Source organism: Lepidochelys kempii, chromosome 2, assembly GCF_965140285.1.
Source record: "Lepidochelys kempii isolate rLepKem1 chromosome 2, rLepKem1.hap1, whole genome shotgun sequence".
Lineage (NCBI taxonomy): Eukaryota > Metazoa > Chordata > Testudines > Cheloniidae > Lepidochelys > Lepidochelys kempii.
In genome coordinates, this window is record NC_136381.1 from 15,957,188 (window position 1) to 16,843,379 (window position 886,192).

At 43.4% G+C, this 886,192-nt stretch overlaps 7 protein-coding genes and 1 long non-coding RNA gene across 34 annotated transcripts; 4 read left to right on the forward strand and 4 right to left on the reverse strand.

The window, feature by feature from the left end:
* Nucleotides 1-584: 584 nt before the first annotated feature.
* On the reverse strand, nucleotides 585-52,859 carry CCN4 (cellular communication network factor 4). Of its 2 annotated transcripts, XM_073329337.1 has the most exons (5): nucleotides 52,684-52,859; nucleotides 10,016-10,295; nucleotides 5,042-5,299; nucleotides 2,865-3,058; nucleotides 585-1,023 (listed from the first exon to the last, which is right to left on the reverse strand). In XM_073329337.1, the coding sequence occupies exons 1-5, from the start codon at nucleotides 52,729-52,731 to the stop codon at nucleotides 724-726; spliced, it is 1,080 nt and encodes a 359-aa protein (XP_073185438.1). In that variant the 5' UTR covers nucleotides 52,732-52,859; the 3' UTR covers nucleotides 585-723. The 2 variants fall into 2 exon arrangements, with proteins under 2 accessions (XP_073185438.1, XP_073185439.1); XM_073329338.1 differs by lacking the exon at nucleotides 52,684-52,859 and having other exon boundaries at nucleotides 10,039-10,237.
* A 65,628-nt stretch (nucleotides 52,860-118,487) lies between these two features.
* Nucleotides 118,488-322,613, reverse strand: TG (thyroglobulin). Its single transcript, XM_073335054.2, has 48 exons — nucleotides 322,550-322,613; nucleotides 321,285-321,393; nucleotides 319,958-320,055; nucleotides 318,492-318,695; nucleotides 316,294-316,453; nucleotides 311,712-311,818; nucleotides 310,142-310,285; nucleotides 308,771-308,956; nucleotides 303,897-304,961; nucleotides 301,482-302,069; nucleotides 298,978-299,220; nucleotides 298,413-298,550; nucleotides 296,978-297,055; nucleotides 293,962-294,074; nucleotides 290,734-290,845; nucleotides 288,475-288,675; nucleotides 284,931-285,140; nucleotides 283,642-283,796; nucleotides 281,647-281,803; nucleotides 276,258-276,482; nucleotides 266,661-266,810; nucleotides 264,625-264,795; nucleotides 258,907-259,029; nucleotides 256,916-257,031; nucleotides 255,776-255,884; nucleotides 253,487-253,684; nucleotides 249,914-250,075; nucleotides 247,295-247,360; nucleotides 246,101-246,181; nucleotides 243,564-243,701; nucleotides 241,573-241,749; nucleotides 240,497-240,608; nucleotides 238,978-239,057; nucleotides 238,388-238,525; nucleotides 233,948-234,013; nucleotides 223,802-223,936; nucleotides 222,023-222,187; nucleotides 221,232-221,454; nucleotides 217,569-217,662; nucleotides 208,052-208,211; nucleotides 200,427-200,626; nucleotides 160,644-160,808; nucleotides 159,563-159,730; nucleotides 145,813-145,994; nucleotides 140,699-140,806; nucleotides 126,053-126,193; nucleotides 125,036-125,226; nucleotides 118,488-118,863 (listed from the first exon to the last, which is right to left on the reverse strand). Exons 1-48 carry the CDS (start codon nucleotides 322,611-322,613, stop codon nucleotides 118,742-118,744), a joined length of 8,298 nt encoding a protein of 2,765 aa, XP_073191155.2. The 3' UTR covers nucleotides 118,488-118,741.
* SLA (Src like adaptor) lies at nucleotides 171,815-198,467 on the forward strand. Of its 2 annotated transcripts, XM_073330073.2 has the most exons (8): nucleotides 171,815-171,992; nucleotides 177,426-177,519; nucleotides 184,041-184,140; nucleotides 188,085-188,171; nucleotides 189,514-189,617; nucleotides 191,373-191,504; nucleotides 194,716-194,848; nucleotides 196,106-198,467. In XM_073330073.2, exons 2-8 carry the CDS (start codon nucleotides 177,441-177,443, stop codon nucleotides 196,323-196,325), a joined length of 855 nt encoding a protein of 284 aa, XP_073186174.1. In that variant the 5' UTR covers nucleotides 171,815-171,992; nucleotides 177,426-177,440; the 3' UTR covers nucleotides 196,326-198,467. The 2 variants fall into 2 exon arrangements, with proteins under 2 accessions (XP_073186174.1, XP_073186175.1); XM_073330074.2 differs by lacking the exons at nucleotides 171,815-171,992; nucleotides 184,041-184,140 and having other exon boundaries at nucleotides 177,441-177,519.
* A 10,321-nt stretch (nucleotides 322,614-332,934) lies between the features above and the next one.
* Nucleotides 332,935-415,589, reverse strand: PHF20L1 (PHD finger protein 20 like 1). Of its 16 annotated transcripts, none has more exons than XM_073330084.2 (22): nucleotides 415,357-415,589; nucleotides 412,809-412,918; nucleotides 391,836-392,007; nucleotides 390,515-390,599; nucleotides 389,229-389,317; nucleotides 386,053-386,115; nucleotides 381,803-382,010; nucleotides 381,026-381,154; nucleotides 376,151-376,233; nucleotides 372,245-372,497; nucleotides 370,151-370,336; nucleotides 369,741-369,947; nucleotides 358,847-359,065; nucleotides 358,593-358,649; nucleotides 356,432-356,536; nucleotides 353,183-353,347; nucleotides 352,571-352,752; nucleotides 350,436-350,535; nucleotides 343,801-343,996; nucleotides 342,187-342,559; nucleotides 337,321-337,486; nucleotides 332,935-334,874 (listed from the first exon to the last, which is right to left on the reverse strand). In XM_073330084.2, exons 2-22 carry the CDS (start codon nucleotides 412,889-412,891, stop codon nucleotides 334,732-334,734), a joined length of 3,264 nt encoding a protein of 1,087 aa, XP_073186185.1. In that variant the 5' UTR covers nucleotides 412,892-412,918; nucleotides 415,357-415,589; the 3' UTR covers nucleotides 332,935-334,731. The 16 variants fall into 16 exon arrangements, with proteins under 16 accessions (XP_073186185.1, XP_073186186.1, XP_073186187.1 ...); XM_073330085.2 differs by having other exon boundaries at nucleotides 381,026-381,151; nucleotides 412,809-412,921; XM_073330086.2 differs by having other exon boundaries at nucleotides 337,321-337,483; nucleotides 412,809-412,921.
* Nucleotides 415,590-417,008: 1,419 nt separating this feature from the next.
* On the forward strand, nucleotides 417,009-449,151 carry TMEM71 (transmembrane protein 71). Of its 7 annotated transcripts, XM_073330078.2 has the most exons (13): nucleotides 417,009-417,528; nucleotides 417,816-417,842; nucleotides 418,614-419,204; nucleotides 432,327-432,417; nucleotides 433,086-433,146; nucleotides 435,075-435,287; nucleotides 437,185-437,357; nucleotides 438,742-438,843; nucleotides 439,916-439,991; nucleotides 442,267-442,328; nucleotides 442,531-442,588; nucleotides 446,909-446,931; nucleotides 448,288-449,151. In XM_073330078.2, exons 4-12 carry the CDS (start codon nucleotides 432,378-432,380, stop codon nucleotides 446,913-446,915), a joined length of 792 nt encoding a protein of 263 aa, XP_073186179.1. In that variant the 5' UTR covers nucleotides 417,009-417,528; nucleotides 417,816-417,842; nucleotides 418,614-419,204; nucleotides 432,327-432,377; the 3' UTR covers nucleotides 446,916-446,931; nucleotides 448,288-449,151. The 7 variants fall into 7 exon arrangements, with proteins under 7 accessions (XP_073186179.1, XP_073186176.1, XP_073186177.1 ...); XM_073330075.2 differs by having other exon boundaries at nucleotides 417,009-417,842; XM_073330076.2 differs by lacking the exon at nucleotides 417,816-417,842.
* Nucleotides 449,152-456,962: 7,811 nt separating this feature from the next.
* DNAAF11 (dynein axonemal assembly factor 11) lies at nucleotides 456,963-508,559 on the forward strand. 4 transcript variants are annotated; one of them, XM_073330108.2, is made up of 12 exons: nucleotides 456,963-457,183; nucleotides 466,729-466,896; nucleotides 475,111-475,188; nucleotides 475,743-475,915; nucleotides 477,123-477,358; nucleotides 479,715-479,906; nucleotides 482,775-482,852; nucleotides 485,447-485,512; nucleotides 489,822-489,891; nucleotides 491,082-491,177; nucleotides 500,260-500,345; nucleotides 502,022-502,404. In XM_073330108.2, exons 1-12 carry the CDS (start codon nucleotides 457,174-457,176, stop codon nucleotides 502,029-502,031), a joined length of 1,263 nt encoding a protein of 420 aa, XP_073186209.2. In that variant the 5' UTR covers nucleotides 456,963-457,173; the 3' UTR covers nucleotides 502,032-502,404. The 4 variants fall into 4 exon arrangements, with proteins under 4 accessions (XP_073186209.2, XP_073186208.2, XP_073186211.1 ...); XM_073330107.2 differs by lacking the exon at nucleotides 502,022-502,404 and adding an exon at nucleotides 507,732-508,131 and having other exon boundaries at nucleotides 456,967-457,183; XM_073330110.2 differs by lacking the exons at nucleotides 456,963-457,183; nucleotides 502,022-502,404 and adding exons at nucleotides 507,732-507,849; nucleotides 508,356-508,559 and having other exon boundaries at nucleotides 466,710-466,896; nucleotides 477,126-477,358.
* Nucleotides 506,145-588,127, reverse strand: LOC140906351 (uncharacterized). The gene is made up of 4 exons (XR_012157076.2): nucleotides 587,946-588,127; nucleotides 585,490-585,624; nucleotides 551,244-551,306; nucleotides 506,145-506,433 (listed from the first exon to the last, which is right to left on the reverse strand). It is a non-coding gene; the product is annotated as an uncharacterized LOC140906351 (long non-coding RNA).
* KCNQ3 (potassium voltage-gated channel subfamily Q member 3) lies at nucleotides 587,903-867,882 on the forward strand. Its single transcript, XM_073330106.1, has 15 exons — nucleotides 587,903-588,307; nucleotides 818,002-818,092; nucleotides 820,635-820,761; nucleotides 823,581-823,753; nucleotides 826,757-826,912; nucleotides 830,465-830,575; nucleotides 831,652-831,747; nucleotides 833,691-833,785; nucleotides 843,506-843,532; nucleotides 855,295-855,482; nucleotides 857,690-857,792; nucleotides 862,683-862,814; nucleotides 864,755-864,853; nucleotides 865,497-865,581; nucleotides 866,524-867,882. Exons 1-15 carry the CDS (start codon nucleotides 587,979-587,981, stop codon nucleotides 867,259-867,261), a joined length of 2,550 nt encoding a protein of 849 aa, XP_073186207.1. The 5' UTR covers nucleotides 587,903-587,978; the 3' UTR covers nucleotides 867,262-867,882.
* The last annotated feature ends 18,310 nt before the right edge of the window (nucleotides 867,883-886,192 follow it).

Sequence of the window (886,192 nt, forward strand, 5' to 3'; positions counted from 1 at the left end):
ACAAACACTGCCTATGCTGCCGGGAGGGGTTGTCCCATCGGCACAGCGAATCCAACTCCCCGACAGGTGAAGTCTGGAGGAATGGACAAATTCTACACTGGGGGGTTAGGTCAGCATAACGCCGCTCGGGGGGGTGGATTTTTCACACCCCTGAGCAACACAGTTAAGCCAACAATTTTCTAGTGTAGACCAGGCCTCAGTGAAACCTCAGAAAGAACTAATAGAGGGGTCTATAAATTAAAGAATGATTGACTGCTAAGGAAAACAGAGATTGGGGCTAATCCTCACCTCCTGATACAAATGTATGGACCAAATCCTTAACTCTTTACCCTGGCAGAATGCCTATTGCAGGCCAATGAGAGTTTTCCAGAATATTGGTTAAGTAAAAGGAAGTGCATCAGGATTTAGCCCAGTGGTAAGTGAAAAGCCAGCAGCAGCAAGTCAGCTGGTGTAGCTTGTTATAGCTCCATCCATCGAGCTGCAGGATCTGCCCCAACAGCTCTGGTTGGGATTTGCAGTGGGTTGGGGGCCAGATTTTGTTTAAAGGTATTTTGCTGCCTAGCTCCCATTATTTAAAAGCCTCTCAATATAGTGGGATAAACAAAGGAGACTTAACTCTGACTTTGAGAAACAAATGTTACATTGGCACTGGATGGAAGATTCTCCTTTATTTTAAAACCTCTGTAAAATCAGAGCAGTGGTTCATTCCAGCATTCGGCCAATTTAATTCGCTATTTCAGAGTAATCGTGGTAATGTGCCAAGTCAGCAAAGATGTCATTGGGGTTCTTGCAACTCAGGTTGCAAAAGCAGGCGTTGATCCACAAGATTTTCCGGAAAAATCCAGTTCCATCCGGGCACTCAAACCTCACTTCAATAGTCTTCGACTTGTACGGAGAGCAGCACCTGTTGTCTGTGCAGACGCCACAGTATTTTGGCCGGTATGTACTTTTGCTCACACAGCCCGATATGGTGTAGTTCATTGGTTCATCTGCCCTATACACGGCCAAGCATTTCTTCCCAGGCTAGATTGAGAGAGAGGACAGAAAGAGAGGCAAAGGTTAATTTTCATTGCTGGGTGCTCCCAGATGCTACTTTGTCCCACGTACGCAGCACTTCCCTGAGGGTGGCAGTAAAGATGGTCAAAAACGGAAAACAATTAGTGAAAAATGTTGATATTTCCAAATGGTTTCAAATTCACAGGATTGAAAACAAGTTTGCATTTCAAATATGTTTTTAAAAAAATTCCATTTTTTAAAATTTATTTTTCTCACCCATTCCCCCAGAGAGTGATTAAAATGAATAATGCCTATGGTCCATTTCTTTTAGTTTTTTCATTTTTCCCCCTTCCTTTTTCCACTCTAATTTTTCCAAACTTCTCCTACTTTGGAAAAGTGACCATTTTTTGTTTTTGTTGTTTTTGTTTCTCAGACACTTTTCCAAAGTTGGAGACATTTTGAGAAGGAAAAGGAAAACACGAAGAGACAAAAAACACCTCAATGCTCCTCATTTTGAAAATTTTTCTGCTTTTGAAAAAGCAAATTTTGAGTCAAAGCTAAACAAGCATTTGTTTCATTTCAGATTTTCCCACAGAAAACAATTGAAAAATTTAGTCAAATGATCTTTTCTCATGAAAAAACTAGCTTTTGATAAAAAGCAATGGGAAAATTTCTTGTACTGATAAATTTCTACAAACTCTAATTAGAAGTCCTTGCCTGCCATGTGAGGTTAGCATTACCACACCAAATACCACCCTATGCAGAGAGCCAACAGCCTTTAAGTGCTGCATAAACCCTTATTTCAGCATATGACATAGGTACTTGCCGATGGTTACATGTTTTTTGCAACATTTCTCAAGGAAAAAAAAATACATATTTTGTTTCAAGCCGTTTTAAGGCCCCAAAATCTAGCTGCTCAAAAGTTGTTCACAAAATGGCAATTTTTGCCTTGGAGCATAAAAATCTTTTCATGTGTTATTGCAAAGACAAATCTTCAATGATGAAATGCTGACCTTTTCTGCTGAAAACTAGGGCCATACCTCTCGTGTGTGGAAAAAAATATTCACTGCTCGTTTTGATTTTCACAACACAGAAAAATCAAAGTAAAATGTAAAATCCCCTCTAATTTCAAGGATTTTTAACTCCATCGCCACCCCCCCACACACACACACACTTTCTCACAGAATATTCCACACACCTGTCTCCTGTAGGTGCTGCAGATTTACATGCATGGACTTGCAAACTCACTCGTGGCAGGCTGGTTGCTTCCAAACAGCAGAGTTTACACCAGTGGTTCTCAACCTATTTACTATTGTGGGCCACACGTGTAGATGTCTTTGTTCTTTGTGGGCTGCACCCACACAATATATATACTACTTGTATGGCCCCGAGGATGTCACATGGGCCTCAGCTGGGTGCTGATTGGGCCGCAAGTCGCCCATGGGCTGTGGGTTGAGAACCACTGTTTTACACCTACAGAGAGCACTGCTTCATCACTTTCCGGCTAGCCCAGTCATGGGCACATCTGAACGAGTGGCTGGTATGCTGCTGTCATCTGTAGGGAGCTCCTGGCGGGAAGTAAAGCAATCTTCCCACAGTGGGAGTTATTTCCATCCTGCAATGGAAGAATAGGGTCCCTACTGGTCCAGGGAGGAGAAATTACACCTATCTGCACTGGCCAGACTTTATTTAGGCCACAGGCTGCAATTGCTAATCAGCAGGTCAGTGTTTTCTTATTTCCCATCCCATTCATTGTCAGAAGATCCACCTTATTACACTCTCCAACACGTAGCTCTCAGTGCCCTGCACCTGGGCAGAGAGGGGCAACCAATCAGCAAACTAAAAGGCGAGCTGTGAAATGGGCCCACCTTAATGTGTTTGTTTATATCCACCTCACAGGGCCGCATGTTGCAGAGGCGACTCTCTTTCATGAGCTGGCACTGGTCGTTGTCATTGGAAATTCTCATTGATATCCCCAGCCCGCAGGTTTTCGAGCAGGGGCTCCAGGATGAGGTGTGAATAATGCAGTTCTTCTGCCAGGATTCATTCTCTCCTTCGTAAGCTATAGACCAAAGTCATATGACATCATTTTACCCCACAAACATAATTTCTAAGGCTCATTCTAACTGCCAGGCCAATACACTGAATGACAATTAAATCAAATGGAAAGGGCTCCATTTTCCTGCTTAGCTCTGTTCGTTCATCCCATGCGACCTCCTAGATTGTGACCTCTTTGGGACAGGGGTTGCCTCCTTTATTTGTCTGTATAGTACCTAGCACAATGGGGCCCTGGTCTTAGACTGGGGCTCCCATATTCTACCACAATATGAACAATTAACAATGGAAACATGTACCAGTCACTGTAGGAGTGAGATGAAATTTGAGTTTATTGTGAAAGTTTATTTCTGTACTGATTCAGCTGACTCAGGGAATGGTCCACAGTCCTTGTGGAGGGCTGGAGTAGCCCAGAGCCTTTCATTTGTAGATAGGGATGAGGGAATAGTCCACAGAGAACTCAGAAGGCACTCAGATTGACGGTGGGGTCAGGGTTTAATGTATTCACAACCCTTAGCTCAGGTTTCCACGCAGTTTGCAGAACTTGGGCTGGTCTTACCTGTAATTCAGTACAGCCTCCAGGTCCCAACAGAGAGAGAAGCCCCATTGTGCTAGGTGTTATACAAACATAAAGTAAGAGACAGTCCCTGCCCTGATGAATGTATATTCTAGATAGACAAGACAGACAAAGGCTGTATTAGGAGAACTAAGTGACTTGCCCAAGGCCACACAATGAGTCGGACAGAGGCAGGATTTGAACCCAGATCTGGAGACCCATCCAGAACCTAAGTTACACTTTTTTGGGGTTCAAGGTTGTTTGATGAAGAGGAAAGATTTCCCAGTGTTTAGGACACTAGTCTAATCCATAGGAAACCTGGACTCAAGTCCTTGCTGCACCACAGACTTCCTGTGTGACCTTCAGCAAGTCCCTTAGCTTCTCTGTGCCTCAGTTCTCCATCCGTACAATGGGGATAATAGCACTATGCTACCTCACCAGGTGTTATAAGGATAAATACACTACTAAAGACTGTGAAGCATCCAGCTGCCATGGTAACAGGGATTATCAGTACCTAAAGTAGCTTTGGGCAGTCACCTCTCTGCCTGTTTTCTCAGCTACCATGCTTTAGCTAGGGCTCATACAATCCAACCTTTTATGGCAGGATGTTCCATACACTCCAGAGAGGAGGTTAGTCAGACATGTTGATGTTGCAGTGCAGTGGGATTGCGTCACAGCTACCCTGCTGCATGCGTCAGGGTCAATCGGAGGGGGGAGCCCCGTGTTGTAGTTTAGACCCACGCTGTCCCGAAGTCTGGGGGAGGAGTTCAGATTATGGGGGGTAGGCCACTATAGTGATAGGCACCAATCCCCACCCAGACTGTCTCAAAATTCAGGGCTGCATGGCTGCGGAATGGGCCTGTTTCTGGGTATGTCTACACTGGCGTGGGAGGCGTAATTTCTGATCCAGCTAGTGTGCTAAGAATCAGCGTGCAGCCATGGCAGCGCGAGCGGCAGGAGGGGCTAGTCGCATATGTACGATTCTGTCTGAGACCCGACGCCCCTGTGTTGATAAACTCTTGCATGCTAACTCTAAGCCTGAATGTGACATGGGCAGAGCTAAATGAGGAAGCAGCCCATGGCACTTTCCCAGTGCTAGAAGTCTTAGCTTCAGTGACAGCTCCCCCCTTCTCCTCCCTCCTCTTTTGCTGTGGTTAATGCAATTGTCAGGAGCACTTGGGCATTTTGCAGAAACCTGTCCAGCAGCTGTGCTACACAGCAGTGGCCTGCATGTAACCCACTCTGCAGGGTGAGTTACACAGCGCTCTCTCTGCTGCCTGATTCACAGGGGATTGGAGTCTGCTGCAGCTGCCAGCTAGGGGGACTTAATTTTTTAGCTCAAGCTGCAGAGGCTGACACTTTAGCTCTGGCAGTCCCGGGTTCAATTCCCCGTGACGATCAAGGCGATGCCCATTACCCACACACACACTCTACCTGCAGAGGAGATATGTCGTGGAGATGTCTTCCTGATCTTCTTTGAGTCATCACAGATCCACTGCTCGCAGCACTTGCCTGCTATCTTAACTTGCTTTGGGTTCGGGCACCAGACGAGTGGGGGGCGTGAGTTGGTGCACAATGGCAGACAGCCCACAGCCCCATTAATGCATGTGCAATTGTACTTGCAATTGGGCTGGAAGGTCTCTCCGTTCTTATACCGGATTCCGTTAAGGACACAGCCCACGCCCATAATTTCTAAAACGGGAAGAGCAAGAGAGAGATCGAGAGAGAGACAACACCACAAAAATCATGAACGGTATTCAGAATAGCTAGTTTCTTTAATGGGGAACTCCCCAGACTGACAGGGCCAAAATTTAAGTGCCAGCACCATTCTGCTGCAGAACAAAGCAGGTCCATATAATTTTAGGCCTTATCATCACTAATAGGGTAGCTCCCCCTTATGAAGCACAGCTGTGGCAGTTTCCTTCTTAGAGGTCTGAAGAATATATTTTATTCCTTGTTGGATCTGCCAGGAGTCACACATGCATCCACGGAGCTTTTCATTGAGTTTCAAGTTCCCCTTACAAACAAGCAAACAGACACAAAAGGACTGTAATAATGATCCAGGGAATTGCAGCTTATGACTGCAAAGCTTATGACTGTTGATTGCTCGATTATTTTATACGACTTGAAGGAATTCCCAGCCTGAGAGCCAGGAACAATAGAACTACTGAGTTTTACCTGGCCTCATGAATGCTCCACGCAACTCTTACACAAACAAATCAACACGGGTGCTCTTGGAAACAGGGCTTGTGAGCCTTTGGGGCAAAGTTCTGAGTTCGCAATGAAAAGCAGACTTAGGCACGTTATGGGAGCTCTCATTCTGTAATGAAGGCTAGCTCTACAAGGCTCTGATTGGAATCAATTGGCAGTCAGGGGCTTGTAATATAGTAGCAAGTTAAAGCTGCAATTTCATAATTAGTCACAGGGAAGCAGTGTGCTACATAAAGCATTGCCATCCCCCTTCTATTCTCTTCATTAATGAAGATGTTCTTGCACTGGAACGATCACAAAGTTTTAAGGTTGGTTAAAGAGGGGCCTGAACCAAACCTCACTTCAACTGCCAGGTGATTTGAAACTTTAGATTCACATTTTGCAAAAGCCTCTTATTTTTAGAATGGATTGAACAAAATCCCTGAATCCAACTCCCGCCCCAATTTGAGTTGTTTGAAATCCAAATGCAGATTCAAGATGCTGGGTCCTGTGCCCACCTGCAGTTGTGAAGAGGGTGTTTCTGAGTGAGGGCACAGAGGCAAAACTCAGCCAGAGAATTCCAGTGATACGCTGCAATCCTTGCATACACACTATCGGGAAGCAAGTCCGTGGTTTCAATTTGCTGGGGGGATTTGTTGCAAACATTTCCCCCGCATGATTTATGCAGGCTCACACTGCCTTGTACCCCTCACACGGAGAGTTTCATTTGGAGTTATCCCAAAGCTCAAACAGAAAAACCCATCCAAACCCTCAGAAGCTTGAAGGTTTTGACTTGAAACCACATGCAGTCACTGCGTTTTCCATAGGTTTCACCCCAAACCTCAAACTCATCCCAACACCTGTATATCTCCTTCAGGTGTTATATTATTAGAAGATTATACTATATACATTGGATGGACAGGACCAGATGCATAATACTCTCAATGAGCAGGGACAGATGCTGCTGCTGAATAAGGAGCTCTGCATGACCTTTACATATAAGGGCCAGTTCCTGGAACGTGCTGAGTGCGTTCAGTCCCCGAGGCCCCAAGTCCTCTGCAGGATCGGTCCCGAAGTGTATTCGCTGAAATGCATGGAGAATGGGTAGACAATCCCAAATAAGGAAGCAAGTGCCTTGAGAGCAGGGAAGGAGCCTGAAAGGAGTGTGAAGGTGAAAGGGGTGTGAAGTGTCACATGAGAAACTGCTGTGTCCTAATTGACTTGGTCAGCAGGACACCCCTAACCTCCCTCTACCTGGCCAGCCTCAGGGTTTTCAGGGTCCCTTGCGAGACTTGAGCTGGGACCTCAAGCTGCTGAGGGTGAGGAATCAGGCCAAGAGATGACTGCCTCTCTGATCCTCTTGGCAGGGCAGCAGGCTGCATTCTCCTTTGGGCCCCCGTGGCAGGGATGAGTGGTGGGTCTCCCTATGGCCCACCGTCCCAAGCATGCGCCTGTATTGCTTTGGTCTGAAGCCAGCCATGTGTATCTGCCAGCCAGTCAAGACATCTTCCCTGCCTACTCAACACACTGAGCGTCACCTACTGTTCCAGGGAATGGAGGAGCATACAGCTGTAAATCGGAGGGTAGGACTGGGCCTCCAACTGCGGTGTCCTTCTTACTCCTGGCCACAGCCAACTCAAAGAGCAAGACCCCTACAGTCACCTCTCAACTGACTAACAGGCTGGAGAACCAGCAGATCTTTTTCAGGGGCAGGGGGAATGGAAGGTTTACAGTCAAGTATATCTTGACTTTAGTAAGTCTTTTGATACTGTCTCGCGTGACCTGCTCATAACAAACTAGGCAGCATTGATGGAGCTACTATAAGGTGGGTGCATAACTGGTTGGAAAACCATTCCCAGAGAGTAGTTATCAAGCTGGAAGGCCATATCGAGTGGGGTCCTGCAGGGGTTGGTCCTGAGTCTGGTTCTGTTCATAGAATCATAGAATATCAGGGTTGGTACCTCAGGAGGTCATCTAGTCCAACCCCCTGCTCAAAGCAGGACCGATCCCCAATTAAATCATCCCAGCCAGGGCTTTGTCAAGCCTGACCTTAAAAACTTCTAGGGAAGGAGATTCCACACCTCCCTAGGTAACGCATTCCAGTGTTTCATCACCCTCCTAGTGAAAAAGTTTTTCCTAATATCCAACCTAAATCTCCCCCACTGCAACTTGAGATCATTACTCCTTGTTCTGTCATCTGCTACCACTGAGAACAGTCTAGAGCCATCCTCTTTGGAACCCCCCTTTCAGGTAGTTGAAAGCAGCTATCAAATCCCCCCTCATTCTTCTCTTCGGAGACTAAACATCCCCAGTTCCCTCAGCCTCTCCTCATAACTCATGTGTTCCAGTCCCCTACTCATTTTTGTTGCCCTCTGCTGGACTCTTTCCAATTTTTCCACATCCTTCTTGTAGCGTGGGGCCCAAAACCGGACACAGTACTCCACGTGAGGCCTCACCAGTGTCGAATAGAGGGGAACGATCACGTCCCTTGATCTGCTGGCAATGCCCCTACTTATACATCCCAAAATGCCATTGGCCTTCTTGGCAACAAGGGCACACTGTTGACTCATATCCAGCTTCTTGTCCACTGTAACCCCTAGGTCCTTTTCTGCAGAACTGCTGCCGAGCCATTCGGTCCGTAGTCTGTAGCGGTGCATGGGATTCTTCCATCCTAAGTGCAGGACTCTGCACTCGTCCTTTTTGAATCTCATAAGATTGCTTTTGGCCCAATCCTCCAATTTGTCTAGGTCCCTCTGTATCCTATCCCTACCCTCCAGTGTATCTACCTCTCCTCCCAGTTTAGTGTCATTTGCAAACTTGATGAGGGTGCAATCCACACCATCCTCCAGATCAGATCATTTATGAAGATATTGAACAAAACCGGCCCCAGGACCAACCCTTGGGGCACTCCACTTGATACCGGCTGTCAACTAGACATGGAGCCATTGATCACTACCCGTTGAGCCCAACAATCTAGCCAGCTTTCTATCCACCTTATAGTCCATTCATCCAACCCATACTTCTTTAACTTGCTGGCAAGAATACTGTGGGAGACCGTGTCAAAAGCTTTGCTAAAGTCAGGGAACAACACGTCCGCTGCTTTCCCTTCATCCACAGAGCCAGTTGTCTCGTCATAGAAGGCAATTAGAGTAGTCAAGCATGACTTGCCCTTGGTGAATCCATGCTGACAGTTCCTGATCACTTTCCTCTCCTCTAAGTGCTTCAGCATTGATTCCTTGAGGACCTACTCCATGATTTTTCCAGGGACTGAGGTGAGGCTGACTGGTCTGTAGTTCCCAGGATCCTCCTTCTTCCCTTTTTTAAAGATGGGCACTACATTAGCCTTTTTCCAGTCATCCGGGACCTCCCCCGATCGCATGAGTTTTCAAAGATAATGGCCAATGGCTCTGCAATCACATCCGCCAACTCCTTTAGCACTCTCAGATGCAACGCATCCGGCCCCATGGACTTGTGCACGTCCAGCTTTTCTAAATAGTCCCGAACCACTTCTTTCTCCACAGAGGACTGGTCACCTCCTCCCCATGCTGTGCTGCCCAGTGCAATAGTCTGGGAGATGACCTTTTTCGTGAAGACAGAGGCAAAAAAAGCATTGAGTACATTAGCTTTGTTCAATATCTTCATCAATAATTTAGAGAATGGCATAGAGAGTACACCTATAAAGTTTGTGGACAATACCAAGGTGGGAGGGGTTGCAAGTGCTTTAGAGGATAGGATTAAAATTCAAAATGATCTGGACAAACTGGAGAAATGGTCTCTTGGGGGAAGGAGGGATGCAGACAAAGGCAAGGGTGGAGGGAGGGCGCAAGGTAAAAAGTCTGGGGACCACTGTGTTAACCTCTGAGGATAGGACAAGAAGCAATGGGCTTAACTTACAGCAAGTGAAGTTTAGGTTGGACATTAGGAAAAACTTCCGAACTGTCAGGGTTGTTGAGCACCTGGACAAATTGCCTAGGGAGGTTGTGGAATCTCTGTCATTGGAGGGTTTTAAGAACAGGTTAGATAAACACCTGTCAGGAATGGTCTAGTTATTATGTAGTCCTGCCTTGAGTGCAGGGGACTGGACTAAATGAACTAAGGAGGCACCTTCCAGTCCTACAAGTCTATGATTCTGTTAATAGACAAGTCTTGGGTACATTCAGAGCAATAGGAGGTGTCAGAGCTGTGTATCTAAGCCAAAAATATACATACATCACTTACGTGCACATACTCCTATTTCGTACCTAGGTCTGTCTCCACTGTAGTCACAGTACAAGCCCCTATGGAAGTCACAGGTATCAGCCTCCGTGCAATTCTCTCCAATCTGTTTGGCACACGTCTTGCAGCACTCGCAGCCATCGGTGATCAGGCTGACCCCTGCCGGGCACCGAGGGGGCCACTTGGGACACTCGCATGGCCACTTACAGTACTGAGCCCGTGTGTAGCCCTCAGTCACGACGGTGACGGTAGGGGGCATGGTCGTGGAGTCCTGGGACACGGCCTACAAATGAACAAACAAGGCTCACAGTCCTTTCGGGAAGGGCTTTGAAAGGTTTATCCACTAATTAACCCATGTCAAGTTCAAAGGGACCGAGAAGGAATGAAGGGGTCACAGCAAAGAGCTATGGAGGTGGACCTCATTTGGAGAGCAGCCACCTCCCTCTTGTTGTGTAATCTCCATTACCAGCCTTTGGTAGAGGGTCAGGAGTTTGGAGAAGCACCCAGCTTGGATGGTCTTATCTGAGTGATACTCAGCCTTTTTCACATGGAGACCCATCTCCTTCCCAGCTGGGATGTCTCTCCATTTAGCAATTGGGCGAGGGCAAAGAGGTTGTGACTCCCTGACACCTCTTCATGATCTGAAGGCCCAAGAGCCCTAGCTTATCTGAAACTCCTGGGCCTGCTCCTGAGCTGGGGCTCCTGTGAGGACAGGCTGGTCTCCTGAGATCCCTGCCACTTCTCATTTACAGTCAGGCTACAAATTGCCTCTTGTACAGTATTTCAAGACTTCAGCCTCAAATACGGACCCGCCATAGGAAGTGCATTAGCTAGCGAGGGGGAAAGATATGTTCATTCCTTCTCTGTTACCCAAACATTTGGTTCTTGTTTTACCAAGCTGGTTCACCCATGCCAGTCCATGAATTCTTAGCTCCCCCGCATGTCCCAGTTGTAGAACAAGTCACAGACAATCAAATTCCTTGGCAGCGTCCCACATCTATGTGGCTTTGATTTACGCTAGCTCTAACATTTACTTTAAGTCCTATGGGTGGGGTCCATGAAGGTACTTAGGCACGTAAGTCCCATTGATAGATACCACTGTGATTCACAAAACTCTGCTTCTGCTTCTACTTGGCACCCACGTTTTTCCTCTGGGCATGCCTGGGTGCCTATCTCCTGCCTGAGCATGTGCACTGCTTCCTCTCTCCAGGCATCCAGACCTATCTCCCACCTGGAAAAATGGGTGTTTGGCCAGTGCAGTAACATGCAGAGGCCCAGCCTGGCAGGCAGCCAGCCCCCATTAGAGCCGTTAGCCCAGTGGGTAGGGTATTCAGCCAGGATGTAGGAGATCCCCCCTCCTACTCCAGTTCAAGTCTCCTCTCTTCCAGAGGGGGAGAACTGGGCTCTGCCACACCTCAGGTGAGTGTCCTAGCCATGGGGACTATAGGATATTATGGTGTAGGGCTCCCTCAGTCTTTCCTATTGAAGCTGTTCCACTTTAGCTAAACAAGTCAACAATTACATATTATTTGGGCTAGTGAAAATGACTATGTAGGCCAGTGGTTAGAGCACTAACCCGAGAGGTGGTAGATCCTTGTTCAACTCCCTTTGTCCCCAGAGAAAGAAGGACTAGAACTGGGAGACTCCCGAATCCTAGGTGAGCACCTTACCACTGGGCTAACAGCTATACAGAATGCTGTTCACCACCCCCACTGTTTTGTTTTGGGTCCCTCACACAACTTGGGTGGCCAAGAGCCTGTCTTCCCCTGGTTCAGGGGAGGCACCTCCCTGCAGCCTGGGCTTAGGCGCCTATCTGCATGAGAGGGGTGGGGCTTAGTACACGTAATGGCTTTGTGGAGCGCAGGCTGAGATGCCTGTCTCTCCCCATTCCTTGCATTGGGAGCCTACCTGCCTAACTCAGGCTTTGTGGATTACACGGGTTTCCTGTGATTTTCTAGACACCTAAAAATTAGGCGCTGTGATGCCTGATTCCTTTTGTGGAGCTGGGCCTGTGTGACTTAAACCCTTATTCATCCATGTCAATGTCAAAAATACCATAGGTGTATTGCAGCCATCTCTGCCTAATTGTGATTCATACTGGCATCAGGTTGCTGTCACAATTGCATATTCCTCTTTGATGGGCTCTTGAGGCACTCACACTGATGGTGCCTTGTTTTCTCTTTTTCTTTTTTCCCTAAGGCTCCACAAACAGCCGTTGGGACATTAAAGCGACAAGCTTCAGCCCTTGCCACTCGGCACATGGCTGAAATGCCCTGCACATCGAAAGAGACAAGGATCATTGTTTGCAGAGCTCCCCAAGTTACTGGCATACACAGACCTCCCAGAATGGGGCATGCTGAGGCAACAGATCGTGCAGTGAAAGTGCTGCCAGGGTCCCATTTCCCAACCCCGCCTGTCTTACAGGTAAGAGTTGAACCAATATCCTGTAAGTGTGTAAAACTGAGAGACCGTAAGCCTCCCCACAGCCAAGAAGAGGAGGGTGACATCACTGTCCTCAAGCAGGAGAGAGGATGGGGTATGGAAAAGACGGGTGTAAATCTTGACACTGCCCTATTATATATTGATAATATATAATATATCACTGCAGTCATGTAACATCACATTGCAATGCGACATCTGGTTGTCCTGAGAGTATGGAGGGGCCCTCTGCTACTACAGTAGTTGAATGTTTCCTCAGCTGGTACAAGGTGGGAGATCACTGTACTGAGGTACTCGAGACAGAATCAGAACAGGAGACAGTCAATGTAGAGATTATGAAAAAGTGTTTGTGCTGCAAAGTTAAGCCATGAGAGACGGCCGCAGGGTGCATTAAGGGCCGCTATCCCATAGAACTTTAGTGACAAGTATCTAATATATCCCAGCCAGCTGTACTTTCCATTTGAAAAGACATATTAATTACCACTATTGCCAACACTGGCAACTACAGGAGTTCCAAATCCCAGTCAACCCTTTGGGAAGGAAATTCTGCACGGCTGTCTGTGGGCTACAGATTGCTCCCTTCCGTGCTCTGCACATGGTGGCTTTGTAAAAACATCTCCCATCAATCAGAAATGGACAACCTCCACTGGGCCTGGCTGTCAATGGCCTCTAAACCCAGCCTCCGTTTGTGCACATATCAATTTGCAAATGCTTTCCGAGTAGCTCGACACACAAATGTGCTGGTGGAAAAGTGCATGCCTGGGCACAGAACGTCACTGGCCCAAGGGAAGGGCAGGGTAAGGAAACCAGGCCCTTGTGCTCACCTAGCCTAAGGAGAGAAAATACTTTCAAACGAGTTGCATTGTGGTTAATCATTAGAACAGTTAATGATCAAATCCAGATATAAAAAGAAACTCTACAGCAATGTAATGAGCGCATAATCACAGCACAACCCTATAAGTAAATGCATTTGCAGTGACCGCTGCCAAGCTATTGCTGGTTTAGACAAGAGTGAGCCAGTAGATTGGCTGGCAAAGGTTGCATCCTTTACAGCTATGAAACTACGGCTCAATCAACATAGATAGCAAAGGCGAAAACAAACGAAAACCCTCAAACCATAGTTCTTCTGGTTTTAGTTCAGAGAAGATCATGTTTATGTTATAATTTGTGCATGCCCCCCGCCCCTCTGTCCCAAACAGTGAGCTATTAAAAATGTCCACCTCTGACAATACATATCACACTGGGGCATCATAGTTTCTGGCCATCCTTTGGATAAGAAATAACTGGGGTGGCTCCTGGCATCAGGTGTGAAGCTGAAGCATATGTAATTGTTTGCTCAGATGTCATCAGTAAAATACAGATTATGCTGGAATTCCTTCAGAGCTCTAAGAACTCCTTGTTGCATTAGTGTGCTGGAAGATATGCATTAGTGGTGGGTCTGAGCACAGGCTCCAGTTCCTGGGATCTGGAGAGGCTATGCCAGATTCAGGAGAATTTATCCACAAGGTACGTAGATACAGTAGAACCTCAGAGTTATGAACACCTCGGGAATGGAGATCGTTTGTCACTCAGAAATGTTTGGTTTCAGAGTAGCAGCCGTGTCAGTCTGTATTCGCAAAAAGAAAAGGAGGACTTGTGGCACCTTAGAGACTAACAAATTTATCTGAGCATGAGTTTTCGTGAGCTACAGCTCACTTCATCAGATGCATTCAGTGGAAAATACAGTGTGGAGATTTATATACATAAAGAACATGAAACAATGGATGTTACCATACACACTGTAACCAGAGTGATCACTTAAGGTGAGCCATTACCAGCAGGAGAGTGCGGGGGGGGAGCCTTTTGTAGTGATAATCAAGGTGGGCTATTTCCAGCATTTGACAAGAACGTCTGAGGAACAGTGGGAGGTGGGGGTGGGGATAAACATGGCGAAATACTTTTACTTTGTGTAATGACCCATCCACTCTCAGTCTCTATTCAAGCCTAAGTTAATTGTATCCAGTTTGCAAAATAATTCCAATTCTGCAGTCTCTCATTGGAGTCTGTTTCTGAAGTTTTTTTGTTGAAGTATTACGACTTTTAGGTCTGTAATTGAGTGACCAGAGAGATTGAAGTGTTCTCCGACTGGTTTTTGAATGTTATAATTCTTGACGTCTGATTTGTGTCCATTTATTCTTTTACGTAGAGACTGTCCAGTTTGACCAATGTACATGGCAGAAGGGCATTACTGGCACATGATGACATATATCACATTGGTAGATATGAAAGTAGAATGAATTATATTGAAATTATAATTCATTAAAGAAATGCTACTTGAAGGGTTTGTTGAAATATAGTTGTCAGGAAGAGAAACATTAAGGAGTGTGAGACAATGGGTCCCCAAACTAATTAACTTAGAGCTTCTACTGAGCTAGGAGATTGGTAAACGTTAGTATGCAAATAAGATATGTATGTATATTTGTCAGTTTCTGCTTCCTTTTGTTATGTTATGTTAAATTGGCTTTGGCTTGTCTGTATAAATAAATTAGCTTGAGCTCTTGCAGGGACTCACAGATCTGGGTGCATTGGCAAAGCACTTTGCTAATAAACAGAGTGGTCTAACAGATTATGTGAGTCCTGAATCTGACTTTGACAATGTGCAGGTGAACGAGCCTCTGATAGTGTGGCTGATGTGATTAGGCCCTGTGATGGTGTCCCCTGAATAGATATGTGGACACAGTTGGCAACGGGCTTTGTTGCAAGGATAGGTTCCTGGGTTAGTGGTTCTGTTGTGTGGTGTGTTGTTGCTGGTGAGTATTTGCTTCAGGTTGGGGGGCTGGATGTAAGCAAGGACTGGCCAGGTTCCCCTCTCCCCCCCTACGCCTGCTCTCCTGCTGGTAATAGCTCACCTTAAGTGATCACTCTGGTTACAGTGTGTATGGTAACACCCATTGTTTCATGTTTTCTATGTATATAAATCTCCCCACTGTATTTTCCACTGAATGCATCCGATGAAGTGATCTGTAGCTCACGAAAGCTTATGCTCAAATAAATTGGTTAGTCTCTAAGGCGCCACAAGTACTCCTTTTCTTTTTGCGGATACAGACTAACATGGCTACTACTCTGAAACCTGATGGTTGTTCTTGTAAAAGTTTACAACTGAACACTGACTTAATACAGCTTTGAAACTTTACTGCGCAGATGGAAAATGCTGCTTGTAAACACCTTAATTTAAATGAAAGAAGCACAGAAACAATTTCTTTACCTTGTCCAATTTTTTTTTAAACTTTCCCTTAATTTTTTAATAGTTTGCATTTAACACTGTACTGTATTGGCTTTTTCCCCCTCCTGCTGCTGTTGCCTGACTGCATACTTCCAATTCCAAATGCTGTGTGTGGTTGACTGGTCAGTTCGTAACTCTGAGGTTCTATTGTAATTCCTCACAGGAAGTATAACTGTAGTCCCAGAGCAGTGCTCCAGTCCTAAAAAACAGAAGCGTCAGAACACACTTTCAGGAAGTGAAAGTACCGGACATACTGGAAGGCCATTATGGCTCCCCCGAAAAGTGTCAGAATGGTGTTCTGGAGTGTTCCATCACTGCTTGAGCCCTGAATCAGAGCGTAGCCCACACTAACACAACGTAGTTCTGTCCCCTATAATGGCTAGCCTGCCAAGTGAAGTTTAAAAGTCTGCTACTGGCTTTAAGTTAATGGCTCTAGTCATGCTTTCACATTCACAGGTCCCAGGTTTGAGTCCTGTAAACAACCTGGTGACTGGGTGAAATTCTGTGGCCAGTCTTACACAGCTGGTCAGATTAGATAACCTAATAGTTCCCTCTGGCCTAAAATGCTAGGAATCTACGACCTGACCAGGGGAGTTGTGTCTTATATGGAGAATTGAACTGCTGTGAATCTCTGTCACTCGGGACAACACTTCAGAGACATTAGCAGACTCAAAACTTTATCTGTGGTCTAGCCAGAGCCACCTTGCGTTAGCATGGGTTGCATCACCACCCCACATACATTAGTGGATTTATCTTCACAACATCTTTGAAAGGTACTGGAGCATTATTAACACCCCCATTTTACAGAGAGGGAGCCGAGGCAGAGAGATTGAAGTGATTGCTCAAGATCAGGCAGAAAGCTGGCAGCCTCTCTTTTGTCAGCACCTTCACCACATGATTGTCTTTGGAGTCTGATTTACTGAACACAACCTTGTATTTACAGTAGAACATCAGAGTTATGGATAACAGAGTTACAAACTGACCAGTCAACTGCACACCTCATTTGGAACTGGAAGTACACAATCAGGCAACAGCAGAGACCAAAAAAAAAAAAAAAAAAAAACCCAAAAAACCCAAACCCACAAATACAGTACAGTACGGTGTTAAATGTAAACAACTAAAGGAAAGCAGCATTTTTCTTCTGCATAGTAAAGTTTCAAAGCTGTATTAAGTCAATGTTCAGTTGTAAACTTTTGAAAGAACCACCATAACATTTTGTTCAGCGTTAACGGACATTTCAGAGTTATGGACAACCTCCATTCCTGAGGTGTTCGTAACGCTGAGGTTCTACTGTCGCTGTGATTACCTGATTACCTGATTACACGGATTACCTTTCCCAACCTCAAGAAGAGCTCTGTGTAGAAGAGCTCTGTGTTCTCACCAGCAGAAGTTGGTCTAATAAAAGATATTCTCTCACCCACTTTGTCTCTCTGGAGACTGATGTTAAACAACAGAACAGGTATCTTCCTCCTATTGCCCCAAAACACACCTCAACCTTTACCATGGAAGAACCAGCTCTGGGGATCAGAGAGGAACTCAGCCTCCAGCTCGTTCAGTCAGCTGCTGCAGCAAATTATCTATAATGCATTTAAGCATCTATTCAAATACACATCCCTGTAGCAGTTGAGAAATCTAAAGGATGCCATTCAATCCTCACAGTGATTGTGATGCAGACAGTGACCCACTAATAATGGCTGTGGCTAAATACTGTGGGTAGTGACACTTTATGAACACCTCGACAGACAGAACTTCTTTCACATACGCCACCCAACAGGCATCATGATGGTTCTGACTTTCATTCTTTGCCATCTTTTGATTTAAAAAAAACAAAACACAATTTCAGATGCCAGTTGAGCTTTTAGAAATCCCTTCATGAGAACATCAGTACATACGGAGTCCACAAGATTGGGTTACAGAGCGATTCAAAAAGGCAGGCTAGGGGATGATGTTGACTCCAAAGTCCCAAAGGGCTGAGTTCTTTGTCATCTATACTCTGGAACCCCCAGAATGCCAAAATCAATTTCTCTTTTCAGCTTTCAGTAATTAATTTTGCATGATTACACTCCAATCCTGTAGTCTGGGAATACGCCATCTTCGATGTACAGGAGAAAATATTTCAACACGAGTTATTTATGATGACTTCTGATTTTATTTCTTCCAAGTTACCAGCCTGTGCTCATGTAAGGAAAACACAGGGCGCCTCACACTCTGTTATGGCTGATAGGTCTCTGTTAAGGTCACTTGTTACTTCTATTTGGCAGGCTCCAATCTGAACTGCCTTTTGCACCTGCATAGAATAACACATCTCCAGCCAACGGCAGCTAGCTATTTAATATGTACCCATTCTGGGAGGGAAGAAAGAGAAGATGATAAGTGATAGCATAATGTGGCCACAATCTCAGTGTTTATAATGGCCAAGCATTTTTTGTACAAATCTTATTTAAAGGAATCAAGTAGATGGCAACCATTCAGTGGTATGTCTTACATGATGGCATTGCTTTTTACCAGTTCTCTAGGAAGCACGGTTATTGAAAGTTAGTTTTGTTTTTGAAACCTTGATGGTCTGGGTTATTGTGCTGAAACTGCTGTTTAGCTTGGCTTTCAAGCCAGTCACAGCAATAACAGATGGCTTTTACACCAAGCGTAAGGGAATCTCCAGCCTTCTTTCTTCAGTAGCCAAGTCCCAGGTTTACTGCTGTGTCATCATTTTGCTTTCAGTTGTTATGGCCTTTCATAGAATCATAGAATCATAGAATCATAGAATATCAGGGTTGGAAGGGACCCCAGAAGGTCATCTAGTCCAACCCCCTGCTCAAAGCAGGACCAATTCCCAGTTAAATCATCCCAGCCAGGGCTTTTCAAACAAGAAAAGGAGTACTTGTGGCACCTTAGAAACTAACCAATTTATTTAGTCTCTAAGGTGCCACAAGTACTCCTTTTCTTTTTGCGAATACAGACTAACATGGCTGCTACTCTGAAACTTTTCAAACAAGTTTATTCACTCAATTGCCTCCGTGTCGCTTGAGGTGTTCTTCTTTTATGTTGTTTTTTCTAAAGATAAGCCTAGACCAAACCCTGAGTCACATGGGAGACCAATGAGATATAACAATCTGCAGTGCCTCTCGATCACGTTAACAAGGGAAGGCTGTTTACCTAAAGAACATTAATATGTGGCACTTACTGGGCAAAATCCTCAGCTAGTGTAAAGTGGGGGAACTCCAAAGTTTTCTCCCTGTATATGTAGCCCCTTTCATGGGAAGATCTCTAAACACTTTAACTACATTAATTCAGCCTTGTAATATCACTGTGCGGAAAGCAAGTCTTTTTATCTCCATTTTACAGATGGGGAAATGGAGGCATAGAAAGGTTAGCATGCCTTGCCCTATATTATATTCACCATATCATTGACAGAGCTGAGACTAGGATCCAGGAGTCTGGATAGAGCTTGCCAGTGCCCTGCTCAAATCATGTCCTCATACCCCACTCCTGTTTCGGTCCTTGGGATGTAAATATTAATAACCATTCAGAAGTTACTGACACTCCCTTCAAGGTGCAGTTTGTTGCTCTAACAGGAGTATGTTGCCAGAGCTACCTGTGAATTTTGTAAAGACTAGTTAGAGGTTCCCAAACTGGTCTGTGGAGAGCTGGCTATGCATGCATTTCCTGCTGCAGCCAGGTAATATTTATAGTAGGAATTAGTAGATAAAGGGTAAGGAACCAATAGCAGGAACTCAAGAGACCTGCAGACCTAGACCTATAAGAATAGTTTACACAGTTAGCATAAGGCCTTATAGCCTGAGTAGCAATAAATTAGCATGAGTAAGTAAACCAACGATGACCTTAAGTCACAAGATGGCACAAGAGTTTGTTTATTGTATTGTAATAATCACAAATGCTGCAAACTGCTGGTAGGTACCCGCAAGAAGGCAGTTTCAACCAGTTTAGAGTATTTTTGGAGAGAAATATAAGCAGATGATGCTCAGCTGTAGGTAACCACAGTCATCCAATTGACATCTATGTTAATAAGCATAAGCTAATTAATATACTAACCTATAGATTAAGGATTCCCCAACACTATAAGGGTGAGGAAGGTCAGGGATATGGTAAAGGATGGAACAGCTGTACATACATATGTATGGGGGACAACAAGGCCTATAGAACATCTGGTCTCCAATGCAGCCATTGGAGTTCCTCACAGACATGCCAGAGTCGGACTAGGATCTGTCTCAACCTTTAGCACTCTCCCAAAGGATAGAGTAGGCATATACATGTAATGGTGCCGGTCACTCTTACAGTGTTATATTATCTCACTTTACGTGTTTGGATTGTTTAACTTATTGGACTAATCATTGTCATAATAAAACTTTGACAGATACAAAAGGTCTGCTGCGAGTGTTGTTGTCATTGCTGTGCCAATGGGACTGCCAAAGCAATAACTCTGATAATACTGGGCCTGATCTTGGGACAAGACCTACCAAATTTACAGTGTGCTACTTGGGCAAACTAAATCAATAACCTAATCAATAAATAACCAATAGATCAGGCAACTGAGCTCATAAAACACGGTTGCTACTCTGAAACATTTCTACTATTCATTTTCTATGTAAACACTTGCTATAGTTGATAGAGGGCTGCTAGGGGATCAGAGAGGAGGTGGTCCAGACAATCACAAGTTGAAGTGGTAAACAGTGGGGTCTCTAATAAAACTGTGGTCCCCACTATAAAGGAGTTTGAGACCCCCAACAGAGACTATTCCTTTAATTGGACTGATTTGGGGTTGGATCCTACAAGTCCTTTGACCTACAGAACTCCTAATGGGAGGAGCATTTGTCAAGGGCTTGCAGAATCAGGCCTGTTATTAGTTAAGACATTATTCTGTATTCTTCCAAATTTGCTGTCCTTAGTAATTACGAAGCAAATAAGCCTGGGATTTCAAACCATTCAAGACAGCAAGGCAAGTGAAACCTCAAAAAAGGTCCATGTTTTTATGCTCTATATCCACTAGTCACCACATACAGTAGAACCGCAGAGTTACAAACACCTCAGGAATGGAGGCTGTTTGTAACTCTGAACAAAACATTATGGCTGTTTTTTCAAAAGAGTGCAGCCAAATGTTGATTGAATACAGCTTTGAAACTTTACTATGAAGAAGAAAAATGCTGCTTTCCCTTTATTTTTTTAGTAGTTTACATTTAAACACAGTACTGTACTGTATTTGGCTTTTTGGGGGGCAGGGGTTGTCTCTGCTGCTGCCTGACTGTGTATTTCCAGTTCCAAATGCTGTGTGTGGTTGACTGGTCAGTTCGTAACTCTGGTGTTTGTAACTACAAGCTACTATTGTATCCCTTTTCTATTGGTTCCACCTAGTGGAATGAAATATCCTAAAATATATGTGCAGAAAGTTTAGTTGAACCAGCTGTAACGTGATGCAGCAGCTGCAAGCCAGGTCTTCAGTGATTTAGAATTGTTGAAAAAGCACCACGTCCCTTCTGTACTCATGACATTGCATGTTTCCTAAAGCTGCCCTGACTTGGCCCCTCTGGAACAGGGTTGGTCCTTGGAGTATTAAAATAGACAGACTGGTCAAGCTACTTGATGACATAATACGTCTGCAATTCACCAAGCTATTACCGTGACTAGAGTCTCAACCTCTCTGCTCAGGCAACAAGGTGGCCACAAGAGAGCTAATTTTGGTGGTGGTTTGGTGATGTGAAGGCTTATCTCTTCAATCCATCTGCTCCAAAGCAAGTACAATCGTTTAAACCCTGCTAGGAAAGGAGTAACTGCCCAAACACAGTCCTAACGTACACTGCTGTGATTCAAAACTTCTGTCTCTACCAACCGCCTTGTGGCTGTCTGACAGCATCAGGAGGCAGCTGTCCCAGATTCCCCAGTAACGCTTGGTGGATCTCAGGAACATTGCATCTATACATATACACCCAACTACCAAAAGTATGTTGGAGTTTGCACTGAGTATGAGGAGGGCTTTGATCATGACACACCACACCTGTTACACAGTTAGGAACTTAACAGAAAAGCAATACAAATAATAAAATAAATACTAAGAAACTTGTAAAAGCTAATGAATGAAGGATGTTTCAGTAGGACTATACAGCTTACAGAATGTCTGAGCACCCTACTGTCCCAGAATCAGTGGCAATCTGGCTTGATCTAAACCAAGAACTGAAACTGCACACAGACAAAAAGAAAAAGAAACAAAGCAACTGGAGCTCTCCATTACTTAGCCAGCATGACTGGTCTCAATATACGAAGGTTGCAGGTTCAGCCCAGAACAGGAGGAAAAGCCTGGCAGCACATAACACTGAGTCCCTTCCTTCCCTACTAACATTTAAAATTAAAGATCTAGATTTCCACTTCCAGTCTATATTTGCAAAGGAGTTTGTGTCATTATTCAAAACAGGGAAAGTGACAGATGTCATAGAAAACAAGACAGCAAAGTCACAACTTAATCACTTTCTAAAATATGTACACTTGTATCTGGCACTGATCGATGCTATTTTTTGCACATTTGTATTGATTTGGGTGAAACTTCAGGAAAGTCTGTGCTAGGTAGGGAAAAATAATTTAGTATAAGTGTATTGCTATCTAAGGGCCTCTCTAGTTGATATAGCGAGGACTCAATCATTGTTATCATGTTTTACTCATAGACTAGTAATATTTGCATTCACTCCTACAGTCAAGGAGCAGAAGAAATAACATGTGACTTAGCTGATCAATAACACAGCATGAATAGTGAATTAAAAATAGTGACCACTCTAATCAATAATCATAGCAAATTGGCTGCAAACCACTAGAACCTGAAATATGTTTGTATAAACCTAATCATGTAAAATAATAAATATGTTTGGAGCAGTTAAAATCTGACCAAGGATGATTTGAAAACAGAAAATGGGGTTGAATGTGTCAAAAACAAAACAAAAATAACCCCATCAGTCCCCCACCCCAACCCAAGTTGTTAACTAGGAAGAACTCATCAGCTTCACCCGTGATTAAGGGTGAGACTGAAGGCACGAATATAACATACCCACAGATGACCCGCTGCATCAGTATTTACAGCAAACTTAAACAGACCTTTTCCACACTTGGTGCCAAAGACACTGAGTAGTGTTCCATGAATCAAGTATCCCGTGGCCAGCTTACATCAACTGTGCATAAACGTAAGAGCTCACTTCACATTCACATCTGAATGGCTCAGGGCAGCTTGGTGGTTCAAAAGAGTGAAAGATAAAACAGAGAACACATCATCGAGGATACTCCTACTTGAAGAGGTGGCAAAGAGTCCTGTGGCACCTTATAGACTAACAGACTTATTGGCGCATAAGCTTTCGTGGGTGAATACCCACTTTGTCGGATGCATGTAGTGGAAATTTCCAGAGGCAGGTATAAACATGCAAGCAAGAATCAGGCTAGGGATAACGAGGTTAGTTCAATCAAGGAGTATGAGGCCCTCTTCTAGCAGTTGAGGTGTGAACACCAAGGGAAGAGAAACTGCTTTTGTAGTTGGCCAGCCATTCAGTCTTTATTTAATCCTGAGCTGATGGTGTCAAATTTGCAAATGAATTGAAGCTCAGCAGTTTCTCTTTGAAGTCTGGTCCTGACGTTTTTTTGCTGCAGGATGGCTACCTTTAAATCTGCTATTGTGTGTCCAGGGAGGTTGAGGTGTTCTCCTACAGGTTTTTGAATATTGCCATTCCAAATATCTGATTTGTGTCCATTTATCCTTTTACGTAGGGACTGTCCAGTTTGGCCGATGTACATAGCAGAGGGGCATTGCTGGCACATGATGGCATATATTGCATTGGTGGACGTGCAGGCGAATGAACCGGTGATGGTGTGGCTGAACTGGTTAGGTCCTGTGATGGTGTTGCTGATGTAGATATGTGGCAGAGTTGGCATCGAGGTTTGTTGCATGGATTGGTTCCTGAGTTAGAGTTACTATGGTGCGGTGTGTAGTTGCTGATGAGAATATGCTTCAGGTTGGCGGGTTGTCTGTGAGCAAGGACTGGCCTGCCTCCCAAGGCCTGTGAAAGTGAGGGATCATTGTCCAGGATGGGTTGTAGATCACCAATGATGCGTTGGAGAGGTTTTAGCTTAGGACTATGTGATGGCCAGTGGAGTTCTGTTGGTTTCTTTCTTGGGCTTGTCTTGCAGCAGGAGGCTTCTGGGTACACGTCTGGCTCTGTTGATCTGTTTCCAGAGCCAGATGTGTACCCAGAAGCCTCCTCAATGAGTGAAGGGCTCCCAGGGCACCATGTAGGGTGACCAGATGTCCCGATTTTATAGGGACAGTCCTGATATTCAGGGCTTTTTCTTATATAGGCACCTATTACCCCCTCCCCCGTCCCAATTTTTCACAGTTGCTATTTGGTCACCCTAGCAAGGTCTGAGTGAGGGAGTCTCTCTACTGTGGTGGTAGGGGGAAATGGGGTAGGGTCTGTGGGGGAGAGGGGTAGGCAGGAGCCATGTGAGGGAGTCTCCCCCACAGCAAGGGGGGAGGGGCAGAGTCTCAGGGATTATCCCCAGGAAGGAGTGGGAGACCGCACTCATTGAAAGACCGCGGTGCCCGTGAGGTGCTGGTTCCCGCAGGGCTTGGGAGGAGGTGGCTGAGATGCCATCTCCTCTGCTCCGGCTCCGCTGTGTGCGCCCAGCCAAGCCACCCCAACCCAGCCCAGCCTTCTCCTTCCCCACCTGACTCTGGGCCAGGCTGTGCCTGCAGATTGACATCACTGGCTGCCGCTGCTCAGGCCTCCCTCAGCTAGGTGGGTTTGCCGTCTTCTGTCTGGACACTGTGCCCCCATCTTAGGGCTGAGGGCCGCCGGCAGGATCATGTAGTATGAAGAGCGTGGAATGGATTTTATTATGATTTTGTGACTATACACATTGGTGACTTCATTCTCTGAATATCACTAATCAGCAGTGGAAGTCGCTAGATTTGTCGCAGGTCATTTTGGCATTATTTCCTTGCTAGGGAAACCAAAAAGTCTCTAAGTCTAGCAACAAAATCATTAAGTTAGCAACATCGTTTACTGCATCTGGTACACAAGGCTGGTTACTTTTTGTTACGCCGTTGAAGAACAGACTGTCAGGTCTCGGTGTGTCCTAACCCTGCAGCCTTTTCATGGCAAGTGTGGTTCTGTTACTCTGACAGCAACACAAGGCCAAAACCACTCAGGCCTAGAGCCTCCAAAGGAATTTAGGAACCTAATTCCTAGTGATTTCAATGGCAGTTAAGCACCAAACTAAATACTGTGCAGGATCTGGGCCTCATCGGCTATGTGGAAGTCCATGGTGATCTTATAATGGAAAATTAACCCTTAGCGTCCCCCAGTTTCCAGGCAAATGACTCTGGGTGCTTTCAGAGGGCTGGGAATATGTACAGAAGGGTGGGGACATGTCTGTATTCTGTGATTATATACAGGAAACTGGGTGCCAGGTAGGACAGGAAAAGGAACATTTCTGTGGTTAGCAAGGTTTTTTGGGAGGGTTGGGGGGGGCGGGGTAGACCCTGAGAGCTAAGCAGTGAGGTGGGTTGACCTGTATTTCAGAGGGGAAGCGGATGGATGCTGCAGCTAGGAGAAAAGGCATGTCAGTGTGTTTCTGTGGGTGTAGTGGAAGAGGTTCTAGCACTGGGTAGTCCAGGTGAGCTGCAGTGCATTTCTAGGTTTGTATTGGGAGCTTTGCTATTGACCTCAAAGGAAGTAGGACCTGGCCCATTTCAGTGGGCGTTGGAGCTGGCTCTTAATGCACAATGTTGCCTGCTGACCTGGCTCCAATTTGGACCCAGGACCTAGAGCTGAATGTCATTTATTATTTGTATCACCAAGGAGCCCCCGTCGTGGACAAGGACTCCACTGTGGTAGCTGCTGCTTTAACACAGAACAAAAGAATGGTCCCTGCCCCACAGAGCTTACAGTCTAAGTAAAAAAGACATTGGGTGGTTATAGACAGACGGATGGGGAGCATAAGGCAACAATGAGGCAATATTTGTCAATATGACAGGCAGTGGCATCAGCACAACTGCTGCCAAGCTGTCGTTAACCACAGGAATAACGCTAATTACTAACCTGCTGAGCTATTTGACACTCTTAAACTGTAGGCAATGCTGAATGCAGGACAGCTTGCTTGCTGCACATGTATGAGCATCAGAAACAACAAACTATCAAGAGATCTGGATGAAATACAAAGATACGGAACTGTAAAAGGCCAATATCGCTATAGGGATTTCATTCTCCTCAAGACACATGTTCCACCAGTCTGAGATGCTGAGGACCTTATAGAAAGGGATCCAGACATGAAACTCCAGAACCCTCAACAGTGTGTAAATTGGCAGATTCCAAAGCCAGTCACCCAGTAGGTTAAGGGGCAGTCGTATAGAGTCATCTGACTTCAGATGGCAACGGGATTCATCCTAGCTCTGCACTGTACACTGTGCTAAGTAGAAGGGATGGGGAGGGGAGAGAAGAAACAGGGTCTGTCTTTACTGAAATGAAATGCTCACTAGGCTGAGAAAATAAAATCACTTATCAACCCAGTCATTAATATTTCCATGGATTTGATAGCAATGCGCAATTGATTTCCAGTAGCATGAGCTGGGAAAGATATCTGTGTGAAAAACGCAAGCAAATGCTGGAAAGTATTCATCCCTACTGGAACTCATCTATTTAAAATGTAAGGATTACAAATGTTCAGCTGTTTGCCAAAAATATTGCTTATGCTGCCACAAGCACTGGGGCCTCAGAATTCTTTCACATTTCCCCAGAAAAGCATCCTTGCGTATTTTTCTAATTGTTTAGACAGAAAGAACTTGGCCATTAAAAAGGAGACTAGATGCCTCCTGCAGGTTTTCCTAATAAAGACCAGCATTTTATTAGACCAGGGTCACCTAAAATTCTGCGGTGTCACTGGTGAATTGACAGCCACACAAAGGTCACACCCAGTGTGCATATGAGATGGAATATTTTATGTGCTATAAGAACATGTACGTTTCTATCTCTGGATTTGTTTGCTTTATGAGCTCATCTGGCAAAATCAACAGAGATTATAAGATATGTGCTTTGCACAGTTTATTTATTCAGTAACAGGATGACTTTGACAGATACAAGTCAATTGGGAAAGTCTGAGAAGCTGCAAAGAAAAGTCTCCAGTAGGGATGGGTGAATCACACACTAAATGTGGAGAGCAGCACAAACTTTGGTGCTATTTGGCAATTCAAGTATTATGAATAGGTTACAAATGCCCACCTTAAAGCTGCCAAGAACAAGAGGTTGATGAATGAGTCAGTGGCAGATGTTGGGTTTCCCTCCCAATTCCAGCTCCAGAACGAGGCCACACGGCTAGTTTATTGGTGCCTGGGGATCCTTTGCACAGTATCTATGTGCTGCATTTACTTCTCCCTTTGTATTGCAATCATTGCCCCTCTCCAGTTTCAACAAGCCAGAAGAATTATTCTTCCAGATTACCCCGCCAGGTAGTAAATCATCAAGGCACCATCTAGTAGGACTTTTAATCTCTCTCCATGTTCCCACCACTGTTCAGTTTATTTCAACTTTGGTTTCCTGATTTTCCCCCATGTTGCTTTTCTTTGTCTATATATCTTCCTTGCAGATGGCTATTCACAAAGCAGGGAACTTGCTCTCAGTTTGCAAGTGGCTTAATAATCCAGGCACTGATGGGCACAGCCTCAGAGTCTTTCCATCCCCAGTCTTTGAATAGACTGTCAAGTTACAGACGGCAAAAACACACCCATGAGGAGACTGGTTAAAGAGGCCTATGGAGTGCATCTGTTGCTGTGATGTGTAGCCCAAAGCAACCGACAAAATATCATCAGCCATTTAGCCTTGAATGACATCATCTGCAAGGTGGGTCTTGCAGAGAACAGTAAAACAATCCTTTCTGTTAAATTGCACAATAGACTTAATTCAAAAGATAAGACAAAGTGCAGCCTCTGCATTAGGTCTTTCTTGAGCGAACTGATGTTCCAAGAAAAAAAAAAACTATTGTAAAAGCAAAGGATTTTTAAAAGTACATTCTTTAATGCGGACAGAGAAACACATCTCTGACCTCCCCATCTCTCCCCTCATGCAAATCACCCTATAAAGTTGTCTAGTATCTACCTATTATCTTATTCAACAGCAGAAAAACTACTGGAAGGATGCTCTTATAGCTAAAACACGTGACAGGGAGTCACGAGATCGAGTTTTCATTTGAATCTTTGCCGCTGATTGGCTATGTGACCTCAGACAAGTCACTTAAACTTCTTGTGCCTTTGTTTTTCCATCTGTAAAATGAAATAATACATGTCTACCTCCCAGGACTAGGGCTTATTTTGGTTACATCTTCCATTTGCTTTGAGATCATTAATGGAAGTGCTATACTAAACTAGTGCAAAAGTTATTATTGTTCAGCTACTCAGGCACTGCACTAAGAGCAGAGGGGGGAAAGGATGATCCTGTGGTTAAGACACTGGACTGGGACTCAGGAGATCTGGGTTGACCTCCATCATAGTCTTCTTGTGAGACCTTGGACAAGTCAATCTCTCTGTGTGCTTCAGTTTCCCAGCTGTAAAATGGAGATAATACTTCCCTATTTCATAGCGGTGCAGGATAAATCAATGTAAGTTTGTGAGATATTAGATATTACAATGACAGGTGCCATCTAAGCACCTATCTAGACAGATATTTCTGGGGGACTGACTGACTGAGGATATTACACATTATCCTGGCAAGAATCTGGCATAACCACAGCTGCAGTTCCTGGTTTTATAGACAGCATACAGTACGTCTACACTGCGTTTCAAAACCCGCAGCAATGAGTCTCAGAGCCTGGGTTTACAGATTCAGGCTTGCACTCTGGTGCTAAAAACAGCTGTGTAGCCAGTTGGACTTGGCCTGGAGCCCTCCCCAGGCTTCAGAGCCCAAACTCCAGGCTGAGCCGCAATGGCTATGCAGCAGTTTTTAGCGCCGTAGTCAGAGCCCTGCATGCTCAAGTCTGTAGACCCCGGCTCTGAGACTCGCTGCTTCAGGTTTTAAAGCCATACAGAACCAGGCTCATGCTTGAATATTATGCCAGTGCATGCATGCACCAATGCTCCACAGCTGGACTGTAAGCTGCGTGGGGCCGGGATAGTCTTTGTTTTCTAGGTGTGTAGTACAATGGGGTCGTGGTCCATGACTGGGGCTCTCAGGCACTCTGATAATACAAATAATAAATAGCTTGCCATTTAAGAGAGCTACACAAAGAGGAATGTCTGCCTGGCACAGGCTGTGCACAGATTCTGCCTGGCTCCCTGAGAATAGCTGCTGTCTTTGGGTCACCGACAGTCTCGCTCGAATCCCGGCTGAGGCAGTACTCAGAACACAGAGAGTTCTGCCACCAGCAGATGGAAACCTGCCGCCTGGTTAAATCTGCTCCAGTGGGTGTGGTCAAATACACAAAATTGTAAAGGTCTGGCCTCAGATTTTTTTTAAAAAGCTTGAAAATACAGACTGAGCTGGCCCCTACTAGGAGTTGAATTTGTATTTTTTAGGGACTGGAGAGATGCTTAAACCCCTTTACTATCCTCAACAGCTTACGCACAGATACATTCAGTCTCTCTCCCCAGGGCACTCATTGCTAGTTGCAAACATGTGGAATGCCTGATTCAGGGTATCATTTCTATGCAGAATGGGAGATACAGCAACTGGCCAAACGTATACTTACCACAAAGGCCCTGAAATTCTCTGCTTTAAGCAAACAGCAGAAAGGCAGAAGGTGGAAAACATGCCTTAAAAACCAGCAGTGGCAACTTTTGTAAGTCAGACGGTAATGGGAAAGAACACAAGAAGCCCGCTGGGCTAATAAAGAGAAACAAAACTATTTCAGTGTTAAGCTATTACTAATTGTAGATCCCCTTTGGAATGGGGGGGGGGCATGTGTGTGTTCTTCCATAAAGCACAATTGCAATTCAATAGACTGCCCGCCTTATCCCCATGACATCTCAAGGTCCTTTGGCAAAAGATACACAGGGAGTAGAAACCAAAAGGAGTCTGCAACTCCTAACTCAAAAGCAGCAGCAACTTTGGGATGGGAGCTCCAGAGGGAGACCTGCTCTGTGGGACAGATATGACAATATTCTGGACAAACCTTATGGGATTACATTAAGTCTTTGTGGATTAAGTATTTTAGGAGTCCATTGTATTGTTTGTGTGCTATTGTGGAGTTTGTCAAGCTGTCTGGAGTAGCTCATGACCGTGAGTGCCAACCTCAGGGCAGACTGTTAAGAAGCAGGGCAGAAACCCCAAACTGATTGTGTGTACTATAATTAGATTTCACCTACCAAGTATCACGTGTGAACTCCTCAAGCACCATAACAGCCTTATCATGGAGTCACAGACAGCCCCCTGGGGTACTCTGGTCTACCTTGCGACCTAGGCAAGCCTGCTTTTGTGATAGATGGTCTCTTACCCCAAAAATCATGTCAATATTCAGGTTACTCCCAATCTCTAAGGGCCAGTCACTTATCCCAGGTCAAGTGCAGCCCAGATCTCTCACCAAAGACAATGCTTGTAGCCAATCCAATAATAAACTAACTAAAGATTTATTAACTAGGAAAAAGAAATAAGACTTACAAGCTTAAAGCAGAGAAACACACACACACAAATGAGTTACACTGTTAGGTTTCAAAAAGTAACAGACGCTGCTATAACATGCCAGCTCAGCATGTCCTTTAGGGTTAATCCAAACTAAACAGCTAAGGGTCCCTAGCTTATGCTTAGAAGTCTTGTCCTCTCCCTGACATCCATGCAGCATAAGGATAACAATTTCTTCTTTACAGGGATTTTTATTCCCTTCCCCCAGCCTTCAAGCTGTGATGAAACAAGTGTTTCTGCATGTCACCCCTTTGTGGGTATGGGGGTAGCAATCAACAACAGATTTTCTTCATTGATGTTCCACATGGGTTTGTCTGGCCTCTATAGGCCTTCTTTTGTTGGGCTTGAGATGACACCTCCTGTGGTAATCTAGTATTTCATACTTGGTAATGCTTCTCTCCTGAGTGTGGGGGATGCATTTTTAGAGCAAACACTTTATAGTTACAGAGCAAACTCTTAAATATTACCTTATAACATGGGGTACACATGTTATTATAAGAAAGATTTAATACATTGGGCATCTTACAAGCATTTCATAAAATCTATGAAAATCTGAACACATTCTTATAACTCTAATATCTATGTTGACAATACCGATACACATAAGGGAGACCGGTTTTCAGTTGTGCATTTGTCAGTGTTCAGTGAGGTCTGGGGGACTTGGCATGATCTGACACCTGGTCTGCCAGCATCACATGTTGCTTCTCTAGGAGATGCAATTAATGAAATCTCTGGGAAGTGTTAGGAAGTTCAAAGGTCTTTTGGGGACAATACATGTGAAGTGGATTTCCTACCCAGGCAATACTTGGAGTGAAGGGAATGCAAGTGAATGAAATCTCTTTGAAGCTTCACCTTCAAACCATCGTCTGGCTGCTTACCCATTCATGGCGTCTTCAAAGGCCCAAACTGGATAAATGAGTGACTCAGAGTCATGAGTGTGCTCGTTCTGAGCTGAAGCTGTGGTGAACTTGTGAGCACAGGAAAAACCCCTGTGTGGGGTTTGAAAGATTCACCACCACCCAGAGCCCATGCTGGGGTTGAGATGATTTCTGCTAAGTTTATTAGCATGCATGTAGATTCTTGTATTGTTTTAATATTATTTTTCTGTATTGCCGTTACCGTCAGAATAAAATGTGCTTGCTTAGAAATAACTGGGTTGCTTAACTATGGCGATTACACTGTGTACCATCTCTGAAGAGAAGGCAAAACAGACAGTCTTTTGCTGGGATATCACAGTTCAGTCTCGGGGCTACGCAGCCTGGAAATATGTTGGTCAGAAGGGAGAGAGATGTGTGACTGCACCCAAGAGAAGCTACAGCTGGGGAGCCAGGAGCCTAGAGTGGGAGCCTTTGGTGGACCACAGAGGAAGAACATAGGTGTAAGTGCCCTGAACTGTGATATTCAGTTGCATTAAATGTGGCATTTTTTGTACCTGTAACTCAAGCATCAGTCAAGCTCAGGTACTATTTTATAGCTGGAGGAAGTGAGGAGGAGGATGAAAGGGACGTGCAGGTCAGCAAAATATCTGGAACCAAGATAAGATTGGTTTCAGAGTAGCAGCCGTGTTAGTCTGTATTTGCAGAAAGAACAGGAGGACTTGTGGCACCTTAGAGACTAACCAATGTATTTGAGCATAAGCTTTCGTGAGCTATAGCTCACTTCATTGGTTAGTCTCTAAGGTGCCACAAGTACTCCTTTTCTTTTTGCAAGATAAGATTGTACATCAAGAGGCCCTGAAACTAACCCAGAATCTGAGCCTGCAAGACCCAACTTGAAATTCCATGGCTCATTCCATCCTTCACCACGCAGAGCTGTGGCAGCAGTCTCTCAAAGCAGCTGACTTCTATTAACTATGAGTGCAGAGAGATCTGTAAAACAGCATTAACATGTCTGAAACAAGACAAACCACAGGCATCCACAGGGACTGCTACACCAACTCGAACATCTGACCTTGGTGTAGTCTGGCCATATTCCTGAGATGAAAGCAGTTTTCATCAAAGAAACATGGAAGCCAAATGTTAAACCAGCATCCAACTGACACCTTAGGCTACTAGCTAGAAAGCAGCATAAGCGATCCAATGAAACAGAGGAGGAGATGAGTGATTTCAGATTGTGTCTAGAGCCCATAAAAGGGTTAGCCAGGCAAATGTCCAGAGACTATGGGCTCAATTCTCCATTGCCTTGCACTTTCTGTAGCCATATACACCAGTGCAAAGACACTGTAACATGCTACCAAATCCAAAATTGTTCACCACTCCCAGGTAGAAGTGACAATACAAGGTGGAGGACAGTGGAGAAGCAAGCCTGTATTGCTGCAGCCAGTATTGATAATGCATTACATGTGGTCAGCCTGCATGCTTTTGCAAAGAGATACGGTCTGATTCTCATTTACACTGCTCTGGCAATGTAAAGTGCTCTCAAATTGCATGTCAATAGGGTATAGGGGCCTTACTGTGAAATCAGGTCCGCTGACAAACGGGAAGGAGTTCAGTGAAAACCAGTTCAAGCAATTGATTGGCTGGAGGGATAAATTGATGAGGAAGATTAAAAGTTATGTATACATCCCTTGGCTCAGCAATGACCATGCAGTCCCATCTACCGAAACATGGAAGGAGAAAGCTTAAGGAGGGAGAGGAAGTATGTAGGGTGTTAAAAGGCTGTATTACGAGGAGTGATGGGATTACATTAAGCAAAGGAAGAATGTAATCTGAAAAGCATGAAATACTTCCAGGCATTGAGAATATTAGGCTGTGGAATAGTCTCCCAAGGGAAGCAATAGAAGCTGCAATGCCTGGAAACACTTAGAACTAGACTAGTCTAAGATACTAAAATATGTGGTTAGGGGATGGATGAGATGACCAAATTAGATGTTTCAAGAAGGAAAAAGATGCATATAATTCTATGTCATTAAAAATCCCTTCACAGATACAGATGCCTGGTAACAGGAGAGAAAAAAGATCCTTCCAAAGGACTTTTAGGGTTTGCATCAAGTCCCAAGAGAACAAAATGACTGTGTTGCTACGGGCAGAATGATCATTCTGGACGAACAAGGAGGTTCATTTATATGTTGGGGCAGAAAGGGTGCAGTCTACATCTACTGTACTTTCTGCTCAGGTTCCATAAGGCTCCATGTCCTAAATTCCTTCTGACTGCACGTTTCTAACTCAGCTCCACAGGTAACTTTTCCCTACAGCTTTCAGAGCCTTGCTGAGTATTTCTAGCCCATTTCCCAATTTCTGTAAATCCCTGTGCATCTGCTACATTAGAAGAAACCCGCTGAAGATTCAGTGATCTGTAAGACAGAATAGAGAAGGTATGGCATGAAGTGGATGCTGCTTTTACCACTTCCTTGAAAACATGTGTTGTTTGATTTCCTAGAGATGTATCTTCCCAATCTGCTGTGTTGCTAGATCGCATAACAAGCTTTCTGTTGTCCTACAAGGATACTGATGTCGAACCCCTGCCTCTTAAAGCCTCTGCTGCTGGATTTAATTAATTTTTTTGTCACTGTGTTTTAGCACAGGCCAAAATAAAGAGTTAAAAAGGAAATATGAAACCTCACGTGACACCGCTCTTTGATATTACAGGGGAGCAGCAAGCTGCAGAATGTGAAGCATACAATCTGCTGAGTTCTTTGCCTTTTGACTCATGACAACATAAAAGAGGACAAGTCAGTGGAATCTGGGAGAGATTTTTTGATTTGAGATTCCACTGAAAATGTTGGTGCAAGCACTGGGTGACGTAAGACGTCCTCTGCCCCTATCTTTTTGCAACTGCTTATTCCTTCCACAGTGCAGTTGTGGAATTAATTAACTTTGACATCTGGTGTCCCAGTTATTACTCAAAACCAGATTGTACCAGATTCTGCTCTCACTTTCACCAGGTACATCGGAAATCAAATCAACCTAAATATTCCTCCGACCCACACTGGCAAGACAACTATGGAAACACTGAATCGTTGCTGGAACAAGTTAGAAATTAAAATGAGATCCAAACATAGTTGATTGTGAAACTAACCCACTAACTTTAATGTGGTTGTCATGACTAACTGAAAACCACCTCCCTCGTGATTCTACTTCCCTCCACAGAGCTTATCTGGTCCTAGTTTTTTAAACTAAAATGGCCTAAGAGAGGCTGTTATCTAACAGTGTTGAGATTTATGCATCTCCTGCTGTGAAGTCTGCATGAGGCATGTCCATACATATTATGGTGGAAGTCACGTGGGTTAAAGCCATATGGACAGTGATTTTTTTTCCTGAGAACTGTGCTATCTAAAGTCTACTCTGTAGCATGCAGAAAGCTGTTTACAGAACAGTTTTGTAACCACAAGGGGGTAATTGTGAGGGATGCTTGGAGGCCAACCAAACTCAGCATCCCATTGTGCTAGGCATTGTGCTAGGCATGCACAGGTAGTAAGAGACAGGCCCTGGCCCAAAGAGTTACAGTCTAATAGGCAAGACAGACAAAGGGAGGTAGAGGGAAGTGTTATCCCTGTTGTACAGGTGGGGAACTAAGGCACAGACACACTAAATGACTTGCCCACAGTGACAGGAAGTCCATGGTAGACCCAGGCCTCTTTATCCAGACCTCTCAAATACCAATCCAATGTCTTAACCATAGGAGCCTCCTGATGTAATGTAGGACTGGAAGGGATCTTGTGGGCCAGTAAGTCTAGCCTCCTGCTAATACAGGCAGCCAAGCTGTATAATCCTGTCCTTAAACTGATCAGACTCCATTTTAAAACTAGCTAGCTTTTTTTGCCCCCACTACTCCTTTTGGAAGGCTGCTCCATGACTGATCCCTCATTAAAGCCTCTGACTTATCTGGATAGTTAGAGCATGAAGAAAAATACTCCTGCTCCTTTTCCTAGGCCTTGTGGGGACATCATTTTGCAAAAAGGAAACATGGAGAGAACAACTGTCAAGACACAGCTCTGACAGCAGGGAAAGAACATTGAGCTCCATTTTCTCTATGAAACTTCTGAATGTCATTATTAGCAGTCTCTCAGTTAAAGAAGAAACTCCACCAAATCTCAGCTGGGAAAGGGCACTTGGTTACAAGGGGAGCATTTGGAAGGGCAAAGCCTTTGGGTCACAAAACATTCTGCAGTGCAATTTGTTTCATCATTCAAAGTGACATTTGTCTTGAATGACATTTTTTTGGTTTTTCATTTTGGCGAGAAAGCCTAAAAAAAAAACCCAGTTCACTTTTGGTTAAAATCTAACTGATATTTTGGGGCTGAGGTGGAGGGGTCAGGCACTGAACTGAAAAAAAGCCAGTTATTCCCTCAGCTTTACTAACTAAAGTTGTATACAGAGGAAATGCCACCTCTCTGCTCCTACTTGATAATACAAGTCCCCCCTTGATAATACATCCTAGGGTCACATTTGCTCTCTTAGCTGAGCATCGCACTAGACGAGCATGTTCAGATGTTAGCTACCATTCCACTCAAAGGAGGGAGCGGAACAGAGGTTCCGGCAGCCTGGTGCTGTTGATGAAGAGCCATGCTGGGGAAGAGCCTTCTCATGTGTGGGTCTAGTCCCACCATCCTCAACTGTCTCCCTTTCCCTACCAGTGCAGTTCTTGGCAGGTTCACCTTCATTTAGCCCTTCACATAGGCGAGCCAATGGGAGCCTCTGCTTCCCCTTAGCAGAAAGAGTGAGGAAGAGATTTCTCTTCCAGTCTGCTCTGAGCATCATGCCCATGACTTTACCAGAGCAACAGCCCCCACTCCTGTCTTTGCAGAGGCTGGAAAAGGGAATACACAGTCTCACATGGAAGAGTGTTAAAGAGCCACCCATACAACTGGGGCTCAGTACACAGCTTCTAATCTGTACAGTTGTGAGGGGTGAACCCTCTCCTACTGTGTGCTATTAGTGACAGAGGCACAGGATTTTGGGTCATCTTAAATATTATTTATGGCAGAAGTGACCCTCTAATTTGAAAGAAAGCACCACAATAATCCACAAGAATAAAGACCCAACTGGGGAGCAGAAGCAAAAAAAGTCATTCATGTATTCGAAGAAAAAGGACACCAACACTTTCACCAGTGGCCGTAAAGAGGCTAAGCATTCATCACATAAATACTATTTTAATTGTTCCTTTGCTGTCTCAGGCAGAGAGGAAGGATGGGAGCTAGCTGGGGATTCAGGAAACCCAGGTTCGTGTCCTGGCCTCACCACAGACTTCCTGTGTGACCTTGAGCAGGTCAGTCTCTCTTAGCCTCAGTGCCCCGTCTGTACAATGGGGATAATAGCACTGCCCTACTCACAAAGGAGTTGGGAGGACAAATTCTTTGAAGACTGTGAGGTGCTTAGATATTATGGTGATGGGGGTCATTAATGTTGCCGAATAGACGGATCGGCACAGGAACACTATGCAACAACCCATGTGAGAGGAGGCGACTCCTGCTACCGTGACTAGGAAGGGAGGTGCCTACAGCACCTCTATTAATACCGGTAATATCTAGCTATTATACGGTACCTTTCATGAGCAGATCTGAAGCTCAGATTATAAAAAAAGTCAGAATCCCTGAGCTATTTAAAAAGAAATAAAAAGAAAAAAAAGCTTTGTATCTGTAGCTACGTTGGCCACATGCCGAACAAGTAAACCCCTCTGTCTCAGTTTATACACGGACACCACTATTACACCCAGCATTCAGTTTTCTGCAAGCTAACCTGTGCAGGGTGTGATTTGCAGGGTGCTCAGTTGACTTGAACTGAAGCAGACAGACCCAGGGTAAACACTTTGGAACCTTTCAGCTCTAGGTAAGAAGACAGGTCTCCCATCTCCTATCCAGAATTCCAACATTTCGTGTAGTAGCAACGCGTGTCCAGGGTAGGAAACATGATGTTCCCGCCTGGCCACCGCAGCCACTCACAGCTCCACAGAAATAGCAGAGTGCGACTGGTAGGTTCTAGTAAGATGCTCAGGCTGACCATGGCGGGTCTGCTCACAAAACGTGTGTGGATACCGCAATGGCAGCAGGATCATCCATGGAACCAGGCTCAGCCATCCACAGGTCTAATTTTTTAGGCTGGAACCAGACCCAAGTCCACCAAACCTGACCCAACCCCAGCCCTTTCCTCCCTGAACGAAAGCCAGGGCTGGCACCACTTCCTGCCCACGGGGCTGGCATGGCAGTGGGCGCATGCCCTGCTTCTAGCAGCCGCTGCCCCCTGCTGAGCTGCGTGTGGTGCTGAGCGAGAGGCTTCTTGGAACACTCATTCCACAACGCAGCAAGATGGCGGTGGTGGCCGACAGTAGTAGGACATGCAGACACTGCTCTACTGAACCCACAGGCAGGAGGAGGAGAACCGACCCCACCTGAACCCAAGAGGGTCCAATTTTCTTCCCACACGACTCATACCCAACAGCTGTAGTCAGATCCCAGGGCTCTCCAGCCATAATTATGTTCATTTTGGTATGACGAAGGTCTATGAAGTACCTAGCCCCCCCCTAGAGACTCAAGTCCTCAAAATATGGCCTAAACCCTCACATGGCTTCAGATCAACTTTAATAGCTCATAGGCCTCTTGCTGCCCCCGTCATATGACTGAATTGTTTAAAGAACAAATGTGAAGTGATTTAATTTAATTACATTTTTCCTCCAGGAACAGGACACCAAAGAACAAGAGTTGCAGCTATTTTCATCAAAGGACTGAAGCATTTTCATCGACTGCAAGAGAAAATCCTGTAAATTTTGATCAGGCTTTACTCAAACTGAGCTGCAGCATGATGTAACAGGTGTGGGGATGTGCAAGAAGGGAAAGAGGGATGGGGGCGGGGAAGGGGAGAGGAGGGACAGAGAAAGAAGAAATCATTATAATGAGAGAGTCCCAGAATAGTGAAGTAGCAAAAAAAAAAAAAAAAAAAAGAGGAATTAAGAGCTAAACTCCCTTTCTCCGATCTGTTGTATGTTTGCTAAGACATTAAGTGGCACTCATACAGCTGTATCAACAGGAAGATGGATTCTGGAGTCAAAACCACATTTTTAAAATTGCCCTTTTCTTTCCCCCCTTAAAAAAATTAACAATGGAAATTTAAAACACAGATATTCAACAGGAAACGCAACAGCAATACTGCTGTGCCGGAGCTGCCCTGAGGGGGTGGAGGCCAAGGTTGAGCGTTGTGGCTTTTGGACCGTACTCGCCAGCACTGGATTCTGTTTTCTAGATTTTAACTCAGAAAGAAATCTTTGTAACAGTCAGGCAATCCCACTATGGGCATTTACTGGCCTGGCGACTGGCTCAGAACTAGGAGAGGCAGGAGACCAGTACTTCTCCGTTGGCTCCCCATCAAATTGTGCGGGGAGCCATTTGAACATTTCCCATTTGCCAGGAAGGAGAAGGGAAAAGTTCTCTCGGATCCTTACAGAATGAATGCTGGTTTGGTGCCATATGGAAGATTTGGATTAGTATCAGACATGCCAATTCGATGCCAGTAGTAGTGTTTGCAAGGCTCAGCATCATTGCCCAGAACAGACACATAATGAACAAGTAGGTTAAAACCAAGTGAGATGATATTTTGTCCTGTCCATACCAAAGAATAAACCTTCCATGATCCACTATGCTAGGCCTCTTAGAGTACATCTACACAACAGCTGATAGTGAGGCTCCCAGCACGGGTAGACAGATTCATGGGGCTTGAGTTAGTGCCCTAAAAATAGAAGTGTAGATGTTGTGGGTCTGGCAGCAGCTCAGGCTCTCAAGCCCACCCAACTCCCTGAGTCTCTGCCCAAGCCACAACATCCACACTGCTATTTTTAGCACACCAGCTCAAGCCCCACTAGCGAGAGCCTGTCTGCCCAGACTCAGAGATTGGATCCCAGCTGCAGTGCAGACATACCCTTAGTGCATCACTGCTCCCCAGTTCTACTAATGATGACAGCTTCAATGGCCCATTTGTCCATTTCTTCCATAGCCACCTCTGGACCTTTCCCCCAAAGCGTGGCATGCCATTATTGAAGGGACCTGCCAAGACACGACCTTTCACTCATTAAGATCCACTTCCCCCCATAACTCCTGCAATACGCAAGTCAAACAAGAATTTTATTCAGAATAAAAATGACCTACCTACCCACCCACCCACCTACACCCTTTGCCGAGTCCCCTTATAATCTCAGGACTGAGATTTCTGTTCCTCCCTGCCCACCTCCATCCAACGTTTTGTTATGATAGTTACTCCTTGCACTAAGCTTCCATTAACTACCCAAAAAGATGGTCTAAATTCAGTTTATCCTTATTAGTAATTAACCAGCTTCTAGGGTACAAAAGTCTTTTTCTGCTTTTCTACTGGAAATTACTTGTTGGTCCAATAATAGGCAATGTTCTTTGTATACTTGTAAGGAGGGTAATTATTCACTGTTCCTTTAAAACCTATACATCTGTGGAAAATTTTAGTGAAAGGCAAGAGATGCACTTGGCTGTTGTTGGATTTATCATGAAGGCAGTATCGAATATGCATTCGCTCACTCAATTGCATGGCACTTTGAATCTATTTCCCACCTAGCCTCTCCAGGAGAAGAAATGTTTTTACAATGGGATCAATATTACAGTGAGATGAATCTTAACACGTTAAAATATATTACTGTGCCTCTCTCTCTTTTGTTCACGGTTCATGATTTCAAAGCAGTTACAAATCAAGGGGAGTTCTGAGCTTGACTTCAAGGGGAGCAGGATCACACCCCACATTAGCAAAGTGCACAGCCACTGTGCATAAGAACAGAAAACAACAGCTCTTGGTATCTGAATGAGGAGAGACAGGGAGTCAGCTCTCCTGGACCCTATTCCCACTCTGTAGTGTGTCCTTGGACAAAGCAAGCTCTCCTTACCTCAGTTTATGCATCTTTAAGAGAGATTTCGGGCCATACCCGGTGTGCCTTACACAGGCAAGTAGTAGTGTTGCCAATTTTGGTTGGACGTATTCCTGGAGGTTTCATCCCATGACAATCTTTAATTCCTGGAGATGCCAGGACAATCCTGGAGGCTTGGCAACCCTGGCAGGTAACCTCACTGAATCTAATTCCCTGAGTAAAACAAGCAGGATTTGGCCCCTAATAAAACCTAATTCTACGTTTGCCATGAAGCTTAAGCAATGTTTGTTAAGCTCCTGTGTAAGTACAGATTATTACCCTGCTAGCAAAGAGCAGACACGCTCTCCCAGGAAGCACTTGTGGCATTTAAAGGTCTGGGCTCCCCTATCACTTCTGGGACAGAAGCGTCATCTCCAAGTCTAGGCCATTCATACAGCTCTCGCAAAACGCCCAGTGGAAGTGTTAAAACGATACTGTTCCCCCTGCATCTTAGAACTGGAGAGACAAGGCTTTAGAGTAAGCACCATTGTGGGGCAACAATCATCAGTCTGGTGGTTGCAGACAGCATGGATTTGTGTAATAAATTTAAAAAAAAAAGGTAGGTGAAGAATCAATGGGGGAGACAGAACAGACTGTTCCTGAATAGCTGGCCCAGAAACAGCAAAGGAACAAACTCAGACACTGGGAAGGAGGGGACTAAGAAGAGGCCACGTTAGGCTGTCAAACCATCCTTCACTTTCAAATCCAAAGGCTCAGGACAAATGCTATTCCAGAGCTGTTTTGAACTTGGATCTTATTTCTGTGTGCAACAGAGAAACCAAATATTTATTTTATATATATATATAAAAACCATCCAAACAAATGAAAGTTGACACACTGGGAAAAATATAACTGTAGATTCGCCTTTGGCTTGTATGTGGCTTTTGGGACAAAACAGTTGCTTTTTGATGAAATAAAATGGAAACTAGAATACCACCTGGAATAAATTCACAAAAAAGGAGCAAAGTTGGAAAGTTACAAACAGCACTGGAGACCCCCTCCCACTTCCAGTGAAGTCAGTGGAAACAGAACTGAAATGTGGCATTTAACTAAAATACTGCCTGAAATAAAAGGTGATAACACCAAAATGAAGTTCAAGCTAGACAAAGAGGATATCTGCCTTTCAGAGAGGCCTGTGCATGGATTATCTGAAAGGGTGACTAACGTACATCAAAATGCTTCACATTTTATTAGTGCCTTGTCACTGGAGGAATTCAAATCAGTTCATAAACATTTTCCAGGCATGTCACTCTTAACTTTGAGGGAAGAAGTATTAAATACCCCTATTTTATCGGGGGGAAACTGAGGCACGGAGCGGTGAAATCAGACAAGATGTCTGTGGCAGAACCTAGATTTCTCACTCTCATGCCTTACCCACAATACCAGCCTTCCTCCCACACATATTTAACAAACTAAGTTGTTGAGTTCTACAAGTTGCAGAAAATAGATTCACTCAGTTGAGCCTCACAAATTTTGTGTAGAACAATGAGGAAATTGCTTTATTTTTGCATCTTGTAAACAAATGGCATAGGAGGGTCTGAATGATGAAGGGATTAGAGCCATTCAGCACCACAACACTGGTTCAAATCCAACACAAACTGGCAACAACAAAAAAGTTTACACACTGATGGCTGTGCGAAATGGGAGGAGAGGGGGGTGCTTAGTCCATTGCCTGTTAGACATGCATCCACCACAATCTGCACAGGTCAGTAATGTCAGAAGGGGCCCTGGGTTAAATGGACCTGGAGATTAATTCCCCTCCCAGCACAAGAGATACTCTGATGCCATGGTGACAAGCATGGCATAAAAACCAAGGGCCAGGTCCTCAGGGGAGTTCCAACAAGTTGTGCCAATTTATAGCAGCTGAGGACCTGGCCTCCAGAGTAAGTGGTCCCTCCAGGTCAGAACTGAAGCACACTGGTGGATCACATGGATCAGTTGTGCTATGAACAGAGGTCTTCAGACTGTTAAACTGGGACATCTAAAAAGCACTACATTCACAATTGCTATCATTTCTCACTGCCCTATATAGCCACGTTCCAAGTGAATGGAAGTATCTCAGTATTTAAATGGTTAATGTACTCACAAACTTTCCCAAGGGACAGACAAGCACAGCTGGCCACTTGTGTTTTTGTCCTAGCCTCGTAAAGAAAACTTCAATCACACGAGCACTGAGACTTTTCTTTTTTAACATAGAATTTTATTGTAAAATTGGCTATTGCTGGCTGCCAGTAGCTCACAGCATTTCATGTTGCAGTCACAATTATAAACAGAGAGCCTATGCATCGACACCTTTGGTTGTACCAGTAAGTCTGTTTCTTAATTGCACAACACCTAAACACAAGGGGGCAGTATTGAGGTAGGAATGACAGAATGCTGAATGCCGTGTTAGTCTGTATCAGCATAAACAAGGAGCAGTGCTTGTGGCACCTGAGAGACTAACATGTTTCTTCCCAGCTAATAGTTTACAGCCTAAGGTGGGAGTAGTCAATTATTTTTTTGTCAAAGTCCAAATTTCTTGGTCAAGGTATAAGCAAGATCCAGATTTCAGATTAAAATATTTAAAAAAGAATAACAATAAAGATAATGACAGGTTTCAGAGTAACAGCCGTGTTAGTCTGTATTCGCAAAAAGAAAAGGAGTACTTGTGGCACCTTAGAGACTAACCAATTTATTAGAGCATGAGCTTTCGTGAGCTACAGCTCACTTCATCGGATGCATACCGTGGAAACTGCAGCAGACTTTATATATACACAGAGAATATGAAACAATACCTCCTCCCACCCCACTGTCCTGCTGGTAATAGCTTATCTAAAGTGATCATCAGGTTGGGCCATCTCCAGCACAAATCCAGGTTTTCTCACCCTCCACCCCCCCACACAAATTCATAGATAGATAGATAGGTGATAGATAGGATAGATCACCAGCAGGAGAGTGAATTTGTGTGGGGGGGTGGAGGGTGAGAAAACCTGGATTTGTGCTGGAAATGGCCCAACCTGATGATCACTTTAGATAAGCTATTACCAGCAGGACAGTGGGGTGGGAGGAGGTATTGTTTCATATTCTCTGTGTATATATAAAGTCTGCTGCAGTTTCCACGGTATGCATCCGATGAAGTGAGCTGTAGCTCACGAAAGCTTATGCTCAGATAAATTGGTTAGTCTCTAAGGTGCCACAAGTACTCCTTTTCTTTTTGCGAATAAAGATAATAATAAGTAAATAAAAAGATTCTGGGGTCCGTTCAAAAGTGTCTGGTGGTCCAGATTTGGCCTGTGGTCCACCTATTTACTACCCCTAGACTAAGGCCTGGGCTACACTTAAAAATTGTACAAGTATAACCATGTTGGTTAGGAGTGTGATCAGCTATTGCAGTATTTATACCAACAACCCCTAATGAGGATGTGGTTATGCCTGTATATCTTATTGCTCTTTCCATATGGGAATAAGATACACCAACATAAACACCTTTCAACTGGTATAACTGAGTCCATGGTGTAGGTGAGGGATTGTATTGCTTTAACTATACCTGGAGAGATAAAGTGGTACAACTTTCTAGCACAGACAAGGTTCTAGATTAAAAACAAGAGAGGTTTTGGCTGTGCAGCCTGCATGTTCCTTTCATTCATCTAATTAGCTGCTGCAGCTTCACTCCCTTAATCAAGAACACAGAGCGTTGCATGTCAGGATGGCATCACTGAAAGGATTTTGATCTACCTCAACACACACACAACCAAAAATAAGTCATGAATAGTGACATTGTTGAAAAGCTATTGGCTCTATTTTAGGTTTACATAAGCGGCCTTTTAAATATATATCTGCTCATTAAGCATCTCATCTGTGAGAAGCAGAAGATTTCATAGCTGAATCTGAAAGCAGATGTGTATCACATACACATTACAAACTCGGACGTCAGCCTAAGTTCAGTGAAGTCCTCGAACTTAGAGATGGCCAAGAATTCAACAGCCTGATGGTGCACCTTGGAACTTCCCTTCTCAGGGAATCCCCAGGGTAGAAGGGGCACTGCTGAAAGAATTAACTACAGACTCTGGGTTATGTTTCAGTTGGGTGAGGCACGGAGAGACATGCACCCCTTCATCTCCTGCACACCAGTTTCTCATGCCCCCAGATCCACAGAGAGGCTTCCCTTATAGAAAAGCCCTGTAGAATTTAATAGGGATTAAACATACCGGGTATTACTCTAAAAGCCAATGACAGGGGTGCTGGAACAATTTGTGTAGTGGGGCTGCTGAGAGCCACTGAACCAAACTGTAAACCCTATGATGGAAACCACTTCAAGGCAGGGGGTGCTGCCACACCCCCAGCATCCCTAGTTCCAGAACCTCTGGTATGATCTGGCCTTGGGTGACTATCCAAATCCTCAGTAACAAGCTAGTCAATTTCCAGGAGGTTTGCTGGCGAAGCCTATATCTCATTTGTTAATGGCCAGCTCTGATTAATGGAATAGGGATATTCTCCAAGCTGATTTTCCACCACTTAACTCATCATAGTGGAACCCAAAAGGTTTATAGTGTAATACATTTGAGGACTCTAGGCATTGTAGCACTGGCTACAAGTTTTGTGCTATACTCCTTCCTTGCAGCCGCTAAAATTCCACAGCTGTTACTTTGTCAAACCTGGACCTCTTTTTCCCCCCACAGCCAGCCAAGCACATGTACCTGCTTTCTTGAACAGCATTTATTTTTTCCCATATGAATTTGGATTTCTCTGCCTGCTCATCAAACCGGAAATTCAGCCTAGCACGTGCAGAAAACGCCTTAGTGTGGTAGCAGAATCTGCTTTTGCCAATTACAATACAAACTCAAGATAACAATTAATTAGTTCTGATTTACAGCCAGCAGGATCTTGGAAGATTTAAAAACCCTCTGGCAGTACAGACAGGCATTTGCCATCTCACTTAAAATAACCAGCTAATATTCTAATATATTTGTGGCAACCTAGTATATCATGGTTGTCAAGATGCTGAATACAAAGACCTCTTGGAACATTACAGTGACATTGATATTAGAATTCTGATTCTCCTGCTATAACTGTAGACTCCTCTTCCATTTAAAGTGAAGGAAACTCTCTCCCCGCAGTTAGCTGTATAAGGCCATGGCATACAGTTCTGATTTGAGACAGTGGTACACAACACTAGCCAGCTGGCTACAACATAATTTTCGTGTAAAGCAAATAGGAATTTTGTTCTATTAGTTCCATGTGAAAGGTATCGTATTTTCCCTGGAATCATCTAGGCCTAGAGCTGGGCAAATGTTTTCAGATTTTGAAGAAATGTTCATCAGTCCCCTCCCCCTAGCCCAACCTAGGCTTTTACTCAAAAAGAAGTTTCAGTGTGGAAACATGAAATAAACAGGAGCATTTGTAATCTAAGAAAGTGTACAGTACATAAAGGAATCAAGACTTTAAGCAAAGCAGAAAATAGCGTTGGATTTGGTGGTGCAATTCCTAGAGAGGGGGAAAAGGGCTGTCTCTCACACACAGCTCATTTAAAAGTTGCTTTCTTTTAGTCTAGCTCATCCCTCTCTGAGTTATTCAGCGCAGTTTGTGTCAAAATTGTTTAGTCTACTTAGATTGTAACAGTCCTGGTAGCAAGGAACATATTTTCTGAGGGGTTTTCTACAGATCTAAGCACAATGTTGCTCAACTAAGTAATGTATTAAATTCAGTAACTACTGTAGGCAGTAGTCTTGTACATCTAACTCTAACTGAATACCTGGGTAAATTTGGTTAGATCATTATATATTTGGGTGTGTGGGGAATAAAGTCAATACTTCATGTCCAGTCTGGTTTCTTAGTCTGGGATGAATGGCTCATAAACCGAGAAAATAAAGACACACCCCACCTAAAATATTTGTGATCATTCAGTGACCAGCAGGAGCAGACCTTTGCCATGCATATGAGCCATTCACAGCATTCCAAGTGCTGTAAACTTTGTCCACTTGAATATAAATGGCGCTGGATTACTCTGCCATACATCCCCATCACTGAATATGTGTAAGTCATTTTCTCTTATGACTTTTCCAAAACAATAAGCTCTTAGATTCCAAACCAGGCGGACGGACCCCTGTGCCTGCACAGAGCTTGGTGCAGAAGGCGAGACTTCCTGTGCTGAGCTGACTCAGTCCCTGATGCGCTCAAGATCTTTCAGAGTTTCTTTGCACAAACCCCTAAAGTCTTTCTTTGGCCTTGCCACAAGACATCCCACAGGACATGAACCATAGGATTCCTTGCCCACTCGTCTCCCATCTTCATTCTCCTTCTAGGCTAAGTATAATGACAGACCCAGACTAATAGAAGAGACGCTGTCTTGTAGACTAACCCGGGGAGCTATTGAGAGAGGGCAAACCGATGTATAGATGACCGCACAGGGCTGGAATGTGCTCGCAACCTGAGTATTAGAAATTCGTTATTCGGGTTTTGTTGCAAAACATATCCTTAATGTCACTTTTCTCCTGCAGCTGTTTCAGCCTGAGCACTCCCCTCCCCTTTCTACTCATACGGACAGTTAACGCACACAAGCCTTCTCTCCCTCCCCCACATCTGGGACAGAAGTGAGGCTCAGAACTAGTAACAGGCCAATATAGGTCTATTAAAAATAATACAGGGCACAAGAGGTTCAGAGATCCCTGGAAACACTGCCCTCACATCAGGAATAAGCAGCACCTCACACATCTAAGAAGGAGACCCCTAGGGCTTCTGGATAGAAGCAGTAGAAGGAGAAGGCAGCAATGGGGAGAAGGCTTTTCAACAGCTTTGGGGCAAGGAGGGTAGGTAAGAATCAGGACTTCCAACCCAGAACTAGCAAGGAGATCAATTACCTTTGGGTATTGCAACATAAATCCCACCCTAGAAGGGTATCCTTATCAATCAACCCATGTTGGGCTACTCCTGATTCGGAACCTCCGTTTTTGCTTTTAAATTAAACACCCAGAAAGTGGGGATCAGGGAGCCAGCCATACCCTAAGGAAGCAGGGAGTGTGTCTCAGGAGACTTGCATTCTATTCCAAGCCCCATCACTGCCTCATTGTGTGATCTGGGGCAAGTCACTTACAGACACCTTTTTTTTAAGAGCCCTGATTTTGAGCGTCCAGCACGAGTTACCCGATTCTCAGAAGGGCTGAACATCCCTTGTCTTTAACTGAAGTTGTGACTGCTCAGTTTTACTGGAAAAAAAATTCAGATACAGGGGACAGATTTTCAAGTGCTCAATACCAATTTTTGCAAAGAAGTGCAGCTCCCCTTCAGGTGTCTAAAGCTACGTCTACACTACAGACCGTACAGCAGCACAGCTGCGCCGCTGTAAGGTCTCCCGTGTAGCTGCTCTACACCTGCCGGCATAATTAAACCACCCTCAATGAGCGGGGATAGCTATGTGGACGGGAGAACGTCTCCCGCTGACGTAGCACTTTTGTCATGAAACTTATGTCAGTCGCGGGAGGGGGAGATGCGTGTTTTTCATACCCCGACTGACAAAAGCGTTACCAACAAAAGTGCTAGGGTAGACAAAGCCTAAGCAAGAGACGGGCAGACAAGTGGGCTCAGGACCCAGCAGTTCCCATTGTGATACATAGAGCCAGATTCTTCAATAAGGTCAGCACTCAAAATGCTGAGGGGTGTTTTTGTTTTTTGCTATTTTTTTTTTTAAATCTGAGCCAGTGTTTATTAAAAAAAAAAAAAATCAGACCCCAGCTGTGTGGTCCGGACCCTTTTGAAAACTCTGTCCCAGGTTGCCCACTTCGGGTTCCCAAAAATGGAGACTCCCAAAACCACGATGTCATTGAGATCTTTCCATGAACATGCTATGTAAGTGAAAGCAGGCTTATTAAAACCAATCACTCTTAGCACGTTTCCTCAGAGAATCTCAAGACCCCTGGAAGGAGTTCCCCAAAGAGGCACAGGTAGTCAGAGGCAAAGCTGGAAAGAGAACCCAGGAGTCCTGGCTCCCAGGCCTACCCTGCACTCTTTGCAGAAATCCAGCTGCTACAGAATGAAGCTGAAGGCAATCGGCACAATCCCTAGTTTAGGGATGGAAGACAGACGTTATGAAAAGTACAAAGAAGCCCTACTACTTCTGAAGTCAATGAGGGTTTTGTGAATGGTTTCAGTAGGAACAGGACTGAGTCCTAAATGAACTTCAAGGAACCATCTTAACCTTCAGGCAGTGACATGTCCCGGACTTTGCATTTGAAAGGGCAATTATTTGCTTGTGCATGCGTGTGGGCAAAAGGGGAGTTTCTAAGGCTATGACTACGCTCGAGAGCTTACAGTGGTGCGGCTACTCTAAATGTAGCTGCTCTAAGCTGACGGCTCCCATTGGCCTAACTTCTGCAGCCCCTGAGAATGTCAGTAGCTATGTCGGCGGGAGAAGTTCTCTCACTGACATAGCGCTGTCCACACTGGCTCTTATGTCGATGTAACTTCCATCGCTCATTGGGGTGGGATTTATTCACCCCCTGAGTGACAAATTATGCTAACATAGGCTGTAGTGTAGACACAGCCTAAATCAAAAGCTTTTTAATCCAAAGCAATAAACACGGTGCATTTAGCAGGTGCACTTTAGCGGAGCCATTTACCAGGTTTCCACTACAGCATATACATTTTCAAGGTAGCCGAATAAATTAAACCTGATTCTCGGCTGGTGTGACTCAGTGTAGCTCCCAATGGCACTTTGTCAATTCATAGAATCATAGAATATCAGGGTTGGAAGGGACCTCAGGAGGTCGTCTAGTCCAACCCCCTGCTCAAAGCAGGACCAATCCCCAACTAAATCATCCCAGCCAGGGCTCTGTCAAGCCTGACCTTAAAAACCTCTAAGGAAGGAGATTCCACCACCTCCCTAGGTAACGCATTCCAGTGTTTCACCACCCTCCTAGTGAAAAAGTTTTTCCTAATATCCAACCTAAACCTCCCCCACTGCAACTTGAGACCGTTACTCCTTGTCCTGTCCTCTTCTACCACTGAGAATAGTCTAGAACCATCCTCTTTGGAACTACCTCTCAGGTAGTTGAAAGCAGCTATCAAATCCCCCCTCATTCTTCTCTTCGGCAGACTAAACAATCCCAGTTCCCTCAGCCTCTCCTCATAAGTCATGTGTTCCAGACCCCTAATCATTTTTGTTGCCCTTCGCTGGACTCTCTCCAATTTATCCACATCCTTCTTGTAGTAACTGATACCAGCTGAGGATAAGACCCGTTGTCAAGAATGGAAGCATGACTGCTGTATGTACGGGGGGAGCAAGTCACTACTGAAGTATTATTATTTGCATTGCAGCGATGCCTAGCAGACCATTGTGCTAGGTGCTGTACAAACACAGAACAAAAGGATGGCCCCCGACAGAATAGCAGTGGCAGTGGAGATGCTCTGGGGTGAACGTGACAAGTCAAGCTCTTCTCACTTTGAACACACACTGCACGAAATTATCCATGTCCCAGGCTGTAAGCTCCAAATACAAAATTGATGACCAAACCTGAGTTTACCTCCTTCTAACATCTATGTATTGCCAGGTCCCTGGAACTCATGAAATGATTAAACACCAGACAAGCTGCCAGTGAAAAAAATAAAATCAAATCCAGGCTGTTTTTTTGGTTCAAGATTGATCAAAATGTGGGTTTTTTTTGGAGAAGGAGTCCAAGAAATCACAATCAGTTTTTCCTGCCATCAGTTCCAAATATTTTACAAATGAAAACTTCTTGGACCCAAACCCATGGCGGTAAATCCGAAAAAAAGGAGAAGGCAAAGCTACACATTACTATTCTCAAAGCATCCTACCCATAGGTCTAGGGCAACCCATAGCTCAGATCAGTGGCAATGATTATGAAGATCTAGGGATGTAAAGGGAGGTTGGCACATACACCCCTGCTCCCCACAAACAAAAACCACAAAGTTAGTGTTTGGTTGGTGCTCTTTCTGCTGTTCACACCAGATATAAGTGATGATGTCCCCAAATAAACTATTATCTTTCCTGCTGCTTGCATAAGTGCCTGCTTATTTAGGGGGGCAATAGCACCATTTACTCTTTGCCCGTGGGACCTGTTTACCAATGTGATTTGAGGAAAAAAAATCTCAAGCACACCCCCTCCCTCCTTACATGGTGGTGATATCCACACAACCAACTGCATGGATCACACACCATTGCACTCCGACTGCTAACCGTCTCCAACAAGACCACTTCTAACATTCCAAACCTCTGAGCAACCTCAAAGAGTTTCCTATCCCCCCCTCCCCTTAAATTTTGATTGCTTTATTTCTCCTTATGAGTGGAATTTCCCCCTCCACAAAATCATCCTGCTCTGAGGCCCAAGACAGGAAATATTCAGTCCTGTGGAAATGACAAGATTCAAATCTCATGACCCATCAGGGCTAGAATCAGAAGAAAGGGAAGATTCTTGGTCTCCCAGTAAGAAGCACAGCACTTGCGGGTCATGTTATCAAACTCCCAAGTCCTGCCATTATAAGTCCCACTTTCAAAAGTGACAGACACTTTGAAGAATCAGTTTTGTTGCAAGTCAATGGGAGTTGGGAGGCTAAGTAGCTAAGGTGCTTTTAAAAGTTTTACCCTATGTCTAGAACAATCTATTTTAGGAAATATTTAGAAGTTTTATAGGCAGTAGAGTGTTGTAGTTTTTTTCTCTCTCTCCCTGTACAATTGCACTCCTAGTACTAGGAGAGGTTGGTCTTAGAAGTGGAAGGGGAAAAGATAATCCCAATAAAATGTGTAAGAACTCACTAAAACGTTAATAAGATGGAGCAGAATGTGACACATTTACAGAATACATCCACTGTGCTTTACTGCAACCCCACATCCTCATGTGCTCTCTCATATGCTGACATACCAGCCTTGGTGTTCCACTATGCTCCCGGCATTTTACCACGCTACTCCCTACCCAGGGAATATCTTCCCTGCCACAGTCTGCCAAACCCCCTTCCTTTTTCATTCAAGACGCCCTCTGTAGAGGAGGCCCACGAGAAGCAAATTCATTATGAAAGAAGTAGTTATTAAAAGGAAGTCTTCCCCACCTCTGGATTTCCACATACAGCCTGTCTTTGATGGGTCTGCCTTTTAGGGCCTGATCCTGCAATCTGATCCACACAATCAGACCCACCTAGAGCCCCAAAGATTTCAGTGGGACTCCCCACAGGCACAGGGGTCCAGCTGCCTGGATCTGATTGAAGGATCAGGACCTTGAACTGGAAGGTCTCCTGGCCAGGGACTGGCTTTACTTTTGTGGGCTAATCAAACGCAAACACATTGCCAGAAGTAAACAAATAACATTTACACATTCACCACCAGCCTGCCCCCCAGACTCATGTTGTGTCTGGTTTTTAAATACAGAGCCTTTCAACATCAAGAAAGTGGATTACAACAGGTATAAAACCTATAGTCTTCACCCACACCTACCATGAGAACGGAGAGGGGAAATATGCACTCATGCTATGTTACTTGCTCATCAAAACAAGTTACTTGCCTTAGATGAACAGGCAAGCAGAATTTTTTTCCTAGGGTGGACCTTATATCTGTCTATCTATTGATTTATATCATGCTTATCACCTTGGTATCTGGTCTCACACAGGCACATTAGATACACTAGATGAGTGATACTCAGACCTCAGTGGTTCAGGAGCCAAATTAGCAATCAATATTACCCCAAAGAGCCAGATCTGGAGAGATCAGAGCCAGAAATACACAGAGAGTTTGATCGAGGCCAACTCCCTGCACAGCTGTCCCGCTCCCTCAATCATTGGCCATCTCTCTCGTTGCCAGCCAGGTGGCTTCTGCATGATGCACAGGCCAGACCCTGTGCCTTTAACCATTTTACACTGCTCTGCAAACTCGTTTGATCTCAGCTAGCTGCTTTCCTCTCCTCCCCACACCCCTCCAGCAGGGCTTGCAGTCTGGGCCTGCCCCCCCTTGATCAGTATCTCTTCTGCTCTCTTGTGTACTGGGAGCTGCTGCCACGTGTGGTGTGTTCTGACCTGTTGATTCACTCAGCAGGCTGTTCCTCCCCACCCCCTTAAACGTTGCTGCTGGACCTTTCCTAAGATACACATCGTTTGTTCTTGATTCCCTCAGACTCTTTCTTAGTTCCCAAGTGGCTTCTAATCCAATTCCCACAATGATGTTCCACTGACACATTTAAGCTGTCAAACAGGAATTTATTCACTCTGTGCAAAAGGATTGAACAACTTGCAATTGTTGCTGCTTTTCTGTCCTCAAAAACTGGTCCCAATTTTGAGGTGGTGAAAGATTAGGGTCAGAGGGGCAGCTCTGTTCTTCTCTAGATATGTCCCCTCCTGCCTCATCTCATCTTTACCCTTGACACTCTCAGATCTGATCTACCCAATCCTTATCAGGCAGCTCTTGCATTTTCCGGCATGCACCAATTTATGAACACTAAAATCCTACCAATAATAGTTTGCAGAAAACATTTCTCTCCTCCACTTTGCCAACTCACCTGCAAAATGCTGCTTGTTGCTAGAAGCCAGGGCAGAAGCCACCTCATCACTGGAAGCCAGGATTAAATACATTGATTGAACCCAGATTTAGAGCCGTTTTGTACAAAAACACCACGTTGGAAATGCAGAGCAATCCTCAACTGGCAGCCTAGCGAGTCAGGCAGATCTGCATTTTTCTCCTGGCTCTTCGGGGATTTTATTAAAGACAGATCTGACGTCAGGGCAAAGGACAAACCCTGCATTTTTCCTCTGAAGAAACTTTCCCTGCCTTCACGTCTTCTTCTTCTTTTTTTTTTTTTTTTTTTTTTTGTCCCCACCTCCTGCATTTCACTATATTGCCTTTAGCCAGAGGAGTCTTAAAGGGAAAGTTACAATGCAGTGGTGCATCAACCTATAATTTTAACAGGGGGTTTAAATACTCAGAGTTTACCCATCATTATGTTTATGGCTGTCCCAGGCTTGCAGACTAGGTGGCATGGACATAAGCATCTGCAATAGTCTCACTGTTTGCCGTAAATTACCCCCCACCCCCAACTGAAAATGGTCTTTTAAAAATTCTGGTAATTTTTTTATTTGCGAGACAGGGAGAAGGTCTGGTCTTCCATCCTGCAGACACACATGGGAGGAGACCTGCCAAGTCCAATGGAACTATTGGCTGCATAGTTACCCACATGTGAATACACAGGGAGGGTCAAAGTCTGATCCTCCACATGGCTATATGCTGGTGTCACTTCATTGATTTCAAGTAGAGATCTGGGCCCTGTTTTATACCTGTCATTTCATTGCTCTGCTGTTTCAGTTCAGTGAGATTTTTATCAGCATGACGAGCTGTACTAGGGGTTGCCAAAGTATCCATGAGACAGGCAGGCCTTTGGGATCTCTGTTAGGTACAAACCTCCCCAGGTAGGACTGACCACCCTGCCTGGGATTCGGTCCCCTGGGTCCATTTGTTGTTACTGTCTGCTCCTTGTCTGGTGGCTCCCTAGTGTGATGCCATCCCTGTCGTCTTGCTCTTTTCCTCCGGGCAGAAGTGTCATTTCAGAAAAGTTCAGGGGTGGGGAGGCAAAGTTGTGTCAGCATCCCTAGTTCCCTCTCCCCACAATGGCCATTACTGCTCAGGAGATGAGCAGGCTGGTCCCATCCCAGAGAGGGGCAGGGAGGTGGTGGGCAAGACCAGAGGAAGGATAGCTTAGTGGGTTGAGCATTGGTCTGCTAAACCCAGGGTTTTGAGTTCAATCCTTGAGGGGGCCATTCTGTGTGACAGTTGTTTTGGGGGGAGGGATAGCTCAGTGGTTTGAGCATTGGCCTGCTAAACCGAGGGTTGTGAGTTCAATCCTTGAGGGGGCCATTTAGGGAGCTGGGGCAAAAATTGGGGACTGGCCCTGCTTTGAGCAGGGGGTTGGACTAGATGATCTCCTGAGGTCCCTTCCAACCCTGATATTCTATGATTATTTCTAAGTCCTGTCATGAGGAGTAGGGGGCATGGTGGGCCAGGGTGGTTGTCCCAACAATGGCAGGCCATGGCTGCTTCCTGCCAGGTTGGTGGGAGTTGAAGGTGGGGCTGACAATGCAATGATTAGGAGGCATGGCCCACCCCACAGCAGCCTCGGCAGGACCAGAAAAGACACTACAGCACCAGCTGGTGAGGAGCCAGGAAAAGCCTTGGCAGGGGGTTGGGGGGGGGGCAATGATGCCCCTGCACCAAGGTCAGGCACAATATTCCCTCACGCCTCTAAATTTGTGCCTGTGTGAATTCAGACTCTGTCTCTTCCTTAAAGTGAGGAAGAACAGAACGTGGTCAATTCATTCCCCCAAAGATGAATCAGGTTAAAATAGCTTTTACTGATCCAGCTTAAACTGACTAAAGTCAGGGGAGTTACAATCCAGATAGCAACTCTGAGCCAGATCCTGCAGTCTTACAATTAGCACCTTCCTCCACAGGCCGTGCCATTCTTTTCAATGCAGCTGCAAAAGATCCGGCTTTAATGCGAGTATTGGTGCAGCGTTTGGCCCCCTGGCGGGGGAGGACAGGTGTGTGTCTCAGAACATGGGGCCTAACGCCACTCATCTGCACCAGTGTAAGGCCATGGACTTCAAAGGTTTGCACCAGCGTATGTGAGAAGAGAACGAGGCCCAGCATCTCCATTGCTGCAGGAGTGGCCTAATCTGGGCACTGCAGGAAGAGATGGAATCCTCGGTGCACTTAAGTGTGTTGTAAAAGGTGTTTTGTGCTCATGAAAGGTGCAGGATGGCCAACATGGGGCCAGGACAGGTAGAGCATGGGGACCAGGAACAGTTGTTAGCTTCCCTCCATATGGGGAACAGATTTTCCTTGTGAAATACTAGGACACCTTGATACGCTGGGGGAGAGCTCAGCCGTCTATGGGTTTGCAGCTGGCCTGGGGGAAATAGCTGTCCTCTTCACTCTCCCTTTCCTCAGCCAACTACACTCCTTCCCCCTTCCACAATGAGAGTCAGGCACACCATAGTGAAGAGTGGGGTGGGAGAAGCGGCTCGTTGTGACTGTATTAGCTACCTCCTTTGAAATGGCTATTTGTCTCCTCTGCTACCAGTTTCTAGATACAGAGTCTTATCCACCTGCGTTTTTTTCCTGTTCTCCATTTTCTATATTCTTCTCCTCCCGTTCCTCATTTCAACTTCTTCTCATCTGTCTTCTCTCCCCCTCTCAGTATTTACTTGTCTCTGCTGCCAGCCCCACTCTCTCACCTACCCACATTCCCTCTCATCCACCAGCAACACTCCCTCTTTTCTTCTCAGCCACCCCCATTCCCTTCATTTGTCTTGCTGCATTTTCACTTCCACCTGCCTACCTGACCCAAGCCCTTGTCATCATAGAATCATAAGAATCTCAGGGTTGGAAGGGACCTCGGGAGGTCATCTAGTCCAACCCCCTGCTCAAAGCAGGGCCAATCCTCAACTGAATCAAGAGATAAGATCTGGAGAGGAGTCCAGAATGTCACATCTCAGAAGGAGCCCACATTCTTTGCACCTCCTCATACCTCTGAACCCTCAGCAGCAGTGCCTCTCTTCTGCTCCCAGATATGGAGGCCAAGCAATGCCAACAGCATTCAGCAGGAATGTCCTGAGTAGATGCAGGAAACGCAGCAACACTGAGCCCCCGACCCCATCCTGCATTACAAAATCAGGATGAAGAACCATTTTTGTGAATGTAACCAGTTGGTTAGGACAGGCCCCAGACATTGGGCCCATGGGTTTTCCAGGGCATTTGGTCATTCTATTAACCTCTGACCATTCATCCTGAGTGTTTCATTCTCCAGGTTCCTTCATTAATTTGCATCTCTCCTGAGGCTGCCAGTGGTAATGGCAGCTTTTGGGATGTGGACACCTGTCCACTGGGAACTCAACAGCTCAGCACACACAGACCAGTTGATGGTCATCACATGGTAACCATACTTCAGTCAGAGCTTTCAGACGCTATTGATTTGGCTAGGATTAGGGCCAGTGTAACCCCATTACAAATCCCCTGGGGCATCCAGCCCCCTTACCAATATATTCAGTGTGTGTGTGTGTGAATGCTTTAGTCAGCATAAGCACTAACCGGTTATGTTTATCCATTAAAACAGACACTGACTAGGAAATTCAGGTTCTCATTTAACACAGACTGCAGCAGTTCATAGTTTGCCAAACTGCTGCCAAGAGCCATTTAGAGTTTTCATAGCTCTTCAGGCCAGTAGGGACCATTATGAGCAACTCATCTGACCTCAAATAGGCCATAGCATTTCACCCAGTGAATCCTGCCTTGAGCTGAAAAACTGGTGGTCAAACTAGAGCTATGGTTTGTAGAAAAACATTTAATCTTGATTTAAAGTCCTCAAATCATGGAGAATTCACCACATGCCTATCTAAGGTTATTTCCCGCCCTCCTCCTCTGAAGCTTCAAAGATTGGCCACAGTTAGAGACAGGACACTGTTTGGGGGTGGACCAGTGCTCTGAGCTGGTCCAGAAAATCCTATTTTTAAGTGCTTGGCTGGTGTGTTTTGTTAAAATGCTCAGGGTCATACTGATCACCAGATTTGGGGTCAGGAAGGAATTTTCCTCCATGGCAGATTAGCAAGAGCCCTGGGGCAGGGGGCTTTGCCTTCCTCCGCAGCATGGAGCACGGATCACCTGATGGGATTTTCTGGGCATATCCCACCTAATCAATTTCCTGCCATTGAAGGGGCCTTGGGCACTTGTGGCACCTTGATATTAATTGTTCTGTGCCTGTGGCACACGCCCCTTTAGTGTCCTGAAAACTAAAATGCTTTAGTCTAACCCACATTAGCGGGCGTTAACCCAGTGTGTAATGGGCTGAAATTGAATGGCCTGTGAAATGCAGGAGATCAGACTAGAACAGTGTTTCTCAGACTTTTGTACTGGTGACCCCTTTCGCATAGCAAGCTTCTGAGTGCGACTCCGCCACCCCCTATAAATTAAAAACATTTTTTAATATTTAACACCATTATAAATGCTGGATGCAAAGCAGGGTTTGGGGTGGAGGCTGACAGCTCACGATCCCCCGTGTAATAAACTCGCATCCCCCTGAGGGGTCCCAACCCCCAGTCTGAGAACCCCTGACTAGAAGACCTAATGGTCCCATCTGGCCTTAAATGCTATGAAATCAAAGTTGTTCCAATTGTTAATTATCTTCACTGTAAAAAAGGTGCACTTCACTTCCAGTCTGAGTCTATCTAGCTTCAACTTCCAGCGACTGGGTCTCGTGATGTCCATATCTGCTAGCTGAGAGAGCATCAAATACCTTCATCCTGTGTATGTACTTGCAAAGCTTGATCAAGTTACCTGTTAACCTTTTTTTAAATAAAATGAGTGCACTGAGCTCCTTAACTCTCACTGTTACGTCCTGTAGTTTAAAGACTTCCACTCCTCACTTCTCTCCCTGCATGAGCCGTACAACTTTGAACTCAGTTATCCATTATTCTAGATGTGTCTCACAATGAAATGGAACAAAGTGGTTAGCAAGCGGTAAATCACAATGTACCTCAGATTCTATCTAGGCTCCAAGGCAGGGGTGGGCAAACTACGGCCCGGGGGCCACACCTGGCCTTTCAGACATGTTAATCTGTCCCTCGAGCTCCTGTCGAGGACCGGCGTCTGGGGCTTGCCCAACTCCATGTGTGCCATGGCTCCGCGTGGCTCCCGGAAGCAGCAGCATGTCCTCCCTCCAGCTCCTATGTAGGGGCAGCCAGGGGGCTCTGCACACTGCCCCCGCCCCAAGCGCCGCCCCACGCAGCATGTAGAGCCACCTGGCTGCGCCTCCGCATAGGAGCCAGAGGGCGGACATGCTGCTGCTTCCGGGGGCTGCTTGAGGTAAGCACCACCCTGAACCTGCACCTCTGACCCGTTCCAGTGACCCAATCCCCTGCCCCAGCCCTCACCCCCTCCGAACCCGTTGGTCCCACTCTCCTTCATCTCAGAGCCTGCACCCCCAGCGGGAGCCCTCACCCCCCCATCCACACCCCAATCCCCAGTTTCGTGAGCATTCATGGCCCACCATACAATTTCCATACTCAGATGTGGCCCTTGGCCAAAAAGTTTGCCTACCCCTGCTCCAAAGCAATGATATTAACATCCGGCTCCTCCTTAAATAAGGTTTCAAATTCTGCTGGACACATAACAGGTAAGTATTTTCTTGATTTTTAATCCATTTTACAAGGTTGTCTTATTTTCCTAACAAGGTAGAAAAGTAGATGATGTTCTACTGATAGTCAAATGCAAGTTGATCAGTGCTCCACAGCTGGTAAAAGAAAGATAGGATCCATTAAGAACAGAGATGGAGCTCATGGAAGCCAGATTCTGATTTCAGTAATTTTTGAATTGTAGAAGGGTAGGTCTGGAAGGTACCTCGTTAGTTCATTTAGTCCATGGCTCATGGCAGGACTAGGTATTATCTAGACCATTCCTGGCAGTTGTTTGTCTAACCTGCTCTTAAAAATCTCTGATGATGGAGATTCCACAACCTCCGTAGGCAATTTATTCCAGTGCTTAACCACCCTGACAGTTTGGAAGTTTTTCCTAATGTCCAACCTAAACCTCCCTTGCTGCAATTTAAGCCCATTGCTTCTTGGTCCTATCCTCAGAGCTTAACAAGACAAATTTTTCTCCTTCCTCCTTCTAACATTTTATGTACTTGAAAACTGTTATCATGTCCTCTCTCAGTCTTCTCTTTTCCAGACTAAACAAACCCAATTTTTTCAATCTTCCCTCATAGGTCATGTTTTCTAGACCTTTAATCATTTTTGTTGCTCTTCTCTAGACTTTCTCCAATTTGTCCACATCTTTCCTGAACTATGACACCCAGAACTAGACACAGTACTCCAGTTGAGACCTAATCAGCATGGAGTAGAGTGGAAGAATTACTTCTTGTGTCTTGCTTACAACACTCCTGCTAATACATCCCAGCATGATGTTTGTTTTTTTTGCAACTGTTAACTCATATTTAGCTTGTGGTCCACTATGACCCCCAGATCCCTTTCCGCAGTGCTCCTTCCTAGGCTGTCATTTCCCATTTTGCATGTGTGCGACTGATTGTTCCTTCCTAAGTGGAGTACTTTGCATTTGTCCTTATTGAATTTCATCCAATTTACTTCAGACCATTTCTCCAGTTTATCCAGATCATTTTGAATTTTAATCCTATCCTCCAAAGCACTTGCAATCTCTCCCAGCTTTGTATCATTCGCAGTCTTTATAAGTGTACTCTCTATGCCATTATCTAAATCATTGAAGAAGATATTGAACAAATCCAGACCCAGGACCGACCCCTGCAGGACCCCCACTTGATATGGCTTTCCAGCTTGACTGTGAACCACTGATAACTACTCTCTGGAACGGTTTTCCAACCAGTTATGCACCCGTCATATAGTAGCTCCATCTAGGCTGTGTTTCGCTAGTTTATTTATGAGAAGGTCATGTGAGACAGTATCAAAAGCCTTATTTTCAAGATATACCATATCTACTGCTTTTCCCCATCCACAAGGCTTGTTGCCCTTTCAAAGAAAGCTATTAGGTTGGTTTGACATGATTTGTACTTGAGAAATCCATGTTGACTGTTACTTATCACCCTCTTATATTCTAGGTGTTTGATTGATTGTATGATTATTTGCTCCATTATCTTTCTGGGTACTGAAGTTAAGGTGACTGGTCTGTAATTCCTTGAGTTTTTCTTATTCCCCTTTTTATAGCTGGGCACTATATTTGCCCTCTTCCAGTCCTCTGGAATCTTTCTTGTCTTCCATGAGTTTTCAAAGAGAATCTCTAATTGCTCAGATATCACCTCAGTCAGCTCCTTGAGTATTCTAGGATGTATTTCATCAGGCCCTGGCAATTTGAAGCCAACTAACTTGTCTAAACAACGAGAAGTCCTTGTGGCACCTTTGAGACTAACAAATGTATTTATTTAGTCTCTAAGGTGCCACAAGGATGGCCTTGTTGTTTTTGCTGATACAGACTAACACGGCTGCTACTCTGAAACCTGTCACTTGTCCAAGTAATTTTTAACTTGTTCTTCCCCTATTTTAGCCTCAGATCCTACCACGTTTTCACTGGCGTTTGCTATGTTACATGTTCAATAGCTATTAACCTTTTTGGTGAAAACTGAAACATAATTATTCAGCACTTCTGCCATTTCCTGTCATTGTCTTTCCCCCCTCATTGAGTAATGGGCCTACCCTGTCCTTGGACCCTCTTTCTTCTCATTGCCTTTAGTGGAGTTACTCTGCTCTTACAGATCAGAATGAGATCAGAACGTGGTTCTGTATATCTGGGGGAAAGAGGCCGTCTCTGAGTTTATTGTCTCATAGAAGGTAAAAGCTGAGAGCCATTCTCTGGCTTTAAAAGAAGCCAGACAGGTAGCAGAGCTGCTCTTGCAACTGGGTTCCTCCAGCTGTCGTTGCCTTTTTGCTGCAGCCAGTCTGAGGGAGGAGGCTTCCTTCTTATTTAGCGTTTGGCTGCTTAATAGAGGAAACAGTGTAGTGCTTGCAACTGGCACTCAGTGCTGGGGCCCCTCCTCCTGCACCAGTTCCAATGAGCACAGAACTGAATGGAAAGGGGGAAATTAAACCATTAATAAAAACATCAGGTAATGGCAAACAGGGGAACATGAGTCCTCGCCCTTAGAGATACCAAAAGGGCCTCACAGACAAGAAAATATCACCCCCACCCCAATATTGTCAAGCCTGTGAGCATTCGGACAGCACCGCTCCAGCACATGCCAACATTGCATTTCAGCTTCTCAGGGATAGTAGTTATCTCTGCCGATAAGAATGTGTCCCACCGAAGGCAAGGAGATAAAATATAGCAGGAGGGTTCTCTCAGTTGCCTGTTAAGCAGCTATTTCTCAAGGAAAAAGTGGTGCCAAGATGGCTATATGGGCTGGTAGCCATGAACTCCTGCATTCCTGGCTACCACATGAGTTCTCTCAATGGCCTGGGCCAACTTACTTAAAAGCTGAACTTTAAAGCAATATAGATGTTGAAATCGTGACCCTATTGAAGTCAGTGGGAGTTTTGCCAAGGGCTCCAAGGGGGGACTGGATGTCAACCATTGCCCTTTACTACTTTGTTATGTCTAACGATGGCCTCAAAGCTCATTTTTGTTTATAAAATGCTCCACTTGTTTTTTCCACATCGAATTCTCGCTTCCCTCCCTTTTCTGGAAGGCCACCATTGGTCCTGTGGGAGACTTGAGCAGTGCCGCCACTCGACGGTCAACTGAGCTGCCGCCTGCCCTCCCCACAACTGGGGGCTGAAAGGATGCAGAGCCTTAAAGTCAGTGATCCTACTCACTCAGGACCTGATTCTCTTCTCACAGATGCTGGTGAGAATCAGGAGTGACTCCAGTGACATTAGGAGAGTTGCACATGTATGAATCCAGAACATTGGGCCCTCACTACTTAATTAGTTCATGCAGGCAAAAACTGACATATTCCAATTAAATTGCCAAATATTTACTAACCAAAAACAGAGACTAGACAGTGGTTAGACTACATGACCCTTGCATGGTCCCTTCATGGTCCCTTCTCATTCTATGGTTTTCACCCTATATTGATTCAGATCCCCAGCTGGTATACAGGGGCATAACCCAACCGAAGTCAATGGAGTGTCACTGATTTACACCATCTAAAGATCGGGCCCACTATTAATCACAAATAATTCAACTCCCAAGACAGACATGTGGGATGTGGGGGGAAGGGAATTTAACTTTGTGTTTGTCTCCTGTGAAACTGTTTCTCTTTTCAGATGAAAGGGTAGGAGAAAAATGTTGACTAATCCAATGTGTTCAGCTGGAAGCCTGAAGAATGAGTGCACACACGGACACATATTCCCAAAGCTGGGCCTGTGCACTCCTCAGTGATGCTATCCCACTGCAGAATCCTACTGTCCTTGAGAAAGAAATTCTAAGATGCCCAGTGTGGGTGAGGTCATCTTTTGGAATGTATAACACACATCTCTGGTATTAGCCATTTTGTAGAGCGGCGACCACAGAATCTGTTAGTTCATCTGGTACTTTTCCCAGCCTCTAACGCAGGAATGTTCTTTAGGCTGGATTCTGATCCCACACTATGGCGATCTCGTCCATGCTGGCAGAACTCTATAGGCTTCAGCGCAGTTGCTCCTGGCTTACCTCAGATGCGATCAGCCTCAGGCACTGGTTTCAAGTGCCTCACAGTATTACATGCGGGGTTTGTCACGGATGCATATTTGACCAAATGAGAGTTGCCGGCATTGTAGGTATGTCAGTGTAGCTACAAGGGTAATTTTATATCCCACATAGTTTTATTGAAAAATGCCTTCAAAATAGCATAAAGAATATGTGAAGGGGTCCCCTCACTACAGGTGGACTTTCTTGAGGCTAGGTCTGGGCATTAGCTCTCACCCCATCTGGTGCCACCTTCTGTCAGTTGCTCATGCTGTAGTCCCTCTCTTTCTGTGAATCAGGGTTCTGCCTCATCATGACTCAGCCCTCTGGCCAGGTCACTATGCAGTGCCCTCCCCCGGCTTCTGGGGTAAAAAGGTCCACCAGAGAACCTGTCCAGATGCTACCTCAGATGGCCTTCCATTCCACATCTCCAGGTCCTATGCCACTTCCCAGTGGCTGGTAGGGGACCTGGGCCCACCTGCTACGTTAGATTTTAACCTGTGACTAGCAAGCCAGCTTTGCTCAGTCTCAGACCCTGTTGCTGCTTCTCTGAGCTCCTTCATACCCCACCTCTCTATCTCCGCTGCTCTCTGTGGCTACTTCACCCCTCAAGGCCTTTTCTAAGACTCCCCAGACCAATCCAGTCCAGGACAGGGCAGGGCAGGGCAGGGCCAGGCTGGGCTGGGCCCCAGGGCTCACTCTCCTCCCTGGATCTCCTCCTTGTCTCTGGCCAACTCCCTTTCCCTCCAGGGAGTGACTACAGACCTCTCTGCAGTCCCTTCCTGCTCTCATTTCCTGTCTTATATGCCTATCCCAGCTCCTCCCCAGCTGAGTTTCAGCAGCCATTAGGCCCTGTCAGTCCCTGGTTCCCCTCCTGATGCAGCATATAAGGTTAATTGGCCCCTCCTAGCCCACATTATCCCACTCAGGGCTTGTGTGGGGTGGACACCCCATTACAGACTAGAAGAACTGGGGTTGGAAGAAATAGCAAAAGCCATCTCTGATCTCACTGAGCTTCCTGGGAGGCAACGTGACCTAGTGGATTAAGCCCTGGACTGGGACTCTATTTCTGTCAGTGACCTTGGGCAAATCACTTTGCCTCTTTGTGCCTCAGTTTCCCTATATGGAAAATGAGGATAATGATATTTTGTAAAGCGCTTGGAGGTCTACTGGGGAAAAGCACTATGTAAGAGCTGGGTATTATTATTACTAGTGTTATGATTTTCCATTCAAAGAGCATTCACATCCTTTAATCTAAAATGACTTGTTTTATTATGTATATTATTTATATTAAGGAAGATAAGTAAGGACATGATGGGGCAGAAATAGACTAACTGGAATTGTGCCATGAGCAGAGTCACTCAGGAGGAAGGTCAGCTAATGGTCACAAGCAGATTTCTACTTGTATGCAAGAGCTGGCTACGGTCAGCTACACAGAGGCTGGAAGGGACTTCTCCAACCCCAGCTGGTCAAACATATAAATGCTTTTACTCTTAAGGGAAGAAAAAACACTGGGTCTCTGGGTCTGACAGCAATTCTCCTGTTTGACTGAAGGAAACATGGCCTCAATCCACCTCCCTTTAATCATTTCTAAAGTCATGAGTATCCCCTGGCAGCTGGTAATCAACATCCGTAACCCAGCACAAGATTCAGCACAACTGGAATTGTGATCAAGGAGACGGAATTCCGAGGGCATCGCAGGTGGGACTCAGGTACAACACATGCACAGAGGACGGCTGTGAAAGGCACCTGCTCACACTATGTTTGCCTCTTGCCAATGTTTTCACTATCTCCTGTTCTCAAGCACCAAACTCACGGGGAAGGGAAATTCCTGCATCACTCACAACCTTCAAAAATTGCAGACCCAGAGGTCCATTTCCCCATTTCTGAGAAAACAGCCTTCTATTGCTACTGTACGGGGAGACTTTGGCAAACCAGTAAAGTGCCTGAAACCACTATGACTTATTACTAAAAGCAGCCAAGTCAGCAGGCTGTAAATTAGCCAAGTCAGCAGGCTTAGCTTAATCAAGGCAGGAGGGGAAGGGTGTTTTTGGGTGCCACAGAGAGGGCAGCTTGACCCCCACATCCTTCCTGATAAGAATTGCGTTGAAGTTGCTGATACATGCATCTTAGAAGAGCAGGATGTGCCCCAGAAATGTCTATTGGGGCCTCAAGACTGCAAACTCTTCAAAAACTCACACCTGGTTAATCGATAATCAGGAGCCTCTTGCTTGCCCATTGGAACCGCTTGCTTAACAAGTTTTCTTTAAGAGATATGTCATTCTATTACTCATGTATAAATAAGGGGGAAAAGTTTGAGGTATGGGGACTCTTCAGGACCGGACTCTCTCTCTCTGGATGCATCTTGTGTTTCCCAGTGACTGCCGCTGTGCCACTCAAAAGCCACGCTCAGCTTTGGTAATTATCAAGGAGTGGGGGTGTTTTACTAACCTCTTGCGGATGTGTGTATAAGTGCTTGAGACTAAGTAAAGTTTAGCTTAAAGTGAAAGCACTCTTGTGTTGTCCTGTTTCTGCCAGCCATCTATCAGTAGGACGGCCGTGTCTCCCCTGATTTATTTCCTGACACCACCTCGCACTGAGTAAAAGTTACCAAGAGCTTTGGGTTGAAAGAAGCCCGGGTAACACCACTATCTAATCTTCTTCTTCTTCGGCTATCCCTCAGTGAGAGGATGATGTCTGCCAATGGGGTTCATTGGCGAGTTTTTAAGTGGCTGAGGAACCCAATTTATGCCCTGCAGATTTTCCCACAGAAGTGACAGGTGTAATCTTGGAGGAGACATAGTTGTTGGCTGGACTGTTGTGCCCTTTCTTTCCTCCTTTGTCGCTTCTCTGTCTCATGAGCACCCTGTAGCTCAAGTGTTACAAAACTGAAAATTCAGGGTTCAAGCTCTGAAAATGATGCATGATGGTGGGAGCATTACAGTTGCAATTTGTCCTTATCTTTTTTCCTTTAAAAGTTAATAAAAAGGGGATAAAAAGTAAATCAGTTTATGTAGGTGCTCAATGTTCTGAATTTAGAAACCCCTTTTGTGTTAATAAAATAGCTGCAAAGAAGCCAGAAGTGACTCCTTTACTATAATACCCAGGGAGGAAGGAATCAAACACTGCTCTCTAAAAAATCTGCAAAGCCGTTACCTCACCCCCTGTCAAATCTCTGCTTAAAACGCACCTTTGCCATGACACCCACCATTCACCCCACAATGGCTAGGCAGTGCGTGCTGACACCAACTTCTTATTCCGTTAATTTGGATTGTGTCCCCATTTACCGGGTCCTCCCCACCTTTGTTTTCTCCACCTCCCAGCTTTTTGTGCCAGGAACTGGTATTTGTTTGTATAGGACGTAGCACACAGGGACCCCAATTCTTTATCAGGGCCTTTAGCCACTTCTGCAATAGAAATAACAGCTGTACTGAAACAGGCCCCTCTGTTGACTTAGATTCCGGGAGGCTTTTTTTCTTTTTCTTTTTTACTCCCACGCATTCTCATTCACGGTATTCCATTCAGTCCGTTACAATGTGTTGCTTGTATATCCAGCTGCCAGTCAGGAGCTCCATGAGCATACCTGTCAGATCCAACTGCACACACTCCAAATTTAAAGGAGGAAATTGGAATGGCTAATTCAGTTTAGTGCATGTGAAAGCTGCCGCATTTCGTCCCTGAGGAATCTCAGCCTTCTATTCACGCAGTGCTACCATTCCCACACTGCGCTGCCAATGGGCCTTAGTCCTGCTCTGAAGCACCTCTATGACTACAGCTACACTGCAGCGGGAGGTACAATTTCCAGCTCGGGCAGACATACTTGCACTAGCTTTGATCTAGCCAGTGTGCTAAAAATAGCAGTGTAGCCGTAGCTGCATGGGCCCCCCACCTGTGTACCCAGCCTCACAGATGGGATTGTCCTTGGAGCAGCTAGCCTATGCTGCTGCCTGCACGTCTCAGCTACGCTGCCATTTGTATCATGTTAGTTTGGTCAAAGTTGGCGCATGCATATCTCCACAAGCTGCAAATTACAGCTCCAGCTGTCATGTGGCCATACCCTAAGAGAACAGAACAGTCTCCAAGCCTTGCAGCTGAGACTACCAACAAGGTGGCCAGTTCTGATGGTGGCTTTCACATACTGGATCCTTGTCCATCAGCAACTGAATAGAATCCGCTTGCTCATTTCTCGTGGACCAACAAAGAGCTGTCAGACAGGAACAACTTCCAGCCGTGACCAGCCCACGCTGGATTTTCACCTCTAGCTTGCAGGTTCAAGGATCTCTGACCCATTATCAATTCCTCTTCTCCATAACGAGGTTTCTGAGAAGAAAATATTGCAAGGCCCCTGCTTCTCCAGATAAGTCAAAGGGCAAAATTATGCCTCGAGCATCACACAGTGGTCTGCTGGGGTGGTGAAGGCGTGTTACTCCTACTGTATATCGTGCCAGGGTCAATCCTGGTGCATACCTCTTCTGTTGCATATTTTCTAGGCTAGGGGTTCTCAGACTTCATTGTACCATGACCCCCTTCTGAAAACAAAAATTAGTGACTCCAAGAGGCAGGACCGAAACCTGAGCCCACCCAAGCCCTACCACCCTGGGCAGGGGAGGGAGGGGCAAAGCCTGAAGCCCGAGCCCCACCACCCAAGGCTGAAGATCTTGGCTTTGGCCCTTTGGAGTCATGACCCACAGTTTGAGAACCACTGTTCTAGCCCACTGAAGAGGAAACAGGACACTCTCCTCAATGGACACCAGGAGGATGAGGCTTGGGGAATAATCTTCTCTAGCAGTGCAGTTGAAGGAAGGATTTAGCCCTAACTAATTACTGTTGCAAGGAATTTTTTTCACCCATTTTAAATGATGCTGCCAGTCGAGCTCTAGTTTGTACATATAATTACACGCTCCAATTCTGCTATACACATTTTCCAAGAACCTCAGCTCAGGGGCCATGTGTGCCCAAACAAGGCTGCAGGTGCAAATCATTTGCATACTTTATTTTTATGCAGTTTATGCCAAAAATAGTATTTACTGGCCAGATTCATCAGGGTATTCTAGTCTAGCTACTTTGTGCTGCCCTGATGATACAAAGCAATTGCAAGTCCAGCTTAACGGGCCACTTGAATGAGGGCTACAACTTCTCTGTGTCACCAGAGCAGTGCGGTGTAGCTGGTACATAGAGCTGATCATTGGCTTGCATGCCTCAAACTCTCACAAATGGATTTTGTGAGTGTAAATACTACCAACAGTGCACACAGATGATTGAAAACACAAAGCTACCAATACTCCAGTCCTGCGTGTTTTAAAAATGTGGCCCTTGATAGCCATGAAATGACTCAACTGTGCAGGAATTTATTTTTGACTTGTAAATTTTCCAAATAATTTGCCAAATGTCTCACTTTTGACTAAAGATGGGTAAATAAATGCTGTGGGACATGCAGAGATTAATATATGTGCAGTTTAAGGGATAAGCCCTGGAACAAATTATGTCATCAGGGCTAGCTTTTGGGCCTATATGACCATTACAACTTCTTGTTCCATCTGGTATTTGGATCTTACATTTCGTAGCCAGACCAAAGCTCAGGATCATGAAAAATTCATGCAAGCAAAACATCTATTACATCCTTCATTGTAATAGCTCACAATAGGTAATATACTCAGGCTCAACCCTTGCTGCTCTTAGGAGCAGGAAAATATACTGGAATAGACTTTCCCTGTAATATGCCGTAATATCACATGAGCACTGATGGGAATTATGGATGTACAGCAGAAGTGCAGACTTTTGAACACATTCACAGTGTGCTCCCCATTTCGATTTGTCACTTGTAGTGCCCGTCAGGGCAGGATTTGGCCAATAGGGTTTTAAAGCCATTGACATGTCTCTTTTAGTTTTGGCAACTGCAGTTGTCTGTGCAAGTCTTATTTCTAAAATTCTTGGGCTTTGTCCTAATCCTGTGTCAGGCCTTGTCCTATCAGCAAGTCACACTGGACCATGTGGGAGAAAGGCTGTGGATTGGAAAGAATGTTCACTGGGGTTTCGCTACACCCCAGAACAGGGAAAAGCTAAAGTTGTATAAGCTATAAAGCTGAAATACATCATAATTCCTAGATCTTGTAAAGTGTTTTACACTCATAGATCTCAAAACCCTTTGCAAAGGAGGGGAAGTATCATTATTTCAATTTTACAGATTGGGACATTGAGGCACAGAGCAGTGAAGTAACTTGCCCAAGGCCACCCCACAGATCAGTGGCAGAACCTGGGAATAGAACCATGAAAGGTTAGAAGGGGTGAACATTCTCCTGTGTAGGGCCTCAATTCTGTTCTAAATTACACCAATGTAAATCCAGGGTAATTCCATTAATTTGCAACAGTAAATGCGAGCTGAATTCCAGTGTAGGATTGGGATTTAAGTCTCAATTGGCATTACACAACAAGATATGTACATATCACAGATGTAATTGTGACTAAAGATGCGCACACTATTTCACAGAATAAGTCCATGCTTTGATCTGTTTATCTCTACCAGTACATTTTCACTCAGTATGGATTTTGCAGTTTTGCAAGTTAAGTTAATGAAGGTAATAAAATCATCCATTTCAGGACCCTTGCTGATTGGCTGCAAAAGGCTAAAGAAGGAATTTTCCTTCATTAACACTCATTTCCTTCATTGCCCAATGGAGCTGATCTTCTTTGGGGAAGATTGATCTTCTGCTGGAGTGTAATATATTAGCCACAGTCAGAGGTAAGAAACCACACTAGACAAACTAATGATCTGATCTAGTGAAGCAAATCCTGTATTTGAGTGGCAATTCAAATTTCACTTCTAGATCTACTTTACATTCAGTTTGGTTGCCACATTTCCTCACTTGAACAGGGTATGTTTTGTTATTAGTGACTATAAACCCTAATCATTCTTTGCAGCAGTTCCTCTAGAATAGCCTAGTAATCATGAGGTTAGAGAAACACTGTTTTAAAGATGTAGTAAGAACTTGGACGTCAGCACAAGCAGTAAAACACTTCTAGCATCGGAAGGATTAATGTATAGTCATTCTCCCACAAAAATGGCATGACTGCATAGCATACGCATTAGCACATTAAAACCACAGAATAGAAATTGTAATACATCATCACATTGCCATGTTACTAGCATGAACTTTGGGCGTCATTCCCTATGCTAAGTAGTCATCCAGATTAAAAGAGGAGTGGGGAAGAAATAGCTGGCATGCAGAAATCTACTTCGCTAAAAGTTTCTTTTTTAACTTTTCTTCTGAAAACAAAGGCAACATTGTGGAAACTTTGTAAAATGTATGGCCCCATCCAGCAAGGTGCTCCAGCACGAGTTTGTGTCTTCAGTGGGAATTATGCATGTGCACAAGTGATTTGCTGAACTGCAACCTAAATGAGCATGGGCTTTTCGTGTTGCTTATGCAAGCATACGAAATAATGGCAAGTGAAACATTCTTTATGGCAATGTTCTCTCAAAGGCCTTTCCTACTCTGAGGAGTGTTCTCACTAAGGCCCTGACCAGCAGCTTGAGGGAGGAGCCCTTTGACCGACAGAATCTTATCATTTTCCATGGGTTACACATGGGTGCAGGCATCTGTCCACAGGACTCACTGTAGAATCTGACCGTATGGCCACATGTAACTTGGATTTTTTCTGATAACAAAAGTGGGAAATTTTATCACTGGATGAACTTCGGCCATGGTAGCAATGGTGGGAGCGCTAGTGTAGGCAGGGATCAAGGTGGCTGTTGCCATTTTCTGTGCATGGCTGCCAGGGTCAAAGTAAGGGAGAGTGGGAAGGGAGAATGGGTAGGGAGAGCAGAGAGACAGCTCCCCTTCTTCTTTGGCTGGTGTGTTGAGAACTCTCCCTTCCTGTCTCAAACTTTGTTATTAACCAATGTGTGTCATCTAATTGCTCAGAGCACAACTACATTCATAGATTTTAAGGTCACAAGGAACCATTAGATCATCTAGTCTGACCTCCTATATAACTTGTGGTTGGCTAAAGAAGATCTTGCAGACAGTCATCCAAGTGATGGAGAAGCCACCCCTTCCCTTGGGTTGTTTGTTCCAATGGTTAAGTACCCTCACTGTTAAAAATGTGTGCCTTATTTCTAATTTGAATTTGTCTGGTTTTAACTTCCAGCCATTGTTTTTTGTTATACCTTTCCTCACTAGGGTAAGGAGCCCTTTAGAACATGGTATTTTCTTCCAAAAAGATATTTTTACACTGTAATCAAGCCACCTTTCTGCTAAGGTAAACAGATTTTGCTCCTTACATCTCTCACTATAAGGCATTTTTTCCAGTCTATGAATCATATTTATGGCTCTTCTCTGCACCCTCTCAAGTTTTTCAGAAGCCTTTTTAAAATGTGGTCACCAGATCTGGACACAGTATTCTACTGTCCAGCTTTCCAATGCATTATATAGAGTTTAAAAATTCACAGCCCTATTTCTACTTACTACTCCCTTCTTTATACATTTAAGTATCACATTAGCCCATTTTGCCACCACATTATACTGGGCGCTCATGTTCAGTTGTTTGGCCATAATGACCCCTAAATCCTTTTCAGAGTTAGCGCTTTCCAGGATACAGTCCCACATTCTGTAGGTATGGCCTGATATTCTTTGAACCTAGATGTATGACCATGCATCTGACTGTATTAAAATGCATGTTATTTGAGTGGGTCCAGTTTAGCAAGTGACCTGCCCTCACCATTTTTTAACTCTGCCAATTTTGATGTCATCCTCAAATTTTGATAAGCAGTGATTGTATATTTACTTCCAGGTCATGGATGAAAATATTGAACAGAATGGGCCTACTTTCCATCTCTAGAACTCCGCTGGAAACACCCCCATTAGACAACTGCTTTCTGACTTCTGTCATGTAGCCAGTTTTTAATCCATTTAATGTGTGCATCGTTAATAGTATACAGTGCCAAATTTTTAATCAGAGTGTCGGAGGTACTAAGTCAAACACCGTACAAAAGTCTAAGTATATCTATGACGTTATCTTTATCAACCGAACCTTTTATCACAGCAAAACAAAACAAAAACAAAAAAACCTCAGGCTTCTTTGACAAGATCTATTTTCCACATAATGATGCTGGCTGGCAATTATATTCCCGTTCTTTAGTGATTGAATCCCAAATCAGCTTTTCCATTATTTTACCCAGGATTGATATTAAACTAACTGGCTTATAGTTACCTGGGTCATTTTGCATGCCTGTTTGATTACTGGCATAATATTAGCATTCTTTCAGTCCCCTGAAATTTCCTCGGTATTCCAAGATTTAATAAAAAATAACATCAGCTGGACAGAGAACTCCTCAGCCAGATCTTTTTGGACTCTGGGTTCAAGTTATCCAGGTCCACTGATTTAAATATGGTATTTAACATCCTCCTTAGTTACAAACAGACTGGAAAGTAGTTCATCATCCTCGTGAATGTCCCACGATACCCATATATCATCCTACTTCTTTCCAAATATGGAAAAGAAATAGTCTTTTAACATTTCTGCCTTTTCTGTATCATTAATCATGTTACCATCTTTTCTGCAACATTATTAATAATGTTACATCTCCATCTAGTAGTGGGCCTACAAAATCTTTGGAATAAAAGAAATCCTAAAAATATGTAAAAAAACTCCTTATTGATCCTCCAACCCAGGGTCTTCCCTGATGTCTAGCTTCTCTTATCAATTTTCTACTCCTCATAACTTCTAATTTATATTGATTGCTACCTACTTTCCCTTTTGTGCCATTTGTTTATATATATAATTTCTAATTGTTGCTTTCACTTTCCTACTTAATTAGCATGGGCTTTTAACCAAAGAGGTCTTGTTTCAGAATTGTGAAATCATGGCTTTTTGGCCACCTAATAAACTCTTCTTAAACAACTCCCCATTTTCATTCACATTTTTTTGTCTTAATTTTTATGGGACACAGTATTTCCCAGGCACGTGGTTGCCAGCAGCCAGTATGCATTTACACTATCACCATTACTACTACTGAGAGAGCTAAGCTGGTGGCAGCAACAGTGAGAAACATAAGCAAGAGTTTCTTAATGTAGAGAAGACCTATCACAGTAGGAGCCAATGTCATTTCCATTAATTTATCTGTGCAATTTCCAAAGGAGACAGAGAGGGAAAAAGCAGCCACCTAAAGGTCTCAGGATTACACTGGCCAGTGCATAGGGCACTATACTGGTTGTCAGGAGACCTGAGTTCTGTTCACACTGACTTGCTGTGTAACCTTCAGCAAGTCATTTCACTTCTGTTTCCCCACCCACCTTTACCTGTTTCTGTTGACAGCTTTGTGGGCCAGGGGCTGCCTCTCACCGTGTGTCTATGCAGTGCCTAGTATTATGGGGCCTCAAGGTGCTACTGTTGTACAAATAATACTTATATGCAAATAACAATGCTAAAAGAAATCTAGGAATGTCAGTTTTGCCCTTGCCCATTCAAGTTTAATTCTGCCTCCTTGTGCATCCATCCTTGGCACTGAATGAAGCAGGAATCCAGAGGGAAAAAACTATGTAATCATGTGTAATTGAAAAAAAATGGTATCATAATGCATATGCACAAGGGCCAAACTCAGAGACAACCATAAATCTAGCATTTTCACCTATCTCATGCTTCATTTGCAACCTAAATAACCCTCTTTTAATATAGGCTTTTTATATGCAATTTCCTTGGGTTATTTTCAAGGGGAAAAAAATCTGATATGTACAACAATCCTCTGCCCCCCACCATGCATCAGCATGGTCTGAAGCCTGAAGCTCCCCTGCCACAGGACAGACTGGGGGGAGGGATAGCTCAGTGGTTTGAGCATTGGCCTGCTAAACCCAGGGTTGTGAGTTCAATCCTTGAAGGGGCCATTTAGGGATCTGAGGCAAAAATTGGGGATTGGCCCTGCTTTGAACAGGGGGTTGGACTAGATGACCTCCTGAGGTCCCTTCCAACCCTGATATTCTATGATTCTATGACTGCTACCACTTGAGCTATAGGACTAAGGTTAGCTGACTGCAGGAAATGGCTGTTATCCAGGTGGAAAATGAACCATCAGGTGCATGGGAATTTACTGGGAGAGCCAGCCTGGCCTAGCTCTTCCACCCCCCCTCTACAACTTCAACTGCTTCTGTGGCTCCCAATCATTTCCAGTGTGCTGCTGCTCCTGAGGCAGTAGGGTGGGCCCAGTTTGTTAGAACATTCATGTTCAGATTGCCAGCATTTCTCTGAGGAACACAAATGAGAAAAGGGAAATGGTGATTTTCAACAGCTTATGACTCAGCTAAACTTGAATGGAATTTCAAGCATAAAGAAAAGGTACTTCTCTGGCCCCAGGGCTTTCTCCATATTTCAAAGTCCTGCAGCAAACAATAGATGTGTTAGAGCTTCTAAATACAGGAGACGCTACAATTCCCCTAAAATAATAATAGCTGCCGGTCCAGGTAAATATCTCTATTTACTTACTTTCTTATGTTGAACGCCCATCACCATAGTATCTGAGCACACTGTATTTAGCAGGTGTAAATGCAATGTAGATAGCTTCGGAGAAGAGAAGAGAAGAGGGAAAATGTAATTCCCTGGCTGAGAGGTTGTTGAACATTGAGGCCCAGGAACAGCAAGTTTAGAGACGAGAGGATTATTTCTTGGCTACTCACCCACCTCTTCCATAAATCAATCACTAGTTGATTCTTTGAAAGCCAAGTGTCCCCAGAAGCCCTGTGATGTGTTGGAGCGCTCTTTAGGAAACTATTAGACACTCTGGTTCCACAGTCATTCAAAGGAATTATAGATAGAGCTTTTGTATAGGAAATCTAAACTCATGGATACATTTTGACCACACTCAGTGTTTCTGTAAACAGGACTTGGCCTGAAGTCATTGGAACAAACTATCTCTTGGAAGTTCTGTCCAGCAACTGTAAACAGCATATCATCTCCTGAGGATATCTTGATCCTGTTTAAGCTTTGCTCACAGGCCACTTCATATGTTATACATTACTCCTGGGAATCTCCCACTATTACTTTGATGAGGTGATATTGTTGCATGTGGCTGGATGGATGGAACACATCTTTGTTAACTGCCCCATTTAGCAGGGGTAGTCCCTATTTGAGTATTATACTTGCCCTCTCCACCCTCCTCATTACAGAATCACACCATGACTGAACTGGCATCTAGGGTCACGGTGATCCCAACAGTGATGAGTGTAGTAAAGTCTTCCCATAAGATCTACTGCCTTGTTGGTGTCCAGGGCTATGGCCTTGAGAGGAGGATTTTGTCTTTATTCTCTGCTTCTCTCAAAGCATTCAGGGCCAATATTTTCAGGTTTGGGTGCTGCAAATGAGACAACTAAATCCATGTTTAACATATCTAAATAACTTGGTTGGTTTTGCACTGAGCAGTCACATCTTGCATCAAGAATATACGTCCATAAAAGGTAATAGTACCTTAGAAATCCCTGAAAACCTCCAAGGGTAAAAAAATCCAAATGTTATTATCACTAAACACAATGTGAATATTATCTGAGATACATTTCTTCCCTCTTATGGTCTGCAAGAAGCACCCAGTGCTGTTTGAGTACTACCACTTCTCTTGGAACAAGATCATGGGATGAAACCACAAATCCTATGTTCAAATAATATTGAGAGACTGGCTGTAACCAGTGACACTAAGGAAAAAATCAGAACTAAGGCTTCCAATTCACTCTACATTGCTTAGGTATTGCAGCATATGGTATGTACCACATTTACAATGTAATCCCACTAGGTTTGCAGAGCCCCTCGATACACAGGCATTCTAGGCAAGTTAAAAACAGATTTAATCTTAACTCTTGAGTTTTATTATTCCTGTGGGTTTAAACCAAATCCTTCATGCTATTTGAATACTGCATTTTATGTGGTTTAAGCTGGGTTTCTTTTTATAGCAATGTTAAAAAGATCAAAGGAGAAGGGATAAAGAGGGGAAGTTATTGAGCAAATTTATTTGGACCCTTTTTGGTTTTTTGTCTCAGATAATCTGAGGAAAGATGATGGTCTTTTGATTAAGGCATTGGATGGGGACTCAGATTCCATGGATTCACTATGCAGTTCTGCCACGTGCCCTCAGGCTAGTTGCCCAAGTACATACCCAGGAGGTCTGGGCAGGTTGTACCTCAAGTGGCTAGCCCGAGATGCTGCCCATATTATCCCAGCTACCCTGCTGTTTTGGGGGAGCTAGTGCTTCTGTCTGCCCAACCTGGGAAGTCTTCTCCCAGCTTCTGTGTAGATGTACCCACAGTCTCCCTGAGTTCCCAAAAACGGGAGTGGTGATGCTTCTCTGCCTATAGGGGTGTTGTGAGCATAAACTCAATAGTGATCATGAGATGGTGATAGTAGGAACAGTATAAGTACCTAGATAGTGGTTTCCTCAATATGATATTCATATGGTCCCTGACCCAGCAGCAATGGGAATCTTTTCATTTCCTCCAGTGGGTATCAGATCATGCTGATAAAAGAATGACACATCTTACCTTTGTTTGCAAGCTCTTTGGCACAGGGATCATCGTTTTGTTCTGTGTTTGTACAGCCCCTAGTGCAACGGGGTCCTCACCCATAACTCGGGTTGTAGACATTACCACAATGCAAATAATAACAACAACAGGAGCACGCTCTCTCCGTTATCCCAAGTGGAGTGTTCAAAAGGTAGTGTTATATTTTGAAGTCATGTTGCTGAAGGAGAACACCTTAGTTTGGCAGCCTGCTTCTGGCAGGAGTACGGATTTTCTATTATTTCCAATGTACTTTTGGGTGAGGCAGGTTCTTCTCGGCTAACAGCCCTATCTTTGTATGGGAGTTTCTAGGACATCACTCACTACACAGAGAGTGAAGAGAGAAGCTTGAATGGTTAACTGGACAAACTGCCTTGCTTTAGTAAACGCACTGGAGAAGATACTGTAGGGACCATCCAACACTAGCCCCAGGAAATGAGGTCTATGACTTTCTAAGAAGTCCCTGCCATGTCTAAGTTTTGTTCGTCTCTAATTTCTTATTCAAGATCCATATAGTATCCTACTAATAAAGTGATGAGTATACAACAAAGGTTGGCCCATGCCTCTGTGGTCTCCCGACAGAGGTCTTCTGACAAATGGGGGCCGTATCTCCTTAGTAGCCAAAACCAACAAATTGCCCCAAGAAGCACTGCTCCCAGACCCCGCTCCCAAGCAGAATTTTAAGCATCCCTGTTATGTCTAAGGTCTATCTACTCTCTCTGTGGGTGGCTTTGCCTTGCATATTTTCCTCCGAGCCTTGACTCAAAAGGGTCAAGTTCAGAGGGAGCTTTAGACTCACAGGAATCCAGGAAGCTCAGAGTTTGTCAGAAACCAAATGTCATTCCATAGTAATCTGAGGGTTTACAAGATGTACAGTAAAGTGAAGGCAGTGGCCAACAGCAGATGCATTCATTTAACCCAGCATTTTGTCACTCAGGAAATCCCACTGAGGAGACGACGTTGCAGCTCAGCAGCAGAATGGGTAATTCAGGTTTTTCCTCCACAGCTACCAACCCTGGCATAATTGCAAAGCATTTTCTTCTCTTTCCTCCTTCATCCTTCAGAAAAGGGTATTGGATACTATTCTCGGAGGGAGGATGGAATATCTGTTGTGTCAAAAGAGGGGCCTGTGCATTGACTCAGAGTTGGTCTTTGGAGTGTAACTTTATGTAACTGTCATCTTGAAACATTTTACAGCCATTCCTCAAACAGGACAGTCTCGGTTTATACAATGAAGCTTGTGGTGCTGAAATATTTTGCATTGTGGGATTTACAACCTCTCTTCTTTCAGGGAAAGATTTAATAAAAGTCCTTGGCTCATAAGGGCCCACACAACCTTGGGGGGGAGCCATGCAGAGTTTTGTACTGAATGAGGCCTTTACTATATAATGTTGACTGAGATTTCTGAAGGTCTTCCCAGTGAACTGGGTTTAGGTGACTGAATAGGGGCTTCAGCTTCAAACCTAGGATCTGGAGGTGGGGTCCATTTTAAAGATTAGGGCTATTTGCAAGATTCAAATCTGGACCTGGGTTTTTGAACACCTCTAATGTACTGTCATGTCTCTAGCTTTAGGATCATATTTCTGTTCTCCTGTAGCTAACGGGCAGAGTTATCAGAAAACCTGCCTCTGCAGGCAGGGATCTCAACGTATGTATTATGAACAAAAGATACATTGGTGTTTGTAATGGAGCTCTTAGCTCTCTGGTGTTGTTTCCTCAGTTTCCTCACTGGCCCTCCGTTTCTCTTCCAGGTCCTACTCTCCCCATGTGGTCACTTGGCTCTCCAGCCATTGCAAAAGGCCACCCCTTCTGGGGTACAACCAACCTCCTAACACAAACAATGTCCTTAATCATTCCCAGCCTTAATAGCCCTCCCCAGTCTCAACAGCCCTTCCTTGGTCTACCCCAAGCTACAGTCTTCACCCCGTTGAGTCCGGGCTGCCGCAGGACTCATTTTATCTCCCCAGGCTAAGCAGTCCTGCAATCCTTCCCTCTGCCCATAGGGTTTTTCATCACAACCACTTAGTGACATAATAGGGGAACCTAGCTCCTGCCCTAAATGCAAGGCTTCCCTGCTTGACAATTGCTAGGGCCACTTCCCGCTACTGCATATCAAAATCCTCCCTCTTCTCCAGGGCTCACCAAAGAGGCCTCTCTCTATAGCCACTCTCACCCATCCATAGGGTTCCCTCTTCTCACCCTGACCTCCTCACAGACCCTTTTCAGCCTTTTTCTGACCTCCCTCCCCTACCCCACTAAGCCAGGTCTTGCTTTTTCCATGGTCTTTGTCAACATGAGCGTTATATCGTCCTGAACTCAGTCATGTGTTCCCTATGCCTTACAAATAATCAAGATATTTAATCTTACTCTACTGACATTTTATGGTGAGGTTTCATTCCCCTTTCTGGACTAAAAGAAGTCAAACTGAATCATACTTGTGAAACCAACAACCTCACAGCAGCTGGAGGAGCCCTGGCCGAACCGCCCCAAGTACTGGCCTGCCCACCCCAGCCACCCCCAGCTGCCAGCCAGCTGTGTGGGCTGGCCTGAGCCACCCCAAGCCACCCGTTGCCCCGGGCTACTATCTGACCACTGGCCGGCCCGAGCCACCAGCTGGCTGAGCTCCAAGCTTCAGGCCACCAGCCCGAGCTGAGCCCCCGCCAGCTTCTGGGGAGCAGGGAGCAAGGGTGGGACCTCAGGGCAGAGCATGGGCAGGGCCACGGCCTGAGTTAGGGGAGATTTAGCCTCTCCTGGACTATCATACCTGCCGCCCACAGGGATTGTGTTAGTTCCTCTTAGTCGCCTATGCCCAACAGTGGGCTGGAATGTGTCACAACCAACCAAAAGGAAGAAGAAAAACATTATATTAATGCAGAAAATGTAAATTTCAGTGAGATTCTTTCCATTAGTGTAAATAACTCTTCTGATAACCTCAGCCTCTGGAATCGACATTTCTGACATTTACACTAAAAGTGAGGGGACATAGTAACTTTGGGACTAAACTGAGCAATGCCCTTCAAAATAAGTAACATTTGAGAGGCATAACTGCATGTGGATTTATACCCAAAGTGCACAAGTGGCACCTCTAAGAGTAGCCGCCAGGAACAATGGATACTAACTCCTGCCAGGTGGGAGGAGCCAAGGAAGTATCATGCCAGCGCTCCTTCACATTGCAGCTTTAGCACAATGTTCAGACAAATTAAGGATCAGCTCTGTTTTCTTTATTTTTTTACATTGTGAAGTTATTGTTTGGTGGGAGTGGGATGCAGACCATTTTATTGCTCCCATTCTTGGATTTTTTTGGGCAAGGTACTGATCTTGTTGTTTGGTATTGGCATCCTTTCAGGGAACAGCTTTTTCAGACCAAAGCAGGACTCTGTTTTCTTTCTGGTCTTCAGATTATAAATTCCTCCTTCCAGTCCCCACTGAGAATTCCTTTTGCTCAGTTATTATTATTAATTATTATTTGTGTTGTGCTAGCATGCCTAGAAGCTTCAGTCACGGACCAGGACCCGATTATGCTAGGCACTGTACAGACACAGATCAAAAAGATGGCCACCTTTGCAAAGAGCTAAACAAGTAATCATTCCATCATTGCTCTGCACCACAGGCCTCATTCACATTTTAATATTCCATTATTTGTTTCAAAAATCCCCTGAGGAGCTATCAATATGTATACTTCACAATAAGCACACCTCGGGACCTTTCACTGATGGTCCTCTTGTTCCCCTGTGACATCCTCAGAATTGCCAGTCCTACATACTCAAAATCATGAGTCAGGCCCAAACACATCATGAGATTGGTTTAAAATTTATGAGATTTAAAAAAAATAAACAAGCCCTCTCCTCATCCCCAGCATTTCAAGTTTTTTTCATTTGCCTTCTGGTTTGGGGGGGTCTAAGGTTCATGTTTTGAAGTTTCTCTTCACAGACATGAGGGCTAGAAATGTATGTTTATTTTCAAAGAAAGCACAGAACCTCACAGTTACCTGACTCCAGGAGCTGGGGTTTTTAAGAAAAACTCCAAATATCAAGATGTTTGCAATGACATGGTGGGAGCTAAAAATACTTCACCCTTTCCCCTAACATTTGTAGAGTCATCCATTGCAATATTAAGTCTAACAGATGATCCATCCTGTCCAGGTGCTAAGCCCTTTTTGTGAACTGCGAAGTGCCCTCAACCAGCATCACATGGAAGTCACTGAGCTCCTTGCAGTATAGAGTCCTCAGGGTGAAATTCACCTATGTGCAAAGTGTCAGCACTAGGAAAGGTCTCAAAATAGGGCCACATTGAGATGTAAACAATGCATAGATTTAGGACTGGCCCTCCATCACAGGGCTGAATTTCACTCTTGTATAGCAGTCTGTATGGGCCTATAAAAATTGTGAGTGGGACTGTATAATGGGGTTGCTTGTGATGGTGGGGGGCAGGGATTGGCAGCCCAGGTGCGGGGGTCCTTTCTGGTTTATGTCTTATGTTCCTAAAATCTCATGCTTCAGGGCTCCAGCCAGTCACCTGCAGGGGTCAGGAATTTAGATGGGATTGGTCCTGCTCTGGGCAGGGGTTTGGACTAGATGGCCTCCAGCGGTCCCTTCCAACTCTGTTATTCTATGATTCTTTTTTTTGTTTCGTTCCTCTGAAGCACCAGAGATGGCCACAGCTGGAGATGGGATACTGGTCAGGGTGGGCCAGTGCACTGAGGTGGCACCAAACAGTCTTTTAGGTGTTTGGATGGCTAGTTCTTGCTCACATGCTCAGGCTCTAACTGATGTGGGGTAGGGAAGAAACTTCCCCTCAGGTCAGATTTGGCAGTGATTTTTGGGTGCTTTTCACCTTCCTCTGCAGCATGGGGTACAGGTCACATGTTGCGATCTTCTGAGGATTTGTCTCATAGTTATTTCCCTACGATTGTAGGGGCCTCGGGTATCGGTGCACCTCAGTCTCTCCTATTCTCTGTGTAACCACGACTCTCACCTCCAGAGTGCCTCCTAGTGTCTGAGTGCAATGTTGCAGGGGTTCTCACTTTAGAGACCCCTTTAGTTGTTCTGGTGCCACAACAATCTGTCATTGTATATGGCCTAGCCCTCCAGCCAGATAACAGCTAAGTCCCTTCCCCTTCCAAGGATCAAAAGAAAAGTCCCCACTAGGAAACTTCAAAGTCTAATGGCTTTTGAGCCCAGTCCTCAACCTCCATCAGGGGCCCTGTGATATTTGGCCTTTTCTCCTTCTGAGGCCCGTACCTTCCCTCTTGGTCTTTTTTTTTTTTTTTTTTTTTTTGTGTTGGTGAGTATCTGAGTGTCTGTTGTGGGGGCAGTTTGACCATGGGCTTGATTGGTTGTTTGTTTGAAAAGTGTGAATTAGGAGTGCTTTGTTCCAGGTGAGCCTTGAGTGGGCCTGACTGTTATAAAAAGCCAGTCAGCTGTGAACCAGCTGAGCGGTGAACAGCAGAGAGGCTAACAGAGGGAGTTTGCCTGGGGAGAGCCTACTGAGGCTTACATCTTGCCGGCTTCTCTGAGTAGTTACAACAACTCCTGAGGAAGCTCGTAGAAGGAAGGTAATATGGATGGGGAGCGTTCAGCTGTTGTGACCTGCACTGGATGTGCCATGTTTGTCTTTCTTCCACAGGACAGAAGTGACTTTGTCTGTACAAAGTGCAAGCTGGTCTCCATATTGGAAGAGAAGGTTCAAGGTCTGGAGAAACAAGTATCGACCCTGTGTTGCATAAGAGAAACTGACAATTTCGTGGACAGACATCAGGATATGCTTCTACAGGCACAATGTTCTGAAGATTCAGAGCAGGCTGCACTGCGGGGACAGGAGGACGGTGAAGAAATTTGGCAGCATGTGACCTCCAGAAGAAGAAAGGGGAGTGTCCATGTACCAGCAGCGCAGATACAGGTAAGCAACCGTTTTCATGTTCTCTCCACAGGTACTAATGCAGAGAGTGGACTAGATGATACATCTGAGGGAAGGGAACAGAAGGAGACTCCGCCGTTGGGAAGGCATGAGATGCACTGTCCTAGGGATGGGGGTTCCACGACCACCGCTCCCAAGAGAAGGAGGTGGGTGGTGGTGGTCGGGGACTATCTCCTCAGGGGGACTCAGTCATCTATCTGCCGCCCCAACTGAGAAAACAGAGAAGTCTGCTGCTTGCCAGGAGCTAGGATTCACGATGTGATGGAGAGACTGCCGAGACTCATCAAGCCCTTGGATCGCTACCCCTTCCTGCTTCTCCACGTGGGCACCAATGATACTGCCAAGACTGACCTTGAGCAGATCACTGCGGACTACGTGGCTCTGAGAAGAAGGATAAAGGAGTTTGAGGCGCAAGTGGTGTTCTTGTCCATCCTCCCTGTGGAAGGAAAAGGCCCGGCTAGAGACCATCAAATCGTGGAAGTCAACAAATGGCTACGTAGGTGATGTCGGAGAGAAGGCTTTGGATTCTTTGACCATGGGATGGTGTTCCAAGAAGGAGGAGTGCTAGGCAGAGACAGGCTCCACCTAACGAAGAGAGGTAAGAGCATCTTCGCAAGCAGGCTGGCTAATCTAGTGAGGAGGGCTTTAAACTAGGTTCACTGGGGGAAGGAGACCAAAGCCCTGAGGTAAGTGGGAACATGGGATACCGGGAGGAAGTACGAGCAGGAGAACGCGAAAGGGGAGGGCTCCTGCCTCATACTAAGAAAGCAGGACAAACAGCAAGTTATCTCAAGTGCCTATACACAAATGGAAGAAGCCTGGGAAACAAGCAGGGAGAACTGGAAGTCCTGGCACAGTCAAGGAATTATGATGTGATTGGAATAACAGAGACTTGGTGGGAAAACTCACATGACTGGAGTACTGTCATGGATGGATATAAACTGTTCAGGAAGGACAGGCGGGGCAGAAAAGGTGGGGGAGTTGCATTGTACGTAAGGGAGCAGTATGACTGCTCAGAGCTCAAAGTATGAAACTGCAGAAAAACCTGAGTGTCTCTGGATTAAGTTTAGAAGTGTGAGCAACAAGGATGATGTCGTGGTGGGAGTCTGCTATAGACCACCAGATCAGGGGGATGAGGCTTTCTTCCGGTAACTCACGGAAGTTACTAGATCGCAGACCCTGGTTCTCCTGGGAGACCTCAATCACCCTGATATCTGCTGGGAAAGCAATACGGCGGTGCACAGAAAATCCAGGAAGTTTTTGGAAAGGGTAGGGGACAATTTCCTGATGCAAGTGCTGGAGGAACCAACTAGGGGCAGAGCTCTTCTTGACCTGCTACTCACAGCCCAGGAAGAATTAGTAGGGGAAGCAAAAGTGGATAGGAACCTGGGAGGCAGTGACCATGAGATGGTAGAGTTCAGGATCCTGACACAAGAAGAAAGGAGAGCAGCAGAATACGGACACTGGACTTCAGAAGAGCAGACTTTGACAACCTCAGGGAACTGATGGGCAGGATCCCCTGGGAGAATAACATGAGGGGGAAAGGAGTCCAGGAGAGCTGGCTGCATTTTAAAGAATCCTTATTGAGGTTACAGGGAAAAACCATCCCAATGTGTAGAAAGAATAGTAAATATGGCAGGCGACCAACTTGGCTTAACATTGAAATCCTTGCTGATCTTCAACACAAAAAAGAAGCTTACAAGAAGTGGAAGATTGGACAAATGACCAGGGATGAATATAAAAATATTGCTCGGGCATGCGGGAGTGAAATCAGAAAGGCCAAATCACACCTGAATGTGCAGCGAGCAAGAGATGTTAAGAGTAACAAGAAGGGTTTCTTCAGGCATGTTAGCAACAAGAAGAAAGTCAAGGAAAGTGTGGGCCCCTCACTGAATGAGGGAGGCAACCTAGTGACAGAGGATGTGGAAAAAGCTAATGTACTCAATGCTTCTTTTGCCTCTGTCTTCACGAACAAGGTCAGCTCCCAGACTGCTGCACTGGGCAGCACAGCATGGGGAGGAGGTGACCAGCCCTCTGTGGAGATAGAAGTGGTTCGGGACTATTTAGAAAAGCTGGACGAGCACAAGTCCATGGGGCCGGATGCATTGCATCCGAGAGTGCTAAAGGAGTTGGCGGATGTGATTGCAGAGCCATTGGCCATTATCTTTGAAAACTCATGGCGATCGGGGGAGGTCCAGGATGACTGGAAAAAGGCTAATGTAGTGCCCATCTTTAAAAAAGGGAAGGAGGAGGATTCTGGAAACTACAGGACAGTCAGCCTCACCTCAGTCCCTGGAAAAATCATGGAGCAGGTCCTCAAGGAATCAATTCTGAAGCACTTACAGGAGAGGAAAGTGATCAGGAACAGTCAGCATGGATTCACCAAGGACAAGTCATGTCTGACTAATCTAATTGCCTTCTGTGACGAGATAACTGGCTCTGTGGATGAGGGGAAAGCGGTGGACGTGTTGTTCCTTGACTTTAGCAAAGCTTTTGACACGATCTCCCACAGTATTCTTGCCAGTAAGTTAAAGAAGTATGGGCTGGATGAATGGACGATAAGGTGGATAGAAAGCTGGCTAGATTGTCGGGCTCAATGGATAGTGATCAGTGGCTCCACGTCTAGTTGGCAGTCGGTATCAAGTGGAGTACCCCAAGGGTCGGTCCTTGGGCCTGTTTGGTTCAATATCTTCATTAATGATCTGGAGGATGGTGTGGATTACACCCTCAGCAAGTTTGCAGATGACTCTAAACTGGGAGGAGAGGTAGATACGGTGGAGGGTAGGGATAGGATACTGAGGGCCCTAGACAAATTAGAGGATTGGGCCAAAAGAAATCTGATGAGGTTCAACAAGGACAAGTGCAGAGTCCTGCACTTAGGACAGAAGAATCCCATGCACCGCTACAGACTAGGGACCGAATGGCTCAGCAGCAGTTCTGCAGAAAAGGACCTAGGGGCTACAGTGGATGAGAAGCTGGATATGAGTCAGTGTGCCCTTGTTGCCAAGAAGGCCAATGGCATTTTGGGCTGTATAAGTAGGGGCATTGCCAGCAGATCGAGGGATGTGATCATTCCCCTCTATTCGACATTGGTGAGGCCTCATCTGGAGTACTGTGTCCAGTTTTGGGCGCTACACTACAAGAAGGATGTGGAAAAATTGGAAAACGTCCAGCGGAGGGCAACAAAAGTGATTAGGGGACTGGAATGCATGACTTATGAGGAGAGGCTGAGGGAACTGGGATTGTTTAGTCTGCGGAAGAGAAGAATGAGGGGGGATTTGATAGCAACTTTCAACTACCTGAAAGGGGGTTCCAAAGAGGATGGCTCTAGACTGTTCTCAGTGGTAGCGGATGACAGAACGAGGAGTAATGGTCTCAAGTTGCAGTGGAGGAGGTTTAGGTTGAATATTAGGAAACACTTTTTCACTAGGAGGGTGGTGAAACACTGGAATGCGTTACCTAGGGAGGTGGTGGAATCTCCTTCCTTAGAAGTTTTTAAGGTCAGGCTTGACAAAGCCCTGGCTGGGATGATTTAGTTGGGGATTGGTCCTGCTTTGAGCAGAGGGTTGGACTAGATGACCTCTTGAGGTCCCTTCCAACCCTGATATTCTATCATTCTATGATTCTAAGGGGAGGGGAACTCAGGCCCACCCTCTTCACTGGGTTCCAGCTCAGGGCCCTGTTAGCAAATTAGGACTATTCCTTCAATCCCTCTGCCATTTTCCCTGAACTGCTCCTACCTGTGCCCTGCTTGTTGAGGTTTTTCCCCCAGGTCCCTGGATTCTATTATTCCTGCCTGACGTTACTGTGACCCCTGGAGTCCCTCAGTGACAAGTGGCAAAAGGCACCATGTAACATAACTCACATCAGGCCTGACACCCTCACTGTTGTCACAATCTGTATAGAAAGGGTGTCCTTGAGGTATCATATGCAAACTGGTAACATGCTGGTCATTAATATTATTGCCTGAGGTATATATGGGCAGTGTATAAAGCATGATAGATGTGTGATGGAAATTGTACTTAAAAGATGTTTTGCAAGCAGTGCGTAAGTCCAGACTACCGGAGAGAAAGGAATGATATTTTACCTGTTTTCTCTGTCTCCCTGTAAACAGAAAGCCAGATAACTCCTCAGAGGATAATGATAAATACATCCATGTAGATGGTAAACAAAGCCATCAAGCTTAACAAGTGCGGGGGCGGAGGGTTGGGGAGCATGAGGGAGGCTGCTTAATGATCACAGTGGGGGATGGAGGCTACAATCCCAGGTAGCCTTTCTGGCCCTTGAAACAGAGACAACAGATTTTGGAAAATACAAGCTGAAGGGGAAAGCCATTTTGGCACCCATCACTAGGAGGACCAAAGAGACCAAAGCTCTTGTAATCCTTCAAAGTTAGATCTTTCTGCAAAGCGGGTGAAGTCTCTGAGAACTAACTATAGGTGAAAATCCTGCTTAGGCAAAGATTGTAACTTGCTGAAGTTACTTTTTAGTCACTAGGAAGCGTGTTTTGTGTTGTTTTACTTGTAACCACATTTGTGTCTTCTGTTCTTACTTGTAATCACATAAGCCTGTTCTTTGGGAATACATTTATTCCTGTTTTATTGCAAAACCCCCATCTCCGTGCTGCACATTAAACAGAACTGCAGGTCTTCAGCTAAACAACCAGGCTGGTGGATGCTCTATCTCTTTGGAGGCAGTGAATTTAATAACTTCTGTGCGTATCCAGTGAGAGGGACTGGACGCTTCAGGGGAGAGGGTTTTGGGGAGACTTAGGACAGGAAGGGCTGTTGGTGTCACCCTGCAAGGAGTAACCAGGCTGGGGAACCCAGGGTGAGGCCACTGTGCTGTGAACAGGCTGCTGGTGTCAGGGCTCTGAGCCAAAGCTGCACAGCACAGAAGCACCCAGGGTTACAGGGCAGGCAGTGACAGACCCCCTTACCAGTCGGGGTAAACCCCCAAGCATTGCAGTTATGACTAACTGTACTTTATTTGTCTCTAAAGCAGCATGCCTGTCACCAGGCTGTGCTTCACCCTAGCTCCAAAACATGCACTGCCATGCCCAGTCTCAGTCAAGGAGGTTTATTTCTTGAACAAAGGTTATCAAATACACAGATAACAGTCTTAACTCAGTCCTTGGCCCCAGGCTTCAGTGCCACCCCTCACAGGGCTTTCTGGCTCTCCAGCTTCCGGCAACTTCCGAGCCTCTATTGGCTCTGCTCCCTTACTGGAGCAACAGCCGCAGGGCTGCTTCTCTGAGCCACAGGGACCCACCACAGGAACTAGCTCCTTCCCAGAGTGGCTTTCTCTCTGCAGAGCTCCTCCTACCTCAGTCCTTCCTCCACCAACTGCCTTCTAGCCGCCTTTTATAAGCCCAGCTGTAGCCCAGCCCTCTTTAATTGGCTGGATTGGGCTCACCTGCTCCAGTCCAGCGGTGCTGGGTGCAGTCTAGCCACAGGGACCAGCTGACAATGATAGCCTAAGTGCTGTACACTTTCATTAACACACAATAATAGTTCTCAGAGTCCTCTGGTTTATATATATATATATACACACACACACACACACACACACACACACACAATAGTTCTATGTTCTGAAACTCAGCAGAGAAAAAAAAAAAATCTCGGCTGGGATTCCCCACCCAGTTCATCATGGAGTTTGACTATTTCTCTTGTGTATTTCTGAGGTCATCCATCAAATGGGAATGTCTCGCTTAGGGACCAGCTTGAGACCTCTCCTAGGTAACTTCAAGAGAGTAAGACGCCCCTCGCTCCCCTGTGCTGGTTCCGGCATTGCCAGTAGCCACGCAGAGAGAGGACCAGCCCCTGTTTCTCCCACACTCATAATGGTAGGGAGTGGGCAGAGTCTTAGCTCCTTCCCCCCTCCCAAGTCAGTGCTGCTGGCACAGGGTGTGGTCGCTATTGGGACTCAGGGAAACCAGGAGATAAACTGTGCTCCCTACACCATAGCCTGCTGCCTGGTGTGTTTCTGGGGCACTGCAGCTAAGCACTGCTCCACACACAACTACAGCTGACCCCTAATGCACGATGCGTGGTCTTAGTAATGTCTCAGGTCCATTCCTGATGTACTCTGGGTCAGTCAGGTAACCAGTTGTCAAATAGTCATCATGAATGAATGTCTCCTGGCAAAAGACCTCTTTTATATCTACTCTCTCTAATGCAGTTGTTCTAGAAAATCATTATTGGACGCTGAAATGGTACCAGGGCCTTTTATTAGTGGATAACTTGGACTCTTGTAACCTTCCAGTCGACCTAGTGTAGGCTAAACATGGGCTATACAAAAACCCACCTCATCTGTGAGGGTTTCAGGCTACAGTGCCCTTATATTCAATCCCAGGCTCTGACACAGACTTCCTGTATGATCACGGGCAAGTCACTTAGTCTCTCTGTGCCTCAGCTCCTCCTTTGTAAAATGGAGAGAATAATACTTCCTTTGTTTGTTTTAGCTGTTAAGACTGTGAGCTCTTCCAGGGAGAGGTTGTCTCTTACTCTGTATTTGCACAGTTCCTGACAAAATGGGGCTCTGATTTCAATGGGGGCCACTAAGCACTACTGCAGCTAAAATAATCCTCTACTCCAGCTTCCTCCTTACAGAGCAGGGGACAGGTGGGTATTTATGTTCCTCAGATTATGCTTTTAAACGGCAGGTGACGTCAGCACCCCCTGAGAAAGGAGCAAGGAGAATTCCCTCTCTTGACAATGGTCTGGGGAAGTCTCCTTGCTCCTTTCTCCTGGGTCTGCTTCCCAGACTGAGTTCCCTGTTCTGTTTAAGCAGTCCCCTCTGCAGCTAGGATCAGTCATTATAACCGTCTCCCTCACGCTCAGCTGGGGGCTTGCAGTCTGGTCACAGGCAAGGCTGAGCCCAGCTTTCCTTAAAGGACCAGCCAACCTGTGACACCACCTATCAGCCTAGATGTAAAAGACAAACCAAAACTACTCAAACAAGGGCACACGTGAGTCTGCCCTTGGGTGACCAGACAGCAAATGTGAAAAATTGGGATGGAGAGTGGGGGGGGTAATAGGAGCCTATATAAGAAAAAGACCCAATAATAGGGACTGTCCCTAGAAAATCGGGACATCTGGTCACCTAGTCTGCCCAGGAATTAGAACTATGCGGGCAGAGGGTTTTGTTCAGTGGACATGTATGGGGGCCTGGGAAGAGAGAAACAAAAGAGAGGCAGGGAAGGATCAGAAAGAAGGCTGAGGGGAGATATGATTGCTCTCTCTAAATATATCAGAGGGATACATACCAGAGAGGGAGAGGAATTATTTAAGCTCAGTACCAATGTGGACACAAGAACAAATAGATATAAACTGGCCACCAAGAAGTTTAGACTTGAAATTAGATGAAGGTTTCTAACCATCAGAGGAGTGAAGTTCTGGTACAGCCTTCCAAGGGAAGCAGTGGGGGCAAAAGACCTATCTGGCTTCAAGATTAAACTCGATAAGTTTATGGAGGAGATGGTATGATGGGATAACATGATTTTGGCAGTTAATTGATCTTTAACTATTCATGGTAAATAGGCCCAATGGCCTGTGATAGAATGTTAGATGGGGTGGGATATGAGTTACTACAGAGAATTCCTTCCTAGGTATCTGGCTGGTGAATTTGCCCACATGCTCAGGGTTCAGCTGATTGCCATATTGGGGTCAGGAAGGAATTTTCCTCCAGGGCAGATTGGAAGAGGCCCTAGGGGTTTTTTCGCCTTCCTCTGCAGCATGGGGCACAGGTCACTTGCTGGAGGATTCTCTGCACCTTGAAGTCTTTAAATCATGATTTGAGGACTTCAATAGCTCAGACATAGGTGAGAGGTTTATTGCAGGAGTGGGTGGGTGAGATTCAGTGGCCTGCATTGTGCAGGAGGTCAGACTACATTATCATAATGGTCCCTTCTGACCTTAGTATCTATGAGAAAGCCAGACACAACTTAATAACCAGCAAGAGCATCTCACCCCCCCCCACCCCAAGCACTCCCTAAAAAAGATGAGAAAGAGCACTTGAGCTGAGTGCCAGCTGAAAGGGGCTTTGAGCTGTGAGCAAAGAAACTGTCCTTTGTTGTGTGATTCCTCCTATGTTCAGGGAAATCGGAGACTGTACATTGTAAACAAACAGGGATTGCACAAAGGTACCTGACTCCATTGTCAATTTCTCCTCCTAATGGAAACAACCTGTAGTATCCCGAACTTCGGCTACCTGCTTGGGTCAAGAGGTAATTTACATTATTTTGTATTTTTCATCCTGCAAATCCAGGCTGCCTCAGCACCAAGGGTCCTATTCGATAGGGCTCAAAAGTAAAGAGAAAATGAAATTAATGCTTTTTAGAACATATTACATTGCTGTCTTATGCACAGAAATGTGGCAGTTTTGAAAGGCCAATTTCTTGGGACTTTCCAGGGCTGACAATATGAACTGAGTCCTGTTAGGATATCCCATTTAAAGTAATAAAAACGCTCGCATTTCTAACCCCAAAGGGTCATAAGATACCAGACCTCAAATGTATGAATATTGTCCATTCCTAAGCCCCTTTGTTTTCAGTTTAAACTGATTTTTACAAAAAAAAAAAATCCTGAGTTTTACAAAAAGTATTATTCAGTTTTTTCTGATTTTCACTCTATCTTTGTATTATTCAAATATATAAAAAAAACTTGTTTTATTAGGAAAATACAGTACATTGCATGAGCTATGTGTATTATGATAATACATTAGTCTGGGCGGATATGCAAAGCTGCCTGTTGAAATAAGGCTGTGTATTAGTCTAGATTAAGATACACACACTAAACAAACAGGCATGCACACAAGCTCTGAAGTGCGTGCACATCTGAACGTACTGATGAAACTCACGCCCACCACATACACATTTCAAGCTGTTAGCAGATAACAGCTTAAAGATCTGACATGCTCAAATGGGAAGAAAACGAAAATCTGTCTCAAAATACATTTCAGAACACAATGAAGTGAGCTGTAGCTCACGAAAGCTCATGCTCAAATAAATTGGTTAGTCTCTAAGGTGCCACAAGTACTCCTTTTCTTTAAGGAAGTATTCGAAAGTTTTAAAAAAACAAAAACAGGAGAAAAGGATAAAGTTGAATGTATCCGCTGCAAATGGTGTGGCCCGATTATTAAATGTAAATATTTATAGGCTAATAGTTCTAAGTCCACAGCAGTGAACTGTTTATTCAAATGAAAAGTTTTATTCGGGGATTAGAGCTTGTCAAGGTTCCTTCCCCACTCTGAACTCTAGGGTACACATGTGGGGACCTGCATGAAAACCTCCTAAGCTTACTTTTACCAGCTTAGGTTAAAACTTCCCCAAGGTACAAATTAATTTTACCCTTTGCCCTTGGAATTTCCACTGCCACCACCAAACTTTAACTGGGTTTACTGGGAAACGTAGTTTGGACACATTGCACCCCACTTCCTGGGGAAGGTTTGGTAAAAATCCTCACCAATTTGCAGAGGTGACCACAGACCCAAACCCTTGGATCTGAGAACAATGAAAAAGCATTCAGTTTTCTTACAAGAAGACTTTTAATAGAAGTAAAGGAATCACCTCTGCAAAATCAGGATGGTAGATACCAAAACATAGAGAATCCCTCAAGGCAAAACCTTAAGTTACAAAAAAGACACACAGACTGGAATAGTCATTCTATTCAGCACAGTTCTTTTCTCAGCCATTTAAAGAAATCATAATCTAACACATACCTAGCTAGATTACTTACTAAAAGTTCTAAGACTCCATTCCTGTTCTGTCCCTGGCAAAAACAGCATACAGAGAGCCACAGACCCTTTGTTTCTCTCCCTCCTCCCAGCTTTTGAAAGTATCTTGTCTCCTCATTGGTCATTTTGGTCAGGTGCCAGCGAGGTTACCTTTAGCTTCTTAACCCTTTACAGGTGAAAGGATTTTTCCCCTGGCCAGGAGAGATTTTAAAGGGGTTTACCCTTCCCTTTATATTTATGACAGAGCTGTATTGTTTTCTTAAACTCAGAGGTGGCATTGTGTTTTCAGTTCTGTTTTAGTTCTGCAGCAAACCACATTGATGAACAGAATTCAAAGCATTAATCTACTGAATACTTCCCCCCCATCTTTCCATCCACCAAAATAAACCCCGATATTAACCCAGAAAAATTAATAGTTTTTGCACTGATGTTCACCTGTTTTTGTTGTTGTGGTAAACACTGACAAATTCCCAGGAAAAAATTAAAGAAATAAAACCTGAAAATGAAGGGCCCTATCCATCCCACACCCAGACCTGTGTATTTTTATGTTGGATTCCGTATTTGGAGGGTGATGTGATGAGGATAACTTTTCTATGATTTTTGGCATCTGTTTGAAGCCACATCTGGAATATGAGAACAATATTCTAGTGGAGATGGGAAAATGGGCATCATGCAGGTTAGATGCTCCAAAGTTCATGAGAAGTGCGATTTATCACTTAGATCTCCAGTGATGCTCAAAGACTTCATAGTACCATACAAATAAAATTAACTATATATAATATATATGTAGGAAACAGCTGTTTAATTAGTCTTCTGATCTTTACTGGAATTTGCTCATAATTTAAATCCACTCATGTCAAATAAGCCCTCAGTGGCAATGTGTTGGTGTGATTTATGATAATGCTGAATTGTCTGTAGTAGTAAACAGTTCACAGCTAATCCACAAAAATAATCCTATGTTTAACTAAGAATTTGGAACAAAACCTGATCCAGCAGTGAGAGGCTGCTGTCGGCATTCTGAAATGAGCAGACAGACAGACCTGTCCACCTTGACCAAAATAATTTTTTAAAAGTATTTCTCACTTTGGCCTGCAAAGTTGTTCACAGGTTTCTAAGCTTCAGCCTTTAAACTAGTATAGTCAAACAGCCCATGCCAACAGTTTCTTCCATGCTAAAGAGTGTGTGTATTAGGATTGCGAGGCATCCGGTTTTCGACTGGAAAGCCCGGTTGAAAAGGGACCTTGGTGGCTCTGGCTGTTAAAAGTCCGTTCAGTGGCACAGTGGGGTAAGGCAGGCTCCCTGCCTGCCCTGGCTCTGCACAGCTCCCAGAAGTGGCCAGCATCTTTCTGCGGCCCCTAGGCTCAGGTGCAATCAGGGAAGCTCCTCACACTGCCCCTGCCCTGAGCACCGGCTCCACAGCTCATATTGGTTGGGACCCACGGCCAATAAGAGCTGCAGGGGCAGCACCTGCAGGCATAGGAAGCGCGCATCAGGCAGAGCTGCCTGGCCACGCCAAGGAGCTGGACATGCCGGCTGCTTCTGGGAGCAGAATGGAGCCAAGGCAGGCAGGGAGCCTGCCTTAGCCCCACTGCACTGCCGCCTGGGAGCCGCCTGAGATAAGTGCCGTCCAGCTGGAGCCCACACCCCCACCCACACCCCAACCCTCTGCCCCAGACCAGAACCCCCTCCTGTAGCCTGCACACCCTACCATTCCCCAACCCCCTACCCCAGTCCTGCTGCCCACCCCATACCCAAATCCCCTCCAGGATCCTGCACCCCCTTCTGCACCCCAACCCCCTGCCCCAGCCCTGAGCCCTCTCCCGCACCAAAAATCCCTCCCAGAGTCTGCACCCCAAGCCCCTCCCGCACCCCAATCCTCTGTCCCAGCTCTGAGCCCCCTCCTCCACCCCAAACTCTTCATCCCTAGCCCCACCCCAGAGCCCACACTCCCAGCTGGAGCCCGCACCCCTTTCTGCACCCTAACTCCCTGCCCCAGCCCGGAACCCCCTCCCACACCCTAAACCCCTCATTTCTGGCCCCACCCTGGAGCCCACACCCCCAGATGGAGCCCACAGTCCCTCCCACACCCCAACCCCCTGCCCCAGCCCAGTGAAAGTGAGTGAGAGTGGGAGAGAGCAAGCAATGGAGGGAAGGGGGCTGGAGTGAGTAGGAAGCAGGGAGGGGGGTCCTCAGGGAAGGGTCAGAACAGGGGTTGGGGCACGGATGTTTTATTTTGTGCAGTTAGAATGTTGGCAACCCTAGCATGTATGTGTGTTGTGGATATACTCTGTGCTGTTCCAGCTGGTACTTTTATTGATATTAATCCATTGACAGCTAAATCCTATTCCTCACTGAAGTCAATTTGCCTGGTAACTGCAATTATTTAAGGAAGTGGGTGTGATTGCAGAGATCAAAGGTTATCTTCCATTTTGGAGGGCAGGGATCTGCCCTTCAGGAAGCTATAGGCTGAAGTCAACCCTGGGTTCTGGCTGCTACTGTGTTTAAATACAAATACCAAAGTATTAAATACAGGTTCTCCATGGACATCATAGTCTATGGGAGTTCTTTCCATTAACTTCGATAAGAGAAGGACTTGCATTTGATCTATAACTAGAGCCCCACTGTGACATTATCTGATTAAGGTATGACCATGCAAACCATTGTTGCTACCACAGCTATATAATTGCAGAGAATCTTATACAAAGTATGACACATGGCCAGAAAGAGTTAAGCAGCATGCAGGCTAAATAACCCAAAGCCAACCTCTAGAGACATGTTAGAAGAGTATGTGAATGGTAATTAGGGCCATTCCATGGTAGATAGGCTAGAACTTTGAAATGCAAACCTATATTATTAGAAATTAGGGTTGATAATAATTGTATGTGTGTACTCATATCTTGTTAAGATGTTAGCCATGTAAACAGACAGTTTCTGTCTGTCACTATAGCTATTGATTCAGAGATCAAAAGGAAATATTAACATTTAGATTAATCTTGGGTGCAATAATGTCATTGTCTATATGTCTCTTTGACATTTGTGATAGACTGCCTAATGGATAAATTGCCTTGTGTTAATTTGGACAATTAATTACAGGCAATGGTTAGGAAATAAGTCTCCATTATTGTCTATTGGTCACCGAAGGACTCCAACCTGACAAAGAAGGCCTGAAACGATATAAAAAAGGGCTTGATCCTTTTTATCTCAGATCTGCTTAATGCTTCATGCAGGGGAAGCTTAAACCCAAGATTGAGATCTCCAGTCCTAACCAGGAATCATCCTGAATATACACATTGGATTATAACCTATGAACTAATTCTGAAAGAACTCTTTGCAACTACAAAGCTCATCATCTCTGCTATGAATCTGAATGTCAAGAATTGTACTTATGACTGTATGTATACTTATCTTTTAACCACTGCTCTCTCTCTTTTCTTTTTAAATAAATTTTAGTTTAGTTAATCAGAATTGACTGTAAGCATTTATTTGGGTAAGATCTGGAATATGCATTAATGTGTCCGGTCCTTTGGCATTGGTAGAACTTTTTTATATGATGAATAAGATTTTCAGTAATCCTCCTCATATTTGACTTGGGTGTCTGGGTGGAGGCCTGAGGCTGGGTTACTTCAAGGGAACTGTGTTGTTGGCTTCTGGGTAACCAGTAAGCTATTGTAGAAGCTGTTTTATGCTGGCTTGGGAAATCTAAGTGTTGGAATATCCACCAGCTTCGGGGATTGTCCGCCCCATTCTTTGCAGTTCACCCAGGATACACAACTCAGTGGGCCAATGGACTGATCTAGTGTGGCATTCATATGCTTCTCTTCATGGGCACCTGTGTCTGATGGTTATGTTCATTGCATACACACAGAGGAGTTTGATAAAACATAGATCCTCTTGCCGGAAGTCTGCAGCATAACACAACTTTATTTCTTAGAATTTAGAACGATAACACACAAGAACCCCAAAACAGAAGGTAAATGCGGCTGCCTCAGGTAGTGAGGCACAACCCACCACACCTTGCTGTAAGCTGGCTCATTCCATACTGGCTCTGATCACATGCTTTCCTACAGCGCTCCCTAGGCTGCAAGCAGGACCAGGAAAAACTTCAGTGCTCTTAAAGTTGTAGCTTGTAATTCAAACACAGTCCTCAATATACCACACTGGTTTGGATCCAACTCTGTTGGCTTACTGGTTTGGCCACCCTGTCGGTTACTATTTAGCTAACAGAAAGATGGAGTCAAAGAATGGCTCCAGCAATCCAGACTCTTGTTTGTCTCACACTGTACTGAAAGCCCCTTGATTTCTTTAAATGCACTGTTAATGACTGGACATTTTGGTCCTTCCCCTCCCTCCACAAGTTGTTGTAATTTCCATTTTGATCAGCCTTTGTCCTGTCTACTTTGAAACTAGAGGTTGAGATGACCCTGCTGTGACATTGGCAGGCCAGATGCCAGCTCCTGCCCAGGCTGCAGGCATTCGCTAAGAACTGACAAACTCATAACTGGAGACGAGACCAGTTCACCTGTACATTAGTTTTGCTCAAAATAGCTATTAGTCTTATAAGAATGCATTTAGAGCTTAGACTCTATGAAATGCTTATAAATTGCAGCAAGCACTAATCTCACTTGCAATCTCTGTATTCTGTGCTATAAGAAAATATGTCAGTTTTGCCTTACAACTTTGAAAATGTTTGCTCTGAACTTGTGAACCCAGGCATGGGAATCACCCTCCCCCACCCCCACCATCCAGATGGACTATCAGAATCAGGTTTCAGAGGAACAGCCGTGTTAGTCTGTATTCGCAAAAAGAAAAGGAGTATTGGTTAGTCTCTAAGGTGCCACAAGTACTCCTTTTCTTTTATCAGAATCAGATGAGCCATCAAGGAACACCGCAATACAAAGGACTCGTTAATGGCCCTATCACACCTTGGCAATGCTACGTGCAAGAAAGCTTGTCCTGGGGACTTGGAAGCTGAATGAAGAAAATAAAACAAAGTCATAGGAAAATTTTCCATTTCTTTACTGTTTGAACTCTGATGGGGCTACAGACACCAAACCAAAGTCAAAATAACAGGAGGACTTGTGGCACCTTAGAGACTAACAAATTTATTTGAGCATAAGCTTTCGTGAGCTACAGCTCACTTCACTGGATGCATTCAGTGGAAAATACAGTGGGGAGATTTATATACACAGAGAACATGAAACAATGGGTGTTACCATACACACTGTAACCAGAGTGATCAGGTAAGGTGAGCTATTACCAGGAGGAGACGGGGGGGGGGGGCACCTTTTGTAGTGATAATCAAGGTGGGCCATTTCCAACAGTGGACAAGAACGGGTGAGGAACAGTGGGGGGGGGGGGGAAATAAACATGGGAAAATAGTTTTACTTTGTGTAATGACCCATCCGCTCCCAGTCTTTATTCAAGCCTAAGTTAATTGTATCCAGTTTGCAAATTAATTCCAATTCAGCAGTCTCTCGCTAGAGTCTGTTTTTGAAGTTTTTTTTGTTGAAGAATTGCCACTTTTAGGTCTGTAATTGACCAAAGAGATTGAAGTGTTCTCCGACTGGTTTTTGAATGTTATAATTCTTGACATCTGATTTGGGTCCATTTATTCTTTTATATAGAGACTGTCCAGTCTGACCAATGTACATGGCAGAGGGGCATTGCTGGCACATGATGGCATATATCACATTGGTGGATGTGCAGGTGAACGAGTCTCTGATAGTGTGGCTGTTGTGATTAGTCCCTATGATGGTATCCCCTGAATAGATATGTGGACACAGTTGGCAATGGGCTTTGTTGCAAGGATAGGTTCTTGGGTTAGTGTTTTTGTTGTGTGGTGTATGGTTGCTGGTGAGTATTTGCTTCAGGTTGGGGGACTGTCTGTAAGCAAGGACCAGCCTGTCTCCCAAGATCTGTGAGAGTGATGGGTCATCCTTCAGGATAGGTTGTAGATCCTTGATGATGCATTGGAGAGGTTTTAGTTGGGAGCTGAAGGTGATGGCTAGTGGTGTTCTATTATTTTCTTTGTTAGGCCTGTCCTGTGGTAGGTGACTTCTGGGTACTCTTCTGGCTCTGTCAATCTGTTTCTTCACTTCAGGAGGTGGGTATTGTAGTTGTAAGAATGCTTGATAGAGATCTTGTAAGTGTTTGTCTCTGTCTGAGGGGTTGGAGCAAATGCGGTTGTATCGTAGAGCTTGGCTGTAGACAATGGATCTTGTGGTGTGGTCTGGATGAAAGCTGGAGGCATGTAGGTAGGAATAGCGGTCAGTAGGTTTCCAGTATAGGATGGTGTTTATGTGACCATCGCTTATTAGCATCGTAGTGTCCAGGAAGTGGATCTCTTGTGTGGACTGGTCCAGGCTGAGGTTGATGGTGGGATGGAAACTATTGAAATCATGGTGGAATTCCTCAAGGGCTTCTTTTCCATAGGTCCAGATGATGAAGATGTCATCAGTGTAGCTCAAGTAGAGTAGGGGCATTAGGGGACGAGAGCTGAGGAAGCGTTGTTCTAAGTCAGCCATAAAAATGTTGGCATACTGTGGGGCGATGCGGGTACCCATAGCAGTGCCGCTGATTTGAAGGTATACATTGTCCCCAAATATGAAATAGTTATGGGTGAGGACAAAGTCACAGAGGCTGTCTCCAGGGGCTGCCCTGAAAGACACTTTGAATTGACAGATCACTTCAACTCTGTCACGCTTAAGATTTAGATGGTAACTCATTTGAGTGTATGTGTTTGCTTGCTTTAACCTGTAGATAACTCTCTTCTATTTCTTTTTTCCTAGTTAATAAGCCTTTGGATAGTTTATTATAAGACTGGCTACAGGTGTTATCTTTGGCGTAAGATCGAGGGTACCAATTGATCTGGGGTAAGTGACTGGTCTCTTGGGACTGGAAGCAACCTGGATTTGGTGTGATTGTTGGTGTAAGGGATGATTTTTTACTCAGTCCAGTTTGTCTGGGTGGCAAGATAGAGTGGAGAGTCTATGAGGGATTTTCAGTAACTTCATTGTAAGGCTGTTATAGTGATCCACAAGTTCACATTTGTTACTGGCATGGTGACATTTAATTATAGAACACACCACCCGTTTGGGGGGGTCTGCCCCTAGTTTTGACCGTCTGCCCTGAGGCAGGCACTCTCCATCGTGAGCCACTTCAAACAGCCCATCACCTGCATGAGCTCAGATTCTGGTGCGGTGGTCGAACACGACTCCCTTCATCGGCATATTCAGACAAAACGCCTGATCATTTCCTTAGTCACTTAGCTCCAGTTGAGTAACAGTGTCAGAAATTTGCACTTTTGAATGGTTCTCCCTCCCCTGGACACGTCTGCCCAGTGAAACTTCCTGCCCAATCCTGCTGCCACTCAAGCCACCGGCCAAACTCCCTCGCTGTTCCGTGGCAGCAGGATGGGGCTGTTTGTGGGTCTATAAACATAGCGGACCCTTTCAGAGGCTTTTCTTGACAGTACAGGGGAAGCCTGGCTGGTTAAACCAGGCACTTCCAGATGTATCTGTCCCAGCCAATGATGAGCTGAGTATTTTCTTTGTTCGGGTTGGATCTTTTGTAGGACAGGGTGGGCATACTCCCACAGTATGGGAGTCTAGCGAGTTAGGAAGGAGAGAAGGATGCTGCAGGGGAAAGGGGGGGGATGAGTAGATATTTTCTGCTACTTTCCATGTGTAAAAAATGCATCAAATACGTAGCACCCATATAAGACCAATGGAAGGTTTGGGTGGGATTTTCAAAAGTATCCACTTCCTGGAGTTGGGTGTCTAACCCCCTTACTCACATCTCAAAATCCCACCTGTGACAGGGCAGGCTCCTCTCTTTGCCCTGGGGTCCTTCACAAACAGTCTTGGATGCCTCTTGCTTGTCCATCCCTTCTGCCTCCCCTCCCCACACCCCAAAATCACACCTTGAAGGTGGGGTCACCCACACAATTCGATCTCAGCCCACAGGTCTTCACAGCAAGGGCAACTCTCACTCTGGGGTTCCTCCCAGTCTTGGACCCCACTTACTTATCAACACCTCAGAGTTTTCTGAATGTTACCACCACCAAGTCCCTGTCCCATTCCCTATGCAGCACGTCTAATTGCAGTGTCCTTCAACACTTTCTTCAGGGAGAGGGAGCAATCTCACCAGCCAGAAACCTGCCTTCCCATGGTCTCTGCTAGCCCCTTTTTCTTTGCACTGCCTTCCTGTCCTTTTAATGAGCCTTCCCAGCTGGTGGGATAATTAGCTCATCAACCACCAGTCTGCTTAGGCAATTAACTCCTCCACCATCAGGCCTTTCCTGGTGGAGCTAATTAATCCTTAATTGATGAGAATGCTGGGTCAGCAACTGTCTCTCTGCACTCTGTCACACCACTTTATGTGGAATTATACATTGCTGATTAGTGAGATTCTAACTACTTAAGAGTTCCCTGGAGTTTTCAAAGGTACTAATTTAACTTGAAGTCCTTGCAGCCTTCAAAATTCACCCAAGACATTTTGCCAGCGAATCCATTGGGGTGTCTGTGATTTGATAGGCCCTACAGGACCTTAAGGACTCCAGCATTGTAGGTGACCGATCTGTGCCTGAAGACAAAACACTGATAGTATGGGAAAATGGGGCATTTGCTAGCTCAGCACGTTTATTTGTTTCTTTACATTAAATGTATTTAACAGTGGCACAGAATGAAGACCATGTCCTATTACTTGTGTCACATAGTGAAGCCCTGTAACTGACGTAGGGAAGGTGTGAAGAACGGGAGGGGTAGTGTCTATGAGAAGATCACTGTCCTAAGATGTGGTCCACTGAACTTGGCAGTGTAACATTTGGAGGAAAGAGAAGGCGCGGCTCCCAGATTCCAGGTTATGCTAGTCACATTGAAACGAACAACATTCAAAAACAAAACACCTTTGTGCAAAAATATGAATTTATCCTAGGTCAAGGTCTAAACATTTGTATCCAGGCGGGTGCCAGCTATAGCCACAATAAATCTGCTCCATCCGGTGTGTGCCACACGCGAAGCAGTCAAGGTGCACATAGTCTCTAGTATCTGTACTTGCTGTATCCAAGAATGAAAGGACCATATTGCCATGAGTTCAGCGGAATTTCCAGTGTCGCAGACCAGCAGCTCATGTTTTCTCATCGTAAAGAGAAAAAGCGATCATATGGCTTGGAGTTGTGAAATTCTGTGTTTCCAAGAAGGCTTAACGGCTGCAGCTGCAGCTCAGCCAAATGCCTCAAGCCAGGAATCCTGGTGTGTGCAGATTAGAACAGAGGGCGTCTGGCATGTTCGTGGCAAAGTGCATCTCCAGGTGGACGGAGAGGACAGAGGAGCTACTCAAACAGCTGGAAACACTGCGTCATGTCATCTCTGTGAAACAGTATGCCGATGAATGCCCTGCACAAGGAACTCCTGGCAAGGCCACGTTGAGTGAGCCCCTTACACTTTTTATTTTTTATTTTACCTCCATTAACTACTTGCTTAAGTCACACATTCAGGACTGATTGATACGAATTAAGCTGTCCCTACTACAGGATAGTCAAGCAGACCCTTGGTCTTGAAAGGTGGATAAAGCTTGAGTCCTAAGGAAAAAGCCCCTAAGGGAGGAGTGATCTCTGTGGAATGAAAATTGCCCTGTGAGAGAGACTGGGACCTTATATTCTGTTCCCTAGATTGATCTCTCTCTCTCTTTCTCTCATATATGTGTCAATTTACTTTTCACCATGAAAAATTCAAAGAGTGCTCAGAGTTTGAAGTCTGTGTTTTGCCATTACAATGAGATTTTTACAAAATAAAAGCTTAAAGGTTATGTTAAACAGAAATCTTCTGATTCAACCAGTTGCAACTAGCACCTCCATCATAAAAATTCTGCACGCTGCCAAGAGACTATCTCTGCCTCTCCTTCTTCCTCTTATTTCTCTGTCTTTCATGAACCATTCATTTAAACCAACACTTCATTTTTCTTCACTGATAGACATAGCATTAATCTTCAAGGACTAGAGTGCTGCGGCTTGAGAGTTTGCAGATATTTGAACGTCTGGATTCCGTATGCAAAGAAACAACAAAAAGAAAACTTTATTCCCAGCTCTTCCTTTAAGGATCTGATTCACCAGCTACTGGTGAATAGTGCAAACTATTCGCAGCGGGGCCCTGAGAATCACGGCCTTTTGGAGGAGTCAGTCAGAGACATGAAATCAACGGGTAGGAGTAAAAATGGTGGTGGGGGGGGCATAGTCATGGTCTGTTCTTCACACTGGTCACCAAGACCTCCATATCCTCTGTGGTGACAGTATTCAGGAAAGTTCTGCCCTCAAACTATAGATTCCTGCTGTAACATGCAGGCTTTGCATACCTGAGAAAGTGGAATGTTGGTCTCTAGTGGAATGGATAAGAGACCTAATACTACTGGTAACAACTACAGGAGCGCTCCATTAGCTAGCACAGTGGAAACCTGTGGTTTTGGGATCCAAAAGGTAAAAGTTTTAGCCCTAGCTTTTGTGGTTACAAGTGATTTACACAGTAATTGGGTTTGCCGTCTGCAGGCATGAATTTCTCGCATAGCTGCCGTAGAAATCATGGTTCCTACCTACTACTAAACCACTACTGTTTAAATCATATCTAAAGAAATACTAGCCACTATAGGGTGACATGCTGTCATATTCTTGAACAGTTCTGATTCCCTCCAATAGAGGGCAGTGGGGCACATCTAGATGAAGCTGCGTGTTACACTGCGTAAAGGCTACAAAATGTTATTTGAAAAAAGCATGCCACACTTCCAAAAGCAATGCAAAAAAGGGCACAGTGTCCCATTAGTCACTCCCCTATAAAGAAAAGGGTAAAAAAAATTAAAATAACGTTTTACAGTATCACAGCTCTTCCCAGGATAAGAATAAGGGGGTGGTGGGGGAGGGGGTTGGTGTCTCTGGGCGTGTAAGGATATAAAGATAATTAAGCACTGGAATAGGCTTCCAATGGAAGTTGTGGCATCTCCATCATCGGAGGTTTTTAAGAACAGGATACACAAACACCTGTCAAGGATGGTCTAGGTATGCTTGGTCCTTTCTCAGCACAGGGGGCTGGACTAGACGACCCCTCACGGTCCTTTCCAGCCCTATGTTTCTATGGTTTGAGATAGCTATAAATATATGTTTAAAATTGCTTTCTTATTACAAAGAATAATGACTTTATTCCTGGCTATGATTTTCCAGAAGTGCTGTGTCTTGGACTCTGGGTTAAATTATCCTAGCAAATGGCAGGAAACAGCCATTCAAGCCAAGTGTAGCATTTGAAGAGACACTGCAAATAGCAGCTAATCATTTATATCTCTCCCCGCGATCGTAACAGCTTCGGTTCAAAACCATCATTCAATTCCATCACGTCATAGGGCTTGACTGCATGACATGCAGTTTTGGAGGCTGCTCTAGGGGATTTCTCACTGCCAGGGGCATAATCAGTCTGGATTGATGGCTCAGGTTAACTATTGGAAGGCTGGGGCGGCGGGGGGGGGGGTGTTCAGTATACTCCCAATTATCCGAATAGCAGGGGGACACCAATTTTATTCAGATAATCAGGAGTTCAGATAATTGAGAGGGCAGGAGCCATTCAGCAGCAAGTGGTCTCTCCCGCAGCCATGGGCTTGTCCTCCTCCTCCTTCTCCTCACAGTCCTGGGTGGGGGGATCTCTTCTCTGTGCCACTAGGACCGCAGCCTCCCTGCCCCCTGCCCCCCCATACCCTGCGCTGCAGTGACTGGACGTCACCGGCCCTACAGCAGTGCAGGGAGCCTTCGGCAGCCCGCTGTCCTGGCCTTGCTCACACAGTCCCATGACAAGGGGCTGCAGAGGGTTCCCTGCACTGCCGCAGGTGCCATTCAGCAGCGGGCTCGTCCTTCTCCCAGTCCTGACCAGGTGTCTCCACTCTATTATCCGAAACGCCATATTATCCGAAGCCCTTCCTCGTCTCCCTCCATGCCGCAGCGCCTCACGTGGTTCCTGCACGGGGACAAAGAAGGGATTCGGATAATATGGCGTTTCGGCTAATAGAGCAGACACGCCCGGCCAGGACTGGGAGGAGAAGGATGAAGGTGCAGCTAAAAGGGTTTTCTTTAAAGGGGAGTATACTGTACAGATACATACACCTCGCACAACTCTTTGTCACCACTCATTTGGCAGGCAATCCGGAAAAAGCCGGGTTAATAATGCCGCTGGTTTCAAGAAGCGATGACACATGTCCCTCTCTCTTCTGCAAGCTAGGGTCTGTGCCTGACTCGCTGCTGCTACCGATCTCAGCGCCCTCCTCTCTGCCGCTTGGCTCACTCGCTCCCCTGAGAGCCCTCAGACCTGCACACACAACCCTCCCCAGATTCAGTGAGTGCAGGAGGTACGTAAGCCAAAGCAGGGCTTTGCCGAGATGCCCTCTCGCATTGACTTTTATGCTCTTTCTCGGTAGCCCACCGTGTCTCTCTCTTAGCTCCTTTTGCTTCTCCCTCCCTCCCGGTCCCACACTTATTCTCCGCCTTCCTGCTCAAGGACCCAATCTTGCTCCCAGCTGATATCAAAGGGAGAATCGCCATTGATTGTGATGGGAGCAGGCCCAAGTTCCTTCAGACTAGCTATTTACTTTGACATCTTGCAAAAAATAATAAGCTGCATGAATTCAAGCTGATCCCAGCATAAGACACTCGCTTGGCCAATTACAAGAAGCTTTCCTGAGCTGGCTGGATTACAGTAGTCATAATTTCACTGGGATGAACTATTCACAAACAGGTTTCAGAGTAACAGCCGTGTTAGTCTGTATTTGCAAAAAGAAAAGGAGGACTTGTGGCACCTTAGAGACTAACCAATTTATTTGAGCATGAGCTTTCCTGAGCAAGTGAGCTGTAGCTCACGAAAGCTTATACTCAAATAAATTGGTTAGTCTCTAAGGTACCACAAGTACTCCTTTTCTATTCGCAAACAGTGTCTCCCATGTATTAGGCTCAAACAGGCTTTTCTGTCCAATATCAGCTGCGACAAAGGGTTCATAGCTCAGCACTGTTTTCTCTCACAAACATATTTTCTGTGGTTATTGTGGGAAAAAGATCAGTGGAGCAACAGCCCTTTAGCCTCTCGGGCAGTTTTACAAAGATAAAAATCCACATTGTGCAGTGTTTATGGTAGCACAGACAGGTTTCATTTTCCACCCTGAAATACAGGATGTCACTCTCCAGGGCTGAGAGGCAAGCACCTTTTACCAGCTCTAAATTCACTTTTTTACTAGCACCAAATTCACTTTCCCCCTCGCTGTTGGGTCAGCACCTTTCAGCAGCGCTTCAGGGGTTTCTCCCCCACCCGCCATGTTCTTGTGTATTCAAAGTCATCATAACATGTGGGTGAACTTTCATGACAAATGAAACAGCCGCAAAACTCAGTCGCTCCCCACAGCAGAAGCCCAGAGTAAAATTGCAAATTGTTGCCAAAGATTTTGTAGCAGAATCCTGACGGGACAGCTGTGGCCATTCAGTCTTGGCCCCGGAGTGTCACTAAACGCCAGCTCCACTAAATAGGCTGCACCGTCTGGTCGCCGCATCCCTGACAAGTGTCAGTGGTCTGAAGCGGCGGGCGCATGTTTGCCTCTGCTATCGCTCTATCACACGCCCCAGCTGAAGCATCGCTCACAAGCAGGGCCTGCTGCACGTGAAACCGGTCCCCAAACCAGCTGACAGGCAGTCGAGCTACCACCTCCTCCCCCATTTACTGCACCTCTGGCTGGGTCAGTTGTCCCCTTTGTGCCTCGTGGGGCAGCACAGGTAGAGGGCAAGTGGAGTCGTGCAGGCGGTCCCTAGCTGCCTTGTGCCTGCCACCCAACCTGGAGCAGCAGCAGCTGGGGGAGGAGGGTAGCACATGTATTTGCGGGAGGGGAGGGGAGGGAAGGGGAATAACACTGGGGGAGAGACATGACCTGGGGAGCAGGAGGAAAACCAGATCCGAGTGAGGGCAAGTTGGGGCTAGGAAGGATTGCGAGGGAGGAGCGGAAGAGGATGGCATGGGGAAGATTTTGTGCTATAAGGGGTTACTCTTCAGCAGGAAAGCTAAAGCAGACGGGACAGCCATCCAGCAGGGTTGGCTGCAGTGCTGCACTTCCTGTTGACCCACATAGACAGGAACCCACTGCGGGGACTGAGGCCAGGTCTACAGTAGAAACTTTGGCTGGCATAGCAATGTGGGCTGCGGGTGAGTGTTTTAGCCTGGTAAAAGCCCTAGTGGACAGAGTTAGACTGGCATAAAAGGGCTTTTCCCCAGGGCTTAGTCTCAGGGAACTGGCATAAACTATACTGGCAAAAGCACTTTTTTGCTGGTATAAACTGCATCTACATTAGCAGGGTTTGTAGTTATAGCGCCCTAGCAAACCTTTTCTAGGGTACACTTGGCCTGAGACAGAGAACACAGCATCAGTGCTGTGGTTACTAGTTATTGCTTCTGATTACTTAAATAGGTAAGTTGCTATCTGGGGTTGTCAATAAATTATGTAACACTTTTTTGGTGATTTTCAAGACCCACCTACCCTTTGTAACACTGAAACAAACACACATAATTAAGGCCCCGCCTTTCCCCTCTGCATTATGTAATGCATGGACAGCCACTATCCTAAAGCCTGCCTCTGTCACCAATGAAATACTAGATGTGACCCAATGTGGTGAGGAAAAGAGCAGGTCATGGACCAGGTGGAAGGGGGAGAGAGAGAGAATGTTGGGGGAAAACACAGATGGAGCTGAGGGAGGGAAAGCTTGTATGGCTGCCTCCATCTTGGCCAACACCAGGATTGAACTGGTGACCTCCAAAGCTATAAGAATAAAGGCATGTCTACACTTAAATGCAACAGCAAACCAGCTGCAGCTGGGCTGTTGTAGCTCTTCAGTGTAGACACTCACTACAGCGATGGGAGGGGTTCTCCCATCAGTGTAGTTAATCCACCTCCCTGAGAGGTGGTACAGGTCAACAGATGAAGTCTTCTGACAGCCTAAACTCTGTCTAGACCAGGGATTAGGTTGGCATAGCTACAGCTCTCAGGGGTGTGGCTTTTTCATGCCCCCAAGAGATGTGCTATGCTGAAGTAAATTCCCAGTGTAGACCAGCTCTAAGTTGCTGCAGCTTGAGCTAAGGTAACACACACACCTCCTGGGTGTGGTGTTCTGTCCCCTCTAGTGGCCCTGAGACCACTTAGAGATTAATGAGTCTGCTCTACAGCCTTAGCTAAGAAGCATGTGGCTTTTAGCTCCTGCAGTAGAAGCGCATACATTAAACTCCAGAAGTCTCAGGTTCAATCCTGCCTGCCGACGACTGCGGTCGTAGGTTGTTACACTAAGAACCAGACACTCACTGGGGGTGGAGCAGGGTGGGAAAGGATCGGTAAAAGACCCTTGTCTTCTCTAGATTGGGCACAATAGGGAACATGAAACACACACTGACCAATGGGTTATACTTGTCTATCTGTAAAATGGGGATAGTAAAAACTATACCTCACAGGCAGGAAAAAGCATCATAAAGCCATGATTTTTAAAAAAATAATTAATGATTTTGGGGGCCCCTCTTAAAAACCCTTAAAGGGGCCTGATTGTCAGGAAGCTTTGAGTTTCTGCTCTCATCTTGGCCTTGAGACCCTCTAGATGGAAGGTGTTATGTATGCACCATGTATTAGCATTCATTACTATTAGATAGGAGAGCCAGGCCAAGTCAGGAAAAGCTCCCACACACCTGAGAGATCTCAGCCAAGGTGCTGCTTAGAACTTGGCAGCTCCTGGGGTGTAACTGAGAGTGGTGAGGGAGGTGTGTCAGGTTGCCTACTGCAGCAGAGACCCCTGGGTAAGTTCTGGGTAGCTGACAATTTGGGCCGTGCTGCTCTTGCAAAAAGGGAACTTCAGGCACTCTGTCTGCCAAAAAACATTTTGTCATACTCTGGGGAGCAAAAACTCCTACAAAGCCAAATATAACATGAAGGAAAAGCTGGTAAATTAAAAAGAACTAGGTACTATAATAGATTAAATTTGCCTGCTCCAACCCCTGCTGAAATCCATGGCAAAACTGACCGATGTCAGAGAGAGTCAGGTTCTAAATATAGCCTTCCATGGAGACCGGTGCAGTTCTATGGACTTCCAGGAGATGTAAGGGAGAGAATTTAGACCAGTGAGTCCTAGTCTATGTAATACAGAGCCCCATTGAGAGCTAAATATAGCCTGTGAGCTCTATTTTTAATCTTACTAAAATATTTATAAAGGGAAAAATGAGGTTTAAACAGGGAACTGGATTCCAAGGGGAGGTTTTCGTGAAAAAGACCTTCTCAAAGGGATGCCTGCTGTGGGAGAGAGGGTGCTGATGACGCATCAGCATAGTCATAATTCCTAGTTCACAAATACAATCGATACCATGCTATGATAAAGCTCCAAAGCTAATCTATTGATGGAAAAACAGATGATGAGTTTTCAAAGGCTTTGTGTAAGAACCAGCAGGGCTAGAAAGACCATGTGGGTTCTAGACCACTGACATCTCCCAAGGCGCTTAAGGCTAAGCTTTCATGAGAGCACCCTGTGAGGCTGGGCCCAGCAGGAAATACCACCCAGCAGGACCTGAATGGCAGCTCCTCACAGCCCACTGGTTGGCTGACACCAATACTTAAGCCAGGAAGCCATGACAGGGACTGCCTGCCTGTCTTGCTTGCTTCAGACCCTGTGAGTGAGAGATTCCCAGACTTCGGCTTCTGACCCTCCTGATTTACTCTCTGGCTTATCTTGGACTCTGACCTCCTGGTAATTGGACACTGCCTGCCTACTGCTGCCCGGACTCCTGTGTAGCCTTTTATTTTATTTAACGTGAATTTTGTAATGTGGTATTACGCCACTGTGGGTTCAGCTCTGGTCGATACAGTTTCAAGCTTAACAGAGTGAAAGTCACCTCTGCTACTTGCTGTAGAGATTTAGAGTCTCTATGAACACATAAAGGCCCAGGGTAATGACCACACAGACATTCACCAGTACATGTCCCTTTTACAAGTTTTATTAAAGTTACAATCAAAGTTATGATTATCCAAGCATATAGAAATTCTATACAGACCCATACACAAGTTACAAATATAGTTATACTCACATCCTTAACAACATTGTTACGGTCTGATGTCTCTCTCATGGATTGATCATCAGTAGAGGGGTGGTTCCTGCTGGAGTTTCCCATAGGGAGCTCAATTTTCTAATCAAGGCACCCTCTTTTATAATGTAATTCTGACTATACCTCATTAGCATTTCTGCACACAATGCACGCTGCGGTTAGGGCATGTGTTAGAATAATGTGATTACCGGGTATCTTGTAAGCAAAGATTACTCTTACTGTTAGTTTTTCACAATATCACCCATTGGTGCATTTTTTCCCATAATCTTAGGGCATGAGGTTATTCTTTGGTCACTTACTTATATCAGCATGTCTTATCTCCAAGGCCTAAAATAGCTAAGCTAAAATCTTGCAGGTCTCAGTCTACAGGCCTTGTGTTTCAGTTACTTACTTAGGTATCTAATACATGATTATTCCCTCTACATACTGATGGATCTTATACTTCTATAATCCTAGACCTTAACTCTATTTAACATACAATGATTATATATGACATATGTTGGTTAATCATAACCACACAATAAATGAACAATAAACTAAAATCATTGGCTACATCTGGCCTGTCTTGGCCTCTGACTCTCTGGTACCCGACTCGGACTGACTCGCACTCTGATCACTAGGTCTGACTGCCCAGGACTCGGTCATTACACTTGGTCCCTCATTTATTCACTTTTACTTGCAACAACTGAGTGCAAAGTGGTATTGAGGAGATTTGGGGAAAACAGGCCATGCCACTATTAGTTTTGCATCACCATAGTATGCCCTGAATGAGGAAATCCTGCCTCTGCAGGCACAGGGGTGTGCATGTACATTTGAGGGCAGAGTTTAGCAGGTGATGAAAGAGTTAAGGGTTTTAAAAACTTCAGAGCATTCAGTCTTCTGAGATTATTTCTGGTGTAGTTTCTCCCCAACGTGCACTTCTGATTTGACATAGGAGATGTATTCGATACTGGGCTTATTGAGAAAGTGAAGCACTTCCTACGCTTGCTGCTGCAGCAAAAACGGGGTTATAAAGCTGCACAGATGATCTCAATCAGAGAATTTGCATAGCCCTGCGAGTGCTGCATCATAACAGCCTCTTACCGTTCTGGAAGACCTTTCATCCCAAAGGTGCGATACAGTTTATACAAGGACTCAGCCACCCACCTATGGGGGAAAAAAAGGTGTCAGGACCCTCTTCTTATCTCAGGCACTCAGTAGTCCTTTAAAGAGCAAGGAAGGAGCTGATTGTCCCCCCTTCCCCCCATTCTGGAGTTCTTGCTCCACCACTTCCTACATGTTCCCTCCCTTAGCCAGTGGTAGATGTGGTAGAATTCAACTTCCCATGGGGTAAGGTGACTGTGTAAGGTGCTCTCCTGCAATCTCTGTACTCAAGCAAAGCTGGTCAACACCACAAGCTGCTGCTAAGGAATCCTGGAGGTGCTGAAATGGACTGTAAATTATATGTGGAGATCTAACATGGGGAACTGCCCCAGTGTACTTAACTCACCTGAGCTATGAGGTAGAGATGGTCTTGAATTGAAAATGCCAGATCTGAAATTTATTAATGCCTGCTGCAATGGTGTTTTTCAGTGTCACCACTTGCCAAGGAAGAACTGGAGTGACACCCTCCAATTCACTTTACATAGGCCACTGCACAGCTGTAGGGTGAGATTTTTAAAGCCACCAGGGGATTAGGAGGCCCAGGTCTCTCTTAATTTTACATGGATTGAATGTACAAATTCCTTAATCACTCCCATAGCTTTTAGGTACATCTAAACTTCGCTGGATTAGAGCCACTAACCTAGAGGACACAGGGTCATGACTTTGTTGTTTTGTCCTTTACTAGAGAGTGCTGAGTGATGGCCTATGAAACAGCTGGAACAGTTCCTAAAAGATACCATCTCTTAGCGTGAGAGAATGCATGAGATACAGCATCCATAAGAGAGGGGGGATATGCTTAAAACAATAACACATACCAGCTTTCATAATGAGTCAAGCTGTGCTGTGGAGCGTGGTATTTTCCACACCCAACCATACGGCTAGGCTGCTAAACTTCTGAGTAAGCCATTTGGCAGGGACTCTGATGAAAAACTTAAACCATCTTTAACTCTCCGTAGCAGCACATCGGATCTCATCTGAGGTTTGCTGAGTTCTTGCACTGCTAGGGTAGAAAGGTCTTTTCCCAGAAATTCCCTGAAAGCCTGGACTGAGGCAGCTAGAAAACAGGGAGGTGGCGCTCACATCAGCATGACTGGGTGTCGCTAAAGAGGAACCAAACGTGCATGTTCAGGGAGTCAGATCATCTGGGGTTTGGATGAAATCAGTGCCGTGGGAAAAAAAAAAGTTAAAGTTGTTGGTTAATCTCTAACTCTTTTAAAAACTGGCTTCTCTCTCTGCCCGAATCGTAAATCTTTTTTAGGATCCCTGCTCTGACATGCTCTCTGCTCAAAAGAACAGATCAGAACCAGGAAGGAGATCTATGGCTTTGCAGGTTCTCTGTGGTGATGTTGCCTGTGGGGAGGAGCAGGGCTGGTGAGAGAGCAGTGGCACATACCTCCACAGTTACTACTGCATAAGTCTCTGCTGTGCAAGTTACAAAGGATACCGAGGCTATGTCTTTAATACAGCACAATTGCTGGAGAGCAGCTACAATGAAAGCCATTACAGCTGCCATTTGGCCCAGGGAAAGAAATCAGCACCTTCGCTGGCTTTCCATAATGGAATCTTTCCCAATATGCTTTACCGTTGCCTAGCATCTTCCATACAAATGTATCACAGGATGCGCCACGCCCTAACAGTCAAAAACATAAAATGCAGGTACAACCCAGCCTCATGTACCCAAAGCCTGGATAACTTGTCTGTCAAATATGCTCTTCAGATGAAATTTCTCATAGTTGGGGGGTAAGTTTCAAGGCAGGTTTCACTTTTGATAAGTTGTAGATGTTTTTTCTTTTCTGGTCATGTTATGTCTGTGGGGTGTTTTAGTCTCTGATCAATTTCAAATTGAAATCTGATGATCTGTACTACTCAGGGAAGCAATATCTTATGCTGCACACTCTGCTACTGATCTCACTAGGGCTACTGTGGAGTTAATTACTGTTCCTCCTATGTAGGGGGGGCAAAATCAGGCCTACCACTACAGTAATGAGCTACACTGTACTATCCATGGGTACATTTATATAGCAAAACCATCCATCCCCCACCCCCCACGGCAGAGAGTCTACAGACTTGGCTCACACTATGGCACTAAAAATAGCTGTGTGGACATTCTGGCTCGGGATGGAGCAGGGTTTCAGAGCCCAAGCTCCAGCCTGAGTTGGAATGTCTACACTGCCGTAGCACAAGCCTGATTCTGGAGACGTGCACGCTGAGATGTGCTACTGTGGGGGTTTGGGTTTTTTTTTTTTTGCCAAGTAGACATACTCTTAAAGACTGGAAACCATAGAACCAATTCTGCTGCCATATCAGTCAATGGTAATGCTCATCCTGACTTCAACGGTGTTTGGGGTCAAAAGTCCAGGCGGGAATGGAAAAGGGGACATGGAGAGGTGGGGTAGAGGGCTGGGAGGGAAATGCAGTGGGTGGTGTATTTGGTGAACTGGTATGAAACGGCACTCTCCACTGTCTGGGAAGGGACCAGAGGGCAAAAGAAAGGCATGGAGGATGGAAAGGACTGGGGACATGGCGGGTGGTATGAAGGGGCACAGGTGGGTGGCATAGTAGTGGGACATGGAAAGGAGAAGCAGACATAGAAGGGGAGTGTGGGGACCAAAAGAAGTTTGGAGTGTGATAGGACTGATTCATTTAATCCAGTGCATGTAGAGTATTTTTTGGGCACTCAGCCACTAATGATGTCGAGAAGCTTTACAAAATCTGATACATACAAATGGTCTTTCTACCAAATAGAAGGTCGAGCCTGTTACATCAGGAGGCATGGCCTAGAAATCAGATCGTGTGTATGGATCAAACACGCAGGGTAGATAAGACTGATTGGGAGGGTTGGAGCTCAAGCTGTGGCATTTGCATCTAAATCAAAACTTCCCCCAAAGAGCAGAGGGGAGTTGGATCCAGGATTTTGGCTCATGCTAGTGTTCAGCAAATAGTGGGGGGAGATGATTTACTTATTCACAAAACAAATTCATTATGGATCCTGTCATGTTTGTTGTCTGAGGCAAGGTAGGTCAGCTAATATATTTTATTGGACCAACTTCTATTGGTGGACGGGCCAAGCTTCTGAGCTACACAAAGCTCTTCTTCAGGTTGTTATCTGGTAACTAGCTATAAATGAAGCTGATTAGTGGTTCTGTTGCTGGGTGTGATTGTGAAGTTTTATAAAGAATAGTCAACTTTTGTACACTGTAGCTGTATTTATGATGTTGTGGTGCTGAATACAGTGGGTTTACTGTGTTACAAAGTGCACATGAGCAGAACTAGGATGAGCGTTGTATGACATTTTTCTTTCTGGAATTTATTGGGTATGTATTTTGAGATGTTTTATTAGTTGATTTGGGTTTTAAAAAGAAATTGAGGTTACTTAAGTTTAGGAGAATTCTTCGTTCCAAAATGAGACTATGAAATAAGCCAACATATACAATAGATAAAGAACATTACTGGCTTGCATTTAGAATATATATGAGATTTTATAGATTTGCATATTAAGCATTTTTCTCACTACTGTGATGTCCATGCATTATCCTTCTCATTTTTGAATCCTTCTTCATTTAGCAGGAGTTATGGAATGTTGGCTTAGCTGTCAAATGTGTTTTGTTTCATTCCCAAGAGCCATTATTCTCCAAAGTGATGATTTGAGTCTGGAGGTGGCACTACATGATCTGCATTCAGCAGAAGTTCTCAAACAACAGTCCCTAGGTCACCATTGCTCCACAGGCATCTCCCCAGTGGTCTGCAGAATTTAAACATTTTAAGAACCAGACAGCGGGTGGCTGGGCTGAGAGTTGGCCTGGGAGAAGGTGTCTCATATCTCTGGAATGAGAAGTTGGAGAATCACCATACAAAGTGAAACTTAGGCTGAATAAGTTTCAGACAAGTCACTGCGTATTTGTTTAGTGGAAAAAGAATAGAATAGAAATTTTGTTGGCTGCTATTGTCCAATAACAAGACTGTCACTCGCAATAAGAGTTCTTTAAATCTTTGATATTTAGAGTCTTGTCATGCAAAAACAAAGAAGGTCACAGTAATGGAAATCTAGTGAGGGAGCTGGAAGGACCTGCTTTCATTTAAACTCACCTCTTGTTATAATGAACTACTGAAGCTTAGCTCTGGATGAACCCCACACTGCTGACGAGTAGATAATATAAATATGGATCAGATCTTTCCACTCACACCAACTATAATATGGAATTACTTGAGATTATGTGGACAGTTTTGAACAATTAAATCTTTACGTGATACATTTCCAAGATCACACTTTATGTGAAAAATTAAATATAATCAGAACCATCGAGTCACTATTGATGTCTCCATAATCACTGTTAACAGAGCATGCTTGGCTGAGTCAAAAATATGAAACCCCAGATCTTAATTTGATAAATTTTCTAATCTTTTTTCATTCTGACATGATTTAGCCACACACTATAAAATAAGACAGAGAAATGATAACCTCATTTCCCTCGCTCTGTATCTTTTTCTTTTATCATTAGGCAATACATCTTTTGATTCTTCTGTTATTGTTTTGATTGCTTATTGAGCAGGATGTTAATCTCGAATCCAGGAATGCTATATAGCGAATTGCTGTCCTCAGTAAAATCTTTGGAAACCTAGATCCATGCAGATGGCTCTAATTGCTCATTCACTGGCTAAAGTCCCAGCCAGCAAACAAAACCTCATGGATAATTTTATTATTAATGCATTTCAACGCCACTGGTGAAACTTGGGCCTTTTTGGAATCAATGGGAGTTTTGCCATTGACTTCAATAAGGCCAGGATTTTACCCAATTTTCAATAAGACAGGTTTCAGAATAACAGCCGTGTTAGTCTGTATTCGCAAAAAGAAAAGGAGTACTTGTGGCACCTTAGAGACTAACCAATTTATTTGAGCATGAGCTTTCGTGAGCTACAGCTCACTTCATCGGATGCATGCCATGGAAACTGCAGCAGACTTTATTTATACACAGAGAATATGAAAAAATACCTCCTCCCACCCCACTGTCCTGCTGGTAATAGCTTATCTAAAGTGATCATCAGGTGGGCCATTTCCAGCACAAATCCAGGTTTTCTCACCCTCCACCCCCCCACACAAATTCACTCTCCTGCTGGTGATAGCCCATCCAAAGTGACAACTCTTTACACAATGTGCATGATAATAAAGTTGGGCCATTTCCTGCACAAATCCAGGTTCTCTCACCCCCTCACCCCCCTCCCAAAAACCACACACACAAACTCACTATCCTGCTGGTAATAGCTCATCCAAAGTGACCATTCTCCCTACAATGTGCATAATTAAGGTGGGCCATTTCCAGCACAAATCCAGGTTTTCTCACATCCCCCCCACCCCCATACACACACAAACTCACTCTCCTGCTGGTAATAGCTCATCCAAACTGACCACTCTCCAAGTTTAAATCCAAGTTAAACCAGAACATCGGGGGGGGGGGGGAGAAAAAACAAGAGGAAATAAGCTACCTTGCATAATGACTTAGCCACTCCCAGTCTCTATTTAAGCCTAAATTAATAGTATCCAATTTGCAAATGAATTCCAATTCAGCAGTTTCTCGCTGGAGTCTGGATTTGAAGTTTTTTTGTTTTAAGATAGCGACCTTCATGTCTGTGATTGCGTGACCAGACAGATTGAAGTGTTCTCCAGATTTAAACTTGGAGAGTGGTCAGTTTGGATGAGCTATTACCAGCAGGAGAGTGAGTTTGTGTGTGTATGGGGGTGGGGGGGATGTGAGAAAACCTGGATTTGTGCTGGAAATGGCCCACCTTAATTATGCACATTGTAGGGAGAATGGTCACTTTGGATGAGCTATTACCAGCAGGATGACATGTACAATTCCCTGGGCTACTTTCCCCACAGCAGCCCTCACTTCCTCAAGCTCCACTTCACCCTTACCTCAGGGCCTCCTTCCTTGTGCCTGATATGGTGTGTACTACTCAGCCTCTCCAACGGCGCAACTTCCTCCCACAGCTCCTGACATGCACACCCACCTGACTGACTGACTGGGAGGCTTTTAACTAGTTTCAGCCAGCTCCTGATTGGCTTCAGGTGTCCCAATCAACCTAGCATTCTCCCTACCTTCTGGAAAGTTCTTAATTGGCCCCACGTGTCTTAATTGACCTGGAGCAGCTTCCATTTCACTTAACCTGGTACCAGGGATTTGTTTAGCCTGGAGCTAATATATCTATCTCCCACTACTTTTCTATAGCCAGCTGGCCTTGCACCGCCACAGTAGATACATATTCACATATTCTATAGATATCTACATGGGGATCAAATATTTAATAATGGGCTCTTCAATCTTGCAGAGAAAGAGGTAATGTGATCGAATAACTGGAAGTTGAAGTTATTCAAATTCAGACTAGCAATAAGGCACACATTTTTTAACAGTGAGAGTAATTAGCTTTTGAAACATCTTACTGTGGGTCATGGTGGATTTTCCATCATTGAAAATTTTTAAAATCACAATTGGATCTTTTAGGAAATGATCTGCTTGAGGAATTCTTTGGGGGAAGGTCTACAGCCTGTGTTATACAGTGGGTGAGACTAAATTGTCACAATTGTGTCTTCTGCCCTTAGAATCTATGAATCTCTGCGCATACCTCTCGATTCCCACACACAACACACCCTGGCAGTGCTTATATCACTTCATTATTCTTGGACCTCCATTTTTTTGTATAAACTTGCTGTTTGCAAGTTTCCTGCTTCTCTACAATGTGCCACATCAGGATCACATTCCTACTGGCGGCTTGTAATGGGATGAGTAAGAAAAAAGAAAACAAAATCAGATGTGAAACTGTGGCCCAAGCATCCCGTGGTGGCAACAGATGGGCAGTACCAAGTTACGAGTCTATGCTCAGGGATTTGCCTAGCCATGCCCAGACAGGCGTGTTTCTCCTGTGATCACCATCTTCACGGGATTTCACTGAAGGGAACCCTGTGTGGTCTTTGCCTAAAGCTGAGAACTCACTGGTTGCTATGGTTACTGTCAGATGTATGTACAGAAATCCTTTTACAAGTTAAGTAACATGTAGAACATGGTGTTCCAAAGCTCCCGGAAGTGAAACTGATCTCCAAGGGCATGGTGGTTCTCAGAGCTAGCGCAGGCCAGAGTTAGAACAACTGACATCTTTCGACCCGGCCTAGCTGAGGGTTGACAGCCTAGACAAAGGACAGGCTTGGACCTTTACAAAGCACAAAAGAGCCCAAGACAAAGATCTTAGATAGGGCGACCACAGGGGTGAACTGAAGTTAACACAACACCCAGGTTATGAAGAGAGACAAAAAGGCTTGAACTGTATAATAGGAGTAAGGGCACAAGACAGCACCCATTATGGTGGCAACACTCTTCCAGCGGGAATGTCTCAAAGAAAGTGGATCTCAGCTCTCTCTGCTGGACAAGTGATGTATGGACTGACCACTGGGCGAGAAATACCTTATCAGACAGGAAAGAGATTTGTTCATATGTGTAAGCTCTAGACTGTGTTTGATATTTCTTACATCTATAAGCATATGTTTCCAATCCTTCTACTTGCTTCTATTTTTGAATCTTTGTCAATGGCATGTGGCCCATCTGTGACTGCTAGCAACAAATATCCCCAATGGCCAGTGATGGGACACTAGAAGAGGAGGGCTCTGAGTTACTACAGAGAATTCTGTCCCAGGTGTCTGGCTGGTGGGTCTTGCCCACATGCTCAGGGTCCAACTGACTGCCATATTTGGGGTCAGGAAGGAATTTTGCCCCAGGTCAGATTGGTGAGACCCTGGGGATTTTTCACCTTCCTCTGCAGCATGAGGCACGGTGTCACTTACAGGTTTAAATTAGAGTAAATGGTGGATTCTCTGACTTGAAGTCTTTAAATCATGATCTGAGGACTTCAGTAACTCAACCAGCAATTAGGGGTCTATTACAGGAGTGGGTGGGTGAGGTTCTGTGACCTGCAATGTGCAGCAGGTCAGACTAGATGATTATGATGGTCCCTTCTGATCTTAACAAGAGATAAATTTCTATGTGTTTTTTCTAAAGGAACAACAAAGTGCTGTGTGAACTGAGGTGAACCTCGTGAACTGGGAGGCATGGCTTCCATGGAGGCAGGAAATGTGTATGCACTATGAAGTCAAGGGACCAGTCACTTGAGCATACAAAGTGGGATGTACAGACAGGTTGGGACTTGTAACCTGCGGCCAGAGCGTAACTCTGGGAGCTAACTCTCTCCATAGATTTAGCAACAGGTTACCTCTGCTCTGCCCCAAGGAATTACTTAGGCAGCCTAAGGGTTGGGGTGTGCAAATTGCTGGCCTGTAGAGGGAAAGGGCAGGGCTGGCTGAGACCAGAGTGAGCTGCTCATGTTGCCAGCAGCCAGTGGCTTTGGGCGAGTTTCCCCCGGTGAGCATTGATAAGGCTCCTTCGCACTGTAAGAGGTGGTAGCAATTCACCCTGTACCCCTTGGTGACCCCAAAGGGACACAGATACCTGGTCGGTTTGTCTATTTTGCAGAGACTTCTTGGTGCTTCAGTATAAATGCTGACCTTGTACACGGCACTGCTACCAGCATTGCATCCTCCATTAGGTTTCCTTTCATTGACTAAGTGACTTTTTTAGGGTTGCAAGTAACAAATTCTGACTTTTAGGGTTTGGGTTTTGTTTTTTTTTTTGCAGTTTTATTGCACACTTACATCATAAAATACAGTTTCTTTTGGCCTAACATTATTGCTGACAGACTACTTTGCTGTGTGTCACTTAATAACGCACATACATTTACACTGAACATTGCTGTATCTAACTTACGCTTTCATGCTCGGAAAGATATTGCAGAAATGGAAGCAACTGTGCCTGTGTGCTGTGATACTGTTACACAGATGTACAATGACATGATTAACCAATCTAAAATGTAGTGTGACATTCTATTTGCTGTAAGCCGCCTTGTCTTCCACTGACTGGCTCTGTGGGTCTTCAGAATTAAGCGCTGCACCTGGTTCTTCACTGGGACTGCTTTCCATGGATTGCGCGCCAATAGCTGTTCTGCCTGAAACCACAATATAAATAGGATTAAAATAAATGGAATATTTTTTCATCGAGGCAGCATTTAAACACAGCGGGCTAAGAGCAATATGCTTCGTCGACGACATTTTAATAACATTTTTATACAGATGTAAACCTCTCAGTCAGCTAATTTGCATTTAGCAGCCCACACACAGACTGCATTGCAGAAATTACAGATTCTTTAATGATAAAATTAATTATCAAAGTGTTAACATGCTTTAAGTAACTGTCACTGGAACAAGAAAAGGAGGACTTGTGGCACCTTAGAGACTAACCAATTTATTTGAGCATGAGCTTTCGTGAGCTACAGCTCACTTCATCGGATGTGAGCTGTAGCTCACGAAAGCTCATGCTCAAATAAATTGGTTAGTCTCTAAGGTGCCACAAGTCCTCCTTTTCTTTTTGCAAAGACAGACTAACACGGCTGTTACTCTGAAACCTGTCACTGGAACGTAAACCTTCATTTGCAGTAATTCCGTGGTGCAGTCTTGACCCTCCTGCGTCGGAAGTGGAGGTTGCCACAAGAAGATTATAAAAAGTTGTTTTTGCTTCCTGCTATTGATGTTTAAACCAATTGATTCTACACACTAATCATCCCGGTGAAAAAACAAGTTCCTCCTAAAGCTCCTTTGAGCCTGGCCTACCAAACTGTAAATTCATTTCCCTTACCTTCCAGAATCTCACACATCTCAAAACATTCTGGGGCATCTATAGTCTTCCCATTATACCTTTTAGATACAGTAGAATCATAGAATATCAGGGTTGGAAGGGACCTCAGGAGGTCATCTAGTCCAACCCCCTGCTCAAAAGCAGGACCCATCCCCAATTAAATCATCCCAGCCAGGGCTTTGTCAAGCCTGACCTTAAAAACTTCTAAGGAAGGAGATTCCACCACCTCCCTAGGCAATGCATTCCAGTGTTTCACCACCCTCCTAGTGAAAAAGTTTTTCCTAATATCCAACCTAAACCTCCCCCACTGCAACTTGAGACCATGTTTCATTCATGTCCTATACTAAGTAAGCTTCTGTCGCAGTTTTCCTTTTTTTTTTTTGGGGGGGGGGGGGGGAGGGAGAGGAGGAAAGTCCACGCTTGAATTTCATACGGGGCGACTGCATGATTGGACCTGCAATTTCCTGAATTGTAATAAATACCCAGTACTAGTTTTTCTAGCTTCCATTCACTGTAGTCTTAGAGCCCCAAAATCTACCTGTTGTGCAGGAGGGAGAGAAGGATCATAGTGTTATTCAATGGAATGGACCCTGTCATGCAGATGGAATTTGAAGCCCTTGCAACTATCTCTGGATACCCACAAACATTCCATGGCTTTTGTTCGCGGTTAATTTCAAGTCGGTAACATGGACACTGGAAAAAGCCATCTAGCACTTTCCATTACACGTCTCAATTTTGGTTTTGGTGAACCCCAGGCAAACCCATGGGAGCAATCACGAACCCGAACACAAAATATATGTGTGGGCTCACTATGAAATTCAATATGAAAACTCCATTGGTTGAAATTCAAATTCTGTGATCTGCCTGACCCCATTTGAACTGTTCCCTACATACACAGTTTGCAAACCAGTTTCAAACCAAACTTGGAAGCATTCATACAGCTTTGGTTACAAGTCATTTATAATGAAACAGACCCAGACTTTTCTCAATACGCTGCCAATGGCAATGCTAGTAATGAAATAATCCTTTGCACTATTTATAGAAGGAGTGTCAAAAAATTATCTTCAAGTAAAGATAATAAGACATTTATTCCAAATATATGCTAACTACAAACAGTATGTTTCATTGCCCAGTGCTATGGTCTGGGTCACATAATGAAACACCTATTTCAAGGTGGAGAACTTTTTATATTATTTCAGATTTATTTCATGGAAGTAAAATTACAGAGAGCAGCTCAGCAGTGTGTATGTTCAGCCATTTCTAATCCAGTCATGAATAACTTTAAATACATGCAACTACAAAGCTTCAACTGATTCTATATGCTGGAGGCTTGATTCTAGAAGGTGCTGAGCACTGACTTCAATGGGAGATGGGAACACCTGACAGGAGCACGTAGTGTCTTGCAGGATCAAGCTCTAGATATTGCTGAAGAAACACTGATTACTGCTAATTTGATATTTCTAGGATACACCATTTTGGGGGAGCTGTAAAAGTAGCAAAGCAGCATGAAAAGTGTTCTACAAGCTAACTACACCCTATTTTTTGGTTTATGGCCGCCAATGGCCAATGACTTGGCCAATTCACCTCCAGTTTGGCCAAAAACCAGTGTTCTCTCCCTCTAGATCACACAAGTGAAATCTGAAGGAGAAAGGACTCTGATTTGAAGATTTTGGAAGGAGTTAGGCAGCCAAAATTGGATTTAGAATGGAAGCCTGGTTACAACCTTAACTACAGAGAGGTTATCCCACACTCCTACCTTCCCCCACCTATCTATGCATCCACCCACATATATGACCCTCATCACTGTAGTATCTGAACATCTCCCATTAGTTAAAAGATGGGGATATTCCATACCTGGGCATCACTAGCTTTCACGTTTCACTTTCACAACGCACCCAGCAATGGTTGCACAGAGGGCTATGTTTTCCCTGATCAATGTGGACAAGAAATTTTTTTCTTGTAACCATTATAATAAACCTTTATTGTAGACTACATAGAATCATAGAATATCAGGGTTGGAAGGGACCTCAGGAGGTCATCTAGTCCAACCCCCTGCTCAAAAGCAGGACCCATACCCAATTAAATCATCCCAGCCAGGGCTTTGTCAAGCCTGACCTTAAAAACTTCTAAGGAAGGATATTCTGGGATATTCTATCTACTACCCAAGATCCATAAACCTGGAAATCCTGGGCGCCCCATCATCTCAGGCATTGGCACCCTGACAGCAGGATTGTCTGGCTATGTAGACTCCCTCCTCAGGCCCTACGCTACCAGCACTCCCAGCTACCTTCGAGACACCACTGACTTCCTGAGGAAACTTCAATCCATCGGTGATCTTCCTGATAACACCATCCTGGCTACTATGGATGTAGAAGCCCTCTACACCAACATTCCACACAAAGATGGACTACAAGCCGTCAAGAACACTATCCCCGATAATGTCACGGCTAACCTGGTGGCTGAACTTTGTGACTTTGTCCTTACCCATAACTATTTCACATTTGGTGACAATGTATACCTTCAGATCAGCGGCACTGCTATGGGTACCCGCATGGCCCCACAGTATGCCAACATTTTTATGGCTGATTTAGAACAACGCTTCCTCAGCTCTCGTCCCCTAAAGCCCCTACTCTACTTGCGCTATATTGATGACATCTTCATCATCTGGACCCATGGAAAAGAAGCCCTTGAGGAATTCCACCATGATTTCAACAATTTCCATCCCACCACCAACCTCAGCCTGGTCCAGTCCACACAAGAGATCCACTTCCTGGACACTACAGTGCTAATAAACAATGGCCACATAAACACCACCCTATACCGTAAACCTACTGACCGCTATTCCTACCTGCATGCCTCCAGCTTTCACCCTGACCACACCACACGATCCATCGTCTACAGCCAAGCTCTGCGATACAACCGCATTTGCTCCAACCCCTCAGACAGAGACAAACACCTACAAGATCTCTGTCAAGCTTTCTTACAACTACAATACCCACCTGCAGAAGTAAAGAAACAGATTGATAGAGCCAGAAGAGTTCCCAGAAGTTACCTACTACAGGACAGGCCTAACAAAGAAAATAACAGAACGCCACTAGCCGTCACCTTCAGCCCCCAACTAAAACCCCTCCAACGCATTATTAAGGATCTACAACCTATCCTAAAGGATGACCCAACACTCTCACAAGTCTTGGGAGACAGGCCAGTCCTTGCCTACAGACAGCCCCGCAACCTGAAGCAAATACTCACCAACAACCACATACCACACAACAGAACCACTAACCCAGGAACTTATCCTTGCAACAAAGCCCGTTGCCAATTGTGCCCACATATCTATTCAGGGGACACCATCACAGGGCCTAATAACATCAGCCACACTATCAGAGGCTCGTTCACCTGCACATCCACCAATGTGATCTATGCCATCATGTGCCAGCAATGCCCCTCTGCCATGTACATTGGTCAAACTGGACAGTCTCTACGTAAAAGAATAAATGGACACAAATCAGATGTCAAGAATTATAACATTCATAAACCAGTCGGAGAACACTTCAATCTCTCTGGTCACGCAATCACAGACATGAAGGTCGCTATCTTAAAACAAAAAAACTTCAAATCCAGACTCCAGCGAGAAACTGCTGAATTGGAATTCATTTGCAAATTGGATACTATTAATTTAGGCTTAAATAGAGACTGGGAGTGGCTAAGTCATTATGCAAGGTAGCCTGTTTCCTCTTGTTTTTTCCTACCCCCCCCCCCCCCCCCAGATGTTCTGGTTTAACTTGGATTTAAACCTGGAGAATGGTCAGTTTAGATGAGCTATTACCAGCAGGAGAGTGAGTTTGTGTGTGTATGGGGGTGGGGGGGATGTGAGAAAACCTTGATCTATGCAGGAAATAGCCCGACTTGATTATGTAAAGAGTTGTCACTTTGGATGGGCTAGCACCAGCAGGAGAGTGAATTTGTGTGGGGGGGTGGAGGGTGAGAAAACCTGGATTTGTGCTGGAAATGGCCCACCTGTTGATCACTTTAGATAAGCTATTACCAGCAGGACAGTGGGGTGGGAGGAGGTATTGTTTCATGATTTCTGTGTGTATATAAAGTCTGCTGCAGTTTCCACGGTAAACATCTGATGAAGTGAGCTGTAGCTCACGAAAGCTCATGCTCAAATAAATTGGTTAGTCTCTAAGGTGCCACAAGTACTCCTTTTCTTTTTAAGGAAGGAGATTCCACCACCTCCCTAGGTAACGCATTCCAGTGTTTCACCACCCTCCTAGTGAAAAAGTTTTTCCTAATATCCAACCTGAACCTCCCCTACTGCAACTTGAGACCATTACTCCTTGTCCTGTCCTCTTCCACCACTGAGAATAGTCTAGAACCATCCTCTCTGGAACTACCTCTCAGGTAGTTGAAAGCAGCTATCAAATCCCCCCTCATTCTTCTCTTCTGCAGACTAAACAATCCCAGTTCCCTCAGCCTCTCCTCATAACTCATGTGTTCCAGACCCCTAATCATTTTTGTTGCCCTTCGCTGGACTCTCTCCAATTTATCCACATCCTTCTTGTAGTGTGGGGCCCAAAACTGGACACAGTACTCCAGATGAGGCCTCACCAATGTCGAATAGAGGGGGACGATCACGTCCCTCGATCTGCTCGCTATGCCCCTACTTATACATCCCAAAATGCCATTGGCCTTCTTGGCAACAAGGGCACACTGCTGGCTCATATCCAGCTTCTCGTCCACTGTCACCCCTAGGTCCTTTTCCGCAGAACTGCTGCCTAGCCATTCGGTCCCTAGTCTGTAGCTGTGCATTGGGTTCTTCCGTCCTAAGTGCAGGACCCTGCACTTATCCTTATTGAACCTCATCAGATTTCTTTTGGCCCAATCCTCCAATTTGTCTAGGTCCCTCTGTATCCTATCCCTGCCCTCCAGCGTATCTACCACTCCTCCCAGTTTAGTATCATCCGCAAATTTGCTGAGAGTGCAATCCACACCATCCTCCAGATCATTTATGAAGATATTGAACAAAACCGGCCCCAGGTCCGACCCCTGGGGCACTCCACTTGACACCGGCTGCCAACTAGACATGGAGCCTTTGATCACTACCCGTTGAGCCCGACAATCTAGCCAACTTTCTACCCACCTTATGGTGCATTCATCCAGCCCATACTTCCTTAACTTGCTGACAAGAATACTGTGGGAATACATGACAGGAGACGGGGGACAACGTGCTTAATGCAGTTGTTGTTGACATGGTTTCAACTTTAGTCCCTATTCCGCAGTCTCAAGAAAAGTTTTAAAAATCAGTTTAAAGAAAGAAATTATCCCATTACCACATCTATCAGCACAACCACGTTAGCAGAGGCCATCTGTGAAAACTATATGCTAGCACAAAGGGAATTATGGTGTAGATAGGGCCATAGCAAGGACAGGACTTTAAACAGAAGCTCCAAGCCCTATTAAGTGACAGAATATTATCTACTTACTTGTAGAAACTTTGAGAGTTTTGATATAATCAGACCAGAAGGAACATTCTGCTCTTTTCAGTCCTTTATGATTTGGCAAGGAAACAGTGAATTCCTTATAGTTATCACCATTAGCGTGTGACAGGAACACGGGCCATAGGGACACAGCTCCAGTTAATTTTCTTGAGAAGTTATGAGGATAGTTTGGATTCCTGAATGAAGAAATAGAAAAGATTATTAGAAAACAATGGCATAAACATCACCAGTTTATAATCTGGACAGTGTATAATGGGGATTGGCTGGCTCAATGGACTGGAGCTTTTCACCTCTGGGACACTGAGTCAAATTCAAGCCTGGTTAGCAAAAATGTTAGGCATGATCATCTGGTGATCTCTGATCAATTTGTACTAGACAAGCCATTCATCACACAAACACCATCACGGCTAGCATGTTCACTGGCCACCTCAGCAGGCTTCAGATTCAAGACAATCCTCTGAAACTCTCAAAAGGGGCACAGGAAGTTGCAGTTTCCAAGTGGAGACCCCACACAAGCATCTCACTAATATTTCTCACTCCCAGAAATGGGCCCACCTGACTAGTGCAGAGAAATATTCACAGGGCAGTGTGACAAAGCTTGCACAGCTACTTCCTGTGCTTCTGAAAAAGGACTCCAGGCCAAAATGACCCTTGTGGTCCCTTCTAACCCTATGGTGCTATAGTCAGACGTAGCTGCCTAAAGTTAAACTCCTAAAACTGGATTTAGTCACCAGTTGCTCCTATTTATTTCAATGGAATTTGTGCGTGCTCAGCACAGCTAAAAGTTAGGCTATTTTTATGTAGGTGACTGACTATTTTAGGCATCCAGGTTTGGCCACAGCCTTCTAACACTACTGGCCAAAGTCTTACACATCTATATAGATCCTACTCCTGTGACTGGAGACTCTTTGAATAAGGGCAGAATTCGACCCTAAATTTGCTTTTTAATATATACCCCCACCCCACAAGATAGTAGATAATACTTTAAAGTCACTCACTTACCCAGATTTTATGAAGTTGCCTATATACTGCATTATTTTTAAGGAAAGGCTCTTTTCTTCCAGAGTAAAGTGTTCTTCATACTGTGGGTGGAATGGCAGCCCAAAGGCATACTGAACATCAGGCAAGAGCTCCAGGCCTGAACTGAAAAATACACATACAAAAAAAGTAATGACCCACCCCACATCCATTTACTTGGGGGGTGGGGGTGGGAGGCAGAATAAAAAAATTAAAATTAAACATCATATTAAATATTTCAATCATTTAAGAAAAAATTAAGCTAGAGCGTTCAACTCTTCTGCTCCCCCCCCAGCTATGCTACCCCACCTCTAGGAGCCAGAGGGACCTGCTGGATGCTTCCCAGGAGCCGCCACGGGTAAGCACCGCCGGGACTCCCCACCTCACCCCCCCGGCAGGTCCCTCTAGCTCTTAGGGGCTGGGTGGGGTGGGCACGCACTACAGTGGCCCACAAGACCCTCCTGCCCGGTTCTGGGGGCAGTCAGAGGACAGGGGTGGATCAGCACGGGTCCCGGGGGGGGGCCTCAAGGAACACGGGGGGTTGGATGGGGCAGGAGTCCCAGGAGGCAGGGCAGGAGTCCCGGGGGACGGGGGTTGGCCACGATCCCCTCGTGGGGGGAAGAGGGAACCGGTTGTTAAGATTTTGGCAGCTCATCATTGGTGACATGGATTGTGGCATTAATGATGGAAGAATAAATCTCCATTTATTTCAGAGACATGGGATGAAATCCTGGTCCTACTGAAGTCAATGGGAGTTTTGCTTTTGATTTCAGTAGAGCCAGGATTCCACCCGTTAATCTTTGGATTCCAATACAGTTTCTTTGTGGGGAACCTGGGGTGTAAATCTACCTTGCACTAGCCTGCCTGCCGCACAGTAACTAGAGCTTGATGCCGCGCACTAAACAGTTCCCTAGTACACTTTGATCTACTTCCATCTCAAAGCGGGGTCAAAGTGCCCTACTAGGGAACTGTTAGTGCTGGAAGCAGGGTCCACATGTCCAGTTAACATGCAGCAGGCTAGTGTGAGGTAGCTGTGCATCCCAGATTGCTGTGCACTGTTTGTGTAGACAAGCCTGGAGATGTTTATGCAAATTTCTTTTAAACATAGTTTTATTCTAGTTTCTTAGGGGGAAGGGGGAGAAGTTGGTCCCTGCAGCCAACTTCTCCTTGAATTCTGAGTGGTAGCCCAGCAAACATGCCGTAGATTCCATTGTCAGTCAGATTAGGCTTCTGCAACTCTCTTTTACTGCAGTGGAATGATTCCTGCATGCAACCCGGAGTGTTCCAGGAGGGACAGAACTCTGGGTAGGCAGGAAGATGCCAGACTTCCAGGACCTAATAGTTTGGGATATGTTTACTAGTATATCAGGACACCAACCAAAATAGGTTGCTCAGCAGAAGTAATCTTCTAGTAAAGAGGTAACAGAACTGTGCTCAACACAGAACTGTGGGTCACAAATCAGAGATGTCGTTTTCCGTACCCCTTACTCTGTCTTGGTCAAATATTGATAACATCAAGGCAGTCTGCAGCAATGGGCTTTGGAACAAGGCTGGGATGAATAGAGCCACTCAGCAAGATTCTGTCTGTGAGTGGCTGCACAAGGTTGCTATCAAAAGCAGTAGCTGGGTACACAACTGAAACTATTTATGGACATAAAGTGCTGCAGTATTGATAAATCCCAGATGCTGCCTCCCCTGGAACAAGGCTTGCATTTCAAAACACCCTAGGCAGGCAGACTGAATGGAAGATGACTCTTTTATATGTCAGGGTCAGAGGGAAGGTGGTGCTCCTCTGTCTCCAAATTCTCTATTTCAGAAAACATCCACACATCCTATTAAATGAAACACATCTTTGCTCTTATTTTCCTAAGTCCTATCATAAAACCGCAGTAATACTTTGCATCTGGAAATGGAATATTTTACAGATTTTTCACCAGAAAAGTAGGTCCGATACTGGAGTAAAGCATATTTTTCTTCTCCAAATGTTTATAAAGGATTAAGCAAGAGGAGAGTTTAATAATTCTGCTTTAAGAATAACTTGCTTGGCCTTCTACATTTATAGCAATTTTTGGCATCAGTGCTGTGGTCAAAGTAGCAGGTACTTAAAGGAGCCATTATGTTTAAGAAAAAGAGTCGGTCTGGAATATAATGGCGTGATGAGGTAGTTAAGGGACAAATTCATCCATTTAATGGAGTTACTCCAGGGATGAAATTGTCTCTCAACAGAAAACAGGCGGGTTGTTAGCCAAGGCCTCTCGCACAATGAGATCATGTTCTCTGCACTAGTAGTCACACATATGGAGTTAGGTTCGTAGCAGTATGTTTAGCAAACTCTTAAACTGAGATCGAAGTAGGATTTTGTTTATTGTTCTTGTCTGACAGTAATGCACGTTGGCCAGTGGATGTCCGTAGTAAGAGGACAGGGAAGAAAAGACAATGTTGACGGGGAGGGAAGGAGGGAGTGTGTGTCCCCCAGATGACCAGACAGCAAATATCTGGGGAACTTTTCTCTTCCATGGGTAAAAATCTTCCCAAAGCGTTTGTATTGCCACTCATCACCACTGTATCTGAGTGCAGAGCACTAGAGATTGCTAGGAGCAGTAAAGCGCTTGGAGATTGTGGTTGACCTGGGGCCAGCAGGAGCTCTGAACAGACAGGAAACTAGCAGCTAAGGGAAGTCAGCTGAAGCAGCCACTGACTCTATTTGCAGTACAAGTGAAGTGGGAAGCTGAGGGTTCAGAGCTGAGTGACTGTAATAACCTGTTCGTAGTCTCCCTGTAATAAATTCATTAGTTCTTTCAGGAAGTATTTCTTTGCTGTCACTTCTCTTGCAACATTCCCTCTTTTCCAGAGGGCTCCCCACATTAGCTCTTAACTGGCCCGCTTCCATCCTGATTCTAAGTGGGGAGGTTCAGAGCCCAGTGGAGGGTGATTTAGCGTGTGTTTTTATAGGACATTTTGATGAAAGGACACACTGTAAAGAGCGGTAGCTGTGTTAGTCTGTATCAGCAAAAACAATGAGGACTCCTTGTTGTTTCTACTGTAAAGAGCAACAGCAACTGAGACTTTTAAACAATATTTTTTTAGATGCAGACATTCAAATAAAAATATATCCCCCTCCAAACTACTGTTTATAAAACAGCACTATCTAAAGAAACCTCTTTTAAAGCAATAAATCAGTTATATGAATAAACCTCTGATGAAGAGAGTCAATTGTAACAATATATGTAATGAGTGAAATCCTGGTTCTATTGAAGTCATGGGAGCTTTGCCAATGGGAACAGGCCCAGGATTTCACCCAATAATATTACTATAGCACTTTACATTCAAGGATCTCAAAGCATTTTCCAAACATTAATCGACTCAGCCTGATAACTCTCTTATGAGAAAGCGTATCCGCTTTACAGATTGCTAAACTGAGCCACAGAGAAGCTAAGGGCTGTATTGTACTACCTGTATTGAACTGTACCTTGCTCAGTACTTGATTTCAATGGGAGAACTCACAGAGTAGGCCACTACTCAATATACGTAAAGCCAGGTGGCACAGTCTGGCACTAAGAGACTTTCCCAAGGTCAACCAGTAATTCAGGAGTGGAACTGGTTGGGGATTTTTCAGTTAAATATTTTTAATTTGAAAATGCCCATTGACTCCGAAATGTATAGTCATTGACAAAACTGTCCTTGAATCCAGAATGGAATTTCTGGAGAGAGAGAGAGAGCGCCCCCCAGAATAGGCTGGGGGTAAGGACTTGAACAGGGCCGTCGCTAGCTATTCTGGGGCCCTAGGCAGCCATCCCGTGGGGTGGGGTGGGGAATGGGTCCCCAGGCCTCCGCAGGGGCAGGTGGGGGCAGGGCTGGCTTGGGAGACAGAGGGGAACTGCTCCCCAGCACTCACCAGTGACACAGCTGGGGCCGGGCCACTGCACTTCCTGCTGCCGGTGAGTGCAGGCCCAGCCCTGGGGCAGTCCTCAGGGGAGTGGGGGTGGGGCTGTGGCGGAGCAGGGCAGGGGTTTTGGGGAAGGGGCAGAGTGGGGGTGGGGCTGGGGCAGAGCAGGGGTGGGGCTGAGGCAGAGCAGGGGTGGGGGCCATGGGCAAGAGGCAGGGCAGGGGCTGGAGCAGCACGCAGCTGCGCAGGGCACCAAGAAAATTGGTGCCCCACATTTCTTGGTGCCCTACGCAGCTGCGTACTTTGCGTATGGGTAGGGATGGCCCTGGACTTGAAGCTAGATCTCTCACATCACAGGTGAGTGTACTAATCACTGCATTAGGGCGTATTCAGGGATGGGGATCTCAGTCTCTCGCAAATGCTGAAAAGTCTAATTTTCATTCTCCCGTGTGGAACAAAAACAAATGTCAAAACTTCAGAACTATTCATGAAGTAGAGTTCTTGTTTTCTGTCCAGCCCTACTCAGGGCACACAATTAGAACAGGAGAGTGTGATGCGACAGACCACAATAGTTTCCTTGAGCAGGATCTTAGCTACACATACAGCTGTTGTTGCCCATTCAAATTCTGACTCATTCTGTATTATTTCCCCTTAGCAGATATGCAGATAATTCTGAACTTTATCCATGTCCTGTATCTAGTTCATTATTTCACCCTAGAAATTCATTTTTGTATTGTACAGTGGTTTGAATTTTAGATGAATGATGGACTCTGAAATGGAACCCTTCTCTTTTGTTCCTCTCTATCAAATGTTCCTTAACCCCATGATCTAACAATTTGAACTAATCTTACATCATTCGGAGTCACATATTCTTCTACTTTTCAGTTGGTTTTGTGAATTTTTTTTGGTTTCTCCATCAGACAAAGATATAATCCAACATAAATCAATGTTGCAATTCAAAGGCAATAAATTGTAAACTATTTTGCAATCATGCTAAAGTTGAAAATAACAAGATAACCATAATTCTTTAATGAGAACTACTGACAAAACCATGGAAATAACCAGATGAACTAAACCTAGGTCAGCAGCAAACTCACCAAAAGGATGTTTATTTGCAAAATGTCTTTCTGACTGCATTGAACAAGGATGATTAATATCGTCCTCCTTGAAAGGCAGAGATAACTATTAACAGGACAGACTTAGAATTGTCTAAGCTGTATGACTCAGAACAGGACAGACATGTCTAGCCATATGTTTCCATTCTGTTTTGTGCTATTAAATTCTTATTGATAACTACACAACGGGAACAAATATATGGGGATTTAAACCGGGGGCGAGGATGGGGAGTGCCACAGCTCAGATAACGTGTGGGTGGAATTTAGTTGATATCCTCTCCCCAAAATTCATGCCATCTTAATCCATGTGAAGAGCTTTACTCAAATTTCCTGATATGGTACTAAGTAACTTATAGGCAACAAAAGTCCCCTGCTTCCCAAGCTATATTGTTTTGAACCTTGCTCTTTTGGGTAGTGAGCATGGTAGGACCTGGGTGGGGGAAATGCAAAGCAATGACAGAGTCTGATGAGATGTTTGAGGCAAACATGGAATAGCAGCTGATTTGGAGAAGCTTAGACCTTCAACCCTGCCTTGGTTTTGGTTGCAGACATTGAGCAAAATCCTGCAATGCCATGTGGTACCAAGCCAGACCTATGCATATCCCAGTGGGCAGTACCACCATGACAACTACTAAACGAGGTGACGGACTGTGAAGGCTGGCCTCTCTTGGTAAATTAGATCAACTCATCTGTGTCGCTCCGGGCTGGGAAAAATTCACACCCCTGAGCCACATAGTTAAGCCAACCTAACCCACAGTGTAGACAGCATTAGGTCGATGGAAGAATTTTTTCATTGTCCTAGGTACCGCCTCTTGGGGGGATAGATTAACTACAGCGATGGGAGAACCCCTCTGGTCCGCGTGTCTACAAAGAGGCACCACCGCACTGCAGCTGCAGCCCTAGAGCGTGCCCCTGTCGCGTTCTACGTTTGCTTTCCACAACCAAATCTCTGTACAGTTTTTCATGAGTGATTTTATCCGAGTACTCGGATTCTAAGATCTAAACTGGATTGTTAAATCTATTCACCTACATTTGGGTTATTGCTGATTTTGTATGCTATGTATCATATGCCTTTTAGAAAACTAACTTTGTATTTGTGGATAATCTAAGCACTGTACCCAGATGTACAGACACTCTTTTCCCAACCTGTGTATTGTATAACTTTTTTTTAACGTTAGCTTTAATAACATATAGCATTAGCCTCAGTGGATTTACCTGCCAGCCTTGCAATCTTAGCTGGGGATCTGAGCAACAAGCTATGTTCTTTTCTCCTCTTGGATCATCACCAGTCATGAACGTTCTGCAGGCCAAATTATTCCCTACATGGCATGTGTGCAGACTTATTTGCAGAGGTGCAACTGGACCTCTAACTGGAATGTAGTAAACAACCCTGTTGATGCACAAGAAGAAATAGAACCCTGCACTGTTTCTTGGCTGTGGTGGGGCTAACAGGAGTAAAGCAATGTACTAAGATTTATACTAGTCATTAGATGTGGATCTGCAGTAGATCTGGGGATTGAAAAAGTATCATTTTTCGATAGTCCTTTGTAACAGAAGAACTGAATTTTAAGTGACTTTGCAACAGGCTACAGAGGGAGTCAGCATCAGTGTCAGAGCTGAGACCAGAATTCAGAGTTCCTGGTGCCCAGCTTCATGCTCAAGGCACTAGATTCTATGTGATTAGAAAAGAATCACGAGTTATTTATGGTTAGAAGGTAACATTTTCAGACTGATTTGACAGAACAACATGGGTGAAATCTAGGCCTCGATGAGATCAACAACAAAACTCCCAGTGACTTTAATGAAGCCAGCTGTATAGCTGAAGAATATGATTCCAAATTTCATTTATACATAATGGATCACACATTTGCACAATCTTTTGGCCACTTTGAAAATCAGATGAAATGGTACAAATGCAGAATTCTTTTCTCAAGTATCGGAAATGATAAATTCACTTCTTTGTACAGACTTCTAAATTCCCTTTAAATGAATAATGATAGATTTACAGAGAAAGAATCAGTGTCTGGTGATGACCCTGGCAGCAGCAATCTAAATCAATCTTCTAGAAAAGGAGCAATCTTCCAGCACTTTAAGCATTTTGCTTGTATTTCTATGTTCATCCTTATGACTAGCAAAAAAATAAAACCAAACCACCTAGTGAAGAAGATACTAGTTGGCTGTAGACAAAGAAGAAAAAAAAAGCTAAACATTTATAGCAGCGTAGTGGGCCAAATTAATCCCAGGTGTGATCTCATAGCCTCCAGGGATACATTTGGCTCCTTGTGTCTCCACATATTACATAATCCTTTCAGACAAGTGGTAGAATATATAAAAGAGAAAAACATTTCTCTTGGTTTCTTTAAGGAAAATCGGAACATATGGAAAAAACTTACAGGAATGACCATTCCTACTGGCATAAAACTGTCACCCTTGTATTAAACAGGCCCACGTGAATACATTTGAATTGCAAGAATATCCTGACCTTTCTTGTGTATTTTCCTATGATTCAATCACTATATACTATTTACTTCTAATATATAAAGTTTTCAACTATACAGTAGGGATGTACAAATTGAATCAAACAGATGTTAGCTAATGGAAACAGTGATCCAAGTCAAGAATGTGAATGTTTACGTTATTAGCTTTTTAATTCCAGAATGGGTCATTGTGATCATCTAGTCTAAACTGCTGCATAACATAGGCCATGGAATTTTATCCAGTAATTCCTGCATTAAACCCAGTAAAACGTGGTTCATCTAGAGAATGTATTTAAAAAGACATCCATTCAGGTCAAGCATGCTCATGACAACTGACAGAGACTCTGAGGGCCAGAGCTCCAATAAGGGGCTAGGAAGATGGATGCATTTTATGCAATCCAAAATGTGGATTCCAAATGCCAGACTGCACATATGGAAACTGAATGCTTGAAGACTTGGGACTTTGGTTGATGTGTGCAGTTTCAAAGGATACTTTTGCATTTTTTGGTCCCCCAAGACTTTTAGCTTGGTGTTGCTGTGACACTAGATTGCTGCTGTTTTCCCTGTCCATCAGTATGGCCCTACCAAATTCATGGCTGTGAAAAATGCACCACAGACTGTGAAATCTGGTCTCCCCCATGAAATCTGGCTCTTGGGGGGAAGAGGGAGTTGTGGGATTGCAACCCTTACTTCAGTGCTGGTGCTGCCTTCTGAGCTGGGCAGTTGGAGAGCAGCGGCTGCTGGCCGGGAGCCCAGCTCTGAAGGCAGACCTGCCGCCAGCAGCAGCGCAGAAGTGAGGGTGTCATGGTATGATATTGCCACCCTTCTGCGCCACTGTCAGCAGCAGCTTGCTGGAGCCAGGGGAGGTTCCCAAAGGTGGGACCGTGGAGCCTGGCGTATGGTAGAAGCCCAACACATGGTAGGAGCCCTCGGCTGGGGTGCCCTGAGCCCTGCCCCTCCCCGGCTCCAGGCCCAGCACTCGTGGGGTTAAAGGTTGTTAAAGGGGCTAAAGGGGCCTTGGGCTGGCTGTGTGTGTGCTGGGGGACCACAGCACCACCCTTACCACAGCACCATGGGTGGGTGCCCACCCGTAAGGCTGGCCCTGCTGCCTCAAAGTGACGACCCCCCCGTACCATGCCACTCTCACTTCTGTGCTGCTGCTGGCAGCGGTGCTGCCTTCAGAGCTGGGATCCCAGTCATCAGCCACAGAGCTTCCTGCAGCCGGGGGAGGTTCCCAGAGGTGGGTCTGACCCAGCCCCAGGAGTGGCCCATGCAGGGAAAGAGGAAGTCCTGCCCCTCCCCAGCCTGGCTGGGATTAGGAACTGGATCTGCTGAGTAATGAGGCCCCCAAATCTGAATATGACCACCCTAAAGGAAGAAATTTTAGAAAAAAGATTATATTTGGACCTGTAGACCAGATGTCAGAGAATCAGCAAAGGGACTTGAGGAGATGTGACATAGTTAGATTAGTGGGAAAGGAGGATTATTTTAGTGGAAGCATATGGGATGGATAGAAGAGAAGTGCAGTTTGAGCAGAGTAGATAATAATAGTCCAAGGGGAAGAAAACCAAGTTTTAGCAGAAGCGATGGAGAGAAAAAAGCTGATTTTAGAAGGGTTTTAGAGGGAAAAGTGACAAGACCTTGGCAAGTGTAAACGTATACTCTTATTACTGATTCTGATTGGCTAAGATCTCCACACATCCTCCAGTGTTTGTTACCATGTCCACCTGCCCACCATCTTAATCCACCTGTTTGTCTCATCTACCTGTTAGGCTTTGTCTTGTAGATAAGAAGTTCTTAGAAGCAATTTCCTTGTACAGCGCCTAACAAAATGGGCCTCAACATGGTAGGCTGCTGACTGCACCTGGGCCTGTTATGCAGAAGGTCGGATTAGATCATCATAATCGTCCCATCGGTGATCATTAATTAATGAAGTAAGTAAATAAATTTCTTAAAACATATATTTTAAGAAATTTATATATTCTGTTAAATACAGAATGTCTGCTTTTATTCTGCCATATTATTGGTAAGTTTTACAGCCATTTGTATTATTGTTATTAATCAGAAAACCAATATACTTCGCAGTTGAGAAGATTCACATCTAAACTGAATCTGAATGAAGAACTCTTCCCATACCTTTTATTTATGAGTATCCTATCTACTGCTACTGAAATGCAGACAACCCTGAGTATGTAGCAGCTGTTCAATAGCACACAGCAACCCCACACCACAGTACAGAAGTGAAGAATACAGTATCCCAACTAAAGTTACAGAAAGTAAGCAGAATGCAATTCCTGGTACAGGAATTTGGGCAGGACGTCAAGGTTAACAACAATTACTCTTGTAAGAACTATTATGGAATTTTTACTGACTGTGGGACAGCTCCTCAATTAGCGTAAACCAATGTAGCTCCACTGACTTTGATGGAATTACATTGATTAACACCAGCTCATTATCTGGCCCTTTAAGTGAGAAGGACCTTGATTTTTATATATCATCTGAAAGACAGCCCTCCAGCTGCACAGTGGGCCTGAAAACCATGTTGGGGCTTTGCTATAGTAATAATTCAATGACAGCAGCGCCACTTAATGAATCATCAACAAGCCAGATCGCATCTGGGATTATATAGAAACAGCCTAAAGGGTTAATGAATAGCTTCTTTGTTGTTATCGGTACTATTTACAAAACCAAACAGACAGAATCATTGTGGTCATGATGTACTTATCCTGTCTCCTTTTTCCTATAACTAAAATTATATCCTGAATTTCTACACTCTAAACACAAACAGCACTGCGCAGCTACATTCTTGCTGCTTTGTTTAGAACCAATGTTTACTCTAAGGCCTTACGTCTTCTGCAAATGGTAAAAGAAAAAAAAAAGACATCTGGGTTATATATTTTTGCTGCAGATCATTAATGCAGGAGTTGGCTATGCATTATGTTCCTTACTCAAATAGAAACTGAAGACTAAAACAGACACAGTGTCATGCCAAGCTGAGAGAATTTTACCATATGGATAATGATATTAGTTCACTCTCTGTAAGTTCCACTTCGTTACTTGAGAACCCCCAGTTAATGGTTTCCTGTAATTCTGCACATATATAATAAACAGAAGTGTCGACTGTTCTTTCCATCTAGATCCATGTGTTTGTATACGTATAAAATAATATAGCACACACTATGTGTGCATATATTCATATCAAAAACATTCTAATGCAAGACAACATTCTCTTTTTACCATCATCTCTATACTGTAATGCCTCTAGCCTTCTGCAGTTATTTATTAATTAACTATAAAAAGTTTTGGGAACCCTAATGACTTACAGTGGACTAGGTAGTGCCTTTTAGTGGACCAATAAAATATATTATCTCACCAGCAGGAGAGTGAATTTGTGTGGGGGGGTGGAGGGTGAGAAAACCTGGATTTGTGCTGGAAATGGCCCACCTGATGATCACTTTAGATAAGCTATTACCAGCAGGACAGTGGGGTGGGAGGAGGTATTGTTTCATATTCTCTGTGTATATATAAAGTCTGCTGCAGTTTCCACGGTATGCATCCGATGAAGTGAGCTGTAGCTCACGAAAGCTCATGCTCAAATAAATTGGTTAGTCTCTAAGGTGCCACAAGTACTCCTTTTCTTTTTGCGAATACAGACTAACACGGCTGTTACTCTGAAATCTGTCACCCACCTTGTCTCTCTAATATCCTGGGACTGACATGGATACAATTACGCTGCATATTACGGTGGCACACACACACAGGACTTGCAACATGTTAGACTGTGTGATTTATGCACAAGGTATGTGTAAAGTATCAAGCCATATATAGCAGGACACTGAGTTTTGACTCCAGGGTAGAGTAGGAACTAGAAGACATGCAGGGATCATTGTATTGTGCAACAACCTGTTTGGGAACAGCCATCTTCACAGTATAATGATTACTGCTATCTATGAAACTTGGGTACTTATATGGTCCCCAGTATTGTCGTACTTGATCACATGACAATGTTTAATGTATTTATCCTTACAATACCTCTGTGAAGTAGGGAAGTGCTGTTGTCTACATTTGACAGATGGAGAACTGAACTGCAACACAGAGAGGCTAAATGACTTTGCCCAATGTCACACACAAAGTCTATAGCAGATCAGGGAATCAAACCTGTCTCTCTCAAGTCCCAGGGTAGCTCCTAACCACTGGGCTGTCCTTCCTCTCTTCCATGTGAAATTATTACAGCTTGTACAAAACACTCTGCAAGTCAATAAAGTTGAGTCGTATCTTGCAGCTTCCCTGTCTCAAACATTTCCATATACTAGAGTTAGGCTCAAGATGTAAAAACTAGACACAGGTGCAAATCTGAACTTCTCATGGCTTGAAGGAAAGCTGCGGAAATAGTGAAAAATATACCTGTAAAAATGTATTCAGAGATTTATGGAAAAATTTCCAATTGCCTGGGAAATCTATAGAGGTAGCTAAATTATGAGAAACTGTGTTTATGAATAGTGTATTCAAATGAATATTCCAAAATGTGTCATCTGAATTACTCACATTCAATCATTCAACTGGCTCTAAATTCTGGTATTTCCTAACTTTTAAGGGTTTGACTTTGCAACCTAAATAAAACTCTTTTAACATCATTTTTGTTTCTTTTCTTTTTTTTTTAAATTAAAGCATAAGTAAAGTTGTGCCTGGATCATGAAGTTTACCTCCAACCTGAACCTGACACTTGGAAGACTCAGATCTAACATTCCAGTTTGGGCCCAGTTCTCATTATAAGTGACTTAGCTCCAGGCTACTCAGAGAGCCTGAGATTCTAACTGAGGAGTTCCTGGCTCCCTGCCTTGTGTTTTCACCACTAGACTACACCTTTCTACCTCCTTAGTGTCAGGCACCAGATTTTTTGTAAGTGGCTATGGGAAAGTGAACTAATAATCTTTGCTCCAACTAATTTTCTTGTACAATCTGTTCTGAACTGACCAAAAGGGCGGCACAAAGAATGTAATACGTTTGGCTGGAAAGCATGAAACAAGACTGAAAGAGCTGGCTTAGATGAAGACTGGCTAACATATAAATATTTCAAGAATGTGTACTCAAGCCAGGAAAAGCTATATAAACGCTTACTGATATGGGGAGTTTGAGAAGTAGTAAATCTTGCGGATACAAACAAGATCTCTAATGGGACAAGATGAGGGGGAAAGTTTGCTGAATCCTCCTTGATTTCTGTGGTTCTAAAACACTTCTTATGGGATCCACAAACACTATCATGTCTACCCCCCCATATAGCCAATGAGTGAGCGACTTCCATTCTCCCGCAAGATGAAACTTGCTGGCTAAATTGAGAACACACCTTCCTTTTTCTCCTGCTGGATTTTGGTGGAGTGCATCTCTGTTCCATTTGGCGTCTTGTAAAAGTCACTTATCTAAGTACATTGGTAACCAGACAGAACATTGTGTGACTGTTCCTGTAAGAGTTCCTGATGAAATGACGGCTCCCCAGGAAGTCAGCTCTTCTCTGCTTTAAATAAAGTCACTGTATCTGCTACAACACCACAGTGGCCATCATCTGTAGCCCAGATCTCAGTTGGTTTTAAAATGCTCTCTGCCATGCAATCAGAAACAAATGTATTCTCAGCTTGTAGCCTAACTTCAGCTACAATGCCCTCCCGACCCACCAAAACAAAACCTCTACCCACTCAGCCATCCCGTCTCCTCAGGGAGACACTGGGAAAAGAGAGAGCTCTAGCCACAGTGCCATATATCTTAAAAGACACTATTGGACCAGGTGAATGGAGGACATGGAGAGAGAAAATTGCTGTAGAAACACCATGGCCCCAATTCAAGAACACACTCTAAGAATGTGCTTAAGGGTAAGTATCTGCTTAGTGCTTTGCTCATTCGAGGTCTTTAGCAGCAATGATGTGAGAAGTTGCCTTTACTGACTCTCTGACACTTCTGGCCTCGAAAGAAAGGAACCAGGAGCAGAAACCAATGCAGCGGGGTGCTTCTCGTGGTAGTGAAAAGCCCCAACCACTAGCTGAAAACTAGGCTGCCCAGCCTTCACTTCTCTGGAGGGACATTTTTAAACAAGTTTGAAAATCTTCAGATAAAACAAGTAAAAGCTGATTAACCTTCATAATGTGCAGTTATCCACTATGGAAGAGGATACTTGCAGCCCAGTAGAATTGGGGGGTTGGGCTTCAGTACTTATCAAAACCATTAAAAAAATTGTTTGAGAAGTTGTTTCTAGTTGGAGTTTTAACCTTTTCTTTTAAAACTTGATGCTGCTTCTCCACATAATGTGAGTAATCCCCTAGAGTCACAAAAAGGAACCCCCTCATGCTAAGGTCAGACATGCTTGGCTTAGGCCCCAATCTTGCAAACACTCACGTATGTGAGTAACTTTCCCAGTGAACTCTCAGAAGGTGCAGCCAAGGCGCAGAGGAGAGAGAAAGATGGCTTTAAGTGACCGTCACCCCCCCCCCCAGGTTCAGCTTGCTCTGGAAACTAATGCAAACCCTGGTTAAATTATAGCATCCCAGAAGGTTGCTCTAAGATATGACAGTCTTGCCACAGCTGCCATGGGGCTGCTCTGCAACCAAGAATGGCCGCAGCACAAAGTGCTCCTGCACTGGGGAAGTTTTCCAGGGACCATTGGAATTCCTTTGTGGCCTGTTAGTGCCACCAGAGAGGTGGACAGGGACTAGTTCAGGGCCCAGAGTCTGGTGCAGTGACCTGCCCAAGGTCACACAGGTTATCTGTGGCACAGCTGGAAAATGAAGCTAGATCTCCTGAGTCTCAGTCCACTGCTTTAACCTGGTCATCCATCCTCTCTAGTCGGAAGGTCATCATTAAGCTCCCCATCGTTGGGCAAACAATCAATGGTAAAGCTCCATTGACTTCCTCAGGAGTGGGCTTAAACCAATGCTTAGCGCATCTCAAAATTCCACCCCTTTCCCTTTTGGGCTTTATCAAGAATCATCACCCTTAAAAAAGCAAGCCTAGTGACCATGGATGACTTATGCCCATCACCATGCAAAGAAGAGAAAGCTGGTCCAGTGACTTGTCCAATGTAGAGCACAGACAAAACCAGACCAGACTACCCTGGTTTTGGTTTCACAAACTCCACATCCAAACAACAAGGTAAGACAGATCTTACCTGCTCTGAGAGGAGCTCACAGGCACATGGTACATGAAGACATTCCCTCTGGAGTTATCAGCCCAGTGCTTGGCCATGCTGATAATGGGACAGGTGATAAAGTGGTCACTGAAAAGAGGCAAAGAAGAGAATATTCTCATATGGAAACAATTATTAACTAGAAAAGACTTTAAATAATCGTTCTATTTTTGACAACAGGCTTCCTCGGGTCTCCCAGAATGGCTTCTGCCTTCCTTCCCAGTGGGATCAATGAGATCCTCTGCGCTCCCATGCTCCACTGGGAGAAGGAGAGGGCAGTTGTAGCCAATGTTGTTTAGAAAGCTCTAAAAAATATGCCCTAAAATTATGCTTTTCCATGCTTAATAATGTTGCATATTTAAAATCTGATATTTCAGGAGCTTGCATGCCTAGGAAGCATTTTCTCATTGATTCTTGGCTTTCTAATGGTATAGATCTCCTACTTCTTGCTCCAGTGATTTGCAAAATATGTATTCAGTGACATTTTGTGAAAGCACTTAAATAGCTCATTGACTAAAGCTGAGTATCGCCCATTCTGGATCTCGGTTCTGTGTAATTTTGAAGGGAACTTCTGCGTTTGGGAGAAGGAAAGGAACATTTATTTGGCATGTTTTAAAAGACATCCATTTGACACTGCTTGGGGATACAGAATAGGATAAGCAGCTGTCTGGGAGAGATGGTTTTGTGGGCAGAGTAAAGCGTAAAGTGATTCCAGTTGCATGACAACTCTAATTTACCACATGGCTCAGAAATGTATCACATAGAAATCACCACCACACACTTGCATTATATGCACAAAGATTTCACACAAGACAGTATGTGTATGTGTACATCCAGATCTACATAGATATATACGCATACATGGTATGAAAGTCAGAGATTTCAATCCTTGTTCATTGCAGTGAATATGCTACCCTTGCTGCTACATAGAGACAGGTTTCAGAGTAACAGCCGTGTTAGTCTGTATTCGCAAAAAGAAAAGGAGTGCTTGTGGCACCTTAGAGACTAACCAATTTATTTGAGCATAAGCTTTCGTGAGCTACAGCTCACTTCATCTGATGCATACTGTGGAAAGTGTAGAAGATCTTTTTATACACGCAAAGCATGAAAAAATACCTCCCCCCACCCCACTCTCCTGCTGGTAATAGCTTATCTAAAGTGATCACTCTCCTTTGATTATCATGCACGTTGTAAGGAGAGCGATCACTTTAGATAAGCTATTACCAGTAGGAGAGTGGGGTGGGAGGAGGTATTTTTTCATGCTTTGCGTGTTTAAAAAGATCTTCTACACTTTCCACAGTATGCATCCGATGAAGTGAGCTGTAGCTCACGAAAGCTTATGCTCAAATAAATTGATTAGTCTCTAAGGTGCCACAAGTCCTCCTTTTTGCTACATAGAGCTTTTCTAGGAACTGCCATGAGCAAGCGGTGAGGGGAAAGAATAATGTAAGAGGAACACAACAATTCATTTCTTTATTTAAGCATTTCAACTACATGGCCCCTCCCTAGGGCAGCTATTTTAGTTCACCAGAATTTATTTTAAGTTCACAGAACCTCAGCTCAGAGACCACAAAGACACGGGCTGACTGATCACAACTCTCTGTAGGAGTAACGGCAGGCAACACCCATTAAAAACTAAAGCTGCTATTCTTCATAAACCTGTAAGCATGAGGTTTTGAAATATCAGAAGCTACATCACTTAGAGACCATTAGTTCTGGAGGAGGATTCTGAAATCAACGGACCGTTAAAAACTAAATTCTATGCAGGTGGAGCAGGGAAAGGAGTCAAATATTCTCGGAAAATTTTAAACAACAAAAATGAGACACAACAACACTTTAAACCCCGTGTATCTCTGCAAACACCTGTTAGGATTCTAGGTGCAGAAGAAGCTTGGATAATTGAAAAAAAAAAGTTTCCTTGTGTATTTTAAGAATAGAGACAAATAGCATGGAGAGTATGTGTGGGTTTGTGTACCTTCTTATAGCTTAGAAAATACTGTATAGAAAAAAATGATGAAACAATTTAAAGCTGGAAAAGAGATCTAAGAACACTCCCAAAGCAAATTAAAATCAAAACCAAACCCCAGCAATACTCCTACATCGTAATACATAGGGCATGTGGGTTACAGCTTAACCACTTAGGCTTCTTTCTCATGGTTTGTGACCCCACTAGAACTTGACAGAAAAATTATAGCCCCGTAACATGAAACTGGTCTGGGTTTATATATTTACCCAATTATTTTTTAAACATTTCTTCCTCCCTATCTAGCTGTCTCTTCAGTATTTATAAGGTACGTATAACCACCTTCTCCTCTCTGAAATGTCTGGCATAGCCTGGAGTAAACACTTCCACCCTAGTGGTTAGAACAAGGGACTAGAATTTTGGTGACCTGGGTTCTGTTACGGGACCTTCTACTTACTCACTGTATGAGTTTCCGCAACTCACTTATCTCTGTGAATCAATTTACTCATCTGATAAATGTGGGTAATAATATCCCCTCCCGCCCCGGACGGTGGGTGCTCTGGGGCTTCTTTAGTGTTTATAGCTAGGGCCCTACCAAATTCACGGTCCATTTTAGTCAATTTCACAGTCACAGGATTTTTTAAATCGCAAATTTCATGATTTCAGCTATTTAAATCTGAAATGTCATGGTGTTGTAATTGTAGGGATCCTGACTCAAAATGGAAGTGTGAGGGGAGGGGGGCCACAAGGTTATTGTAGGGGGGTTGTGGTACTGCTACCCTTATTTCTGTGCTGCTGCTGGCCGGGATCCCAGCTCTGAAAGGAGAGCCGCTTCCAGCAGCAGCGCAGAAGTAAGGATGGCATGGTATGGTTTTGCCACCCCTACTTCTACGCTGCTGTCTGCAGCACTGGGCCCTCAGTCAGCAGCCGCCGCTCCCTGGCGACAGCACTGCCTTCAGAGCTGGGCTCCCGGCCAACAGCCATCAGTCTCCAGCTGCGAAGCTTTGACGGCAGCGCAGAAGTAAGGGTGGCAATACTGCAACCTCCCTAAAATCACCCTGAGGCCCCCTGTAACTCCCTTTTGGGTCAAGACTGACAATTTGAGGAACGCTGGTCTCCCTGTGACATCTGTATAGTATAGTGTAAAAGCACCCAAAAGACCAGATTTCACAGGGGGAGACCAGATTTCATGGTCCATGATGCATTTTTCATGGCCATGAATTTGGTGGGGCCCTATATATAGCACATTTTGAGGCAGGCCTCGGATGAAAGATGTGACAGAAAGGAAGTTCCAGGTTTGATTATTATAATGGCTCCTTGCTGAGGTAGCCATCACACGGGCTGAGAGGTGGTGCTTCTTATGAGTGACCGATTTACCTATACCGGAATTTCCATGCTGCATTCCCACAAGTTATCATAATTCTCCCCAAGCTTTTTAGCATGTTTAGTACTAAGATCCATACTGGAATAAGTTGTACGTAGACACTACAGTGATTGGCACCCCATAAATATGACAGATGGATGGACATGGCAGGAAAACCCAGTACAGTGGTATTCTTGATAAAAAAACTCCAAATATCATTTCAAGAAGCAAACTGCAGCCTGCCATCTGCTTCTTGCTTGTTTTCCCCTGGGCCACAATGCACAGGCACACCAGGCCCACCCAGAGGCCTTTCCCAAACACATTCATTCATTGGATTCTTGGATCAGATTTTCTAAATTAACCTTGGCTCACTTTCAGCTCCCTCTCCCGAGGCAGTGGCCTGCAATGCAAATGAAGGCTGACAGGCTACTGAAAAGGAAAGCATGCGTCCGGTGGTATGCAGAGTGACACAAGTGGAGTACCATACTATGTAGCACAGACACTGGAAATCAAAACACTGCAGGGGCAAGGGCTCCTGTAAAAGCAAGTGTGAAACAGACGGGTCCTCACATTGACAATGACATAGCTCAGCATGTTAAACTAACCCACCGCTAAATACATCTACTTGGGAATAAGGAGAAATCTTCACAACAAATCTGTATGCTAACCAAAGATAGCAAAGAGTAGATTTTGCAAAGAGGAGCGTTTTCTAATCTATTCCAAATAACACGAAAGGGCCAGATTTTAGCCACCTTTGCATGGGTGCAGTGGAGGAGAAGGTACATGGAGGGAGCCAGGAAGTAGTTAGTGCACTAATTTAGGAGACTGGCATTTTACAGTCAATGTGCACTGGTGTAAATGACTACACAAGGTGCCAGGAAATGAAGCATCAAGCTCAAAGGCTTTCTCTGCCTTAGTTTAGCTGTCTGTGAAATGGGATCAATAATACACAGAGGTGGTGTGATAATTAGTTAATGCCCAAACCTGCAAGTCTTCTGTGTATGCAGATCTCATTGTTTTCCATAGGAGAGCCATTTGTGGAGAGCTTGCCAGAAAGGATAAGCTATATTTTTATACTTTGATAACATACATATGAGTGCAAAGGCCAACATTTTGAAGTCTGACTCTCTGAATGTGGTAGGCATTTAAATCCACACTCAGCCACCTAAATAAAAGTTACTGGTTTTCAAAGTTTTTGGACTTGTCTAGTTCCTTCAAGAGCTGCTGTAAGGTGCTCAGAACCCCTGAAAATCAGGCCAGTTATTTAGATATCTAATTGTGCATGCTGGTGGCTAACGTCAGTAACCTATCTTTGAAAAATATGGCCCAGGAACTGTCATACTCTGATGAGGATCACCTGGGTGAGAAAATCCCTTCTTGCAACCAAATCATCTTTAATAGCAAAGGGTACCCTAGAGAAACACTGTCCAGTAACCTTTTTGGTCTTAATATTTTTTTTACTCCAAAATGCACCTGATGTGGAAAACCTATTTTCAAAAGGGCACCAAAACCATTTAATCTCCCTCCTTTTACTAACAGCACATGGCTATTAGAAGATTTAAAATAAACAGAAAGAAAAAGAAAAAAGAACCCCAAACAGCCACCCTACTCTGAAATCCAGATCCTAAAGCCTCCCTTTTCCCATCTCTCTATGCAGGTGCTTGTAAGGTCCTCACCATCATAGTATCTAAGTGTGTATCTGACAATGATGAAAACCCAAACCTGTTTAACCCCAAATCACACCACAGAATCCTAAAATGAATTTCTTACCGTGTGGCATTCTCCAAAGCCCGGGAAAATGATGCATAATCGGCAGTCGAGTGCTGGAAGGAATAGTACCAGGCAGCTGCATCTTCAATGAAGGAATTAGAGTCCTCTCCTCCAAGGGAATTCTGCAGAGCCTGATAAAAGGCTGTTTTGCTATTGGCTCTTCCTTGACTTTCTTCAAATTTCTAAGAGCAAAATCAGGGTTTTTTTAATAAACAAAAGTTAAACATTTCACAGAATGTCCTGTACATAGGCTCAAACCACCCCCTGCAGAATCACACAGGGAGACAGCACTCTTCATGCTGACCTCTGAACTCCCATGGGAAGGCAGAGTGCTGTCTCCAACCCCTGCTGTTGTCACGCAAAGATGCCCCTCTCCGGGGTCTCTGTAGGGGTTTATGGGAAGGATGCAGTAGGGAGATGCTGCTTTCTGCTGCATAGTCCTTCGATCTGCATCTGGACATCAAAGCAGGAGGTAATTCAGCTTGGAGCTGCATTACCTCCCTCCGAGTCCTCTTCATGGCTACTACATTAGCAGTGCAGCTGCACTTGTGGCTATACTGCCAAGGTGAGGGGCACTTCCAGGACAGAGAGGAAATCCCTTCCCCACAGATGCCACGGATCTACAAGGGTGCAAGAGGGTGCAACCTTCACAATCCTCCAAGCCCTCCCCCTCATGCTGGGAAGCTCCCTGCCGGGAAGCCCTCTCATGGTTTCCTCCAGGGTGAGTCAATATAGCCCAAAGAAAATGGGGGATCAAACTTCAGTTATACTAAAGAGACCACAGGTCAGATCCTCAGCTGGTGTAAAGTCAGAGGGTGCACACATGTGACCACAGAAGTAAGGAGGGGTGGAGGAGACAGGGCCAAGGCAAAAAGACTCCTGTTTCCATGGGAATCCAGAGATCGGCATGCAGAGAGCTGTCTCATGCCATGCCCAGTTTCCCACCCCTGTTCTTGATGGAGCCGACAAGTCCTGGAGGCTTTTTATATCTCTGTTATTTCGGGATGTTATCTGTTATCCTTTTAGATCTTTCACATTCTGTTTTTAAATGGCAGAATTGATTCCAGGTTTGGAAACAAAGCGACTTCTTGAAAAGCTTGAATCGAGATTTCCTTTCTGCAGGAGACACTTGCACAGGTGCATGGGGGCTGAAATTTGGTAAGATATTTTAAAAACATTCCAGACAGAAACATCTAATAAGCTGTCTTTGTCATCATGGCTGGCCCTCCTGAAACAAAACGGATCTAAATCTTCCCAGTCAAATTACTATGGATACTTATACTGAATATTTTATTTTGTTGACCTGCATCTGGTTTTCATCAAACACCACAAAAAAATCTTTCCACCACCCTGCATAGAATGTACCAAAAGCTACAGAAGGAATAATTGCTTTTCCAATAGATTCACAGAAATTAGAGATGGGAAAAAAAGTCTCAAGTCACAAAATCCATCCCGTTGCCATCATAGGATGGTCTTTACTACTCATTCTAGTGTTCTTTCCAGTCCAGTTTTCAATGACCGTTATCATGGGATCTGAAAGGCCCTTAGATAATGGCTAGGTGATGGGATAAAACACAAAGAAAAGTGACAGAGTGGTAATGTGCCCTGTTAGTTGCACAATTTCAGTGCAGCTTGGTTTCTTTCCCTTTTTTTTCCTCTTATTTTTAGGAGATCTGTCATCTAATTTGTTTCCATTTCACTGAGTGAGAATTAATGGTGTACATAAGTGCACATTTTTCGCAAGAAACTGAAACATTATCACTAAGGAACTGATTCAAAGCCCACTGAAATCAGTAGCTGTCTTTCTATTCACTTCCATGGAAGATCAGGTCTTTAGGGGCTGGCTGCATCACTACATTTCTAATGAACTGGTGGCATCTTTCACTGAAGAATTGGTGCTGATGGATTTGAGCAATTTAGAAAGGGAGGAGTGGGGTAAAGAGGATAATCTTTTATGGAGAGTGCTCAGTCCTGCTAATTGCTGAACACCTTGCATGATCCAGCCCTTATTCCATGTTTTAATTTTCTATTTAGTGATGGACACATTATATTATTCAACAACTGCCACAGATGCTAAGGGAACAATGAAACATCAGGCTCATTCGCTTAGAAGAACACTTTATAGTGCTTGGCTTACAATTTTTGTCACCACAAAAATGTCCTAAGAATTTTGGTGCCCTTGCTCAGCAGTCAGATCGTAAAATTGAGTCACTAGGGTCTTGTGAGTCAGCTGTCAACATGGGAACAGAGCTGGCTGAAAAATGGAATTTCTGTCTCCTTTGAAATTCTGAGATTTTGAAATTTGGTTTTGTCCTGATTTGAAAAGTTGAATTTTCCACAAAACCAAATATTCCAAAATATTTTATTTTGACTATATATTAATTATATTATATTATATATTATATATTATATATTATAAAGAATTGGAATGATAAAGTCAAAATCAAATGTTTGGCCTTATTGAAATGAAACTTTTAAATAATTTCTCAGTGAAAATTTCAATGAAGTTGATACATTCCCACAAAATATTTCGATTTCATCAGCTCAGTATATTCCAGCGAACAATTTTCCACTTGAAAATTTTCAGTCAGCTCTAATAGGAAATATTTTCCGAAGAGGGCTTAACATAATAGACAGTAGGAGATAGATAGAAAGAACTGCAGCCTATGTCAAATAATCTACATTCTACAAACTCTTTCAGAGCTAAGGTTTACCAAGCTCAGGAATTATAGCCTTATGGGCCTTTCTTCAGTATTATAAAAAAACCAGGTAAGAAAATCATTAAAAACAATGGGCCAGATTCAGTGGTGTGTTGCTTTGCACTGTTCTGGTGACAAGAAGCAGTCATAAACATGGCTTAACTGACTGTTACCCTGAGTTTACAGTTTCTTTCATTGTGGAAGCAAAATTCTAGTATGCCAGTGAATTTGGCCCAGTATATTATAAAGCACCTAGCTGAGTAGCATATGTAGAGACAAACCTTCACATCTTCTGTAAGGCTAAATGGTACCTCTCCAACATGTTAGAATAGCGTTAAGAGTTAACTTTCAAACAGTGGATAAGGGGAAACAGTGTATATAGTGATTTTACTTTTTCAAATGGCTTTTGACTAAGTCCCTCACAGGAGACTATTAAGAAAACTTGCTAGCCAAAAGGTGAGAGTCTCAGCACAACCCTGTCATGGATTCAAGCTAGTTAAGAGACAAAATAAAGAGTTGGAATTAAAGAGTCAATTCTCATCATAGATGGAGCTTAATAGCAGGTTTTTCCTCTGAGGTCATTACAGTGACTAACTCCTGCAATGGGTTCCATGCAGGTGGGGTCCTGTGCTCTTGAGAAGCCCCACTGACTGCAGATGCTGTGGGTGTACGGGACTGCCTGCACAGCTCAGACTGCATATATGGGATAAATGCATAATATCGCTAACTTTCCATCCACCCACCCCCTGTTTCCTGGCTGTGCATGGCAGCCTGGGTCTGTACTAGGGTGGGTGTACCAGCAGAGAAAAAGACAGAAAAAGCCAAAACCTTAGTCCACCAACTAAACAGAATCCCAACTCTCACAATGGCTACGCATCCCTCCTTGCAATACATGTACTGTCTACTGTGTACTAAAGACACTGTGCGTGTGTACACACACACACACACGTCTTTAAGACCAGAAAGGATCTTAGGTCATCTCGTCTGAGGGTATGTCTACACTACAGGGACTATACTGGCATAGCTACATTTGCAGTAGCTATGATGGCATAACCCTGAAGCATAGAGACAGTTTACACTTCCGCATGTGACAGCGGCTACATTGATGGAAGCTTTCTTTCATCGATGTAGCTGCATCGACACTAGGGGTCGGGTCAGCACAGCTATTTCAGTCAGGGATGTGGTTTTTTTCACACCACTGACAGACGTAGGTATGAGGAGCTAACTTCTGTGTATCACAGGCTGTAGATTTTCACCCACTTTCCCCTTTATTGAGCTCAATAACTTACGTTTGACTAAAGCATATCATCCAAAAGGCATCCGAGTCTTGATCTGAAGACTTCAATAGATGTGGAATCCACCACTTCCCTTGGTAGTCTGTTCCAATGGTTATTCACCCCCCACTGTTAAAAATGTGTGCCTTATTTCTAATCTGAATTTGTCTGGCTTTAACTTCCAGCCATTGGATCTTGTTCTGACTTTCTCTGCTTGAGGGAGATATTAGGTTACTTCAACCCACCCTCTGGCCAGTGCCTGGGGGGATGGAGCCATGGCTCCACCTCGTCTCCACCATTTCCTCAACAACTTAGTAAAAAGGAGGGGAAGGAAATATCAGGTGCACAGCCTCTCCCACCAAATACCCCAACCTTGATCGAGGTATCCCTGACAGGGCTGAACCAGTGCACTGGGGGGAGACCTTATTTTTGTATATTGCTCTGTGCAGCCTTGCTAGGACTAGTCAAAATCTAGCCCTTACATTGTGAGCTCTTCAGAGTAAGGACCATGCCTCCTTTTATGATTGGAAAGCATTGTGGGCACTAGTGGAAAGAAATTACAAATACCACCCCCACCACCAGATTCTGTAGATCTACACCAGTGGTTCTCAACCCGTGACCCAGTCAGCACTCCGCTGCGGCCTATGTGACAAGGCCACACAGGTAGTATATGTACTGTGTAGATGCAGCCCACGTAACACACAGAGAGCTGCGTAAGTGGCTCAGTGGTAAACAGGTTGAGAACCATGACCTACACATTCTCAGTCTGTCTGGGGTACAGAACTCTGTGATAAATATTTCCCAAGGGCTGACATGTACAAATATCCTATGTTACAACACCTGCTATAAGGGAAGCACTGTGGTTTACCCCTTTTTTTTTTTTTTTGCACTGTCTCATAATGGGTGAAATTCACAAACAGCAAAGGCCTTGTTCCACTTAAGCCCTATTTTGAGGTCTCATCTATTTTAGGGCTTGTCTATACTTGAAATGCTACAGTGGCACAGCGTAAACACTACCTACCTACGCTGACAGGAGAGTTGTTTCCGTCAGCGTAGGGAATCCATTTCCCCAAGATGCGGTAGCTAGGTTGACAGAGAAATTCTTCCATTGACCTAGTGCTGTCCACACTGGGGTAAGGTCGGCTTAACTATGCTGCTCAGAGCTGTGGGTTTTCCACATCCCTGAGCAACGTAGGTAAACCAACGTAATTTCTAGTGCAGATCAGGCCTCGGGTATTTATATGGCCCCCATTACCACAGTATCTGAGTGCCTTACAAATCTGTGGAGTAACTATGCTAAAGGGAGCAGCTCTAGTAGTATCTTCACTGAAGCGCTGAAGTGGTACAGTTTCACTGTATGTGAAGACACGCTCCGGATTAAGAAATATCTGAAGTCCCAAGGATACATGGGAGGGATGGGGACAGTGCAGTTATGTGCTGTCAAGGTTCCTTCCCCACTCTGAACTCTAGGGTACAGATGTGGGGACCTGCATGAAAACCCCCCTAAGCTGATTCTTACCAGCTTAGGTTAAAAACTTCCTCAAGGTACAAACTTTGCCTTGTCCTTGAACCCTATGCTGCCACCACCAAGCACGTGAAACAAAGAACAGGGAAAGAGCCCACTTGGAGACGTCTTTCCCCCAAAATATCCCCCCAAGCCACCCCCTTTCCTGGGAAGGCTTGATAAAAATCCTCACCAATTTGCATAGGTGAACACAAACACAAACCCTTGGATCTTAAGAACAATGAAAAAACAGTCAGGATCTTAAAAGAAGAATTTTAATTAAAGAAAAAGTAAAAGAATCACCTCTGTAAAATAAGGACGGTAAATACCTTACAGGGTAATCAGATTCAAAACAGAGAGAATCCCTTTAGGCAAAACCTTAAGTTACAAAAAGACACAAAAACAGGAATATACATTCCATTCAGCACAACTTATTTACCAGCCATTTAAACAAAAGGAAATCTAACGCATTTCTAGCTAGATTACTTACTAACAAGTTCTAATACTCCATTCTTGTTCTGTTCCCTGCAAAAGCATCACACAGACAGACAGACCCTTTGTTTCCCCTCCCACTCCAGCTTTGAAAGTAACTTGTCTCCGCAGTGGTCATTTTGGTCAGATGCCAGCAAGGTTCTCTTAGCTTCTTAACCCTTTACAGGTGAAGGGGTGTTGCCTCTGGCCAGGAGGGATTTTATAGTTCTGTATACAGAAAGGTGGTTCCCCTTCCCTTTATATTTATGACACGTGCCCACAGAAAGCACTGCTAGTTCTAAACGTACCAGAACTCACAACGCAGGAAATGTGTGCAGTGTTGATGCAGCTGTGTCCATCCCAGGACATCAGAGAGACAAGGTAGATGAGGTAATCACCAACAGAAGTTGGTCCAATAAAAGATATTATCTCACCCACCTTGTCTCTAACCCAGAAAATGGGGAGATAAACACGGCTTGGTTCACATGCAGAAAAACAAAACATAATTCAAGTAACAACAGAGGCATCAGTGATTAAACAGCTCTCCCCCGTCCCGCCCCCCGCCGCAAATCCTTGACGAGTTTCAACCTTACTAGTGATTATCCATAATAGCCTTTCAGTGCAGTTAGCAGTGCTGACAAAACGTGGATAAAAATGAATGAGCACACGCACACTCCTGCAAAACAAATGTAGGTGTAAGATTCTTAGAGATTGAGTGCACTTGGTAACAGGTTTGTAGAGAAGTGTGAACAGTTAGGGCAAAAGCATTGCACAATGTCCACATGACAACTCGGCTACCCCCCTGGCAGCACAAATCTAACCCAAAAGGTGTTAACCCAGGGGAGGTGCCTTGTTAGAATTATCTGTAATGTGTGAGTAGTCACAGGAAGGAATAGCTAACAACCTTCAGCTACAGGGGAACGAAACCCTCACAAAGCTGTGTAACCCCCACAAGAGCCTGCCCATGTCCCCTCACGCTCTTCAGCAGTTGCACAGGGTGAGAAGCAGGGGCGCTGGAACAATTTTTATAGGGGAGGTGCTGAGGGCCATTGAGTCAAACGGCAAACCCTAGATATGATGGAAACCACTTCAAGCCAGGGGGTGCATCAGCTTCTTCTGCACCCCTAGTTCAAGCACCTATGGTGTGAAGGTGTCTAGAGTTCTGCCTGAATACAAAATTTGTATCCACATCCGATCAGCAAAAATGAGCCTCGGATATAAGGTGGATATCTGTGGATTAGCTAATGACCTTCAGCTACAGGGAAACTAAACCCTCACAAAGTACCCCCCTCTGCCCCTGTGCTGTTCTGAGAAGTGTGCACATTTGGAATCCCTGATTTCCCTTGCCTGTGTACATGATTTCCCTCCCAGGTGGACGGGATCCAGCTGCCTGTACAGGGTTTGTAAACCAGACTTATGCTGGGCCCACTCGGGATGGAAGCACTCCCCTTTACCCTCCCAAATGTTAGAGAGAGTGCAGCAGACAATGATTATATGAACAGCATTTGTCACGTTGGCATCCAGACGGGGGCACAGGCACGGCGAACGAGAGTTCAGCCTGCCAAACACACACTCCATGACCATTCTACAGCTACTGATTCTGTAAGTGAATTCCCGTGGATGCTGGGGTATGGTTTCATGAGCCAACTTAGGAGCGGTAATGCCAAAACAAAACCTGGCACAGACACACTGTAGAGAACCATATAGTTTCTGGGGAATAATGGGCCTTCTTTCCCCCTTCAAGAACAATCCCAATCTTCTCAGCACCATAGTGTCACGAACCTTTCCCGTGTTGGTATTAATGAATCTGCCTCAGTGGTCCACTAAGCCTTGCAGAATGCGTGAATAATAAACTTTTTGGTTCACAACCACTTGGCCCCTTTTGGTGGGCAAAGTATTGGGCTATGAGTGCCATCAATGGCCCCTGCACAGTTTGGAAGCCCCATCTTCTCAAATTCAGCTATTATTTCTGGAACTTTTCTTATGGCAGCCACCTGTGGGTAGATCAGTGTTAACAGCATTACAGACCTGCATGAACACGACCCCGACAATGGATTTTCCAACCCTGAAATGGTTTGCAGTGGACCTACAGCTGGTGCTGCCAGCTTCCACAGGGCAATAATCACCCAGTTTCCTGAGTCGAATGTTCTGGCAGTGGAGGTTTGGTGCAAGCTCCCTCACACAGCTCCATGAGGTGCGATTTCCTCGTTTGGAAGTTCTGAAGTCACTGCTCATCACCCCGGGTTTCCAAAACAATGCATGTTCTCTTGCACCACAAGCAACAGTCCAACCATGGGCAACTGTGGCAACACCAGCATTATCATCTCTCTACCATGGGAGTGAATGAACTGTCATTCACCCTCCAGGTCAGCCATCTTTGACGTGTCAGAAAGTTCTTCCCAAATCCCATCCAGCATCTTGTGATCACCTACTCCACTGCATAAATGTCTGTCCTGTGATAAGGAACAGGAGCAGAACCACATCATCATCCCATCATTCCATGTCTTCCACCCAATTAGGTGGGGGCAGGCATGATCAGGAACTGCCACTGGGAAAGATATGGGACAGTACCAACAACACACAACAAAGTGGTTCTTAGAGCAGTGGTGGGCAACCTGTGGCCTGCGGGCCGCATACGGCTCATCAGGGTAATCTGATTGCGGTGGACGTGCTGGCTGCCGCTTCCCACAGCTCCCATTGGCCGGGAACCGAGAACTGTGGCCAGTGGGAGCTGCCTGCGGACAGTCAGTGTCAGTAAAATGTCTAGCGGCCCACAATCAGATTACCTTGATGGGCCGCAGGTTGCCCACCACTGCCCTAGAGCGTTCCCCTGTGATGCACAGAACCCTGGGATACCACCTCTGAAATAGCAGCGCTAACGTTCTGTAGCGACAGCAGCCACGTGGAGGTGGGGATGCACATGTACACAGCATTATATGTATGTCCAGCACAGCGTATGGGGACATTCGGCCTGGATACAGGGAACACGCATGAGCGTATATATTGCGGTGGACAAACTTACCAAGCCACCTACGACAATCTTCAGAAGTTCGAGAGCTGGGGTGTGCCTGCTGGGGCTTGGGACTTCTGCCCCGTGGGAGGCACCTGCGGGAGCTCAGGGCTTCAGCCCCGCTCCTGCTGAAGCCCTGAGCCCTGGCAGGTGTGCCCCATGGGGCTGAAGCCCCTAGATCCACCTCCCCACTGGGCAGAAGCCCCTACCCCACACCTGCTGCAAGGCAGAGATCCCAAGCTCCCCACTGCCGAAGTCTGGTAGGTGGCGAATGGGAGGGTGTCGTGGGGGGCTCTGCAAGCTGCACTTTAGCTACAAAAGAGCCGCATGTGGCTCACAAGCCACAGTTTGGCCACCCCGGTATATACAGTCAAGTAACCGAATATGTGCGCCAGCATAGACATAGCCTCTGACAACTGCCCTGGGGAGAAGTTTAAAGCATTCCAATCAGTAATACATCTGCTTCAGCTCATGCAAATAAATATCTTTGTTAATGTCAGCAGACAGTCAGATTCATGAGGTCGAACTCAGCATCCGCTGGGCAAGAATTTTCATGTTCAGTTGCTACTATAAATGACCATCTGAAAGGAACACAGCTCTTAAAGAGATGTTAATCAAACAAATGTTTAGCCGGTATGTAACTAACTGGTCTCTCTCGTGGCTTCTGACACTAGATTTTACTGTGATCCATAACAGTCCCAACAGCTGGAAGACCCAGCCCACAGGGCATATATTTTTATGCACCCCCTGTCTGCAGCTGGCTATGATGGAAGCAGTTATTCTGTAGTAAATGGAAGAGCAAGCTCTTACCAGCTTCATTCTTTCCAGCATCCTCTGACACAGCTATTTATCTCTAGGTACTTCGCATACTGTCTGAGCACCTCACAAGCACTGATGGATTTTCTCCTTTCAACACTCCTGTGAGGAAGGGAAGTATTAACCCCATTTTACAGGTAGGGGACTAAGGCACAGGATAGATGAAGTGACTTGCCCAAGGTCAGAAAGAAGGTCTGAGGCAGAACCATACTCATTACATCACTTTCCCAACCCGGTTAGAATATGAAGGCAGCAGGACACAATGATAACCCCCTTCCATCCATTACAAAGAGTGCAGGCCACTTCCAGTTCTCATCCTCCATCTGATACAGGAGAAGGGGGGAAGTGGGAAGGGCTCTATCAGACCCCTCTGATGCAGGAGGAGGAAGAGGGAAGCAGGACAGCATGACAAGGCCTCCTCATGACATACTCCAGAAGGAAGGGAACAGGCTGACACTGGTCACCCTCAACACACAGACACACGTAGGGTGACCAGATGTCCCGATTTTATAGGGACAGTCCCAATTTTGGGGTCTTTTTCTTATATAGGCTCCTATTATCCCCCTACCCCCATCCCAATTTTTCACATTTGCTGTCTGGTCACCCTAGACACACGCTACTGATCTAGGGGTCTACTGATGCCACTAGATGATTTTGTTGCCTGTGCTGGATTTTGTCACCAGGTTTTGATTCCATGCAGGTGATCATGGCTGTGAGGCAGCATAGCACTTTGGGCGCTGGTTGTAAGAAACAGTATGAACAGTTTGTCCTCTGTTCCGAGATAGAGGACATGCTATGATTTTGCAGCAGTGAACGCATTAGAGCTGAGATATTGAGTGTGAAATTAGAAAGCTTTGCAGCAGCTCTTCAATAAGGTATCCTGATGCCTGCAAGATAGGCTGGAATCTAGAGCATTTGAAAGAAACTAAGGACATGAGAAGGCAGAAACAGAGCCAGAGCAAATGAGAATAAATCAGCAGTTATTAAGAGGCAAAGGAGATGAAAGGGAAGGACTGAAATGCAGCCTGTCTAACATGGAGAATGTGAGTTCACGGGGGCAGAACTGTCTTTGTTACATACCTGTACAGTGATTAGCACACTGAGGCCCTGGTCCTTGGTTGGGCTTCCTTGGCACTACTGGAATTATTACTACTACTAGCAATGAGGAATTACAAGGACTTTCCAAATTCTCATCTCAGAAGTCCAAGTTCTGTGTAAGTACTTAACAGGAAAGAGAAGAATTCTGAACCTCAGAAAAATCTGGCAGCTTCCAGCTGTCTCCCTTATTAACACTCTGGTTTGCAGCATAATCTTCTGTTAGACAACACAGTAGGATTTCACTCACTGTTTATAATTAAGGCATGATGCACAAAAGGGGTGGTAACACACAGGGGACTTCATTTCCTGGCCCCACCCACATGACCTGGGCCAAGGTTACCAAGGTCCATTCCCCTGTCATAACACAGGGATCATTATGGGCTGACTCCAGTGGTTGCTGTTACATCCTTGACCCTGGCCTTTTTAAAGTCATTTTTAAAGGATTCAAAAGGGAAACATGATGTCAAAGCAAAAGCAAAAATATCCTGAAGGGAACCAACGCAGTCACTTTGTCTCTGTTCAGAATTGTCGTAACACACTCTTTCAGGAGATTCCTGTCAAATCCTTTGTTGTTATTTCTGAACGTACAAATGTCTTATGTTACACAACCAGCTATTGGGCAGCACTGGGGTTTACCCTTTTCTTGCACTGTTTCACAATGGGTGAAATTCACCGCTTTGCAGACAGACAGCAACAGGCCTTGTTCCACTTAAAGCCCTATTTTGTGGTCTGTCTTTTGGAGCTAGTCTACACTTGAAATGCTACAGTGGCACAGCTGTGCCGCAGGAGCATGTCAGTATAAACACTATCTACACCAACGAAAGGGGTTCTTCTGTCAACGTAGGGAATCCACTTCCCCAGGAAGCGGTAACCAGGTCGACGAAAGAATTCTTCCGTCAACCTAGTGCTGTCTATGGTGGAGGTAAGGTCAGCTTAACTATGCCGCTCAGAGCTGTGGGTTTTTCACATCTCTGAGCAACGTTGGTAAACCAACTTAATTTCTAGTGCAGACCAGGCTTCAGGTACTTATATGGCCCCTCAGTACCACAGTATCGAAGCACCTCATAATCTTTCCTGTGTTTATTCTCACCACACCTCTGTGAGGTAGGGCAGTGCTATTATCCCCATTTTACAGATCGGGGCTAAGGCACAGAGTAAGATTAAATGACATGCCATAGGTCATGCAGGAAGTTTGTGGCAAAGTAGTTACTTGAACCCAGGTCTCCAAAGCTCTAACCTAGTGACCTAACCACTGGACTAGCCTTTTTCTTCAAAGTGGAAATTAAGTAGTGTCTGGCTCTCTGCACAAGTGTGAAGTTTAATCCTTTGTGTCTCAAGAGCCCTTCCTCCCATTCCTGCTTTCTTTAAATCTCACATGAAAACTTTCCTACTGTTTTAGATTCCTTACTAAAAATATGTTGGTATCCAGCATTAATGGCCAGAATGGACTTTATCTCTGGGCCCCATGGTAGCAAGCGTCAGTGTTTTGGATCATTATGGTCGAGCACTGTGGCAATGTTAGTAAGAGTTACATTGACTGTTTGAAGTTCTGTTGCCTTGGGTAACACAGGAGGTCAGAGCAGATATTCGAAAGACTCCCAGCCAGTAGCACTGCTGAGCCCATTTCTCCATTTCGTACACAACCCAAACTCCCATTAACTCAGTGGTTATGCTCCACTATTGAGCCCACTGTACGTTTTTGCTTGTTGTTCTGGACAATTAATGAAGAATACTCCAGTCCTTCTGTATATACTGCTCTGCACCGATACTCTTGCATAAATGGTCACTGAAGTAAATATGGAGAGAGAGAAACAGACAATGAGCAAGGGAGAGAATGTCTCCAGGAAGTCTGCTCACTTGTAAACAAAAATCACTAGTTTAAAGGGAGTTTGGCATTACGGAGCACGAATGTATCTCGCTCTTGAATGCATGTGTTAATTACATAGCAGGGTATTGAAGAGAAAGCTGAAAGGGACAGGCTGGATGGTTTGTTCTATCATTTCAACAGGCTATAAGAACAGAGGAATTTCCATTAGATAAAGGAACTATTTAACCACTGGGTCCAGTATTCTGTCTCCAAAGCGGCCAATGCCAGATGCTGCAGAGGAAGTAGAACACCCCACAGTAGGACTATTTGTGTAATGCTAGATAATTGTCCCCAGTGGATGATCAGTTTGTGCCTTGATGCTTGAGAATTGATAACCCTTTTCATTTTTATCCTAGCTCATGTATCCTCAGATGCTATTCCTATTCATGGGCAGTTCTAATTTGGAAGCATCCTTATAAGGGGAGGATTCACAAAACAGAAAAGCACAAGCAATAATGTAGGAAATAAACCAGTGCAACAATCCATGAGCAAAAACATAAGATAGGAGTTGGAGAGGGGAATAACCTATGAATTTTGGACCCATATCTGGGTTTAGATTCTGAATCCTCCATAAAGTTCAGCAGGGTCTAAATGCAGGAGTTTGACTTGGGCCCATCCCTACTCTAGAGAAACCCAACAGCCATATTAATATTAAAGTATCAGCTACATAATAACATACAACAGGAGAAATGAATACTACGTGCTTTTCAGAGAGACCCACAATACATGCAAACACATGCAAAATACAAGCTAAAGCAACCTTGTCTCCCAACTTTTTGCCCCTTCCCTGAACTATAGTATTATTGCATAAATAGGATATACATTTCCATTGGCTAGTCAAAACAGGACTTCTTTATGAAGGACAATGCTTTGGTGTATTTGCATGGAGTCCAATTCAAGAATTATGAAAGCCAAAAAGTCTCTCTCCTGCCAGCACAGACCCTCTTTGTTAATATTTGCTTAAGTGCTTTAAGAGTTGATAGTTCTTTTGCACAGTAAATCTATGTCTACCTTAATTGCCTTAGCTCTGCTGATCAGCCCGTCTTGTTGAGCACTTCCAATGAGCAGATCCACCTTCCTAAGTCGAGAACGCTGCACGGTTGCAGCTAGAGGTTCCCGAAGGTAGATTCCATCAACCACTGGGCCCCAGTACTGAAAAGGCCCACTTATGGCTAGGAGCTGTGTTGAAAGGGAACAAAGAATAGTACAGTACAATCATGATCAGGATTTTCAGAAGTGTTCAGCATTAGCTTGACTCTGGGGCTATTGAAGTCAATGGTAAAACTCCCATTACATGGGAAATGTGCACTTCTAGAGACCAAGGGATTGGTAAAGAGATACTGGGCCTTACAGTGGTGAGCAGCTGGACCAGATTAGGAAGGGCTTTCCATCATTCCCACCTGACCACAGCTTGTTTGCCTGTCTGTCTGAAATGATGATTTGATCTGATGGCCTCATAAGGGGTAAGTGTCCACGTAACACAGTCCAAAATCACAACTGGAAGGAACCGGTGCCCTTGCTGATAGCCTCAGCAGAGGAGCCAAGAGAATAAACAACTCTGTTGTTCCTAGCGTGGTTACTTCTAGGTTGGGGTGAGGCCCAACGCTATGGTGTGATTGGGAATTGCTGATGTCTCTTCTTTACCTGGGTGTGAAGGATTTCACCCTCCAGGACTGTCAGCTTGGCTTCTTTCATAAGAATTACATTTTGTTAAGTTAAATGCAAAGCACAGTCATCTTTTCACGCCGCCTTTTCTGCAGAGAACTCTCGTGGAAACTAGGGGTCTAATTCCCATTTACGGTTCGGTCAGGCATTCCCCACCCTGACATGGATCACTGAAACTCAGTTCCAGAAACGTTTACACTGCCAAAGCGATGCAAAGGAGCCTTAGTTTAAATGAGAATCAGGCCATAAGTATCAAGGGGCCAAAGCCTCAGTTGGTGGATATCAGTGTAACTCCACCGAAGTCAATGTCAGTTTACACCAGCTAAGGATCTGGCCCAACATTTAAAAAAATTCTTCCTGCAAGTTGCTGTACATGCAGCCTACATTTCAGTTATAATACAAAGTCACATATATTGCTATGGCTTACCCTAGTCTGTGCATCGTTGAGAGCATTGGCAGGCAACTGGCGGAGGCAGGATACAATTTCCTCACTGCTGGATGAAGGGCACCCAAGTTCATTAGCCAGAACTGCCACTTGGTCCTGAGCTTTCTTCTCACTAATCACCGACACCGGGGAAAAAACAGATCCTCCCTAGAAGAGAAAACAGACTATGAGTCAATTGATCCTGTCAACATGTGCTTCCCTGGTGCATGATGGGAAGATGACAGAAAAAAAAATCTGCTCAGTCACTGACTGGAAAATGGAATGTGCAAGAACTGCAGCATGGTCTAGCGATTAAAGCAAAGGATGTGGAGAGAGCAGGGCTGGGTGCTATTCACAACTCTGTCACTGATTTTTTGTGAGACCTTGGGCAAGTCACTTAATTTCTTTGTGCTTCAGTTCCCCCATCTGTAAAATGGGGACAATAATCCACCTCATGGCATTTTGAAACCTTTAGATGGAAAGTGGTATACATTATTACTGTGGTCTCACAAATCTCAGAGTTAGTGGAGTTTAGCTCAATGAAAGTAGTAGCCATTGCTTAATGTCACTTATTAATTATTACTTATTTGTGCTATGCAAGCAACCAAAGGTTGCAAACCAAGATCAGTGCTCCCTTGTGCTAGGCACTGTGCGAACACACAGGTGGGCATGAGCCCCCACAAAGATCTTACAATCTATCATACGCTGTTAGCCTCTTATATCTGTAAGCATTGCAATTCCAAAAATGCTAGGGGAGCATGATATGGATTCTTCACTAGGGATGATAAAGCATGAGCAGGAAAGAAGCCAGCTTTGACTTTCAAAACTCATGGTGAGTTTGCAGGACTAACACTTGCAGAGGTGGGGAATCTCCTTTGTACTTTAAAGCTTGATGTGGAAGTTTTTGAGATACAGAGAATATAGAACATCACAGTGCTCTTCAGAGTAGGATCAATATTTAAATCATGAGTCAAAGCCACAGAGCCCAGACGAGAACTCAGGAGTTCCTGGCTTCCAATTCCATGTTCAGACCACTTCCCCAGACCTGTCACAGCTGGGTTGTGTTTGGAAAAGAGCTCACTGGGAAAGGATGTCATAATGTCGTTGAGTAACCACAAAAGCCACTTATTCAAAATGCAGGTATGTTAGCATAGCCTGATAGCATCTGACCTACAACATCAGGGCTGGAATAAGCAGTGACATGGTTAAAAATGACTCAGTTCTAATTTCCAAACGTTTAGATCAGTTTACTATAATAATTGCTCAGATGCACTTCCGTCTTTAAAAAAAACCCAGAGAAGCTGATTGCCTCGGCTGATTAGCTTTTTTCACTATAAAACAAGTTAAATACAAAACTATATACCCAGCAAAACAGAAAAACAGAGGCAAAGAAAAAAAAGTAAATGTATTTTTAATATTTGGTCTCTAAGAAATGCATAGCAGTTAAAAACATTCACGTCCATTTCATTGTTTCTAGCAAGCATATACATTGACTGTAGTCGTGAAGCATCCTGTCTGATTCCTGAAGTAATCTGTTTTCAGATATACTCAGAAGGGACTATTGTTTAGATGCTGAGACAGTCCTGCAAGCTCGCCACTTGGATAGCTCCCGCAGGTCCATTATTACTATACTCCTTAATGATTTTTCTCTTTCGTTAAGTTAAAATAAAAAACTTCAAGGATCTAGAAAGACACTATAATTATTTATTCATTAGTTTAGTGGTAGACTACAGGAGGGCTGCAGCTAAGTAAAGAAAATGTCAAAATATCAAGAATGTAGCTTTTCTTTTTCTTTTTCGAAGAAGTTACTGTAGAAAGGGATCTATGAGTTGACACAGGCCGGGGGAGTAAAGAGGCATGGATTCTATTCCCAGTTGTGCCACTGATCTGCCAGGAGTTCTTAGACAAATAATTACATGTGTAATAACCGCAGCCTTACATGGATATTGTGAGGATAATTCATTAATGATTGCAAAGCACTTTGAGATCAGTGGAGGAAAGGTGCCAGGTAGGCCAGATTCTCTAGCTTGCAGCATTGCCTGAGTGGGGCAAAGGGAGAAGAAACGGTCCAAAACTTCCCTGACTGAGAAACCTGTGCTTTTAGTAGGGGTAGAACCAATATAACAGGTTCCTATGCCCTCTGCACAGGGGATATGATAGAGCTGAGGAGAAGCATCGTGGAGGTGTGGAGGATGAATATCACACTTCAGCTATTCCCAGGTAACAGATGGCCCTTTAGGGACAGTTGCCAGCAGGTGCAAGTTAGAGCAGTCCCCTGGTTGCTCTAGCTGAAGCAGAGAATCAGGCAACTAGCTAAAAGCAGCTGAGAATCTGGCCTTGTGACTGCACAGTACTATTATCACTTAAAATTGCCACCTCTTCTGCCCACCCCTAGAAGTGGAGGGTGCACTTTTCAAGTAGTGCTCAGCATCCACTGGATGGCACCCTCTGTGATGCTGGACAAGTTATGTAACCTCTCTGAGCCTCAGTTTCCCAGTCTGGGAAGTGGGGCTGATGTCAAATAGCTCTTTACAAAGGTGGGTGTTTCAATGGAGGGGGTGGATAAAGAGATACAGGCTATAATAATTAATAATTTGACTGACAGCCAGGACTGCAGTTTTGGTGCACCATGTCTAGCTCGCTGTTTAATGCACTTCAGGATTTTGTTTTGAAGCAGTTCAAGGAATCGTAGTGACTACTTTTTCCCAGCAAGCTATTCCCTCAGTTAATCAGGACTATTGTGTCCCTCTGTCATGTTGCTGTGGTGTGGATTCCATTGTATTAGATGTGCAACACAGACTAACTGTGGAACAGAAGCCTTCACACTGACCTCCTGCATTTGTACTTGTTCAGGTGTGTTACATATAACAATAGACTGAACCACAACCTAGACCCCACAACTTCTCTCCTTCCCCCTCCCTCCCTCCCTCTCATGCATGAGTATCCCTTGATCTTAGGGAAACAAGGTGGGTGAGTGTAGTGGAGTGATCACTCCGCTCCTGCCCGGAGGGGTTAAACGCAGCCCCGGGGGAGTACTGTGGCTGGGGAAGGCTGAATGGAGAAGCAGCCTCAGCTGTGGCCACGCCCCAATCAGGGCCCAGCTGGCCCTTATAAGAGGGCAGTGGGCCAGGAGCATGGAGTCTCTCTCTCTCGCCTTTTGAGAGGGAGGGACCTGGCTGTTGCGAGCTGAGTAGGGTACCTAAACTGGAGCAGGGCTAGGGGAAGGCCAGAAGAGCTGGGGAGCCCTGGCCTGGAAACCCCCCATGCTGCAGGCCTAGTGTAAGGCCAAATAGGTACTGGGGTTGCAGGGGCAGCCCAAGGGTAGGCGGCGGCAGCAGGTCCAAACCCTCCTTGGCGGTGATGAGTGGCAATTATACTGCAGTCCGCCCCAGGGAATGGAGGCTACATGGTGACTGGCAGTAGCCATATACTGAAGCAAGGTGGGGATAGGGGGTTGGGGGTTCCCTGGGGAGGGGAGACCCAGAGAAACTGTGGAGCACTGCTAGGGGGCAGAACCCTGAGGAAAGGGGTACTGGGGTCTGGGAGGGACACAGGCGGCGGTGGTGGTGACGGCACCGGCCTGCAGAGGGTGCTCCGGAGCTGGAAAAAGAGCTAATTCCCAGACATCCAGCAGGAGGCGCCGCAGGGGTGAGTCTCACCACGTTACAGCGGGGTAATATCTTTTATTGGACCAACCTCTATTGGTGAGAGAGACAAACTTTGGAGCTCTTCTTCAGGTCTGGGAAAGGTATTAAGAGTGTCAGAGCTAAATACAAAATCGAACAGATACTTTCGCATAAGTAAGCATATTCTAAGGAACCATTCAAGGTGAAGTGGCCTGTCAACACTGATTTTAAAGCCATGATATTTAGTGTCTAGCAAAGTTATGAATTTAATAAAGACACTAGATTTATGGCTTATTATAACAATCTGTAACCCACTGGTCCCCTTCCCCCAGCTCCTTTTTGTCCTGTGACTACAGGGGTGCTAATGGGCTACTTCACCTTGCATGATCCCTTAAAATATGTGCTAACTACTTATGCTAAACTATTTGTTCGGCCTTGTCTTTAGCTATGACACTCTTAGCCCAGGTCTACACTGCAGAATTACTTTGGTATAACTACGTGGCTCAGGGGTGTGAAATTCTCCGCTCAGCAACATACTTATACAGACTGAAGCTCTGGTGTAGACAGCGCTATGTTGGCGGGAGAGCTCGTCCCACTGACATAGCTATCATCACCCACAGAGATGGAGTTATTAAGCCAACAGGAGAGCTCTCTCCTCTTGGCTTGGAGCATTTTCACCAGAACCACTACAGCTGTACAGATGCAAGTTTCTAGTGTGGACAAGCCCATAATACCTTTCCCCAGACCCGAAGAAGAGCTCTGCATAGCTCAAAAGTTTGTCTCTCTCACCAGTAGAAGTTAGTCCAATAAAAGATGATATCCCACTAACCTTGTCTCGCTAATATCCTGGGATCAATACAGCTACAACCACACAGCATATATCCCTTGATCTCTCATTTAAACTGAATGGCTTTCTAGGTGCCCACCTTTACTGCATTTTCATATGGCTATTTTCAGACTGGCCAATTTTTGAGGAGGACTGGAATGAAAACAATTAACTGAGAAAGCAACTGACCAGATCTTCCTCTTGGGTAAATCATCAGAACCCCCTTGACTTCAACATCTGAATAAGGGCTGAGTTTGCTCTTACTCCTACAGGAGCCCAAACCTTTGTTTGTTCCCAGAGCTCAGGCAATAGCTGTTATGACTATTTAACAGGGTTATTATTATGGTAGCGCTTAAAGGCCAGTAAGAATAGGGCCCTGTTATGCTGGCGCTGCACAAACACAGAGTAGTAGACAATCCTTACCAGCTTCAGCATTAGTTGCGGCCCAGCAAAGCACTTGTGTGTATGTTCAGTGTGAAGAATGGGAATAATCCCATTGACTGACTTCAGAGCCCTGGCTAAAGTTCTGTTCTGGAGTGGGACTATATGAGCAGGAGCATTATGTGGGGTATTGAGTCAAGATGTGTGAAACGTTCGCAGTGAGATCAGAAATGACACACAACTCACCACTAACTTGAAATTCAGTTCACAAACCTTCCCTGGGAACCCGGTCCAGTTTTGAGAGTTCTGGGCCACTACATGGCTTGGCATGAAAATATGACCTCTCCCCCAGCCTCTGTCTTTGCCTATTTGCATTGCAACTCTTTAGGGTCAGGGACCGCTTACTACTTTATGTTTGTACAGCACCTAGCACAATGGGGCTCCTGAGGCACTACTGTAACAAACATAATTATTAATCATCATCATGTGAAATCCAGGGAAAGCCAGACAAGCAGACCCATACATGGCCTGCGCCTGTGTTGATGAGCTCAGCTTCCCCCTTGGCACTGCAGAACTACACACTGGGTTTTCAGAGGAATCCCTGGACATATGGCTCCTCTGGGAGCTGTGCTCTCTATGGGCCAACAGGAACTAGTGGCCGCTGAAGAGCAGAGCAGAAGCAAGAAAATCCCTTGCATTCCCTCCTGATCTCTGGGTATTTACATGCTCTGCAAGTGGGATCTCCAGCTTCTTCCACAAGGAAAACCCCTGCTCTCCCCATCCCAGCCAAACATGAAAGTTCACAGCCAATTCCGCAAGCTGAAACTCCCCATAGGTTATTCCTGCAGAGGAAATAATGAGGGCCAGAACCTCAGCAGGAGTAAACTGGCATCACTCCATTATATAATAGCTGTTCCCAAATCGCAAAATTCAAATGAAGATTCAAACTTCCCAGAAGTTTGAGGGGGTTGCAAAGGTCAGGACCATTTCAGGGGTTTTACTCTGGAACCCATGTCTAGGAGCGATCTCTTTTTTCTTCCTCTAACAGCAGCAGTTTTGCAATAGGCTCAGCCACAGAGTTTGTTCTGCTGTTTTCCATGGTGGTGACCATTTCCTCAGTCTGCTTTTTTTGATAACATTTGTATTCAGGAAGTAAGTCTTGCACTTTGGCGTTAAACCAAATATAGATCCAATGCTATGCCTCATGGTTAATCACTTTTTTTTTTGGAGGGGGACCAGAATTCAGTAATATTTGAAAGTGATAGACTTATCTTCCTTATTGGAGAGCTCCTTCTGAAATTTGCTTGAAGGTCAAGGGATGGGGGAGATTCCTGTTAACAAAAGAGTTAGGCAAGCAAAATTCAAATTCACAAACAACATTTGTTTCCTCATCATTTCTTCATCCGCATCTGCAGACCTCAGGAGCAAATGTGAGAGCAGAAGCTGGAGACTACCCACAAAGAAGGCTTCAACTTTGAGCAAATAATTTTCATATTTAACAGAAATATACTATATACACCAGCACAGGCCTATGATTTAAAGAGAGACGCATGAAAAAACAAACATATGTGAAGGGTCCTACTTTTCTCTTAATCACGTTCACCATAGAAAACACTGTCTCTGTATGATTAATAATAATAACCAGGGATAAATTGGACATGAGCTTAAAAAAAGAGAGCCTGTTTAGAGAGATGCAGAAACTTTGAATGTAGTGTTCACTCACACTGGTTGAAATTCCCAGTATCGCCAACTCCAAACATTCAAACATCATGAATCAGGCACCAAAAGATCATGAGATTGGCTTAAAAATAATAAATGTGGGGTTCTTTTATTTTCCTTCTGATTTTCAAGTCTTTTTCTGGACACACATGGGGGCTAGAAAGTTACTTTTAAATGAAAGCTGAGATTCCCACATAATCATATGATTACAGGAGCTGAGGCTTTAAGAAAAAAGTGTCTCACATATCATGCAACTCACAACAAAATCATGAGAGTTAGCAACACTGCCCCTGTGCAGACGGTCAATATGAGACCAATTCACTGTATAAATCCCACTCAAAATTGGGCTTAAATGGAATTTAAGTCACATACTGTTCTTGCTCTGGCTATCTACACTGGGGTGTCTCACTGTGTCCTGTGGAAAGTTATCTGACCTCTTTGTCAACCCCTTTGAAGAAACAGGAACTATTACCTCACTGAAAATGAATTGCTGCATTCGAGTTAAGCAATCCTAGCTAATATCATTGCACCCCCCGCGGCCCCAGCCCCATTTACAGGAATAGTAGGAAGTATTATACTGAATGTTGTGCAATTGTACAAAGGGTAATGAATGGCTGTTTCAGTGACAAGATGGTATTATGCTAGCCACCTTAGCCTGCAGTGTCTCTGCACAATAATACTATGTGCCTCATGTACGCCTGGAACTGGCAACTTCCTCAGACTGCAAACAATTACACCTCTCTTCATTCACATGGACTCTGAAAATCACTTCTGCAAAGTCTTTCAGCGGTGACTCATCAGTGAGCTTTCGCCAAAAGCCTGCACTGAAAATGGCTTTTACCACCTGCACTGCAATAGAAACTGTGCTCCCAGGGAGCAGTATCCCTCCATCACTGTCCTCCGCACAGCCTCTCATGCACCATGGCCTCTTTGTTCTTTTCTTGTGCTTCTGGACTAACTGTACTTCCTTCTTGGGCTGCCTTCTGCCCTGAGATACTCACCTTGCCACAGAAGTTAACGGAATTACTCTGGACAGGTATGATGGAGCAGAAGCCAATTCATGCGGTCTTGACCTCTGCCTGAAAGCGCACCATACACATGAATGAAGATATAACAACATCAACAATAAGAATCCCAAAGGGCAAGACTGGGATCTGTCTAACAAATACTCCAGTGCTCAAGCTAATGAAGCTGTCCATGCTTGTATCTGGCCAATGTCAAATATAAAGCTGTATTTATTGCTATTAGAATCATAGAATATTAGGGTTGGAAGAGCCCTCACAAGGTCATCTTGTCCAATCCCCTGCTCAAAGCAGGACCAATCCCCAACTAAATCATCCCAGCCACGGCTTTGTCATGCCGGGCCTTAAAAACCTCTAAGGATGGAGATTCCACCACCTCCCTAGGTAACCCATTCCAGTGCTTCACCACCCTCCTAGTGAAATAGTGTTTCCTAATATCCAACCTAGACCTCCCACACTGCAACTTGAGACCATTGCTTCTTGTTCTGTCATCTGCCATCACTGAGAACAGCCGAGCTCCATCCTCTTTGGAACCCCCCCTTCAGGTAGTTGAAGGCTACTATCAAATTCCCCCTCACTCTTCTCTTCTGCAGACTAAACAAGCCCAGTTCCCTCAGCCTCTCCTCGTAAGTCATGTGCCCCAGCCCCCTAATCATTTTCACTGCCCTCTACTGGACTCTCTCCAATTTGTCCACGTCCCTTCTGTAGCGGGGGGACCAAAACTGGACACAATACTCCAGGTGTGGCCTCACCAGTGCCCAATAGAGGGGAATAATCACTTCCGTTGATCTGCTGGAAATGCTCCTACTAATGCAGCCCAATATACTGTTGGCCTTCTTGGCAACAAGGGCCCACTGCTGACTCATATCCAGCTTCTGGTCCACTGTAATCCTCAGGTCCTTTTCTGCAGAACTGCTGCCTAGCCAGTTGGTCCCCAGCCTGTAGCAGTGCATGGGATTCTTCCGTCCTAAATGCAGGAAGTGTTATTGGTTAACAGTGCCCATAGAGTGCTCGGTGTTATACAAAGAGGCAAGAAGGCGCAGCCCATGAGTCATGAAGCTTACACGCACGCATAAGTGAGGGGAGGTAGTACAGCATGTTATACAGCATTAAATGGCATTTGGTCATGCCCTGAAAAAAGAATGTTAAGGTCTTCCACATTCCCAGCACAGCAGAAGTGGGTCTCCAAGAGGGACTTAAATGTGGGAAGGGTCTATTGGATGAACTCAGGAAGATCACACCAAACACAGGGGGCTGCAGTGAAGAAAGCACAAAGGTGATCAAGAAAGATGCTAATGAACAGACGAGGCTGGGAGCGTTGGCAGATGGGTGGGACGATGCTGGGGAAATATGGTGGGTCAGAGGTAGGGATGGTTTTGCTGCGCAAGCATCTGCCTGAGATTTCTGAAAATGGAAAAAAAAAGACTTTTTTCCATCAATTCTGACATTTTGCAGGTGGTAAGGTTTTTTTTCTTTTTTTTATTTCCTGCACAGCTCTCGACAGATGCCATTTTGCTAGTAACAGAGGAGATTCTGCAAAGCACAGTGTTCCTGTATCTCAAATGACTCACTTGTTGCTTGCCTGATTGTTACTCTATCAAGCCAGTAACTTTCAGTAACAAGATATGAACGCCTTTAACACAATTTACAAGCCCCCCCCACTGAATTCAACAGCAAAACTCTTTGATTTAGAAGGGAGCACAGCCACGCCGGTATCAAATCTAATTGTTTACCATATTTATAAATATGTGATTAGCCTACAGTGCTGGTATTATGCATTGCACAGATGCAAGATGCAGTGCAGAATCCATGAGCCCAACCTTAGCAATCAAAAGTGGGTACATGGAGAGTAGGGATTTTCATTTAACTCCCTCCAGCAAGAATTGATCTACTTCTCTTTAAACATGTTACCCTTGTAAGCTGCCTGCTTTTGGATCAGACTGTGCCCTGTTTTGGCAAGGACAGGTGTGTTTCAATCCAGCTTTGTGAATGCCATCTGTTGCTCAGTGCCATATTCCTTACACAATATGCTCCCCTGGCCCTCTCCAATAGAAAAATGTTCGTTTCATGTTCAGAGTCCTCATCAGCCTTCAAACTGCTACACTCTGTACTAGATTCTGACTAACCCAGTGCAAATATACATGGGGAGGAGCGGGGATGATAGCCCCCCACAGTTGCATCCCCGCACACAATCCCAGTCCTTGCACTTCCTTGACACAAGAACTGCACCAGGCTTGGGCTGCCGTTGGATATGGAGTAGAAGGGTGAAGGCAAGACATAGCCCTGCCCCTCCTCACACAGTCTGATACAGAACCTGACCTGGGCTCCTCTGACGATCCCAGTCTGGGATCTGGAAAATCTGTCTGGAAAATTCTAGCAGGGGAGGTGCACCTTCTGCCGTAGAACTGTGGCTTCCAGAAACAGTCAGATCCTACAGTCAGACTTTAACTGGCAGTGATAATGACGCAATGCTAAAGTAGCAATTTGGCTGCCGTCAAAACCTCCCTCTAAGAGCACTAGATGTGAGAGCTCACCCTTGCAAACCCACTTCCATTGCAAACCTTCCACTCCTTTACCCTCTGTTCAAGGTAACAACCACTAGCATAGCACATAAAAATAAGGAAACTCTCCTCTAATTACTGTGGTTCACAGTTTTGGCACAACCTGCTACCAGGGAAACTTAACCACTCTCTCTTGGTTGCAATATATCCTATCGAACAGCTTCTAAGGCTGTTGAGCTTTTCCATCTCATTAAGTGTCATGGCTCGACAATTAACTTCTAACCTGCAGCAATTCTAAGGCTGAAACATTAATCAACAGCTGAACTCTAGCATGGTTTTTTTAATCCTGCCACATGACGTTAACATTTCAGAACCCACGCTGGTCATAAAAACAATGGGTATATTAAGCTACCTTGAATAACCTACAGACTTTTATGTATAAGCCTTTACTATGGGTTCGCTGAGTGATCTTGAGCAGGTCATTTGATAGCTTTGTGCCTCAGTTTCTCCCTCTGAGACATAGGGATAAAACTGAGCACAACAGAGGTGTTCTGAGGTTTAGTTAATTACTTGGTATAATGCAGTCTGAGACATTGAAATGAGAAGGTGCTCTATGTACAGGCTTTTGTTCATCCTTGTTTATGTGTTGTAGTCTGCTCAAAAACATTAAATATTTTGCAATAGGAGTGGGCTAGTGTTTGGACCAAAAGGCTGAGAATAAAGGAGGGTCTTGGGATATAGTCTGGCTGGAGCGAGACTCAGCATCTGATCTTGGGCAGAGCTTTGTGTTTCAGCCTCCCAAACTGCAGATCAAGAAAAGGCAGAACCTTACAGAAAACAAGCTATAGGCTTTGGAGGTTGAACTGTATTGGATAAATGCATTAAGAAAACAAGAACAGCACTTTATGTATAACTAGCATAAAAAACAGATTATTTTGATCATTTTCATTATGTGATCAAACAGACCCTCGTGTTAAATACTCAAAACCTCCCTGTTTTCCACAGCCCACAGAAAAAGTGTCACTGACACCTTGAAAGCAACAGGAACCACATCTGTTGCAAACACTTCATGCCTTCCTTATTTCTCTCAGAGGAAGTATGTGGCCTGTTTGGCAAGTGCCGTTCTACATGATAGGGTGAAGTTCACAACACTCTCATTAGGCTGGCTGCTTCTCGACCTGATCAGTTAGATACTGCAAGCAACATGAAAACTCCATCATGCCTGCTCCTTTCGTGAAACATCCTGCAAAGTGGAATACCATGCTCAGCATTTAAAGGTAATCATTCCTCTGATGCTTTCAGGATAGCATTCTCTACGTACTGGGCCAAACCTTCCAGTCCTTATTCAAGCTAAAGGCAGTTTTGTCCCAGTAACCAGTGCAGGATTTGGACTTTAAATATAAAAAGCCATCAAAGAGAGAGATGCAAAAGGTCCATTGGATCATCTAGTCCCTCTCCTTGCTGGTGTTTGTAAACATGAACTGAGCAAAAAGAAAAGGAGTACTTGTGGCACCTTAGAGACTAACCAATTTATTTGAGCATAAGCTTTCGTGAGCTACAGCTCACTTCATCAGATGCATAAAGTTGCATCCGATGAAGTGAGCTGTAGCTCATGAAAGCTTATGCTCAAATAAATTGGTTAGTCTCTACGGTGCCACAAGTACTCCTTTTCTTTTTGCGAATACAGACTAACATGGCTGTTACTCTGAAACATGAAATGAGCGTAAATTATATATTTCTATGAAAAAATCTTAAAATAAAATGAGAGAGGCAGACAGATGGCCAATGGTGAAGCAAACGTTTGCATGCGATAACCTATGAGAAACACCACAGATATAACAGCAGGTTCATTTCTTAAACTCAAATTGTCAGGGATTCACAAATGAGGTTTCTCTGTGTTTTGCATGGTACTTGGATTTCACCATTTGTGCAAACTAGTAAAATGTGTTGTTTCAAATGTATTTGTTATGGAATGAGTGTGCTGAATAAAAGTGACACACTCCCCTATGTTTCCCAAAGATGTGTGGGATTTAGCAATACACTTTCCATGATTACTTCTTTGCAGATGCAGGGGTTTAATAAGCAGTTAATGGAGAAAAAACACCCAGCATATTATAAATGATGAACCATGGAATTCTTCATTTGAAATGTGCTCGTTGTAAGCAACTTCCTTGGAGAACTGGGATTAGTCATGTTCTTGCTTTGGGCAATATCTCTTGGGCATTCTGAATATATCTTTGAAAAATCTCTGGGAAAAAGCAGACTACTTTCAGATATGCAACACTAATTGAAGTACCCCAACATGACATTGTCTTAAAAATAGATACTGTTTGTGAAAAAAACCGAATGGTACATATATTTTGAGCCAAATTTAGATCCATTTCTGCAGTTGCAAATATTTGGTACAAAACTGTGCTCACAATTATTTGGGCCCACAATTTAGGTTGTGAAGTCCCGAGTCCTTCAATGAGCTCGATATGGCCTGACCCCTGTGCCTGTACAGAGCCCTGCTGAAGTCAAAGGTGCTCTGTTTGGCACCATACGGAGAGCTAACTGCAGGATCGGGGTCGTAGGTCTTTAAATACCTGAGCTGTGGGTGCAATCAAGAAGCAAAATGCCAAAGCAACCTGAATTGCGCTTTCAGAAAATTGTGGCCACAATTATTTGCAGATGTAAGGAATGCTATGGGACTGAAAATGCAGCTCTTATGGTGAAATTCAAACTTTCCCATTAGAGCCTGAGTAATTGGTCTCTGTGTGGGGAAAGCCACTCCTAGACCTGCAGACAGACTAAGTGGCATCAGTGCAGCACCTCAGTGGCTACCATGCCTATGGGTTGAAATGAGATTAATACAAGAGTTTGAACAGGTTATGAACAGGACCATCTGACAGGGTTGCCTACAATAGCAGGGGACAACTTGATGACCCAGGAGGTCCTCCCAGTCCTGTTCCTAAATAGCAGCTCCAGCAACTCCACTTCCCTATGGAGGATATTGGCCCATTGGAGCCATGTAAGCATAGCTTCTATAATCGCGCCTTACCCTACATCCAGTAGGCCTCTCTGTGCCATCCTTTTTGAGACGGGCATAGAAACCTGCCAACATAGCACATAGGGGATGGAACCCTGTGTGTTTGCTCTGCCCATGTACCAAGCTTACACAGGGTTTACATGGTACAAAATGTCTGAAGTAGACTCTCCACTCTCGGGTGAATTTCAGCTAAACAATTACAGTTTCATAGGCATTTAGTTAGATGACAGAGAATCTGCTCATCCATAAGGCCACAATATGTGCTGCTATGCAATTTTCTGCCTGTCTTCTAGTGGTGTATGTTATATGCAAAATTCAGGAAAAATAGCTTAGCTTATTATATCTTGATGCAGCGCACTGTTTGTAAGTACATACTATTTATCTGCACAATCCATTTATGTACTGAAGAACCATGTCTACCACCCTTTATTTAGATCACTGGTTCCCAAACTTGTTCCGCCGCTTGTGCAGGGAAAGCCCCTGGCAGGCCGGGCCGGTTTGTTTACCTGCCGTGTCCGCAGGTTCGGCCGATCGTGGCTCCCAGTGGCCACGGTTCACTGCTCCAGGCCAATGGGAGCTGCTGGAAGTGGTGACCAGTACGTCCCTCAGCCCGCGCCACTTCCAGCAGCTCCCATTGGCCTGGAGAAGCGAACCGCAGCCACTGGGAGCCACGATCGGCCGAACCTGCGGACACAGCAGGTAAACAAACTGGCCCGGCCCGCCAGGGGCTTTCCCTGCACAAGTGGCAGAACAAGTTTGGGAACCACTGATTTAGATGAATGAAATACTACATAAGGCTGCTACCCATATACTCTGGACTCCCTTGAACTTACTTAAAAATACAACTTGGGAGCTGCGGTACAATCCAGGAGCAATTTGAAAACACAAACACGTCCCCTCTGAACAGCTCCCTTCCCATTTTCAAATGCCTAGGAGGAAAGAGGAGCTTTGGAACATGCCCCGAAGTGCACAAAATGTGCCGTTACTCTGGATAAGTGCATAACGGCAAACTATATTGTGTGCCAAATGAACTGAAATCCAAGGGCTGCACTTTGCACTTTGGATAAGTGAATTGTGGGAAAGAGTCATAACTTTTCACTCACTTCCCAAATTATTTATTTATTTTAAAACAACTGTCATTAGTGGCAGTGAAATTTAACATGGAAAATGTCACTGAGATATATTGTAAAAAGTTGCTGTAGTGACATAAAAACCTAGCTCTAATTGCATGAATGCACAAAACTTTACGTTCAGAACTTCTTAGTTTTCTAAATGCCAGGTTCTGCCAACTTTAGCCTCACTGAGCAGTTACCTGAATAGGTGAGTAGTCCCACTGATCTCAGAAGGGCTACTCGTGGAATAATTTGAAAACTAGGAGGAATAATCAATTGCACAAATACAAAATGGGAAATGACTGCCTAGGAAGAAGTACTGCACAAAAGGATCTGGAAGTTATAGTGGATGACAAACTAAATGAGAGTCAACAATGTAATACTGCTGCAAAAAAACCAAACATCATTCTGGACTGTATTAGCAGGACTTTTGTTAGCAAGACATGAGAAGTAATTCTTTCATTCTACTCAGCACTGATAAGGCCTCAACTGAGCATCACATCTCAGGAAAAATGGGGACAAATTGGAGAGAGTCCAGAGGAGAGCAATAAAAATGATTAAGGGTCTAGAAAACATGACTGATGAGGAAAGATTGAGAAAATTGGGTTTGTTTAGTCTGGAGAAGAGAAGACCGAGGGAGGATATGATAAGTCTTCAAATACGTAACAGGTTGTTATAAAACAGAGGTTGATAAATTGTTCTCCTTACCCACTGAGTACAGGACATGAAGTAATGGGCTTAAACTGAAGTAAGGGAGATTTAGGTTAGACATTAGGAAAAAAATTATGACTGTAAGGGTAGTTAAGCCCTGGTAGTTAATTATCTAGGGAGGCTGTGAAATCTCCATCTTCGGAGGTTTTTAAGACCAGATTAAATAAACCCCTGTCAGGAATGGTCTACAGAGTACTTAGTCTTGCCTCAGTGCAGGGGACTGGACTAGAGGACCTAGCAATGTCTCTTCCAGTCCTACATTTCTGAGATTCTAAGAAGGATGCAGAAACTGGCCATATGTTCTTAGTTTCAGCAGAATATACAGTTGCCTAATGTGCACATTATATTCAAGAGGTATATTCGTCGCTATGCACAAAAGTCTTACATACAGCTCAAGTGAACAGTTTTCATTTCCAAAATTTGTAAACCTGAACATTCAAGAACACTCTACATATCTTAATGTGGGGTTTAAGCAACATAACTCCCACTGAAGTGAATGAGAGTCATGAGACTAAAAAGTTTTCATATGTTTAAAGATGTAGGGTAAAATTTTCATTAGGGTCTAAGTGATTTAGGAGTAGAGCTTGCCGGGAATTTTTTGACGTCTTTTGTTGGAAAATGTTGATGTGTCAAAACTGAAACTTTTAGTGGAAACATATCAATTTCAATGAAACTTTCACTGAGAAGGACTCTCAGGAGCAGAATGGAATTTCTGGTCAAAATCTGAGAGGGAGAACGGAATTTCTGGTCAAAATGAGAGATTATCTAAATCTAGCCGATTGTGAGTATGGTCAGCAGACTGTGGCCCCAAGATTTAAGGTGTCTTTGAAATACCTAATGTAGATAAGATCAATGAAATCAGCTTTTTCTGCACAGTTCACAGACTGTTTGGTAAATACAGTAGGCACTGTGCTTAGGATTTTGTTAGGGCCAATCCTGTCAGTTTCTCAGATTAACAGCCGGAAAGAGATAAAAATCATCTGATTTTAGGTAATGGTGTCAGGACATTTTGTTTTGTTCTATTTTAAACAAGGCATTACTTAACGATTCTGACTGTGAAACTAGGCTGTAACATAAGCCAACGTCTGACTAATGGTGGTTCTATTCTATTCAGTTCTAGGTAGGTTCTTATAACAGGTCACAAAGGAACTTTCTATATAGGGGTTAGAAGGAACTTTTTCTACAGCCAAGTTCCATAACTGCTCACTGCAGTGTTTCATGCATCTTCCTCTTAAGCATTTTGTACTGACAAGACAAGATACTGGACTAGATGGATCCTGGTTTCGTCCAGTTTGGCAATTCCTATGTTACTATGGGACCTTTCAGAATCAGAAAATTTTTGAGCCATTCTTTTTTTCTTTTCTTTTTTTTTTTTAAATTTCTTTGAGCACCTACAGCAAGACCAGAATTGCGTCAAAAGGAAACTGCAAAACAATTCTTCCTGTACTTGGCAATGAAACATCAAAGCCAGCTTTGACAACAGATACGTCAATCTAATCAATTGCTTCATCACTTCAGAACTCCAAATGTTGAGAAGTACATACAAACAGAAAATACATGAGTATATATTCACCGTTTAGCTCTGACTTCCTATTATGCTAAGGTAGTGGTAATGGAAACTTTTGCTTTGTACAGTACTTCTTAGCAACTTCCCTAGTTGTGGTTTTCTGCTATTCCCCTGATAAAAGCACCGAAGTGGTGAGAGTTTTGCAAATAGATGCATGTAAAACATGCATGTAAAACATCAGCTTTCAAAAGCCAACTATATAAAAACTTGAGAGTCTGAAATTGGGTCATTTTTATGCATTGGCACAGTGGGTGCTATCCTGAATCCCCTTTTTATGTCTCCTTTGTTTTAGTTCTGAAGTGCATTGATGAAAATAAAGAGAGCAATGGGAAATACTATGAAAACAACAAGAGCCTCGGCAGAAATAAATGTGCCACCCCAAACTGGTAAGCACTTTTTAATTTCTTTGAGGAAAAAAGTTACTGGAAGCCCATGGTACATTCATATATGCATTTTTATTCACTGGTCTGACATATGAAAAAGTATGCTTGAGTGTGCTATGCAAGACCGGAGGTGTACAGTATAAGGTGTTTACTTTTAGGTGAGTTAGAACTCATTCTCTAGGAGTAATTTTTTAAAAAATTAATTTTTAAAAACAATTGCCCTTTAGTAGCACTCTTTGTGATGAGCTTCCCACAATTCAGGAGGCCCGGATCTTCTCCATAAACAAGAAATTGCACATTTCGGGTATTTCCTGTGCATGTTTTACAAAACCTATTCCCACATTTTGCTTTGCTCAGGTTTTGTTGGTTTTAATCCCAATCTGGGAATCCTAATAATAATAATTCTGCACTCACACTGATCATTTCAAACATTTGCACCAAAATTAATATGCAGCCAACTTTCCATGCTGCTAAAAGTTATATGAAGCAATGACACATTTCAAGGACGGCAGCTACCAAAGGGGGTGGGGTGGGGGTTAGGTTGTCAACTGGCCCTACGTAGACCCACAGGGAAAAAAATGTATAAGGCCTCCCACTATGCAGCCTGGATTGTGAGTCCAGGTGGGAGGGGGAAGAGACTCGTGGCATTGCTACTCCACACCACAGGCAAGTAGGTGAGGAATGGGCAGAGCTAACATGCCACAATGTGCCGGCCAGCTGGCACAAGGGGGAAGTAAGCTAGTCTTATAGAGGGATGCAGAAAATTACACCCCCCTCAGGTGCAAAAAGAGAGTAGGGGAAACAAATATGACTCTGAGTCATACTCCTTTCCCAGGGCTTCTCCGAGGATGGCCCAACTATGTGCCAGTTCTTCCTCGGGGCAAGGGATCAATCTGGCCAAGAGGGGCAGAAGCTCCAGCACTATTTTTAGCACAAGCCAAGAACCAGCACGTCTAAAGTATCGACGTTTTGGGAAGCTGAGCAGCTCGGGGATTGGTAATGGCATAAGGAGGAAGGTCCCCAGTTCAAATCCAGTTTAGACTGATACTTACTGAAAGTTGTTACTGTCAGATGACTGGGTTCGTGGTCTGTGTGAAATGAGGTGACAGTCCCAGTCCAGTTCTTTGCAGAGGTGTCCAACTTCCATTCAGTGCCCTTGTTGGTCTTCCCAACAGAAAGCAAGAACTGAATGGCCTTGAAAAATGACCTATTCTTTCTCTCATAATCACGGCCCTTTCAGGCTGGCATTGGGGAACACTGAATAGGTAGGGCAGTGAAGTTTGCATTGTTATTGACCATGCTGTACTTGTTCGGTGGATACACCCAGGACTTTAGGGCTTGATCCAATGCCCATGGAAGTCAACAGCAATCTTCCATTAACCGAAACAGGCATTGGACCAGGCCCTTAGTCTCTATGGCTGGCAATCCAGCATCTTTCAGACAATAAATTCACATTGCCAAAAACTGAATTTCTCCCTCAGTCGGTGTTTTAATGGAGTAAAGGGTTTCAGGATTCGGTCCACAATTTTATAACATTTTTAATACTTTGGAAAAAATGTTTCATCCTGGCTCATTTCAACAAGACACCAGTGATGCTGAAACGGAAGGAATGAAACAGAAGGGTGAAGGAAAGAACACTGAAGAGGAAGGAAAGGCAAAGTGGACCGTTACTTTGAGTCTGACTAGCTGTTCTGAGGTGATAACCTTTGTCTTCTGAGCCTTAGTTTTCCCTCCTATTCGGACCTGCACTCAGGTCATACCCCTACACTTTCCCTCCGCCCCCAGCTTTAGTGCTGCTCAATGCGCAAGCAACAGAGGATCTTGTATTTTAAGCACAGCACTAAGCTAGGGGTATTGCGTAAGTGGCATTACTCTAGCAGGCACCTCTGAGTCACAATTCTTCCCCTGCTTCCTCCAACCTGTGCCAGCAGGATGTTGCCAACTGAGCTGTGCCAGCCAGAAAGCAAGGGTGTGGGTGTGCCAAACCCGTGAAAAAATGCTGAAATTGGGACTGTTTTTGGCTTCATTGGCTTGTGAATTGCTTGTTGACTAGTTTTTGGCTTGTTGCTTCTTTTTGTTGATCGGCTTCTGGCAAGCGGGGGCGGGGGGCGGAGAGAGAGAGTCAGGGGTGCACAGCGGGCCCACCACAGTCCCAGACCGCACACCAGGGGGATCGAGTCACATAGAGTGTTGGCATTCTTAGGGATTGGTTTGTTTTGGCCTTGTTTTGAAATGGGATTAGCTTGATTTTTGGCTTATTGTGAAAGTCGGGGTGCTAATTTACCAGGCGAAAGTTGGCAACTGTGTGTGGGACCCAGGCTTTGCCCATTCTTTGCCCCTTCCTGCCCACTTACTTCAGAGAGGAAATCTGCTGGTGTGTAGGTAGCCCCAGTGTCTAGGTAACCAATGCATCGGTGTTACAGGTATTATGCCCCCTTACTTCCATATATGGGTGCATAGTGCAAGTCACAAGATAGTCCTTATTGAGCAAGGTAAGGATATGACTATGCTACGGCTGGAAATAAGTCTCCCAGCCTGGGACCACATACCTGTGCTAGTGGGGCTTAGGCTAGCCTGCTAAAAATAGCGGTGTGGCCATTGCAGAATTGGCTAAGCCTTGGGCTAGCCACCCAAGCTAGGAGCCGGGGGTCGGGTGGATCCAAGCTTGCGTGACTAACCAAAGCTGGTGCCACAACATCCGCACAACTATTTCTAGTGTGCTACCTGGAGCCCTGATAGCATGAATCCATTTACCCGGCCTGGGAGGCTGACTGCCAGCTACAGTATAGACGTAACCTAACATATTTCATCTTTAGCTTCATGCCTCACAAGACATCTAGGGGATATAGGCACTGTTCCCTCTAAGCTGTGTGCGTGTGTGCACACAGATCCTAAACCCCGTGCACACAGTGAAACACTGCACGCACAAAAATTTGCACAGAAGAAATTTTTTGTGCACATGGTCTGTCAAAAATTAGAGGGAACATTGGATATAGGTATCTAAAACAATCATGCACCATGTATTCGGGCATAAATACTGTAGAGAGAGCACCTGATTCAGTGGAAATAACTGTTCTTAGATTTTCTCTTTGTAACTGATGGACTGTTCCATTTTAGAGACTTCTTATATAACTAACAAACTGCTAAGGAAAGGATGGGTTTCAAAAATCTCACTCAGGTTTTAGTTTGACATAACCAAAAGCTTTTTGGGTGGGGCTGGGCCAAATGTATCAGATCCCTTCAGAGCTTGGATTAGGGGCAGAAGCATGGGTTGTATGGTCCCTGCATTGAAGTACCAGTTTTTGAATTAGCCACTGGCAAACCCAAGAGTGATTTTGGTTTTGCAAAACCAAAACCCAGGAAGGTTTGGATCCAGATTTCATTTTAAATGGAATCCCAATGTTTGTGAAATAGGGGGGGCAGCTGGGAGGGTTCAGATAAATTAGGTTATTTTGTACCATCTCTAGTGTAAACACATGCACTTTAAAAGGATGTAGCTGGTGCTATGATCACACCCCCCGGTTCAGAACTAGCAAATTAATGTGCAAAATTGAAACAAAAACAGAAGACAAATAAATTGGTTAGTCTCTAAGGTGCCACAAGTCCTCCTTTTCTTTTTGTGAAGACAAAAGAGTATGTCAGATAAGTACAGATCCTGCAGCCTAGAGACAAAGTAACACACCCCTGGTGCATAGCAGAATGCAGGCCACCACGTAAGCAAGCGAGAAGGGCTGATAAGAACAGTTAGTTTTCCACTACATATCTCAGTATGGAAACTAAACCTTGCATGAATAGCTTCATGATTTTCAAATGTGATACTAAGATACTTTCATAAAATGCAACCAGTTTAAGCAAATGCCATTTAATTTGGAACTGTCACTTGTCACTTTGCTTTGGTAGTTCAGGGCAGCAGCATGCATTTTTCAGTGTATCAGTGTATTCTTCCCTATAATTTATCTCCTTGCATTTATTTAGTTGGGGATTGGTCCTGCTTTGAGCAGGGGGTTGGATTAGATGACCTCCTGAGGTCCCTTCCAACCCTGATATTCTATGATTCTATGATTTCTCTGCCATTCCTGAAGAGGATTCTACATTATGCACTATATACACTAAGTCAGGTCTTGTAAGACTAATGTACAAGGCAGCCTTTCACAGACATCGGGATTTGTGAACTTCTGCTGCATAACAGAAAGGTAATTTGAGGCCAATTTAGGATGACCAGATGTCCCAGCTATATAGGGACAGTCCCGATTTTGGGGGATTTTTCTTATATAGGCACCTATTAACCCCCATCCCTGTCCTGATTTCTTACACTTCCTATCTGGTCACCCGAGGCCCATTCAGCTCTTAGTATCATTTTAAAATTATACAATATATCAAGCATACTACACTAGGCTAAAACCTGGGAGTTGATCCAAGAGCACATCCTGGGGAACCCATCCCACTTAACTCATTGGTACTGGCACGAGAAGCTTCTGACACCATTTACACACATGCAACATGTTGATCAATTCATTCCTCCTTTAGAGCTTGACTCTGCAAGTCCCTATGCAGAAGAATCCTTGTGCAGAACCTAAGGTTATCCTTAAGAAACCTTACTGCTCCTAACTGCCTAACAGGGCTACTTCCAAACGCGACGGTTTACAGGGCCAAACTCTTATAGAACGGCAATCTGTCCTTTGCTGAAGCATCCCCTAAATATATATCCACTAAACAGATCATCTCTCCCCTGGGCTCTGGTGTGAGAACAAGTATCCATCCAAAACTGATGTAGAAATTATTGATTTTTTCAATTATTTTCAATCCAGCAAGGTACCCCACCCACCAGCCTCAGTAATATAAGTATAAGAACAAGAATAACCTCTCTCAGCTCCTTCAAATCCCTCTTCCTCAAAGCCCACTACTTTTGGTTCGCCTTCCATTAATATTATTAATTGTCATTATTACGAAGGATTATTTGCAGAGTGGTATTGCCAGCCCAACTCCCTCCTGGCCTTGGTTCATGATGCTGGCCCCAGATTTTAATACATTGTGTGGGTTAAAAATTATCTAAAGAGGAATTAGAAAGAAACAGACCTAGCCGGAAGTATGTGTGTGCATGCAGGTGTGTGTGCGAGCGCACACTCTTGTGACCTTCCTTTTCCATTCCCGTAATGCACTTTGTTTCTTGTAATCCCTTTCTGTGCAAAGTTGAACTGAGACAGCAAGCGCGCCACAGGCCAGGGAGCGGAGTCTGTCGTTGTTAAATAAAGAATACTGTCACATCACATTATTTGAAAATATGGTCAGTAGCTGTAATTTACACTGGTTTTGAGGCAATCCCCATTACAGCAAATGGGCACAAATTGTCCCTGCCAGAACCCAGCAGAGGCTGCTAAGACCCGGGTTAGGGGAGGGGAGCAGGTAGTGTTTGCACCATCATCACCCTCGCCAGGTATTTTGCCAAAGAGCAATTTTAAATTACCACCAGGGCCCCAATGGAAGTCACAATGTACCATGCCGCTCTCTCCCCACCTCTTAGTGCTTTTCTGGCTGGCTCCAGGCCCCTCAGTAGAGGGCACTGCAGTTGCCTTCCACTGTCACAACCTTTCTCCATGCAGAATTTCCACCACTCAGGAAACCTGAACTCTGGGGTATGTTGGAAGAAGCCAGCGCATCAATCCCCATATCAGCACTGTGTGCAGAAAGATCCCCAGTAAGAGTTTGATCCTAGGAAGCCCTGAGAAGCCTCTCACTGGGAGCTGTAGAAGCTTGGTACATTTTGGGTTCAGCCCTGTGAAGATGTGAACACTTGCAGAGCGTAAATTCAGTTCCTGCTTCACTTGCAATGCAATTCTGGACTGGTGCAGGACGTTCCTCCCAAACTTCCTCCTTTCTGACCTCAGTTCTCAGAACTATGTTTGTGTGTGAATGAGGAAACCACACGAATTTACTTTTCCTTTTTTTAAAATGAAAAAGCCTCTCTTCCATCACCACGACAGCTGCAGTGTGGGGGGGTAGGAGCGCCATGCAGCCCATTAGTTACTCAGTCTAGTAACAAACCATAAACGTAATAGGAAGGAGACACTGATTTTCTGGTTTCCTATTATTTTATGAAAAGTTCCCCATCTTACTACACTTAAGGAATCTATTTTTGTACCTTTGAAAGTATTAGTAAAGACATAACGCAATGAAAGATCCCTTTATCTAATATAATACACCTGATCATCAGCATTACTCATATTGTAGTTTAAGCCATTCATGCATGATGGTATTATTCAAAGGAGGCCATTTCCTAATACTATGCATATTTATTCATTTTGCTACTTTCAGACTGAGTCTCTTCTTTCCATATGGTAATTATTAAACAAGGTCAGTCTGCAGAAGGTTTTGGCTAACTAGAAGTAAATAAAGATCTACAAACTTACAGGTGCTCCTGTTCATACTGGTGTACAGTAGGTTTTGAGGGTGACTTTCTGAAGACATCCACCCTAGCTATGAATTTTATAATCCTTTAAAAAATTACATTTTCATCTTTTCCCTAGGTCAGGAGAGCGATATCCTTGCTGTCCTCTGTGATTATCCCTCCCCAGATATAAGCCAGCCAATTTTTCACACAGGAGAAAAACTACGTGTGATATCAGAGTAAGTTGTTCCTTTTTAAATTAACCCTGATACAGCTGATGTGAGATAGGGAACAGCTTCTGGTTTATGCATTTGATGCTAGACGAATGCTGTGGTTTTTGTTTCTATTGAACAGGAGAACGTTCAAGGCCTATTGTTGCTGGGAAAGCTGCTTATTGCTCAATGTGCAGTTCCAGATGGAGCGCCTCCTTTCAGGCACTCACATAGAGCTCGATTCTGCGAGTGCTTAACTCCCACTGGTAACTCAGGCCACCAGCACCTCACAGGATTGAGCAATGGGAAATTCCAGGTGCTGAGTCAACAGGGCCCAGTTCTAAAATGTGGGCTCATCCTGCAGGATATAAAATGGGATTACTTGCATGAGACCAATTCAGCTTTGGATAGGCATTTGAGTACTTAACCAAATTGAACCTATTTTAGAGTTGGGAAGGAAAAAATTCTTTATCCTTTACCAAACTTTTCCCATAGGTTGAAGGTCTTTGGACTTTAGACGCCTGTTTGGACCCTCAGATAGAGATTACCCTGAGCCATGAATTTCAGATCTGGATCCAGATCCTACTCATCACTTTCTCAGAATTCTGAGGGATGCAGACTTACAGGTCCCATTCTGACCCTTCCCTAATGTATTACAGACATACAGACAGTTCGTCCCACACACAAAGACATATAGAGCCAGATCCTCAGCTGGAGTAAACTGAAGTCAATAATCCTGATGATCCGCTATGCCCATATTTCACAAGTAGTGGAGAGTAGCAGCCAGAGGAACTTGGCTGTGGCTCCTTGATCTTTGTCCACCCAGTCCTGACAAAAATTAGAGAAGTAACCAGTCTCCTCTAACTTTCATGAGTGGTACAAAGGACCTTACAACAGTGGAGGATCTGGGTCGTGGTGCTCTGTCAACCATTCCCCATCTGGATCATGCCCTACCCTGGATGTCCCATAAGGAGAAGGGCATATCAGGGGAGGGACCCTGGCATAGCAGGTGGAAGAGCTTCCACCAGCTTTCTGATGCTAGAATGTTTCCCTACATAAGGGCAATTGTCCATCATTGTGTAAATAGTGCTAAATGGTCTTAGCAGACTGGAGATTCCAGCCCAAAATAGCTATGCTGATTTAGATCAGCTAAGGATCCTGCCCATATATATATACACACTGTACATATGCTTCATATAGTATATAGTACAGTCTAACTGTTAATATGGAACTTTGAAAACAAGATACACGTAGCACATATTTTTGTTTGTATGTTTGTCTGTTATGTACTGATCAACAAGTGCCGAAGTAAGCATTAAATGGAAAGTTCTCTTCCTGTTTTGATTCAGGTATAGTGCAGAAAAAAACCTTGCAATGTTCTGTGCAAATAGGCACAACTCTCCTAAACTGAAGATCTATTCTCCCCGCTGGGGTATGTGTGGATGTCAATGAGAGCTATGGGTATGCATACAATAGCAGGAGGTACAGTCTCTCTCAGGTCATTCGAGAAATACACCTCTCCGGGAAAGAAAAGGAGAGACGCTAGGTTGGTTAGAGCAGCAGTGACAGGAGAGCTGCCAGGTCAAACTCAACCGTTCTATGCTGCACACATTGCTCCTGTTATGATATTTTTCTAAGCCTTTTATTCAAACAACTCTGTAAAGGAGAGACAGTTCACAAGGAATAATGCTGAAATCACCACACTCACTTGGAACTCAAAACATTGCTGGTAATCATCTGCATGAGTCAGGGCAGCAATACAAAACACAGAATCTACTCAGAATAGATTACCTGTAATGATCACTAGTAACTGGAGATGGTTAACAGTGTTAGGTAAGCAGTGCCAGATTGGCCCCTGTGAAGATATAAGGAATACCATTCCGTGGAGGTCAGAGGCCAGCAGTTGACTTACTGGCTGGCTGATTACCCTTGCCCACTGCACCTGGAAAAAGACCTCCAGCTTAACTGGCTGATCCTCATCAAAGGAGGAGCAGGAAATGGAGGGCACTGCCATACCTCCCGGAGGCTGGAGCTACTGTTGGGAGGAACTGCTCCCAGAAACAAAAATGGACAGAAGGGAGACTGCAAGAAGTCCTATTATCAAAAGGCTCTGAGGTAAGAGCCAGGAACTATGGGTTGAGGAACTTATGCAGGGGTGAGAGAGAGATTAGCTTGTTGAGGAGACTGGGGCAGGAAGAGAGAAGAAACCACAACAACTGACTCTGCTGAAAACTATCTTCCTTGGATTGGGTGAGAAGGTTCAAGGCAGAATTCCCCCAGCCAGAACTGGCTCATCAAGAGCAAGCTGGGGTCCAGTTGGAAAATGCACTATGAGACAGACCCCAACCTCTTAGAGCCCCTCACAGTCCGCTCACTCCCTGGACATCATTCATTAGGGGCAGAGTTAACTCAGGGTGGAGGTCCTAGTTTGGATAAAAGAAGAAATAGGAGTCTACTCAGGAGAGACTTTTTTCTGGGCAAGGTTTTGAGACTGAGGGGGTATTTTTTAATTATTCTTGCCTAACTGGATAATAAGAGGATATGTGAAAATACCACGAGTAAAGTTATTCTCATGGTATGTTTTACCTCACGTAGAAACAGGATATCCCAAAGATTTCACACACTAAAACCCTGCAGCCTTGAGATTTCCAGCCCTTATTGACAGAGTTGGGTGATGCAGGTAATTATCGAGTTCGGGGCAGGGTTACTGAACCAAACTGAACCTTCTGAGGTTTGCCATCACTGTTGCTCACCCGTGACAGTAACAAGAATGCCAAAAACTGGAACCTCTTTCTTATTCTCAGTGGGTTCTATTCACTCTCAGCATACACACTCAGGGCTGGATCCTAGGCTGGTGTAAACTGGCACATCTCTGCTGATTTCAACAGAGTGATGCTGATTTACACAGCAAGGCAGAGCCCAATGCTGATTTTCACTCTAAGCACTGTGATGAACCTTCTAAAAGAACTTTCAAATTGCATGCAGTTCACAGTTGCAATAGAGATACAAAACCTCAGAAAACAAGGGGGGAAAACAACGGTTATTATCATATCTGTAACCCCTTCCATTAATGACTTAAGCTTCACACCATCCCCGTGAGAAGTAATATCGCTGTTGCCTTCTAACAGATGGGGAAACTGAAACACAGGTAAGTGAGGGCTTGTCTTCATGTACAGCGCTGCAGCTGTGCTGCAGTAGCACATTAGTGGACATGCTGTACGTCCCGGGAGAGCTTCTCCTGTCATCACAGTTAATCCACCTCCCTGAGAGGCGGTAGCTATGTCAACGGGAGACACTCTCCCACTGACATAGCACCGTCTATGTGGCAGGATAGGTTGGTTTAACTGTTTCGCTCAGGGCTATGGATTTTTCAGTAGTTACACTGATATAGGTTGGTAGCGTGGACCTGGCCTAAGTGATTTGCCCAAGATCACAAAGAAAGTTTGATGAAGAGCCGGGAAAAGAACTCAGGTGTCTCGACTCCCAGTTCTATTGCTTCAGCCACCAGGCCGTCCTATTCGTCAGTGCCTGACCTGCAGTTCATTGAAGTAAATGAAAAGATTCCCACTGACAACAGTGGGCTGTAAATCAGTCCTATTAGACTGTAAATCCAATCTCCAACTAGACTTTACTAATGCTCTGTTTCTAGCTGTAATAAAGATGTTCAATATGGGAAACTTATTTTTGACTACAGGAATAGGTTTCACTACTTAAGCAGCAAATGGAACAAATTTATTGTTTAATATTTAGCTTATTTCTGTGACCAATTTAAACAATAATGCAGCAAACAGTGAGATTTAGAAGATGAAATAATGTGAACAAAAGAAACGTAGATCTATGCGTGTGTTTCTGATTACTCAGATTAGTTAACAAATATTGCATGTTAGCCCATTTTCTGCCTTAGCATGTTTCTAAAATGAAGGCAGGCTCCCCAAACACATTTGACCACACTCATCTTCTTGCTTTGACAGTGAAGGAGGTTGGTGGAGAGTCCATTCCCTCACTACAGGTCGAGAAAACTACATTCCAGGAAAATGCGTAGCAAAAGTTTACCATGGGTGAGTACATGCTTTCTCCACAGCATTCCAAAACTACAGGTGCTGCTATTTCACACATACCATAGTTTATAGTATCAACATTTCATCCTTAATTAGGGGCCCTAAGTACTATCATAATCCAAATAGTATAATAACAACGACTACCACCACCACCACCAGCAGCAGTCTGCTAGGAAAATCTACGTCAAGCAGAGATGACCTGAATTAAATATCTACATCTGAATTTCTTTTCACTTTGGGGATATTTCAATCCAGATCTAAATTTAGCAGCTGTTTTTAGCAAAGCAAAACTCCAGTTCCAAACACGCAGAAAAACTTCTGATCCACTTCTGGATTCAAGCTGCGAGTTTTGGGCACATCTCGAATTTTAAGATACTGATAAAAAGATCCAACTTATAAGAACTCAGGTGAAATTCACTGCTATGCACAAGGCCTATGCACTATTTAAGTCTCAATTAAGACAATGTGGCTTGAGTGGGTCCCTGGGCTGGTCTTCTGCACAGGGGTGAATTCCCCCCTGGTGAAGGAAAACTCAGTTTGAGACAAAACTGGAGTTCATATGAAAAACAGACCAACTAGAATAAAAGGGAAACTTCAAAAGGCTAATGAGATCATTCAAGAAGTGAATCCCTGCACATTAGAATAGATACTGAAGGTTCAGAGGTTGGTTACTGCCCTCAGCCCCAACTGAGGAAATCCATTAAAGCATCTGCCTAAGTCTGTCACTATTTAGCAAAGCATTTTACCTGCTTAACTTTAGGCATGTCCTTAAATTCTATTGACTTCAATGGGAATTAGCCCATGCTTATAGCTAAGCATGTGCTGAAGCCTCCTACCGAAGGTATTAGATACCTGACAGTAGGTGGTAGAGAAAATCGGCATGCCCGGTTCTACTCTCCCTCCGGTAAAGCCCACTGAATTAGACTGGTGTAAAACCAGAGTAAAGTGAGATCAGAATCTGACCTAGCATATGCAGAATAATTACACCTTTGTCCATGGATTAATAAATGTGGGTAATGACTCACAACAATAAGAGGTTTAGTTATTTAAACTCAGTGACTTTGTTTAACACTAGTAAATGTTAGTGTTTCAAATTAATCAAGCTTGAAGGGTTTTTCCCTTTCTTATAGGGCCATTCTTAATGAAAGTACTGGCATGAGTGAGAAGAGCAGATTTACCCCATAAACTGAGAAATAATCCTGGGAATAGTTAAGAAAGCAACTGCAGAAGGTTACAGTGTCATTTTTGCAGTCACTTTTCTAGCTAGTCTTGCACTTTAAGGGCCACACGCTGCTCTCTTTCTCATCCATGTCATTTTAGAACTTCTTTTCCTGTTTCACAGTTGGTTATTTGAAGGGCTGGGAAGAGAAAAAGCAGAGGAACTTCTACAGCTTCCTGACACCAAGGTTGGCTCCTTCATGATTAGAGAGAGCGAAACCAGGAAAGGTGAGAAAACATAACATTCCCCCCTGCCCATCTCAGACTGCGACATCTCCTTTCAACTGGGCTTTCCATAGCTCTTAATTCTCTGCCTTTTTCACTTCACACACATCAGTCCAGAATTCTAAACCATATGTAATAAAAAAACCCAACATATTGCACAGTGCAACATCTTCAGCAATCACCTACATAACAAGCAGTGCTGGAAACATGGAAAACTACGGCTTTGGAGAGTTCCCTAATCACTGGCACATACAAAACATTTAAACATTGTTTATTTGGGTTGTAGCACCCAAAATGCCCCAAGGTCACAAGGCATTTCAAACAGAGAGGAAGACCCAAAGGATGGGCAAAAGGGTCCCACCCTTTGCCACAGTCCACAAAGATGCACAAAGGTTGGGGGTGGGGGTGGAAAGGAGCGTAAAATACATAAAGAGTAACTAAACACACTTCTTATTTAGATGTGTGGTTGTTTTGTTTTAAACTAAACACTTGACATTTTCTTCTGACCATCCTTCCATCACCAGACTGGTTGGTCAGAAAATGGGCTCATCCCCTAAGGAAAATTTAAACTTTTTGTCAAAAAATTAAAACCTAAAACATTTCAGCCAAAACCCAAAAAACATTGATTTGGGTGGTGCCTCAGGGGAGTTGTTATGTGGGTATCTCACACCTTCATTCTCCTCTGTAGGCTCGGCTCCCTGGCTGGACTACATCTCCCATGATGCACAATGGTCTCCTCTTTTGCTGAGCAATGCATCAAGGTGTCCCTGACCATAGTATTTCATGGGAGATGTAGTCTGGCTGGGGAGCACAGTTTTTCACTTTTTATGTGTGTGTTTTTGACAAAGCATCAGAGTTTTCCTCAAACCAGACTCTTTGTGAAACATTTTGACAGTAAATTAGGTTTTTGACAAAACACTCTTTGGAAATTTTTCATCCAGCCTGAATTTAAATCGCCTCTCAGCAATTCCCAGCTTCAGTTCTAATGAGTGTACTCTTCCTTCTTAACATTCGGTCCCTTCCCTCCTCACAAATGAGTAGCTCATTTATAAGTTTGATAGCAACACAAAGTGTTTTCATTTTACAAACACACAGAAGTTTCACACCCAGAGGGAAGGATGGTGAACAAACTTTACTGAGTCACCTTGCATATTTTTAACTTTGCAAGGTGCAGGGTGATGGGCACAGTAGAAGAACATGAATAGAATAGGGCCCCCTCTGGCCTGTTAAGGAATGGTATTAATGGGTTTCAAAGGGAGTGTCCATAGTAGTCCTCCTGCTCACATGGCTCCAATATAGAGTTTCCAACAAGTGCAGGGTGAAGAATTAAATGTGAAAAAATTCTCAGAGCTCCATGGAAAGACAGCAAGGGGAAGAAATTAAATAAAAAACAAACAGGTGGGGATTTTCAAAAGTTCCTAAGGACTCTCATTCCAATCTAACTTTTTTGGGCCCTTTTGAAAATCCTACCAACAAGCATAAAGGAAAAATTGTTGGAGCTTTAGAATGACTCACTCACCTTCAGGGATTTAAGGCTGTAACTGCTGACCCACTGCTCCATCTCTCTAGATCTGAGATCTATAAATCAGAAAGGTCATTTCACCTTTTTCAGATTCTTCCAGGGCACACCTGTTACTGTGGTACCACATTTCAGAGCTGCTCTGGCTTTAGTCAGCATCCACAGAGGTCTGTGAAATGAGCCTTTGTTTTCCTAGGATTGTGACTACTTGATGTCATTTGGTTCTCCGCTTTCTGCAGGATTATATTCCTTGTCAGTCCGGCACAGGCAAGTGAAACATTACAGGATCTTCCGCTTGCCGAATAACTGGTATTACATCTCTCCACGGCAAACATTTCAGTGCCTTGAGGACCTTGTGAATCACTATTCAGGTAAGTCCCTTGAGACTTGTAACTGCAGGAACACAATAGGTTCCACCAGCAACTGTAAGATATCATGCAGTGCATGGCACAGGGGGGTCCTGAGACATGACTCAGGATCTTAGGTGTTACTGTAGTACAAAATAAATAATAATTAATAAGAGAAATTTGGCTTCTGCCCACTGTATTTTTTTTTACTTCACTTCATACCTCAATTCATATCTCCCCCGTTCCTCCACTATTAATCCAGCAGAAAGAAAGACTATAGCTCAGCTGAGTACAGGCAGTACAGATAGACAAAGCCATGTTAAATGAAACGAGACTCTGATAATGGTTACAGCTAACACTGTTCAATGTAGCACCACAACAGCGTTTCCCCCCTGGAATGATGTGTCAACTGTATTAGCTTGTTCACACCTACCATACTACACAACCTTGTTTGTATCAGTGCATGCTGGGAAAATTAGTCAGTTTCTCTGTTATTGCCTTAGCTGCTTAGTTCTGGATTTATATTACTGTAACTCAGAGCAAATATGGCCTAAGACCTCAAAGTTTGTGTAATCATTATGGACTAAATTCTGATCTCAGTTTTACTGATGTCAGTCCAGAGAAACTACTTTGGTTTTAATGGAGTTACTCCAGATTTATGTCAGTGCAACTCAGATCAGAAAGTAGTCTTATATCAAATACCACAGTTAAGTAAGTGCTGCAATGACATCATATGAAAACCAGAAAGGTTTAAAATGAAAGAGGAAGAAGGACTGGAATAAACTAATCACACCATACTTGTGAAGAATAAATGGTTCTAGTCTTTCAATTAATAACAACAATGAAATCATTTAAAAGGTGTGAAGCCACAATATTTGCATAATGCTGGCCAAATTGAAATACTGTGTGTAGGCCAAAAAGCCTACTTTTAAGAAAGGAAGGAAAATGTTCTGTTTAATGACTTGTATGTTGATGTAGTAATGTGATAAAAGGAATTTTTTAGACCAGTCTGTGGAAGGAAGCAGTAATAAACTTGACAGGATACTAATCTCTTTTCTGAAATGTTTTAGTTAGTTGATTTTTCCCTTTTTTAAAAAAAAATATTTCTGTAAAGAAAGGACATGAGAATCTGAAACTTTATAATCCATAACATCTGGATGGCAATGATCAACATTTTGTCTCTGAATGACTTTCGCCTCTCTGAGAATATATAAAATTGATAGTGAAATAAGTGTATGGAAAAAACCCCAGAATTTACCAATTACATAGTGCTATTCATTAGCACAGGTTAGAGCAGTCAAGGGGCAGCTCTACTTTGTACATTGGAATATTTTACAGTATTCACATGTGGTGAACATGTGTTGATGCTTTGGTTGGGTAAGTTACACATGATGGACCTGATTGTCTGCCGCTTTGTCTTTTGCATAATCATGTACAGCAGTGCAGAGTGAGAGCAGAGTAGGTGGAAGTACTACCCAGTCAGAATGGTAGCATTTTACACCCATGTTGTGCCCTAATGGTGAATGCACTGGCCTAGGACCAGGAAGACCAACATTCAAATCCCTGGTCTCCCACAATTTTTTTGTGAGACATTGGGGAAGTCAGTCTCTCTATGCCTCAGGTGCCCACCTATGAAAGGGGGAATAACAGTCCTTCCCTTCCCACAAGGGTTTTGGGAGGCTAAATGCATTAACGATGATGAGGAGTAAAGTAATGGATGCCATACAAATACCTCAGTGAGGTGTAAGTGACTATGCAAATGGCAAGGCAGTGCAAAATCCGGCTCTATTTCTCCAAATCAACACCCCTCTTTTGTCTGATATACCCAGTCAGAGTCCACATCCTTCTACATAACCTCAACAAGCTATGTGATACAAGGTGCTTCTGAATACCAACACTTTAAGAATATAACTAAATCAAAAGCCTCATTATACACATTTAAACTGTGCTAGAATCCTGTATGTGCTCTTCTCAAACAGGAACCTAATTAGGAATAGAACTAAGCTTCAAGAATACGGCATAGTTATCAACTTGCCATGTGTATATTTCAATCAATTCTGCCCCAATGCACTTTACTGCACCAATATTCCCTCTAATTTTTTACATCCATGTGCAGAATGAATTTTGTTATGTGCACCAATATGAGGTGATGTGTGGTGGGGATGGGGCCGAGGAGTTCAGAGTGTGGGAGGGGGATCAGGGCTGGGGCAGAGGGTTGGGGTGCTGGGGGGGGAAAGAGGGCTCTGGCTAGGGGTGCGGGCTCTGGGGTGGGGCTAGAGATGAGGGGATTGGGATGCTGGAAGGGGCTCAGGGCTGGGGTAGAGGTGTGGGAGGGGGGTGCGAGCTCTGGGGTGGGGCCAAGGATGCAGGCTGCCCCAGGGCTGTGGCGGGGAGAGAGGACTCCCCTCAACCCTCTCTCGCCGCAGCAGCTCAGGGCTGGGTGAGAGGTACCTCTTTTGGGCTGCAGCAGCTCCGGCAGGCTTGGCTGGCCCGGGGGAGAGGTGCTTCTCCCCAGCAGCTCCGGTGGATCTAGACCGGGCCAGGGGAGGGGCTCCTCTCCCCAGCAGCTCCAGCGGGGTGGGGCAAGGCTGGGCTGGGCCCAGCCGGACGTGGGGCTCCTCTCCCCAGCAGCTCCAGTGGAGCTGGGCTGGGCTGGGGGAGGGGCACCTCTCCCCGGCTGGGTGGCCCTTGATAGTCTGCTGCATGACCGTGCAGCTTATGGAGAACTTAGCTGCATACCATCATTGCCACAAATAGATCTGTTTTTTACTCACTGTGGCTACTATTCACCCTGAGCCCAAAGCCAGCACAAGGTTCAACCACTCTCAAAATAGGGCTTAGGTGGGAGATAAGTTGTGCACAGGCCTCGTATGGCCTTATGCTCAGGGGTGTTATCATTAATAGAAAGGGTGTAGTTAGCTCTAGAAAGTCTGATGCCCTCAGCAGTTATACTGGAGTTATAGCAATGTAAGAACTGTGGTAAGCAAGTAGGCTCAAACATAAGTAGCAGCATGTTACAATAAAACAGCTAGTAACAAAGAACAAAACCACCTAACACAGTATGCCATAATGTAATTCAACAATTGTATGCCACAGTGTCCAGCGTCTAAATGACTATTCTACTTACCACACACTCATCTCCAAGAACATTTAGTGAAGAAAACATTGGTGATGGCAAATGAGATGCTATTGCGCAATATTGGATAACTCATCCTGTATTGGTTTCTTCATTCAGAGGTACCTGATGGTCTGTGCTGTACCCTTACAACACCCTGTCTTGCTCAGTGCACGAACAACAATGCAGCAAGGAACCAAGAACCGCCTGTCGTGATGAGGAACAAAAACTTCAACTGGAAAAACATTCACAGGTACCACATCTTCCATACAGCATCTGAGTCTACATGCTTATTTTCAACATGTTAAATATATACTTGCAATTACAGAAAATAATAAGAAACTATTCACTTCTGCTGATGTCAATATTAAGGCTTAAGGCTGAAATTTCCCAAGCCACTGAAGGCTTTGTAACAGGGGAATTGGACATCCAAATCTCTCAGGTGACTGAACATTTCAGTCTAAGTGTTCACTGATGCAAATTTTGCTGCATTTAACTGCCTCCACGGGTTCTTATTGGCAGATATAGGGCTCCTATGGGTAACGTGGTTGACAATGAAGTCTGCCAAGGATATTCCCCAGTAAAGACATACACACACAGTTTACACTGGCTGAGAATCTGGCCTACTATATCTAAGAATGAATCCACTTAATCTGAAAAAGCTTCAGTTTACCCAAATTGCAGCAACACAGGCCACCATGAACAAATTATCCCAGATTTCAGCTCTCTGCACGGGCTCCTAATTTAATACAGAGCCCAGTTGAATGCCTTTCATGATATTCAAAGCCCTCCATGGGATTTGTAGAACCATGAGTGGAACTGGAGAAAGAGGGTCATGTTTCAGGAGGGAGATAGTTTGGCATCACACCAGCGGCTCAGGTAGGTAATATCAGACAAAAAGCAAGCCTTTCAGCATAGAACACGTCTCTAGGCATGCTCTGTAGAGATCTCTTTCCTACAAATCTAGTTGCCTGTAGCTAGATCTAGCCACCTGAGAGATCACCTCTCCCTCCACAACTAGATCCTACCAAGGCAGTTACTATCCACCTAACTTGTGCTGCTGTCAACCAGTGTGGGAGGGGCTCATGAAAGCATGGAGCTGGGCTTGGACAGAGAAAGCTACTCCCACAAGAAATAAGAATGACCATACAGAAATAATCATTTTAGAAATACATGCTCAACTCATTTCTTCAATTTAACCTTCTCTCAATAAGCTATGCAGCTCCCTCCTCTCCTCAAAACAACCTCATTCACTTGCTCACACAGACAAAACCCATACACTACTCAAGCTATTTCTCCTACAAGCTGGAAAGAAAGATTTTCGTTCTTTTTTTCTGTATTTTATATATATCAAAGTTGCTCAGATATTACTGTGATGAGGGACATTTAAGGAAACAGATGAGACACAGAATTGATCACAATCAACTGTGAGCCAGGAGTTTTCTTATATGCAACCATGTAGCACTAACAAACTAGTAAATCCAGTATACGTAACTTTTTTTTTTTTAAGGCTGCAGATAAGTAACGAAGAACCAGAAAACACACTGGCCATGGATGATTCCTGTCTCAGCTATGGCCTCAGGGAAAGTATCGCCTCTTACATCTCCCTAGCAGGGGAGGACAACTCTTCTTTTCTGAGTACTAGAAAGAAAAAAAGCCAGTCTCTCATATACACTGGAAGCAAACGCAAGAGTACCCTCCATTTGCCAACTACATATTATGAAGAATGAACCTGAGACAGATGCAGTCCACAGAAAAAGAACTGAGATGTAAGAGCAAACCATGATTACCAGGCAGTCCTACCACAGCTGAAAGACACGCATACCAGCGGATGATCAAAGAGGAGATTGAAGGAAATGAAGCCAAAATTAATGCTGGTTTTGTCTTTGTATGTATTTTGAATGTTAACCAGATACTTAAAAAAAAGCAACCTGTCTCAGTACTCTGTACGTAAATAATAACACACTGCACCTTTAATTTGCTCATGCACAGGTTATAATTTAAGTTGAGAGAGGAACTCTAACTAAAAAATGATAAAGTGAAGCAAATGACTACTCAACAAAAGGTGAAATCACTGCACCAAGGGCCAGAGCAAGGTTTGGGCACCACTTAAGACTCACTTGAGCCTTCATACTAGGCCTTATGTTGGCACCATCCTCGAGAGAGAATATTACATAGTGTTATTTGAAAAGGATGGGTTTGCTGTTCATCACCTTTTCGGCATCACTAGAAGACTCTCAGAAATAAGGCTATTCTCTTTTGGATGCAAAGTTATTTCCATTTCTGCTGCAGAGAAATCAGGAGCTCCCTGGCTCCCCAAAGACAATTAAAACGCAGCTGGTATCTAGCTTCCAAGAACTGCTTTGGTGACACTGAATCTAGACTGAATTTCGTTGTCTTCGAAAAAAACAAAACAAACCTGCTCTTTGCAATGGTTTAACCCAGCTGCTGGCAATGCCAAGTGAAATCACAAGACAGAGTAATCTTGGAATTGTTCTTCTCAGTGAGCTAAATGGCTTCAAAGTGGATACACGGTTGTAACAGAGTAGAATTCAGCTGCTCAGACCCAATCTAGTAATATATACCAGGAAGCAAAGGTTTTAAAGTGAAATATGTTCAGATTAGGTCCTACAGTCACAGTGAGTTGCAGTATGTCTGAAATTTGTGTGAAAGTGCTCAGATTTCAAGTTAATTTCTTGAAAGCTGCATATATTTATGTATAATATTTATATTAAATGCTTTTTATTTTAAACTATATAATAGTTTAGCAGCAACAGGTACAAGAGATTTTTTTTCTGAACATCTTTTCTGAAAAGATACATGAAATAGCAATAAGAGAGGGGTTCCCAAACTTTTTAACTGCATAACCCCATTTTAATGAATTTCCTGCCAGGACCCCAGGCAGCATGGAGGATACCATTTTGAAGAGCAAAACGGTGTCCTCCACACAGCGTGACCGCACACACACCATATGTGAGGTCACACCACAGAGAGGATACCATTTTGCTCTACAAAATTGCATCTTCTGCACACTGTGACCTCATATGTATGGTGCACGTGAAATCACTCTGAGCAAAATGGCATTCTCCATGCATTGTGACCTCTCACATGCTGTACATGTAAGGTCATGCTGTGCAGATCAAAATGGAGTCCTCTGCATAGTAGGGATGGCTGTGACCCCATCAGCTGATGGCACGACCCCATTTGGGGTTGCAACCCACAGTTTGGGAACAGCTGCAATTAGATATTACCTAAAGCCATCTAGTGACCAATAGATTGAACCATCATAGACTAGAGTATCTTCTGATGCATTTGTGTCTTTTTTTGTATGTCTGTAAATGAGATCACAATCTGGCCTTTTGAACCCTGATTTTCCAGTGCCTTCAGCTTCCGATAGTCATTTACACCTGTAGGAATAAAACTGTACCCATGTACATGAATTGAGATTTTTTAATTTAATACAGCCACTCTGCATAGGTCTAAATGACTATCCAAGGTAGGGAGCACTGGAGAATTGGGTCCTTTATGGATATCTTCTGTACTTGTCTTTTAGCACAATCTGTGTATGTCTGTACTTTTTAGATCCTATAACAGATCATCTACACTAGTGATAAAAGTTCACAGTGATCGATGTAAACAGTCCATAGTCTGATTAAAAACATTTGGGAACGTTAAAACGTGAATGTAACTTACTTACAAATAGTGACCACCACAAAACAAAATGGACTCAGGAACTCTAGATGTTTGTACACTCTAATATATTGCTACTAAAGGGTCCGGCTCTTAACCAATGAAGCATATATGTGAAGCATTACCATTTTCTAAATCACGTCTTTGTATTTATTTCCCATTGAAATAAAATGTAATCGCTATTTAGCGCTATGTTAAGTTTGTTGTCTAGGGTAACCTGAGGGATCATTAGCATATAGGCATTACAACACACACTCTTAGCTTACTAGCACACGCCCCTCTTTGTGTGTGAATATTTCAAGAAACTATTTTAATATTTACAGTACAGTAGTGAGCTGTCAAACTCATTCTAATGAAAGGGACAAATTACATTTTAAATTACGGTTTGATGGCCTGTACTACAAAGTTAGGATCATACACCACCCTCCATCCACAGCAGATCTCTCTCTGATACGTCAGGGTTATGCACAAAGACAGAGGAAAACTATATTTTTAGTTAGGCCTTGTGTAAAACTTTCAAAAGCAGGTAAGTTACTGTGGAGCATAAGTCCCAGTTCCAAAGTGACTTCAGTGCATGTGTCTCATCAAAAGTCCCTTGTCTCTATCAAAGTTCCACTAGTTTAACTAAAGGTGGAATAACTGACTTAGTTATTGCATGCAGTGTAGTTCTAGCCATGTTGGTCCCAGGATATTAGAGAGACAAGGTGGGTGAGATAATATCTTTTACTGGACCAAATTTTGTTGGTGAGAGAGACAAGCTTGTCCAATAAAAGTTGGTCCCATAAAAGATAAAGATAAAAGGCTCCATCAAGACTCTTAATTTGATTTAAATCTTGGTCATATATATTTCTTAACTCAATTCCTTACCTCATTAAGCTAAATGGATATTAGTCAGGTTTAAATAAATCAGAGTCCTCTCAGAGTTTTGCACTGGTTTAACTAAATCAGTTTTCAAATGAATTTGTTAAATCTGTTACAGAGCAGACACTCACATTTCCTGTGCTCTCTCGGGTGCAACTTTCAATATAGATAAGGCCTTGGTTATGTCATACTTCTCAACATGCCAAGATCAAAATGTGGGATTCAATATGTGACAAAGACCATAATGAGGGGGACAAAAATGATTCATTCAGGAAAATTAAAATGCTTAAAGGGATTTATTCATTTCATGAAAGTAACTCTTGCTAGAAACTTAGTTTCATGATTCCTTATTTCTGGCATAACGAATATTCACCCACCCACCCCCCCCCCCCAAAAGTGAGAGAACACAATATTCATGTTGAACTTTGGGACTAAAATAAGTAACTTTCCTCAAAATGAGGTAACTTGGAGAGGTACGGGTCTAGTCATAGTTGAACTCACTAAAAGAAGAAATAAAATCAGTGCACTTTTAGGACCAGTGCTATTTCTGCCCTTTGTTCGCTCAGCCATTTGCAAATTCAATTATCCATTTTGTATGGAAATACTGCAGTAATTTTACATGCAAATCAACTGCACCTTTAAATCATCATTGTTAGTTTTAAGAGTTAACTTCAAGTTAAGATGAATGGGGACACTTCTTTTGCTGTGTAAAACAGTAGCACATGCAATCCCTGTCAGCACGTTACTGTCACAATCACAAAGACTAGAAACTTCCTTTTTAAAAAAAGTGAAAATTAGAATGTGAATCGGTCATGGGACTGGCAACATACCTCAAGGACGATGGATCCTTCAAAGAGGCCGGATGTTTGGCAAATCAGCTTTGTAGTCTAAAAAGTGCTGAACAGCAATGATATTTGCAGAATGGAAACTCTATAAATTATGAACCAGTTCTATGTATATACGCACATGAAAAACCACAGTGACAGGAATCAAAATGTCAGTTTGATTAAATCAGTCACTTAAATGGGTCTTACCATGTGTTTGTAAAATGTCTAGCACAAGGCAATCCCAATCTCAGCTGAGGCTGCTAGGTGCTATTATACAATAATATATTTTAGTGAGGCTAAAATAAAATAATAAAATAAAATAAAATAAAATAAAATATATAATGCAGATATGTATAAAATAAGACCAGCAAGCACACTCCCTAGTTCTGTTAACATTAATTCACGTCTTTGCCATTGGTATCCACTACTAAGATACAGAGGAATGGGACTCACCATCAGCAATGCCCTCTTGAAGAGATTCGAATCTGCTGCACCTGCAAGTAGGTGGATGCTGGTAATGTCTGCCCCACTACGATCAGCTGCTATTGAAATCTGACTTGGATCTCCTCCAAAGCTAGCAATGTTCTTCTGCACCCATTTCAGAGCTGCCACCTGATCCAGAAGGCCCCAGTTTCCACGGGCCACACTAGAACCTGTTAGACGAAATGGGAAGAGGGCCATTACTGCTCTGCAAGCAGACATGAAATACATGCAAGACCCTTGAACATTTAAGTGGTGGAATGATACATTTTTAATATCAGGCCCACAGCTTATAGCACCTTCCTCCATGGCAGTCACTGTACAGACAACCCCCTTTAGAGCTGCCTCCATTACAAGAGATAAAAGGAGACAATTTTCAGTGCTCTGTGCCTTATTCCGTAGGGGCTCAATGTAACCAGTCATTAAAAGCAACTGGAATGTTTCTATTGACATCAGTGGGATTTAGACTGGGCACTGGATGTCAGAATGGGAGCCCTGGAAACAGAAATCTCCCCTACCGAACAGGTTGGGCACAGACCGTGACCATGTAAGCTTTTCCATTTCAACCCCGGTGTGGGGGCATCTTCTCTAAGGCCTGGTGCACACTTACAATTTAATCTGACATAGCTGCAGTGCTCAGGGGTGTGAAAACCCCCCGCCCCTCCCGAGCTCCAGAGCTACGATGACCTAATCCACAGTGCAGATGCAGCTCGGTCGATGGAAGGATGCTCCTGCTGACCTAGCTACCATTACTCTGAGGGCCGGGGTGTGGATGTTCCTACACGGACAGAAAAAAAATCCTTCCATCGCTGTAGGCAGCGTCTACACTCTAGGGTTATGACGGCATAGCTACGGCACCATCCTTGTGCCGCTAGAGCCCTGGTAGCGTAGACAGCTTAAGAGCTCGGCTGCATCACTGTTACAACCAAGCCTGGGGACTCCGTGGTTATTCATTATTTGTTTGGCACTGGCAGCGTACTTGGCCCTGTACATGACACAAAGAAATGACGTGCCCCAAGGAGCCTAGGATCTAACAGACTCAGCTGAGGCAAGTTGCAATGGAGAAGCGTCACAGGGCAGTTCTTCAGCTACCCAGTGAGCAGCATCGCCTAGCCTGCTTTCGTAGTCTCCTACTCACAAATATGCAGAGTGTTTCTTTTGCGCCATGCGTGCCCTCAATCCTCAGTTTCCAAACATAGCAGGATGTAGCACAGGTGTACGGTAAATGGAATCTCCCGAACAGCTTTCGTTCGTCCTCCAGCTCACCCACTGAGCTCCTCCCAATTATATCTCCTCCCAGTTATTGAGCCAATTGTCTCATTAGCCCAGCAGTTACCACCGAGTGTCAGCCATCCCCACTAGAAACAGGTTGTTTGGCTCACACTAGTTAAGTCTGCACCCTTCTCTGGGCTACAGCAACTTCAGTGCCCAGGGTGCTACAGCCAGCACACTGTCACAAGGAGCCATGGGAGGGTCTTCACTTCGAATCCCCCCCACACACACCCACACTTTATACCACTTCCACTCTGGGGGTGCAGAAGGCATTTGGTTGGGAGGCCCAGATGTGGGGGAGGGGGTGAGACTGCAGCTAGATGGAGCAAAATAGATGAAAGAGGATCCCCAAGTGCAGCATATCATAGAGAGACCATATTAGGAGGTGGAGAGGATAGGGAAGAAAGTGGGTGAGAGATCAGAGGGGCAGGCGTGAGTAAACCCATAGAGAACACTGGGAACCCTGAGGACAATTCAAATTGAACTGGGAGACAGCTACTGGACATCCATATACTGGAACTATGTAATTTACAGTTTTGTGTACTGAACCTTTAGGTTTCTAGTGGTCTGCTACACACTGATGCTGTTTTGTGTTCAGTTCAGATGCAGCCAGGTATGGAGGGGACACACACTGTGCTCTTTGGGGGAGACTTAGTGTTGCTTTTTTTTTGCTTTGTGTTTTCCCTCATTCTAAAATAAAAGTCATTTAGATTTAAAGTATACGGGAAAACAAAGACAGAAAGCCTTTGAATGTGATGGAAGACTGGGGGAGATATGGTCCCATTTCCCAGTGCAACAGAGCAGTAACAGTAGTGATAATAATACATAGATCTTATCAAGTGCTTTTCTTCAGTAGATCTCAAAGCACTTCACAAACAAGGGCACTATCATAAACCCCATTTTACAGATGGGGAAACTGAGGCACAGAGGGGAAGTGACTTGCCCAAGATCACCCAGCAGGTCAGTAGCAGAACCAGGAATAGAACCTAGATGTCCTGAGTCCCAGTCCAGTGCTCTAATGTCTATAAAAGGAGGAATGGAGGGGGGGAGGTGTTGAGGGCATCACTGACAAGTTCTGCAGCAAAGTGGAGCCAAGCACATGAGATGAAATCCTGGCTCTGTTGAAGTCAATAGGAGCTTTATCGCTGACCTCAATGAGTTCAGCATTTCACGCGTTCTCTGGCAACGTTCTGGAGATGATTGGAAACAGCAGGCTAACAATTAAAACACCATGAGAGCAGCAAACTACGGATGAAACTTTTCTTCAAAGCCTCTGTGATATATTAGTAGCATGTTCCACTCTGCTCCAAGAGAATATAAACAAAAAATATAAGAGTTGCCAGTTTATACAAAATGAATAAAACGAATGGCTTTTCCAGCTGCATGGATTACCATGAGAAAGAGGTTTTTACTTAGTAGTAACAACAACAACACACCTCTCTCTTTCTGCAAATGGAAAAATCATGAATGTTGTTCTGTTTTCATTTTATATCTGTCGGCTGGGACTTTTCTGTCTCAACGAAATTAAACCAAAAATCTACCATCCTCTATTAAAAAATAAAACAAAGTACTACAGTATTTCCCAATAATAACCCAAAACATTACAGCTTAGAACAGAGACATTGCAGCTATGAATTCTACAATTACAGGAGGGGTGGGGGTTTTGTTTTTGTTGTTGTTTGTTTTTAAACTATAATAAGGAAAGGGCAGCTGAGCTAGTCGACCAGCAAGTTATAATACTATCTACAGATCAAGGCCAAGATTTTCTAAATTGAGTGCCTCAAGTTAGACTTCTCAATCCATATTTAGTTACGTAAATAGGTAGTTTCATCTTCAAAATGCCGAGTATCTCAGTTCTCAATACTTATATTCTTGTAGCATCTTTTCCTCCTGTACCCATCCTGTCCAGCCCCTTGCCATATAAAATTACAACCCTCTGGATTCCCTTGCACCCCCTTACAGTCTTCTAACTAAAATACAATATGTATTTTAATACAACCCCAACGAATACATCACCTCTGAGTTTGGCCCCATATAAATAATGTAAAATTCATGTTATGTCAAATGCACCACTCACAGCCCTTTTGGAAATGAAAAAATCTGAGAACATTCTAGTACCATACATTCCCCAGGACTACCCAAAGGACAGCCAACTATTCAACAGTGCCGGACAGTAACCTGATATTTTAATGCCAAAACCGTCCCGCATTTAGTTTCCCAATGACACTGATTTCTAAGAAACTGGAACTTAACGCAATAAAAGCAGAAATAAGCAATTCCTTGTTAAGTATCAAAAAGGAAGTGAAAATAATTGTTCATTGCCTATGACTTTGCTTCACAATAGGCTATTTATATTTATCTACCTGTCTTCAAAACCTTCATATTCAAAACTAGAAAAGCTTTAAAAGGAGACAGAACAGCCAAGAATAGCAATCTAGGTGAAAATATTTGTTCCTTCCATTGCCAAGACCAAAATAATGTATCTTTAAAATAAGGATACATTTAAAAACACTCAGGGGAACAAATTAGTAATGGAATATGAAGCCTTCTGGTTTGTAGATCAATAGTTCAAATCCAACCCTGGCCAATAGTGACTAAAGCTCTCCTCTTGTAACAGTTGTCCCCCAACATAATATAATGAGGTGCTTCGATACCACAGTGATGGGTGAAATATAAGGATCAGAATAGAATAGAACTTTAGTGGTCTCAATATAGTTCTTAAGGGTGTCTAAACCACAGCTATTGGCCCCTCTGCTAAGAATGACAAGGACTGAATGAGCATGGAGACTAGAATTTCTTGCCTATAGCCATGTTTGGTTGAGAGACAATGGCAGAGCAATGGGGAAAGCTTTCACTGCCATAGCCTGTTCTATCGATAGAGATCATCAGTATCCAGAGCTGTCAATTCAACACTCAATTCACTCATTTTAAATACTGCTGCAAGTTCAGGAGAGCTCACCTAAGGAAGTGAAATCCATGTAAATTCTTTAACCACAGAGATAGGCCTAGCCACTAGTACAATGAAAATACTGCAAGGGGAATATGACCAGTTTCTTTTGTCTTGGCAAGAGTCAGATGGGCTGCGGAATGTATTTAATGAACCAAAGAACTCAAGCAAAGGATTTATGCACCAACATTTACTGTAGTTAGACCGAAGACCCATGTCCACCAGGAACTGTTTTCACTACTTTGGTGGTGGGCCTCGATATAAATCTTATGAACAATCTATTCGGAGACAAAGCACACATGCCTGAGGAACACAGAAGAGTGAAAAGAAATGGGTGTCAGGACAAAGATGACTATGCCAGACACAGGCAGTGACTTTAGTTACTAAGACTCCATTCCTGAGAACACTTATAAACGGGCTTCACTTTAAACATCTGAGTAATCCCACTCTATCAAACTTAAAGGTAAAAGCACTAGCCTATTTTCGTTGTCAAACCACACAACAGATAATGGATTAGGTTTTTCAGATTTGTTCAGTTCTAACCACCCCAGGTGTTGTTTGTATCATAAATGAGGAAAGTTGTTTAAACAATTTTTTTTTTGCCTACATCCAGACATACCTACAACAGTGCCCTTTCAATATGTACAGAAAAGCAGGTGTAACCCATATCTGTGTTTTCTCTACACTCAAAGCAACCACCACGTGTATATACCCATGACCCACCTAGCCCTAAAACAGCTCTGCCACATAAGAGTCAGGAATAACTGCAGAGCTAACAATAGAAAAGGCAGCTTTTTTGTTGCAAGAAAATTACTAGCTTTAACCCATTTGTTCCTGAGTTTGCAATTTATGATAAGGAAACATCAAAGGATCCAGAAGTTGCCTTTGCTCGGAGAATCAGAACCTTCGTTCGTGGTGTTGGGCCCCTTATATGGCATTTTAATATTCACACTTCTATATTTAGCGAGAATCAAGGGGTGAAAGCCTGGCCCCGTTGCAGTTAATGGCAAAACTCCCATTGACTTCAGTGAGGCCAGGATTTAATTCAACAAGTACTTGAAAAGGAAAACCTCCCAGAAGTTTCTATTTGGGCTGTGTGTGTGTGCCAGGCAAAAGTTCTTACGGTATCTGAAGCAGCTGGGGACCCTTCACTGTAATTTTCTGCAGCTATACATTAGAGAAAAGCACCTTAGGGAGTCTGCATTGTGCTACAGAAAGGTAAAGGGTAACTACAGTAGTGGCAAAGTTTCTAACTGTAATGAATGTGTGAGCTCTCCCCAGACTAGATCAAAGTGTGCCATTTTGGCCCTGGCCTGCAGTGAAGGTGATGAGGAGTTGCCCTGCCCTCAGGGGAAATAGGAGTGATTGTATTCAGGGAGCTCCCCATGCTCCCCACTGTGCAGGAGTTGCTCCCCGGTCTGCCTAGGCTGCTGTGAAGTGTCGCCCCACCTCCTCCCTGTCCCCTTTGGGCCCCCAAGCACCTCTGAGCTCTCCCAAACGCAGAGATGGTACCAGTCCCTGCCCTGTGAGAACTGGACCAAGGGGCTGGGGGAAGGCTCCTGCATTCTGTCTGCCAACACACCCACACACAGATCAGTCACTGTCTCTGTGGACAGCTGCAGCAGTGGCAAAGAACGCTACAGACGCTGCTGTTCACTGGTGTCTAGGTGGTGGGTTTGTGCACTGCCCCTTTTCTCCCCTGGACACCCAAATTCTAATTCCAACTGGAATACAGGTGAAAATGGACTTGAAGGGTTTGTCCAAGTACCGAGAAGGACATCTGACCACACCACAATGCTACCATGCAATATTCAGCCCAGCTAACAGACTCCTCTCAGGAAGAAACTAAGATAAGACGAGCTGGGTTGAAGGAGGTTAGTGGCAGATGTGTGGGCAGTGCTGCATAATGGAAGCTTGCACAATGCCTATCTACCCTGTCTAGCTCTAGCCAATATGAAGTGTCAGTTTCATAAGCATCCGGTTCGCAGAAAACTAACCATAGTGATACTTTCCCCAGATGCACCCTGCCAACCTCAGACCAAAATGCACAAGGAGTTTGCAGCGTGTGGCTCTCAGGTGGCTGAACTAAAACCAGGCATTGCTGGGGATGAGCTCCAAAAACATCTGACACCCTAGAAGGGAAATGCTGCTGTAACCCCGCACCAGGCAAAACTCAGCAGAGTCACTACACATGCAAAACTCAACCTCAGGATCATCAGAAGTGTCATGTGGCAAGGTGCAGCGGCCTTAACTAAGACCAAAGGGAAAGAGTTAGTTCCCTACTCAGATCCCCACAGATGCATAGGATAGATTATTAATTAAGCAGTGGTGGGGACTGAGGGTCCAATGAAGAAATCCAGGAAACTCTATAAGGCATGCAGCAAGGACTCAAAGGTACAGTATAAGACCAGGGATATAAACAGTGTTCTAGCAGCCAGAGGAAAGAGGGGCCAGAACTCCAGACTCAGTTGTTGTTTTTCCTCCCCTCATCCCTTTATCCACCCCCTATTTAAAGACAAATAAACCTGCCAGGCAAATAAGCAGAAAGAAAAATATTTTGTAAGTGTTTAAAATGAATCTAAAAGACCTAATAAAAGCCAAGCCAAACAGCAGGTACCTGCACTGCTGTCAGACTGACATAGGTAGGTGCAAACGTGCATTTGTGCAGGCAGACCGGGTACTTTGTCCGTGCAAGGTATGCACCTGTTTTCTGGAAATTTGGCCAAACAAGCCATTTATTTATAGGAATCTGGATCAGCGGCACTGGGAAGCAGAAGTCCCCAGCATTACAGATCATGATGAGGAAAGTTCCAAACACCAGAGTTATGAACTGACTAGTCAACCACACACCTCATTTGGAACTGGAAGTACACAATCAGGCAGCAGCAGAGAACAAAAACAAAACATAAAAAAGCACCAGTACAGGACTGTGTTAAATGTAAACTACTAAAAAAATAAAGGGAAAGCAGCATTTTCTTCTGCATAGTAAAGTTTCAAAGCTGTATTAAATCAATATTCAGCTGTAAACTTTTGAAAGAACAACCATAATGTTTTGTTCAGAGAAACAAACAACCTCCATTCCTGAGGTTCGTAACTCTGAGGTTCTACTGTACATACAAACATCCAGGATTTTATCTGTAAATAAAAGTCAAGCTGCTCTTTTGAAATGGGATGATTGCTTTGTGCCCCCTTTTGGCTCATGCTACTCTCCATATCCCTTTGACACAACAATCCCGACTTTCCTTGGATGTGTCTTCCAAAACACTTATTCAAAGATTCCGGCTTATGAAAAGGCAGAACACACACACACTTTGGAAGCAAACATTGCAGAATGTGATTGGCCTGCAGTTCATAGATTCATGACAGCGTACAGACTTACCAGTGCTAAGGAAGCCGAAAACTCCAACACGGTAACTTGCAGTTACAATGATGACATCGCTGACAGAAGCTAGGTATGATCCGTCTATGACCGTCCTCCCTTTCTCACCCTCACCACTCACACCATTGTGGAAGAACATCAGCACAGCCATGTTTCTGCCCTGTAATGATCACAGACAAGTTAATGCAACAATGAGTCTGTCTGAGAATGAAAGCAACTGATACCCCTATGGCTATAGTCTCCTTCAGGTCATTGCTGTGAACCTGATTATCCTCTCTTCTGAAACATTCCAAGCAATGCAAAACTGCCTGGCAATGACACTGATGATTGTGCTGTATTCAAATTCAATAAAATCTGCAAAATTTCAGTTTTTCAAAATTTCAAAATTTTTCAAAATTTCAAAATCTGCACTGCTAAAAAAAAAAAAAAAAGACACTGAGGAGAGGAGAACTGCCTGCCTGGCAGCAGCCCTAGAATTAAATTTGGTTTGTTGACTGGTTACCAGTCCCTGGAATGGACTATGTGCCATTAAGCTGAATCCAGCCTCCTAATCATAGGGCTTGTCTACATAGGGATACTCAGGAAAGTTAATCTGAATTAACTCAAAATGAGAATTTAAAGGGGATAAATTAAACTGTATTAAACCCCCGTGTGGATGCTCTTATTCAGAATTAAAGTGGCCTGAATTCAATTTAGCTTATCTTCCAAAAAGTGCATTAAACTAAATCAAATTAAGACCACTTTAATTCTGAATGAGAGTGTCCACAGAGGGGTTTAACACAGTTTAAATTCACGCCTTAAATTAATCTAGATTAATTTTCCTGAAGGCAGGTCTACACTTAAAAATTACTTCGGCATCACTCTGCTGTTCAGGGATGTGAAAAATTCACACCCCTGAGCAGTGCAGTTAAGCGGACCTAAGTCCCCTGAAGACAGCGCTAGGTCAATGGAAGAATCCTTCTGTCAACCTAGCTACCGCCTCTCAGGGAGGTTGATGTATTTGTGCCAATGGGAGAATCCCTCCCGTCAGCATAGGTAGTGTCTAAAAAGCAGCATCAGCTCTCCCTAGGTCCTCTCTACACTTGCTACGGAATAGCTACAGGGGGACTCCCTCCTGTTGAGGCTGCACTGCTAAGGAGCAGAGAGGCCACCACAGCAGAACAGAAACAAGAGTTGGCCATGTGGTCTCTGCAAACCCTAGTGGACATCAAACCCAGTCAGGGGATGGCTCACCTGAAAACTCCATGGGATGAGTCTTTTGCAGTTCTCCTCTCTTTATGGCTCCCTTCAGTGGGCTTTTCTGCATGAGGTTGAAGCCTGGCCCTAATGTTAGGAATTATTTTCTGATATGCACCCTCAATTTTCCATTCCTCAGTTTCATCCCATTTTTATATCTCCTGGGAACTTCCTACATCATTCTCCATCCTCCTCTACTCAGTGAACAGGCATAGATTTTAAGGCCAGAAGGGAACATCATGACCATCTAATCTGATCTCCTGCATGTTGCAAGCCACAGAACCTCACCCACCCGCTTCTGTAATAGACCCATAACCTCTGGCTGAATCATGATTTAAAGACTTCAAGTTACAGAGAATCCACCATTTACACTAGTTTAAACCTGCAAGTGACCTATGCCCCATGCTGCAGAGGAAGGCAACCCCCCCCCCCGCAACACACACACACCAGGGTCTCTGCCAATCTGACCAGGGGGGAAATTCCTTCCTGACCACAAATATGGTCATCAGTTAGACCCTGAGCACGTGGGCGAGAACCACCGGCCAGACACCTGGGAAAAAATTCTTTGTAGTAACTCAGAGACCTCCCCAACTCATGTTCCATCACCAGCCGCAGATCAGCTACAGGGCCATTCTCATCATACCGTCCCCTCCATAAGCTCAGTCTTGAAGCCAGTTAAGGTTTTTTTTTCCCCCCACGGGCCCCCTTGGAAGGCTGTTGATTAGAAACCTTCTGATGGTTAGAAACCTTCATCTAAACTTCTTGATGGCCATTTTACATCCTTTTGTTCTTATGTCCACACTGTTGCTTAACTTAAATTTTTTAACTCCTCCCCCTCCCTGTGATGTATTCGTAGAGAGCAATCGTATCTCCTCTCAGCTTTCTTTTGCTTAGGGTAAACAAACCAAGCTCTTTGAGTCTCCTCTCATAAAGTAAATTTTCCATTCCTCTGATCATCCTTCTCTGCATCTGTTCCAGTTTGAATTTATTTTTCTTAAACACTGGAAACCAGAATTGTACACAATATTCTGGAATTTCCCTTTCTCTACTGGAAATACTGCGCCTGATGCATCCTTGGACTGCATTAACCTTTTTCATGGCCACATCACATTGGTGGCTCATAGTCATCCTGTGATCAACCAATACACCCAGGTCTTTCTCCTCCTCTGTTGCTTCCATCTGATGAGCCCCCGGCTTCTAGAAAAAAATATTGTTGTTAGTTCCTAAGTGCATGACCATTCACTTTGCAGTATTCAATTTCATCCCATTTCTATTATTCCAGTTTTCAAGGTCATCATCCAGATCTTCTTGTGTGATATTCCGGTCCTCCTCTGTATTGGCGATACCTCCCAACTTTGTGTCATCCACAGATTTTCTTAACAGACTCCCACTTTTTGTGGCAAGGTCATTAATAAAAATGTTATATAAGATAGGTCCCAAGACCCAATCCTGAAGAATCCCATTAGTAACCTCCCTCCAGCCTGACAGCCTTTAGTGTTTTTCAGAGACAGGCTGGTGGTCTGTACACCAGCACCAAAACACATCTGGGGTTTGTTTTTGCCTGGAACTAGGTAGCCCTGGCCTCTGCTGCTGTCATTTTCTGAACAGAATTAACTAAACAGGACGATCCCATTTGCACAGAAGAAAAAGGTGGCTGAGCATCTGTTTCCAGCAAACGTGTGGCCATCCGTGCAGGAGGAAACCATCACAGGAGTGTCAGTTCCCAGAAAAAACAGAGGCCAGGAGCAAGTAGCAAACTGCCCTCAACTTTCTCTAATTGTTAAGGGGTGACCCTGATTTATGAACTGAAAATGTGTTGCACCCTCCTCTGTCTGGTGGAAACTCAGTTCAGACGTTTGTTATTATGAGCAAAGTAGCATCAAGTGTGACTGGGAAATGTGCTGCCTTCATCCAGAAGTGCTGAAAAGTGCTGTGTTCTCTGAATCTTCTGCATCTTCTTCTCCAGAGAAAGTGCCTAATTCAGACTGTTTCATCCCCAATGTCCCATTCAGAGAATTATGCAGGTCCTGGCCAAGGAATTGGAGGGGAGGAACAAAGGAAGGAGAGAGAGCGGACGTGAGGGTTTGTCTTCACTTGAAAATCTGGTCTAACACACACCACTTTGCAGAGTCGTGTTAGCTAACACAATGTTAAACATCACAGGGACAAATCTTACATAACATCATGTCAGCTGGTCATAGTGGTTCCAGTAGAGATTCCCTAGAAACGGTCCCAGTCTTGCTGACTCCTCAGTTGTGTTTAAAGTCATGTTAGATAACATGACCTAATTTTCTAGTGATAACAAGGGGGAAGGAGAAGCGATGATGGGGGAAAGCAGAAGCTGTGCTAGCAGATGTGGAGCACCTGACTGAGAAGATTCAGCCTTCAAGTATTGGGGGTAAACAGAACGCCACCCATTCTCCGCATCTGCCCTACAATACACAAGGTTTAGATACACTGGCTCCTTTTCCCCATGGTTATTCTGCACAGAGAAGTGGCAAATTCCCCAGCTGGTTTGTCTTGCACATTAATCCAACCTTTTGAGAAGCACATGGGATAATTTGGGTAGTGATCCCCTGATGAGCACAGATTTCAAGCGCAGAGCTACTGGTTCTTAGTGCTGTCATCTAAAGCAGATCTTTATATTGAATTGTAGCAACCACTAATCATCTCTCCTTCACTTTTTGGAGTTAATCATTTCAGGAGGATGCTACCATATTTTTATATTAAAAATGAACTATTCCATATAAAATGTGAGATGTGTTGTATTGTCCAGGTTCTTATTTGGTATCCAATTAATTTTATACTATATATTGGCTATCTAATAATTTTTTTAAAAATATTGGGAATCTATCACATTCTTTATTCTCTATCCGGAGCTACAGTCAATTAACCAACAGAGCCAAGACAGTGGCAGCTACATATTAGGGCAGAGAGAATGTAGGGCCTGGTCTAAAGCCAAGTGAAATCAACCCTTTCCATGGACTCTAAAGGCCTTTGGTTCACACCAAATTTGGACCATAGGTGGAAATCTGGAGTAACTCCACTGAAGTCAATGGCGATGCTCCATTGTAAATGAGAGTAGAATCTGGCCTATTACATGCAACACAGAAGAATATTACAGAAAACACTGCACCTAACTGGAAAAACTGGCCAGCAAGTTCCTCACACGCACAACGCTAGCACCAGCCAGGATTGCCATGTGGCTATTGACCAGCATTGTTTGATCAGTTCTGGTTTTGCATTTAGGAATGACACATGGAGGGTCAAACTGTTAGCAGTAAAACACGCAGAGAGACTTTCAACTGAGACAAGCCTGGCACAGCTAATGGGAAAGGTGCCTTTCGGTTCGCCCAGGGGAGCTGCTGCTGCCTAAGGACTCAGAGGGCATGCCCTTGTGCTACTGTGCAGGGCACACATGCCCAGTCATCAGCTGGGGTCCATACTAATTGGCTCTGTGCGCTGTAGCAGCTGGCCGTCAGCTGGTAGTCCCAATGGGCCTGATCCTGGGAGCAGAGGGTGCTCAACATTTCACAGGAGCAGATTTGTGCCTGGCACGATTGGGCCCAAAATGAAGCCTCACTCTCATAAAAGAAAGAAAGAGAATGAGTTAGGACTAGCCAAATTTTTACACCAGTGGGTCCTTTGTGCCCAGTGCCAATGCCAGGGCTGTAGGTTCCTTAAGTCTGGACACCTCTGGCTCCAGATCTCAACTCAGGACAGGATAGAATAGACCTGACCCAAAAGCCAGGAGCAGAGCCCTCCTGAATTTCGGGGACTAGGATGCGAACACAGATCTGAACTCTGCAGTTAAAGCTCACATACTACGGTGATGGGCAGCACCATAAAACTGTCTTTGCCTTCCACAGCTAGGCTAGGCATCATGATCGACCTGAGCCTCGACACCTTTGGTTTTCATGAAACACGGAAAATAAAAGGCAGTTCTGACAGGCTTTCCGGAGTTCAGAAATGTTTTCAGTTATCCTCTCTGCTCCACTGCAAGGCATTTCAGAAGGGGCTTGGCAGGAGCATTTTAACCCTGACAGAACTAGTCAAGTTCCAGGATGTGTAACAGTCCTTAACAGGATTGCATTAGGAGCTGCGCACCACACTGACGGCACAGTAAGGCTGGGAAGGTGAGGAAGATTCTTCCCTGAAGGGTGCACAGCCAACATTAATCCAACTCTTTATTTAGGCCAGCAAAATGCTACCATCATAGAATCATAGAATCATAGAATATCAGGGTTGGAAGGGACCTCAGGAGGTCATCTAGTCCAACCCCCTGCTCAAAGCAGGACCAATCCCCAATTAAATCATCCCAGCCAGGGCTTTCTCAAGCCTGACCTTAAACCATCCCTCTGCTTGAGCTGCATCAGGTAACCCGAGCCAAAACCCAGCCCTGCTTTGCTAGTGCGACAAGCGAGGATGGTTATTGGCAGGAAAAGGAGCTCAGAAATACCAGCTGTACGTGGAAGTTTACGTGATGCACGCAACTGTGTGTTCTGCTTTCTGGGCACCGAAGCTTTAAATGTTAGAGTCGCTTCCCAGCTACAGGAGGAAGCTCCCATTTTGTGTTTCACTTCAGATGCAGCATGTTACTGTGCAAGCCACTGGGCTCTGTCTCTCTCCAGGGGACATCATATTGGTGGTTGTTGTTTTAACTTCTTCAAGACTGAAACTATCAGCTATTGCTCTCTGCACATGGGTAAAAACAGTTTACCACAATAAAAAGCATGAAAATGACAGTCTGGGGCATATTATCCTGTTCCCACTTTCTGCTGTAAAAATAAAGGGCCTGATCCTTCTCTCCGTTATATCAGAGATACCTATGCAACATTCTATTGACCTCAGTGAAGCTACTTCTGATTTGCACCCATATGAGTGAGAGGAGTATTAGGTCCACAGACTCACTCACTCTCAAAAAAAGAGCCCACTTGGATAGCTGAGGTTGTTATAAACACAATGCTTTCAAATAAGCTCCTGCTCTTCTGAAAGCAGCAGCTAAAGGGAGCTGGCAAGCTTCCTGAGACGATGACCTGAAGTTTTTACGAAGCAATGACTTTGCACAGAAAGTCGATAATCTGGCGTTGCAGTGGGAAAACAGACTGTTGGCCACTTCTAAAAGATACAGGAAGTTGCACTCAAGCAGCTCAAAGAATACTGAATGCAGAAATTCATGCTTATCCATTATGCACATTCCTATACCAATACCCTAGGCCCCCCAGTCCCTGTTTACTCTCTTGTTAAAAGCTCAGCTAGACTACCCAGGCCAGTGGGAAGGGTTATTTTTTACTTTTTATAAAGATGAACTTAAAATTTTCAGTTGACAGTTTGTCTGAGTGCAGAGGCTCCCATGCCCATTTTCGGAGAGGAACACTTTTGTGATCCGTGGGCTGGGGCATAAATTTAGCACTGCTGACTACGCTCAATCCACAGCAGACCTTCCACCGACATCAGTGGGAGGTTTCCACAAAGATCAAGGGTAGATTATGACCCGTATATAGTAACTAAACTGCTAGTCATCATCACTATTAGCTGTGTGGCATTCAGTGTCGCCCCCTGGGAAAAGAGTCTTGTTTTTAGGAACACTGCTATTTCTGCCCTTAGTTTTTTTCTTTTCCCCATCCTATTTTCTCTCTCCCCCTCTCTCTTTCCCTGTCTTTGGCCAGCTCTACACTGCAACATGTTGTTGGCATAACGATGTCAGTCAGGGGTGTGACTGACACAGCTATGCTAGCAAAACCCTAAGTACAGACACAAAAGAGAAGAGTGCATCTGTCGTTGGCATAGATAACACTGTTCAGGGAGGTGGTGCTACTGTGCTGGCAGAAAGCCACCTTCTGTTGATACACGCTGCATCTACACGAAAGAGCTGTGCCAGGGTAGCTATTCCGATATAGCAGTTGTGACAGATACAACAGTTTCTTGCAGTATCTTTAGGAGATCTTCCTGCATTAAGTTTATACATCATTGTGGGACAAGGGTTGTACGTGATGACTGCAGCCCTCCAGGAATTAAAAACAGCTGGAGGGGGGTGATTAGGCAAATTGCCTCAGTCAAATTGTAATGCCACCAGAGAAATACCACCACCTAGTGAGGCTCACATGTATTGGTTCAACAGGCAAAGATAGGACTTTTGGATAAATAGCCTGAGTTTAAGCTGACTCGGAGCCTTCTTTCTGATCCAGCAAATGGACAGGACCTGCTGTCCAACGGGGGCCACAAATCCTTAGGGAAGGGTTGAAAGGATGACACCTGCCAGAGCCCAAGACTGGAGTTGGTGTGACTTCTGTAAAGCAGTTTAGTAGGCGCACTGGTTCTTTTATTGTTTTTTTTATGTTTTTTTTATTGTTTTTTATGTATTTTCTGTAATGCTTTAACTTTAAGAATAAACGTACTGACTTAGAAAGGGCTGTGTATTAATTTATAACTTGTAGCAATTGCAGTGTTTGTGGCCTCTGAAGAGAGAGCAAAGTGCAGCTGCTGGTCTGTTGAGGAAGACTGGCTTGCCAGGGATATCACAGAGTAGGGAGGGAACTGTGCAGACTGGACTAACCCCAGTAAAGAGGGAGAGACACATGGGTCTCAGCCGAAGACGTGATGGCTGAAGAGCAGGGAATCTAAAGTGGTGGACCGCGGTGGAGAAATACAGATGTGATTGCCCCGAACTGTGACAGCTGCATCAGCAGAGCCTGTGTAGTACAGACTAACCCTTTGTGTATCTCCTCCTCTGCCCACTCGCCTTTCCAGCTCTGCAAACATACTGAGACACAGCTTAGCCAAAGCACAAATAACTATACTGTAAGGCAGAGTCATGCACTGGCAGGAGACTGGACTAGGTGACTTACCATTGCTAAAGCTTCTCCAGCTCTTACTTCGAGGATGCTAATGGATACCACTTTAAACACTTCCGCTTATCGTGGTTAAAACCTTTTCAAATGATTCAACTGTGACGCTAGCAGACCAGCTGCCAAGGCCGGTAGGCCTCACTTAATACTGACAAATGCACAGCTGAGAAACAAAAATATGTTTATAAAAATATGTTTATTGTTTTGACGCTGCATGTATTAATCCTATTTATAATCTCTGTATCCCATGCTATAAGGCAATACTTAAGTATTTGCTCTATAACTATAAAAAGGTTGTTCTGAAACCATAACTCACCAAACAGGAGAAAAAATTTCACCTAACGCAAAATGCTGGATTCCTACAGAAGGTGTTATCTCCTGCCCATCAGGAAGGACTACTGAATCCAACTGGGCCATTGTGGAACACAGACTTGGTCAATTGCTGCTCCCCCACCCCACCCAAAGAGATTACATGCAGAAACGCTCGTCTCATCAGCTTGGACTCTAGGGAAATGAGAATAAAATTTCCTGACCAGAAAGAATTAGGGTCTTTTTATGCAGTTTGGACTTTAAGGGGCAAAGATTCCTGAACATAAGCAAGAGATCCCCAGAAGTAAGCTGAGTTAGCCCTAATGGACATATAAAGCTGGCATATTTCAACAGCTCTATCACCACCTGAAACCTAAGACTGCAACTCATTTGTATGGGCATGTTTATCTGTTTTAACTTCATAAATAATTCTAATTTCTTTTTTCCTAGTTAATAAACCTTTAGTTAATGTATTACAGGATTGGCTACAAGCGTTGTCTTTGGTATCTAAGATCTAAGGTGCAAATTGACCTGGATAAGTGACCGGTCCTTTGGGATTGGAAGCAACCTGAATATTTTGTGACCTTTGGTGTAAAGTGATCACCTACCACAGAGTCAAGCTTGCCTGTATGGCAAAATAGACCAGAATGCCCAAGGGGACTGTCTATGACTCCATGTTAAAGCTGTATAGTGCCTGAGGACATCACATTCGTTACTCGGTTGGTGAAAACTAATTATAGAACTCTCAACCAATTTGGGGTTTGTGCCCTGCATTTTAACAGTCTACCCTGAGGTTGGTATTCTCACTCATAGAATCATAGAATATCAGGGTTGGAAGGGACCCCAGAAGATCATCTAGTCTAACCCCCTGCTCAAAGCAGGACCAATTCCCAGTTAAATCATCCCAGCCAGGGCTTTGTCAAGCCTGACCTTAAAAACCTCTAAGGAAGGAGATTCTACCACCTCCCTAGGTAACGCATTCCAGTGTTTCACCACCCTCTTAGTGAAAAAGTTTTTCCTAATATCCAATCTAAACCTCCCCCACTGCAACTCACTCATGGGCCACTCCAGACAGCATGACGACAACATTTTGCTGCACCATGTTCTAGTAACTCGATACTTACAATGCTGGCAGGCACAAACACATTCAGGTACAAGCAGTCTTCACTGACAGGAGAAGATTGGTGCAGTCCATCTCCAGGTTGCCAACAACTAGCCCTAAAGATACAGGCGGTGTTAATTTTGACTGACAAACCAGCATTGCTTTTGTACTGTTGCAGCTTGTTTTATTTTGAGCTGAAGTTCAATAAAATAATTTTTTTACCCTTCAACAGCACCGTTATATCTGTGCATCTCAAACACATTCCTAGCATCCATCTAACAACCCCCTTGGGAGGCAAAGAAAGGATATTTTTATTTAGATTTAAAACAAAAAGGATGTCTATCCAATGTTAGAGGTGTCCTAACAAATCATTAACAATACAATAAATACAACAAAATCCCAGCAGCATTCAAACAGTTCTTTCAACAGAAACTCAATCAGCCAGACACCTGCAGACACTCCTCTCCATCCCTTCATCATCACAGAGAGCATACTGTCAGCCCTCTCCAAAAACCCCATCAAACAAACGTCTTTTGCGTGTGTCGAAAGGTCACCACCATTTGGGCTATTTTGGACTAAGAGGAATCCCACATACTTAATTGCAGCCACATCTGTGCTGTTTAACCCTTTACGGACTTACAAATTTAATAAGAATGGAACTGATAGGGTTCTATAGAAACTACCCTAAAAGCCTATGGAATTATCTAAATTGTTTATAAATTGTCTGACAGAAATCAATATTAGGGATGTAATTCGCTATTAAATTCTTCAGGGTGGTTCAAATATATTACAGAAAAATTATTGTCTTTTGTTAAATTCTACAGAGTTTTCCCACAAGGGAGCTGTGTAGCACAACAAGGCCATGCAAGAGTTTAAAACTGAAAAAGCACATTGAGTTGACTTTGCAGGGGAAAATCTGGGTGGGCAATATAGGCATTCCTCAGGTCAGAACATGGGCAGGACACAACCTTAATGTGCTTATTCATGAAAAACACCATGGTTGGATTTTTTAAACAATCACAAGTAATCAGAGCCTCATGTTTACATCTCATCAAAAATACAGCAACTCCAGCACCAGAATTCCCTAACAAGATACAAGAGAAGCGGTTTCGTACTGACGCAGAGGAAATAGCACCACCTACTGAATTATCATTGGTGCTGCACCAACCTGCTGTTTCTTGGAGATCTGTTATCCAAGGATGACCCAGCTCAACCGTGATAATAAATATATGTGAAACTGTCTCTCATATCAATAATGTTGGCCTCCCAATTTGATTTTTTGTTATAAAGAGACAAAAATATTGTGCTATAATGATTTACAGGCCCTAATAATGATCTGCTTTATTACTTATACCAGGAGACCTGGCAGTTTAAGGTCTGTGTGATTCTCCATGGCAATCCTCCTTGCATCTAAACTTACAATTACGAACAGTGCTTTTGATCTTAAAACAAACAACAAAAGACAAAGGCTGAGATTTTTAAAGTCACCTAAGGATCTGGACAGCCAGTTCCCATTAAAATTAATGGGAACAAGGCACCCACGACCCCTCAACTGCTTTGAAAATCTCAGCCAAATTCTTCGCGCTGAGGAAAGAGATGATTTTTAGATGGAGGCAGTAGAGGCAGATAGCCCTTCCAAACAAGTACTGCAGATGACTGTACACATCATTTTGGCTGCAGTCACCAAGAATTGATGCTGTATATATTACTGCAACAGTTTGTGTATATCAACCATATATAATCACCGTGCACCTGAATAAACAAGCTGCATCTCATTAGATCCCTTGAGCATCTGTCAAGCTGCATGGCTAATGTGGTTACGCTGCTGACACCCACATGGCTCAGGTGCATGTTGCAACACAAGACCAGACCACCAAACGCCAAGTGCTTTCAACCACCCACAAAAGAGTCTCTAGTTGCATTCACTTCTTGAGCGTGTTATTTAAAGACCTTGATAACATAGATCTGAAGTACTGGAGCTATTACCTGTCCCCCACATGGCTGGCACAGGTCTGCTCTTGATTACTAGCCTCACGGGTCTTGGTCAATGGTTTTTAATTCTTGGACTCTCTCCCAGAAAAGGTCAGCTGGGGCCCTTCAATGGGTCTGTCCATGTCCCTTTTACGTAAGTACAGAAGAATGGCCATACTGGCTCAGACCAATAGCTCATCTAGCCCAGTATCTCACAGTGGTCAATGCCAGATGCTTCTGAGGGAATGATCAGGGCAATTACCAAGTAATCCATCCCTGTCATCCAATCCCAGCTTCTGACAGTCAGAGGTTAAGGGACACCACAGTATGGGGCTGCTTTCCTGACCATCTTGGCTAATAGCCATTGATGGACCTATCCTCCATGAACTTATCTAGTTCTTTTTTGAACCCAGTAATATTTTTGGCCTTTACAACATTCCTGTGTTAGGCTTCCTCCTTTGTTTTTCTCCATCTACTAAGACAAAAGTCTGCTGCTCTCTGTACCAGCTGGGAATTGATCACTTTTGCTCAAGCGAAAGTTCATGTCTTGTGGCAATCTCATAAGAACAGCCATACTGGGTCAGACCAAAATTCCATTTAGCCCAATATCCTGTCTTCTGACAGTGGCCAATGCCAGGTGCCCCAGAGGGAATGAACAGAACAGGTAATTATCAAATGATCCATCCCCAGTTGCCCATTCCCAGCTTCTGGCAAACAGAGGCTAGGGATGCCATTGATGGACCTATCCTCCATCCTCTCATTTCCTCCTATGCCAGCTTCCTGTGTGTTGGTGCAGCATGGCTCAGTTTGACTGGTTTTAAGTGTGTTGTACGGTGCTTTCTATTTTATAGAATGTAGACGTTTTGCGCTAGGAACCCCTTTAATAGTTTAAATAAATATATATCTACTTTCATGACATTTTTGGTTTTGTTGCATTTTTTTTAACTAGTTGCCCAAGTTCAACACTTAAAGATTCCAGATGCACAGGTATTTTGTACAACTGTATTAGAATCTCCTGTCTTTCATTAATCGATTTATATCTGTGACAGGTCACTTTGGCTCTCCTGGACTAACGATAACTGGCTTCACACGACAAAGACGAATGAAATCCTGCAAGGTAACGTGCCCAATGCCCATCAAGCCCTCCTCTCACTGAACATCAGTCTGTGCATTACAAGTAATGTTCAGAATCTTGTATTTTACTCCCACCATTTCAATCAATGTGTTTTTACAGAATTTTAAGGCTAGGAGGGACCCTTTTGATTATTTAATCTGACTTCCTGCATAACACAGGTCAGACAATTTCACCCAGTAATTCCTGCATCTAGCCCATGACTTCTATTTGAGCAAGAGCCTATCTGTTGGATTCAATGAGTTAAAAACCAATCACCGCAAACTGCATCAACCCACTCCAGATCTCACTAAGGCTGAAATACGAGAGATGTAGGGAAAAAAATTAAATAAAATGGAAGCAGCACTAATTTTGGAATCTCAGTATTATTTATAATATACTATACGGTGTACAGTTAAATACAACTTTTGGGCAGTGTGTAGTGTAGGGTAGTTTCTATTAGCACCTAAATATAATCATTTATCAACATATCTAGTCATTTATACTATGCTCATCATTATGGTATCTGAGTGCCTGAATGGGTTTAGATCATCACTGCCAAATAAAGACATCAAAAGACTATTCAACAATGCGCCTTCTCACCGAACCATAGTAGCATTCCAGGATTGCAGCCAGGTAAAGGGCTCTGGAGGATGAAACCGGTTCTCTGCTATCGGAGGTACTGCATATGGAATCCCAAAAAACTGACTAACATTTCTCCACTCAGAACCAACTCGGATTACTTGGGACCTGCCAAGCAAAACTCCATGGGATGGAATGTACACGGATGAAGTTAAATCAGGTGCAGAGATGGGTGCAAATGAATCTATTTGTAGAGGGGGGAAAAAGAAAAAATTGTTTTCCTTGGAAGCCTAAATCTCATTTTCAAAAGGGATTTTAGGCACTCAAGAGCCTAACTCTCTTTTGAGAATGAGATTTAGGCTCCTAAATCAGTTAAGAGTTGCTGAGGTTAGCAACACCTAAATACCTTTTAAAATCTAGGCCTCATGGATCCTGTCTTTTTAAACATTAATGGAACTTAGGCTTCTAAGTAATTTAGGTACGGATGAAAATTTTACTAAATTATTAGCGATTTACCCTCTTTCAAAGTCTTTTTGCAGACCAAACTTATTGCACCCCACTGTTGTGATACAATATCACAATGATGAAGATTTTTGGCTTCACCATGAAAGATATTTTGGGAGGTGTTCACATGCTTTTTTGGATGCAGAACAACCACCCCACCCAAACTGGGACCATCCCATACAAATCAGATGGGTGACAACTCTAGTGCTTTGCTTCTACCAGATACTTCACCATTCTCCCATCTATCGGAACAGCCCCCAAGCTTCTATAATGGAGCCTACTTCAATATGGTACTGCCTTGCACTTACCTCGCCTCCAATAGATGTAAGTCGCTGGCTCCTTGAGTAAAACTCGACAGCTGTGGCCTTGCAGGCCATGTGTGCATATATGTGTATCAGGGTAGAAAATGCATCGTATCGCTGATGGCTGGATTTCAAGAGTAATCACTGTGCAGGACTGGTTCTTTGAACAGGCTGTGGAGAAAGCAAGCAAGCAAGACAAGCAGATGCCATGTCTTTTGAAAATATCGAGGGTGACCATATTTCCCCAAAGGAAAATGGGACACCACCTGGCGCTAGTCTGAGCCCTTCCCCCCACAACACGGGGCTGGCCCGAGCTACTCACCCAAGCCCTGCCTGCCCCCCGTGTGAGGCTGGGGCTGACTCGAGCTCCATTGGCCCACCCCCATGAGACTGGGGAGGCCCGAACCCTGGCATCGCTGCTTGCCCTCCACACATTCTCCACACCCCGTTTTTTGGCAAAAGTGGGCATTTGTCTCATTTTGCCAACTGATCCAGTCAGTCAAAGCAAATGGGACGAATGTCCATTTTTGCCCGATGGTTGAGCTTAAAAAAGGGACTGTCCCGGCCAAAAATGGGACGTATGGTCACCCTAAAAATATCAAACCTCCCAAACAATTTAAGAGGAGATTTTTCAAAGGCACAGAGGAAAATGAAGCTCCTAACTCCCCCTGACTTCCAGATGGAGCTGAGCCACTGCCAGACATCTTTTGCCTTTGGAAATCACTCTTTCCAATGGTTAAAAGTATTTAAAAAAATAAAATGGAAAAGCCCAGTAGTGCACTGCAGCTCGGAGGTATAATTCGCAGCTCCAGTTGACAGATACGCACTAGTTCTGATCGAGCTAACACAGTAAAATGAGTGTAGCTGTGGAAGCATGGCTCGAACCAGGAACCTAAGTATGTACCTAAGAACTCAAATGGGCCTGTATGCGGGTGGCTACCCCAAGCCACCGCCCATACTGCTGCAGCCACGCTGCTATTTTTAGCACACTATCTCAATCAGAGCTAGCGACTGTACATCTACCCAAGCTGGGAATTACAGCTCCAGCTGCACAATAGGAGGGATGACACTGCAGAGAGAGAGAGCCTTCTGCAGCAAATGGAAGCTTTTACTCAAACTCAGAGCTTCCTCTTCTCATATTAGCCCCTCTCCCAGGGCTTGTTGGGAATAAAGGTTTATTGAGCATAGGAAGTTAGAGAGAGAAGACTTTGATATACTGTTTAGTAGGCCTTCCCATTGGGGAGATTTGTCCCTGATATTCAGGCCCAGCTTAAACATACCTTTGCTAAATTTCAACCCATTACTCCTAACTATACCTCCCCCCGCCCCCTTGTGCCATCCTAAACAGTTCCTGGAGCCTTCAAAAAGTTGAAAGTAGTGATCACATCTAGTCTCTTAGTCAGTTTTTAGCCTAGCTACACATAGTTATCTTTTAATTGTTACTTATAAATTAATCCCATCAGCTCCTCAAACAGTTTTTGTTGCTGTTCGTCAAATTGCCTGGTGGCTAGTAGATGCTAGAAGGTCTCTGAACACATGAGGTGTCAAAGTTATCCAAAAGCAGCTGAAAAGTATGCCACTTCACCAAATGACTCTCTGTTAGGCCTTTCATTAGGTAAATTATGTCAGGTCCCTCTTCCCAATTCAAGTAATGCTAGGGTAGTGTTATTAAAAAAAAAAATTGGTTGTTCTCAACAACATGCTTCATTGTCATAAGCCAGTACATCATGTTCTATAAAGCCAAAGAAAACAGCCATCTTCAATATAAGAAAATCAGTTCCTCACCTGACAGACAAAAATCTCTAGCAGTGGAGAAGTCATCAGAAATCTCTCTGCTGACTTGTGCAATGTCAAAGTTTAAGATGGACGGATCAGTAAGTACTGAGGAGGCATCCAAGAGCAGCCAGGAGTCCAAAGGCACTATGAGACAAAGCATAGGAAAACAAACAGAATAAGCAGACCAGCACAAACTTCAGAGGGAATAGCTAGTCAAGGAGGAAAAGCGGTGTGGTGCATCAGCAGGCCTTGATTTACCTTTGGGCTGACTGAGAAGATCTTGGGTAAACTTTTCAAAAGCAAACTTAAGTGACTGAGGAGACCAAGTTCCATTTCCAAACTACGCACCAAAAGATACAGATAAGTGCCTGGTGGGATTTTCAAAAGCACCTAAGCAGGAAAGGCATCTAACTGCCATTGAAAGTGATGAGAGTTAAGCATACAACTAACTTAAGAGCTTTTGTAAACCCCTCTGGGTGTCTGTCTGCATCGTTAGGCACTTTCACACCTTCAGTCACTTCTAAATATGGGACTTGCGTTCTTAAGTCACTTAGATGCTTTTGAAAGTTTTACCCCTTGACGTATCTTAAATTTATTTATATACAGCATCTGCTCTAACTCTCACTGAAGAGAATGGGAGATTTTCATGGATTCATAGATTTTAAGGTCAGAGGAACTGGTCTGATCCTCTAGCCTGACCTTCCATGTAACGCAAGCCATAGAATTTCAGGCAGGGATTCCTGCATCAGGCCCACAACTAAATATGGACTTAGGATCTAACTCTTAGGCACCTGTTTTGGTTTTTTTTAATTTGGCCCTAGTGTTTTCCACAGCAGTTTTCAAAGGAAAACACCCCATATATTCAGAATTTTTTTTCATATACAAATGGAGAAAACAACATATTGGGTCCTTTAGAAAATGACATGCAGAAGTAGAAAAATTATGAGCCAGGATGGGTCTTTAATTACTTCGGTTTCTTTCACCAGTTCAGCAGGTTATAAAGCAGAGGGGCCTGCAAGCCTGGGACTACCCTCTCCATATAACTGTAGGGTGGAGGACCGCTGTTCCAGCTGCTGTGTTATGACTGCTGTTTGAGTTCACCTACCACACAAGATGCAATTTTATAGCTGTGTATGTTTAATAACGATTGGATTTAGCCTGTTTCAAGACAGCCGGTCTGTAAAGATGGCCAGTGTTCTCCTCCCGACTCCCATCACTGGAAGAGAGCCTTTTCTAAGTTGGTCAGCAGGTTCCTCCATTATCCGAAGCACCTTATCGCTGAAAGTTTTGGTGGTTCACATAAACAGGGCTGTGACATATTCTTCACCCTAGCAGTGAAACACCTTGGTAGTTCATGAGAAAAAGGAAGTGAAACTGACAGATTGGTCTTGTTCCACTGTTCACAGTGTAATAGAAGAATTTATCTAAGATGGTATGAGTAACAGGAGAAATATCGCAGCTCAGAGTTTCACCTTGACGCTGCCCTTTGAACTATGTAAGCAACCCAAGAGGGGAAGGTGCAGTTTGTGAATTCAGAATAATATGTGATTTATCACACTGGATTATTAAACCAAAATATATTTTGTTAAAAGTCCCTTGTTAGTAAGGACAAATCCTGTGCTCAGTGTGAAGCCCACGTGGTCAGGCTGTCCTATGGGGGTCCCGTGGGAAGATCAGACCAAATGAATTGCACCCCACACTTTAAAGAGCTGCTGCAAAGCTATGCCATGGCTGTCATTTCAGCCTGGAAGCTGCAGACGCTTCGGTAGCTCCTCCGCTTCCACTCTTTGGGGAGCAATGTCAAGTGGAGTCATGCAGTGATCAATCCACCTACCTACCCACCCCCCTCCCTCAGCCTGTTTGCATCTGAGCGGCACATCCCTGGCCAACTGTGAACGGGGAGTGCAGGAAGAGCTGCGAGCCGTATACACAACCTCCACTAATCTTCCTCCCACACACTTTGGAACCATGCTGCTTCTCTTACACGTCAGGGCACCTGTGTCCATGACGATGGAGGCGGATTGTCCCTAATTAACTAAAAATAATTAGTCAGTGAATTTGGTAGTGTAGTGATATTTAAGAAGGAACAGAGAATTATTGCAAGTTACAAATGAGCATAGCCATCACTAGAAATACAATCAGTGGGATTGTGAACTTGTCCCTGCATTGCATACCAGGTACACTATATTTTGGTTTTCAACTTCGCTCAAAACACCGAGTATTGGCCATAACAAGAGGCAAAATGCTCAGGGGCCCAATGATATGAATCATAAGGCAAATCTTATTTGTTAAGATTTGTAAGACTTCACCTTTGAAAGCCAGAAGGGACCATTATGGTCTGACCCTTGTAAGACACAGACCAAAGAATTTCCCCCAGCAGTTCCTACATCTAGCCCAATACTCTGTGGGTGAACTAGAGCATATCTTTTTGAAAAATATTCAGTCTTTATTTAAAATCTCCAAATGATGCAGAATTTACCATTTCCCTTGATAATCTGTTCCAATAGTTATTTGCCTACACTGTTAGAAATCCATGTCTTATTTTTTGCTAGGTTAAATTTTGGTGACTTCTTTTTCCAATTCCCACTTACATAATTTTTCAAAAATTCTGTTTTTATTATTATTGTTGTTGTTAGAACAAAAAAAGCTTTTTCGCAATGTGTCTTAAGCTACAGATTGTTACGTAATCATTATGCTTCAACTTTGCAGAGCCCAGAGTACCAATAATCTAGTTCTGACAGCACGGAACTGGTGATCTGTCTAGCTTCAGACACAAAGCTTCAAATTACTAATTATGTAATAAAAAAAGAGAGCTTTGTCTGGATTCCATTGCAAGTCAACATGTCTGGTGTGCATTGCTGAGGTTGGAAGCTATTTTCACTAGGATAATTATATTTCCATAACATCCACTGTGTGACTTCAGGCAAATCATATATCCTTTGTGCCTCAGTTTATCCATTTACAAAATATGCAAAATAGTTCTTAGTAGGCCAAATTCTGTTCTCACAGGAGTAAATCCAGAGCAATTCTAGTAAAGTGAATGGAGTTACTCTGGATTCATACCAGTGTCGAATTTTGCCCAGTATAGCTACCTCACAGCAGCTGTGCAAGATTTATTCCTAGGGTATGTCTACACAGCAACAAAAAACCCCGCAGCTGACCCATGCCAGCTGACTCAGGTTCATGGGGTTGGGGTGGCAGGGCTATTTCACTGTGGTGTAGACTTTCAGGCTCGGGCTGGAGCCCAAGCTCCGGGACCCTCTCACTTCGCAGGGTCCTAGAGCCAGGGCTCCAGCCCAAGCCCAGACATCTACACAACAATGAAACAGCCCTGCCGCCCAAACCCTGTCATTCCACGTCGGCTGGCATTGGCCTGCCGTGGAGGTCTAGTTGCTGTGCAGACATACCCCAAGGGAAACAAGGAATACAAATGGCTTATTTAACTTGATTAGAAGTTAATGGGTAATTGATTTTATCCACCTGTGTGATATACGTGTATCTGCACACGTGGTCGTGTGTGAAAGGGAGTGATCCAAACATTTCATTTCAGTTTAAAATACTGAGAATTCAGCAGCTGCTTTGCAACCCATATTAGGAGCAGTGCAAAGATCATATAAGCACAATGCAAACATACAAGGAGCACATATGGTGTATGAAGAATGTCCTTTTCTAGGCACAATCCTTGTTTGTTCTTTGCCTTAATCCTCAAAGAATTGACCCTGGCATCATTCATGTATGGTCCTTTCCATTTTACCACTATGGGAATGTTTTCCATTTCTCAAATAATATCTGTCAAAATTACTTTCAGCTTTGTCTTCTCGCTGTCTCCCTGCCACTGAGTTCAAGTACAGATACATGCAAAATCATGACCATTTGGGTGACGAACATAGCGTGAACTCTGGGACGAACCCATTTAATTGCTGTCCTGTTGATCACATTGCTGTAGACTGGGGGGAAAGAAGGGGAGTACTAATCGGCCAACTGGTAGCTAACTACCTGTGTCCCCGGTTCATTCCCACTCACTCTCCAATATGACCCAAAGAAAAGCCTTCCCAAGTCTGATCTAAGCTTGTCTCATGTGGAAATTGCTTTTTCAATATATTACAAGGCACACAGGTCAACAGAAGTGCTGCATTGTTGAATGTACATAGATGCTGAATGCACCTGATGGGAGAAGTTACTGTTTTATGTATAGGCTAGATGCCACTCTTCCTAACCCCATTCTAGCAATTGCTTGCATTGCATAATTATAGTGGTCTGAATCCATCCAGCTCTGTAACTTTTATAGAAAAAATTACAGATGTCACATACATCTATACAGAGGACTTCTGTCTTCCAGATGTTTTATGGTTTGGGTATGCAAGCTTTAGGGTCGGATTTTCAAAAGCACTCAGTACTGTTCTCTATCTGCTCCCAGCGAAGTCAATCATGGACTCCACTGACTTCAGTGGAGCAGAGATAGGCCAGAGCTTTGGACAATCCCACCCCTGATGTCTGGAAGTAGAGGCACACACACACTGTAATGAATAGGGTTCCGTTCAGAGAAAAATGCATGATGTGCTTAGAGATGGGCATAAACCAAATCCCCAAATCTGACATGCCTAATTTATGTTAGAAAGACAAATTCTGAATTTCACAAATGACCCTTATATTTAAACTGGGCTAAACTGAACACCTGGATGTAAGCAATCCCAACCTTTTGGGGTGTTTTAAATTCACATCTAGAACTGAATTTTCCAAGTGACCTCTATGATTACATAGTAACGGATCAAGCTGAAATCCCAAATCCAAACCCCCCTGAATTTTGGGGTGTTCTGAATCTCTATCTGAATTCTGCAACAGGACCCTGTCTCTTATAGTTGTTCTTTCCCACTAAAAGTTGGCTGGTTCATTTTAAAACATAGTGGAGGGAGATTTCAAAGCTTAAGGACTTTAATGTAAACATCACTTGGGGTACACAAGATTACTGCAAGTTACTCCCTTCTAAGCACAGTCCCAGACCAGAGGGACTGGATATTTTCTGTACAACATGATTTTAGGGTATCTGCACTTCAAATACTATGATGTTAAATTACACCACATCCTATTTAAGCACCAACATAACAATTACACAACCATCAATATCTGAGTTACTCAGACTAGACAAATTAATTGCAGATTTGCTACTATCACTATTGATACAGAGCAGCACTGGCTAAGGTTCTTTAAGATGATTATAATGAATGAAAGTGTCAGCTGTCTTTACTAGTGATGGACAAATCTCAAAAAATGCAGAGGTTTGATGCCATAACACTTCAAATGCTTTTCCAAAGCATCTTCCTCCTGACACTGCAACACGGAATTGAGAAATCTCATGAAAATAAGTCATCTTGCGAGATTTCTGGCTGGGAAGATCATGGGAACAGCTTTTCCCATAGCATTACAGGGTCTCTACACCAAGGGGCAGAGCCAGGAAGAAGAGCAAAGATGCATGATAATGAAAAAGTCATCCAACCTTTTTGAACTTCAGAGTCAGTTTGGTCTGCATTTTAGAAGGTGGCTAAGGCTGATTCACCACTACCACCACTCAGAACCAATTCATTCATCTCTAACTTTATGACTAGAAAATACAGATTTAAAGGGGTCCAGAATTTTATCTACCTCAATGGTAGGAAACACTCATTGAAAACTCAACACAGTTGGTGTATAGCATACGGTATATGCCTTCAGGCCTAATAGTGATGCCTCTCAGAAAATGCCTTTATTCTACTGCTCTCCAAAACCAGCTCACTGGAGATCATCAATGCAGCGTGAATTCACTTCCCTTTTAAAAATAGGTTTTGTTCACATTTTTGCCAACCTACTTGGCTATAAATGAATCGGAATAAACCATTTTCTTAAACCTACCATATAATAACTATAATCACTTTAACCTACACACAAAGATGGTTATTTATTGAGACACAGTAATGATGTTGCGCAGATGTGAAATGGAAGCAAGTGTCCTTTCAGTGGTGCCAGTTATAGTAAGTGGTGTAGGACAATAACAGAAGTGCACCAGATGTTTATCCAGTTTTTAAAAAGGGTAAACTCCAACTCTTCAAACTATGACAAGGAAAGTGCCAAATACATTGAAGGAGAATGTTGAGAAAGGGAAGGTTCTTACTTATCTAGACCTCTGATATACCCACAGCATTTGGAAGAAGACATCAGACCAATTCAATAACTTCCAGGCACGTTCCTGCAACTGTTGCTTGTGTAAATAATCCTTAATCACACAACTAGTCAGTGGGATAACACATGTGAACAAGGATCACTCCTATGAGTAAGATTGAAGGATTGGGCCTATATTAACATGGCAAAGTGTCTCAGGGTCACCCAGTTTAACACCTGCAAGTATAAGACAGACTTTGACCATAATGGTCGTGAACGATCTTTGTACAGCGTGCCTAGGTTTGCACTATTGCCCATTTCTGACTTGGTGGCAGAATGCCACATAGTGTGAAGCTATGAAGCAAGGCGGCGCCTCCCACTGGTCATCCTGGGAATTAGCTCTCTAGCCTCCAGAGCACCCTCTGCAGGCTGGTGTCACGCTTGTCTCAGGCCCCCCGTGTCCCTCCCAGACCCCAGTGCCCCTTTATATTGGATGCTGCCCCCTGGCACTACACCATCTCTCTGGATCTCCCCTCCCCAGGGAACCCCCAACCCTCTATCCCCACCTCCCCTCAGTCTATGGGTACTGCCAGTCACCATCTAGCCCCCGCTCCCTGGGGCAGACTGCAGTGTACAAGCCATTCATCATTGGCAAAGTGAGGGGTTGGATCTGCTGCCTTTGCCTACCCTCTGGGCTGCAGCCTCTGCAACCCCAGTACCTGGCTTGCCCTTGCACAGGGTCTGCAGCCTGGGGAGTTGCCAGGCACGAGCTCCCCAGTCCTGCTCTGTTGCCTGCACCCTCAGCTCCCAGGCAGCTAGGTCCTTCTCCCTCTGAAGCTGGAGGGAGAGTCCTGACCCAGCTCCTCCCTGAGCCCTTATAACAGGGCCAGGTGTGGCCTGATTGGGGCATGGCTCAGCTGTGGCTGCTTCCCCCAATCCAGCCCTCTCCTAGGGCTGGCTTTAAGCCTTTCAGGGCGGAGCGGGTGACCACCCCGCTGCAGGCTGCCTCAGCAGTCCCTTTCCTTTCTCTGGACCTGGTAGTCAAGTGAGATGCCCTTTCTCAGCAGTGCAGCCCCAGTTACATCAATGGGGTGGCTTACAAGGATAAGGACTATACAGTTTCCCAGGATCAGGCCCTTTAATTTGGGGCTAATTCACAAAGTAGACGATTCATCCCACAGCAAAGGGTCAGCACAAAGCCTAGGCACCACTTTCATCTCTGTGGGCTTCAGCAAGATATAAGGGTGCTTGCTCATGTTGGCCCTCTGCAGAAGAGCAAATTTCACCTGCTGAGAATGAGAGAGAGAGATAGGAGAGGGGGAGAAAGAAGGAAATTGGTCCCTCCGTTCCCCTTGGCTTTCAGCTCTCCTGTGACCTCGCTCAGGCTGTCTCCAGCATAACATACTGCTCCCTTTCCTGGTTGGATGCTGTGGTGCATCCACATTTTTTAAACATTTGTACTGAGGTTGGAGGCGCCATGCTGATAAATGTATTCTCATGGGGCCAGTTGGACCTTACAGCCATTGTTCAGTTCTTCCTTGGGGAAAATCTCCCATTAGAACCATAGGAGATTATGGCAAAAGGCCTAAGGAATCATCTAAACCATCCCCTGGCCAGTGTAGGACTGTTCCTTACTGTACATTGAGGCAAGTGGGAGATTTACCCGAGTTTGTACTGAGTGGGGCCTGTTTGATTTGGCCATGAATATCATATTTCTGTATAAAAAAGACTGACACAGTATATAGATGTAGAGGTCACCATTTAAAAAATGAACTTCTATTAATGGTCACTATGTCATGGTGTCTGAAATATGTAGTTAACTAGTTATGTCCTATTCTAAGTAGAGAAATAAAATGCAGTATCTCAGATACCACGGTGAGGAAATGTTTTTTGACCAAATTCTCCGATTTGTCAAGGTTGTTTTGAATTCTAATGCTGTCCTCCAAGTGTTAGCAACCCCTCCCAGCTTGGTCATCTGCAAATTTTTAAATATCATATGTCGTAGGATCATAGAAATATAGGACTGGAAGGGACCTCAAGAGGTCATCAACTCCAGCCCCCTGCACTAAAAGCAAGAGAATGAAAAAGGAAGCTGATGAGGTTAGTACCACCTTTAACAAGGGGAGGAAGAGAGGGCTTAAAATAGAACTGCCTTTTCTGGATTTCCAGGTGAAAAGATAGTTTGCAAAGGAATGGAATTTTCCAGCTTGACACTGATCCATTAGAAACCCGTGTTAGCTCACTTCAGTATTACACCAAAGGAGTCATCTCTGTACGTGCCCATCTGGACACCTGTTTTTCCTCCTGTTACACAGCAACATCTACACAGACCTTACAACCAAGTTTAAATAATACAGTTAAGAATAAAAAACCTTTAACCTTACACACTGCTTTAAATATCTACGAAGTGCTCTACAAGTGTTAGCTAATTCTTGTGCGCTAAGTCGGTATTATTATCCCCATTTTCCAGATAGAGCAATGGAAGCAAAGAGCCTAAATGACTTTCCTAAGCCCACACAGCAAGTCATTTGCAGAGAAGTTTAAATGTAGTTGGTTCCAGATGCGTTTCTATTATGGTATAGTAATGGAAAGCCATTTCTGCAAAGCCCCATACCTGCTGACAGTCTATATGCATTTCTGGAAGACAACAGCTGTAAAGTCCCAACAAACAGCAGTTAAGTTTCATCCATTAAAGAGATCTCTCCATAGTCAAGACAGATTGTGTCAAACCACAGAGTGTTCATTGGAATTTCTAATTGATCAATGTAATTTAATATGCAACCAACAGATCAACATTTGTCATGTTATTTCCACCATCATAGGAAACAACAAAAGAAGAAACAGTGAAAGTCCTGATTCACCACCACCCTTCTTCTCTGATTTCAAAGAGAATCTTAAAAAAAGACAATGCTTTATGTGGAATAAAATAGATTTCAACTTGGAGTTGCAATTGTGTACACTCATTACAGGCTACTGTATTCCTCTCCCTTCCATTAATCCCATAAAATGGGCTCTGCTCTATGAGCCCTCTCCCTCCAATGCCATATCCTCCATCACACTACATGCTAACATGCCTTCCTTTATGACATCCCGCCACCACTTCTTGGGTCAGCCACTCTGTCTTCCTCCTTCAGTGTTGATCTGTTGGACTTTCTTACCTGCCTTACATGGTCCTTCTTCCTTACACCACTCATTCATCTCAACACTTGCGTTTCAGTGGAATAGATCATTTGCTCTTGTTTCTTTGTTGCCAAACACTCAACACCACATATTAAAACTGGTCAAACCACTGTTTTATAGACTTCCCTTTTCATCTTACTGGTACCACTTCTCTCTCTCCATTTGAGTCAAGCATTGAGGATCCTAGCTCTAATTTCATCCTCCACTTTCCCAGATTCTGGAACCCAGATACTTTGAAACTCTGTGTTTTGGGAATTGGCTACTATACATTACAGGCTCCTGTATATCACCTGAAAACTCATTTGGATTCCCTTTATTTGGTAAAGCCTCCCCTGAACAACGTAGTAATATAGCAATTGTGAGTGGTCTATCTAGTCCAGTATTGTGTCTCTAACAATGTTTCAGGGGAAGGTTCAATAAACCCCACAGTGAACAATAACAACTTACCCAGAGGGGAAGTTTCTTCTTCACCTCATCAGTTAGTGATTGGCTTATGCACTAAAATATGAAGGTATACATACCCCTTTAAAATCATCTTTAATATTACGGTGGATGTTACCATTCCACTTAAAAATGATTAACTCCTTCTTGAATCCTATTAAATTCTTGGCCTCAGTAATACCTCTGTGGTAATGAATTCCACAGGCTAATCATGCCAGCCAATAGCTCGTCTATTTTGGTTAAATGATACATAAGAAAGAAATTACGTGCTATATCTGTACAGAGTAAGAAAAGGAAACATAAGTGGATCGTTATACAAGTGGTTGTTATGCAGAGCATGAAAAATAGAGGTTACACCTTTCCTCAATTCTTTTCTTTGCCCTAATACACTATGACACTCACCGTTCTCTGGGCTACGAGGTAACAGAACAGGTGGGCACGCATTGGGTATAGTCTTCGTCATGGTTGCTAAAATTTAAAAAAAAAGACATAGTTTGATATAACAATGTAAGGTAGACAGTTTTTTAAATCTAACTAGATCGTCTCTGAACCTGCAATATCTTTTCTGGGATTTGCATATCCACCACACAAACCAACCAGACTTTAATATCTTTGCTTCCCAAACACTGGCTGTAGCGTGTAGAGCTTGTTCATATTTGCTGTTATTTTAGCTCTTTTTTATTTGCATACCACCATACCATGAAATATATAAAGATTTAAGCAAAATTTCCTCAGCAAGATAAATATTTTATAGTGGGCTAAAGCCAGAGGACTTTATTTGAGCAAACGTCCATCGGCGTCTGTAAGGCCCTCCAGATTTCAGCCACTGACTTTACACTTTCTTTTTCAGTCTCAAAACTTTCATCATAATTGTTCCACTTCTAGTGCCCGGAGCTGGAACACACCTGCACAAGTGATACAAATTTTTGTCTGCAAATATCTTGATTTGCATTAACATCTGTGCAGACTTTTGTCTAGATGCATGGCAGTGGGAACGCATTAAAACTTCCTTCCCATCAGAAAGAAATGCTGCTAACTCCATTCTCTCTTCGGCTCCCCATTTTGCCATTTTGCCTATGCCATAGGCTCCTCTCTGCAGTGCCTTTGTCCAATAAGAAGTGACATCTTCTGTTGATGGAACTACCGTATAATACCTAAGCCTGGAGTGAATGAAAAATCCTCTGGACTTTAACAGGGTTGCTTGTTAGTGAGAAAAAGGATGGTCAAGAGGTTAAGGCACTAGCCTAGGCGATGTGAGTTCACGCCCTTGTTCAGTCAGCGACTTCCTGTATGACCTGAGGCAAGTCACTTAGCCTTTCTGTGCATTGATTTCCCCTCTGTAAAATGAGGGTAATAGTACTTCCTTCCCTCACAGAGGTGTTGTAAGGATCAATACATTAAAAGGTGCATATGTATCTAAGTTTGATAGTTTTAGATGATCTGCCCTCTTAGAATGACGTACCCTTTAGGAAGAGTGAATCATTTTAACTACAATTGAATTATGTTTTAGGGATGATTACAGAGACAACAGGGCACCTACAAAATGGGGACAAATCCTTTGGCGTTTTTGCCAGTCAAGCTGCAAAAGACTAAGGAGGACATTCTGTGTCTGCTCTATGCAGCTGGAACACAGGAGCAGGTGTACCTTCAGCCTCCACTGGGCTTTCTGCTGTGGCAGAACCCTAGAATTTACAGATAAAAGGGACCCACTAGGCCATCTAGATTATCTCCCCGCCCAAGCAGGATTGGTCCCTGCAGCACATTTTATAGTTTAAATGTTGTGCCAATGCATGAGAACCAAACAATGAAAATCCACCATAAACCATAACTGACCAGCCTAATTTCAATGCCCAAGCTGAGTGAAATGCAGAACATAATGTAAATAGTGGATTCATTGCTCAGTTATTTCAATTCTAATAACCAAAACTGTCAATAGTCACCCAGAGAAGGATTTTCAAATGCTGTTTCAGACAATTAGCTCAACAGCCTCCCTTGGAAAGAGGAGACAAGAAGCAAAAGCTTTCTATGTATTACAGAGGAGAAAGGAAATAGACTTAAAAATAGCAGTAATGAAGCAATCGGCAGTGTGATCCTGCTCTAAATGAAATTCAGTGGCAAAGTCTTCATTGACTTCAACAGGGGTGGAGCAGGATTGGGTCCTTACTCCGGCCATTTGGTACAAATGCAGGCCTTGATCCACCCCAGCAGGCCTTTGCACCCCTGTGGAGCCCTGTCTTCAGTGGGATTCTGCACAGAAGCAAAGCCCCCCCTTCCCCCCACACCGATTGGATTGCATATCCAGTGGATCCTGCTATAGTAATCCCTTTTCCACATGAGCAATCCTTGCATATACCTCTACTGGGCTCAATACAGGGTGATATTAAATGAGCTGTGGTCAGACTAGATGATTTAATAGACCTTTCTGCCTTAAACTCTATGGAACTAGTCCCACTGTAGTCTGCTTGAGTAACGATAGCAGGATTGGACTCAGGCATGCCTCCATTTTCCCTTAGTGTTTCTGCTGCACCAAAGGAAAGCCTGAGAAAGTGGAACCCCGCCCACACGCTGTGGTCAGCTAGTCAGACAGCACAGAGCTTGTTGCTCAGAATAATTTAATACTTTCCAAGAAGACAAAGAAAAAATAAACAATTTAGGCTCCAATATGGTACATGCAGAACAGCCACCCGCAGGCAGGATTCTAATTAGCTTGGCAAAGCTAAAAAAGAGACTGCAAGTCTAACAGAGTTCAGTGACCCCTCCAGCAAGCAGAAATCTCCCCCCGTGTTCTCTAAGGTCTGTGGCGCATATTTTTTAGGCCACACAGAGAGAATTCAGGGTGGCTGAGCATTTTAGTGTAAAGCAGGGCTTCCTAAAAACAATACTACCCCTCCTTCCCTGTTTCCCACCACCACAAAAAAAAAAAAAAAAAAACTAACAAACAATAGTTTTATGCAGAAATGAGCCTAAATCAAGATCCCAGATGTTTTCCTAAAAAGATATGCTCCAGGAATTATTTGCGGGAAGTTCTATGGCCTCTCTCTGGCTGTGTTACACAAGAGGTCAGACTAGATGATCACAATGGTCCCTTCTAGCACTGGAATCTATGAATGAATCTATAAACATTTCCAGAATCCAGGGAAGTTTGAATCCAGATCTGGAGCTGAACTTTGTAGCTCAGGTCAGCCTGTCCACTTCCGAGAAAACAGGTGACCAGCAAGAGAACATTCACTCCAAAATGCACCATCCCAGGGGTGCTGGAACAATTTGTATAGCGGGGGTGCTGAGAGCCATTGAACCAAACGGTAAATCATGTATATAATGGAAACAACTTCAAGCCAGGGGGTGCAGCAGCACCCCTATTTTCAGCACCTATGCACCATCCCGTTACTCTACTCCTCCCTCTCCTGCCATTGCCTCACCCCAACCGAATTAGAAATTATCCTCCCTGGGACCTCCATCCCTAGAATATAAAGTCAAAAAACCACATGACTATAGTTTTCCACCAGATAAATGTACAAGAGGATTTCGGTGTTCCAAATTCTTTTACATTTTTTTGCAATCTTGGTGTCAAGTGCACCAATATAGCTACTGTAAGCAGAGTAACTGAAAGTCATCAAGAAAGATTTTGCATTATATGGGCCATTTAGCTGTGGAAATGTTATGTCCATATTTTCTGTGCAGGGCACTTAAATATCTAAGTGCTAATAACTGACAGTCATGTTACTTTTATTCTTTCTTGTGTTTTGTTCTCTTTCTCTAAAAGAAATGTGACTGTCACTGAATTGCTCTGTAATTAGAGAAAAAACACCATAATTTATATTTTTGAGCTACTTGGTAGCTTGAAACTCTCATTATTACTATTGATGACTGAAAGTTTTCCAGCTTTTTTATATTTGGACAAAAAATGGCTTGTTGATTAAATGTACATCTTCCCAAGAAAATTTCCATTTTCATTTACATTTTTGATGTTTTTGTAAAAAAAAAAAAAAAAAAAAAGTTTGGTTTGCAGTTGTTAAAAACCTAAATTATCCCGGTTTTAGTTTTCCGAAACGGAAAATTATGGGGTTGAGAGTTTTCTTTAAAAACAAAAACAAATAACACATAACCCCTCACCCTAAACTAATTCAGTGAAAATTTTCATCAGAAATAATATTTAGTTTTGTTGACATTTTTTATGGAAAATAAAATATATTTTGACCAGTTCCAATAAACTTCCCTCTTTATGCTGTTCTTGTCTTCTGGAAACACTTCCTTCACCTAAATAAGCTATCTTTTATCAATGGCTGAATTATTTCAAGGCACATTAGAAATGCAGTATTATTGGTATTTAAACTCTGGACATAATCCTGCCTTCACTAAACATAGGAACAAAACTCCCATTGACTTCAGTGGTTCAAAAGTCAAGACCTAGATAAGAGAGTATTGGCCTCCACATATCCCAGTATAGCTTCTAAAATTGGTATGGTTTACTGACTGCTGAACCTTAGTATAATCTGGATGGTGGAAATGAAGTATGACCTTGTAACTAAACTGAGGGCTTAGACTGGGATATAAGATTCAGTTCTTGGCTCTGTCACTCACTTTCTGTTTGATCTTGGGAAACTCACTTAACCTCTCTGTCGCTCAGTTTCCCATCTGTAAAATGGGGATAAAATGCATCCTTTGTCTGCCTCCTCTAGCTGTAGCCTCTTTGAGGCAGGGCCTGTCTCTTACTATGTGTTTGTCCAGTTCCTAATACAATGGGTTCCCAATTTTGTTTGGGGCCTCTAGGCATTACTATAAAGCAAATAAATAACATTATGCAGAAGACGTTCTAAATGGCAGACCACCTGCATTACTCACCAGGCTTCTGATACCAGCCAAATGGATATATCCTGACATCTGGAGAGCTGCAATCGGAAATCTGCCAAGTGCTTCCCGTTTCCTCAGTGCAGGTCTGGATTCCTAAACTGTTCAGAGTCAAGCAGAGCACCTCACCACCTATCGGGAAAATATCCAGTTACAAAAATCACCATGGTAACTTTGTTTTAAATAAGACTTTTAAGAAAATTAATATTTTCTGGTTCCACTAAGTCTTATATGAAAGTTCCTTAGGCTCAGAAATCGGAGAAGGAAAAGACTCATTAGGTCACTTAGGGCCAGATCCCGCTTCCATTGAAGTTAGTGATAAAACTCTCTTGATTTCAATGGGGACACCATCAGGTAACTAGGGTTAGTTCCAAAGCCCATTGATGTCAATGGGAGTCTCTCAGCTAACGTTTCAGCACCTCTGAGAAATGGAGGGCCTAGCCCAGGGGTGAGCAAACCTTTTGGCCTGAGGGCCACATCAGGTTTCCAAAACTGTATGGAGGGCCGGGTAGGGAAGGCTATGCCTCCCCAAACAGCCTGACCCCCTCCCACTTCCCGCCCCCGACTGCTTCAGTAAAGAATACCTGTTGATTGTGACTCATTTAAAAGCCCAAATCCTGTGCAACAGGGGTCAGCATCACATCGGCGCTCACACTCAAAAAACCTAACAGGGGGAAGAAGAAAAAATACTCCAGACTTTAGTACAATTGACAGCCTGTTGAAACTATAGCCTTGCTCACAATTCCAACAGGGGTCTGCCTAGGGTTGCCAGCATTGTATTTCAAAAATACAGAACTGTTTTCTTAGCACCCCTGGGGGGAGGAATATCCTGTACCCACAGGGGCCAGGGGTGGGGTGCCCAGTACCACAAAGGGTAGGGCGTACTAACCATGTGGCAGCTGAGGAAACCTTCCTTTCCCTGCAGGCAGGCACTCTTGGCTGCTGGGACCCAGCTCTGAAAGTGAACAGGGCCGCACTGAAGGGCCAGGGTTGGGACGGGAGTGGAAAGATGCACCAGTGATTACTGGCCCTCTGCTGACTCCAGTCCTTGAGCGCAGCCCCATCTGGCAGGGCAAGTGGATGGGGCTGTGTGGAGCTGGGCTGAAGGGCAAGGGTCAGGAAGGGGCTCTGTCTGGCGGCGGGGGGGAGGGGAGGGGCTGTCAGTCCTCCCAGGGTGCAGCCTTTTGTTCCCCACTCACAGAGTCTCTGCCAACATCCTCAGCAGAAAAGCATAACCGCTGGCTGGTGGCTACTCCAGCTGCAGCAGTGGGGGGACAAGGTGGGCAAGGAGCCTGGTCCTGGAAGCCAAGACCACCTGCACAGAGCCCTGTCTGCTTCCCCTGCCGGATAGAGCCCCCTTCTGACTCCAACCTTTCAGCATGGCCCCATCAAGTCTTCATGCCCCCCGATAACTTTATTGTGCTCCCCCAGGGGGCTGTGCCCCATAGTTTGGGATTCTCTGTGCTAGACATACATTAGTTCAGTAAATCCTGGGACCGACTCTGCCTTACTACATTGTCTAATTTTACAAACTTTGTCACATTGGAAAGTAAGGTCATAATAAAAATGGTTTTGCATACTGATAATATTTTAATATGTTGAGGTACGGGATAAAAGGCATCCTGCACTAATTTATTAGGGGACAGGCAATTTTCTATTTAAATAAGGAATGTGCCCTTAGGGTCTGCAGGTCCCTAGGGTTTAGCCAATACACTGCAGTGAGGAGTTGTGCAGATTCTGCAAACTCTGACTGCACTGTCTAGTTCTTTGTATTGTATGTATAAGAGTTCAGCTGTTGTTATTTAGAAGAGTGACTGTACTGAAAACATTTTGTGTGTTATTGACAACAGTTCTATCCAACCAATCACTGATTTTGTGGTGTCGTATTATACAGACTAGATAATACAATGAATACATTATAAATTCACTTAAAATTGTGTGATTAATATTTGTAATATATTGGTTATTCTCCCAAAAAGATATACTGCTCTTTAATATTTTTAATGAATATGCCTGATCCTCTCCATTTACATGATATGGTTTTGATATTTTGGATGTGGCCAAAGTCCCATGCTAACAAAACTGAATTGAGTTGAATCATACCCATCGGAAACGGCTTTCCCGCTCATATCAATCTTGTTTCTCACTGAAATTCCAGTTACTTTACGGAACGGTAAACGTGTGTAGAAGCTCTTCACAGTCCCTTCTAGTATGACTGAAAAAATCAAAGGGAAAGTTACTTCTTTCTTCAAATGATTTATACTATCAAGCGAACATAAAGAGGAGAGAGAAAGCAACATTTCTATGACACAGTGCTGATTTCTCAGTGTATTGGAAGATAAATTTAGACCAACAATAAATATGTTTGACGGTTAGATTTGTTTCTACACAGGATGAATGCCCAACAGGCATTATAATGACAGCAAGATGGGCTGATAAGTAAGGGACTCAAGTTCAGGTTCTGAAATCCCAGGCTAGCAGGGACTTGTATTGAAGTGATTTCAGGCCACTGAATTATGCAGTCCACTTTGGACAGAATGCAACATCTCTGGACAGACTGGAAGAATGCAGAGTGGGTATTTTATGCAGCTTCCCCTTCCCTTTGGGCTCTTAATAGAGTCAATGTTGAGTACTTCAGGTGTTGGGTTCTTTCATTTAAAACAGAGCGATATTATGGGGCTGGAAGCTATAAGGAAGCTAAAAATACTTTAAACACTTTTCTAACATTTCTTTTCCCATGAACGCAATTACTGCAGTTGCTACAGGGATGTCAATGATTGTGAATGTGAAGGGAGACATCCCAAAGACAATCTCCATACTCAAATACTGTTAAGACTAGGAAAAGGTCTGAGGACTCCTGGTGCAGCTTCGTTTGGCCCCTCTGACATAGATGCTAACAGGGATGCGTTATGAATATTCTTCCACTAGAAACTGAAGGGAGATCACCAGCACATTGGCCACCACATAGACATGATGCCTTTCAGTTACTAATGTTAGTCTTTCATTGCTACTTTATGTTATTTCCAGAGCCACCTAGTCTTCCTTCTTGCAGTTTATAACATTCCTACATTCCTATTTGACATCCTTCAAATTAAAAGCTGAGATGCTGATCGATGCTGCCAGGAATACAATATACATCTGTCTGAAATATACAATTTAACACAGAAATTAAAGCTCACCTATTTTGTGATACACGGTCTGCAGTTGCTGAGGTAATACAGTCTGACAGTTTTGGGGGATGTGGTTGATGTAATTATCACAGATCTGAGCCTCTGGATAGAGAATGCAGGCAAAATATGTGCTTGTGGTATTCTGAAGAGCTGCCAGTTGACAAAATGCATCTTCTTGTGCACAACCTAAGAGGCAGAAAGCAGCTCAGTTTTATAAACTTAGCTATTTGCGTTCCCCTTCTCCCCATTCCCATCTCTCACTTGTTTATCATTCTTAATATTAAACCTATAGCACAAATACTCTTTACTGAGGTGTGTTTTATTGATCTTATTATGATATTACTGTATAAGAAAAATAAATAGGGACAAATTCTGCTTTCAACTGATGTAATCTCAGAATAATTTCCTGGCATGAGTGGGGTTACTCCAGGTTTACACAGGAAAAGCTGAGAGTAGGATCTGGTTCACAGTCTTTTTTTGTTTTAGGCAATCTTTTTATAAAACAGGGATCAGAACACCCAAGAAACAGATATGAGGATTTCCAAACTAATTCAATATATTAAGCCTACAATAACAATTGCATATTTCTTCTGGTTTATAAAATAAAAAGGCAGTATCAGCAAACATTTTCCAGAATGTCCTATGAAAAGTTTGTAAAATTATTTCTGGAGAGTTTCTCTCATACACTAAAAATGCTTTTATGCAGATGAACCATATGAGTTGCTTCCTTTTAGTGGTTTACCTTGAAATTCACACCCTAGCTGGCTGGCTGCCTTCCTTCCTTGCTATAGCAGAGGAATTTTGCAAAACTCCAAGGTGCTAATGCACTTTTAAAAAAATAAAATAAAGAACTGATCAAGCCAGTTTGCTAATTATTGTGCTACAGGACTGATGCCCTGAGCAGTGTAAGCATAGCCAGAGACGTAGCGACCCATCTTTCCAAAATATGGAAATATGTTATCCCCCAACATTTCTACACTGTGCCAGCGCTGTTTCATAAAATATGTACTATAGACAGTAAACTTGATTTGAATGATGTCTTGCAGAGCTAAATAACAGAGGGATAACAGGTGCCAGGAAGATGACTTGAGAAAACTATGCAGTGATCGCCCTCTTTATTCTTTACTACCTTTTACTCCATTTCCAGGTCACACTGTGGCTAAAAGAAACCTTTCAGGGTTTGTTTATGCATCATTAAAACAGCAAACATGGCTGCACACCATTTTTTCCTCATTTGCAGGTCACCTTTCTTTGGTGTTTTAATGTCTTAAAGTCAGGCACTTGGGACATCACAATGGATGAACAGGCAATAGACAAACACAGGGCCTGATTCTCCTCTCTCTTACCCCATTGTTACCCTCACAGTGTAACTTCACCGATGTCAGTGGAGTTACTCTGTAGTATGAGAGGAGCATCAGACCCATATCTGAACCCCAGCATCATGGAAAACTGGAGAGATCTTCACCTTTTATAACAGACATTTTTGAGCATTACACCACGACTTTTGTCCTTTCTTTACCTAGGGGCTCACTCACGTTTTTACAAACAACTGTGCCTACCCTGGCAAAAATTCATGTTCTGGAATTCACCACTGGTGCAGCTCCACAGCATTAATGTAGGCAAGACTCAGATGATTTTAACACGCCATCTAACTTGGTAGTACGAACAGTTGGGTACGGTCTACACTACTCTATAGCTTCCACGGCTGCTACCGCTAGTGAAGATGCACCAGCAGTGATTTTTTTTTTTTTTGCCACAGTTGACAAAGCCACTGAGCGGCAAGGGAGTGGTGCCAGCCTGCCAGCCTCATCATGGGCTGGGTGGCTTCTCATTGAGGCTGGCGATTACATGACTCCCATGTGAATTTTTACGCTTTCCCTGTGGAAAAAAATCCATAAATGCTGCGGGTTCTAACACCCATGACTAGAGTAGCTATCGAAACTGCTGATTAATTATTGTTTCCCTACTAACATGTAGACTAAAGGTCTAAGATTTCTTACGTGTGAGACACCAGAGTGTTGCCTGCTCTGCTGAATACTTGTGTTTGAAGAGCCAGTACTGCTGGGATGGGAGGGAGCGGCTTTGGTCTAGTTGTATCAGGCTGTTGTCCATTAGGGAAAAAAGTTCCATTACAGAATCTGATCCACATTTAAAAAAAAAAGAAGAAGAAGAAGAAGAAGATTGATTTACAATCTGGGATACATGAGGATTGTTTATATGTAAAACTCTGAATTCTACAGTGTGACAGCTGAAACCTTTTCTCAGGGTTAATGTATATCCAGGTTGGTTTTAAATAGGACTGTTCCAGGGATAATACCTCTGTATTTGAACTGTGTCTGGGTTGGTATTTTATCTTTTTTCTCAAGAGTCTATTAAGGAGCTGAATATGCTCATATCACAGCATCTCCATCAACCAGGAATTAAAAAAATAAATGCACCAGCAAGAAATGGAAAGGCTGTTAACTTTATCCAGTCCATCTACCTGCCATTGCAGGATCATTGCTCACAATATCTTTTCTTGTATATTAACCAAGTTAGTTTTAATGACCTGCAGTGATGCAATTTCCACCAGTTCCCTTGGGAAGTTATGCAACAGCCCACTATCAGCAAGTTTCCCCCAATACTTAGCCAAAATACTCCTTTTATTAATTTAATCCTATTTCTCCCAGTAATACCCCCACATAGCACCTTAAGTAATTCTTCTCTATCCCTGACATATGCTGTCTTCAAACGTGAGTAGACTGTGGTGCCTTCCCATTGTTGTCCCTGAGCTATTTTTGTCTCTTTTCAATTGTTCCCCTTAAATAAGCCCATGCAGCTCTCGGGACATTTTTGTTGTTTTTCCACTGATCTCCTTCCAGTTTGTCAATTAACACTCGCTTATTTGTCAAAAGAGAGGAGCAGACCACACCGCACATTATTTTGGCCCTGTACAACTCCCACGTTCTTTAATCCATGAAGCACTAAAATAGTCAGCGAAAAATTGAAACACAAAACCAAAGAAACACTAATACTTGGATCACAAATGCTAAACCTCACACATATCTCAAGCTGAACATGTGCAGGGTGTTTATTGTGTCTATTCATTTTCCCTTATCATAAAATATTCAGAAATGTTGCCATGTGCTCTAAACATGATCGTGCGGTAATAAAAAGTCTCACTCTTGCAGATATTTCCCCAGATTTCTCAGTCACTCTGTCTTTTTAACAGATAACCTGGAAGTCATTTTACCTGTCAAGACCCAAGCCTTCAGTCTCCTAGGTTTCTCTGGGGCTGTCCATAAATTGTGTAACACAATAGTGGGTGAGTAGGTCCTTAAGTGGATGTGTTTGTTTCAGTGTTACAAAAAGTTACAAGAGGTGGGTGGGTTTTGGAAAAAAAAAAATCACCAAAAATGTGTTGCGTAATTTAGGGACAGCCCCTCTTGAAACAGTAGCTGATATGACTCATCCCTAAGGCACGGTGCAGAAAGCTGCATTGCTTTAGGTTTTAATGATATCATCAATTGTTGCAGGGAAAACGTAGAACCCCAAGGCCCTGAACTCAAGTCTTGGCAGCTAAATGAAAAGAATGTTTTAAATGTTTTTATTCCTCCTTTTAAAGTCTAGACTTATGGTCCACTAATCATATGGTAGCTTAGCCAGTTAAACAGGAATTTTAGTTCATCTTTCATGCAAATTATATGAGATAAATCAATAACAGTTTGCCCTGTTTTACCATTTTACCTGCCTTAAATCACACCTGCGTCTCCCACAGACATTCATCAAAGTTTCACAGAAGGATTACAACTTGGTAAAGATGAACCAAAACGCTGCCATCAAGAGGCCACATCCTTTTCTCATTTACACTTGTGTAGAAACTCTAGTGACTTCAGTTGAGTTGCTTTGGATTTACACTGGCCTAACCAAGAGCAGAATCTGGAACAGCAGGCAGCTATGGACAAAAGGCCTATGATTCTAGTTTCAGAGCTCAGGCTTGGTTCCATTAAGCTCCCAAAAGTCTGTGGGCCAGAACCTCAGCTGGTGCAAATCAGCATAGTTATGGACTATTACGTTCATTCAGAAGCTTATCAGAAGAAGCCAAATCCTCTGAGTCTGTACAGTTGTCATGAGGACAGGCTCTCCTCTGATATTCCAGACCTTTCACTTCTGTCCTGGCCATGGAAGTGCAGGGACATGCAAAAATGAAAAAGGAAGAGAAGCTGGGGAGAAGGTTCAGGGGGGTTCTTGTTTTGTCTGAACCAATCTGCCCAAACCCACTCATTCCCCATGCATGTACTTCAATAAAGAGCAAAACAATAGATTTGACACCAAGTGTTCTGGGCACTCACAGCTAAATTCTGCATTCTCCTACGCTGTCTTAAACCCATCCTCCTTGTTTGTCACATGAAATGTATCAAATCTGAAGTTTCCCCTTGTTATTTCACAGAGTCATAGAGTTTAAAGCCAAATGGGGCCATCAGATCATCTAGTCTGACCTCCTGTACATCACAGGTCACCAACACCCCCCAGCACCTACTGCAGTACTGCCCAGTACCTGGTAACATTAGCTCAGTCTGGGTTTGTAAAACAGCCGCATCACATGCAGAGGATTTCGTCCGGGTAATCATATCAGAACCTAGAACACAATCAAAGCTATTTATTATTCTGTATTATTGGTATTAATATAGTGCCTAGAAGCCCTAGTTATGGACTAGGACCCCAATTGTGCTAGGCGCTGTACAGACACAGAACAAAAAGACTGTCCCTTAAGCTCACATTGATTCCAGATGCAGTTCTTCTATGAAACATACTGACTATTCATTCCTAAACAGTTTGCTGGTACTGAGTTTTACACAACAAGTTAACAAAGAACATTTTACAGTGCAATGTTATTATCTAAGCAAACAGCTAAGGAAGTTTCACCGAAGGATGAAACAATTGTGTCTGCACTTAGCCCCTGTTTTGGGGCCAGTTAGTGTATCAGTCCCCATGCTTCAGGGTACAAGAGTTCACCAGCTGGAGTTAGGAAGAAATTCCTCTCTGTGATATATACTGCACAAGTGAATTACACTACAGGAGGCTTTACAACTACCTCTAAAGAATCGAGCACTGGCCACTGGCTGAGACGGGCACCAGATTAGAATGATCACTGATCTGTTCTGATAGGGAAGTTCTTATATTCCGAGTGTTGGATTTTCAAAAGCTCTGGAACTGCCTTAGGTGCTTTGGAAAATCCCACCATGCTGAACCAAAATGAATCCACTAAACTCAGTAAATATCCATAATCAGGAAATAATCAATACCAAGGCTCTAGAAGCATGTCACCCTATGTACTCCTAGAGCAGTAGCAAAAAAGTGTTTGGGGATATTCATGCAGTAAATCTAAGGGGAACAATGGAAGCTTGCAATGAGTCATGATAATTAAACAAATCTATCTAGATATTTGCAAAATGCCAAATTACCATGGTATCTAGGGGCTGACAATGAGATAAATGGCTTTATCTCCATAGCTTCTCGCATAGATTTAAGAAACAATGGGCCTAATTCACCTCTTGCTTACACTGATTCTACACCAGCATCATGCCTTGTAGGTGAGAAAAGACTCTGGTCTAAGGCCAAGTTTTCTACTGGTGTAGCTCCATTAAAGTCAAATGGCTTTTCCAGTTTACACTGGCAGAGAATGTGGCCCCAATTTTTTTGGTCTTTTATTTTTCCAACCTCTTATAACTGGCAGCAGGATAAAACTCACCTCCCCACAGGTAAACCCGCTGAAAGCTGCTAACGGCTTCTTCCATTTCTTCTGAGAGCTCAGAAGCTGACAAAGAAAGAAATGTTCAGTAGTGCAATTGCTAAAATTAATCAAATGGTTTATGCTGAGCGGCCAGGAAATTATATCACAACACATTCCAAAGCTTAATACAACTACGCAATAACAATTACAGTACAACGACACTAAAGGAAAGATGGCCTGGTAGTTTGGGTGCTAGCCTATGTCTGGTGAGCCCTGTGCTGCCACAGACTTCCCATGTAAACCTAGAGAAGTCACTTGTCTCTCTGTGCCTTAGTTCCCCATCTGTAAAAGGGGGATCATCCCTACCTCACAGGGATGTCGTGAGACTAAATAGATTAAAGGGTATGAGGTGCTTAGATACAGTAGTAATGGAGGATGTAAAAGAACCTCCACCAGATGTTTGTTGAGAAGTCATAAGTACCGTAAGCAGCATTTCTCTATCTGTCCATATAGATTCTGATACTGCACCCATCAACACAGCAGCTAAGCGCTGCAATAAGAATCTTAAATGCTGTCTAACCAGTCAAAGCATTGGTAACAGACTGTATTATAATAGTCAGCACCTTTTATCTTAAAAATGCTGTAAAAACATCAACTGACCTACATAGCACCCCCTCCCCTCCTCTCCTCTCTCCCCCACCCCAGAAGCATAATTATTACCTTTTTACACATGGTGAATCTTTGGCAGACAAGTTAAGTCCCAAGGTCTTGATCCTGCAATGGGATCTATGCAAGCAGACCCCATGCCCATATGGTATCTCACTGAATTCAATGAAGCGCCACAGGGTCTGGGTCTCTGCCTAGACAGATCCAGCTGCAGTACTGGGGTCCTTACTTTCAAAAGCGTTCACCAATTTTTGGTGCCCCAGGTTTTGGCCACTCAAGCTGAGATATTCGGGGCTAGCTTTTAGAGGTTCTGAGCATTCAGGACACCACTCAATTTAAATGGTAATTGTTGGTGTCCACACCTCTGAAAAATCAGGACCCTGAGAGGCAGCTAAAATTGTGGACACTTGTGATAATGCTGGGTTTAAGTTTTCAGAACCTGGTACCTGAACTCCATATACATAATATATGGTGATGGGTAAAAACTGGCAACTGAACACCATCAGTATATAGTTGAGAGTACAAAAGCAGTTGCATACATTCATCTGTTTGCTCAGTAAGTTATCCTGTTTAAATGTGAGACTCCATATTTTGAGCCTGATTCACTGCTATATTGCTCTGCTTTTACCCAGCTGTCACTCCTGTAGAGTGGTGAGTCAAGACCTTTGTGCACACAATCGACCAGTTGCATCTGCATGCTCATATTTTAAACACATAATTAATTTACACAAGCAGTTGCGGTGCCTCACTATTTAAAAAAAAAATCTAACTCTAAAAGCTGAAGAAGAATTTTTAGTTCCTCTAGACAACACACCACACAAGGTATCTGTCTTGCGTATCACTAAGGTTCTTCTGACCTTTGAATCTAAATAAGTAATAAAAACACATAACTGCACAGTCACAGGATCCCTTGTCTTTGAAACATGGTTTTGAGTTTACAAACCTTGAAAATTAAATTGCCATAAAATTAATTTATGCCAAGAGTTTAGATCACATGAAATCTGGAAGCAGCCACTGACTACAGTACAAATGAGACAACGGATACCTTTGTTTTTAGATAGATGGTTTACTTGAAACAGACCTGAATTAAGTGTTCAACAAAGCCCTTGCAGAACAATGTACAACAATGTGTTTTGAACTCTGTTTATTTTCATTAACACAGGTAGCCACAATAAAGTACAAAGGGCCCATTCTTGTAGGTTAAGTCATAAAAATGCCAGGGCTGCCCGGGCGGGGTGGCGCGCAAGTGGGGCAATTTGCCTCAGGCCCCGGGCCCTGCAGAGGCCCCCACGAGAATATAGTATTCTATAGTGTCTTCCGTGGCACTTCAGCAGCGGGTCCTTTAGTGCCGCCGAACACACCTGGAGTGAGTGAAGGACCCACAGCCGAAATGCCGCCGAAGACCCAGAGCGCCGCCGGGTGAGTAAAAATTAAAAAGGCGCTTAATTAATTAAAGGGCCCCTGAATTGCTTTGCCCCAGGCACCCTGAATCCTCTGGGTGGCCCTGCAAATGCACCAGACTAATGGATAATTCATAGAATTGTAGTACTGGAGGGGACCTCAAGGCGTCATCTAGTCCAGTCCCCTGCACTCATGCAAGGACTATGTATTATCTAGACCACCCCTGATAGGTGTTTGTTTAACCTGCTCTTAAAAATCTCCAACAATGGAGATTCCACAATCTCCCTGGGCAAATTATTCCAGTGCTTAACCACCCTGACAGTCAGGAAGTTTTTCTAATGTCCAACCTAAACTGCTCTTGCTGCATTTTAAGCCCATTGCAATTAAATTCATTCTACTTGGCTCATACATAGCCAGATCCTGCAGTCCTTATTCCAGCAAAGCTATTACTGAAGTCAGGGAGAGCTTTCACTGAGTGGAATGGAGAAAAGGGCTGGAGGGTCTATGTGGACAGTGAGTATAGGATAATTTAGCAAACATAATTTAAGATGAAAGAATATATTTACTTACTTCCAGCGAACTCTTGTCCTCCCAGACTGAATAAAAACTGCTGCTTTTTTTCATTGTAGTTCACCCCTTTACATATTCCTCCAGGCTTTGAGCTTCTATTCCAGTCATTTCTGTGGCAGATCAACACATCTGGGTAGCTCATCAACCCACACAGGATAGTACCTAGATTCAATTGAAGAGAGAATTGTTTGTTTATAATAATACTTATACTGCACCTTTGTAATCACGAAATAAACCTCAACACCACAGTGAGACTGATAAGTGTTATCCCCTTTTTAAACTGAGAGAAGTGGATGCTCAGAAAATTGGGCCAATTTTTAAAATTTGAATGAATAAAGCTGAGCACCTAAATTCATGCCTAAGACATATAAGCTTGTAGCCTGGTTTTCAGAGATGCTAGGCACCCACAAATACCTCCTACTTTATCAAATAACATTGAATAATAATTAACACCACCCAACTGTGTGCAAGGCATTTCATAGCAGACCTAGACAGAGACACTCATGGCCTCAGAAGTCTTACAATCTTGGGCCCTGAACCAACACAGCACTTAGGCATGTGTTTGAATGCTTTATTGGACAGGGGCCTGAATTCAGTCAACTTAGGTGTCAATCTTTCCCAAACTTATACCGTAAGTCAGCATGGCCAGGTGTAGAATCCAGGAATTCTGGCTCCCAATCTACTCCTATAATATCTAGACTCATTGCATTCTTGGTTTGTGGCTGCTGTCATGGCTCAGACATAAAGGTATTCTACATGTACTTAAAATGTCCTTTAATAATTCACTCACTAAGTAAAAGTAAGTATTTCCTACTAGCAGTGAATGTGCTAAATTTTTAACCAAAAATACCAGTCAGATCCCTGCATTTTGAGACATTATTGACCCAAACATGCTATCACAGGTAAACAGACAGCTTCATAATGTGCAGCCATTTCCTAATCTCTTCCACACATTCAGATAGTAAGACCTTAAACACATAAAAGGGAGGCCAACTCATTCTGACAATGAATGCATGCAAAGTGTACAAAACTATAGTGGGTTGCTTTTCATTTTGTATTGTCCTTAACAGAAATATGATGGGCCTGATTCACGACTGCATTACCCCAGTTTTGTGCTGATGGAAATCCAGTGGCTTCACTGGAGTTACACTAGATTACACATTAGTTAATCAGGCCTGCTGTGCTTCCACTTTGTTGAATGACTCGTGACTTTCTACAGTATCATCATGCTGTGGTCTGCATCATTAGCTCTCATTTTAAAATGACATGAGCCAAAAAACTAAGCAATGAAATATATCATGAAGTTTAACATAGGAAGTAGAAATGAAAAACAAATATCAGGGTATCAATCCCGAAAGAGCAGAAATATACTAACTGTACCACATCATAAATAAAATTGCAAGTTATTAACAATGAATTTGAAACATCAAAGGTTGTTCATCTTGGCATTTTGCACAAAAAATACACCCCAAATCTGCCAACAAAATCAATCTTGGTAAATACACTCTGTTAGACCTTCATTAATAACTTGGACTTTGTGTACAATACACATAATCCGTTACCAAGAATTAAAGTTCCAGAAAAATGATAGCTAAAATGCCAGCCAAGATTCCTTTAAAAACTGACTTTCTTTCACATATTTATTGCCACATGGGAACTAACATTTCTTCCATAATTCTGACACGAAGGAAAGTTTCTATCCAAAGCCATTGATTTGCAAAGCACTGAATTTTCACATGGCATAAATAAATCTTGTGCTAGGAATAATGCAGATGTTCTCTGGGAAAAAAACAGTATTCGCCCATCTAATCAAAGACCATATTATAATGCACAAGGGGCAAAGTCACGATTGCACAGACAACCCTAGATCTGGCATTTTCTAACTGTTAAGTGCTGCAGTCTCAGGCTCTGACCTTGGAAAATCAGGCCCTTACAAGTGTATTTAATTTTATACCTATGAACATTCCCATTGAACTCAATGGTACTATCCATGTGCTTAAAGTTAAGTATAATATCATCCTTTGCAGAATTAATGATGATTTGTTAATGCAGTTTTTTGTATCTATTACGCTACAAGAGTGCATGATTCTTTAGAAATGTTCAAGACAAGCTGTCCCTGTCCCAGTGAGCAAACCCCATTCATAGCACTTTCTACCATGAGCAGCCCCATTGCCAAGTACAATCAACTGCTTGGAAATACAAGAAAGAGTCGAACAATTCTTGGAGAACCCGTGTTGTAAAATCAAATGCCTCAAAGAGGCCCTGATTCAGCACAGCTCTTCAGCACATGCTTAACTTAATTAAGTCAATGGGATTTAAATGTGTTTATAGTTAAGCACATGCTTAAGTGCTGGTGGTAAATGGGCCAGATTGAATACTACCATTTACTTCAAAAGGTATGACCTCTCGGACCATATCCCAATATCCAAGCCAGGATACACTATATTAGAGAGCAACAGCTACAGAAATGTACACTGAGTAATGAATATCATCATGACGGGTAAGCATAGCCCTTAAAGATGATACAGCAGATAGACCATAAATCTGATTGATTGACAGAGAATCAATGATCTTGCCAAGATATTTGGGATCAGTCTTGAAGTCAGTGAGATGCACTGCACAGGATGATACATGTTTGTTTAGTGGGAGTGCTGGATTGAGTTAGTGGCCTATGATATACAGGAGGTCAGACTAGGTGATCTGATGGTGCCTTCTGGCCTTAAACTCTGTTATTCTAACTTTAGGAAGGACTGTAGGGGATATGGATAAGGCAAGGGAGAGAATGCATGAGAGGACAGAATGGACAAGACTGCCCTGATCAATGTAATAGCCTTTGCACTTGGGTTGGGCTTTGCACTTCATCCATCTCACTGAGTTCTAGTTTGACTCCAGTGATTATGGAGTATCTGGAAACCATAACCTGATGTAAAAAGTTGAAAAGCTCCTTTTCCTGCTCATAGAAAAAGGTAATCAGTTTATATTTTAAAAAGAAAAGGAGCACTTGTGGCACCTTAGAGACTAACCAATTTATTTGAGCATAAGCTTTCGTGAGCTACAGCTCACTTCATCAGATGCATACTGTGGAAAATTTATGCTCAAATAAATTGGTTAGTCTCTAAGGTGCCACAAGTACTCCTTTTCTTTTTGCAAATACAGACTAACACGGCTGTTACTCTGAAACCTGTCTTTATATTTTAAACATTTCATATTATATTTTAATTCCCCCATCAACATACAAGTACCCACTTCTGGCAAACTTGCTGATAACCCTCATTATTGCAGTATATGCCATTTTAAAGATGTATACAAATACAGAAAGGGGATTACTACCATAGACATCCAGTGTTTAGACATTCTGCCTGCCCACATAATGGAGTGAGATTCACCCCTCGACAAAGGGCAGCCCAAGGTCTATGCGCCACTTAAGTCTCAATTAGGCCAATAGGATTTAAGTTGCACATAGGCATAACACTGGCCCTCTACACAGGCATGAATTGCACCCAGTGGTTTGCTTCTGTTAAGTTTCCCATTGTATGGGATAATATTTTGCCTTTGCAGTTTGAACAATATTACCTCCATCAAGTACAACATGACTGAGGATAAAGCCATCACAGCAAGGATCCTGGCTGCAAGCCTGACGGCAGAAGAGATGAACGTCTGTCAAAGACGTGCCAGCTGCTGAGAGAACCACTGAGCTGTACACGCCAGAGAGCACATTCTGAAAATCCGTCAGTTCAAAGATCTTGAGACCAGATATGGTGAATTCTTGTCCTGAACAGAACAGGAAGAAAAAGAAATGAGTGTTCCAACAAGTGCAGGAGGCAAAGCAATAGCCGCAGAATATCTCCAGACCTAAGCTGGCTCTATGTTTTATAATAAAAGCCCAACATAGCAAAATCGTTCTGGCCTTTAAGTTTCATTACAAATCTGAAACTCACACTAAGTTCACCAACAGGATTACATATTCAGGCTACTATGATCTTTCTCAAATCTCAGATAGTCTAAAACACCAAGATGCAAGGCAGAAGTCTCTGCCCAGGTTCAAGTGGGACTTGGCTTAATTTTGAGCAAGTCTGAGCTCAGTTTACAATTTCTGATAGAAATCAAATGAAATAGTGAAAGGAGATGTTTTGGACCCAGGCCTAGTAGAACTCTGCCATTTGGGATGGTTTGTTTTGAGCTTTGGAGTTTGAGCAAGGAGTGAACAAAAAACCCACATGAACAAAAAACACATAGGACAGATAATATTGTGTGGCTGAATGGTACCTTACACCATGAGTAAGTCCTGTTGAAGGCAATGAGATTACCTGGGGAGCAAGGTATTTCTCAGTGTAAGAGTATCACAATTTGTGTCAAAATGAGCCAAGATAGCCAAACAATGCAGTTCTACAACAGACACAATGAAGTGACACATCAAATACAACTTGTTTTTGCCAAGAACTTTCTTTTTGTGAAAAATCTGTATTTCTGCTCCAAGCAGATTCTAGAGTTCCTTCTGATGAGACATTAAGGGAGACAGGTTTGAATGGGGGTGCTTATCCACAAGATTGTGTGTGTACTCTCTCTCCACAGAAATGGATATTTTTAAGCAAGAGGTGCAGGTGCAAATTTTGTGTGATTCATTTAGATGTTCATGTTTGACATTAAAGATTGACTCAAACTGTAAAGGAAAAGGCATCAAAGGTGCCCTATTAAATGTGTTTTTTGTAGGGCTTTGGGTTTGTTTTTGTTTGGTTGGTTTGGCTGCATTTATTTTGTTAAAATAATTATCTTTGTGCTGTCTTGACCTGAAAATTTGAGGAAATAATATAATTAAAATAATCAACCTAGAAACTTTCAGATATAATCACCTTCAGTCACACTTACAACAGAGCATTAGCTGATCCTGAGATATGAAATGAGGCACTACATAACATAGTGATTCTACATGCCCACATGTTGCTATGCATTTCAGCCAATGTTGATAATTCTTATAACATTTTGTAGTTGCTTAAAAGGTGACCAATGTTGAGTTTTAGGCCCCAATATTTTGATATTATAAAAATGGTTTTGCTAAATCTAATCTGAATAGAAATATTTTTGTGATATTGTTGAAATTTTGATGACATTTTAAAAAATTTGAACATTCCCCTGAATGTTGTGTTTATACAGCACCTAGCACAATGGGGTTCTGATCTAAGACGAGGTGTTACAGTAATACTAATTAATAATATTACTAATAGTTTAAAAACTGACCAGCCTCGTATTACTGCCCAAGCCAGGAGAAATGCCAAATGTATAGAGCATAAATGGTGAAAAGCAAATTCCATTTTAATGATCTAAGGTTTTACTAAGGAGGAAAAATTAGAACAAGATTTTAATTTTGAATATGATTCTTTATAATATTGTGTCGGATTTCTGTAATTAATAAATATTCAGAAAACCTAGGCTAACTAAAGACTCCCCACCATACAGAAACACAGAAGTAAGAGAATAGGCTAAGAATGACCAATGCCTTTCTACTCTTCTCATCTGCCCCTGCCCTCTCACCCTCCTCCCCCAGCCCCACATTGCAGTTCCAAGGAACTAATGGTGTGGGACATACCCACCTGATCCTAAACTCCTGCTCAGCACCCCAGAGGATGGCAAAAAAACCCACTCAAGCTCCCTATATATAAATCACACTGCAAGAAAATAAATCTCAATAGAATCAAAAAACCTTTATCCGTTATTTCTGGAAGAGTGACGGAGATTGTCGTGCTGCTATTCGGTGCCTGACCCTGCAAAGACTCATATCCTTATGGAGTTGAGGCCTAACTGTTGGCAGGGTCCGTTTTTCACTTTTCTAGACAACTGACCTATCAGTGGAGGTTCAGTACCTACCTTTTTTCAGATACACGGTCACTTCATCCTTCTCTGGGTTCCTCACTTTAAGCAGGCAGCTAAGATTAGCAATGCTAGTGGCATCAGAATTTCCCATAACACCTTTCATCTGAGACAGACAGAGACACTATAAAGGTGCTTTAATTCATAGCCGGGAAAATACAGTCTATTCAAGCTTATGAGGATGATGAATTAGTATATACTGTTCATAGTTGCCACAACTCCCTGGGGCCCTCTAGTTCTGCTGTTTGATCACAATTCCATCAGCTCAGGGCATAATTCTTTGATGCTACTCTACCGTATTAATAATGACAACGTAGTTTCATAAACAATGAGTTGCCTTAAGAAAGTGGCAAAATGCCATCGAGCTCAAGACCCTCGACTGTAGGAATGGACAAAGATCTGACAAGTGACACGATTATCTGTTTCAGTGTTCGCATAGCCTAGATCTTTGAAGAATGGGAGTTTGTGAATGGTGATTTGGTTGGAGTTGTAGCAGATCAGCTCAGGGGAGGCAAACATCTTCTAGGAAAGACCTGTATAGGTGGCATTCTGGCAAATTTAAGATTAGTTTTCTTATTTCACATGCAATAAGGGCAGGCAGTGCTGTCCAGGAGTTAGAACAGGAGATTTGGAGCCCAGATTGCTGTGTTTTATTCCTGACTCTACCACTGACTCAGTGTGACACTCTGGACATGTCAATTCATCTCACTGTCGGTTTTACTGATACTCTGACGCAATATTGGGGGGATGCTATTCATGACAGGGATGCAGGAATTAGAGAGCACTTTGCTGTTTCCAAAATGTTCAAAAGTGACTAATGATTTTGGGTACCTCCATTTTAGGGTGCTGAAATCAAAGCTCCTTAAAGGGACCTGATTTCTAGTGGGTGTTTGTCCAGCACTTTCTAAAAATCAAGCCTCTTTAAGGTGTCGCAACCAAACACAGAGGCACCCAAAAATCACTTTTGGAAAACCTTGACTCTCATTTCTTTGCTAACCCACCAGCACTTCACCATTACCATAATAGAACACAACATCTAAACAGTCAGGAAACTCCCTGGCATTCTGACAATGGGTTCTCATACTGGCTGTCAGGTATTGTACAGGCTATGCATTTTAAAGAAGTGTCATTATTTACCAGTCCAGACGTGGTACAGTTGAAGTTGGTTTCAGCAGCACTGTGCAGTTCACACAGCACCTCAGAACCTGGAGCAGATACTGTGATAAAGCCACATGACTCATCCGTCTCACAATCTGAAAGCATGAAAGAAATGTAAAGGTTCACCATTTCGTTTACACAAAGCCACATGTTTCCAGCTGGCTGATAGCTATGTCTTCTATATACATAAAGACTCCTTTTACTGAATTTGAACTATAACCCTCAGCTATATTACAACTTGCACCAGTTTAACTAAAACAGGTTTTTAAATCAATTTATACCAATTTAACTAAACTGCTGCAAAACCCTGTTTGGACACACTTAAATCACTTTAAATTTAGCTTATATCGAGTTAGCGTCACTGGGTCACGAAGCTCCTTGAGCTAAATTGACATAAGCCAGGTACAAATTGATTTAAGTCTCCACACAAGTTTTGCAGCAGTTTAGCTAAATCAGTTAAAAATCACACCTTTAGTTAAACTAGTGCAATGTGTAAACGAAACTGGAATTTCCAGACTGGATCAGACCCCCCATGTCTACCTAGTCCAGTAGTCCGTCTCCAACAGTGGCCGGTTCCCGCTGCTGCAGAGGAAGGTGCAAGAAACCCAGCAGCAGGCAGATATGGGATAACCTGCTCCCAGGGGGTATAGACCAGGCTTTAGTTACTCATGATTGAGCTGGAGGACAAACTATCTTGATTGAGAGTTGGTATGTAATGTAATGAGCCTGGCTTGTAAGAGTGCTGTGGCCTTTGCTCAAGAAACCAAAGCTGGTCAAAGGATTCCTGGCTAACTATTTCTCCATTGAATTTAGCCCCTTTTTCTTTCTCCGCTTATTGCCTGCCAAGAGACTAGTGAAAGACTGTTACTGGAAGTTGTTCAATGAACATTTTGTGCATAGTGTGTTGCAGCCCTGAATGGTTTGGCACATTTTTTCAGTAGTCAGAATTCTCTATCCAAGCTGTGTGACTAGTCTCACCACACTTTCTGGGGCTGAAACACATGCCAAGTGCCTCCAGACCAGGATCCTTTTTGCTGCTCAGCCACCGTCCCCCTCCACCTCCCTTTCTGTGCCTCTCCTCCTCACTGCCACCCCTGCTGATGTTGTATTCACTTTCTTGCATGATTTTAAAACACTCTCCTATCTCTTTCTGCCTTCTAACTCCCTCATTTCCAAACATAAAAGGGCCTGATCCAAAGGCCACTAACGTCAACGAAAAGATTCCCAGTTGGTTTCAATGGGCTTTGAATTAGCCCCAAAGTTAGGACACATGAGGTGATCAAAGGACTACTTGCAGTGCAAACAGAGGTGATCATGCATGAATATTAAAACTCACAATGTCCCTGTGAGGTAAACAAGGATGGTTTTTCCCTATTTTATCAGTAATGTACAGAGCCAATGTACAGAGTGGTGAGTGGTCTGATTTTTAGGGGTACTGAAACCCATAGTGTCCAGCCATAGTCAACATGAATTATGAGCATTTAGCATTTCTGAAAGTCAGACCATTGATGACTTGTCCAAGGCCACATGGTAATTGAAAGCACATTCACACTTTAGATAAGCTATTACCAGCAGGAGAGTGGGGTGGGAGGAGGTATTGTTTCATGGTCTCTGTGTATATAATCTCTTCTGCAGTTTCCACGGTATGCATCCGATGAAGTGAGCTGTAGCTCACGAAAGCTTATGCGCAAATAAATTGGTTAGTCTCTAAGGTGCCACAAGTACTCCTTTTCTTTTTGCGAATACAGACTAACACGGCTGTTACTCTGAAACCATTCACAGACAGAGACGTCCTCTCTGATATGAGAGGAAGGTCAACAAACACTGATCCTCCCACAGTGAATTTGCTGCTGAACGGAAAGGCAGACAATGCTAGGCTAAGGCATAGCAGTAAATTCAGTCCTTGAAAGCTGTCTTCTTTGGTGACCTCCACCGTATGCCACACACATTTGCTGAGAGCCATCCCTTACCTGAAATGCACTGCAAGAGTGCACTCTGGGAGTCTCCTTGGATGGTTTCTGAGTGAAGGATCCTAGCGTCTTCTGCACCATAGATCAGTTTGGATTCAGGAACTCTTTCAAATTTTCTGAGCACTAAAAGGCAGAGAGCATGGTCAAGTCTCCTGCATGTTATTTCCATTGCTCCTCAGTTTCCAGAGAAACTCAACACAGACTTTACTTAAAAAAAGAAAACTCACGGTGTGTAGGGGGAAGGATTCGTAAGTTAAATGGACAAACAGTATCAGGTTTCTGTGAAACAATCAGAAAAAATGAAAAAGCGTCTGAAACAAACTGTTGCAGAACTCTCCTTGGAGATATTAGATGCTCAGGGCCAGGTCTCTGTTTGGAGCAGAATGTATTAGAACGAGGCCATAAATGGGCAAGAAGGTGACTTCTTGCTTTTCAATCTTCAGGTTTATGCAAACTGTGAGCTCTATTTGGGGATAAGCATTCATTTTACTGTTGGGCTGAGTAGAGAAAAGGGAGCCAAGGAGTTAATGAATAAGGTTATTAATCTGACACATTGTGTGTACGTAGGATCTGCAACCACCCAACCTAAATGTGACCACTTTCACTGGCTGAGACAAACCTCAAACGTACAGAGAAGATTGTAGTCCCCTTTGAGTGTAAGATATTTAGGGTAAGGAGACTCTCTCACCACACACAGTGTCTTGCACCATGGGGCTCAATCTCACTTGGAGCCTCTAGGAGTTACTGGAATATAATTAATAATAAGAATTAATTTATATCTTGTTATAACTCTCTTTGTCTCCTTGGCATGTAAGATTAGTTTCCTTTAAAGATCAGTCAGAAGCTCAAAGGGAGTTTAACTGAGTCCAATTAATTTAATGTGAGATAAATTTACAATATTGTGTGTGTCAAATCTGAATGTGGCCCTTAGCATGCAACTGGGCCCATCAGAGAACCAGGCATCTTCCCTGTTGTTATTCTCGGATGTTAAAGAATACACCGAAAGGGAGCTACCTTTTCTCTGAGTGAAGATCATAAGAATGGCCATACTGGGTCAGTCCAAAGGTCCATCTATCCCAGTATCTTGTCTGCTGACAGTGGCCAATGCCAGGTGCTTCAGAGGGAATGAACAGAACAGGATATCATCCAGTGATCCATCCCCTGTCACCCATTGATGGACCTATCCAGGTCCCTCCAGGTGAGAGATGTGCTTGCACTGTAAATCAGTGATTGCAGTCTGTAGCAGTGCCAGTTAATCACTTTTCAAAGCCATAAATTCACTTGTGATTTTTTTTTTAAAAGGGGGGGGGGAAAAGAAAGCCTGGATAGCATCCCTCCAAACCTGGTAGGTTTTTGGTTCATCAAAGCCAGATTTATTCCCATGTAGATGGAAAAGTGAAAAATAAACGCTTCTTTTCTTTTCCTCCAACTGAACATGACCCTAAAATAAAACCTGATTGTCATATTTGTCCTTGAGAGGAGGAAAGGAAAACAAGACTATTTAATTAGTCATGCTGGATATATAACAACTCCAAATAATGCAATCTTGTCATGGAAGCAGAGTCCAAATCATTTTGCTACACAAAGCCACTTTGCTAAAGCAAATATCCCAGAAATGGTCTCCAGTACAACAGGAAGTTCTGAAGCAAGGGAAAACTGAATGTGGTAGTCTGTGTGGAATATCCTGACTTTCTTTGGTCATTAGCGGAGATTCTATTACAGTACAGGGAATACAAGCTAAATGGAGAGAGTGATGTTAGAAGAAAAGTCACCAGCAGGTTGGTAATACCCTTGGATGGGGTAGATTGAAAAGTGCTGTGACTGATGTTTTTACTTCTTTCTTGTGATGACATGAAACACAAAGGGTAACAGAGTTACTACAGATTTTCCTTAGCGTCACTAAGAGCATAAATTGGACCAATACGCAAAGATTTGGAGAGAGCAAAAACTTCTCCTCTTGGATCCTTGCAAATCCTTCAGCCACTCGACAAGGGGTGGGGCGGAGGTCAGACCACAGCTCCAAGAGGTTTAAATTATAGTCTGGTTCTCATGCCAGCTAATTCCCTTGTGACCTGGTGAAATGTATCCTCCCTTTGGGTTTCCACCGGGGTGGGAGTGGGGAGATATCCTCAGAGGGTGTAAATCAGTACAGCAGCATTGACTTCTGGCCCATAGTATCCGCTAAGGTCTCTCCGGGAGTGTAGGGGATGAGCTGACCCATGTGGCCTGACCACCTCCTTTCCTTGGCCGACCACCAACCGAGGGGAGGTTTCAGACTGACTGTCAATAGAGCCTCCCCTGGGTCTAACACAGCCAAAGCAACCAGGCATCCTGAGCTGGACTCAGCCCCTAGAGCTCTCTGCATGGAGTAGCTGCAGGCTCAGCTCTCATTCCCCTGCACATCTGAGTGGAATAGCGAAGAAGAGATGTTACACCAGGATCCAAGAGCCGAGCTCTTGTCCAGAAATGTCTGGATAAACCACAGAATAAAAGCTGAGGATCAATTTTTAAAACAATCATTTGTCCTCTTAAAGCAAAACAGCCAGCGCTAATTGACAACAAATGTTTGTTGTTGTCAAAGCTGAGTCAACAGGTGCTTTTGATAAAACTGTCATTTTCTGCTTGGAAAGAACAAAGGAGTAAGCCAAAAACAGAACACCAAAAAATCCTGCACTTTAACGAGGCTGGGAAGAGGGCTGAAAGGCAGGGGATTGAGCGGGGTAAGATGGGGGAGAAAAGTTTTCCTTCTTAAAGTACGATGCCAAAACCATTCAACGCAGAACAGTTAATTCCTTCTATTCAAATGCACAGGCTGAATGACTGCTGTCTTTATGGCTGGTTAAAAAAACAAAACTTAAACAGATTTCAATTTTCAGGAAAAAGTCAAAATAAACTACATTTTTAAAATTTTGTTTGAAAATGTTCATGAAGGATTTTCATTTTTGGATGAAAATGTTAGAGGTTTGTTTAATGTCTTTTTCCCTGGGGAAGGAGCTTCCCATTTTCTCTTTAAAAAAATTAAAAAGAAAAAAATTCCACAGGAAAAGGGAGAGAGGTAAAAAAAAACGTTAGGGAGCAGTGGGACAAAAGAAACCCTAGACACAAAAACGTTTTTAAAAATTAAATACTTTGTTTCATGAAAAAAAATTGAAATAAAAAATGTTGAAAACTGAAAATTTTATGTTTTTTTTTCAAAAATATATTTTCTGTCAAAAAAACCCTGCATAATGAAAAACGTTCAACCAGCCCTAACATTAATGAATTTGCTGTTGGTTGTTCATCACTGTCGGGATGGAAATAGAATTGCACAGCTGTGTCTCATAGGCCCTGTTCTGATAACTGTTAATGAAGATTCCTTTTTAATTCAAATGATAGGCATCTATACTCTTGGCGGAGGAAGATGTAGATTCCATCCATGCTGTTGCCATACAATTCTGAGTGCCCATAGTTTGCAACATAGGGGGAATGAGGACACCCCAGGTGGGCCTAGATTTTGTTATAATTTATCACTTTCTATTTTAAGAAGGAGATTTTTTTCCCCAGAAGACAGATAACTTAGAAAGAGAGAAGAGCTATTGGGTCAATCTTATCCACCCCCTTCCACTATCAATCTTCTCTCAAAGCAGTATCAGCCACCCCAGATTACACAATTATGTCCCATTCTACAATATAGTTAATGGAGCTGCTCAGGATGGAAAAAGTAAAAGCACCCACATTCCCCCCCCCTTTTTTTTTAACTAAAAAATTGGGATTTTTTGAAATGCAAAATATGGTTGAAATTGCCAAAAAAAATCAACAAGTTCTAGAGTTGCTCAGAAATCAGGGGGATTTTATGAAAATGCCATTGACATTTTTCCTGAATTTTAAAGTTTTGAAGCATCAGCATTTTGAAATTTGAAAAAAATTAGCTAGCTCTCCTAGTTGATAATCTGTAAAGCTAGTACACATATCAGCTACTGGCCTCTACTGGATGGAATCAGAACTGCTTAAGCAGCAGTGATTTTATAACTGTCTAGGTGTGTGAGGGTATTTCTACACCACAGAAAAAAACCTGCAGCACCAAGTCTGTGCCCAGGTCAGTTGACTCAGGCTTGCAGGGCTTGGGCTGCAGGACTGAAAATAGCACCACATTTCAGGAAAGATGTGGAGAAATTAGAGAAAGTCCAGAGAAGAGCAACAAAAATGATTAAAAGGTCTAGAAAACATGTCCTATGAGGGAAGATTGAAAAAAATTGGGTTTGTTTACCATGTAGAAGAGAAGACTGAGGGGGGACATGATAACAGATTTCAAGTACATAAAAGGTTGTTACAAGGAGGAGGGAGAAAAATTGTTCTTTTTAACCTCTGAGGATAGGACAAGAAGCAATGGGCTTAAATTGCAGCAAGGGAGGTTTAGGTTGGACATTAGGAAAAACTTCCTAACTGTCAGGGTGGTTAAGTGCTGGAATAAATTGCCTAGGGAGGTTGTGGAATCTCCATCGTTGGAGATTTTAAGAGCAGGTTAGACAAACACCTGCCAGGGATAGTCTAGATAATACTTAGTCCTGCTAGGAGTTCAGGGGACTGGACTAGATGACCTCTCGAGGGTCCCTTCCAGTCCTATGTTTCTATGATTCTATGAAATTGTTCTGTCAATTCCTTCACTACTGAAAATTTTCATTTCATACATCTTTCATTCAACACATACCAAAAATGTGTTACCAAATTACTGGTAGAAGACAGTACCATGCCATCATTTTTTAAGTAGTGATCCTCATTAATTGCACCATTGATGGCATGATAAAGCTCAGAGTTACAAAATTATAGGCTGAACTGATCACTTTGGTTGAGGGGGAAGTACAAGTTTTCTGGCTGAGGAACATGATTGCAAATGTCCACAAGCAAGTCTTGGGTTGTGTGATGGATTATTTCCTGTAGTTATTAACATCTCCTTATATATGGTATGATTAGCATGTTGAAATGCTGCTTTTCCCTACTCTGTCTGTGCACTTTTAATGGATTGTCTCCTAGCCTTCCATAGTGACCATCTGTTTTATTTCATTTTATGTTTGAGATTCCTGCTCTGGATGCTGTATACAATCTAGTCTGTGGCCGTAGAGTCGTATCTTGACAATAATGCAACATTTATAAATAACTTTTTTAAAATATCAATTAAAATCTAATTGTTAATCATTAAGGGACAGATTAAACTAACCTTATGTATGCTGGAGTCCAGTCCTCTGACTTACCTGGGATCACTCATGGAGTAAGGCACTACACAACATGAGCAAGTGTACCAAAATCTGATAATAAACAGTGACAATGTGTTCATTTGTCTAACACTACAGAGCAGGTCTTATGAGAGCAACCGTGAGTGCTGTTTACATTAGGAAATCCTTTACTCTGCCCTGGTCCTGTTACATTATACTGTAATGACTCCACCAGACAGAGAACAAGAGATGTTCATACAAACAATTTGTTAATTATCCAAGGGTACTTATGAACATACTTCACCCCCTTCCCTTTCAAAAATAATGTTTTCTCCAGTGTAGTAAATAAACCCACCAGCAGGGAGAATGGCAGGCATGTGGGATGAGGAAGAGAGTAAGAGACCAGACTTATAGTTAAGTGAATTTCCATAACCTTTCAGATTCAGCTGTCCTTAGAAACCAGAATTTTGTTAAGGAGAAGTTACTTGCATAGGATCAAAGTGAATGCAATTAGTTTTCTGATACCTACCTAGGCAGTGGGAATCTGTCAATGGGTGGTCTGTTTCAGTCCAGTCCAGTGTCATTCCAAGACTATCAGCACAGAAGGATTTCTTAGTGATGGGATCAGCCTGGGAAGGTCTATACTGTCCATCTTCACTGCACTGTAAACCCTGCCCGTTTCTCTCACAATCTGTGATACCTGTCACAGGAAAGGGAAGAGTTGGGCCACTATGTATCTTGCATTCAGTGTATGAGTAGGACAATGACATTCTAGAAGAAATGGATGCTTATTACTGCCTGAAGGCAGGGGCTCTCTCAAGTCATTTACAGTGAGCATTTCGCAGTTGCCATTCCATCACTTTAAATGATTTTTATTGTTATTTGCATTGTGGTAGAGCCTAAAAGCCCTAGTCATGGACCATGTGCAAACCACAGACCATTCACAAACACGGAACAAAAACAAAGTCCCTGCTACAGAGAGATTACGGTGGGTTCCTTAGGATCCTACCGCACAGGCAAGTCCTTCAGAGAAGGAAGCATGTTTTTATGTGTGTTTGTGCAGTGCCAACTACAATGGGAAGCTGAAATATCAAGAACAGTCATAAGGAGCCACAAGATCTCACCAAACCAATTTGCTGCTGCTATTTTTTTTTTTATTTCCCTGTTCTTGGAGAACCAAGTCCTCCCAGATATTCCTAAATTGCAAAGAGCTTTGCTTTATATTTTAAAATGCTTTTCCCAGTGCTAACTGGAGCTTTTAGTCATTCAGAAGTGACCAAAGGTCTCCTCCACTCCACAAAGGAACAAATCCATAATGACAGTCAGGATTTCACTCTTCTCCCCGTACCCAGCCCAGCAAATCCTCAGCACTTTTTAAGAGACAGCACTCTACCAACAGCAAGCTAGAGGAGAAAAGGGAATAAATCCAAAGGCATAACATTTATTGTTGTGCAAAGGACCAGCATTAGGCCAATGTGCTGCTGAATCCCACCTCCTACTTCTGAAAATGACTTAAGTGGGATTTAAGCAGTGCATATGCTTTTCTCTGGTCCATGGCACTAGGAGGAAATTCACCTACAGAGGGCAGGCCCATATATTTAAGAGTATGATTTTATTTATTATTATTCAAAAATTGGTATAGCCCAATTATCTAAGAGTATTAAAGAAACCCAGTAGCTTTGTAAAATGAGAAAGCAGTGTGCATTTATGTCTGAGATTGCAACTCACTTTTTCATTAATCATAAGCTGACTGGATAAAGGGTTCATGCTTTAAGTGACAATAATGCCCAAGGAATGCATTGACTAAACCCCCCAGTTCATACACCCATAGAAAGTAATCTGTATTGAGAGAGAAGTTTTCCCAAGGAGCTAGTCTACTCTAACATCAGTCTCCTCACATGTGTTTTGGGGAGTAATGCAGAAGGTGATACTAATGGAAAAAAGCATAAATGAGATATATGCCCTCTTCCTTATCAATCACAAAGAGCTACCTATACGAATAAAACCACGGGACAAATTCACCCTGGCATAACTCCTTGACTTCAATGGAGGTTCGAAACTAAACAGATACCAGCCAAAATGCAGAAGTTCACTCCTTCAACAATTCAACCCAAATATCTTCCCCCACGTTATCAACATACCTCTGCTCTCTGCTTCCTCTCTTTTCTGCGCAAGGGCTGATACTGAAAACAAACTGACCTATTTAATCTGTGCATTCCTTTAGGCATCATTGCTTTTATTTTCATCGGTCTGTGGGCCAACAGAGGCAATTCAGGTTGATTTTACTAGTATACAAATTACTAAGTATATTGATCCCTGCCTTATGGGCAAAAGTTGTGCTACAGAAGGGCACAGTTATCAAGGAAAAGTTTTGGTTAGGTCCTTAGAAATTTCAGTGAAGTGAGCTGAGGTAGGTGAGGTAATATCTTTTATTAGAGTAACTTCTTCTGGTGAGAGAGAGAGAGAGTAAGCCCAGACCTGAAGAAGAGCTCTGTGAAAGCTCAAAAGCTCTCACCAAGTAGATACTGAATGACATTCCTCCAGGATGATAATCAGGGCACTTACAATGATCAGCTCTGAAAGCTCCAGCGGAGATGGTAGTTTTTCCCACAGGACACCTGATGCATGAGGAGCTTCCTGTCTGCAACTGATAGAACCCAGGAGGACACGGAATGCATTCATCAGTCTGAAAGGAGCTGCCTGAAGGACAAACAACTACAGAGGAAAAAACATTATCAGTTCTATGGAATTCAACTGAAACTTTACCATTTCAGACATCCATACACATGTTCATAAGCAGAACACATGTTCAGTAGACTTACCATTGACTTCAATGGGTTTTGGAGCAAGACCTTGATGAACACATGTGCACCTTAGGAGGGTTTACCAACACTGCCCCCTTAAAATGTTCACCTAAAGCCTCCAGTGACTGGAATCCAAGGAACCTAGACCAGGGTCCTAATTCAGATGGGTCTAAAAGAAGACCCTCAAACCAGAGCACATCAAACTCTGATGGACCTGACTCCAAGGGTGAATGTTGAGGATCAGGTCCATCTGTAATAAGACACAATTGTGGGGGCAGATTGTGAAATGCAACAAAGGCTTCAGACAAAAATAGGAAAATTCACATTAACAGAAACTCTGAAAAACTCAGAGAAAAGCCACCATATGGTAATGCTTTCATTAAAAAATTCTGGTAATGAAATTGTTGGTAAGTAGTTCCAGGCAGGAAAGTAATTGTTGGATTAAAGACAACTAACGTATTGTATATATGACAACCACAACACAAAGATTTCCTCCCCATAGGTTAACAATACCTTTCTGAGTTCAGCATTTCAGAAAACCAAGAGCAAGTTTTCCAGCTGACAGTCTGCATATGAAGCAGATGACTAATTGTCTTCTGGGCAATCATGTAATACCATCTTTCCTTTCAGATCACTCGGACGAGTATCACCACCACAGATGAGCCTCAGACACATTTACCAGACAGTGTGTTTACTTGCTATTTCACAGCTGCTTTCCAGATGTAGGTCTCCTTCAAAAACCATCAAATGTATATTTTGGGACAATGATATGGTGCAAAATTTCACTTCTGTTCTTGCCCAGTGTGTTGACAGCAATTTAAACCTGTACCAAAGAGTAACTCTAGTAGAACATTGGCCATTACCACTATAGTCCACAGGGTGGATGTGCTGTATTTGCGTTTAATCAGCCAACATGCTGCCTTGTGAATTAACTAACTCACTGCAATGCCCCGGTGATAAATCAGAATGACAGACAGCTTAATAACAACCATCTTCCTTCATTCCTCTTCACATTTGTCATGTTCCAGTAGGAGAGTCTGGGATAGTCATGGGACTGGAGGATTCATTTCAATGGGCACCAAACCAGGCAAATCAGGCACGACACATATCTAAAATCAATTAAGGAAGAACAAAATCCTGGAAGAGACAGGACACTCATCTCTCACGTATGTTCAGAACACCAGCCTATTTGTTACATTTGTTAAAGAGGTTTTCCAATGTATGTAGAAGGGATCATACAAATAAAAAAACCTGAAGGGAAGAAACTATTTTTTTTACTTACAGATGAAATAAAGAATCTGCAAGCCATTGGGGGGCAGAATGCAGAGGATGACAGAGAGATGAGTTAAACCATTTAAAGTTTTAAAAGGAGAAAAACTTTTTAGAACTCTCTCCTCTGTTTCTTGTTGTAGAGTCACAGAGTGAAAGTTGTATGTGCCTGATATCACATGTATGTAAACAGGCAGAGTAGATTTATGTCTCGTTTATACTCTTAAGAGAAGCAAAAAGTGAACAGCAAGGAAAAAAGATGAAAGGTTAAAGCAAAAATAAAGCTGTCAAGCCTGGATGTCTTTCTAAAAGATATGCCCTAGTTCAACCACAAATTATGCTCAATGAAGCAATTAATAGGTGCAGTTCTGTGGCCTGTGTTATTCAGGTCAAACTAGACAATCATAATAGTCTCTTTCTAGCTTAAAATCTATACATGTTAACCAGGCAAGAGGAGAGCCTGAATGAAACCCCAGATCTAAACTACAGCTCTGGACTCAATCTTTATACCCCTAAAATGGGAGAAACCAAAACCTTGGATCTAACACTTCCATATATGAGTTTGAAACTTGGTGCTGTTCTATCTAGATTCAGGTTTCAGAGTAGCAGCCGTGTTAGTCTGTATTCGCAAAAAGAAAAGGAGTACTTGTGGCACCTTAGAGACTAACAAATTTATTTGAGCATAAGCTTTCGTGAGCTACAGCTCACTTCATCAGATGCATTCAGTGGAAAATACAGTGAGGAGATTTATATACATAGAGAACAGAAACAATGGGTGTTACCATACACACTGTAACGAGAGTGATCACTTAAGGTGAGCTATTACCAGCAGGAGAGCGGGGAGGACAACTTTTTGTAGTGATAATCGAGGTAGGCCATTTCCAACAGTTGACAAGAACGGGTGAGGAACAGTGGGGGGGGGAGGAATAAATATGGGGAAATAGTTTTACTTTGTGTAATGACCAATCCACTCCCAGTCTTTATTCAAGCCTAAGTTAATTGTATCCAGTTTGCAAATTAATTCCAATTCAGCAGTCTCTCCTTGGAGTCTGTTTTTTAAGTTTTTTTGTTGAAGAATTGCCACTTTTAGGTGTACTCGAGTGACCAAAGAGATTGAAGTGTTCTCCGACTGGTTTTTGAATGTTATAATTCTTGACGTCTGATTTGTGTCCATTTATTCTTTTACGTAGAGACTGTCCAGTTTGGCCAATGTACCTGGCAGAGGGGCATTGCTGGCACATAATGGCATATATCACACTGGTAGATGTGCAGGTGAATGAGCCTCTGATAGTGTGGCTGATGTGATTAGGCCCTATGATGGTGTCCCCTGAATAGATATGTGGACACAGTTGGCAACGGGCTTTGTTGCAAGGATAGGTTCCTGGGTTAGTGGTTCTGTTGTGTGGTTGCTGGTAAGTATTTGCTTCAGGTAGGGGGGCTGTCTGTAAGCAAGGACTAGCCTGTCCTCCAAGATCTGTGACAGTGATGGGTCATCCTTCAGGATAGGTTGTAGATCCTTGATGACGCGTTGGAGAGGTTTCAGTTGGGGGCTGAAGGTGATGGCTAGTGGTGTTCTGTTATTTTCTTTGTTGGGCCTGTCCTGTAATAGGTGACTTCTGGATACTCTTCTGGCTCTGTCCATCTGTTTCTTCACTTCAGCAGGTGGGTATTGTAGTTGTAAGAACGCTTGATAGAGATCTTGTAGGTGTTTGTCTCTGTCTGAGGGGTTGGAGCAAATGCGGTTGTATAGTAGAACTTGGCTGTAGACAATGGATCGTGTGGTGTGGTCTGGATGAAAGCTGGAGGCATGTAGGTAGGCATAGCGGTCAATAGGTTTCCGGTATAGGGTGGTGTTTATGTGACCATCGCTTATTAGCACCGTAGCGTCCAGGAAGTGGATGTCTTGCGTGGACTGGTCCAGGCTGAGGTTGATGGTAGGATGGAAATTGCTGAAATCATGGTGGAATTCCTCAAGGGCTTCTTTTCCATGGGTCCAGATGATGAAGATGTCATCAATGTAGCACAAGTAGAGTAGGGGCATTAGGGGACGAGAGCTGAGGAAGCTTTGTTCTAAGTCAGCCATAAAAATGTTGGCATACTGTGGGGCCATGCGGGTACCCATAGCAACATTCAAAAACCAGTCGGAGAGCACTTCAATCTCTTTGGTCACTCGATTACAGACCTAAAAGTGGCACTTCTTCAACAAACTTCAAAAACAGACTCCAACGAGAGACTGCTGAATTGGAATTAATTTGCAAACTGGATACAATTAACTTGGGCTTGAATAAAGACTGGGAGTGGATTGGTCATTACACAAAGTAAAACTATTTCCCCATGTTTATCCCCTCCCCCCCCCCCCCGTTCCTCAGAGGTTCTTGTCAACTGCTGGAAATGGCCCACCTTGATTATCACTACAAAAGGCTTCCCCCCCCCCCCCCGCTCTCCTGCTGGTAATAGCTCACCTTACCTGATCACTCTCACCCATTGTTTCATGTTCTCTGTGTATATAAATCTCCCCACTGTATTTTCCACTATATGCATCCGATGAAGTGAGCTGTAGCTCAAGAAAGCTTATGCTCAAATAAATTTGTTAGTCTCTAAGGTGCCACAAGTACTCCTTTTCTTTGATCCTTTAGGATATGCTAAATGCTTCCTCTAATTGTTGTCTGGTGCTTCGATCTCATGGAGATAGGCATCTCAAAGATACCCCAAAGTCTGGGGATACCAGTGTTTGGGTAGAGCCTATCAGAGAGAAAGGGTTGAACTGCTAATTCAGTTGTGAACCTAGCAGCTTTTTGATTCAGACTGATCTCTGTTTGAAACAATTTTAATACAAATTACAGAAAATTCTAAATGGAAAAGGGAACTAGCATGAATTCATATCACCACCAAACACAAAAGTGACTGATAAAATGGTGTCATGAAAGGCCTCAGATTGTCCTCCTGAAGTTAAAAGCTTTTCCAAGCTCACAAAACCACTAGTTGCCTGTATTTAAAATTAATTTTTCCACTAACACCTTAGACAAGCATGAGATTTCTGTTGCCACACTCATCAAGGTTCAATTATGAACAACAACTGATCACCTCAAATTGACATAGAACTATATCCACAAAATACTCTATAGATTAGGATTAGTCAATGTAATGATAATGCAGATAAGAATAAACTAAGACATGGCAAACACGAAAAAAGAAACATCTATTTGCCAGCCAGAAAAAAATGCTGTTATAGACCTCCAATACATGCAAACCTGAAGCAACAAATTCATGGAATCCAAGGTCAGCAAGGACCATTGTGATTATCCAGTCTGACCTTCTGAATACTCACCACAGAATTTCCCCAAAATAATCCCTAGACATGCCTTTTAGAAAAATATCCAATCTTGATTTTAAAATGGTCACGATGGAGAATCTACCATGACGCTTGTTCCAATGGTTATTTACTCACACCGTGAAAAATTTACTCCTTATTTTGAGTCTGAATTTGTACAGCTTCAACTTCTAGCCACTGTATCATGTTATACCTTTCTCTGCTAGACTGAAGATCCCATTATAAAACATTTGTTCCCCATCTAGATACTTACAGACTTTAATCAAGTCACCTCTTTCTTTGTTAAGCTAAATAGATTGAACTCTTTGAATCTACCATTATAAGGCATCTTTTCTAATTCTTTAATCAATCATTCTTGTTGCTCATTCTCGGAACTCTCTCCAATTTATCAACATCCTTCTTGAATTGTGGAACCAGACTGGACATAGTATTCCAGCAGCGGTCACACTAGTGCCAAATATAGGCCAAAATAATTTCTCTACTCCCACTTGAGATTCTTGTGTTTATATATACCCGGAACACAATAGCTCTTTTGGCTAAAGCGTCACACTTGGACCTCTTGTTCAGCTGATTATTCACCACCACCCCCAAATCTTCTTCAGAGTCATTGCTTCCGAGGATACAGTCCTCTATCCTGTAAGTATGGCCTACATTCTTTGTCCAGATGACAGGAAGGAAAATGTAATGGAGATGAAAAGGAAGATTAATATGCAGTGCATGTCTCAGAAGGAATACACTGAGCACAACAAATTCCTGAGACCATCAGAATGGCTCACTGCCATCAAGAGCTATCCAAACTGCCCTGTAGCAAGGGGAAAATGTAATGGAACAAGAGAAATAAAACAACTAATTAAATAAATAAGCTCAGGACCTGAGAAAATATTTTGTAGCTCAACAACCAACTGGACCAGGAAAGAGAGAAAAGAGCAATGAAAATGGCTTTCACTGCTAATTATATTTTGCATGTAAAGGTAAATCTATTGAGGTTTTGACTGAAGAATCGATCTCAGATGGAGTTTTTTTCATCTTCACAGCACTTTACAAAGACTCCTAAGTAATAAGTTACTAATATTATCATCATCCCCATTTTACGTATGAGGAAACTAAGCCAGAGAGGATAAATGACTTGCCATAAGGCATATCTGTGATGCTTAATAGTTAGTAACCATAAACAACATACAATAGCAGAATCAGGATAAGAACTCAGGAGTTTCTACCTGCTAAAACCTGTGTTTAGAGACTCCTAGGCCATGACCTACTGGCTTCACCAAGTAATGGCACAGCTGCATTTCTAGACTAAGAACTAGAAAATAAAATCCCTATAAAAGCTGGACCATGAAGCATTTTGCCCCACTCAACAGTTCTTTCATAAGCCCATTAAGACATTCTTTTATAAAGGCAGTTGACCATTTCTCAAGTTTGGGTGAATCACCACAATACAAAACAGGAGCCATCAAAATTAATTGTACTTTTAATGCTACAGCTAACACATATTCCTGATCTTCACTTTCTGTAGTATTTATACATGATAGGTATAAAAGGTCCACTACATTTAAAAGTCCTTCTGCTCTGTGCACTGAATTCCATTAAATTCAATGGCAAAAAATTACCTTAACACCAAGTTAAGTTTGCTTGGTGGTCTGTCAGTCCCTTGCAGAATGCTGAGCTGAGCAAAACTCAGACTTCTGAAACCCAGGAGATGTACAGTCCAGGCTGTCCAAATATCTTGATTACATTCCCCCAGAATAAAATTGACACCCATGACTAAAAGATTGTAGCAACTTCCAGTGTTGGATCATATTAAAGAAGTTCTGTATTAAAATCACAAATGAGTTTGATTCCCCATAGTTTAAATTCCAGGGTATCGCTAATTAAGACGTCTCTTGGTCTCTTATTTTTATTGTTTCTCTCCCTCTCTGTGTGAAACTTGCAAGCTGCTAATTGTGTTAGTAGGTCCTAAAACTGAGTCTGTTCTCAAAGCAATACTTTGTAACAACTACTCACACAGAGAGAGACTCAAAGCGATACTTTGTAACAACAGAAACAGCACCCAGAGACTCCCCACCCTTTTGTTGTATTTATCTCGCTTTGTTAACAATTGTGATTAAAATAGAGATAGAGGATGTATATGGATGAGTGCTTGGTGTGGATAATAACTGAATGATCAGGGAGGTGCCAGCCTAAGAATCCAGTGTCCATTGGCTGAAGAAGGCGTCAAGTGGAAACAACCAGAGGACCCCCGGAGGGCAGACTGGAATCCACCCAACAGCCTCAAGAATGGGAGAACCAAAGAACAAGATAACATCTAGCAGCACGGAGCTATCAGGAATGTGCCATCTGCTGAATGATTCAGCAACAGCATGATGAAGTAATTCCCATAGACTGGCATAGGGAGAAATTCCTATAAAAATGGACTCTAGAAAGTGAGAACTTTGGGGTCTGATTCTGCAAACCAACTTCCAGGAGCAACAGATGAGCATCTGACAAGGCCCTGCTCCCTCCTCATGTCCAGGCCACCTGGCCAGTGGCTTGGCATGAGCAACTCTAAGGCTAGTAACTATGAAAACAACTTTGCAGAACCTGTGTGTACGTATGAATGAATGTGTGAATAAATATGAAATTGAATGGAATGTTATAGCTATAACTATAATTGCTTACTATGATTCTTTCTGCATTCACAATAAATGTGGCATTTTGCCTTTTCCCCTTTAATAAGATCCTAGGCTTCCCCATAGACTTTAGGTGACTACATGTTAGCTGACATGAGTTAGGAACACATTTTCTCCTAGTGAAGACAAACCCACAGTTTTTGTACCAGTATAACTACTTTGGTTAGGGGTGTGAATTTTTTTTTATTAAAATAGTCATACTGGTATAACCCCTAAGGTAGATGCAGTTACATCAGGATAGCTTATTCCTCTTTCCATACATGAATAGGTATAACAGCATCTTTATACCAGTACAACTATAGCCACCATAAGAGGGGTTGTACTGCTTTAACTATCCTGTAGTGAAAGCTTTACAACTTTATAGTGTAGACCAGACACCAGGGCTTTCAACCCAGAACCTTTCACCAGCACTAAAATTCATATAACTTTTAAAACAACAAAGAAAAAGAAATGTTTTGCCAGTATTCCCACTGACAGCAAGGTAGGAGCGTCACTCCTTATCATCTGGTTACTTATTGTTATTGTTGGTTTTTTTCTCCTCTTTAAGATATAAAAAGCATCAGAGGGCTGCAGCATGTTCAGAACTTTAAAAATAAAATCTCCAACTTGTGTTTTCAGGCCAGCTACTTAGCTGGCATTGTAAGGCATTGCGATTTTTTTTTTAATAAAGAACATTAAACGGAGCAATATGGGACTGAAACTAACTAAAGATGTTGTCGGTATTATCTGGTGTGGTAAAGCCAGGGCATAACTGTTTTTATTCTCTGCTCTTGGACATAACAGTGAACTCCCTTCAGGCTCCAGAAAAGCAAACAAAGGGTGTCTGGGGTTTGACAAAGGATTGTGGCAGAATGGCACCATCTCACTCTGCAGATGTGCTCCTTCTGGGTGAAATTCACCTCTTTGCACCACTCACAGCCCTCAAAACAGACTTTTGGTGGGAGTTAAGCTGTGCATAGGCTCTCTGTACTGGGGTGAATTTCACCCTGTTTATACCAGTCAGATTGTTTGACCATAGTGACATCAAGCAGCTTTCAGTGTTTTTGTTGCCCCTGTAATATGCCACCCATAGGGGAATTCTCCCAATGAAAACAGAGCACTGTAAGTTTATTCTGGCAGGTTGTCTTCATATGAATTTATTCACGGTCAGTACAGTTTTCAAAAATTAGCAAGGCAATGCTGAAGTTTGCCACACCAAGAGTATCATTGCATCAGGAGACTGGCCAACCCCATCTCCTGCTCCTGTACCAGAGGATAGCTGTCCCTGCTCTTACCCCGTAGTTCTGAGGAATTTCTGTCCAGCTGGGAGATGTGGGCCCTGGGGAAGTTGGGGCTCAATGGGCCATTGAGAGTGGAGAGGGGTCAGAGTTTCTGGAGGGCTGGAGCATGCAGGAATAGTGGGGGGAAATGACAGAAGGAGCAAAGTCACTAAGGGAAGGGGAACTAGGGGGAACGTGAGTCAGTGTCCAGGAAAGAAGGAGATACAGAAACCTAACAGCAGGGGAATAAGGGGGCAGAGCTGCAATTAAGTTGTGTGTTGGCCGGGGCTGAGAGAACTTCCATCTGCGTCTTGTACTGGCTCATCCAGCTGCCTGGGACTTTGCCCAGGAATACAAGATCCCAGGACTGCTGGCACCTCTGCAGCTGCTCAGTGAGCTGGATTCTATTCTGGTTCATGCATCACCACCAGACGTTTTAGCAGAGCCTTCATTACTAGTGGTGGTGCACAAGCCAGAAAGAGCCTCCCCTGACTTTCAGATACCAGGCTGAACTTCCAAAAACATGATCTTCTTATTTATAAACTGAGCACATTTCAGATGAAGTCTGAGGGTCAGACACAGAATCTAATGCTGCCCTTTGCAGAGAGTCACTTTTCAGAGTGTAACTGCACTTTAGGGATAGCAAAAGTAGCACAGGAGTAGTGAGGGCCTTGAATTCATATTGGTGCCTCACACATCCCACCCACAGCTAAAGACGGACACCGGAGAAGTGTGCCAATGAAAGTTGCTTGTTAATGTTCCAACTGTAACTTTGCGCTGACTCACAGTAGCCACAGCAACAAAGGAGGGAAAGTCAAAAGGGAACATACCACATCCTTGGGAATTTGGGATTGCTCTCCCAAGAGATGAACTTCTTCGAAATCCACTCCTGCATCCGAGCTGAACACTGGGAGATAGGTCAAAATCTTCATCTCGGGGGAAATGAATGGATGTATTGGCTGGGAACCGTTTGGAGTCCAAGTGTAGCACAAAGCCACCACTTTCAATCAGTGCTACAAAGCGTCCAATGAGATTCTCCCCAACAATTGCTTTTTCTAAAGGAAAAAGAAATAGAACAGCACACATGATATTGGATCTAGATGCAAAAAAATAATACCAGGCTGATAAGCTTTATAGAAAAGGTACAGATAGATTCAGATTCTCCAGATGCCTCAGGGAACAGCTGATGTGTAGACATCTGTATAATGCTTCCACAGTGGGGCCCCAACCTGGTTGGGGGTGCTTGGTGCTATTTAATACAAACACTAACCAGTCATTAGTAACACCTCTGGGTAATTGGCATTTCAGATGAACAAAATTCAATGTTTAGTCTTCTATCAGATTTGGGACACAGAATCCAGTTCAGGATAACATGAATTTCAGAGAGTTGAGGTTTGGATCATCAGATTTAACCTGTACACATTGTTTCAGTGGATATTGCTTTCTCTCTCTTAGAATCATAGAGTCATAGGGTTTAAGGCCAGAAGGGACCACTAGATCATCTAGACTGACCTCCTGTATATCACAGGCCACCTCCACCACCCAGCACCTGGACCCTAAACCCAACAACCAAAATTAGATCAAAGTATTACAGCCCACAGGAGACTAAGCTATTATGTGCCACAGGCAAAGAATAGGAGGGACCAAGATGCATCAATGCTCAAGGCTTCTGCAGTGTCAGGGAACCAATTAAGTGAGATATATCCGGATAACCCTGGCAAGTCATCCACATCCACATGCTGCAGAGGAAGGTGAAAAACCCCCAAGGTCCCTGCCAATCTGACCTGGGGGAACATTCCTTCCCGATCCCACATATGGTGACCAATTAGAATCTGAGCATGTGAACAAGAACCAGCCAGCCAAGCTCCTGAGACAGAGAATGCTTGGTGAGACTTCAGAGTGCTGGCCCACCCCAGCCAGTGACTCATCTCCAGCCATGGCCATCCCTGATGCTTCAGAGGAAGGAGATAAAAAAAGAAGCCAGATCACACTCGGGCGGGGGTGGGGAGTGGCAAATGACTTCCTGACCTTTAACAGTGTAGCAACCAGCCTCTACTGCCCTGCGGCGCCAGATTGGATACCTACCTGTGCAGAGGTGACCAAGCCCCTCTGCCCTGTAGCTCAGGATAAAGATTAATTGGAGACTTGCCTTCCAGGGGAACGCGAGTATCCTTCCCTTTCCTTTATTCTGTGACCAAACAACCTGGCTATCCTATTGCTTCTGTAAGGACAGTCTCCTACACTAAGTATGTGTGGATTCTTTGGTTTCGATGGGCCAAAAGAGAGACAGAGCAGGGCTCTTGAAGGAGATTTTGTTTGCTAACCCTTGCTGAGAAGCTTTATGGCTTCATTTGAAATGTTCATGGATTTTGTTGCTATGAATTTGCAAGTTGAGAGCTTCCAAATGGCCTCCGAATAGCTATAACTGATGCCCAGGGTGGTAATACAGCAAACAGGAAGCATCCCAGGAGTACATTTTGTACTGTACTTGGGTTCTCCTGAATGGAACGACAGCTTCCGGACTGTGAATGCTGGGTTTTCAAAGACAGCAAAATGTGCATAAACAGAGAGTTAGGTCTGCGAAAGCGTGCATCCTACAGTAAAATTATTTTCAGCAGAGCAGCCAACTCAAATCAATCATTGTACTTCTGCAGTCTTCTGTGTCTAGTTTCCCAACTATGTGCTGTAACCTAGGAGTATCTTTCCGACTAAACTAAGTGGGAAAATTTCACAACTAGGTGCAGGCAGCTAATGACGCAACTCTGTACAGATGGCTGCACTGAAGAGACTGTAGTATTATTATGCTTATTCTGCAAGAACACTCTATACCTGCAGCACACGTATATGGGTGACCCCACTTTCTTATCCATAGTCCATAAGTTATTATGATATGTGGATGAAATTCACGCACGTGCACAGGATCTACAAAAGGCTTATGCACCACTTAAGTTTCACTTATGGTTGAAGTGTTTCATATGCACAGATCTTATGCTAGGGCAACAGAGGGCCAAGTGCATATGTCCTCACTGCAACAGCTCCTTTAATTTTTACCAATACATTTTTCCAATGTTGAGATACACATTGAATCAACAGCTGTGTTAAATCCCAGACATAAAGAATAATATTGAGATCAATGGCAGGTAACTAGAATTTGCCATATAACAATTAGCTCTCTGCAAATGATTTTGCCAAAAATTGTCTAAATAATTGAAAGCATGAACAAACAACTTAGTCTCTTACACATGCAGATACCCCTCTGAATTTTCCAGTAAAAAAAAACTACAGCAGCGGAAGAAAAATAATCTCTAAATGACAGCTGGAGGGAATTCTCATGTAGGAAAGCAACAGAAAATCAAATCACCAAGCACATGTCTAAATTTCCTTAAGTTACAGATCATTTTAATAAGTTGCAGCAGTCCTTAGAACTATCATATTAACAGATTTGTAACTTAGTATATATAACTATATATATATAGTTAGTTAGTTATAGTTATATAAAACTAAATTACGAATCTGTTAATATGATAGTTCTAAGGACTGCTGCAACATATTAATATGATCTGTAACTTAAGGAAATTTAGACATACACACACACAGCTCAGTTCAACAAACTCAATCCAACTCAATTCAAATATACCTAGAAGAGAGATGGTGACACAAATGGAAACAGGTAAAGAAAACTTTCACTAAAACATGTGAAGAAGCACTGGGGATTCAGGAATAAACATCGCAATGAATGGTTATATAAGGATACATGGAAGAAAATAGAAGAAAGACAGAAAATTAAACTAAATCAAGCAAAAACAAGAACACAGATACAGTGACTCCAGGAGGAATATGCCATAAAGAAAGAGAGGCTAAAAAGAGTGTTAGGAAAGACAAACAAGACTTTATATACAAAATGGCAGAGGATGCATAGATCACTGTAGCACAAAATTACATGAAAACACTCTGCAACATCACTAGACAGTTGTCAGGAAGAAAAGCAATACCAACCAACCAATTAAAGGCAATAAGGGCAACTTAAAAACAAAGTAATCAGAACAATTAAATACACGGAGACAGTACGTTAGTCAACTACTAAATAGCAAGTCAGTGACCAATCCCCCAGGTACAAAAGAAGGAGAAGATCGGGATGTCAAATTAAGTCCTAGCCGCAGAGCAGAAATAGAGAGTACAGTCAACGACTTGAACACAGTAAATATTTTGAAAGGCCTCTTACAAAAGATATGGGAAGAAGAAAAAATACCAAACAAATGGAAAAACGGTTATATAATGAAGCTACCAAAGAAAAGAAACCTCAGTCAGTGTAAAATCTGGAGGGGAATTCAATTGCTGTTTATCCCAAGTAAGGTATTTACACGTATTATTCTAGACAGAATAAAGAAATTGGTAGATTCAAAGTTAAGACAAGAACAGACGAGGTTCTGACAGGAGACATCATGTATACATCAAATAGTAACCCTCCATGTCATTGTAGAACTGCCAGTCAAATGGCAGTCACCGCTTTATATGAATCATATAATATCAGGGTTGGAAGGGACCTCAGGAGGTCATCTAGTCCAACCCCCTGCTCAAAGCAGGACCAATCCCCAACTAAATCATGAATTGTATAGCCTTTGATACAGTGGATAGAATAGTTTTATGGAAGTTGCTATGCCACTGGGGAATCCCTAGATTCTCTGATCAGTGAATCATCTAAGAACTTCTGGGTCCTTGGATTCCAGTGGGATAGTAAGCCATCCTCAAGACAAAAAGAAGAGAGGAAGAAAAATTGTTGGAAATGTTTTGTAATGCTACTGACTATGTCATGATAGGAACACCTTCTTGTGAAGCTATTTTGTGCTCCAGGGATGCAGGTGAAAATTCTTCTTGTCTTCACAAACTGTACATACAGTGCAGCCAAGGTGCAGACAGGAGAACCAAGATGCTTCTCTGTGAGTGTGCAGGGAACAGTTACAATAGTAAGAAACTGAAGCTGGTGCAACTTTAATTGACCTTTCTTCTCCCCTTGCAGTCATTCAGGTGTATAGAATAGCTCCAGCATGAGAAAAATGGGACATTTTACATCAATTCAGGCTAAATTCATATTTTCATCTGTATTGTTGTAGTGTTCAATCATTCCCTGAAAAGCATTTCAAGATGTGGGGGGGGGAACTGTAGCGTGGACAGGGACAAAATGTATTCTCAATACTCTAGAAGACTTTTCAGAATAAACTTGAATATAAAACTGAACATAATTGTACGCTGATCCACCATACGCAAACAATTTAATATTCATGTTTCCCCAAATGGATGTAAACACAAACAGACCGTGTAATTGTATGGTAACCACACAACCACTCCACTCAGAGCCAAGTTCTAAAGACTTCTGAACTCAGTTCCGATCTGGAAGGCACATGGAGTCTTGACATTCCCAAATTAGAAGAGGGAATTTGTGGAGGAGGGTTGTTGGTTTTTAAATGCTGGGAATGGCATTCCAAAGCCACAATACTGCAGACAGGCCAGCATGAGGCACACCTGAGCTTGGAATAAATGCTCTGTCTCTTGTTTCTACGTTGGTAGAGGCCAGCAGTGTCCACAGCTTCTAGTCAAGAAAGGATTGCCTTACCCTGATTCTGTACCTGACTCAGCAACCACAGTGATGGACTGTGCGTACTTGACACAGGATTTAGGATGTAAAGAGTTAGGCACGCAGATACTATGGTGATGAAGGCAGCATAAGAACCTATATAGAATACAACAGTATTGGGGAGGAAGTTTGACAACAGGTGCAAACTATGGCTTCCACCGAGTCCAACTCAAGTCACATGTAACACAGCTGTTCCTGCTGTTGGGGACATGACCAGTGCAGTGCAACAGCTGGCATGAGCCTGCCCATGTCAGAAACACAATTCTCAACACCAGCTGAGGGAGGCTCGGTTGTGGAGCCCTGTTTAATAAGTATATTCAGACATGATTCCTTTTCATAATGTAGTCACAGCCTGAAAATAGGCATGTATTGATTCTTCTCAGAGCCAAAGTTTGAAGGCCTTAAACTTCAACTCCAATTCAGAGTGAGGGGAAAAACGTTCCAGGACTGCCCCCCAATGCCATTTGGCATTCCTGACAGTTTTTAAGCTCATTATTCTCTCCCAGGAGTAGGCATAGGAGTAGAATTAACAGCCAAACAGGCTACATAAATAGAAACATCAACGGGGGGTGGGGGGAAAGACATACCAATATCATGTAAATCTGGGAGACCCTCTGCTGGGATGCCTTCAAGCTGAGCTTTCCATGTGACGTTCACCCCCAGTCGGTCCACACTCAAACACTCCACCAGCACAGCAGAATCATCGCAAACAGAAACTGAGCCCGGGTTTCCAAACGTATTTACCTTAATAATAATTTTTAAAAAGAGACAGATTTTAAGGTTTGCGGCCTTTTCACCCTCCCTGCTGCCTCTGTAGCAGAATATTTACACAGGCCTGTGCTCAAAACAAGCATTTGACAAGAGGAGATGTTTTCAGAATCATTTAAGTCCCATTTTTAAAATGACTTATGCATTGAGAAGCCTAAGTCCTATGGACTTTCAGTGAGAGTTAGGCTCCTAAGTGCCTAAGTCCCTTTTCAAAATGGACCTCAGGCTTCTAAATCACTTGGATGCTTTTGACATTTTTATCCAAGATCTTTTTTATATACAAACCAGATATTGACTCTAAGATGTATTGCGCTTACTATACTTATTGTATTTACTGTTACTTGTACCAGACTAAGACTGCTTAACTGATTTTCCTTTGTCACAATATCTGTGGCATAGACAACGCAACACACAGGAGATTTCACTCCCTATCTAAGGTTTTTGAACCGGGCCCCTCACCCTCATGTCTGAGTAATTTCCAGTTTATCTGACTGGCATGGCAAGGTTCCTAGTAGGCTCCATGGAATTTTCTTACCTTTTCTCTTTTCTGATGATACGCATCTCAGCCTTAGGTAGGTGCGGGGCTAAAACCTGGGTCCACTGGTTGCTGAGAAACTACCACATCAGTGCCACCCCTCAAGAGCTCTGGCAGAGTAGTGATTGACGGGCTATGAGCCTCATGGGGTCAAGCACCACAGGATATGCCACCCACAGAGAACCTGCCTGGCAGTGCTCCCCGGATTCCTGATTGGTCCAGGCACGCTACTGGAGGGGAAACCTGGAAGTTGTCTGTGCACCTAGCTAGATCCCCAGCTGGCTGCTATGACAGACCCTGTTCCTTCACCTTGCTTTGGTTTCTGACTTTGGCTCTGATTTCTGGCTTCCAACTCCAGCTCTGATCCTTGGCTGCAGCTCTACCCACTAGACCTAACTCTGTCTCCACCCACTAGGCCAGACCACTCACACCCCAGCTGTAACAGGATTCACTGGTATTGTGGGAGTGGACTGGAGGGGGTAGGGTAATTGTTGTAAATGTCATGCTGGTTATAGTAGAACAGGTCTATCAAGCAGGAAGAATCTGCAGCTTGACCTGAAGCTGCCCACCACAGTACAGCAACAATTTTAAGCAGCATTAATGGAATACTGTAAGTATCAAACTGGTTCATATTCCATATTTAATACTGATTTAATTTTGTATTGTAGGAAACCTTAACAGGTAAGAGACAGCAGAAGAACTGGAATTTTGCGTATGAAATGAAATAATTGTTATGCATGGTGGAGTGAAATTCACCCTTCTGCAAAGGGCTGTCATAGTGTTTATGTACCACTTAAGCAATGCATAGGCCTTATGCTGGTCTTCCACAAAGGGTTGAAGTTCACACAGTAGAAAGGGTTAACATAAGAGAAGCATATCATAGTTCGGAGAAAGCCACTGCACTGCACATTTAGGCAAGACCACCTATGAGAAAACATACTAGTAATGAAATGAAATTCAAGAATGGTCAATTTGACCCTGATTATCAAAATAAATGTCCTAACATTGAGATTTATTATAATGTGTAATGTTAGCTGATGCTGCATGAGTCAGAATATAATCCTGCTCACTCTTCTCCGTGGCTGAAAGTCTGTTTAAAGTCCTGGAAGTCTGTGGAAAAATTCAGACTCTAAATGATCACTGGGAGATTTTTGGTCTGTGAACAGCTGTAAATGGGTTATCTATAAGACCCCATATTTTTTGTCTCCACCTTTTCATGTCCAGAACATAAGATGCTGCACACTTTTTTCACCCATCCAGAAAAAGAGAAGTAAAATACCTGAATGTGACAGAAACCAAGGGCCTTCAATGCATCTAATATAAAGATCTGGAATGCCTGCAGTAAACCAGCGTAGTCAGAGCTGCAGGACTTCTCAGAAGGCAGCAATAGCTCAAAGTGTGTTTGAGCTTGGACATTCTGAAATAACTGGAGTTCTGAAAAAGAAAAAAGGGTGTTTAGTACCCTTAATATTTATGACACAACATGTACCAAAGCTGCCTTTCAAAATTACCTAGGTGAGGGGTATAGGAAAGCCATTGACACCACAAGCCAAGTTTTGATCTTGCATCAACCTCTGTTCTGCAAACACTAAAGTCATTCAGAACATGTTTAAAAATAAAGAGAGACAACTGCTTAGGCTTAGGATGAAAGATGGATCAAATTTTAGATTGAGACCAGAATCCAGATCCAAGTGTGTTTAACTTTTCATTTTATTTTTTGGGTGGTGGGCCGTGTGTGTGTGTGTGTGTGTGTGTGTGTGTGCGTGCTGGGGTGTGTGCTTTGTTGTGGGTAGGAATGTTTGAAACCAGCCTATTGTAGAGACAAGGGTCAGCTGCAAAGTTGAGTTCCAGATCTGATCCATATTACCTCAAACTTCGGTAGTGTTCAGCTTTGACATTTTGATCGGACCCCATTTCTGTCCAAATCATTGTCAAGGCCAGTAGTAAGAAAGAACTGGCCACATGAGTTCAGAACGACACATGCAGCTTCCAAGATACGAGGTGATTTTTATTCTTGAACACAACAAAAACACCACGCCGCAGCCAATGAAGATGGCAATAACCTTAGGGAACAGATTGCTGCAGAAAGACACAGAAGTAACAAAGTTACTTGATTATGCAAATAAACATTTGAGTTCTGCCAGATTCAAACATCTGGGACTCATCTGTTCTTTCAGAAGCAAGTGATTCCATCGGAGCCATTTCATGACACCCATGTCTTTTCACTTACAGAGAAAAATCTGCATGTAGATTAAATATCCATCTATTTATATCTCTATTATTACAAAATAAGAGGACTGTTCCAGGTATGGGAGCAGCTGAAAGGCAAAGTTGAAGATGAGGATGAAGACAGAGAGCAAGATCGACCTACTGCACATCTTAATTAGAAACCACAGATCTAATTACTTTCTCCTCTTACTGTAATTAAAATGAGGGCATCTTCTGTTAAATCTATTTACTTTCCCCTGCATCATCCCTGGTGAAGGTGCAGGAACTAAACATGGGTGGCTTCTAAACATTGATCTCTGGTTAAATAAGAGAACACTCCTCTGTAGCAGCTGTACTTACTCTGACAGCTTTGAGAGAGGGGGGGTTCTGAGATCCAACGGCGACTCTCTCTATCACACAGGAATGTCGCATTGGAAAAGGCGCTATGGAAGCCTTGACGACAAATCAGCTGGCACTTCTGAGAACGCTGGTTTTGATCAGAGATGTTTGCACAGAAAAGTGCTCCATTGACCACGTAAGACACATTGAAAGGCAGGAGGCATTGGGGACCTGGGAAGATAGGAAGAAAAGGAACATGTGAAAGATAAAACTATGAAACATTCATTCAGGATAAACTCTCCAAATAACCCTCATCACCTCCAAGGGGAGCACACACAGTGTGCTAGACCTAGGCATGTAGTTCCCACTGATGTCAATGGTCTTGATCCAATGCCCTTTGAAGCCAATGAAAGGACTTACACTGACTTCAGTGATCATTGGACTGGGATGTAGTCAGAGACTACTGCATGCATGGCTTGAAAGTATATTTGGCCATTAGAGTGGAAAGGCCTTCATATCAATTTCATCCAGCTCTCTTGACCTCCCATCAGAAAGCTCATTTGCTTGCCAAATATAGCTTGTTTTCCCAAACACTAACTGTGTCATAGCACCTCCTCTTCCTGTCACTCTTCAGTGCCTAACATTATGGTGTGGAGCAAAGAGAAGAATATCAGTTGCTCATTGTCTTAATTTCCAGCTCTTATGCTACTTTACAAGTTTCCCTTACTGCACCTTTTTAAAAAATGAAGTGTACTATATCTCAGTAAAAAGGTCATTGCAAGATTGCCTATCCTCTTAGTGATTCCAGATCAGCTCATAAGCCCAAAGCCAGAGGCCAGGAAAGGAGGTGGTTGCTTGCTTTACAAACTCCCAGAGCTGAGACTTCTGGAGACAAATACAATCGTCAGCACAACACCATCAGTTCTAACACATAACACAGGTAATTTCTATCATCACCAGTTTAACTGTTGTCATCGTAGGCGTTTAGGGCAACCTCTATTAATAGCTCTTCACACAGGTCAATGTAAAACCAATCGGTTGTCTTCTGTATTGCTCTAATATTTTTCACAACCAACAGGCCACATTGTGCTCTCATCTATACTGGCCCAGTACGGTTAATTCTAATGGGGTGTGCTGGTGTGTCAAGAGCAGAATTTTCCCCAAAGAACGTAACATTTGGAGTTGTTGGCTGTACTCCCTTTGTATTTTCTGTATCATATATAGGTTTCAACTTGGGTCCCTCATTACTGAGCCCAGTCAGTAACTTCCTTGTTTGGTCCAGCCTCCAGCTCCTTCCTCATTCTTGTTAGTCTGACCAGCAGCTCACAAGAGAAAGGGCGTGTTGTCATTCTTACATGTCTGAAGCCCATTTGTTGTTGTTGGAGGAATGAACAGTGCCTTTCACCATCCATCCCGTCACTGGCAATTCATCCCTGTGGCTTAATGGTCACTAAATAGAATGTTGACTTCTCTCTCCCCAGCACTTTTAACGATCTACCTAGGAAAGTAGTCACATCCAGGGACTTGCGTCTGAATTTACTCAGGGCATTCCGTCTCTCTTTCTGCCCCACTCCATTTATCAGTAGTGGAAAGTTGGAATGTGGATGGTGCAGAATATGAAGAATACTTGGAATTAACATGACATACACATCAACAAGAAAATATTGGATTCTATCAAACTCTATTATATGGAGGCAGAAAATGAGCTATGGGAACCCAGCTATTATGGAACTGATTGGTCTAATAAAAACCATATTGTATTCAATGTGCACTTGAAAGTTACTGCTGTCTTTTCTGATATAGGAATATGGATTTATTGTACTCTCCCACTATTCATCTGCTGACAGGCCATCTTCCCATCTTGGAAATATGTCCAAGGTAGAGATAAAGACTTGGGCTACTTCTCAGGCCTATTCCAGAGCTCTTAACAACAAGGAGTTACAGGCTGGATGGACAAGCCACTTGTAGGAATGTAAGAACCCCCTGAACCTTCATCCTAAACTCTAACCAAAATGTTTAAGTGCAAAAACATTCCATTAACGTTTTTTTATCCTTTTTTTAATTATTTTTTTCTGCGCTTCCAGAAATAGATGTGACAAAATTCCAGGAGAAAGGTTGTTCTCAGGGTATCTTCATAACCTGACCATAACCAGAAGGTAACAGAAATCTTGCAAGAAAACCTATTCTTGAGATTTTACAATACGTCTTTCTAACAATTTGGGGCTGGAGAAGTATCTAAATCATGAATTGTTACTGATCACTCTTGTGCCTGGATCCATTAGAGATGGAGAAAAACCTAGTGGGCATTGAAGCCTCCAAAATTGGAGCCTAGCACCCATGCAAAACCTGCCAACATCTTCGAGTGTAGCTTCTGAAGTCCATTTTCAGCCCATACTCAGGGAAAACTACTATTGACCTTCAATGGGAGAAAGGACAGAGAAAGGACTTCAGAATTAGGATCTAGTTTGGATCTTCTCCACTCGTCCTTTCTGCCAACTCATGCTCTTCCTGGAGCCTGTCGAAAGCTGTTCCACCTTTCCCTGCTGCTCTCCCGGCGCTCTCAAAGCATCCTGGCTTCCTAGGCTCCCTAAACGTCATGATTTCTCACAAGATCTCTCCTACAGAATGCTCTGTTGCTGCAATGTAATATAGTACATTCGCTTCCAAGTTTCCAAGGATTCATCCATGTGACTAACATACATTGCAGCAGCCCTGTGTTGAAATAGTTAGATATGGGAGAACTCTGCAAATCCCAGAATCACATAGGGAATCCTAAATACTTTCTTGTAGGTTGGTCTTTTTAAATCTACCAACAACATTCATTTCAAAAACAGAACAAAGAGCATAAGACTATCCAGCAGGGGATAATTCTGGCTGTAAAGAGATTTTTCTAGATCTAATTTCTGTGAATTTATCATTGCAATTTGGACCATATTATTGAAAAATGTTTAATTTGTTCCGCTTCAATTCAGTGATGGGGAATCTATTATAGTTATTGGAAATTAAGTTTATCCAAACCTCTCTGAAATCATGCTGGAAATCTTGACAGAATTGCAGATCTTTGTGGCTTTGGTGATGCAGGAAATACACCGTGAACATGTAGTGTTTTGGCCAATATACTTTACCATCCTGGTCAAAGCCCAAAAGTAGGAATTGCAGAAATACACCTTTTTTTCCCCAGCCAGTTAATTTTTTTTCACTCCAAGGGCAGGCTGAGACTGGGCTCAGTTCAAGTATTGGGCAAAGTGTTCAGGGTGGTTCTTAGATTAGCATAACTGACTCATCTGTCTTGACTATTCTTTATCACTAAGATTGGCCACTGAATCCAAAAGCCCTCTCCCCTGTTCAACCTAACAAAACCCTCTGAACTTTCAGGAAGTTTGGAAAATGTGCCCAGCCTGGCTGGAGCCTCTAAATACATATTTAAATAAAAATAAATCTCTATAATAGATTGAACAGGAACCTTAAATCTCAACACAGCTAAATGTTGGGGAAGTTTAGATCAGGGTCCTGTTCTGGATCTGAACCTTGTGTAAAAGTTATTTTGACTGTTGCCACAACTCACTTTCACATGCTGGCCTTTCTCCTCTTACTCGTGTTCCAGGCACCTCCTCTCCATTCTCAAAGACACACCAACAGCTTTCCTGATCCTGGTCGCACTGCACTGGTGAGAAGTTCCCATTGTCCCCTTCACACTGAGGGATGTATCCTTTGCCAATTTCTCGTGAGCGAACTTTGGACTTCAGCATACTACAGAAAACAGGACCTTTAAAGACAAGAGATTGATTACAAGGGAAAGAAGAGCAGAAAAGGAGAAACTCTGAGCAACTACAGAAATGAACCTCAGTAATGTCCAGTAATTGTCCAAAACACTACATCTTACCATAATGGTACTTTAAATTTGGGGCTATTGCTGAAGGAAACAGAGAGATTATAATGGACAAATCGTCATGAGACCATAGTTAAGTTTGTATCAGTATAGATATACATGGGACTTTATTATCTCTACAAAATGCTGCCATTTTGAACCATTAATATGCAAGCTATCTGAATCTTCATAAAGTGGATCTTGTATAAATACGGTACTGATGATACTGATATTTGTTCATATTTAAAACAGTTTTGCTTTAACTGTGCTTGAGCACTTTCTGTGTTCACTTTCCATGAGTATTCCCAGGCTGAACTGGTACAAATAGTTGAAATCTCAAAATTTTGTGCAAACCAATAATCAAACTTTTTTGGATCATGTCAGTAAAAAATGTTTCATTTTAATCATTTCAAAATGTTACATTTTGATTTTGACCTTTTTATATATTTAACTTATTCTTTTTTTTTAATCCTTATTTTAGTATAAAGAGGCTTGGAGGGAGTAGTTTGTTTATTAGTAAATATCAGTCAACATTAATTTCACAAACTTATGAAAAATATTTCCATCAATAATAATCAAAATTTACAGATAGTCAAAGTAAAAAAAAAGGCTGCTTGAGAACCTTTTGGAGTCTGATTTAAGGATATTTACTTTGTACACTTTGACATAGGATGTTGACCATTTGTGTTTTTACAGAGCTTTAACTTTTTGAATTTCAAAATCTACTGTTATTAAATAATTATTGTCTGCCCTCTCATTGCCTCACTCACACACACCATAATTTACAGCAACTATGAACATTTTGACTGATTAAAATTTTGATCAAAGATAGACATTGATATTATCCATCAAAATTATACAAAAAATAAAAATCGAATTCTGTCAAGCCTAAATATAAAATAATTAATTTTTTCAAACAAAAAGTCATTTTGAACCAAAAAAAATTAATTTATCATTTTGGAAATGTTTCATCAATTTCAAATTTTTGTTCCCCAGATTTATTTGTTTAATTATTTTGAACCTGGAGATCCATGAAAACCAAACCCAGGGTTCTGAGTTCAATCCTTGAGGGGGCCATTTTAGGGATCTAGGGCAAAAATTGGGGATTGGTCCTGCTTTGAGCAGGGGGTTGGACTAGATGATCTCCTGAGGTCCCTTCCAACCCTCATATTCTATGATTCTATAACTCTTTCCTGTGAACTGTCTTGGTTTTGACAAATTGGCATTTTCTGACCAAAATATTTCATTAGAAGATTCCCAACAAGCTCTATTTATTAACACTAATACACACAAAAAATCTAATTTTAATCTCCCAACCCTGCCAACACTTATGAACACGTAACCATACACTCATGAATAGTTCCAATCAACTCAATCCCAGCTTGGGGCAAAGTGTTCAGCCTGTTTCTTACTCAATGGGACTGACCATGTACGTAAAATTACATAGATGTAAGATCTTGCAGAACTGGGAACTAAGCTTGTACTCTTGCATATGTAAATTGTGTATATTCACAATCCACTGATAATGAACAGTCTGAAAGCAGAAATTATTCACAAACAATTTCAGCGAAAAGAATAAATTCAAGGGTTTTACAATCTTTTTTGTGGACAATTTGCAAACATAAAAAAGCAAAATTTGTTAAATAAATTATTTGTAAAGATTTATTCAGCCAGTAGCAAGACGTATTGAAGGCATCTTGAAATTTTTTTAATAAAAAAACTAAATGTATTTTAATGTACTGAAAGCCCTAAATGGCACAGGCAAAAGGGACAGATTCATACCTGTCTTTTAAAAACATAAAAGGTTCCCAGATGTCCAAATAGGCCTGTTCCCTATTCCACTGAGCTACAGGGCACAATTTTGGGGTGTCATAGCAACTGTGGAATCTCACGAGCCTGGAGCTTGTTGAGTTTCAAAATGGTTTAGCCAGCAAGTTGGTGAATACCAGTACTTACACTGGGGGCTGCCATCTGAATCCTTGCTGCTGTGTTGTATTATGGCTCCTGACGTGGGATCCACACACCAAGTATCTGTGTCTGATTTCTGTAGCATAGTATATTCTCCAGTCTAAGATGGACAAATTACAATGTCACTATAGGATGATGTACTTTACACAGAGATGTTGTTAACACGCAATGTGCAACAGAACTCACATTTCAAAAGCCTTGGCCATAGAATCATAGAAATGTAAGGCTGGAAAGGACCTCAAGAGGTCATCAAGTCCAGCCCTCTGCACTGAGGCAGGACCATGTAAACCTAGACCATTCCTGACAGGTATTTGTTCAACCTGTGCTTTAAAACCTTCAGTGATGGGGATTCCACAACCTCCCTTAGAAGCCTTTTCCAGAACTTAACTACCCTTAGAGTTAGAAAGTTGTTCTTAATATCTACCCTATCTCCATTGCTTCAGATTAAGCTAATTATTTCTTGACCTACCTTCAGTGGACATGGAAAACAATTGGTCATCAACTTCTTTATAAAAGCCCTTAACATATGTGAAGACTTTTATCAGGTCTTTTCTCAACACAAACCATGGCCAGCTGTCCTCATAAGTCAGGTTTTCTAAACCTTGTATCATTTTTGTTGCTTTCCTCTGGACTCTTTCCAAGTTGTCACATCTTTCTTAAAGTGTGGCACCCATAACTGGACACAGTAATTCAGGTGAGGCCTCACCAGCATCAAGAAGAATGCTACAATGACCTCTTGAGTCTTATGTCTTAGTCCCGTGGGGAGCGATGGGGCTCCAGCCCCACAGTTCCACTCCTGGTTTCAGTCCCACGGGGGTGCCAGGGCTTGGGGCATGGGTTTCAGCTGCAGGGCCTCACAGCCCCCTGAAACAGCTCACAGCCCCCCAGGGGGCCATGGACCCCTGGTTGAGAACGTTGTTTTATGTTTCTTGTGCAAGCAGAGTCTGAATGAATGCTTCCCTGACAACTAGCTGGGAGGGGGAATGATTTGGTTGTGTTTATTTAAATCCATTTGCTCCTGCTCTGCCTACATATTCAGCAGATACGGTGGTGTCAAAGTGATCAACTTTGGCTGGTGTTGGGTACAAATCTCCTTATTACTGAATGCAGGGGTAGTGAAATATGGTTGCCAATGTTGTAATTATTGTAGGAACAGAGGAAAGCAGGACTATGCTTTACCTGTCCCAAATGAGGAGGCCACCTTCAGTTGAAAGAACCTCGTTAAGCCAGGGGTTCACATGTCAGAGCCCTGTGAAAGTAAGAGGGCTGGGTACAGGTATATCCAACCAGGAGGCTGCACTCATCAAGGGTTTAACCTGTTCCTCCCCACTGTTCAAAGAATAGAGCTAAATAGGTGTCATTAGGAGCCTCTTTGTTATGTTAATTGCTCAATCGGAGCTGAAATCACTTGTGGTAAGACTAGGAGTACTTGTGGCACCTTAGAGACTAACCAATTTTCTGCCCTGCCTGCTAAGAGCTAAAAAACATTGAGAGCTGAAATCACTGGAGATGGGGCAGTGTTTCTGTCCAGTCTGAACAGAGCTGAACATTACTAAGAGACTGGAGCGCAAAGGTCATAGCAGAGAGGCAGGTGGCAGCAGAAGGTGACTGACAGTCAGCAGGTGAACAAGTGGCTAATGCCACGGAGAGGCACAATGAGCGGGCAGCAGGCTGGTGGAGAGGTGCGACAAGAGCAGCGAGCGGGTGGCCAGCAGGGCGGCGGTGGAGGGCCGTGACGAGCAGCCAGCAGGGCAGCTGGTGGAAAGGCCCGGCGAGAGCAGTGAGCAGGCGGCTGGTGGAAGCAGCAAGCAGGCGGCCAGCAGGGTAGCTGGCAGAGAGCGAGTGCCCGAGCAGCAGAGTGAATAAGGTACCTCTTTACGCCACCTGTGGGGGAGGTGAACTCTGCAGATGTACCTCTGAACTCTGGGTCTGCACTGACCAAGGACAGCAACTGTTAGAGGGGTGCAGAGAAGGGTCGGGCATGTGAAAGGGACTTTTGGGTTTCTGGACTTAAGAACCTGAGGGGGAAAGGACACTGCCCAACCTACTTGGGGGTGGGTCTTTTACTCATGGTTTATGTTTATGCAAGTGGGGAAGTATTGCCTCTCAGAGGTTCCCAAGGGGTGGTGTATAAATTTCCCAGATTACTTGGTGGGCGCTCAAGCCGGTTCTGTGTTGTAACAGTGGAAAGGAACCCCTAGATATTGAACACAGCCCTGGTTGCTCCTGGCTCCACCTGGCAGAAGGGTTACTTTCTAGGGGTAACTCATTATGGGCCTTTCTGATTAGGTTCCTATATGCTGGTGCTATCCTTTGTAATTCTCTTTAGCAATTCATCCATGTTTCCACTTTAGAAGTTTCTGATGGAGCCATATTGGCCTCCTTTTATTCTTCCTGTTTTTCCTTTGCATCAGGATAGTTTGCAGTTGTGGCTTTAATAGTGTCTCCCTGAGAAACTTCCTGCTTTCCTGAAATCCTTTATCCCTTATATTTTCTTCCAATGGGACCTTACAGTGAAAAACATCTTCCAGTTTCATGGAAGAAAGCAGTGACAAGATGAACCACAAAAATCAAATTAAAGCTGCTCTTAAGCCCACAAGCTTGATTCAGCAGAGAAAACTGGGCCCTGAGAGAAGCAGCACTTACCTTTACAAAGAATTCATATGGAAATCCTATAAAAGCCTGGGTTTAAAATTACATTTTATCCTTTGTCCCCTTCTTCAAAGCCCCATTTGGATCATTGTCATATAACTAGAAAGCCCTGCGGAGCCTGTCCTGGGGCCAGACAGAACTGATTTTTGTCTCTGAGGCCCAAATCTTCCCCTCCATTGGAAGAAATCATCGGAAAGTTCCTCTTAAAATTCAGTTAACTGAATAGTGTCATTTAGGCACATTTCTTCATTGGGGCCAGAGCAGAGTCACATTGTCCAGGGAAAGCTTCATCCGGAATGGCAGCTCAGGAGACACGGTCTCCTCCCCAGCACATTAAGCCATCCTTTAAGGAGGGTGACACCTACTCTCCTTTGGGCACAGACCCTGCTCAGCATCCTACCTCCATGCCTCCACCTGAAGGGTGATGTGAACCCCCGGGGGTGTGTGGCAGAAGCGCCTCTGCACAGGAACTGCAATTGCCTATGTCCTTGCCAGGGCATTAAACAAGGTACAGAAGGCTCAGTTTGCCCCTTCTCTCCCCATCCCCCAGTTATACTCATTTACCTCAAGACAGGAGGGGATGAACAAGTCTGCAGCAGTAGCGCTGAGCTCTGAGCCGCTCTGTTTCCAGCTGGAAATTAACGCATTGGCTCGAGATCGCTGACATGATGTCTGGCCTTTGAGAGAGAAAATGTACGGCTGCATGAAGGACATAAATCTGATCTCCTCATGCCTTCCTGAATGAGGCAGCATATGACTAGAGCAACCATATGTCCTGTTTTGGCCAGGACAGACACTTTTTTAAGTTCTGTCCATCCTGACTTTTTTGGCAAAAGTGATCAGTTGGCAAGAGCAAACAGGACAAATGCCGCGTTTGACAAAATGTGAAGTGTGGAGGAATGTGTGGTGGGCGAGCGGCAATGCCAGCCCCGTGCAAGGGGGAGGCAGGGCTCAGACAGGGGGCAGGCAGGGCTCGGGTGAGCAGCAACCCCAGCCTCATGCAGGGGGGCAAGCAAGGGTTGGGCAAGCAGCTTGGGCCAGCCCTGGCAGGAAGTGTGTGTGGGGGGGCTTTGAGCAAGCCCCACACAGTGTTCCCCGTTTTCCTTTTGGGAAATATGGTCACCCTAAACATCTCAGATCTCATACACATCTTCATTGTACTATCCCATGGTCTCAGATTGGCAGCTGCCATGTGAATGCTTTGTTAAGTGTTAATTCTGCCTCCTATATTAGCAAACGTGGCAAACAAACAAGGACAAAGTGGTAATGGGACAAATTCATCCCCCAAATAACTTCATTGACTTCTGGTGAGTTGGCCCAATAATCTCTGCTGGCACCTATTCAAAGAAAATCAGAACCTACAAACACATGTCTTGGAGCTGACCAAGAAACTAAATCACAATGAATGGAATCATAAGAGAAAATATTCCAGGTTTTTCAAATTTTATGTCTCCTGGCAGAAAACTCAGTATTATCAGCCATGCAATATGGAAAGACCAAATGTGTTTCACCCAGTTTAAAAGTGGGAAAAGTAACATGGTTCCTAGATATTGAAAGAATTTGAGAGGTCCTACAGAAAAGGAATGCATCTCAGATGCAAAAGAAATTACACTCTGTTGAAACAAATCTATAGCCACCTAAGTTTTCATTATTATCAGTGTTCTGCAGACCATGCCACCTGCAAGTTCACAACAAGAGCAGTGAGAGAACTCAAATCCGTATACTCCAAAAGCTTATGCCTTTTCCATTCGAGTTACAACCCCCATTCAGTAAAGCACGTAAGCACATGATTACCTTAAAATATGTGACAAGTCCCATTGAAGTCAGGGACCTACTCACGTGCTTAAAGTTAAACACATGCTTAAATGCTTTGCTACATCAAGGCCAAGAATTGCTATTTGATGTTAGCAGTAAAGGGCCTCTGAAGCTCAGCAGAGCATCCCAACTCCATGCAACAGAGTGCAGGAGTGCACATACACATTAGCCCAGTTAATCACACTGTAGATTCAATTTCTGAGGAATAAAGTAAAAGACTTGCTTGAAAAAAAACACATCCATTCCTAAATTCTATCAAGCAAAAGGGTAAATGTAGAAGTCAAATATTGCAGATTTTTTAAAAGGGCTTCAGAAGAGATCCTGGCAATTACAGGCCACTGAGCCTAACTTCAGTACTGGGCAAATTTGTAGAAACTATAGCAAACAACAGAATTATCAGATACAGAAAAACATTTGTTGGGAAGAGTCAGTTCTACTTTTGTTAAGGGAAGTCATGCCTCATCAATCTATCAGAATTCTTTGAGGGAGTCAACAAGCATATGGATGAAGGGTGAGCCAGTCAATATGTGGACTTCGATTTTCAGAAAGTCTTTGACAAGATCCCTCACCAAAGGCTCTTAAGGAAACTACGTAGCCAACTGGTAAGAAGGAAGGTCATCTCAAGTATCACTGATGGTTGAAGATAGGAAACAAAAGGTAGGAATAAATGGCCAGTTTCACAATGGAGAGAGGTGAACAGTGGGATCCCCCAAGAAATCTGTACTAGGACCTGTGCTGTTCAACATACATATTAGTGATCTGGAAAAAGGGGTGAACAGAGAAGCAGCAAAGTTTGCAGATGATACAAAATTATTCAGGACAGTTAAGTCCAAAGGAGACCTTGAGGAGTTACAGAAGGAACTCACAAAACTAGCTGACTGGGCAACAAAATGGCAGATGAAATTCAACAGTGATAAGTGCAAAGTAATGCACATTGGAAAAAATAATCCCAACTATACATATACATAGATGGATTCTAAATTAGCTAATTACCACTCAAGCAAGCGATCTTGGCGTCACCGAGGATAGTTCTCTGAAAACATCTACTCAGCGCAGCAGTGGTCAAAAAGGCTAACAGTATTTTAGAAACCATTAGGAAAGGGATAGAAAATAAAACAGAAAATATCATAATGACACTATGTAGATCCATGGGGCGCACAATACTTGGAATACTGTGTCCTGTTCTGGTCACCCATCTCAAACAGGAAAGAGTGGAACTGAAAAAGGTTCAGAGAAGAGCAACAAAGATGATCAAGGGTATGGAACAGCTTCCATATGAAGAAACTAAAAAGAGCAGGGCTGTTCAGTTTAGAAAGAGGGGATATAATGGAGGTCTATAAAATCATGAGCCATGTGGAAAACAAGTGAATAGAGAAGTGTTATTGATCCTTTCACACAATACAAAAAACAGGGGTCACCCAATGACATTAACGGGCAGCAGGTTTAATACAAATAAGAGGAAGTACTTTTTCACACAACGCATAACTAACCTGTGGAACTCATTGCCATGAACCAGGAACCCAATATGGCTGTTCTTACGTTCTAAATAGTCTGCCAAATATTTGAGACAGACACACACAGTTCATCTAGCTACAAAACAAAACATCTGTCTTCCCTTTGCTTTCTTTTATGAAGGTTTTTTTAAAAAAACAACCTTGTGTTATGCTATATGTGATTTACTAAAAATCTCAATTAAAAAAACCTAAAATATATGCATGTGTCAGCTAAGAAAAGGGAAAATTGTAGGAAGAAAAGATTAACTTACATTTTGGGAAGTGTGCTGAGCGTATGATCAGAGAATCTGTAATATAGCGTCCCCTTTCATCCACACACCAGCAGTGACCTAGGCAAGAAATAGCAGCAGCCGTACATTAGAAAAATGTATGTCCCTTTCCTTTGTTATTATTATCACATGCTGATCTGAACTGCAGGAGGATTTTGTTGTTGCTGGCTGGAATACTGAACACAGCCCATATGGCAGCATCACCATGAAAACAATATAATGGCTAGTTCCACAATCCAGATCAGTGAAGAGCAAGCTGGGTGAATTTTTTGGATGAATAGTTTATTCACCAAAATAATAATAATGCAGTTTTGGGTCCACCAAAATTATTTGTGAATTCAGGACAAATTCAGCTAATAGTTTCCTCCAAAAAATAGAAATATTTGTTATAAAAAAGTTGAAACATTTAGCGTCAACGTTTTTTAAATGAAATGTTTTGATTTTTTGTTTAGAAACAACATTTTGTTTCTAAATCTATCTAGATTATTTTTAACAGGATAAAAAAAACACAGAATTAAACAAAACAAAACCTAAAAAAAAATATTTGGGGGTTGAACAAAATGTTTCTTTGCACCTAAAATTAATTTTTTTGTCAGTTGTTCATTTTGGCAAGAAAAACCAAAAAGTTTCCAATTTCTGCATCAGGGCTCTGGTTTGTACTTTAGCTGAAGATTCAGGGTATTTCTTATTGTATTCGGTCCAGCACATTTTTTGAAGAGTAAACCACGTGATCAGCGCACAAACACATTGGGCTCAGTTAACCCACAAGACTTTACTGGAATCACTTGAATTATTATAGCGTAATAAGTCAGGTGAAAATTCGGCTGATTGCCTGTAAGGTTTATAAGAAAATTAATTTTAAAAATAACGTAAATTCAGAATATTATTTTCGTTGTTGCTGTATGAACATGCAACACTCAGTCTGGCCAAGCTGCAGTCAACAATGGGCCCAATGTCAGGGGAAAAGGGGACTCTAAGCCCAGCTAGAGCTGAGCGGCAGCTGAGCCATTCCCTGCCACAATTTAGATTAGCCTAAAGATTGTTCTAAATTACTTCAGGTAAAACAGACCTCAAGGGGCTATTTGATTGCCTTCCCATATCTGGCCCCCAGGAATACTCCCTACACCTGGAAGAGTATGGGTGATAAAGCCCGGTATGCCAGCCTTATGCTACCCAGGGATTCCTCACAACAGAAAGCCAGAGGGGCAGAATTTGGCCAATTATCTTCACGCTGCATCCATAGTCTTTCTCCTAGCAATGCAGATATATATTTAAAATAACATGCAGCAAATATATTTTTGGTTAAGAAATAACTTGTGATGTTATTTCTTCTAATTTTATTATATTATACGTCAGTCTGACCTGCCTTTACTCATCTCAGCAAGAAGCAGTGAGTATTTCGCAAGTGATGCCTCACCAGTACTCTTGTAGCATTGGACCGGTTCCCAGTTCCCCAGGCCATCACACTGGGGAATGTAAGGATGAAATCCCAGGAGCGTAGCTTGTCCAGCAGAACCTTTTGAAGTAAAGTGACTCCGCCAGTAGAAACGCAAGGCTATAAAAAAAATAAACAAACCAGGATATTTTGGATGTGGTCAAATTCCTTATACCCATTCCTCAAACGGATGCTATTTAAAAATGCACATGTACGACACCCTACTCTATTCCCTTTATTTAGAAGGGGAAATATTACAAAGACACTGGGAAATTTAATGAATGGGAAATGTCCAGATTCTAATGTCACCCGCTGTGCTACATAAGAAAAAGGGTCAAACTCAGCCCTGATGTAAGCAGTTGAAACTTCATTAACTCTGATGGATTTACATCCACTTTCAGCAAAGCTGACTTTGGCCTACAGAGCTCCAGTACAGACAGATCATGTTTGGGGCTAGTTTGTGCACTACTCCCCTTTAAGCAAAAGCCCTGTTCTCCGAAGGTTTACTTTCAACCAATTTTACCAACTTCTACTCCTCCCAACCTACTTGATTGTGCTGCCAGTCGGACTGCATAGTCACTTCCTGCCAACAGCTTTTCAGAGAATGCGTTCCCTGATTGAAAGGTCTCCGCAAAATGAAGAAGATCGTTGTCTGTTAGTCGAAGTCCTTTTGCCATTAAAAAGCTCTGTCCCAAAGGAATGTGGGAGCCATTCGAAGCTAGGATGAGTTGTTCTGCTTCATCAATGAACTGCATAGCTTCCTTCTTTACACTTTCGCATGCACCAGGGCCTGTACGTACAGCAAAGGGTTGTTTTAGTAACCTTTATCTTACTCCAGTAAAGATTCACACATTCATATTCAAGAGTCTCTTACTTAACATTTCTTATTTCTTTCTATATTTACTTTGGTTTGCATCAGTTAAAAGAAAAATCCTCTGTACACACACGCCCCGAAATAAGTGATCAGTAAGAGTTATTTATTATTATTCTTTATTGTATTAAGCATGACCCAGAATGTGCTAGGCTCCATGTAAACAGGCAGAAAGTCTCAGTCCCTGCCTTGAGTCAGTTAACACAAAGGTTGGGAGAAAGGATACAACATACAAGCTAAGTGTCCAAGGTGATGACTGGCATGTGGTCTGTCATTTGCATTTTCTATACTTTGTCTTTTACTCATTTCTTGTAGACAGGCATACTGTGAACAGGATCCATGCAAGCTTCTCTGCAACTATATCTCTGTGTTAATCTAATATCTCCCTTCTTCCAGTCCTGCCCCCCCAAACCCATAGTTGAGTTTTTGTGTGCTCTTTCCCAGATTGGAAGTTTTCCACCCTTTGTCCTTTCCTCCACGCACTTGAAGAACTAAGATGGTGATTCTAGTTCCCAGGGCTATCTCACAGCTCATCTACCCAAGTGGTGCAGTGCAGAACGCCACTGCTTTGGTAGCAACATGATATATAGGTGGGCATAGTCCCCAACTCCGTGAGTGCTCCAGCCCTGGAGCACCCACGGGAAAAAAATAGTGGGTGCTTAGCATTGATTAGCCTCATTGATAAGCTCCTTCCCCTCACCGACAGTGCTTCCCACCCGCTGGTGGGCCCCACTGACCAGTTCTTCCCCCTCCCTCCCAGCACCTCACGGCTGCCATGATCAGCTGTTCAGCGGTTTAGCGGAGGGAAGGGGGCAGGGCGAGGGCAGGGTGCGCTCAGAGGAGGGGGCAGAATGGGGTGGGAAAACGCAGGGCAGGGGCAGGGCACAGGCAAGAAGAGTCGGGGCAGGGCATGAGCAGGAAGAGGCAGTGTGGGGGTGGGGCCTTAGGGGAAACAGTGTTGTGGGGGCAGGGCCTGGGACGGAGCAGGAATCAAACACCCACCCTGGGAAATGACAAAGTCAGAGCCTGTGCAGGTGGGATTTTCAAAAGCATTCCTCGCTGGCCTTTCTCTTCTCCCACTGACTTCCATGGGAGTTTTGCCACTGAGTTGATGGGAGCGGGATTAGGTCACGGCTGTGTGCTTTTGAAAATCCAGCCCATCTATCTAGGTACTTACATGGTCCTCATCACTGCAGCATCCGACTATACCATGCTAACTAAAGCCCTAAAATCAGGAAAGTATTTGAGCATGTGTTTGACTTTAATCACATGCTTAAGTCCGATTGGTCTCAAAAGGACTTAAGCACATGCTCAAGTGCTTTCCTAAAGAGGTTTGCTTTTCTGAATCAAGCTGATGGCATAAAGACACTGAGTAATAAGAATGGCAAAGAAAATTCCTCTGACCTTACTTTATAGTGCTTTTATTTTATCATTAACATAATGTTTGTATGATAAGTTCACGTAACAAATCGCTTTCGTAACTTGCATTTATTACCTCCTTAAGACCCACACCCATCTCTACTTGCTCAACTCCTTCTCATGATCTGTGTTTTGATTGTGTTCAAATTCCAAAAATGGTAACTATTATAAAATCTACTTGACCCTGGTATAAGGCTGTCTGTCATTTTTTTCCACAGAAAGGATTTGCTGTATTTTATTTCTCCATGTTACGTTCACAGCATACACACTCAGAGCTAGAAACAAAACATAAATACTCTCCCGGAAAGGCTGCAATTTAATACTACTTCATTTTTTAGAATCCGGAAATCTAACACACAACAATCAATGGAGAGAGCGAGCGAGAAAGAGAGCAGGCTGATACCTAAGGCAGAAAGGCACAACTCAGTCCACCTTGGACCCAACTGGGTCTTTTGCAGACTGACTGCAGAAAACCCAGATTTCATGCTTGCCTAAAGAGTTCCCTAGCCTGCAAGCAGAAGCAGGAAACCTCTTGAAACTTAAAGTGATAGCTTGTCATTTGAACAGTTTTCAATACACCACACTCCCTGATACTAAAGTTGGGGCAATCTATTCTTTTCCAAAAGACAGTTGTTTGCTAGCGGTGACTGTGGAATCAATGGGTCCTTCCCTGAGTCAGTAAGTTTCTACTTTGTACTTCTCTAAATGATTTTTTCTTACTGGAGTAAATAAAGAATGAGAAACTCTGTCATGTTACTTACATGCTGGGATCCTGTTTGCCTCAGCCTTAGTTCCTTGCAGTTCTTCTCCCTTGCTGTCAACACACCAACACCTGCGCAGTTCAAAGTGGCCTAAAAGGGCATTAAAATCAGTGTAGGACCCCGGGTAATGGGTGACCTGACCATGCAGAAGCTGCCAGAATGTATATGGATCCAATAAAATGTTCTCTGACACAACTGTCACATTGCCCTCCAGCACTCCAGGGGGAAGAGCAGCAAAAGAAGAATACTTGGCCAGTGCTGGGAAGATATTCTGGTGGCCAGCCACATACAAGCCTTTAATAAAGGCTGCAAAGCCTTGGGAAGATGATTCTTTATATTCAAGTAGTATGTTCAACAGGTCAATAACAGGCAGAGTTTTGCCTTCGTTATTCTGGGTGATCCACCTTTGGTACCATTCAAAAGCTTGCTCAGGGGGGCCATTGCACTGCACCTGTCTCCAGTTACCGTTGGTGTTGCATTGTGGGACGTAAACACTGGACAGCTGAGATAGCGCGTGTGGGTCTGACAACAGTAGCTGCACCGTCTTTAGAAAAACTTGAGCAGCAGTTACTTGGCAAGCACTTGGACCTAGGGAAAGGAAAATATACATTCAACCATCTCAGGAATGCACCATAGGTATGTGATGCAAGCTGACTTGAACTTGGTTACTTTGCAAACACATTTAGAGAAATTGCTTATTGCTGCTAATAATTAGTATGACTATTTTGGGGCAATTATTATTATTTGTCCCATTATTAAAAGAGGACCAAATCCTGAGGTTTTTACCCAGGGCCAGATTTTCAAAGGCATTTAGGCACCTAAAGATGCAGGTAGGCACCAAATGGGATTTTCAAAATTACCTAAGGAGGTGAGGTACCTACCTGCATCTTTAGGTACCTAAATACCTTTGAAAATCTACCCTCCCATCCTTATTCAGATAACTCCCGCTGGAGTAAAAACCAAGTGCCATAGATACCATTGGGAATACTTGTGTAGCAAAGTGCTACTGAACGTGTTCACCCCAATCTAAAAAGAAATTTCAACTCCTAGCCTCACTTCTCTCACCAACTAAATTTTACAGCCATTTGTAGGATGTACTTTCAGCCCTCAAACAAAGCACAGACATCAGTTTGTCTCCTTTGGAGGCCACGACTGCCGTCAGGGCCAAATCTCATTTTGTTAACACTTGCTAGTGGCTCAATGAAAACAGCAAAATGTAACAGCACGTCTCTTTGAGTCCAGCAGAGCATTATGAGCCTAAAACACCAGTGTTCCATGCTCTCCCCTGGCTATGGTGCTGTTTGCTTCTGATTGTGGGCCAAACAGGTAATAGATTGCAATCAATGAACCCCTAAATGCTGCAGGACATAGTTATTGAGATCTCTCTCTCCCCGTTTGGACCATCATGGCAGTGAAAATCTGCCCGCTGCTTTGCTACTGTTTTCTGCTGCTGAACTCTCCACAATGTGCAGCAGGTTATTCTCAATAGGGGCCTGGGCCTCTGGGACCAGCTTCCTCTGCCCATCTGCCATTAGTCGAGCCCACTAAGCTTTAGGTGTCAATATAAGACCTCTTTTTTTAGCCAAGGCCCTTCACTCTGCCACTGTATCATATTAATAGAAGAGCGGAGGGGGGCTGTTATTACATTTTACAGGCTTATGCCCAATGTCATACTTAGGCATAAGAACATCTAACCATCAGATTCAGTTATGATGAAAATCACTATATAAGAGACAGGTAACATTTGACACTCAATGTTTTGACCTGAATGTGGGACCCACATTAGGTGTTTTGGCCTTTGTCCCCTTTAGTGGCTGGTGCACACATGAAGTTAATGTGTTTCCTACAGCTAGCAGTCGAGGGACACAGTCTTGTAGTTCAAGTAATACCAGCACACAGTTTTAGCTCAGAAGGTGGGTCAAAGGCAGTTGCATGGATTATTTTGTCCCACAAGAAAAGCAGCTTTCCACCCTACTGAAAGGCAGGCTATTCTAGAGACAGTGAGCAGAGCATGATGTATCAATTGCATGGACTCACTGGGTTTCATGGTGACTAGCTATACCGCTCACACTAGCCACAAGGACATCAGCAGGGGCAGAACTCAGAGACATGCTCATTAACAAGAACAGAGCTCACATCTTTCTGCTCTGAATGTGCAGGCCCTACACCCACTTGTGCGAAGGGGGACTCTTCCTTATCTCTAGAAGTATCTGAGGATACGGTATTCTCTGTGATCCCCCAACCACTAGAGGGCTACATGAACACGTGCTGAACCACTTCTGATTCTTTCCACCAGAGGGCAGTGGTGCTCTCACATACTAGCCCATATATCGAATAAGAGGAGAAGCAGCATGAACAGCAGCGCAATCCCTACCAAAAAATAAACCCTTCTAAAGCACCAGTCCCCAGACTTACACTGCATGGGTTCCCCAGCTTTTCTTGTTGTTCCTGGAATAGCCCTGCCTTCCAAATCAACACAGATGCAATTCGTTCCATGGCACTGGACTGGTAGGAAGTCTCCTTCCTTGGTACAAGAGGGAACAAACAGATCAGACCCTGCAGGTTGGCTTTGTTTCAAGCTTTGCAGACTTTCCCTTTGCTTCTCACATGCAGTGGGACATCTTGGACGTTTGCCTTGCACTCTTGAGCCTGGGACTTCCTTACCCCGTGAGTCCACACACCAGCATGTGGCTGCATAGCACTGAATTTCCTCATACCTCCCCTCCTTGGTGCACGTCGGAACAAACAAATCCATGGGCTGCTCGGTGCAATCTTTGGACTTTAAAGCTATTTTTACCACCTCACCTAAATCTTCAGCGATGTTTTCAGGGACAGAAATAACATGTTGTAAAAAGGCAAAAAACTCGGGAAGTTCCAGAAGAGAAGCAAGAAATTCCACCCCATTCTGATTGTTCTGTAAACTAACTGTGCGGCCAAAGCTGTCCACAAGAGGTTGACTCAAATTGAAGCTCTCCTTTGATGTTTCCAGTGACAGCCCCTTGGGACGTTCTGCAAAGCCTCCTCCATTGTCCATTTTCATCAAGCTTCCCTGCTGGAAAAACTGGCCAATGCTGAATTTCCCTCTAGTGCCGAGTGCTCCCGTAAAGTTAAACTGGATCAGGTTCTTCAAGAACTTTCCTCCAAACAGGTTTTCTTGGAAGCGCTTTGGGTTGGTGGTGAACCAAAGGGCAACCCGAGCTAATTGTCTTGATGGAAACATCTCTCTGACAACATCACTGAGGATGGATTCTAGTGCAAACAGCTGGCTGGCATCCTGCTTTTCTGTGATAGGAGATAGCAATCCAGAGTCCACAAACAACTCCTTGAAGGAAGGAGGGCATGTGCTCGAAAACCTGTCTATATTCTCTGACTTCATATCTGGGGTGTCGAATAAACTGTGCTGACTGAAGTGCCCAACGGGTCCATAAAAAAGCCTCGACAGAGCCTGCTGTCTCTCTGAGGCACATGCTCGATCTTCACCTGGACACAGGAAAACAAGGAGACAAATATTTTGGAGTTGGTGACATAGAATGAGCTGTCACATCGGGGGGGGGGGGGGAAATCCCCAAGCAGATGATTCCATCAACCAATCTTCTCAGAGGCTGGTGGAAGTAGGAGGGTTGTGGGGTCGGTCTATATAAACCAGACCCAGCTCATTCTGGGGGCGGGGAGAGAGAGGAGGAGAGGCAGCATCCAAGAAGACAGAGAGGTAAAGGAGGGCTAAAGGAAAAACAGCCCCAGGAAGGGGCAAGAAAAGAGGCAATCACTCTGGGGGAAAAGGAAATGAGTTTGGGGAGGGTAGGGCACCGGCTGGGACTAGCCTCCCTAGGAAACTGTGGACTTGCCTGAGAGGTAAGTGAACTAATGGGGAAATGGGACTAAAGACTTTGGGTGTAGATGATTATAAACTAAATACTGACACACCCCTTTTCTAAGTACTCCTTCTCTCCCCAATCCCGACCCCTTTCTGTGGTGGTCAGTCACCAGGCAATGGCTTGGTGACATTCAGAGCTGTAGGATTTGGGGCTTAGCTGGAGGGCCAAGTCACAGTAGTGATTGTTTGCTGAACTCCCTGGGGCAGGTGAGAATCCACCGTCTCACAAAGATCCTAGAACCCACAGTATTCATTGTTAGTGTTCATGGCAGCCTCTGCTGAGGCCACAGGGACTAAACTACCATTTCATCTCTAGAGCCGAAGGCAGATTGGAGGCACATGGGTGGGGTAGCTTGCACAGGTCCTGCACATGTCGTACCAGCTTTGTGGATAAACATTTCGGTCCTTTAGGCTATCAATCCAGCAACTTGTCCGAGATTCTCTGGTCAATGTCCCCATGCCAGACCCTCGTTTTGAACTTTTAACCCTCACTCCTGTTCTTGTTTTTTCATTTGTTGTCCCCCAGGTCATGTGACCCTCCCCTCCCCTGAAGGAGTGGGCCTTTAGCTCTGGTGGGATCTACCTACTACCTCCTAGGATTCCAGTAGGCCAGTCCCTTGATGGAGGATCTGTGCTTGCTGTCCCCTTCTGGTTCCCCCATTTGCATCCTCTAGCCTGCACTCCCGTTCCTGCTTTTGGATTCTCTCCCTTAATTTGTTGATCCTTGTCCTTTTGTAGTGTTGGATCATATTAAAGAAGTTCTGTATTAAAATCACAAATGAGTTTGATTCCCCATAGTTTAAATTCCAGGGTATTACTAATGAAGAGGTCTCTTGGTTTTTGGTACTGTTTCTCTCCCTCTATGTGTGAAACTTGCAAGCTGCTAATTGTGTTAGTACATTCTAAGACAGAGTCTGTTCTCAAAGCAATTCACAGAGAGAGAGACTCAAAGCAATACTCTAACAACAGAAACAGCACCCAGAGACTCCCCGCCCTTTTGTTGTATTAACAATTGTGATTAAAATAGAGATAGAGGATGTATGTGGATGGATGCTTGGTGTGGATAATAACTGAATGAGCAGGGAGGTGCCAGCCTAAGAATCCAGCGTCCATCGGCTGAAGAAGACATCAAGTGGAAATAACTAGAGGACCCCCAGAGGGCAGACTGGAATCCACCCAACAGCCTCAAGAATGGGAGAACCAAAGAACAAGATAACATCTAGCAGCACGGAGCCATCAGGAATGTGCCATCTGCTGATTGATTCAGCAACAGCATGATGAAGCAATTCCCATAGACTGGCATAGGAAGAAATTCCTATAAAAATAGGCTCTAGAAAGTGAGAACTTTGGTGTCTGATTCTGCAAACCAACGTCCAGGAGCATCAGATGAGCATCTGACAAGGCCCTGCTCCCTCCTCATGTCCAGGCCACCTGTCCAGTGGCTTGGCATGAGCAACTCTAAGGCTGGTAACTATGATAACAACCTTGCAGAACCTGTGTGTGTGTGTTTGTATGAATGAATGTGTGAATAAATAAGAGATTGAATGGAATGTTATAGCTATAACTAACTGATTACTATGATTCTTTCTGTATTCACTATAAACGTGGTATTTTGCTTTTTTCCCTTTAATAAGATCCTGCTGGTTTTTATTTTATTGGTATAACAGTAACTCTTCCTCTTCCTTATTTTTAGTGGCTATTTGCGTTACTTTTCGGGGAGGTCCTTCAAGGGATCAAATAGGCCAGCACCTTTCACCAATACAAAATTCACATCCCCAAAAATGTCAATAAGAAACAAATACATGCTTCTTAAATGCTCTCCCCTCCCCTCATTGAAGCAAATCACACCAGCATGTAAAGAGAAGACAGTCTGCTTGACAACACACTACTGTAATATCAGAAAGTGGTAGATTAAAAAAATGCAATGATTGTATTGCATGTGGCTGCTAGAACAGTCTCCCTAAGACTATATCCGTGTGAAAATTCCTTTTCAGTGGTTCATTGGCAGAACCTCCAATTTCTCTGCTTAGATTTCCTGAGTCTGCCAAAAAAAAATCTGCATAGCTGAGTTTCAAGCAGCTTCAAGTTATGTCACAAAAACCCATCAGCAGATCTCAGAGGAGCACAGTCAGAGAGAAAACAACCAGCCCCGCCAGATGCGGAGGCCTCTCAGAGGCTCTTTCACAATATCCTTGCTCGTCAGCATTGAAGGCATGCAAACATTTTCATTTTACAGTAAGCCCGTCTTTGCCTAAAGATTATAGTGACTCTGGATCATGAGTGACACCCAGAATTGATTGTTTCTTTGTCTACATGGCATAACTATGTCTAGTAGACAGAAAACTAATTTTTCCGAAGGCTGCCTGTGTTAAGCCTTTGTAGCCCCAACCCTCCAGCATGAACCTGAACATTTAGGCATTTCTCTCCAGAATGAAGGGTTTTAAACAAATCCTTCCCTGCCCATCTGACCCCTTTAACATTTTCTGCTGTCATCTTCCATTTTGGTCTCCAGTTTGATGCATTTTTTTCCTTAATGAAATCTCCCTCGTTTCATGACATGGCAGCTCACACACCTTTTCTTCATTTGCTTCTATGGGATTTGGCAACCTTCATGGTCAAGTAAAACAGGGACAGAAATAGGGAACAAGGTGGCTGGAAAGAGACCAATGCAATGCACCCCCACACTAGAGGCATCACAGAAGCAAAGCACCCCCACACCAGAGGCATCACAGCAGAAAAAGAGGGTTAAACCACAAGTGCAGTGTCACCAACACTCGCAATTTTGTCACAAGCCTTGTGATATTGGGTGTTTTTCTTAAAGTCTGAGCTCTTGGAGTCAGGTGAATCTCAGCTTCTATTTTAAAACAAATGTAACTTTCTAGTTGTCATAATTAGGGGAAAATGCTTGAAAATCTGAACCCAAAAGGAGCCAAAATCAGGAGGTCAAATAAAAGGAACCCACCATTTATTGTTTTTAAAATCTAATGAATTTTCAGTGCCAGATTCATGATTTCTGAATGCTTGGGCTTGGCAATACTGAGAAGAGAACTGGTGCTGCACCTTTCACTCAGGGAACACTCCCATTTCAGGATAAAGGCTAAGAGAGAGGGAGGGAGGCTGACATGAGGTCCTGGATAGGGGGCTATCACTGGGTTGGGTGGGCAGGAAGTGAAGTCTATTTGGTGGTGCTGATGTTCTCTCACAGGACTGTGTATTGTGCAACTGTGGGGCCAGAGAAGAAAAGGGGTGGAGAGAAAATAGAAGCCTGCAGGAGATTTTGACAATAACTGTGGTATTTTGTCCCAGAATCTAACAAATCTTCCAGGAGGTCTGAGGAGGATACATAATGTGCGTTTGTACACCTTATGTGAAAATTAGTGCTGGGAATTTATTACTATATCACTCCAATACATACCACAAGTCGGGAGCTGCCCTTGCCTCCTTGTTCCTTGGATCTCTCGCCCCTCAGGGTCCACGCACCAGCACGGCCCTTCCTGCTCACACTGCACTGGGGCATAGTCCCCATTATCCTCACAAGACGGACTATAAGCATGTTTGAAGCGAATGGCTGCAAACCTCTCAACCTCACATTTAGAAGGGCCTGGAAGAGAAACACTGCTGGTTAAGGATGAAAAGTGTTAAGTGTTGGAGCAAAACTGCATTCAGTCCTGGTTCTGTCATGTCTGAATAACTCCTTGACAATTGTTCAGGGAAGGCCCCGATGCTCAGGTTTTTTTAAATTGTTAGAATTACTTCCTCAAAGTAAACGATACAGACTAAAACTTCAACACATTTTTCAGCCATTTTAATAGCTATTGCATAACTGTAAATCCAGTAATTTCTCATTCAGTGGGCAATGGTGCAGGGCTACACAAGCATTTGCTTTTAAAGTGGATTTAATGGTAATGAATGGTACCAAGTGGATGGACAGAGTATACAATCTCTCTTTATCCATGCAATGGGTCCAGAGTAGGCAATGGCAATATGAGCCAGTCCCACATTTTCTTACCCTGGGCCTGGTAGGACGGTATTTACATTTCCTGGACAGGACAATCCCTAGTCTCTCTGCTGCAAATATTAAGAAGAATGCTATCTGTGCTGTGGACATCTGTACATTAGGAATGGATCCAAGGCCACCAACTCATTTTACATCTGCCAGAGGGTATATAATGGTCTATACCTGTACCAGCTTTAGAGGATGATGTAAAACTCCCATCATGCACCTACCCACTTGTAGTACAGTGTCTTAGCACATGCGATCAAGCCTCTCTCTAGTGGCTGTTACGGTGCTAGAGGTGCTGAGAGTCCGTGCTTTGTTCTCTGTTGACAATTGTCATGTCTGAATATATGCAGTCAGGGTCTGTTTCACAATGCTAACCACATGAGAGGGAAAAATTCCTTCCTGACCCCAAGAATGATCATCTAACACCGAAAATATGAAAGGCAAAATGATTTCCGTGTAGCCGAAAGAATACCTGCTTCATAGAATCATAGAATATCAGGGTTGGAAGGGACCCCTGAAGGTCATCTAGTCCAACCCCCTCTGCTTCAGTACAGAGGCATAACACTCTCATGCTGAGTGCGTGTTACAAGTCCCACACTGTGCCTGGTCTGCAGAGCCCCAGCTAAAGAGGCTTAGGTCTTCATTTCAAGTAGAAGCAGCTCATGCTTTTAGTTCTGGAGGTTCCTGGTTCAGTCCCCAGTGTGCCAGCCAAGAGAGTGGTGATCACACTTGCATTCCAGAATTCTTGTGTCACCCATGGGACTCCAGTCTGGTGCTACTTACATCTGAACCTGCCAGAGGTCGCTAGCTGCACCCCTAGAAACCGTCTCTGCAGAATCCGATAGATGCTTGTCTCAGTAAACGTGTGAGCAGGTTGCAATGAGGTGAAAACTGTATCATAAACTTCCTCAAGCAGCAATTCCAAGCCTGTGAGAGAAGAGAGCCTTTCAGCACAGGGGGGCATTTTAAAAAGAGAGTCTTCATCTGCCATTCATACACATCTGAGAGGTGACAGAAATGGATGCCTCCTACCAGACAAACATCAACTCTTCCATCAGTCGAACTATGAGGCTAGATGATGGACATTTGCTCACACAAGTAGCTCCACTGAGCTAAAGGAGACTATTTGTGTGAGTAAGCGCCTACCTAAATGAATAAGGGCTGCATGATCTACCCCAAAGGGGCTGGGTTGAGCTACTTTGTGATAGCTAAGCAAGCTGTAACTGTGTATGGGTGACTGGACATACAGTGTAAGAATCACAAAAATGTAGAGCTGGAAAGCACCTCAAGAGGTCATCTAGTCCCTAACCCACCCTGAGGCAGGACCAAGTAAACCTAGACTACCCTTGACAGGTGTTTGTCTAACCTATTCTTCAGTGATGGGGATTCCACAACCTCCTTTGGAAGCCTATTCCAGTGATTAACTACACTTATAGTATGAACGTTTTTCCTACTGTCTAATATTTTTACCTAAATCTCCCCTGCTGAAGATTAAGCTGTTTACTTCTTGTCCTACTTTCACAGACTTGCTGGGGCCCATCCTCTTTATAACAGACTTGCTGGGGCCCAGGGCACCGTCCTCTTTATAACAGACTTGCTGGGGCCAGGGCAGAAAGCCGAAGCCCCACTGCATGGAGCTGAAGCCCGGGGACATGAGCCCCACCACTTGGGGCTGAAGCCGAAGCCTGAGCAACTTAGCTTTACAGGGCCCCCTGTGTCATGGGGCCCCGGGCAATTACCCTTCTTGCTACCGCCTAATGCCAGCAGAAAACCAGTTGTGGTGGCACAAGTAGGCCATGGAGTTTTTATAGCACTTTGGGGGAGGGAGCGGGGGCTTAGAAAGAAAAAGGTTGAGAACTCCTGCTCTACAGAGAAGGGAGTAGTTCAGTCTCCAGGTCCATTCAGTTCTGCACCTCTCTGCTGAGATTGCCAATGAGATGGCCGGTTGGAAGGGTGGCTTTCTGATATGCAACCAGCCCAGTAGGAACTGGACTATTGACAGAAGGGACTCAACAACAATGGGAAAATGACTTTTGATCACAGCTAAACTGGGCTGGGCAATGCAACCGAGGAAGATGCCAACCTGGGTTGGCCAATGCAACTGATGATGCTGGGGTCAGCCACTCTCTTAATGAGAAAATGTAGCTAGTAATATCCATCCTTGAGTGATCTTGCCACAGATATGTATCTGGTGACAATCGGCTGCTGTATCCGCTCACGGATGACTCCAGCTTAGCCCTTAGCTTTCTCACTGAAACGAAGCTGCGGCCCTTGTGTTTGTTCATTATCTACCCTTCTTTGAGGAATTCTGAGTCCCGTTGCTAAGACATACCAGATTTTGGAAGGCACTTACCAGTCTCTGCTAATTCCCGCCCCAGACTGTCAGCGCAGTAACAGTACCCAGAGACTTCTGGGAACATGCTTCTGAAGGAGCTAAATGTCTGGAATGCATCTGGGAACCTAAAAGGAAAAGCAGCGGGTTATGAAGTGGAAAGTTCATGGTGATCCTTTGACAATAACAAAGAAAGCACATTCTTCTCCAAACTCCCACTGCAGGGATCACAGCACAAAGGCATTATGGCACTTCTGGGGCTAGTTATGTCAACCCTACTCCACTGTGATCCAAATTTTAGTGTTTACTTTTATTAACACGGCCTTAGGCTATGGAGCAATGTGTCCTGGCTCCTCACAGATCAGGATTAGTCCAAGATTTGCCTTGTTCACTATAGGCTACAAGAGTTTATACATGTGTTTCCTCAACAAATGAGCCTAAGCACCATCGTTCTGGATAACAGAACCCAATGAGCAAAGGGCAATGAGGTCATTTCTTGGACTGATTTCAGGCCATTTTTAGCCTTATTAGCACCTAGTGTACTACAATGATGAAGGTGGTAGAAATGCTGACAGATAATTTTGGATCCTGGTTCAACCTTTGAAAGCGCAGCAAAAATTGTAAAATATGTATCAGTGAGGCAAACGTAATTACGAATACCCACTCATTAGCAGCTTTCCACAAAGCCACACAAGATGGCAGAAAGCCTAAACAAAGAGGTTGTTTTCCCCCCACACATCTGCTTTCCACACTGAATTAAGCATGGAACAGCAAATAAAAACTAACACTAATCTGTTACATTATGAAAACATGGGTCAATGGATTAAAAGAAAAGTTTATTTTTTAAACATATTACAAGTGAGACTGACTCTTATTTCTGGAGATCAAAGGAGCTCTGGATTCTTTTAACATATTCAAGTAGTGACGATAGCCAGATTCCAGCAAAGGAATGATTTAAGAAGGAAACTTAATACGGTCAGAGTTGAAAAAAACATCTGTGTGATCTTAGCTGACAGATATATCAGGGCTTCTTCAAGCAAATAGAAGATACAACATTCTAGGTTCAGGTATTATGGCAAATGAAACAGTTTCCCCATGTGTTAGTGCAATGAGATTAGCATTATACATCCATGCTCATATTCCTAAATGTGGTTTAGGCACCCAACTCCCAGCTGTGTGCAGTTGTGTGATGAAATCCAGTAAAGGGCTGTGAAATTCACTACCAAAGAAGTAAACAGAATCAAATAATCTAGTCAGGCTTTTCAATAATGATGGATGCTTTTATAAGCAGAAATAATGTATTACACCCTTAGATATCATGGTAATTCGTGCTGTATAAAAACGTGAGACAGGGTGGATGGAGGGGTAGATAAATACTGGACTGCACCCTGGGATACTGGTCAGGGATGTTGCACAAAGGGAGTTTGAAGCTCCTCTTTGAGCTCCCCTGGTCCTACTGCAGCTGTATACAGGGCTGGTCCCCCATGCTGTAGCTCATGGATACTACAGTAGCCTTGGGGCTGCTCTGACTAACATCAGGCTGCAACATTCCCAAGAGGCCAAATAGACAGCCAAGTATCACTCTGGCATAGGCCATGCTTCCAGAAGTGAGATGGGAGGAGAGATGTAAGAGCCCCATGTCAGCTTCACACCACAGATGATCACTCATACTCCACTGGCTGGTTAAATCATCTTTGGGACCCCTTTACACTGGTGTTGCTGCCACACCCCAAGAGAGAATCTGCCCACTAACAATAAAGTTGGCGTGATAAAAGAAGAGCAATCAAATCTCATGCCCCAGGACATAGCTGGATCGTTATTGGGGTAAGGAAGAAATTCAGTAAATAAATTATTAAGGCCAGAAGGGACCTGTATGCTGATCTTGTCTGGCCTCCTGCACAGCACAGGCCAGAGAATTCTGCTCCTGTCCCCCATGTACAGAGTGGCACAAGTGACTTGGTGCATTGCTGGTGCTTTCAGGTTCCTCTTAAGCACCAAGCTTTGGTCATTTTCAGAAGAAAGGTCACCACACTTCTTCAACCAATGGTGTGCTCTTGTGTGGCACGTCCTCTGTTCTTATGAGAATAGTGTGACTAAATGCAATGGGAGTCTTCTAGTCGATTCAGGTTCTTATACCGTGCCTATCACCATGGCATCTGAACCTGTACGGCTTTCAAACAGGCTACTGGGTAAATACATTTCTGCACAGGATTTTCTTTTAATAATTCAATTTGAAAAATGGACTACACACCAAATTATGCCATGTGTAATGTGTGGATAGACACATGGTTATATCCTCGTATCGGTCATTTCTGTCCTGAAGTCAGAATATGACAAAATAAAATGCAAAAAGTACAAATCGGGCCCACATAAGAATGCATCTAGGACTGCATGCACCCAGCTTTGAAAATCCACCCCTTACAGTCTCTGTTCCTTTTTTTACCATTGTTCCCATTATTTGCTTGTTCTTGTCCAGCAGTGGATAATGACAAAATGGCCAAGATCTTAGCTCTTATACCCTGTCACAAAAATGGCTGAAGCAAATGTGTGAACTGTGGCCATGTTCGTGTTTCTGTCCTGTGTGTTCTGAGACGGGAGCAGATGTAAAGAAAATGGAAAAGTAAAGGAGATAAACACAGATTTATTGGTATCATCAGGGGTCTTGGCTTACATTGTTATTCATTTTTCAGTGATTCTAAGAAAGCCCCCTTTTACCATCAGACTGTGCAGCTCCAATTGTATCTACCATTTACTGACCACACCCAGTGTCAAGAAAAGTGGCTGAGTTGTGTTCTGTACCTCAACAACCAAACAACACAGAGAGGCAGAACCTTCATGGAGCTATGACAATTTACAGCAGCTGAGAGATCTGCCCCAGAATCTTTACTGCGGAGGAAATGATGTGGGAAGCAGAAAGAAAATAGTTCTCAGCTCTCCAACTCTTACCTTTCTATCTCCAGATTTTGTGCTGCTGCTCATCACCACAGCATCTGAGCAACTTCCATGGAAAATCAATAGCAACAGCGAAGTCCCTCACGGACTTCTTGAGTCCCTGGCTCCTCTCCTTATTATGCTTGGAGTAGGGTTTCTGGGTTGATTTTATTTACTTCCATTCTTGTAAGGTTGATCTGTTTCAGGGTAATTTTGATTATTGTGGCTGGGGGTTTTTTAGGTAGAAAAGAATGTTCATGTCTTGAGTATCATTCTTAGGGTGCAAAGGAATGATAACCCAGTGGTTAGGGCACCATGTCTTGGAAGACCTGGGTTCAAGTCCCTGTTCTGCCACAGGCTTGTTGTGTGACCTTGGGCAAGTCACTTAGCCTCTCTCTGTCTCAGTTCCCCATCTGCACAATGGGGACAACAGCACTGCCCTACCTCACTGGGGTGTTATGAGGATAAATACATTAAAGACTGTGAGGCGCTCAGATGCTGCAGTAACAGTTGTCTATGTAAGTTCCTTAGAGAGAAGGGTAGAAAACTGGAAGTAAAAACAATCTTGCTTAGATTTATACGGTGATATGGAAGCTATTCAAACCCAGTCCTGAAGCCACTTTCCAGGCAAAACTCCCAATGGGAACAACAAAATGTCATTTTAAAGCATCACTTTCTTCACTCTAGTTGCCTTTTTGGTAGTCCATACCCACCAGCCAGCTAGTGACACAGACACATTATCCTTCACTTACCAAAATAGCCTCCTCTGACACACTGACAAATTTGCACCAGGCACTTGGCCTGCCTTGCAGTACTTTTATTTTTGCTTAAATTAAATTAAAGGCCAAAACTCTGAACAAGAAGATTCAGTGGAACAGGCTTTAGCCAGAAGTGAGGCATTAGGTTTACTTTACTGCCCTCTAGTGGAAAGAGACAAGCAATGAGTCTGAAGTCCTGACTATTTAGCCTCACTAGAGAGAGGCAGGCAAAACTGTTTCACAGAAAAACTGGACTCCACTTCAGCAGCAGCTGTGCAAAAAGAGAGCCGCTCCCCCCCCCCCCGTGTTTTAATGTTTTAAAGCCCACCAACGGCCTGCTTCAGCCATGAAAGAGCCCTGGCCTCTCTCTATACTCCTCTCTGCACCCTCTGTTCATCTCCCACTGGCTGACTTGCTGCCATGCCCTTTCCTGAACCCTCACCACCGTGGGTGCAAGAGCTTCTGCACTGCTACCCCTGAGAGCTGAAACAGCCTCCTTGTATTTTTCCTCCTCACTGGCTCTGCATCTGTGTCCCGTTCTCCAGTGGGAACATCGTTCATCTCTTATCCGTCCCCTCTTAATTTCTCTCTCCCGCTGCTCTGATCTAGCTCGTTCATTGCGTTATTTCATTCTGTACGGTGAGGGCTGCCTTGGATGACAGACACTGCACAAAAGACAATCACACTGAGGTAGCTGAGAGTGCGTAAGGATACTCTGGTTCCATGGCCTGTGGGGTTGATGAGCTGGCTCTGGTTTTTAAAGCACAAACGGCTACTGAGGAAACGAACATATGTCTATTCGCTTTTGGGAAACAGACGACCCATCAAGCTCCTACAGCTGGAATGTGCAAGGAGGTAATGACTCACAGAGGTCTGCGGAATTGCCACTCAGTTGCAGAAATGTCTGCTCCTACCTGTTATAACTGTGAACAAGATCAAAGACCATCATGTCCGTCATGTTGACAAATTTGCACTGGACAGGCAAAAATTCTCCATCTGCTGAGCACTGTGGTGGGCTCTTTTCCCCAACTCCATGCAGAATGCGACGGTCTCGGATCTCGCAGCTCCCTGGACCTGACAGAAAACAAGTATCCACTGTCATGAATTCACCTTCCCACGAGTGCCCTTCACCTTCTCTTTGTTAAGCGAAATAGATTGGGCTCCTTGAGTCTGCCAGTATAAGGCAGGTTTTCTAATCCTTTCTAATCATGAATTGTGGACACCTGAACTGGACACAGTATTCCAGCAGTGGTTGCACCAGTGCCCAATATGCCTCCGTCAATATACGTAAATAGGAATAAAATAACCTCCGACTTGAGATTCCCCTGTTTGTGCATCCAAATATCACATTCGCACTTCTGGCCACAGTGTAGCACCTGGGAACTCATGTTCAGCTAATTAGCTCCCCCATCCCATCCCAAACTCGTTTTCAGAGACATTGCTCCCCAGGATAGACTCCCCCCATCCTGTGAGTATGGCCTATGTTCTTTGTTTCCAGACGCATACATTCACATTGAGAACTATTCAAAGGCATATTGTTTGCTTCAGCCTGTAGTAGGAAGAGAGCCTGAGACATAAGCCCTTGTATCAGAGACCTGGTGTGAGGCCTGGGCTAAAGTAGTGGCCAAGCTTTGCTGATATAAAGCAAAGTTAAGTTGTGAGCAAGAGGCAGGCCCTGCTCACAGGATCTGGCAAGAACAGGGCTGATATTGCAGAAATACACATTCCTAAGTAGTGCTAGGCACTCACGTAAACACATTCCAGAAGGGCGGTACCAGAACGCCTCAATACCAAACACATTCACCAAAGATAACAGGAACTTGCTGACACATCCTAAAGATAAGCATGATGGATAGAAATGTTTTGATTGAGCCAATAGGTATAAGGCAACAGGTGGCACCCAGATATGTCAGAGGGGCAATACGTAACTCGTTCGTATCGGTGTATAAAGAGGTATCTCAGAGGGAGTGTCTTTGGCCAGTCTAGGGGGGGAATGAAAAGTGCCGCCATTCACTGAGCTGTGCCAATTGTCATGGGCATACACATGCTAGTGTAACTGTAGACATTGATCCGGGGAGCTAGGACCGTGGTTTGTCGACAACAAACCTGGCCAGGTGCCTTCGTACCTTAACAGATCTTGTGGCCATTGGCTGGTTCGCTCGAGGTCTGCCGTGCCAGCTGTCTGCGCAGGGCTGGGGGCAGCACACAGAGAGAACACACACACACACATATGCAGCCAAACACCTGACAACACAGCCCAGTTTGCCAAGCGAACCACACCACTCTGTATCACCGACCTGATACATTATTTACCACTCTTCCAATATTTATGTCATCTGCAAACTTTATCAGTGATGATTTTTTGTTTTCTTGCAGGTCACTGATGAAAATGTTGAATAGTGGAGGGCCAAAAATAGATTTCTGTGGGACCCCCACTAGAAACACACCTGAGCAATGATGATTCCCCATTTACAATTACATTTTCAGATTTATCAATCAGCCAGATTTTAATCCATTTGATGTATGCCATGTTAATTTTATTTGTTCTCGTTTTTTAATCAAAATGTCATGTGGTATGACGTCAAAAGTCTAAGTATATTACACCAACACTAGTACCTTTATCAACCAAACTTGTAATCTCATTAAAAAAAAAAGATATCAAGTTCATTTGACATGATCTATTTTCTATAAATCCTGTTAATTTGCATTAATTTTATTACCCTCCTTTAATTCTTTATTAATCAAGTCCTGTATCAGCTGCTCCATTATCTTGCCTGGGACCAATGTCAGGCTGACAGGCCTACAATTACCCATGTCATTCCATTTACCCCTTTGAAATATTGGCATAACATTAGCTTTCTTTCAGTCTTTGGGAACTTCCCCAGTGCTCCCAGGCTTATTGAAAATCAACATTAACAGTCCAGCAAGCTCCTCATCCAGCTCTTGGATTCAAGTTATCTGGACATGCTACCATCATCCCATGATTTGGAAAAGACAACCCTGAAATTTCCTGGCAGCCAAGCTTATGACCTGCCATTCATCACATACAAGCTTTTTATTTCCCTTCCTCCAAACATGAAATCAAATCCACATTTTGTTGAACTTTACTTACATTGCATTGGCTTCCCCGTCTGCCTTGTGCCGTAAATCTCCATTCCTTCAGAGTCCACACACCAGCACTGCCCCGGCCCCACATCACACTGCACTGGGTCAAACTCCCCTGAATTCAAGCACTCTGGGACGTAGGAGGTGCTGCTGCTGTTGATGTAATGACTTACCAAGATCTGCTGTTTTTGGAGCTGGCAAAAGGATAAACCTACAATACCAAAGAGGCATCATTGGCAGAAGGTGATTGCTGGGCACAAAACCATTTATTTTTCTAGAGGACATCTGAGTTTTCTCTGGGCCACATTGAGACCATGAATTTGTTCTGTCGCTCAGCCAGGTTTGCCTAGGAGAGTGATCAAATATTGCAAGAGAGCCTGGGATAAATTTCAGATTAAACTCACCATTTGTGGGGACCAGGGAAGGATTTATGGTTTTAGTTACCCAAGAGAAACACAGCAATTCTACCTGACATCAGCTGAAATCAGGCAAACCCTGCTTGGTTCAGGTGAGTTCTACTGCATGTTTTCAAGGGCAGATTATCAAACTGAGTTGAGGTCAGACTAGATGATCACAGTGATCTCTTCTGGCCTTTGAATCTATGACTCACCAGCCAGCCTAAATGAGAATCGACTTGTTCATATCAGTGACATTACTTCACGTTACACCAGCCGATGGTCTGAGCTTCAAAATCCAAACTCAGGGGGTATGAAGCCATGTGAAGTGAAATTGTACCAGAAGGTTGGGAGTGACTAAAGCCACAACAATGCTGTATCATGTCAATTTCCTGCTCTTTCCCATAAGAGCCTGAGGAGGAGCAAATTTTCCTCCCAGCTGCTATTAAAGCCATAGTCACTTGGTTCCTATTAAAGACAATAGGTGTTTTGTAGTAAATTCCTCCCAGGTCCTTGCACCCAAACTGACTACTTGGGTGTGGCACTGGACGGCAGATTTAGCCCTTAGAAAGTAAATGAGTAATTGTTCCTATTAAAACAAGTAATTGATCATGGAAGTGCAAAGGAAACAGTGGGAAATCCCACATGGAGCTTACATTTGCATATGCTATTGCCACATGTTACTTGTATTTTTTTGTATGTGAAATTTTGGCACCTGCTTTTGAAAATTTATGCCCCATTTAGGCTCAAACTGTGAGGGATGGGGGCCCAAGGCCTCTGTTTCACCCCCCCACACACACACACACACACTTTCTCCTTGTGCCCTTGCAAGGCCACCATTGATTACACTGGGATAACTCACACAAGAAGGGACTGCTCAAGTGAGTAAAGTTTTATGATCAGATCCTGAGTAACTTAAAGAGCTTCCACTGAGGAAGATCGATAAATCACCAGGAGCCTGCTGTTGCTCTCATTGATGTCAATGGCCAAAGGCCACTTGACTTCAACGGTTGTCACACTGAGAGGCAAATAGCTTTTTTACCACCACACATGAAAAAAGTGATGACCTCTGACTTACAGGCTATTGGAACTCCAGTCTGTTTAGTGCCTGGTACCTCAATACCATTGGCATCTACACACCAGCAGGAGAGGCCATTCGTATTGCACTGCACAGTCCTAGGGAGAAGACACACATCATCATTTTCTATTGGCAACAGAACTGTCCATCAATATGAAATATACCTGTCAGCAGCGGGACAGTCACAGAACAAAGAACAATGTGACAACACAGCAATGGCGTGAGGAAGAACTGTATCCTAGAAATGGCTTCTAGACTATTCAGATCTAACTGATAGGATCTCTTTGGAATTCTCACAGGGCCCCTCCTGTCCTCATTCAGTTCAGTGCCCAGCCCGTAGTACAATAGGTCCCTAGCTGTGCAACCGCTTAACAGATCTACAATATGTTCATTTGGATTCAGGCCTGAACAGCCCCATATAGCGGGAAAGCTCAGATTCGTTTTGTGAATAATGCATTAATTTTTAATTATAGGCTTTTCTATCACTCTTGTATCTAAGCACCACACACACATTAATTATCTTACCCTAACAATGCCCCGTGAGGTCGGAGAGTGTTGTTATCCTATTTGGGAGGATGGGGAACTGAAAGACAGTGAGATTAAGGCCCAGATCTCCAAAGGTATTTAGGCGCGAACTCCCATTGATTTCAAAGGGAGTTAAGTGCCTAAATACATCTGAGGATCTGGGCCTATGTGATTTGTCCATGGTGGCACCGAAAGTTGATAGCAGAACTCTGACTGCTAGTCCTGCGCCTTAACCACAAGACTATCTTTCCTTTCTGGATCCGGATCCAGATCCACTCTGCACAGGTCAGTCTCTTCTCTAGCTCAAATCTAGGCCAGTCGAGTAATTTGAGAGTCCCAATCCAGTTGCTGGTCTCCACCTTCACTCCAAGGAAGTCGTGAACTGTGCCAGCCCTATACCTGGTACAGATTACTTCCCCCCTCCTCACGCCAGCTCAGCTATGCAGGCTAGCACATAGGGGGTGGCAAAGCTTTGGCTCCAACCCCTCCCCACCGCATTTGTGGGAGGGAAAGTAGCAACCCCATGTAGGATGCTCTCCCCCGTGTTGGAACCCACCAGGTGTGTTGTGCAAAGGACCGTCTGGCCCACCACATTTAAAACAGTCCTGTTCTTTTTTTATTAATAGTAGGGACCCCACAGATAATTGCAGACAAGAGAGAGACAGAACTCATTCAACAGAGACTGAAGCTGGAGCACAGCCCCCTTTATCCACTACGTTGGGGTTCAATCCCACTCAGCCACAGAGCTCTCTTTGCCCTCAGTGGTACAGGATTGGGTCCACAGGTGGCTGTCCTATCTTACCGGAACTGGCCATCTTCCAAGCACTGGGGGATGTAGACTTCTCCTTCCAAAAAGGCCTTTTCCCTCTGGAGCTCACAGGGGCGGAGAGGCTGGGACTCAGCCTGGTACTCTGCATGCAATAAACAGGGAAGGAGATCACTGAGATTTCTCTACCTTCCTGTTAGATCCTGAGCCTGGCTCAGCATCATCTCCAACAGTATAGTCTCTGCTGCCATTTTGAGTCTGGTTTTAAACACCACAGTGGGGTTTCCCCTTCTTTGGTGAGATTATTCCACAGTCTAACAGACCTCACAGTGAGGAGATTGTACCAGCTATTCCCAACTCCTAATGATCAAAAACCACGAGCTAGTCTCCCCCCCACCCCGAAAAAAATCATGAGATTATCTTAAAAGAATGAACTCTGAGAAATAATCCATTGGGGGTCATGTTTGCCTGATGGCTGCCCACTTGGCCAACACAGCAGGGATTGAATCAGAGGCCACCAGAGCTAAAAATCATGAGCTGCCACAGTTTGACCGAAAGAACCAAGCCTCTAAGACTTGGGGCAGTATCAGCTCACATCTGCTGTGGATTAGCACAGCAGGGGGCAGGTAATAGACACTCACCAGTAGGCGATATTTATTTACCTTCCAGGGTCACGTTTTTGAGCCTCTCTCTGTAACCATGAAGGCGAGAAACTTTTTTTTTTTTTTTTTTAAATAATGCAAGTTGAGATTCTGGTGTACTCACATTAATGCACCAGAGATCACGAGTCTCATCGTAAAATGGAATTATGGTTAATCAATATGAATAACTGGGGTGCCTAAATTTGAGGGCATCCTCCAGGATCCTTTGTACTTCGCCCCCCCCCCATACTTTTCACCCAAGCAACTGTGCTGGCCAGTCAGTCCTTCCAGCAGCTTCTTTTGGAGTCATCAGCCCATGTCACACCTCCCTGAGACAGGTGCGTGCTGACATCACAGAATCGGAGCTTTTGCTGGCCCCAGGAGTGTGGGCCGTAGCTTGGAATCCAAGCTCCAAGCCCTGGCAGCGCAGTGACCATTGAGTCAGTGGCACATCTCTTTGGTAAATAAGATCAGTCTTGTTTCATGGTGTATTGCCCAGCACAATGGGGCCCTGCTCAAATTCTGAGCCGGTAGGTGCTGCCATAATACGAATAATCAATAATAGGGGAGTATCAGTGCCAAGTTCCCAGGCAGAGGCAAGCGCAGCGTGGCTCCAGCCTGACACACATAAGGGACAAGAGGGGATAAAGGTAAACTTACCGAATATATTGGCTGATGCTGTGCTAATAAAGAAAAAAAGGGTGCTGAGAAGTACGGGGCCCATCTTTCAATGCAGGAGCTATGATCCCTTCTTATGCTGAGGGATCAAGACCCTGCACGCTCTGCACTGGCTTCTGGCAGACTTTTATAGCAGCCATTGTTTGAACAGATTCACTTATGAGCTGGTAGACTGGGCACTAAATAGGGTGACTGACGCAGGTTATATTTCTAAGAAAATCTTGAGGGCCTCATTCACCTGGAACGTCCCCAGTGGATTTCTTCGTCAGTCAGCTCTCCTCTCCTCTCCAGGGAGCACTTGTACACCTAGTCACCTGAAAGGAGAAGAAGCAGAACAAACAGCCAACATACAATGGAGGAGACTGGAGGGCTTAATTTAACCCACGTGCAAAAGCATAATCAAAGCACAAAAGGACCTAGACTTTGCCAAGTGGGAGCTTAGAGTGTCACCTGCTATATATTGTGTGCATCTGAACTAAATCATATAGGCTGTGGCTAACTCAGATGAATGGATGGTGCTAGGCATGTTGCTGGCAGGCAATAAGTGATAAATGTTGCCGCACAGCAAGGGATAATATTTTTCATCCCAGCTGGAAAATGTTTGGCTCCAGACCAGATGAAGTTTACTTTCTTTTTGGGACTATACCTGTGTGTCTTCACAAAATGGTTCAGTGTCATTACAGTACAGATCTGCATCTGAAAGACAACCAGACACATAACCAACACACTCTGTCTGCTGTGTTACTACAGTTACATAACTAAAGCTAACCACCCTTTATCTGTCTTGTCTAGTTAGAACATGAGCTCTCTGCAGTGGGGACTGTTCTTACTATGTGACTGCATGGCGCCTAGCACCACGGGGTCCAGTGAGAGTCGGGGCCTGCATGCACTATTGCACTACAAAAACCACAGAATCAGGTTACTTGGCTGCTCTTCTTTCCACTGCCACATGCTTGCTGACCTTGGGCAAGTCACTTAACTTCTCTGTTGCCCCAGTTTTGCTATCTATAAAATAGGAATAATAATACTTAGCTACTTCACAGGGATGACATGAGGCCTCTCTTATTAATACCTGTGAAATATTATGAGATCCTGGCATTGAAATCCCCCTAATGTGTAAATCATCATTAAAATCTGAGGACTTGCCTGTGTAATGCTTACTTCATTGGCAAGCTCTTGCTTAAGTAATTCCACTGGGACTTGTGTGAGCAGTGCTGACTTTTGGGAAGAAAGGTGGCACAGCTGGCTCATAATCAATATCAGGAGAGGAATTAAGTGGCACAGGCAAGGAGGCAATGATGTGTTTTATGATGAGATTTGAAAAGAGATGGAGACAAAGAAGATGAGCCATGGAAAGAGTTGCAGAGGAGAAGGCTCTTGCACTAGCCGGGGTGAAGATTGTATGTAAAGCAATTAAAAGGAGACCAGGGCTAACAGATGAAGGAATAAGGAGGGGAGGAGAGAGGCAAGGCTGTGGAGGGTTTTAAAAGCAAGAAATGTAGTTTTGAAAGGGAATCTGAAATGAATAAATACCCAGTGGACAAGTATGAGGAAGGGTGGAAGGGGTTGTACCTATGAGAATGGGGGGCAGGTTGGTGAAGGCATTTCCAGAATTGAGGGTGAACTACCTCAGGAGGTGACTTTGTACAGCTTGTGCATTTTGGTGGCTTCAATGAATTTTATCCAAAGAAAGTGGTGTTATTACCTTCTGTGCCCAAGACCAGGACATGAGGGCCAAGACCTGCTGTCACTTCTGCGATACAGAAAAAAGCTTCTATTGTCTGTACAATAGAAATGCCAGCAGGTCCTGGCTTTTGGGATTAGAAAGCCTTGTAAAAGCTGACTATAGAACATACCTAGCTGAACCATCCAGGATCACTGATACTGCTATTACTTTTAGTTCCTCAAAACATCCCCTGCGCCATCCCAGTTCAGCTTGGTGAGTTCAAGCTTGACTTGGTGAGTTCTGGCATTCAGCACCACTTGAGCAGAGCTAGATCTGCGTCAAAGCCCAGACATGAATCTTGGTACAGGCATGTTCAATGGGATGCAACAGCTTCTTGGGGCGGGTGAAAGTAGTTTACAGAGCAATTTGTGCAATCCACATTCTTCAAAAATGGTTAGAAGCATTTGAAGTCTATGGCCAGCCTGAAATTCAAAACAAATGAATCCCAGCAAATAACATGATAAAAAATGGAGACAGGATGGACTGGTCCACAATATTGTCATCACCTCAGCCCTATCTCCACTGAAGATGGAAGTACCCCTTAATTTAGTGTAGAAATGATTGGGGGCAGGGGACAGGGGCTGGGAAAGGTGCTCTGTTCACTGTTTAGACGACCATATTGGCAGACTTCATTCCACGCAGTAATGATTTAGAGATCATTAAACTACCCCTGGAAACAGTTTCTTAGACTTCCAATAACTATTTGCAATGACTAAATAAATATAGTGTCTCTTAAACTCTAGACTATGAGCTTTGTTGGGCATTCTCTACTGGGCTTGGGGAAGAAAGGGAATGGAAGGTGCATTGATAAGGTGACTTCCTAAAACCATGAAAACTTTAGGGATAAATGACCTGATTTTCCATGCAGCCTCAAGTCTCCACTTGTGCACACACAGTTTTCCCCACACACTTTCCCAGCACCAACATGTCTGTGCAGTTGTGATGGTGTCTGCATGCACAAGGCTCCATTGGATAAAAGATTTTTGTGCTGTATACCAGCAGTGTACAAAATGAGGCCTCGATCTGATTACATGAGCCAAACAAAATGGGAGACTCCAGTGTGGCTCATGGAGAACTTTGGATTTTCAGTGCCAAATGGCCAACTTTGTCAAGTGATGCATATACAGTGTCTGTTTTTTTAAAAATGCCATCGCTTTTCCAAGTCTATGAAACCAAACAAACATATTTATAACTGAGGGAACAGTCCTCATCCCATTCTGATGAGTCCAGAGAAAGTAAAATCATAGACTGATGTTACTGAGTACCACCTTTAAAGCTCACAAAAAAGAGGAGTGGAAAGATGCATATTATAGCGTACTGTAACAGGCCCGGGGAGAGTTATTTCTGAGCTTGAATCACTTTTCCCAGGTTTGGTTCCACGTTGATTTTTGTTTCTGGCTGTGTTTTTTTTTAAATTAAGATTTCCAATTAATCAAGTTATATAAATTACAGATGATTTCTTTGTCACTATATTTCTAAACAGCCGTTTTAAATTTTAAATACAGTACAGTACTGTATTGCATAATGTAATGTTCATTTATAAGGCAATTAAAGTTAAACATGAAGCATCGGAAGCAATAGTAGCCTTTCTGTACATTGTAAAAGTGCCCATTTTACAACAAACCTTTGAAGAGAGACCATCTCTTACAAGCAACCACTTTTGCAAACTCCCATGAGTGGTTGCTCTTGGTAGGTTTTACTGTACTACAATCCTCAGGAGATTAGATCTTGTTTGCCACAGGCAGAGAATGGGAGGGACCGAGGTGCACCAATGTGTGAGGCCCTTGCAATACAAGGTAATTTAGCAAAGCTTTTGATATGGTCTCCCACAGTATTCTTTCCAGCAAGTTAAAGTAGTATGGATTGGATGAATGGACTGTAAGGTGGATAGAAAGCTGGCTAGAAAGTCTGGCTCAATGGGTAGTGATCAAAAGCTCGATGTCTAGTAGGCAGCCAGTATCAAGTGGAGTGGCCCAGGGGTCGGTCCTGGAGCCAGTTTTATTCAACATCTTCATTAATGATCTGGATGATAGGATGGATTGCACCCTCAGCAAGTTCACGGATGACACTTAGCTGTGGGGAGAGGTAAATACATTGGAGGGTAGGGATAGGGTCCAGAGTGACCTAGACAAATTGGAGGATTGGGCCAAAAGAAATCTGATAAGGTTCAACAAGGACAAGTGCAGAGTCCTGCACTTAGGAAGGAAGAATCCCATGCACCGTTACAGGCTGCAGACCAACTGTCTAAGCAGCAGTTCTGCAGAAAAGGACCTGGGGATTACAGTGGATGGGAAGCTGGATATAAGTCAGTAGTGTGCCCTTGTTGCCAAGAAGACTAACGGCATATCAGGCTGCATACGTAGGAGCATTGCCAGGAGATCAAGGGAAGTGATTATTCCCCTCTATTCGGCACTGGTGAGGCCACAACTGGAATATTGTGTCCAGTTTTGGGCCCCCCATTACAGAAAGGATGTCAACAAATTGGAGAGAGTTCAGCGGAGAGCAACAAAAATTATTAGGGGGCTGCAGCACAAGACTTACAAGGAGAGGCTGAGGGAACTGGGCTTATTTAGTTTGCAGAAGAGTGAGGGGGATCTGAGAGCAGCCTTCAACTACCTGAAGAGGATGGAGCTAGGCTGTTCTCAGTGGTGGGAGATGACAGAACAAAGAGCAATGGTCTCAATCTGCAGTGGGGGAGGTCTAGGTTGGATAGTAGGAAAAACTATTTAACTAGGAGGGTGGTGGTAAAGCACTGGAATGAGTTACCTCGGGAGGTGGTAGAATTTCCATCTTTAGAGGTTTTTAAGGCCCGGCTTGACGAAGCCCTGGCTGGGATGATTTAGTTAGGGTTGGTCCTGCTTTGACCAGGGGGTTGTACTAGATGACCTCCTGAGGTCTCTTCCAACCCTAATCTTCTATGATTCTATGAACTGAGACATACCCAGATGATCCTAGCAACTAACCCCACATACTGTGCTAGAGGAAAGTGAAAAAACTCCAAAAGGTCCCTGCCAATCTGACCTTCCCAACACCACATATGGCAATCAGTTAGAACCTGAGCATGTCAGCATGAACCAGCCAGCCAAGCATCTCCAGCCATGACCATCTCTGATGCTTCAAAGGAGAGAGATAGGAATAACGGCTTTCCTCTCATGTATCCATTTGGTGACCCTGTGCAGTTTTTCAGATTGCCATTGTATGCATCTTTTAGCTATTACAGAAGCTAAATGTATAGAACTGTATGTATTCACACCCCTGGGTGTATGTCTGAAAGATGAAGGAAGCAGAATCCACTGGAGTTTCAACCCAAATGGGAGCGTATTAAGGAAACAGGCCAGACATTCATTCATTTCAATAATGGTGCAGCTGCTTACAGTAGGGTCTGAATTTGGCCCAGCCACACTATCTTTCATATTTGAAAGGCCACTTCATTTGAAGGTACCCTCCCATTTTACATCTCTGACAAATTTGGTTGAAAGGAGGCAAGTATTAGAAAGGTTAAGTAGACTTGTTGCAAAGTGCTGTAACAGAAATCAATGTCTTGTCTCTCTGAATGTAATCAAACGAATAATGTGTACACAAAACTAGTTGACAGGCTTTATACAATTAAGACACAGTTCCTTAATGCTCCAAAGTATATAAAGCATAGATCAGCTTGTTGAAACTGTTAGTTCACCAAAAGGGAGCCCAAGCACTTAACCAATCTCAATAGGCCTTTATTGTGAGTATATTAAAATGCAATCAACATTATTGCTATTATAAAACAAACTGTAAAAGAAAATACCTTGCTTCTCTCATGGAAGATTAAGCCATTCAGTGCTGCCTCTCTCAGACTTTTCAGTGACAATGCATTGAGAGGCACTAACAGAATGGAGACGGTTGTGAGCAAGTCCGAAAAAGACTGAGTAGCTGTTTAATCGCTTAATTTGCATTAGACTAGATTTTATTTAATCAACCAATCGCTAGAAAACGGTGTTAACTCATCTACTGTTAATAGCATCCCAAATGCACGTACACACAGTCTTGATTATATGGCATGTTTTGGAAGTTCATTATATTAATGTTTTCTGCACTATTCATTTTCTCCATGTACATTTCACATTTTTCCAGTAGTTATGAGTTGCCCAGGCTGGTGCAGAACGTCTTCCAGAGAAACATGCTTTTCTTTATTCTAGTGTATTTTCACCATTGTCAAGTGTTCCATACCTATTCTCCAAGTATAACAAATACACACAGTGTATATAATGCTTATTGCTAAAGACACCACCCCCATCCCCAGTGCTTGGGACACCACATAACAAAACCATTTTTAAATATACATGAAAGCATTGTAACAAAAAGCACCCTTGTTAAAGTGATTACATGGTGACTCAATACAAAAGAAAAAAGATAAAATAAAATACAGGAGCAATGGTCATCCCCAAAATTAATAAAAACCTCGACTTTAACAAATGCTCTCTAAAAGGAGGGAATGTCCTGAAAGATTTCACAAGGCATAAGGTGCGGGTGAGGTAGAAAAGAAGTTCCACGCTTGGGACTCACCCCAGCAAAGGTACATTGTGGTGTGAGGGTAGGATCACTACAGGCAACTGTGACAGAACTTATATACCCATCAGGACCTGCAATAAAGTTAAGGCTGTCCAGCATTTCCATTATAAAGACCTGATTTTCAGCTGCTTATAACTGCAAACTTTAACCATCCAGGCTGAAATTCTCCAAGCCAGGATCTGTCTGCCTCAGGCTGATTTTTTTAAATGTTTCATCAAACTAGTTCTTGTTTCTGTGATCAAGGTTACATGAAATGACATTGTTTTGCTCATGCTAAAAAATTCTTATAGCAGTTTAGCTGAGAAGCTCTAGAGCAGTGGTGGGCAACCTGCGGCCCGGCTGCCGCTTCCCGCAGCTCCCATTGGCCGGGAACAGCAAACTGCAGCCACTGGGAGCTGCGGGCGGCCGTGCCTGCGGATAGTCGATGTAAACCAACTGTCTTGCAGCCCGCCAGCGGATTACCCTGATGGGCCGCAGGTTGCCCACCACTGCCCTAGAGCCTCTATGCCTTGGAGCAAGGGCTAGGAATTTGGCATGGGGGGGGGGTCAGAAAGATGTTTAGTGCAGTGAAAATCCACCCAAATTTGGCCAAATTACAAGCCTCTGAAAGTCACCTGTGCACATGCTCAGCAGAGATTTGTTAGAGACCTACCGAACAATAATCTCAGAAGATTCTGTTTACACTGCATATTCCACCTTCACGGAGCTCACCGAGCATGCTCCAGCCCAAGGCTGCAGGGGCGGAGCAGAACTTTCCCTACAATTGCCTCACACCTCCCCCTCCACCAGCCAGAGGCTGATGGAGCAGCAGAACAAAGCATGGAAACCTTCTCTCCAGTGTTTAAATGGTTTCCCAGGTGACACCCAGGCAACAGGAGGAGGACACAGCCTAACGCAACTGCACAAGGCTGAGGAGCAGAGGGGTGGCGGGGGGAAGCGGAGGGGAAACAGGTGTAAGCTAGAGGATGGACAGGAGCCGAGAAACAAGATAACAAGGGGAGATGCTAGCAGATAAGCAAAAAGGGTCAAGCTGGGAAGTGGGAGAAAGGGGCACAAGAGTCTGTATCCACTTGAGAATGCTCCCCTCTGAAGTGTAAAACAAAACATAGGGACTTTGAGTCTCAACATTCACTGTCTAGCAAAAATCCGTGAAACCCACTTGCAAAGTCTCTCATCTTCCTTAGCGGTTGGTCCAGAGAGGATAATAGCCAACTACTATTACTAGTTACTCTATGAGCTCAAGTGGCAGAAGTCTGCTGTGGATTTAAAGGTTCCAACACTGCTGAGTAGCCCTGTGTGTTGTCACAGTATGGCTTCGTATGATGGAATTCCTTTTTGTTTTCTTTTCCCTTGTTTGCTTTTTAAAAAAAACCCTTAAATTAAGTTAAAAAACTACATTAAAAAAACCCACTGTAAACGACTGCAAAGTCAAGCATCCTGAAGTTAGGAAATAAGCTTGTGCAACCTTAATTTGGTCCCTTTGTGCACATGCATTGTGATACAGTCTTTAGTTACAGCATCACATACTATTCCCCCCCCCCGCCACTTCTGCTTCATTCAGTGCACAGTGTAAATGGTGCTTTGGGAATGAATCAGAGTTGTGTAGTGAATGAGGCAGTTGATTGTAAGATGCCTGCCTCATTTTTTGAGGAGGGCATGTGGTGAAAGAGGCAAAGAACTGCAGGATGAGAAAGGATAGTTGTCATAAATATAAAGGGAAGGGTAACTATCTTTCTGTCCACAGTGCTATAAAATCCCTCTTGGCCAGAGGCAAAACCCTTTCACCTGTAAAGGGTTAAGAAGCTAAGATAACCTCGCTGGCACCTGACCAAAATGACCAATGAGGAGACAAGATACTTTCAAAGCTGTGGGGGAGGAGGAAACAAAGGGTCTGGCTGTCTGTGTGATGCTTTTGCCAGGAACAGATCAGGAATGCAACTCAGAACTCCTGTAAAAAGTTAGTGAGTAATCTAGCTAGAAATGTGTTAGATTTCCTTTTGTTTAAATGGCTGGTAAAATAGCTGTGCTGAATGGAATGTATATTCCTGTTTTTGTGTCTTTTTGTAACTTAAGGTTTTGCCTAGAAGGATTCCCTGTGTTTTGAATCTGATTACCCTGTAAGGTATTTACCATCCTGATTTTACAGAGGTGATTCTTTTATCTTTTCTTTAATTAAAATTCTTCTTTTAAGAACCTGACTGATTTTTCATTGTGCTTAAGATCCAAAGGTTTGGGTCTGTGTTCACCTGTGCAAATTGGTGAGGATTTTTATCAAGCATTCCCCAGGAAAGGGGGTATAGGGCTTGGGGGGATATTTTGAGGGAAGATGTCTCCAAGTGGGCTCTTTCCCTGTTCTTTGTTTAACACGCTTGGTGGTGGCAGTATAGGGTTCAAGGACAAGGCAAAGTTTGTATCTTGGGGAAGTTTTTAACCTAAGCTGGTAAGAATAAGCTCAGGGGGTCTTTCATGCAGTCCCCATATCTGTACCCTAGAGTTCAGAGTGGGGAAGGAACCTTGACAATAGTCTTATGATCAAGACAACTGGATAACATTCTGAGACTTGGAACCGATCCCTGCTTTGCCACAGAGTTCCTATGTCATTTAGACCAAAATTCATAGGTGGCCACTAATTGTGTTTCTCTTTTTTTAGGTGCCCAACAGGGAACATCTGGGGCCAGATCTGCAGAAGTGCCGAGCACTTACAACCATAACTGAAGTCAGTGCGTCCACTGAACATATAAAGTGCTATAAAAATGCTCTGAAAAAAATCAGGTCCCAAGTGTTTCACAAGTTGGGCGCCTGACAATTCTGGCCTTAATCTCTCTATTAGTCAGTTTCCCATCTTTAAAGTGGAGTTGATGATACCAAGTTACCTTAAAGTTTGTGAAGCATTCACAGTGATGTGTGTCATAGAAAAGCCCATGAAGAAATGAATAATTTTGTATGCAGTGCATGGTTTAAATGGTATGTGGTAAATATTATGCATTTGGCTACCAAATGAATGAGGGTAAACAGAAATATTGAAAAGTTACTCATTCAGGGGGCCCTACCTATTCTGTGCACTGAAAGAGGCAGGGTCCTGTGGGGGTTAAAAAAAAGTGACACCTTGCAAGTTAAAAGACTAACACAATGCATATGGCAGAAGGCTGAATTGCATAGGCAACCTTAATTCAGACATTGCCTAACTTTTGATAACTTAACTTTGAAATCATACAATACTTTACAGTAGTTTTTTATATGTAATATATATTTAAAAGTGTAGGCCCTGTCTACACCAGTGACCACCTCCTAGTACCTGCATCTGAGACTACCGGGTCCTCAGCTCATACAACAGCCACCTTTTAGGGATAATATTCTCACATCTCATTGTAACTTTGCTGTGATGGGCCCAAAGCAAGGAACCTCCTTCCTACAACTTGAAACCTCAGTCCATCTCTCCGTTCATTACATTTACAGTTATATGGTATCTCACACATGCATACACACATTGTATAACATAGCACCAGTATGTACTGTATATATTATGTAAATACTATATACTTTGTTTCAAATTGTGTATTAAGATTTACATTTATTCTATACAGTACACACAGTACCACATTTAAGGATATGCAGCAAGTGAATAATATATAACAGTATCTTGCATATCCAAAGAGCAAGTAGATCACTTTCAACAGCTGTTAATACTGTGAAATGTGTCTTAAGTAGTCATTTAAGCATCAAATTATCCTGTATAAAACATCAGGGTATTTTGTTAAATATTGTAGTGGTTGCCATAAAAAAAAAAAAATCAACATTCCTTGACATATTCCTCAGTTACTGTATTTCCTCTTTAAATTATGGAGATGCCAATCCCTGCTACATAATTAAGATTGAGTTGAGTTTTGGAATTAATACAGAGCTGTAATATTGCCAATACAATGGTGTGGTAACTGCTGTTGAAGAGACCTTTTAAATAGGTATCATTCTATAACGGACATTGACACATTTGGTTTAGAGTTAAAATATTAATAGCATTAACTTACTTCAGACATGACAGATAAATTAGAGACTTTAGTGTAGGCATTTTTCAATAAGCACCCGGGCATGCTACTTTCTCTCTCAATGATGGTTTTATGATGAAAGTTCAAAGCACTAGTTTCAACATCTTTTGTACACAATCCATTTTTGGCACACTTTTCGATTATCTGAATCCTCAACAGGCATTCAAAAATTCAAGTTTTTTATGGTCTGTACATTATTTTAATCACTTTTTTACATTTCTGTATAGGACAGGAAGAAAAGTGGAAAATGTAGAGTATGCAGAATAGTTTTAATAAACAGTTTTACATACAGTACCTTACATATAGAACAGTGTGTTTGCAAATTTAAATAATTTTTGAATGTACAGTGGCTTGTACTCTTATCAAAAGGTAAATTCAAGTTTACTGTCTATCGGTTCTAAAATGCATTTATACAGAAAACTAGAACTGATAAACAGTTGTGAGGCATAAAATGTTCAAGTATCTTATGTCATCAATTAAATAGCCTCCTTTTAACAGTCATATTTTACAAATTCCAAAACCTGTACATACATTATTTTCAATTTTATAAACTGCTTGTTAAAAGGTAACATTTCATGTTAACCACCAGTTCTTATAGTCTATAGTAATAAAACTAGACATGTGTAGATATAAATATGTATATAGTATGTACATATGAATGTGTGTGTATATACACATATACCTACACATACATATGTAGCACTGGGTGCAGTGACAACTTACATGAGCACAGGCAAAGAGAAGGTCCTGAGCTCAAAATCCAGCAAGAGCTAACAGAGCAACTAGGTTGCCTTTGGTTTCATGATGTTTTACTCACTTATGACTGAAGCTAAAAGTTTTATAAAAACATCCTAGATAATGTATCTTTGCAATATTCAATCTAGTGGTTTAATAATTCACAGCCACAAACAAGCAGTTTTGCTGCTTTTGTCATTCCTCATCCCAGATGAGGTTGGTAAAGATTCAGAGGGCTAACACCAAGCTGAACTACCCAGGACAAAATGTACTTGGAATCCTGAATACTGCAATAGAACGTAAAAAAATATAAACTAGATACAATTTTGGATGGATTGCTGGCACCAGGTAGAACTTTGAACAAAACTCTCCATGTATTTCACTATCTTCAAACTGTCATTCCAGTGGTTTTAGTATTATTTGGCACATCTGACCACTGTTTGCCACTTACGTTTTTAAAAGAGCCTAAGGGTGCTGTAATGAGGATTTCCATTAAAAAAATATTTATAAGGAGACCACCACATCCTGTTTCTTTCAAAAGTGAAGCAAATGTTTTCATTTTCCCAAATAACACTAATTAGATAAGAAGTAGTTCATGGACTGCAAAAGATCAGTTACCTGCCTAAAACTTTGGGGGTGGACCAACTGTAGAGAGGCTATGGATCTCTCTGTGTCTGTATTTTCACTAGCAATGGGAGAAAAAATAATTACGATTGTACATTTTTCCCACTGACATTTGAGAGTTTGGCTCTTTCTGCTACTGACTATAAAATTATAGCATTTTCCATTGCAGAGATTTCTTGAATCTTCTTGTATGACCTGAAGGAGAAATTCTGTCACTTCACATGTCTTATTTATCATATTGTAGACCATGTCAATGTTCCTCAATATGTGACATTGTAATTTGCATCTTGAATACAGAGTATTTAGCTTTTCAGTGTTAATTTCCTTACTCTAGATTTCCTTTCTTTTCTCCAAAGCTTCAGGCTAAAAATGTAATCAGCCCAGAACTAGACAAATATCCAGCTTTTTGCTGTCCTCCTGCCAGTCTTGTGGCTGATAAGAAAATTCTCTGTAGAGAGCCTATTTTTATTCCTTTATTCTTCCTTTTGTCATACAGAGCACAGCGTGGCTATTTGCTGTACTTTCCCCATGTCAATTAAGAGCTGTTTGATACGTCGCTTGAGTTGAGGCAGTCTTGCAAGAGGATCGGGTGGTTCCAGCTCTCCAGTGAAGTCAAGCCAGCTTTCTAAAACTAAATTGAGAAAAATGTAAAAAAGAGTTTGATTAGAAAGGGATCTTCGGAAAAAGAGTGCTCAATCCTCCAAAGCTAGGTGTGTTGAAATGCAGTAAGGGTCATATCTTAGTGCCCTTGAAGTCAGTGGCAAAATACTTGAGGACTTCAACCTGACTAGGATTTGGTCCTAACTTGTCAACCCAAATTTAAATGGCTATTGTGCCCCACCCATGGCTCCATGAAAATCAGGTGTGTGACTGCCAATGATGCACCTCAGAATATTTCATGGCCAAACTCACTGCCCCAATGAAGAGCAGCCTATCATAAAAATTCAGAATACTTACACTATTTGTTGCTAGAGACATTCTGTATTTGAGTTTTTAGGTTCATACCCTTTCCAAATCTACTTCTTCTGTATGCTATTGAACATGGACCAACAACTATTCTTGTAAATGCTGTCAACTTGCCAAGCCCGAGGGCAGCAGGTAATTTGCATAAAATGGAGCATGCCTCTGCCATATGCATCATTAATATGAAGGTCCAACTTACAGATACTCAGATCGTTATTTAAATGAAGACATTTTCTGAAGAATCAAATAATTCAGTGCTCCATGGAAATTTTCATTCTTTTACGCAGTTTAAAGTGTTCCCCTTATTAATCATTCCAATTACCTTGATAGCTAAATTCCAGTAATATAAAAGTATGTTAGGACAAATTAGCCCACAATGTGTTGATGATACACATACAAAGAAAAGACTCCAGCTCACTGTCTCAGCTGTCACGAATCTGCACTAGTAAAAACTCAACAGGAATAAAAGGTTGTGAAGACTCACTTGTGTCACTAACTTTAAAACTTCAAAAACAGACTCCCATGAGAGACTACTGAATTGCAATTAACTTGCAAACTGGATACAATTAACTTAGGCTTGAATAGAGACTGGGAGTGGATGGGTCATTACACAAAGTAAAACTATTTCCTCATGTTTATTTCCCCACTCCCCACCATTCCTCAGATGTTCTTGTCAACTGCTGGAAATGGCCCACCTTGATTATCACTACGAAAGGTCTTTTCCCCCCTGCTCTCCTGCTGGTAATAGCCATCTTAAATGATCACTCTCCTTACAGTGTGTATGGTAACACCCATTGTTTCATGGTCTCTATGTATATAAATCTCCCCACTGTATTTTCCACTGACTGCATCCGATGAAGTGAGCTGTAGCTCACGAAAACTTATGCTCAAATAAATTTGCTAGTCTCTAAGGTGCCACAAGTACTCCTTTTCTTTTTGCGAATACAGACTAACACAGCTGCTACTCTGAAAACTAACTTTAACGTATCACTAAACAAAAACAGGGAGCAGGTGATATAAGACAGTCACTTTCAGAGTGGAATCTAATTTCTGAGTGAATTTCAGTGCTCATAAAAAAGAGGGATGGCAAGAGTCTAATCCCATTTTTCTAGAAACATAGTCAATGTACATGCAATCTGATCATAAACATTCCATCAGGGCTAACATTATTTTGTTTTAGATAAGAAATAATTACGGACACAATAACTACACTTTGTTCAAACTCTCTTCATTTGTGAAGTGAGTCTCTACATGTGAAAACTAGGGCTGTGAAGCGATTAAAAAAAATTAATAGCGATTAATCACAGTTTTAATCGCACTGTTAAATAATACTGGAATACCATTTATTTAAATTTTTAGATGTTTTCTATATTTTCAAATATAGGCTATGGGCTCAGAGCTTCAGACCCTGCTGCTGCGCCCAGAGGTATGCAATTAACATGTTAAAAAATAATGAACACGTTAATTTTGTTTTCAGTCAACTTCAGGCGTTAACTGCAATTAATTTATAGCCCTAGTGAAAACTGAATGCATTCATCTATTACAACACTTAGTTCTACTGCATTATCTTTGTGTAAATTTGTTGTTATGAAGCCTGGTCTGCCTCCTTAATCCAGGCTATTACCAGTTTGTTTCTAAACCAATACACAGTAAACCACAGCTGAAGATGAAGACTTCTTTCCTCTTCCTCAGGTAACTGATCGATACTATTGTCCAAACAAATGCTATCAACTTCAGGAGATGCTGCAGATTAGTAGGCAGAGCATGGGAGCAGGAGCCTGCTATTTCATGGTCTCACTGCGTGGCCTTGGGCAAGTCATGTTGGCCCAGGTTTTTGAATTATTGTTAATGCTGCATGCCTGGGCTTGACTTCAGACATTCTGAATACTCATTACCTCAGTAGATGTTGCAGACGCGCAATATCTCTGAAAAATCAGACTCTGGGTGTCCCAGAACACCCAAAATTATAAACACCTTTAAAAATTTGGGCCTTAATCACTGTCTTAGTCATCTACACGACAGAGGTAATGGAGACTTCTTCTTGTTCATTTAATGCTTTGAATGTTCAAAGCTCTATACAGATTAATGTCAATACTTCGTAACAATGTAATTACCATCAACTTCTTTTTCAATAAGGTCCATTCTGCTGGTGACTTCATTCTGTACATTCTCTATGTGGGTAAGGAGATTTAGCTGCCATTGAAGATGGGAATCCACTTGTTCTTCTGATCCTTTTTTTTCATTACAAGCACACACCACATTCCCTTCAACAGTGTTCTTCTCCATAGGACCAACAAAAAGCAACAAAGTTAGCCCTTAATAAATGATTTATTTTCAATTTCAATCCACTTGGATTCTGGTTTTGATTATAATACTTGGTACAAATGCCCTGAATGATGGAGTTTTTAATTGTACCACTATTTCACAAAAACATAAACATGCATATCGGTATGCAGTTTTTAAGAACATTAGTGGACAATAAGAGCAATAAAAATGTCAAACAAATGAGTACATCTAGCTTTCAGGATTCCCACAGACACAGAAGAGTGTTAGCAGAAAGCACCGGGGGGGAGGCAGTGTTACGTTCACAAGATCTTGTACTCAGTTTAGTGCAATAGGAGTGGCCCACGTCTCACCACTCTGCTACATAAACTTCTAACTCTTAATTCATGAAGTGCTGAATGCACCAGTGAACCATTATCCAATTCAAGCAAGAGTCCAGGATTTTTTTGTGTTTGCTGTCCAACAGAGGATGAAGTGAAAATACAAAAATGGAATTATATCTAAAATCCCAAAGTTTGTCTGTTAAATTAATTTCAAAGTTCATAGCATACTGACAGACAGATTTAAGACAAAAGTACATTCCTTCTTCAGACTGCTGTCATCTTGTGTAACTTGCTACCATGGCTAGATCACATGGCTGGAGTATTAAAAGGGGCCACATAATTGTGTGACCAGTAACACGTATAGCTATGAGAACTAAAAGCAAATCTAATCATTTTCTTCCCATGTGTATTATTCCATAATGTGCCAGGTACATTCCTGTGAACTCTCAAGTAATAGCTATGACCAAAGACAAGATACCCGATTTAACAGCTCAAAGGCATGAGCTAGAAGAGCAATTCCCATAAATTTATATAAACAGTTGATTTTAACTGTAGAATCTGATAATCCCACTTATGCTGAAGCTGTCTGACCATCGGTGATTATTGCATTTCAGACAGAAACTCAACGACAGTATTAGTTTGACAGTACACTTGTTAGTCACTATCAGTGCAAGCCAGCTGCCACAGAAAAGAGTGAACAGTGTTATAAATATATTGATAGAACTGTTTGAGAAACCCACATTCTTGAGACTATTTTGCATCTGAAAAGTTTTTTTCCTGCAAAAGTGGCCTGAAATGATTAAACAAAAATGTTCTCTTCCTGTTTTTCTGAAGCTTTAGAAATAGGAATCCCACCAAATCTGGACTTTCCTGCTTTTGCTGGTCTATGGGTGGGTCCTGGAGATGACATACTGGGATTAACACTTGCAAGGGGGACAAGCTATTTAAGATTATGGACATTGTTGGCATAAGAACAAATGAGGGGGACCTATATGACACGTGAGATCAGGAAGCGCATTCTAACAGTAAGGGGCAGTGCAGAAGAAACATTTGGTGGAGAAGGACACAAAAGGAACATGATGGAAGTGTGCAGGGTGGGGCGGGGTTGTGTAAAGGCTTAAGAGTCAGGAGTGAGGAAACAATGTTAGGGGTGTCCATAAATGACAGAACATGTTTTGGTGAGACATGGTGGATGAGGTAATATCTTTAATTGGACCAACTTCTGTTGGTCAAAAAGACAAACTTTCGAGCTACACAGGGCTCTTCATTTTCTGGTAATTTTCAAGACCTCCTCCAGCCCCCTGTAACACTTTGTAACACTGAAACAAACATGCAAAATTAAGGACACACCCACCCTCTAATGTGTTTTGTAAATTTACGAACAACCTATGATGTTTAAGGAGAAGCAGAACTACTAAAAGGGGACTCAACATTGGATATCATCTGAGTGTGTGAAAGAGGATCGGCAGTAGAACTGTGCATAGATTGGAGATGTGGAAACAAGAATCTGAAAGGCCAAAGGTTGCAATAGTTTAGGAGGGACATTGCCAAGTCATAGTCAAGGGTTTGAGGAACAGGGTTGGAGAGGAGAACTGTAGCAAATATAGTTGCTCTTGAGTCAGTTCAAAACAGTTACAAATAATTCAAATTGTGTCTCAAGCCAATTTGAAAACAGAGCTGAAATCAAAATTAGGATAAATGCAAAATGGTTTACATAGGAAATAGGGATGTAAAATCTTAACCGGTAAGCATTAGTCTTATCAGTTAAACCACCTTAACCGGCTGGCCAGCCCCAGCAGCCTCACCCACCAACCTAACTCAATACAGAGTACAGTAAGGTTAGACAGACAGTACTTTATGGTGCTGTGAAAGTAGTGGAAAGGAAAGGAAAGGACTAGCTGACCCAACAGATTCCCCTTCCAAACCTAATAAATTGTAACCAAAAGCCAGTAAAGTCATAGCTGAGATTCCCAAGGAAACCTGAATTCTGCAAAAATGGATATATGGATTGTTTTTCCAAGATATGACCCTATTCAGCAATATTTCATATTGCTGCATGTGTCCTTAAGGCACACACTCAATATGTAAACTATATTATTGAACAAACAATTAACTCCAAGCAAGGTGAAGTGTAATTTTTCATTAAAGAATATATAAAATTTATGTGCCACCTTTAAAACCAATCTATGTTTGTGACACCAGAGTACCAAGAAAAAAAAGTAACTGAATAATTTTTTTAATGGGGGAGACAAGTGGGTGAGTCTAAGTGTTTTATTTATTTTCAAATACTTGGGTATCTCAAAAAGCTTAAGAAGTTTTTTTGTTTTAAGTCCGCTTCTAGAGTAAAACCAGACACTTTCAGCTCTCCTGCCCAAATCAATGGTATAAGGAAGTTACAAGCAACCGAAAAAAAGGTTTAGAGGTGTGGGCACAACCTTTACTATAGCACAGGGGTGGGCAAACTTTTTGGCCTGAGGGCCACATCTGGGTATCGAAATTGTATGGCGGGCCATGAATGCTCACAGTTCTCAGCCAATGGAAGCTGCGGGGGAGGCGCTTGGGGTAGGGGCAGCGTGTGAAGCCCCCTGGCTGCCCCTACACGTAAGAGCCAAAGTAGGGACATGCTGCTGCTCCTGGGAGATGTGCGGAGCAGGGCAAGCCCCGAACCCCGCTCCCCGTCAGGAGCTCGAGGGCCAGATTAAAAAGTCTGAAGGGCCAGATGCGGGCCCCGGGCTGTAGTTTGCCCACCCCTGCTATAACATCACTAAGATAAAACTCTAGAAAAATCAGCACTGTTTATATTAGATGGGATTTACATTTCAAAGAACTCTGTCTAAAACATTTGTTAGAAATCTTTACATGAGCAGAAACAAGCTTAGTTAATTGTTAACCTATATGACTGAATTCTGGGGGGAAGTTTGGTGTCAAAAGAAAAATACAGACCAACGGTAAATATAATTAGAAATCCAGGTTTTAAAAACTGTTAAGAGACCAAAAGACAACAGAGAGAAACTAACAATTTGCTCTTCAACCAATTTCTTCTGTTACGAGAAAGACAACAGGTTCCGTTTACACTCTTCATTTTAAATACAGGGAATCAATCTCTCTCAAACCAAAAGAATCTTTCAAAATGGAAAAAAAATAAGTGCAACCACAAACTTTTCTTGAATACAAGAAATCTAGGTGTACTGGAACTTCTTAGTTATATTAACAGAACAACCTCCCTATAAGCAGAAATCCACTGTAGCTGGGTTTACAAATTAGCAATTAATGAATTAAGACCATAAGAACGGCCACAGTGGGTCAGACCAAAGGTTGATCTAGCCCAGTATCCAGTCTTCTGACAGTGGCCAATGCCAGCTGCCCCAGGGGGATTGAACAGAACAGGTAATCATCAAGTGATCCATCCCCTGTCACCCATTCCCAGCTTCTGGCAAACAGAGGCTAGGGACACCATCCCAGCCCATCCTGGCTAATAACCATTGATTAACCTATCCTCCATGAACTTATCTAGTTCTTTTTTGAATGCTGTTATAGTCTTGGCCTTCACAACAGCCTCTGGCAAGGAGTTCCACAGGTTGACTGTGTGTTGTGTGAAAAAATACTTCCTTTTGTTTGTTTTAAACCTACTGCCTATTAATTTCACTTGGGGACTCCTAGGTTTTGCATTAGGAGAAGCAGTAAATAACAAACACTAACTTACTTTCTCCACATCGGTCATGATTTTATAGGTTTTCAATCAGATCCCCCCTTAGTCGTCTCTTTTCCAAGCTGAAAAATTCCAGTCTTATTAATCTCTCCTCATATGGAAGCCGTTCCACACCATTTTTGTTGCCCTTTTCTGAACCATTTCCAATTTCAATCTATCTTTTTTGAGATAGGGAGACCACATCTGCATGCAGTATTCTAGATGTGGGCGTACCAGGATTTATATAGCAGCACAATGGTATTTTCTGTCTTATTAACTATCCCTTTCTTAATGGATTCCCAACATTCTGTTCACTTTTTTGATTGCCGCTGCACATTGAGTGGATGTTTTCAGAGAACTATCCACAATGACTCCAAGATCTCTTTCTTGAGTGGTAACAGCTAATTTAGACCCTATCATTTTATATGTATAACTGGGATTATGTTTTCCAATGTGCATTACTTTGCATTTATCAACACTGAACTGCAACAATCTGAATCCAACCTACTTCACCATAATGAGTTTCACTACATTAAACTTCATTTTAAGTGGGTTGTACTGATCCATCTGCCTACCAACAGAACACGTATCAGTTGATAATTCAGTAATGGGCATGCATTTCTAACTATTTTATGAGTTTGATCTTTTTAAACTCTAAGTCTATACATATGAATAATGAGTTTTACCTGCTCACTCACGCCATCTTCTTTTAAAGAATATTGTAAACAGTTTTTATCATCTGAACAAAATTCCTGATCTTCCTCAAAGCTACTTATATCTTCATCATCTGAGCTCACATGGTCAGTAACTGATTTGCAGTCCTGACCAAAACTCTGTGGTTTCTGGTAACTGTGCTCGCTTATAATGTAAGTTTCTTCCATCTTCTGGGGTAAACTAGGGGGTGGTTCTTTATGGCTTTGGTTGTGACATGTCCTTTCAGATGGATTAACAGTATCTGGCAAAGTCACTATTTTCTTCTCTACCCCAAATGTTACTTGCTCTTGCTCTTTTCGTACCCCTGAGCAAGCCCAAAGATGAAGATCAGGGTGATGTGTATTTCTGGAAAGAAGGGGAGAAAAAAAGTTAGTATAGAACAATCACTTTCAGCAATGAAATCTTTTAAAATTCTTAAAAAGAAAAGGAGGACTAGTGGCACCTTAGAGACTAACCAATCTATTTGAGCATAAGCTTTCGTGAGCTACAGCCACTGAATTTATATTAATAGGCAATTTTTTAGGGGAACATAATTGCCAAAGATTTCACCCAGCATTGCTGTGGACCTCTTAATTTTTGGTAAATCCATTATGCCCTGGTCATCTTCAATAAGTGTGTTATGATAAAACAAAAACGCGAATGTTCCCAAAATGTCCAATCCTGTCAGGTGCTGAGCACTATCAACTGTCATTGAAATTGAGGGTTTCCATCGCCTGGCATGATTGGACCAGTAAACAGTACAGTGGAAGTATAATTAGAAAATTATACAAAATAGAATGTTAAACATTCAGGCTTTGAAGAAATGACTGTATCCCAAATTAGTCAACCACATAATGATTGTTCAAAAACAAAGCATGGTCTACTAGCTAAAGTACAGCAATGGTGATCTGGGCTCTGTTCTGTACTGATTAATTGTTGGACCTTGAGCAAGTAACAACCAATCTGTGACTCAGTTTCCCCTTCTGTAAAATTGGCATAGTAATTCCTAATTTCACACAAATATTTCAGAGAATTAATTTAATACTATTTATTAAGAACTCAGATGATTAGATACAGGGGAATAGATTGCACGTGGCAGATTTAGAAGCGCAGAAGTCTTCATTTCGCTTTCAAACCGGATTAGACAGATACTACCACATGCAAGTTTTGGATAAAAAACAGTCTTTAGCCTCTTCAAATATTTTTCCTTTGTCTCAGTATTCATCATTAACAGTCGATAATAGGATCACAAATTCACATTCTAGTGTTTAATGGAGAAAACAATTACATTCCCACTTACCAATATTTCCCCCCCCCCCTCAGGCTTTGTCAAGAAGTGCAGACCCTGGATTCCTCCTCACTGAGCTGAGAGGAAGAGGAGGAACCCAGCTTCTGCCCTGTCACAGACTGAGCTCCAGAATGCATCATCATCTATCCAAACAATTCAAATTGTGCCATGACATTTTCAATAATATACTGTCTAAATGTGTACCGATATACATCTGTTTGGTCTTTAATATAAAAATTAAAAAGAAAATTATCTTGACATACACACTAAGCTCTCACTTCCTCTATAGATGGGGAGGAAACACCAGACCCACACTTACTTTAGTATCCCAATCTTCAGCTGCAGTCCATGTAGTATTTCAGTGACACCATACACATCAGCCAGCAGGTGGTGTGTTGACACTATCTTTTTGGCATTAAGGTGAGAGTAATTTTCTTTTAAAAATGATAATCCACACATATGCCCATTGTTTAACCAGTCCTTATCGTAAAGATATTTGGCACTCCATCTCTGACCTACGGGTAAACAACAATCAGAATTTATTCTCCAGAAGTGACTACAACAGTCAGAAGTGGTATCCTTAAAATATTTTCTGACATCCTTTCTTTTATCACGGGTTTTCAACGAAATTTACATCATCAAGTATATGACACAGTATACTGTCTGACTTCTATAAATGACGTTTTAAAAGAAAATCAAACAAATAACTCAGTACTCAAGCGTGAGGAAGTAAAAAACATTCTATACCATGATACACCTGTGAACTGAATTTGAAACTGAATTAAAGTTGTGAATTATAATCGTCTTTTCTAAAAAGATATCCACTTACTGAAAAGATAATTTAAGATACCAAGAACTTAAGATTAAAAAAAGAGATGGGACATTTAAATGGATATCAAGAATATTCAGAGCTATGATAAATAACAACAAAAAATTTGAAAAGCTATTAAACCTTGTGCTTCAGGGCAAGACAGGATCTTAAATCAGGATTTACAGCAGGATTCTACACTTTCCTCTGAAGTATCTTATACTGACCCCTGTCAGAGACAGATATTGGACTAGATGAACTTAGGTCTGATCCAGTCTGGTGACTTCTGTTTCTATACCGCAAGTAGGAGTGAACCCTAAGTAGCTTAACTGATCACCTTACTTTTATACCAATTTAATCATCATAAAAATAATTGCATCCCTAATTATTCCCAGAACTATATAGTACTTTCACTTTGCAACTGTTAAAAATAGTTACTCACCTTCCTGTTACTGTTGTTCTTTGAAATGTGTTGTGTGTGTCCAACACACTGTAGATATGTGCATGTCACAGCACGGTGCTGGAGTGTTTTCCCTAGTAGAACCTGGAGGGGAGGCCCTGCTCATTCTTTGGCTTCCTCATGCTCTGAACTGAGGGTATAAAGGGTGGAGTCGCCCCAATCATCCTTCAGTTCCTTTGCACTGGGATCCCAACTATAGACTCCAATGCCTGGAGTCTGAGGATGGGCCATGTAATGGACATATGCAACACATCTCAAAGAACAGCAGTTACGAGAAAACGAGTGTTTGCTTTTTCTTCTTCGAGTGCTTGCATATCAACATTACACTGCTGGCAACCCCCAAGCCATTGTCATTGATTCCAAGGCCAGAAGGGACCATTGTGATCATCTAGGTTGACCTTCTGTGTAACACAGGCCATAGAACCTCCCCAACATAATCCCCAGAGCAGATCTTTCAGAAAAACATCCCATCTTGATTTAAAAATGGTCAGTGATGGAGAATCCACCACAACCCCTGGTAAATCGTTCCAATGGTTAATTACTCCCACTGCTAAAAATTTACACTTTATTTCTAGTCTGAATTTGTCTAGCTTCAACTTGCAGCCATTGCATCAGCGGTGGTATGGCTTGGAGTGTCTTCAGAAGAAGGACTGTAGGACTGCTTTCCCACATTCGTGTCTTGCCTTGATGCTGCAGTAATTGCACAGTGTCTAGAAAAGGTGCGGATAGAGGACCACATTGCTGCTCTGCAGATGTCCACAATAGACACATTTCCACAAACACAGCAGAGGCCAAGTGAATTCTTGTTGAGAGAGGTGACAGCTTCTAAGGAAGGAATACTTTGGGCAGCACAGCACTTCACAATGATGGTGTTAATCCATTCAGAGAGTTGGTGCTCTGGAATAGGGTGACCTCTCATTTGTTCTGCACAGGATATAAAGATACGGGGGAAAAACCTGAAAGGGCTTTGGTCTATCCAGATAAAAGGTTAGAGTGCAGCACACATCTAAAGCATGTAGCTTTTGTTTGTCCTTCTGAGCATACGGCTTTGGGAAAAAACCTTGCAAATATATAGGCCGATTTAGGTAGAAATCAGATACCACCCTGGACAGAAACTTGGGGTGTGGCCTAATCTGGCCCTTGTCATTGTACAAAATAGCACATGGAGGCTCTGTCACAAGGGCATGCAGTTCCCCCATACTTCTAGCAGAGGTGGTGGCCACTAAAAAGGCTATTTTTGCTGAGAGGTGTAATAAGGTGCAGGAGGCTAAGGACTCGAATCCTTAGGACAAAATCTTAACCTTATTTATCGGTATAAGATGCGGACTAATCAGTTGGAAGTGACAGAGGAGAAGAAAGACCTGGGTGTATTGGCTGATCACAGGATGACTGAGAGCCACAAATGTGATGCAGCCATGAAAAAGGCTAACAGTCCTAAGATGCATCAGGTGAGGTATTTCCAGCAGAGATTGGAAAGTGTTAGTATTATTATAAAAAAGGCACTGGTGAGACCTCATCTGGAATACTATGTGCAACTCTGGTCTCCCATGTTTAAGAAAGATAAATTCAAAGTGGAACAGGTGCAGAAAAGGGCTAACTAGGATGATTCAAGGAATGGAAAACCTACTTTATGAAAGGAAACAAAGAGCGGGGCTTGTTTAGCCTAACCAAAATAAGGCAGAGGGGAGATAGGATTGCTCTCTATAAATACATCAGAGGGATAAATACCAGGGAAGGTGAGAACTTATTTACGTTAAGCACCAATGTGGACACAAGAACAAATGGATATAAACTGGCCATCAACAAGTTTAGGCTTGAAAAGAGTGACGTTCTGGAACAGCCTACAGTCGGAGCAGTGGGGGAAAAAAACTTAACCAGGTTTCAAGACTGATCTTGACAAGTTTATGGAGGGGATGGTATGATGAGACTGCCTCCGATGGCATGTAGCAGATCTACAACTGCTAGCAGCAAATATCTCTAATGGCCAGTGATGGGACATTAGATGGGGAGGGCTCTGATTTACTACAGCAAATTCTTTGCCATGTGTCTGGCTAGTGGGTCTTGCTCACATGCTCAGGGTTTAACTGACTGCCATATTTGGGGTCAGGAAGGAATTTTTCCATGGGTCAGATTGACAGAAACCCTGGGAGTTTTTTGCCTTCCTCTGCAGCATGGGTCACTTGCAGGTTTAAACTAGTGTAAATGGTGGATTCTCTGTAACTTGAAGTCTTTAAATTGTGATTTGAGGATTTCAGTAACACAGCCAGAGGTTATGGGTCTATTACAGGAGACGGTGGATGAGATTCTGTGGCCTGCAATGTGCAGAAGGTCAAACTAGAATAGATGATCATGATGGGTCCTTCAGGCCTTAAAAGTCTACAAGTCTGAGAGGAAACAGTGAAGGCTTCCTAGCTATCGGTACTGTGCTAGGACATGGAGGTTTAGATATTGTCATGGATACGGCAGATGAATGGGATATTGGACCTGAGACAGATGAGGCCGAAACAGACCCTACTGTCAATGCTGATAAGTATGGCACCTGCAACAGGGCTGGTGGAGGATCTCTGCCCTTATTCAGTGGTGAGGTCAGTACTGAAAAACACAATACCTCTCTCACAGCCACATAGGCCTTTGGTGTTGTCAGCATGGGTCTCTGACATGACCCTTGTCCAAGCACTTTAAACAGTAGAGAGTGCAAGTTACTGACAGGCACTGGCAGATGACAGCTGGAGCGAGGCTTAAAAACAAGGACCTTCGCATAGGCCTTCCTGGTACTAGGCAAGTCCCAGAAGCCAGCCGAATCCACAGAAAACAAAATAAAATTGATTAAAGAGAAAAGAAACATCTAAAGGATGAAACAATAAGTATCACTATGTAAAAGCTAACTATTTGCAACTTAGTCACAAAGGAACGAGGCTGTAAACACAGAAACGCTCTCACTACCAATCACAGGAAGTAAGAAGGAACTAAAGAATGAGCGGAGTGATTCAACTCTTTATACCCTCGGTTCAGAGCACAAAGAAGCAACGGTGTGGGAGGGGCCGCCCCTACAGGTGCTGCTAGTGAAAACTCTCCAGCTATGGTACACAAGAAGTATACACACCTGTAGCATAACGGAAATGCACAAGCACGAGAAGAACAAAATTAGATGGAAACTTGCTGGTTCTTACACTAAAATGGTATGCACAGAATTATCTGTAGATAAAAGAACCAGCCTGATGGTAGCTATTAACACCTTCCAGCATAACACCCTCCATTACCCAGCCCATCCTCCCAATACAGTGTCAAATGCAGACATCCTGAATGATTCATCTCCTAGACAGAAAGAACAGAAAAGAAAAAAAAGAAAAAGTGGAGTTGGAGGAGTCAGGTGGGCAGGGAGGATTGGGTTAAACTGTGCCATCAGATGAGCAGTTCCAAATACTTTAAAGTCAGTGGCACACACTAATTTTATACCTTCAAATGCAAAATTCAACAGTGTCACATATACACGCCAGATTATAAAACTCAAGCGTCTTACAATCTAAAACATGGGACTGAATTTTCAAATTTCTGTGCTTAAAGTTAGGTGCCTAAGTCCATAATGGAGGCATCTAATTAAGTGGCCTATTTTTCAGAGATACTAAGCACCTTCACCTCCCATGGAAGTCAGTGGCAGTTATGAGTACTTATCACCCCTGCAAATTAGCCCACTTATTTAGATACCTAAATATATATTTAAATATGTATATTTTGTCCGCGTTTCTCCATCTGAGAAGACTAAACTGTTACTTGAATCTCCAGATGGGTGGGGTAGTAGGTATAGGTGTATAACTTGCCTGAAAGAACTCTAAACTTTCCTCCAAAAACATGTGTTTCTGCTTTGAAGAACTGTGAAAATGGCATTGTGAAGTTATTTTTATTGTTTCAATTACTCCCAGATCAAATACACTCAGGTTACAAGTAGAATGGTTTTCAAATTGCCAGCCCTTGAAATTCCTGCTAAAATCTAAAAATCAAGCTGTGTTTCTTCCGACTCATGCACCATCATCAGCAACAGCGATTCCACAGGTAAAATTCTGCCATTGGTTACACAATGAGGTTGCACAGATGTAACTGAATGCAGAAGTTGTCTGGCAATTTGCACTCCCTCAGAATTCATGTCCATTGCAGATTTTTTCTCCACGGAAAACACCTTCTGCCTGAGAAGAACTGCAGTTCCACCTTTCGCCCACCAGAGGCCGCTGTTGCACCAGAACAGACAGCAGCTCACTGACAGGCAGCAACAGCCAGCTGCGTTCATCACAGCACGCTACCCGCAGAGCCAGGAGGCATGAGATATGGGGGAAGGGTACAGAGAGGGTGGGGCACATGGGGCTGCTGAGGGAGAGGGGGAGTCACAGACTGGGGTTCAGGAAGGCTAGTGGGGAGACAGACTGGGGTGCGGACTCAGGAGATAGTGGGGTGACAGCACTGAGACAGGGGCTGAATGGGAGGGGGGTACAGGGCCACTTGGGAACAGGGGCTGCAGGTACATATAGGGACTGGGGTCAGGCACATAGGTAGATGTGCCTGACTGAATAGGAAAGGCTAGAAATCAGCCAGGGTCTGCATGGGGGAGGCTCCCCAACTCCCTAATAATCCCCCCCATACCCAAAAAACAAAAACAAAAAAACCAACAACCCTGTTCCATACTTCTCTCATCCACACCTAACAACCTTCCAGGTTCACTCCCAGGCTCCTTCCCTCTCCCTCAGCTTCTCCGTTAGCCCTGACTCCTGCAAGCCTTTGCACTGCTTCTGAGGGGTGCGGGAAATACATTTCTGTATTGTAGTTTAAATGAATTACTCAAAGTTCTGTATTAATATGCCTACTAAGGAATCTATTTGTAACAAACAAAAAACAAACAAACACACACCCAACATTTCCTGAAACTTTTTTTTGACTGTATTGTTACAGACATACCTGCTGACAGGTATTTTGAAATAAATTATTAAAATAATTGAAACTGGCATGATTATATTGTGTTATTTTAACACTAGAATATGCAGAATTTTGCAGCATTTTAATATATTGTGTGTAGAATTTTTAATTTTTTGGCGCAGAATTCCTCCAGAAGTAAAATACACGCAGGGAACAGATTTGGTGAGTAGGAAGGTACTATTTTTACACAAAATAGTCACTTTTCAGAGTAGAACTGCTCTTTAAGAGCCTACTCTTTGTGGGAGGTAATTTCTCAATAAGAAAAGAGAGCACTCACTTCTTGTGAACTCATGAGAATGGTAAGTTAACATTTTGAACAAAATTTAAGAATTTAGTAACAGAAAAATAAAAGCGGCAAAGAGTCCTGTGGCACCTTATAGACTAACAGACATATTGGAGCATAAGCTTTCATGGTGGGTGAATACCCACTTCATCTACGAAAGCTTATGCTCCAATACGTCTGTTAGTCTATAAGGTGCCACAGGACTCTTTGCCGCTTTTACAGACTAACATGGCTACCCCTCAGAAAAATAAAAGTTGCCATGCAGAACCAAACAGAAGCAAATGTTATAAAAGACTCATCCAGAAAAGTATAACATATTAAACACACAAAAATAGGTAAATCCTATTGTGAGTAATGGTTATACAATACCATCTGTTTTTAGCAAAAATGTAACAAGTAAATAACAATTAATTTTGCATGAACCAGTGATTTAACTCATACCTGGTGGGTCCCTGCAGATGTAACAGATGTACTGCTCTGGAATGCTGTCCTCTAATAATCCCATACATACACTATGTTGCCAGCACAGGCATTCTTCACACTACCGCCCAAAAGAAACAAGGTAATTTATTATTTGTAGGTCAGTACTATTTCCAGCTTGTTCAAGATAGAGGGAAATACCAGCTTTCCATTAGCAGGCAGCTTGAGTTATGGTATCGTACTCATGCAATTTGTATTTGCAGTAGCAAAAACAAGCCATAATTAAGCATAATTTTAACTTTGAAAGTGACCCCATGACCACATATTCCAATCTGGAAAACAAAATCAAGGATTTAACATCTAGCAATATTTTATTATAATAAAATAAAGTACTTCAGTACTAAATATTTAGTAGCTGAGCATAAAGACACTAGTATAGGACTTTGGCAAAATAGAAATATATAGCAATATATTATAGCACAGGGATCGGCAACCTTTGGCACGCGGCCCAACAGGGAAATTCGCTGGTGGGCCGGGACTGTTTGTTTACCTGCAGCGTCTGCAGGTTTGGCCAATCACAGGTCCCACTGGCCACAGTTCGCCGTTCCAGGCCAATGGGGGCTGCGAAAAGCGGCGCGGGCCGAGGGATGAATTTAGCCAATTCTTTTTTGAACCCATGAATTTAGCTAATTCTTTTTTTTAATTTCTTTTTAACCCCCATGAATTTAGCTAATTTTTTTTTACCCAGTTATACTTTTGGCCTTTGTAACATCCCCTGGCAAGGAGTTCCACAGGTTGACTGTGCATTGTGTGAAGAAGTAATTCCTTATGTTTGTTTTAAACCTGCTGCATATTAATTTCATTGGGTGACCCCTGATTCTTGTGTTATGAGAAGGGGGTAAATAACATTTCCCTATTCACTTTCTCACACCATTCATGATTTTATAGATATCTATAATATCCCTCCTTAATCATCTCTTTTCTAAGATGAACTGTCCCAGTCGTTTTAATCTCTCCTCCTGTGGAAGTTCCTCTATACTGCTAATCATTTATGTTGCTCTTCTCTGAATTTTTTCCAATTCTAATATATCACTGCAACTGCGTTCATCACAGCACCCTACCCGCAGAGCCAGGAGGCATGAGATATGGGGGGAGGGTACAGAGAGAGTGGGGCACATGGGGCTGCTGGGGGGGAGTCACAGACTGGGGTTCAGGAGGGCTAGTGGGGAGACAGACTGGGGTGCGGACTCAGGAGATAGTGGGGTGACAGCACTGAGACAGGGGCTGAATGGGAGGGGGGTACAGGGCCACTTGGGAACAGGGGGCTGCAGGTACATATAGGGACTGGGGTCAGGTACACAGGTAGATGTGCCTGACTGAATAGGAGAGGCTAGAAATCAGCCAGGGTCTGCATGGGGGAGGCTCCCCAACTCCCTAATAATCCCCCCCATACCCAAAAAACAAACAAACCAACAAAAAACAACCATGTTCCATACTTCTCTCATCCACACCCTCTCCCTCAGCTTCTCCGTTGCCCCTGACTCCTGCAAGCCTTTGCATTGCTTCTGAGGGGTGCGGGAAATACATTTCTGTATTGTAGTTTAAATGAATTACTCAAAGTTCTGTATTAATATGCCTACTAAGGAATCCATTTGTAACAAAACAAAAACAAACAAAAACCCAACATTTCCTGAATCTTTTTTTTCTGTGTATTGTTACAGACATACTTGCTGACAGGTATTTTGAAATAAATTATTAAAATAATTGAAACCGGCATGATTACATTGTGTTATTTTAACAATAAAATATGCAGAATTTTGCAGCATTTTAATATATTGTGTGTAGAATTTTTAATTTTTTGGCGCAGAATTCTCCCAGAAGTAAAATACACGCAGGGAACAGATTAGGTGAGTAGGAAGGTACTATTTTTACACAAAATAGCGTACATTCAGAAGTGCCACGGACTGAATGCACACAAACTGTACCAACCTCAGTCTTAGAGAGGTGGTCCTGCACAGAAAAAATAGAGGCATTGTGTGGAATGCAAAAAGCTTTAACTGCTACCACCTTTTTCTGACCTGGTGTATAGACAGAGAACTTTAGGGATGCCAAAAGAGTAAAAATTCACAAGAAAGAATGCAGAGCGAGTGCCTTACCTGAATCATGAAGCCATTTTCCTCATCCATTTCACAGATGCATCTAACAATTTCATTGAGAGCATCCTCTTCATCCTGAGACTCTTCAAAATTGGTTGAATCAAAGTCCTGATTGTATTCATCACCACTCAGTAATAAGCTTTCTGTGGAGGAATCATCTAAGAACTCCACATCCGAGAGGTCTAATAAAAACAAATAAATCTGAAGTTGTATATGCAAACAGATTTAACGTTTTACAAGAACGTAGGACTTAGATGCTGAATGATCCTGCACTACAGATAGCGGAAGTCACTCACAGATTTACTGCTGGAAGATTACCCTTCTTGGTGACCTCTACTGTATATACAGCAATGCAATGTAGCCACCTTAGAGGTAGGAGTGGCAAAATCCAACCAGTGCCCAGCACAATGCAGAACAGCAAAAGGAGGGTAAATGTTTTGTTCAATCTGTCATGAAAGTATATACACGTTGGTTTAACAACATACAAGCATAAAAAGTTTAATATTTTTATGCCTAAAGTGAATTATTTGGCTTGCATTTGGCCTTTTTAATTCGCCTTCTTTGGGAAATATAAATTTTAGAACAAAATTTCCTACTGTTCAGCCAACCTACTTTCTCCACTCAGGTCGACAGACAGAATGGCTCTTGGATACTGGTATGAAGTGTTCTTCTCTGTAAACATGCTTCGCAGAGTCAGAGAGCTCCCAGAAGACCGTGTGAGTGGAGAGGAGCACCTTTCCAAAAACTCAAGAGAACTATCTTCATAATCCGAATAATCTAAAAAATTAACATGAACAGTGGTTATCTGATGTTATAGTACTCAAGAAAAAGTAGGCCGGTAAGAGTTCACAAGGCCTGAGAATGACGATTATGTAAGAAAGTTACAACATTATGTGCAAAAGATAAAGAACATGCATTAGTGCATAAATACCAAAATGAAGGGAAATGTATAAATATCTACATCACACAAACCCCTAAACGGTCTTATTTTACATGTGTATCAATGTAAGCGATATTAAGAACATTATGGTTACCAAGTCAAGCAGCAGAGTAAAAAAAAAATTACAAAGTTAAAAATGTCACACGTGACTTCAGCTCTGCCCCTCTTATGTACGTACACTGCACCAGACTAATTATATAACTTCTTATTTCTCACTTCATACATATCTGAGATTGTGAGAAAGTACCTTGTAAGACTACAAAAAGGAAAGAATATTGCACTATATCCATAATCAAAGTTCTTCAATTGATCTTTGATTGACTTATTTGTCAGTTCTTTTCTATCAAACAGTATTGTGTGTATTGGACACATCTTAGAGGGTTTTCATAAATCATGCCTCATCATCACATGGTTCTCCTTCCTTCCCACTGACAATCAAATAGTATCCTTGTGGCAACTGCAACAGACTTACATGGAAAATAAAACTAGTAACAATGAATGTTTAGCTCCTTCTGATGTGTTCTAGAAATTATAAGCCCCAGTTCTTGTCTTTTTCTTGTTTTGACACTGAGAAAAAACAGAATCCTTTTTGTCTCACGTTCCTCTCCTGCTTCCCAAATTTCATGCCTAAATCTGTCCAAACGTCTGCTGCTAAGATGATCTTGCTTTTTCAACACAATGCTTGCCAAATTTTTTAAAATGTTCCCAATTAAGCCATGAACCTGAGGTCTGCTGGAGAGTTATGCGCACATCTCTGCAAATATTAGGTAAAATTTTTTTTCCAAGAGAAATACTTAATTTTCAGAGAAGCAGAACTACACCCTTGTGCATTATTGTAACCTCCCTCCCAACCAATAAACTAGTAATGGGAGAACTTTAAAAAGTTTTGAGGTTTGGATAAATATCTGGTTTTGATGTCTCTTTGAAACAATGTAATCCTCCACACAATTTTCAATCCTCTGTTTCCAGCCTACTGCTAACTTCTACAGCAGGGATCGGCAACCTCTGACATGCAGCCCACCAGGGAAATCCACTGGCGGGTCGGGACAGTTTGTTTACCTGCACACCACTACCTGTAAGAGCTGAGAGAGCACCTCTACACAGAACAGTTCTGCACAACTGGCCCAAGCCTGCAGCCACAACAGTCATAGGGAACAATACATGGACAGATATTATCCAAGCACAGTCAGTCAGACTACATGTCCTAGGACATGAGTTAAATAATTGTACTCACTGCTCATTACTTCAACCTTCTCATCTTCCTTTTTAAAGTATTCCACAGCCCTGCTACCACCATCTACAACAGTCCCACGCTGAATGCTTTGTTCAGGCTTCTCTCTTACATTCTCCCTTTCCACCATAATCCACTGTCAATTCTGTGCTTTCTTCCATGTCCCCTCTAAGCTTAGGGTAACCTCCCAGTCAACATTCCCCAAGAACCTTTGCTATCCTTCACACCACTCCTAAATACGACCTACTCCATGATACCCATGATCAGTGACAACCGCAATTCCAGAGTAATTGTGTTAATTGTGTCATCTTCTGTATTGTCCCAAGGTGCTGTGCATTTAGATAGTAACTTTTTTGCCCAGTGTCATCAGTGTATAGCAGCATATCCATCTATGATGTGACAAATAACACTGAAATATATTGCGACAAGGGATTCTTTCTTCTTCATCCTCCCGCACCCTTAGGTGCGCAGAGCGCCCATCAGTTTCCACCATTTATTTTGGTCTTGTGCTGGTCTGTTCAGTCTTCTGAGTGTCATATACTTTCTCTATTGTTCTGTGTAAAGTTGCTCTAGGTCGACCTCTTAGACCCGGACCCCACTGCCCTAGGTGTTGGACAAACACAGAACAAAAGGACAGTGCTTGCTCAAAAGAGCTTATAATGTAAGTCTAAGACAAGAGGCAACTGATGGATATGGACAGATGGTGGAGGAAACAATGTGACAAAATTGGGCAGCAAGATAGGCAGCGATCTCAGCACATCAGCGACCTAACCATTTGTTGCAAGTAACAAGCGAAAGGAGAGTTTCGAAGGGGGATAACGAGTTGGTTTTGCAGATGTTTATGGGGAAGCTCTTCCCAGCTTGAGGGGCAGAATGGGAGATAGCACAAAAGTGATTGTTTGAAAACAATGTGTGGGTTATGAAGGCTGGCATCGTGGGCTGATGGGATGCAGAAGTGAACAACTCGATAGTGAATGAGAGATAAGAGGGTAGGAGCTGGCCAGGAAGGATCCTGAAAATGAAGACAAGTAGCTAGTGTTTGATACAACAGAGAAGGGGGAGCCAGTGGTGGGATGCACAGACACAGGTAACAGTCAAAGTGACAAGCTAGGAAAATGATCTTCACAGCAGCATTCTGACTGGATATGAGCTGGACAAGATTGCATTTGTCAAGGCCAGTGAAAAGGATGTTGCAGTAACTGAGACATGAGATGATGAGAGCAAATATGCAAGTTTCAGCTATGAGGATGAATAGGAAAAACTGTATCTCAGAGATGTTATGCAGAAAGATTTGGCAAGATTTAGACACAACCTAAATATGAAAATAAAAGTAAGCAGTGAGATAGTCAGGGCTGGATGTGAAAGTCTGAGATGCAGAACTGGGTGGAGGGAGGCTGGAGTGGAGAAGTGTATCTACATGTCATTGGTGTAAAAATGGTAGTTAAAGCCATGAGTGGACATGATCACCTGGAGACAGGATATAAAGGGAGAAGGAGAGGAGATACCAAATCAAAGTGTCTTTGCTATGTGAAATTACAAGACCACCACCTCATTTTGGTAATTTCTGAAATTTCAGAACTTGTTTCTGAACTGTATGAATGTTCAATATTTCAGTCGGTAACAACAACCAATCAGAACCAGAAAGATAGTATTTGATCTTTACTTTTTGTCTTAATTTTTCTTAACTCACCATGCTGTTTCGCTTTCTTCTTCTTTTTCTTCTTCTTCTTCTGTTTTGATTTATGATCTTTTTCCTTTTTCTCTTTCTTCTCTTTATCTTTTTCTTTCTTTTTACCTAATTGCAAATTAACATTTTAAAGTATTACCATCATCCTTGAATACTTTTTTCTTTCAGTTACCCTAAAAGCAAAATTTAAATTTTAAATCAGTTGTTCCAGTCACCTGCCCAGAGTGGAATGAGTCAATTAATTTGTTCAGTGCCATGTGTATAGCCCCTGTGATTAACTGATTTTGGAACAGCACTGGGGTTCCGCCTTAGCTGAGACACCTTGAAGTTAACACAGTTATTAGTGAGACTCTTCCTAGCAGAGTAACATAATTCAGCTTCTCAGTGTCAAGAAGTCAACTGTATCCCACATCTTGACAGGTAACATTATGTAGCCTTCAGAATTTCCAGATGTGACCCGCACATGAGGAAAAAAATAAGACCCAGTTTTAATAAAGCTTATATTTTAAAAAATGTATATTTTAAAAATACATCAGTAGTACATCAATTAGTTTGCAAGAAACAGAGTAGACAACCCATTTATTTTCCAGGTTTTGATCATGCTGTAGAAACAGGGAAGATGAGAACAGAAAGAACTCTTAATTTAAAAAATTACATCCTCTAGCAAAGCATGCTACATGATCTAGTATGGAGCTTAATGATAAACACCTGAAACTGTAGCTGCCATAAATTCCTTTAAGAACAGCTAGCTGTCCTCTCACCCAAAATTTTATCAGCAGAGTTTGTTCTGAATAAAATTAAAGTTACATTTTTGAATGTCTACTCCTTTTTAAGTACTACTGAAATCTACATGTGAATGGAGTCTTTGTTTTATAATAATTCATCTGTCCCTGCTACTTGCTTTCCATGTGAAGCCATAATCCACAGCTTCTAACTTCATAGTTATTTCCAAAGCAGACAGTTGTGAAGCCAGAAAGAGGGACTTGACTTCAGCTGGAAAATAAACCCCAAAGACTGACTCTAAGATAATACTCTTTTTTGTAAAAAGAAAAGGAGTACTTGTGGCACCTTAGAGACTAACACATTTATTTGAGCATAAGCTTTCGTGAGCTACAGCTCACTTCATTGGATGCATACATTTCCCCCCCTCTCCCGCTGGTAATAACTCACCTTTCCTGATCACTCTTGTTACAGTCTGTATGGTAACACCCATTGTTTCATGTTCTCTGTGTATATAAAATCTCCCCACTATATTTTCCACTGTATGACTCTGATGAAGTGAGCTGTAGCTCACGAAAGCTTATGCTCAAATAAATTTGTTAGTCTCTAAGGTGCCACAAGTACTCCTTTTCTTTTTATGGATACAGACTAACACAGCTGCTACTCTGAAACACTTTTTTTTGTGTACATTTCCCTTAGCCACACAGAATAAGAGCAGATATAGTGAATGTTTCAATTAGAGCTAATTGGGCTTATTTCTATTCCTTCTTTTCTTCCATAGATTGATGAGCAATTCAGACACATATAGGGCTGAATCTGTGTCAAAAATGAATTTGTTTGGGGATGGAAAACTGTGAATCGTGGCAAAAGTGAAATTTTATGAATGAGTCCCTATCTGACCATCTCTGTAATATTTGAAGAGTGAATACCCCAAACTTCCTTAATTTATATTTCATTTTAGGAGGCATCGCATATTCTGTTGGATACCTAGCCATTAGACTTTTTCTTTATTTATTCCACCTCTAGGCACAAGTTAATAACCACACATACCACTAATTTAATTGAAAAAGGTTATAAAGGGTACCCTATCATTATTCTTTTCCTCTTAGGCCTCATGCCCCACCCAGTTGGTCTAGGAACGGACACATGACATTATAGCCCTACTATTACTACCGGATTTGTCCCTCTGTGTCCTTGCAATTTACACACAATCTCTTAGGCATACATTGTCACACAAGTTTACTTATTTCCAAGACCTTTTGCATCAATTTAGGTGTTTGCGTTTCAGGTTTTTTGTTTTTTAAAAACTGGATGCTTTAGAAATATTAATACAGCTGAGCACTTACACCTAAAAGAGCATAACAGGTAAAAAGTTAGGGACAGGCTATGTTCTTACTCTCTCAAGCTTTAGACTTTTTGCTTAAATATGATTTTCTGTGCATACCAAATGATGATGAGCTTTTCTCTTCCAATTTCACCTTTTTTTCAGTTTTCAGTATACCTGTAGGTTTAAGAAAAACACACAAGCTTAGTGGGACCACTGCGGACGATGTACTTTCTTGTAAAAGTTACTTGGTTGTAAACATTCCTATCAATACATAATTAAAAGAAAGACACAATAACACATTGATTTTTAAAGATGCTTTACAATTACTTTTACGGTCTTAAGCACTGGAAACAAAAAGCATTGTAGTTTACCAACTTCTGAATGCTTGTCCTTCTCAATGACCTTCTTTAACATTTTCTCCTGCAGATTCTCAAAACATTTCTCCTTTACAGGCACAGAGAACTGTATCTCTGTCCCTTCAGAGCTGACTGACGTGGAGGACCTCTTTTTTTTACTATTCCCTTTGGGTAACTTTAGACTATTGGTTAAAGGCATTTCCAGATGTAAGGCATGTACATGGGACGAGGGTGCTGAAAACAAGAAGACAAATTTACTGGGCATTCAGTAAGGATTTAATCCTGTATATCAGCATAGCAGCCAGGTCACTGGCTGAGTCAGGCTGCTGAAATGACAAGTACAGGAAATATTTTCATAATAGTGAATATATTGTTAATTTTTGAATGCCTAGGTCTCAGTCTTACTATTTACTAAATGCTACATGCCAAAAAAAAGTCTGTTCTCTCTACTTTAAAAAAAAAAAAAAAGGGAGATATCGATTCCAAACAGAGAGGTTAATTTCAATTTAATTCTCTCCTGCTTTAGATATTTTTTCTTCCCTTTTCTTCTCTTTCCATTACAGTGGAAGTCACTAGTAACAGTCAAGGAGCTGATGTCACCACAGTTAATTAACTGTGTCTTACTTTGAAGGGATAGCTATCTTTAATAGATTTTAGGGTTACAATGCTACTTATTAAAAAAACATTTGGCTCAATAGAAAGTCTACAACATCAAAGTTTACTGCATTCAGGAGTTATTTTTAAAAATGGTATTCTACCTCTAATCTAATAGAAGCTCATTAGGTTACCTCTGGAAATCAGTGTCCTTTTAAAATTGGAATCTAAAGAAAATAAATTTGAAGTATATGTAAAGCAGAAAGCTTTGTGTATAAATCAGAATTTGAAGTTACACTTGCATACAAAGAGTGTTTTGAAAGATTTCCTAATCCTCGATTATTCCCTAAAGTGCTCAGTATTTAGAAGATTTTTCTCTTCATTGCAAGCTAGGAAATCATAAAACTAACTGAACAGAGATGAAAAAATATTTTAATATTGTAACTCTGATATTTATTATCAAAAGCATCAAGGCAATTTTCAAATAATCAAACCAAAGAAGACCCAAAGTTATTTTGATCTAAGGAGGATACCTATTTTACTCTCTGCCACAGGGAAAAAATAAGTTGCTCAATAAACAATTACCAGCATCACCAAGATCTCCCACCAACCTTACTAGCCAATGCAGTGCAAGCTCTAAGTCTGTTCCCTAATTACACAACAGGAAAGCTCTAGATGTAGTCTAAAGCCTCCCTGCCTAATGCTGCAAAATACTAAGGAAATATAGTCTTACAAAATTATAAGGAGGTATCTGGGTTTTTTAAACATTTAAAAATCTATTTATCATCCTTTTCAGTATAAGAATCACTCTCACAAGAGTAGCTTGACATATTTTGTGGTTAGGATCCTCTGATGCTGAGGTTAGCACAGTAACAGCTGTTTGGGTGTTTAAATCACTCTTTTGGGTAAAGTTTGTGTGTGTACATTCTGGTAATATTTCAGGCCAAGTTTTTCCAAAAGTTATTCATGATTTTGAATATCCAATTTAAAAACACTAAATGGGACCCAATTTTCAGAAGGCAGGTACTCAGCACTTTCTGAAAAAATCAGGTACCATTATGGTGTCTCAAAAATTGGGCCCCCAAAAATAGCATTCAAAATCCTTAATCACTTCTAAAAATCTTGGTGTCTGACAATAATGCAAAAGATTAACCCTGCAGAAAACCTTAAAGCAGCCAGAACGCTGAATATGATCCAAATAAAGAGGAGGTTCTTTTGGGGTTCTTTGAAGTCCTCTCTTATAGAGTTCATTACTATAAAAGAGAAAACAATTAAGGAAATTAAAAACAGGAGTAAGAAAACTATGTGAATTTAGTGCTCATGAAAAGCGATGGATTGAGAGGCCTGAAAATCGAAGTCCTCTACTTAACAAAAAAGACTTGGTACAGAAAGCGGTAATGCTCTGGGGACACGTATGCCGAGAGAGAGCACAGAGCCTCCTCCTGGGCTACTTTTCCCTCACCAGACAGAGCGCCACACACTTCACATCAGCTTCCCCCTAGCACTCCAGCTCCTGAGAAGCCTCTTCCCTCAAGCAGTAGCCAAGGAACTTCACAGTGAACAGGCAGCAGGAGCAGCTAGGGCACTGGTACACAAAGCAGCAGGAATTACCCAACACAGAGGCTACTACATGGTGGACCTTCCAAGCTGTCTGATGTAAAGGCAGCTTCAGATCCCACTCCCCATCATGCACCCTGGCCAGCAGCTGGAAGCAGCTACTTGTACTGGGTAGAGGGAAGGAGCCAAAGTGCCTCTAGGTCTCAGGGTGCTGCTTGGAGGTGTTTTCTTCAGTTGGTGTTGTTAAGCCCCATCCAATAGTTTGAACAGACTATTCCTGATGCCCAATACCCTCAACACTGGCCCCAGCCTGAGCACCACTCTGAGCAGCAGAGATAGGAGGGGAGGAGGGATATGTAAAACACCCTTTGGGTTAAATATCCCTAATAAATATATTTGTTAGCAACAGAAAACATTATCTGAACTATTTCCGCCTCAGGGCTTCCCAGCTTCTGTGACTGTCTTGTCGGACTGTAAAGTTCTGCAGGGCTGCAAGAGTCTTCACTTTGTGTTTTTACAGAGCCAGGAGCACACTGTCATCACATAACAAGTAACAAACAACAACAACAACGACAACCTCCCACATCCCATTCTACCAGCAGGCTTCACCCTAACCTGCAAGGACCACCTCTAGAGATGGAAGCTTATTTTTTAGTATTCTATGGACAATCAATACTTGGCCTCTCTGTCAAGGCTAACAAAGGTTCCCATTAGTGCTAATGCTGCTACTTATTTTATTTTATTTTTTGGGGGTGGGGGAGGAGGTTATGTGGGCATGTGTACTGTACAAACTAAACTGAGATCACATAATACCACACATCAGATAATCTGGTTAGGCCACTACTATTTTGAGCCAGAACATTGAGGGCTCCACATCTGAACAGTCCATTGAATAATCTAGTCCCAAGTCATCTTCCCAAAACAGGACTGGATTTAAACTAGTTATTTAAAAACAATTTTCCTATGTCAGCGATCCAAACCCATCAAATGTCATTATTCCAAACATTACCTTAAATTTTCAAAATCCTGAAATTAGACCATTAAAGCTTAAATACCACCTGACAAACTAATCAACTGGTGACTAAGAAAGCTGGCTGATGGCTCCAGGAGGTATTTTTTATAGAAAGAATTCTGCTACAGTGACACTAATGCCCTTTCAAATAATTTACCCATGTAAGCTCCATCACTACAGTAACAGGAAAGGAGAAGATAACACATACAGTTACACTTTTCCTAGTGAGCAACTTTATCGAGTCTTCACTTAGAGGCGCATAAGAGGAAGTGGATAATCATATGAAATAGAAGCCTAGATATACTTCCTATTAGTAATCACTACATGTTTTGAAAATTATAATTTCATTTGTACCTAAATAAATGCTATTTCATAAACCTGATATTTTGATTTCAAATGTGTAAGTTATCATATCTTATAAAATAAAATGTTGATTTACACTAAATAGCCATAAAATTAAGTAAGAGGTGATCATTCGGAGCCTTTTAAACCAATGTAACCAACAGAGCAATACCGTTCATAATTTAATAATTTGCATAAACTAAATACTGATAAAAATGAAACACGGTAGTGACTCTGTAAAGGATTTTTTAATTGTCACTTGTTTCCTCTTGAGGTAACCAGATATGACCTCCTACCCACACACAGCGGCAGTGCGGGAATCTATGCAGGAAGTGCTATGCATGCTGTGTATTGTGTGTGTACACCAAAGACACTGAAGGACCAGATGTGAGCAATCGATGTCGATATCATTACCTCAAAGGCGAGTTTTGCCACCTCCATGAAATAATGGAAAGACCTATTTCAGCTCAAATATATGCAGACTACATCAGTTTTGCTGCTTTAATTATGCCAGCATAGTTAAAGCAGCACAGACCCTCAAGTGCAAATAAATGTATATTGGTATAAAATAGCTTATTCTGGTAAAACCTATTCCAGTTTGACAACACCTAAGAACCTATGGGTTTTCACCAGAATAACTATGCCAGTTACAAAAAAAAAAAAAAAAAAATCACATCCCTTAACATTGTAATATCTTTAAGCATAGATAAGACCAATATAGTCAGGGCTTTCTAAAAAAATATGGATTTTGTTTTTTTCATTTTTGGAGCTTCTGTCACTCTCAAGTATTTACATGAAAATATATTTTTAAATATATATCATGGACATTTTAAACAGACTCTTAATTTCAATCTGTGCATGAAAACTAACTCTTTTAAAAGTTTAAAGAAGTGATGAGAACATTAAGGTTCTTCTTTGCCTATTAGGAAACAGAAGAACTCCACAAAACTGACTGTAACCCTTCAGGGGACAAGCAAAGGCAGAAATCATTGGAGAGAAGGGCATGACTAGCAACTGGAATGAACTCTCAATGAATGCTGAAGACAGGGGTGTAGACAGATCTGTGAACTGCTGGGAGGCTTGGTTTGCTAGTATCAGGAAACTTCCGAAACACTGGGTAGATGAGAACACTGATAACAATTCAATATACAGAAATGGCTAGCTAATCTCATTTTTATCCTTGAGTATTAAATTCAGTAGGTAGTGGTTTCTCATTCTAGCTACAGCATATGTGAAAGTTGATGATCAATACTGAGTTACTGTAATCAGCGATCAAAATCATCAATGAATGAATTCATCTGACATGTCTAATTTTGAAGAAAATGGTAGAAAACAATGGACTGGATCATTAAAAATAGATAATTGTGTTAAAGTATAAACACTGTCAAGAGTTGTTAAATTGCAAGATAGGAAGATTGCATGTTGACATTTGCATTCAATTTCCATAACCATGTAAAATTTGCAGAGGATAAGGAGGGTTTTGATCAAAACAAAGCCTGTATTTTACACAAGAAAATCTACAATGAAGCACTAATGGTACAAATGCAACAGGTTTCAGAGGGACTTAACAGTTTACAGGCTGTCTGTGGATATTTGTCAGTCTCATTGGAAAGCAGACTTGTTTTAACTCACAAGAACCAAAGACAAATTTGGAAAAATAATTCTGATAAACTATATACCTTTTCCGTTACTTAGTCAACATAACTCCTAACTATAACTTAAGGCTGAACCCAGAACAAGAAGCAGCAGTTGAGATAAAGAAGCTAAAAATGTAACATTGAATTCCCTCCTTGCACTTAAAACTGAAGATACTGTTCGCTACTCCAAAGAAAGTGGTGGTTCTGTTCTAGTTAGTAGCATCAAAATGGTGGAAAACTGTGGAAATAATGGAAGACATGACAGTTGAATTTAGAATTTTGTCAGTTTTCAAAAGAACTGCACTTTGTCCTGCCAGCTCAATAATAATCAGGCATCTTTTTAATACATTTATATTGATCAGGTTTTGAACATCTGCAATAGGCTAGGTGCTGGAAAAGCAAATAAAATTACTTAGATTGTCAGCATTTCAGGTAGAGGACTGTCTTTTCATGGTATATGTGTGTACCTTGTCTAGAATGCACAGGGGGCACCATCCCCATCTGGGGTCTCTGGGCACTACCTCAATGCAAATATTAAATAATAAGTTGATGAAAGTGTATCAGTATCTATATGCAGATACCAAAGAGAGTGGTAGATGTAAGTAGTTAATAGTCCGAGGAACTAAATTATAGTGTTCTTGTGTTTTACTTATAGAATCACAAGCTGTACATTTTGGACAACATAAGTGCCTTTGCTTGAAGCATACATGTAAGAAGTTAATTGCAAAGCATGTGTTTTGCACTTCATTGCAGAAAAGCTCAATTTTTCACTGCCCTCCCCTTTGAAAAGCAACATGTTAACGGTTTGACAAAAGAAAAGCTTTGCTATGAATGAATAAATATTTAATGTTCTTTTTCCACAATTAAATATGATCTACTTTTTTTTTTTTTAAATGGCTTATGTCCTACACTAGAGCCAAACACTTCCAGGCCCACAAATGGCATCACTTTCTTCAAATGGCCCCTCTATCTCTAGCCTCAGAAGTCATGATAAACTTAATACATTTCAGTTTATTCAAGGTGAGAAAAATAGGTACCATTTTAATTTGAGTCTTGGGGAAATAGCATTTCTCTCTATCTAAATATTACAGGTCCATCTGCTTTCTGTACATTGGTGACAATAATAGGAATACTGTTAATATCTCGCACTTTTATAGCACCCTCTATCCCAGGACCTCACTGTGCTTTATTAATATTAATTTAGCCTTGTTACACTTTTCTGAGATAATGCCATTTCACAGATGAGAAAACTTATGCAGAGAGAGATAAAGTGACATGCTCAACACCAGAAAGTCTTTGGCAGAGCTGAGAAGCAAACCCTGGTCTCTTATCTAACCGTAAGTCCCCTGAGACAAGAGCACACTAAAACTTTTATGTGAGATCATTTTCCATATGTGGTACACTGTAATTTAGTGCATCAGGTTCATGGTAGCATGTTTGAAATTTCAAACAGAAACTTTGGCAGATTTGACTGCTGGAAGATTAGCTGTAAGTAAAACTGGTTGCCACTGGCAAGAGCTATGTAGATATGCACCTCTTGTCTTCGGAAGATGATTTATTGCAGACACTTGGCAAGCTTCAAAGGGCTTACAATACTAACACAGAAGACGATAAGCTGACTATTTTTTGCCCTTGGTTAGCTCCTTTTCACTTTTCTCTACCCTCATATGGGCATTAAGCTCTACTTTAGAAATCATGAAGTCTTTCACAATCCTGTTCACAGTTATGTTATACATGATCACTTAATGAAACCTATCCTGACCTTGTCCTTGTTGAACCTCAGATTTCTTTTGGCCCAATCCTCTAATTTGTTTAGGTCCCTCTGTACCCTCTCCCAACCCTCCAGCGTATCTACCACTCCTCCCAGTTTGGTGTCATCTGCAAACTTGCTGAGGGTGCAATCCATGCCATCCTCCAGATCATTAATGAAGATACTGAACTTGACTCAACCCTTTTTTTTAGATCTGAGGATGTCAAAAATCAATGTGTATTTTCTGGGGGTAGTTGAGAAACATCAGATTCAATACGTCAGCCAGTGCTCCCAACAGATTCTGAAACTGCAGTCCTCCAGTGGTGACATTGCCACCACTAGCTTCTCAAAGGATGTGGAAGAAGCCAGCCTGAATTCAGTACAATCCATGACTTCCATATCATCAGCCATCCTCCAATTTTGACAGGATTTCTGTCTAGATTATCCTCATTCCTGATCAAAGGACAGCCCTCAAGATGGAAGTGTGGTAAGACAACATGGGTAAAAGAACTCTAGTTTTCCTCAGAGAGAAGAAGCGAACAGGAATAGATGTGTCTAGATTCTAGGGTATTCGGGCAAAGAAGAAACCAGTGGTGATTGCTCCTCAAAGAGCCATATTGTCCAAAAGCTCCCCAAGGAAAGGAAATCTGCAGAAAGGGGTATGGGAGAAACCCACGTAAGTAAATACCTATCTAGGAGAAGACCAGACCCCTTCAAAAGTGCATAAGGGTCTTCCAAAGATGAGAGCAGACCAAATGAGCTTCAAAGCCTGTTCCTGATGATGCCAAGGCTAAGTTGGGTAGCCCTTGGAAGGAAGGACTTCTTCAAAGATGAAGAAGGAAGACTATGAGGCAAACTCGAGTTATCAGGCTCAGAAGACCTATGACAAGCCAAGAATATGGCACAGGAGCCAGGGGCTCCCTCTAATTCAAAAACACAGGCTTATCAGGTCACCCAAAGATGGGGTCCTCAGATCCAAGACTCCCTATGGAAGCTTCAGATCCAAATAGCTCAACTGCCTCAGACCTATCCTTCCAACCATAGCACATGTGCTGTTCAGGTGGCTGGTCTGCAGCATGCCACCTAGAAAACTCACCTGAGCTTCCTCAGGACAGAATCCCAGGGACGGTGGATAGAAGGGGCAGCAGCGAAGTCCCGCAGCCAGAATTTAAATGTTAACTGTAATACTTTACCAATAAGGCTGATACTTATCGGTTAATCGCTTAACCGGTTAACATTTTACATCCCTATTCAGAACAAGCACTGCCATCTCCAAGAAGCAGAATGATCAAGCCACAGACCCAGAGGTACAGATACAACAACGGGTACCCGGCACCCAAGGAATGATTCCCTCAAACCTGAAGCAGACTACTTTGAATCTTATGTGGAGCCAACAAGCACTGTTAACCTTAGAAAGACCAGGAAACTGTGGAAATCAGATCCATCAAATTAGCATTCACAGCCTTCTGCAGAAGGAAAAGCTGTAAATACTGTCTCATATATTCTGGGCCCAAGATGTAAAAACCTCAGACAAACCAGCACACCTCAGGAAACAGTCTTCTCTGAGATGGAGTAAACAATACGAGTACTGACGTGCCAAATATTTCTGATCCACAACATGCTTTGTTCAAAGCCTGTGTTTTTTTTTTGGTCAGAATAATCCATAGCCTGGACTAAAACCAGGCCCATTCACTGAAGCAGTTTTATGACATTCACTGAGTGAAGGAACAGTTAGTGACCAGGACCAAACCACTCAGACCCTAAGCTGGTGCCAAGAGGATACTCTGCAACAAAGCAAACACCTAAAAAGCAACACTAATTACACTAAACTAACCAGCAATCACCCTACCCAACACAGATTCAGCAGGAAAATCAGAATAAATAATGAAATTGTAAAGCTGATGGTCACAACACTTGCAGCGAGCTATGACAACACAGAAACAGATGGTAGCTGGTGCTGCTGGTCCCTCTTTTGTAACCTGGCTCTGAACACACAGATTCCTTGATGGGGGCATACATGCGGCCCCAACGGACACTGCTCTTCTAAATAGTTCTGAGCTCAAGACACTGGGCATCGACATTCAATGAGTGGGTTTCTGTACAATTCTCTATGGAATCTCTAGCTCTCTTTTTTAGCACCACAAGCGAAGTATGATATGAAAAATTGTTATAGAATCTGAAGTACACACTACATTTCAATGCATTGGAGAATTCTTATAAATTACTGTTTGTAATATAGCACAATCAGACAAGAGAAGACAGAGTCACATGCATGAAGTTTCACTGGAGAAGTAGAGAAGAGCAACGTTTAAAAAATTTTAACAAAAGAAAATTGGAAATATTTATGGTCCGCTTTATCTTAAAAATATATCTATTTTATAGATTAATAGATTTTAGTGGCAGAAGGGGCCATTATGATCATCTAGTTTAATCTTCTCATAATACAGGTCACAGAGTTTCACCAAAAAATTCCTGCCTGGAACTAGGTAACTAAGGCTGTGAATGGGCAAAGAAATCAACCTATGTTCTTATGTTCTATGTGGAGTCAACAGGAATCTGCACTGAGTGGTATCTTTCCAAGAGTGGGGCCATGGAAGTTATTCCATGAATATATCACTATCCACACAATGACATTTAATTTTTCCTGATAAGAATGTACAGTCTCATTTGAGCACAATACTTCAAATAGTGAGTTACAAATATTTAAGAATGTTTCTATATTTTTAAAAAGAACAGGAGTACTTGTGGTACCTAGAGACTAAAAAATACTAGATATTATTAACTTGGGTTTGAATAGAGACTGGGAGTGGCTGGGTCATTACACATATTGAATCTATTTCCCTAAGTTAAGTATCCTCACACCTTCTTGTCAACTGTCTAAGTGGGCCACCTTGATTATCACTACAAAAGTTTTTTTCTCCTGCTGATAATAGCTCATCTTAACTAATTAGCCTCTCACAGTTTGTATGGCAACTTCCAACTTATCTGTATGTACATATATATCTTCTTCCTATATGTTCCATTCTATGCATCCGATGAAGTTGGCTGTAGTCCACGAAAGCTTATGCTCTAATAAATTTGTTAGTCTCTAAGGTGCCACAAGTACTCCTGTTCTTTTTGCAGATACAGATTAACACGGCTGCTACTCAGAAATCTATATTTTTAATAATTTATTGCACAAAATTTTATTTTAGAGAACAAGTCGGTCTCCAAATTAATTTTTCAGAACAGTAAAAAGTTCCTACTTTTTGCATTTTTAATCACTTTAGTTAAACAACTCTCAGGCCTTCTATACTGCATAAGTAAACTGAATGCATGACTTGAGTGATGGGACCCAACTCTGGCCACCTACTACATGCAGGTGGGACCCCCTGCAGAGCCCCAGTGTGGGGCTCTACACTGACACCAGGGAACAGGTTATAGGATCAGGGCTATAAACTTATAAATTACAGGGGGATTTTCAGAAATGTTCATCTTTGGCATCATATATTTCTCCCGTTGAGGTCACTGGAAAAAATCCAGTGGATTTTAAATGAGAGCAGAGCTAGACCAACATTGACTGCTTTTGAAAATCCTACTCTACAAGCATTACTGTATTTTCCCAATCAAACAAATGAAGAAAAAAATCAAACCAAGACTGGCTAAAGAAAGTTAAATTGATATTCCTAAATTTTAAACCTAAAGCTAAAAGACAAATGGGAATTCCTGAGTTTAACATTTGACAGCAAAGTAGCTTTATTGATATTTATGCTCCTTTTCAAAATTGCTGCTCTTGAGCTTGCGATCCCTACCTGTAGTATAAAAACAGATCCACCTTGAAGAACATTAGAACCAAAGCACTAATGTAGTTCAAAGCTGGGAGAAGACACAGAATCTAAAAGGATCCCAGAAGGAATGGAAGACTTGAAAGCTTGTAACAGAAAACCTATCCCTTCATTTTGTATGATTGAACACATACAATACACTTACATACCCTGCAGCTATAAACCTAACTGCTTGTGAACTGAATCTCTTTACCTGACGCTGTTGTAGCTACTCTTCCATCAGTTACTGCTTTGGAAGAATGATATGTAATCATCTGAGTATCTTCCTTTTCTTTACTGGGGTACTCATTACGGAAAGTGGATTCTGTGGATAATGGTGCTGTAACTTCCAAACTACGGCTTAAGTCAAGAGGGAGACATGGTCCACGCTTCTCAAGTGACATATGAGCAACATCAGGTACTACACAAAAAAAAGAATGTAATATTAACAAAGATATATAAGCCCAACAAATAACAGTATGGGTCACAGTGTTACAATAAACGAACAGCATATAGCTAAAGGTACTCAATGTTAGTGAAAGATATGGTGAAAAAAAATGTGAAAGGTCTTATTCTTTATGATTGTTTCTCTCGGGTCGTTCTTTATTAGATTAAATACATTACCCTCTGATATTGATGGCTGTTGATTTTGAGCACTGATGGAGAACACTTTTCCATCAGTGACTGGAGAGGGAGAAGGAACTTTTTGTATAGACTCATCAGGCAACGAGCAAGTGGCTAAACGCTGTGATCTTCTTCTCCTCTGGCTATATTTGTAGGATCTAGGGGGATTCACTGGCTGTGATGGACCTAAAAAGAGATCTTTCAATGTTCATGAAGTAGAGATACGTCATAATCTTACGGAAATATTTTAAGATCTAGAGAAGGGTCATGCTTTACATAGTTCTCTTCTGCAGAACTGCTAATCACATTGTGCTTTGTAAAAATGAATAAAAACTATGAATATCAGATGAATGTTAATGTTTGAGGCAAGATTTTGTTTTTTTGCTTCATATATTACTATAAGAATTTGAGGATCTAGCCTCCATGGATATAGAGGAGGTCCTTATGCAAATAACCTATTTGCATTAAGGGGAGCCACTTCACAAATCAATAAGAAAGTAGACAGCTTAAAGTTTAAGAAACAATAGGATTTCCAGTATAGCAAAATAATTGTCACAGTAAGACTTTAAAATAAACTCACAAAAAGTAATGGTTCATTTTAGTTCTAATCTCTCCACTTTCTGCTAAATTGATATTAACACCCTGGTAACAGCAAATACAGAAACATTAACTGTCAATGCACTACATAGCAAGAAGTCTAAACCCCAGCACGAAGAATCTCAAATGAAGAGAAATATATGTAGATATTATAGGCCTGATTCATTAAAAAAATAAAACCTCACTTATGCATGTTTCATATATTGTACTTGGGGAAATGTGCTTTATCTGCATAAATTAGAGTTTTGTAAATCATTAATTCTTTTTCCTCCTTGCCTTACCTAGCTTCCGCTGTGTCATACTAAAGATTTGCAGTAGCAACAAAAATTACATTTCTATTTTAAAAAAAGTCAAAAGAGGTGGGAGCTGTTACAAACCATAATAAAAAAATTAGGTATCTAGGCAATGAAGATACAGTTTGTTTGTTTTTTTAATGGCAAGCAAATGTATAGCTTCAGTCCAAAACACAAAACCTCCTCAAGCAAAACTACTTACCGACATCTTGGGGGTATTGCAACATGTGTGGATGACAGTGTTTTGTGGGGGAAATTTATAACATGATTTAAAACCAATTATATTTATTGAGAGAATACAGAAAACTGAACTGGCTTATCTCCCTCCCCCATTCAATTAAAATTTGCTACAAGTTTAAGAGACGTTTATCTCCTCAAGAAGATGTCAACTGTAGATGTAAGGATGCAACATGTGATGAAGGAGTCCTCTTCAGGCCTTATTTTGTCACAGCTCTGGGAGTGAAGCAAAACGTAGGCTTTTGCTTTACAGAAACCCATGTTAGTTATAACTGTTGACTGCACGACTTCGCCTTCTTTGAGCAACAACGTGTCTTTAAGAGGTGAAGCTCAAAACAAATCTGAAAAGGCTACACTATCCCTCTCCAGCAAAAACAACATATAGAGAGTGAGCTTGTAATGCTCAAAAACGTAATACAATCATTCAAGGATGTTATGCAGCAGATAAGTTTCAACAACTCTTCTGTCCACCAACAATATCTTGATATTTTGCAAACCTGTTCCATGTTTTAAAAAGGCTGAACTACTAAGGTGTTTTCACACAGGTACATCAAAACAGTCCACTGAAGGCAGAGTTCCTCAATGATGGAAAGGAAAGATCCGCAAGAAAACTGCACATATTTTTAATGAATCAGGCCCTTTAAGAAGAGGTGTTTGTTTTCTCCTGTATCACTAGTACCATTAGTGTGGAGATTCATACAATGGAACTTAAAATCATTAAAAGCCATGACTTTCTACTACCATAAAAGTGCCATTATTACTTGCACCATAATTCACATACCACATTACGTGACTTTACTTTTTATAAGTTTGAGCTATCCCTAATGCACCCACTTACGTTTGAATTTTTTTTTTATAAAAAGCAGATTCATTGTAAAAAGCAACATTAATTTACAATCAATTATTTTTCTGTATATTTCTTATGACTATAAGGAATTATGGTATTTTTTAAAATGTCTGTGCTCACTAGTTTTATTTATCACAGAAGAAGGAAGCTGAGAGACCAGTGTCAAATCCTCGACTTGTATTAACTCTGGGGAAAGTGGTGATTTAGGGGGCTTTATACACCCAGAAGAATCTCCAGATTCTTGTTTGCATTTCTTGCTGCGAGCCTTTCCTGAAGACAAAGTTGAGGATAACAGTGCAGGTTTCTGAGTGTTGGCAGAACTGCTAATATCAGCTTCATTTTTTTTCTGACTTTGAGGTTTAGGTGAAATCTCCTGAATAAATAATAAGAAATTGATACTTTTATTTCAGTTTCTTCATTGTGGTTCTTGTATTCTACTTTGATCTTTTTTAGCATCTTTAGTATTCAAAAACATTTATTCAAAAACATTTTTAAAGCCAACATTTAACATTTCCAATACAAATGAAAAACAGACTCAAATGTATCAAAGTAAAAGTTGAGCAAGCTGTTTGTTTTTAAAGGGACACTGCCAATGACTTTCATCCTTAAAAGTTTCTCTTCGTTTCTCATTGCTTGCAATACCCTCAAAAAAAGCTTAAACACATTATTTTCTCCTACCAACTATCTAATATCCATTTGACAAATAGTGCATTTTGCTGTTTTTCTAATACAATAAAATACTTTTCATGTCCATCTCTCTCTCTCTCATTATGAACCATCATCATCAATGTTTTCGGCAAGAATAAAGAATGACTTGGAGAACAACACTATTGCTACTAACCAGAATGGGAAGTAGATATGTTAGCTTTGTTGTGATCACACCACAAATCAGAAGTTAAGTTTCTCAGCAAGAGTCATCCATTTAAAATAAATATTTAGAAGTTGGATGTCATTTTCCACAAATTTACTTCAATTTTGAAGAACCACCTGAAAAGGTTGACAGTGCCCCTTTAAGGAAAGTCTTAGAACAACAAACAATAATGAAATTTGAGCACAACCCCTTTCAGTGCTGGGAGTCTGGATTTCACCACACTACTTGCTTGTGCTAATGTTTCATGAAATCGCAACTTCTAGCACCACGGGGTTAAATAGATTGTTAACTGTAAAAAAACCAAGCAGATAAAATATAGGCTAAAAAAAACAAACACTTTTTGAAAAGCAAAATATGCTGCATTTTCTAAAGCTGAAAATGTTCACCCTTCCTTTTAATGCATGTACTAAAATATTTAAAAATAATTAATCTGAATTTACAGCAATTAGCATTTTACATTTTTTGCTAGAAGGAGGTTCTCTTACAAGCTGAGTAATCTGTAACAATATTAGTACTTGCCCAATAATGGCAGCTTGTACATATCTGAACACATGACCTCAAATTAGTTCCATCTATTGCCCAGTTGAATATGCATCATGGTATTATGTTAGCTAATAAAACCATAATTATGAAAGTGTAAACTTTTGTTTCTAGAACGTGCGTGCCACTTTCTCCAAAAAGATTTCACTCCACTAACATTTGGGGGCATTTCCCAGTTTTCAGACCTCTGTACTTCAGAGGACTGCATTTTTGGTACTGAATAGAAGCTCTCTTTTCCACTGGAACATGGGAGCTGCAAGTTCCAGTGGAAATATAAAAAAAAGCAGCACACACTACATACTTAAAAAAGGGCACCCTTGCGTGCTATATGAATGGCATGCTGGAAGTACCACGTAAAATTCCGGTGCAAAGTGTCCCATTCAGTTATCCCCAGTTTTATCCTTGAATCAGCTCATTATACACGTGATTTAAGTGAAGTTTATTCATTTAAATAAAATATTCCATGAACTGTAGCGTATACCTATGCTGATTACAAAAAGGTATTACCAGAAATTAATTAGAGCCATAACTTGTAAATAAACAATTTTATTGTTCATCTTCACATATGTGAAAGACATTACTACAGCGTCCATTTCTTTCAAATTACAAAGTTATTTAAACAAGATTTAAAAAATTAAATTAAATATTTTGATAAGGTGCTTAACCCCTTAACAAGGACAAACTAACATTAAAAAACCTTAATGAATTAAAGTTATTCATCTAAGCAGGTCTTGCTCAAAAGGAAATATAACATTACATAACCCTAATACACTTAAATAAAACTACTGAATCTACACGTAACAGTCTGAGGTTTTTGGGCTTAAGACAGTTGTAAATTTAAAAAAGAGTTATAAATATAATTTCATCAGCACAGTATGTTTTTGGCTGTTGGCCTGAATATTACTGTGTGCTGTATTACATTATTTAAAAACACACTACAAGACATTTTACCCAATCAGTATTACAGTGGTAGCAGACAGTATCTCTGTCAGCTTTGCCATTTTAGGAGTTTATAACTCGGCCATTTTAATTTACATTTGGGCTGGAATTTAGCAAAAAAATTTGAGCTCAGACACTCCCACCCCAACTTAATCAGTTTATGTTTGACTGGTTTTTTGTTTTTCTTTTCAGTTAGAAGAAAGGGGAAAAGTAGTACATTTGTTGGGTTTTGGATGCTTTGCTTTTTAAGAACTCATAACTAAAACAAGTATTTTCAAAACCGTTTTGCAGACCATTAGTCAGTGAATGGTGACAGTCCCTTCTGGATATTTTGTTATTTCTAATCAACAAAGTAAAAATAGAAACAGCCGAGTTATTTTAGATTGAGAAGTTACTATTCAGAAGTTTCTGTTAATATGCACTGTAATCTATACTGTTGCATATGGTCTTAATAAATGGCAAAATCCCATTCATTTCAATGGGACTCTGCACAGTAAGATTTACAGTGTAATGATTCTTCCAGAAATGTCATGCTGTCAGACATTTCAGTTTTTTGCACACAAAGTATTATACAAAAGTACTAAGAAATTATAGCATCTTTAATATGCAAAAATTTGAGAAGTGGAATATAATGTAAATATATCATAAACCATTATGCAAAATATCAGTCAATGCATTGACACCTTAGTAGCTCAGAATTAACCATTAAAAGTAGAACCATAACTTTTCATTGACAGCACTCTGGATTTGAGATGCTCAGATCCAGTACAGTGTCAATGGAAAAACTATAGCAATGCCACCATATATCAGGACTAAAGAACCAGTTACAAGAAACACAGTATCAAAGTTTGGGGTAGGGATTATTTTAAGAGTGTGGTGGGGCTTGTGAAGAAAGGAAGTGCTCTTTTTAGATGGTTTGTTTAAAACAAACCATTAAAAAAATGAAAATTAATACAAAATAGCCATACTCATAGATTAAGGATCTTATTTAAGCCAACAAAAGCAAAAATATCAAGAGTTAAGGATGCCACTTCATCCTTAGCTTGCTTTACTGTGCTTAGGTAGTCAGCCCTTTTAGCATGCAAGATCATGCACAATTCTGAGACTCAAGCAACACCTGAACACAATGGAATGAGCCAGAGATAGGGAGGCAACCTTCAATTCTTCAAATAAGTGGTTTTAAATCAGACCCCTAACATTAAAGTTTCTTTTTTGTACGTATTAAAATATACATCTTAGCAAAATGTATGGCTCATTGAACAGTTCATAAAATACACACAGTCTACAACACCAATTCTTACAATAGAAAAGAAACTTCTTACAAAAGAAGTTTTACTAGATGCCAAAAACCCTGTTTCAAACCACAAATCAAATTTGTGTAAGGGTCTTTTTCTTAGCCAGTTGTGGGCATGGTTCCAGCTATAAAACCTTGGGACCGCTGTTTCCTAGCCTTTGACTCCTTGGAGACAGTAACTCATTTATGAAAATTAAAGTTAACACTGTCATTTGTGTCAATTTACTTGTATGTTTCTGGCTATGCAGAGATGTAAACATAAGATCAAATATTTCGTTCCCTGTCACTGTTTCTGAAGGGGCAATTTTGTTATGGATACTATATCTCCATGGCACACTCCAGTGGGAACCTTGCAAAAGAATCAAACTCTACCATTTCATACCTGCTCCAGGACTGGAGCTGTTTCTTTGTTGCCTTCCTTTTTTTCAGCACCATCCACAACAACAGCTTTGGATGCCAACAAACCTTAAGAGAAAAGTTGCACAGAGATATTTAGAATGGGTTGGTTTTTTTATTTTATCATTTGCAATCATCAGGTTTTATGAAAAACATAAATGTGAACAAAAATTAAAACATTTTCATCTATAAAAAGATTCTCTCTGAAACCCCCTTGTATGGAGTCTTTATTTAAAAGAACAAAACTTATGAGATCCTGCCTACAATTCACAGGCCCTGTATTATATATGAGGATTAGCACCGGCCATTCCAATAACACTCCCAGAGAGGAAAAAGGAGCTCCAATGCTATGACCCTCAACCGCAAAGCAATTGTGCTTCAAAAGCCAGACCTACAATCAAAGTAAATTTTCAACCATTTGATTTTAGGAGGTTATTTAGAATTCCTCCCTTCACTCATTCCCCCCACATTTGGTCTTTGTGTGCTTTCCTAATGGCTATAAGTAGGGCTCTACCAAATTCATGGCCATGAAAAACATGTCATGGACTCTGAAATCTGGTCTTTTGTGTGCTTTTACCCTGTACTAAACTTTTACCCTATACAGATTTCATGGGAGGAACCAGAGTTTCTCAAATTGGGGGTCCTGACCCAAAATGGACTTGCAGGGGGGTTGCAAGGTTATTTCAGGGAAGTCACGGTCAGTGGCGGATTAGCTACTGGGTCAATGGGGCCCCGGCCAATTGGGGCACCCCCATGCCCCACTCTGCCCACCCAGCACTCCTGCTAGGGAGCAGGGCTGGGGCACGGGGGCTTGTCCTGCTCTGCCCGACCACCCGGAGCTCCTACCGGGGAGCAGGGGAAGCCCCTGCGCCCTGACCCCACTCCCCAGCAGAAGCACAGGGGGAGGGAGACGGGGGCGACTGCAGTTGGAAGGCGTGGGGAAGGGCTCCCACTTGTTCTGGCCCAGGGCCTCAGAAAAGCGTAATCCGCCACTGGTCACGGTATTGTCACCCTTACTTCTGCACTGCCTTCAGAGCTGGGCAACCGGAGAGTGGTAGTTGTTGGCCAGGTGCCCAGCTCTGAAGGCAGTGCCCCACCACCAGCAGCACAGAAGGAAGGGTGGCCATACCATACCATGCCACCCTTCCTTCTACGCTGCTGCTGGCGGCGGGTCTGCCTTCAGAGCTGGGCTCCCAGCCAGCAGCCACCGCTCTCCAGCTGCCCAGCTCTGAAGGCAGCGCCACTGCCAGCAGCAGGCTAGAAGTAAGGGTAGCAGTACCGCAACCCCCACCAAACAATAACCTTGTTGACCCCCTCTCCCCCACACCTCCTTTTTGGGTCAGGATCCCTACAATTACAACACCATGAAATGCCAGATTTAAATAGCTGAAATCATGAAATTTATTATTTTTAAAATCCTAGGACCATGAAATTGACCAAAATGGCCTGTGAGTTTGGTAGGGCCCTGGTTATAAGTTACAGTTGCAGAGTTCCCATCAAAGTTTGCCTGTTATGTAGTCTCATCTTTTTTAACAGGCCCGTGCAAATCCTTTCTGGTCTAAACAAAACACTGAAGCATCTAACTGTTAGATTCTAACACAAGGAAAAATCTTACAAAGGCAAGTGGATAGACTAGATCAGAGGTTCTCAAACTGTGGTCCCCAGAACACCAGTGGTCTACGAGCTCCATTCAGGTGGTCCATGTATAGTTCCCTCTAAGATGCACGCCTGGGCAGCCGTACACGAGAAAACGAAGAGCCACCCACCTAATTAGTGGAGCTGTGCAGGCGTGGCTCCACTAATTAGATGCCTGGACCCTGGAGAAGACGCACATGTAAGGTGAGGTGGTGGGCTTGGGGGGAATAGGGAGTAGGTGGAAGGGGGAAATGGGATGAGAAGAAGGGGTGGGGGGGGAATTTGGGACGTGCAGGGCTGTGGTGGCCAGAGAAATAGGCGACTTTCCCCAGCTCCAAGGCTGCGGCTGCTGGGGAGAGACGGCCCTCCTTCCCATCCCCAGTTTAGGGACTGCTGTGGTGGGGGAGAGAGAACACATCCATCGTATCATAAAGGTAAGACTACGGATATTAAAATAGGAGCTGTGTGTGCTTTTATATGTAGAATAAAAAAACAATTATTATTAATTTTTTTTTAAATATAGCTCTTTTATCCAAAGCGCTTTATAATAGTTAGCTAAAGGTACAAACAACATATGGAAAGATTGAGTGGTCCGCCAAGACCCTCAGCAATTTTCAAGTGGTCCGTGAAAAAAAAGTTTGAAAACCACTGGACTAGATTACCTAATCAGAATTTTCATTCTCTATGATTTAAGAATATAAAAATGGCCACACTGGGTCAGACCAAAGGTCCATCCAGCCCAGTATCCTGTCTGCCAACAGTGGCCAATGCCAGGTGCCCCACAGGGAGTGAACCTAACAGGTAATGATCAAGTGATCTCTCTCCTGCTATCCATCTCCACCCTTTGACGAACAGAGGCTAGGGACACCATTCCTTACCCATCCTGGCTAATAGCCATTAATGGACTTAATCTCCATGAATTTATCCTGTTCTCTTTTAAACTCTGTTATAGTCCTAGCGTTCACAACCTCCTCAGGCAACAAATTGCACATGTAGACTATGCGCTGTGTGAAGAAGAGCTTCCCTTTATTTGTTTTAAACCTACTGACCATTAATTTCATTTGGTGGCCCCCAGTTCTTATATTATGGGAACAAATAAATAACTTTTTTCTTATTCACTTTCTCTACACCACTCATGATTTTATATACCTCTATCATATCCCCCCCCAGTCTCCTCTTTTCCAAGCTGAAAAGTCCTAGCCTCTTTAATCTCTCCTCATATGGGACTCGTTCCAAACCCCTAATCATTTTAGTTGCCTTTTCTGAACCTTTTCTAATGCCAGTATACTTTTTTTGAGATGAGGAGACCACATCTGTACGCAGTATTCAAGATGTGGGCGTACCATGGATTTATATAAGGGCAATAAGATATTCTCCGTCTTATTCTCTATCCCTTTTTAAATGATTCCTAACACTCTGTTTGCTTTTCTGACTGCCGCTGCACACTGCGTGGACATCTTCAGAGAACTATCCACAATGACTCCAAGATCTCTTTCCTGATTAGTTGTAGTTAAATTAGCCCCCATCATATTGTATGTATAGTTGGGGTTATTTTTTCCAATGGCCATTACATTATCCACATTAAATTTCATTTGCCATTTTGTTGCCCAATCACTTAGTTTTGTGAGATGTTTTTGAAGTTCTTCACAGTCTGTTTTGGTCTTAACTATCTTGAGCAGTTTAGTATCATCTGCAACCTTTGCCACCTCGCTCTTTACCCCTTTCTCCAGACCATTTATGAATAAGTTGAATAGGATTGGTCCTAGGACTGACCCTTGGGGAACACCATTAGTTCCCCTCTCCATTCTGAAAATTTACCATTTATTCCTACCCTTTGTTCCCTGTCTTTTAACCAGTTCTCAATCCATGAAAGGATCTTCCCTCTTATCCCATGACAACTTAATTGACGTAAGAGCCTTTGGTGTGGGACCTTCTCAAAGGCTTTCTGGAAATCTAAGTACACTATGTCCACTGGATCCCCCTTGTCCACATGTTTGTTGACCCCTTCGAAGAACTCTAATAGACTAGTAAGACATGATTTCCCTTTACAGAAACCGTGTTGACTTTTGCCTAACAATTTATGTTCTTCTATGTTTAAGTAATAGGGACTCCAGGTGACCCTGATAATAGATCCACTGGGAAACTAGTATTTTTAAACAGTGCTAGTTCTTCATTCACAAATCCATATACAACACTACTAATATACATTTAACAACCAGATAATAGAAACAGCCAACAGTTTTAAACCTGATGTTCAGATTTTTTTTTTTTTTCCATTTTATGCACAGAGCTTGTTGTTGCCCAGCCAATAAGTAGGTGTTTCAGAGCTGCTTTGTCCGGAAACTTTTATTTTATTACTTAATATCTCTAGTAAATAATGTTGGTGAGGAGACCCAGCTCACTTGAAGATGCCTAAAGAAAAACTAAAGCAGAGGCAGCAAGATATCTTTGACTTCAAAGTCTTCTGCAATCAGTGGCCCCAAGAAGAAGCTACTTCTTAACAGAGGTTGTTATCCATACTGAACAGTCTGCTACAAGATATAGGTACTGCATTCCCTGGTAAATTAGATACCCTCACAACCAATTCAGAACACACTAAACTGGAGGCATATCACTTAGTGAACTCTGGGCTCTCCTAAAGTAACACATTTAGAACACTGGAATACTGCAAATCCGTCAGTAACCCAGGTGACTTTTCATTAAGGAGTTGTTATCAAGCTTCTGTGCCCCACAAGGATCCACTACAGGAAATTGTATTCTATTCCTTACCACGTGTGTTATATCAGTTTGCTGCATTTTTTTTCAAATTAAGCAGAACATTGTCTCCAATCCAAGATGTGCAAAGACATTACTTAAAAAAAACATATTAATCAATCATGAATTTACTGCAAAGTAGAACCCCACTAATTTGCAGTACTGAGTGGAAGTCATTAGGAGTTTATGCAATTCATAACTTAACAAACAAGATCTCAATTCTGCACCTTGATCAAGACAGGAGAACCCCTGCACTTATGTGGGCCCCAAATACAGACCTTACGTCAAAATCTTGGAACAGGGTTGGCTTTATTACTCTTTGTGTAGTGCTTTGAGATCATAAAAAACAATAACTGCAAAGTATTAATATAACTAACAGACATGTACTGATCTACCGTAGCACTTTATGTACAAGCGTAAACATTTGGATATGTTAAAAAGTAATGATGTTCTCAATAAAAAGGTAATTTACCAGTGATTTTGTTAAGACGAGCTCTCTTTGCCTGAAATGAGTTGCCTAGATTACTTTTCCTCTTGTTCGATAATGTATTCTCTGCCCGCACAAATGCCATCTTTGGAACGTCTACTACTGGGAATCCTACTTTTAAAAGAACAGACATGGAAGAGTTCATCTACAAATTCACATTTCATAAACATTTCTTACCAACTGTAAATATTTCAATGCAAAATATATTCTAAGATGAATGAATAGGCTTTTATGTGCCATAACAGGCAGTTTAAAGATTTATAATTAACAATATACAGAAAAATATTACCTTGAAATTTTAAGTAATAAGTTAACAGATATTAACTTTGTTGACGTGATCAGGATTTACTGATTCAGAGGTAAAGTCTAGATGGCCCTTAAAACATGAAGGCATATGTATTACATTGTCTTCAAAAATATCTAGAAATCTCCATTATAACCATGAATCATTAGAATTTTAGTTTTTAAAAAAAACTCATAAGGGAAAATGAAATAAGAGATCTAGAAAAACAAACTTCTGATCTCTTCTGAGCCACTTAGGAAGCAGAAATTTGCACATAAATCTAAATGATTAACACTGTTGCAGATCTCAGTATTGAAGTGTACTAGGATACAAACACCAACTTCCTCTAGTCTAGAACCATTGGCAGTACCATTTTGCAACATGAACAAAAGAGATTCTGAGGCCAATAGTAACTGGACAGGCAGAAAAAACAATATTTGCAGCCTTTAGAAAAATAAGCACTAGAATATAGTTTGTACCAAACGTTTCACTCGATGTAGGCTCCTCTTCTTTTTTCTGGACTTCCTGTATGATTGTAGAGGTTGAGGTTTCTTCCTTCTTTGAAGGTACTTTAAACCATTTTCTCTCCTCTTTATCTTTATTGCTGTTTGCACTGGTCCGCGGTTTACTTCCTGCTTTGTTCTTGGCTGCTGCTGCTGCTGCAGCTTTGACCAAAGCTATCCAATCCTCCAAAAAGAAAACAAAGGTGGAGGAGCATTAGTAGCTGTTTGCGACATTCAAACAGAATCCATTTACAAATAGTGACCAACCTCATCCAGAATTGACAAGTACATTTATGTTTAGTTTTATGACTACTGCCCGTGATTCAGTAAAATGTACTTTCCAAATTGTCTACATAGTCTAACTAGAATCTACCTCGTGGATTTAAAAAAAATAACAAAAACACTGCATATGGAAATTAATCTCTATGATTAGCCTTTCAAGCACTATTGTGCCCTAATAACTAATCTGTAAGTTATAAGAGTTACAGCAATACAGGAACTGTCATACTGGAACAGACCATTAACTCCATTATCCTGTCTCTAGTTGTAGCCTACACTAATCTAGCTATTTCAAATGGAAGACCAATCCCTCTGTGCCCCACACATGTCTATCAAACTACACAATCCATGGGCAGGAGAATTCTTTCTAACCTAAGCCGAGGATCAGGTAATGACCTGAAGCAATGGTAACTCTGGGACAGCAATTTCTAGAGTAACTGCAAATACTGTTCCTACTGTATTCAATTTTCAAGCTTCATCCAATAATCTCAAATGGCTCTATAAACAGCAATTAACTGTCACAATCCACCTGCAAGGTAGGAAGAGATTACTATCATTTTAGAGATGGGTAGGTAAACTGGCACACAGGGAATTCAAGTGACTTGCCCTTGGCCACACAGTGAATCTAGGTGTCTTGACCCAGATCCCCTCTTCTAACGACTTGACAACTCTACCACAGTAAGCCAATTGTCTTAACATCTTGCAGCAGTGTTTTCCATGGAAACATTTTGTTACAATTTGAATGAATGAAAACAATTGAACATATTTTTAAACTTTTTGAAATAAAAGATTTAATGACCACATGACTGTTTGATCTCATTAATGTTTTATATCTGTATGTTCATATGTTATGTTTAAATTGTACTGTGTGTGCATGTGCATGTGTGTGAAATATGGATTATAAATATCCCTAGAGCAAAGACCACATTTTCTTCTCTGTTTGGTGGAGACAGCGCTCAGTAAGTAATCAAGTATTTCCTTTATTCATTTAAAATGTGCTGAATTTAATCTGGATTATTTCTTTGTTAGTGTATTATGGAATACATTAAAAAACAATACCTGATTGGCTTTCACTCTTCCAATCATACTTGACTTATTTCTAAACTAGACAATTGCAATCCTTTTAATCTCTTTACATATGGAAACCTCTCCATCCAGTACCTCTACCATTTTTTCCAATTACCATTCAGTGGACCTTTTCTATTTTCTGTGCCCCCTTTAAGGTGTCATGAGGACATATCTTCAGTTAAAATCTTTTTCTGCATTATTCTCTATCCCTTCTTCATACAACCCAACCGTTAATTTATATTTCTACCACTTTTCTGCACTGAATATGCATCTCCACTGTGTAATCAACTACACATTTTGTGACGGTGATAGTTTCAACACACCAATAGTAAGCAAGGTCCCTTTTTCAGGAATTAGACAGTGATGCAAGAAGATCAGGTAACTTTCCTGTGACGTTGACTGTTTCTTCTCTATAACATTACACCTCTATCCCGATATAATGCTGTCCTCGGGAGCCAAAAAAAATCTTACCGTGTTATAGGTGAAACCATGTCATACCAAACTTGCTTTTGATCCACCGGAGCATGCAGCCCCGCCCCCTCGGAGCGCTGCTTTACTGTGTTATATCAGGTCGCGTTATATTGGGGTAGAGGTGTATTTGCTTCACATTCTCCCCTTATCCTGCGGTCCCCCAGGATAAGTTAGTTATGCATGTGTCTGAATATCATTAACTTAGAATTCACCTCCACAGATTTAGATACCACCAACTACACATATTGAAAAGACAAAGCCCCTACCCCAAAGAGTTTCCAGTATGAATCTCTTCTGAGCTAACCTACGAAACTAACTGTAAAAGTGTAGACATGTGGATCTTCAACAACGTATACTATACTCATTTGTGCCCGGTCACAAAATTGAAGAAATCTTTCATTTGGTGCAGCTTCATATAGTAGCATTATTATTTATACAGCACCAGAGATATGGATGGTACCTTATAGATGGGAAAGAAAAGACAATTCTAGTAACAAAGAGCTTACAATGCAAGAGACACAACATAGGAAAACAACAGTAAAAAGGAGAAAGGGAGAGAGAATGTCATGAAGACACTTGTAGTTTATGTATGCTGGTAGACCCCCTTCTGTGATTTATATTTAAATGTGTATTTACTTAGTGCAGTTTAGGTAAACAAGTTGATAGATGTGAGCATGTGATGGAACGTACAGATCCTTGGTGCCCCATAGGTGGCACTGCATGAGTGATGTCCATAAGTGGGGGTCCTGCTGAGTCACACAGTAGCATGGTGATTTGGGTTAAATCCCAACAAGGTTTCTAAGGTCAGGCTTTCAAATTCCCATAGGAAAGTGCCACCCTGAGAGGAGGGTGATTGGGGCTTGGTTTCTACCTTTACTTGTGCACAAGTTTTTTTTAAGCCCAGGCCATACAAGGTTTTGGAGGTGCAGGTAAGGAGGAACCACATAGAGACTGCATGACTAGAAGCCAAGACAGGAAGGTCTGGAGACAAGAACTGTCCTATTTATATTGTTCTGTGTTTAAAGACTGTTATACACAATGAAGGAAACTGGCCAGAGACTTCGCTAGTCTATTTTTATTTTGGTTGAGTGCCCTATGACAGATCATTTCATGTGTAAGAAACTAAGGGATGTAATCTTCTCTTGATAAGCACAGAAATTCCTGTTCAGAAAGAAACCGTCTTCAAATGTAAGCTCAGAGTTTATTTACAACCTTTTATAAAACTTGTATAAGGAAAAATAAAGAGAAGAAGAAGAAAGGTGGACTCTAAATCTGAATGAGTTTGAAGTCTTTCTTGAATTGGGATTGTTACCTGGTCTCTAACGTAACAGCCAGCCACAATACTGAGATGTAGCCAGACTCAGTAACCTGTCATTCAAATAATTTTAATCATATCAGTAACAGCAGCTTTTTTGGCATGCACTGTGTATACAAATCCCAAGATCCAGTTACTACCAAGTTAGAACAGAGCAATCTCAAGTACAGTTCTCCTGAAATAAGTTCATCCCCTTCCTCCCCAGTGCTCTGAGTAGCCATTATGAATCACTTTGTTCTGATTACCCATTGCCTTCAGAATTCCCTATGATCAAACCACAGCAAACATGGCGGCCTCCACTTCTAAGCCACAATGTTCACCCCAAACGACCTTTTTTCCCTTCAGTATTTCCTCCTTGCCACTTAAAGAAGGCTTAGTTCCTTTCTTTCTCCTCCTATCCCCACTACAAACATTTTTTTAATTAACCTGTCCAGGGCTATATGGGATAACAGAGTAATAGGAAGCAGTCAGGAGATAAAGCAGCAGTTGTGGTTTTGGACAAATGGATGGAATTCTGAGAAAAGTCAATGCAAACCATACAGTCATTACAAAAATCAGATCAACTAAGCCAAACTTCAGGAAACTGCATAATAAAGAAATAAGTTAGTAGGAACCATCCAGCATACCTATATATTGATTGGCTAGAACAACTGCATTTTAATAATCATATAACTGCAACAGTGGGAAGGCAAAAAGCAGTAGCATTTCTAAAATCCATCCCTTCTGCCAACACCTGGATTTATGTCCTGCCACCTCTCTCTTCAGCTATCACAACTACCACCTCTTTACTTCTGTGTCTTCCTCTTCTGGCACTCCTACTACATTACCCCTCCCACCACGCACATCCACACCCACACCCACACCCATACACCCCTTTCTAGTTCACTGGCTGTTTCTAAATCAAGACTGGATTCCTTGCTCTCACATTCAACACCTGATACAGCTCTGCCCTACCTACATCTATGATCTCAGGTCTTGTTTTCTCCTATCATCTCTTCTTTGTCTCTGTCCCAATTGTGCCTTTTTTCCTCAGCTTCCTCTTCCTATGTACCAAGTTCCCTCCCTCTCCTTCAAATCCCTCCTCAAAACTCACTTCTTTTGGTTCGATTTCCGTCACTAATCTCAGCTCCGGCGCTATCTGCTCCCTCTCGCGCGCCTAATTATATTGAAGATAAAACAAAAAAACATGAAACAGAACAAATAAGTTATCTGAATTATTTGTAAGTACTCCCCAAGGGCAGTTTTCATTCTCCCCCTTTTCCATTTCTTCTCTTCCCCATCTCTGTTGCATTTCTGTCTAAATTTTAAAACGTAGCTAATCCAAGCAGGAACCTGGTCTGTACTCTCCATATAAATAAGAAAACAAAAATGTTTGTATAATTTTTGTTTTTGCCTTTCCACCCTCACAGCTGAAACTTTTGAATACACACAAATATTGTAGTATTAAAAAAAATTTACTTAGAATGTTACAAGTTCTACAGTATCACTCACTTTAAAGAGACAATGTGAACTTAAAATCACATTTCCATCTGAAAATATTACACCTATTTTTGTTACAAATAACTCCAAAGATTACTGGAGTAGAAAAATCAAAGAATAGTCTCTTCTTCAGTGTGCTCAATTTGTGCATTTGACAGTACTTTGGGTATAACCACTTTCACTGTTCTAATGGTCACTTGCATCACTCATGCACTGCTCTTAGGTACACACAAGAGACGACACAAGTAACAAGGGAAGCAGAAAAAATCCTTATACAAAAATGTTAATGAAAGTTATATTTTATATGGACTCACTATTTTAAAGGTGATAGAAAATGAATTTGTAGGCAACTTTTAGTGAATTAAAAATATCAAAACATTGCCTCTGTAATTCTCACGTCAGCTTGCACACTAATGGACAAAATTATTTTTGCGGACATTCAACATTTTCAGAAAAAAACATTGCATGTTAATACCTTACTATTATTTTAAAAGTAATACAATTTTAAACCTAAATGCCAACTCTCTCAGGGTGCGGTTTCTATACAAGCATTTGGGGGGGAAAAGGGAGGGCAGGAGGGGGAGAAATCCCAACAGGAAAAAGGTTCTGGGTCTGAATTTAACAAATAGTATCACAGGTTCATCTGATGCATGACTTTCATACCAAATTATGTTGGGGGGGGGGGTTGTCTTCTTTGAGAAATCATACAAAAACCTATGCCTGTCCAATAATTCCTGGTAAGTGCCTTCTTTTAGAATAAAAGAACAGTTTTAGTTTGAAACAAAGCTTAGTCTTAGATAACTTTGACCTTCAAACCAATCTTAGGTTGTATTTTTATTTTTACAACACAAATACTTCTGAAATAAAGATGGATATTTTTTGCCATAGCAGAATAGATTTACCTAGCCTCCTGTCCAGCAGTTATACTACTACTTAAAAAATGAAACCCAAAGCCTGCTTTGAGACCAAGAGATTTGTACTCCTGCCTCTGATTTTGGAGATTTAGAAATGTCAAAGTTAATCTCATCTTTCATTTTAAATGTGAACGTTTTCTAGCCCGTGTAGAAATCAAAATTAATTGCCAAAAATACAAGTTTGTCCCAGTGATTATTCCTCAAGATCTCCACTACAGCCACTCAGGTTTGGCATCAGACACATGAAATCCAACATCACAAGTGTCTCAATATTTGAAGAAAAGCAGAATAATTTTTTGTGTTTATAAGAGTGCCATTTGGGCTGCCATCTATGGCACTAACACTCCTATAGACTTCCTCCCAGTTATTGACTTGTTTCAACTGAGTTTTTGTTTCTCTGCTGAGAAGCCAAAGTGGCCTTTAGCTACAGAGTAGTATCTCAATAGTGCAACAGACAACATGATTTAGTGGAACAAGCAAAGGTTTGAGAGCAAGGAACTTCTAAACTCTAATCCAAGCTCACTGTTCTTCTTTATTCAAGTTGCAACTTCCCTGCCTAAGTTTCCCTATTTGTAAAATCAAATGAAATAATATTTAACGTCTTACCTCATTGGGTTATACACATTAATGTTTGTACAGAAACTCAACAGAATGCACATAACCATCCAGCAAGAGGCTGACGGTAATGTGAGTAGGGATTTCTGTGCTTAACTATTTAAAAAAAAAAAGGATTAAAGTCTGAAGGTGCCCCAAATAATCCATTGCCTGTCCGTCTCCAAAGTCCTAACATTCTTTGTGTGATTGTCATATCATGATTTAAAGCTATCAGTTACACAGAAGCATGCACAAATTATTGTTTAAAAGGCCCTCCCATTTCTCCATTTGCAAATAGTCATATAAAAACCAAACCCAGTAATTTATTCATTTTTATAAGTCATTTTCCAGAGCAGATTAGACATTTGAATTCTGCTCTTCCAAGTAAAAACAATTTCTTGAAAAACTGGGGACTATAACTATTTGCGTTTTATCAAATTTACTTGCTCCTTTTAGCAAGTTTCGACAATCATTTCATTTTTTTAAAAAATAGCTAAAATTTCTCATTACCAGTACAATTATTTTAAAAAGATTAGGAGGACTTGTGGCACTTTAGAGACTAACAAATTTATTTGAGCATAAGCGTTCATGAGCTACAGCTCACTTCAAATCAGGCTTCATACAAACTTGAAGACTGGATAAAACTTGGATAAAATTCCTAAGTATTTAAGTTAAAATCCTGCTATTTATCTTAGATTGTATGTCTGTATCTCATAACCTGCCTCCCTTCCTGGTTGGGTGCTACTCTCTTCTGTGACGGCATTGAGACTGTCACAGATAGAAGAATATCTGCCCATTTTGGCACAGGGAGATAAAAAAATGAACTAACTCTGAATTAATAGAAGAAAGTGGTAGAAATCTGACATTGTAACAAATCCACCAGCAGCGGCCCACTGATGGGCTAAGGCCTCTTCTAAAAGGTCATAAAGGAGGAGAGAACCTGTTAGCCCCTATGTGGTCCTGGGTTGGGACCACTGGAAAGAGAATGGTCAGGGAACAGATGAGCCAGTGAGGAGAGCATACTGCACTCAGAGGTTTCATAATTGAGAGGAGATCACTAGCACAGCACATGCTAGGGCATCCCCTGAAGTTAAGAACTGGTGAACCAACATACTGAGGGACCTAAAGAGAAGGCAGCAGTAAGTTTAAAATCATTTGTGTTACATGACCCTTCCTGCATGGGGCATTCAGCAGATAATTTGTTCTCAGGTCACTGTTAATACCACATGCCCTGTTTAGTAGTCAACACAAACAAGCAAGAAAAGACACCTAATATCCTCACCTGCCCTTTGGCATCCTCAGGCATAGATTTGATATGCATCCTTTTTAGACATCGAATAACTCCATCATAGAACTGTACTGTGAAGGTTCCTAAAACAGGATTGATGCAATCACTATGAGTAGTTAGAAACATACGTACCTCACTACTTCCCCAAAATGCTACAAATACACAGTCATTTCAGACCCGGTCCTGTATGTGACATCAGTGAGTGCTTTCGCTCTGCAAATACTATAGGACTGAGCATCTATTTAAAATTCTTCCCTTTATAGTTACAGTCACATATCCTCCTTGGATACATCAAGATTAAAAGGGACACAATCAAGACAGAAGTGCTTAAAAAACCCTCTTTACTCACAATGAAAAACTCAGTGTTGAGTTCGTTACTGAGATAAGTGTTTGTGGTTTCAGGACCTTGGACAGTTGTACTACAACTGTAAAACCTATTTTATATGATTACATTTCTCACAGCTTGGACAATAAGTAATGCTTCATTTTTGTTTATAAATTTCCAATTTATTAATCCAATGATGCCATGTATTATCAGTACATTTAAACCCACACCTGAAAACAATTTTCATTCATTTTTAAATACAATAAAAGCATTGCAATAGATATAAAATCAAAACAATGCAAACGTCAAACTACTTTAAATTTTATGCCTAAGTTAGCTGGCATTTTCCTTTTAATATTGCATTTATCTTATTTCACTGATTACCAAAGCTCAAAAATGAGATTTTGAATGTTTTCTAGAAGAATTGAGGTACTGTAAGCATATAAGTATAAACCCAAACCAACCGTACTGTGAAGGGTTCTATAATAGTGAGGCAAGGATGTTCATCTCACTACTATAAATGAAAGTTACATTACTACTGAGTGGAGGAGGTACCCCAAGTTTTTAACTTCATAGAAATAAAAGATGATAAATGCTCACTAGATCAAACCCATTCCTCCCCTCATAGAATAGCAATGCTTCCAACAGTATGTTTAACATAGTGAATAGGGGGGAGGGATAGCTCAGTGGTTTGAGCATTGGCCTGCTAAACCCAGGGTTGTGAGTTCAATCCTTGAGGGGGCCATTTAGGGATCTGGGGCAAAAATTGGGGATTGGTCCTGCTTTGAGCAGGGGGTTGGACTAGATGACCTCCTGAGGTCCCTTCCAACCCTGATATTCTATGATTCTATGAATAAAACCGTATGTAAACACATTTTGATTTTAAACAGATAATAGCAGTGTTCCTGGTAAACAAAGAGAAGTACTTACAGATGCATTGTATTTATATACATACCCTCCTTGTTAATTGCTTCAATCTTAGCAGGGTAATATCGACAGTCTGTCCAACGAGCTAGCACCTCTTCTCCAGGTTTAAAATCCTATTTTAAACAATTTTAACTGTTAATATCTTGCCCTGCAAACCTTTCCTAAACAAACTTAAGCTTTATAACTTAGCGATATTTTCCTTGAAAAAAAATTAATACCATTAGGTTTGAAAGAATTCAATTTTTACTTTTTATAACTTTGACAGATAATATTGATCTTTATTTTTAAATATTTTTAAAATGTTTATTGATCAAAACTTTGACATTTCTTGGAAGTGGGGGGTGTCAGAATTATTTAAAGACAGTAGCTGCTGACATTCATAAAGTTAAAGCTTTATAACTGTTAAAACACAAATTACCTACATCACATGTCAAAATATACAAATTAAAATTTACAAAGTAAATATCCTTAAGTTCTCAAGCAGCATTTTTCTTTTTTTTTAAACTTTGCCTATGTGTAAATTTTGATCTTAGGGCTGTCAAGCGATTAACAATAATAGAATACCATTTATCCAAAAATATTTAAATGTTTTCTACATTTTCAAATATATTGGATTTCAATTACAACACAGAATACAAATATGAATCTTTACCGCACCTGGCATGTAAATACTTTGCAATGCCAGCTACAAAAGTGCCATGCAAATGCCTGTTCTCACTTTCTAGTGACATTGTAAATAAGAAGAGGGCAGCATTATCTCCTGTATATGTAAACAAACTTGTTTGTCTTAGCAATTGGCTGAAGGAGACATAGGACTGAATGGACCTGTAGGCGATAAAGTTTTACATTGTTTTGTTTTTGAGCGCAGTTATGTAACCAAGAAAAATTCTTTTTAAAAAAATCTATATATGTAAGTTGCATTTTCATGACAATGGACTGCACTACAGTACTTGTTTGAGGTGAATTGAAAAATACTTTATTTTTACAGTGCAAATATTTGTAATCAAAAATAATATACACTTTGATTTCAGTTACAACACAGAATATAATATGTATGAATATGTAGAAAAACATCCAAAATATTTAATAAATTTCAGTTAGTGTTCTATTGTTTAACAGTGCGATTAAAACTGCGATTAATCAAGATTAATTTTTTTGAGTTAATCACGAGAGATAACTGTGATTAATCGACAGCCCTAATTATCACTGATGAAAATATTTTTTCGTCTGTTTGTGTTTTTATGGCAAAATTGATGTTTACAGGCATTAACTGATAAAAATCTAACCCTTCCAAGCCTAAATAAAATAATTTACACAAGGAGTCAGAAAAAAATTATCTTCCTACTTACAACAAATTCATCATCATCTTTTAGCCCTTCTTTCCTTAGTGCTGGTCGTTCCAGGGGTCGTAATCTATTGCTGTCCCAATAAATCCACTCATCATAGCGATGACTCCAACGTTCAAAATGGACCAACATCTTCCCCTCTTCATAGTCTATCTTCTCAATGCGAGATGGATACCTTGAACAACAACAAAAGGAAAGGTGTCAATTGTGCAACTTTTTCCAGCAATGTTTTTCATAAAGACGTATTCATGTAACAGTTTAAACTACTTTGGTGGTGTTAGCTGCACCAACATTTTGTACTAAGAATTAGTTTGGATCTGAAAGAAGTTTTAAACAGGTAAAATTGTTGATATGACAATACCTAGCTGCAAAACCTCTACATTCATTAAAAGTGGGTGTGAAAATTCAGATTTAAGGATCAAACTGCTAGGTAATGTTAAGATGGATGCCTTATTTGGGTTAAATATTGGAAGTTTCATGCTTAGCTTTGTATTCATAATTTTGTTGATTAAAGCAAGGAAAAAAGGGTTTGTTTCTTTTGCTTGAGAGATAGAGGGGTGGTGAATTGGCTTTAAAAAAATTAATTCATTACTCTTAATCTGCATAATAAATGTTCCACATACTTGCTTCATTGATTTCAGACAAATCCAAGCTGCTGACTAATCAAAAACAATTGGAGTTGATAGAACATCCCTTTTGAATCAAAGCGGCTGGCTAATTTGCAGCTCAGAGCCACGGACTTTGTCGCTACTGAATCTAATGAACGGTCATTTTTCAATATTAATATTTTTTAAATTGCACATTTATTAAAACAAAAACACCAGTATTAATTAAGGACTGTAGGTTCTAGTTGCCCCTCAAACTTTACATATAATCGGTAGAACCAACTACATGTGACTCTCAAGCAGAACAACTCTTCATCATCTGAAGTTAGAATTTAACATGGATTTTAATTACCCCCTACTTTGGGATCTGTATAACCAAAATGATTAAGTTTGGCGAAAAGACTTCCCATTTTTTCAAATCTTTAGCTTCTGTGGAAATAAATAATGATCAGGCTGGTGCATTTAGATTCCACAGGAATCCAAGCCACATTATTTAGCTTTGAATTTCTAAGGGCTATTTTGGCTTTAGGAAGCCACTAGTTGGGCAGAAATAAGGCAGTATCTAGTCTTCTCACAGAATGTCTACCATCAATATAACCGGATTACATTATTTCAGTTCCATAAAGTCCATACAAGGTTGGTGTGCTGAAATTCAGCTGATTTATTTTTTTACGAAAAAAAAAAAGAGAGAGAATACATAAATAGATCTGAAAACATAAAGAACCTTCTAAAACTATCCGGTGGATTTTTTTAAGTTTAAGAAATTTCCTCCCAAGTTAATATTTTGGGAATCAAGGTTTAACGTAGAAACAATTTCTTGGGAAGTTCTACACTTCCAAAGAACAGGAGTGACAATGGAACAGAAGAGGACAGAGCTACTGAAACATTTATTAAAAAGAAATGTTACAGTGAAAGGAAGGCTGTCTATTTCCAAAACAGGAGACTCAATCTACGTTCTGCAACAATGACAATGTTCCCTCAACATTAAAGGGTGGCAGCTGCTGCAGTCATTTTCTATTCCTACTGCATATTCCCTTACCCTGAAGCTCTGTGCCACCGGAAATTGAAAGAGATATTATCAACTTTTTTATTTTCAAATTTCTGACAAAGCAACCTTTAAACAGTAAATCCTAATTTAAAAAAACAAACAAAAGCTTTCTATGAAGTTTAGGGATTTTCTTCTTCCCTGCTGCTTATCAAATTATTTTTCAGCAAATGTCAGCAGACAGACAGCGCAATACATGCCTGGGCCTGTCTCAATTCCCTCCTCTCTCTGTGCTCATTCCCGTCTACCTTTTCTTCAACATCAGCAACAAAGGTCTCCCAATATCTAAACTCCAGACCTGCAGAAGGATTCCAGGGTGTGAAGAACTCCCATCTCACTTGCAATTACCCGATTCTATTTTCCAGATTCCAATTGTTCCCTGGTCCCAGGAAGGTCTCTAGGAAAGGAAGAAACTCTTCCCAGATATCAAATTTATATCACTTCCTGATCTCATGTGGGAAGGAAACATAGCTTTCCATTCCCAAAGCAGACAGTGTGTGTCCTCATCTAGACATTGTTCCTATACAATGCCCCTTCCCTATTTTGTATTGTTCTGTGGCTGGTAGATTTAGTTCTCTGGCTACTAGCTGTCTTGTAAAATTTCCAAGCCCTACTGGGGTGCATATATTGGTCTGAGCAGAACAGAGGGAGGGATAAACTGGTGAAATACAGAAGTGACCATGCTTTTGGGAGAAGTGGAAAACAATAGGAAAGGCACAAATTGTAAATGAGGCAGTAGAGAACATAGTATATGGAAAAAAGAAGGCGAGAGGAAGATGACACTAAAGACAACTTAGTAAAAGGTGCACCATTATCTAATACAGAACAAAAAAAAATGAAAGACTGAAGCCAGAGATATAACAAAAAATAAGATGATGTAAGTAGGATTGGTCGAGTATTATTCAGAAAATCTATTACTTGAACAAAACCAGTGATGTTTGTTGAATATCATCATCAACAAATATATTTTTCCGCCAGTTGATCAGCTTTAGCTGTAAGATACATTTTAACAAGTTATTAGCTAGAAAAGTGACTGACAGTATTCTTATTGTTAATATCTTATACTGAAATAAATGTTACATTTAAACATAATGCTGTGAATTTATAAGGGATACCATTCCTCTGGGGTGAGAGGAGTGTAGCTAGCTAGCTGGCTGGCTGCATTCCTCTGGGGTCAGAGGCGTGCAGCTGGCTGATTAGCCCTGCCCACACCTGAGAAGAGAGCTGGAACTTAGTTACAGTATAAAAGAGGACAGCAGGAAATGCGGGGGCAGGGGAGCATCCTGGGCCAGCTTGGTCTCTATAGGCTTATTGAAACAAATTTCAGTTAGAGTCATCCCTTAATGGAGCATGCCCCCAGGAGGTAGCTCAACAGCTCCAGGCCTTAGCTACCCAATGGCTATACCAAGATGGTGGTGGAGCTCATGGACAGTATTGTCTTGGAACAATACCTGCACATTCTCCCTGTGGTAGTTCAAACACATCTGCTGTGGAGGAAGTGGAGACAACCGAAAGGTTCTCGGAGGCAGAATTGCCTAGGAGTTAGAAGGGAAGTCTAACTGTAGGCCATCCACACTTAGCCCTGGTCTACACTAGGACTTTAGGTCGAATTTAGCAGCGTTAAATCGATGTAAACCTGCACCGGTCCACACAATGAAGCCCTTTATTTCGACTTAAAGGGCTCTTAAAATCGATTTCCTTACTCCACCCCTGACAAGTGGATTAGCGCTTAAATCGACGTTGCCAGCTCGAATTTGGGGTACTGTGGACACAATTCGATGGTATTGGCCTCCGGGAGCTATCCCAGAGTGCTCCATTATGACCACTCTGGACAGCACTCTCAACTCAGATGCACTGGCCAGGTAGACAGGAAAAGAACCGCGAACTTTTGAATCTCATTTCCTGTTTGGCCAGCGTGGCAAGCTGCAGGTGACCATGCAGAGCTCATCAGCACAGGTGACCATGATGGAGTCCCAGAATCGCAAAAGAGCTCCAGCATGGACCGAACGGGAGGTACGGGATCTGATCGCTGTTTGGGGAGAGGAATCCGTGCTATCAGAACTCCGTTCCAGTTTTCAAAATGCCAAAACCTTTGTCAAAATCTCCCAGGGCATGAAGGACAGAGGCCATAACAGGGACCCGAAGCAGTGCCGCGTGAAACTGAAGGAGCGGAGGCAAGCCTACCAGAAAACCAGAGAGGCGAACAGCCGCTCTGGGTCAGAGCCCCACACATGCCGCTTCTATGATGAGCTGCATGCCATTTTAGGGGGTTCAGCCACCACTACCCCAGCCGTGTTGTTTGACTCCTTCAATGGAGATGGAGGCAATACAGAAGCAGGTTTTGGGGACGAAGAAGATGATGATAAGGAGGAGGTTGTAGATAGCTCACAGTAAGCAAGCGGAGAAACCGGTTTTCCCGACAGCCAGGAACTGTTTCTCACCCTAGACCTGGAGCCAGTACCCCCCCGAACCCACCCAAGGCTGCCTCCTGGACCCAGCAGGCGGAGAAGGGACCTCTGGTGAGTGTACCTTTTAAAATACTATACATGGTTTAAAAGCAAGCATGTGAAAGGATTACTTTGCCCTGGCATTTGCGGTTCTCCTAGATGTAGTCCTAAAGCCTTTGCAAAAGGTTTCTGGGGAGGGCAGCCTTATTGCGTCCTTCATGGTAGGACACTTTACCACTCCAGGCCAGTAACACATACTCGGGAATCATTGTACAACAAAGCATTGCAGTGTATGTTTGCTGGCATTCAAACAACATCCGTTCTTTATCTCTCTGTGTTATCCTCAGAAGAGTGAGATATAATTCATGGTCACCTGGTTGAAATAGAGTGCTTTTCTTCAGGGGACACTCAGAGGAGCCCATTCCTGCTGGGCTGTTTGCCTGTGGCTAAACAGAAATGTTCCCCGCTGTTAGCCACAGGGAGGGGGGAAGGTTGAGGGGGTAGTCACGCGGTGGGAGGAGGCAAAATGCAACCTTGTAACGAAAGCACATGTGCTATGTATGTAATGTTAACAGCAAGGTATACCCTGAAAGAGTGTAGCGACTGTTTTATAAAATGTGTCTTTTTAAATACCGCTGTCCCTTTTTTTTTCTCCACCAGCTGCATGTGTTTCAATGATCACAGGATCTTCTCCTTCCCAGAGGCTAGTGAAGCTTAGAAAGAAAAAAAAACGCACTCGCGATGAAATGTTCTCCGAGCTCATGCTGTCCTCCCACACTGACAGAGCACAGACGAATGCGTGGAGGCAAATAATGTCAGAGTGCAGGAAAGCACAAAATGACCGGGAGGAGAGGTGGAGGGCTGAAGAGAGTAAGTGGCGGGCTGAAGAGAGGGCTGAAGCTCAAATGTGGCGGCAGCGTGATGAGAGGAGGCAGGATTCAATGCTGAGGCTGCTGCAGGACCAAACCAGTATGCTCCAGTGTATGGTTGAGCTGCAGCAAAGACCACTGCAGCCCCTCTGTAACCAACCGCCCTCCTCCCCAAGTTCCATAGCCTCCACACCCAGACGCCCAAGAACGCGGTGGGGGGGCCTCCGGCCAACCAGCCACTCCACCACAGAGGATTGCCCAAAAAAAAGAAGGCTGTCATTCAATAAATTTTAAAGTTGTAAACTTTTAAAGTGCTGTGCTTAAAGTGCTGTGTGGCATTTTCCTTCCCTCCTCCACCACCCCTCCTGGGCTACCTTGGTAGTCATCCCCCTATTTGTGTGATGAATGAATGAAGAATGCATGAATGTGAAGCAACAATGACTTTATTGCCTCTGCAAGCGGTGACTGAAGGGAGGAGGGGCGGGTGGTTAGCTTACAGGGAAGTAGAGTGAACCAAGGGGTGCGGGGTTTCATCAAGGAGAAACAAACAGAACTTTCACACCGTAGCCTGGCCAGTCATGAAACTGGTTTTCAAAGCTTCTCTGATGCGTACCGCGCCCTCCTGTGCTCTTCTAACCGCCCTGGTGTCTGGCTGCGCGTAACCAGCAGCCAGGCGATTTGCCTCAACCTCCCACCCCGCCATAAACGTCTCCCCCTTACTCTCACAGATATTGTGGAGCACACAGCAAGCAGTAATAACAGTGGGAATATTGGTTTCGCTGAGGTCTAAGCGAGTCAGTAAACTGCGCCAGCGCGCCTTTAAACGTCCAAATGCACATTCTACCACCATTCTGCACTTGCTCAGCCTGTAGTTGAACAGCTCCTGACTACTGGCCAGGCTGCCTGTGTACGGCTTCATGAGCCATGGCATTAAGGGGTAGGCTGGGTCCCCAAGGATACATATAGGCATTTCAACATCCCCAACAGTTATTTTCTGGTCTGGGAATAAAGTCCCTTCCTGCAGCTTTTGAAACAGACCAGAGTTCCTGAAGATGCGAGCATCATGCACCTTTCCCGGCCATCCCACGTTGATGTTGGTGAAACGTCCCTTGTGATCCACCAGAGCTTGCAGCACTATTGAAAAGTACCCCTTGCGGTTTATGTACCCCTTGCGGCTTGGTGCTCCGGTGCCAAGATAGGGATATGGGTTCCGTTTATAGCCCCACCACAGTTAGGGAATCCCATTGCAGCAAAGCCATCCACTATGACCTGCACATTTCCCAGGGTCACTACCCTTGATATCAGCAGATCTTTGATTGCATGGGCTACTTGCATCACAGCAGCCCCAACAGTAGATTTGCCCACTCCAAATTGATTCCCAACTGACCGGTAGCTGTGTGGCGTTGCAAGCTTCCACAGGGCTATTGCCACTCGCTTCTCAACTGTGAGGGCTGCTCTCATCTTGGTATTCATGCGCCTCAGGGCAGGGGAAAGCAAGTCACAAAGTTCCATGAAAGTGCCCTTACGCATGCGAAAGTTTCGCAGCCACTGGGAATCGTCCCAGACCTGCAACACTATGCGGTCCCACCAGTCTGTGCTTGTTTCCCGAGCCCAGAATTGGCGTTCCACAGCATGAACCTGCCCCATTAGCACCATGATGCATGCATTGGCAGGGCCCATGCTTTCAGAGAAATCTGTGTCCATGTCCTGATCACTCACGTGACCGCGCTGACGTCGCCTCCTCGCCCGGTATCGCTTTGCCAGGTTCTGGTGCTGCATATACTGCTGGATAATGCGTGTGGTGTTTAATGTGCTCCTAATTGCCAAAGTGAGCTGAGCGGCCTCCAGGCTTGCCTTGGTATGGCGTCCGCACAGAAAAAAGGCGCGGAACGATTGTCTGCCGTTGCTCTGACAGAGGGAGGGGCGACTGACGACACGGCTTACAGGGTTGGCTTCAGGGAGCTAAAATCAACAAAGGGGGTGTCTTTACATCAAGGAGTATTTCAGGCAGGACTTCACGGAGGGTTCCAATAAGAAATGGTGCACCTAAGTTATCGTTCTTATTGGAACAAGGAGGTTAGCCTGGCCTCTGATTGATACATGGCTAGATTTACCTCGCTGCACCTTCTCTGTGAGTGACTGCAGTGTGACCTAGAGGAATGAGTCCCCTAGACAGGGGAGGAGGCAAATGAGTACAAAACAAATCTGGTCTATTTCTTGTTTTGACCCACTCCATCTATCTTTTACATCTTTGGCTTGCAGCAGACGGTGCAGAAGGACTGCATGCCATCCACATCTCATGGCTGCTCGGCAGAAGATGGTACAGTACGACTGCTAGCAGTCCATATCGCCTGCCCGCTCACCATAAGACGGTTCAATAGGACTGACTGCAGAACTAAAGAGAATGACCTGGTCAAGTCACTCCAAATTTAGTCCCTGCACCCATGTCTGCCCAGGCGCTCCCAGCCGACGTGGCCAGGAGCACCTCGGACATGACGATGACGGCTACCAGTCGTACTGTACCGTCTGCTGCCACAAGGCAAGGGGTTGCTGCTACTGTGTAGCAATGCCGTACCGCGTCTGCCAGCACCCAGGAGACATAGGGTGACGGTTACCTGAGCGGCCTCCATGCTTGCCGTGGTATGGCGTCTGCACAGGTAACTCAGGAAAAAAGGCGCGAAACGATTGTCTGCCCTTGCTTTCACGGAGGGAGGGAGGGAATGGGGGCCTGACGATATGTACCCAGAACCACTCGCGACAATGTTTTAGCCCCATCAGGCATTGGGATCTCAACCCAGAATTCCAATGGGCAGCGGAGACTGCGGGAACTGTGGGATAGCTACCCACAGTGCAACGCTCCGGAAGTCGACTCTAGCCTCGGTACTGTGGAAGCGCTCCACCGAGTTAATGCACTTAATGCACTTAGAGCATTTTCTGTGGGGACACACACACTCGAATATATAAAACCGATTTCTAAAAAACAGACTTCTATAAATTCGACCTTATTCCGTAGTGTAGACATACCCTTAGAATGGCAGTAAGAGATGATAACCTACCAACCCAGCAAGATTCACAGTACTGGTCTCTCTCAAGCAACAAAACTTTACCCCCAATATGAGCCTCCAAAGTCCCAGACTTTCAAGGGCCACCATTGCCCACTCATGAAGGGCCTGTATGTTATCACTGTGGCTAACCCAGGCACATACAATGGGAATGCCCTATGATGGAAAGTACTATTTGACCAAGCAGGGGAGAATCCAAACCAACCAACAGAACGGACTCCGAAGCCCTTCATGATCCCAATAAAAATAGGTCCAAACATGGTGGAGGGGTATGGACAAACTCTACTTCAACAGGACTTAGTCTGATCCAAAGTCATGGATACAGAGTGGTCAGTCCAGATTTCCTGCATCCATGGAGAAATCCATATGTACCCAACGGCATCTGCCATTTTGCAGGCAGCAGACCAGATAGGGCACCTTCAGATAGGATCACCTACCCCGGCCAGTGATCCTGGGACGCAACTGCACACATCTTCAGACCCTCCTGGGAAGAGAATCTGTTCCCTCCACCCCGGACACTCTTCAGATGCAAGAAAAGCCCCCCACCCTCAGATGTCTAGGACCTATTCCCCATTGCTCACTCTGATCTTTCTGAAGTCTCATGGAGTTCCCAAGGCTCACAGAAACAGCCAAAGTCATCTCAGAAAGGAGGACGAACCTAGGTCTGAGGCAGAGGTGACACCGTGGAGCCTGGAGAAGAACCTTTCCAAAGGATAGGCCCTGGAGAAGGAACATCCTAACAGTCTGTAGGTTATCCCCTACCCACGTACACTGCAGAGCTCCTTCCCATCCTAGACTACAGCATCCCGAGTTACACCTTTGACATTGGGGCAGCTCAGCAGGATGACCAGACACTCTGTGCTGAATTGGTTAAAACATTCCCAGTCAACAAGATGGTCACCTCTGAACACATCTCTCTCCAGTTGCCCCGGTTTGAATTCCATGAGACATGTCCAAATTAAAGGACCCAGATATCAACTCCTAGTCCCCAAGCCCAATCAGTGGCAGCTCTACGGCTAGCCCATATTCTTCCCATGGCCAGACACCTCGGTAAGGTGAAAACCCAAGAAAGACTGTTGGCTGGATTCTTTTGGACAGCGATATATAAAGAGGTAACCGATTTCTGCTTACTATGCCCCAGTTGTCAAAAAGTAACCCCAAAGGCCCCAAAGGGTTGGGGCTAGGTCCCTTTCATGCCCCTTTTGAATGGATAAGGGATTGATATAATAGGCCCAATCACTTTTGGTACTTGTGGACAATGCCACTTGATATCCAGAGGTAATGCCCCCATGAAACACCTCTGCCTCCACCATAACAGAATAGCTGCTCCAAGTGTTTTCCCACGTTGCCCTTCCATTGGAAGTCATCACAGATCAAGGGACAAATTTCACGTCCCAGGTGCTCCAGTAAGTTTAGGCACCATTGAAAGTATGACCTCTCCAGACCACAATCTACCATTCCTAGATGGATGGTCCAGTGGAGCAGTTCAGTAGGACTCTCAAAAATACATTAAAGGTTTACGGAAACAGAGGCCAAAGACGGGAACCAGCTGCTCCCCTATCTTCTGTTTCCAGTGTGAGAGGTACCACAAGCCTGAACGGGCTTCCACCCTTTCAAGCTTCTTGATGGGAAACAGCCTTGAGGAGTGTCAGACTTGGTTAGTGTGTCTTGATAAACTAAACCTGTCCTTCAATGTCTCATTCAAATAAGGGAAAGGTTAGAATGCTTGAGACCCACTTTTCCCAAACTAACCTCTTTCAGGCCTAACAGACCCCAATGTGACAATACAGTAAAGGGTCTAGAGCCAGAAGACCAAGTGCTCCTATTCCTTCCCAGCAAGCTCCTGGACAAATGGCAGGGCCCATATGAAGCGTTCCAGTGGGTAGAACCAGTAGATTACAAAATTCATTGTCCAGAAAAGAGAAAACAAAGGCAGATTTATCACGTAAATCTGTTAAAATCCTGGAAGGTCCAGGAAATCCTCTTCATCCATCTGGAGGAGGGAGAAGAGGTTCTGGGGCCTCAGCTTCCTAAACTGGCCAAAACCGGGAGTGAGGAGGTGCCATCTGAGGGTTAATAAGCAGAAAAAGCAAACAAAACACCCTCCCAAGAGCTTACAAGGTAGTGGTCTTCCCCACAAACAGAACAAACCTCCTTGATGACTCTCCACATCTGCATAGGGCCAGGAGCCAAGCCCATTAGAAAATCCTATCAAACCCCAGAAAGCATGAAACCTGTTAGTTCAGGAAGTACAGGAATTGTTAAGATTTGGTGTAACTGAGGAATCTCATGGCCTCTGGCATAGTCCAGGGATTTCGGTACCAAAGCCAGATGGGACCATCCAATTTTGTGTAGATTTCTACCACATAAATGTCATTTCTGACTATGATGCATATTCGATGCCCTGAGCTGATGAACTGCTGAATCCTCTTGGTCAAGCCCACTTTATCACAACATGAAATCTAACTAAGGGCTATTGGCAAATTCCCCTTACTATCAACTCCCAGGGAAAAAAAGCCTTTTCTACCTCAGTGGACCTATTCCAATTTGTTGCCATGCCCTTTGGTTTGCGAGGGTGACCAGCCACCTTTCAAAGGCTGATGGACCAAGCGTTATTGCCCCACCTTCATCATGCTGCAGCCTACCTAGATTATGTGACGGTCTACAATCAGGACTGGCCCACCCACCTCCAGAACCTAGCAGCCGTTCTTCAAGCCCTAGGAGATGCCCATTTGACAGTAAACCTAAAGAAGTCCAGGGTGAGAAAACAGGATACAAAATACTTGGGGAATCTAGTGCAGAACAGTAAGGTATAACCCCTAATGGACAAACTTGAGGTGCTAGCAAACATCTCCATACCAAAAACTAAAAAGCAGGTCTGGGCCTTCCTAGGTCTATAAAGGTACTATAGAAGATCTATGCCTGACTTTGCCTTATTAGCAACACCTTTTACTTACCTTGTGGAAAAAAAAATCAGCCCCTCGACAAGTCACGTGGTCCCCCCAGTGTGATTAAGCATTTCAGAAAATTAATCTGATTCTATGCTACAAGCCAGTATTGCACAGACCTGATTTCTCTTGAGAATGCAAGAGACATCTACCACCACTGGTGCAGTGCTATTCTAAACCTTCCATGGACAAGAGCACCCTAATCATTTACACAAGTAGGGGAAACCCAGGATTATGTCATCAAGAAAGAATGTCTGACCATACAATGGGCCATAAAGCCATTCAGACACCACTTGTGTTTGGAACACCCTTTGTCTGGGTCACTGACATGTGGCACTGATGTGGCTCCAAACAATGAAAGACCTGCATGACACACTGAGACTTAGCCCTACAGCCCTTTCAAATTTCAAATAAGAGTATCAGCCTGGGTAGGACCATAGGAATGCTTCTTTTCAAGAACTGAAAAGGACTGGGTGCTTGGCAGAGACAGCCCCAAAACTCCCACTCAACAGGGGAGGGGGAAAAGTATGGGAAGGTATAAGGGATACCATTCCTTTTAAATCAGAGGAATGCCACTGGCTGATTAGCCCCTCCTACTACACCTGAGAAGAGAGCTGGAACTTAATTAGCTGATCCTTACAAAAGACAGCAGCAGAAAATGGAAGGAGGGACTGCAACACCTTCCAGAAAGCTAAGGAACAAGGGCTGTGCTCCCCATGGACTGCTACTGGAGTGACAGCAGAGAGAAATTGCTCCAGAAACCAAATGGACGGAAGTTGCAACAGTCTGAAGTGCTTTGTTACTGAGACTCTGAGGTAAGCGCCAGGAAGTTTTGGGTTGCTGAGGTTTCTAGCATGAGGGGGAAATTTGGGGGAAGGGACTACTTGGCCTGCACAGACTTTGAGGAGAGTCTATGAGGTTTTGATTTGTTTTGTTAGCACGTCTTAAAATAAAACAATGAACCCTGCTGGAAACTGCTTCCCTGGATTCTGTGGGAGAGCTCAGACAGAACTAACCCAGGGAGCGAGCTGGCTCTGCAAGAATAAAACCTAGTCCAGTAGGAGGAGGCAGCTATAAGAAAAGCCTCAATCCTTTACAAATAAACAGTAGTATTTCCATTAAACAATATTTCTCAGCATAGATTTGTAGGCAGGCCAGAATGATGAGTTGCAATACAAAAAAAAAAAAATGGAACTTATTAGCTAGAGACAAAGGGTAACAAGAAAACCCAAATACATTAGAAGCAAGAGGAAAACCAAAGACAGGGTAGGCCTGTTACTCTATGGCGGAGGGGGGCAATAACAGAAAATGTTGAAATGGCAGAGGTGCTTGATGACTTCTTTGTTTCAGTTTTCACCAAGAAGGTTGATGGTGATTGGACGTTTAACATAGCGAATGCCAGTAAAAATGAGGTAGGCTCAGAAGAGGCTAAAATACGGAAAGAAGAACTTAAAAATTACTTAGACAAGTTAAAAGAAAAGGAGGACTTGTGGCACCTCAGATTAACATTTATTTGAGCATAAGCTTTCGTGAGCTACAGCTCACTTCATCGGATGCATCCAGTGAATGTATCCAATGAAGTGAGCTGTAGCTCACGAAAGCTGATGCTCAAATAAATTTGTTGATCTCTAAGCTGCCACAAATACTCCTTTTCTTTTTGTGGACACAGACTAACATGGCTGCTACTCTGAAACTTAAGACAAGTTAGAGGTCTTCAAGTTTCCAGGGCCTGATAAAATGCATCACAGAATACTCAAGCAGCTGACTAAAGAGATATTTGAGCCATTAGTGATTTATCTTTGAGAAGTCCTGGAAGACAGGAGAGATTCCAGAAGACTGGAAAAGGGAAAATATAGTGCCAATCTATAAAAAGAGAAATAAGGACAACCCAGGGAACTACAGACCAGTCAGCTTAACGTCTGTATCCAGAAAAATAATGTAGCAAATAATTAAGCAATCCATTTACAAACATCTAGAAGATAAGGGGATACATATACAGTCAGCATGGATATGTCAAGAACAAATCGTGTCAAACCAACCTGATAGCTTTTTTTGACAGGGTAACAAGCCTTGTGGACGGGGGGAAGCGGTAGACATGGTATATCTTGACTTTAGTAAACCCTTTGAGACTGTCTCACATGACCTTCTCATAAACAAACTAGGGAAATGCAATCTAGATGGAGCTGCTATAAAGTGGGTGCAAAACTGTTTGGAAACCCATTCCCAGAGTGTAGTTATCAGTGATTCACAGTCATGCTGGAAGGGCATAACAAGTGGGGTCCCACAGGGATCAGTTCTGGGTCCAGTTCGGTTCAATATCTTCATCAGTGATTTAGATAATGGCATAAGAATAAACTTAAAGTTTGCAGACGATATCAAGCTGGAAGGGGTAACAAGTGCTTTGGAGGATAGGATTAAAATTCAAAAAGATCTGGACAAATGGTCTGAAGTAAATAGGATGAAATTCAATCAGGACAAATGCAAAGTACTCCATTTAGGAAGGAACAATCAGTTACACACATACAAAATGGGAAATGACTGCCTAGGAAGGAGTACTGTGGAAAGGGATCTGGGGGTCATAGTGGATCACAAGCTAAATATGAGTCAACAGTGTAACGCTGTTGCAAAAAAAAGCAAACATCATGCTGGGATGTATTAGCAAGAGTGTTGTAAGCAAGACACGAGAAGTAATTCTTCCGCTCTACTCCATGCTGATTAGGCCTCAACTGGAGTATTGTGTCCAGTTCTGGCAGCCACCTTTCAGGAAGGATGTGAACAAATTGGAGAGAGTCCAGAGAAGAGCGACAAAAAATGATTAAAGGTCTAGAATACATGACCGATGAGGGAAGGCTGAAAAAATTGGCTTTGGTTAGTCTGGAAAAGAGAAGACTCAGATGCAACATAACAGCTTTCAAGTACGTAAAAGGTTGTTACAAGGAGAAGGGAGAAAAATTGTTGTTCTTAACCTCTGAGGAAAGGACAAGAAACAATGGGCTTAAACTGCAACAAGGGAGGTTTGGGTGGGACATTAGGAAAAACCACCCTAACAGTTTGGAAGTTAAGCACTGGAATAAACTGCCTAGGGAGGTTGTGGAAGCTCCATCATTGGAGATTTTTTAAGAGCAGGTTAGACAAACACCTGTCAGGAATGGCCTAGATAATACTTAGTCCTGCCATGAGTGCAGGGAACGGGACTAGCTGACCTCTAGAGGTCCCTTCCAGTATTATGATTCTATGATTAAGCCTAAATCCCAGTCTTTAGAGATGAGACTATTAATCCACTGAACCACAGTGTCTGCTAAAATGACTGCCTGCCAAATTCAACTAAGAATAACTTTGCATGGATCCAGCAAACAAGACCAAAAATACTGTGATTGAATCTGCTATTTTAAGACCATTTGCCTTGAAGTCCACACATTGTAACATTTTAGATCCTACATCTTCAAGCTATGGATGCTTGAACAGTTGTTGTCAGTTTGTAAATAGGTATGCCAAAATTCACTACTGGAAAAAGGAAAAGTGTGAATATTCTAACTTTTTTTTCTTGATTGAATAGCTCATATCTCAATATCTCACTGAAGTTCCCAGGTCCAAAATTTGCTGCCTTAGAATTGCTATAGTGTAATCTGAAACCTTACAGTAGTTCCCGCTGTGGGTTTTCAAGCAATAATTAACAAACATTCTACCCAGAGCTGTGTTGACAAATTTTGATGAGTCACATAACATAAGCAAAAGATTTGTCAATAAGAGCCATGTTAACTTCCATTTCATTTGGAAGAATTAATAGAAAAATGATGTCTGCTATATAGAATAAAAACACATGAAGTTCCCTCAAACCCAACAGACTATTATAAATGGAAATTATAAAATTACCATATATTGATGTTCAATGGTAGAAGTGTTTTTGAATGTATACTTTCCCATCCAGTCACAATTTCTATTTGACTAAATGTTCATTTTTAAATTAATCAGATTGAGTTTAAAATAGATTTACCAAGAGTTCTTTACTACAGCACAAATGGAAAAGACACTATAGAGATGTTTCAGAGTAACAGCCGTGTTAGTCTGTATTCGCAAAAAGAAAAGGAGTACTTGTGGCACCTTAGAGACTAACCAATTTATTTGAGCATGAGCTTTCGTGAGCTACAGCTCAAGCTCATGCTCAAATAAATTGGTTAGTCTCTAAGGTGCCACAAGTACTCCTTTTCTTTTTACTATAGAGATGAAGTTCTGAAATAATGAATAAGCCTGTTTTCCTTAAAAAGAAAAGGAGTACTTGTGGCACCTTAGACTAACAAATTTATTTGAGCAAATAAATGTTAGCCTCTAAGGTGCCACAAGTACTCCTTTTTCTTTTTGCAGATACAGACTAACATGGCTGCTACTCTGAAACCTGTTTTCCTTAAGTTGTTTGCATGAAAACAGTCTACTTCTGCTTGATAACAAACAATTGTTGTTCAAAAACAAAAAATCCTCATTTGGTAGCTTTCAATAATTAACTCAACAGGTTGCAAACATATTTGAAACAGTATTCACTAATCCCAAAAAGGATCACATGACATTTTGATTTAAAAAAAACTAGTGATATAAAATTAACATGGCACACATTAAATGGATTAAAAACTGGCTACCTGAGAGGTCTCAAAATATAACTGTAAATGAGGAGTCATCACTGAGTGGTTGTGTTTCTAATGGGGTCCCACAGGGATCAGTTCTTAGCCCTACACTATTTATCATTTTTATCTATGACCTGGAGGGAAAAAGTCATTACTGATAAAGTTTGCAGACGATACAAACTGAGGGAGTGGTAAATAATTAAGAGGACAGGCCACTGATACAGAGTGATTTGGATCACTTGAGAAACTGGGTTGAAGCAAACAAATACGTGTTTTAATATGACTAAATGTATTCATCTCGGAACAAAGAACCTAGACCATACTTACAGAATGGGGGACTCCATCCTCAGAAGCAGTGACTCAAAAAAATTTGGGGGAGGATGGTGGATAATCAGCTGAACATGAGCTCCATTGTGGCCAAAAGAGCTACTGTAATCCTTGAATGCATGAACAGGGGAATCTCGAGTAGGACTAGAGAGATTTTACTTCTCTATTTGGCACTAGTACGACCACTGCTAAAATACTGTGTCCAGTTCTGGTGCCTACAATTAAAGAAAGATGTTGATAAATTGAAGAGAGCTCAGAGAAGAGTGACGAGAATGATTAAAGGATTAGAAAATATGCCTTAATAATTTCAAAGAGCTCAATCTAGTTAATTTAACAAAGAGAAGTTTAAGGGGTGACTTGATTACAGTCTACAAGTATCTACTGGGGAAAAAATATTTAATGATGAGCTCTTGAACCTAGCAGAGACAGGTATAACATGATCCAATGACTGGAAGTTGAAGCTAGACAAATGCAGGCTGGAAATAAGGTGTAAATTTTTAACAGCGAGAGTAATTAACCTTTGAAACAAATTTACCAAAGTGGATTCTCCATCACTGACAATTTTTAAATCAGGATTTTTTTTAAATAAAAGATATTCTCAGCATTATTTTGGGGAAGTTCTATGGCCTGTGTTATAGAGGAATTCAGACTACATGATAACAATGGTTCCTTCTGGCACTGGAATCTGTACATTTAAAATTATCCAAACTTCACACTGTTTTACAGAACTGGACTACTACGGCTGGATAATGACATATTATTTACTTCTCTCTCTCACGTTCTAACACTTGCATCCCATGTGAATTACAGAAATTGTAAGGTAAAATTGGTAAGGACAAGTTTTAGTTACATGATTTAAATCTTAAACAACGGCTCAAAGTTTGGTTTTTTTCTCCAACCTTAATATTCACATTAAAGTTTCCATATTAACACTTAATTTTCACAGTGTAATAATTAATACAGGGCCTCTTTTTCAACATAGCCATTTGTCCAGTATATGGTATTCTTTCAGTAAGAATAAAACTGAAACTCAAATATAAGACACTGTAGAAATACAAAGTGTTCTACAAACAGTCTCTTCACCCTAGTGAGGTGGAAAGGGGGCTACATTTTACAGATAGGTTGAGTGACTTCCTTAAAGTCACATTTGAAGTCCAAGGAAGATACAGAAATAGACCCAGACTTCCTGAATCCCAGTCCTGTGCACTAAACACAAGCCTGTCCTTCCTTCCTTACCCAAAAGGCATATAACCCTATATCTGTTCCATGGAGAGACCTCCTTCATGGACGAACTTTCACCCCCTCCGTTGTGTTAATTAGCCCAGTACTAAATCCCCCCCACCCCCATACCCCTTCTTCCATTCTAGACCTTCCACCAAACTGACAATCAGGTCTCCCAGTCTGCTAAAACCGAAAGAAAAGACTACAGAACTGCTTCCTGTTTGTTGCTGTCACTCCAAATCTTACAGAAAAAAATCCTTTGGATCTCTACCCTGTGAGGAAATAAAAATCAACCTAGACAATCTAGTCCCTTCAGTCAGTTCTGTTCACAAAAGATAACATTCTTCATCCAATGAAGTGAGCTGTAGCTCATGAAAGCTTATGCTCAAATAAATTTGTTAGTCTCTAAGGTGCCACAAGTACTCCTTTTCATTCTTCTAACAGGCACACGCTGGCAAGCTCTTGCCACCTGGCATCTACTACATAGGCCAACTGTCCCTTTTCTGTGTCTCCTTCACTACACACTTTTCCTGGATTTGCATCCTGTCATTATTTGTACTACTATAGCACACAGAAGTCCTAGTCATGGACCCAGCTCCCCCTGTGATAGGCGCTGTACAAACACAGAACAAAATGATACCCCTGCCCAAGGAGCATACAATCTTAGTATGAGACGAGAGAGGATCTGGACAGACAAGAGAGAGATCAGGAATTAGCAATTTGTTCCTGGGAGAAATAATGGGTCCACAGGATCACAAAACAAGAACAGAAAGGAAGGGGAGGTCACATTAGTTTTATAGCACCCATGTATAAGCCATGTCTCCTATGCCAGAAAGCTTACAGTCTAAGGCCTGATCCTGTAAACATTTTAGTGCCTGCGGAATCTAGTCCTGAATGGACACTGTAACAAACAAAAGCAGAACCAAAAAAAGGACTTTTTAAAAACCTCAAGACCAATGTGTACTTTTTTAAGCATTCCATTTTAAGCAATTTATACACCCATTCCTTTATTTAATTACCTTTACCTATTTGTTTTGTTCTTAATAGTCCTACTAAACCTTCCTCGATGGCTTTTATCTATTACTAAATAGAGTTGAATTTACGACTAATTTAGTTGAGTTTAAAACTAAAGGAATTGTAAGAATTGTATCTGTTCAAAGAACTGCCTTGTGTAACTGTGTATCATACATGTATTTCATAAAAGGTATTCAGTTACAAAGAAACTATCGTGGCTATGTCTACAAAGTGGTAAAACCATGCAAGCAATAAACGAGCTTAAATATGCTCACTGACTTCCTTGTCCAGTGTGGACAAAGCTTCCCTCACCAGTCCCAAACTGACTGTCAGTCACCTAAGCATATAACAGGTTTCAGAGTAACAGCAGTGTTAGTCTGTATTCGCAAAAAGAAAAGGAGTACTTGTGGCACCTTAGAGACTAACCAATTTATTGGAGCATAAGCTTTCGTGAGCTACAGCTCACTTCATCCACAGCATGCATCCGATGAAGTGAGCTGTTGCTCACGGAAGCTTATGCTCCAATAAATTGGTTAGTCTCTAAGGTGCCACAAGTACTCCTTTTCTTTTTGCGAATACAGACTAACACGGCTGTTACTCTGAAACCTGAGTGTTGATAAAATAGAAAGATTTAAATTGAACCCTAGTCTGACATGGTTTTTTGTTCCCTTCAAGAAACAATATTAGACAGAAATGCAGTAGATAAATGACTTGTGCAAGTTATATAATTTTTTTAAGTATGCTCAGTACAATTTCTCAGTATATAGCTGAGATGGATGCATTTTAGTTGGAAAACAGGCAAATTTTAAAGTCAGCAGGGCCCCTTAAGTGACAGCTGAGCAAATTAGGTGTAAAAAAACACATGGACTACTAAAATAAATCGTACCTTGGGGTGAAACTATTTTCACAGAAGGACAAAATTTTCTCTAACAAGCTCCCTGGTTATTGATATAAATTCATTTTTAAAAAAAATGAAAGAACGTACATCTTCTAGTTTCCAGTGTTTTAGTTGCACAATTTTAATATTTATTCCTGTTCCTGTGTATAAAGTTGTTAAATTTTACTTAGTTATATAACTATGTGCTAGAGATATGGTGAACCCTGTTTAGATATTAAATTGAGGCAAATCTGTTTTTAGCTCCTGTACATACTGGCATAGGTCTATCATGACAGTCTATCATCTTTGTCAAATATTCTTAAATGACTGTTAGTTTTACAGCACTATATTGGCAGTCTCAACCTTTTTACATTCTTTGAACATAAAGTACTAATTTTATGGAGAACAATTTATTTCAACTCACCATATCTCTGTAGCACCAACTAAGAAGAGTAATGTACCATGGAATGTGGTTCAAAAATCAGTTCTATTTTCTTTTCGACATACACTGATTATTTCGAAGAAAAGGATTTGTTTGAACAAAGTACTGCTGGTAAAATGTGCTAGTTTGACAGCCCTGGAAATTTAAACCCTCTTCATATAGATACTCAAGCAGTATTTCCTCTGTAGACTATTTAACCCACGGAACTCACTGACATACAATATTATTGAGGGCAACAGGATTAGACATTTGTGAATAAGAACATCCATGGTTATATCAGAAAGAATGAAAATATGCAAGGGATTTTGACCCTTATGACCGATGGCATCAACCACTTACTTACTCATAGGAGTTAAGAATAAACTTTTTCTGAAGCATAGAGCACTAACCACTGACAGGATCAGACAGACTATTGGTCTTATCCACTATAGCAATAAGTCCTTCAAATTGACTGAAACAGTACTTCCAAACAAACCAGATTGTGTTACTAAATTTTGATTAAGTTTGACTTTTCTCTCCGAGTAAACAAATATTGCAAGACTGAGCCCTGGTGTACACTACAGAATTACTTTGGTATAACTGCATTGCTCAGGGGCTGTGAATAATCCACACCCCGAGCAACGTAGTTATACCGATCTAAGCACCGGTGTAGGTGGTGCTAAGTCGGCAGGAGAGCTTCTCCACCTGGCATAGCTACTGCCTCTCGCAGAGGTGTATTAACTAAGCTGACAAGGGAAACTCTCTCCTGTCGGCTTAGAGCCTCTTCATTAAAGCACTAAAAAGGCTGAGGCAGCATTTTAAGCAAGTGTTGATCCGTTCTTCCAATCCTATTTTACTTCCAATCCGAGCTCTAACAGAGTTGGTGTGGCCAAGTCATAACTTTGGTACTTCCATTTCTCCACTGTCAAATGGAGAGTTACCTAAAGTTACCTACCTCAGGTGTACAGTAAGAATTTTAATGCACAAGAAGTTTTATTACTGAACGCTACATCAAGTTTTCAGTTTTAAAATTTGTGAAATCTGCTTACACCTTAAAATTAAAACAAAACTGGCTCCTTGAGTTATTACTGGAGTTACACACAAGTGCACTTGACCATCTTGCATGCAACACTGCATGCCAGAGTATTCTGAATGAGTTTTTCATTTAATACCACAGTTAATAAATATTTTTAGCAGATACAGACTGTCATGATAGACATATGCCAGTACCAAAGAGAACAAACTAATGTCTAGAAAAAGGATCATGACTAGAAATACAAGATAACCATGCAAGAAAACACAACATTTTCTTTCAATTTGATTTTTTTGGAGGGATGGTTTCCTGAAATTTTATAATTGCTTTAGTTTTTTTTTTTTTTTAAATAAGGATATTCATCAAATTAGTATATGGACTGATTGGTTTGTATTAACAATTAATGTATCAAACAACTGAAACTAAAGACAGATTACAGTACAGATGGAAGAAATTTGACCTAATTAAGCATTGCATGATGTCTTCCTTACCATTTTTGTAAGTAGTCCAGTGCTTCCAAACGAGCACCGATCTCAAACGTGATCCCTGGACGACTTGGAGGCTTTTTACTCATCTTGATAACTTCTATTTTCTTTTCCCCCTACTTTCAGAGAAAAATATTTTTTATATTACAAAGCAGAAAGCACCGTTAATTAAAAATACAAATAGCATTCCAAATGAATATATTTTAACCACGAAGAGATATAAATCTATTATAAATGATAGCACTTATCACTATAGGATCTAGTAGTGCACTAAAATTGGAAATGTTTAGATTGTTGTGCATAATATAAAAAGTATATACAAATAGTATTCCTTAATCCCCCCCACAAACAGCTACACCATCAACCTGCAATCTATTTAGTTTGAAAAATGAGATACAAATGTGTTCTAATAATATACGTGGCCCTAATTCCCCATCAGCTTTAGTGATGTTATCACATTTTCCTAGTTTTAAAATGTTTCCCCCCTGCCCTGTTGCTGTACAAAAGGCCACACAAACAAAAGGGACAAGTGACTGACTATACAGAGGAAAGAATAACTATAGAAACGTACTGGCTAATGAACAACATAAACTGACATAAATATTTTTCTGTGTATTTTTTCCTATAAGCTTTCTGTCAATCCTGAATCTAATGTGCAACAATAGCAGGTAAAAAGAAAAGGAGTACGTGTGGCACCTTAGACTAACAAATTTATCTGAACATAAGCTTTCATGAGCTACAGCTCACTTCATCGGATGCATGCAGTGGAAAATACAGCAGGGAGATTTTATATACACAGAGAACATGAAACAATGGGTGTTACCTGATCACTCTGTGTGTATGGTAAGGTGAGCTTTACCAGCAGGAGAGGAAAAAACCTTTTGTAGTGAAAATCAAGGTGGGCCATTTCCAGCAGTTGACAAGAACATGTGAGGAACAGGAAGGGGGGAAACAAACATGGAGAAATAGTTTTACTTTGTGTAAAGACACATCCACTCCCAGTCTTTATTCAAGCCTAAATTAATGGTGTCCAGTTTGCAAATTAATTCCAATTCAGTAGTCTCATGTTGGAGTCTTTTTTTTTTTTTGAAGTTTTTCGTTGAAGAATTGCCACTTTTAGGTCTGTAATCGAGTGACCAGAGAGACTGAAGTGTTCTCCGACTGGTTTTTGAACGTTACAGTGTTAATTCTTGACGTCTGATTTGTTTCCATTTATTCTTTTACGTAGAGACTGTCCGGTTTGGCCAATGTACATGGCAGAGGGGCATTGCTGGCACACGATGGCATATATCATTGGCCAAACCGGACAGTCTCTACGTAAAAGAATAAATGGAAACAAATCAGACGTCAAGAATTAACACTGTAACATTCAAAAACCAGTCGGAGAACACTTCAGTCTCTCTGGTCACTCGATTACAGACCTAAAAGTGGCAATTCCTCAACGAAAAAACTTCAAAAAAAGACTCAAACATGAGACTACTGAATTGGAATTAATTTGCAAACTGGACACCATTAATTTAGGCTTGAATAAAGACTGGGAGTGGATGTGTCTTTACACAAAGTGAAACTATTTCTCCATGTTTGTTTCCCCCCTTCCTGTTCCTCACATGTTCTTGTCAACTGCTGGAAATGGCCCACCTTGATTTTCACTACAAAAGGTTTTTTCCTCTCCTGCTGGTAAAGCTCACCTTACCTGATCACTCTCAGTGTGTATGGTAACACCCATTGTTTCATGTTCTGTGTGTATAAAATCTCCCCACTGTATTTTCCACAGTATGCATCCAATGAAGTGAGCTGTAGCTCACAAAAGCTTATGCTCAAATAAATTGGTTAGTCTCTAAGGTGCCACAAGTCCTCCTTTTCTTTTTGCGGATACAGACTAACACGGCTGTAACTCTGATAGCGGGCAAGAGCATTTCATCCAAAAGGACCAGTTTTAAGTTGACAATGTCACTATTTAAAGTCATATGGTGCATAAAGGGCCCCCTTAAGGGCCTTGGTCTGGTCTGTGTCCTTCTGGGTTCAGGGGTGCTGGAGCAAGAGCTCCAGGAGTTGGGCCATTCCGTTTATCTGGGTTGGGGAGGATGTAAGGGATCCCTCAAGCCCTGGTCTGTGTGGGTGACTTTCTGTGGGGGAGGGCGTGTGCAGAAAAACACCCAGCCCCTGGGCCCGTGTGCCTGTCTGGGTTGGGGAAAGGTGAGCTGTAGGGGATGCCCCAGGCCCCGGACCCATCTGTTTCTGTCGGGGGTGGGTGGGGGTGGAGGATCCCCTGGGCCGCTCCGTCTCTGGAGGGGAGCCGCCGGGCCGCTCCGGGTCCCGGGGGGAGCAGAAGGAGCCCCCAGACATCAGCCACCTCTGGGGCACAGGGAGGTTTAAAACCCCCGGCCTCGGCCCCGCAGAGGATGCTCCCCAGGGACCGGCCCCGAGGAAGCCTCAGGCCACGGTTCTGCCTGCGCCGGTGCAGGAGAGGCGGGAGACACCCAGGGCCCGGGCTCGGCTCGGGGGGGAGAGGCCCGGGAGCCCGGCCCGTACCCCGCAGCCCCGGACTCCTTACCGCCTTCTCCGCTTCTCGGGACAGCAGCTGGGCCTGTGGCGGCCCCGAGCCCGATCCCGGCCCGGAGCCCGAGCCACAACCCCAGCCCCAGCCGGCTCCGCAGGCCGCGGCGCCTCCCGCTCCGACCGGGGACGGTGGGCGAGCAGCTCGGCGCGGCGGGGTGCAGCTCCCTCAGAGCCCCATCGTCCCCTCCGCCTGCGCCCCGCCCCTCGCGCCCCAGCGCCCAGCCGTGCCGTCACCTCCCTGCGACAGCCCGAGGCGGGGCAGGGCGCCGCCATCACCCCCTCACGTGACCAGGGAGCAGCGGCGCGACAGCCGCTTTACGGCGGGGCGGGACGAAGGAGCTGGAACAGCGGGGGAGCGGGCGCGAGGGTGAAGGGGGGGGCTCGCCTCGGTGCTGTGTGGGGCGGGGTGTAAGTCAGTGTTATGGGGAGGGGGCGGTTTGGGGTATAAGTTAGTAGGGGGATGAGGTCAGTGTTATGGGGAGGGAGTGGTTTGGGGTTTAAGAGAGCTGTGAGGGGATGAGGTCAGTGTTATGGGAGGGGGCGGTTTGGGGAATAAGTTAGTAGGGGGATGAGGTCAGTGTTATGGGGAGGGGGCGGTTTGGGGTATAAGGTAGCAGTAGGGAGATGAGGTCAGTGTTATGGGGAGGGAGTGGTTTGGGGTTTAAGAGAGCTGTGAGGGGATGAGGTCAGTGTTATGGGAGGGGGCGGTTTGAGGTTGAAGGTAGCAGTAGGGAGATGAGGTCAGTGTTATGGGGAGGGAGTGGTTTGGGGTATAAGGTAGCAGTAGGGGGATGAGGTCAGTGTTATGGGGAGGGAGTGGTTTGGGGTATAAGGTAGCAGTAGGGGGATGAGGTCAGTGTTATGGGGAGGGAGTGGTTTGGGGTATAAGGTAGCAGTAGGGGGATGAGGTCAGTGTTATGGGGAGGGGGCGGTTTGGGGTTGAAGGTAGCAGTAGGGAGATGAGGTCAGTGTTATGGGGAGGGAGTGGTTTGGGGTATAAGGTAGCAGTAGGGGGATGAGGTCAGTGTTATGGGGAGGGAGTGGTTTGGGGTTGAAGGTAGCAGTAGGGAGATGAGGTCAGTGTTATGGGGAGGGAGTGGTTTGGGGTTTAAGAGAGCTGTGAGGGGATGAGGTCAGTGTTATGGGAGGGAGTGGTTTGGGGTATAAGGTAGCAGTAGGGGGATGAGGTCAGTGTTATGGGGAGGGGGCGGTTTGGGGTTGAAGGTAGCAGTAGGGAGATGAGGTCAGTGTTATGGGGAGGGAGTGGTTTGGGGTTTAAGAGAGCTGTGAGGGGATGAGGTCAGTGTTATGGGAGGGGGCGGTTTGGGGTATAAGTTAGTAGTAGGGGGGATGAGGTCAGTGTTATGGGGAGGGGGCGGTTTGGGGTATAAGTTAGCAGTATGGGGATGAGGTCAGTGTTAGGAGGAGGGGGTGGTTTGGGGTATAAGTTAGTGGGGGATGAGGTCAGTGTTATGGGGAGGGGGCGGTTTGGGGTGTAAGTTAGTAGTAGGGGGATGAGGTCAGTGTTATGGGGAGGGGGCAGTTTGGGGTATAAGTTAGTTGTAGGGGGATGAGGTCACTTATGATGGTGGAGTGGGAGGAGGGGTGGTTTGGGGGTACAAGTTAGCTGTGGGGGGATGAGGGTCAGTGTTATGGGGGTGGAGCAGGTAATGGCTGGGATGAGTAAGGAGAGAAATATTTATTAGTGGGGTGAGAGTCAGTGTTGTGAGGAGGTAGAGAGAAGTGAGCTATTAGCCCTGGCTTTTTGAGTAAAGGAAGGTAAAGTGTTGCCATTGGTAGGAGAGGTTAGGGATTAAGCTTGTTGAAATCTTTTGCTGGAGAGAGAGTGAGGGCGGGGTGCATGCAGTAGTGGTGCTAAGCTTACACAGACTAAGGCCTGGTCTACACTGACGGGGTGGGGGCGGAATCAATCTAAATTATGCAACTTCAGCTACGTGAATAACGTAGCTAAAGTTGACATACTTAGATCCACTTACTGCGACACTTAAGTCGACAGCTGACACTCACCCGTCGACTCCACCTGCACCTCTTGTCCTGGTGGAGTACCGGAGTCGACGGGAGAGCGCTCGGCGGTTGATTTATTGTGTCTAGATGGACGCAATAAATCGACCCCCGCTGGATCGATCGCTGCCCATCGATCCAGCAGGTAATGTAGACAAGCCCTAAGCAGTTATGGTCATGGGGGTCCTGATTTAGTATTACCCCCAAAATACCACTAATCTTATTTAACATGGAGTTTTTAACAAGTGTATTAGTATGTGTTCGTATATTGTTTGGTTTGTGGAAATAAAAAATACTTATTGCATTGTGGGGGGTGAGGGGTAAAGAGCGCACCTCCAGTGGGCCAGCACTGCCTCTGGGTACATGGTCTGTCCTTGGGGACTGGTATTTTTTTCTGTGAAACATCATGTTTTATTGGTATCTGTTTCAAAGGACTCCACCCCCATGAAGTACTTTGAGGTACTGGGTATTTGATTTCTCTCCCACTTCCCTGCCCTGCCCCCCCTTCCTTGGGGAAAGGAAGAGAAAAATGGAGGAGGGAGAAGTGCAAAAAAAAAAAAAACCTTTCAAAGCTAATTTTTTAAAATAATACTTGTGAAAAATGTGGACTGAACAGAAAATTGCACCTTGTAGAAATCTGCGGAATGAAAGTGATTTGTAATTTTTTTCATAAAAGTACTTTACGATTTTTGACCAGTCTTAGCTCAGAGGGGGCTGGGTGTTGTGTTGGGATCGTTGAATAGCAGTGTTAGAATGGCATGTATGTGAGAAGGTAGGCTCAGTGTTTAGAGGAAGGGATGCTTATGGTACGAATGGAGGTGAGGAAGGTGCTGGGGGAAGGGGGTCAGGGTTTAATGTTCTTGGGTCATTGATGAAGAGGGGAGCAGGGAAAAACTCAGGGTTTTGTACTCTTGGTGTCTGTGGGGTTAGGTTTGCATGAGATGAGGAAGGGGCTGGGGATCAGTTTAGGGTTTAATGTTGTGAGGGACACTGGAGGAGTGAATTGTTGCTTGGCTCACAGCAGGTTATAGCAGGTTTACAATAGTAGGATGACGGCTAGTAATGGGAGTTTTATAGATGCTGAACTCAGGCGAAGAAAAGGCACAACATTATTGTAGGTGCTGCTGTCATCTCCTTGGAAATAGCAGTAGGAGAAAGCCTGACGTGTTTAATCTGATACTGATATGGCAATTTTCATTCCTAAACAAATCTACACGGACACACCCCCAGAGCCCTGACCAGGGGTATTCTATCTGCTACCCAAGATCCATAAACCTGGAAACCCTGGACACCCCATCATCTCAGGCATCGGCACTCTTACAGCAGGATTATCTGGCTATTTGGACTCTCTCCTCAGACCCTAAGCTACCAGCACTCGTAGCTATCTTCGAGACACCACCGACTCTCTCTGAGGAAACTACAATGCAGTAGTAATCTTCCTGAAAACACCATCCTGGCCACTGTGGATGAGGATGGACTACAAGCTGTCAAGAGCAGTATCCATGATGAGGCCATGGCACACCTGGTGGTTGAGCTTTGTGACTTTGTCCTTACCCACAACCGTTTCAGATTTGGGGACAACATATACCTTCAAGTCAGTGGCACTGCTATGGGTACCCGCATGGCCCCACAATATACCAGCATATTTATGGCTGACTTAAAACAACGCTTCCTCAGCTCTTGTCCCCTAGCGCCCCTCCTCTACTTGCGCTACATTAATGACATCATCATATGGACCCACGGGAAAGAGGCCCTTGAAGAATTCTTCCTGGATTTATCTAGTGTGTTAAGCTCAGTTTGCGGTTTTGTTTATTTACTAAGGTAATCCATTTTGATCAATTTGCTATCACTTATAATCACTTAACATCTATTTTTTGTAGTTAATAAACTTGTTTTTGTTTTGTCTAAAACCAGTGTGTGGAAATAACTTGGGGCAGAAAGCTGTTGAAAATCTCTCTCCACATTGAGGGAGGGGGTAAATTTTATGAGCTTACACTGTACAGTTCCCTGTGCAGCACAAGACGATATAATTTTGGGTTTACCCTCCAAAGGGAGGTGTGCGCCTTAGCAACTGGGAGGTGCCTTAGCTGAGCCTTACCATGCAGAGCTGATCTCAGCAGCTGGGTGTGTCCCTATCGGTGTGTATGCTGGTGAAAGAGCAAGCTTGGAGAGTGTGGCAACTTATCACAGCACCACAGTGTGAAAGGAAGCCGAGGCTGGTGGGTTAGGTGGGCTCAGTGGTACCCTGGTTCCAACTGGCACCCTGGGGAGAACCCATCACACCCTATATTATCAAATATTTGTTCCTCATGTAGGCACTTATAGACTGTAATCAAATCACCCCTTTTGTTTAAGTGAGATTTGGCCAGATGATCCCAACAGATGAATGACTCCCCATGCTGCAGAGGAAGGTGAAAAATTCCTAAGGGCCCAACCAATCTGACCTGGGGAGAAAATCCTTCCCAACCCCAAGTCAGGTGACCAGTAAGACCTTCCGCATGTGAACAAGGCACACCAGTCAGGCATCTAGAAAGAGGATTCTTTGTACCAGTTCAGAGCACCGTCCACCCTCTTAGGTGCCCTGTGGCCAATCTTTGATGCTTCATAAGAAGATGGGAGAAACAAAACAAAACAGACTATATCTAGCTAGTTGTGCAGTGAAGGAAAAATTCCTTCCTGACTGCTGCTGGTGACCAGCTAAAACCCTGAAGCATGAGATTAGATTAGTCATCTTTATGCAGAGTTGCAGATGTTAGCATATTGAGTGCTGTGTAGGCAAACCCATGAAAGAAGGGGTTGAATGGGAATCATAGATTCACAGATTCCAAGGCCAGAATGGACGACCAGAACCATCCAGCATGAGCTCCCCCACACAGTCTGCAGAATTGTACAAGTGCTTCCAGACCAAGTCTGGAATTGTTCAGCTATGTAATTGAGATGGAAAACTCTGAACAATTTAACTAGTCTGTCTCTTTTATACCCGATAAAGATCTAGTGATACATACATTATAAATCAATCTTGTTGAGTAAGCATTACAAAATTTTCATGAGAACTACAGGTTTAAGGCTTGAGAAAGTATTAATGAAAATTATCAATTTAGATTAGAGTTTTTATATCAGGGAAGAAATTATTAGATGACAATAAGTCTAGTTGAAGACAAACAATGAACAAGAGCTGTCAAGTTTAAGCAGTCAGGAGGTCTTTGATAGAGTAGAGTGGGGTTTTTCTTTCTAACAAAGTTGAAAAAAATCAGATTTGGTTTTTTTTTAAACATTTTCTTCATATAGTTGCATACACACAATTATTAAAATCAGAGCCAATATGATGTTCCTAAACTCCAATTAAAAGTTGGTTTTATACAGTTGCAGACTCTTTTCAAAAGCAAATATAAATGGCAAAAATCCAGACAACAGGGACACTGAATAACCAAAGCATCTCAAAGACTATGAAATGGAGCTGTCAGCTTGATATTTAATAATTCTAAAAGAGAAGCTGAAAGGAGTTTCAACTTCCTCTGTCATTGAGTCCAGTTCTGGGGCCAATTTCTGTGATGTTCCAGTTCTACTTTCCAATATTTCAAGATATTTTTAATTTCCTGATGCAGTGTGACAGCTCTGTACAAATTACAGGGGAAAGAGCTAGATCCACAAAAGTATTTAGCTTGTTAGCTGTGGGGTGGCGTTAGCACTTAAGTGGGTTAACTAGTAGGCCTGCTAGTGGTAACTTTGGCACCTATGGGGTTAGATGGCAGCTGAGCAATTGTTTTGATAATGTCCCTAAAGAAGCAGTTAGGTGCCTAAGTACCTTTGTGGGTCTAGCTCTAAGGGCTTGCTTCAACATCCATCGAAGTCAATAGAAAATCTCTCACTGAGTTCCGTGGGCTTTGGATCAGGCCCTAGTTGACTTTGCAGGGAAGAAGGGCTATACAGCGAAACTAACTATGCACAAAGCACAATATATACACAAAAACAACAAGGAGTCTGGTGGCGCCTTAAAGACTAACATTTATTTGGGCATAAGCTCTCATGAGTAAAACACAACTTCAGATGCATGGAGTGAAAATTACAGATGCAGGCATTATATAATGACACATGAAGGGAAGGGAGTTACCTCACAAGTGGAGAATCAGTGTCCACAGGGCCAATTCGATCAGCGTGGATGTAGTCCACTTCCAATAATAGATGAGGAGGTGTCAATTCCAGGAGAGGCAAAGCTGCTTCTGTAATGAGCTAGCCACTCCCAGTCCCTGTTCAAGCCCTATTCAAGTGTTAAATTTGCAAATGAATTTTAGTTCTGCTGTTTCTCTTTGAAGTCTGTTTCTGAAGTTTTTTATTCAAGTATAGCTACTTTTAAATCAGTTATAGAATGTCCAGGAAGATTGAAGTGTTCTCCCACTGGCTTTTGTATGTTACCATTCCTGATGTCCGATTTGTGTCCATTTATTCTTTTACGTAGGGACTCTCCAGTTTGGCCAATGTACATGGCAGAGGGGCATTGCTGGCACATGATGGCATATATCACATTAGTAGACGTGCAGATGAATGAGCCTCTGATGGTGTGGCTGATGTGGTTGGGTCCTCTGATGGTGTCGCTAGAGTAGATACGGGGACAGAGTAGGCAACAAAGTTTGCCACAGGGATTGGTTCCTGTGTTAGTGTTTCTGTGGTGTGGTGTGTAGTTGCTGGTGAGTATTAGGTTCAGGTTGGAGGGCTCTCTGTAAGCAAGGACTGGCCTGTCTCTCAAGATCTGTGAGAGTGAGGGATCGTTTTCCAGGATAGATTGTAGACAGGGAAGGCTCTGTCAATTTTGCTGCCCCAAGCAGCTGCCACCAAATTGCCGCCGTGCCCGGAAGAGCGGCAGAGCTGCCGCCCAAAAGTTGCCGTGGCAGGAAAAGCGGCGGAACTGCCGCCGAATTGCCGCCGCGGAACACAGACTGCTGCCCCATTCTGAATGCCACCCCAAGCTCCTGCTTGGAAAGCTGGTGCCTGGAGCTGGCCCTGGTTGTAGATCGTTGATAATGTGCTGGAGAGGTTTTAACTGGGGGCTTTATGTGATGGCCAGTGGTGTTCTGTTGTTTTCCTTGTGGGGCCTGTCCTGTAGTAGGTGATTTCTGGGTACCCGTCTCGCTCTGTCAATCTGTTTCCTCACTTCCCCAGGTGGAGGAGTTTCTGTGTCGAGACAGGGTAACTTGGTAAAGCGAGTGATAGGCAGCTGACATTACAAGGGGGACATAGTTATGGCTGCCGTGCATGGACTCTGGTGTACAGCTCTTTTGGCAACAATAAAGTGTGTGTCTGTGGGAGGAGTACAGGATATGTACTATTAGGTTTCATTTTCTTGCTTTTGTGGTTTTGTGTCAGATATGCTATGTGTGTAGAGCCTTGCTACTGCTTCATAACAAAGCTTTTTGCATACTGATTTCCTTTTTTTTTATTGTTTAAACGAAGAGTGGGCCTTTCAAGTATGAGGTGGCTTGGGGGCAAACTGAGGAGTAAAAATGCAGCTGTACATAAACCTTCTTCTATTCTGTGTATCTGCTCATGAAACTCTTCTCTTTTGTGCCTGAAATGGAACATAAAATCCTTCACAATAGTAGTATAAAATCTGACAGAAAAGCATGGCTTCTGAAGTTCTGAGGAAGAAGGGCTTAGGCATGAACCAGCACGCAAAGTTTATGCATCAGCAATCCTTGGCACATTGATTATAACTGAAAGTTAAAGGCTAACATTGACCCGAAATTCAGATTATTTCTTTTCAAAAACTACCCATTGCACCAGACCTAGTAAGGATGCACGGCTACCAAAGTTTGTGCGGGTAGACAATATTTTTTTAAAGATATCGGCTGTCAGGTTTCCTCCCCACTCTGAACTCTAGGGTACAGATGTGGGGACCCACATGAAAAACCCCCTAAACTTATTTTTACCAGCTTAGGTTAAAAACTTTCCCAAGGCACACATTTCGCCTTGTCTTTGAACAGTATGCTGCCACCACCAAGTGATTTAGACAAAGAACAGGGAAAGGACCACTTGGAGTTCCTATTTCCCCAAAATATCCCCTCAAGCCCTTACACCCCTTTTCCTGGGGAGGCTTGAGAATAAACAAGATGAGCACCAACCAGCCTTGGGATTTTTAAGACCCAAAAAACCCAATCAGATTCTTAAACAGAACTTTATTAGAAGAACAAAAAAGATAAGAGAACAACTCTGTAAAATCAGAATGGAAGATAATCTTACAGGCAGTCAGATTTTTCAAAACACAGAGATTCCCTCTAGGCAAAACCTTAAGTTACAAAAACAGGAATACACATTTCCTCCAGCACAGCGAATTTCACAAGCCAAAACAAAGAAAACCTAACACATTTTCTAGCTTTATTACTTACTAACTTTACAGGAGTTGGAGAGCTTGCATCCTTGATCTGTTCCGGGCAAAGGTATCACACAGACAGACCAAAGCCTTCCGCCCCCCTCCAGATTTGAAAGTATCTTGTCCCCTCATTGGTCATTTTGGGTCAAGTGCCAGCCAGGTTACTTGAGCTTCTTAGTCCTTTACAGGTAAAAGGACTTTGCCTCTGTCCAGGAGGGATTTTATAGCACTGTATATAGAAAGGTGGTTACCCTTCCCTTTATAATTGTGACATCGGCGAACAATGAAAGGTCAGATTACCCAGGAAATAAGTCAGTCAGAGTTCATTTTCAGAGACTTCCTATTGAAAATGTACAAAGGGAAAAAAATAAAACAAAAACTACACAGAATTCAGAGCATAGAAAACATATCTACAGGCCACCTACTTTTAGAGAAAAACAGGAATTTATGCCCTATTTTAGAACTCAATCTAAACTGTAGGGCCGTGTCACGGTTCCTCCCCCACTCTGAACTCTAGGGTACAGATGTGGGGACCTGCATGAAAAACCTCCTAAGCTTATCTTTACCAGCTTAGGTCAAAACTTCCCCAAGGTACAAAATATTACCCCCGTTATCCTTGGACTGGCCGCTACCACCACCAAACTAATACTGGTTACTGGGGAAGAGCTGTTTGGACGCGTCCTTCCCCCCAAAATACTTCCCAAAACCTTGCACCCCACTTCCTGGACAAGGTTTGGTAAAAAGCCTCACCAATTTGCATAGGTGACCACAGACCCAAACCCTTGGATCTGAAAACAATGAAAAAGCATTCAGTGTTTTACAAGAAGACTTTTAATAAAAAATAGAAGTAAATAGAAATAAAGAAATCCCCCCTGTAAAATCAGGATGGTAGATATCTTACAGGGTAATTAGATTCAAAAACATAGAGAACCCCTCTAGGCAAAACCTTAAGTTACAAAAAAGATACACAGACAGAAATAGTTATTCTATTCAGCACAATTCTTTTCTCAGCCATTTAAAGAAATCATAATCTAACACATACCTAGCTCGATTACTTACTAAAAGTTCTAAGACTCCATTCCTGTTCTGTCCCCGGCCAAGACGACTACAGACAGACACAGACCCTTTGTTTCTCTCCCTCCTCCCAGCTTTTGAAAGTATCTTGTCTCCTCATTGGTCATTTTGGTCAGGTGCCAGCGAGGTTACCTTTAGCTTCTTAACCCTTTACAGGTGAGAGGAGCTTTCCCCTGGCCAGGAGGGATTTCAAAGGGGTTTACCCTTCCCTTTATATTTATGACAGGCCGCTACCATGAGTTACCACAATAAATATAAAACATTTTCAGATAGGAATTTGATTTTTTTAAAAGTTGATAGTGTACCTTTAACATAGACGGATGTGTATCTTTTATACATGTGTGCTTGGTAAAATTACAGTAAAGGCATATTTTTCTGGAACACAAGACATTCAGTTTCCTGAACAAAACATATAACAGTTTCCTTCATCTTTGTTGCACTATAGGAAGACTTCATGCTGCTGGTGGTTTTATTCAGACTGTTGTAAAGTTCATGCAACCATGGAAGCATTACTCATTTGGGGCTAAATTTAACCTTTGGGGTAAATGCACTGAAGTGAAGGAAGTTCCACCAAGGATGAATTTGGCCCTCAGTTTTCAGTATGGAGTGGAAGGACCTTAAGTGAAACATTTCAGATGGGTGTGGTAATACTGAAATGCTTTGCAATAACCTGTGCCAGATTACTGCTGGTTATTTTTTTTTTAACTCGGCAGCTTGCTTTCATTTATTGGGACTACTTCAACAGAAGGAATTTTTTTCACTTTCTTCAGGAAAAAATGAAGTCCGATATTACATATTTGTTTTTATAATACTATTCATCTATTACCCTTCTGTCTGACATACATTAAGTCATAGCAGTCAGAGACAGAAAATATTTATCAGGTCATTTTATTCCTCTGCCTGAATAGGATTGGTCCCAACAACAGTGTAATTTTAAATGACCCAAGTGATGGGGTTTTCCATTTCCCTTCCTGCTTCTCCACGTGGGCACCAATGATACTGCCAAGAATGACCTTGACCGGATCACTGCGGACTATGTGGCTCTAGGAAGAAGGATAAAGGAGTTGGAGGCGCAAGTGGTGTTCTCGTCCATCCTCCCCGTGGAAGGAAAAGGCCTAGGTAGGGACCGTCGAATCGTGGAAGTCAACGAACGGCTACGCAGGTGGTGTCGGAGAGAAGGCTTTGGATTCTTTGACCATGGGATGGTGTTCCATGAAGGAGGAGTGCTGGGCAGAGACGGGCTCCATCTTACGAAGAGAGGGAAGAGCATCTTTGCCAGCAGGCTGGCTAACTTAGTGAGGAGGGCTTTAAACTAGGTTCACTGGGGGAAGGAGACCAAAGCCCTGAGGTAAGTGGGAAAGCGGGATACCGGGAGGAAGCACAGGCAGGAATGTCTGTGAGGGGAGGGCTCCTGCCTCATACTGGGAATGAGGGGCGATCAACAGGTTATCTCAAGTGCTTATATACAAATGCACAAAGCCTTGGAAACAAGCAGGGAGAACTGGAGGTCCTGGTGATGTCAAGGAACTATGACGTGATCGGAATAACAGAGACTTGGTGGGATAACTCGCATGACTGGAGTACTGTCATGGATGGTTATAAACTGTTCAGGAAGGACAGGCAGGGCAGAAAAGGTGGGGGAGTAGCACTGTATGTAAGGGAGCAGTATGACTGCTCAGAGCTCCGGTACGAAACTGCAGAAAAACCTGAGTGTCTCTGGATTAAGTTTAGAAGTGTGTGCAACAAGAGTGATGTAGTGGTGGGAGTCTGCTATAGACCACCGGACCAGGGGGATGAGGTAGATGAGGCTTTCTTCCGGCAGCTCACGGAAGCTACTAGATCGCATGCCCTGATTCTCATGGGTGACTTTAATTTTCCTGATATCTGCTGGGAGAGCAATACAGCGGTGCATAGACAATCCAGGAAGTTTTTGGAAAGCGTAGGGGACAATTTCCTGGCGCAAGTGCTAGAGGAGCCAACTGGGGGGGGGGCGCTTTTCTTGACCTGCTGCTCACAAACCGGGTAGAATTAGTGGGGGAAGCAAAAGTGGATGGGAATCTGGGAGGCAGTGACCATGAGTTGGTTGAGTTCAGGATCCTGACGCAGGGAAGAAAGGTAAGCAGCAGGATACGGACCCTGGACTTCAGAAAAGCAGACTTCGACTCCCTCAGGGAACGGATGGCCAGGATCCCCTGGGGGACTAACTTGAAGGGGAAAGGAGTCCAGGAGAGCTGGCTGTATTTCAAGGAATCCCTGTTGAGGTTACAGGGACAAACCATCCCAATGAGTCGAAAGAATAGTAAATATGGCAGGCGACCAGCTTGGCTTAATGGTGAAATCCTAGCGGATCTTAAACATAAAAAAGAAGCTTACAAGAAGTGGAAGGTTGGACATATGACCAGGGAAGAGTATAAAAATATTGCTCGGGCATGTAGGAATGATATCAGGAGGGCCAAATAGCACCTGGAGCTGCAGCTAGCAAGAGATGTTAAGAGTAACAAGAAGGGTTTCTTCAGGTATGTTAGCAACAAGAAGAAAGCCAAGGAATGTGTGGGCCCCTTAATGAATGACGGAGGCAACCTAGTGACAGAGGATGTGGAAAAAGCTAATGTACTCAATGCTTTTTTTGCCTCTGTTTTCACTAACAAGGTCAGCTCCCAGACTGCTGCGCTGGGCATCACAAAATGGGGAAGAGATGGCCAGCCCTCTGTGGAGATAGAGGTGGTTAGGGACTATTTAGAAAAGCTGGACGTGCACAAGTCCATGGGGCCGGACGAGTTACATCTGAGAGTGCTGAAGGAATTGGCGGCTGTGATTGCAGAGCCATTGGCCATTATCTTTGAAAACTCGTGGCGAACGGGGGAAGTCCCGGATGACTGGAAAAAGGCTAATGTAGTGCCAATCTTTAAAAAAGGGAAGAAGGAGGATCCTGGGAACTACAGGCCAGTCAGCCTCACCTCAGTCCCTGGAAAAATCATGGAGCAGGTCCTCAAAGAATCAATCCTGAAGCACTTGCATGAGAGGAAAGTGATCAGGAACAGCCAGCATGGATTCACCAAGGGAAGGTCATGCCTGACTAATCTAATTGCCTTTTATGATGAGACTACTGGTTCTGTGGATGAAGGGAAAGCAGTGGATGTATTGTTTCTTGACTTTAGCAAAGCTTTTGACACGGTCTCCCACAGTATTCTTGTCAGCAAGTTAAGGAAGTATGGGCTGGATGAATGCACTATAAGGTGGGTAGAAAGCTGGCTAGATTGTTGGGCTCAACGGGTAGTGATCAATGGCTCCATGTCTAGTTGGCAGCCGGTATCAAGTGGAGTGCCCCAAGGGTCGGTCCTGGGGCCGGTTTTGTTCAATATCTTCATAAATGATCTGGAGGATGGTGTGGATTGCACTCTCAGCAAATTTGCGGATGATACTAAACTGGGAGGAGTGGTAGATACGCTGGAGGGGAGGGATAGGATACAGAAGGACCTAGACAAATTGGAGGATTGGGCCAGAAGAAATCTGATGAAGTTCAATAAGGATAAGTGCAGGGTCCTGCACTTAGGACGGAAGAACCCCGTGCACCGCTACAGACTAGGGACCGAATGGCTAGGCAGCAGTTCTGCGGAAAAGGACCTAGGGGTGACAGTGGACGAGAAGCTGGATATGAGTCAGCAGTGTGCCCTTGTTGCCAAGAAGGCCAATGGCATTTTGGGATGTATAAGTAGGGGCATAGCGAGCAGATCGAGGGACGTGATCGTCCCCCTCTATTCGACATTGGTGAGGCCTCATCTGGAGTACTGTGTCCAGTTTTGGGCCCCACACTACAAGAAGGATGTGGATAAATTGGAGAGAGTCCAGCGAAGGGCAACAAAAATGATTAGGGGTCTGGAACACATGACTTATGAGGAGAGGCTGAGGGAGCTGTGATTGTTTAGCCTGCAGAAGAGAAGAATGAGGGGGGATTTGATAGCTGCTTTCAACTACCTGAAAGGGGGTTCCAAAGAGGATGGCTCTAGACTGTTCTCAATGGTAGCAGATGACAGAACAAGGAGTAATGGTCTCAAGTTGCAGTGGGGGAGGTTTAGATTGGATATTAGAAAAAACTTTTTCACTAAGAGGGTGGTGAAACACTGGAGGTGGTAGAATCTCCTTCCTTAGAGGTTTTTAAGGTCAGGCTTGACAAAGCCCTGGCTGGGATGATTTAACTGGGAATTGGTCCTGCTTCGAGCAGGGGGTTGGACTAGATGACCTTCTGGGGTCCCTTCCAACCCTGATATTCTATGATTCTATGATTTCCCTTTGGAGACTATTCTACAGTCCAATAATTCTGATTGTTAGAATTAGTCATTCAGACTAAATTTATTTCAGTTGGAATTAGTGGTATTCTTTCTTCCGTTCTTTTATGCATCATTGAAGTGTAGTGGCTATGGCTTTGTTTATAAATATTTCCCTGACCATATTTATTTCATCTTCCGAAGTACTTTTACCTAACATCTGCATAATTCTGTTATGATCAGCCACAGTGTGGTTGTTGAAAACCAAGTGAACTGCTACTGAACTATGAAATATTAACTGATGTTTCTTCTGTACAGCAGTGCTCTTGGATGGGATTTTGCTATCATTCAGGGATTTTGGGGGGTAAAACAGGATTATTTTAGGCATAGTAATGCAATCAAAGCCTTCAAGTCTCCCAGCATTAGTGTTGTACTAAGTGATATGACTACATGACTGTAAAGTATACTGAGTCATGACTGTATCAGATTTATAAATAAAAGATATGGTAAAAAGTTGTATCAGCTGTTTTTACAAGCATCACAGACAAGGTACTGGTTCTGTGCACCATGATATAAATAGAATAGACCGTTATTTAAAGCTGGCATATCTTGCATTTTGCAACACCCTGCAGGGTTGTTCACTTGCCTAATCTTAATCTTCAATTTACTCTTCAAAATGAATGCTTGTGATGTGAGGCTACTTAACAGGAAGAATGACCTCATTCTGCCTCTTTGCTTCTGATTGCACAGTCTGTTTTTGAAAGGAAACAAGGGGCTTTATAGACCTGCCTTTTCGAAGACCTCAGAGCTATTCTGTTCCAGGAAGCAGCATAAGGAGCACCCTACAGTTGCATTCCAGAGACTCTTTTTGATGAAAAACTTCTTGCATACGTTTGTTAATAGTGAAATGGCTTTTCCAGGTTTGGAAGATTTTACACATGTTGATGTTTTATTACTTTGATCAACAGAGGAATAACTGAGCCCTGGATTTCTCCATTTACAGTCAGCTCTTCAAGAAGCTGTACATTTCGGTAAATGCTTTCATCACTACCAGTAAAGAGAATAGACTAAAATACCCTTCAAACAGTGACATGTATGAACAAATACAATTATTTCTCATAGACATTACTGTATTTCAAAAGATAAGAGAGCAATATTTGTTATCTGAATAGGTTAAGTACTTGGGCTTAAATAATTTTAACCGCTAATTATGTGTGTTGATACATATTGATGTAAATATTTACAGTGTAGAGTGCAACATGCACAAGGGATTGGCTAGTTACCAACTGAAGGTATCATTGTTTTAAGGACCAGTTTGATTATCACCAAGGAAAGTGATTAAAGTAAATTGTTTTCTACATTCTGAGTAGAAAGACAGAAGCTTTCATGCTTACATTTTAGTGATTAAATTGCAGAACTGGGCAGTGTTGTAGACTCAATAAACTTTGATTTGAATGATTGCCATAAAATGTTGCTGACTTGCCTTTAGCTTTGTTTCATTTTCAGTTAGGTTGTTCATATTTGGTCTTCCGTCATATGTTCATTTAAAAGATATTTGTTGAACTACAGGACTCTTTGTGTTGTGGGTCACAAATATTACTTAATGTTAAATATTACTTAAAGTAATTGCAAAGTGGAAATTGATATGTTTTGCTCTGATTTGGTTACATTGTAACGGTAGTTTATGATACTATAAGAGCATAGAAACTTACTTTAAGTCATGAATAATTTGGCAGAATTAGATTTTGTTTTATTTTGATGGATAATATCAATGTTTATTTTACAGACAAGGTGGGTGAGGTCGTATGTTTTATCAGATCAACTTCTGTTTGGTGAGAGAGACAAGCTTGGGCTGATAAAAAAGACCAAACAGAAGTTGGTTTGATAAAAGATACCACTTCACACACCTTGTCTGTCTAATATCCTGGGACCGACATGGCTACAATTACACTGCATACAAATATTTATTTTAAGCATTTTTTAGAATTTTTGTCTATTTACATTTTAACAGTTGTGTGAAATTATGGTTTAAGCATTTTTTTCCTATTTTTAGTTATTTAAATTTTCAGTTGTGGGAAATTATAGGGGGAATCACACAATGGGGAGCAGACAATTATTTAAACGATAGTAGACATTGAGATTCTATAGGATAAAGCTTTATAACCATTAAAACACAAAATATCAACATCACATTTCAAAATATACAAAGTAAATATCCCGAAATCAAATGCTAATAAGTTCTCAAATGGCATTTTTCTTCCTTCGCTTATCTGTAAATTGGGATTATTATGAGTGAAAATATTTCTTCATTGGGGTGTGTGTGTGTGTGTGTGTACAGTGAAGTCAACGTTGACTGACATTTACAGACAAAAACCTAATCCTTTCAAACCTAACAATAAATAAAAGTGGGGTTGTGTAAAGTACTGTTTGCAAAATGAAGTGAACATCCTTTCTCCAGTGTTTTCAAGACTCTGGGAAAGCAATTCTGTGTAAAATCATTGCACAGAAAAACATTGCTTTGTAAATCACAAGTGTTCTTAAACTGTTCTTGAGGATGTGTATAATTGGGAGAAATACATCACATTCCCACTAATCTGCATATGGAGATGCATTTCTCCCTCGCATCTTATCCTAAACGGATTTGTAGTGTTGCTACATTCTGTTAAACAGCTGTTATGTTTCCCCTCAAGTTGTCCTGCCTCTCAGTGTTGGGTGATGTGTTCCCTACATACAAACCATGGTCACCTGAGTAACTTTAATTAGACTACTCACAGGCCTAAGTATTTTCAGGGTAGAAACCATAGATTGTATACCAGTTTGTAAAGTGCACTGTGATATTCTCTCATTCAAAGCACTAGAGATATGTAAGATATTGTATGTAAACTGTATTTCTCATTCAGTGCTTTTTATTTTTCATAACGGTGATTCAAAAGCATATTATTGAGAAAATAAAGTAAATACGGTAGTGCATGTAGGACAATTGTAAGTCTATCTATACTGTACATCATGGATTTAAATATTAGGAAAGAGATCACAGTTGCAGATTGCAAAGAGACTGCAATTGACCAAATAGAGTTTGAACAAATTTGCTCTTGAAATCAGTGAGGAAGGATAGCAGGATCAGACTCACATCTAATGGAATACAGCATTAGGAATTAGTAATGTAATGTCCATTCCTGATTATACCTTGCAACTCTCTCTTTTCAATAAATACCAACTTTCCTTTAAAATCTCTTGCAGATAATCTATGATACATGTAGCTCCAAAGTGTGTGCAACAGACCTTCTCAAGATGTATCGAATATCCCAACTAATGTCAACACCAGCAGCACGTAAATATATAGGCATTTCTCTGGGCTTTCTTAACTGGGATTTTGCCATTTTGGGTTTATACTGGAATCTAATTACCACCTGTCAGGGATTGTGTCCTTACACATGAGGGATTGCCTTCTAAAGTGAATATGAATTTCTTTCTTTGGATGTAATGTTTTCCCATTGATTGAAAAGTTAAGATTTTACAGAGGTTTTTGTATAAAATTGTAACAAAGAGACTATATCAGCAGACACTAATGTATATAAAATACAAATCTGTAATGTGTAAAGAATCAATCAGTGAGTGAACTGTTCATGATGTGAATCAGACAATGCCATTAAGAGTGCTGGACCTATTCTCTTGTATGTGACTGGATTTACTTCCCACAAGACACTAAGCTATGCAGTATATTGGCAACTTGGATTTATTGACTGTAATCAGCTTTGATTCATACTACTCTTTGGAATGATGCTATACAAGTCTAAATTATATGAGGTTTCATTTTATCTACCCACCATCACTCTGTTTTCTTTCCTTTAGTCTCTTTTCCTTTCCTAATTTTCTTCTGTCAATTTCATCAAGGCATATTGTTAGTGAAAACCAGTCAGCTGCTTCTAGTGTCACTTGAAATGCCTGCGTGGTGAGCTGGTGCTGGGGCGTCTCCTTATCTGGTCTTTGTCTCAACAGGTTTTTCAGTGGCTGATAAAGAGCCCAGGCAAAGTCTGTCCCCTGAACACATTTTGCCAAGGTATGGAGTAAAACTATCCTTTGTTTCATTTTATTTTTCCTTTGTGTTTGAAAAACATTTCTAAAATTCCTATTTCAACTATTTATGATTAGGGTGCTATTACCACACTAAAGCACGGCCACATTGCATTTCACAGATATCACTGCTGCAAATCCATGGCCACTTGAAACTTCAAAGATACAGTGGGGATAGAATTCAGATACTCCTGCTTGAAAAACACAAGCCCCAACCACTTGCACTAAGGTAGAATCCCCATGAAGTGACCGTAGCATATGGTATATGACATAGTTGTTCATTTCAGATTCTGTCCAACAGGGCAGTGGTGCATGCCCACCCCTAGCCCTTGCATTACAATACTGTCATCTCTAATCCCTGGTAGAGATCTTTGTACAATTATCTATTACTCACCTTTTGCCAGTTTTCAAGAACTTGATGAGTTTCCCACTATCTCTGGGACTGTTTGCTGAAAGATCAATACCTGCTTGTACTGATACTGACAAATGACACATGACTTATGAGGAGAGGCTGAGGGAACTGGGATTGTTTAGTCTGCAGAAGAGAAGAATGAGGGGGGATTTGATAGCTGCTTTCAACTACCTGAAAGGAGGTTCCAAAGAGGATGGCTCTAGACTGTTCTCAATGGTAGCAGATGACAGAACGAGGAGTAATGGTCTCAAGTTGCAGTGGGGGAGGTTTAGATTGGATATTAGGAAAAACTTTTTCACTATGAGGGTGGTGAAACACTGGAATGCATTACCTAGGGAGGTGGTAGAATCTCCTTCCTTAGAGGTTTTTAAGGTCAGGCTTGACAAAGCCCTGGCTGGGATGATTTAACTGGGAATTGGTCCTGCTTTGAGCAGGGGGTTGGACTAGATGACCTTCTGGGGTCCCTTCCAACCCTGATATTCTATGATTCTATTAAATGTATATCGGTATTAGTGCCTGACCCAGTAAAGTGCTGAGCACCCTCAAATCCCAATGAAGTCACTCAGAGTTGTGGGTACTCAGCACCTCGCAGGATTGGGACCCAATTCCAAAATCAGGAACGTACATTATGCCTACCTAACAGTCCCCTTGTGTTCCAGTGGAAAAAATTACCCACTTCTGTCTTAAATACTTGTCTGGTGTGTTTTATTCAGCAGTTGCTACATTTAACTCCAGAGATGGTTGCATTTCAGTAGTGGGTGAAGTGATCTCTGTGTATAGTTTGTATGTCATTTTGTTACAGCTTGTGAGTGAGTGGCCTCCTCCATCCTTTTGGCCTCAGGGTGGCCCTACAAGCAGCCCCTTGCCTCAGTTTCCCTCTTCAAGGGGCTTCTTAGATAAACTCCACACAGGCTTTCATGAATCCAATAATAACAGCCCATCTTAGGGTCTGATTTTGTTCACAAATAAACAGACATCTTCCACTCCAGTCTTAAGCTGGGAACAGCCCCTCCTCCTGAGAGCTATGTCTTTTTTCTCTCTGAGCAGCTGGAGAAGATGCAAGGCCTGGCCTGCCTTCTTTGCTTTCTTCTCGTGAGAAAACAGATCTTCCAGCCAGGGCTTTCTACCCAGCCACAACTCCCAAAGTACCCAGCTGGAGAAGGGAGTACAGCCAGAGACTCACTTCCTGCAGCTTCTTCCCTCTGTCTGTTTCTCCCTGAGCATTCACCTCTTCTCTGAAGCTTCCTGTTGCCCTTTATAGGGCAATCAGGTGAGCCTTGCTCCCATGTGCCTCCTTAGTAATCAGGGCTGGCTGTCCTCAGGTCTCTAACCCGTAAGGGCAAGCCACCCTGTTACACAACTCTATAGTGTTCTGGGAGCTATTAAAATGAAAAGTGATGTGTAATCTAAAAACATTATCATTCAATCGTGTGTTAACATTTATGCCCCTGTGCTAAATAGACATATACTAACTTAGAGGGCTTTATTTCTTTCCTTTTCAGTTACACTTATGCCTTTCTGGATAGTGACACCTCCTATGAATGTTGTTCCATAAATCCCTTGACAGGGTCTCTTTTCACATGTCGCCGTAGTCCTCGGCTTCTTACTAATGGCTATTACATTTTGACGGAAGACAGTTTTGTGTCTGATGAAGATGGTAATGTAACACTGACCCCATCACAGACAAGTGTTACCTATAAGGAGAAATTAGTTAGGTAAGTGAGTCACATACATTTTACTTAATATTGGATGTTGGCTTTTTAACTCTGGACTTAACTTGGAGATTTCTGGTTGGCTGTCAGCATATGACTATAATGCTCAGTACATGCAGGGGACTGGACTAGATGACCTCTCGAGGTCCCTTCCAGTCCCATGAGTCTATGTCTAGCTCCTTCCGTTATTTCTATATCTGGATTCCTTTTCCTAATAGCAATGGAACACACCAAGTAGTATAATTCAGAGAGACTGCAGTGGTTAAAATCACGTGGTCTTCAGAGTCATGCCTTATAACATTATCTCAAAAGTTTTAAGCACACAGATGTTACTGTGATGGGAGCTCTCTGCAGTAAATATAAAAAAGAGGTACAGTTGCTCAGAAATTTGTGGCTTTTCACCTGTTGCTGAAATATTTAGTGTTCCAAAAGGGTGACTTCAATTCTTTCCAATATAAAAGAAGGATAAGAGCAAATCCAAAAGTAAGTATAACAAACATTTTAAGGAAATTCAAGATTTTTTTGTTTGTCTCACCTTCAAACTATCATTATTTTCAAAATATAGCAAATGTGTAATTTTCAGTGGGCCATTAGGAGGTTTGCCTGAGTGAGGACTGAGCAAAAAGTGAATTGTGCTTTAAGATTTTGTCCAATAAATTCATGCTGTATTACATATGGAAGGCTCCAAATTGTATTTGCTATAAAACATGTTTTATTTGATATGGAAATTACTCTGGATTTTAAATATCAACTTTTATTTTTGTAATTTCATCACTCACTTGCCCAGAATTAAAAAAATTGAGGGTAGTCGTTGTTCCATTTTGTTATGGCCATAACCCAATACATTTGTGATGTGTCTCCTGATGCTCATCGGCAGCGCAAAACCAACCAACACTGTTTCTATGCGTGAATGCCTTTCTAGAGAGTTAATCGATAATGGGACATGGGCAGAACAGTAAACCTAAAGCTGCAGTTTTTAGAAATACAGCAAAACAAATGGTTTGCCCAAGGAAGAGGGACAATCTCTGCAGAAAAAGAAGTGTTACTGTCCTGCTCCCGAGAGGGTATTACCATGACGGAGAATAAAAAAGAAAATTAAAAGAACAGGTTCTGTCCTGCAATCCTTATTCAGGCAAAACTCCCACATGACTTCAATAGTGGTGTTACCTGAGGAAAGCTTGTAAAATTTGGCCCTATAATGTTAGTGTCTAGTGGTTTTTCACCCAAGGAGCTCAGGGTAGTTTGGAAACTATTAAACCACAGAACACCCTGGTAAAAAAAGTAAACATTGTTAGACCCATTTTACAGATGCAGAAACAATGGCATTGAGAAATGTAATGACAAGCCCAAGAGTGAACCTGTGGCAGAACAAGGAACAGACCGCAGGATGCCTGAGTCGTAGGCCTGTACTCTGACCTCTAGACCGTGTTCCTGTTTGTGGCAGGACGCTGGCTGAGAAGCTCTTAATCAGCTTCTGCCACTCCAGGCCCAATCAAGGGGAATGGATTGGGAATGGGTGAATAGCCTGGTAGCTGGACGCACCTGTCAGTCTTATTAGTCCAGAGCTATAAAGGCTGAGAGGAAGCCAGAGAAGGGGGGAAGGGAAAAGGTCCAGGTTCGGATCCCGATCCAGCACAGCACAGAAGGAAGTGGGAGCCTCCTAGTCTGTTGTACGCAAAGTAGTTGTGAAGCCTGTATATAGTTGGGAATTGGTGGTGGAAAACCTTTTGAGAATAAAGAGCACGGGTATTGCACCAGACTGAAGTGTCCCTGACTCATTGAAGGGGGAGGCGCAGGGGCTAAATACTCAGGGGCGTAACGTGAACCCTGTTACACTGTTTTATAAATAAAAGTACTTTGCCTCATCCCTTTAAAACATGGTTATTTCTTTCCTTTCTAGAATATTCAGGAGAAGGAAGAAAATCCGTCGCTCTCTTGCTAGTCTGTTCAGTCTCAGTGCCTCGAATTCATGGCTTAACAGCACTGTCCTTAGCAATATGGAGTCTCCTCATGTAGAGGAGATTTGGAATGATGGAGATAATAAACTAGATGCCAATCCACACTATGGCAATGGTAAGCCCACAGTAACATCGCTAGTATGTGCTGTATTTAGTTAGGCTTGTCTGTTAATGACGGGATCACTGTCGGTGGATAACTATTTCCTTGGTTTTGCGGGGGGACTCTGCTCAAATCAGCATTTAGAGCAGTGGTTTTCAAACTTTTTTTCTGGCGACCCAGATGAAGAAAATTTTTAACGTCTGCGACCCTACAGAGCTGGAGATGAGGAGGAGCCTCAGGTTTGGGGCAGAGGGTTGGGGTGCAGGGGTAAGGGCTGCAGGGTGGAGCTGGGAATGAGGGGTTCAGGGTGTGAGAGGGGGCTCTGGGCTAAGGCAGGGGGTCGGGGTCTGGGAGGGGGTCAGGGCTCTGGGCTGGGGGTTCAGGCTCTGGGGTGGGGCTGGGGATGAGGGGGTTGGAGTGCAGGAGGGGGCTCAGGGCTGGGGCAGAGGATTGGGGCATGGGGTTGGGGTGCAGGCTTACCTCCGGAGGCTCCCGGTCAGCGGCGCAGCGGGATGCAGAGGCAGGCTTCCCGCCTATTCCCGCCCCGGAAGCGGCCAGCAGGTCTGGCTCCTAGGCGCAGGCACGCAAGTGGCTCCGTGCAACTCTTGCCCGCAGGCCCAACCACCCCCCAGCTCCCATTGGCCGGTTCCTGGCCAATGGGAGTGTGGATCCGGTGCTCAGGGCAGGGACAGCATGCGGAGCCCCATGGGCCCCCTGCATACGAGCTGGACCTGCTGCTGGCTGCTTCCGGGGTGCAGCGCGGTGTCAGAACAGATAGGGACTACTAATTTTTAGTGGCCAGCCACCAGGGTCCCTGGGTGCTGAGCAAGGAGACACAGTGCCTTGCATTCTGTACTGAGTTGCGACCCGAATTTTGAAAACCACTGATTTCGAGGACAGATCAGAGACAGAATTTTGCGGAGCAAATTGAGACAGTAACATGAGACGGTCACAGTGTTTGAATCCATGGAGATCTTTATAACCTAGGAGGGCCTTTTGAAACTGACTTTGGATAGGAAGCCAGTGAAAATGAGAGATACTCCTGTATTAAATCTGATCATTTGGCCCATTGCTGTTTTCAGTTTGAGTTTTTATATCCTCACTTTGTTAAAATTTATGAAGTTTTGTCTTTTAGTCTGCTTCTTTCCCCCTGCATTTTCCTACATATAATGGGTCTGTGCCAATTCCATATCACTAACAATTCAGAGAAATCCTTGTGATTGAGTCATTTCTTATCTTAAAAATCTATCAGCACAGATTCTCTACCCCTTTCCGTTACTGTGAGCTAGGAAAGTTGCAGATGTGCCTCTTGCAGATGACTCTGAATTTTCTTCTGAATGCAAAATCTGGATGTCACAAAAGCAAACACCAGCAGCTGATGACTCCTCTTTTTCTAAAGATGTGGTGTTCATTCAGTCAAGAAAACAGTTCAGTGATTCCTCTCCTTGCTCCCAGTTTATGGTAGATGGGTATTTCCATGAAGAGACTTTGGATCATTCAAGTGAGTTATGTTCTTTCCTTCTCAGTTTGTTATTTTTAGAGCTGGTTGACTTTTCAAATGGAAAAACATGGTATTGAAAAATGGCCTTTTTTGAAACTGGAGATTTTTGCAAAATTTTAATTTGGAAAAAAAAACAAATTTTTTATACTAGTAAATTAATAATAATATATAGGTCCCTTAACTGCTCATTGGACATGGTTGTATTGAGATTTTCACTTTAGATTTAATGCCTGTTTTAAGATTATACTATTCTATTGATATATAGTAAATCTTCCACAAATTTCTGGCACGTTGGCTGAAATCTTGGCTCTGCCAAAGTCAATGGCAAAACTCCAATTGGCGTCAATGGAGCTAGAATTTCATCCTGGTCTTTGAATGTAAAAATATTTTTTGAGAATTTAAAAATAAAATCTGTGAATAAAAATAAAAATCTGTTAATTTGTTTGAATTATGGACATTTTAAAAAGACCCCTTGACATTTTTTGATGAATTCAAACTTTTCTTGGTCCCTTTAGCAAATAAATTCCCAAATTTTGAGATTTGTAAATTTACACTGTTCTAGTTATTGCAAAATCTAAAAAACAAATTATGTTTTAAATTTGTTAAGGTGATTATTTTACATGTATGAATACTTCTCATGGCCATTTCCATGTACATCCTTATTTCCATTGTCAAAAATATTTGTCCAGTTAAGGTAAGGAAGAATTTATGGGAGAATATATTTTTATATGACACTTAGAATTCGATTCAACAGACTTTACAGCTTTCAAAAAAGAGAATGCAGACGTATAGTCTGTCTATATGGAGTATAGAATAATTGGGTTTGCCTCTAGTGGGTTTGATTTAACCCCCCATTGAAGACTCCCATTGACTTCTGTGGAGCTAGCCCATGGTGAATATCATAGTAAAGTTTTTGGTAAAGCATCTTTTTTATCACAAATACTTCTTCCTTCACTGAATTTCAGGTTCATAGTTTCAGAGGAGGGCAGCTGGAAGGAAGGACCTGCTTCTTGTATTCTAGTATGTCCAGAAAAAAGAATTATTATTTCTAATTTGTTTCCTTTTTTATTAGAATCCAATGCAGTGAGAAATGTCATTTATCAAATGATTATGCTGTCCACGTGTTTAATCATTTCAGTGTATGCAAGGTAATTTTGATTTCATCTTCATTATAATCATGCTTTATTTATTTATATAAAATACCAACTGGTGAATAAAACATGACATTTAGGGCCTGCTTTTCAAAGTTAGACATGCACTATTTCAAAGATGCATTTGCAAGCAAATATTTGATGTGTGCACACAAATTAGGTGTTTGGATGCAGATATGACACCTAACTGGCTCTGTGCAAATGCAGGATATGTATGCACAAATCTGCTCTTAGCCTGCATAAATTAGGTGTACAGATATCTATTCCAAATTGTGCACAATAATTTAGCATGTCTGGCATATGAGTTATGCAATTAATTATATAGGAAATACTATTGGGAAATACTACCATTTTGCAAATTTTTTTTTAGTTTAATTGTATTAAGTTGTAATGTATGTCTTTTCAAATAAATTTTACAAGTAAATATCCTCTAAGAACTAAATTATCTAGTTAGGCTACTTTCCCTTTTGATGTTAATCAAGTCTAATAAAATTGAGTGTAATTTTATGTATCTAATTTTAAAATGTAGAAAACAGTGAACCCAAAAGACAGAGATGATCTTTGAGAGCTATTCACTGCACATATTACAGATTTTTATTTCTTTGACTTGATGCATAACCAAACATCCCAGTTAGCAAGGTTTCTGTAAGCTGAACAAAAGAGAATTGGAACTTCGGGAAATCCATTCTTGCTTCCTTTTCCATTCTTTGGTGCTAATTTGCTGTCTGTAGTCTGTATGGTTTAGTTTTATTATTATAGGTGGAACATAGAGCACTGCTTATAATTAAGATTGTCTAAGTTATTTCATTCTAATGGGTCATTTTCAGATAGTTATAGTTTTGTCAAGCCATTATCTTTCAGGCTGAATTTTTGCATATTTATTCATAATTTAGGAGCACTTTATTGTTATTTGGAAGTTTGAGGGGAAAAAAAGAGTTTAGCTGTTTTCAAGGCCACATGGAGATGCACCCCTGACCTCTCCCTCTCCCCCCTCACCTATATACACACTTCTGGGATTATGAACCTGTTTTGCGTTGTTGTTTTTTAAAAGTAATCGCTCTAAGGGCCTGACTTTGGTGGCATACCCTAGAGACATACCCTAGTGAGCTCAGTTGGGTCTGGAACTCTGAGTTTGAGTCACTGGGAAAAGGTTAGTTTCAATGTCAGTGATGGGAATAGAAGAAATCCATTGAAACTGGTATCACCTGTAATGCCAACAGATTCCAGTCATTGGTGGCCAGGATCAAACTTGGAACCTCTGGAGCGTAATGCATGAGCCTCTACTGCATGAGATAAAAGATACATTTCTCTTAGCTAAGGCTATAGTAGACTCATCAATCTCCAGCTGTTCTAGGCACTAGAGGGGACAGAGTGCCACACTGAGCAGCTATGTGTTACGCTGGAGAGGAAAATTTCAAAACATAGTACTATATATTCCTTCGCATTTGTTTTTTCTTAATACATACTAGCCCAGATTCAGTACATAAGAATATTGTCATATGAAATAAAAAAGAATGCACTTGTGAATGCAGAAGTGATCAGCATCATAATGGAATTTTTGAGATACCTGGCTGCAGACAAGTGCCAAGTTTGAAATTATAGTCATGGCTCACCTGATTCTCAAAAAACCACGAATTTCCCTATCTCCTGTGACTTTCATCTATTTCCCCAGGATTCTGTATATTCAATACAACTTGCATTAGCATCGAGATGCTTTTTTGGGTTGTGCAAGACATATATTTGGACAGGGTATTTGAAAGTTTGAGAAGGGAACCCTTTCAGGGTAACAAAGACCAACAAACTAACGTTTGAGACCTTGTATCAGGTCTTCAGTCTAGATTCTGGGCCCCATTGTCCTCCCTTGCTTTCCTTGTCCCCTTCTCTGGCCTCATGCTACCATACAAGTGACTGGTAGGGGAACCTGGGGCCTCTCACTACATTGAACTCCAGCCCAAGACCCTATAACCAGCTGCCAGAGTCTGTTTAGTCCAACTCCTTGCCGCTGGTCCCCTTGGTTTCTTCCTACCATGGTCTTTCTCAGGCCCATATTAACCCTTTCCTGGCCTGTGTGGGGTAAACATTCTATCACATTCCATGACACTAGTCTCTTCCCAGCCCCTGCCTCCCATTACAAGTCTGGGAATGTTGAAGTCCTTAGCTGAAGGTAGCTGACTGAAGGCTGATCTTGGAATGTGTCCAGTTATTTTATTGTGTTGACCCAATATCTGTCCATCGTACAATCTAAAAACTAGGGTATTTGTTATGATTTCAGATGCTTTCTGGGAGGACGCTTTGCCACTTTGTTGGCCTTTCTGCTGCTGATAATTTTAGTTTGTAAGTAGAGACTTTCTTTATACTTGACATATAATCTTTTATTGGGTTAGATTCAAGGGCCAAATTCTGTCACAAATTAGATGTGTGTGTACAATTCTCCTTGGTTCAATGAAAGCTATATGTGTGCATTTGAGGGCAGAATTTTCCCTTTAATCACCTATAGAATCATACATTTAAAATTGACTGTTCTTTTGCTCCAAAGATGCTGCCAAGTCATCTTTTATCAGTCTTGTCACATCTTCCAAAACCACCAAATTACGGTAAGCTGTGCAAGAGTATTTCAATATACTTAAGAGCTTTAGATGAAGAGATTCTATCAATACTCCTTCTGATCAAAAGATGGCAATGAGTGATCAGTAGGTATTGCGAGAGGCTTTGGCTATTCCTGCTACTTTGTGGTCATGAAAATATTCTTTGTATTTGAATGTTGCCTTTTCATGATTAGCAGTAAATGCAGCAAAAAAGAAAAATGTAACCTATTAAACCATTATCTAGTGGGTCAGCATGAATGGCATAGAAGGAAGTGGTAAATTAGCCTGAGGAGCTGAATAAAGTCTGTTTCTTCATTTCTTAATGTGGCTCTGTTTTAAATTGATTTAATTCAAAGTTTTAGCTATGATTAAAACTTCTCAGCAGGCCCGCCAACAGCAATTCTGGCTCCTGGGCAGAACAGTTAGTTGGCATGGCCTGGGCTACCACATGCCCACCCAGCTGCCTTCGCCACTGCCAGTACCACCCCGCACATGCCTAGGAGCCCTACGGCCTGCCCGGGCAATGTAAAAGGGCCCGGGCTCCTGGCCACCACTACCGCAGCAGTGGTGGCGGCTGGAGGCCCTCGGGCCCTTTTAAATCGCCCGGGCCCCATGGCAATTGCCCCCTTTGCCATCCCTGTCGGTGGACCTGCTTCTCAGTACAGTAAGTGGAAAGGGTAATGTGTAATAAAGTCCTGAATGATATGAGACCAGCACAGATATAGGCCCCAGTCCTGTAATCACTTCTACACTTGCTGGACTTTACAAAAGGCAATTCCACTGACCTTCCACACAGCAGAAGTCTGTTCTTAGTTTGTGAAGACTATTTATAGGTGTTGCTGAGGCTAAAAGTATTTGGGAGCCTCTGGATTTCAATGTGTGGCAAGAGGGGGGATCAAAAGGGCAATATTTCTTTTTCTCAATCAGGGGTAGGCTTTCAAGAGTGCAGTGTAACCTGAGGGAACAGGAGAAGACAGGCAGAAGTTTTATCTTTTGGAATCACAGATCAGTATGTTGGAAGCAGAGTAGTGGAAATGGAGTATAAAGATTGGAGATCAGTGTTGAAATTGTAGATGCTGATATTGTGGGAGGCCAAGATTTTCTTAAGAATGGTAATTTGTGCACACTTTATACAGGTAGGGACAGATTATGTCACTTTTCCTCACAATGAGTAAGTAGAAAATCCCAGTAAATCCACTAGCAGTATTCACAGAGCAGGTTACTAGTCAACATGAGTAAGGTTGGCAGTATCTGGCCCTTAGGGTTCTCCTGATTTTCCTGTCAGTTTGACGCTGGTGTAATTCCACTGAAGTCAGGCTCTCCCCAGAGACTTCAGGCTTTCAGACCTGCCTACAAGCCTGTCTGTTTGATTGGCTGTCCTTCCCCATTCCCCACCTCCTAAGGAAAAGAGGGTATTTGGGGCACCCACATGCTAATGGGTTTCCTCCTTCCTCTGCACAAGGAGCAGGCAAAGCCCCCTCCTCTCCCTCTTTTAAAAGGCCAGAAGTGCTTTTGAAGCATGCAGTCTGTCTGCTCCCCAACTAGCTCTGCAGCCAGGCCTCTTTAGCACCCAGCACTGTGCCCCTCCGTAGGATGAGATAGGGATGGAGAAGGGAACTAAAGAGACTCCCTCCGGGCTTCCTCTCTCCTGGGAGTGAGAGACTGGCTGTCCCAGCCCCTCCTGGACTTCATCCAGCACCACAAGAAGAATGAGGAAGCAGAGCAGCTGAAGGAAAAAGAGAAACCCAGCCCTAAGGAAAGGAATGGGGCTGGGAGCAGCAGCAGAATCTGAAGGAGGCATGTTTGGAGGGCATGACTGATGGTGGAACTGTGAGAGGGCTGATTAATTCTTTGGAGGTCTCTATGTGAGGGCAGAGCAATGAGCTGGGAGGTGGAATTAGAGCAATTGGCATTGGGACTTGTGGTTCCTCTCTTATGGTTGCGTATGGACCTCAAAAGTATAGGGAATGCATTGCAGCTCCTCTCCCAGTGGGCTAAGGGCTCCTGCATCATCAGCAATATCTAGACTGGGTATTTGCTCCAACTACAGTCAACAGTGTAGCTGCTGGCAAGCAATGCCACCGTTTACACAGTGGTGTTTACCTGTTTGAAACACCAGGGTCACCACCATTGGTACAAATAATGTCTTTGCCTGTCTACACTAGAGATTGCATTAGTGTAGCTACACCAATGCATATAATTAGGGGTAGTAGTGTAATCAAGGCCTGATTCAATTTGTCAATTTATGCACATGTATGATCTCCTTTTTTAGTTGGTAGATATGTTACTCATTATACCGTGTAAATGAGAAGAGAAGCAGAGCCTTAAACTAGATTGAAATCTTACTAATTTTTCTTCTGCTGTGACTTGGTCATGAACAACCATGTATTACAAAGAAAGAAAATAACCTTAAACCACAAATGGCCTCTAATAAGACTTTTCAGTTTGCTACATACAATTAGAAGATTAGAGTCTTCTTCTGCCCAAACTCATGTTGAATGGTACCTTACTCACATGAGTAGTTCTGTGGAGTAAAATGATACAATTTGTGTGAGAAAGGTACTACTCCACATGAGCAGAGGTGGCAGAATCGGACTCTCTTTGTATATTGGTTGGCACAAAGCACTGTGAATCCCCATGTTAATTCCCTTCCTTCATGGACTATTGAGAAAAGAAGAAGCTCTGAATTTCCCTCAACATGTCCACAACACTTGTACCTCTGCATTAAAATGATGATTATCATCTAAGCTCATGCTTCAGGGCTTCAGCTATACACCTTGTCATAAATATAAAGGGAAGGGTAAACCCCTTTAAAATCCCTCCTGACCAGAGGAAAACTCCTCTCACCTGTAAAGGGTTAAGAAGCTAAAGGTAACCTCGCTGGCACCTGACCAAAATGACCAATGAGGAGACAAGATACTTTCAAAAGCTGGGAAGAGGGAGAGAAACAAAGGGTCTCTGTCTGTCTATATGCTGCTTTTGTTGGGGATAGAGCAGGAATGGAGTCTTAGAACTTTTAGTAAGTAATCTAGCTAGGTACGTGTTAGATTATGATTTCTTTAAATGGCTGAGAAAAGAATTGTGTTGAATAGAATAACTATTTCTGTCTGTGTATCTTTTTGTAACTTAAGGTTTTGCCTAGAGGGATTCTCTATGTTTTGAATCTAATTACCCTGTAAGGTATCTACCATCCTGATTTTACAGAGGGGATTTCTTTACTTCTATTTACTCCTATTTCTATTAAAAGTCTTCTTGTAAGAAAACTGGATGCTTTTTCATTGTTCTCAGATCCAAGGGTTTGGGTCTGTGGTTACCTATGCAAATTGGTGAGGCTTTTTATCCAACATTTCCCAGGAAAGGGGCTGGGGTGCAAGTGTTGGGAGGATTGTTCTTAAGATCCAAGGGTCTGGGTCTGTAGTCACCTAGGCAAATTGGTGAGGCTTTTTACCAAACCTTGTCCAGGAAGTGGGGTGCAAGGTTTTGGGAAGTATTTGGGGGGGAAAGACGTTTCCAAACAGCTCTTCCCCAGTAACCAGTATTTGTTTGGTGGTGGTAGTGGCCAATCCAAGGACAAAAGGTGGAATATTTTGTACCTTGGGGAAGTTTTGACCTAAACTGGTAAAGATAAGCTTAGGAGGTTTTCATGCAGGTCCCCACATCTGTACCCTAGCGTTCAGAGTGGGGAAGGAACCTTGACACACCTGTAGGGATCAGGGAGGAATTTTTCTCTCGGTGCACAATTGGCCAGATGTATTTGGGTGCAGGTTCACCTTTCTCTGAAGCATCAGAGATTGGCGACAGCTGGAGAGGGGACATTAGACAGGGCTGACCAGTATTCTGAGGTAGTACAGAGAAATCTCTTTTCTTAAATGCCTGACTGATTGGTCTTACTCATATGCTTAGGGTAAAACTGGTCACTAGATATGGGTTTCAGAAAGAATTTTCCCCCATGTCAGATTTTCAGGCATATCAGGGGCGTTTTCATCTTCCTCTTAGATGGGGTGTGGATTGTCTGCTAGGATCATCTGGGGATATCTCACCCAATTAATTTTCTGCCATTGCAGAGGCCTCAGGTATTGCTAGCACCTCACTTTGTCCTGATTTCTGACTGTGGCACACAACAGTTTACTTCCTGAGAAATGAAATGCTTTGGTCTACCTAAAGTCACTGGGCTCAATATAGGAATATCTGGATGAAATGTAATGGCCCGTGATATGCAGGAGGCCAGACTAGATTGTCTAGTGGTCCCTGTTGGCTTTAAACTCTATAAAAACTGTTGGAATCAGGACATACAAAAATGTACACATTAATTTTGACATTTTCTTGCAGGAAATAATTGAAAGACTGACTCGGTAAGTAGAACGCTATAAAGGATTGTAGGGTAAGGGGAAAAAAATACTCCAGAGAAGAGTGAACGATTCATTCAGATAACTAAGTCTGCAGACTCACCAGCTCAGCTGTGACTTTGTCAGATTTCTATGAGCTAATTCTGGTTAGACTTGCTCAGTAGTGGAATGGAAGACCTTCAAAGAAAAATCAGGTGCTTAGGAAGAGGTTTGGGTGATTCAACAGATTGCAATGTTGACTCTTAAGTTTGCATTGTGTTAATATGCTGCTGAGGGTGCTGTCTGTAGGATGAGCTGTACAACTAAAGTATTGTCCATTTGTGCTGAAAAGATCCCATGGAGCTTTTCACCAGTAATGGGTTTTAGCCCTAGTATCCTCATCAGATTTCAGTATAACTAATTCCATCTAAACCTCCTTTCTGGTTTCATTTGGATAAAGTATTCTTCATTTTCTGCCCTAACTACTGAATAGTTTGGGCTGTTAAACAATTGCTGTGTCTCAGCCCAGAGGTGGTTGCATTTCAATGTGCCGGATTTAGACACAGATGCAGGGCCAGGTCCCTGAGCTACTGTACATTAATGTGGCTCCAGTGAATGAATAGAGTTACACTAATTTACACCAGCTGAATATTTGGGTCCTAATAGCTTACACAGCCCTTGGAGATTCTTCTCCACTCTAACTTCTCTCCCTTCCAGTGCCATCCCCAATTCTGTGCCTTATTTCCAGCTCCCAGTTCTGCAGCACTCCTAATGCTTAGTTCATTGTAGATCCAGGATCCTGAAACCAATTTCCTTTTGCTAAGGGGAGATAAACTGGGACTTCCAGTGCAGCCCTCTTGCTCTGCAGTGGAAAGAGACAAGAAGGGATGGTGCTAATTTCAAGATACCCTCTAGTATTTCCTCCTCTTCCCATTTGTCTAGTGAGGAGCAGGAGGAAGAGTGGGGCTGTGGTCTGATCTATGCTCCCTCAGTACCTGGAGGTAACAGCCCTGTTTTAGGCTCCCTTGTTGAGCTCAGTTGAAGAACTGAACTGCAGCTGCATACTTGCAGATCCCACTTGGAGAACCCTTGAGTTAACTTATATAAAAAGGACTTACACCCTGAGATAGAAGCATCTGAGAATTTCACAGAAAGATTTGACCATTCTTTCAGGTTTCCTCAAGGCTGGGAATTAAAATTTGCATCCCAGTCATCAAGTGTGCCAATTAGTTTACAGCATCCCTTGTTGGAAATTAGATTGCAAACATCATCCTACAAACATTGTCCCTTGCTTTTCATAGACACATAACAGCAGACAAATTCTCAATGTAATTTTCAATATTTAATTAACAAATTTCACTCTTCCCTCTTCACCAAATCTAGGTTTGCCAGCATGTACGGATCACTTATCTGGAGCCATTTTTCTTTTGCCGGTGAGAAACAATCAGAATTTTCAGAGCTCTTTCTCCCAATAATACAAAGTCATTTTATTTGGACTGTACCTGGATCCTTTCACAGTTTTGTGTAAAGCCTGGCTTCTTAGCAGTCTTTTTCGCACCCAATCCTGCAAGCAGAACCATGCAGGCAGACCCCTATGCCCACATAGAACCCCTTGATGCCAGTGGGTCTCTGCATAGGCAGGGTGTCACCCAAGCTTTGTAACTTGCAGGATTTGGGGTCTTGGAGACTAAGATGGTGGGGAAAAAATGTCTAGCGAGCCCTACAAATCCATCTTTTGTTGATGTTTAAACCGTTTTCATTAATGTTGCTGCTCTGGCCATAGAACATGCATTACGGTCTTGAAATAACTTCTTGTCAAACTGTTTAAAATCTGGGAATGGTTCTGGATAGTGGTAAATTGGACAATATTCTTAAAACTCTTCAGGGCCTTCATTGTCTCATCCCTGCCACAGCCTTTTGGCCTTTATTTCTACTCTGGGTTCTTTACCAGTGATTTTGAAGACAGAAAAATAAGTATTAGAAACACAAGAAAAGAGAGAGTGGAAATTAATTGTGCCAAAATAGTGCTTCCTATTAGAGAGCAGAAGTGCTACCTTCAGAAAAGTCAGGAAGTCAGAGGGTTGGACGAGCAGCAGGAGAAGCCAGAATCATATGGTTAACATAACAAATAAAGAGTCCATGACCTTTATTTTTCAAGCATTGATCCTTATTTTACTGATATTGGATTTAAAAGACAATGCTAAACATTAATCTCCTTGCGTGACTAGTGATCACTGTTCTGTGACTACACTATCTCATAACTAGAAAAGGAGTACTTGTGGCACCTTAGAGACTAACCAATTTATTTGAGCATGAGCTTTCGTGAGCTACAGCTCACTTCATCAGATGTTTACCGTGGAAACTGCAAAGTCTGCTGCAGTTTCCACGGTAAACATCTGATGAAGTGAGCTGTAGCTCACGAAAGCTCATGCTCAAATAAATTGGTTAGTCTCTAAGGTGCCACAAGTACTCCTTTTCTTTTTGCGAATACAGACTAACACGGCTGTTCCTCTGAAACCTATCTCATAACTAGTTTGTTATACCTACCAAGTATGCCAATTTAGCTAACACAGTGTAAAATTTCATCTCCCCGTGCTATAAAATGATGAAAATGTGATCGCATGGTATTGTCTAAAAAATCTTTCTGCCATTGCTGCTTCTGGTCTGCTTATCCCCCATTGTACTAAAACTGGTACTTGTGGAGCCACAGTTGCTAAATCTGACCCATAATGCTGTCTGCGGAAAGGTCGACTCTGCAGGTGGGATGTGAACAGCCTGGCAGGCATAGTAGAAGTATCTGTAAACTTCTGTAAAAATTTAATTTTTAAAAAATTGAAGGTTCCGATGAAGGATAAAAGGAAATGATAAATCACTGTTCAGCTAACTGTATTTTTTATCATTACTCACCTTTATGGCCATCCTCAAACCGGATACATTTGTGTTTGTGAGAGAGAATCCCTGGAGATGTGGGGAAATGAAGGAAAGCATAGTTGCAATTATTTAAAGCGAACATGCCAACCTTTCAAGGGGTAAATATCATTTTGCTTGTATTTTGAATGTAAGACTCATCACCAAAAACTCAAGGAGGGGAAACAGCCATGTTATCTATTTTGATATTAAAATACTATTGCTGAGTATGTTAAATATTTCCCTGATAAAAATAAACCAGGTGAGAAACTAAGAGTCCAGTATTTGTAGTTTAAATAAAGACACCAGGGTGTACTTCAGGCAGAGAATCCTGAAGTAAAGGAAAATTGCTTCATATAATAATAATAATAAATACAATTATAATAGTAAATAAAAACATTGAGAGGCTCCACACAACTCCATATTTTTCTTGTAGTACGGATGATAAGCTTGAATAATTATGTGAATATTACATAATTCAGCTTCTTTATTCACTTTGACTCTAGAGTCTACTCCAAATTGACAGATTACTGTGTGGTATTTATATATATTTTGTTACTTATGATATGCTAGTTATAATGGGCCCTCTTTTAAATGTACTTTTTATCACAATGAGGAGAATAATTCTAGGAGTTCCTCATGAAAATAGAATCAAACTTTTTATTGCCTTGCTGGGATGAAACACTGGGTCACAGTTAATCAAGGTTGATGAAAGAGTAAAGCCAACATTTTGTAACAGGGGAGCCTAAATCCATATTTAGGCTCCTAAGTAAAAGTAAATTGACTTTTGAAGTGCTGAGCATCTGCAGCTTCTATTGATTAGGAGAATCAGGCTCTCGGGGTATTTTAAACAGTATCTCTAATGAAGTACAAACACTTGTTGGCTATGGGTTAGTGTGACATTTGTGTACTGTGAGATGGCTACTGTAATCTAAAGTCTCTACCTTCAGTAGCTGACCTCTTGTTCAATTTTAATGTATTAAATTAATTAAAATATAAATCCAATGAGGAATTTTCAAGATGCACATGTAACAAACTTATCACCTTTTGCTATTGTAATCCTTGTTCACCATGCCCTGATCTTTTGTTTGGTCATTCCTTGCTGTGTAAAATCAAATTTCAGGCCTAATCCTGCAAACACTTGATACCAGACATATTGCTTACTCTAGTGAGGAGGCTGGGTTCTCAACAGTAGTAAGCATTATGCCCAGAAGTGTTTGTAGGAGCCCTTAGATTGTAAGCTCTTTGGAGCAGGGACAAATCCATTATTATCCATCTGTGGAGCACCCTATACACCTGTGGAACTATACTAACAATAACAGTAGCCCTCAGAACTGAAGGATGTGGTAAAAAAGAGTACCAGTATATAAAACAGGAAAAGACTTTGGGCCCAGTTCTTTGGGATCTGTCCCTTCACTTGTCCTATACCTTTATTTTATAATATGCTTATATATTAGAAATCGAGAACAATTACTTGTGTGGATATTAATAAAGAATCTTGCTAAGAATTGCACACATTTGTCACCTCAGTGTGCTTGTTATATCTTGTTGTTTAGATTGTAAGCTTTCTGGGGCAGGGAATGTTATTCATTCTGTGTTTGGACAGCAGCTAGCACAAGAGAGCCTAATTTGGTTGAGGCCTTTAGGAGCTACCACAGTAGAAATGTTAAATAGTAATTAAAAGTCTTAAAGAGATTTGATGAAAAGAGAGAGATGCATATCATAAATTGGCATAAACCAGCACGTGGCCACCACCTAAGATTCTGACCCATAGTGTTTTGGCAACTGAGGATTGCAGAGCCACATCAAATGCTATAGGGCTCAATCATGTAGTTCTTACTCAGATGAATATTCTCATGATGGAACCCAATATATATTCAAAATATTTCTAATGAAGAGTAACATTAATGGTATAAAGCTTATTTTGTCATGCTTCAGTAGACACTTTATGTTGCATTGTATCATTTGTTTTAACAAATAAACTTTTAATATATTAAAATGATAGAGTGAATTATTCAGTTAGTATACCCCTGTTATGAGCAACCATGACCATATCGCTGTATAACCCCCATCTGCTGTCAATTGTTTGTCATGCTGCTCGTTGTGTCATGTCTGACATCTAGATTTTAGGAGCAAGGACTATGTTGTTCTAAGTCTTGTGTGCAGGTTCTAGCACATTTTAGGGTGTAACAAAATAATAAGCATGTAGCGGGGTGGTCACCTGCTCCTGCCTTAAAAGGCTTAAAACAGTCCGGGGAGAGGGCTGTGGCAAGGAAGGAAAAGCAGGGCTGATTGGGAGAAGCAGCCCCAGCTGGGGGCCATGCCCCAGTCAGGCCACAGCTGGCTTAATCAGGGCCCAGCTGACCTTCTAAGAGGGCAGTGGGCCAGGAACACACAGAGTCTTCTCTAGCTGTGGAGGGAGATGGGCCTGGCTGCTGCGGAGCGTACCGGGTACCTGAGGTGAAGCAGGGCTGGGGAAGGCCAGAGGAGCTGGGAGGCTCCAGACTGGAAAAGCCCTAGACTGCAGGCCTGGCAGACGGCCTAAGACAGGGTACTGGGGTTGCACAAGAGCAGCCCAAGGGTAGGCGGAGGCAGCAGGTCCAAACCCCCCTTGCCTATGATGACTGGCTTATACAGACTGCAGTTGGCCCAGGTGAAAGGGGGCTAGATGGTGACTGGCAGTAGTCTGTAGGCTGAGGCAAGGTGGGGATAGAGGCTGGGGGGTTTCCTGAGGAGGGGAGACCCAGATCTGTGGGGTATTGCCTGGCGGGGCAGCACCCCGGCAGAGGGCACTCTGGAGCTGGTAAAAAGAGCTAATTCCCAGACAGCTAGCAGGAGACGGTGCAGGGGTGAGTCCTGCACTGTTACAAAGCAACAAAAGGGATTTATGTAAATATTGAAAACTGCCTGTATGAAAAGACAAATATCTGCATAAAACATTGCATGAATATATACAATATTCATTTTACAAATTACACTAAGCTATATTATTATGCTAATGTCTAAGAGCCCCAACCAAAATCAGGGCCCTGTTGTCCTAGGCACTCTACATATACGTAGGTACAGAAAGTCCCTATGCTGAAGAATTTACTATCTAAATAAGATTCCAGCCACTGGCAGCATTTTCCCCACTATGCTGTCTAGACTTGCTCTGAGCAGGGTTAGATGATATAGTGGTAAAAATGCCAGGGTCCTGCCTACACAAGCACTCCCACCAGGAGAGTTGAACCAGTGGAGTAACAGTAGGAAACTTTGAGGGGAAAAAAGTGTAGTGTAAAGACAGCCTTAACAAAAAGGAGGGAGAACTTCTGTAATTTCACTTACCTAGAAAATGCACCTCTCTCTCAGAAGTTTCTGACCCTGATTCCCTCTGTTTTGATCCTGTGGTCTGAAATAGTGTTAGGGCATCTGTCCCACCATCTCTGCTACTATCTCTCTCTCTCTCACAGCATGCCCTCAGGAACATCCATTAGCAAGCCACATTTTATGTCCCCTGCATGCCAAGCAAAATTCTGTCTCTAGTTACGTCTCCCATTTCATAGGCTGATATGTACCTGGGTGAACCCTAGAGTCCCCCAAAGTCATGAGAAACATAGACAGCTGAACTCAGAGCACCTCCTGCTGAAGAAGAATGCCTTGATCTCACTTCGCTGACTCTAAGACTATTCACAGGAAATAATTGTACAGAGAATTTGTGTGAGGTTTACTATTGTCCATGGGTGGAATCCTGGCCCCACTGAAGTTAAAGGGATTTTTGCCATTGACTTCAGCGGGACCAGAGTTTTACTTCATGGTTGATTTAATTCCTGCACTTTGGTTCATTCGCACCAATTAGCCACTCACCACCTAAGAAGCAAAATTTGACATCTCATTTTTGCCTAATCTGTAACATCATCATGGGCACTGAGCAAGCCTTATGCTTCTAGGCATAAATCTCCTTCAGGGAAATCAGGAAGGAAATGCATCCTTTCCTGCATTGTAAATTAGCCAGATTCGTTATGGATTTTCTTTTTCTTTCTTCTGAAGCATCAGATAGAATGCCTGCAGAAGGTTGGATACTGGCCTGGATGAACCAGTGATCTGGTCTGGTGAGATAATTTAGAAGATTCTGTATAAAATTTACATTTTCAACAACATAGTCAAAAACATTTAAAACATGCTGCTCTTAATCTTCTCTTTCTGATTGGTGTGGAATGGCCATCAAAGAGAAGAGAGAGAACCCTACTGCTTGGGAGACTGAAACAAGACTGGACAAAATCCTATTAATTAGTATTATTTATTGTATAATGTGAGCACCAAAAGGCCCTGTTGTGCTAGGTTCCATACAAACAGACACACATTGAGTCCCTGCCCCAAAGAGCTTACAATCAAACTTGAAACAAAACACAACAAGTAGGTATGACAAACAGTAGGAGACAAAGAAAGAAGTAAAGTATATTGCACAGGCAGGGCATGGTCTAGGCTCTTACCATCTCTATGGCTCTGTAAAGTGCACCTTGAACCACCAGATGGTGCCATATAACTATATATTTCTTTGTCCTTTATGTGGCTTTATTAGTTGTGGGCCAGATAGACCAGGAGAACCAAGGAAGTTAAACTACATATGTGTAAACGACTGCCATCCTCCTTATATCTCATTAGCTGTGCAAAAACATAGAACATTTAAATCAGTGACCCCTTTTTTCTTATCCACCTGTGTTTCAGCTCCTTTTCTGTAGTGAGACCCACAAACATATCTCATTTAGGGGCCACCAAACATCCATTAGGTGGCAACAATTTTTAATACCTAGTGAGTTGGACTAGATTTAAACTGGTGAAAGGCTCTATAGCTCTTTAGCAATATCTTGAGGTATCCAGTCCCCAAGTAAATGCTAATGTGTGCTTCAAAAATGAGTCTTGCTTTCTTGAAAGATACATGTATTAAACCAAGTTCTGACATTTTTGGAAATTGCACAGGCAGTGTTTTCCACTCTCTGTACACACAAGCAAAATCTCCTCCCACTGTTCTGTCTTCTAGAAACACACTTTACAATCAATTGCCCCACCATGTTCTTAAAAAGGACAGCTTCCATTAATCAAAACACAAACAATAAAGATACAACAATAAAATAAATATTAATGCAACATCCAAATCCATTACTGAACACAAGATTTTGCTATTTAAAATCATTTCAACAATTACAATTATTCCCGGGGCCTCAAAAAACCTGAGATGTCCTATATTTATATATAGTTTTTTGTACTTTTAAAATATATCTAAATAAAAAACATTAAAGTTGCAAAATCAAGAATTCAGAAGACAGTAAATGCCAGAATTATGATTACCCAGGCAACCTTAATACTACACCCTTGTACAGATAAAAAAGGATGCAATCTTCAGTTACATGAACACATGCTATTTTCCCCCATATAAGTGATTAGTAAGGTGTGAACCCAGAACCTTCAAATCTACAGCATAGACCTTTACTAGGGTGGTTGCAGAATTAGGATATTTTGTGTGTGTACAGTGTGTGGACCAATTTCTGAAAGAGGACATCATATCAAATTTGTCAGTGGGTCACAGAGTGTTGCATATCAGGATTCCTGGCTCTTGGAACAGAGTGTGGTCTAGTGGGTAGAATAGTGGTTGTCATGGTTTCAGGGTAACTACATCTGTATTGCCCCCTCTGTGGTCCATTCCAGAATGCCCAACCATGTCTCTGCTCTCCCCTGTTACCTTGTCCCACCTGCTTCTGAGTTGAGGTTTTAAGGCTACACAGCATCCTTGTCTAACACTGTGATATCCCTAGCAAGCCACTCTTGGGTTACATTGTGGGTTACATAGATCCATAGACTTAGGCACTTCTTAAAGGTAATGTGGCTAACTGGATAACTTTTGGCGTTGTCATTTTAGAGGCCATGGTCCTAGTCCCAGTACTTCTTGAAGTGACCTTATGCAATCTTTTACTTCCTGTCTTTCCAAAATGGAGGAATGATAGTGGCTTGCCTTCTGAGTAGAGGAGTGACGCCCTGCTTGATAGTAAGTATTGTCATCTGCATAGAAAAATAAACACCAAAAGAAACTTGAATTTACAGTCTCCTGGGCCCTCTCTCACGGCCCCTTCCTTTAGACCAAAGGTATTGGGTGGGATTGGTTTGTCTCCAATGAATGTGATTTTTCCTGAGATGTGATAGCCTGATGTGATTGTTAAAAGCTTGACTGTCATTCAAGAAGCATGATAGCAAAGGTGGGTGAGATAATTCTTAGACCAACTTCAGTTGGTTGAAGAGACAGAGAGCTTTCAAACTCCAGAGAGCTCTTCTTCGGGTCTGGGAAAGCCACTCACAGTGTACCAGGGAAATACAAGGTGGACCAGAGTGTTAAGCATAGGTGGCAACACATATTTGCAAGGGACCATTCAAAATAAAGTGGGCTATTAACATTACTGCAATCAGAGGTCAAAGGAGGGCTAGTGGGTTACAGATTGTGATAAAGAGACATAAAACCAGTATCCCTACTGAGTCTGTGATTTTTAGCATCTGGCAACATTATGAAGTTGAGGTCTCAGGGGGGAGGGATAGCTCAGTGGTTTGAGCATTGCCTTGCTAAATCCATGGTTGAGAGTTCAACCCTTGAGGGGACCATTTAGGGATGTGAGGCAAAAATTGGGGGTTGGCCCTGCTTTGAGCAGGGGGTTGGACTAGATGACCTCCTGAGGTCCCTTCCAAGCCTGATAGTCCATGTTTTGAAGGCGGTGCCTAGCGTCCTTTGGGGGCGAGGACTGAGGTCAGATATGGAGGGATCACTTGGAGATGCGCTGACATTTGACAGTCCTGGCTGAGGTGAGGTGTGGTGCAGACCCTGGATTTTAAAATAATTTCCCTTCGTCAGTTTAGAAAGACAATATAAGCATTAACACCACCCCCCCGCGCCACCCAATTGCCTAACTGGAGACTCTCCAGGGGCCCCGCAGACCAGGCTGGCTGGACGGGGCAGGGCGCGGAGAGCTGGAGCTCGGGTCCCTGAGGAGTTTGTTGCAGGCTGACGCTGTCCTACCCTCACCACCCAGCGGAGACAGGAACCACGTCCCCCCGCATCCCAACGGGGCCCCGGGGGAGAGGTTCGCCCCGGGGGCTCTGCCCCGGGGTACGGGCAGCCCGGGGGCTCCGGCTGGGGGAGGAGGGGAGAAGTTCAAGTCCCCTCAGATCTCCCCGCAGCCGGCGGCCAACCCGCGAGGGGAGGGAGGGAGGCAGGTCGGCCCGGGCCCCGGCCCCGCTCGGAGGCCCGCCCAGCCCCGTTGCTATGGCTGCGCCGGGTGGCGTCCGCTAATGGCGGCGGCGGGAGCAGCGTGGGGGCCGTGAAGCTGTCTGGCGCGTCGGGCCATGGTGCGGGGTGAGTGTCCCCCTGCGCCGCCCCGCTGATTGGGAGCGGGGCCGGGCCCTGCCCAGCCGCCTCATCCCCGACCCCCCGCCACCGCCCATCGGCTCCCCCCTCCCTCCCCTACCCCCCAGCCCCCGCCACCGCCCATCGGCTCCCCCATCTCCAGCCACTATCCATCTCCCCCGCCACCGCCCATGGGCTGCCCCCTCTCCCTCCCCTTCCCCCCAGCCCCCGCCCATCGGCTCCCCCCTCTCCCTCCCCTTCCCCCCAGCCCCCGCCACCGCCCATGGGCTGCCCCCTCTCCCTCCCCTTCCCCCCAGCCCCCGCCCATCGGCTCCCCCCTCTCCCTCCCCTTCCCCCCAGCCCCCGCCACCGCCCATGGGCTGCCCCCTCTCCCTCCCCTTCCCCCCAGCCCCCGCCACCGCCCATGGGCTGCCCCCTCTCCCTCCCCTTCCCCCCAGCCCCCGCCCATCGGCTCCCCCCTCTCCCTCCCCTTCCCCCCAGCCCCCGCCACCGCCCATGGGCTGCCCCCTCTCCCTCCCCTTCCCCCCAGCCCCCGCCCATCGGCTCCCCCCTCTCCCTCCCCTTCCCCCCAGCCCCCGCCACCGCCCATCGGCTCCCCCATCTGACTCCCCTTCCCCCCAGCCCCCGCCACCGCCCATCGGCTCCCCCATCTCCAGCCACTATCCATTTCCCCCGCCACCGCCCATCGGCTCCCCCGTCCCTCCCCTACCCCCCAGCCACCGCCACCGCCCATCGGCTCCCCCATTTCCAGCCACTATCCATCTCCCCCGCCACCGCCCATGGGCTGCCCCCATCTTCCTCCCCTTCCCCCCAGCCCCCGCCACCGCCCATCGGCTGCCCCCTCTCCCTCCCCTTCCCCCCAGACCCCGCCACCGCCAATCGGCTCCCCCCTCTCCCTCCCCTACGCCCCAGCCCCCGTCACCGCCCATGGCTCCCCCTCTCCCTCCCCTACCCCCCAGCCCCCGCCACCGCCCATCGGCTCCCCCATCTCCAGCCACTATCCATCTCCCCCGCCACCGCCCATCGGCTCCCCCTCTCCCTCCCCTACCCCCCCCAGCCACCGCCCATCGGTTCTCCCCTCTTCCTCCCCTACCCCCCAGGCCCCGCCACCGCCCATCGGCTCCCCCATCTCCCTCCCCTACCCCCCCAGCCCCCGCCACCGCCCATCGGCTCCCCCCTCTCCCTCCCCTATCCTCCCAGCCCCCGTCACCGCACATCGGCTCTCCCCTCTCCCTCCCTCTCCCCAGCCCCCGCCCATCGGCTCTCCCCTCTCCCTCCCTCTCCCCAGCCCCCGCCCATCGGCTCCCCCCTCTCCCTCCCCTTCCCCCCAATCCCCACCACCGCCCATCGGCTGCCCCCTCGCCCTCCCCTGCCCCCCAGCCCCCGCCCATCGGCTGCCCCCCTCCCTCCCGTACCCCCCAGCCCCCGCCACCACCCATCGGCTCCCCCCTCTCCCTCCCCTTCCCCCCAGACCCCGTCACCGCCCATCGGCTCCCCCCTCTCCCTGCCCTTAGAATCATAGAATATCAGGGTTGGAAGGGACCCCAGAAGGTCATCTAGTCCAACCCCCTGCTCAAAGCAGGACCAATTCCCAGTTAAATCATCCCAGCCAGGGCTTTGTCAAGCCTGACCTTAAAAACCTCTAAGGAAGGAGATTCTTCCACCTCCCTAGGTAACGCATTCCAGTGTTTCACCACCCTCTTAGTGAAAAAGTTTTTTCTAATATCCAATCTAAACCTCCCCCACTGCAACTTGAGACCATTACTCCTCGTTCTGTCATCTGCTACCATTGAGAACAGTCTAGAGCCATCCTCTTTGGAACCCCCTTTCAGGTAGTTGAAAGCAGCTATCAAATCCCCCCTCATTCTTCTCTTCTGCAGGCTAAACAATCCCAGCTCCCTCAGCCTCTCCTCATAACTCATGTGTTCCAGTCCCCTAATCATTTTTTGTTGCCCTTCGCTGGACTCTCTCCAATTTATCCACATCCTTCTTGAAATGTGGGGCCCAAAACTGGACACAGTACTCCAGATGAGGCCTCACCAATGTCGAATAGAGGGGAATGATCACGTCCCTCGATCTGCTCGCTATGCCCCTACTTATACATCCCAAAATGCCATTGGCCTTCTTGGCAACAAGGGCACACTGCTGACTCATATCCAGCTTCTCGTCCACTGTCACCCCTAGGTCCTTTTCCGCAGAACTGCTGCCTAGCCATTCGGTCTCTAGTCTGTAGCTGTGCATTGGGTTCTTCCGTCCTAAGTGCAGGACCCTGCACTTATCCTTATTGAACCTCATCAGATTTCTTTTGGCCCAATCCTCCAATTTGTCTAGGTCCTTCTGTATCCTATCCCTCCCCTCCAGCGTATCTACCACTCCTCCCAGTTTAGTATCATCCGCAAATTTGCTGAGAGTGCAATCCACACCATCCTCCAGATCATTTATGAAGATATTGAACAAAACCGGCCCCAGGACCGACCCTTGGGGTACTCCACTTGATACCGACTGCCAACTAGATATGGAGCCATTGATCACTACCCGTTGAGCCCGACAATCTAGCCAGCTTTCTACCCACCTTGTAGTGCATTCATCCAGCCCATACTTCCTTAACTTGCTGACAAGAATACTGTGGGAGACCGTGTCAAAAGCTTTGCTAAAGTCAAGAAACAATACATCCACTGCTTTCCCTTCATCCACAGAACCAGTAATCTCATCATAAAAGGCGATTAGATTAGTCAGGCATGACCTTCCCTTGGTGAATCCATGCTGGCTGTTCCTGATCACTTTCCTCTCATGCAAGTGCTTCAGGATTGATTCTTTGAGGACCTGCTCCATGATTTTTCCAGGGACTGAAGTGAGGCTGACTGGCCTGTAGTTCCCAGGATCCTCCTTCTTCCCTTTTTTAAAGATTGGCACTACATTAGCCTTTTTCCAGTCATCCGGGACTTCCCCCGTTCGCCACGAGTTTTCAAAGATAATGGCCAATGGCTCTGCAATCACAGCCGCCAATTCCTTCAGCACTCTCGGATGCAACTCGTCCGGCCCCATGGACTTGTGCACGTCCAGCTTTTCTAAATAGTCCCTAACCACCTCTTTCTCCACAGAAGGCTGGCCATCTCTTCCCCATTTTGTGATGCCCAGTGCAGCAGTCTGGGAGCTGACCTTGTTAGTGAAAACAGAGGCAAAAAAAGCATTGAGTACATTAGCTTTTTCCACATCCTCTGTCACTAGGTTGCCTCCCTCATTCAGTAAGGGGCCCACACATTCCTTGGCTTTCTTCTTGTTGCCAACATACCTGAAGAAACCCTTCTTGTTACTCTTGACATCTCTGGCTAGCTGCAGCTCCAGGTGCGATTTGGCCCTCCTGATAACATTCCTACATGCCCGAGCAATATTTTTATACTCTTCCCTGGTCATATGTCCAACCTTCCACTTCTTGTAAGCTTCTTTTTTATGTTTAAGATCCGCTAAGATTTCACCATTAAGCCAAGCTGGTCGCCTGCCATATTTACTATTCTTTCAACTCATTTCTTCCCCTTCCCCCTAGCCACCGCCCATTGGCTCCCCCTCTCCCTCCCCTTCCCCCCAACCCCCACCACCGCCCACCGGTTGTCCCCTCTCCCTCCCCTACCCCCCAGCCCCCGCCCATCGGCTGCCTCTTCTCCCTCCCCTACCCCCTACCCCCCAGCCCCCGCCCATCGGCTGCCTCTTCTCCCTCCCCTACCCCCTAGTCCCTGCCACCGCCCATCGGCTGCTCCCTCTCCCTCCCCTTCCCCCCAACCCCCGCCACCGCCCATCGGCTGCCCCCTCTCCCTCCCCTACCCCCAGCCCCCACCACCACCCATCGGCTGCCCCCTCTCCCTCCCCTGCCCCCCAGCCACCGCCCATCGGCTGCCCCCTCTCACTCCCCAAACCCCCAGCCCCCGCCCATCGGCTGAACCATCTCCCTCCCCTTCCCCCCAGCCCCCGCCCATCGGCTCTCCCCTCTCCCTCCCTTTCCCATAGCCCCCGCCCATCGGCTCCCCCCTCTCCCTCCCCTTCCCCCCAACCCCCACCACCGCCCATCGGCTGCTCCCTCTCCCTCCCCTTCCCCCCAGCCCCCGCCCATCGGCTCTCCCCTCTCCCTCCCTTTCCCATAGCCCCCGCCCATTGGCTCCCCCATCTCCCTCCCCTTCCCCAGCCACTATCAATATCCCCAGCCACCTCCCATCGGCTCCCCCGTGTCCCCTCCACTTCCCCAGCCACTATCCATCTCCGTAGCCACCACCCATCAGCTCCCCAATCTCCCTGCCCTACGTTCCCATCCCCAGCCACTATCCATCTCCCAGCCACCACCCATCGGCTCCCCCATCTCCCTCCCCAGCCACTACCCAGCTCTCCAGCCTTCCCCCCCATCTTCCCAACCTCGCTTTCCCTCCTGCAGCCTCCCGTACCCCTTAATCCCCAACCTCCTTTCCCCTCCCCCCATCCCCAGCTGCCTCTTCTCCCTCCCCTGCCCCCGCCACCGCCCATCGGCTCCCCCCCCTACCCCCCCACCACCGCCCATCAGCTCCCCATCTCCCTCCCCTACCCCCCCAGCCCCCGCCACCGCCCATCGGCTCCCCCATCTCCCTCCCCTACCCCCCCAGCCCCTGCCACCGCCCATCAGCTGCCCCCCTCCCTCCCCTTCCCCCCAGTCCCCTCCCATCGGCTGCCCCCTGTCCCTCCCCTTCCCCCCAGCCCCCACCCATCGGCTCCCCCCTCTCCCTCCTTTTCCCCCCAGCCCCCGCCCATCGGCTCCCCCCCTCCCTCCCCTTCCCCCCAACCCCCACCACCGCCCATCGGCTGCCCCCTCTCCCTCCCCTTCCCCCCAGCCCCAGCCACCGCCCATTGGCTCCCCCATCTCCCTCCCCTTCCCCAGCCACTATCCATCTCCCTAGCCACCTCCTATCAGCTCCCCATCTCCCTCCCCTTTCCCAGCCACTATCCATCTCCCAGCCACCACCCATCGGCTCCCCCAGCTCCCTCCCCAGCCACTCCCCAGCTCTCCAGCCTTCCCCCCCATCTTCCCAACCTCGCTTTCCCTCCTGCAGCCTCCCCTACCCCTTAATCTCCAACCTCCTTTCCCCTCCCCCCCATCCCCAGCCACTACCCATCCCAGACTCCCCTCCCTGTCCCCCCCATCCCTAGCCACTACCCATCCCCAAGCTTTCCTCCCCTTCATCCCCAGCTTCTCCCTTTCCCCCTCCTCCATCCAGACTCCCACTTCTGGCCCCCCCATCCCCAGGCTCCCCCAGACTCCCATCCCCTCATCCCATCCCCAAACTTTCCTCCCCTTCCCCCTTCTCTATCCCCAGCCACTGCTCATCCCCAGGCTTCCCCATCTCCCCTCCTGCCCTCCTCATCCCCAGCCACTACAAATCTCCAGGTTCCCCCAGAGCCTGGGGAATCCTACTTGCAACATAATTGTGCACTGCTCCATGGAGGGAGTTTGTTTACCTTTTTAGCATTTTTTCCCCTATTGTTCAGCAAAAGTGGTCAGTTTCAGAAAATCAAACCGTGTCTCCACAAGGACATTTGCTAATGGAAGAACTTCAGTTTAGGGGAGAATGTACATGTTGTGGCCTAAAGATATGATACTGACTTTATAAACGTCTCTTTTTCTTCTTCCAAACCGAAAATAGACAGCACTACATCATAATTAAAAATCTTAAATAAAAGTAGGGAAAGTAAACTGTTATCATTAATTCATGGAAATAACCCGAAATAGGTTCCAGTCCATGTATTTAATAGCATTCAAAGTGACTGACATTAAAAGTGACTCTGTGTGATGAGATCATAATTTTTGAGGGGTAAAATGGTGCACTCTGAAAGATGGTACCCTTGATTACTCCTGAGGGAATTCTGCACCAAAAATTTAAAAATTATGAACACAATATTTTAAAATTCTGCAAAATTCTGCAAATTTTATTTGTCAACAAATAAATGTGGCTCCAGGATGGCAGTGGGGAGCACAGGCCACTGACTGTATTGAAGTGGGAGACCACCCTGAAGCCCCCACCTCCTCCAGTACAGGGACTCGGTAGTGGGTCTGCCCCAGAAACACCCTGGGGCCCTGCCCCTCTGTGCCAGGTGCACCAGGTGTGCCTGGGCAGGCTCAGACCAGCAGGATTGAAGTGTGGAGGGGCTTAGTGTGGGGGGATCCAGGTGTGGGGTGAGAGGTTTCTGTGGGGGGCAATTTGGGTGCAGGTGACTCGGTGGGAGATCTGGATGCATAAGGGCTCGTGGGGTTCCGAGTACAGGGGTAATGGGACTCTGCAGGGGATGTTGCACTCAGCGAGGGGGTCTGGGTATGGGGAGATGGGGCTTGTTGGGGGGGGGGTCTGGGTGCAGGAGCTCAGTGTGTGGGGGGTGCTGGGGGAGTGCAGCTTGTGACTTGGGTCCAGGTGCAGCTGGTTGGGGTTTAGTGGGGTTCGGGGTCTGGGTGTGGGGAGCTTGTCGGTGGGGTCCAGGTATAGGGGGGTAGGGCCATTTTCTGCAGGGAACCACAGGAATTCTGCTGGGCGGGGGGCATTTTCTGCAGGTGCGCAGTCCCTCAGAATTCCCCCAGGAGTAACTTGATCTAGATGAATTAGGAACAGGGACACTGGGAGATTCTAGACTTCATGGCTTTCCCTTACGCTATGATTTTCCACTTTCTCTTAATCTATTTTAATTGTATATTGCCACTGCTGTTATGCTGCCAGTCCCCTGCTGGGCTAAACTAGTGCTTTGGAAATCAACATCTCAGTGTGAAGTTGGCACATGCATGCTGAGACAAGACATTGCTGTGTGAAGTAGTGTGGCTTCATTTTCTGAACCTGTGGTATTTTCAGTCTTAAAATAATGTTGGAAAAGTTTACTGCTGCCTTAACTCTAGGCTTCTCATTGTCTTTTGATTTACCTGCAGCCCAACACCTGCTTCGATTTCTTTCAGCTTTCTCACAGCACTCCCTGATGTCTTCTCCTCTATGAATGAAAGCATCTCATTACTGAAACCCCACTCTCAACCACCTACAGGATAAATAGTCACCTGTTGTCACCAGTTGACATCAGCACTCACTAGCTCCAATGGATCTTTGTCTGATGTCACCATTTTCAGAATAAAACCCTCACTTCCTAACTAACTTCCAGTTTACAATCTCTCTGACATTATTAAAGTTCTGAGGGAAATGTTTCTGATCACTACTTTTACTGGTTTCAGTTGACTTTCAACTTTTTCACAATACTGAGACTGCTTTTTCCTGGGATGTTAGTGAACTAATTGCCTCTGGACAGAAGTCTCTCTGTTTTTGATCTCAGGGTGATTTTTGACATTATCAATCTCTCCAAGCAAGATCAGGAAGCCAATAGACCCAATTCTTCATTGACTTGCACTTTGTGTAGTCATGTAAACTTGTGCAGTAAGCGTAAAATGCTACCAAGTTAAGAGTAACTATAAAATGTACAAGGCAGTGGAGAATCAGACTCTGTATCTCCAGAATTCACCTCTCTTGGTACCAATCTTTCTTTTTAGTTTTTTATTTCTAAAAGAGGCTTTATATCTTTCCCCTTTCTTAATTTGACCATACCTCTGCAGATATCTTTATCTGTGCCATAATCTTCTGATCTTGGCTATTATATTGCCTTTCCTTGGTTTTTCCAAATGTATACCCTTTAATCTTCAGGGTATCCTGTATGCCAGTGGTTCTCCAGGTGTGGTCTGCATACTCCAACTGCTCTGCAGACTATGTCTAAGGCAGGGGTTCTCAAACTTCATTGCATCGTGATCCCCTTCTGACAACAAAAATTACTACATGACCCCAGGAGAGGGGACCAAAGCCTGAGCCTACCCGAGTCCCACCACCCTGAGTGTGTGTGTGGGGGGGTGAGGGGAAAGCCGAATTCCTAGGGCTTCAGCCCAAGGCAGGGGGCCTGTAACCTGAGCCCCGACGCCCATGGCTGAAGCCCTTGGGCTTCAGTTTCGGCGCTGGACAGTGGGAGTCAGGCTTCAGCTTCAGCTTGGTGGGACTTGGGCTTCAGCAGGTCTAAGCCAGCCGTGGTGACCCCATTAAAGTGGGGTCATGACCCACTTTGGGGTCTCTTCCCACAGTTTGAGAACTACTGGTCTAAGGGGACCATGAAAGGTTGTCATTACCATAAAACAGTGGTTTTCAACCTGTGGTCCACAGACACTATGTCTAAGATTTCCAAAGGGGTCCCCACCTCCATTTGAAAATGTTTAGAGGTCAACAAATGAAAAATGATTGAGACCCACTGCTGTATGCTACCACCAGCATTCCACTCTTACTATAGGAATTGGACCCATATTGCCCTCCTCTTCTCTCATCTTCACTGGTTTTCTAGCCATGTCCAAACCCAATTCAAAATTACCCTACAAGTATTCAATTCTCAATTAGTTTGGTCTATCCTATCTCATGTCTACCTGCTGCCCCACTCAGTTTTCTCCAGTTTTGTCCTCCTCTATGTTAGACTCAACATTATTATTTATTTATTTGTATTACAGTAGTTTCTAGGAGTCCCAGTCATGAACCAAAAGCCCATTGTGCTAGGTGCTGTACAAACACAGAACAAAAAGATGGTCCCTGCCCCAAAGAGTTTACAATCTTTAAGACAAGAGACAACAGATGGATTCAGACAGTTGGTGGAGTACAAGGAAACAATGAGACACTATTGGTCAGCATGATGGGCAGTGGTCTCAGCACACTAGTAGACTAATCTTTATCAAGTTTTTTTTAGGAATCACGGAAAAAAAGAGTTTTATAACGAGTTAGTTTGCAGATGTTTATGGGGAGCACCTCCCAAGCGTAAGGGGTAGCGTGGTAGAAAGCACAAAGGTGCTTGTTTGAAAATGTAACAAGCGGGTGATGGAGACTGACATCTCAATAGTGAATGAGAGATGATTGGTAAGGTGAGCAGAGGCCATGGTGGGCCTTGAAAGTGAAATCAAGTAGCTTATATTTCATGCAGTAGAGAGGGGTGAGCCAGTGGAGGGATGTGTAACCCTCAGTTTCTCAGCTTGCACTGTGAAATTCTGACAAATGTTCCTTTAACATGTCACTCCCCTCTCCCTCCACTGCACCCCACTCACAGTTGCTGTACTTGGTCAGCGAAGACCAAGAGTTCAGAGCAATCATACAACACCCCATTCCTCCTTTGCACTGCTGCACAAATCAGCCCACAGTCTGGCCTATATTGAAGACAATAGGACTTGTACCAGTTTATGACAGGATCAAATTTTGTCCCCAGGGAAGACCACCAACTTCATTATTTCTCTTGTGTCAAAAATAATGTCAATTTGATTCATACAGTGATAGCTATCATGGCAGAATTTGCTGAGGCATCATGTCTCTTGCTAATTTTGTAGTGGTAGGTATTATTATTGGTGTTTGTGTTGAATGTCTGTTTATTAAGGACAAAGAAAAGATTTAATTAACTTCCTTAGTAGATTACAAGTAGATTACCAGAAAATTCCCTCCATAAAATCAGTTTCCATTAAATGGTAATGTGTCTTGCAGTCACTGAAGAACTTCTTAGACAACGTGCAGAGCATAACAACCGTGAACTTTTTTCACTGGAAGAAATCTCCTTGCACCAGCAGGAAATAGAAAAACTAGAATACATTGACAAATTGTGTCGAGATTTAAAAATCCTCTATCTTCAAAATAACCTAATTCCAAAAATAGGTAAGTGTTTTATTCATTGTTGTTTTTTAAACTGAGTTACATGCATGTATCTGAGGTCAAGAAAATGGCAGCAAGATTTTGAGTTTAAGGGAGTGGAAAGAAATGAGCAACAAGGGAATCAGTAAATATCCCAATCCTGAAAGATTCTGAGCACCCTCAACTCCTATTGACTTAAGTGGGAGTTAAGGTGCTCAGCATCTCAGAGGATTAGGTCCTAATAGCTGAAATAGAGAACATACAGTTAAGAATTATCAACAGTATATAGGTCTAAAATGATCTTATTTAAAAAAAAAGTTGACAGATAAAAAGGCATGGATCAGTTAACTTATTTTTCTAAAGATTTATTTTTTACGTCTTTCTTGGAATGAATAAAGCAAACATTCTGATACACAGAATAAATTATGTTATCAGGGAACTAGCACACTCTATACCAGAGGTGGGCAAACTATGGCCTGTGGGCCACATCCGGCCTGCGGGACAGTCCTGCCTAGGCCCTGAGCTCCCGGCGCGGGAGTCTAGACCTTGGCCCCTCCCCTGCTGTCCCCCCTCCCCTGTAGCTACACCGCTGCGTGGGCAGGCTCTGTCTGGGCGGCAGGGCTGCGAGCTCCTGCTACTCTGAGCAGCATGGTAAGGGGGCAGGGAGAGGGGTGGGGGGTTGGATAAGGGGCAGGGTTTCTGGGGGGCAGTCAGGGGACAGGGAGCAGGGGTAGAGTCCCGGGTGGCCAGTCAGGGGGCAGGGGTGTGGATAGGAGTCGGGGGGGGGGCAGTCAGGGGACAGGGAGCATGAGGGGTTGGATGGGGGTGGGGTCCTAGGGGGGGCAGTTTGGGGCATGGGGTCCCAGGAGGGAGCGGTCAGGGGACAAGGAGTAGGGAGGGTTGGATGGGTCGGAGGTTCTGAGGGGGATAGCCAGGGGGCAGGAAGTGGGAGGGGGCGGATAGGGAGCGGGGGCCAGGGTGTTTGGGGAGGCACAGCCTTCCCTATCCAGCCCTCCACCCAGTTTTGCATCCCGATGTGGCCCTTGGGCCAAAAAGTTTGCCCACCCCTGCTCTATACTGATGCCAAGAAATCCTCCAGCTCAAGTACAATCCTAAAAATAATTGGTTTGACCCCACTTGTTTCTTCCCTAACTCATAAGAGACATCAGAGGATGCTGATACTTAAAAGTGTACAAAAAGTTCACTTTTAGCATGTGTGAGTGAAAAATGTTATTTCATGAGTTCTTACAAGAATTCCTTTATATATTTTATAGCGAAACTCACATTCATCAAGAAAAACAACTCTGCAAATGAGTGGCAAAATATTGCCCATAAGCATCCCACAGATGGATATGAAACTACACTAGGCCTGGGCTTTGTAGACCTGGACCTACTTAGAATCTGTTATAACTGAAATAGCTTCAAATGTTTACCAGGCCCTTTACAGCCAAATATAAGTCAAAGTTCTTGGCTAAAAAAGCTTAGAATCCAAATAGAAGGTATATCGGTGAAGGATGAGGGATAGACAGCAACAAAAGGAAGTAATTAATTAGAGGTGATTAGCATGTGTCTTATAAGTTTGTTTTTTTTAAATGAGGAAACAGCTCAAGATTACTTTAAGACAGAAAGCTTTGTGCCCTCCTGATCCTGGGCTGCTCTGAGGGCTAGAGAGGCTCCCAGAGTAATTTGGATAGACCTGGGGCCTAAATTATAGTAGCTTTCCCAGGCTGCCCTGTGGGCTGCAGCACTGCATGAGATTTCTGCTGTGCTGTGTATTGTGGCCCTGCACCTGAAACTCCCTTCCCACCCTCATCCCCCCAACCCTTAGCACATCCCCATGGGGTCTTCAGAGGGCCCTTTATGTGATTGTGTCTTTAGAGAGCATCCCTTACAGCTATCTTCTGCAGCACTTATGCTAGGATAATGATCCCCCAGTCAGAATCAGGCCTTTTAGGTCTCTGTTATATTGCTTTAGTGCATCAAAGGGCCAGAGCAGGGATAGTGAGGATCTCATCCTGGTTGTTGGTGTGTCCAACTCCTACAAGGATTTATCTTGTCCTTCTGATGGGCCTCACATTTCTGGTAGGCTAGTGTGGGATATCACAGTGCTCTTTCAATTAATTATCTTACAGAACATCAGTTGCACAACAGCTCCTTGCATCTGATCTCATTTTTAATAAGATGCACATTTATTCTTTAATTATCTTAATGTAGACCAATAGTAGATGGGAGTGCATGTGATTTCCAGATAGAGTTTGCACTACTATGCAACTGATTCCCAAGAAAATCACATTGTTGGCAATGGTGGCTATCCCTTGATACAAGGATGATGTCTGCCAGGAGGAAAAAAGTCATTGATGAGACTTAAGATGGCTGAGGAGTCCAATCCATGCTTTACAGATTTTTCCACATATCTGACAGGTGGTTGCTTGGAGAAAGGACAACTGCTGGCCAGGATGCTGTACGCTTTCCTTCCTCCTCTGCCATTTCTCAGCTTCTTGAGCAAGGTGATTTTCTTCAAAACGGGCTGAGGCTTGATGTATGATGCAACAGCATTGCAGTCTATTGACAGCCAGCTCTTCTCAATTCATGGGGTCAATGCCTCCCTTAAGATATACTTTCAGGGTGTCCTTGTAGTATTTCCTCTCTCCCCTGCGAGTCCTCTTACCATTACTAAGTTGAGAAAAGAGGAATTGCTTCGGAAGGCAAGTATCAGTCATCCACACACACTGGCCAGCCCAGTGAAGTTGATGTTTCATAATCTTCACCTCAACGCTGGTGATATTAGCTGCAAAGATAGCACTGGCATTGGTGTGACGATCTTCCCATCTGATAAGGAGAATCTTCCTAAGGCAGCACTGGTGGTACCACTCCAGACGCTTAAGATGACTTCAGTATGTCATCCATGTCACACACCCATAAAGAAGAGTGGGGATGACTACTGCATTGTAGACCAGGATCTTAGTTTCCTTCCACAGATCCACAACAAAGCAACTTTCCGGAGGATGCGCTGGCACAATGGATCCTATGTTCAATGTCCACATTAAGATTGGCTGTCTGGGAGAGGTGGCTAAGGGAAATGCTCAGCATTTTCCAGGAGTTCACTACTGATGACAATTTGAGGGAGAAGGGGGGGAACTTGTGCTGGAGCAAGCTCGTGGAGCACCTTAGTCTTCCCAATGTTGAGGGAAAGTCCCAGGCTATGATAGGCGCCTGAGAAAAGATCTAGGGTGGATTGCAAGTCAGCCTCGGTGTGCGTGAGGATAGCACAGTTGTAGGCATACTGAAGGTTGGTAATAACAGTCCTGGTGACCTTAGTTTTAGAATGAAGATGCTGAAGAGCTGTCCGTCCAGACAATACTCAGTCCCAATTCCAGAAGAAAGGTGGTCATGAATAAGAATCAAGATCACAGCAAGATAGATGGAAAAAAGGGTTGGGGCAATAACACAGCCCTATTTAACACCAGTACAGCTGGTGAATGGATCTGTCTCCAACCCATTACAGAGGACAGTGGTGGTCACCCCATCATGAACTAGCTTGAGAATGTGAACGAACGTCAATGAATAATTGAACCTAGACAGCACCTACCATAACACTTCACAATTGAAGGAATCAAAGACCTTAGGTCAATAAACGCCATAAACAATGGCTGGTGTTGTTCTCTACACTTCAGTTGGATCTGACAAGCAACAAAAATCATGTCAGTGGTGCCCCAAGACAGTCTGAAACCACTCTGGGATTCCAGAAGGATGTCTTTGGCAAGAGGGAGGAGACGGTTCAAAAGGATGTGAATAAGAATCTTCCTGGCAATGGAGAGGCGGGCAATGCCTTGGCAATTCCTGTATATTGACTTGACTCCCTTCTTAGAAATGGTCACAATATTGGCATTCTTTAGGTCAGGTAGAATTTCTTCATTAACCCAAATTCTAACAAGAAGTTGATGAAGTTTTTGCATGAGTGCTATTCCACCAGCTTTGAAGACTTCCATAGGGATGCCATCTGGGCCTGGTGCCTTGTTGTTTCTAGTCTGAGTGATGACATGCCAAACTTCCTCAGAAGATGGGGAGTCAACAAGAGGTTCTTTTACTGGATGCTAAGGAATGGACTCAGTGGCAGCTGAGACTTCAGATTCATGATTCAATAGAGTCTCAAAGTGGTCCTTCCAACGTTGCTTGAGGGCTACATTGTCTTTAAGAAGGCTGGATCTTTCCTGAGATTGCAGAACGGTTGTGCTGCTTGTGCTTGGCCCGTATATGGCTTTCATTGCTTGAAAAAAGCTTCTCATATTGATCAGCAAAGCTCTGGATCTCCATGGCTTTTGGTTGCCAACACTAATTCTTGATGTCATGCAGCCTCCTTTGAACTACAGCTTTAAGCCTTACTTACCTAGCACATGAAAGAGGTGAAACGTCCACGTGACTATGGACCAAAATCATCAGAGACGCAACCTCTCCAGCACTGCAAAACACATCTAGTTGTTTCTCAAGAAACCAATGCTCTTGGCCAGTGAACTTGCCAGCTACCATACTGTTTCAAACCTCCCTTTCCTCAGTGAAAATCACCAATGTGGTGATGATTAAAGTTTAATACCTAACCTTGCTAACGTTCTGGACTCATCTCAGGGTTGGTCTACAATACATAGTTAGTTGCCTTACTTCGATCTAACTCTGTAAATGTCTATATTACAGTGTTACTCCCACCTGTGTAAGTTGACCACTACATCGACCTAATAACTTCACCTCCATGAGAGGCATAGCACTTAGGTCGATGTAGTTAGGGTGACACAGTGTCTGTGCAGACACTGCATTACTTACATTGCCTGTTGGCTGTCAGCTCCATCAGAGGGGATGGATAGCCAGGGATGTCAGCCCCGGAGAAGCAGAGGTGCTCTCCAGCTGTCAGTGCCCCAAAATGCCCCACACAGTTAAGTCAGTGAAATCGCTCCTGGTAGGAGAGGACCACCGACGGAGGGGGATGTAGTGTGGATGTGAACCACCGTAGTAATTACTGCAGTGGCTGTACATTGACCTAACTTAGGTCGATTTAATTTTGTAGTGTAGACAAGGCCTTGTAAGTTAGGCTTTAGAACAAGACATGAAGATAGCTGTGGTAGAGTTCATGAATAATTGTTTGACGGCTATGGACATAACCTTATTGCTTATACTGTCACATCCATCTTCAACCTTAAGTAGAGTAAGGTGATAATGAGCAGCATGAAAGACATAATAGGATTGGTGGTGCAACTGGCCAATGATTCAGTGCTTCAGGGAACAGTCTTGTTTCTCTTGTCTTCAACACACGTATATGGAAGAGTTCATGAGATGCCATGGGCTCCAACACCATTAATATGTTGATTACACCCAACTTCACATTTTCTCAGCAGATGCAATTAGTGCCATCACATAAATGTCTCAGTGCCTGAAAGACATAAGCAGCAGGCTGAAGCTGGTAGGACAAGGGAATTCCTTCAAGAAGTAGCTGAAAAATTATCCTCATCCACTATGAATGGCATCTGAAATCACAACAAAGTAGTGTCTTCACAGGGTCCTATTAGACCTATTACTGCCTCAGCAGGGAAAATATGTATGACAATTAAATGGTTCAGCTTACATACATTTTTAGACATTACAGGGTGGATTTTATGACTTAATGGGATGCAACTTTCAGCCAGAGGTGCTCAAGATGTTGAAGACCTATGATACGTATGACATATATATTAAAAATCCATGGCTTTTGCCTTTTTCTTTCCCTCTTTCTGGGATTGGTGTGGTAAAGTTTATTTGCTGCTCTGTTTCTTTTCCTCTTTCCCTCTCTTGTATCTGAAATTATCACTATTATTTTCCACAAGTAAGGATTGCCAGACAGTCTCATAGGACAAAGATGACCTCCTAACTGCAGTTGTCTGTGGAGAAAAGAACCATTTTCTGGGACCCAGGTTGTTGTTTTATCTTGATGAGTTATCTTGGAAGCTCATCTGGGGAATGCCCAGCAAGGGGGGAGAGGACTGACGGGATACTCTGTTGCTCGACGGTCCGTCTGTACTAGCTCAGCTGATGGAGCAACACATGAGTGGCAGAATTGCTGAATCTACTGAGTTAAATTCATCCCTGTTGTCACTGTTTTTTCCAGCAGAATTACACCTGGGATAAATTTGGCTTAGTATCTTGGAAAAAAATAAATTAGAAAAAGTTATCCATTTCTGCCACATTGTCACAATCTATCAGGGATGATTCTTGGACACCATGTCCATGAAGTTTGTTTTTGGCCTCAAAGGAAACAACATAACACCTTCTCCTGTGCCCTTTGCACTATATAGGGTTAATAATCTTTCTGTCTAGTGCACTTCTTTGTAGGATTATTTTACAAAAAAACTCTCTGCTCCATTCTCTTCTGTGAACTCAGAATCTCTCTCCTGCACATAGTGTGCTCAGTGAAATGCAGTACTCTGCAGTTTGAAAAGGACATGCTAGGTAATACAAATGACCTACAGAGATTACACAGTACTTTTTCTGCAAAAAAAGTCTCTCGAGTCTAGAGGGCTGTTACAATTTCTCTCACCTAAATGGGACTTCATTTGGAGTCAAGGAAAGATTCTCAGATATGGCCTTGAAATCTTGTTCAATATAAAACACACACAGCAGGATGTGAACGCTTTTGACACAAAGAATGATAATCTCCAGGTCAGCAGGAGGCTATAATTCTAACTCCTCCCTAGTTCTTCAGCATTTATACTTAAACTCATAAAGCTAAACTTCTTTCTGATCACCATCTGTCTGGGCATGTGCTAGGAATCTATTGCCATCAGCATTACATGTCTGAGCTCCTTTCTCCAAGGAAAGCTTCCTGAATCACTATCACATCAAACAGTTCTAGAAGTACTTATTCAGGCTAGTTCTCCAATAGATTCTAGTAGAAACATTAGAATGAAATTGCTTTGTTTTGTTACTCCATGGAAGGTCCCCATATAATGTGTGAAATAAGCTGTCCTATTTCAAACTAGTTTTGCTAAATTACTTGAGAAGGTTTCGAAGCTAAATCTGCAACCACACAAGCATCCTGCATTATAAAAGCCAGCTAATGTACTGTGAGATGGAGAATTTTCTGTGGATAAACAATTAACTTAATTCAGTACATATTATATCAAATGATCAAGTACAGCAACTACGAAACACATTAGTGAAATGACTAGACATTTTGCTTACCAAATGACTGTGCTTTTTGCAGGTTTAGTTTTCAGTCTCATGGAGGATAAGCAGTCTAGTTTGAAAATAATTGCTGTTGTGTTCACCGTTTTTATTTTTAGCAAAGTTGTATGTTCTCGTGACTGATTTGTTTCCAGGACATTGGTACATTCACAAAAGGAAATGGCCATTAGATGTTTGTGAGTATCTGTAAATGGTCACTACTGTTTAGTTTTGTACATGAACTTAATCCCAAGAGAAAATCTCGTTCCATGATTCCTAACTTCCTCACCCATAGCCCACAGCATCACAGATCTAAATAAAGAGCTTTGGAAGCATCAAATGTAGCCTGTTCAGAAAGTTGAGATGCCACAAAAGAAATGGCAAAAGGCAGCTTCCCAGACCAGTTTCTTAGTAGTCTGTTGTCATGACGTTTTATGAACAAAACCTAAATGGGAAGGTAATCATGGTTACATGGGGCAGGCCTAGGAATTATTTACAAACAATCATAATTCTCTGGGTCTGGTATAATATGGACTTCTGTATTCCCAAAGTGGGTTATATTGATCTTTCAAAAACCTACAAACAAGAAATATCCTGAAAAGTATACACATATAGGTTAAGGAGGTCACTCTTGCGCCCATGGAAGTCAATGACAAAACTCCCACTAATTTCAGAGAGTAGGAGTGGGCAGTATGGGCTGATCCATAGTTTATTGAAGTACGTGGGAATCTTTCCGTTGCTTCAGTCGGCCTTTGGACCAAGCCTTTAATGTTTGAATGATTAAATAGCTGAATAGATGTCTGTGTTCATTGTCTTTGCCATTTGATTTTTATTACACTCTCCAGGATAAATGTTTTGTTTTCTGTCCAAAGGAATTACTTTCTGTGCATTAAAATGTTAATATTTGCTATATTTTTATATTTATTCTGTTGTGAATCTCCCACTTTGCACATAATTTAATTTCTTTCAGAAATAAATTAAACAATCAGAGTAAAAAGTGTTATGCCTTTCCTTGCAGGTAGAATTGAAATAATATATATATGTTTATTGCAGAAAATGTAAGCAAACTAAAGAAGCTTGAATATTTAAATTTAGCTTTGAACAACATTGAAAGAATTGAAAATTTGGAAGGTATGTTTTTTTAATACAATTTTTCCCTTTTCATATTGAAGTATGAGTGTGGAGTATGAAAGTAAAGGATAATGTAGATTATCAAATATACCCACCAACTAAGGGAATTTGTAGTTACTCAGACGTGCATTTTGTGTATGTTGTTACAAGTAGTTATATCAAGGAACCAGAGCCAATGCCCTCTGACTTTTGTAACCAGTCTCAAGCAACCCATCTCTAAATGTGAGTCTGAATAAATATACCACAAAAAGATTTAATAGTAGTCCAACTAGCAATACTTTTTATAGTTTTTTTCATGAATTGTGAATTTTACTGAACCTGATGCCATTTCATACACATTTAAAACTTTTTCTTTTAAAAAACTAAATGAAATATGAAAGAAACAAATGTAGACAAATCAAAATGATTAGTTATGAATTATTCTCCCAAATCTGGTTCTGAGAAGCAACGTATGGTGTGTGTATTTGTGTCAATGAGATAGAGGTAACAAGTTTCTGCCCAAGTGTGTATGTGTATGATATGCAAGATGCATAAGAATATATTTTTCCATACAGGATGTGAAGAACTGCAGAAACTTGACCTGACAGCAAATTTCGTTGGAGAACTGTCCAGTATTGAAATCCTAAAACACAACATACATCTTAAAGAACTCTTTCTGGTGGGGAATCCATGCACTGAGTTTGAGGGTTACAGACAGTTTGTGGTGGCAACTCTTCATCAATTAAAAGTATGGGTTTTTAAAAGTATGGGTTTTTTAAGATTCAAATGAGTATCTAGAAGTGATACATTCCTCCTTAATGCTTCGAGTCAGAATTGTTCACTGAACACACTAATACAAGACAAAATTATTGCTTCAATTATTATTGAATGCCCTACTTGTCTTCCATAGGAAATTAAATTCTCCCATAAAGGAGAACTGATATTGATAAATAACACGGTTATGATAATGGCTTAGCTAAAATATATTTTGGCTATCTTTTATGTTTTTTATCAGAGATCTTTGAATGAAGTCTTGGTTTTTCTTTTCAAAGAATTCCAACTCTGAGGAGGGAAAATGTAGTAAAGGGGTTCTAATTTTTGTGTAAAAAAACAGTATATTTTTAGCTGATTTTCATGCATGAGAAAAGTGCTGGATTGATAGTACCAGAAAATAACACTTCTGTAAAACCCTTTTGAAGTCAATAGAAAGATTATAACTGATGCAAACGGGAATTGGATCACACCATATATGAGATGGGTACTCTAAGCAACAGCAGAAATTACAGTATAGACTCCCAGATAGAATAACGTAAATATAAGCAGACCTCCCTACCCACAACCACAGTTTCAGGGAGAAATGTCATTACAATCCACATATAAGCTCAGGATTTTATACACAAAAATACACAGTACCAGAAGACTTGCAGCAATCGGATGCTGGTCCCTTGTAATGTTTCTAGCTAACTCCCTAGATGGCTGAAGATGAAACTCATCCAGGCTTAAACTCTATTGGCTGCAGAACTTGAGCACTTTTTCTGGCACCCTAGAGACCAGCATCTCTGGGGGCAATTCCCTTTTACAACATGGGGTTTGGGCACTCCAGGCCATACTGAATCATATATAAGTGGAGCCTTTAACCCTTCCTAAAATGTCAGAAATGGTCAGCACATATACAAGTGTTTACAGTATTTTCAATAGTATGCTACAGAGGTTGATCCAGTTTAAGGTACTCTGACAGCATGAACAATTTATTAATTACAATCTTAAATATTTCTGCTGTAACCTAATTTACATAATACTAAGAAGTTACTGGAAGACTTGTAAAGTCTCTATTTGTATATTAAGATGATATAATCAAAATTAACCCAATGCTTGATGGATTTATTGATTTGTATGTGAAGTTTTCAATTTTTGCCAATTGTATATTTTTTTATTTGTTTTTTTGCTCTTTGGAGAAGTGGTTGGATAGTAAAGAAATAGAACGTTCCGAGAGGATTCAGGCATTGCAGAACTATCGACAGGTAGAGAAGCAAATTAGAGACCAGGAACAGGTTTACCTTCTCAAAAGGGCCAGAGAAAAAGAAGAGGCCCTAAAAAAAATACAAGAAAAGCAGGAGAAGAAAAAAGAAAAACAAATAAAACCTAAACCTGGATTTGACGGACGTTGGTACACAGACATCAACAACATCAAGTAAGTAAATTGACATCAGTACTCTTCTTTTTTCTGTGTTTGATAAGGGAATTTCTTTTCCTGAGGAAATAATAATTACCTGATACCAGGTCTGGATTTCCCATTAGGCACAGTAGGCACATGCCTGGGGTGCCAGCATTCTAGGAGTGCCTAAAAATTCATATTTTGCCACTTCTGGGTCCCGGCAGGGGCAGGGCCGGCTGAGGGGGAGATGGCCCCACGCAGCCCTGCTGGAGCACTTCTTGCTCAGCCCGGTTAACAGAGTGACCTCCCAGCTGAGCCGGTGAGTGCAGCCAGGGGCAGGGCTTGGGAGAGTGGGTCTCTGGGGGTATTTGTGGGGGGGTCTGGGCAGTGGGGGTTTGTGGGGGGTATTGGGGCGTAGGGGAGGTCTGTGTGTGTTGGGGCACTGGGCAGTGTAGGATCTGTGTGGGGCACTGGGAAGTTGTAGCGGGGGGCGCTGAGCAGTGGGGAGTCTGTGGACGGAGCGGTGCTGGGCGGTGGGATGCCTAAAAGTTAAAAGTGGCGGGGTACCCCCACTGCTCACAGTAATTAGGAGCTCTGAGCTGCTACAGGTGGTGGGGGTACCCCACAGCACCCAGCCACTGCAAGCAGCGGGGTGAAAGCTGCAAGCTGCCGTGGGTGGCAGAGGCACCCTACAGCTCCCAGCCGCTGTGGGGGCAGGGAGGGGGGGCTCTAAGCCTCTGTACCTAGGGGCGCCCAAGGTGGAAATCCTGCCCTGCTTGGTACATTTACTTTTTTACATTCTGCTTTTAAAATTGTTTATGTTTATCTTCATTGCTGATCTCACTTCTAATAGTTTACCCTCTTCAGGCACTGATCCCCACAATAGGAGAGCAGAATTGATCAGAGAACAGAACAGAGGATTTGGGAATCTTTTTACTGGGAAACGCTGTAGAATTTTGTTTCCTGAACCCAGTCTACTTTGTGGCTCTAAAATTATTTGCACTGTGGAAGGAGTTTTCTTAGATTAGATGGATCCAGATGGTGAAATACCTGTTTAGAGTGAGAAACATTATAAAAGAACATTTGCAGTCCAGTTGCCATTCTTGTTTATGGATAGTAATGTAGTATCTTCTGTTCCACGGAGATGGTATTATGGACATTTGGGCTCATAAATGATAATTCAGTCAAAACTTCAGTGTTCACCGGTCATAGATCCAAAAGTCCTGAAGGTTATAGTGGTTTAGGCTCTAGAGAAGATTATCAGTGCTGAAGCCATAATAGATTGCTTGGCTACAGTTGCTATTCAGTAACTGGTCAGGTCTAGGAAGTATTATGGCTTCATTTTGCAAGTATTTACTCTCCAGGAACGCTTCCTGTCTCACACAATATCCCTATTTCTTCATATTGTTTTTATTCACGGTTCCCCTCCCCCTTTCATTTTCCTAACTTTATTTTGAGTCTTCTCATGTGTCTTGTGTGTCTTCTCATGTGTCTCGTTATCTTTCGGTGTCACACATAACACACACCCTTTCTTCTTATATTTACACATACTTCTCATCCCTCTCCTCAGACAACTGTTATTAGTCGGCTATTTAGGTTTTTATAAGGTCAGTGTGGAATCTGGGTGACCACTTCTTTCTTGATGAATGAGACATATTCTAGCTGAGGATTTGCATTCCCAATGGAAATTTCCTGCTCTTCATTCTTTCTTTTGAGCTATTCTATTGTTTTAGCACTTTAATAAAGTTCTCTGCTTTTTTTTTATACTGAAGAATTATGCTCCTCCAAGGTTACCTTTGCTGTAATGTCACATTTGTAGCTATCTGATGTAATTAGGGTTAGAAGATGGATATGGTTCAGGCTAGTGAGTCCTTGATTCTCATCCAAGAAATCAGTTAACAAGACCCATCCAATGAATTACGAATGCAATATAAGGTGCTTATAGTTGTCTGATGTTTGTCTTTGACTTAATTGGTATCTGTGCATATGTTGGCATTGTCATGCAGAAGAATTGAAGGAAATCTGAAGATCTAATGGTTTAAGCACAGGACTGCATGTTAGGAAAGCTATGTTTTATTCCTTGGTCTGACATAGACTTGCTGTGTAGTCATGGGCAAAAGTCAAGATGACAAGAAGGAACCACATATTGCCATTATTGAGTCCAGCTACTTCAAAGAAAATTAACAAGAAAAGTAAATGAAACATTAAGGGAAAAACAGAACAGTTAGGTAAGCTACCCTGAGTCTTATGGAATATTCGGTATTCGTAGAGTGATAATTAATTATACTACTATATAAATTGGTGTGAAGACAAAATTGCTGCAGGATCCATTGCCAAGCCCTGCTACTCTTTCCACATTTCAAGGAATACCATTCTGTGTACTCTTTTCTAGCCCAGATCCTCTAAAAGACAAAGAAAACCACCTGCAGAAAGAAACAGAAAAGGAATACCAAGAATGGAAAATAGATACAGATGATGAAGAGGACAGAGCTTTTTGGGAGGAGCCCACACCTTATACTCCAGAGTCTAGATTAGAAGCTCACAGACATCTTGAAGAAAAACGGAGAGTTAAAGAAAATATTAGGTATCTTGATTTTTACATAAACCCTAAATTGGTTAAGGGATAGATTTTCAAAGGCATAAAGTCCAGGTAGTCACCCAAATCCTATTGAAAGTCCAGTGAAAGTTGGGTGCTTAATTCCCACTTATGCCAAAATGAAACGCTGCCTACTCTGTGCATTGTTCGCTTTTGTTTCTTTATATTATTCATGATACCTGATACTGTTTTTCTTCAAATAGTTTTTTTTTTATTTTGATTGGTTGTTTCTATATTCAGCCCCAGTTTATGTTTCAGAAAGTTCAGTGTTCAGTTATCTAAATGCTATCTTCATTGCACTTGAGTGCTTACTTCTGCTATTAAAGGCATTTACTATGAGGGCATGCAACAGAATTCTACAGAATTTTTTCAGAAGCAGCACTTCATACACCTTTTCCATATGACTTACAAAATTCCATGCATGTCTGAACATGAAAATTGATTCTCGAGTAACAAGATCCTGCATGTTGTATGTGCTGTTTGGGTCAGGAGAACAGTCTTAATGCATAATCCCTGAAAAGTCATCCAAGGCTTGGTCTATACTATGGGGGGAGATCAACCTAAAATACGCAACTTCAGCTATGAGAATAGCGTAGCTGAAGTCGACGTATCTTAGGTCAACTTACCTCGCATCCTCACGGCGTGGGGTTGACTGCCGCCGCTCCCTCATTGACTCCGCTTCTGCCTCTCGCCGCGGTGGAGTACAGGAGTCAGTGGTTGAGCGATCGGGGATCGATTTATTGTGTCTACACTGGACGTGATAAATCAATCCCCAATAGATCGATCACTACCCGCCGATCCGGCTGGTAGTGTAGATGTACCCTAAGTTTTTGTTTGTTTTTTAGGATGCCACTGGAACTCCACATAAACTTAAAACAATGCATGGATATTTTACTAGATATTTTTTATAGCTATAGGCCGCCATTTTCAAAGATGGTGGATGCCCAAAGTTAGGGTCCTAAATTCATATTTAGGTACCTGAATAAAAGTGACCTGCTTCTCAAATGAGCTGAGCACCTTAAGCTCCCCGTGATTTCCCTGGGGCCTGTGGGTACTTAGCTGTTCTGAAAATCGGGCCACTTACTTAGGTGTCTGTAAATGAATTTAGGAATCTAACTTTAGGCATCCAGGTTTGAAAATGTCAGCTACAGTATTTACACTAATATTCATTGAAAGATATCATAATCACTTATTTAAGACTTGAAACTATGCTACGTTGGGTTATGATTCCGTCACATCTAAAACACTAAAGATGTTTGTTTAAAACACTAAAGATGGGTTTAGTCAGTACTAGGGAGATCTCCAAGGAAAATTTAGATTCTGTAGAAAGTGGTGTTGATGTTCATTAGATAATACTTTTCCTACTGCGCCAATATTAAATCAATGCCCCAAGATAGTGTTAGAAGCACTCTTCTGGTGCTTTAAGTACTGTCTTTGGGATGAGAAGTAATAAGTTCTAACAACTTCTCATTAAAAATCCAGTGGCGTTTTTGAGTATTAACTCCAGTGTCTAGTCCAAATTCCAGTTTGAATAATTATATTCTGCCTTTCTTAATTTCTCATGGAATTTCAATGAGATGATGAATCCTTCCTGTCCTAAACTAATGTCATGTTTCATTTCACTAGTGGCTAGAGTCACTCATGTATACACTGTGAGGGGAGATTCTTATAGCCAGGGAATATTGGGGGATATAGTGACTTCAAGGTATCTGGAAGCAGTTTAAACAACTTGCTACTTTCTTTTGGATTTTTACAAATTCATTAAATTTTATATGTATACCACATCAACTAGGTGAATATGGACAAGTTGTGGACTAAGAGAAAAAATGTGATATTTACAACATGATATTTAAAAAAAAAATCTAGTTAGATTTTTTCCCACTAGAGAGAAGCAAATTCTTCCCTGTCGTATTACTAAGATTTCTAGCTGAAAGCAATAAAAATATCCATTAAATATGTAGGCATCTTAAATTATCAAGCAAAATACTAATAACGGAGATTTGGACTCTTTTAGGATGAATTGGTTTGGTCAAAAGTACTCAAGGGGTGGCTTGTTCATTGCACTAATCAAAAGGCTAGGTGCAGTTTCACTAGTTGTATGTGGGATTGGGAAGGGAAGGTTGTAGGAGACCTGATTTTATTGTAGATATGTATTATGATAACTTTGAAGGAAGAGGAGAACAGTAAACATGTGCCAAAAATACCCCAAACACAAACACCAGATAATTGTTTAAATATTTACATGGATTCGCTTTGGTCATATTCGTGCCCTTTTTATGTTTACTTCTTGCAAACATTTGAGTAGTCAAGTATGACAATCACAAAATATTCTCAGGAAGCATATTTCAAAGGTTCATGCATAAGTATTTGGGGAAACCAATTTTAATTTTACACACACTACTATTTGCATCAGAAATGCCTGCAGATAATAGTAATGAGACCACATAATTTATGTGAAAAATCATAACTAGCAGCGCACCTTACATTTCAAATATTTGAGATCCATCCATTAATTAAATTTTGGGGAAAATATATATACACGTCAGGAAATTGTAAGCTGCTCACAGATATTCTGTGAAAAGAAAAAGAAGTTAAGCTCAATGAATAAAGGAAGTGTTTGCTGAAAATTATTTGCTCACCTTTACTGGCAAGTTAAAATAACTTTTCCAGAGCAAAAGACAACATTGTATAACCTGTGTTATTAGTGGGGAGCTTGTAATTTTAAAATCAAAAACTAAATCACATTGAACTTGCTGCCATGTTTCTCTTCATTCTTTCTTTGCTGCTTCACAAAAGGATAAGAATGTGATAATAAACCTTTGTTTCCTTTTCTTTCTCTCTTTTTTTTAATTAAAGAGGGCAAAAAGTGAAAGAGAAGCCACCTAGGACTTTGATCACTGCAGAAGGAAAAGTTCTGAATATGAATGAGCCAAAGTATGTGAGGAAAAATAATAACTTTAAATGAGTGAACTAGTACTTTGCTTTTTATAATAGGTTTGTTGAAGGTATTAATGTAACAGGTCAGACAAATTCTAAAATCCAGTGCTGTATTTTGTTTCTGTTGAGGACGCAATGTTAATTATAGCAATATCTTGAAGTTAGAGAACTAATGAATTATCAATCCATTCAAAAATATTTAGCCACTTGTTCTTTAACATTTATAAAACTATTTATCTATAAAGACATCAGATATTTTACTATTTTCCCTTCTAAGGTGTAGGGATCTTGCTAATTGTGGAAACGGGTTAATTATGTTTGACCATTGAAGGTAATTGTATGAACAGGTACCTTAAATGTAGAAAAAATACATCAGAGTAATGTTTCTGGACCAAATATTTGCTTCCACTTGTAGGTGGGATGGAAACCTGGCCGATCTGGGTGATGGAAACCCCCTCTATTGGAATCAGGTTCAGTAGCAGGGGAGAGAGTGGAGCTGGGGGAAAACTCACCTACATTTTATTGCTGACATAGTTATTATGTGATGCTGAAACTTTTCTGGAAGATGTTTCCAGAAACATCAGCAAGGTGGGGAGCCAGCAGCATGGTTCCATTGGAGCTGTGCTTCCTTTTCATTGGGAGAGGGGTAGGAAATAGAGTTGCGGCACAGAGGTTCCCTACAGATTGCCTTTGTCCCCAGCAGCTCCCATAAGATAGCAAGCATCTCTTTCTCCTCTCCTGCTGGAGGGAATGAAGAAGCCCTGTGAAGGAAACGTCATGATATTTCCTGACCCCTAGACAAGTTTTTCTCATGTTGGGAGTGAAATGACACTGGGTATTTTTCCTAAGACCAGGTCAGCTGCAAAAAGCAAAGCTAAGGTAGCTTTTGATGATTAGTGTGGAGAGAATGTTGTTACATCTTTGGAAGGACAATCTAAAGCCATGCACATTTAAGGGCCTTGGAAACTGGCATTTTGATTTTGAGTGGTATGAATGGAGTGAATAGTAGTGGCAGAAGTTTTGGTGTTTATTCCGAGTACATCAGAAGAAGCTCATCCTTGTATTGATGTCTTCACTTTATTATAAAAATGTGTTGACAGCAATACAAAAAAGAGTAATTTTCTGTGCAAAGACAAGTCTATAATAGCTTAAAATTTTGTGTTGACAGTACTGAATTATGGTTCTGAGAGGTACAGACATTTAGAATAAAGCTCTAGCACTATTCCTTTAGAAATAATGTTGCCCAGAGTTTTGCGTTGTCAATAGTTACTTGTGGTATACTATTCATACAGGTCTTCTGCATTGGAATTTATTCAGTGGATTTATGTATATAGGGCCAGATTATGATAGGCAGTTGCACAGGTGTGTGGGAAGCACACAAGGAGCTTCCACCCCCCAAATTTCATGGTCTACACCAGGGCCTGTGACAGTTCCGGTGCTCATTGCACCCCTGCTAGTGAATGGTACCCAAAAGAGAACATAGGAAATACATTCACAGCAAAGCACTTGGAAGGCACGTTCCCTCCCCAGCATGGCTTCCACATTGCATTGCAGAAGCCTAGTAGAGCAAAGTCAGACTTCCCTCGGTGTTGTCTTTGACTATCTACCAGGAAAATAGCTACATCCTGCATAGAAAGGAAGGATATTTCTTTGCTAGATAGGCTGCTATCAAGAGAATGTTGCACTTCCTTTTTCAGCTCTCCATGTGTTGGGGAAATCTGCCTTGCAGGAAAGAGACCTGGAAACATCTCTAGTGCTCATGGGGAAAAAAGGCATGGAGATTTGGAATCATTCTTTTGTAGTCGTCTTCTCTGCACCTTCCCTTCAAAAACACTCCTAATCTAGACAGCTCACTGCTTCATAAAGCCTCCTCAGTCTGACTGTACTGAAATAGAGAAGACTAAAAAGTAACAAATATTACTGGCACATACATTTTATAGTTGAGAGACCCCTTTATTAAAACTTTTAAGAGCTGAATTTTTCCCATCAATTACCTGAAACCCCGTGTATCCGAGCTAGCGTGAGTCTAAACAGCGGCGTAGCCACTGTAGCATGGCTACTGGCAGCAGAGGCACAGCTTAGTTGCGCCATGTATGTGCCCAACGGTTTCACGTGGGTTTGTGCTCAGCCTCCGCCGCCACTACCCATGCCACTGTGACAACACTGCCATCGAACTAGTGCCAGCATGATGTGTACCAGAGCAGAGGAATTACACTCCTAGCTCATGAAGCCACAGATATACCCACATTTTCTACACCCACTAGAAAAGTTTTCACCAGCAGATGTCTCTGTTCCTACAGTGACAGCTGGATTTTAATGAAACTGACCTTGTACGCTACTTCTAATTAGGTTTTCAGTTGAGAAGAAAAAAAACCCGAAAAATAAAACAGAGCCCAGTTCAAACATCAGTAGTGTACACATTCATGTAGTGAAGCTGTAGATGATTCTAAAAAGACCATATGAAGTATTTTCAAAATTATGTTGGTATTAATCTAAAAAATGCTAGAAGTTGAATGTAAAATTATGGAATTATATGCTCACACAAATCAGTTGTATTTATTCTGAAGATTTTCTTTTATCATTGTTACTAGGCTTCATTTCTTTTTGAAAGATGATGAAGAAAACAACCAGTTCATCCTGGATCTTGCTGTTTATAGGTCAGAATTATTTATTATCCTGATATTTGGGAGCAATTGTCACTGCTGTCATACACTGATATGCAGTATTCAAAATTCACCCTTCCCCACACACTGGGACTTTGTGAACGGAACAAAGCATGGGGGGAATGGAAGGAATGGAATCCACCCCCAAAACTGTGGGCAGGTGATGGGGTCCTTCATATCCTGAATAGCCATTGTCCTGTATACTTCTTTTATAGGCGTTCTATATTGTTGGATCCATGTAAGCCCAGTTGCAATGGGCCTTTCCTGAGTCCACAACAGGGGTTCCTTCAGCACCAACCTATTTAGAGTTATGCAAAATCTCCTCTGCCTTCCTCACCCCCGCAAAACCCCCACTCTTTAGCTCTTCTATTCACGATCACTACCCTCTGCACTGCAGTGGAAGAATTTTGCCCCATGTGAGCACCTGGTAGAGTAAAGCTTGTGCAGTTATTAGTTATACAACATGAACCAAGATACGTTCCAGGAATTATTTTGAGGAACTACTCTGGTCTGTGTTATATAGGAGGTCAGACTAGATGATCACACTGGTCCCTTCGGGCCTTGGAATCTATAAAATACTCTTGTTGTGTTGGAGGACTTTTTTCCCTTATACTCTGGTATTTCTGAGTTATCAGAATGCAACTTTGTTTTAAGCTGTGGAAACGCTGTTCAAGTGTTGACGACAATAAGACTTTGAAGCTGGTATGTAGTAGTATGTACTCTTCAGTGAGGATTGCAAACTTCACAAAATTTGAAAAAGTTAGCCAAGAAGTAAAGAAGTTATAATAGAAGGAAGAAGAGAAAGTGATACATTGTACGTCAGTGATGGGCTGAAGAGTGTATAGATTGCTCAGTCAATAGCAGATGTTACTCAAAGTGGATTCTTTACAGCTTACAAACCTTTTTTAACAATATTGAAATGCAAAAATGCTGACTCTTGTGTTGCTGTAGGCCATTACAGTTCATTGAGTTCCTGAAAATTGAATGAAAAAAGTTATTCTTCATATGGGAGTCAGTGTAGCCTAGTGGATAGAGCACTGGACTGGGACTCGAGAGACCTGAGTTGTATTGTGAGCTTGGCCACTGGCTTCTGGGTGACTTTGGGCAAATCACTTCACTTCCCAGTGCCTCAGTTTCCCAATCTGTAAAATTGGGATAATGATATTAACCTTGTTTGTAAAGCACTTTGAGATCTGCTCATGAATAGCGCTTCATAAGAGCTAGGTATTAATAATAATAATTATTAATAATAATTATATTACTAGCTTACAAATTAAACCTCTATAAAGGGGAGTGGCAAGATGGAAGATTTTCATTTGCAAATTAACCAACATCTATTAGGCATGAAACAGGGATAAAAAATATGAGATTAATACAAAAAGCATTCCCACTTTTCATTGTAATTTCCCCAATTATTGTTTATTATTTGTATTGCTATAACAATCCAATGTCCAAATAATAATCTGGGACCCATTATGCTGGCCACTGTGAAAACACTGTCCCAGTCCCAGAGAGCTTAAATTCTAAGATTCTCTCTAGAGCTGTCGATTAATTGCAGTTAACTCACGCGATTAACTCAAAAAAATTAATCGTGATTAATCACAGTTTTAATCACACTGTTAAACAATCAAATACCAATTGAAATGTATTAAATATTTTGGATGTTTTTCTATATTTTCAAATATTTTATTTCAATTTACAACACAGAATACAAAGTGTCCAGTGCTCACTTTATATTATTATTTTTATTACAAATATTTGCACTGTAAAAATGATAAAAGAAACAGTGACAGGTTTCAGAGTGGTAGCCGTGTTAGTCTGTATCAGCAAAAACAATGAGAAGTACTTGTGGCACCTTATAGACTTACAGTATTTTTCAATTCACCTCATACAGGTACTGTAGTGCAATCTATCGTGAAAGTACAACTTACAAATGTAGATTTTTTCATTACATAATTGCACTCAAAAACAAAACAATGTAAAACTTTAGCGCCTACAAGTCTACTCAGTCATAGAATCATAGAATATCAGGGTTGGAAGGGACTTCAAGAGGTCATCTAGTCCAACCCCCTGCTCAAAGCAGGACCAATCCCCAACTAAATCATCCCAGCCAGGGCTTTGTCAAGCCTGACCTTAAAAACTTCTAAGGAAGGAGATTCCACCACCTCCCTAGGTAACACATTCCAGTGTTTCACCCCCCTCCTAGTGAAAAAGTTTTTCCTAATATCCAACCTAAATCTTCCCCACTGCAACTTGAGACCATTACTCCTTGTTCTATCATCTGCTACCACTGAGAACAGTCTAGAGCCATCCTCTTTGGAACCCCCTTTCAGGTAGTTGAAAGTTCAAATCCCCCCTCATTCTTCTCTTCCGCAGACTAAACATCCCCAGTTCCCTCAGCCTCTCCTCATAAGTCATGTGTTCCAGTCCCCTAATCATTTTTGTTGCCCTCCACTGGACTCTTCCCAATTTTTCCACATCCTTCTTGTAGTGGGGGCCCAAAACTGGACACAGTACTCCAGATGAGGCCTCACCAATGTCGAATAGAGGGGAATGATCACGTCCCTCGATCTGCTGGCAATGCCCCTACTTATACATCCCAAAATGCCATTGGCCTTCTTGGCAACAAGGACACATTGTTGACTCATATCCAGCTTCTCGTCCACTGTAACCCCTAGGTTCTTTTCTGCAGAACTGCTGCCGAGCCATTCGGTCCCTAGTCTGTAACGGTACATTGGATTCTTCCGTCCTAAGTGCAGGACTCTGCACTTGTCCTTGTTGAACCTCATCAGATTTCTTTTGGCCCAATCCTCCAATTTGTCTAAGTCCCTCTGTATCCTATCCCTACCCTCCAGCGTATTTACCTCTCCTCTCAGTCATACTTCTTTTTCAGCCAATGGCTCAGAGAATCAAGTTTGTTTACATTTATGGGAGATAATGCTGCCCGCTTCTTATTTACAATGTCACCTGAAAATGAGAACGGGTGTTTGCATGGCACTGTTGTAGCTGGTGTTGCAAGATATTTACATGCCAGGTGTGCTAAAGTTTCATATGCCTCTTCGTGCTTCGTCCATTGTTCCAGAGGACGTGCTTCAATGCTGATGATGCTTATTAAAAAAATAATGCATTAATTAAATTTGTGACTGAACTCCTTGGGAGGGGATTTATGTCTTCTGCTCTGTTTTAACTGTATTCTGCCATATATTTCATGTTATGGTAGTCTCAGATGATGACCCAGCACATGTTGTTCAATTTAAGAACATTTTCACTGCAGATTTGACAAAATGCAAAAAAGGTGCCAATGTGAGATTTCTAAAGATAACTACACCACTTGACCCAAGGTTTAAGAATCTGAAGTGCCTTCCAAAATCTGTGTGGGATGAGGTGTGGAGCATGTTTTCAGAAGTCTTAAAAGAGCAACACTCTGATGCGGAAACTACAAAACCTGAACCACCAAATAAGAAAATCAACCTTCTGCTGGTGGTATCTTACTCAGATGATGAAAATGAACGTGCGGCGGTCTGCTCTGCTTTGGATCGTTATCGAGCAGACCCTGTCATCAGCATGGACACATGTCCTCTGGAATGGTGGTTGAAACATGAAGGGACATATGAATCTTTAGCACATCTGGCTTGTAAATATCTTGCCGCGCTGGCTACAACAGTGCCATGCGAATGCCTGTTCTCACTTTCAGGTGATATTTTAAATAAGAAACGGGCAGCATTATCTCCTGCAAATGTAAACAATCTTGTTTGTCTGAGCGATTGGCTGAACAAGAAGTAGGACTGAGTGGACTTGTAGGCTCTAAAGTTTTACATTGTTTTATTTTTTAATGCAGTTTTTTTTACATAATTCTACATTTGTAAGTTCAACTTTCATGATAAAGAGATTGCAGTACAGTACTTGTATTAGGTAAATTGACAAAAACTATTTTTTTCTTTTTTACAGTGCAAATATTTGTAATAAAAAATAAATATAAAGTGAGCACTGTACACTTTATATTCTGTGTTGTAATTGAAAAGTAATATATTTGAAAATGTAGAAAAATATCCAAAAATATTTAAGTAAATGGTATTCTATTATTGTTTAACAGAGTGATTAATCGCGCGATTAATCACGAATAATTTTTTTAATCTCTTGAGAGCCCTAATTCTCTCTCATAACTTAATTACATTAGAGGAATCAAATGGAATTTTTTCAAATTGCAAACTCATAATTAATGAGTTGCATTGTCTTAACTGTTTTCCCCTGAACAATGATGGTAACTTACTGAAACTAAATTCACTTTTATTTCATTCTGAAGACATCTGGACAGCTCTCTAATTGATGTTGATGTCCAGCCAACTTACCTCCGCGTAATGGTGAAGGATAAGGTTAGTATTTTCTTGTTACGTTCATTTAAAATTGAGAATTCTACTTTTCACATCTGTTGTTACTCTTTTTCTGGGTGTACCTTTGGCTACTGTAGGGCCTAAATCTTTTCCCATTGAAATCAAGACAAAGCTCTTTCTTACATTAATAGAAGGAAGACTAGACTCTTAGGAACTGATCCAGTGCTTGGTAAAGTTAATTGGAATCCTGCCATTGACTTCAGTGGGCACTCAGATCCTCAAAGGTATTTAAGTGCCTAACTCCCATTGAAATCAATCAATTAATTTCAATGGAACTTGGGCACCTAAATATCTTTGAGGATTTGGGCCTTTCTGGCTTGTAACTTCAGTTAGACCAAAAAAAAAAAAAGGCATAGGTCTAACTGATTGGTAACCACATAGGTCTGAATAGAAATCAATAGTGTCATTAGGTTAGGAAATAAACATAAAAGTTCAAAAGTACTCACAAGCCCTTTTTAAAATGTATTACTCCAAGTGGTGTGTAACCACACAGAAAAAAGCCACTTACCACACTGATGCTATTTGTGACTAAGACGTGAACTGGGGAGGTATGAACAGTGAAATATACTGGATTCTCCTCTCACAACTTTTTGACACCAAAATAACTTCACCGTTATTCAAGTAGAGACACTGCTTGTTTATGCCAGGTAAAGTGAGACTAGAATTATACCTACAATTTGTAATTTACAGTGGACAGAGAAAACTGGATGTATATTCTGCTGAAAGTCCCTCTTAAGAGACCTTCCATTTTCTGTCTTTTTTGGTGATTTTCAATTTAAATTGAAAACCAGAATCCCTATTTATAATTAAACCAATTGCACAAGCACAAATTTCAAAATTACTTAGACTAACAGTCTATTTCAGACATTCTCATTTAATTGCTAGTATAACTCAAACATCATTTCATATCTTTCTTAAAAGTGTTACTTTTCTATTACAGCAATTCAGGTATGCATATTATATATATTATACACACACATATATTGTAAATGAAGGTTGTTTAACATGCAAATCAGTCATTTGGAATAGTATTATAGAATATATATTACATGATAGGATTCAGAGCTATCCTACTCTTCAGATCAAAGTATATGTTAATGGTATTTCTGTATGTTGTCTATCTGGGTAAACAAATATTTTAATACGATATATTCTATCCTATTTTCCTTTAGCCATTTCAACTTGTGCTTCCTGCAGAGGTGAAGCCAGATAGCAGCTCTGCTAAAAGATCTCAGACAACTGGACATTTAGTTATCAGCATGCCAAAGGTATGTAAATTCATTTGGACAGACACCATACAAAGCTACTTATATATCAACAGTACTTTGAGAAACATTTATAGATTGTACCTGAAATATGTTACTAGCTAATGGAATAAGGTCAACATTTACTGTCAGAACTCATATCTATTAGAAAGAGCTTTACATACAGACAGAATAAATCATGTGGTTCAGACCTAAGATTTTCTCTTTCTTTCTTTCTTTCTTTTTCTTTTTAAGTTTTACAAAAAATAATCCTATGAGAACTGTTTAACTATTCATTTAAAACAAAAACTGCAGTATTTAGTATTTAAATATTTCATGAAGAATTTGCAGTCCACACAGAGAAGGGTTGTGGTTGCTCATGAGGACCAGAAAATTAAAAAAACAACAACAAGGAGTCTTTGTGGCACCTTAGAGATTAACAGATTTATTTGGGCATAAATTTATGGGCTTATGCCCAAATAAATTTGTTAGTCTCTAAGGTGCCACAAGGACTCCTCGTTGTTTTTGCTGATAAAGACTAACACAGCTACCTTTCAGAAAATTTAAACTGACTATAGATAGACAAGTCTACTTTCTACTCTAAGCTGAGTGAAATGAGAAAAATACTTTAAAACATATGAATGCTTCGCATATATATGATGCAGACTACATTACATTACGGCCCAAGTATGCTGGTCCAGCCAACCTTTGTTTGGCACAGGACTGCTGGGTTGGGGCAGAGTTACCTTTGTGCTTCCCTATCCTTTTAGCATAAATTAGAGCATCGCTGAAGCTGCTGTGACTTACCATAGCCAGGATTGAAGGATGACTGGAGAACTAGGTGCTCTGGCCACACCCCTTGCATCATATGACATGCTCTTATGCTGTGCAGCCAGTAAAAGATGGTGTTCGAACTGGCTATGCCAGCTATTCACTGTCCTGGGCATCCTCTTACACAAGAGGAATCCCCAGCTGCCCAGCTAGGGCAGTTTTCCCTTTCCCATGATTCATTGCTAAGGGGATGCAAGTAGGGGTTGAGGATCTGGCCCTATATTTAAAATTCTTTCAGGAACCATAAGCTATGATGGTAGCCGTAAGATAAAAACTGTATTTTTTAATGTCTTTTATTCTAACAAAGTTCTTCTTAAATTTTTATTTCTCTTACTCTAGTTCCATGTCTTAGATCTAGTCTGTTTCCCTCAAGTTGCACGCCATCTGTCCTCCCCTGCCTGGAGAGCCCCTCATTAACTCATATACTGTAGCTCTAACAACAAGCTTACAGCTTCACCAATAGCTGGAAGTATGCCTATGATTTCACTCCCTTGATCAAGATTCACATCTTGATAATGTTCAAAATGCACTTAGATGAAAGCCTGATAAATTTGTGCTTTTCTTAAATTGATTTCTTTGAAACTTGGGCTCTGACATTAGGCATCTTGGTTGATGCACCTTCTGAATGTTTGTTTGAACAGTATGACTTCTGCATAGATATTCACTTATCCTTTCAATTTTTTAAAATACTAATACATGCCTATCCTATGCCCTTGGTCTCCTTACAATATATTAAAAGGTACAATATCCCAGATAGTCTCTAAATATATTCAAATATACTGTCTAAAATTACCTGCCAAGAAAGCCAGTCCTACATATGCTATGTGAATATTCCCTCTTTAATATTACAGTTTGGATTGTATTTACCCTGTGATTCGCTTTGTGTTTTAGCCAAGTTATTTACATGAGGGTTTGGAATTACTAAGTGCCTTGATCTTTAAGGGTGAAATTCAAGCTGCCAGATCACAGCAGAATTATGAAGAATGGGGAAGTCTGCTGAATAGAGGGCCAGAGAACAGGGAAGCTGCACGGCCCCCTCCACATTTCTGTGCCATGCTTATGCATTTGTCCACTCCACACATGTGCGTGTGAGACAGGAGCAGGATGCTGTAAGGCATGCTGACCCCTGTTGCCAGTGGGTCCAGAAACTGCATGGATCCACTGGCCTGAAAATGCATGTATGATAGGAGCAGCTTCTCTGCCCATACCTCGCAGCAGTGGCTGCTCAGCAGATACACACTGGCTACTCTATGTTGCAGTGACAGATTTCATTCTTCATCCTATGCACATGTAGCAGAGCACATAGCTTGTTTAGCTGGGATGTAGACTATTTTCCAGAATTACAGGAGCCCTACTCACACTATGGAGACATACCCCAGAAGGCATCTCTGGGCTTTTTCAGGTGTTTTAAAAGCATAATTAATAAAGGTTAGCAACACTATGGAGAACACCAGCGAGGCTCATTTAGGCTAATATAGCTGAGATCATCAGCATTACTTGTGAGTATTCATTTGGTAATATCTAGCTTAATATGCATTCCCAGAATAAAAATTGAGAGTTTATGCAGAGTTCTCTCAGGATGTGTCAGTGATAAGGCAAGCCTAATAATTATCCTGCACTATGTTTAACCTTTGTATTCTAGATTTACAATTATTTCCAAAAGAAAATGATTTGCAACTAGATAAATGAGCTAGCAAATTCTTTACATTACTGAAACTTAAAACATATTATATAATCTAAGTAAATAGGCTTCTTCCCTGTAGGCTTTCTGTAATACTCTGGAAAGGCCAATCACAGTAGTGACCTGATCCAAAGCCAGTTAAGTCAATAAGAATCTCTTCATTGTCTTCAGTGGGCTTTGAATCAGGCCCCTAACACCTTTCAACACTCATCATCCTCCATTCTGTTCATAGCTTTCAGTTCTTTTAAAAGCAAAAATAAATGAGCCTTTGTCTTTCTCCTCTGTGACCTTGGTGTAACTCAGATTCTGGAGAGAATAAATTCCACATGAAGTAAAAGAAAACATTTCATGTTTCCAGTCACATTGCTGTTAATTCTGAGAATTATTATCCTTGCTTCTTTTGCAGCAAGGATAATAATTTTCAGTATATTTTCAGCTTGTACTAAGCAGATCCCTTTCTACATCCCTCTGAACAATTATATTAAAATAGCTCTCTTTTCTATTCTCTTGCAAAGTCCTCCAGCTGTCTGAATAGTCCAAATAATAGCAATAACAATTAACAGAAATCTCCTCTTTCAGAATCAATGTTGATAAAGTATAATAGTTACGAATTAATTTTTAAAATTTGTGTGTGGTTATTTACAAACATCATAATATTTTTCCTCAAGTGATTGTCCACATGTATTCCATAACTGGTGCACATGTGCCACATGCATGTAAGATTGGATTCTTTTCAAATAACAGCATCCGGTCGGGCTGTGCCTTTGTTTTGAATACTCTCACTCTTCATAGCTGAGGGCATAGAGGACTGAGTGGCTGGACTGCCCTCCAAGTCTTTCTTACCACCTGTGGCAGAGAAACAGAACCCTTACAGAGTCCGCATCTCTGCCCAATGTGTGATTGTTTATGTTTTCTGCTTGTTAGGAGTGTTCCGTAGTAAAGTTAGTTTAGTTTAATTAAACTAGTTGGCCGAAAAGAAGACAAAATCTTCAGCTTTGGGGGTGCCTTTTATACCTGACCCTGGTGGACATGGCAGAGACGAAACCCCCAGCATTCAAATCCTGTCCCTCCTGTGAGGCAGCTATTCCCATTGATGATGAACGCCCAAAGTTCCTCTTCTCTCCCAGTGAAGCACAGATTCCAGATAAGTGCTTGATATGTGCTTTTTTCAAAGAAGGCACACAAAGCGAGGAAATCCTGCCTAAAATTCTTCCACTTGGAGAGATTCATGCGGTCATCCTCTGAGCCCAAGAGGAAGAAGACTGACAAATAGGCCCCGACCGTCTCTGTGAGTGCTTTGGTAAACCATGGGTCCACTCTGATCTTCAGGGCTCATTTCTCATGAAGAGAATTCCACCTATCTCAACCCTATCTTCTAAGAAGAGAGAAAAGAAAAATCACTTCTCCTAGGGTGGCCATCCACTTCAAGCACACCCAAAGATATCAGTCAGAACGTGCTCAGACTCATGGGTCATCTGGCCTCCTGCAACTGCGTGAAGCAGTTTGCCCAATTTTACCTATGATGCATGCAAGGGTGGTTGAGATCAGTGTATCTACCCTACAGACACCACATAGACATGATGGTTGTGATTCTATATGAAGTTCTCTCTTAGTTAAACTGCTAAAAGGATACTCTACACTTGTGCAGTGGAGTACCAGTCTCCCCACCCCTACCTACCAAGCTGTTGGTGACAGACACTTCCTCTCTCAGATGGGGAACTCATCTGGACTACCTTCCAAATCAAAGCCTGTAAGTTCCTGGAGCTAGGAGCCATTTGATTACGATGCACGGTGTATCGGCCCATGCTTCAAGGACCTGCAGCAGTGTAGTACATCTACAAGCAGGGAGGGCGTGGACATCCCCACTCTGCCAACAAGCAGTCTGTCTATAGAAGTAGTAAATTCATCATCGCATCACACCAGTGGCTCTGCAACTCTCAAGCTTACAAAACTCCCTAGCCAACAAGCTCAGCAGGCAATACTCAGACAATGACAGGTGTCCTGCGGAACATCTTTTACAAGTGGACTATCCAAGAATCTGGCTGTATTTTAAAGAATCTCTATTGAGGTTACAGGGACAAACCATCCCGATGTGTAGAAAGAATAGTAAATATGGCAGGCGACCAGCTTGGCTTAACAGTGAAATCCTTGCTGACCTTGAACACAAAAAAGAAGCTTACAAGAAGTGGAAAATTGGACAAATGACCAAGGAAGAGTATTAAAATATTGCTCGGGCATGCAGGAGTGAAATCAGGAAGGCCAAATCACACCTGGAGTTGCAGCTAGCAAGAGATGTTAAGAGTAACAAGAAGGGTTTCTTCAGGTATGTTAGCAACAAGAAGAAAGTCAAGATAAGTGTGGGCCCCTTACTGAATGATGGAGGCAACCTAGTGACAGAGGTTGTGGAAAAAGCTAATGTACTCAATACTTTTTTTGCCTCTGTCTTCACGAACAAGGTCAGCTCCCAGACTACTGCACTGGGCAGCACAGCATGGGGAGGAGGTGACCAGCCCTCTTTGGAGAAAGAAGTGGTTCGGGACTATTTAGAAAAGCTGGACGAGCACAAGTCCATGGGGCCAGATGCGCTGCATCTGAGAGTGCTAAAGGAGTTGGCGGATGTGATTGCAGAGCCATTGGCCATTATCTTTGAAAACTCATGGCGATCGGGGGAAGTCCCGGAAGACTGGAAAAAGGCTAATGTAGTGCCCATCTTTAAAAAAGGGAAGATGGAGAATCCTGGGAACTACAGGCCAGTCAGCCTCACCTCAGTCCCTGGAAAAATCATGGAGCAGGTCCTCAAGGAATCAATTCTGAAGCACTTACAGGAGAGGAAAGTGATCAGGAACAGCATGGATTCACCAAGGGCAAGTCATGCCTGACTAATCTAATTGCCTTCTATGATGAGATAACTGGCTCTGTGGATGAGGGGAAAGCGGTGGATGTGTTGTTCCTTGACTTTAGCAAAGCTTTTGACACGGTCTCCCACAGTATTCTTGCCAGCAAGTTAAAGAAGTATGGGCTGGATGAATGCACTATAAGGTGGATAGAAAGTTGGCTAGATTGTCGGGCTCAACGGGTAGTGATCAATGGCTCCATGTCTAGTTGGCAGCCGGTATCAAGTGGAGTGCCCCAAGGGTCGGTCCTGGGGCCGGTTTTGTTCAATATCTTCATAAATGATCTGGAGGATGGCGTGGATTGCACCCTCTGCAAGTTTGCAGATGACTCTAAACTGGGAGGAGAGGTAGATATGCTGGAAGGTAGGGATAGGATACAGAGGGCCCTAGACAAATTAGAGGATTGGGCCAAAAGAAATCTGATGAGGTTCAACAAGGACAAGTGCAGAGTCCTGCACTTAGGACGGAAGAACCCCGTGCACGGCTACAGACTAGGGACCGAATGGCTCGGCAGCAGATCTGCAGAAAAGGACCTAGGGGTTACAATGGACGAGAAGCTGGATATGAGTCAACAGTGTGCCCTTGTTGCCAGGAAGGCCAATGGCATTTTGGGGTGTATAAGTAGGGACATTACCAGCAGATTGAGGGATGTGATCGTTCCCCTCTATTCAACATTGGTGAGGCCTCATCTGGAGTACTGTGTCCAGTTTTGGGCCCCACACTACAAGAAGGATGTGGAAAAATTGGAAAGAGTCCAGCGGAGGGCAACAAAAATGATTAGGGGACTGGAACACATGACTTATGAGGAGAGGCTGAGGGAACTGGGATTGTTTAGTCTGCGGAAGAGAAGAATGAGGGGGGATTTGATAGCTGCTTTCAACTACCTGAAAGGGGGTTCCAAAGAGGATGGATCTAGACTGTTCTCAGTGGTAGCTGATGACAGAACAAGGAGTAATGGTCTCAAGTTGCAGTGGGGGAGGTTTAGGTTGGATATTAGGAAAAACTTTTTCACTAGGGGGGGGTGAAACACTGGAATGCGTTACCTAGGGAGGTGGTGGAATCTCCTTCCTTAGATATTTTTAAGGTCAGGCTTAACAAAGCCCTGGCTGGGATGATTTAGTTGGGGATTGGTCCTGCTTTGAGCAGGGGGTTGGACTAGATGACCTCCTGAGGTCCCTTCCAACGATGATATTCTATGATTCTATGAATAGACTTATTTGTCATGAACCAGAACAACAAGTGTCTGAAGGGGTCCAACCCAGACTCACTGTTGGATGCCTTCCTCATTCCTTGGGCATCAGACTTCATTGTATGCATACCCACCTATTCCATTAATACTGAGGGTCCTGAGGAAGGTCAGACATGCTGCAGCATGATCATATTGGTAGCTCCTGCATGACCCACACAGTTTTGATATTCAGACATGATGAATCTATCAGCACAGCCCCCAGCCAAACTTCCAGAGCCACCTGATGTGATAATGCAGAGCAAAGGCCAGATTGGTTGCTGGCTGGCTGACGGTCATGGTCAGATCCTGCTCCATGGATGTCCATATCCATTCTTGTTTGTACTAGAAAAGATTCCACTAGACTGACTTGTGTAACAAAATAGGAAAAGTTTCAGAGTAACAGCCGTGTTAGTCTGTATTCGCAAAAAGAAAAGGAGTACTTATGGCACCTTAGAGACTAACCAATTTATTTGAGCATGAGCTTTTGTGAGCTACAGCTCACTTCATCGGATGCATACCGTGGAAACTGCAGCAGACTTTATATACACACGGAGATCATGAAACAATACCTCCTCCCACCCCACTGTCCTGCTGGTAATAGCTTATCTAAAGTGATCATCAAGTTGGGCCATTTCCAGCACAAATCCAGGTTTTCTCACCCTCCACCCCCCCACACACAAACTCACTCTCCTGCTGGTAATAGCCCATCCAAAGTGACAACTCTCTACACAATGTGCATGATAATCAAGGTGGGCCATTTCCTGCACAAATCCAGGTTCTCTCACCCCCTCACCCCCCTCCAAAAACACACACACACAAACTCACTATCCTGCTGGTAATAGCTCATCCAAAGTGACCACTCTCCCTACAATGTGCATGATAATCAAGGTGGGCCGTTTTGGGATCAGAAAAACACGTACTCCAGCTACAAACCTCAATACCAGCTAGTTTGGATTAAAGTCTTAAAGCATCTGAGACTTTCCATCCATTCCAGAAGAGTCCAGTCCACTTGGCAGCTATTTGTGTTCATCCTGTTCCTATTGAAGGTCACACAGTCTTCTCACACCCCACAGTTGCTACATCTCTTAATTGTCTAATTCATGTCTTTCTTCCAATCAGAGAGACTCCACCTTCTGGAACTTCAACACTGTGTTATTGGCATTCATGTCAGCCATCTTTTGATCCTAAGACAACCTGTTCTTTATGTCACCTGTCTATGAAACCCACCCTCTTAGTGGATATCTCTTCAGCCCAAAGAATAGGAGAGTCCCAAACCCTCATGGCAGGACTTCCTTGTACAGTATTTCGGAAGGACAAGGTGACACAAAAGCCTCACCCGAAGTTCTTGCCTAAAGTTGTCTCTGACTTTTTCACCTGAATCAAGACATCCATCTGCCAGTTTTCTTTTCCAAGCCTCATACTAGTCAAGGGGAGGTGAAGCTTCACATTTTGGATGTTGTCCAGTCCTCTTACTATCTGGACAGGACAAAACTATTCAGGAGTTCCCTAGACTGTTTCTGGCCTTTGCTGACAGGATGAAAGGTCAGTCAGTATCTACCCAAAGACTATCTAAATGGGTTTCTGACTGAATCAGAACTTGTTATGTGATAGTTCACTTGAAACCACCGTAGATTAGAACCTACTTTTGCTCAAGCAGCCTCTGCAGCTTCCTAAGGGGCACCTTAGAGATTTGTAGAGCAGCTACTTGGAGTTCAAGTCGTATCTTAATCCAGGACTACTTGGTAGGTGGCTCCAAATCCAATGCTCAGTTTGGCAGAGCTGTCTTTATTTCAGTAGATTCTGAGCACTCGCTTCCAAGCAGAGGTCACTGCTTGTGAGCCACCAGAAATTGAAATACACGTGGGCAATCACTCAAAGAAGAAAGAATGGATTACTTACTCTACAGTAACTGTAGTTCTTATAGAGATGTGTTGTCTACATTTATTCCATGACCTGCCCTCCTTCTCTGCTCTTATAGATCCTAGATCATCTGGATTCCATTTTAGTGAAGGAATTGGTTCAGATGTGATCACGTTGTTAAAAGCTCAAGACAGTCAGAAAAATATTACATAAAATGTTCGTGTTTCCACAGTTCTTTATTTAAAAGATTGTTTAAATGCTTTTGCGCATAAATCCCAGGATATGTTGTTTCAGAGTAGCAGCCGTGTTAGTCTGTATTCGCAAAAAGAAAAGGAGGACTTGTGGCACCTTAGAGACTAACCAAATTATTAGAGCATAAGCTTTCGTGAGCTACAGCTCACTTCCTCAGATGCATATCGTGGAAACTGCAGCAGGCTTTATATATAAAGTATAAAGCCTGCTGCAGTTTCCACGATATGCATCTGAGGAAGTGAGCTGTAGCTCACGAAAGCTTATGCTCTAATAAATTGGTTAGTCTCTAAGGTGCCACAAGTCCTCCTTTTCTTTTTGAGGATATGTTGTGACAGCTCTGGTTATGTATTTTTATTCCAGGTTCAAGAAATAATTATGGCTAACCGAAAAACACCCACTTTGGTCAAACCTTCTGACAGCAACAAACTGCAGACAAATATAAAAAGGTAACTTTGCTTTTTCTTTCTTTACAGCCTATATGTTTTTGCACATTAGTTATTTACTCATCAGGCTATTGCTGCCCAGTGAGTATATAATCGTTCAAAGTATGAAAATATTGATTTGTACAAAGTAACACTTTACATAAAAGCTTTAGACAAATGGTCTGTCCAGTACTGTTTATAAAGTGATCTGTTCCAAAAACAGAGCCAAAAAAGAGCTTATTACTACAGAGCAGTTGTGTTCCATCAACTGTCATTCAGACTATTAAGCTAGAATGCAGTAAAACCAAAATCTTTTCTCAAGAATTGCCTCTATAGATCCTCTACTCTGCAGCACAAGTCCTAGAACTACCCAGAAAGCAATTACTTTTGGGACTGTATAACAAATCCAAATGATCAGTGGAAAGTTATGTAGGCACTACAGTTGACCTACTGCACAAATCTCCACTTTTTTCCCCCTCCATCACCATAGGCAGTGGTTCTGGGAACCAATGCATCATATCAGCCCATTCTATGTTGTAATAAAAGCAGTGTTTGGTAGCAGTTTAAAAGTTCATTTTTAAGGTTAAAAATAACTTGTTAGTTTGTAGTAGATGTTGTTTTGAGTTTAATTCCGCTATTGCTTGGTTTCATTCTGTTCTAACATGGTACATCCAGATAAAAAGTCTAGGTATAAATAGTGTCTGTCATGATAATAGGATGTCTATCATGGACCTGCACACCCAGGTTTCTGAATAGTCTTACATAGGAGCATTCCCTATGATACTCTCATGTTGCACTGGATTTACCCCTTGGCTTGTATTACTGCTGATAATGCAGGAAACCTTTAGTACCCAGCTGTCTTTCTTCTGTTCAGATTATCTCAACGGAATGAACTCCCTCCCAATCTGGGACAGCTGTGCTCTAGAATCCAAGAAGCCAGTGCTCTTACCTAGAAACCCAAGGGTTCAAATCTATTAGCAAAACCAATTAACAGAGCTTCTGTTCTAAATTCGTATGAAAAAGCAGCAGCATGGATCCTGGACACTCTTCTTGAGCCCAGTGTATGGAACCAGTGGGCAAATAGTACTGTAAGGGCAATGAATGTTTAATTGTCAAGTAGTAGTGGTGAGGTACAGCTGCAAGGGCACGTCTTTTTTTAGATTACATGCATAACGAGCAGAAGATAGAATCATTACAGAGAAGGTAAATACGTCTAGACGTTCCTTGTGAGCTGCAAGCAATGCACTTAGCAATCAAGCAAAAGTGTGGCAGTGGCTAGGACAATCTGTTAGCATTGATGACTGAGGACTTCTAATTTCTTTCAGGAGGTCCATAGCAAAGTGTATTGGACTTCCCTTTTTAGAAGCAATAGATCTTTTCAGCAGAAAGACAAATGAGACCCTAGAGACACTCAAGGAGCCCAGTCAACAGCCAAGTTTCTTCTTTAGGAAGAAATATACCATCCTTCTTTAGACACCTGCTAGCACAGTCATCTCAGTTCCAAGTGTTTCAAACCAGTCTTCCTAAGCACCATGTGAGCTTTCAACAGGTGGGTGATCCTCTTTAGCTCCTTTGGTTCCACCTGCATAGTAGAGCATTAGACAACAGTTAAAGTGGACATCCCTGAGGCCCTGCACTAAATCTGGGTATAGAATCCAGTCATTTTTCATTTGGAAACCATCTTTTTTTTTTCCTTGCAGCCTTAAGTGAAAGAAGGTTCGTCGGTGGTATGGGAAGGAGGCATACAGTGTGGCCTTTCTATAATTTCTGATACCTGATGATCCAGAGATACTCCATGCCACAAGGATAACAAGTTGTGTCCACAAAAAGGGAATCTGGGACTCAATCCAATTGATAATATTCTCCTAAATCCCCACAATACTTTTTGTAAACATGCCTTTTCTGAGTGCAGATATTGATTTACTTTGTTGGAGGCAAACTACACATTTACAATCAAAACGGAAATAGGAAAGAGGTACTTTGAATGTACAGAGCTTATCAAGAAAAGAAAAAGTTTTGACCCCTGTAGCTGACAAGTAGCTACAGTAACTATCCAGACATTAAAGAATCCTGAATAGCTGTCTCTTAGATTACAGGAGAGCATTCATTACAACAATTACACTTGAGGATTACAGAACTCTCAGCTAAATTCTTCTTCACAAACATACAATCTGTTAGACCACAGTGTTTGAAAACCTCTTTAACTCTGCTATCTTGAATACATGATAATACAGTCATCACTTCTGCTACCTACACAAGATCTATTCTGAGATTTTATACAAAACTACTATTTATAAAGGGAACATAAAATTTTCAGCAATTAAAGAGACAACTTTTCCTTTTTGGTGGGAGGAGTCAGAGGTTCAGGTTGGAAGTAAGGCAAAAATAAGTTTTAACTCCCCTCTCCCCCCAAAAAACACCTTTGAACATACAAGCATGCACACCCTTGAATCTCCTTCAATATCCCATGGGAGGATTTATTTAGCTTGTTTCCACTGGAATTCAGGAAAATCCTGGGACTGTTTCTATTGGACTTTGGGTCAGTAACATTTTGCTTTTAAATATCCAAAAACCTTAATTTGGGGCCACATTTGACATGATACCATCTCTTTAATCAGAAGAGCAGATTGGGCAGGAGAAACCATAAAATGCTGCTTCAGCACACGAATTCCTCGGGGCAGAAAGCTTGCAGATGAGGCCTCATAGTAGCAGAGGAGCTGTGCACCACCAGCCACTTACTGAGTATTTGGAGAGGTGTATTTCAGTCCAAGTGTGCTTGTTCCAGCTTCAACTGTGGAATGGTAAAGACTCCTACAGCTGGGTCAGGGCCTTTTAAACAACAGGGTTACTGTTACAAAGTGATTACTTACCAGGTATATGAACTTGGACTCCTGGAGCGCCGGTCGGGCAAAGTGGGGCAAGCCCCTGTGTCCCGACCCTGTTCCCCAGGTGGAGCACCAGGCAGAGCAGAGCAAGCCCCTGCGTCCTGACCCCGCTCCCCGACTGGAGCACCTGGCAGGCAGGCAGAGCAGGGCAAGCCCCCTGCGCCCTGATCCCGCTCCTCAGCTCAAGCACCGGGCAGGTGAACAAAGTGTGGCAAACCCCTGTGCCCTGACCCCGCTCCCTGGCAGGAGCATTGGGCAGAGCGGGTTGGGGCACCAAGGCGCCTAAATTTGCTGGGGCCATTGGGCACAGGCCCCATTTTCCCAGCGGCTAATCCGCTACTGATCTCTGAAAGACTATATTAGAAGAAAATGGTTTATGAATCATCTGCCAAAATATGGAATACATACCATGCTTTGTTGAGTGGGACAATGAGAAGCCAGTAAGACTCAATGGTATAGAGTTGGTTTGTGTGACAATTTAAATACCTTGGTTCATTGTTGAGCCATAATGGGAATGTGGATGCAGATGTTAGGGGCTGCTTTGAAGAGCGCTTGGTGTAAATGTAGGGAATTGACAGAATAAGAGTATGCCAAGTAAACTAAGGAACAAAGTATATAAGGTCACAATAAGGCCATCATGACATGTGGGTTGGAATTCTGGCCAGTGAGGAACAGAGAAGAACAACTATTTCACACAGACAAACTGAGAATGCTCAAGTGGACGCTGACTAAGATTAGAGTTGACATGCTACACAATGAAATGGTATGAGCCATGATTCAGTAGCCCCCCCCCCATCACAGAGAAGCTGAGGGAGTAATGACTGAGATGGCTAGGTCATGTGAGACAGTGAGGCGTGGGATGTGTTGGCCAGAGACTACAAGAACTAATAGTCATGGGTCAAAAACCACAAGGAGGATCTAGAAAAAGGTGGTTCAAGATGCTCAAGGAGGACCTGAAGAAGGTTGGTGTCAGCTTTGAAGACACACTTGGCAAGAACACTTGGAGATGAAGTACACAGAGCCTCTGATCCCAGTTAATGGGACTCGGTGAAGAAGAATCAATCACAAATTACTGGGAATGGGTTAGAGTTTTTCTGTTTTTTCTAACTGAGGGTGCCCCCTGCTCCCTCTAGTCCTCCCACACAGGAGGCATCCAGAATGTAGACGTAGTGCTCCTTTAAAGTTATAATAGGAATTAATTTACATCACACATCTTCTAAACATTTTCAGATGATTAATCCATAAAATAGTTTTCTTCTTAACCAGTGTGCTCCAGTCCACTGATGTTTATTCAAAGGAAGAGATTTATTTCTATGCATGCCAACAAATTAGCTGTTTAATTTAATTAGTTATTTTTAAAATGCTAGGTCTAAATATGACACTGCAGAAAGTATAAGAACACTTAATCTCTGCTGATGGAGTGATAATGATATCAATGCGTTCATTAAGAAAACAACAAATTATGCTAAGCGTTATTTCAAAAACATCCCTAACATGGATTGAATGAATGTATTATGCATTCTAGTTTTTACTGTGCTTTGAATAATGGCTTTCTATAAAGTTCTAACGCCTGTCAAAAATCTTTAAGAATCATATTGTCAAAAGTAATAAGCACCAGACATACACAGAACACTCAGTTTAAATATAATGTATTTGCTTGCTAAAAAAATGTTCTCTTCATTTCTGCTTTCCAGGGACTGCATTCCTGATCTGTTCCTGGCAAAAGCATCACACAGACAGATGAACCCTTTATTCCCCCCCTCCCGATTTGAAAGTATTCTGTCTTCTCATTGGTCATTTTGGTCAGGTGCCAGGGAGGTTATCTTAGCTTCTTAACCCTTTACAGGTGAAAGGATTTTGCCTCTGGCCAGGAGGGATTTTATAGCACTGTATACAGAAAGGTGGTTACCCTTCCCTTTATTTTTATGACAGGTACCAATGTCTCTTCTGGTACCTGAACAGCTGGTGTGGACAAGATCTATGTCCTCTCAGCACTGCCAGTGGCACTGAGCCGGTTGGCACCACCGGATTTCTGGCACTCAAAGGACCTCTGCGTAACTGATGTTCTGGAATCTCCTCTCCTCAGTACCAGGACCTCCGCACCAAGTCTCCACTCAGCACAGGAGTCTTTCCTGCTTCCTTGCCATGCTCCCCCAGTCTCCAGTTCAGACTCAGATAGTGAACCAGAGAACAGGATATCACAGTACTCCTCCCAAGCCCTTTATGGTGCCCGATTCCAGCAAGCATCCCGGGCATATCTTCAGATGGCCCCAGTGCTGCTGTCCTGGTACGGCCATCCATGGGTACCACCACCAGGCTCCGTGCCATATTAGAAGCCCTGGCCTGCATACTGCACCCAGGCCTCTCAGGCTTCTAGTCCCACCCATGAGTCCATGAAACACATTTCCTCGGCCCCAGCAACCAAGACTTTGGAGTCCCTAGAAGGAATCTTGGAGAAGTGTGAGGGCGACGTTCAGAATGAGGGGAACCCAAAAACTATATCCTCCTCTTCCCCAGACGAGTCTGTCGTGCCTCTTCCACCATCCCTCTTCCACCATTCCTCTTCAAAAGTAGCCCTCCCTATGAATGAAGCCCTTCTTGACCCCTTGAGAACAATATGGCAGACCCCAGCATCGGTCACACCGACTTACAAGCAAACAGACAAAAAGTACTATGTCCCGGTGAGAGAAACAGGGTTCCTCTTCTCCCACCCTCCACCCAACTCCATCATGGTGGATGCTGTCAATTCTTGTGGCCATCAACACCACATGAGGTCCACTCCCTACGATAGGTGCTGAAAGCATCTGGACCTATTTGGTAAGAGGGCGTAATTCCTCGGCCACACTTCAGTTTCAAATTGTCAACTACCAAGCACTTACAGTGAAATACCATTATATGAATTACTCGAAATAGAACAACTTTATTGAGCAGCTGCCCAAGACATATCGCAAACAATTTAAGGTCATCAGCCAAGAAGGGCAGCTAGTAGCAAAGACAATGCCACAGTCTGTCCTCCACATGGCTGATACTGCAGCCAGATCCATCTCCACGGTAGTGGTGATGTGACATGCCTCTTGGCTCCAGCTGTCAGGTTGCCCAAAGGAGGTGCAGGCAACCGTCAAAGATCTTCTTCCCTTTGAGGACACTAAGCTCTTTGTGGAGAAAACTGCGGAGAAAACCCTTCACACTTTGAACGATTCTCAGGCCACTCGCCATTCGCTGGGCATCTACGGGACAAAAGAGAAAATTTAGTCTGCAGTCCCAGCATAAGCCCCGCATTTCCCAATATCCGGCTCAACAATACTACAAGCCACGGAGAAAGAAAACTAAATTCTCCAGATGTAAACCATCTGGCCAGCAATCCTTCTCATCCCAGCCTTCCACATCTAAACACCAGTTTTGACGTGTTGGTCGAAGTGCTGATAGACCACTCCCCACAACCACTACAACCGACCATCACTATCCACCCATTTGACCACTGTCTGGCATTGTTCTTCAGCACCTGGGAGCATATAACATCAGACCGATGGCTCCTAGAGATCATTTGCCATGGATAATCTATCCATTTTACCTCCCTGCATCCTCTACAACACCCTTCCCCGGCCCTCTTCAGGGAGCCTTCTCATGAGAGTTTACTATGTCAAGAGGTAGACTGTCTCCTCCAGTTAGAACCATAGAACCAGTACCTCAACATCTATAAAGCAAAGAGTTCTACTCTAATACCCAGGAAGGAGGAAGGCTGGAGACTCATATTAGACCTTAGCGCTCTCAACAAGTTTGTCAAAGCTTAGAAATTCAGGATGGTCACTTAGCAATGATCATTTCAGCGTTGGAACAGGGAGACTGGTTTTTGGCCCTCGACCTCCAGGACGCATATTTTCACATCTCAGTCTTATCGACTCTCAGACGATTTCTCAGATTCACCCTGGGACAAGATCACTACCAGTACAGGGCATTCCCCTTCAGGTTATCTTTGGCCCCGAGAGTATTTCCAAAGTTCTCTCAGTAGTGGCAACCGACTTATGCTCACAAGGGATCATGATTTTCCCTTACCTGGATGATTGCCTCAGCCCCCCAGAGGCAATACTGCTTGGGAGTCACCTACAGTGAAGCACCCATAGAGACACTACTCAAAGAAGAATCCCTGCCCCAAGTGGAGACAGTGCTATGTCAATGGGAAGGCTGCTCCCGTTGACAATAGCTACTACCTCTCAGGGAGGTGGTGTATCTATGCCAAGGAGAGAAACTCTCTCTTCAGCATAGATAGTGTCTTCACTAAGCACTACAGCAGTGCAGCTTCACCAGTGCACATGTGTTGCTGCAGCGCTGTAAGCATACACAAGCTCTGAGACTCCCTTTTGAATGAACAATCAATTCACAATAGTGACATTTCTTAATCCTCCTCAAAACTCCTGGTGACTTCTATGGGAATTGGGGAATTTGGGAAGCAGTCCCAAATTTCTGTTGCTACATGTGATGTTGAAATGAAGTTTTATTTATAACCATCTGATCTCCTTTGTTACAGGGAGCAAGTTGAGAAACTAGAAGTGGATCCCAGCAAATATTCATTCCCTGATGTGGCAAACATAATCCAAGAAAAGGAGCGAATTGGGCAAGGACCTATTAATCTGCAGCAACAAAAGGTTATAGACACTGAGAATAGTTGTGTTGACTTTGAAGATAACCAAGATGTTCCACCCTTAATATGAAATGTTACTGTAGGGTTCCATTGTTTGTTACCCATGTGACCCACAGATTACGTGAACAGTTTTCTTGACTCAAATTTTGCAGCAGCATCTTCTGACGTTACAAAATATTATTTCAGCTCTTACTGTAAACTGACTTTTGTTATACTTGTGCTTTATCTTGCTGCTGCCTTTTGTTATATTAGGAACAATATGCCTTTAATAAACTGTTTTCCAATTATTTATTTATATAGTGGTATGGCTCAAACACCCCGATCAGTATTGGGGTCCCATTGAATTTGGCACTGTACAAACCCACAGTCCAACTTCAGATGAGATGTCAAATGAGTGTGACAATCAGTGAGAAGAAAGAGGAGGGCAACAGTAATAAGATCATCATAGGCTGAGCCACAGGGTGCTTAGAAGTCCCCAAGTGTTCTTCCACTTTCTTCCTTCTTGTGCAGAGAAGCAGCAAAGAAAGTCCATCATTTGGCTATGAAGCATATAACCCTTCTGGATCTGGATCCAGGATCTGTTACTCAGCCATCAGCATGCAGAGGCACACCCAGCAAAGTTAAGTGAATGCTCTCCCAAGCCGCTCATTAACTGCATACAAGGAAACCCCAGCAAATCCCCCGCAGCCCCGGTCTTGCACCCCAGTGCGTCTTACCCTGCTCAAGACCTTCTTGATCAATGCAAGCTCATTAATTAGTTCGCCACTCCTTCAAAGGGTAGTGGACATGCACCAGCCTCTGTAATCTGAGCAGACCCCCTCTCCAAGCACTTTAATCTAAACCAGTTAGTTTGTCTAAACCTCAAAATAAGTTTATTAAACTAGAGAAAGATAGATTTTACATGATTATAAGTGGTAGGCATAAAGGTCAGAGTTGGTTACATATGAAATAAAGCAAACACTCATTCTAAATCCTAAACTTTATCAGGCTAAGCAAGATCTGAACCAACCAGTTTCTTTCACCCTACTGGACGTTGCAGACACTTTTCAGTTCAGTTTATACTAACTAGAAAGCATTCTAGTTAGGATCATCCCTTCACCCCAGTTCAAGGAGACTTCTGTTTGTCTTCCAAACTATCTTGCTTCCACGTGGGGAGGAGAGAGAGGCCCTGTGGTGATGTCACTGTCCCTCATTTATACTTTTCACCAGGTGCTGGAAAAATCCATGCTGTGTCAGACAGTACCCAGGGTATATGTGAGCTGCTGACCATCCTTCATTATGAATGGTAAATTTTTGCTTGTAGCTTTTGTCTACGTGAGGTTTGGCATGTAAGGTCTCTGTGTTCGCAGTTTCTTTGTCCTCTCTGAGGGGCTAGTCTTGGGCATTTCCTAGACTCACAACATGTTTCAATAACTGTGACATTCTATACCTGGGGGAATGTCCTGTAACCCCCATATTCCTCATTTTCATATAATCATGGTCTTACATATAAAGCATGCCTTGTAAGGTATCAAGGGAAAGGTTATGATCTGCTGAAAGTTATTTCTCTATCCATATATGTATATCATTAATGCATATGAAATTATGAGAATTGTGTTGTTTGGTTGTCACTAAAACATGCTGTAAGTTGGGGAATCAGCCAGATAGTAGCTCCCCAGAGGCAACAGAAAGTAACCAACACCCGGGCAGGGTGTCAAACAACTCATCAAAAACCATTGTCCAGCAAGGGAGCAATGACTCACCTGCATGAGGCCACACCAGAGGAATTGCTGAACCTGGCCTGGAGACTCAGCAATGTCCCCAGACATGCCTGGACTTGTGCTCCCCAAGCACAAGGGACTGAGGTTATAAAACAGAATACAATGGCCACATGCGGGGCCTTTCTCCTGCCTCCACCTATGCTGCAAGCAACAAAGACACTGAGAAGGGGACAAGACTCCAACAGAAGAGATTGGCTCAGGTTTAAGGGACAGACCTGTATATTAAGGACTGCAATATCCAGTGGGGTGAGAAAAATTGCTTAAGCTAGATATTGCCCAGTCTAACAGGGTTGAGAGTTTAGACTGCGTGCTTATATTTTATTTTATTTTAGTAACTAACTCTGACTTTTTGCCTATCACTTAATATCACTTAAAATCTATCTTTTGTAGTCAATAAATTTGTTTAACTGTTTATCTTTACCAGTGAGTTTGCCTAAAGTGTGTGGCAAATGTGCTCAGGTTAGCAAAGGCTGGAGTATATCCACTTTCCATTGATGAAGTGGTGAACCAATTAATAAATTTGCACTGCTCGTCTTGAGCAGTGTAAGACGGTATATTCCTGGGGAACAGTGCTGGGAGCTGGTCGGATTTGGCTTGTGCCTTTCCCCGTGTGATTCATGAGTGGCTCTGGGAGCATTCATGCAATCTAGCTGGGTGTGGGGCTCCATATGCTGTTGTGCTGAGTGATCACAGCGCCTGGAGGGGCTTGCTGCTGGTCACTAGCAAAGCATTGTGAGAGAGAGACAGCCCAGGCTGAACAGAGTTAAGGGGGCACAGAGGTCCCACAGTCCCAGGCTGCACCCCGGGGATCCTGTCACAGTAACAAACATAGAAAAATGTCATAACTTCATATGGTGATACATAAATTTCAACAGGTTCATCAAATCAGAACTTTTCAAATATACCTTACAAGGCATACTTTGTATAAAACATATCAAAATCATATAATGGTGGTGAATGTAGTTACAGGAGGTTACATGGGGTACAGTATGTCACAATAGTATGATGTGACTGCCTACAATGGCATATAACTGATCTGTGACTGCCAGCAGCAAATATCTCCAGTGGCGGGGGATGGAACTCTAGATGGGGAAGGCTCTGAGTTACCACAGAGAATTCTTTCACTGTTGTCTAGCTGGTGGGTCTTGGCCTCATACTCAGGACCCAACTGAGTGCCATATTTGGGGTCAGGAAGGAATTTTCCCCCAGGTCAGATTGGCAGAGACTCGCAGGGAGGGAGGTTCTCCTTCCTCTGCAGAATGGGGCACGGGTCATTTGCAGGTTTAAACTAGTGTAAATGGTAGACTCTCTGTAACTTGAAGTCTTTAATCATGATCTGAGGACTTCAGTAACTCAGCCAGAAGTTAGGGGTCTATTACAGGAGTAGGAGGGTGAGGTTCTGTGGCCTGCAACGTGCAGGAGATCAGACTAGATGATCGTGATGGTCCCTTCTGACAATAAAATCTGAATGTTTGAGAACAGTAACTCCACCAACACAACAAACAGCATTCCAGAGCTTGTGACATCAGTGGGGTTCCTGAGTCCTGTAAGAGAGCCACCTATTGTAATGATGGGAGGAGTCACTGCTGGGCAACGTGTCCCCAAAGATCTGGCAGTGTGGAAGGATGGGAAGAAATCAGCTAAATGCTTCCCCTACCCCCTGTTACTGCTATTCTCCCCTAGCTTCCCACAACTGCAGGATTCAAATAGGAGAAGGTGGAATTCTCCCCTGTGATTGGACTTGTGGAGGGAGTCAGGTTGGGGCAGCAGGAGTGAGTTGCTCCCACCCTGCCTTCCCGAAGTGTTCCAGTGACCATGGGATCCTGCAAATAGGTTTTTTCTTCAGCCAGTGGATTACACCCAATGGGTTGGAACAGGCTGCATTAAAAAAAATAATGCATTCTGGGAGATCATATCAGAATGAATCTAGCTGCTGAAACTTGGCAAGACCAATTTTGTCATTTAAGGTACATTTACATTTGTGTTCTGAATGTCTCTCTTGGCCTTTTAGTTAAGGCATTGATCACATATGCCTGTAGTACCAGGCATTTACCATTTTTAAAATGTGCAGGTGTCCTCTACTTTAAAAGCTCCAAAAAGAATATAAATTGAGGACAGAGACGGATCTATATAAGCTTGTCACTAATTATCTCATAAAATAAATAATGTTGCTATGTAAAAGAAACCCTAACGATTTGCTCCATATAAACTGGAACTTGCTTCCTCTTGCACTCAAATTGCTTCTTCTCCAAAGCAGTGCAAAAACAAATGAAAATGGCTCTTGGTCCTTTCAAAATGAGATACTGCGAGCAAATTAAACAAACTCAGAAGAAATCAAAGAAGGTTTGTCTTTAGATGCTGCTTTGATCTTTAAGACTGAAAATTAAAAGATTAGCTGCATTCACAACTGAACCATCAAAGAAATCCTTTAAATTGATATATATATTTCCTTAAAATAGCAACTAGGTTTGTATAGCTCCCCTAATACCATCAGCAATCAAAGTTAATTTCTTGATCCCATAGTTTGAAACAAAAGTTTTGCTTTGCGCTTCTGAATGTACAGCACATCCTTACCCAAAAGGATAGTAAACGATAAATTCACATTTGGCTTTCCAGTTCGCAGGAAAGCATCGATTTATTTTCATGGTGAATGGTGATAAAAAACTAGATTCTGCTCTCAGATTTGTGGATGCAGCTTTCATTGAAGTCAGTTTCTGTACATGGAATGCATGTTGGCAGCGTCTACTAAGTTCAATGTGAGCCTCTCAGCCAAGGGCAAAATTTGGCTTAGAATTATACCATATATACTTATATCAGCCTCACCTTTTAAGTAATGATTACTAGTCTAATCCGCAGGGACAAATGTTAATTAATGGCATTCTTATTAGATAACTGTAGTACTTTTTCCTCCCATGGAAACTCAGAAATTATAGGTTTCAGAGTAGCAGCGGTGTTACTGCTGCTGTTCATGCATCCGATGAAGTGAGCTGTAGCTCACGAAAGCTTATACTCAAATACATTTGTTAGTCTCTAAGGTGCCACAAGTACTCCTTTTCTTTTTTCAGGAATTATACTATCACAGTCACAACCATGACAGAAACAGAGGAGTTTTTAGCATATCATCTGGATATGTTTTGTTAAACCTCAACATCCTAATTTTAGCCACTGGGTACTGTATACATATCATTTTACTGAAGTTAAAGACAGCCATGTTTCATTACCTTTCATTATTTTCAGAGATTCTCACCAAAGCCACTCTTCCCTTCATAGTTAGTTATAGCTGTGCAACCCGCACAGTCATCAAAATAGTAGATGGACTCATGGTGGTATTATAACCTGATGACTCGTGAAATTCCACTGCATGCAGAAAACCCACTGATTTATGGTCAACCTTAACAAAGAGAGCTCCCCTGCCTCTTCACAGAGAAAATTCAAGAGCAAACCGACCCATTCACATGCCCTTTTTGTACTCGTACATACTTTTCTAGTAGCCCAGGATGTCAATAATGAACAAATGATGATCACAATTTTGATAGTATAAAGTCCTTGATCATCCAAAAAGCTCAGACGATGGAAAGTAAATGTTGCCTCTGTCTGTGCGTAGGCTCTGATTATAAATAAAAATGCATTCTAACCTCCATAAAGTGCTTTCCAGTTTTGCATAGACTATAGATAATTTATGGATAGATGGTCTTTCACAAATTGCTGTTTATCAACGAGAAACTGCGAGACTGTCCAGTCATCTTGGTTTGTGGGATGTAAATTGATATTTTTTCCTCCGTTATAGTTTGAAATGGATATAGGATGTAAGAAAAGGAGTTTCATAGTTGTGCTCTGTACGCTATTAGCTGAAAGGGAAATATAAGGATCACAAAGACATTGAGCCAAATTATTGGTGGTGTCAGTCCCTGGCCTATAACCAGCCTTGAATTTGCACACCGTATAATCTATTGCAATCTCCTTTAGGATTTTTCCATTTCAGCCCTTAATTGACTTGATTTTTTCCAGTCTTAGATTTGTGTTATGTAACCCCCTCAACCCTAAAATCTCCTTAATCTGCTCTAATCTAAAAAATTAAGGCATAAAAATGGTACTTTCTTGTTCAAGAATCCTCCTGTATCCTCTCTGTGCATTCAGAGTCATATCTCTGACTTTACTACCTAAAATAAGATTGTACTATATTTTACTCCAGGTTCTTCTCTAATGAGAGAGCTGGATTTTTCTGGCTCACACATCAAAACAGTTCATGTTGTAGAATCTCTATTGTTGATATGTGAACTGAAGAACAGTTTACTCTCAGATTCTAGGCTGAGTAGTATGCAGATGGCAGGGTCGTTCACCATTCAGTATGTAGAGTGTGGGTGGAGATGATGATCGATTGCCATACTGGAAATATAGATGACATACGATGGGTAAGGTAAGGCATGGTTTTTGTTCTATAAAGTGGGGTTATTCCATGGCCCTGGAATTTGCCATGAAAGCTACCTCTTGCTCCAGAACTGTGCAATAGAATCTTAGCTTTCATTAAAAAATAATAATAATTCTGTTGATGCATTACACAAAAAAATGTCTTGTTTGCTTTTCCAGAGCTATGTTGGTTCTGTGGGGCTGATAAGAATAGAAAGCAGAAAAGAATCTTATTTCCTAAACAAATTTGAAGTAAAGCTGCATATTAAGTGTTTCCTTTATTACAATTATATTGTAAAGTATTGTAGCAAATTGCCGGTATGATTATGATGGGTCCCGCGCTTCCTCTTCTTGGGAATGGTGGCGGGGGGGTTCAGGGTGCAGTTTCCTGCCCCTGAGCTAGGGTATTTACTGTCCCACTATTAATCCAGGGAAGGGTAGTGGAGAGGGAGGGACCCAGGCCCACCCTCTACTCTGGGTCCCAGCCCAGGGGCCCTAGGGATAGTGGTAAACCACTTGAACTAGCGCTTCCTTCCCCTGGGCTACTTCCCTCTCCTGCTCTTCAGCTTGTGGGGCTTCCTGCCCTCTCTCTCTCTGCACAAGCCGGGTGTTTCTTTACCTAGGGTCTTGGTCTTCTAGCCAGCCACAGCACTTCTCCAAACTGCACTCTGCTCCAACTCCTTCCCCTGGCTGATTGAAGCAGGGGGGTTTTTACCAGGTGACTAGCTTCAGGTGCTTTTAATTAATCTATAGAAACCTTTCTTCCCTCTACAGGGAATAAGGCTTCTCCTCATCCTGGGACTTATATATCTCTCCTCTACCACTCTCCTGCTGCCTTCTGGCCATGCTGTAGCACATTATATACTAAAATATCAATTGACCTATCAGAATTTTCTGTTGTCTGTAGTCTTAGAAGTTAGGTCATTGCATCACTGAATCTATTTTAAAACACAAGATGTCTGCTCATCTGTTTGTTTCTGACCTGGCTTTCCTCAGGAACAAGCCTGTCAATAGCAAACAAACTTTTTGTTGGTTAATGAATTGTAAAAAGACGCCTCAAGGTATCCAGACCATTCCTCTTTGTCGGAACACCCGCTGAAGACCATCTGTTCGCTTTCAAAGCTATGCCGGGTTTGAAGCTGTAATCTCACTTCTACATTCCTGTTTACCCAAAACTTTTCTATTGATGTTTTCAAAGAGCAGTGTTTAGTACGTCTAAGTTTTGGACAGACCCTTCCAGGTTCTTTTTCGTACATGCTGCTTTATCGATATCATGCTCTGCTCAGAGATCTGATGTCTAGTGTGTGTGAAGCAAGACACCAAAATAAACTCACCAAGATTGCTGTAATCCCAACTGAATCACAATGAGGGCCAAAGTCTGGCTTACCAACCAGAGGTGAGCAGGGGGAGGAGGTGGCAGTTGCAATGTAATGCTTGTGTGGTGGTGATCAGAAGTGTTTGGCCTGGACAGAGCAAATGCAGTCAGACTACTCTGGGGGCTGAGTGGAGCATGCTGAGCAGCAGAAGCATTTCACAGAACTGTGCAGCATGAGTTTGGCCACCAGCAGGTGCACAGGTGCATTGCCCCCGGGCCACCAATCTAATTAGCTGCCCCCCTTTGCAATGAGGAACACTGCTATGTGTATCAACTGGCCATAGATCCTCAAATTCAAGACCACTGTGTCTGTATTCTGGAGTCCTCCTGTGTGAGTGGGCTAGGAGTGGGGACTTGAGGAGAGCTGAATATCTGGGCCTTACAGAGAGTGGGTAGTTGGTTCACTAGTTAGGATGTAGAGGTTACTGTATCTTCCTCCTCTCAATCCTCCGAACACACACACACACACACGGCCAGTCATTATTTATCCATAAATGATTTGGAAGTAAATTGATTTCTTCCTGTATTGCATCATCTCATGTACGTTGGGCCTGATTATTTCCTCATTCTCACTAGCTGTACAGTGGTGGTTTAGTCGTATTTATCATTGTGTTGGGGACACTGGGGCATGGCCACTAGGTAACTCGAGGGGATGGAAGACCACGAGTGTCGATGAAGCCCCCTCGCACTAGGCTCAGGTGTCCTTGGCCCCCCCTCCCGCCTGGAGGCACACACAGCAGCTCTGCGTACTAGGCCGAAGTGTCCTTGGCCCCACCCGCCTGGAGGCACACACAGCAGTTATGTTGAGAATCTGCAACAATATGTTGCAGAGTCAGACTGCCTGAAACTAAACAAGACCGAACAGGGCAGATATGGAAGAACAATGCTGAATAAAGCAGCTTTATGTATAGTTTAACAAACGATACAGAGAACCAGGGAACTAGCTGGGAACTGGATTGGCTGGCTATATGGATACTTAGGGCAGCTTGCTATTGATTAAGTATGCTGGGAAAAAGGATGTATAAAAGCCTGTGTAACTTCCTGCTCTGTGTACAGGATTTGAGATTCAAATCTCCCTGTACCTTTTTGAAGCTTCAAATAAACTTTTCTGCTTCTCCACCCCGTTGTGATTATTGGATGTAGCACACCGGATAATGAACCAACTCAAGCTGTTGTTCAGCCTCTTGGCACTGGGTGCCGGCAACAGCTTTTGGTGTCCCTGGGTGGGCGGAGGCTGCAATTTAGCCTTGCCCGGACCCCTCCTGGAGGTCGAGGATTGCAGCGAGAACCGACGCCCAGCGCGCACCGGTGAGTTCATCGGGGGCCTTGGAGGAGACACGATTTGATCGACCCTGGAGGGCACAACAGTGCAACGCACTCATATAGTGGAGAAGCAGTTGTGGTGGACGACAGTGAAGAACTGGTCCCTTGCAGTTGTGGACGACGGTGAAGAACTGGTCCCTTGGATAAGGTAGGAATCTTTTGAAATCCGTATTGTATGCTCTGTTGGAACCTGGGGACACCCAGAGTTACCCTGTAGGTATGGGACAGGGACAGAGCTCAGGGGTTAGGGCACAGTGTACACCCCTAGAGTGCATTCTAGCAAACTGAAAGGTATTTGGTGTGGATCCGATGACTAAGAGCCAATTAAAACGATTCTGTACAGTTGACTGGCCTCAATATCAACTAGAGCACCAGGAGTGGTGGCCACCAGGAAGGTCAATTAATTACAAAACGATCCTTCAGTTACTCCTGTTCTGTCAGAGAACAAGGAAATGGAATGAACATATGTATGCGCATTTCTTTCTGACTTTATGTACTCGACCAGATATTTTACAGCACTGTAATTTGTCTCCGACTGGTTCGGTAGCAGCTAATGTTAGTCCCCAGACCCCCACCCCCACTGTAATGGCAGAGCCGGTGTCCCCTTCGGCCCCTACACCCACACCTTGTAAGTCCCCAATGGTTGGCCTATACCCCTTAATCACCGAAACTAAAGTCGCCCGGTCTGGATCGGACAGGCGTCCGGCCACGACTATGCAGGTTTATACTCATGTGCCCTTTAATCCTGTGGATTTGGCTGCTTTCAAAGCACAGGCAGGAGAGTTTTCCACCAACCCAAGCAGATTTATATCAGTCTTTGAGGGGTGCCTCAGTAGTCACAAGCCGGACTGGGATGATTGTAACGTCCTCCTGCGAACCCTATTGTCTGAGGTTGAAAGACAACAGGCTGTGTCCAAGGCAAGGGAGGAGGCACAGAGACGATACGACCGGGATCGTATTAATGCCCTGACCCGGATGCACAAGTCCCCTGAGCAGACCCCAGGTGGGATCCGAATGATCATGGGGATATGACCCGCCTTACCTCCTATAAGGAGTTGCTTTTGCATGGACTCCGTCACTCGGCTGTCTGACATAATAATTGGGCAAAGCCATATGAAGTAATGCAGGATTTAAAAGAAAGCCCAGGGGCCTTTCTACAGCATATTCGGGACACCATTCGACAGAACACTAATGCAGACCCCGATGACCAGGCAACTGAGTCAATTATTAAGGGAATTTTTACGAGCAGAGCAGCCCCTGATATTAAGAGAAAGTTACAAAAAAAAGAGGATTTAATGGGCATGACCATGGCACAAATCTTAGAGACTGCAAACCGAGCTTATAGTCTGAGAGAGACAGAGAAGGAGAGAAAGCAAGTGAGATTGATGGTAACAGCGGTACAGGCCGGCACTAAGAGAAGTGCCCGGGGAGGAAGGGGCCGTGGACGCGACCGTCCGGGTCCGCAGGAGAGGAATGGGTCGCAACCAGTGTGCCCTGTGTCAACAGGAGGGACACTGCAAAAATGAGTGCCCAAAGAGGAAAGAAAAGGGGGGTGCCCCTATGATGGCGATGGCGGAGCAGGAATAAGGGTGTCAGGGGAGATGGACCACCCTAACCCGGAACCCCGAGTAAAGATGCGGGTGGGAAGCTCAGAAATAGATTTTTTAGTGGACTCTGGAGCAGCCCGAACTGCCGTAAATCAGCCTCTTCAGTTGCCAGTAGCAGATTCCCTTTCTGTGGTGGGAGCCACAGGCAGGGACACCAAGTGCCCAGTGTATGCCTCAGCGGAATGCGCTTTGGGAGACAGGACTATATCCCACAAGCTGGTATACCTCCCTGAGTGCCCAACACCTCTGCTGGGACGGGATCTGCTTTGTCGCCTCGGTGCCACCCTGCATTTTACTGAGGATGAAATAACCCTTACCTTACCCCCTGAGAATGCATGAATCATGACCCTTGCAGTTGAACCCTCAGCCATGCAAGCCCCAGAATGGAGCCCATGGGAAGACCAGGTGTACCCCCTCGTGTGGGCATCAGGGATTCCAGGAAAGGCCACCCACCAGACCCCCATTACTATTCAGCTCATACCAGGGAAAGGCCCAGTGCAAGTAAAACAGTATCTAATCAAGAGGGAAGCCAGAGAAGGTTTACAGGAAACTATAGATTGATTCCTAATGTATGGTATTCTCCGGGAATGTCAGTCAGCCTGAAACACTCCCATTCTACCCATACAGAAGCCTGATGGCACGTATCGGCTGGTACAGGACCTAAGGGCAGTCAATGAACGGGTTAAGACTCTGCACCCTCTTGTCCCTAACCTGTATACCTTATTGGCTTCTATAGGGGGACAGTATACCCATTTTTCAGTCCTTGATCTGAAAGATTCTTTCTTTACCATCCCAGTTGCCACCCCGTCACAGGAGATCTTCTCCTTCGAGTGGGAGGACCGAAAAATGGTTAAAAGCAGCTTTGCTGGACAGTGTTGGCCCAGGGATTTAAAAACTCCCCCACCCTCTTTGGCCAGGCTCTGGCCAGGGACCTAGAGGAGTGGGATAATGAGGAGGCCCTCCTTCTGCAGTATGTAGATGATTTGTTAATTGCCACTGTGGGCCAAACCCCCTGCCTTAAAGCCACCGTGAGCCTCCTGAATTTTATTGGACTCCGGAGATATCGGGTAGCACGGAGTAAGGCTCAAATCGCCCTTCCAGAGGTACGGTACCTTGGGTTTCACATACGGCAAGGGGAGCATCAGCTTTCAAGCGAAAGAAAGGAAGCTATTTGTCAAGTTCCTATTCCAAGTAATCGTAAGCGGCTCAGGGCATTTCTGGGTATGGCAGGCTTTTGCAGGATCTGGATCCCAGAGTTTGGACTGTGGACTAAACCCCTGTACGACTGTGTAAAAGGAGCAGATCATGACCCCTTCTATTGGACCCCAGAGGCTGACAGGGCATTTAAAATCCTGAAAAGAAAATTGATGGAAGCCCCAGCTCTGGGCCTGCCGGATCTCTCTAAGCCGTTTCAGTTGTAAATGCATGAACGAAGGCGGGTGGCCCTAGGAGTGCTTACGCAGCTGTTAGGAGCATGGAGACGTCCCATGGCTTATTTTTCTAAGCAATTGGATCAGGTTGCAAAGGTTTGGCCAGCATGTTTACGGGCGGTCGCAGCTACTGCCCTAGTGCTTGAGGAAGCCAAGAAGCTAACATTGGGAGGGGTTATGCAAATCTATACTCCCCATATGGTCCGAGCCTTATTGGATGCAAAGGGAGGGCTTTGGCTCACCCAGGCTCGGATTGCTCGGTACCAGGCTAAGCTGTTAGAGAACTCTGAAGTCACCTTACAGCCTTGCCCCTCCCTTAACCCAGCCACTCTCTTGCCAGAAACAGAGGAACAGAAACATGACTGTTTAGAGATCATAGATGCCCAGTACTCCAGCCGTCCAGATTTAAAGGATGTACCCCTCCCAAATGCAGATTATGAGTGGTACACTGATGGTAGCAGTACTGTAATAGATGGGCAAAGGAGGGCGGGTTATGCTGTTGTGACCCTCCACGACACCGTGGAAGCTGAAGGTTTGCCTGCTGGGACCTCTGCCCAGCTTGCCGAACTAATAGCCCTGACCCATGCACTTGAACTGTCAAAAGGAAAGCGGGTCAACATTTTTACTGATTCAAAGTATGCTTTTGGTGTGCTGCATGCTCATGCTGGCCTATGGAAGCAAAGGGGAATGCTGACAGCCCCAGGCTCCCCAGTCAAGTACGGGCCCCAAATCCTCCGGCTCCTAGAAGCCGTACAACTCCCCTCGGAAGTGGCGGTGGTACACTGTAAAGCCCATCAAAGGGAGGATCAAGATGTGGCCAGAGGTAACGCCCGGGCAGATAGAGAGACTAAGCATGCTGCCACCCTGCCATCCCCTCAGACTGAGAACGCCCATATGCATGCCCTTATCCCATCAGTAGGGGAGCTTCCAACCCCTCAGTACTCTGGGGAGGAGAGACAGCTAACTGACAAACTTTGTCTCCGGGAAAAGGAGGGATGGCTCCATTCCCCAGAAGGGAAGGTCCTCCTACCAAAGGGCCTGATCCGGCCAGTGCTGCAGAAACTACATCAAACCACTCATGCTGGCAGGGAAGCACTTATCCAACTAATGGGAAAATACTTTATCACTTCCGGACTCCGACCCCTGGCTGCCCAGGTACAAGCGGACTGCTTAGTCTGTCAAAAGAATAACCCCGACCGGGACATCCTGTGCCACCAGCTGCCCTAGAACCCACTCCGGGCCCCGGACAAGTGTGGCAAATAGACTTTACTGAGTTTCCCAGGACCCAAGGGTTCAAATATCTCCTTGTTATAGTGGATCGGTTCAGCGGATGGCCAGAAGCCTTCCCATGCCGTAACTGCACTGCCAGAACAGTGGCCCTCAAGTTTGTTAACGAGATCATTCCTCGCTTTGGACTCCCCCTGTGGATGGAATCTGACAGTGGGACACATTTCACGTCAAAAATCATTCAAAGCATCTCACATACCTTACAGATCCCCTGGAAACTCCATACACCCTGGAGACCGCAAGCCAGTGGGGTAGTGGAGCATACCAATCAGACCCTTAAACGGCATCTCTCAAAAGTGTGCCAAGAAGCCTCACTGCGATGGCCTGATGCTTTGCCCCTCATCCTACTCCGTATCCGCGTTCTCCCAAAGGGTAGATTAGGGCTCAGTCCCTTTGAAATTATGTTTGGAAGGGCATAGCCTATGAATGGCACCCAAGTTCTGTCAGGGGAATGGGAGTTGGGTAATGGTTTTTTGTCACAGTATATGTGTTCCCTGTCTGCTGTTCTCTTGTCTCTTCACAGGTATACCAAGGATTCCCAGCCTCTCCCCTTGGACACTCCCATCCACTCCTTACAGCCCGGTGACTCTGTGCTTGTTCATACCTGGAAAGACGAGCCTCTCCAGGAAAAGTGGAAAGGACCCTATACCATCATGCTGATCTCCCACACAGCGGCAAAGATCGAGGGACACAAGAACTGGATCCATCACTCTTGTCTGAAGGCAGTACCCGCCCCCTCGTCAGCAGGACAGTGGACCATCCAACCTGCTGACTCCTCATCTAGTGACGATCTTGGGCTAACGCTACTGTTTAAAAGACACAAATAGCGGGCACCTTAATGCTAAAATTGGCCAACCCAGGTACTGGAGGCCCTGGGTTGGGAAGACTCTGGTGATAATTAATTGGGTAACATTGTTATTCTCTGTATTGTTATTTCCAAACAGTGCATATCGGGAGCATAACTCCTTTGTTTCGCTTGCACACCATGTTGTTACTTTAACAAACCAGACTGATTGCTGGGTATGTGCTCCAACTCCACTGTCCCCCAAAACGGGAATGCCCCTTGACATGCTGCCCTTGACCCTAGCAGAATTAGCCGCAACCAAAGAGCAGGAAAGAACGGACTCGCCGTTCTGGAATAAGACCTCTTTACAGCAAGCCACCTATCAGGACCAGGAGTATTCAGTTGCAGTACTCACTGAGGGAGTGTTATGTTTTACCCGAAACCAATCTGATCACTATGGGCGTCCTGTGGGAAAAAGCTCCTGTGTTATTACACAGTGGGCTGATGGGTATTGGATAAAGACCAACAGGGGAGGCCAACAGTGTGGGTGTAATGGTTCCTCCCCTTTTAGGGAAACTCTTACAAATACTCTTACCACAAAGGAAGGGTTTGGAAATATAACTTGCCGTCCAGTTAATATCTCCAATGTAGCAAGCCAATGGTGGGTTTGTAGTGGTCCCTATGGCGAGTGTAATTTGAACGGCACCCTTAGAAACGCCCCCCACTTGTACCCAATCAGGAGGATGGGATGCCCCCTTAGGGGCATATGAACTGTTTGGAAAAGCAGCCAAAGCAGCCTTAAATATCCCAGGAATCCCCTTAAGAAACAGTCCTTACTGGGCCCGACAGGGTCACTATTTTGTATGTGTCCGAAAGGCTTACAAGGTGCTGCCAGCCAACTGGACAGGTAGCTGTTATATAGCTCATGGAGTTCCTCATCTGTCAATAACTGCCACACTGCCCAAAGGAAAGATTAGAAATGCCCGAGACACCTCTGTTGAGTCACGAGAAAAGACCCTGCGGCGACTGACTACAGCATTGGAGAGCAATATGAAGAATTCCCTCACAACCAAGAAGCTTGTAGGGTGCTCTGTACTGGGAATAGCACCACTGGTTTCCGGGCCAGCCATGGCATGCATAGGCCGCTATACTGTAAGGCTGCAAATGGTACTTGAGAAAGTGGCCTTAAAGTTAGAGGACTTGGTTAGTAATTTAGGGTCGGCAGTGGAGACAACATGACAGGCACGGAAGGCACACAGGCTTAGCAAAAGAATTTCTTAACAACAGTCACTTTACTCCTACAGCACTCAAGAGTGACAGACCTTTGAAAAATAACAAAAGTCCTGAGACACCCCCTCCCCCACTCTGAGCTCATCCCTTTTGCGAGTCTGTGGTCCATCAGCGTTTCAGGCTGGGCACATTCCCTCCTGCCCTTGCTCTTTCCAGCATTCCCTGCTTACATGGGGCAATGGTGATCCCCTGCACTGAGCAGAGCCCCACTTTGAAATAAAGCCTCCCTCTCTGTGTCATGTGCTCACCCTGAGAAACTTCATACCTACCAGTAATACTTGCCCTGCCCTTGGGGTCCCTGTGTAGAAGGACCATTGCTCCAAGGGAGTGGGCCAGTAGTAGAGAGTCATTCAAAGCCGATAGCCCCAGATTATTCTTAATAATGGTCCTTCAACGAAATAATAAAAACTCTTTTCCCAGGTGGGGCAGCCGTCTGGCCTGCAGGACAATCAGCTGCCCTTGGGCCAAGCTAGACTTGTGGAGTCATGGTGCCAACATTTCCATATGCAGCATCATATAGAGGCCATCATGATACAGACAGATCCCACTCTGTCGCTGATCATTTCCCTTCTGTGTGGGAATAGCTATACTAGTATAAAGCACCTTAAGTCCAATATAACTGACTCCACGCTAGGGGGGGCTTGTACTGTTTTACCAATATAGTTTAATTTTCTAATATAGACAAGGCCTTAGTGTATGGAAAAACATGTTATTGTTATACTGTACACATTCTAGGAAGGGAAAGCTCCAGGATTTTGAGTTGTCAGTGTTGGAAGCTTCCTTTAAAAAGTAAAAGTCCTTGTAGAACATTTGGTTAGAAAAAGCTGAACTCTGCCTATGGTTTGACCCTCTGTTTAATTGCTCCTCTAGCTAACATTGTGTGATACCACCTACAGTATAATTACAGTGACCGTAAATTGGTCTTGGCACCTCCAGTGTTGCAACCATGCAAAGTCAGTCATCTGACTCTTTAATTAAGGTTTTCACTAAGATTGGTAAGAACTTTCTAATATTCCTCCTCATTTCAGAGAAAATGTATCAGATCTAAAAACTTTTACAGGGGAAAAGATCTAGGAGTGTTTTACACAACCATCCATTCTGCACACTCAGAAACAAACCAATAGGTTAACCAGGAAATAATAACAACCAAGTTTTCCAGATTTGTACCCTGAGCTTCATTCTACAATGGGAAATACTTTAAATGCATGACAATACCAGTTCATTTTATTCAACTATGCATTTCACTCTGGTTCCCATGACTCTGAGGCCATATTTTCAAAGGTATTTAGGCACCTAACACTGCAGATAGAGGTACAGTGGGATTTTCAAAAGATCTATGGGTGCAAGCCATGAAGCAACTTAGGTGCTTCAGTCTCTTAAGTCACATGTGGGGCCCAATCCCCCACCCCCTCTCTGTCAGAGCGGGAGAAAAGATTTGAAGAGGGGGTCTCCCACCTCTCAGGACTGGCAGTATTTATCCATAGTGGAACAGTCATGGTGCCAGAGAGAGAGAGAGAGTGTGAGAATGACTCTGTAGCCTGGTGGTTCATGCACCCTCCAGAAACGTGGGAGACACCTTGTTCAGATCCTTTCTCCTCCTCTGACAGAAAGGGGAGGAATTAAACCTGGGTCTCCCGTATCCCAGATGAGTGCTCTAACTACTGGGCTAGAAGTTATAAGGCCAGTAGCACCACCATCTCCTCTGGCCTTTTTGTTTGGAGCGAGGCAGGTGCCAAAGTCATTCCCACAACAAGTGGTTTAGGCACCTAAGCCATCTGCTTTCTTTTCATGTATTGCTAGAAGAAAAAGGCCCCTCCCTGCAGCCCAGGCTTAGGCACCTATCTCCTAGAGAGGGGTGGGGCTTAGCACACACCCCTCTGGTCAGCATCTCCCATTGGCTAGCTGAGGCAGGTCCCCACCTAGCGTGCTAGCTTCTGAGGAGCCTATTTCTCCACATTCAGTGTATAGGGAGTGTAAGTGCCTGACTCAGGCTTTGTGGCTCAGACTGTTGTTTCTGTGGTTGTCTAGACGCCTAAGAGTTTGGGGCTGTGACGTGCAGCTTTGCAATGTCCAAGTCCCTTTGTGGATCCCATCCAAGGTGCTTAACTCCCAATGGACACCTATCTACATCTTTAGGTGCCTAAATACTTTTATATCTGCCCCCTTGTCTTTAGTAAAAAGTTGTACTGGTTTAACTAAAATTTATTTTAACTCAGTCTTGTTAACTGCCTAATCTACACACACATCCGTTTAAACTTTGTGTATACAATGTAAGAACATATGAACAGCCATACTGAATCAGACCAAAGGTCCATCTAGCCCAGTATCCTGTCATCCAACAGTGGCCAATGCCAGGGGCCCCAGAGAGAATGAACAGAACAGTTAATAATCAAGTGATCCATCCCGTCGCCCATTCTCAGCTTAATCTGCTACTTTACAAATGAAGCTAAATTGGTATAGGCAAGTTTTTAGCTGTTTTAAATCTGTCTACATTAGGAGATCATAAGAATGGTCATACTAGTTCTGATCAATGGTCCATCGAGCCCAGTATGCTGTTTTCTGACAGTGGACTGTGCCAGACGCTTCAGAGGGAATGAACTGAACAGGGCAATTTTGAGTGATTCATTCCCTTTGTCCAGTCTCAGCTTCTGGAAGTTGGTGGTTTACGGACACCTAGAGCATGGAGTTGCATCACTGACCATCTTGGCTAATAACCGTTGATGGACCTATCCTGCATGCACTTATCTAATTCTTTTTTGATCCCACTTATTTTTTGGCCTCTACAATATCCCATGGCAACAAGTTCCACAGTTTGACCATGTGTTGTGTGAAGAAATACATCCTTATGTTTGTTTTAAACCTGCTGTCTATTAATTTCATCAGGTGTCCTCTAGTTCTTGTGTTATATGAAGGATGTATATTATACTTCTCTATTCACTTTCTCCACACCACTCATGATTTTATAGACCTCTATCATACCCACTGTGATCTCTTGTCTAAGATACACAGTCCCCATCTTTTTAATTTCTCCTCACATGAAAGCTGTTCTATGCCCCTAATCATTTTTGTTGCCCTTCTCTGTCCCTTTTTCAATTCTAATATGTCTTGCATGCGTATTCAAGGTGTGGGTGTCCCATGGATTTATATAATGGCTTTTTGATGTTTTCTGTCTCATTATCTCTCTCTTTTCTCATGGTTCCAAACATTCTGTTCACTTTTTTGACTGCCACTTCACATTGAGCAGATGATTTCAGAGAACTATCCACAGTGACTCTAAGATCTTTATTGAGTGGCAAAAGCTAATGTAGACCCCTTCATTTTGTATGTACACTTGGGATTATTTTTTCCAATGTGCATTACTTTGCACTTAACATTGAATTTCATCTGCCATTTTGTTGCGGTCACTCAGTTTAGCAAGATCCCTTTGTAACTCTTCACAGTCAGCTTTGGACTTAACTACCTTGAGTAATTTTTTATCCTCTGAAAACTTTGCCACCTCACAGTTTACCCCTTTTTCTAGATCATTTATGAATATATTGAACAGCACTGGGCCCAGTATAGGTCTGTGGGGGATGCTGTTATTTACCTCTTTCCATTGTGAAAATTGACCATTTATTCCTACCGCTTGTTTCCTATCTTTTAACCAGTTGCTGATCCATAAGAGCACCTTTTCTCTTATATTATGATTGCTTATTTTGCTTAAGAACCTTTAGCCTTGTCAGAGGCTTTCTGAAAGTCCAAGTACACTATATCAACTGGATCCCCCTTGTCCACATACTTGTTGACCCTCTCACAGAATTCTAACAGATTGGTGAGGCATGATTTCCCTTTACAAAATCCGTGTTGACTCTTCCCCAACAAATTATGTTCATCTATGTGTCTGACAATTTTATTCTTTACTACAGCTTGCCCGGTACTGTTTTAGTTAGATTAAACTGGTGCAATTTTCCAGTATAGCCAGTGCAAGAGACAGGATTTGAATGCTCCTGAAGTGCTAGAGAGGTGTGAAAGGCTCCTGAATATAGTTAATTTCTTTCTTGTAGATGTGACTCTAATACTGGATTACTACCTGCTAACTGCATTCAAGTGACTGCTGTGCTGTGGAGGGTAATATCTCAGACTTTATCAGCTCTGATGAGGTGCTATTACCACCTCTATGACATGAAAGGCAAATTCTCCTTCCTTATCAGTGTTTGACAGTGGATGCTTACCAAAACCCAGATTATGCTATCAGAATGAATGAGAATTAATTGAAAAAGTTTAATGACTAATGGAATCTCATCATGTAGGAGTTATTTAATTGAATAGTTACCAGTGGTAGCAGAGGAAAATGTAGTACTATTGTTGTGGTTATTCATTTGAGTGGTTTTCTCTGGCTTGAGTCCACTGTGGTGCTTTGTACAATGGGGTTTACAAACCACACACTGCCTAAGAAAGGGTTAACAAATGGCTACAGGATCAGTCTGCCCCTCCCTGCTACATCTGCAGTAGGTGGCAAGCTTGGAGGGTGGAGTTAAAAGAGGGAGAGCACAAGTCAGTTGGGGGCTGGCCGGGAAGGAGATTTGATCTCTAGGGCTCACTCTGAGAGAAAGGTCTGACTAGGCTAGCTTGAGGCCTGCTGATGGCTAGAGCCTCCCAGAGGGAAGGTAGGCCCGATGTGGGACTATTGTCTGCTTTGTCACCAGTGACCTACCTGCTGGTGCTAAGTAAGTCTGCTCGATAGGTAGTGTCCTCCCTGAAGGGGGTGACAACTGAATAAAAGATCTGTTTCCTTATGTAAGCAGAGTCAGGATGAGCTCCACCCTGACATCCGGTGGTGAGTTGTGGCAAGTTGTGGAAAAGAACTTCAAGGGCTCATCTCATTTGCATAGGCACACCCACCCCGCCTAGCATGAGCCCATAGCTGCCCAAATGGTCACTTTGGCTGCTGTGGGATCCCCAGTTTCTCTGTTATTGGGGCAGGAAGAATAAATTGTTATTATCATGATTATGTGAATCAAGGATAGTGGAACTGTACTTGGCCTTTTGTTACGATGGAGGGACTCGCCATCAACTAAGAAGCACTCGCTAGGAAAGGGACATGGGTTCCAAAATGCAGTTAATTGAGAAAGGTTGGGGATAGGTATTAATACCTGGTAATATGGGCCCCACATGCTAATTGTATCCCCCCCTCTCACTGTAGGATGGTAGAGCTAGTTTTGATTCTATTAAGAATCTAGTTACAGGCTGCTGAGCTGAATTCACTTTGGGCCAATAGTGTACTAGCACTGAGGTTCCCCTACTATAAGCTGTAGATCACAAAAGAGCTAAAATTACTAAGAGCTGAAATCACTGAGTGTTGTGTTAAGTCGTGGGGGAGCCTGAAAATATATTGTGGAGCACTTTGTGGAACAGCTGGAGTGGCTCATGGGATGGCTGGTAGAGTGGAGCGGAGCCTCATAGAGAGGTGGGGCAATTGGCTTCAGACCATGTAAGGTATCCCTTAACCCTCCCACCTCTGCCCAGGTTGGGAGGTAAAACTCTGCAGATAAATTTTTGAACTCTGGGGCTGCACTGACCAGGGACAGAGACTTTTGCGTTGTTGGACTTTTGGGACTTTGGGGGACTTTTGGGTTGCTGGACTCAAGAACCAAAGGGAAAGGACACGGCCCATTTTGCTTGGGATGGGTTTTTGCTCATGGGTTGTGTTATGAATCCTGTTGGTGGTGTTCCTCCAACATAATGCCACATTGTTTATCTCTGTTATTAAAAGGCTTTTGCTACACTCAGACTCTGTGCTTGCCAGAGGGGAAGTACTTCCTCTTATAGGCACCCAGTGGGGGTGGTATATATTTGTCTCAGGTCACTGGGTGGGGGCTCAAGCCAGTTTTGCATTGTGTTATTGGAATGGAAACCCTAGATACTGAATCCGGCCCTTGTTGCCAACTCTGATGGGCAGAAAGGTTACACTTATAACTGATGGGGACCTGGCAGTAGTTTGTCCTGAGCTCAGAAGTGACCTGGACATACCTGGCTGTTGAATAACTTAGATTGCCTGTTCTTTTAGTTAGACACAAGCTTTTCCTCCTCCCCAAAGCGTGTGCATCTATTCCAGGCTGTTGGGTGATACTGGGATTCTAGAATGGCTGTAGATACCAGCCACATTAATCAGGTTGGAAATCAAGTGGAAGGAAGTTGGAAAGAGAAAACAGTATTCAGTGTGATTATAATATCTAATGTTTTGTGAATTGCCAAGGTTAGAATTAACTGTTATATGCCATTGGAAAATGAGGATTTCTGCCTTCATATGGCATAGAGCATTTGTTTCTATCACTGGTGGTATCAGACCTAAAATTTGTCATTGGTTACTTTGATCATGGGGAAAAAGAACACAATTGTTACTGGATGGGTCAGGAGTCCAGTCTCTCCACTTTCTAAATAAACATTTTATGCAGCATCAGTTGTCTGTGGTCTTTTGCCAGGAAGACCTGTTCAGGTTTAGGGGGAGTAGGCCATCTTTCCCCACCCCCTATTCTCCAGCAGCAGCTGCGAATCAGCCAGACGCTGGCTAACAGAGCCCACACCTTCCTTGCAGGTCTTAGACAGAGCTCTCAGTGACAAAGGTCAACAGCTGAGGAATTGACTTCAGCCAAAGATTGGGCTGAGCCTGAGTGTAACGACCTTCCGAACATTGTGTCTTTGGGTAGGTGTTTTCATAACAATTAGGCCTCACTCCTTTGAGAGTAGGACCTTTAGTAACTGTTAGCCTGGCTTTTCTCAGAGCAGGATTTTGCCAGTTAAATGTCCTGTGGGTGGGTGGAAGGAGAGAGGAACTGCATGGATTTCATGGATTTGTTGTAAGTAGTAATATCTGTAGAGAGGCTATGAGATTGAGTGCATAGGGCACAAAAGTGAATGCAATGAATGCACTACAAGGTGGGTAGAAAGCTGGCTGGATTGTCGGGCTCAACGGGTAGTGATCAATGGCTCCATATCTAGTTGGCAGCCGGTATCAAGTGGAGTACCCCAAGGGTCGGTCCTGGGGCCGGTTTTGTTCAATATCTTCATAAATGATCTGGAGGATGGTGTGGATTGCACTCTCAGCAAATTTGCGGATGATACTAAACTGGGAGGAGTGGTAAATACGCTGGAGGGGAGGGATAGGATACAGAAAGACCTAGACAAATTGGAGGATTGGGCCAAAAGAAATCTGATGAGGTTCAATAAGGACAAGTGCAGAGTCCTGCACTTAGGATGGAAGAACCCAATGCACAGCTACAGACTAGGGACCGAATGGCTAGGCAGCAGTTCTGCGGAAAAGGACCTAGGGGTGACAGTGGACGAGAAGCTGGATATGAGTCAGCAGTGTGCCCTTGTTGCCAAGAAGGCCAATGGCATTTTGGGATGTATAAGTAGGGGCATAGCGAGCAGATCGAGGGACGTGATCGTTCCCCTCTATTCGACATTGGTGAGGCCTCATCTGGAGTACTGTGTCCAGTTTTGGGCCCCACACTTCAAGAAGGATGTGGATAAATTGGAGAGAGTCCAGCGAAGGGCAACAAAAATGATTAGGGGACTGGAACACATGAGTTATGAGGAGAGGCTGAGGGAGCTGGGATTGTTTAGTCTGCAGAAGAGAAGAATGAGGGGGGATTTGATAGCTGCTTTCAACTACCTGAAAGGGGGTTCCAAAGAGGATGGCTCTAGACTGTTCTCAATGGTAGCAGATGACAGAACGAGGAGTAATGGTCTCAAGTTGCAGTGGGGGAGGTTTAGATTGGATATTAGGAAAAACTTTTTCACTAAGAGGGTGGTGAAACACTGGAATGCGTTACCTAGGGAGGTGGTAGAATCTCCTTCCTTAGAGGTTTTAAAGGTCAGGCTTGACAAAGCCCTGGCTGGGATGATTTAACTGGGAATTGGTCCTGATTTGAGCAGGGGGTTGGACTAGATGACCTTCTGGGGTCCCTTCCAACCCTGATATTCTATGATTCTATGAAAGTGGGAGCCAGAAGATCTGAGTTCTATTCTTGTCTCTGCCATTAATTATGGACATTATTATGACAGAGCCCCAGATACTATAGTAATGGCTGCTTTAGAAATGTATACATATTTATTGATACTGCTACACTCCGAGGAGAAAGGATTTAAATATCTAGTGTAGGATTTACCCAGTATCAGGTGATAGTAAAGGCTTGTTCATTTACTTCCCAACATATGGCTATGTGCTATTGGTTCTGCATGTCCAGTCATATTTCTAGCTGTCGGTTTCCCTACAACGTTGGTGTTCCTGTGTCATGGTTGTACCTTTCCACCTCCTCAGGGCTGATTTTAGACTCATTGTAACTGCAGAAAATTAATTCCATTAACTTCTGTCAAAGGAGGGAAATAGATGAGTAAACAGCTCTGTAGCAAAGCGAGACTGTAGCAAAGCGGTGCCTCTTGCTGGTCGTTTTGGGAGTTAGCTCAACTCTAAATACAGAGCGCCCTCTGCTGGCTGCTGTCTCACCTGCCTTAAGGCCCCCGGGTCCCTCCCAGACCCCAGTGCCCCTTTACCTCAGGGTTCTGCCCCAGTAGTACCCCCACTCTCTGGGTCTCCCCATCTAGGGGAACCCCCCATCCTTTATCCCCACTTTGCCTCAGTGGCTATTGCCCTCATCATATAGCCCTCACTCACTGGGCCAGTCATCATTGGCAAGGGGTTAGGACCTGCTTCCTCAGCCTATTCCCAGGCTACACCTCTGTAGCCCCAGTACCTTTCCTGGCCTTTAGCAAGGCCTGCAGCCTAGGGGTTTACCAGGCTGGAGCTCCCCAGCACTGCTGTGTACTGCTTCAGGTACCTTATTACCAAGCAGCTAGCCTTCCCACTCTAGAGCTAGAACAAACCTCCTCTGTCTCCTGACCTACAGCCCTTTTATCAGGGCCAGCTGGGCCCTAACTGAGCTAGCCACACCTGTGGCTGCTTCCCCAATCAGCCTAGCTTGGCTGCTTTTAACCTGTTATCCAGGAGTGGGGCAGCCACCCCACTACAAACTCCCATACAAAATAGCTCCTGAACTCCATGTGTGTGGCTTTACTGGGAGAAACCAGGCTGAGTTGCTCAGAGTAAATATGCTGCCTTCCAGAAAGAAATCTGCAGTTGGTCTCAGATCTGCTTGTGTGTCCTTTCAAACCCCCCTATGTCAGAAAAATTCAGGCCTATTTCTATGGCTATTCAAAAGGTTCTTGGTCAGGACTGAGCTCCAATAGCTCTTCCTGTTTGGAGAGAGAAGTGGCAGACCTTCTGCACACAGCTGAATTCCACCTCTAGTGAGGAAAAATCATCAACCACATGAGTTCAAACCCTTCTTGACTTCTCATGGGCTGGGACTGTGTTATCCTTATCTTACAGATGTGCAAACTGAGGCCCAGAGAGGTTAAGTGACCTGCCCCAGATCACCTAGTAAGGCAATGGCAGAGAAAGGAATAGAATCCAGAGGTCTCTTTATCTAATAACTGGGCTACAAAAGTTGTTTCTGGAAACCTTGGGCTGAATATGTGAATCTATATTACAAGATTTCAAGAATGTCATTCTGAAGTCTAAAATGTTTGTCAGTATGAAGCGATGGAAGCATCTACCAACATGGCTGAGGGCTCATTTTGCTCAGAATATCAGGTTGAATGATCACTGGATTACATGATCTGTTACCATCCATTTTTAAGTTCTTAGCCATTTTTCTTTGCCATGTGACAGCAAGGCATGTATCTATGCCATGCCAAGAGTCCTAGACCATTGTGATATCTGAGGTAACTCAATCACTCAGTTGCTCAACCACAAATCTGCATGCAACAGTTTCATTGGTTGTGTGAGGGAGTCTACACAAATACTTGGCCAAACTGCCACAGTTCTTCAAAACCATTCACACCACAAACACAACAAGTACACACAATAACCCCAAACACACAGCCCCTCATTTGCCACCTGCACAAGGCAGCACAAAATCTTCCAGGACTGTCACTTTGAAGCCTAGAATGCCTGTGTCTGTGTGAAGCAATGGAAATGGCTACAAGCATGGCTGAGGGCTCTCTTTGTTTAGGATATCACCAGGTTCGATCATCACTAGGCCCTGTGAGACCCATATGCATGCTGGAGTCTAAAGGTGCAGTGGCGGTTGGACTGTGACAGTCGATTAGAAAAGGTGGAGTAACAGCTGTGTGGAGTAGCAAAGAGGTGGTTGCTCTGTGCACAGACTTTGGAGAACATGTACAAACAACAACATTGTTCATTACAGCACAGTGCATGGAAACATGCCCTGCTCCCCCCCATTTGCCTTTTTTACATGCATGACTTTATGAATGACACTCATGAGACAGCTGGGCTTTCAGGTACTAATGGATACATAAAGCTGTGTAATGTAGTAGGACGTCTGATTATGCTTAGAACTGTAGGAACTTTCATGTCAATCTTCAAGGAACAGATTTCCAAGTTTTTCATTTTTAAAAAGGTAATTGTAACAGGGTGCTCATCTGAGTGCCTCCTAGCGGCTAGGTGTGGTACTGAAATCTATTTATTTCTGTAGGTTGCTGACCTCACTAGGTAGGTCTTCAGTAGTTCAGCCCTCCAGCCAAGTCACACAGTCACAAAGGGACCCTTCCAGAGTAGCAGAGAGTACACCAAACTGTCTGCCCTCACTGAAGTTTTCATCCCTGACTCTGGACCCTTTAAATTCAGTCCTTCACTCAGCTTCTGAAGGAACCTTGTCCCCTTCACAGGGCTCAGACCACTTTGCCAGGGGGGGAATCCAGAACTGCCCACTATGCCATGTTCCAGCCAAGGGACCCTATAAACAGCAACCATGTACTGCCTCCTTTAATTAGTTGCTGCTGCATCCCCTGAGCTTCTGCCCACATGATTGCTTTACCTTTGCCTGGTAGGGTTACTATTATCAGGGCCTTGTTCTGCCAGGGCCAATAAATGCAGCCAGTCAAGCATCTTTTGATCAGAACAGAGCACCTTTCCTCACCCTTCTACTCCCAGCCAGGAAATGGCCTGCTCTGGCCCTGCACGTTCTTTTATCTGAGCCAGCTGGCCTCTGATTGGCTGCTTCCAAGCAGCCTTTCTAGGCAGGCCAGGAGAACCCACCTATGCAGCTCCTTTCCTGGGGGCAAGGTGAGTAGTACCATAGGGGCCCATGAAGGGCCGATATACCCCGTCACAGTAATGCACAGATCATCCACACCAGAGGTTAGGAAGAACCTAGCATTCTCTTGAATTCTGTCCCTTTTGGACTATTCAGAACATGACATCTAGATTCTTTCCCTGCAGTGACAATTCTTTCCCTGAGTGACAATTTTCATGTTGAGCTAGCATGTAGGTCATTTACATGTATCTGATTCTGTGACAAGTGAGTATACGTCTGATGTCTTTTAGAGGAAGTTCTAACAGGTCAATGAGACTTTACCACATTAATCAAAACATTAATTGACACTTGTGGGAGAAGCAAATTACAATCTTCCCATTAGATTTATTACTGTAGTTGTCAGATGACTTAGAGCATGACAGTTTGCCCTTGACAACTCTGAAAGGATAACAAAGAAATACTGTGTCAAAAAAAACCAAGAGCTTTTTAGTGTGTGTTCAAGCAACTCAATGTGGTTTTTATTTTAAAGATTTTTAAAAAAAATTAAGTATGACTGCAAATACTAAAAATAACCTTTTAATGTCTCTGGAGTGTTTGTCAATGTTTCTAGTGAGGATTATAAGCAAGAGGAAGAGGATTTGAGATTTGGATTTGGAAGCAAATGCTAATCCCAACTCTGTTGGTTTCTCTAACCTTAGAATGTTTTTCCATCAGAAAATGCTGATTTGTCAAAAGCTAAATGTTTTTTACATACTGATTTGTACTGAAATTTGATTTAGAATAAAAATTGGAATAGGTAGCATTCCAATATGATCAAAAGGCTCCATTTTGATCTTTTCTGAATGGAACATTTTGACTTCCTGTTTCAAAACAACTTTTTGTTTCAGTTTTTTATTTTATACTATATAATTGAAGTAGAGAACAAAACACAGCTTGTTGAATGACCTGTAATTTTGGGGGAGGATATCATTTGCAGGAAATCTTGAAAGTTTTTGTTCTCGTTCCATTTTGGAATGGAAAAATATTCAAAATCATGGAATTTCCCACAAAATAGAATATCCCATTCCTGCCTGGTTTTAGTCACAATCCCTGGCAGTGCCACAAAAGGTAATCAAAGGCTAGGAGGCACTGAACATTTTATTAAAATCTAAAGAAAAGAAAATCTCACTTCCCTTACTCGCCAAACACCAACACTTTATGGTTAATTGTCCTGTCTTGAAACGTACACAGATAACAGAGATAAGCTGATGTAATTTATCTTTTATACATTTTTTTACTCTTGCTCTTTTAATATGTTAAGAGGGTCACAAAAATGTCCCTATGAATAAGGGAGTCACCAATCTGAAAATGTTGAAACCAGTGCACTGAAGAAATTAATAGGTGTCCAGCCTGTGTCGTGGGAGGTAAAAATCTTTAGGTGAGGGTGAAGGAACCTCTCATTTGAAATGTATAGGACTCTCATTTGACTTACAGATTTAACATATTAGATCTTGAATGAGTACCGAAGATTTGCTCTGTACCAATTTACAGGAACAGAGCCCAGACTTGATAAATTAATTCGTTCTTTATGCAGACAAGCAGATAAAGGCTTGCTGCAATAGTTTGAGTTCAACACTGCATCCCAAATGCTGGTGCAAATCAAGGGGAAAATTCTCAGCAAATGTGGGTATTATATTCTGAAAATGGCTGTCCTTTACTTCCATGCTCCAGGGATCCATCCGATGTTTGTGACAAACAAAGCCTTTGCTGGGAATAATTAATCCGTTAATTATATTTGAATGTGTTCACGCATTACCAATCAAGTGATTAATTTAATCCTTAAGAGGGACTGGGAGGGATCTGACTTTTTTTCTTTGATCTTTCTGTCAGGCAGGGCATCTGTCTCCCTGAAAATCTCAGAGCATGTACAGTATACATAAAACAGGTGAAGCTCTGTGGTCTGTGCTATGCAAGAAGTCAGACTAGAAAATCTAGATGGTCCCTTCTGGCCTTAATATCTATTAATCAAATTAGGAGGGCAAACTCCACAACTCTGTGGGGATCAGGCTTAGAAATGGGCAAGATCTATTGGGTCTCTGGATCAGTCCCTTAGCAAGAGCACAATATAGTCCCCCAGATACAGGACGTGTTAGATACTAACATGTTGCTTTAGCCTTCTGTAGAGTTTTAAATACATTTAGTGCTGAGGTGGGGTTCCAGCCTGACATCTCCAGGGACTGGAGATCTTAGGCCAGGTAAGTCATGGACAATAGCACTGCAATAGCTTCCATTGCACCATCTCAAATCCCATCTCCCCAAAACTCACCTTTCCATCTTTCTCACTGATTAATGTATCCAGACACTTGCGACGTCCTGCTGATTCTTTCCACTTCCAAATGGTCTCCACTGATAAAACCTTTATCTGTGCACTGCCTCCTCCGTCCTTGACTGTGCAGGGAGAGGGGCACTCTGCCTCTCCCCTCCTTAATCTGTGTAACTGCTGCTGCCTAAGGCCTCAGTTCTACAATTAAGACTGCAGTTATACCACCAATGCACACAGACCAGCTGGTACTTCTGCTCTTTGCTCTTTGACAGTAGGGACTACTAGAGTCTAGGCAAGTTGCTCATACAAAATGGTAACTGTGCATGCAGAACGAACCATTGCAAATATGAAAGATGTTGATTGCCATGCAGAATGGTGAGTGTGCACATTCAGTTTACACGGAATTAAAACAAATATCTTGGGGGGGGTGGATTGCTTTAAATTCCAGTTTTGTCACCTTTTTTTAAACAAAATCATGTCATTTATGTGAAACCTCTTTGCGACGGTGAAGGTCCAAAATCCCAATAATATGTATGTAAGATCTTGACCACAGTCTCTGTTAAGATCACATAGGCCCAGATTCAACGGCTTGGTCTGAGGCATAAGGCCTAGTTAACAGTGGACAATACATGGCTAAAGAAAGCTAGAATAAGCAGGAGACAACCTTGCTTGTTTCAACTATACATAAAATATGCATAACTCCAGGCAGAGAGCAGTAATTGGGAGGTTTATCAGGAGTATAGGCACATACTCACTGAAAGAAGCCTTAAAGTCTGCTCCCTGGTGCAGGAAGAAATAATGGTACATACTCCCCGAATGCTGAACGGGTTCAGGGAGAGGCCTAACATGATAGCATGAGTTATGGCATCCTCCCTCGTGGATGCCAGTCCTAGTTCACAGAAACGCAGTGGTAATCCACACACAATTGTCATTGCTGTGTACTGTTTACTGTTCTTTTTGCTTTAAACACTCCAGGAATGTACCCGTGGGCCAACCTGTCTGGAAAGAGCCACCATCATTTCTATGGACCTGAAATCAGGATTTAACTTACACATTGCAAAAGAAGAATTTTAAGAACTAACACCTGTGTATTACCAAACATGTTAACCTGAGCCATGGGCGGAGCCATGATGTAATCTTTTAGACTATTGGCTTATTGTGCTAATTTGTCTTGCTGCTAAAACCTATCCAGGGGCTCGGGAACTCGCACCCCGTCACTTCTCTCCGCCCATTGGCACCCTATATAATCTATTGTAATCAACTGTTTAGCAGTGTCTCACTGAGCTTAATAAGCGAAGTGACACTCCGCCAGCGCTGTGCTTAATAAACCCTCGTGCTTAACTCTACACGGTGTTGAACTTTTGTTCCTTCAGATGGGTTCCCCCCAGGGTGCCACATGGAACTGGAGTACCACTGAGACCTCTGACCCACCAGCCTGGGCTCCCTCTCACACTGCGCTGCTGTGACAAGCTGCAAAGCCCTCAAGCCTGCACTTTCACCAGCATTCACACAGGTAGGGACACACGCAGCTGCAGTTAAATGCAGGCTCTCTAACCACCAGCTGCCCAGCCTGGGACCCCAGAGGAGTACCATTCTGCCCTGGTCAAATCTGGTCAGTATATAAGTTTAATACCCAGTCCACGTCTCCCTCAATATGAAGAGAACAATGCACACTGGTGGTAACCAAGCAGAGATTTTCCCCAAGCTCTCCAGTCAAAGCTCACTGGTTTGGATTAAAACATAAAATAAATTTATTAACTACAAAAAGATAGATTTTAAGTGATTATAAGGGATAGCAAACAGATCAAAGCAGGTTACCTAGAAAATAAACAAAGTGCAAACTAAGCTTAATATACTAGATAGATAGGGTGAGAATCTGCTATTCATATCCAAACTGATGGTACAGGCAGACTTGTAGATTCTTAAGGCACAAGTTGCATTAGTTTTACAGCTTGGGTTCTTCATACACAGGCTAAAAATCTATTTAGCCTGGGTCCAGCACTTCTACCAGTTCAGTCTTCGTTCGTCAGGTGTTTCCAGGAGTCATCTTGTGTGGGAAGTGAAGAACCTCAGATGATGTCACTCCCTGCCTTATCTAGCTTTAGAATATGGCGGGAACCCTTTGTTTCAAAGCTTGGTTCTCAGATCAATTTGTGGAAAAATACTGATATCCCAAGATGGAGTCCAGAAACATGTGGCCTGGTCACATGTCCTTGTAGACTCATAGCAGCCATTACTTACAGGCTGTCTGGAGTGTTCTCAGGAAGGCTCACCCAGTGGGGGGATAAGCTTCTCCTAAGGCCTATTGTTCTTTCTAATGGCCCATTACCCTGAATAGACCCTTTAGAACCACCTATTTAGACTAGTGGGTGTTACCCCAGGTGTGACTACATGTGAAATACAGATACATAGTCAATATTCATAACTTCAGATAAAAAATGATACATACAAATAGGATAATTACATTCAGCAAATCATAACTTTTCCAAAGACACCTCACATGACCCGTCTTGTACAAAACGCATCATAATTATGCCATGATCATATCATAATAATATCACTGTGAATAGTATGGGGTGCAGTGTCACACTCTTATTATTAACAGGCGCCTGACTGTCACACAAAATATCATCTCCCTGAAACTGAGCTTTCTGGAATATATAAGACTCAGGATACATTTCCTCCAGCCTTGTAATGGAATAAGCTATGCAATTAGTTCAGTGAACAGTGGCTTTTTTAATAGCTCAGCATATTTAGTTGCTGAATAAACAGAAGTCTTTATTTTTACTGCCCTACAGGGCGCAATGGTCCATGCTCTGATAGCAGTGGATTTCAGTATTAACATCTCACTATTTTATGACTGCATCCAAGTCTGGCCAACACCAGCTATGTTCAGCACAGATCCCCACTGCTAATTCAGAGTCCAAAACTGTGAGATGAAAGCGTGCAATCACTTTATTTTAATGGAAGCCCCACACTTTTAAATACAGCTTCCCAGTTTTGCCTAGTTGTATTTACATGAAGTACAGTCTCAACAACCGGCTCTTCACATACTGACGAGTCTGTCTTACCACCTGCACTGTGCATTAAAAATGTACAGCTCTCGGTTACAAGCGGTTTATCCCATGTCCCTTAGGACATCTTGCATGATCTTTTCAGCTGTACATTCATTCAGTGTACCAAGTGTCTCTCTTCTGATTATCGACAGCTGGAAGATCTAATTAATACCTTAAAACTAGACCATGGACCAAGAAAATTAAAAGCAACAAAATTAAAGAAATTAATGCAACATTAAGCTTGAAACATCAAGCAGTCAAAAGTCAGGGGATGCTGAAAGTTAGGCCAATAAGGTTAACTCATTCCCATTGCACATGTCTAATATGTTCTATTATTCATAGAATATAAGCTATTGTTAATATATACCATTAAAGTGATAAGATGTGCAACATGGCTGAATTTATGTGGAAGAAGCCCTCTTCACTATAGGAACTTCCTGATTTTATGCACTTGTCATATCATCCTTGAATTAATACTAGCTTTTAAAAAAATTAATTTGAAAGATAGCTTAAACTCGAACAATACCATGGAATAAGTAACAGCCGGTTATCTGCCTAGTGCTTGACATCCAGAAGAAACAGAAAAGAAGCCATTGAAACTAGCTATGGACTGTGCCAAGGCTTCAAATGCCATCTCTAAAAACTAATTAAATCGTGGCATATGGAGCCCCTGGCACAATTGTTCCAATAAAAATGAAGGACAAGAAAAAAATAATTTGCTGTATTTAAAAAAATAACTTATAGAGCAAAACTCCTTGGTCTCATGCTGTTTGCAAGCTGTTGATATAAAGCATAGAAGGGAGTTTCCTAATTTAGCATCTTGGACTATCTTCCAAGGACTATCAATGTTTTTAGAAGCTATACAAAGAAAAAGAAAGTGCTACTGTCCAGGACAACAGAACAGGAATTGCTTTTGTCAGCCTCCAGTGAGTACCAGGAAACTACTCACAAAAATTAAAAGTAAAGAAGACATTCCTTTTTTGGAGTCTTAACGTCTATGGTAATATCCTGGCCTCATTGATATCAATGGGAGCTTTGTTATTGATTTCACTGGAGCCAGGATTTCAAACCTAGGCCCTAATTCAGAAGTCATCCATATTCAGGAAGGGTGCTCAAGTACCTTCTTAATGTTAAGCATGCGCTTAACTACCATTCACTTCAAATCAGGGCTTGAATACTGGAAATATTACCTTCTGACACTTTTAATTAACAGTACATAAGACTGTTTGTTATATATGTAATTTTTATGCTATAAAAATAGTTAAAGTTATGAGATTATCCATATCTATGAGATGAATCATATATAGCAAATGGAAGATGGGGAAGTTGACAGTAATTAAAATAAATTAGACGTTAGGTACGTTAGCAAATTGATAAGGGAAGCTAAAGGACACAAGGAGAAATGTATGCCCAGCAGAGTTAGGCAATAAGGAGTTTTTTCAAGTATATTTGGAACAAATGAAATTGTCAATAATGCAGAAAAGGCAGAGGTATTCAATAAATATTTCTGTTCTATATTCAGGGAAAAAGCCAGATGACTTAGTTACATCATATGATGATGACTGACGATGATAATACACTTTCTATTCCAACAGTAATTAAGGAGGATGTTAAACAGCAGCTACTAAAGCCAGACATTTTAAAACCAGCAGATCCAGATAACTTGCATCCAAGAGTTTAAAAAGAGCTGGCAGAAGAGCTCTCTGGACCATTAATGTTGATTTTTCAATTAGTCTTGGAGCAGTGGGGACATTCCAGAGGACTGGAAGAAAGCTAATGTAGTGCCAATATTTTTAAACGGTAAATGAGATGACCCAGGTAATCATGGGCCTGTCAGCCTGGTATCGATACCAGGCATAATAATGGAAGAGCTGACACAGGACTCGATTAATAAAGAAGTAGAGGAGGGTAATGCAATTCATGCCAGTCAAAATTGGTTTATACAAAATAGATCTTGTCAAACTAACTTGATATCTTTGAGATAACAAGTTTGTTCAATAAAGGTAATAGTTAGGGCCCTGTGAAAATCACAATTTCATGGACTGCATAGAAATTGTGATATTAGCCCAATACCACGATTTTTCCAACACCAGTCAGTCAAAAGCAGGCATTCACATGTGCTGGTCTCATGCTTTATGTCTTCATGCTGGAGCATCAGTTCAGGGGGGCAACTCAGCTTGGAACCCATGTTATGAGCCACACCAAGCACAAGCCTAGTATGCATGGATGCCTACTTCTGCCTCCCCGCTGAGGCCACAGCTGCTCACATTCCAAGCAGCGGTAGCAGCACTGACTACTGCCCCTCACATAAAAGCAGCTGCGGAGTACACCTCTCCCTCCCCAAAACACCCTGCTGCTCTGACATGACACTGCCATGGTTCCTGCTTCTGCCTCCCCAGTGTTGGAAAAATTGCAGCACTTAAGGCGGGTGGGGTGGGGAAGGGAGCACTCAGCAGCTGGTTTGAGGCAAAGGAATGCAGCAGTGACCTTTCACTGACTACATTCCATGCATACGTTGTTAAATTCAATACTTTATCCATGACACTGCAGTGAATTTTCTAAAACAAATCTGTGAATTTCACAGCGCCTTAGTAATAGAGTTGTAACATACTTGGACTTCTGTAAGGCATTTGACTTGCTAACACGTCATTTTGATCAACAAACTAGAATGGTACAAAATTAACATGACCCACATTATAAATGGTTTTAAAATCCAGCTGATAGGTCTTAAAATGTAACTAAATGGGGAGACATCATAAAGTGGGTGTGTTTCTAGTGGAGTCCTGCAGGGATCAGATCTTGGTCATAAGCTATTTAAAGTTTTCATTAGTGATCTTGAAGAAAACATAAAATCATCACTGACAAAGTCTGCAGATGACACAGAAATTGGACGGGGGTGGTAAATAATGAAGAGGACACATCACCGATACAGAGCAACCTGGATGCAAGCAGAAAAATGAACTTTCATACAGCCAAATATAAATGCATGCATCTAGGAACAAGAAGCGTGGGCCATGGAGGCTCTCTACTGTGAATTGTTTAAATCAAGATTGGAAGTTTTTCTAAAAGATCTGCTGTAGTGCAAACAGCAATGAATCCAGGGTAGTCCTATGGCCTGTGTTATACAGGAGGTCAGACTAGATGGCCGTAGTGCTCCCTTCTGACTTTATAATTGATGAAATCTCAGGACTAACCCAGGGATCAGAAAATACCATCTCCTTGCGTTAAAACACAAGGTGGTGGTGAAACTCCAGCAACACAGCCACAGAGCTAGGACTGAAATTTGATAGAATTCTAATTACTGTAAATTATCATATTACCCAGACAAATACAAAATCCGTATCCCAAGTTCAGTACATCACAGCCAACCATGCAATCTGTGTTGGGACAAGGCCAGCTGGCTATAGAAAAGTAGTGGGAGATAGATATATTAGCTCCAGGCTAAACAAATCCCTGGTACCAGGTTAAGTGAAATGGAAGCTGCTCCAGGTCAATTAAGACACCTGGGGCCAATTAAGAACTTTCCAGAAGGCAGGGAGAATGCTAGGTTGATTGGGACCCTGAAGCCAATCAGGGGCTGGCTGAAACTAGTTAAACGCCTCCCAGTCAGTCAGTCAGGTGGGTGTGCATGTCAGGAGCTGTGGGAGGAAGTTGCGCCGTTGGAGAGGCTGAGTAGTACACACCATATCAGGCACAAGGAAGGAGGCCCTGAGGTAAGGGTGAAGTGGAGCTTGAGGAAGTGAGGGCTGCTGTGGGGAAAGTAGCCCAGGGAATTGTACATGTCATGTTTCTAGAAGGTCAGCTACCATAGCTGATGCTATTAGAGTCCCTGGGCTGAAGTCCGGAGTAGAGGGTGGGCCTGGGCTCTCCCCACCCAACACACCTTTGCCCCCTGATTAATCACTGAGACTGGGAAAGGAACAGAGACTGTGCAAGGAAGGATAACTTCTCCTCACCTCCCTTGCTGGCTTATGATGAAAATGGCTCAGTAGACTGTGACCCCTGTCTCTAGAGAAAGAAGGGTTATGTGGAGGGTCACAGTGAGCCTCTGAGGCTAGTGAAACGCGAGACCCATGGAGGCAAGGACAGAGTTTTGTCACAAATCCAATTGGGGGACACAATGTAACTGAGAGCAAAAAGGTCCATTCTGGCCTTAAAATAAATTTCAGATATAAAATTGAACTGCTTGTGAACAATCTTCAGACCCAGAATTATTTGAAGAAATTCTTTGGTGAATAATTCTGAACAATGGATACATTTAAACAAATCATAAGTAGCTCATGGACAATATGTGAACAGGGAAAGAGTCTGCATTCACTGTATAAATTATTTCCTACAAACTATTTGCTCAGCTCGATGTAAAAATATAATTAGTATTTCACTGCAATGCCTTTGAAACCATTTGACATCTTCCAGCCAATGTATTCCTCAAGCAAAAACAGAGCTGTCTCACAGACAGTCACCTGACGCGTCTTCGCTCCTGATATTCATCAAAGTGACTAGCACCCGCATACTACATTCTGTAGTTGTAACATCTACTTACATAATATTAATGCAGAAACTAGACTTATCTTAGGGGATGCCTGAGTCTGAGGTCTCCATGGGAGTAGGAAGCTGAGACCTTTCTCTTTGCATAGTGACAGGGGCTGGGCTTGCCAGGTTCATGCTCCTCTCTCACTGTGGATGAAACGAGTTTACTACCTCTGCAGCTGGTGCCATATGAGCTGAGTTTCATGAGATGACTAGGTTGCTAGCTATCAGATGTGGTGTTCTTCAGTTTCTATCCATCTCCATATTTTGGTGGCTTTTAAATAGAGATGGTTGTCATCCGTTTATGATGTGGGCTGGTCTTTATTCCCTGCAACCTGATTCTCCCACCAGAGGGTATAAGCGATTCCTCTTGAAGTCCATGGGCTCAGGGGTAGGCTCTTATGTTGCTGGTCAGGCAATCCCCCTTGCTCCCCTGCAGGGTTTGCCCACATTGCTGGAGCCTAAACAGCAGAGAGTGCAGCTGCTGCTAAGCTTCTACTCCCCATCCCACCAGGTGGGTAGGGAGTGGCAGGCCCAGGCAAGGAAATGGCACCCTGTCCCCCATCAACATGCCAGCTTGCAACCCAGAGCCAGCCCGGAGGAAGCACCTGCAGAAAGCTGGTATAGCTTACTTCCCCACGGGAGCAAGAGTGCAGCATGAGATAGTTTCCCCTGGGGTCAGCATATAGTGCCTGCCCTACTCCTGGGGCAGCACTGGTATGTTCTGCCTCTTCCTCTGGCTGGATTGCCAGGTGAGAGAGCTGCTTCCACCCTGAGGAGGGAGAATGAGGAGCCTGGAGGTCAAGGCTTCCATCTCATACTAAAGAGTCCCCTGAGCTATCGAGTCTCCCAAGGGAACTCTCTCATAGTTCACCCACCTCTGGTGTTAGAACCCAGTGACCATGGCACAGGGCAGCTCCTCCTGGAGCTGGATTGGTGGCCTTGTAGGGATTGCGGTCTGTAACTCTTGCTTACCAGCTACCACAAAGCCCTTCCCAGGGGTCCTCACCACCGCTCCAAGGGCTTGGAGCCCATTCCATAGGGTGTAAAATGAAAACACAGGCAATTGAGGAGAGTAATCTCGAGGTGATAATTACATGTATCTGGGATAGGAAGCTGTAAAGGAGCACACATAATATCATGTGGTAGGAGTCACATCATGGAGACTTTCTTCTCCACGTACAGAGTGTGACAGAGGCTTTTACCTCCCCTTAGCCTGCCTGCCAGTAAAATCCAGGTATGTAAGTCAGCCTCCACTATTTAGAGCTCGGGCCTTTGCCAAGGAGGAAATGCTGTACTGTGGTGAGGAGAAACAAAAGCACAGTTTGAAATAATGTCTGATTTAGATGAGAGACTGCAGCCTTATGCTGTGATCGCCTCGAATCGTGACTTCTCAGCTCCCACCAGGGAAAGCCGGCTGTGGAGCTGGGATTCAGTAGATGGTGCTTTTCCCTCTGAGTCATGGCGCCAGAGCGTGCGGGCAGTGCTGTCTTTCTGAGACCTATCTATGGATGAAAAGTGCTATGTAGGAGTTTAAATAAAAGATGATTATTTCGACGAAATGGTTGGAATATCTAACTCAGGGAACAGCCCCTGGGGTACCTTATTAAAGAAGCCATAATGAATGTGGCCATCTCTGGCCAGGGTGAATAACTTGAAATGATTAGAGTCAGAGACAGTGGTGCACCCACAGGATGATTATTTTCTCTGATAATGTCCTTTGAATCCTGGTGTCAGCCGTAAAAGTCTTTTAATAAATCTTTTCACTATAATCCATTAAAAACAAAGCTGCATCTCGTGGTCTTCAAGCATGGATCTCTAGTGTCTATGCCTTAATGTAGCCCTGGCCTTGCTCCCTTTAAAGGAGAAAGAAACAAGGACCCCTCTTAAAGGGGCCTACAGATGATCCGAGCAGGATCTTATTATGACTTTCTTACCGAAAATATGAGAATGAAATCTCTTTGGGGATTAATTTCATTAATTAGAATCATAGAACCATAGGGCTAGAAGGGTCATTTTGTCTAATCCCCTGCCAAGATGCAAGAATGAAACAATACATACTCTGTGTGTATATGTGGAATATACCTGGGGGACATGAAGAATAAGAAACAAATGTCAGGAATGGACGCTTACACTTTATGATACCTGAACAGCTTCAGTCAGCGGGAAATCAAGATGTTTCCAAACTCTGGATGAGGAGCAATGCATTGAAATGTGAACTGCGCAACTGCCAGTGTAGTGCAAAGAGAGCACACTGAGAAGGTGTCAGTGTTGTTATAATGGTCCACTACAGACTATAAGCCTGTAGACTTGAATGAAACATGCTCAGTAGGTACCTGTGTTTTAAAAGCATTTTGATCCAGCAATTCTACATTCATTGCGCACAGCTTAGCAAATATTACTTCCAGAAACTTCCAGGTCCAGAACAGGGTGTGGTAGTTACGAGACAAGCCCTGTTGTTGGTCAGAGGCTGTATAGACATTTTCACTGTGTGTAACCCTGGAGATGCCAACTTTCTATTTGCAGAAAACCAAACACCCTTTCCCCACCCTGCCCCTTTTCTGAGGCCACGCCCCTGCTCACTCCATACCCCTCCCTCCAACACTCGCTCTCCCCCACCCTAGCTCACTTGCTCATTTTCAGCAGTCTGGATCAAGGGGTTGGGATGTAGAAGGGAGGCCTCTGGGCTGAGGCAGAGGGCTGGGGGTGTGGGAGGAGGTACGGGCTCTGGGCTGGGCATGTGGGTTCCAGGATGGGGCCAGAAATTAGCTGTTCAGGGTGCAGGAGAGGGATCCAGGTTGGGCCAGGGGGTTGAGGTGCAGGGGAGTGAGGGCTCTGGGGTGGGGCCAGGGTTTAGGGTGCAGGAGGGGGCTCTGGGCTGGGGCAGAGGTTTAGGGGTTCAGAGTGCGGGCTCCAGGTGGTGCTTACCTCAAGCAGCTCCCAAGAAGCTGCCGGCATCTCCCTCCAGTTCCTAAGTGAGGGCGTGACCACGTGGCTCTCTGCGTTGCCTGCGCCTGCAGGCACCACCCCCTCAGCTCCCATTGGCCATGGTTCCTGGCCAATGGGAGCAGCTGAGCTGGCGCTGGGGATGGGGGCAGCGTGAAGAGCCCCATGGCCATCCCTCTGCCTAGGAGCCAGAGGGAGATGCCAGCAGTTTCCCAGGGGTAACGCGGAGCCGGGTAGGGAGCCTGCCTGCACCGCTGACCAGACTTTTAACAGCCCAGTCTCAGTCCTGACCGGAGCCGCCAGGGTCCCTTTTCGTCCGGATGGTCCAGTTGAAAACTGGACGCCTGGCAGCCTTATGTAACCTACCTGGCAGGTCCTGCACAGTCACCCTTTGAGAGCTGAGCCAGTCAGTGAGCAAGGGCTATAAATAGATGAGTTAAAACAGTGCTGTGGACGCAATGATTGATTAATACAGGAAAGATTTGTGTTTGCTGGGTACCAATGCCTGTACCATTTTGGATACAGGTGAGTTCTAGTCCAGCTTTCTTTACTAAGGAAGCCCTTCTTTAGGGTAACGTTTGGTCCATTGTCGTGTGTGTTACTGACCTAGAGGGAGACCTGGGGTGTGGGACGGGGTAGGGGGGAGCATCTGTTTCCCCGAGAGGTTGCAGGGCCTGTGGAACTTATCTTTAGTTATGAGATCATTGCTGCAAGCTCCGATTCAGTCAGAGAGAGAGAGAAGGGGGCAGCACTTAGTGAGATGAGGTTTGTGAATTCTTGCTTGACTTAGCTGGGCTTATGGGGAGAAGACGGTGCCCAGTAGAGCAAGAGTCTTGTAAAGATCCAGGAAACAGATATTTTATATGCTGATCCCAATCCCTCTACCACTTCGGATACAGGCTCCTGACCCCTATTTCCTCAAGGGTTGAAAGGACCAGCGAGCTGCTGACCCAAGGGCTGGAATGCTGCTGGCCAGGGCTGCCACAACAGGGGCGGCCTAGGACATCCCCCTTTTGAAAGTGGACGGGCCTGGCCCGTCCACCTTTCACCATGGGCCTGGCCCCCTGCCCCTCCTCTTCCCCCTGAGACCCCACCCCGAAGCCAGGCCGGAAGCTGGAGCCCGGCCCAGGTAAGAGCTGCCCAGGCAGCTGTGGGGAGCTGTGGACCCTCCACCTGACCCGAGGGGGCGGGGGCCGAGAGCAGTACCCAGCCCGTGTCCCTGCCCCACAGACTCCTCATGAAGGGCAGATGGAGGGTCCACAGTTCCCCACAGCTGCCCGGGTGGCTCTTACCATGGCCCAGCTGCAGCTCTTCGGTCCCCAAAGCCCTGCCCCCTGGCCACATTATGCACACTGAGCAATCATCTCTGCGAGAAGAGCAGAGGGGACGTGTTTTGATGTGTGTTGTAAAGTACAGAAAATGTTATGCTGGAAACTTATATTTGCATATACTCAGAGGTAAAAGTGGGCCGGTATGGCTTACCAGTAAGAAGTGGCTGCCAGTACCAGCCCGTACACAGCCAACATTTAAAATCACTGCCCCTTTTGCCACCCTCCCCCCAGGGCCGGCAAAAGGGGCAGCTGCCCTGGAGCTCGGCGATTAAAAGGGGCAGTTGCCCTGGGCCCTTTAAATCGCTGCCGGAGCCCCAGGCAGCATGGAAGAGCTGGCTGGGGGAGGCTGACCCCCAAAGCCCTGCCCCTTCTGGAGGCCCAGAGCCGGCCCTCGTACCAGTAAGTCTTTTATATTACTTTCACCCCTGGATATATATAACAGAAACAGAAGGGGGAAGTCTGTATAAGGAACACCAGTAGATTTACTGCCTAATAGCTTTTGTTTAAAAGTTGTTCATAGTATTCCAAACCCTATTTACAATGTTTTATGCTACTTGCAATGTGATTGTGTACATTATGTATCTGTTTTACTAAAAGCAGGTGTATGGTACTCCCTCTGAAAACAACAGGGAGCTAATAATATCTGTTGGCCAGGAGTTCATGTACAGTAGCCCTGAGATTTAACTCTGTGTTAAGCTGTGATGGAGTGGGAATTTTCATAATATTTTATATAAATGTTGTGCATGCCTCAGTTTCCGCTATGTGGTGCATGGTTACCTAGGTGGTGGGAAAAGGTTGTTTACTATTTGCAGAGACCCAGAGATTCTGGATGTGACTGATGACTAGCTGCCTGGGCCCCATGCCCATGGAGAGTCCAAGAAGACAATGGCCATTCCAATTGCCCGGACATTTGGCACCTACCAACTAACCACCAGGGATGGCCCACCTGCCTTAGGAAGTCAGCCACTGTGACCATCTGGAGGACAAAGGACTGAGGAGGAGGCAGGTGAGTTGTTAAGTGTGGGCTGCTGGAAGTAGGAGAGGCTCCTGGTCTGGGACTAAGGAGGGATCAGAGGGCTCTGGGTTGGGGACTGACCGAGATGGATTATGCTGTAACCTTCTGTTCTCTGTGTTAACTAAGGACTTTCTACACTGTGTTCCAGACATCTAATTAACCCTTGTGTTTTACAACGCTGGCTGAGAGTCACTCCAATTTAAGGAAGTTGAGGGTGCATTGTGCCCTTTGGGTGTAAGTGCCTCACAGGTGTCCAACTCGGGTAGACTCACTGAAGGGAACTCCTGGTGTGAACCAGGGGTCCTGAAGGCTCCAAGGTTCAGTCCCAGGAGGTGGTGAAACCAAGTGGCTGATCCTACTGAAAGAATGTGATCCCAAAGGGGCTGGCATAATGAGGGGGTCCTCCCTAAGACAGTTCCAGAGTTGTTCAAGTGCACCGGCCCAGTGGATCCATGACACGCTTTCTGAAAAGTCCTGAAAGAAGAACTCTGGCCTGTGCTCTAGCAAAGAGTTAATCTGAGCTGCAGGAAGAAGGGGAGTGTGATAGTCACACAGAATATTGGAGTTCAGTCTCCAGGCCATTCGATCACTGGCCCCACGCAGGCCCTGTCAACAAAGGGGCCACTTGTGCTGGTGGTCTTGTAACATGGACACCTGCTCATGAGAAACTGGACAGACACCAACTCATTTAATCTGAAGCATCGAACAACTCACTAGTTAGGGCAGGAACAAGAACTGTCTGACTCATGTGCATAACCTGCCTCATTCAAGACCCCATCTCTGCCATATGCTGGTAAAGCCAAGGCCGCACATGAGTTTGCAAAGTGCTCTTGGGTTTTTTCAGGTGAAAGGTCCCTTATAAATTATCTTCCCAATAATGGCAGAACAGCACATGCAGGGTTATGGCACTGACACAAATGATTGACACAAATCACCTATTCGACATTGGTGAGGCCTCATCTGGAGTACTGTGTCCAGTTTTGGGCCCCACACTTCAAGAAGGATGTGGATAAATTGGAGAGAGTCCAGCGAAGGGCAACAAAAATGATTAGGGGACTGGAACACATGAGTTATGAGGAGAGGCTGAGGGAGCTGGGATTGTTTAGTCCGCAGAAGAGAAGAATGAGGGGGGATTTGATAGCTGCTTTCAACTACCTGAAAGGGGGTTCCAAAGAGGATGGCTCTAGACTGTTCTCAATGGTAGCAGATGACAGAACGAGGAGTAATGGTCTCAAGTTGCAGTGGGGGAGGTTTAGATTGGATATTAGGAAAAACTTTTTCACTAAGAGGGTGGTGAAACACTGGAATGCGTTACCTAGGGAGGTGGTAGAATCTCCTTCCTTAGAGGTTTTTAAGGTCAGGCTTGACAAAGCCCTGGCTGGGATGATTTAACTGGGAATTGGTCCTGCTTTGAGCAGGGGGTTGGACTAGATGACCTTCTGGGGTCCCTTCCAACCCTGATATTCTATGATTCTATGATTGTGGCCAGCTTCCAACAGGGATTATAAAGAATCAAAATTTTATAAGGGTGTTCCTAAAACAGTGACTTATTTCATCAAGACAAAGTGGGTGAGGTAATATCTTTTATTGTACCAACTTCTTATTTTATAGATACAGTATTATAAAACTCTCTTTAGCCGAGTCTCCTCTTCTCAAAAATGAGTATTTCATGTAATTTAGATGAGAACACCCTACCTACCACAGCTGATGGAGTCTGGTGTTTATATTTGTACTAGAAATGTTTCAAAAATGGTACTGTATTTAACATGGCAAGGTATGTTCCTATGTATTGCTTGTCTCTGGTGGAGACAGTAGGTCTAGGATATGCCCTTTGGGACACAGTAGGAAACACATACTTGTGATTACTCAACCAGCCACTGAGTGTCATCTTTGCTCCACTGTCCTGGCTGAAAGGGCACCTGTAAAACAGAAAAAACGGTTTTGACCCTTAGAGAAAGCTTGGATATAACAACTGCCAGGTGTTAGGAATGTAGTTGTGGCTGTGTCGGTCCCAGGATATTAGAGAGACCAGCAGGAGTCCAGAAAAAGTCATGAGTTAGGCACATTCCTAGCTGCAAGTCAGATGGCTCTAACTCCACCACCTTGACCATCTACGGCACAGCCTCTCTGACCTGCAGATTACCCCCGACACACGATAGGCATCCAAACCTGAACCGTTGAGAACATGCTATTCCTGGATATTTAAAGGGCTAAATTAATCTCTGATGTGACTCCATTAACATCAATGGTGTTACATTAGGGCTGGATTTGACACAAGAGCTGACAGAGCTGGTATGAAACCAGATGGTCTTATTTCCCCTCCCCCACACCTGCTTATTTAACTGCTGCCTCAGACACAGTAGTTGGTCCATTTCTTCCCCCAGTAATTGATTCAATATGTTAATTACCATGTAAAGGTATTCCAGCTATGCTAATTTAGAGTGCTTTGGTTCACGGCCCTTTGTGCTTGCAGCTGACACAGTCTCAGACAGCATTACTGTCTTATTTTCCAACGAATGCTGACCTATTTTCTCGAGCTTTTCTCTGCCAAGGCCAGATCATAGGCCATACTGGGCTATTGATTTTTTCAGGCAGAATTCCCATTAAACTCAGTGGCACAACAGGGCCCTGGAGAGCTGTGGAGCACCCCATGAATATCGCATTGACTTGAGTGGGAATTTGCATGCTTAGCACCTCTCACATTTTGGCCACATCACCTTCCGATACAGGAAGGTAAATGACCACATGCCTACATTCAATACTACAAGTAGTCCCATTGACTCTAATGCCTTCTCTGGAACTACTCAAATGCTTACGTACCTTCCTGAATTGGGGCTTCAGTAAACAGAGGTTTCCCCCAGGATTTTAGATCAAGCAAGAGTGCTGGGATGTGGACTTACTGTGATTGGCTGATGTGGATTAGATTCTTACATTGTTTAATTTGACAATGCCTTAAGCCGGAGTGCTCCCAGGAAAGAAACAGAAAGATCTCCAAAGGCTTTGTGTGGACTTTCCCATCTTGTAGGGTGCTAGAGCACAGGTTGCAGCCTGAACCCAAACATCTACACTGCAGTTAAACAGTCCCTTAGCCCAAGCCCCACGAGCCTGAGTCGGCTGGCATGGGCCAGCCTTGGGTGTTTTAATTGCAGTGTAGACATACTTTGAGTACCTTGAGTGTCTCTTTAAAGCATCCCAGTTACCTCCCACTCTCTCTAGAACAGCCTTGTGTCTTTTACCCTTCAGACAACAGTACTAGTATGAAGAAGCCACACTGTATGTAAGGGTCCAAATAACCATGTTTACAAAATATATAAAAGATGCAAACCTGGTGAGAAATTGGGCAGTGTTTTACAGTGTTATTTAGGTTTCAGAGTAGCATCCGTGTTAGTCTGTATTCGCAAAAAGAAAAGGAGTACTTGTGGCACCTTAGAGACTAACCAATTTATTTGAGCATAAGCTTTCGTGAGCTACAGCTCACTTCATCGGATGCATTCAGTGGAAAATACAGTGAGGAGATTTATATACACACAGAACATGAAAAAATGGGTGTTTATCATGCACACTGTAAGGAGAGTGATCACTTAAGATAAGCTATTACCAGCAGGAGAGTGGGGTGGGGTGGGGAGAACTATCATTTTGTAGTGATAATCAAGGTGGGCCATTTCCAGCAGTTAACAAAAACGTCTGAGAAACAGTGGGGGAGGGGGGCGGATTAAACAGGGGGAAATAGTTTTACTTTGTGTAATGACTCAACCGCTCCCAGTCTCTATTCAAGCCTAAGTTAATTGTATCCAATTTGCAAATTAATTCCAATTCAGCAGTTTCTCTTGGAGTCTGTTTTTGAAGTCTTATTGTTGAAGAATTGCCACCTTTACAATCATAGAATATCAGGGTTGGAAGGGACCTCAGGAGGTCATCTAGTCCAACCCCCTGCTCAAAGCAGGACCAATCCCCAATTAAATCATAGAATCATAGAATATCAGGGTTGGAAGGGACCCCAGAAGGTCATCTAGTCCAACCCCCTGCTTGAAGCAGGACCAATTCCCAGTTAAATCATCCCAGCCAGGGCTTTGTCAAGCCTGACCTGAAAAACTTCTAAGGAAGGAGATTCTACCACCTCCCTAGATAACGCATTCCAGTGTTTCACCACTCTCCTAGTGAAAAAGTTTTTCCTAATATCCAACCTAAACCTCCCCCACTGCAATTTGAGACCATTACTCCTTGTCCTGTCCTCTTCTACCACTGAGAATAGTCTAGAACCATCCTCTTTGGAACCACCTCTCAGGTAGTTGAAAGCAGCTATCAAATCCCCCCTCATTCTTCTCTTCTGCAGACTAAACCATCCCAGTTCCCTCAGCCTCTCCTCATAAGTCATGTGTTCCAGTCCCCTAATCATTTTTGTTGCCCTCCGCTGGACTCTTTCCAATTTATCCACATTCTTCTTGTAGTGCGGGGCCCAAAACTGGACACAGTACTCCAGATGAGGCCTCACCAATGTCGAATAGAGGGGAATGATCACGTCCCTCGATCTGCTGGCTATGCCCCTACTTATACATCCCAAAATGCCATTGGCCTTCTTGGCAACAAGGGCACACTGTTGACTCATATCCAGCTTCTCGTCCACTGTCACCCCTAGGTCCTTTTCCGCAGAACTGCTGCCTAGCCATTCGGTCCCTAGTCTGTAGCGGTGCATTGGGTTCTTCCGTCCTAAGTGCAGGACCCTGCACTTATCCTTGTTGAACCTCATCAGATTTCTTTTGGCCCAATCCTCCAATTTGTCTAGGTCCCTCTGTATCCTATCCCTGTCCTCAGCATATCTACCACTCCTCTTAGTTTAGTATCATCCGGAAATTTGCTGAAAGTGCAATCCACACCATCCTCCAGATCATTTATGAAGATATTGAACAAAACCGGCCCCAGGACCGACCCTTGGGGCACTACACTTGATACTGTCTGCCAACTAGACATGGAGCCATTGATCACTACCCACTGAGCCCGACAATCTAGCCAACTTTCTACCCACCTTATAGTGCATTCATCCAGCCCATACTTCTTTAACTTGCTGACAAGAATACTGGGGGAGACCATGTCAAAAGCTTTGCTAAAGTCAAGAAACAATACAGCCACTGCTTTCCCTTCATCCACAGAACCAGTAACCTCATCATAGAAGGTGATTAGATTAGTCAGGCATGACCTTCCCTTGGTGAATCCATGCTGACTGTTCCTGATCACTTTCCTCTCATGTAAGTGCTTCAGGATTGATTCCTTGAGGACCTGCTCCATAATTTTTCCATGATTTTCTTTCGGTTATTTAGGAGTCTGTAACTCATTTAAACACCAACCAAGAACCAATATATATGTTTTACACTGATTGTCCTTCATCACCATAATATCTGAGAACCTCATCAGTCGCTGGATGTATTGGCAAAAAGAAAAGGAGTACTTGTGGCACCTTAGAGACTAACCAATTTATTAGAGCATAAGCTTTCGTGAGCTACAGCTCACTTCCTCAGATGCATATCGTGGAAACTGCAGCAGGCTTTATATATACACAGAGAATATGAAAAATACCTCCTCCCACCCCACTGTCCTGCTGGTAATAGCTTATCTAAAGTGATCATCATGTGGGCCATTTCCAGCACAAATCCAGGTTTTCTCACCCTCCACCCCCCCACACAAATTCACTCTCTTGCTGGTGATAGCCCATCCAAAGTGACAACTCTTTACACAATGTGCATGACAATCAAGTTGGGCTATTTCCTGCTCCTCAGACAGAGACAAACACCTACAAGATCTCTGTCAAGCTTTCTTACAACTACAATACCCACCTGCAGAAGTAAAGAAACAGATTGATAGAGCCAGAAGAGTTCCCAGAAGTTACCTACTACAGGACAGGCCTAACAAAGAAAATAACAGAACGCCACTAGCCGTCACCTTCAGCCCCCAACTAAAACCCCTCCAACGCATTATTAAGGATCTACAACCTATCCTAAAGGATGACCCAACACTCTCACAAATCTTGGGAGACAGGCCAGTCCTTGCCTACAGACAGCCCCGCAACCTGAAGCAAATACTCACCAACAACCACATACCACACAACAGAACCACTAACCCAGGAACTTATCCTTGCAACAAAGCCCGTTGCCAATTGTGCCCACATATCTATTCAGGGGACACCATCACAGGGCCTAATAACATCAGCCACACTATCAGAGGCTCGTTCACCTGCACATCCACCAATGTGATATATGCCATCATGTGCCAGCAATGCCCCTCTGCCATATACATTGGTCAAACTGGACAGTCTCTACGTAAAAGAATAAATGGACACAAATCAGATGTCAAGAATTATAACATTCATAAACCAGTCGGAGAACACTTCAATCTCTCTGGTCACGCAATCACAGACATGAAGGTCGCTATCTTAAAACAAAAAAACTTCAAATCCAGACTCCAGCGAGAAACTGCTGAATTGGAATTCATTTGCAAATTGGATACTATTAATTTAGGCTTAAATAGAGACTGGGAGTGGCTAAGTCATTATGCAAGGTAGCCTGTTTCCTCTTGTTCCCCCCCCCCCCCAGATGTTCTGGTTTAACTTGGATTTAAACTTGAAGAGTGGTCAGTTTGGATGAGCTATTACCAGCAGGAGAGTGAGTTTGTGTGTGTATGGGGGTGGGGGGGATGTGAGAAAACCTGGATTTGTGCAGGAAATAGCCCAACTTGATTGTCATGCACATTGTGTAAAGAGTTGTCACTTTGGATGGGCTATCACCAGCAGGAGAGTGAATTTGTGGGGGGGGGGGGTGGAGGGTGAGAAACCCTGGATTTGTGCTGGAAATGGCCCACATGATGATCACTTTAGATAAGCTATTACCAGCAGGACAGTGGGGTGGGAGGAGGTATTGTTTCATATTCTCTGTGTATATATAAAGCCTGCTGCAGTTTCCACGATATGCATCTGAGGAAGTGAGCTGTAGCTCACGAAAGCTTATGCTCTAATAAATTGGTTAGTCTCTAAGGTGCCACAAGTACTCCTTTTCTTTTTGCAAATACAGACTAACACGGCTGTTACTCTGAAACCTGGATGTACTGGTTTTTTTTTGTGTTTACCAGGCTTTCCACTGCATTTTCCTTGCTTTAAAGTACCACAATGGACATGGGCAGCTCTCTCACATACACTAATATCTTCCTTTCATCCCTTGATGATATTTGCCAAGTTACAGATACTCTCCTGGGTGTTGCTGGGTTAAGGAATATTGATATGGAGGAATTGAAAACATGGAGTGCTGAAGGACCAGGAAATACAGAAAGAATTAATGTTGTTATACTGAAAGGTGCTACTGGGCTGCCATCAGGTGAATCCAAACACAGAGTTCATCTGAGCCACTGGGTGTGTGGAGCACTCTTTCAGGCACAACGGAAGGAGCAATCAAGCCCCTTTATGTGGTAAAAAAAGCTGCAGATAATGGTAGCAGCTACCCAAAGCAATAGCCTTCATGGCATGCCTGAGCTAACTCAGATTAAAATGGATTTTCCTTGTTGCAAAGGCAAGTTCTAAGACATTGGTGGGAGCTGCTTGTATGTCTGCACTGCGGTTGGAAGGTGTGATTGCAGCACATGTAGATGGACATAGCTGAGCTACTTAGCTCTAGTTAGATCAAGCTTGAGTAATAATAGCAGTGAAACCCTTGGCAGCACAGGCTAGCTAGACGCACCCAACACCCTAGGTACATACTCAAGCAACTAGCCAGAGCTGCCACGACTTCGCTGCTATTGTTCCTCAAGTTAGCTTCAATGTAGCTAGATCGACACCAGCTCAGGTATGTCTACATATATTGCAATCACACCTCCTGACAGCAGTGAAGATAAACTCTGTGTGTGCTGGAGGCAGAAAGCCAAGAGAAGCAGCTGTGAGTGTGACCCTGAGAGGAAGCAGAGGGACAGAGCTTCTGGGGCACTGAGGATGCTGAAAAGGCAGATTTAGGGATTTCTGACCAGGGAAACTGCTTGCTCTTGGTTGTTGCTACTATATTCAGGAAACAGAATTTCCAGGGTTTTGGGGGAAGAGGGTTGTAAATAAGATTACACTGAGAATACATTTGACTTGCACCATCAATTTCTTTTCCTAATGGGAACAACCCTACAAGGCCCCAAAGGTTGCACAGGGAAGAGTTTCTGAGCTCAGGGGCTCCCCTGGCCATACACCTCCTGAACACCCATCAGCAAGTGCGCGGCCACTGCCCATGCCCACAGGAAGGGGGAACCTAGGGGCTGACCCTCTGGCTCTGCAGGGGCAAGCCTCCTGCCTGCGCCTTCCAGCCAGGGCTGACAGCTCCGGGCAGCATTGCCCATCTCCCGCCTGGCTGGTCAGGGGCTCTAGCCCCCAGCTCACCCACACTCCCCCCCGCTCTGGCAGCCAAAGCCCACCAGCTTGTAGCACTAAGAAGTTGACCCCCTGACCACAGCACCCTGGACGGTCGCCCACCTTGCCCACCTGTAAGGCTGGCCCTAGCTCAGGCCAAAGGGGCAACAATATGCATTCAAAACATGCATATTCTAGAGAAAAAGCACATGTGCGAGTGTGTGTGGGCTGTCTTGTCACCAGTTGACCATCTTCCATATACTGCCATCACAGGAAGTTTTACTTTGTATATATGTGTGTCTGGAGTGGGAACCCATACATGGCATTCTGCAGCCATGGAGATAAGACATTTTTGTCTCTCTTATTTTAGAATCAGTCAGAAATACAGAAACCTTCAAAATTTTTGTAACCCAGCATCCACAGAGCTGGGTTTTCTATGTAATGTCAATGGATAGATGGCTTGTGTCACTGTGAGAACTATAGCAGGATTACTAAATACAATCCCACTTCTTAATTATGATACTGAACAAAACTAAATACTAGTTCTTTTCAAATCATAAATACCATACAGACATGTTGGATTTTCTTTTGTTTGGATTCAAGCTAACTTATGTTGTATGTATTTTTCCCTTATTCTTAACTTCACTTGAGTTGGCAAGAATTTCTTTGCTCATGTATTTGCTGTAATTGTTCTCATGCAGCAGAGATAGAAATCATTAGGTTTATGTTTGTAAAAATACTGAAGTGAAGCAGTTTTAACCCCATGAGCCAAAAGCTTGGATTTCATGACAGTGCCCTAATGAAAAGTGCATTAGCATGTCCAGCAAGAGCTTTGAATTTATAGGCACCAAGGTCCAGATCCTCAATAGTATTTAACGAGGAGTCCGGTGGCACCTTAAAGACTAATAGACATATTTGGGCATAAGCTTTCATGGGTAAAAAACCCCACTTCTTCCGATGCATGGAGTGAAAATTACAAATGCAGGCATAAATATACTGACACATGAAGAGAAGGTAGTTATTTTACAAGTGGAGAACCAGTGCTGAAAAGGCCAGTGGTATTTAGGCCTCAACTCCCATTGAAATCAGTGGGAGTTCGATGCTTAAATACCATTGAGGATCTTGGCCCAAAGGACTACAAGAAAAAGTACAAATCCTTCTCGTTGTCTTATCAATAGAAATAGTGAGAGGGTATTTTTCAGAAGTTCAGTGGTTTATATTCTATAGAGTCAAATCCTGCTCCCACTGAAATCAGAATTTCTCTAGAGACTTAACTGAAACCAGTACCAGGCTACTAATGAGCCTGATCTGAAAGCACATCAAAGTCAGTGAGAGTCTTTCCATTGAGTTACATGCTTTGAACCTGATCCAAAGCCCATGGATCTCTCTGGTAAAAATAGAACTGGCTATAATTTGGCTATCAACGTTTGAGAGGAACTTTTGAATGCATGGAAGGAACAGCAGGAGGAAGGGGATTAGAAGTAAATGAGACTTGGATGCCTACATCATTCAGGTATCAGAGGGGTAGCCGTGTTCGTCTGGATCTGTAAAAGCGGCAGAGAGTCCTGTGGCACCTTATAGACTAACAGACTTATTGGAGCATAAGCTTTTGTGGGTAAATACCCACTTTGTCAGATGCATGTAGTGGAAATTTCCAGAGGCAGGTATGCTCCAATATGTCTGTTAGTCTATAAGGTGCCACAGGACTCTTTGCCACTTTTACATCATTCAGAAATTTCCTAAGGGGCTTTTCCCCTTCATTTGGGAACTGATGAACTGGTATCATAAGCAATAGTCTGTCCTTGCTCAGCGCACAAATTTGCCTTGGATGTCAGTGGGAGTTTTGAGCATCTATCATAGGTAGGTGCAGCGTATCCAGTATTTTCTTACCAGGAGTCTGATCCAAAGGCCATTGAAGTCAATGGAAAGACTCCTGCTGATTTCAGTGCATTTTGGATTAGGCCCTAGGCCTGTTAATGTTTATATATGTCATGTATTACCTTAGCTGTATCATAAAAACTCAAGTTAACACACTGTGGCCTATTATTCAGGTTTGCCCTGGAGAACGTCAAATGGAGGATGATTTACAAGCCATTCACTGTCACTTACACTGCAGTCTATAGTCTCAGACATTTGTGAAAAGAAAAGGAGTACTTGTGGCACCTTAGAGACTAACCAATTTATTTGAGCATAAGCTTTCGTGAGCTACAGCTCACTACATCGGATGCATACTGTGGAAACTGCAGAAGACATTATATACACAGCATGCAGTTGATAGATTTCCACTCCATACGGCTAAATGCAGTGCCTTGCATAATGACAGGTTTCAGAGTAGCAGCCGTGTTAGTCTGTATTCGCAAAAAGAAAAGGAGTACTTGTGGCACCTTAGAGTAAATAAACCAATTTATTTGAGCCTAAGCTTTCGTGAGCTACAGCTCACTTCATCGGATGCATCCTGCATGCTGTGTATATAATGTCTTCTGCAGTTTCCACGGTATGCATCTGATGAAGTGAGCTGTAGCTCACGAAAGCTTATGCTCAAATAAATTGGTTAGTCTCTAAGGTGCCACAAGTACTCCTTTTCTTTTTGCGAATACAGACTAACACGGCTGTTACTCTGAAACCAGACATTTGTGAGAGTCACAAACACTTTGGGACAGCATGGTTCCAGTCCATTCTTGCTAATGGCACTGTAGATGCACTTTGCACCCATTCTACATACAAAATGTTGTAGTTGTCCTATTCAAGTCATTTGTCAGTTTCTGCTTTGCCTTTCAAGTGTTTCAAAAGCACAGGATATAAGATCAGCAGAGGGTCAGGTTTTAGTCAGACAAATTTGTGAGCTATATTTATTCTTTTTTTTTTTTCTTCAAAAGAAACCCCTAACTACACTAAAGGCCACTTTCTACTCAGGTTTATCCCTGACATTAATGGGGTCACATGGGGTGGGAAGCCAGGGAACAATTAGACCCTAAGATGCTTCATGCAAAAATCAGACTTTGATCCCTGAATCCCCAGATGTGTATTTTTCAAAATGTCTTTTTATTATTGGTGCACTTAAAAAGAGAACAGAAACATCTTTACGTTCCACACAGTGGCAGCAAGATAAAAACAAGAACAGTCTGCAAGTTAATATGGCAAATAAGTCTATTGTTTTTTTGTTGAAATACAATACTGGTGTCCACGTCTTACAGATATCTTTTTTTTAGTGTTGTGTGGTAGGCAAGGTGCTTCAGGGAACTGGATCTCTTCCCCCTTCCCCAAAGATATTTTGTTGAAGGTTTATGTGATAGGGTGTACCAGACCCTTTGAGGACCTTCAGAAGACTCTGCGGTCCTGCCACACCCAGTCCCAGAGAGGAGCAGAAAAGAAGTCCTCCAAGTGGCCTAGAGTGGTTGCAGGACAACTGCCAATGAGGGAGGCCACAGGGAGCTGCCAATCAGGGCCCAGAGTGGAGAATCAGCCTTAACACCCTTTATGTAGACCGGAACTTCTGGACCATAGGGGATGATTGATGACCATCTGTGTTTACTGCACTGGAAAAGTGCATGATGCCAGGATTGTCTGATAAACAGACATCTACGTTCCTAAGCAGGCTGGAGCACTAATCACAACGTATGATGTCACAAACAATTAGTTACTGTCCCACCTGTTATTGTGGGGGACCCTGCATACCCCCTTTTGCCTTGACTTATGAAACCATACCCAGATCAGTGAGGCCCTGGCAAAAGAAGGTTTAATTACACTCCCAGCAGGGGTAGCATGGGGGTTGAATGGGCATTTGGCAGTTGGAAATCCTGTTGGCAATGTCTACAGACCTGTCTGGATTCCAATATGATAATGCTGTCCTCAGTACTGTGGCTTTCTGTGCTGTTCACAATCTCTGTGAAGCCAGAGGTGAGCCACCCACCCCTGAATGGGCTTATGCAGTGAGGGGCTGCTGAACCAGTCCACTCAGCCAGAAAGAGCACCTGCCACAGGTGAAGCTGGATGTACCCAGGCAACAGAAATCAGGGATGCTCTGTGCTCCCACATTATGGACTTGCATGGCCAATGGAAAAGGAAGAATAGTGCCTTTCTGAATGTGCTTGTGTGTCGGGGGGGAGGAAAAAGGGGTTGTTGATTGCTTGGGGGCTGTGTCTGCAGTGCAAAATGATAAGGCTTGAACCCTGGGTTCCACCTTGGCTCAGGCTTGGACCCTCCACCCTCGCAAGATCCTAGAACTCTGGGTCTAAGAGATTTGTGTATAGATGGAAGTGAGGTGTAGGGCTTGAGTCTGAGTCTGGTGGCAATGTAGACATATTCTATATGGCTAAACCTCTAGTTGGATTTGAAAATCACAACCAGGGGAAGGGGCATTTTGAAAATCACCTAAGTAGGTCCCAAAAGTCAATGGGCTCATGCTCTTACACATGCCCATTTATAAATTCTGGCCTAAGTGACTTGCCCAGTGCCACATTGTAAGGGTAGTGGGATTAGAACTCAGGAATTCCAGCTTCCAAGCCCTAGGCTCAATCCATTACACTTGCAGTCAATGCAGTTTGCAGCTACTCTACTTCAGCATCATTATGCTGCAGATGGAAACTATGAAGCACAACTGAAGCAATTAGGACTAGCTCAAGTTTCTCTGACTTGCATATAAATGTGCAATGTGTCCCATTAAGGGTTTTACATTAATGCTCATGCAGTTTCATGATTAGAACAATTTATTGTGCAGACATTCCACTTTTAATGAATAGTGGTGGTTATAAAGAATGAAGGCTTAACAGGGAGAGAGATGGAAATATTTTTTAAAAAAAGTCTAGTACAGTCAAATGAGCTGCTCTGAGAGTATCTTTAAACTGCCCTGCCACTTACCTCCGTGATGAATTGCTGGGAGCACCATATCTAGGCCCAGAATTATTTTAGACTCTGATGGCTCAGTCCCTTGAGGCCTTATGCTAAGTTATGGGCAGTGGTTCGGAGGCTGTCTATGCTGTGATAAAGTACCCGCAGGGCCAAATCTCAGAGTCCAGGTTAATTGACTTGGGCTCAGGCTGCGGGGCTAACAATAGCAATGTAGATGATCCTGCTCAAGCTGGAGCCTGGGCTCTGAGACCCTCTCCCTCCTTGCCAGCTCTCAGAGCCTGGGCTCCAGCCCAGGCAGGCATGTCCACACTGCTATTTTTATGCCCTGCAAGCCCAAGTCATTTGACCCTGGCTCTGAGACTTGGCACCATGGGTCTCAAAAGCACTGCCCCTAACTTGACTGCAGGGTTTTCTTTGCTGTGTAGACACCCAAGGAGGCTGGACCAACTAGTGCTTGAGCTTAAAGCCATTTCACTTGTGAGTTCATGATGGCCTCAGAGGACTAAGAGCACCCATTCAGCAAAGGGAGTAAGTCACAGAAGAATCATAGAATATCAGGGTTGTAAGAGACCTCAGGTGGTCATCTAGTCCAACCCTCTGCTCCAAGGCAGGACCAACCCCAACTAAATCAAAAGTCCTATTGAAGTTAGTGGGATTTAAGCATGTGCTTCCGTGATCTGCTGAACTGGCATCCAAAATCTCATTTTGCTCTACAGCAAAACATCTGGGCTTGGGATTTGGCTTCCAGTCTAGTCCAGAAAGGCAAAGATTTTATCCTGGAGGGGGTCATAGGGTAATTTAAACAACCTCAGTCTGAGATAACATGGAGTTAAAGAGCTTCAAAGAAAATGATTTTAAAGATGACCCACAAATATCTTTTGAAATGAACTAAATATATATTTTAGCTGCAGAATGTCCCAAGTGGTCAAGGACATGAGGGAGCATCCAGCATCTACATGGGGTTAAAGTTACCCACTGGCTTTCATTTCAAGTCCTATCAGAGCTTCAGACAGCTAACCCCTGCTTCACTTGATGTCCCAGCATGCATCAAGATTTTTTATAAGTATTGTAGATCCCAAAGACCTAAATTGTTATGGCTCACCAGATTCTCTGGTCTATCAAGGCTGCTGTCTGCGCTCAGCAGCCTTAAAGCCATTTGAACTGGCCAGTGGAGATTTCTTCCTTTTTTAATGAACCCTCTGATAGCATAGGGCAGCCATAATGGTTCCCATGCCACTCACCCAGAGTAGGGGTGCAGACAGAGAAAAGAGGCATGGCCAGGGCAAACCTATGCCCTCAGTGTTCTCTGGCTGTGAGAATGGTCCTTTGGGGCCATAGGAAGTCGAGCAGAAGGTAGTGCAGCCCACAGATTGTTCTACTTTATGCTGCAGGATGGCCCAGGAGCCGGATGGGCTCCAAAATCAGGGGCCTGCAAGAAAATTGGGGGGGGGGCTAAAGGAAATCAGATCTTCAAAAGTGCACCATATACTTAAAAATAAAGCAAGCAAACAAAAACCTGGCCAATTCCTTGACTGTTGCGGCTATGGAGCCCCCTGGATCATGGTGCTGGCCTAGAGGCAATGTCATAGCATGGCGCATGCAGTGACCACAGCCCCCAAAGAATGTGGAGTCCCAGCTGTGGGGGATGTGAAGGGGAGGGGGGAGGTTGATTTTAAAATCCTTCATATCAATTTGATCAAATCAATAAATGTCAAATCCCTCCCCCAGGTATATCTCCTCTCCCTTTCAGCAGCAGATATTCAGCAGCCAAAAGATGTATTTAGTTCATTTAAAAATATTTAAGTCCCGCCCCTTACCCCTTAACTATATAGGAAAGCTGTATTTTTCCCATACCCTTCATAAAGAAAGAAGAACAAGGAATCAACAGCAGCTGTTCAGTACAGCGGTATGTGATCACTGCATTGAATCGGCTGCAGCAAAGAAATTAAACTAATAATTTTATTGTAATAAAATAGTGGATGCGGGATGAGGAAGGATCATTGGCTACTGCAGCTGTACCCAATGCAGTACCATTAACAGGAGCTCTGGAGAGATTCCTGAACAGCCCTTGCCGCTAATAGTGCTTTGAAGAATGGAAAACAATGAAGAAACAAGGGCTTCTTGTTCCTCCTCCGCTGAGCGTGGATACTGAAGAGCTGCTACCTGTAGTGCAGTGCCATCTAATGGAAACTTTGTATAACTGCAATGTGACCTCAAGCAAACTCAAAAGGAGGCTAGGTAGGGGCTTTGGAATCCCATAGGAGCCCTAGTATTGTCTGAAACTTGGTCTACCCTTAAAACTTACACCAGGGTCGCTTTGTCAGTCAGGAGTATGAAAAGCCACACCCCCTGCTTGACACAGCTTTGCTGACAATACCCCCATCCCGTAGATGTAGCTATGCTGACAGAGGCAGGCTTATGGTGTAATATAAGAGGCACTTACACAGATGTGGGACCGTCATCTTTGTCAGAAAAACAGCAGGCTGCCTCTTCCGCCACTTCATTGTCAGAAAGCTTTGCCAGAAAGCTTTACACCTGGAAATAGTTAAAAAGCAAGCCTGGAAAGGAAGATGTTAGCTCTTGGTAATCGGAGCTCTGCTACTTAAGCTTTCTGTACTGAAGATTCAACTGAAAAGTCGAGGCGCTCATCGCCACAGTGTGATAAAAATGTGCTAAGATGGCAGTGGAGGCTCAGGACATGGAAAAACATGCTAAAACAAGGGCTTGGGTACACTGGAGTATAGAACCAACTGTGCCCTGAACATTTCAGAAGCCAAAAGGGGGAAGTTCATCTTCAGCTGATGGCTATTGTAGAAAATAAGATTCCCCTTCCTGCTGAATCAGTGTGTCAAGGATGATGCTGTATAAGATGAAAGACCAGGCTGTGGGGGGGCGGGAAAATAAGTGGTGGTACTCCCTCAAACTTCACCCACAACCCAAGCTCTGGTCACAAACAAAGCTCCATCCTCTCTCGTCGGCAAAATGAGATGGCACTCACAGCAAATTGAACAGATGTTCATCATGGTTGTCCCGGTCCTTTGATCAGCAGTTAATGAAAGTGATGTTTAACTTGGTATACACTGCGGAGGTAATGTCCCATTCAAATGAATGGAGGGATTTCACTCTGCTCTGAGCTGAGTTTCAGACTGTCTGCAGACTCCGTCAGGTGTCACTGTATCAGTTTACATTTCAGTGATGTTTTAAAATTCATCTGCACAGCTGTAAAGGTTAGATTTTATTTTTTAGGGAATGAAAGTCTAGCTTCTGAAGCCCCAAGATGGAAGCCCTCTAGGAGAAAGCACCTGCTTGCCACTCTTTGCCGTGGATTATCTTAACCTAGCCCTGCAAAAGAGCCTTCCAGAGTCTGCAAAACACCTGCACCAGTTCTGCTGCCAGAGGTACTGTGATCGTTAGAGCTGATTGAAAAATGCCCATAAGAATTTTTTTAAATGTCCCACAATTTTTTTGAAATCTGAAAATTCCAGTTTTTGAAAATTCAAAAAATTCTTTCCAGCATATTTATATGTACACACAAAGTTGAGGGTCTCAGTTTGTATTTTTTATTGAAAAACCAGAAAAAATCAGAGCAGAAAGAAAATTGTTTTTGGCCAAAAAGCCATTTTTGGGGATGGCGGGGGGGATGTTTTGGTAGAAAAAATTTCTCAAGCATCTCTAGTAATTGTTGCTCATATTAATTCTCATTTTCAGTGTAGCCTATGGGCAGCAACAGTCTCGGGCAGGATATGCTACAGAGGGTGGCTCCTGCCTTTTTAAAACTTCCCTCCCATGACACAGAGTCCTAGCTGGACTACACCGATGTGAATCCTTCAGCTCTGCTAAGGAGGAAAACATTGAAAGCCTGACATTTTAAGGGTATGTCTACACTGCAACATAAGCCCAAGGCCAGTGGGACTTGAGCCCACTGGCTCAGTGTTTGTAAACCTGGGCTTGAGTATCCACACTGAATATTGATTCCAGACTTATTATTTCAGAATCTGGGTCTCTCAGGTGTCTACACTGCATTGCACAGACCAGAGTCAAACCAGCCTATCCCAGGTTTCCTAGCACCCTCGCCAGCTGTAGCTGCTCTAGTTCCGTGTGCTGCAGTGTGGGAAAACTTGACTGTCTGCGCCACACACTCTGCAGAATGCATTGGTTGGCTGAGACATCTTTTGGGTCTGCATGCTCCTGGCAACCAGAGACAGCAACATGGGGGAGTCACGATATGAAGAACTTGTCTTGCTTGGGCTTTCACTCCTGTGTTAGGAAATGGGCAGAGCATCCATGAGATACTGGTGGACATTTCAGCAGCATTTTCTGACATACTGAAGTCCTGGAGGAAGAGGAGGACAATGATACAGACATGGCAGACTCGCATTGGCTGATGCAGCTCACAACTCTCGGTATATCCACTGATGCCCCCTATGTAGACCGGCAATTTGGGAGCACGGCCGCAGGCATGGACTGGTGGGATCATGTCGTCATGAGACCAGCACTGGGGTGACCAGCACTGGGTCCAGAACTTTCAGAAGAAGAACACTACATTTCTATTCTGGAGCTCTGTGAGCAGCTTTCCCTGACCCTCCAGTGTCATGACACACCCATGAAGGTGGTCCACAAGCAGGTTGCTGTAACCATCTGGAAGCTGGTTACTCCAGACTGCTACAGATCGGTTGCTAACCATTTTGCTGTTGGGAAGTCAACTGAGTAAGGTGGTGGTGGAGGTATCTGAGGCAGGCAGGCAGACGTGTAGTTTACCCAAAGGTGGTGGGGATACACAAGATCCCTTAAGTAATTGCTGGTTTTGAGACAATGGAGTTTCCAAACTGCGTCAGGGACCATTGATGGGACTCATGTGCCCAAGGAGCACATGGGTACATAAACTGCAGAGAGTACTACTCCACTGTTATGCAGGCTCTTGTGGACAGCGGCCAATTTATGAATGCCTGTGTGAGATAGTAGCAAGTCAGGCACTCACAGCCACGGTGCCTCCTGCTGGTCATTCCGGGAATTAGCTCTTTCCAGCCTTGGAGCACCTACTGCTGGCCAATGTCTCACCTGCCACAGGCCCCGTGTCCCTCCCCGACCCTGGTGCCCCTTTCCCTTGGGGTTCTGCCCACAGCAGTCCCCCCACACTCTGGGTCTCTCCTCCCAGGGGAACCCCAACCCCTATGTTCACCTTGCCTCAGTGGCAACTGCCAGTCGTCATCTAGCCCCCTTTCAGAGTCACTTCACTGCCTGAACTGGTGCCTGCTGGCTCCCCTCTGGTGCTATACTAGATCCTTAGGTCAGAAGGTCGCCATCCCGGCTGACCAGACTATTGTGAACTGCTGGGGCGCAGTGCTCAGCGCAGTACCCAGCACCTGGTCAAACTCCTCATAAAAGAGGCAGGATGACAGGGAGTTCCCAGAGATGTGGTTCTCATCCCTGGCTTTACGATAGTTGCTCTTGACACACTTACTGCATTCCCTGCACTGGTCACAACTCTGGTGAATTCCCAGCGCTTCCAGCTTCTTCGCTATTTCCTGGGACACATGGTCGTTCCTGGTACTCTGACTGAAGTTGAATGTCTTGCTCGCCTCGCACCTGAGCTTTACCAGAATCATTCTGTCATCCCATGACCAGGGAGCAGTGAGCTCTAAAAAAGCACTTAGTCTTGTTGGCGGTCACTGTCAACATATGTAAATGTTGACTCTGTTTGCTGCCTAGCAGTCAGAATAAATGGAATGTTTAAACACCAAGCAGCTGTCCTTGAAGTAGGGGGTGAGGGGTGGGAGAGGGTTGCTTTTGTTTTCTGGGAGTCCATTGGCTAGTCTTGAGATAGAAAGGACAAGGAACACCAGCCCAGGAGATTGTGGGATAGCATTGGTGCTCTCTCAGGATACGAGTCTGGGGGACCTGGGCCCAAGCTGTGTCCATATGGGAAAATTATGGCGCTTGGACCCGTGTCCTAGTGGGTCTCGGTCTCAAACCTAACCCTTGTCAGATCCTGGGGCGCAGGCTTGGAAGATGCACTGGCTCAAGTCAGACAGAATTGTGTGTAGAAGGAAAGGGGCTTTGAGCTCGAGCCTGAGTCTGAGTCTGGGCTTAAAGTGCAGTGTAGACATACCCTAAGTGTTACTGATGAAGGGATCTTTTGCTCCTAACTTATTCCCAGTGAAGCTCCAGGGAACAGATGATAAGATTTGGCTGTTTTAGGATGTGTCCTCTTCGCATCTACTTCTGAATGAGATTTACTGATGAAATCAAGGAAATTAATGTCAGGCTTGGAAAAGGAGCCATCTGGTGAAGATGAAACTAACGGATGTGCTTTCATTCCATATAGCTTGATCAGCATTTTTGCAGGAACTGCATTGTTCTATATTTTCCTCTGAATGTGACTATAACTTGCTTTTGCTGACTTGTTCACCATTACCCCAGACACTATTAATTGCTTATTTCTATTACAGTAGCATCTAGAGACCACAATCAGGATCAACACTTATTGTGCTATGTGTTGAAGAAAATGGGGCCTGCCGCAGGTAGCTGTGCAGAGCTCATTGCAGAACTGAGATCTAAATTGGCAAGACAAACACCTAAGCAGGTAAGACAGACGGGGAGCAGAGAGATGAAGTGACTTTCCCAAGGTCACACAGGAAATCGGTGCCAGAGGTAGGAACTGCAACCAGATCACCTGAGTCCCAATCCAGTGCCTTAATCACAAGTCCCTCTTACCTCCCCAGTAAATGATAGACAGATTATTCCTTCCCTTAATATTTCCTAGATGCCTGCTCTTGTAGGAGAGGGAGAGAGAGCCTGGAGCACTGGGCCTGGTGCAAGACCTGAGGCCTGAATCAGAGGCCATGTATTAAAGTAGATGTTTACAAATTCACTGTCCAATATATGGCCTTGGCAAAAGTCATACTAGTGTTGTTAAAACACAGAGACTCCTAACAAGCAACAGATACTGGGTAGGTGTGAGAACACACTCCAGAAAGATGAGCCCAGGAACATCCTGACCTAACACCACATAAGAGGATGTTTGCCTGAGACAGCCGGAGTGTGATATAAGGAGAAGTAACAAGCAGATGTCATGAAACATGTAAGGTGGTATGTAAGTTTTGTCTGTCTATAAATGTCAGGGCTTTGAGTGGCGGAGGGAACAGCAGAGACTCCTGTTGCTGACTGAGCTGCTCCTTGCCACAGGGCACTCATGTATTAGGGTACTTGTAACCATAGAGTCAGAGCACTAGGACTGTCTTGAGGGCAATAAACCTGGCCTAGTGCCTTTGTCACCAGATTGAGTCTGTGGTCTTTCTAGGTAGGATTATCGAGGTCTGCTGAGCCAGCTATCTGTGCAGGGCTGGGACAGCATATGGAGGGAGCACACACCACCTACCTGGCAACAGCTCACTGTTCCTTTCTTACTGGATGCTTCATTTATCATTCTGTGATGCAGACAATTAACAACCCTGACTGAATTGTACCAGTATGAATCGAATTGTAATTTGCTGTGTAATGATTAGAAGCTAAAGGACGCAGAGGGTACAAGCACATCAGTATTTAACTGGAAATGTGATACTTCAAAACAATAAAACCCATCCCTCTAGAAAGCCACCAGAAAGGTGTGTGGGGAGAAAATGCACTCTTCCTGACCAGCTACAAACAAAGGGCAAAAACTCAGCTCTTAGAGCCTCCAGCCCTAGTTCACCTTAGCTATTTTTAAGAGAGGTTACATCAGTAGGAGATCCACACAAGGAGAGGAAGGAGAATATCTGCGCTGCAATAAAACATGTGGAACTGAGAGCAGAGCTTTGACCTAAAAAGACTGGATGGTGTCAGCATTAAGCTACAGTGTTTAGGAAAAGCCATGTGCAGAGGTGCTGGTAGTGGATGGATTCTGACAACAGGCGAGGTCTGTGACAGACCTCAAGCCGCGTTAGAGAGAGAATTTGTTTTCTGAATGAAGGATAGTGGTTCTCTTTATTTACCACCAGCCCGTGGTCTTCCTGGTCTTGCACTATGTGGGACCTGACTGATGCTTCCAGACCACATAAGCCCAAGGAGACGTGAAGGAGTTTGAGACACAAACTCAGGGGATTAACCAGCTAGCACCACAATAGATTTTTGCATAAGGTTCGTTAGGCTGTTCAGAGCTCACGTACAGAGCTTGTGTAACTCATACAGGCCACATCCTATCACACAACTAGCTCCCACTGCGAAGAGGTTAGGTGAAGAGATCCCTTCCTCAGTTACACTTAGAGTATGTCTACTCTGCACTGTAAACCCAGGCTCAGACTCAAGCCCAGAGCATAAGGACCTATGTCCTAGAGCACGGGTCTGTAGAGCCTGGGATGGCTGATGTTTCCACAATGCCACCAGGAGGGTATGCAGTGTACTCTCCAGGGACCATAGTGTGTGTGTGGTTGGGGGTGGTGGTGGTGTAGGTCCCTTTTATGGACACTCAGCCAGCCATTTAGCTATAAAGTCCCTCTTGGTGGCTGTTCTCTGCTTGCTTTACCTGTAAAGGGTTAAAAAGGTAAAGGAAAGGGTGTGGGCACCTGACCAAAAAAACCAATGGGAAGGCTAGAACTTTTTAAATTGAGAAAAAAATAACTTCCCTTTGTCTGTTGTTGTTCTCCAGAGAGAGGTGACAGAGCAGGACAGGGCTGGAGTTATGCTGTAAAAATCTTTTAAACCAGGTATGAAAAAGCATCAAATCATACCTCAACCCTACCTATCTGAAACCCCAAATATGTAAGTAATCAGGGAATGTCTAAGAAGATGAGCTTAGGGGTTATTTCTTATTGGCTTGTGGACGCCTCTGTGCTAACCCCAGATGCTTTTGTTTTGCTTGTAACCTTTAAGATGAACCTCAAGAGAGCTATCTTGATGCTTAATTTTTGTCATGGTTTCTTTTAAGATCTAGCAAAAGCCTAAATTCCAAATGTATTTTCTTTCTTTTTTGTTTTCTATAAAATTTACCTTTTTTAATAACAGAATTGGATTTTTGGTGTCCTAAGAGGTTTGTGTACATGTTGTTTAATTAGCTGGTGGCAACAGCTGATTTCCTTTGTTTTCTTTCTCAGCTCTTCCCCAGAGGTGGGGTGTGTGTGTGTGAAAGGGCTTGAGGGTACCCAACAGGAAGGAATTCCCAAGTATGCCTTCTGGGATTCCAAAAAGGGATTTTGCATTTGGGTGGTGGCAGCATTTACCAAGCCAAGGTCAGAAAAAGCTGTAATCTTGGGAGTTTAATACAAGCCTGGAGTAGCCAGTATTAATTTTTTGAATCCTTGTGGGCCCCACCTTCTGCACTCAAAGTGCGAGAGTGGGGAATCAGCCTTGAAGGCAGCTCACTTGGTTCGCAGAGTGCACCTTCTCATGCGTTTGCAGTAGCCACCTTTGTTGAGCTCACTGCTATGTGGTCACGGGATCATAGCCAGAGTGTGGTAAATCTCTGGTGCGAGGTAAGCAAGACATTCAACTTAAGTAAGAGTACCAGGAATGATCAGGCATCTTAGTAACTTTAGGCTGTGCCTTTTCATCACTGAATCCATAACATGATCAGATTTCCTGTACTGATGCTTCAATTTATTATCCTGGTGTTACAGGAAGGGAAATTAATAAGAACATAAGAATGGTCATACTGGCTCAGACCAAAGGTCCATCTAGCCCAGTATCCTGTCTTCTGACGGTGGCCAATGCCAGGTGTTCCAGAGGGAATGAACAGAGCAGGTAATCATCAATTGATGCATCCCCTGTCGTCCATTCCCAGCTTCTGGCAAACAGAGGCTAGGGACACCATCCCTGCCCATCCTGGCTAATAGCCATTGATGGACCTATCCTCCATGAATTTATCTAGGTTTTTTTTAACCTTGTTATAGTTTTGGCCTTCACAACATCCTCTGGCAAAAAGAGTTCCACAGGTTGACTGTGCATTGTGTGAAGAAATACTTCCTTTTGTTTGTTTTATACCTGATGCCTATTATTTCATTTGGTAACCCCCTAGATCGTATGTTATGAGGAGTAAATAACACTTCCTTTTTTACTTTCTCCACATCAGTCATGATTTTATAGACCTCTATCATATCCCCCCTTAATCATCTCTTTTCCAAGCTGAAAAGTGCCAATCTTATTAATCTCTCCTCATATGGAAGCCATTCCATGCCCCTAATCATTTTTGGTGCCATTTTCTGAACCATTTCCAATTCCAATATATCTTTTTTGAGATGGACGCAGTATTCAAAATGTGGGTGTACCATAGATTTATATAGAGGCACAATGATATTTTCTGTCTTATTGTCTATCGCTTTCTTAATGATTCCCAACATACTGTTCACTTTTTTGACTGCTGCTGCACATTGAAGGGATGTTTTCAGAGAACTATCCACAATGACTCAAAGATCTTTCTTGAGTGGTAACAGCTAATTTAGATTCTATCATTTTGTATGCTTAGTTGGGATTTATCAACATAGAATTTCATCTGCCATTTTGTTGCCCAGTCACCCAGTTTTGTGAGTTCCCTTTGTAGCTCTTCGCAGTCTGCCTGGGACTTAACCATCTTGAGTACTTTTGTATCATCTGCAAATTTTGCCACCTCACTGTTTACCCCCTTTTCAAGATCATTTATGAATATGTTGATTAAGACTGGCCCCAGTACAAACCCCTGGGGGATACCACTATTTTACCTCTCTCCACTCTGAAACCTGGTCATTTATTCCTACCCTTTGTTTCTTATGGGTCAGAATGATGTACTGACTCCAGTCAGAAAGCTGACCCTTTGCTCTGTCACACTAAGAACCACTCAGCAGCTTCAAAAGTGGTTGATAATGTGTGGAAAATCATTCTGGGTAGAAGCAATTCTGGTACATGTTCTTCCCTTCCTTAGTGTTACCAACGCTCGCAAGTTGATCATAAGTCTTGTGATATTAAGAGTTGGGTTTTTTTAAAGCTGTAACTTCTAGGATCAAAATAGTGCATGAGCATCTCAGCTTGAGTTATTTATTTTAAAAGGAAGTTTCCAACTTCTTAGTTGCTGACGAAAGCTTTAAAAAGTGAAGCAAGTGCATCCAAAAAGTTCAGAAACGAAAGGACAAAAAACCCTCTCCAAAATTATTCATTTTAAAATGTCTTAATTTAAAGGCAGTCGTCTGATTTTTGAATATTTGAGGCTGGCGATACTGCTTTCTATCACTGGGGAAGTTTGCCTGAATATGACATTGTGACAAGGTAGACACAACAGCCTGGAAAAAATCAAGTTTCCTGCATATCACATGGCTGGTCAGCATATATATAAGGAAGAGGAAGCTAGGGCCTAGGAGGTTACAGGTGGTGGGTGTGTGGTTGAGCCTGGAAAAAGCCTCTTGGGAATATGACCAACACTTGCAATTAAGGTGTTGTATTTTGTGTTGTTTGTGGCCCTTTTGTTGTAGCAACCAGGCAAGGTACTAACAAACTTCAACAGGACTTTATTTTCAAAGTGGAAACCTCTTTACCAAGCTGCTGCTGCAACCTTTGTAGCTCTCACTCCGCCTCCTCAACTTCCCCCCCTCCTTCCTGTTTCCTGTACTTCCAGACTCCCAATAGCCAGTGCTCCCAGTTCTAATAATTACAAGCAGCATCTAAACACCACATTCTCTCCTCTCTTAAGAAACTCTCCCAATTAAAATAAACATTGTTGTTCGAACCATAGGAACAAATATGAAACAAGACACTATACTGTTGGCAGAAATATTACACTGAAAACACTGTAGATACTACACAACATAGTCTCTAGTCCAGACAGGTGGTCATCTGGGACTGACAGGCCATCTCTCAAGCCCCGGTTCCAGTGCAATGTCTTGTTGTGTTGGTACTACGGTGAAGTCATCCAATGCAGACTGGGTGTTGGCATAATCTCCTCTTGGTGCATAGGCAGGTGCAAGATAAGAAGCATTCCATACCCGCACAACAGAAAGTCGATAGCAGTAAGGTCCCTTCTTCTCTATGATATTAAAAGGAGCTGTGAATTTATGGTCCCCTTTGCGTAAAATTCCATGTTTTCGTATTCTAACGAAGGAACCACACTCAAACTTTGGTTCCTTAGCACCCCGCCGCTCGTCTGTGAAAGCCTTAGACTTTGCTTCTGTTCAACTGTTTTTCTCACATCATTTGGGGCATCAGGTCATGCCTTTAAAAATCCAGCAATGTTCAGTTAAGTTTCCCATGCAGTAACTCTGCGGGCGATCGTGTAGCCTGGTATGCTTGCAAGAAATCAGCAGTGAAGGTTATCCACAATCGCCCTTCCAGTTTAGCCGTTTGCAAACTCTCTTTCAAACTTCTGTTAAACCGTTCGATTTCCCCATTGGCTTGAGGGTAATATAGGGATAACCTTCTGTGTAAAATGTTCCTCTGTGCTAGAAAAGTTTCAAACTCCAGGGAAGTAAATTGACTACCATTATCTGAAACCAGTTCTTTGGGGTTACCTTCCCTGCTAAAAACTGAAGAGAGGAACTTAATTACTGTAGCAGAAGAGATTTGCAATGTAAACGCTATCTCAGGCCATTTACTGAAATAGTCTATTAAAGTGATGGCATAACGGCAGTCACTTGGAGCAGTATCAAAGGGTCCTACAATGTCAATCACCACTTTTTCCCATGCAGATTCAGGAAGAGGAACAGGCTGTAATGGAGGGGCACACATCACTGCTGTCTTATCATGCATTTGGCAAGTCACACAGGATTTTAGGCCAGCCTGTGAAATTGTATGCCCCAGAAAGGAGAGTTCAGTTTGTCCAAATTTGCATTTGGACCTATTGAGCTGGAGGCCTGCTGTGCTGATGCAGTTTAGTACAGACTGCAGTTTATTGTCATGCTCCTAAGAAGTATTTCCAAACATAATAATATCATCCAGATAGCACTGAACTCCATGTTGATTCTTCAGAATCAATTATATCATTTTTTGGAAGGCACTTGGGGCAGATGCGAGACCGTATGGAACACGTTTAAAACAAAATAGTCCCTCATGTGTAATAAATACTGTGAAGTCTCTGCTATCTTCATGCAACATAACTTGGTGGTATGCAGTCTGCAAATCAAGAGTAGAAAACATCTTTGCTCCATGGCGTTCTGCAAATGCTTCTTGTATGTGAGGAAGAGGATGGCTGTCAATCACAATAGCTTTATTTGGCTCCCTTAAGTCCACACAAAGGCGAATGCCTCCATCCTTCTTCTGTGTCCCTACTATAGGTGAAACCCATTCCGAGGAGTTGATCTCTTCAATAATGTCCTCTTGAACAAGTTTTCTAAGTTCCTCTGAAACAGCTTCCCTGACTGAAAATGGTAAGTGCCGTAACTTCTGTCGTACAGGCATCACATTATTCTGCATTTTAACTTTATGCAGAAACCCAAAAGCACAGCCAAGTTTCTCCTCCACCTGGTGTTGGGTCCCAGCTGAAACTGGTGTGTTTACCGCAAGAGTGCTTTGCTGAGGAAGATTAATTCATCCATTAACTACGCTGAGATTTAAAGCAGCCAATAAATCTCTGCGAAGGATAGGAGTGCCTTTGTGGACAATGTAGAACTCTGCAGTTACACAGCAATCACCAAAAGTAACTATTACTGGCAGGCAGCCATGTACTGCAATATGGTTCTTCAAATAGCACACCAAGTGAAGTTTGGGTTCAGTAAGAGGCACATCTTTAAAGTAATGCAAATAGATGGAATCAGGTAGTATAGATACTGCTGACCCAGTGTCCAACAGTAGCTGAATAGAGTGAGATTTGCCTGAGGGTATGGCGGAAATGTTTACAGTGCATCTTATTTGTTCTGGAATATGTGCAGTAGTGATTTTGTCTACGCTCAGCACAGTAACGTCTGGTATTGTGACTGCATGCACCTGTTGATTGAACTGGCTGCTGCAACATACTTTAGCAAAATGCCCAATCTTTCTGCAATGATTGCACTGAGGTACTTTTGCTGGACATCCTGTGTAGCTTGCAAGGTGTTGTGGGGATCCACAGCAAAAGCATGCTGTGCCCGGCCAATGGGGGCTACGGGATATGGTGCAGGCCGAGGGACGTACTCGCAGCCACTTCCCGCAGCCCCCATTGGCCTGCAGTGGCGAACCGCGGGCAGTGGGAGCTGCGATCGGCCAAACCTGTGGACATGGCAGGTAAACAAACAGGACGGGCCTGCCAGGGGCTTTCCCTGAACAAGCGGCATCTGAAGTTTGGGAAACACTGCCCTAAAGAAAGAGCCTTAAAAAGGGCATGAGCATTATGTGCACATCTCTTTCCTGGCTGGTGAAACAGCCCACCAGCCAATGGGCATCTTTGTTTGATAAGAGGTCCGCGGTAGAGCTGGGCAAAATTTTTGGGGCAAAGTCCTCTTTTTGGCTGAAAAATGCGGAGTCAGGTCAACTGAAACAATTTGGGTCAATTTTGGTGAATGGTTTTGGTAAAAAAAAAAACAGCAATTTTTGAAATGTCAGAACGGTTAATTTTGTTTCACCTTTTTGTTTGGAAAGATGTTTGTTTGGAATTGCCCTCAATGTTATTTAAAAATCATTTAGAAAAAGTAAAAAAAAAAAATTAAAATATTTTGTTTGACCCAAAATCACATTTTTTTCCACGTTTTTTGGTTTGCTGAAAAAAATAGATTTTTTTTGTTTCAGGTTGACCAAAAACAATTTCTTTTATTTGGCCAGTGAACTGTAAAATTGAGGATCTGCACAGCTCTACTCAGCAGTTTCTGTTTCATATTCCCCATCTGAAGTCATGATTCTCTGTGATATCCTAACTATTTCTGCATTATGGTCCAAATTACCTGAATCCATTGGAGTCATGGATTAATTTGGCCCCATGACTTCCAGTTGCTTATTCTCTATCTGATCACAAACTCCTAAGAATCAAGGATGTTCCTGTAATGCAGATATCCCTAATAATAAAAAACAAGGGAAGAAGAATGATGACGGTGGAGTTTTTAAACTGTAGACTATTTGTCAACTATTTCCATGTGGCATCAATAGCTCTTAAAACAAATCTGCCACTCCATTGTTGGTATACAGGGAGATTAGTACAGGAAAAGAGATGTGTCAGTAAAATGCAAGAATATTCTTTAAGCTTTAGTGATCAAGGTTACAAGAGGGAACTGAATAGGGCTATAGAGAAAGTGTAATAAATTACAACAGGAAGAAATTAAAAGGAACAAAGACTTTTTCAATTTCCTTCAAATGAATATAAGCCCTTCTCACATGAAATGAATGCCATTAAACTGAGATACTAGTTCTTGTGAGGAACTGTGAGGAACTGGGCCTGAATTCACATTCTTCAATGAAGTCTTAATGTGAGAGATGCTTTAGAACATTGTGATTCTTGCAGATGGAACATTGTACACCGTTCCATTTGCATCACATTCCTGGTAACTTCCTTTGCGTCAGCGTAATAACACCTACAAGAACCAGAAAGCCATGGGGACAGGGATATGACATCATGATTGGCACAGTCTTGTTACTGAACTGTCTTATTGTGTTCTGTTTTTTTTATTTAGTTACCACAAAAATAATATGTAAAACTAACCCCAACAATCCTAGGGGCAGAGCTAAGGTGGTCATGTTGAAGTATGTGTTTCTTCATTTGGGGAAAGAATAATGGTGTTTGATTGTTATGTGGCACTGTAATATTTATGATGTCATTAGCTGTTCTGGTACCTGATGAGATAGGCAATTACACTGAAGATAACTACATGGTCACTCAGCAGCTTTAACTTCTATTTTTAAACAAGGTCTAGAGTGATATATAGTAGAACCTCAGAGTTACGAACACCTGAATTATTAACTGACCCAGTCAACCACACATCTCATTTGGAACCGGAAGTACACAATCAGGCAGCAGTAGAGAAAATAAAATAAAAGCAAATACAGTACAGTATTGTGTTAAATGTAAAATACTACAAAATAAAGAGAAAGCAGCATTTTTCTTCTTCATAGTAAAGTTTCAAAGTTGTATAAAATCATTGTTCAGTTGAAAACTTTTGAAAGAACAACCATATCATTTTCTTCAGAGTTACGAACATTTCAGAGTTACAAACATTTCAGAGTTATACACAACCTCTGTCCTCCTCCCGCTGCGCCAGAGACTTCTGCATCACAGGGCTCTCCAAAACTGCAGCAGCGAAAGGAGCAGAATGTGGGGTCATTGGGCGCTGCTGTACTGGCCCCAACCCTGTCCTCTAGTGGGGCTGCTGTATGGACCCCAGACAGGAGACGCAGCTGCATGGAAGAGCTGGAGGCGGGGCTTGGGCTAGTACAGTTGTGCCAGAGGAGCTGCCGGCGTGGGGCCACCTGGTGGCCCCATGTTCTGCTCCTCCTGTGTCTTTCCAGAACGGAGTACCAGCTATAAATATCTTACTGGTACGGCATATCGTACCATACCACTGTACTTGCACCACTGTCCACGGGCCAGGGTGCTCTCTCCCACCATCGATCACAGTCAGAGCAAGGAGAGCCCACTGAATGGGCCAGGCCTCATTGTCACTGTAGCTCCATGACAGCTGTGGGCATTTTGGTGAACATACAGTAACAGTTTGAGTTCGGGGGCCATACATTGCAATCGACTTTGTTAGAAAATACAAGGACAAAACATCTGCCCTAAATGTGCTTGGGACCGCGACTGCTGTCAGGCTCAGTTGGGAAAGGGAGTCTGCCCAGAACTCGAGGAAGGCAAGAGAGGGAGAAAAGGCTGCTGCTTGCTGTTGGAAGTGTCTCTGTGGTGGGGAGGACTCTGTCAAAAGTCCTAGATTCCACTGATCAGTTGCTGCTGTCGACACCTGGCAGAAGGGTTACACAAATGAAAGCTGGGAATCTCTTCCGAGGGTCCATAGTCCTCTTTATTTACATGGGGCTCACATGACTCCCATCCCCAGCTCGCTTGTGGTAGCTACTAATAAATTCAGCCTATGCCATGTGCAGCTCCCATTGACCTCAAGGACTGCAGGATGGGGCGCGGGCCAAGTGCTATGTAGAATGGCTGTGCAAGGCTGAGAATGCACAAGCTCAGTGCATGGTGTACCACAACAGTCTGTGGATCCGGTCAGGTAAGCAGGACTGAATTATTGAGGATCCTCCAACTGGCTCATGGTGATCTTTTAATGACATTGAGATTTTGTGTAGAGGTTAAGATTTATTTTCCCCTCTGTTCCTAAAGGAGCTTGAAAACAGGGAGCCAGCACAATCTGGCAGTAGATATCCCAGCCTTACTGATGGCATGATGTGGGGGATCACCCTTGTGCATGGAGAGGATCCTGTGATGTATTAAACCTGGCATAGAGGCTCTTATGCTACCTCCACCTTTGCTGGCAGAGGGCAATTTAGGGATTCCAAATTTTCTGCCAGTCCCTGGTTGCTGTTGGCAACCAGCATACATTAAAGCAGCCTTCAGCCTATGCCCAGGATAATAGTAATAGAGCGAGCTTTATGCCAGCCACTTTTGCACTGTGTGTTTATCAGATAGAGACAAGAATCTGAGCTAGTAGTTCTTTGCCTTCAAGTAGAGTCTTTTTCTATTTGGCAAATGAGTTATTTCTTGTGTTTATGAGTAACCTCAAATTAACATGGCTATTCTTGTGCTGCATCAGCAGGAAGAACACCAGCTTTCAGTATATAGGCCTGCAGGCACCCGTCCTGCTTATAAAAGAGCATAGGGCCAAAAACCAATCCCTACGTGACCCCAGTACAAACATACCCATTCAATGGATTCCTCATTTACAATTACATTTTGAGACCTATCAGTTATCCAGCTTTTAATTCATTCAACGTGTTCCATGTTCATTTTATAGAGACAAGGTGGGTGACGTAATATCTTTTATTGGACCAACTTCTGTTGGTGAGAGAGACAAGCTTTCCAGCTTACATAGAGCTCTTCTTCACATCAAATGCCTTCCAGAAGTCTATTACATCCACACTATTACCTTTATCAGAAAATTTGTAATCTCATCCGAAAAAGAGACCAAGTTAGTTTGACCGGATCTCATAAACTCATGTTGATAGGCATTAATTATATTACTCTCCTTTAATTCATCAAGTACCATACCAGCCACTCCATTATCTTGCCCTGCATCAATGTCAAACTGACAGGTCTATGATTACTCAAGTCATCCCATTTACCCTCTTTAAGTGTTGGCACAATATTCAGATAATCTAGTCTGACCTCCTCCATAACCTGGACCATAACTTCTGGTTAAACAAGAGCATATCTTTCAGAAAGACATGCAACCTTGATGTAAAGACTTGAAGTATTGTAGAATCTATCACATCACTTGGTAGGCTGTTCCAGTGATTGATTACCTTCACTTTTTAAAATGGCATCTTTATTTTCGGTTTGAAGTTGTCTAGATTCCACTTCCTGACATTGGATCTTGTTTATACCGCTGTGTGCTAGGGTAAAGACCTCTCTAGTATCAAATCTTCTCCCTGTCTGTGAATCATTCTTGTGGCTCTTCACCATAATTTCAGCAGCACCTTTTAAAGTGTGGACACTGGAAATGGATGCAGCATTTCACTGCTGGTCTCAATACAGTTAATGCCACTTCCCTACTCCTCAGTATTCCTCTGTTTATTCATCCAAGGATCACACTTAGTCCTCCTAGCTACAGCATCATACTGGGAGCTCATGTTCAGTTATTTGTCCACTATGGCCCCTAAATCCTTTCCTGAGTATGGTGTTTAGATGTTGCTTGTAATTATTAGAATTGGGAGCACTGGCTGTTGGGAGTCTGAAAGGATAGGAAACAGGAAGGAGGGGGGAGGAGTTGAGAGGCTGGGAGAGAGCTACCGAGGGTGCAGCAGCAGCTGGGTAAAGAGGTTTCCACTTTGAAAATAAAGTCCTGTTGAAGCTTGTTAGTACCTTTCCTGGTTGATACAACATTTTGGCGACGAGGATGGATCTTCTGCCTCTGAACCCACCTGCACCCTTTCTGTAAAGCCCAGGTGAGCCTCCAATTGCTTTTACTACCTGGATCCATATGTTTGAGACTTATCTGCTTGTAATCAGTGCTACAGAGATTTCTGAAGTAAGAAAGCGTGCTCTGCTAATCCACTGCCTTGGAGCAGAGGGGCAGCATATATTTTACACTTTTCCCTTGCAGACGATAAATATGAGACTGCACTCACTGCATTAAAGAATTTTTTTGTGCCAAAAGTGAATGTAGTAGCTAATCGCTACAGATTTCGCCAGCATGAGCAGAAACCAGGGGAAACCTATAAAGCAATATATTGCTTCCCTGAGGAGTCTGATTGTAACTTGTGACTTTGGGAATATAGCAGATGAGATTATTAGAGACCAGCTCATTGAGAAAACAACCATGCTTCATGTAAGAGAACGCTAACTTCTAGAACCACAAATTACACTAGAAAAAGCAATAACCATTGCTACTCAGATTGAGACAGCTACAGTGGAACCCAAAATAATGAGCATGGATACAGGAGGCACAGTCCAGGCTGTGACTCCTCTGCAGAAAAGTTCACTACCTCTGCAGACACACAATTGCAAGAGGAAAACAAATGAAACCCCACCGAATCAGCAAATGCAAAATACAGTAAAAGCATGCTTTCACTGTGGATCCCCACAACACCTTGCAAGCTACACAGGATGTCTGGCAAAAGTAGCTCAGTGCAATCTTTGCAAAAAGATTGGACATTTTGCTAAAGTATGTCGCAGCAGCCAGTTCAATCAACAGGTGCATGCAGTTACAATACCAGATGTTACTGTGCTGAGCGTAGACAAAATCACTACTGCACATATTCCAGAACAGATAAAGTGCACTGTAAACGTTTCCGCCATACCCTCAGGCAAACCACACTCTATTCAGCTACTGTTAGACACTGGCTCAGCAGTATCTATACTACCTGATTCCATCTATTTGCATTATTTTAAAGATGTGCCTCTTACTGAACCCAAACTTCACTTGGTGTGCTATTTGAAAAACCATATTCCAGTACATGGCTGCCTGCCAGTAATAGTTACTTTTGGTGATTGCTGTGTAACTGCAGAGTTCTACATTGTCCACAAAGGCACTCCTATCCTTGGCAGAGATTTATTGGCTGCTTTAAATCTCAGGGTAGTTAATGGATGAATTAATCTTCCTCAGCAAAGCACTCTTGCAGTACACACACCAGTTTCAGCTGGGACCCAACACCAGGTGGAGGAGAAACTCGGCTGTGCTTATGGGTTTCTGCATAAAGTTAAAATGCGGAATAATGTGATGCCTGTACGACAGAAGTTACGGCGCTTACCATTTTCAGTCAGGGAAGTTGTTTCAGAGGAACTTAGAAAACTTGTTCAAGAGGACATTATTGAAGAGATCGACTCCTCAGAATGGGTTTCACCTATAGTAGGGACGCAGAAGAAGGATGGAGGCATTCGCCTTTGTGTGGACTTAAGGGAACCAAATAAAGCTATTGTGATTGACAGCCGTCCTCTTCCTCACATACAAGAAGCATTTGCAGAACGCCATGGAGCAAAGATGTTTTCTACTCTTGATTTGCAGACTGCATACCACCAGGTTATGTTGCATGAAGATAGCAGAGACTTCACAGCATTTATTACACATGAGGGACTATTTCGTTTTAAACGTGTTCCATACGGTCTCGCATCTGCCCCAAGTGCCTTCCAAAAAATGATGTAATTGATTCTGAAGAATCAACATGGAGTTCAGTGCTATCTGGATGATATTATTGTGTTTGAAAATACTTCTTAGGAGCATGACAATAAACTGCAGTCTGTACTAAACTGCATCAGCACAGCAGGCCTCCAGCTCAATAGGTCCAAATGCAAATTTAGACAAACTGAACTCTCCTTTCTGGGGCATACAATTTCACAGGCTGGCGTAAAATCCTGTGTGACTTGCCAAATGCATGATAAGACAGCAGTGATGTGTGCCCCTCCATTACAGCCTGTTCCTCTTCCTGAATCTGCATGGGAAAAAGTGGTGATTGACATTGTAGGACCCTTTGATACTGCTCCAAGTGACTGCCGTTATGCCATCACTTTAATAGACTATTTCAGTAAATGGCCTGAGATAGCGTTTACATTGCAAATCTCTTCTGCTACAGTAATTAAGTTCCTCTCTTCAGTTTTTAGCAGGGAAGGTAACCCCAAAGAACTGGTTTCAGATAATGGTAGTCAATTTACTTCCCTGGAGTTTGAAACTTTTCTAGCACAGAGGAACATTTTACACAGAAGGTTATCCCTATATTACCCTCAAGCCAATGGGGAAATCGAACGGTTTAACAGAAGTTTGAAAGAGAGTTTGCAAACGGCTAAACTGGAAGGGCGATTGTGGATAACCTTCACTGCTGATTTCTTGCAAGCATACCAGGCTACACAATTGCCCACAGAGTTACTGCACAGGAAACAGATAAATACTAAACTGAACATTGCTGGATTGTTAAAGGCATGACTTGATGCCCCAGATGTGGATGATTTGAGAAAAACAGTTGAACAGAAGCAAGCAAAGTCTAAGGCTTTCACAAACAAGCGGCGGGGTGCTAAGGAACCAAAGTTTGAGTGTGGTTCCTTCGTTAGAATACGAAAACATGGAATTTTATGCAAAGGGGACCATAAATTCACAGCTCCTCTTAAAATCATAGAGAAGAAGGGACATTACAGATATCGACTTTCTGATGGGCGGGTATGGAATGCTTCTTATCTTGCACCTGCCTGTGCACCAAGAGGAGATTATGCCAACACCCAGTCTGCATTGGATGACTTCACCATAGTACCAACACAACAAGACATTGCACTGGAACCGGGGCTTGAGAGATGGCTTGTCAGACCCAGACGACCACCTGTCTGGACTAGAGACTATGTTATGTAGTATCTACAGTGTAATATTTCTGCCAACAGTATAGTGTCTTGTTTCGTATTTGTTCCTGTGGTTAGAACAATAATGTTTATTTTAATTGGGAGAGTTTCTTAAGAGAGGAGGGAATGTGGTGTTTAGATGTTGCTTGTAATTATTAGAATTGGGAGCACTGGCTGTCGGGAGTCTGAAAGGACAAGAAACAGGAAGGAGGGGGAGGAGTTGAGAGGCTGGGAGAGAGCTACAGAGGGTGCAGCAGCAGCTGGGTAAAGAGGTTTCCACTTTGAAAATAAAGTCCTGTTGAAGCTTGTTAGTACCTTGCCTGGTTAATACAACACCGAGTCACTGTTTTTTCAAGGTGCAGTCCCCCATCCTGTAAGCATGACCTGCATTCTGTGTTCCTAAATGTATGGCCTTTCATTTGACTCTACTAAAATGCATGTTGTTTGTTTGTGTACAGTTTTCCAAGTGATCCAGAGTGCTCTACGGTTGATTTGTCCTCACCGTTACTTACCACTCCACCAAACTGTGTGTACTCTGCAAACTTTACCAGCAAATGATTTTATCTTTTCTTTCAGATCATTGATAATACAGTGCTTCTCTGTAGTCAAGTCCCTCTTCAAAACCCACTTCTGCCAGGCTAACCACAAGGAATCTGGAAGATTTGTAATGACTAGCCCAAGATGCAGCCAAGCATCATCTCGACCTACTTAAGTCATATGCCTTTCCCTTAACCTCTGACTGTTCCTCAGTCTGACTTTAGAGTGTAAGCTCCTTACAATCCTTATTTCTGTTTGGAAAGAGCATGGTGTAACCCACTGGTCAGTGCATGGCACATGTCCCTCTCTGTGCCTAATCCACAGAGAACATGAATCTGTTACAGCCCCCCAGCTACAAAGCCTTGCTCAGTAGCTTCAGCTGTAGAAACATATGTATTTGATTCTGAAAATCCCCGTTGTCAGCCAAAGTGCTAGCTGTTACGCTAGCATGCGTTAGGTGCTGCCAGAAACATATAATAAATAATAATGATGGAGCATAATGCCTCATCGGGCCAAAACACATAATAGCGCTTACCCTGGAGTGCTCCATCAGGCAAACTTCCCCCGACATCAGACGAGTTTTGCCAGAAGATATACTGAAGGATCAGACCTTTTGCATCAGCACCATCAGAAGAACAGCACAGTCCCGTTGGGCTTGATACAAAGCCTGCTGAAATCAGAGGATTACCCTCTTTGCTACTTAACTGCTTCGCAGTGAGCACAAATGAGTGTTTGTGGCAGTTCCCACACCGTAACGACTCCATGTGTACATGCATGCAGCAGGGCAATTCTAAACATTTTTATGAACATAGTGATGGTTTTTTAAACTGGATAATGAGAATCTGGAAGTTAGTGCTGGTCAGGTTTAGGGCTTAAACTGCTTGAGCAGTTGTAACTGAAACGAAATTATTAATTTCTCTCCCTATTGTATTGGGTAGAAAAGCCGAAGGAGCTGGTACACTTGACTATCATCCATTGCTATTTGACATTTTTACATCCCTTTGACAGTAGGGTGAGTGGATAGCAAGATTACACTTTTTTTCGGGGTGGTTGTGGTTATAGATGCTTACATAAGACAAAACCCCTAATATCAGGATGGTCCCCAATAGTATCGGGATGTCTGGTCACCCTATTTGGCAGGGAAAGATAAATTAGCGCCCCTTAGTCTGCATCTGGGTTTGAACATTCGCTGTCGCAATTTGAAATTGTGATGCACTGTTCATTTTTCTCCACTTCCTATGTAAGGATGTGATGTACATTCAGATTCAGCACTTAGGGTTTTGACAGCGTGGGCTATGTACACTGTACAGGTTTAGCTAATCCTGAGATTAGGATTTAGAAGCGCATCTTGATGCAAAACAGGCATTAGGGCAGTGGAAGCACTTCCTAGGCCAGAGCCAAGTCTGGCTTGGTAGAAGCAGTATGTGGCTGGACAGAACACCTTTAGGGGGAAATCATGTATGGAGTAGCAGCAGCCCCTAGTTCAGAACTGGGTCTGGGGGAGGGGGCAGGCACAACCTCCTACAGACACAGAACCGGGTCTGGCCTGGGGTGGGGAGATTTGAGGGGGTGGGGGGCAGGCACCTCCTCATACAGAGACAGAACCGGGTCTGGCCCGGGGTTGTGGGATTGGAGGGGGGCAGGCACCTCCTGGTACAGGGACAGAACCGGGTCTGGCCTGGGATGGGGGGAACTGGGAGTGGGCAGGCACCTCCTGGTACAGGGACAGAATCGGGTCCGGCCTGGGAGGTGGGATTAGAGGGGGGCAGACACTTCTTCCTATAAAGACAGAACCGGGTCTGGCCTTGGATGGGGGGAATTGGGGTTGGGCAGGCAGCTCCTCCTACAGAGACAGAACCGGTTTTGGCCTGGGATGGGGGGATTGGGATTATTGGGGGGCAGACACCTCCTCATACAGAGACAGAACCGGGTCCCGCCCGGGGCGGTGGGATTGGAGGGGGGCAGGCACCTCCTCTCCAGGGACAGAACCGGCTGTGGGCTCGGGCAGGCACCGGCTACGGGGTCAGAAGCGGGTCCGGCCCCTGGCGCTAGGGACGCTGCTTGTTTAGCCGCCTCCCTGCCGCGGGGCGATCCGGAGGGCGGCGGCTGCGGGGCTGGGTTCACCGCCCCCCGCCCCCAAGCAGCCTCTGCGGGAGGCAGGCCGCGCCCGGGCCCCTCCTCTCCCGCCATCCTTCCTTCCCCTCCTCCCCTCGCCGCCCTGCGCCCCCCGGCCCCGGCCGCAGCGCCAGACCCTGCCCAGCCAGCCGCGTCCCGCCCGCGGTGGGCAGCCCGGGGTGGGGCGGGCGGAATCCCCCGCGCCGCGGCTGCAGCGGGGGGCGGCTGACGCTGCTGGGGGATCCCAAGCGGGGTCTTCCCCGTGGCGGGCGCGGGGATCTCCCTGCCCAGCCGCTGTGAGCGCCCCGAGCCCGGCCTTTGCCTGGGCATTTAGGGCTCGCTTTGCAAAGGGTGGGGCCGGGGGCGGTTCCCCCGGCCCATGGGCGAAACTGCCAGGCACGCAGCACCCGCCGCCGGCAGGCTCCATGCCCGGTGCACCATGAATGACTCGACACGCCGGGGCTGGGGGTTGCGGGGACACAGAGGCGCGCTGCTATTTGCTGGGGACATACAATGGGCCACTCCCTAGCGTGAGGCTTGGGGGGCGGGCGGGGGTGCTCGCAGGCATCGGGCAGGCGCTGGAGGGGAGGGGAGGGGAAGGGAGGAGACGGGACTCCGGCCTCTGGCTAGTCGTTAAACTCCGCGATGGTGTCACCCCCCTGCTGGGCCAGGGGCTGCTGCCGCCCGCCTCTCTCCTGCCATCATGTCTTTGCTTTAGCCCCGGCTGCGGCTCCTCTCCAGGGATGATGGCCTGACAGCGCTGTGATTCCCTCCCCCCACCCGGCTTTTTTTTCTTTCTTTCTTTTTTTTTTTCTTTTTTTTTTGGAGGGGAGCTCGGATCATGGCATTGGGGCTCCGCAAGCTGCTGCTGCTTACCTCCAGCTGCGCCTTTAAGGACCAGCGGGAAAGATGGGACTCAAGTCCAGGAAGGCAGCAGCTGCGGGGAGCGCCGGTGGCCGGGAGCAAGACGAGAAGAAAGTAGGACTCGCGCCTGGGGATCTGGAGCAAGGTTCTTTGGCCTCGGGAGCTGGAGCGGATAAAGATGGGACCCTGCTGCTGGAAGGAGCTGGGAAGGAAGAGGGGGGGAAGAGGAATCCGCAAGGGATTGGGCTTTTGGCCAAAACACCTCTGAGCAGACCTGTCAAGAGGAACAATGCCAAGTACAGGAGGATCCAAACTTTAATCTATGATGCCCTGGAGAGACCCAGAGGTTGGGCGCTGCTGTATCATGCCTTCGTGTGAGTACCTGGGATTATCGTGGTTGTATTCCGCGGGGGCAGGGCAGGGGGGAGAAGATGGGTTCTGTTGTCATTCCGTTGTGGTTTTCTTTTGTGTTGCTCTTCTAATAACTGGGGGAGGTTTGATCGAAGGTCCAAGAGGTGCCCCATTCTTGTGTCCTGCAGCCTGGAAAGTCCAGCTGATCTAGTTGGAAGCTTTGGTAGGTTGCCACCAGAACACACGCGTGCAAAACAATCCCTTGCAAGAGCAGTCGATTGCAGTGGTGAGGATACATGGAGAGCTCTGAAAAACAGGGAGAAAGGTGCTGAATGGAATTGGCTTTGTCTTGGGGCTGGTAACTAGGGTATTCGTAGAGAGCCTGGATTCAGGGAGACTGGCCCTGTAGAAGAGAATATAAAGTCATCCAGCCAGTGCACATGTGAGTTAACATAATTTTAAAGGCTAAAAACCCTGAAAGGGGTGTGGGAGTTTCTCATAGAAGATGCATATTATGCCACTGTTTTGCTTTATCATTGTTGGCATAAGGCTCATTTGAACTTGTTCTGAACAAGGAGAAAATTACCAAGATCTCATTATGGGCTAAAAATATGCCTTTTTTTTTTTTTTTTGCTATCATCAAGATTTCTAAAATGAGAGGCTGTTTTATTTAAAAGGCTTTCTTTTGTCTTTGTACAAATACATTCTCTTGAATACACATATTGAAAACTATTTTATGAAAGCTGGTGAAACGAGATGGAACAAGGACTAATTTTGATAGATTTTAAGGATCAAAGTGCTTAAAGGGACAATGTCAGTGTAAATCTAGCCCTAAATGTTAAATGTAGTTATAAACAAGCTTTTAAAAAATCAAAGTCCCAATAGAAATGTTTGCACATTTTAAAAAAGTCCATTAAAACAGTAGTTTTAAAAACAAGTAAACATCCACCTGTAGTGTATGAAATCCAGCCACAGTATCACTAAGGACTTGAAAGTGAAACTGATTTCACTTGTCCAAAATGAGAGAACTGCAAAAAGGACAGATAAAGACTGACCCGCATGCTGGATTTCTAAAATTCTTGCATTTTAAAATAATGTAAGATGTTATTAGTATCATAGACAAATACATTTGTTTGCAACATATGATTTTTAAGTTGACAGTGTCCCACTAAAATCAATGTTTTAGAATGTTGCATGGATGCGGTTGCAAAGCAGTGTGGCTATGGGATATCACTGGTTTTAAAAAATGCTGTAAAGCATAGTGTACAAAATGTCTGTGCAGGAAGCCTGAGGAGTCATTGCTGGAGTTGGTTGTTTTATCAGAGACAAGTAAAGTCCTCAAGTCTGTGTAGATTGTGGATCCGTGGCCTGAGCCTGCCAACTCTTAGCATACAAATAGTGTTTACTCACATGAGTAGAGCCATTGAGCTTAAGGCTCTGATCCTGCCATTGGACAAGTCTCCCACTGTAGTTCATGGGAGTTTTGATTAAGTTAGGAGTGCAAAATCAGGTTCATTATTGAGATGAGTTTTTGTGTAGTGGTATAATACTGACTTACTGCTAAACCTCCCCTCCTACTCATTTAACTTAGATTGTTGTTTTCATGATGTTCGTCATATGAAACAGGACATTGTTTTTCCATTTTGCTTTGTTTAAAGTATCAAGGTTGAACTACTTGAAAAACTAAGCTCTAGATAATGTGGTGTTTTTCCAGTTCAGTAGGGCAGCTGGTTTGAACTGGGTATGTGACTTAGGAAAGCTTATGACAACTGATAGAGAATGCATTAGGTATATATTAGCTTTGGGAAGACCTCTTTGATGCAGGTTACAACCTGTATCTCTTGCTCTGTATTTTATAATTGATTAATTTGTTGTTTTCTGATTTTAAGACAAGAGACTTTTGAGAGAAGAGACTTGAGAAGTCCATGTGCAGCCTTCTCTCACAATCACTTCCATTTTCTTCTAGGCCAGGGGTTCTCGAACTTCATTGCACCATGACCCCCTTCTGACAACAAAAATTACTACATGACCCCGGGAGGGTGGACTGAAGCCTGAGCCCCAGGGCTTCAGGCCCATGCAGGCGGCCTGTAACCTGAGCCCCACCACCCAGAGCTGAAGCCCTCAGGATTCAGCTTTGGCCCCGGGTGGCAGGGCTTGAGCTTTGGCTTCAGCCCCAGGCCCCAGCAAGTCTAATGCCAGTCCTGGCAACCCCATTAAAAAGGGGTCGTGACCCACTTTGGTTCTAGGCAATCCTATATGATTGGAATGAACTTCCAAAATCTATTTGTCTATTCTCCACTCTGCCTCATTTATACCACTCTTTAAAATCCTATTTTCACAGCATTGTAACTGTACTTGGTTTTGTAGGCATTCAAAAATCAACAAAATCTCAGAACCCCTTCTCCTACAAGAATTCCCTCCCCCGTAAAACTAACCTGTGTACTAGCCATCACACTGATCACTTTGTACATCATATCATTTTCCTCCACCCATCATTTGCTCTTTGTTTCTTTGTACATTGGAAGCTTTTGGGGGCAGGAATGTGTCTTATGTATTTGAAAAGCATCTAGCATCTTTTGAGCCTGTGATACACACTTATGTATTACTTGTGCAAACCGTTCCTATATTGGAAGAAGTATCCAAAATAACTTGTTAGGTGCTCAGACACCATGGGGATGAGCTCCATATAAGAATAGCATCTACCAGTTACCAGACACACATGATGGGCCAAATGCTGATATGACTACAGTCCTTCTGTGCATAATGGGTGCTCAACATTTCTCAGGATCTGGTTTGTTCATTTCAATGGGAATTTTACATGAGTAAGGACTGAGGGCCTGAACACTTTCTGTGAGGTGGAAACTCAGCACCTTTCAGGCCTGGGACCTGATTACCCATTGACATTGACCTGAATGGGAGCAGGATCAGTCCCCAAGTTAACTAAAGAAGACTTCTAGGGTCTCTTATTTCTAAAGTAAATAAAATAGCTTTTTATAGTTTCGTGGCCTCGCATTTGTCACAAGTTACTCAAGTTGTTTTCTTGAGCACCTTTTTATGGCCCAATTTGTAGCCCACAGGGCTAGCTTGCCTTTACTATATCACTGCCTTGCCTTCATTATATTTAACTGCTTTTATTATATTCAGCCGTAATGCATGAAACCTACAGGCCTGTATCCTGTAAGATATTAGTGAAGCATAAATTAGCATAAGTGTGATTAAGTAGGCTGTAACCCTTGGCATAGATTAACAGTTACCTTTAGATTTTGGGAACTAAGAAGAGCTTGCTCAGTTGGTAGGAGGTAGAATGTTCCTGTAAGTGAGACCGCAAGGAACATGGGATGTAATAACTGCAAATCTGCTTCAGCAGGAGCAGACAGGTATGATCATGAGCTGAAATGGTAGTCACACATATCAATGTACTAAACTATAGAAGAAGGACACCTCAGCATTAGTAGGATGAGGAAATACAAATAAGGAAAAGAGGAAAACCCCCTACTGAATATACATTATATATAGTGGTGTCAGCATAACATATTATCAAAATTGCATCCCAGCCTGTGGGCAGTAGGAGAGAGAGATGTAGCCCTCGGGAGGTGCCAGAATGATGACCACTGGTGATGTGGCGGAAGGTAATGGTGATGAGGAAGATAATGGCTAACCTTTCCGGTTGTCTTGCAAGGGATGGTGCTAGAATACGGATGGAAAGATGTACATTCTGAAGTCGCTCTATTTACCTAACTGAGTTAGAGTGTTTGTGACTGTGCTAAATGTATTAATAAACTATTTGTGAATATAGAAGAGTTCCTATAGTGTGAGTGTTGCAGCTGTGCACATCGGGGTTCCCAGTTATATAATAATTTGAATAATACTGGGCCTGATCTTGGGACAAGGACCTGACAACCCTCAAAGTGATAACTGGGGATTCTTAAGTAATCAGTATAATTAATACATAATTGATAGATCAGGCTACAAATCCTATGCTCATTGACTTCAGTGGGAATTGGATTGGGCCCTTACTTAGGAACCCAAACACATTAAAGGCAAAACCCTTTTTGTGCTGTACGAACCCTACAGGGGCATGGTGGGTGTAGAGTGGGGTTGGTTGTGAAGGTGATCCAGGAAAGGGTGTTATGCTCAGGAGGGCCTAAGGGGAATGGACTCTGTTCCACATCTTGCTGCTCCTTTAAAAAGAGGCAGAGTGCTCTTCCATCTGGAGCCTGCTGCTGAAAACAGTGTATGTGTAATGGGAGGGGGCATGAACATGTTCCCAACACAGCAAAGCACACTCTTGAGACTTGGCACATTTGGTGGATGCCCTGGCTGCTCCCCAGCCAACCACCCACGGGAGTGCTTTGTCTGGATCCTGCCCACTCATCCCCCATCTCTTTCAGTGCTCCAGAATCTGGCCCTATTATATTAGTGTTCAGTATGGACCTAACCTTGTGTGACGCTAAGTGCAATTGAATTCTGTGGGCATTCAACATTTACTTGTTATTTAATTATTTGTATTACCGTATCTTCTTGGAGCCCTAGTCATGCCTAGAACCACACAGTGCAAGGCGCTGTACAAACACAGAACCAAAAAAATTTACAATCTATGTAGCATGTCATAGGATCAGACCCTACAAAAGCAAAACTCTAAAAATTAAAGAAATGAAAGATTGTTCGGAAATCTGTTAGTGACTTGCAGAGCTTTGCTCCTCTCACAGAAAGAGGAGAACGCCTCAGACTGAGCCTCGCCAGAGACACAAATAGCTGTTTACATTTTATTCGGGGTGTGTGGGTGGGTGATAGGATCCAAAACATTTCAACGAGTGCCTATTTGTTGTGATTTTTATCGTTAAAAAAAAACTGTGTATTTTAATGAAATGTTACTGCTCGGTCAGTAAAGTGGACTAGAGCTTTTGGGTAGCCTCACAATCCAAAAAATGATTAAAAATTAAAAAGGAAATTGCAATATGTGCAAATCTATTGCCCAAGAACAACTTAAAGGCCTGGCGCTTGCTTACTACCGGAAATAGCTCTGATAAAGCCTGAGCTAAAGTCCAATGCAATCAATAGAAAGACTCACATTACCTTCAAGGGGTCCTGGAGCAGGTCCGTAATGTTTATTACAGTTCTAGTTCTAATGAAGTTGGTCAATGAAACTTCCCAAGGCAGTAAACACTGCACCTGACAGTGTTTGCAGGCTCAGGTATTAATTTGGGTGAGGGGCATATTTCTTGATGTGGAACATTGGTTTGCGGTCTTCACAGGGAACAGTGAGTCACAGAAACAGATGTTATTACATGTGTGTGTTTTCTTGTGAATCTCCTCTCTTGTTCTGCACATGGAGAACTGGATCCAAAGAAATTAACCCCATCTTTCCTTCTGAAACTACGTAGTGTCTTCTCAGTGTCTATCAGAACTCGAGTCCACCTAGCATCTGACAAGTTCCTCAGTGACCTAGACCAAGCTTTCTCAAACCTCCTCACAGTGTGTCTATATCTTAATAATACAGCTCGTTGGAAAAGTAACTTTCAATTCAGAATCCCAAAAGGTACAATTCTACACTGCCTCATGGGAGTTGTAATTCAGATGATTGATTGCCCTCATTCTCCTCTATGGGCCAGACTACATCTCCCTTGATGCACCATGGTCTTCCCTCTTGCTGAACATCATCGGAGTCCCTGGCCCTGGTGTCTCATGAGAGATGTAGTCTGGCTGAGGAATCCATCCCAGAGAGGAGAAAGGAGGTATGAATCACATAAACTATAACTCCCATGGGGCAGTGCAGGGTCATTTCCAAATTGTAATTTTTTGGTAGTTGGGGTGAGGTGTGTGTGGGTATAAGTACGTATAGCTGCATGTGCATATGTATGTGTACATAAGAACAGCCATACTGGGTCAGATCAAAGTTCCATCTAGTCCAGTGTCCTGTCTTCTCACAGTGGCTGATGCCAGATGCTTCAGAGAGAATGAAAAATGGAAATTTATCGAGTGATCCATCCCATGTCATCAAGTTCCAGTTTCTGGCAGTCAGAGGTTTAGGGACACCCAGAGCATGAGGTTGCATCCCTGACCATCTGCGCTAATAGCCGTTGATGGACCTATCCTCCATGAATGTATCTAATTCTTTTTTGAACTGAGTTATATTTTTCGCCTTCACAACATCATCTGGCAAGGAGTTCCAGAGGCTGACTGTGCGTTGTGTGAAGAAGTACTTCCTTTTTTTGGTTCTAAACCTTCTGCCTATTAATTTAATAGGATGACCCCTGGTGGTTCTGTTACGTGAAGGGGTAAATAACACTTCCCTAGTCACTTTCTCCTCATCAGTCATGATTTTATAGCCCTGTCTCATAGCCTCCCTTAGTCGTCTCTTTTCCAAACTGAACAGTCCCAGTCTTTTAATCTCTGCTCATATGGAAGCTGTTCCGTACCCCTCATCATTTACATTGCCCTTCTCTGTACTTTTTCCAATTATAGTATTTCTTGGGATGGGGAGACTAGAACTGCATGCAGTGTTCAAGGTGTGGGCATACCATGGATTTGCATTGTAGCATTATGATATCTTCTGTCTTATTTATTCCTTTCCTGATGGTTCCCAACTTTCTAGCTTTTTTTGATGGCTGCTGCACACTGAGCGGATGTTTTCAGAGAACTATCCACAATGACTCCAGGATCTCTTTTTTGAACGGTAGCTGCTAATTTAGGTATGTACAGTTGAGGTTATGTTTTCGAATGTGCACTACTTTGCACTTATGAACACTGAAGTACATCTGCCATTTTGTCACTCAGTTTGGTAAGCTCTCTTTGTAACTCTTTGCAGTCAGCTTTGGACTTGATTATCTTGAGTAATTTTGTATTATCTGCAAACTTTGCCACCTCATTATTTATCCCCTTTTCAAGATCATTTATGAATATGTTGAGCAGCACTGGTCCCAGTACAGATCCTTGATACTGCTATTGACCTTTTCCTACAGTGAGAACTCACCATTTACTCCTACTCTTCGTTTCCTATCTTTTAACCAGTTACTGATCCACGAGAGGACCTTCCCTCTTATCTCATGACTGCATACTTTACTTAAGAGCTTTTGGTGAGGGACCTTATCAAAGGCTTCCTGAAAGTTTAAGTGAACTATATCTATATATATTTACACTATCTCTCTCTCTCTTTATGAAACGTTGAAATTTTCCGCAGAAAGCAGACACTTTTTGCAAACATTTCTTGTTTAGTTGAAAACCCAATTTTCCATTGATATTTGTGGACATTTTTCGACCAACCCCTCAATAGAGAGAGTATCTTCCAGACACCTCCCCTCCTATTTGCAATTTTGTAACATTCCTGTGGGAACTACAGCAATTGCTTACATGGAATAGGTCAAGTAGGGAAGTATTTTAGGGTGTGATTATTCAAAAGAGCTCTATGTTGGCCTAATTCTTCTCCCACAGAAGCCAGTGGTAAAGCTCCCATCAGCATCAATGGGAGCACAGTTAGGCTGTGCTGAGTATTGTTGAAATAAGCTTCTTTTAATGCCACTTAGCTGTTGGAAATGAAAAGGAGCCAGCATCATGTGACCAGTCAGCCATATCTTTGCAGAGCACCAGCAAGTACCTCATCAACCTCTGATCACAGTTCAGTAGTCCCTGTTATAGTGGTCCCATTGAGGTTGTGCTGGTGGCCTATAGATCAGTTACCTGCCCATGGCTGACTGTGTAATGCAAGTTTGTTACAACTCTGATCAGCCAGTAGATACTGCTCATCAAAGGGGGGAAACAATCCACTAGTGGAATATGTGCAGCTGCATTTTCAAACAACAGAGTTGTATGAGGTCCAAGTTATCAATGAGTATAAACTCTGCCATTGAGAAGGAAAGGGTTAAAAATGGGAAAAAATATATTATTCTGAAATGTCTGTCCACAGCTTTGGGTTAATTGTGTACTCAAGGCTCTCACCTAAAAACAAACATTTTTTTTTGTTTTGTTCTTACATTATTAAAACCAATAAACCTAGATAATTGTAAAACCCAACAAAACCCCTGCCAAGGTTCCTTCCCCACTCTGAACTCTAGGGTACAGATGTGGGGACCTGCATGAAAGACCCCCTAAGCTTATTCTTACCAGCTTAGGTTAAAAACTTCCTCAAGGTACAAACTTTGCCTTGTCCTTGAACAGTATGCTGCCACCACCAAGTGTTTTAAACAAAGAACAGGGAAAGAGCCCACTTGGAGATGTCTTCCCCCAAAATATCCCCCCAAGCCCTACACCCCCTTTCCTGGGGAAGGCTTGATGATAATCCTCACCAATTTGTACAGGTGAACACAGACCCAAACACTTGGATCTTAAGAACAATGAAAAATCAATCAGGTTCTTAAAAGAAGAATTTTAATTAAAGAAAGGGTAAAAGAATCACCTCTGTAAAATCAGGATGGTAAACACCTTACAGGGTAATGAGATTCAAAACATAGAGAATCCCTCTAGGCAAAACCTTAAGTTACAAAAAGACACAAAAACAGGAATACACATTCCCTCCAGCACAGCTTATTTTACAAGCCATTAAACAAAAGAAAATCTAACGCATTTTCTAGCTAGATTACTTACTAACTTTACAGGAGTTGTAAGTCTTGCATTCCTGATCTGTTCCCGGGAAAAGCATCGCACAGACAACCCAAACCCTTTGTTCCCCCCCACCCCCCGCAGATTTGAAAGAATCTTGTCCCCTCATTGGCCATTTTGGGTCAGGTGCCAGCGGTGTTATCTTAGCTTCTTATCCCTTTACAGGTGAAAGGATTTTGCTTCTGGCCAGGAGGGATTTTATAGCACTGTATACAGAAAGGTGGTCACCCTTCCCTTTATATTTATGACAACCCCAAACTAGGGTGCAATGCCTTGTACTCATTTAATTAGATGCACTGTTGAATATTGTAAAAACCCAGACATTTGCCTTAAAGAAATTACAGATTCTGTATTGCCAACCCAAACCATATATATATAAAGCAAGATTCAGGCCCCCAAAATTATGCATTTTTTAAAAAAAAGTAGGACATTTTGGGTTCTTTTTATTTGCTTTTAGAGTACACTTGGGTCCCATTTTCAAGTTTTTCTTGGCAACCATGATTGAAGCTTACTTAAAAAAGAAAGTTGAGACTCTCAGCTGATCACATGACTCCAAGAGCTGGGGGTTTAAAAAAAATAATACATATTGTGAGAGCTAGCAGGACAGATTTCAAGCTGCATTTGATCTTCAGTAGAAAGCAAAGGATGACTCATCTGAGTAAAGCATTGCAGGATCAGACCTTTAGCGAACAAGTGGCGGATCCTGTACTCCATGAAGTAAGTGCTAGTTTTGTCACTGAGTTCTATGGGATTTGTGCTGAAGGGGATGGGTGAGTACATGGAACCTCTCCAAGCAGCGGAACTGGTGTGGTTCTGCTGTGCAAGGGGAGGGGCTGGGTGCAGATGTGCTCAACATGGAGATCAGCTGTTTAGGGGGCAGCCCTGGAGTGGCAGCATATGGGGCTGGACAGGCTGAGGTGTGGCTTGAGGTTCTGCAACTGCATGGATCTTCCCATTCTTTCCCCCTGCCACAATAGAGCTTTTGGGTGTTTAGCCATTAGGCTGCAGTAGCCTTCTTGGAGTGGCTTTGTAGCTGCACTGTGGGAGGGGGGGAAGAAACCCTTATTCCTGCTCATTTGCTTAGTGGTTGGCCCAGCTAATTAGCTTGGATTTGCCTCCAAGTGAATCAACACAATTAAAAAGCAGGATTGTTCCATTAGTGAATGTTCTTTACTCATTTATTTTGACAATTTCTAGTCCAGTTTTAATTATTTACGCTAATACTTTATGATGTACCAATAAGTATTCTGTAGTATACTTTGTAAAAATAATGAAGTCTCAATAATTGGAGACCTCACCACATACTTCTGCTAATACATCTCTGCTGAGACTTGGGGAGATAGCTAGGGTTTTGTGTGTGGATTAATAAGGTTCAACTGTATTCTGGCAGCTGTAAGCCGGCATTGTTATGGTTCAGTCTTTGGCTATAGAAAACTGGTATGTCATTGACATGAATGAGAAAAAAATGCAGAGCCCTAGTAGGACTCATAGTAATAAGACTATCAGTAAAATTTACAAAAGTGCCTAGGTCCCATTTTCAAAAAGGCTCTTAAGCACTTAGCAGCCTCACGCATGTAGGCACGTTTGAAAAATTTACCCTCCCACTAATGTAAATAAAGTTTTATTGACTGTAGCCACACTATTATGTGCTATGTAAGCTGTGACCTGCAGCCTTCTGATCAGATGGTGCAGTGACAGGGTATACAAACCCCACACTGAGCCTGAAGGGATTAAAAGGCAACACTGGGCCCAGGTAGCTCCACACCTCTGGATCTTCTGAGCATGTTCTGACTGGTGGAGTGGCTTAAGTGGGATCTCAGCAGCCTGGGCAGAGGGTGGCGGACAGGTTGCTGGAGAGAGGGAACTGGACAGGAGCTGAAAGGGGACCACAGAGCAAGCAAAGCCCACAGAAAGAGCCTTCTCTGACCACCACCCTCTTTTGGAACCAGCAGTTACTGCAGGGCCCTGTTCATATGGACTCTTTTTTGTTGATGAGTGATGGTTGGACAGAGGGGCCATGCCCCAAGCTGAAGGGACCTATAGGTAGGAAATGGCAGTGGACTTAGGCTTGCTGTAGGGAGGACCCTGCTGGTGTTGCTTCACACAGGGCCCTGGGTTGGGACCTGGTGGAGATAGCAGGCCTGCAGGCCGAATGGCTAGGCAGCAGTTCTGCAGAGAGGGACCTAGGGATGACAGTGGACGAGAAGCTGGATATGAGTCAGCAGTGTGCCCTTGTTGCCAAGAAGGCCAATGGTATTTTGGGATGTATAAGTAGGGGCATTGCCAGCAGATCGAGGGACGTGATCGTTCCCCTCTATTTGACATTGGTGAGGCCTCATCAGGAGTACTGTGTCCATTTTTGGGCCCCACACTACAAGAAGGATGTGAAAAAATTGGAGAGAGTCCAACGAAGGGCAACAAAAATGATTAGGGGTCTGGAACACATGACTTATGAGGAGAGGCTGAGGGAACTGGGATTGCTTAGTCTATGGAAGAGAAGAATGAGGGGGGATTTGATAGCTGCTTTTAACTACCTGAAAGGTGGATCCAAAGAGGATGGATCTAGACTATTCCAAGTGGTAGCAGGTGACAGAACAAGGAGTAATGGTCTCAAGTTGCAGTGGGGGAGATTTAGGTTGGATATTAGGAAAAACTTTTTCACTAGGAGAGTGGTGAAACACTGGAATGCGTTACCTAGGGAGGTGGTGGAATCCCCTTCCTTAGAAGTTTTTAAGGTCAGGCTTGACAAAGCCCTGGCTGGGATGATTTAGTTGGGGATTCGTCCTGCTCTGGGCAGGGGGTTGGACTAGATGACCTCCAGAGGTCCCTTCCAAATCTGATATCTATGATTCTATGATTAATGACATCAGCCACTTACTTCAGTCAGAGTGATAGGCATTGCTTTGGAGGGAATAAATGAAGACCTGGAATACTAAAAATTGCAAATAGAACAGAGTTTTTGGTAGAAAGAGTACATCTCCCGGTACTAGGTATCCCTAAGGAATGAGTTACTACCCCATAGTACAGCACAGCAAACTACCCCATGTACTGCATCACAGTTTAGGGTTTCGATAACAGCCTGTATCCTGGGATTGCATTCTAGGATCCATTGGTGAGACTTGAGCTATGGTGAAGAGTTACCACCTTTATAATTGCTGGTAACTGGACCACGAGGCTCCACCCCTGCCCCACCTCTTCCCCCAAGGACCCACCCCATCCTGCCTCTTCCCCCAGGCTATGCCCCTTCTCCACCTCTTCTCCCTAAGGTTCCACCCCTGACACTAGCTCCTCACCCTTGTCACCTGCTAGATTGTCTCAAGGAGCCTGCCTGCAAGTAGGAGACGGCCCCGGCTGAGCAGGAGCTGATGCGGGTTAATGCCCTGGCACCTCCCCCCACCCTGTGGTAACTGGACTTTTGGTTCAGGTGCCATTTAGGGTTGCCAGATCCCCTTTTCAACCGGACTTTCCTGTCAAAAACCAGGCACTTGGCAACCCTAAATGGGACCTGGACACAGAAGCCAAAAAAACTGACTGTCCAGTAAAACCCAGACAGGTGGTAACCCTAATGGTGAAATGAGCATCAAGATTTTGTTGTGCTACTCAGACTATCATTGGATTCTTCTGGTTTGTAATGAGACCTGAATTTTCATGGGTGCAGCAGCTTTGGTTAGGTAGGTGTGGGGTGCTTTCTTACCCTGCATATGTATGTTTTCTCTGTAAGTGAACCTATAGAGTGTTTACAGATGGATCTGTGAATTCTAGCATAATATTAAAACCAAATTGAACACAAAAATAGAGCGTTAGAGGCTGTTTATTATAGTCTGGTTTCACTTTTTACTAATAGTTGAATTTTTAAAAAAACCACTGATCTATCTATATACACACATACCCCTATTGTGTGTGTGTGTGTATTGCTGAAGCCAAATTCTGTGCTGAGATGGAGGTGCAAAGCTCCCATAAAGGCCATTTGGTGTCATATACATATCTGTGGACAATTTGGCCTTCAGTAATTTTGAATCTAATTTAGCAACCATGAGGATTTGTTTTTAATCAGAGGGTTGAGTGTTTGGAAAAATTCTTTGTGTCCTGGCCTGAAGTGAAATAGGTCAGGGTCTTTGAAATATAGCTGCACTGGTGGAGATGGTCAGATACTATAATGAGATGCTTTGTAGAAACACTTTTATAAATAAATAATAGTGTTTATTCTTTTAGTTAACATGCTATATATACTGTTTTGCATCGCACTTGACAGAGATTAGGAAGGCATGGAGGCATTGGTACTTCAATTGCTTCTGACACATACAGTATTAAAAGGGATAACGTAAATACGAATAGCTTTATACGGAATATGGTCCAAGAACCACTAAATATGTTCTGGCTTCCGTCTCATTTTAAAATGATCTTTCGGAGGCTTATCCATTTGTGCCTGGGAAAAGTATTTTTAGGCTCAAATTGACCTGCTTTCACAATGGCTACCTTTGAAGGAACATTTGGACTGGGCGTGCTTGTGAGTTACCTTCTCTGGCCTAATCCCACTTATGCATGTGCTTAATTTTAAGCATGTCAGTAGTCCCATCAAAATCGGTGTAAACAGAGCAACTAATTGGGTTCAATGTAGTTTGAATCCAATAGCAAAAGAATTTTAATCCAAACTTTGACAGAATATTGTAGCACCTTTTTGGCCTGAGCAGTTCGCCAATATTTAGTGCATAAGAATATAAGAATGGCCATACTAGGTGCATACCAATAGTCCATCGAGTCAATATCGTGTCTTCTGACAGTGGTCACTGCCAGAAGCTTCTAATGGAATGAACAGAACAGGGCCATTTTCAGTGATTCATCCCCTATCATCCAGTCCCAGCTTCTGTCATCCAGTCCCAGCTTCTGTCAGTCAGAGGCTTAAGGACATTCAGAGCATGCAGGACCAGCTCTAGGCACCAGCAAAGCAAGCACAATTCCAGGGGCGGCACAATCCGGCCTCCCCTTTTTTTCTTTTTTCTTTTTTTTTTGCTTGGGCAGTTGTGTTCTTGGAGCTTGGGGCAGCACATTTTTTGCTTGGGGCTGCAAAAAACCTAGAGCCGGCCCTGAGAGCATGGGCTTGCATCCCTGACCATCTTGGCTAATAGCCACTGATGGACCTGTCCTTTAGGAACTTATCAAAGTCTTTTTCGAACCCAGTTATACTTTTGGCTTCACAACATCCCATGGCAACAAGTTTCACAGGTTGACTGTGTGTTGTTTAGAAACCCTTAGGTCTATCATTCCAGTGAGCCCTTTGCCAAAGAAGATCTGTGTCTCTGATATAGGCGCCAACTCAGTGGGTGCTCCAGGGCTGGAGCACCCATGGAGAAAAATAGTGGGTGCTCAGCACCCACCGGCAGCCCTGCGGATCAGTGCCTCCCATTCCCCCCAGCATCTCCTGTGCGCCATGGATCAGCTGTTCCGCGGTGTGCAGGAGGCACTGGGGAGGAGTGAGGGTGGGGTGAGATTGGGGGAGGGGGTGGAAATAGGCAGAGTAAGGTTGGGGCCTTGGGGGAAAATATGGAGTGGGGGCAGGGCCTGGGATGGAGCCAGGGGGAGCACCCCCGGCACATTAGAAAGTCGGCACCTATGTTCTCTGATATCTTTCAGAGTCATTCTCACACCTTTCTCTCTGGCTTTCTTCAAGAGCTTGTCTACAATTATAATTGTACAGTTATATGGGTATAGTTAAACTGCTGTTGTTATAACTTCCTGTGTGGACATGCTCTTCTGGAATAAGAGTGGCATTTTTGTGTAGTTTAAGTTCCTTCTAAAGCAACATAGATTGAACAGGAAAAGGCATACAAACTGGAATAACTGTTCACACAGGGACTGGTAACACTGCAGTGGGTTAAAGTCACACCTTAGCTTACACACACATAGCTTTCCTATGTAGACAAGCCTCAGCACACATGGCCTGCACACCAATATCCTAGCCCCTGTGTTTACAACCAGGGAAGTCCCCATTAATCTACTTTGGTTAGCTCTGCTCAGGTCTTGCCATGCCGCTTAGTGCCTCAGGTGGCACCTTCCATTGTCTGCAGCTTTTGCACTACGAAAATGGGCTTCATTGGTCCTTCTTTATTTGAGCATAAGCTTAAATAAATTGGTTAGTCTCTAAGGTGCCACAAGTCCTCCTTTTCTTTTTGCGGATTCAGACTAGCACGGCTACTACTCTGAAACCTGTCATTGCTCCGTCTGTTGCGCCTGAAATAGGTTGGCTGGGATCCACTGGCTTCAATGCGGTCTGTTGTTGTCTTTGGTTCTAAGACTCCTGGTGGCAGCTATTGGCAACTTTCAGCATAACAGTAATGTTAATGCTGAGTGTTTGCGTGGCTTTCAAAATTAGGAATATGCAGTTATTTGTCTATATGTGTCAGTGGCTATTTGCACAGTTATTGGAATGATGCATGCAACCGAATAATTTATGCATGCAGATTAGCACACAATTACAAATACATTTTTGCTTGTGAAACTTCATTACCTTTTTTTTTCTTTGAAAATCAGGCCTTTTACAGTTTTGGAACTGTGTTTAAAAGATTAACCTTTTTTTTTTAATGCTGGAAGGGACCTTTGCGATCAAATCGCTGGCAAAAAAGACCTCACCCAATAATTTCTGCAAATGTAGTGGTTGTGGTGATAATATTCCTTCTTGTCAGGGTCATAAAAGTGTTTGAGTAAGTGGAGAGTAATAATGTGCCAAATGCTGAAATGGTGTTTGTTCATTCCAAGAGTTATTTCTCTCAGTCTTTCTTTCTTTGAATGTCTTTTACTGACCCTACTTGCCTGAAACATGACAAGTGCTCATCCCTAGTACAAGGGCACATCTTCCATCTGAAAGTCTTCCTCTGAGAGCATAGCTGTGTGAAAGGAGGACAAGGGGTGGGGATGAAGGAGTTTACAAACTAGGCATGGCCAAAAACATCAACATGCAGACAGAGGAAAACGGAGGTTTCTTAATTGGTTCAGTGCATGGGTATGAAAGGGAATTTCCCAGGTGATGAAAAGAAGCCTAACTCTGCTATGGTGAGTCTCGTGCTGGGGTTCTTAGGACAATTTTTTGGTGGCCTCAGAGTGCGGCCACCAACTCTTGCTGGCAGCTGCTCTCACATTTTTTCCTAAAATACTTAATTAGCTTTAGGAAAAACAAATAAATATGAACATGTACACGTCCAAATCATTGCAATGTATTTATTGCTAGCTAGTAAGTTTGCTGTGAAAAATTATATTAACAAACATACAAATGTGACCGGGGTCCTAGTGCGGGCCAGCTATAGTCACTCAATTAGGGTGAACTGCAAAGAATGGGGCAGCCAAACCCCAAAACGCTGGTGGATATTCCAATACTTTACTCAGAAGTCCAAACAACACAGTTTCCTTAAAGTAATCCAGCCTCAGGCTTCCACCTAGGTACCCATGTCAAATATTGTGAAAATTTCTGTAAATCTTATTTCATCATATAAAAGAAAAGGTTCTACCAATCCCAAAGGACCGGACACATTATCTCCCAGGTTAATGAATGTTTCAGATCTTACCCAAAGACATGCCACAGCCAATTCTTATTAACTAAACTAAAATTTATTAAAAAACAAAAGAGAGAGAGCATGATTAAAATATCAATATACATACATGAGTTCAATTCATTGAGGTGCAGATTCATAGCAGAGATGATGAGCTTCGTAGTTGCGAAGAGTTCCTTGAGAATTCAGTTCATAGGTCATAGTCCAATGTCCAAATCCCATATTCAGGGCATACCAGCATAACTGGGACCTCAGTCTTGTGACTCAAACTTCTGCTGATGAAGTCTAAGCAGATCTGAGATGCCTGAATCAGGAGCCAAGGATCTTTTATACAATTTCATGCTTTCTGACAAGTGGGAATTCCTCAGGGAACAATAGGTAATTAGGATGACTTTGAAGGAGGTCCATCAACGGTACTTAGCTATAAGGTACTTAGCTCCACCATTCACAGTAGATTTCAAAGAGAGATGAATACTGAGATATCCTGTGTTTACAATTCATTTACACGATAGGATGTTCTTTTGACCTCTGAATTATCAGAATACAGCATAGACAGGGACTGTTGATTACATTGTCCACCCTACTCATACATACGCCTCTACCCCGCTATAATGCAGCCTGATATAACACAAATTCGGATATAACACGGTAAAGCAGCGCTCTGGGGGGGCGGGGCTGCACGCTCCGGTGGATCAGTGCGGCAGCGTGTCTGGCTCTGACACGCTGCTCAGAGCGGCATGTTAAGGGTGCCGGGCCGGGGCCGAGGGGTTGGATAAGGGGCAGAGGATCTTGGGGGGTGGTCAGGGGATAGGGAGTGGGGGGTGTTGGATGGTTCGGAGGTTCTGGGGGCAGGGCGGTCAGGGGACGGTGAATGGGGGCATTGGATAGGGTGTGGGAGTCCTGGGGGGCCTTTCAGGGGGCGGGTGTGTGGATAGGGGTCAGGGCAGTCAGGGGACAGGGAGCAGGGGGGTTGGGTAGGTGGTGGGGTCCTGGGGGTGATTAGGGACGGGGGGGTCCTCCGGAGGGGGCGGTCAGGGGACAAGGAGCAGGGGGGCTTAGATAGGGGGTGGTTAGGGGTGGGGGGTCTCTGGAAGGGGTAGTCAGGGGACAAGGAGCAGGGGGGGTTGGATGGGTCGGGGGTTCTTAGGGGTCAGACAGGGGGCAGGAAGTGACTATTAATAACGGAAATGCTCAAGGCCAAAGCAAGGTCAATATAACGTGGTTTCACTTATAATGCGGTAAGATTGTTTGGCTCCCGAGGACTGCGTTATATCGGGGTAGAGGTGTATGTAAATACACAAAAACACAAACATTATCTCCCCACGTGTCTTTTGAGGGTTATTTTTTTTGCAGGATGTTTAACCCTTTCTAGCCATGCGTCACAACAGGTATCACTTTTCACAGCAGACTTACTCAGCCCACGCATGCCTGGGGACAATTTAAGCCCTGGATGGGGGTTGGGGAGGCAGCGGGGACAGGGATGATGGGAGTGAGGCAGGGAGGCAGCAGGGGGCTGGAGCCTGAAACCCCACAGCCAGAGTCCGAAGGCCCATGGCCTGGGGTTGGAGCCTGGAACCATGCAGCCAGAGCCTTGGGCCTGCTGCTGTGCAGCCAGAGCCTGGGGCTGGAGCCCGAAGCCCCACAGCTAGAGCCTGCCGCCCCGCCACCCCATGGTTGAAGCTGGAGCGCCACTGCCCCTAGGAAGGTGGGGAACCCACCGGTTGCCTGCTCCTCCAGGTGTCTCCAGAGTGGGGCAGGGCCCAATGTTAGGATATAGATATTCAGGCCTGCCTGTAAAGACCTATACTTTAAGTAGATATATGTTTATCATTTAGCTAGTGTCATCAATATAAAGGAAAGGGTAAACACCTTTAAAATCCCTCCTGGCCAGAGGAAAAACCCTTTCACCTGTAAAGGGTTAAGAAGCTAAAGATAACCTCACTGGCACCTGAACAAATTGACCAATGAGGAGACAAGATACTTTCAAAAGCTGGAGGAGGGGGAAAACAAAGGCTCTCTCTGTCTGTGTGATGCTTTTGCCGGGGACAGAAAAGGAATGGAGTCTTAGAACTTAGTAAGTAGTCTAGTTAGATATGCGTTAGATTTTGTTTTCTTTAAATGGCTGAGAAAATAAGCTGTGCTGAATGGAATGTAGATTCCTGTTTTTGTGTCTTTTTGTAACTTAAGGTTTTGCCTAGAGGGATTCTCTATGTTTGGAATCTGATTACCCTGTAAGGTATTTACCATCCTGATTTTACAGAGGTGATTCTTTTTACTGTTTCTTCTATTAAAATTCTTCTTTTAAGAATCTGATTGTTTTTTCATTGTTCTTAAGATTCAAGCGTTTGGGTCTGTGTTCACCTATGCAAATTGGTGAGGATTTTTTTATCAAATCTTCCCCAGGAAAGGGGGTGGAGGATTCTGGGGGGAAAGACACTTCCAAACTGGCTCTTTCCCAGTTGTGTACCTGTTAGACGTTTGGTGGTGACAACAATACAGTCCAAGGGCAAAAGGTAAAATAGTTTGTACCTTGGGGAAGTTTTAACCTAAGCTGGTAAAGATAAGCTTAGGAGGTTTTCATGCAGGTCCCCACATCTGTACCCTAGAGTTCAGAGTGGGGAAGGAAACTTGACAGCTAGTAATAGAGGTATACAAGAAAGAATCTGTGTAAGGTCCGTCTCTCACTGTGACAGTCTGAGGCCCTGTTCTTAGGCTAAGGCCTTTGGCTAAGCAGCAGAGGCAGCCATAAGCTGGGAAGCGACCGGTCACCTCCTCATATCCCAAACTAGGCAATATGGGGCTGTGAGGAAGGTGATCTGATCTGTCACCTCCAGAGAAAGGGAAGAGCCTAGAAGATGTAAAAGGAAATTTAGTTTGATAGTTTTCTGTCTGGTAAAAACTCACTTATCAATAGACACAACTGGGAAACACTTATGTCTTTATAGATGTAGTTGTGAAATCCTCACTTCTGTATTGTTTTGTCATTATAGTTCCCACTTTGCTATTGTTTATTTGCCTGGTCTCTATCTGGTTCTGTGATTGTTTCTGTCTGCTGTATAATTAATTTTGCTGGGTGTAAACTAATTAAGGTGGTGAGACCTGAGTGTCTCTGGATTAAGTTTAGAAGTGTTAGCAACAAGAGTGATGTAGTGGTGGGAGTCTGCTATAGACCACCAGACCAGGGGGATGAGGCTTTCTTCCAGCAACTCGCAGAAGCTACTAGATCACACGCCCTGGTTCTCATGGGTGACTTTAATTTTCTTGATATCTGCTGGGAGAGCAATACAGCGGTGCATAGACAATCCAGGAAGTTTTTGGAAAGCATAGGGGACAATTTCCTGGTGCAAGTGCTAGACGAGCCAACTGGGGGGGAGCTTTTCTTGACCTGCTGCTCACAAACAGGGAAGAATTAGTGGGGGAAGCAAAAGTGGACGGGAATCTGGGAGGCAGTGACCATGAGTTGGTTGAGTTCAGGATCCTGACACAGGGAAGAAAGGTAAGCAGCAGGATACAGACCCTGGACTTCAGGAAAGCAGACTTTGACTCCCTCAAGGAACGGATGGGTAGGATTCCCTGGGGGACTAACATGAAGGGGAAAGGAGTCCAGGAGACCTGGCTGTATTTCAAGGAATCCCTGTTGAGGTTACAGGGACAAACCATCCCGATGAGTCGAAAGAATAGTAAATATGGCAGGCGACCAGCTTGGCTTAACGGTGAAATCCTAGCGGATCTTAAACATAAAAAAGAAGCTTACAAGAAGTGGAAGGTTGGACATATGACCAGGGAAGAGTATAAAAATATTGCTCGGGCATGTAGGAATGAAATCAGGAGAGCCAAATCTCACCTGGAGCTGCAGCTAGCAAGAGATGTCAAGAGTAACAAGAAGGGTTTCTTCAGGTATGTTGGCAACAAGAAGAAAGCCAAGGAAAGTGTGGGCCCCTTACTGAATGAGGGAGGCAACCTAGTGACAGAGGATATGGAAAAAGCTAATGTGCTCAATGCTTTTTTTGCCTCTGTCTTCACTAACAAGGACAGCTCCCAGACTGCTGCGCTGGGCATCACAACATGGGGAATAGATGGCCAGCCCTCTGTGAAGAAAGAGGTGGTTAGGGACTATTTAGAAAAGCTGGACGTGCACAAGTCCATGGGGCTGGACGAGTTGCATCCGAGAGTGCTAAAGGAATTGGCGGCTGTGACTGCAGAGCCATTGGCCATTATCTTTGAAAACTCATGGTGAACGGGGGAAGTCCCAGAAGACTGGAAAAAGGCTAATGTAGTGCCAATCTTTAAAAAAGGGAAGAAGGAGGATCCTGGGAACTACAGGCCAGTCAGCCTCACCTCAGTCCCCGGAAAAATCATGGAGCAGGTCCTCAAGGAATCAATCTTGAAGCACTTACATGAGAGGAAAGTGATCAGGAACAGTCAGCATGGATTCACCAAGGGAAGGTCATGCCTGACTAATCTAATCTCCTTCTATGATGAGATTACTGGTTCTGTGGATGAAGGGAAAGCAGTGGATGTATTGTTTCTTGACTTTAGCAAAGCTTTTGACACGGTCTCCCACAGTATTCTTGTCAGCAAGTTAAAGAAGTATGGGCTGGATGAATGCACTATAAGGTGGGTAGAAAGCTGGCTAGATTGTTGGGCTCAACGGGTAGTGATCAATGGCTCCATGTCTAGTTGGCAGCCGGTGTCAAGTGGAGTGCCCCAGGGGTCGGTCCTGGGGCCGGTTTTGTTCAATATCTTCATAAATGATCTGGAGGATGGTGTGGATTGCACTCTCAGCAAATTTGCGGATGATACTAAACTGGGAGGAGTGGTAGATACGCTGGAGGGCAGGGATAGGATACAGAGGGACCTAGACAAATTGGAGGATTGGGCCAAAAGAAATCTGATGAGGTTCAATAAGGATAAGTGCAGGGTCCTGCACTTAGGACGGAAGAACCCAATGCACAGCTACAGACTAGGGGCCGAATGGCTAGGCAGCAGTTCTGCGGAAAAGGACCTAGGGGTGACAGTGGACGAGAAGCTGGATATGAGTCAGCAGTGTGCCCTTGTTGCCAAGAAGGCCAATGGCATTTTGGGATGATTAGTAGGGGCATAGCGAGCGGAGCGAGGAACGTGATCGTTCCCCTCTATTCGACATTGGTGAGGCCTCATCTGGAGTACTGTGTCCAGTTTTGGGCCCCACGCTACAAGAAGGATGTGGATAAATTGGAGAGAGTCCAGCGAAGGGCAACAAAAATGATTAGGGGTCTGGAACACATGAGTTATGAGGAGAGGCTGAGGGAACTGGGATTGTTTAGTCTGCAGAAGAGAAGAATGAGGGGGGATTTGATAGCTGCTTTCAACTACCTGAGAGGTGGTTCCAAAGAGGATGGTTCTAGACTATTCTCAGTGGTAGAAGAGGACAGGACAAGGAGTAATGGTCTCAAGTTGCAGTGGGGGAGATTTAGGTTGGATATTAGGAAAAACTTTTTCACTAGGAGAGTGGTGAAACACTGGAATGCGTTACCTAGGGAGGTGGTGGAATCTCCTTCCTTAGAAGTTTTTCAGGTCAGGCTTGACAAAGCCCTGGCTGGGATGATTTAATTGGGGATTGGTCCTGCTTTGAGCAGGGGATTGGACTAGATGACCTCCTGAGGTCCCTTCCAACCCTGATATTCTATGATTCTATAATTCTGTGATATAATTGGTTAGCTAATCATGTTACAATATGTTAGGATTGGTTAGGTAAATTGCAGTAGAATGATTGGTTAAGGTATAGCTAAGAATATTACTCTATAAATTAGGGGCAAAGAAGTAAGTTGGGATTCGAAAATAAAGAAAAAGGAACTTGGATTTAAGCTTGCTGGAAGTTCACCCCAATAAACATCCAATTATTTGCACCTTCAGACTTTGGATATTGTTGCTCTCTGTTCATGTGAGAAGGACCAGGGAAGTGGGAGAGTGAAGGAATAAGCTCTCTAACACCCAACACCTGGGCTGGTGGTCCCAGCAACCAACACCAAGGTGGTGAATCCAGGAGCAACAGGGAGAGGGAGGGGCTGCTATTTTAACCCACCCCTCACCCCCATCACAGTCCAGGAGGCTGTGGCCGCAAGAAAAGCCCCTGGTGGCTACATGCGCTAGTGGCAGAGGGCTTTAGCTCTGTGTAAACAGCACATAGATTATCATAATCATAGATGGGGCATTTGTCTTCACATGTGGAGGGAGAATTTATCCATCAGCCTGGTGTGATATGATGTGATCGCCACATACATGCCTGTGATTAGAATCATAGAATCATAGAATATCAGGGTTGGAAGGGACCCCAGAAGGTCATCTAGTCCAACCCCCTGCTCAAAGCAGGACCAATTCCCAGTTAAATCATCCCAGCCAGGGCTTTGTCAAGCCTGACCTTAAAAACCTCTAAGGAAGGAGATTCTACCACCTCCCTAGGTAACGCATTCCAGTGTTTCACCACCCTCTTAGTGAAAAAGTTTTTCCTAATATCCAATCTAAACCTCCCCCACTGCAACTTGAGACCATTACTCCTCGTTCTGTCATCTGCTACCATTGAGAACAGTCTAGAGCCATCCTCTTTGGAACGAGAAGCTGGATATGAGTCAGCAGGTAGTTGAAAGCAGCTATCAAATCCCCCCTCATTCTTCTCTTCTGCAGGCTAAACAATCCCAGCTCCCTCAGCCTCTCCTCATAACTCATGTGTTCCAGTCCCCTAATCATTTTTGTTGCCCTTCGCTGGACTCTCTCCAATTTATCCACATCCTTCTTGAAGTGTGGGGCCCAAAACTGGACACAGTACTCCAGATGAGGCCTCACCAATGTCGAATAGAGGGGAACGATCACGTCCCTCGATCTGCTCGCTATGCCCCTACTTATACATCCCAAAATGCCATTGGCCTTCTTGGCAACAAGGGCACACTGCTGACTCATATCCAGCTTCTCGTCCACTGTCACCCCTAGGTCCTTTTCTGCAGAACTGCTGCCTAGCCATTCTGTCCCTAGTCTGTAGCTGTGCATTGGGTTCTTCCGTCCTAAGTGCAGGACCCTGCACTTATCCTTATTGAACCTCATCAGATTCCTTTTGGCCCAATCTTCCAATTGGTCTAGGTCCTTCTGTATCCTATCCCTCCCCTCCAGCGTATCTACCACTCCTCCCAGTTTAGTATCATCCGCAAATTTGCTGAGAGTGCAATCCACACCATCTTCCAGATCATTTATGAAGATATTGAATAAAACCGGCCCCAGGACCGACCCTTGGGGCACTCCACTTGATACCGGCTGCCAACTAGACATGGAGCCATTGATCACTACCCGTTGAGCCCGACAATTTAGCCAGCTTTCTACCCACCTTATAGTGCATTCATCCAGCCCATACTTCCTTAACTTGCTGACAAGAATACTATGGGAGACCGTGTCAAAAGCTTTGCTAAAGTCAAGAAACAATACATCCACTGCTTTCCCTTCATCCACAGAACCAGTAATCTCATCATAAAAGGCGATTAGATTAGTCAGGCATGACCTTCCCTTGGTGAATCCATGCTGGCTGTTCCTGATCACTTTCCTCTCATGCAAGTGCTTCAGGATTGATTCTTTGAGGACCTGCTCCATGATTTTTCCAGGGACTGAGGTGAGGCTGACTGGCCTGTAGTTCCCAGGATCTTCCTTCTTCCCTTTTTTAAAGATTGGCACTACATTAGCCTTTTTCCAGTCATCCGGGACTTCCCCGGTTCGCCACGAGTTTTCAAAGATAATGGCCAGTGGCTCTGCAATCACAGCCGCCAATTCCTTCAGCACTCTCGGATGCAACTCGTCCGGCCCCATGGACTTGTGCACGTCCAGCTTTTCTAAATAGTCCCTAACCGCCACATTGCCACATGCTGTACAATAAACTCGGGTTTGAAGAATTTACCAGGCACTGGAGGCCTGCGCCTACTAGCCAGAAGCTGATTGGGAAGTGGAGGTATTGGGTTCCACTAATGACATCCATGACTTCCACCACCTATTGAAGGGGATTGTCTCTTGGACCCTTCATCATTTGTATCAGCCTCTGGCCAGTCTGACAAGTGTGAAGGCCATTGGGAAGAGGTAGGAGCTTTGTCTCTCTTCCTGCTGTCCACCACAGAGCTTCCTGACTGTGTAGAGTTGGGAGAATTTCAGTACTCACAGCTCCCTCATCCTCCTCACTGCTGCTGCAAGGGGGGAGAGCTCTGTTATATTACATATTCCCCAAGCTCCTCAGCGGTGTGGAGGCTCCATTACTCTGCCCTTCCCTCACCCTCCTGGATGCTACTACGGGAAGGGAGGCTCCCCTTCTCCACCCCTCCACCACCTTCCGCTTTTGAGGTTCTCCCCAGGAATAGCTCCATGGCCTGCTTCTGGTCCTTGCTTTCCCAAGCATCTCTACTAATTATACCCTCCCCAGTATAATTGCTTGGCCTCCTTGATGATGCAACCTTCCAACATTTATCGAATGGATTCTCTTGAGTTGTTGTAATCTAGCCAAGTGACACATACTTAACGCTGCCAGAGCTTGATCCTGGGCGGTGCTGAGCATCTGAGTTCCACACCTCCCGGGATGACTCTTTCTCTCGTCCTGCAAAAGTCAGCCCCTCCAGCTTCCTAACTGTTTCTGCTCCTCTTCGCTGAACTTCCTCCAGTTTGTCCATATGTTTCTATGCAATATTCTGGGGGCTGTTGCAGCAGAGCTGTGCTGGGAATACCTCTGATTTGTAACATGATTCCTCTGCAGGTGTCGTCCAAAATGGTCTCTGTAATTTTTGTTGTCATACTTGTTACCCTTTCATTTCTTTTGGTGTCACTGTTTTCTAGGTTGCTGCCTACTCTTGAGTTGACGTAGTTAGGATTACTTTCCTACAGATGTATCGGCATGCATTGGTGATGTTGAATCTGTTATTTTCCGGCCATGTTTCTAGTCTCTGAAGGTTCTTATTTTTTTTATTTTTTTTGTCCTCAGTGGTGTTTGTAGCTCTTCCCAGTTTGGTATCATCTGCTAATCTCATCCCTGTGCAGTTTGCTTCTTGTATAGATCATTAATGAAGTATTTAATGAGACTAGACCTCAAACAATTCCCTGCAGAACTTTACTAGGTACCAGCCCTATGTCTGATATGTTACCATTTACTATTATTCTGTTTATAATTCTGAAGCCAGTTTTTGGGTCGTATTACAGTGTTCCTATTCAAGATGACCTGCATTCATTTTAGGAGTAGGATTTCATGAGGCACAGTATCAAAGGCTTTACTAGAATCCAGACGTCAAATATCTGCTGGTTTCCTTTCCCTATGCAGAGCCCCTTTGATTTCAGTGGGGTGCCACACAGGTGCAGCAGACTGTCCATGTGAAACAATTTATAGGCTTGGGGCCTTAATGTTGATAAAGGGTCCAAGAGCTTTATACAGGGATATTTAACTTAGGTACAGTTACTATTCTACCCTGTGTGTAAAATCCTAGCCCTGTTGATGTCAATAGCAAAACTGCCATTGCCTTTAATGCGTCAGGATTTCACCCTATCTGTATGTCATGTAGCATGTCATATTTTCCATCTAAACTCCATTTTCTGTGGTGATGCCTCAGAAAATCATCACTTTTTCCTCTCTAACATTCAGGCCCTGCTTGTGTTGATCAGAGTTACATGTGAGCCCAAATTTCTCATCCCATGCCTCAACAAATTAACTCTGACCAATAAAGATCCATGTTAACAAGCTCAAGAGGGAAAGCCCCTCTGAATTAAAGATCCATAGCATGAATTATTGTCAAGCTTTTTACCATTCCATATAAAAAGAGGAAATGGGTCTTGCTAATTACACCATATCATGGTATATGGGCTTTCCCCCTCTAATTTATTTAATTCAGGGTTGTTGGTTTTTTTTTTTTGGCTACAGGGTTTCTTCCACCTGCATGCAATGAAGCTGTCACAGAAATCAGATATGGCAACTGAATTATGTGACAGAGGCCCATTGGTGGTTCACTATTCTGTGTCAGCTCTAGTCAGGCCAGACATACTCACTACACCTCACACACTGTTATCAAAAACCAGTTGGAGAACACTTCAATCTCTCTGGTCATTCGATTACAGACCTAAAAGTGGCAATACTTCAACAAAAAAACTTCAAAAACAGACTCCAACGAGAGACTGCTGAATTGGAATTAATTTGCAAACTGGATACAATTAATTTAGGCTTGAATAGAGACTGGGAGTGGATGGGTCATTATACAAAGTAAAACTATTTCCCCGTGTTTATTCTCGCCTCCCTCCCCCCCCCCCGCCACTGTTCCTCAGACGTTCTTGTCAGCTGCTGGAAATGGCCCACCTTGATTATCACTACAAAAGGTTCCCTCCTGCCCCCGCTCTCCTGCTGGTAATAGCTCACCTTAAGTGATCACTCTCGTTACAGTGTGTATGGTAACACCCATTGTTTCATGTTCTCTATGTATATAAATCTCTCCATTGTATTTTCCATTGAATGCATCCGATGAAGTGAGCTGTAGCTCACAAAAGTTTATGCTCAAATAAATTCGTTAGTCTGTAAGGTGCCACAAGTACTCCTTTTCTTTTTATCTCAAAGGTGTCATCTACAAACTGGTAAGATGCTTTTTCTGAAAATCATTGTGTGGTGTATGTATGGAGGGTGTACAAAGCATTATAAATATGTGATAGAATTATATTCTTAAAGTGTGTTTTGCGAACAATGCATAAGCCCATAGACAAAGCAATGTGTATTTGCTTGTCTGACCATCCTGGTCATCAGGCAGAGACAATAAAGGTACGTTTACATATAAGGTAAACAAAGCTATCAAGATAATAAGTGGGGAGAAGACAGCATGGCGTCTACACCTAGCCGAAGAGAGAAACTTTGTCTGGGCTTACTTTTCAAAGAATACATTTCAAAGGTTTACTGGACTATAAAAAGAAGGGGAGAGAACCCTGTAGTTGTCTGTGTGAACTGAGGGGATTCAAGAGGCCGGAGCTCTTGAAATCACAGGATGTTGGGTCTTTCAGCCAAGGGCTTGAAGTCTCTGGGAACTAAGTATAGGTAGGAAACCTGCTTAGGCAAAGATTGTAACTTGCTGAAATTAAGTTTTAGTCTTGGAAACGTATTTTTACTTTTGTTTGCTTGTAACCATTTCTATTCCAATTCCTTCCACTTGGTATCACTTAAAACTATGACTGTTTAATAAATTTGTTTTACTGTAAACCAATTCAATGCTGTGATGGAAATAAGAGTGTCTGTTAAACACCAGTTAAATTAATGAACTGCCATGTATTGACTCTTTAAAGGAGCTATGAATTTAGTAACATCTGTGAATGTTCCAGGAGAGGACTGGACATTACAGACACAGTTCTGGGGAAATTTGGGAGGTACTGGGGGTCACACTGCAAAAAGTAACTGAGTGGTGGAAGCCAGGATGTGACCTGCATGCTTGGCTGATAGTGTTCGGGCAGTGAGCCACATCCACATAATGTTGAAGGCACCCAGAGTTGCAAGGCAAGTGGTGACACATACCCTTACTGGTCTGGGTTGGATCCCAAAATGTCAGAGATGCTTATTTGTGTTTGCAGTTGCCAGTGCAGGGTTTTACCCTCTGTTTTTTATTTAATTTGTGTCATACCTGATATATCATCTCTCACCATGTAGAATATTTCACATCACATGACACAGGACTTATCCCAGATAAAAAAACAACTCATTCCCCTTCCCTGCCGAAAAAAAGGAAGTACAGTGCTGGATTTGATATCCTAGTCATTTAGGAAATGAAGGCACAGGGAGCTGAAGTCACTTGCTAAAGTCACACATCAGGTCAGTGGCAGAGCAAGACCAGAACCCAGGGCTCCTAAGTCCCAGTCCAGTGCCAAGTCACTGGTCCATGCTGTGTGTTCATTTCCTAAGCCTGCACCTCAAGGGGTGGGTGATGGGACTTTTCATTTTCTTGAAGATGAGAGAGAGAGGTGGTTCTTGCGGAATTGTTGCTATTCTATTAGCAAAAATTATAAGCAAGCTGCTGGAGATGATGCTGTGATGACACCCAACTTCTTACGGAAGCTTAAGCCAAACTGAAAGCAGCAAATATATGCTAAAACGGATTCTGTGTATTTTCCTTCCTCCCCTCCTCCTGTTATGCAGACAAAACTATATAGGATTGTTTCAGGGGACAAGACAAGATGTCACGTTTATTATACCACAATTTCATTTATGACCAATAACTAATATCTAATACCTGTGTGTGTATACACATATATACACACACACACACACACACACACACACCAAATGTTCTGCAGCTGCTGTATAGTTACCAGTCCTGAATGTAGTTTGAGTTTGTGGCTTGGGTTCGTAGCTTGTGGCGGCTAACTGGCCAGGAAAGCCAGGCACAAGGAAGGGCTGGGTCTCTGTTGGGTATGCACCGATGCCCTTCCATGTTGGCAGCAGAATGTTACCCTCCAAAGGCTTTAGTTTGAATCCAGAGTCTATAGGTCTTGCTGTGTCACTCTGCCTCTGGGTTCGGTGTGATTGATCATCCGTCAATTGCAGACATGACTTTCAGCCTGGGACCTGGCTTTGATGTTTCTTCAGTTGTACTTTTGTTCTTTTCTTTTTAGGGTGGATTCTTCTTGCTTTGTCAGGGCTGTTGTCTGCATCTTCAGCTGTTGGTGTTTACACTTTATTTCATCAGGACAGTCTGAGGCTGGAGGTTGATTCCATCATCCATACATACCTCATTCACACATCTAAACTACACTAATCAGATTACAGCAGGGTTTTGCAAAAATGCAGGTTGCAGCAAGCTTTTACAAAATGGAGTGAGCATTTAAAAATGGAGTTTGGGACATGTTAAAATGAAGTTTGAGTTACAAAATGGACAAGTGTAAGGAATGGCAAACAGTGAACAGAAGTTACAATATAGACAAGTATAATGAATGACAAACAGTGAGCAGAAGTTACAATGTTGAAACAGTGTAAGTTTCAGCAATTTAAGCAGCAATTGGATTGGAAGTGAAACTCAGTTAGCCAGTTATTGGGGTAACCGGTTTTATGAATGAATGTTGTTTCATTCATAAAACTTTTCTTATGAATTATATTAATAAAGTGAACAATTAAAAACAATTTCATTGATCAGTTCTACACCCCCTTGATTTGCGAAGATGGTTTATTAAGATTCTCACTTTCTGTGAGAATAAGCTATTTTACACATGGTTATTTTTTTATTCATTTTCCCTCCCCACTTTGTATGAGGGGATAAATGGGCAAACTGACAGGCCCAGGTCTGCAAAGTCCTCGCATTGCTACTAGCTAAACATCAGGACCCATGTGCTGGGGAGTTCAGCCATTGGAGTCCTACTATGGGTGTAGCTGCTCCATTGAGAACCTCAAGTGTAGACAAAGCTGCAATTTGCATCCATAAACCTTACTCCTGCTTGAACCCAGTGTAACCTGCACCAGCATAAACTGTGCTTTTTGGAGGGGTTGCCTACCTGTGCCTGGTGAGTAGCTATCACTGATGCTGGCTTCTGATGGCTGTAGCTGGGGCAAATTCCCAGTGTCATGAACATGGTTGAAAAATAGGAACAAATTTTGTGATGATCTTTGCAGAAATATATTTGTTCTCCAGGTTTTTGTTGTTGCTGTCAACATTTTCTCTGAAATTTTATAATACAAAAAGATTCAACCAGGTCTAGCAGACAAGGTCTTAGTACAGTCTCATAGCTGCCTCTGCCTGTTACAGCTTAGAGAATCCAGTCCACTTGTGTGGCCCTCATCACCATAATATCTAAACTCACCCGCTGAATTGTTCCCTCTATTGTTACTCAGTGAAAGCCGACAGCTCTCCTTGCTGCCCACTCATCCTCCCTTCCCAGGAAGGGCTTCGCACTTGCAGGATTGGGGACTGACTGGCTGACTTATATTTCATCTGGTATAATTGCTGATAACAAGGGACTGGGGAGGTTTTTTTTTTTATTACTAGTATCTCTTACACAGAGATAAGAGTCTTATTGGGTCATAAAATCCTTTATGGGCCTTTCTTAAAACTTAGCCAGGTTATAGCACTAAGCTCAGTTGATCCTGCCCCCAGGGCTCAGCTGCGTGCTGCCCCTGACATCAATGGAGCTATTCACAAAAGGTTTGCAGCGTCAGGCCCATAATGTCCTGAGGCTATGGGATAAAGAGAGCACCTGTTATTCCGTACCCTGTGTAGTCAGCTCAGAACTCAGCATTTATCGCTGGGTTACCACCTGCTTCGTAAACACTAATGGTTTCCCTTTGGATCTCCAAGATGCCTGATGCAGTTATGAGTTCAGTGTCGGATACTGCAGTATGGTTCTGACAGGACTAGACTGTGACTTCAGGCAACACCCTTAGCAAGTGGCATCATGTCAGCGACATACGTGCTCGCTCTCGCATACTCTCCCCTGGGTCACCATTCGTCCCCTGCTTGCTCCTGGAGGGGGATAGTGAGTCACTGTTGACCTGTACCAGCAGTAGATTTCTACCCATCCTCGCTCTGGCTTGGCTACCCTGGCCAGTGAGTGGGGACCAAGGGGTGGTGTAAGCTGGCAAGTGACTCCCTGGCTTTTCACCCACTGCCAAGATCTGAGTAGCTGGAGTAAGGGTGTAAGGGGACCTGCTCTTCTGTATGGGTGTCTTGTCTGCATTCCAGTCTAATCCGTAGAGTGAAACAGCATGTTACTGCTTGGGAAGCTTATTTATTTTCTCAAAAGCAAAATGTTACCAGATTCCAAAAGATTGTTCTCTGGAGCTAGAGTAATACCATGATAATCCTCTAGGATACATGTGAAGGGTGTAAACCCAGAGGAGGGAGGAATTGTTTAGGGTGCTAAGTGGATAAGGTGAAGAAAAGCAGACTTAAGGCTGATGGCAGTGCTAGCCACTGGCTCAGTAGGTGAAACTTCATGTGGCCAGTGGTGACTGGGATAGCCCCGGTTGAATGGGAGAGGAGGACAAATGCTGAGGGGATGCAAAGTTGCCTCCCCACTTCTGCGTCTCTAGGCACTCATTGGCTATTTTAGGGGGGAAGGGAGATGATTGGTCCCTTGCCCTTCCCTTTCATTAATTTGAACCCTAGACCAGGGGCAGTACGGAGCCTCTTTTTGAGCCGTTTCCAGCAGCTCCACCCCTCCCACTCTGTACAGGTAGCCTTGGAGCTGTGCTTTGCGGATAATGCAGGTCTGACCGATCGCCCTGTTTTGTGGTCAGGAAGGAATTTTTTCTTCCTATAGGGGCCAAATTGGCAGAGATTTGGGGAGTTTTTCGCCTTCCTCGGAGCATCCTGGAAGTGCAGTTAAGATAACTACGAGTAAGAGGATTTAATAATTTGTGATAGCATTTGGTAAGCACGTTAATTTGTTGCAACTTGTGGCTGGTTTCCAGTGCGGTTAAAAGGAACGCTTCCCGGAAGTAAAAGACCTGGGATGTTACTGATGGGCCTTGTGCTCACAGGGTTGGGAAAGACCATGTGGTCTTCATGGGCTGATGTTCCCCCAACCCAGTTTAGTACCCTCTGTCCCCATCGCCAACTGGGGGGTGGTTGTAGGACAGAGAAGAGTGAGCTGAATCCTAGGAGCAGGCTGAGGAAAGTCTACCCCAAGTTGTGGGTTAGATGGCAGGAACCCTTTAACTCCTGCATTGGAACCATTTTAAAATGCCTGGTAGGTGAGAGTCTGGCTGATGGGGTGGGTAACGCCCCTTCTTGCTGCAAGTATAATAAAGTTGCAGTCTGCTGCTTAAAATCCATCCCCATGGTGGTCCTCATTTGCCACCAATTCTACATCAATCTGTCAGAGCTCATCTTCTTTGGAATTATTGTACCTTGAGTTAACTGATTGCCAGATAACTTGAGGTAATTAACATGTTTGTAAAGGCTAATCTAGACCCTCTCCAAGCATTTTTATCCAAGTTACCAACACTTGTAATTTATCCTAGGCTAATCCCTAGGCAGTAGTGGAGAGCTCTTTAATTGAGCAGACAAAAGTGTAGTGATGATTGAAAGTTGAAGCTAGATACATTCTGGCTAGAGCTAAGACACACATTTTTTAACTGTTCAGGCAAGTAACCACTGGAACAGTTTACCAAGGAATAGAAGAATTCTTAAATCATGTGAGCTGTAGCTCACGAAAACTTATGCTCAAATAAATTTGTTAGTCTCTAAGGTGCCACAAATACTCCTTTTCTTTTTGTGAATACAGACTAACATGACTGCTACTCTGAAACCTTTCTAGAAGATATTGCTTTAGCTAAGCCACAAGCTGTGGGCTAGATGCAGGAAATACTCTGTCCTGTATTATGCAGGGGGTCAGAGATTATTCTAATGGTCCCTTCTGGCCTCAAAATCTATGATCATGTGATCTGTCCCATATGGTAGGTGTGTGAGGCTGTCTGTGACCCCACCTCTAGGAATGGAGCTGTGGTAGGTGAACGCACAATGCCCAAATCAGTATTACTAATCTTCTGCAACCTCAGAATCTCATGCTGCCATGGGCCCAAATCCTGCCAGCTGCTCTGTGTGGGTTCACCCCATGCTGGTTCAGAGCCCCATTGACATCATTAGTGGTCCGTGTGGGCTTGTGTGGACCAGCTTGCAGGATCAGGGTCAAGGCAGTGGCGGCTGGTTCTTTAAAGCGTGTAGATCCTCCAACAGTCAGTAACTGCCAAAGCCAATTTCGGCTAGACAAGGTCCCTGAGTCTCTTATCTTCCCTACACCATTCCATATGTAGCCACAGCTCTGAGTTAAAAAGAAGTAAATATGATATAGTCATTCACATAAAGCTATCTGCTCTGTGTGGGCAGATTAATTCTTAAATTAAACCGCATAAGGGTGTAAAGGAGTGAGGCTCACCCAGACTCATGCTACCTGGCTCTTAGGTTCAGATGTGCAAAGAGTAAGTGGGCTTGGCGCCTGCTTATTCTGTCCCTGGAGCAGGTGGGTGAGGAATGGAGGGAGTCTTGGCTCCACCCTTCCTCCTTGCTGTCCAACACAGCCAAGCCACCCTGGGAATGTGGGACAGAAGATGGGAGAATAATTTACTGCTGATATAGGCCAGTGGTAAACTACTGTCCCCACCCAGGAGCAAGGATGAAGCAGGGGAAGAGCTGTGACTCGAAGGTGTGTCTGAGTCAGAATGCCTCCGGGGGTTGCACACAACCCCTTGCTCAGGGCTGTGCCTAGAGTCCTAGTCTAGCCCTTAATCATTTATGGTAGGGGTGTCCGAATTTACTGACCTTCCGAATGGCATACAACAATCTTCAGAAGTTTGAGATCTGGCATGTGCCTGCCGGGGCTCAGGGCTTCAGTGCCATGGGGTGTGCCCCACATGGCTGAAGCCCTGAGACCCTCCTTCCTGCTAGGAAGAAGCCACAGGTGATGCATGGGGGGAGCACGTGGAGGGCACATACCCCTTTCCCCCCCAGATTTTTGCCATGAAGAGAAGACCTGCAGGTTGATTCGTCCCATCAGCCTGAACTCTGGGGAAGGCAATAAAAATCCCTGACAGGAACAATTTGCATCTTTATGCTGCTAAGCCTCTGAGGTGCAAGGATTACTAAGCATAAGCAAAAGATCCCCAGGCTTGCCCTGGATTAACCCTAAAGGACATATAGAGCTTGTTTATTAGAGAAGCTTTTAGAACCTAAAACCGTAACTCATTTGTGTACATATGTTTACCTGCTTTAACCTTGTAAATAACTCTTATGTCTTTTCCTAGTTAATAAATCTTTACTTACTTTATCACAGAGTCGGCTACAAGTGTTGATTTTGTGCGGCACCCGAGGTACAATTGACCTGGGGTAAATTTCTGTTCCTTTGTGACTGGGAATAATCTGGCTATTGTTGTGATTTGTGGTGTAAAGGACCATCTGTCACAAAGGCAGGCTTGCCTAGGTGGAAGATAGACTGGGGTACCCCAGGGGGCTCTCTGTGACGGAAAGTTAAGATTGTTGTAGAGCCTGAGGCGTTCACACTTGATACGTGGTTGGTGAAATCTAAGCATAGAATTCACAGCCTGTTTGGGGTTTGCGCCCTGCTTCTTCGCTCCCGAGGCTGGTGCTCATGCTCTTGAGCCACTCCAGCCAGCTTGACACTTATTATTACTGACTCTGCATTCGCAGCTGCAGCTCCTTCTCCACCCCACTGCTATTGGCCACATGGTGCTGCCCGGCCCCCTTCCTGCACAGCAGCTGCTGGAGCCAGCAAGCTGGGAGCTGCGGCCAGCCGTGAGGAGAGGCAGCGGCAAACAGCTGGGAGCCACAGAGAGAGCTACTGCTTTTGCTGCTGCCTCTCCCTGCAGAGCTAACACCTGGGAGCTGCAGGGAGGGCCACTGCGGGCAAGAGGGGGGCATGCTTGAGGGGGTGTGACTCAAGCTGTTGGGGGACAGGGGGGCAAACCTTTACATTGTGCCCTACGACTCCCAGCAGGCACCAGTCGTCTCTGGCAGAAGCCCCTAGCCCCACCACCCTGCCGCAGGGCAGAAGCCCTGAACTTTGCCCCCCCAGTCTGGTAGGCAGAGAAACAGTGTGGGAGGGGGGCTCTCTACCTGTAAAAGAGCTGCATGTGGCTTGTGAGTCATGGTTTGGCCACCCCTGATTTATGGTAATGCTTCCTAAGGGTACTGTAGCATATTTTGTCTCCATAGTGGGAGATGATCTTTGTCAAGAGGTGCAGAGAGACACCACAGATAATTTTTTATTATTATTTTTTATTTTTTATTAATTTAAAGTATGCAGTTCATTAACATGCCAATTAGTGAGGTTCTGCTGTATTTAATTGCAACTCAGGTTGCAAGATGCTCGATGAGTCGAAGACTAAAGTGTGTGTGTTTGACCATCGGTCTGAACAGATTTCTCTGATCGGATGCAGATGGGCTCATTAAGGAGAAGCCTACTCATCTGCCCCTTTAGACATTGTAGGCTACAGTGCACAACCTGAATCAAGTGCAGGTTGGAATTAGAAATTCTGAATAGCATTTTAGAGGGATCTCCATGGAAACATCAGCACTTTCATATGTTAGAGCCAGAGTCTGAAACTGGTTTGGTCCCTTCTAATCAAGACAGGGCAGTAAATTGAGAAAGAAACTTATGGGTAAAGGGGCCCTGTGCTGTATAAAGGCCAGTACGCGGCTACTGGTGAAGCGGTAGGTGATTTCACCTATCCAGGTATTTTACTCCCCTGTTATCACTTTGCACGTTCTTTGGTGCCATGATCTGATTGTTATAGTTAGAAATATATTGGCTATGGAAGAATGGGTTGACCATATTCTCCATAGAGACAATGCTGGGGCCAGAGCTCAACCTGAGCCAGAATGGGTTGGAACTTCTGGAGTCCCATAATTTTCTGCTGAACTTTTGCTGTTTAAAAACAAAACAAACAAAAACTCTAAAAGTTTCTAGGTCAGAAACTGTATGTCACTTTCTTGAATTGGCAGACAAACAATAGGTATGATACAACTGAGACCTGCCCAGTTTACTTGATATGTAACCATTTAAATGGCAGTGTTATAAAATCCTTCATCACTGATGGTTTCCACAAAAAATTAGAGTTGGTGTTTAACCACATGGTTGGATATCATAGAAGTTAGAGATGTGAAAGATCTCACTTAGAAATACACCAAAACTAATTTCATTAAAACAACTGCATTGTGGCACTCTGTACCTCAAAATAGCACCTTGGAACCCCCATATTCACCACTATGGTATCATTATGATATGCTTTGTACAAAGTATACCTTGTAAGGTATCGTTTTAAATCTGTTGAACATTAAGAACATAAAAATGGCTATACAGGGTCAGACCAAAGGTCCAGCCAGCCCAGTATCCTGTCTGCCAACAGTGGCCAATGCCAGGTGCCCCAGAGGGAGTGAAGTTAACGGGTGATTAGTGATCTCTCTCCTGCCATCCATCTCCACCCTCTGACATACAGAGGCTAGGGACACCATTCCTTACCCATCCTGGCTAATAGCCAATAATGGACATAACCTCCATGAATTTATCCTGTTCTTTTTAAACCCTGTTATAGTCCTAGCCTTCACAACCTCCTCAGGCAAGGAGTTCCACAGGTTGACTGTGCGCTGAATGAAGAAGAATTTCCTTTTATTTGTTTTAAGCCTGCTACCCATTAATTTCATTTGGTGGCTCCTAGTTCTTTTATAATGGGAACAAGTAAATAACTTTTCCTTATTCACTTTCTCCACACCACTCATGATTTTATATACCTCTATCATATCCCCCCTTAGTCTCCTCTTTTCCAAGCTGAAAAGTCCTAGCCTCTTTAATCTCTCCTCATATGGGACCCGTTCCAAACCCCTAATCATTTTAGTTGCCCTTTTCTGAACCTTTTCTAATGCCAATATATCTTTTTTGAGATGAGGGGACCACATCTGTATGCAGTATTCAAGATGTGGGCTTACCACAGATTTATATAAGGGCAATAAGATATTCTCCCGTCTTATTCTCTATCCCTTTTTAAATGATTCCTAACATCCCGTTTGCTTTTCTGACTGCTGTTGCACACTGCATGGATGTCTTCAGAGAACTATCCATGATGACTCCAAGATCTTTCTCCTGATTAGTTGTAGCTAAATTAGCCCCCATCATATTGTATGTATAGTTGGGGTTATTTTTTCCAATGTTCATTACTTTGCATTTATCCACATTAAATTTCATTTGCCATTTTGTTTTCCAATCACTTAGTTTTGTGAGACCTTTTTGAAGTTCTTCAGTCTGCTTTGGTCTTAACTATCTTGAGAAGTTTGGTATCGTCTGCAAACTTTGCCACCTCACTGTTTACCCCTTTCTCCAGATCATTTATGAATAAGTTGAATAGGATTGGTCCTAGGACTGACCCTTGGGGAATACCACTAGTTACCCCTCTTCATTCTGAAAATTTACCATTTATTCCTACCCTTTGTTCCCTGTCTTTTAATCAGTTCTCAATCCATGAAAGGATCTTCCCTCTTATCCCATGACAACTTAATTTACGTAAGAGCCTTTGGTGAGGGACCTTGTTGAAGGCTTTCTGGAAATCTAAGTACACTATGTCCACTGGATCCCCCTTGTCCACATGTTTGTTGACTCCCTCAAAGATCTCTAATAGATTAGTAAGACATGATCTCCCTTTACAGAAACCATGTTGACTTTCGCGCAACAATTTATGTTCTTCTATGTGTCTGACAATTTTATTCTTTACTATTGTTTCAACTAATTTGCCTGGTACTGACGTTAGACTTACCAGTCTGTAATTGCCAGGATCACCTCTAGAGCCCTTCTTAAATATTGGCGTTACATTAGCTAACATTAACATCCTGTTGGATAGTATGTGCTATCATTGTATGTGAAGTTATGAAGTATTGCTATGTGTATTACTGTGATGCTCTGTACCTCGGGGGAACACCCAGCACCTCCATATTCATCCTTCTAAAATGATTCATCCAATGCAAAGTTTGTCATGTCAGGTGTCTTCGGAAGGCTCATGATGCACTAAGCATTGTTGTTACAGTAATTGTATAGGTTACAGAGTAATGTTACAGTAATTTTATAGGTTATAATTTCATGTGTGTAGTTATGAGGCTGAAAATATGTCTTCATGGCTTAAAATAAGCCCAGGCAAAAACTCTCCAAGAGCAGAGAGGCAGTTCACACCTCATCAGGGGTATGGGACAAACCCAGCCCAGCCTCACAGGAACAAAGGATGCTGGCCTATGCAGCAACAAAAGGATCTGTTGGACTCTCGAGTGAGTCACCCCCCCCTCGTTTGGCCAGTTTGGTACTGCGATGAGGTAATGCTTACTTGACTCTGAAGGGGCGGTGGGGAGGTGGAAACCAAGAGGCAAGAAAGAACATGATAAAAGGGAGAGATGTTTGCCATGTTCTCCTCTCTCTTCCACCTACCATCTGTTAGGGTGGGATCCTGCTTAGTTTGTATAATTTAGTCTGCAAATTTATTTTTATTTCTTAGGTAGCCAACGTTGATTTTTATGCCTGCTACTTATAATCACTTTAAATCTATCTTTCCATAGTTAATAAATCTATGTTTGGGGGGAGGGATAGCTCAGTGGTTTGAGCATTGGCCTGCTAAACCCAGGGTTGTGAGTTCAATCCTTGAGGGGGCCATTTGGGATCTGGGGCGAAAATTGGGGGTTGGTCCTGCTTTGAGCAGGGGGTTGGACTAGATGACCTCCTGAGGTCCCTTCCAACCCTGGTATTCTATGATTCTATGTTTGTTTATATTTTACGTAAAATGGCGTGTTTTGATTGAAGTACTTGGGAAATCTCAGCTTAGATTAACAAGGGCTGTGGCATGTCCACGGCCCTTTTGTTGGAGTGGCAAACTAGGTAATGAGCTTACACTGGCCAGACTTCTGACCAGTGCAAAACTGTACAGTTCTGGGGAGCTGGGGGAAATTGGCTGAAGTTTTCCTATTGATGGTTCATGAGTGGCTGGGCGATCGTTCATGTAACTCAACTGGGTGTTTCCCTGCCTGTGGATGGCTGTGTGAGTGCAGTGCCTGTCAGAGGCTTGTAGCTTGACATCAGCATCACAGTGCGAGAGGCAGCCCAAATTGGTGCTTTTGGCGGGCTCAGCGGTTCCACAGTCCAGGTTTCACCCTGGGGACCCCCTCACATGCATATCCTCAGCCAATGTGTCTCATAAAAACAACAGCAGATCCTCAACCAATCCTCAGCATTGCCTGTACTGGAGTGTAATGTCATTGTCTAATTTAGGGCCTAATCTGTCCAACGGATTCATGTGCATAGCATTTACTCACATGAGTAGTGTCATTGATATCAAGGGGACTGGACATTCAACTAAAGGTTGTAGAATTGGGCCCTACTTTATTGGGCCTGAGAGAGAGTCTGAGAGATGCTGTGAGCACAACACCAAGGAGTTTAACGGAGGACGGTGATGGCCATTGCATGAATAACAGAGTAATTGTCTGGGTGTGGGGATTGCAGATGGGTTTTGATTCATAAATGGCTTATGCCTCTAATCAGGGTGAATAAAAATCAATGATTTAAAAAAAAATTAAAAATGGATTTTTTAAAATTTATATCAGATTTTTTTTGGATGAAATCCTTTTTGAGAAAAAAACCTATCTAAAGATAGTTTTAATTAAGATACTGTCAGGGTTCCTTCCCCACTCTGAACTCTAGGGTACAGATGTGGGGACCCTCATGAAAGACCCCCCTAAGCTTATTCTTACCAGCTTAGGTTAAAAACTTCCCCAAGGTACAAACTTTGCCTTGTCCTTGAACAGTATGCTGCCATCACCAAGCGTTTTAAACAAAGAACAGGGAAAGAGCCCACTTGGAGACGTCTTCCCCCCAAAATATCCCTCCAAGCCCTACACACCCCCTTTCCTGGGAAGGCTTGAGAATAATATCCTAACCAATTGGTTACAAAATCATCAGAGACCCAAACCCCTGGATCTTGGAACAATGGAAAAATCAGTCAGGTTCTTAAAAGAAGGATTTTATTTAAAAAAAAAAAAAAGAAAGGTAAAAATCATCTCAGTAAAATCAGGATGGAAAATACTTTACAGGGTATTCAGATTCAAAACACAGAGGATCCCCCTCTGGGCAAAACCTTAAAGTTACAGAAAACAGGACTAAACCTCCCTCTGAACACAGGGAAAATTCACATAAAACAAAAGATAAACTAATCCGCCTTGCCTGGCTTACCTATACTGGTTGCAATATTGGAGACTTGGATTAGGATGGGTTGGAGAAGATGGATTTCTGTCTGGCCTCTCTCAGTCCCAAGAGAGAACAACCACGTAAACAAAGAGCACAAACAAAAGCCTTCACCCCTGCCCCCCCCAAGATTTGAAAGTATCTTGTTCCCTTATTGGTCCTTTGGGTCAGGTGCCAGCCAGGTTAGCTGAGCTTCTTAACCCTTTACAGGTAACAGGATGTTGCCTCTGGCCAGGAGGGATTTTATAGCACTGTATACAGAAAGGTGGTTACCCTTCCCTTTATATTTTTGACAGATATATTATCACTCAAAGATATCTCATAATGGAATAGAGATTATAATTTCTAATTCTACAGTATGAGACAATATATTCATGTAATGTTTAAGAAAAGTTTTGTAAATGAGTTCCAGTAGTTCATGAATTAGGTTTCCAGGGGCTTCTGTATAGATTATTTAGGTTAATCTTTCTATCTACCCAGTGGGACTCAGAGCTCAGTCTAGAAGATACCATCAGAGATGCTTAGTTTTGCAGTTCTCAAACTGTGGATTTGTGTCTCCAGAGATAACATGCTTGTTAACAGCAAAAATGGTTTTAAATAAATAAATAAATAAACAAACTATAGAGGTGAGAAATAACAGACTTCAACCCTATTGTCCCTCTGCAAATTTGTGTACACAGAGTCAATCCCTTACCTCTCTCTAAAAGTGCAAAGTTTCAAAAAGTTCAATGAATAGAAGATTGTTGGGGGCGGAATAGATCTGGACAAGGAGAAGTCTGGAGATAAATGTGAGAAGGGCGGGACAGACAGTAGAAACAAAAATGAAACTGTTTAAGCAGCATATTCCAGAAGTCTTGAGGTCTTTCTGAGTGTAGCCTTCACTGATTTGAGATCTACTATACCATTTTCTCATGAGAAGGGAAAACCTATAATGGCAGCAGGCCGTAAAAGAAACCCAGTTTGGGAATAAGAACCATTCAAGAAATATATGTTTGCTGATGATGTTTTAAAGAAAGTCACACTAGTGAACTGGTGGAAGTCACTTAAGCACTTGGATTCAGAGACTGTTGAAGTACTAATCTCACTTTTAACAGCAGTAGCTTCTTCTGCCAGTGTAGAAAGAATATTTTCTCCCTTTGGACTAATTCATTGTGAATTGAGAAATTGTTTGGGACCTGAAAAAGCAGGAAAGCTTGTTTTTCTTTTCCAGATTATAAACAAACAGGAAAGTGAAGGTGAAGACGACTGAGTTAGCTGCAGAAGCCAATATTTTAAGTTTCTCGTGTTGACCTGGTTGACGTAGTTGATTTAATTTTTTTTTTAATTTCATTTAACTATTTTAGTTAAAAACAATTTTAAGAAAAACAAACCTGATTTTAAAAAACTTGAATGTTTAATTAAATTATGCTTGTAAATATGCTTGTTTTGTTAAAATATTATGTTTGCTGTTGAACAAAAAAATCCAGAATACATAACGTTGTTGTTTTAGTTAAATAAAACAATTTAAATGTCTGCCTGGTGATGTTCTCCTCCTAATACAGCCTGGCAAGAAAATCCTCCAAATATTAATGATTAACCTGTTGAATTGGAGATATTTATGAAGTCATTGGGAGGTGAACTATCTGCCTCAATTACCTTTGGTAAATGAAATAACCAAACAACCATTCATTTTCTGATCTAGCTGTAAAACTAAACTGAAAAGTTTTCAAAATAAATCACTTTAAAAATGTATAGCATGTACCTTCTACAAATGAACCCTACATCTATCATTGAGTTGTGAAGAATATGCATTAAGGTTATAACAGCCAACAAGAATGCACTCTTATGTATCTTTGATTAAATTGAGTCTTCCTGACCAGTGATTTAAATCATGATTTAAATCAAATCCACCCTGCCTTTAAGGGTATTTGTACATTGCAAGCCTCCCTGCCTGGGCAGACAGATTTGTGGTGGCGGGGCTTGTCTAGCGTGCTGAACATGGCTGTGTGGATGAGGCAGTACCGGCAGAGGTGCAGGCTAGTCGCTGTAGCCCGGACCCGGAGGGCAGGGTGGGCTTGAGCTCAGGCAACCGTGCCCACACAGCTGCTTTTAGCACCCTCGTGCAAGCCCTATTAGTGAGAGTCCATCTAGCTGCTGTACACTGGAGCCGGAAGTGTAACTTCCAGCTTGTGTTGGTGTACTCACACTAGCTTTGATTGAGCTAGAGGGCTAAAAATAGCAGTGTAGCCATGGCTGCCCAGCCAGCAGGACGGGTTAGCTGTCCCAAGCACAATCCTTATGAAACCCTGTACTCAGTATGTACTGGGGAATGGGGGGTGGGGACGGACACTAGCCTGTCCTACTGCCCATGCAGCTGTCGGTACATTGCTATTTTTAGCATGCTCGCTCCAGCAGAGCTAGCATGGGTCTGTCTACCTGAGCTGGAAATTGCACCTCCAGTGTAAACATCTCCTAACCGGAGGGCAAAGTGCAGTTTTGGGGAAACAGGAACTAATATATGATCCAAGCATTGCACTTTCTTTTTAGGCTCTTTGAATATTTAATCAATTGGGTTTTATGCTGCACTTATCACCTTGGTGTTTGAGCACTTAAACCTGATGTTTTGGAGACTTTTTGACTGACCAAACATGCCCCCCCCCAAACTGGGGAAGGACTCTGAAAAATGTAGTTGCCAGACAAGGCAGAGAGGAATACATTGTAACCATGTATGGATCTCTTTCTGACATACGCTCAGTGATTACTACTTATCTAGTAGCTGGAAACAATTGGCTATAATTGGTCTTTTGGGCATTTGGAAAAAAACCTATAAAGGGATTAAAGAGCTTTTATTGAACACCAATTTGGACATCTTTTGGATGCAGGGACTTAACAATAACAACTTTCTCCCTTAGGTGCATAACGGCTGTTTTAAATGGTAATTATGATTCTGTGAAATGCCTGCGTTCAGGCAGTAGTATTGGCATGGTGTGGTCTGCTGTTAGAACTGAATCACACAGCACAGAAGACATCAGCACTGGTCACTTTCTCTCCTTTAATAAACCACCTTTCTCTGTCAGGATATAAGGATCAGCGTTAGATTCTTCTTGTAAATAGAAAGTAAAGTTAGATGCTTTTGCAAACTGCACCCATCATGCCTAAGTGCCTTCTTTGAAAATATTACCCAAGGCACCAGCTACAAGGTCTTCCTCAGGATTGTCCTGAAGGGCTACTAAAATGGGTAGAGGGGTAGGGGGATGGGTGGGGAACTCTGTACAAAGAGACTAAGGGCTATATCACTACAGTGGCATCATTTTCTATGGGGTAAGAGGGCAGTTGCCTCCCCCCCGGTATTGTCATAGGTCTATATGCACAATTAGGTATTTCCCCCTCAACTTTACATGTGATAATATTGTATCCTGCAATGTTCTATTTGCTGACACAACCCTTCCCTCCTGAATTTTTCTGAAGTGATGCCCCTGTATAGCTGGGAAAGCTGCATATTAACTAGTGAAATGATAGAAGTATTTGAAATGATAAGCAGCATACAGAAGACCAGTTGGATATTCTTGTTTGCAGATGACACAAAGTTGGGAGGTATTGCCAATATGGAGGAGGACCGGAATATCATACAAAAAGATCTGGATGACCTTGTAAACTGCAGGAATAGAAATGGGATGAAATGTAATTGTGTAAGGTCATGCACTTAGGGACTAACAACAAGAAATTTTCCTATAAGCTGGAGATATATCAGTTGGAAGTGACGGAGGAGGAGAAAGACCTTGGTGTATTGGTTGATCACAGGATGACTATGAGCTGCCCCTGTGATGCAGCTGTGAAAAAGGCTAATGCAGTCCTGGGATACATCAGGTGCAGGGCCAGCCTTTGACCAGGGCAAACAGTGCAGTTGCCCAGGGTGATGAACTGATGGGGGTGCATTTGATACCTCCCATGTCACCTGCCCTGCCCACCGAGATCCAGCTGGGCTCGAGGAGGCAGTCAGCCTGGCCAGCGTCAGGAAGATAAAAACACACATGGTTGGAGAGGTCGGCCCCAAGCTCCAGCTTGACTAGGCACTCAGGTAACACCTCTAGGTGGAAAGAGAAAAGGAGTACTTGTGGCACCTTAGAGACTAACCAATTTATTTGAGCATAAGCTTTCATGAGCTACAGCTCACTTCATCGGATGCATGCAGTGGAAAATACAGTGGGGAGATTCTATATATACACAGAGAACATGAAACAATGGGTGTTACCATACACGTAACAAGAGTGATCAGGTAAGGTGAGCTATTACCAGCAGGAGAGCCGGGGGAGCGGGGGGAAACCTTCTGTAGTGATAATCAAGGTGGGCCATTTCCAGCAGTTGACAAGAATGTATGAGGAACAGTAGGGGCGGGGAAATAGTTTTACTTTGTGTAATGACACATCCATTCCCAGTCTTTATTCAAGCCTAAGTTAATCGTATCTACTTTGCAAATTAATTCCAATTCAGCAGTCTCTTGTTGGAGTCTGTTTTTGAAGTTTTTTTGTTGAAGAATTGCCACTTTTAGGTCTGTAATTGAGTGACCAAAGAGATTGAAGTGTTCTCTGGCTGGTTTTTGAATGTTATAATTCTTGACGTCTGATTTGTGTCCATTTATTCTTTTACGTAGAGACTGTCCAGTTTGGCCAATGTACATGGCAGAGGGGCATTACTAGCACATGATGGCATATATCATATTGGTAGATGTGCAGGTGAACGAGCCTCTGATGGTGTGGCTGATGTGATTAGGCCCTATGATGGTGTCTCCTAAATAGATCATAGAATCATAGAATATCAGGGTTGGAAGGGACCCCAGAAGGTCATCTAGTCCAACCCCCTGCTCGAAGCAGGACCAATTCCCAGTTAAATCATCCCAGCCAGGGCTTTGTCAAGCCTGACCTTAAAAACTTCTAAGGAAGGAGATTCTACCACCTCCCTAGGTAACGCATTCCAGTGTTTCACCACCCTCCTAGTGAAAAAGTTTTTCTAATATCCAACCAAAACCTCCCCCATTGCAACTTGAGACCATTACTCCTCGTTCTGTCATCTGCTACCATTGAGAACAGTCTAGAGCCATCCTCTTTGGAACCCCCTTTCAGGTAGTTGAAAGCAGCTATCAAATCCCCCCTCATTCTTCTCTTCTGCAGGCTAAACAATCCCAGCTCCCTCAGCCTCTCCTCATAACTCATGTGTTCCAGTCCCCTAATCATTTTTGTTGCCCTTCGCTGGACTCTCTCCAATTTATCCACATCCTTCTTGAAGTGTGGGGCCCAAAACTGGACACAGTACTCCAGATGAGGCCTCACCAATGTCGAATAGAGGGGAACGATCACGTCCCTCGATCTGCTCGCTATGCCCCTACTTATACATCCCAAAATGCCATTGGCCTTCTTGGCAACAAGGGCACACTGCTGACTCATATCCAGCTTCTCGTCCACTGTCACCCCTAGGTCCTTTTCTGCAGAACTGCTGCCTAGCCATTCGGTCCCTAGTCTGTAGCTGTGCATTGGGTTCTTCCGTCCTAAGTGCAGGACCCTGCACTTATCCTTATTGAACCTCATCAGATTCCTTTTGGCCCAATCTTCCAATTGGTCTAGGTCCTTCTGTATCCTATCCCTCCCCTCCAGCGTATCTACCACTCCTCCCAGTTTAGTATCATCTGCAAATTTGCTGAGAGTGCAATCCACACCATCCTCCAGATCATTTATGAAGATATTGAATAAAACCGGCCCCAGGACCGACCCTTGGGGCACTCCACTTGATACCGGCTGCCAACTAGACATGGAGCCATTGATCACTACCCGTTGAGCCCGACAATTTAGCCAGCTTTCTACCCACCTTATAGTGCATTCATCCAGCCCATACTTCCTTAACTTGCTGACAAGAATACTATGGGAGACCGTGTCAAAAGCTTTGCTAAAGTCAAGAAACAATACATCCACTGCTTTCCCTTCATCCACAGAACCAGTAATCTCATCATAAAAGGCGATTAGATTAGTCAGGCATGACCTTCCCTTGGTGAATCCATGCTGGCTGTTCCTGATCACTTTCCTCTCATGCAAGTGCTTCAGGATTGATTCTTTGAGGACCTGCTCCATGATTTTTCCAGGGACTGAGGTGAGGCTGACTGGCGTGTAGTTCCCAGGATCTTCCTTCTTCCCTTTTTTAAAGATTGGCACTACATTAGCCTTTTTCCAGTTATCCGGGACTTCCCCGGTTCGCCACGAGTTTTCAAAGATAATGGCCAGTGGCTCTGCAATCACAGCCGCCAATTCCTTCAGCACTCTCGGATGCAACTCGTCCGGCCCCATGGACTTGTGCACATCCAGCTTTTCTAAATAGTCCCTAACCGCCTCTATCTCCACAGAGGGCTGGCCATCTCTTCCGCATTTTGTTATGCCCAGCGCAGCAGTCTGGGAGCTGACACAGATATGTGGACACAGTTGGCAATGGGCTTTGTTGCAAGGATATATTCCTGGGTTAGTGGTTTTGTTGTGTGGTGTGTGGTTGCTGGTGAGTATTTGCTTCAGGTTGGGGGGCTGTCTGTAGGTGAGGACTGGCCTGTTTCCCAAGGTCTGTGAGAGTGATGGGTCATCCTTCAGGTTAGGTTGTAGATCCTTGATGCATTGGAGAGGTTTTAGTTGAGGGCTGAAGCTGATGGCTAGTGGTGTTCTGTTATTTTCTTTGTTGGGCCTGTCCTGTAGTAGGTAACTTCTGGGTACTCTTCTGGCTCTGTCAATGTTTCTTCACTTCAGCAGGTGGGTATTGTAGTTGTAAGAACGCTTGATAGAGATCTTGTAGGTGTTTGCCTCTGTCTGAGGGGTTGGAGCAAATGTGGTTATATTGTAGAGCTTGGCTGTAGACAATGGATCATGTGGTGTGGTCTGGATGAAAGCTGGAGGCATGTAGGTAAGCATAGCGATCAGAAGGTTTCCAATATAGGATGGTGTTTGTGGCCATCTGTCATAAATATAAAGGGAAGGGTAAACCCCTTTGAAATCCCTCCTGGCCAGGGGAAAGCTCCTCTCACCTGTAAAGGGTTAAGAAGCTAAAGGTAACCTCGCTGGCACCTGACCAAAATGACCAATGAGGAGACAAGATACTTTACTTCTATTTTTTATTAAAAGTCTTCTTGTAAAAAACTGAATGTCAGACACTGGAACCTTTGCTCCAAATACTCCTCTGTAATGAGACCTTCTTTTCTGCTTCACAGGTGCTGATGAAGCACTCCTGGGTAGGATTTCCTAGAGACTGCTAGGAATCCACTGGGAGTATAACACTACTGGCAAAAAGAAAAAGGAGTACTTGTGGCACCTTAGAGACTAACCAATTTATTTGAGCATGAGCTTTCGTGAGCTACAGCTCACTTCATCGGATGCATACCGTGGCTGTTACTCTGAAACCTGTTGTCATAAATATAAAGGGAAGGGTAAACCCCTTTGAAATCCCTCCTGGCCAGGGGAAAGCTCCTCTCACCTGTAAAGGGTTAAGAAGCTAAAGGTAACCTCGCTGGCACCTGACCAAAATGACCAATGAGGAGACAAGATACTTTCAAAAGCTGGGAGGAGGGAGAGAAACAAGGGGTCTGTGTCTGTCTGTATGCTGGTTTCTGCCAGGGATAGACCAGGAATGGAGCCTTAGAACTTTTAGTAAGTAATCTAGCTAGGTATGTGTTAGATTATGATTTCTTTAAATGGCTGAGAAAAGAATTGTGCTGAATAGAATAACTATTTCTGTCTGTGTATCTTTTTTGTAACTTAAGGTTTTGCCTAGAGGGGTTCTCTATGTTTTTGAATCTAATTACCCTGTAAGATATCTATCATCCTGATTTTACAGGGGGGATTTCTTTATTTCTATTTACTTCTATTTTTATTAAAAGTCTTCTTGTAAAAAAAAAAAAACTGAATGCTTTTTCATTGTTCTCAGATCCAAGGGTTTGGGTCTGTGGTCACCTATGCAAATTGGTGAGGCTTTTTATCCAACATTTCCCAGGAAAAGGGGGGTGCAAGTGTTGGGAGGATTGTTCATTGTTCTTAAGATCCAAGGGTCTGGGTCTGTAGTCACCTAGGCAAATTGGTGAGGCTTTTTACCAAACCTTTTCCAGGAAGTGGGGTGCAAGGTTTTGGGAAGTATTTTGGGGGGAAGGACGCGTCCAAACAGCTCTTCCCCAGTAACCAGTATTAGTTTGGTGGTGGTAGCGGCCAGTCCAAGGACAACGGGTGGAATATTTTGTACCTTGGGGAAGTTTTGACCTAAGCTGGTAAAGATAAGCTTAGGAGGTTTTTCATGCAGGTCCCCACATCTGTACCCTAGAGTTCAGAGTGGGGGAGGAACCTTGACACCATCGCTTATTAGCACCATAGTGTCCAGGAAGTGGATCTCTTGTGTGGACTGGTCCACGGTGAGGTTGATGGTGGGATGGAAATTGTTGAAATCATGGTGGAATTCCTCAAGGGCTTCTTTTCTATGGGTCCAGATGATGAAGATGTCATCAATGTAGCGCAAGTAGAGTACGGGCATTAGGGGATGAGAGCTGAGGAAGCGTTGTTCTAAGTCAGCCATAAAAATGTTGGCATACTGTGGGGCCATGTGGGTACCCATAGCAGTACCACTGATTTGAAAGTATACATTGTCCCACAATGTGAAATAGTTATGGGTGAGGACAAAGTCACAAAGTTCAGCCACCAGGTTTGCCGTGACATTATCGGGGATACTGTTCCTGATAGCTTGTAGTTCATCTTTGTGTGGAATGTTGGTGTAGAGGGCTTCTACATCCATAGTGGCCAGGAGGGTGTTTTCAGGAAGATCACCAATGGATTGTAGTTTCCTCAGGAAGTCAGTGGTGTCTCGAAGATAGCTGGGAGTGCTGGTAGTGTAGGGCCTGAGGAGGGAGTCTACATAGCCAGATAATCCTGCTGTCAGGGTGCCAATGCCTGAGATGATGGGGCATCCAGGATTTCCAGGTTTATGGATCTTGGGTAGCAGATAGAATACCCCTGGTCGGGGCTCTAGGGGTGTGTCTGTGTGGATTTGTTCTTGTGCGTTTTCAAGAAACTCCTCTGGGTGGGAGCAGCAGCAGGAGTGGGTGGCCAGGGCTCCCCACTCTGAGTGCCCGCTGCATTAGAAGCCATAGGGAGTGGGTGGGGCTTCACTGGAAGAGGCTCCTGATCAGATGTCTGGGATGGGCGGCTGACTGAGAAGGAGGAGGGATGTGTGTACCAGCAGCTTATCTCTGTGTGTCCCAACTGTGGGCTTAGAGCATCCTCCCGGCTATCTAGTTTGTAAGTGCAGCAGGTCCACTCCCATCTTCCCCTTAGAGCCCCACTTGTCCAGGAAAGGGCTTGCTTTTCCCCCTGGCACTGCCGAGAGGAGCACACACTGAGCTCTGCACAGGTGAGCACCACACTAGCCAGGGGCACTTCTGCAGCCTGCTCCCATTAATCCCATCCCTTTCCTGCAGAGAGGTGACACGGGGCGGGCATGCAGGGTCATATAACCCCCCCAGTTTTCTGCCAGGGTTTGCCTGCCGAGCCCTTCCCATCTCTCCGCTGCTTGCTGGAACCCCAGACCTGGAGAGGTAAACAAACAGCACATGCACCAAATAGTTGGGAGCAGTAGGGAAGGACTGCTACTTCAGCTCAGCAGGGAGAGGTAGGGGAGGAACAGCTGCTTTCCCATAGGGCAACTGAGGGTAAGAGGGAGGGCTGCCTGCGGGGAGGTGGTGTCAAGGCTGATTCCCCACTCTGGCACTTTGAGTGCAGATGGTGGGAGCCCTCAAGGACTCTAAAAATTAATACTGGCCACCCTAGGCTTGTATTAAACTCCCAAGGTTACAGCTTTTCTCTGACCTTGGATGGGTAGATGCTGCCACCACCCAAGTGCAGAACCCCTTTGAGAGCCCAGGAAGGCGCACTTGGGAATTCCTTCCTGTGGGGTACCCTCAAGCCCTTTCACGCACACCCCTCCTGGGAAGAGCTGAGAAGAAAAACAAAGGAAATCAGCTGTGGCCACCAGCTAATTAAACAACATGTGCACAAACCCCTTAGGACACAAAAATCCAATTCTGTTCTTACAAAAAGGTAAATTTTATTAAAAAAAACAAAAGGAAGAAAATACATCTGGGAACTTAGGCTATTGCTAGATTTTAAAACAGGAAATACAAGGATTAAGCATCAAGAATAGTTTCTTGAGGTCCAGCTTAAAGGTTACAAGCAAAACAAAAGCACCTGGGGTTAGCACAGAGTAGTCCACAAGCCATAAAGAAATAAAAGGGATAAACCGGATCACGTCTTCCTCGACATTTCCTGATCTACTTACATATCTGGGGTTTCAAATGAGTAGTTTCTAGGTATGATACCAATGATTTTTCATACCCGGCCCCAAGATTCTTAGAACATAGTTACGGCCCTGTCTGCCTCTCCCCAAGAACAACAACAGATAGGCTACAAGGGAGTCTTGTTTCAATTTTAAAAAGTTCTAGCCTTCCCATGGGCTCTTTTGCCAGGTGCCCACTCACTTCTTTTTACCTATGCATAGCAGTGACTTTTAACCCTTTACAGGTAAAGCAAGTAGAGAACAGCTACTAAGAGTCTAGTTGGCAGCCGGTATCAAGTGGAGTGCCCCAAGGGTCGGTCCTGGGGCCGGTTTTATTCAATATCTTCATAAATGATCTGGAGGATGGTGTGGATTGCACTCTCAGCAAATTTGCGGATGATACTAAACTGGGAGGAGTGGTAGATACGCTGGAGGGGAGGGATAGGATACAGAAGGACCTAGACCAATTGGAAGATTGGGCCAAAAGGAATCTGATGAGGTTCAATAAGGATAAGTGCAGGGTCCTGCACTTAGGACGGAAGAACCCAATGCACAGCTACAGACTAGGGACCAAATGGCTAGGCAGCAGTTCTGCGGAAAAGGACCTAGGGGTGACAGTGGACGAGAAGCTGGATATGAGTCAGCAGTGTGCCCTTGTTGCCAAGAAGGCCAATGGCATTTTGGGATATATAAGTAGGGGCATAGCGAGCAGATCGAGGGACGTGATCGTTCCCCTCTATTCGACATTGGTGAGGCCTCATCTGGAGTACTGTGTCCAGTTTTGGGCCCCACACTTCAAGAAGGATGTGGATAAATTGGAGAGAGTCCAGCGAAGGGCAACGAAAATGATTAGGGGACTGGAACACATGAGTTATGAGGAGAGGCTGAGGGAGCTGGGATTGTTTAGCCTGCAGAAGAGAAGAATGAGGGGGGATTTGATAGCTGCTTTCAACTACCTGAAAGGGGGTTCCAAAGAGGATGGCTCTAGACTGTTCTCAATGGTAGCAGATGACAGAACGAGGAGTAATGGTCTCAAGTTGCAGTGGGGGAGGTTTAGATTGGATATTAGGAAAAACTTTTTCACTAAGAGGGTGGTGAAACACTGGAATGAGTTACCTAGGGAGGTGGTAGAATCTCCTTCCTTAGAGGTTTTTAAGGTCAGGCTTGACAAAGCCCTGGCTGGGATGATTTAACTGGGAATTGGTCCTGCTTTGAGCAGGGGGTTGGACTAGATGACCTTCTGGGGTCCCTTCCAACCCTGATATTCTATGATTCTATGATTCTAAGAGGGATTTTAGAGCCAACTGGCTGGTTGGATTCATAAAAGGGAGCTCTCCCCCCCCTTCATTTATCACAGGAGGAGTGACTCGAGCTGTTGGGGGAGAACCTTTAAACTGTTAAATAAAAGAGAACCTGAGGGTGTGGATAAGCAATCAGGGATTGAATGAAAGGTAAGTGGGTTTCAAGGAGGTCATAGCAGGTAGGCAGGCACCACCTACTTCATTTCTTTACTCCCATCTCTGACTTAATCCCATATCCTGCAATCTCATTCATCCCCTGGAAGTCACTGGGGTTCCTGCTGTTAGTGTGAGGAGAATGTGTGGATTGGCTCGGCCCCTGGAATCATGGTAAAAAGTCATCACCCCCCCCCACATCCCAACAAAATCTGAAATGGCACCCCCAGGAGCGGCCAGAGGGCTGAGGGTGGGCCATGGGTTCTGGCAAGATGCAGCCTGCGTGTGACAGCGCGAAGCCTGCCTTGAGCCACGTGCCAAGCACCAGGCACCAGAAGCCACAGCAGCAGTGTGGAAGTATGGGTGGCTGTACACCGTATACCATGCCACCCTTACTTCTGCGCTGCTGGCTGCTGCTTGTGGTGGCATTGCCTTCAGAGCTGGGCACCCAGCTAGCACCCACCGGTGTCATGTCGCCCTGCCAGTGGTTAATTTGTGCCAGGGCTGAGCTCTCGCATCTCTTTCAATACAAATTAAACACTGAGGGAGGCAGTGGGGCCCAAAGATGATGGGGTGGGAGAAGCCTAGGGAGCCCATGGGAGCCAGAGGTGATGCGGGGGCGCAACAAAATACAAGTTCGCCCAGGGTGCCACTTTCCCTAAGACTGGGCCTGATCAGGTGAGGTGTTTCCAGTCGAGATAGGGAAGTGTTAGTACCATTATACAAGGCACTGGTGAGACCTCATCTGGAATACTGTGTGCAATTTTGCTGTTCCATGTTTAAGGATGAATTCAAACTGGAACAGGTGCAGAGAAGGGTTACTAGGATGATCAGAGGAATGGAAAACCTGCCTTATGAGGGGAGACTCAAAGAGCTTGGCTTCTTTAGCCTAACCAAAAGAAAGCTGAGGGGAGATCTGGTTGCTCTCTATAAATACATCAGAGGGATAATTACTGGGGAGGAAGAGGAGTTATTTAAGTTAAGCGCCAGTGTGGACTCAAGAACAAACAGATGTAAACAGGCCATCATGTAATTTAGACTTGAAATTAGGCATTGTCCACCAATTACATCCCTGTAATTCCATAGAATTTAGGGGATACAGATTTAATTGAAATCAAAATTTGGCACTTCAGACATATTTCTACCAAGGGGATTTGTTTGCCCCTTTAATAATGACAACACACTATGTGCCTGTCAAAGATGCACACCTCCTGACCCACCTTGAATCTCTGTACATTAGAGGAGCTACTAGTCAGGATGTTTTCTACCTAAGTATTTTGGGTATAAACCTGATTTTTCTTCTTTGTCCATCTCTACCAGCCTTCTCCCTTGGCCTTGTGTTCAGTCTTGCAGCTGTTGGCATCAGAGCATTCTCTGCAGCTCCTTCCACTCCTCTGACACAGTGCAACGTCACAGGGATCCTCTGTGGTAGTTTGGCCCTTTTCTTTGATTTCACATGAGCTCTGTATTTTTATCAAGTGCACATCTTGTAGTCTTAATGCTTCTCTTTGGACTTCTGGCCCCAGCCCCTTAGCGTTCTTAATACTCCATTGATTTGTTGCTGACTCCAACAGAACAGGGTCACCTAATGAATCAATTCCTAAACCAGTATTTATCTGAAGTCTTGTTAATCACATAAAGAGTAATAGAGTTGCCCAGATCTTCAATCAGTAACTTTTCCTGCATGCTCTCAGAGTGCCTGCAGCAGGTAGCTCTAATTTACTGCTCGGCTAGCACTTTAGGACCAAAACAAGCACTGTTCACCCAGGCTCTGATGAACTGTTGTAGTAATTGAAAGAGAGGTGTTAGAAGTCAGGGACACTGAAAGCTAGACATGGAACAGAGGGGCCTAAGCAATGCAGCTGCTATGAAGAATACCTTTGACTCTTTGGTGTGGGGGCTGAAGGCCATTCATTGGGTGACTGGAGGAGGAGACAGTCTAATTAGGTTATGAACCCTACCAAGCAGCATTCAGGTGGTGGGTGGAGGATGTGTTCACTGACAAAAGGCTGACCCCACCTGGAGTGTCCTCCTGTGGCAGGAGATCTGTCCCTGTGGCACTTTTCCCTCTTAGGTAACCCAAGGACTCCCATGCCAGGCTGTCTTGCTTCCTTGGGGCCAGTTTATTATCAAAGCCATAGTGTCAATTAGTCCACAACAGAAGTCCTCAAAACAAAGTCCATATCACTCCTAGTGCATGTAATCCTTAAAACCCCATACTTCCTAGCAGGGACTCCTCTCCCCCTGGCCCCGGCCCACTGTCCCCCAGCCTCTCTGCTGGGAGTGCAGCCTCACCATATTCTCGCGTCTTCTGCCACATGTAGGCACCTTGTTGGTCATCTTTTGCCCTCTGCTCAGACAGCCACCTCAGGCCTTCCAGCTGGAATGCAGCCCCTCTGTTCCCAGTGAGAGCCCCCACAGCATCGCTGCTGGGAGATCATCCTCAGTAGGTGAGCATCCCTCACTCCCCCAGCCCTCTCACTGTTTCCTGGGTCCAGCTCTCCAGCAGGGAGGTGTCAGCGGGTAAGCCTCTCTGCTGCTCCAGCTGCCTCCAGCCCTCTTCCCCTGGCTCTCCAGCTTGGGGAAGTCAGCCAGCAAACCCCTCTTGCTGTTCTCCTGCCTAAAGCTTTCCCTCAGGAACCACTGACAGCCTTCCAGGCCTTTCCGCTCTCATCTGCCCGACTGACTCAGATAACTCTCGCGTGTGTCGTTCCTGCCTGACTCACCAGGTCTATCTTGGGCTCATAATCTCCCTGATCCTTTATAGCCCCAGGTGCTGCCCCGCCCTCTTAATTTGCCAGATGGGAACATTTGTTCTGGCACAGGGGAGCTGGCTTTTACTTCACTTATAGGGGCCAGCCACCCTGTAACAGGCAGCATGGTAATAGCCCTAATGTAGGGCACTGGACTGCCAGTCAGGAGATCTGAGTTCTATTCCTAGCTCTGCCATTGACCTGCTGTGTTACCTTGGGCATGTCACTTCACCTCTCTGTTTCTCCTCCCACCCTCTGTTTGGATGGGCTAGGGACTGTCTCTTATTATGTGTGCATCCCTGCACTACTATAATAAAACTAAACAGATTCTCCAGATCAGATTCTTCTACACTGGTGTAAATCTGAAGTAACTCATTGCCTTCAGTGTCTTATTCCAGTGTCACTGAAAGAAGACTCTGGCTCTCTACAGAGACATTGCCAAGGTCAATGTGTTATTGCCATCATTTTCCATGGATCTCTCTGTGCCTTTTTCTAGTGGGTTCCAAAGTATTCTGTTCTTTGGGCACCAGAATAGAAGAGATCCCAATTTTGGCAGGCCCCAAACCCTTTCCTGTCCAGTGAGATGTAAATAATTATTACCCATGGGACAGGCTGCAGATTCGTATCTAACATCCTGTGTGCACTGGCTCAGTGACCTGTTTTGATTTTAGGCTGAAAAAGAAAACTGGCCTCTACCACACTTTCCTTATAAACCCTGCTGATCAGCAGAAAGGAAAGGTGACCCTCCTCGCTGGTCTGCTGCTTTACTAAATGTCTCTGGTTCCACTCAGCCAGCTGTTCACCATGATTTATTTTGTGGAGAAAGCACATAGCTGCAAAAAGTTTCATTGTCCATTTTTACTGTGACAATCACAGCCTCTATCCTCTTCTTTGGACTGGAGTGGCAGCAGCTCAATAGAACTCAAGTCTCAGGGTTGTCTACATGGGAAAAGTGAGGGGTTTTTTGGTTTAACTTTAGAGGTTTTATTCAGCTTAAACTTCCTTGCATCTTCACACATTGAAAAAAGAACTGGTATCTGACATCTTTTCCCACTTTAATTAATTTGCTTTGAAAGCACCATAACTATTTCAGAATAAATTATACGAAAAGTTTGTGTGGATGCATCCCTGTTTTGGATTAATGATTGCGCTTCTGACAGTCCTCCTGCTTCTATGCTATGCTACATTGCTCCACATCTGCATCAGCCTGTCTGTTTACCTCTGTGCCCTCTACTGCTCTAGCTGTCACCTCCCCAGGCAGCCAGGTCTGCTCCTTTTGTGATTCCAGCTTGTGGCAAGTTCACACATCCAGAGTCACATACCAATTATAGTTGCCATGCCCAGTGCTTCTGCATGGTCCAATCTGGAGGTCCTAGACTTTCTTGGCCTCTGGTGGGGGGAGCATGGGCAAGTTCCATCTTGGCATTGCAGTGAATACTGTTCAGATTTGAGTGGCCAGAAGAACAAACGTGGGAGAAGGAGCAATGACTCAGTGATTCCTGCAGGAAATAGCTTAAGGCAGCATGAACAAAGCAGTGTGAACACACTCTTTCAGGATAGTTATACCTGTACAGTTATAGCAGAAGAAACATATACTGGCAAAACCTTTCCTATTTAGACAAGTGACAAGGGAGGCTGAAGCTGGGACCATGCCTTTAGGAAGGTAGCTGACAAGAGCATCACTCCTTTTGATGTGCCTCAGTGAGGTGAAGATGGAAGCCCTGCCTACTCAGAGCAGGTCTTGATGGATGATTGAGCAAGGTTGGGGGATGACATGAGAACACCCTGGAAGACTGTGTTCTATAGTGAGACTTGCCAATGTGTCTGACAGTCCTATAGCCACTTCTGGATCCCTGGATTCCTGGATCCCCTCCAGATTCCCAACAAGACTACAGAACTGCCAAAGGAGAAACTCCTGGACAGAAAAGCAACCCGCGGTATTACACAAGACAAGATGAGGCTGGGAAAGGACTTTGGGGTTTAGGTCGGTACTTTCACAATGCAACAGGATCAATGGAGCTTATAGGAATGTACCTCCCTATTCTGTCTCAGTGCTTTGCTTTAATGAGCTCTCCGTAACTGGGGATATCATTTATTATGGTAGTGCTGGAGGTCCCAAATAAGATCGGAGCCCCGTGGTCCTGTTAAGATCCGGAAAGACACACACTAATGGACAGCCCCCACCCCCAAAGAAATTACAGTCTAAATAGGTGAGACAAAGGCTGTGAGAAAGCAAAACTTTTTCTCCCCATTTTACAGACAGAGAACTGAGACACAGAGACACTGACTTGTGCAAAGTAATGTAGGGAATCTTTAGCAGAGCCACGAAGGAGATGATGTAATCAAATTAAGGCTGCATGTCTGTCACGGAGGTCACGGATTCCATGACTTCTGCAGTGACTGGTGCTGGCTCAGGGGCTGCCCGAGCTGGTCAGTCCTTGGGCCAGCAGCAGCAGCAGCAGTTTGGGTGTGTGGGAGGGGGCTAGGAGCAGGGGGTTGGAGTGCGGGGTGGTGTTTACCTCAGGGTGGGGAGCCCCCAGGCTCCCACTGGCATGTCCCTGCAGCTCCTCGGTGGAGGGGTCGGGCTCCGCGCACTGCCCGCACCTGCAGGTTCCACCTCCGCAGCTTCCATTGGCTGCAGTTCCCAGCCAATGGGAGCTGTGGAGCTGGTGCTTGAGGCGAGAGCAGAGCGTGGAGCCTCCCTGGCCTTCCCTCCCCCTAGGAGCTGCAGGGACACACTGAGCTGGGTAGGGAGCCTGTCAGCCTTGCCAACCCCCCCTCCCAGCTCCAGCAGGGGTCCCGGGCCAACCCCCCCTCCCAGCACCCGCAGTGCCCCCGGACTGCTGTTCCAGAGGACCTGCCCCCCCCCCTCCCAAGTTTTAGTTAGGGTTATATAGTAAAAGTCATGGACAGGTCACGGGCCATGATTTTTTTGTTTACTGCCCATGACTTTTACTAAAAATACCCATGACTAAAACGTAGCCTTACTCATAATACATTTCCACCTGTAAATGGAATAGGTTTCTGTTATGTTCATGTCATACAAACAGAGGAGTTAAATAAAAACCATCATAGTCTTGCTGGAAGGTTGCAATATAACACTACTTGTTATTCTTAGAATCCAGAACAGTAACACACTAACAAGAGAGAGAGAGAGACAAAGCAGGCTGCTCCCTAAGGCAGAGAGGCACAACTTGCCCCACCTTGTTCTAGGCTGCTTCTTTCCAGCCTGCCTGCTGCTCCCAGATTGCACACTTCACTACAGAGCCCCCTAGCTTGACTGCAGACTGGATCAGGAAACTTTCTTCCCCACACACTCTTAAAATGTTGGCTTGCAATTCGAACACAGTCCTCCATACACCAAAATTTCCTAGTTTCACCCTGAACTGCTGTCCCATTTGGGATTTGGGCTGCTATCTGTGAAAGAAGATTTGCATGGATAGATAGCAACAAACATAGATGCCAACTTGCTCCCTCCTCCAGGCTCTTTATTTCAGCTTCACTCTACCTGGCCTCCGTGCCCCCTTTACCTTATACTACCTTTAACATCCACATTACTTTCCTTGTCTCTCTTTCTAGCCCACCCCTCCCAAGTAACAGCCCCACCAAAATTGAAACAAACCAACCAATCCATGGCACTCATGTGACGTTTGCAGACCCTCACTCTGCTTGTGTCTTTCTTTCTTACTCCAGCCCTGTGTCTGTCTTGTTTGAATAGATAAGTCCCTATTCCGAAGGATTTACTGTCTCTTATTTTATGTTTGTACAGTGCCTGGCATACTGGCATCAGATGGGGTTCTTAGGCACTAATGTAATACAAATAAATACATCATCATAATACAGCTTTTTAGTTTCACTGTGTTTTACAAAAATAAGGTTTTTAGTCCTAAAGAGTACATGGTCTAGACAGGAATTACTTCTGCCATTTTATAAATAATAGATATGCTAAGATGTGGAGTCAACTGAGTAAATCACATGCTTATACAAATGTTTGAGCGTGCACTGTATTTCTCTGATCATAGAGAGGTATTTACATAGTTCCAAGAAAGTAAGTAATGAATGTTCCACACCTTTCCATTTTACAGTATTTCCCCCCACCAGTCTAATTCAATGGTCCAATCCTGCGAAGTGCTCAGTGTCTCCTGCAAGGTGCTAAATTCCTTCAGCTCCCACTGAAACAAATACATGTGGACACCTTACACCTCCCAGGATCAAGCTCCAGGTCAGCAGTGATAAAGCTGAGAAGCTGACTTGAACTAACACACTTGCCCCCTGCCCCTCCCAATGCCCCAGTAGGATAGCACATAGAACTGACCTTAACTCTGAATTTCCTGCCACTTTTGTTGTTGCAGACAGCAGTGCCATTACAAAACCCAAGTTTAATTAAATTTATAAAATGAATTTATAAATGCTTGAGGATAATTTTCCAGCATAAAGGGAAATTTGGATGCCAGCCTCCCCCCCCCCCCCCACTCCTCCAAACCCTTATACTTCCCTACCCTGCTTGTCTTCTCCCTTCATTCCTCTCCCAAAACACACTGCTCCCAGGAGCCACCTAAACCACAGTCATTACAAACAACTACACTCAATGTAATCCAGAAGACCAGTGCACCATTGTTGTTATCTTCACTTAAACCCCATCCCTACAAAGACTAAAGCACATGCTTAACTTTAAGCCCTGGAGTAGGATTCACTGAAGTCAATGAAATAAACATGTGGTTAAGTGCTTTACTGGATTAGGGCCAGCGTGCTCAGCCCTTGCAGTATCAAGCCCCTGATCAGTGATTCCATAAAGGAAATGATCGAATGCTCGACCTTGGATAAGAAGCCCCTTCTTGCTGGATAAAACCCTCTATCATCTCATTTGTGCCAAGGCTCAAAATACTATAAGCAAGAATTAAGGTCCTCATCCTGCAAAAACTTACGTACATGCTTAACTTGATTAAAATGGGACCACTCACAATGTGTAGCTAAGTACATGAAAGGGCTTAAGACTGTCAGATGCTGAGGGTATGAGGTGCTCCTGGGGCCTTGGGCAGTTGCGTGCCCTTATGAATGAGACTTTGCAGTATCTGGATGAAGATTGATAACTTGTTTATTATCCTTCTATCAAAACACTTGCCAGGCCTGATATTGCAAATGAACAGAAGACACATCAGGTATCTCTTGGCCAAGTGAACTACAAATCACATTTTTCAGACACTGGAGTTGTTTGTAAAGTAGTATGTTGATCTTAGGGACAAATGAAAGATTCTGTCAGACCCTTTGTAAAGGGTCAGGCAGTTGTCTGGAAAGTGAGTTACACAAATGACCAACCATCTGAGTAAATACATTTTGTAGCACTAACAGCATCTTTGCTATAGATTCCATGTATCTAATGATTTTCTGACCCCAGTTTTTTCAAGCTTAGCAAATTCTTTTATAGACCTTCCCGCTAGTCCTAGTCATATTGGACAAACTGTAATGATGATACGACTGTGGCTATGTTGTCCAAGCTTACACCTCATTCACTCTGAAATCCATGGAAGCTTCATGCTGATCCCGAAACTTTTTCTGCCTGTTCATTTTCAGCATCTATTTAAATTCTTATTTTGCACTTTATAAGATACGCCTCTTATGACTTTATATATCAAAATTAGCAGTTTGTCTGGAAACAAATCAGAATTAGAATAGCTTCCCAGAGTGATGTCACAATAATAATTGCTAAGGCTTGACATTAGTACAGCACCTTCTCATCTGAGGATCTGTCACTGGGTGGTCACCTGGCTGTCTTTTCTAGCCTCAGTAACTGATCACCACAACTCAGGTGTCCTTAACCACCACCTTGCTTTATTGTGTGCCTTCAGCAGGCCACAGTCAGGAGTATTATTTACATACTATTTATAGCTCCCTCCACTTGTTTCTGGGGAAGGGTGCAGCTAGTCCTGCATTCCTCTGCCTGCCTTCCTGTCTGCTTATATAGTCCCAGCTGCTAGGGCTTTCACCCAATTAGCCCCTCAGTTGTATCGCTGCTCAGTTAACTGGCATCCTCTGCCAACTTCCTGTCTTTCACTCAGGTTCAAACTCATGTATATTGGTGGGGATTTAAGTTACAGGGGGCTGACTCAGCACACCGTGTTACAGGCTCTCCCACACTTTCCATAATAGATGTATATTTGTTATCCCCATTTTACAGATGGGGGAAATTGAGGGACAGCTAAATAGAAGAGTAGGGAGGTGATATTACCTCTGTTTATGGCATTGGCCACAGCTGGAATAGTGTGTCCAGTTTTAATGCCAACACTTGAGGAAGGATGTTGAAAAATTGGGGAGGGTGGAATTGGGGAGAATTGCTGCAAGTATGATCTGAACTCTGGAAAATATGGCTTAGACAGAACTCCTCTACATCTAGTTTATTTAAAGAACACTGAGAGGTAACTGGATCGCAGTCTACAGTCACCTAGGCAAGGAACAGGCATGTGATAATCTAGCAGACAAAGACATAATAGGATACAGTGACTGGAAACTGACATCAGCAAAATTGAAACTGGAAATAAGGTGACGTTTTTAACAGTGCGAGCGATTAGCCGCTGGAACAGATCACCAAGGGATGTCGTAACATTTCCATTACTAGGAATCTTTTGGTCAAGATTAGATGGTTTTTCCAAAAGATTTGCGATTGTTTAACCATAAATTATTGGGTTTGATGCAGGAGGATCTCTGAAATGAAATAGCTGGCCTGTGTTATGCGGGAGGTTGGATGACATAAGCATAATGGCCCCCTTTGGCCTTAAAAATCAATGTATCTGACTTGCCTATGATGGCACAGTAAGACACTGGCAAACTTTGGAATGGAATCTAGGTTTGTTAACTCCCACTCCCCTGTTCTAACTAGCAGACTGCTGTGCTTTGCACAGAGCAAATCTGTTGGCAGTAGAACAAAGGCTTATATCAGCGAGTCTGGCTCCTAGCATCACGCTATACCTTTTTGGCTGCACAGCCTTTGAAAGTCCAGGATGAGTTTTTCAAGATGAATAATTCACAGTGAGCATTTCTGACCTGATTTTCTATGTGCATCTCCTCGCGAAAGGTGAAGATAGTCACTTATCATGGATGGCTTTAAATCCAGGGGGACCAGATGGAGTTTCCTTGTCCTGTGACTTTACAGATAGCTTGGGCATGCAAAGCAAAACACCAGGAAAAAAATCAATAGAAACCTCTGAGGAAGGCGTTGCCGCAGCTAAATTCTGTTTTTAAAATAAATGACAGTGCTAGGTATTCATATGAGAGAGCTCAGCTCTTTTGTGAAATAAGGCTAGATTTAGATTAGAGGCAGTGAATTATTTGAAGAAGGCAGTTTTTTATATTTACTCTGGGAAGGTTTTTTTTAACCAGTTCAGTCCTTTAGCTGGTATGTATTGAAATGATGTACAGTATGTAATGGTGAGAAGGGAAAAGGCAAGATTTTCCAAAGCACTGAATGATTTTAGTTGCCTCACGTTTTGGGCGCCCAAGTTGAGACACCCAACAGGGCCTGATTTTCAGAGGAAAGGTGCTCAAGTTGGGCACCCAACATCCCTAGTAACTTTTCTGAAACTCTGGCTACTCTTTTTTTAATGGCTTGAGCAGAGGAATGGGATTCAGGACTTCTGGGCTCCTTTCTCAGCTCTGCCATGGACCTTCAGAAGTCACTTAGGCTGTGCCTCAGTTTACTCATTTGTAAAATAAGTGTAATAGATTCCAGTATCTCCGTGGTTTTGTAGGTTTAATCAGTTGATGATGGTTACCTAGGGATGCAGTGGATTTTTCATGACTTGCCATCCTTGAATCAGGACTGGATGTGTATTGAAAAAGCTATGCTATAGCTTAAAAAGTAGATATGCAGAAATTCTTGGGGGAGGCTGTTTGGCCTGTGTTATGCAGAAGGTCAGCCTAGATGATCATAATGGTCCTTTTGGGCCTTAAAGTCTATGTAATCTAGGTTCATAAAGTGCTTTGCAGTTACTTTTGTACACGTTTGGTACAGAAGAAAACCTTCAGTTAATAGACCTATACCCATAGAGATTGTTGGGCAGCTGTGCTTCTGCTGTATTATCTTTGCTTTACTCTCTTTGCTCTACATCACTGGGTAGCCTGTGAAACTGAAATATGGATTCCTATGTATTGAACAGGTCAGGGCTTCCCCTGTTGTGCAAATAGCAAAAGAGCAGAAAATTGCAGACGAGAAGCAAAATTTTACAAGGCTTCGGCTCTTGAGTGTTTTCAGTTGTGCATCAAGTTTAGGATTTTATGTGAAGCGAGGTGAGCAGCACTAGCATCTTGCATATTTTTCAAAGACTGTAACCTTGAGGCAGCTTTGTGCATAGTATAGGACCTCTGACTGTTAGTGGCAGGAGGTAGCTCTCTGAATGCACAACCTTGGAACGGCTGAGATGAGCTTTTAAAGATGAATTATTTAGACTGAGCCTTGCCAGCCTCATAAGCATCTTTCAGCAAAGGTTGATGATAAACTCGCTTGTCATGGATGAATGTAAATCCATGGTGAATGCAGGGGGTTTCCCTGTCACATGGCCCTGCAAATAGCTTGATGCTGCAGTAATATGCAACACAAATTGATGGGAGCCTCAGGATGGGGGAAAATACCCCTTTCAAACTGTTTGGATACAGTACTAATGCTAAAAATTAAAGCTATGAGTAGAATCCTGGCCCCCTGGCATTTTTGTAATTGACTTCAGTAAGGCAAAGATTTCATCCACACTCTAATTGTTCAAGCACAGTAGTGAGGTCTAATGTGGCTTTGATTAGAGACCATCTCTGTATTACGTAAGAGCTGCCATACTGGGTCAGACCAATGGTCCATATAGTGCAGCATCCTGTCTCTGACAATGGCCAATAACAGAGCTTTGGGGGAGTGTACAGAACAGGGTGATTTTGGAGAGATCCACCCTTGTCTTCCCTTCCTGGATTCTGGCAAGTCAGATTTAGGGTCTCTCTGAGCATGGGGTTACATCCCTAACCATATTCTTTTCGAGGCATCCACAGGAAAGGCTTAATGGGTGGGATGAATTTCTCCAATGGGCCATCAACAAATAGCTGTCCAGCCCTGATATAAATCTATCTGGACGGTGTCACCCAGGAACAAAAGACATTTTGGAGATACAAATATATAGCCAATATTCTTACCTTTAGATACCAAGATGATACATGGATTTAATCAGGATAATCATACTCGATAGATTGGTTTCAGAGTAACAGCCGTGTTAGTCTGTATTCGCAAAAAGAAAAGGAGTACTTGTGGCACCTTAGAGACTAACCAATTTATTTGAGCATGAGCTTTCGTGAGCTACAGCTCACTTCATCGGATGCATACCGTGGAAACTGCAGCAGACTTTATATATATACAGAGAATATGAAACAATACCTCCTCCCACCCCACTGTCCTGCTGGTAATAGCTTATCTAAAGTGATCATCAGGTGGGCCATTTCCAGCACAAATCCAGGTTTTCTCACCCTCCACCCCCCCACACAAATTCACTCTCCTGCTGGTGATAGCCCATCCAAAGTGACAACTCTTTACACAATGTGCATGATAATCAAGTCTGGCTATTTCCTGCACAAATCCAGGTTTTCTCACATCCCCCCCACCCCCATACACACACAAACTCACTCTCCTGCTGGTAATAGCTTATCCAAACTGACCACTCTCCAAGTTTAAATCCAAGTTAAACCAGAACATCTGGGGGGGGGGGGGGGGGGTTGGAGGAAAAAACAAGAGGAAACAGGCTACCTTGCATAATGACTTAGCCACTCCCAGTCTCTATTTAAGCCTAAATTAATAGTATCCAATTTGCAAATGAATTCCAATTCAGCAGTTTCTCGCTGGAGTCTGGATTTGAAGTTTTTTTGTTTTAAGATAGCGACCTTCATGTCTGTGATTGCGTGACCAGAGAGATTGAAGTGTTCTCCGACTGGTTTATGAATGTTATAATTCTTGACATCTGATTTGTGTCCATTTATTCTTTTACGTAGAGACTGTCCAGTTTGACCAATGTACATGGCAGAGGGGCATTGCTGGCACATGATGGCATATATCACATTGGTGGATGTGCAGGTGAACGAGCCTCTGATAGTGTGGCTGATGTTATTAGGCCCTGTGATGGTGTCCCCTGAATAGATATGTGGGCACAATTGGCAACGGGCTTTGTTGCAAGGATAAGTTCCTGGGTTAGTGGTTCTGTTGTGTGGTATGTGGTTGTTGGTAATAGATTGTAACTTTTCCCTTGATGCTTTACATGATACACTTTGTGCAAGACTTGTTGCATTTGTATAATCTTGGTAATATAAATGGGCATCTTTAATCATGCAGCATCACAGTGGGTATGAATCCAGGACCTTCACAGCTGAAAGTGTGAACTTCTACCACTTCAACTAAAGGACATAGACCCCCAATCCTCAGAGGGAGGGGAGTTTCCTTTAGGAATCTAGTATTTATCAAACATGAACCTCCAAGCAAACCTGGTTCCAGCCCTTACTAACCAAGTAGCAGGGCCAGTCCGTGTAACCTATTCAGGACCAATGCAGCACTCATACTGTAATACGTCACAGGTCTTTTCTGCCTAAAATTTACATGGGCCAACTCCTGAAGCCTTTACTCAGTCCTACCCACCGATTTAGTGGTAGTTTGAATACGGATCTCAAGATTTGACTCTGAATTTATGATTCTGATCTCATTTGCTGCTCCACATACAAGCAACAGCTCAGTCTCTAGCAGTGATTATTCATGTAGTGCCCACAGCTCTGAGATCTTCCAAGAGTGCAGGGTTTGGCAATAGTTCATTAGCCAACATTATCAACCAAAACATTTTGGACAGTTCAAACAGAGCAAATTTGTTTTATAAGAGGCTTTGCTGTCTCCTTCCTGACTGAGTACCATATTGTAATGAGATAAATGTAATGCCTATATGGAGGGGAGATGTAGAAATGTGAATTTAATTATTGCAGTTTGTAAGGTCGGTAAATTATGATTTCTCCCCCCCATAACTAAAGTGAAGGTATTCATTCTTGCTGCTTGGAACAAAAGAGGATAAAGGAAGACATTAGCATGCAACAGTTTTGGCAAAGGTTAAGAATTGTTTTAAAATGTTTGTCTTTTCAGCAGTGGGGCACAGGGATCGCAATCTGGGTGTGATGTTGCACCCCATAAGGCTTTATGGAAATATGCTTATGAATGTATATATGACATAACTGGAATATGTTTTATGCTACATATGCCATGTAACATATCTCTGTAAAGGTTATAATCTACTGAATCTATTCATCCTGTATGTATGCATGTATAATTTTTGTATTCAAAGTTATGAATATTGGCTGTGTACTTACTTGATTTTAAGTAGCCTTAGTAAGGCATTTGGTCATTTTCTTTAGAGAGGAATGTGCAAGTTAAGTGCTGTCAAGGTTCCTTCCCCACTCTGAACTCTAGGGTACAGACGTGGGGACCTGCATGAAAACCCCCTAAGCTTATTTTTATCAGCTTAGGTTAAAACTTCCCCAAGGTACAAACTATTTTACCTTTTGCCCTTGGACTTTATTGCTGCCACCACCAAGCGTCTAACAAATATATAACAGGGAAAGAGCCCACTTGGAAACGTCTTTCCCCCAAAAATCCTCCCCAAACCTTACACCCCCTTTCCTGGGGAAGGCTTGATAAAAATCCTCACCAATTTGCATAGGTGAACACAGACTCAAACCTTTGAATCTTAAGAACAATGAAAAATCAATCAGGTTCTTAAAAGAAGAATTTTAATTGAAGTAAAAGAATCACCTTTGTAAAATCAGGATGGTAAATACCTTACAGGGTAATCAGATTCAAAACATAGAGAATCCCTCTAGGCTAAACCTTAAGTTACAAAAGGACACAAAAACAGGAATATACATTCCATTCAGCACAACTTATTTTCTCAGCCATTTAAAGAAAACAGAATCTAACGCATATCTAACTAGATTACTTACTAAGTTCTAAGACTCCATTCCTTTTCTGTTCCTGGCAAAAAACAACACACAGACAGAAATAACCTTTGTTTCTCCCCCCCCTCTAGCTTTGAAAGTATCTTGTCTCCTCATTGGTCATTTTGGTCAGGTGCCAGCAAGGTTATCCTAGCTTCTTAACCCTTTACAGCTGAAAGGGTTTTTCCTCTGTCCATGAGGGATTTAAAGGTGTTTACCCTTCCCTTTATATTTATGACAAGTGCCCAATCAAGAAACACTTAAGCTGACAATAGACCTTGATAGACGCCAATCCACATCTAAGCTTTCCTGGCTATGTGGCTTGGCCTCTAAAGTTCTGAGTCATACATGGACATGTGATTTTCCCATGTGACTCCAAAACTCCATTTTGTAGCTTTAATTCTGAACAGGTGGAGGGAGAGGTTTAGACCCAAAGGAGAAACTATATAAAGCCTTGGGCAACCCCTCCATTTTGTCTTCAGCTGGCGTAAGAGATCTCCACCCCAAAAGGATGCCTGAAAGAAACTGGAACAAAGGACAGTAACCCACAGGGGGTGTGAATGATTGCTGGACCCAGACTAGAAGGAGCCTAGTCTGTAAAAGAAGCTTACTGGAACACCTCTGAGGGTGAGATTTTATCTGTATTCAGTTTTCTTACTGTATTAGGCAGAGACTTGCGTGTTCTATTTTTTTTTTTTGCTTGGTAATTCACTTTGTTCTGTCTGTTACTACTTAGAACCACTTAAATCCTACTTTTTGTATTTAATAAAATCACTTTTTACTTATTATTTAACCCAGAGTATGTTACAGTACCTGGGGGCAGGGGGTAAACAGCTGTGCATATCTCTCTATCAGTGTTATAGAGGGTGAACAATTTATGAGTTTACCTGTATAAGCTTTATACAAGGTCAGACAGGATTTATTTGGTATTTGGACCCCATTGGGAGTTGGGCTTCTGAGTGTTAGAGACAGGAACACTTCTTAAAGTGCTTTCAGTTAAGTCTGCAGTTTGTGGGATGTGGTTCAGACCTGGGTCTGTGTTTGTAACCAGCAAGCATGTCTGGCACAACCAGGCAGGGTTCTGAAGTCCCAAGCTGGCAGGGAAAGCAGGAGCAGAAGTAGTCTTGGCACATCAGTTGGCAGCCCCAACGGGGTTTCTGTGATCCAATCAGTCACACTGGAGACAGTTCAGATTTTGTCTTTTGGTTGCTCTTTTTACTTTGTGAAATTATTGCTATTTATTTTTTATGTTATGGTAGCTCCAAGACGCCCCATTGTTCACTGTACAAACATATAGCAAGAGACGGGCTCTGCTTTGACAGCCTCATAGAGAAGACAAAGGGTGGCAGAAAGGAAAAGTAATGGTGTCCCTAGGTTACAGATGGGGAATTAGAGCACAAAGAGATTAAGACCCCGATTCAGCAAAGCATCTAGCTTTAAACGTGTGCTTAAGTCTGTCCCTATTCAGCAACTCGCATAAGGATGTGCTGAAGTCTCCTTCACTTTGATTTTCTACAGTACTTAAGGATACGTCTGTGCTGCATTTTAAAACCTGCAGCGGCGAGTCTGAATCTGGGTCTGCAGACTCAGACTTGTACAACGCCACTAAAATCTGCAATGTAGACTTTCAGGCTCAGCCTGGAGCTTGGCCTCTGAAGCCCAGGGAGGCGGGTGGGTTTCCCAGCCCAAGCGCCAGTCTGAGTTTTAGTGCTGTAGGGTGACCTGGGCTCTGAGATGCTGCTGCAGGTTTTAAAACACATGTGACGTACCCTAAGTGTCCTAAGCGCACAGGCCTGCCTTGGAAAATTAATGGGACTTGTACTCTGAAGTCATTTCAGTGCTTTTGAAAAGCCCTAACCATCGTGCTGAACTTTAAGCAAGTGTTTAATAGTTGTGCTGAATTAGTGCCTATATGACTTCCCCAAGGTCACTATCTGTGCCAGAGCCAGGAACTGCACATGAATCTCCTGAATCCCAGTCCAGTGCCCTAAGCCACAAAACCATCCTTCCTCATTGTATTATGTTCATTCTCTTCTGTACCATACTCATCGTACTTTCTGTTAGGTTGAGCGTATACAATTGAGTGATGAAATATGAGTTAAATCATACCATCCTTATTCAGTCTTTACTCGAGCAAAACTTCAGTGTTGCTGGAGTAATGGTTGAGGACTTCAGGATTCACCCCATATTGCTCTTCGAAAGAGTGGACTTAAACAACAGATCGGTTCCTGCTACCATTGAGGTCACCGGCAAAACTCCCGTTAACTTCAATTATCAATTATGTATTGTCATTTTAGTCTTCTGTAAACCCTGCTGCCAGTCTGTTTGTTAACACTGAATGACATGAATTCCAGACATGGATTCACATGCAAGAGCTGTCTTTTATATTGCACTTATTTTCTGTAGTGAGCTAGAGCCTGATCCAAAATCTACTGAGGGCCATGAAATCAGTGCTGGTGGCTTCAATGATCAAGCCTTGGCTCAGGCTCCCTAGCAAATACAGAAGGTGGGTGCATAGGTTAACAAGTCACTGCTACTTTTTGTTCCTAGGTTAATAATCGTGGGCCTGATTCTGATCAAGAATAATTCCGTGGAAATCAATGATGTTACATTGGTGTGAGAGGAGAACTGAATCAAACAGTTAGGCTAGTACATGGAGTTGGTGTAAACTGGCAATCTGTGGAAGTCACAGCATGCCTTTGTGTAATTTACTCAAATGAGAGAACAGAGGGTTGGCTTCTTTGAATATATTTGTGATCCCATCACATTTAAAAAAAAAATCTTTTCCTTCCTTCAATTAGCATTTTGCTGGGAAATACAAAACCTTGCCTTTTTTATTTTTTGGTCATATGATGTATAAAAGGGGAAACCTCCGCCTTTCTTTTTTCCTATCAGCCTTTGAAGTTTTTTACAGGTTTGCCTCACTGCCACAGATGCAATTAATTCTCAGCTTCTGGCTGTAAAGAATGCTATATTTGGTTTGGTGGGGATGACGGGAAGCCCATTAACATACAGTTGAATGTCTGTTAGTTTGCTATGCATATCCATTTCTATTTAGTCTTACTGGATATAGTGCAGGGAGGAAAGGGAGAAAAAGATTAGATGTAGTTTCACTGCAATTAATTTTGATAAGGTGCATGCTAAATATTATGAATTCATAAGATGTCTCTTTTCCTTTTAGTCTGTATGATGATGTAATCACATGTATGAGAATAATAAGCCTCCCTTGGCCAAATTATTTCCAAAGTCTGTTGTAGGCAACTTCTCTTTAATCAGTAGTTAAGAAGATGAATTTGATCCTAGTGTGTAGAAGTAGGGGAAGGACTAGTAGGTGGAGGGACGTGGAATAACCTCTGTATTTGTCACTGGTGGGAGATTACTGGAATCCTGTGTCCAGTTGTGGTATTCACACTTCAGAAAGGATGTTGAAATATTGGAAAGGGTTCCAAAAAGAAAAATGATTAAAAGTCAGTCTGGGAAACCTGCCTTACAGTGAGATTTAAGAACCTCAATCTATGTGGTTTATTCAAAGGAAGGTTGCATGGTGACTTGATCAGTCTACCAATACCTATATGGGGAAGAGATTCTTTTGATAGTAAGCAACTATTTAATCTAGCGGAAAAAGGTATAACAAGATCCAGTGGTTGGAAACTGAAGCTAGACAAATTCAGAGTAGAAATAATGTGAGCCTTTCCAGTCGACATAGTCTTACCGTCTATGCACCACTGGTGGCGCGTTGTAGTGTAGGTGTAGCTACATGCCACTGTGGAAAAACAGGCTGCGTCCACACTGTGGTGCGACACTACAAGTGTTGGTGAAAGGCTCTTGCAGGGGGTAGGCGGGGGGGAAAGTATACGCCTTTCCTCACTGCCTCCCTGCTGCCAGGGCCTCTTCCTGCTGCTGGAGTCTTTCCTTACATGGGGACAAAGCAGAGCCTTTCACTGCTACAGGGCTCTAGCTGTGGGGATCTGGCAGTCTTTCCCCTCTGTTGCCTCAGTGCCAGAGTCTTTTTACTTTGGAGGGGAAAAGCTCCAGCAGTGGGGAGGCAGCGGGACATCATACTGCTAAAAAAAAAAAAAAAAAAAAAAAGGCAGGGTAGATAGGGAGGCACAGCTTGGGCGAGTAGGGAGCCTTGTAGGGTATGTGTAGCTGGCTGATTACCTGCTCCTGTCCTGTGGGGCTTAAAAGCCAGCCCTGGGAGAGAGCCAGGGCTGAGAGCAAGAAAAGCTAGGCTGATTGGGGAAATGGCTGCAGCTGGGCCACGCCCCAGTCAGGCCACAGCTGGGCCTATAAAGGGGCTGCTAGGCTGAGGCTTAGCCAGTCTCTCCCCTCTCTGTGTCCAGAGAGGGAAGGGTCTGGCTGCAGGGATCTGAGGGAATACCTAGATTAGAGCAGGGCTGAGGGGGAAAGGCCAGGGGAGCTCCAGTCTGGAAACCTGCAGGCTGTGAGGCCTAGATTAGGGCCCATTAGGTACTGGGGTTGCAGGGGGCAGCCCACGGGTAGACAGGTCCAAACCCCCATGCCTGTGATGAGTGGCTTATACACTGCAGTCTGGCCCGGGGAGCGGGGCTAAGCGATGACTGGCAGTAGCCAAGAGTGAGGTGAGGTGGGTGGGGGTTCCCCAGGGAGGGGAGACCCTTGGGGCTTGTTGGGGTTTACTGCCAGGGGGCAGCACTCCAGTGGGAGGAGGCACTGGGTTCTGGGAGGGACTGGGGCCAGCGGTAAGGCAGATCACCAGACAGGAGAGGGTGATCCAGAGGCTGATGAGTTAATTCCCAAGGATAACCAGCAGGGAGGTGCTGCTGGGTGAGTCCGGCTCTATTACAGTATGTATTTGCATACCTACCCACATCCTTCAGGCATGTCTTTACTCTGCTTGCGTAAGCCATGCCTCACCAGCTGCACCGCTATTTATACCCAGGCTGTGAGGACTGTGTGGGTATGCAATCTACATGCTGCTGCTAGATGCTTGCAGTATACAGGTAGGCTGAGGGTAATTAACCACTGGGAATACTTACCTGGGGATGTTGTAGATTCTCCATCACTTGAAGGCTTTAAATCAAGACTAGATGTCTTTCTAAAAGATATGCTACCGCTAAAACAGAGGTTATGGTCTTGAAGCAGAGATTTCTGGGTGAGGTTGTTTGACCTATATTAGGTAAGGCTAGATGACCATAATGGTTCCTTCTGGCTTTAACATTTATGAGTCTATATTATGATATTGTTTTTACTGGAACATGAGACAATTCACCTTCCTTCAAAGGACTTTGTTAGTGCTGCCTCATTAGAAGTTCTGAGAAACCGAAATTTCCTTTCTTTCCTCCTGCATTTTCAGGAATGAATTGTACAAATATGGATTCACAGTATCACCAACCACAAGTGCTCAAATATCACGAGTCAGGCCTCAAGAAGATCATGAGATGCACTTAATATCATGAGATTAATAGTACATTTAGGGTTCTTTTTATTTGCTTTGTTTTTTGAGCCTTTAGGGTATATTCACTTCCTCCACAATTAGGAGGGATGGAAAGTTACTATTTTTCTTAAATGAAAGACAAGATTTCCAGCCAATCCCTTCATGCCAGAAACTGGGCCTTTAGGAGAAACACCAAATATTGCAAGTCAAACACTCTTTGGGTTTCCCCTTAGCTTTTGACCTTAGTGGAAGTATGTTGAGTTACATCAACTGAGGTGGCTCCCCCATATACTCTTGTATACTTGTACTCTAAAAGTCTTCAAATGCAATGGCTCCCATTGACATAAATAACAAAAATCCCACTGATTTCAGTGAAGGAGGACCAGATGCTCAGACTGCAGTGCATAAATTCCAGTGGCACTTTTCTGTTTCATGAGTTTACTGCTGTTTATCATTTGGCAGTAGGGTTTGGTGCCATTGCAAGACCGAGGGCTGGTATTTTTGGAAGTGGCATAAGGAATTCCTGACCATGACGCATTTTGTGACTCAAAGGGCAGAGCTCAATATTCAACCCTGGCATTACATTTTATGTCTGGAACAAGATATGTTTCAAAGCTTTTCCAACTGCAGATTACAACAGTAGCTTTCTGGAAGTTCACTGTGCAATACATGGAGCACTGAAAGTCTCTTAAAGCAAAATCCACATAGATGCACAATTCCTTCATGCTGTCTTCTGCACTACATACACTTTGTGTTAAGGGACTGGGTGGTGCAGAGGGTCTTGTGCTCAGGACAGTTGCACTGGTGTAGCTTCACTTTTAACCTTTCTAATAAGATGGTCATTCCATTTGGATCAGGCTGTGAGAACTGGAATTTTGAAAGCCGCAAATAAAAAATTAGGATGTTTTCAGATGGTTAAATCCTTCATTCTCCTTCTTAATCTCTGCTGCCCCCCCTCATGATGATTTCTGAGGTTTAAGGATTATTAATGAATAAATAAAGTTTCCCTGAAATAAGAAGAAATTGCAAAATCCCTGCTTGTCCTGTTCAGTAAGATAGAATCATCAACAGCAGAACTGGTGAGAAAATTGAAATATTGGAATTTCCATCTCTATTTTTGTCCCAAGTTGGGATGGAAAGTGTGTGTGTGTAAACTTCATTTTGGAAACTCTGAAATTAAAAAATTGACATTTTTGATCAAAATGTCAATTCAAAACAGAATGTTTTGAAAATATCTTCAGAAAAAGCTCTCCTTCTGCAGCTGGACTTGTAACTCAGATCAGCTGCAGACTGCAGTCAGCTTCTGGCCAGCTGGCCCCTTTTCCTCACTCAGTTCTTTTACCCCTAGGCTAGCTTCTGTGGGAGATGCTCTCCTTTATGAGCACCCTCTGTGGTAACCTTTTTTCAGGCCCAAATGCTCAGACAGTTAGCTGCCAACCAGCTCCCTCAGTAGTTGCTGACAAGTGGGCTGAGATGGGCTTAAGGAAGGCTGTTAGGATAGACTGGGCCCTAACTCCCCTTAAAGGGCCCACTACCTTCTGACCACATTCTAGAGCCTGGCTAAAATATTATGCCTTACATGATTGCCCTTGGACCATCAAATTGCAGCTCTTTCCTGTCATTGGAGTGTGCAAGTTACATAGGTAAGTATGGAAGCCACATAACTGAATGTTTTGTAATGATACAAATATTTCTAGCAGGTCTTACTGTTAATGACTATATGCTTCTTAAGGGTCTGATCCAAATCTGATTTTCCATGTACTTTAATTGATTTTAGAATCCACTCCTGACCTATTTCTATTGCTACTGAAGTTGAAGGGCGGGTGGGGGGGCAGGGAAAACTGCCATTGACTTAAGTGGGAGCTGGAAAGGGCTCTGCAACTGTTAATGAACTGAATCTCTGTTGCTTTAAAAAAAAGTCACACGTTGTATTTTGGGGAGATTGCATCACTGCAAGTGGTAACAGAATGCAGCGTTTATATGCAAGGATTTCTGGTTCCAGCTAGACATGAGCAGTTGGTAGGAGCATTACACTAACAACAACATCTCTGAATCTCTGTCTCTCAGTTTTCATTTAAGATGTAAAATCCTTTCTAAAACTAGGGGGTCCTGGAGCTTTGAACTTTCACTTGTCCTCTAGCTTGCTAAATGCCTCAGTTTCTCTGTCTATAAAACTAGGATTACAGGGGAGTTGAGAGGGTTGGTTGATTAGCATGATTTTGAGAGGCGATGAATGTATAGAGGTCTGGATGATTTCAATTGGAGCTGTGTGTGTTAATGACAATTAGGCTCTGTGTTTCCAAAGTACTTTGAGCTCATTCAGTGGCAGATACACTAGACGTGCAAATTATTATAGGTGGAGCTGGAAGTAGGGTGACCAGACAGCAAGTGTGAAAAATCGGGACAGGGAGTGCAGGGTAATAGGAGCCTATATAAGAAAGACCCCCAAAATCAGGACTGTCCCTATAAAATCGGGACATCTGGTCACCCTAGCTGGAAGGGATGCCGATAGTCAAGGTTGCTCGACACTTCCCATTTGTAGGACGCTATTTTTCAGTTGCTGAACTTTAACTGTTTGGGCAGAAATTTCCCATGCCAGGTGAGTGCCTCAGGATGAATGACTTTTAAAGGTTCAACTAAAATGGTTCAGTCCTTTCCAAACATGAGATTAGGGAAAAAATATTTTTGTCCATGTTTTTTTAAAAAACATCTTCCAATTGTTTCATTGAAAAGCTCCAGCATCCATGGTTCAGAGCAGGGATTTGAAACTTGTCAGGAGTGTGCCTTTTGCTATAGCTGTGGAACAAGCACGTAGATTTGGCCAAGATAAAAGCCTCTTGAACTCTATTAGCACATGGTCGGTAGAGACTTGTTCGAGTTTAGCTGGTGAATTTTTCTGAAGATTCTGACTGTATTGAGTATGCATCAGCCCATGGCTGTGGACGCTGAGTAGCCAGAGATTACTGTGGCACCAGGACCAGCACTGAGAGCAGGGGGCCTCTCCTATGCTCTCCGTTCTCCTGCTGCCACTCCACCAGTGAGGAGAAGGACCTGCCTGACTAGACTGCAGAGGGATCTGATTTGCAGAACTGCTGAGTGCTCACAACTGCACCTGAAGTCAACGGGAGCTGTGCTTCAGACAGATTTTTCTATTTTTATAGCACTTTACAAGGCCTTAAGCATCTCAAATTAGGCACGGAAAATTAATGGACACTTTTGACCTTAATCTCTGTACATCTGCTCCTTATCTGCAAAACGGGGATAATTCTATCGCCTCATCTCAGTGGGGTTTGTGAAGATAGATTAATGTTTGCGAAGCACTCAGGTACTACAGCGATGAGCACCATAGAGAAGCCCATAAGGAGACTGATGGATTAACTTTGTTTCCAGAATGGGGCCACCCGCTGAATAAGAGGAAATGTTGAATACATTTCATGAACACAGTCCATCCTGTGCACTGAATGAAGTAAGGCGTCCTGTTTAAATAAAAAAACAAAAAAACAAAGTGATGAAAGACTGCATCATGATGCGTACACAAAAGTGGGCTGAATTAAGATTGCATGGACAATCTTATTTTTGGGACTTTCTAACTTCTGAGTGCCTGCCCTTGCAACCTTAATGTTCTTTTAAAGTAGTTTTGTGTGTAATTATTAAATAATGGTAGGAATTTGTTAAATCAGTCCTAGAATCATGCTGTGGAAGTCACTGATGGAAAAGACCAATTCTGTCCATTCTCCTCCTGTGCAAGACTGGTCTTGTTTCCTACAGTATAATTTCCTTGTTCTTTGTCTAGTCTAGACTTGCTTCTATGTTTCATATTTCTTGGGTAGGAAGGAAATTCTGAAGTGATTCTAGCCTCAGACTATAGTATGGTTTGTTTTTCTGGGAGACCCATCCCACAATTCATGCCCATTTAAAGTAGTCTCAATCGTAACAAGTCTCCTTGTTTTGGCTGCATAATGTTAAAGATTCCCCTCACATGTTCTCAGCACATGCAGGCCCTGTTTAACAATTGGGCCTTCCACTTTCTGAAATCTCTTAGGAAGCTGGGAATATTTTCCAAACCAAAGATGTACCATTTTAATTTTGTTTCTACTCCTGCACTGAGAGTTGGTAACTGGATGAAAAAACAAGGCTGGAAACCCACCTGCACTGAAGTCAATAGGAGTTTTTCCATTGACATCACTGAAGCCAGGATTTCACCGCAAGTGTAGTGAAGTTGTAAACCTCATTTCACTTACTAATCTTCTGTTCTCTTTAGCTATATGTTTAAGCTTTCACCTCCTGAAATTGGTGCCCTCGAGCTGAAGAATGTGCTTACTTTCCATCTCTTTCAGTAGACAAACCTGTGTAAGTGCTATACAAATTGTGAGAATGAGCTAAATGATGAAGAGCAGCTTGACTCGGGGCAACCATGAAACGTAGAAATGGAACATATTCGTTCCAAGACCCATTCTGAAATCTGCATTCTAGAACACGGAGAGACATTATGCAGCACACATGTGGTCAAATTCTGGTTCACTGCAGAAACGGCCCGAAAACACATTGTCATGGCAGGCATCACCAGATGGTGCTGTTAGACTTAGTTCTTTGTCTTAGTGTGTGAGCAAATGCTCTGTCATTGGCTTTTGGTTATGTCAGGTTTTCTGTAGAGGCAGTTTCTGGAGAGATGGAGCTGTGCAAGCAAGGTGAGGGAGTTTTCTTTTTGCCTGAGCTCTGATTAAAATAGATTCTTGGGGCAGAGTTGCTCCCTGGGAAATGGGTATTGCTGATGAGCTGAGACTCCTGGAAGAAAAGATTGCCATGCATGCTGTGAGTGAGACCTTCTCATTTCAGGACTGGTGTACATAAAACAAGTCACACTTAGAACCTATCCAAACTGTGTCACTGATTTCTTCTCCTCTGGGAGGCAGGGGGCAAAGCTGGTGTCACAACAGGGCACTAGTGTCAGAAGATGGGACAACAGTATGTAGGCTGGGATTTTCAAAGGAGCCTAAAGGTGTTGAAAATGAATAGTAGTTGGGCACCCAAGTCCTTGAGGCTTCTTTGAAAACCTCAGCCACAGAGAGTGTGCTGCAAAATCAGCAGTGTTGTGTGCCCGTATTGTGACTGGTAGTTATCTTGTGCAAGACTCCTCCACCATGCAGAGATTATTGCGGGTCAGAGCACAAATAACCTGTATGTGTTTCCCCATAGTTACCATTGCTGAGTTACCAGTAGAGTCAGAGCTGAGCTGTTTCAATTGTCCCAGCCCCTCAGCCCTAAACAAGAATTCCCCTTTGAAGCTGGTACCAGAGAGGGTTTGCCAAGCAGTCTCCCATTGGTTTGGGGAGTTTTAAGCCTATTAATTGGTGCTTACATAACACTGTGATAGATGCTTGAGACAACCCTAAAACATAACATGACAGAGAGCGAGACTAACGTGGGAATTTGTTAGGTTTCCTTATAGAGGGTATAGCAAAAATGCTTTGTGTTGCCACCAAATCAACCTGTTCTTTGCTTGTAGAGAAGTCTTGGAGCTCAGGATCATCTGGCTGAATCCTTGTAAGATACTTCAAGTGGTATGTTTTCTAGATTTCCACCCCCTGCCCCCCACACACATTGCCCTTCCTAGTTACTCTTCTTAACGTAAAGACAGCAAACAGTGTAAGGGGGAAATTAAAATAATAATTTGCACGAACGACAGAACTGTTATGACTTGTATTAGGGAAGTGCCATAGAACCCATGTAAAGGATAAATATCCATTGTGCAAGGCACTGTGCAGACAAGTAACACAAAAGCTTCTCTCTGTCCCAAGGAGTTTAATAGCCCGTTGCCAGACAGGATGTGACTGGTGGACAAGACAGACAGATGAGGTGGGTAGGAGGATGAAATCATAAAATGAACAGAGTTTGGTGAGCTGTGAGTTCCACTACTTGCCTAATCAATGCCAGATAGGAGTGATTTGTAGGGATCACCTCAGAGGGAATTAAGAGGTCAATATTGTTGCATATATTTTGATGGGGATTTTCCCCCATGTGCAGTGGGCAGCTAATGTTGGGCAAGTCTGAAGGTAGGTATTGTTTTGTGTGGCTAAATTAAATCATTACTACTAATAATTAATTAAAAAAGAACAGACAATGCAACCTACTTTGATTCCACTCTTTGAGTTCCAAAAGTCCCAGCTCTAACCTAATAGAAAATTGCATTATATGTTATTTATTTATATAGGTCCTTTGAGCCAAAGTAGCTTACAAAAAACAAAAGATAAAGCAGAATGAAAGAAGGAACATTAGGCAAGAAAACAAAGTCCTGATCCAGACATGGATCATCTGTACTGGAGTTATCAGGTTTATGGGCTCTGAGAGTATTCAGTATAATGTCCAAGATTTCATCCTGTGTGCTATAGATAGAAGGCTCGTTAGAGAGAGGCTATTCCTAATCCTGCAAATAAATTTTATGCAGATAAAAAAACTAATTTAAAAGTTTAAAAATATTGTAAGTTTTTTATTGCACCACTGATATTTTGATCATGATAATTTAGGCAGCAGGGGCATGAGTGGGCCACGGATGGAAGGAGGGCTCTGAGTTACTACAGAGAATTCTTTCCCAGGAGTCCAGCTTGTGGGTCTTGCCCACATGCTCAGGGTCTAACCAATCACATATTTGGGTTCAGGAAGAAATTTTCCCCCATGTCAGATTGGCAGGGACGCTGGGGTTTTTTTGTTTTTGTTTTTACCTTCCTCTGCAGCATGGTGCACAGGTCACTTGCTGGTTTGAACTAGATTAAATGGTGGATTCTCTGTAACTTCAAGTCCTTAAATCAAGATTTGAGGATTTCTGTAACTCCGTCAGAGGTTATGGGCCTTGTGATCGCTTCGGTCACAGAGACTCCTTGGGACTGTCACCTGAAGGTAACTTTGAGCCCGTCTTCTTTGCTAGCTTGGAACTTCAGAACCCTGTCTTGTTGAGCTAGACACGCTAGCCTGCTACAAACACAGACCCAGGGTCTGAACCACGTCCCCAGAGCTGCAGACTTAACTGAAAACAGCTCCGCAAGTACTCCTGTCTCCAGCACCCAGTTCCCAATGGGATTCAAACCCTAAATACATTTGTTTTACCCTGTATAAAGCTTATACAGGGTAAACGTATAAATTGTTCGTCCTTTATAACACTGATAGAGAGAGTTGCAAAGCTGTTTGCTCCCCCAGGTATTAATCACTGACTCTGGCTTACTTAATAAAATCACTTTTGTTTATTAAGTATAAAAATTAAGATTTAAGTGGTTCCAAGTCATAACAGACAGAACAAAGTAAGTTACCAAGCAAAATAAAACAAAACATGCAAGTCTAAGCCTAATATATTAAGAAACTGATTACAGATACAAGCTCACTCTCAGAGATGTTCCAATAGGCTTCTTTCACAGACTAGACTCCTTCCTAGTCTGGCCCAATCCTTTCTCCTGGTACAGTTCTTGTTGTTTCAAGCTCAGGTGGTAAGTAGGGGATTTCTCATGACTTGCAGCCTCCTTTGTTCTCTTCTACCCCCTCTTATATCTTTGGCACAAGGCAGGAATCCTTTGTCTCTCTCTGGGTTCCCACCTCTCCTTCAAAATGGAAAAGCACCAGGCTAAAGATGGCTTCCAGTTCAGGTGACATGATCACATGTCACTAAGACTTCCTTCTTTATTACTTAGTAGCTGGAAGACACGTACATAGGAAGGCTTGTAGCTAAACCAACCTATTTACAGTTCATTGATTCTGAAGCACCCTTAATGGATTTCACTTAACATGTTTACATCAGTAATACAAGTTTATATCTGATTCTCCTAACTCCAGACATAGAAATAATACATGCAAACAAATAGGATGAACACACTCAGTAGGTTATAAGTTTTGTAATGGTACCTTACAAGAGACTTTTTGCATGAAGCATATTCCAGTTGCATTATATTCACACTTATTAGCATATTTCCATAAGACACATGGAATGCAACATCACAGGCCTAATACAGAAGTTGGGGTGGGGGATGAGGTTCTGTGGCTTGCTGTGCGCAGCATGTCAGACTAGGTCATCGTGATGGTCCCTTCCGGTCTATGGATGTAACAGTACTGTACCTCCCTATTATGTACTCCTCCAGCAGGCTATTGGGGTATGGGTGATTAGGCACTGTGGACTTATAAAGAGGGCCTGGACTGGAATTGGGAAGTCTAGGTACTGTTCCTGGTTCTTCCATTGGCTTGCACATTATTTTAATTTATTATATATATTGCCATAGCGTCTAGAGGACCCAGTTAGGGTTCAGGGCCAAATTGTACACACACATAGCAAATAGACTGTCCATACGACAAAGATGTTGCAGTTATTGCTGTTTGGAACATTTTTCCGGCAAGAGAAAACTTCTGAAATTTTGTCAAAAAAAGACTTTTTTAAGTCAAAAGCCCGAAATAATTTCAGCCCAAAATTGGAAAAAAAAAAAAAAAAAAAAACCCCGAAAACCATCCAGGTTTTTGTTTTACCAATAAAAAAAATCAAATATTTTTGAAAATAGCAATCCCTTTAGTTTAGTTGAAAACCAAATTTGCTATCTTAAAGGTTTTGATGGACAATTTTTGACCACCCCTACTGACCCAAAGGCTGCATGTCTGCCCTTCGAGGTGTGGGTGCGATTCCCAGCTCATGAAGACATGCTCATGTTACCTTTGATCGAGTTAGCGAACTAGAAATAGTGTGTAGCTATGGCAGTGTGAATGGCAGGAGAGGGTAGCCATCCCAAATACGTGCCTATGATCTCAGATGGGCACTCACTGAGGCTGCTAGCTCCAGTCTCCTCAAGCTGGGAATCACACCCCAGCTCAAAGTATAGACATACTCTTTGTCAAGGCTGATTCCCCACTCTGGCACTTTGAGTGCAGAAGGAGGGGGCCCGCAAGGATTTTAAAAATTAATACTGGCAACTCTAGGCTTCTATTAAACCCCCCGAAGTTACAGCTTTTTTTCTGACCTTGGCTTAGTAAATGCTGCCACCACCAAAGTGAAAAACTGTCTCTTGCAAATCCTGGGAAAAACTCACTTGGGAAGTTTTCCCTGAGGCCCCTCAGCTTTTCCACCCGTCCCTCGGGGAAGCAAGCAAGAAAAAAACCAAAAGGAAAACCCAGCTGTTGCCACCAGCTAATTAAAAAACACATGAACAGACCTTTTAAGACACAAAACCAATCAGGTACTTAAAGGTAAATTTTATTAAAAACAAAAAGAAAGAAAATACATCTGGAGCTTAGGCTTTTGCTAGATTTTTAAAAGAGCAATTCCAAAAATTAAGCACCCAAAATAGCTGTCTTGGGGGTTCAGCTTAAAGGTTACAAGCAAAACAAAAGCATCTGGGGTTAGCACAGAGAGACAACGGGAAAGCTTTTTTCCCACTTTAAAAAGTTCTAGCCTTCCCATTGGCTCTTTTGGTCAGGTGCCCACTCCCTTTTCTTGACCTGGGGGACTTTTTAACCCTTTACAGGTAAAGGAAGCAGCCACCCAAGAGAAACTTTATAGCTAACTGGCTGGGTGGGTGTCCATAAAAGGGAACTACCCCACCCCCCTTTCATTTATGACACCTCAAGCCTCGGACACTAGATGGATACAGCAAACAGATGACAAGATAACAGTGAGGCAAAAGACTCTTCCTTCGGTACCAGCATCTCTGTTAGGGTGGGGAGCACGTCACAATATCCTCACAACTCAGGGAATAGCCTCACCTCAGGAAACCAGTCTCCATATCAACCTCTTGTACTTCAGGGCAGTCAAGAACACCTGTCTTCAATTCCTACCCCTCATCAAGGGCAAATCAATGTGGCTTGCATGTTCTACATCAGTGGTCACCAACCGGTCAATCCTGGAGACTCTCCCAGTCGATCATGATCTCCAGTGGTGCAGCAGGGCTGCCAGTAAGGCAGGCTCCTTGCCTGTGCCCCAGGCCTGACGCAGCTCCCAGAAGGTGGTCAGTGTGGCCCCGGGGGGTGGGGGAGGGCAGGGGTCTCCACACGCTGCTCCTGCCTGCAAGCACCACCCCCACAGCTCCCATTGGCCGGGAACGGGGAACTGTGGCCAATGGGAGTTGTGGGGGCACTGCCTACAGAGAGGCAGCGCCCCCACAGATTTAGCTGGGGATTCGTCCTGCTTTGAGCAGGGGGTTGGACTAGATACCTCCTGAGGCCCCTTCTGTTCGGATATAGATATTCAGGCCTGTCTGTAAAGGCCTACACTCTAAGAATTTAGGTGTATTCTTATCACTTAGCTAGTTAGAGGTATAAAAGAGAGAATCAAAATCACTGTTTGCTGGTGTAAGGTCCGTCTCTTACTGTGACAGTCTGAGGCCCTGTTCTTAGGCTAAGGCCTTTGGCTAAGCAGCAGAGGCAGCCATAAGCTGGGAAGTGAACAGTCACATCCTCACATTCCAACCTAGTCACATTGAAAGAAGGTGCTATTGGGCTGTTATGAATACAATCCTGTCCTGATAATGCCTATCGCCTCTGGAGAAAGGGAAGTGCCTAGAAGATGTAAAAGGAAACTTAGTTTGATAGCATCTTGTCTGGCAAGAACTCACTTATCAATAGCTGGGATGTGAAATCCTCATTTCTGTGTTTGTTCTATCATTGTAGTCCCCATTTCCCTATTGTTTGTCTGCATAATCTCTGTCTTGTTCTGTTATTGTTTCTGTCTGCTGTATAATTTTGCTGGGTGTAAACTAATTAAGGTGGTGGGATATAATTGGTTTACATAATCATGTTACAATATGTTAGGATTGGTTAGTTAAATTTCAGGAAAATGATTGGTTAAGGTATAGCTAAGCTGAACTCAAGTTTTACTATATAGTCTGCAGTCAACCAGGAAGTGTGTGTGTGTGTGGGGGGGGGAATGGTTGTGGGGAATTGGAATCATGTTTTGCTAAGGGGGGGAATGGGAACAGGGACACAGGTAAGGCGCTGTGGTGTCAGAGCTGGGAAGGGGGACACTAAGGAAGGAAACTGGAATCATGCTTGCTGGAAGTTCACCCCAATAAACATCGAATTGTTTGCACCTTTGGACTTCGGGTATGGTTGCTCTCTGGTCATGCAAGAAGGACCAGGGAAGTAAGTGGGTGAAGGAATAAGCTCCCTAACACCTTCCAACCCTGATATTCTATGAGGGGCAACATGCGGTGCCACATGACCCCCTAGGGGCTGCAGGGGCACATTGGCCCCTTGCGGGAGTGGTGTGGGGCCGGGGCAGGCAGGGAGCTTGCCTTAGCCCCGTTGCAACTCTGACCGGGAGTCGCCTGAGGTAAGTGCCTCCTGGCTGCAGCCTGCACCCCAATCCCCCTCCCAGAGCCAGCACCCCAAATTTAAAAGGGTCTGGGGGCCGCCAGTGCAGCAGGACAAAGGCAGGCTTCCTGCCCGCCCTCAAGCCACGCCTCTCCCAGAAACCACCGGCACATCCCTGCGACCCCTGGGGATAGGGTCTCTATGCGCTGCCCCTGCCCCGAGCGCCAACTCTGCAGCTCCCATTGGCCGGGAACTGCAGCCAATGGGAGCTGCAGGGATGGTGCCTGTGGGCAGCAGTGTGCAAAGACCCCCTGAGCCCCCCACCTAGGAGCCGCTGCCGGAGGAGTGTGCCGATTGTTTTCAGGAGCCAACCCCCTCCTGCACCCCAGCCCCTGCCTAAAGCCCGCACCCCCCCGCCTCCCGCACCCAAACTCCCTCTCTGAGCCTGCATGGGGGGATGGAGTGAGCCGGGGGTGTGGCCTTGGAGATGGGATGGGTCAGGGGCATGGCCTCAGGGAAGGGCGGGGCAAGGGTCTTTGGGTTTGCGCGATTAGACAGTTGGGAACCCTACCAGGCAGGCATATGGAAGCCCTGGCCGTACTGGGAGAACGCACCCAGCAGCGCAGCGTGCGTGGGGGCCCATTGGCTGTTCTGCCTTGGGGCCCGGAATTGCTGTCAGCGGGCCTGTTCTTACCTAAGGTGCTGTCAGATTTCCATCTTGACCAGTAAATTCATCTACCAATTATTTTTCCTAAACTACATAAATCTCCGCGTGAGACCTCCTTTCATGTATTAGATGTAGGATGAGCTTTGGCCTTTTACTTGGATAGGACAAAGCAATTTCAGAAATCACCATTTTATCTTCATTGTAGAAAGATCTAGGGAGTCCACGCTTTCTTCACAGAGACTGTCGAGATGGCTCTCTGCGTGTATTACTGCTTGCTCAGGAGTCCTCTGAAGTGGAGCACTCATTGAGTAGTATCCCCAAGAAGAAGAAAAGGTTTGTCAAGGTTCCTCCCCCACTCTGAACTCTAGGGTACAGATGTGGGGACCTGCATGAAAAACCTCCTAAGCTTATCTTTACCAGCTTAGGTCAAAACTTCCCCAAGGTACAAAATATTCCACCCTTCGTCCTTGGACTGGCCGCTACCACCACCAAACTAATACTGGTTACTGGGGAAGAGCTGTTTGGACGCGTCCTTCCCCCCAAAATACTTCCCAAAACCTTGCACCCCACTTCCTGGACAAGGTTTGGTAAAAAGCCTCACCAATTTGCCTAGGTGACTACAGACCCAGACCCTTGGATCTTAAGAACAATGAACAATCCTCCCAACACTTGCACCCCCCCTTTCCTGGGAAATGTTGGATAAAAAGCCTCACCAATTTGCATAGGTGACCACAGACCCAAACCCTTGGATCTGAGAACAATGAAAAAGCATTCAGTGTTTTACAAGAAGACTTTTAATAAAAAATAGAAGTAAATAGAAATAAAGAAATCCCCCCTGTAAAATCAGGATGGTAGATATCTTACAGGGTAATTAGATTAAAAAACATAGAGAACCCCTCTAGGCAAAACCTTAAGTTACAAAAAAGATACACAGACAGAAATAGTTATTCTATTCAGCACAATTCTTTTCTCAGCCATTTAAAGAAATCATAATCTAACACATACCTAGCTAGATTACTTACTAAAAGTTCTAAGACTCCATTCCTGTTCTGTCCCTGGCCAAGACGACTACAGACAGACACAGACCCTTTGTTTCTCTCCCTCCTTCCAGCTTTTGAAAGTATCTTGTCTCCTCATTGGTCATTTTGGTCAGGGTCCAGCGAGGTTACCTTTAGCTTCTTAACCCTTTACAGGTGAGAGGAGCTTTCCCCTGGCCAGGAGGGATTTCAAAAGGGTTTACCCTTCCATTTATTTTTATGACAAGGTTCTTTGAGATGTGTCTCTCTGTGGGTGCTCCGACTACCTGCCTTCCTTCCCCTTTGCTTCACACTGTTCTTTGTTGGATGTTCAGATAGAGATGGAGCTAAGGGTGGTTTGCCTGTGCGGCCCTGCATATCCTCAGAGCGCACCATGAGGTTGCATAGAGCAGATGAGCAGGTTGAATGGATGTTGCTAATGATCAAGCGCTCGAGAGGTGCTTGCACATCCGAAGTGGAGCACCTGTCGGGGGACAGCTCTTGAAGAACCATAGTTACTGCAAAGTGAGCAAGCCTTTTTATCTGTATTGCAAAGGAGAAGATCAATCCTCTGAAGTGAAATGTTTGTATGTAGAGCCTTTGTGTTGCCATCAGACTTTAAAAATCTCTGTGGCACTGGGTAAGCAGTGGTCAAGCATACAGTATTTCCTTTCTTTTTATCTATGCCTGCTAACTCTTGGTATGAATTTAATATAGAAACCATTCTCACTCTTAGGCTATTAAATAGGCACTCTTCTAATGAAACAAGACAGTAAATAGGGTGCAAAGTTTTCCTCTGTCTGCTTTGCTATTTCTTAATAGGTGGCCTTCTACATTGAATTTTGTCTCAGGTGCATCACTGGGTCTATTTCAGGAGTACTTTCCCGTTTAAGGAAGTAATGAGGCACATCATGGCCTCTGGATGGCAATTTAACACTTCTGGGAAAAGGACTCCATTTGTTCATGTTATTACCTAAACACACAAATGTACGGACAGTCTGGAAAACAATGGAGAGTGCAAAACTATTGTTTGCAGTGTTGTAGCCATGTTGTGTGGTGTTTAGATGCTGCTTGTAATTATTAGAACTGGGAGCACTGGCTGTTGGGACCCTGAAAGGACAGGAAACAGGAAGGGGGGGGGGGAAGTTGAGGAGGCGGAGTGAGAGCTACTGAGGTTGCAGCAGTAGCAGCTTGGTAAAGAGGTTTCCACTTTAAAAATAAAGTCCTGTTGAAGTTTGTGAGTACCTTGCCTGGTTGCTACAACATGTTCGTGCCAGGATATGAATGAAATAGGTGAGAGTAACTTCTAGTAATAGGTACCACAGTCTCTATTATAGTGGAAAACTAGTAATTCTATCAGAGGTGCCTTAAAACCACTGGGGTGTGAGAATGTGGGCTTTTTAATAATCTGTAGCCGCAAGATCACGCGGGACATTTTGTAGTACCTAGGTTTCGTGACATGAATTAAAGGTACCTTAGATGTATTGGCCTGGAAAAACAGTCCTAGTTATCAGGATATGAATTTGTTGAGGGTGGATAGCTGCTGGAGTTGTTTCTTGTCCTACTTGTGCTCTTGCCCCTCTTCCAACTGGTTTAAGGGTAGATCTCAACTTGGTTAATGTCTGATAAACGGTGATAACCAATGGAAAGCTGGAAGGTTTTGGGAAGAGATGAGGAACCTGCCCCTAGCATCACCAGTCCCCTAGGGGTGTTATGTGAGTGTTGCTATTGTTGTTCCATGAGCTAATTCAATTTTTTTTTTACCCTCTTCGTTTTGCAGGTTTGGCAAGAACATCATTTTTGTTGATTATGAAATTTTTAGAGAAGTGGGTTTTTTTTTTAACTGAAAATATTGGGGTTTGAAATTTTGGTTTTTCAGCCCCTCCCTCTTGCCCTTTTCCATTTCCTCCTCCCTTTTTTTTTCCATTTTGTTAATAGAAAAGTGAAGTAAAAACAGAAAAAATCAAAACTGAGAAAACGGTTTGGTTTTTTTCCAGGTTTTCTTGAAAAAATTTGAAATTCTTTTTGGCAATTTTTCCTTGAAATCAGGCTGGCTTTTTTCATCCAAAAACATAATTCAGATTTTTTGACTAACTCTAGTGAACTCTTCTTAATTGTCAGCCTGCTTTGCCAGAAACATAAGGAGTGAAAATAAAGGTACCTCCTTAAAGCAGAAATAAACATATGTGAAGCTTACTGTGCTTAGGGTGTAAATGGGAGACTTTGGCTGTTTTCTCCAACAGAAAAACCCTGGGGTAGATCCTCAGCTGGGGTAAACTCTCCTAGCTCCATTAACTTAAATGGACATATGACAACTTTACACCATCTGAGAATCTGCCCTCTAATGTCTGGCTGAGCTGGGAAATCCCCCTTCCCCTGCCCCCCCCCCTTCTCCCCAAATGAGGAGCAAGGAGGTGGAGAATATTCTCAGAATACAATTAATGATGACTTCTAATCAATAAACAGTGACAGAAGTAAAAAAGAAACCAACTTCACGGACACCCCTCCCAGACTCTCAAAGGATGGGCCCCACATTAGTAAAGGTATAGCATCATTATGTTGAAAGGAAGAAATGGCAGTTCCTGCAGAAACGCCTAGGGACACACCCATAGATGGGGGGTGTACCTCCCTCCCGATGCTGATCTCAGAGATGGGCTGAGCTAGCTGAGGAAAGCCTGAGAGCCAGCAGCAGCCAGCATCTTCTCCTACTGCAGACTGCTGTGTCTGTGAGAGACAAACAGTGCATAAAAATGATGTGTCAGGAATCCACTGTAAAACATTCTTTCATAACACATTACAGTTTAAGTGTAATGGGGCAAATTTGTTGGCATATATCGGCTATCAATATTTGCCGGTTAGCTGCTTAGTTAACTGCTTTCTCCTTGGTAGTCTAGTTTTTGAAATTATTTGCCTGAACCCTTGAATTGCCCCTAAGTAAGGAGTTGCATCTGGTTCTACAGCCACTTTGCACAAGTGCAAATGACTACACAGGGTGCAAAGTTTTGAGTGGAGATTTGGATCTTCAGTCTTTAAAAGCACAAACCCAAGATTAGGAGTCCAATCCTTCATTTCTTGCAAGACTTCCATTGACTTGGGGTGTATAATGAATGCGGGGATTGGGCTCCATGTGTCTGTCAAATTGAAACACATTTATGTCTTTACTAGATAAATGAAAAGAGATTGAAACTGGTAGTGTGCGCTCTCTAAAAACTCAAAAACGTTCTTTAAACCAAAAATGGCAAAAAATTACATGACAGATGGAAAGACCTTAGGATTTCATAACATTGTAAACCTCTGACATTAGAGAGGGTCTGATTCTGATCTCCTTACACTGGTGTATCTCCACTGGTTACTCCTGGTTTATACTGGTGTCAGTTTAGAATCTGGCTCTAGGAGTTTATAATATAAATGCTGACCCAACCATTTCTGGGGGCTGCAATAAATATTGCATGAGACGACTGTAAATGCAAAAATCTTTTATGCCACATCAATCACTCTAAGTCTGTATTGTTGGGAGTTATAACTATTTTGTAAGTGTTTAAATGGGTAATCAGAAAACTGATTTCCTTTTGTTTGTTTTTTGTTTTTGAGCACAATGCAGTGGTGCATTTGGAACCTGCAGATGCAAGGCGTGAGGTCTGGCATTGCTCCACCTCATGCTTGGTTTTTATTTTATTTATTTGTGTTTGTTTTTCTTTCTGTCCCTTTTCCTTCCCTTAAATTTTTCCCTGGAAATTTCCAGCCTAGGAAAGGGTTGTCTCCTGTCCTTCTCACACATGTTTACACACACTGTGTGTTTCCCTGATTTTTTGCTCCCGCAGCATTTTCAAGCTTCCCAAATCTGCAAGCTTTTACTGTCTATACTCAGTTTCACTTTCTTGTTTTCATATCTACAGTTCCAGTGCTTGAACCGTTTGTTTCTAAATTGAAAAATTGTCAAAACTTTCAGTGAAAACCTATTAAAAATATATCTGAAATCAGAGCTAAACTACTTGATCATAGTCCCTATAAGAATGTTCTTTCTTTTCTATTAGTTGGTAGTACAAAGTGGTATATCTAACAGGCCTGAATGCAGAATGGTGGTATTAAGAATGGAATAGCATCTAGGTTATTGTCAGAACCTGTCTGAGCCTACTGTTGTACATAAATACAAAAAAATCTAGGGTCCTAATCATACAGACGTACATAGCTGATCTCTAAGGTTTGTTTCTTAGCCTTGCTGATGCTACCTGGCTGGTTATTGCAGCCCTGCTTCTTTGGGAGGGACTGAATCTCTCTGCCTTGAATGCTGGCCCAGTAAATGCTCTTTGATGATGTGCTTGCTTTTCACAGCCAGAACAGCTGGCATGGCTCTCCAGTGAGCAGGTGTCTTCATTATGCTTTCATTTTACAGCAGAGCACCTGCTCTGGAATGAGACGATTCCAGGATTTATGGAAAGCAGAACTGTATTTATTGGAGAAAAGCACTGCTCAGGTGTCAGGTTGCTTCTTCTCTTAAGATGGTTTTTAATTTTTGATGGAAAATATTATGAAGCAGGGAATCTGTGTGTGTGTGTATATATATATAATCTTGTCTTGTGAAGTAACGGCTCAGCAGATGTTTTCTTGTTTACTGAGGACCCCCATTGATGAGATAAGTTGCATAATTAAAGTAACAACGGTCGGTGAATGCACCAAATTAGGAAACATAAGAACTAATGGAATGAGCAGAGAGGCTGGAGACTAGATCGTTGAATAAAGTACTCAATATGCATTGCAGGGCTGATTCTCCTCTCATTCAGAGCCTGATCCTATGAGATGCCAAACACCTTTGCATCCCATGGCCTTTCAGCACCATGCGGGACTTGGTGTAAATCAGAACAGCTAGACCAGAAGGCCTGTGTCCCAGCGAAGACTGCATTACCATCCTCCCTTCTGCTGCTGGAGGAGGCCAATGATTTGAAGACTTCAGTCAGCCAAGTCAGCTACCAGACACGTATGCTGAGACCCAGCTTGGATCTGAGCAAAAGTGGGAGGGTTGTTTGGGATCAGGATAAAAAAGGAAGCACTGTAGCTATTGAAAGCAGGATGGACTTGGTCTGGTTCTTATTGCGTCTGTACTGAATCCCCATCCTGTTTGTACAGCGCCTACCACAATGGGCTCCTGCTCTGTGAACTGGGGCTCCTAGACCCTATGGTAATACATATAATAAATATTAATGCTGATGCATTATTCTTCCAGTCTGATTGAAATGTAACTTGGTGAAGGGGGATGGAAAACAGTTCAATTCAGTTTGTTTCAAAGGAAAACAGCCAACCCTGGAAAAGTTTTGCTATAAATGTTCTATCTGTTAATGAGCTGAAGAGCAGTTCCTGTGGTGGGCACCCTATGCAAGTTGAAGCGTAAACGCTGAGGCAGGGGAGGCATTATTTAAGACAGTGCTTGGCTGACGGGGTAAAAGGTTGTGATTATGAAAGGGAAAATGTAGATTAGCAGGGAACGATTCTGAACACTGACATGGACTAGTCTATGGAATAGTCTCCCGTTGAAAATGAAGCTCATTGTGGTGCTAGGAAGTATACTGTAGGGAAGAGCTGTGCAATGGTAGAGAGAGTGTCTCTTTTATCTTTAAATTCTAAGGGTCAGATTCTGATCTCACATCACTGCAAATGAGATCAGAGCCAGTATGCTATTTTCTTAGCTGTAAATAACTATTCCATGCCTGGCACTGTAACACACACACACACACACACACACACACACACACACACACACACACACTGTTCTGCCAGGGTCCATATTAATGAATAGATCTTATTTCCAGAGTTGTTTTGCCATCCCTGATGGTGCTGGTACAAGCACTAGCAACAAAACAAAAACCACAACCGTTTATTGATTTTTTTTTTTCAAGCTATTAGAAAAAATCGCAATATTCGCTAAATGGAAGTTGTTTGTTGTTTACACAACACTCCCATATTACAAAATACAGAAAAAAACCAGGGTTCCCATCCAGAAAAGCGTATATTAGGCCAAGTCTATTCAGGAAAATGTTCACTGGTATAGTTGTATGGGTAAACTTGCCTAGTGCAGACATAGCTTATATTGTACTTTTGCCTGTATAGCCAGTTTCCTGAGCAAAATAAGCTTTACTGGTAAAGGCACTTTTATACTGGTATGACCACATCTACATTAGGGCTCTTGCCAGTATAGAAAAGTCACAAAATGATCTCCCTCCCACCCCCAACAGACATTATTATACTGGCAAAAGTTTCTTGTGCAGACCTGAGAAATGATATAGTGTAAACTCTGATAAATATATGGTCTCATTCAGGCAACTAGTGGGATGGCTAGAAGACTAGTGGGATGGCTACAGGCCAGTCAGCCTCATCTCAGTCCCTGGAAAAATCATGGAGCAGGTCCTCAAGGAATCAATTCTGAAGCACTTAGAAGAGTAGAAAGTGATCAGGAACAGTCAGCATGGATTCACCAAGGGCAAGTCATGCCTGACTAATCTAATTGCCTTCTATGATGAGATAACTGGCTCTGTGGATGAGGGGAAAGCAGTGGACATGTTATTCCTTGACTTTAGCAAAGGTTTTGACATGGTCTCCCACAGTATTCTTGTCAGAAAGTTAAAGAAGTATAGGCTGGATGAATGGACTATAAGGTAGATAGAAAGCTGGCTAGATCTTCAGGCTCAAAAGGTAGTGATCAATGGCTCCATGTCTCGTTGGCAGCCGGTATCAAGTGGAGTGCCCCAAGGGTCCTGCTTTGAGCTGGGGGTTGGACTAGATGACCTCCTGAGGTCCCTTCCAACCCTGATAGTCTATGAAGACTGTAAGGGCTATGTCCCAATGGGGTTATATCTAGTCTCTTCACCCTGCCTTTGTGCCCGTCCTCCCTCACACTCCCGGGCAGTGGTGTGGTAATCGGGGCCTAGGCTGGCCTACTTTACTTGTGAGCTTAGCTGGTGAAAAGTGGGTAAAGGTTCATGACCTGTTGTATAAAATTCTTTAATACTGAATTAATTTAAACTGAGGGTCTACTGATACCACCCAAGGACTGTATTAAGGTTATGACTGTTAAACAGGAGAAGTGGGAGGCTAGAAATCAATGGACCAAAATTGGTGCCTTGTAAATTAGGCCTAATTGGTGGACAAAATGAGTGGCTGGACTGTTCCACCTAGCACTCCCTTTTTGAGGGCCTTAAAAGGAAACTCAGGGGAAAGACTATTGCTGCAGTGGAAGAATTTTCATCGTGACATCCAGAACTTGGCACACCAGTGAGGATACCTGACCACTGCACCAGCAAGGACCCTAGCCTGATACATGTGAGATCTTGCTGGTTCTCCTCCTCCCTCATGTGTCCCTGTCTGTACTCCACTATCTTCTTCCTGTCCTCTCTCGCTCTACTTTTCATCTGATCCTTAAATCATAGAATCATAGAATATCAGGGTTGGAAGGGACCCCAGAAGGTCATCTAGTCCAACCCCCTGCTCGAAGCAGGACCAATTCCCAGTTAAATCATCCCAGCCAGGGCTTTGTCAAGCCTGACCTTAAAAACCTCTAAGGAAGGAGATTCTACCACCTCCCTAGGTAACGCATTCCAGTGTTTCACCACCCTCATAGTGAAAAAGTTTTTCCTAATATCCAATCTAAACCTCCCCCACTGCAACTTGAGACCATTACTCCTCGTTCTGTCATCTGCTACCATTGAGAACAGTCTAGATCCATCCTCTTTGGAACCCCCTTTCAGGTAGTTGAAAGCAGCTATCAAATCCCCCCTCATTCTTCTCTTCTGCAGGCTAAACAATCCCAGCTCCCTCAGCCTCTCCTCATAAGTCATGTGTTCTAGACCCCTAATCATTTTTGTTGCCCTTCGCTGGACTCTCTCCAATTTCTCCACATCCTTCTTGTAGTGTGGGGCCCAAAACTGGACACAGTACTCCAGATGAGGCCTCACCAATGTCAAATAGAGGGGAACGATCACGTCCCTCGATCTGCTCGCTGTGCCCCTACTTATACGTCCCAAAATGCCATTGGCCTTCTTGGCAACAAGGGCACACTGCTGACTCATATCCAGCTTCTCGTCCACTGTCACCCCTAGGTCCTTTTCCGCAGAACTGCTGCCTAGCCATTCGGCCCCTAGTCTGTAGCGGTGCATTGGATTCTTCCGTCCTAAGTGCAGGACTCTGCACTTGTCCTTATTGAACCTCATCAGATTTCTTTTGGCCCAATCCTCCAATTTGTCTAGGTCCTTCTGTATCCTATCCCTCCCCTCCAGTATATCTACCACTCCTCCCAGTTTAGTATCATCCACAAATTTGCTGAGAGTGCAATCTACACCATCCTCCAGATCATTTATGAAGATATTGAACAAAACCGGCCCCAGGACCGATCCCTGGGGCATTCCACTTGACACCGGCTGCCAACTAGACATGGAGCCATTGATCACTACCCGTTGAGCCCAACAATCTAGCCAGCTTTCTACCCACCTTATAGTGCATTCATCCAGCCCATACTTCCTTAACTTGCTGACAAGAATACTGTGGGAGACCGTGTCAAAAGCTTTGCTAAAGTCAAGAAACAATACATCCACTGCTTTCCCTTCATCCACAGAACCAGTAATCTCATCATAAAAGGCGATTAGATTAGTCAGGCATGACCTTCCCTTGGTGAATCCATGCTGGCTGTTCCTGATCACTTTCCTCTCATGTAAGTGCTTCAGGATTGATTCTTTGAGGACCTGCTCCATGATTTTTCCAGGGACTGAGGTGAGGCTGACTGGCCTGTAGTTCCCAGGATCCTCTTTCTTCCCTTTTTTAAAGATTGGCACTACATTAGCCTTTTTCCAGTCATCCGGGACTTCCCCCGTTCGCCACGAGTTTTCAAAGATAATGGCCAATGGCTCTGCAATCACAGCCGCCAATTCCTTCAGCACTCTCGGATGCAACTCGTCCGGCCCCATGGACTTGTGCACGTCCAGCTTTTCTAAATAGTCCCTAACCACCTCTATCTCCACAGAGGGCTGGCCATCTCTTCCCCATTTTGTGATGCCCAGCGCAGCAGTCTGGGAGCTGACCTTGTTAGTGAAGACAGGGGCAAAAAAAGCATTGAGTACATTAGCTTTTTCCACATCCTCTGTCACTAGGTTGCCTCCCTCATTCAGTAAGGGGCCCACACTTTCCTTGGCTTTCTTCTTGTTACCAACATACCTGAAGAAACCCTTCTTGACATCTCTTGCTAGCTGCAGCTCCAGGTGCGATTTGGCCCTCCTGATATCATTCCTACATGCCCGACCAATATTTTTATACTCTTCCCTGGTCATATGTCCAACCTTCCACTTCTTGTAAGCTTCTTTTTTATGAAGATCATTGAAGGACAGGGACCTGTCCAGATCAATCAGATGATGTCCCTAACTGGGGAGGCAAGTCAAGGTCCAGCGTAACAGCTGTCATGGCCAACCAGCAAGCCCAAATCATCCATCCATGACTGATTAGCCACCCTGTATCCTGAAAATATCAACAAAAGCCATATTTCCCCTATTTCTTACTGTCCTATCTCTTCTCTCCCATCTGTGTCTATCAGCTTTGTGAAAAGCAGGAAAGTGATGATCATTCCCGACTCAAAACTGAGCAACAGAATTAACATTTTTCTTCCCCGCAATGAAGGACTGCTGCACAGAATAAGAAATTCTACCTAATATTCCCTCTCTCTACAAAGAGACGTCGGTAGGTTCGTTGTGATTTTTAGTTTGTGGTTTAGTATGGCTTAGTTTGTTTTTTCTTAATCACCCAGTTTCAGTCTTAATGCTTTTTGGTTTGTTTTGATTCTTTTCCTTTTCATGCATCTGTCAATAGATTTCTAACCTTTGGTATGCACTTCCAAGTCTGTTTGCCATAGTACTAAGCAAGCTGAGATTTCTGTACTCAGAACCCTGGACCTTTTTTTAAAACTGTTAATGTTGTACAATGACAGGGTCATGTTAACACCTTTGACTCTTTGGGCCCATATATGCCATCGAAATTAATACGGACATGGTCAGGATTGGACCCTTTATTTTTGCTAACAATACATATGTCCTGGGGAAATTCTGTTTGTTCTGCCTGTGGAATGAACCTCTAAAGTGCTACAGTATTTTTAGAGGTACCTGCAAAAAGTCATAGTTTGCATTTTTAGGCCTTGTATGCCATATTGGGTTTGCATGTGTTGTCTGTCTCCCCTTGTTTTTTTTACTGACAAGTTAGCATGTTGGACAGTCCCCGTGTTGGTCTGTAGACCTGAGCTAAGACTATAGAAAATCAGGGGTCATATGCTACTCTTATCCATGGTGTATCCACAGTCACTCTATTTAAAAAAAAAAAAAAAAAAAAATTGAGTCACTCTGGATTTACACTGGGGTGACTGAGAGCAGGGTCTGGTCCTGGGACTTTAAAATGCAATACAGAGAGTAGCTAACAAATTCTTAATTCAGTAGTGATATGCGAGGCCTCTTTGTTTCTCAGAACAATTAGCTCGATGAATAAATAGCTGCCTACTCTTAGAAAATAAAATCTAATATGCAATTAAAATGAAAGATTTTCCTTCTGAGGGTGTGAGGAGCTGTTAAATAAAATTATAGGAGGGCTGGATTTGAAAGTCTAGCTGTTCCACATATTTAGAAATCAGGATAATTAAAAGAGGCTAAACCAATAGGGGTCTGTCTTGAAGGGAACCAGAAGTTGGCGGGAAACCACCGCTAAAATCCATGTCATTAGGAAAAACATATGGACTGGCTTACAGACTGTGGTGTATTGAAGACTAGTAAAATAATGAATGCTCATTAAACAGAGGAAGGGAATTTAGAGATCAGTCCTGCAGAGTTATCATTTTTCTATGACAGTGGTGCATATAGGCCCCAACTGAGACCAGGGAGCCATAGCATTAGGCGCTATACAAACACAAAGTAAGAGACCAGTACCTATCCTGAGGAGCATGTAGTCTAAGCAACTTAGAAGTCAACACACTCTCCCCTGCCATTCTCTCTGGAGACTTAGACCGCAAACCTTGGCCCAGACGGTCTTTACTCATGTGAATAATTGGCTTCAAGAGCATAGTTACAGGAGTACAGATTTTCCAGTTCAAACTGTAGTCCAAGGTTCTCATTGGAACTGGGTGTGTACATCCAAGGGGAGGATTTAGGGGTAAGTTAGTAAAGCTGTAGGGTGGCTTAGTAGTGACAACTTCAAATTTGAGCCAGGTAGATTTCCTGGGGGAAGAGGCTGGAATCCTGGCAGGGTCAAATCTCTTTGTAAGATAGATAAAGGTGAATATACTACAGCTTACTGTGTGCACTTTGGATGAGACTTTGAAATACGCAATGGCTTTCTTGTCTGTGCTGTGTGGATATTTAATGATCCCTTGGCACATTTGTAGCAGGTTTGGGTTTTTTCTTCAGAAGAAAGGGATTGAAGGTCATGGTGAAAAAACCAAACCTCCTCCCTGACGGTTGTCAATCTTCCAGGATTGGCCTGGAGTCTCTAGGAAATGAAGATGAATAACTAATTAACGATTATGTCATGCTAAGAAACCTCCAGGAATATGTCCAGCCAAAATTGGCAACCCTACCTCCCCTCCAACTTTGATTAAGATTCATTTTAAAATTAGTAGAGTCTGGCTTGGATGGTCTTTCACTTTCCTAAAATGTCCTCTGATCTTTTATAATACCCCTAATTAATACCAAATCAAATAAATCACCAGTTAATCACAACATATTGAGCCTACTGTAACTAAGATAAAAGGAATCCAAGGTACAGTAGTGTGGTCTTGTTAAGCTGTTACTAGCTAGGTTGTAGCTGCATTTATTTTATGTACATTTTGCAGTAGTTTAGGAGCTATAGTCCCATGCAGAAGTGAATCTGTGGTTTAGGGAATGCCACAGATTCTCTTGCACTTGATGGATGCACTTGCTTTTAAATTACAAAGTGTATTTCCCTTTGTTCAGGAAAATAGTCCCTTTGAAAAGCCTTGAATAGCCCAAAATTGGCAACAAGATGCAATATCAGTAGCTCTCATGATGGGAGGTCAATCTGTATGAAAACATGCAACCAACTAAAATAGGGAGTTGGATTCCAACAATCTCTGTAACTGTCATGGAAGTGCACTGCTTTGAGATGGGTTTCACTTCCTAGGCCAGCCATTCACAAATGTTTTTTGAAAATGGCCACAGGGCATGCAATTGGATCTAACAAGAAACTGAACTAAAAGGCGCTTCAAGTCTGACTGTTCTCTCTATTCCAGTATTTCCATCCCCAAGTGCTCACAAATCACAAGTCTGTTGCTAAAAAAAATTTATGAGATTTAAAAAAAAATAATGTTGAGGTTTATTTGCCATCTGATTTCTGAGCCTTTAGGTTGAACTCAGGTCACATTTTTTAAGCCTTCTCCACAACCATGAGGACTAGAAACTTACTTTTCTTTTTAAGTGAAAGCTGAAATTCACACAATCACCCAACTTTAGGAGCTGGGGCTTTGTGGAGGACATCAAATATCATGAGACTTGCGATCAGACTTCACAAGCTGACTTCTGATACCCTATACAGCTAGTAATGAATACTCTTATTACACTGAGGAACTGCTGCTAAACAATAATACTGTGTCATGCATACAAAGCAGGAGATCAAAAAATATAACAAGTCTTGTTTATTAAATGAATGGGTCCAGAAATGTAGCCCCTTTCCATAACTCGCTCCTGGAGCCCCATTCACCAAGATCAGTGGAAACTTCTGTATAAATTCTAAAGTAGCACTGAGGCCAACATTTTCAAGCTTTGATCTTTGTATCTAACCTAAATATAGATGGCCTGATATAAAGAGAGCTTGAACATTTCGCAGCTCCTTGTGAAGTTGACAGGAGTTGTGGGTGCTCGGCACCTTTGAAAATCAGGCCATCTTTATTTAGGTACTGAAATATGGATAAAGAGGCCTGCCTTTAGGCACCTGAGCTTAAAAAGTTTGTCCTGGTTGATTTTCACTTATATGCTATGATCATTTGAGTTCTAAGCCATATGATTAAGCAATTAGGTCCAGTTTCTGCTATAAGTGACTCTAGTTAATGAATCCACATTTGGTTGGTGCTACTGTCATTCTTGTGTGTGTTTTTTGTATAGATTTACATGTGCCCTGTATTTGAGAGAGACTTATAAGCACTTTCTGTCTTAGATTTTTTTTTTCTGCTTAGGACATTTAATACCTAAGAAGTAAGGCGCACAAAAATGCATCCATTGTATCTTGTGCAGTGAGCTCGTTACATCTCCCAAACTAATCTGTGTCAGGCCATGTACGTCAGAGCTTGGATGAGAGATCTCCAAGGATAAATCCAGGGTACTGTAGTAAGTGAGACTGATGATTTAGTATGTGGCATTCTTTTCTCTGAGTCAGTTCAGAGCCATTGCTCAGTGGGATGCTGCTGAAGATGCTATCTATCATATGTGGTGTGCAACTCCAGTTCTGACCACTCGTGGCCATTAAATATCCCATGATGCATTTCAAAAAAAGTAGAGCTATTAAACCTCATGCCCTGCCAAATTCCAGTGGGCTAATAAAATTCTGCTTATCTACACCCTCCTGTTGCTTTAATTAGACACACTGTAGATCTTCACGTCCAGATCTAAGTCCTGTAGTCATGTGGCACCATTATAATGCCCAGAGGTGACTGGAGAATGGTGATGGGCAAAGTGATTGTAGGACTCTGTCCTGAACCCACTGAATTTAGTGGGGTGTGACTGGGGTCCTGGGGAGGGGGGCACACTGAGATTGCTCAGTCAGGGCAAACTGCAAAGAATGGGGCAGACTGGTGGTTATTTCTAATAATTAGATTCACCAACTCAGCAACAAACAGTTTCTGCAATAGCTTACTGGTTACTCAGAAGCCAAAAACACAGCTACCTTAAAGCAATTCAACCTTGGGCTCCCACCCAGACAGCCAAGTCAAATATGATGAGGATTACTGAAAATCTTGTTAATCATATGTAAAATTCGACTAATCCCAGTGGATCGGACACTTTACCCACCAGCTCACTGAAAATTTCAGCTCTTACCCAAATACATGCTTACAGCCAATTCTTATTAACTAAACTAAAATGTATTAAAAAAGAAAAGAGAGGGTATAGGTTAAAAGATCATTTATACATATGAATAGAATTCTTAGGTCAGTTTCATAGTAGAGATGGTGAGCTTTAGAGTTGCAAAATGTTCCTTCAGAATTAGTTCCATGGGTTATAGTCCAATGTCCAATATCAGGGTGATCCAGACTGGAGCTGGAGACCTCAGTCTTGTGACTCAAACTTCCCCTGATGAAGCTTAAGCAGATCTGAGATACACGATCAGGGCCCTAGAGGTTTTTATAGATCTCTGGCAAGCCATCCTTAGCCTCTTGACAGCAGGTATTCCTTGGGTGAAGCATTGTAGCTTTGAAGTAAAACCTCCTATTTATACATAAATACCTAGTTGCATTCATTAGCATAAGGTAATCATCCATTAAGCAGTTCATAGACCGTTTACTACCCACTTCAAAGGGAAATATAGACAGTGATATTATTGCACCCAAGTTCCCTCATAATGTTAATATACCCTTTTGATCACTGAACCAATAGAATATAGTAACAGACAGGAACTATTTGGTTCCGTTGTTAAACTCTAACAAGATATAAGTAAACATAGACAAATATGGCCACTATCTTCTACTAGTTCTCTTAGAATACATGTTTGCATTTCAAAGCTCTAGTCTATCTAACCTGCCTATGTTAGATATTTGTAAGGAATGGCCCTAATTACCACTTATATACTTTTCTACTATGTCTTTAAAAGTTGAATTTGGGTCATTTAGTTGCTTAACTCTTTCTAGTGCAATATCACCCGGGGACATTGCTATTCATTTTGATGGATGTCAGATCAAGCCCGTAGTTTGTAATTCTCTGTTTTTTAAAAAAAAAAGAAAAAGGGGAAAAAAAACCCCAACCAAATCAAAAAAACTGTGCAATGTACAATTAATCAGTCATTAGAAAAGGCTCTGTGCACTAGATATATGAATATAGCAGTAGGTGATATCTTAGAGCAGTTTCCTACAGGATTTTTCTTTTTCTGCTCTCTTAGAAGAGTGAATCTTCTGAGCCGCTCTCTCTGTCTGTCGTTTAGCAGGAAAGATCAATGATGTAGCCAAATGACTCAGCTGCTTGGCTTTCATCCATGGAGTTTTTAACTGCGTCATTCCATGGTTAGTTCCTGGATAAGAAGTGTGTGCAGGGTCTCCGAGTGTTTACCAGTCATTCTAAGTTTCTCTTTATGATCCTTCCTTTGGAAGCTGGGAGCAGCTTCTTTGTAAATGAATTGACAGGTTGTGTCATGGTGATTGTGTCCCTGAGGAGACCTGGGGTAAAATCCTGGTGTAATCAATGGTAAAACAGTGACTGACATCAGTGTGGTCTGCATCCTACAGCAGTACTCTACAGAGAAACTAAATGGAGGTCCCTGCAGCAGCACCCGAGTCTGATACTTCCCCCTCCCCTGTTACCTTGATTGATAAATGGAGATCTTCATGACCAAAACCTACCCTGCTCTGCAATGAGTACTGTACTAATCATATAGTGCTAATGACATCCAGCGCTCAAAAGTAGGGATAACTTGAAGTAATTGATGTCCTTGTTAGCAAACACAGCACTGCCATGGAAATTACTGGTTTCAGAGTAGCAGCCGTGTTAGTCTGTATTCGCAAAAAGAAAAGGAGTACTTGTGGCACGTTAGAGACTAACCAATTTATTTGAGCATAAGCCTTCGTGAGCTACAGCTCACTTCATCGGAGGCATTCAGTGGAAAATACCTGAATGCATCCGATGAAGTGAGCTGTAGCTCACGAAAGCTTATGCTCAGATAAATTGGTTAGTCTCTAAGGTGCCACAAGTACTCCTTTTCTTTATGGAAATTACTCTTCCCACCGGGGGGAGAGCTCTTTCTAGATTAGGGTTGTTGGAAATTGCTGCGGTACGCTGCTGCTGCTCTTGTTGTGTGGGTGGAGGACTTCAATCCCTAGGGACATCGGAAAGGTTTCTCAGGTCCAGGATGTTGTCTCTGCTCAGAGAGAGAGCTACCTCAGAATAGTGAGCAGCATGCTGGTTAGGCCACTCACACAAGTCCCTGCTCTGCCTGATTTTGAGCAGCAACTTGAACCTGGGTCTCCAGCATCCCATATGAATGCCTCACTACCAGACTGTTGAGGTGGGTGGGGTGGGACACTCTCATCCTCTCCCATTGTAGCCATTCCACTCTGTATAAATTAACTATTCACTGGGACAGAGAGAGACTGACTCTATAACTTTGTGGGTAGGTGTCAAGGTTCCTCCCCCACTCTGAACTCTAGGGTACAGATGTGGGGACCTGCATGAAAAACCTCCTAAGCTTATCTTTACCAGCTTAGGTCAAAACTTCCCCAAGGTACAAAATATTCCACCCTTCGTCCTTGGACTGGCCGCTACCACCACCAAACTAATACTGGTTACTGGGGAAGAGCTGTTTGGACGCGTCTTTCCCCCCAAAATACTTCCCAAAACCTTGCACCCCACTTCCTGGACAAGGTTTGGTAAAAAGCCTCACCAATTTGCCTAGGTGACTACAGACCCAGACCCTTGAATCTTAAGAACAATGAACAATCCTCCCAACACTTGCACCCCCCCTTTCCTGGGAAATGTCGGATAAAAAGCCTCACCAATTTGCATAGGTGACCACAGACCCAAACCCTTGGATCTGAGAACAATGAAAAAGCATTCAGTTTTCTTACAAGAAGACTTTTAATAAAAATAGAAGTAAATAGAAATAAAGAAATCCCCCCTGTAAAATCAGGATGGTAGATAGCTTACAAGGTAATTAGATTCAAAAACATAGAGAACCCCTCTAGGCAAAACCTTAAGTTACAAAAAAAGATACACAGACAGAAATAGTTATTCTATTCAGCACAATTCTTTTCTCAGCCATTTAAAGAAATCATAATCTAACACATGCCTAGCTAGATTACTTACTAAAAGTTCTAAGACTCCATTCCTGGTCTATCCCGGGCCAAGACAGAATATAGACAGACACACAGACCCTTTGTTTCTCCCCCTCCTCCCAGCTTTTGAAAGTATCTTGTCTCCTCATTGGTCATTTTGGTCAGGGTCCAGCGAGGTTACCTTTAGCTTCTTAACCCTTTACAGGTGAGAGGAGCTTTCCCCTGGCCAGGAGGGATTTCAAAGGGGTTTACCCTTCCCTTTATTTTTATGACAGTAGGGCACTGAATCAAGCTGTGTAGGGACTTGAAACTGTGTCTCCCACCTCCCAGGGAGTGTATTAAACACCAGGCTATTCTGGGGGGCATCTCTTGTTCTCTCTTTTTGATGGAAAATGTTTGAAAGGTCTTGGGTGCTTTCCAGTGCAGAACAAAAATGAAATCTTGATGGTTTTTGTGAAACAGTTTTTATTTTCTGGCTAGCCTTAGTGTGTAGTTCAAGTAAATGGGATGCCTTCAAAAATAAAGAACTTGCTAATTTGAGGAGGAGTACTTGTGGCACCTTAGAGACTAACTTAGTCTCTAAGGTGCCACAAGTACTCCTTTTCTTTTTGCGAATACAGACTAACACGGCTGTTACTCTGAAACTTGCTAATTTGAGTTGCACCAAGCCTGAATGGTTCACCCTTCTTACAAACACTAAAACTAAAAAACAGAGAAAAATCCATAACAGAAATCGGGGAGCTTGCTAATTATTTGCCTACACTGGGTCCGGTTCCCAGTGGCAATAAACCATCTGTTTGCCACAGCTGAGACTCTGGCCCAGGATTGTTCTCTCACCTTGGCTTGACCATAAATTCCTTTCTCCAAGTCTTTGCATACATTTATATCCATTTCACTGTAAGCTCTTTCCAAGCAAGGCTCTGTTTTATTTTCCTGTCTGTAGAGTAACTAGTGGCCTTTGTTACTCAGTAAATATGAAAGACTTTATAAAGATACCCCTGGAATTTTCCTCCTCTTAGCCCAACATCCCACCCTGTAAGTTTCCAGAAAGGACAAGAGCTAGAAAATTGCACCATGTGAATTGCTGAATCCAAGAGATTGTCCCCCCTACCCCATTGTAAAGTAATTTTGCTGTTTAAATGGTTTTAAATTTGCAGCTGTGTCTCTAACAAACGAACAGGATGTGGTTGGCTCTGGAAAAGATATGATCATCTGTATTCCTTCTGACTCGGACACAGTTTAATTCAATTTTTGTATTATGTCTGACATGATGAATTTGAGTCATGCAACTATTGAATAAGTGTTGGGGAAGATGGATCGAGATAGTTAAAAGTAATGTGTCATCAGGTGACGGATTTCTTCTCCACCCCATCCCGATGTCAGGGACACAAATGAACAGGTAAATTACTTTCGTCTAATGTGCACACAGAATAATATTTCAGCATGTTACTGTCTTTTTCTCAACTAAATTCCGCCTTTTAAAAGAGAACTTTGGTATCCAGAAAATCTTTTATAGAAGAAGAAAATCCAGAATTGTGGGGAATAGAGAGAGTGCAACCATCTCCGCCTCATCTGTAGTGAGTTTTATGGTTTACTGAGGTCTTATTTAATGAGATCCTCTAGTTTTTTCTATTGATAACAAAGGCAGTATGAGAGGAAGGATTGTAAAGTGGTTAGGGTGCTATCCTGGGACTTGCGAAACCTGGCTTCTAGTCACTGTTCTACCACAGGCTGATTGTGGGCTGATTTCTTTGCTTCTGGGTGCCTCAGTTCCCTTTCTATAAAATAGGGATAATAAAAACTGCCCTACCTCAGAAGAGTGTTGTGAGGGTAAATGCATTAAAGCTTGTGAGACACTCAGATACTGTGGTAATGGAAGAATATTAAACTGAACATTTATTAGAAATGATGATCCTTTGTATAGCACTTTTCATCCTGTAGAATCCTAAAATATTTTGTCACCTGTGTGTGTATGTAGAGATCCTGCAGCCAGGAGTGAAATGCATCCAGCTCTGGGGCAGAACACAGCAGTCATTTTAATGGTCTTACATGGGCATCTAATGCAGGGAAAACTTTTTAGCTAAATTATATTAAGGAAGTTGTTCATTTTTTAAAAAAAATTGGCTAAAAAGCTTAAATCTTCCTGAAATGGATGGGACTGAAGCATGCAAGTCCTTGCCAAGTGCTCTGAGGAACTGGTGCTTTATTACTACTTGTGAGCAAATTACAGACATTTGACACTCCGCTTTATCATCCGTGTTACCATGTATCCTTACCTCACTGGAAAATTAAATAGTTTTTTTATATTGATTTAGACATGAGCTTTTATTGCTTCTGCTAAAGGAGCACATCATATGGGTATAAGTGAAGAAGGAATGATGCGTGGGCTCCTGATGTGAAAGAGGCACATTCATCAATTTGACCCAGTCAGACTGATTCAGCTCAAGCACATGGTCAGCACTGAGTATATAACAGGCTGAGAGGTGCATATGAAAGTCAAAGTGTGTGTGTGGGGGGGAGAGAGTGCTATATCTATCATGGCTACATGAGGTGTTGGGGGTGATGGTATAGCTTAGAGGTTAGATCAGGGGAGAGAGAATCAGGACTCCTGGGTTTTGGGGAATCTGCCACTTACTCTGTGTGTGTGTGTGTGAGAGAGACCACAGCGAAGACCGCTTAATCCCTCTGTGCTTCAGTTTCTTCACCTGCAACATAAACACCAATGTCTGCCTTACAGGAATGTTAAGGCCTAATTAACATTTCTAAAGTGCCTTGAGAACCTTCAGTTAGATACCAGGAGTACAATATTGTTGTTAATACTATTATACAGTAAGAGGTTTGTCATCCTGCCATGTAACTGACATCAGTGGGAGCTAAACATATTTGACACTAAAAGCAGAGACTCCCTGGTTCAAATTTATTCTGATCTCAGCTCGTATTTCACCACTGTTTCTCAATACAAGGCACAGTACTTGTTTCTGATCTGCATTTCTATATTCCTTACTAACCTGCTGCTCTTGTTTTTGTATTTTAAATGATAGCTGAGTTCTGAACAGAGTGAGAGAAAATGTAATGCATGTCAGGGCAGCTTTTTAAAGGTCTTTGTGACATGTATCTGCATGTACAGGCAACTAAATGCACAAACTGCTTACTTAGATAAGCAGTTGCCGAGTTTGAATATGTGAAGGTAGTACTTCGATGTTCAAAGTGGTACCTGCACAAAGAGGCTCTTGAAGAAGAAGATATTTTATCCAGTCACCCAGGAGATCCTAAGACTGTCTGAAGAAGTGATGTCTGACCTTCTTTGAGGGTGATGACTGGTTGACCCCCCCCCCCAGCCCCACTCTCCCCTCTGAGCTAGACACCAGCACCAAATGCCTTGCACTAGCTGCAGTGGTGATGCCAGCTTTACTAAGCGCTGGTGCAAGAGTGTGTGTGGTGCATCAGAATGTATGTGATTTAACTAGAAATGCTAAAACCACTGCGGAAGGAGGCATATCCATTTCTCCCAGGACAGGCGGGGATGTCTGATCGCAGCTAAGGAAGAAAATAACACTCTTTCCATTCCAACAGTGTCTCGGCAAATAGCACTGTAGCAGCTACAGTTAGACATTATTAAATAAGCAGGCCCAGATAACTTGTATCCATGAGTTGTAAAAGAGCTCACTGAGGAGCTTGCTGGACTGCTAAGGTTGATTTTCAATAACTCTTGGAGCACTGCGGAAGTGCCGGAGGACTGGAAGAAAGCTAATGTGCCAATATTTTAAAAGGGCAAATGGGATGACCCGAGTAACTATAGGCCTGTCAGTCTGACATCGATCCAGGGCAGGATAATGAGAACAGCTGATTTGGGACTTGATCAAAAAAGAATTATAGGAGGGTAATATAATTAATGCCAATCAACATGAGTTTGTGGAAAATAGATCCTGTCTAACTTGATATTTTTTTTATGAGATTACAAATTTGGTTGATAATGGCATTGATGTAATATGCTTGGACTGCTGTAAAATATTGGACTTGGTGCTGCACTATCTTTTTGATTACAAAAGCTAGAATTACATAATTCATCATGTCAAACAGCCTTATTTTAATCCATTTAATAACTGACAGGTCTCAAATAAAACAGAAGTTGGTCCAAGATATTACCTCACCCAGCAGGTCTCAAAATGTAATTGTAAACTGAATCATCTGCCCCACCACCCCCACAAACATGATACAGTTCTGCGGTGACCTAGAATCCTACTTTCGACATCCCTGACTCACAGAATATTTCCAACACACCACAGAACAGCACACTAACCCACAGTAAACTTCCTACCAACACTACAGAAAGATTCTGCGTGAACTCCTCCTGAAGGTCGAAACAATAAACTGGACTTCTACATAGAGTGCTTCAGCTGATGTGCACGGGCTGAAATTTGTGGAAAAGCAGCATCACTTGCCCCATAACCTCAGCTGTGCAGAAGACAATGCCATCCACAGCCTCAGAAACAACTCTGACCTCATAATCAAAAAGGCTGACGGAGGTGCTATAGTCATCATGAATAGGTCGGAGTATGAATGAGAGGCTGCCACATTCTACCGGCCATTACCTTCTGACCCCACTGAGGATTACCAAAAGAAACTACACCATCTGCTCAAGAAACTCCCTAAAGAAGCACAGGAATAAATCTACACACCCCTAGAGCCCCGACCAGGGGTATTCTATCTGCTACCCAAAATCCATAAACCTGGGAATCCTGGACGCCCCATCATCTCAGGTATTGGCACCCTGACAGCAGGATTATCTGGCTATGTAGACACTCTCCTCAGGCCCTATGCTACCAGCACTCCCAGCTATCTTCAAGACACCACTGACTTCCTGAGGAAACTACAATCCTTTGCAAAAAGAAAAGGAGTACTTGTGGCACCTGAGAGACTAACAAATTTATTTGAGCATAAGCTTCCGATGAAGCGAGCTGTAGCTCACGAAAGCTTATGCTCAAATTTGTTAGTCTCTAAGGTGCCACAAGCCCTCCTTTTCTTTTTGCGAATACAGACTAACACGGCTGCTACTCTGAAACCTGTCATTATACAATCCTTTGGTGATCTTCCAGAAAACATGATCCTAGCCACTATGGATGTAGAAGCCCTCTACACAAACATTCCACACAAAGATGGACTACAGGCCATCAAAAACAGTATCCCCAATGCTATCACGGCAAACCTGGTGGCTGAACTTTGTGACTTCGTCCTCACCCACAACTATTTCAGTTTTGGGGACAATTTATACCTTCAAGTCAGTGGGACTGCTATGGGTACCTGCATGGCCCCACAGTATACCAACATTTTTATGGCTGACTTAGAACAACGCTTCCTCAGCTCTCATCGCCTAATGCCCCTACTTTACTTGTGCTACATTGATGACATCTTCATCCTTTGAACCCATGGAAAAGCCCTTGAGGAATTCCACCAGGATTTCAACAATTTCCACCCCACCATCAACCTCAGCCTGGACCAGTCCACACAAGAGGTCCACTTCCTGGACACTACAGTGCTAATAAGCAATGGTCACATAAACACCACACTATACCGGAAACCTATATGCCTCCAGCTTTCATCCAGACCACACCACACGATCCATTGTCTACAGCCAAGCTCTACGATACAACTGCATTTGCTCCAATCCCTCAGACAGAGACAAACACCTACAAGATCTCTATCAAGCATTCTTAAAACTACAGTACCCACCTGATAAAGTGAAGAAACAGACTGATAGAGACAGAAGGGTACCCAGAAGTCACCTACTACAGGACAGACCCAACAAAGAAAGTAACAGAACGCCACTAGCCATCATCTTCAGCCCCCACCTAAACCTCTCCAGCGCATCATCAAGGATCTATAACCTATCCCAAAGGATGATCCCTCACTCTCTCAGACCTTGGGAGACAGGCCAGTCCTCGCTTACAGACAGCCCCCCAGCCTGAAGCAAATACTCACCAGCAACTACACACCACACAACAACGCAATAAGAAACCCTGCAACAAACCCCGTTGCCAACTCTGTCCACATATCTATTCAAGGGAAACCATCATAGGACCTAGCCACATCATCAGGGGCTCGTTCACCTGCACATCTATCAATGTGATATATGCCATTATGTGCCAGCAATGCCCCTCTGCCATGTACATTGGCCAAACTGGACAGTCTTTATGCAAAAGAATAAATGGACACAAATCTGACATCAGGAATCATAACATTCAAAAACCAGTAGGAGAACACTTCACTTCAATCTCCCTGGTCACTCAACAACAGATCTAAAAGTGGCAATTCTTCAACAAAAAAACTTGAAAAACAGACTCCAATCTGAAACTGCAGAACTGGAATTAATTTGCAAACTGGACACCATCAAATTAGGCCTAATTAGATACTGGGAGTGATCGGATCATTACAAAACCTAAACCTAATTTCCCCCATACTAATTTCCCCCTACTGTTACTCACATCATCTTGTCAACTGTTTGAAATGGGCCACTCTCATTACCACCAAAAAGTTATTTTTCCTCCCTTGGTATCCTGCTGTTAATTGAATTGTCTCATTAGACTGGCCTCACACTTGGTAAGGCAACTTGCATCTTTTCAAGTATTTATACCTGCTCTTTTATTTTCCACTCCATGCATCTGTTAAAGTGGGATCTAACCCACGAAAGCTTATGCCCAAATAAATTTGTTAGTCTCTAAGGTGCCACAAGGACTCCTCATTGTCTTTGAGCAGGTGTGTTTCAAGTGCAGTCTCACAGGGTTTGATTCTTTGCCTTGTTACTATTTAACATTTTTATCAATGATCTGGAAGAAAACATAAAATCATCATTAATAAAGTTTGTAGAAGACAAATTGGAGGAATGGTAACTAATGAAGAGGACATGTCACTGATTCAGAGCGTTCTGGATCGCTTGGTAAACTTGACACAACAAACAATGTGTTTTTAATGCAACTAAATCTATGCATCTAGGAACAAAGAATGCAGGCCATACTTACAGGATGGAGGACTCCATCCTGGGAAGCAGTGACTGTGAAAAAGATTAGGGCGACACGGTGGAAAATCATCTGAACATGAGCTCCCAGTGCAATGCTGTGGCCAAAAGGGACAATGTGATCCTAGGATGCATAAATAGGGGAATCTCGAGCAGGAATAGAGAGGTTATTTTTAGGGCTGTCGATTAATCGCCGCTAACTCATGTGATTAACTCAAAAAATTAATTTGCGATTAATCACACAGTTAAACAATAGAATACCAATTGAAATGTATTACATATTTTTGGATGGTTTTCTACGATTTTCAAATATATGGATTTCTATTACGACACAGAATACAAAGTGTACAGTGCTCACTTTATAGTATTTTTTATTGCAAATATTTACACTATAAAAACGATAAAAGAAATCACCTCATACAAGTACTGCAGTGCAATCTCTTTATTGTGAAAGTGTAACTTACAAATGTAGATTTTTTTTTTGGTTCCATAACTGTACTCAAAAACAAAACAATGTAAAACTTTAGCGTCTACAAGTCCACTCAGTCCTACTTCTTGTTCAGCCAATCACTAAGACAAACAAGTTTGTTTACATTTACGGGAGATACTGCTGCCTGCTTTTTTTTTACAATGTTACCTGAAAGTGATAACAGGTGCTCGCATGGCACTTTGGTAGCCAGTGTTGTAAGGTATTTACGTGCCTGATATGCTAAACATTCATATGCCCCTTCATGCTTCGGCCATCATTCCAGAGGACATGCTTCCATGCTGATGATTCTTGTTAAAAAAAAATGCATTAATTAAATTTGTGACTGAACTTCTTGGGGGAGAATTGTTTGTCTCCCATTCTGTTCTATCCACATTCTGCCATATACTTCATGTTATAGCAGTCTCGAATGAGGACCCAGAACATGTTCGTTTTAAGAACACTTTCACAGCCTATTTGACAAAACGCAAAGAAGGTACAGTGACAAAGTTCCTCCTCTACCTTGGTGGATCTTGTGCTTATTGACGGATTTGCTCACCTCTGAGCTTCACAGCAGCCCTCAGTTTGGCTGTTTTCATGAACCCACAGTCCAGGTCAACTCCTCCTGTGTCTGACCAGAAGTTGGGAGGTTTGGGGGGAACCTGGGCCTGCCCTCTACTCCGGGTTCCAGCCCAGGGCCCTGTGAAATGCAGCTATCTAGAGTGCGTCCTGGAACAGCTGTGCGACAGATACAACTCCCTAGGCTACTTCCCCATGGCCTCCTCCCAACCCCTTTTTTTATCCTCACCATAGGACCTTCCTCCTGGTGTCTGATGATGCTTGTACGTCTCAGTCCCCCAACAGTATGCATTCTCACTTTCAGCTCCTAGCACCTCTTGCTCCCAGCTCCTTACACACGCACCACAAACTGAAGTGAGCTCCTTTTTAAAACCCAGGTGCCCTGATTAGCCTGCCTTAATTGATCCTAGCAGCTTATTGATTGGCTGCAGGTGTTCTAATCAGCCTGTCTGTCTTAATTGTCTCCAGAAGGTTCCTGATTGTTCTGGAACATTCCCTGTTACCTTACCCAGGGAAAAGGGACCTACTTAACCTGTGGCTAATATATCTGCCTTCTGTTACTCTCCTGTAGCCGTCTGGCCCGACCCTGTCACAGTACCAATGTGAGATTTCTAAAAATAGCTACAGCACTCGACCCAAGGTTTAAGAATCTGAAGTGGGATGACGTGTGGAGCATGCTTTCAGAAGTCTTAAAAGAGCAACACTCAGATGCGGAAACTACAGAACCTGAATCACCAAAAAAGAAAATATACCTTCTGCTGGTGGCATCTGATTCAGATGATGAAAATGAACATGCGTTGGTTCGCTCTGCTTTGGATAGTTATCGAGCAGAACCCATCATCAGCATGGACACGTCCTCTGGAATGGTGGTTGAAGCATGAAGGGACAAATGAATCTTTAGGCATCTGGCACGTAAATATCTTGCAATGCTAACTACAGCAGTGCCATGTGAATGTCTGTTCTCGCTTTCAGGTGACATTGTAAACAATACTCCTGGAGGAATTCTGCGCCACTGCGCATGAGCAGAATTCATGTCCCTGCAGATTTCTTTGCTTCCCCACAGAAAAATGACTTTATAATGGGAAAGCAAAGGGAAGCCACAAGAGCGGTCATAGGATCCTCTGCAGCAGTATTTTTCAGGTGCCCAAGGCAGCCGGCCGACAGGTAAATTATCGTGGGGCAGGGGACGGGACTGTGAAAGACCCGGTGATGCCTCCTGGCTGGGCTGGGAAGGCCAGAACTTCCTCTTCCCTTTCATAGCATCCAGGGCCAGGTCAGACCCACCCCCAGGTTTCTCCCCCTGCTGCAGGAAGCTCTGCAAACTGCCCCCACCCATGCTTCCTGCACTCATCACTCCTCAGCTGCAGAGGGAGGCATCACTGTACAGGGAGCTGCTCCCCCATCTGCTCAACCACCATGCATCCAGACCCCCTCATACCTAGACCCTCCTACTGAGCCTTCCTCCCCCCTGCATTCAAAACCCCCCTGTAACAAGCCCACTCCCCCTGAACCTGGACCACTCCAATGAGCTGTCTTCCCCAGATCCCCACCCTATTGATCCCCAACCAGCTGCACCTGGATCCCCACCACACTGAGCCCCACTCCCCCAGCATCTGGAGCCCCCCACCACTAAGCGCCCACACCCAGACCCCCTGTGCTGAGCTCTACCTCCCCATACCTCCCCCCCCACTGAGCCCCAACCACCTTCACCTGGACTCCCCTGCAGAATCCTATTACTGTTGCACCCAGAACCCCCCCAACAAGCTCCTGTGCATCGAAACCCCTCCCCCCACCTGGATCCCCCACTAAGATGCCTACACCTAGATTGCCCCATGCAGAACCCTCTCAACCCACACCTGGATCCCCCCACACTAAGCCCCTCCACACTTGGATCCTGTCTTGCTGAGCCTGCATACCCACACCTGGTGCACCTGGTATGGAAGGGCAGGGCCCTGGGGTGTTTCGGGAACAGGCCTGGTCCTTGCATTGTGTCAGGGTTGGGTGCAGCCTCACTGTTGAGCCCATGTCCCAGGGGGAGCTGCACAGTGCCATGCTGGAGCATCCACATGTATTTGACAAAATTTGCAGAATTTTAAAATACTGTGTGCAGAATTTTTAATTTTTTGGCATAGAATGCCCTCAGGAATAAAACAAGAAGTGAGCAGCATTGTCTCCTTCAAGTTGTAATCAAACTTGTTTGTCTGAGCGATTGGCTGAAATAGGACTGAGTGGACTTGTAGGCTATAAAGTTTTACATTATTTTATTTTTGAATGTAGGGTTTTTTTTGTACATAATTCTGTGTTTGTAAGTTCAACTTTCATTATAAAGAGATTACACTACAGGTCTTGTATGAGGTGAATTGAAAAATACTATTTCTTTTGTTTTTTACAATGCAAATATTTGCAAAAATAAATACAAAGTAAGCACTAAAAGAAAAGGAGTACTTGTGGCACCTTAGACTAACAAATTTATTTGAGCATAAGGTTTCGTGAGCTACAGTTCACTTCATCAATACACTTTGTATTCTGTGGTGTAGTTTAAATCAAAATATTTGAAAATGTAGAAAACATCCAAAAATCTTTAAATAAATGGTATTCTATTATTGTTAAACAGTGTGATTAATTTTTTTAATTGCTTGACAGCCCTAGTTATTGTGCCTCTATATTTGCACTGGTGTAACTGTTGCTGGAATACTATGCCTAGTTCTGGTGCCAACAATTGAAGAAGGGTGTTGATAAATTGGAGAAGGTTAAGAGAGCCAGGAGAATAATTAAAGGATTAGAAAATCTGCCTTACTTTGAACTCCTTGTCTCTATTTAGTTGAACAAAGAACAGGTTAAGGCGTGAGTTGATTAGTCTGTAAGTACTGCAAAGGGAACAAATGTTTGATAATGGGCTCTTCAGTCTAGCAGAGAAAGGTCTAACATGATCCAATGGCTGGAAGTTGAAACCAGACAAATTCAGACTGGAAATAAGTCGTTAACAGTGACTTGGAGCAATGTACTAAGGGGTCATGCCAGATTCTTCATCACTGACTATTTTTAATCAAAATCGGATAGTGTTTCTAAAAGCTACGCTCTAATTAGGAATTATTCTAGGGAAGGCCTGTGCTATAAAGGAGGTCAGACTAGATGATCACAATGGTTCCTTCTGGCCTTGGAATCTGTGAAAGTATGCGTGGAGAAGAAAGCTACAGGTAGTTCCATGGAGGGTCCTTTTCAGATGTGTAGAAAATACAAGTTTCTCCACTTCCCAGCATCAGGCAAAACAATAATATAAAAATTCAGACTGTTTCATCAAACCCTACGCATTTGTCAGGTTGAGTGTGTGGTTCTTTGCCAGCAGTAAACAGCCGTGTTAGTCTGTATTCGCAAAATGAAAAGGAGTACTTGTGGCACCTTAGAGACTAACCAATTTATTTGAGCATGAGCTTTCGTGAGCTACAGCTCACTTCATCGGATGCATACCATATCTGTACAAGTTTTTTCATGCAGTTGATAGATTTCTACTCCATACGGCTAAATGCAGTGCCTTGCATAATGACAGGTTTCAGAGTAACAGCCACGGTATGCATCCGATGAAGTGAGCTGTAGCTCACGAAAGCTCATGCTCAAATAAATTGGTTAGTCTCTAAGGTGCCACAAGTCCTCCTTTTTCTTTTTGCCAGCAGTGTTATACTCCCAGTGGATTCCTAGCAGTCTCTAGGAAATCCTACCCAGGAGTGCTTCATCAGCACCTGTGAAGCAGAAAAGAAGGTCTCGTTACAGAGGAGTATTTGGAGCAAAGGTTCCAGTGTCTGACATCACCAAATTTCTGTATGTATTTGTCCTGGATGTATATGACTCTACTGAAAAGAGGTGCTCTGTGTGTTATTTCTCCTTTTCATCTTCAGATGTTCATCCTCAGATCAAGGCAGATGTTTAGTTTGCTGTGACTATTGAGCAGACAAGCAGCTGACCAGTGTCTCTGTCCATTAGGTTTCCCCTGTTGGGTTCTGTGGCCATCAGCAGGATCTCTTCTCAGCTGTTAACAGAGCAGGAGAATCCCACGTGGATAATGTTGGTGTGGTGTTTTATGATATTATGTCAAACAGTCGGTTTTAGGACATTCTTGCTCATTTTAGTGGTGGCTGCTGAAAAAGTGCCTTAACTGAATAACTAGATATGCTGAGAAAGTCAGTAACTAGAGGCTTGTCTACACTGCCAAGTTTTGTTGACAAAACTTATGTCGACACCCAAATGTCGACAAAACAAAAATTGCCAAAGGGCGTTCACACTTGCTCCCTCTGTCGACAGATCATGTCCACATTGGGGACCCCATCATCGACAGGGTGAGCAATGCACCGTGGGTATGCAGTGCAGTGTTATGGGAAGGAAGAGCTGATCGTTGTGCATCTTGGGATTCTCGCTGAGTTCTCCCACAGCCCCCTCAGCTGCGGAGAGCAGCATCATGAGGAGCTCTGTGAGCTCTCCGTGCTGAGGAATGGCAAAGCACCACAGCAGTCTGTCCCCCTCCCCCTGCAGCAGCCGTCTGCCTGCAGCTGTGTGCCTAGTGCCGGGCAGAACAGGAGCATTCCAATGATTTGCTCTTTGTTTGTTTGTTTGATACTTCCCGGAGCTTTGAAAGGGGATGGGCACATGCCTGCAGGGCAGTAGAGATCAAAACACTGAGCAGGGCAATCAGGGCAGGTATTGCAGAATACTGGCAGAAGCCAGTTCTGTGGACAAAACAATCAGCAGTGTCTACACTGGCTCTTTATCAACAACAAAGGGAGGGGAAAAGATAAGTCTTTTGTGGGGTGGGAAGATTTTTTTGTCACCAAAACTGGGCGCTTTTTGTGACAAAATTCCCATTGTAGTGTGTACGCTCTTGCTGTTTTGTCACCAAAAGGCAGTTTTTGGCGACAAAACTTGCCAGTGTAGACCAGCCCCAAGTTCATGTCTGTTAGCTAATGCCCTCAACCTTTCTAATGTTACAGAGCGGTAGTGTTTGTTGCATTAACCAAATTAGTCCATCTTATAAAAGTTTGCATGGCATGGCTCTTGGTTTGTTGGGGACTCCAGGGATGGATTTAAATGCCTCTTGACTTTTATGGAAGTGAGAATGGAAACTTCTGGAAAGATGTAGCTTCAAGTGTAAATTAGGATTCAAGAGGGAATGGCCTCTTATGACCCTCTTCTACTGGCAAGAATTTTTTTCTCTTTAGAAGCAATACTGACAATCATAGAATCATAGAACTGGAAGGGACCTCATGAGGTCATCTAGTCCAGTCCCCTGCACTCATGGGAGGACTAAGTATTACCTAGACCATTCCTGACAAGTGTTTGTCTAACCTGCTCTTAAAAATCTCCAATGATGGAGATTCCACAATCTCCCTAGGCAATTTATTTCAGTGCTTAACCACGCTGACAGAAAGTTTTTCCTAATGTCCAACCTAAACCTCCTTTGCTGTAATTTAAGCCCATTGTTTCTTGTTCTATCCTCAGAGGTTAAGAAGAACAGTTCTTCTCCCTCCTCCTTGTAACAGCCTTTTACCTACTTGAAAACTGTTATCATGTCCCCTCTGTCTTCTCTTTTCCAGACTAAACAATCTCTCTTTCCCAGTTTTTTCAATCTTCCCTCATAGGTCATCTTTTCTAGACCTTTAATCATTTTTGTCGCTCTTCTCTGGACTTTCTCCAATTTGTCCACATCTTTCCTGAAATGTGGCATCCAGAACTAGACACAATACTCCAGCTGAGGCCTAATCAGCTTCCAGAGTAAAGGTGGAAGAATTACTTCTCGTGTGTGTGTGTCTGGATGGATGGAAGTATATACCAAATCTCTTTCCAAAGCACTTCACAAATAGGAATATACTTATCAATACATAATGATCAGTCACGTCATCCACCACCGAAATGCATCCAGCTCTGGGTGAAATGTAACAGCTGTGTAACACACAGCAACACTCCACAGTAACAGATTAAGGCAGGAAATGAAGAGTACCATATATAATTGAAGCTGCAGAGGCTAGATAGATTCTGTAGGAGGAAAGGAAATGAAACCCAGTTGTCAGAAGTCCTAGACTAGTTCCCTAACCACTGGACTATCATGCATTTCAGTGGACAAATTTCCATTGACTTTAATGGATCCAGATGTCACCATAGACATTTAATTTAACCCAGGTGGAGGTATGGTAGGAGTCCAGATATTAGTATTTTTGCTCACAAATGCTTGTGCTGACAGTTTTGCACTTGCAGTTATCTGTGCATGAGAAAGATTACACCTACAAAGCTGGAAGCTGAACATGGGGCCGTCCCTTTCAAAATCTGGTGCTAAAATGTTTTCTAATAAAGTTGATCAAAGAAGGCAGACTTTTTTTTTTCTAATTATAATAGTTCCCCCGGTCATTACTGACAACATTTTCAAAGCTATTTTTGTATTATATCAGTGCTTGCAAGCTCATGCTGAGACCAGGGCCCCATTGAACTAGACACTTAAACCAAAATTTTCATTGAACTAGACACTTAAACCAAAATTTTCATAGGTGGTCACTAATTGTTGGTTGTTCTCATTTTCTGCATGCCCATCTTGAGATCCCAGAAATGCTAAGTACTCACAGCTGCAACTGAAGTCAGTGAAAACTTTGCTCTCAACAAAAGTGCTATAAAAATGGGAAAATGATCAGGAGAAAAAATAGTCCACAGGCATCTCACATTGACCACCCAAATTTAGCAGACACTTGACATTAATGTATCTGTCTCAGTTCCTCATCTTTAAAAGGGGAACAATAATACATTGTGCAGATAAATTCATTATTTGTGAAGCACACAGATACTACAGTGATAAGTGCCACAGAAAAGTCCATGAGGAAATTAGTAATTCTGCATTCAAAACAGAGATTCAATTTTGTGTAGTAAAGAAGGCATGGGGCCACACGTTGATCAAAAAGGATAAAATGAAATATCTAATAACTGCTTATTCACTGAGCACCATCCATCTGGTGCACTGAATGAGGGAAAGGTCGTTGGGGGGGCAAGTTTGTGATTGTGTAATTAAAGACTATCATAATTCAGATGTACAGGGGCTGAATTAAGGTTACAAGGGGCCACCTTAATTCTGAAGCTTCCTAACTTTTGAGTGCTTGACCCTGCAACCTTAACCTTCTTTTAATGTAGTTTTTTAGGTGTCATTTAAATAGTAGATTAAGACAAAAAGGCCATTTGTGGCATCCCCTTAATGCTGCTTTACCAGATACTTTACTTCCCATGAGACTAAGTTTGTGAGAAGTAGAATTTTTCCTGTGTTGTAACACAGCTACATGATACATGCAATAACAAACAGTGAGATACACCAGGGTGTTTGTGTTTATTCAGCTTGAGTTTCCCCCATCATGCTCCACTACTGTTAATAATTCTGTCATCAAAACTGAGATTGCCATGGGAAGCTTGCAGACAGAATTAAAAAAAACAATGTGAAGAACTAAGAAAAATAAGCAACTTGCATCATGGAAATTTGTGTTCCTGCAGTATGCTAACGCATACCAACATATTGACAAATTGCCAAGGAGCATTTGGGGAGCTTCATAAATACTCCAGACAAGATTCCAGAAAGACAGACCTCACTAAAAATTTAGGCCTTCATAGAGAAATTCAGGGAAACGTTATTTCCATAGGCTCAATTCTGGTTGCCGTAATTCAGTTGGTTTGTTCCAGAGTAAGTTACTACTTGATGTGAATATTTCTCTTCTGTTCTATTTGGGTTTTTATAGATCCCTTATCACTATAGTGTCTGAGCTGATATCACTGTAGTTTCTGAGTAAGGGAGCCAGAAGATGGCTCTAATTTCAAGTCTGATTTTAGAGTCTTCAGTAACTGCACTTCAGCAAAATTACCCAGAGGTAATTTTATACAGTGGGACAAGAATCAGGCCCTCAGTCTGTAAATGATAACTTATTCCATCCACGGGTGCCGAACCAGAGGGGGGCATGGCCTTCCCACTTTTTACCAGCCGTAGGGGTGAGCGGGGTAGGAGGGGGGTGGAGAAGTGAGTGGGGGGTAGGGTCTTGGGGGGAAGAGGTGGTGCGGGAGCAGGGCCTCGGGGGGGAAGGGCTGTGCAAGGGCGGGGGCTCAGGGAGAAGGAGTGGCGTGGGGGCACGGGTTTGGGGGAAGGGACAGCACGGGGGGTGGGACCATGGTTCAGACACCATTGGCCCCCCACTTTTAGGAAGCTTCTGCCACTTCTGACTCCATCTGAGGAAACTATTACAAAGAAAGAAACTTGAGGCCAAAGTTGAGTTAACTTGTAAGATCTTTTTAGTTAGAACTGGATCAGCAACAATCTACAGGTTGTATGGATTTAACAATTGCTCTGAATTGGAAAGACAGGAAATGGTTTTACTTACAATATTTTGTAATTAAACGGTGTACAATCTTGTATTACAGATGGTATCTGAACACTTTCCTTATAATACACATGAGATGTCATTTTCAAAACAATGGAGAAAATGCTTTTAAGCTGAAGAAAGCGAGAGATTCCTGTAGGTTTCAGGAGGGAAAACTGTCAAAGCCACTTCTTAAGTGCAACCAATTAAAGATGTTACAAAGGAAATAAACGAGACCAAATTTATTCCCACTCTTCACAAATTACATGCTCTTATCCATGATATCTTGGGTTGAACTGTTTCTTTTGCCCCAGCTATAATCTTATAATGGGAGCACAAGAAGAAGACACAATACAAAATCCCTGGACACTCAGTGCATCTAGTCTCTAAGGTGCCACAAGTACTCCTTTTCTTTCAGTGCATCTAGGCTACATCTATCCTGTGAGCTAGGATGTGATTTCCCCTGTTCGAATACCAGGGCTGGCTCTAGGCACCAACAAAACAAGCAGGTGCCTGGAGCAGCACATTTCTAGGGGCGGCATTCCGGCGCCGGCCATGCCGCTCCTAGAAATGTGCCCCCGCCGCCCCAGCTCACCTCTGCCCGCTACCCTGAGCGTGCCACCACCACTCCGCTTCTTCCCCGTCCCTCCCAGGCTTGCCACGTGTGAAACAGCTGTTTGGCGTGGCAAGCCTGGGAGGGAGGGAGAGAAGCCGAGCAGCGGCGCGCTCGGGGGAGGTGGCGGTGGTGGAGCGGGGGTGAGTTGGGGCGGGGAGCAGTTCCTCTCCCCCCCCCCCCGGTTACTTCCTGCGCTCCCCCACCACCCTTGCTCACCTCCGCTCCTCCTGCTCCCCTGAACGTGCTGCCTCTCCCTCGCCTGAGAGGGGAGAAGCGGAGCGGCGGCGTGTTCAGGGGAACAGGCGGAGCCTAGGTGAGCTAGGGCGGGGAATTGCGGGGTGGGGGAGCCGCAAGAAGCAAGGGGGGGAAGTGCGGCACACTCGGGGGAGGAGGTGGGGCCGGGGATTTGGGCAAGGGGTTGTGATGGGGCGGAGTTGGGGCGGAGCCGGGGGAAGGGACGGACGAAAAAAAAGCAGGGGCGGCCACAATTTTTTTTGCTTGGGGCGGCAAAAATCCTCGAGCTGGCCCTGTCGAAGACGCATACTCTAGCTCAATTATAATGAGCAGTGTAGCTGCACTAGCATGAGGAGCGGCGGCTGGCATGACTTAGCTGTGTCAAGCACAAACCCGCCTGAGCCCTGTGCGTATGTACTCGGTAGAGTTACGCGGTGCCTCTCCTGCCGCTACCAGGGCTACCATGGCAACGCTGCCACTAGGCTATGCCTACGCTACCGCGGTAAGTCGACCTACGCGGCGCAACTCCAGCTATGCGAATAACGTAGCTGGAGTCGACGTACCTTAGGTCGAGTTACCGCAGGGTCTGCACCACGGGGCGGGTCTCCCGTCAACTTACCTTACTCTTCTCGTCGGGGGTAGAGTACAGGGGTCGACTGGAGAGTGATCTGCTGTCGATTTGGCGGTTTAGACCCGCTAAATCGACCGCCGGTGGATCGATCTCAGAGCGTCGATCCCAGCTGTAGTGTAGACATAGCCTTATACTCACTCACACTAGCTTGATGAGAGGTATGTGTGTATGTGAGCAAGGGAATCACACCCCCAGCTCGTAGTGTAGGCATAGCCTTGGACCTAGCTGCTCAATGTACTGAGTATGGAGGGCTTTTTGCTTCATGCTAGTTCTTGCATGAAGGAGACCCCATGTTGAACGTATGCTGGAGTTTTAAAATGGCTTCTCATCCCCATGAGAGAATCACACTTCTGAGTCTTATTTTAAGTGCACTGGACGCATGGTTTTTGTTTTGGGTTTTTCCCAACCGACACATACTTCTTGGCCTGTGGGCAATTGGAGAATTCTGGCTATAGGAATCTTAAGGCTTGATGCAAGTATAATATTAAAATAACAACCAGAAAACCCACCAACAGAACATTAAAGGATATTTCTGCAAAATAACTTCGTCATTTTGTTTTGTAGGGAGAGGGATATGGGGGGAGGGCTGGGTTTTGTTACAGGTTTAATTAGCTCTGGCAGAGGGAGCTCTGTTGTGCAAACGATAGTCTCCCCAAGATCATTTAGTCTGTGTTAATTTGCACTCGTTTGAAGTAAGACTGTTCATGGCGATGAACAATGAGCAGCTGGAAGCGTGGTGTGTCTTACGGGATATGAGAGGCTGGATAAATGGAGATTTGTACCCATTATTTTTCTCTACGTTGACTCCTAATGATTATGAGTAAAATAAAAGTCTTGGTGAAAAACCACAGAGTACAAAGAAAACTCTAACCGCACAGTCTCACATCTTCAGCCTAAACAGACCAAAGCCTGCCATTTATCGCAGGAGTTGAAAATAAGCTTTATAACTGGGGCTGTGCATTTTAAATATCTGCTGTGCATTTGGTAACTAAATTGATATGTCACCTGAAGCAGCTGTCTTGGTTTGACTTTAAAATATGGATATCTTTAATCGGGGAAGCTCCATTTTGATGGCTGTCACCATTTGGTTGTCAACAGATGCAGTGTTTTGTTTTGTTTTTATTCATTAAGCTGGTAAATATTTCATTTTAAAAAGCATATGTAATCATTTAATATTTTTAAAAACCATTGGCCAGATACTCAGCTGGTGTAAATCACGATAGCACTCTTGAAATCAATCACACTACACCGATTTACACCAGTTGAGATTCTGGCCCAATATGGGCTGTTCACACTTCAAAGCAACCATCTAGCTTTAAGTGTGTGACTAGTGGTGCTACAATATAAAGAGAATACTGTGACTGTTCCGGTGCTTTAATTGGACTGCTCTTTAAATATAGAGACCCCCGATTCTGGTTTAGTTTGCACCAGTCTAAGTTCACTGATGTCAGTGGCGTTATTCCTGAATTACTGCTGTTGGTATCAGGTTTCAGAGTGGTAGCCGTGTTAGTCTGTATCAGCAAAAACAACGAGGAGTCCTTGTGGCACCTTAGAAACTAACAAATTTATTTGGGCATAAGCTTTTGTGGGCTAGAACCCACTTCATCAGATGCATGGAGTGGAAAATACAGGAGCAGGTATAAATACATGAAAAGATGCGAATTACCTTACCAAGTATGAGGTCAGTCTAATGAGACAATTCAATTGACAGCAGGATACCAAGGGAGGAAAAAAAACTTTTTGAAATGGTAATGAGAGTGGCCCATTTCAAACAGTTGACAAGAAGGTGTGAGTAACAGTAGGGGGAAATTAGTATGGGGGAAATTAGGTTTAGGTTTTGTAATGATCCAATCACTCCTAGTCTTTAATCAGGCCTAATGAGATGGTTTCCAGTTTGCAGAACTGGAATTAATTTGCAGTTTCACGTTGGAGTCTGGTTTTTGAAGTTTTTTTGTTGAAGAATTGACACTTTTAGGTCTGTTATTGAGTGACCAGAGAGATTGCAGTGTTCTCCTACTGGTTTTTTAATGTTGTGATTCCTGATGTCAGATTTGTGTCCATTTATTCTTTTGCATAAAGACTGTCCAGTTTGGCCAATGTACATGGCAGAGGGGCATTGCTGGCATATATCACATTGGTAGATGTGCAGGTGAACGAGCCCCTGACGGTGTGGCTGATGTGGTTAGGTCCTATGATAGTGTCCCTTGAATAGATATGTGGACAGAGTTGGCAACGGGGTTTTGTTGCAGGGATTGGTTCCTGGTTGGTATGTGATTAGTATTAGGCCCATAAAGTGTCATATTTGTGTAAGCACAGCAGTCTGTTGTTTCACTAAGGGCCTAATCCAAAGCCCACTGAAATCTGGAAACTCTCACGTTGTGTGTGGCAGACTCTGGAACAGGCACAGAATGACTATACAGTTTCTAAAAAAACGGACTACTTGGAATCCTTTCCTCCAGCTTTGCAATGAACACTACATTAGGACATTTGTTCCCTTTATTCCATCATTTCTTTCCTTAGCCAGCTTCAGCCCTGCCAGAATATTCCTGCTGTGAAGGATTTCAGTTCCTGCAAGCCAAGTCCCATTTCCTTTGTTTTTAGCATCAAGACATCTTTTATTTTGGTTGAAGGACATGATGTAATGTAGCTACTTGAACAGCAGAAATTAACGGTTATTAAAAGATGTCTCACTGTAAAATGGGACAGTCACCTCTCATTTTAAAGTCATTCCCTTATTTGATTCCTCCTCTCCCATGCCCTACGTCCAATTAAAAGCATTTGAGCAGTTACAAAATTTTTTTTTCAAATAATAATCTTGAAAAGAGTAATAAATTATCATGATTTAAAGCCTTCATGTTATAGATAATCCTCCATTTACAGTAGTTTAAAGCTGCAAGTGACCTGTGCCCCAGGCTGAAGAAGAAAGTAACCTCCTCTCCCTTCCCCCTGCCGCCAAGGGCTCTGCCCATCTGACATGGGGAAAAATTCCTTCCCAACCCCAAACATGGCGATCAGTTAGACCCTGAGCATGTGGACAAGACCATCTAGTGTCCCATCACTGGCCATTAGCGATATTTGCTGCTTGCAGTCACAGATCTGCCATTGTACATGCCACTGTCTGCAGTTTCATCATACCATCCCCTCCATAATCTGTGATATAGGATGGCCAGGGAGCAGAGGGAGAGTTCTAGAGGGGAAATATATAAGCCCAAGGCTAATTAAGGCGTGATTCCCTGTAGACTAGGGAGGGTGGCTGCAGGTTAATTGGAGCACCTGCAGTCAATTAAGGCCCTGTCAGGCACTTAATAAAACGCCCTGCTTCAGGCAGTCAGGGAGAAGGAGAGAGGACTGGAGCTTGGAGGTGTGCTGTAAGACTTGAAAGATCAGAGAACCAAAGTAAGGGAGACCCTGCCCCAACAGGGGAGGGAGACTCCCTTCCCCAGTGTTTAAGGACCGAAGGTACCCCACCTCAGGGGGAAGAGGGTAAGAACCCGCAGGGGTTGAGAGGGGCTGGGGCTCAGAGTGAGGAGCAAACCCAGACCCCTTCCCCGCTTCCCTCCTCTACCACCTTCCTGGGCTATTAGCGGGGACCTTGGTGGCCCAAGAGCAGGGGCAAGGGGTGGCATCTTAACCCCCCTGCCAAGAAAAGTGCAGGACCCACCATACTAACATCAGCCATCTTGTCACAAACCTTATCAAGCTCAGTCTTGAAGCCAGTTAGGTTTTTTTGCCCCCACAGCTCCCCTGGGAAGGCTGATCCAGAACTTCAGTCCTCTGATGGTTAGAAACCTTCATCTAATTTCAAGCCTAAACTTCTTGATGGCCAGTTTATATCTTTGTTCATGTGTCCAGATTAATGCTTAACTTAAATGACGACTCCTCTCCCTCCCTGCTATTTATCCCTCTGATGTATTTATAGAGAGCAATCCTATCTGCCCTCAGCCTTCTTTTGATTAGGCTAAACAAGCCAAGCTCTTGGAGTCTCCTCCCATAAGGTAGGTTTTCCATGCCTCGAATCAGCCTCGTAGCCTTCTGTGCACCTGTTCAAGTTTGAAGTCATCTTTTTTAAACATGGGAGACCAGAATTGCACACAGTATTCCAGATGTGGTCTCACCAGTGCCTTGTTTAATAGTACTAACACTCCCAGTCTCCACTGGAAATACACCTCACCTTATGCATCCTAGGACTGCATTAGCCCTTTCCATGGCTCCATCACATTGATGGCTCATAGTCGTCCTGTGATCAACCAATACACCCAGGTTTTTCTCCTCCTCTGTTACTTCCAACTGATAAGTCCCCAGCTTACAGCAGAAATGCCTGTTATTGGTGCCTAGGTGCATGACCTTGCACTTTGCACTATTAAATTTCATCCCATTTCTATTACTCCAGTTTTCAAGGTTGTCCAGATCTTCTTGTATGATATTCCGGTCCACCTTTCTAGTGGCAATATCTCCCAACTTTGTGTCATCCACAATATTTTATTAGCACACTCCCACTTTTTGTGCCAAGGTCATGTAACCCCTTTGGGTTCAGAGAACATGGCCTCTTTTAATCTTTTTCCTGAGGGGCGAAGTGCTGTTTGTTCCAGAAGGAAGAAGCGCTGTTGGAGGAAGGGGGAGCAGGGAAAGAGGGGAGAGCGACAGGGTGTGTGTCTGGAGCTCCAGAGAGAAGGGCTGCAGCAAGCAGGCCCTCACAGAGGGATGTAACAGAATGGCCTTGTTAGTTCCTGTGCTTGCAACAGTGGAATTCCAGGGCCCATCTGTGAGGTACTCTGTGTGATCCTCAAACATGATTCTCAATTCTGTTCCTGGGAGCAGATTTTCTGCCCCATCTTTTCAAGGAAGTGATGGTAGGACTCCAAGTAGGTGTTAAGTGTAGCATAGTTGGTTCCTGTGTCAACCTCCCTTCAGAACTGTTAAGGAGGAGGTATAGCAAGAACATGCTGTACTCTGGCTACTTTCAGCTGGTGGGCAGCCCCTTGGGGACTGTTACCAGCTGGTGCATGTTAGAGCAATCCTTAGTGTGCTTTAACTTTTCTTCAGAATCAGGGCAGAGAGAATCAGGGAGCCATACCCAGTTCCCTACCAGCCCCCTCCTAAGCAGGACTCAGCAGAGAATCTAGCCCTCAGTCTAGATGAATAGACGTAATAAGTTCCCGAAATTTCTCAAGAAGCCCCACAGGGGTTTGTTTAAAAGAAACAGAGTTTGACAAACACTTCAGGCAGTAGCAGAGGTGAAAGTAAGCCGGTACGCCCCGGTACAGCATACCAGCAAGAGCCGGTGCGCCGTACTGGGGTGGATTGGCTTCCCCAGGTGCTATTTAAAGGGCCTGCGGCTCCCAGCAGCAGCTGGAACCCCTGGCCCTTTAAATTGCTGCCAGAGCCCCGCTTCCAGAGCCCTGAGGTAGCGGTGGCCAGAGCCCTGGGCCCTTTAAATCGTCCCCGGAGCCCCACCGCCGCTTCCCCAGGGCTCTGGCAGGCTCCAGGGATGATTTAAAGGGACCGGGGCGGTAGTGGTGGCCGGAGCCATCCAGAGCCCTGGGGAAGCAGCGGCAGGGCTCCGGGGATGATTTAAAGGGCCCAGGGCTCTGGCCACTGCTACCACCCTGGGCCCTTTAAACCTCTGCCAGAGCCCCCGGCTGCTGCTGTTACCCCGGGGAGGGGGAAGGAGGCACTTGTCGGTACAGGGTGGGCCGGGCCTGGCTCTGACCTCCCCCAGCCCCGCCCCTTCTGCCCGAGGCCCCACCCCTTCCGAGGGTCAGAGCCGACCCCAGCCCAGCCCGGTACCGGTAAGTCCCTAGACTTACTTTCACCCCTGGGGAGTAGTCACCTAGGTTAACCATATTACAATAGCAAAAAAAGAAAAGTGGGGGTGACTGTTTCAGAGTGTGAAACACATTCATTGGAGAAACAATCCTAACCTGACAAGGATATGATGTGGTGTTTCCTTATGAATGGACTGTACAGAAACAAACTTCAGAAGTACATTACCAGACCAGCACTTGCTATTCCTTTCCCTTCAGTGGGACTAGGGTTACAATGTTTTCTCATGCTTTAAATTTAAAGAGAAGTGACAGATGGACAATACTGTATATGTGGTGAGATTCCAGTGAAGTAACACCAGTATGATTGCCACGGAGTCACTGAAGGAGAATGAGGCACAATCCCCTTGCATGGCCACTATCACGGACCTGGCAAAAATAAAATGTTTACCATCCACATCCTTTGCAGTCAAGCTGTGTCAGGAGGTGAGCTTCTCGGAAATTTATCTACAGATTTTTTGGCTGCTCCTACCCCTCTCATTTTGTTCAGCAGGCAGACATCAAATTACAGTGGGGATGCTACAAGTCAGTCACTTGAATTATTACTTGATAATAGCATTTCAAGGTGATAAAGGAGAACAGTATGGAAAAATACAGGGTGCAACTTACTTTTAAGGGACCACACTCCACAATGTTCTATTCAACTGAACCACAGTATGTGATCATCTCAGCATAATTGTTTGAAAATATACTTTTAAGCTGACCAAAAGCTTCTTAGTAGCCCTTTATTGAATTAAGGTCACAGGGCATTAGTCAACAAGTAAAGGGTGTTTCTTAGTAGGGCTGTTGATTCATCTTAGGGTGAATACTATCTTAAATAGACAGTATTGCCTACACTAAATATCAGGGTAAAAAATCATGAGGTTTCCTTAATTCATGAGATTTATTTTTTTAAATAATAACTGTTGGGTTCATAGTTTTCTGGCTTTTAGCCTTTAGGGTACACTCAAGTCACACTTCCAAGCTTTTCTCTGCAACCATGGTGACTGGAAGCATAGGGTTCAAGAGCTGGGGCTATGTCAGAAACACCAAATACGGGGAGAACTGTAATAAAATCACAAGAGTTAGCAACACAGTGTTAATTTCACACTCTTTAGGAGATCTCTAGGCAGTTTCTCGCAGGAACTCTTATTAGTGCAGTGTTCAGGAATGGCAAATGATTAATGACATGATCGTTGAGATGCTGATAGATTAGACTGATAGTAGCATGCCCTACTCTCTCAAAGTAAGGCAGGCACATTTGGACAAGAAACAGAATATTTAGCTGCCCTATCCTAGGACAAGTAAAAAACAGTAGATTTTGTAGTCTGAAAAGCAAGGCAATCTTGTCTTTTGCCATTGTATGACTTGCTGGGGGCCATTTTGTTTGGGATACAGTACACTTTTGCCAATGCTGTGATGTGAAAAATCAAGACACAGACAGAAAAAGGACTAAAAGTTAGCAGTTATATTTTAATCCTCTATTTTTTTGTCTATCCGTTTACTGATTTATTTACTGACTGCTTCAGGAAAGCACCCCACTGCTCCATACTTCATGTGTGTCTGCATGCATATTTCAGGTTAAAATTCTACATGGAATGTCAAAAAAAAAAAAAAGTTAAAACAACACAAAAATATTGTGGTGAGTGTCCCTTTTCCCTGACAGGAGAGATGCTTTTCCTGACATTCCCTCCAATATTTTCTTCACAACCTGCCACGTCCTAAATGTAAGACAGACTGTCTGACAGAGACCCAAAATGACACATTAATTGTCCATGCAGGAAATTTAAAATCCTGTGGGACCTATTCCTTTAGTGTAAATAACTCTACATGCCGTTAGTGTAAATAATTATTTCTGTAATCTCAGTTTCATAGGTTTCAAGATAAGAAAGAACCATTGTGATGATCCAGTTTGACCTGTATAACACAGGCTATAGAACGTCCCCAAAATAATTCCTAGAGCCTGTTCTCTTTGTCAGGTGACATGGTAAATAAGAAGTGGGCAGCATTATCTCCCATAAATGTAAACAAACTTGTTTGTCTGAGCAATTGGCTGAACAAGAAGTAGGACTGAGTGGACTTGTTGGTGCTAAAGTTTTACATTGCTTTGTTTTTGAGTGCAGTTATGTAACAAAAAAAATCTACATTTGTAAGTTGCACTTTCACAATAGAGATTGCACTACAGTACTTGTATGAACTGAATTGAAAAGTGCTATTTTTACAGTGCAAATCATAGAATCATAGAATATCAGGGTTGGAAGGGACCCCAGAAGGTCATCTAGTCCAACCCCCTACTCGAAGCAGGACCAATTCCCAGTTAAATCATCCCAGCCAGGGCTTTGTCAAGCCTGACCTTAAAAACCTCTAAGGAAGGAGATTCTACCACCTCCCTAGGTAATGCATTCCAGTGTTTCACCACCCTCTTAGTGAAAAAGTTTTTCCTAATATCCAATCTAAACCTCCCCCACTGCAACTTGAGACCATTACTCCTCGTTCTGTCATCTGCTACCATTGTATTCAAAAATGATAATATAAAGTGAGCACTGTACACTTTGTATTCTGTTGTAATTAAAATCAATATATTTGAAAATGAAGAAAAGCATCCACAGATATTTAATAAATTTCAATTAGTATTCTATTGTTTAACAGTGCAATTACAACTGCGATTAATTGTGATTCATTTTTTTTAATTGGGATTAATTTTTTTGAGTTAATCGTGTTAAGTGCAACTAATCGACAGCCCTACTTCTTAATAATTCTTAATTAATTTAGTTCCATATCAATCACTCCATTATCTTGTGGATCAGTGTCAGCTGACAGGCCTATAATTACGTGGGTCATCTCATTTACCCTTTTTTATAAATTGGCATATCATTAGCTTTCTTCCAATTTTCTGGAAGTTCTTCCGTGCTCCAAGATGTATTGAAAAATTAGCGTTAACAGTACAGCAGGCTCTTCTGTGGGTTCTTTTGAAGCTTTTGGCTGGAAGTTATCTGGACCTTCTGATTTAAAAATGTCTAACTTTAGTAGTTTCTGTTTAACATCCTCCAGAGGCACTAGTGGAATGGAAAGAGTATTATCACCATATGACGAGACTATATCGTCTGTTTTTTCCCAACTACAGACAGAAATATTTATTGAACACTTCTGCCTTTTCTAAAATATTAGTGATAATTCTACTGTTTCGATCTACTAATCGACAAATACCATTGTCAAGATACTTTTTGTTCCTAATATAGTTTTAAAAAACACCTTATTGTCTTTGACTACTGACCATAATTTCTTCCTTTTGTCTCTTTGCTTCCTTTTTCAATTTTCCAAACTTCTGATTTATATTAATTACTATCAACTTCTCCTTTCTTCTATTTGTTATATATTATTTTTATAGCTGCCTTCACTTCCCCTCTAAACCAGATCTGTTTTTTAACCAGCACAGCCTTCTTCAGTTGTGGGATTGTGGGTTTTTTGGGGCATCTGGTAAGGTGTTCTTAAATGATTCACAATTATCATTCTAATTTTTCTGATTAAATTCTTCCTCTCAGCTGAGTTGGCTCATAACTATTTTCAGCTTTGTGAAATTGCCCCTGTTAAAGTACCACACACATAACTTTCTCTCTCTCTCTATATATATAACTCATCTGAACTTTATTCTGTGTGCACATTACCAATGTGATCCAGCCATGATCACTTAGACCTAAGCTACCATTAATCTTTAGTTCTGTGATCAGTTCCTCTTTTTCTGTTAGGACATGGTTGAATAAATTATTCTTCCATGTTGGCTGCCAGATTTCTTGAGCTAGGAAATTTGCCATCTATCATGTTTAGAAATTCCAAGGATGTTTTAGTACTGGCAGCATGACACCACTAGCATATGTTACTCAGAATGAAATCCCCCATGATCACACAGTTTTTTCTCTGCTACATTTGTAGGTAGGTACATAAGGAAGTGACCATCCTGTTCCCTAGTTTGATTTGGTATTCTGTAGCAGACACCAGCTAATACTCCATCTTGTGCTTTATCTCTTTGGACATTGATCCATAAGTATTCAAGATCATTTTCTCCCCAGTTATCAGAGACTTAAAAACAGATAATAGCATTTTTAACATAGGGTCGAGTGGGCAGTGACACTGTCTGAATAGGTTATTACTATTGATTTTAACATTCCAATCGTGCAGATCGTCCCACCAGGCTTCAGTAATACCAACTAGATAGAATTTATGCTCATAAATGAGCAATTCGAATGTCATGATTCTTTATTTGAGAAATAAATAACTATTAACCAATAGATAGAAGTACACCAAAGTTGTGTGGAACACAGGGGACTTTGGGATTACAGTGGGTCATGTCTAGAGTTTGTACAAAAATGGAGCTTTTTTTCCCCCACAATTTTTTAAAAAAGAACAGCAGACACTTTCCACAGAAATTTTATTTAGTCAAAACCTCAATTTTCAGGCTATATCAAGTTTTGACTAAAAAATTTTGACCAGCCTTAGAGATGTTCTCCAAAATGGGGGTACACTTGAGAGGTATGTTTTTCACCACCGTTTTGGAGCCCTGCCATGGATTTTCCCACAGGAGAGATCTACCTGGTCCTCAGGTAAATACCAGAATTACAATTTGGCCAGGACATTGAAATGAACACTCCTCCTCTGGTGCCATGGGATCTTTAGAAACCTCTTCACCTGCGAGACCATATTGGGAATACTTAGAGATGATAATGATGGCCTCTCCCTCTGACTGAGAAGGGTGAAGATAGCAATGAAAGCAGGGCTTAAATTCAGCGGGAGCCATCTGTAGTGGAGCTCTGGTAAATATTTTGAAATTCTCTGGAGCCCCAGCACCTCCCATGGGGCAGAAGCCCCAAGCCCTGATGCACACCATGGGGCTAAAACCCCGGCACGTCCTACGGGGCGGAAGCCCAGAGCCCCAGCACGTTCTGTAGGGCTGAAGCCTTGAGCCCCGGAGCTCTGGGAAATAGTCTTTGGGAATTTAATCCCTGAACAAAGGAATTCTATATAAAGACTCCATACACTGTTCTTGACTCCATCTCATCTTCCATTGTCTGTAGTCCAAGGACTTTGGACTATGCCACTTGTGAATGGTTTCTGCTAGGTCTCAAAACCCTCTGTTGCTCATGTTTTATACTGTATGGCATTTTTTATAAGTAGGAATATGCTGTTTAAAATTGTATTAAGTTACTATTCTCTGTTTTGCAATCAAGAGAAATGATCGTGCAAAGAGGTTTAATTAAAAAGATGAAAATACAGTAAATGATTTAGTTTTTTATTTTTAAAGTTCAGTTGAAGGTGTGAGGGCCTGGAGATGGTTACATTAAAAGAATAAAATGCTCCAGCATTATCAGATTCTTAAAGGACTGACTTGCAAAAGCTGAATGCAGAGGAAAGATTACTTCTCCTTCCCATTTCCTACATTTCGCTGAGGAGCTGACACAACTAAATGTTTTACTGGTGATTGCTGTAGTAGGCGGATGCAGACGGGATTGGAAAATGTAGACAGCTGTGACCAAAGATACTCACCATGAAGCTGTAAGTGGATTCCCTCTTGCTGGTTAAGGCTGCTGGAGCAGTCCCATGGTATCCTCTGACCTTGAGGTATATGCAGGATGGTAAGTGTTCCAGTCATGTTGGGCTGGTAGAATGGCCCAGTGGTGGCCATTCAAGACTGCCATAGCTTAGAGCTACCCCAGGGCTGTTCTAAGTTACAAGGGAATTTGGAAAGCAGAATTCAGAAGGTGGAAAAGTGACTTGAAGAGAGCATAAACTCACCACCACCTGGAGTGGGTGGAAGGATAGCTCAGTGGTTTGAGCATTAGCCTGCTAAACCCAGGGTTGTGAGTTCAATCCTTGAGGGGGCCATTTAGGATCTGGGGCAAAAATTGGGGATCTGTCCTGCTTTGAGCAGGGGGTTGGACTAGATGACCTCCTGAGGTCCCTTCCAACCCTGATATTCTATGATTCTGTGCCTTCTGAGCTATACTTCTTGGCATACACAGTTCAGATCTGCAGCCAAAGAATGTAGGTACTTTGCCTCCAATCTGGGGAACAGATTTTTTCTCAATCTCACTAGGCACAATTTTTTACATTCTCTCTTCAAATGGGCCCTTTTTCTGACCTGTATGCAGAAAAATGTGGCAAAACTTCCACTTATTTGAATGGGAGCAACAGAACTGGACCCTTCACCTCTCTGAGCCTCAGATTTCCCATATGCAAAAGAGGGGTAATAACTTGCCTACAACATGAGAGTAGGGAGATAAAGTTAGACTTGCAAACCAATGAGATTTAACTATTAAACTTTCAAAAAAATTAAAACCCTTTAAAATATATTTAAAATTGATGGGTCTTCAGTTTGCAACTGCAGTCGCTGAACCACTCCACCCACAAACACTCAGCAATGTCCCAGCAAATTTCTCTTCCCTTTAGTTCCCAAAGATCAGATACCATGGCAGTTGAGTGGTATGGGAGCTAGGTCCTTGATATCTTTGTACACCAACCGTTGCTAATTTCCACAATTGGTTCTTTTAGGAACTAAATACAAAATGAGAGTCCTGTGCTAGCCCTCATCAAACTTCAGGGAACTGTAGGAACATGTTCCTTTAAAAGTGTAAAGACTGAGATATGTAGGGGTTGTTTGGACATCAGTGTTTTATGTCAGCCCGGTATTTATTGCACTATTTCTGTTTTTATCTCTCACGGTTAAGCCTACTTTTTCCATCCCACTTTATCCTTCTGGCTTTGCTAAATAACATAACTGGTCTAGTCTAGCTTGTCTCCCACCGGAATCTTACAGTTAATTGCTTCTGATAAACAGTGCATAATCTCCTCTCCTCCTACTTGTGAAGAAGTTATTCTTGAACCAAGCTGTGTGGACCAAATTTTGGCCATCAGCCAGAATTTAGTCTCTGCCTTTTATGATGTGAGAGCTTATGAGTAAACATTGAGAACTTCCTTTTCATTGACTGTAGCTTGACACCCAGGAAGCATTTATAACCTCAGAGCAGTGACTGAAAAACAGCACCTGATAAACTCCCCTAGAGATAAATCCAGCATGGTTTCTTCTGTCCATTAATGGATTATTGACTGAAGTAGGCCAGAATCACCATTTGATAATTTTGCTGTGTTTGTGAAAGCTCAGCTTTGATGTGTTGTTTGACCTACATTCCTAACCTGGGAAATCAATTTATGAAAGCCATTCAAAGTCAGTTTTGTCTAGTGCATGTTAAGAGTTTTCCCTGTGGATTTTCATCATGCGGTTGATTAACTTATTATTATAACATGTTATGGGCAGCGCTGAGATCACTTTTTAATTTATTTCTTATGGCCTATTTTCCCCTTTCTTTATTCCAGTAAATCTTTCTCCATTAGCTCTTCTTTAGATTCATAGATGCTAGAGATTGGAAAGATGTATTAGGTCATCTAGGACAAGCTTTGTCATTACCAGAACTTCTGTGTAAGTGACGGATGGAGGTATCCACACCAAGGATGTGGTAGAGCATTCAACAGTGAAATCCCCTAAGAGTGCAAGGTTAATAAGACATCTGTCCATCTTCTACAGGGTTTTTTTGTTTTGTGTCTCTCTCTTGGAGTCAGTCACCAGATGAAAATTCATCCCAGCCTATACTTCAACCATATTGTGCTCCTGAGCTGTCAAAGTGAGTTGAGCAGCATGCATTTAAAGTGTGGTTATAATAAGAAAAAGATCTCTGTAAAAAATAGTAGTGACTTGCTCATTTGATCTGATTCTTGTGCATGATTCAGATGCATTTCTTGACTGCCACACACAAGTTTTCACTCTTGTAGAGCTAATGCACATATGGATGAGTGAGCTGGTTTCTATTCTGCCTTTTGTTATAATCAACAGAATCTCAGGGTTGGAAGGGACCCCAGGAGGTCATCTAGTCTAACCCCCTACTCAAAGTAGGACCAATCACCAATTTTTGCCCCAGATCCCTAAATGGCCCCCTCAAGGATTGAACTCACAAGCCTGGGTTTATCAGGCCAATGCTCAAACCACTGAGCTATCCCTCCCACCAAAGGCCCAGCTAAGGTAGAATGGTCCAGCTAAATTCTGATTGCAAATATCTTTTTTGTTCCTGGTGAGGGGGGCAAGAGGCCCCAACGTTACAACTTGTCTTTCAGGTCTCAGGTTACCTTTGCAAGGCTGGCACTTTTGCAGGGAAGGAATCTTTTAACTTGTAAATTGAGCCAATTTATGCTGGTGTTTCCTTGCCTCTCCTTCTCTCCCTCGTTCATCTGTCTGTTCATCTGTCTAATCCAGACATTGTTATAGTGTAGGCCACTTTTTAATAGGCTGTCTCCTATGTTAACCCTTCCACTCAGAATTGCATGGACCACCTCCCTAATGCAACTGCATAACATACGTATGCTAGCCACAACAGTTGTTTATGTGGAGATAGAATAATAGGGTATTATTGAATTCAATTTTAGATGACTTTGATGTGATGTAACTCCTGGAAATTAGGAGGAGCCAGCACCATGCAGCTCTGTGCTTTTTTGTGAATCACCAGTAAATGCTCTGTGGACCACTGGTGGCCCTCAAACGATCGTTTGGGGAACCACTGATCTAATCTAACTTATTTACCTGGCGTCCATCGCAGTGGATATGGACTGCTCCTGCTCCCATTGAAATCAATGATAAAACTTCCACTGACTACAAGAGAAGCTGAATCTGGCTCTAAATTGAAATTTCAAGTCAAGATTGCTAAACATTATATACTACAGTTCATAGGAGGGGCTAATATTGAATGGGAAGCTCATAGTTTTGAAAGAGCTGTGTTTTTCTGAGACTTAGCAAAACTCTAGCAATATAGGGTACACGATTTGTGTTATCAGTGTGTGAATACTAGTACATTATTATTCTTACTTCCCTTAGCTCTTTTATCTTCAAAGCACTTTAGCATCATTGAGTAATTACTCCTTGTAAGGTTTCAGAGTAACAGCCGTGTTAGTCTGTATTCGCAAAAAGAAAAGGAGTACTTGTGGCACCTTAGAGACTAACCAATTTATTTGAGCATGAGCTTTCGTGAGCTACAGCTCACTTCAACCGATGAAGTGAGCTGTAGCTCACGAAAGCTCATGCTCAAATAAATTGGTTAGTCTCTAAGGTGCCACAAGTACTCCTTTTCTTTTTACTCCTTGTAACACTCCTGTGAAGTAAATACAGTTGCATCCTCTTAATTGGGGCACCATAATTTGATCCCAAAGAAGCGTTACTTCTAATTAAGCTACTTTTTTAAAATAGAAAAAAATCCAAAATGATGCAAAATGAAATAAAATACTGCACTGAATAAATACGCAAAAATAACAACAGTATTTGCTGTCCCTTCATCTGAGCTTTATTTAGAAACTTCTGACTAGACAAGAGTTCTGAATTTCATACTTATGATCCATCTGGTTAAGCATCACTTATCTCCTTGGCACAGGCTAACTGCTAACTGGGTTTCAGTGAGGGCTAGCCCTATGAGTAACTACCCAGGCTTCTGGGTAGGTTGTACAACCCCCACTGAAATGTGCACTGCTCCAGCTGCACTGCTCCAATACCCAAACGAGCTATATTAAAGCTAGCTCAGGTATATCTGCATGAGCTACAGTCACACCCTGGGATTGCATTGTAGACATACCCACTGTTCCCTGGGGGAGATCCCAATAAAGGGCCAGACGTGGCCTGTCTGACAGGCTGGAACAAGAGAGGAGAGGGGGCATTTGGCACCCTCATAGTCCCTTGTTCTGACTTCCATATTCCAGCTTCCTATGTACATGGGGAAGCACGCTCTGCCGAGCTCCTACACTCTCCTTCATGCAGGCGGGGGGAGGGGCAAGAGCAGAGTCTGGATTCCACCCTCCTCTAGCATGCGTGGTGGCACAGTGACCCCAGCCGGCTGGGGAACATATTCTGTGACACGTCAGAGTTGACTCTTTCCTCGGAGCAGCAGGGAGCCAAGGAGGAAGACTGACTCCTTGAGTTAAATCAGTCTCCCTACTGGGCTGCTCAACAATGTACCACAAACTGTCTGTCTAACCCAAAGAGATCCTCCAGATTACGGGCCAGGTTATGAATCTTATATCCATTGAGGTGAGCAGTAACTCCACACAGTAGTCCCCCTGATTTCTCCACATCCATTTGGTACCACTACGCTACTCACTCATGTAAGTAAGGGGTTTGCAATCAGGCTCTTAGGGTATGTCTACGCTATGGAATAAGGTCGAATTTATAGAAGTCGGTTTTTTAGAAATCGGTTTTATATATTCGAGTGTGTGTGTCCCCACAGAAAATGCTCTAAGTGCATTAAGTGCATTAACTCGGCGGAGTGCTTCCACAGTACTGAGGCTAGAGTCAACTTCCGGAGCATTGCACTGTGGATAGCTATCCCACAGTTCCCGCAGTCTCCGCTGCCATTGGAATTCTGGGTTGAGATCCCAATGCCTGATGGGGCTAAAACATTGTCGCGGGTGGTTCTGGGTACATATCGTCAGGCCCCCATTCCCTCCCTCCCTCTGTGAAAGCAAGGGCAGACAATCGTTTCGCGCCTTTTTTCCTGAGTTACCTGTGCAGACGCCATACCACGGCAAGCATGGAGCCCGCTCAGGTAACTGTCACCCTATGTCTCCTGGGTGCTGGCAGACGCGGTACGGCATTGCTACACAGTAGCAGCAACCCCTTGCCTTGTGGCAGCAGACGGTACAGTACGACTGGTAGCCGTCTTCGTCATGTCCGAGGTGCTCCTGGCCATGTCGGCTGGGAGCGCCTGGACAGACATGGGCGCAGGGACTAAATTTGGAGTGACTTGACCAGGTCATTCTCTTTAGTCCTGCAGTCAGTCCTATTGAACTGTCTTATGGTGAGCAGGCAGGCGATACAGATTGCTAGCAGTCGTACTGTACCATCTTCTGCCTGGCAGGCAAGAGATGAGGATTGCTAGCAGTCGTACTGTACCATCTTCTGCCGAGCAGCCATGAGATGTGGATGGCATGCAGTCCTTCTGCACCGTCTGCTGCCAGCCAAAGATGTAAAAGATAGATGGAGTGGATCAAAACAAGAAATAGACCAGATTTGTTTTGTACTCATTTGCCTCCTCCCCTGTCTAGGGGACTCATTCCTCTAGGTCGCACTGCAGTCACTCACAGAGAAGGTGCAGCGAGGTAAATCTAGCCATGTATCAATCAGAGGCCAGGCTAACCTTCTTGTTCCAATAAGAACGATAACTTAGGTGCACCATTTGTTATCGGAACCCTCCGTGAAGTCCTGCCTGAAATACTCCTTGATGTAAAGACACCCCCTTTGTTGATTTTAACTCCCTGAAGCCAACCCTGTAAGCCGTGTCGTCAGTCGCCCCTCCCTCTGTCAGAGCAACGGCAGAAAATCGTTCCGCGCCTTTTTTCTGTGCGGACGCCATATCAAGGCAAGCATGGAGGCCGCTCAGCTCACTTTGGCAATTAGGAGCACATTAAACACCACACGCATTATCCAGCAGTATATGCAGCACCAGAACCTGGCAAAGCGATACCGGGCGAGGAGGCGACGTCAGCGCGGTCACGTGAGTGATCAGGACATGGACACAGATTTCTCTGAAAGCATGGGCCCTGCCAATGCATGCATCATGGTACTAATGGGGCAGGTTCATGCTGTGGAATGCCGATTCTGGGCTCGGAAACCAGCACAGACTGGTGGGACCGCATAGTGTTGCAGGTCTGGGACGATTCCCAGTGGCTGCGAAACTTTCGCATGCGTAAGGGCACTTTCATGGAACTTTGTGACTTGCTTTCCCCTGCCCTGAGGCGCATGAATACCAAGATGAGAGCAGCCCTCACAGTTGAGAAGCGAGTGGCGATAGCCCTGTGGAAGCTTGCAACGCCAGACAGCTACCGGTCAGTTGGGAATCAATTTGGAGTGGGCAAATCTACTGTGGGGGCTACTGTGATGCAAGTAGCCCACGCAATCAAAGATCTGCTGATATCAAGGGTAGTGACCCTGGGAAATGTGCAGGTCATAGTGGATGGCTTTGCTGCAATGGGATTCCCTAACTGTGGTGGGGCCATAGACGGAACCCATATCCCTATCTTGGCACCGGAGCACCAAGCTGCCGAGTACATAAACCGCAAGGGGTACTTTTCGATAGTGCTGCAAGCTCTGGTGGATCACAAGGGACGTTTCACCAACATCAACGTGGGATGGCCGGGAAAGATTCATGACGCTCGCATCTTCAGGAACTCTGGTCTGTTTCAAAAGCTGCAGGAAGGGACTTTATTCCCAGACCAGAAAATAACTGTTGGGGATGTTGAAATGCCTATATGTATCCTTGGGGACCCAGCCAACCCCTTAATGCCATGGCTCATGAAGCCGTACACAGGCAGCCTGGCCAGTAGTCAGGAGCTGTTCAACTACAGGCTGAGCAAGTGCAGAATGGTGGTAGAATGTGCATTTGGACGTTTAAAGGCGCGCTGGCGCAGTTTACTGACTCGCTTAGACCTCAGCGAAACCAATATTCCCACTGTTATTACTGCTTGCTGTGTGCTCCACAATATCTGTGAGTAAGGGGGAGACGTTTATGGCGGGGTGGGAGGTTGAGGCAAATCGCCTGGCTGCTGGTTACGCGCAGCCAGACACCAGGGCGGTTAGAAGAGCACAGGAGGGCGCGGTACGCATCAGAGAAGCTTTGAAAACCAGTTTCATGACTGGCCAGGCTACGGTGTGAAAGTTCTGTTTGTTTCTCCTTGATGAAACCCCCTGCCCCTTGGTTCACTCTACTTCCCTGTAAGCTAACCACCCGCCCCTCCTCCCTTCAGTCACCGCTTGCAGAGGCAATAAAGTCATTGTTGCTTCACATTCATGCATTCTTTATTCATTCATCACACAAATAGGGGGATGACTACCAAGGTAGCCCAGGAGGGGTGGTGGAGGAGGGAAAGAAAATGCCACACAGCACTTTAAGCACAGCACTTTAAAAGTTTACAACTTTAAAATTTATTGAATGACAGCCTTCTTTTTTTTGGGCAATCCTCTGTGGTGGAGTGGCTTGTTGGCCGGAGGCCCCCCCACCGCGTTCTTGGGCGTCTGGGTGTGGAGGCTATGGAACTTGGGGAGGAGGGCGGTTGGTTACAGAGGGGCTGCAGTGGCAGTCTGTGCTCCAGCTGCCTTTGCTACAGCTCAACCATACACTGGAGCATACTGGTTTGGTCCTGCAGCAGCCTCAGCATTGAATCCTGCCTCCTCTCATCACGCTGCCGCCACATTTGAGCTTCAGCCCTGTCTTCAGCCCGCCACTTACTCTCTTCAGCCCTCCACCTCTCCTCCCGGTCATTTTGTGCTTTCCTGCACTCTGACATTATTTGCCTCCACGCATTCGTCTGCTCTGTCAGTGTGGGAGGACAGCATGAGCTCGGAGAACATTTCATCTCGAGTGCTTTTTTTTTCTTTCTAAGCTTCACTAGCCTCTGGGAAGGAGAAGATCCTGTGATCATTGAAACACATGCAGTTGATGGAGAAAAAAAAAGGGACAGCGGTATTTAAAAAGACACATTTTATAAAACAGTGGCTACACTCTTTCAGGGTAAACCTTGCTGTTAACATTACATACATAGCACATGTGCTTTCGTTACAAGGTCGCATTTTGCCTCCTCCCACCGCGTGACTACCCCCTCAACCTTCCCCCCTCCCTGTGGCTAACAGCGGGGAACATTTCTGTTTAGCCACAGGCAAACAGCCCAGCGGGAATGGGCTCCTCTGAGTGTCCCCTGAAGAAAAGCACTCTATTTCAACCAGGTGACCATGAATTATATCTCACTCTCCTGAGGATAACACAGAGAGATAAAGAACGGATGTTGTTTGAATGCCAGCAAACATACACTGCAATGCTTTGTTGTACAATGATTCCCGAGTACGTGTTACTGGCCTGGAGTGGTAAAGTGTCCTACAATGAAGGACGCGATAAGGCTGCCCTCCCCAGAAACCTTTTGCTACTGGCCTGGAGTGGTAAAGTGTCCTACAATGAAGGACGCGATAAGGCTGCCCTCCCCAGAAACCTTTTGCAAAGGCTTTAGGAGTACATCTAGGAGAACCGCGAATGCCAGGGCAAAATAATCCTTTCACATGCTTGCTTTTAAACCGTGTATAGTATTTTAAAAGGTACACTCACCAGAGGTCCCTTCTCCACCTGCTGGGTCCAGAAGGCAGCCTTGGGTGGGTTTGGGGGGTACTGGCTCCAGGTCCAGGGTGAGAAACAGTTCCTGGCTGTCGGAAAAACCGGTTTCTCCGCTTGCTTGCTGTGAGCTATCTACAACCTCATCATCATCATCATCTTCTTCGTCCCCAAAACCTGCTTCCGTATTGCCTCCATCTCCATTGAAGGAGTCAAACAACACGGCTGGGGTAGTGGTGGCTGAACCCCCTAAAATGGCATGCAGCTCATCATAGAAGCGGCATGTTTGGGGCTCTGACCCAGAGCGGCTGTTCGCCTCTCTGGTTTTCTGGTAGGCTTGCCTCAGCTCCTTCAGTTTCATGCGGCACTGCATCGGGTCCCTGTTATGGTCTCTGTCCTTCATGCCCTGGGAGATTTTGACAAAGGTTTTGGCATTTCGAAAACTGGAACGGAGTTCTGATAGCACGGATTCCTCTCCCCAAACAGCGATCAGATCCCGTACCTCCCGTTCGGTCCATGCTGGAGCTCTTTTGCGATTCTGAGACTCCATCATGGTCACCTGTGCTGATGAGCTCTTCATGGTCACCTGCAGCTTGCCACGCTGGCCAAACAGGAAATGAGATTCAAAAGTTCGCGGTTCTTTTCCTGTCTACCTGGCCAGTGCATCTGAGTTGAGAGTGCTGTCCAGAGCGGTCATAATGGAGCACTCTGGGATAGCTCCCGGAGGCCAATACCATCGAATTGTGTCCACAGTACCCCAAATTCGAGCTGGCAAGGTCGATTTAAGCGCTAATCCACTTGTCAGGGGTGGAGTAAGGAAATCGATTTTAAGAGCTCTTTAAGTCGAAATAAAGGTGTCATAAATATAAAGGGAAGGGTAAACCCCTTTGAAATCCCTCCTGGCCAGGGGAAAGCTCCTCTCACCTGTAAAGGGTTAAGAAGCTAAAGGTAACCTCGCTGGCACCTGACCAAAATGACCAATGAGGAGACAAGATACTTTCAAAAGCTGGGAGGAGGGAGAGAAACAAAGGGTCTGTGTCTGTCTGTATGCTGCTTTTGCCAGGGACAGAACAGGAATGGAGTCTTAGAACTTTTAGTAAGTAATCTAGCTAGGTATGTGTTAGATTATGATTTCTTTAAATGGCTGAGAAAAGAATTGTGCTGAGTAGAATAACTATTTCTGTCTGTGTATCTTTTTTTGTAACTTAAGGTTTTGCCTAGAGGGGTTCTCTATGTTTTTGAATCTAATTACCCTGCAAGATATCTACCATCCTGATTTTACAGGGGGGATTTCTTTATTTCTATTTACTTCTATTTTTATTAAAAGTCTTCTTGTAAGAAAACTGAATGCTTTTTCATTGTTCTCAGATCCAAGGATTTGGGTCTGTGGTCACCTATGCAAATTGGTGAGGCTTTTTATCCAATATTTCCCAGGAAAGGGGGGGTGCAAGTGTTGGGAGGATTGTTCATTGTTCTTAAGATCCAAGGGTCTGGGTCTGTAGTCACCTAGGCAAATTGGTGAGGCTTTTTACCAAACCTTGTCCAGGAAGTGAGGTGCAAGGTTTTGGGAAGTATTTTGGGGGGAAGGACGCGTCCAAACAGCTCTTCCCCAGTAACCAGTATTAGTTTGGTGGTGGTAGCGGCCAGTCCAAGGACAACGGGTGTAATATTTTGTACCTTGGGGAAGTTTTGACCTAAGCTGGTAAAGATAAGCTTAGGAGGTTTTTCATGCAGGTCCCCACATCTGTACCCTAGAGTTCAGAGTGGGGGAGAAACCTTGACAAAAGGGCTTCATTGTGTGGACGGGTGCAGGTTTACATCGATTTAACGCTGCTAAATTCGACCTAAAGTCCTAGTGTAGACCAGGGCTCAGTGAAGTGTTGATTATTAGTGTCTCTGTTCTACACATGGGAAACTGAAGCACAGACAGCAAGTGACTTGCCAAAACCTCAGAGAGAGTCAGAGCTAATCTCAGATCTAGGGTGACCAGACAGCAAGTGTGAAAAATCAGGATGGGGATGCGGGGGGGTAATAGGAGCCTATATAAGAAAAAGACCCAAAAATGGGGACTGTCCCTATAAAATCGGGACATCTGGTCACCCTAGTCAGATCAGGCTTAGAACTCATGCGTTCCTTGCTCAGATCACGAGAGCTCACTGTAAGAAAATGTATGACATAAACAAAGTCTAATAGATTAATTCAAAGGAGAAATTTCACAATAGGAAAGGCCGCTACACCCTCCATGTTGACTAGCTACCAGACTCATTGTGTTTTTCCTCTTTTCCATGCCAATGGAGATATTAGCATCTGTGAGTAATGAGCTGTTATACAGGGCTTACATCTCACATTTGGATTGTATCCAGTGTCATTAATACTTGAATGTTCCTCTCACTTTCTGCGTCTGGAGTCTGGTTTCAGGATGAAATAACTCACCAGGATACAAGTTGGTTTGTTTTTATGGAGTTAAAACCAACACAGTATAAAAAAGCCACCAGCCTATTCTATCTCTGATTCAGGTCTATGAGCCTGATCCAGTGTCCATTGGAGACATTGGGAGGCCAGTCATTGACTCCAATGGGTTTATCAGGCAGTGTGTAGGTTGGACATGAATGAGCTGTGATATTATATGCATCCAGTATTATCTTCTTGGTGACATCATACTAATTAAAGCCTAGCCATACGAACAGATCACAACCAGCAAATAGCCATAAAACACAAACCTGTGGAATGGCACAAGGAGAAAGCACTCCTAGAAGATAAAAGTGTTTTATGGGAACATGGTTAATATTTAGATTTATCTAGTGCATAAATCTGAAAGGCATAAAATGTCAGGTCGTTACAGAGCACTGAATCATACCATCTCTCGGGGAGTGGAGACATCCAGATGCACCTGTCTGCTCACGCTCACTCTGACTCAGAGAGAGACTAAAAACCTGATTTGACACCACAGCTATGGTTGGAGCTGTTCTCTCAGTTGAGCAGTTTGCCTGGGCCTTCCCTAGTTTCTGAGAGAGTCTCTCTTCTCTAGCTTTACCTCACACTATAGAACATGTTGGGGGTGTTTGCCTGTTGTCTTTGGGACTCTTTAAAACTATGCATCTAGAACCTCCTTAGCATTCTAACTATAATCTTGATGCTTGAATATGCCCTTCAAATACTGGCTTTGGCCCAGCAGATTGCTTCATTTATCTTCTTTATTTATTATCTCTACATTTCTCCCACCCTGCTAAATTCTACACAGGCCTCCTTCAATGTAACACCCCCCCTAAATATTCAATTCCTGTCACGTTTCCTATTTATTGGCATGCTTAGTTACAGCACTGCTAGCATCTTAGTAACACCAGGAAGCAGAAAACATACTCTGAAACCTTAGTCTGATAAAACCATTCTGCATTTGTATACTTGACTGTGACCTTGATGCAAATCACTGTGATTTTGGATGTGTTCAGTGTATCAGCAACATCTACAGCAAAGGGAAAGAAACATCACGAAGAAGCTGTCTCCACAAAGACAAATGGAAATACACAATAGTGCTGTAAAACATTGCATTCAGGGGTGCAAAATACCACTTTTCTCCCACACACACTTCCTTTTTCCTTCACCAGATATTTATTAGTAACATTTACACTTTTATTAGCAAAATTCAAGTACAGAAAAGGCCAGTGCATCTGGATGACTTTGGAAAATGTTCTCCTCTGGCCAGAAATTTACCCCAGACTTTATGATTCTGACACACTGGATGACACTTTCCAATGCTGATGGGTCAGCTGAGCCCCTAGGGTGGTCACTTGGGAGAAGACCGTGCAGAATGATCATTTGCACACTTACTGTGCAAATCTTGGAAATATGTGTGTGCAAAGCTGGTGGGTTACTCCTGTGCTTTACTGGGGTTGCCTGGAAATAACCATGAGCAAAATTTTGCTCTGTAGGTGTGATTTTTAAGAAGAATATTTTGAAAATTTAACTTCTAACAACGGTTGGTTGGAGATGTGTTTTATTTACAGGTAGTCCATTGACTGATGTTTGGCAACCCAGTTTGTGGTCACCCTGATATCACCATGATCAGACACTGAGTAACAGGAACAAACATTCAGACAGCTCCAGGTGCTAGACAGCATGGTGAATCCAGACTGTCATCTCTCAGAAACAAGAGCTGAGTGTTTCTCTCCCTGTGAGGAGATTTCTAGCTTCTTCCACAGATAAAGATTTATTTAAATTAAGACTGTTCCCACAGGATGACAAATTAGATCTTTGTCAGCTTTCTCTGGTTGAGTTTTGGTTGATCTCATTTACTGAGGTTCTAGAATGTCAGTGACCAGGACGTGGGCAGTCACGCCTAGTTGTTGGAGCAGGAGTTAGGCCTAGTGGTTAGAGGAGTCGGTAACCAGGAATCAGAGCCCAGGATCAGAGCTGGAGTCAGAGGCCAGATACTAGAACCAAAGATCAGACCCAAAGTGAGGAATCTGAGCTGAGGGTGAGAACGGGGTTACCTGAAGTGAAGCAAGGTAGGGGCAGGACTGGGACATGGCAGAAGCAGGAGGGGCAGGTTTAAGGGTCAGCGCAGGGTCAGGAAACATGCAGCCTGGGGCCCAATGGTCACGTCACATTAAGCTTCTTTAAACATAATTTTAAAAAAACAAACATACATAAAACAAAACTCACAGGCTAAAAAAAAGTAGAATCTCACCCAAATTGTGTTAACTTGTGTATTTCCAATTATTGGAACATCGCATCACTTTTCTTTGGCAAATTGTTCTATGATGCTGTCCAGCTCCAACCTTGCTGTCTCATCTTTCTCAGTTGCAAGGAGAACAGGGTCTGCGACACTGTGAAATGCATGTAGTTTGTGACTCATCTTAATGTGCTCATTGCACATTCAGCAATAGCCATTCCAATTGGTCTGGTCAGACACAACATCATCAAGTGAACCTGACACTATGAAATTCAACTAGCTCTGGACTACAAGTGACAAACTGAATACCTCTGTGTCCTCTGTAAAAATAATACATCTGAAAGACACAATCTTGTGAACCAAGTCTAACAAATATGACTATTTTTGCATGAGTTTTTAAAGAACTTCCTCCTTTAACTCTTCTAAAGTTATATTTTGAAGTCGGCTAGGATGAAGGAAACCAAATAGAGTAGCTACCTCTTGAAATCTCTCACACTGAGATTTTAATTCCCTGATCATGTTTAAGTTTAAGACCTCAAAATATTTCCTTCTATGGTTATCCTTTGCTTCTAAAACAGAACCACATGCAAATTCATCGTCTATGTGGCATACACAACTCTTGTTGTGGCTTGGACAATTTACATTTTCAAAACGCTGTTCTGGGATTCTCTCATAATTTCCTCATAGTTTTCAGATCTGAGTTTGCTGTGCTCACTCACTGTGCTGTCAAATATCTTGAGAACTTGGAACAGGTCAATTTCCTTTGACTGAAGGATTCCATGTCTGGAACGATAGCTAAGATCCTGTGCCACCATAACAGATTGAGGTAGAACATTCAATCCATCAAGGACAGGTTGCTTTTTCCTCAAAGTATGTCCTCACTATGCCTGCATTGAACAACAGTTTAATCTTCCAGGCATTCAATTATACTCTGAAAATTTACTGTCATTGCCTCAGTGGCTTTCATTTGAGCTGCCCATCTAGTCTTGCAGAGTGCCTTTAGATGTAAAGGTCTCCTACAGCCTTCAGGAGCCTGTTCAATTTCATCCGCTGCATCGATCGAGTCAGTGTCTTCAGAGGCCTGAAGGGCATCATCCAGTTCCTCTTCTGCACTCTCTTGAGCAAGAGCAAATTCGAATGCGGGCAGCAGGAACCGGTGCACTGCTCTTCCGAGGCTCTGACTCCAGCTCTGTTGGTGGCAGCAGCAGTTCATGACTCTGGCTCCTGTGACAGCAGTTCTGGCTTTGGCGGGAACAGTGGTGATGGCTCTAGCAGCAGCAGCTCTGGTGCAGGGCCTGGGCCAGAGGGAGCAGATGGCACAGCTTGGAGCTGGGCGGGGGTACAGAGGCAGGGATGAGTGGGGGAGGATGGGGGGGAGTGAGAGTTTATTTGAAAATGGGACATGTGGGGGGCCCACAATGAAAACCAGCAGCAGGACCATCTTTGTGTTCCTCAGCCACTGGCAGATGGGAGAGGGAGATGGGGGAGCCCAGACCAGGGGCAGCCAGGCTAATCTTGTTGACTGTTAAATCTGCCACTGATTCAGGCCGTGGTTCCTGACACACAAGAGCTGAAAGTGTTTCAGGCTTCAGTCTGAGAGCAGATCCCATCCCCCTTGGTTGGTAAAATCAGAGATGTTGGGTTCATTATTGGTGGATATTGTTTAATCAGTGCCTCTCTTTGACAATTCCAAGCCAGCTCATGTTCTAGAAACCACCTTTTGATGCCATTGATGGCATCAATTATCATGCTGTCTAACCTCCCTTTTCTGTGAGGATCAGCCCTCAGATGATCTGGAATCCCCAGTTTTCCCAAACCTTTTCGACCTGTTTTTAGAGAGGAGTGTGCCAGTGAGAATGCACTGGTCTTATTGAATGATGATCTCTCTTCAGCAATGGGTGAATATCCAGTATCTAGCCCACCATGTTTAGATCTGTCAGATACCTTTGCCAGCTAGGTGGTGGTCACACAACTGTGGACGCAAGGGTGGTGTTAAGCTATTGTTTATCTGTAGTGATGGCTTTCCAATGTCAGGTACAGCTTTGTGACCTCTTCTGCACAAAGTGACTGAGAAGTCACTAGGGGAAAGAGTGAGACCATTTGGACGACAGCGTCGTCGGTGTATGGGTGGCAGGTCTTCACCCATTTTTTCTTGGGCGTGGATAGTGCAGTCTCTAAGAGTATGTCTACACTGCAATAAAACACCTATGGCTGGCCCATGCCAGCTGACTTGGGCTTGCGGGGGCTGGACTGTGGGGCTATAAAATTGCAGTGTGGACATTCGGGCTGAGGCTGGAGTGTGGAGTCTAGATCTCCAGGTCGAGCCTAATTCTATAGCCGTGCAGCCTGAGTCAGCTGATGCTGGCCAGCCATGTGTGTTGTACTACAGTGTGGATGTACCCTTAGCTTTCACCATGTGCCGCTGAGATGGTGTCTGGCATGCTGCTGAGCGGGGCCATCCCTCGGTATATGCAGAATACGCAGCTGCATAGGCCACCATGACATTTGGGGCACCAAATTGCCCCAAGTTTCATGGTGTCCTAGGCACCTGCGTGCTGCATACCTGGTAGCACCAGCTCCGGCGGCCAGCCCTATCCCCCAGCCGGCCCCCCTGCGGGCTACGCCCACTGCAAGGGGCAGGGCCGTCCCTAGGGGGGTGTGGGGCCCGGGACAACTCCCTCCGCCCCACCTCTTAGTCTTCCTCCCTGGTCCGCCCCCATTCCACTTCTTCCCCCAGCGATGGACGCAGCCCAGAGGATTAGCAGGGGGCCTGCACTGGCAGCAGAGGTCGGGCCGGACCCCGCACTCACCGGCCACGGCGGGAAGCGGAGCAACCCAACCCCAGCCTGCTCCACTCCGCCAGCTCCCAGCCGCATTGCTCCGCTTTCCGCTGCCAGTGAGTGCAGAGGGTGGTCCTTCCCCCTTCCCCAAGCAACACAGCTGGGGCTGGGGTGGGGGAAGCAGAGCGGGCTGGGGCCGGGTTGCTCCAATTCCCACCACCAGTGAGAGTGGGGGGGCGGTCCTTTCCCCAGCCCCGCCCCCACCCACCCACCCAGGTGACATGGCTGGGGCAGGGGGAGCGGAGCGGGCTGGGGCTGGGTCATTCCACTTCCTGCTGCCGGAGCCAGGCCCCCCACTAATCCCCTGGGCCCCATGTGGGGCCCCCCAAAGCGCCCCCCACAGCTCCTGCCTCTGTGGCCCCGCAGGCCTTGAGCACAGCCCAGACCCTCCACAGGGGCGGGGGGAGGTAGAGGGGAGAGCAGGTGCTCGGGCTGCTTAGGGCACCATAATTGGTAGGGACGGCCCTGCTGCTGAGGCTTCCCTGCCAGGCCCTGCCCCAACTTCCCAACTACCCCTAGAGTGGGGGAGCGTCACAAAGCCGAGGGGAAAGCAGCATAAGCTCTGTGTTATCTTTCGCTGCTTAGGAACCCTTTCCTCGCAGGAGACTAACATGCCTGTTGTCTGAGAGAAGGCAGTTTGCTGTCGTGCTGTCAGATGTAATATGCACTGTGCTATATGTGGCTCCATGTACTGTGCTAGCAAACAAATCCTTTTGGCTAGGAGATATGGTGCATTTAAAGATACTGGGCTCAATTTGGCTCTGTTATACTGGGTGTATCTGAGTTGGTCCTGATTTACCCCCCATGTAACTGAGAGCAGCACCAATCCCCTAATCTGCATTTGTTTCATATATTTTCTCTCTGTAGTCTAACTTGATGTTAAAAGCCTAATTTGCTTGAGGAAACCAAATGTGAGTGTTTCCCTTATGTAGGGGAAAACGGTCACTTTCAGAGGGAATGCTAACACTATCTTCTTGAGGAAGGCAGGCAGAAGCGAGGGGAATGACAGGGAGGCGATTTCTCTATGTTTAAAGCAGAGCTCTGGTCTCAATTTATTCTAGGTGCTGCAGAGGCAGCAGTACGTGTTACCTGGGCTTAGAGTGTGAAACAACCTGCAAGGAACAAGTAATGAGACAATATTAAATAATGTACAACAGAGGTGAACTTTTTTATTTTTAAAAAAGCCAGAGCGCATGCAGTAACCCTACTTAACTCCATCCCAGCACTGCTGATCTCCATTGCTCCAACACAAGTCATTCCGAGGTACGTTCACAACCAGCAAGGTGGAAAGAGTGTTTAGATGCCAATAAATCACATTAGGGATCTGAGACTAAACCCCATTTAATATCTTTAGCCCTCTTGTTATTTTTCTGTGTCTAGGAAAGGAAGCTTTACCTATTTGGCAACAGCCAGCAGAGTATGGATCCAATCTCCTCTAAGAGGATTTGTATTTCCAGTGCATTAGCATTCATTTTTAGCTGTTGTTGTGTCCCTCAGGAACCGCAACTTTTCCTGTTTGTTTGGAAAATGCAAAGCACAGGTACTCCCCAGTACAAAAGCAACTCAACCTAAATCTGTGCTATTCCCCCAAAGCCTGTGTTACTAATTATAGCAAAAAGAAAAGGAGGACTTGTGGCTTAGAGACTAACAAATTTATCTGAGCATAAGCTTTCGTGAACTACAGCTCACTTCATCGGATGCATTCAGTGGAAAATATTTTCCGCTTTATTTTCCACTGCATGCATCCGATGAAGTGGGCTGTAGCCCACGAAAGCTTATGCTCAGATAAATTGGTTAGTCTCTAAGGTGCCACAAGTCCTCCTTTTCTTTTTTGCAGATACAGACTAACACGACTGCTACTCTGAAATCTGTAATTATAGCAACTTAATTTGTTTATATGGAAATTAGTTAAGATCTAACTTAACTTCTTACTATTTAGGTCATTTTAGTTTAATTGAGTTTGGACAGCAGAACGTGATTGTGTATTACACAGTTTAATTTTGGTTTATAATCAGTTTCACTTTCCAGTTCCTGTGTTTGAGATTCCAGCAGTACAGGGGCATGTTCTGTATGGAGCAGATTTTCAGAAGAGCTATGCTCCCATTTAGACATGTGAACGAGAGCCAGATTTTCAAAAGGGCTCAGCACATATCACTTTCATTCTGACACTTCATGGTAGATTTTCACGAGCTCAACTGACAACTTGTTGAGGTCTTCTGAAAAGCGTGTATGTGGGGAGAGGTGTGTGTGTGTGGGGGGGGGGGGGGGAGCCAGAACTCTTAATTGGCAGAATAATCATGAAAACATTCTTCTTGATGGTGTTAGAGGTTGTTATCTCTTTCTAAAAAAACAAAAGCTAAGGGCCAGATTGTGTCACTGGAAGCCTGATTTAAAACCCATTAAAGTCAATGGAGAGATCCCATGGGTATCAATGGGTGTAAATGTGCTAAACTGTATTCAACTGTTCAGCCACAAGGTAGCACCGTGTGTATAATACCTTATTTAAAGGAACCTCAGCCGTACCTGGCAGAGCATTATAGGCATTTATGATGAATGCGTCTGGTGTGTGTAAGCAAGCTCTGTGACCAGCCCACATCTGGTAAAGGGACATGACAATGGACTTCAGGAATGGTCCCTCCCACTGTGCAGTGTAACAGCAGTCTGGGCTATCTTTTGGAAAACTGTAACCAGCTCTGCTGGTGCATCCAGTACACGGTGTGTCCTGCCAGTTGTTGGGGGAATGTGTGGGCCTGGGTCTCATCTCTTTCCCCATCCCCAAAAGGGATGTATGAAGAAGACCCTAAATGTTGATTTAAAATACCTGACAGTGTACCTTTTTAATAGGGAGGTTTTTTTTAACCCACTTTTACAGGAGTTTTTAATAAACATTGTAAATGGCTTAACAGGTCAACAGTTTTTTTTAATACCAGAAACTGCAATTCCCAGCACTTTTCAACACACCGGGGAAAGGCTTGAAATTCATTGCTAATAAAATATTTAAAAGCCTGATACCTAATCTTCTCCTGGAAACCTGACAGAGCAGCACACTGCAGCCCAAGGCTGCACTGTAGCTGGATTCTCAGGATATCAGAAGCAGATTCTCCAGTTTTTTACAGAACAAGGTTACTGCGTGTCTGTTGGAGGAGTTTTTGAACATTCTCAGAATCTCTTAGAGACTTTATAAGAATTCACCCCACATTAGGTTCACTCATCCCCCTTCCTGGGAAGAGGGAAACATAGAATAATCCAGGAGGTTCTGCCTCTCTCACCAGTACCTTAGTGAAGCAGAAGAGGAAACATCATGGATAGGACAGGGGGTCGAGCTTACAAAATCTCTGCATAGTTCAAGGATCTGTGAGGAAACTCAGGGAAAACCTTGGCTATCCACACTCAGACATGAGCATCAGACCTCCCTGTCCCAATCCCCCTTCAACCAGACTTTGAAAACCTAAGGAAATTATAACAGCTGGTTCTACTTCAACCACTGTTTTGTTGAGTGACTCAAAGATTTCTAATAGACTGGAGGGGCATGAGCAGAAGACAGGCTGGTTTGTCTTTATCAAAGTCTCATGAAGGGGTGTTTACAACTGTGTCTAATTATTTTTCAGTCCCATTTACCTGATACTAATCTTTAATTTCTCAGATCATCCCTCGTTCCTTTATTAAAGATAGCCACAGCGCTGGCTACTCAGTACAGCAGGGCAGCTCCGCTGCTGGGTTGTAAATTGTTCCATTGACTTCAATGGAGCTATGACAATTTACACCCTTTGGGGAATTTGCCCCAATGCTTGATTTTAATGTTCGACTGTGTATTTTGGGGCCCAGTTCCATTCCCACTGAAGCTAATCGGAGGTTTGCCACTGACTTCTCTGGCAGTAGGACTGGAGTTCAGGCACTTCATTACTAAGTTCCTGAAAGCTGGAGGAAGCTTATCAAGCACTTGCTATAGTGCCCTGTGACTCAGAAAAGGCAGGAGAACAAAGGCAGAGAAATCTGATTAGGAAAGGAAATAATGTCAGCAAGGAGAAAAAGTTGGTCTGGAGTTTGAGAGATTGCAGGTCGTTGTAGTTGTTCATCACTGTTGCCACTAATAACTGCATGCTCTCTCTCTCTCTCTTACCTCCTCTCACTTCCCAGGGAATGGTGCGTAGCTCAGTGTCTGAAAATGAAGCCAAATAATAATGGCCATGGTAGGTGGTTATTGTCAATGCGCAGATTCAGATGCACGTGGTGCCCAGTTTATATTAATCAAGATGGGTTCTCGGCTTTCTGTAACTGACTTTTCTATTAAAAGCACAACATTTGGTGTTAATACAGGCAAGTGTGTCAAACATATGGGGCAGAGTGAAGGGCACAGCAAGATTCTGGGGCCAATGTCAAATCCTTACTAAGGACCTAGTTAGAAAACCCAGTAATACATGCAGTTTTGGACCCAGATTTGTAAGCCCTAGTTTCCTTTTTATTTCATCCTGAAATAGTCATTGAGATAGCTAAATACATAAATGATTGTCAGGAAACCTGTTAAAGATGTGCTGAAAGCAGGGTTTCAGATGTCTAAATATTCATAGCTATTTCTTCCCATAAAAATATGTATGTTACTTCCCCCGGTGTTAATGAGATTTGGGCCTTTGCAATCAAAGCAGCTTGTAGTATCCAGGGAGAGAGTGGAAATCAGTGCCTGATGTACCACCGAGACACACACATACTTCAGCAGTTAGGCACAATCATCTCATCTGATGCATGACACAAGAAAAGGAAAAGATTGCAGGTGGCACCATACAGCCCTCTGCACAATGGACCAAAATGAAAGCAATGCATGGGTGATTCAGAGAACTGAAGCACTGGGAGAAAAGGAGGGCTGTGGGTAAAACACTGGCTTGGAAATTGGTACACCCTGGGTTCAAGTCCCAGCTTTGCTACAGACTTTCTGTGTGACCTTGGACAACTTACTTAAAATGTGTGTGCTTCAGTTTCCCCATCTGTAAAATGGGGAAAATAACACTTCCCAAATTCACTGACATTTCTGATGCTAAATTAATCGTAGTGGGGGTGGCAGTTTCTGTATTTTTAAAATATTTGTATAATTGTAGCACCTAGCGCCCCAGCCATGGTCCAGGACCCCATTGTGCAAGGCGCTGTACAAACAGAAAAAAAAGACAGTCCCTGCCCCAAAGAGCTTACAGTCTAAGTATAAGACAAGAGACAGCAAGTGGATACAGACAGAAGTAGGAACACAGAGAAGCAATGAGACGATCCTGGTTAGCATGACTGGCAGCAGTCTCAGCACACCAGCTGTGTAATTGTTGTCAAACTATTAGTAGGTATTATAGCAAACTAGAAGTTTAAGGAGGGATTTGTAGGAGGACAATGACGTGGCTTTCCAGGTGTTTGTGGACCTGCTCATATATGTGCAGTATAGTAGAAGGTGTGAGAGGGTGCTTGTTTGGAAATGTAATACGTGGGTAATGGAAGATGGCATCACTGTGCAGAAGTGGGAATCAATGTCTTGATAGTATATGAGAGACAACAGGTAGGATGGGGGTAGGCCAGGAAGGACCTTGAATGTGAAGAAAAGTAGTTTGTGTCTGATGTGATGGTGAAGGGAGAGCCAGTGGAGGGATGCAAAGAGAGGGGTGATGCTAAAATAGCAAGCAAGGCAAAATGATCTATGCACAAGTGTTTTGAATAGAGATATATGGAGCAAGATTGTGTTTGTCAAGGCCAGAGAAGAGGATGTTGCAGCAGCTGAGACACAAGAAGATAAGAACCTGGGCTAGGGTTTTAGCTGTATGGATGGAGAGGAAAAGTCAGATCTTGGAAATGTTGTGCAGGAAGAGTTGGCAAGATGAAGATGTGGCCTGGATGTGAAGATCCAGAGAGATGGCTAAGTCGAAGCGGATGCCCCAGGTTACAGACCTGAGGGAAGGTTGGGGCAGTGCTGTGTGCTAAACGTAGAACATTTGTTTTACTTGAATTCTCTCTTTCCTCCTTTGCTTGTTTTACTTCACATTTTATTCCTGACTTCCATGCCCTGCTCTGACACCATGTCCCTCTGTGGCCTTGAGGTTGGCTCCCCATCTGTGACATGGAGGAGATAATACTTTCTTAGCACTCTCTGGAGTCATGAGGATTATTTTGTGTGGTGGCTTGTACAGCGCTTTCAAGATGGAAGGTGCTAGGGGCTGGACTGGCAGCTTGTGTTCTGCCCTGAGTAGAAACGGCATGTGTTTGTGCTGCCCTGGGAGTAGAACAGGGACCTGCATCAGCTTTTTCCTTAGTGTAGCTTATTTTTGTCTGCTTGTTAAGCTGGCCATCACAGCTGGCACGTAAAGGGAGGCATGAACCCAAGCCTACATCCATTCCATGTCATCCTACGCAGGAGGGGAGCCCTGGATGCTCTCTCCTCAACCCCACCACATTGTGGCCCCTGATGCAAGCGGCCTGCACAGAGGAGTAAAGGGGTATGCTATGTCCCCATAATCCTCAGCGTGGGGCGTAGTCTTGCTCCTGACCCAGACCTGCGTAAGTGTCGTGTATTGTTAATGCAGTTATTGTCATCCATAAGCAATATTATAATGAACTTTCTAGTCGATCATTGCCCTCTGTGGTTAAAAGGGGGCTGTATTGTCAAAAGCAAGAGAATCTGGAGTCTATCTCAGCTCCTGCTAGGAAGTAGCTATGGGAGTAGCCATTGTGTGTACTGTGGAGTAGAGCTGGGTGAAATTCTTTGGACAAAATCTTTTTTCTGTGGTTGAAAAACACAGATTTGGTGACACTGTGGCATCTTGCAAATTCATGACACTTTTGCCAAATTGTTCGTGTGGGGGGCGGGGCGGGGTAAATAAATAAAAATTCTGAAAAAGTCTAAACGCTTTGTTTTAACATTGTTTGAATGAACTTTTTCAATTGAAAATCACTTCTTGTTTTGAAATTGCTTTCAAATTTCTTTTTAAAAATGGAAAATGAAGATAGTAACAGATGCTCAAAATCAAAATGAAATATTTGTTTAACCCAAAATAAATGTTTTGATTCACTATTTTTTTCTGAAGTTTTGTTTCATTTTGATCCAAAACAAAATTTTGGAATTGCTAGAGAACTAAAACTCCATTATTCACCCTGGTCTGTGGTGGAGTTCCTCCGATCTAGTGATGTTCTAAAACATATTACATTAATACACCATCTTTAATCTTTCTGTCCATCTATGTAAGGTATTTATACTACCTAACACTGCAGTGACTGGTGAATTGTCTTTCACTCAAAGATCTTAAAACACTTACTTCATTTTCCATTTCCAAATAAATAACGTGAAGTGAATTGACTGTCTCAGTCACCCATATCACACAAACTGGTACCATATTTGATGCTCATTGGCAGCCTTATTGTCAGCCTCAGCAGAGGCCAAAGCTGGATTGGGCATGGTGATTGAACTCCTCTTTCTCCCCAGGAGGTGGTCCCTCCAGGTCAGGGAGGAGCACATTCCCCCATGTTGCCCTATAAAGTTTGCACTGCTGCTGCGTGTGCTGTACCAGTTCTGTGGATAAAGACAGGTCTTCCCTCTCCAGAGCTGTCCATCTGGCACCTTTCGTATGCTGCACATGTGTGCGCTCTCTCTCTCTCTCTTACGTCCTATCACTTCCCAGAGAATGGTGGGTAGCTCAGTGTCAGAAAATGAAGCCAAATAATAATTCATAATATTTAGCACTTATAAAGTTAATGAAAAAGGGATTTTATATCTCAATCAGCATTTACATGCCTTAATCAACTTTTTACATATCTACAGTATGGATCCAGTCTCCTAGTTTGTGGCACCCATGTTTAAAAGTTGGGTCTTTAGAGAAGAGATGCATTAAAGTCCTTGGTTTACAAGGCCAATATAAGTCACTGTCCTCAAAAGTAAGGCTGTGAAATTTAGTGATCAATGACTCAAATATATTTTTGAGAGTAGCATCTGTCTTTCCCTGGTTATTCCATCCAGTCTAGCAGTGAGCAATACTACTAACGTTATGCCAAATGTAAACACTAATCAAACTTGTACAAACAGAGCTCCTCTTTTTTAGAAGCACTGTTATACAACATTGTGATATAATGCTGACTGCTTTCTCTAGGTATTATTTTACCAGTTATTTTCCCCTTCTATGTGCGGATTGGAATATGCAGTAATATAGGCTGTCACTGGGCCAAATTCAGATCCACTGTAAGTTGGTGCAACTCCAGTAAAGTCAAACTGAGGCATAAGGCTAAAGAGGCAGTGTTAAGATTTAGCAGAAAAGGGGGAGAGAATGTGGAGAGAGGAAAAGCAGAGAATCAAGAGATGGAGACCATGCACAGGACAGCCCTGAAGTGTGTAAAATATTCATGGTACAATCTAGAGCAAATGCTGTAATTGCCTTATTCTAAGTGAATTCTGTTCCTCATATTTGTGTTACCGGATTAATGTTACCTGATGCACTGATTATTGGGTGTAGAATATTTGTAGATAAGAATATCTGTCCAACGGACAAGAAGCAAAGACCATAATACATAGAAAAGACAAAACAAAACTCCCCAGCAAACCTGAGAGAGGGAATTCAGTGGTATGCATGCAAAGTGGTCAGCAGAACTGGCACCCACTGGCAGGTTAGGATTTTGTAAAGGGAATGCATGTACTGTAGCTATCCCCAAGGGGATACATGCTCGCTGCCATCAGAGACAAAGTAATAAGCAGTATGCTGGAAAGACTGGCAAGGCTGTGAGACACATTTATAAACTACCTAAAGCTAACAAACTGTGTGCTTGGGCACTGGCCAAACTAGTGTTCTCAGAAGTGTAAAAATGTGCTGTTTTAGCTCACTTCAAGCTTGGAATTTAATTATTTTGGTATCTCTCATCTCTCCATCCGTTTCGTAACAAGCTGGGTACTTGTATCCACCTTCAATTCCTTTTGTAATTAGATAATAAGACAGAGGCTGAAAAAGCAAAATAATCAGTTCTAGATATTTGAGTCTGAAATAGCAGATGAATAGTTTCCCCAGTGTGTCTCTAGCTTCTAATTATAATTGTGTTGAGCTGACAATGCCTGACTGGCAAGGATACAAAACTCATTTCCCTTCTCGCTGTACCGATATCAGGTAAACAATTCCCAGCTCGGTTCAGTAATGTGTTGTCTTAGCTCTTGTATTGGGTTAGGTAAATTCCAATTGGATTTTGCACTGTCTCCATATTATTAATTCTTGAATAACGTGCAGGTTATTGCTAACTGCGGCACTTATGCAGTCATGGTTGTCAGCTCCCGGGAACTGGATGAGGGACATGATTTTATTAACTCCCCTAGTGTCCAAGTGCTTTCATTTTTCTTTGTTACTGGAGTGTCTCTGGGATCTTGGCTCAGGCTGTCTTACACTGCTGGGATTGCTGCTTCGCCTCTGAGTGCTCCTAGGCAGAGCAAGTGGGTTTCCAGTCAGCACAAAAGTGCTTCCAAGCCCTTCACAATGCAAGCACCAAGGGGAGGCATGGGAACCCAAACATTGAGATGCCAAGGGTGGGTGGTGGAGACTCCCACAACAGCCAGGAGATGAGGCTAGAGAAATTGTGTGTCCAGACCTCCTCCCCAGCGTTCAGACAGGAGGAAAGAGCTCCGCAGGAGAGGGAAGGTTTTGCAGCCAAGGCAGAGGAGGGTTTCTTCAGGAGTCCATTGGAAGGGAAGGGGCATGGCTTGAAACCAGAGGTGTGGTTTGCTGGAAGGGGCACAGCCTGAGCCAAGTTAGGCTGACAACTACAGGTGCAGCTTTTACCACATGGTCTTCAGTAAAGCGGCCCGGTTTGAGTAGTTCTGCGGATGTTGTTGGAGGATTATCTGGGAGCTCTAGAGCCTCATGACCTACTGAGGCCAGAGAAATAGACCAAGTTGTGAAATTGAATCTGCACTGTCGGCTGTAGCTCACGGAAAACTTATGCTCAAATAAATTGGTTAGTCTCTAGGGTGCAAAAGTACTCCTTTTCTTTTTGGCAATAAGACTGAGGGAGCAAAATAAAACACAGTTCCATGCCAGTTCTGTGGGCTTGAGTCTCGCTTCATTTACCGGTGTGCTCCACTGAAGCCAATGCAGTCAGACTAGTGAATAGTGTAAGTGAGAAGAGAATCAGGCCCTATATTTTATAACTTAACAAAAAGGCCAGGGATTGAGTGTCACTTAGCAAAAGTTCTGTGCAGGATACAGGGTATCTCGGTGGAACATTATGTGTACAGTAGTTATTTTAAGTAGAGCACTGTGTTGAAATACAAGACCTCCCTCTTTGTGAAGCCCTTCCTATAGTGGGTGCGGGTGGGGGTGGCAAAGACACAGCTATATCTTACAGTGGAGGAAATTAAAAAATAAAAAGCCACTGAGTAATTCTAAGCAGAGACCTGAAATCCTGTGTGAATTTTCCTTCCTTTCCTTATGCCTATAGCTGGCACCTACATACAGCAGTGATTGCCGCTCTGTAACTACCTACATAGATAGATAGCGCTAAACTGCAACAGCAAAAATAAAAATAGCCCCATCAGCCTGTTCCTACATTGGTTTTGCCCCCTCCCCCTGATACTCATTGCGCAGTGACCTCCAATCTGTATTGGAAGCTCAAGTGCATTTAAAATATCATTAGAAACCCTGCGTTTGGATCAGATGATTCTATTTCCCTATGTGCTGATCTTTTCTTGGCTTCAGGGTGAACAGCCCGGTTTGTTTCTAAGGCCTGGTCTACACTAGGGGCAGGGATCAATCTAAGATACGCAACTTCAGCTATGAGAATAACGTAGCTGAAGTCGATGTATCTTAGATCGACTTAGAATCACTTTGCGTCCTCGCGGCACGGGATTGACGGCCGCCGCTCTCCCATTGACTCCGCTTCCACCTCTCGCCCTGGTGGAGTTCCAGAGTCGACGACAGAGCGATCGGGGATCGATTTATCGCGTCTACACTAGATTCGATAAATCGATCCCCGATAGACCCGATCCAGCGAGTAGTGTAGATGTGGCCTGAGAGGGTGAGCATTGTAGCAGGAGGAGTGAATCACTTCTGTAGCCAAATAAAGGCTGACCATGTCCCCAAAATGATGCTCTACGTTCTTGAAGGATGATAGCAATGCTAGAAGTGTTATCCTGTGAGGGGACCAGTCCTACACCTGACTTCACTGTGGACGCTCCCTATGCAGCAGAACTGGGGCAATTCTGCTACACAAGCAGAGGGGCAGGATATTGAGGGTGGGATGTACAGGGTTTGCCTTGCACAGCAGGGCTCAGGACGTGGGTGGCGGTAGGGTGGGGAATCCCCTTTGTCCTCTCTTCCATGGTGGGGCTGCAGAGGAGTGTGTCAGCTGAAGAAGCCACTTTGAAGTGACATTGCAGCTTTAGGAGAGCATTCCTGGCACTTCTGTCCAGCACGCGCCACAGATATTTGGCTGGGTGCTGCTGGCATGTGAATTCAGTCCTTAGTTAATAGCTGTAGTTTTAATGCATAGTTTCTTTTCTCCAGTGCCAACAAGTATTCTGTCCACTTCTGTTGTTCTTACTTCACACCAGTACTTGAGTCACACTAAGGGTACATTAATAAATACCTAATAAAGGGTTGATAAATCATTAAAAGATGTTTTAAGCATGGTAAAACCAGAAAGTGTTATATAGACGGTTATAAGGATATCAGTGCAACCTGTTGGACTCTAACAGTGCTCTCTCGGTAGTTGGTATTTAATAACGTTTTTAAAACCTACTTTGAATAGAAATTCATGGCAGTTATTTAACTCTTTATCATCCAAACTCCCTATACATGCATCTCCTAATCAATCTGTCTGCCTGGATACTGTAACTCCTGTCCACTTAGTGGAACACTGCAGCATTATAGGCTATATATTGAAATCCCACGAGATACCGTGTAGTGACTATATCTCACCATTTGCAAAAAGAAAAGGAGTACTTGTGGCACCTTAGCGACTAACCAATATATTTGAGCATAAGCTTTCGTGAGCTACAGCTCACTTCATCGGATGCGTACTGACAGTATGCTTATGCTCAAATAAATTGGTTAGTCTCTAAGGTGCCACAAGTACTCCTTTTCTTTTTGCGAATACAGACAAACACGGCTGTTATTCTGAAACCTGTACATAATGAAAAGCTAGTTCTCTTCCCCAGTGAGCTTCCATTCTGATGAGTCATAGTAGGTGGACAGAGGAAACAGGGGCAGTGTAACAAGCAGCCACCCCAGAACTCCAGCTGTCTAGCTACTATTGAGCCCTTTTGCTCTTGGTTAGTGTGGCGTCCTAGTCCTGACTGCGGCTTCTATGCACTACCATGATCATTCATAAAGGATCAGCTACTACTTTCATATATCTCCTTCTGTAGCGAGGTACTGCATGAACTGTGGCTTTGAAATCTAAAATGTTGTTGTGTATCTGGACTGGTTCCTAGTGTGATGTTTGGTTGGCATGTGGGGGGCGGTGAAGTAAATCCAGTGGGCCCAGTCCTGCTTCCGTCAATGTTAATGGCAAAATCCCTACTGATTTCACTGGGAGCAGGATCAGACTTAGGAAGCTCAGCGGCAATGATTTTGAAGATATGGTCTAAAATTAGGGTTACCCTTGTTACAAGGCTGGTGGTATTTTGTTTAGTTGTTGGTTCATTCATTTCTTCAAGTTTCAGAAATACCCTGGGTGAGAATTAGCAAAAAATCAATTAATCAGCTCTATTATAATGAAGAAATAAGATCCCCGGCTGTTTTAGTTGTGGGAACAAGACCTTATAATTTGTTGTAAGCATGCTGTGACCTTATACAAGAGAGTGTGTTGTATCATTAATTTGTTTCCCAATCCTATGCAACAACTATTGTCTTATTGGCTCATTAAAACTGCTTCTATTCCTGAGTTATTTAATTCCGGATGTGACTTGATCCACGAAAAGCCCATCTGTGTATTGCATCCAATATATATTGACATGTTAACCTTTTAACTTGCAAAATAACCCTTTAAACACCCATTTGAGCAATGCCATTTGTGCATCTTTCTCTTCACGTTAAAGTCAGCAGAAAAGAAAAGCTTGGATAAGAGAGCCTCTGGGGGAAAATAAATAATTCTATATAGTAATTAACAAATAAAGAAACATTTTTTCAAGGTGGATTGGGGAGGGCTCTCCAAAGCGCTGTATGTTTAAAGAGCTAATAACAAGGATCTGATCCAATTCCCATTTAGACAAAAGAGAGACTCTCATTAACTAAAAGGAATTAAATCAGGCCCCAGATCAGTATTGGCCAATAGTTATTGCCATCTGATGGCTTGTGTAAAACATGTTAGATCAGTTCCTACTGAACAAGTAAAACCATTGTACAATTGGCAGCCTTGTTGGTAAAGAGGGGTCTTAAACTACAGATGCAAATCCAAAACTTCAGTGTATTTGGATCTGGGATTTTGACTGACCGCATTGTAGACATAAGGGCAAGCCACAGAATTCCAGTCCAGACTGGAACCAGTTTTGGCCCATCTCTACCTGTTCATGTGCCCAGTAGAGAAGTGTAACTTTTGATTTATGTATTCCCAATTAGTAGTTTACAGATAAGGAATTAAACCAAACGGAAATCTTTTAAGGTTTGAGCTACCAGGACAGTTACAGATCATTTAATTTAGAGGAGGACTGTGAATGACACAATGAATGGTAAAATTAAAGACTGCATTTAATATAAAATAGTTAAGTAAACAGGCATTATAATGTAATCATTCACTGTGTTGATATTTTCATTCTAAGATTAAATGATGTATTTAGGGGTTATCAGTCCCTAATTGAGGAGAAAGGATTATACCCATTCTCTAATGGTACCTTGATGGTGGATGGGCACATCTAACCTAAAATTATATGCTACCCTTTTTTAATCAATTATAATAGTGCTTCTTAATTAACATTAAATTCACCTTTAACCATATCTACATTTCTGCTAAGATAATTACATATTTTTCTACTTTCTCACTGGCTATTTAAACTTAAGCATAGTCTTAATTAACAGCTGCATAAATGCCATTCCAGTAACTATCAATATAGATAGCATTCTTCCAGAAAATTCACATTTCATCTAAAACGCTTGTAAAAAACCCAGTTAGGACCAAAACATGTTTACATCGTGGCCTGGGGTTATGCCCTAACTTATCTCTAACTTGTCTCTGAATTGTCTCTCTTCACCTTACTCATACTTTACCAGGCCTCCCTTGACTATTGTGAAGCCTATTTTTAGGAAATGGATTTTGGGGCCTACTTAAAATTCAGCACGTCTATATAAACAGAAGCAACTATTGTCTCTGTAGGCTACAGAAGCCGGGCATCGAATGGGTCTGAAGACTGTACTGTCTTCTCCCTCCATTAGTACTGGTCCTTTCAGAACAGGGTTGAGCACACTGGTGGGGAGCCCATGAGATCCCAAGGGGCTGACAGTCTGGTACATTTCACAGACTGTTTCCTCAGCAGTAGTAACTGGCACTGACCTGGCCCCCAGAAATAGTGCTTAAAGGAGATGGTGGATAGGATCCACCATGCCCTTCCAGATTCCCTGGACCCCCAAATGAATTGCTTGGTGATCAAGTAAGGGAGTTTCTACTTTCTGGAAGCAGAGGGATGAGTTTGCAAAGTAGTGATTGCCTTCCTTCTTCCACTCTTTTTGGCTGGATTTGACACTCTCACCATTGGTTTGCAATATGGGAGCTTTTGACCCAGTGACTGCATATTGTTTTAAGGTCCTTAGATCAGTGGTTCTCAAACTGTGGGTCGCGACTGACTCAGACTTGCTGGGGTTTGGAGCCAAAGCCTGAGCCCCACCTCCTAGAGCCAAAGCTGAAGCTAAGGACTTCAGCCCTTGGCAATGGGGCTCAGGTTACAGGCTCCCTGCCTGGGGCTGAAGCCCTTGGCTTCTGCTTTGGTCACCCCTCCCAAGGTGATGGGGCTTGGGCTTTGGCCCCCTCACCTGGGGTGGCAGGGCTGGGGCGGGCTCAGGCTTCGGTCCTCCCCCGCCCGCCCAGGGTCGTGTAGTAATTTTTGTTGTCAGCAGGGGGTCACGGTACAATGAAGTTTGAGAACCCCTGGCTTAGATGAATGGTGCTTGAAAGCCCCTGCAATGACTCCGCAGGAAAAAATATACAGATACAGCCAGCAAGGTCTTTACCTCAAGAGACAATGTTTAGACCAAGAAGAAAAAAAAAGTTAAGGTGAGTCAAGCGAGAAACAGAAAATGTCTTTGCTGGAGGCACAGCCCACTTCTAAGATCTTGGATGTTTAGCCTGACCTTCCTCAAGCATTCTTCCCTCCGGCCCCCATCTCTGAAGCAGACAATTTGTAGTTCTTCCCTTCTGAACTTGTTCAAGGGGAGAGAAAAGATTAGGAGAGGTTAACCTCTTTTTCAGTTAGGGATTAAGCAGGGCCGATACATCCTTTCACAATGCTATATCAGTGCACAGAGCTCCTAGTTTAAGACCCTTCCCACCATCTGAGCCTCCTTTAAGCCCTTCATTTGGGGGTTTGAGTGGCACAAATGGCATTATACAGACTGTCTGAATGTCATCATGTGTGATTAAAAGAAATTTTAAGATGTACTTGTCATAAATATAAAGGGAAGGGTAAACCCCTTTGAAATCCCTCCTGGCCAGGGGAAAGCTCCTCTCACCTGTAAAGGGTTAAGAAGCTAAAGGTAACCTCGCTGGCACCTGACCAAAATGACCAATGAGGAGACAAGATACTTTCAAAAGCTGGGAGGAGGGAGAGAAACAAAGGGTCTGTGTCTGTCTGTATGCTGCTTTTGCCAGGGACAGAACAGGAATGGAGTCTTAGAACTTTTAGTAAGTAATCGAGCTAGGTATGTGTTAGATTATGATTTCTTTAAATGGCTGAGAAAAGAATTGTGCTGAATAGAATAACTATTTCTGTCTGTGCATCTTTTTTGTAACTTAAGGTTTTGCCTAGAGGGGTTCTCTATGTTTTTGAATCTAATTACTCTGTAAGATATCTACCATCCTGATTTTACAGGGGGGATTTCTTTATTTCTATTTACTTCTATTTTTTATTAAAAGTCTTCTTGTAAAAAACTGAATGCTTTTTCATTGTTCTCAGATCCAAGGGTTTGGGTCTGTGGTCACCTATGCAAATTGGTGAGGCTTTTTATCCAACACTTCCCAGGAAAGGGGGGGTGCAAGTGTTGGGAGGATTGTTCATTGTTCTTAAGATCCAAGGGTCTGGGTCTGTAGTCACCTAGGCAAATTGGTGAGGCTTTTTACCAAACCTTGTCCAGGAAGTGGGGTGCACGGTTTTGGGAAGTATTTTGGGGGGAAGGACGCGTCCAAACAGCTCTTCCCCAGTAACCAGTATTAGTTTGGTGGTGGTAGCGGCCAGTCCAAGGACAATGGGTGGAATATTTTGTACCTTGGGGAAGTTTTGACCTAAGCTGGTAAAGATAAGCTTAGAAGGTTTTTTCATGCAGGTCCCCACATCTGTACCCTAGAGTTCAGAGTGGGGGAGGAACCTTGACATACTGGAAATGGACTACAGAATCGTTGCTGTGGTTGCTGCCTTCTCTAGCTACTCATTTGCTATGGCTTTTTCAGTATTACTGTTACAGATTTCTATTTTCAGTACTTTTTAATTTGCCTGTAAATAATAGTAGCCCTGGAATGAGCCCTGGCAGTAGTGTTGCCTGTCAATTTATACATCTTTTTGAAAACAAATTTTCAAAGATATTGTAATGATCAGCATAGGCAGCCCTTTATTTTTATTTGTGCATTAAGTTGTCATATGGGAAGGAACAAAAATAAAATGTGGAGCGTTTGATGCTTTTGTATCTTAAAAATGACCTACAAAGAAAATCAAAAGAATACATTTGTTTAACTACAATTGGTAATTTCAACTTTGTGATTTTTAAAAAAAATAATAATCAGCTGTTTTGTCCCTTCTAAGTGGTTGCTTTAAAACATGAAAGATTTCACAACATTTTAGTACACAGTGTTTTCCTGAGTTTCCAATGACGAAAGGCACCTTGTGCTCACGGTGACAAGCAAAACTGTAACTGGCTCTAAAAGTGCCACTGTGTTACATCATGTCATTGATCTGTGGATTAAGAACTAGCACCACGGACCATAAGTGCCCTAAAGGAACTGTAATAGTCTAGTTTGTCAATAATCAGACAATGTGAATTGAAGTAGGAGATCGTTGACCCATATACTATACCTTCCAGTTCTGTGCTGTTACACTAGCATGGTGTTTCAAAGCTTGAAGGAAGTTGTCAGCATGACAATGAGAGAAAGTTTCAAAGTCCTGTCGGAGGAGGTATGGAGAAAATGACAGCCCCGAGGCCAGAGGGGAGGACTGCGTTGGTTGAGAGAAATAGGAAAGTAGCTCCATAAGTAAATGAAAAGGCAACTCATAGCACGGAACTGATTGTTAGTTCTTAGAAAATTGATAGAAGAGAGCTGAGAACCTAGAGAGCAGTAAGGTGGCTTATTAGGTGGGGTTTTTCTTTTAAATCACTAGGTGTATTTAGTCCAGTGCTAGAGGGCAGATATCCATATTGCAGAAGCTACCACCATCATTACTAATTGGTACCCTCATTAGAGAGACCTAGTAGATACAGCCAGAGACTGAACTGTCCTCTCCTCACTAGAGGTAGTCCCTCCAGGTCAGAGTTGAGGTACATTGGCTGGGTAGTATGGGTAAGCTTGCTTTGCCAGTGCCCTTCTTGTCCTTTGGTTAAAGAGGGGACTTCACTTTCAAGGGCTGTCAAACTGGAACCTTTTGCCTGTACAGAATTCACGTTAGACCCTTCTCTAAGCCCTGAGCTACAGACGGTGTTACACTGGTTTAACTGAAGGCCTGATTTGTATACCAAATTTAGTTAAACTGGTGCAACTTCGTGTGTTGATGCTCTTGCATTGGTTTAAACCTGGCTTATATTGGTTTAGCTTGCACTGGTGAATTTACAGGCTCAGGCTAAAGCAATATAAGAGTCCACACACAAGGAGTGTTAGCGGGGCTGGCAGGTTCCCTACCTGGCTCCGCGCAGCTTCCCAGAAGCAGCAGGCATGTCTCTGCAGCTCCTAGGGGGAGAGAAGGCCAGAGGGGCTCCCTGTGCTGCCCCTGACATGAGCTCTGGCTCTGCAGTTCCCATTGGCCAGGAGCCACAGCCAATGGGAGCTGCGGGGGCATCGCCTGTGGGCGCGGGCACCGCACAGAGACCCCTGACCCCTCCGCTTAGAAGCTGCAGGATATGCTGGCCGCTTCTGGGGATTGCTCCCCCACCCCCAAGGTAAGCACCACCCCAGCCCTGAGCCCCCTCCCACACTCAAACTGCCTCAGCAGCGACTGGTGTGGTTGGCGCAGGGACTGCCTGATCTGCCCAGCTGCACCGCCTGCTGCAGAAGTCACAGAGGTCATGGAAAGTCACAGAAATCTGTGACCTCCATAACTGACATGCAGCCTTACTCATGATAAATAAAAGAAACTCTACTACTTTGGAATTCATTTGTGACTTCACATTCAATTTAATTATACATACTCTTGAACTTCATTTTGCTTTTATTAAGACAAAAAATGGGCCCACGCAATCAATCAAATAAGTTAATTAAACAGAAATATTTAAAAATGTATGAACAATGAGAAGATAAAAATTTGTATTGCTTTTATAGAGATGTGGTTTAGAAGCAGAATTCTTCCAAATGAAGCCGTTTCCAGGTGTTGGAAGTCAATCCACAGTGCTCTTCTCAGATTATATTCTGAAATACTATCTCTCCACAAGTTTCAGAGTAGCAGCTGTGTTAGTCTGTATTCGCAAAAAGAAAAGGAGTACTTGTGGCACCTTAGAGACTAACCAATTTATTTGAGAATCAGCTTTTGTGAGCTACAGCATCCGATGAAGTGAACTGTAGCTCACGAAAGCTTATGCTCAAATAAATTGGTTAGTCTCTAAGGTGCCACAAGTATTCCTATCTCTCCACAAGACCTCCAGTGGGCCAAATTAAACACAGAGACATCATGTCATGTAATTTAATCTCAAACTTTTGATAATCAAGATTTCACAAACCATTGGTCCAGATTCCACAGTTCTCTCTATGGACCTCATCCTGCAAGACATCTGACCAGACAATTCATAATGAAGGTCCATGGAAATTTTATTTTGATCAGCTTTGTCTTACAAGTACATCCTCACTCGACCTCCTTGAGACTAGAACTGGGTGAAATTTGTCAGCACAAATGTTTTTTGGACAGAAATGCAGACTCGGGTCAACTGAAACTTTTTGCAAATTCGTGTCGAATCTGCCGAATTGTTTCAGTCAACAAAAAAATCCAAAAAATCAAAACATTTGTTTTCTCTTGAGAACCCTTCCAGTCCTATCTATACACATGTATTCTAAAGATATTTTAACTGACTTTTTTCTTTCCAAATTTTACTTCAATTTTTTTAAAGTTAAAATACCTCAAATGAGATATTTTGGGCCAAATGGGTTAGCGAACCAAAACATCATTTATTCGCACAGCTTTACTTCAGTCCTCAAATTCATCCCAAAATGCTTTTCTAGGATCGTCAGATCTTCTTTTCCTGCAAATATTCCTCCTCTCTCCAGAGTTCTTGCTATCCCCACTCCACCTCAAGGGGGATGACGTGCGTGCATCTGTCCATGTGTATGCACAGTCTTCCCCTCCCCCACACACACATATCTATCTAATTTGATGGAGCAAATTAAAACTTTTTGAGCTTTTTTATCCTTTCATATAAAACCATCTGCACTAGATAAGCATGTAACATCGGTGTTCTTAATCAGATGACTGTGAAAACATTTAAATGTAGACATTTAAATGGTCATGGTTAGGTTTCAGAGTCTATATTCTACGAAGAAGCATTGGGCACCTCGCATCTCTCTTAGGCCTTGTCTACACTGCCACTTTACAGCACTGCAACTTTCCCGTTCAGGGGTGTGAAAAAACACCGCCCTGAGCTCTGCAAGTTTCAGCGCTGGAAAGTGGCAATGTACACAGTGCACCAGCACTGGGAGCTATTCCTCTCGCGGAGGTGGGGTTTTTTACAGAGCTCTCCCAGCACTGGTGCCGCGACTACACAGTGACGTTAAACTGCTGCAACTTCAGTGTTGCTAGTGAAGACATGCCCCTAGGCTCAAATCTTCAGCCACACACACAGCCCAAATAGCTGAATTACGACTTGGGCAGATGCACAAGGGTTGAAGGAGGAATGCTTTTTCTCAAGGCTACAGAGAAGCTCCACAGAAGCTAGTTTGTGCCAATGACTGAAGTACATCTTCGCAGCCCCAGTGTGCCCCGTACCTGTTCCCCTCATCAGTGAGCATTAGAGCATACTTACTCTGATTGCTCCTCCTCCCAGCTAACTACACCCCACTCCACCTGCTAGCCATCCTGCCATGTAGGGGATTACAGGCCCTTTTACACTCTTGTGCAGTGCAGTTGCATTGATTCTATTGCCAGGGAACACTCGATGCATGCAAATGCTGGGAATGGGTGGATAGGATTTGCTCTTTAGCACTGTTCCTTCTGTTGTTTCTGTTTGAAGACTCAGGAAGAGAGCACTGCATTGGTTCATGCTTGGAAGCTTTTCCTTGCAGCCGGGAAGGATACAAATTCTTACTGAAAATGGTAACTTATATCCAACAGAAAATAATCAGAAGTACCAAAACTATGCAAAGAGAGCCTGTGTCTGTGAAAGCCATGCTCATTAGTTTTAGGTGCATTTACTGATTACAGACAGAGGAGAATTCTTGAGAAAGTATAGGTTGGCTAAAGGCAGCCAGCACAGATTTGCCAAAGAGAGACTCATTTGATTCCTTTAAGGAATTGGGAAGGAGGGCAGAACGGAGTGACGCAAGTGACAGTTTATTGGGACTCTTGATAAAGCACTCCACAAAGGAGTAAACATTAGGAAAAATGCAAAGGAACAAATTCGGGCTAAATTCACTTCTTGTTTTATGCTGGCTTCTGCCATTGTGAACAAGGTACAGAGCTCCTGGTGGCAGGCAGCCCGCCATTGAGAAGATTACGGTGGCACAAGTTGCTGCAGTCTCCTCTCAGCCGTGGAGTTGGGGAAGCTGATGTAAACGGTCATAGCCCCATTGATTTCAGTGGGGCTCCATTGACTTCACTGGTATACTAAGAAATCTGCTCCATTCTTGTCAGCCTCACCTGACGGGCTCCTATGTTGCCTCCAGTGGAAACTACATCTCCTCTTGATGAAGCTGTGAGTGAGGGTGATGCCATCTTTGCCCTTCCATACTATGTACCCCTTCAGGGACAGATTGTCCCTCGTGGCACCAGGAGTGAAGCTGGGGAAAGTATGGACTCTCTAATCAGTGCTGTGTTATTAGCAAGGGGTAAGCAATGGTGGACTGTGATCCTCCCATCTTCAGCTAACACTTGTCCAAGCTTCACAGGCCTCAGGTTTTCCCACTGGAAATGACGGGCCCCTTCTCTCCTCTTCCCCCCCACAAAAAATATTAGAGCTGTGAAATACTTTACTTGCCAAAAAATGCAGGTTTGGGTCGACCTGAAATTATTCGCAAATTTGACTTGATGGTTTCTGACAGAGAAAAGTTTTTAAAGGCCAGAAAACTGTGTGAGATAAATTCTGAACATTTTTTGAACCAAACCAAATATTTGCTCTGATTTTTTTTTTTTTTATTTTGGTGTGCTGGGCAGACTAAAGAGTCACTTATTTACCAGTCTCTAAATGAAATGTTCTGGCCTCTCTCCTGCTTTCCTGTAATAAATGGTGCTGCATGTGGACCTTGTAGTTAGTTCTTTCCAGCTATTTCTTCCATTTCTTTCCATTTTCAAGTCTATTTCACACTGGGGAAACACAGGAGGATGAAGTGTTTGGTGTACCCTCAGGCTGTGATATAATTCATTTCACTCTTCCTGTAAGAATGGAAAAACAGCAAACAACCTGTGGAGCCAGCAGAGCCCATAAACAGACCTTAGAATTATTTTTAATCTCCATTTTAAAAGTAAATACAATCGCTATTAGTTCTACGGCAGTGCTGAAATAAGGGACCCAATGCAGCATCTGCTTCATGTGTGGAGCGCCTGTTGCTGATAATTGGCAGCTTTGTATGTGGAAAACTGCCACGTCCACAATAGACACAGGTTGTGTCCATTGTTTGTTTGCAAGTAATTATTCCTACTGCACATATCTGTATTTGTTTTTAATTAGAGGCGTTTCCTAAGTATGGGACTGAGAATCCAGAACTCCCAAGTTCTAAGCTCAACAGTGATGTTGACTCATTTTTGCTTCACGCTAGTCCAGGTGTTCTCAACGTGTAACAGGTGTCAGATGGCTGTGTGACCACCCTGCCCTTCCCTTATTCAGGGAGGGGAGTGTGACGGGTTGGATCACAGAAACCCCCTTGGGGCTGCCAACTGATGTACCAAGACTACTTCGGCCCCTGTTTTCCCTGCCAGCTTGGGACTCCAGCACCCTGTCTTGCTGAGCCAGACACGCCAGTCTGCTCCAACACAGACCCAGGGTCTGAACCATGTGCACCAAAGCTGCAGACTTAACTGAAAGCAACTTAAGAAGTGTTCCTGTCTTTAACACTCAGATGCCCAACTTCCAATGGGGTCCAAACCCCAAATAAATCTGTTTTACCCTGTATAAAGCTTATACAGGGTAAACTCATAACTTGTTCACCCTCTATAACACTGATAGAGAGATATGCACAGCTGTTGCCCCCCCCTTTGCAGGTATTAATACATACTCTGGGTTAATTAATAAGTAAAAAGTGATTTTATTAAATACAGAAAGTAGGATTTAAGTTGTTCCCAGTAATAATAGACAGAACAAAGTGAATTACCAAGCAAAATAAAATAAAACACGCAAGTCTAAGTCTAGTACAGTAATAAAACTGAATACAAATAAAATCTCACCTTCAGAGATGTTTCAATAAGGTTCTTTCACAGACTGGATGCCTTCCTAGTCTGGGCACAATCATTTCCCCTGGTACAGCCCTTGTTCCAGCTCAGGTGGTAGCTAGGGGATTTCTCATGATGGCCGCCACCTTTGTTCTGTTCCACCTATTTATATATCTTTTGCATAAGGTAGGACTCCTTTATCCCTCTAGGTTCCCACCCCTCTTCTCAATGGAAAAGCACCAAGTTAAAGATGAAGTCCAGTTCAGGTGACATAATCACATGTCACTGTAAGACTTCATTACTCACTTGCCAGCCCACAGGTATACAGGAAGACTTACAAGTAAAACAGAGTCATCTACAGGTAATTGTCCTGGTTAATGGGAGCCATTAAGATTCCAAACCACCATTAATGGCCCACACTTTGCACAACTACCATAGGATCTCAGAGTTATATTTCATATTTCTAGTTTCAGGTACAAGAGTGATACATTTATACAAATAGGATGACCACACTCAGTAGATTATAAGCTTTGTAATGATACCTTACAAGAGACCTTTTGCATGAAGCATATTCCAGTTACATTATATTCACACTTGTTAGCATCTTTTTATAAAATCATATGGAGTGCAATGTCACAGGGAGTCCTGGCTAGAAACGAGCTATACGGGAATGAGGTCCAGGTATGAAAAAGGTGGTGAGGAGAGTTAATATTTACATAAAAAGAAAAGGAGTACTTGTGGCACCTTGGAGACTAACAAATTTATTTTTTCATGAAGTTGATAGATTTCCACTCCATACGGCTAAATTCAGTGCCTTGCATAATGACAGGTTAGAAAATAAAAGGCGCAGTAAATCCAAGTATTGTTTTCCCTTGTCCTGAAAATCAGAAATTAAATTATCAATTCAATCTTTCATTAAATTGGAAGAATGTTTAGGAATATTACCTTTATTTAATAGAGGATGTTTCCAACTTTTGCTATGTCAAATGAAAATATTGTATAGTTTAGGCAGGAAAGAAAATGTTTTATTGGTCTATTCCAATTTTTGGGTTTGTTCTGAAATATGGCGCATGTTGTAGTTTATTGTAAGTATTTAGTTGTGCATGTTGATATGACCTGCAGAGCAGTTAGAGGAAATTCTACCTGATCTCTGCTTCACTCTCTGAGAAAAGAGTTGAAAAATAGAAATATCCACAAGACAAAGAACTGAAACTTGAAAATATGGGGAAGATAAAATTATCATTGGAAAGCCCAGAGATCCACATGCAATGCTGGCTGTATGTTGGGATGGTATCTATGTGGCAGGGAAGTTTTCAGAGTAGTAGCCTGATGCTGCACATTCTTGGCACACGAGTCCCATAGTGATTGAGAACTAGGATTTATATCTCAAACACCGGTGACTGACTGACTGGATTTTTATCATCTGTTGCATGCAGTGTTGTTGTAGCTATGTCAGTCCCAGGATATTAGAGAGACAAGGTGGGTGAGGTATTATCTTTATTTGGACTAACTTTCTGTTGCTGAGAGAGACAAACTTTCAAGTTTACACAGAGCCCTTCCTCAGACTGTTTAATCTGACTGTGGTTTGGAAAAGACTGTGTTAGTTTCAGTTTGTTTTATCAGGTATATAATTTTCTCTCTGACACATTTTAAAAGGAGGGGGGAAACAGTGAATTTTTCACCATGAACTAGCATGCCTCATGCAAAAAAGGTAAACTAGTTCCTATCCAGTCGAGTAAAGGCATTTCAATAGGTGGCAAAGTGTTATAACCTTGTATCTAGAATTTAAATTGCTTCATTTTCCAGAAGTGATATCCCTGCCAAACGGATGCTTTAACAAATATATCAAAGCTTATTTCATTATGTAAGAGACGATCAAACACTAGTCCAGGAATCCACTGATTTATTTATAATTATGTTCAATTTTCCAAAATTAGCACAAGCCATGGCTGTTACCGGAAAAGGGCTCCCAAGTGGAGGATCAAAGTTGAATACATTTCTTTCTCTACTCCATTTGTTTCTATTTTCAGCTGCTTTGCTTATGTCTTTTCACCTAGAAAGAGCTAAGTCATTTAGGTTTATAAGCACAAAGCCAGCAGCAAGGGTTTTTTTTAAAGACAGCTTTGCTTTTGAATGCAAATAGCTGACAATTCCTAGAATGGGTAGGTCAAACGAATTAGTCAATCATTTTTAGCCATGGTGGCTGTGGAATCAGAGGCTCTGTGGAGAGGCACATGATGTTCATCCAAATAAAGCCCTGAAATAATGTCTCAATTCTGCAGTAGTGTTAACAAGTTATGAGTATTACAGGCTGCAGGATTGGAAATGAATGGTTATTCCAATGTGTGGCTTTCAAAGTTTGGCTTCTAACCCTTTGAGAAGTTTGGGGTACATTAGAGTTCCAAAAAGGATCAGCCATTTATATATCCTGCAAGAATAATCTGAGTTACAGTGATAAAGCTGTATTGAAAAAAACAACAACTAAGAGATTTGGAAGGGATTATAACCCATCAATTTTCAAGGCATATGCCAAATGCTAACTACTGGGTGTTAGGGCTCTTGGCTACCTGGTAAGGCAGAAGGCTCAGAAATCTAGAGATCTATGTAATGATATAATGCCATGATTTGCATATTTGATGAATATTCATTCTTATCTGCATAAACAGTAGCAAATGTCCTTATTTTCTAGAACTGAAAGCCAGACAAGGCCGCAGCTTGGCATGAGTTATAGGGATTGCTGTGCTCCTGGTTGGTTCTGGCTTATCTCCTCGATTTGGTGATCCAGTAACTGGCAGGTTCTTGAGTCTCTGCCTTGACTGCTGTCTACCCTGGGCTGGGCGGCAGGGCTGTTACCTGCCCTAGGCTGGGGAGCGGGCGAAGGTAGGTGCACTGGGGCTGCTGCCTACCCTGGGCTGGGCGGTGGGCGGTAGTGGAGGTGCTTGGGTTGCTGGCTGCCCTGGGCTGGGTGGAATGTGGTGGCAGGGGTCTGTGTGCTGGGGCTGCTGACCGCCCTGATCTGGGGAGTGGGTGGAGGTAGGTGCACTGGGGCTGCTGCCTGCCCTAGACTGGGAGTGGGATCTGGCTGGGCTGCTGGCCCATGGCTGGGTGCCTAGGCCTGGCTTCTCCTTGTCCTGTGCTCCACAGCTGAGGGGGCTCTCACTGTTGCATCCTGGTAACTTCCCAGTATTGCTGCCACCAGAGTTTCAGCTCTCTGGCCATAGGGTGTGTTGCGGGCTATGCTCTAGGATACGTGTCTGTGGTAATCCTTCTCATAGGCTGGAGATTCCCTAAGGATCAGGTTGTAACCAATGGTCTCCTCAGCTCCCCAGATCAGAAGGTGCAGGCTCCTGGACAGGAGCCATGCACAGGGCAGCTAGAGCCAGGAGCCTCCTGGCCACAGCAGGTCTGTAAGAGGGACTAACCCTAGGTGCGGGTCACCCCATAACTATATAGCAGAGTTTCTTCCACTGCAGCAGCTGGCACTGGCCACCGTTTGAGTCAAGATACTGTACTGGATGCAATAGGGCAGCACTTTGTGGATTTGTGTTTGGGATAAATTAACCCTTTATGTTCATATGTGAGGGAATTAAATTTTCCATCACACTGGGATTCTTGTGAGGAGTGGCAGTTTGAGCAGGGCAATGGCATCTGTCCTTGATGGTGTTGGTGACTTGCTTTGCCACCAGAGCGAGACACTGAACTTCTGTCTGCCTTCATTTATCATCTGTGAAATGGATATAATACATATGTCCCTCGCTCACAGGGATGGTCTGAGGCTTATGTAACTACCAAAAATCAATGGTGAAAGGTGGTAGGGATAGGAAGGATGGTCTAGTAGTTGACAGATCACTGTACTAGGGCTCAGGAGACCTGGGTTTATTTCCTAGTTCAGCTAGTGTGTGTCTGGGCAACTCACGTAATCTGTCCTTTGTCTCAGTTTGCAATCTGTCAAATGGGGATTATACCTGCCTACCTCACAAGGGTGCTGTTTAATGATTAATTTAATTGATTTAATTATGCCATTAATGATCGTGATTAATGCACAGATGCTGTGGTGATGAGGGCCATATGAATACCTAGACAGGCAGGTGCTATGCACATGCTAGGTATCATGTTCCCAAAAATTCTAATTGTATGCTGTTGCCTTCCATACCATCTCTTAGTGAGGCGGGTATCCTGGTGGGTTCTCATCACTTCTTCTGGTTCCAAAATTCCAGCATGACTTTCTTTTTTCTGGTTAAATTATCAGAGCCTATTGTAGCAGCTGGCAAATCACAAAATCTCAGAGAAGCTTACTATAAACCCATGCTCTGATCTCTTTTATGTTTGCCTTTCTTCATTATTGCTACACAAGTGTGTGATGAGTCAGACCAAGTGAATGAAAGCAAGTGAACTGGTGTGTTACAAAATTAGCATAGGAGCTTCTGACAAACGCATCTAGTCTTCTTTCTTCCAGGCACTGCCTCTTTCACCTTAAAATATTTTATTTAGGTAATTCATGTCAAATATTTTACTATATCCAGTGTTGTTGTAGCCGTATTGGTCCCAGGATATTATAGAGACAAGATGAGTGAGGTAATATGTTTTATTGGACCAACTTCTGTTGTTCAAAAGCTTGTCTCTCTCACCTACACAAAGCTCTTCTTCAGGTCTGGGAAAGTATCACAGCTTTAATACAAGATGGAACAGATAGATTGAACTGCATAAGTAGTTAGCACATATTCTAAGGGACCATCTTGTATTCATCTGTGATACTCTGAGTACCTTTACCAAACCTGAAGAAGAGCTCTGTGTAGCTTGAAAGCTTGTCTCTCTCACCAACAAAAGTTGGTCCAATCAAAATATTTCACTGTGCCTGATGAAAGGTGCTGGTTTGACCATTCTCAAGACTGCAGTCCTCTGTTTATCAACAGAACAGGTATAAGATGGACAGTCCTCATGAAAAAAGAAAAGGAGGACTTGTGGCACCTTAGAGACTAACAAGTCCTCGTTTTCTTTTTGCGGATACAGACTAACATGGCTGCTACTTTGAAACCAGTCCTCATGAAAACTTCCTCACACAACACCCCCAGTATGTCTCATTCCTGTCACAGACAGAAACATCTCTCGCGCTGAGATACTCGATGTTGTGATGATCTATTTGTATCACAGTAGCACCTCCAGACTCCAATCTAAGATCAGGGCCCCATTGTGCTGGAACTGGGCAAAAATATAAGGAGAAGACAGTCTCTGAGTGTTGCATTTCCATATTACAGTTGACCTACATGCTGTGACTACTGATAAAAATGTTAATTAGTCTCAGTTGTGATGTGAATGCCTGTCTACACAGGACTGTCAGCTGCTAACAACTTCAGTATTTTCTGACCAGGGATAGATTTGGAACTGACTACCTACAGAGAAAATGACAGGTAGACTTGTCTATACTGATAGTAATCATGCTTTTCAGGACATCTTGTGTTGCTGGATAGCTCCCAAGGGAATCTAGCATGTGGCAGCTGCAGAATTCCCATGGATATGCTTGATGTTATGGATCTTTCACAGCAGGACATCGTGCTTTTGTCCCAGCTCACAGTCAAAAGGTACTTTCCCATCTGTTTTTCTTCTCAACTGGTCTGCTCAGATCTTATCAAAGATCTTTCCTGTTTCCCTCCCTTCCCCATGTTCTCTGTTATCCCAATAACATTGAGAAAAGAAATTACAATGAAGCATACAAGTTATGTCATGCCCCTATATATGTGTGGATTCTGTGTTTATACTTACAATGTGGTCTTTGGCAAAATGTTGTTTGTCAGGCTGTATCATCATAGCAAGGCAAAATGGGCACTTTCAAGGTTCCTTGGAAGAGTGTGGACACATGATAGAAGTTAGAAATGGCATGGGAAAGACCTATTCTGTCCTCTGGTATTTAAAGACTGCAAAGGCAGAAGAGGGAGAGTGATTATTTATGGTGATGAAAATTAGGAGTAATCAGGTGAAACTGAAAACAAAAATCACATTAAATATCAGGAAAAACTTCTTGACTGTGTGGTCTGTTAGACTGAAGAAGCCAACTAAGAGAAGTGGTGCAAACTCCACTAGAGACATTAAAAATGGACTTGAGAAAACAGAAGTAAATATACTGTAAATAACTCAGTGGGCAGGGAGGAGCACTGTCTGTCTACCCTTTATGGCCCTCATTGCTGTGTATCTGAGTATCTTATAAACGGTTATATATGTGTCCTCTTAACATCCCTGTAAGGTAGGGAAGTATTATTAAGGCTATTTTACAAATTGTTGAATCAGGGCCTTAATTTTCTTGTGTCAGAATCACCTAAGTGCCTCAGTCTGTTCCTATAGAGCAAAGCACTAGAACTTATGCTTAACTTTAAGCATGTGCTTGAAGTCTGTGGGACTTGCTGAAAGTTAAGCAAGTGCTTAGCTGAATGGAGATGAATTTATACATGCACTTCTCGATCTTGCAGGCTAAGTGACTTGCCAAAATTCACATGGGTAGTCTGCGGTAGAACCAGGGATTGAACCCACAGCTCCAGTGCTATAAAATTACACTTTTTAACACAATAGGCCATTGTCATCTTCGTTTTCTCTGAATCCATGAGGCTATGATTTTATCCATTTCCTTGATAAATGGATTGCTTTCCGCAGTATTATTGAGTGTGTTACCTGCGGTCTTCTGAACCCAGAGCTGTTGGTAACTTTTACTCTTGCCGAGGTGGTGGCAGGAAGTAAATCAATGGGGACATGGCTGTCCAACCGATAGATGGTTGGCACACGCAGTACAATACAAGAGTGCTGTTACTTAAAACTACACTTCATTTAGTCTCAAGCACTTACATACGTCCTCAATAGCTTAGTAAAACACCCCAACCCTCAAAAATTACCAAAGTCTGGAGCAGTTTTTGAGTGGTACCGTGACAGATGTCCGTGGTCCATCTTCCATCTGCCATTGGGGAACCTCAATTGTGTCCACAAAGTAATCCAACGAGCCCAAACTTCCCACCCATTATTTATTATGTTAGTATGACAATAACATGTCAATCAAAAAAACTTATTAAGCAAGCAATTTCAAAGGTGTTAAGCAAGTGGTTTCCTTACATCATTGATTAGACAGATGTGTTTTTGCAAAGTCTGCATGTTTAAGGGTCCTGACAAACACATCCCAGAGGGCAAATAGAGATAAGTGTGTTTCTAAAAACGCATTCCTCAGCCATTTCAACAGAGATCTTATCAGGAAGGACCCAGGGAAAGGTTCCCTTCTTGTGAAAAGAGCATCCGATGAAGTGAGCTGTAGCGCACGAAAGCTTATGCTCAAATAAATTTGTTAGTCTCTAAGATACCACAAGTATTCCTGTTCTTTTTGCGGATACAGACTAACACGGCGGCTACTCTGATCCCTTCTTGTGGTTGCTCAAACCCACTCACCTCCTGACTTAGGGTATGTCTTCTCTTCACCACAACATGTCGTGTGACCCACCTCCACAAGGGGAGTAGCTCCCAGCACTGGTGCACTGTCTAAAATGGCACCTTACAGCGCTGAAACTTGCTACGCTCTGGGGGGAGGGAGGGAGTGTTTTTTCACACTCCAGAGCGAGAAAGTTGCAGCGCTGTAAAGTGCCAGTGTAGACAAGCCCTTAGTTATGCTAAGGCTGCTGCGTAGGCCTGCTAAAGGCCCGCTGACTCGGCTGTTTTTGGCAATAAGCACGATAATCTATAATCCAACTCGCGGCAGTGGTCCAGGCAATTCACTGATCCACCAAGATCTCCCGATAAGTGCATTGGGCTAAAATGGTCTTTGAATGACAGAGGCTTGAAATATTCTCGAAAATCTGTTTCTCTGTACTGAATGTGACGGCCTTGCATTGTTTGTATGAGAATAGCGCACTCTCATTTGCCCAGAGCTTTCAGAGTTCAGTCATCGAGGGTGTGGAGGTCAGCAGCAACAGTATTTCCCCCTCTCACGTCTCAGAGAGAGAGAGAGAGGGAGAAAGATCGCCCAGCCCATTCCCTACACGACAGAACATACGTTCTTAATTGTGCAAATCCTTCAGGGTTATCTCACACTTGGACCTATTCGGGTATTTCTATTCTGTGTCTTTTGACAAAGTGCCTTTGCTCATAAGAATGGATAACGAGTAAACGTTGTCCTTTTAAGTTTTTTCTGTAGTACCTGTCATTGTAATGCATAGGCACTGAATTCATGGACCACCTATATACATAGGCCAAATTAGAATATTTATCGCCAAATAGATTTGGTAGTGGAGACAATGCCTTATGGTGTGAATCCACGCTTACTAATCTTAGTTGCATTATGATTTTCTAGATCTGTTCTTTATTATGACCCTGTATCAAGACCACAGCAGGTTCTGATGAGCTTTCAAAACCCCAATGACTCAGGTCTTGGACGGGGGACCTTTAAGGAATTCCCACAAAACAGTGTTCATAGTTCAGTTGGCAGCACTCATAACCTCGAGTCAGAAAGGGATTAGTACTCCAGCATAATGTGAGGGGGTACTGGCTGTTGGAGGGGTCTTCTTTCGAGTGAGGTGTAAAACTTAATGAAAATTTTCATAAGAGATAGCCTTGGGATTATTTTTTTTAATCATTAGGTAAGATATTAATGGTAGTTGTGGCATTCCCTATAGTTAGAATGGGGAATACCGTAATATCATAAATAGCCTCATCTGACAGCAAACTGGTAAGTAGGAACTTTTTAAGAGTCCCCACTGTACATAGATAATAATTAAAATCTGCCAATCTAAATTCACCTTGTAGTTTCAAATGGATATGACATTCTTCACTTCTTGTCTTAAACTGCCATATAGCATTGCTGGACAAAGCTGTCATGTTCCTCCATGGAGTGGTGGCTAAAGTAATTCCTGTATTGACAAAAAGAAAAGGAGTACTTGTGGCACCTTAGAGACTAACCAATTTATTAGAGCATAAGCTTTCGTGAGCTACAGCTCACTTCATCAGATGCATATCGTGGAAACTGCAGCAGACTTTATATATACAGAGAGAATATGAACCAATACCTCCTCCCACCCCACTGTCCTGCTGGTAATAGCTTATCTAAAGTGATCATCAGGTGGGTCATTTCCAGCACAAATCCAGGTTTTCTCACCCTCCACCCCCCCACACAAATTCACTCTCCTGCTGGTGATAGCCCATCCAAAGTGACAACCCAAGATCCATAAACCTGGAAATCCTGGGCGCCCCATCATCTCAGGCATTGGCACCCTGACAGCAGGATTGTCTGGCTATGTAGACTCCCTCCTCAGGCCCTACGCTACCAGCACTCCCAGCTACCTTCGAGACACCACTGACTTCCTGAGGAAATGTCAATCCATCGGTGATCTTCCTGATAACACCATCCTGGCCACTATGGATGTAGAAGCCCTCTACACCAACATTCCACACAAAGATGGACTACAAGCCGTCAAGAACACTATCCCCGATAATGTCACGGCTAACCTGGTGGCTGAACTATGTGACTTTGTCCTTACCCATAACTACTTCACATTTGGGGACAATGTATACCTTCAGATCAGCGGCACTGCTATGGGTACCCGTATGGCCCCACAGTATGCCAACATTTTTATGGCTGATTTAGAACAACGCTTCCTCAGCTCTCGTCCCCTAAAGCCCCTACTCTACTTGCGCTATATTGATGACATCTTCATCATCTGGACCCATGGAAAAGAAGCCCTTGAGGAATTCCACCATGATTTCAACAATTTCCATCCCACCACCAACCTCAGCCTGGTCCAGTCCACACAAGAGATCCACTTCCTGGACACTACAGTGCTAATAAACAATGGTCACATAAACACCACCCTATACCGGAAACCTACTGACCGCTATTCCTACCTGCATGCCTCCAGCTTTCACCCTGACCACACCACACGATCCATCGTCTACAGCCACGCTCTGCGATACAACCGCATTTGCTCCAACCCCTCAGACAGAGACAAACACCTACAAGATCTCTGTCAAGCTTTCTTACAACTACAATACCCACCTGCAGAAGTAAAGAAACAGATTGATAGAGCCAGAAGAGTTCCCAGAAGTTACCTACTACAGGACAGGCCTAACAAAGAAAATAACAGAACGCCACTAGCCGTCACCTTCAGCCCCCAACTAAAACCCCTCCAACGCATTATTAAGGATCTACAACCTATCCTAAAGGATGACCCAACACTCTCACAAATCTTGGGAGACAGGCCAGTCCTTGCCTACAGACAGCCCCGCAACCTGAAGCAAATACTCACCAACAACCACATACCACACAACAGAACCACTAACCCAGGAACTTATCCTTGCAACAAAGCCCGTTGCCAATTGTGCCCACATATCTATTCAGGGGACACCATCACAGGGCCTAATAACATCAGCCACACTATCAGAGGCTCGTTCACCTGCACATCCACCAATGTGATATATGCCATCATGTGCCAGCAATGCCCCTCTGCCATGTACATTGGTCAAACTGGACAGTCTCTGCGTAAAAGAATAAATGGACACAAATCAGATGTCAAGAATTATAACATTCATAAACCAGTCGGAGAACACTTCAATCTCTCTGGTCACGCAATCACAGACATGAAGGTCGCTATCTTAAAACAAAAAAACTTCAAATCCAGACTCCAGCAAGAAACTGCTGAATTGGGATTCATTTGCAAATTGGATACTATTAATTTAGGCTTAAATAGAGACTTGGAGTGGCTAAGTCATTATGCAAGGTAGCCTGTTTCCTCTTGTTTTTTCCTACCCCCCCCCCAGATGTTCTGGTTTAACTTGGATTTAAACTTGAAGAGTGGTCAGTTTGGATGAGCTATTACCAGCAGGAGAGTGAGTTTGTGTGTGTATGGGGGTGGGGGAGATGTGAGAAAACCTGGATTTGTGCAGGAAATAGCCCAACTTGATTGTCATGCACATTGTGTAAAGAGTTGTCACTTTGGATGGGCTATCACCAGCAGGAGAGTGAATTTGTGTGGGGGGGTGGAGGGTGAGAAAACCTGGATTTGTGCTGGAAATGGCCCAACTTGATGATCACTTTAGATAAGCTATTACCAGCAGGACAGTGGGGTGGGAGGAGGTATTGGTTCATATTCTCTCTGTATATATAAAGTCTGCTGCAGTTTCCACGATATGCATCTGATGAAGTGAGCTGTAGCTCACGAAAGCTTATGCTCTAATAAATTGGTTAGTCTCTAAGGTGCCATAAGTACTCCTTTTCTTTTTGCGAATACAGACTAACACGGCTGTTACTCTGAAACCTGTATTGACAGATAGTAAAGAATTATGGGAAGAAGGTCATTACTTACATGTAAAGTATTAATATTGTATACACAATCCCTTGAAGTGTTTTGTGATCATTCAATAAATGACACCAGTCACCCAGTTAGCCAGAATCAGTCTACCAGAACATCAGCAGAAGGCTATAGGAAGTGGCATCAAACGTCCACCATTCTTACTCAGGAAACCTTGGTATGTGTGCATGCAGAAATAGTGTTAAGGTGTGTGGAGTTGGAGAACAGACTTTGTGTAGAAGTGGTTCTTGTTTGCCTACAAACTGAACATGATATGGTTTGAGTTAAGTTTGTGTTCCTTGATCAACATGTTGACTGGTTCAACCCTGGTCTGCTTTTGGCTGGACCAGGGGGAGTGCAGCATTCCTATAGTACATAATGGTCACCAGGGTCTGTTTTCTCACAGCACAGCCCACAATGAGAAGGGTCATTGACACTAAAAAGGCATTGTTTTTTAATACTGAAAATGTAAAACCTTAGCTGTGTCCCCAAATCATGTTCTAATGCTTAATGAAAGGAGACAGTGCATTGGGGGTGGGAGGGGTGAACACAGAAAGTGCTGTTCTGGTTGCTCCAGCAGGCATCTCTAGCACGAGTAAATGCTCGTTCGAAATACATCCTGATTGCCTGGCACAACTGGAACACTTTATAGCTGTGGCTTTCATGAGGAGCAGACTGCAGAATATGCAAGATTTTTTTCCATTCTCTTTAGGCCAGATTCTGCTGACCTTGATGTCAGAGGCAAAACACCCATTGACTTCCAGGGGAACAGGCCCTTTGTGTAACTCTCGGGAGTTTCTGAAGAAATACTCAGCAAAAAAAAACTGTGCTAAAAACTATTTAACAGCATAATAGAGGCTGGGTTTTCCATGGTAAAAAGGCACCAGAAACTCTGTATTCAGTTTGAAAAGAGAATTGTCTCCACCTTCTTGAGGTGCTGTATTTATTAGGACTCCAATGGAACAAGCCACAGGGCATTTTTTGTTCAGGGTTGCAGGCAAAGTTCTTTTTTACAAAAAGAAAAGGAGTATTTGTGGCACCTTAGAGACTAACAAATTTATTTGAGCATAAGGTTTCGTGAGCTACAGCTCACTTCATTGGATGCATGCAGTGGAAAATACAGTGGGGAGATTTTATATACACAGAGAACATGAAACAATGGGTGTTACCATACACACTATAACAAGAGTGATCAGGTAAGGTGAGCTATTACCAGCAGGAGAGAAAAAAAACCTTTTGTAGTGATATGGATTTCCACTCCATACGGCTAAATTCAGTGCCTTGTATAACAGGTTTCAGAGTAGGAGCCGTGTTAGTCTGTATCTGCAAAAAGAAAAGGAGTACTTGTGGCACCTTCGAGACTAACAAATTTATTTGAGCATAAGCTTTCGTGAGCTACAGCTCACTTCATCAGATGCATGCAGTGGAAAATCAAGTGGGGAACATGAAACAATGGGTGTTACCATACACACTGTAATGAGAGTGATCAGGTAAGGTGAGCTATTACCAGCAGGAGAGGAAAAAAAACCTTTTGTAGTGATATGGATTTCCACGCCATACGGCTAAATTCAGTTATGAAACTGCAGCAAGCAAAAGGGAAAAAACCAAAACCAGTCCAGACCTTAGGTACCATCCTGCTTACCACAAAAAAAGGGGAAGAGCCATTGCTGACTTCCCAGCTCTCATCCCATGGAAGGACAGCAGGTTAGGTCTCTGGGGTAGGGGCCATCTGCTGCTCTGTTGGTACAGTGGCTGGCAAAATAGGATCCCACCGTTGGTTTGTCCCTTGGCACTATTGTAATAAACAACATAAATAGGAACTATAAAATATGAACCTTCTCCTGGGTTAACTGGCAGGGTAACAAGGGCCACTTGACAAGCAAACCCAACTTCTTAACCCCTTCAGGGCCTAGATACATTCCTGTGGTATGCCCAGAAATAATGTCTTTATATCTAGGGACCAGCAGGAGACAAGTACTTTCAGTTCTGCTGGTCTTTCTCCCCAAACTACGTAAACCCAGTGAGCCCAATCATAAACATACAGTACTGCTGTGAGTGTATCATTTCCTTCTTCTCCTTTATCTATACTGCCCTTAAAGGGTCATTTAAGACTCAGCATCTTGATTTTTACAAAGGAAAAGGGGGGGGGGGGTGTAAGAGAGAGAGAGACAGAGCTTAATATGAATTAAAATCTCCTGACATCTCTTTTAATTCAGTGAAGATGCTTCTTAACTTATTTAAACAGTAGCATTATCCCACTGCCTGACAACCAAAAAGCAAGATTAGCCTGGTCTGTTTCACTTTTGTTTATAGGCAATTTTATTCTCTATATGGAGTGAAGTGCAAAAGTAACGCACCACTTATGGGATGAGAAGGGAATTAGCTAACGTAAATTTCTTCCAGGCTTAATTAAAGGTATAATTACCAGGGGTGAGGATATTATTGTTCCTTTATATTTTAAAATAAATTAGTCTCGGGCTTTTACAAACTGGAAAGTTTGCTCTCTGTTTCACATCATGGTATCCCCTGTGTCTTTAAGGAGCACAATATGCACCCTAAAGAAAATGGGAACTGGAGGGATTACCTTCCTATGAACATGGAGGGAATTTTAGTATTAAAGCAAAATGTATGGGGATAGCAAAGATCATTGTGGATAAAATAATCAAGGATACAAACTCTAGAAAGATCATCAACATTGTTCTCTTGAGAATTCAGTGACATTTTGTAGATCAAAGAGATTCCTATAAGCTTCTGAAACTTGGATAGTTAGATAGAATTAAACTTCTGAACCTTTATAAGGTTCATCTGTCTTTAGTTACAAACATCAAAAAATAACAGGCGAGACCCCCAGCTGGTGGAAATTGGCATAGTTCCACTGACTCCAGCTAAGCAGTGTTAATTTATACCCTCTGTGGGTCTGGCCCAGTATCTTGTATTTATGTTGAATCTTTCATCCCAGAGGCTCTCTAAGCACTTTATCACCAGGAACTACTTCATCCATCATTCTGAAGTGCAGCCATGTCTAGGAAGAATAATAATAAATAACTTAGCAGTAAATATTTTGCATTTTCAGTGTGTTGTGGCAAAAGAACAAGGCAGCTGTTTAACAATACACAACAAAACTACACAACTGCCATCCAAATGAAATTACATGGGGATATCTGAAAGGCAGAATACAGGCCATATTTCAGGAAAGCACTTAAGCACATATGTAACATTAAGCATATAAGCAGTCTCATTATGGGACTTCTCACATACTTGAAGTTACAGACGTTTAAGTGTTTTGATGAATTTGCATAGGACACTGGGGTTCTCTGTGCTTGAGAATGTCCTCTCTGTTTCCAGGGCCCATTTTATGTCTTAAGCAATATTCATGAATTACATATTAACACCATAAACCGCAGCTTTTGGAATCACGGTTCTTACTGGGGACATGCCAGCTGTGAATCTGAACTTAGCTTCTTGACCTATCTAATTGCTCTCTTTATTTCAGAGAGGTTAATCAGACTAAACACATACGTTTGTATAGGTTCAAACCTTTCATAGCACCATTGGCTAGATGGTATTGGGTCCCTGGGACATGGTGTGTAGGTTCTGTGTGTAAGTTCTATGGGACTTGCTATCCTGTGGGACAAAAGACATATTGGAAAAGGCACTTTGTGGATGCTGCAGTGTGACTTACTACGCTTTTGGCACCTTAGAGACTAACCAATTTATTTGAGCATAAGCTTTCGTGAGCTACAAGTGAGCTGTAGCTCACGAAAGCTTATGCTCAAATAAATTGGTTAGTCTCTAAGGTGCCACAAGTACTCCTTTTCTTTTTGGAAATACAAACTAACACGGCTGTTACTCTGAAACCTGTTACTACGCTTTTAGTTCTCAGCATTGTTTGCCTGACACCGCTGCAGTGTTTGTTGACAAACCTAAATAGTCAAACATCATGAGTCAGGACCCAGTAGGATGAATACCTTTGTTGGAGGGAAATAAGGGAAAGCCCCATGAAAAATAATGGACAGTGCTTTATTTTAAGGTACATTTTAGGGAAGCACCGTTTCGATTAGCATATTATGTATTTTTCTCTCAAGTTTACATTTCTGCTGCCATCAAGTATACAATGCAATTATCATAAGCTTCAATTTAATGTTTGAATTGGTCAAGGGATATCCCTTAAAATAAGGCATGGGTGGTTACCGTAAGGGACAAATTAGTGACATCAGTGATGGTCGCTTATAATAAGGGACAGATAGTCACCCTAGGTCCACAATAATTATGAGATTGTCTTAAAAACATACGATTTTAAAAATAATGCGTGCTGGGTTCTTTTTATTTGCCTTCTGGTATTGGAGTCTTTCAGTTCACATTTTCAGGCCTTTCTCCACAACCATGAAGGACAGAAACTTATTTTTTTTTTTATTTAACAAAAGTTGAGATTCTCACATAATCCCATGACTCCAAGAGCTGGGGGTTTAAGAAGAGCACCCAATATCAGGAGAGTTACCAGCACTTTATGCTGTTGCAGTTTGCAGGAATAAATCCTCTCCTGAGGAGATTGAGTGGATTTTGGGAATCCCTGCTGGGTTTGGGAATGAAACTTCTTGCCCAGATTTTGCAGTGGGAGACTTGTGCTGTGGCTGATATTTCAGGCTAGACTCAGACTTCTTCCCTCTCCCCTTGTGCCTGTTCACACGCAGGAGGCAATCAGCCCTCTATTGCCCCCAATTAATTGCCACACAGGGAGGGACCCTTTAGCACTGGGTTCTGGCGATGCCCTCCCTGGGCCTAGCTCCCTGTCTTTTACCACATTCCTGCTCTTGGGGCAGTGATGGAGCGCGGGGGGTGGGGGGGAAACAAAGGTTGTTTTTAGCTACCTTTGCTCTTCATGGGGTCAATCCTCAACTGGTGTAAATTGTCGTTGCTCTATTATAGTCAATGCAGTTTACATCAGATGAGGATTTGCACCCCTCAGACTCTGGGCCCTTTTGGGGCCTGCCTTGGAAAGCAGAGAATAGCCATAGTGCAGCATACTCCTAACATGCCCCTCATGCCGGGGACACGGAGCCAGGCTGGTGATGAACCCTTATGCCAGCTCTACGCTAGACTTCAGGGAATATTCTCTGGACCATTTCTGCCAAAGCAGAGTAAGGGGACCTTAGTGTAACTGAGGATCAGGCTCCTTTTATGCTCTCGCAGAATCCTTCCCAGCTGCACAGCAGAACCCTTGTCTAGCTTCACAGAGTTCCCAGTGACCAGCCCAGCCACTCAGGTAGATGCTGTGATGCCCCTGCTGTCAGCTGAACAGTTCTGCAAATGTGTTCAGACGGAGGTAACTCTGCTACCCCTCTCTCTGCAACTGAGGCAGAATCAAGGACCTAAGGAGCCCTAATAATGTGTACGGGTTAGAAACTAGACAAGCCGCTTCGCATCCCTCTGCCTCTGCTGTCGATGAAATACCTCTGCGCCGCATGTCACAGGATGGTTGTGAGTTATAAGTGAAGTTAGACTACTTGTTTTTCACGTGTTGGAGTCTAGAAACTCCAGAGTGGAACATGCGCTCCGCGCGTTCTCATTATGTCATGTGGACCGTTCACTGATCACTGGGAAAGTGCTGATTCTGCAGTCAACAGGTAGGTGCAGCTTTTATTTTTATGCTTCAGATACGGAAAAAAAAATCCATTTGAGGGTGTCAGTAAGGGGTTAATGGAAGCCTTGCACTGAGAAAACTTCTCTAAAGGACAGACTAGCCTCTTAACCTTACCATATGATCACATTTGTTATTTGCAGGGCCCTGCTGTGATTGCCAACAATCAGATTTGACCAATGAGCTGCAACTATGTTTGCATCATGCATCCGATGAAGTGAGCTGTAGCTCACGAAAGCTTATGCTCAAATAAATGTGTTAGCCTCTAAGGTGCCACAAGTCCTCCTCTTCTTTTTGCGGATACAGACTAACACGGCTGCTACTCTGAAACAAGGGAGATTGTAGCACTGTGTGCTAGGATGAACTCAAGAAATAATATAATTAAATCCTTGTTTACCGAAACAGAAATGGCATTTTTGGTAAATCATGGTAATCAAGAAAGCGGAAATATACTAGAATCTGGAACATGCGCCACAACCAGAAATTAAAGGTCAGATAGGTCAAATAATGTATGACAAGGTAAGAGTATTAGATATACAGTGGGGAAGGTGTCTGAAGATCAGATATTAGGTACTGTATGAAAGAGAGAGTTTGTTTGCTCTTCTCTGTTGTTTTAAGGATACATTCACACCTTAAGGCCTTCTACTAAGAATGCTAGAATACAAATCACACACTGCAGCTAAACATACCAAATTGACCAGGATATTCCATACGTCTGACTTCAATGGGTGGTGTGATTCATAGATCTTAAGGCCAGTAAGCACTATTATGATCAACTTGTCTGACTTCCTGCATATTACAGGCTGTACAATTTCATTCAGTAATTTGTGCATATAGCCCATGCCTTCTGGTTGAGCTAGAGCTTATCTTTTAGAATGACATCCCAATTTTTGATTTAAAGAGTTCAAGTGATGGAAAACCCACCTGGCCTCTAAATTGTTACAATGCTTAATTACCCTCATTGTTTAAAAAAACAAAACAAAACGGTTATTTTTAATCTGAGTATGGTTGTTCATTGGGGAAAATCAGGTCTCTTAGTTAGGTACCTAACTTTACAACCTGAATTTGAAAATTTAGCCTCAGGACTTTTGGCCAGTGGTCATGACAGAAATGGGAACAGAATCCAGAAGCCTTGGCTCCCAGCCTCATACTAAATCCATGAGACCAATGCAGTCACTTAAGAGGATATAAATATTAAAATTAAATTCTAACTACTGTAATGGCCAAAGTCCCTATGGTTCTTGTCACCGTTTGATTATTACTGACAATCCCTTCCAAACTGGAACAGAGACAAAATGACAATTATATTGCCTAACAAATCACAAAATATCCTCTCAGTTGTGAAGCACTGAAGGCAAATTCCCTTCCCAAATACAGCTGTTGGACAGGACCCTTAGGTTCCATTCCCATCTCTGTTTGCAAACGTCTCTTTGGGCCAGATCCTGAATTCCTTACTCAGGTTTAGCAGGCAAAATCCTGTTGACTTTGCTTGAATTTGGCCTGAGTTAAGGTCTGAATGCAAACTCATGTTGGAGCCAATGAGAGTTTGACCCAGTAAAATATGAGAGAGGATCTTAGAATCTGCCTTCTTAACATTGTATTGGTATTTCACAACAGCTCCCCAGATTCTGCAGTGATTTCTGTGGAAAGAAATAGCCTTTCAGAGTTTTAAGGTCCAATCCTGCAAGCATGCCTGGAATCTCTCTCTCTCTCACACACAGATTCCCTGTAATTTTAGTGGGATTGAATGTGAATCTCCATTCCTGTAGGTCTGTTTGCAGGACTGTAGTTAGCTTCAGATTCACCAATGCACTTAGCTTGTGCTTATATCCTTTTGACTTTATGGGACTTAAGCATGTGCTTAAATTTAAATGCTTTTCTGGACTGGGTCCAAAGTGCAAAACCCTGGCAGTGCGAAAACCAAAGTCCCTCTGGCCTCAGTCCCTATTTCACCAGCATGCTGTGAGGGAAAAAAATAATAATTAATCTCTGTGAGGTGCTCAGGCACTATGGGGATAGTGGCCATAAAGGTACATAGCTTGGATCTGAGTGCAGAACTGTGACTCAGTCGGTGAAAACAGTTGTACAGTATGTCACAGAGAAAGCAGATCAGTAGCAAATCCAGTTCAGTGATATAATAAACATTTAGAAAGCTCCTGTCTATTTCTAATAGCTAGACTTTTTTTTCTAGTTTAGCACATAGTAATACTAGATGACTCTTGCTGACAAAAGTTGGCATTTGCTGTCCCATGCAAGTCACCTTGCATTGCTATTTTACATTGCACTTCAGCAGAAAGCAATCGGGCACTATTATTAGGTGGAAAGTTGAGTTTTTGTCCTGAATTTAAAGCATGACATCTGTTGCCAAACTCATCATGTTTCCTCTGAGCAAAGGAAGAGAATGACTGGCCTGGTAAAGAGAGAGTGTTCGAAAGGAGACACACACATTTGATTTAAATCCACTGTTTTCTTAAGAATTCTTCAAGGTGGTGTTCCATAGCTGTAGTAAATCTGGGTTTACTAGCTGAAGATATGTTTCAGAGTGGTAGCTGTGTTAGTCTGTATCAGCAAAAACAATGAAGAATCCTTGTGGCACTTTAGAGACTAACAAATTTATTTGGGCATAAGCTTTCGTTGGTTAAAACCCACTTCATCAGATGCATGGAGTGAAAAATATAGTAAGTAGTAGATATATTACAGCACATGAAAAGATGGGAGTTGCCATAGCAAGTGGGGGCTCAGTGCTAACCAGGCCAATTCAATCAGGGTGGAAGTGGCCTATTCTCAACAGTTGACAAGAAAGCGTGAATATCAACAGAGGGAAAATTACTTTTTCTAGTGACCCAGCCACTCCCAGGCTTTATTCAGGCCTAATTTGATGGTGTCCAGTTTGCAAATTAATTCCAGTTCTGCAGTTTCTCGTTGAAGTCTCAAAGAAGCAGCCGTGTTAGTCTGTATCCATAAAAAGAAAAGGAGTACTCGTGGCACCTTAGAGACGAACAAATTTATTAGAGCACAAGCTTTCATGAGCTACAGCTCACTTCAATGAAAACTTATGCTCTAATAAATTTGTTCGTCTCTAAGGTGCCACAAGTACTCCTTTTCTTTTTTCCTTGAAGTCTGTTTCTGAAGTTTTTTTGTTGAAGAATTGCCACTTTTAAGTCTGTTATTGAGTGTCCAGGGAGATTGAAGTGTTCTCCTACTGGTTTTTGAATTTTACATTTCTTGATGTCTGATTTGTGTCCAATGTACATGGCAGAGGGGCACTGCTAGCACATGATGGCATATATCACATGGGTAGATGTGCAGGTGAACAAGACCCTGATGGTGTGGCTGATGTGGTTAGGTCCTGTGATGGTGTCCCTTGAATAGTTATGTGGACAGAGATGGCACCAGGGTTTGTTGCAGGGTTTGCTTCCTGGGTTAGTGTTTTTGTTGTGTGGTGTGTAGTTGCTGGTGAGTATTTGCTTCAGGTTGGGGGGCTGTCTGTAAGTGAGGACTGGCCTGTTTCCCAAGGTCTGTGAGAGTGAGGGATCATCCTTCAGGGTAGGGTGTAGATCCTTGATGATGCGCTGAAGAGGTTTAGGTGGGGGCTGTAGGTGACGGCTAGTGGCGTTCTGTTACTTTCATTGTTGGGCCTGTCCTGTAGTAGGTGACTTCTGGGTACCCTTCTGGCTCTGTCAATCTGTTCCTTCACTTCACCAGGTGGAAAATTGTAGTTTTAAGAGTGCTTGATAGAGATCCTGTAGGTGTTTGTCTCTGTCTTAGGGATTGGAGCAAATGTGGTTGTATCTTAGAGCATGGCTGTAGACAATGGATCATGTGATGTGTTCTGGATGAAAGCTGGAGGCATGTAGGTAAGTATAGCGGGCAGTAGGTTTCTGGTATAGGGTGGTGTTTATATGACCATTGCTTTTGTGCACTGTAGTGTCCAGGAAGTGGATCTCTTGTGTGGACTGGTCCAGGCTGAGGTTGATGATGGGGTGGAAATTGTTGAAATCCTGGTGGAATTCCTCAAGGGCCTCCTTCCCATGGGTCCAAATGATGAAGATAGGTAGCCATAGTTATCCTATTTAGTGGTGTTATTTGTCATGTCCATAGGGGGAGCAAGCTGAAGTCTTAGTAAACTTGACAAGCTGCTTTTTAGTGTGTGGTCTCCTGAATATTTAAAGGACCTCAGGAAATACAACTGAAAATGTTCCTGTTTAGTGTTTATCTATCACAGTGTCTTGGAGTTAATTAAAGAGAAAAACAAGAGTTTATGAGCTGTTTTGAGCCTATGTTAGAGAGCAACCTAACTATAGAGCCCTTACCAGACACTGCCTTAATACAAAAAGAAAAGGAGTACTTGTGGCACCTTAGAGACTAACCAATTTATTTGAGCATGAGCTTTCGTGAGCTACAGCTCACTTCATCGGATGCATACCGTGGAAACTGCAGCAGACTTTATATACACACAGAGAATATGAAACAATATCTCCTCCCACCCCACTGTCCTGCTGGTAATAGCTTATCTAAAGTGATCATCAAGTTGGGCCATTTCCAGCACAAATCCAGGTTTTCTCCCCCTCCACCCCCCCACACAAATTCACTCTCCTGCTGGTGATAGCCCATCCAAAGTGACAACTCTCTACACAATGTGCATGATAATCAAGTTGGGCCATTTCCTGCACAAATCCAGGTTCTCTCACCCCCTCACCCCCCTCCCAAAAACCACACACACAAACTCACTATCCTGCTGGGTATCCTGCTCACTATCACTTTGGATGGGCTATCACCAGCAGGAGAGTGAATTTGTGTGGTGGGGTGGAGGGTGAGAAAACCTGGATTTGTGCTGGAAATGGCCCAACTTGATGATCACTTTAGATAAGCTATTACCAGCAGGACAGTGGGGTGGGAGGAGATATTGTTTCATATTCTCTGTGTGTATATAAAGTCTGCTGCAGTTTCCATGGTATGCATCCGATGAAGTGAGCTGTAGCTCACGAAAGCTCATGCTCAAATAAATTGGTTAGTCTCTAAGGTGCCACAAGTACTCCTTTTCTTTTTGCGAATACAGACTAACACGGCTGTTACTCTGAAACCTGCCTTAATACAGAATTTGATTATATTCTTGTTCTTGTAATATTGTGTTTCTAAATACTGGATGCATTGTTACATTATCATGGGCTCTTTAGGCACAATAGATAGCCAGGGCCAGTAAAAATTAGCAATGCCATGAACAGATTGGGAGCTCCGTTTGAAGGAGACTCTCTGAAGTGTGCTATCTATTGCTTAAGTGCACACTAGCCTCTAATCTCACATCCCATTGTTTGTAAGAAGCCTGCTGCTCAAATGGTTAAGGCAGCTATTCTGCTAAACTAACAAAAAAATGGTTCCTGTCAATGTTCCCTCTAATTTTTTACATTCGTGTGCGGAATGAATTTTATGTGTACTAATATGGAGATGATGTGTGGTGGGGGTAGGGTCGAGGGGTTTGGAGTGTGGGAAGGGGGCTCAGAGCTGGGGCAGAGGGTTGGGTGTGGGAGGTAAGGGAGGCTCTTGCTGGAGGTATGCTCTGGGGTGGGGCTAGGGATGAGAGGTTTGGGCTGCAGGAGGGGGCTCAGGGCTAAAGCAGAGTGTTGGGGTGCAGGGGGGTGAGGGCTCTGGACGGGGGTGCAGGCTCTGGATGGAGCTGGGGATGAGGGGTATGGGGTGCGGGAGGGGGCTCAGGGCTAGGGAAGAAGGTTGGGTGGGGCGGTGAGGGCTCTGGCTGGGGGTGTGGGCTCTGGGGTGGGGCTGGGGATGAGGGGTTTGGGTTGCAGGCTGCCCCAGAGGAGGCACAATGGAGGAGGAGGAGAATGGGAAGACGGTGACAGTAATAGAAAGACAAGATTGTATTTGCTAACAAAGTGTACAGTTTTTAGGATAAGACAAATCAATGGTCTTCAACCTTTTTATGCCCAAGGTCACTTTTTGAATTTAAGGACAACCCAGGATCTACCTACCCCTTTCCCAAGGCCCTGCCTCTTCCCCAAAGCCCCGCCCCCCCCCCCCACTCACTCCATTCTCCCCTCTCTCCATCGCTCGTTCTTCCCCACCCTCACTCGCTTTCACCGGGCTGGAGTAGGGGGTTGGGGTTCGGGAGGGGGTGCAGGCTCTGGGCTGGGGCCGAGGGATTCGCAATGCGGGAGGGGGATCTGAGCTGAGCCTGGAGCAGGGGGTTAGGGTGCAGGAGGACGTGAGGGGTGCAAACTCTGGAAAGGAGTTTGGGTGCAGGAGCGGGCTCTGGGCTCTGGGCAGAGTGTTGAGGTGCAGGAGGGGGTATGGGGTGCTGGCTCTGGGATGGGGATCAGGGCTGGGGCAGAGTTTTGGGGTGCAGGAGGGGATATGAGATGCTGGCTCTGAGATGGGGGTTGGGGTGCGGGCTCCTGCCGGGTGGCGGGTACCTCAGATGGCTCCTGGTTGGCACCGCAGCAGGGTTAAGGCAGGTTCCCTCCCTGCCCCGACCCCACGCCGCTCCCGGAAGAGGCCAACATGCCCCTGCGGCCCCTGGGGGAGGGCACATGGCTCCGCGCACTGCTCCTCTCTGCAGGCATTGCCCCCGCAGCTCCCACTGGCCACAGTTCCCCATTCCCAACCAGTGGGGGCTGCAGGGGCGATGCTTGTAGGCAGGAGCAGTGCACGGAGACCCCTGCCCTCCTCCTCTCCCCAGGGCTGCAGGGGCATTCTGGCTGCTTCTGGGAATGGCGTGGGGCTGGGGCAGGCAGGGAACCTGCCTTAGCAGCAGCCCTGCTACACCACAGGAGATCGCAATAGATTGAGTAGTCGATCGTGATCGACCGGTTGGTGAGCACTGAGATAAATGAACAGAGGAGGTGAATGGATTAGAGCTGTTCAGAATTTTCAGATTTTTGACATTTTGATGATAAACAAGAAGAATTTTAAATGAAATTTTCTGCAAAATAGTTTTGTTAGGTTTTGACCAGCTCTGTTAATGAATCTCTAATTCCTGCCCTGCCATTATCAAAACGAGCATGCTCCAGCCCTTTTCACTCCTCCTTTTCTGCATGTAAGTTTCTTGGTGCTGATTCAGTTACTGACCAGTGACAAATCACTTACAGTGCAGCTGTGCACTGAAATGTCACTTGACTCAGACCGGCCCTCTGTTTGTAGTCAGGGTCATATCTGCTGACTTTATTAAAGAAAGGAAGGTTTAGATTTATTTTTACTCCTTTTTGCTAATGTCAGACCTGCAATGCCAACAAAGCTCTGGGAGAGTCAGCTGGATTCTTTCCAGGCTAGTGGGTTATCCACAGAATTATTAACAGAGTTTTAATGGCAAGACCAGCTTCTCTAACCCATTCATTATTTTATATCAGGGGTTGGCAACCTGTGGCACGCGTGCCAAAGGTGGCATGCAAGCTGATTTTTAGTGGCACTCTGCTGCTAGTCTGGGGTTCCGTCCACTGGGCCCTGCCAGCCGGGGTCCCAGCCGCCAGCCCCGCTCAGGCCACTGCCGGACTGGGGTTCCGTCTGTCGCCCATGCTGCCGGTCTGGGGTCCCAGCTGCCGGCCCTTGCCAGCCAGGGTCCCAGCCGCCAGCCCCGCTCAGGCCACAGCCGGACTGGGGTTCCGTCAGGGGGCCTCTGTAATGTAAAATTTAGTACTGGCACGCGAAACCTTAAATTAATGAAGACTTGGCATGCCACTTCTCAAAGGTTGCCGACCCCTGTTTCATATACTTCCATCAAGTCTCCTTTCGAGACTAAACAGCCCTGAGGTGAAATCCTGACCTATAGAAGTCAGTGGAAGTTTTGCTTTTCACTTTAGTTGGACCAGGAATTCACCCCCAATTTTTGCGCTGTCTCGTCCCAAGTTTGTCCATGTCTCTAATTAGTTTTGTTGCCCTTGTCTGGACCTTTTCCTTTTCTAGTACATTTTTTTTTTTAAGATGGGTTAAGCAACATGAGTGTTCAAGTTACCATCAATTTACATAATGGCAGAATCCTTCATTTATTTTTTCTCTCGGTTTTGTAATACTGTACAACATCTTGTTTGTGTTTTTGACCCCCTCTGAGCATTGAGCACATGTTTGCATTGTGCTATGCATAGTAGTACAAAGATCCATTGCCAGAATAATTTGTTAATTTTAGGAACCATAAGCGAATATGAATAGTTGAAGTTGCTCCATCACATATGCACTGCATTACATTGCATTGAATTCCGTGTGCCAATCTGTTTCCCAATTGTGTAGTTGTATTGCATCATCCTGAAGTTGCCCACAGCCCTCTCTGAATTTAATTAATTTATGAGAAAGTGTCCAAAAGAGAAGGGTGGTGGGTTATTTTAGTATATAGCCAATTTAAGAGATTATCCCCAACTGTCAGCAACCAAAATCCTTTCTTCCCAGCAGAACTGCGAAAGCTTATGCCAGTTTCCAGATGCTATATTTCTGGGAAGTAGCTACTTTCCTAAGGGTTTTCTTCTCCAGTGCTCAGTTTCTCCTGCTTGACCCTGCAGCGAAGTCCTAGTCCTGTTTTATGAGAACCAGGCCTGTTGCCATATAAACAACTGGCGTGGTCACAAATTTTGCCTGTGGCTTCACTGAGCGGTCAAACAGGAAAGAGAAAGGCAGCAAAGAGAATGTCCTTGATTAAACACAAATCACTGGAGCAATTAGAGAACGTGACTAGCCTGTGTTAAAGGCACAAGGAGTCATTCTGTTGGATAAATTCACATGTTTTTTCCCCAACTCAAAAAGCACCAAGTTGACATTTGGTCTTTTGTTTAGCATTACTGAAGTTAATGGAGAGTTTGGCTTGCTATAAAGGGGGCGGGGGGGAAGTCCAAGAAGGCAAATAGCTCCGACCATTGAAACATCAAAGGCCTATAAAGCATTTGTGATGAATATAGTCTTGATAGAACAATAGGTCACAGACCTGGCAGCTGAAATTTTAGTTGGGTGAGCTTCAGCAACCCATGCTAAAAGAAGCAGATTCATTATTCTCGAATGGCCTAATCAAATGCCCATTGAAGTTGGTGGGAGCCCTTCTACTCACTCTAATGGGAAATGGATAGGGCCAGGGGTTGAAGTAAGAGGGAGCACTTCCTCACAGCTCCTCCTCTTAATAGGCCAATGTACTGAGAGAGAACTCCCACTTCAATCTACTTTACTCCCTGGATTGGGCCTATATTGAAAGGTGGATACATTCCAGACATGTAGCAAGCTGCCATCTCAGCTGGGCACAGAATGAACCCCTGTTTCAAACTATATTCAGTTTTTAAATCACATTGAATGCTGTATGAAAACTGATGGTACACTAGGGCACTGGGTAGCATGGTAAAAAGAGGAACAATACAGATCAGTGTAAAGAGAAGAACAAGAACTGCAAAAGATGAGAGAACAAGGAGAGAGAACTTTCATAGGTGGCTTGGCCTTGTTTTGTGACACACCCAACCAGGGCTAAGAATGAACCTGATGTAAGCAGGGTCTGAATGAATACTTCCCTGACAGCAAGCTGGGACGGGGAGAGACTCTGGGTGTGGTTGTGTAAATACAGTTTGCTCCTGCTTTGCTTAGATATGCTTAGATATTCAGCAGATGGAGCCATGTTTTGCTCATTGTAATCAACTTGGCTGGTTTTGGGTCAGAAATCACGGTAGTGCTGAATGCATGGGTAGTGAAATGCTGTTATCAATGTTGTGATTATTGTGGAAATGCAGGGAAGCAAGACTGTGCTTAACCCGTTCCAAATGAGGGGTCACCTTTAGTGGAGAGGACCTCATTGAGCCAGGGGCTTCACTGCCAAAGCCCTGTGAAAGTAAGATGGGTGGGGACAGGAGTCCTGGTCAGGAGACTGCACCTCCCCCCCCCCCCCCCCCCCCCCCCCGTGGTCCTCTCTAGATTGGCTTAACCTGTTGTTCTTCCCCACTGTTCAAAGAATAGAACAAAATAGGCTTCATTAGGGGCCTCTTTTGTTATTTTAATTGCTCAATCAGAGCTGAAACCAGTTGTGGTAGCACTGTGTTTCTGCTCTGCCTGCTAAAAGCTAAAATCACTGAGAGCTGAAATCACTTGAGATGGGGCAGTGTTTCTGCCCAGCCTGCAAAAGAGCTGAAAATCACTGAGAGACTGATGTGCAGAGGTCACAGCAGAGAGGCAGAAGGTGACTGACTGACAGCTGGTGACTAAGTGACCAGCAGGGCAGTGGTGAAGACGTGTGATGAGCAGCCAGCAGGGTGGTGGCAGAGAGGCGTGACGTGCGGCCAGGAGGGCGGTGGCAGAGAGGTGTGACAAGCGGCTAGCAGGGCGGTGGCAGAGAGGCATGACACACGGTCAGCAGGGCGGTGGCGGAGAGGTGCGATGAGCGGCCAGCAAGGCGGTGGCAGAGAGCGTGACGCGTGGCCAGCAGGGCGGCGGCAGAGAGGCGTGACACATGGTCAGCAGGATGGCTGCAGAGAGGCGTGATGCGCGGCCAGCAGGGCGGTGGCAGAGAGGCGCAATGAGCAGCCAGCAGGGCAGTGGCAGAAAGGCATGATGCGTGGCCAGCAGGGCAGCGGCAGAGAGGCACAACGAGCATCCAGCTGGGTCGCTAGTGGAGTGGCGTGACGAGAGCAGTGAGCAGGTGGCCGGTTAGCGGCCAGCGGAACGAGTAAGATGCCTCTTTACCCCTCACCCAGGGGGGAGGTGAACTTTGCAGATGTACTTCTGAACTCTGGGTCTGCACTGACCAAGGGCAGCAACTGTGAGTGAGTGGGGTGCAGAGAAGGGTCGGGCATGTGAAAGGGACTTTTGGGTTGCTGGACTTAAGAACCTGAGGGGAAAAGGGCACTGCCCAACCTACTTGGGGGTGGGTCTTTTACTTATGGTTTATGAACTTTGTTTGTGGTGTTTTCCCAAATTAACTCAGAGTTACTTCCCTCCTTTTATTAAAAGTTTATTTTCTATACTCGGACTCTGTACTTGCAAGTGGGGAAGTACTGCCTCTCAGAGGCACCCAGGGGTGATGTGTGATTTTCCCAGGTTACTTGAGCCAGTTCTGTGTTGTGTCGATGGAAATTGATAGATATTGAACTTGGCCCTGGTTGCTGCTGGTTCCAGCTAGCAGAAGGGTTACACTCGTAAAATGCTGTAAAATTGCTGTTGCCAAGAGGTGGCAATACAGTCATAGCCTACCTCAGAACAGGGCAAAATAAGGACAGTAATCGAGCACTGTAAAAATCCGTCTGCAGGAAGAGGCACATTCATCTCACATGGTCTATACGATAGGTTTCATTTTCTTGTGACTATTGTTCTCCTGCTTACAGAAGCACCTTTCTTCTGAGGATCTCAAAGCAATTGACACACACTATTCAACCAAACCTTACTATGCCCAGATGAGGTAGGAAAGCATTACACCCCTGGTGGCAGAAGCAGGTTAAATGACTTCATGCAGTGAGTCAGAAGAAGAGCTGGAAAATGGAACCCCGGAGTCATGACTCCTATTCCCCTGCTCTGTATGCACACTCTGAAGAACTCTGTGATAATCAGGTACCGAACACTGTGGCATCCCATCAGAGCAATTATGAAAGGCAAGACAACATGATGGCAGCGGGTAAATCAGTTGTTGAACAATATTTGCTTCAGCAGATGATGCTCCTAACAGCCCATTATCCTAGCATTCAGCGAACCTGCATCCTCAAAGCACAGACATGCACTCAGCCCAAGCACTTAAGTGGCAGTAGCATCCCTGGATGTTTCCAGCTGATGTTGTCATTAAGATTGCTCCAGTCAGTGCTCCAGTACCACACATTTGTATTTGGACTAAATGGCCTGATGAACGTTGAGACTTGTTTTGAAGGGAATGTGTGTTGCAGGTGGGAGCGGTGATGGGCAAGGGCTCCCCAAACAGCTCCACGTTCCGTATCAGGAAAACGCATTAATACCCATTTCCCTGCTGGGGGGGGGGAGTGGTTTTGGCATGGTAACGGGAAGAGGCAGCAGTTTTTCGAGACTGCTTTGTGTGTAATAACAATAATATGTCGAGTAAATGACACTGAATTTCATCTAAAAACGTTAATCGTTTCCAACGTTAATTAGGCCCTAGAAAACCCTGTAATAGTGCTACTTCCATGTTACACTGGGGTAAACTAAGGCTAAGAAAAGACCAGTGACTTGTTTAATTTCACAGTGAGTCTGTAGCAGACGCAGGAATAGAATCAACTAGCCCTGCCTCCCAGTCCCCTGCATTAACCACTCGACTCTCTTCTTCTCACTAGCTGTAGGAAAGGCCTTCAGGAATGCTCCCCATTGAGCCCTGCAGCTAACAGTATACACAGAAACCAGTGTATAAATGAAGTGATGTGGGTCACAAAGTCATCGGTCTGACACAAATCCATAATCTTAAGGTGTGAAGAATAAACAATATCAATATAGTCCAATATAGACAAGTCTGAACCCCCTGAGGCAACCCTTAGTATGGAATCATGGTGATGGACACAGTGGTCCTAGTTTTTGTTATCATATCAGTGTAGGGCTGGAAGGAACCTTGAGAGGTCATCAAGACCAGATACCTGTGCTGAGGCAGGACCAAGTATACCTAGACCATGCAGGACAGGTGCTTGTCCAACCTGTTCTTAAAAACCTACAGTGATGAGGATGCCATAACCTCCCTTATGGTAAAGAATCCTGAGTCTGCCAGGTATGTTCCAACCGTAATCACAGTCCATGTGTCCCTAAATGCAAGGATGGCTCCAGTCGTTAGCCAGTGGACTGCATTCCCCATGCTGCAACATGGAAAAGGGAGATGGGTCTTCCATTTCAGGGTGCCCTCCCCGCCCCCCCTCCCCCCGAAGGAACTCTGGCTGAGTCAGACATTATTCTTCCCATGAATTCTATGAAATCTATTGTTGTGTAGCTCCACGCCAGACACTCTTCCCACGTGCAGCTTGGGGCATGAGGCCCTGTCCAGCTGTTATGATGCAAACAAATATCAGGAGTGGTTCACAGAAAAATTAAAAACACATATGGCCTAGGGGAAATAATGTCACTGAAACAATGTATGTTGTTGACAGACTTGAAGCTGTTATCACATTTGTTCTTATTTTGCTTTGACGTGATGTGACTGGTTTATAGCTACAGTTTTGAAAAAAGATTTCCTTTAAAGGCAAAGAGCATTAATGGAACTAAAATCCAAACAGTGTCCAGAAGAACGTGTTGAGATGACCTTTAAGAGCGCAGCTGCACTCTATGACATTCGTAACTGTTCAGAACATCTGACATAGGCATATGCCACCAGTACTGACTGTTCTTCAAATACTGTGCTGTCAGAAGCTGGGCAGCATTTGGAGAATCAAAAAAATGGAGGTCACTTATAAGTGAATAAAATATTAAACACCTCAGGAGAATGAAGATGACCAATCCCCTTTGAAACTGATGCCCCAGTATTAGTTGTTTTTCCTTGTGTCTGGGTTAAGTAGCAAGGAAAAAATCAGGGATGTACATTAAGGGCCATAATCCATCGAAGTCAGTGGAGTTACATCAAGGCTGGATTTGGCCCTAAAGGTTTTGGCAGGCTGTGTTGTCTGATGGCTAGCACTTGATACTAGGAGTTATTTGCTCCTGGGTACATTCTTTCTGTTTGCAGTGTGGTGGGATTGTATTACTAGAGTAGTATAGAGAAAGATCCTAACTGAATTGCAGTATTTTATCACTATTCCTTATTTGTTTATACAATAGACAAAAGTGTGCAAGGTGCTGTACAGACAGTTAAAACAGTCATGCAACCCTTATAGTCTAAAGTGTAGGCAAGAAATAACAAGTGACAAAAATGACCGGGGTTGGGAATGGTTGGGATTGGTTATTAAATTAAAAAACCCAGAAGCCTGCCTGCAGGTTACATTGCTTTTTAGGGACAGAGAGGAATGAATTTTGTGCACAGTGCAGGTTGGAAGTGAATCTCATGAGTGGGTTTTGGTTTGTCTTCTGATTTCTGAACTCCTGATTTTGCCTATGCCATGATTTACCCTACCAGGGAGCAAGGTCAGATCTCCTGAGTCCATCCCCACCTCTAAGTAATCAATTCATAACATTTCCAATTGCCATCTACTTGGCTTCTGCTGTTTTAATGTTAAAACACTTCCCTCCCTGAAGTATTCCCTTCAAAGGAAGCAATGGCACTGTGTATATATTTAAACAAGCTGTCCCAGTCCTAAAATGTTGTTAGAAAAACAAGGAAATTCCACCATCAAGCAATGGCAGTCATTTCTTTGAGTCCACTTTATGCCCTTGGTCTTCCTGTCCCAAAGGCCGAACTGCTCTTTATGTATTCTGATAACAATAGTGGTAACCTTGGAAGCACTTACCAAGGTGTTGAATTCCTACAATCCATTGCATGGCTATTATTTATTCATGTATTAGACCTTGACTGACTATGTATTGTTGGATTTTACTTGAAATTGAATATATGGACACACAGTACGTTCTTCTGGTGGTCGAGAGTCAATAACATACTGTAACCTCACGAGAAAAGTGGCTGCGAGATACATGGCTTGAATTTCAACCCCACCAGAAATTTCAACGTATGTATCTCCCTGTCGCGATCTGAATGACCATGATCCAAATGAAAGCTGTAGGTGAGAACAGAATTGAGCCTACGGCTTTTTAATATTTAAACTCTGGCTGGGTGAAAAGCAACGTAAATATTTAAAGGCATTCAGGAAGGATCTATTTTAATGGTTTTAAAGTGTGAACGTTGGGTTTGCTGAAGTGAGAAAAGTCACCACCTGAAATCTCTTGTTTTCTGCGATGTAGATTTTTTTTTAAAAAAGCCATTTCTGTTCCTCTTCATATAAATGCTATATTTTGGGAGTGGGGCAAGTAAGGGAGCAAGAAGGGAGGGGGAAGAGACAGGATAATTCCGAGAGAAACTTCATACTGGTTTATGACTAGCAAGGCTGAAAAGTGCAAAAAAACCCTAAAATCATTTCTGTACCTGTTTCCCAGTAATACATTTTCTGATTGGTTCTTTGAATCTGCCCCTTTGCTCGTGTATTAACATTACTGTTGGGCCTGCAGCTTAAAGATAACATAAAATGAATCTTAAATGCCAGTTACAGGTTTACTGCATGAGATGGTATTAGGAGCTGCCTTCATTCCTCGATTATGATTGTGACTTATATGTAACATTTTATACACAGCAGCTCCCACACAAAACCCTCAGCTAAAAGGATTTAAAGTAGCTGACCAATGAACTAGGAGACTGGTGGAAGAAGCACATGCCACATGACAGACAACAGCAGGGAAATAGCCTTCCTCAGAGGAAGAGTGAGACCATGCAGTTTGGTAGGTGGTTAGAAATGTGGGTTAAGGGTCTGCATGCTGCTCTACCTGTGAATAAATCTGCCCAATGAAAGGATCCCTGGCCCTGCAAGAGGGTAAAACCTATATCCAAACTCTGCACACTGGCACTCGCCATGCCAAATGGTTTTGTCCCCTCAGTGGGAAGGAGTTTGGCCAAGCAGGGATGGGGATGGCACTGGAGATGAGCTGTTTAGAATTTGGGTCCTGTGTCCCTGAGAGAACCACTTCTCTGTTGATGTTGAGACCATCTGTGATGCTTATGCTGCCATTCCCCATTATATTCTTGTGGGAGCTTGTGTTCTCAATGGAGGGCTCTCAGTGTCACAGCCAGGGCTTGGGCAGTCCAGCCTAGTGGCTAGAGCCTGAGCCAAGGCTCAGAGCTGGAGTCAGAAATTGGAGTTGGAGTCAGAGTCAGAAGCCAGGAACCAGGGCCAAGGGTCAGAGTCGGAACCCAGGAACCAGGGGCGAGGGTCAGAGCTTCTAGAAGGCTGGGGATCAACCTAGTTGCCCAGACAACTTCTGGGTTTCCCCTCCAGGCTTCAGTAGTGTGCCTGGACCAGTCAGGGACCACAGGGAGCAACTCCTCTCAAGTCCTCTGTGGGTGGCACATCTTGTGGTGCTTGACTTCACAAGCCTTACAGCCCATCAGTTGCTTCTCAGCCAGAACTGTTGGTGGTGATGTGAATGAAGAGGTCACTCAAGGGCCATCAGGCCCAGGTTCTAGCCCTCATTACACCATTTTGTGCTTATTCTGGCAAAGCTCCCCCTATATGTTAGGGTCTTATGTACTACAGATGTTTCCAGGCTCTCTGAGCAGTCTGTCCCAGGGAGCATGAGAGCTTTGGGAGATGGGTCAGCTGACTCGAGGTTGGCTCTACCGATCTGTCAGGATGCTGGCTGCATTCTCAGTGCCACACTTATGTGGTATGGCAGGGTGAAAGATTTAATTAAGCTACATAACTTGGATATACTGAGGCACAGAGCACTTACAGCTAGGATTTTCAAAGGAATGAGGTACTTAAATCCCATTGAAAGTTGACAGGGATTGGGTTCCTAAATCCCTTTGAAAATCTAAACCTAAGTAACATCCTCAAGTTCGCACACAGGCAGTAGAGCAGCAGAGAGTGAAACCTAGGAGTCCTGGCTCTAACCTCTGGGCCACACTCCCTCTCACCTGGGAGTGCCACTGGAGTTGAACCCTTCCTTGATGACTATTTGATTGCAGTATCTAATTAAGGTTAAATTGTTGCTGCCAGCTCCACCTAAAAATCCTTCTGTGCTGTTGACTGTCAGATAATATTCATTTTCCTCTCGGCGCTTCATTTTGGTTGTCACATCTTGGTTGAATTCAGTTGTAGAGTTGGCAAGCACTGGATAAGCCACTGGACAGTTTCAATTTAGTCTGTATAAACTGGCCAGTCATTCTGTAAAGCAGCTAGAGCAAACATCCAAGCCCAAATTTGTATGTGGTAGCAATAGGGTTGGCCAAACGTAAGTCATATGCCAGGGATGAGGACTGACCTCCTCACTAATGTGCGCTGATGGGGGAGGCATATTGAACCATTATGTTAATAATGTCAAACACACCTATTTACACTGTCGGTTTTGCTTTAATTTTGAGTGTAGGTATCAGGTTTCTAAATCATTTTTTAATTAGCAGTTTAGGTATTTAAACTCCATAATCTCCAAAATGGCATTGGCCGAGGTAGCTATGTAAGTTTGCAGCTCACTTTTGCAAAGAGCATTCATTTTTTTTGTAGATAATGTGGCTACTGAAATAAACTTTTACCTCCCCAGGGTGTTACTCTGGTTTTACATTTCATCAAGATCAGAATTTGGCCCGTACTCTTTGTGTGTGTGTGTGTGTGTGTGTGTGTGTGTGTGTGTGGCTTGTTTCACCCAAGAGGTCCATTTACATCTCAGAATGAGTTTTCTGGTGTATTACTTGAGTATTTAATCCAGTTCCAGCGAAAACTTCCTGTCAGAAATATTAGACTTTCGGACATTATGAACTTTCTTCTGCCCTGCTGTTATGGGTTCTGATTCAGTTAAGTATGTGCTTTGCTGAATCAGAGCTATGGAGACAAAGGGGATGGTACACTGTTTAAGTCAATGCTCTGGGTCTTGGGAGATAGGGGTCCCATGCCCAGCTCTGCCACAGCTTTCTTGTGTGACCTTGTGTAAGTCTGCCCCTCAGTTCACCATCTATAAAATGAAGATAATGATACTTCCCTGGAGGTGCTGTCAGAATAAATTCATTAATTATTGTTAGATTCTAAGATGCTGGGGATGCATAGCCTTGTGAGGACCTCTCTAAAGAAGCATTGCCAGAGTCCAATAAATTCTCTGAATTATTGTATCTGAGTTGTATGGGCCAGAATCTTAAATTTACAGAACAAGAGAATTATGTTCCATGGTGTCTGGTGAAATCTTTGTGTGGCTTCACACTCCCATACAGTTCTTCTGTTTGCTTACAGCCAAAGTGAGATACTTTTACTCATACTGTTGCGTGAGTAGTCCCACTGATCTTCGTAAAGTTACTTAACCTCTGTGTCATAGGCACCGACATCATGGGTGCTCTGGGGCTCAAGCACTCACCGAAAAAAATACCCCAAGGTCCTGCCCCTGCTCAGCCTCTTCCCCCCGAGGCCCTGCCCCCAGACCATACCCCTGATAAAAACTGGCTACTTGATAGGTCTCCAAATGTAATTGTAAATGGGGAATAGTCATTGAGCGGGTCTGTTTCCAATGGGATCCCACAAGGATCAGTTCTTGGCCCTTGTAGTCCATTGGGGGGAGTGGCTCCTCCCCCTCTGAGTCTGTGGGTGGCCAATACACCCCACTAGGTCTCCGGGGGTCGCCTGACGTGGGGAATCAGCAGGGCGATAGGAGACACGAGCTCGGGTCTGCGGTCAGTGCTGAACAATAAACACAGTTACAGAGCCCCAGCCCCTGGGCGGGGCAGAGCAGCAAAGAGTCTCGGGCTCAGGCCTGCACTCAGGCGGGGCAGCAACCTGTCCGTTAGCCCAAGCCCTTGATCAGGGCAGTAAAGAGCCTAAGGGCTCAGGCCTGCACTCAGGCTGAGATGCAAACAGTCGGGCCTCCTAGCTCTGGCGGACAAACACAGGCTTCTTGCCTAAGGGAGGGGAAGGCTGCCCCCCACAGGTTGGGGTCTGGGGGGGGATGCAGGCCCACCACTCCACTGCGTCCCGGCCCAGGGCCCTAGCAGTGGCAGAGCGGACTGCAACTCTTGGACTCGCTCGCTGTGAGCGTCGCAGCCAGACAGGGGTCGGCTACCCCTGCACCACTTCCCATCTCCCCTTCAGGGGGTGCCTAGCTCTGGAGAGGGTCATCCTGGTGGTCGGGGGAGAAGGCCTCTGTCAGGGCTTGCAGCTCCTCCATGCTCAGGTCTGTAAATGGCCCTGGCCAGTCCTTGGCTCCCTCAGGGTCTGCAGCAGCCTCCCAGCTCAGGAGCTACTCCTCCAGTGGCTGCCTCCCGACTGAGTTCTCCGGGCCCGCCTTTTGTACTTCTGGACCCGCCCACTGACGTCCAGCGGGAGGGTTGAGTGTGGCATGGCTCCGCCCACCAGGGTTCAATGAGGGGCTCCTCCCCCTCCGGGTTTGTGGGCGACCAATCCACCCCACTACAGCCCTATACTATTTACCATGCTTATCAATGACCTGGAAGAAAACATACAAATCGTCACTGATAAAGTGTGCAGATGACACAAAAACTGTGGGAGTGGTAAATAGCAGAGAGGACAAGTTTGAAGAGGAGATCTAGATCCAGAGCGATCTGGATCACTTGATAAACTGGGCAAAAGGAAACAATATTCATTTTAATACAGATAAATGTATACATCTAGGAATGAAGAATGCTGGCCATAACGGAGGACTTTATCCTGGGAAGCAGTGTCTCTGAAAAGATTTGGGGGTTGTAATGGATAATCAGCTGAACATGAGCTCTCAGTGTGTTGCTGCAACCAAAAGCGTGAATTCAATCCTGGGACACACAAACAGGGGAATCTCGAGTAGGAGTAGAGTGTTATTTTACCTCTGTATTTGGCACTGGTGTGACCACTGCTGGAATATTGTCCAGTTCTGGTGCCTGCAATTCAAGATGCTAATAAATTGGAAAGGGTTCAGGGCAGAGCTGCGAGAATGATTAAAGGATTAGAAACAATGTCTTTAGTGGTAGACTCAAGGGGCTCAGTCTATTTAGCTTAACAAAGAGAAGGGGTGACTTGATTACAGTTTATGAGTACCTACATGAGGATAGGTAATAATATAAACGATAGTGGGCTCTTCAGTCTAGCAGAGAAAGGTATAACATGATCCACTGACTAGAAGCTGAAGCTAGACAAATGCAGAATGGAAATAAGGTGTAAATTGTTAACGGTGAGAGTAATTAACCATTGGAATAATTTACCAAGGATCCTGGTGGATTCTTCATCACTGACTATTTTAAAATCAAGATTGGATGTTTTTTCTAAGATATATAACGTAGAAATTATTTTGGGGACATTCTATGGTCTGTGCTATACAGTAGGTCAGACTAACTTATCACAGTTGTCTCTTCTGTTTAGAATCTCTGAGGTCCATCCAGTAGAAGGCAGTGATATACGTAGGCTTTATTGATGAGGAGACAGGCTCATTACATGGATTCTCTTGTTTGCAGCATGTATATAGAACCATCTCCTTAATGTTCACTGTGGAAGAAGGGAAGGGCTTATTTTGTAAATCATTTTTTCCTCAAAAGTGTACAGCTTTGAAAGCATCCGGAGTTTAAAATCAGTATTGTTGTTATAATCCCATTAGGTCTAATGCCCAGCGCCTACCCACAAACCACAGCGGCAACCCACAGTTCATCTTATTTATAGAATTACTGCATGCTAAATTAAAGCCCTTTTCAGTTATAATTATCTCTTCAGATGCTATTTGATCAATTCATTCCTCAGAGATGTAGAGGAGCCACATTGTGTAGCCTTCTGAATTCCTCCCAGCCAAAAATATCCACCAACTTCCCATTTTCCCAATCACCTTTCAAGCTCCAGTTTGAAGTAATGCATCTGCAGTAGTTCATAATTGATAATATGCTTCCTATACCAACAGCTACAGACTTTTTGAGTGCTCTTAAAGAAATGGATGATGATGCTAGTGAGGAGAATTCAGAAATAAGGGCTAATCTCCTTTCACAGGATAGTGAAGCTCTTTTTTTCTTAACCTTTTTGTAATGGCTTGGTAATGAAGCCTTAGTAAAATAATGTGTTTTAAAAATCAGTTTCACAAAGAACCCTGTAGTTTGTGGGGGTTGCTAACTCATTTACAGGGTCTAAGTTGCAGATAACCTCTAGCCACAGTTTGCAGCACAGTGCACAAAATATAAAGCAGCCTTCTCTGCCTCAGAGGGCACTGAGGAGATTACAGTCCATCACGTCATGACGAACCAAAAATATAAGCCTGTTTAATTTTTTAATTCCCCCAAAGGGTGACACCACAACAAGGCCCCGCTCTGGAGCAACTGAAATTAGTAACAGGCATGAATCATATGCTTTAATTTTTCAGAACTTGCTCTAGGATCAGAATGTGAAAACAATGCTACTGTTAAATACATAGATGAAGCTGTAATATCAAGGATTTACTGCATTCTAATGTCTGCAGAATCAGGGCCCTGGTCCCTCAGTATCACCAGGGTAAAATATAAAATTAATTCTATCCTGTAATAAAATCCTAACCAAATCCTATCTGCTTACTAGTGTTTTACTGCATTAGCAGTTTTTCTCGTATTCTTTCCATATCTGTCTGCTGGAAAGTAGAGATGAATCTATAACATTAGCTTAGAGGCATCTCAATTTGCCATCTGTAGTCTAAGCCATTTCAATTTATAAGGTTTTCCTGACAGCTGTAAGATCTTCCTTTAAACTGCTCCTTTTCCCTCTCTCACTCATCTGCAGTGTCAGCATGAGGAACTGGCAAGAGGGAAATCCCTGAGCTGACGGCTGATAAGCTAAAAAAATTAAAATATAAACAGAGTAGAAAAATACTCAGCAAGTTGTCTCAAGCTCAGTGTAACACGGTCATATTTAGGACCACCTATTCAGAGAGGTCGTGCAGCAGGCCTCAGCTGCACATAGGATCTATATCACTGAGGCATGAAGCTTTTACATGAAAGGATTTGGCTTTGGGTTTAGCTATATCAGTGTAGCCTCTGCTTCCCTCTGCCATTGACTCTCAAATTCCACACCCCTGTTTCTTTTCTCCTCAACTGGGATGCTTCCTTAGGCTCTGATTTTACATAATGGGAGATTTGCCAGTGATGTCAATAAGCACAGAATCAAGGGTTTTTGTTTTTTTTTCTTCATTTTATTTCTTAATTTCCCCAAATGTTTCTTCTCAGGTTTGATTCCCTTATGCACTAATGTTCTCTGTTTTTGTTTGTTTGATTGATTTTGTTGTTGTTGTTTAAAGAAGAGAAGCATGTAAGGAAACCAGCAAATAATGTGATTTGTCAGATTTCTTCAAGCATTCTGGGAAATCCGCTTCCTGACAGGGTTGGTGAACAAGCCAGTTCAGATATTACGATGGTCTCAGAAATAGCAAACTAGTGCCTGTAGGATGTTTAGCTGCCAAGCAATATATGTTGGAACGTATATGACACACGCACATTATTTTTGTGTATTTCTTCACATTTATTTCCGGTTGCACTGGAAATATGAATATCCAATACAATGAAAGCTGAAAAATGTAAGGCACTTCCAGAGCAGTAAAACCTTCCTGACTACACAGAACTGATACGAAGGACTGTTAGGCTTCATATTCGTGAGTGCCATCTGCTGGCACTGTGTTTATGATCTAACTATTCACATTTACACAGGTAGAGCACCCCTATAATAGCGTCCATAAATATAGCAGCCACTGTGCATTATGCAGATGTCTTAGGGTATGTCTGCACAGCAAAGAAAAGCTCATGGCTGGCCACTGCCAGCTGATTCGGGCTCAGGCTGTGGGGCTGTTTCATTACTTCTAGGCAGAGGCTGCAGCCTGGGCTCTAGGCCCCATGGGATGAGAGGATCCCAGAGCTTGGGCACCAGCCTGAATCAGGAAGTCTGTACAGCAATGAAACAGCCCCACGAGCCTGAGTCGACTGGCACAGGCCAGCCACAGCTGTCTAGTTGCTGTGTAGACTTACCTATCCCGAGTGGTGCCACAGTGTAGATTGTCTTGAAATTTGGACTTAGGGTTAAAATCCTGAATTTCATGCTGTAATGACTAGGGCTGCCAACTTTCTACTTGCACAAAACTGAATATCCGCGCCCCGCTCATCCTCCGAAGCTCTGCCCCTGCCCCATCCCTTCTCCGAGGCCCCACCCCCACTCACTCCATTCCCCCCCCCGTCGCTTGCTCTCCCCACCCTCACACACTCACTCATTTTCACCTGGCAGGGGCAGGGGGTTGGGATGCGGGAGGGGGTGAGGGCTCCAGCTGTGGGTGCGGGTTCCAGGTGGAGGTGTGGGCTCTGGGCTGGGGCCAGAAATGAGGGGTTTGGGGTGCAGGAGGGGGCTCCAGGCTTGGGGGTGGAGCTGAGGGGTTTGGGGTATTGGAGGGGACTCCGGACCGAGGCAGGGGGTTGGGGTGTGGGAGGAGGTACGGGCTCTGGGCTGGGGGTGTGGGTTCCAGGGTGGGGCCAGAAATGAGGGGTTCAGGGTGCAGGACGGGACTCTGGGCTGGGGCAGGGGTTGGTGTGCAGGGGTGGTGAGGGCTCTGGCTGGGAGTGCGGGCTCTGTTGTGGGGCCAGGGATGAGTGATTTAGGGTGAAGGAGGGGGGCTCCAGGCTGGGATGGTGGGTTCAGAGTGCAGGAGGGGGATCAGGGCTGAAGCATGGGGTTGGGGTGTGGGGGGGGGGGGTGAGGGCTCTGGCTGGGGGGTGCAGGTTCTGGGGTGGGGCTGGGGATGAGGGGTTTGGGGTGCAGAAGGGGGAGCCAGGCTGGGACCAAGGGGTTCAGAGGGCGGGAGGGGGATCAGGGCTGGGGCAGGGGGTTGGGATGCAGGACGAGGTCGGGGTGCAGGCTCCGGGCGGCACTGACCTCAGGCAGTTCCTCGAGGCAGCAGCATGTCTCCCCTCTGGCTCCTAGGTGGAGGCACGGCCAGGCAGGTCTCCACGCTGCCCCATCCACAGACGCTGCCACTGCAGCTGCCATTGGCCATGGTTCCCGGCCAATGGGAGCTGCAGAGCCAGTGCTTGGGGTGGAGGCAGAGTGCAGAGCCCCTTGGATGCCCCTATGCCTAGGAGCCAGTGGGGGGACATGCCACTGCTTCTGGGAGCTGTGCGGAGCCAAGACAGGCAGGGAGCCTGTGTTAGCCTCACTGCGCTGCCAACCAGATTTTTAATGGCCAAGTCAGTGGTGCTGACCAGCGCCACCAGGGTCCCTTCTCAATCAGACTGTTCCGGTCGAAAACCAGACACCTGGCAACTCTAGTAATGACTGAATTTAGTCTCCAGGTTTCACACACCCGGGCTAATTAAATTTTTTATAATATTTTTGGTCAAATATTTACTAACACATAACATGTCCTTTTTTAAATTGATTCTGAAGTTATAATGCTTTTCTTAGGCTCTTCTTGCTGAAGAACCATCATCACCGCAAACCTCAGACTTCCCACATTCACTCCCTTAGCAGCTTGGACATGTGCAATGTTTTAAATTTAAACACAAAAAGAGATGTTCTCCTTATTCTTAAATGTTTTTTTTTGTCTCTGCAAGGAAGAGTCAATGGCTGTTTCTATTCTCTGATTCCCCAAGCCTGCTTCTCTAACTCCCCAGCTCTGCTTACCACAGAGACCCTGGGAAGTCAAGGAAAAGGGAATAGACAGCAGAGTGTGTGAATCTTGTGGTCATGGGGGAGAGATCTGTGCCCTTCTGGCTGGGGATGTTCTGGGTCCATTTGCCGGTGCAGCATGCCATTGCCTCCCTTGAGTGCTGGCTAAGGAAATGTAGCACAGTTGCTCTTCCTCCCTTAGGACACTGTCACATGGAGTTCCATAGGTGTCCGTCTCTTTTCCTTTCCTGTTCATTGTGTATATGGGCTTATTAGGAAGTATGGACTGTTCAATGTATTTATTTATGTTGGTGTAACTAAGAGCAGCATTTGACACGTAGGCTTGCAAAATATGGTGTGGCCTTGGATTTGGTATTGTGGTAGAGTTCTTGAAAATATATCTATATTTAGCCCTAGCTAAATAGAAGATTACGTACAAAAAATGTATGACCTGGCATATTGGTAATTTTATTTTAACAATGAGCAACATTAGATGAAGCAATTGTCAGAGTAATCTCGAGCTATTTAGCTTGCTGCACTGTGAAAGCAAATGGAGAGGAGCCAATATCCCCTGAAGTCAACCTGGCTTTAACTGCTGCTTCTTGTCTCTTCTGTTATTGTCTCTCTTATGGGCTGTGGTTCTGTGGGACATCAACTAACTGGAAGGGACTGTTACTAAACTGACATGAAGAAGTTGGTGGACCCAGTACCCAAGGTATCAGAAACCTGCTTTTCAACTGGTGATGAAAAGGTCAAGGTTGTTTTGCAGGAAAAATGGCTGGATTTGAAATGGACAGTTGGGTGTGTGCTCTCTGAAGTCTGGAACTGATAAAAGCTAAGCGAGAAAGACCAAGCAATAGGTTTCAGGCGCTGAGACAATACACTTGAATACATACATTCCTGCAAGTAGTTTCAGAAGTAGATTTTTTTAAGTACCATCCTGCAATGTCTTGGAGCTCTAGGGTATTTTTAAGATCTTTGAAGATTCTATTAAAAAGAGAGAGAAGGCTGTGCAGTCAAGTCCTGGGGTGAAGTAGAAGGAAACAGTTGAGTGCATGAGCTGAACGTTACATTATCAATCTCTAGCAATGAAATCCTGGCGTGGCAAGGTCACACCTCTTCTCCAGCACAGTAGGCTATAAGGCAGAGCATGAGCTGTTTCATCCAGGAGAGAGAGGATTCAGAATGTATTGCCAAAATGCGGTGGTTCAGAAGGACTTTATATGCAAGGAGAGAGCACAGCATTCCAAACTGTGAGGAGAGAACACAGGTTCTCTCAAGAGGCTAATGAGTGCAATATTCTCAGTCAGCCCTCTAATTCAAATACTGGTGTATGGCAGGACTTAATTACATGCTCCGTACTAGGGGCATGTTGAATCACTGGATGTTAGATAAATGACATCCGGCTCCTCATTACAGTTGTTTAGCTTGCACTTAAAGTGGGGACCTTGAGATGTGCTTAATAATCTTAAAAGCAAGCTCGGTGTTAAATGTGTTTATTTTTAAAATGTCACAGCGACTGAAATAGCTCGAGCAAATTAAATTGCGGTGGTCTCCATTAACATCTTGAACATTTTGTCCTTGCAAGTAGTTAACTTTACCCTGGTTTTTACCATAACTACCCTGATAATACAAATTACTTCCAAACTTTCTGTGTGGTCAGCTTGCACCGTAGTATGAAGGGTACCACAGTATATGGTGTTTGTCTTCAGTTCCTGAAGCCAGGTGAGGATCTCAGTTTTTATTAAAAAATATAAGCAATTTCCCAGCCCCTCGTAGTGATGGAGAAAAGCTGGAGAGCAGGAATCCAAAAGGCTCCAAAACAAGTGGCATAAAGTACCTGATGCTCATTTTTTAAAGATCTCATGCTTTTTAAGATAGTCTCATGATTATCTGAGGCACAGACACTAAGTTTTGCTTTTCCCAGGGCATGCTTCAGCCCCGCTCCACCCCAAGGCCCCACGCTCACTCTGCCCTCCTCACCTAAGGCTCTGCCCTCGTTCCATCTGTTCCTGCCCCCACTCCACCCCCTCCCCAGGACCCCTGCCCACCTGCCTCTTGCTGGCCTTCACCCTCCCACAAGCCTCTCCCTGAGCTGCCAAACAGCTGTTTGGCGGTGCCCTCAATTAATTGATAGGGGCGCCACCAAACAACTGATTGGCAGCGCTGCTGAACAGCTGTGGCTGGTGGATGCTGAGCACCAGGTTTTTTTTTGTGGGTGCTGCAACCCCAGAGCACCACAGAGTCAGCACCTGTGATTTGGGGGCCTTGCCCATGATTTTTCAAAGTTTGGGGTCGGCAAATATTCTGATGTCAAGCCCTGTGCGTATAGATATCCTGTTAAATCAGAATAACAAAATGACCTTTTTCTGTCGCATTAAAAGTTAGGTTCAGAAAACTACAATGTGGGTGCTCTGGGAAGCTTTCACTTTCATGTCCCTTTTTATCTATCACTCCTGAGAATAGGAGATTATGTCAAGCATTTGACTCATAGTTACATTATCAGCCCTGTGCTATATCAGGTAATCTGACTCTGTATCTCATGTGTGTTGGGCCTAATTTTTGTTGAATTAAGAAGCAAGTTGAGAACTTGAATGTGAAGACATTAAGGGCCTGTTCCAAAACCCATTGCAGTCAGTATGAATATTCGGCAGTTCTGACAAATAACAAAATAAAAGTTGATTTGGGTAAAGTTTGGTGGAATTTTCTCGAATTTTTGGTGAATTGAAAAAGTCTATTTTGGAGCTGTACCAGAGTAGGGATTTGAAGTTGGGTCTCCCACATCCCAAGTAAGTGCCCTAACCACTGGGCTAACAGTTATTTGGGGAGCGGGTGGGGCCTGTCAGCAGCCCCACCCCCTTCTCCTCCAGCCATTTGGTCAAAGGCTTAAATTATTAGTGTCAAATTCACAAATAGTTTCAAGTTCACCAAAACTGTATTTTCATCACATAACCTATTCATCCAAGAAACTTTGTCCAGCTCTTAGCAGAGGAAGGCAAAGTGAGGTCTGATTGGCTCCTGTTGGAGCCAACATGTGGAGGCAGGGGCATCTTAGCCTTCCCACGCCCACAACAAAAAACAGTAAAGAAGAGAGGTGGTGTAAGCAGAGCCGATTGTGTAGACCCACCCACATCAGAACCTTCATCCCAAATTCAAACAGAATTTGAACTGAAATGTCTATGGATCAAGACTCTTATGTCTTTGGGGGTTTTCTGTCTCTGGTTTTCACCCACCAAATACCAAATTAACCCACAACTGATTTTTAGAAAGACAGTGAAACTCTCTGGCAACTTGGCCAGAAGTAACAATGAATGACTGCACATTTGCACCCACTCTGGAGTAATTTATGCCTGCATTTTAAATAATTAGCCAGTGTTAGGAACCATTTAAAGCTCGGTCGGTGCTGTGACAAATCCAAACATACAGACATTGTTATAAAAACACAAGCCCACCTTCCATGAGGAATCAGAGACTCTCCAGACTGAATAGATCAATTGGATCATCTTGTCTGCCTCTCTGAGGAGAGAGTCATGCCCCATAGCACATGTATTCATGTTTTTTTCCCCAAACTTATGTTAAACGTGCCACCAGTTCTGTAGAAATTACTATAGCAGAATGAGGGAGGAAAATTGCATGCCCTATAAATTAACTCTTAAACAGGAATTAGAAGGTATTTATGCTGTCCTACTGTACAAAAACAATGGGCCAAATTCTCCAGTCTGCTAAGGCTACTTTGCACTTCTACCCAAGCCACGCTCCTCCTGTGGCCTAAGGGGAGGAGAGGGCAGGGCTGGGAGGCATGGCAGGGCTGAGCTCCACTTCTCTCAATCCTCCACTGTTGTAAGGGAACTTACTTCATTGTTACCAGTGGTCTGAATTAGAGGGTGCCCCTTTTAGTCTAACTTATACTGGAGCCAAGAGATCCATAACCATGGAACAGCAACTGGCTCCTGGCTGTCATCGCTTTCCACTATCTCCAACTGCAAAGTAGTCAAGAATCTTTCCAACATCTGAATAGTATGGCTGAATAACAGCTAAATTGGGGACATTATTGAAAGGTGCAAAGAGGAAGAAGGATTGATCAGGCTTGATAAATGGTGTGTGATTGAAGTAATAGGATGAGATATAGGGAAAGTAAAATTTGGGCTAGACCTCAGGAAAGACATCCTAAAGTGTTTTTAGACTACAGCATAGTCCACTGGGAAACAGTGGAAACCCTGTTGCTTGGCATATATAAAATTAGATTAGACAAAACCTAAAAATGTACTTTAAGCATTATAGACTAGATGAGCTAATAGAGCGGTTGCTATTTTTGTAAAGAAGGGAATCAGAGTTTTCCAGGTGACTACTTTGTTGCTAACAATAGAATCCATAGTGACTGGCAAAGCTGGAAGTTGAAATGCCCTTGAATCCTGACAAAATGAGTGTCATCTGCACGTTCTATTCTAGGAACTGTGAATCAGTTCTGTGCATGTGAGAGCTAGAATTCTGCCAAATGCATGATGGTTGTTTAAGAACCAGAGCAGATATTCAAAGGGAGAGGGATGCATGGAAAATAATAAATGAAGAACTGGGATGGTAGTTGGCAGCAAATTAGATATGGCTCGCAATGCCATATGGCAGCAAAAATGGCCAGTGTAATTTTGGGCTTCATACACAGAGACATCATGTGATGAAGCAGGGAGATACTAACTGCTCTCCATACTTCACTGAGGAGAATGCACCAACGGTAGTGCCTTTAAGTCTGGTCACCTCAGTCCCAGAAGAAGGTCAACAAACTCACAGGGAACTGTGAAAAGAGCTAGACAAATGATTAGCCGGCTGGGGGGACTGGCTAATGAGGAAAGATTTAAAAGAACCAAATATGATTGTTTGGCTCAACAACAGCCTGAGGGTGGGGAGATGTATGACGATACTCTACAAGTGCTGGAAGGGCATCAATGTCGAGGAAGGGGAGAGGATTTAATTGCAGTATTAAAACAGCATATAACTAAGAGTAAAAGGATGACATTAAAAGAAGCTTCTGGAAATCCATCTAATGGTAAAATCTATTCAGCTACAGAAGAGTCTCCCAATGGATGTGGTGGAAGCCCCATCATTTGGGATGTTTAAAACAAGGTTTTGAAAAAGAACCAGAAAATGAATGGTAGGGACCAACCCTACATGGATAGGATGGTCGAGAAGGCTTAATGCCGGGAGGAGTTCTCCATTATTATTTTCTAAAATTCATGTAATAGGCTCAGCAAAGCACTTAAGGATACCTTTAACTTTAAGCATGTGAGTAGTCCTACTAATCTTGATTGAGCTACTCATGCAGCTAAAGCTAAGCACCTGCTTAAGTGCTTTGCTGGATTGGGGTTTTGATGCAGAATTATGAAATCATTTTAATTTTTTAAAAAATGCATTGAAAGATTCAAAATTTTGTCCTGCTTTAAGCTGATGGAATTGCCTTAATGCAGATCTTGCCTTAAACCCCCCTTCACCACCACCCACCGTGTTATGTTTTCTCCTGGAAGTTGGATAGAATTGTCCTTATTTGAAACAGTCAAGTTAAACAGGGATAATACAATCAGAGATATTAATGTGTCAGTTGAGCAAATGGGGTCATCGTATATTATGTCAGACAACTTTGTTGCAGATACTGGCAAAACGTTTCAGGAATAATAATTGGGCTGCTCTGGAGAAGGCTGATAACCTCCTCCAAACACTTCAACTTCAGACTTCAAATAAAATATTGCTCGCTTATGGATGATCATCCTGACTTTCTGAATGCTGATTAATTGCTTATGGTAATGCAGAGTGAAAGAAATACTCTAAAGTCAAGTCAAATTTACACAGGTACAATACCATCGGGTGCATAAATCAGAGTTCTCGTGATATGAAGACCTCTGAATTGCTTATCTGAGGTTCGCCTTCAAGGAGGAGATGATTCATTTGCCATCCCTGCCCCTCTCATGAATTCATAAGCGACAGCGGACTGGTGATGAGGATGGAGGATATCTGCATCTCATCAAAAGAATGGTCTTCAGCTGTCCCGGAGCTGGACTCAATGTGTCTGCTGGGGAGAGGGGTGAGGGTGCAGTGACCCAGTCCTCCCGGCTCAGCTGTCCTGAACAGGATGCTTCCTGAGTAACACCACTCGTGCTAGTGCCGTGTTTGCTGGTGCCGCGTTTGCTGATCCAGTGGGGCCATAGCTGATGGGCGGCTCAGGCGTCACCTCCAGCAACAAGTGATTGTCAGACCGCTCCGGAAGTCCATGCAAAACCTTGCCGTGTTGTTCTCTTATAGCAAGAGCTGCTAATGCTTAGACTCTCCACAGCACCTTGGGAAGTGTTATTTCTGCTCCTGGCCTTTAGGAGTACTGCCTCTAGCTCAGGGATCAGCAACCTTTGGCAGGTGGCCCGGGCCGGTTTGTTTACCTGCCGCGTCAGCAGCTTCGGTCGATTGCAGCTCCCACTGGCCGCAGTTCGCTGTCCCAGGCCAATGGGGGCTGCAGGAAGCGGCGGCCAACACATCCCTCGGCCCGCGCCACTTCCCGCAGCCCTCAGTGGCCTGGAGCGGCGAACCGTGGCCACTGGGAGCCCCGATCAGCCAAACCTGCAGACGCGGCAGGTAAACAAACCGGCCCGGCCCGCCAGGGGGCTTACCCTGGCAGTCCACGTGCCAAATGTTGCCAATCCCTGCTCTAGCTGATGCTATCCCCTGTGGAGTGTGTTTGGGGGGTGGGAGGGAGGGCAGGGGGTAAGAGTTTTGTGAATTTGTTTCCTAACTTATTAACAGTGCAAAGCAGTAGCTCTCCACTTTTTAGCTATACAGTACTATGGAACTGATGGTCTGAGATCAGGGAAGGTTGAAAGGACCCTGGCAGCTCACATTTGCCTTGAAATCTAGTTTAGTTTTGAATGAAGGTTCATATTGTTTCATATTTTATCTGCATTGGTTTGTGTATCTCACATGCCCTTCCCAAAACAGCACCCTTGGCCAAGCTGGCCTAGCGGGAATAGAAGCTGAGTTATATCATCTCCTGTTTCTCTCCTTCTCCATGAGCAAGGTCAAACCTAAAAAAGCCGATTGTGTATTCTGCATGGTGAGAAAAGCACTTTTTCCTGCAGAGTGACATAGGTTTGTCTTACAGTGCCACTGTGTTTGTGAGCAGGTCGCTGCTGCTGGACTGATGTTGGCCGGAAAGAATTAATGTACAGTGAAGAGGATGGATGAATGAGAGAGTCTTTTTAATCACTTTTTAGTGAAGATTTTTTATTTTATTTACGAGACAAGCAGGTTGTTTGGGAAAGGGAGCTTGTGCTATTTGTCCTGTTCTGATTTACTTTGTCTTGTGACCCACTGGTGATGCATGTTATCCACAGAGAAGAGGAGTCTGTTACAGCCCCAGCTAAGGAGGTGTGGTTCTTTTGGTCAAGCTGTAGCAGCTCATGTGTTTAGCTGTAGAGATCCCCGATGGATCAGCCAAGGTTGCAAAATGACAGGTATGTCTACAGAGTTAATGCAGGAAAACTCAGGGTGGGGAGAACATACAGAAGCTCTCTGTTCCACCCCCACAACCATGCAGATCCTAGCTGATCCACATAAATCTGAAGCAATGCATTTGGAGGTTTTGTGTAGCTTTGTTGCTTTGCCAGGGCTTCCTCTGCTGTAGCAGTCCCTGAAAGCTCCCATGTTGGGAGAGGGAAGCAAGAGAAATATTAATGTGGCCTCAGACGGCATATACATTTACAGGGATTCCCCATGAAGCAGGGGATCATGTGTAGTCCCAGGCCTGCTCCCTCCCCAGTTGCAGATCCTTGACCCTGCAGAAGGGTCTTTGCAGAATCCAGGGAAGGGCGATCCCTCTGCTCAAAGCCACTGAACCTTGGACCACAGTATGGCCCACTTCTCAGCCCTTCTGCTGTTAAATCATTTCAGAGAGAGGATAGATAACAACCTGCCTGACTCGGCCATACTGTGCAGCTGAAGACAACAGCCAGAGCACAGCATCTGGAATGTCCTCTCCTCGGTGATTTCAGATTGTTTAGATGCTAACTAGAATGTGAGAATACATTCCTGGCCCTCACAGTCCCCACCACGGGAGGGAATGGGAAGGGTTTATGAGGGGATCAGTAGGAAGATGTTTAAAGAAGCTCTGTGTGAATGATCCTGGTTTCCCAGGGAGTCAAAGGATTTCAACAGGTTTGCGGCTGGACCCCAAGGCTTTTCTCCCTTCAGTCACGATGGCTGGAGATCTCCCCTCCTGTGGCTCTTAATTTGGGAAGGGATGATCCATGCATTGGTTTCAGAGTTTGTTAATGCACCCAAACTTGGTCTAAATCTACTGCAAAGGTTTGTTGAAGGTTGGGAACCAGACTAAGTTTTGGAGGCGTTTGGGCTAATTTTCAGATTTACCCACCTAATCCAGTCCTCAAGTTTATGGTTTGGCCAAAACCAAGTCAAACTCTGCAGGTTCAACCTCCAACAGAGCAAGTTTGGCACCACTGGTGAATTTCATGATGACTAAAATATTTTTCGAACCTCTTCTGACTTCGTGCTAGTGCAGACGAGGCTGTAGAGTAACATAGACCTGCCCAGCATGCCATATCTGAATGTGCTGGCTCTTTCTTTGCATCTTCTTTCCTGGGCTCTGCATCCCATCCCATCTCATTGTTTACATGTATTAGTTGCAAGCAAACAGAGACAGTAAGCCGGTGGGCAGCCACCCTAAAAATAAAGCCCCAAACTACAGTTCAGTTCAAGTCTGTTCCTCAGAGCCAGCTCTATTAACACAAACAAAATTCAAAAACAAGAGCAAAGCAACTCAGATGGTTACACTGACCAGAGGCCATTCCAGCTGTCAGCAAGCTGTGGAGGGAGAAGATTAACCAACCCCAGGTAACTAGCATAATAGCAGCTTCACCTTTTGCTTTTATAGCCCCACTCCCGATCATCCATGTGATAAGCAGGGCACCTAAGTGTCTCCTTGTAACCCATGCACGCTGGAACTTAAGGAGAATCTTTAAAGCTTGTCCCAGTGATATGATACAGAAGGAGGCTATTGCACAGATTGCTTTTTTCTTTCAAGGCTGCAAACATTGGAATAAGAAATGGCAGCTTTTCCGAACTTGTGTCACAGGAAACCAAACAAATTAGTCAGACCGCTCTTAGGAAAAGGTTGCCTAGTGCTGAAAATCCAGAAGGCTGTGTGACAGGGTCAGGCCAGATGGCTACAGGAGAGTGATAGAAGGCAGATATATTAGCCCCAGGTTGAGTAGTTCCCTTTCCCTGGGTAAGGCAACAGGGAAGGTTCCAGAACAATTAGGAACTTTCTGGAAACACTTAAGACAGACAGGCTGATTAGAACACCTGCAGCCAATCAAGGAGTTGCTAGAATCAATTAAGGCTGGCTAATCAGGGCACCTGGGTTTAAAAAGGAGCTCACTTCAGTTTTTGGTGCGTGTATGAGGAGCTGGGAGCAAGAGGCACTAGGAGCTGAGAGTGAGAACGCATACTGTTGGAGGACTAAGGTGTACAAGCATTATCAGACACCAGGAGGAAGGTCCTATGGTGAGGATAAAGAAGGTGTTGGGAGGAGGCCATAGGGAAGTAGCCCAGGGAGTTATATCTGTCACACAGCTGTTCCAGGAGGCACTGTAGACAGCTGCATTCCACAGGGCCCTGGGCTAGAACCCGGAGGAGAGGGCGGGCCCAGGTTCCCCCCAAACCTCCCAATTCCTAGTCAGACATAGGAGGAGTTGACCTGGACTGTGGGTTCATGAAAATGGCCAAACTGAGGGCTCCGTGAATCTCCGAGGCAAGCAAATCCACCACTAAGCGCAAGACCCACCAAGGTAGAGGAGGAACTTTGTCACAGCTGGCATTTGCGCAACCTGATACTGCTGACCCAGCACATTTAGAGCCAGCTTGTCAGACTCTCTGGGGATGCTTGCAGTGGTGTTGCTTTGGACCCTGAAGCAAAGAGCTTTTAAGAATGTGTCTGAAGGAGAGGGAGGAGGAGGAGGCCTTGCTTATTAGCTGCTGCCTCTTTGCTTGTACAGGAAGGGAACAGAGAGAAAATCTTCTACTTCAAAAACTGCTCTTATGACATTGCCTTTAAATGGCCCCCGCTTTGAAGTACAGATTTCTTCATGATGCTACAAATTCTTGCCCTCTTCCTAGAAGGAGATAGGTTCCCCCCCCCCCCCCCTTAGGAAAATGGGAACAAAAACAATTGTAATGAACTCCTGGCAATGCAGAATCTAAGGGCAAGAGACCACAAGCTTCCAAGGTGACTTGCAGGATTAGCCATTGTAGAAAGCTAGTGTAGAATTGTAGGATTAGCCATTGTAGAAAACTAGACTAGCTCTGTTGATTAGAGAGATAAGGTGGATGAGGTAATATCTTTCATAGGACCAGCTTCTGCTGGTAAGAGACACAAGCTCTTACACAGAAATTTTCTGAAGAGCTTGTAAGCTTGTCTCTCTCACCAACAGCAGTTGGTCCCATAAAAGATATTACCTCACCCACCCAGTCTCTGTAATATCCTGTGGCCAATACTGGAAGACAATCACAACTACTTCCTTGTTAATGCCAAACACACAGATGCTAATTTGATTGTTCCTCTGTAGTTTAACCCCAAAAGGTCTTTGTCTCTAGAATCTGGGGGTTTTTTACATTAATTGTATGTGCACTGATGACTTGGCTTGGGTCTTCTGCGGAGACTGATTATTGCACCTCTGGATCTAAAACCACGAGCTTCTAACGGCTTGACCAGGTGCATTAGCTTTGAGGCAGTAGTAAACTTATAAACCACTATATGTGATCTAGCCACTAGAGGGGGACAAAAAGCACAGTGTTAGACGTAGGGTTTGCAAGATTAGATTTTACTCTATAAAGGTCGGAAAATGTCTATGTCAATGGGTACGCTGAAATCAACAACAACAAAAATTCGATAACAGCAGGAGTACAACCTGCCCTGCACTTACACCTGCAGGGTTCAGGTGTCAGTGGCCCTGCAGCAGGGCAGGGGGCCTTCTGCAGCACCGCTGTCGTGGACCTGCTCTCTCTCACTCACTAGCTGGGAGTACAGGGGGTCTCTGCCCTGCCCTGCCAGGACCTGCTCAGAGTCCCTGCAGGCGCAATGTACAGTGGGGACGCTGCAGTCCTGGCAGGGTAGAGCAAAGACTCCTGGCCAAGACTGCAAGAAGGAGGAGGATGAGCCCCCAGCTGGAGCCATTCAGCAGTGGGGTGTCCTCCTGTGTGGTGGTGGTGGGGGAGGTTCATCCAAACTGCTGACACTCTGCAGAAACTTTAATTAAAATAGATAAAAATAAAAATCTATTTTTCCATCAAAATTAAATATAATAATAATTGGATTCTTCCAGGCCTAGACATGTGCTAGCCTATTGTTGCTGAATGACCCAGAGGACTGGTAAGGAAACCGAGCCTTCCACTTCTAGGGTCAGTAATAATCAAAAACCAATGGGTGGGGCAGCATGGTCTGGAACAGGGGTAGTCAGTTGTTTTTTGTCAAGGTCCAAATTTCTTGGTCAAGGTATAGTCAAGGGACTCCAGAGAAACATTTTTCACATTGCAATAACAATAATATTAATGATAATAATAAGTAAATAAAAAGATTTTGCGGTCTGTTCAAAAGTGTTCGGTGGTCTGGATTTGGCCTGCGGCCCACCTATTGACTACCTCTGGTCTGGAGGAATGAATGCAGAGCTGGGTCTTCAGATGTGGCTTTCAGCAAATCTTTTCACCCTTTTGGTTGAGTTTTCCATTGGAGAGGGATATGGCTCCCAGACTGCTCTAATAGGGCATGGTATGGATTCATGAGTTAATGTTTTTAGGGGCTCTGTACAAAAGCCAACTATTGTCATTACATATCAGCGGTTCAGTGAGACACATCCAATGAGCTGGTGTTCATATTTCATGCCTCCACCTCACTGGCATCTTTGTTGGCATTCTCAGAAGAAAGGCTGAGGATCACATGGGCATCAATGCAGCTCTCCTATATCACATGGGGCGGGGGAGAGCTTTGTCCAGGTCCCTGTGGGGGCACATGAATGAGGCACATGAATAGCAATGTCATTTCCTGTGCTGTGCCTGTCTGCAGGCTAGAGTGCACTTCTATTTCCTGGGCTGTTGGGCTGGCATCTCTACTCCACACTGGTTCCACGTCCCACTGGTGACATTGGCTGGCAACTCTTCCATAGAACTGTGAGCACGGTGTGTGGTTGGCATGGTTCATCAACGCCACAGACACATGACCCTTTTGCAGAGAGAGGGAGTCCCTGGTGTATGCCTACCTGCCATACTCCAAATTGCAACCCTCTGTTTAGGCTGCATTTCTCCTCACATCTTTTCCTCTAGGCACACGCCATCTGTGGCATCACCAAGTTGTAAGATTTCCCCTTCGGCCTCCTCCTGACACTGGCCAAGATGGCCATCCATCTGTCCAGGAGGAAACTCAGAGAGGATGTTTTCTGGGACCTTTCATGCATCTGGGAAGAGCTCTTCTCAGTAGCATCCACTGACATCTTGGACTGTCTCAGGACAGCAGGCATTATCCAGAGTTCTCTTCTTGGTGTCCCCCCTCTAGATCCCTCATTTTGACCCTGTGACATGTATCCCTTCCCTGTTTTTTTCATTTCTTATGCCCCCATGATCTGTTGATTGCTGGGTTCTGTAGCTCCTCCCTCACCTGTATGGGTGCGGCTTTTCTTGCTTTGATGGGCTTTGCCCATCAATGCCATTTATTAAGTAGGCCGGCTTCTGTTGACTTGAGTGCTCTTGCAGGGCTGGGCCCTTAAGTAAAAACTTTCTGCAAAAGTAACTTCCCTTGAATATTTTCTATGTGTATCATTAAACCTTTCATTATCTTAGTAACTTAAAGGAGAGGTGAGGTGATCTAGGGCCAGATCCTCAGCAGGTGTCAATAGAGCTGCACCAATTTACTTAATTAGAACTGCACTAATTGATGTCAGCTGAGGATGTGACCCCAAGTCTCTGAACGGAGCCCTACAGAGATTGTCCTGTTTGAAGAGGACTACATTAATGTGAACTAGGAACCTTTTAATACACACCCATAGCGTCCTCACAGACAAGTTAAAACGCAGCACTTTAGTGCATTTTGTGATTTACACCCTGATAATGCAAACTGCAGGGCAGTATAGACAAGCCGTAATGTGAGCCATGTGCATCAGGGAGCAGAACTTTGGTGTTGTTTGTGCCTCTGGCCTCTTAATTTTCTTTTTCCTGTGAAAGAAGTCTCTCCACTGGAGCCCCTCCTTGTGGCCAGGCATAGCAGCTCTCCCCCCATCTCACAACCCCTGCCAATGGCCACTCTGGTGGTCCACCTCTGCATGGGCCTCTGATTATGTCACACTTTAGGTCCACCCCTTCTGGGGTAACAGTCTAACTCAGGGATCGGCAACCTTTGGCATGTGGCCCATCAGGGAAATCCGCTAATGGGCCGGGACGGTTTGTTTACCTGTAGCGTCCGCAGATTCGGCCGATCGCAGCTCCCACTGGCTGCGGTTCGCTGTTCCAGGCCAATGGGGGCTTTGGGAAGTGGCTGCCAGCACATCCCTCAGCTCACGCTGCTTCCCGCAGCCCCCGTTGCCCTAGAACAGCGAACCGCGGCCAGTGGGAGCTGCAATCGGCTGAACCTGTGGCTGCTGCAGGTAAACAAACTGTCCCGGCCCGCCAGCAGATTTCCCTGATGGGTCACATGCCAAAGGTTGTCGATTCTTGGTCTAATTATAAGGTGATGAGTCTCTCCTGTGCTGGGCTCCAGCCAAACTGCAAGCCAGGAACCAGTCTGGTAATTCCAGGGCAGGTATATAAGCCTCAGTGGAGGAATAGCAACTCTAGGGCAGCAATTCTCAACCCGTGGCCCAGTTAGCATACAACATGCTAAACGCCACAGGACCCGCAGCAGGGTCTGGGCAGCTGGGTGCCGCCCAGGCCAGCATGGCGTAGTATGGGGTCCCTGCAGGGTCCGGGGTCCTGACTGTCCCCCGATACCCCCTCAGCAGGGTCTGCCCAGCCAGCAGGGATCAGGGTCCCCTTACAGCAGGGTCCAGGGTTGGGGTCCCTGCCTTCCGCTCCACACCCGGCTCTCCACTCCTGCCCTCACTCTGTGGAGGGGTCTCTGGGTGGAGGGCATTGAGCATGGGGGGTTGTGGGGGAGGTTAGGTGGGGGGCCCTGTGGTTCTCAACCTGTGGCCCAGATAACATTTTGTGAGCCACATATGCGGCCCACAATGATAAATAGGTTGAGAACCGCTGCTCTAGGGCTTGGAACTCTTGCCTGCCTGACAGTGGTAACAGACTCCCCAAGCCTTGCTCTCGCTCCAGCCCTGTTCCTAGTTCTGCTCTCACTCCATTGACTCGATTCTGGCTCTGACCCCTGGCACCAACCACTAGGCCCAGCTGCCACAGCTCCAACCACTAGCCATGACCATCCCCATCATTGTTTCTGACATCAACAAATAAAAGTCCAGTGTGCTTATATTGGGTCTCCGACTCCAACTCAGGGCCCTATGGTTCTTCCATTCCCTTGGCTCAGGGCTTCCAATGTCCTTATCCCCTTATCTCAGGGTGAGGGCTTCACACCACTTTCTCTGTTGGCTGGTAGGTGAACCCAGGCCTTCCCCATACACCAGGTTCCAGTCCAGGGTCCCTATAGCCAGCAGCCAAGGTCTGCGCCACAAAATTCCTTACTGCTGCATCCCTGGACCTCTTCCTACCCAGATTTTCTCAGCCCTTCTCCCCACAACCTCTAAATTCTCCCTTGTCTCACGCCAGGTCTCACAGGGTTCTCCCCAGGAAGCCCCCAGTAGAATCTCAAAGTACCAATTTCCAACCTTCTCAGGCTTGACTTTTCATCCCCCTCTGCTGTGGTTTCCCCTGCTTTGTTCCTTAACTGAACACTTCCCAGGGCTCTCTCCCTGGACATCCAAATCCTGCCCTTCTTTCAGGGCACACCATCAGAGCCTTCTCCATCCTAGTGACTGCTCTATTCCTCCCCTCCTCTCCGCCAGCCTCCTCTACTCAGGGTAGGATCCTAGGGCTTATTCTCCCCCTGAGTTTTCTCCCCACAACCTCTCTAGTCACAAAGAGGGACTGCAAAGGTCTTTCCTCTCCTCCCTACAGTCCCTTTCTTTCTTCTTTTCTTTTCCTGTCATTTTATGGCTCAGCAGCCTCAGCATGTGAGGCTATGACTGTCACCTACCACAGTTTTTACATAATCAAAAGCTTATGTCCGCTCACCCTGTCCTGCATCCTTTAAAAATACACTGTAATGCTTTTTTAATGCTACCCCACTTTCCCTGTTCTCTCACCAATCCTTTCAGACTATATTCTTTCACCTTGACACATCTCAGTTCTTCATGAAGAGAATCTTTCTTTTTGCATAATTCTCCCTGCGTTGCCACAGCAGATGGTCAACTGTTTCTTTAACTTCGCATGTTTCGCACAACCCGTTTTTGTGCACATTTAGTAGATATAAATTACCATTTAGGCCACAGTGGCCTATTAGCACTGTAAATATAGTTATGGTGCTTGTTCTGTCATAACTGGGAAGTATAACATTATCCTTAAGTCTAGGACATATCTCATAGAACCGTCATCCTTTTTTCTCTTTGCACTCTCTTCATAGTTAAGAACAATATTTTGTCATTCCTGCTCTCTGAGGCTCCCTTACTGATTGCTGTTATACTCAGAGTCAGACAGGATAGCAGTTGTAGCTTGGCATACGTTCCTTAGCCAGGTCAGTGCCAACAGTATGCCCATGTATTCGGCCGTCATAATGGCCACCAAATTGGATAGTCTCATAGATCTCTTAATTCCAAATTCAGGGATACAAAAGGCCATTCCCACACTACCAGTGTCGTCATCTTTAGGTCTGTCAATACAGAATGGACAGTGCTGATCCCATTTGCCATATATAAACTCATAAATTTTATTTGTCATTGTTATGCTGTCTGGAGTGGTTCGCAATCATGTGTGCCAGCCACAGGGCAAACTGTTAAAAAGCAGGGCAGAAACCCCAAACTGCTTCTAAACTCTATAATTAGATTTCACCAGCCCTGTCACAAGTGTGAACTCCTAAAGCACGCTAACAGTCTTACCATGGAGTCACAGATGGTCCCCTTGGGCATTCCAGTCTTTCTTGCCACTCAGGCAAGCTGGAGTATGTGATAGATGGTCACTTACGCCAAAAAAAAAAAATCACAATAATATTCAGATTGCTCCCAGTCCCACAGGACCAGTCACGTACCCCAGGTGGCTTGTACTCAGATGGCAAACCAAGGCCAACACCTGTAGCCAATCCTGTAATTAACTAAAGATAAGAAATGAGAATTATTTACAAGATTAAGCAGGTAAGCATACACATACAAGTGAGGTACAATCTTAAATTCAAAAGGTAATTGAAGTTTCTATAATAAGCAAGCTTTTATGTCCTTTGGGACTAATCCATGCTAAGCAGCTTGGGGATCTCTTGCTTATGCCTAGGAATCCTTGCCCCTCAGAGGTCAGACAGCATAAAGAGGCCTCCATTTCTTTTGCTTAGGATTTTTATTCCCCCCTTTCCCTTGAGTCCAAGCTGATGGGACAGATGCTCCTGGACGTAACGTATTCGTGGTGGGGCGGGGGAGGGGGGGAGAGCAGTCGACAAAGTCTCTACTCCACAGTGGCCCGTTTGGATTCAATAGTCTTTCCTGGTGGACAGGAGCTAACACTTCTTGGGGTAAACTAGTATTTCACACTGGGTAATGCTTCTCCCCTGACTGTGGGGAATTTATAGTCTTAAATATTTGTATAACATTACCTTATAACATGGGATGCAAATATTATAGGTAGGGTTAATACATGCAGCATCCTACAAGCATTCCATAAAGTCTAAACATATGGTTATAACGCTAGCATCTCTTTTGGTAATGCTAACATACAGGTGAGCCACACTGGTTTCCAGCTATGCGATTGCAAGTGTTCAGTGAGGCCTAGGGACCTTGGCATGAGCCGGCACCTGGTCTGCCAGCATCACAATCATATCTGATGGCTCTGCTTTTTCCTTTATCTTATCATATAATTCCAAATTCACAACTGAAGAGACAACTGTCCAGGTATAGTTTGACTGCTCATGACTGACGATTTCAATCTCTCTCGGTCCTTCCTTTTCACTCACTTTCCACTCCCTCCCATCTTTTGACCCTGTTAGCATGTGGGAGTAGGTGACATCCAGTTACATCTGATCTATTTACTTCCCAACCATCTTCATATATTTGTTTAGTATTCTTATCTTCACTGTTTCCATTAATCTTAGCCCAAAAGGTTAAATGTAACAATTTCATCCTTAAACATATAGTAGCTCCCTGCTTCACACACAATGGTGCTGTAACATTTTACCACATGGGATTAACCAGTGCTTGGGCGTGGATCAGCTCTAATTCTTTAACTGTTAATTTCAAAGATGAAGATTTCAAAGGCTTGCCTCCATAATCTATAACTGGTTTTATTAGTGCCCTATTCAGCATCATCAGTGAGTTCTTATCTCTTGTTCCCAGCAATACTTTTAAGCAGATTCATCCTCTTTTTACATTTACACTGGATATTAACTATTTGACCCTTCCAAATTAGTTTATCGAACACAAGTCCTAAGAATGTAAAGTTTTGAACTGGCTGAATTTTCTCTGCATAGAAATGGAGGTTCCATGCTTCCCCAATCTTTCTTTCTGTGAAGATCCAGTCCCTTTCTGCTCTCTACTTGCTCTATTTTTTATATTAACCACCTAGCTTCTTCTGCAGTTTGCCTTCATCATTAATTAAGCCTCAGCCACCCTCCAGGTGCAGCCAGTTAGCATAGCTGACCTCTGAGGCCCATATCAACCCTTTCAAAGCCTAACTGGGTTACACACCCCATTATATCTGCATTACAAAAGAAGGAGAGCACTAAAATTTTCAGTGCAAACAAGGGTTTGTGAATTATTAATGCCTTCCTGGGTTTTTGACCTCCTTTGTAAAGTTCCTTGAGATCTGGTGATAAAAAGCACTAGATGATATTATTGGTGCCAAAATGTTAATTGCACAGAAATGTTAATTTAATGTTTCTTGGCTTTCAGTACATGCCAAGTGGGTTTGCTTTATTGTTACTGCAATGCCATTTTATTAGTAATGATTATTCTATGCATTTCTAAAGTGTCCATCATGGTGGTAACACCTAAACACTCTGCATAAGGCAAATCCTTTATGCAGGAGGTAATACCCACAAATGGAACATCTCAATGAGATGCTCTCCTCCTTCCACAGAGTCAGTGATAGAATGACTCTATTTACCTTTCCCATATTGTGAACCACTTTTCCGTGCCAGGACCCTCAAACTCTGGGGTTGAGCCAGGGTCCTCTTCCCACTTAACAATATGGGAAGGGCAGGGTAGTCTTGACCCTAACACTGCCTGTGCCTCCCTCAGGTTCAGAGCCCTTGATCCCAGTGACATTCCATCTCCCTCTGATCATGGATGGGGATCCCTTTAAAGCCTCTGTGGGTTTTTTTAAACCAGCTCTTTTTAAGTGGATACAGTGGTAACGATGCCCAATTTCTCCTTTTATGTTAATCCAGATTTCTGATAGTTCTGGGGTGTTTGATCTTAGCTGTCCTAACAACTTTCAAGGAATATGAAACTGTTTCAGGAGACTGGCTGCTGCTGTTGGTAAGTAGACTGGGACTGCAATGTCATGCTGTTAACGTTCTTGGATTAAATTCAGCAGTGATGAAAACTCATTACCACTGGTGACCACACACTCTTCAGGGTCCCAGACTCACTACATGGTAGGCTCATGTAGACTGCAAGAAGTCCATAGTATTTACTGAGGCACTTCCCCACATCCCTCCTAGGCTGGGGTTCTGGAATAGGCGTGGTAGGTCATTTAGGTCTCTCTCAAGCTGCCCAGTCTGGGCCAATAGTCCATTTATAATCAGGCAAAGAAAAGTAATACCAAAACAAACTCAGTAGTCCTGAGCAAGGCCTACTTCCCACAGCAGGCTCTGGTAGGCTGTGGCCTTTGCAGGGGCCCTGGGCTGTTCCTTTTCCTCAAGGAGCAAAGAATAGGAGGTCTGTTCTCCTCCCAACCAACCAGCACATGAGCTCTCCTCCTCCCCTTTTAAGTGCCCCTTCATTACCTGACAGCAAGTGCAGGTGTGGCTGGGCAAGGCTGAGTGGGCCCACAGCAGCTCATTAACCCTTGAGGGCTCAATGGGGAGGGGGGGGAAAGAGGGGTTGGTATACCCCATCACACTATGTGATTTAGTAGCCTGTGTGCAAAAAGCTGATGGTCTTCAAGCAGTGACTGTGTTTTTGTGTACCGCTGAATGCCTGAGGTATTGTCAGCACTTGATAGATTATAACAACCCGGGACTAGGAGGAAATAATGGATGGGGAAAACTTTTTAGATCCTATAATTTTAGGATGGGATTTTCAATAACACCCAATCAATGTTGGCCTAATTCTGCTCCCACTGAGGTAATTGGTAAAACTCCCATTGACTTTAGTGGAAGCAGAGTTAGGCCTAAGCTAAGCACTTTTGAAAATCTAACCCTACGGGTATGTCTAAACGTTAGCTTCCCAGCCCGGGTGGATAGACTTGCACTAGTGGGGCTTGAGTTGTACACTAGAAACAGCAGTGTGACAGCTCAGGTTCTCAAGCCCACCCCACCCTCTGGGTTTGAACTGTTGTTTGTTTGGGTCTTTCATGGTGTGTCTTTGCTGTAATTAGACACCCACAGCTGGCTCCTGCTAGCTGACTTGTGCTTGCAGGACTTGGGCTAAGAGGCTGTTTAATTGTGGTGTAGACATTTGGGATACAGCTGCAATCTGAGCTCTGGGAACCTCCCACCTTGCAGGGTCCTAGAGACCAGACTGCTGCCCGAACCTGAACATCTCCACCGCACTTAAACGGCCTCTTAGCCCAAGCCCCATGAGCCTGGGCCAGCTGCGAGCTTTTGATTGCAGTGTACACACACCCTCACACAGCAGAAAGGGAGAAAACAAATATGATGCACAAAAATTTGCCAGTAGCTTTAGCACAAGTGCAGTAAATGAAACTACATTGAAATAATTTTGTAAGACTGATTAGACTTCGAGTTGATGGTGTCCCTTTAACAAGAAGTACCTATAGTCAAAGTCCAGCCACCACAGGGTAATCAGAGAGCTGCTGTGTTAGCCCAGCCTTGCATAAAACTGTCTCCCAGCAAACCACAGTAGCAGCAGTATGCTGGGAATTCCCCATCTGCCTCTCTGTTCATCCCAGTGACATACATGTGAATTCTGACCTGAATTAAACGTGAATGTTATAAGAGATGATCATTTTTGCTCCTTTACGATTTAGAAAGAGGGCTGGAGAAGTTTTACCACCCCTCCTAGCTCCCCACAGTGTAGAGCACAGAAATGGGCTGATTGGGTGAAGTGGAGTGTGATGTGCTTTGGCCATCCTGCCCACCCTTGGGTGACTATCAGCCATTGGTGCAAGTTAGAGCAGCCCCCAAGTTCAGCTGCAGGGGTGGTGTAAAGCCACCTTATGGGCTGGAGCATCTGAGGATTCAGCCCTTTGTTATGACACAAATAATGCAACGACACTATGTCCAGAGACTCAATGCCAGTTATTTCAGACAGTAATGGCAAAATTTTACATGCTTCATTATGACCAGTAAAGAGATTTGATTTAAAAATTAGTTTACCAGTGACTTACGGGCATGATCTGCAACAACTCTAAGAGATTAGGAGGAGCTCATATTTGACTATTCATCTCAGAGATGGGTCTAAACCAAAACTCTGCTCCCAATTCACCCAAACACTGGTAAATATGAATCTCATTCCAGATTCCAATTTCCCAGCTCGGGTCTATCTGTATACATTTCAAAAAGCACAGATTATTTGTACATATACTATAGGGACATTCAGGGTCAGATTTTCAAAAGGGCTCAGCTCCCATCTAGGGACCTAAATGAAGTGGACACATTATCAGAAGTGCTCAGCACCCAGTTACTCCCTTTGAAAACAATGGAGAATTCCCCCTCTTTCATCACTGAGAATAATGGGAGATGCCGTGTGCTGAGCTTTTTTGAAAATCTGGCTATATATATATATAAAATCATAGACAAGTGCACACACTGTTTGATCCAGCAAGCAATGCATGTCCAGAATTCTTGCAAGCCTTGTTATGTGTCTAAGAATATAATTTGTGTTTTTGGTACAGGAAACATTTGCCATTTTCATCTTTGGAGCAGAGTTTGCCTTAAGAATCTGGGCTGCTGGGTGTTGCTGTCGCTATAAAGGATGGAGGGGGAGGCTCAAATTTGCCAGGAAGCCTTTGTGTATGTTGGGTAAGCACAAACTCTTTGATTGTTCTCCATATGTCTATCCTTTTCTGTTCTGAGTCAGATGTGATTGGTGTCTAAAACCCCATGAATGACAAGTACAAAGGCCCAGGATGCTAAGAGTTCTGCACTGTTTAGAAAGAATTATAAAGTACCTGAAAACCTGGATTCACTTGAGAACAGTGTTCATGGTTTGACAGAGAGTTGGAAATGGATACTTACTGCAGAATCTGCTCAGGTGTTCTGCAGGATCTCAACAACTTTAATTCATACACTGTTATAGTTTGAAAAATCACTGTAAAATGGCACATCTTTACTGAACGTATCTGTTCCCTTTGTATCTTTGAGTTGTGTCTGCTTACTTTACCAACACAAACAAGCTTTTACTGCAGTGTGGTCTAATGAGCACTGAAGTAGGAATCACGAAATCTATGCCCACCTCTGTTATATGATCTTGGGCCAGTCACTTCTCTCTCTGTGTCTCTGTTTCCTCCACCCTGCCTTGTTGGTCTTGGCTGTTTAGAAATATAAGCTCTGCAGGGCAGGGGCTGGGACTCATATTTTTGTGCAACACTTTGCACAATAGGGTCTCAGTAGTGGCCTTCAGGTGCTATTGTAATACAAATCAATAATAATACTCGTATTACTATTTAAGGGCCAGTATCGCTTTGGGTATGCAAGCTGGGGTTTGTTCTGTCTCATGTATAATCGTTGAAATTGTCATCTAAATTCTAAGCACAGACTCTTTATTGATGGCAATGTAAGGAGTGAGAAGAGCTCAGTTGCATATTTAAAATTCTAGATTAGAAAAATCATCTCTTGATTTGTAAATGACACCAACTCGTTATGGAATTATTCGGAGAGAATGAGTAAGAAACTGACATGGTGTCATTTCAGACACTTTGATTCTAAATACACTTGAAAGACGCAGTGGCTAAGAGCCCTGAGAATGTTTCTGACATAATTGCTACCTATTTCCACTGGGATAATTATGGTCTCATAAAGGTCCATAAATTATAAAAAAGCAATCTGCATTTCAGACCTCTTTAATTGATCAATAAATTGGTCCTGTCTCACTCACAAAAATAAAGCACTGGCCTTAAGAGGTTAACCTGGACAGCCAACCAAATTGCCAAAAACTAGGGGGCACCAGTAGAAAGAGGGGCTTCTTGTTCTCTAACCACTATGTTTTGGTATTCCTGCTTTCACTATTTTCCACTTACAGAATATTTATCCTCTGGTTTGTTTGTCCTTCTGATTCATTAACCTGTATTTTTCAAGACTGATTCTCATGTTATTTTCTGCCCCTTTCTCTAAACCAACTCAGAATGTGTCCCATATCAAATATGAGCTGTGTCGATTATCTGGGTCCCAGATTGGTTCTGCCAGTGCCACAAGCTGTGTTTGACTCACAGGTGCCTGTTTAATTGGCTAGGGACAGAGTTCATAAGTGGGTTTCAGATCTTTGCTGCGGATTTTACAGCACAAACAAATGGAATGAAGCAGCAGATGATGGTGTGACACTGCACCCTATATTCATCCTAGTGGTATGATTATGATACGATTATGACATAATTATGATGCATTTTATACAAGATATGTCATGTGAGGTGTCATTGGAAAAGTTACAATTTGCTGAATGTGATTATTGTAGTGGTAGGCATGTATCGTTTTTGTATCGAGTTATGAATATTGACTATGTCTCTGTATCTCAAATGTGGTTACACTTGGGTGACACCCACTAAGCAACATGATCCCAGTCTAGAGCGCTGATTGTGAGGGGCCTATTCAAGGTAATGAGGATATTAAGGGAAACTATTGGCCTTGGGAGAAGCTTAGCCCCCACCTGGTGAGCCTTCCTGAGACCGCTTCAGACAGCCTCTGGATAATGGCTGCGAAGACTCAGCAAGGCGTGCAAGGGCATGTGACCAGACCACATGACACAACTCCATTTTGGTACCTTCATTTTTCCACAAACTGGGCTAGGACCTTAGCTTGGAGCAAAGGGTTCCCACCATATGGAGAAACTATAAAAGGTGGGGAGTGACATCATGATTTGTCTTCATTCCCCCGCAACTCAACCCCTGGAAGAACCTCTGACAGACAAAGACTTGGAATGGGGGAGGGAACCAAGGCTGCACAGCAAATGCAGCCTGTACCTCAAGAATCTGAAAACCTGCTTCTGTCATCAGTCAGGGTGAGATATTGTTGATTGCAATCCTGTCTAGTATATTGGGCTTAGTTGGCATTTTTGTTTAATTTCCTAGGTAACCTGCTTTGATCTGTTTATCACTTATAATCATTTAAAATCTATCTTTCTGTAGTTAATAGGCTTGTTTTATGTTTTATCTTAACCAATGTGTTTTAAGTGAAGTGGTTGGGAAAATCTCAGCTCAGCTAGCAAAGGCTTGGTGCATATCTTTCCCATATCAAAGGGGAAGCAAACTATATTAATGAGCTTGTGTTGTACAGATCCCTGTGCAGTGCAAGATGGTATAATTTTGGGTTTATACTCCAGCAGGGGTGCAAGGCTGGGGAGTGGGGAAATCGGCTGGTGCTCCATTGTTGATCTACCAGTGGCTTAGGTAAAGCACTCAGGTAATTCAGTTGGGTTTGTGGCACCATCTGCTATCGTGTTGGGTGATAACAGTCCCTGGAGAGGCTGGCTGTGTATCATCAGCAGAGCAGTGTGAGAAAGACCAACCCAGCTGAATTATTAAGGGGCACAGTGATTCCAACAGCTCCCAGACTGCACCCCGGGGGTACAACCCATCACAGATGAGTCCACTTTTTGATCAGGCTTTGTTCTCCTTTATGCTGTGCAGATATCTTCGTGTTGATTGCCTCTGTGCCAGTGGTAGCTGTTGGGAACCAGGGCAATGTTCTGGCGACGTCGCTCAGAAGTCTGCGCTTCCTTCAGATCCTGCGGATGCTCCGAATGGACAGGAGGGGAGGCACGTGGAAGCTTTTGGGATCAGCTATTTGTGCACATAGCAAAGTAAGTGAGGAGTTCACAGGATTAATCTGAGTTATGGGGAAAAAACCAAAAGCAGAGGCAGATCAGACACTTGAGGAGAGTATTGCCTAGTGTTTAGAGCAGCAGAGTGGTAGTCAAGACCCTTGAGTACTATTCCCAGTTCTTCCGCAGATAAGCTCTGTAACCCTAGCCAACTCTCTTACCCCCTTGTGGTCTTGTGAGATTAAATTAATCCGGGCTTGATACTGCACTGTTGAAGCCAATGGACATTTTGGGCTTGACTTCAAAAGGAGTTGGATCGTGCCCTTATTCATAAAGCATGTCAAGCTCTTTGGAAGAAAGCCCTATATAATTGTGACGTGTTAATACAGGCTGCTCTCTAGCTGGCGTCCATTAAGACTTGGATCTAATTTCCACTCAGTGCATCAGATTAAACTTCATTGAGGGGCAGCTGTATCCATTTGTAGGGGGCGGGGGATTCCATTGTTACCATTTGGGAAGAAATTTAAATTCACCAAATGGCCAAGCTGACTTACCCATCACTGGAGTCCTGGTCCAGGAGCTGATTTCTGATACTTGATGGAATTGACAGCTGCATGTCAGTAATCACTGTCCCTTCCAAAGGCTTGTGTCCGAAAGGCATCATCTGTCCCTTCGCGTATTGTCCCTTGAGAAATATTGTAAAATGCAGCGCCTGGGTTCATCTATCCTCCTATGCCACTTATGTGAAATGAGTCAGAGAAGTTTGGTGTGGGAGGGTGGTGGGAAAAGACTTATTCCAAAATCACAGCAGCAGTTCAATGCATAATGGTTTGATGCTGGTTAGCAGAAGTCAAGTAAGTTTCCGTGGGAGTGGTAAATTTATTTTCACCCATAACGATGGGTCAGATAGTACAGTGATGGGTGCTAATATATTCTCCAGCTGCCTCTGGGTGTGTTCAGTTACAGGGTCAGACCCATTTTGGTCCATATCAGGTAGTTATGCTGCCCTTGCACCATTATTATATAGGATTAGATGATAAAGGGTTACCTGAGTGAAGAGCTCTAAGATGGGGGTCTGTGCGTTGGCCTGTGAGTTACCAAAGTTATGTATAACTTTGATTGGAAGGTCTCATCTCTACATGACATTCTCAGAAGGAAATGTTTTAGAAGGTCCCTTTATTGCCATGGAAAGTGAAAGTGCCAGACCACACACAATAGTGAATCTTTGCTTCTTTCTGATGGCAGACTGGGATGCGTTCTTCTCAACTGGGCTTCATTCCATAGCCACATTTACCTCCATCCTGCACAAATCTGCTGCTAGTCTTGTAGCAAATCATTTATTTCTGCTAGAAATGCTGCCTCAGGAGACTGAGGTTTTAGAAAAAGTCACTTATGCTAAAGACATTGCCACCATGTCTTTTTTATGCTTTGCAGGCTGCTAGTTTTCCAGAGGGCCTCCTCTGGTCTCTTTCTCAGATTGTATCCTTCCACTTGGGCCTTAACAGGCTGAGAAATGTGTAGGGTTGCGAGAGTGTTTGCTAAAATGGGCACTAACGTTTAACAATCAAGTCTAAAAAATGCGGTTTATTAGTAATGTCCCTTCAGTGGTTGCAAACCACAAATTTGCTACAGAGGTTGATTTACCGTAAGACATTTGTAAAATTCTCAGCTACAGCATCCCCCATGATAGGTGATATGACCCAGGACAGAAAAGGAAAATCATGCCACAGGGACAGCTGTCTGTCAAGTAACCAGCACTCTGTTGGAGCTCTACAAATTAATAATAACCGGAAAGAATATCTTCTTCCCACTTCTGATGAAACATGGTAACCAGGATGCAAGCTCTAATACACAAACTGCATCTGCATGGGAATCAGGGGTTCTGTTCCCACCCCTGTCTCTGTCTGATTCTGTGACCGTGGGCAAGTCAGAAGTAGCTGATGTTCAGAAGTGCTGCGCACCTATAGCTCCTGTTGAGTTCTGCCTGTTTGGTGCTATTGCAATGCAAACAAACATAAGTGCCCTAACGTGCTGGGTGCTGTACAGAGATATAGTAGAAGACAGTCCTGGCTCCCCAAAAGCTTATGAATATGCTTGAAAATCAAGCTACCTTCGCCCTCCCCACACATAGATTTAGGTGCCTAAAGCTCTCTGTGTCTTCATTTACACATCTGTAACATTGGTATAATCCCTCCTTGCAGTGGTGTTGCAAAACCAGGGCCAGGTTAAAGCCTAGGCAATGTACATCCATGTTTAGGGCTCCCCCTCAGCTCGTTGGATTCCATCAGAATCTCAATTTTCTCATTTAAATCCATAGTAGGCTTCTAGCCTGATGGTTGTGAAGAAAAGCTGAGAACTGTGACCCAAGTGTAACTGATGCAGTGATGGCTGCGTAAAGCCTGAAACAATAGCTTTGAGTGGTTAAACTGCCCCAGGCATCTCAATGGCTTGTTATCTCCCAAATCCATTGCTGTGGGCCTTGCCAACACCACCCCAGCAGCAAATTCTGTGTGTTGTGGCAGGAGCAATGGAGTGCAGCAGGCCCAGTCCCTCCACCTAAGCAGTGTCACCCTGACTGCTGGGGTAAGTGTTGGAAGGCTCCCCAACTGCCACACTGCCTCTCTGGGGTCACGAAGAGGGGATGTATGTGACGCTCCTGTGAGGGGAAGGGGGCCCCGTGGGACTTCCCCAACTTCGGTGGAAGGGAAGTGAGGGGTCCATTGTCAATGACGGCCAAGGTCATGGTGCCAGGCCCCGTGCTATGATGTGTCTTGGGCCTTAATCCAGCCGTGAGCCAAACTACAACTACAAATTGCTTTGTAGCAAGGTGCTGTATAAGTACTAAGTATTGTCAGAGCTCTGCAGTGTGGAACAGCCAGAGATGCACTATGCTGGACCCGGACTGCAATCCAGACAGAAGTGACAGTTCTTGCTGTTTTACCCTGTGTATCTCTCGTCTTTTGTCACTAGACGTCTGGCGCTGCCATTGCAGAAGCTGGTGCTGTTTTCAGTCTCCTCATTTTCAATCTGTTTCTTTTCCAGGAGCTCATCACTGCTTGGTACATTGGGTTCCTGACCCTTATCCTCTCCTCGTTCCTTGTTTACCTGGTCGAGAAAGATGTGCCTGAAAAGGATGCCTATGGAGTCGAGATGAAAGAAGAGTTTGAAACCTATGCAGACGCGCTGTGGTGGGGGCTGGTAAGCAGCTGTAGAAACTGTCTCTTATTTGTTAGTTTAATGGAAATAAAGCTGCCTGGTTGAATTAGGGTGTGAGGGGAATGGAAGGGATTGGGGTAATATATTCAAACACACCTAAATCCCATTCTCAAAAGTGATTTGGGTACTTAAGAGCCTGAAATCTGACTGAAAGTCAATAGGATGTAAGCTCCTACGTGCGAAGAAAGTCCTATTTACTTTCAATCACAGTTAGGCTCCCACATACCTAAATCACTTTTGAAATGGAGACTTAGGTGCCTAAGTCACCGAAGTGCTTTTGAAACTTTAACTCTGGAACTTTGTTAGCTGGAGTCTAAGGGCCAGATTTTCAAAAGCCTTCAGCACCCAACAGCTCCTATTTATGCACCTACATGAACTGGCCAGATTTTCAAAACTCAGAACAGTGGGAGCTGGTCCTGTGCTTAGCCCTCTTTGAAAAGCTGGCCATTTAGGTGCCCAGCGAGAAGCAGAGGTTTTCTGGCAATCTGTCTCTAACTGTGGGTGCTGAGCTCTCTTGGAAATTTGGCCCAGAATGTCTGGTGAAGAAATCCCTAGGGGGTAGATTTTCAAAGGCTTAAGTGGGAGTCGGGCGCCCAACTGCCATTGACTTTCCCTGGAATTGTGCTTCTGCAAGTCTCCTCCTGAGATGCTAGTCTGAACCCTAGAGAATCATCGTGTATGAAGAGTCAGGCCCCCAAGTGCTGTCCGAGTTTGGATTAAATTGATGCTGGGTGGGAGGGGTATTCCAAATGAGGGGGCAACTGCAAGGTCATGGTTCAGTCTGAACCTTAGATAATCATGGTACAAGACCTGAACCATGGCCTTACCCCTTTGTTTAGAATGCCCTCCCAAATCCCTGCCACAGAAATTCACTATCAATTTAATCCAAACTCGCACAGTACTTGGGGGACTGAATCTTCTCTCAGTTACATCAGTGTCAATAAGTAGCGACCGTGCTGGAGTCAGAGGGTTCACACTGGTGTCAATGAGAGGAAAATCCGAGCACTTGTGTGTATTTCACATCCAGAATTGATTCATTCTTCTCCTAATTGGGATTGAGCTCAAGTTGAGTGTGTTGCCCCCTCCTGATTCCCAATGGTTCTACAGCTTCTTATTCTTCTTTCTGGAGCTGGGTGACCCACTTTAGGACCAGTGGGTACTGAGTTCTGTGTGTGCAGTGCCTCCAACTAGTAACTACATTCAGAACAAGAGAAAGACCAAGGAAAGTGTAGATCCTCTATTTAGTGGGGAAGGAGAACTAATAACTGACGACATCAAAGTGTTTAACCTCTATTTTGCTTCAGTCTTCTTGTACTCTACACAATAAATATTAACAAGGTGGACGAAACACAAGCCAAAATAGGGAAAGAACAGGGTAAAGACTAGTTAGAAAAGTTAGATGTATTCAAGTCTGCAGAGCCTGATGAAATTCATCCTAAGGTACTTAAGGAACTAGCTCAAACAATCTGGGAACCATTAGGAGTTATTTTTGAGAACTCATGGAGGACAGGACTCCAGAAGACTAGAGAAGTGCAAACATAGTACGTGTCTTTAAAAAGGGGAACAAAGAGGCCCTGGGGAATTATTGAACAGTCAGCCGAAATTCAGTACCTTGAAAGATACTGAAACGAATTATTAAACAATCAATTTGTAAGCACTTAGAGGACAATAGTGTTATATGGAATAGCGAGCTAGGATTTATCAAGAACAAATGATGCCATACCAATCTAATTTCCTTCTTTGACAGGCGATAAGGGGAAAGCTGTAGATGTAATTTATCTTGATTTTAGTCAGGCTTTTGACACAATCCCACATAACATTCTCATAAACAAATTAGGCAAATTTGGTCTAGATGAAATTACTATAAGGTGGGTACATAACTGGTTGAAAGACTATACTCAAAGATTAGGTATCAATTGGTTTGCTGTCAAACCTGGGGGATGTATCTGCTGAGGTCTCGCAAGGGTCTGTCCTGGGTCCAGTACTATTCAATGGTTTCATTAATGGCTTCAATAATGGAGCAGAGAGTATGGTTATAAAATTTACAGATGACACCAAGCTGGAGGGGTTGCAAGCATTTTGGAGGACAGGATTAAAATTCAAAACAACCTTGACAAATTGGAGAATTGGTCTGAATTCATCAAGATGAAATTCAGTAAAAATAAGTGCAAAGTACTTCACTTCAAAAGGAAAAATCAAATGCACAATTACAAAATTACAAAATTACAACTGTCTTGGCAGTAGTACTGAGGAAAAGGAACAGGGGGTCCTGCCTCAGTCTTGATGCCCTCTTGAGGTCCCTTCCAGCCCTACATTTCTATGATTCTGTGACTGGGTGAACAAACAAATAGCAATCCTTATGACCTCAAAGATATTACAATTGATAACAACAGGGAATTAAGGACCAACTGATAAGAATAAACAATACTGTATTCCCGGAGAGGACTATGGTGAATTAAAAGAAGGGCAAGGGAATCAAGTAAATGAGACCTGGACCAACACCACAACAACACACACTAAAAGCCCACAAATTAAGTCATTACAGTACAATAAGAAAGTCTCCCCATGCAGCTTATATGGGTATGGGAGCTGTATCTCCATGCAAAGGGCTAAAATCCTTGTTGGGAGGCACACAGCTCTTCTTTTTGGCTGGAGTGAGTCCCTGTGAGCTTCAAGGCTCCCGGTGTAAACAAGGCCTCTCAGATGCTGCTGGCAGTCAGTCCTCTCTGGTAAAGAGAACAAAACGGGTGTCTGGTAGAATTATTCATATAGCTGATTTTGTAGTTTGCTGGCACTTCTGATATTTTAAGGTGTTTTTTAATGATTTTTTTTCAAAATTGTAATTGAATCAAAAAGTCTAAAAACCACAATTTACTTCACATTGAACAAAATGTGATGTTTGACACGAAACAAAATGTTTCTTTTAGATTTAAGCTTTTTTAAAAAAAGGTTGTTGATTTTTTTTTAATAAAATGGAAGGAAATTTCAAAATGGAACATGCTGAATTGAAAACAAAAAATGTTTCTTTTCAAAAATGTTAAAATTAAACATTTCTCAGAGAACTATTTGTATTTAATAGAAGGAGTGTGAGGAGAGGCCAGGTTGGCTTATGGTGAAGGCCCTGAATCGGAACTCAGCGGTCTCTATTCCTAGCTTTGCTACAGACTTCCTGCCTGACCTTGGGCAGATTACTTAATCGGTGTGCCATCTCAATTCTCCATTTGCAAAATGGATATAATATATCACCTCTGTTTAGAGGTATTGGAGGATAAATTCATTAACACGTATGAGACATGCAAGTATTATGACAATGAGTGCCATAAAAAAACTATATCTATCGCTTACATTTTCCAGATTGCTTGCAAAATCCACGCTTAGGAAAGTTTGTGTTTGTGTATTTTTCTACAATGTCCAGAGGTCAAAGCAAAAGTTTATAACCTGGTCATGCAGGTTTGAGGGTCAAGCTTAAAAGAAATCCTCCTTGTCCATTTGCATTGTCTGTCTTATAAAATGGCCAACCTATTCTCCCCACAGATTACCCTAGCAACAATTGGCTACGGTGACAAGACCCCCAAAACCTGGGAGGGGAGGCTGATAGCAGCCACATTCTCTCTTATCGGAGTTTCATTTTTTGCTCTTCCTGCCGTAAGTACTGTCCTTCTGTTTGTTTTTACAAAACACAGAGTTAATGATGTAGAAAGTAAAGGAATAGCCTCCCTTCTATGCAGATTCCACCAGAAATTCAACTGGGAGCCTGCAGTTCAATGACTCTCAAGCTGGAATCTTGAGCACATTCATGCATGGTGTGGGAAAAGCAATCTCTTTTCTCCTTGTGGCTAAGATAAAATGGAGCCTAGTCTGAATTATCCTGTGTGCTGTGCAGAACTTTAGAGCTAAGCCTATAAACAGGAGAATTATTCAGATTTTGTTACAAACATGAGACTTGGACCAAATTTGCAAAAAGGGTGAAGGTAAAGATTTTAAGAAGTGACTTAAGCCCTTAACCTCATTGAAAAGCAATATGGCTTGAATTTCAATGCAGCTTAGGTGCCTAAATACCTTTAAAAATCTGGACTTAGATTCCTAAATTGCTTTTGAAAATGGTACTTGATCACCAAAGCCCCAAAGATCACCAAGTTATTTTTTGAAACGTTTACCCTTGATCAGAAAGCTGCTCATGTGAGGTTGGTCCAAGATTTGGGTGACCTGGGCCCAACCTGTGGTTTCAAGTGGAAACAATGCAAAACTTGGAGCTTGAGATTGGTTTCCTTTAGCTCAAAACTTAAAAAGAAATTCATGGGGGATGGGAGCCCAGGTGATCCCAGTATCCAGAATATGGTTCATAGGCACCCCCTTTAGATCACAACCACAGAGTTTAAGCTCAGTTCTGACTGAAACAGTGAAGGAGGGAAACAGACCAGCTGCACATCGTGTCATTGGGAAGGCAGCAGAAGACCAAGAAGCTTTTTGAGGCGCTTGTAATGAAACCATGTGAAGCGCGGGCCTAGGTGAAGGCAAGGTTTGTCAGAAAACTACGATGCCCTGTGAACTAGGGCTGCCAGAAAAGCGCACTGAACCCCATGTGAATTGCCCCCATTAATTCCCCACAGCTCTGATTATCTCATCCACAAGTTTTAAGAGAACTTTCTCCTCAGAATTTCTGTTGTTCTTGTGTTTTCAATCAAACAATGCCTGACAGCCATTACCACCTCTGCTTTTAGGGCATCTTGGGTTCAGGGCTGGCTCTGAAAGTCCAGGAACAACATCGACAGAAACATTTTGAGAAAAGAAGAAAGCCGGCAGCAGAACTTATACAGGTTTGGATTCTCTACGTTTCCATCTTGAAATGATACTGTATAAATAAAAATTGGATGCAATTAAGTTAGGCTTGAATAGAGACTGGGAGTGGTTAAGTCATTATGCAAGGTAACCTATTTCCCCTTGTTTTTTCCTAGCCCCCCCCCCGCCCCCCCTCCACTGTTCCTCAGATGTTCATGTTAAACCCTGGATTTGTGCTGGAAATGGCCCACCTTGATTATCATACACATTGTAAGGAGAGTGATCACTTTAGATAAGCTATTACCAGCAGGAGAGTGGGGTGGGGGAGAGAAAACCTTTTGAAGTGATAAACACCCATTTTTTCATGGTCTGTGTGTATAAAACATCCTTACTGCATTTTCCACTTTATGCATCCGATGAAGTGAGCTGTAGCTCACGAAAGCTCATGCTCAAACAAATTGGTTAGTCTCTAAGGTGCCACAAATACTCCTTTTCTTTTTGCGAATACAGACTAACGTGGCTGCTACTCTGAAACCTGTGTAAATAAGGGCACTATGTAATGGAGTAAGGGATTCTCCCTTGAAGTTCTTATTTCCCTGTGCCCTACATGGGAAGTTGTGTTCTGTAATGCAGATATAGACTTTGAGGTCAGACAAGATGATCAAATGGTCCCTTCTGGCTGTAAAATCTATGAGTTCACAAAACACTTGTTCCTTTTAGAGCAAAAATGGCTTTGCTACAAATTCGCATGTTCAAAGTGAAATTAGTCGTTCTGCTGAAATTTTCTAGGCAGCCTCCCCTCCAACATCCATTTCAGTGGCACAGAGTCACCTGAAACCAGATGGCAAAACCTTTGGCACTATGCGCTGTGTGTGTGTGTGGGCGGGGAAGAGGAGGAATCAGCTGTTTTGCAAGGCCCCAGTTTCCACTGTTTCCCTTGGGAGACTATCCCACATACAGAGATGCCACAGGCTTTTTGTTGCTGTAAAAACTCATAAATGTACAGAATATTGGTCAGTAGTGACTACTGGGTTACAACTTAACACAGAAGTCCATTTACTTTAATGCAAAGACTGCCATTGGCTCCACTGGATTTGGATCAGAGCCTTAGATTTTATTTTGTAAAATTAAATATAAAATTGGTAGCTTGAAGGTTGATCTGTTTGACAAAAATCCAATATGCACTGTAGGCCATGACCTGAATCAAATGACATCAATGGCAAAACTTTTACAATGGGACCAAGATTACTTTCTTTGAAATCAATGGGAGCGGCGGGTATTTATGACCTCTCAGGGTCAGACCCATTCTTTGGAGAAATAGGCTGAACAGCATACTTTTGCAGTAAAAATGTTTCCTAGCAAAGCACAGGATACCGTGGAGAAGTCTGGAGAGGTTGATTCACTGACATTAAAGAATCGCTGCATAACAGGCAGCCAGGGTAACCACAGTACTGCTGTTTATGTGCTAGTGGAAGTTTGATAGGAGTTATGTGCTAATGTTTAAAATCACTCAGCAAAACTTTCCACAGCAGTAAATTAACCTGATTGCTGCCCCCTAACCATGGCTCTTTCAGATTCCCAGAAACATCAGACAGATCACATGTTCTACATTTTACTAAGCTAGATGCTCTTTTAGATTTATCAGACTTTAGAATAAAGCAAGATTAGTAAAATGTAACCTCTTCCGGGTATCTGAAAGCAATGGGCAGTGCACAGTATTCTGTCACATATGCCCCTGGGAACAGTTTTTGAGGACTACTGTCCGAGAGCATCGTTTTCTTATTATAAGCCTTACATGAACTATGGCACCATCTAATGGAAACTTTCAATATTGCTGTATAATAATTCAGTGCGACTCATTGAATATGTCCATTGTTATCTTCTTTTGAACTAAGAGGCGTATTAACTGGCTGCATTCACTTATAAGCACAGATAAACATTTCCCCTAATGCTATTACTGTCCCTTTATATTGTTATCCAGGCTGCCTGGAGGTACTATGCTACTAACCCAAACCGGATGGATCTCGTCGCCACCTGGAGGTTTTATGAATCAATTGTATCGTTTCCGTATTTCAGGCAAGTGTGCTGCCCCCTCTGATCAGTAACACCCTATACAGCAGAACTCAGATAGGACATGGGATGTGGAATTTATGTGGATAAACAAGGTTTTGGATAATTGGGCTTTCTCAGTGTTACTGCTGCAAATCAGGGGAACATCACCACTTTCAGTTTAGAGGGAGGTTTCAGGCATAAGGGGTTCTGTTGCATACACCAATATATCTTTCTGATCAGTTTCTGTTTTGATATTTTATTGTTCACCACATTCCTTTACTATTGTTTAGTGAAAATCCATTTAGTGTGTGTGGACTTTTCTATATTGGGGATGATAATTCAGTTCATTAGAGGCAGGGAAACTAATTGTGAAATCTTGGAGTTTTTGAAAAGTGGGGACTATGTGTTGGAAAAACATTTATATGTTGCTTCTCTTTGTGTTTTGATTTACAGACCATTCTCCTAGACTTCCTTAAGGACTGGGCTCTGCAACCCTCATAACTTAGTTTAAATACTTCTCATAGGGTTGCGCAAATGGAGGAGGATTTTAAATAATTAGAATAAAAACCATCACAAAAACCCATTCCTTATGAATTGAAATGTAAAGTATGGCCTTAGATATGGAGTTAATACATGGTTATATGAAAAGCAAGTGTAAAAATGACAACTTACAAAATACATTCCGCATATCACTATAGAGCAATACAATAACACATGTTAGCTGATTTAATATTCTGGCCACTGGGGAACAGTGGTGTGTGCATGTGCGTGTACAGGCATGCACACACATACACATTCATATAATACACACAAATACAAATACCCACACGCACACACTCAGGATGATCTGCTTCCTGTCTCTCGATGGAATTGACAAAAGTATTTTTTCTCATTAGCTTTGCAGAGCGAATACAGCTATGGGAATGTGAGTTGGATTCTGTTGTACTTCAGTTATCATTTACAAAATTAGAAGCTGTGCTCTGATTTCTACATATTTTTTTTGAATGATGGAGTAAGAGGAGGGAAGAACTCAACTTGTTTTTCAGATTCAGGTTCTGTTTGACAAGTTGGTAGTCTCAAAACTATTTCTGGGTGTAAACTGAGCATGCTTGATCCTAAAATCATGTAGAGAAAATAAATATGGAACCCTCCAAATGCCATTTTAGCTTAAATGACTTTTCTGATTCTATATTGTACTTTAGTTCACCAGAAAATGTTTCCTCTTCACAAGAAAAAAAAACCCTAAATCTATTCAGGAGATGCTATTTATAGGCTCCACTCAAGCGTGGGAGAACCCCCCTAGATTCCAATAAATTCAGGAGGAAGATCCCAGTGGAAAGAAAAGGATGTACCTGATTTTTAACACTTCACAGAAATAAACTGAGCAAAGAGATGACCACTTTTCTTTAAAATAATCTTAATATATAATAATTAAAAATAATAAAGCTCAAAGCAATAGAAAGAACGGAATTCTGTTTAAAATCTTATGCTTTGCCCATCGCAGCGGTATCTGAATTCCTTGACTTGAGATGAACAAAAGACAGTGGGAGACTTATGGTAGGAAATATTACAAAACATCTGCAGAAGGCTGTGTCATTTATCCGTTGCTTCAAGGCATTGCATGAATCTTAGAAATTGTCCCAATTAGGCAGGCATGTCGCTTTTCAGATGTCAGTTAAGTGAACTCTGCTGTGCAAGGCTTTTTTTTTGTGGTATTATACATTTCTCTGCTACTCTCTTCTGCAGATGTCATGGGTAAGTAGCAGGGTGGATTTGATTTAAATCAAATTGATTTAAATCATGATTTATATCACTAGTCAGGAAGACTCAATTTAATCATGGATTTCTACATAAAAGTGCATTCTTGGTTGTTATAACCTTAATACATATTCTTCACAACTCAGAGATAGATGTAGGTTTTCAAAATAAATCGCTTGAAGATTAGTTTTACAGCTATATCAGAAAATGAATGATTGTTTGGTTATTTCATTTACCAAAGATAATTTTAGCAGATACTTATGAAGTCATTGGGAGATGAACTATCTCCAATTCAACAGGTTAATCATTAATATTTGGAGGATTTTCTTGCCATGCTGTATTAGGAGGATAGACATTTAAATTGTTTTATTTAACTAAAACAACATTATGTAGTCTGGATTTTTTTCTTCAACAGCAAACATATAATATTTTAACAAAACAAGCATATGAATGTTTGAATTTAGTTAAACATTCAAGTTTTTTTAAATCAGGTTTGTTTTTGTTAAAATTGTTTTTAACTAATATAGTTCAATGAAATATTTAAAAAAGAAATTTAATCGACTATGTCAGCCAGGTCAACATAAGAAACTTAAAATGATTGGCTTCTGCAGATAACTCAGTTATCTGCATCTTCATTTTCCTGTTTGTTCATAATCTGGAAAAGAAAAACAAGCTTTCTTGCTTTTCCAGGTCCCAAACAATTTCTCAATTTGGAATGAATTAGACCAAAGGAAGAAAATATTGTTTCTACACCGGAAGAAGAAGCTACTGCTGTTAAAAGTGAGATTTTCACTTAAACAGTCTCTGAATCCAAGTTCTTAAGTGACTTCCACCAGTTCACTGGTGTAACTTTCTTTAAAATATCATCAGCAAACATATATTTCTTGAATGATTCACCCTTAGCTCTGAAGTTTATTATAACTGGCATTATGGAGGGATGATTGCTGGATGTCCATGTCATAGCCAACTCCTCTTCTTCAGCAGTTAAGGTTTGACCCTGATACCGAGTATTGAGAATATTTGCAAGAAAATGAGCTGCAGATAGTGCTTGTCCCATTCATTTTTTTAATGCTTGTAATTTAACTCTGTCATTGCATATTTCTCTTTTTAAAATCTCACTCAGTTCCTTCCAAATTTCAACAGCGTCAGAAATAAACAGCTATTTCCCTGCATCTTCTTCAAGGCTACAGAAATAGGCTTCAGGGTACTCAGCACGTGTTCAACATTTCTCTTAAGCCCAGTGTTGAGAACATTGGCTGTGACAGGGCCATCTATTTTTTCATGATTTTGTTCACAAACTGTCATCAGATTAGGCCAGTTCTTAATCTAGTGCTCAAAACAGTCCACTACCGAGTTCCATCACACGTCTTGTGGGAGAGCTAGCTTGGTTCCTCCCACCTTTTTTCAGAGAAGCTGCTGCCAGTTGGTTGTTACGGAAGTATTTTGCAATTTCAACAACATTAGCCTTTATTTCTGGAACACTGAAGTCTTTGGCTAGGAGGTGCATCAAATGAGCACTGCAACCGTATGTTATTAGCTTGGGACTCTCTTCACTCTCTTCTAAATTTCTTCTCATCTTGGATACATTTGCAGCATTGTCTGTGACCAAGCTGCGTACTAGACATTTGAATTTTTTTTCAGGTTGTTATAGCTTTTACTGCTACTTCTTGTAATGTGTGTGCTGTGTGCACATTTCCTGATGTATTAATTGTTTCTGTAAGGAAGACATTCCCTTCTTCTGTTGTCACACAAGCACATACAACAGGATCATTGTGGACATTGCTCCACCCACCAAGACTTAGGTTAACAATTTCACCCTCTCGACCTTTTGCAGACTGCTCAATTTCTCTTTCATACACTTTATCCAGCAATTTTCCTGCGACTTCTGCTCTGTTGGGTGGACTGTATCCTGGTCTTAATGACTGACCCATGTTAATGAAGTATGGATTCTCAATCATACGGAAAGGAGAGTTTGTTGCATGAACAAACCGGGCAATTTTTTCATCAATTACCTCTTTTTGTAATCTGCTGGTTCTTATCACAAATTTATCTATGGTTGTTTCTGGGTGATGGAGATTTTTTTTTCTTTTTGCAACTGTGGCTATGTGACATACATGATGTGACTGAAACACTATCATTGGCAGATAACTCTGAAACTATAGAAAATTATTGTGATCTTGGATAGTGGAGGTGGATAGTCTTCAGAATCCTGCATGTTGAGGATGGATTCTCCTAAACAAAATAAGTCAATGCAGTTATTTAATTAGTATTACCATACTGCTCATTTAGTATTACTCATTGCATTCACTGATACTCAGTACTACTTTAAAGGTGAAATTGTAAAAGGACGATCTGCTTATTTCAGCTATTTATTTTTTTTCAAAACTGCATCTAAAATGATAGTACCATAGAGTAATAGCTATATTTATATAAGATCCTGCACGTTCCTTTCATCATCTTCAATGCAACTTCCTCCTGAGACGGAACGCTTCTCATGATGTTGTTTTATTCAGGCAACCAGGCCTTGCATTTCTTTGTTGCACTGTTTGCATTTTGCACGCATGCCAGTCTTACCCACAGATAGAGGAATTTCATTAAAATATTCCCAAACTGGGTCTCTTTTACAGCCTGCTGCCATTATGTTTTCCCTTCTAGTGAGAGACTGGTATGGTAGATCTCAAATCAATGAAGGCTACACTCAGAAAGACCTCAAGACTTCTGGAATATGCTACTCAAAAAGTTTCACTTTTGTTTCTACTGCCTGTTCCTCCCTGCTCACATTTATCTCCAGCCTTCTTCTCCTTGTCCAGATCTATTCTGCTCCCAACAATCTTCTATTCATTGAACTTTTTGAAACTTTTCACTTTTAGAGAGAGGTAAGGGATTGACTCTGTGTACACAAATTTGCAGAGGGACAATAGGGTTGAAGTCTGCTATTTCTCACCTCTATATATTATTTATTTATTTAAAACCATTTTTACTGTTAACAAGAATGTTATCTCTGGAGACACAAATCCACAGTTTGAGAACTGCAAAATTAAGCATCTCTGATGGTATCTTCTAGACTGAGCACTGAGTCCCATTGTGTAGATAGAAAGATTAACCTAAATAATCTATACAGAAGCCCCTGGAAACCTAATTCATGAACTATTGGAACTCATTTACAAAACTTTTCTTAAATATTACATGAATATATTGTCTCATACTATACAATTAGAATTTATAATCCCTATTCCATGATGAGAAATCTTTGAGCTATAATATATCTTAATTAAAACTATCTTTAGATAGGTTTTTTTCCTAAAAAAGCATTTTATCAAAAAAATGCAATTTTAAATTTAAAAAAATCAGATTATTTTTTAAAAAAATCATTGATCTTTATCCACCCTGGTAAGTAGGGAGCCTGCTTTTAGAGAGGGCTTTGTGGAATCACACAGCTGGGAGACAAGCTAGGAAAAATCTACCTGATGAAAAGGCCTTTGATCTTTCTTTTCTTTTCTTTTCTTTTCTTTTCTTTTTTCTTTTCTTTTCTTTTCTTTCTATTGGCTTGTCTACACAAACAAATAGTTTGTGACCAGCTGGGGTGTGAATCTACCCCACAGAATCTGCAGATTAATTGTCCATGTGGACCCTGTTCATGCACATTAGCAGTCTGTTAGTTAACTTTGATCTAGTCCTCTTTGAAATGGGAGAACGAGCAGAACTTGGCTTTTAACAAAGAGGAAAACTAAGAGTCTATTATGGAGTCAATTTCCTTTTGTAGTATTCTGGATTTCACCCAGCATGACATCTCAGGAGCAGCTTTGTGTGCCTTCATTTTGAATCATGAGGGCACTTGTAACCTGGATTTTACAAAAAGAAAAGGAGTACTTGTGGCACCTTATATTTTTTTAATTTTAATTGAATATTTCCAAAATACCTCTGAACAGCATACTAATCCACAGAGGTCTCCCTACCAACACTACAGAAAGAGGGATTCTAGGTGGACTCCTCCTGAAGGTCGAAACAGCAGACTGGACTTCTACATAGAGTGCTTCCGCCGACGTGCATGGGCTGAAATTGTGGAAAAGCAGCATCACTTGCCCCATAACCTCAGCCATGCGCAACGCAATGCCATCCACAGCCTCAGAAACAACTCTGACATCATAATCAAAAAGGCTGACAAAGGAGGTGCTGTTGTCATCATGAATAGGTCGGAATATGAACAAGAGGCTGCTCGGCAGCTCTCCAACACGAGTTTCTACAAGCCATTAGCCTCTGATCCCACTGAGAGTTACCAAAAGCAACTACAGCATTTGCTCAAGAAACTTCCTGAAAAAGCACAAGATCAAATCCGCACAGACACACCCCTGGAACCCCGACCTGGGATATTCTATCTACTACCCAAGATCCATAAACCTGGAAATCCTGGGCGCCCCATCATCTCAGGCATTGGCACCCTGACAGCAGGATTGTCTGGCTATGTAGACTCCCTCCTCAGGCCCTACGCTACCAGCACTCCCAGCTACCTTCAAGACACCACTGACTTCCTGAGGAAACTTCAATCCATCGGTGATCTTCCTGATAACACCATCCTGGCCACTATGGATGTAGAAGCCCTCTACACCAACATTCCACACAAAGATGGACTACAAGCCGTCAAGAACACTATCCCCGATAATGTCACTGCTAACTTGGTGGCTGAACTTTGTGACTTTGTCCTTACCCATAACTATTTCACATTTGGGGACAATGTATACCTTCAGATCAGCGGCACTGCTATGGGTACCCGCATGGCCCCACAGTATGCCAACATTTTTATGGCTGATTTAGAACAACGCTTCCTTAGCTCTCGTCCCCTAAAGCCCCTACTCTACTTGCACTATATTGATGACATCTTCATCATCTGGACCCATGGAAAAGAAGCCCTTGAGGAATTCCACCATGATTTCAACAATTTCCATCCCACCACCAACCTCAGCCTGGTCCAGTCCACACAAGAGATCCACTTCCTGGACACTACAGTGCTAATAAACAATGGTCACATAAACACCACCCTATACCGGAAACCTACTGACCGCTATTCCTACCTGCATGCCTCCAGCTTTCACCCTGACCACACCACACGATCCATCGTCTACAGCCAAGCTCTGCGATACAACCGCATTTGCTCCAACCCCTCAGACAGAGACAAACACCTACAAGATCTCTGTCAAGCTTTCTTACAACTACAATACCCACCTGCAGAAGTAAAGAAACAGATTGATAGAGCCAGAAGAGTTCCCAGAAGTTACCTACTACAGGACAGGCCTAACAAAGAAAATAACAGAACGCCGCTAGCCGTCACCTTCAGCCCCCAACTAAAACCCCTCCAACGCATTATTAAGGATCTAAAGGATGACCCAACACTCTCACAAATCTTGGGAGACAGGCCAGTCCTTGCTTACAGACAGCCCCGCAACCTGAAGCAAATACTCACCAACAACCACATACCACACAACAGAACCACTAACCTAGGAACTTATCCTTGCAACAAAGCCCGTTGCCAATTGTGCCCACATATCTATTCAGGGGACACCATCACAGGGCCTAATAACATCAGCCACACTATCAGAGGCTCGTTCACCTGCACATCCACCAATGTGATATATGCTATCATGTGCCAGCAATGCCCCTCTGCCATATACATTGGTCAAACTGGACAGTCTCTACGTAAAAGAATAAATGGACACAAATCAGATGTCAAGAATTATAACATTCATAAACCAGTCGGAGAACACTTCAATCTCTCTGGTCACGCAATCACAGACATGAAGGTCGCTATCTTAAAACAAAAAAACTTCAAATCCAGACTCCAGCGAGAAACTGCTGAATTGGAATTCATTTGCAAATTGGATACTATTAATTTAGGCTTAAATAGAGACTGGGAGTGGCTAAGTCATTATGCAAGGTAGCCTGTTTCCTCTTGTTTTTTCCTACCCCCCCCCCAGATGTTCTGGTTTAACTTGGATTTAAACTTGAAGAGTGGTCAGTTTGGATGAGCTATTACCAGCAGGAGAGTGAGTTTGTGTGTGTATGGGGGTGGGGGAGATGTGAGAAAACCTGGATTTGTGCAGGAAATAGCCCAACTTGATTGTCATGCACATTGTGTAAAGAGTTGTCACTTTGGATGGGCTATCACCAGCAGGAGAGTGAATTTGTGTGGGGGGGTGGAGGGTGAGAAAACCTGGATTTGTGCTGGAAATGGCCCACCTGATGATCACTTTAGATAAGCTATTACCAGCAGGACAGTGGGGTGGGAGGAGGTATTGTTTCATATTCTCTGTGTATATATAAAGTCTGCTGCAGTTTCCACGATATGCATCTGATGAAGTGAGCTGTAGCTCACGAAAGCTTATGCTCTAATAAATTGGTTAGTCTCTAAGGTGCCACAAGTACTCCTTTTCTTTTTGCGAATACAGACTAACACGGCTGTTACTCTGAAACCTGGATTTTACAGGAGACCTTGGGAATAGATGGCCAACATGCACAGAACTGACAGTATTTTTTAATATGTAAGGGTTTTGTTAATGCTGAGGGTTCTTCCCCCTCCCTCTTGAACTGTATTGGCCAGAGTGTTCTGACATCACAATGATGGGCATGGTATCAGAACCCACGTAGAACAGAATAATTAACTGAACTAATGTTGGCCTTTTGTAAGTGGAACTATTTAATTGTCTAATGAATCCAGGGAGGGAAGGGCTAAGTGATTTTTATAATTGTATCCCTTTGCAGCCATTAGTTGAGGATAGGCTACTGTAGTGGAGAGAGTTCATGAGAAACAAGGTTTTTTGGGGAAGTGGGGGATCATCTTTTTTTCTTGTTGATTGTTTTGTTTTCAAATCTGCTCTCTGAGTTTAGGTGCCAAAAACCAGAAATAGCCCAAATTAATGGAAACTTTTGCAGACCTGGGTATGAGCCTTTCTGTTCCTCAGTTTTCCTGCCTGTACATGGGGATAATAATCCTTCCTCACATTGAGCTCTATAGGTTAAAAGTATCATATGAATACTAAGTATTACAATTACTCTTTACTATTGATCCCTACTAGTGCAGCATTGTGCCTACAGTGGATACACATAGAGTTTGTTCCAGTTATGGTGTTATCACTGATTCCAGCAACATTCTGTGGACGCAAAATATGACTGGAGCTTGTAATGTCTCTGCAAGAGGACTAAACTTGATGTGCTCACTGTACTTATAGTTAGCAGCAGTTAGCATTCCACAGTATTTCTTTAAATTGGTTTGGGGAAGCATTTGTTTACATCCGAAACCAGTAAGCTGAGAGAGAAAAGAACATGTCACATTTCCATTAGTGAAAGAATAACTCACAATTTGTTTTACTCACAACATCTTTCACCCTGACTGGTCTGGGATATATTATAAAATAAATCTTCCAGGGGGAAAACCCCTTGGAAGTATTTATTTAGGACTCGGTTAATTTTTCTACTCTTCTCATTTGTCTCTCTACTACTTCAGTCTTTAGTTTCACACTGTCCATTGAAAAAATTAAACCATTTCCAAAGAGGTCCTTGAGCTCAGTGTTTGTTCAAAATGTTAATTCTCAGCTCCCTCAATGGAGCAGGTGACCATTGGGAGTTCTGACTCAGTGGTGCGATATCAAGCTGGCCCATCCGGGCAAGCCTACCTGGGTGACTTTACAATTGAAGCGAAATGTGGAACTTAACTGCTGCTCTGCCCTATGTGATAGACCTAGCTATTCGCTGAAGACTGGGTCCTCAATGTAAGGGTCATAAACAGGTTTGCATGGGGTTATACCCACCTTCTTTTCTTTATAGCTAGTTGGGAGGGGAATGCCAGAGCTTTTTCTGTTGTAACACAGGTTGCAGTATGGAAAAGATGAGAACCACTGCTCTACAGCAATGCCAGAAAGAAAACTTCTAAATTTAACACACACTTCTTCTCTCCTTGCTTTTTCCTATTGCTTTCGCTCTTCTTTTCCCCAAAAGAAAAGAGCAATTGGATGGTACTGCCAGGTATGTAACTGTCATGATTATATCCTTGCTTTAATATCATGGTTGAAGAATGCCTTATGGTTAATGTTTTGCTTGTAGGCTCACATGCCATGAACAAAAAATGCTATTAACATTGTAAATATTCATTCAAAACAATTTAAACAATGTATTTGAGTGCTTCCTTTATTCTACCCTTTAATAATGGATCAAAGATCGTATGTGTACAAAATGTATGGTACTGTAGAATTTTTGTAACTAACCTAACTAGTTGTTTATGTGTAAGGATTGGCCTAAATAGACTTCTGTTAGACTAAGCAGTAGAACCATGGCTTAGCATTCAGGTTGTTATTGGGAGAATTTGGGTCTTCTAACTAACATTGTTGGTTAATAACACCGCAATATCTTGATATGAGAAATCATGATTGTTGTAATTCACTACGTTCACAAGCTCTTTGAGAACAGGTGTAATGAAATCCTAAGATAGACGAACATTATTACTAAAGTCCCTTGGCAGTTCTTAAAAAAACAACTCTTATTTAGGGTTTGATATAATGTCCATTGGCATTCCCAATGGAAGACTCCCATTGACTTTGGAGCAGATCCCAACTGAAAAGAAGTAAGGTTTCTTCAGTGACTGAGCAGGGATGTGATATTAGTCAGACTGCAGCTTCTTAACACACTAGGAAAGCACGTATACACCAGGGATAAAATTTTCAAAAGCAATTAATTCAGTAGGACTTTGGCTCTGAAGTCACTTTGGTGCTTTTGAAAATATTACCCTAGAATCCCTTCTTTCCCTAGGTTGTGTTTCTTTTGAAACAATAGCAGAATGGTTACTGATCTTGCAATCATTATAACCAGACAGCACAAGGAAATGAGTATTTCATGAGAGGTTGAACCACTCGAGATAAATAGGCAGGTGTGCGCAGTTCCCATTGACCTCAGTAGACTTTGGATCAGGCCCCATGATGCTGTCAATATGACAACTTCCTGTCTGATCGCTAATTGTTCTATTACAATTAGCGCAATTAAAATTGCTAAGTGACTTGCTCTTCTTTTTAATTAGATTTAATAAAGGATATTATAATTTATATTACACTCCAGTTTTCCTTTAACATTGCATAGAAACAAACGATGAAGGCATGCTTTCTTAGTACAGGGCATGGCACAGAAAGCGACTGGGTTTCCGGTGCCTGGAAGCCACAAAGCTCTTAGTGAGAAAGTTGTAGCAGCAAAGTGTATTGTTTGAGTTTTGGAGTGCAGGGGGAGTACGAGGAGTTGAGCTGTGCCTGTCAAAGAGGAGCTAGAAATAAATAACTAGTGTATAGACTCAAATTGAGGCAGGGTTTGGTGATGAACAATAGTTTTTTAAATCTCCATTCTGTGCCCACTGAATTCAGTGGCAAAGCTCCATATGATTTCATTGAGAATAGTGCGTGCACACACACGCACACAGATATAAATTCGGCATTGTCTTTCTCTCATTTCCATGAACAAACAGAATATTAGTCAGGTGCAGGGGTAGTTTAAGTCAAGACTCTTGCAATCTGGACCCAGTGGTGCAATAGACTCACAGCTGTATGTGACTATTTGGGGTGCTTGGGGAGGAGAGGAAAGGGCCACCGAGGAGGCTGTAGAGGGGGGAAGAGGAATGTATCCAGTGGTGAGGTTACATGAAAGTGTCTGAAGAAGGAAGGCTGATATAATTTTTGTGGCACCCCAAAGTTTTACTGGATCTCACCTTTCATGTAGGGTAAAACCAGGCAGTTATGTGATGTGGTTGGATGAAGAGCAGGCCTGACTGCCCATGGTCCCTGGTGTTGGCACAGGATAGGATGAGACTCTGGTATGAATGCTGGGTATGCCTTCCTGGTAGATTCAGTTCTGCTGTGCATGTTGCTGCTGCTCTTTGAAAAACCGTTCCTCCCCCATAGATGGTACATACCCACACTCTACAAGGCAGCATTTAGCCCCTACTCTTAATTCATCTCTAGTCAGGATTTACCTGGTTATGGCTTCACGCCAGAAGTCTTGTTCACTTGCTTTTCATTCCTCAAGCACCTTAAATACTGGGTTGCTAGTTACTATGAGTGCAGTATCACATAGACATTTTTCTGTAGAAAGATGAATTCACTCCTCCTCCTTTGTCTGACATAGCCCAGATCTGTTCTTCTCCAGGGTGCATTGCAAGGCCTGTCAGTTGACTCAGACCTAATCCCATAGGGGAACTTTTCTGACTTATAAACAACCCTGGTGAAGTGGGCTAGCGAAAGGATCTGAATCCTCGCTCCCACTTCCTTTACCCAGAGGCCTGCCTGACCTCAAGGGCTCCCCTTCCACTCTCCTGCGTGGCAGAGTCCTCGTAACCCCAACAAGGCTGGGCCCAGAATTCCTGGGTGGCTCAACCCCCAATCTTGTTCTGGTCACTTAGGGCAGGGGCTGGGGTGTCCCCACTCCAGGGTATTCTCTCTGCACTGGGCACTTCCCTGACCCACTGATCATTACATACAGTTCAAAGCAAATACAATTTATGAAACAGCAACCAATTTAAAAAAATAAGGAAAAAATGGGAAAGGTTAAAGGAAACATAACCCCGCTCTGTGGCACAGGGACATCACAACCAGTGTCTCTGGAATGTCAGGGAAGTTCAGACTGTTCCTCACATGTCCCAGGCCCTGGCTGTGCTGCAGGGATGCTGCGGGTCGGACACTTACTCTGGCGGTGGCCACACGCCCTCAGGCTTTAGGTGGCAGGACCCTTCTTCCCAGCATTGCCCCTGCCCCATCAGGGTTACAATCCCCCTCCGAGTCTGACCTGCAGGGCCTCTTGGCTGGGGGCATCTCCCTGTGCTGGGCCCACTGCCCAGGGTCCCCCTTGCTCTCCCCAGCTGCTCACCGCACCCGGCTCCACTCTGTCTCAGCTCCAGCTCCACCACTCTGCCCCAGCACTGCTTCTGCTCTGCCTGCAGCTCCCTGGGCTGCTTCTCTGGCCCCTCTGGCTCTGGTTGCTACAGCTCTGCTCCCCAGCTCCGCTTGGGCCCCTGCTTTCTCCTTAGCTCAGCCCCACTCTGTCTGACCTAGGCAATTCTGGCTCACAAGGAGGACGGGACCCCTCCTGACTCCCTGATTAGCCTGCCCACCCTGTCAATCAGGCTAACCTGGAGCATTGGCCTCTCCCCATTGCCCCTGGGGACTGTCTGTCTCAGGGTCCTGATTTTTCATCGACCCTTCCCCTTTCTTTTGGTACTGGGAGCTGTCCAACCAAAACACCCCCACTGAGTTTTAATCAGGGGACAACAGTCCCCTTACATGAGGTTCATTTGGCAGTGGGAGTTCTTTATCACCATTAGTTGATAAATGTATGTGTGTTAAGCGTACATTTTCAAAGCTTCCACTAATTTTTGAGTGGGATCCTGAAATGTGCCTTTTTTGTTCCAACTTTTTGCAAACTTCCTCTGTATTTGAGAGAGACGAGGAAGGTGAGGTTCTATCTTTTATTGAACTAACTTCTGTTGGTGAGAGAGACAAGGGAGGAATTGTGGGCCCAATTTTCAGCAGTGCTGACATCTATTCCATTGACTTCAGCTGGAGCTGTGGATTCTCACCGTCTCTGAATATCAGGCCCTTACACAAAAACAGCCATAATAGACAAGTCTTTCAGGTTTTGAACCTGATTCTGCAGCCCTTACACAAAGTCAGAAAGAGTTTTGACTGGGTATAGAGAGCATTGTCTAGTGGTTAGACTATGGGATTAGGTATCAGGAGATCTAGGTTCTTTCCAAACTCTGACACTGTCTCATTATCTGCCTGTCAGCAAGTCATTTATCATCTCTGTTTTCTGATCTCTAAAGTAGGATTGATACAATACATACATAATAAATATACATAAATATAAAGGCATTTTGAGAACCTTGGATGAAAAGAGCTACACAGGTCCCTTAATATGTTGTTATAAAGGATTGTGTATAATCTAATATTTCTGTGTTGCTGGTAACAATAGCATGACAAAAATAAAATCATATTTTGCAAGGATAGCTGGAAAATGTCACTGTCTGCATTTTTTCTGAATGGACCTCCAGGAAACCGAAAAGGCGGGGGGGATCTGCACCCCACATTTTAAAGCACAAATGGAAGGCCCTTTCCATACTTCACTGTTTCACTAATAACCATTAATCTCTCATCTTAACAACTTCTTCTTCACTTTACAGTAATGTCATATTTACTGGGGAGTCATTCTTTGGATCAAGCATCACAAGAAAACTTAGGCTCAGTTATTACTTGAATGTATATACCTATCTTTCTCTTTTCATGTTTGCTGCATACCATTTTCTGTCTGTGCTTTCTTTTTTTACTACAGTAGTTCATCTAACAAAAAAAAAGCAAGGGCACAAAAAAGCTAGCACAGAATGGGCAATGTTTAAAAGATGTTAAGGGAGGCAGTGTAGCTTAGTGGTTAGAACACTGGGTTGCCATTCGAGTGACCTGGGTTCTATTTCTGGCTCTGATACTGGGCTGCTGAATGACCAGGGGCAATTCACTTCCCCACTCTGTGCCTCAGTTTCCCCATCTGTAAAAGCACTTTGAGATCCAATGATGAAATGTGCTGCATAAGACCTAGGTATTATTTTAAGACCTCAATCCTGTGAACACCAACACATGTGAATAACTTTGCATGTGAGTTCAATGGTACCACTCACTCGTGTGAACTTACTCATGTGTATAAGTGTTTGCAGGACCAGGATCTTAGACCCTGATTCATCAAAGAACTTAACTTTAAGCATGTAAGTAAAGTTGAATCCGGGCCTAAGACAGTAAGCAATTTGGAGCAAAAACTGCATCTTCCTGCAGATGGCCTGTATCTTGCATATTGCAGGTGCATGAAATACAAATAATAAATAATAATTAGGGGACCTGTCTAGATGCATTATTGTAGAAACTGATTTTTTGCCTAAATTGTCAAGCATTTTATTTTGTCCTCACAATTTTTTCTTATCATTCTGCTGTAGCTCATTAATTCTTCTTCCATCTATCCCACGCACAACACACCCCGCACCCCCACCATGAAAATATTTGTAGGCAACTCAACCTAGATGTCCCAAGCCTTCAAGTTGCTGAGCACCTCCCAAGAAGCGCTCAGAATCTCTCTGAATAATTGGGCCCTCAGGGTGCTAATGGAAGGATCTGTGACGTATTGGCTTTGTGTGTGAATGGTGTTGCTGTCTGGTGGCTGACACACCGAGAGGATGAAGGACTTACTACTACCACTAGTAGCTAAAAGAGTTTTTCTATAGCTCACATGCTAGAAATCTGCAATTTTGGACCTTATGAATTAGGATTCTAGTCCTGGCTCCTTAAGTATAGGTGTGAGTTATCAGGAGGAGTTGTCCTTGATTATTTTAGGGCTGAATATAGTGTTTTCTCTGAGTTTCCCCTTTTGCAGAATGTCATATCTATTTACTTTCCTCAAAGAGGTGTGTCGAGAATTAGTTGGCTAATGTTTGGAAGTACTTTGGAAGAGTGATCACTAAGACAATTTACAGAAGGCTTTTGATATGTTGGAGCATTAATTGAGGATGGGTTTTTCAGGACTCAGTGTTGACCTATTGACATCAATATCCAATTAACTTCAGAGGGAGCAGAGTTAGGCCAAAGCTAAGTGCTTTTGAAAATCTGACCTGTTACTTCTGTTGTTTGTGCACTATATTTCTGTAAACTAATGCAATATAGGTTTGGCTTCCCAGAGCTAAGCTCACCCATGTAAGATACAATTGCTAATGTAGTAAAAATTGGGGTAAGCATGACTGCCTTGTGCTTCCAGTTATTTGAGCTGCAAAACAGATCTAAAAATATTATTACAAAACTTTCTGTTTGAAGGAACAAAATATGGACGCCATGTAGAATCAAGCACGTGGGTTTATTACGCACAGCGCTGGCGGAGTGTCACCTTGCTTATTAGGCTCAGAGACACTGCCAAACAATTGATTACAATGGATTATATGGATTTTCCATGGGTGGAGGAAAATGAAGGGGTAGGCAGTCCCAAACCCCTGGATAGGTCTAGCAGCAAGACAAGATAAGCACAGTAGCCAATGGTCAAAAGGTTACATAAAGTCTCCGCCCCTGGTTTCAGGTTAACACCTGACACTTAATTAGTACACAGGTGTTTTCCTTTAAACAATATATAGAGTGTGTTAGTATAAAATATATATGTTGAATTCTGATTTGGGATCCATAGGACTGAAGTAGCTCCCCCCAATTGTCCAACAGGTAGACACCTAGGAGTTAAAGCAAAAGGACAAATGAAAAGTATATAGCAATAAAGATTGTCTTTTAGTTGTTTATTTGTGTTTCTAAGGCAGGCACTGGCAATGGCTTGGAGGAGAGGTGCACATCTGTGAGAGGGAGGATATCATATCTCATACTGACATGTTTGAACTTCTTCCATAAACTCAAGGCTAGTGTAGGAAGGCACCTCTTCTACAGAAGAAACAGGGCACCTTTCATTCCTTTGGTCTGTTTGCAACTTTGAGATAAAGCCCCCAATTATAATTTCCACCTGGCTTCTTGCTGACCAAGCTTATCTTAGCAAAAAGCAAGGTTGTCCTTTGTTTGTTCTGCTTCTTAGCTAATATTGTTCACTATTTGCTAGGCATCTATCTTCTTGACCAAACTCTGGATTTTTGGGCCTGAAAAAGAGCTGACACATATCAGATTGTAACCATAAACAGCATATGGATTTTAGCCCTTCACTGTTAAAAAATGCATTAGAAGAGTTCCTGACTGGATCTTTTTACTTTATTTTATTGTATTGTGTTTTATTTTTGGGGATTAAAATTACAAATATAGGTGGGGGTTATATTTGATCCACTGTAAGGATTATCACTTTGGGTTTTTGTTCATTCTTGCACAAATATTTTCAGTTTATGAAACTCCAGTATTAGGTGCAAAAAAACCCACAAAACAAAACAAAACCGTCCCATAGAGGAGAGTGTCTGACTTGCATGATGGGATGAAACTGCATTTTTGTCTTGCATGATAGTTTCTGGAGCTAATCTTCTAGTTTAATGATTCGCACCCTTTTAGGGTGAATGTAAAACCTCAGCTGCAGCAGCCAACCCTTCCTTAACCCTTCCAAGCCCTAACCCTTCCTTATACACCCAGCAACCACATTCCGCTCTGAGAAACTCCAGCAGAATTCACACTGACGTCAGTGGAAACTGCAAGTGAGAATCTGAGGGCAGAATTTTTCTGTATCAATGAACTGAGCATCTGGCCTTTATGCTGAGCCTCTGTGCTACACATCAGCTTGCCTCCCATTCAGCAGTTTCATATGATCCACGATGGAGCATAGGTGCATCTAACTTGGGACTGTGCTTAGTTGCACAAGACTGAAGTTTGGAGCAATTCAGATTCCAGTGCAGCTTGGGGGTGCGCACAATTGAGTGGGAGGCGGGCAGTGATGATGCTCTGCAGGTTTGTCATGAAGGTCCTCATTCTGTAACCACTTCATGTTTAGGATTTGCAATGAAAGTTGTTAAAAGTTTCACCCCAGAATCAGAATTTTGTGTAAGGGAGGAATTTGCCATGGAACCACATACCAAAGGGACAAAACCCACTCCAAAGCAATGCCAGAAGCCTGAGCTCTACCAGTAGCCATACCTGTAGGAGTATGTGGGAACTACTGCTCTAGTCATGCTTATGAAGAGTGATGTGATCGCTGCATGCTTTAATACTTTGATATTGAGTCACGCGCGTGCTGTGTTCATGAAGGAGATCATGAAATAAGATAAAATGTTTCCAGGCCTTTGTTTTAATAGATCCAAATTCCATCTGCTGGAAGTGAGAATAAAGCCCACTCTTTGTCTGATGACAATTCATTCTTTATCTGGAAAGAGATCTGGAGAGTTTTAGTACACAATGCACTGTAAACTGAGCAACATTTCTTTCAAGTGAAATTGATGCTTGATGTCCTGAACATTGACTGCTGTAGCTGCCCTAGTTCAGACATGCAAGTCAGTATCCCCTGTGTAATTGTTTAATATTGTAGTAAGTGTTGCTGTGAGCTTGAGAGTTCGCCATCAGATTTCAACCTAAAATATTGGAGAATGAAAATAAAGGACTTAAAAAATAAAAGTGCAGGGGCATTATTCTGCTCATGGATTCAAAGGGTAGAATTTTGCCCTATAAGGAGAATCTGGGAATGATATAGGATTAGATTATTTAGCATAAATAAAATAGAGAGAACATCCTGTGGACATATGCAGTTGAGATCTTTGCTGCAAATAAGCGATCTGTCATTTTGAATGGAGAGGAATATTTTGACCTACATTCCAGAAGGGAGGTGTGGAAAAGCAAGGAATCCTGTTTTGAGACAACCAGTGCAGGGATTCCTAGCTCCGAATTTAGAATAAATCCTGAGATAAGCTTTCGAGTTTCTTTGTACTGTAGCTCTGTCCCAATACACTTCCATGTCCTTGTGGTCACACTCTCACAGCATTGGTCTGGCTAATGCTTCTACCTACTGTCTTAAGGAAGCTGGTATTTAGTCCAATGAGCACAATTCTGGGAACTCAGAAGTTCCAGATCCAACTTTTGACTCCTTCTGTGGCCTTGAGCAAGTTACTTCTCCATCTGCAAACCAGAAATAATACAGTAGAATCCTTTTGTCTGCATTAAGAGGAATTCCCAATTAACACTGTATGCCATTTGAATTGTAAGGCAGGGAGCCCATCATGTATCTAGACAGGCCTGAGGAGTTGAGATGGACATGGAGGCTATACATAGCCAACATGTAGTTCATGCCCAGTTCCAATACACTTCCCTCCCTGCACTCTTCCGAATGAGCCTTCCTCTGGCCCTCTATGCATATTTGAAGAAGTCCCCCAACGACACAATCTCTGCCACTTGCTGCCTTCTTCAGCACTTGGCACCTTTGCCAGGAAGTTTATGCTTCCCATGACAATTTCTCACAGTCTTCACTCAACCAAAACTGGTGATTTTTGGAAAATGTAGATGGGCCCAAATCAAAGTGAACTTTGAGGAAGCCTTGGCCTAAACTTCATTGCTTGGGCTCATCCTTACTAGTAACCTCAGGCCAAAATGTGCAAACTTGAGTGCCTAAAGGGGTGCAACTAAATCAACCTCTAGGCATCTAGAGGCCTGATTTTTAGAGGTGCTGAGCACCCACAGTTCGTGGGACCTGGAAGGGCTCAGCATTATTTGAAATGAGGCCACTTGCCTAACTTTGGGCCCTAAATTTGCATCTCACTTACTAGAGCACTTGCTTTGCATACAGCTTTGAACCTTAGGCTGTTCACCCAAAGTGAACCTCTTTAGCTTTTGCAATTTGCTCATCATTATTAATAAGGTGAGTGAGAAGCTCACTTCCACTGGAGATCTGATGCACATAGGATGCTCTGAACATTTCAGCACCGCTTTCCATCTGACCTTCTCATCCCCTGGCAGCTGTAACTCCTCCTCCTTGAATCTCACCCCATCGTCCCTCCAATCCGTCTAAAACTCCGCTGCAAAAATCCTCTGCCTTGCCCAGCTCTGACCCTGCTCAGCCCTTCTTTCAAATAAGTTCACTTTAATAACTTCACCTTTTTGCTTCCTGCATCAGATTCAAACTCTTCGTTCCCAATTTCAAATGTGTCTGTCTTCTCCATGATTGTTCAGTCCCTGCTGCTCATCTAATGCACTCTGGCCCCCAAACCCACTTCTGTGCCTTCTTCCTTTCAGTCCCTACTTCCAAAATCCCCTTTGAGGGGTATGCCAGTGGCACCCTCTTCTCCTTTAAAGCCTTTCACAAAAGCAGCTTCTCCTGAGAACTGTGCTTTTATATTTTAGTTGAACAAGCAAACAGAATCTCTGTGGTGTAACCCGCAAGGTGTATGCAGGACTCATCCAAGCAATCTTCCAAGTGATCTTACTGTCTTCACCTTCATTTTCCCTGAATTAGATTTCTGAGCTTGCTGCATTCAGGTGAACCTGGGCTCGCAGGCCTCAAGGGAGATGCTACAGCCAGTGCAAATTAGAGTAGCCCCAAGGGTGCTCTGATTTTCAACAGGGACCAAATTGTCCCCCTGTGATCAAAGGATGTACTTTCTGAATGCCTCTGCTGCTATCTGCAGCATTGCTTTTAGCTTCTGCAAAGAAATACAGGCAGTCATCACCAGTGTGACTGTAACTACACACTATACACATTTCAGGAAGCAATGGGAAAAGTCTATACTGCTAGGGGAAAAAATTATGTAGCCATTCATCTCTGCTCTGAAATTATAAGATGTGTCCATGTTTTGTGGGGAGTTTTATATAATGCATTTCATTGTTGTTTTACATATAAAAATACAAGGTACTGATCTCACTGGGCTACAGATATGGTGTTCACATTGACAATACTGTTTTAAAAAAAACAATTATCCTTCTAAAACTCATCACCATACAAAGATTTATCTTAAATAATATCAATTTCTCTAGGACATAACTCATTGTGATAGGCACGTTAGCAATTCCATCAGTCGATTAGCTTTAGATAAGATAGATAGTTGAGAGCCACAATAATGTGGATAAAGTGACATATTTTGCAATTGCCATTAGCTATAATGCCCAGATCAAGGTGGAACAATGTGTGCTGATGGTATGACCTGATTGTAGCCTGATTGTATGACCTGGGATAGCAGGGGACTGGACTTGGTGAGGCCCTTTCCAGGAGGCCCTTTCCCGTCCTATATCCTACATTCCTATGGTCTGAATGACCACACCTCCTTGTAAAGATGAGAGTAGTCCAGTTTCTCATGGATCTGCATTTGTCCCACAAGCCACACCTTGTCCACCATACTTTAATCCTTGCAAGAGAATCACTGAGGAGTGCCAGTAATTCAGCCTGCAGAAAGCTCACAGGTGCCAGTCCAAAGGTTAGCATGGAGTGGCCAGTGTGGGTCCAACTGCAGAGTGTCCCCTGAAGAACACACATTCTCGTGGCATTAATATTCTAATAGGGCAACAAAACGAATGGCTAGAAGGCTGAAAGGCATCAGAATGTTTTAAATTCTTATCAGTCAGAAGACACCCTCCTCATTTCCCCTACCATGAATATTGACTGGAATTAAATGGGTGAGAACTGGGTGTTCTGCAGTGCCATGTACGGAGCAATTGCTTAGGAATGTCTTTGTGGTCTGTGCTGTTTTGAAAATAATTTATTCTGAGTCCAGCACTTCTCTCATTCATCATCACTATGCACGGGCAGCTCATTTAATAGCCTAACAGGCACCCAGCAGTTAGGGTGACCAGATAGCAAGTGTGAAAAATCGGGACAGTGGGTGGGGGTAATAGGAGCCTATATAGGAAAAATCCCCAAATATTGGGACTGTCCCTATAAAATCGGGACATCTGGTCACCCTACCAGCACTTAAAGAGGGCATTGAGCTGAAAAGGCCAATTCTCCCTATCATCAGATAATGATACTGGCTAAATATTGGTGTTTGTCTTCTTAATGATAAAGCTGGCACTTCAGCCAGGTTAATGGAGCAGAAGCAGTATGGCAGACTAGGTAGAGAGGATAGTAACATTGGCTGCATGGGTATTATAGTGCCGCTCCCTCCCGCAACAGTGAATTCTCAGTTGTGGTTAGACACTGATGAATTACCATAGCTCCAGCAGTGTCCTCCTTGTATGTGAAACATTTATTTGGGATCTGATATATGAACAGCATCATGAAAGCAAGTTAAAGTGTACTGGTCTGCATTAACGGAGGGAAATTGATCACTTTTGCTTATTTTGTAGCCAAAAGCTGGGTCTCTTGGATCGGGTTCGTGGTACCAATACTAAAGGAAAGCTATTTACCCCTCTGAATGTAGATGCCATTGAAGAAAGTCCTTCTAAAGAGCCTAAGAATGTTGGCTTGAATAATAAGGAGCGTTTTCGCACTGCATTCCGAATGAAAGCGTATGCCTTTTGGCAAAGCTCAGAAGGTAGCACGTCTCTATTAATTCATTTTTAACCCTCCCAGATTCCTTCACCCTGTTACCATGGCTTTTTTTTTTTTAATCCATCTCCTTTTGAGACTTCATGACCTTCAAAATAGCAAATCAATGCGATTAAAATAATCTGGGGCAGACACAGTTACTCCTTGCCTTTGCGTGGACAATTTATGGAACATTGGGGGAAGATTTGGAAAATAATGCTGCAATCCAAGCAAAGCAATGCTCAAAATAAAGTGTATGTATTCCTCAAAACCAACCATGTTCTGTATTGATACGCTTTCAGTGGAACCCACTTATAGTCAGCGTGGAAATATGGGAACTCAGGGGCAGTGATTACATGTATCTAGGAAAGTCTAGTGACATTCTAGGCTAGTATAATCTACGCTCTTTTCAAGATTCCCTCAGTGTTTTTGTTGCAGTAACTTAAACTCACTGTAACCTTGCTCACATATACTCCCTCGGCCTTCTCTGAACTGGCCAATGTGTAACTTTGACACTCAGCTCCTTACACATCATCTGTGAATTTGGCCCATTGAGTCTTATCCCCTGCCTGAGAGAGAAGTGTAGCAAAAAAAACAACTCACGGAAGGTGTAAGACTGTGTGAGTTAAAGTAGGCCTGACCCTACTATGCTTTACTTTACACCTTCTTTCAGCTGCTTCGGATGCTAGTAACAGCATCTCAGACTCTCGTACATTGGTAGAGTAGGGTGTAGTTGGTCCAAGGCAGCCTAATTGCCATTGAAGCATTCTCAGTGTAACAGAGTCTAAATTAGTCCCTGGGCGCCTCCCACGTTGCTGCTGAATTTGGCCCTCAGTTTGTAGTGATGTAAAATGAAAATCCCAAATGGTCTCAGTTTATCAAGTGCAATTTGCAAATTATAATTTCAGTTATAAGGAACCTCTGGTTTTAGGATCACGGTCTCAGCCCAGAGCTGTGCCCTTGTAGCTGTGCCAAATGCTAGACGTGTACATGGGAAGGGAGGAAGGAATCATCACAGCACCTCAAGGCAGCAGAGCAGAAATCATGCTCCTCTGCCCTAGTGTGAACCCCCGAAGGAGGGAGCACCATATAGCAGAACCTTTTGTCTTGTCCCAGGCCACACATGCACACCTGTCCTCTTCTCTGCAGAACATCTCTCTGCACAGTGGGGATCTGCACCAAGCAGGGGGCTCACCTCACTTATACATCCCCCGTAAATCCTGTCCCACTTTGTGCAGGGGAACCACAGCAGTTGCACTGCCCAGAGAGCCTCTGTAGCCACAGGAACATGTGGGAGGGAGAGATTTGTACCTTACTGAATTTCTGTGAAAAAATACCTTTACTATAAAAAGGTTCCACTGTGGGCCTGATCCTTCTGCACCTCAGACTCCTGCTGAAGTCACTGAAATTTTGGGTGCACAGGGAATGCCTGAACGATCCTATATCCGCATTGGTCTGACATGCGGAAAATCCAGTCTAAAGAAAGGAACAAGTTCTTCAGAAAGGCAATAGGTCACCACCTGAGGGCAGGCTTTCAGCCACAACCTTCCATAAAATGGCCCTTGCCAATGGCAGTCATAGATCACATGGCATGTTTCTTTTCAGCGTCTCCAGATCACATTTCCTCTTTTTTTTTTTTCTTTTTTTTGTGGATGGCCCATTGAAGTCTGAATTACTGATTCTCCTCTTCATAATCTCACCACCTACAGTAGCTCCACTGGATTATAAACGGCTGTGAGTTCTCACACACGGCCCGATTATCATTCACTCACACGGGTGAAGTCAGTGAAGTAACACTGGGGTAAAACCAGTTCAAGTGAGAATAGAATCAAGCTCAAAAGATCTTTATCTTCATTTCACTCTAAATAGACTATTTTGGCAATGTTTTATTCTTTAAAACTCCTCGAAAATGGGAGGTCCTAAATCCAATTGACAAGAAGGAAAGCTCTAGATGGTTCATGAAATGGCTAGAATTTTGGGAGACTTTCTGAAACCACAAAATGTCTTTGCATTCTCTTGGCCTGGTGTAGAAGAATGCAGGGGGACATCACCCTATTTAGAGAATAAGTGCTGGCCAAAGTAACCAAAGGAACTTCTCATGTGTGATTATTGACTGAAATTAGTTTATATTACTGACTTGGTTTAATATTGTTTTAAACAATGTTGTAAATTGTGGTCTGATTTTTACATGCATGTGTTTGACCTTCTTTACAGATGCAGGAACAGGGGATCCCATGACTGAAGACAGAGGTTACAGTAATGAGTTCCTTATGGAAGATATGATCCCCACATTGAAGGCAGCCATCCGAGCTGTCCGGTAAATTTCCTTTATGCTCATCAGTATTGGCTTTGATCTTTAATGCTTGGCCTACCGGAAATCACTGCATCATGTCACCAGGTTGTTCATTGTTGTTGGGTCTTTAAATGGAGTAGGCAGTTAGATCATAGTAGGCACTTGAAAGGGAGATAACTAGAGTCAGTCAAAAATTATCAGATGGAGTAGTTTTCTGTAGGAAAACTCATTGATTTCACAAAAAAATTGAACAAAAAATTATCAATGTTTCGCTTCAGTAATGTCAAAACACTTTGTTTTGAATTTATTACTTTGACTTTTATATTATTATTGAATAATTTATAATATAAAATGTCAAAATGATAAAGTGCTTTGACCTTACTGAAATTAAGTGCTTCAATAAGGTTGGAATTTTCATTTTTGTGTGGAATTGACTTTTCATTCTGATTCAAGACGAAAGGAAATTTTGAAATGTCAGAATTTTCCATGGAACAAAAATTCTGAATTTTGACCAGTTCCAGGGATAATAGGAAATAACAACGAAATGGTTTGGGGTGTGTGTGGATTTTTGAGTAGCTATTAAAAAAATCTCAATATTTGCAGCTTGGTAAAGCAATGATTAGTGAAGTACACAATGAATCAACAAACATTTAAAGCATTTAAACACCAGTAACACAGTGGAATTATTTAGGTTGGTACTAAGGGATATAATGAGGATGAGAAAGATGATATTAAGAAAGGGCAAATGTAAGCAGAATATCAGGATAAACTTCCTGGCAATTAGATCTATTAGCTTGGGAAATAATTTCTTTAGGAAATTGGTGGAAGCCTCGTTATTTGGGACATTTTTCATAGGTTCTAAGGTCAGAAGGGACCATTGTGATCATCTAGTCTGACCCCCTGTATAACACAGGCCATAGAACTTCCCCAAAATAATCCCTAGAGCAGATCTTTTAGAAAACCATCCAAACTTGATTTAAAAATTCTGAGTGATGGAGAATCCTTGGTAAATTGTTCCAAATTAAATGAGACAGGACAAAACCATTCCCTATGTACTATAGGAAACAAACCTTCAATGCTGTGCAAATGGCCTAGAACACCTAATAGGTCTTTTCAACCTGTACTATTTATGATTTATCCTAATATTTTTGCTGATTATAGAACATAATTAGACATTTGGATATATCTGGCATATGATATTTTAATATCTTCATTCTTCCAGCAAAGCTTTCTTAATTAAATTTGAAAACAACCTTCTGTTAAGATTTTCTACTGAAAATTACAAGAAATATTTATGTGAAATCTTGTGGATATTTTTCAACACAGAAAGCCCCTCATTTCCTGGGTAGGAATGGACACACGATCCTGTGGCCTCCAGCTGACCCAAATGTCACCTCCGTTCCCCATTACAGTTTTTACATTCTAATAGACCCAGGGCCCAGACTGTAACTGAAGATGTGTGACGCATCTTGCTTGGTATCACAAGAAACATGCTTCAGAGTGTGAATGCTGGCAACAGAGGTCAATTCCAAGGTTCAGTAATGCACACCACACATCTAGGATAGGAAACCAGCTCAGTAGCAGCTTGCTGTTCCCCCACTCAGAAAATAACACTAAAGCCACAGAAAAATCGACTTTCCTTGCAGTTGTACTCACCATTGATAGCTGTTAATTCTTCACCATAGCCTGACTGTCTTCCAGGTGAAAGAGCCATGCAAGAGTAGGTGCTAGAGTGCCTCAGACTCTGTTGAGCACATCCAACGTAGGGACAATTCAAAGAGGGTGTCCACCATTCTTTGAATATGCTGGCAGCTGTAGCAGAAGCCTAAGGGGCCTTGTTCAGAAGTGTCCTTAAATAATGACAGGTTTCAGAGTAACAGCCGTGTTAGTCTGTATTCGCAAAAAGAAAAGGAGGACTTGTGGCACCTTAGAGACTAACCAATTTATTAGAGCATAAGCTTTCGTGAGCTACAGCTCACTTCCTCAGATGCATATCGTGGAAACTGAGTGCACCCAGTCAATGAGTACATGTGCATGCGGTGTCCCATCTAAAATTTTGACTTAGGGTATATCTGCGGTGCAAATAAAGGAATCCATCCACGTTAACTGACTGTATTCAAATAGCACTGAAGACACGGTGACTCAGTTTTTAACTCAGGTTAGCAGCTCGAGTTAAACCCCAGATTTCCCTATCAGCTTTGACTCAAGCTGCTAACCTAGGTTGCTGTGTCTTCACTGCTATTTTAACCCAAGTTAGCTAACCCGAGTTAACAACAAAGCTTTTTTTTTTTTTTTGCAGCATAGATGTATCCTTGGGGTGTGTCTGTTACCCGGGGTTCCTTAAACCCAAAGTTCTCAGTAACATTACTCTCTGTGAGGCAGTACCAGGAAATAAACCAAGGGAGATGCACCTCTCTCTGTTATGTGGCTGGCACAAATCACACAAAATCAAGTGATTTCACTTAAAGCCTTCACTTTATGAGTCTCCAGCACTCTCGCCAGAATGCCTTTACTCAGAGTCTCTGCTTTATTTAGTCTCAAGCACACAGAAACACAATAGGTTATAGAGCACCCCAAACAATAGTTACCCGTAGTCTGGAGAGGTCTCAAGTGGTCAAATTACAAGATTCAAGTGGCCAGCTATACGCCTGTCACTGGGGATTCCAAGAGATGTCCAGAAGGTCAAATCCAAATTCCTCGGACATGTCTACCCCTTTTATGTTAGTAACTACTACAATTACATCAACGTGTTAATCAAAGAAAAACCTTTAAGAAAGCGCTTTTTAAGTCGTTAGTTATATAGATTTGTCTTTGCAGAATCTGCAGTCTTATGGTCTCCGACACACACACACACACCAAAAATCAAATATAGATAGACTTCCTGTTTTTCACAGACACTTACCCCAGCATCTCAGAGATGACACAGAGTCAGGCTCACTCCATGTGGTCGCTGCCTCCTCCCTCCCAGCTTTGCCTTAGTTATGCTAAGTTCCTGCAAAGGCCTACTAAATGGCTAACTGCAGTAAGCAGAATAATTGATAGTCCGTCCCAGAGACTTGTTTTGGGGGCCCGCGCTAGCGTGTTAACAATAGTAGTGTGGACATTGCCACTCTGGCAGAGGCTCAGGCTAGCCACCCAACCTCAGAGCATTGTACTCCCTGGGTCCGAGTTTGGGTGGCAAGCCTAAGACTGAACTGATGCTGCAACATCCACACCGCTGTTTTTCACATACCAGCATGAGCCCAGCTGGTTCATGTCTGTCCACCTAGGCGGGGAGGCTTGCTCCAGCTGCAGTGTAGACATACCCTTAGAGACAATGCAGACGTATCTCTGAATTACAATAGGAAATGGCACTTCAGGGATCAAGTTCTACTACTGCCCTACTGGAGGCTTGCCTGCTAATATATGGTCTCTAACACCTCTAAATTAACCCACGCTGGTTTATAGTTTAGAGACTGGGTGGTTCATTATTTTTCTCCTCTAAAGTAAAGCTCATATAAAGTAATGGAAGCAACAAATAAGAAGGGAAAATGCCATATAGATGATCTTTCTTTCACAAACTCCAATATTGTACCTCTCAGAATATTAATGTATTTTGCCCTTATATACACTTTAAATTTATGGACACAAGATCAAGGACTGGTTTAAAGCTAGCTAATATATGTTACTGCAGCATCATTTGAAAGATATGTTTATTCATTTATTTTACATGGATTTTTTTCATTTTACCACATTAGACCAGTAACCTTAAGACTGAGTTGTCTGCATGATATTTACACACAGGAATAAATTAGCATCTCTCTCCAGCTCTGTGCAACCCCAGTTGATTAATTCACTTTCTATGTAAGCTCAATGGGATATGAACCTAATATATATATTAGTTTACACAGACATGGAATGCTAACTGGAAGGTTAGCTCTTAAAGGATGCTTTGGCTTATGATCAGTTAATATTTGAAATTGAAACGCAGATTAGGTTCAAAATGGTTCAGCCTGCTATACATTTTACAAATTATCTTTAAGAGCATAAGAATGGTCATACTGAATCAGACCAATGGTTCATCTAGCCCAGTATCCGGTCTTCCGACAGTGGCCAATGCCAGGTGCTTCAGAGGGAATGAACAGAACAATCATTGAGTGATCCATCCTCTGTCAACCACTCCCAGCTTTTGGCGATCAGAGCTTGGAGTTGCATCCCTGTTCATCTGGGCTAATAGTCATTGATGGACCTATCCTCCAGGAACTTATCTAATTCTTTTTTGAACCCCATTACAGTTTTGGCTTTCACAACATTCCCTGGCAATGAGTTCCACAGATTGACTGTATGTTGTGTGAAGAAGTATTTCCTTTTGTTTGTTTTAAACCTGCTGCCTATTAATTTTATTGGGTGACCCCTAGTTCTTGTGTTATGTGAAGGAGTAAATACAACTTCCTTATTTCCTTTCTCTACACCAATCACAGTTTTATAGACCCTTTATCATATATCTTCTTGATCGTCTCTTTTCCAAGCTGTAAAGTTCCAGTCTTTTTAATCTCTCCTCCTGTATAGTAAGTTGAACCAAAACTCCCGAAACTAACACTCCTATACTTTGTTGTACAAAATCCAGATCCAGCTCTGACTTTTATGGCCTGGGGCCTTGCCTAATTAGAATGATATTGGGAAGATCTACTGTGCCCATATGTATTTCTAGGAAAGTCTAGCCTGCTAATGATGAATAGCAAAATATGAAATCTGTTCTTAACAATGATTTATTATTAGATATTCCCTGCATGTGACTTATTGTCTCGGGTTGACGTAATATCACATGTTCAATTCTTTATCATGCAAAGAATGTTGCCTGACTAGAGCTTCACCTATAATTGACCATTGTTCTGTTTATGTAGGGGGCTAATAATTGTTCGATTTACTATGCAGAATTCTACAGTTTCGTCTCTATAAAAAAAAATTCAAGGAGACTTTGAGGCCTTATGATGTAAAGGATGTGATAGAGCAATATTCAGCAGGGCACCTTGATATGCTTTCCAGAATAAAATACCTTCAGGCAAGGTAAGATCGCTGCAAGAATGTGATAAATGTAGAGCGTGTGTGTGTGATGGGGAAGTGCAGTTGTTCTGTGTATGTGCTAGGCAGCTCACCCTAACTCGACATGCTGCTAATGACACAGGAACAAAGGTGGTTCCTTCCAGCATCAGTCAGAGAAGCTTTAAACTATCCAGCACACAACAATAGCCAGTTTATCAACTCACCCCTTGAAAATAGTTTGGGAGTGTCTCCTCTAAGAGGGAAAGATAAACAAGTAGTTATGATAACCACATATGAAAGGAACATTGTTTAGTAGTTAAAGCAAGCACCTGGGAGTCATAAGCCCTGGAAATGACTCTCAGCTTTGCAACTGATTCTCTGTGTGACCCTGGGCAAGTCACCTATCTCATCTGTACAGACAACATATAAAAGTAAAGTAGTAGTTGTATTATATGGCAATCATTCCTGGGCCTGATTCACTATTGACCTGCACCTTGTGTGATCATTTAGACAAAAGTGATTGCTGCCAAATGAGAACGTAGCGATTTAGATTCACTTTGCACGGGTGTAAAATAAAAGACCACAAAAGGTGCAAGGTAATGAAGAATCAGGCCTGGAGCTGTTACAGATCGTCAGGTAGAAACAAACAGTTGAGCCATCCAAGAAGGTTTATTGTAGTGTTGTTTGATTTCTCTTGAGTTAAGCAAATTCAGTTCAACTCTGTTGTTTGGTTGGACCTGGGGGAACTTATCTTTCACCTTTTAAAAACAAGCTACACTGTTCTTTTTCTTTCTACTTCGTAGTTTGTATTAATTTATTTTTCAATATAGTTTGTTCTATGTGTTCTGCATATTTAGTGTCTTCTGTTCCACTTCACTTTTATTAACGTTATATGACAGTGGCTATTCTCCTTAATTAAAGTAACTTCTAATACATAGATTTTAAGGCCAGAAGAAACCACTGTGATCATGTAGTCTGACCTCCTACATAACACAGGGCATGGACTTTCACCAAGTAATTCTTGCATCTAGCCTGTAGCTTGTGATTGAATTAGAGCAAGGGACTTAGTTGCCTAAATCCCATTTTCAAAGGTAACTTAGTCATTTAGGAGCCTAAATCTCATTAGATGTCAATATGGAAATTGGGTAGCTAGCTCCTTTCTGCTCCTTTGTAAATCTCAGCCTAGATTCTTACCCATACTTACCTGAACCTTTGGATTCTGCATAATTTGAATGGAAATTTCAGAAAAGCAAGTGGTTTTCTTAGCTTTCCAGGTCTTTCACTTCTGGTCATGTTGGAAGTACCAAGATGGCTTTTCATGCTATGTTTTAACACTTCTAGATTAGAAGTGCTTAAACATGGGGAAATAATTTTAAAAGAAGTTAGTGGAACATGTGAGAGGCTCCAAAATGTTCCATCCAGTTTGGTTCCAAATTCAAGCGAATGTTTTGCAGGTGGGATTCTTTGTGCAGCCTGAAGTGTCTATTTTTTTGTTTCAAACCACTAAAATAATTCATCATAATGAAAACTATGATGATAACTAAATATGAAAACTGCCAGAAATTTATTAGATTATTGAAATGGTTGTAGAGGATTGCAAATATTGAGCCAAATTCTGTTGGATTAAATCTAGAGTGTCTCCACTGAAATCACTGGGATCAGCAGCTGTTTTTGAGTATTTCTGTAAATCAAGCCACTAATTTAGGTACATAAATATGGATTTTGGTGCTATTTTTAAATGCCTAAGATTGAAAATTGTGGCCTAAGTGACTTACCTGTGGCCACACAATGAGTCGGTGGCTGAGCTGGGAATCCCAGTCTATTGCCCTAACACTAAACTCACTCCCTCATTGTACTGTTGAGATATAGATTGCTGGAGGGATACTGAGCAGTTTTCATTTCCTGCAGGTATTTAAAGAAGACCTTGTGCACGTTTATCATATCTTGCTCTTTTCTTCTTTCAGAGTAGATATGATTTTTACCCCTGGACCTCCATCTACTCCCAAGCATAAGAAATCCCAGAAGGGAGGAGCTTTTTCTTACCCTTCACAACAATCTCCCAGGTGAAGTTATTCTGCTTAACATTTTGTGCAGGCTATAATAGAAATAAAGTGGCCATTCATGTCCTAAAATTTTTGCAGTTACTTCAGTCACCTAACCAACATGCTACCATGTTAACAGATGTTGAATGTGAAATGCTCTCAGTTGGAATGAGCACATTATCATAAGATAGTGGATTTTTGGTTGACAAATTACATGCTGGACAAACATCCTTCTCTTAATTTAACTGCTCAGAAATAGGGATGGCAGAAAAAAGACGTGATGTTCTGTAATGGGTTGAAGGTGTTGTATAAGAACATTGGATGGTGAACCTGATTCACTACTAGGCTAATCCAGTTTTACTCCAGTGTAGCTCTGTTGATTTTGATTCCCACTAAACCAATGTACAACTGTAGTGACGTGGGAACTAGTCAGATCTGGGTTTTTATATATACTTGGCTTGTAAGCTTTTTGGGGAAGGGGCCATCTTTTTGTTCTGTGTTCGTATAGCGCCTGGCATAATGGGGTTCTGGTCTATGACTCGGGTTCCTAGGTGCTAAAATAATAATAATAATGAATAAGCCTTTACTTCTGTTATCTTACACAAATAACTTACTGTAACAAAATGGAACATGAAGTGCTAACAAGACTGTTGGTTCCTTTTAGAAATGAACAATATGTAGCCAAAGCATCCACAGCAGATACTGAAGACCAAAGTATGATGGGCAAATTTGTTAAAGTTGAAAGACAGGTATGTAGTTTCCGGACTAAAAGAAAGAGACGTTTATGTTAGTTTTCCATGAGCTGCTAGTTAACTGAATAGTGCATGTTTTTACAAAGCAGTTGGTGCATCTTCATTTTGGTTGGTGGGATGGCCCCATGCCATGAAGTTTCAATCCAGATTTCCTACCTCCTCAAAATTCATCATTGTTCAGATCTGGTGCTTAGATTTTGGGGCTATCCCTGAATATTTGTCTGTACTTCATACTCCTTTTGCTGATGCCGATAGGGTATTCAGAAGGATGGCCTCTACTTGAGAGGTGCCTTTTTGTGCCTGCAGTTGAATTGTCCAGGCAGGTCAAGGCACTTGTACTTCTAAATATATGACTGTGTGTGCAAAAAATGTGGACGTGCAGTGGCTTGGATTTTCATCAGCGGTTTATTTTGTGGATGTAAAAATGCAGGCACAAATTGTTCCCACAGGAAAAGGAAGTCAAGCTGAGCTTTAACCCTTGCTCAGAAGCAACAACTAGGAGTTCAGTATCCAGGGCAGTTCAGTCCTTGGCCTTTCTATTGTGGTTGACAATAAAAGCTACTGATCATGATGTGGGTCTTAGTGATATGGACACTTGCCCATTGGGAACAGAACTCAGACCATGGCAACAACTTTTGATCACTATTTATATCTTCTGGGCTTAAACTACGGACTGAGCCCTGAAAAAAAGAAAGAAGTTTGTTTTCTCAGAATTCATAGAGTCGGATATAAAAGTTCAGGTCAATGGATCAGGCAGCTAAAACACACTTGGCACTCACAGGCTCCAATGAGAAAAGTACAGCATTCTCCTGTAGCTGCCTTGGTGACAGTGGTAACATATCATTGCTGAGGAAAGTGTGCCAGTGGAAACAACTGGTGTTTGTTGCATTGAATGACCAGCCATGAACCATTTGAAATCTCACAACTGCTATTTTTCAGGTTCACGACATGGGGAAGAAACTGGATTTTCTAGTCGATATGCACTTGCAACATATGGAGCAGCTGCAAGTACAAGTCACTGAGTTGTGTCCTTTGAAAGAAGCTGCCTCTCCAGCAGAAGAAAAAAGAGAGGAAAACAGATACTCCGAATTGAAAAGCATAATCTACAAATACTCAGAGCCTTGCACTCATGAAACTCCTTATAACTTCCACCAGGTTCCAGTACACAAAGTCGGTCCATATGGTTTCTTAGCACAGGATCCAATGAATTATTCACGCCCTTTTTCATTAGGTGGGCAAAACTCTGGCAAGTTGCAGGCCATGCCTTCTTCGACTTCATATGCAGAAAGGCCGACAGTTTTGCCTATACTCACATTCATAGACTCCCGAGTTAGGTACCAGTCCCCAGGGGACTTGCAGAGCCCCAATTCCGACAGGATATCTCCAAGGCAGAAAAGGAGCTTGACAAGAGACAGCGACACCCCATTATCCCTTCTTTCCGTCAACCATGAGGAGCTTGAACGCTCCCCGAGTGGATTCAGTATCTCCCAAGACAAAGAAGACTTCCCTTTTGGCCCAAATGGGGGATCAACCTGGATGAGAGAGAAACGCTACCTAGCAGAGGGCGAAACAGACACAGATACTGACCCTTTTACACCAAGTGGCTCCATGCCTCTGTCTTCAACAGGGGATGGGATTTCGGATTCAGTATGGACCCCTTCAAACAAGCCAGTTTAAAAATGGTTGTGGGGGCTCCACTGGTTGACTTCTCCGTGTAATGTAAACATACTTTGTATAGCTCACTTACTGCACACCCAATGCTTACTAGTTCAAAACACCGATGGCTGCATAAGATGCATGTGATACTAGTGATAGTCATTCTGCACCATTTCATACAATTTACTAATGCAGTTTTTTTCATGCCACCAAAACTAAGCAGCAGAGTTTTGAGCATGGTTTGCATGACTTTACACTATATAAATGGTACAGCTAATTTCTTCTGTGACACATATCTCGCTGATGTTCGTCAATATAATGAGGGTTAGAGCAATGCCAGGTGAGATGTGACAGTTCATGCTACATTTTTTAAACAGAGCAACAAAGTAAGGATCGTTTCAGGAGCAATGTTCTGATGTGGAAACATATATAAATTATTTGTTCCATATCAATGCCCGTTTTCCAATGCAAGTGAATAATTCTCTCTCCAGACTAGCCAGAATCTTCCAAAAATTTCAACAGGGAAAAGGTCAGATCGAAGTGTGTTGCTGATTAAACATAATTTCTGTAGCTGAAAGGTTTCAGAGTAGTAGCCATGTTAATCTGTATCCACAAAGAGAACAGGAAGACTTGTGGCACCTTAGAGACTAACAAATTTATCTGAGCATAAGCGTTCGTGAGCTACAGCCAACTTCATCGGATGCATAGAATGGAACATATAGTAAGATATATAGATATCTATACATACAGATAAGTTAGAAGTTAACATACAAACTGTGAGAGGCTAATTAGTTAAGATGAGCTATTATCAGCAGGAGAAAAAAACTTTTGTAGTGATAATCAAGATGGTCCATTTAGACAATGTGAGGATACTTAACTTAAGGAAATAGATTCAATAAATGGACACAATTCTGACATCAGGAATCATAACATGCAAAAACCAGTAGGAGAACACTTCAACCTCTGTGGCCACTCAGTAAAAGATCAAAGGGTGGCAATTTTGCAACAGAAAAGCTTCAAAAACAGACTTCAACCAGAAACTGCTGAGCTTGAATTCATATGCAAACTAGATACCATTAACTTGGGTTTGAATAGAGACTGGGAGTGGCTGGGTCATTACACATATTGAATCTATTTCCCCATGTTAAGTATCCTCACGCTTTCTTGTCAACTGTCTAAATGGGCCATCTTGATTATCACTACAAAAGTTTTTTTCTCCTGCTGTTAATATATATATCTTCTTCCAATATGTTCCATTCTGTGCATCCAATGAAGTGAGCTGTAGCTCACGAAAGCTTATGCTCTAATAAAATTTTTAGTCTCTAAGGTGCCACAAGTACTCTTGTTCTTTTTGTAGCTGAAAGAGTTCTCATGTCCCCTATCATACAAGTATCAGTGTATCAAATGCAGTGTAAAACAGAAATTAGGGACAGTTTGAGATTTGCAAAGCCACTTGAGGGAATTAGAAACGTGTATTCCATTAATGCAAATCATGCTTTGAAAATCTCCATCGGAGGTTATAAAACCACCACCAGTGTGATTACAATCAATCTTATTTTGTAGAAAATAGTTTGCTCGTTCTATTTATTTGTAATAGGGCCAAACTTCCCACTGAGATTGGTACAAAACTACCATCAGCTGCAAAAGAAAGTGTATTTCATGTAGGGAACTCCTGGGTTTTATTCCTAGCTCTTTTACTGAGTCATGTCATGTTGGGTAAGTCACTTAATTTCTCCATGCCTCAGTTTCCCCATCTGTAAAATGGGGATGATACTTCCCTACCTCATATGGGGGTGGAGGCTCAATTCACTGATGTTTTTAAAGCGTTTTGAGACCCTCCAATGTAAGGCACACTAGGAGTGCAAAGTACATCTACACTATTTAATGGGAGTTCCACATTCAGGATGTTGGCAGGAAATGGCCTATTGTTTCTTATGTAAACGGACTAATCTAAATAAATGTATGACACATTTAATAGCATAGTTCTAAACAATGCCACAACCACGGACAGATCCATTCCCTGGCCCCGTCCAGGTATCTCAACTGGGCACAGCAGCTTTTTGAGAGAGAGTGAGGAAAGAAACTTTCCCATACGGCCATGGGGCAACAATGGAACCACTGCTTGGGAAATGTTCCAGCCTACCGGCTGGAGTCACCACTACCAAGGGAATAGTGGAGCATAGGAACCAGGATGTATACTCTAGACCTGGCCTGCTCAAGCCTACCCTGTGTGCTGGGGCATGGCAGCTGCTGTAAAGCAGAGCTCCAAGCTGTGCAGGGGGTCGTGTACCGGATGTGACTCATCACCAGATCCTAATGCCTTCGCTCCTTATGTAGTGGAGCCGTACAGGCTCTGGCGCACATCCTCAAAGGCAGGGCCGCCCAGAGGATTCAGGGGGGGCTGGGGTCTTCGGTGGCGGGGGTCCTTCCACTCTGGGTCTTCAGAGCACTTCGCCGAAGGCATGGAGCGGAAGGACCCGCCCCCCCGCCACCAAATTGCCACCGAAGACCCGGAGTAGAAGAAGTGGTGGTGGGTCTTCATCGATGGGTCCTTCACTCCGGGTGTGTTCGGCGGCACTGAAGGACCTGCCGCCGAAGTGCCACCGAAAACTCTTGTGGGGGCCCCTGCAGGGCCTGGGGCAAATTGCCCCATTCCTCTCCCCCCCCCCCCCGGCGGCCCTGCTTAAAGGTATTTATGCCCCTAACTCCCATTGATTTCAGTGGAAGTTAGGAGCCTAAGAGCCTTTGAAGGTGTGTGCCTCTGTGTTACTCCATACGCACCTGCAAAGGGTTAGCAATGGGAATTGGTCCTGAGTATTAGAGTGATGACCAACAAGAACTACTGAGTTACTACAAAATATATCAAAAGGTTACTCTTTATCTCACTGGAACCTGATATGAAACACGACAGTGAGCTATTACAGTGACTCCTGCTAGATCTTGCCTGTTAATAAGGAAGTTAATGCTGGCCACCACTGTAGTTGCACCTTATCTTGTGATGACAACCTGCCTAGCTGCCCCGTGCCCTCCCCTTTACCCAAACAACTGATTTGCCATCACAGGGCTACTGAGAGGTTGCAATCACAGTACTGCATTATCCTCAGTAGACTCTAGGGACTGCGTTGCGTGAGGAGAGAGGGTCAGCTGGGTGGCCTAACAGGTTATATCTATATAATGAGTGACTCAGCCATGATTCTATGTTTTCCACAAGGGGCTTCCTAGCGATGTATGCTAAGCTTTCAGGCCCATATGCTGAGGCGTTGTGCAGTCCTTCCTCAAGTAAAGCTCTTCCTTGCTCTTCTGTGGGTGTCTGATCGAGTAAGAACAGAGTGAAACCTAAGGTGTAGACTGTACAATTTAGCAGAGCCAGGGGCAGTGTGGAGCTAGCATCCCCAAGGGGGAACACCAACAGGTAGGAATGTTTTTCCTGGAGCCAATGGCCAGGCAGATCCATGCACCTGCTTCTGCAGCCTTTCGTGAGGTGCAACTTCCTATCCTCCATCCAGACAGCAACCCAGCACTGCTGGCTGGTGCCTGGGCATAGAGCTACAGGACCCCTGCCCATCACTACAACCTTACCCTTCACTGGGCATCCCCATGAGAACCAGACACCATCTGACCCTTAAGTTAGGGTCCTCAAGATTGGGCCCACTGAAAGCTTTGCCTGAGTAAGGACTTAAGGATTTGGCCCACAGAAGCCACAATGAAGTGACCGTTGTTTGTGTTGCTGGGACCGTCCTGTAGCGATAAAGCTTAGCATTGTTAGCACACGTGGTCCTGCAGCAGGGTAGTGAAATGCTTCGGCCAGGTTTTCCAGTGTGCTCCTGCCGCAGGGTTTCGCACATGCACGTTACACACGGCACTTCAGGGGAAAGGTTCCATGTTGGTTTCTGCCCATCTATCATTGTGTCTATTTATTGACACTTCAAAGAGTTGCTGGTACCTCATGAAAATCATTTTATTTAGGAACCATTCTGCTTGTGTGTTAGATTTTTGGGGGGCCGGAGAGAGGGGGGCTTTTGTCTTTTCTCATTCTTCACAACCATGTGAAAGAATATGGGATCTTTTTTTCCTCAAGAGTTGACCTGCTCCTGCTGCTGCTTCCTGAAATCATAATCCATCACTTCTTCAGCTGGCGCAAGTTGTCTTTGTTCCACTTGAATCAATGAAGTGGCATCATTTTATCCTGGCTGGGGATCTGTCCTGTTAATGACTTCAGGTGACAAACTCACTGTGAGCTAGATCTTCACCTCGTGTAAATTGGCCTAGCTCCATCGAAGTAAATGGAGCTAGGCCTATTACACCAGCTAAAGAGGGGGCTCGGTATGTGTGGATGTTCTGTTCTTAGATTAATGGCTGTAGTGACATGAGGCCTGATTTCTGTAGCCATTTTGTGTACAGAACAGCTATTGATCTCAACAGATGTTCTGTGTTTGGTTCCATTACACACCCCAAATTAGAGACCAAGAGAAAATATCTGTCATAGGGAGAATCGATTTCAATTAGGGCATTTTCACAAGTTTTCCAGGCAGACTCAATGATTCTTGGAAGTACCTGCGTTGAACTTAAAGCTGTGCTTTACGTTACACAAGGCATGGTAATGGATTTGTCCCTTCTGTGTTGTGGTTGCAGGAAAAGCTCTGCGTCTGTTTCTAATACTATTTCATTGATCCATGACAGAATGAAATTGTCTGTTATTAGTTACAAGACAAATATCCTTGGTTTTTCAGAGGTTGTAGATGCTCAGCCCCTCGGAAAATCAGGCCCTTTGTGTCTAAAACTGGGCAACCAAACCTGAAGGCATCCAAAATTAGAGGCTGCTTTGGAAAACGTGGTTCAGAATGTATCCATTGACTGCAGCTAATGCAGTGCACTTCTGTACTCCTCGCCACCTTATTTCATCCCTCTGCATTGCAGTTCAGGCCTTAAAAGCTACCGTCTAGCCATAAGCTGATACAGTAACATAGAGCTAAACCTTTTCAGTGTTCAATCTAGGTGAATATTAGACACGTTACCGATTTTAGCGAGTTACAGTACTCTTTAGAAAAAGCAGAATGTGAAATAGAGTACAGAATGCTCTGAAAAAAAGGAAACAAACTAAATACTTTAATCTTAAGGGGACATTATTTAAAGGAAACAAACTAAGTCAGGGTAAGGGTTTGATTTAGCCAGTTTTGCATGTCTACGTATCACAATGTAAAGGGGCGAGGGGAAGGGGAATATCACTAACTACCCTACCATGTCTGTACTTAGTAGTTGAATTGCCTTAAAGTTGAACTTTCAACACTGGGCTGTGAGCCTTGATTTGACTTGGTATGCAGCACTGGAGAATTTTACTGTTTAAAAGGGGAAAGCAATGCATAGCCTGGAAACACAGGGTAAGGCTAGCACAGCCAAACCATGAAATATTAATGATATTCTTAAAGTCAAATTAGGGCTGCCTCTTAATATTGATTGTAATTAAATATGTGGCTAGGCAGGACATAACTGCTGGGCTCCTCTGAAGTCATAGAATCATAAAATCTCAGAGTTGGAAGGGACCTCAGGAGGTCATCTAGTCCAACCCCCTGCTCAAAGCAGGACCAATCCCCAGTTTTTGCCCCAGATCCCTAAATGGCCCCCTGAAGTCCACAGAGTTGACGTCTGGGGTCTTCTGTAACAGAGGTGAGAGGAGGCCGAGTTCTGCATTCAGGAGGTCTGGATAGTGCATTTTAATGTTTGTCGTCCATCACACCTCACAGATCTGACACAGCTCACTCCCCCCTTTGGAATAATCTGTGCAGAAAGTCCTCTGCATGGAGCAGCAGCTGGGTAGAGACTATGGGTGTACATAAACACTGCTTTTGCATGTCAGCACATGCCTGCACCCACTCAATTTAGCCTGTAATAATTTATCATTTCAGGTTTAGCATTACTGCTGACCAGTGGAAAATAGAGATATTTTAAAATATGTAGATCACCTATCAAAGTAAGACCGTGCCAGTTAGTTAGAATCAGGACACTGCATAGCATTAAAATCACAGTGTAACAAGTGTATAATTTCTAAATAAAGCAGGGCCATTTACTTTGACTAGCAAGGGGCTAAGAAGTGTGTGGAGGGGGGGACCTTGCTCAGTCTTTACCCAGGCAAACCACCAAATCAGTGGGAATTAGCCTGAGCAAAGACTGAGGAAAAACTAGGAAAGGATCTCTAGAATTGGCCAAAAGTTGTAATACTATATTTTACAGTCTACAAATATCACCCTTTCCTTACAGGATACTGTGGACAGTAAATAGGAGGTAGTGGCATAATAATGAAAGAGGAAGTACTATCTCCTGTTGTCCAAACCAGAAAAGCAGGTTAGTTTCTAAATATTTTTTTTGCATACTCAGCAGAGAAGCACCCAAACGCTGAGTCTTCTGTATGGACCAAACGAAGATCCCAGACCCATTCAGGCCCAAACTTTTTGGGAAAGTCCAGTTTCAAACTTCGCATCCTGAAGCCATCTGTACTGCTAAGTGTAACTACAAAGTAATCTTCAGGGACACTTAACCACTCTGCACTTGTTGTGTATTATCAAATATGTCCATTATGGCCCCGCCCCATCTGGTGTAAATCGGCATATCTCTTTTCAACTTAATGGAGCTGCACCAGTTTACATGACCTGTGCTGGCCCTGTGAATCAAAAATTTCAAAACCTTCCTCCAAAACTGTGCCCACCAGAATCACATGTGAATCCCAGGTTTGTGTGTGCAGACTGGCCTTTGCGTATGCAAGTCGGGGAGTTAGCTGTCTATAGGATACTGTGTGTACATTTCCTGATTGTGCATTCAAATGTGTATGTGGTGGGGGGCAGGGGGGTTGCATGTTCACATAAAATTGAAGAAATTTGGAAATCTGGTTCTGAAAATTTGAGAGTCTGCAGATTTAGCCCCACGTGCCTTTTCTTAATGTAACTAGCCACAAGGGCACAGTTCCTCAAAGGTAACGAGGCTCCAAATGGAAGTTAGGAGCCTCAGTGCCTTTGAGGATCTGGGCCTAGGTTCTAATCATGTGACTATAATGGAGTAGGGTTAATAGTTGTCATTTGTACATTTACCACAGAAGTGACATGATATTTGTGCTCTGTTGAAATAAAGGACAGTAGCCAGGATTACTAGCCTGCATTAAAGCCGTACTTAAAAAGCCATGGGCTGCTTTGTAGAGTAGGCTCACCACAGAGAGAGGCGTTGCTCAGTATTTGGCTTGACAGTGGCATCTGGAGCAGCATTAATGTTCGTAGCAGGAGTGAAGTGGATTTACACCATTCTTCTGCTAGCACCTGGAGATGGTTTTACGGCTAGCAATTACAGCTGGGTCAGGCCTCCTTTGAGTCTGGGCTGACACTGACTCTTTGTTTACATTATTAACCTTAAATAGGATTAAATGTCTGAATCCATGCTTTGCTAACGTTTAATGCCTACTAGGGACCAAGCATCTCTTTCGAGGCTTAACCATGCTTCTTGCAATATGACTTTCACTGTATTCATCTTCCATAATTGGTGAGCATTTCGGGCTTTATCCCGTTCTCCCTAAAGTCAGTGGTTAACCTCTCTTTCAATGGGAGCAGGGGAAGGTCCTGGTTGTACGGTACAAACTGCTAATCTCTTTATTTATGGATTCAGTCTCTCAGCATGATTCCTCCTGAAATGGGCACATTTTTGTTAGCTATGTTTTTAAGCTGATTCTCTCTAACAAGTAAAATACATACATCATTTCTGGAAAAGGTAATCTCTGTTTACATTGTGCAGCTATCCTTGCAGCTTTATTGTCATCTAGACTCCTTTTCCCTCGATAAAAATTTAAAGTGTTTCATTATTGCAGGTGCACATGCCATGAAAAATTGTGTTGTTTTATTGAACTCAGTTTCATGGTCCATTTTATGGAGCTTGTTCCTTTAAGAAAAATCTAATTATAAGTTTAAATAATGACTATTGGCTTTTCTTAGGCTTGATCCTATAGTGGTTTAGTATGTATAGATCCCATAGAAATTAATAGGACTTTAGCATGTGGAAGGACACCAGATCTGTCCCTAAAATGACTTTGCGTTATGTTTGCTCTGCTTTTGTCTGTATCTTTGCTGCATTGTTTAAGGTTCTAGGAGGAAATAGCTGAAAGGTTTTATGGCTGCAAATTGTGGCCCAGGATCCTGCATGCTAATTCACACTTGCGTGGAATCCTACTGACTTCAGATGGGCTTCATGTGAGCATAAGGGGCACGTGGATCAGAATGGGGAGGGCTGGTCAGAAAATGCAGATTAAGGAGCAAATTCAGCTCCCTTATGACTCCGTGGATTACAGTGGAAACTGACACCAGGACTGAATTTGTCCCTGTAACTGCAAAATATGTGTTGAAGAGCCAGATCTTGCATCGTTAGACACCACAAACTCCCATTGAGTTAGCTTGGCATTTCAGGTGCAGGAGGAATGCAGGCCTAGATTTTCCAAAGTAACTTGTGAGTTTGGAGTTGTCTTGATTTTTGGGTGCCCATTTTAACACCCCTTTGAAGGGCTTGATTTTGAGTGGACCAGCGTTCTGCCGTTCTGAAAATCAGGCCACTTTGGGGTGTCTTATGTTGGGCACCCCAAAAATTGAAGCCCTGCACAATCACAAGTCACTTTTGAAAATTTAGGCTGCAGGATCTGATCCTTAAACAAGCAGCTTTGTAAGCATTTCTAGTGTAGCTACGTGAGGCAAAACAGTGGAAGTGGGATCCAATTTTCATTCTTAAGAACATGCTAAGATGTAAGGTTACATAGCCAACTGCATTTTCTTTTGTAGTTTAGGGCATATGATTATTATTAGTATTTGTGCCTTGCTCTCTGAAATTTTCTCCAGGCTACAAAGATGCTTTTCAGATTCTGGCTGACAAGAGAACACAACTTTTATACAAGTGGCCTTTAGTGCTCTTTATAATATTATTTATTGTAATTTTTAAACTGTATGTGTAATTTATATTCTGGCACTGTCTGATATTTGAACAACTTTAATATGTTTATTTCAATATATTATGCAAACAATACTTCTTATCTGATTTTTTATGTTCTGTCTTTAAAAACTTGCACCACTTATTAATAAATAGAAATTTCAATTATGTGGAGGAATTTCATTTATTTTAAAATATCTGTGTTAGAATCAGGCAAGTCTGAGGAACACAGGGTCTAATTCTGCCCCCAGCTGAAGTCAAAGTTCCCTTCGACTTCATCGGTGCAGGATTGATCCAGAGCCCTTTCCTTGCTCCTGCAAGTAATCCCATTGAGATCTGGGTGGTGGGATTGGCCCCAATATCTGTATCCTCTTTTGGTTCAATTGCAATATGAGTTACTCCCAGATATTTAATAGGAAAAGAAGTGTATTAAGAATAGAAAACCAGAAATTCAAAACAGCTGCTAGCCTATTAAAATATAGCCAAGTTACATGTAAAATATAATATTCACAATGTAAACGTTATGGGCACGTCTTCACATCAAAAAAATCACCCAAAATGCGGCAGCGAGTCTTAGAGCCCAGGTCAACTGACTTGGGCTCATGCTGCCGGGCTAAAAATAACAGTGTAGATGTTTGGGGTCAGGCTGGAGCCCAGGTTCCAAGACCCTCCCCCCTCGATGGATTTCAGAGTCAGGCTCCAGCCTCAGCCCAAAAGTTCTATTTTTAGCCCTCCTGGGAGAGCCCATCAGTTGACCTGGGCCTTGAGGCCTCACATAAAACTGCTCTGAATCTGCTTACATGGAATAAATATATCTACTGGTTAAAACATGGGGCCGGGAGTCAAGGTTCCTGGGTTCTCTTCCCAGTTCTACTGCTGACTTGGTCTGTGGTCCTGGGCAGATCAGTTCATTTCTCTATGCTTCAGTTTCCTCATTTGTAAAATTGGTGTCATGCTACTTACCTATCTCACAGGGATGTTGTGGGGCTTTATTAATAATTGATGTTTTGACATCCTTAAAGGAAAGGTGATATAGATGTGCAAAGCGTTGTTATTGCTAACTTACCCAAAGCGCTGTCTGTGAACAGATTCATGTGGTAGTTTTCACTGGGCTAAAGCTTTGTCATGCATTTTTAAAAGTTTCATTTTAATTCATAGAATCATAGAATATCAGGGTTGGAAGGGACCTCAGGAGGTGATCTAGTCCAACCCCCTGCTCAAAGCAGGACCAATCCCCAATTAAATCATCCCAGCCAGGGCTTTGTCAAGCCTGACCTTAAAAACTTCTAAGGAAGGAGATTCTACCACCTCCCTAGGTAACGCATTCCAGTGTTTCACCACCCTCCTAGTGAAAAAGTTTTTCCTAATATCCAACCTAAACCTCCCCACTGCAACTTGAGACCATTACTCCTTGTCCTGTCCTCTTCTACCACTGAGAATAGTCTAGAACCATCCTCTCTGGAACCACCTCTCAGGTAGTTGAAAGCAGCTATCAAATCCCTCCTCATTCTTCTCTTCTGCAGACTAAACAATCCCAGTTCCCCCAGCCTCTCCTCATAAGTCATGTGTTCCAGACCCCTAATCATTTTTGTTGCCCTTCGCTGGACCCTCTCCAATTTATCCACATCCGTCTTGTAGTGTGGGGCCCAAAACTGGACACAGTACTCCAGATGAGGCCTCACCAATGTCAAATAGAAGGGAACGATCACGTCCCTCGATCTGCTCGCTATGCCCCTACTTATACATCCCAAAATGCCATTGGCCTTCTTGGCAACAAGGGCACACTGCTGACTCATATCCAGCTTCTCGTCCACTGTCACCCCTAGGTCCTTTTCCGCAGAACTGCTGCCTAGCCTTTCGGTCCCTAGTCTGTAGCTGTGCATTGGGTTCTTCCGTCCTAAGTGCAGGACCCTGCACTTATCCTTATTGAACCTCATCAGATTTCTTTTGGCCCAATCCTCCAATTTGTCTAGGTCCCTCTGTATCCTATCCCTGCCCTCCAGCATATCTACCACTCCTCCCAGTTTAGTATCATCCACAAATCTGCTGAGAGTGCAATCCACACCAGCCTCCAGATCACTTATGAAGATATTGAACAAAACCGGCCCCAGGACCGACCCCTGGGGCACTCCACTTGACACCGGCTGCCAACTAGACATGGAGCCATTGATCACTACCCGTTGAGCCCGACAATCTAGCCAACTTTCTACCCACCTTATAGTGCATTCATCCAGCCCATACTTCTTTAACTTGCTGACAAGAATACTGTGGGAGACCGTGTCAAAAGCTTTGCTAAAGTCAAGAAACAATACATCCACTGCTTTCCCTTCATCCACAGAACCAGTAATCTCATCATAGAAGGAGATTAGATTAGTCAGGCATGACCTTCCCTTGGTGAATCCATGCTGACTGGTCCTGATCACTTTCCTTTCATGTAAGTGCTTCAGGATTGATTCTTTGAGGACCTGCTCCATGATTTTTCCGGGGACTGAGGTGAGGCTGACTGGCCTGTAGTTCCCAGGATCCTCCTTCTTCCCTTTTTTAAAGATTGGCACTACATTAGCCTTTTTCCAGTCATCCGGGACTTCCCCCGTTCGCCACGAGTTTTCAAAGATAATGGCCAATGGCTCTGCAATCACAGCCGCCAATTCCTTTAGCACTCTCGGATGCAACTCGTCCGGCCCCATGGACTTGTGCACGTCCAGCTTTTCTAAACAGTCCCTAACCACCTCTTTCTCCACAGAGGGCTGGCCATCTATTCCCCATGTTGTGATGCCCAGTGCAGCAGTCTGGGAGCTGACCTTGTTAGTGAAGACAGAGGCAAAAAAAGCACTGAGTACATTAGCTTTTTCCACATCCTCTGTCACTAGGTTGCCTCCGTCATTCATTAAGGGGCCCACACTTTCCTTGGCTTTCTTCTTGTTGCCAACATACCTGAAGAAACCCTTCTTGTTACTCTTGACATCTCTCGCTAGCTGCAGCTCCAGGTGCGATTTGGCCCTCCTGATTTCATTCCTATATGCCTGAGTAATATTTTTATACTCTTCCCTGGTCATATGTCCAACCTTCCACTTCTTGTAAGCTTCTTTTTTATGTTTAAGATCCACTAGGATTTCACAGTTAAGCCAAGCTGGTCGCCTGCCATATTTACTATTCTTTCGACACATCGGGATGGTTTGTCCCTGTAACCTCAACAGGGATTCCTTGAAATACAGCCAGCTCTCCTGGACTCCTTTCCCCTTCATGTTAGTCCCCCAGGGGATCCTACCCGTCCGTAGGTCATTAATTTAATGATCATTAAAATGAAACCAAACCCATTATCATTGTTTGGTTTGGTTTCATTTTAATTATCATTGTTTGGTTTATTTTCACATAAACAGCTGATTTGGAAGCCGCTTCACATTGCTAGGTAAATTACAGTCTGTTCACTAGTGGTTGTGGAAACTTCCACGTGTGTTTCATATCATTCCAGTGGAATTTCCTGAGAGAGAATGGAGATGGGCATGACTTTTAGACGCTTGATTTCTGGAGGTTTGTCTACATGCGGGAAAAGCCTGGAATAGCTAACGGAGAATAGCTATTGCTGAATGCCTGCTCCACACTAGCTCCCTGTGCGGACACACTTATGCTGAACTAAGAGTGCCTTTGTGCAGTGCAGATTAATGTGGAATAGCTATTGTGCTGTACGTTCACAACCTAGCTATTTCACACTTATTTCCCTGTGTAGACAAGCCCTGAGTAAAAAAAAAAAAAAGTGACTAGAGTGAAATGTACCTTGACAAAGGATCAGTGTTTTCTAAATATCTGTCCAGTGCTGAAATTTCAGACACATACAACTGAAGGAGGTTGAATTACTAATGTTTTAACAAGGCTCACAGGGAGCACACTAAATACGACTCTGCTGAAAAACTGAACACTACTGGCATCTGACCCTGTTTGAGAAAATGGAGTACACTAAGCAAATGAGGGAACCAGAAGAAAGCCCATCTGACTGCAGCCACATGATTAGCACCAAGCAACCTACTCTGCTCAACAGTTGAAATGTGAAAAGCTACTGCAAATGTTTGCTGAAAACCAGATCATGCAAAATATGGTCGCCCTTATTCTGATCTCACTCAAACACCAGTGTAAATCAGGAGTAACTCAACAGCTCAATGGAGCTACCTTGGTGTGAAATCAATTTAAGGGCCCCATTCCAATCTCACTTACTGCCAAATTTCAATAAATACCTATAGGATGAGCAATATTTTTAATGAAACAGCAAGTTACTTCTGAATTTTGAGTTGCATTTGTTTGGATTAAGAATTTTATTGCTTTAAAGATTTCATGCAGCACAAATACTTTCTATTGCCTGACTTACTTTCATGCCAAGAACAGTACAGTATCAAATGCATCAAACTGTTCTCATAGAATGTCTTAACATTAGTTTGACTTGCTTAGCAACCAGAATAGCACAGGGCCCAGTCTGAAGCAAACAGAGAGATACCCAGCAGGATTCTACTGCAAAGACTTGCAGACAGCAGCAGGGATGACATTTAGATGGACATTGCACAGCCACGTAGGTGAGCCATTCATCCATTGTTCACAGGCACTGAAATGTGTCGCACGGGATCTTTTCCCTGGCCATCACCCAGATACAGAAGCTTGCCAAGTAAGTGAATTTTGCTGCACATGCCAAATTTATCTCTACTGTAACGCCAGTGCAGTTATCGGAGTTATACCAGGGATTAATTTGGCCTGAGTAGTTTAATCATAGACTCAGAGAAATGGTGGGCTGGATGAGACCTCAACACAAGTTAAGAAACAAAGAAATGTGGGCCAGGGTAGGAAGATGTTGTAATCATCCTCAAATAAGCACTCATACATAGATAGCATCCTACATCAGCAGCATTAATGAGCATTTTTGTTCTGACTCCATCCAGCTGCACACAGCCTCCCTCCTCGCCAGATTATTCATGATTTATGCAGGACTGACGTCAGGAGGGCATGTGAAGTTGTCCTAGGTCTGGATCTAGCAGAAGGACTCCTAGGAGCATGAATAACTTGAGCAGCTGCTTCCATGTCACACAAGCAGCAGCAGCAGAAGGGCTGATTCTTTGTCCAGCGCTGGTCCCCCCATGTGTCTTTCTCAATCTTCCTCTCAGGATCCTTTCCTGGCCAGTTTGATCTCCAGGTGCCATTTGTTCTCACTCTTATGGGTATTTACAACTAGATTGGATAAATTACCAAACATGTACTGTTGGAACAATGCTGCACTGGAAGGAAAGCTCAATTGCCAGGACTTCTCCCTTTAGAATGGATGTCGCTGATTCTATGAATTTTCAGTCCCCTGATCTAATCACTAGCTAACTTCTCTTAGAACCCATAAGGAGGCAAACATTTGAGATTAATTTAACTACCCACTTGGTATCATACATGTTCATACAGATATAATAGAAAATGTATATACAATGCTACAGTGCTCGGAACAATAGAGCACTCAACTGAAGAAGAATTTTAAAAAAACTTAGAAACAAAGGGCCAAATTAATACCTGGATATGAGAGATAAATTAGTCTTGGGCTTCTGCATACCCCTGAATTTGCACTGACACTTTACAGGTTGGAAAATGTATCTATGCAGCAGATGCAATGGAAAATATGAGCAATGTGATTTTCCTGAGCAATTTTTATATTACTGATAAATATGGATGTGGCACATCCCAGTATATATATACTAATGCTTGCAAGGGCCAATGAGACCTTCTAAACGTGATGTCCTACAGACATTCCTATACAGCATACTGACCGTCTTATCAAATATGACCCACCCATCCAAGTAGCTTTTTGTATGGCCCGGCAGAACCCAATGTTTGGTTGTTGCAATGCTCCCTTGATGAGAAGCTAGCGTAAGTCTTCTTCAGGGATATTATCAGAACATCTCTGCCTCTTATCCCCCTCAAGTGAATGTACCTCCCATCTTCCATGGCTAAGGCAGTTGGAGTCTCAAGCTCATGTTGTCCCATAAGCTGGTACAGACAAACTGACCTGTTAAGGTAAGTGGCTCAGAGGACTGTTGGTCAAAAATCTTTCTGAGAAGCAAACTCCATGTTTTCCATGTTGAGGTGAGTGTCTGCCAACAAGGGTGGCAGAAATGACTGACATACTGTTCTTCCCTCATTGTACAATCCATTGCTAATAGTGAAAACTTTGGGCTCCTTTTAGGTGAAGATTACAAGCTCCTTGTCAGCTGAGATATGGGTAATATATTTAGCACTTCCATGCTTTAAAGCACTGCCAAATTCTGTTTGTTGAAAGGAATTGTTTTTTGGTATCCAGTCACATTTTTTATCCAGGGCATTTTAGCCTACGAAGACTTTGAAAAATGCTTTTGCGACAATTCCCTGATGTTTTAAAGTAAGAGATCTGGGACAAATGGAAATTATCCATCTGATTTATTAAAATTGCAAACAGAAAATCAGGGGCATTTCCTATCATAGAGCCTGTTCCAAAGCCCACTGAAATCAGTTGAAAGATTCCCATTGCCTTCAATGGGCTTTGGATTGGGCCCGTAGTGGCATTCTAATGACTGATGTTCTGAGGCAGAAGAACCCTTACAGAAGCCTCCAGGGGTACTCAATGTATTGGCCTTGGGGTTCAGAAGGGCTGAGCCCTAGATACTCCAAACCTAATGCTTCAATTTAGTAAAGAGTGCCTGTTGCCTTTCAAAAATGGGGCGGGGGGAACTCCAAGCCCCACTGAACTCAATGGCCAGGCTCCTATTGTCTACAAGGGGTTCAGGATTTCACACATGAAATTCTCATTATAATCCAGCTAGCTGAAGGGTGGCATATTTAAAAAATACACAGTTGTGGCAGGGGAAAACAAATAACCTTCAGAGATGCTCTCCCTTGAACCTGGATTAGCAGAGCATGTCATGAAGTGGCCAGCAAGTCCCTTTTGGACCTTGGTTCCAGTAGTTCCTTGGAACAGAGGGATTTGTGGGTTAGGCCAGCTGTAGCATATCAGAACCTGCCGAATTGCCCTAACCAGAAAACAGCCCTGTCCTAAGATAATTTGATTAGAATTCAGTGTATCCTCTTGGGTGAAAGTATTGCTGGTCTGACAATTGATTCCTACTTAGGGGTGTTATATGATTTTAAAGGCACTGACTCCATGCTCATATATCCAATACACAAGTCAGTGAATATATGGCAGAATCTGGGCAAAATCTATCATTTGCGGCCCTTGCCATTCCTCTCTTGGTAAGCAAACAAAGAAATGATGATTGTTTTGTTCCTCATTAGGCAGAAATAAGCCTAAAGACTATACCCCTGAGAAAGCACCGCACAATTCACCGGGATAGTGTTTTGAGTGAGAAGTCACCATTGTCCCTAATAATGATTCCTGTGTCAAAGCTGTCGCAGAACAATACCATGTTGCAATGATTAGCCGAGCATCACTCCACAGCAGGGCAGAGTTAAAATTGCAAAGTTCAAAGATGAAATGCTGTATGATGTAAATCCTGCTGAAAGTCAAATTATCTTCACTTCCAAACATCAAACAATTTGGAATTGCTCCCAGAAAACACATTTTCTCAGGTATGGCTGATATTGCCTGTCATTATACTGGACACTTTCATCCCAGTCTGGTTGATGCGATATTGAGCCAGGGTCAATGGCAATAAAAACTGTGTATGGCTAAGGCAGATCCTTTCAACAAAAGGTGTTTCCAAGTTACTCAGGCTGCTGCATTCAATCACAATTCACAAAAGCTGTCTTTTATTATGGAAGTGGCTGCCACATAGAGCTGGTTGGCACATTGTTGCCAAAATGAGATTTCACCCAAATGTGCTGCTTTGCTGGGGCTTGTAATGTCCGAGAGAGCGAGACTCATAACAAACTCTATAACCCTGGAATGTGGGAGATCCAGATTCAACTCCGCTGTAGCTGACTCAGAGCAGAGTTTTTCATCCGAAATCACCCTGAACCAGGCAGAGCAGGGATTTAAATCTGGGTCTTCCAATTCCCAGGCTAGTAATCTAACCACAAGGAGGACAGACAGATGGACGGGGGCGGCGGAGGGGGGAGCATGTGCGCACACACAGAGCCCTGCTTATTCAGCACCCATAGCTCCTCTGGGAAAAGATCACTTCCCTGATGTTTTGTGTCAACATGATAGCCAGTAACAAATGCACAAGGTGGGGGTTGAAATAGTGCCCTAGGTCTGAACACCTGTGGACCTTAGTGAAGTTAGTATACAAGTCCAGATTGAATTGGAGCCCGGCAACTGTCCCCTAGCTCTGTAACTGGCCTTGCCAAATGCAATGTCTGAATATCTCCAAACTTTGGATCTGGATACAGATTTACATCCAAACTTTATAGGCTGAGCCCATCTCTAATAGATATTTCCTATTACAATGACAGGTTTCAGAGTAACAGCCGTGTTAGTCTGTATTCACAAAAAGAAAAGGAGTACTTGTGGCACCTTAGAGACTAACCAATTTATTTGAGCATAAGCTTTCGTGAGCTACAGCTCACTTCATCGGATGCATACTGTGGAAAGTGTAGAAGATCTTTTTATACACACAAAGCATGAAAAAATACCTCCCCCCACCCCACTCTCCTGCTGGTAATAGCTTATCTAAAGTGACCACTCTCCTTACTATGGTTATGATAATCAAGGTGGGCCATTTCCAGCACAAATCCAGGGTTTAACAAGAACGTCTGGGGGGGGGGGGGTAGGAAAAAACATTTCCCCTTGTTTTTTCCTATCCCCTCCTCCCTCCCGCCCCCCAGACATTCTTGTTAAACCCTGGATTTGTGCTGGAAATGGCCCACCTTGATTATCATACACATTGTAAGGAGAGTGGTCACTTTAGATAAGCTATTACCAGCAGGAGAGTGGGGTGGGGGGAGGTATTTTTTCATGCTTTGTGTGTATAAAAAGATCTTCTACACTTTCCACAGTATGCATCTGATGAAGTGAGCTGTAGCTCACGAAAGCTTATGCTCAAATAAATTGGTTAGTCTCTAAGGTGCCACAAGTACTCCTTTTCTTTTATTTCCTATTGTGACTGATGAGACAACCAGCCAACCTCAGATGTATTCGCTATGGGGTGGGCAGACATAGCGCTGAATAGATTGATCTTTCTACAGGTGTGCTTAGATGCACACATGCAGAAGAATTCCAACAAAACTGGCAAAGAGCACTGGGCACAGTGAACCAGGAGTGCCTGAAGAGCGGACAGTCCCATTTGGCGCAACTGTTTTTCCTCCAATCCAGCAAAGCATGGCTTTTTGACTTTCCCAAATGTCATACATTAGCAGGTCAAAGTGTTATGCCCAGTGCCAGTATTTTGCTGCATTAATTGGGTAACATCGTAGCACTCCTCCAGCTCACATCATTGGGATACACTATGAGGACAAAGTAATCAAAAAGAGAGATTTGCTGCAAATGGTAAATAAATGCCTTCATGACCTTGTGCAGGTCTCTTAGGGCCTGATCTAAAGCCCAGGGAAGTCAAAGTCTTTGCATGGACTTCAGTGAGTTTGGATCAATCCCTGTACGTTCTGATTTCCAAATATAGCCTATAATGTTGGGTGTCTTAAGTTTTGGGTGAGACCTCTGAAAATCAGGACTTAGGTTGGGCACCCCAAAAAAGAAGGCATTCAAAATCACAGGCCACTTTTGGAACTTTGGATCTTAAACTCGCTGGGTGAAATCCTGGCACCATAGAAGTGGATGACAAAACTCTTGTTAACTTCAATAGAGCCAGGATCTAACTTGCTACTCATTATTTTCCTCTTCTGTATAATGGGGGTCATGATACTTCCCTACTGCACAGGGCTGCTTTGTGGCTTAATTCATTAATGCCTGTAGAGCACCTTGAGTTCCATGGACTGAGGTGGTTATGGAACCTTTCTTTGAGCTTCTTATTTCCTCCTATGATGCTTTGGATGCAGTGGGTAGAGTAGTGACACATCACTCAGTGTCATCATTATTACTTCATGTCACCACTATAGTCTC

Bases quoted from the DNA above. Each gene is read 5' to 3' on its own strand.
- DNAAF11 (XM_073330110.2), top strand. From the start codon at position 466,710: ATGGTAATGTGTCTTGCAGTCACTGAAGAACTTCTTAGACAACGTGCA. The intron at 479,907-482,774 runs GTATCTTGATTT...TTTTAATTAAAG, and splicing joins AGAGTTAAAGAAAATATTAG to AGGGCAAAAAGTGAAAGAGA. The intron at 500,346-507,731 runs GTAACTTTGCTT...CCTTTGTTACAG, and splicing joins CTGCAGACAAATATAAAAAG to GGAGCAAGTTGAGAAACTAG.
- TG (XM_073335054.2), bottom strand. From the start codon at position 322,613: ATGGGCCCCGTACTTCTCAGCACCCTTTTTTTCTTTATTAGCACAGCA. The intron at 316,454-318,491 runs GTAAGTAAAGTT...GTTTTCTGTCAG, and splicing joins GACGGGGAAGCCAATGCAAT to GTCCAGGGAGCTGCGAGATC. The intron at 257,032-258,906 runs GTAAGGGATGGC...TCATGCTTTCAG, and splicing joins ACTCTTGCAGTGCATTTCAG to ATTGTGAGACGGATGAGTCA.
- TMEM71 (XM_073330075.2), top strand. From the start codon at position 432,378: ATGTATCGAATATCCCAACTAATGTCAACACCAGCAGCAC. The intron at 438,844-439,915 runs GTGAGTTATGTT...CTTTTTTATTAG, and splicing joins AGAGACTTTGGATCATTCAA to AATCCAATGCAGTGAGAAAT. The intron at 439,992-442,266 runs GTAATTTTGATT...TTATGATTTCAG, and splicing joins ATCATTTCAGTGTATGCAAG to ATGCTTTCTGGGAGGACGCT.
- SLA (XM_073330073.2), top strand. From the start codon at position 177,441: ATGAAAATAAAGAGAGCAATGGGAAATACTATGAAAACAACAAGAGCC. The intron at 188,172-189,513 runs GTGAGTACATGC...CCTGTTTCACAG, and splicing joins GTAGCAAAAGTTTACCATGG to TTGGTTATTTGAAGGGCTGG. The intron at 194,849-196,105 runs GTACCACATCTT...TTTTTTTTTAAG, and splicing joins AACTGGAAAAACATTCACAG to GCTGCAGATAAGTAACGAAG.
- PHF20L1 (XM_073330084.2), bottom strand. From the start codon at position 412,891: ATGAGTAAAAAGCCTCCAAGTCGTCCAGGGATCACGTTTGAGATCGGT. The intron at 376,234-381,025 runs GTAAATTACCTT...TTTTCTCTTAAG, and splicing joins TCGTCTTAACAAAATCACTG to GTTTGTTGGCATCCAAAGCT. The intron at 343,997-350,435 runs GTATGAGTTAAA...GTTTACCCGTAG, and splicing joins CATCTGCAGGGACCCACCAG to GTCAGAGATGGAGTGCCAAA.
- CCN4 (XM_073329337.1), bottom strand. From the start codon at position 52,731: ATGAGGTGGCTTCTGCCCTGGCTTCTAGCAACAAGCAGCATTTTGCAG. The intron at 5,300-10,015 runs GTAAGTGATGTA...TTCCCGTTTTAG, and splicing joins CGAAATAGGAGTATGTGCAC to AAATTATGGGCGTGGGCTGT. The intron at 1,024-2,864 runs GTGGGCCCATTT...CTCTCAATCTAG, and splicing joins ATATAAACAAACACATTAAG to CCTGGGAAGAAATGCTTGGC.
- KCNQ3 (XM_073330106.1), top strand. From the start codon at position 587,979: ATGGGACTCAAGTCCAGGAAGGCAGCAGCTGCGGGGAGCGCCGGTGGC. The intron at 831,748-833,690 runs GTTTGGATTCTC...ATTGTTATCCAG, and splicing joins CGGCAGCAGAACTTATACAG to GCTGCCTGGAGGTACTATGC. The intron at 855,483-857,689 runs GTAGCACGTCTC...CCTTCTTTACAG, and splicing joins CTTTTGGCAAAGCTCAGAAG to ATGCAGGAACAGGGGATCCC.